At 48.1% G+C, this 1,004,362-nt stretch overlaps 6 protein-coding genes and 1 long non-coding RNA gene across 7 annotated transcripts; 2 read left to right on the plus strand and 5 right to left on the minus strand.

Annotated features, from left to right (window-relative positions):
• Nucleotides 1–12,238: 12,238 nt before the first annotated feature.
• LOC142575075 (kinesin-like protein KIF12) lies at nucleotides 12,239–781,298 on the minus strand. Its single transcript, XM_075684038.1, has 17 exons — nucleotides 781,221–781,298; nucleotides 644,285–644,363; nucleotides 562,337–562,464; nucleotides 504,539–504,608; nucleotides 489,685–489,819; nucleotides 402,977–403,109; nucleotides 284,990–285,232; nucleotides 232,744–232,862; nucleotides 232,326–232,430; nucleotides 212,220–212,300; nucleotides 192,698–192,819; nucleotides 184,667–184,774; nucleotides 144,500–144,563; nucleotides 109,096–109,205; nucleotides 78,026–78,216; nucleotides 12,517–12,558; nucleotides 12,239–12,398 (listed from the first exon to the last, which is right to left on the minus strand). The coding sequence occupies exons 1-16, from the start codon at nucleotides 781,271–781,273 to the stop codon at nucleotides 12,518–12,520; spliced, it is 1,782 nt and encodes a 593-aa protein (XP_075540153.1). The 5' UTR covers nucleotides 781,274–781,298; the 3' UTR covers nucleotides 12,239–12,398; nucleotide 12,517.
• Nucleotides 48,085–54,184, plus strand: LOC142575072 (uncharacterized). The gene is made up of 4 exons (XM_075684034.1): nucleotides 48,085–48,851; nucleotides 49,259–50,665; nucleotides 51,796–51,973; nucleotides 53,330–54,184. Exons 2-4 carry the CDS (start codon nucleotides 50,242–50,244, stop codon nucleotides 53,727–53,729), a joined length of 1,002 nt encoding a protein of 333 aa, XP_075540149.1. The 5' UTR covers nucleotides 48,085–48,851; nucleotides 49,259–50,241; the 3' UTR covers nucleotides 53,730–54,184.
• Nucleotides 63,581–68,004, minus strand: LOC142575073 (uncharacterized). Its single transcript, XM_075684036.1, has 4 exons — nucleotides 67,714–68,004; nucleotides 65,175–65,338; nucleotides 64,513–64,642; nucleotides 63,581–63,709 (listed from the first exon to the last, which is right to left on the minus strand). Exons 1-4 carry the CDS (start codon nucleotides 67,747–67,749, stop codon nucleotides 63,656–63,658), a joined length of 384 nt encoding a protein of 127 aa, XP_075540151.1. The 5' UTR covers nucleotides 67,750–68,004; the 3' UTR covers nucleotides 63,581–63,655.
• On the minus strand, nucleotides 298,619–303,702 carry LOC142573894 (uncharacterized). The gene is made up of 3 exons (XR_012826363.1): nucleotides 303,493–303,702; nucleotides 303,074–303,250; nucleotides 298,619–301,084 (listed from the first exon to the last, which is right to left on the minus strand). It is a non-coding gene; the product is annotated as an uncharacterized LOC142573894 (long non-coding RNA).
• LOC142573775 (uncharacterized) lies at nucleotides 505,531–507,209 on the minus strand. The gene is made up of 2 exons (XM_075683038.1): nucleotides 507,159–507,209; nucleotides 505,531–506,763 (listed from the first exon to the last, which is right to left on the minus strand). The coding sequence occupies exons 1-2, from the start codon at nucleotides 507,207–507,209 to the stop codon at nucleotides 505,531–505,533; spliced, it is 1,284 nt and encodes a 427-aa protein (XP_075539153.1).
• Nucleotides 620,797–622,618, plus strand: LOC142575074 (uncharacterized). The gene is made up of 5 exons (XM_075684037.1): nucleotides 620,797–620,995; nucleotides 621,305–621,536; nucleotides 621,779–621,952; nucleotides 622,022–622,105; nucleotides 622,389–622,618. The coding sequence occupies exons 1-5, from the start codon at nucleotides 620,857–620,859 to the stop codon at nucleotides 622,606–622,608; spliced, it is 849 nt and encodes a 282-aa protein (XP_075540152.1). The 5' UTR covers nucleotides 620,797–620,856; the 3' UTR covers nucleotides 622,609–622,618.
• A 36,935-nt stretch (nucleotides 781,299–818,233) lies between the features above and the next one.
• Nucleotides 818,234–840,183, minus strand: LOC142575076 (uncharacterized). The gene is made up of 5 exons (XM_075684039.1): nucleotides 840,078–840,183; nucleotides 839,915–840,010; nucleotides 839,622–839,669; nucleotides 838,723–838,803; nucleotides 818,234–821,532 (listed from the first exon to the last, which is right to left on the minus strand). Exons 2-5 carry the CDS (start codon nucleotides 839,997–839,999, stop codon nucleotides 821,105–821,107), a joined length of 642 nt encoding a protein of 213 aa, XP_075540154.1. The 5' UTR covers nucleotides 840,000–840,010; nucleotides 840,078–840,183; the 3' UTR covers nucleotides 818,234–821,104.
• Nucleotides 840,184–1,004,362: the final 164,179 nt, after the last annotated feature.

Consider the following 1,004,362-nt stretch of genomic DNA (forward strand, 5'->3'; position numbering starts at 1 on the left):
GCAGGGTTCATCGCGTTAAAGTCTCCGCACGCGATCAGCGTGTTGCGGCCCGCTGCGGTGCTGGCTCTGTGCAGTAATGTCTTGAATCTCTGTTTTCTCTGCGATGGGTTGCTGTAGACGTTGAGCAGGGGCCGTATTCTGTAGCGGTTCGTTTTGGAACCGGTTCCTTTTGGCTGTTACGTCAGGATTACGTCACTCGGAGAAAGAGTGGAACTTTGATAAAAAAACATTGGTTTGTATAGAACACTTGCAAATATATTTTTAGTAATAAATGTTAGCTTGCGGCGCAGACGGCTACTGGGAGTTGTAATATTATTTGTGTTGTTATATTAAATTTAGTCGCTAGGTGGTGTGCCATACGTTATGCAAACAACTTGCCTCGCTTTGTTTACGTTTTGGACTTGTTCGCGCACCGAAACCGAAACGATGTCGTCGCACTAGGACATGCGGCTGAGTCCTCATGTTTCAGCGAGGCAGCGCGAAATACTCGTTTCATTTGTCGAGGAGCACCCCTACCTAGCAAAGGCGTCGTGTGTGTTGGACCAGCACAGCTGACGGCGGCTTTCTGTTGCGCCGTGGATGGGAATCTAACCCATCCTTTTTCTTTGCCCACAACCGTAATGGCCTTGGCGACGGCTGTAATGATCCGGTTGACCGAAGGCTGCGACAGTGCAATCGCTTCTTCATTCCCGACGCACTGTTGAAAGCTCCCGGTGGCAAAAAAACGCAGCGCGCACACCACTTTCATCGTAGTGTCGACACCACGAAATCTTTGAGGTCCGAGATGTTCTTCCAGCTCATCGCAAAGACGTCGCACTATGTCTTTGGAGAGCCTAAAATGCCTTCGAAACTCTTCTTCGGCCATGCCGAACGCGTCGCGTCGTTGCCTCTCGTCGCGTCGTTGTCATTCGGCGCTCGCCAGCAGCACAACCTAGCACAACCAAAGGAGCCGCCATTGCCGTCTCTGTCTCGTCTCGTCTAGGTGCCGGCTCGTCAGCTGGCGCGAAACTAGCCGGCAGCCACGGTTGCCCTAGCAACCCTCGACATCATGCTCGCCACCGCGCGCGACCCTCGAGCGAACCACTTCTCCGCGGTTCCTCTCGTAGCACGGAACCGGCTCCTTTCCAGGTGATTGGCAACCTGTGTGACGTCATCAAAATTTGTCGTCCCGCCCACCAGGGATGACGACAACGAAGCGCCGACCAATGGCAACAGCCAAAAGGAACCGGTTCCAAAACGAACCGCTACAGAGTACGGCCCCAGAAATATGCTTCCTTTTGTCTTCTTGCCCGGGATGATTTCGCTGAGTGTGTGCTCGATCTTGATTATTGCTTTGAAGCTCGTGTTCGACGAACGTGAGTCCCTTCCTGACCAGGGTGCACAGGCCTCTCCCGTCGGGCGGTCGCTTGTGCACTCTGTAGCCGGGGAGGGACGGTGCGTCGGTTAGGGTTTCTTGTAGTAGCATAACGTCCGGCTTGCGCGCGGCGTGTACGATGTGCTGTTGGATGACTGCCTTCTTCCTTCCGAAGCCGCGACAGTTCCACTGCCACGCGGTTACACCTGCTGCTGCTGGTGTTGCGTTGGCGGCCATGATTGTTGTTGGCGTGTACAGGGCTCCCTGGTTGGGTGGATGTTGCGCGAAGAGGGGCGCAAACGTCGGGTGGCTTACCATAGGCTGTAGGGTCCTGTCGATGTAGGCGAATCTGTTCGTGTTGTCGGCTTGGTAGGTCTCCATTGTTTGTTTCAATACTGTCACTGCTGCGATGTTCGCCGTGATTAGCTGTTCGAGTTTGGTAAATGTCGCTTCGAGTTTCGCTTTGAGGCTGTCGATGCGATCGTTTTCTGTTTGCGTGCGCGTGGCCTCGATGGCTCGCTTCTTCGGTGCCGGTTCCTCTATGGCTTTCTCCTGGATGTTCGTTGTCGTTTCCTCGGTCTTGCTTGTGCTTGGCGTGAGTCTCTGTAGAGGCTCCTTGTTGCATAGCAGCAAGTGACAGATCTCAGCGATCTCTCTCGTGAGGTTGTTGATGGTCGGTCGCAACGCCGCGTTTTCTTGTCTTATCATTTGCCTCCCGCCACCTTGTTCATATCTTCTTTCTTCGTGGCTTCGATGATTTTCTGCGCGTTCCTTATTAACGCGATAGCGTTAAGGAGCTCGTGTCGCAGAAAAGTCGGTGTCGGCGTCCGCGGCGTTGGCCGTGGGCGATAAATCACGGCAGGCACTTCATAAATAAAAAGCAACTTCCAAGATGGGCTGGGTGGGAATCGAACCAGGGTCTCCGGAGTGTGAGGCGGAGACGTTACCACTGAGCCACGAGTTTTTTTTTTTCTTTATTACCGGCTTGGCAAGTACATACAAATATTGTCAAATAAAACCGAATGTTAAAACGTCTAGTCGTTACTAAGACTGACGTGTCATGTTAAAATGGCTTCATCGAAGCCAAACTGTCCAACACTGAAAGCCAATTTGGCGGATCACTGAGCAGTTTCAACACTTCGCTTGAATAATTAACGTTCTCAGTAAAATAATACATTGCTGACCTTGCATCAACATCAGCATTGCGTACAGCCATACGAGTTCGCCACACACTTTGCATACACAATAGCATCAACATGTCCACCGGCACACCGTCAGGTTCAGCACATGGCAAAAACCTTATTCCGAACGCAGTGATAGGAAGCTCCTTTTTTAATGTTCTTTGCAGGATGTCCCAAAGAAAGCGGGCATCGTGGCAGTCAAGAAAAATATGTTCGACAGTTTCTTCCTTGTTACATATAAGACAGTTGTCTGACCATGGGACAAACAAGCCCTTGCTTCTTAGCCATGGCTTAACAGGCAGTGTGCCGGTATGCAGTTTGAAAAAGAATGATTTTGTGTTAGCTCGTACAGGCATATTATTGACTCGCTTGAAAACATCTCGTTCAGGCCCTAAGTAATGCATAGAACGATACACTGGTGTAGGTACAAACGCTTCAACAAGATCCTTATACAACTGTTTTCGTGAGACTGCAAACAAGTAGTCTTTCGAAAAACGAGCGTTTAGAAGACGTATCGCCATGGAAACTTGACGCAGATAGCCCTTTAGTGCCATCGGTTTGATTGCGTGCGACGATACAACAAAATCGGGCAAAGCATCGCGCAATCTCACTTGGATTACCGTCCGCAGAAACCCATCGCTTTGGTCGCGGAAGAAAACAAATCTCGATACAAGTTGCTTGAAAAACAAATGCGTTAAACCAAGTCCCCCATTGCGCAATGTGTGAAACAAATTACTTCTGCTCGTGCGTTCCCACACCGAACCCCAAATAAACTCTGCAAACACTCTGTGTATTTTTTGAATTGAAGATCGGCTCATACATAGCACCTGCAGGACGTAGAACACTTTAGCTACTAAAAAGATATTACATACTTTGGCCCTAGCAAACATCGAAAAGTTGTGGTCTCCCCATTTGTTAGTTTGCTCTTTCATTCCGTCTCTCTCGCTCGTCCAGTATTCGATTGGCTCACGGTAGGCACTGAGCGGAACCCCAAGATAAGTGCCGGGTAATACACTCCACTGCATTTTGCAAAAGACTTCTGGTGCATCTGACCAATTCCCGTGCCAAAGCCCTAAACATTTTGACCAACTTATGGCACTACCGGAAGCATTGCAAAAAGCTTGGGCTTCTCTCACAGCTTCTGCAATGCTCTGTTTATCGCGACAGAACACTGCTATGTCGTCGGCATAAGCTAAAACTTTTATTTCTCTACCAAGGAATGTGTACCCGCGAATATTATGGCTATGTAGTAACTTTAAACAGAAAGGTTCTAAATAAAGTGCAAAGAGCAAGGCCGAGGTTGGACAGCCTTGCTTTATGCTAGACATTACTGCAATCCGCCTGCTCAGTTTGTTGTTAATAATTAAGTTTGTGGTACAACCATCATACATCATTTTTACCCCGTCCAAAATGACTGATCCGACATTAACATAATCAAGAAGCATAAGCAGGATTTCGTGGGACACCCTGTCAAAAGCTTTGGCCAAATCTAGTTGTAGCATAGCTACATGATCTCCCATCGTATCGCAACATTCAAGTATGCTTCGCGCTATATGTATATTTGTGAATATAGTCCTGCCTTTTATACCGCATGTCTGGTGTGTACCTACTAGGGATTTGACTACACTTTGAAGGCGTTGGGCGAGCACCTTCATAAATACTTTATAATCAATATTTGCTAAGCTTATTGGCCGGTAGGCCTCTACGGATTGAAGTTTAATGTGGTCTGTTGATTTAGGTATCAGTACTACGTGTGTCTGTCGGAAAGAAGGAGGCGTCCATTTTTGTTCGTAACACTTGGTTATGACGCGGTGCAGAGCCTCAGCCATTTCAACCTTGAAGATTTTATATATTGCTGCCCCAAGTCCGTCCGGTCCAGGCGATTTCCTTACACTAAGGTCATCTATAGCCTTTTCAATTTCTGCTACAGAAATCGGCCTCTCAAGGGCATCCTTAAGTTCACCATCAATTTTCGGCATAAGAGGTAAATATTCGCTCTCAAATGCAGAGATCTCGCTTGTCCTCTTGCTTAGCAGCGTGCTATAGTAGTCAACGAAAGCACGTTCTATCATTTCCCCGTCATTTGTAAGCTGCCCTTGATAAACGATTTCTTTTACTTCCTTGGTCATAGCGTACCTCTTCTCTTCACTTAAAGCTCGCTTGGTGGGCGTTTCACCCAGCCATACACGTTCAGCACGTGCTCTTAAAACCGCGCCACGATATCTCTCTTCATCAATCACTTCAAGTTTCACTTTAAGTTCTTTAATATCATGTGCAAATATACCAGCCCCGCCGCTTTCCATGTTCAACAGGTATGCTAAAGTGCATTGTAGTTGCTTTTCTTCTTGCTTTTGTTTCTGCCGCAACACGCATGCTCTCTCTAAAGCAATTGTTTTCGCTTCGGTTTTGAACATCTCCCAAGCTTCTACAACATTTTTTGCATCCTCAAGGAGAACAGCGTCTAATTTCTCTTTTATTCTTTTAAGAAATACTTCATCTTGCATAAGGTTGTCGTTAAGTTTCCATAGGTGCCAATTAAATTTATGTTCTTTCTTTTTCATACCTATCGTAACCGTTACCAAACAATGATCAGTGAAACTGATACATTCTACACCTATTCAGAAAGTAGCGGAACTAAGTGAACAGGAACATAGATGCGGTCTAACCTTGAGTGGCTGTCTCCTTGAAAATGCGTAGACTGCACATGACTGTAAGAACCAAGAACACTCCCAACATCCTCTAGATCAGCATCACACAAAATTTCATGCAGAAGTGCGGCACTTTTATCTTGGCTAAGTTGCTTTTTCGATCGATCTATCGGCCGGCATACACAATTGAAGTCGCCAAACATTAGAACGTGTCTTTCACACCGCAAGAAAGATCTCAGATAAACGAAAAATTGTTCACGTTCTCGAGCATTATTAGGGGCGTATACACAAACCGCCCGCCACAGCAATCCAGAAAAAGAAAAATCACAAATAAGCAAACGCCCCCCTTCACATGAAGTAACTTGTTGCTCTATTATCCCAATGCTATTTCTAATAAACAACAGGCAGCCCCCAGAAGTACCACTCGCGTGGCAAACGCATACATTGTACTTATTTCTGAAAATTTCAACCAATCGAGCCGTTTTTTCTTCAGATTCAATTTTTGTTTCTTGGACAGCCATCAAATCAATGTCTTTTTCTATTAACATGCGACTTATCTGACACTGTCTTCGCCTCTGCGACAACCCTCTGACGTTTAATGTCGCCAAACGAAGCGGACTGGTGAGGTTAATAGCGTCTGCCATTGTTTTAGTTAGATTTAGGGTTCGCCCCTACACAATTTTTCTTAGGAAACATACGGACTCTGGTATGCAGTGATGCTCGTTGAACATGGCCCTCCCTTTCGAGCCGACGACTGCCAACCCACGTAGTCGCAGGCCCATTCCCGATCAAAGATCGGGTTTTGGAAGTTCTTTCCGGGACACTACCTCCGCTAAGGCGGAGGTGGCCCGTGTAGCAGCCGTCTGTCTGGCGGCACGTTGAGTTTGACCTTCAACGTCGACCTTCGGCCTGTCTGGGTTTTCTGTGCCGGTCTTTCGGTACCCGCGCCGTCGGTGTCTCGGCTGCGGTCCTCAACATCGTCGCGCAACCGCTTTCCGGCACCCTTAGCGTTGGAAGTCATGTCCATGCTCTCGGAGATGCTGACTGTCTCGTCAACCGCGGTGGTTGGGGTTACTTGGATAGTTGAAGACTCACTCGTCGCCTCAACACCACTTTCCTTGACTTGAACCTTGGCAGGTGGAGGCGCAGAATCGGGCACGTTGCCCTTATCAGTCCCCTCCGAGTTCACCTTTTCGGTCTTCATTTCCAGAGATGTAGACTGAGCATCCGCCCCTTCAGCTGCTTCCTTAGCGGCCTCCTCGGCATCCTCTTGATCCATAAGGAGCTCCGATGTGTCTTCGCTCCTGCCTGGACCAGCAACGTTGGCGTACGTTCTCACGCACTGGGTCTCGTCGTGGCCGAAGCGACGACACAGCCCACAGCGTGGAACCCGGCATTCTCGTCTAATGTGTCCGGTGCCACGGCACCGGAGGCAGAGGGGTGCTCTGCCCAGGACAATGACGAGAGCCAGGTCTTCCGCAACCCGAAGCTGATGTGGTAGGTCGTCCGCTGTCATTCCGGGCTTGAGTTTAAGGACCACAGACCGTGTCGTGGTTCCTTTGTCGTTGCAGCCTTGTACTTTCCACTTCTCCCTCGTCACTTCGGTCACTCTCCCGAACGGTGCCAACGCTGTTCGGACGTCTTCATCGGGAACACCGTGCAGCAGCCAGAAGAGCTTGAGCCTGACACCCTGATTGCACGGGTCAATGACCACGCATCGATGTTCTTTAACAAGAAATGCTTCAGCGTCAAGTATCTTCTTTTTTGCCGCCTCGTTCGAAAAAGTTACGGCCCACACATGATTCATCTGATAAGCCCCGAGGGCCACCACTTCCGGCAGCAGCATCAGTCTTGAAAGCGCGTCTCTGAAGTGCTCGACACGGTAAGGCCGTGCTTTAACTTCGCCGTGGATAAAAATAGTGTTCAAAACACTAGCACCTGAAGGAAGTTGTGGCAGAACCATCTGGTAGTCCGGAGAAGGCTTTTCCGTTGACCGGGAACCGCGGCCAAGGGCCGCTGTAACCGCTCCTGGGGAGCAAGACATTCCGCGTCCGTTCACTGGGGTGGCCGGAAGTGGACTTCACTGAGCCACGAGTTCGATGCTTCAAAGCGGTACAAAAGCGCCTCTAGTGAACGCGGTGTTGCCTTAGAAACGAGCTGTTTCTAAGGCTCAGGCGTGCGTCGCTTGCTCAGGCGCACATTTCGTTGTCGCGCCGAACGCTGCGTTACTCGACGCTCACCGCGTCCGATGCGGGGCGCGTAGTCGCTGCGCCGTAGCCCATTGTCTTACACCCCTTGGCGGGTCGACGGGAACGCTGTCGCGTTCCACTCTTGAAGGCGAAGCTTAAGAGGAAGCTTTAGCTCGGGCCCAACTCCGACGCGGCCTATTCAAATACATGTAAAACGCAAAAACGTTTTTATGAGGTAACCCCTGGACCGCTTTTGATGAAATTTGTTGCATTTGAAAGAGAAAGTTAAATTCTAGTGACTGTTGGAAGCGGAATTTCTATTTAGGGCTTGAATTTTCCTAAAACGACTTTCAAATATTTGACCGCTTGAAAAAAATAGAAGCACGAAGTTTACAAATTGATAGCTATGCATCAAGAACTGATATCGCGGTTCTGTAAACGGCATCCATTAGATCATTCAAAGCGGACAAATTCAATATGTCATTTTACATCTTACATGAATTTGTTACGTTGGTTACAACGGTTTTACAAAAGTTGTATTTCCCTATGATTAAATTTTTTTGTATTCATGTGTAACATATCAATTTTGTCCGCTATGGATGTACTTTTAGATGCAATTCACAGAATTGTATTATAATCTTTAGTGGTTGAGTTACAGAGTTGTAAACTTGATAGTTTCGTTTCTTGAAAATTTTTGATTTTCGCCAATTTTTAATAAAAGATTGACGACCTAACTCAAAAATTCGAAACCAACAGTCACTAGATTTTAAGTTTTTCTTTTATATGCAACAAACCTCGTCAAATTTGATGCAGTGGTTGCCTAGAAAAACGAATTCTCCTTTTACATGTATTTAGATAGGAGCACTCGAGCTGAAGCTTCCTCTTAAGCGTCCTCCAATTTTTGTTTCCTTTCGCTGAGTCGACCCAGCTCACTCGCTCACGTGATGGTGACGTTTTCCTGCTGAGGCTTCTCTTGCAGCAGCTGCTGTCTCTGGATTTAGGCGCGCGGTTTTCCGATGGGGTCCTTGACTTTCGCGCATCTGGCGGCTTGTCGAGTGGCGGAAAAGCGCTCTCCGAAAGCAGCTGCCGTTCGGCCTGTCGGCGCTCCCATTGCCGCTTGCGCACTACGTAGGAGGTCTTGTATTTCGCCTTGCACGTTCGGCCTCCGGTCGGGTGTTCGTCGCCGCACAACTTACATTTTGGGATACAGCGATGGTCTTCTGTAGGGTTCGCGAGTCCGCAGGCCAGGCACGTCTTGATTGTGGGGTTCGGGCACACGTCCTTGCGGTGTCCCACTCGGCCGCACTGCTGGCAAACGTCGATCTGTTTCTTGTAGAGGCGGCACGGTATCAGGGTGACTCCGTATCGGACGAAGTTCGGTACCTTGGGTCCCTGGAACACCACGATCGCAGAGGTCGTGCTCCCAATCCGTTTTGCGACAACTGCTAGCGGGTTCCTCTTGTTGACGATGTTTCTATCTAGCTCGTCGGCGCTCGCGTCGATGGGGATGCCTCTGATGACGCCCTTTACGGTGTCGTGAGGTGCCGTGCGATATGGGCTGACCTCGTAGGGTTTGCCTTGAATAGATATTTCCTGGATTTTAGCGTACCTTGCCGCGTTGTCTTCATTCGGTGTACTGACAACCATGATGTTCTGTTGCGTGTCGGGGTAGATGGTGTCCGCGGCGCTTTCCTCGCTCGTGATCTTGGCCGCAGCGAGTATGGCCGCAGCGACGGTGGTGGTGCCGGTCTTGACGATGTCCAGTCCCCCTCTGGGTCTGACAACTATCTTGCTTTCTTTCAGTGGCATGGCTGGCATGCGTGCTGCCTTGATGACCGAGGCGCGGACATTCTTGTAGAATTTCGACCACGATCGTGCTTGTTTGACTCCCGCCAGGTCCGTCGGGCTTGCCGCTGGCGGGGGTCCACTGGCGCAGCCTCGACATGCGTTCTCCCGCGGGCGTCATTCCGGCGTCGCTGTGGTATTCCTCGGGTGATCTCTTTTCCTTGAACTTGAACGCACCTGTGATTGTCCACGATCATTGCTGTTTGAGCGAGCGCCTCCATCTCGGAGTTGACGAGCGGCAGCCGCCGAGATGTACGGCAGGCCGCTGTCGGTGCGACGGTGTTGGGCCTAGCGTCCGCGGAACAAGCCTAAGTCTAGCAATCCTTCGCATGGCGGCAGTAGTAGTAGCCACAAAATGTGGCAACGAAAAACGCACCTCTAGGGTCAGCTGGTATCAGTCGATGCCGCTCGCCTTCACGGACACATTGGTGCAAGCAAAAGATTGGTTCGAAGTAGCACTGCGTAATTGGCTAGCAATCACGGAGCCGATCTATGACTAGGAACGAGCGCTTCTTCGTCGTCGTCTCATTACAGGTATGTTATGGTATGGTAAAACTTTAATGAAGGTGCTGCAGATCGTGAGTCTTCACGAAGCGGGCCGCTCCCACGTGGGAACCGGAAGGCCGAACCTCTCGGCCGCATCGTGGGCCTGCTGGACAGCCCAGAGGTGGTCAGCCAGAAGAGGGCTGCGGAGAACCGCCTCCCATCTGGCCGAGCTGTTAGCGATGATAGACCGTGACCGCGCACACCGCCAGAGCATATGGTATAACGTGGCTGTATCTCCACAATCGTGGCAGGTAGCGTTGGTGCAAGTATCCGGATAGATTTTATGTAAGAGTGACGGATTCGGATAGGTATTCGTTTGTAGTAGACGGAGCGTTAATGCTTGAGCTCTATTTAGGCGCGGATGTGGAACAAAGTAGGTTCTACGGCTGAGATAGTAGTGTTTAGTAATCTCGTTGTAGGTGGCGGGCGTGTCCCTGTTCTCTGGGGAGTCGGCTTCCGATTCGTCGAGGGTAGCGCGGTGGGCAAGTTCACGCGCAGCCCCGTGAGCCGACTCGTTGAGGTTGGGAGGAGCACCTTTTATCTGACCCTGATGTGCCGGAAACCAATAAATGAAGTGGTGCGTGATTGGCTTGCCCCCAATAAGTCTGAGGGCCTGTTTGCAAACGGTGCCTTTTTCAAATGCTCTGACTGCAGATCTTGAATCACTATAGATGACATTCCGCGAGCTATCCAGCAGGGCTAGTGCAATAGCCATTTGTTCAGCTATTTCGGAGTCCTTCGTCCGAACCGAGGCAACATTGGTGATTCCTTGCCGACCATCAACGGTGACGATGGTGAACGCCCGACGTCCTTTACAAGAAGCGGCATCCACAAAGCTGACCTGTCGCTGATCACTGTGTATTTGCATAAGGAGGTTGGCCGCCCTTGCCCTCCTTCTACCGCGATTATGATCGGGGTGCATGTTCCTAGGTATTGACGCGACCGTAATGTTCTCACGAATCGACGGAGGAACGTCAGAGAACTCCTCCGCTACTCTATCGGGGTGATATCCGAGTTCCTGCAAGATGGACCTCCCTGCCTTCGTTGTTGTGAGGCGAGTTAGCTGTGCGCGCTCCTGGGCCTCTGCAATCTCTTCAAGACTGTTATGAATGCCAAGCTGCATGAAGCGCTCTGTACAAGTGTATACGGGTAACCCGAGAACCCGCTTGGTAATCTTCCTAAGCTGTGCATTCAATTTATCCCACTCTGCCCGTTTCCATCGATGGATGGCTGCCACGTATCTAAAGTGGCACAGAACGAAGGCATGCATTAGTCGAATGAGGTTAGCTTCTTTGAGTCCATGATGCCGATTTGATACTCTTCGAACTAAACGAACAGCACTTTCAGTTTTAGCAATTAGCTTGCGTATGGTCTTGCCATTTGTACCCCCTGACTCAACGATCCTGCCCAAGACCTTGATTGAATCGACTCTGGGTATACGACAACCGTTTCTTGTATATAAGTTAATGTCTCTGTCTTCTAACGATGTCCATCCCTTGGGCCTTGGACCGCGTTTCTTGGGACTATACAGCAAAAGTTCCGACTTCAAGGGGGAGCATCTGAGACCGGTGGGTTCGAGATAGGTTTCAATAGTGTCTATTGCCCCCTGTAAGGCTCCCTCAACCTGACCGTCATTGCCTCCTGTGCACCATATAGTTATATCGTCAGCATACACAGTGTGTTTGATGCCTTCAATCTCGAGTAGCTTTCTGCTTAGGTCAACCATGGCTATATTGAATAAACAGGGGTAAGGTAAGTAAATTTTAATTACGTGCCAACAGCATGGTAAAAACTGCAGTCAAATAACCTCTATATGATGACACAGCTGTGCAGTACGTTTCCTGTTAGATGCCGCCATGTTCTCGCCATAAGGGTGTTGCATACAATTCAGACAGCAAACTCAAGTTTGCTGCAAGACATGCTCTGCGAAATACAGCCTCAGCACCAAACACACTGTTGCATGTATTTCAGTAGTTTCAAACTTGCAATGCAAATAGGCCATTTTGTCATGTTTGAAATCACTGTTACGAGAGAGAGAGAGAGAGAGAGAGAATGGGATGAGAAAGACAGGGAGGTTAACCGGAAGAGCTTCTGGTTTGCTGTAACAAGTGCTGTCATGAAAGAAAGCTTGATGTACTGACACAACATATTTTTTTAAGGTGTGACATTTCACTTTGCCCCTGGGTATAAGGGGTATGATGCTCCAGCAATCAGTAAATCTATTTTGTGGTATACTCCAATACATACCAAAGCCGTCCATCCGCGGAGGATTAAGAAAGACTAGGCAGAGAAAGGCAACAATTTGAAGCACACTTGTAAATAATATAAAGGAAAGGCTTAAGGGAAATAGGCCCTTACCACGTCTTAGCTAGCGGTGATTTCAACACGTCGAAGGTGTGGAGAGTATAGAGTTCGACCGAGGTTCGACTGTGGCCAGGGCTTTCGGTTCTACAAATAAAACAATGCGTCTAAAGATCTGGTAACAACATCGGATTTATTTCCAAATAGTTTATGCGCAGATGGACCCCGAAGTTAAACAGGGTGACGTCAGAGGATGATGACTGCTGATGTCTGATGTCATGCTCTTCGCTAGTCGTTCTCCTTTCTCCACGTGTTCACCATTACAGTGGGGCTGCTGGGGGAAAAATATAAGTACTTCCGTGTCATTTGGTTAATCAGGGATGTTCTGTGCGCCATGCTGAGATTAAAAGCCGAATATTGCTTGTGTGCGTCATGACGCTTCTTCTTATCACCTTAGTTCATTCCGGTTTGTGATGCGCTGCTCCTCTTCGTGTCTGAAAGCACAAAAAAAAAAAATTACTGCAGAAACTGCCTAGTGGTACTTGCCAGATAGTGTATAAGCATTCTTTCCATTCAAGCGCTCATCCTGCGCCCATACGTCCTTGACGTGTCCGAACGCGTGAGGTCGTACGATGGCGACGATTGCTCGTTTTCGTTTTTTGATTGTTCAATAGTCTTTATTAATGAATATAATGAAACCGAATCATGTGATGACAATTAAATTAACATACTCAAGTTAAGCTAAAGTCGTATTAATTACTCTTAACTGATACTAATTGGCCTTGATAAATTCAATGTTATTCAATGGAAATTAGGCTTAGCATCATCATCATCATTCTGGTTACGCCCACTGCAGGGCAAGGCCTCTCCCGTACTACTCCAAGAACCCCGGTCATGTACTAATTGTGGCCATGTCGTCCCTGCAAACTTAATCTCATCCGCCCACCTAACTTTCTGCCGCCCCCTGCTACGCTTCCCTTCCCTTGGAATCCAGTCCGTAACCCTTAATGACCATCGGTTCTCTTCCCTCCTCATTACATGTCCTGCCCATGCCCCCCCCCCCCCCCGCATTTCTTTTTCTTGATTTCAACTAAGATGTCATTAACTCGCGTTTGTTCCCTCACCCAATCTGCTCTTTTCTTATCCCTTAACGTTACACCCATCATTCTTCTTTCCATAGCTCGTTGCGTCGTCCTCAATTTAAGTAGAACCCTTTTCGTAAGCCTCCAGGTTTCTGCCCCGTAGGTGAGTACTGGTAAAACACAGCTATTATACACTTTTCTCTTGAGGGATAATGGCAACCTGCTGTTCATGATCTGAGAATGCCGGCCAAACGCACCCCCGCCCATTCTTCTGATTATTTCAGTCTCATGATCCGGATCCGCCGTCATTACCTGCCCTAAGTAGACGTATTCCCTTACCACTTCCAGTGTCTCGCTACCTATTGTAAATTGCTGTTCTCTTCCGAGACTGTTGAACATTACTTTAGTTTTTTGCAGATTAATTTTTAAACCCACTCTTCTGCTTTGCCTCTCAAGGTCGGTGAGCATGCATTGCAATTATTCCCCAGAGTTACTAAGCAAGGCAACATCATCAGCGAATTGCAAGTTACTAAGGTATTCTCCATTAACTTTTATCCCCAATTCTTCCCAATCCAGGTCTCTGAATACCTCCTGTAAACACGCTGTGAACAGCATTGGAGATATCGTATCTCCCTGCCTGACGCCTTTCTTTATTGGGATTTTGTTGCTTGCTTTATGGAGGACAACGGTGGCTGTGGAGCCGCTATAGATATCTTTCAGTATTTTTACATACGGCTCGTCTACACTCTGATTCCGTAATGCCTCTATGACTGCTGAGGTTTCGACAGAATCAAACGCTTTCTCGTAATCAATGAAAGCTATATATAAGGGTTGGTTATATTCCGCACATTTCTCTATCACCTGATTGATAGTGTGAATATGATCTATTGTTGAGTAGCCTTTACGGAATCCTGCCTGGTCCTTTGCTTGACAGAAGTCTAAGGTGTTCCTGATTCTATTTGCGATTACCTTAGTAAATAGTTTGTAGGCAACGGACAGTAAGCTGATCGGTCTATAATTTTTCAAGTCTTTGGCGTCCCCTTTCTTATGGATTAGGATTATGTTAGCGTTCTTCCAAGATTCCGGTACGCTCGAGGTCATGAGGCATTGCGTATACAGGGTGGCCAGTTTCTCTAGAACAATCGGCCCACCATCCTTCAACAAATCTGCTGTTACCTATCCTCCCCAGCTGCCTTCCCCGTTTGCATAGCTCCGAAGGCTTTCTTCACTTCTTCCGGCGTTACCTGTGGGATTTCGCATTCCTCTAGACTATTCTCTCTTCCATTATCGTCGTGGGTGCCACTGGTACTGTATAAATATCTATAGAACTCCTCAGCCACTTGAACTATCTCATCCATATTAGTAATGATAACGCATACATCTGATTCTTGCCAATTCCTAGTTCCTTCTTCACTGCTTTTAGCCTTCCTCCGTTCCTGAGAGCATGTTCAATTCTATCCATATTATACTTCCTTATGTCAACTGTCTTACGCTTGTTGATTAACTTCGAAAGTTCTGCCAGTTCTATTCTAGCTGTAGGGTTACAGACTTTCATACATTGGCGTTTCTTGATCAGATCTTTCGTCTCCTGCGATAGTTAGCTGGTATCCTGCCTAACGGAGTTACCACCGACTTCCATTGCACACTCCTTAATGATGCCCACAAGATTGTCTTTCATTGCTTCAACACTAAGGTCCACTTCCTGAGTTAAAGCCGAATGCCTGTTCTGTAGCTTGATCTGGAATTCGTCTATTTTCCCTCTTACCGCTAACTCATTGATCGGCTTCTTATGTACCAGTTTCTTCCGTTCCCTCCTCAGGTCTAGGCTAATTCGAGTTGTTACCATCCTATGGTCACTGCAGCGCACCTTGCTGAGCACGTTCACATCTTGTATGATGCCAGGGTTAGCGCAGAGTATGAAGTCTATTTCAATTTTAGTCTCGCCGTTATGGCTCCTCCACGTCCACTTTCGGCTATCCCGCTTGCGGAAGAAGGTATTCATTATCCGCATATTATTCTGTTCCACAAACTCTACTAATAACTCTCCCCTGCTATTCCTAGTGCCTATGCCATATTCCCCCACTGCCTTGTCTCCAGCCGGTTTCTTGCCCACCCTGGCATTGAAGTCGCCCATCAGTATAGTGTATTTTGTTTTGACTTTACCCATCGCCGTTTCCACGTCTTCATAAAAGCTTTGGACTTCCTGGTCATCATGACTGGATGTAGGGGCGTAGACCTGTACTACCTTCAATTTGTACCTCTTATTAAGTTTCGCAACAAGACCTGCCACCCTCTCGTTAATGCTATAAAATTCCTGTATGTTACCAGTTATATTCTTATTAATCAGGAATCCGACTCCTAGTTCTCGTCTCTCCGCTAAGCCCCGGTAGCACAGGACGTGCCCGCTTTTTAGCACTGTATATGCTTATTTTGGCCTCCTAACTTCACTGAGCCCTATTATATCCCATTTACTGCCCTCAAATTCCTCCAATAACACTGCTAGACTCACCTCACTAGATAACGTTCTAGTGTTAAACGTTGCCAGGTTTATATTCCAATGGCGGCCTTTCCGCTTAGCAATATAACCTTAATTATTCTTGATTAGGATAACTAATCTAACTTAAATCATTCTTGTTTAGGCTCGTTATTCTTAATTACCATTAAATATTCGGCGTTTAGTTCGCATAATTGTACCTGATTAACCTTAATTTAACGTTAATCAATTGAACATTGGTTCAAATATTTCGTGCCCTTATTATCCTTGATTAGGCTTAATACTTGCTTACTTAGACTTAATTGCTCGTTGAGGCAAATCTAGTGGCCTGCTATTTCTGCACCGACTGTACGATATGGCCGACTTCATGGTATGCTTGTTGCGACAACTGCAGTAGTCATAATGCAAAGAAGGGGTAAGGCGTGCAGACACGGACACAAGTGGACAACACGAACGCCGCGAACACGAACTTCTCTTGTGTCCCTGTCTGCACGCCTTACCCCTTCTTTGCATTATGAATCCTTACCAACTAGCTCAGCTTTCTGTCATTCTAAACTGCTTCTTGCCTACCTTGGCATTGCTATAGTAGCCTACTTTCTTTCTACACTAGCTGTATGAGACTTACTTGTTATGGCAGCTGTACTGGCCTGATTTCTTTCTGCACCGACTGCATGCTATGGCGGACTGTATGGTATACTTGTCGCAGCAACTACAATGACCTGCTTTCTTTTTGTATGGACTGTATGGTGACATGTCGCCACTATAGAGACCCACTTTCTTTTTACACTAGCTGTATAATATATATACTTGTTGTGGCGATTGTACCCTTTTTTTCTTGCGCTGACTGTTCAGGCAACTGTAGGTGGGCTATGTGGTTTCCTAAGAAAAAATAAATGGTTAGTGAAGTTTCACTTCGTGAGTGACGCGAAAGCGTATAGGGGCCATAGCGCACACGACGCTATCGGCCCTCGGTGCGCCACTATACGCACCAAAAATTGTATTCAAGACAGGGCTCGCGCGGCTGCGCCATACGCAGCAGCCGCCAGAGTAGAACGCCCCGTTGTAAACAGTCGCTTACTATCTAAATTACCTAGCATGGTGTCAGCGCGCACAGGCAGACATGAACACTCCACACTCAATGACCGCGGGCATTCTCTGTCAAAACACTGGCGTGAGGAACCGCGACAGCAGTAGCGAGCGAAGTGACCTTCGTGCTGTCTATCGCTTCAACACAAGCTTAGCCGTGAGAACACGGTGCACGCAAAGCTACGAGGCGTCGGCCCACCAGGACGGTGGTTCCAGAGCAAATCGTTTTCCACATAAAGCCCGCACGACCGCACGCGGTCGAAATACAAAGCGCCCTCCCTCCCCTCCTCCGGTGAAATGCGCGCGACGGAATACGGCGCGCTTCCTCCCCTTGCGCACTCGAGATTGAGCCGCCATGATGGACGGAGAAATTTCTTGTTGGGTAGAATAGAAATGTTTATGCGTTTAAAACATATACATTTATCTACATATTATTGCAGGGAAGAGAGACAAAGGGGAACGGGGTTAAGACAAGATCATGATGTCATAATTATCTCGCAGCAAAGGTGTGCTGGGCCATTGGCTAGACCAATAGTGACGTAGTTTCTCTCTAGTGGCAGAGCAGAGAGAGTAGCAGAGAGTTAATCTACATTAACTGCCGTTTGCATTTCGGTATGGTTTGTGAACGGTGTAGTGCATGAACGTTGTGACCTATGCGGTTCATAATCAAATCTTGCAAAAGATGTAATGTTGGATTGTTGAAAATAAGACAAGCTATATATATCGCAGTTACTTTAACAGCATTTAATTGAGCCCGTGACAAAAACTTCACTTCGCATAGATTCCAACACGTACACTGAATCTGCAGTTTTTTCTTTTGCTTATTAATGTGTTTGTTACTGCATGGCCACATTGTAGATTTGAAAACAAAGTTCAATAAATTAGTTTGTTGCAAAATAAAAATATGTGTAGATCACTGCGATTGCAACACCAGAACTTGATACAAACATGCACGCTATAGGATGCAGACAAATGCTCAGGACAAACTCCAGAATGTTTGCATCCTGATACTTATGAAAATGTATAGTTTCATTCTATGGCTGTCAATGAGAGGGAGAACGAAAACTTAATTGTGTTTGTACAAAAGCGCATTGATAAGCTTAGAGATATATTCATTGTTTAACACTTTAGAAATGAATAATTATCGCTTGCTATCGACAGTGAAGCAGCCTTTCGACAGCAGGAAAAGGAATCAGTTTTTCCAGCTCTGAATATTGAATTGCAGAAAATGTAAGCGGGCATAAAATTCTGCCAATATAATCTGTTTAGGAATACCGCATTGGAATAGACATTGAGACTTTCATTTGTACTTTCTCTGGCTGAGCAATCTAGCTTGAAATGACTCCCATAAGCATATCGTAACAATGTGGATCTAATACAGATTAAATGCATGACATGACCGGGGTAATTGGAGAAGTATGGGAGATGCCTTTGCCCTGCAGTGGGCGTAACCAGGCTGATGATAATAATGACGATGAAATGCATGACTAGCTTAAGAAATCTGGATTGCTATAAATTACAGTGAAGAAACTATAATATTGCCGCCAGCATTGCGAGAAGAAAAAGACGACCGACATATCCCAACTGCGTAGCCACCACACCGCGAGCGTCAAGCAAAGCACCGCAAGGCAACGCTCGGCCGGTGCTGACAGGCCGGCGGCTCGTGCGCGAGAATCGGACGATTGGCACGCGACAGGAGGCGACAAAGAGGAAAACGACGTTCGAAGGAGCGAAGCTCGAGGGACGTTTTTGTTGTTGTTGAGTGTTCAGTCGGTTTTTATTGACGGGCACAGGTTCGCCCAGCATAAATTTGTTTTCGTAGAAACGGCTGTTGTAACTGTTGGTTACATATCTGGTGGAGGTGCGGGGTATGATTCCAAGCCCCACACACGCCAGGGAAGGTAGCCCGGATCCCCGAAGTTTGGAGCCAACTGAATTAACGCCTGTCCACCAACGCACGAGTCGCCGCATACGAGGTGAGGCCCCCGAGTTTGGTCCTCTCGCCGATTCACCAACGGCAGTGGCGGCAGCCTGCCGAGGTACCAGTGCGATGGCTACTCAAGTAACCCCTTCTCACGTCGTCGTTGACTCACCCCGGACGCCAGAATCCTTTCACGGAGACGCATTCGAGGATGCCGAGGACTGGCTCGAAAACTTCGAGCATGTCGCCAGGTGTAACGGTTGGGAAGAGACAAAGAAACTCCGGTATGTGTACTTCGCGCTGGAGGAATCTGCACGCACGTGGTTTTAAAACCACGAAGCGTCGTTATCATCGTGGAGCGACTTCCGACGAGAGCTGCTTGCTACGTACCCGAGCACGTGCGGACCGCAGAGAGAGGGCAGAAGCTGCTCTTCACGCGAGGAACCAGCGGAACAACAAAAGCGTGACCATGTACATTGAAGATATGACCCACCTCTTCCGCCGAGCCGACCCAAACATGGCTGAGGACAAGAAATTGCGGCACCTAGAGCGCGGTGTGAAACAAGAACTCTTTGCCGGCCTGGTTCGTAATCCGCCCCGCACTGTAGCCGAATTTCGATCAGAGGCGACGACGATGGAGAAGACGCTGCAGCAGCGTGCGAGGCAGTACAACAGAGATGTATGCGTTGCATCATTTGACGTTGGGTCAGGAGCCCTCCCCAACAACATTGACATCCTACGGGAAATGGTGAGGTCCGTCGTAAGGGAAGAGCTGCAGAAACTGCAGCTGGCCCAAAGCCCTCCTACGGTGTCTTCACTTGCTGATGTCATACGCGAAGTCCGGCAAGTAATTTGTGAGCCAGAGCCTCAGGTACGGCCCCACGCACAGCCAGAGCGTCAGCCGCGGATGTCGTACGCCCAAGCTTTACGTCAGGACCTAGGACGCACCGACTTTGGACGAACGGCCACTATACCCCAGGTACTTCCTCGCAATGTGCAGCCCATGCCAGAAGGAAGCCCACGTAAAAGCGATGTACGGCGCACTGCAGACCGGCGTCCCCTCTGCTACCACTGTGGAGAGGCTGGTTACCTATACCGGGAATGCCAGTATCGCCGAGTAGGCTGCGTGGCTTCTCTGTGAATGCGCCTTGCCCTCGAAATGGTGCGCGCCCTTATGAGATTGAGGCATTTTTATCTACGCGCCAAACTGTTCGGAACCCCCAGCAACATGAACCTCGATCAGCAGCGCCTATGCGTTATAGGTCGCCCAGTCCGCGTCCCTCTTCCATTTCACCGAGGCGTCGCTCCTGTTGGAATCTCAGCGCTGACACCCGTTGTTGCTAATGGGTCGCAAGCCCCAAGGGTAGCGTTGGCCTGGCGGCCTGGGGCACAACTGGAAGCATCCGAAGGTCCCGGCAAAGCATGAGTCGACTGGTAACAGAACAACGTGTTTATTCTAGCATCGCAAAAGAGCGGGCGGTCAGGTCGACCGAAGTGGAGAGACGGGAGAGCACGTAACACTACGGAAGAAATCGGAGCCTCTCTCTTGGCGTCCGGGGGCAGCTGCTTTTATACTCTCGCAGTTGAGGGCAAGAAGGAACGCCTCGTCAGAGGCGCACGTGATGCGCCGCTCGGGCACGTTGAGACGAGTAGGTGACGCATCCGCCGGGCCGGCGCCGATCAGACCTCCTCGCTTCACAGTTGGGGGAGCTCCTCTCCCCGGCTGCCGCGCTTTGACAAGCGTGGGCACCAACATGCACACACACACACACGCGCACACGAAGACACGTGGCATTGAAACATGCCTGGACGCGCTTGGCGGGAAGCGTATCGGCGGCGCTGAACGGGCCAAAATGTCCGCCGCTTTGAACGAAGCCCCGGCGTCCGTTGCATCCGCGCCGGCTATACCGCGCGTCGTAGGCGAAACGTAACACTCCCAAAGTCCGCGACGGGAAAACTAGAGCGAGCGACCTGTAGAGGCAAGGCCGCTGACGCCCGGAACACCGAAGGCCCTCCATCGGCAATCCGACAAGACGACGGCAGTGACGAAGCGACGGACAAGTGCAGTGATGACGCCGTTTCTTCCGAGTTGCGCGTCATCATCGACAACTTCGAAGTGACTGCGTTGATAGACACTGGTGCGGACAATTCAGTTATTAGCAGTGTACTCGCCAGAAAATTGAAAAAGGTATTGACCCATTGGACCGGATCTCCAATACGTACAGCGGGGGGACACTTAGTCGACCCCGTAGGAGTGTGCACAGCAAGAATCGGAATTAGAGGCTTTACATACGTCAGCAGCTTTATTGTTCTCCCTGAGTGTTCCCGTGATCTGATACTGGGCATGGACCTTTTGCAAACGAATGGCGCAATTATCGACTTGCAAGAATCACGCGTGTTGTTTTCCACAGAAAATGCTGTTACCATTTCTGATACAGAACAGCCACATATTTCCTCTCTCCGTATTGTGGATGAAGACGTAACGGTGCAGTATGACTGTCGTTGTAAGGAGCGACGTATTTCGTAACTATGAGGTACTTGCAGACGGAAATATCGGGCTGCTACTGGAAAAGCAAGTATGCGCGGCAAGAGGCCTAGTTCACCTGCGTAACGGATATGTGGACGTCCTTTTGAGTAACTGTGGCAGTGAGGCACAACAAGTGGCGAAGGGAACAGCCATAGCGTCTCTTCATGACTATGCACAATTTGCGGATGTGTCAACCCTCGATGCAGCATCACCAGCTTCTGCCACCTTAGACAGTGTCCTTACCTCTATCGACATTGACCGAGAGCTGTCATCACTACAAAAAGATGAGATTGTGAACGTGGTCACAGAGTTTGCAGAATGCTTTTCGACTTCATCGAAAGTCCGTCGTACTCCCGTCGCAAAACACCGCATTGTGTTCGAAGAACCTGCAAGACCAGTTCGCCAACACCCGTACCGAGTAGCTCCAAAGGAAAGAGAAGCGATAGGAAGTACAGGAAATGCTCAAGGACGATGTAATACAGCCATCCAATAGTCCGTGGGCATCTCCGGTAGTCTTGGTCAAAAAGAAGGATAACACCCTACGATTGTGTGTTGACTACACAAAACTCAACCTCGTCACGAAGCGGGATGTTTATCCACTCCCCCGCATCGACGACACCTTGGACAAACTACGCAATGCTTACTTCTTCTCTTCTCTGGATCTCAAAAGCGGATTCTGGCAGATAGAAGTGGACGAGCGAGATCGCGAAAAAACGGCATTTGTGACACCGGATGGTTTATACGAGTTTAAGGTGCTTCCATTTGGTCTGTGTTCTGCGCCAGCCATATTCCAGCGGATGATGGACACTGTTCTCTCCGGACTGAAATGGCAGTCGTGCCTCGTCTACCTTGATGATGTGGTGGTCTTCTCCACTACATTCGAGCAGCATGTGCAGCGACTGAGAGCAGTTCTGGATGCTATTCGCACGGCGGGATTGACCATAAGACCCGAAAAATGCCACTTCGGCTTTCGCGAGCCCCGCTTTCTCGGACACATTGTCAGTGCTGAAGGCGTCCGCCCCGATCCTGAGAAGATCACTGTAGTAGAAATGTTTCCGAAGCCAAGAGACAAAAAAGCTATTAGACGTTTCCTGGGACTGTGTGTCTACTACAGGCGTTTCGTAGAAAATTTTTTTTAAACATTGCCGAACCACTCACGCGACTGACAAAAGAAGATTTCCCTTTTGTGTGGGAGAAAGAACAAGAAGATGCATTCTTTGAGCTACGACGGCATTTGCAGAGTCCTCCTATACTTGCCCATTTTGATGAAAAAGCCGAAACGGACATCCACACCGACGCGAGTAACGTTGGTGTCGGTGCCGTATTTATTCAGTGGCAGAACGGAGAAGAAAAAGTCATTGCGTACGCAAGTTGTACCTTATCGAAAGCCGAGACAAATTACTCAGCTACAGAAAAGGAATGCCTCGCGGTTATATGGGCCATCAGTAAGTTCCGGCCATACTTATATGGCAGACCGTTTCGAGCCATCAGCGATCATCACTCATTGTGCTGGCTGGCGAACCTCAAGGACCCTTCTGGAAGGATCGCTAGATGGAGTTTTCGTCTACAGAAGTATGACATCACGGTCGTTTACAAGTCCGGTATCAAGCACAATGATGATGATTGCTTATCACGCGCACCAATCGAAGCTACGTCACCTGAATACGAGCAAGATTTCCCATTTCTTGGGGCTGTGAATACGACGGAAATGGCTCATCATCAGCGTACTGATCCGGAATTACTCCTGCTCATCATGTACCTGGACGGTCGAAAAGTGAAAATGCCTCGAGTTTTCGTTCGCGGATTGTGTTCGTATGTCCTCCGGAACGACGTCCTCTACAAACGAAACTTCGAGCACAGTGGTGAGACGTTTCTACTTCTCGTACCATCATCGCTGCGAGGTGAGATCTTAGAAGCTTGCCATGATACCCTGCAGCTGGCCACTTAGGCGTTAGTAGGACTCTGGCGAGAATCCGCCAAAATATTACTGGCCGAAGTTGATGAATTCAGTGCAGCACTATGTCAAATTGTGTCGAGATTGTCAAAGATGCAAAACACCGCCACTCAAACCAGCAGGTTTTCTGCAACCGATACAGCAACCAACAGCGCCATTTGAACAAATAGGAGTGGATTTACTTGGACCATTTCTCGTTTCAACCTCAGGAAAGCGGCGGATTGTGGTAGCAACCGATTATCTCACCCGGTGTGCTGAGACCTCTTCTCTTACAAAAGGAACCGCCATTGAAGCGGCTCAGTTTTTCGTCACACACATAGTATTACGACATGGCGCACCTAAGGTACTCATAACTGACAAAGGAACAGCTTTTGTGGCCCGTTTGATGCAGCCTGTTATGAAACTAACACATACTGCTCATAGAAAAACCACAGCGTACCATCCACAAACAAACGGCCTGACTGAACGGCTCAATAGAACGCTCGCTTACATGATCTCAATGTACGTGGACGTCGAGCATCGGAGATGGGACAGTATTCTACCATATGCCACCTTTGCGTATAATACTGCAGTACAAGAAAGGACACATTTCACGCCATTTGAACTTGTTTACGGTCGGACAGTAACAAAGACACTAGACGCGATGTTACCTGTAGACAACAGCACCGAAGACGACCCTGACGTTAGTGAGTACATAGAAAGGGCAGAAGAAGCATGGCAGTTGGCAAGGCACCGTATCATACAACAGCAATACTTCGACGCAAACCGGTACAACCTAGGGCGAAGAGAGGTACAGTACAACCCCGGAGACAAAGTGTGGGTATGGACGCCTATACGTACGCCCGGTCTTTCGGAGAAGTTACTGCGCCGTTACTTTGGCCCCTACAAAGTACTTCGCCGGTTAAGTCCCTTAAATTACGAGGTAACTCCTGAAGGCCAAGTCTGCTCCACACGACGCAGGACTCGCCCAGAGGTCGTACACGTAGTACGAATGAAGCCATACTATGAAAGGCATTGATTAATAGAAGTTGCACATACGATCAAGCCTAGCACCGGCCATCCTCTGACCACTGTCCTTTTAAAGCAGTTGGCCTCTCTAGGCCTTTCCTGCGCATCGGGACGATGCTTCTTCGGAGGGGGCTAATGCCGCCAGCATTGCGAGAAGAAAAAGACGACCGACATATCCCAACTGCGTAGCCGCCACACCGCGAGCGTCAAGCAAAGCACCGCAAGGCAACGCTCGGCCGGTGCTGACAAGCCGGCGGCTCGTGCGCGAGAATCGGACGATTGGCACGCGACAGAAGGCGGCAAAGAGGAGAACGACGTTCGAAGGAGCGAAGCTCGAGGGACGTTTTTGTTGTTGTTGAGTGTTCAGTCGGTTTTTATTGACGGGCACAGGTTCGCCCAGCATAAATTAGTTTTCGTAGATACGGCTGTTGTAACTGTTTGTTACAATATGTAATAAGATTAATAATATAATAATATTTTTCCACAAAACAGGCTAACCGTGAGCTGCGTGCGAGGCTGAGCATAAAGCTGAAAAACCCTACGGCAAGTACGTCTTCCTGCTGTTAACAGCACAAAATGTAGACAAGAGACGAGACAAGAAGACACCACAAGCGCTGTGGTGTCTTCTTGTCTCGTCTCTTGTCTACATTTTGCGCTGCTAACAGCAGGATGAAAAACCAACAACCCCAAGCTGCTATTCTAGCGAAATACATTTCTACAGCACTTGTGGTGTCTTCTTGTCTCGTCTCTTGTCTACATTTTGCGTTGTTAACAGCAGGATAGAAAACCAAGCCCAAGCTGCTATTCTAGCGAAGTACGTCTGCCGTGGGCCTATGATCCTGCGCTGTGGATAGCGCGTACTGATATGGTATACTTGTTAAAAGTTCAGAGTACACTACCAGCGCGAGACACAGGACAACAAAGTGGATGACAAGCGTGTCTTTTAGAATGCCATGTTACAACGTACAGGTCTCTACAAAAGTAACGTTAACTGCTCAAAACATTTGATGCGTCGGATTTGCGCCTTTAGAAATATTTAGGAAGGACTCCCATATATATATATTCACAGCACACGCACGGCGATGGACGAACCAGGCTAGCGCTAAGGTTGAATTTCCCAACACAATTTTCATTCCACGTCCAGTAATCACACACATCATTTGCGGCTTCGTTGAGGGGCACACGCGAGCTTTCGGGTTGGTGTTTGTTGCGTTTGGCGCAAGAATATGGCTAGGAGCAGGCACCGCATATGCGCAATCACGAGCAATATACACACATAATTTCTCCAGAAGCTGACGCCAAGCACGGGCAGCGCGAGGATCTTGTTGGGCTGTCACGACGACTTCGTGGCAGCCGAATTCCGAATACTGCATATGTGGTGAGGGTAGCTATATGAACTTGTCGATAGGTCTTCTTGTAGATTGTTGTAGCGCAGGCAGAACGAAACGGTCATAGAAGGCAGATGAGACAACACACAGCGCTGAACCACCTGCGAACAGCTGTTTACGTGCGCCACGTTGCACTGAGCTTCAGAAACCGGCATTGCGCACTCCAAAACAAATCTTAACTTCAACACGTTTTAGAATAATAAAACACGCATACTACTTGCTCCTAATAAAGAAAAGTCCACAATATTATAATGTAAACGTCTTATTCATTACAATAAAATAATTACGCAGCGTGTGCCACGAAACCTGGCAGTAAGCCACCCTGGGCGTCGCACCAGTCGCATTGTTCAAAATCGCAATCATGTGAAATGGGCCCTCTAAAAATCGCATTGCGACGTGTGCGACTTCACCGATTTTCGTCCTCACAGTCACAACATGTGCAACAGCCTTGAGGGTACGTACTCCCACGCTTTCTGGCCCACAACTCCTGAGCCCAGCCGATAAACCGGTTTCTAATCGGACTCTGCCTCAGGCTCTCCAACTGTAAAACCACTGCCCCGACTGCTGAAACGGCACCCGCAGATTCGCCCGAATGTCCGGGCCCTTCCAACGGCCACCAACGCACACCATCCATGGTCGACCTCCATGACGAAGACTCCGATATGGACTCGTGATTACTTTACCCAAGACAAGACCTAGACCTCCTGACATCGTCGTATGATTCCGCTGCTAGCTTCCGTTTCCACGGTCCCGTGTGGGAGTACGCTGTCAGCAAGCATCGGGCAAAGAAGCTCCGCAGGGCCGCCCGGGACACCCAGACCTTCTCTTCATCAGAATGAACCATATCCGTGAGTGGCACTGCGTCTAATTCCAATCTCCTGTCCCCAGACATAACCCGAAAGCCCGATCCTCGTCGCCCCAGACTGCCACCTCTACTAAAGGGGGATCTGAAGGTAGTCATCCGGCCGACGAGAGGCCTAACCCTCAAGAAATACCCCAATCACGCTATCGCGGCAGCACTTGTTAAGTCCTGCCATAACGCCGCCCGTGTGGAGGGGAAATACGTCGTCCGCCCCCACAGGCGCTCAAACATTCTGGTTGTCAGCACCCCGCACGAGGAGGCCGCTGACGAGATCTGCCAACTCACCCACCTGAAGCTGGACAACCAAGCCCACCCGGTAAGAGCATACGTCCCGTTCTCACCGCAGACCATCAAAGGGGTCATTCACGGACTCGACCCCAAGAACACCAGGGAAACCCTAATGAAAGGACTGGGTGAGGGACACACGCATCAAGATCCTGGACGCCTGCATCTTGGGCGCATCTACAACGGCGCTGCTCACCATAGAAGGCCCCCACCTACCCTAGTTGGTCTACCACGGAGGGCCTGAATACTTCATGCAACCAGTATAGGTCCGCCCGGCAGTTCTGCCAGATGTGTATGCAGCCATGACATCGCCGGGATGTGTGTCCAAACCTTCACACGCCAGTTTGCCGCCGGTGCGGCATGCCGAACCCACCCCCCACGCATGTTTGTGAGAGATATGTGGACTCTGCAGTGGTCAGCATTCTTGGGGCACCAAAGAATGCCCCAAGAGACTGAAGCCACTTAGAGTGCTTCAGCTGCCACCCGCCCGCAACAACGTAGAGAAGAGGCTGTCTCGACGGGACGGTCTCCCCGAAATCTACAATAACCGCTGGTTCGACTCCGAGGACGGGGAGTCAGCCGACCGCAGCCGCAGCCCATCCAGGTACGGAACCCGAGCCCGACAGCAATAGCCACACCCACCACAAATGCCGACGCCGCCCACACCGATGCCAAGAAAGAAGCAGCAACCCGTCCAAGACACAACCAAACAGGTGAGCTGGGAAGGCAGGGACAAGGACTCCTCTGCATCTCAAACAGACATCCGAATCCCCAAACTACAAGCTATTACAACAGCGCAAAATGCTAGGATAGCAGAACAAGAATCCAAGCTCGCAGCGCTTCTGGCGAAACTTGACGAAGTGATCAAACAAAGCACCGCGCCGCCACCCACCACACCCCCACAGCAACCCGACGAAGTAGTGACACACCAAACGCTACAGCAAACACTACAGGACATGGAGAAGAGAGTAGTCAGCTCCCTCAACGGAAATATCACCCAACTATTCAGCGTGCTTCAATCCAAAATTGAAACCACAGCGGTCAACCTCGAGCAGGTAACTGCTGCGCAAAACTCACACCCAATCTCAATACAGGCGCTCCAGACTCAAAGCCGAAAACGCGCATCGCCACGCGATCAAGGTCCCTCCCGCAATCGCAGCCGCGCCAGTTGCACTGGGAGCGATGAAGGCCCGCCAGCCTACCTAGCCCCCCCCCCCACCCCCCCGATATGGCCCCAAACCATAAGCAAATCAACAACGAACACCTCGAAATTTGGCAGTGGAACTGCAGAGGTTTCAGACGAAAACAAGGACTCCTTAAGCAATACCTCTGTACTACTCCCATAAGACCTGACGTTATCTACCTGCAAGAGGTAGGAGCCGAAAGAACCCCAACGCTAGCCGGCTACTACACAATCCACCAACCCTACATGGCGACGATTGCAATCCTCGTCGCAAAAGACATCACTGGCATCGAGCACTTTTTATCGGAACCGGACGTTGAGCGCTTAGCCATAGAGATAGTGCCCAATAAACGGGGCTGGAAGAGCACGTTCGTGGTTAAAGGGGTGGAGACATCAAAATTTTCGTTCATGCGTTTGTTGATTCAAACGTTGCGTCATGCTTCAGGGAGCACGATACACACAGCGGGATTCATATATATCCGATAAATAATTTAATAATAGCATTATTATACCGAGCGATTTCGGTTTCGGTTTCAGGGCTCTGGGGGATGCTATGACGTCACAGAGGAGGAAACGCAACATGGCTTGGTCACGTGGCCCGCAAAAAATAGTGACGTAAAACTATGCTGCGTCGTCTGCTTGCGCATACGCGTGCTCTGCCTGCAGAGGTCAACCACTGGCGATTCGAAGTGCTTGTCGCGATTATTATAATTATTGCGAAGAGCGACAACAACGGTAAGAAAATATTGCGGCTTGTGAGAGTCGGTGATTCATTCCGAAGCGCCGTAAGCTTTAGCTTAAACCGGAAAAGGCCTAGCGACGATATCGGCGGCGCCGAACGATCAGAGGCGGTGAAGCTGCCGTCGATGCCAGAGTGACCACTCCTCGGTCGCTGATTGGCCGCTTCGCCGTACGGCTGCCGCACAAATGGGTCCCGGGTCCGTCCTCTCTACGGCAAGGAAATCTCGCCGTTCGCGAGCAAAACCGGCGTCGCACGGGGGCCCGCGAACGGCAAACGGCGTGCGGCGAGTTTCCGTGCCGGTAACGTGGACGGGCCGGTAACGTGGAAAGGCCAAGCGAAGGAGAGTCCGCTCCGAGCTGCCGAACTACGCGACTATGCGAGGAGAGAAGCAGACAACAAGAACGCCGCATATCCTGGTCCCTTTCGAAGTCGGCCGGCTAGTGTTACACTCAAACGTGTAAAGGCCCGTCCGCAGGGCAACTCGCCGCACGCAGTTTGCCGTTCGCGGGCCGGCGTGCGGCGTTCGTGTTGTCCACTTCGCTCCTCTTGTGTCCGTGTCTGCACGCCTTACCCCTTCTTTGCATTCAGAAAGGATTTCTATATGCCTGTAGCTCGGTCGTAGTGGAGGCTATGCTCGGTTGCTCGGCTCAGCAGGCTCCGTAATCGGCACTTCATCGCTAGTCATCATACGTCACGTTTTTGTGCTGGTGTGCCATGACGTCAATATTTTCGTTCCTCCTCTGTGACGTAGTAACTGCCGCGCTAGCGATGGGTCTCGACTACGAGAAGGAGTTTTTAATGACTCTTTGGAGCTGAATTAAAATTATTTTGAAATGTTTGCAGCGTCCAATACCTCGTTCTGGGTGTCCTTGCATACGGAAGCAGCCTACAACATGCTTTTTATAGCCTCAAAATTTGGTGTCCCAACCCCTTTAACACGTACAAGCCACCAAAACCAGCAAAGGCCGAGCAGCTAAGGCCTAGCAAAGGCGCAAGCTAACCAGCTTGTCGTAGTTCGGGATTTCAGCTCCTCGCACCATGACTGGGGGTAGCAGTCAAACTCGCAAGAGGAGTGGCAGTCGCGCGAGCAATAGAAGCCCTCGGACTGGAACTCCTCACCGACCATTTATATCCGACCAGGGAAGGCAACGGTGTCACCCGTGACTCCTGTCCCGACCTCATCCTGAAGAACGTCGCCGACGCCACGTGGACGAACCTAGGAGAAACCCTGGGCAGCGACGACTGCATACTCGGCACGTCCATATCATGTTCTAAAATTAGAAGGGGTCTGGACACCGCCCGTATCACCGACTGGCCCAAAATCCGCAATGCACCCTTCCCGCCAGGTACCATCCAGTCCATACACGTCTGGAGCGAAGACATCAGACAAGCATACAGGACAGCAACAGAAACAATACACCGCACACCGGAAGCCCCAGAAGTAGACCGTGTTACGATTAGCATGTACCACCCCGGGCAAAAAGGATATTCGAAAGATCCTGCTCAACCGAAACGGAGGATTGATTCCTAATTTGCTATGGTTGTCACCCGCCGTGGTTGCTCAGTGGCTATGGTGTTAGGCTGCTGAGCACGAGGTCGCGGGATCGAATCCCGACCCCGGCGGCCGCATTTCGATGGGGGCGAAATGCGAAAACACTCGTGTACTTAGATTTAGGCGCACGTTAAAGAACCCCAGGTGGTCGAAATTTCCGGAGTCCTCCACTACGGCGTGCCTCATAATCAGAAAGTGGTTTTGGCACGTTAAACCCCATAATTTAATGGTTGTCTCGTGTGGTTGTAGGTCTGGCAGGCGCCCCGCAGTAATGACAGGCCTCTTTGTGTGTGCGACCAAGGGGAGAACCCTTTCCACGAGCTGTCCAATTCTAGGGGAGAATGCGTTCCGCGAACCAAGGCCGCCACGACCCTCGACCCGCGTGTTGCCGCCAGCGGAGGGAAGCACGTGCGGACGTCACCTGGGAAAAGGGATAAGGTGCATATCCTCAACCAGACGAAGTGCATGTCACATGACGTTGACGTGAGCAAGATCCCGCCTACAATTTTAGTGGGCCTATTTAAGGGGCCCCGCAATGTGCTTTTTATTTTCATTCATTCTCTTCGTATCTTTTGAATAAACAGTGCAAGTTTCGCACGAGAAAACGTCTCGTCCTTGCCTGGTCGCCATGGTCTACCGGACGCCTGCAGCCCGCCGACAACGCCACGCTACCCAATAGTAACGCTGGTCAAGGTTGAAGAAACAGGTGTCGCAACAACCGCCACCTACTCAAGCTATGGCAGAAGCACGGCCGGCTCGTGGGAAGATGGAAAAGACAACGCCTAAACAGACCCCTCCGCCAGCGTATTGCACAGCACACGGAGGAAGCTCAAACATACGCCACCAACCCAGCACAGCAAAATTGGCAACAGTTCTGCGAGTCGCTGCGGGGAACGCTGGGTACCTCCCGTACCTGGGCAATTCTGCGGAACCTCATCGACCCCTCTAATCAAAATCACAATCTGCACGCACCCTGAAGCGCATTGCTCCCCTCTTCCCGGGAGACGACGCAGCACTGCTTCAGGCTCTAAGGGACAAATACATCGGAACTAGTACCGCCCCACCGCGCTCTGTGACCTACCAGGGCAAGTAAAATCCTGCACTTGACGCTCCCATCTCTGAGGCCGAGGTGTATGCCGTCGTCCGATCGTGCACCCAAAACACGGCGACGGGAGCAGACAGAATTAACAACGCCATGATCCGCAGCCTGAGCGAGGCACAGATCAGGGATCTCACCAAGTACCTCAATGACTGGCTCTGGGAGAAGAACGGAATTCCCACCGCGTGGAAACACTCCGAGATCATAGTAATTCCGAAACCGGGCAAGAAGCCGGCGATCGAAGCACTACGACCTATATCTCTCACATAGTGCCTGGGCAAGCTCTACGAGCGAGTCGTCCAGACGCACCTCCAACACTGCATAGAGGACAACGATCTTTTTCATCCCTCCATGATTGGCTTCCGGTCGCGCTTGTCGACGGAAGACGCCTTCCTTCTTCTGAAGGAGGAGGTTCTCTCCAACATCCCGAGGGGTGGCGAACACCTCATTAAGGCGCTGGATCTCAAAAACGCGTTTGATAACGTGTCTCACGAGGCCATTCTCTAGGAGCTCAGCAATCTAAACTGCGGCGAGCGCACCTTCCAATATATCAAGACCTTTCTGTCCAGACGAATGGCAACAATAGGAATGGGTGACACGAGATCAGACCCTCAAGACATGCCCAACAAGGGCACGCCACAAGGATCGATCATCTACCAACTCCGATTCGACATCGCCATGATTGGAGTCGCAAGGGCTCTGCAACAGGTCTCGAACATCGGATACACCCTGTATGCGGACGACATTAGGATCTGGATAAACACCGGCTCCTTAGCCGAGAAGGAAGACACACTCCAAGCGGCAGCAATCTGCGTCGAAACAGAGGCCATTCGATGCGGGCTCCGCTGCTCACCCCACAAATCCGAAGTTATCCTCCCCCCCCCCCCCCATACAGGGATACCACTACAAATCACCAGGCAACCTGAGCATCCTCCTACACGAGGTCCCAATCCGGGAAGTACCACTCATCCGGATCATGGGTCTATGGCTGCAGAGTGACGGAAAGGACAACCACACATTCCAACTGTTCAAAACTACAACATAGCATATTTCTAAGATGACCCGGCGGATGGCCAGAAACAGCAATGGCATGCGAAAGGAGAAAACGATCCGTCTGGTGCAGGCGCTGGTCATCAGCCTCTCCTACGGGCTCCTCTACCTCACCCTGCGCGGTGTAGGAGTTGAGGAGGACGTCGGGATGAAAACTTGGGAGGTTTATTTGCATTATTTACAGTGAGAGTCAATTAACAGTCTTAAAGTCATTACGGGCGGGCAGCAACTCGGACGCTGTGGGCCGTGGCAAGAAGCTCGAAAGAGAAGAATCAAGGAATGCTCTAGGAATGCTCTTCTGCTGCTCCCGGTCTGCGTCTTTTAAGCCCTTCGGTGTCTCGAAGGCACGCCACGCTCGGCCAATAGGAGAGCCCGCTCAGGTGACGCCATTTTCGGCCAATCGGCGAGCCCGCTCGGGTGTCGTCATTTTCGGCCAATGGTAGGCGTCCGTGCGATGGTGTCATACCCGGCGAAGAGAGTCGCCGCTGGGTCCCCAATTGTCCGAGGGCTTACTTCTCCCTGCGGTCTTGCCTTGCTGACTTGCAATGCGCCGTTACAATAGCCAGGTGGGGGCGACGCTGCCAGGCCTTCGCGGTGCATTACAGCCGTCTTGCTTCGGGACCCACTTTAGCCGCAACAGTGCCAGGCTCTAGCTTCACTTTCGGGAAGAGTCAAGCAGTGAATAGCTCCACCGGCGGCACACGAAGTGGGGGCCGCCAACTTGTTTGCACGTGCCTCGTCTCAGGAATGTGGTATCCGTGCTTCTGCGCTCCTTAATTAGCTGTGGTGCGATTCGATGTGGTCTGGGGAAATCGAAGTAGGCTCAGGAAACGGTCCCGTATCTAACAGATCGTCCTCGCCCCGGAAGTTCGGAATGGCCGGTGAACTCAATTCGCTGGCCATGAGGAACGCTGAAAGAACCTGCAGGGTACTGGTGTCGAGCCTCGTTTGACAAACTTCGAGATCCTGGGCCGTGGAGAACGTACGTTAAACAAACAAAACAACACAGCGCTGCACCACGTGTAAGCGCAGGCCCTTCACCCCTGACTCGCCAGGCTATTACTGAGTCAGAATGAACCCTGATCTCTTATTTCCCCAATTTTGACAAAGCAGTTCCAACCACCTTTCCAAACCGCTATCCATTTCTCCTCGAATGCCGACAAGACCAGAGTGTCATTGTTGTAGCAAAACAATGAGTCGTTGCCATTGCAAACAAACAATAAAAAAAGCCGAACATAACTTAAGTGGCCTATTTTCGCGAACAGCCTGTTCTCACCCTAGCGCAGTGACGTACTTATCCCACGTACTGTTGCCACTGAACAGTTTGGTCAACTCTACAAGTACATAATAACAAGCGCGCTAGCTTTCTGGTCCCTATTCCGAACGCGGGCTTGCGTCGCACGCGAACGCTTACTCACGTGTCTTTCTCTAGTCCAATCAGGACACGTAACTTAACCGGGCAACTAAACTTGCGGGGCTTACGCACTCAGCAGAAACCTTAAAATGATGAGTCTTCTAATAACTAGTTCCATGCACGCTAACTAGAGAAGTCAGAATACGGCTGCCCTCAACACACACGAGCAACTCAGTCATAAATCTGCTTCACTCCGTCCACACAGGACATGCGCTAATGGAACTACGAACTCTTAGTGCAAATCACGCACTGACTGATCTATGCGCTTAACCTTAGAAAATAAAAAAAGAACACTTAAAAAAAAGAAGGTTAAATAACGCACACGCGCGTTACGATGGGCCTCTCAACGATAACCTTGACACTCAGGTTACCCACACACACAAAAGAAAGCCTATCTACTCATTAACTAACAACTCGCGAGACTAAAGGTTTACATAAAACGCATCTTTCTAATCTCGGAGCTTCTAGAACAAAAACAAACAAAGCTCATACTTTTACCTAGTGAAAGAAACTTAAATCGCGAAAATTATGCGATGCTCAAAAAATATAACAAAACAGAACGTTGCACTTCTACGGAAGCTCTGTTTGCCTCCCGTTCCAAACGTTTTCGACTGAGTCACTTTTGAGCCGTACTCGAGGTGGTCGCGGTCCGAAAGCTACTCTGGCTACCGAGGAACAACAAAATGGCTGACTCACTATCAGCTCCCCCAAGACGTTACAGTCCCCTGCCAACTTGCGTCCTGGCGCCCCGCTTTCATCACGACCCCGATTGACCGCGTCGCTACTCCCCACCTGGTCTCGTCTTGCCACCTTGCGCTTCTTCGTACTACACGCTGAGCTTCGAAGAGAACGACGGAACGACGAGGAATTTAACTGCCCCGTGCGCTTTGTCCGCGTCCGTGCCGAACATGCTTCGCGGTCCCCCTTTGACCGGTGGCTCGAACGTGTTTGATGCGTCAACATCGTCAGTGACGACCGCACCTTTCTTTTCCTCGCGCCCTGCCCTTTTGGGTCTCTCGCCGTCTTTGGCGGCGCTACATTAGTCACCGCATTCCTATCTTTAGCGCGCTTCTTTCTGCGGCGCTTTCTCTTGGAATTCTCATTCATGTCGCCTGCTCGCGCCTCGTGCTGGCCGTTACTCATCTCGTCGGCCCAGATCGGTCTCTTACCCGCACAGTCTGATTGATTCTCATTTAAATCAACACCCTCTCTGCCTCGACTGGCGGAGAGCTCAACCGACTTTTGAACAATGCAGCAACTATACTCGAGTTATGCAACTGGCACTCTTGCGAATGGCCCTCTACTGCATTGCCCAGCTCACGCTGTGCATCGACACACAGCCCGTCGGTATCGATCGCTGTCTACGCGCACAGTCCGAATGATTAATAACTGAATCATTCCTGTCTAGGTTACCTAGACTGGCGGAAAGCTGCACCGATCTCTGAACAATGCAGTTGTATTCTCTTGAGCCACGCAGCTCGCAATCCTGAGAATTACCCTAAACTGCATCGTCCAGCTGGCACTTCACTTCGGCACGCAGATCTGACCTGACATGGGTGCTCGCGTCTGTCGGGTCAGCAGTACCCTGTACCTCGCTAACGACCTCGATATGATGAGATGCGACGCACACGCGCGGTAACTGTGCCAATTTGTTCGCAGCTCGCCTAGCTGACTCTACAGTCCTCTGTTGGCACAGCACCTCGTCGCTCTCTGGCCTTTAACGGCCTCTGTTGCCACTAAGGCATCGTTAGCGGCTAGTCCTTTCCGTTTACCTATGAACGTGCAGCCAACCTCACAGGCACTACTTTTCTCGTCGGCTTTTGGTGAAAATCCGCTAGATATTTCCTCATTCTTGAGCTCTGTACTGCTTACAGAATTTTCAGACAGCCGTTGTCTCTGTGCCTTTAACTGATCAAAATATTGTAGCTCTTTTATCACTGCTGCCTTCTCTCTCTCGTACTTTTGCTCACGCTCACGCTTACGTTCCTGATACTCAGTTCGCGTTCATTCTCACGTTCTTGACGCTCACACCTAAGAGTAAGTTCTTGAAGCTCACGCTTCCGTTCATCATCGCGTTTTTGACGCTTACGCTCACTCTTACGTTCACTACGCTCACGCTCCCGTGGTTCTTGTATCACCTCCCAAGCAAGCTCAATGCTTTTATCATCATTGCCACTATCTTGAATGGCCTTTATGATAGCTGGCTCTTTCATCTGTTCGTCCGCCTCAACTCCCAAGTCGTCGCACACCAACAACAAGTCTAACCTCGTCAACCTTCTAAGGTCCATGGCAGCTGCCCCGACTGGTGGTTAGAACTGTTCTCCTTAGTTTGTGCAAACACACAATGCAACAAATTCCCGGTTCCTAGAACTATCAAAATGAACACACAACATTTGAAATCTGGCGAATCAAAAGAAAAAAAAAACCACGCGCTCACTTACGGTTGCAGCACCCTGCCATCTGGTTCATTGGTCCGCTGTTCCCGGTTCCTCAGGACCCCCTGGGTCGAAGGCTCGCTCTTCTTCGCTACTTCCAGTTCCTCAGGACTACTTTGGACGAAGGCTCTCTCTTCTTCGCTGTTCCAAGTTCCTCGGGACTTTTTTGGACGAAGGCTCTTTTTTGCTGTTCCGGATTCCTCAGGATTTCTCTCGACGAAGGTTGATCCGTAGCGCTGCCACCAGTTGTTGCATTTGGAGGCGATCCCACCGCTAGCAACCAGTTGTAGGAGTTGAGGAGGACGTCGGGATGAAAACTTGGAAGGTTTATTTACATTATTTACAGTGAGAGTCAATTAACAGTCTTAAAGTCATTACGGGCCGGCAGCAACTCGGACGCTGCGGCCCGTGGCAAGAAGCTCGAAAGAAAAGAATCAAGGAATGCTCTTCTGCTGCTCCCGGTCTGCGTTTTTTAAGCCCTTCGGTGTCTCGAAGACACGTCACGTTCGGCCAATAAGAGAGCCCGCTCAGGTGACGCCATTTTCGGCCAATCGGCGAGCCCGCTCGGGTGTCGTCATTTTCGGCCAATGGTAGGCGCCCGTGCGATGGTGTCATACCCGGCGAAGAGAGTCGCCGCTGGGTCCCCAATTATCCGAGGGCTTACTTCTCCCTGCGGTCTTGCCTTGCTGACTTGCAATGCGTCGTCACAATAGCCAGGTGGGGGCGACGCTGCCAGGCCTTCGCGGTGCATTACAGCCGTCTTGCTTCGGGACCCACTTTAGCCGCAGCAGTGCCAGGCTCTCGCTTCACTTTCGGGAAGAGTCAAGCAGTGAATAGCTCCACCGGCGGCACACAAAGTGGGGGCCTCCAACTTGTTTGCACGTGTCTCGCCTCAGGATTGTGGTATCCGTGCTTCTGCGCTCCTTAATTAGCTGTGGTGCGATTCGATGTGGTCTGGGGAAATCGAAGTAGGCTCAGGACACGGTCCCGTATCTAACAGCGGAGCAGACATAAACAAAGTCAATGCGATGATACGCGTAGCCTACAAGAATGCCATTGGTCTCCTACCGTACACATCCAATGTGAGCTCGGAAGCTTTGGGACTACACAACACGTTCGAGGAAATGCAAGAGGCGGTCCTCCTGTCTGAGAGAGAACACCTCCTTTCCACAGCAACAGGCCGACACATCCTCAAGCGCATCGGCTACCCGGCGGACATTGACACCATCCAGTCGACCACGAACATTGATACACTGTATCGGGCCAGAGTACACGTGGCCCCGCTCTCAAAAACATGTGTCAAACCCACAATGAAGGCAGAAGAAACGCCCGAGTGGACTATCTCAAACGCACAGTGGGACGGAGCCAGAAGACGGGTTACTTTGATGCTGCCCTATATCAGGGTACATCGAATGCAGCAGCAACCGTGGTGGTGGAACACAGAAGTCTCTAGCATCTCCATTCCGCACTGTACAGTCACAGAAGTGGAGGCTGCGGCAATCGTGCTGGCTGTTCAATACGGGGACGCGACCAACCTAGAACTACAAGTAGTCACCGACTCCCAAGCGGCGTGTCGGCTCCTTCTAGCAGACAGAATACCTCAAAAATTAGCTAGATTCACACGACTAATGCATTGGATACAAATTCATCACTCAAACGCCAGATTACGTGGGCCCCGGTGCAGTCGGGGCTGGAGGGCAACCAGGTCGCGGACAGGCTTGCTCGAGGTCACACAAACTGAGCGGCCACAATCCTCGATTCCACAACCACCCTCCCCGTCCCCGCGGCTTACGGCGCGAGACTTCAACACCTGCGCAAACAACGACAGCTTTACCCCCCACCGCACAAGGGGCTAAACGCACAGGAAGCGCGGGACTGTAGACAGCTCCAGACCAACACTTTCCCCAACTTACACAAGTACAGCATCTTCTCAGAAATCTACGAAGACGCATGCCCCTGGTGCAACAAACAGACCACTGCCTACCACGTCACGTGAGAGTGTACGGGCCCCAAACCGCCAGATATACAAACACAACAGCCGGAGGAGCAGCGGGATGCCACCTTGTCCAGCCCAGACCTAAAGACCCAGCGCGGACTGGTAATCCAGGCGAGAGCAACAGCCAAGGCCACTGGGGTTTTGAAATGAAGACTTCACTTACTGTACATTTTTCTCCGTATTTTGTTTTCTCATTTGTGAATAAACGTTTTCTACTACTACGAATGGGCCTCGCTGCGTCCAACGGCATCGACATCAACACCCGCAAATATAAGAAGCCTGCTCGAGCCAAATTTTTTCAGTGGGTAGGTTGGCTGGACGCCTGGCAGTGTGATGCGAAACCCGCTTCTTTTCATGCAGTTGGTTGTGCTCGTCACGACAGCCAAGGCAAGCGCGTCACAAGATTCAACCATTCCAACTACTCGGTTAAGGAAAAAGAGTGTCTAGAAATCATATGGGCCACAGGAAAGCTTCGCCCTTACCTTTACGGCCGCCCAGTCGACGTGGTTACAGATCATGATCCGTTATGTTGGCTTTTCCTCCTTGAAATATCCATCTGGTCGACTCGCCTGTTGGGCATTACGGCTCCAGGAGTACGCCATTCGCGTCAATTTAATACTGCGCCATGACGATAGACATCCGCACGCCAAGTTTCATCCTAGACGCCAGCGCATGTTTCTCCCCTGGCGGAACGATTTCACCTCCAACGGCTGTATGTTTCCGCCGCTTCCCTTCAAGGTCGTGCCCACGTTGAGCTCGCGCTGCGCGCGAAACGTCTCTTCATTGTTTGCGATGGCGCCTCTTCGGATGACTGGAAATTATTAGTGTTGTTAACTGTCCTGACAGCAATGTAAACACGAAAGAGTTGATGCCATGGGTGAAATTCTGGCCATTCACAAGAAAATGTTAAGAAAAAAGAAGACGACAGACATGGTTTACTGCGTTGCGCCGAAGGAATTAAACAACTGGCAAACCAAGCAATCTCGTTCATTGATCACTCGTGAGTTTATGACGGCTATACATGTAATCCACATGAGTCGCATGATTACAGGGTATACAATCCTTTTATTCACATAAAAACTTTCAGTTGTTCGACCAGCGCTGGTCCTGTTTTCTTTCTCGTGCTTCGTTAGTGTGTGCGCTGCCAAAAATGGAAACCGCTTCTGTGCATGCGCTAGAAGTGGCCGAACTTCACGCGTGCCGAGAAATTGAATATGTGCACGATGCATTCAACATGACCGGAGTTCATTCCTGCATCACCACTGCCCCGATCAATCGAATTACTGGACGATACACCACCCGCGTCTTGGTCGCGCCGGCATTGCTGAAGCAGAAATGATTACGAATACTTTCAACTTCCCTCTCTTGAGCATTGCTAAAGAATGGCAAAGTTATTTACATTGCTGCCTCTATTCGATATCGTAGAGGACGTATTAGTTAAAGTTGTGTACGCATGTCGTACTTGTGCTATGCGGCGATATATTTTGTTTATTTCCACGCAGTGTCGATGGAAGTCCGTTGTCGCCATCAGAGACAACATGGATTTGTAGCAAACATATTGTGGGAAACTGCAAAAATCGCTTTAGCTAACACGTATCGTATGTGCCGACGATTTCTCCAGCGGCACATACCTAAATTGTGCCTTGCGCAAACTGCTGAATTTCTCGGTTACCATTCCGTATGCAATTCGAGAAAATGGCATCCCAAACTACTTCTTACCTAAGTTCTCATGTCAGGTTGTGCATCACATTCGAAAGCATCAAGCTCAATTGTTTCGAGTACGCAACGTCTTACGTTTTTTCGCTTTCTAACGCCATAGCGCAGACTGTGAACAAAGGTGCGAAGTGAGCGCGCGACAGCAGCGCTCGCGAAAGGGGTAAAAAGACTGATTCTTGTAGGTGCACTATATGACAACGGTGATAAAGTGACAAGACAGCAATTTAAATGTTAGTTGCTGTTACGAACAAGCATCTGCACGACGCTATTGTCAGCCGTGTGCCTGAGAGCGACGCGTGGCATCGGCGATCACAGAGCGGTTGCGCGACGGGCGTAGATGTGGACGTAGTCCTGGAGGTCACGGATGAAGTACTTGAAGAGCCTAGTGAAGGCGCTGCTCTTGCGCACGCGATTAGTAAGGAGCGATTGGAAGGTTGGTGGAAGAAAAATAGGGGCATGAGAAACAATGGAGGCATACAAAAACAAAGTTCCGGATAGGGGCTCAGAAAGTTTAGTTGTGGGAATATTCTTGTTCTTTTTCTTTCTTTCCTTTTTTTCTTTTTTAACGTAGGGGTAAGACATCAGACCATATAATAACAAGAGCTTGGTGGCGCAATATGCCACCCCTTTCCAGAGGGGACGCTCATACCATCCATCCGGCCGTCCGTCTTCCATCCATCTCCGTGGCACGCATGCACACTCAGTGCGCCCAATATTAGGTAATGAGAGAACCAATAATACAGAAAAATTCACAAGTTTGCGCATTGAGGTCGCAACAAAAATAGTCGTGGTCCGATTTAGCCTGGACATACCGTATGATCAAGGTCTATCTTAGGTGAACATCACAACTTCTGCTCATCATCATCATCATCATCATAATCATAATCATCATCAATTTTATCTCCACTGCTGAACGAAGGGTTCTCCCTGCGATCTCCAATTACCCCTGTCCTACGCCAACCGATTCCAACTAGCACCCGCAAATTTCCTTATTTCGTCGCACCACCTAGTCTTTTGCCGACCTCTACTGCGCTTCCCTTCTCTTGGTACCCATTCTGTCGCCCTAATGGTCCAACGGTTATCTAATCTGGCATTACATGACCTGCCCAGCGCTATTTCTTTCACTCAATGTGAATTAGAATATCGTCTATATCCGTTTGCTCTCTGATCCAAACCGCTCTCTTTCCATCTCTTAAAGTTATGCCTAGCATTATTCGTTCCATCGCACTTTGTGCGGTCCTTAAAGGGCCCCTGAAACGGTTCGGACAAATTTTGTAGACGCGTAGAATACAGCTTAAGTAGAACATTCGCACCACAATTTAAGTGAAGCGTTACGTATTAATGGAGCTACAAGCGATTACAAGTTACCCTCCTCCCTAGCCATGCTTTTCCTCCTCAACTCGCTCGCCAAGCGATCGGGGCTAAGCTCCGCCTTCACTGGTTCAGCGTCGCGATGCGACGTCACATCGTCCATTTCCGGTTGTTTTGGAGCCCGCCCCGCCCGCGCGAAACGTCTCCGCTAGCGGCTTGGCTGTCAACCCCAAGCGAGAGCTATCGAAGCAGCGTGCGTTGCAAGCATTCTGTCGTAGCGCCGAACGTGTCTGGTATTCCGGTAATCACACACTAGCAGAACGTTTCGACTCAACGGTGAAGGCATAAACTCAAGCTGATGAAGGAACTTTAGCGTAGACGTACGTGAGCTGCCTGATCGGTCTCCACGGTCCAACCACCCGTTGGCGCAGAGCTTAACCAGCCAAATAAGGAGCTAATATTGCTCTAACCAAGTGTAAAACATTTTAAACATTTACAAAAGCTACGTGTTAACGATTACACTCCTGCGAAAAATTTACACCAGCAACAAAGAAGAATACATTTTGTTACTGCTACTGTGTGTGGTTGAGCTCTATGCCACCAGGTGGCTGCACCGTGCAGACCATTCACATTTGCGCTTCTGTTCATCCCCTGAAACGGCATGCAAGGGGACACGGCCAGGCTCTGTCCCCTTGCTCTTACGTTTACCCTAATACCGGACTCGCGAAACGCTATTGCTTTAGTAATCTTCCGGTCTAAAGTGACGGCCGCAATCGCGTAAATCCTGGCGCCCATCGGATAGCGGCTGTCCAAAGCGCTGCAGCCAGTCCGCTCGTCTACTGGCTTGCAGAAGGACACGATGTCGCAGCTTGACATATTGCCAGTCGCTAATTTTGCAGTCCACAACGCAACAAAGTCGAATCGAATCATAGCGCTCGCGAAAACACAGACCGACACTGACTGCGGAGCTCTCGTCAAAGACGGAACACGTTGTAACACAAGCAGACGACACTTGCTATGTGCTGGAAGTGCTTAAGTGTACTGAAAAATTGTTCTTGTGCATTCTCTTTATATTACTTTCTTTTTATAAAAACAAATTAACTAACATTCTAACTATTACAAACGTCATTTGTTTACCATAAAGTTGGAAAAGTTATAGATCACGCGCCCTGGTCAGCCAATCGGATAGCTCGCCCCACTGACGTCATACGGACGATTTCAGTCATATGGGTAGGGGCGGCTTAAAATTCCGCCGAGCAGTGTGCTGCGATCGGCAGCGATGTACATTTTTAAAACCTTATAATAAATTACACGCTTTACGGAGAGCACTTAGATGCGTCAATTAATGATCAGAAGGACCTACTCTAACGACTCAGTACATTTGTAGAAAAGCGTCAAAGTCATTTCAGCGTCCCTTTAAAGGGACCCTGAAACCCAGAAACTTGCGTCATAACATACTGCAGTGGATAATAGAATTTCTAGCAGACCGTACCGAATTTGTTCACGTTAATAACCAGGCTTTTAGGTCTCTTCCAGTAATATCAGGCGTCCCGCAAGGGTCAGTCCTTTGTCCCCTTGTATTTTTAATTTATATTAACGACCTACCAACACATGTCTCCTGTAACGTCCGTATCTTTGCCGATGACTGTGTTATCTATCGCACAGTCAGTAAGCCCTCCGATCAACTAAGTCTCCAAAGTGATTTACCTTGTGTCCAGGACTGGTGTAACCAATGACCCATGGAACTAAACCCCGATAAATGCAAAGTCATGTCATTTCATCCAAAACGTAATCCTCTCCTGTTGCCTTATACAATCTCGCACGTCACGATGACATTAACACAGTCTTATAAATACCTAGGCGTAACGTTGTCCAACGATCTAACCTGGAACGAGCATGTCACTACAGTGATATCATCTGCTAACAGAAGCCTTGGATTCTTAAAACGTCATCCACGTCAAGCGCCACCAGACCTAAAATTGCTTGCCTACAAGTCACTCGTACGCTCTAAGCTGGAATATGCATCTGCCATCTGGAGCCCTAATCAAACATATCTAACAAACTGACTAGAATCATTACAAAACCATGCCACACGATTCATTAATTCATGCTATTCATACAATGCCAGTGTATCATCGTTAAAAGCAGAATCCGGCCTAACAACCATGGCTTGTCGGCGTCGTATCGCTACTGTGTACTTATTCCATAGGTTCTTTTACAGTTCACTTCATACACCCTACATCAGTCCTGCTGCACGCACTTCACTCCACATTGGTCATCCCCTTCAAGTCGCCCGGCCACGTGCGCACACTACCACTTTTGCCTCATCATTCTTTCCACGCTCAGCCTCGGACTGGAACGGCCTTCCACGCGACATCACCTGCCAATCTACGTTTTTGAACTGTATAATTAACATATTTAACAGCGAGCAAACGTGTACGTAAACATCTTTTCCTTGTGTAATAAATTCCTATTTGCTACCGACCCCTTATGTAATACCCCCAATCCTGGGGGCCTTTAAAGTAGTGAAGTGAAAACATTACGCTTGGAAAACTGACGGCTCTCTATACGAATCAGTAAAGGCAAGGCGCAGAAGACCAGGACTCAGGAAGAAGTGCACAAACGACAGGACCGGCGCCACTCACAACTAAGTTTATTTTCGCAACAAGCCTGCCTTATGTAGGTGATTCACGCCGAGTCATGCACAAAACTTTTGAAGTAAAAAACAGCAATCTATCGACCATTCAGGAATGTTATCTGGCACATATTATCGAATGAGCAAACAAGAACCACACGTGGATCAGCACAGGAGTCAATTGATCCAGTATAGTCTTTTTCCAAGCCAACGGGGACAAAAAACCAGACTTAAAAAGTACCGTCCACACTTCACTACCAACCAATCTATCCACAGCATAACACACTTCAAACGCCTAAGGCCCAGTCAGTGATAAAACCCGCACGACTATGGGAATAATGACCAATGAATAACACGGAAAAAACATGAAAAATGCGTCTAAGTACAGTGTCAGCGTCAAAACTAAAATCTCTAATAGTCACTCACCTAAAAATTGATAAAACATGTGACCGCGCGAAACAAGAACCACGTGACAAAATGAAATGGACAGAAGTGATGAACGATAAAGGTCTAAAGAACAGCGTCTGCGTCAAAAAAAAAGAAAAGTGCAACAAAAGCTTAAGAGCCACTAGAAAATCGTCAACAAAATAAAAACTAGTTAAATAAAAGGGTGACAGACGGTAAAACCAAATGAAATCACTCTAACATGAGGCCTAAATGAAACCCTCTAAAAAAGTCGTCTTCTTGTCACTAAGCATAATGGACGGCCTGCTGACGCATGCGTTTCCCTCTTTTTTGATGAAATAGGCTTCCACAATTTCCCGCTCAGACCTGTCTTTTCCAAACAACAAAAATTTAGTTTTGTCAAACTGAGGGCGGCAATTAGAGCAGTCTCTGCAATGCTCTGCAAGGAAACTCCCTTCCTTGTTGCGCAGATTACGACAATGTTCCATTGCACGCTCATTGAAACATCGACCTGTTTGTCCGATATAGCTGCGACCACAGCTTAGAGGGATTTGGTAGACTACACGTGTCCTGCATTCAGTGAACTTCTTCTGATGCTGGATTGAACAAGCCGGGTGTTTCTCTCCGTTCATGGCACAAAGCTTAGACAGCTTGCAAGGCGCCGAGAAAACAACCTGAACGTTATGCCTACTTGCAACTTCCTTAATGTTGTGCGATACCTTATGAAGGTACGGAATTACCGCAACAGAACTGCGTGAAACTGGCTCCCTGATAAGAGGCGGGTGCTTTAGTTTTTGGAGCATCGTTTCGCAAACAGCTGAAATCAGACATGGCGGGAAGCTTGCCTGTTGTAGTCGTTGCACTTGAGCGCTAAAGCTACTTGACACGAAATGGATTCAATACTTAGTTAAAGCCGTTTGCAGAGAATTTGTAGCAATTGCACGCTTTACAATCTTGGAATGGGCGCTCACAAACGGTAGCAGGCCTTTCAAAGAACGCGGATTGTACATCCAACAAATGCCTTCCTTTCGAAACACTAGCCTGATATCCAAGAACTGGAGTTGACCACAGCTCGGAACTTCCTTGGTAAACCTGAGACCCTGACTGTGGTTTGAGAAGATAGTCATGGTTCTCTCAACGGTAGAAACTAATTCGTGCTCAAGGACGTCCTTCAAGATGACCAAGAAATCATCAACATATCTGTAAATGGACACTACATGAGGATCACAAAGGTTATTACTGATGTCAGTTCATACAACAGATAGGAAGATATCGCAAAGGACAGGAGCTACAGAAGAACCGATGCAAATCCCTTTCTTCTGCACATAAAACTTGCCTTCAAACAAAATGGCGGTTGAGTTCAGGTAGAACTCTAATAAGGAAATGAAATTGTCCACACTTACACCTGCAGCATTCTGGAAGCGGACTTCACCATTTGATTGGATCTTGTCCCTGACCGCCGCTAAGAGACCTTGGTGAGGGACCGAATAGAAGAGATCTTCAATGTCTATGGAAAACGCGTTATATTCACGAGGCGGCAAGCTGCCCAGATCCTTCAGCACTTCCAGATAACTACGCACCAGGAAAGGGTCGTCGCTCACCACGTTTCCCAGATGTGTCTGAAGGTACCGGTTAACAAGACGTTGCCATGTTCCCCTTTCTGAAACAATGGTGCGCAGCGGACATTCAGGCTTGTGTGTCTTCACAGTGAAGAAGATCTCAAGAAACCTCCCTTTTTCATCCTTTGCCATCTTGTGCAGGTTTTCCAAATTCATTTCTCCTAAAAGTTGAAGAGCCTGACCTTTTTGCTTCCGAACCTTGAACGCCACTTGTTTGAAGTTCTTTATAGCAACCAAGGCCTTCTCACGGAAAACACTAGTCGGCATAAGAGCAAAGCCGCCCTCCTTATCGGCCTGTAGCACCACAACGTCGTTGTCCTTCAGATCCTGTGAAATCCTCTGGAGGTGAGGCTTTCTCGGTGGAATGGATGCACCACTCGCCATCAGGCAGGAAACACCGTCACTTACAATTCTTTCTTTTTCTTCTTGGTTCTTTCCGCGGCTAGCCACTCTTCTCACCATGGCAAGCAATTCTTGGCGCTGGGATTCTTGTGTGAGGCTGAACTTCGGTCCTTTTTACAAAAAGCGCTCAACTTGTCTAGGCAGAGCTGCGTCTCCTAGCACGGTGACCTAGCCGGTGCTTGCATCGTGAGGCTTTTTTGACCAGGATTTTAGGCTCACTAACGCTCGATGCCAAAGAAACTCAGTGGACGTTGCTGTCAGACGCTTCATCTGCTGTAACCGCCTGTTTTCGCTTTCTGGTTCTTTCCCGAGAACAACAAGCACACGCAGCGCCTTGCCCTTCTGCGCCTTGCCTTTACTACTTCAAGCATGAACCAATTAGCCCAAGCAAGAGTTTTACTCTCTATACGAAGTGTCTATTGACTGCAAGGGTCCCAGAAAACTGGACGAATGCAAACATTATGCTAATCCACGAAAAGGGAGACGTTAAAGAATAGAAAAATTATAGGCCCATTAGCTTATTCCCAGTAATACATAAAATAATTATTACGATATTCTCCAATAGAATAAGGCCAACATTGGACTTAAGTCAACCAAGGGAACATGCAGGTTTCAGGAAGGGATACTCTACAATGTATCACATCCATGTCATCAATCAGGTAATTCATCAATCCGTAGAGTACAATGAGCCTCTCTATATGGCTTTCACAGATTACCAAAAGGCTCTTGATTCAGTAAAGATACCAGCAGTCATAGAGGCACTACGTAACCAAGGAGTACAAACCGCTTGCGTAAATATCTTGGAAAATATCTACAGAGATTCCACAGCTACCTTAACTCTACAAAAGTACGAAGATACCTGTAAAGAAAGGGGTCAGACAAGGACACCCAATCTCTCCAATACTATTCACTGCGTTCATGGAAGAACTATTCAAGCTATTAAACTGGGCAGGCTTAGGAGTAAGGATCGACGGCAAATACCCCAGCAACCTTCGGTTTGCCGATGATATTGTTTTATTCAGCAACACTGTTACAACAAATGATTGAGCACCTTAACAGAGAGAGTAAGAGTGAGGTTGAACATTAATAAGCAGAAGACAAAAATAAAGATGAATAACCGGGCAAAGGAACAAGAGTTCAGGATCTCCAGTAGCCTTTAGAGTCCGTGAAGGAATACGCTTACCGAGGTCAACTAATCGCAGGGAACCCTGACCATGAGAAGGAAATTCACAGAATTCTTGCAGCGGCACGACGCCGCTGCGAGAATGGGACACTCACCGCTTCTGTTGTTACAGTTCCTCCTGTTCGGGCTGACCTGCCGGTCTCCCGTCACTCTTGAACATGGCTCTGTGGGTGTGACTGTGATGTGTGGTGCGCGACATGGTGCGGTGATCGGGACGGTCAAGAGCAGACGACAATGAGTGCACGCGCGCCAAGGCGGATTCCATGCTGGAAGAAGGAAAACAACGACGCCGAAGAGCGTCCGGCACGAGAACGCGCGGCGCATGAAAAACAACAAAAAGAAGAAAATCAACCAATTAGGAAAGACCACGGGGAGTCAGGCAGCCAATCGGAAAATGCCAAATCGGCCAGATCAGAAGAAAAAAATTGGAGGACGCTTAAGCTTCGCCTTCAAGAGTGGAACGCGACAGCGTTCCCGTCGACCCGCCAAGGGGCGTAAGACAATGGGCTACGGCGCAGCGACTACGCGCCCCGCATCGGACGCGGTGAGCGTCGAGCAACGCAGCGTTCGGCGCGACAACGAAATGTGCGCCTGAGACGCACGCCTGAGCCTTAGAAACAGCTCGTTTCTAAGGCAACACCGCGTTCACTAGAGGCGCTTTTGTACCGCTTTGAAGCATCGAACTCGTGGCTCAGTGGTAACGTCTCCGTCTCACACTCCGGAGACCCTGGTTCGATTCCCACCCAGCCCATCTTGGAAGTTGCTTTTTATTTATGAAGTGCCTGCCGTGATTTATCGCTCACGGCCAACGCCGCGGACGCCGACACCGACACCGACGCCGACGACACCGGCTTTTCTGCGACACGAGCTCCTTAACGCTATCGCGTTAAAAGCGTGGTGCGCTGGCAGAACGAGAGGACACGCAGGGAGACGCAGAGGAGACGCCGGGGAGACGCCAGGAGAGTTCCAGGAAGCGACGGCAGGAGGAGGTCAACCACCGGAGCGGGCGTTGGAGACGGGCCGTCGGGTTCCGGACCCGAGCCACCAGGACTTCACCCGACCGGGGCCTCCTGCCAACCTGTTCCTGTGCGTCGCCCGTCTACCCGAGCGTGCCGTCAGCTCCTCAAGGCCGGTGAGCCTCTGCGCCCGTGGGCAGCACGAGAACAGTCGGGCTACGGGCCCGAGTTCTACGCCAGCTGCCCGGCCAGAACGCCACCCCCATCTGTCGTGCCGCCTGCTGCCCGAGGCCGGCGTTCGAGCTTCTGTGCCCGTGGGCAGGACAATAGCAGTCGGGCTACGGGCCCGAGCTATACACCCAGATGCCCGGCCGGAACGCCGCCGCCGTCTGCTCGTGCCACCAAGCCGCCTGGTTTACCTCTCCGAGCCAGAGCTGGCCAGCCCCGGTCGCCCGGTCAACCAACGTACACCACGACCTTTGGTGAGACCGGCGCCACTCCTTTCGTCAGCTTGTCGCCGCGTCGAGACTGTTGCGTGTCCCTACCGCCGTGGCAAGCCCGGACTCGCGCACTACTTAGCTCCGTACTAGCCCCAAATGTGTCTTACCACCGTGATGTCTACTTGAGTGTTTATTTTATTCTTTCTATTCCTTTCTATCATTTATCTTATGCTTCTAGTTTGATTAAAAGTCTGTGTGTTTTTTTTAAACCAACGGCTTTGTCCTCAATTGGGTTCTCGGAGGCTACGCCTAAGAGAACCGTCAGAACCTTTTGAGTACACGAACCTTTGTCCCATACTAGGGTCATCACAGTGACACCTATCTTGAACGCGCATGCGTGGTTTTCTTGGCCGAGCCCTGTCAACAATGGTATCGTGCATCTACCGCAGACCAAGGGAGCGCCTACGTTGCATGCGGCACTAACTTTGGCGGATGACGGAATCACCATCTGGCAACGCGGGCAATGCACCGGCACAAACATCGGATCCGGCGCGGTATATAAAAGCCCGCCACAACCGCTCTCTGCTGGGCACGACGCCGCTGCAAGAATGGGACACTCACCGCTTCTGTTGTAGCAGGTTAGGTACCTGGACAATACTAGCGGATTTAGGTGCAATAACTGCTGTCTTATAGCAGTGTCGTGCCCAATTGAGCTCTATGACAGTGTCAAGCGCGCACTGTGCTGCTTTGTGCGACTTGATGCTTATTTTTGTGTCTCGTTGCGATTGATGCTGTCGGGGGATGTCGAACTTAATCCTGGACCTGAAGATTCTGTGTTAGACATTGCACGCAGGATAGAAGCAGGCCAAACTGCAATTTTGGTGGAACTTAAGGGGATAAAAGAGAAGCAGGACGCCACAGACGTTGAGGTGAAATGCCTTAAGGACAGAGTCGCCACTCTCGAGTCAACCCTTAGCCTACGTGAAACCTCTGGAGCAGACACATCTGACAGCATCCAGTCATTTTCACGCCAGTTAAAATCCATAACTTCAAGGTGCGAAGACGCCGAAAACAGACTACGTAGATCAAATTTACTTTTTTTTTGCATCAGCGATGAGTCCGGTGAAGATTGGACGACTTCAAGCAAAAAGTCATCAAACTCTGAGCTGAAAGGTTGGAGCTTACTTTGTCAAGCGACCAGTTTGAACGAGTGCACAGAATTGGTCGATTCGCTCATGACAAATGCAGGCCAATAATCGCTAAGCTTGTCATATTTAAAGACAAACACAACATTTTGGCTTCTGCAAGGAAGCTGAAAGGCTCCCGCTTATCTGTTCGCGAGGAGTTCGCGCCAAGCACTCGCTTAGCAAGAAAGAAACTGCTAGAATATGCAAGAGCACAGGACAAACAGCGCAAACTTTCGCTTGACAAAATGCGCATTAAGGCCGCCCCACATTCAGCGTTTTCCCGGCGTTTTCTGGCGTTTTGTCACTCGGCATCGACGCTGAGGCTGGCGCCAAGCCAGAACGTCGTGCTCAAGGGACACCAGATCTCGCCGCCGCCGTCGGAAGCGGCTCGACAGCGCCGACCAATCAGCGCGTGGCAGGGCGTGGCCGCGCTGCTGGCAACTCTTTCAAGAAACTTCCGCAGATTCGCAGTTCGCGCCGCCATTGCTGTTTGTTTGGTTGCTTCAATCATGCTACCGGCGAACATCGATAACGAGCTTCTTATAGCCATTGTAGAAGCAAGGCCGATATTGTGGCAGACCAAACACAAGGAACACAAGAATCGTGTTAAAAAAAACGTTTTGTGGATTGAAGTCGCCGCCATCGTCCTGCCGGGTGTACCAAATGCTGGTAAGATTTCTGCGTTTGAATTGCATGCCTTCCAACTCTCTGAAATGTGTCTTAACGTTTACGAATGCAGGATCGTTTAACAATATTTTACGAATGTCGTATCAACCTAATATCGCAGTATACCATCGCGACCAGATATGCTAGTCTGCGGCGATGGCAGAGTGAAAAAAAAATTAGGGTTAGTGAAAAAAAATCAGCACCAATCCACACTGTGACGGCTACAGTGCTGCTTCCCGGGAAACTCATGCAATGACCCCATGTGCTTTGCATTGTTCGAACGCGCATGTAGTTTTGACACCTCTTGCGTGTTTTTTATTTGAACGAACACTGGGGTGTGCATTTTTCGCTTCAATTCGCAGATTGATGTGTCGACGGAGACGATCCCGGGTGTCATGTACAGCTTCGCTGTAACAGAAAGCTGTTTTTTCTCTTTGAATTGTCACAGCTGATGCTACTACTATGGTATAAAGTATGCTGCGATGAGTGGACACAGGTGCTGAATCTGTAAATGGTGTCAAACTTTACCCATTGCTGAATTCCGCGATTAAACAATTTATTGCATGTGATAATGTTTAGCCGAGAAAGTGTGGCCAACTGAGCAATGCTTCGTGCTCCAGTGTGTTATGGCCATTGTGGATTGGATTAATATCGCATTTTTGCTTAACTGCATTGTTTCATCATGTACTGTCGGCAACAGAGTACTCGCAACAAAGTATTCGCAGCATTTTATTTCAAAATATGACTATTTGATTCGATGATTGATTGCAGTAGGACCATATTCTTCTCGTTATTGGAAAGCTTCCAATTTTTACACACTTCAAGAGACAAGTTCTTTAAGCAGGCAAAGTTGACAATGTTGAAGCTACTGAAACAGTAACTGCAAACTAAAGACTGTTTGTTGTCAGTGGGTGCCGTGCCAATTTTATTTCCCCGCGTGTGCTGCATCCGAAGGTGAATGATCTTAAATAAAATGTAAATATATGCGTCAAATAGTGTTCATGGCTAGAAAAAGATGCATGCCATTTTGCCCTCCCCCCCCCCGAACACGCAGGTGTAGTGTCCGGGGCAGTTGAGGTTCATGGTTGCCAGGTGTGGAGTTGCGAAGCTAACAGGTGTTATGATTTTTGCAGAGAATATTGTGCAGACCCGATGGAAATCCCTGCGGGATAAGTTCCGCCGCTTGCTTATGGCAATGAAGAAAGAACAAAAGAGTGGAGCCGGTGCGGAGGAGACGGATACAACAGAGCACGTGGCTTGGCCATATTTCGAACTGCTAATGTTCTTAAAAGACAGTGTTGAAGGAAGGCCGTAAGTTTTTTGGGGTAAATTTTGTGACCTTCTAGAACCAGTCATGTTTTCATCGGTGAACCTGTTTAGGCAGCAGTGCCTACTTTGTAAAACCTGTATTGCAGAAAGAACACCCATAAACTGTGTTGAAAGCAAGAAAAAAAAACTTAATATTTCCAGATTTAGTGCAGGCTTAAAATAAACTTTAGCATTACAGCTCAGCTAAAGAAAAAAATAGCGACACATTGCTGCTGCACACATTAGTTGTAAGTTCACTTTTAACGAACTAATTATCGGTAGATCAATCTCGCTTCCTTCATGCTGTGTATAGTCGGACTGCAGTTCATTGCACTTCTAAAGTATTTTCAGAGTTGTATCTCGGCTTTGCATCACTGGGGGCCTTCATTTATACATGGTGTGGAATGGTGCAACTGGTTGTTGCGATAAACATTTAAAAATTCATTGCCAATTGTTATTACCAGTCACCGGCTCTCGTGCAAGAATGAGTGGTGCAAGTAGATAGCAGATTCGGGATGGCTAGCATTCTAACCTGTCTTCAGTGCACACCCTGGGGTTTAATAAGCCAAGTGTTATTCTACTTCGGTCATAGTTTTGGTTTTTAATGCTTTGCACAGCTTTTTGTAAGAATGCATCTCAACTGAGACCTTTTTATATGTTTATTGGGTGTGCAGAACTTAGTTTTTGTTCCTGCACATACATAATTTAGACGTAAACCACGGCTCACTTGCTGTTAAATTCTGTAGGGGGCTCGTGCCTTGTCAAGCTGCAATATGCAGCTTTCTTTCCCCACTACTACCCGCCGTGGTTGCTCATTGGCTATGGTGTTAGGCTGCTGAGCGCGAGGTCGCGGGATCGAATCCCGGCCACGGCGGCCGCATTTCGATGGGGGCGAAATGCGAAAACACCCGTGTACTTAGATTTAGGTGCACGTTAAAGAACCCCAGGTGGTCCAAACTTCCGGAGTCCTCCACTACGGCGTGCCTCATAATGAGAAAGTGGTTTTGGCACGTAAAACCCAATAATTTAATTTTAATTTTTTCCCCACTACCACAATATTTCTCATGGAGAAATAAAAGTACCTTTGACTCATTTACACTCAGGCAGGTAGGATAGCTTGTTCATGGTAGAAGCTACAGTGCTTTCAGCAGCTTTTTCTTTATGATAAACAGATTGGTCAGATGGTGAGCAATTCTTGTAAACTCTGGAGAAAGGGCGTTCATCTTAAAATAGCTCCCTTAAAAAGGCTGGCAGCCCAACTTATCAAATGTCGCAAACATCATTTGGCAACTTGGAGAAATGTGGATGCTTGTTAGTCTTTTTTACTGGTGTTGAATGTGATCATATATACATTTTCAGAACATCTGGCAACATGAAAATGGCCGAACAACTGCTGCTTGACATCAGCAGCCAAGGCAGCTGCAGCGATATAGATGCTGTGTCAGTGACATCCGAGTGCACACAAGATGTGCCACTGACACCGGCATCCGGCACAGCAGAGGACACAATCTCGGACGAGAGCACACCGAACGAGCCAACCTGTACACCCATCCAGCCACAACCAAAAAAGAAACGAAATAGGGACGTGTATGAAAAGGAGCTGCAGAATGTCGCTAACCAACTCAATAATTACAAACCAAGGGATGTGGACGAACATTTCGCCCTCGCGTTGTTGGAACACATGCGAACTGTAAGGCCGGAAAAGAAGATTGACCTGCAGCTGAAGCTGCTGCAGGTTGTAAAAGAATTTAAAGACTAGTGAAAATAAATGGAGATATGAAACTTGATTTTGTCTTCCAGAATAAATATCATTTGCATTGTAGGACTACACAAACAAAGAATTTTAAAGGTTCACTTCCATTCACCAAATCGGTTGACTTTGCTGCCCTCTACTAGGAGGTAGTGGAAAAAGGCATTTACTCAGGCCAATGAAAATCAAGAAGCACAGTAATGCTTGCATGGCCTTCTGATGTAATGTGATAATGTCGCAGAATTCTATTTTATCGCAAAGGCCAGTACAGCTGGTTATTTATTTTACACATACTGCAGCCCCTATGTGTATGTATGTGTAAAATAACCAGCTGTACTTGAAAACTGCGAGCAGAGAGTGAGCATCTGTGCACACAGTGCCACTATTGCTGGCATTGAGTATGACAAGTTTCGCAACACCTGTTGATGTTAGCTTAGTAAAAATGATGAATACAGCCACTCTCTTCTGAACAAAATCGTGACAGAAAGTAGCAGTATATACCTAGTTAACTTTTCATGAAATTAGTGTTCGTGTGTGTAACGTGGACAATGTAAATTACCTGCCGTACTGAGATGTGCTACACCGATGACCCGAAAACAAACCAGACTCTCACCACAACTGAATTTTTTATTGTCACTCCATTTTGACAGAAACAGTACAGTTGATGCACATACAGGGGTTGGGAATGTCAAAAGTGATCCTGCAGCGATTTTTCAAGCAGGTAAAAATGATTCTGGAGCAGTCTTGTTTATGCAAGTCTGCAAAGTGGGGTTACAATTGCTACACCTTGCGTTCTGCACCTGCAGCATTAACACGTTCACTGCGTCTTGGCCCACCAGTGGGTCACGCAACGCAGTCCAGCCATGCTGGCGCAAACAACGAGGCATTTCTTGCAGTGCGGCAATGATATGCTTCCACAAATGCATGAAAATGCGTTTTCACTATGATATCACAGATGGCGGTAGAGACATAAAGCGCGCCTATATTTATTGACATTGGCGCTTGCAATGTGTCTGATGATAAAGCTGATGGCTATCAGGAAGCGGCGCAGAAAATGTTCCAGCTACCCGCTCCAGCCTTTTGTTCGGGCGCTTTCCATATGCGCAACGTACGTACATTTGAAAAGCGCTCACAATGTGTTCAAGAGCTCAGCTGAAGAATTAGTCCGTCCTCTTCGCAATAACTTGGCTTACTCTCAGTGCCAAGCCTAGTGGTCCACATCCTTGTGCTTTCCATTTTTTACGAGCATTAAAAAATCGTGGACTGTCAAAAATTCGACGGAGGTACAGAAAACCAGTAGAAAAGACCCTGCGGTGGAAGCGGATCTGCCGGGACACACGGTAGCCCAAATACGTAGCCATCCACTTCGTGCGGCACAACTTCTGCTCCAGCCAACGTTGAGTGTTCAAACAGCGACGATGACAGCCTTGAGCAGTTATTGGAAAATTCTGAACTGTGGGATGGTGAGTCAAGTGTTTGCGGTGAAGCGGTATCTGAGGATTCGGAAAGTAGTGATGTTCAGGCTGCATTACCTGCCGAAAGCTGGAATGCGATAACGACTAGAGTTGGAGCGATGTCGTATTCGAGCCCTCCTGTGCTAATCAGCCTCCCGACTAGCAACGATGCTCTCAGCTTCTCTTTTTTTGACTGATGACATTTGGGAAATGATCGTCATGAGACAAATAGGTATGGGAAGCAGTACATAGACTCGAACGTCCTACAAGAGAAATCGCGCGATGAAATGGACTGAGACAAACGTGCAAATAATGAAAGTGTTCATTGGTCTACTGATCTGCATGGGTCTAGTAAGGCTTCCTAATCTGCAGCACTATTGGGCAAGTGATCTGTACGGCGTAAACTGCATTCGCCAGAACATGGCCCGCGACCGGTTTCTGCTGCTACTAAGGTTCTGGCATTTCGCAGATAACGAGGAACCGAGCGCACAGCAGGGTCGTCTCTATCGTATTCAACACTTGATGGAAAAAATGAATCGCAATTTATGCTCAGTGTTGGAGCCAGGCAAACAGATTGTCATTGACGAAACGATGATTCCGTGGCGTGGGCGCCTCGCCTTTAGGCAATACATCCCTGGTAAAACCCACAAATATGGAGTCAATCTATAGAAGGCCTGCACGAAGGAGGGTTATACATTGAAAATGCAAATATATGCCGGAAAATCTAATGCCATAGCGGGCATGGGGCATGCCGAAGAAGTAGTAGTAAAAAAGGGGAAGTCGTTGGTCTTGAATCCCACAACGGCGTAAAGGTGCTGCAGTGGTTGGATAAACGGCCCGTTCTCCAGATGCCGTATGCTACAAAAATTCATTGTCCATTTTGTTTTTACGGTCCGTTTGGTCCTTGACGTCAGGTCATTATTGTTTGATGACATAGCCGTGCCGTTCAAACGTCCGTAGGAAGTGACCTGACTAATGGCTCATTGGCGACCGGACCTCACTATTGGATGCACCTTGCAGCCCATATTGAACCACAGCCCGCAACGAATGGCGAATGCTATCGTCAACGCAGGTGTCTGCTGCTTTTCATTTCTGTGATTGGTCGACTGCTGCTTTCGTCTGATGATTCCGTCAGGCTTACGTCACGCGAAATGGAGCGGGAAATGGACAATGGATTCTTATAAAATGCGGCCCCAGGGGAAGCAACTTCCTGGAAATGCACGGGCCAAGTGAACCACGTGATGATTTTCTGCGCTAGCATGCATGATTGAAGTAGCCCACGCAAGCTGCGACCGAACATGCCAGTAGAGCCATCTTTCAGCAGGCGGAAAAAACAGCCTCAGAAGTGTGCCCCACCGGTGGGCCACAACGCACAGAGATCAAAACTATGATAACGGGCTACGCAGTGAACGTGTTAAAAAAGTGTTAAGCAGCCTAAAGACATTTTTCATACTATTTCTGTATTAGGTGCTGGTGAAGTGACAAGAGGTGCTTCTCAACAAATGATGTGAAAAAGAAAACGAACACCATAGACATTTTTAAGTAATGCAACAGCATGGCATAGAAGCACCTCAAATACTTTATTATGGTTACATACCTGTCTCTTCATGTCTCGAAAGAATTGCAGTTGCATTTCCAATTGCAACCTCAAGGCTCAAGTTTCCCTTTGCTAGAAGTAGGTGGTCTCTCTGAACTTAGCCATATCTTTATTTGTTTGTAATATGCAAAAATCAGCCAGCACGACCAGTGTATGCGAAATGAGACTGTGTAGCCCGCAAGCTCAGATGTTGGAACTGTGAAAAAATGCAGAGTGAAATTTCTCCTCGCGAAACAATCTATAATAGTCACTGCTGCACGCATGCAGACAGCCATGAGGTGCACTGTGCAATTAAAACAGCATGCACATAAGAGAACAAAACATGGAAAAAACATGCACACAAAGTAACAGCTCAGTTAATATCAAACTAGAAGTCCTCCAAAAAATTATTGACTGCACTTTGTCCAGCTTGCAGAAAGCACAATAAGCAAACATGTACAATCTGCATCAACTTATAGCACACTAAAGCCATCATTAGAATAACACCAATAAGCTTTTTTGTCATGTTCTCCGTCACTGTAGGATGGTCCATATGCATGATCAGTGAAAAACAAAACTGTTAGCAGGACTACATGAGAGGTGCCCTATGCGGGCAACAAATGCGTCTTATATGGAGACTGTGCTAACAATGCGACAGCTGAACAGCTATAAAACCACACAGGTGTATAAACTCACATGACTGAATCAAAAAGCTCTGCAGCGCAAATAGATGTTAACAGAGAACACACAGGAATGGACGCCATATTGTACGTGTTCCCTGTCCACGTCTAGCTAGTGCCATGAAATTTCTGGGCTGTTACACTTCAACTAGCTCAAAGCTCGCTTCTGCTCATGACTGACTTTGCTTTGCCTCTTACTAGACTCGCGATTGAGGCACTGCAACATCTGGAGTTCACACTAAGTGAATGTGTACACCTGTTCACACCCACTAGTGGCCAGAACATGAAAGTTACGGCCCACACTGCGCTGGCGAATTTTTGCCAATGCCTGGAGGAGCCACAGCTGATTTGGCACAGCATGGTACAATTTCCATTATTTTTTTCACTTTCAGTGCTATTTGTGAGCAGCATGTAGAACGACTGCGGGCTGTGATGAAAGCTATTAGATTAGCAGGTCTGACGATAAAACCGCAGAAATATCATTTCAGCTTTCGCGAGCTCCTTTTCCTCGGCCATGTCGTCAGTTCAGAAGGCATTCGCCCAGACCCTGAGAAGACTGCAGCAGTGGAGAAATTTCCAAAACCAACCGACAAAAAGGCTGTCAGGCGATTCTTAGGACTTTTGCGCCTACTCCAGATGCTTCGTCAAAAATTTTTCAAGGATCGCTGAACCACTAACGCAGCTAACAAAGGAAGACATGCCTTTCGGCTGGTTCAATGAGCAGATGAATGCTTTCAATGAGCTGCGAAAGAGTTCAGAACCACCCGGTGCTTGCTAATTTCCATGAGGAAGCCAAAACTCATATTCACACAGACGCAAGCAATTTAGGCCTCGGTGCCGTCCTCATTCAGTGGCAAAACGAAGAGGAACGAGTCATTGCGTATGCTAGTCCAACACCTTCCAAGGCTGAGGGGTACTACTCGGCAACAGAAAAAGAATGCCTCGCGGTGATATGGGCCATCAGCAAGTTTAGACCATACTAATATGGCCGGGGTTGTTGGAGAAGCATGGGAGAGGCCTTTGCCCTGCAGTGGGCGCAACCAGGCTGATGATGATGATGATGAATATGGCTGACCATTCCGAGCCATCAGCGACCATCATTCGTTGTGCTGGCTGGCGAATCTCAAAGACCCATCTGGACGGCTGGCAAGATGGAATTTATGGCTGCAGGAATACGATATAACGGTCGTATACAAGTCCGGTCACAAGCACAGTGATGCTGATTGCTTGTCACGTGCACCGATTGAATACACGGAATCTACGCTTAGGGAAAATGGACAGGATTGCCCGTTCTTAGAAGCTGTGACAACATCGCAAATGGCTCAGCATCAGCAATCTGAACCGGACTTACGCCTGCTCATTGATTACCTAGAAGGACACCCTGTCGACATTCCACGAGCTTTTGTCCGCAGCTTGTTGTCATTCGTCCTGAGAAATAATGTCCTGTACAAAAGAAATTTTTAACATAGTGCAGAGACATTTCTGCTCGTCGTACCTTCCAAGTTATGACTCGAGATTTTTGAAGCATGCGACGACGACCCATCAGCAGGACATTTAGGAGTGAGCAGAACATTCGCACACATCCGCATGAAGTATTACTGGCCAAAGTTATTGACTTCTGTGCAACACTACGTAAGAACCTGCCGGGACTGCCAAAGACGTAAAATACCACCATTCAAGCCAGCAGGTCTCCTACAACCGATACAGCAACCGAAAACTCCATTCGCACAAGAGGGAATGGACTTACTTGGCCCCTATCACACATCGTCATCAGAAAAGTGTTGGATTGTAGTTGCAACTGACTACCTAACTCGATATGCCGACACAGGGTCTCTTGTCAAGGGAGCGGCCAGTGAAGTAGCCGATTTTTTTTGTCACTAACATAGTACTACGGCATAGCGCTCCTAAAGTTCTCATTATGGATCGAGGAACCATATTTACTGCCCACTTGACACAGTCCATTATGAAATTGACGCACACCAGTCACCGAAAAACCACCTCATATCATCCCCAGACAAATGTACTGACTGAACGACTTAACAGAATGCTGACTGATATGTTGTCAGTATACATGGACACGGAGCACCGAACATGGGACAGGATACTACCATACGCAACGTTCGCGTACAATACCGCTGTGCAAAAGACGACTCAAATGACACCTTTCCAACTCGTTTTTGGCCGGACCGTCACCACGACCTTAGATGCAATGCTACCAGTAAATATGACCTCCGAAATTGACAATGACGTCAGTGACTTCACACAAAGAGCTGAAGAAGCACGGCAGCTGGCGCAACACCGCATTCAGCAGCAACAGCAAACTGACGCGGAGCGATACAACTTGCGACGAAGAGACGTAAAGTATGCACCTGGACTCCCGTACGGATGCGCGGCCTATCCGAGAAGCTTCTTCATCGTTATTTTGGCCCGTATAGGATAATTAGCCGAATTAGTCCCTTGGACTACGAGGTTGCTCCAGAAGGTCAAGTAACCTCATCACAACAGCGGCATCGAACAGAAATCGTCCATGTCGTCTGAATGAAGCCGTACTACGACAGGCAATAACTGCTTCCGCCTACAAGCATTGCGAATTCATGACAGTCTAGAAAACGCCGCCCTCTGTATGAGCATCGGGACGATGCACTCTTGGAAGGGGGACAATGACAAGATGATTTCAAATTACACACGCTAGCCGCCTCCTGCGTCCGTCCAGTTGTTTACTGCTACCTGCGAAAGATAGTGGCACAAGAGAAGAAGAGGTGCGGGTCTCTTGTGAAAAGACTGGACGTTCTAGTGAGGCTCTCGTTTCGCTGTTTGTCAGGCACAAGTTCGCCCAAGGTAAAGTGATTAAAGTACCGTCACTCAACTGTGCGTTACAATATGAAATTGCCCCAGGATTTATGTTTGCATGTGACGGTTCACGGGTGGATAGGGGATGAAGATGAGGATGGGTGCCGATTGTCAATAAACTGGTGTTCTGACTGACGCCATGACTGATTCATCGCATAAGTCGATAGGATCTACCTCAACAGCACCATGAGCACATCTAAGAAGATCGACCTGACCAAGTACACCGAAGACGATGCTTCTGTGGACAAGTGGTTGTGCCTGTTTGAGATGAAAGCAACCAATACTACATAGAGAACATCAGCTTCATCAGAGAGCATCTCAAAGGTGAGGAATCCTGCTGCTACCCGACAGATTTTGAACATCGAAAACTTATGGGAAGGCATGTGACCTATATTTGAATAAATACATTCAATGAAATTTACTTCCTTGCAAGTGGCAAAAGCTGTTGCTCCTGTAGATGCTTTAAAGCAACATCTTTTGACACACCCGGCTGTTGCCACTGCCAAGGAACTTCCCCAAATGTGCTGCAGAAGTAGGCAGTGAAGATGTTTAGCGCATCTGCTGCCTGTGTGTGGAAATTTCGAGCATGTGTAGAAGCAAGCGAAAAATAATTTGGTTGTGATCCATCCAGGGCTTCTCCTCCCACACTTTGCCGCCAGTGGCCTGGTATCACATTTCCAAAGCTATCTTCTCTGTCCACGTACCCATGCCTCTGTGCATTTAACTTCATTATGAAGTTGTGCAGGATGCAGGCTGCTTTGATGATATAATCGACGTTAGTCGGATTGAAGTTATTGTGCGTAGGAGCACTCTCCACCTTGCTGCTGTAATCCCAAAGGCATTCTCGGCACACCTTCTGCAAGGCAAACATGCAGGACACTGTCAGCAAATAAAAAAATTATTGTTAAAGGACTCGGTGCATTAACCATCGGTACATTTAAACTTGCAGTAGATAAAATGAATAGCCTTTCTCTTCATTTTTTCAATTTTTCTGTTATGTTTAGTGTACGGGTCCCATATAATAATAGCATATTCTAGCTTGCGTCTAATAAAAGTAACATTGCTAAGTAATTTAACACTGGCAGGTTAATTTCTGAGCTTGTGTCATTAAAACAAGTTTTTTGGAAAACACAAGGGAAAATATTGTTAAGATGTGATTTTCAAGAAGGGGTATTAGTGAATGTTACACCTAGGTATTTGTAGTTTTTAACTTCCTTTAGCGAGACAGAGGCCAGTGTGTACTCTTATTTTAGCAGGTTCTTATGTGTTTTGCAACGACGGACCGTTCTGCCTTTGTTCAAAGCCGTGCCCCCCTCATCACACTATATATTGTAGGTTTAAATCAAGTTCAGTTTGCTCATGCACTGAAAGATATTTCACAAAAAATAAAGGCATCTGCAAAGAGTCGAATTTTTGCATCAGGTGTACAATATCATTAATGTACAATAGAAACAGCAATGGACATATACCGGATGTAACGGGGAGATAGCTAGAGTTGTTACCATCAATTGAAACAAGCTGCATGCAACCAGAAAGATAATCTGCTATCCATGCAACAGAATATCAGATAAATTAATACTTCTGCACTTTTGAATAATTAATAAAAGCTCAGAGTGCTAAAAACACGAAGGACGTAGAAAAAGAAACATACCACATGCTGCGCATACACGTGCAGTACAGGCTTCTTCAACATCATCGCAGTGACCCACAATACTGAAAGTATTTCCCATGCTTTACCTTGCTCTGCTCAGCCTGTAATTGAAGACCCTCCTTTCATCAGTGAGCTGCTTTGCCGGGAAGGGTCTCATGAAATCCTTGCGTAATTGAAATGCCTCATCCCCAACAAAGGCATAGGGTGCTACAGTTCTTGTACCAGGCAGGCAGCTTGCAGAAGGTGTACCGAGAGTCCCACTGGCCAGTGCCTTCCCGAATTCCGAGCTTTTCAATATTCCTCCATCACTCTGCCGACCTTGAGCACCAACGTCAATTATGGTGTACTGATAATTGCTGTCGACGGCAGCCATCAGCACAATGGAAAAGGTGCTCTGAAATAGGTTATCAGTCACCATATTGGTACACCATCTTTGTAGATGTAATAGCACACATGAAAACCGCACTCAAATGACATTCTTTATGACCTTGGAAATATACATTAAGAACAAATGCATCAATTCTACAGAGTAGTGAGATGCCTCACATTTAAGCATGAAATACCTACATTTCAAATGAAACAGTTGTGACTGCTCCAAGTCACTCACGACTTGTGAAAAGCAGCATCTGTAGTAATTAATCAATTGCAATTTGCAGCAATCATCTGCATTTACCTAGAAACCACATGCACATCCGCCACCTTGTGCGAGCAACAATTTGATTTGGGCAAGTTGGTTTATCTTCAATGTATGCTGAAGCAGTGCAATAGGATGCTGACTGTCACCTGAACTTCATTCAAAGCAGCACCAGCCTTTTATTATCTATAGAATAACAAGAATCACCCGGATTGACAGCACGCACGGGAGAGGGGGGAGGGCGGCATCACACATACAGGTATTTAGCCAAAGAAATGTCTCTTCGAATGATAGACACTTTTGCTATTGTTATGCAGTACACCTTCACAATTTTTCTTCTATTTGTCTTTGCAAATTTCAGGAACCTGGTACTACCAAAGAGTGCAGTGCATGCATGTTTCTTACTACTGGCAGCTAGATGGCTACTATACCAATCTTTAACATTGTTATAGTGCTCTCTCGCTCTGTCATAGACCATTGCCCATTCTGTACAATGTATACATTTCTGCAGCTTCAACGAATTTCATGGACGACATCAGAAGTGCACATGGTGAATTTGGTATTGCGACTAGCAGAACATTGCGGCTGTATTCGATGTTTATATTGGAGTCTACAATTTTGAAATTTTGCACTGAGCAGAGAACACTAGGTTTATTTGATGTCTGCTGGCTTAATGTCAACTCATTATTCGAAGGGGACATAACACTGCCAAAGTAAGGTAAGGTAAGCAGACATTGCCAACATAAGCAGATATTCTCTGCAGTGGAGAAGACAATAGCTGATAAACAGAGAGCATTAATGTGCACATAAAATTGAGTGAAACATAAAATATAGTGAATATGCATATACAACAAAAGAATGCCACAACCAAGAAAGTGATTTGCTGGAATAATTTCACATCTTGTGTAACTGATCAGATGTACGGTTTACTGATGTACTCTTTAATATGTGACAGATGGCAAAAATTGTGTGCTTAAATGTGCCTAGTGAGCAAGCTTACCTTGTAGTTGAAATATAGGCTGCCGGAATTTGGAGGTGCAGTGATGGCGACATGCTTTCCATCCACAGCTCCCAAACAGTTGGGAAACTGTCACTGGGAGGCAAAGCCTTGGGCAATTTCTGTCCAGTCTGTCTCAGAGGGCACCTGAATTTATTAAAATGTTTCTCAGAAGCCATTACACAGGCAGTGCATAGGATTACAGTGCAGGGGCTTAATACTACTAGATGGTTTTTATTGATGCAGTATATACTATGATCAACACTGACAAGACTAATAATATTATGGTGAAGTATAGGAGTATCCACAAAGTGTACTGGTGTAGATTGTTAAAGAATGGGTTTAGTGTGCTAGGCTGTGCTAAAGAATCTTAAGTTAGGGTGACAATATTGCAAATCATTTTGTACTCAGAATTGCACACTGATTTAAATGAAAGCATGGCTGTTTGGCCAGGACACCACTTAATGGTTTCAAAATAAGTGTACATGAGTGCATGTATCACAATTAACATTTCATGCACATTACTGCCACCCTTGCTGAAGAACAGCTGTTTCAAACAAGCAAGATGAATACATGTCACATGCCTCCTTTGCGCACTGCCATCACTGCTCAATGAAACAAGTACAAAAGTGCCAGCAGTGGTAAAAGGCAGTTACATTATGTATGCCTGCATTTAACATGCAAAAAGGTATGTCAGCATATTGTGAAATATGCCGAACAGCATGGAATTAAAATAAGTGCATCCACACTAACACAATCATCAGCAGAATGATAGTTTCAGAAAGGGAACTGCAAGGACTAATGCAGTACATACATCAAGGTAAATAAGGTAATAATAATAACATAGGCACACAAATAAGGTCAGCTGAAAGCCATCCTGCATGTGTAAATGCCAAATAATGATTGGCAAATGAACTGAAAATCCTTTAATGTTATTATGTGCTCCCTACCTTCATGAAGTGATCCTTTAGTCGCACCCAAATGCTTCGACAGCATAAATGAATGCATAGCCTAGCCGTCTCTACGCCCACTCTATAAGCCAGTGCCACGTCCTTAATTTCCTGGCCAGATGCAAGGTAGCTGAAACAAAAGATGGAAGGCCAGTAAATGTATGCATGGTTATCAACAGGTTTATTAGCAATACTATTACCCTTATTTGACAGTAATGATAAGGTCAGGGATGAAGTACTCGTTACACAGATGCTCCGACAGCTTGGGAGTTCCTGTCTATTACTCATAATCTTGAATAAGATACTAAGCACATGTTTCATTGCATTAATTGCTGTTGCATAAATAGGAAGTTATAGTACACAGACATCAGTTAACCACCAATCAACAAATGCAAATCTGACAGCTTACTGAAAGATGGTAATGATTTTTGCAACACCTTGGCTTGTTGTACAGGAAATCAAGTTGTACCACTAGGTTATTTATAGGCAGTGAAAGAGCCACTCAAATTACCAGAGCAGTGCAAACTACACACGTAGCTTGGCTCTTTACGTACAGCAAAATGTACTTGTAAAACTGACTTACACGTCCTATCACCAGCTTCCTTCTAACTGATTATTCTAGTGTTCCAAATTAAATACAAATAAACTGAACTTATACCAACCTTAAGGTTATTGCAAGCCGTTCACCGGGTTCAAGGGGCTCCCTCACAACATACTTGCGTTTGAGGTCTTCGACCACAAATGAAAGTAATGTGTCGAACATTTCTGGGGTCATTCTATAGAACTTAAAAAAAAATTCGTGGTCCCCCTCTCTCATCCGACGCATCTGTAAGTAAAAAAAATATGGTGATTAATGCAATGGTGATTAATGAAAGTTTACAAGCTATGGAAAACTGCCAGAAGTAGTTCATGCACATGCCCAATGCGAGTCGTTGACACAAAAATGTAATGAGGACAAAGACAATGCTTGATGTTTGTTGAGGGAAAAATGGTTGGGAGAGGTTACGAAAAGTTAAGCACATACCCTGTCGCACAGGAATGGGGTAGGTTAAATATAAAAGAAGCAAAGCAGGCAATGTAAAACATGCGCAACTAACTGTTTTGCTAGAAATGTGCTCAATTCTGGTGCTTCTGTGTTGTGAAGTTTTATTTCAAAACATATACTTGCAACGTACAGTGTCAAATTAAATTTTATGCTGATCATTCATGCTTTGAATGGTAGTAAAGCAGAAATATTTGCTCAGATACTTTTTGACAATTCTTATGTAAAACTTCAAAGAAGCACCTCAATAAGCGTGAATGCAAGTAATAAATTGATATTTTCAGTATATGCACAAAAAGTAAAAATCTGAAAAATCTGAAATGCACAAAATATGCGCCTTGCTCCTAGTTCTCCACTTTTGCAAGTTAAACCATGGGGGAAAGAAAGTCGTATTAGGTGGCGCGAATATCACTCATAGTGAACAAAGTACATGTTTTGCAGGAAAGCTGTTTCTTTGCAGGTATGAAAAGGGACAAGCACCTCTGGTGCAGGGAGCATTTGCCTAGTCTCTCGAAGCAATGGTTCGCAGATTTGGGAGCTTGCACAAGCCTCCTCGTATTTGATTATTGTGTTCAATCAGCTTTTCTGTGCACAACTTGGTCTAATCATGCCCCAAGAACTAGTGCTGGAGCCTTCACATTCTGTGTACAGCAATAGTACTGCACTGTACAGTTATGTACAAGGTTGCACAGTACTGTACAGTAATAAATTAGGGTATCTGCACGGCTAATTTTCTGAAAGTAAGAAATTACACGGCTAGTAAAGCTGCCAAAGGTCGATCTGAAATGGACTGAGTGCGACGAAATACTTGACACAATGGGAAGGATTGCTCATACTAAGTTTAACATATGCTGTTGAAATGTTGATGGTTAAAAGTAGTCCACAGGGGCAAAAATAAAATAGCACTTCATATTAGGCTAACACAATAATCAAAACAATGCACTGCTCAGCAAGTACTGTTTGTGACATTGTTAAAGGTTGCGTAAACATCTGCTCCGAAAAATTAGACAGCCTGACAGAAGCTTGTGTGTGTTCCCTGCTGCTGTAAATAAAAAATTATGTTGCATAGCCGATTAAAGCGCTAATTTGATGTTGGTTGTTTGTGGGAGTGCTAGGAGCAGTAAAAGGCTAGTTTTTACGATGCCCCCTGTCGAAGTTTTTTTTCTGACTCCTCAGTCTACTTAACACTGTCAAATCTGATCAATAGTTAAAGCGCAGTCATCGCTTCATGCGTTGCATGACATTGCTCATGGAACATTTCTAATGGCAATGTTTAACAGCGTTCTAAAAAACTGTCAATCAAGTTGATCGATTTCTCTCTAATGAAAGAGATAAGATATCTGTGCACTTTAAAAATACCTATGAGCCGACGTTATACTTACATGTTTTATGTACAACTGTGTCTAGTTGCTTAGTCTTTGAAAACACAGAACACTACCCCCTCGGTCACTATTCAATGCTACAAAAACCAGAGCAACTACTTGCACAGTTTTTAAGAATGGAGTAACCCAAATTGTCAAAATCAAGTAAGTTGTTCAGCGTTAAGCCTTGCTCCAATAGGACGCCTGTATTTTACAGATGCTTTCGAGGCTATATTAAATGCAGAAGCATTATGTTGTGATACAGTGTTTACTACACACAACGGTGGTTTGCTCACTGGCGCTACTTTGCAGGTCAACATGCACTGGTATAAGATTCAGTGCGAAGATATAGATCCACAAATATGTCCTGCGAAATAATGAGAAACCGAGCACAGAATTTTTTTTTGTTTTAGAAGGCGCGTACACAAACACGCACATGCTTTTAGCGGCACTCAGTGACAGTAAATACGCAAAGTCGCGAACATGAATGCACCAATCTTGGAGAAAGCCAGAAAAAGGATTACTTAACCTACAACAAGCGGTCCATTTCCGCACTTGGCATCGCGAACAATGCGCTTCTGTACAATATATATTTGCCACTTCATATAGCTATTTCACTCGAACACTCTTGTGTCGAAAGCTGGGCCATAAACAAGATAAATTGAGCCCGACGAATAGACCTCAAACAGTATTTACAAGTGCGCAGGAGTTGGCACAACCATAGAGTTGTTGAAAGAAACGGTAGTAGCACGTTTTAGGACAATTATTACGGGAAGAAAAACAGCAAATGGGACTCACCGCCGTGTAATACAGCCCTTCTTCCTTTCGGTGCATGAACACGGGTCGCACCCACCAGCGCCGGCGTCGTCGCTCTTGCCTCCTCAAAATAATGAGAAGCAGGAGCTTCTTTTTTAGCAGCAAAAGCTGCTAACTTCTTTCTGTGATGTCGCGTATGGCGTCTAGCAATAAAAAGCACCTACTTCCCCCTCTATCATAGAATAAAGAACCATCGATGCTCAGCTTCGCACGCCGACGCGCCGACCGCTCGTGATGTTCACGCCGATATTGCTGCCAGTTTTCTGAAGCTTAGCCTTGTGTAATTTTTCTACACAGCCCTGAATATTTTATTTAGCGTAAAACTATGCAAAAGGCATAAGTATTGCATTGAAGAATACTTATGACAGCTCTTTTCATTGGTATTACACAATTAGCTTAGGAGGTATCTGGTAACATAAATCTGGTCACATTGTGCGACGCTGCGCTGGCGCTGGTCCGCGTGCCGCTCGTGTGGCTGGACGCCCTCTCTGGCGCCGTTCATGCGACCACGCCGGGAGACGCAACGCCATAAAACGCCGGTAGAAACGCTGAATGTGGGGCGGCCTTAAACAAGGAATACATGTACGATGTTGATAGAGACACCGTCGTATTATGTAGCAGATAGCTAAAAAAATCTACGGGTGCACAGGTCCCTAAACTGCCTCCTTATACTGACTCATCTCGCTTGCTCACAATATCGTACGCTAACATACGTAGCATAATAAATAAGCGCGATATATTTTGTTCCTTTATGGAAGATAGCAATCCCGACATTCTAGCTCTAACAGAAACATGGCTGCACCACGATGTTTCACATGGTGAAATTTTTACAGAAAGTGACATATTCAGCATTTATCGGTATGACCGCAACGATAAAAAGGGCGGCGGTGTCTTGCTTGCAATAAATAAAAGGATTTCTTCTTATGAAGTTGACACCTCATCATCGCTTGAGGTTATCTGGGCTGTCTGTCAAACCATTTGTGGAAACATTAATTGGTGTTTGTTATCGCACCCCTGAATTGTCTCTTCCATTTGTTCATAAACTACGCGAAAGCATTGTTACTGCCATGCAGAAATGTTCAACTAGTTATGTTTATCTGCTTGGCGATTTCAATATTCCCCAAATCAATTGGCCATGCTTGTCATCATCGTGCAAGCACGCAACCGATTTCATTGAATTAACCTTGGACTTAAATCTTTCTCAGGTAATCAATCAACCTACCCATGACAATAACTCTTTAGATTTGGCACTAACTACTGCATCTGAAACCGTGCGTCCTGTGTTAATTTCTGATTGTTTTAATGACCATAAGCTGCTTCAGCTGACGCTCCTGACACGTGTACTTATCTTTATCGGGCGACCACGTTTCGCCACCTAACAAATGTAATCGCACAGCGCGGGACGCGCCTGCATGTGTCCGAAGTTTCTGGAAAGTTATAGATACTTCTACCCGGCTATCTGTTGTCGCCGAACTTTGTGTTATCTGATTTCATCGTGTGACGCGAATGGTGTAGAACTTTGTGGAAGGTACGCGGGTCCGAACGATTAGTCGAACATTCGACGACTGCTGTATAAAAGCCGACGCGCTTGACTCGCTGATCAGATTTTACGACGATCGCCGACTGTGTTCGCCGCTCTCGTTGTGCTTTAAGTGTAGCCTGTTTTGTGGGCACAGGTTCGCCCAATAAAAGCTAGTTTTTGCCTTTCACAGTTTTGCTACTGTGTTCTTTGACGTCACGACCACGTGACATCTGGTGGAGGTGCTTATCACGCGCCCCCATCGATCCCCCGCCGCAAGACGACGAGGACGACGACGCCTTCCTTGGGATAATAAGCGCGGAAGACTTCACTAAACAGCAACGAGCAGACCCGGAGCTAAAAGGCCTCGTCGAGTATTTGGAAGGGAACACCGACGTTGTCCCTAGGGCATTTAAGCGCGGGTTGTCTTCGTTCACGCTACAAAACAACCTGCTCGTGAAGAACAACTTCTCACCAGTCCGCGCCAGCTACCTTCTTGTTGTACCGTCAGCGCTGCGTCCAGAAATACTGCACGCCCTACACGACGATCCAACCGCTGGGCACCTCGGGTTCTCCCGGACGCAAACGAACTTCCTTATTTTGTTGTTTTCTTTGCTACGGGTGTTTTTCTTATTTCGTTTGTATGCAGCATCGGGTCGATGCTTTTTTTAAGAGGGGGGTATTGACACGTGTACTTATCTTTATCGGGCGACCACGTTTCGCCACCTAACAAATGTAATCGCACAGCGCGGGACGCGCCTGCATGTATCCGAAGTTCCTGGAAAGTTATGGATACTTCTACCCGGCTATCTGTTGTCGCCGAACGTTGTGTTATCTGATTTCATCGTGTGACGCGAATGGTGTAGAACTTTGTGGAATGTACGCGGGTCCGAACGATTAGTCTGGAACATTCGACGACTGCTGTATAAAAGCCGACGCGCTTGACTCGCTGATCAGATTTTACGACGATCGCCGACTGTGTTCGCCGCTCTCGTTGTGCTTTAAGTGTAGCCTGTTTTGTGGGCACAGGTTCGCCCAATAAAAGCTAGTTTTTGCCTTTCACAGTTTTGCTACTGTGTTGTTTGACGTCACGACCACGTGACACTCCAAATACCCATGTTATTTACTGGATTTCAGTATAAAAAATTCGGGATTAGAACAAACCTAACTACGTTGCCATCAACAATGAACTTCAGTTATTTCTCAGTGACTCATTCTTGCCGTCTTTTTCCCAACGTTCCGTTAACGAAAACTGTATACTTTACAAAGACAATTTACTCGCTCTTGCAGACAAATATATTCCGTACGTTTCGACAGCCAACGACAAGTCTAAACCATGGTTCAATAAAAAACTTCGACCACTATGTAATAAAAAAAAAATTTGGAGGACGCTTAAGCTGCGCCTTCAAGAGTGGAACGCGATAGCGTTATCGCACCCCGTTCGCACCGCCTACTCAAATAAGCTACGCCAGCCAAATGTCGCGATCGGCACTGATAGCCGGGCCGCGACGCGCCATGAAGGCGGACGTGATCATGGGACGAGTGGCGCGCCACGTGTCGGGGCAGCGCCGTACATTGCGAGGAGGGGGTCTTCTGTGTTTGCCGCAAGATGGCTCTGCGTGTGCGCAGAGCGCAGAAGAAATGTAGCGGAAACGTACTTCGCTACTCGTGAAACTGCGACTTCTGTAAGTTACATGGTCATAATTGCCTATATACACCGCACTATGACTTTCTACGGCGCGTTTCTAAGGCAACACCGCATTCACTAGAGGCGATTTTGTCCTGCTTCGAGCGAACGAACTCGTGGCTGTGCGGGACACAGTAAACAAATGGAATGGCTGGAATTGGTCTATGTTTTCCAGAGCCACAATTTGCAACATATTTTTAGTGAGCAAACTTTGGTACATCCTCCAAGTCTTGCATTGCTCAAGGGTAAACATCCAAAAAATTCACCGGGTGTTCGCAGCGTTTGTGTGGGCATCGTCTTGGGAGAGATCAAGTCGCACCAATTTGTTTCTTCGAGTTCGAAATGGAGGACTTGGATTGTCACATTTGTTTTTGAGACAGGTAGTCAATCGTTTTTTTTCTTCAGGGACGCAAAAAACCCGTTTTTATACACTGTCTGCCAACTTCGCCTGGGCAAACACTTGCCCGAAATGGTTGTCTCAGCGGGCAGTCTGCCAGGGGGTGTTTATGGTTTTCTACGTGAAGTTGTGGCTTCATGCAGGTTTTTGTCAGCGCGTTTTTCACTTCAATATTTGAGTGACGTTAACCGGAAAAAACTGTACAGGGACCTGTGTGATGTTCTTCCCGTGCCTTTATATCGGTCTCTCTACAGAGCTAGCCATGGGCACAATGTTTTGACGCGCGTTAAGGCGATGCTAGTGCCGTCAGGCGCTAAGACGTTCTTTTTTGAATTGCACTCCGGAACGCTGACTGTCAAACCGTGGCTGGCTGAAAGAGGTTTCTTTATTCCTTGGGGTACTCATTGTACAATTTGCAGGCAGGAGGAGACAATTGATCATGTTTTTCTGCATTGTTGGGATGCCGTTTTCCTCTGGGATGTGCTCCAGCGCACAATCAAAAAGGATTTCCCCCTAGATGCGTATGGGATTCGCTACTTGCCAATAGAAAGTGATGATGGTACCCCATTCGATGTGATCATGCTTATGGCCCTGCATAGCATTTGGAAATGTAGAATTGCGGTAAGGCATGCCGATCTCGATGCAAGAGCGGCTCGCCAGTATTTCAAAGAAAGCATACGGAACTTTGTAGACGAACAAAAGTTGCTAGAGTGCATCCCAGAGTGGTTGCCACGAGTGGAATTATTATTGGCGATAAGGGAATTTTAGCACAAGCGCAGCCGCACAAGTTCTGCGGTCGTTTTCAATATATTGTGAGTGTGCCTTTTGATTATTTGTGAATGTGTAATGTTTATCCGGGCTAACGACCGGCAATAAAAAAAAAAAAAAAAAACTCGTGGCTGTGTGGTAGCGTCTCCGTCTCACACTCCGAAGACCATGGTTCGATCCCCACCAGCCTATCTCGCATGATGTTTTTTATTTATGAAGTGCCTTCTGGGATCTATCGCTCACGGCCAACGGCCGCTGACGCCGACACCGACTTTTCTGCAACACAAGCTCCTTAACGCTATCGCGTTAAGTCTGTACCGCAATGCTATAAACAGTGCAAGCGAGCCCTCATGGAGCAAGTACAAAAGGTTCCTTAGTGAGTACACTTTAGCCTTACGCATTTCTAAAGACAAGTACTTCGCTCACAACTTACCTTCTCTCCTGAAGACTAATCCGCGAAAATTTTGGCAAACGTCAACACCCGGTCACACTTCCGATATTTCACTGCTAGACGACAAACAACAACCTCTTTCAGACGGGAAATGTTCATCGCTATTTATTGCATATTTTTCTTCTGTTTTTGCAAGGGAAGACCATTCTGATATTCCAGTGGTTCCGGATTACGATTACCCATTTATGGCATCCATAAATATTTCAACTGAAGGCATTGTTAGCCTCATTAACGAACTTAAAACCACATCTGCCTGTGGTAATGACAATGTTAACACTAAACTATTAAAAAACACAGTATCTATCTCAAGTGTCATACTGTATCATATTTTCAAGCAGTCCTTGTCGTCTGGTGTCTTGCCCGTTGACGAAGATTGCGAAGGATTTCCTCATTCTTAAAGTGGAGATGGACATAAGCCTGAAAACTATCGCCCAATATCACTAACATCCGTGTCATGCAAAGTATTTGAACACATAATCGCCTCGCACATTTACACGCACCTAGAAAAAAAATTTTTCTTTCAGACACAGCATGGCTTCAGGAAAGGTATGTCTTGTGAAACACATTTACTGGTGTTTACCACCGATCTACACAGCAGCATGAACAACAGTCAACAAATAGACGCTATTTTCTTGGATTTCTCAAAAGCATTCGATCGCGTTGACCATTGCCGGCTCATTTCTCAAATATCTCATCTAGGTATCGACTCACTAACCCTTTCTTGGCTTAGAAACCTTTTTTCGCTTCGTCGCCAATTTACCGTTGTTAACAATTGTCCTTCTTTTATCACTGAGGTCACGTCTGGTGTACCACAGGGGAGTGTGTTAGGGCCTCTGCTTTTCCTAACATTTATTAACGACCTACCCTCGAACATTTCCTCTTGTATACGACTGTTTGCCGACGATTGCGTTGTTTACCGGCCGATTAATTCCATTAACGATCATACCGCCTTGCAGCATGACCTTCACATTATTACCGACTGGTGTAACATATGGAAAATATCTCTTAACCTCATTATTCAAAAGACTAGCGTAAAATAGCAGGGACAAAGACAGAGAAGACGACAGGACGAGCGCTAAATATCAACTGGTTTTTACTGCGAGCGAAGGTACATATATACATTTCGTTAATGCATGCGCACACAGTGTTAAAACAGTACAGTCACATTCTAATCAAAATGTGGCAGACTGTTCTGTAAGTACATTTTTTCTTTTTTGGACAAGGCAAGTGAAGCCGTGCTGACACAGTTATCACCTTCCCTGTCAATGTGATATGCCTCACAAATCTCGCGCACCCACCTTGTGCCTCCCCTACCAAGCCCACACGTGGTGTCAAACGCCGGCACGCACCCGCATCGCTTACAGTGCATGTCCAAATGGCCGCCCCCCGCTAATGAATCTACCAGCGTTCGGTGCTCTCGCAGCCGTTCATTTAGGCAGCGGCCAGTCTGCCCCACGTAGCATCTACCGCATGAGAGCGGTATGCGGTATACGACCCCAACAATGCAGGGTACAAACTTGCATGCATCTTTTATGGCGCAGACCGGTATTTTTTTTTTCTCGTTTACGGCTTTGCACATGGAACGAAGAATGCTGGGCATAACGTTAAGAGAGAAAGAGAGCGGTTTGGATCAGAGAGCAAACGGGTATAGTCGATATTCTAATTCACATTAAGAGAAAGAAATGGCACTGAGCAGGTCATATAATGCGCAGGTTAGATAACCGTAGGACCATTAGGGTTACAGAATGGTACCAAGAGAAGCGTAGCGCGGTAGAGGACGGCAGAAGACAAGGTGAGGTGACTAAATTAAGAAATTCGCAGGCGCTAGTTGGAATTGGTTGGCAGAGGACAGGGGTAACTGGAGATTGCAGGGGGAGGCCTTCGTCCTGCAGTGGACATGAAATAGGCTGATGATGACACTAAGCGCACTAAAATTTGACCCGGGAGTACTTAGCTGGATCCAATCATTCCTGTCGTCTCGTTTCCAATTTGTTGTAACTAATGAGTCCACATCTAACGCGGCTCCAGTTGAATCCGGTGTTCCACAAGGGTTTGTCCTTAGTTCTCTTTTATCTTTAGCATATATTAACGATTTACCTGATAACATTTTCTCAAACATGTATTTATTTGCTGAAGACTGTGTTATATACCGAAAAATAACTAGTGCCTCTGATGTAACTGCCCTTCAATCTGATATAAATAACATAATTGGTGCCTCACTTGGTGCATGGAGCTCAACATAAATGCAAATCTATGCGGATTTCGCGTTCTAACGCAACTTACCCTACCTACGCCCTCAATGACTGCCCCCTTCAATACGTTACATGCTACCGTTATCTTGGCGTTCATATAAGTAATGATATTTCTTGGAAGCAGCATGTACAATATCTAATACCTAAAGCTAATCACTCCTTAGGATTCTTCGCTTGCACCCGTTTCTTTAAAACACCTGTTGTACACAACTTACGTCCTTAGGCAATGAGAATATGCCTCATCCATTTGGGATCATGATTAGATCACATTAACGAAATCGAGTCAGTACAAAATCGCTTTGTTCGTTTCATCCTAGCTAACTACCATCGCACTGCTAGTGTTACATTAATGAAGGGTACCCTTCAAATCCCATTATTATCTTCTTGCTGAAAGGAATCACACCCTCCCCCCCCCCCATTTACCTTTTTCATAAAATCTACTACCACAACGCATCTCTCTTCGCCCCCTTTCGATCCAACCTGTGCCTTACTATTCAGCTCGTCGTGATCACGGACATAAAGTTAAGGTACCCCGTCATAACAGCGTCGCGTGCTCACAATCATTCCTTCCTAGGAATTCAATCGACTGGAATAATCTACCTACATAATTAGTAAGCATCAGTGACCCCACTCGTTTTAAGAATGCACTAATCAACATGAAATAATGTATGGTGGCAAATGGTGTAATTATGTACCTATTCGTGGACATTGTCTGCTGGGTAAACTGAATTCTTTGTGTATTTAATTACTTCATATTATGCAAGTGTTTTTTCCGGTTGTTATGCAAATATCAGCAGTTTTTTTCAATATATTCTTTTGTTCCTTGCACTATGAATTCCTAGAAATACTGTATTTTTTACTCTTGCAAATTCTCGCTCCTTCCCTCTGCACTGTACAACTATGTACCTTGAGAGTCCCACAAATAAATAAATAAACATGCCTTGGGAGGAGTTGAAGTGCGGATGCGTCGCAGGTTATCTGCGGCAATGTGAGTTCCAATAAAGTAGAGTTGAAAGTGAGCTTTCGTCCGTGTCTCACGCCTTTTTTTTTGTGTGCGCGTCCTTTGTGTTTTGCTGGTACCCCCTTTTCAAATTCTGACCGCTCGTTGGTAAGGCCCAATGAAAACGCGCCAAACATCTCAATGCACTCGTTTGCCCACGAGTTGTTCATAACTCGAAGGACGCTCAGCAGCGCTCAATTGGTCATTGGGCCACACGAAAATAAAGGTTGGCCCACCCCTAAATTGGAGCTGGCACGCCTCAAATTCCAAGATGACCTGCCCCACATTTCAAATTGGCAGTCCACAAATTTCTACACGGCCCACCCACAAATTTCAAGTTGGCCCACCCACATTTAAGTTGGCCTACCCACATTTAAGTTGGCCCACCCACATATTTAAGTTGGCCCACCCACATATTTAAGTTGGCCTACCAAAATTTCAAGTTGGCCTACCCACAAAGTTCCAGTTGGCCAACCCACAAAGTTCAAGTTGGCCAACCCACAAAGTTCAAGTTGGCCAACCCACAAAGTTCGAGTTGGCCCACCCCCAAATTTCGAGTTGGCCCACCCCCAAATTTCGAGTTGGCCCACCCCCAAATTTCGAGTTGGCCCACCCCCAAATTTCGCGTTGGCCCACCCCCAAATTTCGAGTTGGCTCACCCCCAGATTTCGAGTTGGCTCACCCCCAGATTTCAAGTTGGCTCACCGCCAGATTTCAAGTTGGCTCACCGCCAGATTTCAAGTTGGCTCACCGCCAGATTTCAAGTTCGCTCACCTCCAGATTTCAAGTTGGCTCACCTCCAGATCTCAAGTTGGCGCGTGCCAGAATTTCAAGCTGGCCCACCCCCAAATTTCATTTGGCCCACTCCCAAATTTCCAGTAGGCCCACGCCCTAAGTTAAGTTTGCCCACCCCTAATTTTAGTTGGCCAACTTGCAAACTTCAAGTTCATCATCATCAGCAGCAGTAGTCTATGTCCACTGCAGGACGAAGGCCACTCCCTGCGATCTCCAATTACCCCTGTCGTGCGCCAACCGGTTCCAACTAGCACTCTCAGATTTCCTAATTTCGTCGCACCACCTAGTCCTCTGCCGTCCTCTACTGCACTTCCCTTCTCTTGGTACCCCATTGTGTCACCCTAATGCTCCTACGGTTATCTAATCTGCGCATTACATGACCTGCCCAGGCAATTTTTTTCTCCTAATGTCTATTAGAACATCATCTATACCCGTTTACTCTGATCCAAACCGCTCTCTTTCTGTCTCTTAAAGTTATGCCTAGGATTCTTCGTTTCATCGCTCTTTGTGCGGTCCTTACCATGTTCTCAAGTTTCTTTGTTAGCCTCAGGTCCTTGCCCCATATGTCAGCATCGTATGTCAGCCAACTTCAAGTTGGCCCACCTCAAATTTCAGTTAGGCCACATATAAACTTCAGGTTGACCCAACGCCAAATTTGAAGTTCCCCCAGCCCCAAATTTCAGCTGGTCCATCCATACTATAAGCTTTCCCATGCATTTTCTAAGGAGCCCTGTGTATCTCTGGGCATTTTCTTTCAATTCAATATTTTCGCTCTAAATTCTTCCTGATCACTTAAAAGCTACCAATAATCTACATTCACACTATCATAAGGAACAAATGTTCTTGCAAATTACGTATTTTTGTGCAGATACAAGGCACTACACTTTTCCCGTGACAGGGCCGGGGCGCTCACCAAAAGAATGCGTACGCATTAAAAGGACAAGATAATACGCCGACTTTCTACTAAAAGTTAGTGTCACGTGCATGGGTATATGCTCAGGATATCGCTAACATCAAACACAAAAACTTCCGCAACGATAAGTAAAAACAAAAACAAACGAAAGACAAGCAAAAAACAGGCAAGTGTCATCCAGCAAGGCCACCTTTTTCGCCCGCATCACTAGCTTTGATTATATTATACACGTCATAGTTAATCTAGAGAGGGCATGTACATCCGTGTTCAACTCCATGGTTGCCTGTCACCGCCTTGTACTTTTCCCGGGTCTGGCGTTTCCTTTGCGCTGTTTAGCCACGATCCAACCACCGATCACCAGCATCCGACCATGCATGCACGAAAACGGGCGATACAGCCAGAGAAAGTTATTCGCTTTGAGGTACCCGGAACACTGGCGCTACGTCCAGCGCCGGTGAGCAACACGTGTGTGCCCGGCTCATCCATTACATGACAAAAAGACTGGAACATACCAGCGGGCGTGACCCTGTTGGAAGCTGTGCGGCGCAGCACACGCTTGGGTGCCAGTGCAGCTACAAGCGGGTTCGTCGATAGCTTTTGGCGCAGCTTGGGTATGCCGCTGGTTCCCCACGAGTTGCGTCGGCCGCCCTGCTCGACACCGCGTGGCTGAGCCGCCAGTGTGCCGCCACCGATGTCGTTCAGGCTGCGATAATGAGAACACTGAAAGAAGTTGGCGCCTGTCTGCTTTACTAGCTTCTATAAAGCACGTGCTACACTTCTTAGATTTCTGTTTTTCTTTATTAATCGGAGAAAACAAATACCACATAGCACAGAAATAGCCGGTACAACCTTGTGAAGAACGGCACCTGTGTGGAAACCAAGTATTCTAATTAAACGCCCAACGTAGGAAAGTGTTGAAGGAACTGTCTAAGGAAGCTGGGTATAGCGCTTTCGCGCAACCGGGAACAGAATGTTTGAGGAGGTGGATACGTCGACATAACATGCGTGTTGAGCGAGTATTAAAGCGACGCTTTTGGTTGCCTACCTTCTCAGGGCTTGGCGTCTCTCTGACGGTCGCTGGTTCAGTTCTTGCCCAGTAAGCTAGACAGAGGTATAACAAAACTTCTCTTAAGAAAAAAATAATTTATAACATTACGTCATAACCCATCTCCTAGTGACTGTCGATGTTAATACGATTAGCACTAAAAGAATGTAAGGATAGGGCGTGCTGTTGAAGATGCCTTTATTTACGTTTTGTATTGGTGGAAGTAAACTGAGAATGCTAATCACGTTGATTGCCCACAACTACGCCACAACGTCTGCACCTTTGGATGAAAAAAGAAAAGAAAGAAACCTTCCTAAACGCAGCCTCCCCATTGCATCCAGTTTAATCCCGCAGGTCCCACACATCAGCGACTGCCCTTTCGGAATCCACAAAGAAAGATCCACTAAACATGGCCTCCCGACTAAAGCCAGCTTTGTGCCGCTCGTTTTGTATTTTGCGGTCCAGTATCTTACTTCGAATCAACTATGGCGTTATTACATAGACGTCGCAAATTTTGATTGCGACAGCAATTTTATGGACACTCCAACCTAATTTTTGCCGTCGTCGTCGGCTTTGTCGCAATGTTTCGTACAAAGTCCAAGAGCGATAACACCGTCGCCGCGCGGCGGTGTTATCGATAGCGGTTCAATGTCGCGCGCGAGGTAGGGATGCGGGGAGGAAACGCGCCGTCTTCTGTCGCACGCGAAGCACCAAGGGTAGGGATGCGAGTGGAACGGTGGCGGTGTATACTGTGGCAGCAACTGCGTATTGCTTGGCGCGGTCGCGCGCACCGTATCTTGAAAGAGATCTGCGTTGCGGGCAGAGTATAGGTGCGCCGACGGCTCGCACCTTTGTGCATGCTGTATTCTCGCCGCTCAGTTTGCGTTGAAACAATAAACAGCACGGTCACTTCGCTCGCTGCTGCTGCCGCGCTGACACCATGCTTGTTAATTTAGTTAATAAGCGAACGTTTACAAGTTTGTAGGGATGATAAAGCTACTACCCTTACTTTGTATATCTGTCTACTAATATGCCATGGACATGGATGCTTCGCCTTTCGGGCGAAACTGCGACTTTTGTTCCCGAAGTGCCCGTGTTTTTATTTCGTCAGCCAGGCCGTGGAAGAGGTTAAATACTGGCAGAGTGGAAAGTGCTTGAGCTGTCCAAATAATGCGAATCGCATTAATACATGCGTACACCGGTGAGATGTCAACCTGGGTCTTGTGAAACTGAAGCGATCAGTGGCAAATCATGTCGTCCTCGCCTAGGAAAAACGCCACGTTCGCTGCACTCATAGCTTTTTATTTAATAAAGAATCTGCATAGACCACAAAAAGAAAGGGAGAAAGAAAGACGATAAATGAAAGACAATGAAATTAACCACGAATGAGGCCGGCTGGCTACCCTGCACTGGGGGAAATGGTAAGGGGAGGGAAATATTAGAAGAAGAGAGTCTGCTGTGGATATCGCCGACGCAGTAAAGACTACCCTGTATGTGTAACTTGGAGAGGTGGAACAGCGTTATTCGTCATCGGATATTTAACAAAAAGCTATTTGAACTAGAGCTGCAAGCTCCGGCAAAAATATCTAGGAAGATTGGGGAAATGTTTTTCCCGTTGTTTTTCAGCACAAATCGAGTGCAAAAAAAAGCCCATAAATATTTCGACATACAGTTACATTGGCCATTCTGTGCTGTGCAGCATACGATTCTAGAAGTGACGACGACGACAAAAACACACCACAGTTTACTCCCCAGCACAATGTCTTCATTAAATGCTTCCAGTTCCGTTATGATAACGTAGCGTAGCTTTCAAACATAGCGAAATACAGGACGCCCTCTAGGTTTTGGTGAAGGATTAACGTTTGGGACCCGCGAAGCACGTGTAAGCGTCAACCTGGTGGCCATCTTATTACCAAATTAGAATCTTTTCAGAAGGCAGCGCGATTTATTACAGGTAACTATCCATAACGTTCACGCATCACCAAAATAAAACATGACCTCGGACTCATCCTATTGCAGACTAGAAGAAAGATATCTCGGTTAACTTTCTTCGATCAGCTTTTTCATCACCCAAATATCTTCTCTCAGGCACACATCTTACCAGCCAAAAGGAATTTTTCACGAAATGATCACGAATTTAAGGTCGAACAACCATTTGCACGTACTAAGCTATTGGAATTTTCATGTCTGCACTTAGCCATTTCGGAATGGAATCATCTCCCAAGTAATATAGCCGAAATAACTGACCATTTTATGTTCAAACAAATAATGAAACAGTCGGAAATTAGAAACAATAATATTTCTTCTTACATTTCTTCAGATGTCAGAGGATGTAAGATTATTGTTTGTATAATGTAAGAATTATTGGTGTCTGATGTACAATGAGAAGAGATGTAAAGGTTGCATAGCATGTAAGACTTCATATAAGGATATTCGACTGACAAGCACGCTGCCTTATACCTTTGTATATCAATTGTTACCTCCCCCCCCCTATAAGTAATGTCCAAGCTGGGCCTTTAGGTAAATAAATAAAAAAAAAGGCATTTGCATTGATCAGCCGCTGACATCTATTTCTAGGCTGCTGCAGATGCCTTAAGACATCTGCCAGTTGTGTCGTAGTTTGGAAATATTGATAACAAGCTTCTCAAAAGGCTCATAAGTAAGCTTGTTTAAAAGGTCGCAGTTTCACCTGAAAGTCCAAGCATCCATTGCGATAGTAAGTAAGTGGGCAGCTATACGAAGTAAGAATATTGAATAGTAGTTTTATCGGCCGTATAAACTTCTAAACATAGACGTACTAACTACATTAGCAAGCGAGTGAAGTCACCTTCATGAAGCGTCTCGCATCGACGCGAACTAAGCCGCTGAAAGACAGCGCGCAGCGGACTTTGTCCTTTGACGCAGATGGCTTTCAAGATACAGTGGTCCGGGCGCTAGCGCGCGGCCGCCCCTAGTACAACTAAAACCCCTTAAACTTCGTTAAGTAGCGACACTCTTCTCCTCCGCGTTCACTCCTCCTCGTTTCTCCTGTTTCACGCTCCCTCCTCGACCGTGGCGCCGCCTACACTGCTCGAGCGTACTAAGGGCGCCAACATGCGCTCCTCGCCACTACGTAGACGCTTCTCGAGCGAAAATGGCACTGATGCAGGGCGCGAGGGCCCACATGATGCTATTAGGCCAATAGTGACGCGGCGTCGGCAAGAGCGCGCGAGGAGGACACGGCATTCTTCAAAGCGTGGCACTAGTTTACGAAGTTTAAGGGACTTTAAGTACAACGCCCCCTTGCCTATTCTCTCCTCGGAGCCTTGCGCGCGACGGAAGACAGTGCGCTTTCTCCCCGCTTCCCTCCCTTGCGCGTTTTCACTCGCACATACAGCATACGGCGCGCGATGACGATTTTATCGCCCTTGGACTCAATACGGGATGTGTTTACGGATGAATATATTTCTTTTTTATTTCTGGGATAATGAATGTAAGCAGAATACCAATTTTTCCTAACATTTCCAAAGTTTTCTGAAAAAGCACGAAAAAAACCCGCTTCTTTTCCTAGCTCAATATTTCCATAATATCGCATCCCTTGTTTGAAGTAAAAAAATGGATCATCGGGTACGTAGCCGTAGAGGGGCACGTGCAACGTTTTGTGCGTGCTGCTGAGAGTGTAAGGGCGATATAGGGCACTGGGTGCAGAGCTGGGCTAGTTTCGGCGTAGGCAATTACCGTCGCCAGGTTTCTGGTGGCCAGGGGAAAATTAAATACCGTTCGATATTCGGCTATATTTGTAAAATCTGCGGATACGTCAAGCAAAATAATGGAGTTGTTTGTAGAATCATTTGTTTCCACGTATTTTATTCTTTTTGGCGCACTTTTTGGGGTATTTTGAGGTTGCTTCATTCGTTGCGCCGAGGTATGACGCTCTAGCTGTTTTCGCTTCGGCTGCCGTTCTGTTCATTTGCTGCTAGCACTCTGCACACATGCGCGCCTTTGCCGTCTACTGAGCGCTGCAAAATTTTATTGCTGTATCGGTCAGCAATATAAGACAAGCAGAAGAAAGGCCACAAGGCGTTCTGTGCAGCTTTATGGTTGACCAACACGAGGAGGGACAGCCGGGCCACTTTTCTTCCCTTCTAAGAGAATAAAAGGCAAGTACGATTTTTATGCAGTCGTTATGCAGCGAAAAGCTGCTAACCTTATTGAAAAGGGCATGCGACAAAAAGAAGGGCCTTGCGTACGTGGTACATTGGTATGTGGCGCGTAAGGACATTGAAATTGCCTTTCGACAACAGCTCCTGAGTCGAGTGAGTGATCTAGCTAACTCGTTGCGGAAATTGCGCGTTGTTAAATCTTGGCGACTGCTGTTCGTTTTCCCGAGGAATAAATCGTTTATCTTACCATTGGTGAATGTGGGTTGCAGGAACGAGATGGTTAGGTTAGCGCTTGGTTGTTGGTTAGACATGGCAAGTCGCCTGGAGCTTCGCGAGGTGCGGAAACCAATTGAAGAAGCGCTGCGCAGGCGCAAAATGCTCTGCAGGCGCTGCTTTTTCCGCGTTGTCCGCTATGGCGCCGGGTGCTTCTTATGTTATGAAGCAAAAATTCCAGTCTCGCCAAAAAACAACCTGCTTGTCTGTAAATTTTTATGAGATATTCATCTGCGATGTTCGGGGTTGTTAATTGTGAACTACGCAGCCGAACAGATTTTCCTAATAACGAGCGAGTTTACCTTCGCAGCCAGTCGCGCGGCAGTGCATCTGTCAGCGCTGCGCGAGCCACGCGCTCCGGCGTTCCCGAGCACGGGCTGGTGGGCGAGTTGGTTATACATGATTAGAACGAGGCCGCCACATAAAACAACGGTTGTTAGAGTACCTACGTGGTTGCCCCGTGTCGTCGTCCGTTGTTTTATTTGGCGCCTTCGTTGAATCGGTGTTCCCGCAAAGTTTTGCTTCCCGACTGCCACCCAAATTCTTCTAGAGTTGGAAATGCGCAGGGTCAACTGCGAAGTTGACCCTGCGGCTTCCGACTTTTGGAACCTAGTCTTCTTGTAAGAGGGATTCTGTAGGACGAGGAAGGCGGAGGGTAAGTAAAAGGTCGAACTAATCCGTCAGGGCCTCATTTACAAGCGAACGAGAAATTCAACAAAATAATTTAGTGAAAGGTAAAACAGAGAAACGCGAACTAAAAATGAAAAGACTAAAAAAAAAACCACCGCCCAAGCACTCCGTACCGATGGTTAACCGGCGAAGCTGAACTGTGCGGCCCCGGTGTTGGTAGGCTGCCAGATCCGGCTTGGTTAGCTGCGGGATCCTCGACACGTAGTTGCTGCTTGGGCTCGACTGCACGGGGCTGTTCTTGCGCGCGGGCTGCAGCATCGGCGCGGCGTAGACGAGCTCGTTCGCGGTTCAGCTCACGGCATTGCTGATCGAAAGCTCCCTGCTCATTCGGAGTACGTATGACGCGTGGCCTTCCCATTTTGGAGCTGGAGAGAAACTGCAGCGCGCGCGCTCGGCTGCGACGGAGAGCAACGACGTCAATACTGGCGCAGCCAATCCAGCGCCTCTCTCTTTTCGCGCATGCGCATGGGGTTGCGCCGGAGGAGTTTTCGGCGTACAGGCGACAGACGGACAGACAAATTGGCTAGCCATATGGGGAACCAGCGCTGGAGTTTTCACGACGCCTGCAGCGCCGCCCTGGCGGTCAGAACGTGCACAATGCAGCCACTTCCGCGGACGAAAATTGCTACTGGTAGTGGCGTTGCGTGCCCCGAAAGTCGAAGGAAAACAAAAGGACGCCGACGATACTGTTGCGTATACAAGTGCCACAACTCGTCGGGATGAGGGAGGATGTATCCTTCTGCGTCTTTCCATCTGAACCCTAAGAACGAGAACGGAGGCGGCGTTGGATCCAAGTAGTCAGGCGAGCGGAGTACGTTTCAGTCTTGTCGCCCTGTCAAGCGGTGTCGGGCTGGTTTCTAAATCGATTTCGCGTGTGTGCTTGGTTTATTCGATAGTGAAGACGGTCAGCCATGGCAGACAGTGCCAAACAGCAGAATCTGCAGTCGGCATTTTGTCGGAAACAAAATGAGCAATAGCATGCACCATCCGGCATATGTACCTATCATTTTTCCTTCGCAATACCACCGCCAAGCCCCTTCCAACGCCACCGCACCAAGCGAACGATACGAAAGGTAAATATTATCCATTCATTGCCAAGAATTATGTGGTAGGAAAGCTGCCTTGTAATACGAGTTGAGTTGTGTGCGCATACTGCCGGCACACGCGCGACTAAGCCGCCTATGTGTTTTTAAAATGCGCATGCAGATGAGGACTCGGCGCTGAGATGCATCCTTTAAATTTATATCATCATCATCATCAGCCTGGTTACGCCCACTGCAGGGCAAAGGCCTCTCCCATACTTCTCCAACTCCAATTAGTGCTAAATGTAGCCAGCGTTCTTACGGATCCAGCAGCGGAGCACTCAAACCTTTGCTTGCGCGAGTCAGCTGATGCGATAAAGCTTTCTTTGCATTGACTGCTGTGGCGAAGTAACATCAGAATTTTTTATGTCTAGCCAGAGAAATATGGAATGTCTTCAGGCCAACTAATACTTCCGAAACCATAGCGCAGCACGACCGGAGCCATAACTGCTAGATTTGCGAGGCAGGCTGCCACGCAAGCATGGCAATGGACCACTGCGCAACCGTTAAAGAAACGCACGTGCTCGCCGCAACACACTGTGAAAAATATATAAAGCTTAAAAAGCTTCTTTCGTCATTTCATCACTTGATGGCGCTAGCTTCTTTACGAAAACTGTCCACTTGAAGCGGCGCGAAAACGGAAACATGCGAACTATAATAAGGCCGCGCACGTGTGTGTCGTCTGGTCGAGAGGCTGGAGTATGCCGCGTTTCGTCGCCAGGGCGGCGTGCAACGCATTCTTTTCGACGTGCCGCCTATCCAGCGCTGGTTCCCCATAGACCGTTTTTTCGTAGGCGCCGCCATATTGTGAAGCAGTGGCGCCGCCTATGAGCAGCGCCATACTGGCTTGGGTGAAAGCGGTCTTTGCATGGCAGGTATACGCTCGGCGGTAGGTTCTGGCGTTTGTTTTCGCGGTCGTGTGGTCTGTTTAGTATGACGTTCGTCTTCTACGTGGTAAACGGTTCTGTGAGACGTGCTGAAGTGGTTTAAGGCCTCATGGCCGGAATTTCTGCTGGCGTTGACGTGGACGGAACACGCAGCGCGATGTGTGCGCGCATATTTGAGCCTACGATCAGCCTCGGAGATCAATTGTGTATTTCTGAATGTTCCAATCACTAATGTGACTTATCCTCTATTTCTAAGCTGCGGTTTATGAGCCATGAAGCATACTCGACGATCGTAACAGCGTGGGTACCGTTCTGCTACGATAGGAGCTGTGGCTGTGTGTTATACTTTGACAAGCGTTCAAACTGTTCGCTGCACATTACATTGCGTGGCTACTTGGTTCTATGGATGAGGTTTCCGCCCCTGAATAAAAAAGTTTTGGCAGTAATAGCAGCATACCTTACAGTCTGAATTAAGCTTGTCCAGCAAAGTGACTGTTTACGAACTGCGCGAGCGTCCTAAGCAGTGGTAGGTGCTGGATTACAGATATCTTCGTTCTATATACCGCATGGTCCAAGCATACGGCATCAGCGGTTATATATTCATAAACGTTGTGCGGCGTGACTATGCGAGGTCGTATTGCGGCGTTAGCCCGTTTTCTGTTGCGTTTTCGAGAAATAGGATGATAACCGAATCTTTTTTTTCGGTTGTGTTCGTTCCGTTCTCTACGACGCACTCACACGTATTACGGAAATTCTGTCCTCAAAAATAGGCATCGCATTCTTTTTATGTGATCCCTCTCATATATTATGGCTGTATACAGGCCAAAAAGGCAATGCCGATGCGCACAGCTTACATATGTATCGTGCTGGTTCACCAACCGCAGTGATTGCTGTGTTGAGCAGCGCCATCGGCCTCATGCAGGAAGGCTAGCGTAGGCATATGGTTTGAAGCCTACTAGACTTTAAATTGATAGCGCCTGCCGCTTAGATACTTCGTGGTTGCCTTAGGTCGGCCGCGTGAGCGAGCATGCGCTCTTACGCTTTATGTTTTACTCCCTACACCAAGCGATCAGATAGTGAGCAGATTTACCATTTCATGCTGCTAATACAGAGACACCGGTATTTTTTGTTGAATTAAAACCGATATAAGCAGAATAGTTCACAACACCTACACACACCGCGACTGATAATGTGCGTACACCGCGGCTGATAAAGCGCGTCATATTTTTGCGCCCCCAAGAGATATTTCCGCCTACTGTAGTTACCGATGTACCGAAAGGCTACCCTGACGACCTTATATGAACGGACATGGCGTAAATTTCACAAAGTACGATCTAAAACATCTCGAAATCGTTCCGCAGCACGCGACAGCAATACTCTCAAACAGCGCCGCGCCGGATCGCCCAAGCCAGAGATGAGGAAAGGCTCTCCGCGCGCCCTATCCTCCTCACCCGATGAAAAGGTCTATACAGCTTCGTTGTGAAACTTGAAGACATTTCGGCTTCCGTACGCAAGCCGCGTTCGCAAAAAAAAAGTGGCTCGGCGAGGCGAGCTTATGTCCCTTTTAGTACATGACCGAGGCACCTAACATACGGAGCTGGGCGATTGCCATCATTCCTGTTTAGCGTTTGCTTCGTAGTCTGGATAAGAGACGATTCAAGATGCTGACGGGAACACCAGTATGATTCTTTCGCTGATATGCTTGCCTTGTCCCAGTCAACCTCATGATTAGAAGTTGCCACGCTCGTGCTGCGCATGCTAGCGCATGGATTAGCCGCTCTGAAAGAACAAACGTTGGAGCGAACATCATTATTTATGGCTCAAGCTCTCTGCCCCTTTCTTGTGAAGCTGCCGGTATGCTTCAGCGACTCGTAGGTGTTGAATGTTGTCATCGGGCTCAGTCGCGTACCCGGGTGCCAGCTTCGAAATTTTCTTGCAGCCTGCCGTCTCTGTCTGCTTGCAGCTACTAGGGCAAGGATCATGTTTGCTTTTTCCTCGTTGGAAAAAGGCATCACGAAATTGCTCGCGCGTTAGCGGCCGATGCACGATAGTCAGTTTATTGCTGTCTGGAATTACCACCTACCAATACAACCACGTCCATCAGTCGCTTTACACAGCACACGGGATAACGGTTGCTCGCTTAAATCGAACAGCCAACGCTTGCGTCGCTGCTCTGTCGCTTTTTAAGCGGCAGCTAGTGCACCTATGGCTGTTCGTGCGCGGAAAGCTTCGGAGCAGTGCAATCACGACACGCAAGCGGGCATGTCACGTGGTTCTTTTTTTGTATTTCGCGGGAATCCGCAGTGAGCTGAAAAACACTAATACTTAATAGATAGAAAGTCAGAAACTGTTTATTCGGACGCTTTGCAAAGCGCTCTGAAACTTTCTAATTGGAATTTTTTCCCTAGCTTCGTTGCTTCAGAAGTTAGCCAATTAATCTTGACTAATTATATAATTAAACAAAATAGATAAATAGCTACACAATGCATACAAAATTGAGCAACATGCATTTGGTCGCGTCTTGTTAGAGTGCATCGGCATATTTTTAAACTCTGGCTAAACAAGGCAAATAAACATGTTGCGCAATCACAGATTCACAGATCACAGAATCCTAATGCCCCCCCCCCTCCCCCCCCACTCCACCGAATCATCGCGCGCAACGGAAGGCGACGCGCTTCCGTTGCGCACACAAGACTGACCCACCATCGTCGGCTCCCCCCTCCACACCCAGCCCCCCCCCCCCCCCCCCCGCTACGCTTTCACTCGCACATACACCATGCGGCGCGCACTGACGATGTTATCGCCCTTGGACTTCATACTGAACATGACGGCGACGACAGGAATGCGCCTTGAGTGTCCACCTAATTGCTATCGCAATAATAACAATAAGAGTATCCGGCAAGTGAAGAGTCGCATGGCCCATTACTTTTCGCAAAAGTAGTAACAAAATCGAACTTTCAGCATGCGACAATTCGCTGCGCGGCAACAATGTCTTTTTGTGTGTGTGTTGGGAGGGGGGGCACCGAAATGAAGAAACGCAAAGGAAAGCATCTTGGCCACATTCCAATGCCTACTTTGGGCACCTGACGTAGCTACCTAAGGAATATCCAAGAAAACCTGAGACGCTTGGTCCGCAGAGAACCATATGCTTGCTGCTCGTTATCCTACACTTGCGAGATAACACTTTCCGTAGACGTTGCGATAAAATCGAAACGATGGTGATGCCCTCAAGCGAACGCGTTGCAATGTCGAGCCCCCCCAATGGTGACGGCGAGCGACCACTGATTCTTTTTATCGTCTGCTAACTAGAAAGCGTCCATAACTCTCCGAGGCCAAAATCCGCTCGGCCAGAGAAAAACGAACACGCACCGCAGTGCGCCGCGCAGTTGTCAGGGCAACACATGAAAAACGCATGACCACTGGCTGGCTCTGGTAGCCCGCGGGTTGACCTCTGGCTGGCTCTGGTAGCCCGCGCGTAGCGAGAAAAAAAAATTGGAGAGGGTCAATGTGTCCTCGCGAATAAAATTCAAGTAGGAAAAATAAATAAGAACGCAGTTACCTTTGCTGGCTTTAGTGTCTTGACATGGATGCTTTGGCGCAGGTGAAAAAGATGTTGATATTATTTTCTGTGACATGATGGCAAATATTAACCATGACAACACTTTGCCTCATCGGACCTCGCTGCGTGCTTTGCCAACTTGTCTGATAGTGTATTGATTTGGCTTGTTTCGTTGTATGGTCCGATGTACGACTTTAGAAAAGTAAATGCAGCTTTGGCATCATAGGTTAATAAGAACATTAAACCCACAAAGATCCGGAATTGAAATGTAAAACACGACTTTCGAAATGTCAATGCACCTTTCGCATCGAAACATATGATCTTCACATCTCTAAGGTTTCTTAATTGAAATTCATGCGCTCCGTAGATTCTACGACCTCTGCGAGATGCCGCAGCGGGCCCGCTCGCCATCAAAGCACCCTGGAGACTTTGGGCTCGGATGGGGATCTTTGCGTTATGTGACTACAGGTGCATGGGCGTCGCCACGAAGTCCAGCCCGAGTTCACAATCTTTGCGCCGAAACGTTCTTTCGGGCGCGAAAAATACATTCTAGAGAAAATCTAGAACGATTTCCGGCGCCGTGGGTTGTTTTGGTTGGCGGTGCATTACAGCACGAAAAAATTTCAGGGGGGGGGGGGGGGAGGAGTGAAGCCCCATAAGCCCACTTCCCTGGCTACGCCCCTGCCCCAGTTACTCGGACACTGAATGTACGTAATTTCTTCCACGCGGCTTTTCGTCTTATATAATTCAGCGTGCAATCCAAATTCCACCAAGGAGAGGTAGTACTTTTTCTTATGTTAACATTAAATTGGGACATTTTAAAGGAACTTTTTACTCCAGCGCAAAGCCTCACGGCTTTCATGTCATTGGGTACCGTTTTCTGGGAATTGAGGACCGTTTTTCAGGTACTCTAAAATTTCTGGTAATTGACAAAAGTACGCGTTGGCGGCTCCAGGGGAATAACAGGGCAGACAATATCAAACCTAGTAGGTAGATGGTCCCTATTTGAGGCTGAGTCGACAGTAGACCAGAAAGTTACGGAAATTGCTGAACTGGCAAATGTTAGATCCAATGCCGATTTAGAAAGACCCTGAATGAAGGTAGCTGACTTCGTGTTTAAGCAACAAAAGTTTTGATTAATTGCCCAGTCCGACAATCGCTTTCCACATTCGTCAGTTTTGAAACCCCAAAACACATGACGCGAATTAAAGTCTCCGGCTATCACAATTTCATTTCCTACAAGATTTGACAACGGTATCGAGGAAACGAGTATCATATACGCCTGAGGGAAAATATGTATTAACTAAGGAAAATGGGGAACAACCAGGAATAGTTACATCTATTGCTAGTATTTCACACTCCGTAGACATATCATCATCATCATCATCAGCCTAGTTACGCCCACTGCAGGGCAAAGGCCTCTCCCATACTTCTCCAACTACCCCGGTCATGTACTAATTGTGGCCATGTTGTCCCTGCAAACGTCTTAATGTCATCCGCCCACCTAACTTTCTGCCGCCCCCTGCTACGCATCCCTTCCCTTGGAATCCAGTCCGTAACCCTTAGTGACCATCGGTTATCTTCCCTCCTCATTACATGTCCTGCCCATGCCCATTTCTTTTTCTTGATTTCAACTAAGATGTCGTTTACCCGCGTTTGTTGCCTCACCCAATCTGCTCTTTTCTTATCCCTTAACGTCACACCCATCATTCTTCTTTCCATAGCTCGTTGCGTCGTCCTCAATTTCAGCAGAACCCTTTTCGTAAGCCTCCAGGTTTCTGCCCCATATGTGAGTACTGGTAACACACAGCTGTTATACACTTTCCTTTTGAGGGATAGTGGCAACCTGCTGTTCATGATTTGAGAATGCCTGCCAAACGCACCCCAGCCCATTCTTATTCTTCTGGTTATTTCAGTCTCATGATCCGGATCCGTGGTCACTACCTGCCCTAAGTAGATGTATTCCCTTACCCCTTCCAGTGCTTCGCTACCTATCGTAAACTGCTGTTCTCTTCCGAGCCTGTTAAACAATACTTTAGTTTTCTGCATATTAATTTTCAGACCCACCCTTCTGCTTTGCCTCTCCAGGTCAGTGAGCATGCATTGCAATTGGTCTCCTGAGTTACTAAGCAAGGCAATATCATCAGCGAATCGTAAGTTGCTAAGGTATTCTCCATCAACTTTTATCCCCAATTCTTCCCACTCCAGGCCTCTGAATACCTCCTGTAAACATGCTGTGAACAGCATTGGAGATATCTTATCTCCCTGTCTGACGCCTTTCTTTATAGGGATTTTGTTGCTTTCTTTGTGGAGGACTACGGTGGCTGTGGAGCCGCTATAGATATCTTCCAGTATCTTTACATATGGCTCATCAACACCCTGATTCCGTAATGCCTCCATGACTGCTGAGGTTTCGACTGAATCAAACGCTTTCTCGTAATCAATGAAAGCTATATATAAGGGTTGGTTATATTCTGCACATTTCTCTATCACTTGATTGATAGTGTGAATATGGTCTATTGTTGAGTAGCCTTTACGGAATCCTGCCTGGTCCTTTGGTTGACAGAAGTCTAAGGTGTTCCTGATTCTATTTGCGATTACCTTAGTAAATACTTTGTAGGCAACGGACAGTAAGCTGATCGGTCTATAATTTTTCAAGTCTTTGGCGTCCCCTTTCTTATGGATTAGGATTATGTTAGCGTTCTTCCAAGATTCCGGTACGCTCGAGGTTATGAGGCATTGCGTAAACAGGGTGGCCAGTTTCTCTAGAACAATTTGACCACCATCCTTCAACAAATCTGCTGTTACCTGATCCTCCCCAGCTGCCTTCCCCCTTTGCATAGCTCCTAAGGCTTTCTTTACTTCTTCTGGCGTTACCTGTGGGATTTCGAATTCCTCTAGGCTATTCTCTCTTCCACTATCGTCGTGGGTGCCACTGGTATTGTATAAATCTCTATAGAACTCCTCAGCCACTTGAACTATCTCATCCATATTAGTAACGATATTGCCGGCTTTGTCTCTTAACGCACACATCTGATTCTTGCCTATTCCTAGTTTCTTCTTCACTGTTTTTAGGCTTCCTCCGTTCCTGAGAGCCTGTTCAATTCTATCCATATTATAGTTCCTGATGTCCGCTGTCTTACGCTTGTTGATTAACTTAGACAGTTCTGCCAGTTCTATTCTAGCTGTAGAGTTAGAGGCTTTCATACATTGGCGTTTCTTGATCAGATCTTTCGTCTCCTGCGATAGTTTACTTGTTTCCTGTCTAACGGCGTTACCACCGACTTCTATTGCGCACTCCTTAATGGTGCCCATGAGATAGTCGTTCATTGCTTCAACACTAAGGTCCTCTTCCTGAGTTAAAGCCGAATACCTGTTCTGTAGCTTGATCCGGAATTCCTCTAGTTTCCCTCTTACCGCTAACTCATTGATTGGCTTCTTGTGTACCAGTTTCTTCCGTTCCCTCCTCAAGTCTAGGCTAATTCGAGTTCTTACCATCCTATGGTCACTGCAGCGTACCTTGCAGAGCACGTCAACATCTTGTATGATGCCAGGCTTCGCGCAGAGTATGAAGTCGATTTCATTTCTAGTCTCACCATTCGGGCTCCTCCACGTCCACTTTCGACTAACCCGCTTGCGGAAAAAGGTGTTCATTATCCGCATATTATTCTGTTCTGCAAACTATACTAATAATTCTCCTCTGCTATTCCTAGAGCCTATGCCATATTCCCCCACTGACTTGTCTCCAGCCTGCTTCTTGCCTACCCTGGCATTGAAGTCGCCCATCAGTATAGTGTATTTTGTTTTGACTTTACCCATCGCCATTCCACGTCTTCATAAAAGCTTTCGACTTCCTGGTCATCATGACTGCACGTAGTGGCATAGACTTGTACCACCTTCAATTTGTACCTCTTATTAAGTTTCACAACAAGACCTGCCACCCTCTTGTTAATGCTATAGAATTCCTGTATGTTACCAGCTATTTCCTTATTAATCAGGAATCCGACTCCTAGTTCTCGTCTCTCCGCTAAGCCCCGGTAACACAGTACATGTCCGCTTTTTAGCACTGTATATGCTTCTTTTCTCCTCCTAACCTCACTGAGCCCTATTATATCCCATTTACTACCCTCTAATTCCTCCAATAACACTGCTAGACTCGCCTCACTAGATAGCGTTCTAACGTTAAACGTTGCCAGGTTCAGATTCCAATGGCGGCCTGTCCGGAGCCAGGTATTCTTAGCACCCTCTGCAGCGTCACAGATCTGACCGCCGCCGTGGTCAGTTGCTTCGCGGCTGCTGGGGACTGAGGGCCGGGGTTTGATTGTTGTATTCATATAGGAGGTTGTGGCCAAGTACTGCACCAGGGTGGCCAATCCTGCTCTGGTGAGAGAGTGCGTTACCGGTTCTGGTCACCGGGATCAGGCCGCACTCCAGGCCTGTTTGTGCAATTTTCTCAACACACGGTTTCTTTTTGTATTTTCCGGTGGAGAATTGCGCGGCACCGGGATTTGAATCACGGTCCTCTTGCACTGGAGACGGATACTCTACCGTCCCCGCAGGAGTTAAATTAAAAACTGAATTATGGTGTTTTGCGTGACAAGACCACTTTCTGATTATGCACGCCGTAGTGGAGGACTTCGAAAATTTCGACCACCAGCGGTTCTTTAACGTGCACCTAATTCTAAGTACACGGGTGTTTTCGCATTTCGCCCCCATCGAAATGCGGCCGCCGTGGCCGGGGTCCGATCCCGCGACCTCGTGTTCAGCAGTCTAACACCATAACCACTGAGCAACCACGGCGGGTCCCGCAGGAGTTGTACGCCTCATTTAACCTACAGTGGTGCCCTATTTGATCAGTCAAGGTGGACCAATCTGAGCTCGGTTATACCGCATGGATGGCACTCGCCTAGAGAACCTGGTATTTATGACCTGCACATGTGTAGCCACACATAATTGAGGATATATAATTTTTTTTAGGAGGGTTTCCGTACCGTGATAAAAGGAAGGAAAATACATTAAAAAAAGAAAAAAAAGGGAAAAAGAAAGGAACATAACATGTGATTTGAACTCGTGATCCTTCAATGTTGCCCGGAAAGGTAGCTCAGTCGGTTGGTTCGTCAAGCCAAAGGTTACTTTCAAGTGCCAAAGCTCCTGCTCCGAGCCTCATACTTATGTGGAAAGGGACTGATGTTGTCCGCGGCAGTCGATTTAGCCAATATAGGCTGCTCGACACTATCTCGCGCGTTTTTATAGCGACGTACATCAGAACTGACTCGTCGTTCCACAACAACCATTTCCTGAGTGATCGCCAGATATATGCCGAATAACTTCCTGTCATTCAATAAGAATGTCTCTCTTTCATGCAGCCTACCAATTCGCGCTGTCTCGGTTTAAACAAAACGATTTATCATTCGAGGCGCACTTGCCAAGTTTGCCTCCAATTAAAACTGCCTGCGATGCCTATAGTGCAGCTCTTATCTCACTCTACATACACAGCTCTATATACGTGCATCCGGTGCAATGCTTTCCGTTGTATCAGCAATTTCAATGTCATGGCCGATCATGTAAGCAAAAGTAGCTGTTTACTATTTACAATATCCAGAATTGATCAAACGTGAAGTTGTCACCGGCATTCTGAGTGGTTGGAAGGCATAATTTCTTGGAAAAATGGCCGCCAGAGGAGCAGCGTGAACTCGAGCGGCTTTATAGTCTAGGAAAACTGCCTTAAAATATTTAGACTTGAGGGGAAGCTTCGTTAACAAACTATAACACGGCAATCAGCACTCGTATGCGACGAGAGAAATTATTGATACGTGGAAAATTCCCTTGAAATAAATCTGGTTTGCGAGACAAATGCTTGTATGTATTGAATCTCTTAAAAGATGAGGGGGGAAATATGCGCTCACCGAGAGGGCAGCATCAGCACGAGACCACCACCAGGCACCTTACTGAGATGTAGAGAGCTTCGCGGCCGGAACGAAGTCTCACCTCTCCGCCGGCCAAGGGTGGAAAACGCGCTTTCCGATCGCTCAAGGTTGCGCGGACATTGTATAGCTCTAGCGTCTAGGAAAAAGCTTAAACAGGTGCGAGGGCGGCACGCATAGCGTGGGAAGCTAGCCGCCGGAATAGCTATCTCAAGTACTGCTGCTGGCGAGGGCGAAATACCTTCGTGTAATTATAATAACCCTAATAGAACTTCTTTCAAAGAAAAAAAAAAGAAAAGAAAAAAAGGGAAACGGCTCAGAAGGCTATACTACGAGAGCTATGACTGATACTTTTCTATATATATGTATTCATCTCATCTATGGGATCGCATGCGCGCGCTGTTGGTTTTAAAGCGCAACCGTGGTAGGGAAACGGAAGGTGATATAAGCATGCGTGTCCATAATACGCACACGACAAACTGCCTTACAATATTTAGAATTGATATATATATATACACACACAAAAGCCAATATAGGCTGCTCGACACTATCTCGCGCGTTTTTATAGCGACGTACATCAGAACTGACTCGTCGTTCCACAACAACCATTTCCTGAGTGATCGCCAGATATATGCCGAATAACTTCCTGTCATTCAATAAGAATGTCTCTCTTTCATGCAGCCTACCAATTCGCGCTGTCTCGGTTTAGACAAAACAATTTATCATTCGAGGCGCACTTGCCAAGTTTGCCTCCAATTAAAACTGCCTGCGATGCCTATAGTGCAGCTCTTATCTCACTCAACATACACAGCTCTATATACGTGCATCCGGTGCAATGCTTTCCGTTGTATCAGCAATTTCAATGTCATGGCCGATCATGTAAGCAAAAGTAGCTGTTTACTATTTACAATATCCAGAATTGATCAAACGTGAAGTTGTCACCGGCATTCTGAGTGGTTGGAAGGCATAATTTCTTGAAAAAATGGCCGCCAGAGGAGCAGCGTGAACTCGAGCGGCTTTATAGTCTAGGAAAACTGCCTTAAAATATTTAGACTTGAGGGGAAGCTTCGTTAACAAACTATAACACGGCAATCAGCACTCGTATACGACGAGAGAAATTATTGAGACGTGGAAAATTCCCTTGAAATAAATCTGGTTTGCGAGACAAATGCTTGTATGTATTGAATCTCTTAAAAGATGAGGAGGGAAATATGCGCTCACCGAGAGGGCAGCGTCAGCACGAGACCACCACCAGGCACCTTACTGAGATGTAGAGAGCTTCGCGGCCGGAACGAAGTCTCCCCTCTCCGCCGGCCAAGGGTGGAAAACGCGCTCTCCGATCGCTCAAGGTTGCGCGGACATTGTATAGCTCTAGCGTCTAGAAAAAAGCTTAAACAGGTGCGAGGGCGGCACGCATAGCGTGGGAAGCTAGCCGCCGAAAAGCTATCTCAAGTACTGCTGCTGGCGAGGGCGAAATACCTTCGTGTAATTATAATAACCCTAATAGGACTTCTTTCAAAAAAAAAAAAGAAAAGAAGAAAAGAGGGAAACGGCTCAGAAGGCTATACTACGAGAGCTATGACTGATACTTTTCTATATATATGTATTCATCTCATCTATGGGATCGCATGCGCGCGCTGTTGGTTTTAAAGCGCAACCGTGGTAGGGAAACGGAAGGCGATATAAGCATGCGTGTCCATGATACGCACACGACAAACTGCCTTACAATATTTAGAATTGATATATATATATACACACACAAAAGCCAATATAGGCTGCTCGACACTATCTCGCGCGTTTTTATAGCGACGTACATCAGAACTGACTCGTCGTTCCACAACAACCATTTCCTGAGTGATCGCCAGATATATGCCGAATAACTTCCTGTCATTCAATAAGAATGTCTCTCTTTCATGCAGCCTACCAATTCGCGCTGTCTCGGTTTAGACAAAACAATTTATCATTCGAGGCGCACTTGCCAAGTTTGCCTCCAATTAAAACTGCCTGCGATGCCTATAGTGCAGCTCTTATCTCACTCAACATACACAGCTCTATATACGTGCATCCGGTGCAATGCTTTCCGTTGTATCAGCAATTTCAATGTCATGGCCGATCATGTAAGCAAAAGTAGCTGTTTACTATTTACAATATCCAGAATTGATCAAACGTGAAGTTGTCACCGGCATTCTGAGTGGTTGGAAGGCATAATTTCTTGAAAAAATGGCCGCCAGAGGAGCAGCGTGAACTCGAGCGGCTTTATAGTCTAGGAAAACTGCCTTAAAATATTTAGACTTGAGGGGAAGCTTCGTTAACAAACTATAACACGGCAATCAGCACTCGTATACGACGAGAGAAATTATTGAGACGTGGAAAATTCCCTTGAAATAAATCTGGTTTGCGAGACAAATGCTTGTATGTATTGAATCTCTTAAAAGATGAGGGGGGAAATATGCGCTCACCGAGAGGGCAGCGTCAGCACGAGACCACCACCAGGCACCTTACTGAGATGTAGAGAGCTTCGCGGCCGGAACGAAGTCTCCCCTCTCCGCCGGCCAAGGGTGGAAAACGCGCTCTCCGATCGCTCAAGGTTGCGCGGACATTGTATAGCTCTAGCGTCTAGAAAAAAGCTTAAACAGGTGCGAGGGCGGCACGCATAGCGTGGGAAGCTAGCCGCCGGAAAAGCTATCTCAAGTACTGCTGCTGGCGAGGGCGAAATACCTTCGTGTAATTATAATAACCCTAATAGGACTTCTTTCAAAAAAAAAAAAAGAAAAGAAAAAAAGAGGGAAACGGCTCAGAAGGCTATACTACGAGAGCTATGACTGATACTTTTCTATATATATGTATTCATCTCATCTATGGGATCGCATGCGCGCGCTGTTGGTTTTAAAGCGCAACCGTGGTAGGGAAACGGAAGGCGATATAAGCATGCGTGTCCATGATACGCACACGACAAACTGCCTTACAATATTTAGAATTGATATATATATATACACACACAAAAGCCAATATAGGCTGCTCGACACTATCTCGCGCGTTTTTATAGCGACGTACATCAGAACTGACTCGTCGTTCCACAACAACCATTTCCTGAGTGATCGCCAGATATATGCCGAATAACTTCCTGTCATTCAATAAGAATGTCTCTCTTTCATGCAGCCTACCAATTCGCGCTGTCTCGGTTTAGACAAAACAATTTATCATTCGAGGCGCACTTGCCAAGTTTGCCTCCAATTAAAACTGCCTGCGATGCCTATAGTGCAGCTCTTATCTCACTCAACATACACAGCTCTATATACGTGCATCCGGTGCAATGCTTTCCGTTGTATCAGCAATTTCAATGTCATGGCCGATCATGTAAGCAAAAGTAGCTGTTTACTATTTACAATATCCAGAATTGATCAAACGTGAAGTTGTCACCGGCATTCTGAGTGGTTGGAAGGCATAATTTCTTGAAAAAATGGCCGCCAGAGGAGCAGCGTGAACTCGAGCGGCTTTATAGTCTAGGAAAACTGCCTTAAAATATTTAGACTTGAGGGGAAGCTTCGTTAACAAACTATAACACGGCAATCAGCACTCGTATACGACGAGAGAAATTATTGAGACGTGGAAAATTCCCTTGAAATAAATCTGGTTTGCGAGACAAATGCTTGTATGTATTGAATCTCTTAAAAGATGAGGGGGGAAATATGCGCTCACCGAGAGGGCAGCGTCAGCACGAGACCACCACCAGGCACCTTACTGAGATGTAGAGAGCTTCGCGGCCGGAACGAAGTCTCCCCTCTCCGCCGGCCAAGGGTGGAAAACGCGCTCTCCGATCGCTCAAGGTTGCGCGGACATTGTATAGCTCTAGCGTCTAGAAAAAAGCTTAAACAGGTGCGAGGGCGGCACGCATAGCGTGGGAAGCTAGCCGCCGGAAAAGCTATCTCAAGTACTGCTGCTGGCGAGGGCGAAATACCTTCGTGTAATTATAATAACCCTAATAGGACTTCTTTCAAAAAAAAAAGAAAAGAAGAAAAGAGGGAAACGGCTCAGAAGGCTATACTACGAGAGCTATGACTGATACTTTTCTATATATATGTATTCATCTCATCTATGGGATCGCATGCGCGCGCTGTTCGTCTTAAAGCGCAACCGTGGTAGGGAAACGGAAGGCGATATAAGCATGCGTGTCCATGATACGCACACGACAAACTGCCTTACAATATTTAGAATTGATATATATATATACACACACAAAAGCCAATATAGGCTGCTCGACACTATCTCGCGCGTTTTTATAGCGACGTACATCAGAACTGACTCGTCGTTCCACAACAACCATTTCCTGAGTGATCGCCAGATATATGCCGAATAACTTCCTGTCATTCAATAAGAATGTCTCTCTTTCATGCAGCCTACCAATTCGCGCTGTCTCGGTTTAGACAAAACAATTTATCATTCGAGGCGCACTTGCCAAGTTTGCCTCCAATTAAAACTGCCTGCGATGCCTATAGTGCAGCTCTTATCTCACTCAACATACACAGCTCTATATACGTGCATCCGGTGCAATGCTTTCCGTTGTATCAGCAATTTCAATGTCATGGCCGATCATGTAAGCAAAAGTAGCTGTTTACTATTTACAATATCCAGAATTGATCAAACGTGAAGTTGTCACCGGCATTCTGAGTGGTTGGAAGGCATAATTTCTTGGAAAAAATGGCCGCCAGAGGAGCAGCGTGAACTCGAGCGGCTTTATAGTCTAGGAAAACTGCCTTAAAATATTTAGACTTGAGGGGAAGCTTCGTTAACAAACTATAACACGGCAATCAGCACTCGTATACGACGAGAGAAATTATTGAGACGTGGAAAATTCCCTTGAAATAAATCTGGTTTGCGAGACAAATGCTTGTATGTATTGAATGTCTTAAAAGATGAGGGGGGAAATATGCGCTCACCGAGAGGGCAGCGTCAGCACGAGACCACCACCAGGCACCTTACTGAGATGTAGAGAGCTTCGCGGCCGGAACGAAGTCTCCCCTCTCCGCCGGCCAAGGGTGGAAAACGCGCTTTCCGATCGCTCAAGGTTGCGCGGACATTGTATAGCTCTAGCGTCTAGAAAAAAGCTTAAACAGGTGCGAGGGCGGCACGCATAGCGTGGGAAGCTAGCCGCCGGAAAAGCTATCTCAAGTACTGCTGCTGGCGAGGGCGAAATACCTTCGTGTAATTATAATAACCCTAATAGGACTTCTTTCAAAAAAAAAAAGAAAAGAAAAAAAGAGGGAAACGGCTCAGAAGGCTATACTACGAGAGCTATGACTGATACTTTTCTATATATATGTATTCATCTCATCTATGGGATCGCATGCGCGCGCTGTTGGTTTTAAAGCGCAACCGTGGTAGGGAAACGGAAGGCGATATAAGCATGCGTGTCCATGATACGCACACGACAAACTGCCTTACAATATTTAGAATTGATATATATATATACACACACAAAAGCCAATATAGGCTGCTCGACACTATCTCGCGCGTTTTTATAGCGACGTACATCAGAACTGACTCGTCGTTCCACAACAACCATTTCCTGAGTGATCGCCAGATATATGCCGAATAACTTCCTGTCATTCAATAAGAATGTCTCTCTTTCATGCAGCCTACCAATTCGCGCTGTCTCGGTTTAGACAAAACAATTTATCATTCGAGGCGCACTTGCCAAGTTTGCCTCCAATTAAAACTGCCTGCGATGCCTATAGTGCAGCTCTTATCTCACTCAACATACACAGCTCTATATACGTGCATCCGGTGCAATGCTTTCCGTTGTATCAGCAATTTCAATGTCATGGCCGATCATGTAAGCAAAAGTAGCTGTTTACTATTTACAATATCCAGAATTGATCAAACGTGAAGTTGTCACCGGCATTCTGAGTGGTTGGAAGGCATAATTTCTTGAAAAAATGGCCGCCAGAGGAGCAGCGTGAACTCGAGCGGCTTTATAGTCTAGGAAAACTGCCTTAAAATATTTAGACTTGAGGGGAAGCTTCGTTAACAAACTATAACACGGCAATCAGCACTCGTATACGACGAGAGAAATTATTGAGACGTGGAAAATTCCCTTGAAATAAATCTGGTTTGCGAGACAAATGCTTGTATGTATTGAATCTCTTAAAAGATGAGGGGGGAAATATGCGCTCACCGAGAGGGCAGCGTCAGCACGAGACCACCACCAGGCACCTTACTGAGATGTAGAGAGCTTCGCGGCCGGAACGAAGTCTCCCCTCTCCGCCGGCCAAGGGTGGAAAACGCGCTCTCCGATCGCTCAAGGTTGCGCGGACATTGTATAGCTCTAGCGTCTAGAAAAAAGCTTAAACAGGTGCGAGGGCGGCACGCATAGCGTGGGAAGCTAGCCGCCGGAAAAGCTATCTCAAGTACTGCTGCTGGCGAGGGCGAAATACCTTCGTGTAATTATAATAACCCTAATAGGACTTCTTTCAAAAAAAAAAAGAAAAGCAAAAAAGAGGGAAACGGCTCAGAAGGCTATACTACGAGAGCTATGACTGATACTTTTCTATATATATGTATTCATCTCATCTATGGGATCGCATGCGCGCGCTGTTGGTTTTAAAGCGCAACCGTGGTAGGGAAACGGAAGGCGATATAAGCATGCGTGTCCATGATACGCACACGACAAACTGCCTTACAATATTTAGAATTGATATATATATATACACACACAAAAGCCAATATAGGCTGCTCGACACTATCTCGCGCGTTTTTATAGCGACGTACATCAGAACTGACTCGTCGTTCCACAACAACCATTTCCTGAGTGATCGCCAGATATATGCCGAATAACTTCCTGTCATTCAATAAGAATGTCTCTCTTTCATGCAGCCTACCAATTCGCGCTGTCTCGGTTTAGACAAAACAATTTATCATTCGAGGCGCACTTGCCAAGTTTGCCTCCAATTAAAACTGCCTGCGATGCCTATAGTGCAGCTCTTATCTCACTCAACATACACAGCTCTATATACGTGCATCCGGTGCAATGCTTTCCGTTGTATCAGCAATTTCAATGTCATGGCCGATCATGTAAGCAAAAGTAGCTGTTTACTATTTACAATATCCAGAATTGATCAAACGTGAAGTTATCACCGGCATTCTGAGTGGTTGGAAGGCATAATTTCTTGGAAAAAATGGCCGCCAGAGGAGCAGCGTGAACTCGAGCGGCTTTATAGTCTAGGAAAACTGCCTTAAAATATTTAGACTTGAGGGGAAGCTTCGTTAACAAACTATAACACGGCAATCAGCACTCGTATACGACGAGAGAAATTATTGAGACGTGGAAAATTCCCTTGAAATAAATCTGGTTTGCGAGACAAATGCTTGTATGTATTGAATGTCTTAAAAGATGAGGGGGGAAATATGCGCTCACCGAGAGGGCAGCGTCAGCACGAGACCACCACCAGGCACCTTACTGAGATGTAGAGAGCTTCGCGGCCGGAACGAAGTCTCCCCTCTCCGCCGGCCAAGGGTGGAAAACGCGCTTTCCGATCGCTCAAGGTTGCGCGGACATTGTATAGCTCTAGCGTCTAGAAAAAAGCTTAAACAGGTGCGAGGGCGGCACGCATAGCGTGGGAAGCTAGCCGCCGGAAAAGCTATCTCAAGTACTGCTGCTGGCGAGGGCGAAATACCTTCGTGTAATTATAATAACCCTAATAGGACTTCTTTCAAAAAAAAAAAGAAAAGAAAAAAAGAGGGAAACGGCTCAGAAGGCTATACTACGAGAGCTATGACTGATACTTTTCTATATATATGTATTCATCTCATCTATGGGATCGCATGCGCGCGCTGTTGGTTTTAAAGCGCAACCGTGGTAGGGAAACGGAAGGCGATATAAGCATGCGTGTCCATGATACGCACACGACAAACTGCCTTACAATATTTAGAATTGATATATATATATACACACACAAAAGCCAATATAGGCTGCTCGACACTATCTCGCGCGTTTTTATAGCGACGTACATCAGAACTGACTCGTCGTTCCACAACAACCATTTCCTGAGTGATCGCCAGATATATGCCGAATAACTTCCTGTCATTCAATAAGAATGTCTCTCTTTCATGCAGCCTACCAATTCGCGCTGTCTCGGTTTAGACAAAACAATTTATCATTCGAGGCGCACTTGCCAAGTTTGCCTCCAATTAAAACTGCCTGCGATGCCTATAGTGCAGCTCTTATCTCACTCAACATACACAGCTCTATATACGTGCATCCGGTGCAATGCTTTCCGTTGTATCAGCAATTTCAATGTCATGGCCGATCATGTAAGCAAAAGTAGCTGTTTACTATTTACAATATCCAGAATTGATCAAACGTGAAGTTGTCACCGGCATTCTGAGTGGTTGGAAGGCATAATTTCTTGGAAAAAATGGCCGCCAGAGGAGCAGCGTGAACTCGAGCGGCTTTATAGTCTAGGAAAACTGCCTTAAAATATTTAGACTTGAGGGGAAGCTTCGTTAACAAACTATAACACGGCAATCAGCACTCGTATACGACGAGAGAAATTATTGAGACGTGGAAAGTTCCCTTGAAATAAATCTGGTTTGCGAGACAAATGCTTGTATGTATTGAATGTCTTAAAAGATGAGGGGGGAAATATGCGCTCACCGAGAGGTCAACGGTCTCGAATTGTCTGCATCTTGTACAATAACTGATAAAGGATCCATTAGTTGTTAATTCGATCTTAGGGTCTGTGTAATAATCTGCGAGCTAGCATTAGAACTCGCTAAAGGACTGAAAAGCTCAATAATTTGTGATGTCATCACTTTAGCTAGAGTCTGCGACAGGTTAGATGTTAATCGTTCAATAGCTTTTGACACCGCCTTTTCGACCGCTGTCACAATAGAATCGGAAAGGGCTGAGTCTGCAACCATTCGCTGGCGGGCTGTCACTCCTGCATATCCCTTAGACCTCCCCTGAACCTCAACAAGAGCATCACGGCGTGAACAACGTCTCCTTTCAATTACATCTATAATTTCCATTTCCTGTGATCTTGTAGGACAATTCGAGTAGTTGGCGGGATGACCACCACCACAGAGACAACATTTCTCTTCTTTGGAGGAACAATCACTAAAGCTATGGCTGTCTCCAGAAGCACGGCAGCGGGGTGCAGATCTGCAGGCCCTGACGCTGTGACCGAATCCCCAACATTTGTTACATTGTAGAATGCGTGGAGCTAGAGCTTCTACCTTGTAAATTGGGGGCCAGACCTTAATTTCTGTTGGCCGCATCGTCCCAGCACATGTAACTATGACTGACTCTGTTGGGATCTTCTTATTGTCAATCACTCGACTGCACCGGTAAACGGAGATGACTCCAGCCACCGAGAACATTTCTAAAATCTTTTCAGAGGTTAAAGTGACGTTCACCCTTCGTACAATGCCTCTAGAGCGTGCGAGATGTGGTGGTACGAAGCAGCTCACCGGATGGGAAGCGAATGTGGAACAATTCAGCAGTTCTTTGACACAGGTGTGGTCTGGCGAGCAGCATAGTATAGCCCCTTTGCCGAACTGACGGACCTCTGTGATCTGTCGGAAGTGGGGTGAGGCCTTCTGCAATTCACTCTGAATCGTTTTGAGGTTTTTCATATTGATCGTACCGCCGTCGGTCGGCACCATGGTTACAGGAACAGTGCCGGCTCCACTGCGAAGAAAAAACTCAAGCGGCAGCTCCCGATGAGCTACCGAGGCTGACCACGGGGAAGTCCCGTATGCAGGTGACGCTACAGACATCAAGCAAGGCTAACACTAAAACAGATCAGAAAAAAAATAATAAAAAGGTAATGTGAAATTACAAGCTGAGCAAAGAAAATACCACTTGATACTTGACCTGAGCCCCCAAAGCAGGAGAAGCCAGAACCGAGGAACGCAATTTCTAAGCGCAGAGCTAGATCGATCGCGCGGACAGCCGATACAAGAGCCGTCCTCTTCGTCGTCCTCTTCACTACACTGTGAACAACTGTAACATCGCCAACGTTACACATGAAAGCCTGGCGTTGAAGCTGGGGCACAAAGTACTGCTATTCTGAGGATTTAATGCATGTTGGAATTCAGGCAGCAAATTTGAGCGAAGTGATAGCTCTTTTAAGCCATTAGGTATAGCATTATAGCCGGCGAGCTAAAATCAGTTTTTCGCAGGCTGCCAACGTTATGCTTTCAAATCACATTATATTTATATTAATTTTGGGATATTTTTATAATGTCTGACAATGTTATTGCGTATGAGCTGTATATTTCCACGTGGTGGTGACGTTGAAGAACACAGTAGCAATACTGTGAAAGACAAAACTAACTGTTATCGGGCGAACCTGTGCCCACAAAAAGCAGGCTACACTTATAGCACAACGATAGCGGCGAACACGGTCGGCGATCGTCGAAAATCTGATCAGCGGGTCAAGCGCGTCGGCTTTTATACAGCAGTCGTCGAACGTTCCACACTAATCATTGGGACCCGCGTGCCTTCCACAAAGTTATACACCATTCGCGTCAGGCGATTAAATCAGATAACACAAGGTTCGGTGACAACAGACAGCGGATAGAAGCATCGATAACTTTCCAGAAACTTTGGATACATGCAGGCGCGTCCCGCGCTGTGCGATAACATTTGTTAGGTGGCGAAACGTGGTCGCCTGATAAAGATAAGTACACGTGTCAATATTATCGTGCTTCACTATACTGAAAAAGTCGTTACTGCTCGGGCGAGAGGTTTCTGGAAGAACGACGCATGAGTAAAACAACCGGCAATCTCTAAGTTACACTAGAGTGATGGACACCGGTGATAAAGCGAACAAAAAAGGAAGAACAGACGCCTTACTGGGGGTGTACGGTGTACTGCCATTACCAACAAGCCCACATTGCAACCCTCGTGAGCGTTATTGGGCCCTATAGCGCGTATCCCTTTGTGCGCTTGAAAGTTGGATGTCTGTTTATTTTTTGCAACATATAAACGTATAGTCGGCGATAGAGAGGTGCTGAGCAACAGAAACACAAGGAAGCCATGTAGCGCATTGATTTGAAGTCGGCCTGACGGTCAAGTAAGTATAGTATGGCCCCAGGCTCACAACACGGAGGTAGGTACGGGACGCAACTAGGTCAAGTGATAAGAACAGCCGGTTCGGTTGATGAGAAGGCGAACCAGGTGTGGCTGCCACATAAAAATGTTTGGTCCTTCTGTTAAACGGATAAGTGGGTAAGAGCGAGTACGCTTCTGTGATCAGTCAGGACACATTACCGCGAGCATCTAAAATATCCTCAGCGGTCGCATCCGAAGGCGAAAGTATATTCAGAGGAAATACAGAATGCTCCTGTCGACAAAAAAAAAAAAAAAAAAAAGGAGAGAGAGAGAGAGAGAGAAAGAAAGAGAAGAAAACGTGATGAATAACAAGCGGTGTAGAGTGAGCAATTGCACGCGAATGTCACCAAAGACAGGGCCACGTTACTATACCAGTGGGAAGCGGAAATGTACTGTCGGCCAAAAAAATAAACGGACCACGGCTTAGGTGGCCAGAGCGGCTGCGGGGCCACACCGGGGCGCTGCTATCTCGCTCCGCGCGCTGACAACGAGAGTGCCCCGGGTGACGCCAGACTTCGCCCTCATTCTCACGCCGGGCCTTATCATGCTTGATAAATTTCTAGTGCGCCGTTCGGCTGCTCTGGTGCTGACGGTTGCGACGAAGGAGACTGTGTATTGCCGATATTCTAGAACATGGCGCTGTCGCACAGTAACAGATGGCAGCAGGGCATCAAACCGCGGCACTGAGAAGGAACGAAACCCATCGTGATTGTTGTTTTGCTTATATTCACCTTATCCTCCATATTAGTGGATGTCGCCGGCGTCCACCGCTGCTCAATTTTAGGCAACATAACGCAAGTAGCCACAATGACGGCTACGGTGATGCGCGCTCTTTCACGCCGGCGTGATAAGTTACAAGCGCCAAGCTTTACTGATGGCACGGCTTTTCTGTGCAAATTGTCTCCGCCCGGCATTGTCTCCAGCAGTGCGTTTAATATCTACATCAGCGACGCCTCTGAAAACTGCTTTAATTAGTTACTACAGTGCGTAGGCCGTTATGAAACTTTACAAAAGTACGGCCAGGAAGAGATAATTGGGACGACGAATCGGAATAACTAGTCAGTCGTGAGAGTTTATTAACGGAAGCATTCCATGGCTTGAAGGGGTCTTCAGTGCGATGAAAAGTTGCCGCCGACCGCGATGACTTGGCTTACTCGCCTTGGCATCGAGAGCGCCACCGCTATAGCTTCGGACGTCCGTGCAGCGCTTCCCGCTCTCTATCACGCCGACGTGAAAGAGCGCGCGTCGCCGAAGCCACCGTTGCGGCTACTTGCGCGATGTTGCCTAAAATCGAGCGGTGGTGGACGTCGGCGACACGCGCTAATATGAAAGACAAGGTGAATATCAGCAATACAACAATCAGAATGGGTCTTCATTCCCTTTCAGTGCCGTGGTTTGATGCCCTGCGGCCGCCCGCTACTGCGCGACATCGCCATGTGCTGGACTACTGGCGATGCACGGTCCGCTTCATCGCGACCGCCAGCAGCAGAGCATCCGAACGGTGCCCTAGAAATTTATCAAGCATGATGAGGCCCCGAGTGATAGTGACGGCGAAGTCTGGCGTCACCCGGGGCACTCTCGTCGTCAGAGCGCGGAGCTACGCGGAGCGAGATAGCAGCGCCCCGGTGTGGCCCTGCAGCCGCTCCGGCCACCTAAGCCGTGGTCTGTTTACTTTTTTGGCCGATAGTACATCGACAGCATCTCGACGAGCGTGTAATTGATACTTCAATAAGGTCATTGTGTGATTGTGATGGCACGTTTTTGGCAAATCAAAAACAAAAACGGAGCGAGAAATGTGGGAAGCACTTGCGATAGCAAAAGAAAAAGAAGTGCGCAAGCACTTCATCCATCACGTTTATCGAAGCTGAAGTCGAGTTTCCCAGGGCGAACGGGTGAAAGTGAACGATGTTTTCCGGCCCACTGCATCATCACATGTCGTTACCTTGTCATTTCTTGTTATATCTACCTCCCCCCCCCCCGCCCCCCGGGCCACATCACTTTGTATATAGGCGTGTTCTTTAGCAGTAATAAACAAGTTGCTAGTTTGTGCCACGTACATCCACGTCTTGTTCCTTATGTTTGTCAGCGTAACACCAAGCGCAATACAACCATGAAGGCATAATATGTTCATATATGGCTATGTTTAAAGAAGATATGGATGAGACATGGCCCATATTTAATTTTTCTTAAGGGGTTGCCGAGACGTTCGAGAAAGGAAGCGTTCAAGCAGTTGCGCTTGTCAGTCATCGGTTGGCACGTGCATTCGTAGTTGTGGTACATGGTGAACTTTCTGCGAATACTATCAGGAGTTTGCAAGCGTCAAGCTACGGCCTTGTTGGCACGATATCTCTTCTAGTGTTCACCGTTTATGTACGTCTCCTTTTCTCTCCGTTGTTCTTGAAATTTATGCGCTAAACACTAAAATGAGAGCGCCAGGAGACTACAGCTCACTAAAGGCTACGTCTGCACTTCCGAAAGCGGCCATGGTTAGAACGCTCGACCGCAAACCTCAAGGATTAAAAACCGAGGAGTGACGTGCTAACTCGATCGGCTTGTTCCGTGGCTCGTAACAATAGTATGTGATGCAGGCTTGCTCATGCACCAGTTCACATTTCCTGCGACTCACTCTGACATCCACAAGGCAGCCGAGGATTTCCTCGTGGGTGGGTCTCACTTAGTCTCTTAGATTGGTATTACGAGGGAGCTTGCCCATCTACGATGCCACGATACTTTATTTTTTTCCCACAGAGCACGAGTGCAGAGAGCATGCATGACTAGCGTTTCAGCTGTACTGCCGTGAATACTCAGTACAGCCTTTTTACTTGACGCACTGAAAATCCCCCTGAGAAGGAAAATTTGCACACCTTCGACCAATCTTCCGGACTGTGGGCGTCAGCTTGGGTGACTCCCTGGTCGAGCTCCGGTTGGAAGCTGCGCTGTGCTTGGTCACTTTTGCGTCAGCACGGGCGCCCGTCTGCGTGAGTCACCTTATTTAGTGTATCCGAGGAGAGGGGTGAAGAGCGGCAACTGGCATGAAAGTGCTTGTGCTATAAGCACAAAGGACACAGATAAATGACAAGAGAAATGAGAAGAGTGTCAAATGAGAAGAGCATCATTGCTCGCTTCTGCTCACGCGATAAGAAAAACGAGTTCACCAGGAAGGCAAGAAGAGCTAGGCTTCGCACTGACCACATTGGTTTCACAGGTGGCACTAGCACGCCTGTCTATGTAAATGACCACTTGACCATTGATAACAACAAGATGTTCTCGAAGGCGCTGGCACTCAAAAAAGAAATTAGTGGAAATACTTATGGACAGAAAACTGCCAGATAAAAGCCCGCAAAACTGATGATCGCATTTTCACTGAGTCCGACCTTTGAATCCTCACGCTATTCACTGTAAATATATTTTTTCATTTTTCCCCTTTTTTCCATGGCCTTGCTCTACCCCGTTGACGTAAAATCTTGTCTTACCGCAAATAAACGATCACTCATTTACTTCAATGCTCGTAGCCTTCGTAAGAACATAGATGGAATTAATAACTTCATTGCCTCACTTCACCATGTCTTCACTTTTATCTGCATATCGGAGACTTGGCTTTCTGATTCCGACAACAACATGAGCGGTTTTCCATCTTATCAACCCGAGTATTGTCATCGTCCAACTAACAGTCATGGTGGCGCCGCCATTTTTGTTTCACAAGCTGTCACCTACGCTCGCAGATTTGATCTGGCAGTTAACGTGAATCATTGTGAGTCAGTGTGGATAGAAGTCGGCCGGTCATTCCTTAATAACAATAAGAACTTGATCCTTGGTTGCATTTATCGCTCACCGTCATCTTCCCTTAACGATTTCTTGCTTTCTCTTGATGCAGTATTGTCCCAGCTAGCTTTTGAAAATAAGGATGTGGTGATTGTAGGTGATATTAATATTAACTTACTTGACACTGAAGCTACCTCGTACGCAACTTACACAGATAGTTTTGCTGGATTCGGTTTTTAATCACTCATTGACTGCCCAACTAGGGTAGCCTTTCGTGGGAGCAGTACGCTTATTGATCACGTGTTATCTAACATATCACCACCGCCTTGCTCCGGGGTTATTAATACTGACATAACCGATCATTTTCCTGTTTTTCTTACATTTAACAATGAAATACATGAGAACGATAATAGCTACTTTACTTCCGTATTTAGTGCAGATACCTTTATTGAAGCCATCAGTGAAACTGATTGCTCGCCAATTAATTCTATGTCTGATCCCGAAAAGCACTAAAGAAGTTCTGCACTTTATGTTTATTGGCCGTTTCGACTAACACACGCACTGTAAAATGGGGGAAAAAGTATAAATATCCGCGCAGCCCATGGATGACGGACGGTCTTCTAGAAAGTTTAAGAAAGAAGGAAAACATGTACAAGAAAACTAAACGTCAGCCCTTTAATACTAGACTAGCTAGGCGCTATAGTTGGTACTGTAAATTACTGAATATTTTACTTAAACAGGCGTAAGAAAAGTACTACGAAAATAAATTTGATCAGAATAAGGATAACCCCAAAAAGCAATGGCAGTTATTGAACTCTTTTCTTAATAAATCGTCTGTTGATGCCTCTATAACCAAAATAAATTACAATGGTCTCACTCTTTCTGAGCCCAACGAAATTGCTAATGCTTTTTCGGACTACTTTTCTTCTGTTTACACTAATAACAACATACATGCGCAGTTGCATAATACTTTGAGCCGTACGACACAATCATTCTTCTTGTTACCAGCTACACCAAATGAAGTGTGCTCCACGATTGCTAACCTTAAAAAATACAGGGCCTGGCTTAGACAATATTTGTGTCAGGCATTTAAAACTGGTTGCGCATTTAGTTTGCGACACGCTCTGTAATATTATCAACCTTATGTTCAAAGAAGGTGCATTCCCTTCATTTTTAAGAAAATGCCAAGATTATTCCTGTTTTTAAAAAAGGCGACAAACACACAGTTAATAATTACCAACCGAATGCAATTCTTTCCTGCCTTAGTAAACTCATTGAGAAATTATTTGTTAAACGTCTTATTAACTACTTAACAAAGTATAAATTGCTAAAGAACAATCAATTTGTTTTCCGCCCAGGAAGTTCCACGAATCTAGCTGTTCTATCTCTAACTGACTACATAAAGAAAATGTATTGATTCGGGAAACTTAGTCGGATCTGTATTTTTAGACTTCAGTAAAGCTTATGACACGGTTAACCATCAAGTCCTGTTTAATAAACTTGACTCTTATGGTATAACCGGTCCTGCGCTAACATTCTTCAAAAATTATTTACTTGACCGGCCATACACAGTACATGCAGCAAATACTTTCTGAGTAACAAAATGTGTTAAGCAAGGTGTACCATAGGGATCAGTTCTGGGCCCTTTGCTTTTCCTTTTATATATTAATGATCTTCCGCATTCTCTTAACTCCACCAACTACGTTCATTGCATTTTATAAGCAGATGACACAACCATATCTTCATCTGACAAATCTGTTACTACTCTTACTTCTAAGTTAAATATTGCATTAAGTACCATTATAAAATGGTGTAGCAACAATTACTTAGTTCTTAATCCTTTAAAAACTAAATTTATGTTATTCAAGAGTGCTCAAAGGGCCTTAACTTCTATTCCTGAAGTAAAGCTTGGAATTCATTCAATTTCCATTAGCACCGACGTCACTTTTCTTGGCATACATCTTGACCCTAACCTCACATTTCGCTCTCACTTCCAACACCTCAAGCACAAGACTGCGTTTGGTATACGTGCATTAATCAAAGCTCGCCCTTTTTTTTTCTCGTGAGGCTCTGCTAGCGTTGTATTATGCGTTCATTCATAGTCACATTAATTACGGCATTGTTTCATGGGGCAACACGTACGCTTGTCACTTATCATCAATTCAACATATCCAAAATCAGTCAATACGCATTATCACATCTAGCTCCACGCAATCCAATGCCTCTTTGTTACTTCGCGCGTATAATATCTTGCCTATTAATAATTTGTTCCAGTTTAACATACTCGTCTTACTCCACAAGTTGCTTCATAATAACCTTACGTTTCCGTTCATTGCAACTGACCTCTTGCAGAATAAAAATATGACCAGATTTGCGGCTAACAACAATTTCTTGTTACCTATGGTTCATACCAATTACAGCAAAAAAAAAAACATCTTCCTTCGTTGCAATTTCTCTTTGGAATGAATTACCATCAACCATAAAATCCTGTACTTCTCTTGCAATTTTTAAAAATCACCTTAAGCATCATTTCCTGCGATAACTTAACTACGATCTGGCGGTGTACCTTTGACTTTTATCTCACATGTCATTCCTTGTATTTCATCCATGCTTTCTTCCGACTTTCTTTTATAACGTGCTTTTTCGTGTTTGATTGTAAATGACATGCCTAATGATGTATTTGATCTGTACATGTTGTTTATAATACGCTAATTTGCTGACTATTGATATCACCATCAATGTTGTTATTATTAACCGAGGGTCCCACTACAGTTCTTTCACTTTGGGACCCTCGTCTGTATATTTGTCATGTAATTACTTCTTTTTTTTTTGCAGCTATGACAAAGAAGACCGACACGGCTGTGGACGGCACGATGGACGCGGACAAGAAGACGCAACAGCGTAGGCTTAGCCAGTCACACCAGGAACAGCGTCTAGCCCGAGCCCCACTTCAGTAGCATTGGCGATCCGGCTGCGGAGCTCTGCACGGCGCACTTCTTCCTTACAACTTCCACCCTCGCTGAAGACGGAGCTCTGCACGGCGCACTTCTTCCTTACAACTTCCACCCTCGCTGAAGACGGAGCCGCACAGGAGGCCTAAGGCGTCGTGAGGACGAAGGGCTCGTGATACGGCTTGAGCCGATCTACGTGCACAGTTTCGCAGCCTCGGCGACGCAGGTCCGTAGGGGGCGTCAGAGGTTCGATGACGTAGTTCACCGGAGAAGTTTACTGTAGAACCCGGTAGGGCCCATGGTATCGGGATACAAACTTGGAGGAGACACCTGGTGTCGAAGTAGGAGGCACCCACAACCAAACGAGAGCGTCAGGCGAAAACTGGTGGTGGGGGCGCCCGTCGTCATGACGAAATTTCTGTAGGGCTTGTTCTTGCGTTGTAAGGGAGCGAGCTAGTTGCCGACAATCTTCTGCATACCGGGCGGCTTCGGAAGCAGGTGTACCCTCTGATAAGTCGGGACGGTAAGGAAGAATAGTGTCAATGGGAAATGATGGTTCGCGGCCATATAGAAGAAAGAAGGGAGAAAAACCCGTCGTTGACTGGGGGGCCGTATTGTAGGCGTACGTGACATAGGGAAGGATGAGGTCCCAGTTGGAGTGGTTGGAGGCGACATACATCGAAAGCATGTCGCCAAGAGTTCAGTTAAAGCGTTCTGTCAATCCGTTTGTTTGCGGGTGATATGCGGTGGTACAGCGATGAATAATGCGGCATTCAGCGAGAAGTTCTTGAATGACATCGGCGAGAAAGACGCGGTCGCGGTCGCTCAGGAGTTCGCGGGGAGCGCCGTGACGTAGTACAAAGCGTTGAAGGAGGGAGGAGGCAACGTCACGAGCCGTCGCGGCTAGCAGAGCGGACGTTTCTGCATACCGCTTGAGCTGGTCTACAGCTACAATGACCCAGCGATTGCCAGCAGCTGTGTATGGCAGAGGCCCGTAGAGGTCTATCCCAACCCGGTCACAGGGTCGCGAAAAGCACGGCAAAGGTTGCATTGGTCCAGAAGGGCGGCAATGATCAGGCTTCCGGCGTTGACATTCTGTGCAAGAGCGAATGTACTTTTGCACAAATGTGTACACACCACGCCAATAAAACCTATGACGTAGTCTGGTGTAGGTCTTGAAGAGACCAGCGTTGCGCACTGAGGGTCGGCGTGGAAAGCGGCGCATACATCAGTGCGGAGCTGCCGAGGTATTACAAGCAGCCATTTGCGGCCGTCGGAACTGTAGTTACGGCGGTAGACAATTCCGTCGCGGATGGCGAAGTGCGAAGCTTGTTGGCGTAACGCTCGGGATGGTGGGCGTGTAGGTGAATTGGAGATGTAATCTATCAAAGATGAAATCCAGGAGTCCTTGCGCTGCTCCAAAGCCATGTCGACAGAAGTGAATGGAAGTGGGTCGTCTAGGACGGACACACTGACAACGTCGGCGTGGACAGTGGACAGGCGAGCGCGAAAGAGCATCGGCATCGGCGTGCTTCTTGCCTGAGCGGTCGACAACCCGGATATCGTACTCTTGGAGCCTCAGTGCCCACCGGGCTAGGCGGTCGCAGGGATCCTTGAGAGACGACAACCAGCAAAGTCCGTGGTGATGGGAAACGACATCGAAGGACCGGCCGTACAGGTATGGGCGAAATTTTGTGATGGCCCAGATGATCGCGAGACATTCTTTTTCCGTGACGGAATAGTTCGCTTCAGCTTTCGTCGGAGTGCGGCTCGCGTAAGCAACCACATATTCTTGGCAGCCGGGCTTTCGCTGGGCGAGCACAGCGCCAAGACCAACACCGCTAGCATCCGTGTGGATTTCCGTGGGAGCAGTTGGATCGAAATGGCGCAGTATCGGTGGTGTTGTGAGCAGGCGACGTAGCGTTGCGAAGGCATCATCTCAAGTCGGGGACCACGCGGAAAGATTGGGGTCTCCCCGAAGAAGCTCTCTCAGAGGTGCCATAATCGAAGCGAAATTTCGAATAAAGCGGCGGAAGTACGAGCAGAGGCCAATGAAACTGCGCAAGTCTTTAGAGACGTTGGCCTCGGGAATTCTTTAACAGCACGGAGCTTAGCGGCATCAGGGAGAACTCCGTCCTTCGACACGACATGTCCGAGAATTGTCAGCTTGTGTGCCCCAAAGTGACATTTCTTCAGATTTAGTTGGAGGCCAGCGTCACTGAGACAGCTTAAAACCTGCTTCAAGCGATGAAGATGAGTAGGAAAATCTGGTGCGAACACTACTACATCATCCAAATAACACAAGCACGTGTTCCATTTGAGGCCTCGAAGAATAGTGTCCATCATCCGCTCAAAAGTCGCGGGCGCGTTGCAAAGTCCGAATGCATGGCATTACACGAAATTCGTATAAGCCATCTGGTGTGATGAAAGCAGTTTTAGGCTTATCTTCTGCAGCCATAGGCACCTGCCAATAACCAGAGCGCAGATCGAGGGAGGAAAAGAACTCTGCACCTTGTAAGCTGTCGAGGGCGTCGTCGATCCGCGGCAATGGATAAACACCCTTTCGGGTTATTTTCTTTAGGCGGCGGTAATCCACGCAAAAGCGGATAGAGCCATCCTTCTTTTTAACTAAAACAACTGGCGATGCCCATGGGCTGTCGGACGGTTCAATGACACCACGCTTTAGCATGTCACCTACTTGCTCATCAATGACGCGTCGTTCTGTCGACGAGACGCGGTAGGGTCGCTGCCGTAGCGGTGAGTGAGAGCCGGTGTCAATACGGTGACGTACAGTCGTAGTTCGGCCCAGAGAAGTGCTATGACTGTCAAAAGCAGGGCGAAATTTCTCGAGGAGACGGAGAAGGTCATGGCGTTGCGTGGGGCTTAAGGCGTTGTCGATGACGTGGCTGAAAACGTCTTCAGGCGATGCGGCAGGTGCGGGACTACAGTAGAGGGTGTTGACCTCTGACGATCCAACAGGAAGTTCCGACGTGGTAATGGTGTCGTAAGGCTCCACAGTGCCGTGAGATTCACCGCGAAGCAACGCAATCGAGAATGGGAAGTGGTTGTGTATAGGAAGGTGAGTAGCACCAGATTGAAGGCTAAGCAGCGCCTTCAGTTGAGAGGTGGCGGTGAACGAAAGCAGTCTAAAGCGTGAAGAGTACGGTAGAGTCGGAGGCAACGGAACAAGATACAGGTGCCAGAACGGATGCCTGCGGAGGTATATGGATCGTGAGGTTTATAGCGCGTTAAAAAGACAAGGACGAAAGTGAGACGTGAAACACACAGGCGCTAACTTGCAACAATCTTTATTTCGAGCAAGGGACCCATACATATATACAACTTTTTCGCGTACATCATACATGCGCTGTTTGCAAAAAAAATCCTTACACACTATTGCGTAGGTACGATAACTCTTTGCGGGAAAGGGCTATTGATGGTTTAGACACACAGTTATCGCCAAGCCTATCAATCATTTCTGCTTCTCTAATTTCGCGAGTTATCCTACCTCGGGCTTTTCCCACAATGGAGCAGTCTCTGTACGCTGGAGCACACGTCGAGTGGTCACCATCATCCAGCCCGGCGACAGTGTAGCTGCAATGCTTGCAGTGGGCGTCAAGGAACCCACCCCGATTTTCTGCTACATTATACCGGTGTTCCTTTAAACGCTCGTTGAGGCACCTTCCGCTTTGCCCCACATAGTTTTTCCCACATTTTAAAGGAAGGTTGTAAACAACTGCTTCTACACATTCAGCAAACGGTTTCTGGTGTTTCTTTTTGCACGTGCGCTTATCAGAGAGGCCTGGTCTGCCTTAAAGGACAACAAGCTGTGTGTATTACCTGCAGATAAGGAGGGCGGTTTCGCGGTGTTGTCTCATGAGGCCTTCAACAAAAAAGCCTTAGATGCAGTAAAGAAAGTGTTTATCCCACGTAGGGATCTGTGCGTGTCAAAAGTGAAAGCGAAAGCCAAGAAGCTTTGTAAACGCCTGCGTTTAGATGGTGTTATAAAAGAGATAGGTGCGAGCAAGCTTGATTGTCTTGATGTGTTCTTCAGTGTAAAGACACACAAGATGGACGCACCTTTTCGAGCCAATTTGTCTGAAAACGGCACCTGGCAAAAATGTATAGCATTGTATCTTCAAAAAATGCTGAACATGTTGCCAATTCAGGAACCGTTTCTTGTAAAGAACTCTGATGTGGTACTCAATTATTTCAGGTCCTCAACCCATAAGAATATTAAGGCCTTCTCTGTAGACATAACAGACCTGTTTTATTCTTTACCTCATTCAGGACTGCTCTGCAGTGTTCAGAGTTCTATTGACGCCTTTGGAAACGTTGCTTTCGCGAACGCCACCGGGATGTCGAATGGCGATTTCTTAGGACTTCTTAGCTTTTATCTTCAGTCTACTTTCATTCAGTGGGAAGGGCAGCCTTTTATACAGAAGGAGAGAATTTGCACCGGATCGTGTATAGCTCCCATTCTTAGCGATATATTCTTAGCTGAACTAGACAAGAACATAAGCGGTCGGCTTCCAGATTTTATGATTCTGAAAGTTTTTAGATGCGTCGATGATTTTTTAGTTCTACTTGACTGCAGCTCTAACTGTTTCAATTTTTTAACCACTAACCGGCGTGGAACCGGCGACATGGCACCAACCCTTATGTATTGTTTACTGCTTTCACAGATTGGCCTCATGGACGTTTTTGTGTCACGCTGCACTTCGGCATCAGCGTACGTAGGCGGCGAAGCCCAACTGGAAGTGAACTGCGATGGACTTCCTTTTACGTGGCTCTGGTACCAACAGACGTGCCCGGCGCTCGCTGAATCTGACTTCTTCCCACTTCACGAATGGCAACTGCGTGCCCTGGGAAACGCTGGCGGTATCCTTCAGCTACAAAAGCCTCGAAGCGGCACTACTACGGCGGGGCGTGGAACCGGCGACATGGCACCAACCCTTATGTATTGTTTACTGCTTTCACAGATTAGTCACAAGCACTATTCTTCGATTAATGTATGCATTGCTTTGCCGGTTCCACCCCAAACTCTGTTTTTCTTGCGTTCAAAGCAGCGTGTTTCTTTGAAGTCGCGCAGGGTGCTCGTACGACGTCAGTTTGTTTTTTGGAGACGTTCCGCTTTCTATTTACTGATTTTTCTGCTGTGTGGAGGCGATATAGAGCCGAACCCAGGGCCCAATACTGCACAGTTTGAACGAATACTTGAAGGCCAAAACACAATATTGAAAAAGCTGTCAACAATGGAGAACAAGTTCTCTGCTGAAATAGAAGAACTAAAGGCACGTATTGTGTCATTAGAAGAAACAATCGCAGGAGTGGATGATATTCGTTCTTCACTGGCTAACGTTGAGGCACAGCTGCGTCAGAATCAGGCAACATTGTCGACTTTTCGTTCAAAAATTGACGATATTGAGAATCGTCAAACGCGGGATAATCTACTTTTTTATGGTTTTCAAGATAGTGATACTGGCGAAAACGCAACTAAATCAAGTGAACTTGTCTCAAACCTGTGCCGCACGAAAGTGGAACTTAATGATGTTGGAATTGAGCGCGCTCACAGGATAGGAACCTATCGAGCAGATAAAGCACGCCCAATTATAGTGAAGTTTTCCTCTTTCAAAGAACGCCAACAAGTGTTAAATAATGCACGCAAGTTAAAGGGCACGAACTACAGCATTTCCGAAGATTTTTCACGCGTGGTGAGGGATAAAAGAAGCCTTTTATGGAATTTTGCGAAACAGAATCGGCAAGAAGGTATAAAAGCAGTACTGAAGTTTGATACCTTGTACATGGGCAACAACCGCTATCAGATTGATAGCGTGACCAAGAAAGTGAAGCAGATGTGACCATCACCAGTGACTAACATAAAGGAAATGCTCAGCGTTTTGGTGATAAACTGCAGGAGCATAAGAAATAAAGTCGATTCTTTCCATATCCTTCTTAGGTCATTTGAGCCGTCAATAGTTATTGGCACCGAGTCATGGTTGGACTCGAGTGTCTTAAATTCTGAAGTTTTTCCAGATGGCTATCATTGTTTCAGACGCGATCGAGGAGCAAGAGGGGAAGGGGTATTTATTCTTGTTCGCTCAAGCTTATCGTGTGTTCCACTGGAAGGTTCTACAGCCGATCTTGAGTCTGTTTTTTGCAAAGTGAGGCTATCTAATGGGAAAAGTCTAGTTATTGGATCATATTACCGTCCTCCCGGAACATCATACGACCAGTTTCTTCAGCTGTCTGCTTTCCTTGATACGCTTGAGAACGATATCATAATACTAGGGGGAGATTTTAATCTTCCGGGTATAGACTGGTCGTGCGATGACCCGGCAGCGTCGGTCACTGGCCATGTGTACTCTGCATTTTTTGATCTCGTCTGTGATTTTACGTTTCAACAGTACATTCGTGATGCGTCACGGAGCGACAGCACAGGTCACGTACTTGATTTGCTCTTATGTAATGTCCCGAACATTTTAACAAATGTGAATGTACTTGCCGGCTTAAGTGACCATTGTGTTTTTACTGCTGATATAAACGTTCAATATGTGTCCGTGCCGAAGAAGGAACCCAGAAAGATTTACGTGTATAAGAGGGCTGATTTCGCGGCTATAATTTCAGCGTTTGGGTCATATTTTCCTACCTTTGATGCATTAGTTGATGAATTGAGCATTGAAGAGTTATGGAAGCTGTTTAAAGACAAGCTGTTTGAATTGCGCGTTACATTTGTTCCTACTCATGTTATCTCATCTAAACGGTCAAAGGATAAGCCTTGGTTTAATCACCAGCTGCGCACACTAATACAAAAAATTAGGAGAGCTTATCTCAAGTTTCGGAGAGCGAAGTCCCCGAATACTTGGTTAGAACTGAAATGTTTGAAAAAAAGCTTTCAGAATCTTGCGGAGCAGACCAAGCATACGTATTTGAAAACCTTGGTGTGAAGTTGCTCAAAGATTCCAGAGAGTTCTGGAGATTTGTTAGGTGTAACCGTAAGGAAAACAATTCTATCCCCCCTTTAAAGAGCTCTGAAACCATAATTGACGCTGATGAAGACAAAGTGAAACTTTTTAGTGATTTTTTCTTGTCAGTGTTTAGACCAAGGCGTTCTCGTACTCTTAATGTGATCTGCCAAATGGACATTAAACAAATGCCTGAGGTTATATTTGGCGTAGAAGGTTTGCGTAAATTACTGCAGGAGATGAAGCCGACGACCGCTTGTGGCCCTGATGATATTCCGGCAGCGATTCTTAAAAACTGTTCTGGAATATTGTGTTTTTACTTTTCTCGGTTATTTACAAAGTGTTTATCTGAGTCTTGTTTACCGTGTGATTGGAAGCTGGCACGGGTTGTACCCATTCACAAAGGCGGATCGAGAAGTGCCGTTGAAAACTACAGACCGATATCTTTAACAAGTATCACATGCAAGTTAATGGAATACATAATTTATACTTAAATCATGTCGCACTTAGTTAAGCACAATATTCTAAGCTCTAGTCAACATGGTTTTCGACAAGGTTTTTCATGCTCTACACAGTTAGTAGAATTCTTTCATGATCTGGCCTCGGCAATAGACAAAACCAAAATAATAGACTGCATATTTCTAGATTTCAAAAAAGCCTTTGATGTCGTTGCACATGATCTTCTCATCTCAAAACTTAAGGCCTACAAGTTGGACAATAGTGTCATAGCTTGGATTGCCGAATATCTTCGTGCAAGAGAGCAGTCTGTGGTGCTTAACGGTTTTTCTTCTGTATATGTTCCAGTTACCTCAGGTGTTCCTCAGGGATCAGTTTTAGGTCCCTTTTTATTTCTGCTCTTTATTAATGATATTGAAAGTGATCTTACGTCTTCATTTAGAATGTTTGTGGATGACTGTGTCATTTATAGAGTCAGAGATAATGCAAATGACATTTCATTATTACAGACTGATTTAGACCTTATAGGAACGTGGTGCAATACGTGGGAAATGTCACTAAATGTTGAAAAATGTGTTCACGTCACCTTTTTAAGGAAGCGCGCATTTGAGCCATGCACTTATACCTTGAGTAATATGGCATTAAAGAAACTTGACGAATACAAATAGTTAGGAATTTTAATGACGTCTGACTTAAGATGGAACAGGCACATTAGGCATATTAAAAATAAGGCAATACGTTCATTGGGTTTCCTCCGCCGTAACTTCAGTCAAATACCGAATAAATTAAAAGAGCAATTGTATTTCACTTATGTTCGTAGTTTACTTGATTACGGTTGTATTTGTTGGGATCCGTACACGGCTGATCTCGCAGAACAGCTTGAAAGAGTGCAGAATAGAGCAGCTCGGTTTGTTCTTAATGACTATAGTAGAATATGAAGTATGACAGAAAGTAAAATTAAATTATCGTGGCAGGCATTAAAAGACCGGCGAAAAAACCTGAGGTTGAAATTTTTCCACGCTGTTTATTATTCAACAACAGGGATTGAGAGAGAAAGATATATTAAGTCGCCTACTTATACGTTGTTGAGACGCGACCATGCGCTGAAAGTCTGCGAGTATCCTTTCAAGGGTGACGTCTTTAGGTATTCTTTTTTTGTTCGGTCTATCAGAGAATGGAATGCTCTTTCGCCGGACATTGTTAACATTGAGAACAATGATGCGTTTTATCACGCTTTATGTATGTGATTACTTGTTCCTTCCTTTAATATGTAACCCCCCCTGCTGTAATGCCCGCATGGGCGATGCAGGTATCTAATAAATAAATAAATAAATAAATAAATAAATAAATAAATAATGCACTTTCTTTTATACGCGAGGGTTTATCTCCTCTAAATATAACGCATGAACTGCCGATTGACGGAAGTATCCGATTTCTTGACATTAAAGGGCCCCTGAAACGGTTCGGACAAATTTTGTAGACGCTTAGGGTAGAGCTTAAGTAGAACATTCGCACCACAATTTAAGTGAAGCGTTACGTATTAATGGAGCTACAAGCGATTACAAGTTACCCTCCTCCCTAGCCATGCTTTTCCCCCTCAACTCCTTCGCCGAGCGATCGGGGCTAACCTCTGCCTTCACTGGTTCGGCGTCACGATGCGACGTCGCATCGTTCACTTCCGGTTGTTTTGGAGCCCGCCCCCGACGCGCGAAACATCTCCGCTAGCAGTTTGGCCGTCAACCCCAACCGAGAGCTATCGAATCAGCGTGTGCTGCGAACATTCTGTCGTAGCGCCGCACGTGTCTGGTATCCCGGTAATCACACACTAGCAGAACGTTTGGACGGAACGGTGAAGGCATAAACTCAAGCTGATGAAGGAACTTTAGCGTAGACGTACGTGAGCTGCCTGATCGGTCTCCACGGTCCAGCCACCCGTTGGCGCAGAGCTTAACCAGCCAAAGAAAGAGCTAATATTGCTCTAACCAAGTGTAAAACATCTTAAACATTCACAAAAACAACGTGTTAACGATTACACTCCTGCGAAAAATACACACCAGCAGCAAGGAAGAATACACTTCGTTACTGCTGTGCTGTGTGTGGTTGAGCTCTGTGCCACCAGGTGGCTGCACCGTGCAGACCATTCACATTTGCGCTTCTGCTCATCCCGTTACGGCACAGTGAAGCGGCCAGACCCTGTCACCTTAGTCTTGCGGTTGTCCTAATACCAGGCTCGCGAAACGCTATTGCGTTAGTAATCTTCCGGTCTAAAGTGACGGCCGCAATCGCGCATATCCTGGCGCCCATCGTATAGCGGCTGTCCAATGCGCTGCAGCAGTCCGCTCGTCTACTGGCTTGCAGAAGGACACGCTGTCGCAGCTTGACATTGCCAGTCGCTACGTTTGCAGTCCACAACGCAACAAAGTCGAATCATAGCGCTCGCGAAAATACAGACCGACACTGACTGCGGAGCTCTCGTCAAAGACGGAGCACGTGTAACACAAGCGGACGACATTTGCTGTGTGCCGGAAGTGCTTAGGTGTACTTAAAAATTGTTCTTGTGCATTCCATTTATGTTACTTTCTTTTTACAAAAACAAATTAACTAACATTCCAACTATTACAAACATCATTTGTTTACCATAAAGTTGGAAAAACTATGGATCACGCGCCCTGGTCAGCCAATCGGATAGCTCGCCCCACTGACGTCATATGGGTGAGTTCCGTCATATGGGTAGGGGCGGCTTAAAACTCCGCCGAGCAGTGTGCGGCGATCGGCAGCGATGTGCATTTTTAAAACCTTATAATAAATCACACGCTTTACGCGGAGCACTTAGATGTGTCAATTAATGATCAGAAGGACCTACTCTAACGACTCAGTACGTTTGTAGAAAATCGTCAAAATCGTTTCAGGGTCCCTTTAAGTTTTTATTTTTCACTGACCATGTACGCTGGAAGTACGAGCCCCGCGTGAACAAGCCACTGCTCCCATATCAGTCGGCGCACTCTAAGTTGGTTAAGAGGGGAAGCACAAAGACATGCTTGTCAAACGCATTATATAAGTCATGCCCGGAGCTGATGACCGAAAGCATCAAGGATCAGATCCTCCGTCTTCGATTGGCAGGTTACCCTACACATGTACTTATTAGCGTTGCTGAGGGCCTGCTCAAGTCGAAGCTATCAAATAATTCCGCCAGCGTGCCTTGTGTAGATAAGAGGAGCGTTGCTGTCATCCCATATATCTACGGCTTATCGCACCGTTTAAAGAAAATAGGCCAACGCGCGAATTTTAGGGTTGTGTTTTCAGTTTCTACAAAATTGCAATGCCTGTGCAGACTAACCAGACAGGCCTCTCTGATAAGCGCATGTGCAAAAAGAAACACCAGGAACCGTTTGTTGAATGTGTAGAAGCAGTTGTTTACAACCTTCCTTTAAAGTGTGGGAAGAACTATGTGGGGAAAAGCGGAAGGTGCCTCAACGAGCGTTTAAAGGAACACCGGTATAATGTAGCAGAAAAGCGGGGTGGGTTCCTTGACGCCCACTGCAGGCGTTGCAGCTACACTGTCGCCGGGGTGGATGATGGTGACCACTCGACGTGTGCTCCAGCATACAGAGACTGCTCCATTGTGGGAAAAGACCGAGGTAGGATAACTCGCGAAATTAGAGAAGCAGAAATGATTGATAGGCTTGGCGATAACTGTGTGTCTAAACCATCAATAGCCCTTTCCCGCAAAGAGTTATCGTACCTACGCAATAGTGTGTAAGGGTTTCTTTTTTCCAAACAGCGCATGTATGATGCACGCGAAAAAGTTGTGTATATGTATGGGTCTCTTGCTCGAAATAAAGATTGTTGCAAGTTAGCGCCTGTGTGTGTCACGTCTCACTTTCGTCCTTGTCTTTTTAACACGCTATAAGCCTCACGATGTCTTACGAACAAGCCCAAATCACTGCTTTACGGTATATGGATGTCGTCAGTGAGGGACAACTTGGTGCAGGAAAGCGAAACGTCATCAGATATGGCATTGCCAAGCGAAGAGAAGGCGACTTCTGCACGGGAGCAGTCAATAACAGCTTGGTGACGGGAGAGAAAGTCCCGACCTAAAATAATATCGTGGGAACAGTGGGGAAGAACGACGAACTCGACTGTGTAGAGCACTCCTTGAATTTCACGCAGCCACCGGCTGGACGTGCTGTGCTGTGGCTGTGCGGAGTAAAGGATCGAAGAAAGGCGTCGTGACTTTTCGTATTGAGCGGCATAGTTTTTCGGCAATTACAGATATGGCGGCACCTGTGTCAATGAAGGCAAGCACAGAGACACCTTCAACAGCGACATCAATAAGGTTGGGCGGCGAAAGAAGAGGGCTTGACCATTGTGACGACGCAGTTCTTGCCTCGGGAACTGCGCCACTTAGTTTTCCGTGTCAGCGGTAGAGGAACGTCGACGCATCGGGGAGAGCGAGTGACGACGAGGAGAAGGAGAACGGCGGTCGGAAACTGGGCGAAGGCTTGGGCGGGGAAGGGGTAAATCGCGGTCTGGAGCGTAAGACAAAGGATGGTCGTACGCGGCTGTGCGTGGGTCGTCACGTGGATGAAGTAGACGGCGGCGGCACAGGCGTGCAACGTGTCCGGGAATACCGCACGAATAGCAGATGGGCCGATTGTCCGGTGTGCGCCAGGGATTAATTACTCGATGGCCTGGAGGTCGTGGTGGCGTGGGGGTAAAAACAAGGGTAGGCATCGGAGGCGGAGCCCGGAAGGTCGGCGGTCGTGGTCGTGCGACGGCGTCGGCGTAAGTCAATGGGGCGGTGAGTTGAGGCGCCCGTTCCAGAGGAAGGACCTCGGACACTTGCTCTTCTATAACATGTCGTAGGGTCGGACTAAGGGACGAACTTGAGTCCGGCGGGTTGGAGATGAGGGAGAGCTGGCGAGCTACTTCTTCCCGGACGAAAGCCTTGATCTGCGAGAGGAGGGTGGAATCTTGAATAGGGGAGGTCAAGCCGGACAACGATTCGTGATGGGGAACAGGACGGCGAGTGAGGATGCGTTGACGGCGGAGCTCGTCATAGCTTTGGCACAGTTCAATAACTTGTGCAACAGTAGAGGGGCTCTTTGAAATGAGCATCTGAAATGCGTCCTCGTCGATACCCTTTCATTATGTGCTTGATTTTATTGCCCTCAGTCATGGATGCATCGACGCGTTTACAGAGATCGATGACATCTTCGATGTAGCTGGTAAAGGCCTCACCAGGCTGCTGAGAGCGCGACTGCAGGCGCTGTTCGGCACGAAGCTTTTGAACAGCAGGGCGGCCGAAGACCTCGTTGAACTTTGTCTTGAACACCGTCCAGCTTGGGACTTCGCTTTCGTCGTTCCGAAACCACAAGTGGGCAATTCCGGCGAGGTAAAAAGAGACGGTGGTCAGTTTCGTGATGTCATCCCATTTGTTGTTCAGACTGACGCGTTGGTATGATGAGAGCCAGTCATCAACGTCGTGGTCGTCAGTGCCGCTGAAGATGGGAGGGTCCCGCTGACGGAGTGTGCCGGGGCATACGGAGGACTGGGGAGCAGGTGGTGGTAAGTTCGTGGCGCTTGCGGTGGTCATGATGGCAGGGAGAGTCCGGCTGCGCAATTCCAGGATGACAGGAGACCCAGCAAACCTCCACCAATTATGGCAAAGAAGTCCGACACGGCTGTGGACGGCACGATGGACGCGGACAAGAAGACGCAACAGCGTAGGCTTAGCCAGTCACATCAGGAACAGCGTCTAGCCCGAGCTCCACTTCAGTAGCATTGGCTATCCGGCTGCGGAGCTCTGCACGGCGCACTTCTTCTTCCTTAGAGAACCAATAAAAATCTAAATCTAAATAAAAAGCCGGGCTATAGGGTAAAATAGAGTCGGGACCCGTTAGAATTGACCAGCGTCAATCCAAAGGTTTAGTACAACTTTCGCGACAACCTTAATGCAGGTTAGAAAGTTTAGCCAAATAATCGACGGTGTCATGTTTCTAGAAACATCGGTAGGCTTATTACTAGGTCATGTTGTGTTATAACTGCTGAAATAACCAGGAATAATACTTTCACAACCACCGATATAAATTAATTACTTCTGCAGTCGAACTTAGCCTATTTTTATCATGCATTAATGCACTGCGCATAGGCGAATATTGAGATCCATGCCTTCAAACTTCTCGCAGCCTTGCAGTTGGCGCCACCATGTATAGAGCACCAACATCGCAGATTTGGTGTGATCATAGCTAAATAGCAGGTTTAGTTAGAAAACCTTGTACACGGGACACCCATGGGCATATAACGTACAGCTAAAGAAATGGTAGCGTCGCGCTTGAAGCAGCACAACGAAGTTACACCTTGCGACAACTTTCTGTGGCAGCACGGCCAAGGCTACCGAGCCGAAGCTATCTTGTTTTACGGCGCCCCAACATGTAATTCCCTAATCAAAACATCCGTAGGCTATTCAGCCTACATGGTAATTTACCAGCGACTTTGTTTTTGCAGCTAAGCTGAAGGCTAGTTTCCCCAGGATTCTGTCGGTGTGTTAACAGAAGACTATCGTCGTCAGAATTGGCTCCAGCGTCGTCTTCCACAGCTGGCCCGTTGGTGCCCTTCGGCGCTACCGCGCGAACGCGCTCGTGCGACTGTTCCCATGTTCGCCGTTAATTAATTAAATTACTTGGCATAGCTTTTGCGCTGGTTTACACATGCACGGCATATTTACTACTCGCTTTTCGAGCTTAATATGAATCAATTGACGTTAAAACAGGCTACACTTATAGCACAACGATAGCGGCGAACACGGTCGGCAGTCGTCGAAAATCTGATCAGCGGGTCAAGCGCGTCGGCTGTTATACATCAGTCGTCGAATGTTCCAGAGTAATCGCTGTGACCCGCGTTCCTTCCACAAAGTTCTATATTATTCGCGTCGCGCACACATGCGATCAGATTACAGAAGGTTCAGTCACAGACAGCGGATGGAAGCATCGATAACATTCCAGAAACTTCAAATACATGCAGGCGCGTCCTGCTCTGCGCGATAACATTTGTTAGGCGGAGAAACGTGTCGCCCGATAAAGACAAACAAGTAAACGTGTCAATATTTAACAAGCACTTAAACAAACAATGCATTTATCGAAACCATTACAAACCTGGGGCGACAAGACGATAGAGTCAGGAAAGGTAAAAAAAAAAATGCTTGATTCATCGTTTTAAATATATACTACTGGTTTTAAATAGCCTAAGATTTATATTTGTTTGGTTTTGTGTTCTCACAAGCTTATTTTCAAGAATGTCATACGTTATTCTTTTTGGTTTCCGCTCACTTCTTTCTTTCTTCTTTTTTTTTTTTTGTACAGCGACACAGTACACAACACACCCGCCGCTAACGGTAGGCACCACACTGTGGCAAACTTTCCTCGTCGTAACTTCACTTTGGAGCTAAACAAAACACCATGGAACAAACACGCAGGATGTTTGTAGCGGTGTGTGGTCGCGGAATCCTGTTTTCAGACGAAGCGTTTGCGATGCTCGCTGCAAACTTTCGTTGCCGGATCACGGCTCAGAATAAACGCACGCGGCACGAACGGCGGATCGTAGGCTCGCAGTAATATTTGTTTGTAGCGGTGTGTGGTCGCGGAATCCTGTTTTCAGACGAAGCGTTTGCGATGCTCGCTGCAAACTTTCGTTGCCGGATCACGGCTCAGAATAAACGCACGCGGCACGAATGGTGGATCTTAGGCTCGCAGTAATATTTCCGGCATGGTAGACACCACAAACAGTTTAGGAATTCGCCATGACGAGGGGAAGACGCACACGACTGACGCGACTCCCCCCATTTCGAAGCACGAGCGCAGATCTTCTCCATCGGCGTGGTTACCGGCCGTCCGGCTCATGACGTCAGTCCACAGTGCGCGCCCATAGGGGGAGGCTCGTGTGCATCCGCCTTGGAGGAGTAAATGCCCCTTTTTTTCTAAAGTTGCACCCGACTATACACACGGACGCGATCCCGGGGGAACTAGCTCTTAAGAGCTTCGCTGTAATTCGCTGTAAGATTCGTTACGTCTTTGTGTTAATTAATTACGTTCTTGTGTTCGCTAACAACCTGCTAAGGGGTTGTTGCCCCAGGATCGTGTCCGTGTGTAGACAGAAAACTCCCCATACGTGGGCCAATCCTGAAGATAGTGCAATGCCGGGCCGAGACGCGGCAGAGGTGAAGCAGGCATTACGCACTCTCCTGTACGTGGGCTGATACCGAAGATAGTGCAATACTGGACCGACCTGCGGCGGAGGTGCAGTTTGCTATTAAAAGAGAGACACTGCCGTCGCTGTCGAGAGCAGTCGCACCTCGCGTCGGATCCGCCAATTTTCGGCCCTCGTGGCGGTTCTTGTGTCCCTATCCGGATAGTTTCTTCACGAATGAATGAAGCAAGTCGTCAGGACCATTTCTATACCAATCTTATACCGATACTCGTCCGGGGTGGCCCAGGAGAGTTTTAGGAAGCCCTTGAACACGCCGTGCGCCGACCTAGGCTATCTGGCCAAGCTCGAGTGCGGCCGCCCGCACGCCAGCGCGCAGACGACGGGGCGACCACCCAGTCGCCCGCCGTGACCTCGTCGCCCATCTCTCGGCTGCCCACCGCCATGGAGAACGTTGTCCAAGGACAGGAGGTGACCACCGAAGAACTTTTGGACGCTTCCTGGCAGACGCCAGGCCTCCGCGCCCAAGAGGAACGCCGCACAGCGTTGCGCTTCGCCGCGATCGAAGCAGGCAAGTGCTTCGCCTCCTCAGCCCCGCCGCCACGCTCCGCTCCCTAGCCTACCGGCCGAAACGACTCACGTCGACGGCCGCCCCAAAACCCCCGTCGACCTCACCAAGCTCCAGCCTTGGCGTTTATACACCGCCTTGCTGCAGGCAGCGAGCCTGCAAGACCTCCCGCCCGCATCTCGCGACACGGTGCGGATCCACCCGGTCAAGACCTTTACGCTCAGCGTCGCGAAATCGGCTCGCGCTCAAGCCTACCTCCGGATTACGTCCCTCACGGTGTCCGGCACCACCTTCACCATCCACCTCTACGCCCCACCGCCGGACGATGCCCTACGGGGCATACTCTACCACGCCTTCGACGATTTCACGGATGAAGCCATCCTTGACGATCTCCAGGCAAGCAATCCTGCACTTTCTATTGTGGGTGGCCGCCGTAGGGCAAGGCTCCCCACATCTTGGTTACCCTCACGGACCCCAAACTACCCCGGTAGATCTTCAACCATGGAGTCCACCTTCGCCTTCTTCCTGTCCACAACAAGGTGGAGGCCTGTTTCAACTGCTGCTCGACTGGCCACCGTACCGACGTGTGCCCCAAGCCACAGCAGCACCGGTGCCGGCGTTGCGGCGACACTCACCCCCCACCGCTCGAGGGCTCGCCCCCCACTTGCACACCCCCCCTCCGCTGCATCGCCTGCAACGGGAATCACTCCACGCATAGCTACAACTGTTAGCACCGCTATGTGCAGCACCCTCAACCCCCGAAGCAAGCGGCACGCCGTCCTCCGCCGCATCCACCCTGCAAGTCGACCACTGACTTCCCGCCCTTCGCCCCGGCGGCGCCCAAACCCGCCTCTAAGCCCCCCCAGTCAACGTGGTCCCGCGGCCTCCCCGGCTCTCCCTCGGCGTCCTCCTCTCTGCAGGTCGTCGCACTGCAGCAAGAAAACGCCTCCCTACGACAGCAACTCACTGCGCGAACCGCTCAACTTGCGGCACAGAAGACCCAAATTGACTCCTTCCAAGCCCAACTGCGAGCTTTTGAAGAGAAGTTCGAGGCGGCCATCACGCTCCCATCCTGTCTGCTTCCTCAGTCGCCTCCTCCTCTGACATGGATGTTCAGACCTCCGAAGGAGGCACTAGCAAGCGCCGCAGACCCAACACCCCCTTGTATCTCTCCACTTTTCCGAAGAGGTCCAGGCAGCCATCAAGACGGCCCTGGTGGACCTCTAAAGACAGCTGGATAGCCGTTTCAACTCGATGTTCCAGCTTCTCACGGCACATCAAAAAGCTCTCAATGCCATGCGCATGGACGTCGCTGCCTATCTCCCCGCCACGTCCTTCCAATCTCTTCAAGAGACGGTCGACAGCCTTCAAACTTCCGTGCTCACAACCATCCGAGCCAAGCCATCCCTCCACTCCCGCACCACCTCTTCCTCTGCCACCCGACCCTCGCAAGCACCGGCAGAGGCGACACCTTTTAAAGCGATAGCGTTAAGGAGCTCGTGTCGCAGAAAAGCCGGTGTCGTCGGCGTCGGTGTCGGCGTCCGCGGCGTTGGCCGTGAGCGATAAATCACGGCAGGCACTTCATAAATAAAAAGCAACTTCCAAGATGGGCTGGGTGGGAATCGAACCAGGGTCTCCGGAGTGTGAGACGGAGACGTTACCACTGAGCCACGAGTTCGATGCTTCAAAGCGGTACAAAAGCGCCTCTATTGAACGCGCTGTTTCTAAGGCTCAGGCGTGCGTTGCTTGCTCAGGCGCACATTTCGTTGTAGCGCCGAACGCTGCGTTGCTCGACGCTCACCGCGTCCGATGCGGGGCGCGTAGTCGCTGCGCCGTAGCCCATTGTCTTACACCCCTTGGCGGGTGGCCGGGAACGCTGTCGCGTTCCACTCTTGAAGGCGAAGCTTAAGCGTCCTCCAATTTTTTTTTCTTCCGCTACTAACCATGGCTGACCGCTCCGTCGTCACCGTTTGGCAGTGGAACTGCCGCGGTTTTCGCCCCAAGCGTAACCACCTCCTTCTACACATGTAGCAACTGGACCCCCTCGGTCTCTTCTGACGTCATCGTACTACAGGACACTCACGCCACCATTTCCCTCTCGGGTTGCGACCAAGTGGCTCATCCACGACCAAGTGGGTCATCACCCTCTGCCCCATCCCGTCACGGCCATCGTCACTCGGCGGACGCTCACGGTCAATCGAGCCGATCTGCCTTTCCCTACGGTCCACCATGTCTTTATCGAGGTTCTACCTCAGCGACATCAAGACTCCTCTTTTTTATTCTCAATGTTTACACCCCCCCACGCGTCACCAAGGACTTGTCGCTCGTTGTTCTGCTCCGTGCCGCTGCAGCGAGAGCAGCCAAATCCCCCCTCCTCGTTCTCGGCGACTTCAACTGCTGGCATCCGGACTGGGGTTATCCAAGGCCGATGGCCCCGGCACGAGGCTGTGGCAGCTCGTACACGACCTCCACCTCTCCCTGCTCGCCGACCCCACGCAACCCACGCGCATCGGCAACAGTGTGTGCCGCGACACCACTCCGGACCTCAGCTTTGGCCGTTACGTGCATGACGCGCGCTGGTCCAATACGTATCATTCCTTGGGCAGCGACTACTAAGTCCTCGCCATTCAAGTCCGTACTTCCCTGTGCAAGCCGCGCCCGCACACGACCCGCTATTCGGATTGGGATGCGTTCCGAGCCCGCCGGCTGCACTCTGCCGCCCCCGACATCGAGGATCTTTCGATGTGGACCGACCAACTACTGGCGGACCTCGACGGGGTCACCCGCCTCGATCCCCACTACGGAGAACCATCTCGCGATTGACTCCCGCCTCGTCCACCTGTTCGCCGCTCGCACGGGCCTCACCAACCGTTGGCATAAGCAACGTCACAACCGTCGCCTGCGCCGCCGCATCGCATACCTCGATTGCGAGATCGAGCATCACACCACTGCGCTCGCCCGCCTACAGTGGGAGCAGCTTTGCTCAGGGATCTCCGGGCAGTTGTTGGGCTGCAAGCAATCCTGGCATCTCCTTCGCCACCTAGTCGACCCAGCTTCCGCCAAGTCAGTCGCTCGGCAACAATTACAACGCGTTTTCCGGGCCTACCCCGGCGACACTCCGGCGCTGATAGCAGGCCTGGCCGCCAAATCCCTGCAGCTGCCACCACCTGGCACCTCATTCTATCCTCCCCTCGCGTCCTACTCCGGGGCCCCCAACCCCGAACTGGACGCCGATATCACAGAAGCTACACAAGCTACGTACCACCTCCGTCCCCGGTCCAGATCGCATTCCCAACAAACTTCTCTGAAATCTTGACGCCCCTTCGTGTTTGCCCTCACTTCGTTTCTCAATGAGTGCTGGCGCTCCGGCAACCTCCCCCAGTCGTGGAAACACGCTCGCGTGGCTTTCATCCACAAGCCGGGCAAGAAACTCACAATCGAGAATCTCCGGCCCCTCTCACTCACTTCGTGCGTCAGCAAGCTTATGGAGCACGTCGTCCTAGCTCGCTTGCAAACGTACACGGACGCTCACCACCTCCTTCCCCACACCATGATTGGTTTCTGCCCCCACCTCTCCATTAAAGACGTCCATTTGCAACTCCACCACGACTTTCTCGATCCACTTACCTTCTCGCACACTAAGGCTCTCCTTAGCCTCGACCTTCACAAGGCGTTCCACCACGTCTCCCATTTGGCTATTCTTACTGAACACGCCACCATCAATCCCGGCTCTCGCACCTACCACTACATTCGCTCCTTCCTCGCAGCCCGCATGGCCTAAATCATCGTGCGAGATCTCTCGTCTCCCACGTATGCGCTTGCACCTATTGGTATCCCTAGGGCGCCGTCTTGTCACCTTTCCTTTTCAATCTCGCCCTTCACTCACTTCCCGACAAGCTCGACCGTATCCCCAATATCAAACACACCCTGTACGAGGACGACTTCTTTGGGTCACGTCTGGCTCCGACGGGCACACTGAGCAGACGTTGCAACGCGTAACTGACGTCGTCACAAGTAACATGCACGCGGCCGGTCTCGCTTGCTCGGAGCCGAAATCGGCCCTCCTCCTCATACGGCCCCCCGACCGGCGTAGCCACAAGGCGCCTCACCCCACCATCACGATTCACGCCAATTCCACTCCCGTTCCTGTCGTCTCGCATCTCCGCGTGCTCGGGCTGATACTACAGTCCAACCGCCATAATGCTTCCACCATCGACCAGCTCTCGCTTTCGGTTCAGCAAACCGCGCGCATGCTCGCTAGTGTCCGAGCGCGGCACATGGGCATGCGCGAACACGATCTCCTCCGCCTAGTCGACTCTTTCGTCGTTTCCCGTCTCACGTACGGCCTTCCTTATACTCGTCTTCTCAAATCGGAACGCGACAAGGTCAACGTCTTTATCCGCCGCGCATACACGACTGCCCTCGGCCATCCCCCCAACGCGTCCACGGCGCGTCTCCTCCACCTGGGAGTCCACAATACACTCGACGAAGCTCACCGCACCACTCAGGTGCAACGCCTTCATCATTCGCCGACCAGTCGCTACATCCTCTCTTTCATCGGTCATGACAACTCTTCTCACCCGCCAGACCTGGTTTCACTACCGCATGCTCTTCGGGCAGCCTTCTCCATCAAGCCGCTACCCAAGAATATGCTCGCGGGACACCACGACGACCGTCGCCAAGCCTGTGCCGCCATGCTTTATGCCAAGTACGCCGACAACCCAGCCATCGCCTACGTGGATGCGGCCCGATACGCCTCGCCCGGGTACGCCTTCGCAGTCGTCTCCATCTCGCCCTCCTCGGCGCCCTTGGGGCCGACAATCACAGCCGCCACCGTTCGAACGCCCTACGTCGTCGAGGCTGAGGAGGCGGCCATCGCTTTAGCCGCCACCTCGACCGACGCCAGCGTCATACTCTCCGATTCCAAGCACGCCATCTCCAATTTCGCCTGAGGTCTCGTCTCGCCTACCACCTTACGGCTCCTTCGCCTACTCCTACTGCAAGACGAACCGCGTCACATTGAACTAATCTGGGTCCTTTCCCACTTGGCTCACCAACACACTCGAGGATTCGTCGACCGCGCGGTGGGCCCTCTACGTCGGACGCCTCGGTGCCGGAGCCCCTGGTCACCTACCACGACATTACCCAGCACTATCGCCTCGAACGGTAGGCCTACCCACCCTCAAATGACAGTCTTCCCAAGCGGTCCGAGATCGCCTTGCGTCGCCTCCAGACCCGCACCTTTCGGTGCCCCCTAGTGTATTCGCACATCCACTCTGGTGTCATTGATGCACGCTGCTGCCTGTGCGGCGACGTTGCCTCGTTGAATCACATCCTCTAGGGCTGTCCGGGAGATCCTCCGCCTGCCGACCTCGTCTCGCCACCCCCCACCGACTAACAATGGGTGGCCCTTATCTCCAGCACCGACCGAGACATTCAAACACGGGTCCTGGCACGAGCTGAAGACGCCATCGTGAAGCACAGTCTGGCAGTCTACGTAGCTCAGCTTCCCTTATCCCTTACTCCTTCTAACAATAAAGTTGGCACTCACTCACTCACTTGCCATTAAAAGGCCCGCATACACAGGTTCGCTGGCCATCCTTCTTCACGGAGTGGAAGGGCACTGGGTTCTTTCACGCAACTGATTTATTAATTAATCAATAAGAATGTTCCGGAGTAGAAGGAATTCCGTTTCACTCTCTTTAAGATTATGTGGTTTTTCCGGCGTCTGTAGCTCTTTTCCATCACCTGCAGAGGAAAGTCTACAGAGGAAAGTCCGCCGTGTCTCGTGAGTCCGCCAGCTTCGCAGCTGTATCAAGGGTTCTCAAACCAAAAGTTCCCCGTACAGCCTAAGAAACGGGTGCGCAACGTTGAGGCGCAAGTAAGGAAAAGCGACCCGCAGCTGCCTCTGAGAGCCGCATGTCAGAAGGTCAGTGAGCTCACTGGTGTTAGCAAACGCAGTGCCTGCCGGATTAAGCTCTACGTGAACAGTGACACCCTGAAGTCAGCGAAGCGCAAGCGCCTGCGTATCCCAGCCTTATATGCCCGAGCGAAAACCAGCAGGACAAGGCTGCAACTTGATGATAGCTTCTCCCTCGCAGCTCTACGAAGTGCAGCAGTACTTTCTGCGAAATGAAATTTCGACAGCTGAAGAACTCGCTCAAGATTTGGCCAGTGGCAGTAACATGAACATGACTAAAATGAGCGTGCGAACGATGCAAAGGCTGTCTAATGATATTGGAAGAGAAATATTGTGCGCTGTTCGCGATAAACGACGTCATCGTGTGGCGATGGCATCCTGCGTGCTATCCGAGAACTTCGCACTGAAAAATGGCATGTACGAGAGTTTCGTAGTGTATAGATGAATGAGCAATTTTTTTTATTCACCCAGCAAACCTATACCATCAAAACATTGCTCTTGAGACGCAACAGACGTGACGCGCGTATCGCTGCAGTTACGTGGAATTGTAGAGGACGCGCCGTCACGTCCAGCTCAATATTCTTCAGTGAGGACACGGTAGCGTCCAAACTTTCGGTGCTCGTGATCGAAACAAACACAAGCGTTCTTGCTTGCCAGTTCTGTGCGTGGCTTATTTCAGCGGAACACACATTAAAGTGAAAGTTACAAACGCCACTGTTTTTTTCAGCCTCACGTCGTGCATCATATGATTTTGACGGTAGCAATGCCACTCACGCAAAGCAACGCTCACGGCACTCCCCTGGCCAGCGTTTTAGAGCGCAGCTCTTTGGCGCCCGTTCCCGCGTTTCGTGTCGCAATCGTGTCTCGCCTTTACCAGCTCCATAGCCAGAGCCAGCTCGCTGCTCTAGCTGCGATAAAACCCCTTGATAATTTGAAAGTAGCGACCATAGAGTTAGTAGAACAAGTCTAGAGGAAAAGCTGGGCCGGAAAAGTGGGAACCTCTAGGGCGCCGACCTGTTGCTACTGGTCAATGTGGCCAGCGCTATTACTATTGAAAGAGCTGAAAGCAAGTACAGGTCACCTTATGCTTTCTCATCTAAAAACGCATACCTGATGGCTCTATGAAGGTGGTACGTTAATATTAAGTTTACAGAAAGCGATCGCTAAGTCCGCGACTTATGTAAATCACGATGTACGCATTCATGCAATAAAGGATGACGCGAATTTCGGTTTCGAATCTGTTTTTTGGATGCGTAGTAGTTTCGTACAGTTTAGGCTTGACATGCGATCGCGCGTCGACAAAGGACGCTATGGCACACTCGTGCCTTGTGTGCCACCGAAGCCCCGAAGTGCTATGGCATATACCCTCGCATGTAAGTAAACGAATGTATCTCCTTGTTGAGAATATCACACGAGTAGGCAGCTCTTGTGGTGCATCACAATCGTTTGAGAAGCGTCACAGTAGAGCATTTTTCTGCATGCGGAGCGGTGTTTTTATTTGCAGGTTTCCCTTCAGTAGGAAATTGCTGGACAGGCGGACCAGCGCACCGGAATTGTACTGGCGAAGCCGCAAGCAACTCAAAGAATCTGTTTAATTGTTGCACTTTGAACAATCATGCTTCTACAAAGGCCACAGCAGACAAACAGCCTGATGCCGAGTATTTCTGTGCCACGAAGTAATCAAGAGGCACTCGCCTAATGCGGACGAAATCGAGTGCATCGAGACTTAGAACGGCAGAAAGCTCAGCTACTTGGTAAGGATTCATTATGCAAAACAGAGGTGAGGCGTGCAGACAGGACACAAGAGTAGAGAAGTGGGCGGCGCTCATGTTGTTTGCTTGTAAATACTCTACTCTTGTGTCCTGTCTGCACGCCTCACCTCCGTTTTGCATAACGAGTGCATCAACCCACATATTAATAGCGTAGGCGTTTTATTAACTGTGCAATATTTTCAACACTTCCTTGCATGCCATTTCATGTGGTATATCTTTTCTGGTCACAAATTTGTGCAGCGAATCTATTTGCATGATTGACTCCGGGCCTGCGGGAACGTTCACTTGCACTTGATGCTGAGTCTTTTACATGTGTCCATAAACTGAAGATATGCACATCAGATCCCTGCGAGCATTTTCAAAATTCAATTATTTTAGACAACAGGCACATATGCAATACTGACATAATCCCGAGTACCACTAAACAGCTGGGACACATTTTTGTTGACCATACTCGCAGGTAAATTAAGTAGATCATGTGGACAGCTCCAGCTCATTCTCCTTAAATCAGTGTGTACAAGGGGTATGCAAAAATATTTTTTTTCTCGCGCACCGTTTATTTTGCTGCATAAGCAAGAGAACCCACCATGTTAGTGTAACGTATCTTGTACATCACACTAATATGTGCTTTAATTTACCAAGTGAGATGAGTTACTTTTATGGCTCATTCAGGCATATCACACTGCAAGCTGCATTCATCAATCTTCAATTGGATTTTGCAAATGTTTAATGAAACATGTTTCCCTTTCATGCAGATATGCAATGGCAAGCCCTTCCGTGTGTTCCAAAGGTAAAATTTAAGCTCTAAATTAAAGAAGACATTTCTAGTCAGAAACAAGCAAAAATGGTGAATGCAGAGTATCAGAAGCCCAAGGTACAGAAATTATGAGAAGGGTCGAATGATTTTAAGGAAAGAGTCGTATTTGAAAATGCAAGACTCTTTAGTGGAGGTCAAGCAAGTCAATATAGGTAGAATACTCTGCAAAATTATGCGAGTGAGGGGATGTCAAACAATGGGACAGGAAATGCGTTGTTTTTCTGCAAAACAAAAGCTGATTGCCATTACATAAGTCATTTTAGCATCATGAAACTGCTGCTTGATAAATTCAGAAACAAACCAAAAAACAAGACAAGCAAAAATAAAAAAAACAACTTAATGAGGCTGTCTCCACACTGGGATAAATAAAATTACCGACGATTACGTTACTTCCTAATGCGAAATTTGAGCGCAGCAAATAAGCTGTTTCACCTTTTGGATAAATTGAGGCAAAGAAATCGAGCAACACATGTATGCGCTATCACAGAATTTTTTTTTTATTTTTCACACGTATTCCTTTAACAAAGACTCCACTAACAGTTCATGACAGTCATGAAGGAAGCTTTGTGGTCGGAGAAATAGACTGATATATGTTCGACTTGGTACACCAATGCTTGATTCTCAAAGACGAGATCTATACAAGTGCCTCGCGAGGTTGTCACAGCCGTGGGACGCGTTACGAGCGAGAGGAACGGGATGTTCTCCCGCATAAGTGTTAGGAAATTGCTGTTTGTCTTTATGGCAACATTAAAGTCCCCCACTACTAACATCGGTGTGGATCGATGGACGGTTAATGCGAGTTGCAGGAAGTGCACGACGTCTTTCGTGAGTGCGGTAGGGGCGAAGTAGGCAGCTACTACCAGCAAGCCGTTGGGCAACTTTGCGGCGCACAGTTCGCCAACTTCATGTGACGTGCCAAACATTTCGACTGGTATTGCAGAGAGACCTGTGCGAAAGGAATTAAGTTCGAAAGGAATTAAGTTCGAGCCGGCGCTTTGACAACCGGAGACTCGCAGGAAGAGGGGGGAGGGGGGCGGCGTGTACACCCAGCGGCAAACGATGGGGGCAGAAGCGCGCGCAGCAAGCGGACAACACGATAAAGGGAGGAGGGAAGAGATAGCAGCGACTGACTGATGCCGCTGACGCCGATAGTGAGTCAACCCCAGCTGCGGAGTTGGTTTCAGGGACAACGCCGCCGATGCCGACACAAACAATATGATACCCTCGCTTCCGCAGCGCTAAGAACCAGGTCTAGCCGTGGGAACGTGGTCACGTATTCGTCGACGTGCCGGGGCCTACGTGAAATAACCGGCGCGTCGGCAACTGAAGAGCACCCTATCCGCCACACAAGAACAGGGGGGGGGGGGACCCTTTCCTCCTCTTTCTGCATGGCGGCGACGGTGTTCTATGCAGTCACGTTATCTTGACTCTCTAGCGGCGTCAGCGGCATCCAGCGGTATCAGTCGGTCGCTGCTAGCGCTGGGGGGATGAAAGGGGGGCGGAGCTGGTTACGAGGCCGACGACAACGCCGACGACGACGCGAAACCCAGGAACGGACGCCAAAGAGCTGCGCTCTAAAAACAACCACATCACATCTAATGTGGACATATCAGACGCCTTGTGAAACACTAAAGGAAAAATTCAGTTTCGAGCTATGGCACTTGCCGCATAGATGTAGGGGGCCTTGCACTAATAGTGATAGTTACCACTGCATTTAGAAATTGAAAGCATTCATGCAGACAAGGATGATTCTTTATATTTTTGGCTACCACTTCAAATGCCTCCACCAATTGTTACAATGCTGCACGCAGCCATACTAAGGATCTCGCAGCAACACCTGCAGGTAAAAAGCAGAAGCAGTCAAAGTGCTGGTGTGTACTGGACACTATGTTTGAAAATTTTTGGGCAAGAAGAGTGCAAGAAGCAGACATAACTGCATTGATTTCAATAATTTCCCATTTGAATGGCCTTTTCTTTTTGCTTAGACAATGCCTACGCCTAGTCACATCAGCTCCCTCATACAGACACCGCAAGCCAAGAGGCCGTGGAGGCAAATGCAGGTAAGAGGCAAGAAGCAATAGCACTGGTATCGACATTCATCTAATTTCTTTCTTTTTCTTTCGTTTAGGCAGCCAGCACACCTCGAACAGCCACCTTGACTGCGGGTGTGTCACCCTAGTCGCCAAGGAAACATTTGAGGGAAAGCGGCAGGCAATGTGAACAGCCACTTCTCCATGTAAACGATACTCTTTCTCTCGGATGACTCCTACGCCTCGCCAGGCCAGCACACTTGTGCACAAAGATGCCGTGGAGGCACGTGCAGGTCAGAGGCAAGAAGCAGTGGCACTGGTGTCGACATTCACCCAATTTCTTTTTCTTACACTGAGGCAGCCAGCACACCTCGAACAGCCACCTTGACTGCGGGTGTGTCAGTAGATTCCTTTTGTACATATGCTCATAATAAACTTCAGTAAACTTGAACTTGATAATAAACTTGAAGGCAAATGGGACATTGATGCATTGTATTTTTGAACATTTATTGTACACATACAATATATGTTATACTTTGCAGTGCTACAGAGCGTATTTTGAAGCTTCCCCCTATATATTGCACTTTTAATTACGTATGTGTTGTGTGGCCCTCAATGCAGTTCATGTTGTAGCAGCTGCTTTGTCTGCGTATCGCACATTGGCTTAAGCTCGTGATATTCACATAGTTCTCTCACATATACAAAATAAAGTTCTATGTAGTCCTCAGTGTTACAACAAAAAATGAAAGTAAACAATCCAATCGTGGAATTGTGTTTAATACAGTGATTCCTATGACAGTTACTGACAAGTTGACAACTTGAACTGGTCAATCGGTCCATAGCCTCCTCTATTTTTCAAAAATAAAGGAGGCTATGGATCCGTCATGGCAAGGAATTGTATGTATACATAAAAACAGGGGGGTATATGTGTGTTTGTAGTAGGGGGTATAGGATTAGGGCGGTACGAAAAAATGTACCAACACCGTCCTCTAGAACCATTCCGTTAAGGTACCGTAACAAAGCGTATTATGCATAAAGTTCATACAGCCAACTCTGATATTACTGCACACGCCAGGCGACGCGAGCTACAATTGTCATGACGCATTCGCGACTGCACCGGATACCCTCCATATTATTCTCTTTAATCGTGCACACTGCACCGAGGCAAAAGAAAGATCATGGGCGCAGGTGCCGTTAAAGTATCTCGTCCATGCGAGGCTCTGCTGCGCGTGCCAGGGGAGCTGTCCGTGCGAACACTCCCTGGCACACACCTGCCTCGGCGGCCCCAACCTACGTACCGTTCTGCTTCGAGTTTTGATCCCCCCACTGTCCCTTGGGTGCCCTGGAGTTCCTGCGCCGCCTGCTTTATTATAATCTCAGGTGCCCTCCTGAGACTTCCGTTTGTAGGTTACATGTGCCCTACCCCAACTGGATCAGTGCTTATAATAATAAAAAAGCCCGATCTATCGTCGCGACGATAGATCGCGAAAGCGGCTTTTGCAACATACCGCGCCCGTGCGAAGAGAATTACGGAACGCCAACGAGGTATCTGACCACAGCTTCGAGCTCGTAACCTCGTCGAGTGACACTCCTGCAACAGGCGTGACCGCTGAAAACCGCATACCACCGGAAACTTCAACAGGATCATCCCTCGGTTGCATAACTGCCACCTGTACGGCCAACATGGGTCAGCACCGTCCCGCAACATAGAATAAAGAACCAACTTATAAAGCCCAAACACACGGCTGCACGCACACATCACGACAGTACAAGCGAGACGCCATGCTGCTACGCTGCTACTGTTGCCGGATTAAAACTGTCACCAAGTCTAGCAAGCGTCTCAGGAGCTGGCAACCTCGGCGCGTAGCAACATGGCGGCGCTCTTGCGGTTCCCGATTTCAATGCATGCGCCCTATGGGTAGCTTGTCCTCTAGAATCAGTATAGTAACTCTATGGTAGCGACACTCTCCTCCACGCGGCGCTTTCCTCCTCGATTCTCCTCTCCTTTCCTCCTCGGCTGCCGCGGACGTGCCGCAGCATTCTATGGAGGCGCTTTATTTTGGGCCAGTTTCACGGCCCAGTGGTGTTGAAAATCTTGAAAAATGCTGATAACCGCATCGGTCATGCCGAAGGCAACGTTTATGAGGAGGTGGGTTTTTCCTAAAGCCGTACGAACGCGGTATACTGATGTAAAAGAAGCTTTGGGGCGAGTTCAGTACTGCAGACAATTTTCTGCCACATCTAATGATACATTGTTGCGCCCAAAAAAAAAAAAGGAAAAAAAGACTTGGGAAGGAAGAGTACGAAACGACAGATTGAGCGCTGAACTTCAACTCATTTTATTCTGAGAGCAGGGCTGGGAGAATGAACAAATGCGCATGCGTACATCAGTGTTGCCTAGAGCGATTACAGTGACGTTTTCAACATTTGCAACTCGTTTTCAAACTGAAAAAGAGACGTGTCACTAATACAACTCCTGCCTCTTACTTTTATGTGATATGCCTCCAAAAGTTCTCTTGCTAACGTATCACCACTCCGGCCAAGTATCTTTATCTCACGCAGTAGTGGCTGGCATGTTCCTTCCAGGCAAACCGTGCAATGCGCAGGTAAAGGCGCGTTACCTTTCTTGATTACAGACAGTTCATGCTCCCGAGCCCGGTCATTGACACCTCTCCCCGTTTGTCCAACGTAGGATTTCCCGCATTTTAGGGGTATTTCGTATATAACGCCCGTCACACATTTCACGTACTGTCTAGTGTGCTTTTTCTGGCATCCTGACTTTTTGTCAACGCGGCTTATGCGCGGACACATGTTCAGCCAACTTGCGTGGTGCCGAGTAAACAACTGGCACACCAAACCTTGTGGCGACTTTCTTCAAGTTGTGGGAAAGCTTGTGGACGTATGGCACCACTGCGGGTTTGCCTCGTTTTTGGTCGGGCCTAGGCGTGTGCCTTTTTCCCTTCACCTCTGGAGCAATGTTTTTGACACCGCCCCAATGACCGAGCTCGGGTAGCCGGCTGTGTGTAGCCTCGCCAATTGCTTATCAAAACTAGTCTGCATCGTGTGGGGGCACGACTTCATGAGAGCGGATTCAAGGCAAAAAGTGGCTATTCCTCTTTTAATTAGATTTGAGTGTGCTGAATCATACGGCAGCAATTCCTTCTGGGCACGTGGGCTATACTGCCAACCTACGTGGTCTTTGTGAAAAACTAAAGACAGATTTTTTTTGACAAAAACCACGTCTATTTCAGCTTCACGATGTACCAATGGTGGGCCACCTAGGCTTTTCTCGTACGTATGACCGCATACGCCATCGCTTTTACTGGCACGGCATGTACCGGTCTGTGCACGAACGCGTCATTTCGTGTGACCTCTGCCAACGTGGAAACAGGACCTCCGTTCCCCTATAGTGGTCCTCATCAGTCCTTGGACATCCCCTATGCGTCTTTCTTTCGCAATGGCATCCACTTGCTTAGACCGTTGCTTGTGTCTCACTCTGGGAACAAGTCAATCGCCGTTATAACATATTATTTCACACATATGCGATCAAGCGCGCCCTGGCGACCAGCTGTGCGAATGACGTCACCAACGCTTTGTTGTGTGACGTCAGCTTCTATCACGGCGCTCCTAAACAGCTCTTTACGGACATGGCCTAAGTAATTGCTCTCTAACGTGATCGCCAACATTCTTGGATCGTAAGAGACAAGGCACAAGCTCACCACCGCTTACCATATCCGGACTAAGGGGATAGAAGAAGGCTTGAATCGCGCGCTCACAGCTCACAGACATGCTGTGGATGTATGTTTCCTCTGAGTTCAGCCACTTTGACGTGAGCCTATCATTCGTGACGTTCGCATACAATTCTTCACGCTATGTTGTCACCGGTTTCTGGCAGCTCTATTTATTGTTGGGCGGCGATCTCTCCTTGCTCATGGATACCTCGCTGCTTTCCACTACGCCTGCTACCAGTGACTACGCCACCAACGCAATTACTCGAGCCCATCACGCCTTTCAGATTGCCCGCCAGCGATTAGCCACGTCACACTCACAACAGAAGACACAGTACGACAGGCATCGCCGGCTCACCTGTTTTCGGCCAGGTTCCCTGGTTCTTCTCTGGATTGACTCCAACGCGCGGGATTGGGCTCTCAGAAAGAAACTGCTGTTGGCTTACACTGGCTCTTACATTCCTTGTTGTACGACTGTTGATCACTTCAAACCTACATTACCTAGTTCATCCTTTGGATTTGTATGCTGTCATGTGGCAATACCTGTGCTCGTTAGGGTGTACACTGTGTTATAATGTTCACCCTGATGAACACGAAACCGTGGTAAACTAAGACAACACTTAGCCGAGCATATCCGGGAGTGTGTATCTGTACGTTACTTTAATAAGACTGCATTAAGTGTAGACATCACTATCAGCACACATGTGAAATGACTGCATGAGGCACAACATTCCTAAATGAAAAGGCAGAACGTTGCGTGAGCTAACCAAGAATCATCTTGTAAATAAAGATATTTCTAAGCGAGTTGTAAAATTGAGGCTATGGCGGTTTCGTTGCTTTGAATATGTGAAACTCACCCTCAAGTTTAAATCATCCTTCTTATCCTCTTGAATAAACATTCAAGTTGGTAATGCCGCGTACAAAGACGAACTAACTTTCACTACTGCAGCAACGAGCCGTATTGAAAAGAATATCAAGCCAGTAGCTAATAGCCGGTCGACGCTCATGTGATATTAACTGCATAAATATTCGTACCCATTACAGGTGTGAAAGTCTAAGTGCACCCAGTTTGCAAGCAGAAGATCCTGCAGGTATACCTGCGGCTTGGCACTTTCCTGTGTCTTCTCGGTGGCAGCAGGCTGGCGTTGTTGCGCTGAGGTCCTGCGTAAGCACACAAGATGTCGGTGAAATCACAGCGAGACCATATAGCTATAGCATTGAATAGGTAAAGATGTGACGCATAAAAACGATGCAATGGGCGTAAAATGGCGAGTGGTGCATGGAATTTTGCAGTGAAGACTACTTCACTTCAATGTCTGTTACACCGCTTCTGTGCAGATAATGAACGTGGACCCTATATCAACTAAGAACCATTATAGGAACGATATTAGACTTCCGCAGAGAAATGCTCCCTCTTCACATGCTTCCATTCTTTACACAAATGTCAGTTTTACCCTGCAGGGCACCTATATAAACCGTTGATTCTGATTCTTTGAGTTGACTCTGAACATTCTTTTAGTGAGCAGCTTATCCTGAGTTCGGATGAGTTATGAACCTATGAGGCTGAGTGCGAGATTCCGTGGGTTTGGGTGAGTCCAAGACCGTAATTCCGTTTGTCTATGTCCGAGTGAATGCAAGTCTGCGTGAACCCGCAAGCCCGAGGCAGCACACCTCGGTCTGATTCCAGTGAGTAAGAGCTCAAGTGAGTCCACCAGGGATATATTGGGGTGAGTATGTGTCAGAGTGGGCTTGGCTATCTCGGATTTTTTGACTGGCATCGAGTGAGCCTGATGGGACACGATCATCACGCATCCGACTGATGAGTCGGATGTTTGTGAGCCTGTGATCCAGTAAGCCCGCCGAGTTTTATTTCTGTGAGCCTGGGTCTAAGTGAGCCGTAAGCTAAACCAATACCTTGTGTGTGAGCCTGAGTTCGACTCATTTTCCCAACATATGGTGGTGATTATTACGTCGCACTCAACTTTGTATTCAAGGATGAGAAATACTCGCTACCTAATAAAGAGACGACCTCGCTGTCAAAATCGCTCGAGGTGCGAACTTTTCTAACCTAAATTGCAAACATGCCTCCTTCCAAATACAGTTGGAAGCGTTATACGTTACGACACGTTATCGTAACACCTTAAGAAGAATTTGAAACATAAAAGGCTATGTACCAGGTGGATAGGCTCTCCTTCGGGGTCACATAGACCTCAGAAATTTCCCAGCTAGTCATTGAGGAATTATAAGCGTACACACCAGGAATGCGATAATTTCAAGACGTTGTCGGCTAGAACAATAGCGAAATCTGGACACGGTTGAAGTGCTTCAAAAATCAGTCTAGGTCTTAGAAAGAAACAAATTCGGTTCTTGGAAGACATACACGGGACACATCATGGGCTCAAGAAAGTGTAGGCAAATCTGCACGTCACGGCACTACTATATATTAAGGAGCTTCGATCATTTCACAGACTCGTAAACTGCAAATTAAATTCTGGTTTTTAAAGGAGCCCTGAAGCACCCCTTGGGCTTTGCGAAAAAACACATTCAGCGGATGGTACATGCTGCTGTGAACATCTCAGCCAAATTTTGCACTCGTGCGCGACGCGTGGGGCTCACAAGCGGGGCGCCAGGTCAGCTTTTTGTCAAACGTTCTCGTTTCAGAAGAAGCCAAACTCTCGCTCTCTTTTGTGTGCTTTATTGCGTCATAAAGCAAATTCCCTTAGACGGCTGCTATTGGCCGATCGCTGACGTCAATCAGGAAGGGTGTTTGGATCAGTGTACTTGTTCCTACTGTTACCGTGGGTATGAATTGACACAGTTAACTGAATGGGCTGCAGTATAGCTGAAGTAAGCGAAAACTTCGCTTTAAATTGTCATATCTATGACGCACTTCCCGGCGAAACCAACTGTCGTCTGCTGACGCTCAGCCATGGCTCAGCGGCGCCCGGAGCCAGCGCGCCCACGTACGTCCGAACTATTTTTGACCGCACTGCCTATTCAGCATCGCCGTCTTCGTGCCTCGTTCGTTTCGAGTGGTTTTGAACTCCAGAAGTAGTCTCAAACCATACGAAGCTTATGATGCGGCACTGCCGCTTAGTTCCAACGCGGCGAATCCCGTGCTGGTCAGTGCGCATAACGATAATATAAATATGCAAGCGAGTCCATTGGTGACCAAGGTCGGTGAACGGCTCCTCATGAAACCTGAAGATCAGAAGAAACCTGAAGATTGGAGGAAAATACCTTTTTTTGCAAACTATATAAAGCTAGAATAGCGCACTCCGATCAGCGTCGCGCTTGTGAATTCGCGGATCCAACGGTAAGGTCGGAACTACAAACGGAAGCCGGCTGTCAACTCTTTAGGTGCACTTTTGTTTCCAGTAGTGTTCTAAGTACATGAAGACGTCTGTATATCACGAGCACACGCAGACGCGCACGACCTTCCATGTCGACAGAGTTAAGGTTGTTGACACTACGGCTCTTCTGTCGCCGCTTCGATCACTGTCGTTCTACGTAGCGGTAAAGTGCCGAACGCGACCTCCCAAGGCCAGTGGCAGAGACCTGCCAAGGTTAAAGGGAGTAATCTTCTCTCCCTAATTAACCTTGAGGTAGGGTTACCATTGGGACCTCAAGCAGCCATACAGTACTAAATGCACAGCTTGGCGAGGCTCCGCAATGCGATACCTACCTAGAGGGACTACATCAGTTAAAGATATGCGTGGAAATGCTCTACTGCGAGAGCTCATCGATGGGCTGGGACTGGTCGATGCTTGGCGCGTGCTTCGTCCTGGACAGTCAGGAATGACTTGGACAGGATGGGGCCTGCAGATCCGCATCGATCGTTTTTACATCTCGTCGTCACTAGCTTCCATTATGCATTCTTCTTGGTTGATTCCTTCTGCTCTTGGCGACCACAGCTTCCTCATTCTGCGGTTTGCCGATTCTAACATAGTCTCGCAAGGACAGAGACCATGGTGCCTAAATCCACGTCTCCTAAAAGACAGGCAGGCAACCACACAGGTATCATCTATTCTCTTTCGATCGCTGCACAACAAAGAGAATCTAGGTGGCACAGAATGGGACGACGTGAAGATCAGAGTGCGTGAGTGCTTCAGGTCTTGGGGCAAGCGTCGAGCGCGCGAGGAGCGTGAGGCGATTAAAATTGTCTCTGACGCGATCCTCCTGCTCTCGAGGCCACTGTCCGGCGGGCCTGTGTTGCTCCGGCGCTGGCCTCACTCCGAAAGGAACTTCGGATTCTTCTGCAATGACGCTGGGATAGCTTGAGGGCCAGAACCCGAGCAGAGCAGTGGGAAATTGAAGCGTGGTGCAGCAGAAACGTCTTACGTAGTCATCTTTCAAGGAAGAGCACACCTCTCTCTTCCCTAATAGATCCAAGTGATGGTAGCATAGTCGATTCCCCAGATGGAGTTCTTGCACTGGCGAGGCACTTTTACATGACCTTGTATGCCAAATAGGAAAGCTTTAAAAATTGCATCCTTCCTATACAAAAGCTTAAGTTTACCCGCCATGTCACCTGTAAATATTAGTATCAGGTCCACTCGGACATTTCATATTTACTTTTATCCTTTTTTTCTCGAACTCTTTTCTGGAATCTTTTAATCCCATTCCCCATCCCTATACAGAGTAGCATGCCAGCAGTTATATACGCGCCGGCAAAATTCTCTGTTTTTCCAATACAGAGCCCTCTCTCTCTCTCTCTATGCCGAACCAGTTGCCTCTCCAGCTGTCTTTCCTTTTTGCTTCACCAGCTCAGCCGCCACAAGTATGTGACTGAGCCATAGATAAGGACGAGCTATTTTCGGCTTTGAAGTCTATGAAGCGTAATCGCAGTCCAGGATCCGATGGTCTGACGGTCGAATTTTATGTTAAGTTTTGGACACTGTTAGGGAAGCCGTTCACATCACTGGTGAACAGGCTACTCAGTGAAGGGACTTTGTCAGCGTTTCAACGAGAAGGGCTAATCACTCTCCTTTGTAAAGACGAGTGGAGAAGCTCCGATCTGAGAGCATGGCGTCCAATCACACTTCTGAACTGCGATTATAAGCTCATAGCAAAGTGCCTGTGTATGGGACTCACGCCAGTACTCAACACTGTTTTGGGTCCATAGCAGGCATGTGGTGTTCAGGGGCGGTCCACTCGGCTTCACGGTTTAGCAGGAAGGGACCTTCTCCTGAGGGCAAATACCAGGAAACTTCCAGGTATTCTTTGCTCCTTCGATCAGGAGAAGGCTTTCGACATCATTAGCCATAGGTACCTTTTCCGTGTTCTGGAAGAGGCTGGTTTTAGTGTGGGTTTTCGGGAGATGGTCGAAGCTTTGTATTCTCGGCCGACTTCTGCTGTTCTCATGCGTTACCGCGTCTCGGAGGCATTCATTGTGAGACGTAATGTACAGCACGGGGACACTCTCTCACCTGCCCTCCACGTACTCGCTTTTGAACCGCTTCTGCAGAGGTTGTCCTGTGATAGCAGAGTTGGCAGGTTCCTCCTCCCACCAGGTTCCCTTCCGGTTGCACTCTTTGCCTATGCGGATGACTTGTCCATTGTAGTCTCGGACGAGGCGTAAGCTTGCAGCATCCTGGAGGTCATAGACAGTTACTGCGAGGCGAGAGGTGCAATAGGTCGAAAAGTGCAGCCATGTACTTGAACTCCACTCCGTCCAGTCCTCAGCCCGTTCATGGTCTCCCCGTAAAAATGCGGCTGCGCATTGTATGTTTCCAATTCGAACAAGACGGTCTCTGTCCGGAAAACTGGCACCAGGCTGAGAAGCTTGAAACCAGGATTCAGGAATTCAGCGCGTTGCCATACCCATTGACTGCTCGAGCGACAATTCTTCATTCACTTCTGTTTTCCTTCCTGGCGTATTTGGCGTGTGTGTCTCCTGTTCCAACCCCAACCAAGCTTATCTTGGAGAGGGTCCTCTTTAGCTTCCTCTGGAAGGGAACAACGGGTCGTGTAGCTAGGCAGGTGCTCAAGTTGCCCAGAGACAAGGGACGACTCGGAGTACCCGGCCTGGGCATCGTGACGACTGCACTATACGTCAGGTGGACCCAGGTCACACTTAACTCGGATATGCTCCTAACTCGAAGCTTAACCTTCTTTTTTTAGCACCCGACTCCGCTTGTTTTCGCAGAGCACATTTTCCCACTGTGCGCCTCACTCAGGTTCCCCGTCCACCATTTATGCGGTGGCTGCCAATTCTCTGGTAAGCCTCCGCAAGGTACACCGCGGCATAGACGTAGTTTCAACTCCAATCCAAGAACTAGTCAATATCCTCACCCCAGGTCTCCCCCGCATAGCCAAAGGTACGATCTGTCCATCCGCGGGCCAAACTGGAAGCTCATTACGGCCAGTTTCCTCGACGCTAGGCGAGCTACGTTCATGTACCGCCTGGCGCGAGGGTGCCTGCCGTTGAGTTACAGGCCCTTCACCGCCGTCCCGGCTTGTGGAGTGTGCCCCTTTCGTGGCGGTCGTGATGACTCGGTTCATATCTTTACGCAGTGTTTGCTTCCTGCAGCTGTTCTCCAAAGGATTGCTAGTCTCTTTAAGCTCCCAGGTGTTCCATATCAGACTTCGATTTTCGCACCCTTTGCCTAATCAGGCAAACAAGCAGTTCGTGCTGCTTCTCGCCGAGTGCTCATACCAAGTTTGGTTGGCACGCTGTCATGCACTTTTCGGGGGGCGGGCGCCAGGCCTTCACGAGGTGCTTGCGAAAGCACGGAAGAAGGTCTGGTTCCATCTCACCCGGGAGCGGCATCGCTTGGGCGACAAGAATTTTCTCGTAATGTGGGCTCGTCCTGCGGTTATTTTTGATGAGTCAGGTGGAAAGCTATCCGTGAAGTTATGATGCATGCTCCTAAGGTCGCTCGACTCGGCCGTGTGTGCCAGTCGATCCACGGTGTTTTGTTTGGCTCAGTGGAACCCAGTATCGGAACCGGTCGTGGCGCACCCCCGTGTGGTCGCGCTGCTCCGCGGTTGGCTTTGGTGGTCTCCATGGTTGTATGCCTTGACCTCTTTTGCGTCAAGGCAGTCCGAGGATCAGTCAAGCTTGTGTCCTGTAAGACCAACCTGGCTGTTTGTGTGTTGAGGGCAGTAACTCAGTTGTGCTGCACCACAACAGCCCCCTTGTCCGGGACGGATCGTTGGCCCGAACCAAAGCACACCGCCCAGTCAACCCGGGTAGAGGGGGAGTGTCGGGGTCAATGTATTGGATGATGTTGGGTTGATGAGTACATGTAAGCTCTGGGACGTGGCACCACCGGGTGCCAAGTCCTCTTCCCATCTGACAACGGCACCTCCGGACGTTGCAGCGCAGTAACTGCAGGTTCTCCGATCAGTTCTGTCGGCACACGTGCGGCTGCCGCGGAGCTGACTGTATCTTCGGTTTCTTCCGCTCGGCTCAATTCGATAGCGGTGAATTTTACCCCGGAGATTGCATCGCCGACCGAGCGCGCTAAGCGCCCACAGCTATTTCTGGCAGGAATGACTAAGCGAGATGCGCCTTTCCTCGTCATCGGGTGCAAAGCCAGCGACAGAAAATCTGTGAAGTCTCGGTATTTGCTGCCTCAAGATGACTATTTGCGGCCTGCTTGACTACCGCGCATTGGCCTTCCTTCCAGGGAGACGCGGGAAAAGCTACGCGTTTGCGGTAGGCACTTCGCACGGGATGCCTTCCGTTACGATCCGGAACTTCTACAGGGCACAGACGCCAGTTGGACACGTTTGCATTTGAAGGCAAATGCGCTGCCGACGTTGTTCCTTCCCGACAGACAGGTAAGCGGAAAATTCATATTTCTCATTCCTTAAGTCTACAAACTTGTAGCAATACGATGGTACACTTGGCAATCAGCCGCAGTGGAAAATATGCTATAGTTTTCCAGATGTAGTTAGTCGATCACAAGCGTTGATGTATGGAGACTGCAGCCGACATTCGGGTGTTTCAGAGATGCTGTGTAACGTATCCGTGAACCCAACAAAATTAATTACATCCCACTTCAATTACGACCATTCTTGCTATTTCTTTAGCTTCACGAAGCTTTAATGAGTCAGGCATCAAAATTGTGCCTCACTTCAATCATTTCGAGATGCCGTACTACTTGCATGACATTTGCGCTGTTCAATGTGCTAATAAATAATATTAAGCTAATTAAGTTGTGGCAAATGGTGTAACTAAGTGACGTAGGTTGGTACTTCATGCAGGCCAGCATAGTAGCACCTCGCCGCTCCCTCCCCCAAGGTAAACTGGCATTCCAGGTTGCATTTTTCTGAAACGCATTCTTTGTGCCATGGGGAGCAAGACTGTACAATATTACTTTATGTCATGAGATAGTTTGGATACAATTGGCTATTAAAACCGGCTAGTGTTGGTTTTTCTGCAAAGTACATGTGCTTTTGAACTGTTTCGACATGTGGCATAATGCAATAAATTATATGCTAATTAGGAAATTGTATTATTGCACTAATCTGCCAATTCAAATGTGATGTGTCTTATAGTAAAAGTAGTCTCTGAAAGGTAACACAACTGAATTTCTATTTATCACAGGTGATATGAAGAGTCTGGTGCCATTAATAAATACTCAGTAGTTGCGAGCGAATACGAGTAGTTGAGAGTTGTAGCCTATTTGCATAAGGGGTGTTCACTATTCATAATTTCATTTATGGCTACATAAAGTCAGTATTGATTAGTACTAGTAGTGATCTTCCATGTTACAGTGACATTTTCACAGCGCAACGATCCGCTGCACGGTGAAACTCATCGCCAGATCCCTAGTGCAGCTGCATCTTGCGACCCACAGGCGGAAAGTTCACAGGAAGCGAGTTAGAGGTTCGAAATAACTTTAGCACAGCTATAACTGATCACTTGGTCCACAGGCTCAGCAGGGCATTTGGGCCAGTGAATTTCGTCCAACCAGAGCTGGTCTGCAAGTTTCCTGTAAAGTAAGATTATTGCCCTCACTTTATTGAGCTCCTATGCTAAATCATTCTGTGCTGTGTCTGAAGCAAATACCATTTTATGGGTTCAGATTTGCAGATGCAGCTCCCCTCCTCTGCTATGCACTGTAGGCACTCAGTGTGCTGTTGCTGCCAGGACTGTAGATACAGAGACCTAACACAAGGGATTGTTAAAAAAAGATGCTGGTAAGCTTACACCACTTACTATATACATGGACACATCTGACGCAGAGCATCACCACCCTCAGTGAAAGTGACTGTTGCACAGTAATTATGGTATGCATAATTCAATGACAAGCAATATTTGCAATGCTTGTACATCTCCTGAGCAAGCTGCAACTCTCGCCCGAGACTTTATAGCAAAGCAAAGGTGAAATTTGGTAGTGCTTGAAATTGTGCAGGCATAAGTTTGCATCCGTTTTAGTGGCACAAATACAATGAGACTGATGCACTTTTACCACAGGGTCTCTATCTCTCCTTAGTCATCAAACAAGTTACTAAAAAACTGATGCAGGTAGTCATGTAACCAGCAGAACACAGCTACTAGCTAATGAATGGATTGTTAATTAAATGCGCTGCTCAATATACTATTCAACGTGGCAATCATTTGGAAAGATACATGTTCTGCAGTTTCTCAGCACAGTAATGTAGGAAATTTTGCAGCCACGCAGGTGAATCTCAACATCTCTCCTTGTAGCGATGTAAGTGCACAGACTGAAACTTGTGACGAACTCACGGATCAAGCTAAACCAAGTTCCAGTGATCCAGCAGGCATTCCATCACCATCATGGAGGTTTGAACCAGCACGACCTTCAGCACCAGTGCCAGGTGCTATAGAAGAGATGGACACTACGGAACTTGCAACTACTGTTGCTGAGATCGATACAAGCTATACGAGCCATCCTTTGATGAGGGCTGACAGGTACATCATTGTAGAATTTCTCATCTTGGAGTGTGAATGCCAGAATGTGAACAACCCTACAGTGCAACATTAAGCTGGAATTCGCAATCTCCAAACTAATAAGTTGAAGATCACAGTTTATGTTTTTTTGCAATTTACAGTACACTGTTCAGTACCTGTCAAAAGCCAATGATTTTAACCATGTTATTTCACATTGGCATGCAAACTGGAAGTTGGAATACAAAGCTGCAAAAGAAAATTGTGCCACAAGACTTTCTTTTTAGCCAGTAGTTTCCTTTATGTCAGCATCTAAATTTTTCTGCACCAGGTTAACGCATTGAAAACAGGCAACACTGCATAGCCAACTGTGCCTGAAAATTCTGGGGTTAATGTAAGTCACAAAGACGGCTAAAAATAAAGTGAAACCTGCATGTCCTTCTCGATGGAGGCAAAAAGGATGTGCAAATTACTGAAGTCTGAAAAATGGCGCAAATACGACTATACAATGATTGGCTGAAAGTACTCGTTGAAGAAAGAAAATACCCCTGCAAAAAGGACCGAACGCTGCGCGAGTACAAGATGATGATGATGTATGGGGTTTTATGGCGCAAGGGCCAGGTATGGCCAAAGAGCGCCGCGAGTACAAGAGACTTGCCGGGAAATCTACAGAGTTCCTGTGGCAACGCCCCAGGATCTTCTTAGCGGAGCAGTGCGCTAGGATAACCAGTGCCAACGTAGTCACCACGCTTGGGGAGATTACAATTCCAGACCAACTTAGGAGGACAATGGAAAAAGGCCCGGAATACAGTTTTGAGCCAAAGCTTACTGCTCTACAGCTCCTGGCCATGGGTAGAAGCATAGGAGACAGAGCTGAGGATCGAGACCGTGAACGAGCTGTCGGTGCAGCTGAGGACTGCGTCCTAAAGCACGCACCGTGTGGAAAATCAGGTATGCCTCCCATGAAGAAAATTGTAACGAACCTAAAGAATGATGCGCTTGAAGTACAGGCAGATAAAGAAGGCGGTTTTGTTGTTCTGCCTAAAAACCTTATGAACCAAAAATCTAAGCAAGCTATTATGAAGACTTTCAAAAGCTGTTTCTTTCGACCCGAAAAAGCAAAATGAGGCCACCCTGAAGTTACTGAAAAACTTGCACCTGGACTCGTTACGACAGCTTGTGAACAAAGCGGAGACGCAGTTCCTTGATGTTTTCTTCACTTGCAAAACCCACAAGCCTGAATACCCTTTTAGGGTTGTTGTGTCCGAGAATACGTCATGACAATGTCATGTAGGAAAGTTCTGCAAGGCCATCTGAAAAAGTTGCAGATAAATGACCCTTTTCTAGTAAGAAGCTCTGAAGAAGTTATCTTTAAGATAAATGAAGACCAGGGGACTGCACCAACCACATTTTCAATAGATGTAAAGGACTTACATTATTCTGTGCCACGCGATGGTTTGATCTGCGCGGTGCGCGATAGGATAGAAGATATTGGAGAAGTTAATTGTCAAAATTCTGTAGTTGTCAACAGCGACAATTTTAAACGCTTTTAGATTTTTATTTTCATTCAACTGCTGGTAATTATGATGGCCAATTCTACGTCCAACGCAACGGCATCTGTATAGGATCAGCCATAGCCCCCATTTTATTTGACATTTTTTTATTCTCAGTTGACAATGTAATTTCTGCTAAGTTGGTCGACGTGCCTGTAACGCGAGTATTCAGATACGTTGACGGACTACTTAATTGCTATGAAGAAAGATGCCTGTATGCATTTTCATGACGCGGTCGAAGAAATTTTGGACTTGTTCATTAACTCAACGGGAGGACTTAAGTTCACGTATGAATTGCAATTAAGAACTGTATTTAGTTTCTAGATATTAACCTGTGTTTTTCTTTGGACGAGCATGTATGCTGGGGATGTGATCCCAGATCTAAGAAAACCTTGTTGCGCTACGACAGCGCATACTCTAAATTGATTAAGAGAGGCATAGCAACCACGTGTATTAAGGCAGCACTTAGTAAGTCGTGTGAGCATGAGTGCGATGAAAGTATTTAAAATCAGATAGTGCGATTAAAGAACGCAGGCTTTCCCAGTTCTGTGATCACTTCATTATGCGAATCCATCTTGCAGAAAGAGAAAAGAAGTTCCGAAACATCACAAATGAAAAAGAATAAAGACAAGAGACCAGCGCACGTGGTGCCATACTTACACAAGTTGTCACACAATCTAAAGAAAGTTTCCAATACACATAATATTAATTTACTTTTCAGTGCCCCGTTTAAGCTGTCCTCGATATGTAATCGTATGACAACGCGCGAAATACCCCTGTGCACCACAAATCATAAATCCCGTTTTACTGAGTGCAGGCGCAACCTTATCTATCAGATACCGCTCAGCTGTGGAAAACTTATATAGGTCAAACGGGAGAGTGTTTCAATGAAAGAGCTCGTCAGCACAGCAGTAACCTAAAGAATGGCTATAGGAGTCATTTAGCAGGACATTGGAACAAGTGTCACTGCACTGCCATATTTGAAAAAAAAATTCATGGGGAAACCAAAATGTAAGAGGGAAAGGGAAATAATAGAGGCTTGTTACATTAGAAAGAAAGGAGATAAATGTGTAAGCACTCCCTCTCTCACCTTGTCTGGAAAAGAAATAGCATTTTTCGATGAAAGATTGTGATGCTGCTGATTTGCAGATGTTCTTGCGACTGGTGCACGCATGCCTATGCTGAAAAAGGTATAAATGGCTGGAGAATTTCAAATAAGCTTCCAGTTGGCAGTCAGCGCTTGTCTGTTGTATTTGTTTCCTTGTGTCCTTGTTTTAATCGCGCTTTTTAACCTCAGCTTTATATGTGAACCAACTAGCCCTCATCAATATCCTACTAATGCGAGAATTTAGGTTTGAAATTTAGCCTTAGAAAATCAGGTGTTATGTATTCAATGAAAAGAGTGAAGTTACAGTGTCAATTCAGGGCCAGAAGACATCTCGGGTAAAAGAATATAAATACCTTGGCATATAAAAAATAAATAAATAAATAAATATGGATACACGAAGGCCATAAATATATGGAAACACAGGAAAAAACAATAACAGCAAAGAGGAAAAGAAATGTGGCCATAACGAAACATAGAGCGCTATGAGGTTACAATGAATACGAGGTGCTCCGGGGTATGTGGAAAGGTGTAATGGTTCCAGGACTTACATATGGAAATGCGGTTGTTCGCTTGAAATCAAGGGTAGAATCGGGACTCGATGGCAACCAAAGGTGATTGGGGCGCCTGGCATTGGGCACTCACGGGTAATCTACAAATGAAGCTGTGCAGGGTGATATGGGATGGAATAGTTTTGAAGTGAGGGAAGCTCATAGTAAAATTTATTATGAAGAGCAACTGAGGAATATGGAGGAAACTAAATGGGCGGGGAGAGTTTGCAGTCATCTGTCCATTAAAACATTGATTCGGAGTGGAGGAAAAAAACTAGGAGACTTACCAAAAAGTACATGCGACCTGCATGGTGAGCAACATGGCAAAAAAGAGTGTTCATTCACGCCGGCTCCCAAAGTTTTTTTCGGATACATGGAAGACTGCTTTTATATTGTCAAGAAAGAAGCACTGCAGGAGTTTACAATTCACTTCAATAGTTTTGAGCATGCCATACAGTTCACCGTTGAAGAGGAAACCGACGGCCACCTCCCCTATCTAGATGTACTAGTTTCCCGAGAATCCTCAAGTTTAAAGTTAAACGTTTACAGAAAATTCACACATACCGGCCGTTAGCTTCACTTCAATTTTGTGCATCCTGATTGCCAAAAACGTTCGGTTGTTTCAACACTGCTCCGCCAAAAGAATGTCTGGTCCACGCGGGAAGAACAGGCGGCTTAAGCTGAGCACGTACGCCGTGATCTGTCCAGCTGTTGCTATCCTCATTATGTAATTGCATCTGTGACACGCCAACTTTAACACCCAAAACTGAAACCAACACCAGGTACCTGGAAGCGAGCTGCCATTCCATATGTGCCAGGCTTCAGTGAAACTCTGGCGTGTGTATTTCGTACGTATGACGTACATACCACGCATGTGCCAGCTGAAAATTGAAGAATCAGCTGATCCAAGTCAAGGACAAAGTCAAGAAAGAAAAATTTCCTGGTGTGGTGTACTCCATTCCTTGCGCCGACTGCCCATCTTTGTATATCGGCCAATCAGGTCACTGAACGAAGCTTACGCGAACACCAAACGGACGTCAGAAACCAGCACACAGATCAAAATGCAGTTGCTCAGCACTCGATATCTGCCGCACACAACATAAACTGGGCAGAGGCTAGTGTAATTGCACAAGAAAAGCGCAGAAAGTCGAGGCTCTATCTCGAATCATTGATCATCCATACGACAGCGCATACGCTTAGTCGCAATGACGGAGACTCGCCTCCATGGAAGAAGGAAACTGAGGAGAGGCCTTACTCCCTCACCGCGCTATGAGAAAAATGTGGAGGAAATGAAGTAGTAGGTTATCCTTTGTCTTGCTGTTTTTTATTTCTTTGCTGTAGCTGCCACGCCTTTCGGGCCACAATGGCGGCTTTGTTATGGTTCTGTGCGCTCAAACGTGTTGCTCCGTAGGTTTCGTGCCGTGGCAAAGGCACCGTGCGGGCAGGTTTGCGTTGGTCTCCGTGTTTTGTTGCGCTGCTTTATCTGGACCGTGCTCTCCCAGATGTTGCTGTGGCCAGGTGGGACAGGAGGAACTAAAGTTCGTGAAATGAACGCGCATGCAACACTGTACGCAATGTACTGCGCCACGGCAATGGCAACGGACGAAGGAATATCCGCGTGAAATTTTGCCCTCATTGGCGGAATCATGCTAACGTGCTATCGCAAATCGAAACCGATGCGTTTCAGAATCTGCACAATGAACACCTTGCAGGTCAGTGATTCCTGCATTTGAAAGCGCATATGGTGCATTTGCGGCAAGTAGAACGAACGTTATGAATGCATAGTTCGTCTTCAGTAACAACTTGCTTTTGTGCATATTAAAACACATGTTGTTTCAAAAAATGAAGCGCCAACGGTAACGGTACACAAAGAAGGAACAAAATACAGGACAAGGCGCTACTTGCAACTATTTATTGAAGTCAAAGGTGGCTGATTATATAGCCATGGGGAGAGGGGGACGAAAAAAGAGGAACACTGATTATGTCAGTGCGCACGTGCGAGAACACTGAAGATATATTCGAAGGGAATCGCGATTAATCAAAATCTACAGCTTATCTAAAAACATTCTCTCATTGTTAGAAATGTTCAGAGACGGGGTGCTTACACAGGCGTCCCCTCTTTTCTTAATCCGGTTAGCCTCCAACAATTCACGCGCCACGGAATCTTTACTTGTAAACATGATTGTTGTGTCATGAAGCCTTGCTTCACATGCTTGTTTCTTCTCATTCCCGCAGGCCGTGCAATGAAGCGGCAAGTTTGAACCATAACCGTTTTTCAATGAAAGCTTATGCTCCCGCAGGCGTCCATTGATACATCGGCCAGTTCGGCCGATATACTCTTTCCCACACTTGAGTGGTATGCGGTGTACTACCCCTTCTTCACACTTAACAAAAGGTTTCGTATGTTTAATAGAACACCCTACTTTCTTCGAGTCATCAGAACCAATCAGGCGGCACAAAGTGTGTGAGCACCCCGTCTCTGAACATTTATAACAATGAAAGCATGTTTTTAGTAAAGCTTTAGATTTTGATTAATCGCGATTCCCTTCGAATATATCTTAAGTGTTTTCTCGCACGTTGTTAGACACAAGACCTTTTCCTGAGTTTACTTAGAGTTCACCAGACAACATCGAATCGCGTCACAGCTAATTAAGGAGCGCAGAAGCACATCTACCACGTTCCCGAGGCGCGGCGACGCCCACCTCGTGCGCCGCAGGTGGAGCTATTCACTGCTTGACTCTTCCCGAAAGTGTAGCGGGAGCCTGGCACGGTTCCAGGTAACGTGGGTCCCGAGGCAAGACGGCTGTAATGCACCGTGAAACCCTGGCAGCAATCCCCCCATCCGCCTTTGTGAAGACAGTTGCAAGCCAGGAAGGCAATACCGCAGAGATAAGTAAGCCCTCGGACAATTGGAGCCCGAGGAGCAACCCTCTGCGCCGGGTGTGACACAATCGCACGGGTGCCTACCAATGGCCGAAAATGACGCCACCTGAGCGGGCTCGCCGATTGGCCGAACGTGACGTGACTTCGAGACAGCGAAAGCGTTAAAAGCCAGAGACCGGGAGCAGCTAGAGAGCATTCCTTCATTCATCTCTTCCGAGCTTCTTGCCACGGGCCGCAGCGTCCGAGTTGCTGCCGGCCCGTAATGACATTATGACTGTTAATTTATTTGTACTCTAACTGTAAATAACGTAAATAAACCTCCAGTTTTCATCTCAAAGTCCTCCTCAACCTCGGCCAACTCCCACACCCAACGGAAAGGTCCAAAAATCTGGGGGACAGCAATTGGGATTGTCCTCCAGATCCAACAACGTGCGCATTGACCTAATCAGTGTCCCTCCTTATTCGTCCCCCTCTTCCCATGGCTATATAATCAGCCACCTTTGACTTGAATAAACAGTTGCAAGTAGCGCCTGTCTTTTGTTCCTTCTTTGTGTGCCGTTACCGTTGGCGCTTCATTTTTTGAAAGCTATGCACCAACCAGCCCCACAACGTGCTTTACTACATGTTGCTTAATTGTTGCTTGTTCCTCGCAGTAGTCTCGGCGTTTTGTCGTCCTTACAAAGCGAGTCGCCGCAGCAGACATGCCGGCACCAACGGGTTGTTGACGAGGCGCATTCTTGTTTTCACAAAGCGAGTCATCGCAGCGGTCCGGGAAGAGGTCCACGGTCGCTTCCCCGAAGTTTGCCAGCCCCCGCAGGCCGATCGTAACAGTTGCTTCATGGCCCGTGAAATCTCGACTGGCCAGTCCTGATAACCGCTGGGCAGGAAGAGAATGGCTGGTGGCATGGAGGGCTGCCTTGGCTAGCAGCGACCAGCTGTGAAATGATGACACCGCCCCAAAACATCCAACAAAGACAGGCAACTGCAAAACGAACCCCACAACACGGGTCTGCGCCTAGATGAAGTATCTTGGATCTCACTTTAAACCCGCTAGTTTTAAGAAATCAAAAGTGCAGAAACAACAAATTCTTCATTTCGCTACGCCAATTTTTGAAGGAATTTCGTGCTGACAAATTCAGTAATCATGGAGGGAGTCGTGCCAAATGGAGGGGATCTTTTTGGCTTAACAAAATTAACAATACCAACCCCAAAATTTAGGCGGGATCCCTAAACGCACAATTCAAATTAGCCTGCTTAAAGCATCCGCATTGCTATGCAACTTTCCCTTATATCGAACGGAGAAGTTGTACTCTTGCAAAGTGAGGCTCCATCGGAGCAGGCGGCCATTCTTGTGTGACATTTGATTCAGCCACGTCAGAGGACAGTGGTTGGTCTCGAAAATGAACCTCGCTCCGTAAAAGTAACACAACTTCTGGGCTGCCCAAACTAAACAAGCACATTCCTTCTCTGAAGCGCTGTAGGCTTCCTCTCTTACAGTTAGTTTAAGGCTGGCATAGAGGATACGATGTTCCTCATTCTCGACGCCGACGTGACCAATTACCCCGCCCATACCCCTGTCGCTTGCGTCGCACAGCACTATGAATTCCTTTGCGTGGTCTGGCGCGCGAAGCAGAGGACGAGAAACCAATAGCGTTTTCAAACCTTGGAAAGCGTTCTCTTTGTCCTTATCCCAGTTCACGTTACCCAGTGCTTCCTTTCGGAGGGTGTCCGTTAAAGGACTTGCTATTTGCGAGTAATTCGGAATGTACCGTTGATAGTACCCCACAAGTCTCAAAAATGAACGAATGTCTGTTTTCGTGCGCGGCTGAGAAAAACCTCCAATCGTAGCTATATTCAGCTCAGCCGGCCGTCTCGTGCCCTGACCGACAACATGGCCCAGATAAGTAACCTGCGAGCAACAAAACGTACACTTCTCCGCCTTCATCGTTAAGCCGGCTTTCCTCAACCGTGAGAACACCTGCTCTGAGGTGCAATACGTACTGTTCCCAGAAGTCCGAAAAAATTGCTACATCATCAAGATACGGTAAGGCGAACTCCTGCAAGTCTTTTAGGACAACAGCCATTACCTTGGAGAAGCTAAACGGCGCGTTCAGCCCAAAGCTGAGGGCGAGAGGGTGAAAAGTGCCTACATGTGAGATAAATGAGGTATAGCGACTGGCACTTTCTGAAAGGGGAACTTGCCAGGATGCCTGCAAGAGCTCTATAGTTGAAATGTATTTAGCAGCGCAAACTCTTTTCGTTCGTTCCTCAATGTTGGGTATCGGGTACAGCTGATCTCTAGTGATGGCACTTTACTTCCTGTAATCGACACACGGACGAGGGTCCTCATTAAGGGTTTCTACAAGTATTAGCGGTGACGTGTAGTCCCTCTCAGCGGGCTCAATAACTCTCAACAGGGATACAGGCAGGCAGGGATACAGCATGCGCTGTATCCCTGCCTCCATAATTTCTCTCTGTCGTGGGGATACCCTGTAAGGCTTTGATCTTACGGGTTCGTTTGATGTCCGCTCTATTTCATGCGTTATTACTTCGGTTCTACCTGTCCAATCACTGAATCTGTCGAGATATTCCCCTAACAGCCCTCTTAGCTCATCTATCTGCTCGGGTCTAAGAGCGTGCGAGCTTACCGAACATTTTACCACTTCTTCCAGACTAGTACCGAGTTCATTAAACTCGGTACTAGTGCCATCCTGCTCCATGATGGTAATGTTAATGACTCCGCTCCACTCTACGTACGGCTTCATCAAATTGCAGTGATATATCCTCACCTCCTTCCTGCGACCAGGCATGTTCATAGCATAGTTAGTATCTGAAAGTTTGTGTAGCACTTTAACGAGTCCGTCCCAGTGAACTTCAAGCTTGTTCCTTCTTGAAGGTTCGAAAACCATTACCTGGTCTCCGGAGTTAAACGTACGACGCCTCGCATTCTTGTCGCAGTAGAACTTGGCGTTCTTTTGAGCTACTTCCATGTTCTTTTCGACTAGTTCTTAGGTTGCACTTAGCCGTTCCAGCAGGTTTAGCACGTATTCTACCACTGTTCCACTCTCTCCTCTTTCCTCCCCCATCTCTCTTAACATTCTCAGTGGAGAACGGACTGCCCTCCCATACACTAGTTCTACACCCTGTAGCCTCATGACACCCTGTAGCCTCATGAGGAACCCTTCGCAAAGCAAAGTGGCCGGAAGACAATTCTCCCAGTAATCCTAGTGCTGTTACGACTTTGAGGTGGTCCCGTAGCGCTCGTCACCCGTTTCGTGACAGAGCGTTGGTAGCGAAGACTCCGAGTCAGGCGTCGGTGAGAATAACAAAAGGGACTTTATACACTACATACAGGTCATTATACAGGACATGAAGGGATCGGCACTGGGGCCGAGAGCTCACAGCAAACGCGACTGTTCTCGCACGGCGACGTCCGGCGAAAACGCGTGACACATCTCACTCCAGTCGAGAGCGGCACTCTGCTCCCGGTGGGTCGGCGGATCCGGTTTTCCAGGCGGCGCGCCGCGGCTTATAAGCCCCCAGAAACCATTGTCACTCAAACGGCCCAATACAAAGTGAGCACTCGACGGTCGTCGGAAGAGGTCCAACCAGCGACCACGCTGGCCACCCCGTTCAAAGTTGGCGGGCGCGGTGACCTCCAGGGTAGGGGAGGTACGGCGCCGGGCTGTCTGGCACTTGGCGACACGTTTGAACATGTTGCCCGCCGATGCTTCTCCGGAGGACACCACTGCCTGACGGCTCAGCATCTTGACTTGTCAAGGGAGAATTAGGGCGCTGTGCCTTTCGGCGCAGCCCCGGGTTTGTCCAAAGGGCGCTCGCAGGAAAATTCTCCATCTTGCAGATTCGGAATCCGGGCTTGTGGTAATGGCACAACAGCATCCCCGCCCTCAGATAAGTTGCCGGGAAGACGAGCTGCCTCCACGTGGCTCGGATGCCAGGCGCGCACGTTCGTCAGGCTCGTCCAAGTTTACGTCCAGTGTCGGGACGCCAGGTCACTTCACGTGCCCAGGTCCCACTCGCCAGGACAGGAGCTCGGCTCACCGCGTTGTCGCCAAGGCACCTCAACCAGCTCCGCTCGGGTCGTTCCTAAGCCCTTGCTTCTCGCCACTGGTCCCGGTTGGTCGTTCTGCAGCTTGCAAAACCGACCGGCAAAAGGCAACACCCAACACGAACAAGTGCCCTCTGTCTCCCGTCAAACACCAGACAAGGCTATAATCCAAATCAACCTAACTGAAATGCTATCCCCCTTCTTGCTCCCGCTGCAACAAGAGGCAGGTGTACGATCTAGTATACAAGGCTCAAACAACCCTTTTTCAAATGAACAACACACCAAGAGATCAGGAACAATTAATAATCAGCAATAACAATGACAAATAGAATGGTCCCCTTGAAATCACTTGGACCGAAAACATACTACTGAGGAAGCAAATGAGGTCATTCATTTTTCCCGGCGATATTTTCGCGGAATCCGAAGCTGCTTATATTTGCGACCCTGCTTATCCGTGTAGCGGCGGTACAATAAGCCAGATTCCTTGCCAAATGAAACCCACTTTTTTTCCACTCCCCGTTTGACGCTCTTCCTCAGATCGGCTAGTGAACAGTCTTCCTGTTGCTCGCGAATCAGAGTTTCTCTTTCAACTGCCGCCTGCTCCTGCCAGCTGGCGGAAACCGGAGCGAGTGTGGAGCCCGCGTCGCCTAATTGCGGCGTCGCGTCTATATCGCGGCTAGCACTGCACGCGTCACTCCCACTCACTTCCAGGACCCGCTCGCCTACGCCAGCCTCCGAGCTCTGCCTCTCCCGTGACTGCTCGCCACTCAGGTTACCTTGATCAGTCCGTGTGCCGCACCGCCTTTCGCTCACCGACGCAAAGTCAAGTTCCCTCGACAGCGGGAGCGCTTTGGATCGCGTGAGCGCCATGTACGCCACGTCGGCAAAGAATGATTTGCCCTGATCCTTCAGCAGCTGCTCCGAGTTATTTGAGAAGAGGTAGGAAAAGTGCTCCGGGAGGGCGGCTGACACAGCGGCTTCGGTGTTAAGTTTCCCAAACTCTCCTTCAATGATAACCGTTGCGATCGGTAAACAGACACTCTCCTCCTCGGCCACTTGCCGTATCCTAGCGCACTCTCCCGTAAGATCACTCGAGGAGACGAAAGACGGGTGAACAACGTCCATAGTTGCTGCAGAGTCCCGAAGCGCACGGCACTTCTTACCGTTTATCTTAATTTCCTGCACATAGGGCTCCAATAGACGTATGTTTTTGTGAGTTTCCTGTATTGTTGCAAAAGCAATTCTCTCTGGGCAGCTTGCAGCGATGTGCCCTTGCTTTTTGCAATTGTAGCAGGTTAACGGTTTCCGTTTTTCAAAAGAACGCGTCGTATCATTTCGCTGTTTTGTTGCAAAAGCAACTTTCTCTGGGCAGTTCGCAGCGATGTGCCCTTGCTTTTTGCAATTGTAACATTTCCGTTTTTCGGGCTTTCCGGAAAACCCATCTCTCCTATCTGCTTTTTCTACGCGCACTGCCTTGCTGTGCAATCTGCGGCGGGTGTAATACTCTTCCGCTAACTCTGCTGCCTTGCTTAGCTTAACCTCCTTTAGCCTATCTTGCAGCCAGAGCCGGACATCCTCATCAATGCAACGGTAGAACTGCTCCAACGCGATGCATTCGACGATTTTGTCGCGGTCGTCGTAAACTTCTTCGCCCTTCAGCCATTCCACCAGGTCGGCTTTTAGACGAAACGCGAAGTCAACATTCGACTCCTTGCCCTTTTTTGCATACCGGAACCTCTGCCGGAAAGCTTCGGGCGACAATTTGTACTTCCGCAGTAGCGCTTCCTTCACATCACTGTAGCTCTCAAACGCCTCTTTCGATAAGCAAGTTATTACGTCTGATGCCTCCCCAGGAAGCAAGGCTAACAGATTCTGTGCCCAGAGGGATCGCTCAATGCTATTCCGTTCGCACACGTGCTCAAATTTCACGAGGTATTTGGCCATATCCTCTCCGACGACAAAGGGTGGAAGTTGATCGCGTATTCTCGGAACATTAGAAGTGAGACCAGGCGCGGGCGAGTTATTTCGGATCTCCAACTCTTTCATTTTAAGCTCGTGCTCGCGACGTTCTCTCTCTCTCCTTTCCTCCTTTTCCTCCTCGCGACGTTCCTTTTCTCTCCTCTCCTCCCTTTCCTCCTCGCGACGTTCCTTTTCTTTCCTTTCCTGCTCGCAACGTTCCTTCTCCTCCCTTTCCCGACGTTCATTGATACCCGCCAAGGCTTCTGCGGCTTCCTCAGCCGTTACGTCCCCAGTCCTCATGACCTCAAGGATCGCATTCTTTCTTTTGGTTGAGCCCAACTCAATGCCCAACTCCTCACAAATTTCGAGAAGTTCCTTCACCTTGTACTTCTCCATCGTTCACACTGTCCTCCTGCTGTTTACCCTTTTTGAATATACCTGCCGTACGCTACTATAATGCTACTAGTAAGACATATGCAAGTATTTCACACACTGCCCTGTTTACCCCCTCAGCATCCCCTGGTTTTCAAAACACTCTTACTAGGCTTGAAACACACAAGGTTATCACAATGCAACACCAAATCCTTCCCTAAGCTACTATAACCTGTGTCAGAGAAAGTCTGGTGTTTGAGGTAAACTTCAGGCACTCACCGCGCCGAGGTAGCTGATGCCGGTCAATCCCACCGCTGCCACCACTGTTACGACTTTGAGGTGGTCCCGTAGCGCTCGTCACCCGTTTCGTGACAGAGCGTTGGTAGCGAAGACTCCGAGTCAGGCGTCGGTGAGAATAACAAAAGGGACTTTATACACTATATACAGGTCATTATACAGGACATGAAGGGATCGGCACTGGGGCCGAGAGCTCACAGCAAACGCGACTGTTCTCGCACGGCGACGTCCGGCGAAAACGCGTGACACATCTCACTCCAGTCGAGAGCGGCACTCTGCTCCCGGTGGGTCGGCGGATCCGGTTTTCCAGGCGGCGCGCCGCGGCTTATAAGCCCCCAGAAACCATTGTCACTCAAACGGCCCAATACAAAGTGAGCACTCGACGGTCGTCGGAAGAGGTCCAACCAGCGACCACGCTGGCCACCCCGTTCAAAGTTGGCGGGCGCGGTGACCTCCAGGGTAGGGGAGGTACGGCGCCGGGCTGTCTGGCACTTGGCGACACGTTTGAACATGTTGCCCGCCGATGCTTCTCCGGAGGACACCACTGCCTGACGGCTCAGCATCTTGACTTGTCAAGGGAGAATTAGGGCGCTGTGCCTTTCGGCGCAGCCCCGGGTTTGTCCAAAGGGCGCTCGCAGGAAAATTCTCCATCTTGCAGATTCAGAATCCGGGCTTGTGGTAATGGCACAACAGTGCTCGTAACATAGCGCCCGCAAAACTCGCTTAAGCACTGAATGCCACCTCTCTACACTTTTTGACTGAGGGTGATAGACGGAACTGTGTATCAACTTTACCCCGCACTTTTGTAAGAATGTGGAAGTCAGTCACTGGTGAATACTGATCCTTGATCCGCCTGAATTTCGGCTGGAAACCGAACTCGTGCGAATACTGTCAAAAGCGCGTCTACTGCTTCGGTGGAGCTGAGCTCTTTCAGAGGGATTGCTTCTGGAAACTTTGTAGCCGGACACAGCACGGTAAACAAGTACCTGTAACCCAACTTTGTCTTTAGTAGAGGCCCTGCCGTGTATATCACAAGTCGTCTGCAAGGTTCTGATATTGGTTCTGAAATAAGAATGATAGGTGTAACGTTAAGGGATAAGAAAAGAGCAGATTGGGTGAGGGAACAAACGCGAGTTAATGACATCTTAGTTGAAATCAAGAAAAAGAAATGGGCATGGGCAGGACATGTAATGAGGAGGGAAGATAACCGATGGTCATTAAGGGTTACGGACTGGATCCCAAGGGAAGGGAAGCGTAGCAGGGGGCGGCAGAAAGTTAGGTGGGTGGATGAGATTAAGAAGTTTGCAGGCATGGCATGGCCACAATTAGTACATGACCGGGGTTGTTGGAGAAGTATGGGAGAGGCCTTTGCCCTGCAGTGGGCGTAACCAGGATGATGATGATGATGATGATGATTATGATGATATTCAGGGCAGTACTTTTAGTGGAGCTTTTCATGTTTCTCTTGGTTTACCCGAGTGCTGGCAGGGGTCGCATGATCTTACAAAGCTTTCTACGTCTTTGAAACAGCCAGACCAGTAGTGTTCCATAAGCAATCATTGATTTGTTTGTGCCTAGGTGGCCACACCACCCATATCCACGACAGAGACTCAAAAGGTCCTCCCTGTACTTAGTAGGTACGACTAACTGATGTAGAATCCTACCCTTTCGGTCTCTGTAGTGCCGATACAACAATCCTCCTCTATCTTGTGTTGTCACGTTGCGCCTAGGTATGCCTTCTTAAGCTGAGTGGTGCAATTTAGCTAAGCTGTTGTCATTCTTTTGCTCGGCTGCCAATGACTCTCTGTCCACACGTAAGAGCTGATCAAAGTTCTTTGAGGCCGGTGATAGTAACGACCCTGTATAGCTTGCGAGTGCGCCAGCTGGCTCTTCCTGCAGGCGGGAACTTTGACACCCTAGTGATACGCTTTCATTAAGCTGGTCAGCTGGGAGGCTTTCCTCAACCGTTTTTTCGTCCCTCGAGCCTAGCTCGGATTCGGTTACTGAAGTTACCTCTTTTGCTACTTCCGCTGGAGCAGCTTTTGCATTTTCAGGCGAAAGCGACGCGAGTTTACGAGCTCGGCTTCACGTCAAAGCCTGTACAACGCCCTCTCCCAGTCTAAGCCCTTTGTCACGCAGTAACTGATCCGACCGATTCGAAAAAAATGTAAGGGTACTGCAGCGACAAAAATTTGGAAACTGCAGCCTCCGTCACGAGCTCCCCGAACGGTCCACTGATTTTGACTTTGGCCATGGGCAGATACACGCTGTGTTCTTCTACAACTTGTTTGATCCATGCTACTTCTCCAGTGAAGTCATCAACCGTCACGTAAGAAGGATGGACAATGTCCATAGTGGCGGCACTGTCTCGCAGCACGCGGCATGGTTTGCCATTAACTTGGAGGTCGTGAAGATGTGGGCTTAAAAGTTCCATATTATCTTCGTTTTCATTCACGTAGGAGAAAACTATGCTAGGCTTCCCGCAGTTTACAGCGATATGTCCCAGTTTGTGGCACTGATAGCAGCGAATTGGTCTAAAAGATTCGAACTTTCTTTTCTGCTCTTTTTGTACAGTTTCCCCGTTTGACTTTTCCTCGCTCTTTATTTCCTCCCCGTCTGCAGGCTCCGGTCGTCTAGTCTGGGAACCCTTTTTGAACGGAAATGGTTTCCGCCGTCCATTTCAACCGTCCCAATTTCCGTCCCCGGCGTTCAGCTTTCTACGCGTTGCGTACTCTTCTGCTAATTCAGCCGCACTTTCTAGAGTGTTTACATTTCCTCTGTCTTGCACCCACAGCATTACAGATTGTGGGATGCTTCTGTAAAATTGCTCTAGACACATGCATTCAATAATCATATCTCTGCTTTCGTACGCTTCTGCGCTATTCAGCCACTTGACTAGGTTGGCCTTTAAGCTATATGCAAACTCTGGATATCCCTCGCTATACTTCTTGCGCGTGCTTCTAAACCTTTGCCGAAAAGCTTCGGCTGAAAGGCGGTACTTTTTCAAAAGACTAGCCTTAACTTTCGCATAATCATATGCATCTTGCGCACCGAGTGTTGCGATTATTTCCGCCGCCTCACACGGCAATATAGACAACAGCCGCTGTGGCCATGTAGTCGGACCGAAGTTCATCTTCTCGTAAGTCCTTTCAAAATTTCCGAGGAACAATCCTATGTCGTTCGCGAACTCGAATGGCTTTAATAGCCTGTCCATGCGGTATGATTCTGCCTCACTTGATCGTCCCAGAGCCCCTTCACTTCCTTGAGACAACCCAAACGTTTTCTTTCGAGCTCAAGTTGCATTTTCTCAACTCGCGTTCCTCTCTGTCCCGTTCTTCTCTCTCTCTCTCTGTCCCGTTTCTCTCTTTTCCTAAAAAGTTCTAGCCCAATTTCAATGTCCTCCTCACTGGCCTTTTCGGGATTCAGCTTCAATAATTCCCATTTTAGCATTTCCTTGTGTATCTCTAGGCCCAGTTCCTCACAACAATCAACAATTCGTCTCTCAGCAGTGTCCTTAACTCCATGATTGCTGCTTGGTCCTGCTCGCTAAACTTGCCTAGGAAAACAAAACCTAGCTAACAATCAACAATCCAGCTTCCCTACTGTTCTAAACTGAACAACCACGAAATGAAGCATAGAGAGTCAAAGCAAGAACCAAGAACTCACCGCAGACACAGCACCACGTCGGAAAGTCCATCTCACCGTTGTCAGCCAGTTGTAATGGTTGGAGTCGGGCATGAAATAGATGGTAGCTGGCCCATGCCGTCGTCCAACTCATCCACGCTGAGGACGTTGTTGAAGGGAGAGACTTAATTGTTGTCATCCAGAACGAGGAATATGGGATTTATTTACAGTATATACATGAGAACGTTACAGTTCATCAGTCTAGCATGCCTGAAAGACAATGCACAGTGAACAGCCGACAACGGCTACTTAAATACACTCTGTCCTCCCTAGATCCCTAGGTGAGGGAAAACGGTCGTTCAACCGCTGACCGATTCGGAGCGGCCGAAGTCATCGTAGCCGACCCGCCTTTGACGGGGAGGGTTTATACACTCACTTCCGCACAAGTTTCACTGACCTCTCCAAGGTGAGACGGTTTTCGCAAGCACGGGTCTTGACCTGAGCAGGCGCCTTTCGGTCCCAGAGCTGACTCCGCAGACAGTGGTCGCCGCGTCTGTAAATTGACTGAGACCCGGGAGACAGCGCCGCAAAACACCTCCTTCCAGGAGTTCCCCCGTTCCCAATAAACCGTGACTGTGAAGGCGAATCCACGAATAATACTTGGTCCGCCGACTGCGTCTAGACATCCCGGCGCCGCTCACTTGGGGACGCGGCGTATTGTAGTCCTTACAAAGGGAGTCGCCGCAGCAGACATGCCGGCGCCAACGGGTTGTTTACGAGGCGCATTCTTGTTTTCACAGAGCGAGTCATCGCAGCGGGCCGGGCAGAGTTGGACGGTCGCTTCCCCGAAGTTCGCCAGCCCCACAGGCCGATAGTAACACCCTGTCCTGCGGCAACGGCTTCCAGTTAGCGCTTGAGAGTTTCTCAATTTCATCGCCCCATCTAGTCTTTTGGCGTCCTCGACTGCACTTCCCTTGGCACCCCTTCTGTGACCGTAATGGTCCACCGGTAATCTATCTTACGCATTACATGAGCTGCCCAGCTCCATTTCTTTCTCCTAATGTCAATTAGAATATCGGCTATTCCTGTTTGCTCTCTGATCCACACCACTCTTTTCCTGTTTCTTAAGGTTATGCCTAACATTTTTCGTTCTATCACTCTTTGCGCAGTCCTTAATTTGCTCTCGAGCTTGTTTTTCAGTCTCCAAGTCTCTGCCCCATATGTCAGCACCGGTAAAATGCACTGATTATAGACCTTCCTTTTCAATAATAGTAAGCTTCCAGACAGGAGCCGACGATGTCTGCCGTATGCGATCCAACCGATTCTAATTCTTCTATGAATTTCTTTTCATGATCAGGGTCCTCCGTGATTAACTGACCTAGGTAAACATACACCTTCACAGACTAAAGAGGCTGACTGGCGATCGTGAACTCTTGTTCCTTTGCCCGGTTATTCAGCTTTGTCTTCTGCATGCTAAACTGCAGCCCCCTCTGACACTATCTCTGGTAAGGCCCTTAATCGTTTGTTGTAACTCGTCTCCAGTGTTGCTGAAACGAACAATGTCATCGGCAAACCGAAGGTTGCCGAGGTATTCGCCGTCGATCCTTACTCCTAAGCCTTCTCAGTTTAATAACTTGGGTACTTCTTCCAAGCACGCAGTGAATAGCACTGAAGAAATTGTGTTTCTTGTATGACCCCTTTCTTTATAGGTATCTTCCTACCCTTTTTGCGTAGAATTAAGGTAGCTGTGGAATCTCTGTAGATACTTACCATAATATTTACGTAAGCATCCTGTACTCCTTGCTTACGTAATGCCTCTATGACTGCTGGTATCTTGACTGAATCAAATGCCTTTTCGTAATCTATAAAAGCCATATGGAGATGCTGATTGCACTCAGCGGATTACCCGATTACGTGTTTGATGACATGGATGTGATCCATTGTAGAGTATTCCTTCCCGAAACCTGCCTGTTCCCTGCGTCGACTAAAGTCCGATGTTGCTCTTATTTTATAGGAGATTATCTTGGTGAATATTTTATATAATATCGGATATGAGCTAATGGGACCTATTATTTTTCAATTCTTTAACGTCTCCTTTTTTGTGGATTAGTGTAACGTTGGCATTCTTCCAGTTCTCTGGGACCCCTGAAGCCGATAGACAGTTTGTATAAAGGGCCGCTGGTTTTTCAAGCATTATGTCTTCACCCTCCTTAATTAAATCGACTGGTAATCAATCTTCTCCTGCCGATTTTCGTCATTTCCTGACTTGCAAGGCACTTCTAACTTCATCGCTAGTTATAGAAGGAGTTTCTGTAACCTGTTTATTACTACTTCGAATGGAGGCATCGTGGCTCCTTTGGGTACTGTACACATTAGTATAGAATTCTTCTGCTGCTTTTACTATATTTTCGAGATTGCTAGTGATATTACCTTGCCTACCTTTCAGTGCATACATCTTGGTTTAATTGTCCGATGCCTAGTTTCCTTCTTGCTGTTTTCAGGCTGCGTCTACTTTTACTGCTACCTCAGTCTTGCTGACGTTATAATTTCGAATATCCTTTATTTTCATGTTGTTTAGTTTTGACAGTTCCGCGAATTCTATCTGATCTCTTGACTTGGACACTTTCATTCTTTGTCAGTTGGGACAGCGACGACAAGCTGCGGCATGTCTATTTCGCACTGGAAGACGCCGCCAGAACCTGGTTCGAGAATCGAGAAGCCACCTTAACGACGTGGGACCTGTTCCGAAGCGGCTTCTTGCAAACGTTTACAAGTGTCGTGCGAAAAGAGCGAGCCCAAGCACTACTAGAAACCAGAGTGCAGCTGCCAAACGAGACGATCGCGATCTTCACGGAGGAGATGGCCCGTCTTTTCCGGCACGCCGACCCGGAAATGTCAGAGGAGAAAAAAGTCCGCTCCCTGATGCGGGGCGTCAAGCAAGAACTTTTCGCAGGACTCATTTGTAACCCGCCGAAGACCGTAGCTGAGTTTTCTGCAGAGGCGTCGACGATCGAGAAAACTCTGGAGATGCGCACCCGGCAATATAACCGCCAGGGGCTCACGCCGCAATACGCCATCCAAGGACTGGATTCCGACGACCTTCAGGAGGTCATTGTGCGCGAAGAACTGCGCAAGGTCCTGCCTTCGTCGCAGCTCCAAGTGGCTTCGATCGCCGACATCGTGCAAGAAGAGGTGCACCGATCGCTTGGAGTTCCCGAGCTGCAACCACAATTACCGCAGCCCCAGCCAGAAGCGACGACATACGCCGCCGTCGCGCGCCGTCAAGGTCCCCCTCCGCGACCACGCCAGGGCCCTGCAACGACGCAATTCCGTCGTCCGCCGCCGCCGCCGCCAGCACGCCCACCCGTCGCAGAAGCCGGCCATGTGTATCGCCGATGCCCATACCGGGAGATGGGACTGCGAGGTTTCGCCGTCAACGCTCCGCGCCCGCAGCAAGGTGAACGCCCTCGCGATATCGCCGACTACCTCGCCGCTACTCAGTGGAGCTCTCGACGACCGTCGCGTTCGCCATCACCAGGCCGCTACCTCTCGCCGCAGCGCCGACCATACACTGGCCCAGTCCGGGGCCGGTCAGCGAGCCCATATCCGGAAAACTAAAAGCAGCAACCGATGGAGGTGCGGTTGCTGTTCGTCGAACTGACGAAGATCCTCCCTCGCCGACGAAGACGACAAAGGAACCATCTCGACGACCTAATGACGACACGCCGCCGTCCCGACGAAGTCAGGAAGCCAAGACTACACCGACGAAAGACGACTTGACGACGCGACGCTCCAGCTTCAGTTCAACACGAAGCAGCCGTGATCATCCGACGCCAAGACCCAACTGCAACGCCAGACAAAGAACCACCGACCTCGACGTACTTCTCGACGGCCACGCAGTCACTGCCTTAGTCGACACAGGGGCCGATTACTCCGTAATGAGTGGACACATCGCCGCCCAGTTGAAGAAGGTTAAGACTGCATGGGAAGGCCCCCAAATTCGGACCGCTGGAGGACACCTCATTACGCCGACTGGAATCTGCACGGCAAGAATAACCGTTCATGACCGGACTTACCCTGCCACCTCCGTTATCCTCCAACAGTGTTCACGAGACGTCATTCTCGGCATGGACTTCCTGAACCAACACGGCACAATCATAGACCTGAAGTCAAAATCGATAACGCTGTCGGAAGATCAAGCGATACCGCCGGAGAGCTTTTGTAGTCACCACGCCTTGAGTGTTCTCGAAGATCAAGTGAGCATCCCGCCTCGCTCGAGCATTGTTATTTCAATCGGCACCGAAACACCCGCTGACGTAGAAGGCGTCATCGAAGGCGACCAACGTCTACTGCTAGACCTCGAAATTTGCGTCGCAAGAGGGATCACTCGACTGCATGGAGAGAAAACTGAAGTGTTGCTAACAAACTTCAGCCAGGAGTTCAAGCACATCAACAAGGGCACGACGATCGCGTACATCTAGGAAATTCTGGAAACCAGTAATGCGTTTGTCCTCTCGGATTTTGCCGCATGTATCCCGACGACCGTGGTTCCCGAACCAGACTTCGACATAAATCCAACTCTCCCCATGATTAAGCAACAACAGCTGAGAAGCTTACTTCGACGATACAAAGAGTACTTTTCGACGTCATCAAGGATTCGACAAACGCCAGTCGCAAAGCATCGCATAATAACCGAAGCGCGTGCTCGACCACTGCGCCGGAGCCCTTATTGAGTTTCTACGCGAGAACATGAGGCTATAAGGAACCAAGTCGACGACATGCTGCGCGACGACATCATCCAGCCGTCCTAAAGCCCGTGGGCATCTCCTGTAGTCTTGGTGAAGAAAAAGGACGGAACCCTACGTTTCTGCGTCGATTATCGTCGTCTGAACAAGATCACGAAGAAGGACGTATACCCCCTCCCACGAATAGACGACGCATTGGATCGGCTCTGCAACGCTAAATACTTCTCGTCGATGGACCTCAAGTCTGGCTATTGGCAAATAGAAGTCGACGAAAGAGATCGTGAAAAGACGGCCTTCATCACCCAAGACGGCCTCTACGAGTTCAAGGTTATGTCATTCGGACTGTGCTCGGCGCCTGCAACGTTCCCGCGCGTCATGGACACGGTGTTAGCAGGATTGAAGTGGCAGACCTGTCTCGTTTATTTGGATGACGTCGTCGTCTTCGCCGGAAATTTCGACGATCACCTCAGGCGGCTTGCGACAGTACTAGAGGCCATCAAGTCGTCAGGGCTTACTCTGAAGCCGGAAAAATGCCGCTTCGCTCACGATGAGCTTCTGTTCCTAGGCCACGTAATCAACAAATCTGGTGTCCGTCCAGACCCGCAAAAGACAGCTGCTATCGCCCAGTTCCCGCAACCCATCAACAAGAAGGCAGTGCGTAGATTCCTTGGCATGTGTGCCTACTACAGGCGCTTTGTCAAGGACTTTTCACGCATTGCCGAGCCGTTGACACGTCCAACTAAATGTGACGTTGAGTTCAAGTGGGAAACGCCGCAGGCCGACGCATTTGAAGAACTCAAACGACGCATGCTGTCGCCGCCGGTACTTGCGCACTTCGACGAGTACGCCGATACAGAAATCCATACTGACGCCAGTAGCCTAGGCCTCGGTGCCGTTCTAGTCCAGAGGAGAAACGGAGTCGAACAGGTGATAGCTTACGCTAGCCGGTCGCTGTCAAAAGCGGAAGGCAACTATTCTACGACCGAAAAAGAATGCCTCGCCATCGTTTGGGCTACAGCTAAATTTCGCCCTTATCTTTATGGCAGGCCATTCAAGTTGTCAGTGACCATCACGCGTTGTGTTGGCTAGCGAATATAAAGGATCCTTCAGGACGACTGGCGCGGTGGAGCCTCAGACTACAAGAATACGACATCACTGTAACTTACAAGTCCGGACGAAAACACTCCTATGCCGATTGCCTATCACGCGCACCCATTTACCCGCCGCCGCAAGATGACGAGAATGACGACGCCTTTCTTGGAATGATAAGCGCGCAAGACTTCGCTGAACAGCAACGGGCAGACCCGGAGCTAAAAGGCCTCGTCGAATATTTGGAAGGGCACACCGACGTTGTCTCCAGGGCATTTAAGCGCGGATTATCTTCCTTCACGCTTCAAAACAATCTACTCGTGAAGAAGAACTTCTCATCAGTCCGCGCCAACTACCTTCTTGTTGTCCCGTCAGGACTTCGTCCAGAAGTATTGCACGCCCTACATGACGATCCGACCGCTGGACACCTCGGATTTTCCCGGACACTATCGAGGATACAAGAAAAGTATTATTGGCCGCGCCTGACCGCCGACGTCGCCCGTTATGTCAGAACATGCCGAGACTGTCAGCGACGCAAGACACCGCCGACAAGGCCAGGCGGATTACTACAGCCAATCGAGCCTCCTTGCCGACCATTCCAGCAGATCGGGATGGACTTGCTGGGACCCTTTCCGACGTCAATAACCGCAAATAAGTGGGTCGTCGTGGTGACGGACTACCTCACCCGCTTCGCTGAAACTAAAGCACTGCCGAAAGGTAATGCAGCCGAAGTGGCGAAATTCTTTGTCGAAAACATCCTGCTGCGACATGGCGCCCCAGAAGTACTCATCAGCGACAGAGGAACGGCCTTTACAGCGGAGCTCACCCAAGCCATTCTGAAGTACAGTCAGACAAGGCACAGGAGGACAACGGCCTACCACCCGCAGACGAATGGTCTTACGGAGCGGCTGAATAAGACCCTCGCCGACATGCTAGCGATGTACGTCGACGCCGAACACAAGACCTGGGACGCCGTCCTGCCGTACGTAACATTCGCTTACAACACGGCGGTGCAAGAAACAACACAGATCACGCCGTTCAATCTGGTTTACGGCAAGAACCCGACGACGACGCTCGACGCCATGCTGCCGCACGTAACTGACGAGGAGAATCTTGACGTCGCTACCTATCTCCAGCACGCCGAAGAAGCTCGACAGCTCGCCCGCCTACGGATCAAGAACCAGCAGCGTACCGACAGCCGACACTACAACCTCCGACGACGCTTCGTCGAGTACCAGCCCGGCGACCGTGTTTGGGTGTGGACCCCGATACGCCGACGAGGACTGAGTGAGAAACTACTGCGACGCTATTTCGGACCCTACAAGGTCATCCGACGTATTGGCGCACTGGACTATGAGGTCGTGCCAGACGGCATTCCGCATTCACAGCGGCGCCGCGCACGATCTCAAGTGGCCCACGTGGTGCGCCTTAAACCCTTTTATGGACGCTGACGAACTTCCTTATTTTGTTGTTTTCGTTTCTACGAGTGCTTCTTTTTTTATTACTTTTGTTTGTTTGCAGCATCGGGTCGATGCTTTTTAAGAGGGGGGTAATGACACGTGTACTTATCTTTATCGGGCGACCACGTTTGGCCGCCTAACAAATGTTATCGCGCAGCGCAGGACGCGCCTGCATGTAAAAGAAGTTTCTGGAATGTTATCGATGGTTCCGTACACTGTCTTTTACCGCAATATGTGTAATGTGATTGCATGTATGCGTGACTCGAATAGTGTAGAACATTGTGGAAGGCATGCGGGTCCCAACGATTAGTCTCGAACGTTCGATGACTGCTGTATAAAAGCCGACGCGCTTGACCCGCTGATCAGATTTTCGACGGTCGCCTGTATTTGTGGGCACCGGTTCGCCCAATAAACGTTTTGTCTTTCACAGTATTGCTACTGTGTACTTGAACGTCACCACCACGTGACAATATTTACCGTACTGATCGCGCTAACACAGTAGGCGGTGGTGTTTTAATTGCTGTTAATGAATGCTTTGACTGTTTCCCAGCAGCCATATCATCTAACATTGAATGTGTATGGTGCTGCATTTCTGTAAATTTCAAAAAGGTTGTGATCGGTGTTTGTTACCGACCACCATGATCAGCCCCGACATTTTGCGATAGCATGTAAGATTGCTTGTGCCAGATAAGTGTTCGCTTCCCCGGAGCGCCAATATTACTTATGGGCGATTTTAACTTCCCGAATATTTCCTGGTCAAGCACGTGTCCTTTATTAGATACAACTTCCGCAGAATCGAAGCATTTTGTAAAGATATGTGCTGATTTCAACTTGGTTCACGTAGTTACTTCCCCTACACGTGTAACGAACACCACATCATCTCTTTTAGATTTTGTTTTAACATCATCAACAGATATCATATCTAAGGTTACACACTCACCCGGCTTGAGCGATCACGACGTCTTGCATTTCTTCATTAGCCAGGCAATTATACCGTCCCAAAACAGTATTAAAACCATTCGTGATTATAAAAACGGCAACTTCACCGCTATCAACAACGAACTTGCTCTTTTCCTTGATAATAACCTGCCTCAATCGAAACCTCAGCAGTCATGGAGGCATTACGGAATCAGGGTGTAGATGAGCCATATGTAAAAATACTGGAAGATATCTATAGCGGCTCCACAGCCACCGTAGTCCTCCATAAAGCAAGCAACAAAATCCCAATAAAGAAAGGCGTCAGGCAGGGAGATACGATATCTCCAATGCTATTCACAGCGTGTTTCCAGGAGGTATTCAGAGACCTGGATTGGGAAGAATTGGGGATAAAGGTTAATGGAGAATACCTTAGTAACTTGCGATCCGCTGATGATATTGCCTTGCTTAGTAACTCAGGGGACCAATTGCAATGCATGCTCACTGACCTGGAGAGGCAAAGCAGAAGAGTGGGTCTAAAAATTAATATGCAGAAAACTAAAGTAGTGCTTAACAGTCTCGGGAGAGAACAGCAATTTACAATAGGCAGCGAGGCACTGGAAGTCGTAAGGGAATACATCTACTTAGGGCAGGTAGTGACGGCGGATCCGGATCATGAGACGGAAATAATCAGAAGAATAAGAATGGGCTGGAGTGCGTTTGGCAGGCAGTCCCAAATCATGAACAGCAGGTTGCCGTTATCCCTCAAGAGAAAAGTATATAATAGCTGTGTCTTACCAGTACTCACCTACGGGGCAGAAACCTGGACGCTTACGAAAAGGGTTCTACTCAAATTGAGGACGACACAACGAGCTATGGAAAGAAGAATGATAGGTGTAACGTTAAGGGATAAGAAAAGAGCAGATTGGGTGAGGGAACAAACGCGAGTTAATGACATCTTAGTTGAAATCAAGAAAAAGAAATGGGCATGGGCAGGACATGTAATGAGGAGGGAACATAACCGATGGTCATTAAGGGTTACGGACTGGATCCCAAGGGAAGGGAAGCGTAGCAGGGGGCGGCAGAAAGTTAGGTGGGCGGATGAGATTAAGAAGTTTGCAGGGACGGCATGGCCACAATTAGTACATGACCGGGGTTGTTGGAGAAGTATGGGAGAGGCCTTTGCCCTGCAGTGGGCGTAACCAGGCTGATGATGATGATGAACCTGCCTAAGGTTGCTGAGCGCTCACTGGATACAAACTGGAATATATTCAAAGAAAAAATTCACGATCTTGTTAACAAGTTTATTCCGAAGAGGCGCGTTTTTTCGTATAACAATGCTTCATGGTATACAAAATCTTTGAAACGCCTATCTAACAGAAAGAAAACGTCTTTTTCGCACAGCTAAGCGGATGGAAAGCCAGGCTAAATGGTCTGCTTACAAAGAAGCTGCCTCGGCCTGCTCATCTGCGATAAAGAATACAAAATTTTCTTTTTTCAAAAATACACTTCCGAACATGCTCATAAATAATCCAAGCAGCTTCTGGAATGTAGTAAAGCGTAGTGCATCGAAAATCATATCACTTAGCACGTGTTCGGGTGAGCCTATACCTCGGCAGCACTGCGCTACGATTTTAAATGTATTTATAAAAGCTTTCATTCCTTCAGCACATGATAACGACCTTCCAAGGCTACCATGCTGCAATTTTTTTTCTATGGATCCCGTATTTTTTAACTCAACTGGCATAAAAAAAAAATAATAGACACTCTTAAGCTTACGTCTTCTTTTGGAATAGACAAAATCACGACGAAATTTCTAAATATTACTAGTGAGTATTCCTCTATCATCTTAGAGAGCATTTTTTCACAATCGTACCTGTCTTCATCCTTGCCTCATGACTGGAAAACAGCAAAGATTATTCCTATCCACAAATCTGGCGAAACTCAAGATCCTTTCAACTACAGGCCCATATCGATTACCTCAGTACCGTGCAAAATTATGGAGCACATCATATTTTCTAACCTCGTCAACTTTCTTGAAGAAAATAATTTTTTCTCTAAGAGTCAACATGGCTTTGGCAAATTTTTTTCTTGTGAGACTCAGCTGGTAACTTTCACTAATGACTTACATGTATATCTTGATAGCGGTTTTTTGACTGATTGCATATTTTTGGATTTTTCTAAAGCTTTTGACAAGGTGAAACATGTAGTGCTACTACACAAACTAAACGCACTCAACATTGACCCGGGAGTACTCAGCTGGATCCAATCGATCCTTTCTTCTCGTTCCCAATTTGTTGTAACTAATGACTCCACATCTCACACGGTTCCAGTTGAATCCGGTGTTCCACAAGGGTCTGTTCTTGGTCCTCTTTTATTTTTAATATATATTAACGATTTACCTGATGACATTTCCTCACAAATTTGTTTATTCGCTGACGACTGTGTTATATATCGAAAAGCGACTGATGTATCTGATATAGCTACCCTTCAATCCGATTTAAATAACATATCTAACTGGTGGCTCACTTGGTGCATGGAACTCAACATTAATAAATGCAAATCTATGCGGATTTCTCGTTCTAACACAACTTGCCCTACCTACGCCCTAATGACTGCCCCCTTCAATCTGTTACCTGCTACCGTTATCTTGGCATTCATATAACTAGCGATCTTTCTTGGAAGCAGCATGTACAGTATGTAATATCTAAAGCTAACCGCTCCTTAGGATATTTGAAGAGAAATTTTTCGCTTGCGCCAGTTTTATTAAAACGGCTGTTGTGCACGACATACGTCCGCCCCCAATTAGAATATGCCTCATCTGTTTGGGATCCTCATCAGTTCACATTAATTAACGAAATTGAATCAGTGCAAAATCGCTCGGTTCGTTTCATCTTAGCTAAATACCATCGCACTGCTAGTGTTACATTAATGAAGAGTACCCTTTAAATTCCATTATTGTCTCTTCATAGAAAAGAATCACGCCATTTCCCTTTTTCATAAAATCTACTACCACAACGCATCTCTTCGCCCTCTTTGGATCCAACCTGCGCCTTATTATTCGGCTCGTCGTGACCACTTACATAAAGTTAACGTACCCCGTCATAACACCTTCGCGTGCTCACAGTCATTCCTTCCTAGGATTTCAGTCGACTGGAATAATCTAACTACATCATTAGTAAGCATCAGTGACCCCACTCGTTTTAAGAATGCACTAATCAACATAAAATAAGACATGGTGGCAAATGGCATAATTATGTACTTATTTGTGAACATTGTCTGCTTGTTTAAGTGTATTCTTTCTGCATTTTCATGTTATGTAAGTCTCTGTTATTTGTTATGAATGCATTACTACTTTTTTTATATTGCTTTTGTTCTTTGGAAATTCCTTGAACTAATCCTGCATTTTTTACTCTTGGAATGTATTCTCGCCCCTCCCCTCTGCAATGTACAATTATGTACCTTGAGGGTATCACAAATAAATAAATAAATAAATAAATAAATAAATAAATAAATAAATAAATAAAGAAGGGCACGCGTCTGACCATTTGGACGGTTGGCATGGCGTCATATCGCACTACCATCCTGTACTGCCGTTGCAGGCATCCGGTGCCAGAGAAGGTGTCGTTGTATTCATGCAGGAATTGTGCAATAGCTGTTGCTGCCATCGCATTGAGCGACCGAACGAAGAGTCCCAAGCGTTCACTCGCTTCAAGGCCAATAATTGCTTATTGCTGTTTGACGACAAAAGGTCCACGTTGACGGCCACCTTGCCTACAGTGACCTTTAGTCTGACTACTCCGAAGTGCTTGATGATTCCTCCCTCAGAGCACGAAACAGCGTTGCTCTCCCTTGGCTGTGTGGTTGGGCGCAAGATGCGACACACACTATGCGTCAGCAAGTTCGCGTGTGCGTCGGTGTCCAGCTTCAGGTTGGGGGGTTTGTTGGCCATTCGCGCTTGCACTAGCCGATCATGCTGGCGCACAACTCCGTCCACTAATACATTGAGAATTGTGAAGTCTTAATCGATGCTGACTTCGGCCTGTGGATGGCTGTTGCTTTTGCATCGCACTGCATAGCGCTTCTTGCCTCTACATCTGCGGCTGGTTCGTCCAAACGCCGGGCCATTTCTCGGGCCATGCTCACGACCACACTACGGCATCGAAAAACTGTGGGTTGGTAAGTTGCCTTCGATCTTGTTTCGTCACGGTCGACCTGCCGCTGTTCGCCCAGAGTAGATGCTGTACAGCTGATAACTCGGTGGCTTTGCAGACTTGCTCTGCTCTTGCCAGAGTCAAAATGTTGGCACGAAGAAGCTTCTCGCGCACATTGTCGTCGCTAATTCCAAATACAGTGTAGTCATGTGTCACCGAATCTTCTGTAACGCCGAAGTTGCATGATCGTGCGAGCTGCCTTAGGTCCCGTAGGAATGGTTCGAAAAGCTCACCTTCTGCTTGGACTCGTTGCCTAATTATGTAGCACTCGTGTACTTCATTCACCTTCGCTGCGCAGTACCCATACAGTTTCTTGGTTAAAGTGGCATAGTCCTCCTCCTGGTCGTCTTCGGTGAAGGTGAAGTTGTTAAAGATTTCCAATAGATCATTGCCTGCCAGGCTGACCAGCACTGCAGTCTTCGTAGCTTGATCGCGAAACTTGTTTCTCGGTCCCGTGGCGGTCATGAAGAGCTCGAATTTTTGCTTGAAAACTTCCATTGGCTAGCGACGTCACAACTCAGATGTAGCGGCTCGGGAGGCTTTACTAATTCCACATTGTTTTTTTTTTGGTTGCGATTCACTGGCGACGGTTGCCGAACAGCACTTCTGATACCACGTTTCGTGTCGTTCATGCAAGCAATGCGACCAAATCAAGCGTGAGCTGGTGAGCAAGAAGTCGCCGTGGTTTATTTGCTGCTGAATTTATTCAGTGAAGGCAGGAGAGGGGAACATGCTTGTGGAGGGTTACGAAGGCACGCGTTAAGTTGCTGGTGGCAAGCATGAGCAGTGACAGCAATCACTTAAACACGTGCGTCCAATGCTCTTGGCTTTATCAAGCACGATACACTAAGCTTCTCAAATTTCTAGTTTTAGTAAGAGAACAAAGGGGGTTAACCGAGGGGCCCGATTATTATTATTCGTATCATGAGAAGCCAACAAAGACACCAAGATCAAGATAGGGGAAATTAATTGTACTCAGTAAATGGAATAAAGAAATGATAAATTAATGGCAATGAAAGTGGATGAAAAAACTTGCCGCATGTCGGGAACGATCCCAAATCTTCGCATTATGGGTGCTAGGCTTTATAGCCAATTGAGATACCGCGGAGCCGTTTTTCGATTCTCTTTTTTGGTTAGTTATGTGTTACTACTAGAACTAACCTTGGGAGTGTTAGCCAGCGCCACCACGCACAAACCTTGGCGGCGGATGTGGAACATCCTTTCTGCCGCAGGCGTCACGAGTGCGTGACCTTTCTGGGTGAAGGCAACCGGTCAATAAACCCGCACATGGTACCTGGAGGCATCAATACGTATGACATCCGCAATACGTATGACGCGTTCATAGAAAAAGAATATTTTGAAAATGATGGTTTAAGCAAGGCTGACACTTGTTCTTGTTATGCGGTAGCACTGATTCTCATCGATGGACGAACCTCGCCCATACAATGTGCTCACTACCCACGAGAGGAGCAAAGAAAGAAAGGGCTGCGCCGAGCTGAATAACACGCCGGGGCGAGCTGTATCACGGTGAAAGTAACCAAGTTTATTTAAACTTTTCTTGGGAAGGTCAGCACTGCAGCACAAGACTGTATACCTTTATTTTGCCCGCCCTTGTATAAGACGTTCAAGACGGCATTTTGCTGCAATGCGGCTAAATCAGTGCATACATTAACGCGCCAAAGCGACCGCGCAGTTTCCTGAAAGTGGCATCAAACGGCTTTCGTGATATGCTGAACGCGCTGGGCAGCAACAAAATTCGGATGTCTACGGAAACGGAGCAACTAGGGGTCCGAACACACAGCACGCGCTGCACAGCGACACACAGTATTACAGCCCAGACACTGTGGGTGGCCAGCGTCTGCAATACATCGTCAAAAAAGGTCCGACAAATCATTACGAGTGCGCCACGACAACTTAGCTGCAATGACGAGAAGCCGCCGCCGTGCACGCATGTGTACACACCGATGACTACCAGACGACTCCAGGAGCAATCCAACCTTAACGAGGCGACGACTGCGACCCCGCTCGACTTCGCAAAGAAAGTTTTCTAGAGCATTCCGTATATAATGTCTACGAACCTGCCGACTAACATTTCAAATACTCGAGCATAGCACATCGGCCGACAGCTTCAAGTTGCCGTCACGTGCGTAACGAGCGCACGCGCTGCGGAGCAGTGGAGTCCAACCCCACTGACGTCACACGCAAAAGTGCGCCACTCAAAGATCTCGGGGCTAACAGCAAACTCTGTGAATTCACCTGCTAAAAATTGAGATATGGCGCCTATGTAATGCCAGCCATTTCAAGTAATGCACCGGAAGACGCAGCATAACACTGTCCGCAACGAGATCCTTTATACACATTTGCACTGCCTAAAAAGAAGAAAAAGGAAAACAGTGTGAACGTACTTATGATCGCCTACCGTTCGAAGTGCTTTCAAGCTGAAGCTTCACTCTCATGGCGTCCAAATCCCGGACTTAGCACCGGCTTCGCTGTTTTGCACCTACGTTATCGTATTTACTTCGGCCATGAATCTATGCAGTTAGCGCTGAAACCGTGCACTCACTTCTCCAAGGCATCCAGTTTCTTGATGAGTCGTTCATTCTCCCTGCAGACGAGCTCGTGGTCCCTCACCAGCATCTCCCGCAAGTGGTGCATCGTGGCGTTCTCGGTTCTGCGAACGAGGGCGCTCCCGTCACACTGTGCCCGCAATGTAACGTTATCTATCATCAATGGCCCGTATTCACATTGCTCATAAAACGTAACAGTGCCTCGTTAGTGGCCTGCTGCGGTATCAGAACGAGACCATGCAACCGCACGGCGCTTACGTGGCAGCATTTTTGTGAATACGAACCTAGGTGCTCACGTCAGCTACGAGAGAAATGTAGCGGTTCCGAGTAATTCTTACAATGGCATCATGAAGGTTAATTTCAAACGTCATCGCGAGTTCTCATCGTATCCTCTCTAAAGGTAATTAGTCATCACAAAAAATATTTAGCAATACCTGTTTTTTTTTTAGTCTCGAAATATTATGATTTGACTGCTCTGAGAACGTCCTATAGAAAAAATTATATAGAATATTAAAACTGCTTAAAGCATGAACGCTGACTTAAGTATGCCATCTTGCTAGTTTGTACGATGACATGGTTACAGGTAGAGTGAAAGTGATATAGACACAGAAAGAAACGCAATCACTAGCGCCAATATAAATCGATCTTAATGCAAAATGCGCTTAGGTTCATGGTAAGAAAGAAAGAAAGAAAGAAAGAAAGAAAGAAAGAACGAAAGAAACAAAAGAAGAAAGAATGACAGAAAGAAAGAATGACAGAAAGAAAGACAGAAAGAAAGAAGAACACACAATATGAAGTGCTCATTCTTGTTCTTGAATGACACAATTGCCGCAAGAAGCATACACGAAAAGCAAAGGAAACACGTGAGACGACATAGGCGGCACCAACGGATTTATTTCAGTCGCAACCCTGGAATAAATATGGAGAAAAGAACAGACGCAGAAGGACTCATTCACACCAACTGGGACAGCTAGCTTCCAAAGAAACTAATCTCCGAATCGTACAACTGTATTGAATCTCCCCTTGTCTTTTTAATATGAAAAACTTCCCTTAATTCCCGAGACGTCTGGTACTTGCTTCTGCTAAGTAGGTAAAGTTGTGGCAAAATACATGCCACAACCTATGCTGAATGCCAGACCGGAGTTGTGTATGAGATACCCCTCATGTGCTGCAAATTCTATGTGGGACAGACTGGCCGCAGTCTTAATGAGCGAAACAGGGACATGCTTTAAATTTAGAAAAAATGAACTCGCACATTTGCCCGCGCACTGCAAGGTCTGCATATGTGAGCCGCGGTGTCAAGAGATAAAGGTTGTCGACAGGAGCAAGTATCAGACCGTTTGGGGATTATTGGAAGCTTTCCATATAAGAAAATTAAGCGGAGATTGCATTAGAGACACGTCAATAGTGTTGTGTAACTCGGAGACTAGTTTCTTTGAAAGCTGGTTGTCCCAGCAGGCGTGAATGGGTCTGTCTGCGCAAGTGCTTTTATGTATATTTATTCCAGGGTTGCGCCTGAAATAAATCAGTCCGTACTTCCGCCTGTGTCGTCCCATCTGTGTTTCAACTGCCGTGTGAGCGTTTCTTTTTCTGCGGCATTTATGTCACTCAGCCAGAACCAACTAGGCCAAGAGCAACTACTATTGAAGCATATTCTTGTCCTGAAAAAGACAGTCCCCTTGTGTTTTCCCGAGAATTTCCTTGAGCGCTTCCTCGCGTTTTCTTTGTTTACACGCATACAATTTATTTCAGCTATCTTTATTCAATGTTTAAAATAATGCCGCAGTTTCGCCCGATAGGCAAAGCATCCATTGCGGCAGCAAATTAGTAGACAGTTATACGCAGTAAGGAAAGTAGTTTTATTGGTCGTATAAACTTGGAAACACTTGCCTTTTAAAGGCTCATTCACACTAGGTCAACACGACACCGATTTCAGTCTGCTGACTGTTCGCCTCAGCGTTTCTTCCTTCGTGTCGGCGCCTCTGTCACATTGCAAACAGGCCGACAATTTGCTAACGGTCGGCAGAGAGCTCGGCGTCGGTATATTCTGACAGAGGCGCTAACACGAAGGAAAGAAACGTTGTCGCCGACAGTCAGCGGCGTCGTGTCGGCCTGGTGTGAATGAGCCGTGACTGATTTAACAAGCATGGTGTCAGCGCGCACCGGCAAGCATGTACACATCAGATTCCATGGCCGCGGACACTCGCTGTCAAAATGCTGGCGTGAGCAACCGCGGCAGCAGCAGCGAGCGAAGTGACGTTCGTGCTGTCTATCGCTTCCACGCAAAGAGCGGCGAGAACCGAGCACGCACAAAGGCATGAGCCGTCTCTAGATCGCTTTCAAGATACGGCGGGCGACCGCGCGCCACCGTACGCAGTTGCTGGCGGAATAGAAGCCACTCCCGTCTCCTTCCAATAAAGCTCCTTATACCCTCCAACGCTGCCTCCTCACTTTACTCCCTTTGGCGCGCGAGAGTGAGCCGCGAGCCTCAGTTCCCCTTGCGCCTGCTCGCGAAATAGGTAGATTCTGCTGGTGTCAAACGCGGCCCCCTCCCTACCTCTTATCCCCCCGCGGCCTTTCGCGGAAGGGAAGACGGCGTGCTTGCTCGCCGCTTTCATCCCTCGCGTGCGCCAGATTGAGCCGCGATCGTCGGTTCCCTTCGCGTGCTTTCACTCGCGCATACAGCATACGGCGTGCGGCGACGGTATTATCGCCCTTAGACTTTATAGGGAACATCACGACGACGGCAACGCCGTCAGTAGAAATGCGCCTCGAGTGTCAATAAAATTGCTCTCGCAATAAATACTTCGGAAGCTCTATAAGAGAACGCAACAAAACATGTTATTGGCCTCTTTATGTACGAGTAGTAACACACTTTTTGGCATTTCCTTTGGCTGCAAAACTAGCCAACACTAATTAGGAGGAAGCTTTAGCTCAGGGGATCCTATCTAAATAGTCCACGGACGGCCGATTCACGTTCCTTATAACTATCCTTCCGATGTAACTAAATAATAAGTGGCCAGCGTTGACGTGGCATGGGCTGTAGGAATCCAGATTACCGGACAGGGACGAAGACGTTTGTTTTGGCGAAAACCTAATTGATTTACGTGAGTGAAAGTACTCAGATGAGAAAATGGGCAGTAAAGTGCATGGCAAGGATGCTTAAATAGTCCCGATCTTACAATCGAAAAATTTGGAGGGCGCTTAAGCTTCGCCTTCAAGAGTGGAACGCGATAGCATTCAAAGATTCCCGACTGCTTCTCACGCTTCCCGGTAACTGCAGCTTATGTAACCGTAAGGTATACCGGGAAACACTGGCGCCAAACGCTATGCATGAAGGCAAGCTTTTCGGGCCCTCTTTCGTGTGCCGCGATGGATGGATGGATGGATGGATGGATGGATGTTATGAGCGTCCCCTTTGGAACGGGGCTGTGGTATGCGCCACCAAGCTCTTACTATTATACTGCCTAATGTCCTGCCCAAGCTTTAAAAAAAAGCCACTATGAACTCCCACAACCACATTTTCTGACCCCCTATTGCGAACGTTGCTTTTGTACGTCTCCGTTTTTTGTCGTTTTCGTACTTCCACCAATCTTCCAATCGCCTCTGTTACGGACATGTTTACTATTCCCCTGCTCTCGCTGAACCCAAGGGCTACAAGGAAGCCAGTGGTGCCTAAATCGACCGCAGGGCAGATGTCTTCCCATTCTAATAAAACATGCTCCATCGTTTCCCTAGTTTTACCGCAGCAAGCACATGCTTCTTCTTCCTTCTTATATCTCGCTTTATAGGTGCGTGTTCTAAGTCATCCTGATCTCGCTTCGAAAATAATGAGTTTTCCTTTGAGTTATCATAAACTGTTTTTTTCCTGATTTAATTCTTTCCTCTTAAGTAGTTACCCATGGCAAGTTTCATTTCCATTGCCGCCACCCATGAGATTATTTCAGCCTCTGTGACTTTCCGCTTGACGTTCTTTGTTGATGTGTTGTCCATTCTACAGGCCACGTACTTGCTGGTAAGCTTCCTAGTTCTTTTCCTCCACTGTGAATCAATGTTTTTCCTGTACAGATACCTCAACATTCTCCCAGCCCATTTACTTTTTTCCATATTCCTCAGAAGGTCTTAATAATCAATTTTACTGTGAGCTTCCCTCACTTCAAAACTAGTCCCGTCCATATCACGCTGCACAGCTTCATTTGTAGTCTTCCCATGAACGCCCAATGCGAGGCGACCCACTGACCTTTGGTTCCCATCGAGTCCTGATTGTATCCCTGATTTCAAGCAAACAACCGCATTTTCAAAAGTAAGTCCCGGAACCATTACACCTTTCCATATACCCCGGAGCACGTCGTACCTATTGTATCCCCATAGTGCTCTGTGCTACATTATGGCTGCATTTCTCTTTCTCTTTACTGTTATTGTTTTCTCCTGTGTTTCCAGATATATAATGCCTTCGTTTATCCATATACCAAGGTATTTATATTCTCTTACCCGAGGTATTTCCTGGCCCTGTGTTGCCACTGTCTGTCCACTGCTTTGATTGAATACCATAACACCTGATTTTCTAACACTAAAGTTCAAACCTATATTGTTGCCTTCGTGACCACAGATATTAGCCAGACGTTGCAAATCACTTTGCTTGTTAGCTAGCAACACAATATCGTCCGTATAAAATAAACCTGGAAGCTGCTGCTCTACTACTGTACCGGTCTGTCTGTATGAGAGATTAAAGACTATATTACTTCCTTCTAGCGCCCTATACTTCCTCACCATGTACATCAAAAACAGCAGTGGGGATAAAGGGCACCCCTGTCTCAGTCCCTTGTTGACATCAACTTTCTCCTCGCTCCTCATCCGCTCCCGTTCAACACAAACGGTATTTTCTAGGCAAATCTCTCTCAAAAGCTGTAGAGAATCGTCACCTAAGCTTTCGCCTTCACGAATATCCCACATGTTGCGGTCTACGTTGCCATACGTCCCTGTAATGTCTAAAATGGCCACATATAACAGCCTGCTTTCTTTTCTTGATATTTCAATACACTGAGTACGGACAAATAAGTTATCATCAAAACGCCTACTTATTCTGAAGCAATTCTGAAGTTCTCCCAAAATGCCATTATTCTCTGCCCATGCTTGAAGCTTTAATTTGATTGCCTGCATTGCTAACCTGTATATTACCGATGTAATGGTCAACGGTCTATCGAGTGAATTCTATCTCTGTCCCCCTTACCTTTATAAATTAACTTCATTCTACTTTGTCGCCAACTGTCTGGTATTCGTCTATCTTTTAAAGTTTTTTCCACCGTTTTCACCAGAGCTTCCTTACGTTTTGGTTCTAGTTCAATAATCAGCCTAACGGGAACCTAGTCTAGCCCTGTGGCTGTGCGCTTAGGAATTTGCTCTTCGGCTTTCTTCCAGTTGAAATTTGTCAGCACCTGCTCTTTTTCCATGTGGCTTGTATGTCTTCAAATAAAACCTTGTCATTGACTTGGAAATATTCGGCTGTTATTTTTCAGATGCAATTTAATGCCGCTTTCCCTTCCAATTTGTTTCCATCTTCGTCTAGGATATGTATGGTATTTTTTTTCGAGCCACTAGAAACACAATATAAATATACTTTGTAGAAATCCATCTCTCAGTTGAAGTCAGCAAGCAAGCGCCATGCCACTTCCAAATATACAAGCCTGAGTCACTCAATCGTAACAAACATTTGGAGGACGCTTAAGCGTCGAGTTTAAGATTGGAACGCGATAGCATTCAAAGATCCCTGGCTGCTTATCATGCTTCCCAGCAACTGCAGCGTATATAACCGTAATGTTTACCGGGAAACGCTGGCGCCGAACGCTATGCACGAGAGCGAGTTTTCCGGCAGAAACGCGGCCTCTTGCGTGGACCGCGATGTGGCGGAGGCGAGCGCCATCTGGAAGTGTTGCAAGAAACCGGGCGTGCCGCTCTTTAGCCTCCAATATTAGCGCGCGCCGGTGCGCGCGAATGGCGGACATCTTGGACGATCTATAATTGGTAGAAATGCTGGAAAAGGAGTTTGAGTTTCCGCGTAACAGAATTACGTTTTCTCGTATATTCAAATTACAATTCAACTGTAGCATGTCTGTAGATTGTGTGTAAGTCGTACTTTACGATTTTTCTGACGTATTTTATTTCATGAAATTCAATTCAGTAAATTTGCACTACATGGAAGGGTCTACGTGTTTGGGTATGCGTGGTTTTGTTTGCATCGTTTGGAATGACTTTTGCGGAAGCGACGGTCTACTGGACGCCGACGCTGGATTTTTTGCGACACGGGGCCCTTAACGCTATGGCGTTAATATCTGGGAAAGGAGATATCGTATTAACAGTGTGCCACTTGTTAATTTCTATGCAGCCCGGTTCATTATCAGTGTTATGAAACTTGACCCGACCAGTACAAACGGCAGCGCTGCGGCGGCACGAACTGCTGTGGACGGCGGCGCAAGGTGAATTGATGACGCAAGCAATTTACTGCAGGTGGTAGCGCCACGTGCGCTGATGAAGTTTCAGTCATCATAAGCCATTATGGCTGTTTAGGGCCTTATGCATCCGCATCGAACCATTATGAATTGTGATCAACCGCACTCCTGCGGCTGCGTGTGGCGCGGTCGTGCGGACCCTTACTTGAAAGCGATCTGCGATGGAGACAGTGAGCGCCAACTGCTGATAGCTTCATATGCAGTGTTGTCGCCACTTAGTTCGCGTTTAAGCGTGACGCGCGGGCGCCTATCTTGAAAGCGATCTGCGAGGGGGGCAGAGTGCAGCGAGTGCTGATAGCTACGTGAGCGCTGTGTTCTCGCCGATTAGTTCGCGTTAATGCGAGAAGCCGCACGAAGGTGACTTCGTTCGCTGCTGCGGGCCCTACAATGAAAGCGATCATCTTAAGTGACGGAGTGAGGGATGGTTTTCTTTGTTGCGTAAGCATGGGAATGCTTACGTTGCAGTCCAGCGCCACGTTTACCACTCTGTAACTTAGCAATAAAAAGCGATATCACAATTCTGTAAACTGCACCTAATAATGTATCTAAAGTGCGCAAAATCGATGCAATATACGGCATCCATAATATACCGTTACTTGCGAATACAACAACTGCGCAATCCTTGTAAGCTTTGTAGCATATTAACATAAGCTGCAAATTCATGTATAAAGTATGTTAGTTATAAATGCCCTAACAGGTGCTTTTTATAAGAATGTAACGTCTTTTCGTGCAATTTGCGGATTTGTAAATTTAATGTTTAAATTTTTGTAGACTTACCAAGCCTTGATAATTCGCGTAGAAAACTTTACGCCATAAATATAAAATCTGTAAGCAAGTGTGACTAGAATGCAACATTTTCTTTTAAGTGCAACAAAATACATAGAAATCGGTCAAGTAGTTTTCTCACAAAAGTATTTCTACGTTTTGCATATGTTTGAATACGTATAAATCATAGTATGGCCTGAGCTAAAGCTTCCTCTTATCAATTCCTCATGCCCTCATTTAGAAACAAACTTTAAATAAGAAAACTGTTAAGCATTCAAGGCGACGAATTCAGCAGTGTTTGAACTCCTGTCTACTATGCGAGTATACTTCTAAGTATGGACAGCTGGGCTAGTTGGTTGTGATTAGCATTATGAAACATCGTTTCAGCGCACAATTGAACACGGACGAGAAGAGAAAGACAACGCGAACGCCGGCGTCGACGAGAAGAGAAAGACAACACCCGGAGTTCGTGTTGTCTTGCTCTTCTCGTCCGTGTTCAATTGTGCGCTGGAACGATGTTTCACAACGCGAGTATACTTGCCAAGTGATAAACAAAGCCAGCGAACTATGAAAATACCCATGTTACTAGGCGTTTGTGCGCCGCGATGATGGTGCTCCTGGACGTATTCAAGGGAATTGGGGTGCCAAACGCTGAAGTTCAGTCGAGTTCTTCTATTTGTTTTCATGGGGCGGCACGTCAACAAGTAAAATACTAGATAGCACGCCGATTTACGGAAGACACGTGGCTGAGAATACCTGAGAGCCTCGTTCTCTGTCATGTACTTGTGGAGGAGCTCCTTCTCGTCGTCGTCTTCTGAAGGCTCGTCGCCCACGGTCAGCACGTTGCTCAGATGAAGCGGCCCACCGGCGTTCAGCATCTGTGTGCAGAGCATCCTCGATTATCATGTATGACAGCTTTTTCTTGCGATAGAAATTACATGGACAAATGAGGCGCATTTCTGCCGTCGATGTGATGTTCCGTATGAAGTCCAAAGGCCATAACACCGTTGCCGAGTGCCGTATGCCGCGTGTGCGAGTGAAAGCGTGCGAGGGTGAGCCGACGACGGCGGCTCAATCTCGCGCGCGCAAGGGAGGTAAACAGGAAGGAAGCGCACTGTCTTCTGTCGCGTGCAAGGCACCGAGGGGAGGGGAAGGAGGGGGGCGTTTTACTCAGGCGGTTACTGAATATGGCGCGGCCACGTGGGCCCTATCTCCAAAGCGATGTGCGATGAGTACAGAGTCTAGGTACGCCGGGGGCTCATAGCTTCGGGTGCGCTGTGTTCTCGCCGCTTAGTTCACGTTAAAGCGAGAGGCAGCACGAAGGCCCATTTGCTCGATGCTGCTACCGCGCTTCCTCACTCCAGCATTATGACAACGAGTTTCCGCGGTCATCGAGTGACGTGTGTTCATGGTTGCTTGCGCATGCGTGACACCGTGCTCGCTACTCTAGTTAGTCAGCGGGTGCTTACAAATTTACACGGGCGATAAAACTACATCCTTACTTCGTATCGCTGCCTTGAGTTTGAATCGAAGCCCACCCTAATAAATGTTCTTTGTTCTTTCCCGAAAGCTTCGCGCAAGGTATTCGTTGTAGCGCGCGCGGTCTCGCCTTTCCTTACTGGGACTGGCTGGGCGCCCACGCACAGCGAGGCGGCGCCACACGGAGCTGGCCGGAGCGGGCGCGGCGCCAATGCTCGATCCCCCGGCGGTCTTCCGGCGCGCGCGATCAGAGCGTGCAGGAAAGACCAGATGGTTCATCGGTAACATTTCGAAGCGGCATGGCGGGCTGCGAGTTCTGCCGCTTTAGAGGTTATGTGCTACACCTTGGATTTATCTGTGCCCTGTTTGGCTGGAATCATAAAAATCAGCTGCTGAGCTAGTAGCGAACTCGAGCAGCCGGTATAAAAAGTCGCAGTTTTGCACGAACTGCGAAGCACCAATTCAGATTGGTCGACAGTCATCCGAAGTAGGAAAGTACTGTTATCGACCGTATAAACTTCTAAACACTCGCTTAACAAGTAAATTAACAAGCATGATACCAGCGCGCAGAGGCAAACATGCACGCATCACACTCGATGATCGCTGACGCTCGCTGTCAAAACGCTGGCATGAGGAACCGCGGCAGCAGCAGTGAGCGATGCGACCTTCGTGATGTCTATCACCTTAACGCAAACTGAACGGCTAGAACACAGCCCACACAAAGCTACAAGCCGTCCACCCACATAGTCTCTGCTCCCACAGCAGATCGCTTTCGAAAGAAAGCCCGCGCGATCGCGCGCGGCTGCGCGTTGCTGCCAAACATTGGAAAACATTGGAAGGAAAACTGAGGAGAGGCCCTCCGTGCGCTAGGAGAAAAGTGTGGAGGAAATGACGTAGTAGGTTCACCTTTTTTGTCTGTTTTATTTCTTTTGCTGTAGCGGCCATGTTACCGGGCCACAATAGCGGCTTTCTCATGGTCGTGCGCGCTCACACGTGTTGCTCCGTAGGTTTCCTATCGTGGCAAAGGCGTCGGGCGGGCAAGTATAGTTTCTGTGTTTCGTTGTGCTGCGTTATCTGGACCGTGGTCTCCCGGATGTTCCTGTGACCAGCTGGGACAGGAGGAACTAAAGCTCGTGAAATGAACGCGCATGCAATACTGTACGCAATCTACCACGCCACGCCAATGGCCACGGACAATGGAATATCTGCGGGAAATTTTGCCATCATGCTAACGTGCCATGGTAGGCCGAAGCCAATGCGTTTCAGAATCTGTACAATGAACATCTTGTAGGTCAATGATTTCTGCTTTTGACCGCGCATGGTGCATTTGCGGCACGTAGAACGTAGGTTATTCAAGAATGGATAATCCTGCTTTTAGAACTTCGTGTTCAGAAACAACTTGCTTTTATGCATATTGTTGCGACTCGGGGTTCGAAGACGTGGGATACTCTTTTCTCGTGGAGTGAGTGAACGGTAGGCTGGGTCCAATATTCAGGACGTTGGAAAAACACGTATATATTTACATAAGTACAAGAAAATGCAAAGAAATACAGAAAAGTTGATGAATAAATGGTAGTCCCTCATCACTGACCTCTCTGACCGTAGCTCCTTTTATGCCGTGTGTGATCTTTGTTTAGCCACTTCCCCCATTACGGTCCCGGGGGTCGATGACATCATGTCCCACCAGTCCGGAGGTAGGTCGCGCTTTTCGCCGACGCTGATCGTACACAGAGGGTCACACTGAGTGGGCCGGGTCATACTGAGCGGGTCATACTGAGCGCATCTCTGGCTTGGACACGCCAGTATGTGCTGCTGACAGGTGACAGCCGTATCATTGCTAATTGCTGAAACCTTTCATGAACGAGGCATTCCCGCGCTGGCCATAACTCATCCATGTCGAGAACCACCCCGACGAGGCCGTCGGCCCTTTCACGATAATCGGGCGAGCCGTGACCGAGGGGTGTCGCGGGGCGAACGGCCGATCACAACAGCCCGTCCACCGCCAGGAAGAGGGCTCGAAAGGGGGCATCTCATCAGTGCCCCTTGAAGAAGCCTTGGCCGCTCAGCAGGCTCACCTCCGGCTCGAAGTCCCGGACACGCCAGGAGGATCACGTCCAAAGGCCATCTTGGAGGGAGGGTTGGCTGCGGGTCGTAGGCTCGGAACTGGCATTTTAGTGACCAAGTCCGTACAGCACCCGAGCAGCGACAAGGCAAGCTCTCCAAACCCCCTCCGAGATATGCCAGGTAATACTCCCTCTCACTTAATTAATACCGAGGTCAGAACCAGCGAGCGCCAGAAAGGCAGCCATAGAGGAGCACTGCTCAAACGAACCTAAACAAATTAATTAGTAAATTAAATTTCACACCCTAGACCAAGTTTAAATGGTAGTGTGCCTAACGTTTTGGTCAATTTAGTTTTTATCGTGGCTCAAAAAGGCGCAACTCACGCAGCTCTGAAGCAAACGATAAACAATTAGAGATAGTTTAGAACAGAACAGACAAAAATTAAAACCCACACACACAAAAAGCTATGTTCTCTATCGAAGCATAAACACCGAACAAACGACATAGCTCATGAGTCGGCTACTTTCAGCCACCTTTGTCCCTCCCTTTCGAAACGGCCTCAAGACCACTGTCAATTTGGTCACGGTACGGCGAGGTTGAAATTCGAAGAACTGGGATCCTTCCCCGAAAACGTGTCCCGCGTCTCCAACTCCATCCTTCCGAACCAAAAATTATACGTAGCGCGTGATTCACAAGTCACCAAAACGAAAGAAAAAGCCGCCATTTTAAACCACGGGATTCGTCACAGCGATTGAAATGGACAAAGGGATCAGTGCCACGTGCCGAGTTACTCGTTCTGTCAGCGCCACGTGCCAGTACCAGCGCCTCTAAAGCGAAACGTACTGGGCTCTGCTGACCGGGTTACATTAATCTAAATTAATTCGTAGAACACTATTTAAAACATAAAAGAAAACAAAAGCTACACTATCTACGCGCAAAAGCTTTGAAGAAAAATTGCTTTCCTAACGCGAACTATTCAAATTGAAAAGTAAGATGTTCTTAATAACTAACAAAAATGCATTGCGTACTAATTACAAAATGAAACAACACTATCAAAAGAGCTTATACAAGCGCTCAAATTACAATAACTCTTTCTTAATGCGCGCTCGAATGGGTCACCGACTGACAGCCTTTGGGCCATGCTGGGCACACGAGATGCGAGACCTACATTTCTCTCTGCCGTCAACCATCACTCCATGTGCTCGCGGCTTGCTGTCTCGTCTCTGAGGGGGAGGCCGTAAACGCGGGAATAGTCATTTTCCCTTTTTCTCGTTCTCGCAGCGCACTCCCGCTCAATGACTATTCGACTGGCCCAGTTCCGACGCGCATGTCTCAGCCCAGTTGAATTTTTACGCCGCACCTCTACTCGCAGAGACGCGCTCTCTCTTGTCGTTATCAGCCTTTCGCGACGCCTCCGTTACCTGAATCGCCACAACGAACCCTTTACGGCTCGGCGCGATGGACGGTGAAGTGGCGTCTTTCGCGACTTTTCGATGCGCCGAATACTTCGCTCTTTTGATCCTCCGCAGCCTGAACCAATTTTTCGCTGCCAGGTGGTCACTGAATGTGTCACTAGAAACTCTGAGCGTCGGGTTCCTGCCCTGCTTGGCCACCATGGCATTCACTCCATTTGGCGATTCCGGAACTTCGATCAAGTGCGTTGGTACGAGGAAGGTTTTTAGTGCCTCCTTTACACTGTTAGGGCTACTGAAACAAGCCTCGTCCTCGCAAGGAACGCCTTTCCAGATAGCCACTGCTTGTAGTTCACTCTCTATTTTCGGCAATGTCAGAGAGTCCCTCAAGTGCTGAGGCACGAGAAAGGTATCCAGCCCTAGACTGACCCTCATAGATTTGCTGGAGCAAGCCTCGTCCCCGCAAGGAGGGCTCACCGGGATGGCCACTGGATCGGTTTCGGCGTATGACTGCACTACGCAGTCACCGATGCTGGAGCCCTGAGCGAACTCTACCCCGTCCTGCCACTTCGTGTGTTTTCTTGGCTCGGCCGCTACCGTATCTAGGTCTATCCCAGACAATTCCGAAAAGTCGCCCAAGTGCTCGAATACGAGGAAAGTCTTGAGCGCCTCCTTAACGTTCTCATGGCTACTGGAACGAGCCTTGTCCTCGCAAGGGACGCGCTCCGGAATGGACCCTCTCTGAAGACCGGCAACGGCCTCGCGCTCTGTCTCTGAGGATTTCGCCACCTCGCACTTTTCGTACTCTTCATTTACTGGCGCAAGCTCAGTGTCTTCGACAGGACGAATTTTGTACCGGTCACTTTGATTGTGTCTCTCGCTCTTCACAGAAATGCCGAAATGGCGCAACAATGCCTGTTTAGCCAGATCGTACTTAATGAAGTCGGCATCAGAAAGGGGAACTAAGCAACAGGACACGCTATGGGCACCCTGCAATGAAGTTTGCCTGTACATGTCGCGCCACCTAGCAGCGGCGGTAAGCACCCGCGGGTAGGCCCTCACCGTCATTTCACCAAGCCTGCTTTTCCAATTTTCCAATAGATTCATCGCGGCCTCTTGGCAGCTCCTTCGTGAGAAGTGTGAACAAAAAGAACAAGCGCAGATACTTCTGCGTTAAGGATTGTCACAACCGCGAAGGGGATGTCGGCATCAAATTGTACCGCTTCCCTTCAAAACCGAGGGAAGCAACCCGGCGGCTGTAGTGGATCGTCGCGGTTCGTGTCGGTCTTGCGAATTTCTGTTAAACGAACTGAGACGTAAATGCAAAAACAAGAAAAATAAAGAACAACCAGCAGCGGCATCCGTAAAAACATACAATAAAGCGTCAACTGCATAAAAACGCGTGAAGTGATTCCCGCTCCTGTAAATTAGTTTAGGTAGTTGTTTAGCTCGTCTTACTCCAAAACAAACGCGCAGTGGTTGTTATGCGTCAAATCTAGCTTCGTAAGCGCTCCGTGCTGGAGCTTTGTACGCGCTGTGTTTCTTCCTGCGCCAAGATCAAGACGCGAATTCTGGAACCGAGCTCATTCGTGCCGACATTTTCCCTCGCTTAGAACAGAACTAAGGTTGGAGTACACTGCAGCACACATTGAGTATTCGAAAATTAGTATTTCTCTCGCGCACGCTAGCGCATATTTGTTCAGTCTTCACGTTGTTTAGTCTCAGCTGATTACTCTCTATGATGCTTCAGCGGTAATGCCCTCTCACATTCGAGCCCGAACGACAATACCAGAATATGCTCGAGGCACTTTGTCAACGGAGAAAAAAGCACTTACCTGCCAAATCGCCAAAACCTCTACAATTGTGAGGTGCAATGCATGCTCCAAGTAATGAAGCGACAATTGACAGTTCAGAGGCGTCCACGGGCATATTTTCTCACTTAAGTGGCATAAAATAATGATTTGTTAACTGAGTTGGACGTCGTAAGCATGCTTGCTATGTTGTGATAAATACTTGGCGACCTGAGGTGGTTGCTTAGTGGCTATGGTGTTGGGCTGCTAAGCACGAGGTCGGGGGATTAAATACCGGCCACGGCGGCCGTATTTCGATGGGGTCGAAATACCAAAACACCTGTGTAATTAGATTTAGGTCCACGTTAAAGAACGCCAGGTGGTCCAAATTATTCCGGAGTCCCCCACCACGGCGTGCCTCCTAATCACACCGTGGTTTTGGCACCTAAAACACCATAACTTAATTTAAGCACCTCGCTGTGATGTCCGTGATGCTTACTTCTTTGACACGATATACATGGTTGTAGTCGTAAATCCGACGACCTTCTTCAAGCGTCGGTGGTCCAAAATGGGCCTCGATGTTTTCGATTGCCTTAAAAGCGCGATTTAGAACGTCCGACAGGTTTCAGACGAGCGCCGCAAAAGCACGCCTCCATAGCAGTGGCCGCCTCGGTGTTTCGCGCAACTGACACGGTGGCGCTGACGACTGAGCCGATCGCGGCGCCGCCTGAGCATTGCAGGGAGCCCATAGGGAAGTACTCCCAACAACCATACCGACCAACAGTTACGGTCCAGCTGCACCTCTGTGCAAACATTCTCGAAAAATTCAAGAAAGCTTTCGATGTTTTCGCCGTCCTCGAATACGTGCCGCCTAAACCGTGCCTACAGTGCCCTGAGATACTGGAGTTCCCTGTCCAATTTCTCCATTTGCATTCTGAACTGTCGCGTTCGCTCCTGCCTTTCCCATTCGCGTTCTTCCCACTCTCGCTTTCTCTGGTACACCTCGCGTTCATCCTGCTCTCGCTTTTTCTGGTACTCGCGTTCATCCTACTCTCGCTTTCTCTGGTCTTCTTTCCTTTCGCGTTCGCGTGCCCTCTGTTCCTGAATATCCTCCCAAGCCTCCGCGATCTCCTCGTCATATCTGCCCATAATGGCAAAGTCTTTAGCGCAATTCAGAAAAGACAGGGAGTTGGCAGAGACACAGGACAGCGCTAACTTTCAACTGACGTTTATTAAAACACAGAGGCGAATATATAGCGAAGCTGGTATAAAGGATACAACAATGCAAAAGATAAATCACACTCTACGCATGCGCACGTCATTGCCGTTCAGGAACGCGATTTCCTTGTCAGAAAGATTAACTGACGGTGTACTAAAGGTACGCCCACACTAGCGACAAAAACGCGCGCGACACGCCGCACGCGGCAAGCGCCCGCGCGGCAGACGCGTTCGGGCAAGTCCACAGTCGCGTTTTGCGGCACGCGGCAACGGCCCGTGGAGTCCCGCGTTGTCTCGTTCCATTCGATACTTCTCGTGACAACGCGCTCTCCGTTCTGCCCATTTCATGTTCCATCGGAAGTGTCTGTTTTTTTGCGCCACTGCCGGCCACGCTCAGGCATGTCTGATACGGACGAGGAGCTACTGGTGACTGTGAACACTATAATACTTATTTTTTCTTTACTTGTGCGACGCCGACGTGCCAGAAAGCGGACGAGAAAGTTTTGGGTGCGGTACAGGGAAACTGTGAGGGCCAGGCGCACTCTGCTTTCCCGCCTTCACCAATTACTCACATGTCATGCCAAACTGCTGTCCAATAATGTGCCAGCGGTTGGCGCGCAGCTCCTTGTCCGACTTTCGATTTATCATAGAGGCACGCATATGCGCGAACGGTTTCCAAAAACGCCTCTATTGCGAGGCGACTTCTTCGTCGACGTCTGAGTGGCGGTGTGGTAAGGCCAGGCCCCGCACACTCTCAAGTTCAACAAATGGCCACAGAGGGCGAAAAATCAATCGAGGCTCGTTTCAGCGTAAGCGCGTAAGTGGAGCTACTGTAATTTGGTCGCATACTTTAATTTGTGCTTCCTCTGCTAGGAGCGCTGAACATGCTGAATTTTTTACTTTACACAAACCATTGACATAAACAATCGAGGTATTTAAGGATGTTTTTTTACCTCAGGCAAATAGGCAGTTGATTTCTTAAAAATTTTATTGTTGAAGCTGCTTTTTAGTCATAGCGTCAAGGTTTTTGTACTTGATTAACCACCGGCAGCCGACAGCCTATTAGTATCGATGTATTTCCTGGCCGTTGGCGTTCGAATACTACGGCGGTAAAACATTTTCGAAAAGCATGCTGGTTTCGTCTGCGAGTCATTACATAGACTTGCTATAAAGAGGTCTAATCTTGGCAAAAGATAGTGCCTCATTTTGTTTAGGCGTTGATTATAATAATGAATGCGGCGGAGGTTGAGGGAGTACGCTTGAAGGTACGTTTTTATGCCGCTGATCTCCATAACACCGTAAGCACGCAGACCGATGTCAAAGAACACCGATGCATCATTGTGTGTTCTCCGCCATCGCTTGTTTGCTGTACGCCTACTAATTCTTCATTTCTTCTTCAAGTGTTGTATCCTCCCTTTGTCCTTGTTCTCTTGTGCTTCACTTACAGTATGTCGTTCCGTCAGCTGTAGTGCGCATTTGCAAAACCAATACATGTTTGATAAGACGCAGTGGTTATCATAATTTCACTACACATCTATTAAGCTGGCACATATGGTTCAGATACAGATAGATACCTGTATGCGGACTTGCACGACGTTGATACGGAGATTAGGACGATTATAAGTGCAGACACATATGGTAGCACAGTTTGCGCAAAGGAGCCAACCACGGCCGAGAAATTCGATCCGTATCGGGCTCGATCGCGATCGCGCCGTATGACACCCGTAAAGAAGAGGCAGCTGAAGGCCGTAAGCTATTGCGTTCTTTCCACCAAACTACCCGGCCTGGTAGTGCTGTAAGGACGCTGTATAAAAGTGACACGCGGTGACAGGGAAATTATTATACTTAGCAGCCGACCGTACGTTTTGTAGCTTAGGTCTTCTTTCTTGTGCGCTTATGCTACCCTTAGTAATGAGCCATTTCATGACTATGTTCTTGACTATGTAACCGCGTTTGTTTGTGTGGATGCGTAGACGTGTGCTTATTATTGTACTTGTAAAATGCAAATAAGATATCTTCAAGCTTACTCAATCTTTGGCGTCGTGTGCGTTTATTCCAGTCGAGGCCATCGTGCCACCTGGAAACCGCATTCTGTTAGTAGCCCTACACGAAATGCAACAGCTGGAGCGCGGCGGCACAACTCGGGGTAACGGCGGCGTAATAGACGAAAAACCACTCGGGATGCCCTTAAAAGTCACTTCAGAATGTGCCTTAACTCGATATGACTCAGCGCTACATGTATTTATATATGTAGACGCTACGTTTGCCACACAGCAACCAAACTGGCGGAAGCTCGATCGAGGCGCAGCTATGGTGGCTAGAAGGGCCACCATAGCGCAGCAGCCAGATACCCAGTAAAGCGGCCATACGCCATACTGTGCAAAACCCCGTTTACTTTTCCTGTTGTACAGCGCCATCTGTGGTCGCATACTTTAGTTCACGACGCCACTGCTACGCTTATTTCCGTTGCACTGTGGAAGGCACAGTTTCCCTTCTCTAAGTTTGTATAGGTGTTCCGTGGTAACAAAAACAGCCCCCTTGACTGGAAATGGCCTGTGAAATTTCACGGCGCGCGTGTCACTGTTCAGTCTCAGAGCCCATAGATTATGATTCTTTGCTTATGCGACAGGTGGCGCCACAACAGCGCGGCTCGTAAAGCGGCTCGCTTCTTATAGACCATTTTTTCGTACGCGCCGCCATATTGCGAACGCAGTGGCGCCGCCTATGAGCAGCGCCATATTGGATTGGGTGAAAGCGGTCTTTTGCATGGCAGGTATACGCTTGGCGGCAGTTTCTGGCGTTTGTTTTCGCGGTCGTGCGGTCTGTTTAGTATGACGTGCGTCTTCTACGTAGTAAACGGTTCTGTGAGACGTGCTGAAGTGGTTAAGGCATCATGGCCGGAATTTCTGCTGGCGTTGAGGTGGACAGAACACGCAACGCGATGTGTGCGCGCATATTCGAGTCTGCAATCAGCCTCGGAGATGAATTGTGTATTTCTGAATGTTCCAGTCACTAATGTGACCTTAGTGCAGTATTATCCTCTATTTCTAAGCTGCGGAAACATACGCGACGATCATAACAGCGTGATGATCGTGGGTACCGTTCTGCTACGATAGGAGCTGTGATGTTATACTTTGGCAAGCGTTCAAACTGTTCGCTGCAGGTTACATTGCGTGACTACTTGGTTCGATGGGTGAGGTTTCCGCACCTGAATAAAATAGTTTTGGCAAGTGATAGCAGCATACCTTACAGTCTGAATTACGCTTGTGCAGCAAAGGGACTGTTTACGAACTGCGCGAGCGTCCTAAGCAGTGGTAAGTGCTGGATTACATATATCTTTGCTCTATATACCGCATGGTCCAAGCATACCGCATCAGCGGTTATATATTTATAAACGTTGTGCGGCGTGACTATGCGAGGCCCTATTGCGGCGTTAGCCCGTTTTCTCTTGCTTTTTTCGAGAAAGAAGATTATAACCGAATTTCTTTTTCGGTTGTGTTTGTTCCGTTCACTACGACGCACTCACACGCATTACGGAAATTTTGTCCACAGAAATAGGCATCGCATTCTTTTTATGCGATCCTTCATATATTATGGCTGTATGCAGGCAAAAAATGCAATGCCGAAGCGCACAGCTTACATATGTACCGTGCTGGTTCACAAACCGCAGTGATCGCTGTGTTGAGCAGCGCCATCGGCCTCATGCAGGAAGGCTAGCGTAGACATATGGTAATTTGCAGCCTACTAGACTTGAAATGCGCGAGAACGATGCCGGTGCATCACAAATATTTGATTGCGCCTGCCGCTTAGATGTTTCGTGGTTGCCTTAGGTTGGCCGTGCACGAGCACGCGCTCTTATATTTATGCTTTGCTCCCTACGCCAAGCGATCAGATATTGAGCAGATTTACCATTTCATGCTGCTAATACAGAGACACCGGGTTTCTTTGTTGAATTAAAACCGATATAAGTAAAACAGTTCACAACACATACACACACCGCGACTGATAATGTGCGTACACCGCGGCTTATAAAACGCGTCACATTTCTGCGCTCCCAAAAGATATTTCCGCCTACTGTAGTTACCGATGCACCGAAAGGCTTCCCTGACGACCTTATATGAACGGACACGGCGTAAATTTCACAAAATACCATCTAAAACATCTCAAAATCGCTCCGCAGCACGCGACAGCAATACTTTCAAGCAGTGCCGCGCCGGATCGCCCAAGCCAGAGAGGAGGAATGGCTCTCCGCGCGCCCTATCCTCCTCGCCCGTATGGGGAACCAGCGCTGGATAGGCGGCGCGTCGAAAAGAGTGCGTTGCACGCCGCCCTGGCGACGAAACGCGGCATATTCCAGCCACACAACCAGACGACACACGCATACGCAGCCGTATTATAGTTCGTATGTTTCCGTTTTCGCGCCGCTTCAAGTGGAGTTTTTGTAAAGAAGCTAGCGCCATCAAGTGAAGAAATGACGAAAGAAGCTTTTTAAGCTTTATACATTTTTCACAGTGCGTCGCGGCGAGCACGTGTGTTTCTTTAACGGTTGCGTCGTGTATCGATGCCATGCTTGCGTGGCTGCCTGCCTCGCAAATCTAGCAGTTATGGCTCCGGTCGTGCTGCGCTATGGTTTCGGAAGTATTTGTTGGCCTGAAGATATTCCATATTTCTCTGGCTAGACATAAAAAATTCTGATGTTACTTCGCCACAGCAGTCAATGGAGAAGAAAGCTTTATCGCATCAGCTGACTCGCGCAAGCAAAGGTTTGAGTGCTCGGCTGCTTGATCCGTAACAATTCTGGCTACATTTAGCACTAATTACATTAATTTGCCGGATGCATCTCAGCGCCGAGTCCTCATCCGCATGCGCATATTTATAAACACATAGGTGGCTTAGTCGCGCGTGCGCCGGCACTATGCGCATACAAATCGTATTACAAGGCAGCTTCCCTCCTACATAATTCTTGGTAATGAATGGATAATTTTTACCTTTCGTATCGTTCACTTGGTGCGGTGGCGTTGGAAGGGGCTTGGCGGTGGCCTTGCGAAGGAAAAATGGTACATATGCCTGATGGTGCATGCTATTGCTCATTTTGTTTCCGACGAAATACCGACAGCAGATTCTGCTGTTTGGTACTGTCTGCCATGGCTGACCGTCTTCACTATCGAATAAACCAAGGATACACGCAAAATTTGATTTAGAAACCAGCCCGACACCGCTTGACAGGGCGACGAGACGGGAGCTTACTCCGCTCGCCTGACTGCTTGGATCCAACGCCGCCTCCGTTCTTGTTCGTAGGGTTTAGATGGAAAGACGCAGAAGGATACATCCTCCCTCATCCCGACTTAGTTGTGGCACTTGTATACGCAATAGTATCGTCGGCGCCCTTTTGTTTTCCTTCGACTTTATGGGCACGCAACGCAATTTTCGTCCGCGGGGGAGGCTGCATTGTGCACGTTCTGACCGCCAGGGCGGCGCTGCAGGCGCCGTGAAAACTCCAGCGCTGGTTCCCCATTGGTGGTCGTTTTGCGTCTGCCGCGAACCGTGGCCGCGGAAAATGGGTCTCGCATCCATTCCCGCGTTTGCCGCGCGTTGCTGCCGCTTTCAGTCCCTTGGTTTTGCCACATTTCGCTTGTGTTCTGCAAGCCTTTCATTGAGGCATCTGTCAGTTTGTCCTACGTATAACCGACCACAAGTTAACGGAATGCGGTAAACCACCCCTTGCGAGCACTCCACAAACTTTTTCCTATGCTTCACTTTACATCCCCTTGATTATTTGGGAAAAGGGTCCGTCAGCTTACACAACTTTGATAACTTCACCGGGGCATAGAATGTCAACTTCACATTCGCCTTATTGGCAACCTCCTTCAGCCTATGGGAACCAAACAATCAAGGGGAGCATAGTAAAGCATACAAGAGGAGCACAGAGTAAAGTGAAGCATAGGAAAAAGTTGGTGGAGTGCTCGCAAGGGGTGTTTTACCGTATTCCGTTAACTTGTGGTCGGGTATACATAGGGCGAACTGGCAGCTGCCTCAATGAAAGGTTTGCAGAACACAAGCGAAATGTGGGAAAACCAAGGGACGGAAACCTTTCTGAATATTGCCATGATTGTCCCAGCAAAACGTGCAAACCAATGTTCGGCGCATGGACAGTGGAGGCCAGGAGCAAAGACCGCTGCATGCGTGAAATAATCGAAGCCCGGCTAATTAGAAAAAAGAGAGCAGCAGTCTGTGTTAATTAGTACACCATCAGTTAATCTTTCTGACAAGGCAATCGCGTTCCTGGACGGTAATGACTTGCGCATGCGTAGAGTGTGATTTGTCTTTTATGTTGTATCCTTCATACCTGCTTCGCTATATATTTGCCTCTGTGTTTCAATAAACGTCAGTTGAAAGTCAGTGCTGTCCTGTGTCTCTGTCACGTCCCGGTCTTTTCTGAATTGCGCTAAAGACTTTGCCATTATGAGTAAAGCGTACCAACTAGCCCAAGAATCAGCCTTGTTGATCATCTCTGCCACTTGCCTCTGTCGCATCGATGACTTCCGCCTCCCTTAGCTGCTTCCCACAATCAATCCCGAATTCCCCGCATATCACGTTTAGATCCGTTTTGCGCAACTTCCTCCAACCCATGGCTACCTCTCTTTTGCCGACAAGTTATTCAAGGAATTAGGTGTAGAAGCAAGGTATCTTTCAACAAGGCTTCCTACACCCTTGTTTCCAGGAATAACCACGTTAAGCCTGGCAAGTCTCAAGGAGAAAAGGTCGTGCACACACCGTGCCAAAGTCGAAGCGCTGCGCGGACTATCCCACAGCGGCCATGCAATGTTGCGACTCGGGGTTCGAAGACATGGGACCCTCTTTTCTCGTGGAGTAGCGAGTGAACGAGTAGCGAGCTGGGTCCGATATGCAGCACGTTGGACAAACACGTATGTATTTACATAAGTACAAGAAAACGCAGAGTAATACAAAGAAATGCAAAGAAATACAGAAAAGCTGATGATTAAGTGGTAGTCGCTGATCACTCCTGCCGTCCGTAGCTTCTTTTGCGCCATGTGTGATCTTTGTTTAGCCACTTCTTCCAATCCGGTGCCAGGGGGTCGACGACATCAGGTACCACCAATCCGGAGGTAGGTCGCCCTTTTCGCCGACGCTGACCGTACACTGAGAGGGTCATACTGAGCGGGTCATACTGAGGGCATCTCTGGCTTGGACACACCAGTTTGTGCTGCTGACAGGTGACAGCCGTATCATTGCTAATCGGTCAAACCTCTCATGAACAAGGAACTCCTGCGCTGACCATAACTCATCCGTGTCGAGAACCATCCTGACGAGGCCGTCGGCCCTTTAAACATAATCGGGCGAGCCGTGGCCGAGGGGTGTCGCGGGGCGAACGGCCGATCACAACAATATTAGAACACATGTTGCTGAACTGTTGCTTGTTTCTCGCAGCCCTCACGACAGCACAAACCATTTTAAGCAGAGCGCGTTCGCGGTTCTAACACCTGCCCAGGTGTATAACAATGCACGTGCTGACAGAGCTTTAGGCAAAATATGTGCATTTTGCTGCCCTCAGCACCGTGCGTCGGCCAACCAACGCTTTATCAGGGAATAATGGTTGTTATTGTTACAACATTAATTAAGATAACCACCGACGAAGTGAATCCATCACGACGGGCGGAGGGACGAAGGAGGAGGTAAGTTCAGACATGAAAAAAGCTGTTGCTTTGACTTATTAAGGGACGAATCCTCCCTACTGCAGGTGTATCTTATTTGTGCACGTGGAAACCGCAGGGAAGTGCAGGTTAGCGGATTCACTGCAAGAGTGAGCAAGGCTCCACAGAACGTGCGCCTGCGAACACATCAAACGACTTCTATAGTCGCACGTAGGCCGGATCTACACGTCTACTGTTCTGAACCATGCGCAGGCTATTACAAAACTTTGGTTCCGTGAATCTTTACGTACCGTAGGAAGAAGGCACCTCTGGCCGCAGTCAATGACTGTAAAAGCGGAGTCAGAAACGACATTCTGCCTCCCCACCGACGCGCTGTGGTGGTGGTGCGCGGACCTCAAATTTGTTCAATAAAGCACGACTCCTCAAGCCGCAGAGAGAATACATGTTTGTGCTCATATACTAAAGATGGATTGCAAATAGGTCGGTGTGTCGTACGTGTCTCTAGTGCGTTCGTGCAGTGCAATGAGAACGCGTACATTTTTTTTTTTGCATCGCCAGACGTCTAGCTCGCAATTCCTTCTGAGAGCCCCAGGAAGTCCAAGCAGATAAAAGCAAGTAGGAGAGTACGCATTTGGGCTGGTTAGTTCATGATTACGAGCAGTAAATAGCGCTAAACAACAGGACAAGAAGAGGGACACAGACAACAGTGCTGACTGACAACCAAGTGTCTGTATTCTTTGAGTCAGCATATATATACTACGCCGCTATCTCAAAGCACAGAATCAACAGAATTCAGCTTGCGCAGGGGCAAAAATTGCATATAAATTGCATTAATTGCATAGAAATAGAGGGAAGGTTTACGCATGCTTCGCCGCTAATATGAATATGGAAAGCTTCAGAAATAAGACGTGCGTGGTCATTCCGCTATTTTAACAGATGTGTCACATCTTTAAAAGACGGCTTGCAGCCGTATTCATTGCAATGCAGTGATAATTGACTATCTCTAGCTCGTTTATCAACTTTGTTTGAGTGTTCACGCATGCGGTCATTGACGCACCACCCCGTCTGACCGATATAAAACCGCTTGCATGAAAGCGGAATCCTATAAACCATACAGTCACAACAGTCAACAACAAATCTCTGTCTCTGCTGCTTTTTATAACTTTTTGTTGTTCTCGGTCACCCGATTGACTTGATGGCACAGGCTACCTAACTTATTTCTGGCAGTAAACAGCAACCTAACGTCTGCCCTGCTGACAACTTTTTGAGATTATGTGCAACCTGGTGCACATATGGGATAACCGGAGCCATCTGCCGTGAGCGATTCTCAGATTGAGTAACTGCCGATTGCTTGCTTTTAAGGCTTGTTGCGAGGCTTTCAGCCATGCTAGTTAAAAGCATTAACGAGAAACCTGCGAACTTCAGCCTGGCTACTTGCAATTCGAAGCTTGCATCCACTTGGTGGTCGCAAAACCTGCTGAGGGCCGCCTTCATGCAATATCTTGCAATACCGCGCTTGGTTATCTTTGAGTGCGCGGAGGAAAGGGAAGAAGGCTCTTATGAGACCGAGGAGCGTAACCTCAACATACATGATTGCTTGAGAACGATATCTCGAAGTCTAAGAAACGCAGCTTGTTGTCTGACGGATGCTCCGTGGTTAATTCAAAGGAATCTAAAACTATGCGGAACAGGCAAAATATTATAGCAGCAGGAGGCTGCGCGTCAGTAGAGCTAGTATTGTAAAAATGTTAAAAGTCATCAACGTATCGCATCACTTTTACAGTGCTCGTCTGGCTGAGCTTAGTTTCAAGATTGCGGTCATAGCTGGCCAATAAAATGTCGCTAAAAACTGGGGCTATACATGAACCGATGTACACACCTTTCTTTTGTATAAAAAGCTTATCCTGCATGGAGACGAACGTGGAAAGCTTGTAAAACCTTAAGAGCTCTGAAAACCTGTCGACATTGATACCACATGCATTCCGAAATTTAAGAACGCCGTATTTGTCAATGCAATGGCCGACTTCAATGCATACATCTTGAGGCAAAGAATAATATATGTCCTTGATGTCGACGGAAAAAGTTCGGACAGCCTTTAGACATTCCTCACGGAGAAAGGTGGAGTACCTGGCGCCTTTATGAGGAAGGAGTCATCTATGTCGAGAAGGCACAAAAGCCTTTGCAGGAACACTCCCACTTGTTGCCAGGTTCCACACTCAGAAAAAAATGGCCCGAAAAAGGCACAGTTCCTTGTGAGCCCAGGCACCGAAAAACAAAGAAATACTGGTTCCTTGCAGGCCTTTATGGAGCAGGCGACTTGAAGAGTCCGGCTTTTTCGCAAAGTTGAACAGCCCTTGTTTTCACCTTCGCAGGAGCCACTGAGTGCACTTCCTTGAAGTTGCCTAGAATGGCCGAATCTGCTTTGCTGTTGTACAAGCCACCAGGCACCCCGACAAATTCACCTTTTTTTGTCGGATAGTAGCAGCTTGAGCTCCGCTTCCCGAAGGATGGTCACTGCTGTGCAGAGCCGAACTGTGTTGACTTTTGTAACCTGCTGGGGCAGGCAGTCAGCAGATTTTCTGATGCATCTGTCAGCTTCATCTGTTCTTCTTCTACCAGCAGCTGTCCGGACGAGGCTGAGCAGTTCCGTCTTGTCCAAAGCAGGATACTAACAAGATTTAGGACCAAGCTTGAGTAGATCAGCAACATTCTTCAGGATCGAGGCATCTCCGAATGTCGTTACCTCTTGGCCTTGTCCTGGATTCCGAGGTCCTCTCCTAGGCTGTCAAACCACCAGCTTGCCCCACAGGAAGTCGGCTGTGGGAGACGCCAATCGCAAATCTTGAAGAAACTTCTGAGCCCTGTAAAAATGCAGCTCGTTCTGGTTCACAACCTGCAAGCTCCGTTTCTTAGACTTGGAGCTATCGTTCTTAAGCAATCATGTATGTTGGGGTTACGCTCCTCGGTCTCATAAGAGCCTTCTTTCCTTTTCCTCCGCGCATTCAAAGATAGTCAAGCGCGGTATTGTAAGATCTTGCATGAAGGCGGCCCTCATTAGGTCTTGTGACCACCAAGTGGATGCAAGCTTCGAATTGCAAGTAGCCTGGCTGAAGCTCGCAGGTTTCCCGTTAACGTTTTTAGTTAGCATCGTTGAAAGCGTCGCAACAAGCCTTAAAAGCAAGCAACCGGCAATTACTCAATCTGCGAATCGCTCACGGCAGATGGCTCCGGTTATCCCATATGTGCACCAGGTTGCGCATAATCTCAAAAGGGTTGTCAGTAGGTCAGGCGTTAGGTTGCTGTTCACTGCCAGAAATAAGTTAGGTAGCCTGTGCCATCAAGTCAATCAGGTGACCGAGAACAACAAAAAAAGTTATAAAAAGCAGCACAGACAGAGGTTTGTTGTTGACTGTTGTGACTGTGTGGTTTATAGTATTCCTCTTTAATGCAAGCATTTTTATATCGGTCAGGCGGGGCGGTGCATCCATTACCGCATGCGCGAACACTCAAAGTTGAAAAACGAGCTAGAGATAGTCAATTATCACTGCATTGCAATCAATGCGGCTGCAAGCCGCCTTTTAAAGATGTGATATATCTGTCAAAATACGGCAATGACCGCGCACGTCTTATTTCCGAAGCTTTCCATATTCATATTTGCGGCGAAGCATGTGTAAGCCTTCCCTCGATTTCTCTCCATCCGAAGGAGATTGCCTTCCTATCGCATTAATTGCAATTTCCGCCCCTGCGCATGCTGCATTATGCTGATTCTGTGATTTGATATTGCGGCGGAGTATATATGTTGACTGAAAGAATAAAGACACTTGGTTGTTAGTCAGCGCTGTTGTCTGCGTCCCTCGCCTGGTCCTGTTGTTTAGCGCTGTTTACTGTTCGTAAGCAAGTAGGAGGGAACGATATAGGTGATCTGTTTTAATAACACGCAAGAACTGGGAAGTAGCCGGTACCTGCGGTTCATGAGAATAGTTCAGTTGGTTGGGCTGATCAAGCATGTTTATTTTGATAAACACCGGTAAAAACAGCGGATTTGGCCTCATGGCCCAATTTTCCAAGTTCATTATGAACTTCTTTCAACACGAGTTCGGCAACGGTAATGCGATGAGGCATCGCGATTACATCCTTTGGTTTAGTATTGCTGCGGAGCGCGCGCTTCCGAGCAGCCCGGTTGCGTGCAGCGCGGCGTGGTTTCGCGAGAGGTGTAAACAAAAGAGGAGAACTGGCCCGACATGATGGCGGGGCAACGCCATCACTTGCTCAGCTTCGCAAAGGGTAACTAACGTTAGGGCCCCTCAGGTTTTTTTTCCTTCCACCATGTTGCCAAAGTACAATTCCCCCCCACCTCCACTCCCCGCCACCTCGCCTCCCCCCGGATCCGTGCGCGCGACGAAAGACAGCGCGTTTGCACCTGGCTTTCCTCCTTGAGCGTGCGAGATTGAGCCGCGATCGTCGCCTCACCACGGCAGGCTTTCACTAGCATACAGCGCGAGGCGACGATGTTATCGCCGTTGGACTTTGCACGGTATATCACGGGGACGGCGGCGGCAAAAATGCGCTTGGAGTGTCCACATAATTGCTATAACAATAATATGCACGCGGTCGCGGTATGTCTGGTGCAGTGAGTACGAACCTGTTGGCGCAGATAGCTGTTCTCCATGCGTAATAGCCGGACTTCTCGGCGCAGGCTAAGGATGAGTAACTCCCGAGGGTCCTGGAAAAAAAGAAAGAAAGAAATAACTCTTCGCAGTCACGCTATGAAAACATAAGCGCAGGCTGATGAGTGTTGGAATATAGCACTGGACCGGCCGGCTTTTTTCTGGGCAGATACCAGCCAGCTTTTTGCACTGTCACGCGCTAGCCCGCCCAGTTGTTTTAAACCGTGCCTGTAACTCGTCCAGGCCTAAATGTTTTGGGCGTGGCCCTGTTTAGTCAATTATCCTTTGATCCTCAACGAAACATGGCCCAGTTCACTGTTAATTTGAGGAAACCAGCCACACAGATATTGTTCGACAGAGATAGACTTGGCTGTGCCAGGCTGCCACTAAATTTGATGCTGCCGTAGAAGTGAAAGAGAAAGAAAATCCACACCCTCTGTTCATGATGCGCATGCGTTACTGTATGATATATAGAAATACCGGTACTACATTTGCCAAATACTAGTTGGACAGCAATAAATAGTGAAGACATACATAGGTTACTATGTACTTTTGCATAAACCGCGCTCACTGGATACTAACTGGAATATATTCAAAGAAAAAATTCACGATCTTGTTAACAAGTTTCTTCCGAAGAGGCGCGTTTTTTCGAATAACAATGCTTCATGGTATACTAAATCTTTGAAACGCCTAACAGAAAAAAAAAACGACTTTTTCGCACAGATAAGCGGATGGAAAGCCAGGCTAAATGGTCTACTTACAAAGAAGCTGCCTCGGCCTACTCATCAGCGATAAAGAATACAAAATTTAATTTTTTCAATAATACCCTTCCGAACATGCTCATAAATAATCCAAGAAGCTTCTGGAATGTAGTAAGGCCTAGTGCATCGAAAATCATATCACTTAGCACGTGTTCCGGTGAGCCTATACCTCGGCAGCACTGCGCTACGATTTTAAATAATGTATTTATAAAGGCTTTCATTCCTTCAGCACATGATAACGACCTTCCAAGGCTACCATGCTGCAATTTTTTTTCCTATGGATCCCGTAATTTTTAACTCTACTGGGATAAAAAAATAGACACTCTCAAACTTACGTCTTCTTGTGGAATAGACGAAATCACGACGAAATTTCTAAAAAATACTAGTGAGTATTCCTCTATCATCTTAGAGAGCATTTTTTCACAATCGTACCTGTCTTCATCCTTGCCTCATGACTCGAAAACAGCAAAGATTATTCCTATCCACAAATCTGGCGCTCGCCCCTCCCCTCTACAATGTACAATTATGTACCTTGAGGGTATCACAAATAAATAAATAAATATATTTCATCTCCCTCTTGAATATTGATGAACCATATTGCTACAGGCAATGCTATCATGTCAATCGACACTCAACGAAACCAGGAAAAGCATATAGTAAATTACTTGTTTTTTAAATGCAATGATAAAGTAAAGGAACATAAAACAGGACGAAAAACAACTTGCCGCAGGGAAAACCAACATGTTCGCATCATATGCTTTACCAGAGGTATGCTCTCATTAATTTAGCTACATCAGTGCCAATTCCCGATGAACTTTCTTGGGTACTTATATATGTGTACTAGGTCTTGCTCTGAAAGTGCTGGCCACCGCCACCGCTCAAGGCCACCACGGCGGATGTGGAAAATCGTTTCTACCACAGGCGCCGCCACGTGGAATGTGATCTTAGGAGAAGACAAAGGGCCCAATAAAACCTCGCACGCCGCCGGAAGGCGTAAAAGCTGCCGCACATAGTCGAAACACTCGCAAGGTAATCAAGGAGAAGAAGGGGAACCCAGAGGCCTGATTTTCGTTAGTTCCAGTCAAACGAAGCCAATGAGGATAGCTATAGGGGCTTGTTGGTACGGCATATCTTATTTTGTTGTAGCGCAAGCTGAACAAGGACAACAGAAAGGCACATCCGACACACACAGCGCTAACTTTCAAGAACATATTTATTTCCCGTTCTCGCCGCTGTATATACATCCTTGAAACGTCATACATCATGTATAAAATTTCGGTAAAAATAAACAAAAAAATAAACTGGGAACCCTATGTAAGCACGTTTTTCACTCACATATTCACAGAAACGTACAGGTCCAGCGCGAACAAATATAATTGAGCTTTTTTCAGGATAATGAAATGGAAGGTTTACTGAGGCATGCGTCGCCGAATGTTGATATGTGTTTAGCTTCTATTATCAAGCGCGTCATCTCGCACCTGCTTCTACTCATGATGACTGTTTCTTTAAATCTAGGTTTGCATTTGCATCTTTGGCAATGGATAGCAAGAAAGCCGTCAGCGGCCAAATTCTTTGTTGTTGTGTTCTCGTAGCCTGTCATTTATGCATCTGCCTGTTTGACCAAGGTAGGATCGTCCACACCAGAGTGGAATGCGGTATACCACACCCGCGATGCAATGAATGAATTAGTTTTTATGTTCATTTTCGCATGCGTTACATGCGATTCTTGTGTTTCTACACAGGCTGACCAATTTATTAGGTGCAGAAAATACAACGTTGGTGCCGCTCCTTCCAGCAATCTTCTTTAATCTATGGGAGAACCCGTGTATGTAGCAGATGACAGCAACCTTTCTTTTGCTTATATCAGTGCTTGTATCATGCACCTGCTCCGAACTGCTTTCCTGTGCCTTCTTAAGCAGTCCTTCTGAGACTGACACAAGCACGTGGCTCGGGTAACCAGCGCAGCTTAAACGCGAGGCTTGCCGTCCGAAGCTATCGTGCATTAGAAGTTGGCATGATTTCTTCAGTGCTTCGCTGAAACACATCTTCGCGATTCCCCTCTTTACAAGCTTGTATGCGCGGAATGAAATGGTAAAAGTGAGGAACGAAATGGTAAAAGTGGCTCACTTGCCCTAGGTTCGTAACGCCAGCAGGTTTTGTTATCCGTGAGCACGAACTTGATATCAAGGAGTCTAATCCTCCCGTCACATGGCATTTCGAAGGTCACTTCTAGTGGGTTAAGACAGTCACGAATAGCGGTAAAAACGGGAGCACATTCATTAGTAAAACAAGCGGATGTACAGCCAGTAAGAACTTCACGGAGCGTTTCATCACTAAAATCGAAACTAGACCTATCGCCTCTTGCTTCTCGTCGTCGCATCTCTCGCCTATGCCTCTATCACAGGTTTTTTTATTCCATACCTCGTGACAGCCAGCTGGTCCAGCTGGTTCATCGTGTTCGTCGAACAGGCCATCCGAACTCCGTAATCCCACCACAAGCCCGCACCACTACGTTCCTGCAGTCATTCTTCGTCCGAACTGTCCGAGACTGGAATGGCCTTCCCAGACACACTGCACTCATCCGCGATACAGCACGCTTTAGATCTGCCATTGAGTGTTCCGACTCATCTTTCTAATTTCAACATCATCAATCCCGCCTTTTACATGCCCACCCCTCATGTAATGTCCTATTTTGGACCCTTGAGGTATTAATAAATAATAATAAATAATAAATAAAAAGTCATCAACATATCTAAAGACTTGTACAACCTTAGATTAGTGAAGACGCTCTGACAGGTCTCTGTCCAGTTTGGCTAAAAGCAGATTACTTAGCACTGGTGCTACGCAAGAACCTATACACATTCCCTGTTTCTGCTGAAACAGGGTACCTCTGTTTTCGATAAACGCAGACGGCAAATAAAACCTAAGCAATACTAAAAAAAATTCAATAGATCTACCTGCTTCCGTACTAAACCTAACGGCACCATATGTATCAATCAAACTGTCAGTACAGGTTACTGATTCTGATTGTGGCAGAGAATAATAAAGACCTTTAATATCTGCGGAGAATGCCTTTAAACGTTGATTTTCATGTGCTCTTAAAAAATTTAAAACCTCCTCGGAATTTTGTCAGCAAAGGGTCATTGATGTCTAGCAAGTTTAGTTTTCCTTGTAGGTACAAAGCGACAGATTTCTGCCATGTGTCCCTCTCAGAAAATGTCACCCTGAACGGTACACCTTCATTGTGAGTCTTAGCACTGAAAATACTTCCAGATAATCCTTGCTTTTTCGATGCTGCTCATCACACCTTGCACCTTCATATTTTTACACAATTCTGCGTTCGCTCTGACCTTACTACAATAAATGTCATTTCTCTCATTAAAAACTGCAGAAACAGCGTTTATAGCTTTCTCATTGAACTCTTCACGCGAAAAAACTGCGATGCCGACTTCTTTATCAGCTGGCAGCACACAGAGGTCATGCTTTAACAAGTATGATTCTACATGTTTCACAGGTAATTTCTGACCTGGAGGCTTACAGCTTTTTAAAGCGTCGACACCTTCGGAGTTGATGCTCATGGCCTCGTCCTCTGGAGCACGTCTGGAGACCTGACGCACAATAGATAAATGTTCAGGCTTTTTCTTCGGGGGTTGCAGCGCAAACTTTGGTCCGAGCCCCAAGACGTCACGTACAGGTTCAGGGAGGGCGAGTCCTTCCGGTACATGTATGTTGCAGGTCCCATCCACGCGCACTTTGCTCACCCAGTCACGTAGATGCCTCAGGGGAAGTTTCCAGTGGAACTCCGTCATTTGGTCTGCCAGCCGTAGATGCTCTCGGACTTGCATTTCCGCAGTGTGTGGTTCATAGGCGCTGCGCAGCTGAGGCCCCAGAAACGATCTGAAAAGTCTATCCCGGTTGGAGTCATTCTGAGCGCTGGATTTTTAGAATCCTTGTCCTGTGTCCATTCGAAGGAGCACATCCTCCAAAGAGCGCTCGAACATCCTCTGGTTGACGTTTGTTTCTTATGCAGAAACTAAGTGACCTAGCTCTGCACACGGCGGTGTTGATGAGGGTGACTATACCGCAAGGATCCCGGAGTACGTGTAGGAAACAGCCCGTTGAACGGGAAACGAAGTCGATGAGGATAGCTATAGGGGCTTGTTGGTATGGCATATCTTATTTTATTGTAGCGCAAGCTGAACAGGGACAACAGAAAGGCATTTCTGACACACACAGCGCTAACTTTATACAACATAATTTTTTTCCGTTCTCTTCGCTATATACACCCTCGAAACGTCATACAGCACGTGAAATATTTCGGTAAAAATAAAGAAAAAAGAAACTCGGAACTACACGTAAGCAGTTTTTTTGACTGACATGTACACGTTCAACTCGAACAAAGATAATTGAGCTCTCTTGAGGACAATGGAATTAAGTGTTTACTGACGCATGCGTCGCCGAATGTTGATATGTGTCTAGCTTCTATTATCAAGCGCGTCATCTCACACCTGCTTCTACTCATGATGACTGTTTCTTTAAGTCTAGGTTTGCATTTTCACCTCTGGCAATGCATGGCAAGAAAGCCGTAAGCTGCCAAGTTGTTTACCTTGTTATTTTGTTCTCGTAGCGTGTCATTTATGCATCTACCTGCTTGACCAATGTAGGATCGGCCACACCCGAGAGGAATGCGGTATTCGACACCACGCATACACAGAAATCATGGGCACCTACATACTGTATACATTCAATCAATGCATTCGATGGACTGGCTACAAGAGCCAGGCTGTTCGAAAATTAAGCTATACGCGTCCTTCGGCACCGACAGGAAACGGCATGAATCCGTCCAAAATCGCGCAACAAGATTACTTGTTGTAACAAGATTACCACTACTTTCCAGCAATCGTTTTTTCTACGCACTGCTCGAAATTGGAAGGACCTGCCAGCCGGAACCGCTATTATCATCGGTTCGCAGTGTTTTAAGCGAACAATCGAAGCACGCCCATGATGTTTCGCGATAACCTCAAGTAGCCTACGTACGCCCGCCCCTCATGTAATGCCCCTCGGGGCCCTTGAGGAACCAATAAATAAATAAATAAATAAATAAATAAATAAATAAATAAATAAATAAATAAATAAATTTCGCTGTATATATGCATGTGTTTGTGGATTAGGTTGACTGTTCTGTTGCAACTATATGTGACAACGCATTTACACGATGTATGTACCACCAGCCGTCTAGAGACCATTATTAGGCGACACTATTTGTATTTTCTAGACTTTCTTCAACAGAACTGTGGAGTCATTTAACTTGTATATTGTATCTGCCATATATTCTTTATGTCATAGTGTTACTGTGAAAACGTTGCTTGACGATTTCTTGTGCTTGTATGAAAAGGTTACCGGATATGTAATCTAGAACCCTGTATGTTGAAGGCCAGACCCATTCAAGAGCTAGGGAGTAGCCGGCGCCTTAAATTGTGCGTCAACTTTTCCTGATATCAATAAAAAAATAATGTATGCACCATTGGCTTCACTTTGCCGCGCGCTTGTAGCCTCTGCATTACGAAGGGGTGAGTCACAGCATTTTCGCTTGCCCGGAGTCGTATGTGGCTATTGCCAATGATGATCATTTTTGCTTAAGGACGGACAGCAAAATTCCAACCACCGAGAGGCTAATAGCTTCGCTCTAGTAAGTTGTGACTTTTAATTCATTTTACTTCCAGTGAGTACTACCACCAGGCGTGACCGATCTGCAAGACGATGTTGACATCTGAAAGTGCAAAGAATTTCGGCACTTTAACGAAAGATTTGTGGCCCAAAGTAAGTGACAGGAAACAAACGAGGAACAGGATAGGACGCCAGGAGGGACAGGACTGGCGTCTTATGTATGCTTTTCATGTGCTTCCTGTCGCTTACTTTGCCCTATAAGTATTTCGTTAAAGATATGCGCCAATTTGTCCAACATTGTACTCTGTTAAATATTTCGGGACTCACAGCGGGCAAAGAAGAAGTTGTTGCCATATGAGCCGGTACATTTGAAGATTGTAACGAGCGCCACAGCTAGTCATTGACTAGTATCCGCTCTTGTGAGGTCTTGCCCTGACGTCGTGCAGGCAAGTTTTAAATGTCAATTGAATCGACTGTCTACGGCTGGGTATCTCCCTGTGCTCCTTACTGCCGTTGCCGAGTCGTTCCTCCACAAATTCAACACCGGCATATCCAGCCAAAGTGCAGAGCTAGCGCAGAGAATGGCCGGAAGTTCTGCCTTACGTGCACTGCGTATGCCACAACCTCTAAAGAAAGGACTCCATAGACATGGGGTGCCCATGTCTCTGCGCCACGCAAACTCGCCCAGCCGTGCTCACGCACACTAGCTCAAAAAATCATGGGAGTTTACGTGCCAAAAGCACGATTTCGTTATGCTGTAGTGGGAACTCCGGACCACCTAAAGTTCTTTAACCTGCGCCTAAATCTAAGTACACGGGTGCTCTCGCGTTTCGCCCCCTATTGAAATGCGGCCGCAGTGACCGGGATTCGATCCCGCGACCTCATGCTTGGCAAACCCAACACCATAGCCACTAAGCAACCACAGCGGGTGTTCCTATATCTTATGTCAAACTTATGTCGGCCAGACCGGGCACTAAGGAAATGAACATGCATGAGCTGTCTTTAAAAGGTAGAGAAGGAAAGTATTTGCCTTCGTACCGGAATACATAGCAGTGTGAGCCACCAAAACACAAGGGCTCTGGGCAGTGGCGTAGCAACAGGGGGGGCCGGGGGGCCGTGGGCCCCGGGTGCAAGGGGCCAGCGAGGAGGGGGGGTGTCATATACGTCTGAAGACACCCCTCTTTCCGCCGGCTACACCCGGGGAGGGGGGCGACAGAAGACCTATGGGCCCCGGGTGCCAGACGACCTAGCTACGCCACTGGCTCTGGGTATAGAAGTAGCGACGCAGCGGCACGCGAATTATTAGAGGCTTTTCATATTGACACGTGTACTTATATTTATCGGGCGACCATGTTTCGCCGCCTAACAAATGTCATGGCACAGCGCTTGACGCGCCTGCATGTATCCGAAGTTTCTGGAAAGTTATCGATGCTTCTATCCGCTGTCTGTTGTCGCCGAACCTTGTGTTATCTTATTTCATCGCGTGACTCGAATGGTGTAGAACTTTGTGGAAGGCATGCGGGTCCCAACGATTAGTCTCGAACATTCGATGACTGCTGTATAAAAGCCGACGCGCTTGACCCGCTGATCAGATTTTCGACGATCGCCGACCGTGTTCGCCGCTATCGTTGTGCTATAAGCGTAGCCTGTTTTTGTGGGCACAGGTTCACCCAATAAAAGTTAGTTTTGTCTTTCACAGTATTGCTACTGCGTTCTTCAACGTCACCACCACGTGACAATATTAAGAAGCGAGGTGCTTCGTGTATCAGCAATACGTCAGTTGCCTTCTTTCCTTACGAGAGACGTTATATCGAGGTCATGATGCAAATGCAGTGATGCGCGTTTGAAGTTTTTTAGAGCGCAGCTCTTTGGCGTCCGTTCCTGGGTTTCGCGTCGTCGTCGGCGTTGTCGTCGGCCTCGTAACCAGCTCCGCCCCCCTTTCATCCCCCCAGCGCTAGCAGCGACCGAATGATACCGCTGGATGCCGCTGACGCCGCTAGAGAGTCAAGATAACGTGACTGCATAGAACACCGTCGCCGCCATGCAGAAAGAGGAGGAAAGGGTCCCCCCCCCCCCCTGTTCTTGTGTGGCGGATAGGGTGCTCTTCAGTTGCCGACGCGCCGGTTATTTCACGTAGGCCCCGGCACGTCGACGAATACGTGACCACCTTCCCACGGCTAGACCTGGTTCTTAGCGCTGCGGAAGCGAGGGTATCATATTGTTTGTGTCGGCATCGGCGGCGTTGTCCCTGAAACCAACTCCGCAGCTGGGGTTGACTCACTATCGGCGTCAGCGGCATCAGTCAGTCGCTGCTATCTCTTCCCTCCTCCCTTTATCGTGTTGTCCGCTTGCTGCGCGCGCTTCTGCCCCCATTGTTTGCCGCTGGGTGTACACGCCGCCCCCCTCCCCCCTCTTCCTGCGAGTCTCCGGTTGTCAAAGCGCCGGCTCGAACTTAATTCCTTTCTTCGCTCCTCCTCCAATGCAACCCCTGTGCGGTGGCAATCAGAGAGCCAGATCGGTGGCGGCGGATCTGTATATGTGCACCGCCCGAGCCGAAATTGCCGCTGCCGTTCGCCCTGTGCGGTGGCAATCAGAGAGCCAGATCGGTGGCGGCGGATCTGTATATGTGCACCGCCCGAGCCGAAATTGCCGCTGCCGTTCGCCACTGCGAAATTATCTGCCAGTTCTTTCTGAGCCATGAGCGAGACGACCGATGGAAGTCCTCCGTCTGCTGCTGCTGCTGCTGCTGCTAAACGAGCTGCCAGAGCAGAGGCCCAGCGCCGTCGCCGTCAGAATCCAGAGGTGCGTGCCGCCGAAGCAGAAGCTTACCTAGTGGAGTCTTTGTTAAAGGAATACGTGTGAAAAATAAAAAAAAATTCTGTGATAGCGCATACATGTGTTGCTCGATTTCTTTGCCTCAATCTATCGAAAAGGTGAAACAGCTTATTTGCTGCGCTCAAATTTCGCATTAGGAAGTAACGTAATCGTCGGTACTTTTTAGTATGCTGCGCAGTGCATATTTCTACATATTGATTGTCTTTGTAAGTAGAATAAGCAATGCAGCAACAATGCTGCCCTAGGGGATTATGTTGTGAAATAGACAAATGCCCTGGGAACCTATGCGCTCTGCGGCAAGCTACTGGAATTTCACCAGAATGTCCCAGTCTCTAGTATGTATAACTGCGAGTCATTTTCCATAACACAATTTGTACGTGATATATATATATATATATATATATATATATATATATATATATATATATATATATATATATATATATATTGAGAAAAGGTTTATTGGCGGCTCCTAATGTAAAGGCACAGCAACCGGGAACGGCGAAGCAGCCCGAAACACTGTCCAAACGGACGCCAGCAATCAACAGCGCGAGGCGAGACGAGCCGCGCGTTGGCGATGCGGCTGTGCCGCGAGGCGCGTCTTCTTCTTCACAATCTCCCCCTGGACAAAAAGAGCCATCCTGGCACCTTAAGAATCGGGAGGCAGAGGGTCGTGGTAGGGCTTGAGACGCGAGACGTGGACAATGTCACGTCCACGCCGGCGCAAGTCTTCAGGTGGTGACAGGGGCTCAATGAGAAAATTCACCGGGGATGTTTGCTCCAACACTCGGTAAGGCCCTTCGAATTTTGGGACGAGTTTCGAGGAAAGCCCCGGCGTTTGGAAAGGGACCGACAACCACACAAGAACGCCTGGAGCGTAGGTCGTGTTGGGATGCGTGTCGATGCGGTTTTCTTTCTGGCGCTGCTGTTGCTCTGCCGTAAAGGAGCGCGCTAGCTGGCGGCATTCTTCGGCTTGTCGGGCGACTTCGGAAACAGGTAGACACTCGGAGGCGTCAGGACGGTATGGAAGGAGCGTGTCGATGGTATGCGTAGGCTCGCGGCCATACAGGAGGAAGAAAGGTGAAAATCCCGTAGTGGCCTGGAACGCGGTGTTGTACGCGAACGTGACGAATGGAAGGATGCGGTCCCAGTTACCATGATCAGATGCCACGTACATAGAGAGCATATCACCAAGTGTGCGGTTAAATCGCTCTGTGAGCCCGTTAGTCTGTGGATGGTATGCCGTGCTTGTCCGATGAATAATATGGCATTCCGAAAGCAAACTTTCGACGACTTCGGAGAGGAAGGCGCGACCTCGATCGCTGAGGAGTTCCCGAGGTGCGCCGTGTCGAAGCACGAAGCGATGTAGGACGAAAGAGGCTACATCCCGCGCTGTAGCACTTGGTAAAGCAGCAGTTTCGGCGTAACGTGTCAAATGATCAATAGCAACTACGATCCACCGATTGCCGTCTGGTGTCATAGGAAGCGGGCCGTATAGGTCGATGCCGACGCGATCGAAGGGTGTGGCAGGGCACGGGAGCGGCTGCAAGGCACCAGGTGGGCGTAAAGGCGGCGATTTGCGGCGCTGACAGTCAAGACAGCACCGAACAAACTTGTGAACAAAATTGTACATGCCGCGCCAGTAGTAGCGGTGGCGAATTCGGTCGTACGTCTTGAAGACTCCGGCATGGCCACACTGCGGATCGTTGTGGAAAGCGGCACATATTTGAGACCTTAAGCTGCGGGGAACCACCAGAAGCCACCGACGACCTTCAGGAGTGTAATTGCGTCGGTGCAGCAGCTGGTCACGAATGGCAAAATGAACTGCTTGGCGTCGGAGGGTTCGGGATACAGGGATGGTCGACGATCCAGAAAGATAGTCGAAAAGAGAAGCGATCCACGGGTCACGACGTTGTGCGGTTGCAAAGGAGTCCATGTCGAGAGATGACACGGAATGTGCGGAAGTTGTTGCGCAGGCCGAGTCTGGAGGTAAAGGTGAACGAGACAAGGCATCTGCGTCGGAGTGTGTGCGTCCACTGCGGTATACGACGCGAATATCGTACTCCTGGATGCGTAGTGCCCAACGGGCTAGGCGGCCAGTGGGATCTTTCAAGTTGGCGAGCCAACAAAGCGCATGGTGATCTGTGACCAAGTCGAATGGGCGCCCGTACAGATATGGTCGGAACTTGCCAAGTGCCCATACTAAAGCCAAGCACTCTTTTTCGGTCACGCTGTAATTGGCCTCAGGCTTCGTCAGTGTGCGACTCGCATAGGCGACTACATATTCGGGGTAGCCCGCCTTTCGTTGGGCGAGTACGGCGCCGAGACCGACCCCGCTGGCATCTGTATGTACTTCAGTTGCAGCTGACGGGTCGAAATGGCGAAGAATAGGTGGGGAGATGAGAAGACGACGCAGCGTAGCAAAGGCGGAGTCACATGCAGGGGACCAGCAGGAGAGGGCGGCGTCACCGCGTAGAAGCTGTGTCAATGGCGCCATGATCGATGCGAAATTTCGAACAAAGCGCCGGAAATATGAGCATAGGCCCGCGAAGCTTCGAAGTTCTTTGATGGTCTGAGGCTTCGGAAACTCGGCGACTGCTCGAAGTTTTGCAGGATCGGGTAGAACGCCGTGCTTGGACACAACGTGGCCTAAAATGGTGAGCTCTCGCGCGGCGAAGCGGCACTTCTTGAGGTTGAGTTGAAGGCCAGCGTTCGTTAGACAGGTCAAAACTTGTCTGAGGCGGAGCAGGTGAGTAGGAAAATCAGGCGAGAAAACCACGACATCGTCGAGGTAACACAGACATATAGACCACTTGAGGCCACGCAGCGTGTTGTCCATGAGTCGTTCAAAGGTGGCAGGGGCGTTACAAAGCCCGAAAGGCATCACCTTAAATTCATATAAACCGTCAGGCGTAATGAATGCGGTTTTCTGGCGATCGGCCGCAGCCATCGGGACCTGCCAGTACCCTGAACGCAAGTCAAGGGACGAGAAGAATTCTGCTCCCTGAAGACTGTCGAGGGCGTCATCGATGCGCGGCAAAGGATAGACGTCTTTGCGCGTTACCTTATTTAACCGACGGTAGTCGACGCAAAAGCGAATAGACCCGTCCTTCTTTCGAACGAGAACGACAGGAGATGCCCAGGGACTGTGCGAAGGTTGAATAACATCACGGCGCAGCATATCTTCGACTTGGGTAGTAACGACACGACGCTCTTCGGCAGAGACGCGATATGGTCGTTGACGTGCGCAGTCGATCACGGCTTTATGACTGGATAAGAAGTCCCATCCGAGGATGACGTCATGCGAGCAGGTGGGAAGAACAATACACTCGACGATGTAAACAATGCCGTGAATAAGCACACGCACAGTACAGGCGGCGTGCGGAGTGACGTGCTGCGCGCTTGCCGTACGAAGCGACAGTCCAGAAAGCGGCGTGGTCACCTTGCGCAGCGAACGGCACAGTTTGGCGGCTATCACAGAAACGGCTGCGCCGGTATCCACAAGAGCGAATGCTGGAACACCTTCTACACAAATTTCGACCACGTTAGCAGGAGAGGCGCGAGGACTTTGACAGTTCGAATGGGGCGCAGTTCTTGCCTCTTGAACTGCGACGTTCAGTTTTCCTGGTCAGGTGGTGCGGGTCGCCGACGCATTGGGGAGAGCGAGCGTCGGCGAGGGGATGGCGAGCGACGCGAAGGAAATTCTGGGATGTCAGCACGAGCATATGGTTGGGGGGAAGGAGCGGCGTATTGGCGAAAGGGCTGGCTGCCGTACTGGAAGGGCCGCGAGGCGTCGCCGAACGCTTGAGGACGACGGCGGCAATATCGGGCGACGTGTCCGGGAGTGCAGCAAGAATAACAGATGGGTCGATTGTCAGGTGTTCGCCAAGGATTAGCTCGCGGGGCGGTCCAAGATGTAGCATGGGCTTCCGGTGGCAGCGGTTGGGACTGGGTCGTGAAAGACGCCGGTGGAGGCCTGCGTACTGCCTGCGCGTACGTAAGAGGCGCGGCCACAGGCAGGACTGGCTGCGCATAGGTGAGAGTCGTGGCGACAGGCTGCACTGCCCGCGTAGAGTTGAGATTCGCGGCTGCAGGCGGCTGATGGTGTGCGGAAGGGACAACTTGGGCGACCTCTTCGGAAATGAGGGTGCGGAGCGAGTTTGGAAGACGGGAGGTGGGCTCCTGAGTGAAGGGGACTAAAGAAAGTTGGCGGGCAACTACCTCACGCACAAATTCCTTGACCCGCTGAAAGAATGAGGATGGGTCGTACATGTTGTCAAGGCTCGCCAACATCTCGTCGCTTCCCAAAGGACGCCGAGTCGAAGCGCGTTGCTTCCTTAACTCATCGTAACTTTGGCACAGGCTGACAACTTCAGACACAGTGCGCGGATTCCTGGCTAGGAGCATCTGGAATGCGCCGTCATCGATGCCTTTCAGTATATGGCGAATTCGCTCAGCTTCGGGCATTGCGGCGTTGACTCGTTTACAAAGGTCCACGACGTCTTCTATGTAACTGGTGAACGTTTCCGCCGTCTGCTGTGCTCGGGCGCGCAAGCGCTGTTCGGCGCGCAGCTTGCGAACAGCGGGTCGGCCGAACACTTCCGTAAAGGTTGTCTTGAAGACTGACCATGTGGGCACGTCACTTTCGTGGTTGTGAAACCACAGTTGGGCAACACCAGCCAGGTAAAAGATGACGTGAGTTAACTTGGCTGGATCATCCCACTTGTTGTGTGCGCTCACCCGTTCATATGACGCAAACCAGTCTTCTACGTCTTCGTCGTCTGCACCGCTGAAGACCTTGGGGTCCCGTTGTCGTGGAACGCCGGTGCAGGTGATGGAATGTGGCGTCGGTGCCGTTTGGGAGGAGCTGTCGGTCATGGCGGGTGGTAGCGTTCTTGATCACAGCTCCAGGGTTTCAAGCGACGGGGTTTGAGTCCCAGCACCTCCACCAATTGAGAAAAGGTTTATTGGCGGCTCCTAATGTAAAGGCACAGCAACCGGGAACGGCGAAGCAGCCCGAAACACTGTCCAAACGGACGCCAGCAATCAACAGCGCGAGGCGAGACGAGCCGCGCGTTGGCGATGCGGCTGTGCCGCGAGGCGCGTCTTCTTCTTCACAATATATATATATATATATATATATATATATATATATATATATATATATATATATATATATATATATATATATATATATATATAATATTTGGCGTTTTACGTGCCAAAACCACTTTCCGATTATGAGACACGCCGTAGTGGAGGACTCCGGAAATTTTGACCACCTGGGGTTCTTTAACGTGCACCTAAATCTAAGCACACGGGTGTTTTCGCATTTCGCCCCCATCGAAATGCGGCCGCCGTGGCCGGGATTCGATCCCGCGACCTCGTGCTCAGCAGCCCAACACCATAGCCACTGAGCAACCACGGCGGGTATATATATATATATATATATATATATATATATATATATATATATATATATATATATATATATATATATATATATATATATATATAGTCATATCATAAGAAGCCAACAACCTATATATATATATATATATATATATATATATATATATATATATATATATATATATATATATATATATATATATATATATACCGCGTCCTACCACGATCCTGCAATCGACGTCATGGCAACCAAAACCAGGCGTTTGTGCTACGTTGCAACAATGGCTTTTTTAAGCAGTTGCTTCGCGGTGTTTGCCGGCATTCAAAACTCGTATTCCATATAGCGACTGGATTCGAAAGGCTTCCCCCATTTCGCGTCTTCGCAGGCGACGGCTTACATCCGAGCTTCGTGGGCTACGCGATACTAGTCTGTCACTACAGAAAGTTATGCTTCAAAAATCCACAAGATGCGTAATCATCATCTTGGGAAAACTGCACAAGCAGTAAAACGCTGCCTCGCACTTCTTGAACAGCAACAATTCAACTTCAACACGACAACGATTCTTCATCTTGCAAAGTGGCAATGCACGCAGCGATGCTAGTAACGCGCAGCCAAGGCAGTAAAAGCCAGTCAGCGAGGAGCCACACAACTGTGGTATTGACAAGCAAGGCGGCTATAAGCGACGCCATAAAAAGCAAGACATCGGCGAGCGAGGCATCCGCAAACAATACATCAAGAGTCAAGGCAGCCCAAAGAAGATATCAAGTAGCAAGGCACCGAGAAATAGCGAATCTACACCAAACGCAGCTACAGACCGAACGGAAAGAAGCAAATCCACAAGGACGACGACAGACAGCAGAACGACTTCTAGTGAAGCTGTGGACAATCCAGTGACTCGCAAGGCAACAGCCAGTCCATGGGCACATTCACCGACACGCTGTGCCACGTCGCCTCAGCCAAGGTACGGGCTCACAAGCACGCGGCCTGATCCAGCCAATGGAACCAATCGACTAACAACATCTTGCCGGGGTAAGACACCCTTTGGGGACGCCTATGCATTTTTGGGTGTTAGAAATGTAGTTCAAAAACGCATTCGATGTAACCTTCATGATTCCACTTTAAAAGCGTACATTGCTGCATCTACTGTGCCTAAAGGTTCACGCCTCATTTTAAGACCTACCACGTCTGAAATGTCCAATAGCAACTTGTCGAGGTGGGTCAACACCCCCAAAGAAGGTTCACTGGACCTAACTCGTATTGTTATTAACCATTATGAGCCATCCGCGAAACAGTTAACAAAGAGAAGCTACTTTCTGCAACTCATAACTTTCCTACTGAAGAGGGGACAATGCTTAATAATTACAGACAAGATAAAACACGCGAACTTAATTAGAAGAAATATAAGAAATTGATACGTGACAAAGTCTGCATTAGTGTCAGCACCCCTGCAGATACAACAACTTCGACATATTCCAGCTCCGAAGAAACAGGAAATATAGTCAATATTGCTTGTAGCATGTTATCGGGGGAAGAATATAGTGTCCTGTCACGGGGTTTGAGCTTTTGTCCCACAACTGGCGGGTACAATGAATTTCAAATAATTGATGATTTGCACAATTTTGAAAGAAACATGTGGTTACGCGAGTACATCCACGATCGGTGTACCCCTGACAAGACGTCTTTATTTTCGACTGAACACTGGTACTCGTTCTCAAAGAGATAAATGTCTCAATCTACACATCAGAGCTGTGCAGCGAGATGTACTTGAAGCATACAAAATGCAATTACCATTCCGTCGGAACGTTAGCCCCGTTGCGAATGGAGGTTCGAAGACGTGGGATATCTTTTCCTCGTGGAGGGGTAAGTGAACGCGAGGCTGGGCCCGATATTCAGGAAGTTTGACAAACACGTTTATATTTACATATGCACAAGAAAGTGCAAAGCAATACAGAAAAGTTGATGACGAATTTGTAGTCGCCGATCACTCCCGCCGTCCGTTGCTCCTTTTACGCCTTGCGTGATCATTGTTCAGTCACTTCCCGCAATCCGTCGTCAAGAGAACAACGACACCAGGTCCCGTGAATCCGGAGGTCGGTTGCCCCTTGGCTAAAAAGAGAACTTGGTCGGAAACGCACGCATATCATTGGGCACAAACAGGGAAAGGAGGGGAAGGTACGTTGACTGAGGTGATGGCCGTATCATCGCACTGACCGTCTCCGGCTTGGACAGGCTAATTTGTGCGGCTGACAGGCGATGGCCTTATCATTGCACTGACCGCATCTCGAGCTTGGACATGCCAATTTGTGCGGTTGACAGGTGATGGCTATATTGCACTAACCGCGTCTCCGGCTTGGACATACCAATTTGTAGGGCTGACAAGTGATGGCCGCATCATACTAATTGCTGAAGCCCCTCCTGAAAGAGGTACTCCCGCGCTGATCATAAATCATCCGTTTTGACGGATTCTGACGCAAATTTTGACGAGGCCATCGGCCAGTTCCCCATAATCGCACGAGCCGTGACCGGAGGTTGTCGCGGGGCGAACGGCCGATCACAACAGCCCTAAAGAAAGGGCCGCAATAGAAACATTGGCTAACTGTGACGACATCATCATAAAACCCTCTGAAAAGGTGGTGCAGTCGTCATTATGGACAAAGCCAGTTACCAAAGTGAGGCTCATCGACAACTTAATGAGCAGTCATTCTAGAGGCATCTGCGTTACGACTCGACCGAACTGTTCAAAGCCACGGAAAAGGAAACTTTAGACAATCTCGCGAAAGAAAACAAAATTGGAAAATCTGCACTTAGGTCATTGGTCCCACAATGCCCGGTAGCTGGTGGATTTTATCTACTTCCGGAAATCCATAAGGAAAACAACCCAGGCCGACCAATAGTTTCAGGAATAAGACCCTCACAGAGAAATTGTTCCGCTATGTAGATAACCTTGTCAGTTCAATTCCTCCTTAATTTTCTTGGTATATTAAAGACACCAATCACTTCCTGTCTGATATCGCTGACTTGCATGTTCTAAGCGATACTGTTCTAGTCACACTAGACATGGCGTCGCTCTACACGAACATTCCCCATACAGATGGGATTCAATCTGTACTCCGTGCATATAACAACTCTGTAGACGACAAACCCATCGGCGATTCTAACATGCCGATTTTGGCACTAATCCTTGAACTTAACGACTCTAAATTCGACGACAAACATTACGTTCAAACTAGGGGTACCTCCATGGCACAAAAACAGGTACCAATTATGGTAACATTTTTATGGACATGTTAGAAATAAATTTCCTCGCTGCTCGTGACCTCAAACCATTCCATTACAAACGCTTCATCAATGACATTTTCTTAATTTGGCACCAAGGAGAGGCTACATTACTTTCCTTCCTTACTGAACTTAACAAGGCGGAAGCGTCAATTTCCTTTTCCCATTCCTATTCATCACTGAGCATAAACTTCCTTGACATCTCGGTATCTCTGTGCAATGGTAACTTAACGACCAATCTTAACAGAAAGCCCGCCGACCGACAGCGATACCCACATTTCAAAAGCAGCCATGTCAAACATTGCAAAACGAGCATTCCCTACAGCCAAGCTATCCAGTTCAAAAGAATTTGTTCGGACGACAGTGAATTCACTCGCAACTGTAACCAGCTTCGTAACGCACTAACTGTACAGATATACCCTTCACAAATAATTGACGATGCCCTTAAATGGGCCGGCTGTCTCGACCGGAAGGATCTCATCTGTACGGACAAGCGATCGGCACCAAATTCACGAACGAACGTTATCGTAACACACTCTATACCTATTCCTAACGTGTCGCACATTCTCAGGAAGCATTATAATTTACTGACACAGAGCGACCGTCTTAAAAAACATTTCCACGGAATCGCCAAGAGTGGTCTATGGTCACTCTAGGACTCTGCGTAACCTAGTAACCTCTTCCAAGAATAAAACGACTGCTCCTGCTGCTTGTCATCCCTGCAATAAGCCCCGTTGTAAAGTTTGTACACATATTACCACATCAAAGACTGCTAGAATCAGAGCATCCAATTTTTCTGTTAAAATCAATGGCGACTTCACTTGCGACAGTACTAACATCATCTATCTGCTTGAATGTTCAGTGTGTCATATGCAGTATATCGGTCACAGCAAAACATCTTTGCGTATCCGATTCAATAACCAGAAAGCACAGGTTAACAACTTGCCGCACCGGCTATTCTCTAAACATGTTCGAATGCCAGGTCATACGTTTGACAACATCAATGCAACAGTAATACAATCAGGTTTCAAATCGCACCATGATCGAGATGTACGAGAATCCTTTCTCATTCGCAAATTTAACACTGTGTCATCGGGTATCAACGAGAGCGCAGAAAAAATGTCGTGCCTTTCTATCATATCTTGACGTTTATGCTCTCGTAAAGAATTTATAAAGCATGGCCAATCTATTTAGCCTAGTTTTGCCATGTCGCAGTTGATATCATTATGTAACTTCAAGTACAATCATCGTGACACCATAATGATACTTCATACAAATAATTTAGCGTGCTAAGTTATACTTGCTGCTGCACTTTTTTCTTTTATTATTTGCAAATGTACACGTGCATGTACTGCTGACTATGCCCCCGTGCGCATGCCCATAAAAGCGGCTGCGCGCTTGTGTCTGTGTTTATTCTGACGAAGGCCGTGCCACGGCCGAAACGTAAAACCATTAAACATGCCATTTACGTAAGTGTGCCCATTCGTTATATATATATATATATATATATATATATATATATATATATATATATATATATATATATATATATATATATATATATATACCGCCGAAAGATGACGCGAAGTGCACATGTCCGGAAATCCTAACCATGTAGGCGTTATCAGTCTCTTGCACGATCAGCAGAACCGATTTGTGCACGAGACAGTGAAAACGGCAGAGAAGCATTCTTCAATGACACTTAAAGCAGTACTATCAACAGACTGGGCTTGCTTAACCGCAGTCAGGCCGGATTACACAGTGCTGAGGAAGTAAGAGCTATTTGGTCTTATTAGAAAATTGAAGAAAGACAAGTATGCGCAGCCGGATGTAGAGTTCTCCTGTTCTGCCTTCTACTCGTCGCGGCACTGTTTACCACACTGCGGGGGCCCTATGGGAGATCTTCAATGACGCCTAGTCTGCGTCAACAGAGTCCACCTCATGCGTGTGACACATTCACCATTAAATTTCTTATGCGCGGCAATTATTGTGCTAAGTGGTACGGCGCCACACGTACAATGCCACCTTATTTTGCTCTTGGACAGGAACATGTTATTTCCGGGCAGCTCAGCAGATGAGGGACGCAGTGCCATCGCGTGTCTAACTTCGGCTCGCACGAGTTCGCTCACCATTCGGACCATTGGTTTCGTCTTGACCCTCTTGGCCCTGGACGCATATCGCAGCGTGTTGATCGTCTCGTGTGCGTTGGAAGAGCTCGGAGAAACGCAGGCTATCTGCACAGAAAGGTGAAGCCCTCTCACAATTAATCAGTGCTGCCTTGCGTTCGCTGCAACATACCAGACGTGCAAAATGTCATGCATGTCCGGTCCTGCGTCGGGTGCAAGGAACGCAATTGCTGGTTTCTTGGACATCAGCGTCTCGGTAGATCGTAAAGACAATTTTCTGCGTAATTTCCAGAGGTTCTAATTGGTTTTACCCGTTAACGGGGAAAATATGAAATCAGTAACCTACCGCATCATCAGTAGAAATGTGTCGAGAATTTTCTATATGTCTCAAAGAGCCTTTCTCTTACAAACGCGCACTCACGATTAGAGCCATTCCACTGCCGCCGAGGCTGTCGGCCAGCAGCTTGGTAAGTGTGCTGTCCCTGTACGGGATGTGACCCGTCCGCTTCTTAGGGTCTGCCAGGCACGATATGCAGTTACCTAGGTATGCAAATAAAATAAGCGACAAAAATATTACAAGTTCATCACTTCTCTGTTCGCGAAATTCATTAGAAGATGGTGTGCTCATGAAACAACGTGTTTGTATAAAAGCTCACGATGGTTGCGCCTATTCCGTACACCTATTCAATACGTATGAAAGCACCATGCTGTATATACAGAAAATAACTACACTACTCGATGTAAGCAATTGAATCTTCGGGCCATGCGTTTGAATTAAAATGAATTGAATTGCACTTTATTAGAGAAAGTATGGTCATACAGAAGAACATTGTTATAAATAGTTGCATCCGTAGCATCATGCTGGTATAGATCCATGCAACAAATACATGCATAAGCTCGGAGGCAGGAAACGCATATATGCATCAGTTTAACAGCATAGCAGGTTAGCATTCAAAACAAGGAATAACAAATATACATTCATACATCGGTTAAACAGCATATGACGATAACATAGAAAACATAGAAATTAGGACTAAAGAACACCCTACGTGTACGTTCTATTATCGCCGCTTGATTTCCCAGCCTGTTATACACGTATTAGCGGGCCAGCTATGGCCAGTTGCTGATATGTTCATGCCGTTTTCCACACCATATGCATGGTTCTATCACCTCGTTCTTACAGCGACTTGTCACAATGGGTATGCCAGAAAAGGGCAGCGTTGGGCGACTATTGCGCGTACGAATTTGTTTAAGATGGCGTACGTTTCACGGAAAAGAAGCAAGGCTTAACACATTAGGAATAATATTGCAGCATAAGCTGTAATGAAAACATCGGTGCGCAAACACGAAAATAAAGACTTGGGAGGGCAAGGAAGAAACGATAGTTCGAGCGCTGAACTTCAACTGATTTTATTCTTACAGCCGAGCAGGGAGAATCAACAAATTCGCATGCGTACATCAGTGTTGTCTACAGCGATCACAGTGACCTTTATTTAACAGCTGCATCTCATTGTCAAACATAAAAACGGACGTACCACTAATGCAACTCGCGCCTCTCTGTTTTATGTGATGTGCCTCCAAAAGTTCTCTTGCTAGTGTGTCGCCACTGCTGCCAACTATGTTAATCTCACGCAGTAGTGGCTGGCATTCGCCTGCGAAGCAAACCATGCAATGAGCAGGTAAATTCCCATTACCTTTGTTAAATATAGACAATTCCTGTTCCCGGGCCCGGTCATTCACATCTCCCCCTTTGTTCTATACGTAGGACTTCCCACATTACAGCGGTATCTCGTATATAACGCCCGTCGAACATTTCACGCACGGTCTAGTGTGGTTTTTCTGGCATCCTAACTTGTTGTCAACACGGCTTATGCGCGGATACAATCCAGCGAACTTGCGTGGCACCGAGAAAACATCTGGCACACCAAACCTATTAACCACTTTCTTTATGGGAAAGTTCGTGGACGTATGGCACCACTGCGGCTTTGCATCCGTTTTGGTACGGGCTAGGCGTATGTTTTTTTTCCCTTCACCTTCTATAGCAATGTTTCTGACGTCGCCCCTACGACCGAGCGTGGGTAGCGGGCTGTGTGTCATCATCATCATCATCATCATCATCATCATCATCAGCCTGGTTACGCCCACTGCAGGGCAAAGGCCTCTCCCATACTTCTCCAACAACCCCGGTCATGTACTAATTGTGGCCATGCCGTCCCTGCAAACTTCTTAATCTCATCCGCCCACCTAACTTTCTGCCGCCCCCTGCTACGCTTCCCTTCCCTTGGGATCCAGTCCGCAACCCTTAATGACCATCGGCTATCTTCCCTCCTCATTACATGTCCTGCCCATGCCCATTTCTTTTTCTTGATTTCAACTAAGATGTCATTAACTCGCGTTTGTTCCCTCACCCAATCTGCTCTTTTCTTATCCCTTAACGTTACACCTATCATTCTTCTTTCAATAGCTCGTTGTGTCGTCCTCAATTTGAGTAGAACCCTTTTCGTAAGCCTCCAGGTTTCTGCCCCGTAGGTGAGTACTGGTAAGACACAGCTATTGTATACTTTTCTCTTGAGGGATAACGGCAACCTGCTGTTCATGATTTGGGAATGCCTGCCAAACGCACTCCAGCCCATTCTTATTCTTCTGATTATTTCCGTCTCATGATCCGGATCCGCCGTCACTACCTGCCCTAAGTAGATGTATTCCCTTACGACTTCCAGTGCCTCGCTGCCTATTGTAAATTGCTGTTCTCTTCCGAGACTGTTAAGCATTACTTTAGTTTTCTGCATATTAATTTTTAGACCCACTCTTCTGCTTTGCCTCTCCAGGTCAGTGAGCATGCATTGCAATTGGTCCCCTGAGTTACTAAGCAAGGCAATATCATCAGCGAATCGCAAGTTACTAAGGTATTCTCCATTAACTTTTATCCCCAATTCTTCCCAATCCAGGTCTCTGAATACCTCCTGTAAACACGCTGTGAATAGCATTGGAGATATCGTATCTCCCTGCCTGACGCCTTTCTTTATCGGGATTTTGTTGCTTGCTTTATGGAGGACTACGGTGGCTGTGGAGCCGCTATAGATATCTTCCAGTATTTTTACATATGGCTCATCTACACCCTGATTCCGTAATGCCTCCATGACTGCTGAGGTTTCGACTGAATCAAACGCTTTCTCGTAATCAATGAAAGCTATATATAAGGGTTGGTTATATTCTGCACATTTCTCTATCACTTGATTGATAGTGTGAATATGGTCTATTGTTGAGTAGCCTTTACGGAATCCTGCCTGGTCCTTTGGTTGGCAGAAGTCTAAGGTGTTCCTGATTCTATTTGCAATTACCTTAGTAAATACTTTGTAGGCAACGGACAGTAAGCTGATTGGTCTATAATTTTTCAAGTCTTTGGCCCTTTCTTATGGATTAGGATTATGTTAGCGTTCTTCCAAGATTCCGGTACGCTCGAGGTTATGATGCATTGCGCATACAGGGTGGCCAGTTTCTCTAGAACAACGGCTGTGTGTAGCCTCGCCAATTGCTTATCAAAGCTAGCCTGCATCGCGTGAGGGCACGACTTCATGAGAGCAGACTCAAGGCAAACAGTGGCTACTGCTCTTTCAACTAACTTTGAATGTGCCGAATCGTACGGCAGCAATTTATTTTGGAGACGTGGGCTACGCTGCAAATAGACGTGGTTTCTGTAACAAAAAAAAAAAAACATATGAAAACTGAAGAGTACCATGGAATGGGATTTCATGTGTAAATAGCATGGCCTTCCCATACAGTCTAAAAACCCCTAAGACCACAATAATGCACTGGTCAACGGTAAAAATATCGTTACCTTTTGAAAGAATTAGAAAATGACCGACGTATCTAAAAGCCCTAAGGTTGAACGCATTGTCAAAGAAACTGTGCAGCTCGCCGTCAATAAAACCATAAAGTTGTCAATGAATACGCCCGCTAGGTTCTGAAAATCGAATGGGCCGTTGCAGTAAATGACATCCCTAACAACACATTTCCTCTTGAGGCACTGAGTAAAACAAATCAACTACGTCTACAGAAAAAGAGTGTGCGATAAAGGCGTTTCCTTTCAAGAATTCAATTACATCTCTACAGCTTTTAGTCGCGAAAGGATCACCATCCACTTGCAACGATTTGAAATTCTTTAAAAGGAACTGGCTAACTAACTGCCGCCAAGAACCTTTCTCGATTACGATGGCACGAAACTGAATTCATTCCTAACTGCCTCAACGGGAAATGTGTGCCTCTGTTAGGGATTGCATTGACCGCAACGGCCGAGTAGATTTTAAGAATCTACTAGGGAATGTTAATTGACAATGTTATGGTATCACAGAAATTTTATTTAAAGTCAACCTTTACTTCTTTTAATGACGACTTGTATATTCAACGGCAAGGAATATGCATATTTTCCTGTGGCCCTTCTGTGCTGTCTGACATTTTCTTGGCGTCAACTGACCGAGACCTGCACATTTCTTTTGACCATATGTTCTACCTTAGGGCTTTTAGATACTTCTGTGATTTTTTTCTAGCTCTTTAAAAGGTAACCATGATGTTACCGTTGACCAGTGCATTACCGAGGTCTTAGGCACCTTTAGACTACATGGGAAGGGCATGCTATTTACACATGAAATCCCATCCCATGGTACTCTTCAGTTTTTCGATATGTTTGTTGTTTTTTGACAAAAACCACGTCTGTTGGCAGTGTAGCCCACGTGCCCAGAAGGAATTACTGCCGTGCAATTCGGCACATTTAAAGTTACTTAAAAGAGCAGTAGCCACTCTTTGCCTTGAGTCTGCTCTCATGAAGTCGTGCCCTCACGCGATACAGGCTAGCTTGGATAAAGAATTGGCGAGGGTACACAAAGCGGGCTACCCGTGCTCCGTCGTAGGGGCGGTGTCAAAAACATTGCTATAGAAGGTGAACGGAAAAAAGCATACGCCTAGCCCTGAACAAAAAGGATGCAAACCCGCAGTGGTGCCACATCCACAAACTTTCACACAGCTTGAAGAAAGTCGCTAATAGGTTTGGTGTGCCAGATGTTTTCTCGGCGCCACGGAAGTTCGTTGGACTGTGTCCGCGCATAACCCGCGTTGACAAAAAGACGGGATGCCAGAAAAACCACACTAGACCGTACGTGAAGCGTGCGACGGGCGATATATACGTGATACAGCTAAAATGTGGGAAGTCCTACATAGGAAAAAGTACCGACGATTACGTTACTTCCTAATGCGAAATTTGAGCGCAGCAAATAAGCTGTTTCACCTTTTCGATAGATTGAGGCAAAGAAATCGAGCAACACATGTATGCGCTATCAGAGAATTTTTTTTATTTTTCACACGTATTCCTTTAACAAAGACTCCACTAGGTAAGCTTCTGCTTCGGCGGCACGCACCTCTGGATTCTGACGGCGACGGCGCTGGGCCTCTGCTCTGGCAGCTCGTTTAGCAGCAGCAGCAGCAGCAGCAGACGGAGGACTTCCATCGGTCGTCTCGCTCATGGCTCAGAAAGAACTGGCAGATAATTTCGCAGTGGCGAACGGCAGCGGCAATTTCGGCTCGGGCGGTGCACATATACAGATCCGCCGCCACCGATCTGGCTCTCTGATTGCCACCGCACAGGGGTTGCATTGGAGGAGGAGCGAAGAAAGGAATTAAGTTCGAGCCGGCGCTTTGACAACCGGAGACTCGCAGGAAGAGGGGGGAGGGGGGCGGCGTGTACACCCAGCGGCAAACGATGGGGGCAGAAGCGCGCGCAGCAAGCGGACAACACGATAAAGGGAGGAGGGAAGAGATAGCAGCGACTGACTGATGCCGCTGACGCCGATAGTGAGTCAACCCCAGCTGCGGAGTTGGTTTCAGGGACAACGCCGCCGATGCCGACACAAACAATATGATACCCTCGCTTCCGCAGCGCTAAGAACCAGGTCTAGCCGTGGGAAGGTGGTCACGTATTCGTCGACGTGCCGGGGCCTACGTGAAATAACTGGCGCGTCGGCAACTGAAGAGCACCCTATCCGCCACACAAGAACAGGGGGGGGACCCTTTCCTCCTCTTTCTGCATGGCGGCGACGGTGTTCTATGCAGTCACGTTATCTTGACTCTCTAGCGGCGTCAGCGGCATCCAGTGGTATCATTCGGTCGCTGCTAGCGCTGGGGGGATGAAAGGGGGGCGGAGCTGGTTACGAGGCCGACGACAACGCCGACGACGACGCGAAACCCAGGAACGGACGCCAAAGAGCTGCGCTCTAAAACGGGGAGATGTGTCAATGACCAGGCCCGGGAACATGAATTGTCTGTAATTAACAAAGGTAATGCGCATTTACCTGCGCATTGCCGGGTTTACTTGGCAGGCAGATGCCAGCCACTACTGCGAGATATTAAGATAGTTGGCTGCAGCAGTGATACGTTAGGAAGAGAACTTTTGGAGGCATATCACATAAAAGAGAGAGGCACGAGTTGCAATAGTGTATGTATAGTGTATATAATATAGTATAGTATATATAGTATATATAATAGTATGTCCGTTTTGCTGTTGGACAACGATATCAAGCTGTTAAAAAAACGTCACTGTAATCGCTCTAGACAACATTGATGTACGCACGCGCATTGGTTGATTCTATCCGCTTAGCTGTAAGAATAAAATCAGTTGAATCTCAGCGCTCGACCTATCGATTTTTACTTGTCCTCCTAAGTCTTTATTTTCTTGTTAGTGCCAAAAATGTATTCATTAGATCTCAACCAACTCGCCCAGAAACAAGTTCTATTCAGCGTAAGCTGTTATCGGCTGATTACAATAGCCGTTTCAGTTGGCGGCGTTGTCCGCCGCGGCCACTGCCACCGCCGGTGTGCGTCTCAGCTATACCCAGCAGTAAAGAAGTGCCCAGTTCCCACCGGGACCGAACCTGGGCCCGGAGCGCAGGAGTCGGCTACTCAATCGCTGCGCCACGCCAGCTCTTGCTAGCTGTAGCGGGAACATGCTATAGACACGCGTTCAAGCGCGAGCAAGTCATGCGATGCGAGGTGCGCAGCGTCGATATGGACACACTTTGCACTGCAGTTTCATATTATAGCACCAGTTGGCACGCCATGCGTCGTATAGTGCCGCTTGTTACGCGACTAGAGTTACTGCACAGCCTCCCATTAGGAAGCCAGAGTTCTGACATTGTTTTCCGCGCGCCGCTCGTGCCGCCTCTAGCGATTCTAGCGCCGCCATTCACCGAGCGCCATCACTTGGTCAAAACGGGCTCCACTGAGTTGCGGAGAAGCCAACACTTCAGGGCCGCGCCAACAAGCCGACTATGCGAACTTCATCACGAGAACTGTAAGCTACCACGGGAACGATATCTTCAGGATCCTTTCAAACGATCAGAGAGAGCGCACCACAGTAAAACTATTAGACAGCCAGTCAGCCACATCAATGCTCACAAGTTCTCTTCATTTCGTCGCGCAATTTATTATTGGAGTAGATTATCTGAGGCGGCAGTGAACTCCGCGTTGTTGGAATCATTTCTTCAATGTATTAAGCCTGTTTCACATGATGCGATTTTCGTCGCACCGGAAGTGCGATTTCCATCGTTTGCGATGAAAATCGCAGTCGCAGTGCCGACCCCCCGATTTTCGGCTGCGACCAACCGGTTGGTCGCACAGTTGCACCGTCGCACCGATCGCTGCGATTTTCCGTCGAAATTGCGCGGAGAGCTGTCAACAGAGCTATTTCGCCGGTTTGTTTTGGAAAATGGCGTCTCGCACTACAAATGCAATGCGCAGAGACGTGCATCGTCGAATTCGGTACGTACGCGAAGGGAGAATAAAAAACTTGCACCGCAGATTGTATTCTCCGATAGCTATGCGTTTGTTGACACGCTACACAGCAAATGAAGTGCATTTTCACGTTTGCTTCGTACGCCTTTGCGAGTTGTCAGTGCTAGGAGGTGTTCGATCCCCAGCAGACGACGAGGTCGTCACAATTTTCTTTTGCTGAGTAGCATGCAAAAATCGCGCTTACGGAGCAGCTTGAATTATTTCAACCTCGGCAAGGGCAAATGACAAGACAGCAAAGTACCCGAAGTTTCAACGTTGCGCTGAACGCGGTACCGGTCAGTTGCATTTTCTTGTCGGTTTTCAAGCATGAATTTCCCTATGCATCTTGAAAGCTTATCTTGCCTCTTATTAAATTTGACAGAGCAAATGTGTAGGCTATCGTAATGAATTTGCTACGATAGCATTAAATCCGTGGCTTGAATAAAATATTACATGCACGTTAAGTTGCACCTCTTCTCTGGAGAATTTTTTTTCTTGCAAAGAAACCAATAAACATTGACTATGTTGCGGACTTTGTATCCTTACTGCATCTGTATAAACACTTGCTCTGCAAGGTGATTAACTGTACAGCTAGTAGATTAAGTAAAATGCTTGCTATAGTGACACAGTGGCAACGTACCTTCCTGCACAATTATGCAGAACTCGTGCAACAATGTGAAAGGAAGGCAAACGGCCGGTTCTTGTGGCGATAAAACAGTATAAAACGACACGCTGAAGAAAAGAAAATCAAAACTGTGCAGTGGAGTCAGCCAGTACCAGCAGTTCTTGCACGTTCACAGCTGATCAAGTGTGCAGAAACATTCATGCCTTACATGTTTCTAGTAAGTTTCTAATAAGTTTGTGATCACATATATTAGTGTGTAAACCCATATAACGATATCCGCTGCGATTACTATCTTTATAAGTAATGAAATACCATGCTACTTGCAAGAACGTATATCACCTGAGGATTTTAGAACAAATTTCTGCATTTGAACTATACACAATATGTGGTTTATTCAATAAAAGACCACAAACTGGGCTTTTTTGCAATGACAAACTTATTCCAAACTATACTTACATACAGGCTAGAAAAAAAATTATAGATAGAAATATCGTTCTTCAATTTGTTCACCTGCCACTGTGGCTATAGCATTCTGATGCTAACACGAGGCGAGGGGTTGATTTGCCAGCCATGGAAGTCGCATTTCGATGGGAGTCATAGGTGAGAAAAAAAAGCTCTTGCACTTAGATTTAGTTCATCACCTTTTATTGAACTCTTACACTTCAAAATACTATTGCATAGGGGGGCATGCTTATGCAAAATCTAACAGCAATAGAAAGCTAAGGGCAGAATTGTAAAACAGCCATCTTTCGCGATAATTCGAGTGTGTAAATATTCATTGCATCAATATGCATTGTTCAACAGCACTGCACAAATAAGCATGATAAGTTATAGCAAGTACTCTGTCAGGAAGCTGGTTATACAGATGTATAAATGTCAAGGCATGAATGCTCATACTACGTCGCACACATAGCACAAAGAAAACCTTTTTCAAGAGTTGTCCCTTCTGGCAGATATGAGTGGGCCATAAGCAGCAGAAACATTATTGCAGGAAATTGTGTAATACCGCTTATGAAAGAATGAAGAGGCTTTTAACAACAGTACCTCATGCTGCTCTAATAAGAGGAACGATGAGCAAAAACATTTCTGGTAGAGCACTTAAAGAGTAACATTCTGAAAGACAGAAAATTCCAGGTGAGAGTTGGAGGTACATTTGGCCCACACACACCAACAACACCGGCATACTACAAGAAACACTACAGCCTATGGTGTATTACAGTCTATGGGAAAGCTGTCTTATACAGAAATCAAGAATGATGCAACAAGCCCTCGACAACACTGCAGACTTTCTTGGCCAGTCTGGCCTCTCGCTTTCTGATAAGTCAGCTCATATCGATGTCGGAAAAAAAGAAAGACTAGAATCAAGAACTACCCCAGATTGCACATTGTGATCCACATAGCTGGACTAATATGCCCGCAAGTCAACATCCACAAATCCTCAGCTAGTGTAAGCCCATGACGGCAGAGCCAGCACGTGGGTGAAACAATTATGCAATGCCTGAACGCAACTTCCACACCTAGTGGAAAGAATAATCTCGAAATAATGGGGGTGGACGAGTGGATACTATAGAGAATCGCAGATGCTGTGCTTGTGTCCAAGTTATGGTACGGTATGAATTAGCAGCAGCACACAAAAAAGACAACTCATCGAATACAGGCATCATGTAGTAATAACAGGTCTTTCCAACTGTACCATGCTTGAAAACCTCTATGAGAAAGAGCTAACGAACAAGCACCTATACAGAGTAGAGTTGCAGCCTGCAGCACAATTTCTTTGTCTCAAGAGCTCCGAACCTCGTCCCAAGATACTATGCCAGCTAGCATGTGAGATGCAAAGACGACTACGCCTCCCTTCAGAAACACAACCTCGGGAGTACCTGAACTTGAAACACAACAGGCCCATGCCGTGGAATATGGGGACAAACAATTAGGCCAGGAGACTATATGCAACTGCCAAACACACAGAGGAGGTTGCTAATCATGAAGATGCAAGCAAACATAAGGCACATATAGTACACTGATCAGGCAATAGCAGTCTGTGTAACAGTAGTATGACACTACATAAAACTAAACCCCATATAAGTGAGTACCATTCCAGGTCATTCTACACCTAGAAAAGCTGAACTGAAAGCAATCAAAGCAGCACTTGTAGTGCAGATTACACCCTGCACTACACCCTGCATGGATTCACCAGAAACTGCCTGGGCCTGCACATCACACAAGATTGCCAGGAACATCAGGAGATTGACACGCGACTTGCAAGCACATGGCCAGAAATTAAATTACAGGATACATAGCCATGCAGATATTCTAGGACACAAGCGGGCTTATAAGCCTGACATAACTGAAACCTAGACGAGTTTGTGTGTATTCATTATTAACTAAAGTGCAACAGATAGACAACAGACAAGAACGAAGCACTCTGTGTGTTCACATCGTTCCTGTCCATTGCATTTCTGGTGCACCATAGTTAATGAATTCATAAGGTTGCACAGGAGAAGAATGATACCTCTGCCCAAGGGCCCGATCTCACATCCAAATCCACGCGTGTGCACACACAAATGTTGCAAGAGTGCATAGCATGAAGCAGTATCAACAGGATGACACTAGATATGGATGAGGACTAACTTTCAACTGAGTTTCATTTGTAAAAATGTGCCGAGTTATATAAATTAACAGAAAAAAAGGACGATGAGCAAAACGAGAACAAGGTGAAAGCAGGAGCCAACGTTTCGACAAGTGGACTTGTCTTCTTCAAGGTCCACGTGTGGAAACGTTGGCTCCTACTTTAACCTTGTTCTCATGTTGCTCATCGTCTTGAATTTCTATCTCCTGCCTTCCCCGAGTTTTCCCCAGAAAAAGAAAGACATCTTTGAAGGATAGATAAAAATTGGTGCTTGATGCAGCCAAACATAAATAAAGATGCTACAGAAAGAAAATAGAGAAAAATTCCAAGTGCAGGAAAAAATCATTAGAATTGCCGATCCTGCATGCCAGCACCTTTCAAGAAACATTGCTGTTATTCCAATAGACAGACTGACAGTGTGATAGGAAGATGTGGGCCCAGGCCTCAAACACACAGGGATGGCACAATAAACAAAGAGAGGCTTTAATAACACGGGGACGGGACTAGGATAACGTACACGATAACACACACACAGTTTCCTTCATGAGTGTCTGTGGCTTAAGTATAGTCACGCTCAGCGTCAATGTAGGAAGGCGTCCAATAGCGCGTCGGTATGACACACTCACGGCACGAAGAGGCGCAAGATGAATCCGGAGCGGCGAGTGGCGCAGGCTGGAGGCCGGGGCGGATACCCGGCACACGACGAGCCACTCGCGCGACAGCTGGGTCGGGACGTCTGCCCGCCACAGGGTAGACCGTTCGGAAGGCTTAGCTGCACCGGAACATGTCGGGGTCGGATGCTCGCCCAGCAGTGGAGCAGGCCGGTTGAAGCGCAAGGACAGCCCGGCCTGTTCTGCTAGCACACCCAGGAACACCGGCCTTGTAGACCAACTGCTCGGCTCGTTCGGAAGGCCAGCCCAAGCAGCTCAGGCAGATCGCATGACTGCCGTCTCCGCCCGGACACCGGCTCTTCTCTTCCTCTTCGTCCGTCTTCGCCGCACAGCAGTCACGTGCATTCGGCCGCGACATTCAAACAGTCCAAACTCCTATCACATTTCCCCCCAAGTTCAAGAAGTCGAGGAGGGTAGCACTATGCAATATCACAAGTCACACAGTTCAAACTATTACTCTCATGACACATTAGTCCGGGTCCGTAGCTATTCTACTCAGATAGTCTGCACCAACGTTACCACATTCACGAATATACTCCACATGAAAGTCATAGTCCATTAGGAGTAAACTCCAACGTAGTACGCGGCTGTTCACGTGCTTCGCCGAATTGAGGTATCGCAGTGGTTGGTGGTCGGACTGCAGGATGAACGGTTTAGCGTAAAGGTACCATATGAAATTTCTGTCCGCACACACAAAAAAAAACCCACACTATGGCGAGGCACTCCCTTTCAATTGTATAGTAGGCAGCTCCACGCGGCAAAAGCTTCCGGCAAGCGTAGGACACGGGATGCAAATGCCCGTCGTGTTCTTGCAGAAGAACTGCTCCGAGACTTCTCGACTTCAACTTGGAGTCGCTGATCCATAGTCAGTTTGCTCGAAATGGCGACGGCTTTTGCTGTCTGCGTTCGAACGAGCGATGGGTAAGGCGGCGTTGTCTCTTCAAGCTCTAGACCTGTTGCGTCATCTGTACCCACCGTTGTCGCTGTTGCCTGAAGCAATTCGCTGTTGGGTCGCTCTTCATATTTTTTCAACATACTTATGTGAAATACCGTGGTTCTGCTCCCAAGGTCAACAACATAGTCCAACGGGCTTTTCCTTTCTACAACGTTGAAAGGTCCCTTTCACATAACTATCAACTTATTCCTTTCACAAGGCAGTAGAACGAGTACTTTGTCTCCAGAATGGAACTCTCGCATCTTGGCTTTCCTGTCATAATACGTTTTCTGTTGGTGTTTCGCTTTCGTGAGCTCTTGCGTAGCGATGGCGCACGTACGCTCTAGCCGTTGACGCAGTTCCATGATGTATTCGTAAGAAGATTTCGTGTCGTTATCCAAACGGGGGTTTGTCCACAATTCCTTTAGCACAGTCATCGGACCACGGACATAGCGTCCATACAATAGTTCAAATGGCGAGAAACCGATGCTGCTCTGTGGCACTTCTCGGTACGCGAAGAGTAGCGGGCCGAGGTAGCGGTCCCAACATTTAGGTCGCTCTTGGCACATCCGTCCTAGCGCGCGCTTTAGTGTGCCGTTAAATCGTTCCACTAATCCATTTGCCATGGGGTGGTACGGCGTGGTAGGCAATTGCTTAATTGACAGGAGACGACTGAACTCTTTCATCACAGCTGACATGAAATAGGATCCGCGGTCGCTTTCAATCTCCTGCGGTAAGCCTACTCGGAAAAACATTTCGACGAGTCCTTCCGCAACAGTTCTCGACTCGGTAGATGGCAGGGCGACAGCGTCAGGGTATCTTGTGGCGAAGTCAACCATAGTGAGGATGTAACGGTTGCCTTAATCTGAAGTTGGGGATAAAGGACCAATAATATCAATGCCTACGCGAGCAAAGGGAGTGTCAATTACAGGCATTTTACCTAGCTAGCGGAGCGCGTCCGACTAAATGGCGCGGCACCGTTCGTTGACAGACGTCACACGATTTAACAAACCGTTTCGCCTCCGACTGGACCCTTGGCCAGTAAAATTCAGCAACAATTCGATCCACCGTTCTCGTCACACCCTGGCGACCGGCGACGATCCCTTCATGAGCCAACTTCATCACCATCTCCCTGAGGTCTTTTGGCACCACTAGCTGATCTAGTATTTTCCCACCTGACACTGTGTGCTTCCTGTATAAAATGTCATCCTTTAAGTAATATTCGCTTGCGCGGCCATCCGCGACCACCATCTTGCCGACCTTTTCGAAGCATGTCCTCAGAGACCCATCGTCCCTCTGTAAAGCTTTTAATTTGCCTTGCTCTATTCCAGTGACTGCGGGTTGCGGGACATGCAGTGTAGGCAGGGACCGTATCTTCGTTTCCTTTGTCACAGCAACGAGCTCGGTACCAGATTCGTAGTCTTCTGTATGTCTCGAGGAGGCGGCTGCGTTTTAGCTGCTGTGGACGTTTGGCACTGTACGTCTGGTAGCCCTGCTTGAGCGGTGGATGACATCCTGTTGGCAGGGTAACTCGCCTTGTCACTGTTGTGTTTCTGCGGAGACCATGAATTGGCCGGGTCATCAGGTGCACGGGCACCTTCAATGTTTCCCAATACCACATCATAGAGGGGATCTCGCATACATTTAACTCGCGCGACGCCGGTAAGGAATGGACTGTCTAAGTACACTATCGCTTCCGGTAAGTAGTGGATTGTGCGGTACAGCAAGAACACTGGACTTTTTGTTCCTCTCATTTTGTCCTCAGGTACCAAAGACAGTCGCACGACCACGGTATTGCAGCGAGTGTCTCGTAAGACAGACACCGGTTGTGATTCGAAAAAGCCTCTTCCCACTGGCAGATTTCCACTGTCACATCTGGGACCTTGTCGCATTAACGTCATGTTGACTATTGGGACCGTTTCGCCACCTTGAAGCACTACGTATCCGCCACTCTCCTCTGTCGGCTTTTCGGCTTGCGACGGAGCCAGAATACACGATGCTTGTCCTTGATTTTCCCTTCTTGAGGCTTCACCTCCTTGTGTCTTTCTGCCGGACCATCCGCGACCTGTAGAGTTCTCTTTAGTCCGGGACCAGCACTCCGAAGCTCGATGTGCTGCTTTATCACAAAGGAAGCATCGATTAGTTGCGTGCGGCATCGCTGTTGGAGGTTCAGTCTTGCGAGCAGAGTCTAACACGACCTCCTTGGATAACTTTTCTCTACCTAGATTGGTCAGGTTTTGTGCCTCTATAAAACAATCGGCATTCTTTGACAACACAGCGAGGGTCTTACAGTTCCTTTCTTTCAGGAACACTCGCAGCAACGCAGAACATCTTCTCAAAAACTGTTCAGCAATCATGGTGTCCCTGAGGGAGTCGAAGGTCCTCTCAATATGGGACATTTCAAGCCAGTGGTCAAAGTAGCCCGATATTCTACCTGCATATTGTAGGCCAGTCTCATTGTCTTCGGGCCTTGCGTTTCGAAACTTTTCTCGGTATCCCTCAGCAGTGCACCGAAAGCGCTGAAGGAGAGTAGCCTTCAGCTGGTCGTAGTCTAGGGCAGCATTAGAATCAAGCCGTCCTATGACCGTCAACGCTTCCCCTGTCAGGCATAGGCTGAGGGACAGTGCCCATTTTGCGCGGGGCCATTCCTGACTTGTTGCCACTCGCTCTAAACGTTGCAAGTAGGCGTCTAAATCATCCCGGGCTTCGTTAAACGGCGGGATCAACTTATGAGGACTGAATAGCTCAAGAGCCGCCCTGGTAACCGACTGTTCCGTAGTGCTGTCACTCTGTGCGGTTTGTGCGCCAGCAGTCTTTTCCTGGAGTTCAACCTTGAGCTTTAGCACTCGTTCTTCTACTTCCAATCGTAGGCGCTCTTGTTCTACCTGCGCTTTCGCGTCTTCCCGATGTTGGGCGCGCTGGTCGCGTTCCCTCACGATTTCTGTATCAATCCAACGCTTTAACTCCGCTCCTGTCATTCCTAGCTCTTTCCCTATGACATATAACCTCTCGATCTCCGTCGCTCCTCCTGTGCGTTTGAAAATCCTGGCAGGCTCGCCAAAATTTGTGATAAGGAAAATGTGGGCCCAGGCCTCAAACACACAGGGATGGCACAATGAACAAAGAGAGGCTTTAATAAGTAGGGGACGGGACTAGGCTAACGTACACGATAACACACACACAGTTCCCTTCATGAGTGTCTGTGGCTTAAGTATAGTCACGCTCAGCGTCAATGTAGGAAGGCGTCCAATAGCGCGTTGGTATCACACACTCACGGCACGAAGAGGCGCAAGATGAATCCGGAGCGGCGAGTGGCGCAGGCTGGAGGCCGGGGCGGATGCCCGGCACACGACGAGCCACTCGCGCGACAGCTGGGTCGGGACGTCTGCCCGCCACAAGGTAGACCGTTCGGAAGGCTTAGCTGCACCGGAACATGTCGGCGTCGGATGCTCGCCCAGCAGTGGAGCAGGCCGGTTTCAAGAATAAGGACAGCCCGGCCTGTTCTGCTAGTACACCCAGGAACACCGGCCTTGGGTAGACGAACTGCTCGGCTCGTTCGGAAGGCCAGCCCAAGCAGCTCAGGCAAATCGCATGGCTGCCGTCTCCACCCGATGATGATGATGATGATGATGGCCTCATGTTATGGCTCATACCCACACTGGGGGATTGGCCAAGAATTGGGTGCTGAAACGTTCACCTATTCTTTTGAAGTGCCACTTATTCGATGAGAAAAAAAAAATTAACGAAAGAGAGATAAGAAAACATACAAAAACAAACAAAATGCAAGAGAAAGTTAAAAAGTTATTCGTTTTGTTGACTGGATGTAACTGCAAACGGCATCAAAAACGTCCCTGTGGCTGCCCCCTATAACTGACGCACCGAAAGATAGTATAATTTCTGGTGATAACATTAACCCTAATTTTGCGAACGGAAGTTCTAGATGTCTTTTTCTTAACAATTTGTATCGTCGACATACCAAAAAATAATGATCTAGTGATTCTGTTTCTTGGCAGTATGGACACAGAGGTGACAGCGTCAGACCAGTCCTGTGTAAATATAGGTTTAATGGAGGGACACGGCAGCGTAATCTCGTGATTGCTACTTCTGATTGTCTTGATGGACACCACTGGATTTTCCACGGAAATTTGAGGTGCTGATATTCTGTCCATGTTGTTATTGATTCACTGATATCTCTATGAAATGAATATTTTCTATATCTAATTGCTGTTATGTGAGCCACCAAAGGAAGAACGGGCATTATAGGTCCACTCAGGGACGCTCGCGCTAATGCGTCTGCCATTTCATTTGAATGTAAGCCACAATGTCCAGGTACCCATAATAGTTTTAGAGAATTCAACTGTGGAGGAACTAATGTTAGAAACGTCCTTAGTGGTGGCGAATTGGGTGAAGCCGTAAGCGAAGTACAGACCGAAAGGGAATCTGTCATAATAACCGCACTTATTGAGTTCGACGGGAGTTTCCGAAGCGCTAAAAGAATTGCTAAAAGCTCGGCTTCAAAGACAGGTGTGAAGTCTGGCAGTCTCAAGGAGAATGACCAGCCAAGCGGAAGCTAGAAGATGCCTACGCCCGCCTTTTCGTTGTTCACTGAAGCGTCTGTGGCTATTATGTTATTTGTTTGCACGTGTGCTAGGTAATCTTGCAACAGGTTATTTAAAAAAGTGGCAGATTGAAACTTGGAGTTTGGGGGGAAAATGTCATCAAAATCTATCTTAATATTCTGATGTGATTCGGTTGACGGAATTACCTCTCGAATGTTCACATTCAGGCTATCTAATTGTTTTTGAACAAATACGATCTGTGGAGTGTGAAATCGAGGCCAGTGAGCAAGGAAGAAGGAATTTGGATCATTAATGAATGCGTATTCAGATCGTCTAAGCTGCAAGCTGTAAAATTTCAGAAATGTTTGAACTGTTAAGATGCGAAATCTACAGGGCAATGTTGGAAGGCGTGCTTCTTGGTAGATAACGTTAATAGCCACAAACCTGGGGAGTCCCAGACACAGGCGTAGGGCCTCACGCTCCAAAAGAACCAGAGGCTTTATTTTATAAGCAGGGCCGCCTGAGAACAAGACACACCCAAATTCCAATATGGGGCGCATATACATTTTATAAATCATCAACAGTGAATCCCTACGTAGTCCATATTTTCGGTTACTCAATCTGCGCAGAATACCTAAAGCACGTTGTGCCTTACCCGCTACACTCTCTATGTGTGGACTCCAGTTGAGTTTGCCATTATATGTGATTCCCAAATATTTTAGAGACTCAACCTGTGGGATGGGTTCTTGCTTATAAGTTAGAGAAATTGAAACCGGGTCCATGACCGAGAAAACTAAAAGGGCGCTTTTGCTTACATTTAATGACATACAAATTGTCTGAAGCCATACCTCTAGCATGCTCATGTATCTTTGTAATTTTTGGTATAATGTGTTAATGTCAGTGTCGGCAGAAAAGAATGCAATGTCATCTGCATACACGTAAACGTGCACGTCCTGACAAGTTGGGATAGAGCTCATTAATATATTAAATAATATTGGGGATAGGACAGATCCTTGGGGAACTCCGCGAGTTTGTCTGAATTTAGACGAAGAACATCCGTCCTTGAAGCAATAAAATTCTCTTGATCGCAAAAATTCTGCCACCCACGCGGTTATATAATTGGGGAAATTACGACGCTGCAGAATATCCAGTAGAATTGGATGTTCGACGCTGTCATAAGCTTTAGCTATATCTAATTTCATCAAAGCAGAATATTCTCTCCTTTTCCGGGCAAGTTGGATGCGGCTCTCTAAATCAGCATGGGCACACCATATTGAGCAATTAGCTCTAAAGCCTATTTGATTTGGACTTAATATTAAATTATCTGTCATCCAGACAGTAATTCGGCAGTGTAATACCCTCTCTATGAGTTTGACCATATTAGAAGTAAGAGCAATAGGTCTGATATTTTCGATGTTATAACCTAGTCCTTGTTTTTTAGGTATCGGGATTACTTTAGCTACTTTCCAATCGTAAGGTATCCAGGCTTTGTGTAAGGAATAGTTTATAATGTTTAGGAGATCTCCAGGAGATAGATCAAATAAAATTTTTATCATGTGAACGGTAATTCCATCAGGACCAGGGGCTGACAAAGGTAAGTTTCGAATCACTTGAGATAATTCAGGCAATGTAACTTCAGTGTACACTAAGGATGGGGCAACTTTCTGCAAATTATACGACATCGATGACGAGAATCTACTCTCCAAGCCTTTAGCAAGGAGCTCAAGAGATTTTCTCATTTCATCGGGAGACAGATTGACATAATCAATATTAGCTGGCGATGGCAGAATTTTCCGATATCTCATATATCTAAACAACTGTTTTTTGTTTTTAGATTTGGAAAGGAAATCATAGTGTTTCCTATCATAATCCTCTTTAGCTTTAGCAACTGTATGTTTAAAGACAGCAGCATGAAACTTGTAATCAGACCAATTTTTGGGGCACTGGTTGTAGAGGAGCTGCTTCCAAGCTGCCTGTCGGCGTCGGTGGTCTCGCGTGCAGTCTGTATTCCACCAAGGGTTATAAGATGATTGCTTTGCAGATGTAACACTGAATTCAGCCTTTTTGTACGTTCTTTTAATTACCGCACAAAGTTTCAAAGCCTTGGTGTCTTCCTGCTCGTTGGAATGAGAAGCCAAATGTACCTTAAGATCGGATTTAAATTTATTATAATCTACAAATACGCGTACCTGGGAGCACGATGGCCTAATCGGGCAAGCAATTTCAACCATTATTGGTAAGTGGTCACTGTTGGTTGCACAGTCCAAGGCATTCACGTGCATTCGGCCGCGACATTTAAACAGTCCAAACTCCTATCACAACAGCTTGCTTATGCAAGCACGTTCTTCCAGTTCCATGCCATTGGGAAAAAAATGAGTTTCCTGGAAGGTAGCCACATGCACACTTGGTGAACACAATGTTTTTTTCCCCTGGACTTGTATATCTATATGTATTTTCTCCCTTTCCTGCTTTGATGTTTGGTTTCATCAAGCACTAGTCTTTATCAGGTGTTATTGCTGTATTACTTTGTGGTAACCTTTATAGATCACTCATTATCACAATAAACCTTTTAATTAGAAGTTAGCATACCCTGTTCTTACTGCTTCACACTGTACATTCTTGCTACATTGGCCAAATAAAAGATTTTATAAGGTATAATGAGGGCCATTAAAGTGACTTGTTGCAGTCTAAAAAAAACGAATATCCTGGCTCCCAATGGCACCAGAGAACACATAAGACAAACAAGAAAACCGAGAAGATCTAACAATCAAAAGTTTAAAGTACACACCGAGTAAATGCTCGCTGACAAGCAACAGACTAAACATACACAAAAAGGAGAAGCAAAAATTCATGTGCGTTTCCTGACAGGAAATGCATCCATTTCTAACGGAGGCCGTGCTGACAAGATTAACCCAACATTTTTAGATCTACAGCTTCCGTAATTTCTCTAGGCAGCCGATCTGCACAGAATGCTAGCTTCTTCCTCTGCAATGCACGCTCAGATGTGGAGAGTGCATTGTAGAGGAAGAAACTAGTATTCTGTGGAGATCGGCTGTCTAGAGAAATTATGGATGCTGTAGATGCAAATACACTGGGAGAATCTTGTGTGAGCACGGCCGCTGCTACAATTTCAGAAATGGATGCGTTTCCTGCTGGGATCTGTATGGACACACATCAGATCTTGCTTCTGCTTTTTGTGTAAATTCCATTTATTGCTTGTCGAACACCATTTACTCGGCATGTTCAATAAACTTTCATTTGTTAATGCAGCTCATGATTGTCTTGGTCTCTAGCAGAAAGGTGTTCATTTTTTTTACAGTGAAGCTGTTCTGCCTAGGCGAAACACTCATGGTCCGATCCCCAAAACCCTAGTGTAGGGGTATGAGCCATTGTTCAAGGCGGTGTGAGCCATTACATTCGTTTTGCATGATCGACGGAGACATTTCTTGTTGGGTAGACATAGAAATGCTTATGCCCATTTCAAACATACATTTATCTGCGTATTATTGCAGGGAAGGGACACAGAGGGGGATGGGGTTAAGACAAGATCATGATGTCATTATTATCTCACAGCAAAGGTGTGGTGGGCCATTGGCTAGACCGATAGTGACGTCGTTTCTCTCTAGCAGCAGAGCGCGCGTGCAGCAGTCTCTCTCCGACTTCCCAATAGGTTCGAAGATGTGTCCCTGTATTTAATTAAATGAAATGTGCAGCCCCGGTGTGTCACTTCGTAACTACAGTGCATAACTGAGTCATAAACATTATGATTAACGCATTACAAAACACAAGCGCATAACATAATTCAGAAAGACTTTGATGGACCCGGTGGATTAACACAATGAACCACTCATTGCACTTTCCATGATGGTGATCTTGCAAAGTGCAATGTGTGGCATTCCAAATAAACAATGTGATAAACCCAAGCCAAACATGTGCACAACCTCATTAAGAAACACAGACATAACCAATAATATAGAAAGACTTGAATAAACCATTGGAATTAACCCAGTGATAAACACCGGGGCTGCATATTTCAGCTTCGCTGGTTTACCGTCTGTACAGGGTTCATGGGCAGTAACTTTTTCTGTTATTGTTTGTTAAGTATTGTATAATGTTGTGCCAGTAAAACACGTTGGGCTAGTTGGTGCAATGTATTGGTACTGCTTTTTTTGCTGGGTTTTTTCTTAATGTTGTGCCCTTCTTCCTTTTGTAACAACTTTTTTATTCCCCCTTGCATAATACTCATACCTTGCAGCCTGCGAGGTATATAAATAAATAAGTACATAAGCACGTCATTCATTCATCTGCATACACCTCGCACTATTCCTTGCTCAACAAACATCACTACGTTGATATCTCCCAGTGTGCATCTACATTAACTGCCGTTTGCGTTTCGGTATGGTTTGTGAACAGTGTAATGCATAAAGATTACATGACATTAAGGTTGTGACCTATGCGGTGCATAACCAAACCTTTCAAAAGATGACATGTTGGATTGTTGAAAATAAGACAAATTGTATATATCGCAGTTACTTTAACAGCAGTTAATTGACCACTTGACAAAAACTTCACTTCGCATAGATTCCAACACGTACACTGAATCTGCAGTTGTTTTTTTTTTGCTTATTAATGTAGTCGTTACTGCATGGCCACATTGTAGATTTGAAAACAAAGCTAAATAAATTTGTTTGTTGCAGTATAACAATATGTGTAGATCACTACCATTGCAACACCAGAACTTGATACAAACATGCACACTATAGGATGCAGACAAATGCTCAGGACAAACTCCAGACTGTTTGCATCTTGATACTTATAAAAGTGAACGGTTTCATTCCATGGCTGTCAATGAGAGGGAAAGAGAAAACTTCATTGTGTTCGTGGAACAAAAACGCATTGATAAGCTTAGACGTATAGTCATTGCTTAACACTTTCGAAATGAATAATTATAGCTTGCTATCGACATTGAAGCAGCCTTTCGACAGCAAGAAAAGGAATCAGTTTTTCCAGCTCTGAACATTGAATTGCAGGAAATGCAAGCAGGCATAAAATTCTGCCAATATAATCTGTTTACCAATACCAAATTGGAATAAACATTGAGGCTTGCATTTGTACTTTCTCTGGCTGAGCAATCTAGTTTGAAATGACTCCCATAAGCATGTCGTAACAATGTTGATCTAATACAGTTTAAGTGCATGACTAGCTTAAGAAATCTGGATGATTGCTATAAATTCCAGTGAAGAAACTATAATATATAATAACATTAACAACATAATAATAATACTTATTTCCACAAAACAGGCTAAACGTGAGAGGCGTGCGAGGCTGAGCAGAAAGCTGAAAAATTCTACGGCAAGTGCGCCTGCCGTGGGCCTACGATCCTGCATTATGAATAGCGCGTATTGATATGGTCTTCTTCTTAGAAGTTCCGAGTATACTACCAGCGCGAGACACGGGACAACAAAGTGGACGAGAAGCGTGTCTTTTAGAATGCTATGTTACAACGTACAGGTTTCTACAAAAGTGACGGTAACTGCTCGAAACATCTGATGCGTCGGCTTTTGCGCCTTTAGAAATATTTAGAGAGGGCTCCCATATATATATTCGCAGCGCAAGCACGGCGATGGACGAACCAGGCTAGCGCTAAGGTTGAATTTCACAACACAATTTTCATTCCACGTCGTAATCACAAGATCGTTTGAGGCTTCGTCCAGGGGCACACGCGGGCGTTCGGGTTGGTGGTTCTTGTTGCGTTTGGCGTAAGAATATGGCTAGGAGCAGGCACCACATATGCGCAATGACAGGCAATATACACGCATCATTTCTGCAGAAGCTGACGCCGAGCACGGGTAGCGCGAGGATCTTGTTGCGCTGACACGACAACTTCGTGGCAGCCGAATTCCGAATACTGCATATACGGTGAGGGTAGCTATATGAACTTGTCGATAGGTCATCTTGTAGATTGTTGTAGCGCAGGCAGAACGAAACGGTCATAGAAGGTAGATAAGACAACACACAGCGCTGAACCATAGTATAAGGAATCGCTGAACCACCTGCGAACAGCTGTTTACGTGCGCGATGTCGCACTGAACTACAGAAACCGCTGTCGCGCACCCCAAGACAAATCTTAACTAACATTTTTAAATTAGTAAACGTACATATTATTTGCTTCTAATCAAGACAAGTCAATAATATTATAGTGTAAACGTTTTATTCACTACAATAAAAGAATTATGCAGCGTATGCCACGAAACCTGGCAGTAAGCAACCCTGGGCGTCGCACCAGTCGCATTGTTGAAATCGCAATCATGTGAAATGAGCCCTCTAAAAATCGCATTGCGACGCGTGCGACAGCACCGATTTTCGTCGTTGCAGTCGCAGCATGTGAAACAGCCTTTAGTAATATCAACTTTTGTTGAAATTCCAGTCCAAGTGGTGTACACTCTCAGTTGATAATATTGCCTTGTTCGAGTATTCATTTGTCATCTATGTCTGTATATTGCCATGTTTTTTTCTTCACTTTGGTATGTATTATATCTTTGCAATTATGTGAAGTAATTAGTTTAAATTTACTTCTCTTGTTTGTATTCTTAGTATCCACTCCTGCATGGGCCTGAGAAGGGCCTGCAGTATCTGTAAATAAAATAAATAAATAAATAAACATTCCGCAAGAACCGGCCGACCAAGCTCAATTGACAGCGGCACTGTTTTATTCTTCTTGCTTGTTCCATTTTGCTGTTGACCGAAAGATATGTGTTGACAGGTTTTCTTCTTCGGTTAAATTGCGGAATAAACGTCACACGAACCACTGACAGCTCTTGCAATATGAAGGGATGCTAAAAAAGTGCTTTTTTCTTTCCTTTTAGCGCTCAGCTCTTCGGCGCCCGTTCCTGCAGCAAAAGTCGGCATAACCGAATGAACGAGCACACCGAAAGACGAAAGCAAACGCGCAGAGCAGCGGAGGATGAAAGACGCGAGGGGGAAAGCGGAGAAGGAGGGTGTGGCAAAAGGTGAGAAGAAAAGGTCTGTGCGGCGACGATAACTACGAGATGGCGCCGGAATAGCGCGAGTCGTCCGGGAGGTATGTGGGCGGCGGCTCCTGTGAGTCGCACCCACGCGACACTGATGCGTAGGCTCTCACGATCTCCAGATTAGGGCCGATTTACGCTCGAGCCGCCCATCGCCGCAAGCCGCACCGCACGCGTGCGGTCGCACGAGATATTTCACGTATCAAACACTTGTGCCCAAATTTCGGTTTACAATGTGTAAGGTATACACTGTGCACAGAGTGTAAATGGTAATTTGTGCACAGGTGCTGGATACGTGCAATATTTCGGGCGACCGCAAGCGTGCGGTGCGGCTTGCGGCGATGGGCGACTCGAGCGTAAATCGGCCCTTTGGGCCGATTTACGCTCAGACAGCCCATGGCCGCACGCCGCACCGCAAGCGAGCGGTCCGCCAGTAATGGCCGACGTGACGTCACGATAGGCGGTCATGAACTTTTGCCTCCGTGCGGCGACCGCATAAACATGGCGCTGGTTCGAAGCGAAGCGGAGCGCTAGGCCTAGACCGCTAGGCTGCAGCGGCAGTTCATTTTTTGTGTGATTTATTGTGAACATTGCAAGAGCTATTCAGTACCTGCAAAGCTATTTGTCTAACGCAACAAGCAGCTGTACTCTTCCTGACAGTGTTCAGTACGTGCGATCGCCAAAGGAAACAGACGGATGTGTGTTGTGTTTACGCGAGGGTCGGAAGGAATGAAGCCGCCAATTTTGTGTGTTTTAGGCTGTTTTTTGCATGTGCATTACAAGCGCGAAGGCCATTGCATACACCTGCATTCTAAGCATGACACTAGTTCGGTACGCGCCAAAATGAAGATTGCGATCGCCCACCTCAGCATATGGTGTTCGTAGGTGTTGTGTGTGTGCGCTTCATCGATACGAAGATTGTAAGTTTGTGCAGTGTTCAGAAGTGATGACACGATGTGTAGCGATGAGCTTAATTGTCGTGTCATCGCAGTCATTCGTAATGTGCTGTTTGTGGCTTGCTTGGTGTGAGCTGTTTTGCGGGCTGAGATGCGCATTGGTGACCGCGAACACGTATATACAGAGCGTTCGAGCGCTAGGTTTCTTACTTTTACGAAGCGTAAGTGTACTGTGATGTGTACGTGCAATGTGTCACAGTGGTCCTAGGCGTATAAGTGTTCGTTTATGCAATATGAGTATGTTCTGAAGTGAACCGTGCATATGCGTTGCGGGCGAGTTTTGGTTCCGGCCCTTTCTGCCTCGTTCATGTATCTTATCTGTTTTTCAGAAGTTATTTCTGTGCTATGAAGGTGTTTATAATAGGTGAGGGCAATATAAGGAACAGCTTAAAAGTTACATGAGTACATGCGCGTTGTTGTAAAATGTGGACGCGCTTATGCACTGTTCTTATGAACGCTAATTTCGGGCACTCATCTTTTTTGTCATGTGCACATTGGTGTGAACAGCAGAAATCCTCAGGCATATATCTAGATTAAGCAAAGTATGCAGTCTTATACTGAGGGATGTGAACGCCTTGCAAGTAGAAGAAATTCAGCTGCTTGTTGTTAGTGTCCGAGTACACACTGTTTGTGCAAACACCAGTGGCACGGCATGATGAGCATATAATGTGTGAAAACTGGGTACTTCCTTCTGATTCTTGACAAAGTTGCATTTTTTTATAAAAGGCCATATGCACGTAACAAAGTACGAGGATGACAAAACAGCTGGTATGGTCAATATATGATTTGAGGATTGTAGCAGCAGAACTTAACGAACACGGACACAGAATGGACAACTAGACGAGGACGCAGCTGCACTGTCAACTGATTTCTTAATTGAAATTCCCACTCTTATTTATTTCATCGCCATATATCTTCTCTTATCTGTCTGAGGCTGTCTCAGAAAGGTGAATACCTTTCTTGTCAAGGCGACTAACGGTATGCTTACACATTGTGCTCCTGTTTTACTTACCTCAAACGCCTCAAGAATTTCCCGAGTTAGCCTATTCTTCCTATTCAGGACTTGTACTTCGTGAAAATTTGGGGGTGCACGTGCTTACATGGCTATCTTGTCCCTCCTTGTTCATTTCGCAATGTTGGCAATGCAAGGCCATACTGCTACCAGGGGTTCCTGAAAGTGATGATGCGTGCTCTCTTGTTTAATTATTAAGGCATCTTCCTGCTTGCCCTATGTATTGTTTTCCACAGGACAGGGGATGGTGTACACTACTCCTTTGACTCAATCGCAGTATCTGCTCTGGTGCGTGATCTGACATTGTGGTTCCTTTTTTTCCTTGTTTACTCGTGAGCACATCATTTTTCCTCGGACGCCATGTCTTTTACCAATCTTGATGAGATTGTGGGTTGTTACGACTTTGAGGTGCTTCAGAAGAACTTCACTTTGGCCTAGTTGGTATTTACTGCATATCATACTGACCGCAAAAAAGACGGGGACAGAGGGAGAGAACACATAAACAGCACGGGCGGTAGACCGCCCGTGCTGTTTATGTGTTCTCTCCCTCTGTCCCCGTCTTTTTTGCGGTCAATATGATATGACTTTGAGGTGGTCCCGCAGCGCTCGTCACCCGTTTCGTGACAGAGCGTTGCCAGCTCGTGTTGCGATTCTGAGGTGGTCCCTTAGTGCTCGTCACCCGTTTCGTGACAGAGCGTTGGTAGTGAAGACTCCGAGTCAGGCGTCGGTGAGAATAACAAAAGGGACTTTATACACTATATGCAGGTCATTATACAGGACAAGATCGGATCGGCACTGGGGCCGAGAGCTAACAGCAAACGCGACTGTTCCCGCTCGGCGACGTCCGGTGAGACTCCAACGCGTGACACATCTCACTCCACTCGAGAGCGGCACTCGGCTCTCGGTGGGTCGGTGGATCCGGTTCTCCAGGCGGCGGCGTCGGGGCTTATTAAGGTCCGAGAAACGATTGTTACTCAAACGGCCCAATACAAAGCCAGCACTCGACGGTCGTGCGAGAGGTCCAACCAGCGACCGCGCTGGCCACCCGCTTCAAAGTTGCCGAGCGCGGTGACCTTCAGGGAAAAGGAAATACGGCGCCGGGCTGTCTAGCACTTTGTTGCACGTTTGGACATGTCGCTTGCCGATGCTTCTCCTCAGGACTCTGCTGCCTGACGGCTCAGCATCTTGACTTGTCAAGGGAGAGTTTAGGGCGCTGTGCCTTTCGGCGCAGCCCCGGGTTTGTCCAAAGGGCGTTCGCAGGATAAATTCTGCATCTTGTAGATTCGTATTCCGGGCTCGTGGTACGGGCACAACAGGGTTAGTCCATGCGCATATCGAATTTTTTTCAGAATTTGTCAGGTTTGCTTTGAGATGAAGTACAGTTACTGTGCACCTGTTTGTTCGCCTATGCGCTTGTCTTTCTTTTTAATGTGGCTGTGCATTAGCTAACTAGGTTGTCACTACATGAATGACATTTGGGCCATGCCCAACGCAATCAAATAACATTGCTATAGCTCACTGACTTCATGCATTTTGCGCAAGCTTTTTTTATCTAGGGAAAAGAATAAAAAGATAATGCATGCATAAATGATGTTGACAGCAGCAAACGGTCTCAAGGCAATCATCCTTGATTGTCGCCATTGTTGAGAGAGTAAGCATGCCTGTATTCACTTTGACCACAGGCTGCACATTGTTTAAATGCTGATAGAGGTATGGATAAATAGTGAAGGGGCAGCAGATTGGCCATCCAGGCCTTTATGCATGGGCATTGCTGCCTTCTGTGCCCCCGTAGACCTCTGTCATCTCGTAAGGCATGAATGACATAACACTACTTCTATTTGCAGGGAAATGTTTAGCACCAACAAGAAATGGAAACATTACGTGAATTGACGCCTATATGGGGTGTCTTTTCAGATATATGAATTAATATTTGCTTTCATGCAAACATTCTTCTCTTGAAAACATATCTGACAAGCATATCTAACTGAAGAAGTAACTATGATATGTACATATCACTTTTATGTCTGTCATAATTGTAATCAATTACTTAAGAGTTACTGGTGGGCTAGTTGGTTAGTCATGACTTAATATGGCAGTATACTTTGAAACAATGACGTAACATATAATTAACAAATACTAGCTCTGTGTGTGTTGCACAGCGCTCCTGTACTTTCATTTGGTGTTACATCATTGTTCCAAAGTGCGGTGCCATATTACATCATGTAATAAATTGTAGGCTCACTATTGACAGCTACTAAAAAGACCTCAGCAGCAAGGTGCAACTGAATCAACAAGCCTTTGTTGATGATTCACACGTGTGCTCGGTGATGAAGTGACTTGTCAATCAACACAGCTGTATTCCGTGATAATAGAACCATCTGTATAGGAGTATGTTAATAGATAACGCTGCGGCGCTTCAGGGTGCTACGCTGTTGCTGCGACAGATCCCTTGCTCATTGGCTTAGATATTTCTATGTGTTCGTGTATGCGCGTTCTTGCAAGCTGTTACGTAAAGGGTCTGGCCGCATTCGTGAAAGGAATGCGCATTGGTTGGTGGCAGAAAACAGACGGAGCTTATTTTCTACAAGAGACGCAGACGAGAGCCGCATGTGTTCGAGGGGGTAAACTCTCGGTTCCTGTCCAGTGGCCGAGACGCTGGGGGTGATGGAGAATTCTTGGAACTCGACTCGGGGTGGGGTCGCTTCCTGTTTCGTCTGCACTGGTGCTTTGTCCAGCCAAGGAGCGGTGGTGCGTCGCTTGTACACAACACTTTCCTCCCTTAGATGGAGTCGTCGTAGTGTCCTGGAAGGCGTCGTTCCCGCTGCGAGCATGACTCTGCAGTCTTGTTTGGCACGGTCTTAGGGTCAGTGCCAATCTCTGGTTTGGTCACCGTCACCGATGATTGCGAAGGCTCCAGCGTTCCCGAGAGAGTGGCCTCTGACGACGTAGAGTTATCTGCTTTTATCCCAAACATAAATGGGAGTGGAAAACTGCTCGCGGTTACTGTACAACCCTTATTCTGTGTCGCCGAATCTTTTGTGGAGTGTCTCAAAGCACCGGGCTTGATGTGGTCACATTGTCATCGCAATAGCTTGTTAGGGCTTTTAATGAGCCACTATCTGTGGCCTAGCTTTTCCAAAAACATTCCCTCCGTCCAGATCATATTCCCTCCGAAGTTTCGAAAGAAAACTGCTTGTCCGACAGCGAGTACTCTCGACTTTGTGTGCCTGTTGCAGTTGGTATGGATTTTGTTCGATTTTGCTTGGGGCTGAATGCACGTGAAAGTTGTATCCAGCTCACGCCCAAACACAAGTGCAGCTGGCATCTCGCCTGTTGATGTGCAGATGGTGGTGTGTTGCACTGCAGTACCCTTACATTTTTTCGAATCGTTCGAATCAGTTACTGCGTGAAAAAGGGCTTAAACTGGGAGAGGGCGTAGTACAGGCATTGACGCGAGGCCAAGCTCGTAAAATCGCGTCGCTTTCGGCTGAAAATGCACAAGCTGCTCCAGCGGAAGCAGCCAAAGAAATAACTTCAATAACCGAACCCGAGCTAGGCTCGAAGGATGAAAAAACAGTTGAGGAAAGCCTGCTAGCTGACCAGCTCAATGAGAGCGTATCGCCAGGGTGTCAAAGTTCACCCCTGCAGGAAGAGCCCGCTGATGCACTCGCAAGCGAGACAGGGTCTTTACTATCACCGGCCGCAAAGAACTTTGATCAGCTCTTACGTGTGGATAGAGAGTCACTGGCAGCCGAGCAGAAGATTGATGACAGCTTAGCTAAATTACCTCACACAGCTAAAGAAGGCATTGCTAGGCGCAACGTGACGATACATGAGAGAGGAGGATTGTTGTATCGACACTGCAGAGATCGAAAGGGTAGGATTTTACATCAGTTAGTCGTACCTGCTAAGTACAGGGAGGACCTTTTGAGTCTCTATCATGGAAATTGGTGGTCCGGCCACCTAGGCATAAACAAATCAAAGGAAAGATTGCTTATGGAATACTACTGGCCTGGCTGTTTCAAAGACGTAGAAAACTTTGTAAGATCATGCGACGCCTGCCAGCGCCCGGGTAAACCAGGAGAGACATGGAAAGCTCCACTAAAGCTAGTGCCCTTAATAACAGAACCTTTCAGACGATTTGTGATAGACACGGTAGGGCCTTTACAAAAAACAAAATCGGGTAACAGGTACTTGTTTACCATGCTGTGTCTGGCTACAAAGTTTCCAGAAGCAATCCCTCTGAAACAGCTCAGCTCCATCGAAGCAGTAGACGCCCTTTTGACAGTCTTTTCACGAGTCGGGTTTCCAGCCGAAATTCAGGCGGATCAAGGGTCAGTATTGACCAGCGCACTGACTTCCACATTCTTGCAAAAGTGCGGGGTAAAGTTAATACACAGTTCCATCTATCGCCCTCAGTCAAACAGTGTAGAGAGGTGGCATTCAGTGCTTAAGCGAGTTTTGCGTGCGCTCTGTTACGAGCACAAGGAGGACTGGGAGAACTGTCTGCCGGCAACTTTGTTTGCTTTGCGAACGGTTCCACATGAGGCTACAGGGTTCTCGCCAGCAGAACTAGTGTATGGGAGGACACTCCGTTCTCCACTAAGAATGTTAAGAGAGATGTGGAAGGAAAGAGGAGAGAGTCCAACAGTGGTTGCATACGTGCTAAATCTGCTGGAGCGGCTAAGCGCAACCCAAGAACTAGTCGGAAAGAACATGGGAGTAGTTCAAAACAAAGCCAAATTCTATTACGACAAGAATGCGAGGCTTCGTACGTTTAACGCCGGAGACCAGGTAATGATCCTCAAACTTTCAAGAAAGAACAAGCTTGAAGTTCACTGGGACGGGCCTATTAAAGTGTTGCACAAACTTTCAGATACTAACTATGCTCTGAAAATGCCCGGTCGCAGGAAGGAGGTGAAGATATATAGCTGCAATTTGATGAAACCGTATGTAGAGCGGAGCGGAGTCGTTAACTATACCATCAAAGAGCAGAATGGCACTAGTACCAAGTTTGAGGAGTATAGGGCGACCTCCAACTCTGAAATCGGCCTAGAAGAAGTAGTAAAACATTCGGTAAGCTCGCACGCTCTAAGACCCGAGCAGCTAGATGAGCTAAAAGGGGTGTTATGGGAATATCTAGACAGATTCAGCGATCGGCCAGGTACAACCGAACTAATAACGCATGAAATAGAGCTGACATCGACAGAACCCGTAAGATCAAAGCCTTACAGGGTGTCTCCAAGACATAGAGAGATTATGGAGGCAGGGATACAGCGCATGCTAGAGTTGGGAGTTATTGAGACCTCTGAGAGTGACTACACGTCACCGCTAATACTGGCAGAAACCCCTAACAAGGACCCTCGTCCGTGTGTTAACTACACGAAGTTAAATGCCATCACCAGGGATCAGCTGCACCCGATACCCAACATTGAGGGACGCATTGAAAGAGTTAGCGCTGCTAAATACATTTCAACTATAGATCTCGTGCGAGGGTACTGGCAAGTTCCCCTTTCAGAAAGTGCCAGCCCCTATGCCGCATTCATCTCCACCTGTAAGCACTTTTCGCCCTCTCGCGCTCAGCTTCGGGCTGAAGAACGCGCCGTTTAGCTTCTCTAAGTTAATGGATATTGTCCTAAAGGACTTGCAGGGGTTCGCCCTGCCATATCTTAATGATGTAGCAATTTTTTCGGACAGCTGGGAACAACACGTATCGCACCTCAAACAGGTGTTCTCACGGTTGAGGGAAGCCGGCTTAACGATGAAAGCGGAAAAGTGTAGATTTGGGTGTTCGCAGGTTACTTATCTGGGCCATGTTGTCGGCCAGGGCACGAGACGGCCGGCCGAGCTGAAAATAGCTACGATTGGAGAATTTTCTCAGCCGCGCACGAAAACAGACCTTCGTTCATTTTTGGGACTTGTGGGCTACTATCAACGGTACATTCCGAATTACTCGCAAACGGCAAGTCCATTAACGGACGCCCTCCGAAAGGGAGCACCGAGTAGCGTACACTGGGATAAGGACAAAGAGAACGCTTTCGAAAGTTTAAAAACGCTATTGGTTTCTCGTCCTGTGCTTCGCGCGCCAGACTACACAAAGGAACTCATAGTTCAATGTGACGCAAGCGACAGAGTTATGGGCGTGGTACTTAGTCAGGTCGGCGACGATAACGAGGAGCATCCTATCCTCTATGCCAGCCGTAAATTCAATATAAGTGAGGAAGCCTACAGCGCTTCAGAGAAGGATTGCGTTTGTTTAGTTTGGGCCACCCAAAAGTTGTCGTGTTATTTGTATGCAGCGAAGTTCACCTTCGAGACCGACCACTGTCCTCTGACGCGGCTCAATCAAATGTCACACAAAAATGGCCGCTTGCTCCGATGGAGTCTCACTCTCCAAGAGTACAACTTCTCCGCTAGATATAAGAAGGGAAAGTTGCATCAATGCGGATTGTTTGAGCGGGCTAATTTGAATTCTGCGTTTAAGGGTCCCGCCTAAATTTTAGGGTTATTATTGTTAATTTTGTTAGGCCAAGAAGATCCCCTCTCATTTAGCAGGATTCGCTCCATGATTGCTGAATTTGTTAGCAAGAAATTGCTTCAAAAATTGACATAGCGAAATGCAGCATTTTTCTTTCTGCCCTTGCGTTTTCTTTGAAGCCTAGCGGGTCTAAAGTGAGAGCCAGGGTACGTCATCTCGGCGCAGGGCCGTGTTGTGGGGTTCGTTTTGCTGTTGCCTGTCCTTGTTGGATGTTTTGGGGCGGTGACATCATTACACAAGTGGCTGCTGCGAGCCAAGACATCACCACCAGCCATTCTCTTTCTGTCCAGCGGTTGTCAGCGCTGGACAGTCGAGATTTTCCGGGCCATGGATGCGCTGTTAAGAACGTGGAGGCGCTGTTAAGAACGGCCCAGCTGACGTGCACGTCTTGCCAGCCAGTTGCGACAGCGGGCGTCAACTTTCTTAGAACGCCACCGTTACGCTCTAGCCTCGTCGCCGTTGTGACTGAATGCGTTCGGCGGACCAACTATTGTTACCGAACCAACCAACGCCGACCTGTTCTGCTATTAGCGGGGGAGTTGCCGCGGGAACGTCTACGAGGGCCCCTTACCACGCGCCGTCCAAGACGCAAGATAATGGGCACCTGGCGGCGCGCTGCGGGGGTCAGCTCGGGAAATAAAAGGCACCTTTCCTGACACAAGCCCCGAGTCCTACGAAGTCCGTCTGACGTCGGCTCCGGACCGTGAACCTCGCGCAAAGAAGTGTGTGTGCGTGAGTTTGTGTGTGTAAACCGTCCCGCAGAGAGGCGACTTGTTTACGATGACTGGACGAACTTTTCCGTCACCTGGGTATCGGGGGAGGACTGAGTCTTTATAAACCGCTGTTGTGTGGCTGTTCAGGACACACTCTCTCTCAAGCAGTCATGTTAGACTGATGTACTTTCTCAAGTAATCATGTTAGGCTGATGTATTTTCTCTCGCAGTTATGCTAGACTGTTGTAGATACTTTAAATAAACCCATATTCCTCGTTCTAGATGAGAAGCAGTCCATCCCTTCATCAACGTCCTCAGCGTGGATAAGTTGGACGACGGCATGGGCCAGCTACCTTCTAATTCATGCCCGACTCCAATCTTGACAACGGGTTACGAGCGATGGGATTGAGCACCCATCCTAACAACCTGCGAATGAAGAATACACGTGGCGCGCGCCCACGCTCGCTCGCAGACGGTGGAAATGGAGGTTCTCTTGCAAGGGGAGAACATTTGCGAAGAAGAATTCGAGGCCGGCACAGGCTGGCGTACCGTCGGCTCGAAAAAGCAAACCGTGGAGAGATCCGATACAAGCAGTGTCGGCGCCCACCTCGCCACCAGCGGAAGGAAGCAGAAGCGCGAGCAAAAGCTGAAACAGCAGTTAATCAAGGCCAGCCGCATGTCATATCTACCGAAGGGCGATTTCAAGATCATCATCCGCCCAAAAGGAGGCCTCAAGATTGGCGAATTAGGAGCGGCCCGAGTAGCCTCGTGCGTTTACCAATCTGCTGGTATACCCGGGGACCACAGGGAAGATGACAACGTGTGCCTCAACGTACAGCGGAACATTATCGTTGTGAGTGCCCCCAGTGAAGCCAACGCAGACCGATACCAAAGGGTCGAGCGCTTCGTGGTCAACGGCCAGGCCTATGAGACCAACGCATACGAATCGGCACCCAACCTAACTTCCGAAGGATTCATCAGGGATATACTTCTCGAAAATTCACCCCGGGACATCACAGCCCAGTTCGTTACCCCCAAGAATCCTACGGCAATCGCTGCGAAACGACTTAGCAATACCACCACGGTCATCGCGCTGTTTTCCGGACTGAAAGTTCGCACCTTCGTCCGCTACTGAGGCGCACTCATCAAGTGCGCGTTGTACAAAAAACAAGTCGACCTATGTCACCAATGCGGCAGACTGGGCCACCGCATGGATGTGTGCCCCAGTACGCAGGACCGCATCTGTAGAGGCTGCGGCACGCCCAACCCAGGTCTCGACCACCAGTGCAACTCCCTTTGCCAACTTTTAGGGGGCGAGTACTTAACGGCCGATAAGAATGCAACGCTCGCTTCAAGACGCCACATATAGTCAAGAGACGATGTTGGGAAACACAAAGACAACAGGAAGAATTCCTAGCACCCGCCGTGGTTGCTCAGTGGCTATGGTGTTGGGCTGCTGAGCACGAGGTCGCGGGATCGAATCCCGGCCGCGGCGGCCGAATTTCGATGGAGTCGAAATGCGAAAACACCCGTGTACTGAGATTTAGGTGCACGTTAAAGAACCCCAGGTGGTCGAAATATCCGGAGTCCTCCACTACGGCGTGCCTCATAACCAGAAAGTGGTTTTGGCACGTTAAACCCCATATTTAAAGAAGAATTCCTAGCATCGGAGGCTACAAGGGAATCAATTGGACGTCCTTCCCGGGAGACCAGGTCACGCTCGTGTTCGAGCGCCCGTTCGAGAGCTAGAAAGTCCAGATACGGAGCCGCACACCCAGACCGGCCCGAACCAGATCCAGGAGCCGTACGCGTTCGCGGTCCCGCCGCAGCGGAGGCGGCCCGGCGGTAGAAGAGGCGAACAACAAGGTGAGCTGGGCAGACGCGGTCAAACGCTCGTCACGCCGCGGCGTATCTGAGGAGGCTGCAGCTTCTAGGGAAATAGCAGAAATGCACAGTTAAGAGAATTAATCTCAAACCTCACGAGAGAAATCCAGGACCTTAAGAATAGTCGAAGGGTGGAGATATCCCTCCGTCTGAGTACTTGTAGTGCAGGTGCAGCTGCAGTAACCCCTGATAATCGCATGGAGGAGGACAACAACCCTCCGCTACCTAACAGAAAGGCTCCGGCCCTTAGCACTCAAACCGGATCGCAACTGGCAGACCTAGGGCAGAGACTAACGGAAATGCAAAATGTTCTCAAAGGACAAGGTCAAGCGGAAGCCGTCGGCAACCTCATGCTGCCAGTCTCGACCATAATGTCGAGACTTGACAAATTCGAAAACAATGTGGCCCAACAACGTGGCCCACCTAAGTCTTGGGGTAGCCAAATTGCAGCCAGTTACCACCGCAGGGGCCCCCATAACTGCGGTCGCATCTAATCAATTTCACGACGCCGCTGCAAACACCGCAGCAGCATCCGGGGTCGTTCAGACCGCCACCCCACGACGAGGCCAATAGCCAAACACAGTAAAAATTAGAGGCGCGCTGACGATATGGCAGTGGAATGGCAGGGGTTACGCTGCAAAAAAAGTGGTCCTGCAACAACACCTTAAAAGCAAATCGAAACCCGATGTAATACTGCTACAAGAGACACACGAATTAGCAAAACTACCCGGTTACCAAGCCATCGGTCCCCTATCCGGGGAAAACCGCACGGTAACTACTTTGGTCTGGAGAGGCTTAGTGGTGGTTCGTCACGACATTAAGGTAGCGGAGATTGAACAAGTACTCGTAGAAATTATACCGAAAAGCAAGAGCCAATCCAGCACCTTTATCCTCTATCTATACAGCAACGCCGCGAACATACGACAGCGCTTCCTAAACCTTTTTAGGAGGGCCACCGAGATTGCGGGCTCCCATCCCCTACTAATCGGGGGAGATTTCAACGCCCCGCACGGAGCTTGGGGCTACACCTATACCAGAGCCAAAGGCAAGACTTTATGGCAGGACATACAGGAGACAGGCCTCACGCTCATCACCGACCCCAGCTCCCCCACCAGAATGAGAAATGGCCTGACAAGAGACACCACGCCCGATTTAACACTAGTGATGAACACGAGAAGAGCCAGTTGGAATAACACGTTCGAAGACCTTCGTAGTCACCACAGAATTCTCGAAACAAAATTATTGGAGAAGTCAAAGATCGAACCAAACAAAACCTTCAGACTGACACGTGAACTCGGTTATCTTTTACGGGTGAGCGCTTTTACCATATAAGAAATGTTATCGCTCAGCGCAGGACGCGTCTGCATGTATCGGAAGTTTCTAGAATGTTATCGATGCTTCTATTCGCTGTCTGTTGTCGCGAACCTTGTGTGATCTGAATGCATGCATGCGCAACGCGAATGGCGTAGAACTTTGCGGAAGGCACGCGGGTCCCAGCGATTACGCTGTGTTATGATTGGGGGTTCAATCCCATCGCTCGTGATCCGTTGTCAAGATTGGAGTCGGGCATGAATTAGAAGGTAGCTGGCCCATGCCGTCGTCCAACTTATCCACTCTGAGGACGTTGATGAAGGGAAGGACTGCTTCTCATCGAGAACGAGGAATATGGGTTTATTTACAGTATTTATATCAGTCTAACATGACTGTTTGAGAAAGTACATCAGTCTAACATGACTGCTTGAGAGAGAGAGTGTCCTGAGCTGCCGCACAACAGCGGTTTTTAAACACTCGGTCCTCCCCCAATACTCAGGTGACGGGAACGGCCGTCCAAGCACCGTATAGGCGAGTTGACCAGGCACCGTAGGGGAGACGAAGCACCGTAGGGGAGTTGACGAGGCACCGTAGGGCATTTATTCTCCGAACTGCAGCGCCCGCCGGCCGTCCATTGTCTGGCGTCTTGGTCGGCGCGTGGGAAGGGGTGTCAGTAGACGTTCCCGCGGCTCAGTAACAATAGACAGTTTTAGCCCAGCGGGTTTACGGCCAGCGGAGCGGAGCGGGCGAGCGGAGACATGACTGCGCATGCGCACAACGCTGAGGCGGCCAGCGGTTTTACGGAGCAGCGTTTACGCCCGCTGGAAAGCACTCCCCACCGGAGGGTATACGCAGCGCGTGAGCGTGCGTAAGCGCGCGCGGGCGTGTATGGGAAATGCAAGATGGCAGCCGCGAACATGAATGCCGGCAGTTCTGCATCGACGACGGCGACTGCGGCGCTGACCCGTACATTAGTACTCAGTATATTATTAACAAATAATTTACTGAGAACATGTAATATATCTTTATTCAAAATTTCTTGCATTATAAAAGCAACCGTAATTCAAATTCATTTCTCAGTAACTCCTATTCGGACCACTAGGTGGGGAAGCAGAGCGCCCCGCTCTCTCCGCTCGAGCGGGTGAGTGATGCGCCGGGCTAAAATTCTTTTTTCGCGAGCCGCTCCGCTGGCGCAACGGTGGAGACCGCGAGCGGAGCGAAACGTAAACTCGCTGAGCTAAAACTCTCTAATAGTTGGTCCGCCAAAGCCCGTTTAGTTACAATGGCGACTTCGTCAAACTCGGCTTTAGCGACGGAGAGTCGAGGACGCAAGTATTGTTGTTCACACACAGTCGACTTAGTCACGCCGTGGCTAGAGGTGTGCGGCGACGCTCCAGGAAAGTTGCCGCCACAGTCGCAACTGGCCGGCAAAACCTGCACTGCAGCTGGCTGTTCGTAACAGCTGGAACATTCGACGACTGATCTATAAAAGCCGACGCGCTTGACTTGCTTATCCGATTTTCGATGATCGCCGACTGTGTTCGCCGTTTTCATTGAGCATTGAGTGTAGCCTGCTTTTCTGGGCACAGCTTTGCCCAATAAAGCTAGTTTCGCCATTCACAGTTTTCTTGCTGTGTCCTCAACCGTCACTACCACGTGACATCTGGTCGAGGTGCTGGGAGGTACATGTCTTTTTTTCTCATTGGAAGACGCCGCCAGGACGTGGTTCGAGAATCGAGAAGCCGCCTTAACGACGTGGGACCTGTTCCGAAGCGGCTTCCTACAGACATTCACAAGCGTCGTACGCCGAGAACGAGCCCAAGCGCTACTAGAAACCCGAGTGCACCTGCCTAATGAGACCACTGTGATTTTTACAGAAGAAACCAGCCGCCTATTCCGCCACGCCGACCCGGAAATGTTCGAGGAGAAGAAAGTCCGCCTACTGATGCGTGGTGTAAAGGAGGGCGGATTGGAGGACAATAAAGGAGAACGATACGGACGGATTGGCACCAGCTCCGTAAGAATCGAGCCGGAATGACGCGCGCACTCATCACAGACATTCAACAATGGGCCCAAAAAGTGCTAGCTTACGTCATCATCATCATCAGCCTGGTTACGCCCACTGCCGGGCAAAGGCCTCTCCCATACTTCTCCAACTACCCCGGTCATGTGCTAATTGTGGCCATGTTGTCCCTGCAAACTTGTTAACCTCATCCGTCCTCCTAACTTTCTGCCGCCCCCTGTTACGCTTCCCTTCCCTTCGAATCTAGTCCGTAAACCTTAATGACCATCGGTTATCTTCTACCTTCATTACATGTCCTGCCCTTATCCATTTCTTTTTCCTAATTGCAACTAAGATGTCATTAACTCGCGTTTGCTCCTTCACCCAATCTGCTCTTTTCTTATGACTTAACGTTACCGCTATCATTCTTATTTCCATAGCTCGTTGCGTCGTCCTCAATTTAAGTAGAACCCTTTCCGTAAGCCTCCAGGTTTCTGCCCGATACGTGACTACTGGTAACACGCAGCTGTTATAAACTTTTCTCTTGAGGAATAATGGCAACCAGCTGTTCATGATCTGAGAACGCCTGCCAAACGCACCTCAACCCATTCTTATTCTTCTGATTATTTCAGTCTCATGATCCGGATCCGCGGTCACTACCTGCCCTAAGTAGATGTATTCCCTTACCACTTCCAGTGCCTCGCTACCTATCGTAAACTACTGTTCTCTTCCGAGACTGTTAATGCTGACGTCAATGAAATAACAAAGACCATGACGCCAGAACTTTCCGTCGAGAAGATCGATACCCGCCTGGTACACATGTGGGAGCCCGAACGATCGCTTCAGGCCAGGTGGCAGAAACAAAGACAGTAGGGAAGTTGAGGAAACGCATAGCGTTACTCAACAAACAAATAGAAGAACACTGCAGAACTCTTAGTAAACAGCAATGGGATGAGATTTGCAACGCGATGGATGGGCGGATTGGCACCGGTCACACATGGCGCCTGCTCCGACACCTGCTAGACCCGACCAAGACCAAGGCAATACATAGGGAAACCATGCACAAGATAATGCACACACACGTCAAGGACGAGGAAGAAATCCCTTCCGACCTCTACCACAGATACGCCCCGCAGAACCTGACTATTCAACACGGGGAATACACTTCTATCTGGACAGAATTTGGCGAGGCGGAAATCTGGGCCGCTTTGCAAAAGCTCAACAGCAAGTCGGCCCCAGGACCGGACGGCGTAACTTGGACAACGAGACCCCTCCGAACTGACCAATTACATTAACTATTGCTGGACCCGAGGATCCATCCCCGACCCGTGGAAAAGAGAGAAAAAATGGTGTTCATCCCCAAACCAGGAAAACCCCCATATCTCGCCAACCTTTGACCAATATATATTACGTCGTGCTTCGGCAAGTTGATGGAGCACGCCTTCCTCACCCGGATCAACGCACACTTGGACGACGTCGAAGCGTGTCCATATCATTACTAGCATATCATTAGCATATCATTAGCATATCATTAGAATATCATTACTAATATCGATGAGATAGTTCAAGTGGCTGAGGATTTCTATAGGGATTTATACAGTACGAGTGGCACCCTCGACGATAATGGAAGAGAAATTAGTCCAGAGGAATTCGAAATCCCAAAGGTAACGCCGGAAGAAGTAAAGAAAGCCTTGGGAGATATGCAAAGGGGGAAGGCAGCTGGGGAGGATCAGGTAACAACAGATTTGTTTAAGGATGGTAGAAAGATTGTTCTAGAGAAACTGGCAACCCTGTATACGCAATGCCTCATGACCTCGAGCGTACCGGAATCTTGGAAGAACGCTAACATAATCCTAATCCATAAGAAAGGGGACGCCAAAGACTTGAAAAATTATAGACCGATCAGCTTACTGTCCGTTGCCTACAAACTATTTACTAAGGTAATCGCAAATAGAATCAGGAACACCTTAGACTTCTGTCAAGCAAAGGACCAGGCAGGATTCCGTAAAGGCTACTCAACAATAGATCATATTCACACTATCAATCAGGTGATAGAGAAATGTGCGGAATATAACCAACCCTTATATATAGCTTTCATTGATTACGAGAAAGCGTTTGATTCTGTCGAAACCTCAGCAGTCATAGAGGCATTACGGAATCAGGGTGTAGACGAGCCGTATGTAAAAATACTGAAAGATATCTATAGCGGCTCCACAGCCACCGTAGTCCTCCATAAAGCAAGCAACAAAATCCCAATAAAGAAAGGCGTCAGGCAGGGAGATACGATATCTCCAATCCTATTCACAGCGTGTTTACAGGAGGTATTCAGAGACCTGGATTGGGAAGAATTGGGGATAAAAGTTAATGGAGAATACCTTAGTAACTTGCGATTCGCTGATGATATTGCTTTGCTTAGTAACTCAGGCGACCAATTGCAATGCATGCTCACTGACCTGGAGAGGCAAAGCAGAAGAGTGGGTCTAAAAATTAATCTGCAGAAAACTAAAGTAATGCTTAACAGTCTCGGAAGAGAACAGCAATTTACAATAGGCAGCGAGGCACTGGAAGTCGTAAGGGGATACATCTACTTAGAGCAGGTAGTGACGGCGGATCCGGATCATGAGACGGAAATAATCAGAAGAATAAGAATGGGCTGGGGTGCGTTTGGCAGGCATTCTCAGATCATGAACAGCAGGTTGCCATTATCCCTCAAGAGAAAAGTATATAATAGCTGTGTCTTACCAGTACTCACCTACGGGGCAGAAACCTGGAGGCTTACGAAAAGGGTTTTACTCAAATTGAGGACGACGCAACGAGCTATGGAAAGAAGAATGATAGGTGTAACGTTAAGGGATAAGAAAAGAGCGGATTGGGTGAGAGAACAAACGCGAGTTAATGACATCTTAGTTGAAATCAAGAAAAAGAAATGGGCATGGGCAGGACATGTAATGAGGAGGGAAGATAACCGATGGTCATTAAGGGTTACGGACTGGATCCCAAGGGAAGGGAAGCGTAGCAGGGGGCGGCAGAAAGTTAGCTGGGCGGATGAGATTAAGAAGTTTGCAGGCATGGCATGGCCACAATTAGTACATGACCGGGGTTGTTGGAGAAGTATGGGAGAGGCCTTTGCCCTGCAGTGGGCGTAACCATGATGATGATGATGATGATGATGATGATGATGATGAAGCGTGTCCGGACACCAAGCTCCGGTTTCCAGCTCATCTCTCCACGCAGGATGCAATGTTGCAAATCAAACACCAGGTACCCGACAACAAGACAAGAGTTACCAGGGTTATTCTAGGATTAGACCTCAAGGAAGCCTTCGACAACACAGCTCACGCAGGCATACTACGCAGCACTGCCGCACTCAATCTAGGAAACTGAGCGTACAGCTATGTTCATCATTTCCTCACAAACAGGAAAGTCTCCTTAACGCTGGGCAAGCTCACATCCGAAGACAGGAACATGGGCAGCGTCGGCACTCCGCAAGGCTCGGTCATCTCGCCGCAGCTTTTTAATCTCATTATGATCGGCCTCCCCGAGCGCCTCAACGCCATGGAGGGGGGGGGCAGTGAAAGACAGGCCGTGAGCCAGAGTTTTGGTACTAAGCTCTGTTTAACGGATGCATTAAAAATAATGTATAAGAATTCACAAGTTAGTTCGGAGTAGAGTCGAGAAAAGTTGTTAGGCAAACCGTCAGCTCCAGGCGATTTTTTACGTCAATATCAAGCAACGTAGAAAGAATTGCTTCGCGAATAATTGAACCGTCAGGAATTTATTGAGATGCAGATGGCGTATATGATTTATCATGGGCGCTGAGAACTGCAGGTCTAGTGAATGCTTTATAAAATGTGTCATTTAATTCATTCACGATATCACTAAGATTAAAATTTACGCTGTTGTTTATTCTTAGCTGCTGAACACTTCGATTAGAGTCGGACAGGAAACGCCAAAACTTGTCCGTGGAGTTTTTTTAAGAATGTAATCATAGTCTGATTATGAAATTTGTCACGGGCGTTACGTAGTTTGATGAGTAAATCACCCCTTAACGAGCGGAATTCTGTACTCTGAGCTAGCTTATACTTGCGTTTGCGCTTTATTCTACGTTTGAGATGAATGATTTCACGAGTAATCCATGGATTATGACGTATAGGAAACGTTACGCATGGGAAATCAAGCACACGTGCTCCTTCTGTATATGTATCCAGCACGCTGTTCAGATGCCAGCACCAAGCGCTCCCTTCAGGCTATCGAGGATTGTAATCTATCACAGGTCATCACGCGATCTCCTGAGCCCAGTGTGATATCCTGTGTCGGTTTCCAGTTTCGGTTTCGAATAGTTAGGTCCGACGGGGTCACTCAGCGCCAAACGCTGTAAGTGTACCTGCTGCGTTTCCCCTCGCTGAAATAGTCATTCTTTGTCTGGTCCCCCGACTCGAGCAGTCCGGCTCTTCATTTGTGGAGCTCCGCGCCACGGTCGTTAGGCCTCCTGTCGCAGCTCCCGTGCCCTGCCGCCCCATCGAAGATACTACAAACTGGCGACGAGGCAAACCGTTCCTCCTGATTGCCCCTTGCGACTTGCCTACGTCCTAGTTTTGCGCCTCTACTGTTTCCGGCATGCAAGACGCTTCTTCCACTTCAACTGCGCGGCCTTTGCTCTCGGTGCCCAGCTTGGGGTTCGCACCTCCCATGCCGCCTTTCCTTGCCCTACCCGGTACTCCTGCGGTGCCGTGGCGCACGTGTAAACGTTCTTCTTGCGCGTTTCTCCAGGCGACCGTAGGCGAGGCACTACAAGACGACAGGAAGAAAGCCATTTTACAAAGTAACTTAGGCTTTGAGGGGCAGCGTCTCTACTACGACCTCGCGTCGGAAACGGACCTGACATCTTCAACGTTCGAACACGTTCTTCTCATCTTCGACAAGCATTACGAAGAAAGCACCATTTTCTGGTGCACCGTATTGTCTTCAGGGAGATAAAGCAACAATTCGGGGAAACCTTTCAGAACTGCGTCACCGCCTTACAAAGGCTAGCGCCTGCTTGTGCGTTCGGCGCTTGGCACGACGATTTGTCTCTTCGCGACAAAATCTTTCAAGGCGTCGTGTCAGCAAGAGTACGAGAAAGGTTGCTCTATGAAGGATCGTGCCTCACGCTCAAGAAAGCCGAAGAAATCGGACGAAGCGTAGTACAAGTTGACAAAGAACTCCAAGTTTTCAACAACTCGTCTGTCCATCGCGTCTCGACGCAACGCCAAGATGGCGTCGCCAACCACAGCTTCCTCGCCCGAGTGCGCAAGATAGCGGTCCACGCCACCCTTCTCCTTCGCTCCGGCGGGTTCAATATGGCGCTGAACGGCACGGCGGAAAGTCGCGACCTGGGGAGGCCGGCCAACATGGCGCCCAGCCTGAACTCTGCGAAGCCAGTCGAGGCATTGCATTTCATTGCTACCGATGTGGTTCACCTCACCACCTCGCATCCAGTCCAGGCTGTCCGGCCAAGCACGTTAGTTGCCGTGCGTGCGAAAAAGTGGGACATTACGCTACAGTTTGCTGTTCGAGAAACCGAACGCATCGTCGGTCCCCTACGCGAGCTCAGCTTGTTTCCGCTACCGCCGAGACAGAATCACCCCCTACAGTCCCGACTGCGCTTACAGTTCAAGCACCGCAGTGCCGTCCGGCAATAATTTACGCCGGAGTCCTCATTGCGAATACTACACTAAAGTTGCACGTGGATACAGGAGCTACGGTGTCGTTGATGAACAGCTCCCTGTACGAAGAACACTCCAAGGGTTTTTCCTTATCTCCTTCGAGTCTTCGACTCAAGAATTATTAGCAGCAACAAATTTTGCATTCAGGACATTTCTCCGTGCTCGTCAAGTACCGCAACAAGGCTGCAGTAGTGACATTTCACGTCACGAACCAAGGCACTTCTCTTCTGAGCTTAGACGCCATTCAAGCTTTGGACATTGACATTCAAGGGTTTTCGCTCACATGTCAAGTATCAGGAATTCCAGCTGACCCCAGCGTTGAGCTTTCGCCTCTAACGGACAACGGTCCATCGGAGTTCACCCATCTGTTCTCAAGCCAATTGGGACTTATAAAGGGCTTCATCCACGACGTTCGTCTTCGAGCTTCAGGGTAGCCAGTCTCAGCGAAACTGCGACCTCTACCCTTGGTTCTCCGTGAGCAAGTCTCCGCCGAACTGAAACGGCGGGAATCATTTGATATAATCGAACGAGTCTCAGCGTCCGAGTGGATTTTTCTGCTCGTCGTGGTTCGGAAAGAAGACAATTTCACTCGACTTTGCGTCGATCTTAGAGAATCCAACAAGGCTATCGTCATCGAAGCCTTTCCACTGCCGAGGGCTGACGAACTGTAGCATCGACTCGCTGATGGTACTGTCTTCACTAAGTTGGACTTGCAGTCAGCTCATCAGGTTTTATTGTGCGAGAAAAGCCGCGAGCTTACAACATTCATCACTCATGACGGTCTCTTTTGCTTTAAGCGTGTATTTGGGATTGGCATCCGCGTCTTCCGGTTTTCAACAGATAATGTCATCTGTTTTAAAAGGCTGTCCAGGCACCTTGTGCACCTTGATGATGTTGTATGGGGTCACACTCAATGTGACCACGACAGAAATCTGCAAACCGTCCAGTCCAGAATAAGTAATGCAGACATGTAGCTTAACCACAAGTGCGTAGGCAGTGTCCCAGAATTAACTTTCCTAGGACATAAAGTTTTAGCAAACGCCATTTCGTCTATGGACAGCAACACCAGGCAATCGTGGAGGCACCACAGCCTAAGGACAAGGAGGCTCTACATCCATTTCTGGACCTCACGGAAAATTACGCTAAATTTATCCCGCAGTATGCCGACGTAGTGGAACCGTTAAGGCATCTCCTTAGGCAAGGACAAACCTTTGTCGGGGATCGGGATACTGAATACAGCTTTCAGACAATTAGAGCCGTACTTGCATCACGCCCGGTGGTACGCATGTTTCAACCGCATCTTCCTATTGGTGCGGCGGTTGATGCTTGTGACGTTGGCACAGAAGCCGTCCTACAGCAAAAATGCGGAAATGAGCTATTTACAGTACCTTTCGCTTCTCGTACGCTATCTTCCTGAGAACGACGGTACTCCATAAGCGAACGGGAAGCATTGGCATGTCTGTTTGCGTTTGAACACTGGCATGTTTACTTGTGGGGTCGACAGTTCACACTACGAACTGATCACCAAGCTTTAGTCCCATTACTGTCTTCAAAGGGTTGTGGACAGCGTCCGTTAAGAATTTCAAGCTGGAGTACAAGATTACTATATTACAATTTTACCATCGAGTACTGTAAAGGTGACCAAAATGTCATTGTGGATGCATTGTCGCGCTTACCTGTCCCTCCCGAATCTCAACCAGCACTGGATGAGGAAATAGTGTCTTTGGTTTCATCTTGTATTACAAAGGAAGAGTTCCAAGCAGCTACACAAGCAGATTCAGTTTGCCAAGCACTAAAAGAAAAAATAGTAAAAAGATGGAAAAAGGCGGCGGATCTTTCGCCAGAATTACAGGCATATGCTGCTGTACTGCCCGAATTGTCCTACGTGGATAATCTGCTTCTCCGAGGTGAACGTATCGTTCGTCCTGCGTCCTTGCGTCAGAAACTCCTGTCTATTGCTCATGAAGGTCATTTATGCATCACTAAAACAAAGCTCAGACTGAGAGGCACCTACTGGTGGCCTCACATGGATAGACAAGTTGAGGATCTTGTGGGAAACTGCTTTGTGTATCAACGAGCAGATAAATCTGCCAAACCATCTTTTGCTCCATTAAAACCTGTCGAATGGCCGTTAAAACCACGGAAAAAATTAGCCATATACACAACAGGCCCTCTTGATAGTGCTGCAGAGTATGCACGTATTGCTTTAGTCACTGTTGACTATCATTCCAAGTGGCCTGAAGTTGTATTTATGCCTTCTGTCCCATCCGAAGTCACCATGCGCAGTCTTATTTCCATATTCAGTAGAGAAGGATTTTCTCATGCTATATTGTCCGACAATGGACCACAGTTTGTTTCTGGAGAATTTCAGAACTTCCTGAAAGAGAGAGGCATTAAGCATTTCTTGTCTTCTCTTTACTACCCACAGGCCAGTGGTCAGGTAGAAAGATTTAACCGGGTCCTCAAAGAGTTCATACAGATTGCTACTCTGGAACAAACAGACCTCGGATTTGCAGTCTTAGAATACTTGGCAATTTACAGGTTTACTAGGCACATGACTCCCGGTGTGTCTCCAGCTATGCTGTTCCATAGTTGTCAGCCGAGGACTCGACGTTGTAAACATGCCTCCAATGCATCCAGAATTTGCTTCTCCGAAGTTGCATCAGGAAGTGAAGCGTAGAGTACGCCAAAACAGGAAAATACCAAAAAGTATGTAGACAGTCGTCGCGCATAAAATTCCCTCAGTTTCAACCAGGAGATCTTGTCAGAGTAGGTACCTCACGAAAATTTGGTCCTAAATACTTTGGTCCATTCAAGATTGATCGTAAAGTAGGTCGAAGTATTTTCCAGCTTGAAAATGGCAAGCGCTGGAATGCTTCTAAACTGGTGAAATACCAGGTAGAACAGGTTTATCTTGAAACCTTAGATGAAAGGAGTCATTTCAATGACAACTCATCCCTTGATGATAGTTTTCCACGTTTTCTTCCAGTTCCTACTCGTACCGGTTTTCCTGCTGCATCCACATTACAACCTCGAGTTTCACCCCCACGACCGGTCTCACCTCATGCAGAAGCTCATGAGCTTCCTTCCGACACTCCCTCCCAAGACACAGCTCCTGAAGGCACTCAGGACACTGACACACATTGCAGTTCCTCTACGAGTAACCATTCCTCTAATCGTACTCTACAACCAGAACCAGTCCTCCGTAGATCTACACGTCATAGACAACCTCTAGTGCGGTTTAAGGATAATGTTTCCAAGTAGCTTTCTGCCTTGGTTTATTGTCTAGAAAGGTTTCAACCCTCCCATGCGAATGCGGCTCTTACGCCAAAAATGTCTTTCCCTTCATGTTCCTTAAGTAAATAGTACACAGGTTGTATCCTTCAAAAGGGGCGATTTCTGGCAGGACAGAGGTGCAATGCGCACGTCTCCAGGTTACTCTGCGTTTACTGCTATACTGCATGTCACTTGAAGCTTAAACAGTGGATCCTAGTGGAAGGAACACCTTCAAAAAACTGTTGAGTCCTTTCTATGCTAACAGAAAGGATACCTCACATCTCTTGTACCTTACATTTCTTGCAGCGTAAACGTGCAGTACGCACATTATCACTACGGTACTGACCGTCATACGAATTTGTCTTGTTTTGCAAAAAAGTATCTTACATATTATTTAGGTCCTGCAGTATCTTGCAGTGTAAACGTGCCCTATACGCACAATCTTCAATCGCCGACAACCACAGAGCTGCCTCGAGTCAGGCTCAGAGCGAATGAGCCACACATCAGTGCTGTCCAAGGGGACACACGGATGTTCGCATTGTCTGTTTCTTGCACTCGGTGAACTCTCATCATGTGTGCTCTGTACCTGCAAGTATGCATCGCATCGTTGTCCTCCCAAGACGGGTACTCTTCAGAACTGTAGTGTAGTTGTGTTCATGAACTTGTGTTCATTCTTTCTTTAAAATTACGGAAGCCAAAGATGTCTGCTTACAAAAAAAAAGTCTCTGAGCCAAATGTACCTGAATTTTCTACTGTATAAGGATGTCATCAGCAGCACTTGTATTACAGTGCTCACATATGATCTCTAGTCAACTCATTTCAAGTTAAATAACATGGTATGTAGTCAGCAGCCTTTCCACTAAGTTTATTTTTTCATTTGGCCATAGCCAACTAATATGTGTAGATGATACATGTCCATAACTGAAAATAGTAGAAAATCATATTCATAATATAATGATAAATGATAACATGCCCAAAACTTACAGTGGAAAATCTTCATTCTGTAATGCTTACACTGCTATGTTCTTCTGCAAATTATTAATCTTGCTTTCGTTGCGAGGAGAGCGAGTAGTGCATTATTCTCTCAAGGGAGAGGTGATGTGACATCTTGTGTCAGCGTCCAGTTCGTTTTCGGATCGTTACGTCCGAGGGCGCCACTCAGCGCCAAAAGCTGTAAGTATGCCTGCTACATTTCCCCTCGCTGGAATAAAATCATTCGGTGTCTGGTCCGCGACTCGAGCAGTCCAGCTCTTCAGTTGCCGCGCTTCGCGCACAGGCTGTTAGGCCTCCTGTTGTAGGTACCGTGTACGGCCGGTCCGCCGAAGCTACTACACCTAGCACCTGCATTTTTACGCAGAAAGCAAGCACACGTGCTCCTTCTGCATACGTGGCGAGCACGGTGTTGAGACGCCAGCGCCAAATGCTCCCTTGAGGCTATGGACGATTGTAATCTTTACACTACCACAGCCCAGCACCCGATCTCCGGTGCCCAGAACATGCATACATTACGCATGGGAAAGCAAGCACACGTGCTCCTTCTGCATACGTGGTGAGCGCGCTGTTGGGACGCCAGCACCAAACGCTCCCTTCAGGCTACGGACGATCGTGATCTTTACACTATCACAGCCCAGCACGCGACCTCCGGTGCCCAGCACCTGCGTACTTTACGCATAGGAAAGCAACACGTGCTCCTTATGTATACGTGGTCTGCACGCTGTTGAGACGCCAGCGCCAAACGCTCCCTTCAGGCTACGGACGATTGTAATCTTTACACTACCACAGCCCAGCACGCGACCTCCGATGCTTTACGCATAGGAAAGCAAGCACACGTGCTCCTTATGTATACGTGTTCAGCACGCTGTTGAGACGCCAGCTCCAAGCGCCTCTTCAGGCTATGGACGATTGTAATTTTTACTTTATCCCACCCCAACACGCGTCCTCCGGACCTGCATTTTAACGCGACAGCATTAACGAGCCAGTGTCGCAGAAAAGCCGGTGTCTTCGGCGTTGGCCATGAGCGAAATATCTCTGAAGGCAATTGATAAATAAAAAAACAACTTGCAAGATAGGCTGGGTGGGAATCGAACCAGAGTTTCCGGAGTGTGAGACGGAGACGCTACCACTCAGCCATGAGTGCGTTGGTTCAAAGGGCGACAAAAGCGCCTCTAGTGAATGCGGTGCTGCCTTAGAAAAGTGCCGTAGAAAGTTATACGGCGGTGTATATCGGCAATTATGAGCATGTAAATTACAGAAGTCGCAGTTAAACGAGTAGCGAAGTACGTTTTCGCTACATTTCTTCTGCGCTTGGCGCACATGCAGAGTCATCTTGCGGCAAACACAGAAGACCTCCTCCTCGCAATGTACGGCGCTGCCCCGACAGGTGGCGCGCCACTCGCCCACTTGTCCCCTTCGTCTCATTTGAGCACACTGGGGCCATGCGGGGACCGGTGCGAGGATGCCCCAATACCCTTGCGTTTAATAAGTTTTCTCGCTCTCTCCCCTTCCAACTTCCAGCGTGCGTTACTCGAACGCTCGTGTTTAGGCGACGCGGCTCCTCTTTCCGCTCACAGCGCGATTCCTAGGTGCAGCGTCCGATTAGGGACGCCTCTGACGTGATCGCTGCGCCGTAGCGCGTCTGGTGGGAAAGCGTCCCCTGCGATGTGTGCCATGCTGCTGGCGAGGAGTCATGCGTCTGCGTGGTGCTCCCACGCGAGATAGAGGACGATCCCATCGAGGCGTCAGCCCCATGATCACGTCCGCCTTCATGAGGCGTCGCGGCCCGGCTGTCCGTGCCGATCACCGCGTTTTAACGCGACAGCATTAAGGAGCTCGTGTCGCAGAAAAGCCGGTGTCGTCGGCGTCGGTGTCTGCGGCGTTGGCCGTGAGCGATAAATCCCGGCAGGCACTTTTGCGCGCGTAGATCGTTTCTCCCTCCGAGACACCGGGTTCTTTGGTTCGTTCCGCTAGCTCAGGCGCACGTTTCGTCGTTGTGTGACTCAAGAGCACGCCGAGCGAATGAGTGGGCGGTGCGAACGGGGTGCGATAATGCTATCGCGTTCAACTCTTGAAGGCGAAGCTTAAGCGTCCTCCAAGTTTTTTGCGGCTTTTCCCTTCCACGCCGGGGCAAACGCAAAACCGTCGCACGTGAAGCTGCGTCAAGTCAGCGTCTGTTCCAAGCAACCAAAAGCACTGTCAGACGCGGGCGTACTAGGTGGTGCCGTAACACATGTGCAGCAGCCACGCGCTCGCAGCTTTCCCTTCATTGCCACAGAAAGTTGTCCGCAAGTATAGTGACTTACCGTGAGACGATGGCCTAAACTGCAGACGCGTAATGGGCAATCACTATATCAGGTGACCGTACTCCTTTCTTGTTATTTAATTCGAACTTTTCTTCCTTCTAGCTCTCATACGACTCCACAAATGAAGTGCGCTACCACTTCAGTTGCACTTTTAAGTCATCGCAAGAAGTTATTCGCCAAAAAAATTCGTAAGAAGTACGCCGCTAGTGAATTCAGCCATAGAATTGCACACTAGCGAAGTCGTTACGGCTATCGGTCGAAACAAAATGTGTGTAGGCTGTGTGAAATTTAATTATGTGTCAATAAATGTATGAATAAATAAATAAACCCGGCAGCACCGATGTCACGATGACTGTCGACGTTAATGTGATTAGCATTCAAGCAATGTAGCGATGCATTATTTTGGCAACGTCGAGACAAGTCACGTATGAGCCGCGGACTATCGGCTATAGGCTCCTCTCTCGCTCTTCCTTTTGGATACGCTGTACCTTCAAGCGGCTTGCGCCTATAGTTCCCCTCCTTCTCCCCCTTTTTATTATCCCCCTTTTCCCGTGGATATTCGTGGTGCAGGGCTAAAGTGATGGATAGATAGCCCAAATAGGCTTAAGTAACCTAAGAATGCTATTTACATTAATCCATACACTGATTTAAGAGATGATTCATGTTAAACAGCGCCAAAAAGAAAAAAACACGGACAAGAGCACATGACAGCACTGGTCTTGTGCTCTTTCTAGACCTCGTTTTTTTGGCGCTGTTTAAAATGAATGATTCGTACCAACTAGCCTGCGCCCAAACCCTTCTGGGCTAACTATAATAGAGCTTCCTTCCGGCTGCATTGTCCTTTTATCAGAAACGTCACTTGCATTTTCGGAAGTGACTGCCATTTTTTCTTTGTTCAGTCATGTTGTCGCAGTTCATCAAAATAGTACACAGGTGTGGAAATACAATATATGAAATTAGTGCATCTGTGTCGATTCCATGTGCGTCTACATTGTCGTCGTCCTGTAGCATTATGTTATGACACGAGTCATCATCATTATCAGCCTGGTTACGCCCACTGCAGGGCAAAGGCCTCTGCCATACTTCTCCAAATACCCCGGTCATGTACTAATTGTGGCCATGTCGTCCCTGCAAACTTCTTAATCTCATCCGCCCACCTAACTTTCTGCCGTCCCCTGCTACGCTTCCCTTCCCTTGGAATCCAGTCCGTAACCCTTAATGACCATCGGTTATCTTCCCTCCTCATTACATGTCCTGCCTATGCACCATTTTTTTTCTTGATTTCAACTAAGATGTCTAACTCGCGCTTGTTCCCTCACCAAATCTGCTCTTTCTTATCCATTAATGTTACACCCATTATGACACAAGTGCTTTCACATAAATTACCCGAATTTACTTTTTACTTGTCAATCCCGCTGGTCCTGAAAGGTTAAGGGCAACCAGCACGACTGCAACGACAATGAGTTAGTTGCCGAGCTTAGTTATGAAGTAACCAGTTCAGGGACTTCGCTTGTCGCACCAATTCAGACCGTCCGGGCTTCCTAAGCGTGCAAGGCTCAAGTGTTCTAGCGCGCGATAGCTGCGCTTGCACCGCACTCCCGTAAAAACTAGCTTCTCTAATTCTGGCAACAGAACATTTCAGCTCAGTACACAAACAGTCCACAAGAACTGCAAAGATTTCTTGCAAAACTAGCACCGCTGGCATGTTACCGAGAACAAGAAGCGACTTGTTGATGTTGTTCGCCTCGACAAGCGTGTTTCCGCGGCTCCGCGTCTTCTTGGTCTTCTCGGAGCCGGCGAGGTCGACCAGCGAAAGCTTTCCCTGGCGACGGATGAAAATGTTCGGGTCATCCGGGTCGCGTACATCGGAAGCCAAGTTGATGGTCAGGATGCTGTGGCTGCGACTCGAGTACTCGTTCATCTCGTGGCTGCGCACCTGACGGTTCTTGCGGCCTGCAGAAATAAATGGCAACGCTGTCGATGTATAGGCGCAAGACTGTTTAAGCTGTAACATCACATTCGGTCGATTTCGTGCTTTAATCTGCGTAGTGTTCACTGCAGCCGCATGTTACTTCACAGTTTAAGGCAAACGCGCACTAAAGCTCCCAAGGCTAAAATCTAGTACGCATACAAAAATACTGTAAAAATTAGACGGCGGCGGCTGCCATCGTATAGCTCACCAGTAATCAACATTTCGCGGCCGCAATGCGGAACATGTGGTTTTGCCTTCCACCCGTGGCAAGTTGCTCTTTTTCCGCATTCATTTCTGCTTTTCTGAATATTTCTACACTAAAATTTGAAAAAAATACTTCGTCTATGCTTTCAGCTCCTTGACTGACTTTGTTTGGGTGGCTAAAAAATGTTCACAAATCCAGCGCTCATGTCGAAGTGTAAATGACGCAAAGCTTTCGTGTGGTTTATAGAACCTTGTTTGTGCTGCGTGTGTTTTCTCAACAGCACTGCAATGTCAATTTCAACGTTGTACGCAGAATCAAATCGAAGAACCAATGCATTGCCTTGTCAAGCCAAAAGTAGATTTGAAACGGTTAAGTAGGATGTGTCTATCGTGCAATGTCATGTACTGAAAAGTTCAAGTGGTGCATTTTTCCATCGTGCAACTCATGCTCTGAAGTCCGGTAACATAGTCCTTTTTTTACTGCAAGGTCCGTACACACGAACTTTGACAACGCGCACTAACGCTGGTGCTCACAAATGTCATGGTGGCTATTGCGACCACAAAAAGTCGCAGCTTCGCCCGAAAGGCGAAGCATCGACTGCCACAGCAAATTAGTAGTCAACATATATCGACTGCGACAGCAAATTAGTAGTCAACATACACTATAGTCAACTATACGAAGTAAGGGCAGTAGTTTTATCGACCGTATAAACTTGGAAACATTTCGCTTACGAACTAAATTAACAAGCGTGGTGTCATAGTGCACAGGCAAACATGATCACATCAAACTCGACAACCGCGGACACTCGCCAGAAAACGCTGGCGCGAGCAAGCGCGGCCGCAACAGCGAGCGAAGTGACTTGAGTACTGTCTATCGCTTCAACGCAAAAAGCTGCGAGAACACGCATCGCGTATGAGCCGTCCCGTATGGGGAGGAGTTTTCACGTAAAGGGGCTTTATTTTCACGACGCCTGCAGCGCCGCCCTGGTGGTCAGAACGTGCACAATGCAGCCGCTCCCGCGGACGAAAATTGCTACTGGTAGTGGCGTTGCGTGCCCTGAAAGTCGAAGGAAAACAAAAGGACGCCGATGATGCTGTTGCGTATACAAGTGCCACAACTACGTCGGGATGAGGGAGGATGTATCCTTCTGCGTCTTTCCATCTAAACCCTACGAACAAGAACAGAGGCGGCGTTGGATCCAAGCAGTCAGGCGAGCGGATGTTCCCGTCTTGTCGCCCGGTCAAGCGGTGTCGGGCTGGTTTCTAAATCGAATTTCGCGTGTGTGCTTGGTTTATTCGATAGTTAAGACGGTAAGCCGTGGCAGACAGTACCAAACAGCAGAATCTGCAGTCGGCATTTCGTCGGAAACAAAATGAGCAATAGCATGCACCATCCGGCATATGTACCAACCATTTTTCCTTCGTAATACCACCGCCAAGCCCCTTCCAACGCCACCGCACCAAGCGAAAGATACGAAAGGTAAATATTATCCATTCATTGTCAAGAATTACGTGGGAGGGAAGCTGCCTTGTAATACGAGTTGTGTGCGCGTACTGCCGGCGCACGCGCGACTAAGGCCCAACCACACGCAGCCCGGGATACGCGTCTCGCTACGCGTACACGTAAGCGTACGCGTCTGCGTGCGCGTACGCGGGTGATGAAGGGCGTCCAGCCACACGATACGCGCACACGTCCGCGCTTCGCTGCGCGTAGCACAGGGCTGACAGACCAGCGGCCCAGCGATGGCGGAAACGGTCGTCTTTGGCTTTGAGAAAAGTTTATCTTTAATTTCATTATAGCTAGCCATTTTTATTTAATTTATCAATGTTAGAGCTAGTACATTGCTTTTAAGTTGAGAAATGCACGCTGTTCGTATCTATACATCCTTATGGCAACAAAAGCTACATCAATTATCAACATCACGCGCGATAGCGTCTGCTTGCTCACAACTGCAGCTGACATCTGCGCGCGACCACGCACGACGTTGCTGCCGAGCTCTTGCTTAACCGCTTGCTTCGCCGGCATCAGCGTTCTCTCCCCGCAATCTACCACATGAGAAAGAAGCTTTTGCTGCTGCTGCTCTTGCAAAGGCGGCGGCGGCAGCGCAGAAAGCGTCTGCGGCCTCTGCGGCGACGTTGGTGGGTCCGACCAGTCTTTCAACTGCGTAAAGAAGGACTTTACGGCTGTGAGTAACTTCTTTCCTTTCGATGATCTACAGTGGTAGAACTAGCAGCCGGTGTTTGGACATGGGGACTTATCTTCGTTACGACAGCAATTTCTTATCAGCGTTTTTAAGTGCGCGCATAAGTGAAAGGGTTAAAGTAGTAATGCGGGGATCGTACTCGCAGCGCGCGAACGCCCAATTCGCAGAACAGCATCGCGTCGTCGGTGCAAGGTTCGTCCAGGGGAGCGATCGGAGATATTTTGTTCGATACGCGTTCTGTTCAGTTGCTGCAACGTCACAGAGTTGCAGTATGCAAAATTTGTGACAGCGGGGCGGAGAGAGCAGCCAATCAGGAAGCGGTGACCTCCCCGGAAGTTTACTTGCGTCGTTTGTCGTCTGCTTGCAAACAGTGTACTACAAAACCAAATGTTTCTCGTCTTCCAAGTGAATTAAATCTTTATCTAAAGAAATGTATTTTTTTCTTCTCAAGCCCAAACACGTTTTCAAATAGTAGTACGTGTGACTACTGCAATTTATAACTATTAGGTTCTTTGCGCCGTCCCTAGGTGGTGTCGCCCACAGCGAGAAGGAAAAAGAAAAAAAAAACGACGGGAAGAGTGGCGCACTTTTCAAGAGGCAGCGACAACATCCCAGTGGCTCGCTGGCACCGATGATCTTGTCGATTTCTCTGTACAACCAACGAATTATTTGTTTCGAGAAACAAAAACGACGCCGGAATTCACTTTCTGCCATCTCTTCAAACGCGTTTCGCACCGCCACCCGCTCTCCTCCTTCCTCTAGAAAAGCCAGCGCAACAACCTAAGTTTCCAACGGAAGCGCCATTTTCTAGAATTAAACTATGAATTGGATTAAAACCTGCCATATCGCAGCCGAAAAGGCCGCCTGTTGGATCCAATCCAATCCACCAGACGCGCCATGCGAAGCCGTATGATCGCTCCAAACTTCTCAACTCCCGTCGCGTTCGGACGAAATGCACGGTGGGCGGATGATTGACAGGAGCGTGTCGTCATTTTGACGTCACCAAAAACGGGGCGGCGCCCCGCGGCTGGCGACGTCGGCGCGGAGTAGGCCAATCGCGCGCGCCGGTAACCGAACGAACGCGCCGAACGACCATCTCCGATCGCACCCCTGGGGCGCGATCGGAGATATTTTGTTCGATACGCGTTCTGTTCAGTTGCTGCAACGTCACAAAGTTGCAGTATGCAAAATTTGTGACAGCGGGGCGGAGTGAGCAGCCAATAGGAAGCGGTGACCTCCCCGGAAGTTTACCTCCGTCGTTTGTCGTCTGCTTGCAAACAGTATACTACAAAGCCAAATGTTTCTCGTCTTCCAATTGAATGAAATCTTTATCTAAAAAAAAGTATTTTTTCTTCTCAAGCCCAAACACGTTTTCAAATAGTAGTACGTGTGACTACTGCAATTTATAACTATTAGGTTCTTTGCGTCGTCCCTAGGTGGTGTCGCGCACAGCGAGAAGGAAAAAGAAAAAAAAAACGACGGGAAGAGTGGCGCACTTCTCAAGAGGCAGCGACAACATCCCAGTGGCTCGCTGGCACCGATGATCTTGTCGATTTCTCTTTACAACCAACGAATTATTTGTTTCGAGAAACAAAAACGACGCCGGAATTCACTTTCTGCCATTTCTTCAAACGCGTTCCTCCTTCCTCTAGAAAAGCCAGCGCAACAACCTAAGTTTCCAACGGAAGCGCCATTTTCTAGAATTAAACTATGGATTGGATTCAAACTTGCCATTCCGCAGCCGAAAAGGCCGCCTGTTGGATCCAATCCAATCCACCAGACGCGCCATGCGAAGCCGTATGATCGCTCCAAACTTCTCAACTCCCGTCGCGTTCGGACGAAATGCTCGGTGGGCGGATGATTGACAGGAGCGTGTCGTCATTTTGACGTCACCAAAAACGGGGCGGCGCCCCGCGGCTGGCGACGTCGGCGCGGAGTAGGCCAATCGCGCGCGCCGGTAACCGAACGAACGCGCCGAACAACCATCTCCGATCGCACCCCTGGTTGACAGCACCGATCGAAACGATAGCCTGACGTACGCGAACAGGGGGAACGACAAGAGCAGGGTGTAGTTCGGAAAGCGCGAAAGCATAGGCGAAGATCGGGGTGATTAGTCGCCGGAAGCATACAGATAGTATATTGGATACGTGGTGTTACGTTTCGCCTACGACGCGCGGTTTAGCCGGCGCGATTGCAACAAAGCGGCAGACATTTTGGCCCGTTCGGCGTCGCCGCTACGCTCCCCGCCAGGCGTTTCCAGGCGTTTCCAGGCATGTTCCGATGCCACGTGTCTTCATGTGCGTGTGTGAGTGTATGTGCCATTGTGCCCGACCGGCGCCGCTACGACAGTGTGCGTCACCTTAGCCCATTGTACAATCACGTGCTCGTCTATTGAGGGGTTCCTTCTTGCCCTCAACTGCGAGAGTATAAAAACAGCTGCCCCCGGACGCCAAAAAGAGGGCTCCGATTTCTTCTGTTGAGTAAAGTGCTCTCCCGTCTCTCTACTTCGGTCAACCTGACCGCCAACTCTTTGCGATGTTAAAATAAACAAGTTGTTTTGTTGTTACCAGTCGACTCATGCTTTGCCGGGACCTTCGGATGCTTCCAGTTGTACCCCAGGCCGCCAGGCTAACGCTACCCTTGGGGCTTGCGACCCAGGTGCAACCACGGGCGTCAGCGCCGAGTTCGCAACAAATCGTACCAGCGGGTACGACCACAACAACTCGTACCAGCGGTGCGATTCAAACAACTGTCTGCCAGCGGTGAGATCGCGACAACGGAGGCCAGCAGCAAAGAGATGCAGTTGACTGTATGCTGAGCAGCTCAACAACGATCCGGGAGCAGTGCAACGAGCCCTGTGTGATGACTGGTTGCCTGCAGCGGAACGACTGCGCTGGACTCTTGGCTGCGAGGTTTGGTGAGTGCGGGACTTTCTTCTTCTGAGCTTTGCCAGGCTTTTGTTAGTGTTAGAAACAGAGCTGGTAATTGTGGTTGTCGTTGCTGCCGGGTTAGTTTGCGGCAAGACAATAGTAGGCAGTAGAGAAAGCAGCATTCAGAGTAGCCATGGATTGGAAGTCGTTGCGCAAACCGAAATTGCTGGAGCTTGCAAGAGAGTTGGGTCTGAATGTCTCGGACAAACTCAGAAAACCAGAACTGCTAAGGGCTATTCTTGAGTTAGAAGCTGAGGATGACGAGCTGTCGGAATGCCTTGAGACCATTGAGGAAAGGGAGACTGCAAAAAAAAGAAAGAAGAGCGCGAACTTAAAGAACAGAAAGAGCGAGAGCAACAAGAGCGTGACCGTCAACACGCTTTGGAAATGAAGCGTCTTGAGGTAGAGATGGAACGCGCTCGTAATGGAAGTCAGGCACACGGTGCAGGAGAACGCGTATTGTTCAAAATGACTGACCTGATGCGGCCGTTTAAGCTTGGAGAGGACATTGGTTTGTTCCTGGTTAACTTTGAGCGAACGTGCGAGAAGCAGGGGTTCTCTCGGGAAACGTGGCCACAGCGCTTGCTCACTTTGTTACCCGGCGAGGCGGCCGACGTAGTCGCTCGCTTGGATAGAGAGGAGGCAGAGGATTTCGACACAGTGAAATCGAGTCTTCTAAAAAAGTACCGGCTGTCAGCGGAGGCGTTCCGTCGGAAGTTTCGGAAAAGTGAGAAAGGCAAGAATGAGTCATATACAGAGTTTGCCTACAAGCTTATGACAAACATGCAGGAGTGGCTCAAAGAAGAGAAAGCGTTTGGTGACCACGATAAAGTTCTGCAGTGTTTTGGGCTAGAACAGTTTTATAGTCGGTTACCGGAGAACGTGCGGTACTGGGTCTTGGATAGGCCAGACGTTTGTACGGTGGCTAAAGCCGCTGAGCTAGCCGAGGAGTTTGTGACGCGTCGGGCTCGCGGAGCTAAGGACGGTCAAAAGGGTGAATTTGGCTCGAAGTTTGAGAGGCCGAGGTTCACGCCCATGAGATTAAAGGGGGACACGCGTAGTGAGGATGCGAGTGAAAGCAGTCCGACCAAACGTAAAGAGACGGCGGCAGCCAAACGCAGAAAGCGGTTCGAGATGAGGCGACCGCGCGTTTGTTATACGTGCCAGAAGCCGGGTCACTTTTCGGCGCAGTGTCCGGAAACAACACCAAAAGTTGTGTTTTTTTCATTAGGCAGCACTGACGAGAACATGAAGCTTCTCGAGCCTTACATGCGAGACCTCCTCGTGAACGGGAAAGAGTGCCGAGTGCTTCGCGATTCCGCAGCTACGATGGATGTAGTTCACCCGTCTTACGTAGAACCCCATATGTTCACGGGCGAGTGCGCATGGATCAAGCAAGCCGTGGAAGCTCATAGCGTGTGTCTGCCGGTAGCAAAAGTGCTTATCGAAGGACCTTTCGGAGCGCTTGAGACGGAGGCCGCAGTGTCATCTATGCTGCCCCCCCCAGTACCCGTACCTATTTTCAAACAGGTCCGATCACCTCCTGCGCGAGAAGGGGCTTTTGTTTGGTGAGGCTAGCGTTCAGGCCTTAACCAGGTCGAAGGTTCGGGAGCTCGCTGCAAAGGCGGTAGTTGCGGGGCCGACGTTATCGAACAATGAGAAAGGGTCAGAGGCGCAGCAAGCCGATATTCAGAGCACGCCCGAACTGAATAAAATTGAGTCTGTAACGTTAAAGGCACCAGATACTGGAGAGGAAAATCCCGATGCGGGAAAGTTAGAAGAGCTATCTACTGATTTGCTCATCGCGCCTACGTCAGACGGACTTGATAGGTTGCTAAAAGTCAGCCGGTCGGCTTTGATAGCCGAGCAAAGGAAGGATGGTAGCCTAGAAAACATACGCTGCAATGTCAAGGAAGGTATCGCCAGGAAAAATGCGCGTTTTGTGGAAAGAGGTGGAGTCCTGTACCGGAAGTATCTAGACCGAAGAGGAGTGGAGTTCGATCAGCTGATCGTGCCTCAATGCTATCGTCAGGATCTGTTGCGCTTGACGCACGGGGGTTCGTGGTCCGGACACCTAGGAGTTAAGAAAACTAAGGACCGTCTCTTGCAAGAGTACTATTGGCCAGGGTGTTTTCGGGACGCAGACCACTTCGTGAGGTCATGTGACACCTGTCAGCGGGTGGGCAAACCAGGGGACAAATCAAGGGCGCCGTTGAGATTGGTACCTATCATTACGGAGCCTTTTAGACGGCTCGTTATTGATACGGTGGGACCTCTGCCGGTAACAGCCACGGGGTACAGACACATTTTGACTGTGATCTGCCCAGCGACAAAGTTCCCTGAAGCAGTGCCGCTTAAAGAACTCAGCTCAGTTGAGATAGTCAATGCACTACTGTCCATATTTGCGCGAGTTGGTTTTCCTGCAGAAATCCAATCAGATCAGGGCACAGTGTTTACTAGCGCTTTGACGACAACTTTTCTCGAAAGGTGTGGGGTAAAGCTGCTACACAGCTCAGTGTACCACCCACAGTCGAATTCCGTTGAGAAGCTCCACTCCGTCATGAAGCGCGTGTTGAGAGCCTTGTGTTTTGAACATCAAACTGACTGGGAGCTGTGTCTGCCTGGGGTGATGTTTGCATTAAGAACCGCGCCGCATGCAGCTACGGGGTTTTCGCCAGCTGAGCTGGTGTACGGTCGCTCGCTTCGGTCTCCGCTTCGCATGCTTCGAGAATCATGGGAAGGCAGGGGCGACGACCCAGTCGTGGTGGAGTACGTGCTTAAGCTCCTCGAACGCTTAAGAAGGGCACAGGAGTTGTCAGGTGAAGCAATGACAAAGGCCCAGCAGAGGGCCAAGGTTTATTATGATCGGACCGCCAGGGCCCGTCGTTTTGAGGTGGGCGATGAGGTCATGATATTGCGCACATCGCTAAACAACAAACTAGACGTGCAGTGGGAGGGCCCAGCACGAATTGTTCAGAAACTGTCGGACGTTAACTACGTGGTAAGTCTGCCAGGAAAGCGGAAAGCACAGCAAGTTTACCACTGTAATCTGCTCAAACCTTATAGACAAAGGGAAGCAGTGGTGTGCATGATGGTAAACGTTCCTGAAGAGCTTCCGGTCGAGCTTCCGGGACTAGGCTCAGTGACGAACAGGGAAGACACCGGTCAAGTCATTAGTGACCTTATCAGTAAAGCACCGCTGTCGCCTGAGCAGAAAACCGAACTACACCAGCTCTTACAAGAGTTTCAAGGTCTGTTCTCTGAGAGGCCTGGTAGGACTTCTGTACTTACTCATGATATAGAACTTACCTCCCCAGAGCCAGTACGATCCAAGGCGTATCGGGTGTCACCCCGCCAGAGCGATATTATGGAGGCTGAGGTAAAGAAAATGCTACATCTCGGTGTTATTGAGGCAGGTGAGAGTGATTATACCTCCCCTTTGATTTTAGTTGAGGTACCGGGCAAGGAACCTCGTCCTTGCGTCGACTACCGCAGGCTTAATTCCATCACTAAGGATCAAATTTATCCGATCCCTAACATCGAGGAGCGCCTTGAGAAAGTTAGTAGCGCTCAGTTTATTTCCACCCTAGATCTTGTCAGGGGTTATTGACAGGTTCCACTCACAGAAGAGGCTAGTAGGTATGCGGCATTCATTTCACCAATGGGAACATTCCGTCCTAAAGTGTTGAGTTTTGGTTTGAAGAACGCGCCATACTGTTTTTCAAGCCTCATGGATAAAGTGTTGCGGGGACAGCAAGAATTCGCTTTACCGTATCTAGACGACGTAGCGATATTCTCCGCATCCTGGTCTGAGCATATGGCACACTTGCGGGCAGTGCTAACCCGCCTGCGCGAAGCGGGCTTGACAGTAAAGGCTCCTAAGTGCCAGTTAGCACAGGCCGAGGTTGTCTACCTCGGTCACGTGATTGGTCAGGGTCGTCGCCGCCCCTCTGAAATAAAAGTGGCCGCTGTGCGAGACTTTCCGCAACCGCGCACGAAGACCGATATTCGGTCGTTCTTAGGTGTCGCCGGCTACTATCAGAGGTACATCCCCAGGTACTCTGATATCGCGGCTCCCCTGACGGATGCTCTAAGAAAGACAGAGCCTCAAACAGTCGTCTGGGACGAGACAAAGGAAAGAGCTTTTAGCGCCCTAAAGAGTGCCCTAACAAGCCAGCCTGTGCTACGATCGCCAGACTATACAAAAGGGTTCGTTGTTCAGTGCGATGCTAGTGAGCGAGGCATGGGCGTTGTACTGTGCCAACGGGAAAAGGGAGAAGTAGAACACCCCGTCCTGTATGCTAGTCGTAAGCTGACCAGTCGTGAGCAGGCGTATAGCGCCACCGAGAAAGAGTGTGCATGTCTCGTGTGGGCCGTTCAGAAATTGTCATGCTATCTAGCCGGCTCGAGGTTTATCATTGAGACGGATCACTGCCCTCTCCAATGGCTGCAGACCATCTCTCCCAAAAATGGCCGCCTCCTGCGCTGGAGCCTCGCTTTGCAACAATATTCCTTTGAGGTGCGTTACAAAAAGGGGAGTCTCAACGGTAACGCCGATGGCTTAAGTCGAAGCCCCTAACGTAGGAATCAGCCTCAAAATTGTTTGTTACTGATGTTTTTCTTCCTGAGGCAGGATTGTTTAACATATTGCTTTTGTTTAGTGTTTCAAAGTGATGATATGCTTTCTAGTGCAATTTTCCAATTTGTGGACGCGTTCTGAGTGATGCTAGACTACTGTAAAGAACTAGGCAGTGGTATAAAAAGGGGAAAGAGCCTGGCAGGGCTTAGTGAGGGTTGTGCCGTGCTTGCTGACTGAGCGGTTGAGTTTCAGCGTAGTTCTAACGCTTGCCGGGAACGAGAACAAGAATGTGAACTCTCCCGAAGTCACTTTGCAGTGTCCTGTGCGAACCTGAACGAGAGAACGAGGCCTTCTCTGTGCGCTGCGCTCAAGAAACGTCGAGGGACGCCCGACTTCTGTTATGAGCATCATCGCGCGACATCCCTCCGGACAGCGGATGCTGTCCCCTGTCCATCGGGATCTCCTTCCCCCGGCGGGGCGGTCTGTTACGTTTCGCCTACGACGCGCGGTTTAGCCGGCGCGATTGCAACAAAGCGGCAGACATTTTGGCCCGTTCGGCGTCGCCGCTACGCTCCCCGCCAGGCGTTTCCAGGCGTTTCCAGGCATGTTCCGATGCCACGTGTCTTCATGTGCGTGTGTGAGTGTATGTGCCATTGTGCCCGACCGGAGGCGCTACGACAGTGTGCGTCACCTTAGCCCATTGTACAATCACGTGCTCGTCTATTGAGGGGTTCCTTCTTGCCCTCAACTGCGAGAGTATAAAAACAGCTGCCCCCGGACGCCAAAAAGAGGGCTCCGATTTCTTCTGTTGAGTAAAGTGCTCTCCCGTCTCTCTACTTCGGTCAACCTGACCGCCAACTCTTTGCGATGTTAAAATAAACAAGTTGTTTTGTTGTTACCAGTCGACTCATGTTTTGCCGGGACCTTCGGATGCTTCCAGTTGTACCCCAGGCCGCCAGGCCAACGCTACCCTTGGGGCTTGCGACCCAGGTGCAACCACGGGCGTCAGCGCCGAGTTCGCAACAAATCGTACCAGCGGGTACGACCACAACAACTCGTACCAGCGGTGCGATTCAAACAGTGGTGACGACACCTCACGACGTTTCAACCGCCGTCTGTCTAACCCGTGTATGCCGTACGACATACGGTCATTAACTGTTCAGCTTCAGAGGGGAAGAAGAGCTTGATTCTATTTAACAGACAATCTGTAATAATAATTTGGAGCTCCCTTCATTATTAACAGTAGACCGTACTGTTTACACAGAGCTTGTTTAGCACTCTCTTTTCTTGCACAAAATTTGTAAGGATTAAGTCTTGTAATACATTTTCTGCTATTCGATATTTTATTTGATATCCAGATTATTTTTTCATTTGATTCGATTCTAAATCTACTTTTCGGTATTAGCACACCCCTACAAAAAGCTAAGGACTGCTAGTTATATTTGTGCCATTAGTATAGCACATAGATTCAAGAACCTTTTTACACGTGTTGGTTGTCTTATATGAAGCTTGAGGACGAGATACGATTTCCTATATTTTCTGTCTCTCAGAAGTGTTACTGTAGAATATGAAGTGTAATGTAATTAAATTGTGACCTGGGGGGCAGGTTAAAATTCTGTGCGACTAATTTCGGAAGTTCCTTGGCAGTGGCCACATGATATTAATATACCGTTGACTGGCTCTCCTGTTTTGCCGAACCACTGTTTGTATTCAAGCACATAAACAAAGCAGGGGGTAAAATTAATGATGGCTAGTGGCTATACGTGTGTGTCAGTGAAAAGTGTACAGCTCCTGATACCTGTGCGTGTATGTGGGCAGGGCATGGTCTTGCTGCCAGGCAATAATGCACCATTTTTTACAGATGCAACGGATACATCAGAATGACCACGGATTTTTCTACAAGTTCTTTCGCAAGGCGCCGCAGCTCTTGGACAAGCCATTGAGCTTTTTAGCAGGGGACCTCACACGGCGGCACCACATTCGAGAAACCCCTGGAGCCTGGAGAACGACTTGCTGTAGCATTGAGGTTGGTAAAGGACAGTTGCCCCTAGAGTAATAATGTGCAATTGGAGGAATACAGAACACCATTTCTTTGTCATTTAATGTATCATTTATTTTATTTTATTTACATATTACTGCCCGCCGCCTTTTGGAAGCTAAATCAGGAAGGAGTCACAAAACATTGAAGCAAAACAAAAGAAAAAAATTACCGACGATTACGTTACTTCCTAATGCGAAATTTGAGCGCAGCAAATAAGCTGTTTCACCTTTTCGATAGATTGAGGCAAAGAAATCGAGCAACACATGTATGCGCTATCACAGAATTATTTTTTATTTTTCACACGTATTCCTTTAACAAAGACTCCACTAGGTAAGCTTCTGCTTCGGCGGCACGCACCTCTGGATTCTGACGGCGACGGCGCTGGACCTCTGCTCTGGCAGCTCGTTTAGCAGCAGCAGCAGCAGCAGCAGCAGCAGCAGACGGAGGACTTCCATCGGTCGTCTCGCTCATGGCTCAGAAAGAACTGGCAGATAATTTCGCAGTGGCGAACGGCAGCGGCAATTTCGGCTCGGGCGGTGCACATATACAGATCCGCCGCCACCGATCTGGCTCTCTGATTGCCACCGCACAGGGCGAACGGCAGCGGCAATTTCGGCTCGGGCGGTGCACATATACAGATCCGCCGCCACCGATCTGGCTCTCTGATTGCCACCGCACAGGGGTTGCATTGGAGGAGGAGCGAAGAAAGGAATTAAGTTCGAGCCGGCGCTTTGACAACCGGAGACTCGCAGGAATAGGGGGGAGGGGGGCGGCGTGTACACCCAGCGGCAAACGATGGGGGCAGAAGCGCGCGCAGCAAGCGGACAACACGATAAAGGGAGGAGGGAAGAGATAGCAGCGACTGACTGATGCCGCTGACGCCGATAGTGAGTCAACCCCAGCTGCGGAGTTGGTTTCAGGGACAACGCCGCCGATGCCGACACAAACAATATGATACCCTCGCTTCCGCAGCGCTAAGAACCAGGTCTAGCCGTGGGAAGGTGGTCACGTATTCGTCGACATGCCGGGGCCTACGTGAAATAACCGGCGCGTCGGCAACTGAAGAGCACCCTATCCGCCACACAAGAACAGGGGGGGGGGGACCCTTTCCTCCTCTTTCTGCATGGCGGCGACGGTGTTCTATGCAGTCACGTTATCTTGACTCTCTAGCGGCGTCAGCGGCATCCAGCGGTATCAGTCGGTCGCTGCTAGCGCTGGGGGGATGAAAGGGGGGCGGAGCTGGTTACGAGGCCGACGACAACGCCGACGACGACGCGAAACCCAGGAACGGACGCCAAAGAGTTGCGCTCTGAAAAGGAAACGACTGACAATGAGCGTGCATAAAAAATACTAATACATAATAATAATAATATATTAATAATCATCTTTATTTCTCTCTTTCCACAGAATCCAGAATTATACACAACTAGCTATTTATTAACTCATAAACAAATAAAAAGAATGGGACACGAAATGCTGATACAAAACGAGAAATAGTAATGATGGTACTGACAATGCGCGTGAAAATAAATACAAGAAAAAAATGATCGCATGATCACAGAGAGTGAAAGTTTCCACTTACTGCATCACCAGTGTAACAGTTACGGCTAACTCTAAAGAAGACTGGCATCGCACAAAAGCTACCTCAGTGCTTTTGACCTTGCGCAACCTGTAAAACATGCACTGAGGTATGCTTGCACATGTAGTATTAAACAAAGGTGGTAGCTAACCTATACAAATGAATTTTGATCGTATGCCATGTAGATCATTGTCAAGAAAAATCATGTCATCATAATTAGTATTCAAACAATTGAGACATGCGTACAAATTTTTTTTTCAACTTGCATTCAAGCTACTTGGCATCCCGGTAAGACATAAAAGACGTTGCCTTGACTTACTATGTGGGGATTGAGGCGGCTAGACTCTGCAGTGGTGTGTAAGTCATATAGTGGCGATCGTGCCTGCAAAGTATTAAACAACTGCAGAAGAGCACGACAGCCGCAGAAATTTCTTACATTTTTTTCAGCTTAAGAAATTTTTTAAAGCTCACATGCTGTTCACGGCTCCCGTCAGGAAGCCCTGCTTCCTGCCAGAGAAGCAGGGTCATACGTATAAATGTCTCATTTGCACACTGCCTTCAATGTCACTGATTACGTACAAAGACTTTGGCCAAACATCCAATGCAGAACATGCAAAACCAACTCTGGAACTGAGCCACGGAACACAAAGAAAAAAAATGCAAGGAATGTGGCTTGTGGATGATAGTTGTGGGAGAGGTAGAGGTTGTCTATGTTGGCAGTGAACCTCGCCTCCTGGCCATGTGGTGGCAAGACTTTTCCCTTTCTGCTACCTCTTCTAATAATAATAAAACAATTTGAAAAATGCTTGCGCTGCTAGAATGCCCCGACATGCTTTACAACTTGCAGCTTATAACCGATATTTTCAATGGGGTCTGGTTGAAGGTTCATTACATTTCTTTTTATTTACAGGCATGTCCAGGCATCTCTACATGCATGCACAAACTCTACATGCACAGATGGTGAACTCAAAAAGGTTCATTGCTGCAAGACAGGCTGAATGAGTAAACACAGATGAAAGCGATAAACATCTGTCTTTCAACAACAAACCTTTAGTTGCAAGTCAGTGCTTCTTTATCGTAGGTGTGTTGATAAAACATGTTCAGACATCTCTACAGCAGCAATGGCCAGCCAACGAGGCCCACAGATATCAACTTTATGAAATTCTTGAATACCGCACAAAAATATGGATACAACACAATGTAAAATGAACAAAAAAGAAGAGCTGAGGGGCTTTGACATGACAACAACAGACAAGGAAACGTATATAAAGCATAAAGGAAAATAACTGCTATTTTATTTGTAATGTCAACATCACAAGGAGAAGGGAAATTGGACAAAATATAACTTTGCACTGGTGGGAGCTAAAACCAAAACCAATTGAGCTGGAGGCTATTCCACCATCAATTTCATAGAATGTTTATGTGTACTAGATTAGGCTCTTGGAGTGTTCTTGCACGAGTAGCACTAACTAACACTACCAGGGTGAGATCTAGTACATGCACATACAGGCCCAAGAAAGTTTGCAGAGGGATAGCCATTGCTGCAGCTCTACTGGTAAAGCAATGCAAGCATAATTCAAAGGTTGTGGGTTCGTCTCCCATTAGTGGGAAGCTACCTTTTCATATACTTTCATTTTCCTCCTTATTTTTCCATTTCGATATAAAGTAATGAAATTCATCAATGATTTCCTTTTGTTTCATTGTCTCTTGGCTTTATTATACAAAAAGTATACATTAAAAACATTAATCTTTTAATTACTCTCCTACTTGCATCAATTTAACTTTCAAGTCGAGATGCATATCCTCACTGACTTCTCTAATGTGTTTGAGCGGAGCGACGGCAAAAGTTCGAGGTCGTCCTGTGGTTTGCATCTTTTGATTGCACATGAAGCATTGCCTAATTCCTCCAATATTAACTGACTCTAATCTTTCGTTTTCCTTTTCCTCCCCCTTAACTTGGCTTCAGAAGCAATGCTTCCTAACGTACCCAGCCTACGACTGCCTGCTGAAGCCAGCGATGCTTCTGACTGCGGACTGCTGTGGTGTGCCCCAGTATCCTCGGGAACCAGAACTTCTTGAAACATCGGTGATTCAAGAGATTCCAAAATGTCCTGAGACTCCACAGACTCATGCGACGCCGAAGACACAGTCGATGCTGGCGCTTGTGACTCTTCACTTGACGGTGATGGCACTTCAAGTGTTGCCAGATCGGAAAACTGGAACATTTTTTGTTAAAATCTCTGCAGCACTTGCCTCCTCACTCGATGGGGGCACTGGTGGAAGGTTGGCGGACATCCTGCATGTGAGCTTAATAAGGTTTGCACATACTGTCAATGTGTAAATAATGTGCCAGTCTGGATGCAAAAATATATGAAGGCTCAAAGCCGTCCACATTCGTTTTAGTGTGTGATTTTATTAGAGTACACTGAAGCTCTGAATCAGTTTTGTAGGGATAAAAGTGGCTTGTCTACACAACCAGAATGAAAAGTTTCTGCATGCGCGTAAGTGTAGCTTTTGAATCTTTTTCTGTTTTTGCTTGTGATGCATTTAAGCAGTTCTTACGAGATCTGCATGCCTAAAGCCTAGTGATTACTTCTACTCAATACAGTGCACGATATTTGGAATGTTTCAGTTTTGAAATAATTAGCAGGAAGCATTCCACTACATTTACTCAGTAAAACCACTTAATAAATTTCATGTTGAAAGACCTATGCTTGCACTTTCTAAACATAGAGTAGTAGTACTGTTAGGTCTTGCTTTAGCATAAGGCTCTCTCCTGGTCTAGTTTTTCTACTTGAAACGTTCTTGGCTTGTAACTTTGTTTTCCTTTCACTTATTTGTAAACTTCATCTCATTCTAAACTGTTTTTCTTAACTGAATGTACGTCTAAACACAGTGTGAAGCTGTGTACGTAGTAGTCAGTGCATTTGTTGTTTGTATTTAGGAAGTTACGTCTAATAATGTTTGTCTTCTTGCCTTCTGCCTTGTAAAGGGTGTTTTGGCCCAGCAAAGCTGACCTTAGCGAGCAAACCCTTCCAGAAGGTTTCTTACAGCCAAGCTTTTTTTGCCTCTTCTCTGGACTTTCCTACCGCTGCTCCTACTGTTTTGCCAAATAGCTCGCCTCATACTGATATTAATGTAGTCGTTGAACCATTGCCATCCCAGCTGACTACTGGCTACTGTGTTGCACGAGTGACCAGTACTGGACGTAATGCAAATACCAATTAAAATAATGTAACGAGATCGTGGTTTTGGCATGCAAAATTTCAATAATCATTTTTTGCACAGTGCGAATGTGTTAAACTGGATCATCTAGTCCTTCCTTGGAAATTTTGCTAAGCAGGAACAGCGTTGTCCACAAACATCGTGAAAGCTTCGCTTAAACCAGTAACCACAGCACCTGGGATCTGCAGAATAACCGCAGGCTGATAATTAGGTAAGGACACTGCTGAGCAGACACAAAAAGAATTATCAATTACACAGCTGACGATGTCGTCAGTACTATGGCGCAATTATTCCTACAGCATGACGACACTGAATGAATCCCTAAGCAAGCTAGGTAATATTTGAGGGTCTGTGATGAAGCACCAATTTGCACACTGCTGGCAAGCAACAAAATGCAAAATTAAAACTGTGCATTGAAGTGCCCAAGGTACACGTGAATAAAGCAACATTCAATACTCAGTTAAATACTGGCCACTGACTTGCACGCTGCCTTCTAGGATCAGTGCACAGAATAAAAAAAAAAAAAACTACTTGCATGTTTTGTGTTTTGTTTTTGTGTGTGCATCATGCAAGCCCTTTTCTTTTTATTCATCCTGCTAATTTGTATGTGATATTCTCTGTACTTCTGTCTTGTGCTTTATTGTTAGGTTTTTAAGTGCTATTTTACTTGTTATTTTGTACCTGTATTTCTGCTTTCTCTGCTTCCCACTGCAAAGCCAAACTGGCCTTGTGGGTACCTAAATAAATAAATAAACAAAGCTATTCTTGTACTGCTTGTATGTCCCCATACCGGATCACATCTAACGAAATATGCGATAATCGGAGCGGCGATGCAGCACAAATATGTTATCGCCAATTAGACAAAGCTGAATATAATGTATACTGTGCGTCGACTTGCTTGTGTAAGCACAATTTTGAGTCGATTCCCATAAGTGCGGTGCATTGCCAGCTATAATGCAAACATACGGCATCGCTGGTCAACGTGGTAAAGGGAAAGCACTAAAATCCCGTGTTTCATTTTTAACACGCCGGCTAAGATGGAAACTTCAAGATCACTTACGGTCTACACTCCATTGTGTAGCGCAGAAACATCATCTGGTCGAAAAACAGCCAGATGACGTCGTCGTGAACGTCGACTGGCACGGCGCGGCTCTTTTCTTTCTGAAACGTCTTCCCAGGCGCCGAAATTTATTCCCCAGGGGCTTCCATCACTTCTGCATCAATGTGATAACGTCATCTGCACAGATGAAACGCGTTTTCGACATCTGCGAGTCTGCTGATGAGAGAGGCAGCTTATACCAGTGCCACACAGCTAGGCTTTCGATGGCGATCGAGCGCGATCAAATTTCTCGATCACGATCGGTTCTACGCTGATCGCGCGGTACAGACAATCGTGATCACAAAATCCGACCCCAATCGGGCTCGATCGCGATTGAAACTGCTCCGCTATGACGTCCGTATAAAATTCCGAGCACTCACCTGTTCGGCAGCGTTGGGCATGACGATCCACGACCACCTCGTCAAGTGCTTGTTCTTGTGGCGCTTGTGTTTCGCCTGCTACCAAAGCGCAGGTCGAGCCTCAACGCAGGCGATCAGCGCTTCGTTGTTGATCGCCTCCATAGCCTCTGTGCTCTATCGACACGAAACCAGCAGCGACTCCCGGCGTCTCCGCACGATTCTGAAACTTCAACAACCTCTCCGAACCGCCGGAAGTGTACGTGCGGCCCACGTGACGTCGGTGCACAAGCTGCCACTTCCGTCGCGTACGCTCAAAATGACGCCCAAGATCAAGACCTCCTTGACGCGCGCGTTTCCTGCGCGTCTGCCCTCTCTAGACGCGTAGGACAGGCGCGTACGGCCTCGCAGACGCGTAACGCGCAGCCAGGCGCGCACGATTCACCGCGTGTGGTTGGGCCTTAAGCTGCCTATGTGTTTTTAAAAATGCGCATGCGGATGAGGACTCGGCGCTGAGATGCATCCGCTAAATTTATATAATTAATGCTAAATGTAGCCAGCGTTGTTACGGATCCAGCAGCGGAGCACTCAAACCTTTGCTTGCGCGAGTCAGCTGATGCGATAAAGCTTCCTTCTCCATTGACTGCTGTGGCGAAGTAACATTAGAATTTTTTTATGTCTAGCCAGAGAAATAAGGAATGTCTTCAGGCCAACTAATACTTCCGAAACCATAGCGCAGCACGACCGGAGCAGTAGCTGCTAGATTTGCGAGGCAGCTAGGCGCAACCGTTAAAGAAACACACGTGCTCGCCGCGACACACTGTGAAAAATATATAAAGCTTAAAAAGCTTCTTTCGTCATTTCTTCACTTGATGGCGCTAGCTTCTTTACAAAAACTGTCCACTTGAAGCGGCGCGAAAACGGAAACATACGAACTATAATACGGCCGCGCACGTGTGTCTCGTCTGGTCGGGAGGCTGGAATATGCCACCTTCCGTCGCCAGGGCGGCGTGCAACACACTCTCTTCGACGCGCCGCCTATCCAGCGCTGGTTCCCCCTAGATAGGGCGCGCGTCGCCGCGCAAACTGCGCAGTTGCTGCCTCCCGCACTGCCTCCCCGCTTGCCTCCCCCACGTGCGGGAGATTAAGCCGTGATTGTCGATTCCCCTTGTGCGCGGTCGTGAAATACGCATTTTCTGCCAAAGAACGCCGTCCCCATCCCTCTCTCTCCCATGCCCCCACCGCCTTTCGCGCGACGGGAGGCAGCGTGTTTCCACTCAGCTTTCCTTCCTTGGGCACCCCCGGCCACGGAGCACGAAACATTTAGGAGTGGAAACTCCGCTGTTTGCGGCGACTAGCAAAAGTCACATGCTCGCGGAGCCGTTATCGTGCTGGCGGCGCCTGGCGGCCTGGAAAGAAATCACCGCCGTTGAGAGCGCGCTGGAGCCGCCTAAAGAGACTTTAGAGCCGCCTGCCCGGGCGCTGCATTTTTTTTTTTTTCGCTGCGGCTTCTACGAGGCGCCGCATGGCGCCGCCACTGTATATGGCCCCGTCGGCGCATACAATTGTCACCTTACCTGGTCGCCCGCGCTCGCTCGCGCTGACGGGAGTTTCACCTCCTAAATGTCTTACTCCGTGCCCCAGGCTGACCCGCCATCGCCGGCTGCTGTCGCGCGTACTTTCACTAGCACGTACTGTACAACACACGGCGCGAGGCAACGGTGTTATTGTCTTTGCACTTTATAGGTAGCATCACGCCGACGGCAAAAGTGCCCCTGCAGTGTCCATATATTCGCTGTCGCAATAAAATGTCGTTGATGGGAGGGGGATTCCGATGGGACAGTGTGCAGTAACCTTCGCGCTGATACTCCTCAGCGGTTTAGTTCCTGTTGCGGTGGCGCAGTGGCTATGGCGTTCGGCTGCTGAGCATGAGGTGGCTGGCTTTGTGCCCGGCTGCGGCGGCCGCATTTCGATGGAGGCGTAATGCAAAAATGTTACTGTTCGCAACTTCGAATTTGGGTGTAGTGTAGCACGTTGTACACATTCTTTAGCTCGCTAATATAGTCCATGTTTAAAGTATAGTTGAAAACTCCGAGGCAACAGGCGCTACTGTTGGGAGCTCGATTTTGCATTGGAACTATTTGCAGTGTACTCTTCAATAGTCTGTTGGCTATCAGTGCGTCTAAACCGCACTTCACAATTGCAAAAAAAAATATACACGATTAAAAAATGTGACGCCCTCTCCTGTGATACCATTTTGCAAAGTAATTGTTACCTGTTAAAGGCATACACCAAAGAACACTCACCCCTTACTGCATGATACGCATGGAGCAACTTCTACAATAACAGAATCGAAAAAGAAAATTCACCGACGATTACGCTGCTCCCTGGTGCCAAATTCGAGCGCAGCTCTATACGTTGTTGCAAATGGGTCACAAGCCCCAAGGGTAGCGTTGGCCTGGCGGCCTGGGGCACAACTGGAAGCATCCGAAGGTTCTGGCAAAGCATGAGTCGACTGCTAACAGAACAACTTGTTTATTCTAGCATCGCAAAAGAGCGGCCGGTCAGGTCGACCGAAGTGGAGAGACGGGAGAGCACGTTACTCGACGGAAGAATTCGGAGCCTCTCCCTTGACGTCCGGGGGCAGCTGCTTTTATACTCTCGGAGCTGAGGGCAAGAAGGAGCGGCTCTGGATGGGGCGCACGTGACGGCGGGGTACGGACACGCTGAGAGACACGTTGAGACTAGAATGTGACGCATCCGCCGGGCCGGCGCCGGTCAGACCTCCTCGCTTCACAGTTGGGCAGCTCCTCTCCTCGGCTGCCGCGCTTTGACAAGCGTGGGCACCAACATGCACACACACACACACGCACACACAAAGACACGTGGCATTGAAACATGCCTGGACGCGCTTGGCGGGGAGGCGTTGCGGCAGCGCTGAACGGGCCAAAATGTCCGCCGCTTTGAACGAAGCCCCGGCGTCCGTTGCATCCGCGCCGGCTATACCGCGCGTCGTAGGCGAAGTGTAACAGACCGCCCCGCTGGGAGAAGGAGATCCCGATGGTCAGGGGACTGCATCCGCTGTCCGGAGGGATGTCGCTCGATGATGCTCATAACCGAAGTCGGTCATCCCTCGGCGTCTCTTGAGCGCAGCGCACAGAGAAGGCCTCGTTCTCGCGTTCAGGTTCACACAGGACACTGCAAAGTGACTTCGGGAGAGTTGCCATTTTTGTTCTCGTTTCCAGCAAGCGTTAGAACTACGCCGAAACTCAACCGCTCAGTCAGCAAGCACGACACAATCCACACTAAGCCATGCCAGGCTCTTTCCCCTTTTATACTACTGGCTAGTTCCTTACAGTCTAGCATCACTCAGAACGCGTCCACAAATTGGAAAATTGCACTAAAAAGCACGTCATCACTTTGAAACACTAAACAAAAGCAATATGTTAAATATCCTGCCTCAGGAAGAAAACATCAGTAACAAACAACTTTGAGGCTGATTCCTACTTTAGGGGCCTCGACTCAAGCCATCGGCGTTACCGTTGAGACTCCCCTTTTTGTAACGCACCTCAAAGGAATATTGTTGCAAAGCGAGGCTCCAGCGCAGGAGGCGGCCATTTGTGGAAGAGATGGTCTGCAGCCATTGGAGAGGGCAGTGATCCGTCTCCAAGCATGCGAAGCGGAGACCGCAGCGAGCGACCGTGCACCAGCTCAGCTGGCGAAAACCCCGTAGCCGCATGCGGCGTGGTCCTTAATGCAAACATCGCCCCAGGCAGACACAGCTCCCAGTCAATTTGTTGTTCAAACCGCAATGCTCTCAACACGCGCTTCATGATGGAGTGGAGCTTCTCAACGGAATTCGACTGTGGGTGGTACACTGAGCTGTGTAACAGCTTTATCCCGCACCTTTAGAGAAAGGCTGTCGTCAAAGCGCTAGTAAACACTGTGCCCTGATCTGACTGGATTTCCGCAGGAAAACCAACTCGCGCAAATATGGACAGTAGTGCATTGACTATCTCAACTGAGCTGAGTTCTTTAAGCGGCACTGCTTCAGGGAACTTTGTCGCTGGGCAGATCACAGTCAAAAATGTGTCTGTACCCCGTGGTTGTTACCGGCAGAGGTCCCACTGTATGGATAACGAGCCGTCTAAAAGGCTCCGTAATGATAAGTACCAACTTCAACGGCGCCCTCGATTTGTCCCCTGGTTTGCCCACCCGCTGACATGTGTCACATGTCCTCACAAAGTGGTCTGCGTCCCGAAAACACCCTGGCCAATAGTACTCTTGCAAGAGACGGTCCTTAGTTTTCTTAACTCCTAGGTGTCCGGACCACGAACCCCCACGCGACAAGCGCAACAGATCCTGACGGTAGCACTGAGGCACGATCAGCTGATCGAACTCCACTCCCCTGCGGTCTAGATACTTCCAGTACAGGACCCCACCTCTTTCCACAAAACGCGCATTTTTCCTGGCGATACCTTCCTTGACATTGCAGCGCATGTTTTCTAGGCTGCCATCCTTTTTTTGCTCGGCTATCAAAGCCGACCGGCTGACTTTTAGCAACCTATTAAGTCCATCTGACGTAGGCGCGATGAGCAAATCTGCAGATAGCTCTTCTAAATTTCCCGTGTCCGGCATTTCCTCGCCAGTATCTTGTGCCTTCAACGCTACAGGCTCAATTTTAGTCAGTTCGGACGTGCTCTGAATATCAGCTTGCTGCGCCTCTGACCCTTTCTCATTGTTCGACAACGTCGGCCCCGCAACTACCGCCTTTGCAGCGAGCTCCCGAACTCTCGATCTGGTTAAGGCCTGAACGCTAGCCTCACCAAACAAAAGCCCCTTCTCGCGCAGGAGGTGATCGGACCTGTTCGAAAATAGGTACCGCTAATGGGGGGGGGGGGGGGGGAACATAGATGACACTGCGGCCTCCGTCTCAAGTGCTCCGAAAGGTCCTTCAATAAGCACTTTTGCTACGGGCAGACACACGCTATGAGCTTCCACGGCTTGCTTGATCCATGCGCACTCGCCCGTGAACATATCGGGTTCTACGTAAGAGGGGTGAACTACATCCATTGTAGCTGCGGAATCACGGAGCACTCGGCACTCTTTCCCGTTCACGAGGAGGTCTCGCATGTAAGGCTCGAGAAGCTTCATGTTCTCGTCAGTGCTGCATAATGACAAAAACACGACTTTTGTTTTTGTTTCTGGACACTGTGCCGAAAAGTGACCCGGCTTCTGACACGTATAACAAACGCGCGCTTGCCTGGTCTCGAACCGCTTTCTGCGTTCGGCTTCGGCAGCCGCCGTCTCCTTCCGTTCGGTCAGACTGCTTTCACTCGCATCCGCACTACGTGTGTCCCCCCTTGCTCTCATGGGCGTGAACTTCGGCCTCTCAAACTTGGAGCCAAATTCACCCTTTTGACCGTCCTTAGCTCCGCGAGCCCGTCGCGTCACAAACTCCTCGGCTAGCTCGGCGGCTTTAGCCACCGTACTAACGTCTGGCCTATCCAAGACCCAGTGCCGCACGTTCTCAGGTAACCGACTATAAAACTGTTCCAGCCCGAAAGACTGCAGAACTTTCTCGTGGTCACCAAACGCTTTCCCTTCTTTGAGCCACTCCTGCATGTTTGACATAAGCCTGTAGGCAAACTCTGTATATGACTCACTTCTGCCTTTCTCATTTTCCCGAAACTTCCGACGGAACGCCTCCGCTGACAGCCTGTACTTTTTTAGCAGACTCGATTTCACTTTGTCAAAATCCTCTGCCTGCTCTCTATTCAAGCGAGCTACTACGTCGGCCGCCTCGCCGGGTAACAAAGTGAGAAAGCGTTGTGGCCACGTTTCCCGAGAGAACCCCTACTTCTCGCACGTTCGCTCAAAGTTAACCAGGAACAAACCAATGTCCTCTCGAAGCTTAAACGGCCGCATCAGGTCAGTCATTTTGAACGATACTCGTTCTCCTGCACCGTGTGCCTGACTTCCATTACGAGCGCGTTCCATCTCTATCTCGAGACGCTTCATTTCCAAAGCGTGTTGACGGTCGCGCTCCTCTTTCTTTCTCTTTTAGCTCTTTTTGCGTCTTTCTCTCCTCAATGGTCTCAAGGCATTCCGACAGCTCGTCATCCTCAGCTTCTAACTCAAGAATAGCTCTTAGCAGTTCTGGTTTTCTGAGTTTGTCTGAGACATCCAGACCCAACTCTCTTGCAAGCTCCAGCAATTTCGGTTTGCGCAACGACTTCAAATCCATGGCTGCTCTGAATGCCGTTTTTTCTACTGCTTACTATTGTCTTGCCGCAAACTAACCCGGCAGCAACGACAACCACAATTACCAGCTCTGTTTTTGACACTAACAAAAGCCTGGCAAAACTCAGAAGAAGAAAGTCCCGCACTCACCAAACCTCGCAGCCAAGATTTCAGCGCAGTCGTTCCGCTGCAGGCAACCGGTCATCACACAGGGCTCGTTGCACTGCTCCCGGATGGTCGTTGGGCTGCTCAGCATACAGTCAACCGCATAGCTTCGCTGCTGTCCTCCGTTGTCGCGATCTCACTGCTAGCAGCCAGTTGTTGCAATCTGACCGCTGGCACCAGTTGTTGCATCTGGGTTGCAAGCCCCAAGGGTAGCGTTGGCCTGGCGGCCTGGGGCACAACTGGAAGTATCCGAAGGTCCTGGCAAAGCAAGAGTCGACTGCTAACAGAACAACTTGTTTATTCTAGCATCGCAAAAGAGCGGCCGGTCAGGTCGACCGAAGTGGAGAGACGGGAGAGCACGTTACTCGACGGAAGAATTCAGAGCCTCTCCCTTGGCGTCCGGGGGCAGCTGCTTTTATACTCTCGGAGCTGAGTGCAAGAAGAAACGGCTCTGGATGGGGCGCACGTGACGGCGGGGCACGGACACGCTGAGAGACACGTTGAGACTAGAAGGTGACGCATCCGCCGGGCCGGCGCCGGTCAGACCTCCTCGCTTCACAGTTGGGGAGCTCCTCTGCTCGGCTGCCGCGCTTTGACAAGCGTGGGCACCAACATGCACACACACACACACACGCACACACGAAGACACGTGGCATTGAAACATGCCTGCACGCGCTTGGCGGGGAGGCGTTGCGGCAGCGCTGAACGGGCCAAAATGTCCACCGCTTTGAACGAAGCCCCGGCGTCCGTTGCATCCGCGCCGGCTATACCGCGCGTCGTAGGCGAAACGTAACAACGTGTTTTTGTTTCGCGTGTCAATATTCCGTATTATGATTATACAGGTACACAGCTTATGTTAGGAAGGGAACGCTGTGAGTAGCGCGCTTTGTTTACATACAGACGACGCGTGCTACTCTCGCGGCACATCGTAGCCATTCTCGCCGTATGGCCCATCGTGCGCGGCACCACGATTTCTGACGCTTTTGTTCCACCAAGGACGACAGTGACTTTCTTCGTGGCAGGAAAATCCCGCCACCAGTGTCAGCTGCGACAACACCCAAAGGAGCGTCACAAGTTGTTTTATTGCGAAAGCAATACTGCTCGCACTTTCGGCCCATCGGTGGTCGTGGCGCCTCCTTACACAGCTGCGCGTCACGTGACCGTGTGACGTCACGCCACACCGAGAGACGGGGCCCCAGCTCGCGGCAGCGATGGTGGAGGCGAAGCCTTGCGCGCCGCTGCTGCGGCGCTACCGAGAGAGGGCGTTCGCTGGTGTGACGTCACGCTAGGAGGATAAATGGGGCTACAGCTCGGCTCCTCGCAGTGGTCGGCGCGCTACCTTGCGCTATGTCGGATGATGTATAGCCATAAGTTTAACAAAGGGCAACCATGTCCACACCATCAGCCGAACCAAGGCGCAGCCAAGGGTATTGCTTTCGCAATCTTCCAGGCATAACCAAGCTAAGCTTCCAGCCAATTTTTTTCATCCACTTTCATAACCATTAATTCATTTCCTTAATTCAATTAGTAAGTACAAGTAATTTCCCCTATGTTTCCTTCGTGTCTTTGTTGGCTTCTCATGATATATTTCACAAAGTTATTCATGTATGCGCTGCACCACATTGTTTCTAAGCTCGTCTTGTCGTGGTTCTGCAGTATTGGATCTTGCCGTAGAGTGCGGGAGTTAGCCGACGTTGAGGAGGATTTTGAGATGAAACTGAAGGTTTATTTGCATTATTTACAATAATAACACAAATAATTAACAGTCATAATGTCACTGACAGCCTGCAGAAAATCGGCCACTGCGGCCCGTGGCAGGAAGGAAAAAATTTACAGTGACTTAGCTCGGCTATGCCAGGATATACGTAGCAAAAGCTAAGGCATAGCATGGTTAGCCTTGGTTAATCTTGATTGCAAGTCCAGGGTAGTCTGGTTGTCTAGTTGTGTTTAGTGGTGCAGGTTGAGGCAGCTCTTCATTCTGCCTCTCTCACTTTCTGTCTAGCTGTGTTGCGGCGTTTAGCCAGTCGTTCGGTGCGCTGTTCGTCTGTTTCCTGGGCGATTCGTTTCCTCTTCATCTCGTTCCGATATCGATTCCAGGCCTCCTCCTGCTTATTAGAATTGTTGCCGTCCATACTGCCGCCGCAACCGTAGTTGCGGCGCACGCGAGCTTTCCTTTTCAATCCTCCGACATGTTACCAGGCATGTGACGCAGCTGGCAAAGCGAGCGGAGGCGAGCGCAAGTACAGGGAACGCGGATGAAGTCATACCAAACGTCGACGGCCACAGAGTTTCATATTAGTATACCTAGAGGGAAATCTGGCGCTGCGATCGTTAAACCATCATGGGAATGGTGGGACGTACAGGCTTCGATGACTGGCGAACTAGTCTACAAGTATTTATTGGCAGTTTTGGTTTCGCTCCAAGCGCAATTGCTATAACCTGCAGTGGGACAGTGCTACGCAAAGCTCTCTGCCATTAACACCTTGCTCCACACCACCATTAAAACTTCTACGGCGCGACATTGGGACAACGCCGAACATCGACAAGAGCGCCAGTAAAGTTTCGTTCGTTCTCTGTCTTCGCTTCACCGTTGGAACTTGAAGCTTCTCGGACGATGATCGGCAGTTGTTGATCAAACGCAGGCAGGAAGCGATGAGATCAGATGTACAAGAATTATTTATAGGTAAACTTTTCTATATACATGGCAGGTAAAACAAATACATTACAAACTTGAACAACTGAGAAACAAAGTCTCACTCTTCGACTGTCTCAATGACTGTTAGAGCCCAGACTCGTTTTAATGTACATAGTACGGAGGCTCACTGATCTATCAGCAATCCTGATTTCAGCCAAGTCTGAGGGACAGCATGTCGTCCCGATTTTCATAGCCCAATTGCACAAAGAAAAAAAAGGCGGTAGGGCCGTTGGCCCGTCCCACAGGTTCAGTTGCCAATCAGAGTCAACCGTTTGTTAAGCCACAACCCACAGGAATGGGCTTACTCTTCAAAATAAACATATTGGAAAACAAAGCTCTTTTCCTTCTTCCCTAAAACTCCGATGCCCTCTCATTTCTTCGTAGTCAGTGACGGGCTCAGCAAAACACGCCAGGCCCGAACAAGTTATCGCTAGGCCGCCTCAAATCCCAAGGGCGTCTCTGGGCCGCAACCGTCTCGGAAGCAGGGCCATCGATACCACGTAGTGCGGGCGTACTCAAAGTTTGTCCGCGTGGGAGACTGATGGCCCTCCTTGTCCTTCAAACTTATTGTCGACAAGACAAAGTTCTCCGAGTGCGTGTTTCCAAGACGCCGTCGTCCGAATGCACTCTTTACGTGTGCACCGCATTCCTACAGCGTGCACTGTAAGCTGGCCTTCGACACCACACAGGCAGTCGCACCCAACAACAAGGCTGGCGATTGCGTTCCGGACGCGTAGAAGATTAGGTCCATGCTCACTGCATGCGGAACGGGGTCAGAGTTGCTAAGCCCTTCTTAACCTCGGCGGCGCCTCCAATTAGTCAGGCACTCGGGAGCCACACCCACAATACCTTGTGCAGCGGTCCCTTTCAAGGCTGGTCTGTGTGGACTCGTGTGACCGTCGGCGGACTGCCAACACCGTGCGCACAATGCCGACTTCCCGGAATCGGCACTCGCCCTCCTGGCACCTGCCGCGACGATTCACCCAACACCGCGCGGTGCCTGTGACCCCAGATAACACAGCAACTGTCGCCCGGCTGACATGGGGGGAAGTGAACCCCCTCTTATACACAAAGCACGTGGCTGATTCGTGACACTTAAGAACACGAACAATCAGAGCGACCTTACACGTCCCTCCTAAAGAGTAACTGGGCTCACAATGTGCCCAGCTATACAAGAGCCAAAGGGCGCTGTATCGTAAAATTTAGGCTCTGAAGGTTCCGTCAAAGAAAATTGACATACGCTGCCCAACACGGGTGCTGCGGAGCCCGTAAGGAACAGGAAAATGAACTAAAAGGACCACGAAAAAAAAACAATTTTCTCACAGCGATAAAAGAAAAGGGCGAAGGCTCAACACAGTCATGGCAGTGAGCATGCAAAAGAAATACTCATGTAAGTACAGGAACACTTTCCAACGCGCTGCACTGTACAACAGCAGAAAAGTGTCATATACAGGGTATATACATAGTATGTACACAGTCTTATAACCCTCACACACATGGACGACAACAACCATCGAAAGTTCCATCAAGGCTGAACTGTCCCACGCACACTTCCTTCGGGTGAACGGGAACATTCACGCCTGTCCTAGCTGGCATGGCTGTTTCTGTGTATCCTTTCTTTTCTGCTCTTTACTCAGTTGGCTCCCATGAACGATTCGAGAGCCTTGACAATGCATGAGCATTGGCGTTACTTGTTCCTTTCCGGTGACGCACCGTTACATTGTAGCGCTGTAGTGAAAGCGCCCATCTTGCTAACTTGGCCCCCTGCGGGGTGCTGGTTGTCAAATATGACAATGGGTTATGGTCAGAGACAACATTTTCCACTGCTCCGAAAAGCCAGTAGTCAAATTTCTTGAGTGCCCAAATAATATCAAAGGCTTCTCTCTCTATAATCGACCAGCGCGCCTGTGTCGGGTTAAAGCGATGGCTAGCAAAAGCGATCGGCTTTTCTTTTCCGTCCGCTGACATTTCAGCTAAACAGGCACCGGCCGCCGTCGCCGACGCATAAGTGAATAGCCAGTACGGCTGATGAGGCTCAGGAGTGTACATGGCGACAGCCTGACAGAGAGCTAGTTTCAGACTTTCGAACGCGCACTGCGCTTCTTTCGACCATGGAATTGAATTAGGAACCCCTCGCCTTGTCAAAGCTGTAAGCGGGCTAGCCACGTCGGCGTAGTTTGAGACATAGTCCCGATAATATCCGCAAAGCCCCAACAGACTTCGCAACTCTTTCTTTGTGTGAGGTGGCACAAGGCCTTCTATGGCAGCTCTCTTGGTTGCCCGATCTGTGTCAAAGAGGAGTACTTGGTCCCCGACATTAAATTCTTTAGTCCGTGCCCTCTTATTGTAAACTTCAGCATATTTGCTCTGGCACTCGGTGCCTGTCAACTCAGCTACACTCGCGGCTAGTTCTAGTTGCTCCCGCCGCTGCTGCAAATACTTGGCAGGTTTCTCTCTCAGAGTTGAGGGCACCGCGATTTCACCCGTCCAAGTTTGCTGCAATATTGATAGGGGCCCATTGGGGTTCCTGCCGCACAATAGCCTGGACGACGCCACCCCGGTGGTATCATGCGGCACTTCGTGATACGCCCACAGAACAAATGGGATCAGCTTGTCCCACTTTCTTCGGTTCCGTTCCATTACATGATACAACTTATTTTTGAGGACGCTGTTCCATCTATCAACCACTCCGTTGCTCTCAGGGTGTTCGGCAGTGGAGAACCTAGGTGGACAGCCCAGTTTTTCTAACATTAACTGTGTCAGTTGAGATTTAAAGTTAGTTCCTTGGTCTGAATAGATCGTTTCCGGCACTCCAGTAAAACTGAAAATTTTCCGTAAAGCCTCGCATGTGGCCCTCGCTGTCAGGGATCGGAGCGGCACTACATCATTGCGTCTTTCTTCTGGTAGGACCAGCTGCCTGACTCCCGCTAAGGAATCCCAATGGTACAAAAGTCCGTCTGACACGAGCATGCCAGCTTTGCCGTTTCTCGCATCATACCAGACCTTTTTCTGGCTTTCATCGGCAAGCTGAGCAGCTTGAAATTCCTCCCGCTGACTGGGCACCCCATTGATATCTTGTATCAAACTATTCCCGTGCAATATAGGGATTTCATCTGTCATTTCTTCGCAACTTAGACCGCAGTCTGGCTCAGTGTTATCGACCATTTCGACTGATCGGACCCCAACGGAATTGGCCACCCGCGGACTATTTTCTCCTCCAAACTCCTCTTTTTCCTGCGCCTGTAGTAGTTCCCAATCTTCCTTTGACAGCAGGCAGTCAACCCCGTTTGCAAGTTCGTCTGTAACCGCGCACACCAGATCGATCCTCTGCGGTTGTATCACAGCCCCCAGGCGATGCATGCCTACGGGCAGCGTAGCTAGGTTAGCTCGAATGGTGTTTCCGAATGCCGACTCGAGTTTTACTGTTCGTGATGGCTCCTGTAAAACGACGGGCAACATACTTTTACGGACCACCGTTATCTCACTACCTGTGTCCAACGCAGCTTCTGTTGCTACATCCCCGCACACGATAGGGATGAGGTCCAGCTTTGACCTCCCTGAACTAGCATTTTGAGCTAAGACTTGTACTCTAGCGCTTAGCACCCTTTCTTGCTCTGGTGGAGGTTATTCACTTACAACAGCAACCTTCTGTACCCTTTGTTTTTGCACAGTCGGCGCCTTCCCCTGCTGTTCTTTATTTGAAGCTTTTGGGCAGTCTCTGGCTAGGTGACCCTGTATATGACACACGTGGCATTTTAAATTTGTCCTCTGAGGGCCAGCTAGTTTTGCGTGCTGCGGCAATGAGGCTGTTGCGGCTGGCTTAGTTGCTCGTCCTTTCCCTTTAGCTTGCTCGAAAGTCTCGAGCACTTTCGCCACCGCCACTGGCTTAAACCAATCTTCGCCCTCCCGCAAAAGAACATATTCAAGGGCTTCTGAGCTTAGACTGGCTTTCATACGGTCAGCGACCATAAGCTCCGTCACAGCTTCTTTTATGTTTGCATTGCGAGATTGAAGGTAATATGCCAAATAAGTTCTAGCGCGGGACGTGAACTGAGCCCAAGTTTCCTCCTTTCGTTTAGATGCCTTTTCAAACCTCTCCAAGTATTTGGCTGGCGTGAGCCTAAGTTCATCTAATATCGCCTTCTTTACAGTCTCATAATCTGTACATTCCTCGTCATTGAGGCCACGCAACAGATAACGAACCCGCTCGGCCAGCGCAGGCATGATCAAATGTACACGGCTATGTGCTGGTACTTGAAAAGATGCAAACAACTTTTCGACCTCATCAAACCATATCGGAACGTCAGCGTCACACGGCAACCGGTATGCCTTAAGCACTTTAGCACATTGTGCTATTCCATCCGTGATGGCACCGCGCCGATCGCTTCCTTCCGATACCGAAGGCGGCCTGCTCGACTGCTCAAGCTCCACTCTCCGTAGAGCAATGCGCTCGCACTCTAGCTGTAGGCGCACCTTTTCCAGCTCCAGCTCCAGGCGTCTCACCGCCATGGCTTCTGGATCCGTCGTGCTCGGAGCCTGCGCAGCGCCTTGCGCCTCACTATCCATTTCAGTATCCGACGTCTCAGACTCGGTCTCTCCGACGCGTTGCAGCTCCTGCCGTCTCTGACCCTCTGTTTGTTCAGATGCAGTATCGATGTGTACGTTAGCCTCAATCACATTTGCTATTCTGCGCGTGAACACCATTAACCTCACTGAACAACAGCCATGCCAACCTAGACAAAACGCAAGGAATCCCGCTCACCCGTTGCTGCTGGGGGCGCCGCCTGACGTCCTTGTCCAGATGAATTGCAACCCTTGCGGAATTCGCTGGTGGCCCTCTGATTCCTTGCGCCTGGCTCGCCGCTCGTTGCTCGTTGTGGGGCTTGCCGATCCTGTCGTGCTGCGCCAGTAAAGTTTCGTTCGTTCTCTGTCCTCGCTTCACCGTTGGAACTTGAAGCTTCTCGGACGATGATCGGCAGTTGTTGATCAAACGCAGGCAGGAAGCGATGAGATCAGATGTACAAGAAATATTTATAGGTAAACTTTTCTATATACATGGCAGGTAAAACAAATACATTACAAACTTGAACAACTGAGAAACAAAGTCTCACTCTTCGACTGTCTCAATGACTGTTAGAGCCCAGACTCGTTTTAACGTACATAGTACGGAGGCTCACTGATCTATCAGCAATCCTGATTTCAGCCAAGTCTGAGGGACAGCATGTCGTCCCGATTTTTATAGCCCAATTGCACAAAGAAAAAAAAGGCGGTAGGGCCGTTGGCCCGTCCCACAGGTTCAGTTGCCAATCAGAGTCAACCGTTTGTTAAGCCACAACCCACAGGAATGGGCTTACTCTTCAAAATAAACATATTGGAAAACAAAGCTCTTTTCCTTCTTCCCTAAAACTCCGATGCCCTCTCATTTCTTCGTAGTCAGTGACGGGCTCAGCAAAACACGCCAGGCCCGAACAAGTTATCGCTAGGCCGCCTCAAATCCCAAGGGCGTCTCTGGGCCGCAACCGTCTCGGAAGCAGGGCCATCGATACCACGTAGTGCGGCCGTACTCAAAGTTTGTCCGCGTGGGAGACTGATGGCCCTCCTTGTCCTTCAAACTTATTGTCTACAAGACAAAGTTCTCCGAGTGCGTGTTTCCAAGACGCCGTCGTCCGAATGCACTCTTTACGTGTGCACCGCATTCCTACAGCGTGCACTGTAAGCTGGCCTTCGACACCACACAGGCAGTCGCACCCAACAACAAGGCTGGCGATTGCGTTCCGGACGCGTAGAAGATTAGGTCCATGCTCACTGCATGCGGAACGGGGTCAGAGTTGCTAAGCCCTTCTTAACCTCGGCGGCGCCTCCCATTAGTCAGGCACTCGGGAGCCACACCCACAATACCTTGTACAGCGGTCCCTTTCAAGGCTGGTCTGTGTGGACTCGTGTGACCGTCGGCGGACTGCCAACACCGTGCGCACAATCCCGACTTCCCGGAATCGGCACTCGCCCTCTTGGCACCTTCCGCGACGATTCACCCAACACCGCGCGGTGCCTGTGACCCCACATAACACAGCAACTGTCGCCCGGCTGACATGGGGGGAAGTGAACCCCCTCTCTATACACAAAGCACGTGGCTGATTCGTGACACTTAAGAACACGAACAATCAGAGCGACCTTACAGCGCCTATAGACTTGACGATGGATTACAATTCCGGCTTCCACTTCGGTTGCGGAGAAGCCAGGAAACACTCATTCATCGATTACGACTGGGTGTGGCATACACCCACCGATACCTTCACAAGATTGGACAAGCACGGGACCCTGAATGTAGCGTCTGTCACACTCTCGAGACAATAGCTCACGTACTTTGCGTATGCCCTCAATACGCGGCCGAACGAAGAAAACTCAAATCTACTGTTGACAGCTTGGACTCGCGCCCCTTTTCAGAAGAACAGCTTTTGAGCGCGTGGAGGATTGTTGACTGTGCCCAAAGTGCCATAAAAGCACTTTTGAACTTTTTAAGTGAGACTGGTTTAGACGATCGCCTCTAGAAGCTGTGAGACGTGTAGTCAGTGCGAAATGTGTTTGCGCAATAACTTTTTGTGGCACGATTACTTCTTGTATGGACAAGATTACTCTTACGTGTATTGCGTCTCCAGTGCGCATCCGCATATTGGACAACGTGTATATAGTATCTCATTGTATCATATCATAATCACCCGCCACCTACCTTTCCCTATATTTACCACCTCCCCATTCCCCAGTGAGGAGTAGCAGGCTAGAGACACGCTCTCCAGGCCGACCTCTCCTCCTTTCTCTTCATTAAAATCTACTGCTCCTCCTCCTCCTCTGCCTTTGTTATGTTGCTCGAAGTGGCGATAGCGCGCTGGGCCAGTGACTGGGACGATGTTCGTGCCGCGGTGTGGTGTCGAAGCCCTGACGAGAAAGCGACGGCATCGTAAACCTTGAAAGAACATGTTTTCAGCGTTTGGCCCTTGGTTTGTTAAGTGTGTTAGGTTGGCGCTGTAGCGTTACGTGCTTTATGAAAGTTCAGAATAGGAAGAAGAAGGCACTACTGGTACAAGACATATACAGTTGTACTTCTAGTGGCTTCACAATCAAATTTTATTGAAGGCTTCCTTATGCATTGCTCGTTTTTGTGCTCATTGAAATGCGTGTTTTAGGACTTTGAGAACACAAATTTACTTGTGGTAGGAAAGGTTACTGCCTCCTGGCTGTACTCTAGTGTCGCAAAATGGGTAAGTGCAAAGCCATGCCATAACACTTCGGAAGCGGTACATCAATACAAAATATGATGAAGCATACTCGTAGGAGGTCAGTAGCGTCCTAGCTAGCACTGCAGCAGATGTGCTTAAAAGTACTTGAAGACGTTCAGCAATCGTGACCGCCGACGCAGCCTTTCGAAAGAGCGAGAGAGCTCGCAAGTGCCTGTCGTCTGCGAGAAAAGTCTCGCGTTCGCAGCGAGCAGGCGTCGTAGCAGACGACAATTGTAGCATTCCGCTCAAGGGCGCAACGCTCTCACAATACAACGTTTTTATTATGCGACGCATATTAACGTAGGTTTCGGGCCTTCGCGCGACGCCCGGCGGTGGCCACCATTGACCCTGAAGTGGGGTCACGTGACATGACGTCACGTGATGACGTCACACAGGCTGCAGATGGGGCCTCATATCGCGCCGTCGGTCGCCTCCCGGCGGTGGCCACCATTGACCTTCAAGTGACCTTCAAGTAGGTCACGTGACATGACGTCACGTGATGACGTCACACCGGCTGCAGATGGGCCCTCATATCGCGCCGTCGGTCGCCTCCCGGCGGTGGCCACCATTGACCCTGAAGTGAGATCACATGATGTGACGTCACGTGATGACGTCACACCGGCTGCAGATGGGGCCTCATATCGCGCCGTCGGACGTCGCCCGGCGGAGGCCTCCACGCTTCGGTTCGCGCCGTCGCGCGCGACGCGGCGGCGGCGCCACCATCGCTGCATCACGTGATATGTGACGTCACGCCAGGGATGAAGCGGCGCGCGCCCGCCGTCGCGTCAGTCTCTGTGCCCGCAACCCCGCCAGCGTCTTTGCGCCGGGCGCGTATGCGGTCAAGATGCCTCCAAACGCTAAGGATACGCTAAGGTTAAGCCCAGTGGATGCTTCGCATCCACTGGGCTTAACCTTGATAAGTTTCCAATTTTTTCCGTAAATACTTGATGAGTATCTTGATATAAGTACATGCACGGTTGTCATTGCTGTTGCAAAAATAAATGAATAATTATTACCTGGCGTTAAATCGAGAACAGAATCGCACAAGAATGCATACCCTGGCGTGTCCTGGTGATAAAACATAGTAAACCGTGCTTCCATCTCAAAGTCATACAAAGTTTACGTAGCGTGTTGTACATTATATAACATACTGCAGAAATAGAACCAGATATTACGCGATAATATTTGAGTATAGCTTTGTTTACTGTGCCACAAGCAAACGCCACTAAACATCGAAGTCAATCCGAAGCCTGTACTTTCCATCATTCCAATGTAGGTTGAGGCAACGCTCATGAGAGCCCCCGTAGACACTAGCGCCACATTTCCCTCTAGAATGTTTATTTAGAAACACTATGGCGGTGGCGGAAAGGCGCGGCGCTGCGCAGCGGCGGAACACCTGTGGCTTAAAGCCCCTTAACCTTCGTAATGTAGTGCCACGCTTTGAAGAATGCCGCCTCCTCGCACGCTCTGGCCAACGCCGCGTCGCTATTGGCCTAATAGCATCACGTGGGCGCCGTGCATCAGCGCCATTTTGCTCGAGAAGTGTCTACAGAGTGGCGAGGAGCGCATGTTGGCGCTGCTGCTACGCTCGAGCAGTGTAGGCGGCGCCACGGTCGAGGAGGGAGCGCGAAAGAGAGGAGAAACGAGGAGGAGTGAAGGCGGAGGAGAGTGTCACTACTTTACGAAGTTTAAGAGGTTTTACTGTGCCTCGGTGCTAATAGTGGCGCATGCGCAGTAGCGACTAGGGAGCGAGAGAGAGAGAAATATCCGCGGCGAGGCGCGCGTTGTGACGTCATGTGCCTCCTCGGAGCACCGCCACGGCGAAATCGCAAGTTCGCGGCCAGTAAAGCTTTCGCTTTAAAAATAATTGACTGAAGTAATGCATGTCTATTCTCCCTGTCTCTCGCTTTTAACCCCTTCAGTCTCTCGGGGTCACGACATTTTCGGCCACCCGCCGAGCCCGCTTAAGTGTCGTCATTTTCCTCCAATGGTAGGCGCCCGTGCAAGTGTCGTCACATTCGGCAGATGGGGTCGCTCCAAGGGCTCCACTGTCGGACGGGTAACTTGTTACCGGCGTTGCCTTGGTGTTTCCTCGCGGCCTGAAAGCGCTCAGCTGAAGGAGAAGAGTTGTTTTCGAACGACCTTTCAAAGCTGCAAAACAGGTTTGCTCGGGACCAATGTCACTACCCGGAACCGTGTCGGGCTCCCGTTGCACTTTCGGGAAGAATCAAGCAGGATGGAGACAATAGCTCGACGTGCGGCGCACGAGGTTGGGGTCACCAGCTTGCCTGACAGGTCTGGGAACGTGTTACACGCGCTCCTGCGCACCCTAATTGGAATGCGACTGCGATTGGATGTGGTCAGGGAACTGGAGCGATGCCAGGAAAAGGGTCCGTATCTAACAGCAGCAATATCCCGCCCGGTTTCAAATCAGTACAGAGGCGTATAATATTTACTATTCGGTTGGCGTCCTCACGAAAGTAGTTTCCTGGTGCCGTTGGGATCGATCCGTTACACTTTCTCACAAATAAATACATTTAAATTTACAATATTGTTACGTGAAGCTGAAGCCGAATACTATTTACAATTTATTTACAGGGAAGCTCACGGAGGCCAAAATGGCGACGCTATATCAAGCCGGCACACACGCCGTCTTCGTCCTCCTCAGTGCAGCCACACTGTGGCGGCTGTTCCGTAGCATCACCCCCGGCTGTAGAAGCACCGTCCCGGTGCTTAAGAGGAAGCTTTAGCTCGAGTGCTCCTATCTAAATACATGTAAAAGGAGAATTCGTTTTTCTCGGCAACCACTGCACCAAATTTGACGAGGTTTGTTGCATTTAAAAGACAAACTTAAAATCTAGTGACTGTTGGTTTCGAATTCTTGAGTTAGGTCGTCAATTTTTTATTAAAAATTGGCAAAAATCGAAAATTTTCAAAAAACGAAACTATCAAGTTTACAACTCCGTAACTCAACCACTAAAAATGATAATACAATTCTGTGAATTGCATCTAATAGTACATCTAAAGCGGACAAAATTGATTATGTTACACATAAATATAAAAAAAATTTAATCATAGGGAAATACAACTTTTGCAAAACCATTGTAACCAACGTAACACATTCACGTAAGATGTAAAATGACATATTGAATTTGTCCGCTTTGAATGATCTAATGGATGCCGTTTACAGAACCGCGATATCAGTTCTTGATGCAGAGCTATGAATTTGTAAACTTCGTGCTTCTATTTTTTTCAAACGGTCAAATATTTGAAAAACGTTTTAGGAAAATTGAAGCCTAAATCGAAATTCCGCTTGCAACAGTCACTAGAATTTAACTTTCTCTTTCAAATGCAACAAATTTCATCAAAATCGGTCCAGGGGTTAGAACGTTTTTGCGTTTTACATGTATTTGAATAGGCCGGGTCGGAGTTGGGCCCGAGCTAAAGCTTCCTCTTAACCTACACATCCGCGGTGAAAGGTGTGTGGTATGGTTTTAGTCTTGCCACGTGAACGATGTCACTTGCAGCTGATGATGACGCTGAGATCGGCGGGGATGATTTCATACGTGACATCGGTCACTTGTCGTACCACACGGTAAGCGCCAGTGTAGCGCGACAGCAGCTTTTCGGAAAGGCCCACACGTCGAACGGGTGACCAGAAAAGCACCATGGGAACCCGGAGAAAAGTGCACGTCACGACCGTGGCAATCATAGAGGTATCTCTGATGCTCCTGTGAGGCCTCGAGACGGGTGCGGGCGAGCTGGCGCGCGTGGAAGGCGTGTGCGATCGCGTCGCGGGCGTATTCAGTGGCGGAACGTGTGGCCAAGGGCAGCAAAGTGTCCAAGGGCAACACGGGTTCTCGGCCATGTAGGAGATAGAATGGTGAATAGCCGGCGGTGTCGTGACGCGATGAATTATATGCGAACGTCCCATATGGTAAGTGAAGATTTCAGTCGTGGTGGTCGGTCGCAACGTACTTGGAAAGCATGTCGGTGATGGTCCGGTTGAGGCGCTCCGTGAGGCCGTTGGTCTGTGGGTGGTAGGACGTGCTGAACTTGTGCTTTGTCGAGCAGGAGCGGAGGATGTCCTCGACGACTGCCGACAGAAAGCTGCGGCCACGGTCAGTGAGTAAGTGGCGCGGAGCACGGTGCACTAAAATGATGTCATAGAGCAGAAAGTCAGCAACGTCAGTAGCGCAACTTGTCGGGAGGGCTCTGGTGATTGCGTACCGCGTAGCATAATCGGTAGCGACGGCGACCCATTTATTTCCGGAGCCCGAGAAAGGAAATGGTCCAAGAAGGTCTAGACCAACACGGAAAAAGGGTTCGGGTGGGATGTCGATCGGCTGGAGACATCCAGCTGTAGGTGTGGAGGGCTTCTTCCGGCGCTGACAGGGCTCACAAGCGGCAACGTAGCGCCGCACGGAGCGGGCGAGACCCGGCCAAAATAATCGACGGCGTACACGGTCGTATGTGCGCGAGACGCCCAAGTGTCCAGCCAAGGGAGCATAGTGAAGTTGCCGGAGGACAGTCGAACGCAGGTGCGATGGAATGACGAGCAGAAGGTCAAGGCCATGTGGACCAAAATTGCGGCGGTATAATGCTCCCTCCTTAAGAGGAAGCTTTAGCTCGGGCCCAACTCCGACCCGGCCTATTCAAATACATGTAAAACGCAAAAACGTTTTTATGAGGCAACCCCTGGACCGATTTTGATGAAATTTGTTGCATTTGAAAGAGAAAGTTAAATTCTAGTGACTGTTGGAAGCGGAATTTCGATTTAGGGCTTCAATTTTCCTAAAACGTTTTTCAAATATTTGACCGTTTGAAAAAAATAGAAGCACGAACTGATATCGCGGTTCTGTAAACGGCATCCATTAGATCATTCAAAGCGGACAAATGCAATATGTCATTTTACATCTTACGTGAATGTGTTACGTTGTTACAATGGTTTTGCAAAAGTTGTATTTCCCTATGATTAAATTTTTTTTATATTTATGTGTAACATAATCAATTTTGTCCGCTTTAGATGTACTATTAGATGCAATTCACAGAATTGTATTATCATTTTTAGTGGTTGAGTTACGGAGTTGTAAACTTGATAGTTTCGTTTTCTGAAAATTTTCGATTTTTGCCAATTTTTAATAAAAAATTGACGACCTAACTCAAGAATTCGAAACCAACAGTCACTAGATTTTAAGTTTGTCTTTTAAATGCAACAAACCTCGTCAAATTTGGTGCAGTGGTTGCGAATCTTTAGCTCGAGTGCTCCTATCTAAATACATGTAAAAGGAGAATTCGTTTTTCTCGGCAACCACTGCACCAAATTTGACGAGGTTTGTTGCATTTAAAAGACAAACTTAAAATCTAGTGACTGTTGGTTTCTAATTTTTGAGTTATATTGTCAATTATTTATTAAAAATTGGCAAAAATCGAAAATTTTCAATAAACGAAACTATCAAGTTTACAACTCTGTAACTTAACCACTAAAAATGATAATACAATTATGTGAATTGCATCTAATAGCACATCTAAAGCGGACAAAATTGATATGCTACACATGAATATAAAAAAATTTAATCATAGAGAAATACAACTTTTGCAAAACCGTTGTAAGCAACGTAACAAATTCACGTAAGATGTAAAATGACATATTGAATTTGTCCGCTTTGAATGATCTAATGGATGCCGTTTACAGAACCGCGATATCAGTTCTTGATGCAGAGCTATGAATTTGTAAACTTCGTGCTTCTATTTTTTTCAAACGGTCAAATATTTGAAAAACGTTTTAGGAAAATTGAAGCCCTAAATCGAAATTCCGCTTCCAACAGTCACTAGAATTTAACTTTCTCTTTCAAATGCAACAAATTTCATCAAAATCGGTCCAGGGGTTGCCTCATAAAAACGTTTTTGCGTTTTACATGTATTTGAATAGGCCGGGTCGGAGTTGGGCCCGAGCTAAAGCTTCCTCTTAAGGAGAAACATCCGCAAAGAGGCGTCGCCAGGAGCTGCCTCCAGACGGTCGATGAGGGCTCGTAATGAAGGATCGCGCCGTTGCTCGTTGCCGATTTGAAGCAACTGGGACACAGAGAAAACGCAAGCGATGGCGTCCGCATCAGACGGTTCGTCGACGAGGTAGCGGGACAAACAATCGGCACCTTGGTGCAAGCGTCCCGTCTTATATACCACGGAGAAGGTATATTCTAGCAGGCGTAACGCCCAGCGAGCGAGTCGTCCCCTGGGGTCCTTGACCGAGGATAGCCAGGAGAGAGCGTGGTGATCAGTGATGACACAGAAGGGGCGTCCGTACAAATATGGACGAAATTTCGCAACAGCCCACACAAGAGCGAGGAACTCGCGCTCTGTGATTGAATAATTGCGCTCGGCGGGTGATAGACGTCGGCTGGCATAGGCTATAACGCGATCATGTCCACGCTGGCGCTCTGCTAACACTGCTTCTATGCAGTGACCAGTGGCATCAGTTCGAACTTCCGTTGGGGCAGACGGGTCAAAGTGGACCAAAATTGGAGGCGTGGTAAGGAGAGTAGTCAGCTGCGAAACAGATGCGGCATGTTCAGGACCCCAACAAAAAGGGGCGTCTTTCTTGAAGAGGACGGTATGGGGACGTGCGATGGTCGCAAAATCCTTCACAAAGCGTCGGAAATAAGAGCACAGCCTTACGAAACTACGAACGTCCCGTATCCAGCTTTTCTGGACATGAGGGTTTAGTTCGCGTGAGTGCCACCACGTGGCGTACTAACCTTAAACTTTTCAAACTTCCCGCGGTGACGCGTGATGACGTCAACCAAACAAAATAAAAAAAAAAATAAAAGCTATCCCTGCGCATTGAACTTCGCCACAATGCTTGTCCCGCCGGTGTTATCAGTGTTCTTGATCAAGCGTATTCGCTCGTCGCCTAGAAATTACTCGTCATCCTAAGAGCGTTTAGTCGCGACGAGCAATGGTTGATTCTGGGCTTTTGATGCGGTTCTTTCTTTCTTTTTTTTCTTTTCCTTTTCTTTTTTTCATTCTACGGAGTAAAGAAGCTAGCCTAATCGTCAGAAGTAGTTCGGGGCAGCCTTTCTTCAGTCGGCATACATTGTTAACGTCCGAACATCGCACAGCGCCTACTAGAGACGCCGTCGTGGACGGATTTTGATTTTCCACTATCGAATTCGTTAAGGTGCACAAAATTATTTCACTAGCGACATTGCAATGCGCACACATGGGCCACCGCCGCAGCTGCAAATCTAGATGTGCTTAAGCATTAAGACATATGCATGGATAAGTTGGTTTTTCACCTTAACACAAAAGTCACGATACAAGAGTTGAGCAAACTGTCCCTGTGTCGTCGCAGGCTGTGAGACCGGGCTAGTTGGTATTCCATGCTAAAGTGACTAGCGCAAGAGTGGACACGGGACACTAGAGGCGACAAGGATAAGCGCGCAAACATCCAACTGGGCGCTTGTCCTTGTAGCGTCTTTAGTGTTCCCTGTCCACTCTTGCACTAGTCACTTCAGTTTGTGTCGTTGTCCGTTAGCACGCTATAGCCGAAGCTGTTCGCAATATTACGTCTCCATTTACTGGCCACCTGGTCAGGTACACCATTGGGTACGACATATACAGTACTTGCAGTTAGTTTCCAAAGTAGTCTCCTATGGCGGTTGTCCACGTGCGTGAAGCAAGAACGATATTTAAAATTATTGTGCAGTAATATATGCGAGATTTGTGTGTTCTCCCCATTCTCTACCATGTTGCCGTTCCGCCTTTATTATATAGCCGCAATGTAGACTAGCAGCTATCGAACGCCATAAAGGCTATCCACATACTCAAAGACCTCGCGCACAACTCCTGACGCTTAATTGTACTCAAGAGTTGTGCGACTGCCCAGGACATCCTTAACGAATGTTACATAACACATTATGAGGTTTTACTTGCCAAAACCACGATTTCATTAGAAGGCACATCGTAGTGGAGGATTCGAGAATAATTTAGACTACTTGGGATTTTTTAACGTGTGCCTAGCCCTAAGTACGCGGGTTTTCGCATTTCACACCCATTGAAATACCGCTGCCGTGGTTGGGATTCGATCTCGAGACCTCGTGATTAGCAGCCGAACCCAATAAAAGCTAAGCAACTACGGAGGGGAAGGAATGTTGGCAGTAGGAGAAAGGTGACAGCCGGAAGGTGAGACAATTTGTTCCAATCCTCATTATGCGAAAATCGGTACCATCTGTTTTGTCGAAGAATGACACCGTAGAATGCACTGTATTCAATGAGTGAAAAAATTATGCGAATCCTATGTATGTGCGAATCGATGTAAGCAAAGCTTTCTGCGTTTGATATCATTGTCATGCGTAATCTCCACAGAGTACGCAGGCACTCTCTAATGAAATGCTGTCAATGTTTGCCTGGTTACGCCTGCCATTGTGATGCAAATAAACGGGCGCCTTCAACTCTTTTTCTCAGAAAGAAACGCTGAATGAAATGCTGACGTGATCCTAAAGAAGATCAACAAGCGCCGAAGTGCTCGATCTTACGACGCCCATATTCGTAAGCTTATATTCGTGATTTTTTTTGGGGGGGGGGGGTTGCGCTCTTGTACCCTAGAAATGACCCTCGGACGTCTCTGACGTGCTCGTTTTTATTCTCAAGTACGCAATGAAAACTCTCATCACTGCAAGTTCATGATGTATTGGTGGCAGGCCACCATGGCGTGTCGCGCAAGTATGACCACGCTGATTCGTTTGGGTTGACATATACTATTTTGTGCGTCATACTTCGCCACATTCATTTTTCAAACTATGCCAGAGCTCGAAAAGGGCGGCCAACTCACTACGTCCCTTTCCTCTGTTTACTTCCGCAAAATGTGTGTTTATCGCTGTGGTTACCAAATACGCCCAGCGGTATGCTACGACACAAGCCTTTCTGGCGGCTGAGCAACTGAAGTCGCAGGCTTTATTCAACATGGCGTCGACGTTCTATATGGCTATCCTCAATTACTTTTCGCGGACTTCGCTCACCGCCTTCTCTCCAGTGTCATCTCTTACGCTACTAGCTCCTGCTAGACACAACACAAACACGCAACGACCTTAATGAAGTATCAATTACACGCTAATTGACACACTGTCGACGTATATTTCCGCTGAGCACCAGGATGGGAGCGTTGTCCTGTCTATGGTGACATTATCCGTCTACAGCCTCGCTCAACAACACCGCTCGTTACTCATCACGTTTTTTTTGTCGGCAAGAGTATAGTGTATTTCCTCCGAATGTGCTTTCGGCTTTAGACGTGACCTTGCACGCCCGCTTATTCTGGTACGTTGACGGCGACCGTTGTCGTCAGGATGCCGCCTCATTCTGAGCTTCGCAGTCACCAGAGACCACAGAAAGCTGTCTTCACAAACAAACCACCGAGATTCGAGCCCATCTCCCAAATGCTCCATCTTGCATTTGGGAAATGGGCACGCTAACCATTACGCTACCACCTGCCTCCACCAATTTCTGTTTATCTATCTGCCTGGAGCAATTGCCGGACTTGTTCGCCAGGCTAAACCCGCCTGCTGCTACAATTCACCACCACCACCATCCCACTTCACGTTTTTGCCGCAGGCGCAGGCAGAATGGATGCAGAAACGAAAAAAAAATAAAGATTGCTTGAGCGGCCAGCTGACACATGACCTTAACTTTGGCAGGTTATTCTCAGTGGAGCGCATGTAGGCTTGCGGCTGTGTGCAGATTGTGGGTCGCCTTAGCTTTATTGTAAATTTGCTTTCACCGACTCTTTTCAGCTAGAACTCAAATGCCGGACAAAAATGATACCTACCGTTGAATATTTTTTCTTGGTTTCAACCAAAAACGCTGATTTACACAAATAGTGATCTTTTTAAGAAATGGCATAAGGATACTACATTTCGGGTCATGTCGTTGTGTCAGTACGGGCCGGCACCACGTATCGACGAAAGGGCATTGCCGATGCACGCGGCAGGTTACTGAATGAAGAAATCAGGAAGCGACTGTTTTTCAGTTCTCGCAACACATTGTAACAGACACGAAAGGCACGGACAAGAAGAGAAGAAAGAGAGGACGAAGAAAACGAGGAGTTAGAGAGGCCGGGCTGCGCTACGATCACGCTACCATCCTCGTCCAATTCTCCTGTAAATAAAACCATTTCTTCGCAACTCCTCGTAACAGTTGTGGTGAAAGGTGCTGCGTAATCGACACCCGAAGACGGAGGCTGAACCACAAGTTCTTCGACGGAGCCGTCGCCTTGCTGGACTCCCACCGAATCTACCGGAGTTGAATATGTCCCACGACGCAGACGAACAGCGGCCCATTCCGACTGCTGCCCCAAGTTATGCTCTGCAACTGAGAGATGCGCGTCCCTTCGCCGGAAGATCGGACGAAGACGTCGAGGAATGGCTCATCCATTATCACCGGGTGAGTGCCGCCAACAGGTGGAACAGCGCTTCTCAGCTTTCGAACGTCGTCGTCTTTCTAACCGATACTTCATTGGTGTGGTTCGACAACCACGAGGAAACATTCACAACATGGGGAAGATCTGTTTCGGAAATCAAAGAGCGATTCGGTGACTCCGCGACGAAAAAAGAAAAGGGCAGAACAGACGCTACTGCAACGTGCGCAAGTACCAGGCGAAACCTGCACGACCTACATTGAGGCAGTAATAAAGCTGTGCAGGATGGTGGACTCTGGAATGTCCGAGGAAGACAAAGTCGGGCACATCCTAAAAGGAATTGCCGAGGATGTTTACAATTTCCTCATTGCAAAAGACAGCCTGGCTTCCGTCGCTTACATCATTCGGCACTGTCGTACTTTCGAGCAACTAAAGACGAGGCGCATAACGCCGAAGTTTGGCAGGCTAGCCAATGTAACGACAGTTGCAAGCGTGGACAGCAACCAGCCCCTTGATCTTGAATCAACGATCCGACAAATACTTCGGGAAGAACTCAGCCTGCACGCGCAAGTGACACATCCAGGCACTCATAGCTTCCGCCTACCACCAGATTTTGAGCCAAACGTGGCATCCTTCTCCCCGTATCCTGCGGCAAGGGGCACTGAGGATTATGAACTCGCGCCCCGACAGCAGTCACGTCTCTACGACAGAGGCCCTACTTATGGCGCTCGGCCACAACAAGAGCAGCCGCGTTTTTACCCCCGAGGCCCTGCGACTTCTGTCAGGCCACGACAAGAACAGCACCGACCCTACTACCACGACGCGACTTATGAAAGATATAACGGATTTCAGCAAGCAGCAGAGACACGTTATCCACATGACCACGAACTTTCTCGCCACCCGCAGCCGTCTACCATTCGTTTCGAGGTAGACGCTGTGAACCGCGACCCTCCCGTGTGCTACAACTGTCGTTCCACAGGCCATATAGTTCGGTATTGTCGCCAAGCCCGTCAATCACGTAGGACACCATCGATGTTCTCGCCACCCAGAACCCGTACTTCATATGACCTGCGGACGACCCGTTTGCTTCCAAGGGATTACTTCTCACACGAGACCAGACGCAGAGATTCGCCAGCATCTGAGCAGAGTTTCACGCCTCCAAATAGCCGTCCCCGTCGCTCTGCGTCCCCTCGGCGCCGTTCTTCCTGACCGCCCCCGGGAAACTAGCATCCGCGGCCAGTGGATGTGTGGTCGCCGGACGGTCTTTGCAAGAAATACCTCTGCCTGTTGTGATGTTCAAAAACACAGTGAGTGTCTCGATTGACGGAATACCGACCATGGCGTTAGTTGATACTGGGGCGACTGTGTCTGTGATGGGCCTCGCTTTGAAAAACCGGCAAGGCCACAAAGTTATGTTTTCTTGGAACGACGGTATTACCTTTCGTGGAGTAGGCGGCGAGTGGTTTCATCCCCTTGGTGTTTGTGCTGTGAGTGTTTTGTTGGCTGGGAAAGTGTTTGTGTCGGAATTCCTTGTTCTTTCTCGTTGTTCGCACGACGTTATTCTTGGTATCGATTTTCTTGAACAGTGCGGCGCTTCCGTGGACTGTGGTTGTGGCGAAATCTCATTGAACAAGTTATTTATATCAGCACATTCTGAACAAAGCTTGGGTAGTGAAGACAAGGACACAGACACAGTCAGTGTTCTTGATGAAGTGATTGTACCATCGTGGTGCCTGACGCCCGTTCGTGTTTCTACAACTACTGTTGATACTGATTGTGTTGACCTTGTAGTTAGGCCTCTCCGCATAAACGGTGCTAAAAAATATACTTGTGCCCTGCTCTGTCATGTGAATGACGAAAGGAGTCGCCACATTGTGGGCGCTGAACTCTTCCGCCACGCCGGTTGTCCTTCCTCGCGGTATGAAAATCGCTCTTTTCGATGAAGCCGCATGTACTTCAATAGCGGCACTAACTACGGACGTTTCTACAGCTTACTTTCCTTGCGATAATCGCCATTCTGAAGAGCTAATGCTTGGCATGATCAGCAAGGCTCTCGGTACATCGGAACGGCAAGCACTGGTACAAGTCCTTGCCAGGCATGAGGCCGAATTTGATTTCACGCATGGAAATGCACCCCTTCATTTACCGTCATACCGCGTCCTGCGCTCGTCACAGAATAGATACTGGCTCAGCACACCCCATCCGCCAGAAGCCCTACCGAGTGCCATCGTCCGAGCGCAAAGTTATTGCCGAGCAAGTCAAGGAGATGATGAACAAAAGTGTCGTTCAATAGTAATCTAGTCCATGGGCAGCCCCAGTAATCCTGGTCCGAAAAAAAGATGGCTCCTGGAGATCCGCGTGGATTACAGACATCTAAACGCAGTGACGAAGAAGGATGTCTATCCACTACCGCGAATCGATGACGTCAGTGATTGCTTACACGCTGCTTCTTACTTCTCAACACTTGATTTGCGATTGGGGTACTGGCAAATACCTATGGACCCTGCCGACAAGGAAAAGTTCGCTCTCGTGACTCCAGATGGCCTATTCGAATTTAATGTTATGCCTTTTGGCCTTTGCAATGCTCCTGCCACCTTTGAAAGATTCATGGACACAGTACTACGCGGTCTAAAGTGGGAGATATGCATGTGTTACCTCGATGATGTTGTAATCTTTGGCCGCACGTTTGAAGAACATAACGAACGCCTCAGCCTCGTTCTCGACTGCATTGAGAAAGCTGGACTGGTCCTAAACTCAAAAAAGTGTCGGTTCGACGAACGTCAAACACTGGTCCTGGGACACTTAGTCGACAAGGATGGCGTCAGACCCGATCCTCGTAAGATTGAAGCAGTGAGCTCCTTCAAGCCACCGCAGTCAACACGAGAACTCCGCTCATTCATTGGCCCATGTTCGTATTTTCGTCGTTTTCTTCCCCAGTTTGCCGACATCGTTTACCCGTTGACAAGTATTTTGCGACAAAATGCATCCTTCAATTGGACGCCAAAGTGTGACGCATCATTCTCTCAACTGAAGTTTATACTAACGTCAGCACTCCTCTTACGTCACTTCGATCCATCTTGCCCGACTGAAGTTCACACTGATGCGAGGGGAATCGGGATAGGAGCGGTGCTTGTACAACGTCACAGTGGTGCAGAACAGGTTGTCGCATATGCCAGCCGTTGTCTGAGCAAATCTGAACGCTATACGGTCACGGAACAGGAATGCCTGGCAGCCGTTTTCGCCGTACAAAAGTTTCGATGTTATCTTTACGGTAGACCATTCAAGATTATCAACGACCATCATTCTTTATGCTGGCTGGTCGGTTTGCGTGATCCCTCTGGTCGCCTCGCACGTTAGGCGCTGCGCCTCCAGGAATACGACTTTGTGGGTACAAGAGTGGCCGTCGTCACGCTGACGCAGGCTGCTTCTCTCGGATTCCTCTTGCGACTATCGACGGCGATGCTGAGAATTTTGACGACTGTCTCACTGCTGTTACTCCTACGTTCCCTGACGCGGCAGACTTTCAGCGAGAACAACGGGATGATGTTACCCTTGATCCGCTTTTTGTCGCCGCCCGTACTTCTAAAGGCAGCGGTCGCTTTACTGTCCGTGATAAATTGCTGTACAAAACTAATTACTCCGGGCATGGAGCGCGTTTTCTGCTTCTTTTCCCCGAGAGTCTCCGCTCCGAGGTTCTACGTGCCATGCATGACGATGTGACATCCGGCCATTTCGGCTTCGTACGAACGCTGCACCGCACGCAGGAGCGCTGTTACTGGCCCAAGATGTACGAAGCAACCAAGCGCTATGTCGCTATGTCGCTAGTTGTGAAACGTGCCAACGTCACAAGCGACCGACCACCGCAGCCCCGGGTCCCCTTCGGCCATTGACACCGCCCAGTACGCCGTTCGAGCAAGTGGGCATTGACCTTCTGGGTCCATTCCCGCCATCTAACAACAGGAACCGCTGGATAATTGTCTGCGTAGACCATCTTACACGGTATGCAGAAACTGCAGCCATACCGTCTTCCACCGCTGCTTGCGTGGCGGCCTTCCTTCTCCGTTCCGTGGTCCTTCGTCATGGCCCACCACGTGTCATCATCAGCGACCGTGGTCACCGTGGTCGCCAGTTCACGGCTGATGCCATTGAAGAGTTACTTCGTTTGTGCACTTCACAGTTCCGTCATTCCATGCCATATCATCCACAGACCAATGGCCTCGTTGAAAGGACAAACAGAACGCTGACTAACATGCTTGCTATGTACGTCTCCTCCAATCATAAGAACTGGGACGACGTGCTGCCCTTCATCACTTATGCATACAACACTGCGAAGCACGAAACCACGAATTATAGCCCATTTTACCTCCTGTATTCAAGGTTACTGCGAAGCCCTCTGGACACTTTCCTACCCTTCGTTCTGCACAGTGATGATTCTGTATCGAAGACTTTGTGTCTCGCTGAAGAAGCGCGTCGAATAGCTCGTCTTCGTACTCTGGCCTCGCAAAGTCATTCGAAAGAGCGATACGACGACCGTCACGTACAAGTATCGCTGCAAAAAGGTGACTTATTCCTCCTTTGGACACCGCAACGCAAGCGTGGATTGTACCAAAAGTTCTTGTCACAATATTCAGGCCCATTTGTAGTTGTGGACCGCCTGAGCGAACTCACTTACGTCATAGCTCGCCTCCTGTGCAATGGTCGGCGATCAAGCAGAACTCAGCTGACTCATATTGCTCGCCTGAAGCCTTACTACCCTGCTTGTACATCCTGACTCGCCCCACGGGCTTCGTCTACTTGCGGGGAAATTTAACAGATACGAAAGGCACGGACAGGAAGAGAAGAAAGAGAGGACGAAGAAAACGAGGAGTTAGAGAGGCCGGGCTGCACTACGATCACGCTACCATCATCGTCCAATTCTCCTGTAAATGAAACCATTTCTTCGCAACTCCTCGTAACAATATTGTACACAGCACACTAGGCAGCCACCACCATGACATTTTATTTTTGACAACTGCGACACCAAATGGCGGACTGATATACTTCCTAAAGGGGTTTAACTTTATTTTTTCATCGCAGAACCGCAAGCACAGGTTGCGTCGCGCGTATACCGCAGCCACGTACTGTGGCCGCACTCCTTTTCCTCTAACAATGTGGCCCCCGGCGGCTTCACGCGCTCCCGTAGGTGGCGGATTGGACTGTCACTCCAGAAGTTTAAATACACAACCTCTTTGCATAGAAACGACGGCATGATTGTTAACATATTGTTGGCTTGGATATGTTTGGCACGAGGCCCAAGACCCTGTCTTTTAACACGTTCTTATGTTTGCGTTCGCGTCTCTGTCTTGAAGGGACTCACACTGTGACATGCTACAATGGTGCTTGCGTTGGGCGTATGTGAGGCGAAAAACGCGGTTCTAAATGTCTGTTCACTAACTTGTGCAGTAAACCCATGTTTATAGTATTCGCGCAGTATAGTAGTAGTATAGTAAGAGTCACGAGTATGGCATCCGTAACCGCAAGTGCCACGTTATGGTCGTAACTTGTCGGGACAGCGTAGATGTAATCCACAGACCCTGCCACTAAGGAATACGTGGCTAGGCATGGCTGATGAATAAGTAATTGCGAAGGTTGGTTTTCAGTAAAGGTTTGTTACCAAGAACGGTGGGAGCTTATACTGCCGCAAAGGACGGATGCTGGGCGGTGACTCCAATCATTTACTCGGCACATCACACATCTACACTGGAATTCAACTGGTTTCGCCAACTCTTGCTTATATTCTCTCGCCTCTAAGCTGCGACTTCGCCTGCCACCCAGGCCCCAGCTTTTCCTCTTTGTCCCCCGCTTCTTTCCCAGTCTGCTGAGACGCGCTTCCACTGAGTCTTGCTCCTCCTTTTCCTCAATAAATAAAGGCATTCATCCATGCATGCCTAGGTTACTGCAGAAAATAGCGTGTCTTTATCTCCATAACCACCCCGTGTCTCACCTGGACTCTCCCATCGCAAAACAAAGTTGCTGTGTTCCAAATGGCTGGGCGTCACATACACAATTTTCTAGGAAAGGCCAGTAGCACGGCGGGCAATTTTCGGTGGGTGACGAGACATTATATAGAACACCTTCTTTGCCATATCCACACTCAGTGCTCTGCTTCGTGAGCTACTATTAGCCGCTACGACGATGTACGAAATGAAAGAAACCTAGCTGGGCTAATCGCGCGCAGCTCTTTTTGGATTCGTGATGCGTCGGTTGGACATCTAAGCCTAAATGACAGCGATATAGGCGAGGTGAGTTACGGTAGCTAGTTGGCTTGGACTAACGACGCTCTTCAAGCAGCACTTTCGTCTTATGCGTGTTTGCGAACGGGAATGAAAGACAGGAGGGTAACACGCCTTCCTGAAATGAAACATTCGGAATGACCCTTTCTTTGGCGGTTGGACATATGTCGAGGGTGCCCAATACGAACAATCTGCAAGTCTGTATTACCTTGCAAAGGGGAACTCAGATGAAACGCTGTCAAACAGATAGGCTTTTAATTATCGTAAGTAGATCTTTATTGGAATTCTTTACCATGAAGTGAAAGCCGACTAATAAGCATTTAAATTTTCTTTGTTAATAAAACATCCTGTTAGTAAAAGGTTGCTGTGCTTTACAGCCCCCTAAATTAAAACGTAAGTTATGGAAAATAAATTGGTGTGGTTAATGTGTAAACGCATACGCAAGAAAAGGCCTAGTCCATTTCCCAGTATTCTCTCAATGAAGATGGAGCACCTCTATACTCTCACGTTGTAGTGATGTGAAGAACAAAACACTTCCAAAAGAGTCAGTCATGAATGTTACTCATTATAAGAGGAGCTTGCGCTGGAAAAGAAAATAACACTCAAAGATACCGATGGCTGCGCGCAAAGTGCTTCCTCTGATTCCGATCTACGGATCAAAGCGTCGGTTCGTCAGATTGGAATGCTCGTACATCGCAGCGCAATCTCGGGTCGGCAAAAGTGATGGAGAATGTACGCCAGTATTCGCTTCACGCGCGCAATCTGATAAGATAGCGCTCTTTCGCTATTGAATCCGTGCCAACATACTGGATATTAGAAACACATGCAGGCGCATCTTGAACTAACTGATAACTTTGGAACTGTGGTTAGACGCTAAACCCCCCCGCCCTTAAAAGAAGGATTACAGTTGCTTTCAATATTAGCTGAAACATAGTGCTGGTGGTATAAAAAGGGCCCACAACACTGCACAGCGGCGCCGATTGACATACAGGAAATTCAAGAGCGAACCACTTTACAATTACTGGTATTTATCAAACCAGCATATCGTGGTTTAATGTAGCCCTGTATTCCAGGGGCCAGTTCCAACACGGGTACTGTGTCGGAGCTCATATTTCATGTCAACATTATTTGTCACAAAATCAAAGCATTTTTTCTTTAGATCTTAACATTAGACAGCCAAAATACATGCAGCGAAACCCTCACCTTAATATTTCAGTACTTTTCGTTCTAACGTACATATCCGTGCTGATCCATATGTTACAAAGTGCTGAAAATGTACCCAATGCTTTCCTCCAGGAAGCTGTTTTTATTCCTTATGATGCCAGGAAACCGAGTCTGATGCCACCAACGCTCAGAAACCTAGTCGGGAGCGCGCACAATGTTCTCGCACACCTTGTGGGATGTACCGTAGCGCTGAGGTGCTTCTTGTATAATGTATTAGAATCGGTTGTAAAGAAAGACGTGCAAGGTTGGGTCATGTGCTTAAGCTCATGAAGTTGATTTGTGCCAAGATAACCTGTCCAAACTTTCACACTTACTTTATAAGAAGTCTACAGCACCATCAATACGCCGGCTGCTTTTAACTGCACACAAAAAAACCATTCGAACGATGCAAACAATGTTAACATCATTTTATCATTCAAGTGTTCAGATTGGTAACCTCTAGATGCGGAGTAAGTTGAGAAGTTGTTTGCGTAATTAACAAAGCTACGTAATTAAATTTTCAGTAAGGGTTTTTACGTGGTTAAAGAAAATGAGCAGTTTGGAGCCCGTCCTCGAGATTAAGCAGCCAAACGAACAAATTTCGACTAAATATGCTTCTGTAAGAGCAATGCGAACAAAAATTTTCCAAGTAAACACTCTTGGAAGACGTAACTGACGCAGAAAAAGAACATCTGTGAAGTCAAAGAAAGAACAGCACTTCACGACGGGACACACACAGGGGGAACCACACACAAACTGCGCTAACATTAAGTGCTGTTCTTAATGTGATAATGAAGCAAATAGCCCGTCAGTCTTTCCTTCCAAACCTGTAAAGTCAACCTGACCACATCTAGCCTTTTGTGGTGCTGTCATCAATAGTATGGCCCCGTGAACATGTTCCCCATGGTCACATAGTCGCGTTCCATTTTTATTCACGCTGCTTTCTCGAAGGCAAGCATTTTAAAGTTTTAGTGTCAATACGGCAGTGAACGTGTGCCGCCGAAAGCTTGCTTGGTCGCAGAAGCGATGCATGACGGAATGATGGTGCAGATTTAGCGTGTCGTCGGCATCAAGACAGTGCACTGCCGCCGAGCGAAGGAAGATAACGAAAGGGAACAGCTTGGTAGCTGCTCAGGAAGCCGTGCCGATGGTGGCGGTGCCATCATGACAAAATCTGAGGCGGCGATATTGACGGCTGAGGCGATTTTTTTTCTTTTATTACTTTTTTTTACAGCGAAGTCGTTAAGAGTATGCTTTAACTCGGGCCCAATTCCGACGTGGCCTATTCACATAAATGTAAAACGCCGAAACGATTTTCTGAGATAACCCCTGGGCCGATTTTAATAAATTTTGCTGGATTCGGGAGAGAAAGGTAAATTCTAGTGACTATTAGAAGCGCAAATTTCTATTTAGGGTTTGAATTCTGGTAAAAGATTTTCAAAAATTCAAAAGTGCGAAAAATACAGAAGCACGAAGTTTACAAATTAATAACTCCGCATCAAGAACTGATATCGCGGTTATGTAAACAGAATCCTTTAGACAATTCAAAGCGGACAAATCCAATATGCCGATTTATATCTTACGTGAAGTCGTTACGTTGTGAACAAGGGTTGTGGAAAAGCTGCATTTCCACATTACTAAATTTTTTTAGATTCATGCGTATTATATCAATTTTGTCCGCTTTAGATGTGCTGTTAGATGCAATGTACAGAATTGTGATATCAGTTTTGATTGCCGAAAGACAGAGTTGTAAAGTTGGTTTCGTTTTCTGAAAATTTGTGATTTTTGCCAATTTTGAATAAACAAATGATGACCCAAATAAAAGATTTTAAACCAACAGTCACTAGATTTTAAGTATTTCTTTCAAGTGCAACAAACCTTGTAAAATTTGATGCAGTGGTTGTGGAGAAAAACGAGTTCTCCTTTTACATGTATTTATATAGGATCACCAGAGCTAAAGGTTCCTCTTAAGGGCTACTTTCCCCACTATCGCGTCCGCGTATAGAGCAAAATCCCGAAGATAGCATAATACCGGCCTGACCCGCAGCAGAGGTGCAGCAAACGTTGAGCTCTCCCTATACGTGGGCTGATCCCGAATGTAACGCCATGCCAAGCCGACCAGCGGCGGAGGTGAAGCAGGCATTAAGCACTCCCCATACGTGGGCCGATCCCGAAGACAGTGCAACGCGGTGCCGACATACGGCGGAGGTGCAGTTCGCCATTAAGGGGCCCACATACACAGCTTTGCGGGTCGTATTTCTTCAGAGAGTGGGAGGGCACTGAGATTTTTTACTTATCAAACATCAGGTCATTGACGGCGAAACTAGGGACACCAAAGCCGTCCTCGGGCTCCACCTAGAAAGCGCCTTCGACAAAGTTACGCACTCTGCCATCCTCGCGCAGGTATCGCATCTAAACCTAGGCGAGAGGTCGTACGAATATTTCAAAGGCATCCTCACCGGCAGATGGCGGAGCTCAGACTCGGCGACTTGAAGACGGACGAGAAGACATTAGGGAGCCAGGGCACTTGCCAAGGCTCCGTCATCTCACCCATGCTATTTATTCTTGCTATGATTCAAGTTGCCAAAAGACTACGCCAGCTTGAAGGACTGAAGCACACGATATACGTGGACGACATTACGCTGTGGGTGGACGGGGGCAGTGATGCCCGCACAAAATCCACGCCACAGACGGCAGTCGACACGATCGAAGAAAGCTTGGAAGTTACGGGACTGCGTTGCTCCCCAAGTAAGTTGGAGCTCCTGCTTTACCAACCGATCAAAACGCACAGAATCAAGAAGCAAAGGAAACACGAAAAGATCAAGATCCGCACCAGGGATGGTAACGCAATACCGACGGTCAGCAAGATCCGAGTCCTGGGCATGACGATCGAAGCGCTCGGCAGGAACGGAGACACCATCACCTTCAGCATGGGTGAGGCGTCCAATGCCAGCAGACTGCTCAAGCGCGTTACCACCAAGAAGGGAGTCATGAAGGAGGAAAACTTCATCAGGCTTATACACTCCTTCGTACTCTGCCAGTGTACGTGGCAGCCTTCCACAAGTGGGTGAAAAGCGAAAAGAACAAGCTAGACATCCTAATCCGGAGGGCTTACAAGACACCCCTCGGTCTACTTGAAACTACCAACATGAAACGTCTCCTCCAGCTGGGCATACACAACACGCTCGACGAGGTCATCGAAGCGCAAAGAGCCGCTCAGTTGGAAAGATTGTCATCAACAAAGGCCGGCAGAAAGATCCTGTGCAGTCTAGGCATCGGTTATCATGAACAGCAGGGACCAAAATGCCCCGTCCCCGACCACGTACGATGAAACGCGCGCGTTGACCCCTTGCCGAAGAGCATGCATCCGGAATTCAACGAAGGCAGAAGACGCGCTATAGCCAAGGCACTAACGGACCTGCACGCGGAAGACACCGGTGCCAGATACGTGGATGCAGCCGAATATGCCGGCCGCAATTGCTTCGCGATCGCGGTGGTCGACTCCGTGCGGGCGACTGCCAGCACATTGAGCAAGCAAGTGGAGGAAGCAGAAGAAATAGCCATCGCCCTGGCCATCGTAACCCGAGAATGCCACATGATCCTCAGCGACTCCAGACAGGCGGTGAGGAACTACGCCAAAGGAAGAATTGCCCCAACGTCGGCACGCGTCCTGCTCCGACAGGCATACCGCGACAAGAGGGCTCGAATCAAGTGGTTCCCGGAGCACGCAGGACAAGCGTCGGAGAAGCATGCCAATCGCAACGAAACGGCACACGCCCGAGCGCGAGGATTAACCGACCGCGCCCAAGGCAATGGCTGCCCGCTGTGTTTCAGCGCCAAAGACCGGATGACCACCTATAACGAACTGACCAAGGCTTTCGGCTGCCCCGTATACTTCTCCCGCCGCCCTGCAAAGGGCTCAGCAGGTCGCAGGCCGTGCTGTTCAGGTAACTACAAACGAGAACACTTCCAAGCCCGGCGCTATTGCATAGGATGTAACCAGAATCGCACCACCATGACAAGTGCAGAGCGTGCTGCAGGGAGAAGGCCACATTCGAGCAAATGCTATGGGATTGCTCCAAACATCCAAGCCAAGCTAACTCAGGACATATACCGCCGCAGCTTGAGGAAGCAACGTGGAGCGATGACCAAGAAATACAACTACAGGCCGTCGAGCAGGTCATCGAGGCGATGGCTAGGCAGGAGCCTGGTGAGCCGGCAACGGCGAGCGGGGATCCTCGCAGAGCACCCGCTGTAAGAGTCGGCAGTCGTAGCCGTAGGGAGAACCTTGTGGCGACAGGACTAGGCGAGCAGGATTTATTTACATATTAACATTTTAAGGAAGATACATTGGCAGTTTAGCGCGACTCCCATATGGAGCCCGCAAGACTATCATACAGCAAACAGCTTACGAGCACACAGCTCACTAGTACATTTCTAGCATGACAACGAGCACTCAGCTCCCGACGACGACGGCTCTAGCAGCCGGTAAACGCTGCTTATAAGCTCTCCGCTCGACGTCATAGTTCGATGTCCCCGTGGACCAGCCCTTCTGGCGGAGGGCTCACAAACACGTGCCGCACACACGCACAGGGGAAAAGGGTCCGGAGCCGACGTCAGAGGGCTTCGTAGAACTCTGCTTTGTCTCGGGTGGCGCAGCCGAGTACCACATTCCTGAGTTGACCGCGCGCCACGTGGCTGCCGGTCATCCGCAGTTCTCTGAAGTGCGCCCTGTCTGGTGGGATTGGAACAGGTGCTGCGGGCTGAAAGCTGGCACGTTGCCACCCCGTACGGCCATTCCTAACACCACCACGATGACGACGTAGGTCACGTCCGAAGCGCGCCTTCGCGCTTTACTGCAGGCTCAATAAACGTTTTCCCAATCTAATCCAATTACTTATCTGCGTTTGTCCTGCATGCGTGTGCAATAGAAACAAGAAGCAGGTATGCATAGAAAATCTGAGGTGGCGGCGGCGGGTCGTAGCGCAGAAGTTAGCATGCCCAGCCCCTCCAGGTACTTACATCTGCATTGACATGGGTTCGTGGTAGTGATAGCGACCACAGCTCTACTTTTTCTGCGCGCGATAACCATTGTGGCAGCACGCGCAGAACTGGCAGAACTTTCGAAGTTAATCAACAAGCGTAAGACAGCTGACATAAGGAAATATAATATGGATAGAATTGAACATGCTCTCAGGAACGGAAGAAGCCTAAAGACAGTAAAGAAACTAGGAATTGGCAAGAATCAGATGTATGCGTTAAGAGACAAAGCCGGCAATATCATTAGTAATATGGATGAGATAGTTCAAGTGGCTGAGGAGTTCTATAGAGATTTATACAGTACCAGTGGCACCCACGACGATAATGGAAGAGAAAATAGTCTAGACGAATTCGAAATCCCAAAGGTAATGCCGGAAGAAGTAAAGAAAGCCTTGGGAGATATGCAAAGGGGGAAGGCAGCTGGGGAGGACCAGGTAACAGCAGATTTGTTAAAGGATGGTGGACAGATTGTTCTAGAGAAACTGGCCACCCTGTATAGGCAATGCCTCATGACCTCGAGCGTACCGGAATCTTGGAAGAACGCTAACATAATCCTAATCCATAAGAAAGCGGACGCCAAAGACTTGAAAATTTATAGACCGATCAGCTTACTGTCCGTTGCGTACAAACTATTTACTAAGGTAATTGCATATAGAATCAGGAGCACCTTAGACTTCTGTCAAGAAAGGACCAGGCAGGATTCCGTAAAGGCCACTCAACAATAGATCATATTCACACTATCAATCAGGTGATAGAGAAATGTGCAGAATATAACCAACCCTTATATATAGCTTTCATTGATTACGAGAAAGCGTTTGATTCTGTCGAAACCTCAGCAGTCATGGAGGCATTACGGAATCAGGGTGTAGACGAGCCGTATGTAAAAATACTGAAAGATATCTATAGCGGCTCCACAGCCACCATAGTCCTCCATAAAGCAAGCAACAAAATCCCAATAAAGAAAGGCGTCAGGCAGGCAGATACGATATCTCCAATGCTATTCGCAGCGTGTTTACAGGAGGTATTCAGAGACCTGGATTGGGAAGAATTGGGGATAAAGGTTAATGGAGAATACCTTAGTAACTTGCGATTCGCTGATGATATTGCCTTGCATAGTAACTCAGGGGACCAATTGCAATGCATGCTCACTGACCTGGAGAGGCAAAGCAGAAGAGTGGGTCTAAAAATTAATTTGCAGAAAACTAAAGTAATGCTTAACAGTCTCGGAAGAGAACAGCAATTTACAATAGGCCGCGAGGCACTGGAAGTCGTAAGGGAATACATCTACTTAGGGCAGGTAGTGACGGCGGATCCGGATCATGAGACGGAAATAATCAGAAGAATAAGAATGGGCTGGGGTGCATTTGGCAGGCATTCTCAGATCATGAACAGCAGGTTGCCATTATCCCTCAAGGGAAAAGTATATAATAGCTGTGTCTTACCAGTACTCACCTACGGGGCAGAAACCTGGAGGCTTACGAAAAGGGTTCTACTCAAATTGAGGACGACGCAACGAGTTATGGAAAGAAGAATGATAGGTGTAACGTTAAGGGATAAGAAAAGAGCAGATTGGGTGAGGGAACAAACGCGAGTTAATGACATCTTAGTTGAAATCAAGAAAAAGAAATGGGCATGGGCAGGACATGTATTGAGGAGGGAAGATAACCGATGGTCATTAAGAGGAAGCTTTAGCTCGGGCCCAACTCTGACGCGGCCTATTCAAATACATGTAAAACGCAAAAACGTTTTTATGAGATAACCCCTGGACCGATTTTGATGAAATTTGTTGCATTTGAAAGAAAAAGTTAAATTCTAGTGACTGGTGGAAGCGGAATTTCAATTTAAGGCTTGAATTTTTTTAAGTGATTTTCAAATATTTGACCGTTTGAAAAAAATAGAAGCACGAAGTTTACAAATTCATAGATCTGCATAAAGAATTTATATCGTGGTTCTGTAAACGGCATCCATTAAATAATTCAAAGCGGACAAATTCAATATGTCATTTTCCATCTTACGTGAATTTGTTACGTTGGTTACAACGGTTTTGCAAAAGTTGTATTTCCCTATGAATACATTTCTTTATATTCATGTGCAACATATCGATTTTGTCCGCTTTGGATGTACTACTAGGTGCAATTCACAGAATTGTATTATCATTTTTAGTGGTTGAGTTACGGAGTTGTAAACTTGATAGTTTCGTTTTTTGAAAGGTTTCGATTTTCGCCAATTTTTAATAAAAAATTGACGACCTAACTCGAAAATTCGAAACCAACAGTCACTATATTTTAAGTTTTTCTTTTAAATGCAACAAACCTCGTCAAATTTGGTGCAGTGGTTGCCGAAAAAAACGAATTCTCCTTTTACATGTATTTAGATAGGAGCACTCGAGCTAAAGCTTCCTCTTAAGGGTTACGGACTGGATACCAAGGGAAGGGAAGCGTAGCAGGGGGCGGCAGAAAGTTAGGTGGGCGGATGAGATTAAGAAGTTTGCAGGCACGGCATGGCCACAATTAGTACATGACCGGGGTTGTTGGAGAAGTATGGGTGAGACCTTTGCCCTGCAGTGGGCGTAACCAGGCTGATGATGATTATGATGAGCCATTGTGAAACTAAGGATGTAGTTAGCATGCCCAGCCGTAACTGCTGCAAATTGCAGCAGTTACGAGTGGTGGAACCCCGCTGGGGCTGATAGTGAAGAAAGCTTCCTTTCTCTGCGCACTCTCGCGATGGTGAAGCTAAAATGAGGAGGAGGCCTGACGGACGCAACGTTGATGGCCACCATAACAGAATGGATGGACCACCTGCGGGTAGGACGAAGCACACCAAGTTTTTAGCACTTGGCCTGGAGTCAAGCGCTACAATGGCTAGTATGGCCTCACGGGGATGATAGACCGAACTGCTTCGCACTGCTAACACTGGACTGATACTAAGAAAATACTCCGTTCGCAGACACCACGCTACACTGAAATTAGCAAAACAAAATCAGTTTATAAACTGACAGTGTCAATTATCTGGTGTCCTTATTGTGCGTGTGAATGGCATAAAGGTCCTCGCAATGAAATGGTAGTATCTTTGTTTTTGCTGCAGTTGCACACAAACAAAGTTCGTTGAAGTGATCGGACAGCAATCTACCAGCAGGGAAGACCAACCCGCAAATTAAAAAATAATTGCTGGTTTGAGATCTTCCAATGTACTTTGCGCTCAGCTACTATCTGTAATATTTTTTTCTTTTTGTGCTCTTATGAAGAGGAAAACTCCACATTTCTACAATATCAACAACAGTACACAAAATAGACTGGCTTTGAAGCTGTGACCAGGCACCGCACTTTTATACATTCAGCAAATGTAGTATTGGGGCAACGCGTTTGAGCAAAATGATTAGGTTTTCGGTGAAAGCGCTGTGACAGGCGGGAAGAAATCGTTGTCATGCCCGGTCTAAATAATACCATCTGAAATCTTATTTACCTAACATAATTTTTGAGAAATCACTATAACCCTTTATACGTTTGCTTCGTATGAGTTATGTACTAGCTTGCCTCGTCAATCTCAAAAATGTATTGTCTTTGCGGGAAAGGCTTTCGTGAAAAACGGCCCAACATAACAGTAAAACATCCAGCATAGTTTCTATCCAGATGATTGACGAACTTCTGCACTGAGAACGTGTCGACTAGCGTGCGATTGAAAGTTGAATTATGATCGTTGTAAGCTTGTGTTGCGTCTAGCACGAGCGAGTAGTGTTAGCGATGTCATTGGTGTGAAAATGGTCAGCTCGGTCTGCGATTTGTTTTTGTGGATCTCCACATTGAACGTCGCAGTCGTCACGATGAGAGCACACCCATGACATCATTAGCTCAGTGGGCTGGGAAGGCTCGAGTGGTAGCTCACCTTGAGGGATATAGGTAACAAGAATTGACGTACGTACTTTGCGATGATGAAAAATATGCAGAAACACCACTGGTGTTGTCTAACTATTCGTAAACAGGCCCCCAAATTTCAATTGGCCCACCCCAAACAATAAGTAGGCCCACCCCCAAATTTCAAGTTGGCACACCCTCAAATTTAAATTGGCCCACCCTCAAGTTTAAAGTCGGCCACGCCCTATTTTCTTTTTGCGGAGCCTTAAACCTCAAGTTGGCTTAAACCCGAATTTCGATTGGGCCACCCCTAATTTTCAAGTTGGTCCACAGACGAATTTCCATAAATCGTCCTCCAAATTTCGAGCCGACGCATCCCAAAATTTAGGTTGGCCCACCTCCATATCGCCCCCAAATTCAGATTGGCCGACCCCGAGATTGCTCCCACATTTAGGTAGGATCACCCCCAAATATAGATTGGCCCGCCTCCACAACACCACCAAATTTAGATTGGCCCACTCCAATACCACCCGAAAATCTAGGTTGGCCCATCCCCATATCAGCCCCAAACTAACGCTGGCGCAACCCTCGATCACCTCAAATTTAGGATGGCCCACTGCAAATCGCCCACCAACTAAGGTTAGTCCACCCATATTTTACCCTCCAATTCAGCTTGGCCCAGCCGCGCATCACCCCCATGGTTAGGTTAGCCCGACTCCATGTCAGCCCCAAATTTAGGTTGGCCCACCCCCATATCATCCCCAAATCCAGGTTCGCCCACCCCCATATCAGCCCCAAACTTAGCCTAGCCCAGCCCTCTATCACCTCAAATTTAGGATGGCCCACCGCAAATCCCTCCCACATTTAGGTTAGCCCACCCCCGTATCACCCCCGATTCAGCTTCACCCAGCCCCATCTCAGCCCCATGGTTAGGGTGGCCCACCCCCCATATTTCTCCCAAATTTAGGTTCTCCCACCCCCGTATCCTCCCCAAATCCAGGATGGCCCACCCCCCATATTCCCCCAAACTTAGGCTTACCCACCCCTATATCACCTCAAATTTTGGTTGAGCCACCCCCATATCAGCCTCACATTCAGCTTGGCTCAATACCATTTCACCCCAAATTTAGGTTGGGCCACTCCCATATCACTACCACATTCAACTTGACCAATTCCTGTATCACGGCCAAATTTGTGCTGACGCCACTTCCAATTTCAAGTTGGCCACCACACCCCCTTTTATAAAGACCTATGTATTCATATGGGAAATGCGTCAAGTTTTTTGGCGTTACAGACACGATTTCGCACGATTTTGCTACCAGATCACTGGGGCACTCACCAAAGAATGCTTCGCATTAAAAGCAACTGAACCGATCGAGTGACGCCATATGTTGATCCTAAATACTGACGGCTAGCCAAGCTAGCTTCTCTGTAGAGCGACCGGGGCAGACACAGCACGGGACATTTATTCAAATTGTTTTTTTACGGCCACACCTACGGATTCATACCACTTGGCTCTGGGGGACACATTACCAGTAGCTATTAATCCACACGCTGCACATCTCCTATTTGGTGCATTTCTTAATTGGATGAATCTTTAGAAATAATTAATGTTCGGGCAGCGACTCAGCTTAGCAGACACTTTGTTCCGCACGAATGTTGCGTAGGAATGGCACTGGCCACCGGGTGGCATTGTGGCCCAGGTTGACCTCATTCGCTCGGAGTATTAAAGACATGGGAAAGTCGAAGAAAACGCACCTTCCAGAAGGACGCAATAAGAATGGCCATTTTGTTCTCCCAGGTGCCACGCTACAGAGCACGAAAGTTTTTTTTTTCTTTTTGCGTAGCACAAAGCTTTGCGCAAGCTTCTAGTTATGATGTCCAATGAATAAAACCTTCATAAATGCGATGACCTAACAAATGAACACGACATTGCTGTGTTTTAGGAAGGAAAAATAGAAAACATAATATTTCAAGAGAACGACTGGAAAACCAGAACCGAAAGCAAATCATGAGTTTTGTGTTTCTTCCATCTGGTGGGAGACTATAAAACTAAGTCCTATGCGGCTGTAAAAAAAAACTGCGCCGCTGAAAAACCAGAACCGAAAGCAAATGTTGGGTTTTGTGTTTCTGCCATCTAGTGAGAGACTACAAAACTAGGTCCTATGCGGAAAAAAAAGAAGACCGAAGCGAGAATCGAACCGCGGCCACCGCGAAGCGTGACTAAAGGTGCGCGCAATTCTACCGCTCGGCCACGGCTTCCAAGGGTTCGCGCAGGCGTACGAACGTCTTTTTATAGACACCACGTAAATTTTCACGACAGTGTTACAAAAAACGCTTTTGGGAACAGTGTTACGCCGTGTGTGGAGAGTCGAGCTAGGCATCAGTCGAAAGCTGAGTCTCCGGACTACATACGCTGCACTGCGTATTGCGATAGAAGCCGTAGTGTAATCACAGCTGCGGTTCTTGCCTCGAAAATGGAGTACAAATTTTCGTCGTTTCCATAGGCTTCCATTGCTAAATCTTTAACCGCTGTGGGAACAAAATTCTTACGTGCCATAGAGTGATCACTGCACTTGGCTCGTGTGGATTGTCTTCCAGAACACGTCTGTCACCTGCGTTTTTTGATAATCGACCTGCAGCTTTTGTTATTCGCGAAAAACCCGCTCGTTCCATTGAAAACGCGCTAGCTTCGTGCCGGGGCCGCTTGGGGCGCTAGTTGGTACGTGTCCAGAAAAGCTGGATACGCTTGGTAGACTTCGGAACAGGAAAATTCGTAACGGTACGAATTTTGTCCGGATCGGGTCGCACGCCTCTGGCGTCTACGAGGTGTCCAAGGACGGCGATTTGGCGGCGAGCGAAATGACATTTTGACGAGTTCAACTGGAGACCGGCGCGGCGGAACACGTCAAGAATCGCTGAAAGACGGTCTGGATGCGTGTCGATTGTGGGCGAATAAATAAACGATGACGTCGTCCAGATAGCACAAACAGGTGGACCACTTGAACCCCTGAAGCAAAGAGTCCATCATTCGTTCGAAGGTGGCAGGCGCGTTACAGAGACCGAAAGGCATCACCTTGAACTGATAAAGGCCGTCAGAAGTAACAAATGCAGTCTTCTCTCGGTCCATGTCATCGACGGATATCTGCCAGTAGCCGGACCGTAAGTCGATAGAAATAGGTGGCACCATACAGGCAGTCTAGAGCGTCATCAATACGTGGCAAAGGGTACACGTCCTTTTTTTGTGATTTTGTTCAGGCGGCGATAATCTACACAAAAGCGCCACGTTCCATCCTTCTTTTTGACAAGTGCGACGGGAGATGCCCAGGGACTAGACGAAGGCTCGATAATGTCCTTTGCAAGCGTCTTTTTGACTTCCTGTTGGATAACAGCTCGTTCCGACGCAGAAACACGATATGGTCGTCGGTGAATAGGGTTCGCATCGCCAGTATTTATGCGATGGGTCACGACGGACGTCTGACCTAAAGGTCTATTGTCAAAGTCAAAAATGTCGCGATAGCCTTCAAGAACGCGGCAAAGAGCTTTAGCTTGAGCAGGTGTAAGGTCAGAGGAAACGATCTTCTTAATGTCGACGTCAGTACCGTGCTATGACGTCACGGTATGGGCTGAGCTGTAACGGTCTTCCACTGTGAATGGCTCGACCTCATCATCCTGCAAAGCGCTAATTATAGCCAAGGAGATCCCCTGAGGCAGAACTTGCGCGGTTAGCGCGAAATTGACAAGTGGAAGGCAGGTGCGGTTGCCAGTAATTTTCAGCACAGTGTGCGGCACGGTAACACCATGTGTAAGCATAACGGCCGGAATTGGTGCGGCCACGTAATTACCTTGTTGTCCTCACCAGCTGTACCTGACGTGCGGCCACGTCAGGTACAGCTGGTGAGGACAATAAGTCGACGTGTGTCACAGAGTGAGGCGGTAGGCGAATAAAATCCATGCAGCTCAGATGGCTTGGAGGCGGGTCCACAGGGTCGGCAAGAAGAGGCAAGTCAAGGCCAAGTGAGCCGGCCGAACAGTCAATGAAGGCAGAATGATTTGCAAGAAAATCCAGACCGAGAATGAGTTCGTGAGGGCAATGCTCGATGACGGTGAGGAGAACGACGGTGTGTCTCTCAGCAATGTTGAGTCGGGCAGAACACATGCCAACAATAGCGACAGTCCCTCCGTCGGCGACTTGTACAACAAGATTCGGGGCAGGCGTCAGAACTTTCTTGAGCCGACGGCGAAGAGCGGCACTCATAATGGACACATGCGCCCCAGTGTCAATCAACGCGCACACGACAGTCCCTCCGTCGGCGACTTGTACAACAAGGTTCGGGGCAGGCGTCAGAACTTTCTTGAGCCGACGGCGAAGAGCGGCACTCATAATGGACACATGCGCCCCAGTGTCAATCAACGCGCACACAGGAACATTGTCGACGAGAACGTCCAAAAGATTCTTGTTCGTCGGTAAGGTGAAGCGAGGATTTCGTGCCAATGTCGTCAATGCAGCTTCACCTCCAGAAGCTGCACTGTCTAGTTTTCCGGTCGGGGGTGCGGCGAGTAGGTCGGAGAAGGAGCACCGCGTGACGGGGACGAGCGAGGTTGGCGGCGGGAGGGAGAAGGCGAGCGGAAGTAGCGGGGTTGTGTCAAAGGTGTCGCATGGTCAGATGATGGAGCGGGCATAGAAGGGGCGAAGGAAAAGGATGCGCTAGAGGGGCGAGGGGGGTAATCAGGATAATAGCGCGTCTGAGAAGTCCAGCGGCTGCGGCAGTGGCGAGCGACATGTCCAATGATCGGCTTGTCGTCCAGATCAGATCGGCTTGTCGTCCACGGTTCGCCATTCGGAGGGGTTGTGCTGTCCATAAGAGGAGTAAGAAGAGCGCGGTGGGGATGTGCGTGGAGACAATGGTTCCGAACGTACGGACCGAATGGATTGCAGGCCGACGTTGGACAACTCTTGACGGACGACGGCCTGGATCAAGGAGATTGTCACCGGAGAATGATCAGGTAACGGGAATGAAGGGGCCGCCGGTTGTGCCGCTTCGACCTCACGACGAATGATGCGGGTCAAGTTGTCACATCGCGACGGCTGGTGGAAGAGGTCGTCACAGGATGACGTAGCAGCTGTGGTGGGAGGGAAGTCGCGTGATTTGCTGGGGTACCCGGCGATATTTACTATGCTGGAGACGGCGGCACTTCTTGAGGATGGTATCGGTGCTGGTGACGTCCGTAAACACTAGTAAATTGAAGGCGTCGTCAGCAATGTCTTTGAGGACGTGATTAACCTTATCGTCCTCAGTCATGTTCGAATCAGCCATGGCACAAAGGGCCAAGACATTTCTTACTTTTCAATGACACTTTCTCCTATGTGTTTATCTCCAGAGAGCATACCTAATATTGACTTTCCCATCAGAGACATTAAAAAAAAATACCAGGTTAATATAACTGCCTAGATCATGTGAGAATCTTGATCTTCGTCTGACATACTGTATTTTGAAAGTTTTGGTGACATTTAGTCAAATGGTACAACCAATATACTCGCATTCTAGTTTTCTTGTCCAAGTTGCTTGGCAATGTATTTTGATTCTTTGAAGTGCGCTCTTCTGCACCACGTGGAGTTGTACTTGTCTGGCTCTTTGACAACCTTGTGTCCTTGTAGCCTTCTTGCGTTATATTGTCACGTGGTAGTGACAGTGAAGAAAGCACCAAACTGTGATTGACGACAGTAATGTTTTATTGGGCGAACCTGTGCCCTCAAAAACAGGCTACACTCAAAGAACGGCGGCAGCGGCGAACACAGTCGGCGATCGTAATATATCTGATCAGTGAGTCAAGCGCGTCGCTTCTTATACGTCAGTCAGCGAAAGTTCCAGAGTAAGCGCTGGTGCCCGCGTGTCTTCCAGAAGGTTCCACACCACTCGCGTTGCGCATACATGAAATCAGATTTCACAAGGTTCGGTGACAACCAGACAGCGGATAGAACCATCGATAACATTAGAGAAACTTCACATATATGTAGGCGCGTCCTGCGCTGTGCGATAACATTTGTTAAGCGGTGAAAAGCAGAATTGCGATCGGAGATGGTTGTTCGGCGCGTTCGTTCGGTTACCGGCGCGCGCGACTGGCCTACTCCGCGCCGACGTCGCCAGCCGCGGGGCGCGGCCACGTTTTTGGTGACGTCAAAATGACGACACGCTCCTGTCAATCGTCCTCCCACCGTGCATTTCGTCTGCTAGGCGCCGAACCCAACGGGAGCTGGGAAGTTTGGAGCGATCATACGGCTTCGCATGGCGCGTCTGGTGGATTGGATTGGATCCAACCGGCGGCTGCGCCATGGCACGTTTGAATCCAATCCATAGTTTAAGGGCGCTATTCTGGACATTCCGCCATTTTCTTCGATGCGTGACGTAGACACGACGCGAATAAAATGGCGCCGATGGCCCCATTTTGCTTTCGTAACGTGACGCCAACTTGACGTTTTGCCTAAGAAACTGAAATGAAGGCGCTGAACCTAAGGTTCTCGGAAAAGCAAAACAGTTTTCCTCCGCTGTAAAAATAAAGCAGCTAGCTCAAAGAGCATGATTATTCCATCGAAAACGCTTCTCGCTTCCGTCGTCTGCTGCGTACAAGCCGTCGTCTGCTTCAATAGCTAGGATGCGCGCCTCCAGGAAATGGAATGAGTCATCGTATGTTGGCGCCAACGCGCTTGTTTTTATTGCGAAAGCAATACTGGCTCGCATTTTCAGCCCATCGGTGGTCGTGGCGCCTCCTTACGCAGCTGCGCGTCACGTGACCGTGTGACGTCACGCCAGACCGAGAGACGGGGCCCCAGCTCGCGGCATCGATGGTGGAGGCGAAGCCTTGCGCGCCGCTGCTGCGGCGCTACCGAGAGAGGGCGCTCGCTGGTGTGACGTCACGCAGGAGGATAAATGGGGCTACAGCTCGACTCCTCGCAGTGGTCGGCGCGCTGCATTGCGCTATGTCGGATGATGTATAGCCATAAGTTTAACAAAGGGCAACCATGTCCACACCATCAGCCGAACCACGGCGCAGCCAAGGGTATTGCTTTCGCAATCTTCCAAGCTAAGCCTTCAGCCAATTTTTTACCTTAGACAACATACGCGACCTACCAGTGGTGATGCGCGCGCGTTCTAGGCCACGTTATCGCTATCTCGTGAAACGCGTGACTCAGTCCGACTCGGCTGGCTGAGAAATGACCGAATATCACCGATACGTAGCGAGTGCCAGAGATATCCACTAGTGCGACGCAAGCGCCGGCATCTCTTGTTCACTTCGCTGGTTACTAGCACCGCAGGAGGAAACTTCAAGGCGCCGCCTTGCGTACATTTCTTTTTATAAATTAGAATGACGCCGTTGTGATAACTTTTGATTGTGCGAAAAGGCATTTATCTTGATTACAATGCAAATGCAGCAGTGAAAAGTGAACATTGCCGAAAGATTGCTATGTTCAATCAATGTTATTTCGTGTAAGTGCGTTCTTTTAAATAATGATGGCCCCGAATACAAATGCCAACACCACGCGAGAGCGATGCAAATACTATGATCACGCGTTATGAACCAAATATTTTATGGTGCCAAACGACGGAGAAAATATGGCGACACGCATTCCTCTCGGCTGCCATTACATATGGCTGCTCATTAGCATAATTCGCGCGGCTCGTCGCACCACAAATTATGGCGGAAAATCTCAGCAATGGCTGCGGCCCAGCGCAACGTCACGCATCGTCAAAATGACGTTTACGAAACAGCCCTTCCTGTGACGCGCCTCACGGGAGATTCCTTCAGTCAGCAAGCTGGCATGATGGCTATCTTAGATCGCCACCACATATTCACGATACTGCAGATGCATTGCACTGGCTTCTGTACGCTACCGCTCACTTTCATTTTGAAGCACTAATGTCGCAATATAGCTGCCAAGGACCCAAAAATGTATTAGTCGATAAAATTTGCTGCGCCACGTCACGTTTCGTCATCTTGATGAAAACGCTTAATTGCATTGCGCAAAACTTCCGTATCCCGGCACAAATTTCAAGGCACGTGAGCTCTCCACAGCCAATCAGAGAGTCAACATGGCGGATAATAGCGGCCGTGCAGCCGCCATGCGTGTCGAGAATAGCGCCCTAATTCGAGAAAATGGCGCTTCCGTTGGGAACTTAGATTGTTGCGCTGGCGTTTCTAGAGGAAGGAGGAGAGCGGGTGGCGGTGCGGAACGCATTTGAAGAAATGGCAGAAAGTGAATTCCGGCGTCGTTTTTGTTTCTCGAAACAAATAATTCCTTAGTTGTACAGCGAAATCGACGCCATCATCGGTGTCAGCGAGCCACTGGAATGTTGTCGCTGCCTCTTGAAAAGTGCGCCACTCTTCCCGTCGTTTCTTTTTCATTTTTCTTCTCGCTGTGCGCGACACCACCTAGGGACGACGCAAATAAACTAATAGTTATAAATTGCAGTAGTCACACGTACTACTATTTGAAAACGTGTTTGGGCTTGAGAAGAAAAAATAATTTTTTTAAAGATAAAGATTTCATTCATTTGGAAGACAAGAAACATTTCGTTTTGTTGTATACTGTCTGCAAGCAGGCGACAAATGACGGAAGTAAACTTCAGGGAGGTCACCGCTTCCTGATTGGCTGCTCTCTCCGATCCGTTGTCACAAATTTTGCATACTGTCACTTTGTGACGTTGCTGCAGCCGAACAGAACGTGTATCGAACAAAATATCTCCGATCGCGCCCCAGTCACCCGAAAAAGATAAAGCTCTCGTGTCAATATAAAGCGGGTACACGATAGGAGATCTTTGTTCGATACGCGTTCTGTTTGGTTGCTGCAACGTCACAAAGTGGCAAAGTGGCACAAAGTGGCAGACGCAAAATTTGTGAGAACAGGGCGGAGAGAGCAGCCAATCAGCGAGCGGTGAACTGCCCGGAAGTTTACTTCTTACGTTGGTCGTCTGCTTCCAGACAGTATACTGCAAAACTAAATTTTCTCGTCTTCCAATGAATGAAATCTTTATCTAAAAAACTTATTTTTGTTCCCAACCTTAAACGCGTTTTAAACAGTAATACGTGGACTACAATATAAGCCTATTAGTTTCTCAGCGTCGTCCCTAGGTGGTGTCGCGGACAGCGAGGAGAAAAAAGAAATATGAAACGACGGGAACAGTGGCGCACTTTTCAAGAGGCAACAACATTCTAGTGGCTCGCTGGCACCGGATGAGGGAGTCGAGATCGCCGCACAACCAACGCACTATTTGTTTCGAGAAACGAAAGCGACGCCTGAATTCACTTTCTGCCATTTCTTCAAACGCTTTTCGCACCTCTACTGCTCTCGTTTCTCCTCAAACAACGCCAATGCAACAACCGAAGTTTCCATCGCAAGCGCCATTTTCGCGAATTAAACTGGATTGCACAGAGTTAGTATAACCAACTCTAGAGGAAATGCTGGCCCGAAAAAGTGAGAACCGCTAAGACGCCGCCCTGTTGCTACTGGTCAATGTGGCCAGCGCAGTTACTATTGAAAGAGCTGAGAACAAGTTCAAGTCATCTTATGCTTTGTCATTTAAAAACTCATACCTGATGGCTTTATGAAGGTGATGCGTTAATTAAGATTACAGAAAGCGCTTGCTAAGTGCGTGACTTATCTAAATTAGGATGTGCGCATTCATGCAATAAATAATGACGCGAATTTCGGTTTCGAATGCCTGTTTTTTGGATGCGTTGTAGTTTCGTACAGTTTAGGTTTCACATGCGATCGCGCGTCAACGTCGGACGCTATGGCACATTCGTACCTTTTGTGCCACCCAAGCCCCAAAGTGCTCTGGCATATACCTTCGCATGTAAGTAAACCAATGTATCTTCTTGTACAGAACATAACTCGAGCAGATCTATAGCTATTGTGATGCATCACAATCGTTTGAGAAGCGTCACAGTAGAGCATTTTTTTTACATGCGCAGCGGTGTTGTTATTTGCAGGTTTCCCTTCAATAGGCTATTGCTGGATTGCTGGACAGGTGGACAAGCGCACCGGAATTCTACTGGCGAATCCACAAGCAAGTAACAGAATCTGTTTAATTGCATGCTTCTACAAAGGCCACAGCAGAAAAACAGCCTGATGCCGAGTATTTCTGTGCCACGAAACAATCAAGAGGCGAGTGCCCAATACGGACGACACCGGGTGCATAACATGACATGACAAGAACTTTGAGTCCTGAGGGACTGGGATTTTGGGGAGCCAAAACCGAAGGCTCCAAAAGATCAAGTCGGTGGCTCCGCCCACGATGGAACCGGGAGATCAAATCCCGCCGCCATGTCGTCGGCCCTCTGGATAGCCTGGAGTTGAATGTGGAGATTGCTGCTCTTGAGAGATTCCTGCCATTGCACTTTCGTGATGGGTGGAGAGGCGTTAAGGGCTGGGTACAGCCAGAGCATGTGTTCAAAAGAGCATGAGTCATTACCACATTTGGGGCACGACCGTGAGTGTTCAGGATCTATCTTGTTAAGGGATCGAGGAGTGGGATACGAACGGGTTTGCAGGAGTCTCAGTGTGGTAGCCTGAGGGTTGTTCAATTTGAGGTGAAGGGGTGGAAATGTCCTCCTGCCTAGTCATGAACCCACATATTAATAGCGTAGGTGTTTTATTAACTGTGCAATATTTTTAACACTTCCTACCATGGCATTTCATGTGGCATATCTTATCTGGTCACAAATGTGTGCAGCGAATCTACTTGCATGATCGACTCCGGGCCTGTGGGATCGTTCACTTGCCCTTGAGGCCGTCTTTTACATGTATCCATAAACTGCAGACATGCAGGTGAGATCAGTACGATCATTTTCAAAATTCAACTGTTTTAGACAACACGCACATATGCAATATTGACATAATCTCAAATACCACTAAGCAGCTGGGACACATACTTGTTCAGTATACTTGCAGGTAAAATAAGTAGATCATGTGAACAGCTCCAGCTCATTTGTCTTAAATCAGTGTGTACAAGGGTATGCAATAATAACTTTTTTCTAGCGAACCGATTATTTTGCTGTATAAGCAAGAGAACCCACCACGTTAGTGTAACGTATGTTGCACATCACACTAATATGTGCTTTAATTTACCAAATGAGACGAGTTACTTTTAGGGCTCATTCAGTCAAATCACAATGCAAGCTGCATTCATCAATCTTCTAGTGGATATTACAAATGTTTAATGAACCATGCTTCCCTGATATGCAACGGCAAGCTCCTCTGTGTGTTCCAAAGGTAAAATTTAAGCTCTAAATTAAAGAAGACATTTCTAGTCAGAAACAACAAGCAAGAATGGTGAATGGATAGTATCAGAAGCCCAAGGTACGGAAATTATGAGAAGTGTCCAATGATTTTAAGGAAAGAAGGGTATTTGAAAATGCGAGACTCTTTAGTGGAGGTCAACCAAATCAATATAGGTAGAATACTCTGCAAAATTATGCGGGTGATGGGATGGCAAACAATGGGTCAGGAAATGCGTTGTTTTTCTGCAATACAAAAGCTGATGATTGTCATTACATAAGTCACTTTAGCATCATATGAGACTGCGCCTTGATAAATTAAGAAACAAACCAAAAAACAAGACACGCAAGAATTAAAAAAGATCTGATGATGCTCTCTACGCACTGGGATAAATAAAAATAAACGAATCACATCTAATGTGGACATATCAGACGCCTTGTGCCACACTAAAGGAAAAATTCAGTTTCGAGCTATGCCGCATAGATGTGGGGGGCCTTGCACCAATAGTGATAGCTACCACTGCATTTAGAAATTGAAAACATTCATGCAGACAAGGATGGTGATTATATTTTTGGCTGCCACTTCAAATGCCTCCACCAAGTGTTACAATGCTGCACGCAGCCATACAAAGGATCTCAGAGCAACACCTGCAGGTAAGAAGCAAAAGCAGTCAAAGTGCTTGTGTATTCTGGACAATATGTTTGAAAGCTTTTAGGCAAGAAGAGTGCAAGAAGCAGACATAAGAACTGCATTTATTTCCATAATTCCCCATTTGAATGGCCTTTTCTTTTTGCTTAGACAATGCCTACGCCTAGCCGCAGCAGCTCCCTCATGCAGACTCCGCAAGCCAAGAGGCCGTGGAGGCAAATGCAGGTAAGAGGCAAGAACAAATAGCACAGGTATTGACATTAATCTAATTTCTTTATTTTTCTTACGTTTAGGCAGCCAGCACATCTCGAACAGCCACTTTGACTGTGGGTGTGTCACCCTAGTCGCTAAGGAAGCATTTGAGGGAAAGCAACAGGCAATGTGAAAAGCCACTTCTCCATGTAAACAATACTCATTCTCTCGAATGATTCCTACGCCACGCCAGTTCATCTGTGCAGACTCCACCAACAAAGATGCCGCGGAGGCACATGCAGGTCAGAGGCAAGAAGCAGTGGCACTGGTGTTGACATTCACCCAATTTCTTTCTTTTTCTTACGCTGAGGCAGCCAGCACACCTCGAACAGCCACCTTGGCTGCTGGTGTGTCAGCAGATTCCCGTTGTACATATGCCGATAATAAACTTAAGTAAACTTGAACTTGATAATAAACTTGAAGGCAAATGGGACATTGATGCATTGCTTTTTTGAACATTTAGTGTACAGATACATGTTATACTTTGCAGTGCTAGAGAGCGTACTTTGAAGTTTCTCTCTATATTTCTGACCTTTCATTACGTATGTGTTGTGTGGCCCTCAATGCTGTTCACGTTGCAGCAGATGCCTTGTCTGTGTATTGCACACTGGATTAAGCTTGTGATAGCCACATGTGTAAAAGGCCTATACTTCTCTCACATCTACAAATTAAGGTTCTATGTAGTTCTCAGTGTTGAAAAAATAAACGTAAACAATGCGGTCGTGGAATTGTGTTTATTACAGTAGTTACTATGACAGTTATTGACATCTTGAACTCGTCAATCCGTCATGGGAAGGAATTGTATGTATACATATAGGGAGAAAAAGGGGGATATGTGTGTGTGTGTTTGTAGGAAAGGGGGTATAGGATTAGGGCGGCACGAAAAAACGTACCAATACCGTTCTCTAGACCCATTCCTTTAAAGTACCGAACCAAAGCGTACTATGCATAAAGTTCATACAACTAACTCTGATATTACTACATACGCTCGGCGACGCGAGCTATATATGCCGCGACTCGCATTCGCGAATGCACCGGATGCCCTCCATATTATTCTGGTTAATCATGCTCACTGTACCGAGGCAAAAGAAAGATCATGGGCGCCGGCGCCTTTAAAGTACGTCGACCTTGCCAGGCACCGGTGCGCATGCCAGGGGAGCTGTCCGTGCGAACACTCCCTGGCACACACCTGCCTCGGCGGCCCTAACCTACGTACCGTTCTGCTTCGATGTTTGATCCCCCCCCCCCCCTCACTGTCACTTGGATGCCCAGGAGTTCCAGCGCCGCCTGCTTTATTATAATTTCAGGTGCTCTCCTGAGATTTCCGTTTGTCGGTTACATGTGCCCTACAGCTTGATCAGTACTTGTAATAATCGTCGCGACTTTGGATCGCGACAGCAGCTTATGCAACATACCGCGCCCGTGCAAAGAAAATTACGGAACGCCAACGAGGAATCTGACCACAGCTTCGAGCTTCTAACTCGTAACCTCGTCGAGTGACACTCCTGCAACAGGCGTGACCGCTGAAAACCACATACCGCCAGAAACTTCAACAGGGTCATCCTTCGGTTGCATAACTGCCACCTGCACGGCCAACAAGGACCACATCCACACCATCCCGCAACATAGAAAAAAGAACCAACTTATAAAGCCCCAGACACACGGCTGCACGCACACCACATCACCACACTACAAGCACGACGCCATGCTGTTACGCTGCTAAGATTGCCAGATTAAAACTGGCTATTGTCACCAAGTCTAGCAAGCGTCTTAGGAACTGGCAACCTCGGCGCGTAGCAACATAGCGGCGCTCTTGCGGTTCCCGATTTCAATGCATGGGTCCTATGGGTAGCTTGTCCTCTAGAGTCAGTATAATAACTCTATGATTGATTGGATCCGAACGTGCCATTCGGCGGCCGAAGCCGCCGTTTGGATCCAATCCAATCTACCAGACGCGCCATGCGAAGCCGGTCACACGCAAGCGTAAGATCGCTCCAAACTTCCCAACTCCTGTCGCGTTCGGCGCCACGAGACTACGTGCTCGGTTGCAACATGAGTGACAGGAGCGTGTTGTCATTCTTACGACATCAAAAACGTGGCCGCGCCCCGTGGCTGGCGACGTCGGCGTGGAGTAGACCAATCGCGCGTGCCGGTAACGGAACGAACGCGCCGAACAACGATCTCCGCTCACACCTCCAGTGTCTGAAAAATATCTTGTGCAGAAGTCCATACGAGGAAATGGTGCAAAAACATCAAAACAGTTAAGAAATAAGGTCACTGCACTAAAAGAAAGCGTTACCTCTTAGTCTTCCTAATGAAATGCATGCGAAACATCTAAATGACAGCAACAGTCAACTGCTAAACTAAGTTCAAGTTTTAAATTTAACGAAAAAAGAAACAACCGACAGTTCACCCTCGTTCAGCGCCAATATTACAACAACCCTACTAATAATTATAATATTGGTCTTTGTCAGATGTCATAAGTCTGTCATTAGACTGGTGTGTCACAAATACCATTTGTGCCACATCCTAAGCCCGTGCCCACTGTGCCCCCCGCACCATCACTGCTCAAGCCATAATTTTAGGATTATATCGGCACACATGATGCTCAGTAGAGATGAAAATGTGGTCCTCCAGTTCGGTGGATATTACTGGACGTGCCTATGAGAACGGGTAAGGAGACTTGTTGTGGCGAGCTTACCCACAATTTAAAACTAAGAAACAGTTCACTGCGGCCTGCATCTTAGCTTACTAAAAGGCATGAACTTATTTTCGTTTATGAGGTACGCAATGGAGTTCATAGTACCTTGCTGGTGAAGCAGCGCACAAACACGGACACAGTGGAGACAAGTAGGAATAGACGACACAGCAGCGAGTGTCGTCTATTCCTACTTGTCTCCACTGTGTCCGTGTTTGTGCGCTGCTTCACCAGCAAGGTACTATGATCACTCACCAACTAGCCCAACTTTCCACGTTACTGAACTGCAATGGAGTTCATTTTTGATAGACTCTACTATTGCGGCAGTTTGAAATCTAGCATTTTACATTCTTGAAGGTATGCAAAAGTTGCAGTTAGAACACAGTTATTAGTTTATTAGACCAACTCCTTTTGTGTATGACAGACGACTAGTAACAAAGAATTGGACATGCCATGTCCAAAACAGTAAGCGTACGCAAAACTTCCTTGCAACTGTAATTCCACACAGCAGTCGTTCTATTCTATTCCGACGCATAACTCGCCGCTTGACAATTCACCGACTTCGTACACATAAGCACCCTTTCCCATTCACACCGTGCTCGAAAACCACAACACGACACATAAAATCAGACATATAATCACACCATTTCAGAACATGAGCAAAAACGGCTCAGTCTTATTCAGCCTAAAATATGAATTCCTCATACGTTTTCAGTAGGTTCAAGATAACGCACCCAACTTACTTCTTGCAGCATGCCGCTGGATGCCTGCGGCAAAGTTTCCAACTGGCGCTGCACGTAACTTCAGTGGTCGCAGATTACGCATGGGCGAAAGACACCGTCAAGCGCGCGGCTTATTATAACGAAAGCATGCCGCCAGCAAAATGACACCTTTCAATATGTGACTCCTTATTTCAGCAGCATTCCGTATACGGTAGACTCACAAATTGAGTAAATTCAAACACACAAAGCGCACACTAAGCACTCTCCACATAGGCTCGGAATCATGGGCAGGTAAACGAATTATTTTATACGTCCCCTCGCTCCAAGTCTTACTGAACATACCATGGTTCAAGCAGCGTTTGCGATTTTCAAAGCGCTTGTGGACGGCGGCAAGTGATAAAATTACATGCAGTTATTGCGACGACTGCCTTGTTCGATTGAGACATCGATAGACACAGTCCGCTTGCCTAGTCCGTCCGTTGTCAATCGCGTCGGCTGAACGTCGCGACACGACTGCCTGGAATGCATGTCATGTACGCAGAATTTGCACGTAAGTTAGAATTAACTTACCGTGAAGAATTTGTTGTTATATCCAACGAATAACGAACGACTGTCCTGTTTTCGCGGCGGCGCGAGATGGCTGACACACGGTCTTCCTGGGGTGGCCTTCATAGCTGGTAGCGAAACGGATAATTTTTCTCCGGTGCTGTGCTGTACCGCGATGTTGTGCGCGCGTGCGGTAGAACAACTCCGAGTGAAAGAGTAGAGCGCTGGCTCCGCGTTTCTTTGCACGGTGGCCATAGAGAAAGAAATTCAACAAGAGGGGGGGACGCTCGGAGAAAACTGTCAACAAGAAACACGTCACGCGTAGTGCTAGTCCCATCCGTTAGTTGACGCGAGCATCGGGGAAAAAAAAGAATGTGAAATGAACTTACAGACAACGGTTCATTTTTTTTTTATTTTTATACGCTTAAACTAAGAAGTTTTGCGTATAAATGAACTTATACTTCGCGACCTATCTTTCTTGAGTCATCTAGGAAAAAGCGGCCCGCCCGACACCCCATATGATGCGTCATGCGCCAGACGTGTCACGACGTGCCACCGAAGCGAGCCAAGCCGGCAGCGCATGTGAAGTTCGTCTGTTTGGCGACCCGTCTCTTTTGGATGTAGCTCGTTTGTGGGCTCCCGGCGTTTTCTTGCGTTCCTTCTGTATTTCGACACGGCACCGCTGCACAATTGACTACGGCAAGGTGAGAAATTTTGTTTGACGGTCTGCGACGCATTTCAAGCAAATTTAGGCTTACGGCACAAAACCGAGATTAGTGACGCAGTTAGCGAAAAAGAGCTCGGCCGTTCTGGCGCAGTTAATTTTAGTTAATGACTCGTACTGGGAAATGTTTGCAACGCTTTCTATGAGCCCCAACATCATTAAAACTTATTTCCGTTGGTTTTGGGCACCCTTGCCGCACCCGGCTAAAGCCTGTTTCACATGATGCGTTTGTCGTCTCACCGAAAGTGCGATTTCGTCGTCTGCGATGAAAATCGCAGTCGCAGTGCCGACCCCCCGATTTTCGGCTGCGACCAACCGGTTGGTCGCACAGTTGCACCGTCGCACCGATCGCTGCGATTTTCCGTCGAAATTGCGCGGAGAGCTGTCAACAGAGCTATTTCGCCGGTTTGTTTTGGAAAATGGCGTCTCGCACTACAAATGCAATGCGCAGAGACGTGGATCGTCGAATTCGGTACGTACGCGAAGGGAGAATAAAAAACTTGCACCGCAGATTGTATTCTCCGATTGCTATGCGTTTGTTGACACGCTACACAGCAAATGAAGTGCATTTTCACGTTTGCTTCGTACGCCTTTGCGAGTTGTCAGTGCTAGGAGGTGTTCGATCCTCAGCAGACGACGAGGTCGTCACAATTTTCTTTTGTTGAGTAGCATGCAAAAATCGCGCTTACGGAGCAGCTTGAATTATTTCAACCTCGGCAAGGGCAAATGACAAGACAGCAAAGTACCCAAAGTTTCAACGTTGCGCTGAACGCGGTACCGGTCAGTTGCATTTTCTTGTCGGTTTTCAAGCATGAATTTCCCTATGCATCTTGAAAGCTTATCTTGCCTCTTATTAAATTTGACAGAGCAAATGTGTAGGCTATCGTAATGAATTTGCTACGATAGCATTAAATCCGTGGCTTGAATAAAATATTACATGCACGTTAAGTTGCACCTCTTCTCTGGATAATTTTTTTTTCTTGCACAGAAATCAATAAACATTGACTATGTTGCGGACTTTGTATCCTTACTGCATCTGTATGAACACTTGCTCTGCAAGGTAATTAACTCTACAGCTAGTATATTAAGTAAATTGCTTGCTATAGTGGCACAGTGACAACGTACCCTCCTGCACAATTATGTAGAACTCGTGCAACAATGCGAAAGGCAGGCAAACGGCCTGTTCTTGTGGGGATAAAACAGTATAAAACGACACGCTGAAGAGAAGTAAATCAAAACTGTGCAGTGAAGTCAGCCAGTACAGGCAGTTCTTGCACGTTCACAGCTGATCAAGTGTGCAGAAACATTCATGCCTTACATGTTTCTAGTAAGTTTCTAATAAGTTTGTGATCACATATATTTGTGCGTAAACCCATATAACGATATCCGCTGCGATTACTATCTTTATAAGTAATGAAATACCATGCTACTTGCAAGAACATACATCACCCGAGGATTTTAGAACAAATTTCTGCATTTCAACTATGCACAATATGTGGTTTATTCAATAAAAGACGACAAACTGGGATTTTTTGCAATGACAAACTTATTCCAAACTTTACTTACATACAGTCAAGAAAAAAAATTATAGATAGAAATATTGTTCTGTAATTTGTTCACCTGCCACTGTGGATATAGCATTCTGCTGCTAACACAAGGCGAGGGGTTGATTTGCCAGCCATGGAAGTCGCATTTCGATGGGAGTCATAGGCGAGAAAAAAAGCTCTTGCACTTGGATTTAGTTCATCACCTTTTATTGAACCCTTACACTTCAAAATACTATTGCATAGGGGGGCATGCTTATGCAAAATCTAACAGCAATAGAAAGCTAAGGGCAGAATTGTAAAACAACCATCTTTCGCGATGATTCGAGTGTGTAAATATTCATTGCATCAATATGCATTGTTCAACAGCACTGCACAAATAAGCATGATAAGGTATAGCAAGTACTCTGTCAGGAAGCTGGTTATACAGATGTATAAATGTCAAGGCATGAATGCTCATACTACGTCGCACACATAGCACAAAGAAAACCTTTTTCAAGAGTTGTCCCTTCTGGCAGATATGAGTGGGCCATAAGCAGCAGAAACATTATTGCAGGACATTGTGTAATACCGCTTATGAAAGAATGAAGAGAGTGAAGAGGCTTTTAACAGCAGTACCTCATGCTGCTCTAATAAGAGGAACGATGAGCAAAAATATTTCTGGTAGAGCACTTAAACAGTAATTTTCTGAAAGACAGAAAATTCCAGGTGAGAGTAGGAGGTACATTTGGTAAACACACACCAACAACACGGGCATACTACAAGAAACACTACAGCCTATGGTGTATTACAGTCTATGGGAAAGCTATCTTATACAGAAATCAAGAATGATGCAACAAGTCCTCGACAACACTGCAGACTTTCTTGGCCAGTCTGGCCTCTCGCTTTCCGATAAGTCAGCTCATATCGACGTCGGAAAAAGGAAAGACTAGAATCAAGAACTACTCCAGATTGCACATTGTGATCCACATAGCTGGACAAATATGCCCGCAAGTCAACATCCACAAATCCTCAGCAAGTGTAAGCCCAACACGGCAGAGCCAGCACGTGGGTGAAACAATTATGCAATGCCTGGACGCAACTTCCACACCTGGTGAAAAGAATAATCTGGAAATAATGGGGGTGGACGAGTGGATACTATAGAAAATCGCAGATGCTGTGCTTGTGTCCAAGGTATGGTACGGTATGAATTACCAGCAGCACACAAAAAAGACAACTAATCGAATACAGGCATCGGGTAGTAATAACAGGTCTTTCCAACTGTACCATGCTTTAAGACCTCTATGAGAAAGAGCTAACGAACAAGCACCTAGACAGAGTAGAGTTGCAGCCTGCAGCACAAATTCTTTGTCTCAAGAGCTCAGAACTTCGTCCCAAGATGCTATGCCAGCTAGCAAATGAGATGCAAAGACGACTACCCCTCCCTTCAGAAACACAACCTCGGGAGTACCTGAACTTGAAACACAACAGGCCCATACCGTGGAATATGGGGGCAAACAATTAGGCCAGGAGACTATATGCAACTGCCAAACACACAGAGGAGGTTGCTAATCATGAAGATGCAAGCAAACATAAGGCACATATAGTACACTGATCTGGCAATAGCAGTGTAACAGTAGTATGACACTACATAAAACTAAACCCCATATAAGTGAGAACCATTCCAGGTCATCCTACATCTCGAAAAGCTGAACTGAAAGCAATCAAAGCAGGACTTGTACTGCAGATTGCACCCTGCACAACACCCTGCATGGATTCACCAGAAACTGTCTGGGCCTGCACATCACACAAGATTGTCAGGCAAATCAGGAGATTGACACGCGACTAGCAAGCACATGGCCAGAAATTAAATTACAGGATACATAGCCATGCAGATATTCCAGGACACAAACGGGCTTATAAGCCCGACATAATAAGTGAAAACTAGATAGTTTGTGTGTATTCATTATTAACTAAAGTGCAACAGATAGACAATAGACAAGAACGAAGCGCTCTGTGTGTTCACTTCGTTCCTGTCCATCGCATTTCTGTTGCACTATAGTTAATGAATTCATAAGGCTGCACAGGAGAAGAATGATACCTCTGCCCAAGGGCCCGATCTGATATCCAAATCCATGCGTACACACACACACACACACACACACGCACACGCACACACACACAAATGTTGCAAGAGTGCATAGCATGAAGCAGCATCAACAGGATGACACTAGATATCGATGAGGACTAACTTTCAACTGAGGTTCATTTGTAAAAATGTGGCGAGTTATATAAATTACCAGAAAAAAAAAGTACCGACGATTACGTTACTTCCTAATGCGAAATTTGAGCGCAGCAAATAAGCTGTTTCACCTTTTCGATAGATTGTGGGCAAAGAAATCGAGCAACACATGTATGCGCTATCACAGAATTTTTTTTTCATTTTTCACACGTATTCCTTTAACAAAGACTCCACTAGGTAAGCTTCTGCTTCGGCGGCACGCACCTCTGGATTCTGACGGCGACGGCGCAGGGCCTCTGCTCTGGCAGCTCGTTTAGCAGCAGCAGCAGCAGCAGACGGAGGACTTCCATCGGTCGTCTCGCTCATGGCTCAGAAAGAACTGGCAGATAATTTCGCAGTGGCGAACGGCAGCGGCAATTTCGGCTCGGGCGGTGCACATATACAGATCCGCCGCCACCGATCTGGCCCTCTGATTGCCACCGCACAGGGCGAACGGCAGCGGCAATTTCGGCTCGGGCGGTGCACATATACAGATCCGCCGCCACCGATCTGGCTCTCTGATTGCCACCGCACAGGGGTTGCATTGGAGGAGGAGCGAAGAAAGGAATTAAGTTCGAGCCGGCGCTTTGACAACCGGAGACTCGCAGGAAGAGGGGGGAGGGGGGCGGCGTGTACACCCAGCGGCAAACGATGGGGGCAGAAGCGCGCGCAGCAAGCCGACAACACGATAAAGGGAGGACGGAAGAGATAGCAGCGACTGACTGATGCCGCTGACGCCGATAGTGAGTCAACCCCAGCTGCGGAGTTGGTTTCAGGGACAACGCCGCCGATGCCGACACAAACAATATGATACCCTCGCTTCCGCAGCGCTAAGAACCAGGTCTAGCCGTGGGAAGGTGGTCACGTATTCGTCGACGTGCCGGGGCCTACGTGAAATAACCGGCGCGTCGGCAACTGAAGAGCACCCTATCCGCCACACAAGAACAGGGGGGGGGGACCCTTTCCTCCTCTTTCTGCATGGCGGCGACGGTGTTCTATGCAGTCACGTTATCTTGACTCTCTAGCGGCGTCAGCGGCATCCAGCGGTATCAGTCGGTCGCTGCTAGCGCTGGGGGGATGAAAGGGGGGCGGAGCTGGTTACGAGGCCGACGACGACGCGAAACCCAGGAACGGACGCCAAAGAGCTGCGCTCTAAAAAGGATGATGAGTAAAACGAGAACAAGGTGAAAGCAGGAGCCAACGTTTCGACAAGTGGACTTGTCTTCTTCAAGATCCACGAGTGGAAACGTTGGCTCCTACTTTCACATTGTTCTCATGTTGCTCATCGTCTTGAATTTCCATCTCCTGCCTTCCCCGAGTTTTCCCCAGAAAAAGAGACATCTTTGAAGGATAGATAAAAATTGGTGCTTGATGCAGCCAAACATAAATAAGAATGCTACAGAAAGAAAATAGAGAAAAATTCAAAGTGCAGGAAAGATTCATTACCATTGCCAATCTTGCATGCCAGCACCTTTCAAGAAACACTGTTGTTATTCCAATAGACAGACTGAGAGCTTGCTTATGCAAGCACATTCTTCCAGTTCCATGCCATTGGGAAAAAAATGAGTTTCCTGGACGGTAGCCACATGCACACTTGATCAGAATGCTTTTTTTTTCCCTGGTCTTGTATATCTATATGTATTTTCTCCCTTTCCTGCTTTTATGTTTGGTTTCATCAAGCACTAGTCTTTATCAGGTTTTATTGCTGTACTACTTTGTGGTAACTTTTATAGATCACTGCATTTTCACAATAAACCTTTTAATTGGAAGTTAGCATACCCGGTTCTTACTGCTTCGCACTGTACATTCTTGCTACATTGGCCAAATAAAATATTTTATAAGGTATCATGAGGGCCATTAAAGTGACTTGTTGCAGTCTAAAAAAAACGAATAGCCTGGCTTCAAATGGCACCAGAGAACACATAACACAAACAAGAAAACCGACATGATCTAACAACCAAAAGTTTAATGTACACACCGAGTAAATGCTCGCTGACAAGCAATAGACTGAACATACACAAAAAGGAGAAGCAAAAATTCATGTGCGTTTCCTGACAGGAAATGCATCCATTTCTAACGGAGGCCGTGCTGACAAGATTAGCCCAGCAATTTTAGATCTACAGCTTCCGTAATTTATCTAGGCAGCCGATCTGCACAGAATGCTAGCTTCTTCCTCTAGAATGCACGCTCAGATGCGGAGAGTGCATTGTAGAGTCAAGAAGTTAGCATTCTGTGGAGATGGGCTGCCTAGAGAAATTATGGATGCTTTAGATGCAAATACACTGGGAGAATCTTGTCTCAGCATGGCTGCTGTTACACTTTCAGAGATGGATGCGTTTCCTGTTAGGACCTGTATGGACACACATCAGATCTTGCTTCTGCTTTTTGTGTAAATTCGATTTATTGCTTGTCGAACAGCATTTAGTCGGCATGTTCAATAAACTTTCATTTGTTAATACACCTCATGATTGTCTTGGTCTCTAGCAGAAAGGTGTTCATACTTTTTACAGCGAAGCTGTATATGCCTAGGCGAAACACTCATGGTCCGATCCCAAAAACCTTAGTGTAGGGGTATGAGCCATTGTTTAAGGGGGTGTGAGCCATTGCATTCGTCTTGCATGATGGACGGAGACATTTTTTGTTGGGTAGACATAGAAATGCTTATGCATTTCAAACATACATTTATCTGCGTATTATTGCAGGGAAGGGACACAGAGGGGGATGGGGTTAAGACAAGATCATGATGTCATTATTATCTCACAGCAAAGGTGTGGTGGGCCATTGGCTAGACCGATAGTGACGTCGTTTCTCTCTAGCAGCAGAGCGCGCGTGCAGCAGTCTCTCTCCGACTTCCCAATAGGTTCGAAGATGTGTCCCTGTATTTAATTAAATGAAATGTGCAGCCCCGGTGTGTCACTTCGTAACTACAGTGCATAACTGAGTCATGAACATTATGATTAACGCATTACAAAACACAAGTGCGTAACGTAATTCAGAAAGACTTTGACGGACCCGCTGGATTAACACAATGAACCACTCATTGCACTTTCCATGATGGTTACGAGCAATAAAAAACAGCGCTAAACGACGGGACGAGCGAAGGGACACAGACAACAGCGCTGACTGACAACCAAAGTGTCTTTATTCTTTCAGTCAGCATATATATGCTCCGCCGCTATCTGAAACCACAGAATCTACAGATTTGGGCATGCGCAGGGGGAATTGCAATTAATGTGATAGGAAGGCAATCTCCTTCGGAAGGAGATAAATGGACGGAAGGCTTACACATGCTTCGCGAATCGAATTACACTATCTGAGAATCGCTCACGGCAAATGGTTGCGGTCATACCATATTTTCACCAGGTTGCGCACAATCTCAAAAAGGTTGTCAGCAGGGCAGGCGTCAGGTTGCTGTTTACTGCCAAAAATAAGTTAGGTAGCCTGTGCCACCAAGTCAACAGGGTAAGCAAGAACAACAAAAAAAGTTGTAAGAAGCAGCACAGACAGAGGTTTGTTGGTGACTGTTGTGACTGTGTTGTGTATAAGATCCCCCTTTCATGCAATCGTTTTTATATCGGCCAAACGGGGCGTTGCATCAATGACCGCATGCGCGAGCACTTAAACAAATTCCAAAAACGGGCAAAAGATAGTCAGTTGTCACTGCATTGCAATGAATGCGGCTGCAAGCCATCTTTCGAAGGTGTAACCTACCTGTCAAAATACCGTGACGACCGCGCACGCCTTATATCCCAAGCTTTCCACATTCACGTTAGTGGCGAAGCATGTGTAAACCTTCCGTCCATTTCTCCTTCCGAAGGAGATTGCCTTCCTACCGCATTAATTGCAATTCCCCCTGCGCATGCCCAATTCTGTAGATTCTGTGGTTTCAGATAGCGGCGGAGCATATATATGCTGACTGAAAGAATAAAGACACTTTGGTTGTTAGTCGGCGCTGTTGTCTGTGTCCCTTCGCTCGTCCCGTCGTTTAGCGCTGCTTTTATTACGCGTAATCATGAACCAACCAGCCCAAATGCGTACTCTTCTCCATGATGGTGATCTTGCAAAGTGCAATGTGTGGCATTCCAAATAAACAATGTGATAAACCCAAGCCAAATATGTGCATAACCTCATTAAGAACAGACATAACCAATAATATAGACAGACTTGAATAAATCATTGGAATTAACCCAGTGATAAACACCGGGGCTGCACGTTTCAGCTTCACTGGTTTAGCGTCTGTACAGGGTTCATGGGCAATAACTTTTTCTGTTATTGTTTGTTAAATATTGTATAATGTTGTGCCAGGAAAACATGTTGGGCTAGTTGGTGCAATGTATTGGTACTGCTTTTTTTGCAGTTTTTTTTTCTTAATGTTGTGCACTTCTTCCTTTTGTAACAGCTTTTTTATTCGCCCTTGCATAATACTCCAACCTTGCAGCCTGCGAGGTATATAAATTAATAAGTACATAAGCACGTCATTCATTCGTCTGCCTACACCTCGCACCATTCCTTGCTCAACAAACGTCACTGCGTTGATGTCTCGCAGCGTGCATCTACATTAACTGCCGTTTGCGTTTCGGTATGGTTTGTGAACAGTGTAATGCATAAAGATTACATGACATTAAGGTTGTGACCTATGCGGTGCATAAGCAAACCTTCCAAAAGATGACATGTTGGATTGTTGAAAATAGGACAAATTGTATATATCGCAGTTACTTTACCAGCATTTAATTGACCACTTGACAAAAACTTCACTTCGCATAGATTCCAACACGTACACTGAATCTGCAGTTTTCTTTTTTGCTTATTAATGCAGTCGTTACTGCATGGCCACATTGTAGATTTGAAAACAAAGTGCAATAAATTTGTTTGTTGCAATATAACAATATGTCTAGATCACTGCGATTGTAACACGACAACTTGATACAAACATGCACACTATAGGATGCCGACACATGCTCAGGACAAACTCCAGACTGTTTGCGTCCTGATACTTATGAAAGTGAACGGTTTCATTCCATGGCTGTCAATGAGAGGGAGAGAGAAAACTTAATTGTGTTCGTGGAACAAAACGCATTGATAAGCTTAGACAAATTGACGCGAAATAAGTTTGCACATGTTGACACGGGACCCTTAAGCCGAGACCGACGAAGTTCGTGGTTGCGCGCGGGCTCTCCGAGGACCAGCCATCGCTAAAGGCAGACGTTTTTTGCCAATCTGTATTTTGCTAAACTGTTTTAGTTGTAATAGCTGGGTGACATTTCTGGTGGAGGCGCGGGGTACGGTCGATGTTAAGATTTCCGGAGCATACGCCAGAACTAAACCTGGCGAGTAGTTCAGCCGAGCTTACCCCTGTGCACCTACGCGCCAGCCAACGTCTCCAGGGACTTCAGCCACAGCACGGTCTGCTACCCGAACGAACTAGAATGACGAACCAACCACCTCCTGCCACTCCTGCAGCATCGCACGTTGTCGTCAATCACATCCGTACGCCGAATCTGCTCCACGGTAGTGCTTCAGAGGACGCCGACGACTGGCTTGACCATTTTGACCGGGTTGCCAACCTCAACGACTGGAACCACGAGCGTAAGCTACGCTACGTGTACTTCGCTCTTGAGGATTCCGCGAAAACATCGTTTGAGAACCACGAGGCGACACTGACGTCATGGGAAGAATTTCGTAGGCAGTTCCTCAATGCCTTCGCCAGGGCGGACAGGAAGGAGAGGGCGGAGTTAGCGTTGGAGGCAAGAATTCAAGGCCCGAGTGAGCGAGTGACGGCGTACGTAGGAGACATGAATCGGCTTTTCAGACGTGCGGACCCTTCTATGACTGAAACAAAGAAGGTGCGCCATCTCATGCGCGGCGTCAAAGAGGAAATCTGGTGGCCTCATTCGAAATCCGCCGACGACACTTGCAGAGTTCCATGACGAAGCCACTACTATGGAAAAGGCCCTTCAACAGCGGGCCAGGCAAAACAACCGCGACGCCGTGATTTCAAGGGAGCTCTCTGCCGTTCCCCTCGGTAAGGACGTTGGCGCCTTGCGAAAACTCATCAGGGCTGTCGTCAAGGAGGAACTGCAGAAGATGCAGACGACCACTGCCCCTGTGGAACAACTTTCCATTGCGGAAATGGTGCGCGCCGAGGTCCGACAGGGCGTCCATGTTCTTGGACAGTACGAGGCACCACAGCAGGGACCGCCCGCCGAAATAAGTTACGCTGAAGCAGTACGCCGTCCGCCACCCTCAAGTGCGTGCAGCATGGTACACCCCACTCAACAAATGGACGTAAGCTTCAGGCCGCCTCGCAGCCCACCGCACATCGCCGAAGCAAGGACTAGGAAGAGCGACGTCTGGCGCACCACAGACTACAAGCCCCTTTGTTTTCATTGTGGCGAAGCCGGACACATCTACAGAATGTGTCCTTATCGTCATGTGGGGCTCCGTGGATTCTCGCCGAATGCACCTCGTCCACGACCTGGTGAGCGGCCGCCCGAAATTAAGAGTTTCGTCGCAAATCGTCGCAGTGTTGACCAGCGATGGCTGGAGCCCCGTTCGTCGTCTCCTGCTCGTTACAGGTCACAATCACTAAGCCAAGCCTTTACTCGCGGCGCTCTGAGACGCCGCTCGCCTAGCCCGACGGGTCGGGAAAACTGAGTTCAGCGACCTCCGGAGGTGAGGCCGCTGACAACGACCGTACGCAAGATCCTCCGCTACGACGACAACGACGAAAACAGAACGACGCAGATGTACAGACGGAGTCGAACACCTTACGAGAGGTAGTAACGTCGAAAGTTCCCGTCACCATAGACGACGTGGAAATAACGGCGTTAATCGACACTGGAGCGGACACCTCAGTTATGAGCATGGACCTTGCCTGCAAGCTGAAGAAAGTTTCTACCGAGTGGACTGGGTCGCAGATTCGAACTGCAGGAGGCCATCTGCTAGCCCCGGTAGGAAGATGCACAGCGCGAGTGAGCATTCGTGGGTTTACGTACCTCGGAGATTTCGTTATCTTCCCAAGCTGTTCGAGGGACCTAATTCCGGGAATGGACTTTCTGCAGGCTAATGGAGCTGTGATTAACTTACAAAAGTCGCGGGTAACGTTTTCGACGGCGCAGGCCTTAGCAGGGAGCAGCACTGACGACATGTATGTCAACGCCTTGAGGATTGTTGACGAGCACATCACGGTGCCGCCAAGGAGCAGCGTATTGACCCTCGTCACCTGCGACGCATTCGACGGCTATGAGGGTATTGCCGTGGCAGATATCCCGTTGCTGCTCGAAAGACGCATCTGCATCGCCCGGGTCCTTGTTCGAATACAGCATAAGTGCTCGCAAGTTTTGTTGACAAACTTCAGCCATGAGTATCAGCACGTCCCTCAAGGTACAGCTGTGGCATTCCTGAACGACATTGCTGACTTCTCCGATATCGGCACGTTACAAGTGACTTCACCGGATGCAACAACTCACGCCAGCCTGAATACCCGCGTCCACATTAATACTGACTTAGCAGATGTACAGAAGGATCAGCTGCTGGGCCTACTGACAGAATTCTCCGGTTGTTTTTCCACGGAATCCAAAGTCCAGCGCACTTCCGTTACGCAACACCGGATCGTTACAGAGGAGTCAGCGCGGCCTGTTCGTCAGCATCCGTATCGCGTGTCACCTATGGAGCGGGAGGCGATTAAGCGTCAAGTTCAAGAAATGCTAAATGATGACGTCATCCAGCCGTCGACAAGTCCTTGTGCATCGCCTGTCGTACTAGTAAAAAAGAAAAACAACACACACCGCTTCTGCGTTGACTACAGACGGCTTTACCGAGTCAGCTAACGCGACGTTTATCCCCTGCCACGGATCAATGACGCTTTCGACTGTCTGCGTCATGCTCAGTTCTTTACTACGTTAGACCTAAAGTCAGACTACTGGCAAATAGAAGTGGACGAGCATGACCGTAAGAAAACCGCCTTCGTGACTCCCGATGGGCTGTACGAATTTAAAGTGCCGCCTTTCGGTCTCTGTTGCGCTCCTGCTACGTTCCAACGAATGATGGACACTGTACTCGTTGGACTAAAGTGGCAGACGTGTCTAGTGTACCTAGACGACGTTGTTGTATTTTCCAGCACGTTCGATGAACATCTCGCCCGGCTACGAATTGTCCTTACCGCAATACGCAAGTCCAACCTCACCATCAAGCCTGAAAAATGTTACTTTGGCTTCCAGGAACTCAAGTTTCTAGGCCGCGTGGTCAGCTCCCAAGGAGTACGACCACACCCGGAAAAACTCGCTGCCGTTGCCGAGTTTCCTCGTCCTAAAGACAAAAAGGCTGTTCAGCGGTTTCTGGGCCTCTGCGCTTACTAGCGTCGTTTCGTTGGAGGCTTCTCAAGGATTGCTGAACCGCTCACGAGACTGACGCGACAAGATGTGCCCTTTGCCTGGACGGAAGACCAAGAGCAGGCCTTCACCGAATTGCGCAAACGCCTTCAATCCACTCCAGTGCTGGCGCATTTTGATGACACCGCGGCAACTGAAATACACACCGACGCCAGCAACGTAGGACTCGGGGCCATTCTGGTTCAATGGCAAGATGGCGCAGAACGTGTAATTGAGTATGCGAGTCGTAGTCTGACAAAAGCAGAAGCTAATTATTCAACGACCGAAAAATAATGCTTAGCAGTCGTGTGGGCCATCAACAAATTCCGACCCTACTATACGGCCGGCCATTTCGAGCGATCAGTGATCACCACTCGCTCTGCTGGCTTGCCAACTACGAGACCCGTCCGGTCGCCTCGGTCGTTGGAGCCTCCGCATCCAGGAATACGACATAACTGTTGTCTACAGATCCGGTCATAAGCATAGCGACGCTGACTGCTTGTCACGTTCTCATATTCCCTTGACATCCTCCGACTTGGAGCTAGATTTGCCGTTTCTTGGTGTCGTCGACGAGGTGCGCATGGGTGACTATCAACGTGCAGACTCTGAGCTGCTTCGAGACATCCGATATCGCGAGGGAGCTGACGTTGTTGTCCCACGCCCACTTTCACGAGGATTGACGTCGTACTGCCTGCGAAACGATGTCCTGTACAGGAAAAATCTCGAGAACAGCCAGGAAACGTTCCTTTTCGTCGTTCCGACGGCACTGCGCGAGGAGGCTTTACAGGCGTGTCACGACAATCCCTGTGCCGGCCACTTAGGCTTCGCGAGTACATCAGCGCGCATACGGCAAAAATACTATTGGCCACACCTATTTTCGTCGGTTCAGCGCTATGTGCGAACATGCCGTGACTGTCAGAGGCGTAAAGTTCCACCCGTCAAGCCTGCCGGCCTCCTTCAGGCTTTGACTCCACCTCCGGCGCCGTTCCAGCAAGAGGGAATGGACCTTCTTGGACCGTTCCCCACGTCCTCCTTGCAAAATAAGTGGATAATCGTGGCAACTGACTATTTAACTGGCTATGCGGAGACGAAAGCTGTGCCGCGGGGAACTGCTGCTGAAGTCGCCAGCTTCTTCGTCCACAACATCGTGCTTCGCCATGGTGCACCCGCTGTACTCACTACTGACCGCGGTGCAGCGTTTACAGCGGAGCTATTGCAACAAGTCGTCACACTGACGCACACCGACCACCGAAAGACCACAGCCTATCATCCCCAAACTAACGGCTTAACAGAGGGCCTAAAAAGAACATTAGCCGACATGCTCTCCATGTACATTGATGTGGAACACAAAACATGGGATGAAATTTTGCCATACGTCACGTTTGCTTACAATACCGCTGTGCAGGAGACCATACACCATTCGAGCTTGTTTACGGACTTCGCGTTACAACCCCCTTAGACGCCATGCTCCCGGTAGACCACAGAGCCACAAGGAATGACACCACTGAAGATTTCGTCGAGGAAGCTCGGCAGCTTGCTCGGAATCGCATCCGCGCCCAGCAGAATATCGACGCCTACTGTTACAACCGGACACGACGGAATGTCCAGTACTTACCAGGCGACTGAGTGTGGGTGTGGACACCTATCCGACACCGTGGGCTCTCAGAGAAATTGTTGCGCCGTTATTTCGGCCCCTATGAAGTTGTACGCCGCCTCTCAAAGGTCTGATCCTGGTTCGAACCGACGCCGTCCCGTGCTGAAGTCGTACACGTAGTACGGATGAAGCCGTACTACGCACGCCAGGGCTAAGCAACCCTCACAAACCGCTTCAGCATTGTGTACATTCCTGTATGTTTTCTTTTTGTCTTTTCATGTTCGCACTCTTGCCAATAGTACGCGCCCGCTGCCCTTGAAGAGACCGGGCCGGTCGCTTTTGAGAGGGGAGCAATGACGCGAAATAAGTTTGCACGTGTTGACACGGGACCCTTAAGGCGAGAACGACGAAGTTCGTGGTTGCGCGCGGGCTCTCCGAGGACCAGCCATCGCTAAAGGCAGACGTTTTTATGCGAAGCATATTACTAGAGCTCAACCCAGCTCCTCAGGCGCGGCGGTGTCGCCTTCAATACCACGTGACACCATGACGTCACGACAGAGGAGAAACGGGGCTCCAACTCGCGCCGTCGCTCGCGGCGTCGCCTTCAATGCTGACCACGTGACACCGTGACGTCACGACAGAGGAGAAACGGGGCTCCAACTCGCGCCGTCGCTCGCGGCGTCGCGGCGGTATATAAGCAGCTGCGCTTGTTTCTAGGTGGCTTTGGCTCAACTCTTGCAAGATGGGCTGGGTGGGAATCGAACCAGGGTCTCCGGAGTCTGAGACGGAGACGCTACCACTGAGCCACGAGTGCGATGCTTCAAAGCGGTACAAAAGCGCCTCTAGTGAATGCGGTGTTGCCTTAGAGACGAGCTCTTTCTAAGGCTCAGGCGTGCGTCGCTTGCTCAGGCGCACATTTCGTTGCCGCGCCGAACGCTGCGTTGCTCGACGCTCACCGCGTCCAATGCGGGGCGCGTAGTCGCTGCGCCGTAGCCCATTGTCTTACACCCCTTTGCAGGTTGACGGGAACGCTGTCGCGTTCCACTCTTGAGTGAGTGAGTGAGAAAACTTTTATTGTCCGTAATGGGTGACACCGGAGCTCCGGTACCGCTCGTAGGCGTCCAGGGAGCCCGATGTCACCCTAAGGGGCAGGTGTTAGTAGACGAAGCGGTTTGCCGCTTCGGCTGCCAGACGGACAATGTTGGCCTGTACCGCCGGGTCTTCGCTATGAAGCGCGGTCTCCCATGCTTCTTCGTCCTTGAATAAATTATATCCTGGGGAGTAGCTGCACTCCCATAGGATATGTCTTAGGGTTCCTATTTTATCGCAGAATCTGCAGAATTGGTCCTCCGGGTTTCCCGTTTGCGTGAGATATCTCCATCTGGGAGACATGTGGTTTTTGGCTTGCAGGTGGCGCCAGGTGACTGCCTCTGCGGACGTGAGGGACCTATCCGGGAGTGGATATTTCCGACGTCCTAATCTGTAGGGCTCTGTGACCTCGTGGTAGGTCGCGAGCGTCTCGACCTTAAAGTTAGGTTGAGGCTGCCGTCCCCCCCGGATAATGAGCGCTCGGGCGAGGGCGTTGGCGGCTTCGTTTCCTGGTAAGTTGGAGTGAGCGGGGGCCCAGGTTATGGTGATCCCTCTGTCTATGTTACCTTTCGATATTATGCTGTACGCGTAGTCTGATATTTTGCCTTTGCAGAAATTCCTTACTGCCGATTTGCTGTCGCTAACGATCACTCTCGCGTCCGTACTAACGCACGCTAGGGCGATGGCTGCTTCCTCCGCTGCCGTGGCGTCTACTCCGCTCGTATATATCGCGCCCTGTTCTGCGCCGGACCCGTCGACTACCACTGAGACGGAGCTTCCATCTCCGCCAAGGGCGGCGTCTGTGAAGGCAACCGTCTCGGGTGGCATTCTGCTTAGCTTTGTTGCCAAGTGTTTCGCTCTGTGCTGGCGTCTTTCCTGATCGTGTTGTGGGTGCATGTTCTTAGGTATCGGTGCGACCGTGAGGGCTTTCCTAATTTTCGACTCAATGTGGAACGTCTGGTATTTCGTTCCTCTGTTTGCTTGTAGCCCTACCCAGTTTAGAATCTGCTGTCCTGTCTCGGTTAGACTCAGGCGTTCGATTTGTGCCGTTCTCGTCGCTTCCGCTAACTCCTGCCATGTGTTATGCACTCCCATTCCCTCTAGTGCTTCAGTTGAGGTCGAGATTGGTAGTCCCAGTGCCCGTTTTGTGCATTTCCTTATTATGACGTCTAACTTGTTTCTTTCTACTTTTTTGATGTTAAGGAATGGGGTTGAGTAACAGATCCGACTGAAGATGAAGGCCTGGACTAGCCTTAACTTGTTCTTCTCCTTTAGCCCTGTTTGGATCGGACTGCTGGTACGATCTGTTGGGAACTCGGCGCTGACGCCCGTGGTTGTACCTGGGTCGCAAGCCCCAAGGGTAGCGTTGGCCTGGCGGCCTGGGGTACAACTGGAAGCATCCGAAGGTCCCGGCAAAGCATGAGTCGACTGGTAACAACGAAACAACTTGTTTATTTTAACATCGCAAAGAGTTGGCGGTCAGGTTTGACCGAAGTAGAGAGACGGGAGAGCACTTCACTCAACAGAAGAAATCGGAGCCCTCCTTTTGGCGTCCGGGGGCAGCTGTTTTTATACTCTCGCAGTTGAGGGCAAGAAGGAACCCCTCAAAAGACGAGCACGTGAATGTACAATGGGCTAATGGTGACGCACACTGTCGTAGCGATGCCGTAGTACCATGACGAGCACGATCTCGTAGCACCCTGTCGAGCACGATCTCGTAGCACCCTGTTGTAGCGCTGCCGGTCGGGCACAATGACTGTAATGAGAGGATGGTCCCTGCTTTGGCATCGCCTGTTTCGGGCACAATGACTGGAATGAGAGGATGGTCCCTGCTTTGGCATCGCCTGTTTCGGGCACAATGACTGGAATGCGAGAATGATCCCTAGGCGGTCGCATCGCCGCAGTCGCGCCTGGAAACACCTGGCGATGAGTGTTGCGGCGACGACGATCGGGCCAAAATGTCTGCCGCCCCGCCGCAGTCGCGCCGGCAAAACCACGTGTCGCAGGCGAATCGCAACAGACCGCCCCGCCGGGGGAAGGAGATCCCGATGGACAGGGGACTGCATCCGCTGTCCGGAGGGATGTCGCTCGATGATGCTCATAACCGAAGTCGGGCGTCCCTCGACGTTTCTTGAGCGCAGCGCACAGAGAAGGCCTCGTTCTCTCGTTCAGGTTCGCACGGGACACTGCAAAGTGACTTCGGGAGAGTTCACTTTTTTGTTCTTGTTCCCGGCAAGCGTTAGAACTACGCTGAAACTCAACCGCTCAGTCAGCAAGCACGGCACAACCCTCACTAAGCCCTGCCAGGCTCTTTCCCCTTTTTATACCACTGCCTAGTTCCTTACAGTAGTCTAGCATCACTCAGAACGCGTCCACAAATTGAAAAATTGCACTAGAAAGCATATCATCACTTTGAACCACTAAACAAAAGCAATATGTTAAAAAAAATCCTGCCTCAGGAAGAAAAACATCAGTAACAAACAATTTTGAGGCTGATTCCTACGTTAGGGGCTTCGACTTAAGCCATCGGCGTTACCGTTGAGACTCCCCTTTTTGTAACGCACCTCAAAGGAATATTGTTGTAAAGCAAGGCTCCAGCGCAGGAGGCGGCCATTTTTGGGAGAGATGGTCTGCAGCCATTGGAGAGGGCAGTGATCCGTCTCAATGATAAACCTCGAGCCGGCTAGATAGCATGACAATTTCTGAACGGCCCACACGAGACACGCACACTCTTTCTCGGTGGCGCTATACGCCTGCTCACGACTGGTCAGCTTACGACTAGCATACAGGACGGGGTGTTCTACTTCTCCATTTTCCCGTTGGCACAGTACAACGCCCATGCCTCGCTCACTAGCATCGCACTGAACAATGAACCCTTTTGTATAGTCTGGCGATCGTAGCACAGGCTGGCTTGTTAGGGCACTCTTTAGGGCGCTAAAAGCTCTTTCCTTTGTCTCGTCCCAGACGACTGTTTGAGGCTCTGTTTTTCTTAGAGCATCCGTCAGGGGAGCCGCGATATCAGAGTACCTAGGGATGTACCTCTGATAGTAGCCGGCGACACCTAAGAACGACCGAATATCGGTCTTTGTGCGCGGTTGCGGAAAGTCTCGCACAGCGGCCACTTTTATTTCAGAGGGGCGGCGACGACCCTGACCAATCACGTGACCGAGGTAGACAACCTCGGCCTGTGCTAACTGGCACTTAGGAGCCTTTACTGTCAAGCCTGCTTCGCGCAGGCGGGTTAGCACTGCCCGCAAGTGTGTCATATGCTCAGACCAGGATGCGGAGAATATCGCTACGTCGTCTAGATACGGTAAAGCGAATTCTTGCTGTCCCCGCAACACTTTATCCATGAGGCTTGAAAAACAGTATGGCGCGTTCCTCAAACCAAAACTCAACACTTTAGGACGGAATGTTCCCATTGGTGAAATGAACGCCGCATACCTACTAGCCTCTTCTGTAAGTGGAACCTGCCAATAACCCCTGACAAAATCTAGGGTGGAAATAAACTGAGCGCTACTAACTTTCTCAAGGCGCTCCTCGATGTTAGGGATCGGATAAATTTGATCCTTAGTGATGGAATTAAGCCTGCGGTAGTCGACGCAAGGACGAGGTTCCTTGCCCGGTACCTCAACTAAAATCAAAGGGGAGGTATAATCACTCTCACCTGCCTCAATAACACCGAGCTGTAGCATTTTCTTTACCTCAGCCTCCATAATATCCCTCTGGCGGGGTGACACTCGATACGCCTTGGATCGTACTGGCTCTGGGGAGGTAAGTTCTATATCATGAGTAAGTACCGAAGTCCTACCAGGCCTCTCAGAGAACAGACCTTGAAACTCTTGTAATAGCTGGTGTAGTTCGGTTTTCTGCTCAGGCGACAGCGGTGCTTTACTGATAAGGTCACTAATGACTTGACCGGTGTCTTCCCTGTTCGTCACTGAGCCTAGTCCTGGAAGCTCGACCGGAAGCTCTTCAGGAACGTTTATCATCATGCACACCACTGCTTCCCTTTGTCTATAAGGTTTGAGCAGATTACAGTGGTAAACTTGCTGTGCTTTCCGCTTTCCTGGCAGACTTACCACGTAGTTAACGTCCGACAGTTTCTGAACAATTCGTGCTGGGCCCTCCCACTGCACGTCTAGTTTGTTGTTTAGCGATGTGCGCAATATCATGACCTCATCGCCAACCTCAAAACGACGGGCCCTGGCTGTCCGATCATAATAAACCTTGGCCCTCTGCTGGGCCTTTGTCATTGCTTCACCTGACAACTCCTGTGCCCTTCTTAAGCGTTCGAGGAGCTTAAGCACGTACTCCACCACGACTGGGTCGTCGCCCCTACCTTCCCACGATTCTCGAAGCATGCGAAGCGGAGATCGAAGCGAGCGACCGTACACCAGTTCAGCTGGCGAAAACCCCGTAGCCGCATGCGGCGCGGTTCTTAACGCAAACATCACCCCAGGCAAACACAGCTCCCAGTCAGTTCGATGTTCAAAACACAACGCTCTCAACACGCGCTTCATGACGGAGTGGAGCTTCTCAACGGAATTCGACTGTGGGTGGTACACTGAGCTGTGTAGCAGCTTTACCCCACACCTTTCGAGAAAAGTTGTCGTCAAAGCGCTAGTAAACACTGTGCCCTGATCTGATTGAATTTCTGCAGGAAAACCAACTCGCGCAAATATGGACAGTAGTGCATTAACTATCTCAACTGAGCTGAGTTCTTTAAGCGGCACTGCTTCAGGGAACTTTGTCGCTGGGCAGATCACAGTCAAAATGTGTCTGTACCCCGTGGCTGTTACCGGCAGAGGTCCCACAGTATCAATAACGAGCCGTCTAAAAGGCTCCGTAATGATAGGTACCAATTTCAACGGCGCCCTCGATTTGTCCCCTGGTTTGCCCACCCGCTGACAAGTGTCACATGTCCTCACGAAATGGTCTGCGTCCCGAAAACACCCTGGCCAATAGTACTCTTGCAAGAGACGGTCCTTAGTTTTCTTAACTCCTAGGTGTCCGGACCACGAACCCCCGTGTGACAAGCGCAACAGATCCTGACGATAGCATTGAGGCACGACCAGCTGATCGAACTCCACTCCTCGGCGGTCTAGATACTTCCGGTACAGGACTCCACCCCTTTCCACAAAACGCGCAGTTTTCCTGGCGATACCTTCTTAGACATTGCAGCGCACGTTTTCCAGGCTGCCATCCTTTTTTTGCTCGGCTATCAAAGCCGTCCGGCTGACTTTTAGCAACCTATCAAGTCCGTCTGACGTAGGCGCGATGAGCAAATCAGTAGATAGCTCTTCTAACTTTCCCGCGTCGGGCGTTTCCTCTCCAGTATCTGGCGCCTTTAACGTTACAGACTCAAGTTTATTCAGTTCGGGCGTGCTCGGAATATCAGCTTGCTGCGCCTCTGACCCTTTTTCGTTGTTTGATAACGTCGGCCCCGCAACTACCGCCTTTGCAGCGAGCTCCCGAACCTTCGATCTGGTTAAGGCCTGAACACTAGCTTCACCAAACAAAAGCCCCTTCTCGCGCAGGAGGTGATCGGACCTGTTTGAAAATAGGTACGGGTACTGGGGTGGCAGCATAGATGACACTGCCGCCTCTGTCTCAAGCGCTCCGAAAGGTCCTTCAATAAGCACCTTTGCTACTGGCAGACACACGCTATGAGCTTCCACGGCTTGCTTGATCCACGCGCACTCGCCCGTGAACATATGGGGTTCTACGTAAGATGGGTGAACTACATCCATCGTAGCTGCGGAATCGCGAAGCACTCGGCACTCTTTCCCGTTCACGAGGAGGTCTCGCATGTAAGGCTCGAGAAGCTTCATGTTCTCGTCAGTGCTGCCTATTGAAAAAAACACAACTTTTGGTGTTGTTTCCGGACACTGCGCCGAAAAGTGACCCGGCTTCTGGCACGTATAACAAACGCGCGCTCGCCTCATCTCGAACCGCTTTCTGCGTTTGGCTGCCGCCGTCTCTTTACGTTTGGTCGGACTGCTTTCACTCGCATCCTCACTACGTGTGTCGCCCCTTGCTCTCATGGGTGTGAACTTTGGCCTCTCAAACTTGGAGCCAAATTCACCCTTTTGACCGTCCTTAGCTCCGCGAGCCCGACGCGTCACAAACTCCTCGGCTAGCTCAGCGGCTTTAGCCACCGTACAAACGTCTGGCCTATCCAAGACCCAGTATCGCACGTTCTCCGGTAACCGACTATAAAACTGTTCTAGCCCGAAACACTGCAGAACTTTATCGTGGTCACCAAACGCTTTCTCTTCTTTGAGCCACTCCTGCATGTTCGACATAAGCCTATACGCAAACTCTGTATATGACTCACTTCTGCCTTTCTCATTTTCCCGAAACTTCCGACGGAACGCCTCCGCAGACAGCCGGTACTTTTTTAGCAGACTCGATTTTACTTTGTCGAAATCCTCTGCCTCCTCTCTATCCAAGCGAGCGACTACGTCGGCCGCCTCGCCGGGTAACAAAGTGAGCAAGCGCTGTGGCCACGTTTCCCGAGAGAACCCCTGCTTCTCGCACGTTCGCTCAAAGTTAACCAGGAACAAACCAATGTCCTCTCCAAGCTTAAACGGCCGCATCAGGTCAGTCATTTTGAACAATACTCGTTCTCCTGCACCGTGTGCCTGACTTCCATTACGAGCGCGTTCCATCTCTACCTCGAGACGCTTCATTTCCAAAGCGTGTTCGCGCTCTTCTTTTTCTTTCTGTTCTTTAAGTTCACGCTCTTCTTTTTCTTTCTGTTCTTTAAGTTCGCGCTCCTGTCTTTTTGACCTCTCCTCAATAGTCTCAAGGCATTCCGACAGCTCGTCATCCTCAGCCTCTAACTCAAGAATAGCCTTTAGCAGTTCAGGTTTTCTTAGTTTGTCTGAGACATCCAGACCCAACTCTCTTGCAAGCTCCAACAATTTCGGTTTGCGCAACGACTTCAAATCCATGGCTGCTCTGAATGCTGCTTTCTCTACTGCTTACTATTGTCTTGCCGCAAACTAACCCGGCAGCAACGACAACCACAATTACCAGCTCTGTTTCTGACACTAACAAAAAGCCTGGCAAAGCTCAGAAGAAGAAAGTCCCGCACTCACCAAACCTCGCAGGCAGGAATTCCGCGCAGTCGTTCCGCTGCAGGCAACCAGTCGTCACACAGGGCTCGTTGCACTGCTCCCGGATCGTCGTTGAGCTGCTCAGCATACCGTCAACTGCATCTCTTCGCTGCTGGCCTCCGTTGTCGCGATCTCACCGCTGGCAGACAGTTGTTTGAAGTCGGAGGCGATCTCACCGCTGCCAACCAGATGTTTGGATCCGACTGCTGGTACGATCTGTTGGGAACTCGGCGCTGACGCCCGTGGTTGTACCTGGGTCGCAAGCCCCAAGGGTAGCGTTGGCCTGGCGGCCTGAGGTACAACTGGAAGCATCCGAAGGTCCCGGCAAAGCATGAGTCGACTGGTAACAACGAAACAACTTGTTTATTTTAACATCGCAAAGAGTTGGCGGTCAGGTTTGACCGAAGTAGAGAGACGGGAGAGCACTTCACTCAACAGAAGAAATCGGAGCCCTCCTTTTGGCGTCCGGGGGCAGCTGTTTTTATACTCTCGCAGTTGAGGGCAAGAAGGAACCCCTCAAAAGACGAGCACGTGAATGTACAATGGGCTAATGGTGACGCACACTGTCGTAGCGATGCCGTAGTACCATGACGAGCACGATCTCGTAGCACCCTGTCGAGCACGATCTCGTAGCACCCTGTTGTAGCGCTGCCGGTCGGGCACAATGACTGTAATGAGAGGATGGTCCCTGCTTTGGCATCGCCTGTTTCGGGCACAATGACTGGAATGAGAGGATGGTCCCTGCTTTGGCATCGCCTGTTTCGGGCACAATGACTGGAATGCGAGGATGATCCCTAGGCGGTCGCATCGCCGCAGTCGCGCCTGGAAACACCTGGCGATGAGTGTTGCGGCGACGACGATCGGGCCAAAAGGTCTGCCGCCCCGCCGCAGTCGCGCCGGCAAAACCACGTGTCGCAGGCGAATCGCAACAGCCCTCTGCCTCTGGCCGAGATTCTTCTAATGATGCTTACCACTTGGTTCGCGTGCGTGTCTAGCTTAGCTATAGTCGTGTGATTGTTTCCTGTTTTGCTTATGAGCATGCCCAGAATTCGGATCTCATCTACTTGTGGAATTTCTTTCCCGTCTAAGTCTATCGAGATTTTGGGAGGAGATACGTTGTTTGTCCTCGTCCTGGGCCTGATGATTAGTAGTTCCGACTTCGTCGGGGAGCAGCTCAGCCCTTTACTTTTGGCATGTAAGTCTATGATGTCGGCTGCCCGCTGGAGCCTTTCTTCGATAGACGCATCGCTGCCCTCATTGAGCCAAACGTTGACGTCGTCTGCGTAGACGCTCGTCTTTAGTCCTTCGATCCTTCCTAACTTGCCCGGGAGGTCTTTCATTACTAAATTAAATAGGAAGGGGGATAGGATGGCTCCTTGCGGGGTGCCCCTGTTTCCCAATTTGATCTCTTCTGAGCTGAGGCTCTGCATGTGCAGGGTTGCTGTTCTGTCCTTGAGAAAAGATTTTACGTAGGCGAAGGTCCTCTTCCCTACGTTAAGATCTGACAGGCTGTCGAGGATGGCCGAGTGGCTGACATTATCAAACGCTTTGGTTAAGTCTATGCCCAATATTGCTCTCGTATCTTTGGTCTTTCGTTTGTCTATATTATCGTGTTGGAGCCTTAGCATGGTATCTTGAGCGCTAAGGTGCGGTCTGAAACCTACCATCTCGTGAGGCCAGATGCTGTTTTCTGCCGCGAATCGAGTTAGTCGCGTCTGAATTACCTTCTCCATTAATTTGCCTAGACACGAGGTCAGTGAAATTGGCCTGAGATTTTCAATACCCGGAATTTTGCCCTTCTTGTGGATTAAAATGATGTTGGCGTGTTTCCAGTCTTTAGGGACTTCCCCTGATTCCCACACTTTGTTCAGATAAGCTGTCAGGTGAACTATAGAGTCGTCGTCTAAGTTCCTTAGCATACCGTAGGTGATCTTGTCTGGGCCAGGGGCTGTGTTCCTTTTTAAATCAAAGAGCACGGCTCTGACCTCTGCAACTAGAATCGGTTCGTCCAATAGCGGATTCTCCGATCCCCGATATTCTTTATCCGCTGCCGGGCATGCGGGGCCTATATAAATTTCTTTAAGTCGGTCGATGAGCTCTTCATCAATTCCGTCAAATTTGTATCTCGCCTTGATTTGTTCTATGTTGTCGTGGGTTTTGGTGTTGGTGGGGTCTATGAGGTGGCGCAGCATCTGCCAAGTGTTGGGACGGCTCATATTCTTCTCTAGCTCGTCGCATTTTTGATCCCACCTTTTCTCTTCTACTTTGAAGGCGTAGCTCTCTATTTCTTTATTGTGCTCGGCTATTTTCTTCCTTAGGTTCCGGTTCCATTTCTGGCGCTTTAGCTTATTCTCGAGGGTTTTTTTTCGATTCCACATATTTCTAAGCTTGTTGTCTAATCTGAATGGGAGCTCATCTCCTTCTACCGTTTCGGTGGCCTGTTTTACGCGTGAGACGACGGTTGAGGTCCACTCTGTTATGTCTCCGCTAACGCCTAAGTCTGCTGTTGATCTGATAGCCCCGAATTTATCCCAGTCAGTTGCGGTGGCCTGCTTTGGCTTATGTACGGGAACCCCTAGTTTCCTATCAATCTGTATTTCGATTATAAGGTGATCGCTGCCGAGGTTTTTGCCCGTGTTCTTCCAAGATGTTTTGCCCGTCCTGTGGCCTAGTGTTAGGTCTGGTGTTGTGTCACAGCAGATGCTGTTACCCGTTCTGGTAGGCTCGTTCGGGTCCGTTAGTAGCGAGAGTCCTGTGTTCTGAATTGCTTCCCACAGCATTCTACCTTTCCTGTCGATTTTGGTGTAGCCCCATTCGTGATGCTTTGCATTAAAGTCCCCTAATACGAGTAGGGGGCACGATTTTGCTGCCCTCAGCGCTTTCTTAAATGTGGCCTCGAACTGTGCCTTGTTGTGACGAGGGGGGCTGTATGCGTTCAGGACAAATATGCTTCCCCTATTCTTTTTGCCGGTAAGGATTTCTACGAGCACGGCCTCCACTTCGTCCGTACTCGCATCGTGTTCAATTACCGCTATGTTATTCTTAACAAGGGTGGCTACTCTAGATCTTTCCCCTCTTCCGTTGTCGAATGTGCGGTACCCTGAAATTTTGACTGGAGGTTTGCCTGTTTCTTGTAACGCCACGGCAAGCGGAGGCTCTCCTTGATTTAGAATGTGCTGTTGCAGCCACGCCTTTTTCTTTTTGAAACCCCTGCAGTTCCACTGCCAAATTATAGTTCCTGTCCTGGCCATGATGAGGAAGAGAACGGGGCTTCCGGGCTCGAGGGAGGCTCGGGATCAGGATGAGCTCGTTCTTCGCCTCCTAGCACGGTCAGAAGTGCGTTCATATGATTTGATATAGCCTGTATTTTCTTATCTATGATAACGCTTAATTTGGTTAGCATGCTTTCCTCGTGTTCCTTGAGGCGCGCCTCTAGTTCATCTTCGTTAATCTTTCTGTTCATCTTTTTTCTTCTCTCGGGTGGAGGCGTCTCTTGCCCCTCTGCCTTCCTTTTTGCGGTGCCTACCGTATCTACCACCATGCTACCCTCGTCCTGCGTCTCGGGGCCGGCTACTCTCTGGACTGGGGTAAGCGGCCTTGTTGGCGCCGCCTGCGTAGCTCGCACTGTTTGGTTCGTTAGCTGCCCAACTTGCTCTTTGAGTTGGTTTACTGTTTCGGTTAGGGTTTTGATTATTTCTCTTAATTGGCGATTTTCCTCATCTCTCTTTTCTATTTCTTTCTTAAATAAATTGGCCTGTGCCTCTAATTCTGGTGTCCTACCTTGGGAGACCACGCTTGCGAAGCTGACAGGCATACCAGAGTGGGTCCTCTTGTCCCCTGGTTTCTGGAGGCCTGGCCAGTGGGTCTGGTCGTCCCTGGGTGGCGGTCTGGATGCACTTCTGTCCCTGGACTCGGATCGTTGCTTTTTCGCCGCAGGCGGTAGCGTGACCCTCGTTGTCGGCCTGCTTCTGCCCGCGGTCGCTCCTCCCTTTTCTTGTTCGGCCTTGGCCTCGGCCCGGGCCGCGTCGCGTTGTTTAACCCAGTGGGGCTTCCTGTAGAGTTCCCTGCATGTCGGATCCCCTAACTGATGCTTCTTCCCGCAGAGGAGGCACTTCGGCTCGCAGGCGTGATCCTCCGGCTGATTTCTTAGCCCGCAGCCTCTGCAGCGGGTGCTTGTTGGATGTGGACAGACGTCTTGCCTATGTCCAATCTTGCCGCATGCGTAGCACACGTCGTACTTTTTCTTATATAGGTGACATGGAATCCATTGACTGAAAAATTTTACGGCCCTCGGTACTTCCAGATCTTTGAAGTTAATGATGACCGACTCGGATGTTCTTCCTAGTCTTCTTACTGCCGTATACGTTGGGTTCCGTGGGTTGTCCAACGCCCTGTGTATTTGTTCTTCCGTCAGCTCTAGGTTAATTCCGTAGATGACGCCTTTGCCCCCCTCGGGCATCGCCGGATGGGCAGTCATTTCGATATCTTCTTTTCCGGCTCGGATGTTCTTGATTTTGGCGAAAGCCTCTGCCCTTTCCTTGTTCGGGGTTGATATTAAGATTGTTTGGTTCTTCTTGTTGAAGACAATGTCCTCTTCTGCCATGGGGAGTAGCCCGGCCGCCTCCAGGCTGGCGTTTCCGGCGAGAACCCCCAGCTTCTTCTTTAGGCTGTCGATTCCTCCTGCTGGTCGTAGGACAATCTTCTCTGTGCCCGATGGCAGGCGAACTTGAAGCTTGTCTACCGTCCTCTCTGCCATGGCCTTGTTTTTCTTCAGGTTTAGGGGTTTTCGTTCCCTTCTTCTTGCTAATACTTCTTCCACCTTCTCCTCCGGGACGTATCTGCCGCCTATAGAGCGGCACCATCCCTCTTGGGTTTCTTCTTTATCGGCGAAAGCGCCGACGTCCATTTTCTCTCCTTCCTCCTCACCTGCGTGGAGAGGTCTTCTTTCTGCATGATTTCCATCCGAGGACGTTGGCTGGATGCCCCTTCCGGCAGTTTCCGCAGCTATTGCGACTCCGTTTCTTCGCTCTTCTGCCGGCGTCCCCGCCGACGCTGCAACCGCTACCCGTGGCTGCGTCATGCTTGGGCCGGAGCAGCAGCTGTGCGAGCTGCTATGCCGTTGCGTTCCCTCAGCGTTTTTCTCTTCTGCCGGCGTCTCCGCCGACGCTGCAGCCGCTGCCCGTGGTTGCATCGTGCTTGGGCCGGCGCAGCAGCTATGCGAGTTGCTGCGCCGTTGCGCTCCCTAGGCGTTAGGCTTAGCTGGCGGCGTCGCCGCCTCGAAAATTCAAACTCTTGCAGAGAGTAGAGAAGTGCTCCTACCGTGGTGACGGCGGTAGTTCCGTGACCGCCTGGTGTTCGCGGTTCTTCTCGTTCTTGAATTTTCACTTTAGGGCTTAAACTTCCCAAGATATGGACATTTACGTCGGAGCTCCGTGTGAAGGCGACTTCTCTACATCGCGCCCCCTAGCGTCCTCTTGAAGGCGAAGCAGAGTGACACATGAGTTGTTTCTTCGTCTAGCCGAACCAAATATAGCCAAGCAACAGCAGTTCACCAGGCTAAACAGTGGTTCAACAACTAAAATAAAGGCTAGTATGCTTCGCATCCTGGGCTTAACCTTAGCTAAGCCACAGCCATTTTTTGCCAATCTGTATTTTGCCAAACTGTTTTAGTTGTAATAGCTGGGTGACAATATAGTCATTGCTTAACACTTTCGAAATGAAAAATTATAGCGTGCTATCGACACTGAAGCAGCCTTTCGACAGCAAGAAAAGGAATCAGTTTTTCCAGCTCTGAACACTGAATTGCAGGAAATGCAAGCAGGCATAAAATTCTGCCAATATAATCTGTTTAGGAATACCAAATTGGAATAAACATTGAGGCTTGCATTTGCACTTTCTCTGGCTGAGCAATCTAGTTTGAAATGACTCCCATAAGCATGTCGTAACAATGTTGATCTAATACAGGTTAAATGCATGACTAGCTTAATAAATCTGGATGATTGCTATAAATTACAGTGAAGAAACTATAATATCTAATAACATTAATAATATAATAATAATATTTATTTCCACAAAACAGGCTAACCGTGAGAGGCGTGCGAGGCTGAGCAGAAAGCTGAAAAAATTCCACGGCAAGTGCGCCTGCCGTGGGCCTACGATCCTGCATTATGAATAGCGCGTATTGATATGGTCTTCTTGTTAGATGTTCCGAGTATACTACCAGCGCGAGACACGGGACAACAAAGTGGACGAGAAGCGTGTCTTTTAGAATGCTATGTTACAACGTACAGGTTTCTACAAAAGTGACGGTAACTGCTCGAAACATTTGATGCGTCGGCTTTTGCGCCTTTAGAAATATTTAGAGAGGGTTCCTATATATATATTCGCAGCGCAAGCACGGCGATGGACGAACCAGGCGAGTGCTAAGGTTGAATTTCACAACACAATTTTCATTCCACGTCGTAATCACACAGATCGTTTGAGGCTTCGTTCAGGGGCACACGCGTGCGTTCGGGTTGGTGCTTCTTGTTGAGTTTGGCGTAAGAATATGGCTAGGAGCAGGCACCGCATATGCGCAATGACGGGCAATATGCACGCATCATTTCTCCGGAAGCTGACGCCGAGCACTCGTAGCGCGAGGATCTTGTTGGGCTGACACGACAACTTCGTGGCAGCCGAATTCCGAATACTGCATATACGGTGAGGGTAGCTATATGAACTTGTCGATAGTTCATCTTGTAGATTGTTGTAGCGCAGGCAAAACGAAACGGTCATAGAAGGCAGATAAGACAACACACAGCGCTGAACCATAGAATAAAGAATCGCTGAACCACCTGCAAACAGCTGTTTACGTGCACGATGTCGCACTGAACTACAAAAACCACCGTCGCGCACCCCAAGACAAATCTTAACTAACGTTTTTAAATTAGTAAACGTACATATTATTTGCTTCTAATCAAGAGAAGTCAATAATATTATAGTGTAAACGTTTTATTCACTACAATAAAAGAATTATGCAGCGTGTGCCACGAAACCTGGCAGTAAGCAACCCTGGGCGTCGCACCAGTCGCATTGTTGAAATCGCAATCATGTGAAATGAGCCCTCTAAAAATCGCATTGCGATGCGTGCGACAGCACCGATTTTCGTCGTTGCAGTCGCAGCATGTGAAACAGCCTTAAGTGACGCAGTTACCGAAATGGAGCTCGACCGAGGTGACGGTTTCGCGTGTACTGAATCTGATGGGACAAGTTCGTGACGCTTTCCCTGACCCACAACATTATTGTATTTCGCTACTTTTTGGGATACTTTTGAGGTACGGGCGTCGCGCCGCAGTTAGCGAAAAGCAGCTCGGCTGTGTGCCGCACTTTCGCATGTGCTGAATCTTACCGGGACAAGTTCGTGACGCCTTCTCGAAACGCCAAAATTATTGTAAATAATTTCGTAACTTTTTGGGATACCTTGGAGGCATGCTCGCCGCGCCTGCGGTTGTGAAGCAGTTAGCAAAAACGCAAGCCGGCCGCGGTGACGGTTTGGCGTGTGCTGAATTTTAGTGGGACAAATATGAGACGCTTTTTTTATGGCTCTTCAACAACATACACCTTTTTTTGGGTACTTACGCTCGTCGAAAACGCGCCGATTGATTGCCAAGAGTGATAACGCGGGAGTGTGTTGTTGGCGCCGGCAGGACGCGTAAAAGATAACGTCGAGGAGCGCGAAAACCAAGAACTTGACAATTCCGTCTTCTGAGCGATTGAAAACAGAATTTACACCCACGAATTTGTCTCGAGTGCAACTAAAAGGTATTCTGCGAGCGTGTAACATGGTCTGACTGAGAGCCCGTGTTGCGGCCATCTCTGTGTGCTTGACGTACCATCGCGTCGACTGAGGCCAAGTTGTTTTGGAAACGCGCAGTCACTCGTGTATTTGTGCTCTTAAAGTGCATGACATAGTGCCCGGGGAGGGAGGGATGCTTGAAAATCGGATGTTTTCTTCATATTTTATGGCATTGTTTGGGAAGCGCCTATTTGCCACGAAATTTATGTAAATTTATCTGTAATGCCGCCCATTCACTAGTTAAACACGTTTCGCCTCTACACGCAGTATTCCTGTTAGGTCAACATACCAAAATGATACATGCTTGTAATTTACTGTTTTTCAGCTGATAGCGTCCGGTTGAGCTTCGTACGGTAACGACTGCTGCTTACCTGGTGCCACAACTTTGGATGAAAGCACAAAAAGACTGAAACGAGCATTTATGTACAGCAAAATAAACATTTCATCATTTTTAGAACACGACTTGCGTTTACTTTATGAAATTTCACTAACACAGATTCGGTGGAGGCTTGTAAAGATCGTTCGCAATAATTTTTACTAAATAATAAAGCTATTCCGCGCCAAGGCAGCGCGTGGTTCAGCAGTAGAAGGGGGAAAAAATATGCCACGCCGATCAGCGGAGCTGGCGTGGCGTGTACAAGCTGGCTTTCAAAACGCGCGCGCTCAAAGTCAAAACCGTAAGATGCTAATCCCATCCGCTTGGTGCGCTACAGTCAACTCGGCCGCTGGGCTCGATGGGAGTGTCCACTCTTGTTGAATTTCTTTCTATACGCGGTGGCTGCCTGTTCTCTCAGAAGCAAAACGGTGTGCTCTTTGCTCAGCGTGCGTGAGTGATACATCGCCATCTTCGGCGCCAGCCTTCTGCAGTTGCAGCAGGAGCTTCCGCTACGTTTTGTTCCCTATTGCCGCAAGAGTAGAACCGGGCATTCTCTTGTACTCTCTCTCAGAAGTGCAGAGTGAAAACATCTCACTCTCATCTCGCTGACGGAGTGAACAATGCATTTCACTCCACTCGACATTTTGAGAGAGTAAAACAATGCTTTGAAGGGTAAATCGGCCCTTTTACTCCTGCGATAGTCTCCCAAGGTTTTAGAGTACAGATATCGCCCACGCGGCGGCGCATGCCGTGGCCGCCGGCAACTCGGCGCATGCGCAGGCCACTTCACCTCCACTCCTCCTCCACTTTTCGCCTCATGCTTTCACTGCACTCTCCTCCTTCACTTTCCTCCATTCGTACTCTTTCATTTCCACGCTGCGCTCCGCGTTCGCTTTCATCGTATGCTGTGCTCGTTCGCTCGGTTACGCGGAGGAACTACGCCTACACTCAACGTAGGAACGAGCGCCTAAGAGCTGTGCGCTGAAATAAAATGCTACGTATTCATCCGGAATTTATGTCCTCTCTAGCATTGACATAAATAGCGACTTTATCACTCAAAATAGCGTTTAAGTTAGTTTTCCCTTAAGAAATGTATGGCAGCAGCTCGTGATACAACGTGGAAAAGGTTCGTAAATAAGCAGGTTATTTCCATATTCTATACGTTTAACATTAGCGCACAAAGCTGTCAGGATATTTTTCTTTTCATTAGCCTACTACGAAGTTCCGATCTAGAAAAAAGTCGCAGTCTCGCTCGAAAGGCGAAGCATCGATTGCGATAGCAAATTAGCAGACAGCTATACGACGTAACGATAGTAGTTTTATCGGCCGTATAAACATGCGAACATTCGCTTACTAACTGAATGAACAAGCGCGGTGGAAGCGCGCGCAAGCAAACATGAACACATCACACCCGATGAGCGCGGACACGCTGTGGAAGCGCTGGTGTGAGCAAGCGCGGCAGCAGCAGTGAGCGAAGTGACCTTCGTGCCGCCAAGCGCTTCGACGCAAGAGTGGCTGGAACACAGCGCGCACAAATGTATGAGCCGTCTGCAGATCCCTTTCAAGATAAGACGCACACGACCGCGCGCGGCCGTGCAAAGTACGCGCTTGTTGGCGGAGTCGAAGCCGCCCTCGCCCCCCCCGCTCAATCCTGCACTGCCTCCCCACTTTCTTCCGCACATGGCGCGCGAGATTGAGCCGCGATGTCCCTTCGCTGTGCGCCCGTTCGCGAAATGCGCAGTTGCTGCCGTAGCACAACGCCGCCCTCTCCATACATCCCCCCCCCCCCCCCAGTCTTCGGGCGACGGAAGACGGCACGCCTGCTCTCCGCTTTCTCCGCGCACGCCAGATTGAGCCCCCATCGTCTGTTTCCGTCGCATGTTTTTACTCGCACATACAGCATACACCGCGCCACGACGGTGTTGTCGCCCTTGGACTTTGTACGGAACATCACGGCGACGCCGAAGGCAAAATGGGCCTGGATTGTACATATAATTGGTATCGCAATACTACATTCGGGTTATCCTGTGTGTATGGGGTATGCGCTGTCTGCCTTATCGTGACAGCTGTTTGACTGTGTCATCATGTTTTATCGCAGTGGCGTCCGCAAGTTTGCCTGCTTCTGGCAAGTTAATAAGCTCATCGAACGCAGCGATGTACACTGTGAAGCAAACATAGATTTTTGCGCAATTTAGTAGGCAGCATGCAGTGATGTTTTTTTTTTGCGGAGGACATTAGAATTATCTTTCCTCCGCCCCCCCCCCAAAAAAAAACAAATGTGGCAGCAAAATTTATTGTTTCAGGAGGTATATTTTTAGAACAATTATTGGTTATGAATACGCAAGGAAATGAAAATTCCAGCAGCAAGAGACCTGCCACGTATCAGCAGCTCATAATAATAGAAGCAGCTAATAACTCGGGAGATGAGCAAGAAAGTTCTCTTTTGGCTTATGCCAAACTGATAAAGGCTATGAAAAGTAAAATTTAACATAAATGTCTATAAATGATCTGGCCCAGACGAAGATATGAATTAGCCAATCAAAGATGGTGTCATCAAATTTTAATGACACTTGTGCTAGCTGGATCTGTGAGAAAAACGGTCCTCTCTAAAGCAATGCGCCAATTTCATTATCTGACTAATATCTTTTGCAAGCTTTCTGCAGTTCAAATATATCTTGCATGATCGAAAAATATACCCGTAACCGCATGCTCTATCGCGTATGGGTGGTACATCGCATATATGTGATACGCCACAGTTCTTTTTCATAAATTACCACCAAGCGTTAGTTAAGAAACGTGATGTTGGTTATAGCGTATCTGGCCTAAACAAAGGGTTGCCTAATATTTCACAAAGTAAAATGTTGTAGTTTCGCCCGAAAGGCGAAGCATCGATTGCGACAGAAAATTATTAGAGAAATATGCCAAGTGAATATCGCACCTTTATCGACCACAGAAACGTGTAAAAATTCGCTTACTAACTAAACCAACAAGCCCGCTGTCGCGCAAGCACAGGTAAGCATGAACACATCTCCCTCGATGAGCGCGGAAACTTGCTGTCAAAGCGCTGGTGTGAGGAAACGCGGCAGTAGCAGCGAGCGAATTTACCTTCGTGTTGCATCTCGCTTCGACGCGAACAAAGCTTCGAAAGGACAGCGCACACGAAGCTACCAGCATACGACGCACTATGGACAAGAACGGCACCGAGAGCGGCGCTGCTGCGCCGGCGTTGAGAGCGCCGCATGCGAAGCAAAATTCTATTAGCGGGTGGTACTCCTCTCCCACCTCTCGTTCGCACCGCCTTGATTGCCTCCTGCACTGCGCGTGTTTGGGCACCTTTCGTGCCGCGCGCGGTGTGTGCCTACGTGTGCGCGCGTGGACATTTCAATCGAAGGGCGATGTACAGTCTGTTTCACATTTAGGGGAAAACTCGGGGCGCATTGCATCGCGATACGGCCAGCGCTTGAGTCAGCCGGCGGCAGCAGCTCGCGCAGGTGCTCGAGGGGCGGGGTCTTGAACGGCGTCGTCTGCTACGGCGGCGCGCGCTGGCCGCATTGTCGGGAAACCTTCTACTGTCAGTTGCAGGGCGTCGATCTCATCGTTACTGCGTGAAATGAGCCGGTATTATTTACTAAGCGTTGTGCAACGTCCACTGATACGCCTCGAAGGTAAGTTCATCGCTGCAGGGCAGTCAAAGACGACGTACTGATTCCATACATTCTTGACTGCCCGTTTCTGGAAGGCGTCTATATATTCTAACGCAATAGGTCGCCGATCCACACTGCTCGTGTTGTGCAAGAACTGCTTGAAGAGCACGCAGTCACTCTATTGAAGTGGTCGCCTCAATCCCCGGGCGCCAACATCATTTAAGATGTCTGGGGCTCGTTGAAAGTATCGCTGCCGCACTATCCCCTCTATCGGTCGCCCGAGGATAGGCTTCGATCCACCATCCTCAGCGACTGAGACGTGCTGCGAATGAACACATCCCTGATCAAATCATTTTACACTTCACTGCCTTCCAGGATGAGCGCTGTCATCGCTGCCGCTGGGGCCATGACGAGATACTAACTGAAGTTCCGAGCGTGACGCGTCCAATTCCCCGCCGGCGGGCAGGGTCTGTTGGTGTAGTGAATGATTGTCGAGAAAAATCACTTCCAGCTCATTGTCTTAACCTAAAACATTCCTTTAATCGTATCCGTTTGTTTCATCGTGTTCGACCCCCATAGTCATCATTGTTGAGTGCTTTGTTTTTCTTTCGAGTCAAACAAAGACTGAGCACGTTGCGCGCGCATCTTGGTGCGTCTTGTCGCTGCTTATTACGGTAGCACACACAGTGAAGAAATATACGAGCACGCGCTCAGTACCCCGGCCTTTCGAAAGAACAAACGAAGCATGCTGTCAAAAAATTGGAGGACGCTTAAGCTTCGCCTTCAAGAGTGGAACGCGACAGCGTTCCCGTAGACCCGCCAAGGGGTGTAAGACATTGGGCTACGGCGCAGCGACTACGCGCCCCGCATCGGACGCGGTGAGCGTCGAGCAACGCAGCGTTCGGCGCGACAACGAAATGTGCGCCTGAGCAAGCGACGCACGCCTGAGCCTGAGAAACAGCTCGTTTCTAAGGCAACACCGCGTTCACTAGAGGCGCTTTTGTACCGCTTTGAAGCATCGAACTCGTGGCTCAGTGGTAACGTCTCCGTCTCACACTCCGGAGACCCTGGTTCGATTCCCACCCAGCCTATCTTGGAAGTTGCTTTTTATTTATGAAGTGCCTGCCGTGATTTATCGCTCACGGCCAACGCCGCGGACGCCGACACCGACGCCGACGACACCGGCTTTTCTGCGACACGAGCTCCTTAACGCTATCGCGTTAAAAGAAGTTTCTGGAACTCCATTATCGCCAATGAAGGCTGAGAGTTTGGCGACGCACAACGTTTAGTAAAGAATGTCAGCTCAGTTCCCGCAGTACCGATGAAATCGATGCACTGCCCCTGACAGTAGCACGCTTCCCGACAATGCGGCCAGCGCGCGCCGCCGTTGCAGACGACGCAGATCACTACTCCGCCCCTCGAGCGTCTGCGCCTCCTCGAGCTGCTGCCGCCGCACGACTCCATTGCTTGCCGCATTGCGATGCAATACGTTCCGAGTTTTCCCCTAAGTGTGAAACATACTGTACACGCTTCTATTTGCCTTTAAGAAGATCGGTACGCTTGACGATTATTTTTATGGCTGCAATGTTGCGAAAGCGCAGCGTCTGTTTGACCATGTAAGTGACGCTGAGCAGGTAATTGGAAACGACATCGTATGTGCCGACGGAAAAATTGTCAGCACATACGATGCGGCACGTACGAGCTAAAATCATTTTTTTCAGTTTCTCACAATATGTTTGCTACAAATCCGTGTTGTCTCTGATGGCGACAACGGACTTCCATCGACACTGTGCGGAAATAAACAAAATATATCGCTGCATAGCACAAGTACGACATCAACATTAACTAGTACGTCCCCTACAATATGGAATAGAGGCAGCAATGTAGACAGCTTGGCCATTTATTTAACAGTGCTCAAGAGACGGAAGTTGGAAGTCTTAGTAATCATTCCTGCTTCAGCAATGCCGGCGCGACCAAGACGCGTCGTGTATCGTCCAGTAACTCGATCGATCGGTGGAGTGGTGAAGCGGGAATGAACTCCGGTCATGTTCAATGCATCGTGCACATAGTCAATTTCTCGGCACGCGTGAACTTCGGCCACTGCTAGCGCATACAACAGAAGTGGTTTCCATTCTTGGGCAGCGCACACGCAAACGAAACACGAGAAAGAAGACAGGACAAGCGCTCGTCGAACAACTTGAAGTTTTTATATGAATAAAAGGATTATGTACCGAGTAATTATTAAATTCATGTGGGTTACATATAAAAACCGTCATACTCAGGAGTGATCAATGAACGAGCTCCCTTCGTTTGTCGTTTACTTCGCTCGGCGCACCGCAGTAATCGATGTCTGTCGTCTGCTCTTTTCGTACCATTTTCTTGTGAATCGGCAGAATTTCACTGCTGGCATCAACCCTTTCGTGTTTACATTGCTGTCGTGACAGTTAACAACACAATGATAATTTCCGGTCATCCGAAGAGGTGCTGTCGCAAACAAGAGACGTCTCGCGCGCAGCGCGAACTGAACGCGGGCGCTACCGCTAACAGGAGCGGCGGCGGAAACCTACACCCGTTGGAGATGAAATCGTTCCGCCAGGGGAGAAACGAGCGCTGGCGTCTAGGATGAAACTTGGCGTGCGGTTGTCCGCAGATCAATTTAAAATGAGACACGTGCAACCGCGCACTTTGTCCACATCGCTGGTCGCTTTCAAGATATGGTGGCAGGGGGGGGACACTCCCCGGTTCCGGTGGCACAGGAAATTGGCGCCATCTCTGTAATGGGCGACGCAAAAATCCGTTTCCCTTGCACGGCCTCGTAGATCGTCGCGCGCACGCGCGCCGATCCAGGTGGCCAAGCCCTTCCCCCCGCTCAACTCCTCTCCCTACGCCCTCTCTCGTAATACCCTCTCAACTCCCTCACCTTCGACTGTCTACGCGCCCGCGCCGCCGTGCCATCCCCGCCGGCCCGGCTGCTGCTTAGACCGCTACGTAACGCTTTATTATCTACTGTCATCGAGATGCGTGCGCTGCTGTGCGTTGACCGACGTGGCTAGTTTCGTCAGTTCTGTGGTCCTCGGTAGCTGTGTGCTTGTGCTCCGCGATGTTTCACCCGTTTCACGACTCGTACCGCTCGTGCATCGTGCAGTGGTGCACAAATACCTCAAAAACAAGTCCTGCAAGGTTGTTCCGGGTGCCTAAAGACAACAGGTGAGCGCTCAGACCCAAGGACATCAGAAGGCGCATGTACACGAACACAGCCCTGTCCATTTGTGTACTCCATGAGGCTCCGGACGTCGTTGCGCCTTGATTGTGCTACACTTGCCTCTTCCCGGTAGAGAAAGCTGACAAGTAGATGTTCCTCCTCATTGTCACCTGGTCTGTGACTTGTGTTTTTCTGTGCCAAGTCTCATTCTGCAACTTCAGTAACTTGCCCAGCTTTCCATACCGCCCTCAGTGCTTTTTCTGCGTATCACGTTCTACAAACCAACTAACAGCTGAAAAATTACTGTTAGTGTTTGTGTACTATCTCAGTAACCCCCGATGGGAAAACCGCGCGAACCTTCATGTGTAGGAATGATACGCTTTTTTTTCCTCTGGAAAGCATGAGCATTGCAAGTGTCCTACATGCAGATTTTTGCAGTTCGTGTTTATTATACAAGGGAGAGCCCAGTAGGTACGACTTAGTACCTTAAGTGACGTAATTTTATTGCTAAGCATTGCATTCGGGTAGAAAGAAAAGTCGTGTTGGCCTGTTTTACCTGGTCTTTGATTGAGGAATAAGCCTTTCTGCGAATGTTTTCTATGTGCTGCGGCAAAAGCCGACTATCTTCTGTTCCCCTTGCCACCGTTACTCAAGTTGTGGCCAAGTGCAAAATAATGTGATAATGTGTGTTTCAGTTTTTAGTACAATGTTATTTTTTCTGCCATGTTTTTTCCAATTTGTTCAGCAGTAATGAACATGTCAAGCATTTCATATACTTTCGTGCAGATTTATAAGTAAGCTTTCTTTTGGTATGGCTCTCAATCAAACAATGTTAGCATTTTATTCTATCTTTCAGGTATTTTGCGTGTCATTGTTTTTGCCATTACTAGTGAGTTTTCCCTTTTTATAGTTGTCATGGCTATGTCATACACGTCGTCCAATTTTGTGCAATATCTTAGTGCACATATCAGGAGCTCGTCTACATTTAGGTCTTGAGGACGTTATATAAAAATCTTGTTTTATGTGTACATGAAATGGCCTTCGCGTTTTCTAGCACTTTCTTTTGTTATTTCACCATCTGTGAACTTTTGTCTTTAGTACTCTTGTATATGTCATGCACCTCTCACTTTTGCTCATTTTTTGAGCGTGTATCACACCACGTTGTAAGAAAAATCTCTTTTCGGAAACGAAGTCAATAAAGCGAGACTAAACATCTGTTGTGTTGGAAGTGGAATTTTTTTATGTCCCGGCACATGCTGGTATAATATAAGTATGGGCAAGACTGCGTGGGTGCCAACGCATAGCCCACGGCGCACCACGCGCCAGCTCGCAAGCAATGCCAATGCGCGGCGTAGTTCGCGCATTGCTTGCGAGCTGGCGCGTGGCGCGCGGTAACAAGCGCGCTATAAAAAAGAAGAAAAAACGCGCCGCTTACGGGTAAAAACAAAAAAAAAAAGTGAGCGGCGCGCGCGGCATGGGGGAAAGGGGGAAAGGGCGTGGAGCGGGTCGGCATAATAAAACAAAAAGGAAAGAAAAACGTTTGGAAGAGGAAGTGCCGCGCGGCTGCTGTTGCTGTTGCCATGACAACGTAAACAATCATGTGCGCCGCCATTTTGCTTAATGCGTCGCCCATTGGTTAGGGCCGTAACTGAAGGGGACCTTGGCGCTAGCGTCGAAAGAGCGTCTGCTCGAAAACGGCCAATGGGATGTATACGGAGTGTCCCCCCCCTGATGGTGGCCCGAGTGGCCGCACGCGCCGTACGCAGCATCCGGCGGAGTAGAACGCCCCCTGCCGTCCCTCCCACCTCGCCGGTGCCTCGCGCGCGAAGGAAGAAGGCCCGCGTCCTGCCCACTTTCCTCGATCGAGTCTCGATCATCGGGTTACCCTCACAAGCTTCACTCACACATACAACAACAGCTCGCGGGGACGATGTTATCGTGCTTGGACGGCATAGAAACCACGGCGACGGCGACACCGACGGCTACAAAGGCGGCACAAGTGCACCTGCAGTGTCCATATTTCTAACGCAAGAAATTCATACCGTAAGGCGAGAAAGAAAAATTGAAAGGAACGCAGCCTATGTCTGCTGATGACGTGAGGCTCGTCCTACATTTGTTTGACTTCATGTTGTGTTCCTTCTTAGCAAAGATGGAAAACATTCAGTCATCCGAATTTTTGTAGTGCAGTCACAACTAACTAATCATCCAACGTACACTGTTCCTCCGATGCGGAGCCATGTAACAGTGAAAAACTCAGTGTTCCACCGAGTTCGCTCTCATTTTTCGCTGTGCTCGTTCACTCGGTTACGAGGAACGCCGACTTTCACCGTATGAGCGGGCGCCTAAGAGGCGCCCTCTAAAAGATATGCGTGCAGTGCGGTGAGCGGTACAAAAATACTGGCACAGTGACTGTAATGATGGTTGTTGGTAGGACAAATTCACTTTACCTTCTTGTAGAACGCCGTCTAAATCACCCAGGTCCTCGCATTCCACGACAAACAAGTTTTCCGCATAGAAACCCTTGTCCTTCGACCAGCGGACGGGAAGCGCCTTGTGCGACGGGTTTAGAAGGTCAAGCACCTGAAAATTACAACAGCCCATTGCTCGTAAACCACAAGTACGCCCTATTTTCTCGCGTTTTATTTAATCACCAACTTCAGCGGAAATAAATGTATGCAAAATAATTATCCGCTTCACATCCTTCCAAGAAAAGCCGCTGCTTAATTTTCTCAACACATACCGGCTTTAACTTCTAGACTGCAAGAAATGTCCGTACGTCGAAGTTGGGGTGTTGATTGATTAAAGCAGAGACGTTGTGGATGAAATGCGTAACTGGTGGCGGTAAGTGGAAGAAGCTAATAATTAGCTCGATATAAAATGGCATGTCTGAAGCTCTCACTTTTGAAGTGATGCAATACAGCACGTACAACAAACACCAAAAAATTCAGAGGAACCCTTCTATCTTACGATGACTGTCGACGGTTCTGCTTTCAGCATTGAATCAATATAGCCGTCGAAAATAGTGTATTATTTGTATATTGTGTATATAGTGGTATTACAGCGGGATTCCTAATTCGCGCTTGGTTGGATAGAAGGACGGATAAATGCTGTGAGCGTACCCTTTATGCGGGCGGTGGGTTGCGCTACCCAGCTCTTCTTCTTATTTTGCCTAATATCTCATCTACCTTATGCTTTTTTTACAGACACAGACTTCTCACCATCAAACCTTCTAAACCATTAATGGGAACTTTGTTCCTATATACCTCCGTTGTTTGTGTTCTTCCTACGGCAAGCCACGGACAGCCACCTATGTTGGGTGCAACCTGGCCCACGCTGTGGTTTCACTGGCCGACGTTGTAGGAGGCCCTCTGGAGTGCTGTGCTGTCACGGCGCGTCTCGGCAGCCAAGACACGACCATGGCGAGCATATACATACGACCAGGAAAGCCATGGGACTCCTCCATCCTTGACCAGCTGGCTTTACGCCTCGAGAGGCAGGCAGTCCTGTGTGGCGATTTCAACGCCCACCACACAGACTGGGGAAGTCGCCGCTGCTCCAGCCGAGGCCGAAGCTTCCGCGACGCCATCAGCAGAGCCGGACTGGTGATCTTGAACAGCGGAGGACCCACCTATGTCCGCCGAGGGGTGAACTCAACCATCGATCTCTCCCTCACCACAGAACAGTGCTCCTACTCCTGGGACACAACTCCGGACACTTGGAGTTCGGACCACTTCCCCATTGTGATCACCTCTGTACACGGAAGGAAGCCAAAGACCAGAACTTTCCACGTCATAGACTGGTCTCTGTTTAGGAAGCACTGCAGTGAGGCGGCCGATCGTTGTGACTTTCTAGATGTCATCGCGGAGTGCGCCCAGGCGGCTACCGTTCAGTGCTCTGCGCCACCGGACACCCCTGCCCCGGATCTCCGCCTACTCAATCTCCGTGCCTCCAGGCGCCGCACGGAGCGCAGAGCAATTCGGACAGGGAAGGCAGAGCACTGGACTGAATACAGATCGGTGGATGCTTGCTGTAGAAGACAGGCCCTGCGCAGCAGGAACCAGAGCTGGGTGAGCCAGTGCTTCAGCATCAAGGACCGTTCAAGGGGCCCCCTAGCCTGGCGACTACTCAAGTCACTCGCCGGCAAGAGGACGAGCCGTCAACCCGTCCTCGCTGTGGCCATCTCGCTAGTAATCAGCGAAGAGGCCCTCGCGGAACTTCTGGCGGACCGGTTCGCCCCTCCCGTGCCACAGAGTGCAGCCGTCCTACCGGTCGGACACCCCCCTGCCCAGCTGCCCACCTGTCTACACAGCATCCACCCTGCTTGGACGTCCAGCCAGGTCGTTGCCCTCTGCCCAGAGCCACTTGCCCTGCACGAGCTCCAGGCGGCTCTGAGGCAAGGGAAACGCCGCAGCGCACCAGGAGCAGACGGTGTAACGCCACAGATGCTCCGTAACCTGGCCACCAGCGAGCAACAGCGCCTGCTCGAGTGCTTCTATCAGATCTGGCAGTCAGGGCAGGTGCCAGAGGCATGGCGCACAGCCATTGTGCCACCCATCCTCAAGATCAGAAAACCGGCTAGGGAACTGTCATCCTATCGACCGGTCTCCCTCACCTCTGCTGCCTGCAAGGTGATGGAGGCCATGGCTCTGGCACGGCTGGACTGGGTGGCCCGTGCTCGCGGCTTCCTGGCAGACCAACAGACGGGCTTCCGGCGGCGGCGGTGCACTGCGGACTCCATCGCTGACATGGTGTCCACCCTGGAGGACGCCAAGGCCGGCGGGGACCTCGTGATGCACTTGCTGATCGACGTACAGGGTGCCTTCGACAGCCCCTTCCCCACGCAGTTGTCCAGCAGGGCCTGGACCTCCTCGGCATCTGTGGCAACCTGCGGGAGTTCCTCTCGTCGTTCCTGCACAACCGCACCCCCAGGGTACGTGTGGGTCAATCGAAGAGCACCCCCGAGCAGGCGTGCCACAGGGGTCAGTGGTGAGCCCCTTCCTTTTCAACCTGGCCATGGCAAGGTTGCCTGCTGCCCTGCCGATCGATCGTTTTCCCTGTGCAGTCCTCAATCTACGCGGACGACATCGCCCTATGGGTGCGGGGACCACCGCAACACATCCGCAAGGCACGTGCGGCCCTACAGAGAGCCCTGGACACTGCGGCTGCCTACTTGTGCAGCATCGGCCTTACCATCTCGGCCAGGAAGACCAAGGCCTTGCTACTGCACCCCAGAGCATCAGCCCACCCCTCAGCTGGCCGGCTGCGCTTTGAGGGCGTCCAGATCCCATGGAACAAGGCGGTCACCTACCTGGGGCTGCGCATTGACCATCGGCTGACCTGGCTGCCGGCTACCAAGGCCCTGTGCGCCCAGGCGCTTCGGGTCCGCAAGGCGATCTCACAGCTCCTTTCCCGTGGACAGGGCTGCGCCACCAGGTGGGCCCTGCAGCTATTTGAAGCTGCAATCACTTCACGGCTACTGCATGCCCTCCCTCTTGTGGCGCTGCCCCCACACCGACTGCGGAAGCTGGAGCTGCAGCATCGGTCAGCAATATGGCTGTCTTGGCGTTCCCCGAACCTCACAAGTGGCCGCCACTTTGGCCTTGCCCCTGTCATTACTCTTCCTGCAACAGGGGCTACGACACATTGATGGCCTACACCATGCCGCAGATGGTCAAGCACTCCTGACTCGCCTACGCTCCCGGCCAGCATCACACATGGGACGGCTGTGTGGCCTCTATAGGGAAGTCATAGGGGACACGCCTGCAAACGCTGTACAGCCTCGCCCACCACATCGACCACCAATCCCTATCTCGACGGAGCTGTCAGGTGTCTCGAAGAACCGTTCCCCAACATGTGCCCTACAGCAGACGGCAGCCTCTCTCCTCCAAGAGAGACTTGGGGACCACCTTCACATCTTCGTCGATGGATCCGTGATACCGGAGACGGGCTCATCCACAGAAGCCTGCGTTGCACCGGCCCTACAAAAGAGCAAGCTCTGCCGTCTCTCGGGACATGCAAGCTCTGCCGCAGAAGAGCTAGCAGGACTCCACCTTGCTGTGGACCTACTTGCAGAGGAGCTACCAGCGACCCGGGCAGCCATCTTCTGTGACTCCAAGGCGGCGATGATCTGCCTGCAGAACCCTGACAGGGCTTGGGAGGGAGTTGACAGGGCTTGACAGGGAGTGAGCTTGGCGGTACGTCAGTGGTGGGCCATCCTAACCGACTTCACTTCTTCGCTACGCAGTTCTTGGTGCTGTCCTGGATTCTGAAGCTAACACCGTACTCTGAACAGCCTGCCTGGATTCCACTGCCTGCCGATGAGGACGCCCTGCATTGCCACGGCGAGCTGCGCCGGACCTACCTCTACGGAACATCGGACTGCGCATCACAGATTACGCCACTTCTGTCGCTGCGGTGCCATCGGCTAACGACCTGGCTTCCTGGCACACTATCTTCGATTGACAGCGCCATCTTCCCTCGGATCCCCGATATAAAATCTAGACAAACCATCGCCACGCTCATTGGGCTTGGCGGCACGTCAGTGATGGGCCATCCTAACCGACTTCACTTATTCGCTACGTAATTCTTGGTGCTGTCCTGGATTCTGAAGCTAACACCGTACTCTGAACAGCCTGCCTGGATTCCACTGCCTGCCGATGAGGACGCCCTGCATTGCCATGGCGAGCTGCGCCGGACCTACCTCTACGGAACATCGGACTGCGCATCACAGATTACGCCACTTCTGTCGCTGCGGTGTCATCGGCTAACGCCCTGGCTTCCTGGCACACTATCTTCGATTGACAGCGCCATCTTCCCTCGGATCCCCTATATAAAGCCTAGACAAACCATCGCCACGCTCAGTGGGCTTGGCGGCACGTCAGTGATGGGCCATCCTAACCGACTTCACTTCTTCGCTACGCAGGTAACAAATTGCTGTTGCCTTTTCGCTAAACGCACTGGTTACCGAACATTACTCGTGCTGCCAGGCCCACGGCGCTCTCTTTGTATAGTATTTGACTGTACTCGCATGCTATTGAAATTACTTTTGTTGGCAGGAGATATTGAAACTAATCCTGGACCTAGAAATGATCCAACTGTACTCCCTGCTGATATGCTTGATGTTCTGAAGGCATTGCAAATCGGGCAGTCGGCCATGCTTGAGCAGCTAAATTCAATTAGGTCAACCCTTGCTGATCATGAGAAAACATTCAGCAAACTCGGCACACGGTTGACCAAGATTGAATCCGACCTGTTGTCACTTTTCAATATAAAGTCCCAAGTAAATAACATAGAAATCGTCGCTCATAGCAGCGCTGCTCAGGTAACTGTGCTGACTGACCGCATTAATGAGATCGAAAACAGATCCCGAAGATGTAACCTGGTTTTTTACGGTGTCAAAGATGCGCGAAATGAGTCGTGGCGTGATTCTGAGGAATCAATAATTGAACACTGCCACAAAAACCTGGACGTAACTATTCAAAGTCGTGATATAGAACGTGCCCACAGACTCGGCACTTTTCAGGAGGGAAAACGGAGGCCAATAACAGCAAAATTCGCCCCCTTTAAAGATAAAGAAGGCATCCTTTTCTCAAGCGGTAAGCTGAAGGGCACCGAATACGGCATTAGCAAAGACTTCTCCCCAGAAACTCGTCTGACCAGGAGACGTCTAATTGAATTTGGAAAAGCGAAGCAATCTTAATTCAAGCTCCGTTACGACAAACTTATCTGTGGCCGGAAAACCTACGTTTAAGATCACGCTAAACAGTCGGTCGTCGAACGTCAATCCTGGCAACAAGTGCAAAAGCCACTGAGGCCGATTCAGCGTGTTCCGTTAAACGGGATTCGTTATGCGGCCTCATTTCCTCGTCATCCAGTAACATTGTTGCACTAACGGAAACATGGTTGAATTCCACAATACTTGATTGCAAAATTCTTCCAGATCTACCAGAATTTGATATTTTTCGGAAAGACAGGTGCGAGGGAAGCCGTGGCGGCGGTGTGGCTATTGCTACTCGTCGCCAACTTAAGTGCTCTTTTGTAAATATAAGAACGCCTCTAGAAATGATTTGGACGTGCTGCCACGCCACTTCACCGCGCACGCTCATCGGCTGTTGCTATCGTCCACCCTGCACTGATAGCTCCTTTGTTTCGTTTTTTCACGATGCGTTGTTTGAACTAACCACGGCTTATCCTAACACACCCATATTGTTACTCGGGGACTTCAACTTTCCAACTATACATTGGAGTAACGTTGCGTCATGTCTAACATAAACAAACATGGCTAGCGAATCTATAAACATTTGCTTGCTGTTCGGTCTATCGCAGCTTGTTACTAAACCTACGCGAATAACTCAACACTCATCAGATATCCTAGATCTCGTGTTAGCCTCGCACCCCGATAAGGTGCCTCCTCTTACGTACGTCAGTGGTCTTAGCGATCACACCGTCATTCATGCCACGTTTCTTTGCAATATACACAAAAGTAAAATATCAAAGAAAGTACTAACACTATATGATAAAGCCGATTATTCAAGCATTAATCGGGAACTTTCTATCTTTCATGAGCAACTTGCCCTTACGTGTCAGCAGCGGTCGACTGAGAGTAACTGGGCACTTTTCAAAACAGAAATACTGCGTTTAATAGGTCTTTACATTCCAACTACCACGATAAATGAAAGAGCGCGTTCCCCCTAGTTCAACACTACTTTAACGCGCTTAAACAATAAGAAAAAACGATTATTTCGTGTAGCCAAATGCTCAGGTTCTTCTTCTGCCTGGGAAAAATATAACAAAGCTACTAAAGAATATAACTCGTTGAAAGCACACACAAAACGTAATTTCTTTTCTACTACCGTCCCAAATATGTTGCACTCTAACCCGCGGCGTTTTTGGAAAACGATAAAACCCGAAAGTAATAGCTTTATTTCTCTATGTGATAATTCTGGCTCACCCATTTCTGACTCAAATGTTCCTGATGCCTTGAACCTTGCATTTTGTTCAATGTTTACAAAAGAACCTGCCAATGAACTACCAGATTTACCATTTTCCGATTTTACACCAATGGAAGGTATTAATTTTAGGCCGGAAGGCATCATTAAGGTAATAGATGGCCTGAAGTGCTCATCATCCTGTGGAACCGATGGCATTAATGCCAAAGTGTTAAAGAATACAAAGTATGTCTGTAGTTCGATCCTCTGTATCATCTTTCACCAATCACTTGACACAGGCATTGTTCCAAGAGACTGGAAAACAGGGAAGGCCATTCCAGTCTTCAAGAAAGGTGATCGGTCTTCCCCAGGTAACTACCGCCCCATTTCACTCACCAGCGTATGCTCCAAAATCATGGAACATATCATTTACTCTCATGTTGCTAACTTCATAACTTCAGTGAAATTCTTTCACCCTAATCAACATGGCTTCAGGAAAGATCACTCATACGAAACGCAGTTAGCTTTATTTATTCATGATATTCATTTAAACCTCGACTCTAACATTCCAACTGACGCCCTGTTTTTAGATTTCGAAAAGGCTTTCGATAAGGTTCCACATTCTCGCCTTCTACTAAAATTATCACGCCTAAACATCCACCCACTTGTTCTTAACTGGATCCAGTGTTTTTTAACTAACCGAACACAGTTTGTATATGCTAACAACCTTACATCTTCCGTTTCCTCCGTTCTATCTGGTGTACCTCAGGGCACTGTTCTTGGGCCACTCCTATTTCTAATCTATATTAATGACCTGCCATTCACTGTAACCTCTGCAATACGTCTTTTCGCTGATGATTGTCTCCTATACCGCCCTATCGATACCGTCGCAGACGTCTCTGCTCTTCAGGCGGACCTCTCTCATATTCAAGACTGGTGTGCTACATGGCTCATGCCCCTAAACGTTACTAAGACTGTGCATATTTCATTCCATCGTCGACCTAACTACATTCCCCCTGCCTACAAGATTAACAACTGCACTATATCTACTACCGACTCCTTCAAGTACTTAGGAATTCACCTATCCAAAGATTTGTCTTGGACAAATCACGTAAGCCACATAATTAATTCAGCTAACAAAATTCTTGGTTATCTTCGCCGTAATATCTTCATGGCACAACCACCCGTGAAATCAGTTGCCTATAAAACGCTTGTGCGACCAAAACTTGAATATGCATGTGCTATCTTTCGCCCTTACCAAACTAATCTCACTAAAGCCCTTGCAAGCGTTCAAAACCGTGCTGCTAGATTTATTCTTTCAGATTACTCATATCACACTAGCGTTTCATCACTAAAATCTAAACTAGACCTATCGCCTCTTGCCTCTCGTCGTCGCATCTCTCACCTATGCCTCTATCACAGGTTTCTTTATTCCATACCTCGTGACAGCCAGCTGGCTCATCGTGTTCGTCGAACAGGCCATCCGAACTCCGTAATCCCACCACAAGCCCGCACCACTTCCCAGACGAACTGCACTCATCCGCGATACAGCACGCTTTAGATCTGCCATTGCGTGTTCCGACTCATCTTTCTAATTTCCACATCATCAATCCCGCCTTTTACATGCCCACCCCTCATGTAATGTCCTATTTTGGACCCTAGAGGTATAAATAAATAAAAATAAATAAATAAATCCTTGGGGTAGCGCTGCTCTCTTCAAGACTGACGGCCCTTCAGGACGCGGGATGCTCCTATCTCTGCATTGGCTACCGGCACACGTGGGGATCCCGGGCAATGAAGAGGCGGACACTCTTGCAAAAAGTGCCCACCACTCAAGCGTCCCCCTCAGCCCTGCTGTAACGGCCGCAGACTTCTCGAGACACAGGATGCGCCGGCACATCATCGCCTGCCACCCGGACAAACGGGTATCCCTGGGCCGGCCTCCACGGCCTCTTCCACAGCACGGCCTCCTACGAAGGGATGCCTCGTTGCTGCTCCGACTGCGAGTTGGCTGTTACTGGACGGCAGCCCGCCTGCACCGCCTTGGGAAAGCCACCTCGCCAGCCTGTGTCTCCAGTGGTGAACCAGAGACACTGGAGCACCTCCTGCTGGCCTGCCCTGCTCACCTGCTGCACCGCGGCCGACTTCTGCAAGAGTTCCACCGCCTCGGGCTCCCATGTTCGCGACAGAAAGCTATCCTCTTCCCCTGTAGTAATCAGCTACCAGCCTTCCTGAGTGTCCTCGAGTACCTCGACTCGTCGGGCTCTCGGCAAGACTATAGGAAATTTCTACAAAGACGGATGGCCTGACGGCCATCCCACCACCTAGGGCTTCCTGATCCGCCACTACTTCGCTTCTACCCTCCTACCCCCTCTCTCTTTTAATCCCAGCTCCACCACCCTGCTGGCGCTGAGCCGTGCTCCCGCATGGGTTGCAGAAAATAGTGCTAGCCTTTCCTACTTCCCCACAAGAACCACTTCTCTCTCTCTCTCCCTACGCTTCTGCCACTAAACTTCCAATCGGCTTTTTGCTAATATTTGTTTATGACATGCTTACACTGCCATTCCTGAAGCCAAGTGCTTGAAGGAGGCCAGCGGATCCTAAACCAACAGCCGTGTAGATCTCCAATTTCTAATAAAGCATGTTCCATCCTTTCCCTAGCTTTAGCTGAGCAAGCACATGCCTCTTCTTCCTTGATGAACCGTACTTTATAATTGCCTGTTCTAAAGTATCCTGATCTCGCTTCGGAAAGTAAACATCTTCCCTTTTCGCTATCATAAATTGTTTCTTCTCCGATTTTGTTTCCCTAAGAATTCACTCGGCGCCATCTAGCGCCGTCGCCGCAAGAACTGCGCGTGGCCTTGGAAATGCATGGCGCACCGGTCTTGGAGAACGCAGCGAAACTCGTCATGAGGCAGCCGGGCTTCTTTCTCACGCTTCTTTCTGGACACGCTACGACCCCGAGAAATCTGCGCGTGGCCCACGAGACGAGAATTGTGGCGCGCGAGCGCCTGCGAACGCCTGAGAATTGTTCCATCGCTTGCCACCCAATCAGTGGCACATACTCAGTGACCCAAATTCGCTAAAGGTTCATTGAAGAGCGGCACAGACCTAATGCATTCATGGCGCAGGTCACTAAAGTATTGGCGTGAAAGGCGTTCATTGAAAAGCAGCCCATACCCAGTGCATTTACGGCGCAGCCTGCGGAAGCGGGGTGTAAATTGGCCGTGCTTACATACTCCGCAATTTACATTCGTACAACAGTTACTAGACCCTTTGAAGGTTTGTATCTGTGATAAACTTCGGATTGCCGACATACCTCATTGTATGAATATCAGATGTGATGACACTTCTCCTTATAACGAACAATAATTTCCGCACCGTATTTTAGATGGTTTACTACACAGCCATTTACAGAGTCTACCAACTAACGTCATAAGGGTAATAGATGCTTCAAAGTAAAAAAAAAATGCCTGGTGTTGGAATTTTTTGCCCCAGCGCTAGACTGAACTTTTTCTCTGCCGCTGCCGAACTTTGTACCTATATTGTGCGAGGAATATAGTGCCGTGCTAGCCCCACCTACATTAATTTCACCAATTATATCAGCTGTGATAATTACTGACTCTTCATTTTTGTGTTCATCACTAACTGCTTCTGCTGACTCACGTTACGAGGGCAGTTCATTAATTGGTACCTCGACGCTTCAGAAGCGCCCGTTTAGTTAGGATGCCTGGCCACAAAGAATTATGTTCAAACGAAATTGCTGATTCCTTAGCTAAGGCTTCTCTAGACGACCAGATTCTTCCACATTGTCATTTGTCTGGTTATGTCATAGTTGCTCGCTTCCGTTTTCATGCTATCATGCAAGAAGTGTTAGACTCTGCACTATCATAAAAAGCCCACAAACACTGACACCAAGGACAACATAGCGGAATTTACTTGTGCGTAATAAATGTAATATTGAAACGATAAACTAATGGAAATCAAAGTGGATGAATAAACAGCTTGCCGCAAGGCGGAACCATCTCACAACCTTCGCATTTCGCGAGCAACGCTCTACCAATTGAGCTACCACGGCCCCGTTTCCCCATACACTTTCTTGGGTATTTGTTTCCCCTCTGGTTCGGAGAGTGCGACTGGCTCACCACCTAACCTTGACAGAGTGTTAGCCAGCACCACCACTCACAGGCCCTGGCGGCGGACGTGGAACGTACTTTCTGCCGCAGGCGTCACGAGAACGTGAGCTTTTTTGGGTGAAGGCGACCAGTCAATAAACCCACACACCTAACCAGAAGGCATCAATATTGTCGGCTTCGAGACCCCCGTTATGTAATCAACGAGAAGAAAGGGGGTGAACCAAGAGTCCCCATTTTTATTAGTCATATCTTAAGAAGCCAACAAACACTGACACCAAGGACAACATAAGGAAAATAACTTGTGCTTATTAAATGAAATAAAGAAACGATTAACTAATGGAAATCGAAGTGGATCAAAAAACATCTGGACGCAGGTTTGGAACGATCCCACAACCTTCGAATTTCGCGTGCGACGCTCTACCAATTGAGCTACCGCGGCGCCATTTCTCCATCCACTTTCTTGGGTACTTATGTTTCTTAGTAGAACCCTGGGAGGACTAGCCAGCAGCACCACTCACAGACCTTGGCATCGGACGCGGAACATCCTTTCTGCCGCGAGCTTCACGAGAACGTGATGGTTTTGGGTGAAGGCGACCGGTCAATAAACCCACACATGCTACCTGGAGGCCACAATGGTGCCAGATTCGAGACCCTCGTTATGTAATAATCAACCAGAAAGGGGGTTAACTGAGGGGCCCCATATTTATTAGTCATATCATAAAAAGCCAACAAACACTGACACTGAAGTACTAAAGTGCCAAACAGATGACACAAGAAGAGACACGGACGAGCGCTTACTAACAACTGATGCTTTATTGTCAGAAACACACAACATATACGCAAATCTGGCGGCGCAGCTCACGCGTTGTCGAAAATCACAATGGTAACCAGGCAAAAGGCGATAAACTGATTGTAAAAGATGACGTTAGTGACAATGACACGTGGTGTACAAGGCCAAATGACCATGATAATGCTCACTTTTATAAAGAATTTTTGATGGTTCGCTGACGCATTCCAGGCCTTTCCTTTCAATGTGGAAGGCTTCCTTCAGCTCACGGGCAACGCTGTCTCGACTTTTTTCCAGAACAATGGTATCTCTTAGGCGAGGCTTGCACCCGCACTGTTTGCAATGGATGGCCATATTGGAAGCATTTCCCTTTTCCTGTGAGCGTTCATGTTCTTTTAGCCTTCCATTTAAACATCGCCTCGTTTTTCCAATGTAAACCTTTTTGCATGAGAGCTGAATTAGATAAACTACCCCTTCCTTGCAACTGACAAGTGGATCTGTATGCTGGGTTCTGCAGGTCGCCCGTTCTGTTTCTTGGTTGTTAACGCGGGCGCACAATGTAGCAAGTTTTGAAGCGGCTGAGAAAACAACCTGGAGTTTGAATTTGCTCGCGACCTATTTCAAATTGTGAGTTACACGGTGAGAGTACGGTATGACTACGGGTCTTAATCTCCTGGTTTGTTCTTGCGTGTTTTTTCTAGCTTTACCTTTTATCTCCTGGAGCAGGTACTCTACTACAGAAGTTAGAACTGTCTGTGGGAACCCGCCGCCTTTATCCTTTCAATCTGCAGTTGGAAGCTCCTTCTTATACCATGCTTACATGATATCCTGGCAGCCGATACCGATGCCCCTGAGGGTATCGCTCTTTTTACGGTCTTAGAGTGGGCTGACTCATAAGACAAGAGCTCTATTTGCGCCCGGGGGCGGTACTTCCAGTGCACTTCAGCTCCCAGGTTGAGCTCGAGTTCTAAAAACTGTAAATTAATGTTCGTTGGTAGTTCACAGGTGTATTCTAAACCATGGCTATATTTTCTGAAAGCCTCTAGCATCTCTTTGACAGTTTCTTGATGGTCTGATGGATTCTCTCTGTTTAACACAATTAGGAAATCATCTACGTACTAAATACTTTCAAAACCTTCTGTTTGTCAAGTATGTTGTTCAAAACGCTATCAACGGCAGAGAGAAAAATATTGCTTAAGCTAGGGGCTACAGAGGGCCCTATATAGATGCCGTTCTTCTGACCATAAACCCTATCATCAAACTGAACTAGCGTGGAACTAAGGTAAAACTGCAGAAGCCTAATGAAATTTTGAAGTGACAAGCCCACATAATTCTGAAACGGAACAGTGCCTTTCTTTTCAATACATGCCTGAAGAGCTAAAAAGAGTTCCTTGTGTGGGATAGAATGGAAAAGATCCTTAACATCGACCGAGAAAAAATTAACAAATCCTACCACATCACAGGAGTTCTTTGTTTCGAAAGGATTTTCTATGTTAAGTGAACTCAAATGCTTTAAGAGAAACGGGCTATCATGACGTTGCCAAGATTTCCTTTCGCTCACGATACTCCGGAACGGAACTTCTTCTTTGTGGGTCTTGGCGGTAAAAAAAAATGCCCGAATTTTTATTTTTGCACTTACTTATGGCATTTGCCACCTTTCCTAGTTCCAGTTCCTTGCAAAGGGACCCAGCCTGAGATTTCACCCTAGCCGGCTTGAGGCTTGACGTGGCGAAATTCTTTTCCACTGCTCGGCAGGCCTTCTTCTTGCAGATTCCTTGCGGAACCATAACGAAGCCTCCTTGTCAGCCTGTAAAAGCAGCAGGCCATTGTCCTAGGAGAAAGTGACTACTTTGTTAATCCCAAATCGGTTGCTCGACGCTTTCTTCGAAACTGTTCTTGACAAAGCGTCTACTCCTTCCAGTAGACAAATTTCCTGGTCTTCAGGTGACGCCTTCCCGGCAACACGCCTATTAAAAGAGAGTAGTTCATGCGCTGCTGTTTCAGGTTCGAGGCTGAACTTCGGTCCGTTCGCCAGCACGTTTTTTACTTCCTCCGTGACTTGTACTTGTCCCAGGATTTTTACAGCACCACTGGCCTTTTTCTTGACTGGGGGCTTGGGTGTATTGTTTAACGTATGTCGCCACTAGAAATACCCCGTTTGAGCCGCAAGCTTCCTGTATTCCCGTAATTTATTCTCGGCAACCTACTCAAGATAAATGATGTCACATGTAACGCGCAAACAGTCAAAAAAGAGCTGCACTTGCCTCCACAATTCCGAACGTACAATCCTACACAGCCGGTTTAGGCGCTCGTAGGAAGACTGAATGGCACCAAAGAGGGCGGAAATTTCTCCAGGGATCAGTCCCTTCTTTAGGCAAAAGGAGATGTGTCTGGCATGGCATGAAGACCATGTGATCTTGGTGACGAAGGCTGCCATATTTGACGTAGGGTAGGAAAGACATACTGAAGGGCCCACTGTATAAGAAAGATATTCCAGCAGAACTTTTTGTTGGGCTAGTTGGTGCATGTTGCTGAAGTACTAAAGCGCCAAACCGACGACACAAGAAAAGACACGGACGAGCGCTTACTAACAACTGATGTTTAATTGCCAAAACTAAAGGATTAAGATTTTTTCACCAAGCGCAGGCGGCGCAGCAACGTGCTCAATTCTAACTGTGGGCTTCTAAAAGGACATTTCACTTTTATACAGAATTTTTGATGATTCGCTGACGCATTCCAGGCCTTTCCTTTTAATATGGAAGACTTCCTTCAGCTCACGGGCAACGCTGTCTCGACAGAAGTCGAGACAGTATCTGTCGAGACAGAGAGAGAAGAAATTCATATGATGAGGAAGGATTTTTGGAGTCCTGTGGTACCGTAGGTAATCTTTTTCTCGGTCGATGTTAAGGGTCTTTGCTATTCTATCCCACACAAGGAACTCTTTTTAGCTGTTCAGGCATGTATTGAGAAGAAAGACACTGTTCCGTTGCAGAATTCTGTGGGCATGTCACTTCAAAATTTCATTAGGCTTCTGCAGTTTTACGTTGTTGTAAACTCAGTGCTGACACCCGTTGTTGCAATCGGGTCGCAAGCCCCAAGGGTAGCGTTGGCCTGGCGGCCTGGGGCACAACTGGAAGCATCCGAAGGTCCCGGCAAAGCATGAGTCGACTGCTAACAGAACAACTTGTTTATTCTAGCATCGCAAATAAGCGGGCGGTCAGGTCGACCGAAGTGGAGAGACGGGAGAGCACGTAACTCAACTGAAGAAATCGGAGCCTCTCTCTCGGCGTCCGGGGGAGCTGCTTTTATACTCTCGCAGTTGAGGGCAAGAAGGAACGCCTCGTCAGAGGGGCACGTGATGCGCCGCTCGGGCACGTTGAGACGAGTAGGTGACGCATCCGCCGGGCCGGCGCCGATCAGACCTCCTCGCTTCACAGTTGGGGGAGCTCCTCTCCCCGGCTGCCGCGCTTTGACAAGCGTGGGCACCAACATGCACACATACACACACACGAAGACACGTGGCATTGGAACATGCCTGGACGCGCTTGGCGGGGAGGCGTAGCAGCGGCGCCGAAGGGGCCAAAATGTCCGCCGCTTTGAACGAAGCCCCGGCGTCCGTTGCATCCGCGCCGGCTATACCGCGCGTTGTAGGCGAAACGTAACAGACCGCCCCGCCGGGGGAAGGAGATCCCGATGGTCAGGGGACTGCATCCGCTGTCCGGAGGGATGTCGCTCGACGATGCTCGCAACCGAAGTCGGTCGTCCCTCGGCGTTTCTTGAGCGCAGCGCACCGAGAAGGCCTCGTTCTCACGTTCAGGTTCACACAGGACACTGCAAAGTGACTTCGGGAGAGTTGCCATTTTTGTTTTCGTTCCTGGCAAGCGTTAGAACTACGCCGAAACTCAACCGCTCAGTCAGCAAGCACGAAACAACCCTCACCAAGTCCTGCCAGGCTCTTTCCCCTTTTATACCACTGCCTAGTTCCTTACAGGAGTCTAGCAGCACTCAGAACGCGTCCACAAATTGGAAAATTGCACTGGAAAGCACGTCATCACTTTGAAACACTAAACAAAAGCAATTTGTTAAAAATGCTGCCTCAGGAAGAAAACATCAGTAACAAACAACTCTGAGGCTGATTCCTACGTTAGGGGCTTCGACTTAAGCCATCGGCGTTACCGTTGAGACTCCCCTTTTTGTAACGCACCTCAAAGGAATATTGTTGCAAAGCGAGGCTGCAGCGCAGGAGGCGGCCATTTGTGAAAGAGATGGTCTGCAGCCGTTGGAGAGGGCAGTGATCCGTCTCGAAGCATGCGAAGCGGAGATCGCAGCGAGCGACCGTACACTAGCTCAACCGGCGAAAACCCCGTAGCCGCATGCGGCGCGGTCTTTAATGCAAACATCACCCCAGGCAGACACAGCTCCCAGTCAGTTTGTTGTTCAAAACACAATGCTCTCAACACGGGCTTCATGACGGAGTGGAGCTTCTCAACGGAATTCGACTGTGGGTGGTACACTGAGCTGTGTAACAGCTTTACCCCGCACCTTTCGAGAAAGGCTGTCGTCAAAGCGCTCGTAAACACCGTGCCCTGATCTGACTGGATTTCCGCAGGAAAACCAACTCGCGCAAATATGGACAGTAGTGCATTGACTATCTCAACTGAGCTGAGTTCTTTAAGCGGCACTGCTTCAGGGAACTTTGTCGCTGGGCAGATCACAGTCAAAATGTGTCTGTACCCCGTGGCTGTTACCGGCAGAGGTCCCACTGTATCAATAACGAGCCGTCTAAAAGGCTCCGTAATGATAGGTACCAACTTCAACGGCGCCCTCGATTTGTCCCCTGGTTTGCCCACCCGCTGACAGGTGTCACATGTCCTCACGAAGTGGTCTGCGTCCCGAAAACACCCTGGCCAATAGTACTCTTGCAAGAGACGGTCCTTAGTTTTCTTAACTCCTAGGTGTCCGGACCACGAACCCCCATGCGACAAGCGCAACAGATCCTGACGATAGCATTGAGGCACGATCAGCTGATCGAACTCCACTCCCCTGCGGTCTAGATACTTCCGGTACAGGACCCCACCTCTTTCCACAAAGCGAGCATTTTTCTTGGCGATACCTTCCTTGACAATGCAGCGTATGTTTTCTAGGTTGCCATACTTTTTTTGCTCGGCTATCAAAGCCGACCGGCTGACTTTTAGCAACCTATTAAGTCCGTCTGACGTAGGCGCGATGAGCAAATCTGCAGATAGCTCTTCTAACTTTCCCGTGTAGGGCATTTCCTCTCCAGTATCTGGTGCCTTCAACGCTACAGGCTCAATTGTATTCAGTTCGGACGTGCTCTGAATATCAGCTTGCTGCGTCTCTGACCCTTTTTCATTGTTTGACAACGTCGTCCCCGCAACTACCGCCTTTGCAGCGAGCTCCCGAACCTTCGATCTGGTTAAGGCCTGAACGCTAGCCTCACCAAACAAAAGCCCTTTCTCGCGCAGGAGGTGATCGGACCTGTTCGAAAATAGGTACGGGTACTGGGGGGGCAGCATAGATGACACTGCGGCCTCCATCTCAAGTGCTCCGAAAGGTCCTTCAATAAGCACTTTTGCTACGGGCAGACACACGCTATGAGCTTCCACGGCTTGCTTGATCCATGCGCACTCGCCCGTGAACATATCGGGTTCTACGTAGGAGGGGTGAACTACATCCATCGTAGCTGCGGAATCGCGAAGCACTCGGCACTCTTTCCCGTTCACGAGGAGGTCTCGCATGTAAGGCTCGAGAAGCTTCATGTTCTCGTCAGTGCTGCATAATGACAAAAACACGACTTTTGTTTTTGTTTCTGGACACTGTGCCGAAAAGTGACCCGGCTTCTGACACGTATAACACACGCGCGCTTGCCTCGTCTCGAACCGCTTTCTGCGTTCGGCTTCGGCTGCCGCCGTCTCCTTACGTTCGGTCGGACTGCTTTCACTCGCATCCGCACTACGTGTGTCGCCCCTTGCTCTCATGGGTGTGAACTTTGGCCTCTCAAACTTGGAGCCAAATTCACCCTTTTGACCGTCCTTAGCTCCGCGAGCCCGACGCGTCACAAACTCCTCGGCTAGCTCGGCGGCTTTAGCCACCGTACAAACGTCTGGCCTACCCAAGACCCAGTACCGCACGTTCTCAGGTAACCGACTATAAAACTGTTCCAGCCCGAAACACTGCAGAACTTTCTCGTGGTCACCAAACGCTTTCTCTTCTTTGAGCCACTCCTGCATGTTTGACATAAGCCTGTAGGCAAACTCTGTATATGACTCCCTTTTGCCTTTCTCATTTTCCCGAAACTTGCGACGGAACGCCTCCGCTGACAGCCTGTACTTTTTTAGCAGATTCGATTTCAGTTTGTCGAAATCCTCTGCCTCCTCTCTCTTCAAGCGAGCGACCACGTCGGCCGCCTCGCCGGGTAACAAAGTGAGCAAGCGCTGTGGCCACGTTTCCCGAGAGAACCCCTGGTTCTCGCACGTTCGCTCAAAGTTAACCAGGAACAAACCAATGTCCTCTCCAAGCTTAAACGGCCGCATCAGGTCAGTCATTTTGAACAATACTCGTTCTCCTGCACCGTGTGCCTGACTTCCATTACGAGCGCGTTCCATCTCTAACTCGAGACGCTTCATTTCCAAAGCGTGTTGACGGTCGCGCTCTTGTTGCTCTCGCTCTTTCTGTTCTTTACGTTCACGCTCTTCTTTTTCTTTCTGTTCTTTTCGTTCACGCTCATCTTTCTCTTTCTGTTCTTTAAGTTCGCGCTCCTGTCTTTTTGCCGTCTCCCTCTCCTCAATGGTCTCAAGGCATTCCGACAGCTCGTCATCCTCAGCCTCTAACTCAAGAATAGCCCTTAGCAGTTCTGGTTTTCTGAGTTTGTCTGAGACATCCAGACCCAACTCTCTTGCAAGCTCCAGCAATTTCGGTTTGCGCAACGACTTCCAATCCATGGCTACTCTGAATGCTGCTTTCTCTACTGCCTACTATTGTCTTGCCGCAAACTAACCCGGCAGCAACGACAACCACAATTACCAGCTCTGTTTCTGACACTAACAAAAGCCTGGCAAAACTCAGAAGAAGAAAGTCCCGCACTCACCAAACCTCGCAGCCAAGAATTCAGCGCAGTCGTTCCGCTGCAGGCAACCAGTCATCACACAAGGCTCGTTGCACCGCTCCCGGATGGTCGTTGTGCTGCTCAGCATACAGTCAACTGCATATCTTCGCTGCTGGCCTCCGTTGTCGCGATCCCACCGCTGGCAGACAGTTGTTGTAATCTCTGCGCTGACACCCGTTGTTGCAATCAGGTCGCAAGCCCCAAGGGTAGCGTTGGCCTGGCGGCCTGGGGCACAACTGGAAGCATCCGAAGGTCCCGGCAAAGCATGAGTCGACTGCTAACAGAACAACTTGTTTATTCTAGCATCGCAAAAGAGCGGGCGGTCAGGTCGACCGAAGTGGAGAGACGGGAGAGCACGTAACTCAACTGAAGAAATCGGATCCTCTCTCTTGGCGTCCGGGGGAGCTGCTTTTATACTCTCGCAGTTGAGGGCAAGAAGGAACCCCTCGTCAGAGGGGCACGTGATGCGCCGCTCGGGTACGTTGAGACGAGTAGGTGACGCATCCGCCGGGCCGGCGCCGGTCAGACCTCCTCGCTTCACAGTTGGGGGAGCTCCTCTCCCCGGCTGCCGCGCTTTGACAAGCGTGGGCACCAACATGCACACACACACACACACGAAGGCACGTGGCATTGGAACATGCCTGGACGCGCTTGGCGGGGAGGCGTAGCAGCGGCGCCGAACGGGCCAAAATGTCCGCCGCTTTGAAGGAAGCCCCGGCGTCCGTTGCATCCGCGCCGGCTATACCGCGCGTTGTAGGCGAAACGTAACAACGTTAGTCCCACGCAATTCAGTTTGATTATAGGGTTTATGGTCAGAAGAAGGTCATCTGTATAGGGTCCTGTGTAGCCCCTATCTTAAGCAATAATTTTCTCTCGGGTGTTGATAGCGTTCAAGTTTGAACAGCATGCTTCACAAACAGAAGGTTTTGAAGGTATTTAGATACGTAGATCATTTTCTAATTGGGTTAAACAGACAGGATCCATCAGACCATCAAGAAACTGTCAAAGAGATGCTAGAAGTTTATAGAAGATATAGCCATGGTTTAGAATACACCTGTGAATTACCAACGAACAATAAGTTAGTTTTTAGACCTCGAGCTCAACGTGGGAGCAGAAGTGCACTGGAAGTACCACCCACGAGCGCAAATAGAGCTCTTGTCTTATGAGTCCCCCCCAGCCCACTCCAAGACCGTAAAAAAAAATTTAAAAAACGAAATAAAAACGATAGCCACAGGGGCATTGGCATGGGATGCCAAGAAATCATGTGAGCATGGTATACGAAGCTGCTTCCAACTGCCGATTGAAAGGATAAAGGAGGCGGGGTTCCCACAGACAGTTTAACTTCCGTAGTAGAATGCCTGCTCGAGAAGGTAAAAGGTAAAGCAAGGAAAAACACGCATCAACAAAGCAGGAGATTAATTGAGGTTTTTTAGCGCACGAGAAGGGACGCAGGACAGTGGCAAGACGCGGAAAGAGCGCTAACTTCCAACAATTGTTTTATTCTACGAAGCGGTACACATATATATCGGGAACAGACACCACCGTACGCATGCGCGTATGTACTGATATTTAGTAAGATGAGACAGCAACGAGACACGTGTACGATGATATCGAAGATGAAAAACGACCATGCATAGCAAAAAAAAAAAAAATATTTTTGTAATTGAAAGATTAAAATGTCATCTCCATCAGGCCACCCTCTGTGTCACGTTTAAAAAATCGAATTCTTTTTTTGAAAGATCAATTGAAAGCGCGCTAACACAAGCGCTCCCCAAACTAGCGATCTTCGCCGCTTCAATTATCTCACGTGTTGTTTGCGTCGGGCTTCTTCCTATCACCGTGCACTGTTTGTAAATGGGGCTGCATCCATGTTTTCTGCAGTGAAAAGCCAGATGCCCCACTCCTCCAGTTCGCGCATTATTTGCGTGTTCACGCAACCTATCATTTACACACCTTCCCGTTTGGCCGATGTATTTTTTGCCGCACGACAGGGGTAGTTCATACACGATATTGTTCTCACAAGGAACGTGACATTCCTTGTGATTTGTCCGGCAACTGGGCTTCTCAGAACCACAGTAGCTAGCCTTGCACAAGTTTGACAGCTTGATTGGCGCTGAAAAGATAACGCTTACATTTGCGTTATTGCCAATCTTCTTCACACTGTGCGAGATATCGTGGATGTACGGTGTGATGGCGCGTTTCTGTTTCACTCCCGCATTTCCGGTGAAGTACACATCCTGTCGCCCGCATTTTGTGGTCTTAAGGAGACTTTCGGCCACAGCTGTGATGATATGCTGCGGAAAACCGGCCTGTTTCAGGCGATTCACTTGGGCCAGAAAGCTAGACAGACACTTGTGAGGACATGAGCGGCGAAGCGCATTCATTAAGGTTGACTTTGAGATGACCCTCTTAACTAACTTTGAGTGGCCCGATGAAAATGGCAGTAGCGGCTTGTTCGCCCTTGGTTCATATGCCCAGCACACCTGGTGTCCTTCAAAAAACATTCTAATATCGAGGAATCGCAAAGTGCTATCCTGTGGCGTTTCATGCGCAACGGTGAGCGGTTGTAAACACTTGTTGAAAAGATCTAGCACTTGCGTGACATGAAGACAAACCTCCCCGCTAGGATTTGGATCGAGAAGCACAAGGTAGTCGTCAACGTACCTATACACCTTTTTTGCATTTGAATTTTCTAATTTGGCATCCAGTATCCTGTTTACACGGGCAAGATAAAGGTCACTTAAAATTGGCGCAGTACAGGAACCAATGAAAATTCCTTGTTTTTGAAGATACACACTTCCATCCCACTTAGAGAACGTCGAGCGCAGATACATGGACAATAGTTCAAGAAAACCCTGTGTAGATATGCAGATGGTGTTTACAAACTTCAGTTCATCGTAAGCATCAATAGCCTCTTGAGCACATACTAATAACTCATTTTGTGGCAGTGAATAATATAGATCTTTTACATCTATAGAGAAAGCTTTCAAATTACTGCCTACATGCGTCTTCAGGTAACCTATTACTTCTGAGTTCTTCGTCAGAAAATGATCCATTCAGTGGTAGCAATTTCAACTTGCGTTGAAGAAAAAGACCTACGGACTTTTGACAAGTTCCACCTTCTGACACTTGGTTAGAGATGTTGGTTAGAGATCTAACCTTGGTTAGAGATGTTTCAAAATGCGCTGAGGGAAACGAAGTAGGAATGTGTATCTCAGCAGGTGTGGATGTTGTGTCGCGAGCTAAGCCATCCAGGCCAGCCGTGCCCTTAAAACGTGTGAAACAGTTCCTTTGTGAAAATAGCCTGGCACTGCTTCGTGCAGATAAAGAAGGTGGTTTTGTGGTCATCCCGCATAATTCGTTGAACCAGAAGGCAGCTGAGGCTTTGGATTCCGTGTTTCATAGCAGGAGTGATGTCTCACTTGCGAAAGTGAAATCAGAAGCTAAGCTTTGTCAGAAATTAAACCTGAGTAAACTGGTCCGCGAAATCGAAAGTAAAAAATCTGTGAGCCTTGAAATGGTTTTTTCGATCAAAACCCATAAACCAGAATGGCCACTGCGTATTATAGTGTCAGAAGGTGGAACTTGGCAAAAGCCCGTAGGTCTTTTTCTTCAACGCAAGTTGGAATTGCTACCAGTGAATGGATCCTTTTCTGACGAAGAACTCAGAAGTAATAGGTTACCTGAAGACGCATGTAGGCAGTAATTTGAAAGCTTTCTCTATAGATATAAAAGATCTAAATTATTCACTGCCACATAATGAGTTATTAGTATGTGTTCAAGAGGCTATTGATGCTTACGATGAACTGAAGTTTGTAAACACCATCTGCATATCTACACAGGGTTTTCTTGAACTACTGTCCATGTATCTGCGCTCGACGTTCTCCAAGTGGGATGGATGGAAGGACACCAGGTGTGCTGGGCATATGAACCAAGGGCGAACAAGCCGCTACTGCCATTTTCATCGGGCCACTCAAAGTTAGTTAAGAGGGGCATCTCAAAGTCAACCTTAATGAACGCGCTTCGCCGCTCCTGTCCTCACAAGTGTCTGTCTAGCTTTCTGGCGCAAGTGAATCGCCTGAAACAGGCCGGTTTTCCGCAGCATATCATCACAGCTGTGGCCGAAAGTCTCCTTAAGACCACAAAACGCGGGCGACAGGATGTGTACTTCACCGGAAATGCGGGAGTGAAACAGAAACGCGCCATCATACCGTACATCCACGATATCTCGCACAGTGTGAAGAAGATTGGCAATAACGCAAATGTAAGCGTTATCTTTTCAGCGCCAATCAAGCTGTCCAACTTGTGCAAGGCTAGCTACTGTGGTTCTGAGAAGCCCAGTTGCCGGACAAATCACAAGGAATGTCACGTTCCTTGTGAGAACAATATCGTGTATGAACTACCCCTGTCATGCGGCAAAAAATACATCGGCCAAACGGGAAGGTGTGTAAATGATAGGTTGCGTGAACACGCAAATAATGCGCGAACTGGAGGAGTGGGGCATCTGGCTTTTCACTGCAGAAAACATGGTTGCAGCCCCATTTATAAACAGTGCACGGTGATAGGAAGAAGCCCGACGCAAACAACACGTGAGATAATTGAAGCGGCTAAGATCGCTAGTTTGGGGAGCGCTTGTGTTAGCGCGCCTTCAATTGATCTTTCAAAAAAGAATTCGATTTTTTAAACGTGACACAGAGGGTGGCCTGATGGAGATGACATTTTAATCTTGCAATCACAAAAAAAATTTTTTTGGCCATGCATGGTCGTTTTTCATCTTCGATATCATCCTAGACGTGTCTCGTTGCTGTCATATCTTACTCAACGTCAGTACATATGCGCATGCGTACGGTGGTGTCTGTTCCCTATATATATGTGTACCGCTTCGTAGAATAAAACAATTGTTGGAAGTTAGCGCTGTATCCGCGTCTTGCCACTGTCCTGCGTCCCTTTTCGTGCGCTAAAAAACCTCAGTTATGAACCAACACGCCCTAACCTACGCTCTTTCAAGGAGATTAAGACCCGTAGTCATACAGTACTCTCACCGTGTAACTCACAATCTGAAAAAGGTCGTGAGTAAATTGAAAGTCCCGATTGTTTTCTCAGCCCCTTCAAAACTTGCTACATTGTGCGCCCTGTTGCGTACTCCAGGGTAGCGTACCGTACTGCTGCCGAGAAGTAGCGACTCCTGCCTAACGAAGCTCGACCGACATTACTCATTGGGTAGCGTGGCGTTGTCGCCGGGCTGCAGGCATCCGATAGATCATGGCGACCAAGCAGGGGCGAGACGATTTGCTAGTGCGAAACGTTCACTGTTTATTCAAAGCTAGTTGAAAGAAAATAAGAAAAGCATGAAGTATGAAGTCTCAAGTATGAAGTATCAAGTATATCAAAAAGTACATTTCGGAGCCCCTTAAATAGGCTCTCTACAAGTGTGGGCTAGATCTTGCTTCCGTCGATGACACGTGACAGGCACCGAGAGAGGGCCCCTCCTCCTGCAATACCGAGCACGGGTAGAAGTCGATCCTCTTTTCCACGAATCCGGGGAGAAGGTCGGGTGAATGACCTTTCCGGCGCCGTGGGGTCCGGCCAAGAGAGGGTAAGGGGATGACGTAGTACCCACGGTGCCATGACCATGAGACGGTAAGGGGATGACGTAGCACCCACGGTGCCACGACCATGAGAGGGTAAGGGGATGACGTAGCACCCACGGTGCCACAACCATGAGAGGGGAAGGGGATGACGTAGCACCCACGGTGCCACGACCATGAGAGAGGAAGGGGATGACGTATCGCCCTTGGCGTCCGGCCATCCCTAACAGCATCTCCGGCGGGGTAGGAAGATCCCGACGCGTAGGGGCCAGCAGCCGCTGTACGAGGGATCGGCGTTTCGGTATCAGGATTCCTCGTAGAGGTCACGAACCCCTCGTTCGTAGCAGGTAGATTCCTGGGAGTGGTCATCCGTCCCCGTGGCGCTCTTGTGACTTTTCTCCCTGGTCCGGTCCGGTGAAATTGGTCTTGCAAGCAGGTCTCCGTCTCCTGCGTGGGCAAGCAACCACCCCAGAACAGTGCCGGACCCACAACCACAAAGCAGCGAGCACAAGGCCACTCTCCCCCGAGACAGACCCGGCTTTAAAAAAAAAAAAGAAAACCCGCTACACCTTTCCCATTTGCTACGCGCGTCCTCCCCCCCACAACACTAAAACCAGCCATTTCTTGAAAGCGTTAGGGCGTGGTTATTAAAATCAGCTAACAATCGGCTTCACTTCGGAAAAACATATGAATGCACGAAAAAAAAATGCCACGGAAACCCGGATGAGCATGGGGCTCTCGATACTCATGGGGCAACGACTTAAACCGTCGGCATTGCCGTTAAGCTTACCCTTCTTGTAGCGAATATCGAAGGTGTACTGTTGAAGAGCCAAGCTCCAGCGCAAAAGACGACCGTTTTTAGTAGACATGGACTGCAGCCATGTGAGGGGACAGTGGTCAGTCTCTATGGTGAATCTTGAGCCAGCGATATAGCAAGGTAGTTTCTGTACCGCCCAAACTACGCATGCGCATTCCTTTTCTGATGCACTGTATGCTTCTTCACGAACTGAAAGCTTTCTACTGGCGTACAGTACAGGATGTTCGTTCTCGTCATCTTTCTTTTGACAGAGCACCATCCCCATACCCCTGTCACTGGCGTCACACTGAAGAATGAATGGCTTGGAGTAGTCGGGCGCGTTCAACACTGGCTGACTCATTAGTGCATTCTTCAGCATACTAAAGGCCTTTTCTTTTGCGTCATCCCACTTTACCGTTTGTGGTTCTGTTTTTCTGAGAGCATCCGTTAAAGGACTCGCAATCTCGGAATACCGCGGAATATATCTTTGGTAATAACCCGCCAAGCCAAGGAATGATCTGATGTCCCGCTTGGTGCGTGGTTGCGGGAAGTTGTCTATCGCGGTCAGTTTAACCTCGGAAGGCCGACGATGGCCTTGCCCTATTACATGACCTAGATAAGCTACCTCCGCGCGCCCTAATTGGCATTTGGGAGCCTTAACAGTTAAGTTGGCCTCTCGTAGACGACACAACACGGTTCGCAGCTGTTGCATATGGTCCGCCCATGATGAAGAAAAGATAGCTATGTCATCGAGATAGGGAAGTGCAAAGTCCTCCATTCCTCGTAGCACCTGGTCCATAAGGCTAGAGAAGCAATATGGCGCATTCTTCAATCCAAAACTCAGGACTTTCGGACGAAAGGTTCCCATCGGGGAAATAAACGCTGCAAGCCTGCTTGCCCTCTCGGTCAATGGAACCTGCCAATACCCTCTGACCAAATCGAGCGTAGAGATGAAATTAGCACTGCTCACCTTTTCAAGCCTTTCCTCGATATGCGGTATTGGATAAGTCTGGTGCTTCGTGATTAAATTGAGCCTGCGGTAGTCGATACATGGCCGCGGCTCTTTTCCTGGGACCTCAACCAAGATAAGAGACGAGGTATAATCACTCTCTCCTGGCTCGATTACACCTAGCTCTAGCATCTTGTTTATTTCAGCGGTCATGACTTCACGTTGACGAGGCGAAACGCGATAAGCTTTCGAACGAACAGGGTCCGACGAGGTTAACTCGATATCGTGAACGATCGCAGTCGTCCTGCCCGGCGTGTCTGAAAATACGTCTTTAAATTCAAACACGAGTTCCCTCAGTTCGGCCCTCTGAATGGGATTCAACTCCGCCTGTTCTACTAACTTATCAATGGTCTCGTCAATGTCTTTTGTCTCCGTCACTGCTGGTAACTCTGGAAAGTCGACAGGCATTTCCTCAGGTTGGTTAAGGGACATGTTCACAATGGCTTCCCGCTGCCTGTAGGGTTTAAGTAGATTGCTATGGTACACTTGTGGTGTCCTTCGTTTTCCCGGTACCGTGATTACGTAGTTTGTTTCAGATAATTTCTGAATTATGTCAACCGGTCCTTCCCATTGAACCTCTAGTTTGTTTTTCAACGAGGGTTTCAGGATCATTACCTTTTCCCCCACTTCAAAGCGTCGCGTGCGAGCCGTCCTGTCATAGTAATCCTGAGCCTTGCTTTGTGCCTTACGCATTTCCTGCTCTGCTAATTCCTGAGAAGCGTGCAGACGGTCCAACAGCCCTAGCGCGTATGCCACAACCGAAGGATCGTCTGCCCGGCCTTCCCAGGCTTCTCGAACACTGCGGAGAGGGGAGCGAAGGCAGCGTCCGTAAACGAGCTCTGAAGGTGAAAAACCTGTTGATTCGTGCGGTGCACTTCGAAGCGCGAACATTGCTGCAGGCAAGCAGCTCTCCCAATAGGCTTTGTGCTCATAACAAAGGGCTCGCAAAAGCCGTTTCATGACTGAGTGGACTTTCTCTACCGCGTTTGACTGCGGGTGGTACACTAAGCTATGGATAATTTTAATGCCGCACCTTTCCAGAAACGTCGAGGTCAGTGCGCTCGTAAAGACGGATCCTTGATCTGACTGGATTTCTGCGGGAAACCCTACTCGCGCGACGATAGATAAAAGCGCGTTGACGATCTCCGCCGAGCTTAGTTCCTTGAGAGGCACTGCCTCGGGAAATTTCGTTGCGGGGCATAGTGCAGTAAGAATATGTCGATAGCCAGACTGTGTTGTAGGAAGTGGTCCCACTGTGTCTATTATGAGCCTGCGAAATGGCTCCGTGATAATGGGAACAAGTTTCATTGGCGCTTTAGCCTTATCTCCGGGCTTGCCTATGCGTTGACATGTGTCGGAGCTTCTTACAAATGCTTCTATTTCTCGAAAGCAGCCGGGCCAGTAAAATTCCTGCAATAAGCGGTCCTTTGTTTTACGAATGCCCAGATGCCCTGTCCAAAAGCCCCCGTGAACCAGGTGTAGGAGCTGCTCACGATTGGGATGAGGCACCACGAGTTGGTCGAATTTCATTCCCTTTCGACTGGTGTACTTTCTACAGAGGACGCCTGCCCTCTTTAGCAACTTCACGTTGTGTTTGGCTACACCTTCTTTAGCGTCAGGCCTTAGGTTGCACAGGGTGGAATCTTTTTCCTGCCCAGCAATCAATGTGGCAGGGCTTATATTCAATAACCTTTGTCTGCATTCTGCCTCGCGAGACATTTCAGGCTCTGCTGCTTTCCTGACTTCTTCATTAGCTGGCGTACCTTCCGCATCATCCCCTATAGGGCCGTCCGGTTCGGGACTGGTGGACGAATCCTCCTTCAAACCTGTTTCCTCCATTACTGGACACTCGTACACAGCCTTGGCCGTGATCTCCCGCGCCTTGGAACGAGTTAAGGCTTGCACTATCCCTTCACTAAACGCGATTCCCCTGCGTCGTAGCAGATCTTCAGATTTGTTAGAAAACAAATATGGATACTGAGGCGGGAGATGTGCGGAGACGGCAGCTTCAGTGTCTAGTACTCCAAAAGGTCCTTCGATACGAATCTTGGCCACAGGGAGACAAACACTGGAGGTTTCCACGGCTTGCCTTATCCAAGCACATTCTCCCGTGAAGTGGCCTTCCTCTACGTACGACGGGTGCACTACGTCCATTGTGGCTGCTGAGTCGCGAAGCACCCTACACGGTTTGCCGTTTACCACGAGGTCTCGTATGTACGGTTCTAGCAATTTCAGGTCTTCCTCGTTACTAGTTAGTGACATGAACACTAGTTTGGGATTTTTGCATCCCACGGAGATATGCCCCGTTTGCTGGCAGTTGTAGCAAACTATTGGTTTCTTGGCCTCGAAAGTCCTTTTCTTTTGCCTTTCTGCCCTCTGTTCGGGTGACTCCTCCCTTCCCTTGCTGTTCTCGTCACTACTTTTCACTGAATCTGACCTTTCCTTTGATTTATACTGATTCGACTTCGACCAACGCTCTGGCTTGTCGGCTCTGTATTTAGTCACCCCCTTCTTAGGAGCTTCGTTGCCTTCGAACGCACGGCGGGTTACGTACTCCTCAGCGAGATTGGCCGCTCTCGTGATAGTATGTACGCCTGGCCTATCCTGAACCCAATGCTTGATGTTTACTGGCAGCCGGCGGTAGAACTGTTCTAAGGCAACGCACTGCATTGTCTTTTCGGCATCGCCGAGTGCACCCTCTTCTCTGAGCCATTCCTTCAGGTTTACCTCCAAGGTGTATGCAAAATCTGAATATGACTCACTTTTGGTCTTCTCGACTTCCCTGAACTTTCGCCTGAATGCTTCAGCTGATAATCTACACTTTTTAAGCAGATTTGCTTTGACTTCATCGAAGTCCTCTGCTTCTTCTTTCCCCATGCGGGCGATAATATCAGCTACCTCACGTGGCAGTAACGTAAGCAAGCGTTGCGGCCACGTGTTTCTCGCGAATTTTGCCTTCTCACACGTGCGCTCAAACTGTACCAGAAAAAGACCTATGTCCCCTCCTACTGCGTAGGGTGCCATCACGTCTGTCATTCTGCGCTCGCTTTCACGTGCCTCTGTGCTAGGTCTTTCGCTATTTTGTGCTTTCAGAAGCTCAATCTCTAAGCGCTTCATTTCGAGTGCGTCGCGGGCAACACGCTCTTCGTTTTCCTCTAGGCGCTTACGCTCTTCTTTTTCCTCTTTCTCTAGGCGCTCACGCTCTTCCTCTCTACTTTTTATTTTATATATAAATGACCTTGTTTTGACTGTTAGCCAGCCGAAATTTGTAATTTATGCTGACGATGCAAGTTTATTTTTCACAGGTAGTTCCATACAATCTCTGGTTTCTGTTACTAACAATGCTCTTGATAAAGTTAAGGAATGGTCTGAAGCAAACTCTTTACTCATAAACACGAAAAAAACTAAAGCGGTTCTATTCAGCACAAGACAGTTTCCCACTCAACCCGATATACATATATACATAGGCGATTCACGTGTCGAGTTTGTAGACACTGTTAAGATTTTGAGGGTAATTTTTAGCAAGACAATGAGCTGGGACACTGAAGTTCAGTTCATTATGAGTAAACTGGCAACGTGCACCGGAATTCTCGCAAAATTTCGGCATTTTCTGCCCGAACGCATAAAATTAATTATTTACAATGCGCTGTTTGTATCCCACCTAAATTATTGTTTCTTGGTTTGGGGTACTACCACTAAAACAAATATTAATAAAATATATATGCTTCAAAAGAAAGCTGTACGCTACATTGCGAACGTAGACTACCTTGCTCACACTCAGGAACTGTTTGCTCGTTACCAAATTTTGCCGATTAATACCGTGTACGAATATTACTTAGCATTAAAATACAAGCGTTGTATCCAAAATAACCAGCTTAGTTTTCTTGAATTACCCTGTCTCAGTCAAAATCTTTCAGAATACTCCTTTCGCAGAAAAGAAATTTGGCAAATTCCCTTCTCCCGTACAATGTACGGGCAACAGATGCTCCGACATAGCCTGCCCACTGTTTTGAATAAATTATTGTCAAGGGGTATAATTCCTGAAACATGTTCACTTGTTGACATGAGAAGTGCACTAATTCACTAATATCTTCTTTTTGAAAGCCGCGTTCATGTATTTTTTTTTCGTATCTTGCTGCGATGCATCCTGTGTAATTTTATCTTGCTGCTATGCATGTCTGTGTTTTGTTTTCTTACTATTATGCTGTGTTTTTTCTGTTTATGCTTTGTCCACAAACTCATGCATATACGAGATATTATTGCCCTTGCTAAATAGCCAGAGTGTTACTATGACTTTTACACTTTACGTTTTCGCTGTATGCCTTGTACAGGGGGGCTCGGGCGTCCCTCAAGTGATTGTGTTCACTTTTTGCCCGGGAATACCCGTATCGTTGATTTTTTGGCGATATAAATAAACCTCAACTTCAACTTCAACTTCTCTCTTCAATGCTCTCTAGGCATTCCGTCAGTTCCTCGTCGTCTGTCCCGGTCGCCTCGATCGCCTCAATGATCTCCGGCTTTCTCTTTGATTCGGCAATTTGGAGGCCCTACTCTTTGGCCAAGCTCAACAATTACGGCTTCTTTAGTGCCTTCAAGTTCATGGCTGCCCTTAGTGCTGCTAAACCTTCACTCTATACAACCTTGACGTACTCAAACTTCCGTCAGCGGTTTAAAGAAAAATCACTGTTATGTACTTTCCAAAACCTACGTAAAAGCCAAGTGATATCTCAGGGAAGAAAAGCCGTGCACTCACCATATGCAGTCATGATCCAGACACCTTCCTTCCGAACGTTGTTGCGAGGACGAAGAGGCTACGATCTCGTAGTCGTCGTCCAAGTTGGGGTCTGCAGGATTCCGTATCCCAATCGCTGCCAGCCAGTTTGTTGCGTACTCCAGGGTAGCGTACCGTACTGCTGCCGAGAAGTAGCGACTCCTGCCTAACGAAGCTCGACCGACATTACTTATTGGGTAGCGTGGCGTTGTCGGCGGGCTGCAGGCATCCGATAGATCATGGCGACCAAGCAGGGGCGAGAGGATTTGCTAGTGCGAAACTTGCACTGTTTATTCAAAGGTAGTTTAAAGAAAATAAGAAAAGCATGAAGTATGAAGTCTCAAGTATGAAGTATCAAGTATATCAAAAAGTACATTTCGGAGCCCCTTAAATAGGCGCTCTACAAGTGTGGGCGGGATCTTGCTTCCGTCGATGACACGTGACAGGCACCGAGAGAGGGCCCCTCCTCCTGCAATACCGAGCACGGGTAGGAGAAGTCGATCCTCTTTTCGACGAATCCGGGGAGAAGGTCGGGTGAATGACCTCTCCGGCGCCGTGGGGTCCGGCGAAGAGAGGGTAAGGGGATGACGTAGTACCCACGGTGCCACGACCATGAGAGGGGAAGGGGATGACGTAGCACCCACGGTGCCCCGACAATGAGAGGGTAAGGGGATGACGCAGCACCCACGGTGCCACAACCATGAGAGGGGAAGGGGATGACGTAGCACCCACGGTGCCACGACCATGAGAGGGGAAGGGGATGACGTATCGCCCTTGGCGTCCGGCCATCCCTAACAGCCCGCGTTAACAACCAAGAAACAGAACGCGCGACCTGCGGAACCCAGCATACAGATCCACTTGTCAGTTGCAAGGAAGGGATAGTTTATCAAATTCTTCTCTCATGTAAAAAGGTGTACATTGGACAAAAGAGGCGATGTTGAAATGAAAGGCTAAAACAACATGAACGCTCACAGTAAAAAAGGAACTGGTTCCTATATGGCCATCCATTACAAAGAGTGCGGTGCAAGCCTCGCCTGAAAGATATCAATGTTCTGGGCAGAAGTCGAGACAGCGCTGCCCGTGAGCTGAATGAAGCCTTCCACATTGAAAGGAAGGGCCTGGAATGCATCAGCGAACCATCAAAAATTCTATATAGAAGAGAAATGTCCTTTTTAGAAACCCTTAGTTAGAACTGAGCACGTTGCTGCGCCGCCTGCAATTGGTGAAAAATCTTAATCTTTTATAATGGGATACTCCCTTACGACGGTGTTTTGTGTATCGCGTAACCATTATCATTTATGGTCCTTTGGCCTATACACCACGTGTCATTGTCACGAACGTCATCTTTTACAATCGGTTTAGCGCCTTTTGCCTGGGAAACTTGTGATTTCCAACAACGTGTGAGTTGCACCGACAGATTTGCGTTTATATTGTGTGTTTCTGACAATAAAGCATCATCTCATAGTAAAAGCTCGTCCATGTCGCTTCTTGTGTCGTCTGTTTGGCGCTTTAGTACTTCCATAACATGCACCAACTAGCACAGCAAAAAGTTCTGCTGGAAACACTGACACCAAGGACAACATAAGGGAAACCACTTGTGCTTAATAAATGAAATAAAGACACGATAAACTAATGGGAATCAAGGTGGATGAAAAAACAACTTGCCACAGGTGGGGAACGATCCCACAACTTTCGCATTTCGCGTGATCTGCTCTACCAATTGAGCTACAGCGGCGCCGTTTCCCCATCCACTTTCTTCGGTATTTATGTTTCCTATTAGAATCCTGGGAGTTTTAGCCAGCACCACCAATCACAGACCTCGCCGGCGGATGTCGAACATTCTTTCTGCCGCAGGTGTCACGAGAACGTGATCTTTTTGGGTGAAGGCGACCGGTCAATAAAAGCACACATGCTACCGGAAGGCAACAATGTTGCCGGATTCGAGACCCTCGTTATGTAATAAACGAGAAAGAAGGGGGTTAACCAAGGGTCCCCATTCTTATTAGTCATATCATAAGAAGCGAACAAACACTGACACCAAGGACAACATAGGGGAAATTACTTGTGGTTAATAAATGAATAAAGAAACGATAAACTAATGGAGATCAAAGTGGATGAAAAAACAACTTGGCGCAGGTGGGGAACGATCCCACAACCTTTGCATTTCGCGTGCGATGCTCTGCCAATTGAGCTACCGCGGCGCTGTTTCCCCATCCACTTTCTCAGGTATTTATGATTAGAACCCTGGGGGTGTGTCCGTCACCAGGGCGTGTTCTGACATGCCGACGCTTTGAATACCGACATACCGTCGATTGGAAAATTGGTGGAAGAAAAGTACGGAACCGACATAAAACGGAGGCGTACAAAAGCATAGTTCGCAATATGGGATCAGAAAATTTGGTTGTGGAAGTTCATAGTGTTTCTTTTTTTTTTCTTCTTTAACCTAAGTAGGACATTAGGCAGTATAATAGCAAGAGCTTGGTGGCGCAGCCGCCACGCCGTTCCAAAAGGGATGCTCATAACATCCATCCATCCATCCAGCTTTTAATAAATCCAGGTCTGTACTAGTTTCCCGACGAGTGTGCTCGTTCTGTTGTAAGCTAGAAAGAATTGATAATTTCATTTGCCCCTATTGGCGTTTCACTATAAAAACGGAAAGATTATTACTGTGATCACTTTATTCTCGAAACAGCGGTGAGCGCAGGCCCTGCCAGGAGAAAAGGCAGAAACCAGCTAATTGTTGAATGGGATGCCTTTCACGCAATAAGAAGCGAGACGGCAGTGAGTAAGATAAGGGATATTGATGAATGGGCTAAGAAACTAGGACAGGACGTTAAGAACGCAACCAAGGAGATAACGGAGGACTCTGCACTGGAGATAGCGGACAGCCACCTCCCCCATATGTGGGAAGCTCAGGAGGCAAACGGCTCAGGAGGCAAAGGTGGAACCGCAATCTCAGGAGAAGGATAGCTAGGCTCAATAAAAAATATAGAAGATTGCGCGCTCAAACTAACCAGGCAGAACTGGGAGTCCACCTGCGATAGGATGGACGGAAATATAGGCCTAGCTAGGACATGGAATCTACTCCGCTACCTGCTGGGTCCACAGGGCTGCAAAACAGCGCAGCGACAGAACATTCAAGAAACTATTCACTTGTACGAAGGTACGGAGGTAGATCTAATGAAGGACATACATGAGAGATACATAGGGGACACTAGCAAGGAACCCCTACCTAAATATGAAGGCGTCGGCAACTCCAGCCTAGACGAACCCATCAGCGAGGCGGAGGTCCGGGCGGAGATTGCCAAGCTCAAAACCAAATCAGCTTCAGGGCCGGATGGCGTTAGCAATAAAATGCTACGCAATCTAGACGATAACTCTATAACTGCATTAACTAACTTTATGCAGAAGTGCTGGGAAGAGGGTAAACTACCAAATCAGTGGAAAACCGCTAAGGTGGTGATGATCCCAAAACCAGGCAAGAAACTCCAGATAGAGAACTTAAGACCTATCTCTCTAACCTCTTGAGCAGGCAAGCTTTTGGAGCACGTCATTCAAACGCGGCTCAATAACTACATGGAGGATAATGACCTCTATCCGCATTCGATGGTGGGCTTTAGGCCCAGGCTCTCCACCCAGGACGCGATGCTGCCACTAAAACACCAAATCATCGATGCGGAAACGGGGGACGCAAAGGCAATCCTAGGGCTTGACCTAGCGAAGGCCTTTGATAACGTCACACATAAAGCCAAGCCATTCTTGAGAACCTTCAGAACTTGGGAGTAGGCGAACGAACCTACAATTACATTAGGGACTTCTTGTCAGACCGAGAAGCAAAAATCCAGATTGGAGAATGCCAATCGGATGACATTAAATTAGGCAGTAAAGGGACCCCACAGGGCTCTGTGCTCTCGCCCTTTCTTTTCAGTGTGGCCATGATCAAACTCCCTGAAAGACTGGAGGCTATTGAAGGACTAAACCACAGCATGTACGCTGATGACATCACTTTGTGGATAGCTAGGGGCAGCGATGCCCAAATAGAGGAGACCCTCCAAAGGGCTATCCAGGCAGTTGGAGGTTACGTCGGACCTAGGGGACTTAAATGTTCACTGCAAAAATCGGAACTGCTTCTATACCAGCCGAAAGGCAGGGCCAGTAAGGGGGAACCGCAAATCTCCCTCACAGCTGGGGGGATCCCCATTCCAAAAGTGGACATAATCAGAGTTCTGGGACTTTTGATTCAGGCTGGCAGATTTAATGCCGAAAAAATAAGGAAACTAGACGGCTGCGCACTGCAGACCATGAGACAGATCCGCAGGATTGCCAACAGGCGGTCCGGGATGAGAGAAGCGAATCTAGTTAGGCTAGTCCAGGCCTTTGTTATAGGTAGAATAGATTACGTTGCTCCCTTCCTCAGTTTTAGGTCATTCGAGAAGAATAGGATTGAGGGCATCATACGTAAAAAGTATTAAATAGGCGCTGGGGCTTCCCATCCGCACTGCAAATGAAAAGCTTTTAGCTCTAGGGCTCCACAACACTCTTGAGGAGATTATTGAAGCAGTGAGGATCTCGCAGTATGAGAGACTTCCGGGAAGCCCTACGGGCAGGAAAATCCTAGCTAGGCTAGGCATAAACTATGAAGGGCAGGAAGGCATCAAAGTCGACCTGCCGCAAAGCGTGCGGAACCGACTAATAATCCCACCACTACCTCAAAACATGCACCCAATCCATCACAAGGAACGCAGAGAGAAACGGGCCGAGGCTCTTGAGAAGCGTTTAAAAAACTCGAAGGACGTGCTCTACGTTGATGCTGCAGACTATGGCAACGGCCGCATGGCCCTAGCTGTAGCGAGCGCTGAAACTAGATTGATAGCCAGCGGCACAGTTCCAAGGGATTGCTCTCAGATTGGAGAAGAATCTGCCATAGCACTGGCAATTGCAAGTACTTCAGCCAAAATTATAGTCAGCGACTCTAAGGTTGCGGTGATGAACTTTGCCAGGGGCAGAATTTATTCCGAGGCGAACAGAATCCTGCAGACCTGCAGAGATAGCAGGAAAATTGAAATAATCTGGGCACCTGCGCACGTCTCCCTCGCTGGGAACGAGGCGGCCCACGAATTAGCTCGAGGACTTACATTCCGCGCTGGTGGGCTAGCCGAAGGCGTCACGGGGCGGGACCGCTTAGTGTGTTACAGAGAGATCCCACAACACTACAGACTAGGGCGGGTTAAATATCCTCCGGCTGATATATCCTTAAACAAGAGCCAGGCCTACACTTGGCGTCGCCTGCAAACCAACTCGTTTCCAAGCTCGGTGTCGTGCAGCCTCTGCTACCCGGGTCAGTACTCCAGCTAGTGTAATCTATGTAAAGCCAGGGCTAACCTTAATCACATTCTGTGGGAATGCCCACAAGCTCCCTCTGAGGAAAGAATAAAGTCTTTAGAACCAATGGGAGACCTTATTACTCAGCTCCGATCCGGAGATTCAACTGAAGACCGTCCGACTGGCCGAAACCGCCGCTAGGGTCCAAGGACTCCTGGCCATCGTCTAGGTGGGAAGGCTTAAAGCCTTCCCTACATCTGTTCGACAAATAAAGTTTTACAATCCAAATCCAATCCAATACTATGATCCTGTTTTTTGGAGCCTCTATTCTCGGTTTCGGCGACAAAGATATTTGCTAGGCAGTTCGAAATTTGCTTACTGAATCCTATCGATTATGAAATCGAGGGTTCGACGGAAGCCCGTCTGGTCGGGATGAAGCATTGAAGAAATAAAACGAAGGACACCGACCAACATAGAAGTGCTAAAAAATGAAAAAAATCTAAAAGACGTTTCGGCTTCGCTACGGAAGCCTTGTTCACAATGGGAAGACGGAAGGTTCATGGAAGCTTATTTATGCTTTAGAACGTGACGTAAGCAGCGCGTGTATGACGGGGGGAGGGTTCCCTCATTTCGATTAAGCGTGTGACGTGTTTTTTGTATCTCCAGTGATTCCAGATACAGACGTGATTTTTGGTTTCTTTCTTGGCCGATAATTCTCGAGCGATCCCAGTCGATATTGTGGCCCGTTGCATCCGTGTGCTCGGCAAGGGCATTCGACACTGTACGCTTCTTTTCGACATCTTTCTGATGCTGCCTCAGTCAGTCGAAATGAGGGAACCCTCCCCCCGTCATACACGCGCTGCTTACGTCACGTTCTAAAGCATACATAAGCTTCCATGAACCTTCCGTCTTCCCATTGTGAACAAGGCTTCCGTAGCGAAGCCGAAACGTCTTTTAGATTTTTTTTCATTTTTTAGCACTTCTATGTTGGTCGGTGTCCTTCGTTTTATTTCTTCAATCCTATCGATTACTCTAAATTTATTCCTAAATTTCAAAATCAGCGTTGGGCGTAAATTTTTTATGCGAAATCGTCAAATGGTCCATTCAGCGAAAAAGCCGGCGCATGTAGTCTGTAGCAGCGAAACGGCATTTAAATTCCCATTGGCAGCGACGCCACGTCGAGAGCGCGCCTCGACGTTAGCAGAGCAGGCGAAAAGGAACACCTGCCGCCTCGTAAGCGCACCAGATATGGCTTGAGGGGAGAGCGCATCGCTGCGACACCCCTGTGCTCGTTCTCGGAAGCCGGCGCGCAATCCTACACCCTCCATATCTCTGTCTCTCTCTCTCTCTTGCCCCTACTGGCCTTAGCTACTGCGCGCGCCTGCTGGCCTTGGTGGCCGTTGCTGCTTCCTCGGTCGGCCATCGCGCAGGACACCGGTGGTTTGCGGTGTTGGCACCTCAGGCTAGTGCTGCTTGCTGGGCCAGCACGTACCGCTATGATAAATTATTCGCAGGGCAAAACTCGAAGGACCGCTCAGCGGCTTTCGATTGTACATTAGTGCTTTAGCATTCGCAACTCATTAGAAGTGCTTAAGTGGCCTCAGATCTTTAAACTTCTTCCCGCATACTTTACATCTCTCTTTTTCTCATATATATATATATATATATATATATATATATATATATATATATATATATATATATATATATATATATATATATATATTGTAGTGGGTAACATGCATGTGGCGCTGTGCGAACTGCCACCGCTGCGGCGCGAGACCCGAGCTCGGGCTGCTGATGCGAACGGCTAGGACTCGCGATCAAGAGCGACTTGCGATCCCTCGTACGAGCTGCAATAAACCCCCTTTCATTTGGTGGAGCTGCGGGATAGACCTCGGAAACTGGAACTCCGAAGCCGGACGCTACCGACTGCTACGACCATGCCTGACGAAACCACCCAGGAAGATGCACCACAGCCTCCGGCGGTCATCGTTTCCGGTGTGTTGCGCCAGCGTGATCCTGACATCTTTAGCGGCACCGATGATCATGACGTGGAGGATTGGTTGTCATCTTACGAACGGGTGAGCCAGCATAACAAGTGGGACGACGTCACCAAGTTGCACAACGTGTTGTTTTACTTAACCGGCGTCGCGAACCTCTGGTTCCGAAACCACGAACACGATTTCGGAACATGGAGCACATTCAAAACAAGTTTCGCTGAAGTGTTCGAGCGCCCCGCTGTGCGCAAGCTTCGCGCAGAGCAACGCTTACGGGGGCGTGCGCAACATCACGGTGAAACTTTCACAAGTTACATCGAAGATGTCACTGACCTGTGTAAGCGCGTGAATCCGTCAATGTCAGAACAGGACAAGATCAAACACATTATGAAAGGCATTGATGAGGACGCCTTTCAGATGTTGTTAGCGAAGGATCCGCGTACCGTGGCCGAAGTTATCAATTTGTGCCAAAGTTTTGACGAGCTACGGAAACAACGCATCTTAGCTCGGCGCCCACCGCCTACGGAAGATTCGCTAGCAGCATTAATTATTGGCGACAACCACACAACTTTGCTGACGCAAATAAAAGAATTTGTGCGCGAGGAGGTCGCACGACAGCTCTCGATTTTGCCGACCACGGAGAAGCCTTCTCAATGTTTGGCTCCAGCACTCCGACAGATAATTCAAGAGCAAGTGGCCGAAGCTCTTCCACCTCCGTGTCAGCCGGCTCCCGTGGCCGCGCCTCTGACGTATGCTGAAGCCGTTGCACGGGCGCCTCGTCTACAGGGGTTCTCTCCTCCGCCTTCAGCGCCTCGCCCGCCGGTGTTCTCTCCTCCGCCTTCGCCTCGCCAGCCGGCGGATCCCTTTTTCAGTGCACAGCAGCAGGGTCCAAATCCTTGGCGCACTGCTGACAACCGCCCAATATGCTATGCCTGCGGTACCCCGGGTCATGTAGTGCGCTTCTGCCGCCGGCGCTTGCCGGCCTTCGTGGGCACCCCGCGACGACCCAGCTCCGACTTCCGACCTTTCCGTATGCCTTCACGACCACCACCGGAAGTCTACGCTGCTGATGACATACCGGCACCGCAGTCACAGCTCTACGGCACTCGTCGCTCGCCTTCCCCTCGTCGGCGCTCACTCTCACCCATGCGTCGTAGACCCAGTGCCAGTACTACTGAGGCGGAAAACTGATTTCCGCAGTTCCTGAGGCACGAACTGCGTCATCGTCGGAACATCAAAGTCCTCGTTTTTCCCTCGCTAACGTCATTGAAGTGTGCGTTGATGGCATCAAATCCCTTGCGCTCGTCGATACAGGTGCTGCTGTGTCCGTGATTAGTGAGAAGCTTTGTCGTGCATTGCGGAAAGTGACCATGAAGCCTTCGGTTCCATTGCTTAGAACAGCCAGTGCGCAACAAGTACAGCCAGTCGCTATGTGCACTGCCAGAGTGCTGATTCGAGACATTTTGTATTCCATTGATTTCTTTGTGTTAACTTGTTGCTCCCACGATGTCATTCTCGGTTGGGATTTTCTGTCGCGCCATCATGCCGTCATCGACTGTGCACGTGCTGAGGTTCAGTTCTCCGTTCTGTGCGATTTGCCATCTCGCGACTTTCCAGTTCGCGATCTTAGCAGGATCTGTGTAGCTTCAGATACTGACCTTCCTCCTCACAGTGCTGTATTTGTCCCTCTTTCATGCGCATCGCTTGCCGAAGCGACGGTCATGTTTACACCCGCTGCCGTCTTCATTCGCCGCCAGCCTATATTGTTGCCTTTCGCCCTCCTCACGGTTCACCATGGTGCTGCAGAAATACTGATTTCTAACCCAAATTCGTGCACTTTGGCTTTGCACTGTGGCGAGACTATTGGCACCATCGAGTCTGTGGACGCTGACGCTATTGTGCACTTCCCCATGGCCGACGACGTCGATACTGCCAACATAACAGCACTGACGCCCCATGTGCCATCTAACCGAGTCCCACCGGATGTTTTTTGTCGCTCCATTGCCGATGACCTCGAGCCGACACAACGTGAGCGGCTAATTACTCTTTTAAATGAGTTTCACGCGTCTTTTGACTGGAACCAAGCATCGTTAGGCCGCACAAGTACCGTCTCTCACCACATTGATACGGGACACCACGCACCATTACGCCAGCGTCCGCACCGCGTGTCATCCACCGAGCGTCGTGTCATCACCGAGCAAGTTGAAGACATGCTTGACCGTGGTGTTATCAAGCCATCCTGCAGCCCTTGGTCATCGCTCGTAGTACTCGTTAAGAAAAAAGATGGCTCGATTCGTTTCTGTGTGGACTATCGTCGCCTCAACAAGATTACACGAAAGGATGTCTATCCTCTACCGCGCATAGATGACGCCCTGGATTGTCTACATGGTGCTGAATTCTTTTCTTCTTTGGACTTGCGATCGGGCTATTGGCAAGTGCCAGTGGATGAATCCGACCTCTCGAAAACAGCTTTCATTACGCCTGATGGCCTGTATGAGTTTACGGTAATGCCATTCGGCCTCTGCAATGCGCCAGCGACATTCGAAAGAATGATGGACAATATTCTGCGAGGCCTCAAATGGAAGACGTGCCTGTGTTATTTAGACGACGTGGTAGTTTTCTCCCCTGATTTCACCTCTCACCTCTCTCGTCTACGCGTCGTCCTTACTTGTCTTGCCACCGCCGGCCTTCAACTTAACTTGAAAAAGTGCCGCTTTGGCGCCCACCAGCTGACCATACTTGGCCATGTCGTTTCCAAAGACGGCGTCCTTCCCGACCCTGACAAACTTCGTGCTGTCGCAGAATTTCCGCGGCCGACTACACTGAAAGAGCTCCGAAGTTTTATCGGCCTTTGCTCGTATTTTCGACGCTTTGTACGCAACTTTGCCTGCATCATCGCTCCTCTGACGAAGCTCCTGGCTGGCCCAGGTGACCTTCGCGATTGGACTCCGGCATGTGACCAAGCCTTCACCACTTTGCGTCGTCTGCTTACCTCACCACCTGTTCTACGCCACTATGACCCGACTGCACCGACCGAAGTTCATACGGACGCCAGTGGCGTTGGTCTTGGAGCCGTCCTTGCGCAACGCAAGCCTGGCTTTCCGGAATATGTGGTTGCATATGCGAGTCGGGCCCTCACGAAGGCAGAAACCAATTATTCTGTCACAGAAAAAGAATGTTTGGCTATAGTGTGGGCGTTACACAAATTTCGCCCTTACTTGTATGGCCACCCGTTCGATGTTGTGACAGACCACCACGCGCTCTGCTGGCTTGCGTCACTGAAGGACCCGTCCGGCCGTCTTGGACGTTGGGCTCTTCGGCTCCAAGAATTTGACATTCGCGTCATCTATCGATCCGGGCGCCAACATTCTGATGCCGATGCACTCTCCCGATCGCCCTTGAGATCCGACGAAAAGCCACCCTCCCCCGTAGAGTGCCCGGTTGCTACACTTGCTGTTACTGACATGCCGTCTGAACAGAGGAAAGATCCGTGGATTGTGTCTCTCATTGACATTCTTCACAGTTCTTCGACGGCTACATGCCCTCGAGCCCTTCGTCGCCAAGCCACCCATTTCGTGCTACGGGACGCCATCTTGTACCGCCGAAACTATCAGCCGGATGGTCGCAAATGGCTGCTAGTCATCCCTCGCCATTTGCGCTCCGACATATGCACGTATTTCCACGCCGACCCCCAACAAGCCCATGCTGGCGTCCTGAAAACCTACGAGCGGCTCCGTCAGCGCTACTACTGGCGCGGCATGTATTCTTATGTCCGCAAATACATTCGGTCATGTGTAGCCTGTCAGCGACGCAAGACATCTCCTCATACGACTGGCCCTCTGCAACCTTTGCCGTGTCCTGCACGTCCTTTTGATCGGATTGGCATTAACCTCTATGGGCCTCTTCCATCCACTGCTAAAGGAAATCGTTGGATAATTGTTGCAGTAGACCACCTCACAAGATATGCCGAAACTTCTGCACTTGCTTCGGCTGCTGCTCGCGACGTCGCCGCATTCATGTTACGGCATTTCATCTTACGGCATTTCATCTTACGGCATGGCGCACCGCGAGAACAGCTCAGCGACCGAGGCCGTGTCTTCTTATCCGAAGTTATTAATGAGCTACTCGCCGCTTGCCGCACTATTCACCGCACCTCTACGGCGTATCACCCACAGACTAACGGTCTCACGGAACGGTTCAACCGCACTCTGGGTGACATGCTCACCATGTATGTTGCGTCTGATCATTCCAATTGGGACGATGTCCTCCCTTTTGTGACGTACGCGTATAACACCGCCGTTCAGGCTACCACAGGCTTCTCCCCATTTTTCCTTCTTTATGGACGTGAACCATCCACTACCCTCGACACCGTGCTACCATATCATCCGGATGCCTCTGAATTCACCCCTCTTTCCGAAGTTGCTCGCCATGCTGAAGAGTGCCGCCAACTGGCTCGCTCGTTTACGTCGGATACCCAAGGTATCCACAAAGATCGACGCGACAACGGGCAGCCCCCACAGTCCTTCGCCGTGGACTCTCACGTCTGGCTTCAGCTGCCCTTCCAATCCCCTGGCCTTAGCCCAAAGCTTGCTTCGAAATATCAGGGTCCGTACCGGATCGTCGCGTGTACATCGCCGGTGAATTATGTGGTCGAACCGGTGACGCCATCTTCGGACAAACGCCGCCGTGGCCGCGAGACGGTTCACGTCAGTCGCCTGAAGCCGTACCACGACCCCCTTATCGTGTCATCACCTTAGGTCGCCAGGATGGCTCCTCTTCGCCGTGGGGGCAATTGTAGTGGGTAACATGCATGTGGCGCTGTGCGAACTGCCACCGCTGCGGCGCGAGACCCGAGCTCGGGCTGCTGATGCGAACGGCTAGGACTCGCGATCAAGAGCGACTTGCGATCCCTCGTACGAGCTGCAATAAACCCCCTTTCAATATATATATGTGTGTGTGTGTGCGCGCGCGCGCGTGTGTGTGTGTGTGTGTGTGTGTGTGTGTGTGTGTGTGTGTGTGTGTGTGTGTGTGTGTGTGTGTGTGTGTGTGTGTGTGTGTGTGTGTGTGTGTGTGTGTGTGTGTGTGTGTGTGTGTGTGTGTGTGTGTGTCATAGAAAGCCAGCAGACAAAGACACCAAAGACAGCATAAGGGAAATTACTTGTACGTTTAATTGAATTAAAGAAATGATGAAATAATGCGACTGAAACTGGAAGTAAAAACAAATAGCCGCAGGTGGGTTGCGAAGAGCGACGACTTCGTATTACGCGTGCGTTAATCTTACTAGTTGAGCCACGTGGCACTGTTTTCCCATGCACTTTCAGGGGTATTTATGTATATCTACTAGAAGCAAGGCAGGGAGTGTTAGCCAGTTCCACCCGCCCCCACCCCCCAATGTACATATATAGTCGCGAGAGGAAAAGGCAAGCAGTCAGTTCCAAGCGAACGGCCGTTTACTGTTCGTTTCTGCAGCAGCTACCAGGCACACTTCTTCATCCTGGGCTTCTAGCGTAACCAGCGCGTGCCCTTACCCATCCCACAAAAAAAAAAAAAAGTAGAGATACTACTTTTCCAAACGACCAGACGAAAGTTAGCCCTCCCTCCAAAAAAAAAAAAAAAACTTGGGTAGATGTTAAATGCCACAAGGAGAAAATAAAAAAAAAACATGAGAAAGACAACGGAGGTGACGACAGGGGCCGCACCACAAAAGCGCGAGTGGAAGGACTTCATCCTGGTAACGTGAACAATGTCAGAGGAACGTGGTCTACGGGAATTGTGCGACAATTCGGCTGGAATAACTTCGTAGTTAACAGGAATTAGGCGATGCAAAACTATGCAGGGGCCAAAGTATCGGCGCAATAATTTTTCTGAGCGGCCTCGTTGATGTATAGGAGTCCAAACCCATACGAGATCTCCCGGATTGTATGTCACGTCTCGATGGCGTATGCTGTATCGACGAGCATTTTGAGTTTGTCGGGATAGAATTCCTCGCCGTGCAAGGTGCCGCGCTGCTTCGGCACGCTGAACAAAGGCGTCTGTATCTGGTGTGGTAGGTTGAGACGAAGCTGGTAGGAGCATCACGTCGAGCATAGTGGTGACGTCGCATTCGTACATCAGACGAAAAGGAGGAAACCCGGTGGTTTCTTCAAGCGCAGTGTTAAACGCGAATGTCAGGTACGGGAGCAGTTCGTTCCAATTTTTATGATCTGTGGCGACATACATAGAAAGCATATCCGCAATCATTTTGTTGAGACGCTCAGTCAACCCGTTAGTCTGTGAGTGATACGCAGTTGCCGTACGGCGTGTTGTTCCATTCAGCTGCAGAATATCTCGGACCAACTGGGCGGTGAAGGCCATACTACGGTCTGTGATGACGACAGCGGGAGCACCATGTCGAAGGACGATATTTTTGACAAAGAAGTTGGCTACATATGAAGCAGTAGCTCGCTGAACGGCTTATGTTTCGCAGTATCGAGTGAGGTAATCGGTGGCGACAACGATCCAGCGGTTATCAGCCGATGCCTTGGGAAACGGGCCAAGTAAATCCATCCCGACTTGTTCAAAAGGTGAGCAAGGAGGTCGTACCTGCTGAAGCTGGTTTCAGTGTTGGAACTTTGCGACGTTGGCAATCTCGACAACGTCTGACGTACTTCTTCACGGTTTTTGTGAGTTTTCGCAAGTAGTACTTCTGCTTGATCCTTGCAGAGTATACGTGAAACCAAGGTTCCCGGATGTTGGTTCGTCACGGCATGCGCGTAGAACGTCGTTGCGGAGAGGAGCGGGAACAATGAGCAGGAAAACGGTTGTCGTAGGGTGAAAGTTCCGCGTGTATACGATGTCGCCGCGTAGGCAGAAAGAGGACAAGTTACGCGCGAGCTGCCGTGGGGGTTGCGGGCGGCTTCCTTCAAGGTATTCAATCAAGGTCTGGAGCTCGGAATCTTGGCTTGCTGTTGAGCTAGGTTTAAAGACGGAAGAGTTTGAAGTTTATTTCTTTCTTCTTTATTACAGAAAGAGGAAACAAGAGCTAAAGGACATATGGCCTGACAAAGGGATCTTGCTCCTAAGCACGTTTATCTTATATGATGATTCAATGTACGAAAAAAGCAAATATAACAAGAAACGAGGAAGTACGATGTAGAAAATACAAATAAACAAGATAATGTGTACATTATACAATGACTATGTGAAAAAAACATTTATGCTTCAATTTTTGTTTGTTTGTACATTCATATTACAGCGCAGATTAAGGAATGCATATACAGTACATAAAAAATTTTAGTGCCAAAGCATTTTATGTATAAATAATTTGATTGTGGGTATGAGAAGGTCTTTTATACATTGCTTAAAATTAGGTGCACAGAAATCAATTTTTTGCTCAACGATGTTTAGTAGCCTTGGTATTTGACAGTTTATATCCTAACGTCCGTAGTTAGTACGCGTGAATGGTATTTTACTGATTTGATAACGTAATGGGTATCGAGTAATGTAATGTAATCTATAATAAAATACTTGATTTGCTCGGATCAGTAAATGTTTGCCCCAGAGTGTGTGTGTGGGTAAGTCACACGGCCTACCATGGTATTTTTCAAAAATTCGGACTACTCGTTTTTGCAAGCTTAATAACTTCTCATAGTTTATTGCTGTAGTTTTTCCCTAAATCAAGACACAATAAGTTAGCTTCGAGTAAAAAAGGGCGTAGTATATTGCTTTGTTTAGCCATAATGGTATTAGATCACGCATTTTATACATACAGCCTACTACTTTGCTAAGATCATTGCTAAGCTTATTGACATGGTTGTCCCAAGAGAGGTTATCTTCAAACCATACCCCCAAGAACTTTTGCGTTGTTACTTGTTCTAGCCTCTTTGCTTGAAATAGAACAGTTATATTAACAGGCAATGACTCATTTAGCGGTTTAATTTTTATATATTTGGCTTTGTTGACATTCAATTTTAGTTTGCTGATGTACAGCCATTCAGAAAATAAACTTAAATAATCATCTATTTCTTTTTCTAAGCATTGCAAGGAAGATTTGCAAAGAAAGGATTAGTATCGTCTGCGTACATGATGATATTAGGTGAGGAAGAAATGTTAGGAAGGTCATTGATATAAAGATTAAATAATATAGGACCAAGTATGGATCCCTGTGGCACGCCATTCTGTATTTTGAGAAGTGAGAAAGAGGCCTGATTATATGAAACAAACTGGTAACGATCCGTTAAGTAATTTCTGATTAAATTTAATGCAGTATCATGTATACCGTAGTCATAAAGTTTGAACAGAAGTATAACATGATTTACACTGTCAAACGCCTTGCGCAGGTCCAGAAATAAGCCTGCCATGTATAAACGGTTTTCCATATTTTGCAGCATTTGATGTTTTATATTTAGGAGCGCATCCTCACATGATTTATATTTTTGGAATCCATACTGCGCCGTACTAATAATAGCATATTTCCTTAAGAAACCCTCTAGTCGAGCGTTTAGAAAAGTTTGAAAATGTTTTGAAAAAAAGAGGTAGTATTGATATAGGTTGGAGGTTGTTTACAATATGGTCAGCACCAACTTTATGGACCGGGCAAACTCTGGCTATTTTAAGTTTGCTAGGAAAAATTCCGGACTCAAACATTTTATTAATAATATGAGCTAACACATTAGAGATGATGTCAGACACATATTTTATAGGAGATGCCATGATACCGTCGAAAGCTGCAGCACTGTTTGACTTAAACTTTTTTATCACACTTTCTACTTCGCTTGGTGTCGCCGGAAATAACATTAAAGAATTTTGCAGAGTCAGTTTCACAACAGTATGCCCAATCTCTTCTGGATGTGCTGCAGAAATGTTGCTGTAGCATTAAAGAAAGCGAGTTTTTAGGATAGAGAGGGCTTCTTCACCTGCAAGAGTGCCGTTAACCAAAGCTATTTGTAGGTCTTGAGGGCTAGCCTTTCCTCCACATATTTTCTTAATTTCCAGCCAAAATTTTCTTGGATTCGTATATATGCGCGAGAACACCTTCTCATAATATTTTTCTTTTGCCTTTTTTAATTCTGAATTTACTTGGTTACGGTATTCCTTAAATTTGGCTAATTCATTCATGTCTTGTGTTCTAAGAACTGTATGGTATATTTTATTTTGATTTTTGATTTTTGTAAAAAGCACTACATCTATCCATGGCTTTCTGATTTTTTTGGGTCGTTTTGTAGCACTATGTTGTGGGAAGGCTACGTCGTAGCAAGCGATGAGTTTACCAAAAAATGAACTGTATGTCTTATTTGGGTCACTTTCAGTTAGTTCAGATTCACAGTTTTTTTTCCCGTATAAGAGAGCGAAAAGAGGCTAGCGTCGTTGTATCTATGAGGCGGTAGGAATATACAGGCGCATTTTGTTTGTATTTCTGCGAACAAGGCAGAAAAGAACAAATTGGAACATGATTGCTTATATCAAATGAAATCAAATCAAATAAAAATCACTTTATTTCAGGGCATTTCCTGCGGAGACAGAGACTAAAGGCTGAAATAGCCTGACTGGGCCCCCTTCCCTCGTTCAGTTCATACAGCATATACGCGTACAATAAAATATACAATAAAGTGCATCATATTAAGGAGCGCAGAGGACATGACACCAGCAGTCACAGAGGAAACATGTACATTAGTGATACAGACATCTAATAAGGTTTGGCTGTGTGCTGTAACTCGTGTTGGCAAGGTTATAATATTCAAGCATGCGTAAGAGTAAAGCAGCTGGTTATATTCTCGTGTTATTGTATTTTGAGCCATCATATCGATGTTCAAATCACGTTGTATGGCATACATTTCGCCGGTGGCGCTGAGATAAGCTAGCAGCTTATCCACAAAGAAAAAGAATTCTTTTTTTTTTGCCACAGGGTGGTCTGTAGACTACTGTAACGTTCCTGCTTGAAGACGAATAGTGAGGCATTCAACGTTGTGATTAATTAGGGAGACATCTGCCATTTTCTCCGAGTTTAGATAATTTCGTACATATGCTGCTAGAGCGCCACCTCATGCGTAGGTACGGTTTACTACGTGATGCCTGTAGTTTTCGCGGCGTATGGGGTAGTCCTTATCAGATAACCATGTTTCAGTAAAAAGAAGAACATCGGGATTAGTGCTGGTATGTTGGAGCAATTCTTCAATTTAATCTTGCTTATTTTTTATGCTTTGGACGTTTAGATGAAAAATTAGAATATGTTTTTTGCAAAGCCACAGATATATTTGCCAATGAAACGTAATTATGGTATAAAGATTTATCGACTAAAGCCATATCTCGACTTAAACCAAATAAGAGTTATTCCCACGAAATGAAGCGAAATATTAGGTTATCATCTTGCTGATATCTTCAGTACTGAAAATATGCAGAATAGAAGATGTTTCATTGCGCCTTGCCATTACTTTCCCTCCAGTGGTCCAGACATATTTCCAACCAACCTCATTCTTCCTTTGTTTCGCAGCACTTAGTAACTGCTTACCTTGTATCGTGAAATGCACATTAATGAATATAGGACGATTCTCATCAAAGCCAAGCATTCTCGTATTAATTTTTTCCTTTCGTGATTTAGCAAGAAAACTGTTCCTTTTGATACGGCGCACAAATCGAACAATTATGTTTTGTTCATTGTGTTTCGCTGTCGGTACTTTATGGCATGCATCAATATCAGAATCTTGCACTTCCTCTGCAACAAGTTCGCCAATCTTCTTTATAATAGCTATTGGCTCAGCATCAACAGGAACACTCTTGGTTTCCAAGTTGTTGGAACGCTGGTACGTTTCAAGCTCCTCTAGTTTTCGCGTCAGCTTAGCATTTTGTACTTTAAGTACCTTGTTTTCTGTTGCAATGGCATGGATTACTTCTTTCAATCCTCCTAAGTTCTTAATTTCCTGTCCCAGTTCTTTTAGATCCTCTAGACTTTCTTTTTTCTCGCAGAGTTCATCAATTATTTCAGCACGCAATTCGTCCACAGCGTTTTTTGACATGAGGCTTGTGGTCTATGACACTATTTCACGCTTGTAAAGTCCAGAATGTTTAAGATGCAGTTCGGCAGCAGTGCATAAATTTGAGCGGGAGGAAATCGAAAATGTATAGCGCTCACCTGCAAAGCAGATAGATTTTAGTTGTGTGCTCAAGATTTACTGCTGCCGAATTGGCCGAACTGCAAGCCTGCTCGTCGATCCGCCGCTTTTTAAGCCCGCCGTGCTGTCCTGCTGCCCTCTTGTGGTAGAGAAGGCGCCAAAGGAACCACGTAGGTGTCCGATAAGCGATACAAGGCCAGGGCGAAGTAGCTCCGCAATCTTGTAGGCGTCACACCACTGTTCCACGCGCGGCAAATCCAGCAACGAAAGCGATCAGCTGCAAAGTAGATAGATTTTAGTTGTGTGCTCAAGATGCACTGCTGCTGAACTGCTGGTGGAAGAGTACAAAGAAAACCAGAATTGTCGACAGTATCTAGTGGTGCGGGTTCGACGGGGGCGCGGGAGAGACAGTCGGTGTCCGTGTGTTTCCGGTCAGACTTATAGACGATTGTCACATCAAATTCCTGCAACCGAAGGCTCCATCTTGCGAGACGGCCTGAAGGATCCTTGAAATTCGCCAACCAGCAGAGAGAGTAGTGGTCGCTGACGACGCAGAAGGGGCGTCCGTACAAGAATAGCCGGAACTTCTGGATAGCCCATACGACTGCCAGCCATTCCTTTTCAGTTGCTGAGTAGTTTTTTTCAGCAGCAGACAACGTTCGGCTGGCATACGCAATAACGCGTTCAACACCAGCTTGAAACTCTACGAGTGTCGCTCCGAGACTAACGTTACTAGCCTCAGTATGCACTTCTGTGTCGGCCTCGGTGTCATAGGGACCAAGGATCGGTGATTTCTGTAGACGTCGCTGAAGGTCGCGCATGGCGTCGGATTGTGCCGAGCCCCAAACAAATGTGACGTCGTTCTTGGTGAGTCGTTGCAAAGGTTCGGCAATCTCACAAAAATTGGACACAGAACTGCGGTAGTACGCACAAAGCCCTAAATATCGGCGGGCATCACGCTTTGTCTTCGGTATCGGGAACAGAGCAACTGCTATGGCTTTGTCAGGGTCAGGGCGCACACCGGGGCTGACATGATGACCTAGAAATTTAAGCTCCTCGTAGCCAAAGTGACATTTCTCGGGCTTCAGAGACAGGCCGGCGGTGCGGATGGCTTAAAGAACCGCCTCAAGCCGCTGTATGTGTTGTTGAAACGTGGTGAAAAAACAAGTACATCGTCTAAGTAGACTAAACACGAGTGCTTCTTGAGGTCCGATAAAACTGTGTCCATCATGCGTTGAAATGTGGCCGCAACGGAACACAATCCAAAAGGGAGGACCTTAAATTGATAGAGACTGTCGGGTGTTATAAACGCCGTTTTTTCTTGGTTCCGTTCGTCAACTTCAATCTGCCAGTACGCACTACGCAGATCCATCGAAGTAACGGGCATGTCGCAGGCGATCCAAAGAGTCGTCAATCCGAGGAAGTGGGTAAACGTCTTCTTTCGTGATCTTGTTCAGCTTGCGACAATCGACACAGGATCGTAATGAACCGCCTTTCTTCTTAAGTAATACAACAGGTGAAGCCCAATGACTTGTCGATGGTTGAATGAGATCATCGTCTAACATTTGTTTAACATGATGACGAATAGCATCCTGTTCTCTCTGCGACAAGCGATAAGTGTGTCGGGGAACAGGTTGGGCGGTCGATTCAGTGATGATTCTGTGTTTGGCTAAAGGAGTCTGTTTGACCTTCGACGTGGTGGCGAAACAGTCGCTAAATGATGATATCAGAGTGAGGAGCCTCTCCTCTTCGGGTTGGTCTAGCGGTGGGTAGACGTTGATTTGACTGGTCAAGTACACATCGTTGGGTTCCGGAATCGAGATTGTCGTTACCGAAGCACAGGCGTCGAACTCCGCCACCATTTCAAGGTAGGCCGTGGTGGTACGCCTCCCAAAGTGCTTGTATTCGCCACTGAAGTTGGTAACTAAAATCGTGGTTTGCGCATTTTGGGGCTCTACGAGCAAAATGGAAAGATTACCTTCCGCGATGCCTATTCCTAGTTGGTCTTGGGGGCATTCAACGAGAACGAGATGCTACTTCGAGGCGGTAACGTCAGGCAGTCATCGACCATGCGTAAAACCGCGTGGTGATATTCATCCTCCACACTCAAATCCGAAGAAACATAGTTAGAAAAAGTCACGAACAAGTCACGCAGGTTAATGATCGCCCCATCTTCCTGGAGAAAATCCATGCCCAGTATAACCAGCCGACAACATTTGGGCAGCACAAGGAAAGACACTACAAAAGTCGAAGTAGAAATTGCAAGTCTGGCGGTGGCACGAATGGCACGAGGTGTCCTCCAGCCGTAATCAGATGTGGGCCGTCCCACGCTGTCAGCACCTTGCCTAGCCGAGTGGCAGGTGAGGCACTCATAACCGAGTAATCAGCCCCCGTATCGACAAGTGCTGCTAACGGATAACCGTCGATGCAAGCAGTAATAGCAGCGGAAGTTCTTTTGGAAGTTACGAATGAAAGCGTCAGCGGTACGTCCCGAGGGGGTGGCGTCGGCGGAGGATATCTGATGCTTCACATGACAGCTGCCTTACCCCCGGAGGTCGCCGTCTTCAGTTTCCGCGGCAAGGGCTTCCTCCGTTGACTCCAGCGGAATCAAAGGCGGGTCGAGCGCGGTTTGGTGACGCGCACCGACGAGCTGATGGCGACCCTGACTGTCTTCGCCGCGAGGCAGGAGGAAGCTGGTTACTTTCTAAGTATCCCTCGATTTCGTGCGGGCGTTCTCCATTTGCGCAGGCAACGGGCGTCCAGGTGGTATCTCCTGTTGCGTTCCCCAGGGTAGCGTACCTCACCGCTGCCGACCAGTTGATGCGACGCCTGCATGGTTCTCGCAGCACGACCGGCGTTACCCTTGGGTAGAGTGGCGTTGTCAGCGGGCTGCAGGCGTAGGGTAGACCATGGCGACCAGGCAAGGACAAGACGATTTCTAGCGCGTGACTTGTACGGTTTATTCAATGGTTGGTGAAAGATAAGAAGAAGAGAACGAAGTGTAAATAGTTCGCGTCACGTTTGGGAAGTCATCACACCTCGATGCTGCCTGAGCAAACTTAACACGCCGAGTGATTTGTTTGTTTCACAAGGTAGTCGCTTCTTGCAAGTGAATTTTGTACTCAACTGAATTATTTCTTATTGTGCTTACGCCGTAGAGGACTAAACCCGGCGTTGCCGCCAGCGCTCATCTACTTTGACTGGCGCTGCTCTGCCTTTAAATATATCATGTGCCACCTCTCTATAGTAACATTAAAAAAGTACTGAAATGTTAGTCAGACTTTAGCTTTGTACATTTCCAGGCAGCTCCCCTGGGGAATTTGAAATTGCAAAAACTGCAGCGCGAGCGGCAGTTCATCGGCGGTACAGCGCTAACACGCGCTTTTATTAAACCGTGCGTCTATCAATAAATTCGCAATTACTCTTCTTCAGGCAACTTTGACTACACTTATTCGGCGAGGTCACATGTATTCATCGGCAAAAAAATCACAACGGCATATGCAGACATCGCACCGTGCGGATTTGTTTTCTAAGTCTGCACTAACGACGGGTGCTTATTATTGAAGTACAGAAGCAGCATTACGGCAAGGCTATAATTAAAAAAAAAAACACGGTCGAGACATCGCATTAGTCAACAAAATTTGTCGGCTAGTTTACATGAGCTCCACTTCATGTAAATGGTCTTCATGGCGTTTGTCTGCGGGACGCACCTGGCACGTATGTGGACTATGTTGTCCCAAACACCGGTAACATCGTGTTCGTATCCGCTCCCACAGAGGTCTGCGTCTTCCCTACAGCTGTCACCGCAGAAGAAGCAGTGTGGCGCCTGAACAAAGGACAAATCGCAGCCGCGAACTTCAGCCACCCTTGCTGCAAAGCGTTGTCGTCTGCTACTGCTCCCGCGCGTACTGTTGGAAGCGCCCGCTAGGTGGCTATCAGTGGCGCCTCTATAGGCGGTGCACGAGGCGCATTAGTTCAGTAAGGGACTCCCTGTCATCATTTGTAGGTACGAGAGAGGATGCAGCAGTCATGGTGGTCTGGCGTTCACGCTTCGAGAGCCGCTGCCGAAGCATACGTTCCATGACTGTTGCCTCACGAAGGAACTCAGATACGGTTGTTGGAGTATTGCGCACGAGGCCCGCGAAGAGATGTTCTTTTATGCTTCGCATTAACAGGCGCACCTTCTTGTCTTCTGGAATTAGTGGGTCCACCCGACGGAACAATCGCGTCATGACTTCGACCAACATGGCGACGGTTTTGTTCGGCATTTGCAACCTCGAATACAGTGACTGTCCGGCTCCTTCTTTCCTTTCGGGGGTGCTGAAGGCGTCGCGAAGCAGTCGGTAAAACTCCTGCCAGTTGGTAAATGAGGCTTCGTGGTTCTCGTACCATACTCTTGCCGCGTCTAAAAGGGAAAAGTAGACGTTCTTCAACTTACGGCGATCGTCCCAGTCGTTAAAGGCGTTGACCCGGTCGAAATGGTCCAACCACTCTTCAACGTCCTCAAAGGTGTCGCCGTGGAACGGGTTACACGTGCGAGGCGCGTTGACAATGCATGGTACAGCAGCATTTGGGATCCCCTCGGTTCGGCTTGCGGTTGTTGTTGACATCTTCCTCACGGAGCTTGCCAGGGGACTGTATTGCAGTGGAAGACCTTGGAGACGACGGTTGCTACGATGGATTTCTGCCGTCGCCGAGGTACTGGCGTCGGTAGCTTCTCGTTCAGGACCAGTAGGCATACGGTGGATGCGTACCCGGCCCCTCCACCAGTTTGTCGCAAGAGGAAAAGTCAAGCAGTCAGTTCCAAGCGAACGGCCGTTTACTGTTCGTTACTGCAGCAGCTACCACGCACACTTCTTTACCCTCGGCTTCTAGCGTAACTAGCGCGTGCCAATATCTATCTATCTGTCTGTCTGTCTGTCTGTCTGTCTGTCTGTCTGTCTGTCTGTCTGTCTGTCTGTCTGTCCGTCCGTCCGTCCGTCCGTCCGTCCGTCCGTCCGTCCGTCCGTCCGTCCGTCCGTCTGTCTGTCTGTCTGTCTGTCTGTCTGTCTGTCTGTCTGTCTGTCTGTCTGTCTGTCTGTCTGTCTGTCTGTCTGTCTGTCCGTCCGTCCGTCCGTCCGTCCGTCCGTCCGTCCGTCTGTCTGTCTGTCTGTCTGTCTGTCTGTCTGTCTGTCTGTCTGTCTGTCTGTCTGTCTGTCTGTCTGTCTGTCTGTCTGTCTGTGTCTGTCTGTCTGTGTCTGTCTGTCTGTCTGTCTGTCTGTCTGTCTGTCTGTCTGTATGCATGCATGCAGATGCCGACTGATGACAAGCAACCACTAGCGGCCGTCCGGGAGGTGGTTACGACGGTACAAGAGCCCGTCGCGAATGGAGAATTGATGTGCTTGACGACGTAATGTGCGATTGGTAGTGGGTGTCGATGGGGTGGACAAGAAACGCAGCATGGACACAATCCATGGGTCTTTCTTCTGCTCCAGAATAATGTCCATGGCTGCAAGGGAAGACTCGGACAATGAGGCCTCCGGGGAGCTAACCTCGTTTGTTAGTGGCGAACGAGACAAGGCATCCACATCCGAATGTTTTCGGCTAGAACGGTACAGCACGCGAATGTCGTACTCCTGCAGTCGAAGGGCCCATCGAGCAAGACGACCGGATAGTTCTTTTAAGGACGACAGCCAGCACAGCGAATGGTGATCAGTTATCACGTCAAATGGGCGGCCATAGAAATACGAACGGAATTTGGCTATGGCCCAAATTATAGCCAGGCATTCTTTTTCTGTTACAGAATAGTTCGATTTAGGCTTAGTGAGTGCTCGACTCGCGAATGTGACGAAGTACTCATCGAAGCCAGCCTTTCTCTGAGCGAGAACGGCACCAAGGCCGACGCCACTGGCATCCGTGTGTATTTCAGTTGGAGCGCTTGGGTCGAAATGGCGCAGGAGTGGTGGTGATGTCAAGAGACGACGCAGCTTTGTGAATGCGGCATCGCAAACCAGTGACCATGTCGAAAGGTTGTGGCCACCGCGAAGAAGCTGCGTTAAAGGTGCTATTATGGTGGCGAAATTGCGGATGAAACTGCGGGAGTATGACACTAACGCAATGAAGCTGCGCAGTTCTTTCAAAGTGGTTGGCCGCGGAAACAGGGCAATAGCTTGTAGGTTCTCCGGATCCGAGAGTACACCTTCTTACGACACGACATGGCCGAGGATGACCAGCTGCCGGGCAGCGAAGCAACACTTCTTTAAGTTAAGCTGGAGGCTAGCATCGGCGATACACTTGAGGACGCGTTCAAGTCGAAGTAAGTGGGAAGGAAAGTACGGTGAAAAGATAACGATGTCGTCCAGATAAAAGAGGCATATCTGCCATTTGAGGCCGCGCAAGATGTTGTCGATCATTCTTTCAAATGTGGCAGGCGCGTTACACAGGCCAAATGGCATCACGGTGAACTTAAAGAAACCGTCAGGTGTGATGAAGGCCATATCTGGACGATCTCACTCAGCCACTGGCACTTGCCAGTACCCGGATTGTAAGCCTAAATATGAGAAGAATTCGGCGCCTTGGAAGCAGCCTAGCACGTCGTCAACACGGGGTAGTGGATAAACGTCCTTGCGGGTGAATTTATTGAGTCGCCGGTAGTCCACGAAAAAGCGAATTGTGCCATCTTTTTTTTTGAAGAGCACTAGAGGAGAAGCCCAGGGACTGTGTGAAGTTGTATGACGCCGCGTTGGAGAATGTCTCCAACTTGCTCAGCGATGACGCCACGCTCCGTGGCAGATACACGATACGGCCTGTGGCGTAAAGGCGCATGGTTACCGGTGTCGACGTGATGGACAACAGTGGAAGTACTGCCTAAGCGAGATTGTTGTAGGTCGAATGACGTGCGAAAGCGGTCAAGGAGATCGACGATCTGGGCATGCTGACCTGGAATGAAGTTGGGATGAACACACCGGGAAAATGTTGGGTCGCACGGCGGCGTGGGAGGAGAAAGTTGAAGGGCCATAGCGTCAACCGGAGGGGAAGGCGAGTCGTCAGGCACATCGTAAAGGAAGCTTGGTTCGATTTCGTCAGCATAACCAAGACACTCATCGTGGATCAGGCTAGTAGGGCAAGAGAACAGGTCCGATACATAAAGTGCGCTTGAACCTTGTCGAATGGCAAGAAGGGATGACGGCGAGGAACAAGCTTAAATGGTGTGAAAAAAACTGTGGAGTCGGAAAACCCAACGCAGGAAACGGGTACAAGTGTGGCAGAGTATGGAGGAATCTCGATGCGGCGATCACGAACACAGGACCACAAGCGTCATCAGTATCTTCAAATACGTTGTTGCTGAATGGCGACAGCGCGAGTTCAGCACGGGCACAATCTATAACGGCATGATGACAGCACAGAAAGTCCCGTCCTAAAATCATGGCATGGAAGCAGCGAGGCAGACCAACGAACTCAACATGGTATAAAGTGCCGCTTATAACAACACGCGCGGTTCCCTAAGGGTTCAATCGGCACAGCGCTTGCTGCACTTAATGAAATGGCAGAATATGGCGTCGCGGCTTTTCTAAAGTTTAAGACGAAGCTGGTCTGAAATCACTGATATTGCTGCTCCCGCGTCTACAAGCACATGAACGGCAATGTCTTCTGCATAAACTTCAAGGATGTTCGCGGTAAATAAATGAGGTCTTGAGGAGTTCGTTGAGATCGCAGTTCTTGCTTCCGGAACTGCGGTCGTTTTTTCTCTCGGATAGTTTCAAGGCGACAGATAACCGGCGACAGAGAACGCCGACGGGGAGACGGAATCCGACGGGTATTGAAGGTTTGGCAAGCAGGAGGCGAGGCTTCGAATTGCTGAGCGGCAGTAGCGGAACGGGGCGGAGAGTCGAAACCGTTGCTTTGTAGCCGCGGAGAACCCGAAGGATACCATCTGCGCCGGCGGCAAAACCATGCTACATGCCCAGGTAGGCCACACGAATAACAGATAAGCCGGGTGTCATGGGGGCGCCATGGATTGAGAACAGCGGGCGGAGACGGATAGAAATATTGGCGAGGTGGGCGCACGGGCTGCTCTGGCCGCTAGTAGCTGCTTCTGGTGCATATGTTGCAGCTGCTCAAAGAGGATAGGGAAAGGCTGCAGACGGAGGCCTTGGATTCGCGACAACGGCAGCATGCGTAATTGGAACAGGCGTAGGAGGCGGTTGATGAGCAAGTAGTACGGCGTTAGCGACTTGTTCCTGTATCACCTGACGGAGATCGGGAGACAAGGGAACTCTGACGCTGGACTGACTGGCAGAAGACATAAATGGCGTGCGACTTCTCGTAAAAATTGCTTGATTTGGTCGAAGATTGCCGAACTGCAAGGAGTAGCACTGCTCGGCGCGTAGAAAGCCGTTTGCGTAGCTCCTCATAGCTCTGGCAAAGCGCTGTGAAGTCCTTGACCGTCTGATGATTCTTTGCAAGAGCATTTGGAAGGCGTCATCTTCTATGTATTTCAAGATGTTCTTGCTTTTGTCATCTTCGGTCATATCTGGATTGATACGTCGGCAAATGTTAACTACATCTTCAATGTAGCTGGTAAAGGTTTCGCCGTTTCCTTGGGTACGACAGCGAAGCTGTTGTTCAGCCCGAAGTTTGCGCACAGCAGGGCGACGAAAGACTTCTTGGAATGTCGTTTGGGATGCTGTACAAGTGGAAAAGTCAGCCTCATGGTTTTGGAACCAAAGATGGGCGACCCCGGACATAGAGAATGGTATGTAACCAAGCTTGTCAGCTTCAGTACATTTGTTGTGGGCACTCACCCGGTTGTACGATGACAGCCAGTCCTCTACGTCATGATCGTCAGTGCCACTGAATATGGGAGGATCCCGTTAGCGTGGCGCACCAGGACAGACGACCGGAGGCGGTGCCTGGGGTGGATCAGTAGGACTTGTCTCCTCAGGCATGGCACATGTGACAGGGGTCGTCCGGCTACGGAGTTCCAGGTTTGCAAAACGTCAAGTACCTTCCACCAAATGTCGCGAAGCACTTTCGGCAGTAAGCGTTCGGGACTAGAACAACAGAACAGCGAGAGGTAGAACAGCCGATCGAGCACCGAAACAAGGTTTTTCTCTCTCGACGTCGTTCTCTCTCTCATAGCCACAGCCACACTGCTCCTTATTTTTCAATGTCTGATTTTGCCTTTATTAGTTTACTCTCAACCTTGCGCGTTTCCGTAGAACTATTACCTCAAACTCTTGCCTTTGCTTCAAGTTGACGACAAATTCGACTTCGCCCTGCCATCTTCTAGCCGCCAGGTTAGCACAGATGGTAGAGCGGCTGCCCCGGAAAAGCGGTGGTCCCAGGTTCGAGTCTTGGACCAGGACAAATTGTTCTTCAGCTGCGAGGCTTTCCTTTCACGGGTGGATGTCCAACTTCCCTTTATATATATATATATATATATATATATATATATATATATATATATATATATATATATATATGTTGTGGGCATCTATTGTGCACTCCATCATCTGTATATTATCATGATCATACGTGCGCCCTTCTTCATCGTGCGGGTAGGCGCAGCATCATAGTGAACAGTGCCGAGGGTCCTTCGCGTCGTCTCTAGGGCTCAGTAAAGGTCGGCCCTTACTGTGAAGTCACAAATCGTGGGGGTGCTTCTTGGTCCCCCGTCCTCTGAACGCCTGGCCTACTCTCTGGAGCTTCGTTCAGGTCGCCGCTCGCGCCCACTGTCCGCCAGCATGGACGAGCAGCCTGGCGCCGCCGGACGAGCAGCCTGGCGCTTCTACCATAACCATCTCGACACCGCGAGCTGCACCTTCTTTGATCATCAGTGGCCACCAGCGTGATCTCCATCTGTTCGCTGCTCTTCGCGGTGAAGATGTTGACGACTGGTTGGACGATTACGAGCGCGTTAGCTCTGCTATTCGATGGGAGGACCTCCTCAAGCTCCGCCGTCGCCTTCTATCTGACGGGTGTGGCAAAGACCTGGTCTTTCAACCATGAGACTGACTTCTCCGATTCGACCACCTCTAAGAAGCAGCTTCGTCAAGTATTTGGAACGCCCACGGTTCGCTCCGCCCTTGTGAAGAAAACTCTCGATGCCCGCAATCAACACTCCGGTGAGTCCTACTCACCGGAGCGCAAGAACATCGAGGATGTTCTTGCGCTCTGTCGCCGTGTCAGTGATGCTATGGCTGAGTCGGACAGTGTACGTCATAGTCTTAAAGGTATTGGGACTGTGGCCTTCAACGCGGTCGCCGTGAAGAGCCCGGCTACCGTCGCTGACATCGTCTTGACATGCCAGCGCCTCTACGAGCTCGAGTCTGTACGCTTGCAGCCGGACTGAAAACACCGGTCTACGGCGGACCCTGGCCAGCGTGTAATGATTCGGGCGATTATCCGCGATGAACTTCAATCACTTGGCTTTTTATCTCCGTTGGTCCTTCGTCCTCAGCCTTCTGGTGCAGCGTTGCGCGACGTCATCAAAGAGGAGCTCGCGTCCGTGACTTTCTCTGCGCATGTTGACCCTCCTGCTCCTCGCCCCCTGCCAACATATGTCCAGGTTGCTAACGCGCCTTTAACCGGCGTCCGTTCAACGTTGCCTCTACCCAAGTACGCGCAAGTTAGTGTCTGCTCCTGCCAATGTCACCTCAATACCACTTGAGCCTTCAGCGCCCCCATCTGACCACACTACAACGTATCGAGCGCCCCCTAGTAACCGCTTTGGCGAAAATCTCCTACAATATGCTATCACTGTGGTTATCGCGGCCACATATTATGTTTTTGCCGCAAGCGCCAACAAGATGAGGGTCGCGGGTACGACATGTGTGAACGCGATGCGTATTCTGATGGTGCCTCTCCTCAAAGCCAGCGTTTACATCTCCGCCCGCAATGACCGAGACACCGAGCTGTTACCGCAGCACGAGACGCCGCCCACCTTCGCTCTTCCGCCGCTCCTCGTCACCGCTCCGGCCTGCCACGTTCACCTCTGACCGCTGCCCGGAAAGCTCAGTAATGCAGTTTTCAGATGAAAAGCTGCATTTACCGATAGGACTACAATTCCTCCTGCGAGCCCTTTTAATATGATGTCTGTGTTCATTGAGTGTGTGCAAGTTGAAGCTTTAGTGGACACCGGTGCCATTTTATCTGTTATGCATGCTGATTTGTGTAAGCGTCTCAGGAAAGTTACAACGCCTTACGATGAACAACTGATGGTTGTAGCTGAAGGGGACACTATCCGCCCTTCAGAGTTTTGCAGTGTGCGTCTAATAATAGACAGCATTATCCACCACATACCGTTCGCTGTGCTGTCGCCATGCTCCCACCAGCACGTGAGCGACACCGATTATTCGCTTGGCGATGAAAAGTACAGGCCACTTTGTCTGCTCGCTGCAGAAGACACTGAGCTGCCTCCAGGCCGTCAGTAAATTCTGACCATCACGTCCGACGTGATCGACCATGGAGGTCTGTTAGCGTTACCTTCTGCGAGTTCTTTCACAAAGAGGATAGCCGTTGTATCAGGCCTAGTTAGATTTAACAATGGGTCTGCGCTTCTCGCCGCAAGGAACAGAACAGCCGCGAAAATTGTCCTTCCTAAAGGCGCCACTTTGGCTTGCGTTCTTGATTCCGAGCCTCACTTTGGCGTTCCCCTGAAGGCTGCTCCCCCTAAAATCACCTATGCTGGTCATTCTCCCTCTACCTCCGCTATTGCCGTCTCAATCAGCCCCGGCTTGACCGCTACGCAGACACAACACTTATTTGGTTTGTTGAAGAAGCATGAAACTTCATTCGACGCCCATTCTTCGACACTGAGTCAGATTTTCGTCACAGCGAATCGGATTCAGACAGACGGCAGCTCCATCGGACGTCGCCGGCCGTGTCGCGTGTCTCTAGCTGAGCGCAAAATTATTGAGGAAAACGTCGCCGACATGCTGCAACGTGAGATAAACCACCTCTCTGTTAGCTGCTGGTCGTTTCCCATCGTTTTGGTCCTAAAGAATGATGGTTCCATGCGATTTTGTGTCCATTACCGAGCGTTGAACAAGATCACGCGCAAGTATGTATACCTGCAGCTCGAGGTCTCACTAGCCGAGCGGCAGACCACACCGTTCTTCAGCCCCCGACAGACCGACGAGCGGCCCACCACGAGTTATTAACGACAGGTCAACAAATACTACAGGACCAACGGCTCGGAAGAACGCAATACGCTCCCCCACACAAAGCTCTCAATAAACTCCAGGCAAGAGACTGGCGCCGCCTGCAAACTAACACATACCCACACTTGTCTCGTCTACACGCAATCTACCCAGACAGTTATATGTCCCGAACATGTCCCTGGTGTAGCAACCACACAGCGACACTCGCGCACATAACACACGAATGCACCAAGCGTCCGGGCGACGCAATTTCGCCACGAGTCAAAACACACACACTCACTACGTGGTCTTGGGAGGCGAGACTCTCCGAACTGGACCTGGGAAGCCAACTGGCGACCCTCGACCAGGCCCGGCGAGCCGCGATCGCCAGTGGAGCCCTGTCAGAGGGAACCACCCAGGAATAAACCGCGCAACGGTTTCTGCAATAATAAAGTTCCTCCTCCTCCTCCTCCTCCTCCTCCTCCTCCTCCTCCTCCTGTGCCTCGCACTGACGATGCCCTCCATTCCCTGCAAGGTGCCGAGTACTTCTCCAGCCTTGATCTGCGTTCAGGTTACTGGCAAATTCCGATGCACGAAGGTGACAAAGAAAACACAGTCTTTGCAACCCCAGATGGCCTTTAAGAGTTCAACGTCATGCCCTTCGGATCCCGCAACTTTCGACCGCATGATCGACACCGTTCTGCGCGGCCTGAAGTGGAAAACATGCATGTGCTATCTGTACGATATCGTTATTTTCTGATCGACATTTGCCCAGCGCCCGAAACCTCTGGGCGAAGTTCTCACATGCCTCCCTAACGCTGGTCTTCAGCTGAACACCAAAAAGTGTCATTTTGCAAGCAAGACGATCAAGGTGTTAGGTCAGATTATGAGCCAGGATGGTATTCGACCTGATCCTGACAAAATTTCGGCGCTGCTTTGCTTTCCTCCACCAGAAAAAACCAAAGAACTACTCACACTCCTTCGCATCGCTTCCTATCTTCGCCGATTTATATGTGACTTCGCCTCCATAGCTGCTCCTTTATACAACGTGCTTCGTTCTGGTGCTCCCTTCGTGTAGTCACCGGAATGTGAAGCTGCCTTTGACCAGCTGAAGGGCGCCATCACATCTGAACCTGTCCTGTGTTATTTTCATGAAACTGAACACACACTTTTGCACACGGACGCTAGCGGTCATAGAAGTGGTGCCGTTCTCCTTCAGCGAGCCACCTTTTTGCGTAAGAGGGTCGTTCAATATGCAAGCCGCGTACTCGCATCTGCCGGGAAAAACCTTACCATCACCGAGCAGGAATGCCTAGGTGTCATTTGGTCCGTCCAGAAGTTTTGCCCTTATCTCCACGGTCACCATATTACCATGGTTATGGACCATGACGCTTTATGTTGGCTCTCCACACTCAAGAACTTGTCAGGACTTCCTGGTCGCTGGATTCTTCGTCTGGAAGAATATGACTTTGAGATCACCTATAAGTCTGGTAAAAGCACCAAGACGAAGAAGCTCTTTCTCGCTGCCCGCTTCCTACAGCCGCACTCGTAAATGACTCCAGAACCACCTCCAGGGCCGCAATCAATGACGTCTCTTCAACGGCGATATTCTCGGTCGCCGCTCTTGACCATCTCATTTCGGACGACCATGAATCATTTTCGTCTCAACAACTCGCCGATTCCTGCTCTCGACGCATTATAGACCGCCTTCGTGAAGCTTCGCGCCCGCCTAACACCAGGCTCCGTCGACAGCTGACACATTTCAAGCTGCAAAACTACGTGCTGTACAGCCACATTGTCGAAAGTTTTGCGCACACTGAACGAAGACAAGAAAAGGACACAAAGACCTTGTCTTCTTTGAATGTGCTCAAAACTTTCCACAATGAAGTCAAACCAACTAGCCCACCTTTAGTCTTATTGTACCGCCACATCAATTATCCTGACGGACATTGAACGCTCGGTGCCCGTACTGCCTCGTTGCCTTCGTGCACGTGTCCTTCAGGCCTTTCATGACGATTTGGCTGCTGGTCACTTTGGCATCCAGAAAACTTACAACCGCACAAGAAGCCGCTTCTACTGACCTGGCCTGTCTACCAGTGTGCGAAATACGTCTCTACCTGCGCCATTTGTTAGCGTGGAAAGCGGCCTACGTCAGCTCCTGCCAGGCAGCTACTACCGGTCTCGTGCCCTGCGGAACCGTTCAAGGTTGTTAGCATTGATGTCTATGGGCCACCTCCCATGACTCCCGCCAGTAGTCGATGGATAGTTAAGGCCGTCGACCACCTCATGCGCTATGCCGAAAAAGCTTATGTCAGTTCTGCATCTGCTTCCGAAGTTGCTAGCTTCATTCTTCAAACCATTATCCTGCGTCACGGCTCCCCTCGTGTCCTTCTTAGCGTCCGCGGAAAGACTTACTTCCTAACTGGTAGGCGAAGTGCTGAGAGCCTCTGGAGCAACTCAAAAGACTACTTCAGGTTACCATCCTCAGACCAACGGCCTGACTGAGCGGTTTCATCGTACGCTCTCCGACATGATAGCCGCCTATATTCATCCAGATCGCAGAAATTACGACGCAGTTTTGACATTCGTCATCTTCGCGTATAACACCGCCGTTCAACGTATAACCGGTTACTCGCCATTCTACCTTCTTTATGGCCGTTCGCCCAGCTCCTTTGTCGACGTTTCTTTCTTCTCTGCCCCTGTCAGCCCACCTCTATCTTCCTGCGAAGAATATGTTTCCCGCTTCGACCATTGTCGCCAGCGTGCCCGCTTGAATACCGAAGCCAGACAACAGGACCGCACGGATCATTATGACGCACCTCATCGCGTAGTTTTCTGCCAGCCCGGCGATGCAGTGCTGCTCCGGACATCCCTTCGCATTCTTGGGTTGTGTGAGAAGTTCCAGTTCCGCTTTATTGGCCCATACACGGTCCTGGAAATGACCTCTCCAGTTAATTATCGTGTGACCCCTGTTGTTGCGTCTACCGAAGTGGTCCACGTTTCTCGCATGAAGCCCTTCACGCGGCGTTCACCGTACCTACAGTCTGCGTCCAGGATGGCCGCTCTCGTGCGGGCGAATTAGTGTGGGCATTTATTGTGCACTTCATCATCTGTATATTATCATCATCATGCGTGTGCCCTTCTTCATTGTGTAGGGAGGTGTATCATCATAGTGGACTATGCCCAGGGTCCTTCGTCTCGACTTTCGGGCTGGATATATATATATATATATATATATATATATATATATATATATATATATATATATATATATATATATATATATATATATATATTGTGGGAATTTATAAGCTATTCTTTGTCATCTGTACATGATCATCATCATGTGGAGTTGATATGAGGTCCTTCTTCATCATCGTTTGTGGGGCTGGCTCTCGAGTGTGATCCGTGCTGTGGGCGTGGTCGGTTCGCCCAATCTTTGACGCGGAATAAACATCGTGATAACTGCTGCGTCACAAGTGGTGGAGTGTGCTCTTCGGTCCTCCGTCCTCTGACTCCCCGCTCAACCTCCTGGAGCTTCGATCGGGTCGCCGATTGTGCCAGCTGTCCGCCAGCATGTCGCATGACGAGCCAACAGGCACTTCTACTTCCACCATCTCGGCCTCGGCTACCCCAGCCTCTCCGTATTGGGTTGTCAGTGGGCACCAGCGTGATCCCCATCTGTTTGCTGGACTTCACGGTGAAGACGTCGAGGATTGGGTGGACGACTATGACCGAGTGAGTTCGGCTAACCGTTGGAACGATGCGTCCAAGCTACGTCAGGTTGCCTTTTATCTGACAGGAGTAGCGAAGACTTGGTTTTTCAATCATGAGGTTGATTTCACGAACTGGGGCGTTTTCAAACAGCAGCTCCGCCAAATCTTCGGTACACGGGCTGTTCGTTCCGCCCACGCAAAAAAGACGCTCGACACCCGCAAGCAACAACTCGGAGAATCTTATACGTAGTACATCGAGGATATGCTTGCTCTTTGTCGGCGCGTGAACACGGCCATGACCGAATCTGACAGGGTTCGTCACATCCTCAAAGGCATCGGAGCTATTGCTTTCCATGCTTTAGCCATCAAGAACCCCGCTACCGTCGCTGATATCGTCGCTACTTGCCAGCGCCTTGACGAACTCGAATTAGTACGGTTGCAGCCAGACACCACTGCAAACACTACCGCCGACGACCCTACGTTACGAGCAATGATACGTGCAATAATTCGAGAAGAGCTACAGTATCTTGGCTTAGCCGCAGGGCCTATGCCTTCTCATGCTTCGGCTACTAATCTGCGAGACGTTATCAAGGAGGAATTGGCGTCCATGGCTGGTGCAGCGTACACGGACCCTCTAACCCCTACGGCCGCGCCAACGTACGCACAAGTAGCCGCAGTTAATCCAGTCATCGTTCCACCGATGCCTCCAAAACCAACACCGGCCCACATGGCTTCCATGACTACCAGCGCACCTACTCAAACCAGCTATCCGCAGTGGCGTCCTCCTCGTCCCATCTGCTACTACTGCGGCTATCGTGGCCACATAGCACACTTTTGCCGCAAGCGCCAGCAAGACGAGCGTCGCGGATATGACGTATACGAACGGGATGACTTGTCGCCCGGAGCTACTTTCCAACGTCTAGGGAGCTTCCATGACCAACGCCGTCCTTATGGTCCACCGCGCGGCCGCTCTCCATCGCATACTGTAGCATCCGAGACGGCTCAGACGTACCGTCCTGCGAGACGCCACTCGCCGACACCCCTTCGCCGCTCTACGTCCCCACTGAGACCTGCTTCTCAATTCGCCGAGCGTCGTCCAGAAAACTGAATTATGCAGCTTTTGGAGGAAAATCTGCATCGAATGACAGGACAGAAATTCCTCCATCGCGTCCGTGCAATATGATATTGGTTGTAGTAGAAGGTGTACAAGTAGAAGCTTTGATAGACACTGGTGCAAGTGTTTCCGTTATTCCCCGTGAATTGTGTTCGCGACTCCGGAAAGTTACGACTCCCTATGATGGACCTACGCTACTCGTTGCTCAAGGGGCCGCCATTCGACCTATCGCCATGTGCACTGCTCGTATTTCCATCGATGGACTTCTGAATTACGTATAATTTGCAGTGCTAAGTTCGTGTGCCCAGCCGCTCATATTGGGATGGGATTTTTTTTCTACGGCCTTCCCCTCCATCTGCTGGGGGGCAACGTGTTCTCCACATGACCGACACGACCTATTTACTTCATGCAGATGACGCACCACTTCACTTGCTTGCTGCAGAAGATACCGCGGTACCTCCTCGCCATCAAAGCATCGTTACCATCACGTCTGATGTCATTGAATGCGGCGACGTGCTCGTATTACCATCTGCACGCTATCTCGCAAGAGGGATAGCCTCTGCATCAGGGCTAGTTCGGTTTGATTATGGCTCTGCACTTCTCTACGCTACAAACCCGACATCCGCAAATATTCTCATCCCTAAAGGCACTACATTGGGTTGCGCCGCTGAATCGGAGTCTATATCTGTTGTTTCCGTTCAACCAGCTTCCTCTGAAGTTCCTTGTATCGGACCGGCCGCATCTCCTTCAGCTCTTGCAGCTGCCATCAGTTCCGACCTGACACCTTCGCAGTCACAATTGCTTGCTTTGCTCCAAAAACATGAAGCTTCGTTTGACGCGCATTCAGCTTCGTTGGGAAAGACTTCGATTACGACGCATCGGAGAAAGACAGATGGTACATCCATCGTACGCCGTAGACCATATCGCGTATCGCTAGCCGAGAGGAAAGTCATTGACGAGAACGTCACCGACATGCTTCAACGGAACATAATACGCCCCTCTTCTAGCCCTTGGTCTTCCCCTGTTGTTTTGGTTCGAAAGAAAGGCGGCTCTGTTCGATTTTGTGTCGACTACCGAGCACTTAACAAGATAACACGCAAGGATGTATACCCTACGCCGCGAATAGACGATGCCTTGGATTCCCTACAGGGCGCCGAGTACTTCTCCAGCATCGATCTGCGTTCCGGCTACTGGCAGATACCTATGCACGAGGACGATAAAGAGAAAACAGCGTTTTCAACACCAGATGGGCTCTACGAGTTTAATGTCATGCCATTCGGCCTATGCAATGCGCTCGCAACGTTCGAGCGCATGATTGACACCGTTCTTCGCGGCCTGAAGTGGAAGACTTGCTTGTGCTACCTGGACGATATTGTTGTTTTCTCGTCAACCTTCTCTCAGCACCTGCAACGTCTGGATGAAGTTCTCAGGTGCCTTGCCAACGCTGGACTTCAGCTAAACACCAAGAAATGCCACTTTGCGAGCAAGACGATCAAAATACTAGGTCGCATTGTGAGCAAAGATGGCATTCGTCCTGATCCTGACAAGGTTTCTAGAATTCAGCACTTCCCTCGACCCGAAAACACCAAAGATTTGCGTAGTCTCTTAGGCCTCGCTTGCTATTTTCGCCGATTCATACGAGGCTTCGCCTCAATAGCGTCACCTCTGCACAAATTACTGGGGTCTAATGTTCCCTTTGTGTGGTCTCCCGAATGTGAATATGCGTTCGCCCATCTGAAGCGCGCTCTCACATCTGAACCAGTACTACGCCATTTTGATGAAGCTGCTCCTACCCTCCTGCATACGGATGCTAGTGGTCACGGAATTGGTGGCGTTCTCCTACAGCGAGACGACACTTTAGGTGAGAGTGTCGTCGCATACGCAAGTCGCGTTCTGACAAACGCCGAAAAGAATTACACCATCACGGAGCAGGAATGCCTAGCTATCATTTGGTCTGTGCAGATGTTTCGACGTGATCTTCACGGCCGCCACTTTACGATCGTTACAAACCATCATGCAATATGCTGGCTTTCAACGCTGAAGAACTTGTCTGGACGACTTGGTCGGTGGATTCTTCGTCTGCAAGAATACGACTTTACTATTACCTACAAGTGCGGAAAAAAACACCAAGATGCAGGCGCGCTTTCTCGCTGTCCGCTTCCTACGACACCATGCAATGGACCTCCAAATGCCATCCGTGACAAGCTTTCGCACGATCCCTTGTCACATGCTTTCTTGTTGGCCACTGTCGACGAGATGCCTCTACACGAAAACAAATCCTTCCAATCTCATCAACTTGCCGACTCTTACTGTCGGCGCATCATAGACCACCTTCAAGGAGCTTCGCGCTCGCCTAACGCCCGAATTCGTCGACAGCTGACGCAATTTAAGATTGACAACCGCGTCCTATAGCGTCATGTCTATCACCCTGACGGTCAACGCTGGGTTCCTGTCCTGCCACGCTCTCTACGTAGCTCATGTCCTGCAGGCTTCTCACGACGACGTGACTGCTGGTCACCTTGGTTTCCTGAAAACCTATGACCGCATCAAAGGTCGCTTCTACTGGCCTGGATTGTCCGCCAGTGTAGCGAGGTATGTCGCTTCTTGCGCCCTATGTCAGCGTCGAAAGCTCCCTACATCAGCTCCAAGCGGACAACTTCAACCGGTTCCTTGTCAGTCGCAACCATTTGAGGTCGTTGGCGTTGACCTGTATGGTCCTCTTCCTGTGACTCTCACCGGTAAACGATGGATTGTGACAGCTGTTGATCACTTGACACTCTACGCCGAAACAACTTGTGTGAGTTCTGCCTCAGCCTGTGAAGTTGCTGCATTCATACTTGAATCCTTAATACTGCGTCACGGTGCTTCTCGAGTCCTCCGGAGCGACCGTGGAAAAGCATTCCTCTCACAACTACTAGACGAAGTACTCAGAGCCTCCGGAACCACCCACACGACTACCTCCAGTTACCACCCGCAAACCAACGGCCTCACAGGGCGATTTCATCACACGCTGTCAGACATGCTAGCCATGTACATCGACGCGGATCAGAGAAACTGGTACGTAATTTTGCCATTCTTGACTTTTGTATATAATACTGCCGTTCAGCGCACGACCGGTTACTCGCCATTCTACCTTGTCTATGGTCGTTCGCCCTCTTCCTGTCTTGACGTCTCTTTCTTCGCGCCAACTGTCCATCAATGTCCTTCCTCCTGTGAAGAATATGTGTCCCGCATTCTGCGTTGTCGCCAGCTCGCCCGCATCAATGCCGAAGCACGGCAACAGGACCGGAAGCAGCATTACGACGCCTCTTATCGCGTCGTGTGCTTCCGCCCTGGCGAGGAAGTGCTACTCCGGACACCAGTTCGTACTCCTGGCTTGTGTGACAAGTTTCAGCTTCAGTTCATCGGCCCCTACAAAGTCTTGGAGCAGACTTCTCTGGTTAACTATCGCGTGGAACCAGTTATTGTTCCAAATGACCGCCGCTGCCGCGCCTCTGAGATTGTCCACGTTTCCCGTATGAAGCTTTTCACGGGACGTTCACCGCCCCTTTGAATTGCGGCCAGGATGGCCGCTCTCGCGCGAGGGGACATTAGTGTGGGAATTTATGAGCTATTCTTTGTCATCTGTACATGATCATCATCATGTGGGTTTCATATGGGGTTCTTCTTCCCCATCGTTTGTGGGGCTGGCTCTCGAGTGTGATCTGTGCTGTGGGCGTGGTCGGTTCGCCCAATCTTTGACGCGGAATAAACGTCTTGATAACTGCTGCGTCACAATATATATATATATATATATATATATATATATATATATATATATATATATATATATATATATATATATATACTGTAAGCGGAAATAACTCTCAGGCGGAAGTATCATACTGGTCCTCTAGCGAAGGCCCAGTTGGGAGCATATTGTACTTCGTGGGACGTCTCAACACCACAAAGGTGCTAATTGAACGTTTGCCACGTGTCAAACCACCACACTTCTTATCCCGACGACAACGCAGCGTGGACACTGGCGGTTGAAGGGCGCTTACCCCACCATTACCTAGAAACCTGAGCAAAGGATAAAAAGGATAGAACCACGACGACTTGAGAAGCGCAGGTAATAAGACGTTTGCGACGAGTCCAATCACCACCAGCACTTATCCAGCCGTCAAGACTGCATGTAAACCGGCTGTCGCAGGGTTCTACGAAAGGCCCTCGCCCCGTCCTTCACCTGGCAGCCTGGGTGAAGAAGGGGCAACGACGAAAGAACTAGGTGTCGCCGGTTAATTTCTTTCCACAGATTTCAAACCAGTTTCTTCGGAGGCGGAGTTGCTGCGGGTTATTGCGAACATGGGCTTGGTATCGCAACGGAATCGACGATGGTGATTTGCTGCTGGACAGTCTTCAGATTCCCTAGTCGACTCGCCTAGGGAAGAAGACTGTATAAAAGCAGAAACTTTTCGATAGTGAGGACAGAGACTCCTGATGTGAACTGAGACGTTTGAATTGCTCCTGCATGAAGTGGGCTTCTGTACTGGAGCCGTGTAACTAAACTAACCTTTTCCCTTCATTTTCTACCACCTGACGTAGTAGTCGATGGGCTTGGTGGATGGTAGCCGCAACAACTGGTGGCAGTGGTGGCATCAAGATGTCAGTCCTCACGATCTGGGATAGGTGGACCTGTGTACGCGGCTCCGGGAGCCAGGACCTTCGCAAGATCAACGTTGGTTGAGTGCTTGATTGACAATTAGGACAGGGTTCTATCGGGCAATTAGCTGTGATTGATCGCCACCGGGTGTGCGGGCATCATAGGGGAAGTTGTAGTCAGCTCTCTAGAAAAATGGACATTACAGTGTTAAAGAAAGAGGTCCTGTTGCTCTAAGCTCTATGTTGCTCTATGGATATTAACCATAGGTTGAGGAAGCCCAAAATCAAAATTCGTATGGCGATTGTCGAAGTGGGTTTCGATGAGGACGAGCTCACAGAGGCGTGGGAAAAGATATGTCGCGAAAAGGAAGAAAAGGAACGCGAGCGGATAGAAATAGCGGAAGAGAACAAGCGCGACATCAAATTGAGCTCGCGAAAATAAGAGGAGAGATAGCGAGATTAACACGCAGGGCGAATACGGCACCGCCACAAACGCAAACCGTGGAAATGGCGAGTTTGCTTCAGCCGTACAAAACAAGCGATGACATCGGTCTCTACTTTATTAATTTTGAACAGAATTGTGAGAAGCGATCATTTCACCACGACACATGGCCGGAGCGGTTGTTTGAGTTGATGTCAAGAGAAGTTGCGCAGGTCGTAGTTTGACTGAGCGCCGTCGAGGCAGACAATAACAGTTTAGTGAAGGCGGGTTTGCTCCCTAAATACAAGCTCTCCACATAGGAATGCTGGGAGGAACCGATTTCCTCGACCGAAATGCCGGAAGAAGGTCTGACGCTGTGTTACGACGCGGAATGCAGTCCAAAGAAAGCCGACGAAGTAGCTAGCTCTGGAGGCGTAGTTAAGCCGGAGGAGGAAATCCTTCCGACTTCCTCGACAGAAATTCAGAACGGAGATCAGGCGCTTTGTTACGAAGCGGAACACAGTAGAAAAAAAGAGTATGATATTTAGCGCTAGCTCAAGAGGCATAGTTACGCCGGAGGAGGAATCCTTACGATTTCCTCGACAGTAAATCAGAAAGAGGAGCAGGCGCCTTGTTGCAACGCGGAACAGAGTGCACGGAAGGAGGTTGAAGTAGCTAGCTCGGGAGACGTAGTTCAGCTAGAGGAGGAAATCTTTCTGATTTTCCCTCCTGAAATTCTGGAAGGGAGTCAGGCACTGAATTGCGATGAAAAGCTCAGTAGGAAGAAAGAGGATGGTACAGCTAGCTCGGGAGGCATAGTTAAGCTGGAGGAGGAATCTTTCTGATTTCGCCGACAGAAATTTTGGAAGTTGGTCAGGCCTAGGAACCGCCAACGGAAAGAAACGAAAGGCACTCGTAAGTAAGCACCAGAAACATTGTCAGGAGATAGAGGCATCGCAAATTCAGAATTGCGGCAGAGAAGACAACGCGACCGAGTAAATCTAAAGCCACTAAACCCGGTGGTGAGGGCAGAGAAAGATCAAGAAAGGCGCGTTTGTCGCTTGGAAAGTTTCGAGTCAGAGCGCGTCCGAGTCGTCAGATGACGTTGAAAAGAAAGTGACGTCAGGGGGCAATTACGTTCAGGGGGCAATTACGTTCCCCCTCGTTTAGTTCTCCTCGAGGTGTACCTTGTCTGACAGGGGAGAACGTGGCGGTCGGGGCGACGCGATGTAGTCATACCAAGCATTGCACTCCGAGGGCAATGTCAGAAATTCAGGTGATCAGTACGAAAAGTATCGGGGTTCGGCAGCGAGGGGAATGACATACGGATCTTTTGTATTCCCGGGTCGACAAGTTTGACAGGAGCGCCCGCCTCGAGTACCATTTAAGGAGACGGTTTTCACGCACATAAAGTTTGGAAACGTTTTTACATATGTCGCTTTTTTTAGCAGATAGGTTTCATGTTTATTTACATGCGCTTGCACAGCCAAGTCTAGGTAGCCAAACCTGTAGTGGTGCGCTTAAGTACCAGTTCGCTTTTCATAAGCTGTCACGAGATCTTTTCCTTTGGAAGAAAGACGCGTTATTTAGCGGAGCCGTTGTCAACCGCCCTATTTTAAAGTTTAGTACTGTCCTTTTAAGGGTGCACTCTTTAAGTGTACTGTTACTTTAAGGGTCCTTGGTGGACTAGAGAAAGAAAATGTTAGTGCGTGAGTCGCACGAAAATCAAGGTTAGCGGAGCTTACTCGGAAAAACTGGATTGCTCGAGAAGGAAGCTTTGTCTTCACGACCTGTACTTTCCTCGCCAGACTTCTGCAGAGAATGCATTCTCTGGTGTGAAACCAGCAGCCGTAGTCAAGGTGTCGTCCTTGTCGAAATTGACGAAAGCGGTGAAGCGCACTCTGTGTGGTACCTCAGTCGAAAACTGACACTGCGAGAAAAAGGCGTTTAGCACCTCGGAGCCCGGGGTTATTTAACGTGTGCCCAATCCATCTTATGTTTTTGCATTTCGCCGGCATCGAAATGCGGGCGTTGCAGCGGGGTTCAGCGGGGTACAACGGGGTGCAATCGCACCCACCTATCCGTCAGCATCTTGGCTTTGACACTTGGAGCGCGCCTGACGCCCTTCCCGGACACTACCAGCACTGCCACCTAGGCAGAGTGACGTCAACCCTGATATCGCCAAGCATAAAAGCCGACAGCTCCCGTGTCGTCACCAGTGGGCATGGAAGTACAAGCAGGATGACAGCCTCATACCGTATCTTCCTATTTGTGCAGTTTCTGGCGACGCTCACCGAATCCGGTAGGAATCCTGCAGCCCCCGACGTTGTCTTCAGCAGCATTTCTTCGATGAATACAGTTTCCAGGCGCGTCAACGGGGTGCAATCGCACCCACCTATCCGTCAGCATCTTGGCTTTGACACTTGGAGCGCGCCTGACGCCCTTCCCGGACACTACCAGCACTGCCACCTAGGCAGAGTGACGTCAACCCTGATATCGCCAAGCATAAAAGCCAACAGCTCCCGTGTCGTCACCAGTGGGCATGGAAGTACAAGCAGGATGACAGCCTCATACCGTATCTTCCTATTTGTGCAGGTCGGTCATTTTTCTATGCTGCCTACTAAATGTTCCAGGTCTGAAGACCGCTTTATAATTGTGCTTCCATGCCCAGAAGCAGTGTGTGGTTCTTTTTGCAAATTACTGTTGTTGTTGAGTGGCGACATAGAGCAAAACCCTGGTCCCGATGATAACGTTATGGCTGAATTGCTTAAAACTGTAAAAGAAACAAACACGCGTTGTATTCGCATTGAAACAAACCAAACCAGTATGTCACAGGCGATAGAAGAGCTTAAACTCTCACACCAGTCCATCACACTTAGCATCACCGATATGAATGAACGCCTACAAGCTCTAGAATGTGTGACTACTCGCTTTGAGACGTTGCAACAAGAAATGAGTGACACGTGTCAAAATATAAAACACGTGCAGCGAGAAACCGCCACACTTCGTGGGCGACTTAACGATGCCGGAGACAGGTCACGACGAGAAAATCTTATATTCTTCGGGATACCCGATGGCCCGTCTGAGAATGCGCGTCAATGCGAAGAAACAATTATCTCCATCGCCTCAGACAAACTGGATATACGTTTACCACCTGATAGTATAGAGCGTTCACATCGAATCGGGAAATTTGCCAGCGGCAAGAATAGGCCTCTAGTGGTGAAGTTTACCACATTCAAGACAAAAGAGCTGGTGTTTTCCAAACGGTCGTCTTTCGCGGGAACAGGTATCAGCGTAAGCGAAGACTTTTGCGAAGCCACACGTCACGCCCGGAAGAAACTTTTGGAATTCGGTAGAGGCTTGAACACTAACTTCAAATTAAACTACAAAAGACTATTTTCGGAAGGAAAGTGCTACATGTTCAATGCCGACGAAAATTCCATCATTGAAGTGAACACTGGCAGTCAAACGAGGAATGCTGTGGCCATCTCCCCAGGAGCAACGCGTTCTGGACGTGTCTATGCGGGAAATAAATAGGCTCACGCGAGGGGTGGAGGCCCATCGGCAACAGCATCCGTAATCTTTACTAATATTCGGAGCGTTTTTCCTAAAAGAGATGGTTTGAACAGTTTAATTAACGATACTGGAGCTGATGTTGTTGTACTAACGGAAACCTGGCTCTCCGACAAAATAGAGACACGCGAGCTCTTTCAATGCAACAAGAAATTTACTGTATATCGGCTAGACCGCACCGATAGAATAGGCGGTGGTGTTTTAATTGCTATTAACTCTAGTTTTGAATCATTCCTTTTGAATGTAACCACTAATTTGGAATTACTCTGGTGCTGCCTATCTATTAATTTCAAAAAAATAATCATAGGGGTGTGTTATCGTCCCCCTAATCCCGATAGTGCTTTTACAGACAAAATTCATGACACCCTAAGCGAAATATCCGTTCGATTTCCTGGATCACCTATGTTTCTTTTAGGAGACTTTAATTTCCCCACTATCGACTGGTCGCGTTCCTGCCCCTTTTCTAATCCAACATCTGCAGAGGCTACAGGATTTCTTAACGTTCGTGCAGATTTTAACCTTGCACAGCTCGTTATCAAACCAACACGTGTCGCATCTACTACAAGTTCGTTGCTCGACTTGATTCTGACCACTCATGCTGATAAGGTTTCACCAGTAACCCACGTGCCTGGCTTAAGCGACCATGACATCTTACACTTTAACATTTCCATCCCGCCTACAAAAGTAAAGAAACACACCAAGTATATTAGGGATTACAAAAAGGCTAACTTTAACGCTATAAACTCTGAGCTATCATCCTTTCTTGACTACTTCCTTCTAACACATGTAGACCTATCAGTTCAAGAAATGTGGTTGTCTTTTAAAACTACAGTAATGCATCTTATCTACAAATATATTCCACTTAGAATAATTCATCAATCTTCTAACGCCCCCTGGTACAATAACCATCTGAAAAGATTATCCAACAAAAAATCCAGACTTTTTCGTTCCGCCAAAAGGTCATTAAACGCTGATCGATGGCTAGCATATACATCCGCTGCGAAAACCTACACAAGCGCTTTAAAGACGTCCAAATTTAACTTCTTTAACTCAACCCTACCGTCTCTGTTAAAAACTAACCCAAAACGTTTTTGGAACGTTATGAAATGTACCAAAGATAGCGCTATAAGTCTCGTAAACGATTCAGGCGATCAAGTTCCGAATCATCTTTGCGCTTCTGTACTAAACAACACGTTTGCCCAATCATTCTGCACAGAAAATTTAAGTAACTATCCCCCTTTTACATCCCCTAACTTTCCGGCGATGGATCCCATTACCCTGGACCCAGCAGGTATCCGAGCCAGAATTTTCACGATAAAGCGGTCATCATCATGTGGTATTGACGGTATTAATTCCAAGTTTCTCCAAAACACTGCAGAATACAGCTCCATCATACTTACCTTTATTTTTACTAGATCACTTAACGACAGTGCCCTACCCATTAATTGGAAAACCGGTAAGGTTACCCCACTTTTTAAATCGGGAAACCCACATCACCCTTTGAATTACAGACCCATCTCATTAACTTCGGTACCCTGCAAAATTTTTGAGCACATCATTTTCACTCACCTTGTAAACTTTCTTGAATCAAACAATTTTTTTAGCCCTTATCAGCACGGTTTCAGAAAATCTTTTTCTTGTGAAACACAACTAATAACATTCACTACAGACTTGCATGCGTTCTTGGACTCAGGTTTTGCGACGGACTGTATTTTTTTAGACTTTTCTAAAGCCTTCGATAAAGTTAATCACGAATTACTTATCTATAAGCTAAGCCTTCTAAATATTGACCCTTTAATATTCAAATGGATTTGCAGCTTTCTTTCTAATCGTACCCAATATGTAACCATCAATGACAATGACTCACCAGAGGTGCCACTAGAATCGGGTGTACCCCAAGGCTCTGTGTTGGCGCCTTTACTTTTCCTCATTTATATTAACGACCTGCCTAATCAAATCACTAGCTCTATTTGTTTGTTTGCCGACGATTGCGTAATTTACCGAAAAATAACTAATGATTCTGATATGGTTACATTACAATCAGACCTTGATAACGTTACAACCTGGTGCTCCCGCTGGCACATGAATCTTAACACTTCAAAATGCAAATTCATGAGAATCTCACGCAGCCAAGTATCTTTTTATAACTACCATCTTAACAACATCCCACTTGAATCAGTATCTTGTTATAAATATCTCGGAGTGCACATTACAAATAATCTCTCATGGAAACGACATATCGAACACATTACATCAAAAGCTAACCGCATGCTGGGCTATCTTAAACGAAATTTTTCACTCGCACCTTCTTCCCTGAAAAAACAGCTATATGTCACCTACATTCGGCCTAATCTAGAGTATGCATCCTCAATATGGGACCCTCATCAATTAACCTTAATTAACAGCTTAGAAGCTGTGCAGAATCGGTCCGTTCGTTTTATTCTCAACAATTACCAGCGCACAGCAAGCGTAACTAGCATCAGACTTGCCCTCAACATACCTCTCCTTTCCAAAAGCAGAAAAATCGCTCGCCTTTGTCTGTTTCATAAAATATACCACTTAATTCCTACACTCAAATCACGCTTTATCGAACCAGCCCATTTTACTTCCGCACGCTTGGACCATCGTCATAAGGTGAACATCCCATTCCACAAAACGTCTACCTATGGTAATTCATTTCTTCCAAAATCATGCCAGGAATGGAATCACCTACCGGATCCACTAGTCTGTATAACGAACACAGATAACTTCCGTAAGGCACTTACTAATATTATCTAGTATGCCTTGATGTGAATGTATAAGGAAGCAATTCCGCTTTCTCCTGAATATTATTGTTGATAAGCTTTCTTTTTTATTATCTACCTAATCTGCAAACATTGTGTATTGTATTATGCTTTATTTTCTATCATTCTGTGCTTATTGTCTCACTCTAACCTGTCCTATATACCATGTATTTATATTTAATCTGTATTACTGAAGTTTTCCGTTTTTCTTTGTATAATTATATTTTTACCGCATTATGCTTTTTTTTTTGTCGCTCTCGAGTTATTTTTACGTTGTACCATGCATTGTCATCTAATTAGTATTCGTGTTTCCTTTCTCCTTTCTTGCATACTTATCTGTATTTATTAGCCCCTCCCCTCTATAATGCTTCATTGTAAGCCCTGAGGGTACTATAAATAAATAAATAAATAAATAAATATACTGTGCCATTCAGCTTAGCAGTGTAATGTCAAAACCACTACGCCTCCACGTTTTTACTTTGCTGGCAGAAGGGTAGTTTTCAATTCATTTAGTTAGCTCGACCTGTTCGTGCTGCTTTCTAAACGTACATTTTCGGCTTGTAACTTCTGTTTCTTCAATACTAGTAATTGTTGTTAATGACACTCTGTCTTTCTTTTTTTACTCTGATAACACTTGTTTCAGTGGCCTGCTAATGTGACAGGTTATTCTATTGCAGAAATGCATGTTACTTTAGAAGTCGTAAGCATTGCAGGAAACAACTTATTTTTAATAAAGTTTGTTGAGTATCCCATATGTTCTGAATGCGGAAGCATTCCTAGTTGTGTGAATGTGGGCAAAACTGTGTTTGCCTATGTGTTATTGCATAAGTGAAAAGAAATTGTTCGTTTTTCTTTACTTTTTAAGGTGCCGTGCAAGCTCTCACTCAAGCAACACGTTCCAGTGGTCATTTGTCAGTAGACTTGGTGTATTGGAGTACCAGCAGAAGGTCAAATAAAGAACGCTTGTGAGATTTATGACATGCCCTTCCTCAGAATCTTAGGACTTCATTATTAGTGAAAGCTTGAGTGGGTGTGCAGAGGAACCTACGTAAAGTATGCTATTTTCTTTACATGTCCAAGCCGTTACTTCACCTGATTTTTCCTCCTCAGAATTACTCTTTACTATAGATTTGGGAACAAACCATTAAAGCAACACAACACTGCAGTAAGGTCAGTACAAGTGATCGTGCATGTAGCACATTTACAGGAATAGCATTTGCATTATTATAGTAAATATGAAAAGGAGTTGCCGATCTTTTTCAGAGTACGTACTCTCGCAAGTCGCACAAGCTCGTTCATCTTGTATGCACTCAGCTCATACATACAAACTCGTTCATGATGTACGAGATCTCGTTCAGTAATAATAATGCGATCTCGTACACACGTGCAGTTCAAGAACTCGTTCAGTCTACGATTTCTCGTAGACTGAATGGCTCGAATGCGTCGTGCAGTTGTATGCCTCGAGAAAAGTACGGTAGACCCGGGCCTATCTCAGCCATTCTGCTTTAAGAGTCTTGAGGATGCGAGTTCCGCACGTGTCCAATGCAACGAGTGCACCCTCCGAACACGGTTCTAACGTCCTCGGGAAAAAAGCTTGGGCAGATAGAAAAGCCAAGAGGCCGGGCTCTGCACAGTGGCGTAGAGATAAAGGCAACTGTACAGCAGGAATCTCTGAACACATATAAGGAAGGGTCCACACAACTAGAAATGAAATTGACGAAAGTTGCATGCTGGGCTTACTGGCATAGCATGATGGAGGATGGACAGGATAGAGAGCTGTTTTGAATATACTATGCCTTTTCTCTCCATCATGCTACACCATCAAGCCTAACGTGGAACGTTGATTAATTGTCGAAGCTACGATTTTTTTTTCAGCGGAGCTGTTCTAAGTCGAGCATTCGCCTTCTGTCCGGTGTCACGCAGGGGGGGCAGGTTCCGCAGCTCACCGCCAGAGGGCGCGCCGAGGGTAGGTGTGGATTTAGGCACCAGGGGTCGATTTAGGCACCACTGGCCTCATTGAAGCCCTTGCGTTCAGCAAGAGCAGTGGAAAAGTAAACATGTCCGCAGTAGGGATTAGTAAGAAGCGATTGGAGGATTGGTGGAAGAAAAGTTGGTTGGTGTTGGAACAGTTCGCAATAGGGGATCAGAAAAATTGGTTGTGGGAGTTCATCGTGTTTTATTTTATTGTTTAACCTAGGTAGGACATTAGGCAGTATAATAGCAAGAGCTTGGCGGCGCAGCTCACCGCCCCGTTACAAAGGGGTCGCTCATAACATCCATCCATCCATCCATCCATCCATCCATCGATGGAGGAAAAACGTAAATGGGCTGGGAAAGTGTAAAAAATGTAAATGGCTGGGAAACACTGATTCACAGTGGAGAAAAAAAAATAACTAGGAAGCTTACCAGCAAGTATGCGACCTGTAGGGTGAGCAACACCGCGACAAAGAACGTTATGCGGAAAGACAGAGAGGCTGAAATTTCATTTCATTTTCATTTATTCAACCTTAAGGGCCCGAAGGCATTACATAAGGGGGGGCGTGCATCAAAGTCGAACAGCTTCATAAGAAAGTTACATAATAAAGTGCACATTGGTTGTAATAGGTACAAAAAGAAAAATATCAAAAAAGAAGAAAACGGAACATATACACAGCACCAACAAGGCAATAAATAAATAGATGTGGTGTTCATGTGGTTATGTTGGCATTATCAAAATCGTTTAGTTTTTCGCGAAATGTTTTGCGGTCGCTGAAAGAAAGAAAGCTAAAAAAAATATAATGAAAGAAAGCTGTCATAAATAATAAAGCACCTGCCATGAGTAATTACTTAAGAAAAAAAACTCAGCAAGGAAAAGCGGAATCAGGGTACCTTAGAACACGCACCTATAAAGCGAGACATAACGCGAGAGATAACGAGGAAGAAGCACGTGCTTCCTGCGGTAAAGCTAGACAAATGATGGAGCGTATTTTATTAGAATGTGAAAATATCTTCTCAGCGGTCGATTTAGGCACCAATAGGCCCCTTGGAGCCCTTGGGTTCAGCGAGAGTTGGGCAAACGTAAACATGTCAGCAATAGAGATTAGTAAGAGGCGATTGGAAGATTCGTTGAAGTGGGGAAACGACAAAAAACGGAGACGTACAAAAGCAAAGTTCACAATAGGGGGTCAGGAAACTTGGTTGTGGGAGTTCAGCGTGTTTTTTTTTTTCTTTTTTCCTTTTTTTTACCTACGTAGGACATTAGGCACTATAATAGCAAGAGCTTGGTGGTGCAGTCCACCGCCCCATTCCAAAGGGGACGCTCATAACCTCCATCCATCCATCCGGTTAGGCCCCTGAATAGAACTAAAAGGCAGCGACATTCCTCTTCGTCCAGCTTCTGACACTGTGACACTAGTGTAAATGACACTTGTGAACAATGATGTACTGCTTTGTGTTTGTTAACGCCGCGCAAACGCCAATGCGGGGGCCTGCGGCTTCGTAAAGCTGTCCATGTGGCAGCTTTTTCTGCATGCCTCTCGCGTCATGCACTGATGTACTGAGGCAAATAAACATCATTGTCATTGTCTTATCGAAGACTTTTATTACTTTTTGCCGCATGACGGGTTGTTAAATTCCATAAATTAGTTCATTAAAGAACAAGTGCAAGAGTCGGCTTTTATAGACAGATGCGGTGTTTCCAGAGGTGCTTTTTTAGAAATTCTTTCAATGTACTTAATGTCGACGCTGGTTGGGTGGAGAAATGGCGTGTTTCTGCAGAAATCGGGAATTCGTATTGGTTCAAAGATTGCCTCTATTGTTAGTGCTATTTACCTGAGCAGGATAGACAGCTGCTTAGAGAAGGCCTTAGGCGATTGTGTTATTAAGGTATTTCGTTGTGGTGATGATTACCTGATTTTCTGCAATAAGGACGAATTTGATTCCGCAGCTACCTCAGTAAGTGAGCAATTTAAACTTAATGGAGGAGGATTAAAGTTTACCAGGAAATTTCCTCAGAGACGCGTAATACAGTTTCTAGACATTTCCTTGGTCTTCGAACAAAATCACGTGTTGGCATTTACAGTACTCCCCTAGATCTCCGAAACCATCGTCAAACTTTCAATCCAAGCGTTCCAAAGTAGTAAAAGACGGAATCGCCATGTCGCACCTTAAGCCTTCTCCCACCAGATAGTGCATGCACAAAATGAGCGCCAGTTTTAATGCACAGGTTCGGCACCTATTACAAGCAGGTTATCCTGGCGTAGCAGGGTCCACTGTGGCTGAACGCCTAAAGAAGTCAATTTCGAGGGGGACGGACGTGATTACGGAAAGCAGTAATAGCAAGAAAAGAGTAGTGGCTATTCCTTACATTCATTCAGTATCGCACAAGCTTAAAAAGTTGCAAGTAGATATGCTGTTAATGTTGTTTTTACCGCTCCCAATAAGTTAGGTAACATATGCGCTGCCGTGCAGAGAAAAAAGGAGCAGGTGAAAGGCAAAGAAGAACGGATATTTGTACAGTGAATCACATGAAGAACAACGATTTTACTGATTGTCGTATACGTGTGGTATATAAGGTTCCATTTAGCTGTGACGATTTCTACGTAGGGCAAACGGGCCGGTGTATCAATCACAGGCCAATGGAACATAACTAGTCGTTAACCGATGGATCGCCTTCTAATCATTCCTTACATTGCCAAGATTGTAACTGCACGCCTGAGTTAGATGAATGCGCGATATTGTACAGCCATAAGAACGAAGATACGCGTGTTATGGTAGAGGCATGACATATCTATAATGGAGGAAGTGCGTGCGTGAGTCAGCCTTCGAGTACATTACGTAAGGAAGAGATTAAGTGCCTTAACAGCTATCTCTCACGTAGGTCGGCACGTGTACTCGATTGACATGTGATGCTACCATTCCAGAGCATGTGCAGATGCTCTGGAATGTGTCTTCTTTCTTCTTTTTCGCCTTAATACTTCCTCCAGTTGATAGTCGGCGTTCGTGTTGTCACTTCTTTGTGTTCGCGTCTGCCTGCCTTACCCCTTTTTTGCATTATGAATCCTTACAAACTAGCTCAGCTTTCTGTCGTTCTAAGCAAAATGGCATAGTTTGGGTACCTGCACAAGTGACTGCACGACTGTGGGAACAAGCAGACGAAGCGGAAGTACATCTCTCTTGCTTCGGTGCGAAGTCAAACAGAAACACGCAGACATTCCGTTTGTGTATTTTATTACTTTTCTAAACGTCAATTCGACAATTCATGCACCAGATCACACGAATAACAAATGGTGCCTTGAATAACAGCGAATAACATACCCCCAGCGAATACAGCGACTAAGATACCCCCCCCCCCCCCCTTCAGTACAGAAGAAGGCAATTTCGCTTGGGCTTCCTGAATTCTCTCCTTAACCAGCAATTCGCTATTGATCCTTCCTTGTATTTATCCCCCCTATCCACAAGACATACACGACATCAACAACCAAGATCTTTAACGCCATATTTCGCAAATACAGATGCTTATAAATTTTCCTTTTTCCCGCACACAGTGTCTCAATGGAATTCTATACCAGAGCGCGATCGTCTTGCCATCGTGTAGCATTGTATACATTTAGCCATTGTGTTCATTTTTGCTATTTATTTGTATCTGGATGTAAAACATAATGTATGTGCACCCATATACTCAATGTGATTTGTTAAAAATGCCCGTTCTGCTTGGACCACGTTATGTGGTCTGCAGTATGTATAAATAAAATAATAAATAATAATAATTCTTGAAGTCATGTGTCACTACGAGCGACGTCACACTGCGGACCTGAGTATGTAGTGTTGCGTTCTCCAGGGGCAGCGTACCTCACCGTTGCCGACCAGTTACTACGACGCCTATTTTTCGAAGCTCGACCGACGTTACTATTGGGTAGCGTGGCGTTGTCGGAAGGCTGAAGGCATCCGGTAGACCATGGCGACCAGGCGAGGACGAGACGATTTCTAGTGAGAAACTTGCACGGCTTATTCAATGGTTGGTGAAAGATGAGAAGAGAATGAAGTGAAAAAGTACATTGCGGGGCCCTTTGAAAAGCCTACTAAAGAAAGTCGTAGGCGGGACCATGCTCACGTCAACGTCACGTGACATGCACTGAGTCCCAGGTGCTTGGCGACGGAACCCACTCTACCCGATGACTTTTCACGAGCCTGCCACCATAGGTGGCAACCAGCAGTTCCGGGATCATAGGTGCTTATCCTTTCTTCTAGGCGACCTTGGTTCGCGGAAGTTCTCTGTAGAGCTTTATAGTTCGTGGAAAGGGCGTCTGGTTGGGGATAGGCAGCTGATCCATTGTCCCAGTTGACGTCTTCACGAGCGTGCTTCTGCTGGTGGCACTGAGCAGGTGCCGTTTAAGTCCTCGTCGTGGATTTGCAGCAGGTTCCACTTTCGGTGGGGCTGTTCATCTAGGCGACGTTGGTTCTCGGAAAGTGTTGACAGTTCATGGGAATCGTAGGCAGCTGATCACTTCTCTTTCGCGCGTCATTGGTTCGCGGAAAGGGTTTTCACGCACACACAGAAAGAGGCCTGTGAACACTGCGGGGCGTCTGCCAGACCGGTAACCACTCGAGACAACCACAGCTAATTAGGAATCCATCCTTCGTTTCGATGAAGCATGGTGGTAGAGCATCCTTTTTACCCGGGGTGTTACATGCCAACCGTAACAGTAGGCGCAGGGACGCGAGTACGTCACCGTCCGGCTTGGTGCGCAGCGGCCGCGAGAAGGGAATACGGCGTTCGGATTGAAATTTCAGACTTTTTCGCGGCGTGTAGCGAAGTATTATTTAGCAGGCACGACCATTATCGCGCATTGTATGCTCTGCGCTTGTCAGATCAAAATGGCCAGACCTGGTGAGGTGCCCTTTAAGTCTACGTAATACTATGCTGTATAGCAGCCGGCCCGGAATATGTACTTTACAGCTGTCAGCTCCATAGTTTTTCTTAGTGAACCACAAGTGGAGCCGGCCGCAGATAGTGCCGATAGCAGAACAAGAAGGTGAGAGCTTAGCGCTGGAATGACGTATAAATATGGCAGCCATGACTTCACGCCATCCTCCCAGTGCCGACATTGCTAAAAACACAGCCTTGGAGATTGTCTACGTATCTCTGTACCAGCAATGAGCTTTTTTTTGAGTTTTCATAAACCGGCGTTCCAGAATTTTGTCAGTGTTGGCGTGTCCTCGGGACTCGGAAGTTTTTAAAACAAAAATAGTCCAAATATAGCCAGGTAGCCAACTCGGAACTTTCGACGCCAACCTGCATGACTCAATCTGGCAGCCCAGGTGGTGAGTGCGCCGAGAGGAGGAGGAGGAGAAACATTTATTGAAAGAAAGGACAAGCAGGTGTCTTTCTGCTTGTGCGGGAGGCGCCCTTAGTCCAGGGCCCCTGCGGCTCTTGCTGTCTCCCGGGCCCGCCGCACCAGTTGCTGCTGGTTACGAGGGTCCGAACTAGTCAGCACGGCCTCCCACTGCTCGGGTGTGGGGTTGTGTATTTGCGGGGCCGCCTTCACGTTGGGGCACGCTCATGTGGTGTGATATAGGGAGGCGTAATCATTACAAAGGGGACATTTGTATGAATATAGTGTAGGGTGTATTGCGTGTAGTCTGCTTAAATGGGCGTATGTGTTGGTTTGTAGTTGTCGCCATGTTACGGCGTCTTCACGTGAGAGGGTCTTGTGTGGAGGTGGGTATTGTCGTCTGTTCAATCTGTGGTGTTGTAGTATGGCGTTGTATTGTAAAGGTACGGGCTCCATGGATGCGGCCGTATCCCTCTCTTGTGGCGCCCGGGAGGCATGAGCTCGGGCTACAGCGTGCGCACGCTGATTTCCACGGAGGGACTCGTGTCCTGGAGTCCACACTGTTTCAACGTCCGGGAATTGGGAGGCTTGTTTGAGGAGGCAGTGGGCAATTGAAGATATTCTGCCTCTCGCGTAGCTACGGCAAGCTGCCTGGGAGTCAGTAATAATTGTGACGTACTGGTTGGTCGGACTAGAGGTGATGGCCAAGGCGATGGCTGTCTCCTCCGCTACGAGGGCGCTGGCAGTGGGGACCGTCATCGAGACCACCTGTTGTAGGCTATAGTCGACAACGCTGGCCGTCATGGCTGCTTTTTGGGGGCACTGCGCGGCATCTGTGTATAGTGTGGTTGGGAGACTGCCAAATTTTGTCTGTAGAGTTCTTGCGCGAGCTTGGCGACGATCGGCATCATGTTCCGGGTGCATGCTTCTGGGCATAGGGGCTACCTTGATGTGCTCCCGGAAGTTGGGGGCCAGATGAATTGCTTGTTCGTGGCCTTTGCAGTGTGTTGGGTAGCCTAGGCGCGCTAGGACTGTTCTTCCTGTTGGTGTGAGGGCTAGTCGTTCTCGTTGGCTTGTGAGGTGGGCGTCTATAATTTCTCTTATAGTATTATGGACTCCTAGGTCTTCAAGCTTGAGTGTCGCTGTTCCCGGTGGTAGGCCGAGCGCTTGCTTCTAGGCTTTCCCGAAGAAGTACGTCTAATTGATCTAGCTCTTTGGGAGTGAGGGGCAAGTACGGGGCAGCGTAGGCAATGCGGCTGATTATCAGGGCCTGGACGAGCTGTATTATGTCGTCTTCTTTCAGTCCGTATTGTTTGGTGGTGATACAGCTGACCATTCGCATGATTTGGAAGGTGATCTGCATGAGACGTTGGATGGCGTATGCGCCTCCACCGTCCTGTTGTATGTGGAGTCCGAGAATGCGGACGCGGTTTACTGTGGGTATTTCTTTGTCGTCGAGGGTGAGTGTGATGTGGGGTAGTTCATTGAGTTTTCTTCGTGATTTCTGTCGAACGACTAATAGTTCCGACTTCTCGGGGGAGCACGCCGAGACGATAGCCCAAAACCCAACGAAACCGAAGCTCGTACCTAGCAAAACGACGGGAAGGAGATAAAAGACTCATAAAAATCGCGCTGAACACGAGTTTAAACTTGCGAGAACGTCCACAAGCTTCGCTGTTTTGACAGCTTTCACTGCGTAGAAGTGACCTGATTTTGCTTTTCTGGTTTGATATCGTGTACACTGCGGAACGCTGTAGTGTTGCCTTTCTTCTCGCATCCGCGTTTTGACATGCAATGCCTTTTTCTTGGAGAAGTTTGAAGTATCGCGCGCACACACACACAAGAAAAAGTAATGATTCTAATCATTTTGGTCGGTGAGAAGCTCCGTGTTGTCAGATATAGGTGCAGCGAAAGACCACTTACGTGCTCCTTGTATACCTCCAGGTACGAGGCCTGCACGATGTACTCGACACCTCTGCGTTGCGTGATCTCCCCGAAGAGGTAACCGAACGCCAGCTGCATAATACCCGGCACGCTGGCTCCGCCTTCCGATGCCTCCTGCGAGTAACACCGCCTCCAGTGATGCATCGGTGCTGTGTGAGACGTCACAGAAGATATGTGTTGTGCAAAGGTCATAGGCGCATCTACAGGAGGAGGGGGGGCAAGGGAGCACTTATCCCCGCCCCCCCTACTGTCAAAATAGGCGGGAGAATTGTGTCATTTACCCCCCCCCCCCCACCCTTTCGAAAGCGGGCGCTGGCACCTTCTGCTGCACATTGGAACGTCTATCAAAACGACAGCTGAAGCTAAATTTCCTTTCTGAATATAGAGTGACCACATAAGTAATGCTTTACCACGCATATCCCTGCTTTGACAAGCGAGGAATGCCTTCTCGGAGCGGACGACGGGCGGGTTTCGCCATACACGCACGCATTGCGGGGAACGCCTGGCGCTGGGAAGTTCCTGCCCTAACGAACTGTCGGCTTCCGCAATTTGCATCGTGACCAGTTTTATGGCACTGCTATATCCGTGTTCTAAAACATAATCAGCTTGCCACACACAACCTGCAGGTGAGGACGCGGTCCGGATAAAGTATTACAATCATGGAATGGATATTTAGCGCCAGCGTACAAGGACAGAAAGGACACGACACCACAAGCGCATTGTGGTGTCGTCTCCCTTCTGTCCTTGTTAGATGACGCTAAATATTGTCACGCGCTAAGGCAAGAATAAGCAGCAGGATCAGCAGCCAGACACGAAAATGTCAGACACAAGGAGGACGGTTCACCAGCTGGCGCAAGATCCTTGACTTCGTCGTCTTCAATCACCGTTTTTGCTGGGCACGCAGCGCTGGCTCAAAACACCAGGTGGCATTATTCCCCCTCCCAACGGAGCATCGACTCGATGCTCAAACACAAAACGTACATGGAAACTACACAAATTAGGTAAGACAAAAAAAAGTGCGGGGGGGGGGGGGGGACGCGCTAGCACACATACGGAAATGCACACGGAAAAATGTGTTCTGTGGTCGGGAACAAAAAAAAAAATACGCTTCACAGTTCCTTGGAGGAAGACGCGAGGACAGCGAAAAAAAAGGTTGTTTCACTAGTACACTTCACCGTGTAAAATACGGCTTGAGGCGGACCACATGTACAGTCTCTGCGCGTGGTAAACAGCGCTTGGACGATGGCAGGTCTCCATCTGGGATCACTTCATAGTTCACGTCGCTTACACGCCTTAGTACTGTGTATGGTCCGAAGTACTTGCTGAGGAGTTTCTCGCTGAGGCCTCGCCGTCTAATGGGTGTCCAAACCCAAACTTGGTCACCAGGCTCATAGGTCACTTGTCTATGGTGGAGATTGTACCTTATTGCATCGGTACACTGCTGCTGTCTTATGTGCACGCGGGCCAGTTGACGCGCTTCCTCGGCGCGCTGAATGTACTCCTCGACGTCAGGAGCTAATTGGTCGAGCTGGTCGGTATCTTCATATGGCATCATGGCGTCTAGCATAGTTTGGACATCGCGACCATAAACGAGGCGGAATGGCGGGAAGCGTGTAGTTTCCTGCGTGGCAGTGTTGTACGCAAACGTTACGTACGGTAGGATTTCGTCCCACGTCTTGTGCTGCACATCCACGTACATAGCGAGCATGTCTGCCAGTGTTTTGTTTAGTCTTTCTGTCAAGCCGTTAGTCTGAGGGTGGTATGCAGTGGCCTTTCGATGACTCGTGTAGCTCAGCTTGAAGATGTCATCCAGAAGCTTCGCCGTAAATGCCGTCCCTCGGTCAGTGATGATGAATGACGGTGCGCCGTGCCGAAGCACAATGTGATGCATAAAAAACTGGGCAACTTCAGATGCTGTCCCGCGTGGTAGTGCCTTCGTCTCAGCGTAACGCGTCAAGTAGTCAGTTGCGACAATGATCCACTTATTGCCGGAGGAAGACAAGGGAAATGGTCCAAGAAGGTCCATTCCAACTTGATCAAACGGCGTACGCGGAGGGTCGATAGGTTGTAGAAGGCCTGCAGGCTTGCAGGGTGGTGACTTGCGGCGCTGGCATTCACGGCATCCTTTCACGTAGCGTTTGACGCAAGCAGTCAGTCTAGGCCAGTAGTACAGTTGCCGTACCCTGTCCAGAGTCCTTGAGTAGCCCAAGTGACCAGATGTCGGCTCGTCGTGGCAGGCTAATAGGATGTCGTCGCGAAGGGCTTGAGGTACTACTAGCAGATGTGGTTTGTCGCCGGCACCTGTGTTTCTTTTGTATAAGATGCCCCCTCGTAGGCAAAATGACGACAACCGTCGCGAAAGTGGGCGAGGAATGGACGCGATGCTGCCTTCTAAGTGATCGATGACGGGTCTTAACTCAGCGTCCGATCGCTGTTTAGCGAGCAGATCCGGCCCGCTGAGGGCTCCCAGAAAGGCGCTGTCGTCTTCCTCGTCAGGATTCTGAGATTTAATAGGTGCCCGTGATAACGTGTCAGCATCTTCATGTTTCCTGCCTGACTTGTACACGATGGTGATGTTGAATTCCTGGAGTCGCAGACTCCAACGTGCCAATCGCCCAGAAGGGTCTCGGAGGTTGGTCAACCAGCACAAAGCGTGATGGTCGGTCACAACTTTAAATGGCCGCCCGTAGAGATACGGCCTAAACTTTGTGGTAGCCCAAATAACCGCGAGGCACTCCTTCTCTGTGGTGGAATAATTGGACTCTGCGCGTGACAGAGTGCGGCTCGCGTAGGCTATAACTCGTTCAGTGCCGTCTTGTCGCTGCACCAGGATAGCTCCGAGACCGATATTGCTGGCGTCAGTGCGTACTTCTGTGTCGGCATCCTCATCAAAATGACCGAGCACGGGAGGAGAAGACAAGCAACGTTGTAGCTCCGCAAAGGCGGTCTGTTGTGCATCAGTCCAGAGGAATGGCGTGTCGTCACGCGTAAGGCGAAATAGTGGATCTGCAATCTTCGAAAAATTTTCAATGAAGCGTCGATAATATGCACACAAGCCCAAAAATCGTCTCACACTTTTCTTATCGGTTGGAGCGGGAAAAGCTGCTACAGCAGCAGTCTTCTCAGGATCAGGCCGAACACCTGCCGCGCTTACGACGTGACCAAGGAACTTCAGTTCCTCGTAACCGAAATGGCATTTCTCTGGCTTGAGTGTAAGGTCAGCCGATCGAATGGCTTCGAGTACATGCCGAAGGCGTCGAAGGTGCTCGTCAAAAGATTCCGAAAAGACAACGACATCATCGAGATAGACGAGGCAGCTTTTCCATTTGAGGTCAGCGAGAACGGTATCCATCATTCGCTGAAATGTGGCTGGAGCGGAACAGAGACCGAAAGGGAGTACTCTAAATTCGTAAAGGCCGTCCGGAGTTACGAAAGCAGTTTTCTCGCGGTCACGCTCATCTACTTCAATTTGCCAGTAGCCGCTTTTCAGATCGATAGAGGAGAAATACTTCGCGTGCCTCAGCCTGTCCAGAGAATCGTCGACACGAGGCAACGGGTACACGTCTTTCTTTGTGACGTTGTTTAGCTTCCGGTAGTCTACACAAAATCGAAGCGTGCCATCTTTCTTTTTAACAAGGACGACTGGCGATGACCAGGGACTGCATGAAGGCTGGATTACGCCGTCTTGAAGCATTTCCTTCACCTGCGTTTGAATAGCATGTCGTTCGGTCGGGGAAACACGATAAGGCTGTTGCCGTATGGGGGGCACGTCGTCATAGGTGATGATACGGTGTTTCGTAATCGATGTTTGACGTACCTTTGACGACCGTGCAAAGCAAGAGTGGAACTCAAGCAACAGCTCGCGCAGGGGTTGTCTGTTCTCTTCAGGAAGCGTTGGACTAATGTCGACGTTGCGTAGAGGTGCTTCAGCAGTGCCGATTGCCTCGGAAACAAAACACTCAGTGACATCGGCGATCGGGTCGGCGTAGGCGATGACAGTACCGGGGAAAAGGTGCCGGTGTTCGTAGCTGAAGTTGGTGACAAGAACCTCACAGTGGCCATCGTGGAGATCGACAAGGCTTCTTGCTACGCAAACACCATGAGAAAGCAGGAGAGACCGATTGCTTTCTACGACTGCTTCACCGTGTATGAGCTTGTCACATGCCACTTGAACCACGACACTTGCACGCGGTGGTAACGTGACAGCGTCATCGATGACACGAAGAGATGCTCGAGGGTGGATGGTGTTGGTCGTCGCTGTGGCGCTTTTTGTCGAGAAAGTGACGAGGCGTTGTCGAATGTTGATTATAGCGCCGTGCTCCCTGAGAAAGTCCATGCCGATGATTAGGTCTCGAGAACACTGAGGGAGAATGCTCAAACTGGCAACAAACGTAGAGCCGCGAATCTGTATTCGTGCCGTGCACATGCCGAGTGGTGTGACGATGTGCCCGCCAGCTGTACGAACTGGCGTTTGATTCCAAGGCGTGGTCACTTTCTTCAGAAGGGTGGCCAGTTTTTCGCTGATTATAGAATAATCCGCTCCAGTGTCCACTAAAGCAGTCAATTCACGACCGTCAAGCAGTACAGGAATGTCCAAGGAAATTCTTTTTCTGGAATCAGCAGGTACTGTCGTCGTCGATGTATCGTCGGTCCGCGTACGCGTCAGAGGGGGTCCTTGAGCACGTCCAGACTGAGCGGCCTCGCCCCCAAAGGTCGCTGTGGTTAGTTTTCCCGCCGTGGGCTGGGCGACCGACCCTGCACCACGCTTGCATACGTACGGCGAGTCGGAGAAAACCGCCGCGGTGAAGGGGAGCGTGACTGGTGTCGAGCTGATGGAGATCCGCGCTGCTGGGCAACGTATTCTTCAATTTCAGGAGGACGCTGGCCGAACCTAGGTCGCGGCGAGTTCGCTGAGAATCCGCGTAGTCCGAGCTCTCGATAGGAGCACTGTCGGTAGACATGCCCAGCTTCGCCACAGTGAAAGCAAAGGGGACGGCGATCAGGTGCCCGCCACACGTCTGATTTCCTCGGGGCCTGTCGGTGGTCCTGGTAATACGAGGCAGCTTGGACGGGCTCTAGCATGGCCGGGCGCGCGGCGCGAAGCGGGGAGGGAGGGGGAGCAGGTTGCCTCAAAGCTTGCGAATATGACATATGTGGGTTGTCATGTCTTAGCGGTCGAGCTTCTGTATTGAAGGGTGGTTCTTTTAGCGCATGCTGAACTTCGTCACGGAGAACGCTGGACAAGGAGCTGAGCGTCGGCTGTGAAGGTACCGACAGTTTCTGGAGTTCTTCGCGGATCACGGAACGAATGAGCTCTCGAAAGAAATCGACGTGACCCCCGAGAGCTCCGAAGAAGTCCGTAGGTGAGGCAGTGTTCACTTGACGTTCGTATGATGGTGTCCGCTGGCGAAGAGTCTGCTCCATGGTGATGGCCTCGGAAAGAAATTCTGACACAGTCTTGGGAGGACTGCGCACGAGACCGCCGAACAGCTGCTCTTTCACTCCGCGCATCAGGTACCGCACCTTCTTTTCTTCCGACATGCTGGGGTCGGCTCGTCGAAAGAGACGCGTCATGTCCTCGACGTACATTGCGACACTCTCGTTCGGCATTTGGATACGGGACTGGAGATCACGCTCAGCTCGCTCTCGGCGATCAGGGCTCGCATATGTCTCAAGAATCCGCCTTTTGAATTCTGCCCATGAAGTTAAGGCATCTGCACGGTTCTCGTACCATACACGTGCGCCATCGTTAAGGCTGAAATAGACATTTTTCAGCTTGTCTGCGTCATCCCACTTGTTGAACGCGGCAACACGTTCATAGTGCAACAGCCAATCTTCAACGTCCTCATGTATAGCGCCGTGGAAGGGATTCGGCGTTCGCGGATTGAGTAGCATACAATGAATCGGCGTTGTGCCTTCCATACCGGTTGGGGTGGTCGGAGCTGCCATTTTCTCTGGGAGGAGTCCAAACTCAGGGGCTTGTCCACGGATCCTTCTGCTGGCGCGGTGTACAGGCGTAACCACCGGTACGGGGCTGGAGCTCCTGCTGCCCGGAGGGGTTTGGTGCATAGATTAGATTACCCAGCACCTCCACCAGTTTGTCACGCGCTAAGGCAAGAATAAGCAGCAGGATCAGCAGCCAGACACGAAAATGTCAGACACAAGGAGGACGGTTCACCAGCTGGCGCAAGATCCTTGACTTCGTCGTCTTCAATCACCGTTTTTGCTGGGCACGCAGCGCTGGCTCAAAACACCAGGTGGCAATATTCTCTCCAAGTCAGTCTACCAATCCACCGAAAAATTGGCAATGCTGAAATTTATTTAAACAGCCGTGCCCGACGACTCGTGTGCCTTACGGCATGGAATTATTCGATTATCAAATGCTGGAACTATTTCATCTCCGTCCTGAGATGGCCTACATAGCGCTGCAATCTCCGTATATTATACTGAAACTATTGACAGCGCGAAACGGCGCGAAATACCCAAGAAAGATACATGGACGAGATGTTGTCCGTGTATCTCTCGTGTGTAGCCCGGCCGTTTCGCGCTGTCAAGTTTCAGTACGGAATATCAACGTGCTGTCCATTTTCAGTACCCTGTCACTATCAAAACTATGGACAGCAGGCTGGCGCATCTGATCGAGACCAAAGAGGCCATATTACACAGATGGAAAACGCAGAGACTTAACAGAAGGCTAAGGAAAAAAAATAGCGCAATTAAACAGAGAAATTGATGATCACTCGAAGACCCTCGTTAAGCAACAATGGGATGAGATCTGTAATTCGGCTGATAGTAGACTCAAACATGGAGGTAGCTGGAACCTCCTCAATCACTTGCTCAACGAGAATGAAACAAGGACAAGCAAGAGAACAGCTATAGCTAAGTTGGTTCATCAGGAAAGCCAAAATAAAACACAGAAGGATATCATGGATAGTCTCGCAGCCAAATATCTTCCACTTAAACAACCAAACGAAGGAGACGAGAGCCCCGAATATACGGGAGGCATATATGAAGAACTTGACCGGGACTTCACTGAGAGTGAAGTGAGGGTGGCTCTTCACAGTCTGAATAGTAGATCGGCGGCTGGACCTGACTGAATAACTAACAAGATATTAAGAAATCTGGATGATGAATCAATTTCTTATCTAACTGAATATTTCAATGAATGTTGGAGAAAAGGGGTATACTCATAGGAATGAAGGGTGGCCGATACTATCCTCATACCAAAGCCAGGCAAACAACTCACTCTGGACAGCCCTCCGTCCTATTTCCTTAACGTCATGTCTAGGCAAAGCTATGGAACATGTCATCCTAAATCGACTCAATAAATACGTTGAGCAGAACGGCATCCTCCCATACAACTTGATCGGCTTTCGTTCCAGGCTGTCAACTCAGGATGCTATGCTGCTGATCAAAGGTCAGCCCAGCGCCTACGAAAGCTCTTTTGGGATTGGATGTGGAAAAAGCTTTTGATCGTATAAAGCTTAAGGCAATACTTGGCGTCGTCTCGCAGATGGGGTTAAGTAAGAAACTTTTTAACATGATCAAGGACTTTCTTAGAAATTGATGAAGTTGAGAGTATGACGGAAGCCCGTCTGGTCGGGATGATGCATAGTTAAAAGGAAGAGATCTGGACACCGACCAAAAATGGTTTAAAATAGTTATTTACGTTTCGGCTCTCCCACGGGAGCCTTGTTCACAATGAAAGAAGCGGCAGAGCTGGCGCCCCTTTTTCATATGCGTCTCAAAACATGATTAAGGCACCTGGCATACATGGGCGGCAGATTGCTTTCGTTGCGATTAAGAGTGTGCGCCGTGGTTTGGATGATTAGGGACTCAAGATAAAGACCCGAAGAATGATTTCGTTCCTTGGCAATCACACGAGATTTCTCCCAGTTAATCTTATGTGATGTGGCTGCGCAGTGTTCGGCCAAGGCATTCGATGCAACGTGTCGTTTCTGGACGTCATTTATGTGTTGCTTAAGTCTTGTTTTGAAGTTGCCGGTTTCACCGACGTAGACATACCGACAGTCCGCACACGGAATGACATACACCACGCCTGGGAACTTGTCCTTTTCCAAAGGGTCTTTCACATGCACGAGCTCGTGTCTAAGTTTCCGGGAGGGCATGTGCGCAGCCTGCACGTCATGTGACCGCAGGACGCGTGCAAGAGTCTCGCTTATGCCGGGGACTTACGGAATCGAAGCCCGTCTTTTGGGGGGTCCAGGCTGGGTGGGTACTGTGCGAGCCAGCTGGCGCCCTACTGAGTCAATGACGTACTCAGGGTATCCACAAGCCATTAATTCCCTCCGCACAAGTGCATTGTCCGCCATTTGGTCTTCCGCTGTTGTGCACACGTTTTTTGTCCGACGAAGAAGAGAGCCGACAACGGACCTCTTTTGCGAAGCAGGGTGCACCGATTTGTAGTTTAGGTAGCGGCCCGTGTGAGTGTGCTTCCTAAACACCTTGAATAACAGGTTTCGCCCTTCTCGCTGCACAAGGGTGTCCAGGAACGGCAGTTGCCCTTCAGATTCCACTTCAACGGTGAACTTGATTGCTGCTTGTATATTGTTTAGGTGAGCCGTGAAAGGGTCAAGGTTTTTCCTTTGCAAAAAACTGAAACAGTCGTCGACATATCTGAGGAAGACTTTAGGTGTCGGTGTAAACGAGGACAACGCTTGAGCTTCGATAGCCTCCATTGTTAGGTTAGCTACTGTGACGGAAATCGACGCACCCATTGCTGCTCCGTGTACTTGCCGATAAAATTTCTTCTGGAACGTGAAATACGTATTTGATAGGCAAAATTTTAGTAGCCTACCTAGGTCATGCACATCGATGGGAGATCTGCCAGGCAACGTCTGTCATCTGTCAGGCAACTCATGGTGGGTAAGCTTAAATCAGAGGGTCAGAATTTGGGAAATAGGGACACTCCACAATAGGCTGTGCTCTCACCCATGCTATTCAATTTAGCAATGTCCAAGGTTGCAAGAAATCTGGAGAAAATTGAGGGTATACATTATGTGGTATATGCCGACGACATAACCATATGGAGTGCCAAGGGTAATGTAGGACAGACAGAGACCAGCTTACAGGAAAGTTTATATGTTGTAGAGAACACACTGAAAGACATGGGGTTGGAATGCTCGGCCGCCAAATCAGAACTCATGGTCATTAAACATCGCAGAAAAGGTATTAAACCAAGAGGTTACATTCTAGAAGATGAGCCAAGAGTGTGCTTATACATTCATGAAGGATCCACAATCAGGCTAGTTGAAAAAATCAAGGTCCTTGAGTATCACATAGACGGAAACAATGCTAACTATAGAACAATACAACATACCTTGAATAAAACAGATGAGGTCATTAAGTTACTAAGGAGAATTACCAATAGACACAGAGGCTTAGGAGAAGACAGCGCTTTGAGGCTAATACACGCCTTTGCTCTCTGTCACTTCACTTATGTGGCTGTATTATTCAAATGGAAGCAGGTAGAACTTAACAAACTTCATGTGATGCTCAGGAAGCTCGTTAAAGTAGCCCACCCAGAAACGCTGCAACCGACAAACTCATGAGTCTAGGGGTGCACAACACAATGGAAGAAATCGCGGAGGCCCAACAGCTAGCACAACACGAAAGATTGACAAAATCATGAGCTGGCAGGAACATATTACAGCAATAGGTGCAGGACTGAATACATCAAGGAGCCCAATAGAGGCTGAATTAGAATTAAGGACTGACGTTAGGAACAAGATCAGAACCAAGCCTCTCCCCTGAAACATGCATCTAGAATATAATGTCGAAAGGAGAAAGGCAAAAGCTAAAGCACTCTTGCAGGAAATAGAGCAGCAGAACCAACTGGCACCTATAGTTGATGCTGCCTGGGTGAAAGGTAAAGAAGCATATACGGCCACTGTCTCAAATTATCAAGGGAAAGTGCAAGATGCTATCACTACTTTTACCAAAGACCCCATGGTGGCGGAACAAGTGGCAATCGCTCTAGCCATCAGGAGTAATATGTGGGCCTGCATTTACAGTGATTCGAAATCCGCTATAAAGTTTCTAGGGAAAGAGGTTAATTAAGTATATATAGATAAATGGATATCACAAGTTGTGTGAAGTACCCTACGAATGCTAATATCATAGAGAACTTGGGGTTCTTCATTGGTGAAATTACTTAGTATGCATAATGCTGAATTTTGGTCATGTGTCATCTGTCGGCCGCACTGACAATTCGCTGCAGCGCGAGATGCGGATGTCGCGCCAAGCCGATCGTGCCTATGCATTTGTGGCGAAATGAAAATGCATTGACAATCTGATTGTGCTGGCTTGTACGAAGAAAATACTTCAGGGTGTTTGCTCTGTTCACTGTTGATGCATATGCCAGAGGTTCAGCGTATCTTTCTTTTGGGGCGGGGGGGGGGCGGGGGGGGGGCAGGGAGCAGAATTATTGTGGATAGACAAATCCAGTATTTTCGTCTCAAAATGGTGCTGTAATTCTTAAGCAGTACAACAATGCAGATCCAATGCTATGCAGAACTCGGTTTGTGTGAAGATGTCATGAACCACCAAGGCAAAACTACATATTGGGAGAAGCGTCGTGCAGATGCCAATGAAAAGTGGGCCTTTAACCCGCATGATAAAAATAAAAAGTAGACCTTTTGTGCAGCTTTAGAGCAATGGTTACACAAAACGTGATGTGCTCAAACTTGTAAAATCTTGCCGCAATGCCAAAGTAGGATGAGCGACATGCAGCATATTTTGGTATTGAACATGTCTTGTAACTGCTATTTTTATTGCAAGCCTCGCTGTCACGCCTTTACTGAAACGTGGCACTGTCTGTCCATTGATGTCATGATGGTGATGGTAACGGCAGCAGTAGGACTGGTCAGTGCTTGCCCCTTTGATTCCTGTGAGTTTAGTGGTAAAGAATACGACACATGCATACACCTGTGCTACAAAATTTAACGCTTGTGGTGATTTTTTGGAGAGCTAATTTGTGTAGGGACATTTCAAAGATGTGCGCCATTGTTGCCTAATAACTAGAGCATTGGTGAGGTTAAAGACTGGGTGTATTGGTACAGAAGCTTGAAGTTGAACCGCAAAACAATTCGACGGGACACAAAGAGAAATACACACAGCAGAACGCTCTGCAGTGTGTGTTACTCTTCTTTGTGCGCTGTCGAATTGTTGCGCGATCCAACTTCAAATAGAGCATCGGGCTTCTTTGGTGCAATGTAAGCTATTCGACAACATGCCAGTGCCTTGCCACACAATTATGGAAGTCTGAAGGTTTGCAAACAAAGTTTTGCTTTCAAATCCATCTGCTCATGTAATACAAGCACTGATTGAAAGAACCTTCATACAAAAATAATGGTGAAATCAATGGCCTTTGAAAAGTGTAATTTGTATATTGATACATGTCTGCAAACGACAAGCACATACTGCATCAAACAAATTGTCTAAATTGGCGGATGTAAATGGGTTTAAGATAAACACCAAGAAAAGTGCGTGTATACTACTTTCAAACAAAAGAGGCGTGACACCAGAGCCAGATGTCACAATCAATCGAGAGGAACTATTTGTGAGCATTGAACTGAAATTCCTGGGAATAATTCTAGACCGAAAGCTTACCTTCATCCTCTAACTTGTACCGTAAGGCAAAATGTGTGAAGACGATGAACATTTCATAAATTGTCTGCGCAACATGGCGTAGCGATAGAAAATGCCTCCTGAACTTGTACGGGAGCCTTGTCCGCTCTCACTTTGACTATGGTGCTACAATCTATCATTCTGCAAATCCAAGCGCGCTAAAAATCCTAGACCCTGTGCCCCATTTAGGTATCCGCCTAGCGACCGGTGCTTTCAGAACAAGCCCTGTAGAAAGCCTCTATGTAGAATGAAATGAGTGGTCACTCCGTCTACAGAGGCCATATTCCAAATTCACAGATTATTTGAAAGTTAACTCGAATCATGGACACATCGTTTACACAACTGTAAACGATGTGTCCTGTGCCATACTTTTTAATAGTGGTTCCACAGCGAGGGAGCCCTTCTCACTGCGTGTTAGGAATATCAGTGAAGAAATGTGTTTCTCACTTTTAGAACACCATCTAATGCTTCCGGCGAAGCGGCCACCGTCATGGCAGTGGCAGCTCGTGGAATGTGACACGTCGTTTGTTGTATTCAGTAAGCGTGCTTCTGAGGTTCACATCTGAATGTACTTCCTTGAATTTCGGTGGAAATACTGCTCTCCGGAGTTTCACACAGATGCATCAAAGTCGCAAGGCGGCGTGTTTTATACCCCTGTCACACCGGCGCTCACGAACTCCGCGTAACTCCATCTTTACGTCAAGGGAGTTGCGCTCCGTGCCACACGGCCTTCCTTGCGCCAAGGAAGTTCAATGGAGATTTTGGCGAAGGAAGTTCGGCAATGACTATTACTGCTGGATGGAGTACTCTCGTTTCCAGATAGCTACAGCTGCGAAGAAAATCGCGCTTATAAAATCATCGCAACTGGCTCTCTTACAAATTTTAGCATTGTGATTTCTTTGGCCTTCGTTTACACGCACGTAATTGGAGTTTTTAATTGATATTTAAGGACATAGCGCCTTTACCCTCTACACCAATGCTTCGCCATGCCGCATGGGGAAATGTCGTTCCGCCATTTCGTTTGTTTATCCGTTCGTCCCCCATCTGGAAGCAGGTGAGCTCACCGCGAACACACGCACGATTACAAAGCACAGAATCACAACTCGAAGCGCACCGGTCGAACAACGCGGACCACGCACGAAAGCAAGAGCGCAGTGTGGCCAGCATCACTTTCAACTTCACTATACTTGAAAAAGAAGTCTTACGGTAGCATATAGCAAACTCTGTTGCTGTGATTTTATTAGATTACATACTGCGTTAAAAAAAAACTACCTTTAACGGCGACCGTACACGTGAGCAGTTGCACGCGAAAGTGAGCGCAGCAGCGCCGTTTCTGTCCTATGCGGCTTCCGTCGAAAGCACGCACTGCGCCGCGTAGCACGGCCGCAACTCCATTGCCGTAAATCTCTGCTAGGGAGTTTCATGTCAACGGAGTTCGCCGGTGCCCGTGTGACAGGGGTACTATGCAGCAGTCGGTCCGTCCTTTTCGTTGTCTGCAATTCTGCGTGCGCAAACAAGTGTCTTTACGGCTGTAGCCTACAGCCTATTATAGGCTGTGAAACACATCAACCAATTAAATCTAGAAAAGGCAATTATATTTACCGTCTCTCTAAGCATTGTCAAGGCTTCAGTATCGCTATAAAATCATGAAAATCGTGTAATTATTGCTTTTAATGCACTCTTGTGCGCTGTTTATGCATGCAATCAACGTGTCATAAAGTGTTGGGTGCCCGGGCACAGAGGCATACAGGGTAATGTGCTCGCCGACGAAATCGGCACATCCACAGCAACAAAAGACATAGGCGCTTCCATAGCAGTCCCCGCCATAGATTGAAACGTTTCATTCAGAAAAAATTCAGAGCCTATTGGCAACGCATGTGCAACGCCCAAACCTCTAATAAACATCATCTAATTAAGTTACAGTTAAGCACTTCCCCATGAATAATATCAGGAGAAATCGATGTTCCGTTCTGTCGACTACGAATGGGGCGTACATACAGCACACATAAACTCTTGCTGACTGGTGATCAACCTCCTACACGTAGCAGATGTGATGAAAGACTGACCGTCATCCACTTTCTTGCGGAGTGTGTGTACTGTACATTATCAGTCCAAAGGTTACGTAGTACGGCCTCTTACCAGAGGCTGCTGTTGCATTCGTTACATCTAGTATAGCGCACGCGTCCCCAAGCCCTTGCATTCAAGGGCCCTGTTGAGGCACCAAGGCTACGCCCACCTACACGTTTGATTACATGGTCCCTGCGTAACAAAACATTTATGGTCATAGCTCACATCGCTGGTCATTGTCATTGTTTTTTTACTTATATATCTTGCGCAAGTTACAGCGAATGACTTCAGGCCTATTTGCAGTCATGCTACACCCACCATTCGCAGTACATTTCCCCATTTCATAAACCATTGATTGGAAACCTATTACCGTGTGTGTGGCGCTCCTTGGACATATCTGGCCCCTTGCGCCATAAAACCCCATACATCCTCATTCACAACAGCGTCCTCTTGCGGCGCCCTTACACTTTCCGTTACCTGGCCCTGGGATTGAACAGTTCAAGACCCAATTTGAATAGGCAAAAGGTCTAGGCCTCGTGTCTGCAGCGAAATCCTTGTCACCTGCTGTGACTGGGTCCAGAGACCATGGCTCACGGCAAAAAGAGCGCGTTACGAGGCCGAGATGCAGACAGACTATCCCAGACTAGGTGCAGTTTGTCATGGACAATAAGTTCCGCAACAAATTTCTGCTGTCACTGCACGAAGCAGGTCAGTACACGCGTGTTCTTTACACACATTATATCATGCGGTAAACCGCGCAATTTAAGCAAAAATTCGGTTTCGTATTTTTAGGCTTCTCGCAATCTTGTAAAATAATTAATGGCATAATAGACAGAGCTTTGAACAGTCAGAGAGTCCCAACTTCTTCATTTAAATTCAGGCAACCCAATCAAAACTGTTTCAGCAGATCCCGAGCAAACTCATTCCACCGTTTCCGTGTATTTGGACATGGGCTCAATTTGAGGTAAGGCTGCATGTTCGTGAAGACTTTTCGATGTTGCGCAAAACGATTTGTGGACACAAGCAGCACATTTCATCGTGCCTTGATCTCTGCAGATGAGACTGCAACGAAGCCGCACTGACACCTGCGCAAATTCTGTGAATGATGGTAACGTACCGGCGGTCCAGTTAGCGTGTAGGTCTTGCCGGCACCTGTCTGACCGTACGCCATGATCGTGCTGGCAAACCTGCGGTGGAAATCGGTACATTGAGAACTGCTATAATGGAGCCATCAAGACAGTGCTCAATTAATTTGATGCGTGCTTGTATCCCTTCCACAGGTGCACATGCTCGTTCTAAGTCGTCATCATCATCATAATCGCGAACGGCATTTTACATGTCTTGTTTAAAACCGGCCGGTCGAACAACCACAGTGCGCGCGCACACACACACTCGGCGGCACGGGCGCGCTCTTCTTCCAGCGCCGCCGGGTCGGCGGCCCGACGGCCACGGTTGCAGTCCCACCGCTACACGAGGCGTCGTTGCTCGAACGCTCGCTGCTACTTGGGAGTAAAAGCAAAAGGATAGACATTTGGGCGAGTTGGTACGTTAACATGATTTTGGGTTCTAGCGCGAAGTGAACACGGACACAGAAAGGAAGCAGACAGGACAAGCGCTAACTCACAACTAAATTTTTATTGAAACGAAGAACATATATAAGGGCGATTGCAAAAAACCGTAGCATGAGAACATGACAAAGTAAAAAGCATCAGTTAAACATATCAGGGAGTATGGAAGTCAAAGAACAAAAGTTATTTCAGATTAGTACACGTATTGCGAAGGTACTCAAATTCGCAATCTAACAGAGACAACGAAGCATGACTGACGCAAGTGTCTCCTAATCTTTTTATGTGGAAAGCCTCGATAATTTCCCGCGTGGTTTGGCATCTATGTCTAGAAAGAATTTTCGTGTCTTCAAAGAAAGGATTGCAACCACAATCGAAACAATGTGCCGCTAAATGTGATGCGTTAGGGTTGTTTAGTGAATGTTTGTGTTCTTTTAGTCTAATGTTAATGCACCTACCGCTCTGTCCAATGTAAGCTTTCCCACACGCGAGTGGAATGTGATAAACTATACCCGTGTTGCAAGGGACTAAGGGGGACACATGTTTAACCCCGCAAATCATCTTTTCTTTTTTTGCCTTCCTGTTCAAGTCTCCTATTTATCAAAGGGCACATGCTAGCCAACTTGCGTGGGGCCGAGAAAACGGTATTGACGTCATACCTATTGGCCACATTCTTTAATCCATGGGATAATCTATGTATGTAGGGTACTACAGCAAACTTCGTTTCTTTTTTCTGTTTTTCTTGTTTCTTACCAGGGCTTTTTACCCATTTTACAAGTTTTTCGCAGGTTAATGATAACAAATGCACAGGATAGCTAGCCTTTCCAAGCCTTTCTATCTGTTGTGAAAAACTTTGTTGCATATTGTGTGGACATGACTTAGTAATGGCAGACCTGAGAGTTGAATAAGCTATCCCCTGTTTAACAAGTTTAGAATGGCAAGAAGAAAATTTTAGCAGTGGCTTCTTGGCCCTAGGCGAATAATGCCAACAGACATGCTCATCCTGGAATGTTAAGCAAAGATCTAGAAACTGTAACATGTTGCCCTGGATAATCTCTAGCGTGAAACCTAGGCCCCCACCACATTCCCTAAAAACTTTTAAAATATCTGTAGCTTTCTTAGTGTAGTTATCGCGAGAACAAAACACCAGATAGTCGTCTACGTATCTAAACGTATGCACCGCCAATTCCTTAAGATTATTTTGCAGTTTTCTATTAACGCGACTTAGATAAATGTCGCTCAAAACTGGCGCAACTTTAGAACCAATACAAACTCCCGATTTTTGTACAAACATAGAACTACCCCATTTTACAACAGTATTCCCTATGTAAAACAACAAAAGTTCTAAAAACGATTCCACGGGCATCCCACAGTCCTGAGTAAACCGGAATTCATCATTGTTGAGAGTCAGTGCTTCTTTAACACTACACATTAGTTCCGATTGCGGAAGCGAATAAAAAAGGTCTTTAACATCAACACTGATCGCCGAGCATTTACCTGGATTATTTTCTGTTAGGAAGGCCACAATTTCTTCCGAATGTCTTATCAGGAAGGGGTCATTAAGACGAACTGAAGACAAAACATTATGCAAAAAAGTTGAGACTGCGTACTGCCACGTTCCTTTTTCAGAAATAATGGCTCGAAAAGGAACTTCCGGCTTATGTGTCTTAGCACTAAAAAATATTTCGAGGTGCAGACCCTTGGAATGTTTAACTCCTGACGCGAGGCGCTCCAGACCAAATTTCTCAAGCAAATCAATTGCAGTTTTTTTCACTTTCTTTAAATTGGTAATTTTCGGAACAAAATTTTTGTCAATAGCAGTTTTAGCCTTTTGTGCGTACAATTCTTCAGGAACAACAACAAAGAAACCTTCTTTGTCCGCAGTAACCAACCTAAGCTCATGCTTGGCGAAAAAACGCGACACACCAGTTAGGTTGTCTGACTTACAGGCCTGAGGTACAGTCCTCGCAATCACATCAACGCACTCAGTCACACACCTTGGTCGAAAGTCTTCAGTGACCCAACGTGAAATGGATCTAGACAAGCTGACCTTTTCCGGAGGTGACAGTTCAGGTTCACAGGCAAACTTTGGTCCCTTGCGCAGAGTGCTTTCGGCGGTCAACAACTCCCAGCTAACATCGAAAGCACTCTGCGCAAGGGACCAAAGTTTGCCTGTGAACCTGAACTGTCACCTCCGGAAAAGGTCAGCTTGTCTAGATCCATTTCACGTTGGGTCACTGAAGACTTTCGACCAAGGTGTGTGACTGAGTGCGTTGATGTGATTGCGAGGACTGTACCTCAGGCCTGTAAGTCAGACAACCTAACTGGTGTGTCGCGTTTTTTCGCCAAGCATGAGCTTAGGTTGGTTACTGCGGACAAAGAAGGTTTCTTTGTTGTTGTTCCTGAAGAATTGTACGCACAAAAGGCTAAAACCGCTATTGACAAAAATTTTGTTCCGAGAATTACCAATTTAAAGAAAGTGAAAAAAACTGCAATTGATTTGCTTGAGAAATTTGGTCTGGAGCGCCTCGCGTCAGGAGTTAAACATTCCAAGGGTCTGCACCTCGAAATATTTTTTAGTGCTAAGACACATAAGCCGGAAGTTCCTTTTCGAGCCATTATTTCTGAAAAAGGAACGTGGCAGTACGCAGTCTCAACTTTTTTGCATAATGTTTTGTCTTCAGTTCGTCTTAATGACCCCTTCCTGATAAGACATTCGGAAGAAATTGTGGCCTTCCTAACAGAAAATAATCCAGGTAAATGCTCGGCGATCAGTGTTGATGTTAAAGACCTTTTTTATTCGCTTCCGCAATCGGAACTAATGTGTAGTGTTAAAGAAGCACTGACTCTCAACAATGATGAATTCCGGTTTACTCAGGACTGTGGGATGCCCGTGGAATCGTTTTTAGAACTTTTGTTGTTTTACATAGGGAATACTGTTGTAAAATGGGGTAGTTCTATGTTTGTACAAAAATCGGGAGTTTGTATTGGTTCTAAAGTTGCGCCAGTTTTGAGCGACATTTATCTAAGTCGCGTTAATAGAAAACTGCAAAATAATCTTAAGGAATTGGCGGTGCATACGTTTAGATACGTAGACGACTATCTGGTGTTTTGTTCTCGCGATAACTACACTAAGAAAGCTACAGATATTTTAAAAGTTTTTAGGGAATGTGGTGGGGGCCTAGGTTTCACGCTAGAGATTATCCAGGGCAACATGTTACAGTTTCTAGATCTTTGCTTAACATTCCAGGATGAGCATGTCTGTTGGCATTATTCGCCTAGGGCCAAGAAGCCACTGCTAAAATTTTCTTCTTGCCATTCTAAACTTGTTAAACAGGGGATAGCTTATTCAACTCTCAGGTCTGCCATTACTAAGTCATGTCCACACAATATGCAACAAAGTTTTTCACAACAGATAGAAAGGCTTGGAAAGGCTAGCTATCCTGTGCATTTGTTATCATTAACCTGCGAAAAACTTGTAAAATGGGTAAAAAGCCCTGGTAAGAAACAAGAAAAACAGAAAAAAGAAACGAAGTTTGCTGTAGTACCCTACATACATAGATTATCCCATGGATTAAAGAATGTGGCCAATAGGTATGACGTCAATACCGTTTTCTCGGCCCCACGCAAGTTGGCTAGCATGTGCCCTTTGATAAATAGGAGACTTGAACAGGAAGGCAAAAAAAGAAAAGATGATTGCGGGGTTAAACATGTGTCCCCCTTAGTCCCTTGCAACACGGGTATAGTTTATCACATTCCACTCGCGTGTGGGAAAGCTTACATTGGACAGAGTGGTAGGTGCATTAACATTAGACTAAAAGAACACAAACATTCACTAAACAACCCTAACGCATCACATTTAGCGGCACATTGTTTCGATTGTGGTTGCAATCCTTTCTTTGAAGACACGAAAATTCTTTCTGGACATAGATGCCAAACCACGCGGGAAATTATCGAGGCTTTCCACATAAAAAGATTAGGAGACACTTGCGTCAGTCATGCTTCGTTGTCTCTGTTAGATTGCGAATTTGAGTACCTTCGCAATACGTGTACTAATCTGAAATAACTTTTGTTCTTTGACTTCCATACTCCCTGATATGTTTAACTGATGCTTTTTACTTTGTCATGTTCTCATGCTACGGTTTTTTGCAATCGCCCTTATATATGTTCTTCGTTTCAATAAAAATTTAGTTGTGAGTTAGCGCTTGTCCTGTCTGCTTCCTTTCTGTGTCCGTGTTCACTTCGCGCTAGAACCCAAAATACTTGGGAGTATACGCACAACGCTCATTTGTGCCTTGTCAACGTGGGAGCAGTGTTGCCAGGTCGGACGAGGCAGCGTAGCCCAAAGCTAGAGTAATTGTAGCCCAAATGTAGCAAAAAACAAAAATAGCAAAAAAAGTGTAGCCAAATATAGCCATTTTTATTTGCAGTTTTATTTGCATATGCATTGTCGCATTCGTCTACGGCAATCTCTTTTTGCGCAACCTGTCGTCACAAAATGTCCGTGATGTCCAACCTTGACATCAATAGCAACTGCATGCTGCTTGCACACAGAACACTTTCTGGTTGGCCCAGAATTGCTGCAGAGGTCGAAAAAAAAACTGACCACGGCGCAGCCGAGAAAACAACTACATAGTACCCCCACTCTGCAGGGCTGCCGTCGTGAGCGCACAGTTCCCCGCTAGGGACCCTGCAGTAAGCGCACACTTTAATAATAATCTTTATTTCCATCGGGATGATGGAGGAGGTTGTGGGTAAAAGCTGCTCGTAAACGGCAGCTTGACAAAGGCCTACAGCCCCCTTCTACAGGGCAACAACAGCAAAGCAGGGAAAGACACACACAAGTATGCATATAATTTCTTCGCAATTTAGCAGAGGCAAAAATTACAGGATCATTTCATAAATGCAATAGAAACAAAGAAAATAGAACAACAATCGATACAATAAGTGCAGAGGGTATAAAGCTGTACAATAAACACAGGATTAAGTATACACATTATAGGAATACAGGCGGAGTTACTAGGGATGTGTGCAGTGAAGCTGTCGTAATTCACGCTTAGATATTTTAGGTAGGTCAGTCGCGGATTTTTTGCAGTTGTTTAATAGAGTTGGAAGTGTGAAGGATAATTTTTCCATAGTGTAATTGGTTCTAGGAGTTGGTACAATCTACTCCTCTTTATGAAGGGTAGTGTAAAACACAGTGCTCTTTTTCAGTAATGACAACTCATGCAGAGATTTTAAGATGATTTTTTAGTTCGCGCTGGAATGCAAGTGCTAGCTTATAATTGTAAAGATTGAATACTGGTATTATGCATGCTTTCGAGAAAAGACCTTGCGAGTGACTATTGTATGGTAGATTAAAAAGTACTCTGATAAGCTTTTTTTGAAGTATAAAGATCCTTTGCAAATTTGTATACGTGGTTGTGCCCCAGACCAAGAAACAGTAATTAAGATGAGAGTAAAATAGGGAATTATAAAGCAGGATCTTTACTTGATACGGGAGATATGGTCTGTAATGGGAAATAATGCCGACTGCTCGATCTAACTTAGCATCAATGTGACTATACCATAGCATGTTCTGAGAAAATGTAACACCAAGAATTTTAATATTATTTTTCATTTCTATTGATGCGCCACCATAACTTAAGCTTACATGAGAATTTAGCTGCCTCGATTTAGGACTAAATATCACAGCTTTCGTCTTATTAACATTTATGTTTAGATGGTTTACTACTGACCACGTTTTAAGCTTAGTAAGGAGAGAATTCGCGTCATTGTGTAAGATATAACAGTCTGGAGCAGATAGAAATATACTAGCGCCGTCGGCATACAAAACATATTTAGGTTTAGTAGAGAGGTTAGTGAGATGATTGATGTAAATGTTAAAGAGAAGCGGACCAAGAATGCTGCCCTGAGGAACACCTTTAACTATGGATTTTAAATCAGAACGATACGTTTCGATTTGAACGAACTGCTGTCGAAAACTGAGATATGATTTAATAAGTTCAAGAAAATGACCTCGGATTCCATAAATTTCCAGTTTCTTCAGCAAAGTTAAGTGATGAATACAATCAAATGCTTTAGAAAAGTCGACATAAATACCTAGTACGAAGTTCTTTTTTCCTAATTCGGACAAAATAAATTCCTTCTGTTCCAGCAAAGCTAATTCGGTCGATTTGTTCTTCCTAAATCAATATTGAGCATCTGAAATAAGTTTGTGTAATTCAAAGAACGAGCAAAGCTGATAATTGATAAGCTTCTCCAAGCCTTTGGAAAATATGGGTAAGACGGAGATGGGTCGGTAATTATTCATATCATTAGGATCACCCTTTTTGAAGAGCATAGTTACTTTAGCGATTTGCATTCGCTTTGGAAAGCATGCACTTGTTAGGCAAAGGTTAAAAATATGGGTTAGATATGTAAATAAGACATCCAACAGATATTTCACCGGACGTGTCTGAATTCCTTCAGCGTCGCAACTTGAACTATTATTTAAAGAAGAAAAAAGTGATGTAACTTGATCCTCTGTTACAGGGCTTAGAAAAGCAGATGAATTATTTCTAACGGGCATAAGATTGTAAAAATCTACAAGTATACCTTGATCAGAATAATGAAGTAAATACTCATTAAAGGAATCTGCAAGGGCGCAACCAGACACTTAACAGTCATTTATTGACAACTTCTCGATTCTAGGTGAAAGTTTCGCGCGTTTAAAAACAGTGTTCAACTTTTTCCATACGAGGTCACTTTTCTTTAGGCATCTGTGGAATTCAGAGTAAATGTAACTAGATCTGCTTTTTTTAACCTCCTTGTTTAATTTATTTCGGCATGCCTTAAATTGCTTTAAGGTATCGGGATCTTTTGTTTTAATAAACTGATGGTAAAGCATATTTTTCTCGTTGATTTTCCGGCGCAGTTCTGGAGTTATCCAAGGTTTGCGGATTTTTTTACCTAGCTTAAAAGTTTTTATTGGAAAATGTCGCTTGTAAACCTGCAGGAACTGGTTGATAAATTTTTCATACCCTTCGTCGGCATTTTTTATCTTCATTACCCACGTAAAATCTGACTTAAGTAGTTCAGTCCTGAAGCTGTCTAAATTTAACAGAGTAATAGATTGGAAAAAAAAATGGGTGGTCGGCTTTTGCATCCTTCTAAATTCTGCTTCTTTACCATAACAAATATCGGAAGATGGTCGCTAAGACCACATGATATAGCTCCTGTTGTGATGTCTGTATTATCAAAATTTGCCACAAAAAGGTCGAGCAGTGTTTTATTGTCTTTCGTAATTCGGGTCCGTAGTGTGATTGCATTATCGCAACCATTTGGTGTAATAAGCATTTTCATGTTTCTTTGTTCGTTAGTGTTTGCTAACATATCTATATTAAAGTCACCGGCTAACGTTACAGAGTAACCATTTGCAGAAACGAAATCGAGAAACTGCCCATAAAATAAAAAAAAAAAAAGCTTGACACATTTCCATGTGGGTGCCGGTAACAAACAGAAAACACATGCTTATTTAGACGAACTGACAATATTGCAATGTCATCACATAGCACAGAAAAAGAAGGAAGCAGTTCACACTTTACATTCGGCTTCATCAATAGCATGACTCCACCACCACGACGATTTTTTCGATTTAACGAATAAGGAGGAGTATTTTAATGATTGGAAAATGTAGAGAGGTCGGCCGGATATTGGAGCATCTGGCCTGCTACTCTACGTAAGGGAAGGGGAAGAGGGGAAGAAGAAGGGTCACAATGGGGGATGATAATGGGAGGAACGAAGTGAAGGACACATTACACAACTGGTATCACAGGCGTGAGTCCAGGCCCGTGTCACCTAGGAAACGTGAAAATACACGCATTGTCTCTGTCGTCTGCCATCTCTGTGGCCATGCGCCTAGCAAGAGGTCCTCCGACAGTGGTCCATTTTGTAAATGACTCAATGTATCTGCCATTGTCAGTCTTTCGCGCGCATACTCAGGGCACACCACGAGCACATGTTCTATAGTCTCTACAGTACCACACACTGAACAGTCCGGGGAGTCTGTCCGTCCAATAATGTGCAAATATTTGCGCGTGAAGGCGACGCCTAATCGCAGTCTGTGTATCAGGCATGCATGAGGGCGTGGAATTCCACGCAGAATAGGAAATTTCCTATCGGGATCCAGCCTTTTAAGGGGGACGTGACGAGCGTCTGGCTGGGCCCAGTATCTTCTCGTCGCACTCCTCATTAATTCCGACAGGAGGCATGTGATGTCCGGTCTGGAGAATGGCACTACAGTTCGCAGGCCATTGCTGAGGGCGCGTCTTGCTGCAGCATAGGCCATCTCGTTACCGTTGAGCCCACAGTGTCCCGGGATCCATTCGAACACTATGCGATGGTGTTTTTCTTGAGCGCATGAAAGTAGCTCGGTGATCTGCAGTGCCAGAACCTGATATGCGGTGTGGCGCAGGAAGCATCCCAAAATTTGCAGCGCGGGTTTTGAGTCAGTGAAAATGCACCACTCTTGAGGTCTTTCCCCGCAGATCTGGCGAATCGCTTCCCGAATAGCCACAAGCTCTGCAGCGGTTGATGTAGAATTATGGTCTAGTATGAAACCTCGAGTCATCTGTTGGGCTGGTATCACCACAGCTGCTGTCGATGCCTTTGGTGACGCGGAGCCGTCTGTGTAAACATGAACATATGTCTGGTATTCTGACCAGATGTACGCGAGAGCAAGTTGTTGTAGTCCACTGACGGGAACCAATGATTTCTTTAGTATGCCGGGGACATTTACGCATACGGAAGGTTGAACCATCACCCATGGTGGTTTGACGGGGTGATATGGAAGGGCATAGCCTGATGTTATGTGGGGTAGATGGCAGCGGAGTGCACTTGTGAAACTGCTGTCCGGCCGCTCATGTAGAACCGACGTCAATGGATGGCAATGGTGTCGTGTCAGTAAGCGTAAATACACACGAAGTGGTTCGTGGGACAGGTATATCGATAATGGGCGTACGTGGGCTTCCTCAATTGTGCCTTTGTTGGAGGCACGCCGTGGCAACCCGAGGCATATTTTGAGTGCCTGCGCTTGGACGCTCTTAATGTCCGTAAGCAGGAAATGCTCAAGTTTGAGAGTATCGGAAGGCTGTATCGAATGTAGCCTACGAAAAGAGACTGATAAAGTCTTAGTAATGAGCCTTCCGTGGGGCCCCATTTGATGCCTGTTGCGAAGCGAAGAACATGGCAAAACAGATTAAGTTTTTGCTTCAACATATTAACATGCCTCGTCCATGACAAATCGCGGTCGATGATAATGCCCAAGAATCTGTGGTGGGAGACATAAGGTATTATGACACCGTTAATGGAGATCGGATAGCGGCAGACGGATTTGCGCGTGAATGCAACCACAGCACATTTTTCGGCAGCTAAGCGCAAACCCTGACGCCGTATGTATCGTGAAGTAGATGACACAGCCCGTTGTAATTTCGCACGTAGTTGTGGGCGTGTTGTACCAGAAGCCCAGATGCAGATGTCATCTGCATATGCACTGATGTGGATGTGAGGTGGAAGTTCGCTCACCAGGCCAATCAGTGCCACATTAAATAATGTTGGGCTGAGAACTACTCCCTGAGGAACTCCACGGCATACCTGATGACGGTTAGTCTCTCCGTCAGGCGTGGACATGTAAACGAAACGGCCGCTGAGGTAGCTCACAATCCACAGGTAGAGCCGGCCGCCAATACCCAAGTCATCTAGGGCATCGAGAATGGCTTCATGAAGGATGTTGTCGTAGGCCCCTTTGATATCTAAGAAAACAGCGGCGGCGAGTCGGCGTTGACGTTTTTCATGTTCCACTGTCGTAACGAGGTCAATCACGATGTCAATTGAAGAACGACCCCGCCGAAAACCGGTCATCATGTTCGGATAAAGATCATTTCTTTCCAGAAACCATTCGAGCCTCGCCAGGACCATTCATTCCATAACTTTTCCAACACAGCTGGCTAATGCAACTGGGCGGTATGAGGTAAGCTCATAAGGAGTTTTTCCAGGCTTCAAGAGAGCAACCAGGCGGCTGATCTTCCACTGCTGCGGAACAATACCGGAGACCCATGTGTCGTTGTAATAATTGAGCAGCGCAGTGCGACCAGCCCTGCCAAGGTGAGATAGAGACGAGTACGAGATCCCGTCAGGGCTAGGAGCAGATGAATGCCGACACGACGCAAGAGCAGCCTCTAATTCGGACATCGTAAAGAGCAAGTCGTAGTAGTCACTTGAGGAAAGTGGCGCACAAACTTCGAATTGGATTGAGGCTGGTTGAGTTGTGCCCACAATCATTTTGCAGAAGTCGTCCGCTACCTCTACATCATTGCGGCGTTGGAAAAGGGCCAGAGCTCTGAAAGGGTACCTTTCTTGTGGGGGAAAACGTAGGCTCCTGACTACATGACGTGACAGCGGCTTGCGAGGATCCAGTGATGAGCAGAACTTTCTCCAGCGCTTCCTTCCTAATTTCTCGAGGTGGCGCTTTATTTGTCGTAGAGCTCGGCGACAAAGGGCGAGATCGTACGTGGATTTCGTCCTTCTATATTTCCTTTCAGCGCGCCGTCGGACTTCACGCAACCTCTCGAATTCCACGTCGATAGGAGACCTCGGTGTAGGTGCACATACGTTCCGCGTGGCCTCACCAAGGGCGGACGTGATCAAGTCTTCTATTTGGGTTGGTGACTCGAGATTCGCACAGGAATTCTCCACGCATGTCTTCAAAGTGGGCCAGTCTGTGCACCGCACATGAGACGAAGTGGTAGGTGCGAACCACTTTACGCAGATATACGTTGGTATGTGATCACTGCCATGTGTTTCCACATCACTGAACCATCTAATAGAAGACTGTTTAATAGAAGACTGTTCTTTTGCTTTATTATATGACAGATAGTACTCAATTATTATTTTTAGTTATATACAATAATATCAACTACGAACTCTGTTTTTTAGCTAACATGAACGCAAAAGAATGTTCAGCATCATGCCCTTGTGGTAGCCTAGGGCAATCCCATGCATTCCCGGTGCTTATTTTCGAACCACGGTGAAAACTACAGCTTCTGGCCAGGGAGCGGTCATCTGCCTCGAATATCTCGCAGTATCCATACGTGCAAGATTATTTCTAATGTTCGTGTTGCCAGTCCATGTCTGTGATCGCTCTTAGTCACGGAGACCAGGCAACATTCGACCAGGCTACAGCAGCGTTCGACACAGGCAAGCGCAGAGGAGCGCAAAAATTTGGAGGATGTTTCAGCTTCGCCTTTAAGAGTGGAACGCGATATACTTCAAATATCCCTGACTACTTGTCACGCTTCCCGGCAATCGCAGCTTTCTTGCGGATGCGCGGAGGCGCGTGCGACGGTATTGTTCTAAGGAACAGAGTGGGCCGCTCTAGTAAGAAAAGGGGTTTGTGTTTGAGTTTTCGCGTAACAGAATTGTGTTTTCTGGTATACCTAAATTAAACTCCGACGCTATCATGTCTGTAAATTGTGTTTAGGTCGTACTTAACGATTTGTCTGACGTATTTTACTTGGAGCAATTGAATTAGTTCAGTAACGCCTCTGCGCCACGCGGAGGGCCTGCGTGGTTGTGGTTCGGAATCATTTTTCGAAGCGATGTCCGACGCCGACAACAGATCTTTTGCGACAAGGGGCCCTTAATGCTGTCGCGTTAAAACTGATTTCGACATGTTTGGAAAGAGAAGCTCACCAGCAGCGTTTTTTTTTTTAAATTTTGTTTTCGCAAAGGTACGCCTAAATGCCACCATCATTTTCCATCGTCTTCCACTGTCTCCTCCGCGCAGGCGCGCGAAGAGAAAGTCGAAGATGAAGGGGCTACGAGAGAGGGCGAGGAGAGCGGAGTTGCGAGTAGGGGTGGGAATGAAGCGGATTTGCTTTCCTGCATGCCTGATGGATGGCGCTAATATCCTAGGCTCTAAAAACAGTTGCACCTTTTGGGGTGTATATTTACCTCACGACAATAATCCTCATCTGTCTTTCGCCTTTCCTTTCTGAAAAATGCTGCACTCGCTACGTTCCTGTCGAGAATGCTCTGCCATGCCGTTCGTGATTTGGAAGTATCGGGCTCGCATCATTAAACAAAGGAAATTCGGGCAAGACAGATGACGATTATTGTTGTGAGGCAAATATACAGCCCAAAGGGGGGTGCAACTATTTTAGGAGTGTATACGACGCCTCGATGCCACTACAGTGTACTAGAAGGGTGTAATGCTACGCTTCTCCGTGGGAGGCGACGCTGACATCGAGGCACCCCGCTGCCACCGAAGCGGCGGAGTTGCCGAGGCCGGTTTTAAGTGCATCTAAGATCAAAACCATCGGCTAAGACAACGGCGCAGAGAGGGGAAGGCGGGGGCATTCCGCGCACGCACTCGCGCACAGCTGCGATGCCGGCTCAGCCAGCTAAAACATATATCCTTCCAGATTTTTTTCTGCTAGGTGAGAGCCAGCTCTCGAGCCTGGATTGGGGCGCCACTCATTGCCCATACAAAGCCAAGTCGCAGATCTTCAGCAGCCTAAATATAGCCACATAACCAATTCGCCCAAGTCGACGCAAATATTTTTTTCTGCAGCCCAATTTGGCTATAGGCGGTGTGCACGCCGATGGCCGCGCCACTGGTGGCGGCCTTGCGCGGAACGCACGGGAGAGGAGCGAGCCGCGCGCTGTAGCACGCCGTAGTTTGCTGCGTCGCTGATAGTGCTTCTCCGTCTTATTTGTGTTTTGAGAGCAAAATAGTCAACACCCTTGGCATGTGTGGGATGGCCAAAGCTTCCGAAGAATGTCGAAGAAGAATTGTTGCAGGGTTGGGGGCTCAAATACCGGCGAAAACGTGCCGGCGATAGGGTTCTAATTATTCCCCGCAATGCCTCATCAGCAGGAGCAACGGTGGCAATGGATCGTCGCTTCGGCGCGAAATTTCTTGTTCTCATCCTTTCCTTCGTCGCTTCGGTTTCTTTCATTAATATTTTTTTACTCGATTGTAGTTAGACGCGTAAGCGACGAAGTCCTTCTGCAGTGCAGCATGTGGTTTAAAGGCATTTTGCTGAAGTTCGGAATGCCGTTTGCCGCTTATATTGTTTTCCGCTTCTTTACCGCGTTGGGCTAGCTAGGCAGCACGACTGCATGAGCGCATTGTGTTGTATGTTAACGCTACAGAAGTTTGCAAGAACTGAAATTGTTAGTTTTATGTTGCCCGGTAAATCCTCGCACCAGCTGTCGCGGACTTCATGTTTTTACATCTATTTTATGCGTGGCTTCGCACATGTTTAACTGTTGCTAGTTGCTTCATGCATAACTCTTGATTCTTTCGGGCTGCGAGGTTTTCACCCTGCCTCGTTTGTAAAGGGTATAAATCACGCTGTGTCTTATCGGAATGACACCAAGCAAGTGCTTCTTTAACAGCTTTATTCATTTCGCCCGAGGGCATCTTAGATATCGTGGTTTTTTGGGAAATGTGTTTAGAAAATAGGTAGCTCAGGGCGAGAATTGCTAATAGTTGCTGCATATGGTAGTTTGGTCCATTTTTCGCTGATCCATTTTTCGCTGAATAGTTCGCGTCACGTTTGGTAAGTCATCACACCTTGATGCTGTCAGAGCAGACTTAACACGCCGAGTGATTTGCTTGTTTCACAACGTAGTCGCTTCTTGCAAGTGAATTTTGTACTCAACTGAATTATTTCTTGTTATGCTTACGCCGCATAGGACTAAACCCGGCCTTGCCGCCAGCGCTGGATCTAATTTGACTGGCGCTGCTCTGCCTTTAAATATATCATATGGCACCTCTCTCTCGTAACATTTAAAAAAAGTACTGCAACGTTAGACTATAACTTTGTACGTTTCCAAGCAGCTCCCTTAGGGAATTTAAAATTGCAAAAACTGCAGCGCGAACGGCAGTTCATCGGCGGTACAGCGCTAACACGCGCTTTTATTAACCCGTGCGTTTGGTGGCTTCGTTGACTACAGTGTACGCGTTTCTATCAATAAATTCGCAATTATTCTTCTTCAGGCGACTTTCACTACACTTATTCGGCGGCGTCACATGTATTCATCGGCAGGAAAATCACAACGGCATATGCAGACATCGCACCGTGCGGATTTGTTATCTAAGTCTGCACTAACGACGGATGCTTATTATTGAAGTACAGAAGCAGCATTACGGCAAGGGTAGAATTAAAGAAAAAACACGGTCGAGACATCGCATTAGTCAACAAAATTTGTCGGCTAGTTTACATGAGCTCCACTTCATGTAAATGGTCTTCATGGCGTTTGTCTGCGGGACGCACCTGGCGCGTATGTGGACCATGTTGCCCCAAACACCGGTAACGTCTTGTTCATACCCGCTCCCACAGATGTCTGCGTCTTCCCTACAGCTGTCACCGCAGAAGAAGCAGTCTGGCGCCCGAACAAAGGACAAATCGCAGCCGCGAACTTCAGTCACCCTTGCCGCAAAGCGTTGTCGTCTGCTACTGCTCCCGCGCGTATTGTTGGAAGCGCCCGCTAGGTGGCTATCAGTGGCGCCTCTATAGGCGGTGCACCAGGCCTATATATAGCCAAACCTTGCAACAATGCGTGACGTCGGACGAAAATGACCTCCTCCACCACAGACACGTGGTTTCGGGGCAGCGCGCGCGATTCGCTGCGACAGTATAGCAACGTCACGCACACGTGGCCAATCCGCCTTTTGCGACGCCGAAGTGCGCATGTGCAGGGCCGAAGCGGCTCAGGGCCGAAGCGATTTCGCAGGCGCACGGGGCGCATGGCCGGTCTCGACTCTCTCCTCCGAGTGAGTCGAGTCCGGCCGTGGCAGGCGCTGTACTTGTCAGTTGAATGGAGGCGCAAGCCGTTTCTCTTAAACCTCTTACAGACCGGCACACATCCGTGTCTGGCCGTTGTACACGAGGCTTACCCCGATGTATGTCGCGACGACGCATGCCCGGCCTGCGGGCCGACCTCCACTCTAGCACACAGGCTCTGGGAGTGCAGGTCGACATACCCCAAGTTCAGCAAGGAGGAGTGAGACTCGTTTATGCGTAGCCCAATGCATTCTGCCAATGCATCCTGCCAATGCTGATGATGCCTGCCGCTGCCTCACCGTTCCTACTCGTAGTGTCCTTGAAGGAACGCAGCACCAATAAACATTTTATCAATTGGTGGAGGTTGCTGGAGTTCCCCCTATCGCTTACATCCTGGAGCTTGGAACCCGAATGTTTCCGCCCATCATGACCGACAACACAAACGCGGCGGTGCCTTCGCCCGAGTCTGTCATCTTCACTGTAGTTCCCCGGCAACGTGACCCGAAGGTCTTCAGCGGTACAGATGACAGCGAGGTGGAAGACAACACGTCTGCGCGCATAACAAGTCGGACCACGCCGCGAAGTTGACCAACGTCGTATTTTATCCGACTGATATTGCTAAACTCTGGTCCCATAATCACGAAAGCGACACCCAGGCATGGTCAACTTTCAAGACATCGTCCACTGAAGTGTTTGGTCCGCGTGCTGTCCGCAAACTGCGCGCTGACCAGCACTTGCACGCCCGAGCACAGCAGACTGGCGAAACTTTCACGAGCTACATTGAAGAAGTCCTCGACCTTTGTAAACGTGTGAACGCCGCCATGCCCGAATCAGATAAACTTCAGCACATTTTCAAAGGCATCGATTATGGCACATTCCAAATGCTCCTGGTCAGGAATCCGCACACCGTTTATGAAGTCGTCGCCTCATGTCATAGCTACGATGAGTCAAAAAAGCAACGCACCTTGAATTCGGCAGCCTCAATCGAACACCAACTCGCTATCGCGTAGTGTTACCGTTCCCGAGCACTATCCACTGCTTTAGCAGATCAAAGACTTCGCGCGCGAGGAAGTTGCTCGTGCACTTATGAGGGTGTTTGCTTGACGACAGGGGTACAATGAGGACTCGATGGCAACCAAAGGTCAGTGAGACATCTCCCATTGGATTCTCATAGGAAAACTGCAAATGAAGCTCTGCAGGGTGATATGGGCTTGACAAGTTTTGAAATTAGGGAAGCTCAGAGTAAAAATGATTTTCAAAAACGAGTGTGGAATATAAAAATTGACAGTGGCTTAGCTCGGCTATGCCAAGTCACACGTAGCGAAAGCTAAGACATAGCATGGTTACCGTTGGTTAATCTAGATTGCATGCCCAGGTTAGCTTGGTTGTCTAGCTCTGTTGCGGCGTTTAGCCAGTCGTTCGGCGCGCTCTTTGCGCTGGGCGATTCGTTTTCTCTTCATCTCGTTCCAATGTGAATTCCAGGCCTCCTCCTGCTTATCAGAATTGTCGCCGTCCATACTGCCGCCTCAACTGTGGTTGCGGCTCACGCGAGCTTTCCTTTTCAATCCTCCGACATGTTATCAGGCATGCGACACAGCTGGCGAAACGAGCGGAGGCGAGCGCAACGACGAAGAACGCGGTCTGACCTCATACCAAACGGCGGCACCCGAAAGGCGCGGCGCTGCGCAGCGGCGGAACATAAAGTCATAGAGTTAGTAGAACAACTCTAGAGGAAAGGCTGGGCCGGAAAAGTGGGAACCTCTAGGGCGCCGCCCTGTTGCTACTGGTCAATGTGGCCAGCGCAATTACTATTGAAAGAGCTGAAAGCAAGTACAGGTCACCTTATGCTTTCTCATCTAAAAACGCATACCTGATGGCTTTATGAAGGTGGTACGTTAATATTAAGTTTACAGAAAGCGATCGCTAAGTCCGCGACTTATGTAAATCACGATGTACGCATTCACGCAATAAAGGATGACGCGAATTTCGGTTTCGAATCTGTTTTTTGGATGCGTAGTAGTTTCGTACAGTTTAGGTTTGACATGCGATCGCGCGTCGACATCGGACGCTATGGCACACACACTCGTGCCTTGTGTGCCACTGAAGCCCCGAAGTGCATGTAAGTAAACAAAAGTAAACACATGTAAGTAAACAAATGTATCTCCTTGTTGAGAATATCACGCGAGTAGGCAGCTCTTGTGGTGCATCACAATCGTTTGAGAAGCGTCACAGTAGAGCATTTTTCTGCATGGGGAGCGGTGTTTTTATTTGCAGGTTTCCCTTCAGTAGGAAATTGCTGGACAGGCGGACCAGCGCACCGGAATTGTACTGGCGAAGCCGCAAGCAACTCAAAGAATCTGTTTAATTGTTGCACTTTGAACAATCATGCTTCTACAAAGGCCACAGCAGACAAACAGCCTGATGCCGAGTATTTCTGTGCCACGAAGTAATCAAGAGGCGAGTGCCTAATGCGGACGAAATCGAGTGCATCGAGACTTAGAACGGCAGAAAGCTCAGCTACTTGGTAAGGATTCATTATGCAAAACAGAGGTGAGGCGTGCAGACAGGACACAAGAGTAGAGAAGTGGGCGGCGCTCGTGTTGTTTGCTTGTAAATACTCTACTCTTGTGTCCTGTCTGCAAGCCTCACCTCCGTTTTGCATAACGAGAGCATCAACCCACATATTAATAGCGTAAACGTTTTATTAACTGTGCAATATTTTCAACACTTCCTTGCATGCCATTTCATGTTGAATATCTTTTCTGGTCACAAATTTGTGCAGCGAATCTATTTGCATGATTGACTCCGGGCCTGCGGCAACGTTCACTTGCACTTGATGCTGAGTCTTTTACATGTATCCATAAACTGAAGATATGCACATCAGATTCCTGCGAGCATTTTCAAAATTCAATTATTTTAGACAACAGGCACATATGCAATACTGACATAAACCCGAGTACCACTAAGCAGCTGGGACACATTTTTGTTGACCATACTCGCAGGTAAAATAAGTAGATCATGTGGACAGCTCCAGCTCATTCTCCTTAAATCAGTGTGTAAAGGGGTATGCAAAAATATTTTTTTTTCTCGCGCACCGATTATTTTGCTGTATAAGCAAGAGAACCCACCACGTTAGTGTAACGTATCTTGCACATCACACTAATATGTGCTTTAATTTACCAAGTGAGATGAGTTACTTTTATGGCTCATTCAGTCATATCATACTGCAAGCTGCATTCATCAATCTTCAATAGGATTTTGCAAATGTTTAATGAAACATGTTTCCCTTTTATGCAGATATGCAATGGCATGCCCTTCCGTGTGTTCCAAAGGTAAAATTTAAGCTCTAAATTAAAAAAGACATTTTTAGTCAGAAACAAGCAAAAATGGTGAATGCAGAGTATCGAAGCCCAAGGTACAGAAATTATGAGAAGTGTCGAATGATTTTAAGGAAAGAGTCGTATTTGAAAATGCAAGACTCTTTAGTGGAGGTCAAGCAAGTCAATATAGGTAGAATACTCTGCAAAATTATGCGAGTGAGGGGATGTCGAACAATGGGTCAGGAAATGCGTTGTTTTTCTGCAAAACAAAAGCTGATTGCCATTACATAAGTCATTTTAGCATTATGAGACTGGTGCTTGATAAATTCAGAAATAAACAAAAATAAAAAATAAAGCAAAAAGCAAAAATAAAAAATAATTTAATGATGCTCTCTCCACACTGGGATAAATAAAAACAAACACATCACATCTAATGTGGACATATCAGACGCCTTGTGATACACTAAAGGAAAAATTCAGTTTCGAGCTATGGAACTTGCTGCATAGATGTGGGGGGCCTTGCACTAATAGTGATAGTTACCACTGCATTTAGAAATTGAAAGCATTCGTGCAGACAAGGATGATTCTTTATATTTTTGGCTACCACTTCAAATGCCTCCACCAAGTGTTACAATGCTGCACGCAGCCATACTAAGGATCTCGCAGCAACACCTGCAGGTAAAAAGCAGAAGCAGTCAAAGTCCTGGTGTGTACTGGACACTATGTTTGAAAATTTTTGGACAAGAAGAGTGCAAGAAGCAGACATAAATGCATTGATTTCAATAATTTCACATTTGAATGGCCTTTTCTTTTTGCTTAGACAATGCCGACGCCTAGTCACAGCAGCTCCCTCATACAGACTCCGCAAGCCAAGAGGTGGTGGAGGCAAATGCAGGTAAGAGGCAAGAAGCAATAGCACTGGTATCGACATTCATCTAATTTCTTTCTTTTTCTTTCGTTTAGGCAGCCAGCACACCTCGAACAGCCACCTTGACTGCGGGTGTGTCACCCTAGTCGCCAAGGAAACATTTGAGGGAAAGCGGCAGGCAATGTGAACAGCCACTTCTCCATGTAAACGATACTCTTTCTCTCGGATGACTCCTACGCCTCGCCAGGCCAGCACACTTGTGCACAAAGATGCCGTGGAGGCACGTGCAGGTCAGAGGCAAGAAGCAGTGGCACTGGTGCCGACATTCACCCAATTTCTTTTTCTTACACTGAGGCAGCCAGCACACCTCGAACAGCCACCTTGACTGCGGGTGTGTCAGTAGATTCCTGTTGTACATATGCTCATAATAAACTTCAGTAAACTTGAACTTGATAATAAACTTGAAGGCAAATGGGACATTGATGCATTGTATTTTTGAACATTTATTGTACACATACAATATATGTTACACTTTGCAGTACTACAGAGCGTATTTTGAAGCTTCCCCCTATATTTTGCACCTTTAATTACGTATGTGTTGTGTGGCCCTCAATGCAGTTCATGTTGTAGCAGCTGCTTTGTCTGTGTATCGCACATTGGCTTAAGCTCGTGATATCCACATACTTCTCTCACATATACAAAATAAAGTTCTATGTAGTCCTCAGTGTTACAACAAAAAATGAAAGTAAACAATCCAATCGTGGAATTGTGTTTAATACAGTGATTCCTATGACAGTTACTGACAAGTTGACAACTTGAACTGGTCAATTGGTACATAGCCTCCTCTATTTTTCAAAAATAAAGGAGGCTATGGATCCGTCATGGCAAGGAATTGTATGTATACATAAAAAAGAGGGGGGTATGTGTGTGTGTGTGTTTGTAGTAGGGGGTATAGGATTAGGGCGGTACGAAAAGATGTACCAACACCGTCCTCTAGACCCATTGCGTTAAGGTACCGTAACAAAGCGTATTATGCATAAAGTTCACACAACCAACTCTGATATTACTGCACACGCCAGGCGACGCGAGCTACATTTGTCATGACGCATTCGCGACTGCACCGGATGCCCTCCATATTATTCTCTTTAATCGTGCACACTGCACCGAGGCAAAAGAAAGTTCATGGGCGCAGGTGCCTTTAAGGTATCTCGACCTTGCGAGGCTCTGCTGCGCGTGCCAGGGGAGCTGTCCGTGCGAACACTCTCTGGCACACACCTGCCTCGGCGGCCCCAACCTACGTACCGTTCTGCTTCGAGCTTTGATCCCCCCACTGTCCCTTGGGTGCCCTGGAGTTCCTGCGCCGCCTGCTTTATTATAATCTCAGGTGCTCTCCTGAGACTTCCGTTTGTAGGTTACGTGTGCCCTACCCCAACTGGATCAGTGCTTATAATAATAAAAAAGCCCGATCTATCGTCGCGACGATAGATCGCGAAAGCGGCTTTTGCAACATACCGCGCCCGTGCGAAGAGAATTACGGAACGCCAACGAGGAATCTGACCACAGCTTCGAGCTCGTAACCTCGTCGAGTGACACTCCTGCAACAGGCGTGACCGCTGAAAACCGCACACCACCGGAAACTTCAACAGGATCATCCGTCGGTTGCATAACTGCCACCTGTACGGCCAACATGGACCACACCCGCACCGTCCCGCAACATAGAATAAAGAACCAACTTATAAAGCCCAAACACACGGCTGCACGCACACATCACGACAGTACAAGCGAGACGCCATGCTGCTACGCTGCTACTGTTGCCGGATTAAAGCTGACTACTGTCACCAAGTCTAGCAAGCGCCTCAGGAGCTGGCAACCTCGACGCGTAGCAACATGGCGGCGCTCTTGCGGCTCCCGATTTCAATGCATGGGCCCTATGGGTAGCTTGTCCTCTAGAGTCAGTATAGTAACTCTATGCATAAAGTCCCTTGATAATTTGAAAATAGGGACACTCTTTGAACTCTGCCGCTGCCGCGCGACCTCCTCGCCTCCTCCTCGCCCCTTGTGCGTTCCCCCGTGGCAACCAGTTTTGCCCCCGTTTTTCTGAACGACGATTGGTCTCCCTGCCGTTGCCCTTGGAAACGCGCGGACCTTGAGTTTTGCTCGTGTTTTTCTTTTTCGTTCGCGCCATTTTCCTCAGCACGGCTGGCTCGGCGCTTTAGCTCGGCGTAGCAAACGTTGTATGCTGTGTTTCCTGCTCTATGTGCTAGCGCTATGCCGGGCTGCTGCGCATATAACTGCAGCAAGAAGCCTGAAGATAGTTATGCCGTTTTTATGATGCCACAAGGAAAGCGTGACGGCTTGCGCAGGAAGCAGTGGCTGCATGACATTGGCCGAAAGAACTTTGTTCCGGCAAAGAACAGCGTTGTTTGCGAGCTGAGGCGTCTTTCTTATAGCTCGTAGCAAAGCATCCCGTAATGCTACATTTTTTTTTTTCATTGTTCCTGCCTGCTCACCAGCGTTTTTGTTGCGGTTGTCCTCAGTATGCTTAATATTCTGGGGCGGCTCCATCACCTCGCACGTCGCTAACTGTTGTTATTCAGTCGGAAGTGCAGCATTATAGATTCTGCTTCGCGCCCTGAAAAAATTAGTGGCAAATATACCCGCGGTATTGCAGGTGATGCGCGTTTTTAAGTTTTAAGGCGAAAGCCTTTAGAGCTCTATGTTTCAAGGTCGCGTTGTAAACTGGAAGTATTATGTGACCCAAGGAAGGCCAGAGGTGACCCAAAGCATGTCCACCCCTGTATAAGAAAATGATTACCCAAGTTAATTAATTCATCATTAGTGATTGACATAAGGTTGATTAGGGAGGATTAAGGTTGATTAGAGTGTATTAAAGAAGATTAAGGTGGATTAGAGTGCCTTAATAATGATTACGACGCATGAATAAAGATTAAGGTGGGAGGAGGATTAAGGCGGGATATTGTGGATTAAGGTGAAGGTTTGATGAAAGGGTATTAAGACCGATTAGGGTGCATGAAGAAGGATTAAGGTGTATAAAGGAAGATTAAGGTGGATTAGGATTGCTAAAGGAGGACTAAGACCGATTAAGATGAATTAGGGTAGATTAAGGTGGATTAGGGACCACGGAGCTGGATTAGGTTTGATAGAGGTAGATTAGGGTGTATTAAGGTGCACGAATAAGGATTAATTTGGATGGAGGATTATGATGGATTAGCGTTGATACAGAAGGATTAAGACCGATAAGGTAAGCTAAGGTGCATTAGGGGCGATGTAGGTTGATTAGGTTGTATTAAGGTTGATTGGGAGTATTAAGGTGGATGAAGGAGCATTAAGTTGGATTAGGGTGGAATAAGGTGAATTAGGGTTCATTGAGTATTAAGACCGATTAGTCTACCATAATCCTCCTAATGCACATTTTACCACTGAATCCACATTCATCGAACTTAACCCTCCTTCATTCACTTTAATCCACCATAATCCACGAGAGTCCTCCTTAATGCACGCTAATCCACGTTCATCGACCTTAATCTACTCTAACGTTCCTCAATGCACTTTAATCCTCCTTAATCAACCCTAATGGTTCCTAATTCACTTTTATTCCACCCTAATCCACTGTAATCGTCCTTAATACATCCGAATCCACATTCACCTACCTTAGGCCACCCTAATCCTCCTTCATTCACTTTAATTCACCCTAGCGCACCATAATCCTCCTTAATGCACCTTAATCCTCCTTAATCCACCCTCATCCTTCTTCATGCACTTTAATCCACCCTAATCCACCATAATCGTCCTTAATGCACCTCAATGCACCTTCATCCACCCTAATTCACCGTCATTGACCTTAATCCAACCTAGTACTCCTTTATGCACCTTCATTCACCCTAATGCACTTCATCGACTTTAATCCACCTTAATCGTCCTTAATACACCCGAATTCATCTTAATCCAATCACTATTCAATCATTACTTTGCTAATCATTAATCATCTCTTATACGCGGCTGAACATGCTTTGGTTCGCTTCCCGCCTTCCTTCGGTCACGTGATATTTTGTGTAGCTCACAACGGGACCTTGAAACAGAGGTCTAAGGCCTTCGCTTAATAAGCCACACACAAAGAGATGTGCCACAAGCAATACTAGATCAGATGCACGAAGTAAATCATCTGATCATATGGCAGAAAAATTGTCTGGAGAATAGAAGTCGCCTCAAAGCTCCTTTTACATCGGTATACACCGTGCATACGGCGTTAAGAAAAAAACAATCTCCTCATAAACGTTGCCTCCAGCATTATCGATGCTGTTATTAGCATTTCTCAAAATTTTCAACCCCACTGGGCCACGCAACTGGCCCAACATAACACGCCTCCATAGAATCCTGCGGCCCGTCCGCGGGAGCCCAGGAGGAAAAGCGCGCCGTGCGCAGCCCGCGGGCGAGGAGAATCGAGGAGGAAAGCGCCGTGAGGAGGAGAGTGTCGCTACTTTCAAATTATCAAGGGGTTTAGCGGAATTAACACCGGTGGTTCGGTGCTACTAGTGGCGCATGCGTAGTAGTGACTGGGGAGCGAGCGAGAGAGAGAGAAATATTCGCGGCGAGGCGCGCGTTGTGACGTCATGGGCCTCCTCGGAGCACCGCCACGGCGAAATCGCAAGTTCGCGGCCAGTAAAGCTTTCACTTTAAAAGAACATAAATGGGCTGCGAGAGGTTTCAGGTATTTGTGCAAGAAATAATTTGGAGGACGCTGAAGCTTCGCCTTTAAGAGTGGAACGCTATAGCATTCAAAGCCTATGACTGCTTTTCAGGCTTCGCGGCAACTGCAGCTTATGCGACCGTATAACATTTACCGGGAAACGCTCGCGGCGAACGCTGTGCACGAAGGCAAGCTTTCTGTTAAGGCACGTTTATAGCCCGACGTTATCGGCGCGCGGGCGAGCGTCGTTCGCGGTCAGTCAGGCTACGTCGGTTGCGCTGCGCCAGCCGAGATGCCATCCCCTCCATTGGCGGCGAGGAGTCACGGAGTCGCCATCTGTCGGAAGCGCCACCCTTGCGTAGTATGAGGGATCACGTGGCGCGCTCCCCGTAGGTTTCGCTTACGGCGCTCAATAAAAACACTACGCGGCAGCCCTCCTGGACATTTATGTAGCTATTCTCAAAACAATGGAAGTTTTCGAGTGTCGATATAATAATCTTGGGCAAACAAAGCACAGAATCGTTTACAGACGCTATCTCTTTACCGAATACGTACAGTGAACGCCACTGCGCGCGGTCGCTGCGATAGAGTCTCCCGAACCGGCTTCTTGCGTGAAAACTAGCCAAACGCTGAGAGTAAACTATGTGATATATGTTCTTATAGAGAGTGGTCTGTATAGCCTAATGGCGCATAACAGAACAAAGCCTCAATGCGCGCAGCCAGCGCACGGTTTCACGGCAACCGACTGACAATCTGCGTACATGTCCGCGCACAATGTTTTGCTTTCGCTGTGAGCGCATTTTCGCACCGTGCCGTGAGCTTTAGGCCGCAGCATATGAGCATTTCCCAGTACACTAGCAACTATTGTTGCGTGGACGCTATCAGAACTGTTGAAAAATAAATTCGTTATGACTTCGACGTCTACGGCGACTGTGATGTGCCGTCGCGACGATTCAATCTTTTTTTTGTCTTATAAATTGTTGGACGTTTTAATATTATTTCTCAAGTTGCGTCGCACTGTATGTTTATCAGTCCTCTCAACGTGCGATTTCCCGCTGCTTCTTTTTTGTAATCCAGTGCATTAATTCATAGCACAAACATGACCATATGTCATGCCTTACTTTAATATGCGTCTTACCGCTCCCTTTCCGTTCCAGAGAACTTGCCAGTATCTAGCATCAACAAGTTCATAGACCAAACCGTCCTGACATTAGCCGGGCAGCGGGCGCGGGCGAGCGTCTCAGTGCGCGTTTTCTTCTACTCACCGAACATCGCGCAGTCCCAGCGCCGTAGCAGAAATCTTCCTCGCGCGTGTGCCTGGTGCATACGCGAGCTGTAGCCGATGGCTGTCTGCCGGTTCAAAGTTTCGCCAGCCAAGCTTCAAGCAGCTCCTTGCCGTGCGGCTACGTGTGAATAAGGCTGACACCGGGCTCTGTTGCGTACGTCCGGCACTGCGGCACCAACCAGTAACTTACCATGCTGCACGCCTCCAAAGACAGCCACTACCTATTATAGTAGTTTCACACGTTGTCAAGCGGACACCCAAGGCGGTAAAGCGGCAACACTTAATCAGAACCGCGGCGCAGGTGCGACTTTAAACTTTCGTTTTCGGCTCGCCTCGGCGCTTCCGAAGCAGCCGACGCGGCTGCAGTGTCCACGTGATCCCTCATGCCACGTCACGCCGACGGTGGCGCCAGCTTTTCCAGTGGTGGAGCTCGAGGCCAATACTTCAACGCGCGCGCCGTCGGCTGCTATTTTCGGAGCATGCGCAGAACGTTAGCCAAGTCGCGCGCCGTCCGCAAAAGCCGTCTGCGGAGTTGTGTTGGTGCCTTTTTCTTCGCGCGCAATGCATTATCCGCCGACACCGACGCGGCCGACGCGCGAATAGCTCAGGAGCCATATCGACGCCGGGCCCGTCGGGGCGCGTCGGAAGCGGCCGGTTACGTTGGCTGCGCCGGTGCGCCCGACTATGGAGGGGTCGTTTTCGTCGACGTGGCGTAGCGTGCGCGCGCGCGGGCGTTACGTCGGACTATAAACGGCCCTTTAGAAACGCGGCCTCTTGCGTGTGTCGATCTCCAGTTATTGTTTCGCACGTTTATTGTATCAGTCTGAGAAGAACTAGCATAAGATATATGCGCTGTCGGTGTTTTTTTTTTTCATTGCACTTGGTTGTGGGCTGCCGTTCTGAAAATTCCGAGGAGGAAAAGGAGGAAATAACTTTATTGCGTGCCCTGCGAGTTGGTGGGGAGGGCCAAAGGCCCTGCCTAGGTGATGGCCAGGAGTTCGTGGGTCCTGGTGGCATCCTCGGCCCGCTGGACGGCCCAAAGTTGATCCTCGAGGGCGGGGCTGAACAGCGCGGCTTCCCAGCGCGTGCGAAAGCTGCTGCTAGAGGCCGCGTTCTCTTTATTGTTATACATCCCTTGGCATTCCCATAATATATTCTCCAGAGTGGCTCTGGATTCACATGTGTTGCATTTGTCCATTCGATATATATCCGGATATATGATGTGCGAGAGCGCAGGATTCGGATACGCCCTAATTTGTAACTGCCGCCTTGCGACAGACTGCTTATTTGTCAATTTTGCGTGAGGTCGCGGGAATATGCCCCTCTGTAACCTATAGTGTTTCGTGATGTCATTATATGTGGTCATTCTGTCCTCCCATTCCCACTCATTTACCGCATCCTCACGTCCGGAGAGTGTCGGGGCGTCACTTGCGACTGCGGCTCGGTCCGTAAGCCCTCGAGCCGCGTCGTGTGCCGCCTCGTTGTTGCCGTCCTCCGCGAGGGAGTGAGCGGGTGCCCAGGTAATGTATATATTTCTTTTGCAATTCTGGCCTCCTGCAAGAGTTTGTGGTAACCTATGTCTAATCTCTCTAGGATGTGTCTGCCTGCTCTAGTCTTAGGGAGGCGTTCATATTGAGCCGTACATTGCACTTCAATGAGCTCGTCTATCGTGTTGTGTAGACCTAATTGCACCAACTTGTCCGTGCTTGTGCGGATCGGTAGCCATACGGCTAGTTTGTATATTTTCCGAATGAGGCATTCTAGTGTGATCTTTTCCGCGACCTGCCATTTTAAGTACGGCGCTACGTGTACTATTCCATTTATTACGAAGAGAGAGAAGTGGTTCTTTTGGTGAAGCAGGAAAGGCTAGCACTATTTTCTGCAACCCATGCGGGAGTACGGCTCAGCGCCAGCAGAGTGCGGAGATGGGATTAAACGAGAGAGAGGGTAGGAGGGAGAAAGGTAGAAGGTCGTCCTAGCAGCATCAGAGCAGCCCGGCAGGGAGGGCCCAGTGAGTTCAACCGGAGGAGTAGGCTGGAGGTAGACCGTATTGGCCTCGAGCTCCACCACTGGAAAAGCTGGCGCCACTGTCGGCGTGACGTGCTAGGAGGGATCACGTGGACATAGCGGCCGCGTCGGCTGCTTCGGGCGCGCCGAAGCGAGCTGAAAACGAGAGTTTAAATTCCCTCGTACGCTGCGGTCCTCATTTAGTGGCGAGATTTTCCCGCTTCGAGTGTCTCCTTTACAACGCTTGAAAGCACTACAATAGGTAGTGGCTGCCTTTGAAGGCGCACAACATGGTAGGCTACTGCTCGGTGCCGCAATGCCGGACGCACGCGACGGAGCACGGTGTCAGCCTTATTCACACGTAGCCGCAGGACAAGAAGTTGTGTGAAGCTTGGATCGCGAAACATAAAACCGGCAAACAGTCATCGGCTACAACTCGGGTATGCAGCAAGCACAGACGCGAGGAAGATTTCTGCTACGGCGCCCGGTTTACGATGTTCTGAAAACTCGCACTGAGACGCTCGCCCGAGTCCGCTGCCCGACTAATGTCATGACGGTTTGGTCTATGAACTTGTCGATGCTATAGATACTGGCAAGTTCAGTGGAGTGGAAAGGCAGCGGTAAGAAGCACATTTTAAAAAAGCATGGCATATGGTCATGTTTGTGTTATGAATTAATGCACTGGATTGCAAAAAAGGAGCAGCGGGGAATTGCACGCTGAGAACACCGATAAACATACAGTGCGACGCAACTCGAGAAATAGTATTGAAAGGTCAAAGAAGTTAGTAGAAAAAAAAGATTGAATCGTCGCGACGGCACATCACAGTCCCCGTAGGCGTCGAAGTCTCTACAATGAAATTATTTTTGGACAGCTCTGATAGCGCCCACGCAACAATGGTTGCTTGTATACTGTCAAATGCTCATATTCTGCGGCCTAAAGCTCATGGCACGGTGCGAAAACGCGCGCGCGGAGAAAGCGAAACAGTGCGCGGACATGCATGCAGACGCGCAGACGGTCGCTGCGAATCTGTGCGATCGCTGCAGTGAGGCTTCGTTCTATTACGCTCCATTTAGTTATACAAACACTATAAGAACATATTTCACATAGTTAGCTCTCAGCGATTACCTCCCTTTCACGCAAGAAGCCGGTTCGGGAGACTCCATCGCGGCGACTGCGCGCAGTGGCGTTCACTGTACGTATTCGGTAAAGAGATAGCGTCTGTAAACGATTGTGTGCTTTCAGTTTGCCCAAGATTATTATTTAGACAGTAAGAAACTTCTCTCGTTTCGAAAGTACTTACAGAAATGTCCGGGAGAGCTCGCGCGTTGTGTTTTCAGTGAGCGCTGACAGCAAAACCTATGAGGAGCGCGCCACGTGATCCCTCATACTACGCCAGCGAGGCGCTTCCGATAGATGGCGACTCCGTAACTCCTCGCCGCCAATAGGAGGCGGCCCAGTAGAAGCGAAGTAGTGGCGAATCAGGAAGCCCGAGCTGGTGGGATGGCCGTTAGGCCATCCGTCTTTGTAGAAATTTTGCTGCTCCGACTGTGAGTTGGCTGCTACTGGTGGGCAGCCCGCCGGCACCGCCTTGGGAAAGCCGCCTCACCAGCCTGTGCCTCCTCTGGTGAACCAGAGACTCTGGAGCACCTCCTGCTGGCCTGTCCTGCTCACCTGCAGCACCGCGGCCGACTTCTGCAAGAGTTCCACCACCTGGGGCTCCCATGTTCACGACAGGAAGATATCCTCTTCCCCTGTCGTAATCAGCTACCAGCCTTCCTAAGTGTCGTCGAGTACCTCGATTCGTCGGGGCTCTCGGCGAGACTATAGGAAATTTCTATTACGAAGGCCTGTATTAACCTGATCGTGTTTTCCTCTCTCATCCCGCTATGTTTGTTTGCTATCCTTCTGATTAGCCTCATGATTTGCGCTACAGTTCCCTCCAGTCTTCTGAGGGTTTCTGCGTTTTTGCCCTTGGCTTCAATGAGGAGCCCCAATACCCTGATCCTATAGACTTTAGGTATGGGTTTACCATCAGCCGTCTTTAACTGTATCTCCTTTCTATGGGTGAGATTTTCCCTGTAGTTGCCTGGTTTGCGACCTCTGCGAGTCGGTCTGTACAGACAGCAACAGCTCCGATTTCTCTGCCGAGCAGGTTAGCCCTGTCCCCTCTAGATATTTTTCGATTGTTTCGACCGCTGTTTGAAGCGTTTGTTCTATTTGCCCTTCACTTCTGTTTCTCACCCATAGGGTGATATCGTCAGCGTATAAGATAAGATTGAGTCCCTGGATTTCTTGTAGCTTGGCTGGCAGCCCGATTAGCGCCAGATTGAATAGCACCGGTGATAAGACCGAGCCCTGTGGTGTACCGGCGCTGCCTATCTCGATCTCCTCCGAAACTAGGTCCGCTATCGTGATCTTTGCCTTTCTGCCCGTTAGAAAATTGCGTACGTAATCGTACGTCCGTTTTACTAGTCACAGTTCTACTCTATCTAGTATCGTTGCATGTGTTACGTTACCGAAGGCCTTTCTCAGGTCCAACCCGAGAATTGCCTTTGTCGATCTGCCCGAATCTTCAATTATCTGATGTTTTAGCTTTAACAGAGCGTCCTGCGCTGAGACATTTCGCCTGAATCCTATCATCGTGGGTGGGAGCGTATCCCAGTCCTCGAGGTAGGTGGTCATCCTCGATAGGACCACGTGCTCCGTGAGTTTCCCCACGCAAGAAGTGAGAGATATGGGTCTCAGGTTCTCAATTTGCAGTCGCTTGCCCGGTTTAGGTATTAACACGATTTGTGCCGTCTTCCATTGCTTCGGAATCTGCCCTGTCTCCCAGCATTCGTTAATATATTCTGTTAACTTAGCTATAGACTCATCGTCCAAGTTCCTTAGCATTTTATTCGTTACCCCGTCTAGTCCTGGTGCCAATTTAGTATTGAGTTTCTGTAGAGCTGCCCTGACCTCTGACCCGCCGATTTCGTTTTCTAATTCGTCATTTACCTGCCCTGTGTAGTCAGGATGTATGACGGGCGTCGCTTTCGAGATGTACCTTTTCTCGATTTCCTTGAGGAAGTCCTGCTCTGTCCCTCGGTGCGTTTGTATTAGCCGGTTTATTCCGAGGAAAAATTTTGTGAAAAATGAAAGACAAGGTATGAGCAACTCTGGTAGTAGAAGAGTGGTTGGGTATGCGTGGTTCAGAATTTCGTTCGAAATTCTCTTTGCCGAAGCGACGACGTCCGACGCCGGAGTTTCTGCGACACGGGGTCCTTAACGCTATCGCGTTAAAACATTGACTTCCAGTGGAGGAAAAGAGCTAGGAAGCTTACCCACAAGTGTGCGAACGGTATAGTAAGCAACCTGACAACAACGAAAGTCAAACGCTATGTCAGGGGGGCTGAGACAATCTCATGGGTGGTGGCAAAGGAAAGGATACCTGCTATCGTTAACAACCTAAGAGCAAAAATTCATAAGAAATTCCGCTCTGTGAAAGTGGATGACCAGCGAAGCTGTTTAGCGGACGATACAGAGGTGAAGCAGAATTATGAACAAAGGTACGGACATATCTATTGTCCTGATCGATGGTCATCGGGACGACTTTGGCACGCACACACATTCGCGTTTCACCTCTGTTATTAAATGTGTTCGTCACATGAGATACCGTGATTGAAGCGTCAGAATCGGTGATCTTTCCTGCAAAAATTTCCACCATAAAGATTCGACTGTCTCACCAGACTACATCGACTGCCGTGGAGACCGCTGCTATTCGTTGTGCACTTTGCGTAATTTCTGAGGAACTACTCAAGAAATGGAGCGTGTTCAGGGACTCCAAGGCTGCTCTTCATTGTTTGGTTTCAGCTTTATGCCACGAACCCCAGGAACAACTAGTTCTAGAAATCAGACTGCTGCTTCACCACCTCGTCGAGCAAGGACACGACACCACGTTACAGTGGATTCCAGGCCACTGTGGCATGATGGGCAATGAACATGTCGACGCAGCAGCACGATCTGCACATGAGGAGGGTGCAAGACTCCGTTCCATTCTCAAGAACAGGCGCTGCAATGAAAATTCGTGTGCTTGCAAATGAAGTCATGAGGACTTTATGGAACACACTATGCTTGAAGCACACACGTCTACACCGACTGGACCCGTCCCTTCGACTTCGACCCCCATCTGGACTCTCTCGACTCGAGACAGCAGTACTTTGCCGACTGTGGCTTGGCGTCACTTGCACAAAATCTTTCGCCTTCCATGTCGGTACGGACGAGAGCGCGGCTTGCAGTCACTACGGCGGCGAAGAGACTATAGAACATGTACTTTGCCACTGTCCTTGATACAGCGCCCACCGGCTGTCACTAGAGACCGCGTTGGCACGCCTTGACGACAGGCCACTTTCAGAACAATCAGTCTTGGAATGCCGACATGAACTGTCGTCGCACCGAAAGTTGGTCAAGGCTTTGTTGACATTTTTACGTGGCAGTGGCCTATTAAACATAGTATAATGATCCCATTCCGTTCCTTTTCATTGTTTTCACGCTTTTATTTTTGTCACCGCTCTTCTTTCCGTTTTCACTTTCCCTTTCCCTTCCCCTAGTGCAGGGTAGTAAACCCGAGGTTTTCACTCTGGTTAACTTCCCTGCCTCTCTCTCATTTGCATCTCTTTCCCACTCTCTCGCATAAGATAATGAATGGCTCATGCCGCGTCACAGGGCACCTGACCAGGTCTGGCCATGTTGAGCTGACAACCGTAGAGCATACATTGCGCGATAGCGATCATGACTGCAAAGTATTACATCGCTACGCGCTGCGGAAAGATTTGAAATTTCAAACCGAACGCCGTTTTTCCTTCTCCTCGCCACCGCCGCGCTCCAAGCCGGAGGATGACGTACTCGCGTCATTGCGACTATGTGCTCTAGTCCGCAGATGGACGTCGCTCGTGGTAACACGTGATTTCGAGAATTATTCAAGGCACCATCTGTTATTTGTGGGATCTCTTGCTTGAATTGACGAACTGAAGTTTAGAGAAACAATTTAACACACAAACAGAGCATCTGCGTGTTTTTTTTTTGTTTTATTTCTCACCAAAGCAAGATAAATGTATTTACGCTTCGTCTGCTTGTTCCCACGATCGTGCAGTCACGTGCGCAGGTATCTAAACTATGCTATATTCTACTGTGTGCGCCGCGCGTGATCACGCTCTGCGATCCGCTTGTTCTGCTTCAGTATTCGTGTAGCACTGAACTATACCGCTAGTCATGTGTCTGTGCATAGCGCGCAACATCGTGCGCTGCACGAACAAGGCAACAGCTCCCGCGCGACGCTGTCAGTGGCATGAAATTTCGATAAAACTTGTTGCGGGGCTAGTTGGTGATGTATTATTTGAAACTGATGGTAGCGCTAAAAAGAGCGAACACACGGTGAAAAGACGACACGACGACGACGAAACGCTACTGACAACTGGTTTATTTCTTGAAAAAGGTTCAATATTTAAGAGAATCACAACACATGTGCACAACCATACTGCGCCAGCCTTCTTTATCGCAATATTGCAAACAGTCACGGGAAGTGAAATGATAAAACACCCGAGCAGCAAGAAGTGAACACATGACCAATTGATGAAAAGCCATAGGTTACGGTAAAACCATAGGTTATAGGTAAATCTCTCCAGAAGTGTGCGCTCAGCCGAGTACAAATTTATTGAAACATCGCTGATGCACAGACCCGCCTTTCTTGTATGTGAAAAGCTTCCAGCAAAACTCTAGCTTTAGCGCTTGCACTTCTGCCCAGAACCATTGCTTCTTTGAACCGTGGCACGCACTCCCAAACCATCACGTGCGAAACTAAATTCGCAAGTTTCTCTTGTTTTGTTCATTTTTGAGAGTGTTCCCTTAAGCGGTCATTGATGCAACGCCCCGTCTGCCCGATATAGCTCTTGCCGCAGGACAGGGGAATAGAGTATACCATTCTAGGGCACACCTGACGAAGACGTCTTCATGCTGCTTTTTGCAACTGCGCTGACGTTCACCGCAGATGCGGGGGCACAGCTTCGCCAACTTCTTTGGCGCAGAAAAAACAAGCGGCACATTGTGCTTGCTGACCACTTTTTTGAGGTTGTGCGAAACCTTATGAATGTAAGGCATCACCTAAGGTTTGGTCTGAACGCGTTCAGGTCCAGCCTTCATTCGTCGGAGACCAAGTTTCTTGAGGAGGGTTTCAGCGTCTGCTGCAAGGACAGAGCAAGGGAAGCCTGCGACCAAAAGCCTGCGAACCTAATTGTCAAAGCTAAAAAGCATGTCGTGCGGGCACGACTTCTGAAGTGCCGGTTCCATGCAGAGCGATGCAATTGCTCTTGTCACGGTCTTCGAATGAGACGATTCATAGGGCGAAAGCTCTTTCTTTGCACGTGGGAAATAGGCCAACAGGTGTGTCCCTTAGTTGTCCTCAACCTAAGGTCTTAAAAACGTATCTCGCCATTTTGCGGAAGTTCATGGGTAAAAGCCAGGCCTTTGCTATGCTCGTTAAAAGTACGTAAGACCTGTCGTACAGAATCTTCAAAAGAAGTGCCATTACGAACATTTAAAAAGATAAAGAAATCATCGACATATCTAAAAACCTTTAAAACCGGGCCTCCTATAAAATCTCGATCAAAAAGGCGATCAACATGAGGTAAAAAGATGTCGCACAAGATAGGTGCAACACAGGACCCTATACAAATGCCACTGCGCTGCAGAAAAGGCTGTCGGTCGAAAAGGGCAAAAGTGACACTCAGATAAAATTCTAAAAGCTTTAAAAAATCATCGAGACACACCTGCTCTTCTCTAAAAAGAGAGTTCGCCTGAATTTTCGATAGTCTCCTTCACAGCAACTAAAAGTTCAGGTTGAGGGACGGAATAAAATAAATCCTCAACATCTACAGAGAAAGCATAAACGACAAGGCGGTTATTCTGGAGAAAGTTTGTAACTTCTTGGGATTTTTTGTGCCAGCGCACGAACTACTCGCCACCAATAGAATAATAATAATATATGGGGTTTTACGTGCCAAAACCACTTTCTGATTATGAGGCACGCCGTAGTGGAGGACTCCGGAAATTTAGACCACCTGGGGTTCTTTAACGTGCACCTAAATCTAAGTACACGGGTGTTTTCGCATTTCGCCCCCATCGAAATGCGGCCGCCGTGGCCGGGATTCGATCCCGCGATCTCGTGCTCAGCAGCCTAACACCATAGCCACTGAGCAACCACGGCGGATGCCAATAAAAACGTCGCCCGGAAGGTCAGAGGAGAAGACTGTGAGAGGTGCCTTCTTGAGGGAGTACACAGCATCGCAAAGTTTGTTCCCAACATGGCCAGTCGTACCTCGAGACGGGTGTTAGACGGGGTTGGCGCGCATTTCAAGAAACACAAGCTGTCTCTTTTACAAGCGGACAAAGACGGAGGTTTCGTCGTCATGCACGCGGGCATGTACAAGGCAAAAGCCTTGCAAGCAGTTGAGGAGAACTTTGTGCGAGTGAAAAGAAAGCGCTGTGCGTGTAAAAACCAGGTTCATGAACTTCTGTAGAGTTGAACCTCACAAAATTAGGCAATCATAACTCCAACTGCAGAGGTAACTCCTTGAATGCTTTTTTCACAGCTAAAACTCACAAACCTGGCATCCCTTTTAGGACCATTATTAGTGAGAACGGAACCTAGCAGCAATGTGTGAGCCGCTTTCTACTATGTAGGCTTAAGTCGATAAAAGTGAACGATCCCTTCCTGACAAAACAATTCGAAGAAGTTACAAACTTTTTTTCAGAATAACCACCGTGTCGGTTATGCTTTCTCTACGGATGTTGAGGATTTATTTTATTCCGTCCCTCAACCTGAACTTTTATTTGCTGTGAAGGAGACTGTCGCAAATTCTGGCGAGCTATCACGAAAACTGTGCAATGAAACTCTGCGAACCAGAGTTTCATTGCACAGTTAAATAGGCTACAGGCTGCGGCATACCCAAGTGTGGTGGTGACGTCAGTCTCAGAGGTATTACTTCAGAAACTGAAAGGGAAGCGGCACAAAAATAATTGTAGTACACAAAAGAGGCCTGAAGTTGTGCCGTATTGCCACAGAGTGGCTCACAATCTAAAGAATGTCGCCACTAGATACCAAATTCCGATAGTGTTTTCTGCTCCTCAGAAACTGTCATTGTTGTGCAGCCGTATTTCTAAAACAAATAAAAAACCAGATCGTGAAAAGAACCACGCGAAGTTTGTAGATTGCAGTGTTGGTGTGGTTTATAAGATTCCGTTGTCATGTGGCAATGTGTATGTAGGGCAGTCAGGCCGCTGTGTTAACGAGCGCCTTAGAGAGCATGAGCGATCCATACCAATAGGCACAGGTTCCCATTTGGGTCAACATTGTAAGATAAGCAAATGCAAACCCATGTTTCGTGATACAACGATTTTGAAAAAGAGCCGCGATACGACCGCCCGAGAGTTATCGGAAGCATTCTTCATACAGTCATTAGGGTCACAGTGCATTAGTGTGCCTTCTTTAAACTTGTACAGTGCTGAATATGATTTTTTAGATGCTATCGCATGAGTGCGCTCTTGTGATCGGATGTTGGTGGTTCCTGCACACGGTGCTCACTGCGCATGTTCCTCTAGTTTCTGCTGTCTATAAAGGAGTGACGCAATAAAATGATGTCAGTTGAGAGTAGCGCCTTGTCCTGTCGCCTTTTCTTTTGTCCGTTGTTTTGCGCTAAGCGAAGTATTTATGATTTAAGGTCATTTAGGTGGTGATTATAATCGTGATCTTCGCTGCAGATTCTTCTTATACGTTTAGCTTGTCTGACAAAAATTCCTTGCTTGCAAAGTCACGGTGATGACTGTTGTAGTCTAAATATTGCTGGCTATCTGTAGGCTTCCTGTAAAGTGTCCTTCTCAGTTTTCCGTTTTCTATGTAGACCGTCGTGTCCAAGTTGATCTGACTAGGAGAGTGGTGAGCAGTAAATTTAATACTAGGGTGAAAGCGATTGAAATGGCTAATTAAGTCGGTTAAGGCGCTTGTGCCGTGTTCCCATATTATAAGTATGTCGTCAATGTGACGAAGATAGGTGTGGGGTTTTAAAGGCTAGGATTTCAGCAGGTCTGCTTCAAGCTGTCCCTTGAAAATGTTCGCATACGTGGGAGCGAATGGCGTACCCATGCTAGTGCCGAAAATTTGCAGGTAGTGTATACAATCGAATTCGAAATAGTTGAGCGTGAGAACTACCCTAAGGAGCGATAAGTAAACTTCAGGAGCGTGCGCTTGGGGATTGATTGCGAGGGATCTAGAAACTGCTTCAATTCCTTCACTCATGGGAATGTTGGTGTAAAGGGCAGAAACATCCAAAGTGATTAGAATAGCGTGGTCGGAAAGGATTTGGTTGGCGTTGATGCCGTCGATAATTCGAAGGAAGTGCGGCGTGTCTTGAACGAAAGATGGGAGGGTGGTGGGTATGTTTGACAGGTAGCTATTTAAGAATTTAGACAGCAACTCAGTTGGTGTGTTGTTATTAGACACAATAGGCCGACCTGGGATTTCTGCTGTAAATATTTCTTCGACCGGAACTTTATGTATTTTAGGCAGAAGATAAAAGCGGCCTGCTGTTTTGTTCTTGGGTATCATGAAGCGATATTCAGATTTCGTCTTTAGTTCCCTGGAGCGGAGCTCCGCTATTGTGCTTAACACAGTATTGCTGTAATCTGAAGTTGGGTTAGAGTCAAGTTTTCTGTAATGGGTGTGGTTGCTCAGTTGTTTGGAGGCCTCATTCTTGTACTTTTCTAAAGGCCAGATTACGACACTGCCGCCTTTGTCTGCTGGTTTTATTACAATATCATTCCTTTTCGCAAGTTCTTTAAGGATTTGGTGTTGAGCGGGGGTCAAATTTTTGCGTTTCCGGCAATGCCGCGTTGACTCTAGAATTTCCTTTGATATCAGTTTTAAGTATAAATCGAGGTCTGGGCACTGTTCGGTTTCCGGTGTCCACGTGCTAGGTGGTCTAAGAGAGTCTCTATCTTCTTTTCCTACATCTGGTCTACCGAAAAAGAACTCCTTGATGCGCATGCGTCGTGAAAACTCTGTTATATCTTTGTGGAGTTCGTATTCGATTACTGCGTTGTTCGTCGGACAAAACGTCAGACCACATTTCAGGAGATCAACTTCTTCGGGGCTTAGACTCTGGGATTTGGCTACTACATTGCTGCAGTGCTCTGGATGCTCACCTGTAGGACTGTCGGTGGAGCTACGTGCTGCAGGGGTTACATTAGTTTCTTTGGGTGGATCTGCAGCTCTAATATCATTGCGCTGGTATTTATCTAGTAATTTTTTCTCCTTAGTTTGGACGAATTGTTTAAGTTCTCTTCTTTACGTTTCAGTTAACTTTATGCTGTCGAGTTGATCAGAGATTATCATCAGTTGTTCTTTGCAGTGTTCTTCGAGAATGTCGATTAGGGAGAGCGATGCATTTTCTAGGACAGCATTCCACTTTAATAATAGCCTGGAGGTTAAAGAACCAAGGGCGCATCTAACCTTAATTCTGAGACCTTTTGAGATTTTCCTCTCTTTAATGCAGCTAGTGTGAGTTTTTAGGTTTAATCTGTAATTTGTTTGTTTGGCGACGAGTTTGCGGGATTGGAGGAAAGGGCGAGATTTGTTGTTGCATGTGCTATCCCTAGTGCGTGGTAGTCATTTCTGTTCGGTTCGGGCAGACCTCCGGGGCGAAAAATCTTCAGATGGTGTCTTTTTACGCTTAATTTTCTTGTCGAGGCCTGCACCGATGTCTGTCTGCGTATCGGTTTGCTTGTTAGTGTATGTAGCTGTTTGCGTGAAGGCTTCGCGGGTGGTTGTGGGCTTCCGTATGCGCGGATATTGTAGAGGTAGTTAGTGTTGGTTCCGCCTCCACCGTTTGTGTAGGTGCTTCTTGGGTTCTAGCTTCGGTGGAACGTGCGTGCGAGCTGGTGTTGAAAATATCAGGCGTGTGTTCCTGTGCTGAAGCTAACTGGGACGCAGGATTTATTGGTGTTGTAGGTTGCGTCGATTTAAAAGAGCTCCTGAGCCTGTACTTGATGTTGTCAGCCATTACCTTGACGCCAAAAAAAAAATTGGGGTGAAGTCCGTCCCGGGCGAGCAGAATGTCGGGGTCCTGGTGTATTTCAGCGTGGTGAATGACATCAACGTTTTCGTGTTGGTTTCCAATGTCAAGAAAATCATTGAGCTTACGTGTCCCTAGTGCGTGAGCTAGGAGTGTCGCTGATTGTTGAATAAGTGGCCTGTGTTTGTTTGCGATCCTGGGAAGTACTGTTGTCAAGGTGATTTCTGCGTTTGGTGCACGCAAAAGTCAGCCAGCAGGATTCCCCCGTAATAAAAGCATGTTGTCGCCCTAGGTGCAAAACCTGCAGGCACCTCCAAAGTGACATTAAAATTAAGAGCACCGCAAATAGTACAAGTTCGGATGTGATTTATATGCTTGAATGTTCCTTCTGTAAGAAACAATATATCGGTGAAACAGGACAATCAATGAACGTCAGATTAAACGGACATCGCGCGGACACAGCTAAATAGCTTCCCAAAGCCATCGCCGAGCATTTCAACCAACCAGGTCATAACTTTGATGAACTTAAACTCTACATCTTACAGTGAAATTTCCGTTCTGGACGAGAAAGAAAATACAAAGAATCATACCTTATTCATAAGTTCAAGACATTGCAACCAATAGGCATAAACGTTTCAAAGGGAGCTTTAGAATCTATTCGCTATGCTAAACTTCACGCTATAGGCAACAACACTTAGTTTGATTTCTTGGCGTATCCCCCTTCTTTTTTTTTCTTCTCCCCTTTCCTTTCCTTTCTTTTTTTTTTTTTTTGTCAGCCGGCGTGTCAGGCGCCCTTGACACGCCGGCTAACACGCCTGTGTTGACAGACCAGGGGGGGGGGGGGGGGGGGGGGCTGGCTTTGACCTTGTACACAGAGTTTCTTTACTCTCAATTCGACACGATAACAAATTTTCCCTCGTTTCCGCGTCCTCCCGCCTCACACCCTTTTCCCTTTAGAAGAACCACACCTATATAAACTGTGGCGAGGAAAGCATATGTCGCCTTGAAGAAGACAAGTTCACTTGTCGAAACGTTGGCTCCTGCATTCACCTTGTTCACGTTTTGCTCATCGTCTTGTTATAGCATTGAGGTTTGTAAAAGATAGTTGCCCCTACAGTAATTATGTGCGATTGGAGGAATGCAAAAGGACACCGTTTCTTTGTCATTTAATGTATCATTTATTTTATTTTATTTATTTACATAATATTGCCCGCCGCCTTTTTGCAGCCATGGCAGGGAGGGGTCACAAATCATTGAAGCAAAACAAAAGAAACAACGACGCAACTGACAATGAGCATGCATAAAAATACTAATACATAATCTATTTCATTATACACAACTAAATATTTATTAACTCATAAAAAATAATGGATGGGATACAAAACACTGTTACAAAACAAGAGAAGTAGTGATGAAGAAATTACGGCCGCTGACCAAGTCAAGGTGAAAGAACACACAGAGACGTTTCGGGACCCCTACGGGTTCCTTGATCATACTAAAAGCGGGCAAGAGCCGCAAGTCGTTTTTATGCCAAAATGTGACGTAGGGAACGGGTGTAGTTAGCAGGAAGATTTCCATCAGTCCTGTTGATACTGTTGTCAGTAGTTTGAATAAATAAAGATTCTAACAAGAGTCGCGTCATCGAATTCTTTTCCTTAGCTATTATAGCAGCGTTTTCCCAATCGATGCGGTGACTGCGATTATCGGCGTGTTCGGCAAGGGCGTTCGATACTTTTTTTTCTTGTTGGAGACGTCCCTTTGGTGCTCTTTTAATCTTCTCGTGAATTTGCCGGTTTCACCGATGTAGCTGCAGCTGCAGTCTGCGCATGGTACATTGTATATGACACCGGGATAATTCTTGCTTTCAAGGCGATCCTTTACGTTAACAAGCTGGTTTCTCAGCTTGTTGGACCGTAGTATCGTAGTTGGAACGAAGTATCGAACGCCCTTGCCGAACACGCCGATAATCGCAGTCACCGCATCGATTGGGAAAACGCTGCTATAATAGCTAAGGAAAAGAATTCGATGACGCGACTCTTGTTAGAATCTTTATTTATTCAAACTACTGACAACAGTATCAACAGGACTGATGGAAATCTTCCTGCTAACTACACCCGTTCCCTACGTCACATTTTGGCATAAAAACGACTTGCGGCTCTTGCCCGCTTTTAGTGTGATGAAGGAACCCGTACGGGTCCCGAAACGTCTCTGTGTGTTCTTTCACCTTGACTTGGTCAGTGGCCGTAATTTCTTCATCATCATGTTACCTGACCAGACGAACTTTCGTCGAACTCTTGACTACAAGAGAAGTAGTAATCAAGCTACTGACGATGCGCGTGAAAAAAGATACCTAGAAAAAAGTTATCACATGATCACAGAGACTGAAAGTTTGCACTTAGTGCATCACCAGTGTAGCAGTTCTGGCTAAATTAATCGAAAAACTTTGCCATCGAGTGGCATCACACAAAAGCTACCTCAGCGCTTTTGACCTTGCGCAACTTGCAAAACATGCACTCAGGAATGCTTGCACAGGTAGGATTAAATAAAGGTGGTAGCTAACGTACACAAAAGAATTTGGTTTGTATGTCACCCAAGACGTGCCCCCACAGCCATGAAAATCATTGTCAAGAAAAGTCACGTCATCATAATTAATGTGAAAACAATCGAGACATGGGTACAGATTTTTTTCCAAATTGTATTGCAGCTACTTGTAATCTGGGCAAGACATAAAAGACGTTGCCTTTGCTTACTGTGTGGGGACTGAAATGGCTAGACTCTGCAATGGTGTGTAAGTCGTATTGTGATGATCGTGTCTGCAGAGTATTAACCTGCTGCACAGCACGACAGCAGCAGAAATTTCTTACATTTTTTAAGCTTAAGAATTTTTTAAAGTTCCCATGCTCTTCACAGCTCCTGACAGGTAGCCCTGTTTCATGCCAGAGAAGCAAGGTCATATGTACAAATGCTTTATTTACGCATTGCCTTTAATGTCACTGATTATGTACAAAGACTTCGGCAAAACATCCAATGCAGAACATGCTAAACCAACTCTGGTAGTGAGGCATGCAACAGCAAAAAAAAAAAGGAACAAGAAATGTAGTTTGTGGTTGTCTATGTTGGCAGTGAACCTCACCTGCTGACTAGGTGGTGGTAAGATTTTTCCCATTCTGCTATGTCTTCTAATAATAAAACGATTTGAAAAATGTTTGCGGTGCTAGAACGCCCCGAGACAATGCTTTGCAACTTGCAGCATATAACCGAAATTTCCTATGGAGATTTGGTGAAGGTCCATTACATTTCTTTTTCCTTACAGGCATGTACAGACAACCGTAGATGCATGCACAAACTCTACATGCACAGGTGGTGAATTCAAAAAGGTTCATTGCTGCAAGACAGGTTCAATGAGTAAGGACAGATGAACGCGATGAACACCTGTCTTGTAACAACAAACCTTTAGTTGCAAGTCAGTGCTTATTTCTCTCTCATAGGTGTAGTGCTAAAACATGTTCACACATCTCTACAGCAGCAATGGCCAACCAACCAGGCCCACAGATATCAACTTCATGAAATTCTGAAATAATTATGCACAAAAATACAAATACAACACAATGTAAAATGAACAAAAACAAGAACTGAAGGGCTTCCATATGACACAAACAGACAAGAAAACGGAGTAAAGCATAGAGGGAAAATAACTGTAGTTTTATTTCTAATGCCGTGGTCACAAGGAGAAGGGAAATGAAAGTGGACGAAATACAACTTGCCACTGGTGGGGGCTAAACCCAAAACAAATTGACCTACGGTGAAGGCCATTTCACCATCAATTCCCTAGAATGTTTACGTGTACTAGACTAGGCACTGGGAGTGTTGTTGCACAAGTAGCACTGGCTAACACCACCAGAACGAGATCTAGTACAGGCACATATATGCTCAAGAAAGTTTGCAGAGGGATAGCCATTGCTGCAGATGTATTGGTAAAGCAACGCAAACATAATACAAAGGCTGTGGGTTCGCCTCCCATCAATGGGAAGTTATCTTTTCATCCAATTTCATTTTCCTCCTTATTTCTCCATTTTATTACAAAGTAATGAAATTCCTCAATGATTTGCTTTGTTTCATTGTCTCTCGGCTTTATTATACAAGAGGTATACAATAAATACATTAATCTTTGAATTTACTACTTGCATCAATTTAATTTTCATACCGAGATGCTTATCCTCACTGAATTCCCTAATGTGTTTGAGCAGAGAGACAGCAAAAGTTCGAGGTCGTCCAGTGGTTTGCATCTTTTGACTGCACTTGAAACACTGCCTAATTCCTCCAATACCAACTGACTCTCATCTTTCTTTTTCCTTTTCCTCCCTCTTGACGTCGCTTCAGAAGCAAGGCTTCCCAACACGTCGAGCTTGTGACTGCCTGCTCAAGCCAGCGACCTGCTTCGTGTGCCCCGGAAGCCTCAGGAACCAGCACTTCTTGAAGCACCGGGGGATTCAAGAGATTCCAAAATGTCCTGAGACTCCACAGAATCGTGCGACGCCGAAGACAAAGTCGATGCTGGCGCTTGTGACTCTACACCTGACAGTGACGGCACTTCAAGCGTTGCCAGATCAGAAAACTGGCACATCTTTGTTAAGATGTCCGCAGCGCTTCCCTCCTCACTCGATGGGGGCACTGGTGGAAGGTTGGCGGACATCCTGCATGTGAGCGTAATAACGTTTGCACATATTGTCAATGTGCAACTAATGTGCCGATATGAGTGCGAAAATACGTAATGGCTCAAGTCCGTCCACATTTGTTTTAAGGTGTAATCTTATTAGAGAACAACGCCCAAGCTCTGAGTCAGTTTTGTGATGACGTAAGTGGTTTGCATACACAACCAGAATGAACATTTTCTGCATGCGTTGAACTGTAGCTTTCGTATTATTTTTATTTTTATGCTTCTTATGCATTTAAGCAGTTCTTATGAGATCTCCGTGCCTAAAACCTAGTGATACCTTGTACTTCAAACAGTGCATGACATCTGGAATGTTTCAGTTTCGAAATAATTAGCAGCAAGCATTCCACTACATTTAATCAGTACAACCACTTAATAAATTTTATGTTGAAAGGCCTACGCTTCTACTTTCTAAACATAGAGTACACTCTAAAAAATGTTTATACCCTTTGGGGTGTATATTGCCACCCAACAATAATCGTCATCTGCCTTCTTAAGTTTCCTTGCTTGAAAACGCCGCGCCCGCTACTTTCCTGTCGGCAATGCTATGTCATGCTGATAACGCGCATGCCGTTCGCTACTGGGAAGTGCCGGGCTCGCAGCGTTAAAGAAAGGAATTGCGGACAAGACCGATGACGTTTATCGTTGTGTGGCAAGATACGACTCAAAGGGTGTTTTTCTTGGAGTGTAGTAGTATTGTTATGTCTTGCTTTAACATGGCTCTTTCCTGTTAGAGTTTTTGTACTTGAAATGTTCTTGGCTTGTAACTTTGTTTTCCTTTCATTTGTTTTTAAACTCCATCTCATTCTAAACTATTTTTCTTAATTGAATGTATGTGTAAACACAGTGTGAAGCTGTGTACGTAGCAGTCAGTGCATTTGCTGTTTGTATTTAGGAAGTTATGTATATAGTCATGTTGGTCATCTTGCTATCTGCCTTGTGAAGGGCGTTTTAGCCCAGTCAAGCTGATTTTAGCGCGAAAACTCTTCCAGAAGGTTTCTTAAAGCTAAGCTATCTTTGGAATTTCCCACCGCTGCTGCTGCTGTCTTGCCAAATAGCTCTACTGAATGCCTCGTACTGATATTAATGTAGTCGTTGAACAATTATCATCCCGGCTGACTACTGACTACTGTCTGCGCTATGTCCAGACATAGTGCAAATACCGGATATAATAATGTAACTAGGTCGTGGTTTTCGCATGTAAAATTCCAGCAATCATTTTATGCCCAGTGAAAATGTGTCTAACTGGATTGTCTGGTCTTGTAAATTTTGATAAGCAGGAACAGAGTTCTCCATAAACATCGTGAAAGCTTCACTTAACCAGTAACCACAGCGCTTGGTATTCGCAGAATAACCGCAAGCAGATAATTAGGTAAGGACACTGCTTAGCAGACACAAAACCAAGCATTATCAATTACACAGCTGATAATGTCGTTGGATGGTGCATTTATTCCTACAGAATGAGGGCACTGAATGAATCCTTGAGCAAGCTAGGTAAATTTCGAGGGCCTGCGATGAAGCACATAAGCACATATTTGCACACTGCCGTCAAGCAACAAAATGCAAAATTAAAGCTGTTCATTGCAGTGCCTAAGACACACGTGAATATAGCAACGTTCAATACTCGGCTAAATACTGCCCATTGACTTGCATGCTGCCTTCTAGGATCAGTGCACAGAATTAAAGGAAACTACTTGCATCTTTTGTGTTTTGTTTTTGTGTGCGCATCATGCAAGACCTTTTCTTTTTATTCATCCTCCTAGTTTGTATGTGATACTCTCTGTACTTCTGTCTTATGCATTATTAAGTTAGGTCTTTATGTGCTATTTTACTTGTTATTTTGTACCTATATTTCTGCTTTCTCTGCTCTCCACTGCAAGCTTGTGGGTACAAGCTATGCTTGTACTGCTTATATTTCCCCTTACCAGATCACATTTAACGAAACATGCGATAATCGGAGCAGCGATGCCGCACAAATATTTTATCGAGAATTAGACGAAGCTGAATATAATGCATACTGCGCGTCGATTTACTTGTGTAAGCACAATTTTGAGTCGATTACCATAAAGCGGCGCATTGCAAGCTATAATATAAACATACGGCATCACCGGTAGACGTGGTAAAGGGAGAGCACTAGAATGCCGTGTTTAATTTTTAACAAGCCGGCTAAGATGGAAACTTCAAGATCACTTATGGTCTACACTCCATTGTGTAGCGCAGGAACATCATCTCGTCGAAAAACAGCCAGATGACGTCGTCCTGAACGTCGTCTGGCACGGCACGGCTCTTTTCTTTCTGAAGCGTCTTCCAAGGCGTCGAAATTTATTCCCCAAGGACTTCCATCACTTCTGCAGCGCTGTAATAACGTCATCTGCACAGATGAAACGCGTTTTCGACATCTGCGAGTCGGCTGATGAGAGAGGCAGCTTATACCGGTTCCACACAGGCTTTCGATCGCGATCGAAAGCGATCAAATTTCTTGATCACGATCGGTTCTACGCAGATTGCGCAGTACAGGCAATCGTGATCACAAAATCCGATCCCGATCAGGCTCGATCGCGATTGAAACTGCTCCGGTATGACGCCCGTACGAAATTCCGAGTACTCACCTGTTGGGCAGCGTTGGGCATGACGATCCACGAGCACCTCGTCATGTGCGTGTTCTTGTGGCGCTTGTATTTCACCTGCCACCAAAGCGCAGGTCGAGCCTCAACGCCGGCGATCAGCGCTTCGTTGTTGATCACCTCCATAGCCTCTGTGCTGTAGCGACACGAAATCAGTAGCTACTCCCGGCGTCTCGGAGGGAAGAAGAAGACGAGGAGGCGTGCGGACGTGTCTTGCGTGCGCTCCCAGGTTTTTCGATGTTCCTGGCGGATTTATGCTTGTGCTCAAGCCAACTTCGATTGGAATCATCAGCGGAAGTCACCAGGATCACCTGGATACCAAAATTGCGGCAAGGGGACCCAATTTTCGGCTATTTTTCGACTCTGGCGCGTCGTCCCGGCAGCTGCGTTCGACCTAGCGTCGACTCCGACCACTGCCCGCCGGCCAAGCGTCGGTGCGCCGCGCTGCCGACCCCTGGGGCTTAGCACGGCTGGATATTAACGCGATAGCGTTAAGGAGCTCGTGTCGCAGAAAAGCCGGTGTCGTCGGTGTCGGCGTCCGCGGCGTTGGCCGTGAGCGATAAATCACGGCAGGCACTTCATAAATAAAAAGCAACTTCCAAGATGGGTTGGGTGGGAATCGAACCAGGGTCTCCGGAGTGTGAGACGGAGACGTTACCACTGAGCCACGAGTTCGATGCTTCAAAACGGTACAAAAGCGCCTCTAGTGAACGCGGGGTTGCCTTAGAAACGAGCTGTTTCTAAGGCTCAGGCGTGCGTCGCTTGCTCAGGCGCACATTTCATTGTCGCGCCGAACGCTGCGTTGCTCGACGCTCACCGCGTCCGATGCGGGGCGCGTAGTCGCTGCGCCGTAGCCCATTGTCTTACACCCCTCGGCGGGTCGACGGGAACGCTGTCGCGTTCCACTCTTGAAGGCGAAGCTTAAGCGTCCTCCAATTTTTTGGGCGAAAATGGAGGTTGTTGTTCAAGGAGAGGATATTTCTCCGGAAGAATTTTCCGAAAAGGTCGGTTGGTTCACGATCAACACAAGCCAGCAACGCGGCAGCCAAGATGGTGGCCGCGAAGGAGGAAGCCAAGGTGTCGGCTCGGATCGAGGAAAGAGACAAGATGGCTGCCACGGCCACGTGAGCACCAAATCAATCAAGATGGCGGGGAGGAAATTGGCGCTGCGCTCCGTGGCGTCACAGCAACCACGCCTACCTACTGGCCTGCATAAGGTGATAATCCGACCGAGCGGAGGATTGAAAGCTCTATCTTTGGGTGGAGAAGTGAAGATATATGAGATTGTTCGAGCCGCTGCGGGCGTGAACTTGAAGGAGGCTAAGGAAGACATCATTCAACTTAACACCAAGCAAAACACCATTTTGGTGGGCACCATGAGTGAAGAAAGAATGCATCGCTACCTGAAGATAAAAATACTTCACGTTGATCAGGCAAAATACGAAGTAAACGCCTACCTGCCAGCCCCCGATGGCAGTGGCAAAGGAGTTATTCATGGGATCGCGGTGGAACACACGGAAGCACAGATTTTGGACAACCTGGATTGTTCAAGGAACCCCAAAATCAGAGGGGTCAGAAGAATGGGGAAGACATCGACCTCAGTTCTAATACTCTTCGTAAACGATAATGTGCCGTTTTGGATTTATTATGGAGGCGGGCTCCTCAAGTGCTTCCTCTACAAAAAGAAGTTTGAGGTGTGCAACGCATGCGGACATCTTGGGCACCACTCTGATGTGTGTCCGGACCCGGACGACGTCAAGTGCCGCGGCTGCGGTACGGTGAAGCCACCGGATGGACACGTGTGCGATCCCAAATGTGCTCTTTGTGGAAAGGGACATGAACTGGGCAACAAGAAGTGTCGCGAGATCTACCGAACTCCGTACATCGTCAGGAAACGCCGGTGGGAGCGGAAGCTCCAAGAAGAGGAGGCGAAGAAAACACCCCCGTCTGGGCGAAAAAGCCGATCCAGAAGCCGGGAGGGCTTCCGGAGCCGCTCCGGCTCCTTCCCTCGCCTCGATCACCCGGGCCGTTCCAGCTCCAGGGGCTGCTCCAGCTCCAGGGATCGTTCCGGCTCCGGGGTCCACTCCGGCTCCAGGGCAAGATCGTCGTCAAGGCCGAGGAATGAAGCCAAGAAGCAAAGGGAGGTGAGCTGGGTAGACAAGGTCTCCCCAAAAAATACGGAGTCCGAGGAACTCGCCAAGATGAGAATCACGGTAGAGAAACTCATTAAAAGTGTAGATGACCTCGAAAAGGAAAACGCTATGCTAAAAAGAGAGAAGAAAGTAGCTAACGCAGTCGAAACAGCTAACACGATTGGAACCCACCCAACCGTTAAAAGCACTGTGGCGATGCAGGTAGATGACACCCGCTCCCCACCTCTGAAAAGGAAACCAGGCGCGAATGCGCCGCAAGAACCCACAATGGCAGATCTGTGCAAAAAAATGGACGACTTCCAGGCGAGCTGGGAGGCAAAGTTCGCATCAGTCATCCAAGCCATCCAGGCGCTATCGGAAGAAAGCCAGATGTTGAAAGTCGCAACGAGCACCATACATTGTTGCACCCGTGGTTGGGGGACCGACGACACAAGGGAAAGAGGGAGCCGGCGAACGGACGAGAGGCGCCCCACTGCAGCACGTGCCGGCCGGCGCAACTGCAAACAACCTGATCCGTTCCACCGCCTTTTCGGCGAACCGCCTACTCAGTGCGAGGCGCGGGCGCCCCGACAAGGACGAAGGCCTCGGTGCGGCCAAAAGAAAACGTGGACTTTGTGTAACTTCTCCCTTTCCCTTCTCCTTTCTTCGATCTATCTTTTGTAAATAAACCAGTCTCGAAACGTATCCCAACGAGTAAAGTTCCTTCCTTCGAGGCTCCTGCGTGCACGGCCGACGCCGTCGACCTTAGTAAACGCGCAGCAAATTTAGCGGAGTCGTCCAAGAGCGACAGAAATTAGAGTTAGCCCAAAGGCGCGAGCATTCATTTACATTTTTTGGTGCCGAAACCCGGGAATACTTCGCCTGCTGACATCGAAAGCGCCATGGAACGACTACAGAAGAAGCAAGCTGCCCTGCGACAAGCAATCGAAAAAATCATCGCAGCTGCCAGCGACCTACTGCAATCGCCAACCATCCAAGTCGGTGAGCTTGAGGAACACCTCGACCTTATCCTCGAACAAGCGGATGAGTTGAAATCTGTTAACGAGAGCATCGAAAAGAAGATAGATCTTCAAGAATTAGATGCAGAATTAGAAGCCTGCGCTGCATACACGGAGAAGATCTGCTCCATCAAAACAAAGATCAAGAGAGCTCTCAGGAGTCAGACAGCCAACGAGAGCCGGTCGACAACTCCGTCAGTCACAGGCAACGCATCAGAGCAGGAAGCATACCACATCGGTTCCGTTCCACCTGCGACATTCCAGCCAGTATCAGCAACAACCAAGTTACCGAAGTTAGAAATCGGAAAATTCAGCGGGGACCTGGGCTCGTGGCAGAAATTTTGGAACCAATTTGAATCGACTATTCACAAGAACAGCACCCTGCCTGCAATAGCGAAGTTCCAATACTTAACCAGTTATCTAACCGGAAAAGCCGCCGCTGCCATAGAGGGGTTGCCGATCAGCGATAGAAATTACGACATCGCAGTGAAGACCCTCATTGAGAGATTTGGGAAGGAGGACGTCATAATTGAGGACCACATGTCGCGCTTGCTTGACGTCCGCCCAGTGCATGATCTGCGGGACATCGAAAGGCTGAGGAGCCTCTACGACGAAATCCGCTCGGGAGTCCGAAGTCTAGAGGCACTGGGAGTGTCGTCGAGCACCTACGGCACGTTGCTTCTCACCGTCCTTCGTAAAAGTATCCCAAGTGAGCTTTGCTTGGCGTACTTCCGACGGAAGGCTGCCTCACCTGAAACGCCACAACACGAGCTTCTCAGTTTCCTTGATTTTATGAGAGAGGAGGTTGAGAGCAGAGAGAGAGCACAGAGTGCACTACGCCGTGGGTACCAGGACGCCGCTATCAGACAGAAAGCGCCAATCAAAGGGGATGTTCGTCTGCAAAACCCATCGGCATCTGTTCTCACCGTAACCGACGGCGAAACGCAATGCGCATTTTGTGGTGCAGAGGGACATCAACCAGCGAACTGTGTCGCCCCCGTGCCCATGGCCAAGAAAAAGGAGGTGATGTCAAGAGAGAGGCGCTGTTACAAGTGTGCGAAAAAGAAGCACCGTGCCGCTGAATGTAGAACTGCAAGGTGGCTGAAGTGTGCCAAATGCTCTGGACGACACGCAACTGGCGTCTGCGAGCTCAATCAAAGACCGACACACCCTCCTTCAATCGGAGATGCTGCACCAGCAGAGACAGCAGTACAATCATCGCTTCAGGTGGGACCAGCACTGGGAAAGACCCGTGTGCTTCTGCAGACTGCACGAGCGTATGCGGAGGGCCAGCACAACAGCGCTCTGGTGAGAATGCTGCTTGACGGTGGCAGCCAGAGAACGTTTGTACGACAGGATGTTTCCCGGCGCCTCAATCTTCGCGTCATAGGAGGGGAGAAGCTAGCTATCTACGCCTTCGGAAGCGAGAGACCGTCTGAAGAAAGAAGGTGTCATCGCGTGGAATGCTGGCTGCGAAACTGGCGCAACAACACCAGAGTTCGGATCGAAGCATTAGAGGTGCCCGAGATCTGCGGAGACCTCCTCCCACCACCTGACGACTCCACGGCTAGCATCGCTCGTGAACAAGACCTCCAGCTTGCTGACACCTTGCCTGACGGCTACCATCCTGGTGTTGGAGTTGAGCTGCTTATCGGGGCCGATCACTACTGGGATATAGCAACAGGAAATGTCAAGCGTCTTGGTGAGAAGCTCGTGGCCATGGAGACTGCGTTTGGATGGACATTGCAGGGCACAGAGTCTACATCGTCCGTCGCAACCTTTCTATCGAGCACCGGAGTGATGCGGGTAGGTGTGACCACAGCACCCGACGAAATCTCTCGTCAACTGAGGTCATTCTGGGAGCTGGAGCACCTTGGGATCGTCAACGATACACAGCTGACCGCCAAAGAAGACAGCGTTCTTCGGGCCTTTGAAGAAACCATCACCCAGAAGAACGGTAGATACCAAGTAGCTCTCCCATGGAAAGAAAACGCGTCAGACTTAACAGACAACAAGAGCATAGCATCGCACAGACTTCACTCATTAACGGCGAAGCTGCTCCGACATGAAGAAATCGTTCTAGACTACGATCAGGCAATCAGGAACTACCTGCAAGCTGGACACGCCGAGGAAGCGAACGAACTGGGTGAGTCCCCGCTGGGGCCCATTTACTACATGCAGCACCGAGGTGTTGTCCGGCCTGGTAGCGAAACAACTAAGTTGAGAGTCGTATTCGATGCCTCCTCCAAAGCGGCGGGAAAGCTGTCACTGAACGACGTCCTCTTCGCAGGACCTAATCTAAATCCAAACCTAGCGGACATCCTGATTCGATTCCGAGTGCATAATGTGGCCATAATGTCCGATATAGAAAAGGCTTTCCTTCAAATCGAGCTTGCAGAGAGTGCGCGCGACGCTGTCCGCTTTCTGTGGTATCAAAGTACACCAGGGCAGGGCGACGCGCTCCCTCCAATCAAAGAGTACCGCATGACAAGGGTGCCATTCGGCGTTACATGTAGCCCGTTTCTCCTCGCAGCTACCTTAAGTCATCATCTCAAAACGGTACAGGAGAAATTTCCTCGCACCGCCAAGATCCTGAGTGACAACCTGTATGTAGACGACTTGGTTACTGGTGCCGACAGTGTAGAAGAGGCAGAGCGCATAATCAGGGAATCGCAGTCCATACTCAAGGCTGCAGGTATGAACCTCAGGAAATGGCGATCAAACTACCCAGAACTGATTGCATCGTTTGCCGAGACTGAAAGCGCCCAAAAAACTCTACCGGAGCTAGGCCCCACAAAGATTCTCGGTGTAGAGTGGAGGCCTGACACAGACGAATTCGTTTTTGAGATGACCGCCCTGATTGGATTTTTGGCAAGTCGGCAAGACACGAAGCGATTCGTATTGCAGGCCTCGGCGCGCATTTTTGACCCATTTGGCTTTCTCTCGGCCATTACCATCACGGCAAAGATCATGTTCCAGAGCCTCTGGGAGCGAGGTACGGCGTGGGACGAAAGGGTTCCCTCAGATTTACAGGAGACATGGGATAAATGGTGCCTGCCTGTGCTAACAATGGTGGCCGGGAATGAGCCGGCGCTCATTGCGGGGGAGGATGTTGAAAGTCGCAACGAGCACCATACATTGTTGCACCCGTGGTTGGGGGACCGACGACACAAGGGAAAGAGGGAGCCGGCGAACGGACGAGAGGCGCCCCACTGCAGCACGTGCCGGCCGGCGCATCTACAAACAACCTGATCCGTTCCACCGCCTTTTCGGCGAACCGCCTACTCAGTGCGAGGCGCGGGCGCCCCGACAAGGACGAAGGCCTCGGTGCGGCCAAAAGAGAACGTGGACTTTGTGTAACTTCTCCCTTTCCCTTCTCCTTTCTTCGATCTATCTTTTGTAAATAAACCAGTCTCGAAACGTATCCCAACGAGTAAAGTTCCTTCCTTCGAGGCTCCTGCGTGCACGGCCGACGCCGTCGACCTTAGTAAACGCGCAGCAAATTTAGCGGAGTCGTCCAAGAGCGACAGCAATTAGAGTTAGCCCAAAGGCGCGAGCATTCATTTACACCAGAAACACAGGGCCGCGTTGGTGAGCATTTAATAACTGGCAGAGGGAAACAGAGCAGAAGGTACATGGTGGTTCTCACACGGCTGCGACCCTAATACCACTGGGTGATAATCCACAATTCAATCATGGCCAGTCACAATAAACACACGATTTGGCAGTGGAATTGCCGCGGGTACCGTCGCAAAATAGCGGTCCTACAGCAGCTCCTTCTTGGCAAAGACAATCCGGACGTAATCGTTTTACAAGAAACTGCAGGGATGGCAAAATTATCGGGCTACATATCATTTAGTACAGATGATGGAAGATCCGGGGTAACCACCCTGGTCAGGAGAAACTTGGCAGTCGTTAAGCACGACACGGAGGTTATCAACGTAGACCACGTCCTTGTTGAACTCATTCCAGCAAAAAAGAAAGAAGGCAGCCTCTTTGTTCTCAATATTTATAGCAGCCCGAAACAAAGGAAGGCCCGATTTGGACCTCTTCTCCAAAAAACTCTGCGTATTGCCAACAGGCAAGCTTTGGTAGTGGTGGGAGACTTTAACGCCCAACACGCTGCCTGGGGGTACAGAAAAGAAGGAGTTAAGGGAAGGGAACTCTGGCTGGATGCACAGCAAGAGGGGCTCACCTTAATGACCGACCCCCAAACCCCCACTAGAACGGGGAATAGTGTCAGCATAGACACCTCACCCGACCTCACATTCGTCAAAAACGTGGGAGATGCAACCTCGGTTAATACCCAGGAAAACCTAGGTAGCGATCACTTTATTCTCGAAACAGTGGTGAGCGCAGGCCCTGCCAGGAGAAAAGGCAGAAACCAGCTAATTGTTGAATGGGATGCCTTTCGCGAAATAAGAAGCGAGACGGCAGTGAGTGAGATAAGGGATATTGATGAATGGGTTAAGAAACTTGGCCAGGACGTTAAAAACACAACCAAGGAGATAACGGAGGACTCTGCACTGGAGATAGCGGACAGCCACCTCCTCCATATGTGGGAGGCTAAGCTCAGCATGGAAAAACGGCTCAGGAGGCAAAGGTGGAACCGCAATCTCAGGAGACGGATCGCTAGGCTCAATAAAGATATAGAAGATTACGCGCTCAAACTAACCAGGCAGAACTGGGAGTCCACCTGCGATAGGATGGACGGAAATATAGGCCTAGCTAAGACATGGAATCTACTCCGCTACCTGCTGGATCCACAGGGCTGCAAAACAGCGCAGCGACAGAACCTTCAAAAAATTCTTCACTTGTACGAAGGTACGGAGGTAGATCTAATGAAGGACATACAGGAGAGATACATAGGCGACACTAGCAAGGAACCCCTACCTAACTGTGAAGGCGTAGGCAACTCCAGCCTAGACGAACCCATCAGCGAGGCGGAGGTCCGGGCGGAGATTGCCAAGCTCAAAACCAAATCAGCTTCAGGCCCGGATGGCGTTAGCAATAAAATGCTACGCAATCTAGACGATAACTCTATAACTGCATTAACTAACTTTATGCAGAAGTGCTGGGAAGAGGGTAAACTACCAAATCAGTGGAAAACCGCTAAGGTGGTGATGATCCCAAAACCAGGCAAGAAACTCCAGATAGAGAACTTAAGACCTATCTCTCTAACCTCTTGTGCACGCAAGCTTTTCGAGCACGTTATTCAAACGCGGCTCAATAACTACATGGAGGATAATGACCTCTATATGCATTCGATGGTGGGCTTTAGGCCCAGGCTCTCCACCCAGGACGTGATGCTGCAACTAAAACACCAAATCATCGATGCGGAAACGGGGGACGCAAAGGCAATCCTAGGGCTTGACCTAGCGAAGGCTTTTGATAACGTCACACATAAAGCCATTCTTGAGAACCTTCAGGACTTGGGAGTAGGCGTACGAACCTACAATTACATTAGGGACTTCTTGTCAGACCGAGAAGCAAAAATCCAGATTGGAGAATGCCAATCGGATGACATTAAATTAGGCAGCAAAGGGACCCCACAGGGCTCTGTGCTCTCGCCCTTTCTTTTCAATGTGGCCATGATCAAACTCCCTGAAAGACTGGAGGCTATTGAACTACTAAATCACAGCATATACGCTGATGACATTACGTTGTGGATAGCTAGGGGCAGCGATGGCCAAATAGAGGAGACCCTCCAAAGGGCTATCCAGGCAGTTGAAGGTTACGTCGGACCTAGGGGACTTAAATGTTCACCGCAAAAATCGGAACTGCTTCTATACCAGCCGAAAGGCAGGGCCAGTAAGGAGGAACCGCGGATCTCTCTCACAGCTGGGGGGATCCCCATTCCAAAAGTGGACAAAATCAGAGTTCTGGGACTTTTGATTCAGGCCAACAGCTTTAATGGCGAAACAATAAGGAAACTAGACGGCTGCGCACTGTAGACCATGAGGCTGATCCGCAGGATCGCCAACAGGCGGTCCGGGATGAGAGAAGCGAATCTAGTTAGGCTAGTCCAGGCCTTTGTGATAGGTAGAATAGCTTATGTTGCTCCCTTCCTCAATTTTAGATCATTCGAGAAGAAGAAGATTGAGGGCATCATACGTAAAAGTATAAAACAGGCGCTGGGGCTTCCCATCCGCACTGCAAATGAAAACTTTTAGCTCTAGGGCTCCAAAACACTCTTGAGGAGATTATTGAAGCAGTGAGGATCTCGCAGTATGAGAGACTTGCGGGAAGCCCTACGGGCAGGAATATCCTAGCTAGGCTAGGCATAAACTATGAGGGGCAGGAAGGCATCAAAGTCGACCTGCCGCGAAGCGTGCGGAACCGACTAATAATCCCACCACTACCTCAAAACATGCACCCAATCCATCACAAGGAACGCAGAGAGAAACGGGCCGAGGCTCTTGAGAAGCGTTTAAAAAACTCGAAGGACGTGCTCTACGTTGATGCTGCAGACTATGGCAACGGCCGCATGGCCCTAGCTGTAGCGAACGCTGAAACTAGATTGATGGCCAGTGGCACAGTTCCAACGGATTGCTCTTAGATAGGAGAAGAATCTGCCATAGCACTTGCAATTGCAAGTACTTCAGCCAAAATTATAGTAAGCGACTCTAAGGTTGCGGTGATGAACTTTGCCAGAGGCAGAATTTCTCCCGAGGCGAACAGAATCCTGAAGACCTACAGAGGTAGCAGGAAAATTGAAATAATCTGGGCACCTGCGCACGCCTCCCTCGCTGGGAACGATGCGGCCCACGAATTAGCTCGAGGACTTACATTCCGAGCTGGTGGGCTAGCCGAAGGCTTCACGGGGCGAGACCGCTTAGTGTGCTACAGAGAAATCACACAACACTACAGACTGGGGCGGGTTAAATATCCTCCGGCTGATGCATCCTTAAACAAGAGGCAGGCCTCCACTTGGCGTCGCCTGCAAACCAACTGGTTTCCAAGCCCGGTGTCGTGCAACCTCTACTACCCGGGTCAGTACTCCAGCCAGTGTAAGCTATGTAAAGCCAGGGCTAATCTTAATCACATTCTGTGGCAATGCCCACAGGCTCCCTCTGAGGGAAGAATAAAGTCTTTAGAACAATGGGAGACCTTATTACTCAGCTCCGATCCGGAGATTCAACTGAAGACCGTCCAACTGGCCGAAATCGCCGCTAGGGTCCAAGGACTCCTGGCCATCGTCTAGGTTGGAAGACTTAAAGCCTTCCCTACATCTGTTGGACAAATAAAGTTTTACAATCCAAAATCCAATCCCGGCGTCTCCTTACGATGCTGAAACTTCAACAACCTTTCCGAACCGCCGTAAATGTACAAGCGGCCCACGTGACGTCGGTGCACAAGCTGCGACTTCCGTCGCGTACGCTCAAAATGACGCCCAAGATAAAGACCTCCTTGACGCGCGCGTTTCCTCTCTAGACGCGTAGGACAGGCGCGCACGGCCTCGCAGACGCGTGACGCGTAGCCAGGCGCGCACGATTACCCGCGTGTGGTTGTGCAGTGCGCGCCCGCGCGTGCTTCATCTCCAAAGCGATCTGCTATGTTTGCAGAGTGCGCGTAGTGCCGGTAGGTTCGTATGAGCTGTGCTTTCGACGTTTCGTTCGCGTTGAAGCGAGAGATGCACGAAGGTCAATTCGATCGCTGCTGCTGCCGCGATTCCTCACTCCCGCACTTGGACAGAGAGTTTCCGCGCTCATCAAGCTAGATGTGTTTATGTTACTTACAAATTTCAAATTCAGATTGCTTGTAATGTATGTTTGTGCGATTGTACCCACCCAGCCTGCTTAAGATCTTGTAAAAGATCGTAGTATATATAAATAAAAAAAGAAAAGTAATGTTTACCTGTGAGCGCCTAACACCGTGCTTGTTAATTTTGGTAAAACATGCTGCCGAGTAGCTGGTTTGAAACCACGATAGAATGTGTAAGCGCGACTGAACGAGGACGCAGAAAGAAAGACACACAGAGACCGCGCTGTCTTTGTGTGTCTGTTTTTTTCTAGGTCCTCGCTCAGCCTCGCTTATACATTAGATCATTGTTAATTTAGTTAGTAAGTGAAAAGTTTACGAGTTTATGTGGCCGATAAAACTACTATCCTTACTTTGTATAGCTATCTACAAATTTGCTATCGCAATCGGTGCTTGACCTTTGGGGCGACACTGCGACTTTTCCATACATGTTTTTCATCTTTTTTTCTCTTCCTCGAAACTTCTCTATCTCCATTGTAGCGCTCGCTACCTGCGCTTTAAGGGATCGTGTCTTATCAATCTCTTCCCTGCTTTTTTTCCATCACTACTCTAAACGTCTTTCGCTTATCTCGACTGCTGACCGATTGACGCTCCCGTTCACTTTAAATCCAAATGCTTCTGGAAAGTACACGTTACCTACAGGTCTAGCTGGGTGAATCCTTTCTCATTCCACTAGGATACGGAGTGGTTTTCATATGTTTCTCTGCAGCGTACACATGCCTCATTTAGCCGGTTTGGGTGTCGGACGCGACACGCGTCCGGCCGGCGCCTTCATGTGTAGACAGCATTCACGCGACCACGTAGAGGTGGTGCTACCCGGTGCGACCAAATACAGCGAGTTGGTAGCGCGTGCAACTTGCGATCCGACGCCGCATTCTGTGGAAGCCTGCTGGGAGTGTATCGGGTGCGTCTCTTAGTGCAAATAACCGCACGACGGATCGCGCACAGTATCGCACGTGGTGTCTGCATTTCACTCACCCGTCAAGCGCCATGTCGATGAGACGCTTGATGCCGCAGTGCTCGAACACGTCCTCCTGTGTCGCCTCCGGTTCGAACACCACGGTGAATGTGAACAGCTTGGTTTGACCACTTGCTGGCTCCTCCACCTGTTCGCGCCAACGGCGAGAGGTTGTGTTGTAGCCCTGCTTTCTGACCTGCTCTTCTGGCAGAAAAATTCAGTCCTAAAGAGGGTGCACTTCAGAAGAACTTGAGTTTCGCCTAGTTGGTATTTACTGCATGTCACACCGACCGCCTATGAAATACCAAGACAGAACACAACACGACAACAAGGGCGGTATTCTTTCACTGTCTTCGTCTTTTATTAGCGGTGAATGTGACTTGGATGCATTTCGACAAGATTATGTGCAAGGTCACGTAGTTTGTAGATGAACAAAATACCAAGATAGAACACAACACGACGATACGGACGGTATTCTTTCACTGTCTTCGTCTTTTATTAGCGGTCAGTACGACTTGGATGCATTTCGACAACATTAGTGCAAGCTCACCTAGTTTGCAGATCAATAAAATACCTATATAGAACCTAACACGACGACACGGGCGGTATTCTTTCACTGTCTTCGTCTTTTATTAGCGGTCAATATGACTTGGATGTATTTCGACAACATCATGTGCAATTATGCAAAAAAGAGGTGAGGCGTGCAGACAGGACACAAGAGTAGAGAAGTAGACAAGACGATAGAACGCACGTGTTGTCCACTTCTCTACGCTTGTGTCCTGTCTGCACGCCTCACCTCTTTTTTGCATAATGAATCCTTACCAACTAGCTCAGCTTTCTGTCGTTCTATTATGTGCAAGCTCACCTAGTTTGTAGATGAATAAAATACCAAGATAGAACACAACAGGACGACACGGGCGGTATTCTTTCACTGTCCTCGTCTTTTATTAGCGGTAGATATGACTTGGATGCATTTCGACAACATTATGTGCAAGCTCACCTAGTTTGTAGATGACGCTAGGCCTAGCGATACTGTAGTAGGCAATCTCCATTCAAGTTCAATTAATTTCTTCGTATGTAGTCGATGGATGACGTCAGTCTCGTGATTCTTCAGAGCATATTCTTAATTTAGAGCCTCTTTTATTTATTTATTTATTTATTTATTCGGATAATTACAGCGCCCTAATATGGGCATCGTTGTAGGATGGAAACATACAAAGGTTGTACAGGCAGTACAACAAAACACAAAACAACGTAACGCTATGACTACAAATAACACATCACAAGTTCACAACGCATTTCGACTAAAAAGGAGCTACTGTTGGCAGACAAAGGTCAAACGTTCCACAAATGTAACACGATACCTAATTAAACAAAAATTCAGGAAGAGCACCGTCGAAGCAAGTGGGCGACATGGACAAAATTTCCTCCCGCGGAACATTCGCATCTTAAACTGTCTTTTGGTAAAAAAAAGATTGAAAATGTTTATTCGACACGTACGCTCTCAGACCTTTACGGAGTGATCGACGCGGGCAGACCTGTAGGTAGGATCAAGTATATATGTTTCTTTCCTGAAACCTGTTCCACCTGTAAAAATCCTGTTGAATAGTATTAAGCGCATAAATTTTCGTCTTCGCAAAAGGGCCATTCCTAACTTGATTCGTATGTCGGAGGAGCTTTGGGCGAAGTCATGGTTCGAGGGGACAAATCGTGTTGCATGCTGTTGGATGCGGTCGGATTCGGCAATACATGTTTTCGTTCCAGGGTCCCAAGCGCAGCATCCGTATGCTAATATAGTGCGAACGTTTGAAAAGTAAAGAGTTCCTTTTAATCTAGCAGGAGCTTGCTTAAAGGATTCGTTTTAGAAACTTAAGGACAGGGCCAGCCTTGGCTGCTATATAGTCAATATGGTCTTTTCAGGAAAAGTCGTTCGTATACAAAACACCTAATTACTTGAAAGTTTATACTATCAAGAGATTTCCCCACCGAGAGAGTATGTAATATTTAAAATGTGATATTTATTACTAAAACGCACAACTTTGCATTTGGAAAAATTCGGTGTCATATTCCACATATTGCACCACAGTAGTGTAGAGTTCAGGTCACTTTGTAATTAAACACCATCATTTAAACCATTAATTTCACACTAGAGACTGCAATCGTTAGCATACACTGAGACAACTTGATACTTGTCCACATATATATTTACTAATTAAAAAAAAGGGAGATCCGACAACAGATCCCTGAGGAACACCTGACAAGACTGTTTTATGTGATGAATTCGTTCCCTTAAGCACAACACGCTGTTTTCTATTTAAACGCTCACAAACATCGGATAATGCTGAATAAGTTCACAAGACTGCAGCATGGCAAAGGAAATTAAGGAATTCATTAAACTACGCTTGAAAGAACATATGAACCTAACAAATAAAGCTAAATTGTCGCAACAGTGTAAAAGTGACGAACGGCAAGAAAACAGCGACTGGTAGAAGTCGGGCAGGAAAGTAAGCAAGTTGACATGGCTTCATGTTAGAGTCATAGCACGGTGAAGACAATGACGGCGTACAGCGACGAAACATAAGCGCTATCATCTGGATATTCATTCTAGAAAAATTCACAATGATTACGATACTCGCTAACGCGAAATTTTAGCGCAGCTCTATACGGGTTCTAATTTCGCGATATGGACAAGAACGGCACCGAGAGCGGCGCTGCTGCGCCGGCGTTGAGAGCGCCGCATGCGAAGCAAAATTCTATTAGCGGGTGGTACTCCTCTCCCACCTCTCGTTCGCACCGCCTTGATTGCCTCCTGCACTGCGCGTGTTTGGGCACCTTTCGTGCCGCGCGCGGTGTGTGCCTACGTGTGCGCGCGTGGACATTTCAATCGAAGGGCGATGTACAGTCTGTTTCACATTTAGGGGAAAACTCGGGGCGCATTGCATCGCGATACGGCCAGCGCTTGAGTCAGCCGGCGGCAGCAGCTCGCGCAGGTGCTCGAGGGGCGGGGTCTTGAACGGCGTCGTCTGCTACGGCGGCGCGCGCTGGCCGCATTGTCGGGAAACCTACTGTCAGTTGAAGGGAGCCCATCTCATCGTTACTGCGTGAAATGAGCCGGTATTCTTTACTAAGCGTTGTGCGACGCCCACTGATACGCCTCGAAGGTAAGTTCATCGCTGCAGGGCAGTCATAGACGACGTACTGATTCCATACATTCTTGACGGCCCGTTTCTGGAAGGCGACTATATATTCTAACGCGATAGGTCGCCGATCCACACTGCTCGCGTTGTGCAAGAACTGCTGGAAGAGCACGCAGTCACTCTCTTGGAGTGGCTGCCTCAATCTCCGGCGCCAACATCATTGAAAATATCTGGGGCGCGTTGGAAGTATCGCTGCCGCACCATCCCCTCTATCAGTCGCCCGAGGATAGGCTTCGATCCACCATCGTCAGCGACTGAGACGTGCTGCGAATGAACACATCCCTGATCAAGTCATTCTACACTCCTCTGCCTTCCAGGATGAGCGCTGTCATCGCTGCCGCTGGGGACATAACGAGCTACTAACTAAAGTTCCGAGCGTGACCTGTCCAATTCCCCGCCGGCGGGCAGGGTCTGTCTGGTGTAGTGAATGATTGTCGAGAAAAATCACTTCCAGCTCATTGTCCTAACCTAAAACAGTCCTTTAATCGTATCCGTTTGTTTCATCGTGTTCGAACCCCATAGTTATCATTGTTGAGTGCTTTGTTTTCCTTTCGAGTCAAACAAAGACTGAGCACGTTGCGCGCACATCTTGGTGCGTCTTGTCGCTCCTTATTACGGTAGCACACACAGTGAAGAAATATACGTGCACGCGCTCAGTACCCCACCCTTTCGAAAGAATAAACAAAGCATGCTGTCAAAAGAAGTTTGTGGAACTCCATTATCGCTAATGAAGGCTCAGAGTTTGGCGCCGCACAACGTTTAGTAAAGAATATCAGCTCAGTTCCCGCAGTACCGATGAAATCGGTGCACTGCCCCTGACAGTAGCACGCTTCCCGACAATGCGGCCAGCGCGCGCCGCCGTAGCAGACGACGCAGACCACGACTTCGCCCCTCGAGCGTCTGCGCCTGCTCGAGCTGCTGCCGCCGCACGACTCCATTGCTTGCCGCATCGCAATGCAATACGTTCCGAGTTTTGCCCTAAGTGTGAAACAGACTGTACACGCTTCTATTTGCCTTTAAGAAGATCGGTACGCTTGACGATTATTTTTATGGCTGCAATGCGGCGAAAGGGCAGCGTCTGCTTAACCATGTAAGTGACGCTGAGCAGGTAATTGGAAACGACATCGTATCTGCCGCCGGAAAAATCGTCAGCACATACGATGCGGCACATGCATACGGCACATACGAGCTAAAGTAATTTTTGCAGTTTCTCACAATATGTTTGCTACAAATCCGTGTTGTCTCTGATGGCGACAACGGACTTCCATCGACACTGTGCGGAAATAAACAAAATATATCGCTACATAGCACAAGTACGACATGCGCACACAACTTTAACTAGTACGTCCCCTACAATATGGAATAGAGGTAGCAATGTAGACAGCTTGGTCATTTTTTAACAGTGCTCAAGAGGCGGAAGTTGAAGGTATTAGTAATCATTCCCGCTTCAGCAATGCCGGCACGACCAAGACGCGGGTGTGTATCGTCCAGTAACTCGATCGATCGGTGCAGTGGTGAAACGGGAATGAACTCCGGTCATGTTCAATGCATCCTGCACATATTCAATTCCTCGGCACGCGTGAACTTCGGCCACTGCTAGCGCATACAACAAAAGTGGTTTCCATTCTTGGGCAGCGCACACACAAACGAAACACGAGAAAGAAGACAGGACAAGCGCTCGTCGAACCAACTTAAAAGTTTTTATATGAATAAAAGGATTATGTCCCGAGTAATTCTTGAATTCATGTGGGTTACATATAAAAACCATCATACACTTAGGGGTGATCAATGAACCAGCTCGCTTCGTTTGCCAGTTGTTTACTTCGCTCGGCGCACCGCAGTAATCCATGTCTGTCGTCTGCTTTTTTCGTACCATTTTCTTGTAAATCGGCAGAATTTCACTGGTGGCATCAACCCTTTCGTGTTTAAATTGCTGTCGTGACAGTTAACAACCCAATAATAATTTACGGTCATCCGAAGAGGCGCCGTCGCAAACAAGAGACGTTTCGCGCGCAGCGCGATCTGAACGCGGGCGCGATCGTGAAGGGAAGCGGCGGCGGAAACCTACACCCGTTGGAGGTGAAATCGTTCCGCCAGGGGAGAAACGAGCGCTGGCGTCTAGGATGAAACTTGGCGTGCGGTCGTCCATACTGGCTGGCGCGGACAATCTGTCTCGTGCGGCACGTTGCAAACGGAGCGAAGTATGGCGCGATTGTTTGGCTAATCTGAAAATCGTAAGACCCAGCGCGTGGATGACGCGTGGGTGCGATTCGCTGCAGCTACCGCAGACAGACCACTCGGCGACGCGCGCTACTGTGGCGCCATCTCGTAGCTACCTTCCCCGCCATTACGCTTTTCCTCTCACGCTTTCGCCACTTCCTTCTCCGGTTCCCGCTTCACGGTTCCACCATAGAGAAATAGCGTCCTCGATCACCCGCACCGGTGCGCACCGGGGCGCCTTGGTGCGCACTTTCATCCTCGATCAACCGCACCGGCGCGCACCGACCATCCTCGATCACCGGAAGCGCACCCTGTTGGAGCGGTTTTCCATTGCCCCGTCTCGCACCGAGAAAATCGGCGGTGCGCCGGGGTGCAATCCCAACAAGCACTGCGGGACGCGCGCGCGCACTGCCGACTGCACAACCGTGGATGCTCTGGCCCGATAGCTGCGGTTGCAACGGAGTTGACGGAGTTGGCCAGTGGAGATGTCGGCAATGAGAAAGGAAGCGCTGCTAATTGCCGCAATCGATGAGTTTTTTTCAAGTTCGTCTGACAGCGAAGACGGCATGCTTCTCGACCTCTTCCAAAAACAATGTGGTGAAGAGCGGCCGAAAGTGGACAGGTTCGTTGAAAGGGTCGTCAGGAATGGCTCGTCAGGATTAATTATAAGATCCATTGGTGTTTGCTTGCAACCAGGTATGTCGGAGCACGCAGTTTGACAAGGTTCGAGCGCTTGCCGCAGAGGCTCAGCACCTGCAAACAACAAAATGTGCGCGCGCGCGTGTTCGCGCACGTCTTGCGCGCCAGGGGCAAAGTAGCGCTGCATGCAAGCACCCTGCAATGGGTGCAGTTTTGTCCTCGATGTTGACCCTCCACAGTGCGCCACCACGGCGGTGCAAGGCGCACCATTCTGGTTTCGGGGCAACCCCGGGGCAAGGTGATCGAGGACGCTGAAAGAAATTTCAACAAGAGCGGACACTCCCATAGAGCCCAGCGGCCGAATTGACTGTAGTACACCAAGCGGATGGTATTAACTCCTTCCGGTTTCGGTTTTGGGCGTGCGCGTTTTGAACAACCGTCGGTACACGCCGCGCCGGCTCCGCTGGTCGGCGCGGCATTAATTTATTTTTTTTTTTCGCTTCTGCTGAACCCCGCGTGGCCTTGGCGTGGAATAGTTTCATTCTTTAGTAGAAATGATTGCGCACGACCTTTACAAGGCTGCGCCGAATCTGTCAGGTGCAATTTCATAAAGAAAACGAAAGACGTCTTCTGAAATGATGATATGTTTATTTTGCTCTATATAAATGCTCGTTCCGGGCTTCTGCATTCATCCAAAGTTGTGGCACCAGGTAAGCAGCAGTCGTTGCCGTACGAAGCTTCACCGGATGCCATCAGCTGAAAGAAAGTAAATTACAAGCATGTATCATTTTGGTATATTGACCTAACCGGAGTATTGCGTGCAGAGGCGAAACGTGCGTAAGTGGTGAATGAGCGGCATTAAGATAAATTCACTTTTACGTACATTTCGCAGCAAAGACTCCTCCCAAACAATGCCATAAAATGTGAAGAAAACATCCGATTTTTAAGCATCCCTCCCTTCCCGGGCATTATTTCCTGCACCTTAAGAGCGCAAATACACGGGTGACTGCGCGTTTCCAAAACAACTTGGCCTCAGTCGACGCGATGGTACGCCAAGTACACAGAGGTGGCTACAACACAGGCTCAGCCAGAACATGTTACACGCTCGCAGAATGCCTTCTAGTCGCACTCAAGACAGATTCGTCGGCGCAAAGCCTGTTTTCAGTCGCTTAGCATACGTAAAGGTCAAGTTCTTGAACTTCTCCGTGTTATCTTTTACGTGTCCTGCCGGCGCAAGCAACACTCCCGTGTTATCACTTTCGGCAATCGCTCGTCGCGTTTTCGACAAGCGTGAGTACCGAAATAAGGTATACGTTGTTGCAGAGCTATACAATGCATCACAATCTTGTCGCACTAAAATTCAGTACACGCAAAACTAACTCACTATGGCCGGCTTGCTTTTTTGCTAACAGCTTCACAACCCCAGGCGCGGCAAGCATGCCTCAAAATATCCCAAAAGGTTACTGAATAAATTACAATACTTTTTCGGGTCAGAGAATGCGTCACGAACTTCTACCGCTAAGATTCAGTACACGCGAAACTAACTGCGGCACACAGCCGAGCTGCTTTTCGCTAACTGCGCCACTACGCCGAGCGCGGCTACTGTGCTTGAAAAGTACTTCACAAAGTAGCGAAATTAGTTACAATGATGTCTGTGGTCAGAGAAAGCGCCAAAACTTCTCCCGGTAAGATTCAGTACAAGCGAAACTGCGTCACACGGCCAAGGTGCTTTTCGTCACAGAGACAGGGGTGGCGAGCGCGCCCAAAAGCTACCTAGATAAGTTTTAATTATGCTTGGGCTCAGAGAAAGCGTTGCAAACATCTCCCAGTGCGAATAATTAAAATAACTAGGCTTGCACGGCGAAGCTGTTTTTCGATAACTGCGTCCCTATATAGAACGACAGAAAGCTGAGCTAATTGGTAAGGATTCATTATGCAAATAAAAGTGAGGCGTGCAGACAGGACACAAGAGTAGAGAAGTGGACAACACGAACGCCGACTATCAAGTGAAGGGAGCACTGACGCGAAAAAAAGAAGGAAGACACAAAACTCATCTGCGCATACTCAGTAATGGTAACACTACGTGTCCATCGGGTATACGCATAGAGTTTCTCACTACATTACTTAGAGGGAAATCTGGCGCTGCTGCGCTGTGGTATGTATGGGAATGCCGGTATATTGTGACTTCGGATTGGCATCGTTCTCGTAGAGACAGGACACCTTGAAGACGCGCTTGGCAAGTACCGTTCCGTCTGTCACAATGATTCATTTTCTACTAAAACAGCACGTGAAAAGCTGTTTTAGCTTTAGTATTACTCGAAAACATGTTTTGTTTAACTATGAGAACTTGTTATTGTGTGTACGACTACATGTTACGTAAAAAGTATCAGCGGGCCGCTAAAGTTGGAAGACAGACGACAAGGTTCGCGCTCGCTTTGAAACAGTTGGTCGTCTGTTCTTGCTTTTCTTCGCTTGGTCATGCATCGTGGGTGAGTAAAGATGTAATATGCGTGAATGGAAACATTTTATGAAGATTTTACTTTGAGAACGCGTTATTTGCTTAGCCATATCCACGTTTTAGACGAAGCCTCTTACAACACCAGCCAACGCGACCCTCGCAGACACATATACCGTCATTCCCATGACGGCACGGTGCCCCCTTAAGAAACTCCCATAGACGGTGGCGCCAGATTACCCCCTAGGTTTATAGTGAGAAACTCTATGGGTATACGTGCCGGTCTACAGGAGAGATAACTGTTAAGGCATTTAATCTCTTCCTGATGTAAAGTAATCGAAGGCTGACTCACGCACGCACTTCCGCCATTATAGATATGCCATGCCTCTACCATAAGACGCGTATCTTCATTCTTATGCCTGTACTATATCGCGCATTCATCTAACTCTGGCGTGCGTACTGGTTCTTGGAGACGCCTTCGTAAGTGATAACCATAGAAGAACCCTTGCTTTAGGTCGTAAGCACTGTTTTAAGCCAAACATAAAACCCGTTGACGTTTTAAGCATACCGCGTTGCATAACCAGGTTCGTCCCGGAAGAAGAACGCTCACGCTGTATTTCGGATTGCATTGCTAGCATTAAACAATCAAATTCTCATTTTAAGACGCCTGACCCTGTCCGACCGTTAGTTGATTATCTTGTGGAGCTTAAACTTAGACCAGTAATATCTGACAAGGAAGGTTATTTCGTGATTATGCCAGAGGACATGTTTTCAGAAAAAGCGATTTCAGCCATAGAAAAGAATTTGCAGCCAGTAAAACTCAAGCCTTCGGTAGTTAAGCAACGTGCGGTTGACCTCTTGTCAAGGCATAATCTCGATAGGCTTATTTGTAAAGTCAAGAAAGCTAAATCCCTCACCTTAGAACTGTTTTTCTCGGCCAAGACCCATAAACAAGAAATTCCTTTTCGTGCTATAGTGTCAGAGAAAGGGACGTGGCAGGTCTGTGTCGCTAGTTACCTACAGAACTGCCTAGCTTCACTAGTTTTTTCAGACCCCTTTTGCCTACGTAATTCTCAGGCACTAGTTCAGTATTTGAGAGAGGAAAATCCTGGTGATTGTACAGCTTTTAGTATGGATATCGAAGACCTGTATTACTCCTTGCCACATGACGGGTTGCTATATTCCGTAAATGAGTGCATTAAAGAACAAGTGCGAGAGTCAGCTTTTATTGACAGATGCGGTGTTTCCACGGGAGCTTTTCCAGAAATTCTTTCAATGTATTTGAAGTCGACGCTGATTGGGTGGAGAGATGGCGTTTTTCTGCAGAAATCGGGCATTTGTATTGGCTCAAAGGTTGTCCCTATCCTTAGCAACATTTACCTGAGTAAGGTTGACACCTGCTTAAGAAAGCATTAGGTGATAGCGTTATCAAGATATTTCGTTACGTTGATGATTACCTGATTCTCTGCAATAGGGAAGAATTCGATTCCGCTGCTACCTCAGCAAGTGAGCAATTTAAACTTTATGGGGGAGGATTAAAGTTTACCAAGGAATTTCCTCAGCGACGCGTAATTCCGTTTCTTGACATTTCCTTGATCTTCGAACAAAATCATGTTTGTTGGCAGTACTCCCCAAGATCTTCGAAGCCGTTGCTAAACTTTCAATCCAAGCATTCTAAATTAGTAAAAAACGGAATTGCCATGTCGTGCCTTAAGTCTTCCCTCACCAGATCCTGCATGCACAAAATGAGCGCCAGTTTTAATGCGCACGTCCGGCGCCTATTAGAAGCAGGTTATCCTAGTGTAGCAGTGGCCATTGTGGCTGAGCGCCTAAAGAAGTCGGTTTCGAGAGGGACGGACCTGATTACAGAAAACAGTAATAGCAAAAAAAGAGTAGTGGCTATTCCGTATATTCTTTCAGTCTCGCACAGGCTTAAGAAAGTTGCTAGTAGATATGATGTTAATGTTGCTTTCACTGCTCCCAATAAGCTAGGTAAGATATGCGCTGCCGTACAGAATAAAGAGGAGCGGGTGAAAGGCAAAAAACGAACAGATATTTGTCCAGTAAAGCACAATCAGAACAGTTTTACTGACTGTCGTATGGGTGTGGTTTATAAAATTCCCCTTAGCTGTGGCCAGTTCTACGTAGGGCAAACGGGACGGTGTATCAATCAGAGGCTAATGGAACATAAGAGGTCGTTAACCGGTGGATCGCCTTCTAATATTTCGCTACATTGCCGAGATTGTAACTGCACGCCAGAGTTAGATGAATGCGCGATATTGTACAGGCATAAGAATGAAGATACGCGTCTTATGGTAGAGGCATCGCATATCTATAATGGTGGAAGTGCGTGCGTGAGTCAGCCTTCGATTACTTTACATAAGGAAGAGATTAAGTGCCTTAACAGCTATCTCTCACGTAGACCGGCAGGTGTACCCGATTGACACGTGGTGTTACCATTCCTGAGCATGCGCAGATGAGTTTTGTGTCTTCCTTTTTTTCGCCTCAGTGCTCCCTTCAGTTGATAGTCGGCGTTCGTGTTGTCCACTTCGCTACTCTTGTGTCCTGTCTGCACGCCTCACTTTTATTTGCATAATGAATCCCTATATAAGTTGTTTTGTGCAGTAAGTCTAAATGAGCTTGAAGTGCGTCGCAGACTGTCAAACAAAATTCCTCACCTTGTTGTAGTCCAGTAGTGCAGCTGTGCCGTGCCGAAATGCAGACGCAGACGGAACGCAAAAGAACGCCGGGAGCCCAAAAAAGAACGGGCTACATAAAATAAGACGGGTCGCCGAGCACGCGAGCTTCCTATGCGCAGCCGCCCTCGCTCAATCCTGCGGCTTGTTTGGCGCATGACGTATGCACGGGCGTCCGGCGTGCCGCTAGCTTGTTGCTATACAACGCAATAAAAATAAGTCGCAAAGGAGAAGTTAATTTACACGCAGAACTTTTTCACTTTTAGTGGGAAAGAATAAAAAAAATAAAACGTTGTCTGTAAGTTTATTTCACATTCTTTTTTTCTGATGCTCGCGTCAACTAACCGATGGAGTTGAAACTAGGCGCGACGTTTTCCTGTTGCCAGTTTTTGAAAAGTGTCCCCTCTTGTTGAATTTCTTTCTCTATGGTTCCACTGTACCCTTGGTACAGTGTATTAGTACCTTGGGCGCTATTCTGGAGATTCCGCCATATTCTTCGAAGCGTGACGTAGACGCGACGCGTTCAAAATGGCGTTGATAGCCCCGTTTTGCTTTTGTAACGTGACGCAAACGACGTTTTGCCTAAGAAACTGAAATGAAGGCGCCTAACCTAACGTTCTTAATGAAGCAGAGGGGTTTTCCTCCCCAATAAAAATAAAGCAGCTAGCTGAAAGCGTACGATAACTCCGTCGAAAACGCTTCTCGCTTGCGTCGTCTGCTGCGTACAAGCCGTCGTCCGCGTCTTTAGCTAGGATGCGTGTACCGGGAAACGGATTGAGTCATCGTACTTTGGTACCAATGTGCTTGTTTTCTACCTCGAGGCAACATACGCGACCGACCAGTCGTGATGAGCACACATTCTAGGCCGCGTTATCGCTATCTCGCGAATCGCAAGTGACTCAGCCCGACTCAGGTAGCTGCTGAGAAACGACCGAATATCACCAATATCGTTTGGCGTGCCAGGGATGTCCGCTAGCGCGACGCAAGCGCCGGCACTGATATCTCTTGTTCAGTTCGCTGGTTACTCGCACCGTAGGAAACTTCAAGGCGCCGCCTTGCGTACATTCCTTTTTATAAGTTGAAAAGACGCCGTTGTCATAACTTTTGATTGTGCAAAAAGGCATCAACCTTGATTACAATACAAACACAGCAGTGAAAGGTGGACAACGTTCCAGAAAGTTAGCTATGTTCTACCAATATTACTTCGCATAAACGCGTTCTTTAAAAAAATTATGGGCCCAAAACACAAATGCTAACACCACGCGAGAGCGATGCAAATACTACGAGGACACGTTATGAACAAAAGACTTTCATGGCGCCAAACGACGGGGAAAACGTAGCGATACGCGTTCCTCTCGGCCACCATTGCATATGCCTGCTCATTACCATAATTCGCGCGGTTCCTCACACCACAAATTATGGCGGAAAATCTCTGCAATGGCGGTCCAGCGCAACGTCACGCAACGTCAAATTGACGTTTACGAAACGGCCCTTCTTGTGACGCTCCCCACAGCATATTCCTTCAGCCAATGAGCAAGCCGGCATGGCGCATGTCTTGGATCCCCACTACATATTCGCGAAATTGCAGATGCATTGCACTGGCTTCTGTACGCTACCGCTCACTTTCTTTTTGAAGCGCTAACGTCGTGATACAGCTGCCAAGGGCCAAAAAATGTATTAGTCGATAAAATTTGTAGCTTCACGTAAACTTTCGTCATCTTGATGAAAACGACCCGCCGTGGTTGCTCAGTGGCTATGGTGTTAGGCTGCTGAGCACGAGTTCGCGGGATCGAATCCCGGCCACGGCGGCCGCATTTCGATGGGGGCGAAATGCGAAAAACACCCCTGTACTTAGATTTAGGTGCACGTTAAAGAACCCCAGGTGGTCGAAATTTCCGGAGTCCCCCACTACGGCGTGCATCATAATCAGAAAGTGGTTTTGGCACGTAAAACCACAATTTAATTTTAATTTTTTGATGAAAACGCAAAATTGTCTCTTTCAAAACTTCCGCTTCCCGGCACCACAGCGCTTGTCTTTGGTATTTGTTTCCTTGTGTCCTTGTCTTTCTCGCGCTGTTTGACCTCAATTCTAAGTATGAGCCAACTAGCCCTCATCAAGATCTTACTAATGCAAATTTCAAGGCACGTGAGCTCTCCACAGCCAATCAGAGAGTCAACATGGCGGATAATGGCGGCCGTGCTGCCGCCATGCGTGTCGAGAATAGCGCCCCTTCTCTCCGCTTTCCTCCTCGATCGCGTCTTACATCCCCCGCTGCCTCCGCGTTTGCTTTCATCCTTCGCTGCACTCGTTCGCTCGGTTACATCAGAGGCACAACGCCGACGCTCGCCGCAGGAAGGGGCGCCTATTGATGGCCCAACCACAAGGAAGAAATCTTGGACGGATTTTCGGCGTCAGCGCCAACCGGCATCACGCGACGGCGTCCGGCGGCATTGAGCACAATGCGCCGCCGGTTCACGCTTGCTCGTCGCCGCAAGACTGAGCAGGCCAGACTGCAGCGCTGACGGCGGAAATGGGGGTAGAAGCAAGAGGCAAACAAACTTTGGCCTCCGAGACCACGCCATGGGCCATGTTACCAAGCACGGGTGCAATTTACAGACCGAGCTTCCGGAGTCTTTACGGCAGAAATGACGCTTGCTCGAAGCAAAGCGGGGACGCAAGGCCGAAGCTACTGCATCGTCGCAAATAGTATATTTTTCTCGTTCGTCTAATTTTTACTGCAATTATCGAGCACCCACGGAGAAAGTTATCGAAGGCAGCGCGACGGCGTACCTTTCCAGGCCTCATCAGTGCCTGAAATCGCCGACAGCAGCGGACGGAGGGCAGGAAATGTGTGTTGTGTTTACGAGAGCATCCGAAACAATATTTTAAGCCATCGACTTCGTGATTTTCGATTCCGTGCTTCGCGTATGCTTTGCAAACGAGAAGTTTATCGAATACACTTGCATGCATTCTGAGCACGACACATGTTCAGGGCGTGTCGCAATGAAAAAGCTGAACGGCGCACCCAGCGTATACGCGACCTGTAGGCCACTAGTGGTGCTCTGACGGTCCCCGTCCCTAATTTCCGGGCCCCTGTATGTGTTTGTGTGCGGTTGGTTCGTTGCCGCGAAGTGGTGGGTGCCAGTGCTTTACAACTTTCAGAAGTGATGACGCTATCAGTAGCGATAAGCTTTAATGCCTCGTTATCGGTTTTGCCGGCTGCGATGCGCCGTGGCGACCGCGACGTTCAAGCTGTGTGTTTTCTGTTACGAACTGTGCTCGCAAGGTACAAATCGTGATTATATATATATATATATATATATGACGTTCCACGTCCGCCGCCAAGGTCTGTGAGTGGTGGCGCTGGCTAACACTCCCAGGGTTCTACTAGGGCACATAAATACCCAAGAAAGTGGTGGCCGCTGCACAGTGTTTGTTCTCCTCTTCCTTATTCTTGATCCCCGCGTCCCTTTTACGCGCTTGCACGCAACATACCTCTCCTAGCAGCCAAAGCCCACTGGGACAGTCAACAAGCTTGTCGTGGCGTGCATGATTTCAACCTTGCGATATGTGCGACTTGTGTCCTAGCAGAACGTGTACCAGGGTTCGTGAGGCGCGCGAGACTATAGTTCACTTCGCTGACGTTGTCGATGACAACATGCGGTCCATCGTAGTTAGCCAGCAGCTTTTGGCATTAACCGCGCTTCCTTTTGGGAGTCCAAAGCCAAACCAGACCACCAGGGTGATATGTAACAGGCCGATGTCGTGCGTCGTAGCGGGCTTTGGAGCTTTCTTGCGATGCTAAAGTCCGCAGACGCGCATGTCTCCGAGCCTCTTCAGCGAGACATAGCGTATCGGCTACCGTAGGATTGTCGTGGTGGTAAAAAGAGGGGACAGTGTCGAGCGTATACCGGGGCGGCCGAGCATATAGAAGGAAGAAGGGGCTGTAGCTGGTTGTCTCATGTTTGGCGGTATTGTAGGCGTAAGTAATAAACGGTAGAACTTCATCCCAATTCTTATGATCGGACGCAACATACATGGAAAGCATATTGGTGGTTGTTCGACTAGTGTGCTCAGTGAGGCCGTTCGTTTGCCGATGATACGGCGTCGAGTGCCTGAGGTGCGAGTTACATAAACGCACAAGCTCTTCCACGATATCCGCCGTGCATTGACGTCCCCGGTCGCTTATAGTAACATCAGGTGGTTCATATCGCAGAACAATAACGTGAAGTAAGAAGAGCGACACTTCGGTGGCAGTGGCTGATTGTATAGCCGCCGTCTTGCAATAGCGTGTGAAATAGTCGGCGTAGACAATTATCCAGCGGTTCCCTTTAGAGGACTGAGGAAAGGGGCCTAAAAGATCAATCCCAACTTGCCGAAAGGGTGAGCTGGGAGGCGGCACAGGTTTAAGGAGACCAGATGGGGCAGTGGTTGGGCGTTTCCGACGTTGGCACTGTATGCAGCTGGCGACATACAACTCAAACGAATGCCGCATCCGGCGCCAGTGAAAGCGTTCTTGAATGCAATAAAGGGTGCGCACAGTGCCTAAGTGACCGGAGGTAGGGTCATCGTGCGTAGCCTGAAGGATTGCTGGCAGGAGACGCTCCGGCACCACTAGAAGGAAGCGTGCACCCGTGCTTGAGTAGTTTCGTTTCTACAGGAGCCCGTCGCGTACACAGTAGCTGCTTGTTGCACTTGAATGGGCAGAAGCGAATAGTGGCTCCAATTTGGCGTCTGTCCGTTGTTCTGCTTTGAAAGCATCGATATCTGGAAAAGCGGATGTCACAGAAGCGGCGAGATAATCAAAATCGTCTGCGTCGCAGTCCGTCGTTGTAAGCGGCATACGGGAAAGGCAGTCTGCGTCAGCATGTTTTCAGCCACTCTTGTAGGAAACAGTGAAGTTATATTCCTGCAACCTCAAAGCCCAGCGCCCAAGGCGGCCACAAGGGTCGCGAACGTTCACGAGCCAGCACAGGGAATGGTGGTCTTTGACGACTAGGAATGGGCGTCCGTACAAGTACGAGCGAAATCGGTGAACCGCAATGATTACAGCGAAGCATTCTTGCTCTGTCACCGCGTAATTGCGTTCAGGTTTGCTTAATGAGCGGTTTGCATAAGCAATCACTTGCTAACGGTCGTCATAGCGTTGGACCAAGACGGCACCCAGACCAACGCCACTAGCATCTGTGCGGATTTCTGTCGGTGCAGTAGGATTGAAGTGGCGAAAGTTAGGTCGGGAGGTCAGCAGGAACTTCAACTGACGAAATGCAGAATCGCACTCGGGTGTCCATTCAAACCGTGCGTTTTTAGGTAGCAGATTTGTCAGAGAATAAGCGACGTCAGCAAAACCACGAATAAATCGGCGAAAGTGAGAGCAAAGACCCAGAAAACTACGAAGTTGCTTCAGTGACTGCAGCGCACTGAATGCCTCAACAGCTGCCGTCTTGAGGGGATCAGGCCGAATACCGTCTTTGTAAACAAGATGACCCAGCACAAGGGTTTGACGGTAACCGAAGTTACATTTCTTGGAGTTCAGAACCAGGCCAGCGTTTTGATGCAGTCGAGGACAATATCCAGGCGCGTATTGTGCTCATTGAATGAGCGCCCGAATATAACAACGTCAAGATAGCACATACAGATGTTCCACTTTAACCCACGCAGAATGGTGTCCATGAACCTTTCAAAGGCTGCTGGAGCGTTGCACAACCCAAATGGCATCACATTAAATTCGAATAATCCATTCGGGGTTATGAAGGCTGTTTTCTCTTTGTCTGCCGGGTGTATCGGGATTTGCCAATATCGTGAGCGTAGGTCCACTGGAGAAAAATAAGAGGCCGAATGAAGGCAATCAATTGCATCATCAATCCGGGGCAGCGGATAGGCATCCTTCTTAGTCACGGCGTTTAATCTTCGATAATCGACGCAATATCTCCAGTTACCGTCTTTCTTTTTAACGAGCATGACCGGAGCTGCCCAAGGACTCGAGGACTCTTGTATTATCCCATTTTTCATCATGTCATTCACTTGTTCCCCGGTTATATTGCGCTCGTTAGGCGACACGCGTTAACGCTATTGCCTGATCGGGCGCGCAGATCCCGTATCGATAGTATGGCGTGTTCGCAACTCGGGAATCGAGAACGCTTTGTCCGGCTGCGCAAAGTCAAACACTGACAGATGCTTAGAAAGCGTATCCACCAAGGTATGGCGCTCCCTTGCTGAGCGACTTGTTTATCATAGACATAAGCTTTTTGTCTGAGACGTAGCGAAGGTCAGCAGGTTCACACGGCGGGTCTGTTAGTACGGCTACGGACGAAGACGTGTATTCTGTAAAGTAGGCAAATTTCAAGCCGTCTGGAAGCAGGACGGGTTCTGCCGAGCAGTCGGCCGTCCACAAGCCAGCACGACCGGCGCCGATGGATACCACACAATGAGGGACAAAAATGTTCTTCACACAATTTAGATGCATTGACTCTACGGAGGCATCGAAGCTGTCTGGAACTTCACCGCGACACACAACCGCCACACACAGAGAGGTGGACGCAGGCACAACAGTATCTGCAGATACACAAAGTTCACCTTGACTGCAAGTCTCCTCTAAGAGCCCGGACCAAACGTGGCCATCGATGCAAACTTCGCCCGTGCGAAACCGACAGTCGCACCACACTGTCGCAAAAAGTCGATGCCCAAATTCAATTCGTGCGTCGATCGGGGAATCACTACAAATTCCGTCGCAAGAACTCCACCAGCCAATGATACTTCAGCAGTGCACACACAAACAGGGCGCAACGACTCGCCGCTCACTCCACAAAACGTTGCAGCCTGGTCCCACCGAAATACAACTTTGCGCCCCAACCGACCTTTAAAACGACGCTGAAGGCTGAATGCGACGCGAGGTTCCCGTACGCAGAGAAAGAGAGGTAAGGGGAATGGGCATGCACTTTGTTCAAATTGCGGCAAAGCGTCTCACTAATAATAGAAACGGCGGCTCCGGTGTCGACAAGTGCGTATACGGTGGCGCCGTCTACGGACGGCGCCACCGTATACGCACTTATCGTTTCACACTTATCCTTTCGACCACCGTATACGCACTTATCGTATCGAATTTTGTTCTCAGGGGAAGAATGAGGGTTTGAAGTGTTCGACGTAAACGCAGTTCTTGCCTCTGGAACATCGACTGTTAGTTTTCCTCTCGGGCTGGGCTGGGTCGGCGAGCCCCTGGGGAAATGCATCGGCGACGTGGGGAAGGCGACCGGCGTGAATCGAAGGGGTGGCGACTGTAAGACGAGTCCGGAGGATGGTTAGATGGGTCCTGACGCGGAAGCCGAGCATGGCCTGTAGCTTGAGGCGCCCCCACTGTTAGGTAAACGGTGGCTGCGACGGCTCTAGTATCGTGCTACGTGGCCCGGAAAATCGCAGGAATAGCATATTGGCCGGTTATCAGGTGCACGCCACGGGTTGACGACAGGGGCTCCATCGACCGAGTAAGGGACGACAATCGGACGCGAAGGTGGCGGCGGCACATGGAAGGTGCCGGTGGCCCGATAGGCATTAGGAGCCGGAGGAGCGTAAGGCCGGGCGACAACGTCAGCGTAAGTTAGCGGTCCAGCTGCAGGCTGCGGAGGAGGGGCAGATGGCAGCGCCGCGGCAACTTGCCTCTGAATGACGTGACGAAGCGAATGAGCCAAGGTTGTCGACGGCTCGGGTGTGCTATTAGCAAGAGAGATTTGGCGCGCGACTTCCGGACGGACGAACTGCTTTATCTCCGGCATTAAAGCAGAGATGTCGGCAGCGTCGCGGCCGAAATCCAACGGAGATATATCCGCGGTGTCCTTCTGAGCAGCGCCTGTTGATGCGCGCTGCTTGCGCAGCGTGTCGCACTGCTGACAAAGCCGTATGACCTCGGCAATCGTCCCGGGACTCTTCGCGACGAGCATCTGGAAGGCATGGTCATCGACGCCTTTCATGAAGTGCTTGATCTTGTCAGCTGCGTCCATAGATGAGTTGACGCGCTTGCAGAGAGAGAGCACATCTTCAATATACCTGGCGAAGGTCTCGTCGTGGCGTTGAGCTAGACGACGCAAACGTCGGCAGCCCGAGCCACCGCAGCAAGCTGTGATGTCGGGTCCGTAGACGAGAGCGAGACTTCCCAGTCCTCCCAGCTTGAGATGGCGGGCTGTCTCTGCGGGGGAGGATCAGCAGAGCAGCCAAAAAGGATGTAGGAGAGTGTCGCGTGAGGGTCGCCGCATAGGAAGCATGTAGGGGAGGTGCCACAGTAGTGGGATAGCAGCTGGGGGATGAGAGAGAGCGGGTCTGGAGGCATCTACAGAGGATTTGTTGGGAGTGGGTCAGGGAGGGGTGGGGAGGAGGGTAAGTCTGACGGTCCAAATGGGGTACTTGCGTGAGCTCCGCAAAGCTGTGCGCCCGCTCCCTCGAGAAGCCCGGATCGAGGCTGTCCTGAGCCCGGCAAATCAAACCTCGTGCCAATTTATCGGCAGTCTCGTTTTCGGGGTTCCCAGAGTGAGTCGGCACCAACCGAAGCTCTACCATGTGTGGTAAATTCTGAGTGGGGGTGTTTATCAAGTTCCAGGCAGGGGTGTGAATCCTCCCTGTGGCAAAGTTGGACAGAGCAGTCTTGGAATCGCTAAAATGTATTCAGCATCCGAAAGTGCAAGGGCTAAGGCAATGGCGGTCTCCTCTGCCTCCTCAGGTGTAGAGCCCCAGGGAATATGGTGAGTTAGGGTTTGGGGTAGGGTTGGGTTGTAAGCAACTGCTACAACTTCATGCGTTGTTGTACATGAGGCGTCTGCTCAAATGGCTTTCTCGACTTGTCCGTGATACATGGGGAGAGCATTTGCGAGAGCTACGCGGCGAGAGATGTGATACTGGGGATGGACGTTTCGAGGAAGGGGTTTCAATACAAGCGGTGTATGGATGTGTCAAGAAATGGCCATAAGGGTTGATTGATTAGCGGGTATGTTGATGCGAAGGGAGGCGAGGACATGGCGGCCAGTGGCGCTCGCGGCAAGTTTTACGTACTGCGTTTGAAGGTGCGCCTCAACTGGTTCAGGAAGCATGTTATGCATGCCTAGTGGAAGGAGTTTGGCTGTGCTAGTGCTGCGGGGTAGGTGTAGGGCTGCCTTAGTTGCAAGGCGGATCATGACGTTTACGCGCTCGGTTTCCGTGAGGTTCAGCTTGAGATATGGAGTGGTGTACAGAATGCGGCTAAGCGTAAAAGCATGTACAACTTTCACGCTGTGTGCTTCGTCTAAACCCTTGTGCAGGGCAGATACGCGGCGTAGAAGCTGCAACACTGATTGCGTGGAGGCCTTGAGTGGTTTAAGGGTATGGTCATTGCGTCCAGAATCGTGCAGGTAGAGGCCAAAGATGCGCAGGGTGGAAGTAAGCGGCATAAGCGATCCTTGTAAAGTGATTTGGATGGGTGAGTTAGCGGCATATTTTGGTCTAATTAGGACGATGGGGAATACTGGAGTCCAATAGATGATACGTGAGCGGAGATGGTGTCGGCTGCTAATTGTAGAGTCTCCTCAGTTTCCCCGTCAGAGCAGTGTGTGGTGCATGTGATAATATCATCAGCGTACAGAGTATATGCTTTAGGTATGCGATGAGATTGAGCTTCTGCGCTAAGGGGATGAGAGCAATGTTAAATAGAAGGGGGGAGAGGACCACGCCTTGAGGGGATCCTAAGTCACCGAGTGTATAAGGGGGTGTGCTGAGCTGATCATTCAATGTGCAAGGAGGCAGTGCGGCCAGAGAGGAAGGCGCGAACGTAGCTGTAAGGCCTGGCGTGGTATAGGTGCATTTCACCTGCGCGAGGAAGGCGTCGGTGTCCTGGCGATTGTTATGAGTGAGGCGACGAATGCTAAGGCGCGTCAGAGCTTTAGATTGCGTGGGATCTAGCATGTCGCATAACAGGTGCCAAGCGCGGGTTGTGGAGATCGCCTTGGAGACCGTCATCAACCTGAGCCCAGTTAGCTTTTCAAAGAGTGGCACTATGGTGTTCTATTTGGGATTGAAGCTGGGTGAGTTTTAGTTTCATGTTGTGCTTCTGAGTTTTCCACCTTCGCATTATGTGGTCTTCAGCTTCAAGAAGGTGGGTGAGCTTATTGTCGCTAGCAGGGGTGTCTGGAGCAGCATCGAACGTTTCGGTATGTTGGCGAATGTCTTTCTGCAACTGAGTAGTCCAGGTGTCTAGGTAGAAGGGGGCCTGTGCTGGCTGTGCTTGCCTCAATTTGCGGAGCTGGTCCCAATTAGTGCGCCTAGCGGTAAATTTGCGCTGAGGTCTGCCATAGTTTACCGCTATGCGAATTAGGTGCTGGTCGCTGCCTAGTGTGGATTGCGTTCTTTCCCACTGTAGGTGAGCCAAGTTTCTACCAAGTATGAGCTCTGGGCTAGTGTCGGCAGCAACGCTGTTACGAACCCGCGTAGGTAGGCTGAAATCATTAACTGTGGTCAGGTGGAGCAATAGCGTTTCATTGTATAAAACTGTGCCTTTGTGGTTTATGCGCCGATAGCCCTAGTCCAGATGAGCGCAATTAAAGTCGCCGGCAACCAGTAGAGGGTTTGATCCGGGCATTTGGGTTATGGATTTGAGTAGTAGAGGGAGTAGGTGAATAGGCTGTCGTGGGAGAAGATAGCAGTTCAGAATTGACAGGAGAGATTGCGCAGGACAGGGGGGTAAAATTCCGATGAAGGTGTGGGCGAAAGGGGAGGTAATGTCGTGAGCCGCGTAATGCAAGGTGTTACAGACGTATGTAACAACCTGAGGAAGATCACTGGAGTCAGAGGAGATAACAGCGTATCCTGGCCTGCAAACATTGGCGTCCTGGATAGGGATAATGTACATTCTGGACAAGAAACTGGCGATTATCTGCTGCAGAGGGTCGCGCTTTTGCCGAAATCCCCTGCAATTCCATTGAATAATTTGTAAGGAATTATGGCCCCTTGGAAGAGTCATGTTGAAGGGTGGCGTGGCGAAGGACGGGTGTGGAAGGTGGGACTGCGGGAGGAGAGGCCGTTGAGAGTCCAGGAATCAGGAGAGCTAAACGCTCCTCTACCTTGGTCATGGTGCTAGATATGACCCTACCCATTAAGCCGGTAATGGTAGCCTCAATCACAGTCTGGCACTGTGCAGTGACCTGCGCAGTAATGCGTTCTGTGAACTTGGCTCCTAGACTTTGGACGAGGTCCTGAAATTTGGCTTCCAGGTCTATAGGCTGCGCTGGACTCTTATCAGACCTCCCCTTTTTCTAAGGAGTCTGGTCGGACAGGGTGGCTGAAGAATATGGGGGTGGTGGAGTGGGGGGTAGAGCAGTGGTGCAGGTAGAGAGGGCTGCCTTGAGCTGCCTTACCTCGTCTCGGAGAGCCTTCACTTCCGAGTCCTGGGAGGTCATGATGTTCGTCTTGGCAGCATTGGAAGCCCATGTAGAGGTAGACGGGAGGGTCGTGCTAAGCGGGGGAAAGTCCTTCTTGGTAGGGCACACTTTCTCTTCTGGGGTGGTGGGCTGCGTCGTTTGGTGGTGGCATTTCTTGCCTTGCACGAGCCGGTGCCCGTGAGCTGCTGCCCCCCACAGAGAATGATGCAGGTCGGTATGCAGGAGGGAAGATCTTGCGGCTCATGCATGTCCCCGCACTGCGGGCAGAGACCACTCTTGGGGTGGGGGCACACGTCGTATCTGTGGCCCAGTCGACGACAGTTTGTGCACGCGTCGGGACTTCCCTTGTACGGCGTGCATCATACACTACACTCACGTAGCTTATGGCGTAAGGAACTGGCCCATGCGCAAATGTGATCAATGTGGAGAGGGTCCTACCCATTCTGAGGGCTGCGATGATATCAGCTTCCGGGTTGCGAGTCTGGAGGTCCCGTAGCATCTGTTCCAATGTTTCTGCTCAGTAGGCTTGCAAGATGACTTCGCGCGCAGCACCGAGCGGCGGTGCGATGTAGGCGGCGACGGGGTAACTGGCCTCTTGGAGGACCACTTCCTTGAGTTGGACGAGGTGAAGGGCCGTTGACTCGTGAGGCGTAGCGACCGTCAAGGTGTTACTCGTGGGGTGGATCCGGAGGTGAAACTCTCCTAGGTCCCGGTCAGCGGCGGTGACTTGCAGAGCTTGCATAAGTGGCTGCGCCATGGCTCCGTTCAAAGCGAGGCCTCCTCTTGGTCGGAAAACTACCCGTATAGTGCCGGGAGGGAGTGAAGCAAATTTCTTACTTCGCAGTGCGATTGCATGCGTCACGCGCAGCTGTTGTTGAGCGCGGTAAGTCGGTTTGAAAGTCGCAGGGGCAGCGTCGGCCGGAGCACCGATGGCGGACGCGGTAGGCTTAGCTCCAACAGAGACTGCATGCGGAGGTACAACCAGCGTTTCCGGGCTTCGTTTGCCATGCTTGTACGCGGGGTGTCGTGTTCCACTCACTGGGTCTGAAGGTTGTCGGGTCGAGATCTTCGCCCTGCGATTGCACCTCCATGGCTTGTGGGGGTGGGTGCGCCACCGGTGACAGGCCTAGCCTCTAGCAAGGCAAGGCTCAGCACGGCGGCTGATGAGAAGCACACTTTCCGACGTCGATACGGCCCGAAAAAAGGTTCGGATGCAATAATGGCCCTAACGGTTGTAAGGAGCCCACCTTAAGGAAGCGTTTGACATAAGAGGAGAGGCACTAAAGCGTGCGGGTCGCACGAAAAGAAGATTACGCCCGGAGCGAGGCACGTCTTGCTTCTCGGACGCGAACATAAGCTCCTCACGAGACAAGCATCGAAGTACGCGTGCAAGTTACGCAGGCAGCAGTGACAGGAGTGCCGCAACCAGTTACACGATCGGATAAATAATGAAAGGTTATGGAGCATTGTGAAATCATTGGACGGTCGGAGCAAAACTCGAACAGTCGCTGAAAATCTTTGCTTGGCGTCCAAATCTAAAGCACGTGCTACTGCGATACTTGTGCCAACACATTTTTCACGCAACCGGCCAACGATCCGGAATATTCAAGATGGCCCAAGGAAAAACACCGATGAAACAATGCGTGCTTCTTTCACGATCCAATAACTTGTGACAGCACTGAAGGAGTCAAACAGTAAAACAGCACCGGGTCCAGGTATGATCACGTACAAACAATTGCAACAGCTCACAGAAGACCAACTGATACTGCAGTTCTTGCCATCATTAACCATGCCTGGGAAGATGGGGCACTTCCTACACAGTGGAAACATTACTCTGTAACACCACTCTGAAAACCAAGCTTCTGACAAGTGTCAGTAACCTCCGTCCCATATCATTAACCTCAGTTATCGGCAAGGTGATGGAACGAATTGTTAAAAAACTCCTCACATGGATGTTTGAGAATGGGGATTATTATCATTGGACCCAAATTGGCTTTAGGTCCCACCTTTCCACGCAGGACACACTTCGGCGCTTGCACTCCGATATGCTAAAGGACCCCTCACCATATTGGCCGAGCACTATTGTACGCAGAGACGTAAAGAAAGCCTTTCACTCGGTGCCCCATGACACTGTAATCCGACAAATGGCTGGACTACAGGTAGGCAGAAGGCTGTACAATTATGTTCGAAGATTTCTGCGGAACATAGCGTTTTCTATAAAGATAGGTTCAGTTACCAGTGAACCATATTCTAATAAAATAGGAGTTCCGCATGGAGCTGTCATCTCCCCAACATTGCTCAATATAACAATGCGTCCATCTGCGGGTCTTCTCAAAGAAGTGCAGTCCATCTCGGCGGGAATCTACGCTGACCATGTTACATTATGGTATAACGCGCGGGATATCCCTCTGCAACAACAGCAACTCCAGATGGGGTTAGGAACTATAACCAATTTCCTGGACAGACAGGGTCTCGAAGATTCACCAGGAATAACTGAATTTGTAGTAGTTCTTAAGCCTACAAACTACAGAAAGCAAAAATTCATTCGAGATAAAATCCAACTTCTTGTTCGAAACACAAGCATGCAGCGCAAGGAACACATCGAGATTCTGGGTATCATATACCAACAAAACGCAAAGTCCACGCAATGAGTAGAAAAAACGTTCCGCACGACAAGACAGACAACAAGGGTGCTGCGAGAGCTAACAAGCAGTGCATGAGGTCTATGCGAAGGCCAAATCAAGCGGCTCGCACAAGCGCTGGTCCATTAAACGTTTTTCTATGGCCTACTTTTCTTTCCAATCTCGCCGGCCTAGCTCAACACAACTGAAAGCATCAACAAATCATGCATCCGGATCGCTACAGGGCTGCCGAAGTACACGAAAGTCGAAGACCGCTACGAAACAGGTCTACTTCTCCCGATAGGTGACTACGTAGAACCTGCACTGCAAGACTAGAATGAGCGCCTCAAACTTACCAGTACAGGAAGGACCATCAGAAGCGAGATACATCTTTGTAACGAAGAGCTACTTCAAATTCTGCCCACCACTCCTCCATGGAAAGATATCACAGTGACAGATAACCGTCCACTTCCAAAGCATATGAATCAAACTTCGGACAAAGAGAGAACGGAATAATATGCTCAAAGGCACACGCAGTACTTCAAAAGCTTATGCGAAGAAGAAATTATCTACAAGGACGCCTCATACATTCTGAAAGGGTCCAAGACTGGGGCGTTCTTGAACTTCAGAACAGGTGAAGCATCCTCAGTCTCAATGGTACAACCATGCTTGCTTCCCGAGGCAGCAGAAGGGCACGCTACTGCGGAAGCGCTAGCTTCCTACCCTCATATAGACTCATCACCAAAAGCTATCCACGTCTTCAGAGACTCTCAGCAAGTAATACGAAAGCTCCAAATACGAAGGAAGTTACCGGCATACGCCAGGTACATCCTTAGCCAAGCCTCCCGACTTCAAGATCAATTCATCCGAGTAAAAATCCATTCGATTCCTGGACACACCAATATTCCGGAGCACGAGCTAGTTCATCAGCGAGTCTTGCAGCATCAAAGCAAGAAACGACTCGGCGATGACAGTTCGAAGCAATCCCATACTTCCATGCAAGGCGACGCCTATGAAGCCAACTACAGAGCAAAAGTGCACCGCCGACGAGAATTAAGAGCTTAGTTAGAAGAAGCAACAAAACACGCAGCCCTACCACTAAGATCCACCCGCCTCCACAAGGTCACACTAAGAAGACTACTAACTGAAAGCTTCGCTGCAATCCCCGTACTTCACCACATGTACCCGTCGAAATACCCCGACCCCATTTGTGCCTACTGCAAAGCCCCAGCAACCACGGAGCATATCCTTCGGGTATGCCCAATTCATAACTCAAACCGAGCCGCTCTTATAACAACAGCCCTGACTACGCTACCAAACCTACCGCAAAACATGCAGGAAACCGCCCACCGGATACTCGAAGATCCGCTCATCAGAGCCAGGCTGAACATATGGCGCAATGCCTTGCGCACTAAGGCCATCACCTGTCCAGTCCCTACCAAGCTCACCCGCTTAAGAAATACACTTTTGTTTACAGAGAGTGTTTTCGATCATAGTGCTGGCGCTGACAAACGAAAGTACGCTGTATATAGTCAAATAAAGTTTCATTCATTCATTCATTGATTCCGCGTTCGTTGTGTGCTGACGTGGGTTCCGCCTCTCGTATACACGCATCTGTCTATAGGCGTCGTATATGGCGACCACTTGGTGACCCGGACGGTACGTGATGGCTACGAACACAAGCCCCACGACGGCGCACAACGGTACTCAATAGCGACCGCATTCAACGGTATTAAGCGAGAACCATGCCCTCCCCAGCGACATGGAAGCAGTCTCAAACGTGCAGGTGCGGCTCCCACCATTTTGGCCGAAGAATCTCCCCGTACGGTGTACTCACGTGTAAGCGCTCTTCGACTTGCGCCGCATCAGTGCACAGGCGTGAAGTACCTTCATGTCGTCTCTACACAACCATCTCAAGTTGCGGACGAATTGGACGACGTGTGCGCCTTAAACACGCGACCCAACCATACGAAGATTTCAAGACCATTGTTCTGACGCGCAAAGCGGTTTCAGAACGCAGCCGCGGAATACTTCCGCGCTGGCCCCACGGTGGCAGCAGCGACCGCCGTGACACCGGATGCCCAAGCGCGGCACTCCCGCCTCGAAAACCTCGAAGAAAAACGGAGCGGCTCGCTGCCTCCAACGCCGCCTAGGCGCCGACTATGGGAAGGAGGGGGGGGGGGTTCCGGCGGGGCCCGAACCCCCTTCAAAGGTTTCCGAGGGGGGGGGGGGGGCTGAGCCCTCCCCACGGGCAATGCCGAAGCCCCCTCCGCCCCCACACCTAAAGTGTCATTACCAGAGCTTTGTCACCTACATCATATGAGGTTTCGTTTGACTTTCCTCCAGCTTTTCACTTGAAATTGTAATTGAGGTGTGACAAAAAAAATAAACGAGACTGTTCCTATAACTTACTGCACTTACTGAATCAGTTCTCTGTCACATTATCACCTTCAAAGTAGTCCCCTTCAGCATTCACACACTTCTGCATTCGGTGCTGCCATTGCTGGCAACAGTTTGGAACGAGGTTTTTGGAAGGCCCTTCAGGAGGTTCTCCGTTTTTGCCTGAAACTCTTCAACTGAGTAAAATGGTTTCCCTTTAAGCGAGATTTAACTTTAGGAAGTAAAACAAAGTCGCATGGAGCTAAATCACGTGAATAAGGAGGATGCCCTATCACAGTAATGTTTTTGCTGGTCAGAAACTGCTTGACAGATAGGGCCGTGTGAGAGGGTGCATTGTCCTGGTGCAACAGACATCCATCACTTCACAGCTGTGACCTTTTCTTCCTAATTTTTTCACGAAGTCTTTTTAGTACTTCAATGTAGTAGTGTTGATTAACAGTCTGACCACTGGGAACCCACTCAATCATTACAACTCCATTAATGTCGAAGAAGACAATTAACATTGCCTTGAATTTTGATTTTGACGTGCGTGCTTTTTTGGGTCTTGGGGATCCTGGAGACTTCCACTGCATTGACTGGCGCTTACTTTCTGAGTCGTAGGTAAAAATACATGTCTCATCACATGTTACAACAGATTCCAACAAATTTGGCTCGTTTGCAATGCGTTCTAACATGTCCACACACACGTCTTTACTGCACTGTTTTTGGTCAAGGGACAGAAATTTTGGAACAACCTTCGCACAAATCTTCCTCATGTGTAACTCGTCCGTTAAAATGCGTCGAACAGCTTCCCTATCCAAGTGAACCAACTCCGCCACTGCACGAACACCTAATCTTCGGTCACCACTGATCACATCACGAAATTTGGCAATGTTTTGGCCTGTAATCTGACCTTGGACGCCCAGCACGTGCATCATCTTCCACACTGTCCCTTCCCCCTGAAAACCACTTACGCCATTCAAACACACGTGCACCGAGACGAAGTTACATCTCAATAAGCCTCGGTTATTATTTGAGATGTTTCCGTGGCTGATTTTTTAAGTTTCACAAGAAACTTGATGTTGATTCGCTGTTCGGTTTTTACATCACACATTTTTCCGGCAGAATGCAGTTACACATGTTCACTCAATGACACAGCACTCCCAAATGGCGTGATCGGTTTCGTCGAAACTGGACGCATGAATAGAGGAGGTGTATGGGATTACGTCAGGAAAACAGTTGTTGCCAACTCCACTCTTCTTTCAAGCTACACACTTAGTCTCGTTTCTTTTGTGTCCCATCTCGTAGCATACTGCACCATTGTAGGCGGGGACGTGCAGGGCTTTTGATTCACGCTTTCGCTTTATTTCTTCAAATCCTCACAATATGAGGCCACGCGCATTAGAAGTGCTTGCCGCGGCAGCCGGATCCGTATTTTCTCACTTCAACATTGTTTTAAAATTCCACTGTAAACACCATGCACATATACAATATATGTAAATATACACACAAGACAAAATTTATATTATTAAAAGAGATGGAGGTAGCCAATTAAAAATTAGTTCTCAAGGTGTGGACAGCCTATGCCTAGAGAATGAATGTGTTTCTGTATGTTCACCATGCTTCCAATTGCTTTATGTGCTTTTTTGACCATGAAATAAACCTATAGACTTCAGTGACCCTTACGGCAGTCTTTTATCAATTGCGTGCGAAATGCACTTGAATGTTGTCCCCTATAACAATGACTATTGAATTGTTGACTCAAAAGCCTTTCAACTAAATCTCAACAATTATTGAAAGCACACAGCAATAATTGAATACTAAAGTTGTTGTGTAGTTCACAACAAAAACGTCGTTGACTAAATGTTGTTGTCATGTAGTTGAATAGTATTCAACATTATTTAGCCATTGTTGATTTGTCCACAACAATAAAGTCTGACTAAGTTTTGTTGACAAATTTATTAATGATATTGAGTATTACTGAGCCATTGTTGAGTGTTCACAACAATAGAGTCGTTGAATAAATGCTGTTAACTTATTGTCGACGTATCCAGCTTTTCTGGACATGAGGGTTTAGTTCGCGTGAGTGCCACCACGTGGCGTACTAACCTTAAACTTTTCAAACTTCCCGCGGTGACGCGTGATGACGTCAACCAAACAAAATAAAAAAAAAATAAAAGCTATCCCTGCGCATTGAACTTCGCCACAATGCTTGTCCCGCCGGTGTTATCAGTGTTCTTGATCAAGCGTATTCGCTCGTCGCCTAGAAATTACTCGTCATCCTAAGAGCGTTTAGTCGCGACGAGCAATGGTTGATTCTGGGCTTTTGATGCGGTTCTTTTTTCTTCTTTTTTTTCTTTTCCTTTTCTTTTTTTCATTCTACGGAGTAAAGAAGCTAGCCTAATCGTCAGAAGTACTTCGGGGCAGCCTTTCTTCAGTCGGCATACATTGTTAACGTCCGAACATCGCACAGCGCCTACTAGAGACGCCGTCGTGGACGGATTTTGATTTTCCACTATCGAATTCGTTAAGGTGCACAAAATTATTTCACTAGTGACATTGCAATGCGCACACATGGGCCACCGCCGCAGCTGCAAATCTAGATGTGCTTAAGCATTAAGAAATATGCATGGATAAGTTGGTTTTTCACCTTAACACAAAAGTCACGATACAAGAGTTGAGCAAACTGTCCCTGTGTCGTCGCAGGCTGTGAGACCGGGCTAGTTGGTATTCCATGCTAAAGTGACTAGCGCAAGAGTGGACACGGGACACTAGAGGCGACAAGGATAAGCGCGCAAACATCCAGCTGGGCGCTTGTCCTTGTAGCGTCTTTAGTGTTCCCTGTCCACTCTTGCACTAGTAACTTCAGTTTGTGTCGTTGTCCGTTAGCACGCTATAGCCGAAGCTGTTCGCAATATTACGTCTCCATTTACTGGCCACCAGGCCAGGTACACCATTGGGTACGACATATACAGTACTTGCAGTTAGTTTCCAAAGTAGTCTCCTATGGCGGTTGTCCACGTGCGTGAAGCAAGAACGATATTTAAAGTTATTGTGCAGTATTATATGCGGGATTTGTGTGTTCTCCCCATTCTCTACCATGTTGCCGTTCCGCCTTTATTATATAGCCGCAATGTAGACTAGCAGCTATCGAATGCCATAAAGGCTATCCACATACTCAAAGACCTCGCGCACAACTCCTGACGCTTAATTGTACTCAAGAGTTGTGCGACTGCCCAGGACATCCTTAACGAATGTTACATAACACATTATGAGGTTTTACTTGCCAAAACCACGCTTTCATTAGGAGGCACACCGTAGTGGAGGATTCGAGAATAATTTAGACCACTTGGGATTTTTTAACGTGTGCCTAGCCCTAAGTACGCGGGTTTTCGCATTTCACACCCATTGAAATACCGCTGCCGTGGTTGGGATTCGATCTCGAGACCTCGTGATTAGCAGCCGAACCCAATAAAAGCTAAGCAACTACGGAGGGGAAGGAATGTTGGCAGTAGGAGAAAGGTGACAGCCGGAAGGTGAGACAATTTGTTCCAATCCTCATTACGCGAAAATCGGTACCATCTGTTTTGTCCAAGAATGACACCGTAGAATGCACTGTATTCAATGAGTGAAAAAATTATGCGAATCCTATGTATGTGCGAATCGATGTAAGCAAAGCTTTCTGCGTTTGATGTCATTGTCATGCGTAATCTCCACAGAGTACGCAGGCACTCTCTAATGAAATGCTGTCAATGTTTGCCTGGTTACGCCTGCCATTGTGATGCAAATAAACGGGCGCCTTCAACTCTTTTTCTCAGAAAGAAACGCTGGATGAAATGCTGACGTGATCCTAAAGAAGATCAACAAGCGCCGAAGTGCTCGATCTTACGACGCCCATATTCGTAAGCTTATATTCGTGATTTTTTTTTTTGGGGGGGGGTTGTGCTCTTGTACCCTAGAAATGTCCCTCGGACGTCTCTGACGTGCTCGTTTTTATTCTCAAGTACGCAATGAAAACTCTCATCACTGCAAGTTCATGATGTATTGGTGGCAGGCCACCATGGCGTGTCGCGCAAGTATGACCACGCTGATTTGTTTGGGTTGACATACTATTTTGTGCGTCATACTTCCCCACATTCATTTTTCAAACTATGCCAGAGCTCGAAAAGGGCGGCCAACTCACTACGTCCCTTTCCTCTGTTTACTTCCGCAAAATGTGTGTTTATCGCTGTGGTTACCAAATACGCCCAGCGGTATGCTACGACACAAGCCTTTCTGGCGGCTGAGCAACTGAAGTCGCAGGCTTTATTCAACATGGCGTCGACGTTCTATATGGCTATCCTCAATTACTTTTCGCGGACTTCGCTCACCGCCTTCTCTCCAGTGTCATCTCTTACGCTACTAGCTCCTGCTAGACACAACACAAACACGCAACGACCTTAATGAAGTATCAATTACACGCTAATTGACACACTGTCGACGTATATTTCCGCTGAGCACCAGGATGGGAGCGTTGTCCTGTCTATGGTGACATTATCCGTCTACAGCCTCGCTCAACAACACCGCTCGTTACTCATCACGTTTTTTTTTTGTCGGCAAGAGTACAGTGTATTTCCTCCGAATGTGCTTTCGGCTTTAGACGTGACCTTGCACGCCCGCTTATTCTGTTACGTTGACGGCGACCGTTGTCGTCAGGATGCCGCCTCATTCTGAGCTTCGCAGTCACCAGAGACCACAGAAAGCTGTCTTCACAAACAAACCACCGAGATTCGAGCCCATCTCCCAAATGCTCCATCTTGCATTTGGGAAATGGGCACGCTAACCATTACGCTACCACCTGCCTCCACCAATTTCTGATTATCTATCTGCCTGGAGCAATTGCCGGACTTGTTCGCCAGGCTAAACCCGCCTGCTGCTACAATTCACCACCACCACCACCACCACCATCCCACTTCACGTTTTTGCCGTAGACGCAGGCAGAATGGATGCAGAAACGAAAAAAAAGTAAAGATTGCTTGAGCGGCCAGCTGACACATGACCTTAACTTTGGCAGGTTATTCTCAGTGGAGCGCATGTAGGCTTGCGGCTGTGTGCAGATTGTGGGTCGCCTTAGCTTTATTGTAAATTTGCTTTCACCGACTCTTTTCAGCTAGAACTCAAATGCCGGACAAAAATGATACCTACCGTCGAATATTTTTTTCTTGGTTTCAACCAAAAACGCTGATTTACACAAATAGTGATCTTTTTAAGAAATGGCATAAGGATACTACATTTCGGGTCATGTCGTTGTGTCAGTACGGGCCGGCACCACGTATCGACGAAAGGGCATCACAATGCCGATGCACGCGGCAGGTTACTGAATGAAGAAATCAGGAAGCGACTGTTTTTCAGTTCTCGCAACACATTGTAACAGACACGAAAGGCACGGACAAGAAGAGAAGAAAGAGAGGACGAAGAAAACGAGGAGTTAGAGAGGCCGGGCTGCGCTACGATCACGCTACCATCATCGTCCAATTCTCCTGTAAATAAAACCATTTCTTCGCAACTCCTCGTAACAGTTGTGGTGAAAGGTGCTGCGTAATCGACACCCGAAGACGGAGGCTGAACCACAAGTTCTTCGACGGAGCCGTCGCCTTGCTGGACTCCCACCGAATCTACCGGAGTTGAATATGTCCCACGACGCAGACGAACAGCGGCCCATTCCGACTGCTGCTCCAAGTTCTGCTCTGCAACTGAGAGATGCGCGTCCCTTCGCCGGAAGATCGGACGAAGACGTCGAGGAATGGCTCATCCATTATCACCGGGTGAGTGCCGCCAACAGGTGGAACAGCGCTTCTCAGCTTTCGAACGTCGTGTTCTTTCTAACCGATACTTCATTGGTGTGGTTCGACAACCACGAGGAAACATTCACAACATGGGGAAGATCTGTTTCGGAAATCAAAGAGCGATTCGGTGACTCCGCGACGAAAAAGAAAAGGGCAGAACAGACGCTACTGCAACGTGCGCAAGTAACAGGCGAAACCTGCACGACCTACATTGAGGCAGTAATAAAGCTGTGTAGGATGGTGGACTCTGGAATGTCCGAGGAAGACAAAGTCGGGCACATCCTAAAAGGAATTGCCGAGGATGTTTACAATTTCCTCATTGCAAAAGACAGCCTGGCTTCCGTCGCTTACATCATTCGGCACTGTCGTACTTTCGAGCAACTAAAGACGAGGCGCATAACGCCGAAGTTTGGCAGGCTAGCCAATGTAACGACAGTTGCAAGCGTGGACAGCAACCAGCCCCTTGATCTTGAATCAACGATCCGACAAATAGTTCGGGAAGAACTCAGCCTGCACGCGCAAGTGACATATCCAGGCACTCGTAGCTTCCGCCTACCACCAGATTTTGAGCCAAACGTGGCATCCTTCTCCCTGTATCCTGCGGCAAGGGGCACTGAGGATTATGAACTCGCGCCCCGACAGCAGTCACGTCTCTACGACAGAGGCCCTACTTATGGCGCTCGGCCACAACAAGAGCAGCCGCGTTTTTACCCCCGAGGCCCTGCGACTTCTGTCAGGCCACGACAAGAACAGCACCGACCCTACTACCACGACGCGACTTATGAAAGATATAACGGATTTCAGCAAGCAGCAGAGACACGTTATCCACATGACCACGAACTTTCTCGCCGCCTGCAGCCGTCTACCATTCGTTTCGAGGTAGACGCTGTGAACCGCAACCCTCCCGTGTGCTACAACTGTCGTTCCACAGGCCATATAGTTCGGTATTGTCGCCAAGCCCGTCAATCACGTAGGACACCATCGATGTTCTCGCCACCCAGAACCCGTACTTCATATGACCTGCGGACGACCGATTTGCTTCCAAGAGATCACTTCTCACACGAGACCAGACGCAGCGATTCGCCAGCATCTGAGCAGAGTTTCACGCCTCCAAATAGCCGTCCCCGTCGCTCTGCGTCCCCTCAGCGCCGTTCTTCCTGACCGCCCCCGGGAAACTAGCATCCGCGGCCAGTGGATGTGTGGTCGCCGGACGGTCTTTGCAAGAAATACCTCCGCCTGTTGTGATGTTCAAAAACACAGTGAATGTCTCGATTGACGGAATACCGACCATGGCGTTAGTTGATACTGGGGCGACTGTGTCTGTGATGAGCCTCGCTTTGAAAAACCGGCAAGGCCACAAAGTTATGTTTTCTTGGAACGACGGCATTACCTTTCGTGGAGTAGGCGGCGAGTGGTTTCATCCCCTTGGTGTTTGTGCTGTGAGTGTTTTGTTGGCTGGAAAAGTGTTTGTGTCGGAATTCCTTGTTCTTTCTCGCTGTTCGCACGACGTTATTCTTGGTATCGATTTTCTTGAACAGTGCGGCGCTTCCGTGGACTGTGGTTGTGGCGAAATCTCATTGAACAAGTTATTTATATCAGCACATTCTGAACAAAGCTTGGGTAGTGAAGACAAGGACACAGACACAGTCAGTGTTCTTGATGAAGTGATTGTACCATCGTGGTGCCTGACGCCCGTTCGTGTTTCTACAACTACTGTTGATACTGATTGTGCTAACCTTGTAGTTAGGCCTCTCCGCATAAACGGTGCTAAAAAATATACTTGTGCCCTGCTCTGTCGTGTGAATGACGAAAGAAGTCGCCACATTGTGGGCGCTGAACTCTTCCGCCACGCCGGTTGTCCTTCCTCGCGGTATGAAAATCGCTCTTTTCGATGAAGCCGCATGTACTTCAATAGCGGCACTAACTACGGACGTTTCTACAGCTTACTTTCCTTGCGATAATCGCCATTCTGAAGAGCTAATGCTTGGCATGATCAGCAAGGCTCTCGGTACATCGGAACGGCAAGCACTGGTACAAGTCCTTGCCAGGCATGAGGCCGAATTTGATTTCACGCATGGAGATGCACCCCTTCATTTACCGTCATACCACGTCCTGCGCTCGTCACAGAATAGATACTGGCTCAGCACACCCCATCCGCCAGAAGCCCTACCGAGTGCCATCGTCCGAGCGCAAAGTTATTGCCGAGCAAGTCAAGATGATGAACAAAAGTGTCGTTCAAGAGTAATCCAGTCCATGGGCAGCCCCAGCAATCCTGGTCCGAAAAAAAGATGGCTCCTGGAGATTCTGCGTGGATTACAGACATCTAAACGCAGTGACGAAGAAGGATGTCTATCCACTAACGCGAATCGATGACGTCAGTGATTGCTTACACGCTGCTTCTTACTTCTCAACACTTGATTTGCGATTGGGGTACTGGCAAATACCTATGGACCCTGCCGACAAGGAAAAGATCGCTTTCGTGACTCCAGATGGCCTATTCGAATTTAATGTTATGCCTTTTGGCCTTTGCAATGCTCCTGCCACCTTTGAAAGATTCATGGACACAGTACCACGCGGTCTAAAGTGGGAGATATGCATGTGTTACCTCGATGATGATGTAATCTTTGGCCGCACGTTTGAAGAACATAACGAACGCCTCAGCCTCGTTCTCGACTGCATTGAGAAAGCTGGACTGGTCCTAAACTCAAGAAAGTGTCGGTTCGACGAACGTCAAACACTGGTCCTGGGACACTTAGTCGACAAGGATGGCGTCAGACCCGATCCTCGTAAGATTGAAGCAGTGAGCTCCTTCAAGCCACCGCAGTCAACACGAGAACTCCGCTCATTCATTGGCCTATGTTCGTATTTTCGTCGTTTTGTTCCCCGGTTTGCCGACATCGTTTACCCGTTGACAAGTATTTTGCGACAAAATGCATCCTTCAATTGGACGCCAGAGTGTGACGCATCATTCTCTCAACTGAAGTTTATACTAACGTCAGCACTCCTCTTGCGTCACTTCGATCCATCTTGGCCGACTGAAGTTCACACTGATGCGAGGGGAATCGGGATAGGAGCGGTGCTTGTACAACGTCACAGTGGTGCAGAACAGGTTGTCGCATATGCCAGCCGTTGTCTGAGCAAATCTGAACGCAATTATACGGTCACGGAACAGGAATGCCTGGCAGCCGTTTTCGCCGTACAAAAGTTTCGATGTTATCTTTACGGTAGACCATTCAAGATTATCAACGACCATCATTCTTTATGCTGGCTGGTCGGTTTGCGTGATCCCTCTGGTCGCCTCGCACGTTAGGCGCTGCGCCTCCAGGAATACGACTTTGTGGGTACAAGAGTGGCCGTCGTCACGCTGACTCAGACTGCTTCTCTGGGATTCCTCTTGCGACTACCGACTGCGATGCTGAGAATTTTGACGACTGTCTCGCTGCTGTTACTCCTACGTTCCCTGACGCGGCAGACTTTCAGCGAGAACAACGGGATGATGTTACCCTTGATCCGCTTTTTGTCGCCGCCCGTACTTCTAAAGGCAGCGGTCGCTTTACTGTCCGTGATAAATTGCTGTACAAAACTAATTACTCCGGGCGTGGAGCGCGTTTTCTGCTTCTTGTCCCCGAGAGTCTCCGCTCCGAGGTTCTACGCGCCATGCATGACGATGTGACATCCGGCCATTTCGGCTTCGTACGAACGCTGCACCGCACGCAGGAGCGCTTTTACTGGCCCAAGATGTACGAAGCAACCAAGCGCTATGTCGCTATGTCGCTAGTTGTGAAACGTGCCAACGTCACAAGCGACCGACCACCGCAGCCCCGGGTCCCCTTCGGCCATTGACACCGCCCAGTACGCCGTTCGAGCAAGTAGGCATTGACCTTCTGGGTCCATTCCCGCCATCTAACAACAGGAACCGCTGGATAATTGTCTGCGTAGACCATCTTACACGGTATGCAGAAACTGCAGCCATACCGTCTTCCACCGCTGCTTGCGTGGCGGCCTTCCTTCTCCGTTCCGTGGTCCTTCGTCATGGCCCACCACGTGTCATCATCAGCGACCGTGGTCACCGTGGTCGCCAGTTCACGGCTGATGCCATTGAAGAGTTACTTCGTTTGTGCACTTCACAGTTCCGTCATTCCATGCCATATCATCCACAGACCAATGGCCTCGTTGAAAGGACAAACAGAACGCTGACTAACATGCTTGCTATGTACGTCTCCTCCAATCATAAGAACTGGGACGACGTGCTGCCCTTCATCACTTATGCATACAACACTGCGAAGCACGAAACCACGAATTATAGCCCATTTTGCCTCCTGTATGCAAGGTTACTGCGAAGCCCTCTGGACACTTTCCTACCCTTCGTTCTGCACAGTGATGATTCTGTATCGAAGACTTTGTGTCTCGCTGAAGAAGCGCGTCGAATAGCTCGTCTTCGTACTCTGGCCTCGCAAAGTCATTCGAAAGAGCGATACGACGACCGTCACGTACAAGTATCGCTGCAAAAAGGTGACTTATTCCTCCTTTGGACACCGCAACGCAAGCGTGGATTGTACCAAAAGTTCTTGTCACAATATTCAGGCCCATTTGTAGTTGTGGACCGCCTGAGCGAACTCACTTACGTCATAGCTCGCCTCCTGTGCAATGGTCGGCGATCAAGCAGAACTCAGCTGACTCATATTGCTCGCCTGAAGCCTTTCTACCCTGCTTGTACATCCTGACTCGCCCCACGGGCTTCGTCTGCTTGCGGGGAAATTTAACAGATACGAAAGGCACGGACAGGAAGAGAAGAAAGAGAGGACGAAGAAAACGAGGAGTTAGAGAGGCCGGGCTGCACTACGATCACGCTACCATCATCGTCCAATTCTCCTGTAAATAAAACCATTTCTTCGCAACTCCTCGTAACAATATTGTACACAGCACACTAGGCAGCCACCACCATAACATTTTATTTTTGACAACTGCGACACCAAATGGCGGACTGATATACTTCCTAAAGGGGTTTAACTTTATTTTTTCATCGCAGAACCGCAAGCACAGGTTGCGTCGCCCGTATACCGTACTGTGGCGGCCCTCCTTTTCCTCTAACAATGTGGCCCCCGGCGGCTTCACGCACTCCCGTAGGTGGCGGATTGGACTGCCACTCCAGAAGTTTAAATACACAACCTCTTTGCATAGAAACGACGGCATGATTGTTAACATATTGTTGGCTTGGATATGTTTGGCACGAGGCCCAAGACCCTGTCTTCTAACACGTTCTTATGTTTGCGTTCGCGTCTCTGTCTTGAAGGGACTCACACCGTGACATGCTACAATGGTGCTTGCGTTGGGCGTATGTAAGGCGAAAAACGCGGTTCTAAAATGTCTGTTCACTAACTTGTGCAGTAAACCCATGTTTATAGTATTCGCGCAGTATAGTAGTAGTATAGTAAGAGTCACGAGTATGGCATCCGTAACCGCAAGTGCCACGTTATGGTCGTAACTTGTCGGGACAGCGTAGATGTAATCCACAGACCCTGCCACTAAGGAATACGTGGCTAGGCATGGCTGATGAATAAGTAATTGCGAAGGTTGGTTTTCAGTAAAGGTTTGTTACCAAGAACGGTGGGAGCTTATACTGCCGCCAAGGACGGATGCTGGGCGGTGACTCCAATCATTTACTCGGCACATCACACATCTACACTGGAATTCAACTGGTTTCGCCAACTCTTGCTTATATTCTCTCGCCTCTAAGCTGCGACTTCGCCTGCCACCCAGGCCCCAGCTTTTCCTCTTTGTACCCCGCTTCTTTCCCAGTCTGCTGAGACGTGCTTCCACTGAGTCTTGCTCCTCCTTTTTCTCAATAAATAAAGGCATTCATCCATGCATGCCTAGGTTACTGCAGAAAATAGCGTGTCTTTATCTCCATAACCACCCCGTCTCTCACCTGGACTCTCCCATCGCAAAACAAAGTTGCTGTGTTCCAAATGGCTGGGCGTCACATATACAATTTTCTAGGAAAGGCCAGTAGCACGGCGGGCAATTTTCGGTGGGTGACGAGACATTATATAGAACACCTTCTCTGCCATATCCACACTCAGTGCTCTGCTTCGTGAGCTACTATTAGCCGCTACGACGATGTACGAAATGAAAGAAACCTAGCTGGGCTGGTCGCGCGCAGCTCTTTTTGGATTCGTGATGCGTCGGTTTAAAATAATAATATTTCTTATGTAAGCCTAAATGACAGCGATATAGGCGAGGTGAGTTACGGTAGCTAGTTGGCTTGGACTAACGACGCTCTTCAAGCAGCACTTTCGTCTTATGCGTGTTTGCGAACGGGAATGAAAGACAGGAGGGTAACACGCCTTCCTGAAATGAAACATTCGGAATGACCCTTTCTTTGGCGCTTGGACATATGTCGAGGGTGCCCAATACGAACAATCTGCAAGTCTGTATTACCTTGCAAAGGGGAACTCAGATGAAACGCTGTCAAACAGATAGGCTTTTAATTATCGTAAGTAGATCTTTATTGGAATTCTTTACCATGAAGTGAAAGCCGACTAATAAGCATTTAAATTTTCTTTGTTAATAAAACATCCTGTTAGTAAAAGGTTGCTGTGCTTTACAGCCCCCTAAATTAAAACGTAAGTTATGGAAAATAAATTGATGTGGTTAATGTGTAAACGCATACGCAAGAAAAGGCCTAGTCCATTTCCCAGTATTCTCTCAATGAAGCTGCAGTGGAGCACCTCTATACTCTCACGTTGTAGTGATGTGAAGAACAAAACACTTCCAATAGAGTCAGTCACGAATGTTACTCATTATAAGATGAGCTTGCGCTGGAAAAGAAAATAACACTCAAAGATACCGATGGCTGCGCGCAAAGTGCTTCCTCTGATTCCGATCTACGGATCAAGGCGTCGGTTCGTCAGATTGGAATGCTCGTACATCGCAGCGCAATCTCGGGTCGGCACATGTGATGGAGAATGTACGCCAGTATTCGCTTCACGCGCGCAATCTGATAAGATAGCGCTCTTTCGCTATTGAATCCGTGCCAACATACTGGATATTAGAAACACATGCAGGCGCATCTTGAGCTAACTGATAACTTTGGAACTGTGGTTAGACGCTAAACAACCCCCCCCCCCCCCTTAAAAGAAGGAATACAGTTGCTTTCAATATTAGCTGAAACATAGTGCTGGTGGTATAAAAAGGGCCCACAACACTGCACAGCGGCGCCGATTGACATACAGGAAATTCAAGAGCGAACCACTTTACAATTACTGGTATTTATCAAACCAGCATATCGTGCTTTAATGTAGCCCTGTATTCCAGGGGCCAGTTCCAACACGGGTACTGTGTCGGAGCTCATATTTCATGTCAGCATTATTTGTCACAAAATCAAAGCATTTTTTCTTTAGATCTTAACATTAGACAGCCAAAATACATGCAGCGAAACCCTCACCTTAATATTTCAGTACTTTTCGTTCTAACGTACATATCCGTGCTGATCCATATGTTACAAAGTGCTGAAAATGTACCCAATGCTTTCCTCCAGGAAGCTGTTTTTATTCCTTATGATGCCAGGAAACCGAGTCTGATGCCACCAACGCTCAGAAACCTAGTCGGGAGCGCGCACAATGTTCTCGCACACCTTGTGGGATGTACCGTAGCGCTGAGGTGCTTCTTGTATAATGTATGAGAATCGGTTGTAAAGACAGACGTGCAAGGTTGGGTCATGTGCTTAAGTTCATGAAGTTGATTTGTGCCAAGATAACCTGTCCAAACTTTCACACTTACTTTATAAGAAGTCTACAGCACCATCAATATGCCGGCTGTTTTTAACTGCACAAAACAAAACCATTCGAACGATGCAAACAATGTTAACATCATTTTATCATTCAAGTGTTCAGATTGGTAACCTCTAGATGCGGAGTAAGTTGAGAAGTTGTTTGCGTAATTAACAAAGCTACGTAATTAAATTTTCAGTAAGGGTTTTTACGTGGTTAAAGAAAATGAGCAGTTTGGAGCCCGTCCTCGAGATTAAGCAGCCAAATGAACAAATTTCGACTAAATATGCTTCTGTAAGAGCAATGCGAACAAAAATTTTCCAAGTAAACACTCTTGGAAGACGTAACTGACGCAGAAAAAGAACATCTGTGAAGTCAAAGAAAGAACAGCACTTCACGACGGGACACACACAGGGGGAACCACACACAAACTGCGCTAACATTAAGTGCTGTTCTTAATGTGATAATGAAGCAACTAGCCCGTCAGTCTTTCCTTCCAAACCTGTAAAGTCAACCTGAACACATCTAGCCTTTTGTGGTGCTGTCATCAATAGTATGGCCCCGTGAACATGTTCCCCATGGTCACATAGTCGCGTTCCATTTTTATTCACGCTGCTTTCTCGAAGGCAAGCATTTTAAAGTTTTAGTGTCAATACGGCAGTGAACGTGTGCCGCCGAAAGCTTGCTTGGTCGCAGAAGCGATGCATGACGGAATGATGGTGCAGATTTAGCGTGTCGTCGGCATCAAGACAGTGCACTGCCGCCGAGCGAAGGAAGATAACGAAAGGGAACAGCTTGGTAGCTGCTCAGGAAGCCGTGCCGATGGTGGCGGTGCCATCATGACAAAATCTGAGGCGGCGATATTGACGGCTGAGGCGATTTTTTTTCTTTTATTCTTTTATTACTTTTTTTACAATGAAGTCGTTAAGAGTATGCTTTAACTCGGGCCCAATTCCGACGTGGCCTATTCACATAAATGTAAAACGCCGAAACGATTTTCTGAGATAACCCCTGGGCCGATCTTAATAAATTTTGCTGGATTCGGGAGAGAAAGGTAAATTCTAGTGAGTATTACAAGCGCGAATTTCTATTTAGGGCTTGAATTCTGGTAAAAGATTTTCAAAAATTCAAAAGTGCGAAAAATACAGAAGCACGAAGTTTACAAATAACTCCGCAACAAGAACTGATATCGCGGTTATGTAAACAGAATCCTTTAGACAATTCAAAGCGGACAAATCCAATATGCCGATTTATATCTTACGTGAAGTCGTTACGTTGTGAACAAGGGTTGTGGAAAAGCTGCATTTCCACATTACTAAATTTTTTTAGATTCATGCGTATTATATCAATTTTGTCCGCTTTAGATGTGCTGTTAGATGCAATGTACAGAATTGTGATATCAGTTTTGATTGCCGAAAGACAGAGTTGTAAAGTTGGTTTCGTTTTCTGAAAATTTGTGAATTTTGCCAATTTTGAATAAACAAATGATGACCCAAATAAAAGATTTTAAACCAACAGTCACTAGATTTTAAGTATTTCTTTCAAGTGCAACAAACCTTGTAAAATTTGATGCAGTGGTTGTGGAGAAAAACGAGTTCTCCTTTTACATGTATTTATATAGGACCACCAGAGCTAAAGGTTCCTCTTAAGGGCTACTTTCCCCACTATCGCGTCCGCGTATAGAGCAAAATCCCGAAGATAGCATAATACCGGCCTGACCCGCTGCAGAGGTGCAGCAAACGTTCAGCTCTCCCCATACGTGGGCTGATCCCGAATGTAACGCCATGCCAGGCCGACCAGCGGCGGAGGTGAAGCAGGCATTAAGCACTCCCCATACGTGGGCCGATCCCGAAGACAGTGCAACGCGGTGCCGACATACGGCGGAGGTGCAGTTCGCCATTAAGGGGCCCACATACACAGCTTTGCGGGTCGTATTTCTTCAGAGAGTGGGAGGGCACTGAGATTTTTTACTTATCAACATCAGGTCATCGACGGCGAAACTAGGGACACCAAAGCCGTCCTCGGGCTCCACCAAGAAAGCGCCTTCGACAAAGTTACGCACTCTGCCATCCTCGCGCAGGTATCGCATCTAAACCTAGGCGAGAGGTCGTACGAATATTTCAAAGGCATCCTCACCGGCAGATGGCGAAGCTCAGACTCGGCGACCTGAAGACGGACGAGAAGACATTAGGGAGCCAGGGCACTTCCCAAGGCTCCGTCATCTCACCCATGCTATTTATTCTTGCTATGATTCAAGTTGCCAAAAGACTACGCCAGCTTGAAGGACTGAAGCACACGATATACGCGGACGACATTACGCTGTGGGTGGACGGGGGCAGTGATGCCCGCACAAAATCCACGCCACAGACGGCAGTCGACACGATCGAAGAAAGCTTGGAAGGTACGGGACTGCGTTGCTCCCCAAGTAAGTTGGAGCTCCTGCTTTACCAACCGATCAAAACGCACAGAATCAAGAAGCAAAGGAAACACGAAAAGATCAAGATCCGCACCAGGGATGGTAACACAATACCGACGGTCAGCAAGATCCGAGTCCTGGGCATGACGATCGAAGCGCTCGGCAGGAACGGAGACACCATCACCCTCAGCATGGGTGAGGCGTCCAATGCCAGCAGACTGCTCAAGCGCGTTACCACCAAGAAGGGAGTCATGAAGGAGGAAAACTTCATCAGGCTTATACACTCCTTCGTACTCTGCCAGTGTACGTGGCAGCCTTCCACAAGTGGGTGAAAAGCGAAAAGAACAAGCTAGACATCCTAATCCGGAGGGCTTACAAGACACCCCTCGGTCTACTTGAAACTACCAACATGAAACGTCTCCTCCAGCTGGGCATACACAACACGCTCGACGAGGTCATCGAAGCGCAAAGAGCCGCTCAGTTGGAAAGATTGTCATCAACAAAGGCCGGCAGAAAGATCCTGTGCAGTCTAGGCATCGGTTATCATGAACAGCAGGGACCAAAATGCCCCGTCCCCGACCACGTACGATGAAACGCGCGGGTTGACCCCTTGCCGAAGAGCATGCATCCGGAATTCAACGAAGGCAGAAGACGCGCTATAGCCAAGGCACTAACGGACCTGCACGCGGAAGACACCGGTGCCAGATACGTGGATGCAGCCGAATATGCCGGCCGCAACTGCTTCGCGATCGCGGTGGTCGACTCCGTGCGGGCGACTGCCAGCACATCGAGCAAGCAAATGGAGGAAGCAGAAGAAATAGCCATCGCCCTGGCCATCGTAACCCGAGAATGCCACATGATCCTCAGCGACTCCAGACAGGCGGTGAGGAACTACGCCAAAGGAAGAATTGCCCCAACGTCGGCACGCGTCCTGCTCCGACAGGCATACCGCGACAAGAGGACTCGAATCAAGTGGTTCCCGGAGCACGCAGGACAAGCGTCGGAGAAGCATGCCAATCGCAACGAAACGGCACACGCCCGAGCGCGAGGATTAACCGACCGCGCCAAAGGCAATGGTTGCCCGCTGTGTTTCAGCGCCAAAGACCGGATGACCACCTATAACGAACTGACCAAGGCTTTCGGCTGCCCCGTAGACTTATCCCGCCGCCCTGCAAAGGGCTCAGCAGGTCGCAGGCCGTGCTGTTCAGGTAACTACAAACGAGAACACTTCCAAGCCCGGCGCTATTGCATAGGATGTAACCAGAATCGCACCACCATGACAAGTGCAGAGCGTGCTGCAGGGAGAAGGCCACATTCGAGCACATGCTATGGGATTGCTCCATACATCCAAGCCAAGCTAACTCAGGACATATACCGCCGCAGCTTGAGGAAGCAACGTGGAGCGAAGACCAAGAAATACAACTACAGGCCGTCGAGCAGGTCATCGAGGCGATGGCTAGGCAGGAGCCTGGTGAGCCGGCAACGGCGAGCGGGGATCCTCGCAGAGCACCCGCTGTAAGAGTCGGCAGTCGTAGCCGTAGGGAGGACCTTGTGGCGACAGGACTAGGCGAGCAGGATTTATTTACATAATAACATTTTAAGGAAGGTACATTGGCAGTTTAGCGCGACTCCCATATGGAGCCCGCAAGACTATCATACAGCAAACAGCTTACGAGCACACAGCTCACTAGTACATTTCTAGCATGACAACGAGCACTCAGCTCCCGACGACGAGCACGCTCTAGCAGCCGGTAAACGCTGCTTATAAGCGCTCCGCTCGACGTCATAGTTCGATGTCCCCGTGGACCAGCCCTTCTGGCGGAGTGCTCACAAACACACACAAACACACGCACGCACACACGCACAGGGGAAAAGGGTCCGGAGCCGACGTCAGAGGGCTTCGTAGAACTCTGCTTTGTCTCGGGTGGCGCAGCCGAGTACCACATTCCTGAGTTGACCGCGCGCCACGTGGCTGCCGGTCATCCGCAGTTCTCTGAAGTGCGCCCTGTCTGGTGGGATTGGAACAGGTGCTGCGGGCTGAAAGCTGGCACGTTGCCACCCCGTACGGCCATTCCTAACACCACCACGATGACGACGTAGGTCACGTGCGAAGCGCGCCTTCGCGCTTTACTGCAGGCTCAATAAACGTTTCCCCAATCTAATCCAATTACTTATCCGCGCTTGTCCTGCATGCGTGTGCAATAGAAACAAGAAGCAGGTATGCATAGAAAATCTGAGGTGGCGGCGGCGGGTCGTAGCGCAGAAGTTAGCATGCCCAGCCCCTCCAGGTACTTACATCTGCATTGACATGGGTTCGTGGTAGTGATAGCGACCACAGCTCTACTTTTTCTGCGCGCGATAGCCATTGTGGCAGCACGCGCAGAACTGGCAGAACTTTCGAAGTTAATCAACAAGCGTAAGACAGCTGACATAAGGAAATATAATATGGATAGAATTGAACATGCTCTCAGGAACGGAAGAAGCCTAAAAACAGTAAAGAAACTAGGAATTGGCAAGAATCAGATGTATGCGTTAAGAGACAAAGGCGGCAATATCATTACTAATATGGATGAGATAGTTCAAATGGCTGAGGAGTTCTATAGAGATTTATCCAGTACCAGTGGCACCCACGACGATAATGGAAGAGAAAATAGTCTAGACGAATTCGAAATCCCAAAGGTAATGCCGGAAGAAGTAAAGAAAGCCTTGGGAGATATGCAAAGGGGAAGGCAGCTGGGGAGGACCAGGTAACAGCAGATTTGTTAAAGGATGGTGGACAGATTGTTCTAGAGAAACTGGCCACCCTGTATACGCAATGCCTCATGACCTCGAGCGTACCGGAATCTTGGAAGAACGCTAACATAATCCTAATCCATAAGAAAGCGGACGCCAAAGACTTGAAAAATTATAGACCGATCAGCTTACTGTCCGTTGCGTACAAACTATTTACTAAGGTAATTGCATATAGAATCAGGAGCACCTTAGACTTCTGTCAAGAAAGGACCAGGCAGGATTCCGTAAAGGCCACTCAACAATAGATCATATTCACACTATCAATCAGGTGATAGAGAAATGTGCGGAATATAACCAACCCTTATATATAGCTTTCATTGATTACGAGAAAGCGTTTGATTCTGTCGAAACCTCAGCAGTCATGGAGGCATTACGGAATCAGGGTGTAGACGAGCCGTATGTAAAAATACTGAAAGATATCTATAGCGGCTCCACAGCCACCATAGTCCTCCATAAAGCAAGCAACAAAATCCCAATAAAGAAAGGCGTCAGGCAGGGAGATACGATATCTCCAATGCTATTCACAGCGTGTTTACAGGAGGTATTCAGAGACCTGGATTGGGAAGAATTGGCGATAAAGGTTAATGGAGAATACCTTAGTAACTTGCGATTCGCTGATGATATTGCCTTGCATAGTGACTCAGCGGACCAATTGCAATGCATGCTCACTGACCTGGAGAGGCAAAGCAGAAGAGTGGGTCTAAAAATTAATTTGCAGAAAACTAAAGTAATGCTTAACAGTCTCGGAAGAGAACAGCAATTTACAATAGGCCGCGAGGCACTGGAAGTCGTAAGGGAATACATCTACTTAGGGCAGGTAGTGACGGCGGATCCGGATAATGAGACGGAAATAATCAGAAGAATAAGAATGGGCTGGGGTGCATTTGGCAGGCATTGTCAGATCATGCACAGCAGGTTGCCATTATCCCTCAAGAGAAAAGTATATAATAGCTGTGTCTTACCAGTACTCACCTACGGGGCAGAAACCTGGAGGCTTACGAAAAGGGTTCTACTCAAATTGAGGACGACGCAACGAGCTATGGAAAGAAGAATGATAGGTGTAACGTTAAGGGATAAGAAAAGAGCAGATTGGGTGAGGGAACAAACGCGAGTTAATGACATCTTAGTTGAAATCAAGAAAAAGAAATGGGCATGGGCAGGACATGTATTGAGGAGGGAAGATAACCGATGGTCATTAAGAGGAACCTTTAGCTCGGGCCCAACTCCGACGCGGCCTATTCAAATACATGTAAAATGCAAAAACGTTTTTATGAGATAACCCCTGGACCGATTTTGATGAAATTTGTTGCATTTGAAAGAAAAAGTTAAATTCTAGTGACTGTTGGAAGCGGAATTTCGATTTAAGGCTTGAATTTTTTTTAAACGATTTTCAAATATTTGACCGTTTGAAAAAAATAGAAGCACGAAGTTTACAAATTCATAGATCTGCATAAAGAATTTATATCGTGGTTCTGTAAACGGCATCCATTAGATCATTCAAAGCGGACAAATTCAGTATGTCATTTTCCATCTTACGTCAATATGTTACGTTGGTTACAACGGTTTTGCAAAAGTTGTATTTCCCTATGAATACATTTTTTATATTCATGTGCAACATATCGATTTTGTCCGCTTTCGATGTACTACTAGATGCCATTCACAGAATTGTATTATCATTTTTAGTGGTTGAGTTACGGAGTTGTAAACTTGATAGTTTCGTTTTTTGAAAAGTTTCGATTTTCGCCAATTTTTAATAAAAAATTGACGACTTAACTCGAAAATTCGAAACCAACAGTCACTAGATTTTATGTTTTTCTTTTAAATGCAACAAACCTCGTCAAATTTGGTGCAGTGGTTGCCGAAAAAAACTAATTCTCCTTTTACATGTATTTAGATAGGAGCACTCGAGCTAAAGCTTCCTCTTAAGGGTTACGGACTGGATACCAAGGGAAGGGAAGCGTAGCAGGGGGCGGCAGAAAGTTAGGTGGGCGGATGAGATTAAGAAGTTTGCAGGCACGGCATGGCCACAATTAGTACATGACCGGGGTTGTTGGAGAAGTATGGGTGAGACCTTTGCCCTGCAGTGGGCGTAACCAGGCTGATCATGATTATGATGAGCCATTGTGAAACTAAGGATGCAGTTAGCATGCCCAGCCGTAACTGCTGCAAATTGCAGCCGTTACGAGTGGTGGAACCCCGCTGGGGCTGATAGTGAAGAAAGCTTCCTTTCTCTGCGCACTCTCGCGATGGTGAAGCTAAAATGAGGAGGAGGCCACCATAACAGAATGGATGGACCACCTGCGGATAGGACGAAGCACACCAAGTTTTTAGCACTTGGCCTGGAGTCAAGCTCTACAATGGCTAGTATGGCCTCACGGAGATGATAGACCGAACTGCTTCGCACTGCTAACACCGGACTGATACTAAGAAAATACTCCGTTCGCAGACACCACGCTACACTGAAATTAGCAAAACAAAATCAGTTTATAAACTGACAGTGTCAATTATCTGGTGTCCTTATTGTGCGTGTGAATGGCATAAAGGTCCTCGCAATGAAATGGTAGTATCTTTGTTTTTGCTGCAGTTGCACACAAACAAACTTCGTTGAAGTGATCGGACAGCAATCTACCAGCAGGGAAGACCAACCCGCAAATTAAATATAATTGCTGGTTTCAGATCTTCCAATGTACTTTGCGCTCAGCTACTATCTGTAATATTTTTTTTTCTTTTTGTGCTCTTATGAAGAGGAAAACTCCACATTTCTACAATATCAACAACAGTACACAAAATAGACTGGCTTTGAAGCTGTGACCACGCACCGCACTTTTCTACATTCAGCACATGTAGTATTGGGGCAACGCGTTTGAGCAAAATGATTAGGTTTTCGGTGAAAGCGCTGTGACAGGCGGGAAGAAATCGTTGTCATACCCGGTCTAAATAATACCATCTGAAATCTTATTTACCTAACATATTTTTTGAGAAATCACTATAACCCTTTATACGTTTGCTTCGTATGAGTTACGTACTAGCTTGCCTCGTCAATCTCAAAAATGTATTGTCTTTGTGGGAAAGGCTTTCGTGAAAAACGGCCCAACATAACAGTAAAACATCCAGCATGGTTTCTATCCAGATGATTGACGAAATTCTGCACTGAGAACGTGTCGACTAGCGTGCGATTGAAAGTTTAATTATGATCGTTGTAAGCTTGTGTTGCGTCTAGCACGAGCGATGTGTTAGCGATGTCATTGGTGTGAAAATGGTCAGCTCGGTCTGCGATTTGTTTTTGTGGATCTCCACATTGAACGTCGCAGTCGTCACGATGAGAGCACACCCATGACATCATTAGCTCAGTGGGCTGGGAAGGCTCGAGTGGTAGCTCTCCTTGAGGGATATAGGTAACAAGTATTGACGTACGTACTTTGCGATGATGAAAAATATGCAGAAACACCACTGGTGTTGTCTAACTATTCGTAAACAGGCCCCCAAATTTCAATTGGCCCACCCCAAACAATAAGTAGGCCCACCCCCAAATTTCAAGTTGGCACACCCTCAAATTTAAATTGGCCCACCCTCAAGTTTAAAGTCGGCCACGCCCTATTTTCTTTTTGCCCAGCCTTAAACCTCAAGTTGGCTTAAACCCGAATTTCAATTGGGCCACCCCTAATTTTCAAGTTGGTCCACAGACGAATTTCCATAAATCGTCCTCCAAGTTTCGAGCCGACGCATCCCAAAATTTAGGTTGGCCCACCCCCATATCGCCCCCAAATTCAGATTGGCCGACCCCGAGATTGCTCCCACATTTAGGTAGGATCACCCCCAAATATAGATTGGCCCGGCTCCACAACACCACCAAATTTAGATTGGCCCACTCCAATACCACCCGAAAATCTAGGTTGGCCCATCCCCATATCAGCCCCAAACTAACGCTGGCGCAACCCTCGATCACCTCAAATTTAGGATGGCCCACTGCAAATCGCCCACCAACTAAGGTTAGTACACCCATATTTTACCCTCCAATTCAGCTTGGCCCAGCCGCGCATCACCCCCATGGTTAGGTTAGCCCGACCCCATGTCAGCCCCAAATTTAGGTTGGCCCACCCCCATATCATCCCCAAATCCAGGTTCGCCCACCCCCATATCAGCCCCAAACTTAGCCTAGCCCAGCCCTCTATCACCTCAAATTTAGGATGGCCCACCGCAAATCACTCCCACATTTAGTTTAGCCCACCCCCGTATCACCCCCGATTCAGCTTCACCCAGCCCCATATCAGCCCCATGGTTAGGGTGGCCCACCCCCCATATTTCTCCCAAATTTAGGTTCTCCCACCCCCGTATCCTCCCCAAATCCAGGATGGCCCACCCCCCATATTCCCCCAAACTTAGGCTTACCCACCCCTATATCACCTCAAATTTAGGTTGAGCCACCCCCATATCAGCCTCAAATTCAGCTTGGCTCACTACCATTTCACCCCAAATTTAGGTTGGGCCACTCCCATATCACTACCACATTCAACTTGACCAATCCCTGTATCACGGCCAAATTTGTGCTGACGCCACTTCCAATTTCAAGTTGGCCACCTTTTATAAAGACCTATGTATTCATATGGGAAATGCGTCAAGTTTTTTGGCGTTACAGACACGATTTCGCACGATTTTGCTACCAGATCACTGGGGCACTCACCAAAGAATGCTTCGCATTAAAAGCAACTGCACCGAACGAGTGACGCCATATGTTGATCCTAAATACTGACGGCTAGCCAAGCTAGCTTCTCTGTAGAGCGACCGGGGCAGACACAGCACGGGACATTTATTCAAATTATTTTTTTACGGCCACACCTACGGATTCATACCACTTGGCTGTAGGGGACACATTACCAGTAGCTATTAATCCACACGCTGCACATCTCCTATTTGGTGCATTTCTTAATTGGATGAATCTTTAGAAATAATTAACGTTCGGGCAGCGACTCAGCTTAGCAGACACTTTGTTCCGCACGAATGTTGCGTAGGAATGGCACTGGCCACCGGGTGGCATTGTGGCCCAGGTTGACCTCATTCGCTCGGAGTAATAAAGACATGGGAAAGTCGAAGAAAACGCACCTTCCAGAAGGACGCAATAAGAATGGCCATTTTGTTCTCCCAGGTGCCACGCTACAGAGCACGAAAGTTTTTTTTTTTTTGCGTAGCACAAAGCTTTGCGCAAGCTTCTAGTTATGATGTCCAATGAATAAAACCTTCATAAATGCGATGACCTAACAAATGAACACGACATTGCTGTGTTTTAGGAAGGAAAAATAGAAAACGTAATATTTCAAGAGAACGACTGGAAAACCAGAACCGAAAGCAAATCATGCGTTTTGTGTTTCTTCCATCTGGTGGGAGACTATAAAACTAAGTCCTATGCGGCTGTAAAAAAAAACTGCGCCGCTGAAAAACCAGAACCGAAAGCAAATGTTGGGTTTTGTGTTTCTGCCATCTAGTGAGAGACTACAAAACTAGGTCCTATGCGGAAAAAAAAGAAGACCGAAGCGAGAATCGAACCGCGGCCACCGCGAAGCGTGACTGAAGGTGCGCGCAATTCTACCGCTCGGCCACGGCTTCCAAGTATTCGCGCAGGCGTACGAACGTCTTTTTATAGACACCACGTAAATTTTCACGACAGTGTTACAAAAAACGCTTTTGGGAACAGTGTTACGCCGTGTGTGGAGAGTCGAGCTAGGCATCAGTCGAAAGCTGAGTCTCCGGACTACATACGCTGCACTGCGTATTGCGATAGAAGCCGTAGTGTAATCACAGCCGCGGTTCTTGCCTCGAAAATGGAGTACAAATTTTCGTCGTTTCCATAGGCTTCCATTGCTAAATCTTTAACCGCTGTGGGAACAAAATTCTTACGTGCCATAGAGTGATCACTGCACTTGGCTCGTGTGGATTGTCTTCCAGAACACGTCTGTCACCTGCGTTTTTTGATAATCGACCTGCAGCTTTTGTTATTCGCGAAAAACCCGCTCGTTCCATTGAAAACGCGCTAGCTTCGTGCCGGGGCCGCTTGGGGCGCTAGTTGGTACGTGTCCAGAAAAGCTGGATATGATAACATTGAGTCTTATTGAGCAATATTAAGATTTAAAATATTTACGAAAAGCACACGCACTTGTGCATGTGTGCGTCTTTTGCACATATATATTGTTTGATTGATCCCCTAATCACCATTGCATATGTACAGGGTGTTCCACGTTACTTTAATCATAGACGTACCTACCGAGTAGGCAAGCGGACAGTGCCCCCTGCCCACCATGTACATACGCCTATGGTTCAAGTTACGTGAAACACCCTGCATATATATATATATATATATATATATATATATATATATATATATATATATTGACGCAGAATGAGTTTGCACGTGATGAGAGACGGGACCCTTAAGGCGAGAACGACGAAGTTCGTGGTTGCGCGCGCGCTCTCCGAGGACCAGCCATCGCAAAAAGGCAGCCGTTTCTTTGCCAATCTGTCGGTGGTAAACTGTTTTAGTTGTAATAGCCGGGTGACATTTCTGGTGGGGGCGCGGGGTACGGTCGATGTTAAGATTTCCGGAGCATACGCCAGAACTAAACCCGGCGAGTAGCTCAGCCGAGCTTACCCCTGTGCACGTACGTGCCAGCCAACGTCTCCAGGGACTCTAGCCACAGCACGGTCTGCTACACCAACGAACTAGAATGACGAACTAACCACCTCCTGCCACTCCTGCAGCATCGCACGTTGTCGTCAATCACATCCGGATGCCGAATCGGTTCCACGGAAGTGCTTCAGAGGACGCCGACGACTGGCTTGACCATTTTGACCGGGTTGCCAACCTCAACGACTGGAACCACGAGCGTAAGCTACGCAACGTGTACTTCGCTCTTGAGGATTCCGCGAAAACATGATTTGAGAACCACGAGGCGACACTGATGTCATGGGAAGAATTTCGTAGACAGCTCCTCAATGCCTTCGCCAGGGCGCACAGGAAGGAGAGGGCGGAGTTAGCGTTGGAGGCAAGAATTCAAGGCCCGAATGAGCGAGTGACGGCGTACGTAGAAGACGTGAATCAGCTTTTTAGACGTGCGGACCCTTCTATGACTGAAACAAAGAAGGTGCGCCATCTCATGCGCGGCGTCAAAGAGCAAATCTTTGCTAGCCTCATTCGAAATCCGCCCACGACACTTGCAGAGTTCCATGACGAAGCCACTACTATGGAAAAGGCCCTTCAACAGCAGGCCAGGCAAAACAACCGCGACACCATGATTTCAAGGGCGCTCTCTGCCGTTACCCTCGGTAACGACGTTGGCGCCTTGCGAGAACTCATCAGGGCTGTCGTCAAGGAGGAACTGCAGAAGATGCAGAAGACCGCTTCCCCTGTGGGACAACTTTCCATTGCGGAAATGGTGCGCGCCTAGGTCCGACAGGCCGTCCCTATTCCTGGACAGTACGAGGCACCACAGCAAGGACCGCACGCCGAAATGAGTTACGCTGAAGCAGTACGCCGTCCGCCACCCTCAAGTGCGTGCAGCATGGTACACCCCACTCAACAAATGGACGTAAGCTTCAGGTCGCCTCGCAGCCCACCGCACATCGCCCAAGCAAGGACTAGGAAGAGCGACGTCGGGCGCACAACAGACTACAAGCCCATTCGTTTTCATTGTGGCGAAGCCGGACACATCTACAGAATGTATCCTTATCGTCATGTGGGGCTTCCTGGATTCTCGCTGAATGCACCTCGTCCACGACCTGGTGAGCGGCCGCCGTAAATAGAGAGTTTCATCGCGAATCGTCGCAATGTTGATCAGCGATGGCAGCAGCCCCGTTCGTCGTCTCCTGCTCGTTACAGGTCACCATCACCAAGCCAAGCCTTTACTCGCGGCGCTCTGAGACGCCGCTCGCCTACCCCGGCGGGTCGGGAAAACTGAGTTCCGCGACCTCCGGAGGTGATGCCGCTGACGACGACCGTACGCAAGATCCTCCGCTACGACGACAACGACGAAAACAGAACGACGCAGATGTACAGACGGAGTCAAACACTTTACGAGAGGTAGTAACGTCGAACATTCCCATCTCCATAGACGACGAAGAAATAACGGCGTTAATCGACACTGGAGCGGACACCTCAGTTATGAGCATGGACCTTGCCTGCAAGCTGAAGAAAGTTTCTACCGAGTGGACTGGGTCGCAGATTCGCACTGCAGGAGGCATTCTGCTAACCCCGGTAGGAAAACGCACAGCGCGAGTCAGCATTCGTGGGTTTACCTAACTCCGAGATTTCGTTCATCCTCCCAAGCTGTTCGAGGGACCAGTTTCTGGGAATGGACTTTCTGCAGGCTAATGGAGCTGTTATTAACTTACAGAAGTCGCGGGTAACGTTTTCGACTGCGCAGGCCTTAGCAGGGAGCAGCACTGACGACACGTATGTCAACGCCTTGAGGATTGTTGACGGGAACATCTCGGTGCCGCCAAGGAGCAGCGTATTGACCCTCGTCACCTGCGACGCATTCGACGGCTATGAGGGTATTGCCGAGGCAAATATCCCGCTGCTGCTCGAAAGACACATCTGCATCGCCCGAGGCCTTGTTCGAATACAGCGTAAGTGATCGCAAGTTTTGTTGACAAACTTCAGCCATGAGTATCAGCACACGTCCCTCAAGGTACAGCTGTGGCATTCCTGAACGACATTGCTGACTTATCAGACATCGGCACACTACAAGTGACTTCACCGTATGCAACAACTCACGCCAGCCTGAATACCGGCGTCCACATTAATGCTGACTTAGCAGATGTACAGAAGGATCAGCTGCTGGGCCTACTGACAGAATTCTCCGGCTGTTCTTCCACGGAATCCAAAGTCCAGCGCACTTCAGTTACGCAACACCGGATCGTTACAGAGGAGTCAGCGCGGCCTGATCGTCAGCATCCGTATCGCGTGTCACCTATGGAGCGGGAGGCGATTAAGCGTCAAGTTCAAGAAAGGCTAAATGATGACGCCATCCAGCCGTCGACAAGTCCATGGGCATCGCCTGTCGTACTAGTAAAAAAGAAAGACAACACACTCCGCTTCTGCATTGACTACAGACGGCTTAACCGAGTCACCAAACGCGACGTTTATCCCCTGCAACGGATCGATGACGCTTTCGACCGTCTGCGTCATGCTCAGTTCTTTACTTCGTTAGACCTAAAGTCAGGCTACTGGCAAATCGAAGTGGACGAGCGTGGCCGTGAAAAAACCGCCTTCGTGACTCCCGATGGGCTGTGCGAATTTGAAGGGCTGCCTTTCGGTCTCTGTTCCGCTCCTGCTGTGTTTCAACGAATGACGGACACTGTACTAGTTGTACTAAAGTGGAAGACGTGTCTAGTGTACCTAGACGACGTTTTCGTGTTTTCCAGCACGTTCGATGAACATCTCGCCCGGCTACGAAGTGTCCTTACCGCAATACGCAAGGCCAACCTCACCATCAAGCCTGAAAAATGTTACTTTGGCTTCCAGGAACTCAAGTTTCTAGGCCGCGTGGTCAGCTCCCAAGGAGTACGACCACACCCGGAAAAACTCGCTGCCGTTGCCGAGTTTCCTCGTCCTAAAGACAAAAAGGCTGTTCAGCGGTTTCTGGGCCTCTGCGCTTACTAGCGTCGTTTCGTTGGAGGCTTCTCAAGGATTGCTGAACCGCTCACGAGACTGACGCGACAAGATGTGCCCTTTGTCTGGACGGAAGACCAAGAGCAGGCCTTCACCGAATTGCGCAAACGCCTTCAATCCACTCCAGTGCTGGCGCATTTTGATGACACAGCGGCAACTGAAATACACACCGACGCCAGCAACGTAGGACTCGGGGCCATTCTGGTTCAATGGCAAGATGGCGCAGAACGTGTAATTGAGTATGCGAGTCGTAGTCTGACAAAAGCAGAAGCTAATTATTCAACGACCGAAAAATAATGCTTAGCAGTCGTGTGGGCCATCAACAAATTCCGACCCTACTATACGGCCGGCCATTTCGAGCGATCAGTGATCACCACTCGCTCTGCTGGCTTGCCAACTACGAGACCCGTCCGGTCGCCTCGGTCGTTGGAGCCTCCGCATTCAGGAATACGACACAACGGTTGTCTACAGATCCGGCCTTAAGCATAGCGACGCTGACTGCTTGTCACGTTCTCCTATTTCCTTGACATCCTCCGACTTGGAGCTAGATTTGCCGTTTCTTGGTGTCGTCGACGTGGTGCGCATGGCTGACTATCAACGTGCAGACTCTGAGCTGCTTCCAGTCATCCGATATCTCGAGGAAGCTGACGTTGTTGTCCCACGCCCACTTTCACGAGGATTGACGTCGTACTGACTGCGAAACGATGTCCTGTACAAGAAAAATTTCGAGAATAGCCAGGAAACGTTCCGTCTCGTCGTCCCGACGGCACTGCGCGAGGAAGTTTTACAGGCGTGTCACGACGATCCCTGTGCCGGCCACTTAGGCTTCGCGAGGACATTAGCACGCATACGGCAAAAATACTATTGGCCACACCTATTTTCGTCGGTTCAGCACTGTGTGCGAACGTGCCGTGACTGTCAGAGGCGTTAAGTTCCACCCTTCAAGTCTGCCGGCCTCCTTCAGCCTTTGGACCCACCTCCGGCGCCGTTCCAGCAAGTGGGAATGGACCTTCTTGGACCGTTCCCCTCGTCATCCTTGGAAAATAAGTGGATAATTGTGGCAACTGACTATTTAACTGGCTATGCGGAGACGAAAGCTGTGCCGCGGGGAACTGCTGCTGAAGTCGCCAGCTTCTTCGTCCACAACATCGTGCTTCGTCACGGCGCACCCGCTGTACTCATTACTGACCGCGGTGCAGAGTTTACAGCGGAGTTATTGCAACAAGTCGTAACACTGACGCAAACCGACCACCGAAAGACCACAGCCTATCATCCCCAAACTAACGGTTTAACAGAGCGCCTAAACAGAACATTAGCCGACATGCTCTCCATGTACATTGATGTGGAACACAAAACATGGGATGAAATTTTGCCATACGTCACGTTTGCTTACAATACCGCTGTGCAGGAGACCACCGAGTTTACACCATTCGAGCTTGTTTACGGACGTCGCGTTACAATCCCCTTAGACGCCATGCTCCCGGTAGGCCACGGAGCCACAAGGAATGACACCACTGAAGATTTCGTCGAGAAAGCCGAGGAAGCTCGCCAGCTTGCTCGGAATCGCATCTGCACCCAGCAGAATACCGACGCCTACCGTTACTACCGGACCTGACGGAATGTCCAGTACTTACCAGGCGACGGCGTGTGGGTGTCGACACCGTGGGCTCTCAGAGAAATTGTTGCGCCGCTATTTCGGCCCTATGAAGTTGTACGCCGCCTCAGTGATGTGAACTACGAGGTGGTGCCTCAAAACTCTGATCCTGGTTCGAACCGACGCCGTCCCCGTGCTGAAGTCGTCCACGTAGAGCGGTTGAAGCCGTACTACGCACGCGAGGGATAAGCAACCCTCACAAACCGCTTCAGAATTGTGTACATTCCTGTATGTTTTTTTGTCTTTTCATGTTGGCACTCTCGCCCATGGTGCGCGCCCGCTGCCCTTAAAGCGACCGGGCCGGTCGCTTTTGAGGGGGGAGCAATGACGCAAAATAAGTTGGCACGTGATGACACGGAACCCTTAAGGCGAGAACGACGAAGTTCGTGGTTGCGCGCGCGCTCTCCAAGGACCAGCCATCTCAAAAAGGCAGACGTTTCTTTGCCAATCTGTCGGTGGTAAACTGTTTTAGTTGTAATAGCTGGGTGACAATATAAAATAAAACCTTGCGGCAGCCATGGGTGGATGCCTCGATCATAAAGTTATATATATATATATATATATATATATATATATATATATATATATATATATATATATATACACACAGTGGGCACGGCGGACCCGGCCCTAGGTCTCTTCGATTTGGCTGCACTAGCTGCACGAGTTCAGAGAGTGCAGCACTATCGTATACGTTTTGCCAGTGCAGCGCGCGCCCTCTGCACTTCCCTCTTCTTTTCGTACAAGTGCAGGCCTAGCTCTCGACGAGTTCACGACTGCGCTGCACTCACTTCGGAGCAAGTGTCAGCCAGTTCACGATGGCGGGTGTTTTTCCAAGCGCGCAGCAGACGACGGTGGAAATAGCTGTCGGCGACATTACCAAGACGGTGACGGCTGTTCTTAGCAGCGATGGCTCCTACATTCCTGATGGGAATGGATACCTGTACGAGGGAGCAGGTGAGTGTTGTTCGATGGCTTACTGAAAAAACGTGGTAAGCACGTGTGCGGTCTTGTTTGTCTGCTATGGCTTCAAGCAGTGAACAGCAAACTTGACTGGATTCTCTTTTACGTGTGCACGAATTGCGCGTACCTGCGCTCGTACTGACCGTCTCAGGAAGCATTTTGGTACTCGCAAGCAAAGTCGCACCACGCTAACGCCACAGACTGGTGCTGTCAAGGGAAATGAACCCTATGCGATTTCTCAGTCACTTCGCTAAGTTTGCGCGTCTACAGCTCGTTCTCGTTATGTTTCTTTTTATTTTTCAGACGGCCAACGCTACACTCTTGTGTTTCAAGCTGAGCACACACCTGCCAGCCAACCATGTGCTTCCGACGAAAGCGCTATGGATGCCTCTGCCTCTACCTCAGCAGAGGCACTTGCACCTATACCTGCTTCTGCGGAAGCTGATTCCGAACTTTGGACCGCAGCAAGAACGCGCTTTTTAATTGACAAATATGTTGAACTTAAGGACCTGGTCGGCCAGAAAGGGGGATTCAGGTATGTGTCCATCCCCGATTTTATGCAGCATGCTTGCAAACGCAAAAAAAAAAAATGACAAAAGTGCGAGAATTTTTTCCGAGCGGTTACTGTATTTGAATGCATTGGCAATCGTTGTAATACAAACCAAAGTGCATTTCATATTTCATCCCAGCATGCTTTTGTAAATGTGACCCCTGTTATTGCAGTTGAGTTTAATTGTTGCTGCAGTACGTGTTTCAGTTCTGGCTTGATTTCTTTAGGACAAAAAAGATGTTGTGGACAAAGTTGGCGAACCTCCTCAACGACGAGTTTGGAGGCACCCTTTCGTTTGTCCAGGTCGAAAACAAATGGAAGTCATTGGAGCGCAGCTACAAAAGAGCGAGAACAAAAAATAATACATCGGGGCACCACCGTGTGCCGTGCGAGTATGAGGAGTGAGTACCCAGTCCAATAAATGTCTACCTGACTTGCTGAATAGTTCTAATAAAACTTACGCCATGTAGGGAGCTGGCCAAGGTGTTGGAAAAAGAACATCATATAAAACCACCAGCACTCCTCGAGACTGGAGTCTCTGCAGGAAACTCAGAGTAAGTATACTAATTACATTAGTGCATTTGTCTTTGTATGTAGGCTTACAACTGGAATGGCAGACTAAATTTGGTACATGAGAAGGAACACACATGACAAGACTAAGCACTGACTACAAGCTGGAATAACATTTACATTGTAAACAATGCTTATTATTTTCCTAAGCAGTTAGAGCAAAAGAAGCATGTCATATGTGTCCATTCTTGTGCAGCTGGTTTCCTAGTGAAGTACTTGGTGCAAACTACAGAAAGTGATGTAATGTTTGTATTCATGTGTGCAAAGTGTGGCCGCAGAGGACATGGACTCCTCCAGGGACATGGACTCCTCCAGGGACGTGGAGAAGGTGCCAGCCAGCATGCCCCCCAGGAAGAGGCAGAGGACATCAAACAATGTCCTTGCCGAAACGCTGCTGAAATTGGATGCAGCCAGAGCCAAGCGCCACGAGGAGCGCATGGCCAAGTTTGACATGCTCATCGATGTCATGCGAACAAACAAGCAATAAACACTTGCACTTTGGTATTTCGTGACCTGTGTGTGCTAGATATCCCAAATGAAAAGGAAACGTTCAAAATACGTTTCCGCATTCATTCGCTTCACTTCAACTTGAACAGCACTAGAATTCATGCAAGCACTACACAGACAGCATGGCAGTAGCATGACACAATCTTCATGGAAACAAGGCTGCCTTAGCATTGCTGCTTTGCAATGTGTTCCCTCAGAGCCTCACTGTAGCCTAACAAATTAGGGTCAATATGACCTGTTGGCTCTCGGTTTCCTGCATCGTCGAAAGGTGGCAAAGTCTCCAACTCTTCCAAAAAATCCCTTTCTTCATTACAAAAATTGTGTAAAACGCAGGCAGCCATTACAAGGAAGCAGCTCTGTACTACAGTTTTGGCGTCAACGAAGTACAACCTTCGAAAGCGCTGCTTCAACAGTCCAAAAGTGTTTTCAATGGTCACCCTTTGTTGGCTATGCCTTCCATTGAAGTTTCTTTTCCACGAAGGAAAACAGTTCTGGTTGTCTCTGAAGGGGGCCATGAGCCACGGCATTAGCGGGTAAGCGCAGTCCCCAAGAAGATACCCACTGTCGCATAATGCGGATGCGTTCTTAAAGAAGGAGCTTTCTCTCAGCACACGCGCATCGTGTGTTGATCCCGGAAAACCGACGAACACGTGCGTGAATCTGTTTTTGTCGTCGCAGGTTCCCTGCAGTATAATGGACGGAAACTTCTTCCGGTTGTAATAAGAATGTGCAGATTGATCCGGCCTAAGGATCTCTACATGACATCCATCGATGCACCCTATAGTGTTCCGGGGCCCCTTGCCACCACTCTTCGCAAGGAATCCGGCTTTCACGCGGGCAATCTCCGCGCTGCCAGGCCAGCAGATTACTTCGTCTCTGATGCCGTGCAAAAACTTGACAACTCGGTTGACACAGACATGCACCGACGACTCCGTCACGTCAAATTTATCGCCAATAGCGTACATTGAGCTCTGGGAGCCTATGTAGACTAAAGCTATCAGGCATGTTTTTTCAGCCGAAATCTGCCGCCTTCCTTGTACAGCATCAGGGAAGAAGGCGGATGCCATGAAGCGAGCGCTCAGCTCATCGAAAGTCCTTCTAGACAGCCGGAAGAGTCTCTTGAACTCCATTTCGAAGTACGTGTTCACTACAGTTTCACAGTAACCCGGGATACGATGACGATCGTTTCTGACGACACCACATGCAAGTAAAATGCACATCTCGTCGAATTCTTCGTCGCTGTCGGACTCTAACAGCTCCATAGCCGCTTGCAAGCAGGCAGCCATCTCGATCACACACGCACGAAAAGTCCGATGCACGACACAAGAAAAAGAAAAAAAAGTAGCACGAATCAGTGGAGCACCCGGCGCAAAGAATCCGCCTAGGGAGCCGGCGAAGCGACGCTGGCGACGCGCTGCAGACGACAAGGCCTGCACATTTTGTGAACTTGCCTATTCGTTTTGACAGCGACAGTGCGGCGCTAGTGCTGTGAACTGCTGGAACCGGTCTTGCGCGCTCGTTGCACGGTGGCGGAACTATCACGGAACTAGTGCAGCCAGTGCAGCCAAATCGAAGAGACCTCCTGCAACGAGGCTGACCAGGCACCTGCTCTTCGTTGTGCAGGTTTTGCTGGGAGCCGCCGCCGTATCCACGACTAGCCACGCGCACTACGTGGATCACCGTATCAGCATCGATAGGAGCGAGTGTGTGCGAACCAACGAACATTTTGCACCGTCAACTTCTGATGGCCCTGAGCTCCTAGCGACACCTCTTCGTAAGCGCAGCGGGACGTCAATTACAGGCGCATGTATAAAAGAACCGCTCTGCTCCTTGAACTTCAGTGGACACGGCGGACCCGGCCCTGCAACAATGCTCACCAGGCACCTGCTGTTCATTGTGCAGGTTGGTCCCTCTTTGAAATTTAGAATTAACAATGACCATCGTTGCAGTGTGGTGCTACCGTGCCCCCAACAGTTTATTAGCCTTGCTTGTGAGTGTTTACAGGTGCCCAAGTTACTTCTTTGTGGTGATATAGAAACAAATCCTGGACCAATACAAAATGAACTGTATGACCAACTGCTTGAAGGCCAAAAAGCTATCCTTAAATATGTAACTGAAATGAAGTGCAGTTACGTAGCATAAACAGTATACTTGCCAGCTTACAACGTACTCTGGAGGACGTGCAAACTAAGCTCCCTGATTCTTCTGCAACCCTGGTTCAGGCCGGCCAAGTAGAAACCATGCTGAAATCTTTAGAGAAAGTGATGACTTTTCGAACAAAAAGATTGACTAGTTCGGAGGACCACAGCAGGCGTTGCAATGTGATTATTTACTGAATAAAGGAGTTAGCCGACGAAACCGAATCTATGATGAAGGAAAAGATTGTCAAGGAAGTATTCCAAGGCAAGCTGGGTGTGAAATGTGAGTCCATTGGTCGAATACATATTGTTACGTGTAGAAAGACACAGACGAAAGAGGCTATTTACAGGCTATTTACAGTGGACTGGAGCCAGAACGCAAGGCCGACATTCACTTGCGCCAAAGGCACAGACCCACTTCGTCGTCGTTCTCGCGGCGGCTCGTCTCTTGGGTATCTACAGATAATATCGTAATACTACTCCCCACTCCCCCCCCCCCCCGGCGGCAAAAGCGCCGTCACGGCGCTTTTAAATATCCAAGGCACGTGGAGAGTTGTAGGGCTTGAGTCGGGTGACGTGGACAATGTCACTGGTTGTCACACCGGAGGACGTAGTGGGCGTGGCTAGTACAATTTCGTAGGTAACATCGGTCACTTGGCGGAGCACGCGATATGGGCCGGTATAACAGGAAAGCAGTTTCTCACAAAGGCCAACTTTACGCGATGGTGACCAGAGCAACACGAGGGCGCCGGGCGCAAAATGGACATCACGGTGACGGAGGTCGTAGCGTCGCTTCTGTTTGTCTTGAGAGACTTGTAGACGAACGCGCGCAAGTTGACGAGCATGGTCAGCACGGGCGATTGCATCATGGGCATAAGCGCTAGTTGAAGCTGTGGTGGACGGAAGCACGGTGTCTAGTTGTAGCGTCGGTTCGCGGCCTTACAAGAGGTAAAACGGGGAAAGCCGGCAGTTTCGAGACGGGAAGAGTTGTATGCAAAGGTAATGTAGGGTAGAGCCATGTCCCAGTCACGGTGGTCATCTGAAACGTATTTGGATATAATGTCTGTAAGGGTGCGGTTCAAACGCTCAGTGAGGCCGTTCGTTTGAGGTTGGTAGGAGGAAGTAAATTTATGCTGAATGGAGCAGGCCCGTATGATGTCGTCAATGACTTTCGCCAAAAACGTATGGCCACGGTCTGTTAGCAATTGACGCAGAGCACCATGCATAAAAATGATATCATGTAGAAGGAAGTCCGCAACGTCAGTTGCGCAACTGGTCGGAAGAGCGCGGGTTACGGTGTAGCGGGTCGCGTATTCAGCCGCGACTGCAACCCGCTTGTTTCCTGATGTAGATTCCGGAAATGGGCCGAGAAGATCTAAGCCAACACGATGGAAGGGCTCGGCAGGGATGTCGAGCGGCTGCAGGTAACCAGCGGGGGGCTGGGAAGGCTTCTTGCGTCGTTGGCAAAGTTCACAAGCGGCGACGTAACGTCGTACGGAACGGGCAAGGCCCGGCCAGAAAAAACGGCGACGTACACGGTCATACGTTCGAGATCCGCCGAGGTGTCCTGCCGTTGGTGCGTCGTGGAGCTCTTCTAGAACGGTTGAGCGGAGGTGTTTAGGTATGACAAGTAGGAACTCAGAGCCGTCCGGATGAAGGTTACGACAGTACAGGGTACCGTCGCGGAGGACGAAGAGGCGTAGAGTGGCGTCGGCCGGAGAGTGTTCAAAACGGTCGATGAGTCCTCTGATGTTTGCGTCACGACGTTGCTCGTCGGCCAAATGAAGCAGCTGCAACACAGAGAATACACAAGCAGCACTGGTAATATTGGAGGAGTCAGGGTCGTCAACAGGGTAACGCGACAGGCTGTCAGCGTCTTGGTGCAGGCGGCCAGACTTGTAGCCAACAGAATACGCAAATTCTTGTAGTCTCAAAGCCCATCGACCAAGCCGGCCTGTAGTATCCTTTAGGGATGAGAGCCAGCAGAGAGCATGATGGTCAGTGACTACGGAAAAAGGGCGACCGTAGAGGTAAGGACGGAACTTCACAACAGCCCAGATTACAGCAAGGCATTCTCGTTCCGTAATGGAACAGTTGCGCTCCGATGGTGTCAGGAGGCGGCTTGTATAAGCAATAACGCGATCCTGACCACGCTGACGCTGGGCTAAGATGGCACCTACGCCATGACCACTGGCATCTGTACGCAATTCTGTAGGGGCATCAGGGTCGAAGTGGGCGAGAATGGGTGGTGAGGAGAGAAGAGTGACGAGACGAGAGAAGGCGGCGGCTTCTGCAGTACCCAACGAGAATTGTACGCCTTTTTTCAAAAGATTAGTGAGGGGTCCAGCAATTGCCGCAAAATCTTGAACAAAACGACGAAAGTACGAGCATAGCCCGACAAAACTTCGAACGTCTGCGGCGGTCTTCGGAACCGGAAAGTCTCGGACAGCGCGAGTTTTGTCGGGATCAGGCTGTACTCCGGAAGCATCAACGAGGTGGCCCAGAACAGTAAGTTGGCGGTGGCCGAAACGACATTTCGACGAGTTAAGTTGCAGCTTCGCCTTTCGAAATACATCAAGTATAGCTGTTAGACGCTCAAGGTGAGTGTCGAACGTAAGCGAGGAGATGACGTCGTCGAGGTAGCAGATACAAGCGGACCATTTGAAACCACGGAGCAAGGAGTCCATCATACGCTCAAAGGTGGCAGGGGCGTTGCATAATGCAAACGGGATTACTTTAAATTGGTATAGGCCATCAGGTGTGGTGAACGCGGTTTTTTCTCTGTCCATATCGTCAACAGCAATCTGCCAGTATCCAGAACGAAGATCGATAGAAGAGAAATAGCTGGAACCGTGGAGACAGTCAAGGGCGTCGTCTATACATGGGAGCGGGTAGACGTCCTTCTTAGTAATGTTGTTCAGATGGCGGTAGTCTACACAGAAGCGCCACATGCCATTCTTCTTCTTAACCAACCCTACAGGTGACGGCCGGGGACTCGAAGAAGGCTCAATGATGTTTTTGTCTAGCATTCTGTTTACTTCGCTTTGAATTACTCGGCGTTCCGACGCAGAAACTCGATAAGGTCGTCGGTGAATAGGAATAGCATCGCCAGTAAGAATCCGATGCTTGAACGCGAGCGTCTGGCCTAAAGGGCGATCGTCGAAGTCGAAAATATCTCTGTAAGACGATAATACTTGGTAATGGTCTTCAGCCTGCGCAGAAGACAGGTCCGTCGCAACCATTTTCTGTATCTTGGGATCGGCGGCCGAGGCTGGCACGATGGGCCTGCTAAGCTCGCAAGAAGCATCGGTTGATAACGCTGCCACGTGATGGTCGCCGAGACAATCAACGTTGGCAAGGCAAATACCTTGCGGTAGAATTTGCTTTGCCAATCCCAAGTTAAAGATAGGTATGCGAGTGCGGTTCGCAGTAATAGTAAGTATACTGTGAGGCACGGTAACGTCATACTGTAGTGGAATGTCGGGCAGAGGAGTGACGAGGTACTCGCCATTAGGGACTGGTGGGGAAGACAAGAGTTCAAATAGGCTATTGATTTTGGCGGCAGGCGAATAAAGCCGGTGGGGCGTAGGCGGCACTGGGGTGCGTCAGAAGGTTCTGCGAGAATCGGCAACTCAAGGCGAAGTGTACTGGCAGAGCAGTCAATAAGAGCGGAATGCGCGGAGAGAAAATTGAGGCCGAGAATGAGGTCGTGGGGGCAATGAGCAATAACGGTGAAGAGGACTGGAGTGTGGCGGCCGGCGATGCTAACACGTGCCGTACACATGCCGATGATAGGCACAGTACCGCCATCCGCAACGCGGACGACGCGTGCCGACGCTGGTGTGAGGAGCTTCTTCAGTCGTCGTCGGAAGGCAGCACTCATAATAGAAAGATGTGCTCCTGTATCGATGAGTGCCGTGACAGGATAGCCATCAACGTCAACGTCAAGAAGGTTTTGGTTCGTGTTTAACGTGAGCAGAGGATTTGAGGGCAGTGTCGACAACGCAGCTTCACCTCCAGAAGCTGCAGTGCCTAGTTTTCCGGCTGGGCCCGGGAGGCAATAGGCGGCGAAGAGAAGCGGCGGGGTTGGGGCGAACGAGAGCGACGGCGTCGAGGTGAGGGCGAGCGGCTGTAGCGGAGGTTCGGAGCAGGGGCGTCAACGGCAGTGGGCTCATGGCGGGTGGCATAGGGAACAGAAGGTCCAAAGGTGCGGGAATAAGTGGCGGCGTGTGTCCGAGGAGGCGGTGGCCATCGGTTGCGGCAGTGACGAGCGACGTGGCCGATGCGACAGCAGTGGAAGCAGATTGGTCTGTCATCAGGGGTACGCCATTCGGACGGGTTGCGGCGAGATGTGGTAGAAAAGGACTGTCGGGGACGAGGAGGGCCGGTAGAGAACTGGGGAACGCCGGGTGTAGATGTTGAACACACGGACTTCGGACCCATGTTCTCAAATTCCTGCCTGACTACGGCCTGAATCATGGAAATCGTGGTTGCTGGCGAATCGGGAGGCGTCGTGGAGAAAGTTGGCGAACAGGCGGCCTCGAGCTCGCGGCGAACAATACGGGTGACGTCGTCTCAGGTGGTGGCCTGACGCGGTCGACCCTCACATGTCGACGTAGCAGCGGTGTTGGGTAGCCGCGTGATGTGGTGCGTGATACGGCGGCTCTTGGCTTGTTCAAGGCGACGGCATTCTTTAATGATGGCGTCGATTGTCGAGACGTTGCCGAAAATACGCAAATTGAAAGCGTCGTCGGCGATGCCTTTTAGAGCCATACATAGAGCCAAGACGTCGAAGATGTATGAAACGTACGGCTCTGTAGATGTCTGAACACGAGACGCAATAGCCTTTCTCGCGGCAACCTTGCGGCCAATGGGTTCGCCGAACAGTTCCCCTAGCTTTTCTTTGAAAGTGTCCCAACTGCTTATCTCGTCGTCATGCGTCTGGTACCAAACGTGTGGGGTGCCGCCAAGATAAAAGGATAAAACTAGGAAACCGACCGGTCATAATTTACCTTCAGCATTACAGTGAAAAGAAGGCAATTTTTGCAAACTGCAAGGAACTCAAAGGGTCTGACATCTACATTCAGAACGATTATTCCCCTTCCACACTGAAAAAAAGGAAACTCCTCTGGGACAGCTGTAAAGAAGACAGGCTGCTTAAAAAAACAGCTTCATTGATACATGATAAGCTTAAGATTGGCAGGGATACTTATTATTGGGATGAATGCCTAAACAGACGCGTACAAATTCCCCAAAGCTGGCTTTGGACTCGCTCAACGAACGAACTAAACAATTCCTCAAACTCACGGGATTGACGCGCTTCCCAAGGGCCGCATAAGCAGCTCAGACTGATTAATGTTAATGCCCGCAGTATTAAAAATAAACCTGATGCGTTGGAAATTTTATTACTGAAGCATGATCCTCATATTAGTGTCTTAACTGAGACTTCGCTACATGATGAAATAAGTGACGATATATTGCCTCCTTCCTATACAGTATTCCTAAAAGACAGGCGCACCAGAAGGGGTGGTGTTGCCGTCCTGATCAAAAATGGCATTTCTGCCCATCTCTTGGAAGATATCCCTGAAATTGAATGTGTGCGTGTCAAGATAAGCTCTTGGGGTCACAGCTTTACGCCATACACAGACCACCGGATACTACTCCCGAATATTTACAAAAATTAGTGGATGAACTGAACAGGCACAGGAATAATAAGATTATATTGGCGGGTGACTTTACCGAACATCGATTGGGAGCGCCTTAATACTGGAAACACGTTCAGCAAGCACACAAACATTGTCTTCAATATTATGATACGTTATAACCTGAAGCAGGTGGTACACGAGCCGACATGCGTACAGGGCACTTCCAGTTCCATGTTCGACTTGGTATTTGTTAGCCTGGATTTTTCGGAATATTTTATTTGTATTAAAAAAGGACTTTCCCACCAACGCCTGGTGAGCTTACTAGTTGTACAGATGGCGCAATACTATTCTTCAGTGCTTAGCTACAAAGATTGTTCTCATGCCGATGATGTGCCCATCATAGAGCATATGGAAAACTGTCTCGTTGATTTTACCAGCACTGATGCCTGTTCTCTGTGGAATTGTTTCAAAGTTACGTGCCACTACTGCATGAACAAATTCATCCCTAGTAAACATAAAAAAGTTCGCAAACATACACCTTGGATGACACGCGATGTCATTCATATTAAAAGCAAGGTAAAAAGGTTTAAAAAAACATGGGAATCTTGTTAAAATAAGACAGGCACACAGAACTCTCTCGAACAGAAGGTGACTGCTGCAACGAGTTACTATTATAACAACACTCTGCCTAACTTAATGAAAGCTGATCCCACAAAATTCTGGAACCATACGAAGGAAAAAAAGAAACCGATTTCCCAGGTAATAATTGAGGGCACATCAATAACTAATGAGGAAGACATAGCACAGCATTTTAATAAGTACTTTCAAAGTGTCTTTGCAGTGTCAGATGGTTGCATTACTATACTTCCAATGAAACAGGTATTTGACACAGATTCTATTTCTTATGCTGGAATTCTCAACATGTTGGTAAACCTGAAAACCAAAGCTTCTTGTGGCCATGACGAAATCCCAAACATCTTTATAAACGTTATCCTGAACTTATTGCCAGCTTTCTCGTAAGAATTTTTTCTGCTTCTCTGCTGTCGACACAACTGCCCGATCAATGGAGAGTGGCCCGAGTTGTCCAATATTTAAAAAAGGGGATCGATTAAGATTGCAAAATTATCGTCCCATTTCTCTGATATCACAATGCTGCAAGCTGTTGGAGCACATCGTGGCAAACTATATAAAAGAATTCTTGGCTGAAAACAATGTGCTCACGGGGTTTCAGCATGGCTTCAGAAAGGGTTATTCGACTGCAACACAATCGGTATCAGTGATTCATTAGTTTGATTTATCTCTCGACAATAGTGGCCAAATGGATGCAATATTTTTAGATTTCAGAAAAGCCTTCGATAAGGTTCCGCACTACAAATTAATCTTCAAACTTAGAATTATTGGCATACCTGACATTTTCATGAATTGGATTATTGCTTACCTGAGCAAACGCACTCAGTACGTTACAATTGGTGAACCTAGCTCGGCAACTCTCCCAGTCACATCAAGGGTGCCCCAAGGTAGTGTCTTGGGGCCTTTATTGTTTCTAATGTATATAAGTGACATCGTTAAAACCATAATTCCTGGTGTGCAAATTAGACTATTTGCCAATGATTGTATTTTTTACAGTGATATAACTTGTCAGAAGGATCAGATTGTCCTTGAAAAGAATTTAAATAACATATTGAAGTGGTGTAATGAATGGGGTATGTTTATTAACGCTGATAAATCCGTATTTCTTCGTATTACCCGTAAAAAACCACTACCTTTTTCTTATACGCTAGGTTCTTCAGCTCTGCGTGAGACTAACTACAAATACTTATGTGTTAATTTGCGATTGAGGTTGAAATTTATTTTCCTTCAAAGATGAAAGAGGGAACTGCGACAAAAGGCGGTAAGCCTGACGAGGTCACAGTTCCCCAATACAGTCGATACAGCAATGAGCAACACAGAAATAAATATTAACGTAGTATGATAGCGAACAACATACATTGCATCAAACGACAGTATTACCATGAGAAATATTACTTTCGATACAAAGACAGTGCTCCATAAATCAAAGGCAGTGTATAAACATGGCATGAGGTCGCTACAGAAAACATACACACAAACAAATTTGATTTCCACATTGTCGTGGAACATGCACATCAATGATATTTGTTCTGCTTTCCGCAAACTCTGTTTCTTATGACACAAACTGAAAAATGCCCCTCCTAATGTGAGATTACTGTTATATTACATTTATTAGACCAAAGTTAGAGTATACACGTATATCATGGGATCCTTACACTAAACTAAGCCAGATATCACGCATCTTGAAAAAATACGAAGAAAGGCAGTTAGCTTTATATTTCATAAATTCGCAAGACTGGACTCTCCCTCTAAGATTATGACAGAGAATTCCATACCCACTCTTGAATCACGCAGAAAGCTGCTAAAGCTTGAATTCCCGTCCCTTCTTCTCAACAACAGGCTTGAATTAAACCATCGACTTACATAACGCCTGCAATAACACGGCACACAAGACAGCATCATCCGGTTTCACTAACACCCTATTATGCTCGAACTGACTCGTTTAAACTTTCTTTTTTTGCCAGAACAATATCATACTGGGAACGAATGTTGACAGTTTACGACAGTGTGACTAAAAATTGTGTAAATTGGTATTTGCGTGTTCCTAATTTGTTCCCTTTTTCTTGTATGCATTCTATTGCCTCTATGCTAGGACCGAAAGGTCCGCAGTCTGTACTATATATATATATATATATATATATATATGACTTCATGATAGAGGCATCTATGGCTGCCGCAAGGTTTTATTTCAGAAGTTGATGCACTCATTGAAAAACTTTCTCTCATTCACACATTTTTTCTTATGCCGGGTGTCTAAAGTCCCTCGATAGTTTGAAAGTACCGCCACTCTTTGAACTCTGCCGCCGCCTCGCGACCTCCGCGCCTCCTCCTCACCTGTTGCGCGTCCCTTCCGCGGGAAGTTGTCTTGCGCCCGTTTTCCTGCAGGACGATTGGTCTCCCTGCCGTTGCCCTTGGAAACGCGCGGATCTTGCGTTTTCCTTGTGTTTTTGTTTTTCGTCCGCGCCATTTCACCTCAGCTCGGCTGGCACAGCGCTTTAGGTCGGCGTAGCGAACGTTGCACGCAGTGTTTCCTGCTCTCTGTGCTAGCGCTATGCCGTACTGTTGCGCTTGTAACTGCAGCAAGGAGCCTGAAGATTGCTATGCAATATATGTGATACCACAAGGAAAGCGTGACGGCTTGCGCAGGAAGCAGTGGCTGCAATACATTGGCTGAAAGAGTTTTGTTCCGACAAAAAACAGTGTTGCTTGCGAGGTGAGGCGTCTTTCTTATTGCTCGTGTCAAAGCACGCCCTAATGCTGCATTTTTTAAGTTCTTCCGGCCTCCTCACCAGCATTTTTGCTGCGGCAATTTGAACGTTGCATAAAAATCGAGTTGTCCTCAGTACGCTTAATATTCTGGTGGGACTCCACCACCTGGCATGTCGCCAACTGTTGTTATTACGTCGGAAATGAAGCACTACAGGTTGTTTTCCCCTGTAAAGAATTCTGAGCAATGATACAGCCTCTTGATCGCACTTTTCGTTACTGTTAGGATACGTGGCCTCTTTTACTGAAAATCGAAATAGCGGCTTGTAGAGGAGCTATTATTTTCAGCTTACGTCGATGTGTGCGTCAGTAATGCAATGAATGCAGGCCCCGAAAAAAATTGCACCGTAAACCTGTGGTATTGCTGGTGATGAGCGCTAGCTAGCCCACATCGCGTTCTTTTAGGTTTTAAGGCCAAAGTCTTTAGATCTCTGTTTCAAGGCCGCGTTGTGAACAGAAAATATCACGCGACCCAGGAAGGTCAGAAACGACCCAAAGCATGTCCAGCCGTGTATAAGAGATTAATTATTAGCAAAGTTAACTAATGATTAAGTAGTGATTGCACTAAGGCGGATTAGGGGAGGATTAAGGTTTATTAAGGTGTATTAAGGTGGATTACGGTGGACTGAAAGGGTTAAGGTGGATTAGGGTGTATAAAGGAGGATTAAGTTGCATGAACAATGATTAAGGCTTATTAAAGAGAATTAGGGTGGAATAAGGTGGATGAAAGAAGATTAAGGTCGATTAGGGTGGATTTAGGTGAATTAGGGTTGACGAAAAAGGAATAAGACCGATAAGAGTGTATTAAGGAGGATTAAGGTGGAATAGGGTGGATGAAGGTTAATGGAGGTGGATTAAGGTGAATTACACTAGGCTTTACAAGGCTTTCGCATTCGTGTCTCTCCGGCGATATCTAAGTTCACCTTCGATTTTTGGAATTTGCTTTCAACTGCACTTCCACGCACGCATGAGTGGGCGACGATTATTATTTGATTTTCTCACGGATACAGGCAGTGTGCAGGGGTTGTTCACATGATCGCGCACGTTTGCTGTTGATATCGACATCTAGGCAGAAGCCGGGAATCTTTGCTTTAATAGCGAATGTTTTGACAATGACAATGACAATATTTATTTGCGTCTATACATCAGTACATGACGTGAGGGGCATGCAGAAAAAGCTGCCTGCCACATGGACAGCTTGACGAAGTCGCAGGCACCTGAATTGGCGTTTGCACGGCGTTAGCAAACACAAAGGTAATACATTATCGTTTAGAAATGCCATTTATACAAAAGTGACCATCGCGAACCATGCGAAGCAAATGAAGAAAAAATGTGCTCTAACAACAGGGCATAGTAAAAAACATCTCCAACGAATAAGCACAAAAAGGCAATGATAGGTAAAACGGTATCGTCACTTTTCGAAGCACGAGGGCCACAAGCCGTAACACAAGACGTAACAATAACATTTCTCAAACAAACTAAACCAAAAAAAAAACCAAGAATATAATTTATACAATGGGACTCGTTAGTTTCTACAAGGAAAAATTTGCGAAAGCCAGGGAAACAATCTAGTGCAGGCAGAAATAACTATACAGAGCTTTAAAAGAGGTAATTTCCAATCGATTGGTTTCGTTGTGAAATCTATTCAGTACCCTTCGAAGGTTGTTACGAAGAGTTTGTTGTTCGTATGTCGTTCTAACAGTTTCTAAAACTCTCGAAACCACCTTTCTGCGGTTTTTATCTGTGCGGAAACTTTTTCCATTGATTTAACACGAGCCGAAATCATTGCATTAATGCCCTTTGATTACGAAGATTGAGCAATCAATCATGATTGTGGTCATGATGCAGAAATGCAAGAAATATTCTGTAGGCAATAATGTTTAGCACTGCGACGTATTTCACCGTAATATTTTATCCCAGCGCTCACCCTGTTCTCCGTTCATTTTCATTACCCCTTCCATTTTCCGGTTTTCCTCGTTCTGAGCTGCGCTACAAGCCTTAAGAAAGTAATCCCTAATCCACCTTAATCCTCTATAATTCACCTTAGTCAACCTTCATCGACCTTCATCATCATCATCATCATCATCATCATCATCATCCTGGCTACGCTTCTTGCAGGGCAAAGGCCTCTCCCATACGTCTCCGTCTACCCCGGTCATGTGCTAATTGTGGCCATTTGTCCCTGAAAACTTCTTACTTAATCTCACCCATCCACTAAACTTTCTGCCGCCCCCTGCTACGCTTACCTTCTCTTGGAATCCAATCCGTAACCCTTAATGACAATCGGTTATCTTCCCTCCTCATTACCTTTCCTGCTCATGCCCATTCTTTTTCTTGATTTCAACTAAGATGTCATTAACTCGCGTTTGTTCCCTCACCCAATCTGCTCTTTTCTTATCCCTTAACGTTACACCCATCATTCTTCTTTTCATAGCTCGTTGAGTCGGCCTCAATTTAAGTAGAACCGTTTTCGTAAGCCTCCAAGTTTCTGCCCCGTACGTGGGTACTGGTAAGACGCAGCTGTTATACACTTTCCTCTTGAGGAAAATGGCAACCTGCTGTTCATGATCTGAGAATGCCTCCCAAACGCACCCCAGCCCATTCTTATTCTTCTGATTATTTCAGTCTCATGATCCGGGTCCGCCGTCACTACCTGTCCTCAGTAGATTGGCACTTCCAGTGCCTCACTACCTACCGTATACTGCTGTTCTCTTCCGAGACTGTTAAACACTACTTTAGTTTTCTGCAGATTAATTTTTAGATCCACCCTTCTGCTGTGCCTCTCCAGGTCAGTGAGCATGCATTGCAGTTGGTGCCCTTAGTTACTAAGCAAGGCAATATCATCAGCGAATCGCAAGTTACTAAGGCATTCTCCATTAATTCTTATCCCAAATTCTTCCCAATCCAGGTCTCTGAATACCTCCTGTAAACACGCTGTGAATAGCATTGGAGAGATCGTATCTCCCTGCCTGACGCCTTTCTTTATTGGGATTTTGTTGCTTTCTTTATGGAGGACTACGGTGGCTGTGGAGCCGCTATAGATATCTTTCAGTATTTTTACACACGGCTCGTCTACACCGTGATTCTGTAATGCCTCCATGACTGCTGAGGTTTCGACTAAATCAAACCCTTTTTCGTAATCAATGAAAGCTATATATAAGGGTAGGTTACATCTAATCAGAAGTGGACAAAATGCTCCGTAAAATGGTCGTCGAGCCATCAGCCAGCCCTTGGGCCTTGCTTGTTCTTTTGAAAAATATAGATGGTACCTGGCGTTTTTACGTCGATTATCGCCATATAAACTCGATCACGCGAAAAGAAGTCTACCCACTACCACGCATCGATGACGCCTTCGACTGCTTGCACGGAACTAAATACTTCTCGGCCATTGATCTTCGATCCGGCTAATAGCAGATTTCAGTTGATGAAATTGACCACGAGAAGGCGTCCTTCATCACACGTGATGGTTTATATCAGTTCAAAGTCATGCCTTTTGGCCTACGCAATGCTTCTGCGACATTTGAACGTATGATGGACTCTCTTCTGCAAGCATACCAATGGACCACCTGTCTTTGTTATCTTGACTACGCTGTTGTCTTTTCTCCCATGTTCGGTAGGCACCTTACCCGACTGGCTGCAATTCTTGCGGTCTTCCAAAAACATGGCCTTCAACTGAACTCCACGAAATGTCGATTCGGAAGCCGTCAGATTACCGTGTTGGGACACCTCGTTGACGCATCCGGCCTGTGTTCTTACTTTCACTGTTCCGTCAAAAACTTCGCCGAAGTTGCTCGGCCTTTGACAGATCATCTAAAGAAGAACACGCCATTCTCATAGGGCCCGACCAGGCTCACGTGCTCGCCGATCTCATCGGCTTTCTTATCACCCCTCCCATATTTGCCCACTTTGATCCATCTGCACCGACCGAAGTCCACACTGACGCAAGCGGCCACGGCATCGGCGCTGTTCTCGCCTAACAGCAGAATGGTGCTGAGTGCGTGATAGCTTACGCCAGCCGTCTGCTGTCATCTCACTAAAGAAATTATTCTATCACCGAGCCGGAGTGCTTGGCTTTAGTTTGGGCTGCCGCCAAGTTCCGGCCATATTTGTACGGCCGCACGTTTTCGGTCGTTACAGACCACCACGCACCCTGTTGGCTGTCTTCCCTCCGGGACCCGACAGGACGGCTTGGTCGCTGGGCTTTGCAGCTCCAGGAATTTTCATTTATTGTCAACCAAAAGTCTGGACGTCTGCACAAGGACGCTGACTGCCTCTTCGTCATCCCGTGGATCCTCCTGATCCTGTTGCGCATGATCCTGTGACCTGCGTGATGGCTTTTACTGACATAATCGACATGCGCACGGAAGAACAACGCGCCGAATCCTTACAGCCAATCATCGCAGGAGTGCAATTTAGCATCACTGACGGCACGTGTCCCATGTTCGTGCTGCACGACGGCATCCTCTACCGGCGCAACATCCACCCTAACGGCCCTGACTTGCTCATTGTCCTTCCTCGTCATCTGCAATCCGTCGTTCTCGAACAAATTCACGATGCACCGAAGGCGGGATACCTTGGAGTTTTGCGTACATGCGACTGCGTACAGCGCCAGTCCTTCCGGCCGGGTGTCTACCGTTCTGTGCGTCGTTATGTCGCAACATGCGAATTGTGTGAGCGCCGGAAGAAACCTCCCCTGCCACCTGTCGGACAACTCTATCCAATTGAGGTTCCCTCTGAACAATTCTTTCGCGTAGGCCTTGAGCTGCTTGGCCCTTTTCCGACAACTAGAGGGAAATAAGTGAATCGCCGTCTCTACTCATTGCGCGACTCGCTACTCAATAACAAACGCGTTGCTGACTAGTGGCGCTACTGACGTCACCGATTTTGTCCTCCACGACGTCATTCTCCACCACGGTGCACCTCAACAATTACAGACCGCGGCCGCTCGTTCTTGTCTCGAGCTGTGGACGACCTCCTCCGCTCTTCTGCCACTGAGCACAAGCTGTCCACTGCCTACCACCCACAAACGAACGGCCTTACGGAACGTCTCAACCGAACACTCACAGATGCTGTCAATGTACGTCTCCAACGCTCACCGCGACTGGGACGCCACGCTGGCCTACGTGACATTCGCGTATAACTCGTCCCGACATGACACCGCAGGATATTCACCCTTTTATCTTTTGTATGGTGGCGACGCCACATTGGCATTTGACACCATGCTAACTTCTATGTCATATGTTGCAAATGAGCACGCTCCTGAAGAGATCGATCGCGCTCACATGGTGTGTCAAGTCCCCCGATGTCGTTTATTAGCCTCGCAGCATATGCAAAAAGTAGAAGGATCGACATTTGGGCGAGTTTGTACTGGTTGAACATTTTGAGGGGGCAGCGTATTAAGACGATGACAGAAGGCAGGAAACACGCTGCGCTGTCGTGTGTGTTTCCTGCCTTCTGCCATCGTCTTATTACGCTGCCCCTTCAAGATATGCAAAAAGAGCGTTACGACCGGTGCCATCGCGATGTTAAGTTCACCCGAGGTGCTTGGGTGCTCCTTTGGTCACTATGTCGTCGGGTCGCCCTCTCCTAGAAGGCTCTCTCGCTACACGAGGCCTTATGAAGTGCTACGTCAGGTTAACGACGTCAATTACGAGATCTCGCTGTTAGACTTTGATCCATCCTAAAGTCCGACGCCTGTTTACATCCTGCACGTTTCGCGGCTGAAGCCATACTTCACTCCCAGTTCGTTGCCTAACATGCACCGAGACGGCGCTTCAGCGCCCAGACGTTCTGTTACGGAAGGATAAAAGAAGAGAAAGGAAGAAAAAGATAGCGCGACGCTGGCTGCTGCGTGTTGTTGCTGGTCATCCATATAAAGCACATTGAGTCTGCTTGTACATATATTGTAAATACAGTCTGTCTATATTCCCAACATCCCCGTAACAATACCGTCGATAATTTGAAGGCAGTAGGGCGTGTCTTGAACAAAACATGGGAGGGTGGTGGGAATGTTTGCAGCTGGTGATTTAAAAATTTAGATAGTGACTTGGTAGGTGCGTTGTTATTATAGACACTATAGGCGACCTGCGATTTCTGGTGTAAATATTTCGTCAACGCGAACCTTATGCATTCTTATGTATTTTAGGAAGAAGATTAGAGGAAGCTGCTTCTTTGTTCTTGAGTATCATGAAACGAAATTCAGATTACGTGATTAGTTCCCTGGACAAGAGCTCCACTATCCTGCGTTGCACAAGATTGCTCTAGTCTGAAGTTGGGTTGGAGTCGAGTTCTTTGCAATGGGTGTGGTTGCTCAGTTGTTTGGAGGCCTCATTATTGTACTTTTCTATAGGCCAGATTACGATACTACCGTCTTTCTCTGTTGGTTTTATGACAATATCATTTCTTTCCGCGAGATCGTTAAGAATGTGTTGCTGAGCGGCGGTCGAATTACTGGGGTTTGCGGCAATGCCGCGTTGGCTATAGAATTTCTTTTCGGATTAGCTTTATGTAGAAATCGTGTCCTCGTGTCACCGCGCAAACTTTTTCAGTATGAATTTTAACCAACTAGCCCAACTATCTGCCCTTCTAAGTATAAATCCAGGTCTGGGCACTGTTCGGCTTCCGTTATCCACGTTCTAGGTGGCCTAAGAGGTTCTCTATCCTGTTTTCCTACGTCTGGCCTATCGAAAAAGAATTCCTTGATGCGCATGCGTGTTGAAAACTGTGTTATATCTTTGTGGAGTTCGTATTGGTTTACTCAGTTGTTCGTTGGACAAAATGTTAGACCACGGTTCAGGAGACCGAATTAATCGGGACTTAAACACTGTGATATTTCTACTACGTTACTGCAGTGCTCTGTATGCTCACTCGTAGCACTATCGGTATAGCTATATGCTGCAGAGTTCACATTAATTTTCTTGGGTAGATCTGGGGCTCTAGTAACTTTGTGTTGGCATTTACCCACTAGGTTTTCCTCCATAGTTTCGACGAATTGTTCAAGTTCTCTCGCAGACACAGCTAAAAAGCTTCCCAAAGCCATCGCCGACCAGGTCATAATTTTGATGCACTTGAACTCTACATACTATAGCGAAATGTTCGTTCTGCACGTGACAGAAGATACAGACTATCAGACAGCATCTACGAGTTCAAGACGTTGCAACCAATAGGCATAAGCATTTCAAAGGGAGCTTTAGAATTTATTCGCTATGCTAAATTTCAAGCTATAGGCAACAACACAGCTATATTTCAGTGGGCTGCTTAGCGTTTTGTTTCTTTCTTTTCTTTCCTCCCTCTCTTTTTTCTTTTATTTATATATGTATTACATTTTAGTAATGTTTGGTTGCTCGAGCACCATTTTCTGCCGCTTCTTTTATTCTCTCTTTCAGAAAGACGATAGCTCACTGACCTCTAGCGGAGCTCATGATCACCCTCCTGCCCCTCCCCCCCCCCCCCCCCCCTGTCGGCCCCTTCCACGAAAAAACACACGGCCTGCTGACAAAGGGCCGTGTCACCAGCCGTGTCTCAGCCGGTAACATGTCAACCGACGGACATGCGGTGCTACCTCACATTCCTCCACCGACGTTGAATAGCACATCTTTCTTTTCAATTCTACACCCTCGCCGCAAACGCATCCTCGGCCGTTGCCTCGCCCACCCGCCTTAACCCTTGTCCCCTTTACGAGAACCCTACCTATATGTACTGTGCCGAGGAAAGTATGTCGCCTTGAAAAAATTCATCAGCCCTTCCCCTCTGTGAAGAAGGACGAGCACAGAAGCCTTAGCGTGTTTTACCTCGATCGACGCACTTATGTATATTATTATTATTATTATTATTATTATTATTATTATTATTATTATTATTATTATTATTATTATTATTATTATTACAATACACAACGGCCACTGGTGGCACCAGTGTGTCAGGACGCAGGTGGCCGTTAAACCGAGCCTCGACGCGAGCGACGATATGCGTTGACCGGGGCGCAGTCAAAAGAGTATACGAAACAAAACACGTTTCTTAGTAATTTTCGATTTACCACACTTCCTAGTTAATTAGCTGAATGAAACTGAGAAGTACTAGAGTTTTATTCTAGCGGACAAACATGGGGCTGTCCGTTTCCCTACCGTAGAAGCCCTTGTATGGTGAGCCATACGGGAATTCCACAATATTTACAGCTTCACTGTGAACTACGTAATTTAAAAAGTAGATGAAACTCGGCATAATGTTAGAGTCGTCTTAGCGGCTAGTGGTCATATAATTTGTTTCGGGATAGTTCCCATAACAAAAGAGTTACAGTCATTTTCTGTAACCATACACGCTCTGTAAACGCTCATGTATTGACAGCAAACGGGAATTCTGTAACGTTTATAACTTCACTGTGAACTAACTAATGACGAGAGGTAAATGAAACTCCGCTTAATGATACATACGTCTTCGCAATAAATGTCAGTATAATTTTTGCCAAGATACCTACATTAGATTGAGAGGTACAGAGCATTCGCGAGGAACTGGAGACGAAATTTTTTTTCGTGTCGCAGTGACGCACAGACACGAAAAGACACGGTGGCCATCGGCCACCGCCGGAGGGTATATACAGCTTCGCTGTACATAGCTTGGTGGTACAACCCACCGCTCCGTTCCAGAGGGGACGCCCATAGCATCCATCCATCCATGCTGTAACAGACACGTCCACTTGTCCAAACGTTGGTTCCTGCTTTTACCTTATTGTCGTTTTGCTCATCGTCCCACTGAGTCTGTGTTTCCCGCCAGCGACCTTTCACCAGATATTGGATATCGCCCTCCGTGAACTGAAATGATAAACTTTATTAAACTACTTCTTCTTTGTCTTGTGCATTTGGGCGACGTCGTCACGTTTTAACAACTTCGAGAAAAATTTCGCGGGAGTCAGGAGTGTTGTGGCTACCATTCGCAATATTGATGTCGTTACTCGACGCCAGTATATGTCGTTTGTGTTACACTTAGTCCTCGTCTGCTAAGCGTCGTACCCTTGGTCCTTAACTCATTATAAAGCCTGAAAAGTTCTCACTTCCGTTTTAAGAAATCAAATTCTTCGACTATGTAGGCTACGCCAAGGCGTTCCGAACAATTGGCTGCCCTCATCGAGTTTCTAGCATCTACAGGCAGAAAGGTTGCGAAATGCTTCTTGATTTGTTTCTGCATAATATAGATCCGTTGAAGATTTCGGCAGCAAGAGTCGTTTGAGGAACTGCGCCTGCGCCTACAAGCTGCCCCACTTTATGCGCAATGCGTGGACGACTCTGAAACTGAAGTTCGTACTAACGCAACAAATTTGCTGAAATGCCATGTATCTGTGATGTAAAGGAAAGCACTGCTAGCTGTGTAAGATTAGTTTCAAAATTGCTGCGGACGACGACCGAACCGCTGCACTGACCCTTCTTATAGATTACATGATTACAACGAAGGCACCAAATAAAACAACCGGCGAAGGAAGACGACACGGGACAGCCACGTATAGCCGCGCTAACTGAGCGTTTTAGTGCTTGACATAGGAATAAATAGCTGCTGCCAAGAGTAAAAACAAGAAAATAGAGTGACGTCATCTGTGTCACGCAACGAAACCCCATACAGAACTGCTTCTAATCGCCGCTCCCAAGATACGCCAGTTTCTTTGTCGATAGAGAAACTGAGGGTTCACTGATACAAGCACCCCCACGCTTCCTGATCTCAAGCGCTTCCAATATCTCCCTTGTCAGTTGATCATCTGCTCTGTTCATAATACAGGTTCTATCAAAATCGGGAGTGCACTTGTGAGTGGATGATCAACTAACAAGGGAGATATTGGAAGCGCTTGAGATCAAGAAGGGTGGTGATTCTCGTATCAGTGACCCCTCAGTTTCTCTATCGACAAATGAATTGGCGCATCTTGGAAGCGGCACTTAGTAGCTGTTCTGTATCGTGTTTTTGTTGGGTCATGCAGATGACGTCACTGTCTTTTCTTGTTTTGACTATTGGCAGCCGCTATTTATTCCTGTGTCACGCAATAAAACGCTCCGTTGTTAGTGCGGCTACGTGGTTGTCCCATGTCGTCTTCCTTCGTCCATGGTTATTTGGCGCCTTCGTTGTAGTCATGTATAATCAACTCGCCCACCAGCACGTACTCAGTGCTTTTTATAGGGAATCTCAAATGCATTTTCTAAAAAAAAGAAACCTCTGTATTCGTGTTCTTTGTTACCTGCATTCGGAAGGCTGGAATTGGCCTTTATGGAAGTCAGTGACACGCCGGCGGGGACAAAAGAAACCTGACCGGTATTCCTCATCGCCGTATGCCAGGATGCTGCAGATTGCTGTGAGCACAACAAATTTAACTGATCAGGACCGTGGAAGCCAGCAAAGTATCGCGAAAGCGCGTGCTATCGCGGGGCGCGAATTCTGCGATCAAAGCAGGATTGATAAGTGTGAGCGCGAGATCTCTTATCTAAAGGTACATGCCACTCACGAGCACTTGTCCTTCTCCCGGGTAGTTGAGCGCTTGAGCCTTGTAGCCATCATGCTCAAGGGCCGTAAGAGGCCGCACTCTGGAAGAAGATAACAGCACCACAATGAAAGTACCTATGTTGAATGTTGTTTGAGAAAAGCGAGGCACACATCCTTCCAAGCGGCACCCATCATCGTCCTTAGTCATGCTTCCATAACAAAAGTTACGGTACGAGGGCACCTGCCATGAACAGCCTTGGATCAGGGAAGCTGCCAACGTTACGAATTGCTTGGCTGATGATTCGGCGACCGGCCTTAGTCGGAATGATCGGATATATATATATATATATATATATATATATATATATATATATATATATATATATATATATATATATATATATCGGTTGCCTGCAGCGCCTGTAGGGTATTATTGTGGGGGGGGGCATAAAAGCGTTCAAAGTACAGAGAATACATGTACATCACGAAATGCCGATTGATAACAGTTCATAAAAATAAGTTGCAGTTTCGCCCGAAAGGCGAAGCACCGATTCCGATAGCGAATTAGTGGACAGCTATACGAAGTAAGGACAGTAGTTTTATCGGCCGTGTAAGCTTTTAAACATAGTTATACCAAATAAATTAACAAGCATGGTGTCACGCGCGCACAAGCAAACATGAACACATCTCAATCGATTAAAATTAATACAAATAAATTATGGGGTTTTACGCGCTAAAACCACTTTCTGATTTATGAGGCACGCCGTAGTGGAGGACTCCGGAAACTTCGACTACTTGGGCTTCTTCAACGTGCACCTAAAAGCACGGGTGTTCTCGTATTTCACCTATATCGAAGTGCGGCCGCCGTGGCCGGGATTGGATCCCGCGACCTCGTGCTCAGCCGCCCAACACCATAGCCACTGAGCAACCACGACGGGTATCTCACTCGATGATCACGGAAACACGTTGCCGAAACGCTGCAGTGAGGCAACGCGGCAGCAGCAGCGAGCGAAATGAATTTCCTACAGCCGCTCGCACAAATCTGAACTAAGCCGGGAAAGCAGAGCGCTACCCGGACTCTGTACCCATCGCAGATGGCTTTCACGATACCGCGACCCGACCCACAGTAGAACGCGTTCCCCCTCCCTACCATACCCCCAAGCCTTGCGCGCGACGGTAGGCGACGCGCTTCCTCCCCGCTTCTGTCCGTTGCGTGCGCGAGATTGCGCTGCGATTGCCGACTCGCACTTGCACGCTTTCACTGGTACATACAGTATACGGCGCTGGGCGACGATTTTATCGCCCTTGCACTTTACACGGAACCTCACGGCGACGCCGGCGGCAGAAATGCACCTGGAGTGTCCATGTAATTGTAATTGCTATCGGAACAATAGTTCAAAGAGCAACAATAAAAGATAGGTAATAATAACAAGGGAATATATATATATATTGTACTGAATGCACTGGGCAGCGGGCATGGTGCTAGTGGATGAGAAGAAGACGACAAGGTGTGCTTGCTTCCCCGTTTTCGAGATAGCACCGACCTGTTTTAAGCCTACCGCTGCAACCTAGAGCTAGTGCTGCTAGGCGAACACCCCCCGTTGCATTTGGCGGAGGTGCTGGGTTTCTCTTCAACATCCTGGAACTCCGCAGTCGGACGCTACTACCAGCTGTTACAATGGATGAACCGGGACCGTCCCAGCCTGCTGCTCCCGTGCCCCCGGCCATCGTCTGCTCTGGTGTTATCCGCCAGCGCGATCCGGCTATATTTAGCGGCACAGACGACCACGACGTGGAAGACTGGCTCGCCGAATATGACCGTGTAAGCGCCTATAATAAGTGGGACGACCGCGCCAAGCTCACAAATGTCATATTTTACTTGACTGACGTGGCCAACCTATGGTTCCGCAATCACGAAGCCGATTTTACCACCTGGTCGGCTTTCACGGCGACTTTGGCTGAGGTCTTCGGCCGTCCCGCAGTTCGCCGGCTTCGCGCTGAGCAGCGCTTGCGTGGTCGAGCTCAACGCCAGGACGAGACCTTCACCAGTTACATTGAAGACGTGCTCTCGCTCTGCAAGCGCGTCAACTCATCCATGGATGAAGCAGACAAGATCAAGCACGTCATGAAAGGCATCGATGAGCATGCCTTTCAAATGCTCGTCGCGAAGAGTTCCCCGGACGATTGCCGAGCTCATACAGCTTTGCCAGCAGTACGACGAGCTGCGCAAGCAACGTGCATCAACACGCGCTGCTCAGCAGGACACTGCGGATCTCTCCCCGTTGGACTTCGGTCGCGACGCTGCCGACATCTCTGCTTTAATGCCGGAGATAAAGCAGTTCATCCGCCAGGAAGTCGCACGCCAACTCTCTCCGGCGAATAGCGCACCCGAGCAGTCGACAACCCTGGCTCCTTAGCTTCGTCACGTCATTCAGACGCAAGTTGCCGCGGCGCTGCCATATGCCCCTCCTACGCAGCCTGCAGCTGGACCGCTAACGTACGCTGACGTTGTCGCGCGGCCTTACACTCCTCCGGCTCCTGATTCCTACCGGGCCACCGGCACCTTCCATGTACCGCCGCCACCTTCGCGTCCGATAGTCGTTCCTTACTCGGCTGCTGGAGCCCCTGTCGTCAACCCGTGGCGAACACCTGATAACCGGCCAATATGTTATTCATGCCATTTTCCGGGCCACGTAGCACGATTCTGCCGCCGTCGCAGCCCCCGTTTACCTGACAGTGGGGGTGCCTCAAGCTACAGGCCTGCTCGACTTCCGCGTCAGGAGCAATCTAACCTTCCTCCGGACACCTCTTACAGTCGCCTCCCCTTCGATTCACGCCGGTCGCCTTCCCCACGTCGCCGATCCATTTCCCCGATGGTTCGCCGACCCAGCCCAGCCCGAGAGGAAAACTAGCAGTCGCAGTTCCAGAGGCAAGAACTGCGTTTCCGTCGAACGTTTCAAGGCCTCATTCTGCGCCGGCGAACGAAATTGAACTGTCCGTAGACGGCGTCACCGTACACGCACTTATCGACACCGGAGCCGCCGTTTCTATTATTAGTGAGAAGCTCTGCCGCAATTTGAACAAAGTGACCATTCCCCTTACCTCTCTTTCTCTGCGTACGGCAACCTCGCATCGCGTTCAGCCTTCAGCGTCGTGCACAGCCCGGGTTGTCATTCAAAGCGTTATGCATGTTATCGAATTTGTCGTCCTGCCTCGTTCCTCGCACGACGTTATTCTTGGTTGGAATTTCCTATCTGTAAATCAAGCTCTTATCGACTGCGCTCGTTGCGAACTTACGTTATCAGTGCCGTGTTTTGACCCTGACGACCATTATTCTCCTAAAGTTGTTGCCGCCTCTGACATCGATATTGCACCTTTCTCCGCCGCTCTGGTTCCTGTGTTATGTAGCTCTGCTGCGAACTCATCTGTCCTTTTTACGCCGTCGACCACTTGTGTGCGCCGCCGGAACTTTCTTCTTCCGTTTGCTGTCGTCACTTTTTGCGAAGGTTCTGCTGCCCTTTACGTGTGCAATCCGTCCGCCTGCCCATCATCCCTACTCCGTGATGAGTGCCTGGGTACCGCTGAAGCTTTCGATAGCATTCTTCCGGCCACCATGTTTGGTGATACGGCATCACTTCCGATTTGTGCCGTAACTCCTCCCGCCGCGACCGATGCCCCTGTAGACGTCTTCGCTCGTGCCGTCGACGCAGAACTCACACCTGCGCAGCACACCGAAATCATCAAGCTCCTCCAGCGTTTTCGTGCCTCATTTGACATTGGCCAACCATCCTTGGGCCGGGCGTCCGCAGTCGTTCACCGTGTCGACACCGGCCAACAAACACCATTGCGCCAGCGTCCGTATCGTGTGTCGGCCGCTGAACGCCGTGTCATCGACCAGCACGTTGACGACATGCTGGAGCGTGGCATCATCCAGCCCTCTAACAGTCCCTGGGCATCTCCGGTTCTCCTTGTTAAAAAAAAAGACGGCTCCATTCGGTTCTGCGTCGACTATCGCCGCCTTAATCGAATAACGCGCAAAGATGTCTATCCTCTGCCCCGCATCGACGATGCCTTGGACAGTCTGCAGGGAGCGGAATTCTTTTCCTCGCTGGATCTACGCTCCGGGTATTGGCAAGTGCCAATGGCAGAGGCCGATCGCCAAAAGACAGCCTTTGTAACTCCAGATGGGCTATATGAATTCACCGTCATGCCGTTCGGCCTCTGCAACGCACCTGCCACTTTCGAGCGAATGATGGATAGCATTCTTCGAGGGCTGAAGTGGAAAACGTGCCTCTGTTATTTGGATGACATTGTGGTTTTTTCCACCGACTTTGCGACGCACCTCAGCCGCCTCGAGCAAGTCCTTGCGTGCCTCTCCACTGCAGGACTGCAACTCAATCTGAAGAAATGCCACTTCGGCGCTCGCACACTTACTATTCTCGGTCATGTAGTTTCCAAAGACGGTATCCTCCCGGACCCCACGAAACTTAGCGCCGTAACCGAGTTCCCCAAACCAACCACCATGAAAGAGCTTCGCAGTTTCATCGGCTTGTGCTCATATTTCCGGCGCTTCATCCGTAACTTCGCCTCTATCATCGCCCCCTTGACGCAGCTTCTCACCGGCAGTTCTGACCTATCACACTCTAAAAATTTTAACACCCTTAAGGGTGTAAATGACTTGTCCCATGGGTGACACCCTTTTTGGGTGTATTGCTACACCCCAAGCAACGGGATGCAAATTAACACCCCACAAAAGAAGGGGTGTTAATATGACGTCACCTCGCCTATGGGTGTAAAACAAACAACACCCTTTCTATATGGGGTGTAACACAGACACCACCCTTTCAATATGGGTGTAGCATGGACAATACCCTTCCAAGAGGGTGTTATCCCTGCAAGTATTTTAGCGTTCACTACAGCCACGTAGTTAATGGGCAGACTAGCTGTTGTGAATGCTGCCTAGCCTTAGCTATGGTACTACCTTGTTCAGTATGAGCCAGATTCTGTGAGGCGTCCTCATATTGCGCTTATGGTCCATCATGTGGTAGCATAACGTGCGACCGTTTCAGGCAAACAATTTAAGGTTTCGCCATTGCAGCAAGGCACACAGGCCATGCTTTTCGTAATCTTCCTCTGCAGTGATAGTACACTGCCGGCAGGATGCAGAGCGCAATAACAATGCGCGCTGCACTAAGGACACAGGATCTCCCGCACCTTGGTGCACAAGTACTTATAACCCCGTGGAAACAGCACACGGCCAAAAGCATGGTTACATGCATTTCAGAAATAATTAAAAACCTCCACTTTTCTTGGTCAAAAATTTTCGCAACACCAGCTCGACCAGGAGGGAAAGACACCACAGCTCATTGTTGTAGCTCATATTGAATGCAATAGAGCGCAAGCAATGCATGGATTGGCGACGGTAACAAGTGCAGTACTACAGAAGCATACGTTTGCCTGTCAAGCAGTTTTTTGCCGTTTTAAGCACACATTTTATACCTCTATACATTAATGTTGTCATTTATCTCCACGGGATGCTTCTACTAGTACTTTCACACATGACTTAAAGGCAGCACTGAAAGCCAAAGAACTAAGTGCTTCCACGCCGAATGTTTCAGCATTTACGAACAAAACAGCATGTGCAGCTTTGCATGCTGTTCAATATATAAGCATGCACTATTTCCTGAAATATATGTATGCTCCATTTACTGCCAGTGACCTGCTTATACCCAATAACTTAGTTTATTTTTCATCATGTGCTTGCATTGAATATTCCACAGGCATTGTAAGTTAAGCTACCAGAATAACAATCAGCTAGTCTAAGGTTACCTAATTCAACAAAATCATTGTAAAATTTGTGACGAAATGTCAGAAGAAAAGTATTTATTTCATTAAAGAGAAATGGTTACATAATAATGTTTGCACATTTTAAATGTAAAAAGGAAAATAAGGAGTAAAACCATACCAATACAAGGACATAAGCACCAAATAATGGCACAGGCTTGCTCAATTAAATTTTAAGCAGAACAGTTTAAGTAACCTGACTACGAACTATCACATGTTTTCATTCGAAAAGCACTGCATCTTATTATAAAGCACAAAAATAACCGGTCACATAAGTAAGAACAAGTCTGAGTGTGTCTTTAACACAAGGATAGAAAGTTGGGCGAGTTGGTACAGTAACATGACCTTGGATTGTAGCGCGAAGTGACACAGACTAGAAGCCGACAGGATGAGCGCTAACTCTCAACTAAATTTTTATTGAAACGAAGAACACACACATTATACATTATATATATATATATATATATATATATATATATATATATATATATATATATATATATATATATATATATATATATATATATAGGTGACCACAAAAAACCGCAGCACATCTAAATGAATATTCAGTACATAGTAGTAACATGAAGACGACAAACAAAAGCCATCAGCCATCAACTGCGTGGCAAATCTCAAATCTGAGTGCAAGCTATTCTCGTATCAAGTATACCTGTAGGCATTGCGACCAATGTGCTCCCAACATGTATGAGGCATTAGTCATTGCAGAGTTGTAAGGACATGACAATCCTAGGATGATTATGTTCTTGAGGCTTTTTTCCCCACTTTCCATCTTTTGAAACGTGTATACTTTAGTCATGAAAACAAATATGCTGCAACTGGCGTGTGATAAGCTTTGCGTCTTATTTCCTAGCAGCTCATTGAAACGAGCCGCGATGACACATTCAAATGCCGTTACCTCATCAGACATTCAAATTTCTTAAACACAAACAAAACCAGATAGGCATTAGAGTGAGCATCACTTAAATACATTACACTGGTTTAAAGTTATTGCACCACTTTGTGCCAGGTAAAAATGTTAGAAACATCAAAAATGTTAAGATTCTACGGCCAACCGTGAAAACTAAATAAAAAAATCATTAAGCTTTCTTAAACGGGTACAGGAGCTTTACAACTGGCCGTCTTGGTGATGGACACGCAGATAGATGAGCAGCCATTCCACTGAGACGAGAATGTTGAGGGCTTCGCATGGAAGTCTGCGAGACACTGCAGAGTAGTTCTTGGTCCATATGAAGGAGGTTGCTTGCATACACATCTGGGCCACCATACTGAATGCATGGTGTTACCGGAACCTTTTCCCCCTGCATTGTGGTAAAAAATCATGGTTAAGTTTATGCGATATTTAATATGCAAAAAAAGAGGTGAGGCATGCGAACAGGACACTAGAGTAGAGAAGTGAATATGAACACGGAAAACATGAAAAATTTCATTAAATTGTTTTATTAGATAAAATTCTTATACTATGTGTCATTCATTATGAGGGTTCATAACCGCAACATATTTAATATATAAGCAGGTAGAATTATCAGCTTGGTCAGTTTTCACAAGCTCGTTTGAGGCAAGAAATCGAGTTTCACAAACTCAACCTCAACATTCTTGATTGAAAAAGGAACACCTCAGATGACATGCAGTCCTGTGAGTGGGAATTGCACAGTTCAAGAAAAACAAATTAAAACTCACACACCGAAAGCGAATTAATTGATAGGTTTTAGTAGCACAAGGGCATCTTTGGCCAATGAGCGCCAAGTCTATACTGCAAAAGATAAACTTAGTGCATCTTTACAAAGCAAATATATAAAGATGACTAATGCCTCTCTGCACTACAGTTGCTTTGCTCTAGCGTGAAGTCATTTTAATGCATGCACACGTGCATACACACGCTACACCCAAGTGTAACAGCTGCAGAATTAAAATTGGGCAGCAACAAAGTCGCAACCTTTAACCATTGATCCCAAGCTGTACTAGTGACTGGAGGTAGTACCAAAATCGCCAATGACGAGTCGCACTCTTTCTGCCCGATGTTACGCTGCTCTTATTGTCAAAGATGAGTTAAAGTCGGCATTGAGGGAAAGCTGCCCGCAAGAGCAGCTCCTATTTTTTTGTTATTTCTAACTAGAGACCAATGAAGTAATATATTTTTAGAATGAGAATGACACCGAAAAATTGAGTACGTAAAAAATTTGGTACATTTTCCGGAATTAATTTGGGGTTCAACGGCTAAAGAGGCAATCCAGAAACTAGAACAAGTTTTGACATGTTTGCTACCAGTGAATGCTAGAAAATATGTTGGCATTCTGTAGTTTTGTCCAACAATGCAAAAGGGATTCTTAATAACTGAGGAAATAAATGGAAAAGTATCATGAAGTATGTTTCGTGAATGTAATGCAGAATCACCCAACTTCTGTTATTATATAATCTCCACTTGAATAACCTGCACTTTCTGAACTAGTTCAGGAGGTGCAGCATTTCACTACTCATTCCACCAGTTCGACGTGGCAGCAACTGCATGTTGCGATTTGTTTTACTTAGTGCAGGCTTTGTACAGGGCGAGTTCACAGCATTCCCTGCACTTGGCCGAAAGGTAGTGCATGTTTACGCAGCAGGTGTGGTGCCGCTTCTGCACGAGCAAGGTGCAGAAATAAGAGTTTCATACAATAATTACTAGAGGGAACTCTGACGTTAGTGTCCACAGGAGATCAAACAAGAACGGCTGTACCAGCATGGAAATTATGGGAAGTACATGGATTTGCCTAAACTTCGTCTGTTTGGCTTCAAACGGCTTTGTGACTTTGTAAACTAGTCATTTTCAACAATATACTGTGTAATAAATAAATAAACATTAAAATCGTCCGACGACAGGATTCCAACACAGGAACTCTAGAACAGAAGTCTGATATTGAAACCATTAAGCCACGGAGGCATGTAACGACAAGCGAGTGCAACGCCCTGATGAATTTATCGCGGGCATACCAGTGCCTTGAGACGCTTGGCGCCTTTCGATTTGGCCACCTGGACAAGCTCAATCGTTGCAATTAATAGCAATTGCGCGTGTTGGCGCCGTCTTCTGCACTTCGAAGACTATAGACTGCGCTGAAATTTACGACAATAAGATTTATATAGCGTATAATATACGAAGCCACAAGAACGTCTGAATTCACAAGCACGAATATCATACAAGTCCATGTGCTTCCAATCATTCCCATGGTGGTACGACTCCAGCACCAGAGTTCCCTCTAGTAATTACTGTAACTATGGCAGAAACAGGAGTAATAAACTAAGTTTTGCTTTCCCATAAGTCTTACTGGTCATTAACTCCAAGTTTTAGTGCAGTCACATGTCTAGAAAGCAATTGTGGTATTTTGCATAAACATTGCAAAGCCAACTGTGATGAATGTTCACTATGGTAAATTGTTTATGATCGAGTAGCATAGACTACTGAAGCAATCTCTGGAAGGCAAGTCAAGTAATTTTCTTATTAGCAGCCTTTAAGCAGCATTCGAGCATATGACACATGCACCTCAGATATGCAGATAATATTTCCTTGACTCAGCAAGAAGCGATGCTTCATGTTCCACGAGGCTACTTCTATCAAAGCAGTATTGGTGCTCTCTAAAAACAATGCCAATGCAGATGATCCAAATATTTTTCAGGGGCAATATTTATGCCTGAAATCATGCTAGATTAGTTTTTTTAAACACATGCTCAGACCATGTTAGAAGTGCTTCCTAAAATCCTCCTATTTATTAGACTAGTCATATATCTGTACACAAAGGCTACTAATTAGGTCCCATGCTATATCATCATCTTAACAAAAACTTCACTTAGTAATACACATGCTGTGATAAGATTTGAGACCACATTGAGATGCTGAACAAGGTGAATTCATTATTTTTAAAATGAAGTTCCTGTTCTTCCAAACGAGAAGAAAGGATACTGAGGGTCAAAATTTTTCTGAATCACAGCTGGAAGATGCCAGGGAAGGCACCTGGAAACTTATTTGTAATTTTCTATTTAAATGTAGAAATGATAAAGGGAAATGAGAATGGTAAAAAAAAACAACCAGGCATGGGGGGAGAACGAACCTACAGCCTTTGCATTAGGCATGCGATGCACTAACCACTGTGCCACCGAGGCAGCATTCAACCGTCCACTATGGCCCCTCAGATTGTCGAAGCTCGAACACGGCCGTAGTACCACAGTGGTTAGTATATCACATGCGTAATGTGAAGGTTATGGGTCCGTTCCCCACCCACAGGTGGATGTCTTTTAATCCACTTTCACTTACCTAGAATTTATCATTTCTCACTTCAAGTGTCAGTGCGAAAATTGTAGAGCATCCTGCAAAATTCGCAATCCAGCTTTCTACTGCTCAGTAGCTGCAACAAATTTTTTTTTTCAAGCCCGAAAGAAGCCAGTGAACACATGCAAGAAGTGCCGTGCAACTAACCGCTCGTGCACCTGCACACCATTTGGCTCCTCCTTCCATGCTTGAAAAAAACTTTTTGAAAAGAATATTTTAGAAATTGATTAATTATTATTGACTATGTTTTAGGCAAAATGCATGAAATAGTGTGACTGCCACTTCCATTTTCGGCGACATGAATTGACTCCATTTGCATGTCCAAATCCAGCTATACATGGTGCGTGTTTTGAGCTGGTTCTGTAATTTAGGCTGGTTTTGACTAATTGAAGCTTCGCACCCTCATAATGGAGTCAGCCTAAAAAGAAATTGGTACATAAAAGGTCGCTATCAGTACTCCATACTCCTTTAACTTAGTGCAAAGTGCTTGTGAGCCAAGAAGTTGGTAGTTCTAAGCAGTATTTCTCATTTTGACCTGGTGTTATATCCCACTTACTATGATGCCATGCTGCTCAGTCATGCTGGTCCCAGCTTCAATCTAGGCCATGGCAGCTGCCCTCCAATGAGGGTAAAATGCAATACCGCCTATGCGCTTAGATTCAGGTGTACATTAAAGAAGCCAGGTTCCCAAAACTTTAGGTTTTGGAATGTAAAAGCCCATAATTTAATTTTAAAATCTAAAGGTGCTTTATTAGGAGCAGGGGCATCATTTCGAGCTTTTACTGCACTGCCATGGCACCAAGAAGCTCCAAGTAAATAAAAACAATTTCTTAGACAATGTACATATCTTGCAAACATTTACAAACACTTCTCTGCATGCACCTCTGTTGCTGTTATATTTGTATCCGTATGCCAAGGCGGGTTATGATGTTAGAACAGGTTTCAAACTTTCTTTTACCGCTTTAAAGTTGTTGGTTATTTTGCATCTCACTGTGTGTCGAACCCACATTTCAGTGCATCAATTTCTTCAGAAAGTGCACTCCTCTTTATTTATTTGTGCATGCAAAAAGGGTTCAGAAGAACTGCTTTCTGAAGGTCTGTATAATAAGCAAAAAACAATTCTATGTAGGCTGCACAAAGAGAAAGGATTGGTTTGTAAATATGTTATTTAGTTCTTAAATAAAGAGGCAGCTGTCAGTATTCTGTTCCAAAGTAAAAATTGCCCTTACCTGGCTCTGCTTCATTTTCCGATGTTGATGGTCCATTCGGGGGCACTCAACTTGGCGGCTGCACTTTGGCGATGTCGGGTGTGCTGTCACCAGGCCCAAGGTCGATCGACATCCTCACCAAAAGTTGAGTCCAAACGCTATAAAAGAAATATCTCATCATTTTGCTATCAGTTTTGTCATCTTGCGTGTTTCACACACGGCCGTCAGTGAAATATTTCGTCACTTGGATACTGAAAGAAATTCAAGCATTTTCTGGCAGCCAAGCTGATGATGATGATGTGTGGTGTTTTATGGCGCAAGGGCCAGGTTTGGCCAAAGAGCGCCACGACAAGTGGTAATGTTGACGATGTATTATGGAAGATGTGACTTGGCTGTAAACTGGCCTAAAAATTGTCGCTGTAAAGTGCGTAAAATCTACGTGCTATATAATTATGGCGATGACTAATGACGAATACTATTAACATTAAAATCCATCGTGGAAGAATGATGCAAAATAGAAAATATATAGGATGGCAAAATTACTTGGAGCACTGCTGCCTCGCCAGAGCCCTTGAAATACAAGGGCCTAGAGGCATGTGCTATACGAAAGAGCTATCACAGCGGCATCCTCTGAAGAGAGGGCGGCAGCCAAGCTGAATACACAGTAAATGGAGAACATTAAAGAGCAAATGCAGTTGTCACATTAGATTTATCAAGTACAGCAGAAACGGAAATAAATCAGTGATACTGTGTCTGTTGGCTTTGAATGCAAGAAACGTAAAAACAGGACCTTGCAGCCACGCCACTTTGAATTTCCCGCGTTTGCTACACCTCACAAGTTTGGCATCGTCCGGTACTCGGGGATAGTAACCGCTTAAAATCAAGATGAACGAGCGTCGGCATAAATTAACAGGATACTTAACCGGGCAATATTGGCGCATAAAACAACTCACGTAGCGAAGCTACTGTCAATTACCCGATGACGCATCTGCGGGCGGTGCGGTTTGGGCGAACAATTCAAAAAGGAATGAGAGTTTCACTTGTTTCACGCCTACTAAGCTAAGACAGAATTTGAGTTTCTTACTAAACTATACTGGATATTTACGCTCCGAATAAAACGCTGGAAATTTTGTTACGTCACATTGCATACGTATGAGAGGAAATTGCTTTTATTGTGTTCTACCCAGACGGCATGCAGCAGCTACCACTCTCATGCAACAAAAGCATGAAAGTGGTACTCGTGACACCGAAAACAAACATACAGCGCCAACGTTACGCCCCTTGGAGTTGGAACTAAGCACGATCAAGCCAGTTCGTTTTCTAGCTTTCATAACGCCATGAATACGACCAAACATCGAGCGAAACAACCCTCTGCTCTCGAAAATTATTACCGCTTCCATTTATATACCTATCGCTGCCACAAGCAAAAGTCAATGGGCTAGCTGTCCACAAGCCGCAGATTAGACTGACAGCAACATATTACGGTAACGTAAAACAATTTCCGCGCTGACTTGGCAGCCGCGGTGTGCTCTAAGTGCCAAAGTTCTCGTTTGCCGCTCGAAATTCACACCATAATGACGGGCACTGCATCTTTCACATGCAATATTGCACGCTTTGCTCCGGAGCTCAATAGGAGGGCGAAACGCATTTGCACGTACCTGAAATCCGCATGCCGGAAACCCGTCGACGCTTCCGAGAACGGGGCGCACAGCCATACACCCGTACGGCGGCTTGACTTGGACGTGAGGCACTTCTATCAAACATTTCACATGCGACATGTTTCACACCGATTTCGCGAGCACCAGAAAATGACGCAGGCCCCATTGCGACGCCGAGCAGACGTGCAGCCACCGATGAGCTGTGTGCGCGGATTGCAGAGGACAAAACCATACAATACGTTAGGCGCGAGAAGATGGCGGCTCTCGTTGCGGAGACGAAGCGGACGAAGCAATGACGCGCGAATGAATGTTGCCAACTGTTGGTTCCGCGTTATGCCGGCGGTGGTGGCTTTAGTGGCGTGTGTTGCGGCTGTCTAATTTTTTATTTCTGTTCCCCAAACAGTATAGCTAAGATCAGTTCTTTGTTTCAATTTTTAGTTGTGTCGTTTGGCATTATCTTTGTCTTTTTATGCTATTAAGCGGCCAATTATGGCCTCTCAGGTTCGCGCGCGCCAGCTTCGCGCGCAAATCTCAGAGGCCACAAGACAACTCGTTAGAAAATGCCGTTATTGTCGTTGTTAACGTTTCGTCATCCTTTCTTCAACTGAGATAGAAAGGTAGTGTCCCTTTTCCCGGGGTTGGGAGGGGGCGATCAAGACGGCATCGCTCAGCAGGGAGCGAGGGAGTAGGTTGGTGTTGGTTCTTATCGCGAAATTCACGAACCCTGCGATTTTTTTTTATAACGTAAGCATTTCTATACTTCCCCAACAAGAAAAACCATCCGTCCGTCAGTTCGTACCGCACGATATCTTTCAATATAGAACCCGCAGCAGCGAGTGAATTCACCTTCGTGCTAGCTCTCGCTTCAACGCGACCGAAGTGGCGAGAACACTGCGCTCACGAAGCTTTCAGCTTATGCCGCACTATGCGCTTTTCGCAGATCACTTTCAAGATAGGTGTACGCGCGTCTGTTTTCAAAGCGAAGTAAACGGTGAGAACACAGCGCGTGAAGTTTTCAGCAGTGGGCACACTCTGTCCACAATGCAGTTCGCTTTCAAGATACGGTTCGCGCGGCCGTGCCACAAGCAGCCGCCGCCGGAGAACGGTTGATAATGGTTCGTCGCGGATGAGGAGGGCTAAAGAGCGATAACGGCTCAAAACGAACGGAACGTCACCAGCGCGCCTGGCCCCGCCATCTGCAGTACTTCGCTTGCGCCGCCGACCAGAGCAGCTCGTGTCGCCGCAGCGCTGTCGCTTATACTTGTCGGATCATGTCTCATAACATTGATAACGACATGGACTGCGTGTAGATGAGGAAGAGTCACAATGCTTACGCACACTGTTTGGGATCGGACTGCTGGTACGATCTGTTGGGAACTCGGCGCTGACGCCCGTGGTTGTACCTGGGTCGCAAGCCCCAAGGGTAGCGTTGGCCTGGCGGCCTGGGGTACAACTGGAAGCATCCGAAGGTCCCGGCAAAGCATGAGTCGACTGGTAACAACGAAACAACTTGTTTATTTTAACATCGCAAAGAGTTGGCGGTCAGGTTTGACCGAAGTAGAGAGACGGGAGAGCACTTCACTCAACTGAAGAAATCGGAGCCCTCCTTTTGGCGTCCGGGGGCAGCTGTTTTTATACTCTCGCAGTTGAGGGCAAGAAGGAACCCCTCAAAAGACGAGCACGTGAATGTACAATGGGCTAATGGTGACGCACACTGTCGTGGCGCTGCGCACGATCTCGTAGCACCCTGTCGTGGCGCTGCGCACGATCTCGTAGCACCCCGTCGTGGCGCTGCGCACGATCTCGTAGCACCCTGTCGTGGCGCTGCCGGTCGGACACAATGACTGTAACGAGAAGATGGTCCCTGCTTTGGCATCGCCTGTTTCGGGCACAATGACTGGAACGAGATCCCTGCTTTGGCATCGCCTGTTTCGGGCCCAATAACTGGAATGAGATCCCTGCTTTGGCATCGCCTGTTTCGGGCACAATGACTGGAACGAGATCCCTAGGCGGTCGCATCGCCGCAGACGCGCCTGGAAACACCTGGCGATGAGTGTTGCGGTGACGACGATCGGGCCAAAATGTCTGCCGCCCCGCCGCAGTTGGCGCCGGCAAAACCACGTGTCGCAGGCGAAACGCAACAGACCGCCCCGCCGGGGGAAGGAGATCCCGATGGACAGGGGACTGCATCCGCTGTCCGGAGGGATGTCGCTCGATGATGCTCATAACCGAAGTCGGGCGTCCCTTGACGTTTCTTGAGCGCAGCGCACAGAGAAGGCCTCGTTCTCTCGTTCAGGTTCGCACGGGACACTGCAAAGTGACTTCGGGAGAGTTCACATTTTTGTTCTCGTTCCCGGCAAGCGTTAGAACTACGCTGAAAACTCAACCGCTCAGTCAGCAAGCACGGCACAACCCTCACTAAGCCCTGCCAGGCTCTTTCCCCTTTTTATACCACTGCCTAGTTCCTTACAGTAGTCTAGCATCACTCAGAACGCGTCCACAAATTGAAAAATTTGCACTAGAAAGCATATCATCACTTTGAAACACTAAACAAAAGCAATATGTTAAAAAAAAATCCTGCCTCAGGAAGAAAAAACATCAGTAACAAACAATTTTGAGGCTGATTCCTACGTTAGGGGCTTCGACTTAAGCCATCGGCGTTACCGTTGAGACTCCCCTTTTTGTAACGCACCTCAAAGGAATATTGTTGTAAAGCGAGGCTCCAGCGCAGGAGGCGGCCATTTTTGGGAGAGATGGTCTGCAGCCATTGGAGAGGGCAGTGATCCGTCTCAATGATAAACCTCGAGCCGGCTAGATAGCATGACAATTTCTGAACGGCCCACACGAGACACGCACACTCTTTCTCGGTGGCGCTATACGCCTGCTCACGACTGGTCAGCTTACGACTAGCATACAGGACGGGGTGTTCTACTTCTCCATTTTCCCGTTGGCACAGTACAACGCCCATGCCTCGCTCACTAGCATCGCACTGAACAATGAACCCTTTTGTATAGTCTGGCGATCGTAGCACAGGCTGGCTTGTTAGGGCACTCTTTAGGGCGCTAAAAGCTCTTTCCTTTGTCTCGTCCCAGACGACTGTTTGAGGCTCTGTCTTTCTTAGAGCATCCGTCAGGGGAGCCGCGATATCAGAGTACCTAGGGATGTACCTCTGATAGTAGCCGGCGACACCTAAGAACGACCGAATATCGGTCTTGGTGCGCGGTTGCGGAAAGTCTCGCACAGCGGCCACTTTTATTTCAGAGGGGCGGCGACGACCCTGACCAATCACGTGACCGAGGTAGACAACCTCGGCCTGTGCTAACTGGCACTTAGGAGCCTTGACTGTCAAGCCCGCTTCGCGCAGGCGGGTTAGCACTGCCCGCAAGTGTGTCATATGCTCAGACCAGGATGCGGAGAATATCGCTACGTCGTCTAGATACGGTAAAGCGAATTCTTGCTGTCCCCGCAACACTTTATCCATGAGGCTTGAAAAACAGTATGGCGCGTTCTTCAAACCAAAACTCAACACTTTAGGACGGAATGTTCCCATTGGTGAAATGAACGCCGCATACCTACTAGCCTCTTCTGTAAGTGGAACCTGCCAATAACCCCTGACAAGATCTAGGGTGGAAATAAACTGAGCGCTACTAACTTTCTCAAGGCGCTCCTCGATGTTAGGGATCGGATAAATTTGATCCTTAGTGATGGAATTAAGCCTGCGGTAGTCGACGCAAGGACGAGGTTCCTTGCCCGGTACCTCAACTAAAATCAAAGGGGAGGTATAATCACTCTCACCTGCCTCAATAACACCGAGCTGTAGCATTTTCTTTACCTCAGCCTCCATAATATCGCTCTGGCGGGGTGACACCCGATACGCCTTGGATCGTACTGGCTCTGTGGAGGTAAGTTCTATATCATGAGTAAGTACAGAAGTCCTACCAGGCCTCTCAGAGAACAGACCCTGAAACTCTTGTAATAGCTGGTGTAGTTCGGTTTTCTGCTCGGGCGACAGCGGTGCTTTACTGATAAGGTCACTAATGACTTGACCGGTGTCTTCCCTGTTCGTCACTGAGCCTAGTCCCGGAAGCTCGACTGGAAGCTCTTCAGGAACGTTTATCATCATGCACACCACTGCTTCCCGTTGTCTATAAGGTTTGAGCAGATTACAGTGGTAAACTTGCTGTGCTTTCCGCTTTCCTGGCAGACTTACCACGTAGTTAACTTCCGACAGTTTCTGAACAATTCGTGCTGGGCCCTCCCACTGCACGTCTAGTTTGTTGTTTAGCGATGTACGCAATATCATGACCTCATCGCCAACCTCAAAACGACGGGCCCTGGCTGTCCGATCATAATAAACCTTGGCCCTCTGCTGGGCCTTTGCCATTGCTTCACCTGACAACTCCTGTGCCCTTCTTAAGCGTTCGAGAAGCTTAAGCACGTATTCCACCACGACTGGGTCGTCGCCCCTACCTTCCCATGATTCTCGAAGCATGCGAAGCGGAGATCGAAGCGAGCGACCGTACACCAGTTCAGCTGGCGAAAACCCCGTAGCCGCATGCGGCGCGGTCCTTAAAGCAAACATCACCCCAGGCAGACACAGCTCCCAGTCAGTTCGATGTTCAAAACACAACGCTCTCAACACGCGCTTCATGACGGAGTGGAGCTTCTCAACGGAATTCGACTGTGGGTGGTACACTGAGCTGTGTAACAGCTTTACCCCACACCTTTCGAGAAAAGTTGTCGTCAAAGCGCTAGTAAACACTGTGCCCTGATCTGATTGGATTTCCGCAGGGAAACCAACTCGCGCAAATATGGACAGTAGTGCATTAACTATCTCAACTGAGCTGAGTTCTTTAAGCGGCACTGCTTCAGGGAACTTTGTCGCTGGGCAGATCACAGTCAAAATGTGTCTGTACCCCGTGGCTGTTACCGGCAGAGGTCCCACAGTATCAATAACGAGCCGTCTAAAAGGCTCCGTAATGATAGGTACCAATTTCAACGGCGCCCTTGATTTGTCCCCTGGTTTGCCCACCCGCTGACAAGTGTCACATGTCCTCACGAAATGGTCTGCGTCCCGAAAACACCCTGGCCAATAGTACTCTTGCAAGAGACGGTCCTTAGTTTTCTTAACTCCTAGGTGTCCGGACCACGAACCCCCGTGTGACAAGCGCAACAGATCCTGACGATAGCATTGAGGCACGACCAGCTGATCGAACTCCACTCCTCTGCGGTCTAGATACTTCCGGTACAGGACTCCCCCTCTTTCCACAAAACGCGCAGTTTTCCTGGCGATACCTTCTTTGACATTGCAGCGCACGTTTTCCAGGCTGCCATCCTTTTTTTGCTCGGCTATCAAAGCCGACCGGCTGACTCTTAGCAACCTATCAAGTCCGTCTGACGTAGGCGCGATGAGCAAATCTGTAGATAGCTCTTCTAACTTTCCCGTGTCGGGCGGTTCCTCTCCAGTATCTGGCGCCTTCAACGCTACAGACTCAATTTTATTCAGTTCGGGCGTGCTCTGAATATCAGCTTGCTGCGCCTCTGACCCTTTTTCGTTGTTTGATAACGTCGGCCCCGCAACTACCGCCTTTGCAGCGAGCTCCCGAACCTTCGATCTGGTTAAGGCCTGAACACTAGCTTCACCAAACAAAAGCCCCTTCTCGCGCAGGAGGTGATCGGACCTGTTTGAAAATAGGTACGGGTACTGGGGTGGCAGCATAGATGACACTGCGGCCTCCGTCTCAAGCGCTCCGAAAGGTCCTTCAATAAGCACTTTTGCTACCGGCAGACACACGCTATGAGCTTCCACGGCTTGCTTGATCCATGCGCACTCGCCCGTGAACATATGGGGTTCTACGTAAGACGGGTGAACTACATCCATCGTTGCTGCGGAATCGCGAAGCACTCGGCACTCTTTCCCGTTCACGAGGAGGTCTCGCATGTAAGGCTCGAGAAGCTTCATGTTCTCGTCAGTGCTGCCTATTGAAAAAAACACAACTTTTGGTGTTGTTTCCGGACACTGCGCCGAAAAGTGACCCGGCTTCTGGCACGTATAACAAACGCCCGCTCGCGTCATCTCGAACCGCTTTCTGCGTTCGGCTTCGGCTGCCGTCTCTTTACGTTTGGTCGGATTGCTTTCACTCGCATCCTCACTACGCGTGTCCCCCTTAAATCTCATGGGCGTGAACCTTGGCCTCTCAGACTTGGAGCCAAATTCACCCTTTTGACCGTCCTTAGCTCCGCGAGCTCGACGCGTCACAAACTCCTCGGCTAGCTCAGCGGCTCTAGCCACCGTACTCACGTCTGGCCTATCCAAGACCCAGTATCGCACGTTCTCCGGTAACCGACTATAAAACTGTTCTAGCCCGAAGCACTGCAGAACTTTATCGTGGTCACCAAACGCTTTCTCTTCTTTGAGCCACTCCTGCATGTTCGACATAAGCCTATACGCAAACTCTGTATATGACTCACTTCTGCCTTTCTCATTTTCCCGAAACTTCCGACGGAACGCCTCCGCAGACAGCCGGTACTTTTTTAGCAGACTCGATTTTACTTTGTCGAAATCCTCTGCTTCCTCTCTATCCAAGCGAGCGACTACGTCGGCCGCCTCGCCGGGTAACAAAGTGAGCAAGCGCTGTGGCCACGTTTCCCGAGAGAACCCCTGCTTCTCGCACGTTCGCTCAAAGTTAACCAGGAACAAACCAATGTCCTCTCCAAGCTTAAACGGCCGCATCAGGTCAGTCATTTTGAACAATACTCGTTCTCCTGCACCGTGTGCCTGACTTCCATTACGAGCGCGTTCCATCTCTACCTCGAGACGCTTCATTTCCAAAGCGTGTTCGCGCTCTTCTTTTTCTTTCTGCTCTTTAAGTTCGCGCTCCTGTTTCTCTTTTTGCTCTTTAAGTTCGCGCTCATATTTCTCTTTTTGCTCTTTAAGTTCGCGCTCCTGTCTTTTTGACCTCTCCTCAATAGTCTCAAGGCATTCCGACAGCTCGTCATCCTCAGCCTCTAACTCAAGAATAGCCTTTAGCAGTTCAGGTTTTCTTAGTTTGTCTGAGACATCCAGACCCAACTCTCTTGCAAGCTCTAACAATTTCGGTTTGCGCAACGACTTCAAATCCATGGCTGCTCTGAATGCTGCTTTCTCTACTGCTTACTATTGTCTTGCCGCAACTAACCCGGCAGCAACGACAACCACAATTACCAGCTCTGTTTCTAACACTAACAAAAGCCTGGCAAAGCTCAGAAGAAGAAAGTCCCGCACTCACCAAACCTCGCAGGCAGGAATTCCGCGCAGTCGTTCCGCTGCAGGCAACCAGTCGTCACACAGGGCTCGTTGCACTGCTCCCGGATCGTCGTTGAGCTGCTCAGCATACAGTCAACTGCATCTCTTTGCTGCTGGCCTCCGTTGTCGCGATCTCGCCGCTGGCAGACAGTTGTTTGAAGTCGTAGGCGAGCCCACCGCTGCCACCAGATGTTTGGGATCGGACTGCTGGTACGATCTGTTGGGAACTCGGCGCTGACGCCCGTGGTTGTACCTGGGTCGCAAGCCCCAAGGGTAGCGTTGGCCTGGCGGCCTGGGGTACAACTGGAAGCATCCGAAGGTCCCGGCAAAGCATGAGTCGACTGGTAACAACGAAACAACTTGTTTATTTTAACATCGCAAAGAGTTGGCGGTCAGGTTTGACCGAAGTAGAGAGACGGGAGAGCACTTCACTCAACTGAAGAAATCGGAGCCCTCCTTTTGGCGTCCGGGGGCAGCTGTTTTTATACTCTCGCAGTTGAGGGCAAGAAGGAACCCCTCAAAAGACGAGCACGTGAATGTACAATGGGCTAATGGTGACGCACACTGTCGTGGCGCTGCGCACGATCTCGTAGCACCCTGTCGTGGCGCTGCGCACGATCTCGTAGCACCCCGTCGTGGCGCTGCGCACGATCTCGTAGCACCCTGTCGTGGCGCTGCCGGTCGGACACAATGACTGTAACGAGAAGATGGTCCCTGCTTTGGCATCGCCTGTTTCGGGCACAATGACTGGAACGAGATCCCTGCTTTGGCATCGCCTGTTTCGGGCCCAATAACTGGAATGAGATCCCTGCTTTGGCATCGCCTGTTTCGGGCACAATGACTGGAACGAGATCCCTAGGCGGTCGCATCGCCGCAGACGCGCCTGGAAACACCTGGCGATGAGTGTTGCGGTGACGACGATCGGGCCAAAATGTCTGCCGCCCCGCCGCAGTTGGCGCCGGCAAAACCACGTGTCGCAGGCGAAACGCAACAGACCGCCCCGCCGGGGGAAGGAGATCCCGATGGACAGGGGACTGCATCCGCTGTCCGGAGGGATGTCGCTCGATGATGCTCATAACCGAAGTCGGGCGTCCCTTGACGTTTCTTGAGCGCAGCGCACAGAGAAGGCCTCGTTCTCTCGTTCAGGTTCGCACGGGACACTGCAAAGTGACTTCGGGAGAGTTCACATTTTTGTTCTCGTTCCCGGCAAGCGTTAGAACTACGCTGAAAACTCAACCGCTCAGTCAGCAAGCACGGCACAACCCTCACTAAGCCCTGCCAGGCTCTTTCCCCTTTTTATACCACTGCCTAGTTCCTTACAGTAGTCTAGCATCACTCAGAACGCGTCCACAAATTGAAAAATTTGCACTAGAAAGCATATCATCACTTTGAAACACTAAACAAAAGCAATATGTTAAAAAAAAATCCTGCCTCAGGAAGAAAAAACATCAGTAACAAACAATTTTGAGGCTGATTCCTACGTTAGGGGCTTCGACTTAAGCCATCGGCGTTACCGTTGAGACTCCCCTTTTTGTAACGCACCTCAAAGGAATATTGTTGTAAAGCGAGGCTCCAGCGCAGGAGGCGGCCATTTTTGGGAGAGATGGTCTGCAGCCATTGGAGAGGGCAGTGATCCGTCTCAATGATAAACCTCGAGCCGGCTAGATAGCATGACAATTTCTGAACGGCCCACACGAGACACGCACACTCTTTCTCGGTGGCGCTATACGCCTGCTCACGACTGGTCAGCTTACGACTAGCATACAGGACGGGGTGTTCTACTTCTCCATTTTCCCGTTGGCACAGTACAACGCCCATGCCTCGCTCACTAGCATCGCACTGAACAATGAACCCTTTTGTATAGTCTGGCGATCGTAGCACAGGCTGGCTTGTTAGGGCACTCTTTAGGGCGCTAAAAGCTCTTTCCTTTGTCTCGTCCCAGACGACTGTTTGAGGCTCTGTCTTTCTTAGAGCATCCGTCAGGGGAGCCGCGATATCAGAGTACCTAGGGACGTACCTCTGATAGTAGCCGGCGACACCTAAGAACGACCGAATATCGGTCTTGGTGCGCGGTTGCGGAAAGTCTCGCACAGCGGCCACTTTTATTTCAGAGGGGCGGCGACGACCCTGACCAATCACGTGACCGAGGTAGACAACCTCGGCCTGTGCTAACTGGCACTTAGGAGCCTTGACTGTCAAGCCCGCTTCGCGCAGGCGGGTTAGCACTGCCCGCAAGTGTGTCATATGCTCAGACCAGGATGCGGAGAATATCGCTACGTCGTCTAGATACGGTAAAGCGAATTCTTGCTGTCCCCGCAACACTTTATCCATGAGGCTTGAAAAACAGTATGGCGCGTTCTTCAAACCAAAACTCAACACTTTAGGACGGAATGTTCCCATTGGTGAAATGAACGCCGCATACCTACTAGCCTCTTCTGTAAGTGGAACCTGCCAATAACCCCTGACAAGATCTAGGGTGGAAATAAACTGAGCGCTACTAACTTTCTCAAGGCGCTCCTCGATGTTAGGGATCGGATAAATTTGATCCTTAGTGATGGAATTAAGCCTGCGGTAGTCGACGCAAGGACGAGGTTCCTTGCCCGGTACTTCAACTAAAATCAAAGGGGAGGTATAATCACTCTCACCTGCCTCAATAACACCGAGCTGTAGCATTTTCTTTACCTCAGCCTCCATAATATCGCTCTGGCGGGGTGACACCCGATACGCCTTGGATCGTACTGGCTCTGTGGAGGTAAGTTCTATATCATGAGTAAGTACAGAAGTCCTACCAGGCCTCTCAGAGAACAGACCCTGAAACTCTTGTAATAGCTGGTGTAGTTCGGTTTTCTGCTCGGGCGACAGCGGTGCTTTACTGATAAGGTCACTAATGACTTGACCGGTGTCTTCCCTGTTCGTCACTGAGCCTAGTCCCGGAAGCTCGACTGGAAGCTCTTCAGGAACGTTTATCATCATGCACACCACTGCTTCCCGTTGTCTATAAGGTTTGAGCAGATTACAGTGGTAAACTTGCTGTGCTTTCCGCTTTCCTGGCAGACTTACCACGTAGTTAACTTCCGACAGTTTCTGAACAATTCGTGCTGGGCCCTCCCACTGCACGTCTAGTTTGTTGTTTAGCGATGTACGCAATATCATGACCTCATCGCCAACCTCAAAACGACGGGCCCTGGCTGTCCGATCATAATAAACCTTGGCCCTCTGCTGGGCCTTTGCCATTGCTTCACCTGACAACTCCTGTGCCCTTCTTAAGCGTTCGAGAAGCTTAAGCACGTATTCCACCACGACTGGGTCGTCGCCCCTACCTTCCCATGATTCTCGAAGCATGCGAAGCGGAGATCGAAGCGAGCGACCGTACACCAGTTCAGCTGGCGAAAACCCCGTAGCCGCATGCGGCGCGGTCCTTAAAGCAAACATCACCCCAGGCAGACACAGCTCCCAGTCAGTTCGATGTTCAAAACACAACGCTCTCAACACGCGCTTCATGACGGAGTGGAGCTTCTCAACGGAATTCGACTGTGGGTGGTACACTGAGCTGTGTAACAGCTTTACCCCACACCTTTCGAGAAAAGTTGTCGTCAAAGCGCTAGTAAACACTGTGCCCTGATCTGATTGGATTTCCGCAGGGAAACCAACTCGCGCAAATATGGACAGTAGTGCATTAACTATCTCAACTGAGCTGAGTTCTTTAAGCGGCACTGCTTCAGGGAACTTTGTCGCTGGGCAGATCACAGTCAAAATGTGTCTGTACCCCGTGGCTGTTACCGGCAGAGGTCCCACAGTATCAATAACGAGCCGTCTAAAAGGCTCCGTAATGATAGGTACCAATTTCAACGGCGCCCTTGATTTGTCCCCTGGTTTGCCCACCCGCTGACAAGTGTCACATGTCCTCACGAAATGGTCTGCGTCCCGAAAACACCCTGGCCAATAGTACTCTTGCAAGAGACGGTCCTTAGTTTTCTTAACTCCTAGGTGTCCGGACCACGAACCCCCGTGTGACAAGCGCAACAGATCCTGACGATAGCATTGAGGCACGACCAGCTGATCGAACTCCACTCCTCTGCGGTCTAGATACTTCCGGTACAGGACTCCCCCTCTTTCCACAAAACGCGCAGTTTTCCTGGCGATACCTTCTTTGACATTGCAGCGCACGTTTTCCAGGCTGCCATCCTTTTTTTGCTCGGCTATCAAAGCCGACCGGCTGACTCTTAGCAACCTATCAAGTCCGTCTGACGTAGGCGCGATGAGCAAATCTGTAGATAGCTCTTCTAACTTTCCCGTGTCGGGCGGTTCCTCTCCAGTATCTGGCGCCTTCAACGCTACAGACTCAATTTTATTCAGTTCGGGCGTGCTCTGAATATCAGCTTGCTGCGCCTCTGACCCTTTTTCGTTGTTTGATAACGTCGGCCCCGCAACTACCGCCTTTGCAGCGAGCTCCCGAACCTTCGATCTGGTTAAGGCCTGAACACTAGCTTCACCAAACAAAAGCCCCTTCTCGCGCAGGAGGTGATCGGACCTGTTTGAAAATAGGTACGGGTACTGGGGTGGCAGCATAGATGACACTGCGGCCTCCGTCTCAAGCGCTCCGAAAGGTCCTTCAATAAGCACTTTTGCTACCGGCAGACACACGCTATGAGCTTCCACGGCTTGCTTGATCCATGCGCACTCGCCCGTGAACATATGGGGTTCTACGTAAGACGGGTGAACTACATCCATCGTTGCTGCGGAATCGCGAAGCACTCGGCACTCTTTCCCGTTCACGAGGAGGTCTCGCATGTAAGGCTCGAGAAGCTTCATGTTCTCGTCAGTGCTGCCTATTGAAAAAAACACAACTTTTGGTGTTGTTTCCGGACACTGCGCCGAAAAGTGACCCGGCTTCTGGCACGTATAACAAACGCCCGCTCGCGTCATCTCGAACCGCTTTCTGCGTTCGGCTTCGGCTGCCGTCTCTTTACGTTTGGTCGGATTGCTTTCACTCGCATCCTCACTACGCGTGTCCCCCTTAAATCTCATGGGCGTGAACCTTGGCCTCTCAGACTTGGAGCCAAATTCACCCTTTTGACCGTCCTTAGCTCCGCGAGCTCGACGCGTCACAAACTCCTCGGCTAGCTCAGCGGCTCTAGCCACCGTACTCACGTCTGGCCTATCCAAGACCCAGTATCGCACGTTCTCCGGTAACCGACTATAAAACTGTTCTAGCCCGAAGCACTGCAGAACTTTATCGTGGTCACCAAACGCTTTCTCTTCTTTGAGCCACTCCTGCATGTTCGACATAAGCCTATACGCAAACTCTGTATATGACTCACTTCTGCCTTTCTCATTTTCCCGAAACTTCCGACGGAACGCCTCCGCAGACAGCCGGTACTTTTTTAGCAGACTCGATTTTACTTTGTCGAAATCCTCTGCTTCCTCTCTATCCAAGCGAGCGACTACGTCGGCCGCCTCGCCGGGTAACAAAGTGAGCAAGCGCTGTGGCCACGTTTCCCGAGAGAACCCCTGCTTCTCGCACGTTCGCTCAAAGTTAACCAGGAACAAACCAATGTCCTCTCCAAGCTTAAACGGCCGCATCAGGTCAGTCATTTTGAACAATACTCGTTCTCCTGCACCGTGTGCCTGACTTCCATTACGAGCGCGTTCCATCTCTACCTCGAGACGCTTCATTTCCAAAGCGTGTTCGCGCTCTTCTTTTTCTTTCTGCTCTTTAAGTTCGCGCTCCTGTTTCTCTTTTTGCTCTTTAAGTTCGCGCTCATATTTCTCTTTTTGCTCTTTAAGTTCGCGCTCCTGTCTTTTTGACCTCTCCTCAATAGTCTCAAGGCATTCCGACAGCTCGTCATCCTCAGCCTCTAACTCAAGAATAGCCTTTAGCAGTTCAGGTTTTCTTAGTTTGTCTGAGACATCCAGACCCAACTCTCTTGCAAGCTCTAACAATTTCGGTTTGCGCAACGACTTCAAATCCATGGCTGCTCTGAATGCTGCTTTCTCTACTGCTTACTATTGTCTTGCCGCAACTAACCCGGCAGCAACGACAACCACAATTACCAGCTCTGTTTCTAACACTAACAAAAGCCTGGCAAAGCTCAGAAGAAGAAAGTCCCGCACTCACCAAACCTCGCAGGCAGGAATTCCGCGCAGTCGTTCCGCTGCAGGCAACCAGTCGTCACACAGGGCTCGTTGCACTGCTCCCGGATCGTCGTTGAGCTGCTCAGCATACAGTCAACTGCATCTCTTTGCTGCTGGCCTCCGTTGTCGCGATCTCGCCGCTGGCAGACAGTTGTTTGAAGTCGTAGGCGATCCCACCGCTGCCACCAGATGTTTGGGATCGGACTGCTGGTACGATCTGTTGGGAACTCGGCGCTGACGCCCGTGGTTGTACCTGGGTCGCAAGCCCCAAGGGTAGCGTTGGCCTGGCGGCCTGGGGTACAACTGGAAGCATCCGAAGGTCCCGGCAAAGCATGAGTCGACTGGTAACAACGAAACAACTTGTTTATTTTAACATCGCAAAGAGTTGGCGGTCAGGTTTGACCGAAGTAGAGAGACGGGAGAGCACTTCACTCAACTGAAGAAATCGGAGCCCTCCTTTTGGCGTCCGGGGGCAGCTGTTTTTATACTCTCGCAGTTGAGGGCAAGAAGGAACCCCTCAAAAGACGAGCACGTGAATGTACAATGGGCTAATGGTGACGCACACTGTCGTGGCGCTGCGCACGATCTCGTAGCACCCTGTCGTGGCGCTGCGCACGATCTCGTAGCACCCCGTCGTGGCGCTGCGCACGATCTCGTAGCACCCTGTCGTGGCGCTGCCGGTCGGACACAATGACTGTAACGAGAAGATGGTCCCTGCTTTGGCATCGCCTGTTTCGGGCACAATGACTGGAACGAGATCCCTGCTTTGGCATCGCCTGTTTCGGGCCCAATAACTGGAATGAGATCCCTGCTTTGGCATCGCCTGTTTCGGGCACAATGACTGGAACGAGATCCCTAGGCGGTCGCATCGCCGCAGACGCGCCTGGAAACACCTGGCGATGAGTGTTGCGGTGACGACGATCGGGCCAAAATGTCTGCCGCCCCGCCGCAGTTGGCGCCGGCAAAACCACGTGTCGCAGGCGAAACGCAACAACACTAAGACAAATCCGAGAGGAGTTCCTGTGTGATTTTTTTTACCGGAAATGTACAGTCAGCGGTGGGACCCAGAGTTGACAATGCCTGTAAGAGGGCTGCCAAGCATTTTTCTTTTTTTTTTGTGAGAGTCTTGCCCAGCTCCCAAAGATCTGCTCAAGCTAAGACTTGCTGATGGCTGTATGTGTGTTTTTTTATTGTCGCATGCCCTCGAACCGCCACGAATCCTACAGTGTAATGGCATTAGAGCAGTATTCACGGCCAAAGGGAAATGCAGCCGGTAATTGGGCTGCTTAAGGTTTGCGGCCCGGCGGCAGCTGCCCTCCCGTCCCCCGTTTCCGTTGACAAGTTAGGGGGAGGGGTCTAGAGCAATCTTACACCCCCCTCCCCACAGTGGCGTAACCAGAGATTTTTTTCGTGTGAGGGGCGGGGGGGGGGGGTCCCAATTGACCGTGGAGGGGGAAGGAGCGGGGCCATTGCCATAGCAGCAAAAATTTTACTGTTAGTGAGCGTTACAAGTGCCCGGCGTGCCCCACTTGGCTACGCCGCTACTAGCCCCTCCCCCCCCCCCCCCCCCGCGATCGACGTAAATCGAGCTATCAGAACGTGCATCACACGCATGCATGACATAACATGAATGACATGCGCGAAGCCGGCATGGATGTCGTCACATCATCATCATCATCATCAGCTTATTTTGATGTCCATCGCAGGAGGCAAGCTTCTCCAGCGATCTCCAATACCCTGTCATGTGCCAACTGGTTCCACGTGTCCTCAAGTTTCCTAAATTCATCACGTCCACATTATTCTCTGCCGTCCTCGACTGTGCTTCCCTTCTCTTAGCACCCATTCTGCGACTCTAATAGACCAGCAGTTCTCTCCCTTACGCATTGCAATGTCTGCCCAGCACGACTTCTTCCTCTGAATGTCAACCAGAATATCAGCTATCCCCGTTCGCTCTCTAATCCACATCGCTGTCTTCCAGTCTATTATCATCATGGCTAATTATTTTCATTCCATCGCTCGTTGCGCGGTCCTCAACATCTTCCCAAGCTTCTTTGGTAACTTCCAAGTTTCGGCCCCATACGTTAGTAACGGTAAAAAGCCATGGTTAGCAGTAAGCTCCCTGGTCATGATTTAGTAATGCCTGCCGTAAGCTCTCCAGCTAATGTTTTATTTTTGTTAATTTCCTTGATCAGAGGCCCCTGCGAGTAATTAACCTCAATAAACGTATTTCTGCGCAGGCTCTAGAGGCTGACTGCCGACCATGACATTCGTTCTCTCGCCAGGCTGCGGAACATTACTTTTCTGTTCTGCATACTAACTCTCAATCATCCTTACACTTTCTTCGACAAGTTCCTCAAACGTTTGTTGCAAATAGTCTGCAGCGTTGCTGAGTATGCCCTTGTCATCTACAAACCGTAAGTTGGTGAGCTATTTACCGTTAGCCCTCACTCCTAACCATTCCCAATCTAACTGGTTGCACACCTATAAGTATTCAGTGATAGCACTGTAAATATTTTGCTATTGATCATATGAAGCCTTTTGCAGATATCTGGCTATGCAAAGTCTGCGCGTTAGTGTCATCCGTTCGATATCAACATTCGTGGGAAACTTCATTTTTGACCACTGTTCGGAGTCAGTGCGCTGCTGCCTAGGTGCCCCGATCTAATCATTCCAGCTGCCTGATTCAAGCGCAGGTAGCGCGCGTTTCATGTATAGCCAATATCAACGCCTTAACTGGCAATGTTCGTTTATCATCTACTGTAAGCTTGTTCACTTACTCCCTTATAATGAGGGTGTAAATCAGAAAGACTGGGGTGTTCCAAGGGTGTTTTCTTGTTGAATACCCTTTTCCGTTAAAAAAGGGTGTTTCAAGGGTGTTTACAAGGGTGAAAAGATGAATACACCCGCATTACACCCATAAGGGTGTGAAAATTTTAAGAGTGCAGCCTGGTCCCCGGCATGCGACGACGCATTCCAAGAACTGCGACGCGTTCTCACCTCTCCTCCAGTACTGCGACACTTCGATCCATCTGCACCAACTGAGATTCATACGGACGCTAGCGGTGTCGGGCTCGGCGCTGTTCTTGCACAACGCAAGGATGGCTTCGAAGAGTACGTCGTCGCGTATGCCAGCCGCACCCTTACCAAAGCCGAGGCGAACTACTCGGTTACTGAAAAGGAATGTCTGGCCATCATTTGGGCAATCCCAAATGCCCTCCGGTCCTGCCCTCCGGTCCTGTCCACTCGTCTATTTCCACACATGGAGCCTTCGCCCTCAACATTACCGACATGCCATCAGAGCAGCGCAAGGACCCATGGATCTCTTCGCTTATTGACTTCCTGTCTAGCCAGTCGCCAGCGCCAATTTCTCGGACGCTCCGTCGTCAAGCCGCGCACTTCATCATTCGGGATAACCTGCTGTACCGCCGCAACTACAATTCGAGCGGTCGCAAGTGGTTGCTTGTTATACCCCGACACCTGCGCCCTGACATCTGCGCCACGTTCCACGACGATCCCCAATGCGGCCACGCTGGTGTCTTAAAGACATACTCTCGCATCCAGCTTCGGTACTACTGGCGCGGTATGTACCGCTTCGTTCGCCAGTACGTCCGGTCCTGCCTCATATGCCAACGACGCAAGACGCCACCTCAACATGCCACCGGTCCCTTGCAACCTTTACCATGCCCCGCGCGCGCGTTCGACCGCGTCGGCATTGACCTATACGGTCCGCTTCCCAACACTCCAAGTGGCAACCGCTGGGTTATTGTCGCTATCGACCACCTCACGCGGTACGCCGAAACTTCAGCCCTAGCATCTACCACAGCAAAAGACGTCGCCAGTTTTATCCTTCGAAACCTGATTTTACGCCATGGAGCACCTAGAGAATTACTGAGCGACCGCGGTCGCGTTTTTCTCTCCGACGTCGTTGCAGCATTGCTAAAGGAGTGTCGCATCATTCACCGTACCACCACGGCATATCATCCTCAAACTAATGGGATGACAGAGCGTTTCAACCGCACCCTTGGTGACATGTTGGCCATGTATGCTTCATCTGACCACTCGAATTGGGATCGCATTCTGCCTTTCGTCACCTACGCTTACAATACCGCCACGCAAAGCACCACTGGGTTCTCCCCTTTCTTTCTCCTTTACGGACACGAACCTTCATGCACTATGGACACGATTCTGCCTTACCGACCAGATGCTTCGGAGTGCACGACTGTTTCTAGAGCGGCTGCTTACGCCGAAGAATGTCGCCAGCTCGCTCGTTCGTTGACATCCCAGGACCAGTGGCGCCAAAAGCACCGCCATGATTCATCTACTGCGGCTACGTGCTTTGCTCCTGGCTCGCTGGTCTGGTTGTGGGTGCCCTCTACTCCTCCAGGCCTTTCCTCTAAGCTCCTCTCCAAGTACCACGGTCCTTATCGGGTACTGAAGAAAACATCCGCGGTCAACTACCTCATCGAGCCAACGGAAGCGCCTTCCGACCAGCGTCGTCGCGGCCAGGAAATTGTGCACGTCTCCCGGCTCAAGCAGTGCCATGACCCTTCTGTGTTTTCGTGCCCTTAGGTCGCCAGGTTGGCTACTCTTTCGGTGCGGAGTGATTGTACTGAAGGCACTGGGCAGCGGGCATGGTGCTAGTGGATGAGAAGAAGACGACAAGGTGTGCTTGCTTCCCCGTTTTCGAGATAGCACCGACCTGTTTTAAGCCTACCGCTGCAACCTAGAGCTAGTGCTGCTAGGCGAACACCCCCCGTGGCAATATATATATATATATATATATATATATATATATATATATATATATATATATATATATATATATTGACGCGTGTATTCTGTGCAGACGACGGCGACGACGATGGGAGCACGAACGGTCTCCGCCTGGTTGGTCAGAGTGAGATTGGGTGATGACGAAGAAGACGTGTCTCTGCTCTGTTTTTGAACAGATTGTCCTGTTGTTCGTGAAGGACGTCTCCCTGTGTTCTGTCCGCGTTGTACCGCGACACTGGTGGAGGTGCTGGGTACTGACCGCGTCTGATGCATCGGAGTCCTTCTGGGAGTCGTTCATCTAGCCTGGACGCACTGTCACCAGTTACGACACCCGTACATCGCTTTAGTCGTCGACTGCTAGGCCTTGGCCCGGAGTTCTCCGCTCTTCAACCACCTCTCTCCAGGAGCTTCACACATCTCGCAATGGCCGAAACAAGTCCACCTCAAGCACCCCAAACGAGTCGGCTTCCCAATCCACAACAGGTAACCATTCTACATCCGCTGGTTCCAGATCGCTATCGTGGTGCAGTCTTCGCAGACATTGAAGACTGGGCTGGACAAGTATGAACGCGTCGCACAGATTAATCAGTGGACTGAGCAGCAAAAGCTCTCCTACGTCTATTTTGCCCTTGACGACAGTGGCCGTACTTGGTGCGAGAACCGCGAGGGTAGCCTCACGAGCTGGCATGACTTTCGTCAGAGGAGCACGGAAACTTTAGCGAGTGCCGACCGACCCGACCACGCCCAGCAAATGATGGAGCTACGCGTGCAACAACCTAATGAGTCGGTCACAATGTTCGCGCGAGGACATGGCCCGCCTCTTTCGTAGAGCCCACCCGAACATGACCGAAGATAGGAAGTTGCTCTACCTCATGCGAGGTGTAAAAGAGCAGTTGTTCGCGGGGCTTGTGCGCAATCCGCCAGTCACTGTCACTGAGTTTATCAAAGAGGCTACGGCTACTGAGCGGGCCCTTCATCAAAGATGCAGGCAATACGATAAACTGTCCACCAGCACTACAATCAATGCCGCCGCAGTGACTTCCGAGTATCAGAACTCCTTGAGTTGTCAGAGTTGTTCAGAGAGCTCATCAGAGAGGAAATTCAAAAGATCATGACACCGACACCAGATAGACCCGTCGCGTCAATCGCCGAAGTGGTGCGTGACGAAATCCGGCAGGCTTTCCCGGTAACCGAACTTCAAGACCACCAGCGGCCCCTGAGTTACGCCGCCGCTCTCCGATGACCACCACCGGTTGCAACCACATTGCCGTACCACCAACTTCCGACAGCCGCTCCTAGGTCGCCGCCACAAGAGGAGGCTTCGAAGCGCGCAGCCGTTATGCCGCTTCAGTCATACCGCCAGCCGTCGTTCGCCGACGGTCTTGGTCACCGCCGCCAAACGACGCTACGGGACGGCCGCAACTTCGGAGAACCGACGTTTGGCGCACTGTCGATAGGCGCCCGCTCTTTTTTCACTGTGGAGGCGCCGGCCATATTTCGCGTTATTGCTGGCATCGTGACACATCATTTCGACTTCTTCGTCCGTGGTCCTATCGTCGACGTGCAAATGACGACGCCATGCTACGCCGCGACGACGCTGCTTTTCCGGGACCCCCAATAGCGCACCCGAATGACGAATCCGTGCCCAATGATCGGTCCGATTTCGGTCGTCGGTCGCGCTCGCCAACTCATCCACGTCGGATGGCTTCATCTACTGTACGTACTTTTGCGGAGCTCCGAGGACGAAGGTCGCCCAGCCCCCCTCGGGGAAACTGAAGGCGGCGACCTCTGGGGGCAAGGTTGCAGGCCCGCCGCAAGACACTAAAAAGCCCCCAACATTCTCGCTGCAGAACGACGTGAAGCTGATGAACACTGAAGAAATTGCGAGTGCCGACATTGATGTTTTCGTGAATGGGCAGCCGGTGACAGCGTTAGTCGACACTGGTGCCGACTTCTCTATAGTGAGTCAGGAACTCGTCCTCCGCCTGAAGAAAGTAAAGACGCCATGGACGGGACCTCACATAAGGACGGCAGGCGGCCAATTACTGATGTCTACTGGAAGATGTACTGCTGGAGTTAACATCGGGGATTCTTCTTTTGTGGCTGATTTCATCGTCCTTCCTGTAGCTGCAAAGATTTGATTATTGGAATGGACTTCGTAAAAGAATATGGCACCGTAATTAACATCCCAGATCGCATGGTGACGTTTTATAAGAGCTCCGGTATAGTCCATTGCTTATCGCCGCAGCACAACTCATTTCGTCTAACAGAAGACGACGTTGTCATCCCCCCTCGATCGTGTGCCCTTGTTTCGGTAGCATGTGACATACCGTTTCGTTGCGAAGGAGTTGCGGACCAAATAACCACGTTGTTGTTTACTCACGGTATCTCGGTCGCACGAGGGTTCGTGAATGTCACCGACAGGCGCACAAACCTGTTGCTAACAAATTTTAGCACAGAGCGACGGCAACTTCCCAAGGGCACGGCTGTGGCTTATTTTGACGCCGTTGCGGATGTTCGTGGCTGCTGTTCACTACTCGAAGAAGCGCCTACGCAAGACCCAGCTCCTGTACTTGACGTTAGCACTGCTTTGTCGCAGCACGAACGAGAGCGCCTTCTTACGCTATTGGCCAAGTTCAACGACTGCTTTGCGTCGACGTCGAGCGTTGGTCGGACGCCTCTAACGACTAACCCTCTAACGACTAACGCCTCTAACCGAATAATTACAGAGGATACCGCAAGACCAATTCACCAAAATCCATATCGTGTGGCTCCTAGAGAACGTGAAACCATACAACAAGTGACAAAAATGCTTGAAGATGACGTGATCCAACCATCAACGAGTCCCTGGGCATCTCCTGTAGTTCTGGTCAAGAAAGAAGACGGCAGCTTGCGTTTCTGTGTGGACTACCGAAAGCTAAATAAGGTGACAAAGAAAGACGCATACCCGCTTCCCCGTATAGATGATTCATTCGACAGGCTTCGACAGGCATGTTACTTCTCTTCAATGGACTTAAAAAGCGGATATTGGCAAATCGAAGTAGACCCGAGAGATCGTGAAAAAACTGCTTTCGTGACGCCAGACGGCCTATACAAATTTAAAGACTTGCCTTTCGGCTTGTGTTCTGCCCCTGCTACGTTCCAACGCCTCATGGATACTGTACTTCCGGGTCTGAAGTGGAAAACCTGCTTAGTGTATCTCATTTAACGTACAGCGCAAAGGACCAGGACAGCGATAGACGACATACACAGCGCTGTGTATGTCGTCTATCGCTGTCCTGGTCCTTTGCGCTGTACGTTATTTTTGATCATGAATTACCAACTAGCCCAAGCAACCACCCTAGTGTATCTCGACGACGTCATCGTGTTCTCCGCAACGTTTTAAGAACACCTCGAACGGCTTGAAGCGGTTCTGCAGTCCATACGGTCCGCCCGCCTCACCCTGAAGCCGCAGAAATGCCACTTTGGCTTCGCGGAACTGCAGTTTCTCGGTCATGTCGTCAGCCACGCATGTGTCCGGCCGGATCCTGAAAAAATTACAGCCGTCACACAGTTTCCCGTACCATTCAATAAAAAGACTGTCACGCGCTTCCTCGGCCTCTGTGCCTATTAACGGCGGTTTGTTGCAGACTTTGCGCGCATTTCGTCACCGTTAACTCGCCTGACGAGAGACGACGTTGCTTTTGTATGGGGCGACGAAGAGCAAGGTGCATTCAACGACTTGCAGCAACTTCTCCAGACGCCTCCAGTGCTTGCTCACTTTGATGAGACCGCTCCTACGTTGCTCCACACTGATGCCAGGAATGTTGGCTTGGGAGCTGTTCTTGTGCAGCGGCAAGACGACACAGAAAGAGTGCTTGCCTATGCAAGTAGAACACTCTCACGTACAGAGGCTAATTACTGCACAACTGAGAAATAATGCCTCGCCGTGATATGGGCGGTTATGAAATTTCGACCATATTTGTATGGCCGCCACTTAATAGTTATCAGCGACCACCATTCACCATGTTGGTTGACCAACCTTAAAGATCCTTCTGGACGACTGGCGCGTTGGAGCCTAAGGCTGCAAGAGTTTGACATGACTGTCACGTACAAGTCGGGGAAACGACATACGGATGCTGACTGCTTGTCTCGATCGCCGATAGAGTCACCTGCTCCGCACGAAGAAGAATACTGTGATGTGTGGTGCGCGACATGGTGCGGTGATCGGGACGGTCAGGAGCAGACGACAAGGATTGCACGCGCAAAGGCAAATTCCGTGCTGGAAGGAGAAAAACGACAACGCCGAAGAGCGTCCGGCACGTGAACGCGCGGCGCAAGAAAAACAACTAAAAGAAGAAAAGCAAACCAATTAGGAAAGACCACGGGGCGTCAGGCAGCCAATCGGAGAATGCCTAATCGGCCAGACAGAAGAAAAAGCGTGGTGCGCTGGCAGAAGGGGGAGACGCAGGGGAGACGCCAGGAGAGTTCAAGGAAGCGACGCCAGGAGGAGGTCAACCACCGGAGCGGGTGTTGAAGACGGGCCGTCGGGTTCCGGGCCAGAGCCACCAGGACTTCGCCCGACCGGGGCCTCCTGCCAACCTGTTCCTCTGCGTCGCCCGTCTACCCGAGCGTGCCGCCAGCTGCTCAAGGCCGGTGAGCTTCTGCGCCCGTGGGCAGGACGAGACCAGTCGGGCTACGGGCCCGAGTTCTACGCCAGCTGCCCGGCCAGAACGCCGCCCCCGTCTGTCGTGCCGCCTGCTGCCCGAGGCCGGCGTTCGAGCTTCTGTGCCCGTGGGCAGGACAAGAGCAGTCGGGCTACGCGCCCGAGTTCTACACCCAGCTGCCCGGCCAGAACGCCGCCGTTGTCTACTGGTGCCACCAAGCCGCCTGCTTTACCTCTCCAAGCCAGAGCTGGCCAGCTCCGGTCACCCGGTCAACCAACTTACACCACGACCTTTGGTGAGACCGGCGCCACTCCTTTCGTCAGCTTGTCGCCGCGTCGCCGCGTCGACACTGTTGCGTGTCCCTACCATCGTGGCAAGCCCGGACTCGCGCACTAGTTAGCTCCATACTAGCCCCAAGTGTGTTTCTTTCTGCGATGATGTCTATTTGAGTGTTTCTTTTATGTTTTCTATTTTCTTCTACTTATTCTAAGCTTTCTTTTTGTTCCATTAAAAGTTTGTGTGTATGTTCAAACCAACGGCTTTGTCCTCAATCGGGTTCTCGGAGGCTCCGCCTAAGAGAACCGTTAAAACATTTGAGTGCACAAACCTTCGCCCCAATATTAGAGCCATCACAAATACTCAGCATTTCTTTGTGTTATGGACACATCCGCCATCGCGCAACCACAACGGAATGACTCTGAGTTGCTTGAACTAATTAATTACTTGGAGAGAAGATCTGCGAAACCACCTAGAGTTTTCGCAAGAGGACTGTTGTTGTTTTGTTTACGGGACAAGGTCCTTTACAAAAAAAAAAAACTTTTCTTCGACCGGGTCCCCCTATCTGTGTCATTCCTGCAGCTCTTCGTACGGAAGTACTTCAAACTTGCCACAACGAGGTGACTTCTGGTCACTTAGGCTACACGCGAACATTAGCCAGAGTGCAGCAAAGGTACTACTGGCCGAGACTTACCACCGCTGTGAAACATCACGTTCGCACTTGTCTCGACTGCCAGAGGCGCAAGTCGCCTCCGACGAAACCAGCCGGCCTCCTACAACCCGTCCAGGTCCCTCGAAGACCATTTGATCAAATTGGAATGGATATTTTGGGCCCACTTCCTACTTCTACGGAACGGCCCATCGAAAGTCAACCGCCTGCCAACCACAAACCAATGGGTTAACAGAGCGCCTAAACAAAACCATTGAAGACATGCTATCAATGTACGTGGATGTCGAACATAAAAATTGGGACGACATCCTACCGCATATCACCTTTGCATATAACACGGCGAAACAAGAGACGACGCACATGACTCCGTTCACCCTTGTTCACGGACGAGATGTACGAACGATGCTGGATGCGATGCTTCCACACGACTTTCACGACACTGATACGGACGCCGATGTGTTTACGCAACGCGCAGAAGCTCGGCAGCTCGCGCGCTTGCGGATCTGCCAGCAGCAAGACTACGACGCAGGCCGCTACGATCTTCACCGTAGAATAGTTACCTATGAGGTTGGCGACAGAGTATGGGTTTGGTCACCCATACGGAAACGAGGCCTCTCCGAGAAACTGTTAAGGCGATACTTCGGACCATACCGGGTATTGCGGCGACTCAGTAATGTCACCTAGGAGGTCGTTCCCGATAATCCCAACTGTACGCGGCGCCGCACACACCGTCCTGAACTTGTGCACGTTGTCCGCATGAAGCCGTATGTGCGCGAATAACTATGCTAGCGGCCTTTACTGCCGCAACTGACATTTCTTGTCTAGCATCGGGACGACGCTCTCGTAGGGAGGGACAAATGACGAGTGTATTCTGTGCAGACGACGACGATGGGAGCACTTACGGACTCGGCCTAGTGGGTCAGAGTGAGATTGGGTGATGACGAAGAAGACGTGTCTCTGCTCTGTTTTTGAACAGATTGTCCTGTTGTTCGTGAAGAACGGCTCCCTGTGCTTTGTCCGCGTTGTACCGCGACAATATATATATATATATATATATAATTTTCGTAAGTGTGCCACTTCATTTGCTCAACTACCTATGCACCGGACCTACAGAACTTTTCCTTCAATTACACACACACACACACACACACACACACACACACACACACACACACACACACACACACACACACACACACACACACACACACACACACACACACACACACACACATACATATATATATATATGTGTGTGTGTGTGTGTGTGTGTGTGTGTGTGTGTGTGTGTGTGTGTGTGTGTGTGTGTGTGTGTGTGTGTGTGTGTGTGTGTGTGTGTGTGTGTGTTTGTGTGTAATTGAAGGAAAAGTTCTGTAGGTCCGGTGCATAGGTAGTTGAACAAATAAAGGGGCACACTTACGAAAATTGCATGTTTACATGTTTAATGGTTTTACGTTCATGTTCATGCTGCACGACGGCATCCTCTACCGCCACAATAGCCACCCTGACGGCCGTGAGTTGCTCCTTGTCCTTCCTCGTCATCCGCGATCCGTCGTTCTCGAACCACTTCACGATACACCGACGGCGAGACACCTTGGAGTTTCGCATACATGCGACTGCGTACGAGGCCGGTATTTCTGGCCGGGTTTCTACCGCTCTGTGCGTCGTTATTTCGCAACTTGCGAATTGTGTCAGCGCCGTAAGAAACCTCCCCTGCCACCTGTCGGACGACCTCATCCAATTGAAGTTCCCTCTGAACACTTCTTTCGCGTAGGCCTCGGCCTGCTTGGCTCTTTTCCGACAACTAGAGGGAATAAGTGGAACGCCATGGCTACTGATTACAGGACGCGCTACTCGATAAGAAAGGCGTTGCTGACTAGTGTCGTGACTGAGACTAACGTCACCGATTTTCTCCACGGCATCACTCTCCACCACCGTGCGCCTCGACAGTTACAGACCGCGGCCGCTCCTTCTTCTCTCGAGTTGTGGACGACCTCTTCCGTTCTTGTGCCACAGGCTGTCCCCCGCCTACCACCCACAAACGAACGGTCTTACGGAACGTCTCAACCAAGCACTCACAGAGATGCTGTCGATGTACGTCTCCAACGATCACCACGACTGAGACGCCACGCTGGCCCACGTGACATTCGCGTATAATTCGTTCCGACATGACACCGCAGGATATTCACTCTTTTATCCTTCGTATGGTCCCGACCCCCCATTGCCGTTTGACATTACCCTAGCTTCTGTGCCATGTGTTGCAACTGAGTACGGTTCTGAAGTCATCGATCGCGCTCACATGGCGCGTCAAGCCGCTGTTAGGGTTGGCGTCGGACACCACGGGCGACAGGTCGTTCCCCCTACCTTCTACCAGGCGGGACACCACGGGCGACAGGTCGCTCCCCCTACCTTCTACCAGGCCGGACACCACGGGCGACAGGTCGTTCACCCGACCTTCTCCCAGGATTCGTCGAAAAGAGGATTGACTTCTCCTGCGAGGGTCAACGTCAGTCAGCTTGCGCGCAAAGGGCCTTCTCCCAGGATTCGTCGAAATGAGGGTTGACTTCTCCTACCCGTGCTCGGTAATGCAGGAGGAGGGGCCCTCTCTCTGTGCCTGCCACGTAACATCGACGGAAGCAAGATCAGATCACGCCCACACTTGCAGAGCGCCTATTTAAGGGGCTCCGAAATGTACTATGAGATACTTCATGCTTTTCTTACTTTTTTTCAACTACCTTTGAATAAACTGTGCAAGTTTCGCACTAGCAAATCGTCTCGCCCTTGCTCGGTCGCCATGGTCTACCGGAGGCCTGCAGCCCGCCGACAACGCCACGCTACCCAATAAGTAATCTCGGTCGAGCTTCGATAGGCAGGCGCCGCTACTTCTCGGCAGCAGTACGGTACGCTACCCTGGAGTACGCAACAAACTGGTGGCAGCGGTGGGATACGGAATCCTGGAGACCCCAAATTGGACGACAACTACGAGATCGTAGCCTCTTCTTCCTGGCAACAACGTTCGGAAGGAAGGTGTCTGGATCATGACTGCATTTGGTGAGTGCACGGCTTTTCTTCACTGAGATATCACTTGGCTTTTACGTATTTTTTTGGAAAGTACATAGCAATGATTTTTCTTTAAACCGTTGACGGAAGTTTGAGTGCGTCAAGGTTGTATAGAGTGAAGGTTTAGCAGCACTAAGGGCCGCCATGACCTTGAAGGCACTACAGAAGCCGGAATTGTTGAGCTTGTCCAAAGAGTTGGGCCTCCAAATTGCCGAATCAAAGAGAAAGCCGAAGATCATTGAGGCGATCGAAGCGACCGGGGCAGACGACGAGGAACTGCCGGAATGCCTAGAGAGCATTAAAGAGAAAGAGGAAAAAGAAGAGTGTAAGCGCCTAGAGGAAAAAGAAGAGCGTAAGCGCCTTGAGGAAAAAGAAGAGCGTAAGCGCCTAGAGAAAGAGGAAAGAGAAGAACGTAAGCAAAAGCACGAGAGAGCGGTAGCGGCATTGAAAAAACAGATACAATATTTTCAGCAGTTAAAGGAACAAAGACAACGCCTGTCTGAAAATTCTGTAGGCAGTACAGAGCAAAAGAATGAGAATGTATCTAGCAGACTTTCGCCAAAAGGCGAGGAGAAAAGTATTGCCTGTGAGATTAGCGGCCCATTCATACGCGAACGGAAAGGGCTAGCTGCTAACGATGCCTTAGTGACAACAGAGGCCTTTAAAGGCCAGAGTAAGAGCGACGAGGTGCTGTGCCAACAGAGGACTGTAGAGACAGCTAGGCCAGCTGCGAACAAATTGGCTCAGTTACCGCGCGTGTGCGTCGCATCTCATGGTAGCGAGGTCGTTAGCGAGGTACAGAATACTGCGGACTTGACAGACAAGAGCACCCATGTCGAGTCAGTTCTGCGTGCCGAAGTGAGGTGCCAGCTGGACGATGCAGTTGAGAGTAGTTCTCGGGATGGCGAGCTCCATAGTTCACGAGAGGACAACTGCATTGTTCAGGGATCGGTGCGGCTCTCCGCCAGTCTATGCAGCCTAGAGATGGATGATTTAATTAGGAATCATTCGGACTGTGCACGTGAGACAGCGCTCGAGACCGACGGGCTGTGTGTCGATGCACAGCGTGAGCTGGGCAATGCAGTAGAGGGCAGTTCGCAAGAGTGCGAGTTGCATAACTCGAGTAAAGCCTGCTGCATTGTGCCAGAGTCGGGTGAGCTGTCCGCCAGTCGAGGCAAAGGTAGAGTCGATTTAAATGATAATCACTCAGACTGTGCGGGCAAGAGACCGATCCGGGCCGATTAGATGTGTAACGGCCAGCACGAGGCGCCAGAAGGCGACATGAAGGAGAATTCAAAGAGAAAGCGCCGCAGAAAGACGCGCCGTAAGGATCGGAATGCGGTGGCTAAAGTAGCGAAGCCAAAGACGGCGACAGGCGCGGAAAGGCAGGGCGCGGCGAAAAGAAAGATGCGGTCGTCACGGACGATGTTGACGCATCAAACACGTTCGAGCCACCGGTCAAAAGGGGACCGAGAAGCATGTTCTGCACGGACGCGGACAAGGGGCACGGGGCAGTTAAATTCCTCGTCATTCCGTCGTTCTTTTCGAAGCTCAGCGTGCAGTACGAAGAAGCGCAAGGTGGCAAGACGAGACCAGGTGGGGAGTAGCGACGCGGTCAATCGAGGTCATGATGAAAGCGGGGCGCCAGGACGCAAATTGGCAGGGGACTCTAACGTCTTGGGGGAGCCGATAGTGAGTCAGCCCTTTTGTTGTTCCTCCGTAGCCAGAGTAGCTTTCGGACCGCGACCCCCTCGAGTACGACTCAAAGTATGAGTCAGTCAAAAACGTTTGAAACAGGAGACCAAGGGAGCTTCCGTAGAAATGAAGTGTTTTGTTTTATTTTTTGAGCATCGGATAATTTCCGCGATTTGAGACTAAGAATTTCTTTCAATATGTAAGGTAGGAGCTTTGTTTGTGTTTTCGTTTGAAAAGCTCCGAGATTGCAAAGATGCTTTTTAGGTAAAAGTTTAGTCTCGCGAGGTGTTCGTTAATGAGTATATAGGCTTTCTTTTTTTGTGTGTGTGAGTAACCTGAGTGTCAAGGTTATCGATGAAAGGCCTATGGTAACGCGTGTGTGTTTTAGTTAACCGTCTTCTTTTTATGCGTTTTTTATTTTCTAAGGTTAACCGCGTAGGTTTTCAGTGAGTGCATGATTTACACTGAGAAGCGTCCTTAGTTCCTTTAGCATCTGTCCTGTGCGGACGGAAGGAAGCAGAATTATGACTGGGTTGCTCGTGTGTATTGAGGGCAGCCGTATTCTGACTTCTTTAGTGAGCGTGCGTAGAACGAGTTATTAGCAGACGCATTTTTTTAAGGGTTCTGCGGAGTGCGTAAGTTACGCAAGTTTAGTTGCTCGTTTAAGCTACGTGTCCTGTAGGGACTAAAGGAAGAAACGTGTGCAGGCGTAATGAAAAGTTTGCCTACAACGCAAGTACGCGTTCTGAATAGTGACCACAGGGCTAGCGCGCTTGTGATTACGTACTTGTGAAGATGGCCAGACTGTTCAGTGGCACCAGTACGTGCGATAAGTACGCCACTGCGATAGGTTGGAAACATGCTGTTCGTGTAGTTTGGGCGGTGCAGAAGCTAGCTTGCTATATCGCTGGCTCAAGATTCACTATAGAGACTGATCACTGTCCCCTCACATAGCTGCAGTCCATGTCTACGAAAAACGGTCGTCTTTTGCGCTGGAGCTTGGCGCTTCACCAGTACACCTTCGATATTCGCTACAAGAACGGTAAGCTTAACGGAAATGCCGACGGTTTAAGTCGTTGCCCCTAGAGTATCGAAAGCCTCATGCTCATCCGGGTTTCCGTGGCATTTTTTCGTTCGTTCATACGTTTTTCGAATTCATGTTTTTCCGAAGTGAAGCCGATTGTTAGCTGATTTTAATAACCACGTCCTAACGCATTCAAGAAATGGCTGTTTTTAGTGTTGAGGAGGGGAGGACGCGCGTAGGAAATGGGAAAGGTGTAGCGGGTTTTCTTTTTTTTAAACGCCGGGTGTGTCTCGGGGGAGGGTGGCCTCGTGGTCACTGCTTTGTGGTTGTGGGTCCGGCACTGTTCTGGGGTGATTGCTTGCCCACGCAGGAGATGAAAAGTTGCGAGACCTGCTTGCAAGACCAATTTCACCGGACCGGACCAGGGAGAAAAGTCACAAGAGCGCCACGAGGACGGATGACCACTCCCAGGAATCTACCTGCTACGAACTAAGGGTTCGTGACCTCTACGGGGAATTCTGATACCGAAACGCCGATCCCTCGTACAGCGGCGGCTGGCCCCTACACGTCGGGATCTTCCTCCCCCGCCGGAGATGCTGTTAGGGTTGGCGTCGGACACCACGGGCAACAGGTCGTTCCCCCTACCTTCTACCAGGCCGGACACCACGGGCGACAGGTCGTTCCCCCTACCTTCTACCAGGCCGGACACCACGGGCGACAGGTCGTTCACCCGACCTTCTCCCAGGCCGGACACCACGGGCGACAGGTCGTTCACCCGACCTTCTCCCAGGATTCGTCGAAAAGAGGATTGACTTCTCCTGCGAGGGTCAACGTAAGTCAGCTTGCGCACAAAGGGCCTTCTCCAAGGATTCGTCGAAAAGAGGGCTGACTTCTCTTGCGAGGGCCAACGTCAGTCAGCTTGCGCACAAAGGGCCTTCTCCCAGGATTCGTTGAAAAGAGGGCTGACTTCTCCTGCGAGGGCCAACGTCAGTCAGCTTGCGCACAAAGGGCCTTCTACCAGGATTCGTCGAAATGAGGGTTGATTTCTCCTTCCCGTGCTCGGTAATGCATGAGGAGGGGCCCTCTCTCTGTGCCTGTCACGTGACATCGACAGAAGCAAGATCTCGCCCACACTTGTAGAGAGCCTATTTAAGGGGCTCCGAAATGTACTTTGAGATACTTCATGCTTTTCTTATTTTCTTTCAACTACCTTTGAATAAACCGTGCAAGTTTCGCACTAGCAAATCGTCTCGCCCTTGCTCGGTCGCCATGGTCTACCGGAGGCCTGCAGCCCGCCGACAACGCCACGCTACCCAATAAGTAATGTCGGTCGAGCTTCGATAGGCAGGCGCCGCTACTTCTTGGCAGCAGTACGGTACGCTACCCTGGAGTACGCAACAAACTGGTGGCAGCGGTGGGATCGCCTCCAAACGCAACACCGACCGATGTCGTTTATTAGCCTCGCAGCATATGCAAAAAGAGCGTTACGAGCGGTGCCATCGCGATGCTAAGTTCGCCCCAGGTATTTGGGTGCTCCTTTCGTCACCATGTCGTCGGGTCGGCCTCTCCCAGAAGTTTGTCTCTCGCTACACCGAGCCTTATTAAGGGCTTCCTCATGTTAACGACGTCACTTACGAGATCTAGCCCTAACATTTTGAATTATCCTTTCGTCCAAGTCGGTTCAAATCGTGCAGGTTTCGCGGCAGAAGCCATACTTTGCTTGCAGTTATTCGCCTAACATGCGCTGAGACAACGCTTCAGCACCAGGAGGTCCTGTTACGGAAGGATTAAAGAAGAGAATGGAAGAAGGTAGCGAGACGCTGGCTGCTGCGTGTTGTTGCTGGTCAGCCATATTTACCACATTGACTCCGCCTGTATATAAATTGTAGATACAGTCTGTCTATACCGCGAGCATCCCCGTTACAATATATATATATATATATATATATATATATATATATATATAGAGAGAGAGAGAGAGAAGTTGATGCACTATATCAAAAACAAGTGTTAATTGTTTCGACGTTTCGGCCGGAGCCTGCTCTTTCTCAAGATTGTCTTGAGAACGGTCGGTGTCCAGCCGAAACCTCAGCGCATACATAATTGCTTTAAAGAAGTGCCTCAGTCAACTCTGTAATTATAACCTTGTGGCAACCATAGATATACGTCTACCTTGAATATATACATACATGGATAGATACATGGATACTTAAATACATAGCCCCTGGAAAGTGCGTGCGTGAACTACCCTAAGAATTCTAACGCATTGAAACATTCTTGATCCATCGACTGACATCTATCTATCTATCTATTGTTACGTTTCGCCTACGACGCGCGGTAAAGCCTGCGAGGATACAACAGACGCCAGGGCTTCGTTCAAAGCGGCAGACATTTTGGCCCGTTCGGCGCCGCCGCTACGCCTCCCTGCCAAGCGCGTCCAGGCATGTTCCAATGCCACGTGTCTTCATGTGCGTGTGTGAGTGTATGTGCATATTGGTGCCCACGCTTGTCGAAGCGCGGCAGCCGGGGAGAGGAGCTCCCAACAACTGTGAAGCGAGGGGGTCCGAGCGGCGCCGACACGACGAGCGGATGCAGTCCCCTGACCATCGGGATCTCCTTCCCCCGGCGGGGCGGTCTGTTACGTTTCGCCTACGACGCGCGGTAAAGCCGGCGAGGATACAACAGACGCCAGGGCTTCGTTCAAAGCGGCAGACATTTTGGCCCGTTCGGCGCCGCCGCTACGCCTCCCTGCCAAGCGCGTCCAGGCATGTTCCAATGCCACGTGTCTTCATGTGCGTGTGTGAGTGTATGTGCATATTGGTGCCCACGCTTGTCGAAGCGCGGCAGCCGGGGAGAGGAGCTCCCAACAACTGTGAAGCGAGGGGGTCCGAGCGGCGCCGACACGACGCTGCGCCACCTTATCCCATTGTGCCCGAGCGGCACAGTCACGTGCTCGTCTATAGAGGGGTTCCTTCTTGCCCTCAACTGCGAGAGTATAAAAGCAGCTGCCCCCGGACGCCAAGGAGGGCTCCGATTTCTTCTGTTGAGTAAAGTGCACTCCCGTCTCTCTACTTCGGTCAACCTGACCGCCAACTCTTTGCGATGTTAGAATAAACAAGTTGTTTTGTTGTTACCAGTCGACTCATGCTTTGCCGGGACCTTCGGATGCTTCCAGTTGTACCCCAGGCCGCCAGGCCAACGCTACCCTTTGGGCTTGCGACCCAGGTGCAACAACGGGCGTCAGCGCCGAGTTCCCAACAACTCGTACCAGCGGTGCGATTACAACACTATCTATCTATCTATCTATCTATCTATCTATCTATCTATCTATCTATCTATCTATCTATCTATCTATCTATCTATCTATCTATCTATCTATCTATCTATCTATCTATCTATCTATCTATCTATCTATCTATCTATCTATCTATGGCTCTAATTGTTATCCCGCCTACCTGGGTCACTGGGTATTCCGTGGTCGAATGGGTGACGCATCGGGCTGCTCTGCTGAGAGAACAGGCTTCGAAACCAACCGTCGGACCAAGTTAGGTCACTGAATATGTGGCGGTGTGTACATATGTGCCGCTCTGAATTCAACGAGCCTCTTTCACACGAACATGGGCCACTATAGATGCGGGACTCGGTATGTAACGCTTTTCAGTGAAACCCTTTGACGATGACTAGGATTTTACCACTCCGCCTGTGCTCGTCTTCAATGAACTCCTTTGATGGCAACTTACGTCACTGGGTATTGTCAGCAACTGTGTGCCCCTCTTCAAAGAACGTTTTTGACGCCAACTTGGGCAACTAGGCATGTGCCAAAGGAAATGTGCCGTGCTACAATGACAAAAAAGAATGCAGAAACTGGAGTTGGGTCAAAGCATGCATAAGCAATCACCAAATTTCAATTGGCCTAACCACGGATTGAGGTTGGCCAACCTCCACATTTCAAGTTGGCCCTCCCCCAAATTTCAACTTGGCCTTTTCTCGAATTGCAGTTCGCACACTCCCAAATACCAAGGTGACATTGCAAGTTGGCCTACCCGCAAATTTAAGTTGGCCAACCCCCAAACTTTAACTTGGCGTATTCCCGAATTTGAAGTTGGCCCACCCTGAAATTTTAACTTGGCGTATTCCCAAATTTCAAATTGGCCTACCGCGAAATTAAGTTGGCCCACGTCCAAATTTTACGTTGGCTCACCCCCTAATTTAAGTTCGTCCACCGCCAAATTTCAAGTTGGACCACCCCCAAATTTAAGTTGACGCTCCCTGAAATTTCATCTTCGCTCACCCCAAAATTTCAGTTAGCCCACGTCCAAGTTTTAAGCTGACCCATTCCCAAATTACTCCTGAGCCACGTTTAGATTTCAAGTTCGCCCACTCCCAATTAAATTTTGCGCAAGTCCAAATTACAAGTTGGCCCCATTTACAATTTTTCAGTTGGCCTGCCTCCTAATTGAAGTTGGTCCAACCTCAAATTTAAGTAGCCCGCTCCCATATGTATGCTGGCCTAACCACAGATTTCTAGTTCCCCACCTCTAAATTTAAGCTGACATATCCCGAACTTTCAAATTGGCCCCCTCCAAATTTCAGTTGGCACATATCTAAATTTCAAGTAGCCCAACCCTAAATTTAAGCTGGCCCACCCCCAAAGTTCAGTTGGCCCACCCCTACTATAATCTTCCCCATGCTGGAGAATGCACTGGCGGCAGCGACGGCTTACTGCAAGCAGCAACTTAGCGCGTCCCTGCCTGTTTGTGGCAGGTTAGTGCCAGAGCATCTGTACAATAATTTCTTACTTGCTTTTGTTTGGCGTAGCTGCTGCCAAAGTGTTAATAAGCTGCTTCTGCTGTGAGACCGGTATAAAAAATTTTGATACCACTTCGATACCATTTTTGTGTGCTCCTAGGAGATGGCTAAGGAATTCGCAAAGCTCGAAATGGAGATGAAGGTAGAAATGCTTCGGCTTAAAGATGATCTCAGGCAAGAAATGAAGACATTACGAGAAGGTATTGAAAGAGAGCTGAAATGTGTGATTTGAAAATCAGCCCCAAAGCATCACAAAAAGCCTTGATTTTGTCATCATCATCATCAGCCTGGTTACGCCCACTGCAAGGCAAAGGCCTCTCCCATACTTCTCCAACAACCCCGGTCATGTACTAATTGTGGCCATGTCGTCCCTGCAAACTTCTTAATCTCATCCGCCCACCTAACTTTCTGCCGCCCCCTGCTACGCTTCCCTTCTCTTGGAATCCAGTCCGTAGCCCTTAATGACCATCGGTTATCTTCCCTCCTCATTGCATGTCCTGCCCATGCCCCCCTCCCCATTTCTTTTTCTTGATTTCAACTAAGATGTCATTACCTCGCGTTTGTTCCCTCAACCAATCTGCTCTTTTCTTATCTCTTAACGTTACACCTATCATTCTTCTTTCCATAGCTCGTTGCGTCGTCCTCAATTTGAGTAAAACCCTTTTCGTAAGCCTCCAGGTTTCTGCCCCGTAGGTGGGTACTGGTAAGACACAGCTATTATACACTTTTCTCTTGAGGGATAATGGCAACCTGCTGTTCATGATCTGAGAATGGCTGCCAAACGCACGCCAGCCCATTCTTATTCTTCTTTTTGTACATGAGTCTATAGATTACATGCGGAAGAAGCTTTGAGACTGAAATTTCTAAAAATGCCGCGTTATAGAACGAGAATAAAGGCCTGAAGGAAAGGTACACATTCTTGGGAACGCGAAATAAATAATTTGAGGGGCGTGTTGTACAAATGAAGCAGCAGTCCAGGAACTCTGATCTAGTGTAAAGAGAGAAGCAGACAACCGGCCGTTCGCCAGAATGCCTGTTTCCTTGTCCTTCCTCATGTTCTCTATCCACACTATGCGAGCACCCTTGCCTGAGTGCATAGCTGAGACGGTAGTGAAGGCGTGGTGGTGGTGGAAAACCGTTGCGTACAAGACGTAGGAATGGAAGTAGTCTTCCTTATGACCGTCCATTGCACAATCACTTCTCTGGGGGTCGGAACTGACTGTCACGCTCTGGTCGCAGCTTTTGCCGACGATTATCTTGACGCAGATGAAAAAACAGGGCAGGCAATCTCGCACACTGAACAGGCTACTGCCTCACACAGTGGGGTCGATCACACTGGTTGCGGTATATCAGAGTGGGAAGGTGCTCCGAGGTACTCGAACCTGCTGGTACTGACAAAGCGTCGCGCGCAGCTGGGCTACCCTATTCAGAAGCTGTACCATTGGCAGGAGAATATCGGCCTGCTATGTACATTGTGAAAAACGGTGTTGCGAACTTTTCAAAGCCCGAAGCTGGGGACAGCTGTGTCTGCGCCGAAACCGACGGTCTCCTGCGCACCTGGTCTCTTGTGAGTTTCTTGCAGTCTATTAGTAGCGAATGAACGTCTCCCATTCGGCTGATGACGGCGGCGAAGTCGGGACGTGTGGTTCCGACAGAGTCACAAGTATTTTATGTCCGGGATCTGTGGACAGATTGGCGGGGTCCTGTAGAGGTAGCGCTTCACTCCATCATCGCAGCTCAACGAAATACAATATTGCTACCGAACAATATGTGCGATCACGAAAAGGCGAGCAGTGTGAAGACGACCACGACGACGATTAGAAGCTAGCGCGGGCTGTTGCCTCTTGGCCAAGCGCAGCGTATTTTCTTGTAAATATACTTGTACATAGCTTCTCGTCTGCGTCTTCCTACGTAACATATCTGGTGGAGGTGGACGTTCCCTGTACCTCGTCACGGAGCTTCGCAGTGGACGGTACGTCAAGCCTTCCTTCATGGCTCCCAGCGACGACAACCCGACTCCGCCGGCTCTGACACCTGCTGCCGCTTCGACGACCTACATCACTCTACCCGCTCCCCGTGATCCTGGCGTATTCTCGGGCAAAGATGGGGAAGACGTCGATGACTGGATCAGCCTGTATGAACACGTCAGCCGCAATAACCGCTGGGACCCTACTATTATGCTCGCCAACGTAGTCTTTTACCTCGGTGGCACACCTAGAGTTTGGTATCACACGCACGAAGATGAGCTCACCAGTTGGGATTCACTTCATACACAGCTTCGACACTTGTTCAGCAAACCTTACGGTCACCAACCTGCCGCGCCGAAGGCGCTTTCCGGCCATGTGCAGACGTCAACAGAGCCCTATGTCATGTACATTCAGGACGTCTTGGCTCTGTGCCGAAAAGTTGACACCCACATCACTGAGTCAGACAAGGTTGCCCACATCCTCAAAGGCATTGCCGATGAGGCCTTCAACTTGCTCGTTTGCAACAACGTAGCGACGTTGGATGCTGTTATAAAAGAGTGCCGCCGCCTGGAACTCGCTAAACGCCGACGTATTGACCAGCAGTTTGCCCGTCTGCCCAACACCCCAGCGACATCTTCCTGTGCCGACACTCCTCGTCCCAACAACACTGCCGATGTTACCAGGATCGTCCGGCGTGAGATCGAGGCCGCCTATCCGGCGGCCTTCGACTACAGTCCCACCAACACATCTGCAGTCACGGTCTCACTGATCCAGGCAGTTGTCCGCCAAGAGTTCGAAAACATGGGTCTTCACACCATCTGCTCGGCCCATCGTCATGATACCCGCCCGGCTTCTTCGATTCCGCTCCGTCCCGCATCTTCTTACCCACCACGTTTCCGCAACCCATCTGAATGGCGCACTGCTGATGACAAGCCCATTTGTTTCCACTGCCATCGAATCGGGCACATTTCTCGGCACTGTCGCAGTCGCTGGAGTTCCCCGACTCGGTCTACTTATACTGCCTACTCTCGCCCGCCAGGTGGCCCTTCTCGTCCCTATGCCGCACGCTCCGATAACGCCACCGCTGATTCTCCTGCACCGAACCGCTCCTATTCTCGTTCGCCTTCGCCTCAACGACGACAATCTCGCTCTCCCCAGCCCCGTCGCTCCTATTCGCCGACTCCGTTCGGACGCCGCTCCCAGCCGGAAAACTAGACGATGCAGCGCCTCGAGGTGACGCTGCATTGCTCCCTACGCCGCCAAATCCTCTACTGTCGTTCCCCACTCATCTGAACCTTCTTGACGTGCAAGTCGACGGTGTTTCTGTGTCTGCACTCATAGACACTGGGGCGCATTTGTCCGTAATGAGCGCTGACCTTCGTAACCGGCTCAAGAAAATTATCACGCCCGCCACGACGCCTGTTGTCCGTGTCGCCGATGGCGGAACAGCCCCCGTAATTGGTATGTGTACCGCCCGCGTCTCCTTCGCCGATCGTTCAACAATCGTGCTATTCACAGTCATCGCCCACTGTCCCCACGACATCATCCTCGGCTTAGACTTCCTCTCCGCACATTCTGCTCTCATCGATTGTTCCGCCAGTACTCTCCGCCTTGATCTGCCTGTTCTGGATCCTGCTGAACCACACCCCAGTCGCCTCAGTTCCGTCGACTTCGTTCGCTTGCCACCTTCGGCACTGACCTACGTTGACCTAGTGTCATCCCCACCAGTGCCCGACGGTCACCGCATCGCGGCTCCTATGCAAGACGTCCTCCTTACACACGGGATCACAGTACCTCATACAGTTTTATCTATTACGGCGAATTGCGACTGCCTGCCAGTGGTCAACTTTGGCTTGACGACACAAGTGCTGCCACGCGGGATGTCTCTGGCCCAGCTTTGCTCATTCGAGGATCACTCAGTATCATCCATTGCAGTAGACGACACTTCATCCGATACTCCTCTAACATCGCAGTCGGCAAATTGTACCATCGCTGTCTCTGGCCCAGCTTTGCTCATTCGAGGATCACTCAGTAGCATCCATTGCAGTAGACGACACTGCATCCGATACTCCTCTAACATCGCAGTCGGCAAATTGTACCATCGCTGACATACAGAAAAGGATTGCGCCCGACTTGCCGTCCTAGCACGCTCGTGAACTCTACCGCGTTCTGTTTTCCTACCGCGATATCATTTACTTTAACGATCGTCCTTTGGCCCAAACTACAGCTGTCAAACATCGCATTAATACCGGCGATGCCCCTCCTATTCATCGCCGCCCGTATCGAGTGTCACCAGCTGGGCGTCAGGTTATTCACGCAGAAGTTCGCAAAATGCTTGCCAAGAGCATTATCGAACCATCATATAGTCCATGGGCGTCACCTGTTGTGCTGGTCAAAAAGAAGGATGGCTCATGGCGCTTTTGCGTGGACTATCGGCACCTTAACAGGGTTACCAAAAAGGACATGTATTGTAACAATCGCGGTGCTGGTCGCATCTTCCGTTGTAATCTACAGATAAGATAGCCCCGCTTGCCACGATATCTTCCGCTCTTTTGCCACTCCCTGATTGGCTGTTTAGCGCTCAAAAAGCGCGTCGCCGAACGAATAAACGTCATTGTCTTCCTGGCGCTGCGTGGGTCGTCTGTTCCTTGGGCCGGTCGTCCTGTCACCCTCGGCGTCTAGCCGTCGAATACGTAACAGCTGGTGGCAGCGGACTGCGGACAGCGGATGGAGCGCACGTCGGCGGTGGCCTTGGCGTCCGGTTTGGTGAAAGCACGGCTTACTTGACTTCATTGGGAGCATTAGCGGCATTTACTTGGTAGTCGAGGCTTTTTGACTTTGCTAAATATTGGTACGTGTAAGAGTAGCACTTGTTCTCGGCAGTCATGAACCTCACATCGTTAACGAAATCCAACTTAGTCTTGCTAGCAGAAGAGTTTGGTATCCCTGTACAGAAGTCTATGCGTAAACCTGCAATTATTGAAGCAATATCCAAATGCGGAGCGAAAGACGACGAAGTCGAGGAATGTTGGAAGACAATTTTTCAACAGCTAAAAGAAAGAGAGATAGAACTGAAGTTAAAAGAGATGCAGCTGCATAGCCTTGAACGAACTGACAGCTTCGACATGCGCGTATACATACAACCTTTCAGGGCTGGTAGCGACATCACTTTGTACCTCGTCAACTTTGAGAAGACGTGTACTAGAGCAACACTTGCAGAAGAGACCTGGTCGCAACGCCTCTTGACATTGCTTCCAAACGAAGCAGCGGACGTAATCGCGAGAATGCCAGAGGAAGATGCGCGTGACTACAATAAAGTAAAGCTTCAGCTGAGGCGAAGGTACAGCTTGTCTACAGAAGCCTTAAGGATGAAGTTTCGTAACACGAGGCGCAGTCAAGGAGAGTCATTCTCGGAATTCGCCTATATACCGTGAGCTTGTTGGAAGAATGGCTTAAAAGTGCCAACGCATACGAGAGCAAGCAACGTCTGATTGAAGTGTTCGCGCTAGAGCAATTCTATGCGTCTATTCCTGAGCAAATGCGCCTGTGGATTCAGGACAAGTCAAACGTAGATACGTTGCAAATGGCAGCTACTTTGACTGACGAATACTGTTCCCGCAGAATGCAAACTTCAGAAATGCAAAAGAAACCGTCGGGAGCATTCAAAAAGTTTCAGAATGGAGAGCGAGAAAGCAACCAAGGGAAATCCGAGAACGTTCCAGCCCAAGTGCATGCGGTCAACTCGAGTGAACCAAAAATTTCCAAGTTTGAAGAAAAGCGACTGTTAGTCTGTCACAAATGCCAACAGCCAGGCCATATCGCAGTAGGGTGCCGACAAGCAACTGTGTCCGTTAACTTGCTAACTGAAGAGAGTGATTTACTCTTGGCTTGCACCTATGGCATGACGGTGAATGGCGTGAGTTGCAAGGTTCTACGTGACACAGGAGCTACATTTGATATCGTCCACCCGTCGTTTGTTAAGCCCGAATACTTTACCGGATCGTGTGTATGGGTGCGTCAGGCACTAGAGCCCGACACGAAGTGCTCGCCGGTAGCCAAAGTTGCAATGACGGGCGCCTTCGGCAAATTTCAAACTGAAGCCGCTGTTTCAGACAATCTGCCGCCTAAAATCCCTGATATTTTTTCTAACAGGTCAATGAGGGGCTTGCAAAACGCTGGAATGGAACTACATGCGAACCCTGTAATGGTCGTAACAAGGTCCCACACAAGAGCGAAAGCTACTAACGCTACTCGTGCAGCCGACATTCCCGAGCAAAGTTATTCGTCACAAGCTGCCGCAACGAGCGAAGCCGTTCTAGCCACACCATCCGTTGATAACACCTCGGTCGCTTCCACGCCCGGAGACGAAACGATAAGCCCAGTCAGTGATAGCTTTCAACTTCTAACAAACGTAGACAAAAGCGTTCTCAAAACGGATCAAGCGAACGACGAGTCACTGCAAACGTGCTGGGAAAGGTCAAGACGGAACCAAAAGGGACCACTATCGTTCACTGTAAAAGACGGCCTCTTGTACCGAACATTCAAAAACAAGAAAGGCCGCTCTTTCGAACAGCTGGTAGTTCCCCAGAAGTATCGTGCTGCACTTCTCGATCTGGTTCATTCCAATAGCTGGGCTGGCCATTTAGGAATAAATAAAACTAAGAGCCGACTATTGAACGACTACTACTGGCCGATGTGCTTCAAGGAATCTGAGCATTGGGTACGTTCTTGCAACGTTTGCCAAAGGACCGGAAGGCCAAACGAAAAATTCAAGGCGCCTTTGGTCCGAGTGCCTTTGATTGGCGAACCTTTTCGCAGATTGGTAGTCGACATCGTTGGTCCATTGCCAGTAACATTGGCGGGCAACACATACTTGCTAACACTCATTTGCCCTGCCACGAAGTTCCCGGAAGCAGTGGTGTTACCGGAATTAAGTTCCACAGCTGTAGTCAACGCGCTACTCGGCGTCTTTGCCAGAATCTGATTTCCCAGTGAAATCCAATGCGACCAACGTTCTGTGTTTCCAAGCGCGCTTACCACGACATTCTTGCAGAAATGTGGCATATCCATTCACCACAGCTCTACTACCACCCGCAAAGCAATTCAGTTGAAAAGCTTCACTCGGTAACGAAGCGCATTCTGCGTGCGCTCTGCTTAGAGAAGGGCACCGACTGGGACGCAGCTGTTCCCGCAATGCTCTTTGCTCTGCGCTCAGTCACTCACGAAGCAACTGGATTCACCCCTGCGGAACTTGTTTACGGTCGAGCGCTCCGCTCCCCGCTCACCTTGCTAAAAGAAAAGTGGGAAGACAAATTCGTAGACAAATCCGTTGTCGAGTACGTGCTGACCTTGTTGAAACGCCTTCGTGAATCGCAACAATTGGCGCAGATAACCATGGCAGAAGCGCAGCAACGCGCGAAGGTGTATTACGACAGATCTGCACGCACTCGAGCCTTCAAGGAAGGCGACAAAGTGATAATTTTGAAGTCGTCGAAGGCAAACAAACTGGAAGTAGCATGGAATGGCCCGGTCACGGTTAAGCAAAAGCTTTCAGACACCAATTACGTGGTAACGACGCCCGGTAAACGCAACGACATGACAATCTACCACTGCAATCTAATGAAACCATTTATCGAACGTATGGAGACGCTGAGCATCGTCTTAAACGAACCAGAGGAAATAACTGTACCAGTCGCTCAAGTACCGACCCCATGCTCTTCCCCGTCAACAGAAGAAATACTCGAATCTGTCGCTAACCAAGCTTCTTTAACAATAGAGCAAAGAAAGGAGTTAAAAGAGCTTGTACACAACTTCAGCGATTTGTTCAGTCCCTATCCCGGTAGGACAAACCTAGCTTGTGGAACACGACATTGAGTTGACATCTGACCAACCTTTCCGTACAAGAATGTACAGATTTTCGCCCCGTCAAGAGAAGCTGTTGAACGATTCCGTTCAGAACATGCTGACACTGGGTCTAATTGTGCCAGGGAAAAGCGAATACGTGTCACCGATGTTTATCGTAGAAAGTCCTGGCAAGTAACCCAGACCCTGTATTGACTATCGTAAGCTGAATGCGATAACAAAAACGAAGACGTTTCCCATTCCTAATGTTGAAGCCTTGATCGAGAAAGTTTCCGCGGTACAGTTCATTTCTACGTTAGATATGGTACACGGCTTCTGGCAAGTCCCACTCACGGAGAACGCCAGTAAGCTCGCCGCTTTCATGACTCCGACAGGCACGTATCGCCCTCTGGTGCTTACTTTTGACCTCAAAAATGCACCGTTCGTATTTTCAAAACTATTGACTCAAGTTCTCACAGGCACCGAGTCTTTCGCTGCGCCTTACCTCGATGACATCGCTGTTTTCTCGAGTACTTGGAAGCAACATTTGGACCATCTGCAGCAGGTATTCCTTCGAATCCACGAAGCAGGCTTGACTCTCAAACTGAGCAAATGCTGTCTTGCAAACACGGAAGTTCACTACTTGGGGCACGTTCTTGGCGAAGGGAAGCGACGACCTTCCAATTTAAAAGTTGAGGCCATCACTAGCTTTCCTTTGCCAAAATCAAAGACTAACTTGCGTTCCTTTTTGGGTTTAGCTGACTATTACAGAAGCTAGATTCCAAACTTCGCACATATCGCTAGTCCTCTTACAGACTATCTGCGCAAGACCGAGCCTACTATTGTGCGTTGGAATACGGCGCGTAAGGACGCATTTGCTGCGATTAAAAAGATTCTTGTCAGCGCACCGGTTCTCGCGGCACCAGATTACCCTCTCCCTTTCTTAGTTCAGTGCGACGCCAGTGACCACGGAATGGGCGTTGTTTTAAGTCAGGTGAGCGAAAAAGGCGAGGAGCACCCTGTTGTCTACGCAAGTCGAAAGCTAACGTCACGCGAGCAAGCCTACAGCATAACAGAAAAAGAATGCGCTTGCTTAGTGTGGGCTCTCGAAAAGCTCCCGTGTTACTTGAAAGGTTCTTCCTTTATTTTTGAAACCGATCATTCCCCCTTAGTGTGGTTAAACCAAATGTCAAACAAAAATGGTCGCTTGATGAGGTGGAGTCTAGCGCTTCAACAGTTCGATTTTCTAGTGCGGCACAAGAAAGGCAAACGCCATGCTAATGCTGAGTGCCTTAACCGCATTCTCTAGTTTCCTTTCTCTGTATTTTTTTTTTCTCGTGTGCATGCCAGTAAATGCAAGTCTTTTATTCTCGTGTTCAGCTTTCGTGTGTTCTGCTCCCAGTGAATTCAACTGCCGGGCTTTCCTAAACTTGGGCGCGAGGTTACTTCTGACGTTGTTAGTGCGTTTCTTCCGCTCTTCCAATGCCCCTTCAGATCCTATTGTGCGGGCTGACGGATGAGCCCTACGCCAGAGGTCTGCGGCCCGCTCCCTGTCGCTACGTGCTCGGCAGCCTTCCGGCACTCGGCGAGCAGTGCTAAATATGAGCGTCACCTCCTCCTGGACGTGTCAACCCCTCTCCACGGGCCTGTTGTTCGAGCCTGAAGACGCTTGCTGCCTTCTCCACCATTACTGCGATGTCCAGCTCAACTTGCTCGCCTGTGCCACCGAGCACCTCAACGTCTTTTCCCAGCGCAAGGACAATATGATCTTACAAACGCTTCATTTCAGTGCTGTGCTTGGACAATCTAGCTGCCCTCCTGTACCCGCCTTCAGTTGTTCCAAGAAGCGTCATCCTCTTGAATGCCTTCCGAAAAGGGTATCTTTGGCCGAGCTGTAACATTCGCGGTGCTGGTCGCATCCTCCATTGTAATCTACAGATAAGACAGCCCCGCTTGCCACGATATCTTCCGTTATTTTGCCACTCCCTGATTGGCTGCTTAGCGCTCAACAAGCACGTCGCCGAACGAATAAACGTCATTGTCTTCCTGGCGCTGCGTGGGTCGTCTGTTCCTTGGGCCGGTCGTCGTGCCGCCCTCGGCGTCTAGCGGTCAAATACGTAACAGTATCCCCTACCTCGGATTGATCAGGCCCTTGACTGCCTCCACAGTGCTTGCTATTTCTCCTCTATTGACCTTCGCTCCGGCTACTGGCAGATTGCCGTGGACGATCTCGACCGCGAGAAGACTGCTTTTGTAACACTGACGGTCTTTATCAATTCAAAGTGATGCCGTTCGGTCTATGTAACGCCCCTGCCACTTTTGAACACATGATGGACTCCCTTCTTCACGGTTTCAAATGGTCCACGTGCCTGTGCTACTTGGACGACGTTATCGTATTCTCCCCAACGTTCGATACGCACCTCGAGCGCCTCTCGGCAGTCCTGGACGTTCCTCGTCGAACCGGTCTGCAACTCAACGCATCGAAGTGTCAATTCGGCCGTCGCCAGATTACCGTCCTTGGACATCTCGTTGACGCGAACGGAGTGCAACCGGACCCCCGCAAGATCCATGCTGTTGCGCACTTCCCTGTTCCGAAGTGCGTCAAGGATGTGCGCAGCTTCATCGGCCTTTGTTCGTACTTCCGCCGTTTCGTGAGAAATTTCGCCGCCATAGCACGACCACTAACCGAGCTTTTGAAAAAAGACGCCCCTTTCCAGAGGGGCGATAACGAGGCCTCTGCATTCTCACATCTAATCGACATTCTCACAACGCCTCCCGTTCTGGCCCATTTCGATCCTTCTGCGCCTACCGAAGTCCCCACTGATGCCAGCGGTCACGGAATTGGCGCTGTACTGGCACAACGCCAGCGTGGCCACGACCGTGTTATCGCTTACGCCAGCAGGCTCCTCTCACCCGCGGAGCGCAACTATTCCATCACTGAACGTGAGTGTCTGGCCCTAGTTTGGGCGGTTGCGAAATTCCGCCCATACTTATATGGCCGACCCTTTCCGTTGTCACAGACCATCACGCGCTTTGCTGGTTATGCTCACTGAAAGATGCTACAGGAAGACTAGGTCGCTGGGCCTTACGCCTCCAAGAATATTCGTATACTGTCACCCTTTCAATCTGGCCGACTACACAAGGACGCTGACTGCCTGTCTCGCTACCCGGTCGACGAGCCTGACGACGCCGACAGTAGTACCGCCAACGGCATTTTCTGTGTCTGCCTTCGCTAACATCGCCGATGAGCAGTACCGAGACCTATCGCTGCGAGCACTTATCGAGCGTCTGCGCTCTACGCCTACCGACGCGTCCGTTCGCCGATATGTCCTCCAGGGCGGCATTCTGTATCGAAGGAACTTCCTCCCTGACGGTTCTGAGCTTCTTCTTGTCGTGCCGAAACAGCTACTACAGACTGTGCTCTTTGAGATGCATGACGCACCCACTGCAGGACATCTTGGGGTAACCCGCACGTACGACCGCGTCCGCCACCGCTTCTATTGGCCTGGTCTCGCTCGCTCCGTTCGACGCTATGTTGCTGCCTGTGATCCCTGCCAGCGTCGGAAAACACCTCCGGTGCTACCTGCCGGTCATCTCCAGCCGATCACCGACTCTGTGGAACCGTTCTTTCGTGTTGGATTAGACCTGCTCGGTCCCTTTCCCACGTCATCCTCTGCGAACAAATGGGTAGCCGTCGCGACTGATTACGCCACCCGATACGCTATCACTCGGGCTCTACCTACCAGTTGCGCCACTTACGTCGCGGACTTTCTCTTGCATGACATTATCTTGCTTCATGGCGCCCCGCGACAGCTGCTTACTGACCGTGGTCGAAACTTCCTCTCGAAAGTTATCGCTGACATTGTGCGTTCCTGCTCCATTCAATACAAACTGACGGAATTGACACAAACTGAATTGACACAGTCCGGCAGCAGTGCACTTTGGCATCGCACACTAAATCTACGCCTCCTTCAGATACGCCTACTGCCAACACATCGCTGATGCTACCTGATACTCCGGAACTGGCATCGACGACGAAAGCTGCGCATCACCAGAGGGCAACGGTTCACCGCTGCTACATAAAGACGCTGCAAGAAAGTCGCCGTCCGCAGCCCGGCAGCAGTGCACTTTGGCATCGCACACTAAATCTACGCCTCTTTCAGGTGAGAAATTTCCAGCTGCATTTGCAGCAGTTAAACATCGCGAGCTGTGCACTGCTACCGGACGTACTGTTCTTGTCTTTTATGCTTTGCTAGTGATTTCATTTGTGTTGGCTAACTATGTCTAAAGACGCGCGCGATACCGCCAAAGCCATAGAAGACTTACGACGTGAATTGAGAAAGGAACTTCCAGATATAAAAGATGCTTTGAAGGGAGTGAAAGATCTCAGAGAAGATATTCAGTCAGCAATGAGGCTAAAAGAAGAGCTCAGAGCTGAAAATGGTAGACTGCATCGCAGGATAGAGGAGGTTGAGCAATATCAGCGCTCAAATAATCTGGAAATTAAGGGTCTTCCGCCTGATGTTGAACCACTTGCAGCAGTTAACAAAAACGGTGTTCTCATTCAAGAAGACATAACTGCCGATGACGTCGATATCTGTCACAGAGTACCGACTGCTCGTCATGACCAAAGTAACATAATTGTCCGATTTGTGCGCAAGACAAAGAAGGCTGCTGTTTTAAGCAAGTCAAAGAAAGTCAGAATCGATAGCAAGGACTTGGGCAGCCATACGTCCTCTGCAGTATATGTCAATGAACATCTGACGAAACACGGCAAACAGCTTCTCTGGTCAGCTGTAAAGAGAAAGAAGGAAATGCGATGGAAATTTGTTTGGACATCGGGGGGCAATGTCCTTTCACGTAGAAACGAAGGCTCGCCTGTACTGAAAATCAGAAACGCTAACGACCTCGATAAGATGATTGCAGAAGCAGGAGGAACTACTGGAGAATAAACGCGGTATCTGAACAGGCCCAAATTGACAGACGCTCGCAAGTTTCATGAACGCTGTTAGAACAACGCCTAGCGATGATTATCACGACAGCCATTCCTTGAATACTCTACTTCGGGATGCGCGCAGGCGCATCAAGGCCTTTCGTCTAAACACACGCAGCATACGCAACAAGATAGACATGATCCTTGATATCCTTGGCTCCTTTTCATTTAGTTTTGACTTGCTATTGTTTTCTGAAACATGGCTATCTGTAGGTGAAGATCCACCATACTTTGAAAACTATATTTACAATGGCCTAGTGCGTCCTTTAGGAAGAGGAGGTGGTGTGGCTATTTACGTTAAGCAGTCATTAAAACATGGTTATCTCCCAATTTTCCATTATTAACGAGGTTGTAGAGTGTCTTATGATACGCCTAGAAAAAGCATTTGCTGTGGTCGTTTATCGACCACCTTATGGGACTAAATCTGGATTTGCCAAGTTCATGGAAGACGTGCTGGAATATTTGTGTCACACTGGCTTTCCATTTGTGGAAATGGGCGACGTGAATATCGATATGTTATCTCAGGATGCATCGTCACGTCAGTTAGCAGTACTAGCGAAAGCGTTTGCTTGCAAAAATGTTATTTCTAAGGCAACCAGTCTCACTGCGCAGACTGCGACTTTGCTTGATATCTGCTTGACGAACATACACCCGCCGCATTGCGTTGCTGGAGTGTTGGTTGTAGAAGTAAGGGACCATTTACCTATCTTTTGTACCCTTCCTTCCAATGATAGTCGCGAAGCTAATGAAAAAGTGCGGTCACGCCAGATCAACGCCAGGACACTAGAAGTATTCCGGCATCATGTTAATCAAAGCGAGTGGAATCACGTGTTCCGGGAAAAGGATCCTAACTTGGCATACAACGTATTCATGTCTAAACTGATAAAATGTTATAGTGATGCTTTCCAGGTATCTGTAAGGTACGTGAAACGGCAGAAAATGAGAAAAGTCTGGATAACTAATATCTTACTTAAAAAATAAAGAAGAATAGCATGTACCATGAATTTGTAAAGACACGCGACATAAGTTTATTTATTGAGTTTAAAAAGTACAGAAACCAGCTAAATGGTGAACTAAGGTGTGCTAAGTTCAGATATTATGAGAATTTATTTTGCAAATAAGTAATGATCCCAGGAGAATTTCGAGCGAGGTTAGAAATCTTTCCGGCTGAATAAAACAAAACCACGTCCCTAGCATTCTAGCTAACTCTAGCGGCCTTGGCTACAGAGAGGGTGCAACTGAAATGAACGATTACTTCGTCACTAGTTGTGGTTACGATGAGATATGTGATGACCATGATCCAAGATTATCGACAAATGACCGTGGTTTACCTAACTCCATAGTTTTGCATTCTATTTCATGTCGTGAGACTGAAGAATTAATAAGCAAGATTAAAAGCAACTGTGCGGCAGGACATGATGACATCAAACCTATGCCACTAAAATACGTTGCTGATATGATATCGTCCGCGCTTTCATACATTATTAACATAACTTTCTCTACTGGAGTTTTTCCTGATCAACTGAAAATAGCTCGTGTGTGTCCGGTTTTCAAAGGTGGCAATGACAAAGAAATTGCAAATTATCGGCCAATATCGGTACTTCCGATACCGATACTGTCGAAAGTGTTTGAAAGTGCTATTAATATCAGATTGCAAAATTTTTAAGAAGTATAATATCATAAGTGAGGCCCAGTTTGGCTTTCAAAAAGGCAAATCCACCGAGCTTGCATTACCCGATATTAAAAGTGAGATACTAAATAACTTCGAGTCAAACACTCGAAGTTATTTTACACGCTGGGACTGTTTGTAGATTTCCGTAAAGCATTTGATACCGCGTGTCATAGCGTTCTTCTGGAAAAACTTAATAATTACGGCGTCCGTGGTATTGCCAATAGATTACTACAAAATTACTTGACAGACCGTTACCAATATGTAGTTATTAATCGGGAAACATCCTCGCATGCTAAGGTCAACAAAGGTGTCCCACAAGGATCTATACTCGGTCCACTGTTATTTATAATTTACGTAAATGACCTGTGTCGCATTCCGGATTCTCCTAAAATAATTATGTACGCTGATGACACTAACATTTTTTTTACTGGTGCTTCAATTTCTAACCTTGAAGGAGGTGTAAATACCTATCTAAGTAAGCTGTCTTGTTGGATTAAAATCAAGAAGTTACGGCTAAACGCGAGTAAAACTAAATACATATTGTTTGCACCTATCAATAAGCCACGCAATATAAGCTTAAATGTTTCCTTTGAGGGCCAGACGCTTCAGCAAGTTAAGGTTCAAAAATTTCTGGGCGTATGGTTCCAGGAAGACCTGTCTTGGAATGAACACGTAAATAAATTAGCATTAGAATTACGCAAAAGTGTTGGATGTATGTACAGGTTAAGTCGATTATTACCACTTTGGCTCAAGAAAGCGCTATATTATACGCTATTCTATTCCAGGCTAGTTACTGCGTGTTGATTTGGGGCACAACGACAGCACAGAATTATACCACATTACTCACATTACAAAAGAAAGGTACTACGAATATTAGAGGGATATTGTGGTCAGCCGCAAGGTCTCAGCACGCGTCCGCTATTTACAAAACATTTCATATTGCAAGCTAACCAAATCTATTATCTCAAGCTTTTTCTGCATATACAAAATAATAAGCTATATCCCACGGACAGTTCTTCTAAATGTGTTCAATATTGCCTCCGTACACAAAGTATAAGAACACCAAAAATTAGAACTACCTATGGTCGGCAGCATATTCTGCATCAAATACCCAGTCTGCTGAATAAGCTTGGCAGCATTTTAGACCTAAATAAACAAATTTCTAAAAATAGGTTTAAACAAGTTCCAGAAAATTGCATTGAATATGTTTAATTACTGTTTAAGTGTTGATTATAACCTCCATATGTATTGACTTTTTTTTATCTTACTCAATGTACACTGCGTGTTTTATTTCTTAGCACACATTGTTTCTTTTTTTTTTTTTTGCTGCTTGTCACAATTTATGTATGTCGATCTGCTTGTTTTCTTTACTCTGTGATATGTTTTTTTATATCTAGAGACAATTTAGATTGTTCAATGATTATCTTATGTCTGCTTATGACTGCTTGCTGAACTGTATCTCGGAGCAAAAGCCTCTGTCAGGCTGTATAGCGTTCTGCTTTTGCTTCGATTTCTGTTGATGTACAGAAAGAAATCAATAAATAAACTTCAATAAAAAATAAACTACCTCATACTATCCTCAAACCAATGGCCTGACAGAGCGGTTAACCCGTACTCTTACCGATCTGCTGTCCCAGTACGTTTCCAAAGACCACCACGACTGGGACATTGCCCTTCCTTACGTAACATTTGCTTACAATTCTTCCCGGGACGACACCGCCGGATTTTCTCCATTTTATCTACTGTACGGTCGCGAACCTACCTTGCCCCTAGACGCGGCACTTCCTCCTGCTGCGATCTCAACAAGCGAGTATGCGTGCGACGCCATCGTCCTCGCCGACCATGCACGCCAGCTTGCCCGTGCTCGACTGACGGCCTCACAAACCACTCAGCAGTGTGAGTACAACGCCCGCCATCGTGACGTACAGTTTTCGCCTGGTGCGCTCGTGCTCCTGTGGTCGCCCTCTCGTCACGTCGGACTTTCAGAGAAGCTCCTTTCGCGATACACAGGGCCCTACCGCGTGCTGCGCCAGGTGACGCCTGTGACTTACGAAATTGCTCCTGTGGGTTCAACCTCGTCCTCTCCTCTGGCATCTAGTGAGGTCGTGCATGTCAGTAGGCTCAAGGCCTACTACACTGCTTCCGAGTCCGATCTTTAGTCGCTCCGGGACGGCGCTTTTGCAGCCGGGCGTAGTGCTACGGAACAATATGTGCGATCACGAAAAGGCGAGCAGTGTGAAGACGACGATTAGAAGCTAGCGCGGGCTGTTGCCTCTTGGCCAAGCGCAGAGTATTTTCTTGTAAATATACTTGTACATAGCTTTATCACATAACATGGGAATGCGAGAGAAACAAGACATTCCACAAACATACAACACCAAGTGCGGCGCAATGGGAGAGCCGGCTCACCAGCTGCGAGCTAGGGGTCTAAAGGGCCCTCATAGCACACGCAAGCGAGGTGGCCCGACTCAGTGGTACCCTGGACTAGGGGCCCACCCAAGGCTGAAGAGGACCCAAAGTTTTCAAGAATGAAGACTTAGTCCTCAACCCGCTAATATCTTAAAGAACCAATAAAGTTTTCCATTCCATTCCATTCGTCTGCGTCTTCCTACGTAACAATATGATGCTTTATCCCAGCCCACGGTACTGGAAGACTATGACGGGCCCGGCGATACCCAGCGGGAGAGCTGGCCCGTGCTCTTCAATTCGAACCTCGTTTTTGGCGGCCGTCGTTTTGAGCTGAGCCTCGAGTATGCGCTCGGAGGCCTCCCGGCAGTGGGCCATGGACGGGGCGGTGGTCCGCCAAGCGCTATCTACCGCCTGGTGTGGGGCCGATACCACCGTCCGGTGAGTCGATGCACCCATGTGCCCAAGCACACGGGTGGTCAGAGCCCGTGATCACATGTGATCTCGGGCTCTGACAGTGACGGTGTGGCATAAGATGTGGAAGCAGAGTCCAAGACTCGTGGCGGAAAAAGTAGCCGGTAACCGGGGGTCTACAGCAGGCCACGCGACTAGCCCATCTGCCAAAACCTTGTCCGGTGTACGTGCAGCGGCGAGATAGTGCTGCTCCTGAGCTTCGCGGTGTGGCATAGGCGGCCATACAAAACTAGGAGCGCACGGTCCATTTCCCCACTCTGGGGTGGAATCGACGGCGACACCCGGTGAGGCAGCGCCTGCGGTAGGACAGCTTGCAGGCCTCTCTACCAAGACGCTACTGGTAAAGACAGCCGTGTCAAGACGGTGTACGTCACACGCCCCGTCCATGGAACACAGCTGGTTAGAGTCACCGCAGGCACCGAACAGCCAGCCGAACGCAGCTAACAAACCTTCAGTCCATTCAACCAAGGACCAGTACCTTATGCCTGCGTACTGGTGCCATGCCTTGGCGCCACCGCGAAGTTGGTTTACTAAAACCTTCAATTTCACGTGGTCCGGCCAAGTATGGCGAGCGCCGAGCATGTTGACCCTTTCCACTCAAAGATCGGCGTCATCCTGAAAACCGCGGAACTCGCAGTTCCAAAACAGCTGACGATAGTAAGGCTGTAGACCAGAATCCGGAAGTGACCCAGACGACGTAGTCCAACTGCTCTGAGAACAGCAAGATGGATCGTGAGGCTGTTGGGTGCACCTCTTGAGGAGCCACGAGCTTCATCCACGGAGAATACGGCAGCGGCTGCAGCACTCACGGCATCTAGACCTAAGGCCAAAGAATCTTTAACGCTATCCGTGAGCCAAGGGCGGTAACGGTCGCGTGCTCACGATAGCCGGAAACATAGCCAGGTGGATCCCTTGGTGGATGAAAGGTCAGTGGTGTTGTGGGGAAGAGCTTCGCGGCATGAGAAGCGTGGACAGCGATCCCTGGCCACAGGAGGCACCCAGCATGGCGATGATGCATGTCCAAGACAGCGTGGATGGCATGCCTTGCCGGCTCGGAGATCAACGTAGTCCCCGGTACGGCACCCATGACAAGGGAAGCGTTGACGGCGTTCTCTTACCGGAAGGACCCAGGACGGCGAGAGCGAGGAAGACGCAAGGGGCCCGCAGTAACTGCACGTCTCACAACTTCTAGAGGCGATCGTCTAAACCAGTCTCGCTTAAAAAGTTCAAAAGTGATTTTATGGCACGTTGGGCACAGTGAACACTCCTCCACGCGCACAAAAGCTTTTCTTCTGAAAAGGGGCGGGAGTCCAAGCTGTCAACTGTAGATTTGAGTGTTCTTCGTTCGGCCGCATATTGAGGGCACACGCAAAGTACGTGAGCTATTGTCTCGAGAGTGTGACAGACGCTACATTCAGGGTCCCGTGTTTGTCCAATCTTGTGAAGGTATCGGTTGGTGTATGCCACACCCAGCCGTAATCGATGAATGAGCGTTTCCTGGCTTCTCCGCGACCGAAGTGGAAGCCGGAATTGTAACCCAGCGTCAAGTCTATGGAGGCGCTCTTGTCGATGTTCGGGGTTGTCCCAATGTCGCGCCGTAGAAGCTTTAAGGGAGGTATGGAGCAAGGCGTTAATGTCCTACCGGGAAAAATGAATTTTTAGAATAGTTCCGTCAGTGTGCGCCTTTTTTGCTTCTGCGTCAGCCTGTGCGTTTCCAGCTATTCCACAATGGCCAGGAATCCACTGCAGCACGATGGTATGCCCGGAATAAGACACCTCAGCAAGCAGAGATATGATGTTATAAACCAGAGGACTATGTGCGGTTCTGTCACTCATATAATTGCTGATGAGTTGCAGTGCTGGTTTTGAGTCACAGAACACTGTCCACTTCTCGAGACTCTGTTGCAGTATGCAGCGAACTGCTTCTCGAACTCCGGTCAACTCAGCTGCTGTAGACGACGTCCTGTGTCATATCTTGAACCGTTGCGCGATCCCCTTTCCTGGCACCGTGTAGGCCGCCGCGGAAGAGGTCTGTGTCACAGAACCATCTGTAAAAACATGTTCGTAATATCCATACATGTAAGCAATGTATGATAGCGCGAAATGCTTGAGCCCAGCAAGCGGCATCTTCGACTTTTTCGTTATTCCAGGGATTGAGTCTCACCGTTGGCTTTGCCATCGTCCAGTGTGGAACTTCGGGTAGGTCATACAGTTGGAAGTCCGACGGCATTAAGTCTTCCTGCGACAACACGGCTTCTGAGTAGGCGGACACAGGCCGTACGCTTGTGACGTTCGTGAGTGGATGATTCCTGTGTCTAGTCAGTAGCCTTAGATGCACTCGCAATGGCTCATGTTGCAGATAAACTCGAGCTGGGCAGGCACGTGCCTCTGCAATAGTGCCCCAAGTAGACGCACATCGTGGTAGTCCTAGGAAAATTCTCAGTGCGCGAGCCTGAACACTTTCAAGTGTGCGTACAGCAGTTGTACCAACCCGAGAAACTACAGGCGCACTGTAGCGGAAGTAGCCAACAAAAAGTGCCTGGTAGAGCTGCAGAAGAGATGACTTGGATGGCCCCCATGATTTTCCAGACATATGTCGAATGATCTGAGTAAAGCTGTCCAGCTCTTTTCTTAATCCAGAGAGGTGCTTCGGCCAAGATAAGTCACGGTCGATGCTGACTCCGAGAAACTTGTAGTGGGTTACTGAAGGTATAATCTTCCCATCAATCATAACGTGGTAGCAGGCCATTGACTTCCGTGGAAATGCCATGGTTACACTTTTTTCCGGTGAGAGCTGCAGTCCGCGACTGTTTAGGTATGTCGACGTTATTGACACCGCGCGCTGCAGCTTCGTTCGCACTTGCAAGCGCGTTAAGCTCGTGGTCCATATACAGATGTCATCTGCGTACACAGAGACCGAGACTGTGCCTGCGTGTTCTTTGACCAGTCCAATGAGAACGATATTAAATAATGTTGGGCTCAATACACCTCCTTGAGGCACTCCACGATAGACGGGGTGGCTCTTTGTTTCACCCTCTGGAGTTATCATAAATATCGTTCTCTCTTTAAGATAGCTGGCTATCCATTGATGCATACGTCCCCCGACGCCACATTCTTCTAGGGCATTTAAAATTGCCTCATGTAGAACGTTGTCAAAAGCACGCTTGATATCTATAAAGACACTGGCCGTTAATCGACGTCGGCGTTTCTGATGTTCAACAGTTGTTACTAGGTCAATAACGCTGTCGACTGACGACCTACCCTTTCGGAAACCTGTCATTACGTCTGGATATATATTACGCTTCTCCAAAAACCACTCCAGGCGCGTCAAAACCATGCGTTCCATGGTTTTACCTATGCAACTGGCAAGCGCCACAGGTCTGTAGGAAAGCATAGTATGGGGTGTCCTGCCTGGTTTCAATAATGCCACGATTTTGCTTGTCTTCCAGTGTGCAGGCACAGTTCCCGAGGACCAAGAGAGATTGCATAAAGCCAGGAGCTCTTCAGTCGCTCGAGGGCCTAGATGGCGCAAGGTAGAATAGGTAATTCCATCAGGACCAGGCGCACTTGAGTGTCTTGAAGAGGAAATCGCTGCACGTAGCTCTTGCAGCGTGAATGGGAGGTCGAGGCGATCGTCCATTGTTGGAGGAGCACACCTGAGCACTGAAGCTACCGATGTTGTAGATCCAGAGAGGTGTATGCAGAAATCTTCCGCGATTTCCTTCTCACTGCGCGTCTGGACGATAGCCAAAGCTCGGAAGGGACGTAGCTGTTGTGGAAGAGATGGTAGTGCTCGTACAACATGCCATATTGTGGACAACGGTTTTCTTGGGTCCAGGCTGGTGCTAAAGGACCTCCAACGTTAAAGCTAAATCGAGACAGCTGCTGTATGTTGTGCCACGAAGAAATGTTAGTGAGCCATCGTTCAGGATGTCAAGATCATTGCTGCTTGTGAAGTTAAGAAGCTGTCTTCCTCGAAGATTTGTGATCCTACTACCCCAAAGATGGTGGTGCGCGTTGAAATCGCCTACAATAATATGAGGTCCTTGGCAAGAGTCAAGAACAAGTTTCAGGTGTCCAGAGTCAAATCTTCCCCTGGGAGAAATAGAGCCACCGATGATCGAGATTATCCGGCGCTTTAGCTTCAGTGTTATAGAGACGTACTCGTTGCTGTTATGCACCGGAACTTGGTTTAGCGAATACGTGAGGTCACATCGCACACATAGTAAAACTTTGCTAGTAGTTCCACTTGTCCCAGACGCGAATTGTTCATATCCAGAGAGTCTAAATGGCGATGTCATATTCGGCTCGCATATTACAATAACTGGAAACCGATGCTTGAGCACTCTTTGTTTAAAATATCCCAGGCGACGCCGTAGACCTTGTGCGTTCTACTGGAATATTACGAAACCGCTTATCCTTTCCTGTAGTGACAACCTTGAAGTTGATAATGCCATGGCGTTTACTAGTTTTATACAGCAGCAAGCACTGGTTCTAGTGCGTCGAGAATTTGCACCGCAGCCTTGGCAACGGGCGTCTTAACTCCGATGAGCAGCATTCGCAAGGAACGAATCAACTGTGCAAGCATTGCCTTGATTTGTCCATCCGACGATGAAGGTTCATGTTCACGCTGGCGTTCCGGCTGCACTTCTGTACTCCGAGATGGCAGGGAAGGCCATATAGTAGTGTCCTTGGTGTTCAGAAGAGTAGAGGTGGTTAAAGGTGGCTCTGACGTTTGAGGACTAGCAGGAGCGCGCTAAGACTTTTCCTGGAGTACAGGTTGTCCTGTTGTCAATGATGATCTCCTTCTGCGATTACGTGAGCGCCTCTGGCGGCGGTGGACCTTGGTAGCCGCTTTTCTGTGTGTAGATCGATCTCGTACCATTTTCCTTAGCACGGACATTTCAGTCTTTAATTTTGGACAGTCCTTCGACGTTGCCTCGTGCGGCCCATCGCAGTTAGGGCACTTCAAGTCAGAGTTAGCACACGTTAACTCATCGTGATCACCACCACAGCGCGGACATGTCATCGTGTTCACGCACACAGCACTTACATGCCCGATTTTCTGGCATTTACGGCACTGCAAGGGCCTAGGGATGTATGGACGGACAGGATGTCGCATATAACCCACTTTTACATGCGTTGGTAAGCTCTCTCCCTCAAAAATGAGTTTTATGCACCTCGACCGTCCAAAACGGTGTATGTCTGTGATATGGACAGTTGAGGAGATTAGCGTTGGGAGATCGTCATTAACAATATCTCTATCGACATCGTAGATAACACCGGCGGTGGTGCTGCCTCCATGTACGATGAATGAGCGGACAAGTATATTTCGTAGCTCAGTTACAGCTTTCAAAGCGTCGAGGATGGTTCGTGTGGTCACATCAACAGTAAGTATGTTTCTTCTGGGATTAATTCGGACGTCTCTTATTTGCCCTGGAGCCAGCCTCTCGAGATAGGCAGTGAGAGTTTGCCTATTGAGGGAATTGAGGTTGTCTGTAGCAGCGACGGGGATGTAGGCGATTGTGTACGCTTGCTGTGTGGGCGGCTTATTGTAGTTAAGCTCACTCACGCGTGATGCCCTACGAAGTTTCCTCTTTGTTGTTGTCTAGGCGGGCTGTTCTATCCGCTGCCTCGTCGTCTTCTCTTTCCCCGCGCCCGCAATTCGAGCGCTCGAGCTCAAGTTTACTTCATCTTTACACTAGAAATAAAGGACACGGTGAGAGAAGACGGGGAGAACGTTAGTGACATCGTTTACAAAACAGGCAACGCTGTTGGTAGGCCGATAGGTGAAACGTATTGAGTGCTGTCATCGTGTCTAGACTCGCAACGCAAAGGAAACGAACATTCTTGTTCAACTTAAGTCCCGCGCAAAACGTGAAGCGATACTAAAGAAGACAAGGAAGCTTAGGATTACTAATTCTCATGTTGGACGACAACACAGCATCGATAAACGTAAGCTAATACCTCTACCCGGCTGTAATGAAGTTACCTGGCATAGCTGCGAAGCGGAAACATGACAGCGACTGGAAGTCTGTTTGGACATATAATGGAAAAGTCGCTAGGCAGTCTGAGACTTCTGATGCCATAAAGATTGCTTGTGAAGACGACCTTGAAAATATCATTTAAACAGTGTTGGCGGACTATAATGGCTGTGAATTACCAAGAGTTGCTTCACCTAATCTGATTACCTTTTGCTCTAAGTATTCAAACTCTGTGCTATATTTTGATGTACGATCTGCCCAACACAAACGCGACACTATAACATACTTAATAGGTCAATTCTCTTTTAATCGACGTCGAGGTGATGTCGCTCTCTACACTGACATCTCTAAAAACTATGAAATCCTACGGGAATACTCGGTAATTAGCGATGACTAAGAATTATTATGTTTTAAAAATTCGCAGTTCTGCCCGAAACGCGAAGCACCGATTGCGATAGCAAATTAGTAGATATCTGTACGAAATAAGGACAGAAGCTTTACCGGCCGTATAAACTTGTAAAGATTCGCTTATTAACTAAATCAACAATGATAGAATATGTAAGCGTGACTCAACGCGGACGTAGAAACAGACGCACAGAAACAGCGCTGTCTGCGTTTCTTCTTCTTTGTACGTCCTTGTTTAGTCGCGTTTATCTATTCTATCATGGATTCAAGCCATCGAGCCCGTCAACGTGTTTTGATTAAATTAACCAGCACGGTGTCACCCGCACACAGGTAAACATGAACATATCTCGCTCAATGAGAGCGAAAACTGTCTGTGAAAACGCTGGAGCTAGGAATCGCGGCAGTAGCCACTAGCCAATTGACCTCCGTGGATCTGTCGCTTCAACGCGCACGAAACGTCGAAAGCACAGCGCATACGAAGCTACCGGCACTACGCGCTCTCTGCAAACATTGCATATCGCTTTGAAGATGAGGCGTGAGCAGGCGCGCACTTTAGCCACGTCACAGAATGGTATGAAGACACACGAGTGCCGGCAACGCGTCCCTAGAGCGTTCACCAAAAAGCTGGTTCACACGACGCGATTGGGGCGAAAAAAATCTGTGTGCCACGCAAGTCGCAGAGCGATTTTCGCTGACATCTTTCACATACGTTAGCGGCAGCGGGATTTCCGTCACAGCGAAGCGCAAGGTTGCCTCCTGCTCACGAAGTATCCATGCCTGCATCGCTAAATAAAAACAACCTGGAAACTAGTCAAATATTCGAATTTTCCTATTATTATTCGATTATAGAATAAGTACACTATTTTTGAACGCTTGCACACGTGGAGACCTTACGACAGCTTGCAGATGCGGTGAGTGAGACACTGCACAACACCTCAAATATGAGCGTGCCGCTTGTGCGGCGTCGGTGGGGTGGTTCCGTTTAGTGCACTCTAGTCTCGTTGTTACTATGGAAGCCACAATTTTTTTCCTGGATGAATATTTGCTTGTGAAGAACAAGCTACTATTGAGTGCGCATGTATAAGCAGCTGGCACAATTTGTAGCTATGAAGAGGTTGACGATTGTGGCGTTCAAGTGGGCACGTGCCTTACGTTGAAGCAGCGTCCTCCTCCCGGCCTGGATAGCGTGCAGCTTCTCCTTTTAAACGAGTTGGGTAAGTGGAAGAAAAACATGGTTATGAATCCAGTCGCGGAGAGCCCACATCATCGCGGCGGTCGCTGAGCGACGGTATAGACCTGTCCCTATTTGCAAACAATGTAACGTCACTGGGCGTGGGTGGTGCATCGGCATCGACATCATCGCGCCCACCAAGTTTCTCTCTGGTTGGCAAAAGCCTCCATTTTGGTTAGGCTTCTACGCGGACAACACACTGTGGCGCTGTCGGAGTACGTGCAGTCGCTGCCCGAAATTGCGCGCCAGCGGTACGCCGAAAAACTGGAAGTTCGTGGCAACCAGTATCCTGACCCGTACACCATTTCGGTGTGGAAGAATGACCCGAAGCGTTGGCCAAACGTTAGGTTTGGGGACATACACGTGTACCTCGTTCACATGCCTGGCCCGTACAGTGCCGAGGCGATGAAGTGCTACCGATCGCTGAAAGCGTACGGCCTCGCCATGGAAGGGCACGTACAGAAAGTGTTAATTTCTGACTTGAGTATGGAATGCTGTTTCCTGAAAGCAGAAGTGACGCCGTCGCAGAGGATGACCGCCAAGCCCTACGAGGCATGGGCTCTTGCTTGTGGAGACGGCAGCGTCTACACGGCGCATTGTACGTGCAAGCATGGCTGGATGAGTTGTCTTCTTTATGAACATATTTTGCTTGCTATTTACGCTCAGTTATGAGCATTCATTCCTGTCATCTCGATAAGTTTGCATCTGTATTTGCAACGCATAAAGAGCCGTGTTGGCCTATCGCATTCACATCGATGGAGCTTTCCAGCAAGCTGGCGGTTCAGCTCCAGCGAATCAATCAACATAAATTATAGTGCATGTGTTATGACCGGCAGCTATGCTTGTTGGATTACGTTGTAGCTCAGCGTGGTTTGAGCAATGTTGACAGCGAAAATAATCGGAAACGATCGCTATCATATTGCGTCGCCTGTGCGCTCGCGCGGTCGATAGGAAAGCAGCAACTGTGTGCAGGCACATAACGCCAACTGCGCGTTTGTTTTGGCTTGCCTATGTGAAAAGTGTAGGGCATATTGTACGGATGCCTTGCTATAACATCCATTCTAAACCGCTAGTGCAGCTTTTCGAACAGCCTGCATTGATAATACTGACGTATTCTTCTATGGAGGACAATTCTAATTTTCTATTTGCCTTTAGACAAACGGTCATGGTTTTCTTTGTAAAAATTGCTATGAATGCACAATTTGTTGTTTCCTTGCAGACTTGCAGAAGTCTGCGCACATGTGGCAGCACTGCTTTTCAAGGTGGAGCTGCTCGTTTTGTCTGGGTTTCCGAGGTCCACAACATCCAAGCTTTGCGAGTGGAACAACAAGTTTCGAGATAGTGTAAGCCACTTTGTTGCTTTCGGTTTTTTTTCAGTCTGGAAAGAATTTTCAACAAAATCAGCCTTTATGTTTGTATGTGGAACAATAAGTACCGCAATATTGGTCAAACTTTTTTTTCAGAATACCCTGGCAAAATGCCGACCCCCGTCTTATATACCGGTCATTTTTTACCGGCTTATACCAGCTTTTTTCATTTTTTTTTTAGGTTTGAAGTTTCCTATATTCCATATTTATCAGCAATGTTATGAACACGTGCACTAGCCGAAGTTTTTATAGGCACATATGTGCGTTTTCTCACTAAAAAACTGCATACCCTAAAGCTACTCATTTAAATCCGTAATGTAATCTGTCCCTATAAAATTCAGATTATCACACAATTGTCAATCCAGACGACACAGTTGGTGTCAGATCACCAAGAAAAAGCTGAAATTCCCATTTCCCTACAGTTTCCAATAATGTATTTTGAAGAAATTATATGTAGGACTGTTTTCTCACAGCACATTCCCACATGTAAGCACAGTAGTGAACAAAAAGATATGAAATTTGGCATTTAGATCCTGTGAGCTAATGTGCTCGGTATTGGTGCTGCATTATGCCAGATCGATAGCCTAGGGCAATAGTCCTTGCAACATGCACTGCCATGGTACTTTCTTTGCACTGCACAGCCTACCTGCCGTGTGCATAATTTGCGTATTCCAAGAGTGTACTACAAGGAAACCGTAGTACCATCCAGTATGAAAATATGTGAGCGCTGGTGAGGTACATTTTAGTAATAGGTGCCTATGGTGGCTGAGCAAAAGGTTTGGCATGCTACCACACGTTTATTAGATAACAAGAGACTAATGGACTTGTGAAAAAAAATAACGCACATGCGCAGTGAAATCAACGCCGTGGCAAGTGGAGCTTTATGGCACCATTAATAGCCCAAACGCTATCCATCTGCTTTGTGCAGCCAAAAGGAGAGTTCGATTACATTTCGTTTATTGATGCTGCCATAAAACTCTTTTGTTGATACCATGCTGCTCACTGCTGCCCTTTCCCGATCTTTTGTGCGAGTGGATGCATGTGCATTTTCTTTTCTCTCGTCATTTGATCTCGTTATATATTAAACTTGAGTAGTAGCATGCGAAATCTTTTGCTTCGCTATCCTATCCACCTATCATTAAAATGTCCCTCACAAGCGCTCACGTATTTTCACTACTGGTTGATACTACGGTTTCCTTGTAATACATTCTTAGAATACGCAAATAATGCACACGGCAGGCGGGCTGTGAAAAAAGTGACATGGCAGTGTATGTTTCAGGGACTAATGCCCTGGGCTAGCGATCTGGCATACCACAGCACCAACATGCTGAGCACATTACATCACGTGTCTTTTTTGACTACTGCTTGAGCTGTTCCAGGAAGCTCCTGTAATATCTAAAAGTAGCATAGTAAAAAAATTTTGAAGGTGACACTACTGTCATTTTTGGCACACACCACGTTTAGGATCTGCCATGTAATCAACAAGAGACTTCGTCTCTATGTTTGTGTTTTTAGGATTATACATTGTGTGGTAAAAATACAGATATATACACTGTCGTTGTGAAGTAACATTTCTTGCAAGTTTGAGCATCCCTTTCAGTGCCCTTGTGGTATTAGCACTGCTGTTATTTATTTAGCCATCTTTACCTTTGTTATACTTCTCTGTAGTCATTTCGTTTGCTAAGTTTATAGCAGCAGTGATGTAACATTTCTTGTACAATTGCCCAGGTGGAGCCTACACAGGTCAGAGACTTGAACAATGTGCAACACCGACACGGCGAGGTTTCCAAGGAAATGAATAGGAAGCGCAGTGCTGCACAAGTCCCAAAAGCAAGGTGTCCAGGAATTCTCGACTCGCTTTATTCTGTTCTTCCGAATGCAGTTGTATTTACAGCGTTTTCAAAGTATGCGACACTTGGTGAAGAAACAGACAGCGCTGATCAAGGCGAGATTGCTACTGAACTATTAGAAAGCTTGTACGAAATATATGACAAGATATGGGAAAACGAGAATCAATCTGCCAGGATGACGAAATTGATTCAATATTGAAGAAGCGGATGAGCCACAACGATGTCGCACAAATAGAAGAAAAAACAAGAATGCAAAGGAAGTGCCTGCTGCGGTTTCAGCAAAGATGTGGGCGGATAGGGACTCAGCAAAGTTGTGTTGGAATCTCAGCACTGACACCCGTTGTTGCACCTGGGTCGCAAGCCCCAAGGGTAGCGTTGGCCTGGCGGCCTGGGGCACAACTGGAAGCATCCGAAGGTTCCGGCAAAGCATGAGTAGACTGGTAACAGAACAACTTGTTTATTCTAGCATCGCAAAAGAGCGGGCGGTCAGGTCGACCGAAGTGGAGAGACGGGAGAGCACGTAACTCAACTGGAGAAATCGGAGCCTCTCTCGGCGTCCGGGAGCAACTGCTCTTATACTCTCGGAGTCGAGGGGAAGAAGGAACGCCTCGTCAGAGGCGCACGTGATGCGCGGCACGGACAGGCTGAGACACACGTTGGGACGAGTGTAGTGACGCATACGCCAGGCCGGCGCCGGTCAGACCTCCTCGCTTCACACTTGGGGAGCTCCTCTCCCCGGCTGCCGCGCTTTGACAAGCGTGGGCACCAACATGCACACACACACACACACGCACACTTGAAGACACGTGGCATTGAAACATGCCTGGACGCGCTCAGCGGGGAGGCGTATCGGCGGCGCTGAACGGGCCAAAATGTCCGCCGCTTTGAACGAAGCCCCGGCGTCCGTTGCATCCGCGCCGGCTATACCGCGCGTTGTAGGCGAAACGTAACAGTTGTTAAATGTAAGAGCGAGAGTTCTGCAGCACGCCTGCTAGGCATGCTGCAGTTTCCTCTAGTGCTCTATGAAACTCGTCACGGAAAGACTGCTGCTATGAGACATGGAATAGACCATGAGGAGACTGCAAGGCAGCAGCATGTTCAGTAGCAGAGCCAACACCACGGGGATTTTAAATGTAGAGACGCCGGCCTGTTTATTTGTGAGGAATTTCAGTTTATTGCAGCCAGTCCAGATGCCATTGTTGAGTGCAGTTGCTGTGGCCTTGGAGTCCTTAAAGTTAAATGCCCATACAAGTACAGAGATGTGCCCATTAATAAAATTAGTGAAGAAGGTTTCTACCTAGATGAAGATTGTCGCCTGAAAGAAAACCATGAATACATGTTTCAGGTTGAAGCTGAACTGGCTTCTGGAAATGTCAATTATTGTGATTTTGTTTGTTCGTCGAAGAAAGGGTTCATCGTAGTGCGCATAGTAAGGGACCGTGATTTCCTTGCAAAATACATGTCAGTGCTGGAAACATTCTTCAGGCAGGCCGTGCTTCCTCAGCTTCTGTCAAGGAAGAGCCCTCAAAATGTGTAGCTTCCTACAGATGTGGACTGCCGGATGGATTTCCGATGTCCGAAATGAACACGTGCTATGAAAAGTAACATTCAGCTGGGTCCACATCCTGCAAGCATCTCAATTTCTAAACCAGAGGCCAACATTCAAGGAGGCTGAGACACTTAGGAGGCTGAACTGCAAAAATGTGGCAACTGCTTCGGCAGCTCACCCGTTATGAAGAGAAAAGGCCCTTGCAGGGCCACCCGAAATATTGTCGGCGGGCACGAGATTCACGCATCATTCTGTTTTCCTCTCATAAATCAACAGTGTTCAACAGCATGATTACAATGTGAATTTAAGAGAAACAGAAGAAAAACAACCAGAGTTTTGAGCACAGTGAGCATCAAAATTATGGTTGCAAGGCACAGGCAGACTCTGTTTTTGTGCCAACAGGAAAAATTGCAAGCTTCCCCTGTTTTCACGCTTTCAAAAGCTTACAAAGTGCCTACTAAATTTCAAAATTTTGATGGGGAATAGAACGAAAAAATAGTTCGCATAAAATCAACTGCGTTGTATTTCCACAAGTTTAAGAATTTGTGCTCCCATCAGTTAATCCAGCTTAGTATACGCATTAACAACGCTTGAACAAGAAATTATGATGCTATTAACAAATCCGTATCTTGCGCTGTGGTCTGCTACCACAGGTGCACTTTCTCTACATTATCCCTCCATGTTTGGTCCTTGGTGTTAGTTAAAGAAGCAAATTCTTCGAAGCATGTTGACACGGCAATTTTCACTTTGACGTGCATCGGTGCAATGCAGTTTGTGCTATTTTCAGACGCATGTATGGGACCATCCACTGTTTAGTAAAAATTAGAGTGTGCATGTTCATAATGTTGATGCTAGCAGCATCAAGTGCAATGTAAGCTGTGGATCACTACAGTGCTCAATGTGAAAATGCGCCTGTTGGCATTGTGCCACTAATTGAGTGTTTTAGTTGAGCCTGTTTACGCTCCGCTAAGCAGCTAAGCGGAGCGGAAGCGCGAATGCGCATGGGCCGTCCGCTTAGCCGTCAGCGGGCTAGCGGAGTGAGGAACACGGTCCGCTGAGAAGCTGCCTGAGCGGAGCGCGCTGCGCAGCCCTTTGAGTAGCGTTGGCTTCAGAAAGAATTGAATTGGATGCAGAAAGCAAGCGCACTGGCCATTACGTGGCGTTCCCCAAGACAGCGCTCTATATTCCAATAGGTAATATGGACCTGTAACGCATTACAAGCGCAGGTCTAGATACTTCATGGAGAAATAAGTTATATATACTCATATATACGTTTTATTGCATAAAACTGATCAACAGGTGTTTTTATTTTCTTTCATTACCCTGAATTTGGCCACAGGGCGCTGCAACCACGAAAGGTTCGCTCCGCTACGGTAAACGTATAACTAAAACGTGAAAATCGCCCGCCGCTCCGCTTTGGCTTAGCGGGCCACTCGGAGCGGAGCGTTACCTAAAGACGCTCAACTAAAACACTCTAATGTCTGCAACCAGTGCCTATCCGAAACACGTTGTTGCAGTTCTCTGCCACTAGCTTGAGAGACAAAATAGCGCCAAGTGAGGTGATGTCCTTGTAAAACATATGTGCGTGAAAATAGAAACAACATGGCAATACGCAAAGTACAAAGTTGCAATTTAAAGGCTACATAAACTTAGCATTTTCATAGCACTGTTGCAAGTAATCTATCCATGAAGCATCTATACCGATACCCTATGAACGGGTAAATTACGACGAGAAGAAAATACGTGATTCTTGGAGTCTGGGGGAGGAATTCCTTTGCCTGTTCATCATTAATGCTCTGGAGTGCTTACGATTCAGCTTGAGAAATTGAAAACCGGCTAATGGGTATGCCGATGGGGTTGAACCAGCAGTTGGCATCACTAAGGAAAAGCCAGTTGTGCTGGTGGAAAATCAACCTAGAACCTACCCTACTGTGCAGTGGCTCAATGCAAAAGGTGGTGATCCAGCTTGAAGCTCATGCCGCACAACCAGTCTGCAAGCATGAGACAGGAAACTTTATTGAAGAACTACAAGAACATGTACATGGAACGACAGGCCGAACATAACGTAGTAATTTGGGAACAGCGAACTCTGATTCACATCGAAGATCTATAGAAGCAAAATGGGGCTAGTCAATATCAAAAGGCAGATTTTTTTTAGCTATGCAAAACGTAGAGCTTTCATGCAGTGCATCTAAAATGCATAAATTGCTGACATCACATTTGCAACTGATTCTATATTTAATTTAGATAATCCTAGATCTCAAAACATTAAAACAATAATAGCATGATTCAGAGTACCCTAAATAATGTATCACAATAACATTCCGTGAACCACTTTTGTTTTGAAGTGTTTGTGTCATGACCAGGGGTCCTTATGAAAGCACGAACTGGTAAAACAAATGGTTCGTGAGGACTGCAATCAGCAACACAATATCTAACTAATCCATCATAAAGTAATGCAAAGTGTTCTTTAGTATGTGTAATCGCGTCATGCGGCCAATTTGCCTTCTCACGGTGCATTCGCCCTGCCCAAGCTGATGTCACAAATTGGAAGGGTCGCACACGCAGCCGATCTTGGAGCAAGTCCCCCGAAAGCACAAACGTGCACTGCTGCAAGCACTCGAACCGTGTACCGATGATTGGCCGACTATACAGCATAGCGTGTCTCTGAGACCATTTTTTTATACTAGGCCAACAAAGGCACAACTAAATGAGCCGAAACATGCTTTCGAACTTGAAAAGCACAAACTTCTTGAGTCTTTTCAAGGCGCATGCAAATGAAGTTTGAGCCAATGTTGATATTGCTCAGTGAAAGTTAGGCTTAGTGGAGTCGAGAATGTGCACCCGCTACTGGCAGGCATGAACTTTTCTGAAAAGTAAGCAGTTAGGATAAAGGGAACTGCTTTTATAGTTTAGTTCTGGCGTTAGCGATTTGAAATCAAATGCTCTTCGCACAGTGCTTTACTGAGTCACCGTTCCCGCAGGCTGCCAATCATATTCGCTGCGTAAATAGGTGGGTCTGAATGTGTTATGCAGACACATTAATTAGTTCCAAAGATGCACTGCTTCCCTCTGCATGAAACGGTAAACAAGACACGGTCCACACAGTACAGCAACAGAAACAAACGCCTCGCTCAGTTGCCTACGCTGTCGGCGATGGCACCCATATTTTCGCAAGAGAACTACACGGCCTCTCAATGAGCTCTTTTGTAAGCATAGTTTTCCCTAATAATACTACACGAAACGCTCAAAGTTTAACTTGATGATGTTAAAGAAAAGTGAGAATCGGGTATAACAATCTAATATATATATGTATCTGGTTCACAGTCGCCGTCGGTTAAGAGGCACGACCGCACATATTGACTCGTCTAAGGGAGGACTAATGTGGCTCATTTGCACAGATATGTTTTGCTACATGTTGACACTATTTCATATCAGCGATCCGCTGTTTCTACAATATTTGAAGCTAAGAACAATCTGTGGCTATAGATGATGTAAACAAATGCACCGCTTAGATAAATTTAATATAGAAGGCTGCACTCGAAGTCTCGTCGAATGTGTGAAATGTCTAAAGAATGTGCAAGATGAATACGAAAAGCGAGCTGCCCAACTGCTGAAATCAGCGGCAACAAATTCCAAGACAGCCGTGTCGACAGACGGAAATCGGTGTAGTTTTTTTCGGCTGCATTATTAACACAACAGCACAATCAGGCCTCAAGTTCTCACCCAGTAGTCGAAGAGTGCTGCATGGCTTCCAGGAACAACATGGTGCCCCGGAGAAGCCACAAATCGTAAGTGCTATTCATGAAAAGCAGGATCAAAGCACACTCAACATGAGCACAGCTGCAAAAAACAGACAAAAGCCGCGGTACCTTTCCAAAACGTTTGCAGCGGCAGAGGGCCGCAAAGAAAAATGAAAAAGGCCAATTACTTGTTCTTGACCAGCACACTGATATTTTGTCCTTGGGTACTGCTTCTAGAGTTACTGAAAGTTTCCTTGAGTAAGGCAACTGCTATCCAGTCGACGTAAACCAATAGCTGTGGCTATCGTCGTCCTCTTTTCTGACCCTAATCTACTTGTGGGGTTGACATACGATACTAACTAAACCGTGGCATCAGATTTGTAAGTGCTGCAATCAACACCACAACATCATCTAAATAGTCCTTCATAAAGTAAGGCACAGTGTTTTTAGTGTGTGGAATCTCTTCATGCTCCCAATTACTTGTTCGACTCTGATGCGCCGGCGAGAACTTTCCCTCGATGCTGTCACTTCAGCTTGGGAAAGCTGGTTTTTCCCTTTAGTGTAGGCTGTGATCGTAACCTTAACACCTAGCACTGCCAGTTCTTCCGTGACATTAAAGCCCCGGTCTGCCATCACTTCATCACTATAGTTGAGGTACTTGGTGAAATCTGTCTGGAGAACAAGCTGCTTATCACTAATTTTGCCACCCGAGCACTCCGAAATATACGAGATTAGCCCATTAGGTGTGATCCCCACACCTTTACAGTGTTGGAGTTCTTGCAATCCGCCTTTTGCAATGCATTGTGGCGCCATCGTGCGTTGGCCACGAGAAACAATTTGGCAGGCGCCGCTGCGCGCCGCGACAGCCGCCCCACGCGAGACTCGTGACTAAACAAGCAGCGTTTCAGACAAGAACAAAACAACGTGTACGCGCCGTCATATTTTGTCATCGCCAGCTAGCCATCGAGCCCGCTGGTGAATGCTTTGTACCCGGAGGTTTCTTCAGCGTGACGAACGGCTGGAAGAAGAGCTTTGGCAACGCTTTACAAGCTCCTCCTTGGCCTGAAACCACTGCATCTGTGGCGTAAAGTGAATAAGTAACAAAGCAGTACGAGTACGCACAAGAACGTGTGACTCGAATAGGGCATGAGGTGTGGTTTTTAGGGCGAATATCACGTTTCACCACTGCATGTTTTGCTTTATGGTGTGCCATGTGCTAGGCGTACATACATACAAAGGAAGTGGGGAGGCCAACAGAGTGACAAGTTGTATACGCTATTTACCCACATAATATGTGTGTACATCTACAAAATGCCAAAAATGGTCAGAATGACCAAAATCGGTGATAGCCCCTGTTCGTGGGGTGCCTGTCTTCCTCTTAGCCCGCGCCGTGGTACGAACATACCGACCGACCGCTTCCTTTTTTTTTGAACTGGTGCGTGTACACAAACAGCGTCTGTATTGTCATGTGGCAGTGACGGCAAAGAACGCAGTAACAATACTGTGAATGACGAAACTAACTTTTATTGGCCAAACCTGTGCCCACAAATCAGGCTACACAATGGCTGGTGCCCGCGTACCTTCCAGAAACTTCTACACCATTCGCGTCGCGCATATATGCAATCAGATTACACAAGGTACGGCGACTACAGACAGCGGATAGAACGATCGATAACATTCGAGAAACTTACGATCAATGCGAGCGCGTCCCGCGCTGAGCGATAGCATTTGTTTGGCGGTGAAGAGCGGTCACCCAAAAAGAAAAACAAGTACACGCCTCAGTATGAAGTCCAGATGTCTGGGCGACAGCGAAGACGCCCCTGAAATGTATCAGTTACACAGTAAGACGCGCCACTCGACTACAGAAGATGCCGCATAGGTAAATCAATCTTAATTAGTACATACCGCACTAGATCCCTTTTCACTAAACGAACATAAAAGTATTCTGCAAGCAAATATTACTTTACTTGGTGCCGACAAGAATGACGACACGATGACTCGCAACGATTGCTATCTAGCATTATCAGCTACTCCACAGTGCACGCTGTTTCCCACGTGAGCTCCCACGTGAGGCGAGCTTGGCTACGACCGATGACTACGCCGACATCACGAGTATTCGCTGAGCATCTATTAGGCTGCAAGTGTGCACGGTGTGTAGTTGCGAAATGATGGCGTTCTAGCGACGGATGCACAGAGACGATAGAAAAAAAAAGTACTTCGCGTTTCACTCAACCAGGTCGCGCGAGCTCAGAGATTGTTTGTTTCGCTAGCTCAAACATATAGAAATATACATTTGCGTCTTCGTCGAGATTATTCGTATGAGTCAGTAATGACAAAAACAGAGAGGTAAACGGCATATGCCGATGCATACCTGTCACAAAGTGCATCCCTAATCCAGGCTTCACGGCGCTGTCGATCGCGTTTTACCGACGGAGATCGGAAAATCCGCATTGCCCTGCTGGGGCGGTCACGGGAGATGCAGCCGTAAACGAGACACGACATTGGCATCGCGCCAAATTTCGATGGTAATAATGTTCGAAAGGCGTTCTATGCGCGCGGCAGCGAGAATGACAAGCCTGACAAGTGAATAAAATAACTTTATTGGAGTTCCGGCGAGGACGCGAACTCGTCGCGTACCCGGCAAGTCCCGCGTCGGGACTGGCAGGTCTAGCCCACGGTCACTGGCACGCCGGACAGCCAGAATTTTCTTGTCTAGAGCTGGGCCACGCAAACACGAGTCCCACTCCTCTTTGCTGAACTTGGGGTATCGTGACCCGCACTCCCGGAGCACGTATGGTATAGAGTGGAGGTCTGCCCGCTAGACGGGCAGGCGGCGTCACGTTATACGTCGGGGTAAACCGTGTAGAACGGCAAGACATCGATATGTGCCGGTCTGTAAGAGTGTAAGACAAACAGCTGGCGTCCTATTCCACTGACAAGTGCAGCGCTTGCCACGACCGTACTCCACTCACACGGAGGAGAGAGTCGAGTACGGCCGCGCGCCTGCCAAATTGCTTCGGTCATCAGCCGCTAGGCCGCTGCGCATGCTCAGTTCGGCGTCGCAAAAGGCGGATTGGACCAGGTTTTCCTCTGTGCCATTGAGGCACTTGCCCTTTGAAGGCGAATCTCTGTGCTGTCTATAATTACTCATCATCATCAGCCTGGTTGCGCCCACTGCAGGGCAAAGGCCTCTCCCATGCTTCTCCAACAACCCCGGTCATGTACTAATTGTGGCCATGCCGTCCCTGCAAACTTCTTAATCTCATCCGCCCACCTAACTTTCTGCCGCCCCCTGCTACGCTTCCCTTCCCTTGGGATCCAGTCCGTAACCCTTAATGACCATCGGTTATCTTCCCTCCTCATTACATGTCCTGCCCATGCCCATTTCTTTTTCTTGATTTCAACTAAGATGTCATTAACTCGCGTTTGTTCCCTCACCCAATCTGCTCTTTTCTTATCCCTTAACGTTACACCTACCATTCTTCTTTCCATAGCTCGTTGTGTCGTCCTCAATTTGAGTAGAACCCTTTTCGTAAGCCTCCAGGTTTCTGCCCCGTAGGTGAGTACTGGTAAGACACAGCTATTATATACTTTTCTCTTGAGGGATAATGGCAACCTGCTGTTCATGATTTGGGAATGCCTGCCAAAGGCACCCCAGCCCATTCTTATTCTTCTGATTATTTCCGTCTCATGATCCGGATCCGCCGTCACTACCTGCCCTAAGTAGATGTATTCCCTTACGACTTCCAGTGCCTCGCTGCCTATGGTAAATTGCTGTTCTCTACCGAGACTGTTAAGCATTACTTTAATTTTCTGCAGATTAATTTTTAGACCCACTCTTCTGCTTTGCCTCTCCAGGTCAGTGAGCATGCATTGTAATTGGTCCCCTGAGTTACTAAGCAAGGCAATATCATCAGCGAATCGCAAGTTACTAAGGCATTCTCCATTAACTTTTATCCCTAATTCTTCCCAATCCAGGTCTCTGAATACCTCCTGTAAACACGCTGTGAAAAGCATTGGAGATATCGTATCTCCCTGCCTGACGCCTTTCTTTATTGGGATTTTGTTGCTTGCTTTATGGAGGACTACGGTGGCTGTGGAGTCGCCATAGATATCTTCCAGTATTTTTACATATGGCTCATCTACACCCTGATTCCGTAATGCCTCCATGACTGCTGAGGTTTCGACTGAATCAAACGCTTTCTCGTAATCAATGAAAGCTATATATAAGGGTTGGTTATATTCTGCACATTTCTCTATCACTTGATTGATAGTGTGAATATGGTCTATTGTTGAGTAGCCTTTACGGAATCCTGCCTGGTCCTCTGGTTGACAGAAGTCTAAGGTGTTCCTGATTCTATTTGCAATTACCTTAGTAAATACTTTGTAGGCAACGGACAGTAAGCTGATCGGTCTATAATTTTTCAAGTCTTTGGCGTCCCCTTTCTTATGGATTAGGATTATGTTAGCGTTCTTCCAAGATTCCGGTACGCTCGAGGTCATGAGGCATTGCGTATACAGGGTGGCCAGTTTCTCTAGAACAATCTGTCCACCATCCTTCAACAAATCTGCTGTTACCTGATCCTCCCCAGCTGCCTTCCCCTTTTGCATATCTCCTAAGGCTTTCTTTACTTCTTCCGGCGTTACCTTCGGGATTTCGAATTCCTCTAGACTATTTTCTCTTCCATTATCGTCGTGGGTGCCACTGGTACTGTATAAATCTCTATAGAACTCCTCAGCCACTTGAACTATCTCATCCATATTAGTAATGATATTGCCGGCTTTGTCTCTTAACGCATACATCTGGTTCTTGCCAATTCCTAGTTTCTTCTTCACTGTTTTTAGGCTTCCTCCGTTCCTGAGAGCATGTTCAATTCTATGAATTCTAATAGAATTGAACATGCTCTATCTATAATTACTCGAACATCACGAAACCTCTTACATTGAAATATTTTCGGTTGCCATGCGCGAAATTCCACATCGTCTGGCCACACAACGAACCCTTTTAGCTGACTCACTAGTGTTGCGAGGTCACTTTCAAATATTGTTGACACATAAATTTTACTTATCCTGAAGAGGTCCGCGAGAAAGCACAGGTGACTATCAAGGCGTAGCCTCATCAGCACGAGCAAAACCTGTTCTTCGTAGGTCATTGTTTCCACAGACAGAAGGGCAAGCAGTTCTGTTACAGACACAACCCAAGCAAATGTCTCCGTATTTGGCAGGCCTGTGTAGTATGCAACCTTTTCAGAGTGCCCGGTTATGGCAGCATATCCCCATGCAGCAGCAGCACCTTTCGCTTCTGAACTTTTTTGCTTCAAGGTATCGAAGTTCATTTTGCATGAATAAATAGCGCTCCTTCAGTGCTCGACATTTCTCCAGGTACTTCTCTTGCATGCGAGTCTGCAGGTTTCTGGAAAATCCACCCATGTTGTGTGATGGTGCAGGTAACACGCTTGTAACAATTGCATGCTCTCTGGCAAGTCACTTGATTTCCCATTGTCTGAAAAAAGAAGTTGGCAATCAGTAGCCACTGGACGCTGTCAATATGCTCTATGTTGCTGATTAGAAACCGCTTTGAGAAATAAAGTTGCGCGAGCTGCTTGGTTAGCTTGGTTAGTGCAGTGCTTAATGCGTGACCGTGCCATGAAGATGTATGCAACATTTTTTTCAAGTGGATCTCTGGAACAATTTCGTTGGCTATGTTATTTGCATGGGGGCATTTGACATCAATGTGAGCTGTGCAGTTGTGTGTGATGAAGAACCCAGTGAGAAGTAGGATTGTGAAAACAGTGATCTTGTTCGTAGTGAGTACAGCGATCTTGTGTGTTGTCTGTTATGCAGTGATATCAAGTTTTTCTTAGGAGGTTAACTACCTTATAAATGGTTCTGTGCAATGATGAGACGCAGCAATGTTGGCTGTTCTTAGTTATCGAGAAAAGTTGAAAACATGCACAAATATTGTACATGCAGTGACGTTATAGCTATAACACATGCATAGAAAAATATTTTATTCAGAACTTCGGCTGAGGTGGCAATGATTGAGGAGTAAGCATCACGCCGTGTTTTGAAATCACTTGCATTTTGCAAAAGCACGCTGAAAAAACTAGGGTGGTTGCTTGAGCTAGTTGGCAATTCATGATCAAAAATAACGTGCAGCGCGAATGACAAGGACTGCGAAGACGACATACACAGCGCTGACTTCCAACAGCACTTAATTGCGTTGCCACATCGTGTGGATATATACAAGAAAGGGCATGCGCAGAAAATGAAAGGCAGTCACATGGGTTGTTCTAACAGCAAGTCACTGAACTAGAGCATGGTCAGCAGAAAAAAAAATAAGAAATAAAAGAACATTGCGATTTCTATCTCTTTAGATACGTGACTTCACCAGGGGTCAGCGCGATAGATGGGGCACTAACGCAAATACTACCAAGTTTTCTGATGAAATCAGCTTCCACAATTTCCCGGGTGAGCTGTGAGCTGTGAGCTGTGTCGCGCTAGAACTTCGGTATCTTCAAAGAGGGGCACGCAGCCGCAGTCCCGGCAATGGATGCCCAAGTGGCCTTATACAGTGCTTTAGACGTTGTTACAGTGCTCTCTTAGTCGATCGTTTAAGTACCTGCCTGTCTGTCCAACATATTTACTGCCGCAAGACAGGGGAATTCGGTAGACTACATTTGTTGCGCACGTCACAAAACGTTTTCTGTGCTCGACAGAACAACAACTCTGATGCGATTTAGGCGCGTTTACACGCTTACAGAGCCTTGCCAATTTTTCCGGGGCTGAGAAAACGACTGCGATTCCTGCATGCTGCCCAATTTTTTTTAACCTATGGGAGACACCATGCACATATGGTAGCACTGCATACCTGCGTCTTTCAGCCAGCTGGTTCTCTGATTGAGCGGGCTCATAACGTTTTGTGCGCCTCAGAAGCTGTTCCGCTATGGCTGAAATTAAGGCCAAAGGGTAACCAGCCCAAGAAAGGCGATCAACCTGAGCAGCAAGACTATGTTGCATCTGGTGTGGGCATGTTTTATTGAGGCTATGAACGAGACATAACTTTATAATACCTCGTTTAACTAGCTTTGAGTTTGCGGAGTTAAAGGGCAAGAGTGGCTTCTTACATCTCGGTTCGAAGCACCAGCACACATGTTTGTTAGCAAGGCTCAGCCTGAGATCTAGAAAGCGCAAGGAATCATCCATGGGGACCTCATGCGTAAGTTCTAGAGGCTCGAGCTCTTTCTTAAAGATCTCCAAGACTTCAGACACAGCAGGCTCAAAAAGTGGCGTGAGTTGTCTGCTATCGTCGACAGAACTGCTGAATATCTCTGGCAACATGCGCTTCTACAACGACGTGTCATTACTCCAAAGAAGAAACATCTGCCGAGGAACCATGTGCACTGTGTTGGACATGTGACGCTCCCAGAAAAGGTGCAGCATGTGTTAGCCCTTGGGCCTAAGTTTGCCATGGAACCTCGAATGTCGTCACACGAACTTCTCACCCTTGCTAGGCAAGTTGCTGGACGTGCCCCGGACACCGAATCTGAAAGGTGTGTTGCAGAAGGTGTGGATGTTTTAACGCGTTGCAAACCTTCCACAAAGGTACTCCCGATCGGATATGTTACATCGTTTCTGAAAGCGAACTCGTTATCACTTTTATCCTCTGACAAGGAAGGTGGTTTTGCTGTCCTGCCGTCGGGTGACTTCAATGCGAAGGCCACCGTTGCCATTGATTCTGTTTTTAAAAGTGATGGCAGTGTTTCCCTCGCAAACGTCAAATTGAAAGCAAAAAAAAAAAAAAACTATGCAAATCCCTTAGCCTTGACAAGCTAGCAAAAGTAATTGAAAAAACTAAAAAGCTAAGCCTAGACATTTTCTTTTCAGCTGAGACGCATAAGAATGACTGCCCTCTGCGAGTTATCGTAACTGAAGCAGCGACTTGGCAGAAAGCTGTTGGCTTGTTTTTGCAAGATAAACTAAACCTTCTAATCATTGACGATCCTTTCCTCGTTAGAGATTCTGGTGAAGTTATTAGTTTTTTAAAAGAGAATGCAAAGGGACTCAAGATGTTCTCGATCGACGTTAAATATCTGTACTATTCAGTTCCGCATGACAAGTTGCTTCTGGTTGTTGAAGAATGCATTGATGACTTGGGATCAGTTGCCTTTCAGAATGCTGCAGGTGTTTCTGTTAGCGGCTTTCTTGAATTGCTCACCTTCTACTTGAAATCAACTTACATCTCATGGAATGAACAAAATTACATACAAAAGAATGGTGTTTGTATAGGATCATGTCTGGTGCCTGTGCTAAGCGATATTTATCTAGCTCATCATGATCGCAATATTCATGGTCACCTAGCCGCGTCCCCTGTTGTCAAAGTGTGCAGGTTTGTGGACGACTACCTGATATTTATTGATTGCACTAATCACGCTTTTGAGCCTGCTGTGTCTGAAGTCTTGGAGATCTTTAAGAAAGAGCTGGAGCCTCTAGAACTTACGCATGGGGTCCCCACGGATGATTCCTTGCGCTTTCTAGATCTCAGGCTGAGCCTTGCTAACAAACATGTGTGCTGGTGCTTCGAACCGAGAAGTAAGAAGCCACTCTTGCCCTTTAAGTCCGCACACTCAAAGCTCGTTAAACGAGGTATTATAAAGTTATGGCTCGTTAACAGCCTCAATAAATCATGCCCACACCAGATGCAACATTGTCTTGCTGCTCAGGTTTTTTTATTTATTTTATTTATTTATACTGCAGGCCAACATACTGGCCCATGCAGGAGGGGTAATACAGTTGACAAGGTAATAACAATGCAACAAAGATAATAAAAAATGTATATATAAACAGTGCATGAAAATGATGCATCCCATAGCCACGTTACAAAAATCACAATGCTTCCCTTAGCACAGTAACTACAACAAAATAATCGCACATTTGAATTTATATGTGGATCAAAACGCTGTGCCAAACAGCAATCGGACACTAAACATAACTAAACACAGGAAATTTCACATATGAAAACGAGAAAAATAGTGAAAAAAATTGTGTTTATGGTTGTGTTATTTTATGTGAAAAATAGTTTTCCAACGCATTTGTGAAGTTCCCCGATTGAAGTACTTCAACAGGGAGAGAATTCCATTCGTTTATAGTACGCGGATAAAAACTATTCATGTGAGGTTTTGTTTTAACAAATAATGGCGTAAGGGAAAAGTTGTGTCTATGTCTTGTTTTTCGTGCATTAGGAGGCGTTACATATTGAGGTATTTGAAGCCCGATTTTTCCATTTATGATGTTATGTAAAAACTGTAGGCGACTAACTTTACGCCTGTGTGCTAGTGAAGAGATTTTATTCCTAAGCATTAGTAAGGACGGGGAATCCTCTCTTTTATATTTTCCAAAGATAAATCTAACGGCCTTCCTTTGTACACGTTCCAAATTCATGATGTCCTTTTTGGTATGAGGATCCCATACATCCGCTGCGAATTCAAGTTTCGATCGCAAGAATGTGTTATATACTAAAATTCTTGTGTTTACCGGTGCCTTTTTAAGTTTCCTTTTCAAGAACCATAATTTCCGCAAAGCTGCTGAACATGCAAGGGAAATATGGTCTGACCAGGAGAATCTGTTAGTGAATTTGACGCCTAAGTATTTGTACTGTTCAACTTCAGTTATTTTTGCGTCGTTTAGAACATAGGCAAATATACTAGGTTCCTTTTTCCTTGTTACTCGCAGCAAGACTGTTTTATGTACATTTAATGCCATTCCCCAAAGTTTGCACCAATTGGAAATTGCCATGACCGATTCCTGCAAGCATGCGTGATCGTTTCGTGAAGCGATTTTTTTAAATATGACACAGTCATCCGCAAATAGATTAACACGACCATCATCGGGGATTGCGTCTATTATATCATTAATATAGATAAAAAATAAACGGGGTCCTAATACGCTGCCTTGCGGTACGCCTGAAGTTACCTGACGGACACTTGAGGAACATTTATTAATTTCTACGAACTGCTGCCTGTGTCGGAGACAGGCTTGGATCCATGATATAATATTTAATGGAAGGCCAATGCACTCGAGCTTGTAGATTAATTTTCCGTGGGGTACCTTATCGAACGCTTTGCTAAAATCTAAAAAGAGCATGTCAACTTGTCCGGACGAGTCAAGTACTTCAGAGATTTCATGAACGACTGACGCAAGTTGAGTTGAAGTCGATAATCCCTTTCTGAACCCATGCTGTAGTGGGGATAGGACATTGTGATCTGACAAATACTGACGAATAAAGCCTGCAACAATGTGCTCTAATAATTTGCTGCATATGCTTGTAATGGAAACAGGACGATAATTTGACACTGTGAGGTGATCGCCCTTTTTATGAATTGGGACAACTCTTGCCTTACGCCAATCTGATCGTATCTCTGCTAAATGTAAGGATAATTTGAAAAAATCTGTTAAGAATACACATATCTGTTCCGCATATCTTCGTAAAAACGCATTCGGAAGCTTGTCATGGCCTGCAGATTTCCTAACGTTGATATTGAGGCGCATTTCCAAGACACCGTCTCGGGAAATCGTTATATCATGCAAGACAGACCTATTTCTATTGGACCGTTCGAAATCATCTAGGTCCGAGAATACACTGCCGAAGTAAGCATTAAAATGCTCAGCAATTATGTGGGCGTCTTCAATAATTTTACCATTAATGTTTATTTTATATTCTGCCTCTTTTGACTGACTTAAATAGCGCCAAAACTTTTGTGGAGCATTTGAAATGAAATCAGCAAGACTATGACTGAAGAATCTTTCTCGCGCAGCTTCCACTTTTCCCAATAATTCATTTTTTAATTGTGTGACTTGCGAACTCCTTGTTTTTTTATGTTTTCGTTTCATTCTTTTCAGCTTCCGCCTAGTTTGGATGATATCTCTGTTGATCGAAGGGTTTGATGGATGTTTACACTGACAACCTGCTGAAGACTGAAAGTTAGCATGATATCAATGAGTAAGTCAGAGGAAAGACTGCGTCCATAACTCCAATTTTGCCATTCTATTTGTGGGAGATTGAAATCAGCAGTAATTATTAAGTTTTTTCCTCTATATTTCAAAAGGTCATCATATAACTGTTGCATAAAGTGATCATCAGCATTTGGTGTCCGATACACAGAACATAATATGAATGGCACAAACCAAACGGAGACACTCAAAAACAAACTTTCATGATTATCTATCTCATCTAATTCCCTTACAACAACACTATTCTTTGCAATAACTGCGACGCCACCACCTCGGGAGGACCTATCTTTTCTAAACAGCTGGTGGTTTGGCGAAACGAGTTCATTATCGCGTACCCCGTCGTGCAACCAAGTTTCTTATATAACACACACATGAGGATCGTATACTAGTAAAATATCTTGCAGTTTCTCTATTTTGTTGACTATACTTTGGGCATTTAGTGAAAGCAGCCGAAACTGCTTCGACTGTGACTGCTAGTTGGTGTGGTTTGGTCGCAATTCAGCGCTCTCTTTTTTCTTTGCAATGAGTTTCCGTGTGTGCTGTACGTCATCCCAAAAGAACAAGTCGTCATCAACGCGAATCTTATCATGTATGATGAATTAGCCTAACTTTTCTTCCGTTGTCTTTTTCTTCTTTCGCACTGCTCCAAAGCAGACGGCGCTTGCGCAGCGTGTCTGCACAATAACCGTTTTGCAACGATATGCCTGTTCCCTTCAGTTTGCGTGCGTTTTTCAAGAGCGCTTGTTTTTCAGAATAATCCTGTAAGAACGCAATGACTGGCCTTCGTGTGGGTGCGTTCCCAAGTCTGTGAATTCGCGTCACAGATGTACAGTTTATTCCTAACTTATCTTGAAAGACATCCCGGACAACCGTATTCCGCAGCACCGCTTCTGTTTCATTCTGATCCTCAGAAATTCCAGAAACTACCAAATTCGAACGGCGGCTGCGGTTTTCCAAATCAATAAGTTTTTCTTGTTGCGTTTTAAGTATTTCCTGCACTGCAGTCACAGTCGCATTTGCTTCTTCGTTCTCGTGGTTTTTTTGCTTTTAATTCAATCATACTGCCTTCCAAGTTGTTTAAACGCTTTTCAAAACCATGTATCGCTTTCTCCGTTGACTCAAGGCGTTCTTTCAAAGAAGCAATGTCTTCTCTAATTGCCTGTTGGCCACTTATTAATGACTGGAACATTTCCTCGACGGTTGGACCCGGGTTCTCTTCTATATCGCCACATACTAAGAGCTTGCAAGAATTCAAACACTCATATGCAATACTCATACACACAAGTGGGCATGGCAGTAAAATCAGAAATCTATCACCACTGCGTATTGTATTATTGTAACTAACCTGTACAAGAAGAACGAGACGCATAGTCAGCGATGTGCGCCTTGCGCTTTCGCCGTGCCCACTGGCAAGTCTATCGTTTGGTGCTGCCTTTATAGGAGTTGAATCCGCTGACGTCAGGAACCCGTGACTTGTAATCGCTGCATCATCCGTGTATGAAGGGATGCATGCAGCTTCACCGTCGATGTCGCATGTTGTCTCTGTTGTACACGGCTTGACTGAAGGAGCAGTAAGGGAGCTGGCGGATGACAGGAACAAAGCCTGTACAAGACGAACGAGACGCACAGTCAGCGATGTGCGCCTTGCGCTTTCGCCGTGCCCACTGGCAAGTCTATCGTTTGGTGCTGCCTTTATAGGAGTTGAATCCGCTGACGTCAGGAACCCGTGACTTGTAATCGCTGCATCATCCGTGTATGAAGGGATGCATGCAGCTTCACCGTCGATGTCGCATGTTGTCTCTGTTGTACACGGCTTGACTGAAGGAGCAGTAAGGGAGCTGGCGGATGACAGGAACAAAGCCTGTACAAGACGAACGAGACGCACAGTCAGCGATGTGCGCCTTGCGCTTTCGCCGTGCCCACTGGCAAGTCCATCGTTTGGTGCTGCCTTTATAGGAGTTGAATCCGCTGACGTCAGGAACCCGTGACTTGTAATCGCTGCATCATCCGTGTATGAAGGGACGCATGCAGCTTCACCGTCGATGTCGCATGTTGTCTCTGTTGTACACGGCTTGACTGAAGGCGCAGTAAGGGAGCTGGCGGATGACAGGAACAAAGCCTGTACAAGAAGAACAAGACGTATAGTCAGCCATGTGCGCCTTGCGCTTTCGCCGTGCCCAGGTTGATCGCCTTTCTTGGGCTGGTTACCCTTTGGCCTTAATTTCAGCCATAGCGGAACAGCTTCTGAGGCGCACAAAACGTGATGAGCCCGCTCAATCAGAGAACCAGCTGGCTGAAAGACGCAGGTTTGCAGTGCTACCATATGTGCATGATGTCTCCCATAGGTTAAAGAAAATTGGGCAGCGTGCAGGAATCACATTCGTTTTCTCAGCCCCGGAAAAATTGGCAAGGCTCTGCAAGCGTGTAAACGCGCCTTAATCGCATCAGAGTTGTTGTTCTGTCGAGCACAGAAAACTTTTTGTGACGTGCGCAACAAATGTAGTCTACCGAATTCCCCTGTCTTGCTGCAGCAAATATGTTGGACAGACAGGTAGGTGCTTAAACGATCGACTAAGAGAGCACTGTAACAATGTCTACAGCACTGTACAAGGCCACTTGGGCATCCATTGCCGGGACTGCGGCTGCGTGCCCCTCTTTGAAGATAATGAAGTTTTAGCACGACACAGCTCACAGCTCACCCGGGAAATTGTGGAAGCTGATTTCATCAGAAAACTTGGTAGTATTTGCTTTAGTGCCCCCTCTATCGCGCTGACCCCTGGTGAAGTCACGTATCTAAACAGATAGAAATCGCAATGTGCTTTTACTTTTTATTTCTTTTATTTTTCTGGTGACCATGCTCTAAATCAGTGACTTGCTGTTAGGACACCCCACGTAACTGCCTTTCATTTTCTGCACATGCTCTTTCTTGTATATATTCACACGATGTGGCAACGCAATTAAATGTTGTTGGAAGTCAGGTCTGTGTATGTCGTATTCGCAGTCCGTGTCCTTCGCGCTGTACGTTATTTTTGATCACGCTGAAACAATTTTACCAATGTATTTTCTAGTATTTACGCTGAAACGTATGCAACTGTATGTACAACTGACATTTTTACTAGTGTTGGCATTGTGTATGCTGCATGTTATATGTGCCGAAAGCAACGAGACACTTAATTGTGTTTCCCTGCAAATGTTCTGCCTGAAATGAAACTGTACAGTGATTCGGCTTTCTGACTTTCCTTCATGGTTGCAAATGTCCTATAACAATTCATGATATTCCAGACGTACAAAGAAATAATAAGCGCGCTGTATATGTGATACAAGCACAGAAAGATTATCAAACCAATAATCGTACAAGAAATGCACATTTTGTGTATCTACACGATGACTGAGCCTGACATCATAGCTCACTCCAAGTCAGCAACACACTATAGTGTTAACTCCAGTAATTTAAAGAGGCTCCGAAACATATTTTTTTGAAACCTGAGCTATATGCTTTCTACCAACCAGCGTTTATTGAGCCGGTACGTCATTTGAGAAAGGGGAGGGAGTGCTTGCAGTAGCATCAAAACATACGTCTCAAAATTTGGAGAGCACAAGCCTCTTAATGAATAATGATTAGTAGGGTTTTTTGGCGCAAGGGCCAGATGTGACCAAAGAGCGCCAAGTCGATGGTCTGTACTTCTGAATGATATATGGGTGTTAATTGCGGGGAGTAATGAAACACGGCTGTATAGTGGCCTAAAATATTCGCTAAAAAGCGCAGTATATGCATGTGGTGCGATGTGGCTGTAAAAGGGCCTAAAATTTATTTGCTCTAAAGTGCGTAAAATACAAGTATATACATAATATAAAAAAATGACTGTGATTGATCGTTTCTGCGATGACAATAGATGTTTCACAAGATGGGGATGGTCAGTAAATTATGTAAAATCTGTAGCATTAGTGCCTCAGCAAAGCCTTGAAAGCAAGGGCTGGGAGGCAAGTGCTCTAGAAAATGTTTTCATTGCAGCTACGACCTCCAGGTGGAGGCCGCGCTACAAGTAGCCTGGCCAAATCACATTTAGGGTGTCAGTTTCAAATAAAAAGTTGAATAGTGATTGAAAAGTAAAAAGGGGTTCATTGCTAAGAAAAAATGCTGGATGTAACGGTATGTGTTGGATATAAGCAGAGGGAAAGTGCTTTTTTCTTTCTGCCTCTATTTCAGTGCATTGGATAAGAACATGAATAACTGTAAGCCTGTTGCCACATTTGCTACATGTCGGTGGTTCGCTTCCCGTCAAAAGGTAGGAGTGAGTGGCGTACGTATGTCCTATTCTTAATCTACACAGAAGCACTTCCTTATGTCTTGTTGTTTTTTCAGTTATCCAGTTCCCTAATTTTGGCTTGATAACGTGTAGCTTATTCAATACTACATTATCCCATTGGTCCTGCCAGTACTTCCTCAGTTTGTTGCGTAAGAAGGGCTTAAGTTCTTTTGCTGATATAGGTTTATTCATATCCGTTTCATTAAACGTGACTGACGTTGCACTTTCGTCAGCAACTACATTGCCTTTTATGCCCCTATGGCCAGGTACCCAACATAGGATGATGTTCTGGTTGTACATTAATGCTAGGCATAGTTGTGTGTATAGTTCATTAAAAACAGGGTTCTTATGTTTTCGAAAACTCATTAAGGCCCTTATTACGCTTAATGAATCTGTGAAAATGATGGCCTTATTCAGATTTGTTTTTTTGATGTGCTTTACGGCTGAGAGTACTGCGTACGCTTCAGCCGTAAAAGTACTTGTGTTAGGATTTAGAGTACCGGAGGTGGAAAAAACTGGCCCAAGAGCTGCATACGCGACACCAGCAGATGATTTAGAAGCATCTGTATAATACTCGGCACAGCAGTACTGCGCTTGGAGTTCGAGGAAGTGTGATAGTATATGTGCCTCAGGTGCATGTTTCGTTATTGCAACAAAAGAGATATCGCACTCCATGGTCTGCCATTCCCAAGGCGGTGGAAGGCGAGTGGGAGGCATTAAGATATTTTCTGGGAGATGGATGTTTGTTTCTTCTGCCATTGCTTCCAAACGTAGGCTCAAAGGAGTTCTAATACGTGGGCGGTTACTGTGAAGTCTGGCAGCGGACAGGTCGCTAACAATGGAATGACATGGATGCTCGGTGTCTGATTTTACCTTAGTGTAGTATGAAAAACTTAAGAATGTTCTGCGTAGATGTAAGGACCGTTCGTTGGCCTCGACGTACAAACTTTCAACAGGGCTAGTTCTAAAGGCGCCTGTTGCCAGTCGTATACCGAGGTTGTGGACTGGGTCGAGAATCTTTAGCGCACTCTCAGTTGCGGAGTGGTACACCACGGCTCCGTAATCGAGGCGTGATTGTACGAGACTCTTATACAGGCTCAGCAGACACTTCCTGTCACTGCCCCAGGTTGTTCGAGAGAGCAGCTTGAGGAGGTTCATGGTCTTGAGGCATTTTTCTTTAATATATTTTAAGTGGGGGACGAAGTTAAGCTTTGTGTTCAGGATAACACCTAAGAATTTGTGTTCAGGGCTAACAGTTAGTCTTTCTCCATTAAGGTTAATATCGGGTTGTGGTAGTACACTTGTCTTGTTAGAAAACAGGACACATGTGCTCTTTTGGGGGTTCAATTTGAAACCATTCTCGTTCGCCTACCTTGAGAATCTATCCAAGCCAAGTTGTAGCTGCCTCTCGCAAATGCTAAGATTGCATGACCTGAACCCTATCTGTACGTCGTCCACATAGACGGAATAGAAGAGTGTGCGAGGTAATACGGTGTGGAGGGAATTCATTTTAACAATAAATAACGTACAGCTCAGTACTCCGCCCTGCGGTACGCCTGTCTCCTGTATGAATGGTCGAGATTGCACGTTGCCAACTCTAACACGAAATGTCCTGTTAGAGAGATAGCTTTCAATTATTCTCAGCAGGTTGCCGCGAATGCCCATTGCAGAAAGATCCCGAAGGATCCTGAAGCGCCACGTGGTATCATACGCCTTCTCCATGTCAAGAAACACGGACAACACAAGCTGTTTGTGAACAAACGCTTCCCTGATATACATTTCCATGCGTACAAGCTGATCTGTCGTTGATCTGCCTTCTCTAAAGCCACATTGATATTGATCTAATTTCTTGTTAATTTCTAGATAATGTACCAGACGACTGTTTACCATCTTTTCAAAAACTTTACATAAGCAGCTCGTCAATGCTATAGGCCTATAACTATTTGCCAAAGAAGGGTCCTTACCCTGTTTCAAAATAGGAATTATGATGGCCTCTTTCCAAGCAGAGGGAATGCGGCCGGACGACCATATAGAATTGTACAGACAAAGAAGGGTTTTTTGTGTTTCAGGCGGCAGGTGTTTAAGCATTTCATATAGGATTGCGGTCAGATCCGGGGGCAGATTGGTTGCAGCTGTTTAGGGCTGCCTGAAGCTCTGCCATGCAAAAGGGTCTATTGTATGCCTCGTATTGTGTGTTTTTCCTTTCTAATGGTTGTCCTATTTGCCTTTTGTACCTTTGGAATGTTTCAGAGTAGTGCGACGAGCTGGATATCTGTTCGAAATGTGCGCCAAGAAAGTTCGCCTGATCTTCCATGCTGTCGCCTTGGGTATTCACTAAAGGCAGAGAGTAAGACTGTCGACCCTTTATTCTATTAACTCTATTCCAAACCTTTGTTTTGTCAGTGTAGGAGTTAATACCTGATATATACTTTCTCCAACTCTCTCTTCTAGCTTGTTGCCGCGTTCTTCGACCCTGGGATTTGACCTGCTTGAAATTGACTAGATTTTCTGCTGTCGGAGAATCCCGAAGTAAACCCCATGCCTTGTTTTCCTTCTTTCGCGCTTTTCGACACTCATCGTTCCACCATGGAAGACGGCGTTTTGTCGACAATCCACTTGTTACAGGAATACATTTGGAGGAGGTGTCAAGGAGAAAAGCCGTAAAATATTCAACCGCAGCGTCTATGCTTAAAGCACACATGTCGTCCCAGGATAAACAAGCAAGCTTTTTGAACGTTTCCCAGTCAGCCGAGTCAGTTCTCCAGCGAGGTAATTGTGGAAGGCATTCATTAGCGATAGGTGTGCTTAGAACTACAGGGAAATGATCACTCCCGTATGGGTTTTTAATAACTTTTCATTGAAAGTAAGGTAGAAGAGTAGGAGATGCTATGCTAAGATCTATTGAGGAGTATGTTTTGTTTGCCATGTTATAATACGTGGGCTCCTTCCCATTCAAAAGACATGCACCTGAAGAAAAAAGGAACTGTTCAATCAAGCGACCTCTCGCGTCGCAGCGCGAGTCGCCCCATAGGTTGCTGTCCGCATTTAAATCTCCAAGCACAAGATATGGTTCAGGCAACTGATCTATTAGTGTTTGGAATTCTTGTTTGTGGAGCTGAAAATGCGGCGGTATATATAGGGAGCAGATGGTTATCAGCTTATTTAACAGTACAGCTCGAATGGCCACTGCCTCAAGGGTTGTTTGTAGCCGTAAGTGTTGACAGGCTATAGATTTGTCAGCTATGATGGCTACGCCGCCGGATGATGCGAGGGCATCATCGCGATCCTTCCGAAAAATAACATACTGACGTAGGAAGTGTTTGTGTTTAGATTTCAAATGAGTCTCTTGGACACACAGCACTTTAGGAGTTAGTTGATTAAGGAGTTCTTGGATATCATCGAGGTTGCAGAGCAGGCCTCTGATATTCCACTGAATAATCAGTGTATCCATATTAAAATAAATGTTGTGCTATGTGTCAAAGAGAATGAACTTGGTTTAGCTTATGTTGCCCTTTTGCGGCCCTGTAATTGGGGTTTTGTCTTTTTTGGAGCGATCGGCAAAATCGCGCCGCTCCTTAGGCGTCAACTGCGCCTTCTGACTCGGTGTTGTGTCCATGGCCTCTTGAGAGGCACTGGACAGCCGCTCTTGCGAGCGGTGTGTTTTCCGTGAAAGCCTTGTCTCGGAAGACAAGGCCTTGGAGCCCACCGTCCTGGTGGTTGTTGGGCTAGTCTTGACCTCGGAGCTGGACTGACTGGTGCCAGCACTAGCGGAGGCCTCAACTGTGGACAAATTCGGGAGAGGTAGGGCAGCCTTCGCTGCTCCCACCGTGGGGGCGGGTGGCGTTGCCGCACGCTCGCTACGCGTGGTGCTGGCGTCCGCCAAGTGCCGTTGTGGTACTGCCCCCCGACGTACCACTTCGGCGAAGGATGCGGTCTGTGTAAATGTTTGTGAGATGCGTTGCCTTGCTTCTCTGAAAGTTATGTTTTCTTTTACCTTTATTGTAATTATTTCTTTTTCTTTCTGCCAGACTGCGCATGATCGGGAATATGCTGGGTGACCACCATTACAATTACTACAACGGGGCTCAGCCTTACAGTCATCTGCAGAGTGGTCATTGATGCCACATTTTGCACATGTTAGCCGCCCTCGGCAGCTCTGGGAAGCATGACCAAACCTCTGGCATTTAAAACAACGTCGAGGGTTTGGGATGTATGGTCGTACTCTGAGTTTGGTATATCCAGTTTCTAATGTCTCTGGTAGTGTGCTAGAGCCAAAGGTAATAATCAGGTGCTTAGTTGGCAGTTCCTTGTTGTCACGTCTAATCTTTATTCTTTGTACACTTATTACGTTTTCATCTTTCCATCCTTCCAGGAGTTCTTCATCGGTCAAGTCCATCAAGTCTATGTCAGAGATTACGCCTTTGGCCGTATTTATGGTTCGGTGCGCTGTCACACTGACAGGGATGTCTCCAAGTTGTACAAGTTTTGTTAGCTTGTCGTGTTGTGCTTTGTCTTTTAGTTCTAGTAATAGGTCCCCACTGGCCAGCTTGGTGATCTTATAGCCGCCTCCAATGGTCTCTGCGAGATGCTTCGCGACAACGAATGGTGAAATTGTTCTTGCTTTCTTGTCAGGTTTGTCACTGTGGACAACGTGAAATTTAGGGAAAGTCTGAGTGCCTTTTAAAAAAAACTGAAACGTAGCATCGGTGCGCCTCCTTTTAGAGGGACGATCGGTACAGAAGGGGTTGGAAGTTCCCATGAAATGTGTTGTGTATTCAGCGACGATGCCAGTCACCACCGAGCCCAACAAGGGGACACGGCAGGGTATGCGGTGAAGCAAACCCTACCATGCCAACTGTACATCGTCGCTATAACCACATATGTTATAACCAAGGTAGGTCATAGCACACCAGGTTAACCCTCGCCGCCAGGAATGTTGGAAGTTATCAGAAGAAAAAGAAGACAGGAAAGACTAAAAGTGAGAGGGAAAGACGAAGATGTGCGAAGTGAGAGACAGGAAAAGGCGACTGCCGGTTTCCTCCAGGTGGGTCAGTCTGGAGGTGCCGTCTATGCGAAGCAGAGGCCAAAGGGGTGTGTCGCCTCCGCCGGGGGGCCTTAAAGGTCCAAACACCCAGCATCGGCTCAACCCCCAGGATCCCCCTTTCCCCAGACACGGCTAAGCCGCGCATGGCTACACGCGGGAGGGTCCAACATTCATGTGCTCGGGTCCGTGGTGTCGCAACACACCAAACGTCTGCTCACGCAGACGCCCCTGCAGGGCTCTTAATGAATAGAAAAGTTTCGATGCTTATCAGGATTTTTGAAGGTTATGAATTGAAATGACAAATTGAAGAGTCAAACGAAACTTGGTTATACCGCTGAGAAGGATAACCCAATTGCTAACAAGTGGCCAAACACTTCAATGTTGCTGTGATGCAACTCAAGCTATTTGTGAGCATACTTTACTAGAATCACGTACTTCAGGTGTAATATGCAACCAGGGTGCAACCAGCAGCACACAAGCACAAGGTGTTAACGTAATTGCAAGGTTGGAAAGATGCACACTGAATTCCACTAAAACATATTAATGTGCGAATGACGGATGTAAAAGATGCCAGTATGAAGCGCAAGCATGCATAGTCATTTCAATTGTGAGGAAAAACCAAGTTAAATGTATGGGAGTTGCACTCGCTTGCTTTCAGTACAGTACTCGGGTACTCGGATTTTGCTGCAAGAATGCCATGTCTTCATTGCAGGAAGCGTGCACCTTCAACGAGTACAAAGTAAATAATATTGGGTGACATATAGCTGATCTGCGAAAACAAGCTCTTGTGCAGTACAATCATCCCAATAATATACATACAGAATGCAAAGAACAGTTTATGAGGCCTGCGTGGCGTTTGTCATGCACACAGCAAAGTCCTCTAAAGTAATATAACTACTGTTTACCACTGGTGTCTGGTTCCACCTCGTCATCTCCATCTGATGAACAAACAAGCAATAAATTGATCAGGACAACATTCATTTGGGCTAGATGGTGCATGCTTGAATTAGGAAGGAACAGCGCCAACTAAGACGATCACAAGTGGGGAGAACTTGGTTGGCGAACAAGGTTGGCGCTTGTCTTGTGTCGTTCTCCCCACTTGTGATCGTCTTAGTTGGCGCTGTTCCTTTCTAATTCAAATAAATTGATACTTTATTCAGCTCCAATAAGCTGCGTTGTCCAGCAGCGTCATAAGCACAATGTCAGATGTCCTAAAACTTAAACAGCACACAAATTTTGCAAGTGACAAGACTTGCAATAGGACATTTGTTCCCCTAGCGAAACCTACAGATAAGAATTTTGTATATGGAGCTGTCTAGATTTGCACCTGAGGCTAGAAAGTCATGTGAAAGCAAGACCAGTGCTCAAGGCAAGAATCTCAGTTAAGCGCAGGAAAATTGAGTTAACTACTTCCAGAATTCCTACAGCAATCGACTGCTTCTACTAGAGTAGGTGCACGTTGCTGCGGAAATGCAATATGTCTTCCCCAGAAGAAACGCTGCAGCATTCTCTAGTGAATCGCAGATAATCTGAGTGACACTTCCCTGATATGCGAAAAGCTGCATCTGTGAAGTCAAACCACACGCGTCACACACATAGAAGGCATAGAACAGTCATGCCAGGTCTGCGTGACATTTGTCATGGCTACGCATAGCTTAAGGCTTTGATGAAAACCAATAAATGGCTTACCAGTTGGATCCGGTTCCACGTCTCCCAACCACAACGTTGATATGACAGCATCCTTCATCAGATTCTGCCAAAAAGAATAGTGATGCAATAAGTTCAAACAAGCTGCAAGAAGCTGCGTTGTGCAGCAGCAGTACAAACATTGCATCACACGTTAAAAATGAGACAGGCACACAACTAAAAACAGAGCTGTCTCGCTTGTCATCAGGACCCAAGGCAACAAAATGCCGTGTGTGAAAGCTGGGCCAGTGGTCAAGGAAAAAATTTCAGGTAAACGCAGGAAAATTGAGTGAACTCGTCCAAACATGCCTACGGCGCTCGACTGCTTCTACTAGAGTAAGTGGACGTTGCTGCGGAAACGCAATATATGTCTCCCCCAGCAGAAACGCTGCAGCATTCACTAGTGAATCGCAGATAACTTAAGTGACACTTCCCTGATCTGCGAAAAGCTGCATCTGTGAAGTCAAACCACACGCGTCACACACATAGAAGGCAAAGGTCTGCATGACATTTGTCATGGCTACACATAACTAATGTAAACAACTATTGCTACATGCTTTCGTCTATTTCTGTCTTGTTCTCACGATATGCTTTCGATGACAAAAAACGTATGCCATAATTTTCTTCGAGTTGCATGGAGCTTCGTTATGCAGGAGCAGTATAAGCATTTGCCCAAAATGACAAAAGCACAAAATTGAACCAATGTGACTGACTCAGTGTAGCTTGTCCTCACTTACTGAAAACTATGGCCCGCATTTCTGAATAGAAAGCAATGAACTTGCCTGCTTCAGCGTTCGCGCTGTCTCGGTTGGCATAAGTAGCATATGCTGCTACAACGTATACCGTGTGGGCCGCTGAGCCGTGGTTAGAAGCTGCAAAAATGCATCAGTGAGCTAAATCCATGCATAACCTTTGGCGGTAACGGTGTCTGAACCATTGCAAACACGGCGTGCTTAACGCTCTATCATTCACATGAACCACTTTCGACAGCGCTGTAATGCCGAATTCTTGCGCGTCATTAAGACATCATAAGCTGTCACGTTACCACGCTCATCACAGAAACACCTAGATCGCTTGACCACCACAGCAAACGATATGTATGCAGTTGCGAGACTGGGGGATGTTATAAACACCACACGCCGTCATGCCTGCGAGGAGCCGCACATGTAGCGAATATTAAATGGTGCCCCGCGAATAACACGCTTCAGATTTCATAGATGGGGAAAAAGGCGATGTTATTTTATGTAGCGTGAGAGAATGCATTCCTTTGAGGCTGAGTGATAGCCGGCCGCATACTTCAGCAGAGGGCACGCGAAATGTGAGCATCGCCGGCCTGCAGCGCGCCGCAACTGTACAACTTCGCAACCGCCCCTTACCCGAACGTTGTCGCTTCAACGTCCGTTCGAATCGGTCGCATTTCTTTTCTTCAGCTTCGCGGTTATCCCTCTTGAAGGCAAAAATGCTAGATGCCCAGTCCGGGTGGTTCGGGAATGGAGACCGGAGCGCCTGAGTTGACAAAATATAAATGCAGGCAATGTAACAGTTGCATGAATGTAACAGTAGGGTGCCTAAATGCTCTACGTAACAAGAGAATCCCACTTACCAGTGATGAAATGTAGGCCGCAAATCCTGGTGCTGTCTGAGGGCTGCCATTTTTCCCAGTGCACAACTTGCACCCATGTTTTGCGACGAGTGTTTTCTTTCGGAAAACGAAAAAAAAACCCACGCCGCTGCCTTTCGCCGCACGCTTGGTGCATCCAACAGTGCAACAACCAACCACCATGCTAAAAGTGGTAGATATACGCCCGCAAAACGAAGCAACACCAGCGTGAAGGTGCGCTCGCGCAGCCCGACTACACACGGAGCACTGAAATGTTTTGCCAGCCATCCGTAAACTACAACCAACCACGTGCGCGTAAGGGTCACGTGACATGACGTCACTCTTTCTGTGGGACGTACCCCAGGAGAGGTCTATTCGCTGTGTCGCTGACTGAAAATCGCGCCGTGTGAAACAGCCTAGAGGCGTCTACTACGGCGTCCGGGATTCGCGCGGTCAACGCCGTAGTAGACGCCGCTATGTCTCCACGCTGTACGCTTCGGCGGGCGAGGAGGACATCGAGACGCACTGGCAGCCGCCGGTGAAGAACGCCCCTCCTCCATCGCCTGACCCACTTTGCCTCGCACGCCACAGCAGAGGGCACGCATCCGGGCCGCGTTCCTCGCTCAAGCACGCGAGATTGAAGGGCGTTGGCCAGCTCACCCTCCCGCGCTTTCACTCATACGGAACCTCACGGCAACGGCGACGGCAAAATGCGCATGGGGTGTCCAATTATAGATAGCTCTGAGCTGGCTACTGTGGTGGATCACTCTCCAAACACCAACCTAACGTTGTTTATGAATTATTTTCAAGCAGTTTTGGAATACGTTCGCTCGAAAAGCTTTACAAGAATTTGTGGTGGTGAATTAAATATTGATCTTCTTGATGACACACCTATGTACGTGACATTTAGTATGCAGCTGCTTTCATCAAGCGTTGTTAATATATTCAAAACAGGTACTCGAGTAACGGTGTCCAATTCGTCTGCTCTAGACATGCTAATTACAAACTGCGAAACTGCAATTCGTGACGCTGGTACATTAGCACGGAAAATTAGCGACCATTATCAATTTTTTATCTGTTATGACGCTCCAGGGGGAAATGGAAAACGTCATGCAGTACGATTCACTTACTGTTCAGTGCATATTCGATGATGCCTTAGAGGCTTTCAGATCTAATACCGCTTCGCAAGATTCGTCTTGCGTATATGAAAGACAATATGTGGATGACACCTATTTGAAATTTCTGGATTCATTTACGAACAATTACACGACGCTTTTTCCTTTTAGAGCTTTTAGACCACCCAGAAAAATAAGAAACCCGTAGGTTATGCTTGCACACAAAAGGGAAATAAATCGCAAAAAAAAGCTTTTCCACACTTTTTTAAAGACAAGATGGCCTACCCCCCCCCTCGCCCTCCTGCGTTGAAGAACTTTAACGAAGTTACAAATAAGCTCAATGCGGAACTACGGCGAGCTAAGGTAACTTATTACGAAAATATTTTAGGTAAAATTTCGAACAAAGACACCTCTGCAGCATGGAATGCAGTAAATAAAGTTTTAGGCCATGTAAGGAAAAATGCGACTCCGGAAGAAATAACGTGGGAGAACAGAGTGTCTACTGGTGATGCTCTCGCTGAATATTTTAATAAGCATTTTATCAGCAATAATACTCCTGCTACAAACCCCCTTGTTGGCGATGACTTGGCCAATATCTGCACCGAAAACATGTTCCTTGATGCCACAAATGAAGGTGAAATTTATAGGACTTTCATGTCTAAAGAATATATACGAGAGCACAAGATATCGATAACCTCAATTTGACCAATCGAAACAATACTTGAATACATAGTGTCCCAATTCAATACATATATAATTTTTTGATAGAATTAGGTGAATTCCCAGACGTAATGAAAAAATCAAGAGTGTCTGTTGTACATAAAGGCGGACACAAGAACGTGCCTAAATATAACCTGCCGATATCGATCACACCTATCTGTGGTAAAGCCTTTGAAAAAAATATTGCATTATCGGCTCAACAACTTTCGCAGAGGATACAGCTTTTTTCAGAATCACAACATGGTTTTCGTAAGGGATGATCAACCGAATCAGCATTGTTAGAATTGAAGGAACATGCACTAGTAAACATCCAAGAGAAACTAACAACTCTAGGCTTATTCATAGACTGCAGCAAGGCGTTTCATTCACTTGACTATAAAATTTTAGCATATAACTTATAGATCTGTGGAATACGTGGTCAGCCTTTATCTTTAATTAGATCTTATTTTTCCAACAGAAGCCAGTATGTATGTATTGGCACGCACAAATCATACTTATTAACAATAACGTCAGGCGTACCGGAAGCAAGCGTGTTAGGACCGCTTCTATTTAATGTTTATATAAATAGCATAATTAACATTGATTCGACAGTAGAGTTCATTATATATGCATATGACTGTACCGTGCCTCTTTCTGGTCCAGACGCGACCAAAGTGGCAGTTGACTGTAATCATATACGTAACAAACTTGCCAGCTGGTCTTCATAAACTCGCTCCAAATTAATCCTTCCAAAACAAAAGTTACGTTTCTCCGAGCCAGAAACGAGGCTTTGAGGTTATAGCACGTCATTAGATATGGTAATGATGACACTGAAATACTTGAGGAACACACTTTACTCGGCGTAACACTATCTTCTAATCTTTTTAAACATTTTTAAAACACATTTTAAAAGTATGTAAAAATCTTGCGTCCGACAGTGGTGGGATGTCGCGCTGTCGTGCGCTCCATTAAATAACAAAATTAAAATATATTATGCATCGTTTAATTCTCGAAGTAATTACTGTCGTTTTGTCTGGCTAATAACAAAAACGAACATGCAACAAGTTCTAGTTGATAAAGGGAAAATGAGACATCCACCCAAACGTACCTAACTGCTACCAAGGAAACCCATACGGGTTCCTCGAAAGGAAAGCCTCGCAGTTGAAGAAATATTCGTCCTGGTCCGCGACTCAAACCCGGGACCACCGCTTTTCCGGGGTAGCCGCTCTACCATCTGAGCTAACCAGGCGGCTAGCAGATGGCAGGCGAAGTCGAATTTATCAACTCAGAAGCGTAATAGTTCTGCGGAAACCGCACAGCGGCTAGAGCGGCTACCCCGGAAAAGCGGTGGGCCCGGCTTCGACTCCCGGAGCAGGACGAATTTTCGTTCAAAGCTTTTCTTTCGAGGAACCCATATGGGTTTCCTTCGTAGCACTTAGCTACGTTTCGGTGGATGTTTCATTCTTTCTTTATCAATTACCTCAGCACCTTGCGGGTTTCCGCAGAACTATTACATCAAACAAGTTCTAGTATTGCAAAAAAGAAACAAGTTATACGACAAGTACGTTGCAAACCTTAAATATTGTGAATCTAGTGTTAGCGCTTTTAAAAACTTCGACATAATCCTCATAAATACCATGTATGACTATCGTGTTCTGGAGTTTTTGTACCATTTAAATAAAATGTTTACGGAGTCCTTAAAAACAACGGCGAGCTTATGTGTACATAGGCCTGTGTTAAATAGACGCGGCACAGGCATTCGGTTTCTCCCACGCTATCGTGCAGATTACACACTACAAATGCTGCAACTAAACCTTCCATTGCTTCTGAACAAATACTGAGACGCAATATATGTCGAAATCTCAGTTGCGCGCATTTTTGTAAAATTGTTGTAACAAATGTTTGTTACAACAATTACAAATATATATATATATATATATATATATATATATATATATATATATATTGCCCACATATTTCTATCTGTTTTCTTGTATATTGATGAAGCACTCTGCTTTTTCATTCTATATTATTTTTATTTGTTGCCTTTGTTTATCAGTACATATGCCGAAATTTCCACTCGTGTATCGCTGTTCAGTGTCTTGTTCTTGCCGTTTCTCTGTATCTGCCTTGTAACGGCTACCTGGGCCTCTCTCAAGCTGTTTACACAGCTTTTAGCCCAGGTAGCGATCCAGTACTATGTGATGAATAAACTGAAACGAATTGAATTTTCTAAAGAAGCCTATGTGTCTCTATTGGTATTCTCTTTTTATTTTACAGCGAGGCTGTTTATGGCTAGGGTTCCGTGCATTTTTCGTGTCCGTCAACAAATCTGTGTGACCAAAAACTATAATCACCAGCAATGGCTCGTGCTCGCCCGCTCGTCGTTGTCCTCTACCACAGCTGGCTCGTGGCCGCTCATCATGCCAGCATTCCCATACTGGCACTCCCTCTGTGGAGTCGCTGACTGCACTTGCCCACTGCCAGCCGGTGCGGTGATTTCGGTCTCAAATTATTTGCCTCAATATATCCCGAAATAAAAATACGAACGTAACAACGAATGTATAGCACGAATCAACGCGGATGTATAAAAATAAATGTATGTGTGCATACCCTTCGTCACGACGACCACCGATCAAGACAAAAAGTCGCCGTTTCGCCGTAAAGGCGAAGCATCGATTGTGGTAGCAAATTAATGCACAGCTCGTTATTCGAAGTAAGCATAGTAGTTTTATCGGTCGTAGAAACTTGTAAACATAAGCATACTGACTAAATTGACAAGCGTGGTGAAACGCGCGCGATAGCAAACATGAACACGCCTCACTCCATGATCCCAGAAATTTATTGTCGATCAGAACGCTGCAGTGAAGAGACGCGACAGCAACAGCGAGCCAATTGACCTTCGTGCAGCCGCTCGCATCAACGCGAAGTAAATCGCGAAAACACAGCACAGCGCGCACTCTGTACCCGTCGGAGATGGCTTTCAAGACAGAGGCCCGGCCGCGTATTAACAATTGCTAGTAGGTACAGCAGGGCGAGGCACTTGCGGAGACCCCATACGTTTTCGCGCATGCGCGAGTAAGAGCGGGTGCGGGAGAGGAAATGTGGGAACTTTTGCTTCTTGAATATCTGACTCTACCTATAGGCACTACGGAGGAGTTTCTTAGCGCGTGTTGTGTGCGTTTGTCCCTAGGCGTGCCGGCAGAAGTCGCGCGGCGCGGTAGTGCTGAACTTAGCGTTGCAAGTTGGCGGCTGGACGCAATTATATTTATTCAACAGTGTTTTTGCTAATTGAAACAGCGTGTCATCGATTCGCATTATTGGCGGCGCCTCCAGGACACCAAAGCTAGAACCCGCATTGGTCCGTGGGTTGGGGCCCGCCGAGGCCTGCGCGTGCAAGGAGGTATAATGTCGGCTGTCCGCTATCGCGGACAGCCAGTTTTTTATGCGAACACCCCCTGGCACGCTTCGGCGTCCGCGGCCCCAACCTACAGGCCACTCTGCTTTCAGCTTTGATCCCCCGCTACCCTTTGGGTGCCCTGGATGTCCTGCGCCGCCTGCTTTAATATAACCTCAGGTGCTCTCCTGAGGCCTCCGTTTGCCGACTACATGTGCCCTCCTATAGCAGTGCTTGCAATAAATGCAATCTATAGTCGCGACGAAAAAAAGCGACCCGCGACTTATACAACACCAGTCAGAACCTTGCCCCTTCAGACACAACGATCACCAAATGGGGCGTCCGTGCCCACTGCCTCACCGCGCGGGCAGCCAGCGGCGGAGCGTAAACAAACTCGACCACAACCCCAATGCCGGCAAGTCTTGGGGACAACCGCATACAACACGCGCCAAGAAACCTCCTCCGTAGTGCCTAGGCAGTCAGATATCCAAGGAACAAAGGCCCCCAGATTTTCTCTCTCGCGCCCACTCGTGCCTGCGCGGAAACGTCGAGCGCCGCGAGACACGCCTTGCCACGCTTGTAAAATTGTAAAATGCCGCCGTGTGCGATAAGAGCGCGTCTGGAAGCTGCATCTTTGCAAAAAGCAATAATGCTTTCACAGCAAACCCAAGCAGAAGAGGAAAATGTGGTTGGTAGTTTTGCGAACTTGCTGAAGCCCTTGTCAAGCTTTCAGAGATCGGACTTCTGGACAGTAATAAACAAGGGCTCCAAGGTTTTCTTTTTGTACTTGTCACTTCAATCTGCTCCTGCAGTCCGTCCTTGGGTGATCGTGTCCACATACCTGCGCGTCGATGTGTTTTTTGGTGAAATGGGTGCGAAGAAGTGCGGTGATGTGTTAGTTCCTGAAAAGCTGTGCGACTTGAGAGATTTGAAAAGTGTGTTAGAGATCATCGAACAGACACATAAGGATATCAGCACTGAGCTATATGAAAAGGTTCGTCATCTACTGACATTGGTTTCGACGTTGCTAGAAGAAGTAAGTGGAAAACATTTCGCATGCGAGTTGCAAGAATGGCATTAGGAAGTGCTTAAATTCTTGAAGAGTCAAGTTGATCTTGTTTTCAATAATGCTGGCCGATATCCCTCTGATTTATTGGTTTTTGCTAGCCTTTTGTTCACAATTTCACCTCATGCATACAGATTCCAGAGAAGGTCGATGAAGCTTAAGATGCCGCATCCTGATACGATCAGAAGACTTTGTTCATCGTACGATCTAAGCCCTGGAACGGAGCAGCAGGAATGTAGCTTTCTTTTCTATGCAAAGCGTATTGTAAGCACATATAAAGACCATGAAAAGACTGTAACGATAATGGTTGATGAGGTTAACCTTCAATCGTTTTTTTTTTATTTCAAGGCTGGCTTTGTTACTGGTGCTGCAGTAAATTCATCGCCTGCAGCAAAAACTGCCCACGTATTTATGAAACAAAGCCTGCTTTTTTCAAACAAGGATGTTGTACACATTCTTCCTGCGGCACAAATCGATGCTAAGACGCTGCACGACTTCCTTCGGAAGATTGTTCTTGACCTGGAGGCATCTGGTCTTAGAATAATAGCAGTGATCTCGGAAAATAACACTTTAAAGAGAAAGACTATGTCCTACTTCGCTACGAGGGCAAGTGTCAGCATTGTTTACCAGCATCCTGCTGATCCATCACGACCCCTGTTTTTTCATGATGCACCCAGTTCGCATACTGAAGTGTATAAGAAATAACTGGCTGAATCAAAGAAACATTGGCAAATGCATGTACTTTCCTGAACGGAAGAGTGATGAGGCTGAACCAAAGATACAGCATCTTTCAAGGTATTATGCCAGTTGCACGAAGCCGAAAAGCATGAGCTCTTGAAGCTAGCGCTAACGCTCATTTTGAAGACACTGAACCCCTCGAACATAGAACGTCGAAACGTTAAACTTACCTTAAAGATTTTTACCTCATCTACTGTTGCTGCTCTCAGTGCTGCAACGTTCCAGCATACAAAGGAAACATTCGAATATGTCTACACCGTTTCAACTTGGTGGAACATTGTGTTTGGATCGGACTTGCTGGTACGATCTGTTGGGAACTCGGCGCTGACGCCCGTGGTTGTACCTGGGTCGCAAGCCCCAAGGGTAGCGTTGGCCTGGCGGCCTGGGGTACAACTGGAAGCATCCGAAGGTCCCGGCAAAGCATGAGTCGACTGGTAACAACGAAACAACTTGTTTATTTTAACATCGCAAAGAGTTGGCGGTCAGGTTTGACCGAAGTAGAGAGACGGGAGAGCACTTCACTCAACAGAAGAAATCGGAGCCCTCCCTTTTGGCGTCCGGGGGCAGCTGTTTTTATACTCTCGCAGTTGAGGGCAAGAAGGAACCCCTCAAAAGACGAGCACGTGAATGTACAATGGGCTAATGGTGACGCACACTGTCGTAGCGATGCCGTAGCACCATGTCGAGCACGATCTCGTAGCACCCTGTCGTGGCGCTGCCGGTCGGACACAATGACTGTAATGAGAGGATGGTCCCTGCTTTGGCATCGCCTGTTTCGGGCATAATGACTGGAACGAGATCCCTGCTTTGGCATCGCCTGTTTCGGGCACAATGACTGGAATGAGATCCCTGCTTTGGCATCGCCTGTTTCGGGCACAATGACTGGAATGCGAGGATGATCCCTAGGCGGTCGCATCGCCGCAGTCGCGCCTGGAAACACCTGGCGATGAGTGTTGCGGCGACGACGATCGGGCCAAAATGTCCGCCGCCCCGCCGCAGTCGCGCCGGCAAAACCACGTGTCGCAGGCGAAACGCAACAGACCGCCCCGCCGGGGGAAGGAGATCCCGATGGACAGGGGACTGCATCCGCTGGCCGGAGGGATGTCGCTCGATGATGCTCATAACCGAAGTCGGGCGTCCCTCGACGTTTCTTGAGCGCAGCGCACAGAGAAGGCCTCGTTCTCTCGTTCAGGTTCGCACGGGACACTGCAAAGTGACTTCGGGAGAGTTCACATTTTTGTTCTCGTTCCCGGCAAGCGTTAGAACTACGCTGAAACTCAACCGCTCAGTCCGCAAGCACGGCACAACCCTCACTAAGCCCTGCCAGGCTCTTTCCCCTTTTTATACCACTGCCTAGTTCCTTACAGTAGTCTAGCATCACTCAGAACGCGTCCACAAATTGAAAAATTGCACTAGAAAGCATATCATCACTTTGAAACACTAAACAAAAGCAATATGTTAAAAAAAAATCCTGCCTCAGGAAGAAAACATCAGTAACAAACAATTTTGAGGCTGATTCCTACGTTAGGGGCTTCGACTTAAGCCATCGGCGTTACCGTTGAGACTCCCCTTTTTGTAACGCACCTCAAAGGAATATTGTTGTAAAGCGAGGCTCCAGCGCAGGAGGCGGCCATTTTTGGGAGAGATGGTCTGCAGCCATTGGAGAGGGCAGTGATCCGTCTCAATGATAAACCTCGAGCCGGCTAGATAGCATGACAATTTCTGAACGGCCCACACGAGACACGCACACTCTTTCTCGGTGGCGCTATACGCCTGCTCACGACTGGACAGCTTACGACTAGCATACAGGACGGGGTGTTCTACTTCTCCATTTTCCCGTTGGCACAGTACAACGCCCATGCCTCGCTCACTAGCATCGCACTGAACAATGAACCCTTTTGTATAGTCTGGCGATCGTAGCACAGGCTGGCTTGTTAGGGCACTCTTTAGGGCGCTAAAAGCTCTTTCCTTGGTCTCGTCCCAGACGACTGTTTGAGGCTCTGTCTTTCTTAGAGCATCCGTCAGGGGAGCCGCGATATCAGAGTACCTAGGGATGTACCTCTGATAGTAGCCGGCGACACCCAAGAACGACCGAATATCGGTCTTTGTGCGCGGTTGCGGAAAGTCTCGCACAGCGGCCACTTTTATTTCAGAGGGGCGGCGACGACCCTGACCAATCACGTGACCGAGGTAGACAACCTCGGCCTGTGCTAACTGGCACTTAGGAGCCTTTACTGTCAAGCCTGCTTCGCGCAGGCGGGTTAGCACTGCCCGCAAGTGTGTCATATGCTCAGACCAGGATGCGGAGAATATCGCTACGTCGTCTAGATACGGTAAAGCGAATTCTTGCTGTCCCCGCAACACTTTATCCATGAGACTTGAAAAACAGTATGGCGCGTTCTTCAAACCAAAACTCAACACTTTAGGACGGAATGTTCCCATTGGTGAAATGAACGCCGCATACCTACTAGCCTCTTCTGTAAGTGGAACCTGCCAATAACCCCTGACAAGATCTAGGGTGGAAATAAACTGAGCGCTACTAACTTTCTCAAGGCGCTCCTCGATGTTAGGGATCGGATAAATTTGATCCTTAGTGATGGAATTAAGCCTGCGGTAGTCGACGCAAGGACGAGGTTCCTTGCCCGGTACCTCAACTAAAATCAAAGGGGAGGTATAATCACTCTCACCTGCCTCAATAACACCGAGCTGTAGCATTTTCTTTACCTCAGCCTCCATAATATCGCTCTGGCGGGGTGACACCCGATACGCCTTGGATCGTACTGGCTCTGGGGAGGTAAGTTCTATATCATGAGTAAGTACAGAAGTCCTACCAGGCCTCTCAGAGAACAGACCTTCAAACTCTTGTAATAGCTGGTGTAGTTCGGTTTTCTGCTCGGGCGACAGCGGTGCTTTACTGATAAGGTCACTAATGACTTGACCGGTGTCTTCCCTGTTCGTCACTGAGCCTAGTCCTGGAAGCTCGACCGGAAGCTCTTCAGGAACGTTTACCATCATGCACACCACTGCTTCCCTTTGTCTATAAGGTTTGAGCAGATTACAGTGGTAAACTTGCTGTGCTTTCCGCTTTCCTGGCAGACTTACCACGTAGTTAACGTCCGACATTTTCTGAACAATTCGTGCTGGGCCCTCCCACTGCACGTCTAGTTTGTTGTTTAGCGATGTGCGCAATATCATGACCTCATCGCCAACCTCAAAACGACGGGCCCTGGCTGTCCGATCATAATAAACCTTGGCCCTCTGCTGGGCCTTTGCCATTGCTTCACCTGACAACTCCTGTGCCCTTCTTAAGCGTTCGAGGAGCTTAAGCACGTACTCCACCACGACTGGGTCGTCGCCCCTACCTTCCCACGATTCTCGAAGCATGCGAAGCGGAGATCGAAGCGAGCGACCGTACACCAGTTCAGCTGGCGAAAACCCCGTAGCCGCATGCGGCGCGGTCCTTAAAGCAAACATCACCCCAGGCAGACACAGCTCCCAGTCAGTTTGATGTTCAAAACACAAGGCTCTCAACACGCGCTTCATGACGGAGTGGAGCTTCTCAACGGAATTCGACTGTGGGTGGTACACTGAGCTGTGTAGCAGCTTTACCCCACACCTTTCGAGAAAAGTTGTCGTCAAAGCGCTAGTAAACACTGTGCCCTGATCTGATTGAATTTCTGCAGGAAAACCAACTCGCGCAAATATGGACAGTAGTGCATTAACTATCTCAACTGAGCTGAGTTCTTTAAGCGGCACTGCTTCAGGGAACTTTGTCGCTGGGCAGATCACAGTCAAAATGTGTCTGTACCCCGTGGCTGTTACCGGCAGAGGTCCCACAGTATCAATAACGAGCCGTCTAAAAGGCTCCGTAATGATAGGTACCAATTTCAACGGCGCCCTCGATTTGTCCCCTGGTTTGCCCACCCGCTGACAAGTGTCACATGTCCTCACGAAATGGTCTGCGTCCCGAAAACACCCTGGCCAATAGTACTCTTGCAAGAGACGGTCCTTAGTTTTCTTAACTCCTAGGTGTCCGGACCACGAACCCCCATGTGACAAGCGCAACAGATCCCGACGATAGCATTGAGGCACGACCAGCTGATCGAACTCCACTCCTCGGCGGTCTAGATACTTCCGGTACAGGACTCCACCTCTTTCCACAAAACGCGCAGTTTTCCTGGCGATACCTTCTTTGACATTGCAGCGCACGTTTTCCAGGCTGCCATCCTTTTTTTGCTCGGCTATCAAAGCCGTCCGGCTGACTTTTAGCAACCTATCAAGTCCGTCTGACGTAGGCGCGATGAGCAAATCAGTAGATAGCTCTTCTAACTTTCCCGCGTCGGGCGTTTCCTCTCCAGTATCTGGCGCCTTTAACGTTACAGACTCAAGTTTATTCAGTTCGGGCGTGCTCGGAATATCAGCTTGCTGCGCCTCTGACCCTTTTTCGTTGTTTGATAACGTCGGCCCCGCAACTACCGCCTTTGCAGCGAGCTCCCGAACCTTCGATCTGGTTAAGGCCTGAACACTAGCTTCACCAAACAAAAGCCCCTTCTCGCGCAGGAGGTGATCGGACCTGTTTGAAAATAGGTACGGGTACTGGGGTGGCAGCATAGATGACACTGCCGCCTCCGTCTCAAGCGCTCCGAAAGGTCCTTCAATAAGCACTTTTGCTACCGGCAGACACACGCTATGAGCTTCCACGGCTTGCTTGATCCACGCGCACTCGCCCGTGAACATATGGGGTTCTACATAAGACGGGTGAACTACATCCATCGTAGCTGCGGAATCGCGAAGCACTCGGCACTCTTTCCCGTTCACGAGGAGGTCTCGCATGTAAGGCTCGAGAAGCTTCATGTTCTCGTCAGTGCTGCCTATTGAAAAAAACACAACTTTTGGTGTTGTTTCCGGACACTGCGCCGAAAAGTGACCCGGCTTCTGGCACGTATAACAAACGCGCGCTTGCCTCATCTCGAACCGCTTTCTGCGTTCGGCTTCGGCTGCCGCCGTCTCCTTAGGTTCGGTCGCACTGCTTCCACTCGCATCCGCACTACGCGTGTTCCCCTTTGCTCTCATGGGTGTGAACTTCGGCCTCTCAAACTTCGAGCCAAATTCACCCTTTTGACCGTCCTTAGCTCCGCGAGCCCGACGCGTCACAAACTCCTCGGCTAGCTCAGCGGCTCTAGCCACCGTACTCACGTCTGGCCTATCCAAGACCCAGTATCGCACGTTCTCAGGTAACCGACTATAAAACTGTTCTAGCCCGAAACACTGCAGAACTTTATCGTGGTCACCAAACGCTTTCTCTTCTTTGAGCCACTCCTGCATGTTCGACATAAGCCTATACGCAAACTCTGTATATGACTCACTTCTGCCTTTCTCATTTTCCCGAAACTTCCGACGGAACACCTCCGCAGACAGCCGGTACTTTTTTAGAAGACTCGATTTCACTGTGTCGAAATCCTCTGCCTCCTCTCTATCCAAGCGAGCGACTACGTCGGCCGCCTCGCCGGGTAACAAAGTGAGCAAGCGCTGTGGCCACGTTTCCCGAGAGAACCCCTGCTTCTCGCACGTTCGCTCAAAGTTAACCAGGAACAAACCAATGTCCTCTCCAAGCTTAAACGGCCGCATCAGGTCAGTCATTTTGAACAATACTCGTTCTCCTGCACCGTGTGCCTGACTTCCATTACGAGCGCGTTCCATCTCTACCTCGAGACGCTTCATTTCCAAAGCGTGTTCGCGCTCTTCTTTTTTCTCTTGTTGCTCTCGCTCTTTCTGTTCTTTACGTTCACGCTCTTCTTTTTCTTTCTGTTCTTTAAGTTCGCGCTCCTGTTTCTCTTTTTGCTCTTTAAGTTCGCGCTCCTGTCTTTTTGACCTCTCCTCAATAGTCTCAAGGCATTCCGACAGCTCGTCATCCTCAGCCTCTAACTCAAGAATAGCCTTTAGCAGTTCAGGTTTTCTTAGTTTGTCTGAGACATCCAGACCCAACTCTCTTGCAAGCTCCAACAATTTCGGTTTGCGCAACGACTTCAAATCCATGGCTGCTCTGAATGCTGCTTTCTCTACTGCTTACTATTGTCTTGCCGCAAACTAACCCGGCAGCAACGACAACCACAATTACCAGCTCTGTTTCTGACACTAACAAAAAGCCTGGCAAAGCTCAGAAGAAGAAAGTCCCGCACTCACCAAACCTCGCAGCCAAGAGTCCAGCGCAGTCGTTCCGCTGCAGGCAACCAGTCGTCACACAGGGCTCGTTGCACTGCTCCCGGATCGTCGATGAGCTGCTCAGCATACAGTCAACTGCATCTCTTCGCTGCTGGCCTCCGTTGTCGCGATCTCGCCGCTGGCAGACAGTTGTTTGAAGTCGTAGGCGATCCCACCGCTGCCACCAGATGTTTGGATCGGACTTGCTGGTACGATCTGTTGGGAACTCGGCGCTGACGCCCGTGGTTGTACCTGGGTCGCAAGCCCCAAGGGTAGCGTTGGCCTGGCGGCCTGGGGTACAACTGGAAGCATCCGAAGGTCCCGGCAAAGCATGAGTCGACTGGTAACAACGAAACAACTTGTTTATTTTAACATCGCAAAGAGTTGGCGGTCAGGTTTGACCGAAGTAGAGAGACGGGAGAGCACTTCACTCAACAGAAGAAATCGGAGCCCTCCCTTTTGGCGTCCGGGGGCAGCTGTTTTTATACTCTCGCAGTTGAGGGCAAGAAGGAACCCCTCAAAAGACGAGCACGTGAATGTACAATGGGCTAATGGTGACGCACACTGTCGTAGCGATGCCGTAGCACCATGTCGAGCACGATCTCGTAGCACCCTGTCGTGGCGCTGCCGGTCGGACACAATGACTGTAATGAGAGGATGGTCCCTGCTTTGGCATCGCCTGTTTCGGGCATAATGACTGGAACGAGATCCCTGCTTTGGCATCGCCTGTTTCGGGCACAATGACTGGAATGAGATCCCTGCTTTGGCATCGCCTGTTTCGGGCACAATGACTGGAATGCGAGGATGATCCCTAGGCGGTCGCATCGCCGCAGTCGCGCCTGGAAACACCTGGCGATGAGTGTTGCGGCGACGACGATCGGGCCAAAATGTCCGCCGCCCCGCCGCAGTCGCGCCGGCAAAACCACGTGTCGCAGGCGAAACGCAACAATTGTTAACGTCAAGACGCCAAGAAAAGAACAGCGGTTGCGAGATCAGTTTCTTTTTTTATTGCGATAAAGACTTGCCCTTAAGGCATAATTCTAGGTGCGTATATGTGTATTATATGTGTGCTGTGAGGCCTGTGTTGTGTATGAATTGAAGCAGTGTTTTGTGGAATCTGTTATCATGTATCCAGCGGTCATAGCTGGTTGTCACACTGTAGCGGAGGCTGGCTTGCAGTAGGAGACGCGAGCGTTCCGATTTTAAACCAGTACATGTCCATATTAGGTGGTATGCATCTGCTTTCATCACAGGAACGGAGCAGTATGGACACGTAGCACCCAGTGGTAAATGCGACCAGTTCCACCTTGAGATAGCAGCCGGTGTAAGGGCCACCCCGGCCCGAAGCCTCCTAAGCACAACTTCCTCCGCCCTAGTAAGGTGAAGGGGGAGGGAGCAGACACACGGTGGGATAAGAGCGTGTGTGTCCTGCCGGAGAAAATTTTTATGGGCTCGGAGCGAGTTACGGGGTTGGGGTGGGAGGGGAATAGGTGGAGGATCAGGATTAGGAGGGCAGTGTGCCTGATGGTCAGCAGCAATGTTGTGAGGGTTCGCTGAATGGCCTTGAATCCAGTGTGACGCAAGTAGCTGTTTTACTATTTATAGTGTGTATTGTCTCGCAGATTTCCATCGCCTTATCAACCTTCTTGAGTTTCTGAATAGCCGCTAATGAATCAGTGAAGATATCTAGTTGCTTGATGGTAGGCAGCTTTGATGTCGCATCTTGCACAGCGTCGTGGATGGTTTGAAGTTCCATTACTAGAGCGCTGGCTTCCGTAGATAAATAGCGCTGGTGGCCGCTGATGAAATTATGCGTAGTACTCAGGAATGACGTCCTTCCGCCGTCTGGGAGAATGGCAGCATCCGTATAGACTTTGTAGATGTTAGCGCATGATGCATCGACGATATTGTTTTCGTCAATAATACCTGTTGTACCGCTGCGTCGTAACTTCGTTGGCTTATTAGTTCTGATGCTGGTGAATTCCCAGGGAGGCATTGGATAGGGCTGATTGTCAATCCGAGAGCCGCGTTTAAAATGAGCATGCAACGCAGGGACAGCCGGAACAAGTTACTTTTTTATTTCACGTGCTTTTTCACGTTGCAAAATTAGCTCTGCAATTGTGTTGAGCTGGCCATGTTCCTGTAGGGTCGGTATCGGAGTGATGCGGAGCAGTGCTGTGATTGTGCGCATAGCATCGCGGTTAATCGTCTCCAACTGTGCCAGCTGTGCCAAAGCCAGCCGTTGAAGTTGTGCCTGATATAAAATTCATGGCTGCAAGACCGCACGCGCCAACCGTCGAGCTACGTCAGTACGAGGTCCAGCTGCTTTGCTGCTTTGCTGCAATGCGACGAATAAGGTGAAGTGTTTTTGTAGAACTCTGAGTGGTTTTACGGAGCCAGTGTGCACCACTGCCGGAGTGGTGAATATCGAGACCCAGTATGCGGACCTCAGAAGCCTCAGGGATTGTCACTGCGCCGAGTCTAAATGTAAAGGGGTGCTGCGTGATTCTTGTGCGCTCTTTCTTGTTGGCCACCACAGCATAGCTTGATTTTTGGGCGGAAATGTCCAACCCTGCTTTTTGAGCGTAGTGGTTCAGAACATCAAGAGCTTCTTGAAGCTGTTGAGTTTGTCTAGATATATCTTCATGCACGGACCACAAAGTGACGTCATCCGCATAGATTAAGAATCCCACGTCTGGAATCCGATGTAGTTGCCAGGCTAGAGGTATTAGAGCAACGTTGAAGAGAAGAGGAGCCAAAACCGAACCTTGTGGGACTCCTCTGTTCGATGTGAAGTATCTTTCTTGCCCTCCATCTACTCTAATCGCAAATGTGCGATTATGAAGGAATGAGTAGATGAATCTTATCACCCGCGGTGGGAGTCCCAGGTCGATGAGGTTGGCTATAATGATTTCGTGGTCTATATTATCATAAGCTTTCGTTACATCTGTTGCTACTACCGTGCGCACAGCGTGACTGTGTGGTCAAACCTGTAAAGCATCGTCTGATAAGATAGAAAGCCCGTCTTCAGTTCCCAAGTAAGAACGGAATCCAATTTGAGCAGGATGATATTTATCGTGGCGTTCAAGCCACCAGGAAACACGTGTGGCCAGCATCTTTTCAGCGAGCTTGCAGACAGTTGAGGTTAGTGAAATTGGGCGTAAAGACTGCAGGCTATTTGGAGACTTTCCTGATAGCCTGCAATCAGATCATTTGCAAGGCCCAATAGTTTCATCGTCATGTCCTCAACTACAATTCTTGGAGAGAAGAGGTCAATGGTTTGATCACTGAGAAAGCCTCAGACATGACAATGGCCACCTGACACGTGAAACGTACACAACTTTCAGCCACACTACCCACGCCTTGCACGAACTTGTCATATACTGTCTTGCCGAGCTTCATTTTGAGTACGTTCTTTTGGGCAAATTTCAGACTGACAGCTTAGATGATCTCTTTGGAAAGTACCGGCTATTGTCTGGTGCCAATTACCACGTGTCTATAAGGCAGATATATGAATCTAAAAACAAATTGCGTTTACAGAAGGTTCTGGACCTGCCAGATTTGGACATGCTACTACCACCGAGCGCGAGCACGTTGGACACAAGTGTAAATTCAGGAAAGGGCGAGTTTCACGTCACTGTGACCAACTCTGACATTGGGGAAAAACGTCAAGGTTACCGGCACTACCCTATGTTGCCGACCATTGTGCCCACGCAGCTTTAAGGAAGTTGACATGCGGTTCCCGCAGTGAAAACCTTGTGATGCAAGACGTCGATCTAGATGATCCTGAGAATGCATTAATCAAGAAGATGACGCAGGGCGGGCTGAAGTTTCAACGAGCAGTTGTAGTTAATGCTGCACTCTTTACTGAAATTATATTGAACGAGCTCAGGGCGCCAGAATATGCCGCGCGATTTTTCAGCCTTCCTAGCCAGGAAGATACTCTTCTCGGTCTTGTGTTCGCTGCCCTTCCAGACTTTGAGGATGTAGATGTGTGTGATTTCGGTCATCCTGCACAGCGGGTAATGGAGCATGTTTTAAGTGCTGTAGCGAATAGACTTCTGAAGAACTTGTGCCGCACAGAAAATGACAAATTACGCAACGCCAAAAATGACCGAAAATTGCAGACCTAGAAGGCCTGGCATGTGTTTCTCAATCTTTATTTTTTATACGTGAAGCTCTGTTTTGTTGAAGATCTACGTATGCTTGTGTTGACAGAACCCTTGTAAAAAGAAACCTGTGGCATAGTTGGGTTTATTTACCTACATTATCAAAATTTAAACCGTGCATTTTGCCCATTCCAAATGTTAGCGTTTGAGCCAGTGGCGTAGCTAGGTCGTCTGGCACCCGGGGCCCATAGGTCTTCTATCACCCCCTCCCCGGGTGTAGCCGGCGGAAGGAGGGGTGTCTTCAGACATATATGACACCCCCCCCCCCCCGCTCACTGGCCCCTTGCACCCGGGGCACACGGCCCCCCGGCCCCCCCCTGTTGCTACGCCACTGGTTTGAGCCTCTCGTGATACCTGTTTATGATTGGAACTCTCTATGCTACCGCAGTCCATTACTGGATATTTTCCTTCAGGATTAAGAGTAGGCCTTTCGTTTTCGACCTGCTTTTCACAATTATCCCAGTATATTATTAAGACCAAGAAGACCAGCAAACAAGGCGGGTGGAAATAAAAGAAACACAAGAAATGGTACAAGAAAGGCGGAAGCTTATTTTATATGCGAATCAGTTGTGCGTGACTCTATAATATAATTTTTACCAATAAAATCAACTTCGATATTCGTGTGTTTAGCGAGGACTGTTTTACAGAATGCAAGAGTGAGAATCATAATTGTATATGGAAGATTTAAAATGTTTGTTTCAGAATGCAATTCTTACCATTTGTGAATAAAGTACATTATATGTCTTCAATATGCAATTTTGCTCTTTCTTTCTTTCCGTCTAAGGTTAAAGTGACTAAGTAGTATGCAGTTTGCTTGTCTTAGCCCCGACCAAACATCACAAGGACAATAAGACAGGTCATGTTACGATACACGCAAAAAACAGTATCACCAGTCAAGTAATCTAAGGAAAGTATGAAAGAATGTTGGTTTCTATGGTGGTGTTGGACTGCGGTGAACAGGCGACTCCCCCTTATTTTTTGCGTCAGCTATACGTGTCTTGCTTTGGAACTGAAGCATATGCATTGCTAGGTTGCTGTCACTTTAAGAGGTAGCATTAGCTCGGGCCCAACTCCAACGCGGCCTATTCAAATACATGTAAAACGCAAAAACGTTTTTCTGAGATAATCCCTGGACCGATCTTAATGAAATTTGTTGCATTTGCGAGAGAAAGTAACATTCTAGTGACTGTAGCAAGCGGAATTTCGATTTGGGGCCTGAATTTTGTTACAAGCATTTTCAAAAATTCGGAAGTTTGAAAAGAATAGAAGCACGAAGTTTAAACATTTATAACTCTGCATCAAGAACAGATATCGCGGTTCTGTGAACGGCATCCATTAGATCATTGAAAGCGGACAAATTTGACATGTCAGTTTACATCTTACATGAATTTGTTACGTTGTTTACAAGGGTTCTGCAAAGGCTGTATTTCCATGTTATTAAATTTTTGCGATTCAATTTTGTCCGCTTTGGATGTACTATTAGATGCATTTCACAGAATTGTATTATCACTTTTCGTTGATGAGTTACGGAGCTGTACACTTCATAGTTTCGTTTGTTTTAGAAATTTTAGATTTCCGCCAATCTTTATAGAAGATTCACAAGCTAAATCAAGAATTCGAAACCAACAGGCACTAGATTTTAAGTTTTTCTTTTAAATGCAACAAACTTCGTTAAATTTGGTGCAGTGGTTGCCGAGAAAAACGAATTATCCTTTTACATGTATTTAGATAGCAGCACCCGAGCTAAAGCTTCCTCTTAACTACAGCCATGGTTACCGAGCCACGCAAAGAGACACCTTGCAAGCGTAACGCACCTAGGCGCAGAGACACTGACGGCTTTGACTGTCCGGCCCATCCGACCGATCCGACTAGTGTGTCGTCACACCGGCATGCGGACGCCTTTTTAAAGCGAAAGCTTTACTGGCCGTGAACTTGCGATTTCGCCGTGGCGGTGCTTCGAGGAGGCACATGACGTTGCACCGCGTTCCTCGTCGTTGCGCTCGCCTCCGCTGGTTTCGCCAGCTGCGTCGCATGCCTGATAGCATGTCGGAGGATTGAAAAGGAGAGCTCGCGTGCGCCACAACCACAGTTGAGGCCGCAGTCTGGACGGCGACAATTCTGAAAATCAGGAGGAGGCCTGGAATCGACATCGGAACGAGATTAAGAGGAAACAAGTCGTCCAGGAAACAGACGAACAGTGCGCCGAACGACTGGCTAATCACCGCAACATAGCTAGACAACCAGACTAACCTGGCCTTGCATTCAAGATTAACCAAGGCTAACCATGCTATGCCTTAGCTTTCGCTACGTATATCCTGCAATACCCGAGATAAGCCACTGTTTTTCTCTCTCTTTCTCCCTATCACTAGTGCACATGCGCCACTAGCAGTACCAAGGAACAGGTGCTCAGCCGCGGCGCGGCGCCGCGCATTTCCGCCACCGCCATTTCATATGACGTCACACCGCGTTTCTCGTCGCTGCGCTCGCCTCGCCAGCTGCGTCGCATGTATGATAACATTTTAAACTCTCTCTCGCTCCCTAGTCACTACTGCGCATGCGCCACTAGTAGCACCGAACCACAGGTCTTCCGCCGCTGCGCAGCGCCGCGTCTTCCCGCCGCCGCCGTTTTGTATGACGTCACACCGCGTTCCTCGTCGTTTCATTCGCCTCCGCTCGCTTCGCCAGCTGCGTCGCATACCTGATAACATCTAACATGTCGGAGGATTGAAAAGGAAAGCTCGCGTGCGCCGCAACCACAGTTGAGGTGGCAGAATGGACGGCGACAATACTGATAAGTAGGAGGAGGCCTGGAATCGACATCGGAACGAGATGAAGAGGAAACGAATCGCCTAGGAAACAGACGAACAGCGCGCCAAACGACTGGCTCAACGCGGCAACATAGCTAGACAACCAGACTAACCTCGACTTGCAATCAAGATATACCAAGGGTAACCATGCTACGCCTTAGCTCTCGCTATGTAACCCTGGCATAGCCGAGCTAAGCCACTGCCAATTTTTGTTTTTTCTAGGTGGCTTTCAGAGTAAACCGCGGCGTCTACTATGGCGTTGGCCATGAGAATCGCGGACGCCGTAGTAGACGCCCTTGGCGGACGCTGTAGGGACGCGTTGCCGGCGCTCGTGTGTCTTGAAGGCAGTTTGCGACGTGGCTAAAGTGCGCGCCAGCGCGGGCCTCATCTTGAAAGCGATCTGCGATGTTTGCAGAGTCTGCGTAGTGCCTTCGACGTTTTCGACTTTCGACGTTTCGCACACCTTCAACCGACAGATGCACGGAGGTCAATTGGCTTCCGGATGCTGCCGCGATTCCTAACTCCAGCGTTCTAACGCGACAGCGTTAGGAGCTCGTGTCGCGAAAAGCCGGTGTCGTCGGTGGCGTTGGCCGTGAGCGAGAAATGGCGGAAGTCAATTCATAAATAAAAACAACTTGCAAGATGGGCTGAGTGGGGATCGAATCAGGGTCTCCGGAGTGTGAGAGGGAGACGCTACCACTCAGCCACGAGTTCGATGCTTCAAAGCGGGACAAAAGCGGCTCTAGTGAATGCGGTGTCGCCTTAGAAACGTGCCGTAGAAAGCTATACTGCGGTGTATATCGGTAATTATGAGCATGTAAACTACAGAAGTCGCCGTTTAACGTGTAGCGAAGTACGTTTCCGTTACATTTCTTCTGCGCTTGGCACACACGCAGAGCCATCTTGCGGCAAACACAGAAGACCCCCTCCTCGCAATGTACGGCGCTGTCCAGACAGGTGGCGCGCCACTCGCCCACTTCTCGCTTTCGTCTCATTTGAGCGCATGGGGGCCGTGCGGGGACCGGTCCGAGGATGCCCCAATATCCTTGCGTTAACGTTTTCTCGCTCTCTCCTCTCCCAACTTCCAGAGCGCGTCACTCGAACCCTCGTGTTTTGGTGAAGCGGCTCCTCTTTCCGCTCACAGCGCGATTCTTAGGTGCAACGTCCGATGCGGGACGCCTCTGACGTGATCGCTGCGCCGTAGCGCGTCTAGTGGGAAAGCGTCCCCTGCGATGTGTGCCGTGCTGCTTGCTGGCGAGGAGTCATGCGTCTGCGTGGTGCTCCCAAGCGAGATAGAGGACGATACGATCGAGGCGTCGGCCCCATGATCGCGTCCGCCTTCATGGCGCGTCGCGGCCCGGCTGTCCGTGCCAATCACGACGTTTGGCTCGCATAGGTCGTTTGTCCCTCCGAACACCGAGTTCTTTGGTTCGTTCCGCTTGCTCAGGCGCACGTTTCGTCTTTGTATGACTCAAGAGCATGCCGAGCGAATGCGTGGGCGGTGCGAACGGGGTGCGATAACGCTGTCGCGTTCCACTCTTGAAGGCGAGGCTTAAGCGTCTTCCAAGTTTTTTAGACAGTTACCGCGGTTATAGAGCGATCTGTGTTCACGTTTACCTGTGCGCGTGTGACACCATGCTGGTTAATTTAGTTAAAACACGTTGAGGGCTGGTTGGTTTGAATCCATGATAAAAAGTGTAAGCGCGACTGAACAAGGACGTAGAAAGAAGCAGATACAGAATGACAGCGCTGTCTCTGTGTATTTGTTTCTTTCTAGGTCCTCGTTGAGTCACGCTTAAACATTCTATCATTGTTAATTTGGTTAGTAAACGAATGTTTACAAGCGTGTACGGTCGATAAAGCTACTACACTTCGTACAGCTCATTATGCAAAAAAGAAGTGAGGCGTGCAGACAGAACACAAGAGTAGAGAAGTGGAGAACACGAACGCCTCACTTCTTTTTTTTGCATAATGAATCCTTACCAACTAGCTCAGCTTTCTGTCGTTCTAGGCTTCGTACAGCTATGTACTAATTTTCCATCGCAATCGATGCTTCGCCTTAACGGCGTAACTGCGAATATTTTTAAACTCAAGTAGCGTTAAGGGCTCCGTATCACAGAAAAGCCGGTATCGTAATCTTCAGATTCCTTTGTGAGCGCAAGTTTCCACGTATATATACGTATATGTATATGACAGAGCACCTTATCCATTCTCCTCGACTCGGCCTTCACAGCAGCACACGATGGGGGTACCCCGTGTCTCGTCGCCTGTCGGGTGAGAAAAGCGACCAGTTCCACCATTATTTTACCTCTTCTCGTTTTAAGCGCTGTCAGAGGTGGTCGAAACGCCTTTTCCGAGTTCCCGGCCGCCTATCTATACTGGATAAATCAAAGAAGTTTTTAGGCATGTAAGATTCTCTGGGCTGAAATTCTGCGCCATAAGACAGCCTCACAGCCTGCAGGGTTATCTGACTGAGCTACCTTGTATGCTCGATTGCCTTCGTGAGAAGTTCGAATCCTCGAAGTCTTCTTTTTTTAGCTTTGATGGTAGTAATCTTGAACTCACCTCCTTCATTACTCAAACATCTCCACGCTTGGAGGCCTGACACCGGATTAAAAGCCGACAACCACTGGGCTATACTAATCCAATTAGGAAGGGTCACCAAGCTTCAAGAAAGACACTCTTTCACCAGAACAGGAATTGGCCTCCCTGGTGTAGTATTCGGCCACTACCTCCCTCATGATTCCTACAATTATACCCATGGCCTTCAGTCTCCAGCAGCTGCAGAGCACATGACCAAGGCGGCAGTTAAACTTGTAACGCAGCAGAGGGTGCTCAGAATTTCTGGACCCGGGCAAGCTGCCAATAGAAACTGACCCTTGCAACCCTTAACACCCCAACTCTTTCGAGTGAGGCTAACTTAGCAGGACTCTTTGAGGAACTATCAGACATTGTTTGGGATATCGTTGGCCTTAGTGAGGTTAGAAGAACTGGTGAGGCTTATGCAATGCTGACTAACGGCCACGTACTCTGGCATAGAGGACTCTCAGATAGGAAGTTATACGGGGTAGGATTCCTAATACGTAAAGAAATAGCGGGCAACACTGACGAATTATACAGCCTTATAGAGAGGGTAGCAGTACTTATAATAAAACTCAAGAGGTATAGATTAAAGGTGGCACAAGCCTACGCTCCAACCTCCAGTCATGATGATGACGAAGGTGAGGATCAAATGAAGGTGAAGATGAAGAGGCAAAATTATGAAGAGGTAGAATTATGCATGAATTATGAAGATGTAGAATTAAATAGAATTATGAAGACGTAGCATTAGCCATGAGAAAAGTTCAAACTCAGTTCACTGTAGTAATGGGCGACTTCAATGCAAAAGCGGGGCAAAAGCAGGCTGTTGAACAAGTAATTGGCAACTACGGCGTCGGTTCTAGAAACACTAGAGGTGGGAAGTTGGTAGAATTCGCAGAAAGGAATAAGCTACGAGTAATGAACACCTTCTTCAGAAAGAAAATCAACAAGAAGTGGACGTGGAAAAGCCCTAGTGGTGAAACAAGAAATGAAATTGGTTTCACACCTTCTGCTGATCCCAGCGTAGTGCAGGATGCAGAAGTGTTAGGCAGGGTAAAGTGCAGTGATCATAGGTTAGTGAGGTCTAGGATTCACCTGAATTTGAGGAGAGAAAGAGTAAAATTGGTCAAGAAGAAATATGCCAACCTAGTCGCAGTAAGGATAAAAGCGGATATATTCAGGCTGGTATTTTCAAACAAATATGCAGCCTTAGAACAACGACATGTAGATGACATAGAGGTAATGAATGAGACCGTAAGTAGGCTGGCTTCAGAAGCAGCAATTGAAGTTGGAGGCAACGCATCAAGGCAATCAGTAGGTAAGTTCTCTCAAGCAACGAAGGGCTTAATAAAGAAACAAAAAACAATGAAACAGTCCCACTCTAGAGATCAGATAGGATTCGCGGAACTGTTAAAATTGATCCACAAGGATAAAACAAAGGATATTCGAAGTCGTAACGTAGGAAAAAGTGAGGAAGTAGTAATAAACTGACGCAGCTTGAAATCAGTGAGAAGAAAACTCGGCATAGGACAAGCCAAGATGTAAACACTGAAAAATAAGCAGAGTAATATCATCAGCAATTTCGAATATATAGTAAAAGCAGCGGAAGAATTCCATACTGACCTATACAATACCCAGAGCAGCCAGGATACTTCCATTGAAAGCAGTAATGAATAGATTACAGAGGGTCCTTCTATAACTTGCGAGAAAGTTAGAAGGAGCTTCGAAGAGATGAAACGAGGAAAGGCAGCAGGAGAAGATCGAATAACAGTCGATTTAATAAAAGATGGAGAAGACATCATGCTTGAAAAGCTTGCAGACTTTTGTACGAAGTGTCTTAGGACTTCAGAGGTCCCAAAGAACTGGAAGAATGCCAAAATTACACTAATCCACAAAAAATAGACGTTAAAGAATTCAAAAATTATAGGCCCATTAGCTTCCAGTATTGTATAAAATATTCACCAGGATAATTTTCAATAGAATAAGGGCAACACTTGACTTCAGTCAAACAAGGAAACATGCCGGCTTCAGGAAGGGATACTGTACAATGGATCACATCTATGTGATCAATCAGGTAATCGAGAAATCTGCAAAGTACCATCAGCTTCTCTACATGGCTTTCATAGATTACGAAAAGGCATTTGATTCAGTAGAGATAGCAGCAGTCATAGAGGCAGTACGTAATCAAGGAGTACAGGAGGCTTACGTAAATATCATGGAAAATATCTACAAAGATCACACAGCTACCCAAACTCTCCACAAGAAAAGTAGGAAGATACCTATAAACAAAGGGGTCAGACAAACCGACACAATCTCTCCAATGCTGAAGAGTACGCATTTGGGCTGGTTGGTTCATGATTCACGGATGCTCCGTGGTCAATTCAAAGAAATGTAAAACTATGCGGAACAGGTCAAATGCTACTACAGCAGCAGGCTGCGCATCAAAGGTGTTAGTACTGCAAATAATTAAAAAATAATCAACGTATCGTATCACTTTTACAGTTCTCGTCTGGCTGAGCTAGCTTAGTTCTAAGATTGCGGTCATAGCTCGGTCAGACGGGGCGGTGCATCAATGACCGCATGCGCGAACACTCAAACAAAGTTCGAGAACGAGCTAGAAATATTCAGTTATCACTGCATTGAAATGAATGTGGCTGCAAGCCGTCTTTCAATGATGTGACTTATCTGTCAAAATACCGCGATGACCGCGCACGTCTTATTTCCGAAGATTTCCACATTCATAATAGCGGCGAAGCATGTGTAAGCCTTCCCTCCATTTCTCTCCTTCCCAAGGAAATTGCCTTCTTATCGCATTAATTGCATTTTTTGCCCCTGCGCATGCTGAATTATGTTGATTCTATGCTTTGAGGTAGCGGTGGAGTATGTACATATGCTGACTGAAAGAATAAAGCCACTTGGTTGTTAGTCAGCGCTGTTGTTTGCGTCCCTGTCCTTGTCCTGTTGTTTAATGCTGTTTACTGTTCGTCTCCAATGCTATTCATTGCATGCTTGGAAGTATTCAAGCTAATCAACAATAACGGATAAATAAAGGATCGACGGCGACTATCTCAGCAACCTTCGCTTTGCAGGTGACATTGTCCTGTTCAGCAACACTGGGGACCAGTTACAACAAATGATTGAGGACCTTAACAGACAAAGTGCAAGAGTGGGTGATGATGATTAATATGTAAAAAACTAAGATAATGATCAATAGCCTGGCAAGGGAACAACATTTCAGGATAGTCAGTCAGCCTCAAGAGTCTGCGAAAGGTATACGTTTAACTAGGTCAATTACTCTCAGGGGACCCTGATCATGAGAAGGCAATTTACAAAAGAATAATATTGCGTAGGAGCGCATACGGCCGACATACTCAGCTCCTTACTGGAAGCTTAAATTATCACTAAAAACAAAGGTTTACGATTAGTCTATTCTACCGGGGCTAACGTATGGGGCACAAACTTGGAGACTGACAAAGAAGCTCGAAAAGAAGTTAAGGACCGCAGAAGAGCGACGGAACGAAGAATGATAGGCGTAACGTTAAGAGACAGGAAAAGAGCGGTGTGGATCAGCGAGCAAATGGACATAGCCGATATTCTAATTGACATTACGAGAAAGGAATGGAGCTGGGCAGGGCGTGTAATGCGCAGATTAGATAACCGGTGGACCATTAGGGTTATAGAATTGGTACCAAGAGAAGGGAAACGCAGTCGGGGACGAGAAAAGACTAGGTTGGGTGATTAAAGTAAGAAATTTGCAGGTGCAAGTTGGAATCGGTTAGCGCAGGCAGCCCACGGGTAATTGGAGATCGGAGGGAAAGGGCTTCATTCTGCAGTGGATTTAAGATATGATTGATGATGATGATGATGAATGACGAAAAGGTGTCGATTGTGGAACGACTATTTTTCTTTTGTTTGGTCGAATCATGCATAATCAGTGTGTATACATCATATCACATGTGGAGCTATCGCGGTTTTCGTGACGTCGCATGACAGACAAGCGAGGTGAGGGTGGTGTAAAAAAGCTTTTGGCCAATCGTGGAGTGCTCATTGCAGAAAGGGAATAGAAAAGTTTAGAATAGCTTTACCTTATAGCGTGCTTTGTTTTTGAACGCATTCGTTGTTTGCCATTTCCCTAGTTTTCTTCCACCAATCTTCCAATCGCCTGTTACGAATGGATGGATGGATGAATGGATGGATGGATGGATTGATGGATGGATGGATGGATGGATGGATGGATGGATGGATGGATGCTATGAGCATCCCCTTTGGAACGGCGTGGTGGGTTGCGCCCTCAAGCTCTGGTTATTATATTGCCTAATGTTCTACCTATGTTACCAAGGCGGACCCGGCACGGGTGTGGGGCAAGGGAGAGGGGGCGTTCTTCTCCGGCGGCTGCTGACAGTAGGGCCATGCCAGCGCCATACTTGAAAGCGGTCTGCGACGTGGCCAATGTGCGCGCTCTCGCGGGCGTCATCGTCAAAATGATCTGTGAGGTTTGCAGAGTGCGCGCAGTGCCGGTAGCTTCGTATGCGCTGTGTTTTCCACGTTTCGTTTACGGTGAAGCGAGAGATGCACGAAGGTCAATTCGATCGCCACTGCTGCCGCGATTCTCACTCCAGCATTATGACAGCGACTTTCCGCGCTCATCGAGCGGGATGTGTTTATGTTACCAGTGCGCGCTGTATCGTAATCTGTATCACTATCAGCGCTGCGTGTGGCGCGCGCTGTGTTCGTGGCAAGATACGCCTCCATGTGGAAACGGCGTCCCCCTCCTCTGCATATCTTCTATAAAACCAGTGCTGAATGAACGCTGGGCCCAGTGTCGCCCGCAAGTGACATGATGTGCCGTTGACTGATCCGCTCGACACTGGTGGCAGAAGTGGTTAGCACGGCAATGCACTGCTTGCACGAAGCATGAAGACGAATGATAATGTAGAGCGAAATGGATTTCTTCAAGCCACCGGATCCACTTTGTACAACAGGTGACCTGCGAAAGAACTGGCAGCTTTTCAAACAAAGGTTTTAAATCTTCTTGAGTGTTTCAGAAGTTGCCGAAAAGCCTCGACCTGAGTCTAAGAAAAAAGCGCTGCTTTTAAGCGTCCCGGCGCAGAGGCTATTGAAGTATTTAACACCTTCACGTTTGCAGAAGGTGAGAAGAACGAGGACTATCCCATGTCGGTGAAAAATTTTGATGAGTATTGCACTGCAAAGACCAATAGGTGCACGAGCGGTACATATTCAGGAGAAGAATCCAAGCTGCTGGCGAACCAGTGGAGGATTTCCTGCGAGACCTGAAAAATCAGGCACGTGATTGCAACTTTGGCGCTCTCACGGAATCCATGGTGAGGGACCAAATTCTATTCGGGATGCACGACGACAGGGTGCGTGAAAAGCTCCTCGCAGACAACAACTTGACTTTGCAGAAAGCAGAACAAGCCTGTAAAGCAGCTGAAGCAGCAGCAACTCAACAGCAAATGTCGAGCCAAGAACACCAAGCGCATCCAGTTCGACAAAACCAGCAGGTTGACAAACACCAGCAAAAAGACTACTCAAGAGAGCCACTTGCACCACACAACGACGGCGACACAGTCAGAATAAAACACGGCGCATGATCAAAAAAGGCTCAGGTTCTCCGGTCGTCTGGTCAACCAAGGTCATATCTAGTCATGACTGAAGACGGCCAACTCTTTCGACGCAATCGCGAGCACCTATTGCCAACTAGAGAGTCTTTCCGCCTACGCGGTCCCCACCAGGACGAGGAAGACTATATTCAGGAATGCGCTGCCCCTACGTGCAAGCAACACGACCCAAATGCGGCGCAAAATCAAGACTGCACAGCGAGCACTGTGCCGATACGTCCGCAGCAGGTGGTAGCTCCAAGAAAGACTACAAGACAACGTCGACCGCCTCGACGCTTTATGTATGGCGAGAACATTGAACAAGTGCCGTGACTTTATTCAGTGCTATGATCTTCATTGTAGTTTTGATGCCCACATCTGTATTGATTTCACTGTCTCTTTTCTGTTTTCCAAAGATAAAAAGCTGTCCTCGTTATGCAATTTTTTTTTACAAAAGGAGATGTATTCTAATCTTTATCACTATCAGCGCTGCGTGTGGCGCAAGCTGTGTTCGTGGCAAGATACGCCCCCATGTGGAAATGGCGTCCCCCTCCTCTGCATATGTTGTATAAAACCAGTGCTGAATAAACGCTGGGCCCACTTTGGCCACAAAGTGACACGTGATGTGTTGTTGACTGATCCGCTCGATACACCCGCGACACCGTGCTTGTGAACTTAGTTTAAACACGTTGGCGGGCAAGTTGGTTTGAATCCATTATAGAATGTGATACTCATATCAGTGTTAAAAATTAAATTATGGGGTTTTACGTGGCAAAACCACTTTCTGATTATGAGGCACGCCGCAGTGGGGGACTCCGGAAATTTCGACCACCTGGAGTTCTTTAACGTGCACCTAAATCTAAGTACACGGGTGTTTTCGCATTTCGCCCACATCGAAATGCGGCCGCCGTGGCCGTGATTCGATCCCGCGACCTCGTGCTCAGCAGTCTAACACCACTGATACCATTGTTAATTTAGTCAGTGAGGAAATTTTTACAAGTTTATACGGCCGATAAAACTACTATCCTTACTTCGCGTAGCTATCTACTAATTTACTATCACAATAGGCGCTTCGCATTTCGGACGAAACTGCGCCTTTTCTTTAGTCCGCATTAACTTTCTGGCTAATGTAGTTCGATCACCCTCGAGGCTACACACTGATTACTGCGTAATTTATCTCACAATATCATCTGACACTAATCTTACAGCCTTTCAATGTGACCTCAACGCTATGACTAGCTGGTGCAATGCAATGAAATGGATTTGTATTTGGAAAGTGTAAAGTAATGAGAGACTACCGAAAGCCTTCTATTGTAACCCTTTTCTTTATCGCATTAATGGCTGTGTACTTGACGAGATTTTCATGTATACGTGTCTAGGTATTCACGTAACTGCTAGCCTTTTTCTTTTGCAAACTCATGTTAAGTACGCCGTTAACAATGGTAATCGCACGTTAGGTAACTTACGCGACTTTTTAAGAGCGCCATCCTCTCTTAAATTAGAATTACAGAAAACAATTGTAAGGTCTAAGCTTGAATATGCACGTGCTTTGTAGGATCCCAGAAAGGAATTTATTAGATAATTAGAATCAGTACAACACCGTAGTGCTCGTTTCATTGAGTAAAATTATTTTCGCTTCTAAAGTGTATCTTTGATGAAAGACACTTCGCAACTTCCTAACCTTTCTGTGCGCAAAAGAGTGTTTTGTTAATCCTAATTTCATAAATTTTTTCACAATCCACATCAGAAATTTAACTTCTTCAAGAGCCATACTATTTGTCTTCTACTAACTAACCACCGTCATAAAGTAGAAGTCCCTTTTTGCCGTACTTACTTATTTTCTTATTCATTCTTGCCGAAGACATTGAAGGAATGGAACCACCTGCCCACCTCCGTCGTCACCATTCCCAATATTTCTGCATTGAAATCCGCTGTCGACGATTATTATTGCTGTACTAGCCGCTAACAGTCATAACAATGTGTATTTTTCTTCTCCACTCCCTTCTGTAATGCCGTCGGGCATTGAAGGTAATTAACTAAATAAGAACAAATAAAACGGACTTGGCCGCGATGACGCGCCGTGCACGCCGACGGACGCGCCACTGGTGGCGGCCTTGCGTAGAACATGCGGGAGAGGAGCCTGGCGCGCGCCGTAGTTTGTTGTGTCGTTGATCGTGCTTCTCTGTCTTATTTACGTTTTCAGAGCAAGATAGGCAACACCATTCGCACGTGTGGGGTGGCCAAAGCTTCAGGAAACGTCGAAGAAGAATTGTTGCAGGGTGGGGGGCTCAAATACCGGTGAAAACATGCCGGCGATACGGTTCTAATCATTCCCAGCAAAGCCTCATCAGCGGGAGCAATGGTAGCAAAAATGGATCGTCGCTTCGAAGGGAAATTTCTTGTTCTCATCCTTTCCTTTGTCTCGTCGGTGTCTTTTCCCCTCGATCATAGTTAGACGCGTGAGCAACGAATCACGCTGTGTCTTATCGGAATGATACCAAGGAAGTGCTTCTTCAACAGCTTTATTTTTTTTCGCCCTAGGGCATCTTAGATATTGTTTGCGTTTTTGGAAATGTGTTTAGAAAATAGGTAGTTCAGAGCGAGAATTGCTAATAACTGCTGCATATGGTATTTTTGTTCCATTTCTCGCTGACAATTTCGCGTCCCGTTTGGGAAGTCATTACACCTCGATGCATCCTGAGCAAACTTAACACGCCGACTGATTTGTTTGTTTCACAACGTAGTCCCTTCTTGCATGTGAGTTTTGTACTCCTCAACTGAATTCTTTCTTATACTTACGCTGCAGACTAAACCAGGCCTTGCCGCGTATGCAGCAGAATTGCATCGGCGGTACAGCACTAACACGCGCTTTTATTAACCCGTGTGTTTGGTGGCTTCGTTGGCTAGTGTACGCGTTTCTATTGATAAATTGGCAATTACTCTTCTTGAGGCGATTTCGACTGCACTTATTCGGCGATGTCACATGTATTCATCGGCAGAAAAATCACAACGGTATATGCAGAGATTGCACCGTGCGGATTTGTTTGATATAAGTCTGCACTAACGACGGGTGCTTGTTATTCAGGTACAGAAGCAGCATTGCGCAAGGGTAGAATAAAAAAAAACATCGAGAGATCACATCCCTCAACAAAATTTATCGGCTAGTGAACATGAGCTCCACGTCATGTACATGGGGTTCATGGCGTTTGTCTGCGGGACACACCTTGCACGTATGTGGACCATGTTGTCCCAAACACCGGTAACATCGTGTTCATACCCGCTCGCACAGAGGTCAGCATCTTCCCTACAGCTGTCACCGCAGAAGAAGCAGCCTGGCATCCGAACAAAGGACAAATCGCAGCCGCGAACTTCAGCCATCCTTGCTGCAAAGGGTTGTCGTCTGCTACTGCTCCCGCGTGTACTGTTGGAAGCGTCCGCTAGGTGGCTTTCAGTGGCGCCTCTATAGGCGGTGCACGAGGCGTATACGAGGTGCAGATACTGAAGTTCCCGTAAAGCCGCTCCTCCAGCTGTGTGCCGCGCCGGCCTGTGACTTTCTCTTCTCATTGCTGGCGACAGCTGCGACGGACACCAGCGCCGACGGACATCGCCAACCAAAATGAACATCGCGGGTCCCCTCATAGCCTTTCATTGTCGGCTATGTAAATTTGACATCAGGCGAATAGAATAGAATCAGAATGAAAGAGCTTTAACTTGTCGCATCCCAGGTCACCTTCGCAGGGCAAGGGGGGAAAGGTTGGCCAAGAAAGCTTTCAGGTTAGTGGCAAACAAGCGTCGCCCACCGTGCATTGGGTGCACCTTAAAGAACTACAGGTGGCATAATCCGGAGTACCCCACTACGGCGTGCCTCATTATCAGGTTGTGGTTTTGGCAAGTCAAACCCAAAAATTTAATTTCAAGGTTGCCCTTCGCAATTTCGCTTTTTCAGAGCTACGAGAATTGCGAATTCGGCGAGCAGATTTACAAAGTCATGAAGCACCTCAAAATGAGATGGGATGGCATGCGAGGACACGTGCTCACCTAACGACGACGTTGATGTGGTCACCTCCATTGTCATCTGGGTTCAGGGTCATCAACGAGTCCTGAGAAGAAGCCGTGCTGGGCCTGCGGGACAAACAACGTAATGATAAGGCCTTGTCCAGCCCCCGTAGCAAGGGCCAGAACGGCCAAATTGCATACACTATGTGAAGTATAGCATAAGCAGAGTAGACGCAAAGCCCTGACAAGTAGCGAAACAATCCCTGCTTTGGAGATGGCGCACGTTGTGAAGTACTGTCATACCACATGTTTGAATGCTATTTCTTGAGTGTCCTGGACAATTTCCACTGTGAAATATCTGCCTTGCTGGGCTACGAATCTCACGCACATTGCGCTGCGTTGCGCTTCTGCAGCAACTGCGATGTTCCTGATCGGGCACAAGAACTGACGATCGCGGCTCAAGCGGAGTGGAAGCGCGCCATCTTCGTAAAGTAACAACACTCTCCTCCGCCTTCACTCCTCATTTCTCCTCTCCTTAACGCGCCCTCCTCGGCCGTGGTGCCCCATACATCGCTCGAGCGTAGCAGAGGACCTTTCGCAGAGTGAATGCACGCATAGCAAAGCGGTGCGCTTTAAAGTTCGCATTGGCTTTCTAGCTCCGAGAAACTTCGTGTACAGCATACAATTTCTATACGGACGGTTATACAAATTCGGTGACGGGAGCCTTTTCTCTATTTTGATAATTATTTTTTATAGAAGTATCTGAACGAGCGCTAACGCTGTGCCGTGATGGCTCCGAATGTATCGCGTGCGCTACAATTAGGTACGCAACATTTGGCAAGTGAGTGTCGCAAGATGCTGTTGTGAATGGTTGTAAATAACACATTTACGATCGAATGCCAACATCGTGACCTCCAGCAAGCCCTCAGCAGCCTAAATAAACCGAGCCATTCTTACCATGAGAATTCGCGGCGCGTATCAGCGATGACGTGCAAAGGCCGACAGAGGGTACGAACGGTGGCTGCTCTGAAGGTTCGAAATAGTATTACAAGCTACAGTGCCGCCAACGTGCGTGCTTGCCAATCTTCTAAGCACGCGCAAAGGTTCAGAGGTGAGCGATGCTGCTATTATGTTTCTCGTGCCTCAAAGTCGACAGAAATACGCGCGGTCGATCATCGAGTCGGGATTCTGCGTATATAGTGAATTAAATCAGCTTTTTAGTATTCAATCGCGAAGAGGTAATACGGTAACAGCGCTTCATTCCGGCTCAAACAAATTCAATATTTTTTCAGGTTAGTGACTGATCACGAATAATATTTCATCGTGCGTTAGCTCGTCCATTCACAAACCTTGTTGCGAACCGTGTTGCACTGAGGTGCATGCATTGAGGACGGTTGCGCTCGCTCCGAAATAACATTTACGAGACATGACTTTAGTGATGACCGCGCAAAGAATTGCCGCGCTATGACGCGGCCGAAATCGCGGTGAAATGATGCAGTCGTTCAATTGAGGCACAATTTCTTGTCTCATTAAGTGTGTCTCAAAGACATAGTGGTCGAACGATCGAGCTAATAGCTGAACGAACGAGTAAGCGAACGACTACTAAACCAGCCAGTGAACGAGAGGCCGACCGCACGTTTTCTTTGCGAGTGCTTCACCGCCGCATTTTGACCTACGCACACTTTAAAGCTTACACGAATTAACACGTACGTCTCAAAGACTTATGACGCTGTCGTTAGGCGACGAACGCGGCTTCGGGAGAGCCCGTACACTTGTCCTTTTTATCGCAAATCCACCGGGCGACCGCCAATTAAAAGAGGCAAACAAAGCTATTCGCCCTAAAGAAGCCATGCATTTACCTCAATTTCTCGGTTACTAAAGCTCTGTTTGTGATTATATTGACGCCTTAGACGTTCTAGAGCATTGCTTTATCACTATAACTAGACTTCATAGTAACCTTTAGTGTCCCTGTAATCAGAACCACAGCGCAGGTAGGACTTTAAACCTTAGTTTTCAGTTTGCTCCAGCGCTCCGAAGCAGCCGATGCGGCCGCTGTGTCCACGTGATCCGTCATGTCTGTCACGTGGACGGTGGCGCCAGCTTTCCCTGTGGTGGAGCTCGCCCCCAATACCCATGAAGTTTCAGAATTAAAATCCATGCGCTACGTAGATTCCGCGACGAGCCCGCTCGCCATCGAAACGTCCTTGAAACTTTGTGCTCGGATTGGGGCTCTTTGGCGTTGTGCCACTCCCGGTGCTTAGGCTTGGGCACGAAATCCAGTCCGAGTTCGCAATGTTCGCACTGAAGTGTCTTTTGGAGCATGAAAAGGGCATTCTAGACAAAATCCAGCATGGTTTCCTGCGCCGGGGGTTGTTTTGGTAGGCGGGGCATGACAGCACGAAAAAATTTCGGTGGTGGGGGGCTGAAGCCCCATATGCCACCCCCCCTCCCCCTGGCTAGGCCCCTGGCGCTGACACCTGAGAAGCTGCTGGCTGCCGCGAATGCATATTTTAAACCTAGCACAGTTTGCAGTATTATTTTATTTGATAGTTCAGCACATGACTTAAAAAATTTAAAACTTGCTGCAGGTTCCTATTTCTCAAAAGATGGCTTTGCAGCGTACGTCGACAGAAAAGCGTTAGAAGTGCCAACAGCAGAGCGACTGCGAAAGATGAACCGATTTATCGCAGAGACGCTGAATGATTTAAATAAATAGTGCTCAGGGGAAATAATTTAGGCCTCGGTTTTCTTGTATATGGTCCACAATTCCTTTTGAACACATTTACACGTTGTTCAGTACTCATGAAACACGTGACTAGAATGCACATTGCTGTATATTACACGTTGCCCATGAGCCCTCGCCACAAAAAGAAAGAAAAATCCGCATTCCCATATTGCACGTATGCCACCGAATCACCCATATGATCCCGCATCAACCATATGCCGCGATATTCCTTATATATCCCTGTATCACCCGTATGCCTCTATATCACCCATATGCCCCCATATCCAATAAAATAGTATGTACGGGTACTAAATGCACAGACATTTTCAGTAGGGCTGCTTTGTTGGTGTCGAACTGATACAGTTTTAATGTTCGTGTGACATTTTCTTTACTTAGTAAATAGACAAAAGACATGGAATCATTGATATCAGTTATTTTCGGCACAATTTTTGGGATATACAAGTAAATTCTTTAATGAAAAAATACATATTTTACTTCTCCTGAAAGTGCGTAGCGTTCAAGAATTCGTTTGCAGGATATTTGGGAATGGCAGTGCACTTATTCATTTGATCCTTCGACGAATTGTACAAGAAGGAGGCCGAGCTGTTGTGACACCACCCCCCGAACGAAATTTCTGGCTACGCCGCTGGTTAAAAAGTATAACAAAGCAATATTTGAACACGACCCTATGCGCTGACGTTTTATAAGGAACGCAGATGCAGCGAAGAACGTATGGTTAAGCTTCCTGCGCACTTAGGAGGTTGTTTTCGGCTCTTAAAGAACTTCTATTTAATGTTTGCGGAAATATAAACGACATGGCGTTTAAGCACGCTTTCTATTTCCATATGCACCACTGCCATCCAGTGAAGCGTACACTTGTCGACAACTGCATCGCGTCAACTGAGTGATTGATTCTGCCCGCCTCACCGCTGAGCGGTGCTAAAGGAAGGTTTCTGTCATTAGTCGAGGGTGCGTGCCACCGGTTTTACAACAAGCGCCAAGCTGGCGAACGTACTCACGCGGCGGCCGCCTGCGTCCGGTCAGATGAATGGTCCGCCATCGACTCGGCCGCTCGCCGGACACGCGCGCAGGTGCGGTAGTGACGTGGCGCGCCATCTGTCTCTCCCCCTTGTAAACAACAACGTCAGCGTGCTTCTAGGATTGCTATTGCAGCCATCGCTTTCAGGAGACTTTTTATTTGGTGGATCACCAGCCGTTTTTGCGCAGACGCGAGTAAGAGCGGGCGCGAGAGAGAAAATTTGGGGGCTTTTGCTCCTTGAATATGATTATGCCTAGGCACTACGGAGGAGGTTTCTTAGTGCGTGTTGCAGGCGTTTGTCCCCTAGAGATGCCGGCATTGCGGAGTGGGGTCGAGTTTGTTTACGCTCGGACGCTGGCTGTCGGCGCGGTAAAATAGGTGAAGCAGCAGGCACCCCGATGTGGCGACCGCTGCGTCGCACAGGCTGTCTCGCACCTGCGGCGCTCGTGCTAAGTCAGTCGTGGCGGGTCATAGCTTGCGACCGTTGTAGAGCACGGGCCGCATATATTGAAAATCTAGAAGGCAGAGCGCCTTAGCAACCGCGGTTGAACGCAAGTGGGTGAAAGGCCGCCGGTGAAGATGACTTACTCAGCACCAGCGCCGCAGGCGCGAGAAAGTCTGTCCGACGTATTCAGAGACGAAGTTCTCACTGCTGTTGCACAAGTCGCGGGGCGCGGTAGTGCTTAACTTAGTCACAAGTTGGCGGCTGGACATAATTATATTTATTCAATAGTGTTTTTTACTAATTGTAACAACGTGTCATTATTGCGCATTATTGGCGGCGCCTCCAGGACACCAAAGCGGCAACGGGGACACCGAAGCTAGAACCCGGACCCGTCCGTGGATTGGGACTCGCTGAGGCCTTCGCGTGCCAGGAGTGTAGAAGAATTTTTTTATGCGAACGCCGCCTGGCACGCTTCGGCCACCACGGCCCCAGCCAACGGGTCGCCCTGCTTCCAGCTTTCATCCCCCGCTACCCCTTGGAGTGCCCCGGAGGCGCTCTTACAATTGCTAGTACGTACAGCGGGGCGTGGCGCTTTTGACGGCGCTCGACGTATCTGCGCAGGCGCGAGTAAGACCGGGTGCGAGAGAGAAAATCTGGAGGCCTTTGCTTCTGGATATGTGTCTGCCTAGGCACAACGGAGGAGGTTTCTTAACGCGCTGTATGCGTTTGTCCCCTAGGCATGCCGGCGTGGCGGAGTGTGGTCCAGTTTATTTACGCTCCGCCGCTGGCTACCCGCGCTTTGAGGCAATGGGCACGGACGCCCCATTTGGTGATCGCTGAGTCTGAAGGGACAAGGTTCTGACTGGTGTTGTATAAGTCGCGGACCGCTTTTTTCGTCGCGACGACATATTGAATTTTTTACAAGCACTGCTCCAGGAGGGCACATGTAACCGGCAAAAGGAGGCCTCAGGAGAGCACCTGATGTTGTATTAAAGCAGGCGCCACAGAATCTCCGGGGCACCCAAGCGGAAGTGGGGGGATCAAAGCTGGAAGCAGGGCGGCCAGTGGGTCGTGGCCTCTGCGAACCCCAACCCACGGACCAGTCCGGGTTCTAGCTTTGATGACCCCGTTGCCGCTTTGGTGTCCTGGAGGCGCAGCCAATAATGCGAAATAATGACACGATCTTTTAATTAATCAAAACCACGATCGCATAAATATATTTGCGTCGAGCCGCCAACTTGCCATGCTAAGTTAAGCCCTACCTCGCCCCGCGACTTCTGCCGGCACGCCTAAGGACAAGCGCATACAACGCGCGCTAAGAAATTACTCCGTAGTGCCTAGGCATAGTCGTATATTCAAGGAGCAAAAGGCCCCACATTTCCTCTCTCGCACCGGCTCTTGCTCACGCATGCGCGCAAACGCCCGTCGTCTCCGCAAGTGCCACGCCCCGTTGTACCTACTAGCAATTTGAAATGCGCGCCCCGGAGATCTTGCGCCGCCTGCTTTAATATAACCTCAGGTGCTCTCGTGAGGCCACCGTTTGGCGGTTACATGTGCCCTCCTGGAGGAGTGCTTGCAAAAAATCCTATCTATCATCGCGACGAAAAAAGCGACCCGCGACTTATAAAACACCAGTCAGAACATTGCCCCTTTAGACACAGCGATCACCAAATGGGGAGTCCGCGCCCACTGCTTCACCGCGCGGGCAGTCAGCGGCGGAGCGTAAACAAACTCGACCGCGCTCCACAATGCCGGCTTGTCTAGGGGACAAACGCATACAAGCAGCGCTAAGAAATCTCCGTAGTGCGCAGGCAGAGTCGTACACTCAAGGAGCAAAAGCCCCCAGATTTTCTCTCTCACGCCCGTTCTAATTCGCGCCTGCGCAGAAACGGCTGGCGATCCCTCAAACGAATGCCTCGTGTCCAGGGGTAGCACACTCTCAAGTTCAACAAATGGCCCCAGAGGACGAAAAAATCGACCGCGCGCCGCTGCTAACAAAACCAGCATACTAAAATCACTTCGGGATGCTTACGTTAGTTCCAACATTTCCGGCTAGAGGCGCCGTAATAAGCGCAATTTTATCTTACAAACTGTCTCTTCCAAATACCGAAGCATTTTTGTTGCATAAAAAACAGGGCAAAATTATCATTGCTAATTAGATATTGTATTCTTTGTTAGTAAGTTTATTGTTTCTTCGTCATTATAATCGCAAATAGCGTTCAGCATCATCGATCTTTCACGTGACCTCTGGCTTGGATTTGAAATTTTGACCGGTATTTTCGAGTGCACGGCGGCACGGATTCATAGGTTCGTAGACTCAGACGGGTTGCTTCTTTGTTTCTAAAACCAGTTAATTGCGCTTCGATGTCTCGCGTCATTTAACTTGGGGCGAAGTGACGTGTTCGCAAGCGGACATGTAAGACAGAAAGTTCGGTTTCGGTCGTGAGCCATTCGGAACACGTCTGCATCGAAACGGGAGCTGGATTTTGCTGCGACTGACAACCGCAATAACAGTGAGTCGTTTAACAACGCTGCTTGAATCGTTATATAATATCCGTCTCATTAACTTACAGGCGGGGACAAGTTAACGAACTAGATCCTGCATTACATATGGGCAGTCAGGATCTCAGTCGCTGTTTCCTAAATAAACCTTCACTTGCGAGGCTGTCGTTGTACACACACAATCAGGAAAGAAAGAGTGATATCGCAACGCGCGCCTCATTTTTTTTTTCATCTAATTGTAGCTGTGGTCGTAGGTTACTGAGTAGCCTTATCAATATACATATAAAACTTTTGTCGAGTCCACCGGCAACTTCTTTCGTCCACAAAACCGAATAATCCTTTGGTAAAATGAAATGAAACTACAGAATTATATGTATTAAACAGTTGCAAGCATGATAACTCACCCATATTTCGTACTTGTTGGTTCCAAATGTTCTTGCTGTTCAGTTTGGTTTAATATAGGGCATTTATTGTTGCAGTAGTGAAGCAGTGCATCACGCTCGTGTAGAAAAATAATGCATCATTTCTAATTGTGTCATGTCTTTCAAGCATTTGGTTGTGGAACCAGCAGTGTGATATCTTCTAGTGTACAAATGAACGCACAAATGTTCCCATTTGTGATCTTAATAATACTTAAGCTGTTGATATGCATTGTAGTTAGGGAAACATCAATTTTATGGAGAATAGCAATGTTTGTTTAACATGCTGCTTAAGCACCCTAGAACAGACAGTGTACATTTGCATGTGTTCTGTAGTCGCAAACCAATACAATATATATGTCACACCTTCTTGCATTTCATATTGCAAAATTGTGCCTTTTCAATTTCTGATTAAGTCAAAATTTCTGTTCCAAACATGCAGTAATGAGGAAGGCACCAGTATAAAGCTGCACACTCCACGCACTAAACAGAAGCTACTGCCTGCTACAACAAGGCCATTGTGTGGACGTTGGCTGCTACTACAAGGTAAACAACACATGGTTCAGAAATAAATATGTTTGATATATGCTGTATTGCCTTGCTGTTTGCAGCAGATATGAATGTTTGTTCATATTTATGGTTCAGTATAATTGGTTCGAACATAAAACAGACTTGAGTTTGGCTAATCTGTGCTGTATCTCATGGGTCACCGTTCTGCCCCAACAGAGTCCATGCCATGCACATCTTGGTCATCACAGGCGCTCCTATCTACATCAACAGGAAGAGGCTGGAGCCGAAGATGTAAGGCTTTTACACCACGAACAAAAGAAAGAAGTGCATGCAGAAGAGTTTCGATGAGATATCAAGTCTGCAGAGGACTGTGTCAAGACTGAAAAGAGCTTCAGCCACCATTAACCAGCACGGACATTTGGCTGAATCATCCAGGTAACTCATAAAGGACTAACTCAAAAAGTGTGAGCGACACATTAGCGGCCTCCGAAAGGAAAAAAAAAACGTGCAGGTTGGAAAGGAGTCAATGCTAAAATGATGGGTAGTCCATGTCGCTGTGTAGGCTGCGGCACCAGATGCAAGCGTCACCCGATTGCTTCGCACTGCAAGTCGCTCATCTTTAACAGCGACTGTCGCTGCAAACAGGCGGGACACTCTGTCCAATCTCTTTCTAGTGCTGGTTGTCGCTCGTTACCAGACGACCACATGCGACGAAAGCAAACACTATGCCTGTAGGTAGGCAGCTGAATGTACCGTAAGAGACCCGTGTACGTGAATGCTCACTGTTGCCATATGGTTCGTAAGTCCAATGTATAATGTATTGGCTGATCCCTATGCGGTGATTGATTGCTGTTTAATTTTGCTCTTACCTCATTTGGTTACGGTCGCAGTGTTATGCTTCGCGGATGTGGCAGCCTGGTAAATTGCATTGGAAAGCAGTCTCTCGAAGTAAGCATTTGCTCCTGCAGTCTGCCAGCGACACAAACTCCCAATTTACACACACCGTGATTCGTGCTCCCCGTTCACCCTTTCCTGCTGCAGCCATGGGCAAATTGTGTCTGTGGCCTTTCTCGGCTGCGATTAAGCACGAACGTAGACCAGCATACGTGCTTACATGGTCAGACGTGTATAAAGTTGGGCGGAAAGGCCCGCAAAAGTGGCTGATGAAGGTGACGCCCATGAAAGCGACTTGTCCATATTGAGACAATGTGGGACACCAAGTGTGATCCACACATTAGCGGCCCCCCAAAGTAAAGAAACGTGCAGGTTGAAAGGAGTAACGCTAAAATGCCGGGTAGTTCATGTCGCTGCGTTGGCTGCGGCAGCAGATGCCTGCATCACCCGATAGCATCGCAATGGAAGTTGCTCATCTTTAACGGCGACTGCTGCTGCAAACAGGCGGGACACTCTGTCCAATCTGCTTGCGCCGCTGGTTGTCGCTCGTTACGAGACCGCCATGTGCGACGACGACGGTGAGCCGTTTACGAGCTCACGTCAATGATTCCAGCGTATCACGACATGCAAATTTTATTTCTGCTATTGCACGAGAATGTACACTGCTTGTCTTCAGCCAATAAAGCCGCACGTTCCGTACACTCTCTTGTGGCTTGTTTGTATGGACGTCAGTAGAGGCGCTTTGGTCTCCTAGCAATTAGAACACACCAGCTACGCGGCAGCCAAGGCATTGAGGCACGCCGCATAGCCGGCAGGGCAAGCACGGCGCGTACCAGCTGTTGCAAATGAGTCGCAAGCCCCATGGGTATCGTCGGCCTGGCACCCTGGGGCACAGCTGGAAGCATCCGAAGGTCCTGGCAAAGGATGAGTCGACTGCTAACAGAACAACTTGTTTATTCTAGCATCGCAAAAGAGCGGCAGTCAGGTCGACCGAAGAGGAGAAACGGGAGACCACGTTACTCAACTGAATAAATCGAAGCTTCTTCCTTGGCGTCCGAGGGCAGCTGCTTTTATACTCTCGGAGTCGAGGGCAAGAAGGAACGGCTCGGAAGAGGCGCACGTGACGGCGGCGCACGGGCACGTTGTGACAAGTGACAAGTATCCGCCGGGCCGGCGGCGATCAGACCTCCTCGCTTCACAGTTGGGGAGCTCCTCTCCCCGGCTGCCGCGCTTTGACAAGCGTGGGCACCAACATGCACACACACACACACACGCACGCACGCACACACACACACACACACACACACACACACACACACACACACGCACACACACACACACACACACACACACACACACACACACACTCAGACTGAAAAGACTGAAAGGTTGCAAGAATCTCGCTGAATTTCGCTTCGAGGTCGCTAAAATTACCCCTAAGATTGTAGAGTAAATTCTGAATAATGTACACGCTTCGGAAAATTATAACATGTGATAACGAGGCGTAAATCATCTAATGACATATTTAACAGGGAGAGGCGGGCTAGTTGGTGGTCGATATTGGCACGCATCACGTAACCGCGCAAACGACAACGGACAAAGCGCCTGTACTGTGAGTTTCCTTCTTCGTCCATTGTCGTTTGCGCGGTTACATGATGCCTTCCAATATCATCTAGTGAACCGTTGGCATTATCTCTTATGTTCATGCATGTCAGGAATAAACAGTAAGTTTGACAATGGGTGCACAAGGCTTTTAGTTTATTGCTGCATCTAGATAACAGCGGATGAGAGAAGCTGGAATATTGCTTTTAACTTCACATAGTGACGTTACAAATCCGAGACTACAAAAAAAAAAGAAACGGACAACCTCATTTTTATAATAAAAAAAGTCAGTGTTTCGCCGCAAGGGCGGAACATTGAATGCGATAGCAACACATGCTATACGAAGCAAGGCTAGCAGCTTTAGGACCAATATGAATAGTAGTAAACATGAACTTGCTAACTAAGCAGGTGTGCCGCGGCGTAGCCAGACCGGTATGAAGACAGACGGGCTGGCCACGACAAAGCTGGTGTGAAATGGTGGCGTTCAGAAGCGGCTCCCGTGGGCAGCGTGTGCAGTTGCGATATGTTCTGTGTTGCCTTTTCGGGCAGCATTGCGTCGGAAAATGAGCAGATGAGACGGTGTTGACTATAGGGCGCGGGAGCAGATATGGAGATAGGTATAGAGGTAGGTATAGGTAGGTAGGTATGTGGCGCCCTCGTGTGGCCGCCATCGCGCGCACTGCAGGTGATAGTAGGCGTGCGGGGAACATACAGGATGAGGCACTCGCTCGAATGCGCTTAGAATTATAGTAATGCAATAATCACATGACGAGAAGTGGGGTACTTATTCAGGTGCAGAAATGAATTGCAGGAAATATGGTATTATGATGCAGACACACGTGAATATAAGTGGAACGCAGCTCACTCGACGACCGCGACAACCGCCTTGTGGTCGCTGAAGTCGGCTGGCAATAGTAGACAGTGCACTGGGGATGCGACACCTTTTCTGAGCACAAGATCCAAACAGCTGTTGTTGCGTGTAGTAGGCAGTGCGACGTTAGACAGGACGCCAAGTACAAGTTCGGCCACCAACGGACACAACAAACCACTAGTTTTCACGTCGAAGCACATTCACGTTAAAGTCACCAGTAACGATCACCGGCGCATCCTCGAGGCACACCGCACAGAAGTTATGCAGCAAGAAGTTATTGACCTCTTTCGCGAGGTTCTTGGTGAGAGGTAGACTGCTGCGACGATGAAGCCCTGTGGTGTTCTAATGGCACACACATATCGCCGCAACTCATCTGGCGCAGCTAGTTCAGTTGTAGAGAGCGCTTCGCGATAAAAGGGTGGTTCAGTCCAAGTGCTCCTAAACGGGCACTCCAGTAGCTCGGCGATCCTGCCGTTTTGCGAGGCTAGGGCACTGGTAACCTAGCAAGTCGACGGCAATTTCTGTCCACGTTTCCGATACGCGTATTAGTGATACCTCGCAGATGACGTGGTCGTGCGAGACATCGAAGGCGTGCGCAGGCAAAGAGCGCACATTGATGCTGCATGGAGCTAAGGTGTGAGGCGACTGGAGGACGGCAAAGCTCTTGACGTTGATCGTATTGAGTGGACGGTTTTGTAATCGACGAAAGGTCCCCACAAAGGTCGATCGGGGTTTTCGCTTCTGTGGTATTAGGTGAAGTCACCTCCTGTGTTCGCTAGGTCCATCCAGAGTGGTGGCTCGACTTAAGCTACGTAAACAAGTTCCTGGGAATGGCGCTTGTAGTCATCGTAGACCACCGCAGTATGTTTCACCCTACGATTTATCTATAGTCACAGCGCTCGCTTGCATGACGGGGAACTGCTTGCGACCGCAGGTCTTTCTGTCCAAGAGGGGGGAACTTTGGGCCAGTTGGTCCGACATGTTTAAAGAGGAAAAGAACCGAGACTTCAGACGCGACGTGACGAAAGAATGGACAGGGCGAGCGGTAACTAGTAACTTTCTGTCAACTTTCTGCCCAACTTGACAGTGGCGGCGCGCAGTTTGATGGAAACGGGATGGACAAGACCAGCAACTCGACAAATAGGCTTGGACTTAAGGCGAGCAGTGTTGCCAGTTGCTTGAGAGTGAAAGTGGCGCCAAAGCTTTTGTGAAGGCCCGTTTAGTCGAACTGACTGTGCTTGATAGTACCCACCGCTCCATTAACCAAGCTGCCGGACAGGTCAATGTTGAGCGTAACCATGTACGGCATTCCTTAGCATACCACGACTTTTCGCAAGAGGTTGCCACCGTCAGCATGCAAGCGAGTGTAGCCGAGGCGTTGCGCTCCCCCAGTCAGCATCCCTGCGGTAGCCGATCATGGCGTCGTCTGCATTAGCCTCGTGAATAGCGTCAACGTCTTGGATGTCGTTCTTGTTGGAGTAGAATAGCCTGACAGCGCGACAGCAGCGGTACTTTGCGTCCAATATGGAAGTGAGGCGGGCCTGAAACATGCCGACTTGTTCCTTTTCGAGCGCATGACCATTGCCGACCTTTGACAGCCCGGTGGCGAATATGGCATCGTTCTGGAGGACGACTTGCACAAGCGGAAAGTAGGAGAGGTGACGCCAATTGACGTGGGTGTTGAAGATCCATAATTACTTTGTTTAGTGCAAAACAACGGATACAAGATAGAGACATGACCTGTCCTGTCGTGTCTCTTGTGTCAGTTGTTTTGCTATAAACAAAGTAATTATGAATTCGCACCAACTATCCCTCCAACCAATTGTGTTGGAGATGTTGTAATGCCTTTGTACACCTCGCTGGCGTGGACGGGGGGCAGCTGGCGCAAGTCACCGCACACGATGAAGCCCACCCCGCCACCTAACGGGTCGTGCCTCTTTCATTTTATCTGGATGGATGGATGGATGGATGGATGGATGGATGGATGGATGGATGTTATGAGCGTCCCCTTTGGAACGTGGCGGTGGGTTGCGCCACCAAGCTCTTGCTATTATACTGCCTAAAGTCCTACCTAGGTTAAACAATAAAAAAGAAAAAAAAACACGATGAACTACCACAACCAAATTTTCTGATACGCTGTTGCAAACTGTGCTTTTGTACGTATTTTGTCGTTTCCCTACATTTCTTCCACGAATCCTTCAATCGCCTCTTACTAATGCCTATTGCGGACATGTTTACTTTTCCACTGCTCTCGCTGAACCCAACGGCTTTAAGGAGGCCAGTGGTGTCTAAATCGACCGCTGGGTAGACGTCTTCACATTCTAATAAAGCATGCTCCATAGTTTCCCTAGCTTTACCGCAGGAAGCACATGCTTCTTTTTCCTTCTTGTATCTCGCTTTATAGGTGCGTATTCTAAGGCATCCCGATGTCGCTTCGAAAAGTAATAAGCTTCCCTTTGAGTTAACATAAATTGTTTCTTTCCTGATTTCGTTTTTTCCTCTTAAGTACTTACTCATGGCAGGTTTCTTTTCCATTGCTACCACCCATGAGATTATTTCAGCCTCTCTGACTTACCGCTTGACCTTCTTTGTTGCTGTGTTGCGCACCTTACAGGCCGCATACTTGCTGGTAAGCTTCCTAGTTGTTTTCCTCCACTGTGAATCAATGTTTTGCCTGTACAGATCCATTTATTTCTTCCACATTCTTCAGCCATTCTTCATACTCAAATTTACTGCGAGGTTCCCCCACTTCAAAACTTGTCCAGCCCATATCACTCTGCACAGCTTCATTTGTAGTCTTCCCGTGAGCGCCCAATGCGAGACGACCCACTGACCTTTGGTTCCCATCGAGTCCTGAGTGTACCCCTGATTTAAAGCAGCCGCATTTCCAAAAGTAAGTCCTGCAACCATTGCACCTTTCCACATACCTCGGAGGACCTCGTACCTATTGTATCCCCATAGCGCTCTGTGCTTCATTATGGCTGCATTTCTCTTCCCCTTCTCTGTCATTGTTTTAACGCGACAGCATTAAGGAGCTAGTGTCGAAGAAAAGCCGGTGTCGTCGGCGTTGGCCGTGAGCGAAAAATCCCGGAAGGCAATTCATAAATAAGAACAACTTGCAAGATGGGCTGGGTGAGAATTGAACCAGGGTCTCCGGTGTGTGAGACGGAGACGCTACCACTCAGCCATGAGTTCGACGGTTCAGAGGTACAAACGCGCTTCTAGTGAATGCGGTGTTGCCTTAGAAACGTGCCGTAGAAAGTTATACTGCGGTGTATATCGGTAATTATGAGCATGTAAATTACAGAAGTCGCAGTTAAGCGAGTAGCGAAGTACGTTTCCGCTACATTTCTTTTGAGCTTGGCGCTCACGCAGAGCCATCTTGCGGCAAACACAGAAGACCCCCTCCTCGCAATGTACGACAGGTGGCGCGCCACTCACCCGCTTGTCCCCTTCGTCTCGTTTGAGCGCATTGGGGCCGTGAGGGGACCGGTGCGAGGATGCCCCAAAGTTGTGCTGCGGACTTAGAAGCGTTATACATTAAAACTATGTCTTTGTGTGACTCAAGAGCATGCCGAGCGAATGAGCGGGCGGTGCGAACGGGGTGCGATAACGCTATCGCGTTCGACTCTTGAAGGCGACGTTTAAGCGTCCTCCATTTTTTTCCTGTGTTTCCATATATCTATTGCCTTCGTGTATCCGTATACCAAGGTATTTATATTCTGTTACCCGAGGTATTTCCTGGCCCTGTATCTCCAGTGTCTGTTCACTGTTTTCATTAAATACCATAACACCTGATTTTCTAACACTAAATTTCATACCTAAATTGTTGTCTTCCTGTCCACAGATATTAGCCAGACGTTGCAAATCACTTTGCTTATTAGCTAGCAGCACAATGTCGTCCGCATAAAATAAACCTGGGAGTTGCTGCTGTACTACTGTACCCGCCTGTTTGTATGAGAGATTAAACCCAATATTACTTCCTTCTAGCGCCCTCTCCATCCTCACCATGTACATCATAAACAGCAGCGGGGATAAAGGGCACCCCCTTCTCAGTCCCTTGTTGATATGAACTTTCTCCTCGCTCCTCATTCCTTCCCATTCAACGCAAACGGTATTTTCTCGGTAAATCTCTCTCAAAAGCTGCAGACAATCGTTACCTAAGCCTTCCCCTTCCAGAATATCCCACAAAATGTTGCGGTCTACGTTGTCGTAAGCTCCTGTAATGTCTAAAAAGGTCACATACAACTGTCTGCTTTCTGCTTTTGATATTTCAATACACTGAGTAAGAACAAACAAGTTATCTAAACGCATGCCTATTCTGAAGCCATTCTGAAGCTCTCCTAAAATGCGATTATTCTTAGCCCATGCTTGAAGCTTTATTTGATTGCCTGCATTGCTAGCCTGTATATTACCGATGTAATGGTCAACGGTCTATACGAACGAATTCTGTCTTTCTCTCCCTTACCTTTATAAATTAAATTCATTCTACTTTGTCGCCAACTGTGTGGTATTCGTCTATCTTTTAAAGTTTTTTCCACTGCTTTCACCAGAGTTTCCTTACTTTTCGGTCCTAGTTGATTATTCAGCCTAACTAGAACCTCGTCTAGCCCCGTGGCTGTGCGCTTAGGAATTTTCACTTCCGCTTTCTTCCATTTTAAATTTGTCAGCACGAGCTCCTTCTCCACTTGGGTCTCTTTCATGCTCTTTTTTTCTTCAACTACAACCTCGTCATTGCCTTGGAAAGATTCGGCTAATATATTTTTCGGATGTAATTTATTGCCGCTTCTCCTTCCAGTCTGTTTTCATCTTCGTCTAGGATACGCTGTCGTATTGTTGTTGACGTCCTGCCTAATTATTTTATGTGGTTCCGAAATATTCTAGGTGAGGCCTTCTTTTTCTCACGCATTTCTGACAACCGTCGTTCGCTTTCACCTTTTAATTTTACTTGCACCAGTACTTGAACCATATACTTTTTCTCCCGGTATATTTCCCATTTACAGGCTTCTTAATCCTGCGGTACCTGCGCCTTCCTGGCCTGCCTATGCTCTCGAGATGCTTTCTGTCGTTCGGCGATCGCCTCCCGTATCTCCCTGTTCCACCAGCTTTTCGGTTTCCTTTTTTCTTTTCAACAAACATGGTGCTTCTCCTTCTCTATTTCTGTTCTTATTATACTTAGAAGCGCATTATATTCCCACCCTTTATTTCGCTATTTGCCAAGTTCTTCCTCGAATCTAGCGATGAAATTTGTTATTTGTTCAGCGTTGAAATTCGTACTGGCCATTTTGCACTCCTTGCTCTTTCCCAACTACATATCCCATTTTCAAAATGACGCGTTTATGGTCACTCCCTATGCTGGTATACCCTTCCTCATCAATGACCATTTCTCTCAACTTATCATTATTTCCTTCTGTCATCAGACAGCAATCAATGGTTGATTGCCGATTTCCCCCTTCCCACGTGATCTGGCCCTTCACACTTAGGCCCTGTATTCACGATAACGAGGTTATGTTGCTCACAAAGGTCAAGCATTGACTTCACGTTGTTGTAGGTATAGCCATCTAAATCCTCTATGTGGGCATTCATGTCACCTAATAGCTCACCTAATAACTCTTTATTCTTCTCTGTGCAATTATTCCCCGTCCACAAATACGTAATGCCCAGCCAAGTTTTTTCCCCACTCATTGTACCTGATAACCGAAGATGCTCTTGACATTTCGAATTTACTCTTTTCCATTTGGCTCCCTGATGGATGGGCATTCCGACTCCCCCTCCCTTTCTTTCCGACGTAGTTCTGTTGCACCCCCTTCCCAAACATAATTCTCAATAACTGTCGGCTTTTCTGAGTCTCTAAGGTTCGTTTCTGTAACCGCATACACCCCTATTTGTTCTCTGTTTTACTTCTCCTCAATCTCTGTTTATGTTTATGTAGGCTATTGCATGGCGAACTCTCTTTCTTGCTTTCCTCCTTTTTCTTTTATAGACGGCAACGCTCTTCTGAGGTTCCCCTAGGGGACCTTCTTCATTACTATCTACACTGGCCTCCTGAGTGCCCGCGGGCCCCCTAAGAAAGCAACAGCGCGACCACCATGTCGCCAGCCCACTTCTCGTACCAGCCTGTAATAAAAGTGGATCCCGTCTCGTTTAAAACCCCCACACCTTCTCACTTCCCTGTTTACTTCGACAACCTCGAAGCCTTTCTCTCGGCTTATTTTCCACATCGCCTCATTAGCAGCCACCACGGCTCTTTGCACGTGACTTTCATGTACAGGCACCTCCGGCACCGTCACACCACGATCTGCACCTGAGGGGATAGCTCGCGCAATTCGTCCACCCCCTTCGCCAAGCGCTGGGCTAGTCCAGTCCCTTTCCTGTTTAGGACGTCATTTAATACACCTCCTACTATGACAAGGTCGCGCACGTGGGCATTTTCCGCGAGTTTTTCTTTTTCTCGCTTCATGACAGAACCCAGTGTCCGCCCTGGAAATGACCCTACCGCCACTCTTTTATCGCTTTAACCCTCTCCACAATTGCTTTTGAGCAACCAGCCAGGTTTGAGTCATCGGCAATAATCACCCTTTCACTGTCTCCTACCTCTCCCTGCTTCCCTTTGTCCTTTTCCGTGTGATTCAGGCTTCAGACCCTTCATCACGCTGCATGCATTCCACGTACTTTGCTGATACTCCCTCGCAGGTCGCGTCGCGGGTCTGCGTTCCATTGTCACGCACATTCTCGTTCCCAATGGCGGCCGTGTCCAGCTTTTCCTCAGCTGCTTCAAGTCTCTCTTTAACTACCTTCCGTGCATGACGCTCGCTGTTTAGCTCATTTTTGAGCTCTTGCAGCTGTTTAAGAAGCTCTTTCTGGAAAGCCTCAATTTTCTGCAGCCCAGTATCGACATCACATTGTGTGCCAGTTGATTCGATGCCCTCTCCATTCTCATCCTTCTCCTCACCTGCCTTGAGGGACCCCTCCCGCACTACCTGCTTTCCCGGATTTCTCGCCATGTATTGCACGGGTTTATGCAAATACTATAATACAATAATAATGGTACTACTGATGCAAATACTATAATACTATATCAATGCAGACCACGAGCATTTTTGAAAAAGAAAAACGATACGCACAGGATCCAAATCCTCAAAATGTCGCAAAGCAACTCTCACCACTGTTTCAGAAGCAATCAATGCTTCGGTAACCGAAGGTACGGCATGTTCTCGCAAGCGCTCAACCACACGGCCACGCTTTCACTTTTCTACCAAAACACGCACAGTTAAACCACTAATAGCTGTTAGTCTTGCCACTTCCAAGCTACCATTTAAAGACAACAAACACTCAACGTCCCACCCGGTTGCACGTGTTGAAGCACGCGGCACGAAAGGACGCTATAACCATCCTACAAAACCAAATGTGCACGAAGCACACCCGGGCACCCGGAATACGAGAGACAAAAAAGAAAAGAAAAATAAAACCACCCAATTTCTATTTAAAGGCAAAAAAATCAGCAAATCAAAAGCAGAAGCAAGCTCAAAGGTTGCACGACAACTAATGATTTCGTCGCCGCCACGGAGCCCCGAAAAGCACGTCCATTCGCCACAAATTCCAAACAAAACTCTCTTCATATTCCTGTGCTTCCCGATGACGCACGCCGCTGGAAACGTTTTGGAAGGGTGCCGGGGATTTCGCCGGTTGATTTGTGTACCTGCGCCCATGTTGAGCGTGCGTCGGTCGTGCGTTTCGTGGATCACAATTAATTATTAATGGTTTCTGCGGGCAGCATGTAGTTCACCCATTGACTGTACTGGGTGAATAAGCCCGAGTGTGCTGTTGTGGTAACAGCGCGGCCAATAAAGGCATGCTGAGTTCCGTCTGCCGACGCGGCTGCCTTGGAGTTCGTTGTCGCTGATGTCCGTGCTTGCACATCACTTTTCGTATTCCTTTTCGACATTCACTAAGCATTTTGCATATTCAAGAAGCCTTCGAGCGCAGCCTTCCACGTCGGATTTGCCTAAGCGGTGCATTTGTTTACATCTACATCTACAGCTTCAGATTGCTGTTACCTTCGGATGTTGTTACCTTCGGATAATCTCAAAACGTGGCAAAACATACATATCTGCACATATGAGCCACGTTGTTCCTCCCTGAAATGAGTCAATTTGTGCGGCCGAGTCATTTAAACAACTACAACTGTGATCGAGACACATATGTATTACGGGCTTTTACTACTGATTCTCGCTTTTCTTTAACTTCACCATACTTACAGTTTGCGCGTGCCATAAAGTACCGTTAGAGAAAACTGTGCTCGGCGTAAGCCCCCACTTATAGGCCGTGTAGTTCTCTCGCGAAAACGCGAATGCCATCGCTGACACCGTTCGTTACTGAGCGAGTTTATGCTGCTGGGCCGAATGCACTGCCTCTTAATTCCCGTTTGACGCAGAAGTAAACAGCGCATCCATGGAATTAAGAAATGTGTCAACATACCAACACACACAGGCTCACCATCTACGTGAATGTGACCAGCAGTGTTCGGAAACGGTGGCCAAAGTACAAGATGTTGGCACAGCGCTGTTTCGCCGTGCAAAGTGAAGAGTAGATATGAAATCGCTATAGGGCCACAACTGTACTATAAGAGCGGCTTCCTTCGTCCTGACTGCTTATTTTCTTAAGTCCAGGTCTATCGGTAGCGGGTGCATGAACACGACAGGGTCAGGCCTAACCAAACCTTCGCTAAACAGGATCAACATTGGCTCAAACTTCACGTACACGGCTTGAGAGGACTGAAGCTTGTGCATTTCAACTTCGAAGGCATGTCGACGAACCGACGCAGCTACCGCGTTGTCGGTTCGACGGCTGATCGCGTAGGGTTCTGTCGAGCGATCACGGTAGGCACGCTGATTTTGTCGGTACGGTCGTTGCCATATAGCCCATCGCGCTATATGGCAACTCGCACCTGTCGGTTGCGTCGTTGTCGGCTTATTATGGTCAAATGGTCCCAGTGACACAGTGCGGAATAGTCGGCCAATCGTCGGCGTCAGCGTCTTGTCGGTCTCGTATCGACTCAGTGTAACCACGCCTTAAACGAGTGCGTGAAGTTAGGCACACGCTGCCGCCACCAGCAAGAGCGGGCCGACGCTGAAAGAATACTGCGTGGGCAACGTGTTTTTGAAGTGTCGCCCAAGTGTAACGTAGGGGTTTATCGATAAATTTGACAGCCGTCAATGCAAGGCGGCAACTACGTGGTTCACGGTGCAGTTCGGATGAAGCCCAGGCCCTTTTCTATTTCAAAGTGGAGTTGCAGTCTTACACGAAGCACGTCTTGTAGCACCGAACCGGTGTGGAGCTGCCAGTAGAATTCCAACGCGGTACACGGCACAAGTGTTCGCTGCAGTGAGCGTCCGCGCGCTTTTCTTTTTCGGGGTACTTTCCTTTGATATCTGGTCGCGCGGCCGAACGCGAGTCCCTTTCAAAACGTTTCGCGACTAATCCGCTAGGGCAGGACGCATGCGCCGTCGCGGCCGGCCTAGGGAACTCAGAACTCGGCCTAGGGAACTGCATCATGATGTAGTCGTTCGGCGACGAACACATTGCACCGAGTCTCCACACTGTGAGGTGTGCAATGTGACTGAGACTATAGGTCATGTGCTTTGTGACTGCCCTAAGTACGTGGAAGAGCGTGAAAGGTTGGACAACGACCTTACGTGTCTCGACAGCGCACCGTTGTCGGAGGACGTTATTTTAGGCCCTTGGCCAGATACTCAATCGAGTTTCAAGGCCATTCAGGCATTACTGAACTTTTTAAAAACAACGGGCTTGGATTGCAGACTTTGAGCATGCCAAATTGCTTGCGATACGTTCTACTCCTTCCTTCTATCGTCATCGTCACCCATCATGCACTTCGTCCCTCTTTCTTTCCCTCTTCCCCTTCCCCCAATGCCGAGTAGCTGGCTAGAGGAATATACCTCAGGCCGACCTCTCAGCATTTCATATCATTAAACTTCTCTCTCTCTCTCTCTCTGTCGGGAGAGCATGCACACTTTTAATTTATATTGACACGTGTACTTATCTTTATCGGGCAACCACGTTTCGCCGCCTAACAAATGTAATCGCACAGCATGGGACGCGCCTGCATGTATCCGAAGGTTCTGGAAAGTTATCGATGCTTCTATCCGCTGTCTGTTGTCGCCGAGACTTATGTTATCTGAATTCATCACCTGACGCGAATGGTGTAGAACTTTGTGGAAGGCACGCGGGTCCGAACGATTAGTCTGGAACATTCGACGACTGCTCTATAAAAGCCGACGCGCTTGACCCGCAGATCAGATTTACGACGATCGCCGACTGTGTTCGCCGCTCTGGTTGTGCTTTAAGTGTAGCCTGTTTTGTGGGCACAGGTTCGCCCAATAAAACCTAGTTTTTGCCTTTCACAGTATTGCTACTGTGTTCTTTGACGTCACGACCACGTGACAATATCACATATCCACCGGGCGACACACAATGACAAACACGATCAAAAGAGGCGAATAAAGCTATTCGCTCTAAAGAAGGCTAGTGAGTAATCACAAAATGCAGAGAGTTGCATTCCAAAGATGAGTTTTCACACTCGACCCCAAATTTTATCAAAAGGAATGCGCTGAATCCTTAAGGCTTCGTAATGACGTTCTGCTGGCGTCAAGTACGATTAGCGCACCAAATGCAACCACGTACGGCTTAAATAAACAAAGCACACGTCGAGTAGGAAGCGTGTTAAAGTGTGCAGACAAATGGCAACTTCCTCAGTGAACTGTGCAATATCTACTCCGTTATGGCCCGCAACAAATTACGCAAGCCTGACACATGCTATACTATGAGATACTCGCAAAAACGTCTACAGTCGTGTGGAGAATGTTGGTCTGAACTTCGCCCTCCCAATTCGATGAATCCGTCTTTCTTCTTAGAGGAGTACTGACACAGAAATTCGAATTCGAGTTAACGTGTGAGATCGATTTATGTGGGCGCACACACATCGTCTGCAAAATATAAAGGACGAATATAGCTTATTACATGTTTAAAATAAATTCTAAGGTATGCGTGCGCGCAGCAAACCACACGATGTAGCACCTCGCGACATCGACATCAAGGAAGGAATGTAAATAAGCGAGAAAACGCTACCTCACGAGTTTGCACTGCCGTCGGGGCGGGCCCTGCGAGCAAGTTTCTCGCCGCTCCGACAGCCCCGGTGTCTCTTTTTTTTTTTCGCTGATGACGGCAGCACGAAAAATCAGCTAAAATTTGTTTCCGACACGAAATAACTCAGAGTAAAGTGACCTCGAAAGTGGGCATGTCATAAAATGTTGCGCGAAATAGTAAATCATTGGCGTGATTTTGACTCGCAAGCGGTCAGCGCAGCCGCCGCAGCAATTGTCTGCGAAGCGGCTCGCCTGACTAACGTGTTTTCCCATCCCTACCAACGGCATCGGAAAACAATATTAAATTATGGGGTTTTACGTGCCAAAAGCACTTTCTGATTATGAGGCATGAGTGGCGGAGGACTCCGGAAATTTCAACCACCTGGGGTACTTTAACGTGCACCTAAACCTAAGCACACGGGTGTTTTCGCATTTCGCCCCCATCGAAATGCGGCCGTCATGGCCGGGATTCGATCCCGCGACCTCGTGCTCAGAAGAGCCCGACAGAATAGCCACTGAGCATACCAACGGCGTCGGAAAACTTAATTGTCATTTATAAGCGACGTAAATGTGCAGACGTTGATTGTGTTGACGAATATAAGTGCTTTATTACGAGCTGCGGAAGGATCGCAAGGGCCGCCGGCCTCGAATCCGACAGCCAGCGAGCTAGGCATACGCGTATATGCCGTTTCCCAGCGATCGCCAGCTAGCCTGGCTTGCTTGTTCGCTACCGTCGGCGTCGATAAGCCGCAGAAGTACTCCGAGTTTGTGCGCGCAGCTGGACGCTTAGAATGGACCCCGTTGAAGAGCAGCTAGATTTGCTCGTTTGATTTCGAGCGTGCCTGGTAAAAACAAAACCCACCGAGCTTACAGCAGTCCGATGATCTTCCACCAAGAATACATACCACCAAGCCTGATGCTGTGCCGACCTTTACTCCACCTTGTGTCCTGCTCCGGAATATGCTTCATTCCCAAAGCCCCTTTGACGAATGGTTCGTACTACTTGTAGCAGTGCGTACGCATATTAATAGCTGTCGCTGGCCGCACATTCCGAGCCGCTGCTTTGCAGTGGATCCAATTAAAAGTGGTTGGCCACGTCTAATACGGCGTCCACTCCCGCCTGCAGGAAGTAGTCGCCGCTGGAGGACGAAAACAAGGAAGGCGATGATGGCGAGGACATCGCAAAGCACTTGCAGGCGTAGCTGACCAAATAGCAACACGAAGCTCCCGCGCCGGGGTGAGTGTGCAGGCGTGCGTACGTCACCATTTTGGACGATCACGTGCCCAGCTGTGTTTACATTCCTTGTTTGCCCCATCTCGTTGCTCTCCCAAACTGAAACTTGTATTGGTCGCTATAAACAAGACTCCAAATAATTACCTGTCGTGCTCTGAAGCAAATGATCTTTCGTGCCGTGATTACTGAGTCATTAGCTACTTATTCCAGTGGAAAAAAGAGATCGAAAATTTTTGTGCCAGTACTCCTTTAACCGAAGCGCTCACCGGATGGTATCGAGAACAGCTTCTTGTTCTTGCTGAAACTATTTTGGCATACGAAGACGCAGCAGGTTATGGTGATAGTGGGGCGACGTTGCACTTGACACAGAACGTAGTTCAAAGCGTTCGCAAACCAAAACAACACGGAACAGCATGCGCTCCTGGCCCCTCCGTAGACGCTCCTCAAGCGAAAATGGCGGTGAAGCGTGACTGCAAACAGACGAAGCCAACGCGAGGGCCCACGTGACGCCATTAGGCCAATAGCGACGCGGCGTCGCCCTCTACCAGAGCGCGCGAGGAGGAGGCGGCATTCTTCAAAGCGTGACGCTACTTTACGAAGTTTAAGGGGCTTTAGGTGGCAGAGGTAATTAGCGCCATCCATCGGGAAAGCGGGAAAGCAAATCCGCTTCCCTTGTACGACCTCCTTGTCCGGCACGCGCCAACACTCGCCAATCCAGGAAGCCGTGCCCTCTCGCCCCATCTTTCAATTCCTCTCCCCTTGCCATCTCTCGCACCTGCCTCACCTTCGGCTGTCCCCGCGTGCCCCAGGCGGCCCGGCGCAAGCTTAGCCATTACTCCCTGAACATGCTTCAGACCTTCGCGCCACGTGATGCGACGTCGACGACGTCACTATGCGCCGGCTGGGAGGGCCGCGAGCGCTTACTTCGCGCTCGCCTCGCGAGGAGTGATGTCACATACAGGTTCCTCAACCGCCAGGTTCGCCCGATTTATCAGGGTAATTGTATTAATTAATACTACGAAGGGAATTATACATATTTATTGATCACAGCAGACGCTGTCTCTAAACATATTAACACGTGTACTTATTTGTCTTTATCACGTGACATGTTTTACCGCCTAACAAAGGTTATCGTACAGCGCAGGACGCGCCTGCATGTGTCGGAAGCCTCTGGAATGTTATCGATGCTTCCATCCGCTGTCTGTGACCGAACCTTCTGTAATCTCATCGCATGTGTGCGCGACGCGAATAATGCAGAACTTTGCGGAAGGCACGCGGGTCCCAGCGATTACTCTGGAACATTCGAAAACTGATGTATAAAAGCCGACGCGCTTGACCCACTGATCAGATTTTCGACGATCGCCGACTGCGTTCGCCGCTCTCGTTGTGCTTTAAGTGTAGCCTGTTTTGTGGGCACAGGTTCGCCCAATAAAAGCCAGTTTTCCCTTTCACAGTATTCCTTCTGTGTTCTTTGACGTCACGACCACGTGACATCTGGTGGAGGTGCTTCGCGTTCATGTACCGGACGCCCCCACAAAGCCATGACCCAAGCCCTCACGCGGAAGACAACACCAACGTCGCCAAGAACCAGCGAGGTAGCCGCAGGCTGCAAGGACTGCCCCCGGAGCACGGACTTTTGCCTGAGACGACCAGGAAGATCGCCACCAAGTCCACCCCAATGGCAACCCCAGCGTCCCCCGTCGTGCTGCAGCATCCCAGGGAGCCTCCGACGTTCCGCGGTTCAACGTTCGAGGACCCGGAAAGCTGGCTTGAGACGTATGCGAGAGTCGCTACATTTAACAATTGGAACAACGACGACAAACTACGTCATGTCTTCTTCGCATTGGAAGACGCTGCCAGGACGTGGTTCGAGAACCGAGAAGCCACGTTAAGGACCTGGAAGCTCTTCCGAAGCGGCTTCCTGCAGACATTCGCAAGCGTTGTACGCCGAGAACGAGCCCAAGCGCTATTAGAAACCCGGGTGCAACTACCAAATGAGAGAACCGGCTCATTTCCTCCGCTTCACGGAGGAAATGAGCCGTCTATTCCGCTACGCCGCCCTGAAATGCCCGAGGAAAAGAAAGTCCGCCTACTCATGCGTGATGTGAAGGAGGAACTTTTTGCCGGAATGGTGCGAAGCCCACCGAAGACCGTCGACGAGCTTCTTCGCGAGGCCACCAGCATCGAGAAGACACTCGAGATGCGAAACCGGCAATTCGACCGTCGCACGAACTCGACAAACTACGCCGGAGTTCAGTCACTGGCCACCGACGACCTACGCGAGACTATTCGAGCAGTCGTGCGGGAGGAGCTACAGAAGCGGTTCCCATCATCACAGCCTCAAGTGGCTTCGATTGCCGACGCCGTACGTGAGCAGCTCCAACAACGACTCGGAGTAGCCCCTGAATCGCCGCAGCCTCAGCCGCAAGCGATGACCTACGCCGCCGTCGCCAGCCGTCAACGTCCCCTTCCACGACCGTACCAGGTGCCCCGTAACGCCGCAATTCCGTCAACCACGACCGCCGCCGCCAGCACGCCCACCCGTCGCCCAGCGCAGCTACCCGAGGAAGACAGATGTTTGGCGCGCTCCTGACCACCGCCCGTTCTGCTTGCTACCACTGCGGAGAAGCGGGTCACGTCTACCGCCGATGCCCATACCGGGAGATGGGACTGCGAGGTTTCGCCGTCAACGCTCCGCGCCCGCAGCAAGGTGAACGCCCTCGCGATATCGCCGACTACCTCGCCGCTACTCAGTGGAGCTCTCGACGACCGTCGCGTTCGCCATCACCTGGCCGCTACCTGTCGCCACAGCGCCGACCATACACTGGCCCAGCCCGGGGCCGGACAGCGAGCCCATATCCGGAAAACTAAAAGCAGCAACCGATGGAGGTGCGGTTGCTGTTCGTCGAACTGACGAAGATCCTCCGCCGCCGACGAAGATCCTCCGCCGCCGACGAAGACACCGAAGAAACTACCTCAACGGCATAACGACACGCCGCCGTCCCGAGGAAGTCTGGAAGCAAAGAATACGACTACGAAAGATGACCTGACGAAGCGACGTTCCAGCTTCAGTTCAACACGACGCAGCCGTGATCCGACGCCGAGACCTAACTTCAACGCCAGACAAAGAACCACCGACCTCGACGTGCTTCTCGACGGCCACGCAGTTACCGCCTTAGTGAACACATGGGCCGATTACTGTAATGAGTGGACACATCGCCGCCCACTTGAAGAAAGATAAAACTGCATGGGAAGGCCCTCAAATTCGAACCACTGGAGGACACCTCGTAACGCCGACTGGAATCTGTACGGCAAGAATTACCGTTAATGACCGGACTTACCCTGCCACCTTCGTCATTCTCCAACAGTGTTCACGAGACGTCATTCTCGGCATGGACTTCCTGAACCAACACGACGCAATCATAGACCTGAAGTCAAAATCGATAACGTTGTCGGAAGATCAAGGGATACCGCCGGAGAGCACTCGTAGTCACCACGCCTTGAGTGTGCTCGAAGATCAAGTGAGCATACCGCCTCCCTCAAGCATTGTTATTTCGGTCGGCACAGAAATACCCGCTGACGTAGAATGCGTCATCGAAGGCGACCAACGTCTACTACTCGACCGTGAAATTTGCGTCGCTAGAGGAATCGCTCGACTGCACGGAGGTAGCACGAAAGTGTTGCTGACAAACTTCAGCCAGGAGTTCAAGCACGTCAACAAGGGTACGACGATCGCATACATCGAGGAAATTCTGGAAACCAGCAATGCGTGTGTCCTCTCGGATTCAGCCGCATGTATCCCGACCACCGTAGTTCCCGACCAGACTTCGACATAAATCCAAGTCTCCCCATGATGAAGCAACGACAGCTGAGAAGCTTACTTCGACGGTGCAAGGAGTGCTTTTCGACGTCATCAAGGATTCGACAAACGCCAGTCGCAAAGCATCGCGTAATAACTGAAGAGTATGCTCGACCACTCCGCCGGAGACCTTATCGAGTTTCTACACGAGAACGTGAGGCTATAAGGCACCAAGTCGACGACATGCTGCGCGACGACATCATCCAGCCGTCCAAAAGCCCGTGGGCATCTCCTGTAGACTTGGTGAAGAAAAAGGAAGGAACCCTACGTTTCTGCGTCGATTATCGTCGTCTGAACAAGATCACGAAGAAGGACGTATACTGTTATGATTGGGGGTTCAATCCCATCGCTCGTGATCCGTTGTCAAGATTGGAGTCGGGCATGAATTAGAAGGTAGCTGGCCCATGCCGTCGTCCAACTTATCCACGCTGAGGCCGTTGATCAAGGGAAGGACTGCTTCTCATCGAGAACGAGGAATATAGGTTTATTTACAGTATTTATATCAGTCGAACATGACTGTTTGAGAAAGTACATCACGCTAACATGACTGCTTGAGAGAGAGTGCCCTGAGCAGCCGCACAACAGCGGTTATTAAACACACTCGGTCTTCTCCCGATACCCAGGTGACGGAAACGGCCGTCTAAGCACCGTAGGCGAGTTGACCAAGCACCGTAGGGGAGAACGAGGCACCGTAAGGGGAGAACGAGGCACCGTAAGGGGAGAACGAGGCACCGCGCGCGTAGGGGCATTTATCCCCCGAACTGCAGCGCGCCCGCCGGCCGCCCATTGTCTGGCGTCTTGGTCGGCGCGTGGGAAGGGGTGTCAGTAGAAGTTCTCGCGGCTCAGTAACAATAGTTGGTCCGCCGAGCCCGTTTAGTTACAATGGCGACTTCGTAAAACTCGGCTCCAACGACGGAGAGTCGAGGACGCACGTATTGTTGTTCACACACTGTCGGCTTAGTCACGCCGTGGCTAGAGGTGTGCGGCGGCGCTCCCGGAATGTTGCCGCCATAGTCGCAACTGGGTGGCAAAACTTGCACTGCAGCTGGCCGTTCTTAACAATACCCCCTCCCACGAATAGACGACGCATTGGATCGGCTCTGCAGCGCTAAATAGTTCTCGTCGATGGACCTCAAGTCTGGCTATTGGCAAATAGAAGTGGACGACAGAGATCGCGAAAAGACCGCCTTCATCACCCCAGAAGGCCTCTACGAGTTCAAGGTTATGCCATTCGGACTGTGCTCGGCGCCTGCAACGTTCCAGCGCGTGATGGACACGGTTTTGGCAGGATTGAAGTGGCAGACCTGTCTTGTTTACTTGGATGACGTCGTCGTCTTCGCCGGAAATTTCGACGATCACATCAGGCGACTTGCGATAATACTAGAGGCCCATCAAGTCATCGGGGCTTACTCTGAAGCCGGAAAAATGCCGCTTCGCTTACGATGAGCTTCTGTTCCTAGGCCACGTAATCAGCAAATCTGGTGTGCGTCCAGACCCGCAAAAGACAGCTGCCGTCGCACAGTTCCCGCAACCCATTGACAAGAAGGCAGTGCGTAGATTCCTTGGCATGTGTGCCTACTACAGGCGCTTTGTCAAGGACTTTTCACGCATCGCTGAGCCGTTGACACGTCTAACTAAATGTGATGTTGAGTTCAAGTGGGAAACGACGCAGGCCGACGCATTTGAAGAACTCAAAGGACGCATGCAGTCGCCGCCGGTACTTGCGCACTTCGACGAGTACGCCGATACAGCAATCCATACTGACGCCAGTAGCCTAGGCCTCGGTGCCGTTCTAGTCCAGAGGAGAAATGGAGTCGAACAGGTGATAGCTTACGCTAGCCGGTCGCTGTCAAAAGCGGAAGGCAACTATTCTACGACCGACAAGGAATGTCTCGCCATCGTTTGGGCTACAGCTAAATTTCGCCCTTATCTTTATGGCAGGCCATTCAAACTCGTCAGCGATCATCACGCGTTGTGTTGGCTAGCGAATATAAAGGATCCTTCAGGACGACTGGCGCGGTGGAGCTTCAGACTACAGGAATACGACATCACTGTAACCTATGTTGCGTTTCGCCTGCGACACGTGGTTTTGCCGGCGCGACTGCGGCGGGGCGGCAGACATTTTGGCCCGATCATCGTCGCCGCAACGCTCATCGGCAGGTGTTTCCAGGCGCGACTGCGGCGATGCGACCGCAAAGGATCACCCTCTCATTCCAGTCATTGTGCCCGAACCAGGCGATGCGAAAGCAGGGATCATCCGCTCATTACAGTCATTGTGCCCGACCGGCAGCGCTACGACAGGGTGCTACGAGATCGTGCTCGACATGGTGCTACGGCAGCGCTACGACAGTGTGCGTCACCATTAGCCCATTGTACATTCACGTGCTCGTCTTTTGAGGGGTTCCTTCTTGCCCTCAACTGCGAGAGTATAAAAACAGCTGCCCCCGGACGCCAAAAGGGAGGGCTCCGATTTCTTCTGTTGAGTAAAGTGCTCTCCCGTCTCTCTACTTCGGTCAACCTGACCGCCAACTCTTTGCGATGTTAAAATAAACAAGTTGTTTTGTTGTTACCAGTCGACTCATGCTTTGCCGGGACCTTCGGATGCTTCCAGTTGTACCCCAGGCCGCCAGGCCAACGCTACCCTTGGGGCTTGCGACCCAGGTACAACCACGGGCGTCAGCGCCGAGTTCCCAACCGATCGCGCCAGCGGTGCGATCCAAACATCTGGTTGGCAGCGGTGAGATCGCCTCCGACTTCAAACAACTGTCTGCCAGCGGTGAGATCGCGACAACGGAGGCCAGCAGCGAAGAGATGCAGTTGACGGTATGCTGAGCAGCTCAACGACGATCCGGGAGCAGTGCAACGAGCCCTGTGTGACGACTGGTTGCCTGCAGCGGAACGACTGCGCGGAATTCCTGCCTGCGAGGTTTGGTGAGTGCGGGACTTTCTTCTTCTGAGCTTTGCCAGGCTTTTGTTAGTGTTAGAAACAGAGCTGGTAATTGTGGTTGTCGTTGCTGCCGGGTTAGTTGCGGCAAGACAATAGTAAGCAGTAGAGAAAGCAGCATTCAGAGCAGCCATGGATTTGAAGTCGTTGCGCAAACCGAAATTGTTGGAGCTTGCAAGAGAGTTGGGTCTGGATGTCTCGGACAAACTCAGAAAACCAGAACTGCTAAAGGCTATTCTTGAGTTAGAGGCTGAGGATGACGAGCTGTCGGAATGCCTTGAGACTATTGAGGAGAGGTCAAAAAGACAGGAGCGCGAACTTAAAGAGCAAATAGAGAAACAGGAGCGCGAACTTAAAGAGAAAAAAGAGAAACAGGAGCGCGAACTTAAAGAGCGGAAAGAAAAAGAAGAGCGCGAACACGCTTTGGAAATGAAGCGTCTCGAGGTAGAGATGGAACGCGCTCGTAATGGAAGTCAGGCACACGGTGCAGGAGAACGAGTATTGTTCAAAATGACTGACCTGATGCGGCCATTTAAGCTTGGAGAGGACATTGGTTTGTTCCTGGTTAACTTTGAGCGAACGTGCGAGAAGCAGGGGTTCTCTCGGGAAACGTGGCCACAGCGCTTGCTCACTTTGTTACCCGGCGAGGCGGCCGACGTAGTCGCTCGCTTGGATAGAGAGGAGGCAGAGGATTTCGACAAAGTAAAATCGAGTCTGCTAAAAAAGTACCGGCTGTCTGCGGAGGCGTTCCGTCGGAAGTTTCGGGAAAATGAGAAAGGCAAAAGTGAGTCATATACAGAGTTTGCGTATAGGCTTATGTCGAACATGCAGGAGTGGCTCAAAGAAGAGAAAGCGTTTGGTGACCACGATAAAGTTCTGCAGTGCTTCGGGCTAGAACAGTTTTATAGTCGGTTACCGGAGAACGTGCGATACTGGGTCTTGGATAGGCCAGACGTTTGTACGGTGGCTAAAGCCGCTGAGCTAGCCGAGGAGTTTGTGACGCGTCGGGCTCGCGGAGCTAAGGACGGTCAAAAGGGTGAATTTGGCTCGAAGTTTGAGAGGCCAAAGTTCACACCCATGAGATTAAAGGGGGACACGCGTAGTGCGGATGCGAGCGAAAGCAGTCCGACCAAACGTAAAGAGACGGCGGCAGCCAAACGCAGAAAGCGGTTCGAGATGAGGCGAGCGCGCTTGTGTTATACGTGCCAGAAGCCGGGTCACTTTTCGGCGCAGTGTCCGGAAACAACACCAAAAGTTGTGTTTTTTTCAATAGGCAGCACTGACGAGAACATGAAGCTTCTCGAGCCTTACATGCAAGACCTCCTCGTGAACGGGAAAGAGTGCCGAGTGCTTCGCGATTCCGCAGCTACGATGGATGTAGTTCACCCGTCTTACGTAGAACCCCATATGTTCACGGGCGAGTGCGCATGGATCAAGCAAGCCGTGGAAGCTCATAGCGTGTGTCTGCCAGTAGCAAAGGTGCTTATTGAAGGACCTTTCGGAGCGCTTGAGACGGAGGCGGCAGTGTCATCTATGCTGCCACCCCAGTACCCGTACCTATTTTCAAACAGGTCCGATCACCTCCTGCGCGAGAAGGGGCTTTTGTTTGGTGAAGCTAGTGTTCAGGCCTTAACCAGATCGAAGGTTCGGGAGCTCGCTGCAAAGGCGGTAGTTGCGGGGCCGACGTTATCAAACAACGAAAAAGGGTCAGAGGCGCAGCAAGCTGATATTCAGAGCACGCCCGAACAGAATAAAATTGAGTCTGTAGCGTTGAAGGCGCCAGATACTGGAGAGGAAATGCCCGACACGGGAAAGTTAGAAGAGCTATCTACTGATTTGCTCATCGCGCCTACGTCAGACGGACTTGATAGGTTGCTAAAAGTCAGCCGGTCGGCTTTGATAGCCGAGCAAAAGAAGGATGGTAGCCTGGAAAACATACGCTGCAATGTCAAGGAAGGTATCGCCAGGAAAAATGCGCGTTTTGTGGAAAGAGGTGGAGTCCTGTACCGGAAGTATCTAGGCCGCAGAGGAGTGGAGTTCGATCAGCTGATCGTGCCTCAATGCTATCGTCAGGATCTGTTGCGCTTGACACACGGGGGTTCGTGGTCCGGACACCTAGGAGTTAAGAAAACTAAGGACCGTCTCTTGCAAGAGTACTATTGGCCAGGGTGTTTTCGGGACGCAGACCATTTCGTAAGGTCATGTGACACCTGTCAGCGGGTGGGCAAACCAGGGGACAAATCAAGGGCGCCGTTGAAATTGGTACCTATCATAACGGAGCCTTTTAGACGGCTCGTTATTGATACAGTGGGACCTCTGCCGGTAACAGCCACGGGGTACAGACACATTTTGACTGTGATCTGCCCAGCGACAAAGTTCCCTGAAGCAGTGCCGCTTAAAGAACTCAGCTCAGTTGAGATAGTCAATGCACTACTGTCCATATTTGCGCGAGTTGGTTTTCCTGCGGAAATCCAATCAGATCAGGGCACAGTGTTTACTAGCGCTTTGACGACAACTTTTCTCGAAAGGTGTGGGGTAAAGCTGCTACACAGCTCAGTGTACCACCCACAGTCGAATTCCGTTGAGAAGCTCCACTCCGTCATGAAGCGCGTGTTGAGAGCGTTGTGTTTTGAACATCAAACTGACTGGGAGCTGTGTCTGCCTGGGGTGATGTTTGCTTTAAGGACCGCGCCGCATGCGGCTACGGGGTTTTCGCCAGCTGAACTGGTGTACGGTCGCTCGCTTCGGTCTCCGCTTCGCATGCTTCGAGAATCGTGGGAAGGTAGGGGCGACGACCCAGTCGTGGTGGAGTACGTGCTTAAGCTCCTCGAACGCTTAAGAAGGGCACAGGAGTTGTCAGGTGAAGCAATGACAAAGGCCCAGCAGAGGGCCAAGGTTTATTATGATCGGACAGCCAGGGCCCGTCGTTTTGAGGTGGGCGATGAGGTCATGATATTGCGCACATCGCTAAACAACAAACTAGACGTGCAGTGGGAGGGCCCAGCACGAATTGTTCAGAAACTGTCGGACGTTAACTACGTGGTAAGTCTGCCAGGAAAGCGGAAAGCACAGCAAGTTTACCACTGTAATCTGCTCAAACCTTATAGACAAAGGGAAGCAGTGGTGTGCATGATGGTAAACGTTCCTGAAGAGCTTCCGGTCGAGCTTCCGGGACTAGGCTCAGTGACGAACAGGGAAGACACCGGTCAAGTCATTAGTGACCTTATCAGTAAAGCACCGCTGTCGCCCGAGCAGAAAACCGAACTACACCAGCTATTACAAGAGTTTCAAGGTCTGTTCTCTGAGAGGCCTGGTAGGACTTCTGTACTTACTCATGATATAGAACTTACCTCCCCAGAGCCAGTACGATCCAAGGCGTATCGGGTGTCACCCCGCCAGAGCGATATTATGGAGGCTGAGGTAAAGAAAATGCTACAGCTCGGTGTTATTGAGGCAGGTGAGAGTGATTATACCTCCCCTTTGATTTTAGTTGAGGTACCGGGCAAGGAACCTCGTCCTTGCGTCGACTACCGCAGGCTTAATTCCATCACTAAGGATCAAATTTATCCGATCCCTAACATCGAGGAGCGCCTTGAGAAAGTTAGTAGCGCTCAGTTTATTTCCACCCTAGATCTTGTCAGGGGTTATTGGCAGGTTCCACTTACCGAAGAGGCTAGTAGGTATGCGGCGTTCATTTCACCAATGGGAACATTCCGTCCTAAAGTGTTGAGTTTTGGTTTGAAGAACGCGCCATACTGTTTTTCAAGCCTCATGGATAAAGTGTTGCGGGGACAGCAAGAATTCGCTTTACCGTATCTAGACGACGTAGCGATATTCTCCGCATCCTGGTCTGAGCATATGGCACACTTGCGGGCAGTGCTAACCCGCCTGCGCGAAGCGGGCTTGACAGTCAAGGCTCCTAAGTGCCAGTTAGCACAGGCCGAGGTTGTCTACCTCGGTCACGTGATTGGTCAGGGTCGTCGCCGCCCCTCTGAAATAAAAGTGGCCGCTGTGCGAGACTTTCCGCAACCGCGCACGAAGACCGATATTCGGTCGTTCTTAGGTGTCGCCGGCTACTATCAGAGGTACATCCCCAGGTACTCTGATATCGCCGCTCCCCTGACGGATGCTCTAAGAAAGACAGAGCCTCAAACAGTCGTCTGGGACGAGACAAAGGAAAGAGCGTTTAGCGCCCTAAAGAGTGCCCTAACAAGCCAGCCTGTGCTACGATCGCCAGACTATACAAAAGGGTTCATTGTTCAGTGCGATGCTAGTGAGCGAGGCATGGGCGTTGTGTTGTGCCAACGGGAAAATGGAGAAGTAGAACACCCCGTCCTGTATGCTAGTCGTAAGCTGACCAGTCGTGAGCAGGCGTATAGCGCCACCGAGAAAGAGTGTGCGTGTCTCGTGTGGGCCGTTCAGAAATTGTCATGCTATCTAGCCGGCTCGAGGTTTATCATTGAGACGGATCACTGCCCTCTCCAATGGCTGCAGACCATCTCTCCCAAAAATGGCCGCCTCCTGCGCTGGAGCCTCGCTTTACAACAATATTCCTTTGAGGTGCGTTACAAAAAGGGGAGTCTCAACGGTAACGCCGATGGCTTAAGTCGAAGCCCCTAACGTAGGAATCAGCCTCAAAATTGTTTGTTACTGATGTTTTTCTTCCTGAGGCAGGATTTTTTTTAACATATTGCTTTTGTTTAGTGTTTCAAAGTGATGATATGCTTTCTAGTGCAATTTTTCAATTTGTGGACGCGTTCTGAGTGATGCTAGACTACTGTAAGGAACTAGGCAGTGGTATAAAAAGGGGAAAGAGCCTGGCAGGGCTTAGTGAGGGTTGTGCCGTGCTTGCTGACTGAGCGGTTGAGTTTCAGCGTAGTTCTAACGCTTGCCGGGAACGAGAACAAAAATGTGAACTCTCCCGAAGTCACTTTGCAGTGTCCCGTGCGAACCTGAACGAGAGAACGAGGCCTTCTCTGTGCGCTGCGCTCAAGAAACGTCGAGGGACGCCCGACTTCGGTTATGAGCATCATCGAGCGACATCCCTCCGGACAGCGGATGCAGTCCGCTGTCCATCGGGATCTCCTTCCCCCGGCGGGGCGGTCTGTTGCGTTTCGCCTGCGACACGTGGTTTTGCCGGCGCGACTGCGGCGGGGCGGCAGACATTTTGGCCCGATCATCGTCGCCGCAACGCTCATCGGCAGGTGTTTCCAGGCGCGACTGCGGCGATGCGACCGCAAAGGATCACCCTCTCATTCCAGTCATTGTGCCCGAACCAGGCGATGCGAAAGCAGGGATCATCCGCTCATTACAGTCATTGTGCCCGACCGGCAGCGCTACGACAGGGTGCTACGAGATCGTGCTCGACATGGTGCTACGGCAGCGCTACGACAGTGTGCGTCACCATTAGCCCATTGTACATTCACGTGCTCGTCTTTTGAGGGGTTCCTTCTTGCCCTCAACTGCGAGAGTATAAAAACAGCTGCCCCCGGACGCCAAAAGGGAGGGCTCCGATTTCTTCTGTTGAGTAAAGTGCTCTCCCGTCTCTCTACTTCGGTCAACCTGACCGCCAACTCTTTGCGATGTTAAAATAAACAAGTTGTTTTGTTGTTACCAGTCGACTCATGCTTTGCCGGGACCTTCGGATGCTTCCAGTTGTACCCCAGGCCGCCAGGCCAACGCTACCCTTGGGGCTTGCGACCCAGGTACAACCACGGGCGTCAGCGCCGAGTTCCCAACCGATCGCGCCAGCGGTGCGATCCAAACACCTACAAGTCCGGACGAAAACACTCCGATGCCGATTGCCTATCACGCGCCCCCATTGACCCGCCGCCGCAAGACGACGAGAATGACGACGCCTTCCTTGGAATGATAAGCGCGGAAGATTTCGCTGAACAGCAACGGGCAGACCCGGAGCTAAAAGGCCTCGTCGAATATTTGGAAGGGCACACCGACGTTGTACCCAAGGCATTTAAGCGCGGGTTATCTTCACGCTTCAAAACTATCTACTCGTGAAGAAGAACTTCTCACCAGTCCGCGCCAACTACCTTCTTGTTGTTCCGTCGGTGCTCCGTCCAGAAGTACTGCACGCCCTACATGACGATCCGACCGCCGGGTACGTCGGCTTCTCCCGGACGCTATTGAGGATACAAGAAAGGTATTAATGGCCGCATAACCGCCGACGTCACCCGTTACGTCAAGGCATGCCGAGACTGTCAGCGACGCAAGACACCACCGACAAGGCCAGCAGGGTTACTATAGCCGATCGAACCTCCTCGTCGACCATTCCAGCGGATTGGGATGGATTTGTTGGGGCCGTTTCCGACGTCAACATCCGGGAATAAGTGGATCGTTGTGGCGACGGACTATCTCACCCGCTTCGCTGAAACTAAAGCTCTACCAAAAGGCAGCGCAGCCGAAGTGGCGAAATTTTCCTCGAGAACATCCTGGTGCGACATGGTGCCCCAGAAGTCCTCATCACTGACAGAGGAACGGCTTTTACAGCAGAGCTCACCCAAGCCATTCTACAATATAGCCAGACAAGCCACAGGAGGACAACTGGCTACCATCCGCAAACGAATGGTCTCACGGAGCGCCTGAATAAGACCCTCGCCGACATGCTAGCGATGTACGTCAACGTTGAGCACAAGACGTGGGAAGCGGTCCTGCCGTATGTAACCTTACTACTAGAGAGTGTTCGTGGCTGAAATGAATGACAGGAAACGATATCGCGCTGTAGTATAGACACATGTCACCTTTGACATTGTGTACTATAATATCATGAGTGACAGCCAGAAGTCATTGCACTGATAAGAGGCAATCACAGTAACAATACCCGAAAATAGCCATTTGTTTAATAATGTACGCACATGGACCCTCAGTATAATGACAGAAAGCAGAACATAGCACACTGCAATGCCAAAGCCATGCCAAAAGTTAGAACACGAAAACCATACTGCCCTTTTAATTGCAGGCCAGACAAAAGTACTACTTCACTCATTTGTCAGATTGAAAGATGCTGCACTTCGAAGGCATCAAACACAATACATTGCATTCAAAGGCATGCGAAAAACCATTGTCCATTAAACATATCGGTGGCGAAATTGTGGACTATAGTAGGATAAATGAGTGACGCAAAGGACCACTTATTGCACTGCTACAGGTAGAAGCATCCACAAGAAACGCCAATGCACAAACCAAATTGCACAATATCTCTGTATCTGTATGCCCTCTGGACAATAAAAGCACACACAACCACAAGTTATCACAAATAAGTCATTCACCAACCACAGCAAAGACTGTCTGAGGTTTATTTCAATGATACAAAAAGAAACATATCGCATTGAGATGCCAAAAACACTACAATTTCAAATTACAATACATCGATCTCCCATTTGAATCTAGGCTAGAAAATATGCACGACACAAGAAAAAGAAGGCTCTTTTACTGCAAAAGGCAGAAGATGTCTGAAAAAATCACATCAGAAAACTGCAATAAAATACCCGCAGTGCAATTTAACACAATTAAATCTGCAGAGTACAAGGTATGGAAAATTACTTTTCAAGAAAGCTTCCAGCTTTTCGGCTTTTTGCCCTCTGTTCTATTCTAATATTTAGATGATCATTCCTTTGTTTGCACAAGTTGTTCATCATTATGTTTGCTGCACAGTTTGCAACCAGCGCGACAAGGAGCTCGTAGGCGTGCTCATTTTCCCATTTATCTATGTCCTCAACAGCAGAGACTCTAGACTCAGTTGCCGACACTCCTTTGGTAGGGTCAATGGAGAAACTGTGTGCAGGCACTTTGTGTCACAAGCTTTGTAACTACAATCTCCGTGTACATGGCTACTGTAATCACAAGTGCAGAGGGAAATCTGAGGCCACCTCGGTCCAGTTGTGCGATTTAGGAGTGGGTGTCTTCATCCATTTCGTTCTAATTTCTAGTAACAACCAAGTGCCCTCGGCAGCTTTCACACTTTAGAACTTTCATTGTAGCATGGGCACAATACCCACCAACATAACCAGTAGCTGGCATTCGTGCTCTGAGCGCGTCGAGGTCACCGTTGCTAACATCAACGCTAAAGGAGGTGCCTACATCTCTGACACTGTTTCTTCAAAGCCTGAGGCCATCAGTGCTCATCCTTGGGAGGGCATGTTGAAGGCGAATCCTGCCCTCTGTTTGACAGAGTAGTCGAAAATATATGTGGTACTGCCCACCAACCACCTGCAGGTACTGCCCAAAATGACTCTCGAGAGGATCCGTTTGGACTTTCCCTAGTAGGACATACTTGAAGTGAAGCTCACTTATGCAGTACTTTACCAATTCCAACAAGGGTTGAGCAGAGTCTTAGGGCACTCAATGCCTCCTTGGTAAGGACTCCAGTGTCGTGCCCATGAAATTCCCAGACGTCGAGCCATATAAGAAAGCACTTAGAAAAGCTACTTTTGGGTCACCTGTATGTTATGACATGTGTTCTTCGAAAATATTACGATGATGGAAGCCTTTATTCGGTATCTTTACGTTGACAATACTCCACCAGCGAAGAATGATTTTTATGAAATCTGCTGTTGATGGCGCATGCTTAAAATTGGCTTCACTACTGCGAGCTGCCATGGCTGCGGCTACGTGCGGATTAAAAACCTGCAGTACCAGCTTAACATTCCACCGTTCCAAATTACTTGGATTAAGTACATTTGACGTCAAGCCATATCCAGATGACTCCTCTTTATGCAAATCTCTCAAATGCCTAAATGAGGCACTCATTTTGAATTCAGGACGGGCATCATTGTTTAAAAGCTCGAAGCCTGGGTAGAAAAAGCAAGTGCCTGCATTTTTCTGGTTCAGCCAATTATTTCTTATGCACTTAAAGAGATGCGCAGCATCTACCACGTAATACAGCGGTCGGTATGGGTCTGCCGGATGTGGGTAAACATGACGAAGCATCGGCTTTGGCAGAAACATCTTCATTGCCTTCCTGTTTAGTGAGTTATTGTCCCAGACAACAGCTATGACCCTGTACCCGAATGTCTTCTAAGCGTAAGATTACCTTCTCCAGTATGGCATGAAGTTGGTCGCCCTGTATGGTTTTTACCGGAAGACTGTGTGTTACCTCCTGGAATGAGCCCAGCAGACTTTGAACCATAAATACGTGTACTGATGTTGCTGCCTCGTTGGAATTCACTGCAGCACGACATATGTTCCCACCCTAGCAATCAAAACAATGCTTGATATGAATTTTGTGAAGCATCAGCGTCACAGTGTGTTGATGTGGCTGCAGATGTTTAAATCTCCGGGAAGCATACTGAAGGAAAGTTTCATCGCAAGAATCAATTTCTGGGCACATTTGACCAGATGAGCACACTTTCCTGATAGTGCTCGGATGGGGAAAGATTAGTGCACTTGTTCCTCTCAAAAACTTATAGGCATGCGGCGATATTGTGTGGAGAATGCATGCGAACACCATTACCTGTCTGTTATACTGAATACGCTCTGGAGAAAGCAGTAGTAATTGTTTCTTTATAAACTTTACAGCCCCTTTCTTTCTTTCTTAGTGCGTCCTTCCAATATTTCTTGCATGGAATGTATTGTAAGCAACAGGGGGCAAGAACAACAGCTCTCCTAGGAGAGCATGCACAGGTTGTCCAAAATTTCTAACAAGGACCTTACTCTGCGAACTGAGTCCGGTACAACAGTGTTACGAAGGTCCTTGATTGCGGAGTCTTAATAGCAGGCAGACACTTGAAGGTTTTCGAATACCGTCAATGACGCCTTCAACCAAGGTTCACGATCGTCGGTCATGTTCAAAAACATCGTGCACTTTTCTTTATGGATCACAGTCAACTTCACCGACACCTGCAAGCGCGCCTTGAGTTCTTCGAAGGACGAAAAATGGTCTCTCTCCTGCTCCGTGAAGCCAGCACGGGCCAGTTGGGAAGCTTCTAGTCGGCTCCTCTTGGCATCAGGTGCTTCTCTCGTGCTGTTGTCTGGTGCTGAAAGATACGACGGACAGCCGGAAAAAAAACTATAGGCACAGATCCACGGCGAAACCGCGGTACTGGCAGTGCAACTGTAAGGACGTTTCCTGTTCTTGGATCCGTGTATAAAGCCGTGCTCGCGATGCATGAAGCGTGGAAATGATCCGTGCAAACCTGCAGCAACATACAAAGGTCTCCTAAACGCCTGAGAAGCCACTTATTAAAATAACGTAATGCTGTCCTCTTTGTGCAAGCGTGGTTACAGTCCGTGTGGGCACAGTAAGTCTATCTGGACTTCGGAAGTATCACAGTAAAAGTGCTTAACAAGTACGAGCAACTAGGAGCACACAAAACGACCATTACGAATTCTTACGTTAGTGTACGAAGTGGGCGCGAAGTCCTTCCTAGGAATTGCGCGTAGCCACTTATTGAAAGTGTCGTCGTCCTTAGGGAAAGAAAACACTTGTATCATCTTACCCGTATTCGCAGTTGCCGGTGCGCCCCGGCACACAACACTTATTTGGCATTTTAGCACCCACTGAACGTTCCGCACGGAAACAGAATTGCTGCAAAACAACGGGAAACGATAAATGCGACCACGACGCTCCAACCAACCGGTCCGCGCGCTGCCAGGAGCGGGAAAGAACGAGACTAAATTCATGTCGCTGACATGAATTTAGCCTTTCAGACACTTCCAGCTGACACTTCCAGAAGCCGCAGGCTTCTGGAAGTGTCAAGTGCCAAGTCTCATTCTGTAACTTCAGTGACTTGCCCGACTTTCCATTCAGCCCTGAGTGCTTTTTCTGCGTGTCACTTTCTACAAACGTACTAACAGCTGAAAATTACTGTTCGTGTTTGTGTATTGTCTCAGTAATCGCGCGCGCCGATGGGAAAACCGCGCGAACAACCTTCATGTGTAGCCCCCCCCTCTCCCCCCCCCATGATACGCTTTTCTTCTTCCGGAAAGCACGAGCATTGCAATTGTCCCAAATGCAGATTTTTGCAGTTCGTGTTTATTACACAAAAGGGTGCCCAGTAGGTACGACTTAGTTCCTTAAGTGACGTAATTTTAATGCTAAGCATTGCATTCGGGGTGAAAGAAAAGTCGTGTTGTTGGCTTATTTTACCTGGTCTTTGATTGAGGAATAGGCCTTTCTGCGAATGTTTTCTATGTGCTGCTGCAAAAGCTGACTACCTTCTGTTCCCCCTTGCCACCGTTACTCGAGTTGTGACCAAGTGCACAATAATGTGATAATGTGTGTTTCAGTCTTTAGTACAATACTATTTTGTTCTGTCATGTCTTTTCCATTTTATTCAGTATTAATGAAGATGTCACACATTTCATATACCTTTGTGCAGGTTTATAAGCTCTTGCTTTTTTTATGGCTGTCAATCAAACAATGTAAATCAAACAATCTTAGTATTTTATTCAATTTTTAGGAATTTGCAGGTCATTTCTTTTGCCATTAGCAGTGAATTTACCCTTTCTTTAGTTGTCATCACTATGTCATACACGTCGTCCAGTTGTGTGCAAAATCTCAGTGAGTATATCAGAATCTTTTCTACACTTTGGTCTTCAGGGCATTATGTAAAAATCTTTTATATGTGTGTACATGAGACAGCCTTCGCGGTTTCTTGAGTTCCATATCTTTTTGTCATTTGGCTGTCTGTTAACTTTTGTGTTGTTTAGTAATCATGTACAGTCGACCAAAAAGTTTACGGACCATAGGGTCTCAGAATATGCGAAATATACGAGCAGCCTTTAAAAACAGCCAGTAAAACCATACATCACAATGTTGTTCACATATACCAGTAAAGGCTGTAAACGGGAATACCAGGCTGCGTTTTGAGGCTGCGGAGATATTCAGATTGTCGTCAGATCTCTTGGTCCGTAAACTTTTTTGGTCGACTGCACATGTCATGCATTTTTCACCTTCATTTACTTTCTTAGCGTGTATCGTACCAAGTTTTGGCAAAATATTTGTTTTCGGAAACCGAAGTCAATAAAACGAGGCCAAGGAACTGTTGTGTTGGAAGTGGAACTTGTATATGTTCTTGCATATGCTGGCATAGTCGAAGTATGGACAAAACTGCTTGCGTGCTAACGCATAAGGAACCCACGGCGCACCACGCGCCAGTTCACAAACAATGCCTGGGTAAGTGCACGCGCGCGATAAAGAAAAGCGCAGCGGACAGGCAAAAAGAAAGCAAGAATAAAGGCGCGCGGGGCACGGGATAGGGCGGACAGAGAGCGGAGCGGGTCGTCATAATAAAAACAAAGGAAAAACAAAGAGCTCTAAGGTGAGGAGGTGCCGCGTGCCTGCCGTTTCTGTTGCCATGACAACGTAAAAAATCGCGTGCGCCGCCATTTTGCCAAATTTTCGCCCTCATGCTAGGACCATAACTGAAGGAGACCTTGGCGCTAGCGTCGAAAGAGCGTCTGCTCAAAAACAGCCAATGGCAGCCATGCGGAGATTCACTCTGGGGTCGCGCCGAGCAAAATGCAGATTGCCAGTGATCTGTCGCAGACGGTCGTCGGCACGTGCGAGAGTGTCGCTGCTCGTCACACTGCATTCATCCACAATGACGCGTTTGACGTCGGTGAACGCTGCACAGGTCTCCGTCGCGCAGGCCCCCGTAGGCACGCATAGTGAGCTTGAAGTGCACGGTGAGTCCACTGATCGCCACCGCTTGCTTGCCTCTTGTGGCGCACGCGACGTATGCGTTAGTGTTAGCGTAGCGGTTATGGGCGCCCGTAATAAGGCGCAGAACGAAGGTATTGCCACGGCCGAGAGCGCCAGTCAGTAACATTCTCAGTCTATGGGTTGGAAGTTGGCGTCATTAGGCGGTGGATGACCTCGCGAACCATTTAGAGCTGTTCCCTATTGACGAGCCGCATCATTTGCCTGTAGGCGTCACCGGTCATGATGTCCTTAACACGTGCATATGGCGGCGCAACGACCTCTTGCCGCTTCGCACCTAGCATTAGGGGCTCCGAGCAAATCTTTGTCGTCGTTTTGGTCGACCAAATGAACGTGGCGTGGGTCAGTTTCAGTGTGTAGTTCGCTGCCATTTTTATTTATCTATTTATTCAAGTAATTACCTATCGCCCTAGTGGGCATTACAGTAGGGGAGACGAGGCAAAATAAAGGAACACTTGACAGCACCAATGTTGGAAATTGAATGAATACAGGCACAACATACAGCGTCCTGATGGGCATTACAGTAAGAAGTGTGGCAAGATAGACAAAGACTTCATTGTACCAAAGTATTAAATAAACACAAGCAACAAACACAGGCAATCAATCACTGGACACAAAAATATGAACAAGCTACACATACTGACTAAGCATATCGGAAAACCTTGCACGATCAGCACGATCAGTTCCATGCGCTGCCGCTGCTTATTTTCGAACCACTGCGGAAGGTACAGCTTCCCTTCTCTAAAGTTGTTCTTTATTCTATGGTACAGTTTTCCTTCTTTAAAGTTGTTTCTTTATTCTATGATGACTCGTTCGGGTGTGCGAGCTGCAACGATGTGCTTGTTTGGGGAGGGACGACGACGAAGTTTCCCTGCTAAGGTGGCTGCTCACCGCTCCTGTGAAAAATCTTGCCTTCCGCGTAAATACGTTCCATACATCAAGAGATTGGACCCCAAGACATCTGAGGACGCCCCGGACGCTCATGCGCAGTCTGGTTTTTTGACATTCAGCGAATGTCACTCCATCGGCCCTGCAGCTGAATTATACAGTGGGACTAGGCCTAGTGCCTCAATATGATATGCAGTATTTTTCCTGGGAAGTGACTGCATGGTGGTGAAGGAACTGGCTGGTGTTGTAGTCGGTGCGTTCCAGAGCGGCGTGCATCTGCAAGAAGCGTTCTTTCAGTGCCATACGCCGCGTGGCTTCAGCATCGTCTTGCGTAGGCGGATAGGGTAACAGCACCATGGTGTCGTCAGTGGACCAGAAAGGAGTGAAAAACGGCAACGAAAATTGCCGCGCTTGTAGCAGGTGTGTGTGTGGGTGCACTTGAGTACGCAAGCGCGGCAACAGAGAGGTACTGAGGGACACCAGGTTCGTTTCGAGGCGGAGCGTTTCTGGCATGTCCGACGAAACGGTTTTGCCAGGTGTGTTATCCAACCAAACTAAGGTGTAAGCATGCGGACTACACCGGTACTGGAATTCAATGCACTTGACGACGCGGTAAGGTTTGAAAGGTGAGTGAGTGCTGCTACACAGGTAGTTTAGGATGCTTGTGAAAGTAGATGGTCCGCACCACAGTTTCACTGCTGACGAGCTGAGCACGGCAGGTGGATGTCATTTCCGACACGTGCACTTGTAAGGCAGGATCTTGATCCCGCAACTGCTCAAGCAGAGTGACTAATCGCGGACAATGCATCTCGGAGGCTGACACTCTGAGGAACGCAGTCGGCTTGCCAAGGTCGCGTATCATAGCGAAGACATCTTTCTTTCGCTGTAGTCATTAGTGGGCCGTGTTGGGAACGCCCTTCATAAAGGCCATGTTTTGGTCAATGGTATCCTGTACGAAGTGTTCGTCTTCAAGCATTTGGCGTGTGGTTTTGTCGGTGTCTTCATTGACGCGAAACGCGACGGCTAGGCCGCGACTGACTCTAAATCGGAGCACTTTCGTTGCCGTCGTTGACGCGAAACGTGACGGCCAGGCTGCGACTGACTCCAAATTGGAGCACTTTCAGTGCCATCAACACCATGCCGTCGGGCAAGACACAGCGACTGTCATTGCGACGCACCTCACTTGTGGCATTGATAAAGAGCGTGGGATGGGCTTGTGGTGAAACCCGTCGGTGCTCCCGAAGGGACGTATGAGGAAAGGACAACTGTAGCGCTCTTTCGTCATGGAATATATGCTGAGAGTTTGTGTTCACCAGGAGTTATGGCTAGGCAGCACTCTTCGTCCCATATGAGGGACTGTTCAAATGCGTTAAGCACCACACATGGATTCATTGGGTTGTGCACGTCGTACTTTGATAATTGAACTTGCTCCCTGCGCCAACAGTCTTGGAGTTATATTTGATGCACACCTAACATGGAATAATCACGTTGATTTCATTTCCAAAAATGTTACCAGCGTTGTTGGGATACTAACAAGATTACGTTTTTCTTACCACGAACTGTTAAGGCGATAATGTACAATTCGCTATTTTTATCGCATATTAACTATTTCCACCTGGTCAGGGGTAGTACCACCACAACTAACATCACTAAGCTGTTGATATTGCAAAGGAAGCTGTTCGCGCAATTGCTCACGCACAGTGCCACGCTCACACCGAACCACCTTTTAGCAGCCTTCGAAACCACCATAAATTTCATCTACAATGATTTACTAGCAAAAAATAGGGAAACAGTTTGACTCAAGAAATACCCAACCTCACCAGAAATACTAACGATTACCATACACGGCATAACGAAACATCGTACGTTCCCAAAACACTAACCAGCTACGGCGCACAGTCGCTAAATTACAGACTAACATCATTAGTCAACTCACTTGACAATGCTATGTGACTTGTTAGTTTTTGTTTTCTGTGTTGAAAAACTTATGCGCTATTCGCCTCCGTACTCTGGAACTTATTTTTGCTTTGTCAAGTTATGTTTCTTGTTTGGAATAATTAATTGACGTTCCTGTGTTAAATTGAATCGTGTATTGTGCTTTCAAGTGCTGTTTTTGTATTATGTGTTAATCGTTTTATAGTCAAATCTCTTGTAATAGATTTGTACAACTTAAGTAGCCTGTATTTAGAGGGGGCATGGGCCATTGTCAAGCTCCGCTCTTTCGGATTTTTACCCATGTTCCCGACATTGTATGACCATGATGTCTAATAAATCTGTCTGTCTGTCATGCTGATTGGGCCGAAATTTCTATTGCCAAACCTGGCTTGACAAAAGCGGTGGCGTCAAAATCCCCGCGGCTTACGCGGGAGCGCGCCCATTACATTCTACGGCTGCCGGGCGAGGTAGTATGACCTCACAGATCGAAGTGCACCGGCCTTGTGTCATCTGGGAGGCGTTGGCCGAACGTCTCAACGTGCTCGCTTGCCGGCGACGAGTTCATAGCTATAAGTACCGCTCAGTTGAACATTAATGCTTTCGCATTCAGAACCCATAAAAAGTGCTTAGGTGTCCTCGGGTGTTTATTGCGATAGCAGTTACATGGATTCCACTCCACTAATAGCAGCTTGGGCTTGTGCTTTTCCATCCTGTTGTTAACAGCGCAAAACGTAGACGGGACACGAGATGGGAAGACAACAGGACAGGCGCAGCGCAAAACGTATACGGGACACGAGATGGGAACACGACACCACAAGCGCAGCGCAAAACGCAGACGCGACACGAGACGGGAAGACGACACCACAAGCGTAGCGCAAAACGTAGACGCGACACGAGACGGGAATACGACACCGCAAGCGCAGCGAAAAACGTAGACGGGTCACGAGACGGGAAGACAACGCCACAAGCGCTGCGCAAGACGTTGACGGGACACGAGATGGGAAGACGACAACACAAGCGCAGCGCAAGACGTAGACGGGAGACGAGACGGGAATACGACACCACAAGCGCTGCGATTGTGGTGTCGTCTTTCCGTCTCGTGTCCCGTCTATGTTTTGCGCTGTTATTTTTTATATTTTATTTGGTACACACTGCTATAACGAAGGCTTTGGCAGGAAAGGGTACATTCATAAAAAGGAAAAATATATCGTTCACACAGGGCTCAACGATAATCGTTTACAAGAGGCCTTGGCTTTGGTTTAAAAACAAGCTTATTCATACGCACGTACAGCCACATAGAAAATGCACATTCTTGGTGACAACAGAACGCAATGTAAAAACCACAGTTCATCACGTAGCAACAAAGATATGGTCAGACAGCTTAGACAAAAGGAATTGGGGATCGTACACTCGACAAGCTCTTGTGGTAACAGATTCCATTTCCATTCTCTGATAGATAGCTTTAGGGAAGTATGAATACCTGAAGGTGTCATTTTGAAATCTATACTCAGATAATTGTTTATTGTGCTTCGTTCTTGAAATTATAGCGTTAGAGTGTACTAAAAACTTGTTTTCGTCTGCTTTTAGAGCAATGCTCTGGATAATGAACAGGAATTTTAGTCTGAGTTATCTAGCACGATCGCTAATTGTTGGGAGTCCGGCTAAGCGTACAAGTTCAGTTGGGGAATCATGACGACGATATTTATTTTAAATGAATCTGGCTGCTTTTCTTTGTACGCAATCTAACTTCGCTATGGTATATTTAGTGTATGGGAACCAGCATATGGCACGGTATTCTATAACGGAGCGAATGAGTGACGTGTACGCGAGTAGTTTGGTATTATGTGAAGCGTATCTGAGGGAGCGCTTGAGGGAAAAAAGCGCTGAGAGTGATTATGTTGCTACGTATGACACGTGTTTGTTCCATTTTAGATCGGAAGAAATAATGATACCCAAATGCTTGTATTCTTCAACCCTTTGTAGTTTGCTGAAATCGGTATGGAAAGGTTAGTGGTGCTTTCTTTCTCGTGACTGTCATGCAGACCATTTTTTTCTGCACTTAGCGTCTTCTGCCAGTCCTGACACCATCTCGCTATCTTTTTAAGTGCGTCATTCAAAACTACTTGATCATGCTTGGTCTGTATTGCTTTATAAATAATGCAGTCATCTGTGACCATCCGTACAGTAGCGTCAATGCCATTTGCCTTGTCGTTGATAAAAAGAAGGAAGCGAATGGGAGCTAAAACTGCGCCCTGAGGCACACCGGATAAAAAACTTCAACGTAGTCTGAGGATAGATAACACCAGGATGGATACTTCAGGCGCATTTTTGACGCCGCCATCGCCGCGATGTTCCGTAAAAAAACGAAGGGTGATAACACCGTCGCCGCGCGCGGGTAAGTGAGGAGTGCGGAGGGCAGACACGCCGTCTTCCGTCGCACGAAAGGCCGTGGGGTAAAAGAGAGGAGGGTCGGCGTTGAGCTCCGCCAGCAACCAACCAGCAACTGCGTATTTCCCAACCAGGCGCAAAGAGTACTGGCGATCGCGGCTCAATCTCGCTCTTGAAACGGAGGAAAGTGGGGAGGCAGCGCGGGAGGGAAGCGGGGGCGGCTTCTACTCCGCCAGAAACTGCGCACTTTGCGCGGCAGCGCGCGCCGTATCTTGGAAGCGATCTGCAGACGGCTCGTACATTTGCACGTGCTGTTTTATAGCCGCTGTCTGCGTTGAAGCGCTAGACAGCACGAAGGTCACTTCGTTCGCTGCTGCTGCTGCCGCACTTGCTGGCGCCAGCATTTTGACAGCGAGTGTACGCGGTCATCGAGTGTGATGCGTTCCTGTTTGCCCCTGCATGCTCACACCATGCTTGTTAGTTGAGTTTAGCGAATGTTTCCAAGTTTATGCCACTGATAAAACTACTATCATAGAGAAAGAAATTCAACAAGAGCGGACACTCGGCGAAAACTGGCAACGGGAAAGACGTCATGCCTAGTTTCAACTCCATCCGTTGGTTGACGCGAGCATCAGAAAAAAAGAATGTGAAATGAACTTACAACGTTTTATGTTTTTATTCTTTCCCACTAAAACTAAAAAAGTTTTGCGTGTAAATGAACTTACACTTTGCGACTTATTTTTCTTGCGTTGCCTAGCAACAAGCTAGGGGCACCCCAGACGCGCGTGCATACGTCATGCGCCAGACATGCCACAGGAGTGAGCGAGGCCGGCTGCGCATGTGAAGCTCGCGTGCTCGGCGACTCGTCTGTTTGGATGAAGCCCGTTTTTTGGGCTCCCGGCGTTCTCTTGTGTTCCGTCTGCATTTCGACACGGCACCCTGGGCTACACCAAGGTGAGGAATTTTGTTTGACAGTCTGCGACGCACTTCAAGCACATTTAGGCTTACTGCACAAAACTGAACCTATATAGTGACGCAGTTATCGAAAGACAGCTCCGCCGTCCAAGCCTAGTTAATTTGAGATAATTACTCGTACTGGGAGTTGTTTGCGACGCTTTCTATGAGCCCATGCATTATTATAACTTATTTCGGTAGTTTTTGGGCATGCTCGCCGCACCTGGCTTTGTGACGAAAAGCACCTCGGCCATGTGACGCAGTTTCGCGTCTACTGCATCTTACCGGGACAAGTTGAGGAGTCCCTAGCTTTACCGCAGCAAGCACATGCTTCTTCTTCCTTCTTATATCTCGCTTTATAGGTGCGTGTTCTAAGCCATCCCGATCTCGCTTCGAAAAGTAATGAGCTTCCCTTTGAGTTATCATAAATGGTTTCTTTCCTGATTTCGCTTTTTCCTCTTAAGTAGTTACTCATGGCACGCTTCTTTTCAATTGCCGTCACCCATGAGATTAATTCAGCCTCTCTGACTTTCCGCTTGACCTTCTTTGTTGCTGTGTTGTGCACCCTACAGGCCGCATACTTGCTGGTAAGCTGCCTAGTTCTTTTCCTCCACTGTGAATCAATGTTTTTCCTGTATGTTTTTCAATGTATGTTTCAATCAATGTTTTTTCCTATTTTTCCAGATGGCGCTTCCTGTTTAAGCAGCGCCATCTGTCGGGCCCCGCGCTAAGTTCCAAGCGCCGCCGCTTCTTATTTTCGAACCACTGTGGAAGGTACAGTCAGGCCCCGCACACTCTCAAGTTAACAAATGGCCACAGAGGGCGAAAGAATCGACCGCGCGCTGCTGCTAACAAAACCAGCATAGTAAAATTACTTCGGGATGCTTACGTTAGTTTGAATATTTTCCGCTAGAGGCGCCGTAATAAGGGCCATTTTATCATACAAGCTTTGTCTTACAATTACCGAAGCATTTTTATTACATAAAAAGGAGGGCAAAATTATCATTCTTAATTAGATATTATACTCTTTGTAAGTAAGTTTATTGTTTCTTTGTCACTATAAACGCAAATAGCGTTCAGCATCATCGATCTTTCACGTGACCCCTGGCCTGGATTTAAAAATTTTGCCGGTATTTTCGAGTCCATGGCGGCACCGATTCATTCGTTCGCGCACTGAGACTGGTTGGTTCTTTTTCGCTAAAACTAGTTTATTGCGCTTCGATGTCTCGCGTTATTTAACCTGGGGTGAAGAGACGTGTTTGCAAGCGGACATGTAAGCCCGAAAGTTGGGTATCGGTCGTGAGCCCTTCGAAACACGTCTGCATCGAAACGGGAGGTGGATTCTGGTGCGTCTGACAACGGCAATAACGGTGAGTCATTTAAACAGCTGCTTGAATCGTTATATAATATTCGTCTCATTAACTTAAAGGCGGAGACAAGTTAACAAACTAGATCCTGCACAACATATGGCAGTCGGGATCCTCCGTTGATGTTTCCTAAATAAACCGTTACTTGCGAGGCTGTCGTTATACACATACCATCGGGAAAGAAAGAGCGATATCGGAACGTGAGTCTCATTTTTCATCTCATTGTAGCCGTGGCCACAGGTGACTGGGTAGCCTTAACAATATACATATAAAACTTTTTTTCGAGTCCGCCGGCAATTTCTTTCGTCTACAAAACCAATAATCCATTGGTAAAATGATGTGAAAGTACAGAATTTAATGTATTAAACAGTTGCAAGCGTGGTAATTCACTCATATTTCGTATTTGATGATTCCAAATGTTCTTGCTGTTCAGTTTGGTTTACCGTAGGGCATTTATTTTTTCAGTAGTGAAGCAGTGCATCACGTTCGTGCAGGAAAATAATGCATCAATTCTAATAGCTTCATGACTTTCATGCATTTGCTTGTGGAACCAGCAGTGTGATCTCTTCCAGTGTATAAATGAACGCACAAATGTTCTCATTTGTGATCTTAATAATACTTCAGCTGTTTACATGCATTGTATAGTTAGGCAGACATAAATTTACGGACAATAGCAATATTTATTTAACGTGCTGCTTAAGCACCCTAGAGCAGACAGGGTACATTTGCATGGGTTATGTAGTCGCAAACCATTACAATATATATGTCACACCTTCTTGCATTCCATATTGCAAAATTCTGCTTTTCCAATTTCTTATTCAGTCAAAATTTCTGTTCCAGACATGCAGTAATGAGGATGGCACCACTATAAAGCAACACACTCGACACACTAAACAGAAGCTGCTGCCTGCTACAACGAGGCCATTGTGTGGACATTGGCTGTTGCTGCAAGGTAAACAACATGTGGTTCAGAAATAAATATGCCTGATATATGCTGTATTGGCTTGCTAATCTTGAGATATGTGTCATTTGTTTGCAGCAGAAATGAATGTTTGTTAATGTTTATGGTTCAGTATAATTGTTCAGTATAATGAGAGGGCACGGCACTCAGCCTGTGGACAGCATGTCTAAGCCGCTGCTGCTGCTTTTGCAGGTCCTGGCGTGTTTTTCCGCTCTGGCTTCATCAAGCGATACCGAGCGGACGCTACACTTGCCACATCATCTCGCCGACAGAATCACTGCCTACGCATTCGTGGATCACCTGCCTCGTGGAGTGACGTCATCGGCACCAACAGTATTAAAGGACCATCGAGACACGGGCCACTTCAGAGGGCACGGCACTCAGCCTGTGGACAGCATGTCTAAGCCGCTGCTGCTGCTTTTGCAGGTTCGTTTTCAATATGAAGTTCCATCTTACCGTAGCGAAAACCGTTTTCTGTTAGTTCTGCCGTGCCCTCGTAGATTTTGTCAGACTGTTGTCGATTGTTGGTCGATGTTGCTACTGCTTATAATGTCGGGTGATATTGAAAAAAACCCTGGGCCAACAACCGCCCAGCTATTGCAGATGATACTAGATAACCAGACTGCGGCTGATAGTGGTTTGAATGACATTAAGGTTCAAATTTGCGAACTGAATGCAAAGATAAACAAAGTATCCAATGCACTAGATGGTATCCAGGAAATAAAAGCCAGAATAGATTCTCTTGAGGATACCGTGCGGTTACAAGCCAAAAAACTGGTCGAATATGAAAACATGAGCAGACGCAACAATCTTCTCGTTTTTGGTGTCGAAGAAAGTGCCTCTGAAACAGACAGTGATATGAAAAAATTTGTCATGGAAGAGGTATTTCAGGACAAGTTCGGCATCGAGGTAAAGACGATAGAAAGAATACATCGCCTAGGCAGGATTAAAGACGGAAAAAGGAGGCCGGTTGTCATGAGATTCTATGACTATAAGGAAAAGGAGCACGTGATGAAAAACTGCTACAAACTGAAGGGATCCTCCTACTCAGTCAGCAATGACTATGCACCAGAAACGGTGGAAATTCGAAGGAAGTTATGGGAAAGTGCTGCTTCGGAAAGAGCTAACGGGGTGAAGGTTTCACTGATCCATGAAAAACTGAAAGTAAAAGACAAATGGTACGCTTGGGACCAAGCACGAGGACAGCGTCGGGAAATAGCGCAAAGCAGGGACAAAACTGCTCGAAAATTGCACTGCTTCTCTGCAACTACTGCTTCGGAGGGCGCTTCTAATTCTAAGCAGCACGCATAGCTACGTCTTCTTTTGTTGAATGCACGGAGTATTGCAAATAAGATCACAGAACTTGAATCTATATTACTCTCTCATAATCCACACGTAGTTATTATTACAGAGACGTGGTTGAATAGTTTAGTTCCAGATGACTGTGTTGTTCCTCCAGGGTATAAAATATTCAGATGGGATAGGGGCTCAAGAGGTGGGGGCGTAGCTGTAGCTGCGAAATCATCAGTTAGGGCAGAAAGAATAGACTGTAGCCTTTCAGAGGCAGTGTGGTGCAAAATCTCATTAAACGGCGTTGCGTTCATAGTGGGAGGCATATACAGGGCCTCTGCTACCACGCCTGAGTTCCTGGACGAATTAAACGCTTTTTTGTGCACTCATTTGAATAATAATACAAGGCTAATAATGACTGGAGATTTTAACTTACCCCACATAAACTGGAAAACTCTCTCGCCCGGACATACGGAAGTTTCGAGTGCTGAAAAACTACTGGAAATTATGATTTATCATTATTTACGGCAAATTGTTGAAGAAAATACACGAGAAACTTTATATTCTAAGTCATTGTTAGACCTTGTGTTCCTATCTTGCAAAATAGCTGCTAATAGTGTGTCAGTTGAACCAGGAATATCGGACCACAAAATGATATCTGTCGATATACCAATCGATATACCCAGTCGCCGGCGATTACCTGCTTTTAAACTTATAAACGACTACGCACGGGCAGACGATACAACAATAGTAGATAACTTAAGTCTATCATTTAGTGAATTTGAACTTGCGTCATCTAGTGAATCTGTAGAAGAATTGTGGCAACGGTTCAAGGGAATCGTCAAGCACTGCGTAGACAAATTTATTCCTACCCGAATGAAAAAAACAAAGCAGCATAGCCCATGGATAACTCGGGAAATAATACACTTAAAACGCAGAATAAAACGATTACGCAAAAACAAACAAAACCCAGCCCAGGTGTCCAATTTGCGTGCTCAACTAAAATTAGTGTTACGGGAATCTAAGCAAAAGTACTTTAACATAACGCTTCCTGGGTTCCTGAAATCTTCGCCACAAAAGTTTTGGATGCACTTAAGGGATAAAAAAGAAGAGATACACCAGATAAAAAGCGGATCTCAAATGATAACGGAAAAAACGCAAATAGCAGACTGCTTCAACGTATTCTTCCAGTCAGTATTTACGAAGACGAGAACAGAGCAAAGAAACAATGAGCGCAGTGAATTGGGCGCCTGCGCAATGCGCCCCCTAGAAATCACTCAGGCTGGCATATTTCAACAATTGCTTACGCTTGATGCCAAGAAAGCAAGCGGGCCAGACGGGATCCCAAGTGAATTTTTACGGCGATATGCTGAATGGGTGTCATTTTACTTAACCATAATCTTTAGAAAATCCTTGGAAACCAGTTCACTACCTCAAGATTGGCGTAGCGGTGTTGTGATTCCGGTCTTTAAATCCGGCAGTCGAAATCAAGTTAGCAACTATCGTCCCATATCGCTTACTTCTGTGACTTGTAAGCTTATAGAGCATGCAGTAGCAAAGCATATCATTCTTTTCCTTGAAGCCAATAACTTTTTCTTTTCATCACAACATGGATTTCGAAGCGGATTATCCACTATATCACAACTCATTGAGACGGTTCATGATTTTTATCTAGCTTTGGATGCCTGCGAACAAATTGACGTCATCTGCATAGATTTCGCAAAGGCCTTTGATAAGGTACCGCATGGTAAATTGCTTTTTAAAATCCAGAACGCAGGTATTGCTCCAGACATTGTGAACTGGATTGCAGCCTATTTGAGCGGTCGTGTACAATCCGTCCGGATTGAAAACATCATGTCTGATCCACTAGAAGTATTGTCAGGGGTTCCACAAGGGTCGGTATTGGGGCCGCTTTTGTTCTTGATTAACATCAATGATATTTCCAGTGTTCTGGAATCACCTGTTAAAATGAAACTTGAAACTGTGGCAGATAAAACCGACCAAAGGAAAATTAATCGGTGCCTCCAAGGTTTACATGACTGGTGCATAAAGTGGGGAATGGTGATAAATTATTCGAAATCGACGTTTGCTCATATAACAAGAAAGAAAACTGTGCCTTCCTTTGACTATAAAATTGGTGACAACTCTTTGTTGAATGTACGTAGTTTTAGGTACTTGGGGGTGATCATTAATCATGACTTGTGCTGGCGCCCCCAAGTGGAGGAGGTCTGCTCTAGGGCTTACAGGAAACTCTTCTTTTTAAGAAAAAAGTTGCAGCATGCACCAACACATTTGAAGCTCATTGCGTACAAAACATTTGTTCGCCCGGTTTTGGAGTACGCCTCCTCAGTTTGGAGCCCTCACCAACTGTACTTACGAGATAAACTCGAAAAAATTCAGAGAACCGCGGTGCGTTTTGTTTGTTCGCGTTATCGGAGAGCCGATTCTGTAACACACATGTTGAAATGTTGTGACTTGGAATTGCTAGAAACACGACGAGAAAAACAACGCATGAAATTATTTTTCCAGATAACCAGAAATCAAATAAGAATAAACAAAGAAACATACATTCGCCCTCCTTTAAAACACAGTGCGCGTTTAAACCACAGTGCTTGTGTACAGCCTTATAAAACACGCCTTGATGGTTTTGAATATTCGTTCTTTCCTTCATGTATTCATATATGGAATGGCCTTCCGGACTGCACTGTAACAGCACAAGATGCTAACGAATTTTATAGTCTATTGGAATTGTATTACAGACAACGGGTTAATTAAGAATTGATCATGATTACTGCTGTTCTGTGTATATTTGTTCATCCTGCCTGTAATTTGTGTTTGACAGTGATGTATAACGTTGTATTGTCGGTGTTTAAATTTTTTTTCCTCTCCTGTAATGGCCCTCAAGTGAGGGCTACAGTATTCCTAAATAAAAATAAAATAAAAAATTCGTTCGGACATAAAAGAAAACACACATGAGTGTGGCTAATCTGTGCTGTATCTCATGTGTCACCGTTCTGCCCCAACAGAGTCCATACCAAGCATAACTTGGTCGTCACAGGAGCTCCTATCCACACTAACAGAAAGGGGCTGGAGCAAAATTTGCAAGGCTTTTACACCACGAACAAAGAAGCGCATGCAGAAGAATTTGCATGAGATATCGAGTCTGCAGAACACTGTGTCAAGACAGAAAAATGCTTCAGCCACCATTCCACCAGCACGGACAAATTGGCTGAGTCATCCAGGTAACTCAAAAAGGACTTTATAGAAATTCTTCGTCTTCAGATGCATCTGCAACTTCTGATCAAGCATGGACGTCGCTGGCGAAAACGAGTTCCTTCAGTTTGCCCTTAATCAGCTTCCTGGCCATGCCAATTCCATTTGTACCAAGTGTAATTTTTCTTCTATAAATGCAAGCTTTTTCATTGCCCATTCTCGTTAGAGATAATTCATCCTCATCCAAACATAAAGGTCAACCGATTCAGCGCTGATACTTAATACCAGTCACTGTCTAGTAGCATAACATATCTGTAGCAGTACCCTTTAATGTACGTTGTCATGCACAATTCCTCTCCTGAAATAGCTGACGCAACATCGACATGTGTCTTGCATTAACCTACGCACCGTTTGCTATGCACCATTTTACCTTTCTTGATGTTTTTGGCCTTCAATGCTTGCAGAGCAGAGTGGCTTCTCTCTTGGATGCAAGCTTTCTCATTTTCCATATTCCTAGTCTCGTAGATGATTGGTCTTCTTCCTCGATAGCCTGGGTCTTTGCGCAAGCTACACTGAATAATTGATTGCAGTATCTGGTTTTGCTGCCCCACTTGGTTGTGGTCGACGTGTTACATTTCTTGGATGTGGAGGCCTGGTCAGTTGCATTGGTAAGCAGTCTTTCGAGGTAAGCATTTGCTCTTGCAGTCCGCACAGCGACGCAGGCTCCCAGAAATCCCGCACCGTAACTGGTGCTCCCGTTCGTTCTTTCCTGCTGCAGCCATGGGCAAATTGTACTTGTGGCCTACCTCGGCCATAATTTGCTCAGAACGGAGACCAGCATATGTGCTTACATGGTTCGAAGTGTATGAAGTTGATAGCCGTATGGGTGGAACGGCCCGCAAAAATGGCTGCCGAAGGTGATGCCCACGAAAGCGACTTGTTCATATTGAGACAAAGTGGGACACCAAATGTGAACCACACATTAGCAGCCCTCGACAGAAAAGAAACGTGCAGGTTGGAAAGGAGTTAACGCTAAAATGCCGGATAGTCCATTTCGCGGTGTTGATTGCGGCAGCAGATGCCTGCGTCACATCTTCATGGCTCTACACTTACACTTAACAAATCTTGCCTCCCGTCAGCTGTTCGAGAGTGGAACAGTGTACCCGCAGCTGTTATTCTCGAGCATGACGCAGCTAAATTTAGAGTGTCCTTATCATCAGCTTTTGTTTGATCCTCATACTAAGTAGTCTTTCAATAAAAGCTTGTACGCCTCTCACTTTTCTTTAATAACACGTATACAGTGTCGGGTTTAAAGAATGATTGTAATTTTGTTCCTCAGTGTGCACGCTTTGCGTCTCATTGCCTGTAATATTGTCGATACATCTATTATTCAACATTACTTTTATTCTTCTCAGTATCTGATTCTTTAATATCTTCTATAAATGTTATTAGTACCCGTGATGCCATTGACAGCAATTATATTACCTTGTTTCACATTAACTTGTTGAGCTGTTCTGTCAAATATTACATGCATGTTATGACATGTCCTTTGGTATCTCTTAACCCCCTCCCCCCCTTATGTAATGCCTTGTACAAGATCCTTTTTTAAGGGTACAATGAATGATGACGATGAGGTACACTGTTTAAAAATTATGTATGGAGTTACTGTTGTAATTGTGGTCACCCGCTAGGTCCCAGTCGGTACAATCATCGGCCACCCAGAGGTCATACTCATTCATGTGGTCACCTGGGAAATAAAAAAAATGGAACATATGCTGCATGAGTGCTATGTTACCATTTTACGAAGTGGCACTACTTAATGCTACAATAACAGAAATAACATACAAATAACAGAAAAAAGATATGCATTCAGTTTATCAATGCTGGGTGCAATATCTGCACACAAAGTCTGTAAAATGATAAAGCAATAAACTTAGGTTAAAATGTTCATATTTGATTTACTATAACAATGCTGGATTTAACAGCGACATCTACCTCAGGAAACCTCGTTACAACTCAAGGCACACTGATCATGATTGCAAAATCCTGGAGTGTTCTGCCACTTAGACGAACTCATTTTTGTCCTACCAGTTAACCATTGGAACAGGCTGAATGAAAATCAAGTGCACAGTGCAAGTGAAAATGTATTTTATTCAATGTTGTAATCCCCTGTTCTAACGCCCAAACTATGGGCGCTGCAGGGTAATTTGTGAATAAATAAATAATAAAAGCATACAATCCGCCAAAAGGCAGAAAAAGTGAGTGACAAGGCGGCCAATAAATTTAATACGTCGTCAGCAATCAGCCCGACGCAGCGTGTTGATCAACTTTACTAAAGCTAGCAGAAAAAAAGGTGCGTTTCGGTTTGTGGGAAGGTTTGGCAGCACACATAGCCTCACACGGATGCTACATCATAGTCACAATGTACTACACGTACAACAAATTATGTATATTAGGTGGACACGATGCCTTCGTCGACAATTACGTGCTTACAGTGAAATGTGAAATGACAGTGCGACAGCTGGGATATTGTGACCCCAAAAACTACCAGCAAGGCATACTCACAGCCTTCGTTTCCTGGCTCTGCAAGTAGCATTGAAGGACCGTTAGCATCTGGAAACAACAAAAAAGAAAACATATGTAGAGGATATCAGAATGTAAAAAGCAGACAAAGACGGTGCGATTACGTGCAGCGGTTAACTAATTGCGCAGGCCGGGTGAACGATAACACAAAGCACTTCAACTGACTTCGGGTTTATCCTAGTGAGTTATCCTTTACGTAGCTTGCGCCATTAGTCAACAACCGTCACAATGCACCGACTGGTCCTAGAAGATGTTCCTCTTTTATTAGTACTCACCGTCACCGAATATGTGCACTACGCCATCCAAGGGCAAAAACGCTTCCACCGACGTCACTTCAACTGCCCCAACCTCTTCCATCATAACATGAGGACCTGAAGAAGTCGTACGCATGAATGTAGCGACGAGAAGGTGCCAAACTGCGACTCTTCGGTTACGTACCTGTGCCTCTGGCAAGTAATGAACGTGCCGTAATTTTCGGTTCGCGCCAAGCTCGAACCGCTCCAACACGCCAACTTCCCGATCTCGCCTGCTTCGGGCGCCCGGCTGCGCGGTGGTGGGAGAAACGAGTGGGCCAGGAGAACGGAGTTGCATCAGTGGAAAGAGTACGAAACACGTCATTTTTCCGGAAGCCGTGGCAGGCTGGCGCTCTCGCGCACCGTTTCCAGGATGGCGCGCGTAGAGCGCGCTCCGTAATCACGCACCGGAAGTCGCTTTTTAGCCGTTAAGTTTAAAAGAGCGCACTCTGCTAGCTAGAGCGCGCTCGAGCGCCTTAAAGGGAAGCTGAAAGGTTTTCCAGAAGAAAATGAGTGAACATGTGTACATAATGGTTTTCAACCCTCCGAATTCGAATATCGTATCGAAATTGAGCGAAAGAAAGCGCAAATATATTTTATTTCGACGAAAAGTGCAGCAGCGGACACGCCCAGCTCGCGCGTCTCGTTTCCGCCTGTGATTGGTTGGGCGCCTCGTGACGTCCACTCTAGTGACCGACCGCTGCCGTTACACATGAAGCACGGTACCAGGTAGTTTGGTGCTGTAATGGAAAATTAAGAGGTAATGGAAAATTTAAAGAGACTGCGTTTTTCTGAGGAGTTCGGCGTTACTCCCTACATGTACGAGCCGATTGCGAAGAGCCGGCCTCTCGAAGAAGCAAACGATGCTGGTGCGAGCAGTGCTTTCGACGCGAACGAAAGCGAAGTCTTGGGATCCCCTCGTGTTGGAAATGCTCTTTGGTGAGTATGTTTTTTGCAAAGCGATCTAGTGATCTCGCCGATCTTTCGCCGACCTAGTGAGCTCGTTTCCGCTCAAACAACTGTAGTGTTGTGTTCCTGCATGCCTCCTCGTGGACCGTAAGCGGGGATGCGATCGTCGGCATTTGTGCGCTGTCCAAAGCTGTCGGCAATCTACAAAGACGGTTTAAACGCGTGAAAAGCTTCCCGGTTCATGCAGTACGTGTAGTGACCTTCATCTGTGCGCCATCCGCACACTACTCGTAACCGAAGTCGTGAAGGCGGCGAATTCCGTCGGCTACGTGAGACGGTCGGTTAATTCAGGCGTAACGCCTCACTGTTACAAAAACCGGTACACCAGCTCAAACTCCATTTATCTGAAAAAAGCATTGTAGCAATCACTAGCTTACACGTATTAAACTACACTGAACAATGGTTCGCGCAGTCAGGTTCTTACCTCAAGCTTCCTTCTTTTCGCGAAAGCTGCAGCCTTGACAGCGGTGACGAGCTCCTTGTGTACGCGAACACTGACGGCACTGCGCCGGGCCTTAGACGAGCCGACTTGACTGGCAAACCGAACGCACGTTTTAATGATAAATTCTCGTGATAATCCTCGTCACGGAAGTGGTTGGAGCACAGCACTGTTGTTCTTGAGGGCTTGAAATTCGTTCGCTTCACAGCAGCCTCCCACTTCGTTAAAAGCTTCTTGTCTTGTGGGAAGCAATGGAAGACAACATCGTCGCGGCCGCTGGTGCTCGTGCAACCATAGGCTACACAGAAAGCCGGCATGATCGGCCCACCACTTCAGTTGATGCTGCGCGCGTTGACTACCACTCTACATACACGCAGACGCACCAACAAAGGAATGCAGGGTCGATCGAAGCAGATTACGATGGCACGCACGCAGAAACAAGCACGGTCAGGCGCGGTCGCGCAGGCTGCGAAGGAACAAAACACTAGAGTTGACGTCGCAACACCGCGGTTTCCGGTCTCCGCTCGCATCGTCAGCGTCAGCAGCAGCGCGCGGCATTCGACGGGGGGCGGAACTACAGCGCAATTTTAACCGACGATTACGTCGCTCCTAATTGAAAAAAAAAAACCCAAATATTACCTACATGGTTTATAAGGTTCTCGCATCCGTATATGAGCGTCTTATTGAATTCGACAGACTCTTCAGCTTCCCTTTAACTTAACGCGCCCATGGTTATCATTCCGGCTCGAGTCCCACAAAGCCGGAAACTGCTCAACGAGGTATACAAAATGAAAAGAACCTCCTCGTCACTCCAAGAGGACACGGTGTTTAAAAAATATATCTGCTGCACACACGTGTAGGCGGAACGGCGGACATGAAACGACTGGCTTGACTGGCTTTTGCTCAGTCGAAAACTAGATTGGATTTGGCTGAAGACACTCTGTTGCCGGACAACATTCGTTGGCTAAGCGAAAATCGCTGCGGTTTGCATGCGGTCCGCCGCCAAAACGGAAGCGGGAAAAGCCTCGGCGATTTGTTGGACCGCGAGGGCCGCGGTCTTGCGCGGGCCAACAGCGGTACGCACGAACTGGTGACGTCCTATCACGTGATCCGCGGACCGCGGTCCAAAAGAGCAATTTGGTCCGTCGTGTAGATCGCCCTTTACGAGTTCACGTCAAAGATTCCAGCGTATCTCGACATACAAATTTTATTGCTGGTATTGCACGAGACTGTACACTGCTTGTCTTCTGCCAATAAAGCCGCACGTTCTGTTCACTCACTTGTGGCTTGTTTGTATGGGCGTCAGTAGAGGCTCTTTGGTCTCCTGCCAATTAGAACGCACCGGCTACGCGGCAGCCGAGGCATCGAGGCATGTGTTTCCGAACGTCGTTACGCCTGGATTGTGCAACGCTTCCTTCTTACAGGTAGAGAGAGCTGACAAATAGATGTCCCTCCTTAATGTCACCTGGTCTACGACTTGTGTTTTTCTGTGCCAAGTCTCATTCTGTAACTTCAGTGACTTGCCCGACTTTCCATTCAGCCCTCAGTGCTTTTTCTGCGTGTCACTTTCTACAAACGTACTAACAGCTGAAAATTACTGTTCGTGTTTGTGTATTGTCTCAGTAATCGCGCGCGCCGATGGGAAAACCGCGCGAACAACCTTCATGTGTAGCCCCCCCCTCTCCCCCCCCCATGATACGCTTTTCTTCTTCCGGAAAGCACGAGCATTGCAATTGTCCCAAATGCAGATTTTTGCAGTTCGTGTTTATTACACAAAAGGGTGCCCAGTAGGTACGACTTAGTTCCTTAAGTGACGTAATTTTAATGCTAAGCATTGCATTCGGGGTGAAAGAAAAGTCGTGTTGTTGGCTTATTTTACCTGGTCTTTGATTGAGGAATAGGCCTTTCTGCGAATGTTTTCTATGTGCTGCTGCAAAAGCTGACTACCTTCTGTTCCCCCTTGCCACCGTTACTCGAGTTGTGACCAAGTGCACAATAATGTGACAATGTGTGTTTCAGTCTTTAGTACAATACTATTTTGTTCTGTCATGTCTTTTCCATTTTATTCAGTATTAATGAAGATGTCACACATTTCATATACCTTTGTGCAGGTTTATAAGCTCTTGCTTTTTTTATGGCTGTCAATCAAACAATGTAAATCAAACAATCTTAGTATTTTATTCAATTTTTAGGAATTTGCAGGTCATTTCTTTTGCCATTAGCAGTGAATTTACCCTTTCTTTAGTTGTCATCACTATGTCATACACGTCGTCCAGTTGTGTGCAAAATCTCAGTGAGTATATCAGAATCTTTTCTACACTTTGGTCTTCAGGGCATTATGTAAAAATCTTTTATATGTGTGTACATGAGACAGCCTTCGCGGTTTCTTGAGTTCCATATCTTTTTGTCATTTGGCTGTCTGTTAACTTTTGTGTTGTTTAGTAATCATGTACAGTCGACCAAAAAGTTTACGGACCATAGGGTCTCAGAATATGCGAAATATACGAGCAGCCTTTAAAAACAGCCAGTAAAACCATACATCACAATGTTGTTCACATATACCAGTAAAGGCTGTAAACGGGAATACCAGGCTGCGTTTTGAGGCTGCGGAGATATTCAGATTGTCGTCAGATCTCTTGGTCCGTAAACTTTTTTGGTCGACTGCACATGTCATGCATTTTTCACCTTCATTTACTTTCTTAGCGTGTATCGTACCAAGTTTTGGCAAAATATTTGTTTTCGGAAACCGAAGTCAATAAAACGAGGCCAAGGAACTGTTGTGTTGGAAGTGGAACTTGTATATGTTCTTGCATATGCTGGCATAGTCGAAGTATGGACAAAACTGCTTGCGTGCTAACGCATAAGGAACCCACGGCGCACCACGCGCCAGTTCACAAACAATGCCTGGGTAAGTGCACGCGCGCGATAAAGAAAAGCGCAGCGGACAGGCAAAAAGAAAGCAAGAATAAAGGCGCGCGGGGCACGGGATAGGGCGGACAGAGAGCGGAGCGGGTCGTCATAATAAAAACAAAGGAAAAACAAAGAGCTCTAAGGTGAGGAGGTGCCGCGTGCCTGCTCTTTCTGTTGCCATGACAACGTAAAAAATCGCGTGCGCCGCCATTTTGCCAAATTTTCGCCCTCATGCTAGGACCATAACTGAAGGAGACCTTGGCGCTAGCGTCGAAAGAGCGTCTGCTCAAAAACAGCCAATGGCAGCCATGCGGAGATTCACTCTGGGGTCGCGCCGAGCAAAATGCAGATTGCCAGTGATCTGTCGCAGACGGTCGTCGGCACGTGCGAGAGTGTCGCTGCTCGTCACACTGCATTCATCCACAATGACGCGTTTGACGTCGGTGAACGCTGCACAGGTCTCCGTCGCGCAGGCCCCCGTAGGCACGCATAGTGAGCTTGAAGTGCACGGTGAGTCCACTGATCGCCACCGCTTGCTTGCCTCTTGTGGCGCACGCGACGTATGCGTTAGTGTTAGCGTAGCGGTTATGGGCGCCCGTAATAAGGCGCAGAACGAAGGTATTGCCACGGCCGAGAGCGCCAGTCAGTAACATTCTCAGTCTATGGGTTGGAAGTTGGCGTCATTAGGCGGTGGATGACCTCGCGAACCATTTCGAGCTGTTCCCTATTGACGAGCCGCATCATTTGCCTGTAGGCGTCACCGGTCATGATGTCCTTAACACGTGCATATGGCGGCGCAACGACCTCTTGCCGCTTCGCACCTAGCATTAGGGGCTCCGAGCAAATCTTTGTCGTCGTTTTGGTCGACCAAATGAACGTGGCGTGGGTCAGTTTCAGTGTGTAGTTCGCTGCCATTTTTATTTATCTATTTATTCAAGTAATTACCTATCGCCCTAGTGGGCATTACAGTAGGGGAGACGAGGCAAAATAAAGGAACACTTGACAGCACCAATGTTGGAAATTGAATGAATACAGGCACAACATACAGCGTCCTGATGGGCATTACAGTAAGAAGTGTGGCAAGATAGACAAAGACTTCATTGTACCAAAGTATTAAATAAACACAAGCAACAAACACAGGCAATCAATCACTGGACACAAAAATATGAACAAGCTACACATACTGACTAAGCATATCGGAAAACCTTGCACGATCAGCACGATCAGTTCCATGCGCTGCCGCTGCTTGTTTTCGAACCACTGCGGAAGGTACAGCTTCCCTTCTCTAAAGTTGTTCTTTATTCTATGGTACAGTTTTCCTTCTTTAAAGTTGTTTCTTTATTCTATGATGACTCGTTCGGGTGTGCGAGCTGCAACGATGTGCTTGTTTGGGGAGGGACGACGATGAAGTTTCCCTGCTAAGGTGGCTGCTCACCGCTCCTGTGAAAAATCTCGCCTTCCGCGTAAATACGTTCCATACATCAAGAGATTGGACTCCAAGACATCTGAGGACGCCCCGGACGCTCATGCACAGTCTGGTTTTTTGACATTCAGCGAATGTCACTCCATCGGCCCTACAGCTGAATTGTACAGTGGGACTAGGCCTAGTGCCTCCGGTGACGCGCTGGCGGGCCGCTCGTCACGACGGCGTTACCGGCCGCACAATTGACACCTGAGCCTGGATCGCAGCTCCTGGTTCCTGCTCCAAGTCCTTCGGCTACAGCCCACCCATCGCCTTCCCGAAATGCACATCAGACCGTGAGTGATCTGCGGTCAGGGCGGAGCCTAGCGATGGCTTCCCAGACACCGATCGGGAATGGGGCTCCAGTTGTTGTGCATGACGAAACGAGTACCCCCTATGGACTTGTCTTCTGCGCTACCATCTGTGCCGTCGGCCCCCCGTGGTTCTCAGAAGCGTCCTTCGGAGCAATCTGCACCATATTCGTGTTCGGCCAACAGCGGCTCCCAAGGCAAGCGTTCCTGTCTAACGACTGACCACCCAGTTGTGTCCACACCGGGCTCGGTTTGCTATAAAGCAACCATTAAAACTCTGGCCCCCACAAGCCTCACGGAGATTCCGAACAGGATTATTCAGGCGAACCTAGACGCTTGTCTTGGCACCACAGGCTTCCGCGGCTTCACGGCCCGGAAGAAGTCAAATACCATCGCTGTATGGCTCCCGACATTGGCTGCTGTCGAGCGTTTGCAAACGCTTCAACGTCTCTTGATAACGAGCGAGGTCACCGTGCCGGTCCAGGTGTACCTGGTATAGGGCTCGGATCTACAGCGCTGTGTCGTTTACAACGTTGACGTTGGCGAGGACCAGACTGCTCTCCAGCGTGAGCTCTACTGTCCTACTCACCGTGTCAGTCAAGCGCGTTACATGGGAAAGGGGCGCTCTTGCATCGTCACCTTGCAGGGCCCACCAACTCCCCCAGCCCGCCTGTACTACTATGGCTGCATTCTACGACCTCGGCCATATAAACCCAGTGTCGTCTATTGTTACAACTGTTTCCGACCGGGCCACATGCGCCGATCCTGTCCATTTACAGCGCCAGATGAAGCTGTATTAGCTGGCGCAGTGTCTTATCGATGTGGACTCTGCAAGACCGACGACCACGAGATCACTTCTACAACTTGTCCCACAAAGCAAAAGGCCACCCAGAAGGTTCGTCGCGGGATTCCTAAGCAATGGCCTCAGCATGCTGCAACAGAACCAGTGCCGACATCAAACAGGTTTGCGGCGCTCCAGTGGGATGACGACGACTGGCCAGAGCTTTCCGAGCCCGACCCGCCTGCACCCCATTCCCAACAGACTTACAGTGACAAAGTTCGCAAAGACCGCCGTCGCCCGCTGGTTATACAAAAGCAGAGCGGGCCGGAACATCCGCGTGATGATATGGCAGCAGTTGGCAATCAAATTGCCCGCCTTTTAGCAGAGGTATCCATGCTCCGACAGCACCTTGAACTACTTGCGCGACGGCGACGTGCAGTGGAATCTCACACCAGTACAAGTATCGATTCCGCTGCATCATCGTCCCTGTCACGCCCTGCTGTATCGGTCGCAGAGTCTACCAGATCTTCAGCTCCGTTGCCGGATAACTCTACAACATCCATTTTGCGGTTCATGGTCAGCCAGTTATCCAATCTGACATCTGTGATTTCGCAACGCCTGGACTCGTAATCAAAATGGCGGGCACAGGTGTTCGTGGCGTGCTTCAGTGGAACTGTACAGGGCTCTCAACGATAGTGTGGGAGCTTAAATCCCGTCTACGTATGAACAAGCTGCAGGTGTGGGCCCTGTTACTACAGGAAACCAACGCCTTGCCTGTCATTCCGGGCTTCAGTGGATACGTGTCTCCTTCGATGAGTGACCATCGCGTGCACACAGCTGCCCCTCCAGGAAAGGCGGCAGTGTATGTTGATACGCGCTATCCTCAGGTCTGCCTTTCTCTTGAAAACTGGTGTGACTCATATCAGAAGGTAGTGGCAGTAGCTGTGCAGTTACCCAAGGCAACTGTTGTGGTAGTGTCATACTACATAAGACCAGCCGGTGGCTCTTCTTCAAGAATTAATCTGGGCTGGTTAGTGAATGTCCGTCTCCAATACCCAGCGTGTCCTATTTTAGTTGGTGGTGATTTCAACGCCCCTCACCCAGATTGGGGGTACCCTACTTCTAGCCCTCGAGGTAGGCGTGTGTGGGACGCCTTCGCGGATGCGTTGTTTGTACTACTGAACCATCCCGATTCAGCGACGCGAGCTGTGCCTCAAGCTCGACGTACAACATACGCACCGGATCTTACGTGGTGGCCGGGTCCTGGCCCACTCCCACTTGGCACCTGAAGCCCGACTGCTGGGGTAGTGACCACGTCGCAGGCCCGCCGACTGCGCCGCAAGTGTTCTGTGGTCAACTGGGACAAATTTCGCGCCGTTCTCCAAGATACCTCTGTGGACTCGTCACCACTACTTGTTGACCGCATACAAAGCGCGCTCAATGAAGCTACAACCATCAGCTGGGTAGACGTCGATCGACCGGCACCGGATATCGGCCTGCTCAACTTGTGGGCTGCTCGCAGACAAGCTGAGCTGGCAGCATCCCGAGACCCCACTTCTGCACAAGCACGTGCAAGACTAAATTTCCTTACTGCTAAGGCCTGCAGATATGAACGCGACCTCTCGCGGAGGCACTGGCATACGTGGTGTGAGCGGTTTTCATCCAAGACATCGAATGCTTCTCTCTGGCGAACCTTCCGTTCCATGGAACACGGTGGCCGCCGTCCAGACGCAGCAGCCACAGCCTGCTTCGCTGCTGGCTTGTCGCCGGATGATTTCGCCAGAGAAGCAGCCCGGAAGTTTTTCCCGCAGTACGACGTGTTGCCTCAAACAGCCAATGGTGCTTCCTTGGCAGGCATTCCGACACATATCGACAGGTTACCATCTACAGCAGACTCCGAGGGGATTGCGAGCTCTTTCACCATGCCTGAGTTACTTGCAGCGATAGATGGTACCAGTCGCAAGACATCACCAGGTCCAGACTCTATTACTTATGAGGCCTACAAGAACCTGAGTTCCGCTGTGCTGCCTCAACTCCTCGACACCATTAACAAGGTATGGCTAGATGGCGTTGTCCCTCCAGGCAGGAAGTCAGCTATTGTGATCCCGATTCCGAAACCAAGGAAGCGGCCGACTGACCTTGGCAACTTCCGACCCATTTCCCTAACGTCAACGTTGCGCAAGCTTGCTGAGAAAATGCTAGCCACACGAATGTCGTGGTGGCTAGAGCACCACGGTTTCTACCACCCTGCTCAAATTGGCTTCCGTCCATCCATAGGTACTGAAGGTGGGCTGGCTGTCTTGGCGTCCTCGGTTTTATCGTCAACTCGTAGCCACAGTGTCCGTACTGTCCTCGCTATGGACGTCGAAAAGGCGTATGATAACATCAGTCATGCTGCCATCTTGGCTTCAATTACATGCTGCATTTTCCCCCTAGAGTACGGAATTTTGTGAGATCTTTCCTTGAAGACCGACATTTTGCAATTCGCCTCAGTGGTGACGCCGTCGGCTCATTTGTCCCTCTTCGTGGCGCACCCCAGGGATCTGAATTATCACCCACATTATTCAATATTGCTTTCATCCCGCTTGCATGGCGCTTACACGATGTACCCGACATAAAGTTCTTGTTGTACGCTGATGACGTCACGGTATGGAGCACTCATCACGACCTGCAGACTCAAGCCGCTGCCCTTTAATCAGCTTTAGATATCATGGCAACTTACGCTTCTTCGGTCGGCCTTAGGCTTTCCGTCAGCAAATCTGCTTACATGTCAGTCGCCAATCGCTGGGGCCGGCGTAAACTCTCTGCAACACCCATTCGTTTTCATCTATCCGGAACCCCTCTTCAACAATGTTCAACTATAAAAATTCTGGGTCTTATGGTACACGAGTCGGGAACCGGAACTGCTTGGCTCTCCAGCGCTAAAAAGCAGGCAATTCAAACGTTGGGTCTGATTAGGCGCATTGTTCCTAAAATGGGCGGCGCCAGCTCATATGTTGCGCGACAATTAGTGAAGGCGGTAGTGCAACCACGCCTTATTTATCAAGCCCAATTCCAGCATTTGACGAGGGCACAATGGGATCGCCTTGAGGCTGTTAATCGCGAGGCAATGAGGGTCATCATTTGCCTTCCCCGCATCACCCCGATCGTGGCTCTCCAAGAAAATGCACAGCTCAACACACTAGATGAGCTGGTGCAGCAGCGACGTGATGCTCGCAGGCTTAAAGGGAAGCTGAAACGGTTTTCAATTTCCATGAATTGCTGGGATTGGGAAGAACAGACCTAATAATTTACGGTTCCGAAATATTTTTCTTCGTTTTGTTCATATAAGAGGCGGAAATCGCTTTCTAAATCACCCCCGCGGACATGCCCCCATCGCTTCCCGGAGCGCCGGGTGAGGTGGTTGCCAGAGGAGAGAACCGGCGAGAGTGACGTCACGCGCGGGGACCGAGCTGCCGGACCGGCGTGCTGGCATGTGTTGGCATGCCTCTCTCCGTCCTGCGTTTTACTGAACGACGCTACGAGAGATTTGCCGCGGCCGCCGCCGCTCACGTTTGTTTTCTTTTGCGATTTTCGTAAACCGTTCTTTCCTTCGGTGCTGTGTGAGTGCCTACAGCCAAGGGCGCCCAACATGCCCTCGTTCTGTGCAGCATTCGGCTGCGCGAACTCAGGCGGGTGAGACGATGTGGTGTTTCACAGGTTCCCGAAGGACAAGAAGCTTGCAGCGCAATGCGGTGAGCAGAGATAATTTCGTGCCGACGAAATCAACTGTGCTGTGCTTGGACCATTTCCGCGATAGCCGGATAGCCTTACGACAAATGCGGAAACGCGTTGTTGCTAGCGTTGCTATACTCCGTTTCATACATCAGGTGCAACGCTGTGGAGACTTTAGATACTTCTTGCAGTGGCTGCGTTCGCACTTAGAAAAAGTTCGGTGTTTCTTGACCCGATTTTTGAGAAAATTTTTCATATATAAGCTCAGTTCTGAATGAGAAAAAAAGAATTTACCCATAGAAACAATACGGCTGCTAACACGTTCTTTTAGATCAATTTTGTTTTCGGCATTTTTTAATTGCAGCCCGTCGCGGCAGCTTCACGTGCATGCTCGCGCGAGCAAACGCCGCTGGCACGCTGCGAAGCATGGACGGAAACGCGCTGTTACGTTTCGCCGACGACGCGCGGTATAGCCGGCGCGGATGCAATGGACGCCGGGGCTTCGTTCAAAGCGGCGGACATTTTGGCCCGTTCAGCGCCGCCGCAACGCCTCCCCGCCAAGCGCGTCCAGGCATGTTTCAATGCCACGTGTCTTCGTGTGTGCGTGTGTGTGTGTGTGCATGTTGGTGCCCACGCTTGTCAAAGCGCGGCAGCCGGGGAGAGGAGCTCCCCAAGTGTGAAGCGAGAAGGTCTGACCGACGCCGGCCCGGCGGATGCGTCACTACACTCGTCTCAACGTGTCTCTCAGCGTGTCCGTGCCCCGCCGTCACGTGCGCCTCTGACGAGGCGTTCCTTCTTGCCCTCGACTCCGATAGTATAAAAGCAGCTGCCCCCGGACGCCAAGAGAGAGGCTCCGATTTCTTCTGTCGAGTAACATGTTCTCCCGTCTCTCCACTTCGGTCGACCTGACCGCCCGCTCTTTTGCGATGCTAGAATAAACAAGTTGTTCTGTTAGCAGTCGAATCATGCTTTGCAGGGACCTTCGGATGCTTCCAGTTGTGCCCCAGGCCGCCAGGCCAACGCTACCCTTGGGGCTTGCGACCCAGTTGCAACAACGGGTGCCAGCGGTGAGATTGCAACAGCGCGCAGTAATAAATTTTGGTGACCTGACTTCGTGCGTAGCTTCCACAGCGTTGCACCTGAGGTATGAAATGGAGTATAGGCTTGCCTAGTGACATTCGACGTGCGCTTGCAGTTATCGTGTTTACCAAACGGCGGTGCTAAAACTGCCTAATATCTTTATGTTAACGCTAGCATGGAGCACGCATACCGATTCTTGATTGAGCCACAATCGCAAAGTCGTCGAACCATAGTACGAATATTGCACATATTATACCTCTGGCCATCTCTGGATGTGCATGATAAGCAACTTCCATGACTGTACCTCGCAGCACTGCATGTGCGCGCTTTGAAACGCGGCACTTATGTTCGCGATCGTGTATCAACACTCAAAAAACCACGGGACTTTAGACAAGCAGCGGCAAGGTGCTTGACATCGCGGAATTGCACCCGTGTTTACAATCTAATGAGAAGTTAGTGCTTCGGCATTCTTCCAGCAGCAAGTTCCCAGTGACACATTAGCGCATTTTTTTCCCGTCATTGGAACGTGCAGCTACATGAAAAAAAAAAACATACGTACCAGCTAAGATTTCCAACGCGCGAGAAGGTGCACACATCGCTCTCGCTTTTGGCACACTCAACATCGTCGTTGCCGCCATCGTTTTCCGTATCGGCTGTCGGTTCGAACATGTATGGCGAAAATACAAGCTGTCCGAGACAGCGAGAACGTTCCATAGTGCTTACAACTCAGCTATGAAGCCAGAACAGAACAGCGTGCTTACGCTCTGAAACGGCGGCGCCGACCGGCGACTGCCGCGAGTGACGTCACAGCGGCCCCGACCAATCACGGGTATCAGCGGCGTTCGCGCGATACCCTGAGGCGCTGGTGCGCGTTTTCATGAAAAAAACAGCCGCTTGCGCTTGTTTCCGCGCTTTTTGAACCAGATATTCGTGTTCAGGGGACTCAAAACTGTAGAATGCCGTAGAGAACTCATTTTTTTCGAAAAGTGTTTCAGCTTCCCTTTAAGGCCAGCCTTTCACACGCAACGTGTGCTCTCAGGGCTTAACGCTTTCCCGAACTCGCTTCTACCACCACCATCGCCAGTTCTTCCCTGGAGTTTTGTACAGCTGAGTGATAACAAGCCAACTGATATGCATCGCCCGACATCAACTCACGCGGCGGCGTCGCTTCGTGACCGAATTGTAGCTCAAGATGCCCACCTGCCGCTTGGCTTCATCGTCCTTTACGTTGATGCAGGCATTAAGGGCTGTGAAACAACCACTGCAATTTATTGCGCATGCGCACCTGCCCTTAATAAGACGACCCGGTTTCAAGTCCAAGAACCTCCTTCCTCCTTTTGTGCTGAGCTCCTTGCTGTCCGAGAAGCGTTGTGCTCTGTGGCCGCCTTTCCCATGGTCCCCACGGCCCGCATCGTCATCCGCATTGATGCCCTCCAGGCGACGCGGCTTCTGCGACGCGTCAGTCGCAGCCCTGACATATGCCAACAGATCCATCTTCTAGCGGCACGCATCCCGCAGTCAATATCTGTCGAGTGGATCCCACGCGACCTTCTAAGCTTCCAAAGCCGTGCGGATTCTGCGACCCGTCTAGCGACCTCTCCATCGTCACTGCCTCAACTCTTTCACCTAGATGATGCCACCCTCCTTTTAACAAGAAAGGAGCACCTGCGGCGCCGCACACGTGCTTTCATACCTCCGTGTGCGGTAAACCTCCCCCGCGGTCTTACCCGTGCAGAGGAGGTTGCGCTTCGGAGGATCCGGGTCGGGGTAGCCCTCACTCCTGCCGTGACTAGGAAGTGGCCGCACTTTCGCCCGCTATATCCTCGTCCTGAGTGCCCACTCTGCAAGTCGCGAAATGTTGAAGCCGACATCCATCACCTGCTGTGGATTTGCCTTGCACTGAAACCGACGAGCCTCCGGCACCTCGCAGCAGCGGGACTCTCGCCGCATAATCTAAGCCATTACACTGCTTGGACGCAGGGACCGCATTATCGATCCCTCTTGGACTTGATTAGGTCAGCAAATCTATTATCATTCATTTAATCATCCTTATTCACCCCCATCCCATACCCTTGTATGCCCTGAGGCATTTATCCTAGCATTAAAAAAATGTGCTTGTTTGATCGTGTGTTTTGAGTTTGCTGTAATGAAATATGACTTAGTTCGCGTGCGCATAAATGCCTCAGACAGCTTGTGTCTCGCTGCAAACTCGCCCTTTGAGTGGCGCGCCAGCCAAATGTGGACCAACGATTTTCGTGCCGCGAGAAGCGTTCCCTTTGTCTCTGGTTGTCGTGCAAAGTTGGGTGGACGTCGCAAAGAAATAATGCCTATTGTTAGCCTGCCACTGCTCGTCCACTATGCACCGGCATGTATGCTGGGAGTAACATCGCAGCACCTGCAACTTGGAGGGCGCTTTTAGACCGCGTCGTACCATTAAAAAGGTGAGTAACCGTGCTTGCTGCTACACACTTGTTGTGCGTGCTTCTCGTGTAGGCATAGTGTGTCTTGCGAACGTAGGAAAGAGAACCCTACGGCAACAGTGAAACCTATGCCGATGCTTGCTGGGTGTCAGTGTTTAGTTGCGCAACTTTATTGCCATAATAGCGTTTTCTTCCGATGAGAAAGATTACCTTCGGAAATAATCGTGTTGATCGGGCGCGCTCGTACGTGAGCTCCCGCTTTTCTGCTGAAGTCGCATGATAACGGGTCATCTGCCTCTTGACAGATTCTTAGTGCAATGACGTTTCCTCGCTTATAAATGATTCGGCGTTGTAAATAATCTCTGCTTACAAGGTTTTCGGTTTACGGGCAGTATTGGGGAAGAAATCTAAGCAATCACAGCGTGCTGCTGGTACAGGTTTGTTTTCAAGGGGTGTTGCCATAACCTTGACGTAACTAAACGTTGCAGGGGAAAGTTGCTTAAAGTCATGAAAGAAAATCTAGAATTGTTATGTAAACAAACATTCATGTAATGCGCTGCTGCTGCTGCGTGCGTGTACGAAAGTTTGCTTTGTTGAAGGGGTCCCTGTTATCGTGACATTCATCAGTGACTTCGACTTTGTGCTCTGTTGCCACAATGCACCAGTGCAGGCATTATTTTCGTGACTGTTTTTACATGCTCATTGCATGTATTCACGATGTGACAGTCTTATTGTGCCACATATATAAGTTAACACATAATTCTCTTTTTAGTGGTGAAGCCGTGACCCCCTACAGTGTCCACATAACCCGTGGCCATGGCTGCAGCAGCACGGCGTGTAATCTGGAGGGACATGTCAGGTATGCATTGAGTGTACGTGTTCACGAAAGTAGGATCTCGGTATCATTAGTGGATAAGTTTATCGACATATTACTTCATGCAGCTTGCTAAATAGGCTAAATATTTATACCACTTTATTCCACTTGCTGCTTATTTGTGTTTGTAGGCATTATGCACACATTATCTTGTTCAGTTAAAACTACACCTCACATGTCCTGACGTTTAGTATTTTTCTCGCATCAATCGCTTGGCTACAAGTTCAATTTTATTTTCGCTTATTACACAGTATATTTTATTTTTATTTTGGTTTTATTTGTTTGGAACTGTTTCCTATGCTGTAGCATATATTTCCATATTTTCCGTTCTGCTTATGCTACACATGTGCACTTTTTGTCCATGTAAAAATTTTATCTGTAGTGTGCCATATATGTCACAGGTCTAAGCATGCAGTGTGCATACCATTGTTTAACATTGATATTTACCATTATTTCTGTCTTATTCTCAGAATAACTGCCACTGGCAAATGCGCATTAGATGAGCTCGAGTTTCTTGAAATGAAATAGGAAGGCCAGTATTCACTGTGCTGCAGTTACTTAAGTAGTGAGGTGTTTTCTGGCAAGCTTGGTGTATTTTCTCCCACTTTCTTCATATTCTTTGCAAGCTGCCCCCATTCATGCTAGTAGGCATTGTAGCACTTTTGAGTGTGTCTACTGCAGCAGTGTCGCAGCTAGTTTTCACACACTACAGGGTGCCAACAGATACCCATCACTGTTATTGTGCATTTCTGAGAACCAGCCATGTCCACTCGGCGAAACTTGTAGTGTCAATTTGAATTTGCCGGTCAGATCATGTAACCTTCCAGGAAAAAATTTACGCAGCGAGGGAAAGGAGACCATACAACTTAAACTCGGCTAACAACTGACTGTTTAAGTTGATGGAAGGATTAACAAAAATAGCACTGGATGTGCGCTTATGTTGTGTACAAGTTAATTTTAAAGGGTAGGCATAAGTTGCAATACAAAGGCATAAAATCGCGATAAACGGTGTGTGGATAAAGAAAAAGTAAGTAAATAGGCAGAGACTAAATTATATTCCTTGTAATCTAGAAAGGACGCCTTTCTTCATGCGTTGATAATGGGGGCTGGCTCACACTTATTGTTATTTATGTGGTGTGCCTGACTGATTTCTCTTGCCAATTTTCAACCATGGGTGAAAAGAGATGAACGATCCTAATCCGGCCTGAAGCCCTACTGCGGATATGTGTGGCCAAATCTGACGAGCATACTGGTCTTTTGAGTGAAATATGGTGATCTCATAGGTACATATTTAGGCACCAGCCAGCCTGCCCTATGTACACTTGACCACATGTGAAAGGAATACAGTACACTGCCTCTGACACGTACTGGGCAAATTTGGTGCTATCATAAACCAAGCAAGCCTCGCTTGCCTCCTTGCCTTTCTCAATTCAGTTGTGAACTGTTGTGAATATGCTGCCTACTTTATTTTTGCTGGAAATATATGTGTATAGTAGCCCACAAGTGAATTGACAAAGGCACCCAGGCAGTGGAGGCTTGCTTAGTTAAAGATACCCAAAATTTATCTCGTATCTGTCAGGGGTAGTGTAGACTATTCTTTTGATCACGTGCATATTTAGTCCATTGTATATCGGGCATGCAGACTAGCCGGTGCCTCAGCATGCGCCTAGAAGAGCACCATAATTCACTGAAAGGACCAGTGTGCTCGTCCCATTTGATCATGCATTGACACAAGTTGTGCACTGGATTGAGATTGTTAATCTGTTTTGTTCGCCTATGGCAAGCGATTGATACAACAAATCAGTGAGGAATACCACATCTAAAAATGGGGCGTGTGTCAGTCAATGCTCATTATGATTGCATGACAAAGAGGAATACCTTATAGTGACATGGAATAGCAATCACCATACTTAATTATTAAATCCTTTTTATGCAAGTTTGTTTATCATGCTTCTATACATTTGTTATTCAACGTGTGCCCTCCTTCTAAAACAGCGCTCGGGTGTAAACGATAGAAAAACCCAGACATGGTGTGGTGTCCTTCTTAATTGGGCTATATGCCGTCATACCGGCGGCCAACACAGGCATGACAGTAGGTTTGAAATGTACGACAACTGTGCCAGTAGATGATACAAATATTCTGTAACAACTGGCACTTGGATGCCTCACGGATGCATTGGATTTCCCGTACACAAGCACTCCTATGCTCATTTCCATCCCAAGTAATCGGATAGTGAAAAGATTTTCCAATTCACGCTAGCAGTCCACAGACTGGTGTCTTTTGTCAAGTAGAAGCCGATACAGCCGAAGTAGTTAACAACATGTACACATGCCACAGCTGATCTACGTTGCACGTTGGTACAGCCAAGAGCGATTTCTGCTTACTGTAGTTACTGCTGCACCCATAGGCCACACATTGGTTCCTCACCAACTTTGTGTAAACCGACATGACATAAATTTTTCGTAGAACTAGCTATAACATCTCCACATCGTTCTTCAGCAAGTGATACAGCGTGTATTTCTGTGGTTCATTGCAAAGTTTTGTTAATTTTCTGTCCTTTCTACCATGCAGGGTACACGTGCACTCACTTCAAGACGACGATCCTCCACCTCAAGAACAGCCTCTCCTCAATGATAAGTAGCGAGATTAAATGAAAGAAAAATATCACATTCATCACCAGACTGATACTGTGTTTTCCTTTCATTTAACCTCCTTCTGCATGTAAGAAAGCATTGTTATGCCCAATAAATGTTTTTTGTCAAATTTCTTTCGTTGAGTAATGTCTAACATGCCGCATATGTACGGGCCCACGTACATGTCAAAAGTGCTGCATCTTCGCTGGACATACATGCATGCAGGCTGCATGTATCAAGCACCAAAGACAGTCACGCACAGGTAAGATCAATAAATAAGGCCTGACTGCCATTGGGACACAACAGAAAATCTTACCACACGTGGTGGACAATTTCGTTATAGCAGTGCTATGAGCTCCAGCAGTCTAATGTATAAGCTAATTAGAGATTCATTAGGAAGACATGAGAAAGTCACCAGAAAAATGCGTTAGGAAGACATTTCATGCTCACAAGAAAACACTCGTCAAGAATTCAACAGAAAGACGGCGGCCAATATGTTTTAGAATGACATTAGGAATACATCAGAAAATTCCGAAGAAACTCTTCAGAAAGTCTAATGGCTGTGATGTCAAAACTCATCGAACTTTCATGTGAAACTCATCTCATATTTTCTTAAGGGGTTACTCTGATTATAGACCATCGAGCGCGAACGCCGGTGCATGTCGCCCACTCGCAAGAATAATTGGTCGTCCACATTTGATCCCAGCAAAAAGCTGGCCTCGTATGCTGGCGCGTGCACACCAGGCCAGGAGACAGGATCGAAGCGCTGAGCAAGCATTTCCTTTCAGAGGGCGTGTTTGTGCAGTGCTCCATCGACCGCCGGGCGCTTACGATCGACGCACCAAAGCTGATCGATGATAAGGCAATACGACTGCCGAACTTGGCGGCTTGAGACTTTTGCCGTCATCATTGATTGTGCCGAGCAGTGAGGCCCGTCGCTATCTCGGACACTGCACTCGCCTGACTGCCTGAAACGTAGCACTAGTGAGTCCGTGCCAGTGCGTGCTGCTATTCCACGATATCGCCAGCCACTACATCCAACATAGCTGCAACATAGCATCGACTGGTTTAATTAAGGTTTAATTGCGTAGTGCAATATTCCAACTATAGACCAATCCGTATTCGATCACCATTTTTATTTGGTTTCTTGAATTGCTGCAGGAACATCACACTCGTCCACACAGCCTTAACTATGCCGGTGTACGTGCAGTGACCTAATCCGGAGGAGCCATTTCAATGGAAATTATTTTTTTGCTTCATGGGCATGTGCCTTGCATGAGAATAATTTTGCTGCATTGTATGATCCCGACTCAATGATGACACCAGCACGATGACCGTGGCGTAATGGCAACAGTTTGATGATGATGGAATGACGACGACGGTATAATGACGATAGAATTACGACAGAATGGTGATGACGGCTTGCCTACTAGGCGTGATCACGACGAAACGACAACACAGTGACGACGACACAGAGAAGGCGGCGTAATGATGACGACTGCAAGTAATGAAGGTATGATCACAACAGAATGTTGGCGATGAATTTACGACAATGCACGACGATGACGAACTCACGTTCGTACGTGAACGTGAGCGACGTCAGAGGTCGCGTCCTTGCTTGGGCACATCTCTTGCCGCCTCGGACCAGCACAGGCCACTTCGGTTGGCACTACATCCGGTGCCGGTCCGTACTATGTGCGATACCAGTCAATGTAAAACATATTCGTCTATATTTACACAAATATACCCACCGAGATCCTGAGTGACCCGGGAGACAGCCACACCATACCAGGGAGGACAGGCACAGAAAGCGTCGTTTTACAACTCAATAAGCACGTGCTTATTGTCCATTCCTTGCTTACTAAATATGTGACGGTGAGCTTACATACAACTTTCTTACTATGACTAATTCTTCTTTAATCTTCCATAAGCTGATCGTAACAATGATCAACAATAGAACAATTGCCAATGACAGCAGGCAGCCACAAATCTTAGTGCAAAAAACATAGATTGTCAGTTTAGCTCTGTACTCGCACGAAGTCTGTCATTTAGATGGTGCCCATTTGTCTAGTTTATAATATACCACAAGACAAATGGTGTCTAAACACACCTAGCACACATCCTGCAAATTTGATTTGATATTATCTTTCGCAATTTAACATGTCACCTTCTCAATATTTGTAAGCTTACAAAGCCTTCCTAGGTTATCGACAAAGAAGAAAACCACGCAACATTCACCCGTCCAAAAAATTTAGTTATTGCGTTTCAAGCGCCAAAACCACGACATGATTATTAGGCACGTCATAGCGGGGGACTCCGAATTCATTTCAGCCACCTGAGATTCTTTAACATGCTCGCACTGCGCGGCACACGGGCGCTTTTGCTTTCGTTACTATTGAAATGCAGCTGCCACGGCCCGGCTTAGATCTTTCGGCCTCTTGCTCAGCGATTCACACGCTGAGAGACCGTCAAACTATGAAAGACATTACGAAAGGAAGTTCAGAGTCGTTTATTTTATTGTCCCTAAAGACCCCCGGAGGGGGTATTACATAAAGAGTGGATTTTACATAAGTTCCACATGTACGCATTATTACACATAGACAGTGGGTTTTACATAAGTTCCGCATGCACCCATTATTAAAGTGGATGCATTACTAATGCGTACATGATCTGGTACAAAATCTAATATCTGGCGTTAGGCCGTCAGGCGATATGGCACCAAAATTCATAGGGAGTGGAGCCCTCGACTTTGGTGAGAGTCAAACCTACTACCTGTAGTGTTAATTAGGCCCACGAACATTGGTGGGAGTCGTACCCTCGACCTTTGGTGGGACCAAAATTCAATGGCACCAAAACTGATGGTGCCACCGTTGATGGTCGAACGCACGACCACTGATCGCCGTCGAACCCACGACCATAGGTTGGAGTCCAACCCCCGACAGAGTGCGGAAACTCCCCATACCTCCCTTGGGACGCTCGGCCGCATGTCGATACGCGGCGGCAGCGCCGCTTCCAACACTCGCGGCTGCCGGATATCCAACTGCAAATAATTCACAAACAGAACAACGCCTTCTTGACGTCACTGGTGAGGTCAGAAGGTAGAGGGCTTGCAGTCGGGAGGAGGAGGGTTGCCGTGCTCTCCTTTCACACTTCGCATGCAAGCGGGATGTGTTGGCGACATTGGCCACATCACGGAGCAGGACCTACTGAAGTGTGCCTTCTTTACGAAGCGCTTCTTTCCTGCCGCGTTTACCTCGCAAACTTCTGTCCATTTTTAAAGCACTGAGACATCGGTCGTACACACTAGCGCCAAGCATTATAATTGGAAACCATCGTTAACAACCAATATTCGCTGTTAAAATGTTACATTTCGTCATTTCGTGAAAGTAGTCGCTTTGAGATTCCTAACGTGTGGTTAAGTTTAGGACTGCAGTTCAACTAGTCCACATATATAGTGGGGCTAGCACAAAAAAAATAACTTCCTCGCACCAACATTCGGTAAGTTTGTTCGCGTCTTGTGAAGTGGATCAACTAAAGCTGGCCCATTTCTCAGTCAGCCAAAACTGAACACAAATAAGAGCTGAACGTTCTTGCTTTTATTCACACGCTTCGTACTGGAAAAAGACTGACCTCCACGCAGTGCGAAAGTGTCAATCTGCAGAAAGATTCCGAGAAAATTCATAGCTTAAACCTTGTTCAGTACGAACAGGGGTGCCTCAAAACGCAACAAGGAATTACGTGCGTGCATCGTTTTGCCGTCATTGCTCTTGAAATCTCATAAAACATCACGGCTGTGTGTGCTTTCTTACTTTACTTTAGCCTTGGATGTTCATGTCGACAAAGTAAGGAGTGAACAAAATTTATAGCCCAACAAACACGCGCTCAAGCCGTTCACTACAAGTATTTTACCGGCATGACGAATGAGTCGAGTAACGCTGCTCTATTGTCAGTTGACTCCGGCTTGCACAGAACTGGTTTACCCCTGCAAAATGAGCACCTGCTCCTAAAATAGAGCGAAATACTTGTGCTTACCTTTTGTCACTATAGGAAACCTGAAAAACTTGGCAGAACTGGAAATCCCGGTGTTAGAACACCACAGAGTCGCTAAATACACGCGATGCGCCAATTTAGCCATCTTCATCTAATGCCTGGTAGACCGTCCCCCGTTCTTTGCACGCCTGATCGAGCTTCTGCGTCTTATCTTTCCTATCTTCATACTTGGCGCGACAACCGAAGCTGATGACCGAGCGCGATGTGACTTGTGATATCGCTGAGCCCGTGGCAAGTGTCAGCGGGAAGAAACTGGGCACGGTATCAACTACTTCCCGCGCTTCACCCGATTTAAAATTCACAAAAAGAGAAATAAAGAATAACAGAAAGAAGCGTTGTTCTCGGCGCGCTCAAATTTGTTTATTCCTAAAACCTTACGAATGGCAAGCAATATGTGAACATCTACATCTACTTTACCTCGTTCCACGATATCTTAGGATATCCGGCAACCGCTAGGAGCGCGCATGCTCCTTCAAACCAAAACTAGCACTTGCCTGCCGGGGGTTGCCCTCAACGTCTTGTGGGACCAAAATTCAATGGCATCAAAATTGACGGTGCCACCATTGATAGTCAAACTTACGACCACTATTCGACCCACCACGAAGACGACCGCGCGAGCTCGCGGGGCAGTATGGGAACGCTTAGATGACGAGCGGCATCGGAGCCATCTGTGATAGACGATGAGAAATGCGCGAGCAGTGGCAGGAGCGCGTTCGCACGGTTACGCCGAGGGGACGCCGACGCTCAACCAATGAACGGGCACTTGAGAGCCGTGCTCTTAAAGGCAGCTTTTCACAAACCATGTGTAGACTCCTCGCTGGTATGCTGGCATTGATAATAATTACATAAAAAGCATCTTAATAAAGGAATGGCAGTTTCGCCCCAAGGGCGGAGCACCAGCAAGGTTTGGCGTTGCGCTTGAACTCCTCGTCCGCTATTCTATGATACGCAGGTCGCCTAAAGGGTATTTTTATAGCGCAGCTCCTGGCGCCAGTTCCTGCGACGAGCTTCGGCGTAACCAAGCGAACGAGCACAAGATGAAAGAGCGAACGCGGAGCGCAGCGGGGTTGAAAGACGCGAGCATGAAAGCAGAGGAGGAGGGCATACGGCAAAGTGGTGAGAAGAAAAGCGCAGTGCGGTGACGATGGCTGCGATACGGCGCCTGAGTAGCGCTAGTCGTCTGGGAGGTCTGTCGGTGGCGGCCTCTGTCCTGTGAATCGCGCCACACGCGCTGGCTCTCGCGATCTCCAGGTTGTAGAGGCAGTCGCGCCACGCTTTGCTCAGTTTTCAACGTGCCGGACGAGTCAGATTGTGGGCGCAAGCCAACATATCGCGCAGTGAAAAACACGTATGAGACTGCGCTCAAAATTCGCGTTAGGCATTATCTTATTCGTCGGTGAAATTTTGCTTTTTCTCCCTTTTTTCTTCCGAGAAAAGCAGGCAGAAATATCTAGGGACTACAGGTCAGACTAACGTGGGCGCGACATAACCGAGTGCGACAATTCCGGATGCGCGAAAATTTCTGGCGGCCTTAAAAGCTTTAACACGCCGTCAGATCCAGCTTTTCCGGACATATCAGCGCTAGTTCGCGTCGGCACGACCACCTGCGGCGCAACCGTTATCGCTATTGGTGGCAAGCTCCACCGCTGGAAAAGCTGGCGCTGCCGTCGGAGTGACGTGGTATTAGAGATCACGTGGACAGCGTCGGATCACGCGTCGGCTGCTTCGGAAGCGCCGAAGCAAGCTGGAAAGAAAAGTTTAAAGTCCCACCTGCGCTGCTGTCCTGATTAAGTGGGGAGGTTTTCCCGCTTCGGTGCCTGCTTGAAAACACTTGAAAGTATTATAATATGTAGTGGCTGCCATTGAAGGCGTCCAACATAGTAGGCTACTGCTCGGTGCCGCAGTGCTGGGCGCACGCAATGGAACCCGGTGTCAGCCTTCACGCGTACCCACAGGACAAGAAGCTGCGTGAAGCTTGGATCGCGAAACTTAGAACCGACAAGGAGCCGTCGGCTACAACTTGGATGTGCAGCAAGCACTACTGCGAGAAATATTTCTGCGACGGCGTCGGGGCTGCATGCGATCTTCGGCGAGCAGCAGAAAGCGCGCACTTAGACGCTCGCCCGCACGCGCTGCCCGGCTGTCATGAAGCCTTGATCTATGAACTTGTTGATGCTAGATACTGGCAAGTTCACTGGAATGGAAAGGGAACGGTAAGAAGCGCATTATAAAAAAACAATGTCATATGCTCATTTTTGTGCTAGCACAGAGAAAGGAAGAAGAAGCCGACCTGTGCGGATGTGGAATTCTCGGCTCCCGCTTCTGTGCACGTTTTGGGACTGATTTCTGTGATTCCTAGCAACGAAATGTGCACTATTCGACGCAGTTTCTTCTAAGGAACACGCCGATGTCCGATTTTCCTTCCGGTGAGTGAACTCTTCAATTTCCGAGACTTTTAGTTCGGACCACGCGGCTCAGCTAGCCCTACCCGACTAGGCCTATCGTCGGGGGCAAGGAGCGAGCAGGCCGAGGCCTCGCTCGTACGTGTGCGCGGCAGCATGCCCGCTATGGAGACCATCATGGAGGGAGAGGACATCTCCCAAGAAGAAGCGAATCGCCCAGGTTGGACGACGGCCATGGGCAGGCACAAGAAGGCCAAACCGGGACCGACCGTTCCGGACCGAGGCAACGAGGGACGAGCAGAGACGAAGGGCGGCCGCCGCACGGCCGGCCCGCAGAGCGCGGTCAAGCGCCTCGTCGCCGCATCGAGGCTCCCCCGGCTACCGAGGGACCACATTCGCATCATAGTGAGGCCGAGAGACGGCCTCGACGTGAAAAAGTGAGTCAAATTCGCCTGGCGCAAGCGCTAGCAATGGCGGCCTCGCTCCCGCCGAACGAGGCCGAGGGAGACATCGTTTGTCCGAACACAACCCAGAACATTCTCGTCGTGTCCACGCCGACCGAGAAGAACGCGAACGCATACGCCGGAATCCACAAGCTTCACCTAAAAGAAGGCGCATACAATGTGGCCGCATACATTGCGGCGCCGGACAACACGTGCGAGGGGGTCATCAGAGGAGTGGACCCCGAAATCGACGAGGCCCAGCTTCAGGCCATGATCGTGAACCAAAGAAATCCCAAGGCCTTGGAAGCCAAGCGGATCAAAAACACCTCGACGGTGGTAGTGCTCTTCGACAGCATGAAAGTGCCGAACTATGTCATGTGTGGCGTAAGCCTAGTGCGCTGCACGCTATGCAGACGGCAGAACGACGTGTGCTACGGGTGCGGTGACTTGGGCCACAGAGTCGACGTCTGTCCAAATCCTGACAAGAAGAGGTGCCGCGGCTGCAGAGTCAACGACCCGGCTGAAGACCACCAGTGCTCGCCCAAGTGCGCCCTCTGCGGGGGCCAACACCCGACGGCGAACGGCAAGTGCAAGCAACGATACCAAATCCCTTACGTCGTGCGGCGCAGGAGGCGCCGACATAGAAATACGAAGGAATCGCCGCTGCAAAGCCAGCCGCAACAGATGGAGAGTAGACCACGCGATTCCAGTGTGGCAAGCGCTCCCAGGCTGGGACGTTCGACAACGCCAACACTACGACAGCGCAGCCGATCGGGAGGCCGTTCCCGCTCCAGGGGGCGCTCCCGCTCTCAAGTGCGCATTCAAGAGGGGCCGACCTGGGCGGACCAGGCCAAACCAAAGCCGCATTCGAAATCACAATCAAAGGTAACGCAGGTAGCATTGCCAAATCATAACAAGGAAGACTCTAGATTAGCTCAGCTGGCGGAAGAAAACGCGCGCCTCATGGCGGAGATTCAGCAAATGAGGGCGGATTTCGAATCGTTTCGGAAACAAGCTTCCACTCCCCAGTGAGTCGCACAACAGCAGCAGCAAGTGCCACAAAGTACACCGACCCCGCAAGGGGAGCAGTCGGTTCGCTCGGTCAAACGCAGGGCCTCACCCCTGACGGAGGGAAACCTGGCGGAAACCGAGTCTAGTAGCATCCTATTGGGAATTAAGCAGTCTATTAGCTGTTTGCAGCTAATGGTCCAGCAACTAGCGGAAAGCATGGTAGCGCTCGCGGCAAGAGTGACACGTATCGAAGCACACATGGCGCCTGCAGGTGCTAAACAAGTCCAAGGTATCAATCACGGCGAACAACTCAACTAGAAAGCTGGTCGTGTGGCAGTGGACTTGCGCTAGCTTCAAAAAAAAAAAAAAATGCTAGGCTCCGCTGCTACAGTTCGTTGCCTCACAGGCGGAGAAACCGCACGTCATAACTTTACAAGAAACTTTGGGTAGCGAGGAGACCCTGCCCGGCTACCGGGTCGCGTCGTCGAAATTCGAACAGGGTAAGAGCAGAGTGGCGACCCTCGTCGCGAGCAAATGCTTTTTCCAGGAACGAGATTTGAAATTAGGCAACGCGAAAGCGGAGGTAACCGCGATCGAAATCATACTGACCAGTTGGCTGTAAAACAGCGTATTCGTAGTGAACGTGTACAGCCCGCCCTCTGGCCACAGACAGTCGTTCACATCGATAATAACGAAGGCGGCCTCAATGGCCAGGGGGGGGCCCGCTAATAGTGGCAGGAGATTTTAACGCGCCCCACGGAGCCTGGGGTTACGCAAGGCCAAAGCCTAAGGGAGAGCGGCTATTGGAGGCAGTCACTATGAGCTCGCTAGAGCTGGTGACGGACCCCCGCTATCTGACTCGACTAGGCATGTCGGTGGCGCGGGACACGACGCCCGACCTGACCTTCGTCAAGAACGTGCGAGGGGCCGAGTGGCGCAACCTACACGAGAACCTCGTCAGCGACCACTACATACTGGCGGTGACGATCCCCATCAGGGCAGCACCGCCGAGAGAATTTAAGGTCACCGACTGGGACGCCTTCCGCAAAATAAGGAAGGAAGACACAAGCGAATACGCGGACCTAGACAGCCTTTTTAGAAGGCTCAAAGAAGACGTTAGCACGGCGACGAGGTTTGTCCAAACCGAACTGAACGTGGAAAGGATGGACGCGAGATTGGCACACCTATTAGAGGCAAAGAATTCCATCACGGCCAGGTGGAAAACGCAAAGACTGAATCGCAGACTGCGAAAGAAAGTAGCGGCACTAGAACCGGGAAATCGAAGAGCACTCGATCGAGCTTTCCAAGCAACAGTGGAACGAAGTGTGCGCGTCGGTAGACGGACAAATGAGAATCCGGCGCAAATGGAACCTCCTAAAGAAACTTAGACGACAGGCAATCCAAAAGCAATCAGAGATTGGCAATCGATAGGATTTAAGCAAAAGGAGCAGGGCAAAACGGAGATCGAGTTCCTAAAGGAGCTGGCGGAGACGTATCTGCCACTGGGCCTGTCAGGCGATGGCGACTATCCACAATATGCCGGCACAGAGGTCGAAGAACTCGACGCGCCCTTCACGGAATCGGAAATTTGGGATGTCTTACAATGCCTCAACGGACGCTCCGCGACGGGCCCTGACGGGCTCTCGAATAAACTGTTAAGAAACCTAGACGGAAAGTCGGTCGAGAAGCTCACTGAAGAAATCAACAGAGCGTGGGAAACGGCACGAGTACCAGAGGACTGGAAAGAGGCCTCGGTCATACTAATACCGAAACCCGGTAAACCACTTGCGGCGGAGAACATGCGGCCAATTTCGCTAACCTCGTGCGTAAGCAAGGCGGCGGAACATGCCATACATAAGCGAGTATCGCGGTACATAGAGAGAGAGGGCCTCTTCCCACATATCATGGTGGGCTTCAGACCGGGCCTCGCCACACAGGACGCAATGTTACTACTCAAAAAGCATATAATCGACGGCATGACCAGAGACACCAGGGGCATACTGGCCCTGGAGCTAACGAAAGCGTTCGACACGGTAAAACACAGGTTTCTAATGGAAACGATCTCGGTGATGGGGCTCGGCCGGAAATTCCACTCTTACATAGGCTCCTTCCTCAGTGACAGGAAAGCCACGATCAAAATAGGACAGGCCACGTCCGATTGGTACACGCTGGGCGCGAGGGGCACCCCACAAGGGGCGGTGCTCTCCCCACTATTATTCAATCTAGCAATGAAAGGGCTTTCGGACCGGCTGATGAGAGTGACCAACGTCAATCACGCCCTGTACGCAGACGACATTACGGTGTGGTGCCCGGGAGGGTCCGACGCAGGAGTCGAGCAGGCCCTTCAAGAGGCGCTGGACACAACGGAAGAGTACCTGAAGGAAACGGGACTGCGTCTGTCACCCAGCAAATCGGAATTGTTGCTGTATACAGGCCCTCGAAACAAGGCATGAGGAATTGGACGCTGATCGATCAAATACCGATCAAATTACACACGAGTGCCGGCCAGCCGATCCCCAGAGTGGACACTATAAGAATCCTGGGGCTGCTAATTAAGGCTAAAGGCGGCAACACGCAAACGGTCACGAGACTCACGTGCAAAACGGAGAACATGCTCCGGCTGATCCTCAGGGTGACGAATCGCAGGAGAGGGCTCAGCGAGAGCAATCTCATCAGACTTTACCACGCCTTCTTCATGACTAATGTAAATTACGTAGCCTCGGCGCTAAAATGGACCAAGAGAGACGCAGCCAAGAAAGACACACTGATGCGCAAGAGCATCAAAATGGTGCTAAGTCTTCCGATCACTACAAGCACGGAGCGGCTCGATCGGTTAGGGGTCCACAATTCGCTAGCAGAAATAATCGAAACGCAGACCAAGGCACAGGTCGTGCGGCTTTCGACCACCAGGGACGGCAGACGCATCCTAGAAGAAGCAGGCATAAATGCAGAGGCAGAGTGCAACGCACGCAAGGTCGCGTTGAGCGCGGCGGTCAGGGGCACTTTCAAGGTAAAACCGCTTCCGAGAAACGTCCACCCGCAATTCAACGAGGCGCGCCGAAAGGCGAGGGCCCGAGTACTGCTGAAATCGACCGCCAACTGCGCGGGACTGGCGGCATTTGTAGACGCGGCCCAGTACGGGCGCAGTGACCGGTACGCGGCCGTCTCGATACGCCGGGATGGTACGATCATTAACGCAGCATCGGTCAAGGGGGTAACGTCCGAGGTGGCCGAACAGGTGGCAATAGCCATGGCAATAAGGGACCCCGGACGTCCTTACGTGTACACGGATCGGCGGCCAGAGCATTCGCCTCGGGCTCGATATTGCGGGAAGGGGCGGCCGTGCTCGGCAGCGAAGGAGCCGCGGGTCAGCACATCGTCAAATGGTTTCCAGCCCACATGGGGGCCGATATGCACCCCGACTTTCCCAACGCCAACGAGCTGGCGCACGGACGCGCGCAAGGACTCACGCACCGCGGCGATCGTGGCGACCGAAGTGGCGGGGAGGGAGGGGAGCACCGAGACCCGCTACTCACCTTCAACGAAATAACAACGCGCTATCAGCTGTCGAGGAGGACCTTCCCGCTCCCCCACGCTAAACTCACTAGACCACAGTCGTCTATATTCAGAATGCTTCAGACAGGGTCGTTCCCCTCGAGAGGCAGACTGAGTCTTTATTCACCAGAAGTAGAGCCGCATTGTCCGGATTGTGGCGAATCGTACTGCTCGTTAGCGCACATGCTCTGGCAATGCTCCGCGTTAGGCCGCACTGTGTTCAGTAAAGAATAAGACTGGGTGGACGCCCTGCGAAGCGACGACCACCAGACCCAGATCCGGGCCGTCCAGAGCGCTTACGAAAGGGCGGAGGCTCACGGGCTTCCCGTCCCAACATGGGTGCGGCCCACTAAGCCAAGAGTGGGTGGGGAGGGGTCCCTCAGGACTTAATAAAGTTATTTCCTCCTCCTCCTCCTCCTGTGCTAACACGTACCAAACAATGAATGCACTTCATTAACAATAAGCAGCGGGAAACTTCTCGCTGAGAAGACCGATAAACATACACGGCGACGCAACTTGAGGAACAATGACACTGTAACGTCCAACGTTTTAGTAGAAAAGAAAAAAAAAGATTGAATCGTCGTGACGGCATATCAAAAGTTGCCATCCACGCAACAATGCTTGTCAATGGTTGGTACTGTCAAATACTCATATGCTGCGGCCTAAAGCTCACGGCACGGTGCGGAAACGCGCTCTCAGCGAAGGCGAAGCATTGTACGCGGACGTGCAGGCAGACGCACAGTCGGTTGCAGTAAACCTATGCGATCGCTGCATTGAGGCTTCATTCTGTTATGCTCCATTTAGTTATACAGACAGCGCACTATAAGAACATATTTTACATAGTTTGCTCTCAGTGATTGCTTACCTTTCACGCAAGAAATCAGTTCGGGCGAGTCCATGGAGGCGACCACGCGCAGTGGGCGTTCACTGTACGTATTCGGTAAAGAGATAGCGTCTATGAACTATTCTCTGCTTTCTGTTTTCCCAAGATTAATATTTTGACAGTAAAAATAACTTCTGTCATTTCGAGAGTACTTACAGAAATGACCAGGACGGCTCCCGCGTTGTGCGTTTATGGAGCGCCGACAGCCAACCCTATAAGAGGAGCGGACCGCGTTATTATTCATATACACAAATGATGGGCTTCCGACAGATGGCGACTCCGTAAGTGCTCTCTGCCAATAGCTTTACATATAAAATGAGGAGGAGCAAAGGAAGAGAGAAGGCAGGGATGTTAACCAGAAATGCGCCTGGTTGGCTACCCTACTCTGGGACACATGAAAGTGGGATCGGAAAGATGAGGGAGGGCAGGCGAGAAAAGGCGCGGTGAGCTCGCGCACGTGCGCGGAGGGCCTTAGCAAGTCAAACGCTTTCACATAAGCCAGTGGCCCCCAAGAAAAAAGTGCTTTCACAGCTTTGTGTGCCGACGAGCGATGGGGACAGCCTTCAAGTAGCACCTGCACGGACAACGGCCGATCGTCCAGCCGTCGCAATGCGATAGATAAAGTTTGTTTTTCCGACTGAATTGGCTGCTAGTGGCAGAATGATTGTTCGATGTTCTTTTCGCCACCGCAGACGCAGCACTGTTGGTCCTTCCAATCAAAGTGGTGAACGCCTTCGTGTAAGCCACTCCCAACCGCAGCCGGTATAGATGTCGGTGAAGCCCCGGTGGAGGTCGGATTTGGAGCGAAGGGTTCAGTTCCTGCAACGTGGTGCGTATCATATTTGCACTGTTCCCCTCGGCTGAAGAGCGCTTGCCTGCCAGATGACGAAGCCGCGTTGCAGCGTCTCTCCTGGAAAGAGGAATGGGAACGCTGTGTTGTTCTTAATGTGACTCTCGGGCAGCTTTGTCTGCCTGGTCATTTGCACTGATCCCGCAATGATGAGATAGCCGCTGGAAAATAATTTCGCGGCCTTTGTGTTCGACGTCGTGCTGAAGTTTGACGATTTCGTACGTAAGCTGTTCGTGCGCTCCACGTCGGAGAACTGACTGCATGATGTGTAAATCCGGTCTCCAGTCGGAAAGAACGGCCCATGTACCAGGGGCAGCTTGCACGAACACGTAGTAACGAAAATAATAACGAATTTAAGAACGCGTTCATGTGCGGGCTAGGCGCTGTCTATGGAACAGTTAAGAACGCGTTCTTAAATTCGATATTATTTTCGTTATTAAATTTCCGTGCAAGCCACCCCAGGACTATTTGCGTCAGTATACTGAAGCTCACTGCGCAGAGCTGTGATGTCTGCAGCCGTAGACGCGGGACAGGTGACGTCTCGAATCGCAGTGTTATTGCTCTCGTCGGCATAAACAGCACCGCCAGAACTGGTCGATGTAGTCGATCCGTCAATATATATGTGTACATGGCTACTGTATCTCTCGTACAACATGAGTAAACCTAATCTTTTTAGTGCAGACGGTGGTAGATATGACTATATTTTATGAAGTCCTGGTATTCTGTTGTGTGCTTCAGGACGGCACAAACACCATGGAGCAGACAGCGGCCTGTCCGCAGGTGTGTACCCCTGATGTAAGCGAGACACGATGTGCACTGACAGTTGTGCTAAATGACGTGCGGTGTCTTTCCACGGTGAGTGCGGCGAGGTGGCGGCAACGGGTCTGGGCAATGTGCCTGACATGCGCACGCATTGTCTTGACAGGAATATGCGTCGCGATTGAATAATTTTGAGCAGCGCCTATTGCTTCAGCCGTTCACGCGCTGCCTCGTAATCCAAGACGTACCCGCATAGCATGGGCCTGAATGCTCTGAATTGTACGCAAATAGTGGACGCAAACAGCCTACGTGTTGGATATAACAGGCAGGCTGTACCGTAGGAACCCAACAAACACTTTGTACAGCTGTAGCTTAGATTGTGTGAACACCCCCCCCCCCCCCCAGTTCTTTCCTGCAAGGAACCTGAACAGATGACAAATAGCAAGCAGTAGTTTTTTGACGTGGGGCACATGAGTAGTCCAGGACAGCTCTCTGTCAATCACAACCACCACGAACATGTGACTGTTACAGGACGATATCACTCTTCCGTTAATTCATATACCGCATGCAGACATTGGCTTCCGGGTAAATGCTACCACTCCCGCACTTTTCCCACGTCACCTCCAGTTTTTCCTTGTTTACGTAGGTAGCATGATGTCGATGAGGCCACCTTCTGAGGCCGAGCGCGAAGCTGAAACCGTGCCACCCCTCACGTCCAGATACAGATATCGTCGGCGCAGATAGAGAGTGGAACGGCGCTTCATAGGTTCTCGAGTAGTCCAATGAGGTCTAGATTAAAAAAAAAAACTCAGTGCCCTTCCACTCCGTGAAGAAGGATGACCAGCGAAGCTGTGTATGTGGGCCCCTTAAGGACGAACTGCACCTCCGCCGCGGATAGGGCCGGTATTGCACTATCTTCGGCATCGGCCCACGTATGGGAAGCGCTTAATGCCTTCATAGTGAAATATTTAGCGCACACAATCGACAAGGACACAGTGAAGGGGGACCCACCAGGCGCTTACTGACAACTGTTCATTTTTGGAAAGATACAGAACATATATACCCCAGCTATCAGCGCTGAGCATGTGCAACAAGAGTCGTCAGTATAAATAGAAACAGATTTAAAACATATTGAAAAGGTTCAACCACTATTTAAAAATGCAAATTCATTGTCAGTGATTGCAACTGGTGGCTGGCTTATGCATCTTCCAGCACACTTTTTGATATGAAACGCTTCTGTAATTTCACGTGTTAGTTTTTTTTTTTCTGAAAACAAAGTGTCAATGTCAAAAAATACCGGATCACAATGACATAGATTACAGTGGCTCAAAAAGTGCAAATAGTTTTCTAAGATCGAAGATTCTTAACAGAATCCCCGATCCGTTAGCAATCTGTAATTCTGAGGCAGTTGTACAATATTTGAAGGAAGACAAAACAAAAGGAAACGGCACCTTCAGCGTTGACGTACAAGATTTATTTCCCACACAAAGCTGTTAAAAATGTTAAAATGTGTATTTGCAAAGGTGATGATGGAATAAAATTTAGAAATGACAGCGGAGTACCCGTGGAAAGCTTTATGGAAGTACTGGTCTTTTTTCTTTGCTCTACTTTTGTCGGTTCGAATGAAGCAATGTATGTGCAAAAATCAGGTATATGTATAGGTTCCAAGGTAGCCCAAATACTAAGCGACATTTTTCTAGCTCGTGTAGACCAAACCATTCACAGTGCTTTAGGAAGCTAGGCAAAAACTTTCCGATTTGTTGATGATTTTTAGTTCTTTTTAGTTACTTTGATGGGAAAGAACATGGCTGTAATGTCGTTAATGTACTAAATGTGTTTCGTGAATGTGGCCTAGGCGTTAAGTTTACCCATGAGATTGCCAAATAAAACGAACTACAGCTTCTAGATTTGTCTCTGCGATTGCTACCCGACCACACATGCTGCATGTACAGCCCTACATCAAAAAAGCCCATATTACAGCACAAATCAGGACATTCGAAGCCTGTAAAAAGCGGAATTGCGGTGTTTTGCCTTCGGGCTGCTTTACTAAAATCTTGTTACCACCGAATAAAAGAAAGCTTTGCTAATCAAGTAACAAGACTAGCTTCAATGGGATTCCCGGAACACGTTATTGTCAGAGCAGCCGAAAAAGTAATAAAAATAGTAAAGGGTGTACAACGCACACGTTTAAGGAACAGGCTTAGCACGAACAGAAAGCGCCTTGCGGTTGTACCTTACGTCCATTATTTTTCCATGGGCTAAAGAAATTTGCCATGCCACGCCAGCTGGCATGGCGTAGAAGTGGTTTTCAGCGCTTCTGACAAAGGGCAAAAACTGTGCCAAGCTATTTCAAATAAGTTTGACCATAGGGTAAAAAATGCAGCTGCGGTCTTAAAGAAGATCAAAAATTCACAAAATTCAGAATAGGTGTTGTGTACCGGCTTCCGTTAACCTGTGGCAACATGTACATATATAGGACAAACCGGTCGGTGCATAAACACCCGTCTAAAAGAGCATGAACGTTCTCTCGGTAAAGAAAATTATTTGCACTTGTCGAAACACTGTAATCTATCATTGTGATCCGGTATTTTCTGACACTGACATATTGTTTTCAGATAAAAACAAACACGTGAAATTACAGAAGTGTTTAATATAAAAAAATGTGCTGAAGAATGCATAAGCCAACCATCAGTTGCAATTACTGACAATGAATTTGCATTTTAAATACTGGTTGAACCTTTTAATATGTTTTTAATCTGTTTCTGTTTATACTGACGACTCTTGTTGCACATGCTCAGCGCTGATAGCTGGGGTATATATGTTCTATATCTTTCCAAAAATGAACAGTTGTGAGTAAGCGCCTGGTGGGTCCCCCTTCACTGTGTCCTTGTCGATTGTGCGCGCTAAATATTTCTTTATGCATTCGTAAGAACTCGCCCAACTATCTGTTCTGCTTAACGCCTACTTCACCTCCACCGCGGGTCTGCCCGGCATGGCACTATCTTCGGAATCGGCCCACGTATGGGGAGTGCTTAACGCCTGCTTCACCTCCGCCGCGGGTCGGCCCGGCATTGCACTATCTCCTGGATCGGCCCACGTATGGGGAGTTTTTGCTTACGACACGAAAATTTCCTTGGAGGGTAGAGGTATACAACTTCGCTGTTAAAGCGTTGGGCTTAGTACTCCGCCCTGAGGTACTCCACGGCTACTGTAATACTGGCATCTCGGGCTTCCCAGTGAGCACGTAGAATGATCGCATCTGTAGGTAGCTGCGAACGCAGAGTTAAATCTTCCCAACAAGTCCTAATGCTTCTATCGTTTTAGGGAAGGCTTCATGGGTGACATGATCGTAAGCACCCTGTAACTTCTTGAAACAAGGCAGCAGACAAGCGTTTACAGACCTTCTGGATTTCGACGTACGTTACCAAGTCGACAACGTTGTCTATAGATGAATAGCCGCGCCTGAATCCCGTCAACGTGTCTGGGAAAATTTCACAATGCTCTAGGCACCACTACAGGCGCGTTAGAACCAACCGTTCCATTTCTTTCCTGCACAACTAGCAAACGCGATCGGACGGTATGGCGCCACGTCCAAAGGATACTTGCCAGCTTTGAGGAGCGGAATCAGGCGACTTGACTTCCATTCCTGGGAAACGGTGCCTGTCTGCCACGAGTCGTTGTATAGAAGCAGGAGCGCCTATCGAGCTCATTCACCAAGGTTACACAGAGCACACTATGTAATGCCAGCTGGCCCTGACGCTGAGGAACGCCTGCATAAAGCATGCGCAGCCTCTAGTTCGTCCAGAGAAAAAGGGCACTCCATACGGGAATCACATGAGAATGGTGAGCGGTCGGAAGCGTGCGTTCCAGTGTAACTTGCTTCGCCGGCAATCCTCCTACAGGAGCATTTTGCGATTTAATTCCAGTGTAACTTGCTTTGCCTGCAATCTTCCTAGAGAACCTCTCTGGGGTTTCAATCTCAGTGCATTGTAGGTAAAGAGCCAGGGAGTTAAAACGGTGGCGCTGTGCAGGAGTTGCGCGGAGGCCACGAACAGTTCTCCATATAAGCGACAGATGCTCTCGGGGATCCAGAGACTCTCAGAAATACATCCATCGTTGTGAAGCCAGCTTATTTATATGACGCTGTATTTTCTTCTTTGTGAGTCTGGCCAATCTCAATTCATGAATGGACTTTGTGCGCTGTTGTGAACTTGGGGGTCCGTGCGGCCGCGAAGGTTCCATAGATCGTGCTGTGCCAGGTACCGGGAGAAAGAAAAGTCCCGAGCACCGTTCAAGAGATGAGAAAAAGGCTTATGTACAAATGTACATGACTGAGTTTTACAGAAACGGCTCCATGACTCTCGGAACATACTATATGCTAATGTCGTTGCATGTCCGAGGGTCTTCTCACAGCAGTCGAGATCCGTTTTATGTCCGCTTTATTTCCCCTTTTCACTAGTCGAGGGAATTCACTGTTCTTCTTCTCCACCAATCACAAACGCCAAACCATTCACAATATCCTGCCCATGACGCACCTTTCCACCGGGCTCCCGCCTCCAATGTTGCACAATCGCCCCCACATACGAGGGAACCACGCGGCAAACTGTGAACCTGATGTCTACCCCGTTCCCGTGGGAGTCCTCGACAATGGCCCCTTTCGTCAATTAGTGGCCTCTTCGTGACGGTCAATGTGTCGGGGTCGGGAGACTAGCCTTCGCTGTAGTCAGAGGGTGGCGTTGTCGTCTTGAAGTGAGCTGTCGTTCTTTACACGTCACCGTCGGCGCCAGGTCCACTCGTAGTCCGGGCGGGCACTCGTCTCGCCTGTCAGCTCTGTGCGGTGGAAAAGCCGATGATGCGGAGCATAATTGCTTGTCCGTCAATCTCAGGTGACGCTGATTTAGTCACCTTGAGTAAACGACGAAGCGTGAATAGCACTGGACAGCTGCCGGTGAAGTATGCTTCTTTGCGGGCATCGCCAGGCATCTTCGTTCAGCAAGGCGGCGAATTGCCTGAAGTTCCTCTAGCTCAATGCCGAATTCGGTGCGTCCGGAGCCTTTCAAAGTTTAATTTGTGGCAACCTGTAAGGTACCTTTTATTGCGTCCCCTAGGCTGGATCGTATGTCGTCTCGACAGCATTCTTCCAGGATTTATGTACAGTAGCAATCAAAAATACGCGGTCCACGGCTCCGGGGCCACACTGCGGCGCTACTGTCTCCATCGGGCACCTGCTTTGAGAGTGCACCGAGTGACGCCAATCTTCGCCCTCATTCTCGTGCGGTCAAGTCACGCGCTTGATAAATTTCAAGTGTGGCGTTCGGCTTGGCCCCGGCTTTGCCCGCACCGCATCGACAGAGTGCACGCGCAGCTATATTTCGCGCCAGAAACTTGCTTCGGACCAAAGCAAAATCAAAGTGACGGTTTTAGTTTTCACGAGAGTGTATACGTGCTGCAAAAACAGGTTCGTGTAAAAGAAATAAAAGCGAAATAAACAGACTGGGAAGAGGCCCGCGTGTTGAGAAAAGCGAAAACCGATACGTTCAAGAAGTGAATAACCACTTGCAAGTGACCCGTAAAGGCGATCGGGAAGCCTGCACAAAAAAGAAAAAAAATATCTATTTCATATCAGTATCAGTATCTATTTCAAGTGTCATTCTGTATCATATCTTCACGCAGTCCTTGTCGTCTGGTGTCTTGCCCATTGACTGGAAGATTGCGAAGGTTGTCCCCTTTTTAAAATTGGAGATAGACATAGGCCTGAAAACTATCGCCCAATATCGCTAACGTCTGTGTCATGCAAACTATTTGAACACATAATCACCTCGCACATTTACACGCACCTAGAAAAAAAACTTTTTCTTTCAGAAACAGCATGGCTTCAGGAAGCGTCTATCTTGTGAAGCACAGTTACTGGAGTTTACCACCGATCTACGCAGCAGTATGAACAACAGTCAACAAATAGACGCCATTTTCCTGGACTTCTCAAAAGCATTCGATCGCGTTGCCCATTGCCGGCTCATGTCTAAAATATCTCATTTAGGTATCGACTCACTAACCCTTTCTTGTCTTTGAAACTTTTTATCGCTTCGTCGCCAATTTACCGTTGTTAACGATTGTCCTTCTCCTATCACTGAGGTCACGTCTGGTGTACCACAGTGGAGTGTGTTGGGGCCTCTGCTTTTCCTAATATTTATGAACGAGCTACCTTCAAACATTTCCTCTTGCATACGACTGTTTGCCGACGATTGCGTTGTTTACCGACCGATTAATTCCATTAACGATCATACCGCCTTGCAGCATGACCTTCACATTATTACCGACTGGTGTAACATATGGAAAATGTCCCTCAACCCTTCCAAATGTAATAATATACCGTTCTCACGCAAGCGCACTAGCTCTATATTCACATACACCATAAAAACACGAATCTGTCACGTGCCACTATTTACATTGTGGGGTCTCTCACACCCGTACTCTTGGGACAAAGGAACGACAACACAGTAGTGCAAACAATCACAAGGGCATTTATTGCACCTTTCATAGATCAGTGCCTGCTAGCCGAGTTGCTATCCACAAAACATGCCGATGGGCGCGCGACAAATCTAGAAGTCTGACTCACCGCGACCGGAAGCGAGCGAATATGTTCGCCCCATGCTGGATCCCGACGCCTGGTCCTTCGCGTGTAGGGTCACGCGAATTGTGGCGCGTTCGAAGGCGGCCACGCGAGGCGGTCTCGCAGAAGCATCGGTCCACGCCGCGCGCCGACCCGCCGGGGAAGAGAGTCGCTCCACGCGCGGCACGGCACGTCCGTGCTGCTTGCTGTCTCGAACCCAAGAGCGAGCGCCTTGTCTCTCCCGCACCCAAGTAACCCCGCAGCAGCGCAACACTAGCGCCATCTCTCGCACTGCGCCTGTACCACTCCGACCGCCGCGTGCGCGGCGAAGCCGCACTACAGGAGACGCGCTATGCGGGAAAAACATCAGGGGAGGCGCGAGGGTCGCGCATCCCCACAACATATACCTTGCTGTAAACTTCACCAGTAACCTTTCTTGGTCTTCGCATATCACTACAATTTGCGCAACTGCATCTAAAAGGCTCGGCTTTCTGAGGCGCAACTTGCAAAATTCATCTGCTGACGTGCGTAAATTAGCATACCTGACGTTCGTACGCCCGCAATTAGAATTTGCATCCGCTGTATGGTCACCACACCAAGAATATTTAATAACTATGCTGGAACGCATCCAGGACAGAGCTGCCCTATATAAAACTCGGAATTTTGATCGAAAGTCAAATATAACGAAGATCGTGCTTGATATTTTTTACAGCCCTTACATCTGCCGCAAGGTTGCTTTGCCATGTCTCTTTCACAAATATGTTCATTCCGATAAGCCATGCATATTACCCCCTCGAAACCCCCGCCCGTACGTCCTCAAAATTACATAATCATTTTAGCTTCAAGAGCATTCTCGGTAAAACTACTGCTTTCAATTTATCTGCTGTACCTCGTGCCATATCGCCCTGGAATGGTCTTCCCGATGATATCATTTCGATAACTGGTCGTAAAATATTTCGTGAACGTCTTCGCGTGCTTTTTACATAATCTCTTTCCTCTTATATATCTGCTATGCTTGAGCATGCTGTGCTTTGTTTTGTTTTTTAGTTCTGCCACTGTAGAGTTGTCTTAGGCTTATTTTTGAGTTCTTTCCATTGTACTTAACAGTCCTTTGTTACATTGCCCGCCTTACTCAATGCCCGACAGGGCCTGTAAGGTGTTTTCTAAATAAAATAAAAATTAATAATGAATCGGCGGCAGTCATCCGACCGATCATCGTTAAAGCTTCACCAGTTAGACACATGCTCACAGCAAGAGCCCATTTTTCTTGTGGCCAGTCCTGCCCTGTAGCTACGCGCTCAAATCGCTGTAAATACGCGTACAAGCCGTCGCGTTTCTCGTTAACAAATGGACGTGGCTCCGAAATGGGGATGCCACGCCTCATACGTACTCCTGAGGAGCAGGCAGCCTTCGATCAGCAATGCCACGAGCAGAACCGGAAACGAGCTCGTCTACGCCGTCCAGATGCTGCTGCCCGGACACAACAACAGGCTCGTGCAGCCGAGCGCAAGCAACTGCGTACCGAGGATCCGCCAGCCGGCCAAGCCATCGTTTAATGGATCGTCGGGATTAAGCCAGTGATAAAACACCGGAGTCGCACGTTTCAGCTTTGCTGGCTAACCATCTGTACGGAGTGCTTGGGTGGTGATTTTTTCATTATTTCCTTCATTTTGTTCTGGCTAACTCAGAAGGAGCCTGTTCGAGGGCGCTGCTTCATGATGCGAGTGGGAGCGCATTCACGTGATATTCGCCATATTTCGCAGAGTTCATTTATCAGTCGGAAAAAAATAGTACACATGTAGTACATTGCTGAAAATACCGGTTAGATGTCCCTTGGCTGTGCCTTCAAGTGCCTCATTGGCACTTTGATCATTATTATAGCACTTCTAGAATGAGATAATTAATCACAATTACCAAATTAAATCTCACTAACGAAAAAACTACTGGAAGCTACTCCACTGCACTGGAAACAATAGGCACTAGGTTTTCTTTTAGTGACGCATTGCTTTTTTCTAAAATCTTGGTGCATGATAGTTAATTGGACTCCCTGTACATATTTATGACCTCTGCATGCAAGTGACGATGTTTCTATCCCTAATAAATGTTGCAAATTAGTAGAAACTTCTTTAATGACTCGTTAGCTTTGCTTAAGGAAAGAGAAGCGGTAATTAAACGCATATAATTCACGTACGCGCTGTTGATAACTATGCCGAAGGGGCCACTAAAGTCTACAGGTCTTTTTTTAGGGTCCAAAAAGCACGCAAAGCATTTTGAAACGAGGTGATCATACGGCAACGTATTCATTCTCTAGGCTGAAGCTATCCATACCTTTAGAAATATTTTTAATTGGCTACCTCCTTCTCGTTAAAAATATAATAAACTTTGTCCTGTGTACATATTTAAATATATTGTATATGTGTATGGTGTTTGTAGTGGAAACTTAAAAGAATGTTCAAGTGAGAAAATGCGGATGATGCAGCCGCCGCTGGTACTTCTAATGCACTTGTTCTCCTATCGTCAAAATTTCCGACAACAATGATGCAGTAAGCTATTAGCCCCAATAAAATTTTGTGTGAATAGGTGGAGGCAAGTCAAAAGAAGCCTGAAATACCTGTGGGTGACAAAATTCTGGCAATGACACGTTAGGTGGGGAGCGGAGGCAGGCTCGGGCATCGCCGGGGGCAGGCTCGGACATCGCCGGGGGGAGCTTTTCGAGCCCCCCTGTATTCGGCGCCTATGAGGTGGGATGTGGTCACTCGACCGCGTTTTCAGGTCCGAGAACCACTGAACCGTTCTGTTAAAGGAGGGCGAAACAGAGCTGAGGTAGAGGCAGAATTAAACAGCACACGAGATTAGTTGTATGAGGTGTCGCTTCTCGTACCATCCCTGCTCCAAGCGCACGTTCACCAGGGCAAATACCAGACAGGATAGGCTGGTAGTATGAAGTTATTTACTTTGATAAATAACTTTTCTAACCAGCAGTATGTCTCGTGAGCATATAGATACACAATGCGGAGCGAACGCAACGCGGAGCATCTGCATTTAGGCGCTAAATACTACAGCACTGGCATCTGTACAATATACAAGACTTGGATTCTCTCGCTTACCAACCCAGATGGTAATCATAAATGTGCCGAGAGAACAACGGCTGTAAGAGCGCTTCTTTATCACTATCACGGACTGGAAAAGCTCGGGAAAGTTATTTTTCTTGTTAAGCGGGTATACGATTAAGTTACGGGGTTTTGTGTGCCAAAACCACTTTCCGATTATGAGGTACGCCGCAGTGGAGGACTCCAGAAATTTCGACCACCTGGGGTTCTTTAACGTGCACCTAAACCTAAGTACACGGGTGTTTTCGCATTTCGCCCCCATTGAAATGCGGCCGCCGTGGCCGGGATTCAATCCCGCGACATCGTGCTCAGCAGCCCAACACAATAGCCACTGAGCAACCACGGCGAATAAGCCGGTATACCATATTTGCATGTCATTAACGGAACCACAACCACGCGAATAGGGACTTATGGAGTATGGGGAAAATAAAAATATATATATAGTACGCTTATAACGCTAACTTATGCCGCACAGAACAGGAAGCGACGCTTGAAAGCGGATTGCCACAGGGCGTCATTCGTCGTTGCTGCGAACTACCATCGCACAAAGAAGTGAAAGAACAAGAGCTGAGGCCTTTGCAAATGTCAGCGAGACTGCCTGCCGTCATCTTCTGTGACACCCAAAAGGTTATCGCACAAACGTCATTCGGAAGTACCCGCCATACAGTCGAACAAGGCAAGGGCTTTCACGGATTGCATGGTGGTTCGCCGCGCGACCCCGAAGACGTCTTGTTCAAGGTTGCGATTAATACGCCGTAACCACATCCTTGCGCCAGTAATAGCATTCGTAATCACGAGAAGAAACACGGTGCCAAATGCACAGTGGCAACTACGAGCTCGCTACCCTTGCCCAAGGTGAAGCATCAACAGGCACAGAGGTGACCTGGCGAATATAAAACTAAAAAAAAAAAAACCTTTTATTCGCGTCATGAACCGGTATATAGCGCGAGACGCGTTCCGACATTTCTGAATGAGCTCGCCATGTAATCGTGGGTATTTCGTATTTGAGCATAATAAACAGAACAATTCAGATGAAGTCAACCATCCGGCGTTAAAACGTGTTACAAGAAGCACGATGCTGACTACATTTTATTTAGATCAAAGCTACTGCTCGCGTAGAAGGTTCTCGCTTTTCACTAAAACGCACCATTAAGGCAAATTTTGCACCGCACAGGACACAAGCAGACACCGTAAATCATGACAAATAACCATGTAGCCGCCATTTAATAAGAACGAACCATGACTTATGTTCTTGCGTATATATTCCAATCGTCCAGGAGTGGCAGATGATGAGTCGCAGTATATGCACCATCCATATGGAAATACTGTTCCTGACGCGCGAGACCTCAGTGGATTTTTTTTCGTAAAGTCGGCGCAGTCGCATTTTGTATGCATGCACAATCCCCTTTGTACGCCGAGAATGTCTGTAGAGCTACATGACGATGAGCACCAACTCTGAAAATTAGACCAAAATCTCTGTGCTGCAATGAAGGAACGTCGTGACAGTGCGCCGGAGAATTTACATTAAACATGGCCGAGAGCAGTCTTCAAAACACCACGGTCTTCTCCAACATCCCCAAGAAAAGTTTCGTATTCCTCGCACAGCGGTGAGAAGGCGCGGAGCGTTGTTCTCCCTCGCCCACGCTCCGTGCAGAGCATGTGATATATCACGATTCCCCTATTCGGATTTTTATGTGCGTGATTGACAGTTCACGCGCGAGAGCTCCGCGGGGTGGTAAGCATGCATTGTTTGCGTTTATCAAGCGTACGCGGCTCGCTCAGGCTTGCAGGCACGCAGTCATGTCCTCACGCTTACATGAAGGAATGTTACGCTTATTTTCGGTCACATGGTGCTTGAAACTTCATCCATCCCTCATTTACATGCGCGTCACACTTAAAATTACAGTTTAGCGTTAGATTAAGCGTGAAATTTTTAAAGTCTAGTGTCCCGAAAAATGCCTGCCGTTGCACAACGCTCACATTTCTCCAAATTAGGGGGAAAGTTATGGGTTGATAGCGCAATTCTAAGTGTTTCGTTTAATTGTGGCCTGCTCAAGGATATAGATATTCGTTTGATTCTAATGTTGCTCGAGTGGCACAAGATTTAGCCCGCCGCCTTGGCTATAATGGCAACCAAATGAAACGTGAAAAGAAATCCGGGGCTGTATACTTTGGCAAATCTGCGTGTGACGTTACACGTGTATACATACTATAATGCACATCTTCAGTTGCTTCCGGCATCCTGCCATATTAAAGGGAATGACCATGCCAACGAAGCCTCCTGATCATGTTCATAAGAGCGCTCGGTGTGTGTTTATTCCACGTTCGGGACCTTACGCTGCGGCTTGACTGCGCAAGAGATGTTCCGTGAATTAGCATTGCCCCCGTGGGACTCGAAAAATTTTACCACGCCTCGTTTCAGTTCGTTCTACCCATAAAGTTTCCTGCAATAATTACTAGAGGGAACTCTGGCGCTGCAATCAATCAGCCACCACGGGAACGATGGGTAGTACAAGGATTTGCCTGATCTTCGTGCTTGTGAATTCAGACGATGTTGTGGCTTTGTTTACTAAACTTTATCTTTGTTCACCGCCGTAAATTTCAGAGACATATATACTTTGATAAGTACAAAAGATTCTCGGAACACGCACAATCCTTACTAACTGCAACGATTCAGCTTGTGGCCCATGTAGGAAGAAAAGCGTAGGAGAGGCGCGTCCCGGCTCATCACTTCAAGTATGGGAAGTCACGCAGTGTTTTTCGCAAAGAAGCACTGGGACTGATGTGCTAAACATCAGCGTTGCCATAGCAACCGCGCCTTTGAAGCTCTCACAGCTGCTCGAGGCCTCTGAAAAGTGAGACAAGTTTTTTCTGCCCATGTCTTTCTCGCAGCACATTCTGTTCGCGAGACAAACTGACTTTGCAGTGTGGTGTGTAAGCTTGAAAGTTGTTTTTTGGGTCCGTGAGTGTCAGCATGGCACGGGTCTTCGTAGTTTTCTTCAACATGCCGGAAAGCACAGGAGCGTGTCTGCTCCACTAACGCCGTTAGAGAAGTTTCGTAGGCTTTGTTCTGACGCGCGACGGCAGAACGCAGTTCCGGCGGCACGTAACAATGCAAGTTCAGAGCTGAGCTGAGCTCCGCTGAGCTGGCTCGAGGCGCAGACGGAGATGACGCGCCAACATGGCTGCACTACTGGCTTGAAAAACCTGATGTCAGGGCCTCCCCTATTATGTTTCTTTCCTCCATGAGGTGGCCAAATCGAAACGCGCCAAGCGTCTGAAGGCACTACCTTGCCTGCAAGAAATTGATAAATGCGTTTTACGTCGCTTGTCGGTGTACGCGCCCGTGGCATAATGGTCTCAATATCGGGCTTCTGTTCTCCAGGTCGTGTGTTCGAATGCTGCCGTCGTAAAGTTTTATCAATGTTTATTTAACTATTTACTACACAGTACCCTGTTGAACATGACGAGCTTCCAAAGTCATGAAGTCGCCCGAAGCCACAAGGACGAAGCTTACGCAAATGCAAGTATGCTACCCATCACTTCCATCATGGATAATAATATATAATATTTGGGGTTTTACGTGCCAAAACCACTTTCTGATTATGAGGCACGCCGTAGTGGAGGACTCCGGAAATTTTGACCACCTGGGGTTCTTTAACGTGCACCTAAATCTAAGCACACGGGTGTTTTCGCATTTCGCCCCCATCGAAATGCGGCCGCCGTGGCCGGGATTCGATCCCGCGACCTCGTGCTCAGCAGCCCAACACCATAGCCACTGAGCAACCACGGCGGGTTCCATCATGGAGGAAAAGAAACAAAATATGCTGACGGCTCTTAGTTTTGGCGCGTCGTAGAGGCCAAGATGGGAAGAAGTGCCCCCTATGTGAACATCGAAATCAAATTTCCCTTTATTAATGTGAACATCGAAAATCAAATTTGAACTGCGCGCAAGGGCGACGTCCAGTAGGCCGGAGCGTTATGGCGGCAACCGCCCCGCACCGCCCTCGCATTGAAGAAGGACAGGGAGCACCGCGAAAGGGATCACAGGCGATCCTTGATTGCCAACAACTTCGCTTCTGCTGAACGCATTGAAGTGCGTCCTTAAAGCGCAGCTCTCTCAGGCGCCCGTTCCTGCGTCCACATCCTTGGCTTAACCGAGCGAACGTGGAACGCAGCGGGAGGTGAAAGACGGCGGCAGGGAAGAGAGAGCGAGGAGGAAGGCGGAGGAGGAGGGGGCGCGGAAAGCGGTGGAGGAGACTATGGCGAAATGACAATTAGCGCTGATGTTGACGGGGAAGTCTTCATTTCTTGAACGTTTATTCCAGCACGAGAGTGGTGACCTGACGTTAAGCGTTCGTTACCTTGCGTGCACCACTGCTGTTTGTCTGCGTAGCACAAAGAATACACAGGGAGAGGTGTTTGCTTCAGGCGTCTTTGCGCGCCATACCTAATAGCTTGTGAGAGGTCTGAGCATTGTCATTGCCTCACATGGCACATCGTATCGTGGCAGATGTATTAAACGAATTGGATTATAGGGCAAAACCACAAGCTGACTATCAGGCACGCCGTAGTGTTCGTACGTGCCCCAACATCTAAGTGCACGTGCGTTTTCTATTTGGGCCCCGTCGAAATGCGGCTGCCGCGGTTGGGATCAAATCCGCGATCTCTAGCAATGCCATATAGCCGCAAAGCTAATGCGGCGGGGCCAGAAGCGTTGATTTGACGGTCGACCGCTTCCGTAGTGTCGCCTGCATGCACGCTGCGATACGCTTTAATTGACGCGGCTTTGCTTCGGCACGCCCTGCGTAGTTTATCCGCTTGACATATTTGCTAAGTGTTTATTTTTCAGAAATGGCAGGAACGTACTGTCCGTACCTTGAACTTCAGCCTATCCAGTTTGTCCGCAAACGCCTGTCGTATAGTTTTCGCTATCAGTTTCTCTGATAGCGAAAAGCTCCCACTTCTTCCAGGTGGGAGCGCTAAGAAATTTGTAATGCTATAAGCTTTCTGCACTTAGCGGGGAAAGTCAGGTTTCCTCTCAACAGAATTTGAAACGATGCAAGAGCGGCAACTATGGCAAACGCGAAAATATAATAATTACGAAAACATTTCAAAAGAGAAACGATTCAGTTATTGATACGTACGTGCCTACGACGTCGAAGTCACGAAGGAACCATGTTGAAAACGCTTGTATATTTATTATTGATTGTTCTCTTGGTGTTCTTGTTGTATTTACTTAATCAAGATTGAATTCTTCGAGCACCGATACTGTACGCAGAACTGCATCCAGCGTGTTCGAGTCAATTCCCAGAGACATTGTGTGCCCTCCGCCCTGCTTCATATCGCGGTCAGGCTAAGTAGCTTGAAGAAATACTAGCGTGCTTAGGGCATTTTCGCATGAGGCAGCCTTCGTTTAGTTCTGCGATAAGTGCGTGCATTTTCCCATTATGCGTCCGGAAGACGCGGGGAAAGAGGATAGTGCGAGGGTGAAACGCCTGTGACGTGCCACGCCAATGGTCACTTGCCTGTTTTCGATCTTGTCACACATGGTTTCTTCCAGAATTTCCTGACGCAATCGTGGAATTGCGACCGTTGACACGCTGCTAGGTGGCCGCTGGAGCATAAGTAGCTTCCTTTTTTTTTCATACATTCATTGAATTACACTAAGCTGCAGACTTTTTCACAAACTTGAGTGTCAGAGGGGGCACTGTCAAATATGCCGCATTCATCTGTTATGATCTGCTTAGCGTTGGTTGCCAGGAGCAACGCTGTTGGCTCTAAATGACTAAAGAGCCGACCCAAAGTTGACATGCCGCGCCACCTCTTTCGGCGGGATGCAATCAATAGTTTCCCACACGGAATGCGTGGCGGTCGTGGGCGCGTAGATCTCGGAGGTGACCTGTTGATCTTAGCCGCGCGCAGCTCCCCTCGAGGTGCTTCAATCTGACGAAAAGGCCGGTTTCAGGCTGAAACGTCGAAAACAGATTTGCTGTGTTTTTCAACATGGATTCCTTCAAAATAAAGTTTGTGGAGTTGCCACGCACTGTCGGAATTGATGTTATGCGAAACATTTTGCACGCAGCTGCAGTATGAGGCCTTGTTTGCGGTTACGCAAAGCACTGCCACCTTGGGCGATCGTTTGTGTATATCCAGTATTTGTGTGTGCGACGCGAGCACGTGCCGACAGCAGCAAGACGACGATGACGGTAACGTCAATGGGCGTCTTGCGCTGGATGTTGAGGTATAGTAGCGGCGCCTGGTGGCGGCGAAAAACGTTAGCTGGGCAGTACCAGCTTGGGTAGTATTGAGCCCTGGCTGTGGCGAAGCACGTTTCTAGCCCGAGTTTTGCGTCGATTCTCACTTTTTTTCTGCCCTGTTGCTTGTGCGAAAAGGCTCGTCACTTCTCACAGACCACGCCGACCACGCTGTGAGCTGGCCGCAGCCTATTAGCGGCGAGAGTTAGGAGTGGCGCCCTCTCGCGAGTGAACGTCACGGCCAGGACGCCGCTCGCTCCGGCTCGCTCGGCTGCCGCGCGCGCTCGTTACCTTCGTGTATGCTTGGGGCATGAGTGGCTCGAGCCGTACGTATTGAAGGATATGTCGGCTTCTTTCAGCTTTCAACCACAGTTTCTTCTACAAGAGCACGTAAGTCGAGAAACTTTGCGGTTTCGATATCGCAAGCTATGTAGCGTTAAAGGGTTCTACTGGTTTTGCAATGCATATACGCGCCGTGTCTATCGGTAAATTTTGCGTAAGAAGAATGTCTGCAAATTCAACACGCGAAGTTGTGTATGATGCCTCGCTAAACACTTAACATTCCCTTAGTATTTAGCTATGAGAGACATTGCATTCTACATGGAAGAAAAATCTTGGTAATTGGCGTCAGAATGTTATCCGATGTTAGAAAGACACTGCCCTGCAAAGCTTTCATCATGATTCTTATTACTCTGGTGTGTTGTTCTATTCAAATATGGCCATTCAATAATGCGTAAAAATATAGTTAGGCGCGCATTTCGTATGGACATGTTTGCTGCTACTTTCATTCCCCTCTGAAACAGGCCTCCAAAAAACGAATTGCTCATGGCTGCTAGCACGACGGCACGTCATGTAGAGTATTTAGATAGTTAAATCACAAACACCATAGTAGACATCACCTGAGAGAAAAGTTTCGTTGTTAAGATCGAGAGCCAATCAATTGAAAGTGATGAAATGTTTCATAATGACCCTCAGTAGCCTTTATCGACAATTTGGCACACACCTGATCACGTAACGGTAGCAATCGACTCTCCGTATGGCGAGGCACGCTATGTTCGCGAAACCCATCAGTTCACTACAACTTCGAATTGAAACCATAAAGCATTTCTTTACAGCGCCAACTGGAATGGCTAAAGTATTCCCGAGCTACTACAGCGCAGCTTAGATTGCCTAGAAAATGAAAATTCAAGCACCTTCTTTCTCACCATGTCTCGATCCAGCGTTCTTTAATTATACAAACGGATAACTATTCGCTTCGTCGGTACATAAAAGAGAACCTTGCCCAACTGCAGGCTAAATAAAGTTTGCTCCAATCCAATCGCAAACATTCATAAAGAAAGCACCACAAGCCTTGCATATACTTTCACTTGATTTCTGACCCTCCACCGGGGGGGGGGGGGATTTCGATATCTTCAGTATGTCCCATACTACTAGTGATTGACGCTTCGACTTCTCTCTGGCGGCAGCCATGCGGTCCAACAGGCATACTTGACTAAAAAAATTGGGCCGAGCGGACTGTCTCAGTTCGTCAAACAGATTCGTCATGTATATTCCTCAAGCAACAAGCACCAGTAAATTTCTCAAGTGAGTTGGACGTGTAGCACGGAAAAGGGAATATATATTGGTATATTCCTATTTGTATTCTGTAAATAGCTTGAAGCCTTCATTAACTTTACTTCAAATTTCCGCCGCTTAAAATAAACACTTGAAGAACCACCTAATGTTGACAAGCAGTTAAAGAAGCAAGTGGTGCTTATAGAATCTAAACTACAGTATTAGTTAAGTCCCCGTGTTAATGTCGAGCGTTTCTGTGAATAAATGCAAAAATTCGATATTATACCATCAACTACTCGTCGTGAGCAAACCTGTTTTAGCGGATAAAAATCAACGTAACTGTTGTCGAAGTCATATATAGCGAGCATTTGTGACATACTTGTTGCACCGCGGCAGATATAGTATCATATCTGGATTCCTGTGTGCTATGTTTTTGCGATTGTCCATCCGCGCATGAAAAACGCGCAATGGGCTGGTCTGCGCTCCTTCGGCTGGCACTGTAGCGTTGCCTTTGAGAGCTGCATTGTTGTCTAAGAAATTAGCTCTTTGAATAAATGTTCGCAAAGGAAGACGTCGTAAAAATATATTTGAGACGACCACCATAAGTATACAAGCAGAGAGAACGAGGGCGAACAAACGAAAACACCGCAGAAAGCGCCCGGACAACGGCCGAACTGTAGCAGACGACAGGCGCGTGTCCTTGCCCTGACGTCACGCGATCGACGCTCGCAGCGCCCCTGTAGTTCGTTCTCGGGGCTAGTACGCCTCGTGCACCGCCTATGGGGAACCAGCGCTGGAGTTTTCACGTAAAACCCCTTGATAATTTGAAAGTAGCGACACTCTCCTCCTCACGGCGCTTTCCTCCTCGATTCTCCTCACCCGCCGGCTGCGCACGGCACGCTATTCCTCCTGGGCTCCCGCGGACAGGCCGCATGATTCTATGGAGGCGTGTTCTTTTGGGCCAGTTGCGCGCCCCACTGGGGTTCAAAATTTTCAGAAATGCTAATAACAGCATCGATAATGCTGAAGGCAACGTTTATGAGGAGGTTGGTTTTTTTCTTAAAGCCGTATGAACGGCGTATACCGATGTAAAGGGAGCTTTGGGGCGAGTTCTATGCTCCAGACAATTTTTCTGCCACGTGATCAGATGCTTTACTTCGTGCGTTTGATCTAGTATTGCTTGTGACACATCCCTTTGTGCGTGGTTTATTAAGCGAAAGCCTTAGAGCTTTTTTCAAGGTCTCGTTGTGAGCTACAGAAAATATCACGTGACCGAAAAAAGGCGGGAACCGCACCAAAGCATGTGCAGCCGCGCATAGGAGATGATTAATGATTAGCAAAGTAATTATGATTAGTGATTGGATTAAGATGAATTCGGGTGTATTAAGGAGCGTTAAGGTGGATTAAAGTTGATGAAAGTGGATTAAGGTGCATAAAGGAGGACAAGGTTGGATTAAGGTCGATGAAGGTGGATTAGGGTGGATGAAGGTGCGTTGAGGTGCATTAAGGACGATTATAGTGGATTAGGGCGGATTAAAGTGCATGAAGGAGGATGAGGGTGGATTAAGAAGGATTAAGGTGCATTAAGGATTATGGTGGGCTAAAGTGAATTAAAGTGAATGAAGGATGGTAAGGGTGGATTAAGGAGGATTATGGTGGACTAAGGTAAATGAATGTGGATTAAGGTGAATTAAGGACGATTATAGTGGATTAGGGTGGATTAAAGTGAATGAGGAAGTAGTAGGGTTGATTAAGGATAATTAAAGCGCATTAATGAGGGTTATAGTAGATTAAGGTCGATGAATGTGGACTAGGGTGCATTAAGGAGGACTCTCGTGGATTATGGTGGAATAAAGTGAATGAAGGAGGATTAAGGTCGATGAATGTGGATTCGGTGGATTAATGTGCATTAGGAGGATTGTGGTAGTCTAATCGGTCTGAATACTCAATGAACCTTAATTCACCTTAGTCCACCCTAATCCACCTTAATGCTCCTTCGTCCACCTTAATCCAGCTTAGTACTCCCAATCCACCTTAATACAACCTAATCAACGTACATCGCCCCTAATGCGCCTTAACCTACCATATACGGTCTTAATTCTCCTTTATCAATCCGCATCCATCATAATCCGCCTTAATCCTCCAACCACCGTAATCCTTATTGATACACCTTAATCCAACGTTATCCTGCCTAATAGTCCCAATCTACCTTAATACACCCTAATCCACCTCTATCAAGCCTAATCCAGCTCCATGATCCCTAATCCACCTTACGCTACACTAATCCTACCTAATCAGTCTTAATCCCCCTTTATCAACCCTAATTCACCTTAATCCACATTAATGGACCTTAATCTTACTTTATCCACCATAATACTCCCTAATCCTAGTTCATGCACTATATTCCACCCTAATCGGTCCTAATACCCTTTCATCAACCCTTCACCGTATTCCACCATAATCCGCCTTAATCCTCCTCCACCCACCTTAATCTTTATTCATGCATCTTAATCCTTCTTAACGCACTCTAATCCACCTTAATCTTCTTTAATACACTCTAATCACATTAATCCTCCCTAATCCACCTTATGTCAATCACTAATGATTCATTAATTGGGCAATCATTCTCTTATACAGGGGTGGACATGATTTGGGTCACCTCTGGCCTTCCTTGGGTCACGTGATACTTCCGGTTTACAACGCGACCTTGAAATATAGAGATCTAAAGGCTTTCGCCTTAAAACTAAAAAAAAACAACTCAATGTTGACTAGCTAACGTTTATCACATGCAATATACGGGTATATTCCACTAATTTTTTCAGGGCGCAAAGCAGAATCTATAATGCTGCACTTCCGACTGAATAACAACAGTTAGCAACGTGCGAGGGGAATATTGAGCATACTGAGGACAACCGCAACAAAATCGCTGGTGAGCAGGCCGGAAGAAAGAAAAAAAATTGGAGGACGCTTAAGCTTCGCCTTCAAGAGTGGAACGCGACAGCGTTCCCGTCCACCCGCCAAGGGGTGTAAGACAATGGGCTACGGCGCAGCGACTACGCGCCCCGCATCGGACGCGGTGAGCGTCGAGCAACGCAGCGTTCGGCGCGACAACGAAATGTGCGCCTGAGCAAGCGACGCACGCCTGAGCCTTAGAAACAGCTCGTTTCTAAGGCAACACCGCGTTCACTAGAGGCGCTTTTGTACCGCTTTGAAGCATCGAACTCGTGGCTCAGTGGTAACGTCTCCGTCTCACACTCCGGAGACCCTGGTTCGATTCCCACCCAGCCCATCTTGGAAGTTGCTTTTTATTTATGAAGTGCCTGCCGTGATTTATCGCCCACGGCCAACGCCGCGGACGCCGACACCGACGCCGACGACACCGGCTTTTCTGCGACACGAGCTCCTTAACGCTATCGCGTTAAAATGCAATATTACGGGATACTGTGCTACGAGCTGTAAGAAAGACGCCTCAGCTCGCAAACAACGCTGTTCTTTGTCGGAATAAAGTTCTTTCGGCCAATGTCACGCAGCCACTGCTTCCTGCGCAAGCGGTCACGCTTTCCTTGTGGTATCATAAAAACGGCATAGCCATCTTGAGGCTTCTTGCTGCAGTTATATGCGCAACAGCCCGGCATAGCGCTAGCACAGAGAGCAGGAAACACGGCGTACAACGTTCGCTACGCCGAGCTAAACCGCCGAGCCAGCCGTGCTCAGGAGGAAAATGGCGCGAAAGAAAAAGAAAAACAAAAGCAATACCCAAGATACGCGCGTTTCCAAGGGCAACGGCAGGGAGACCAATCGGCGTGCAGAAAAAACGGGGGCAAAACAGGTTACCGCGGGGGGAACGCACAAGGGGCGAGGAGGTCGCGCGGCGGCGGCAGAGTTCAAATAGTATCGTTACTTTCAAATTATCAAGGGACTTTATTTTCACGACGCCTGCAGCGCCTTCCTGGCGGTCAGAATGTGCGCAACGCAGCCGCCCCGCGGACGAAAATTGCTGCTGGTAGCGGCGTTGCGTGCGCTGAAAGTCGAAGAAAAACAAAAGGACGCCGACTGTACTGTTGCGTATACAAGTGTCACAACTACGTCGGAATAAGGGAGGATGTATCCTTCTGCGTCTTTCCATCTGAACCCTACGAACAAGAACGGAGGCAGCGTTGCATCCAAGCAGTCAGGCGAGCGGAGTAAGTTCCCGTCTTGTCGCCCTGTTAAGCGGTGTCGGGCGGGTTTTTAAATCGAATTTCGCGTGTGTGCTTGGTTTATTGGATAGTGAAGACGGTCAGCCGTGGCAGCCAGTGCCAAACAGCAGAATCTGCAGTCGCCTTTCGTCGGAAAAAAAATGAGCAATAGCATGCACCATCCGGCATGTGTACCAACCATTTTTCCTTCGCAATATCACCGCCAAGCTCCTTCCAATGCCACCGCACCAAGCGAACGATACGAAAGGTAAATAGTTTCCATTCATTGCCAAGAATTATGTGGCAGACAAGCTGCCTTGTAATACGAGTTGTGCGCGCATACTGCCAGCGCAAGCGCGACTAAGCCGCCTATGTGTTTTTAAAAATGCGCATGCGGATGAGGACTCGGCGTTGAGATGCATCTGGTAAATTTATGTAATTAGTGCTAAATGTAGCCAGGGTTGTTACGGATCAAGCAGCGGAGCAGTCAAACCTTTGCTTGCCCGAGTCAGCTGATGCGATAAAGCTTTCTTCTCCATTGACTGCTGTGGCCAAGTAACATCAGAATTTCTTATGTCTAGCCAGAGAAGTAGGGAATGTCTTCAGGCCAACTAATACTTCCGAAACCATAGCGCAGCACGACCGGAGCCATAACTGCTAGATTTGCGAGGCAGGCAGCCACGCAAGCATGGCATCGATACACGACGCAACCGTTAAAGAAACACACGTGCTCGCCGCGACGCACTGTGAAAAATGTATAAAGCTTAAAAAGCTTCTTTCGTCATTTCTTCCCTCGATGGCGCTAGCTTCTTTACGAAAACTGTCCACTTGAAGCGGCGCGAAAACGGAAACATGCGAAACATATGCGCGAACTATGAAACGGCCGCGGACGTGTCGTCTGGGTCGAGAGGCCTGAATATGCCGCGTTTCGTCGCCAGGGCGGCGTGCAGCGCACTTTTTTCGACGCGCCGCCTGTCCAGCGCTGGTTCCCCATAGAGGCGCCACTGATAGCCACCTAGCGGGCGTTTCCAAGAGGGCGAACAAACGAAAACACCGCAGAAAGCGCCCCGACAACGGCCGAACTGTAGCAGACCACAGGCGCGTGTCCTTGCCCTGACGTCACGCGATCGACGCTCGCAGCTCCATTGTAGTTCGTTCTCGGGGCTAATACGCATAGAGTTACTATACTGACTCTAGAGGACAAGCTACCCATAGGGCCCATGCATTGAAATCGGGAACCGCAAGAGCGCCGCTATGTTGCTACGCGCCGAGGTTGCCAGCTCCTGAGACGCTTGCTAGACTTGGTGACAGCAGGCAGTTTTAATCCGGCAACCGTAGCAGCGTAGCAGCATGGCGTCTCGCTTGTAGTGTCGGGATGTTTGCGTGCAGCCGTGTGTTTGGGCTTTATAAGTTGGTTCTTTATTCTATGTTGCGGGACGGTGTGGGTGTAGTCCATGTTGGCTGTACAGGTGGCAGTTATGCAACCGAGGGATGATCCTGTTGAAGTTTCCGGCGGTATGCGGTTTTCAGCGGTCACGCCTGTTGCAGGAGTGTCACTCGACGCGGTTACGAGCTCGAAGCTGTGGTCAGATTCCTCGTTGGCGTTCCGTAATTCTCTTCCCACGGGCGCGGTATGTTGCAAAAGCCGCTTTGGCGATCTATCGTCGCGACGATAGATCGGGTTTCTTTTATTATTATAAGTACTGTTCCAGCTGTAGGGCACATGTAACCGACAAACAGAAGTCTCAGCAGAGCACCTGAGATTATAATAAAGCAGGCGGCGCAGGAACTCCAGGGAACCCAAGGGACAGTGGGGGGATCAAAGCTCGAAGCATAACGGTACGTAGGTTGGGGCCGCCGATGCAGGTGTGTGCCAGGGAGAGTTCGCACGGACAGCTCCCCTGGCACGCGGAGCAGTGCCTCGCAAGGTCGAGATACTCTAAAGGCACCTGCGCCCATCATCTTTCTTTTGCCTCGGTGCAGTGAGCACGATTAACGAGAATAATATGGAGGGTATCCGGTGCAGTCGCGAATGCATCATGGCAAACGTAGCTCGCGTCGCCTGGCGTGTGTAGTAATATCAGAGTTGGTTGTATGAACTTTATGCATAATACGCTTTGCTACGGTACTTTAACGGAATGGGTCTAGAGGACGGTGTTGGTACATTTATTCGTACCGCCCTAATCCTATACCCCCCACTACAAACACACACACACATATCCTCCCCCCCCCTTTTTTATGTATGCATACAATTCCTTGCCATGACGGATTATAGCCTCCTTTATTTTTGAAAAATAGAGGTAGATATATGGACGGATTGACCAGTTCAAGTTGTCAACTTGTCAGCAACTGTCATAGGAATAACTGTAATAAACACAATAATTCCACGATTGGATTGTATACTTTCATTTTTTGTTGTAACACTCAGGACTACATAGAACTTTATTTTGTATATGTGAGAGAAGTATGTGGATATCACGAGCTTAAGCCAATGTGTGATATACAGACAAAGCAGCTGCTACAACACGAACTGCATTGAGGGCCACACAACACATACGTAATTAAAGGTGCAAAATATAGGGGTAAGCTTCAAAATACGCTCTGTAGCACTGCAAAGTATAACATATATTGTATGTGTTTAATAAATGTTCAAAAAAACAATGCATCAATGTCCCATTTGCCTTCAAGTTTATTATCAATTCAAGTTTACTGAAGTTTATGAGCATATGTACAACAGGAATCTACTGACACACCCGCAGTCAAGGTGGCTGTTCGAGGTGTGCTAGCTGCCTCAGTGTAAGAAAAAGAAATTGGGTGAATGTCGACACCAGGGCCACTGCTTCTTGCCTCTGACCTGCACCTGCCTCCACGGCATCTTTGTGCACAAGTGTGCTGGCGTGGCGAGGCGTAGGAGTCATTCGAGAGAAAGAGTATCGTTTACATGGAGAAGTGGCTGTTCACATTGCCTGTCGCTTGCCCTCAAATGTTTCCTTGGCGACTAGGGTGACACACCCGCAGTCAAGGTGGTTGTTCGAGGTGTGCTGGCTGCCTAAACGAAAGAAAACAAAAGAAATTATATGAATGTCGATACCAGTGCTATTGCTTCTTGCCTCTTACCTGCATTTGCCTCCACGGCCTCTTGGCTTGCGGAGTCTGTATGAGGGAGCTGCTGTGGCTAGGCGTAGGTATTGTCTGAGCAAAAAGAAAAGACCATTCAAATGGGGAATTATGGAAATAAATGCAGTTGTTATGTCTGCTTCTTGCACTCTTCTTGCCTAAAAGTTTTCAAACATAGTGTCCAGTACACACCAGCACTTTGACTGCTTCTGCTTTTTACCTGCAGGTGTTGCTGCGAGATCCTTAGTATGGCTGCGTGCAGCGTTGTAACACTTGGTGGTGGCATTTGAAGTGGTAGCCAAAAATATAAAGAATCATCCTTGTCTGCATGAATGCTTTCAATTTCTAAATGCAGTGGTAACTATCACTATTAGTGCAAGGCCCCCAACATCTATGCAGCAAGTGCCATAGCTTGAAACTGAATTTTTCCTTTAGTGTTTCACAAGGCGTCTGATATGTCCACATTAGATGTGAAGTGTTTGTTTTTATTTATCCTAGTGTGGAGAGAGCATCATTAAATTGTTTTTTATTTCTGCGTGTCTTGTTTTTTGGTTTATTTCTGAATTTATCAAGCACCAGTCTCATGATGCTAAAGTGACTTACGTAATGGCAATCAGCTTTTGTTTTGCAGAAAAACAACGCATTTCCTGACCCATTGTTTGACATCCCCTCAATCGCATAATTTTGCAGAGTATTCTACCTATATTGACTTGCTTGACCTCCACTAAAGAGTCTTGCATTTTCAAATATGACTCTTTCCTTAAAATCATTCGACACTTCTCATAATTTCTGTACCTTGGGCTTCTGATACTCTGCATTCACCATTTTTGCTTGTTTCTGACTAGAAATGTCTTCTTTAATTTAGAGCTTAAATATTACCTTTGGAACACACGGAAGGGCTTGCCATTGCATATCTGCATAAAAGGAAAACCTGTTTCAATTAAACATTTGTAAAATCCAATTGAAGATTGATGAATGCAGCTTGCAATGTGATATGACTGAATGAGCCATAAATGTAACTCATCTCACTTGGTAAATTAAAGCACATATTAGTGTGATGTACAAGATACGTTACACTAACGTGGTGGGTTTTGTTGCTTATACAGCAAAATAATCGGTGCGCGAGAAAAAAATTATTTTTGCATACCCCTTGTACACACTGATTTAAGGAAAATGAGCTGGAGCTATTCACATGATCTACTTATTTTACCTGCGAGTATGGTCAACAAAAATGTGTCCCAGCTGCTTAGTGGTATTTGAGTTTATGTCAGTATTGCATATGTGCCTGTTGTCTAAAATAATTGAATTTTGAAAATGCTCGCAGGGATCTGATGTGCATATCTGCAGTTTATTGATACATGTAAAAGACTCAGCATCAAATGCAAGTGAACGGTCCCACAGGCCCGGAGTCGATCATGCAAATAGATTCGCTGCACAAATTTGTGACCAGAAAAGATATTCCACATGAAATGGCATGCAAGGAAGTGTTGAAAATACTGCACAGTTAATTAAACGCCTACGCTATTAATATGTGAGTTGATGCACTCGTTATGCAAAACGGAGGTGAGGCGTGCAGACAGGACAAAAGAGTAGAGTATTTACAAGCAAACAACACGTACGAGCGCCGCCCACTTCTCTACTCTTGTGTCCTGTCTGCACGCCTCACCTCTGTTTTGCATAAAGAATCCTTACCAACTAGCTCAGCTTTCTGTCGTTCTAAGTCACGATGCACTCGATTTCGTCCGCATTAGGCACTTGCCTCCTGATTACTTCATCGGACAGAAATACTCGGCATCAGGCTGTTTTTCTGCTGTGGCCTTTGTAGAAGCATGATTGTTCAAAGTGCAACAATTAAACAGATTCTTTGAGTTGCCTGTGGCTTCGCCAGTACAATTCCGGTGCGCTGGTCCGCCTGTCCAGCAATTTCCCACTGAAGGGAAACCTGCAAATAAAAACAGCGCTCCGCATGTAGAAAAATGCTCTACTGTGGCGCTTCTCAAACGATTCTGATGCACCACAAGAGCTGCCTACTCGCGTGATATTCTCAACAAGGAGATACATTCGTTTACTTACATGTGAAGGTATATGCCAGAGCACTTCGGGGCTTCGGTGGCACATAAGGCGCGAGTGTGCCATAGTGTCCGATGTCGACGCGCGATCGCATGTCAAACCTAAACTGTACGAAACTACTACGCATCCAAAAAACAGATTCGAAACCGAAATTCGCGTCATCCTTTATTGCATGAATGCGTACATCGTGATTACATAAGTCACAGACTTAGTGATCGCTTTCTGTAAACTTAATATTAACGCACCAACTTCATAAAGCCATCAGGTATGCGTTTTTAGATGTCAAAGCATAAGGTGACCTGTACTTATTTTCAGCTCTTTCAATAGTAATTGCGCTGGCCACATTGACCAGTAGCAACAGGGCGGCGCCCTAGAGGTTCTCACTTTTGCGGCCCAGCTTTTCCTCTGGAGTTGTTCTACTAACTCTATGCTAATACGCCTCGTGCACCGCCTATAGAGCCGCCACTGATAGCCACCTAGCGGGCGTTTCCAACAGTACTCGCGGGAGCAGTAGCAGACGACAACCTTTTGCAGCAAGGATGGCTGAAGTTCGCGGCTGCGATTTCTCCTTTGTTTGGGCGCCAGACTGCTTTTTCTGCGGTGATAGCTGTAGAGAAGACGCTGACCTCTGTGGGAGCGGGTATGAACATGATGTTACCGGTGTTTGGGACAACATGGTCCACATACGTGCCAGGTGCGTCCTGCAAACGCCGTGAACTAGCCGATAAATTTTGTTGACTAATGCGATGTCTCGATCGGTTTTTTTTATTCTACCCTAGCCGTAATGCTGCAGTTTTTGCAATTTTGAATTCCCCAAGGGAGCTGCTTGGACACGTACAAAGCTAAAGTCTGACTAACTTTTCAGTACTTCTTTAAATGTTACTAGAGAGAGGTACCACGTGATATAATTAAAGGCAGAGCAGCGCCAGTCAAAGTAGATGAGTGCTGGCGGCAAGGCCGGGTTTAGTCATCTGCGGCGTAAGCATAATAAGAAATAATTCAGTTGAGTACAAAATTCACATGCAAGAAGCGACTACTTGTGAAACAAACAAATCACTCGGCGTGTTAAGTCTGCTCTGACAGCATCGAGGTGTGATGACTTCCCAAACGTGACGCGAACTTTTCACCGAAAAATGGAACAAAAATACCATATGTAGCAACTATTAGCAATTCTCGCCCTGAAATACCTATTTTCTAAACACATTTCCCCCAAAACCACAATACCTAAGATGCCCTCGGGCGAAAAGAATAAAGCTGTTAAAGAAGCACTTCCATGGTATCATTCCGATAAGACACAGCGTGATTTATACCCTTTACAAACTAGGCAGGTTGAAAACCTCGGAGCTCAAAAGAATCAACAAGAGTTATGCATGAAGCAACTAGCAACAGTTAAGTATGTGCGAAGCCACGCATAAAATAGATGTAAAAACATGAAGTGCGTGACAGCTGGCGCGAGGATTTACAGGGCCACATAAAATTAACAATTTCAGTTCTTGCAAACTTCTGTAGCTTTAACATACAACACAATGCGCTCGTGCAGTCGTGCTGCATATAGCTAGCCCAACGCGGTAAAGAAGCGGAAAATAATATAAGCGGCAAACGGCACTCCGAACTTTAGCGAAATGCCTTTAAATCGCATGCTGCACTGCAGAAGGACTTCGTCGCTTACGCGTCTAACTACGATCGAGAGGGCAAAAAAAAAAATGGCTGTGGCTTAGCTAAGGTTAAGCCCAGGATGCGAAGCATACTAGCCTTTATTTTAGTTGTTGAACCACTGTTTAGCCTGGTGAACTGCTGTTGCTTGGCTATATTTGGTTCGGCTAGACGAAGAAAAAATTGGAGGACGCTTAAGCTTCGCCTTCAAGAGTGGAACGCGACAGCGTTCCCGTCGACCCGCCAAGGGCTGTAAGACAATGGGCTACGGCGCAGCGACTACGCGCCCCGCATCGGACGCGGTGAGCGTCGAGCAACGCAGCGTTCGGCGCGACAACGAAATGTGCGCCTGAGCAAGGAATCCACGCCTGAGCCTTAGAAACAGCGCGTTTCCAAGGCGACACCGCGTTCACTAGAGGCGCTTTTGTACCGATTTGAAGCATCGAACTCGTGGCTCAGTGGTAACGTCTCCGTCTCACACTCCGGAGACCCTGGTTCGATTCCCACCCAGCCCATCTTGGAAGTTGCTTTTTATTTATGAAGTGCCTGCCGTGATTTATCGCTCACGGCCAACGCCGCGGACGCCGACACCGACGCCGACGACACCGGCTTTTCTGCGACACGAGCTCCTTAACGCTATCGCGTTAACAAATCATGCGTTACTCTGCCTCGCCTTCAAGAGTGGAACGCGATAGCGTTCCCGTCGACCCGCCAAGGGGTGTAAGACAAGGCTACGGCGCAGCGACTACGCGCCCCGCATTGGACGCGGTGAGCAACGGAGCGTTCGGCGCGGCAACGAAATGTGCGCCTGAGCAAGCGACGCACGCCTGAGCCTTAAAGCTCAACCAGACGTACGCGTTCCAATGCGTCCGCACACGCCGCGCTGACTCGACGTCGCGTGGCGCCCGACGGAGGAAGAGGGCGCGCACCCAAACGATGCACGAGTTGCCGCGCGTAGCCGCGCGTCTCGTCGCGGCGGCGCAGTGTTGCTAGCTTGCCATGTTCAAGGCAGTCGAGCCTTCGCATAACGGCCTCGTTAAGCAATGTGTTACATATTAGACAGTTTTAGTTTAGCGTCAGCAACTACAGCGTACGCTATACGCTATAATATAGCGTGCGCTAAGCAGCGCACGTTTTCTACAATTTTAGTTGACCGGCGATATCTTCGAATCTCAGAGGCCATATGCCGTTGTTGCGGCTATTTCGCGCCATTAGCGACAGGTGGCGTTGACATCTCGAACGTTTCTTTCGTTAGGCTTCGACTCGTTCGAAACGAGAAGCGATCTCGAAAACACCACGAGGTTATCCATAATACTCTGTCGTCGAAGCGGCCTGAGACTAAGCGAAAGCCGTTTACACAGTCATTTGCTACGAACGAAGTGCATTTTACAAAAGCAACGCCAAATTCAATTCGAAGCGGGCAGCCGGGACCGCCGCCATGTTTCCCGCAAGCTTGCCTGAACGTCGCGCGAAGAGTCGTTCCGGAAGTGACGTTGGCTTGCCGTGGTCATGTGAGGTGTGTCATGCTACTGACGCGAGCGGCAGCTTCTGGCGCGGGCGCAAAAATTCTAGCGGTTGTAGGTCTCCACGCCGCCGCGCGCCGACACGCGAAACAGCCTCCGCGCCTGACGCCGTACGCGCCCAGGCGTGGTGCGGCGCGTGCGGGCGCATTGGAACGCGTACGTCTGGTTGAGCCTTTAGAAACAGCTCGTTTCTAAGGCAACACCGCATTCACTAGAGGCGCTTTTGTACCGCTTTGAAGCATCGTACTCGTGGCTCAGTGGTAGCGTCTCCGTCTCACACTCCGGAGACCCTGGTTCGCTTCCCACCCAGCCCATCTTGCAAGAGTTGAGCAAAAGGCATTGGTTGAGCCAAAGCCACCCAGAAACAAGCGGCGGCTGCTTATATACCGCCGCGACGCCGCGAGCGACGGCGCGAGTTGGAGCCCCGTTTCTCCCCTGTCTTGACGTCATGGTGTCACGTGGTCAGCCTTGAAGGCGACGCCGCGAGCGACGGCGCGAGTTGGAGCCCCGTTTCTCCTCTGTCGTGACGTCACGGTGTCACGTGGTATTGAAGGCGACACCGCCGCGCCTGAGGAGCTGGGTTGAGCTCTAGTAATATGCTTCGCATAAAAAAAAAAAAACACCGAAGCTACAAAGGAAAGAATGAGAACAAGAAATTTCTCGCCGAAGCGACGATCCATTGCTAACGTTGTTCCCACTGATGAGGCTTTCAGGGAATGATTAGAACCGTATCGCCGGCACGTTTTCACCGGTTCCCCACAGCGCAACAATTCTTCTACGTCCCTTGAAGCTTTGGCCACCCCGCACATGCGAAGGGTGTTGCCTATTTTGCTCTGAAAACGTGAATAAGACAGAGAAGCACTGTCAACGACACAGCAAACTCGGCGCGCGGCTGGCTCCTCTCCCGTGTTATGCGCAAGGCCGCCACCAGTGGCGCGTCCATCGGCACGCACTACGCGTTATATAGTTTAACGAAAACGGACTCTCCGTGATCCGTGGGACGTAATGCTGGAAGCAGAAGGAATCGGTGACGCCGATCCGGAGAGACCTACCTAGCTCAGCCTCGAAAAAGCGTCACCGTCGTTACTGCTGCGTCGTGGGCTGCCATGAACTAGAAGGCCTGAATCCCAATATCAGATTCTACCGTTTTCCTTCAAGGCCTCACGAAGCGGAGCGTCGGGCGCGCTGGACAACTGCAGTTCGTCGCGCTGGGTAAGCGAAACTTCGCGCCATGTTGACTGCTTCGCCTGCCTTGAAGCTTGCTTGATTATCTGCGTTGCTCAAATTCGGTCTTTTGCACCTACAGTCCCGACGGCAAACCATGGGAACCAGCGCCGAACACCAGGATATGCAGTCGCAACTTCATGGGCAACGAGAAAAGCAATTCGGCCGGTCACCCGCGTATGTGCCTCTATAGTCTTTCCCGCTGCCGACCACATTTAAGGCAGAAAGCTGGGCTAGTTGGTGGTTATTCATGCAAGGGGACATTGCACTAGCGCGTAAAAAAGGACACGGACAGGAACATGAACATGAAGCATGAACTTGCGTTCGGTGTGTCTTTTTTCATGTTCCTGTCCGTGTCCTTTTTTACGCGCTAGTGCAATGTTCCCTTATACACTTATAACAGGCCTCTTCCGCCTGGCCCTTCAAGTCACATGGAACGGTGTCAAAGGTAAGTGGGCCATTTTTTTATTACCTTGTGGATGGGATCGTCGCCTGCTGCTGTCGTGCTCTGTACAACTTTCGGTGCGACGCTTCTCGGTGACTCCTGCTTTTCGTCTGCTGCAGCTAGGCGTTACATTTTAGAACTTCAATGGAATTTTTTTCTGGCTTTTTCTGGAGCACAGGTTAGAGAGTTAAATGTGCTCATCCTTGACCTCAAGCCAGCAGGTTGAGGCAGCGCAGCAAGGTAGTATTGATTACAGCACATCGATGTTCGAGCGCTGTCATTACAAGCTACATCAAGCGAGCAGTGCAAGAGCTGGCGCTGCAGCGCGATTCACACGTATGTTACTGCGAGCTCATGCATTGCATCAATTATTTATCAGTTGCTAAAATGACAGATGGCCGCTACTACAGCGCAGGCATAACTACCTGTCTAGCGGCAGGCAGTCAACAAAGATTGCAGGAGGCCCGCCGTTTCGCGGCATGTCGAAAAACCGCTGCCGTCGTGGCGCGTACGATCGTGCGCTCGAGCACTTCCGTACACATGATATCTGCTTACCGTTTCTGTTAATTCGTTTATAACAAGCATTTCCTCGCGTTTGTGCACCTGAATCTAGCAGCGTGCAAACCTTACCTCAAGTTCAACTTCGTACGCAACTCGCTTCACTTGCGATTGACACCGCGCTAAACTTCGCCGCTTATATCTAGAACAGCCTACACGTATTCGGCGTTGCATAATTTCTTGCCTTTACGCAGCGTGCCAGCGCTGAAAAATTCTTCGGCGCCCGATATTTGCTGCAAGCCGTGGTACAACACAACCGAAAGTGGTGGGTCCATATTGTAAACGTGCTTTCCGAAGCAGACGACGGAGCTTGGACTGCCCAGTTCAGGACAGAGAGCGTTGTTTAGCGCCACTTTCTAAAGCCCCTTAAACTTTGTAAAGTAGTGCCACGCTTTGAAGAATGCCGCCTCCTCCTCGAGCGCTCTGGCCGAAGCCGACGCCGCGTCGCTATTGGCCTAATGGCATCACGTGGCCCCTTGCGCCGGCTTCGTTTGTTTACAGTCACGCTTCAGTGCCATTTTTGCTCGAGAGGCGGCGCTTTGTGGCGCCATTCCTTCTATTCCTATTCTGTGTTGTTTTGATTTGTGAACGCCTTGAAAGGCAAGGCCTTGAAAGGCCTTGTTTTGTGGCAAGTAGGACGTCGCTTCACGTCATTTTCTGTGACCATGACCTGCTGCGCGTTCGGATGCCAATATAGTTTTAACAAAGTCAAGAATCTGTTCACGATACCGTCCGGTAAGCGCGACGGGTTAAGAAGACATGGCTTCACCGAATCGGGAGGGAGAACTTCCGACCAACTTCCTCCACGAGACTATGGCAGGTAAGTTGTGAGTCTCTCAGAGTATAGTATGTGCCAGGCTTTCGTATTGTGCTGCGGGCAATAACGTAGTAGATATTGCACAGTTCACTGTGCATGTTGTCGTTTGTACGCACGCTTTAACACGATTCTTACGCTACGTCTGCTTTGTTTATATATGCACTACGTGGTCGTGTTAGTCGTATTTGGTGCGCTTAATCGTTTTGTACGCCAACCGGCTTGAGTTCGCGGGCACGCGAGGTTGCGTGCGATAACATGATTACGAAATTTTTAAGATTCCGCGCAGTCCTTTTCACAAAATTTCAGTCTCGATCATGAAAGCGCCTCAGGAGAGCAACTCTCTGCCTTTTGTGGTTACTTACTAGCCTTCTTTAGATAGAATAGCTTTGTTTGCCTCATTTGTTCATATTCCTCGTTGGCGGTCGCCCGGTGAATATGCGATACAGAGGCACCGATGAAAAGCGTGCGTTCTCTCCCGAAACGATGTTACGCGGTGCGTTCGTCGTCGAGCGACAGCATCATAGGTAATTGAGACGTATGTGCTAATTCGCGTGAGCTTTAAAGTGTGCGAAGCTTAAGATGCGGCGGTGGAGCACTCGCAAAGAAAACCTGCGGTCGCCCGCCCGTTCCCTGGCTGGTTTAGTCGTCGTTCGTGCTTAGTGGTTTGCTCGTTCGTTCGCACGCTCGTTTAGTCGTTCGTTTAGTCGTTTGCTCGTTCGTTTAGTTCGCGCGCTCGTATAGATATTCGTTTGCTCGTTGATTCCACTATTAGTTTCTACAGTCACTATGCCTAATTGAGACGCGCTTGCTGTAGGACTCAGGCTGGTGCGTTTATTTACGCAATGAGACAATAAATAGTGCACGCGGACTTGTGACTGCAAAGGCAAATCAGTAATGCATCTATGCTGAAAATAAACTTAACTTGCAACTCGAATGCCGTTTGATATCATTTTGACCTATAGATAAAACATACTTTCACTTGCCGCAATTTCGACCGCGTCATGGTGGGGGGATTCTTTGCGCGAACCTGACTTCACTATATAAAGTCATGTATCGCAAATGTTACTTCGAAGGGAGCGCAACTGTCCTCAATGCATGCACCTCAGTGCAAGTCGGTTCGCGATAAGTACGTCACTTAGTAAACGGACGAACCAACGCACGATGAAGTGTTATTCGTGATAAGTCATTAACCTGAAAAAAATTACTGAAAGCCACAGTGGTCTTGTTTGAGTTGAGTCAAGCATTGTTATTGCGCTCCCGCTTTGCGCACGAATGCTAAAAACTTATTTTCTTGTGCACGCAGAGTCCCGACTCGATGATCGGCCGCAGTATTTCTGTCGACGTTGAGATACAGGAAACATAATAGCACCAGCGCCCAGCTCTGAGCCTTTGCGCGCACTTAGATTGGCAAGCACGCACGTTGGCAGCACTGTAGCATGTAATACACTTTCGAACCTTAAGAACAGTGATCTCCGTCAGCCTTTGTACGTCATAGCTGATACGCGCCGCGAATTCACATGGTAAGGGCGGCGCGGATTCTTTAGGCTGAGGGCTTGCTGGAAGTCAAGATGTTGTCACTCGATCGTAAACCTGTTATTTACAACCATTCGCAACAAGATCTTGCGACACGCCCTTGACAAATGTTGCGTACCTAATTGTAGGGCACGCGATTCATTCGCAGTCGTCAACGCGCAGCGTTAACACTCCTTTCAATAGTTATCAAAAAAATGAAACAAAAGCTGCCGTTACTGAATTTGTATAACCATCTGACTAGAAATTCTATGATGTACACGAAGTTACGCGGAGCTGGAAAGCCAACGCGAACGCCTAAAGAGCACTGCCTTGCTATGCGTGCATTCACTCAGCGAAAGGTCGTCTGCTGCGCTCGAGCATCGTCACAGCGCCACGGTCGAGGAGGGAGCGTGAAAGAGAGGGGAAACGAGGAGGAGTGAAGGCGGAGGAGGAGAGTGTCACTACTTCACGAAGTTTAAAGGGAAGCTGAAGAGTCTGTCGAATTCAATAAGACGCTCATATACGGATGCGGGAACATTATAAACCATGAAGGTAAAATTTTGGGGGGGATTTTTCACTTAGGAGCGACGCAATCGTCCGTTAAAACTGCGCTGTAGCTCCGCCCACCGTCGAGCGCCGCGCGCTGCTGCTGACGCTGACGATGCGAGCGGAGACCGGAAACCGCGGCTTAGTGACGTCAACACTGGTGTTCCGCTCCTTCGCAGTCTCCGCGACCGTGCCTTACCGGGCTTATTTCTGCGTGCGTGCCGTCCTAATCTGCTTCGCTCGACCCTACATTCCTTTATTTGTGTGTATATAGGAGTGGTAGTTCACGTGCGCAGCATCAATTGAACTTGTAGGCCGATCATGCCGGCGTTCTGTGCAGCCTACGCTCGCACGAACACCAGCGGCCGCGACGATGTTCCGATGTTCCATTAGTTCCTGCAAGACAAGAAGCTTTCAGCTAAGTGGGAGGCTGCTGTGAAGCGAAACAACTTCAAGCGCTCAAGAACAAGTGTTGTGCTCTAACCACTTCCGTGACGATTACTACCGGAGTTTATCAATAATGCGTGCTTTGGGTTCTCCTAAAAAACAGCTATCACGCTGAACGGAAGGTGCATGTTTATCGCCCACCCTTGACGCCGGTTTCATCGCCAAGCGCCGCGAATTTTCTATTCGCACGTGTGTTGTGAAACAGCCTGCATGCAGGTACCATAACGCAATGCAAGCGTAAAGTTTGCATGTGTTGGAAAGCCTGCTCACGCCAAGACGCTGCGCTCCCCCTTCTCTCGCACACATAAGAAACCGACCATCTCCCGTAGCCGATGGAATTCGCCGGTTACGAGTAGCGTGCGGATGGCGCGCTCATGAAGGTTCTATACTACACGTGCTACAACAGCCGGTAAACTTTTCCCGCGTTTAAACCGTCGGTGTAGATTGCCGACAGCTTTGGGGCAGCGCACAAATGCTGAAGGTCGCATCACCTCTTACGTTCTACGAGGAGGCATGCAGGAACATAACACTAGAGTTGTTTGCCCGGAAACGTACTCACTAGAACGCTGAATGCAGCTTAGCAAAAAACATACTCGCCAAAGAACACTTCCAACACAAGGAGATGCTAACACTTCGCCTTCGTTCGCGTGGAAAGCAGTGCTTGCACCATCATTTTTTGCTTCTTGGAGAGGCCGGCTCTTCGCAATCGGCTCGTACATGTAGTATGTACAAGTATGTACGTACGTGTAGTATGTACAAGTATAAACCCCTTACAAGTGATCTTGCACGCGACAGCGACAGCGCTACAAGCGAGGCGATGGCTGTCGCGTTCACTCGTCGCCTGCAAGCCGAACTCCACGCGAGCGACGGCTTTGAGCGACGGCTTTGAGCGACGGCTTTGAGCGACGGCTTTGAGCGACGACTTTGAGCGACGACTTCCCGGTATGAGGGCAGCAATATACGCGCCGAAACTAGCGTGACGCATGCTTTATCAATTTAAGTTGATGTATTTTACTGAAGGAGCATAAAATATTTCTGAAGGTCTTGCACTAGGTTCTTATTCTTGCCCGTGTAAAATTCAATAGTTTGCTCGTTCCGTGCGACAAACAGTAGTATATGAGTTATGTACGTTCAGTTTCGGCTTCGAACAATTGGTTAGTCGCTCATAGCATTTCCGGGCGACGAGCGAAGAGTTCTAGATTTCTAGAAACGAGCCATCGAGCGACAACACCGAGCGATTTGTTCAAGCGACGGCCCGTTTTGTCGCTCGAAGCCGTCGCCCGTCACCGTCGCGCGAAAAATCGCCCTCGTAGAGTTTGGACTTAACGCCGAACTCCTCAGAGAAACGCAAGCTCTCGAAAATTTCCATGACCGTCTCAGCAAAACACCACCATACTACTTTGCACCGTGCTTCGTGTGTAACGGCAGCAGTCGGTCCGGACGAACGCCAGTGTTGACGTCACGAAGCGCCCGAGCAATCACAGACGGAAACGAAGCGCGCGAGCTGGGCGTGTCTGCTGCTGCACTTCTCGTCGAAATAAAATATGTTTGCGCTTTCTTTCGCTCAATTTCGATGCGATATTCGAATTCAGACGGTTGAAAACCACGGCGTACTCTTCACTCATTTTTTCTGGAAAAGCTTTCAGCTTCCCTTTAAGGGGTTTTATCATTTTCGCAGCGCCCCTTGGGCAAAGCAGGGACGATCGAATTCATGAGAACGAGCGGTTGGATGTGAGAAGTGGGCCAGAAGAGCAGAAACTAAAGGCTCAGTGACGGCAGCACGTGGGGTATCACTTAGAGGACGCAAACGGATGGATTAACGGCGACACTGCACGTAGCACAACATGAAGACCTCGCACGAGTGCTGTGGTGCTCGCCTTGGCCATTATGATGTTGCCATAGAGTGGAATTCAATGCAGCGTTCTCGTATTCGGACACGATGTGCAACGTGAAAGAGTTCGCCTCAATGTTTGATTAAGTGGCGTGGTAATGACGAGAAGTGCCGTCTTGTACGAGCTTTTCGTGAAACGTGGAAGCGGCGCGTCTGGCGCTCGGAAATCAGTGCTCGTGGAAAACTAGCTTTTCGATCGCTGTTTGAACAGATGCAACGACCACACGTTGTTCTGCTGCGACAAGTTTTGTTCACTGGGTCGGCATAAGTTCTTGTCATGGTAATGTCATCATAACGTGCATGAATGCATGGATGTCACGACAGTCATCATGTCATGGCATGACATACAGATAATGTTTTGTGCTACTAATTTTCTGACGTACCTGGCATGATATATCGTCAACGTCAGATATTTGTGTCGTGACACGCATATCAAGAATATATCCAGTTAAGGAAATGCATGTCATATCACTGAATTCATTATAATAATCTCATTTACGATATGTCCTGACATGATTGTCATTAATGTCAGTTCCATTTTTAACAAGTTGTATATAAGCATATCCCTGACATGAATGAAATGACATGCATGTCATGACGTCATTATCATGCATGACAAATAACATGGGGTGTGGCATTCTGGTCACTTCTTTGCCTGGATATGTATCAGGATATGTCTCGAGACGTATATGTATCAGGATATATGTCTCGCCACACATATCCTGTGGAGAGACATACGTTCTTGACATCAGAAGAATGACATCAAATGGCATGCTCATGTATGTATTGTCATTAATATTATGTCATTTAATTTATAGCATTCATGTCATGACACGCATGTCATGTTATTCATATCCAGGTATATATCGAGTTAAGGAAACGACCACGACAGCATCATGTCATTACAAGCATGTGATGTCATGACGTCACATGGGCTTCTATGTCTTGTCATTCATATTATGACGCACATCTGTCGGGAAATCCAGGTCATTCATATCATGACATTTATACCATGTCTTCCATGTCAGGTCACGCATGCATTTTATTCATATTCTGATATACATTGAATTAACAAGCGACCATGCAGGACAGCATTATATCATTCATATAATTTATGGCATGACATACATGCCATGACATGTATGTCATGTCATTGATGTCATGACATGTTATTCGGGTTATATATGCAAGCCTGCCATGCCGCCCTATGCCTATTCTGAAATATATCCGGTTGAAACAATGACCACGATGGCATCATGCTGTAGTAGGACGGAAGGACGGACGGCCGGACGGACGGACAGACAGACGGACAGACAGACTCAAACCGCCTGAAGTTTGCAAAGAATCCTTCACATTATTATTAGCCCCGAGAACGAACTACAGGGGCGCTACGAGCGCCGCTCGTGTGACGTCACGGCAACCACTCGCGCCTGTCGTCTGCTACACTTCGGGTGTTGTCCGGGCGCTTTCTGCGGTGTTTTCGTTTGTTCGCCCTCGTTCTCTCTGCTTGTATACTTATGGTGGTCGTCTCAAATATATTTTTACGACGTCTTCCTTTGCGAACATTTATTCAAAGAGCTAATTTCTTAGACAACAATGCAGCTCTCAAAGGCAACGCTACAGTGCCAGCCGAAGGAGCGCAGACCAGCCCATTGCGGGTTTTTCATGCGCGGATGGACAATCGCAAAAACATAGCATACAGAAATCCAGTTATGATACCATACCTGCCGCGGTGCAACGAGTATGTCGCAAACGCTGGCTATATATGACTTCTACAACAGTTACGTTGACTTTAATCCGCTAAAACAGGTTTGCTCACGACGAGTAGTTCATGGTATAATATCCAATTTTTGCATTTCTTCACAGAAACGCTCGGCAGTAACACGGGGACTTAACTAATACTGGAGTTTAGATTCTGCAAGCACCACTTGCTTCTTTAACTGCTTTAACTTCTTTATAGTAGCATCAAACTTTCTCATAAGAAATGCACGCCTATTTTTTACGCATTATTCAATGACCATATTTGAATAGAACAACACACCAGAGTAATAAGAATCATGACAGCTTCGCTGGGCAGTGTTTTTCTAACATCGGATAACATGCTGACCCAAATTACCAAGATTTTTCTTCCATGTAAAATGCAATGTCGCTCGTAGCTAAATACTAAGGGAATGTTAAATGTTTACGAGGCATCATACACAACTTCGCGTGTTGAATTTGCAGACATTCTTTTTACGCAAAATTTACGTATAGACACGGCGCATATGTGCATTGCAAAACCAGTAGACCCTTTTAACGCTATATATATATAGCTTGCGATATCCAAGCCGCAAAGTTTCTCCACTCACGCGCTTTTGAAGAAGAAACTGGCTAAGGCATGACAGCTGAAAAAATGGGCTGAAGGCTTAGCTTGGTTAAGCCTAGAAGATTGCGAAAGCAATGCCCTTGGCTGCGCCTTGGTTCGGCTGACGGTGTGGACATGGTTGCCCTTTGTTAAATTTACGGCTATACATCATCCGACATAGCGCAAGGCAGCGCGCCGACCACTCATAGATTAAAGAACAACTTTAGAGAAGGGAAACTGTACCTTCCGCAGTGGTTCGAAAATAAGCAGCGGCAGCGCATGGAACTTACCTAGGTGGACGCCAGATGGCGCTGCTAAAACAGGAAGCGGAAATGCGCATTTTTTTAGAGCATCATTAAATATGGCCGCTATTCGCCGGTTGTGTACGCTTGTATCCGCTCGTACGCGCCGTACTCACCCCGCCGGCTATGCGGCATGCCTCGATGCCTCGGCTGCCGCGTAACCGGTGCGTTCTAATTGCCAGGAGACCAAAGAGCCTCTACTGACACCCATACAAACAAGCCACAAGTGAGTGAACAGAACGTGCGACTTTATTGGCAGAAGACAAGCAGTGTACATTCTCGTGCAGTAGCATAAATAAAATTTATATGTCGAGATACGCTAGAATCTTTCACGCGAGCTCGTAAACGGCTCACCGTCGTCGTCGCACACGGCGGTCTAGTAACGAGCGACAACCAGTGGCGCAAGCAGATTGGACAGTGTCCCGCCTGTTTGCAGCGGCAGTCGCCGTTAAAGATGAGCAACTTGCATTGCGAAGCAATCGAGTGACGCAGGCACCTGCTGCTGCAGCCTACACAGCGACATGGGCTAACCGGCATTTTAGCGTTGATTCCTTTCCAACCTGCACATTCCTTTTCTTTCGGGGGCCGCTAATGTGTGGTTCATACTTGGTGTCCCACATTGTCTCAATATGGACAAGTCGCTGTCTCAATATGGACAAGTCGCTTTCGCGGGCGTCACCTTCATCAGCCACTTTTGCGGGCCTTTCCACCCAACTTCATACACGTCGGACCATGTAAGCACGCGTGCTAGTCTCCGTTGCTGCTTAATCGCAGCCGGGAAAGGCCACAGGCACAATTTGTCCATGGCTGCAGCAGGAAACGCTGCACGGGGAGCACGAGTCACGGTGTGTGTAAATTGGGAGGCACTGTCACAGTAGGGACTAGTGGAGCAAATGCTTACTTCGAGAGACTGCTTCCCAATGCAACTGACCTAGCCGCCGTATTCGAAAAACATAACACGGCAACCGTAACCAAGTAAGATAACAGCGAAATTAAACAGCAATCAATCAATGCATGAGGTTCAGAGAATGCATTATACATTGGCTACGAACCATATGGCGACAGTGAGCATTCACATACACGGGTCTCTTAAGACACATTCAGCCGCCTACTTACAGGCATAATGCTTGCCTTCAATTGCATGTGGTGGTCTGGTAACGAGCGACTACCAGCAGTACAAACAGATTGGACAGAGCGTCGTACCTGTTTGAACCGACAGTTGCCGTTCAAGATGAGCAACTTCCATTGCGAAGCAATCAGGTGATTCAGGCATCTGCTGCCGCAACCAACACAGCGAAATAGACTATCCGGCATTTTAGCGTTAACTCCTTTACAACCTGCACGTTGCTTTTCTGTCGAGGGCCGCTAATGTGTGGCTCACATTTGGTGTCCCACTTTGTCTCAATATGGACAAGTCTCTTTCGTGGGCATCACCTTCGGCAGCCATTTTTGCGGGCCTTTTCACCCATACGGCTATCAACTTCATACACTTCGAACCATGTAAGCACATATGCTGGTCTCTGTTCTGAGCAAATTATGGCCGAGGTAGCCCACAAGTACAATTTGCCCATGGCTGCAGCAGGAAAGAATGAACGGGAGCACCAGTTACGGTGCGTGTATACTGGGAGTCTATGTCGCTGTGAGGACTGCAGGAGCAAATGCTTACCTCGAGAGACTGCTTACCAATGCAACTGACCAAGCCCCCACATCCAAGAAATTTAACACGTCGACCATAACCAAGTGGGGCAGCAAAACCAGATTCTGCAATCAATTATTCAGTGCAGCTTGCGCAAAGGCCCAGGTTATCGAGGAACAAGAGAAATCAATGAGACTAGAAATATGGAAAATGAGAAAGCTTGCATCCAAGAGAGAAGCCACTTTGCTCTGCAAGCATTGAAGGCCAAAAACATCAAGAAAAGTAATATGGTGCATAGCAAACGGTGCGTAGGTCAATGCAAGATACATGTCGATGTTGCGTCAGCTATTTCAGGAGAGGCATTGTGCATGACAACATACACTAAAAGGTACTGCTACAGATATGTTATGCTACTAGACAGTGACTGGTATTAAGTATCAGCGAAGAATCGGTTGACCTTTATGTTTGGATGAGGATGAATGATCTCTAACGAGAATGGGCAATGACAAAGTTTGCATTTATAGAAGAAAAATTACACTTGGCACAAATGGAATTGACATGGCCAGGAAGCTGATTAAGGGCAAACTGACGGAACTCTTTTCGCCAGCGACGTCCGTGCTTGATCAGAAGTTGCAGGTGCATCTGAAGACGAAGAATTTCTAGGAAGTCCTTTTTGAGTTACCTGGATGACTCAGCCAATTTGTCCGTGCTGGTGGAATGGTGGCTGAAGCTCTTTTCAGTCTTGACAGTGTTCTACAGACTTGATATCTCTTGCAAAGTCTTCTGCATGCGCTTCTTTGTTCGTGGTGTAAAAGCCTTGCAAATTCGGCTCCAGACCCTTTCTCTTGGTGTGGATAGGAGCTCCTGTGATGACCAAGATATGCTTGGGATGGACTCTGTTGGGGCAGAACGGTGACACATGAGATACAGCACAGATTAACCAAACTCATGTGTGTTTTCTTTTATGTTCGAACCAATTATACTGAACCATAAACATGAACAAACATTCATATCTACTGCAAACAATTGACATGTATCTCAAGACTAACAAGCCAATACAGCATATATCAGGCATATTTATTTCTGAACCACATGTTGTTTACCTTGTAGTAGCAGCCAACGTCCACACAATGGCCTTGTTGTAGCAGGCAGCAACTTCTGTTTAGTGTGTGGAGTGTGTTGCTTTATACTTGTGCCATCCTCATTACTGCATGTCTGGAACAGAAATTTTGAGTGAATCAGAAATTGGAAAAGCAGAATTTTGCAATATGAAATGCAAAATGGTGTGACATCTATATTGCAATGGTTTGCGACTACAGAACACATGAAAATGTGTCTGTTCTAGGGTGCTTAAGCAGCACGTTAAATAAATATTGCTATTGTCCGTAAATTTATGTTTGCCTAACTATACAATGCATGTAAACAGCTTAAGTATTATTAAGATCACAAATGAGAACATTTGTGCGTTCATTTATACACTGGAAGAGATCACACTGCTGGTTCCACAAGCAAATGCATGAAAGTCATGAAGCTATTAGAATTGATGCATTATTTTTCTGCACGGACGTGATGCACTGCTTCACTACTGCAAAAATAAATGCCCTACGGTAAACCAAACTGAACAGCAAGAACATTTGGAACCAACAAATACGAAATATGAGTGAATTATCAAGCTTGCAACTGTTTAATAGAATCAATTCTGTACTTTCACATCATTTTACCAAAGGATTATTCGGTTTCGTGGAAGAAAGATGTTGCCGGCGGACTCGAAAAAAAGTTTTATATGTATATTGTTAAGGCCAAGCAGTCACCTATGGCCACGGCTACAATAAGATGAAAAATAAGACGCGCGTTCCGAAATCGCTCTTTCTTTCCCGATTGTGTGTGTGTATATAACGACAGCTTCGCAAGTAACGGTTTATTTAGAAAACAGCAACGGAGGATCCCGACTGCCATATGTTGTGCAGCATCTAGGTCGTTAACTTGTCTCCGCCTGTAAGATAATGAGACGAATATTATATAACGATTCAAGCAGCGGTATTAAACGACTCACCGTTATTGCCGTTGTCAGCCGCACCAGAATCCACCTCCCGTTTCGATGCAGACGTGTTCCGAATGGCTCACGACCGAAACCCAACTTTCGGGCTTACATGTCCGCCTGCAAACACGTCACTTCATCCTAGCTTAAATAACGCGAGATATCGAAGCGCAATAAACTAGTTTTAGCAAAAAAGAAGCAACCAGTCTGAGTGTACGAACGAATGAATCCGTGCCACCATGCACTCGAAAATACCGGTAAAACTTTTAAATCCAGGCCAGAGGTCACGTGAAAGATCGATGATGCTGAACGCTATTTGCGTTTATAGTGACAAAGAAACAATAAACTTTCTTACAAAGAGTACAATATCTAATTAGCGACGATAATTTCGCCCTCTTCTTTATGTAATAAAAATGATTCGGTAATTGTGAGAGAAAGTTTGTAAGATAAAAGTGCGCTTATTACGGCGCCTCTAGCGGAAAATGTTGAAACTAACGTAAGCATCCCGAAGAGATTCCACTATGCTAGTTTTGTTAGCAGCAGCGCGCGGTCGATTTTTTCGCCCTCTGTGGCCATTTGTTCACTTGAGAGTGTGCGGGGCCTGGACCACTGCGAGGAGCCGAGCTGTAGCCCTATTTATCCTCCTTGCGTGACGTCACACCAGAGAGCGCCCTCTCTCGGTAGCGCCGCAGCAGCGGCGCGCAAGGCTTCGCCTCCACCATCGATGCCGCGATCTGGGGCCCCGTCTCTTGGTCTGGCGTGACGTGACACGGTCACGTCACGCGCAGCTGTGTAAGGAGGCGCCACGACCACCGATGGGCCGAAAGTGCGAGCAGTATTGCTTTCGCAATAAAAATCCGACGTATCCTTCAATACGTACGGCTCGAGCCGCCCATACCGCAAGCATACACGAAGGGAACGAGCGCGCGCGGCAGCCGAGCGAGCCGGAGCGAGTGGCAATGGTGGCGTGCTGGCCGTGACGTCACTCGCCAGAGGGCGCCACTCCTAATTCTCGCCGCTAATGCCGCTAATACTTATTGGCACCGGGCGAGCTTTGTGCGCCGCATGGAGAAAGGAAACTGAGGAGAGGCCCTACCCCCTCCGCGCGCTAGGAAAAAAGTGTAGAGGAAGTGACGTAGCGCGTTCGCCTCTTTTTTGTTGATTTTTTATTTCTTTGCTGTAGGGGCCACGCCTTTCAGGCCACAATGGCGGCTTTGTTTTGGTTCTGTGCGCTCACACGTGTTGCTCCGTAGGTTTCGTACTGTGGCAAAGGCGCCGTGCGGGCAGGTTTGCGTTGGTCTTCGTGTTTTGTTGCGCTGCGTTATCTGGACCGTGCTCTCCCGGATGTTGCTGTGGCAAGGTGGGACAGGCAGAACTAAAATTCGTGAAATGAACGCGCATGCAACGCTGTAGGCAATTTACCGCGCCACGGCAATGGCTACGGACGAAGGAATATCCGCGGGAAATTTTGCCCTTTATCGCGGAATCATGCTAACGTGCTAACAATTGCTTAGTATTGCTGCGGAGCGCGCGGGTCTGAGCAGCACGGTTGCGCGCAGCGCGGTGTGGTTTCGCGAGAAATGTAAACAAGAGAGGGGAGGTGGCCCGATAGGCGGAGCAACGCCATGAGCATCGCCAACTTCCGGCTTCACTTTAGCTTCACAAAGAGTCACGTCAGGGCCTCTCCTTAGTTTCCTTCCTCCGTGGTGCGCCGCCACTGGTACGCTTGTGAACAGCGCCACTGCGGTGAAGTTACGGAACGTGGCGTGACGTGTAGCAGTCAGTGTAGCAGTGCAGCTGTGTAATAGGCTACTTCAGTGTAGCAGGCTACCAGACGGTCATGGCATTGCGCCTGCTCCTCTGCTGCGGCTTTCTGGACCTTGTGAACTGCAAAACTTTCTTTAGAACCGCTTACTTGGGAACGAGAAGGCATTTACATGAGGCAGGGCATGCCTACTATATTTGTGAGTGACAGAAAGAAAACTCCAATACCATTATTGGGAAGTGTGTTCCACAGACGAAGCTCAAGGTCCGAGCTACGATGTAGTCTTAGGACTAAGTATACAACCCCAACGCTGTGCGTTTCTATTATAGCGACGCAGTTAGCCTCTCGGTGGTGGGCACTGTTCGTGTCCGCGTCCGCTTGCAAAAATGTCGGCTGATCCCGACGGAAGTGCAGGCCAGGAGCACTTGCTCGTCCCCCCGCAAGGCAGAGGCTTCAAGTAGTCAGAAAAGTGGAACAGTTACTACACTCTTTGGAATCATGCATACAACATACGGAACAGCATACGTTTCAACAAAAGACAAGCACAAATTAAGCATCCGTACCACAACATTGATGACAAGGTGCTCCTGATAACAATGCGAAGCAAATAGCGCTCTCAACATGCGTTTCCCGATAAAAATTTCTGTTGAACAATCTGCCGCGGTGACGAAAGCTTCCGACGTGGGGAGTGACGTCCCTAGACTTTCGTGTGTAATAGAACCAGCCTAGCAAATGATTTCAATGTTGTTACAGCTCAGCTATAAGCGGCGGTGTGCTGTAAAAATTACGATTACTACCATTACTCTAAAGCAATAAGACATTGCATACCCCAAATGCATTGGTGGTTTTCAACACCTTCTTTGACATCCACTTTCGCAGGGCCGGGATGATAAATACATTCCTATTTTTTTGTTTAGTTTGGCAACGCTCTGTGTTTCTATGAATATCTTGCAGCTCGACAAAACAAGGAGCACGAAATCAGTAAAAATGTTCCTGCAAAGCCGGGGTCAGGGGTCGCTCCTGCGGCCTTTGCACTTGATAAAGAGAGAACGAGGGCATGCCAAGGCAGAAATCAGAGCTGGAAGCCGAAAGCAGAAATACTTATCCGAAAGAGAAAATGCTATACTCACTCTCAGGGCTGGGCAAAGATACCTTGCAATTGTATCATGATACGATACAAGATACTCGGGCAACAATTTGAGATACCGATACAAGATACTACCGCAATTATTGTATCCGATGCGACACTTTCCGCTTGTATCTTAACATACTTCGATATATTCGCAAATTTCTTATTATACATCTATATTATGTAGCAGCAAACGCGTATTCGCAAATATGTTTGCATGGACATTTCTTAACTCCGACAAACCATGTTTCATTTGAATGAAATGTCTGTTAGTATCTCAAAATTTTTCTTTCATGCTCAAAATATAATACTTTCAATACGAAAGAATTTATTGGGGTTGCTTTAGTTGCTTAACATGAAAGCTCGTTATACGCTGCGCTGTCAGCGATTTTTGCTTGTCGCTTTTGAAAGTTTGAAAGTTTATTTAACATAATGAACGTATACAATTGCAAAGTACACACTTTTGGGACCCAGCAAATTTGTTAAACGGTCCTTACCGATTGTTATCAGGAAAAAAACACTTCTATGGCAGCTGTTTTTTTATACTGCAAAATCACATAAAACCTAAATAGCTGAATAAGTAAAACAAGAAAATGCAGTAGTAGGGAACATTTCACAAATGAGATACATTTTTCTAACAGTTTTCTTTGTTACGTCATCGAAAACATCGGCACAGGAAAAGAAAAAGAAAAGTGAGGGCATGTGCAAGCATGCGCAGTGTTACGCATTGTTAATAAGTAAGAGTTTTAATCGTTTAAGAAATGTATGCAATGTTCTTAGAGTGGTTAGGTCACTATCAAGCTTATTCCAAACTGAGGTACCTGTAAACTGTAGCGTAGAGCGACCGTAATTAGTATTTACCTTAGGCAATAAAAAACGACAGCGAAATGTGTTTCCAACATGTCGAAGTGAGGGACGGAGCGGGACCGTTGTCAAGCCCAGTGTTTCATGAACTATTTGATGCATGACGGAGGCGATGTTGTATGTTGTCGAATCGTAAATGTTGAGAATGTTAAGGGTTTTAAATAAATCTTCACTCTTAATATGCATACTGTTGGGTGCTATAATGCGAAGAGCTCTTTTTTGAAGTGTAAACACTGGTGACAGATGAGTTTTGTATGTGCAACCCCAGCTCGCTAAGCAGTAATTAATGTAAGAGTGAATAAATGCGTAGTAAAGATTGATAAGGATGTGGGGAGGGAAATAGTTTCGACATTTCGACAGCACATGCAAACCATATGAAGCCTTTTGAACTACGGAACGTACATGAAGGCGGAATTTTAAATGGTTATCGATAATAACACCAAGAAATTTTGTCTCACTAGATTGTTTTGTCGGATGGTTATTGTAAACGACATCTGAATGAATAGCCGTTTTCCTTTTTTCAGAGTGAAATAAAATAAAAACTGTCTTAGTTGGGTTAAGGTGAAGGGCATTCATTGTACACCAACGGTGCAAAATTTGCAATTCAGAGTGAAGTTTATTAATTAGGTTGCATTCTTCACAATCTGCTATAATAAGGTTAGTATCGTCTGCATAGAGTACAGGGGTAGCACACATAAGCTGCGAGGGCAGGTCATTTATATAGAGTAAAAAAAAATTACCGACGATTACGTTACTTCCTAATGCGAAATTTGAGCGCAGCAAATAAGCTGTTTCACCTTTTGGATAGATTGAGGCAAAGAAATCGAGCAACACATGTATGCGCTATCACATAATTTTTTTTTTTTATTTTTCACACGTATTCCTTTAACAAAGACTCCACTAACAGTTCTTGACAGTCATGAAGGAAGCTTTGTGGTCGGAGAAATAGACTGATATATGTTCGACTTGGTACACCAATGCTTGATTCTCAAAGACGAGATCTATACAAGTGCCTCGCGAGGTTGTCACAGCCGTGGGGGAAGCAGAGGCTAAGCGCCGCCGCCGAGAAGACCCTGCCGTTCGCGCCGCCGAAGCAGAAGCTCATCGCCGCCGCCGAGAAGACCCTGCAATTCGCGCCGCCGAAGCGGAGGCTCATCGCCGCCGTCGAGAGCAACCAGCAGTAAGCGGAAGCGGAGGGGGGCGGCGTGTACACCCAGCGGCAAACGATGGGGGCAGAAGCGCGCGCAGCAAGCGGACAACACGATAAAGGGAGGAGGGAAGAGATAGCAGCGACTGACTGATGCCGCTGACGGCGATAGTGAGTCAACCCCAGCTATCCGCCACACAAGAACAGGGGGGGGGGGGGGGGACCCTTTCCTCCTCTTTCTGCATGGCGGCGACGGTGTTCTATGCAGTCACGTTATCTTGACTCTCTAGCGGCGTCAGCGGCATCCAGCGGTATCAGTCGGTCGCTGCTAGCGCTGGGGGGATGAAAGGGGGGCGGAGCTGGTTACGAGGCCGACGACGACGCCGACGACGACGCCGACGCGAAACCCAGGAACGGACGCCAAAGAGCTGCGCTCTAAAAATAAAGGTCCAAGTACGGATCCCTGGGGAACGCCAAGGTTAATAACGGTGGTGTTGGACTGAAAATCACCTAGTTGAACAATTTGTTGACGATTTTCTAAGTAACTGCGAATTAACGTCAAAGGTATTCCATTAATTCCGTAACGAAGCAAATTATCGCTGAATATAAAATGATTGAGGGAATCGAAAGCTTTCGCAAAATCTATGAACAATCCCGCGACCAGATAACCACTGTCTATTGATTTTCTAATTAAGTCTGTAAATGTTGAGACTGCAGTTTGTGTGGAAAGGCCGTTTCTAAAACTAAATTGGTGCCGAGAAAGAATGTTGTGCTTGTGCAGGTAGTCATTAAGGCGCCTCGCGAATATTTTTTCGGGTATTTTGCTAAAGAATGGTAGCACTGGAATTCTACGGTAGTTTTCTATTCTATGCTTGTCCTTTAACTTGTACAGTGGCAGCACCTTGGCAATTTTCATCCGTTCTGGAAACACACCCGTGACGAATATAGTATTGACGACATGCGCGAGAACTGGTGACACATGCGCCGAAACATTGTCAATTCCAGAGGCTGTGTTTCGCAAATTAGAAATAACTGAAGCCACCTCAAGCTCGTCTGTAGGGTAAAGGTAAAAAATATTGCAATTCATTGTAGTCGCGGTTCTGCTTACCGATCAGCTAGCAGGTTACCATTTAACTACAAGAACGTTATTAAGAAGCCTCTGCACGATGGGCGCAAATACCGCTGTGGAGTTTTACCTATTCCGTAGACGTATTACCGTTTACACAGTACCGGATCGCCGGACATGTGCAGCAACAACGCTGGTAGCGGACATTTTCTTGTGACGCATCGTGTGTACAGAAAGAACACAACGCTGCAATCCAGAGAGAAACAAGTGGAAGGCGGGAGATGGAAATTCAACACGATGAGCAAAACGGGAACAAAGTAAAAGCGGGAGCCAACGTTTCTACAAGTGGACTTGCCTTTTTCTAGTTGGAATGACATTTTATATTGCCGCGACACCATCTGTGCCCAACCACGTTGACGATAAAGACGACGACCTCGTCTGTGCAAGAGAGGCGCTAGAGAAGAAGTCTGGACTGAGCGCTTGCCCTAACTCTCTCGAATAAATACCGCTCTCCGCTCTTGTCTCCAGTGAGCCGTGACACTGGTGGACGTGATGGGTATCGCATCATCACCTAATGATAGGGACGACTCCTGCGAGTAGCCCTGCATCCAGCCCTGCATCCAGCCCTGCAAGACATCATGCACGCGTCGAGACACCTGTGCACCGCGCAAGCGCCGCCTGCAAGGTCTGTGCCCGGAATTCGGCCTCTTCCAAGGAACTTTATCAGCGACCTCACCGACTCAGGAAATGGCGCTTGCAAGTCCAAAACAGGTGACTATTCAAAGCAATCTAGTCCCCACTAGCTTCCACGGTGACACGTATGAAGACGCCGAAGACTGGCTGGACCAGTACGAACGCGTAGCTAAAGTCAATCAGTGGCGTCCGGACCAGAAGCTTTCCAATGTGTACTTCGCTCTTGAATGTAGCGCAAGGACGTGGTTCCAAAAGCGCGAGGCACATTTGACAACGTGGGACGAATTTTGCCATCGGCTACTTGACACCTTCAGAAGCACTGATCGCCGAGATAATGCACAACGCCTTCTCGAGTTGCGCATTCAGAAGCCCAACAAAAGTGTTTCGATGTTTGCCGAGGACATGTCTCGTTTGTTTCGCCGCGCGGATCCCAACATGCCTGATTCGAAGAAGCTGAGCCATCTCATGCGCCGCGTCAAAGAACAGCTACTCACTGGTCTTGTGCGTAACCCGCCTACAACAGTAGAAGAGTTCATTAAGGAAGCCACAGCAATCGAGCGGGCGCTGCAGCAGCGTTGCCGGCAATACAAACGCCTGACTAACGATGCGCCTGCAGGAGCCGCAGTACTGACAGTGACAGACGAGACCTCGCTGCGTGAACTAATAAGAGACATTGTGCGCGAGGAGATTGCGAAGCAAGCTGCGGCACCGAAGGAGTTCACTGTTGCTTCGGTCGCTGAAGTTGTTCGCCAAGAAATCTGGCAAGCATTTGCACCACCTGACCCACTCCCTGAACCGTGTCCCGAGCCACGCTTAGAGCCGCGCGCATACAGCTACGCAGACGCTGTTCGTCGCCCGCATTCTACAGGGCCAGTACAGCAGTACCACCAGCGGCCACCCATTGCTGCCTGGATACAGAGGTAGCGTTTCAGGCGACCCCAGCTTCGCAGGACCGACGTATGGCGCACCGCTGATCGCCGACCATTGTGTTTTGAATGTGGCGAACCAGGGCATATTTATCGCTCTTGCCCTCATCGCCAGGGTGGCACCCAGGAAATGTCACCTGCCACTCCGCGACAGTTTCCAGAGAGGCATCGATGCTTGGACGACAGTGTCACTGGGGAACAAGGCAGCTCAGCTAATCTCCGGTCGCGCTCGCCGTCTCCGTTGCGTTATTCTTCGACGAACCGTCGCAGTTTCGCCGACGTGGTGAGAGGCCGCTCTCCAAGCCCACATCGGGGAAACTGAAATCGGCGACCTCCGGGGGGAAGGTTGCAAGTCATCGAACCGCCGAAAGTCCCCCAACATTACAGAGAAACGAGCGGAGCAACCCGGAGAAACGGAACGCCGACGAATTTGTGAATGCCGACGTATTCTTAACGATTGATGGACACGACGTGACAGCTTTAGTTTATACTGGCGTAGACTTTTCGATAATCAGTGAGCAGTTGGCAGACCGGCTTAACAAAGTCAAAATGCAATGGACGGGCCCTTATATTCGAAATGCCGGGGACCAGATAATGACACCTATAGGAAAATGTACTGCACTACTCCAGATAGGAAATACAGCGTTTGTCGCCAGTTTTATTATTTTAAAAGAGTGCTGCAGATACCTCATCCTTGGAATGGACTTCTTGCGGGAGTATGGCGCCGTGATTAACATGCGGGACGGCGAGATAACCTTGTCAACTAGTACAGAGACGAGCCACGACGAAGAGCGCCAACGTACATCGTTACGTGTCGCCGACGACGACGTCTGCATACCACCACTATCATGCAGTCTTGTCTTTGTCAGTTGCGGAGAACAGTTTAACAAGGACGGTATAGCCGAACAACTAACTGCACTTCTGTTCCATCAAGGTGTTGCTATCGCTCGCGGTATCGTCAGCCTAATAGGTGGTCGCACAGAGGTACTTCTGACAAATTTTACCAATGAACGCCGGCACATCAGTAAAGGCACCGCTGTAGCGTAATTTGATGAAATTGACCACGTTCAACACTGCTTTGCTGTAAAAGAGGAATCGACCACCGATACGATGCCACATGCACCCGTCGTCGACGTTGACCCAGGTTTAGCGCCGCAACAGAAACAAAGTCTCAGGGAACTGCTTGACGATTTTAAGGACTGCTTCTGTACAACGTCCCGAGTGCGTCAAACACCACTGACAAAACACCGCATCATTACGGAGGAAGCAGCAATACCCATCCGACAGCATCCGTATCGCGTGGCTGAGAAAGAGCGGGAAGCAATACAGCAGCAAGTAAAGAAAATGCTAGAAGATGACGTTATCGAGCCGTCAAAAAGCCCTTGGGCATCGCCCGTGGTACTCTTTAAGAAGAAGGATGGTAGCCTGCGGTTTTGTATCGATTATCGCAAGCTCAATCGGGTTACAAAAAATATGTGTATCCCTTACCACGCATCGTCGATTCCCTCGACAGGCTACGGCATGCACGGTACTTCTCATCGATGGACTTAAAAAGTGGATGCTGGCAAATAGAGGTCGATGAGCGGGATCGCGAAAAGACGGCGTTTGTAACGCCTGATGGGCTCTATGAATTCTAAGTTCTCCCTTTTGGTTTGCGTTCCGCCCCAGCCACGTTCCAAAGACTAATGGATACTGTTCTCTCAGACCTTAAGTGGAAGACTTGCTTAGTCTACCTAGACGGTGTCATTGTTTATTCTGCCACATTTGATGAACATCTCAGACGGCTACGGTCGGTTCTTCAAGCCATACGGTCCGCTGGGCTTACCTTAAAACCTGAAAAGTGCCACTTTGGCTATAAAGAACTACAGTTTTTGGGCCACGTTGTAAGTCACACAGGTGTCAGACCTGATCCTGAGAAAATCGCAGCCGTCGCAAAGTTTTCAAGGCTAGAGACAAAAAGGCAGTCAGACGCTTCCTGGGCCTATGCGCATATTACCGGCGATTTATTGCGGGTTTTGCACGCATCGCCTCACCGCTCACCTGCTTAACCAGAGAAGATGTCATGTTTGTGTGGGGCGAGGAGCAGGAGGCGTCATTCAACGAGTTGCAGCACCGCCTACAAACTCCGCCTGTTCTGATCCACACCGATGCCAGCAACGTAGGTCTAGGCGCCGTCCTTGTTCAACGGCAAGACTGCGCTGAGCGAGTCATCGCTTACGCGAGTAAAACATTGTCACGTGCCGAGTCGAACTACTACACCACAGAGAAGGAATTCTTGGCTGTAGTATGGGCAGTTACCAAGTTCCGCCCGTACATATACGGGAATATACGCCCATTTCAAGTTATATGTGACCACCATTCTCTCTGTTGGTTGACCAACATGAAAGATCCATCTGCACGTTTGGCACGCTGGAGCCTACGGCTTCAAGAGTACGACATGACAGTAGTCTATAAATCGGGAAGGCAGCACTTAGACGCTGACTGCCTTTCCAGATCGCCGATCGAGTCGTCAGGCGGAGACGATGAAGAATCCGCAGGTTTCTTGGGAGTTGTTCATGCGGCCACCATCTCTCAACAACAACAAGAGGACCAGGAGCTCGCGTCACTTATTGATTTCTTAGAAGGCCGCACCACAAACAAGCCCAGAGAGTTCTAAAGGCACGCGTCATCATTCTGCCTACACAACAGTGTTCTTTTTAGGAGGAACTTCTCTTCAACAGGGAAGAAATATCTACTAGTCGTCCCTAAACCTCTCCGCAATGAAATTTTGCAGGCCTGTCACGACGAAGCTACCTCAGGTCACTTAGGCTACACAAGAACATTAGCACGGATCAAAGATCAAAGAGAAGTATCACTGGCCACGGCTCGCAGCACAGGTGAAGCACTACGTTTGAACGTGCCTTGACTGTCAGCGACGAAAAGTGCCACCTACGAAACCTGCCGGACTATTACATCCCGTTCCAGTGCCGGAAACACCGTTTGCACAAATTGGGATGGACCTTTTGGGCCCATTCCCAATATCTGCTGCCGGAAATAAATGGATCATAGTTGCGACAGATTACCTCAAGCGATATGCTGAAACCAAGGCACTTCCTAGCAGCACAGCAGCCGAGGCTGCACAGATCTTAATCGAAAACGTCGTCCTGAGGCACGGTGCTCCAGCGGTTATCGTAACCGACAGGGGAACCGCCTTCACGGCTGAACTTTTGCGAACTGTACTCACCCTCAGTGGCACGGTACACAGAAGGACGACAGCCTATCACCCGCAAAGCAATGGACTTACGGAGCGCCTCAACAAGACTCTCGCAGACATGCTGTGCATGTATGTCGATGTGGAGCACAAGAACTGGGTCCAAATATTACCCTATGCAACGTTTGCTTATAATACGGATCGGCAAGAAACAACAAGAATGACGCCATTCAGTCTCCTCCACGGTCGAGAAGTAACTACAATGCTGGATACTATGCTTCATGATTCCAGCGATTCCGAGACTGACGCCGCAGATTTTACAGAGCGCGCCGAAGAAGCAAGACAGCTCGCGCGTGTTCGCATAGCCAGCCAGCAAGACCGTGATGCCCGACGTTACAATCAACACCATCGATGTGTCGCCTACCAGCCTGGCCAGAGAGTCTGGGTTTGGGCTCCAGTACGCCGCCGAGGCCTCGCGGAGAGGCTTCTGCGCCGATACTTCGGGCCGTACAAGGTTCTACGACGCCTTAGCGACGTCAACTATGAATTTGTTCCTGACAGCCCATCCTGCTCGAGGCGTCGTTACGACCTGCCTGAGACTGTGCACGTGGTGCGCATGAAACCTTATTTTTCTGAATGACATGGGCACTCTCTTGTTTGCTGGACACCGGATGCTACCCGCCGAGCATCGGGACGATGCTCCTTCTGGAGGGGGGCAAACGCCGCGACACCATCTGTGCCCAACCACGTTGACGACAAAGACGACGACCTCGTCTGTGCAAGCGAGGCGCTAGAGAAGAAGTCTGGACTGAGCGCTTGCCCTAACTCTCTCGAATAAATACCGCTCTCCGCTCTTGTCTCCAGTGAGCCGTGACAATATTCTACTTACTTGCTGCCGAAAGCGTTCGTTAGCGACATATTCATCAACATGCACTTATGTTACGATTTTTTTTTCGACGAGAAAACTTGTGCAATCCAAAAGCGTTTCATGTAAAGGAGTACAAAAATTCCTTTTGGTGCTTGCGAGCAAGAATCAACCACACAAAATAGCCGCCTTATGCACGGGTCTACCAAAAGCAGCGCCATTTACGCTTTAGTTCACACCAGTCAAACTTACATCCATGAGATCCTTCTAATTGGTGATGTGTGAAAGCCACTAGACACAAGGCAACCCCATTCTTGCATTCTTCAGACTTAGTAACAAAGTACCACACAAGAGAAACTTCATTAACGACATTACAGCTGCATCATAATTTGCGCGAAAGGCGCCGCACGCATTGGCGTCCGCAGCACAGTACGGTGCCTACGAGCAAGTTTCATGACACTGACGCAAATAAATAATGTCGCAGTTTCGCCTGAAACACGTACGACTGATCGATTGCGGTAGCAAATTAGTGGACAACTTTACGAAGTTAGGATAATAGTATTATCAGCCATATAAACTTGTAAACACAAGAATACTAACTAAATTAACAAGCATGGTGCCAGGCGCGCGTAAGCAAACATGAACTCATCTCACTCGATGACCGCGGAAACTCGCTCTCAAAGCGCTGGAGTGAGGAAGCGTGGCAGCAGCAGCGAGCGAATAGCCCTTCGTGCTGCGTTTCACATCCGCCCCCCCCCCCCCAACGCGAACTAAGCCACGAAGACAGCGCACGGGCGGACTCTGTCTCCGTCGCAGATGACTTTCAAGATACACCGGCCCGGAGTTGAACGCGCCCCCCTCCGTACCCTCCTCCCGGAGCCTTGCGCGGAATGGAAGACGGCGCGCTTTCTCCCCACTTTCCTCGCTTGCGTGCGCGAGATTGAGCAACGGTCGCCAGCTCACCCTCGTGTCACTCGCACATACAGCACACGTAGCGGCGAGGATTTTACCGCCCTTGGACTTTATACGGAAGCTCACGGTGACGGTGGTGGCGACGGCGATGACAGAAATGCGCCTGGAGGGTCCATATAATTGCCTATCGCAATGAAACAAAAAATTTGGAAAACACAAGCAGGGCTGCGAGCAGATGTTCACGCAGTCGTATTCTGTCCAGACAGCACGAGCGCCACCACGTTACTCTGCTACACCAAAACGGACGCGCAGGCCTCATCGCCTGCCTTCGCTGGAGGGCTCTGGCGGAAAGATAAAATAATGTCGCTTCTGTTCTCTTCCGAGACTGTTAAACATTACTTTAGTTATCTGCAGATTAATTTTTAGACCTACCCTTCTACTTTGCCTCTCCAGGTCAGTGAGCATGCATTGCAATTGGTTCCCTGAGCTACTAAGCAACGCAATGTCATCAGCGAATCCTAAGTTACTAAGGTATTCTCCACTGACTCTTCTGCCCAAGTCTTCCCAATCCAGGTCTCTGAATACCTCCTGTACACTCGCTGCGAATAGCATTGGAGACATCGTATCTCCCTGCCGGACGCCTTTTCTCACTCGTGTGAGCCGGTGTAAATACCATGCTTTTCTGAAATAAAATTCACTTGATAGCGCACGTCCTGTCGTCTTTGATGTCCCTGCCAATCCAGCGCTATGACTTCAATTGATGCAACGAACCAACTAGCGCAAAAATCTGCACTCCTGGTTGTGAAATAGTTGTTAAAAGTAGGGTCTGGCGAATATTGGAAGTTCTGCATACGAATAAAATAGTAAAGACTTGGTATTCGTAGTTTGAACGGAACTATTCGTCATTTTCTCATATTCAAAACGAACCAAATATTATGCAACAACTCAGTATAGTTAGTGTGCTCTTTTCGTTAAACAAAGTAAATTTATTAGAAGTGAAACAACAATAATAACTTTCGAAAGGATTTCTTTTTCTTCAACTGCGAGACTTTTCTTTCAAGGGACCCGTATGGGTTTCCTTTAATTGTAGAAATTGCTACGATTGGATGAATGTCTCATTTTCCCTTTATCAGTTACTTCTCTCCACCTTGCGGGTTTCCGAAGAACTACTACGTCAAACAAAATGGTTAATACAAATATAGTTTGTCGGTTTCGCGGCGGTAGCCTATCCGAGATGCTGTTTGAGAAGTTTTGCTTGCAAGTCTGTTATTTAGTGGTATTGGCAGTCTAGTGGTCTAGCATTTTAGTTTTTAATGCGTAAGCATTTCAATGCCTGCCCTACGAGAAAACCTGTTTGTCAGTCACCTAAGACGGATTGCTGTAAAGAAATTAATGCACGAAAACAGAAAAAGTTCAGCAGCATGTTACACTTCTACAGCACGTCAAGGCGAAAGCGTGCTGGACACTTGGTAGTGCATTAAGTTATACGATCGTAAGGGGTAGGACTTCTTACGAGACAAAGAGCAGCAATGTGAAGTACATGTGTAGCAAGCAATTGTCTGCGAGCTTCGGCTTTCTCTCTACGCTGCCGTCTCGAATCTTCGTGTTGCTGCTTTCGCAGTTCGGCTTCTTCTGCTTGTTTTCGACGCTTAGCTTCGGCTTCCCGCGCCCGCACAGCGGGTTTACACTCGCGCCAACGACGTTTCTCTCCGACTTTACGTTGCGTCCTCTCTGCAGCGGAAAGCAGCACTCGCGGTCAAACGCCTCGCTCCCGCCGCTCGCACGTCGCACCTCGTTCTCGCTTAGCGAGCATCATCGGCCGTAGCGTACTTCCGAAGGGGTATACCATGCTTTATTGAAGGTTGGAATGCTTGCTTTGGACTTGTCCTTTATTGAAACGTATGCGGTGCTGTGTGTTGTATGGGTGAAATGTATGAGCTATTGCAGTTTTGCTTGCTTACGGGAGTATGAGTCATTGCTGCTGATGATAATTTTTGTACCACTCGATTAGACGCCGCCTTGAGGGCGTATGAGCCATTGCAACGAGGCACTCAAGGATTTCGCCTTAATCAAATAGAAAAGAAAAATTCGTGGGGCCGCGACGTTCAAATGGGGACGGATTACGAGTGAAGCTGTTCAGGTTGCATACATGGGCTGCATACATTATGAAATTACGCATTTTTATTACGATAGCAATTATATTGCTACACGCGTGTTCTGTTTGTTTGAACGAGGCGCGTGGGCGCGGTAAACAAAGCCGGTCAGCACTGCAACCACTTTTGTAAATATAACCTGTAAATAGTGGCTCGTCTTACTGACTCGTCCTTCGCGTAATATTGTGGTGGAGGTGGGACGTTTCCCGTCCTCGCCACGGAGCTCTGAAGCGGCCGCGCCATCGTCTTCTCAGCCATGGCTTCCCATGGAACCACCCCATCGCCACCTACACCTGCGGCGCCAACCACAACGTACGTTACGGTTCCTAGTCTCCGCGATCCTGAGGCATTCTCCGCCCAAAATGGCGTTGACGTCAACGACTGGCTCAGCATGTGTGAGCGTGTTAGCCAAAGCCACCACTGGGACCCTACCATCATTCTTGCCAATGTGATCTTTTATCTGGACGGGACACCGCGTGTCTGGTTTCGCACCCATGAGATCGAGCTCTCCAGCTGGGACATTTTCAAAGAGTGGCTTCGCGACCTATTTTGCAACCCGTCAAGTCGCCAACAGGCTGCGCGAAAAGAGCTTCCCACCCGTGTCCAGTCTTTGACCGAATCGTATGTCTCCTACATACAGGAAGCGCTCGCGCTTTGCCGGAAAGTCGACGAGCACATGACCGAGGTTGACAAGGTGGGCCTAAAATGCCTCGCTGAAGACGCCTTCAACTTGCTCCTCTATAAAGACGTTTCTATGTTCAACGGCATCATCAAACAATGCCGCTGCTTCGAGGTAGCCAAAAGCCGCCGTGTCGTCCCACAGTTTTCCCGGCTCCCAAACACCCCTGCCAGGTCCTCTTGCTCTGCTGTTACCGCTACACGACCATTTCAAGAGAACGTTACACGTATCATTCGCCGTGAGATTGAAGTGGCCAGTCCGGCCCCCCCTTCATCCACGACCCCCTGACGGTACCTTTGACCAAGGGGCCCCCACTATTTCCATTATTCAAGCAGTTGTGCGGCAAGAAATTGCAAACCTTGGCATTCCTACCGGCTGCTCTGTATCCCGACCTGATTCGACACCCATTCCCATGTCCACAACCTGTAATGAAGAACAAGCAGAAGAAGAAGAATATTTATTTATTCACTAACGAAAATAAAAGCATAGTAACAAGATATATAGAAGGAGGTCCCAAAGCTCAAGGCTGGTGTTTCGCTGCCACACCACGCAATCCTGCTTAATGGCGAACCCTGGAGGACAAACCGATCTGCCTCCGCTGACACCGCGTTGGTCATGTATCCCGCCACTGCCGCACCACCTGGATACCGCCATACTGGAGCTCATTCCCTGCTCCTTGCCCATACGCCGACGCTCGCCGTTATTCACCTCGCCATCTGTACCCTGCTTCTGATGCCCCTGACAGCCGCTCCTCCGTGCGATCGCCGTCGCCTCAACGCCGTCGCTCCCCGTCACCCCAGCCTCGCCGCTTTTCCTCGCCAAACCGACGGACGGAAAACTAGGCCATGCGGCTCTTGGAGGTAGTGCTGCGTCACGTTCGTCCTGTCCAAATCCTCCGTTGACGCTCCTCACCAGCTCAAACCTAATTGAAGTACACGTAGATGGTGTTCCGTTGACGGCATTAGTTGATACTGGAGCCCAAGTTTCCATAATGAGCGCTAACCTTAACCATAATGAGCGCTAACGTTCTTACGCTGCCATCACTCGAACCGTACGCGTCGCCAATGGCGCCACTGCTGCCGTCAGGGGAATCTGCACTGCTCGCATAGGAATTCCTGGCCGCCAAGTTCCAGTCTTGTTCACCGTGCTGACCAGTTGCCCCCATGACCTAATCTTCGGGCTCGACCTTCTGACGACGCATTCTGCCCTCATCTACTGTTCGGTACGCTGTGCCTCGAGCTTCCCCTTCTTTAAGACGTTCGCTCCGAACAACCAAACACCTTCACCACTACAGCGTTTGTTCGCTTACCTCCAAAAGCCCCAGCCTTCGTCGAATTGGCCTCTACGGCAACCGTGCCTGATGGGGACTATGTCGCTGCACCTATTCGTGATGTCCTCCTGACGCGCGACATCTCTGTGCCACACTCCATCGTAACCCCTGCCGCTAATCGAATGGGTCTCCCCGTTATCAATTTTGGCTTGACGAAGCAATTGTTACCTGAAAGCATAGCGGTGGCCATGCTCCGGTCAGTGACAGACGACCACGTCACTGCTTTTGCAGCCGACGTGTCTCCAGATACTCCTGATTACCCGCGGGATTCCTTGAATGTCGACGGCCCATTAAATCCCATCGTCGCTTCGGACCTCGCAACTGACTAAGCAGCCACCCTATATAGCCTTTTGCTTTCCTACCGCGACATTATTGACACTGACAATCGACCATTTGATCAGACGTCCCTTGTTGAGCATGGGATAAACACTGGTGATGCTGTTCCTATCCACCGCCGGCCGTATCCCGTGTGCACGGCAGAGCGGCAAGTTATTCAGCTGGAAGTCAACAAGATTCCCGCCAGAGGCATTGTTGAGCCCTCGTCGAGTTCTTGGGCGTCGCCGGTCGTGCTCGTCAAAAAGAAAGATGGCACGTGGTGTTTCTGCATTGATTACCGCCACCTAAACCGAATTACTAAAAAGGACGTTTACCCTTTACCACGAATCGACAACGCTCTTGATTGTCTTCACGGTGCCAAATACTTTTCGTCCATCGACCTTCGATCTGGTCATTGGCAGATTTCCGTAGATGAGCAAGACCAAGAAAATACCGCTTTGGTCACTCCAGATGGCCTCTACCACTTCATGGTTAGGCCGTTCGGTTTATGCAATGCCCCCGCCACGCTCGAACGGATAATCGACTCTCTGCTTCAAGGTTTCAAATTGTCTTGCCTCTGTTACCTCGACGTCCTTGTGTTCTCTCCTACATTTGAGACACACCTTGTGCGCGTCGCAGCATCCTTGATGTCTTCCCCAAGGCTGGGCTCCAATTGAACTCATCGAAGTGCCACTTCGGGCGCGGACAGATTACAGTGCTAGGCCATCTCGTCGATGCTTCCGGAGTACAATCCGACCCGGAGAAGGTTCGAGCAGTAACGGCTTTTCCTGTACGCCAGTCTATCAAAGACGTCCGGAGTATTGTGGGGCTCTGTTCTTATTTCCGACGGTTCGTCAAAGATTTCGCAGCAATCGCTCGACCACTCACTGAACATTTAAAGAAAGACGTGCCTTTTAAGTGGAGTTCCCCTCAGGCTGCCACGTTTTCACGCCTTATCACGATTCTCACCAATCCACCGGTCTTGGCCTACTTTGACCCGTCCGCACCTACATAGGTCCGAACCGATGCCAGTGGTTATGGGATCGACGCCGTCTTATCGCAACTCCAACACGGACACGACCGCGTTATAGCCTACGCTAGCCGGCTCCTGACAACTGCAGAGCGCAACTATTCGATATACGAGCGCGAATGTCTTGCTCTCGTCTGGGCTGTTTCAAAGCTCCGCCCATATTTATATGGCAAGCCATTCTCAGTAATCAGAGACCATCATGCGCTCTGTTGGCTTTCGTCGCTCAAGGATACTACTGGCCGGCTCAGTCGGTGGTCACTTCGACTACAAGAATATCCCTATATAGTGACAAGTCAGGACGCCAACACCAGGAGGCAGATTGCCTCTCGCTACCCAGTCGAAGACGCGACCTCTAAGTCTGATACTGACACCGACGCTTGTGTTCTCACTGTTTTTCCACTGCTCCACGTCGCCGACGAGCAGTGCCATGACCCGTCCTTGCGCATCATCATCAACCGCCTGGAATCGTCACTTGCCAACAGTTCGCTTCGCTTATTCACACTTCAAGATAGCGTACTCTACCGCCACAACGTTCACCCCGACGGCCCTGCATTACTCCTTGTGATCCCTGAACAACTTCACTTGGCTGTTCTCCAAGAACTTCACGACCTCCCCACTGCCGGTCACCTGTTTGTATCACGTACCTAGGACCGGATCCGCCGACGCTTCTTTTGGTCAGGGCTTCTCGCTCCGTTCGAAGATACGTAGCTGCGTATGAGAAATGCCAGCGACGCAAAACACCATCCACGCTCCCTGCTGGGTACATTCAACCACTCGAGATTCCCGCGGAACCATTCTTTCGGTTTGGTTTGGACTTACTCGGCCCTTTTCCTCTTTCTACCTTTGGGAATAGGTGGATCGCTGTGGCCACGGATTACGCCTCGCGCTACGCCATCACCCGAGCGCTTACTATAAGCTGCGTCACAGATGTCACCGATTTTCTTCTAAGCGACGTGATTTTATTCCAGCAGAGCGTTTTGTTGGGCTACTTGGTGCATGTTACTGAAGTACTAAAGCGCCAAACAGGCACAAGAAGAGACACTGAAAGCGCTCGTCCGTGTCTCTTCTTGTGTCGTCTGTTTGGCGCTTTAGTACTTCAGTGACTTTATTACATGGAGTTCCGCGACAGCTTCTCACAGACCATGGCCGGACATTCCTATCAAAAAGTTATCGCGGACATGCTGCAGTCCTGTGCTATGAGACACAAGCTATCCACGTCGTACCATTCGCAAACAAATTGCCTCACGGAGCGTCTCAATCGCACTGTCACAGACATGCTCGCGAAGTATGTCTCTTCAGACCACACTGACTGGGACCTCGCTCTATCATTTGTCACATTTGCTTATAATTTCTCGCGCCACGACACTACCGGTTATCCACCATTTTTTATTCTGTTCGGCCGAGAACCAGCACTGTCCCTCGACACAACCCTCCCAGTTCACGCGGCACTGACCAGTGAATATGCACTTGACGCCATCGCGCGCTGTGCCCACACAATGAAAATTGCCCGTGACCGCCTTCTGAAATCCCAAGGGAGTCAAAGGCGTTTGTACGACCGGCGACACCTAGACGTTCACTTCCCGCCTGGGTCTTTGGTGCTTCTATGGTCTCTGCCACGTCAGGTCAGCCTTTCAGAAAAACTGCTGTCTCGTTACACAGGCCCATACCGAGTGCTTCGTGCCGTGACTCCCGTCACTCAAGCCCCGCAGGGGCGTCTTAGTCAGCAGGCGTTTGGTGTGTTGCGACACCGCGTACTCGAGCACACGAGGGTTGGACCCTCCCGCGTGTAGCCGCGCGCGGCTTAGCCGTGTCCGGGGAAAGGGGGATCCTGGTGGTTGAGCTGATGCCGGGTGTTCGGACCTTTAGGGTCCCCCGGCGGAGGCAACACACCTCTTTGGCCTCTGCTTCACGTAGACGGCACCCCCTGACTGACCCACCCGGGGGAAATCGGCAGTTGCCTCTTCCTGTCTCTTTCTCCTCGAATCTTCGTCTTTCTCTCTCACTTTTTGATCTTTCCTGTCTTCTTCTCTCTTCCATTTACTTCCTTTCTCCATGGTGGCAAGGGTTAAGCTTTTGTGGCTATCCTACCGTGGGTACACCATATTTGGCTGTAGTGATGGCGTACGGCTGGCGTCGTGCAGGCTTGAACACAAGCTCTGCCACGTCGCCTTGTTGGGCTCCGTGGTAGGCGGTCGGCGCTGTTGCCGAACACACACACTTTCCTATGGCAGCGCAAATCTCTGTTGCCCATGATCGGCATCTGAAAAGATGCCGCACCGAAGTACCATTTCAATTCTCCTTTCGAAGCAACGCTCCATCTTTCCCCAAGTACTATGTAGTGCACAGCGAAACCGACATGCCAGTAAGAAAGCTATCTCCATTCGTTGTAGCGAAATGCCTGAAAGATAAAATCGGACCTACATACAAAGCCTCCAAAATGTCTAGCGGGGACCTCCTCCTAGAACTGAATGATAAAGATCAAGCAGTGAAGCTCTCTGAACTTACCAGTATTGGCGACGCGACAGTGACAGTTTCAGCTCACAGAACACTTAATACAAGCAGGCGAGTAATATCTGAAGAAGACTTTATTGGCTTAAGCGATGAACAACTGCTGGAAGGTTTCCAGGAACAAAATGTTACTAAGGTGCAAAGAATAGTAATCCGCAGAAACGACCAAGAAATCCCCACCAAACATGTTATACTCACCTTTGGAACAAGCGTAATGCCTATTTCACTCGGTGCAGGTTATGTCAAAGTCAATGTGAGACCATATATCCCGAATACCAGACGATGTTTCAAGTGCCAAAGATTTCGACATGCTTCACATGCATGCCGAGGACAAACAACTTCTGCTAAATGCAGCTCCAACGATCATCAATCTGAGAATTGCACCTCTTCACCACATTGTGTTAACTGCAAAGGAGATCATCCCGCTGACTCGCGGTCTTGCCCTTGCTGGAAAAAAGAAAAAGAAGTAATTGCACCAACTGTTAACGAAAAAATCTCGTTCTTCGAAGCCAGAAAGAGACTGTCGTACCTTTCGCGACGCAGTTATGCCGATGTGACGCTGTCGGGGGCAGCGTCACAGATGCCTCCGCAGTCCTCCGAGCCCACGCGCAGTGGTGCCGCAGTTCCCGCCCCCGTGGTGGAAGCAGTCAGTACCGCTCCACCCTCTTCGACGGCCCTCCAGACACCAGTCCCGCAGGGCCCTAAAATCAAACGAACCCCAAGGCCCGAGACACGTGTCTCGGCGCCTAACTCTCGGTCCTCCAACGCCTCAGAGAGAGCGATGGAGGTCGACACAAAAACCCCGGTGTCATTGACACCGAAGGACAAGCGCTCTCTCGAACGCGGTAAGAGGGACAAAATCCCAATAACAACTCAAAATAAGAAAGCGTTATCCTAAAGGTTATCGCTCATTTGTATTAGCCTTATTAAATCCATGTCACCTATACCTCACCTCTTAATTTTCCCGTAGTGCCATTTATTATCTTTCCATATTAAGATGGCTTTTATTATCCACTGGAATTATAGAGGGCTTTTACACAACTTAGGTGATATTAAAGACATGTTAATAAACTTCTCTCCGGTGGCCCTGTGCTTACAGGAAACAAAACTAGGCGAAAAACACAAAACATTTTGAAAGGTTTCACCGTTGTACGGCGCGCCCGTACTCAGGCGAACCGGCTGTCAGGTGGTGTAGCCATTGTCCTGCCAGGTGGTATAGCAGCCAGAGAAATTCCCCTTAACACTCCCATAGAAGCCGTTGCTGTCACCGTTTTAGCTCACAAAACCATCACCATTTGTTCAGTATACATTCCGCCGCATTCACATTTTACCGTAAGAGACCTAGAGTTAATTTTAAACCAGCTACCTGAACCATTTTTTAATAGGCGGTGATTTTAATTCACACAACACGTTACGGGGTAGTAAAACTACTGACAACAGGGGTTAAACGCTTGAATATTTTATCCTAACAAATGACATATGCCTTTTAAACACCGGTGCGGCGACTTACTGCTTTCCAAGCACAGGAGCTATGAGTTGCTTAGATCTGGCACTGTGCTCTCCATCTCTTTTTGGCGATTTTCAGTGGAATATTATTGAGAACCCCTACGGTAGTGACCGTATGCCTGCTATCATTAGAACATCTGCTTCTCCTACCATACCATTAAGACCACCCCGTTGGAAACTCGCATCTCGAAGACTGGCCTCTCTTTACTGAAAAGGCCACTCTGGATAACATATCAGATGAGCTAACAATAGATGAAATGAATGAGAAGATTACCGCCTGCATACTCGCTGCAGCAGAACAGACAATCCCACAATCGTCTAGCTTATTAAGAAAAAACCTGAAGCCCTGGTGGACGAAAGCATGTACACAAACAAAAAAAAACTACAAAACAAAGCGTGGGGTATCTTTCGGCGATACCCCCAACCCAAGAAAATCTACTCTCTTTCAAGAAATCAAAAGCGAAAGCCAGGTATACACGCAGACAAGCCGAAAGACAGTCCTGGAAAAATTATGTCTCGTCTATAAATAGATAAATGTGGGATCAGGTTCGTAAGTTTAGAATCGATTACGCTTCTTACGCTATCCCCATACTATCACCTCCAGGCACGCAAACAAATATAGAAGAACAAGCAGACATCTTAGGGCAACATTTCCGTGATATATCAAGCTCAGAGAACTACTCTGCTGCATTTCTAAAACATAAGCAATTAGCAGAAAAACTAAAGCTTCCGACCACAGGAAGTTCAGAAAGAATGTATAATGCCGCTTTAACACTTCCAGAAATCAACGGAGCACTTACTACTGGCAAAAAAAAAAAAAAAACAGCACCCGGTCCGGACAGGGTACATTACGCAATGCTACCTCACCTATCCCCTAAAGCAGTTGAGGCCTTGCTTCATTTCTTCTACATAATCTCGGAAACGGGAAAAATTCCCAAAGAGTAAGAAAGCCATCATAATCCCATTCTTGAAAGCTGGAAAACCTCCCACAACAGCAACCAGTTATAGACCCATAGCACTCACAAGTTGTCTTGCAAAGTCATATGAAGCCGTCATCAACATAAGATTGACATACGTCCTTGAAACAGAGAACCTACTTGATAACCATCAGTGTGGGTACAAGAAAGGTTGCTCTACAACAGATCATCTAGTTAGGCTAGAACACGAGATACGTGCCGCCTTTCTACACAAACAATGTTGTCTCACTAATTTTTTTTTATTAAGAAAAGGCGTACGACAAAACATGGAAGTTTGGTATATTAAGGGACTTAGCGGATTTAGGGATCCGCGGTAGAATGCTTAAATGTCTTGCTGATTTCATGTCCGATCGAAGATTCCAAGTGCGTTTAGGAACGGTGCTCTCCCGCGTACTTATTCAAGAAAACGGTGTACCTCATTGTTTGTGGTGGAAATTAATACGCTCAATAATGTAATTCCATCCTCTGTAATGCATTCACTATATGTGGATGATCTACAAATTGCATGTCGTGCATCGAACATGGCAACCTGCGAACGGCAAATTCAAATTACGTTGAACAAACTCACACATTGGACATCTGAAAACGGTTTTCGCTTTTCAACTGAAAAAACTATTTGTGTTCTCTTTTCACAAAAAAGAGGCTTACAACCAGATCCCATGCTTAAGCTACAAGAAGCCACATTACCGGTAAAACAAGAACACAAGTTTCTGGGTGTTCTATTTGATAAAAAGTTAAACTTCCTGGCACACATAAATAGCCTTAAAATTAAAGCGAACAATGCTCTTAACATCCTCAAAGTCCTGTCGCGGAAGCGCTGGGGCTCTGACCGTAAATGCCTGCTACGCATCTACCGCACTTTGGCGCGTAGCATATTAGACTGCGGTAGCATCATATATGGCTCAGCCAGATTATCTTACGTCCGACGACTTGACCCAGTTCATAACCTTGGACTACGACTGGCAAGTGGTGCTTACAAAACCTCGCCTGTCCAGAGCTTATATGTTGACTGTAATGAACCTCCCTTACAGCAGCGCGCAGTGCTACTAACTTTCTCTTATGTACTCAGAATTCTGTCCTCACCACAACACATATGTTTCAATATAGTCACACAGTGCAACTCACGCTTACACTATACAAACAAACCAAACATGATTAAGCCACTAATCCTGCGACATGAGGAATATGTTCGGGATTATGACATTCCTCGCGAAGTCCTCCAGGTTGCCAGAAAGCCACAGCGTTTGGCCCCGTGGTACAATTTTCAACCGTTATGTGACTGAACATTGACACGTTTAAAGAAGAAAGACACCCCACACGAACACATTATACAAGAATTCCGCGCTCTTCAGGAAAAATACCAAAATTATATGGAATTTTACACCGATGGCTCTAAAACAAAATATTACGTGGGTGTGGGGGCCGTAACGGAACATTGGGAAATAAGTATTCGATTACCACAACATGCCTGTCTACACAGCCGAAGTATACGCAATATGGACTGTAGTAAAAAAGAGCATAGCTGACAAACACGAAAACACAGTAATATACACTGATTCATTAAGCACACTGAAGGCTCTACAAGCGAAATCCGAATGTGGACCCCTGATAGAGGATATTTTAAACATGGTAACATTAAACAAATACGGCCGGTCAATTAGGTTTTCCAGGGTACCAAGCCATGTCGGTATACCGGGAAATGAAGCAGCGGATAGGTGTGCATCAATGGCAGCGCGCAAATACATAACAAACACGGCGCTCCCATATCGGGATATTATCACGGCGATTAGGAAGGCCTTGACAGCCAAATAGCAACAGACATGGGACCATTGCTTAAGCAACAAGCTACATCTTACTAAACCCGTAATTGGTGAGGGGAAGTCGTGCACTCACCAGCAACGGCTCTATGAGGCGTTCCTGTGTCGACTTCGGATTGGACACATACATTTAACACACAACTTTCTCCTCCGAAAAGAAAACCCGCCGACTTGCGAAAAATGCAATCAACCTCTTACAGTAATACATATCCTTATAACATGTCCACAGTTTGAAACCCAGCGACGGAAGCTTTTACACAACCTATATAATTTAAACATACCTTTACACCCTGCCCTATTACTGGCAGATGACCCGCTAGTGCCATTTACTAACCTGTTCCACTTTTTAGAGACAACTGGTTATTTGCACGAACTATAATGCAATGCAGGTTTCCCTGCTCTAACCTTGCGTTTCCTTTTGTCTTGTGACTGGCGCAGCATGGCCTTAGTTGCCTTTGTGCCATTAAACCCCAACTAACCAACCAACCAATCCCGTCACCTAAGAAATCGCCCCTGACGCCCCATCTGCTTCCCAGTCCAGTGATATCGTGCACGTTACACGACTGAAGCAGTATCACCCTCCCAGTGATGATATTTAGAGGCTCCATGACGTCGCTTCTGCCGCCAGGGGATTATGCCACACGCGTGCGGTATTTGTTTGAACGAGGCGCGTGGGCGACATCACTCGAGCAAAGAGGAGGAAGAACGAACTTGGCTCGCGCTGTGAATCTAACCCGTCAGCGCAGCAAACGTTATTGTAAATATAACCTGTAAATAGTTGCTCGTCTTACTGACTTGTCCTTTGCGTAACAATATGGACGCTTCAGGCGCATTTCTACCGTCGGTGTGGGCGTCGGCGTCGCCGTCAACGTGTACCGTATAAAGTCTGAATAAAGTATAGCATATGTAGAGTATAAAGTACCGTATAAGGTCCAACGGCGATAAAATCGTCGCCGCGCGCCGTGTGCTCCATGTGCGACGGAAAGCATGTGAGGGCGAGCCGGCGGAAAGCGCGACAGGGAAGGGAGGGGTACGTTCTACTCCTGGCGGCGCGGGTGGCCGCATATACCCTGGGGCCGAATCTTATAACGGTTCTGTTGGGGAACCGTTCGTTTGGACTCACCTGATTGGCCACAATTTTGGTTACGTCACAGGTCGTTAGAGGAAGTGGGGCGGTATCGCAATTTATGAATACGTCACGCATCTGTCAATCATCTTCAAAGCGAACCGGTCGTAGGAACCGCCGAAGGGGTAGTCCGCTTTTGGTTCCATTGCTGTGGCTTGGCTGTTGGCTTGCGACCCTGGCCGCGCGCGCCGGTCGCGCGACCCCGGAGACACGCGGGCGTCGCTCGCGCGTGCGTTGGTTGCTTCGGAGGCTATTATTTCGTCGTCTGCTTGGCGCTGCTCTTTCGGTGTCGACCACGGCTGGGTGTGCGATACGCGTTCGAAGAAGTGACGGATAATGAGTTGCACCGCCCTTGCCTGCTTTCTAAGTCGACCTTTTGCAGGCTACGCTATCTAATGGAGGAGACTCGGGTGCAAGCGTACCAGTGGTCAATCCACTCAGAGGAAGGAATATTGCGCGCTGTGGTTCATCGCCACCGGCCTGCAGCTCTCCAGGGGTCGGGCATACGCGAAGCATTCATCGAAATGGCCTAGATCTCTGCTGCCGACACTGTCCGCGAAGTTGCTCTCGCAATTACAGTGTTGGCCGGTAGAAGGGCTGGGTCAGCTTTCCCGTGACCTCCGCTTCAAAGCCAATGCCAAAGAGATGTTTGCATGGTGAGATCGAATTCCCAGTGCTATCGACAGTGTGAATAGCTCGCAGATCACCGATCAGCAATCAGAAGGGTTCAACCTAGGCTGGTTGAGCGATTATTTCGTTAGGCTGATAAAACTATAGAGTCAGGATGGGAAGATATTGTGAAGTTCTCTTATTTGGCTGCCCTTCTTTCTGTAGTTCGGGAGTTCCGCACTTTGTTCCTTAATTTCACAGCACAGCGCGCACCGTCAGCACCACGCTCTTCGATTTTACTTCGCGCAGGCAAGGCAGGGCCCTGTATATCATGATGTTCGATTTCAAGTTGCATTGCTTCTATCACGCGACGCGCCGTGGGACAGATCGCAGTGATAGCGGCATTGCGGCGGCGAGCTAGTCATATCCGAGCCGATGACGAAGGGTGAAAAAAGAAAGAAAATTGATATAGTCGGCTAGTAAAGGTGTCCCTAAGAACCAGTTCACGGTTTTGTCGCGCTCGCTGCTTAAGAAGTACTCGCAGTGCGTTCCTGTTGCGTGCATCGTGCGAGCTCCTAGGAGAAGCAGACGACATAGCGCTGCGCTCTGGTAACTCATTTATGCTTGCGATACCACCTGTCGGCTGAGAGTGAAACAGAATGACATTAATAAATTACTTCTGCATTGCGTAAACACCCGGCACCACAGGTTTATACTTCAGAACTTGGCATATAATATTTAATTTATATCTTACATTTATTTAGCAAGCAGAAACATTCTGCAATTCCTCGATTAGCTCGTAATATAATGACGTACACTTCACAGGTGGCACCCTCTCATCTATTGGTCGCGTCCTCCCCTTCTTCCACCCCCGGCTTGGGAGTGGCACATTTATTGACGTAAGCGGTGAAGCGAACGGTTCGCATTTCGAACCGTTATAAGATTCGACCCCTGGGCGTCGGGGGTCAGAGATGCGCGCCTATTGGCTCTCGTCGCAGGTCACTTCCGCTAGCATGGCGTTACCCAGGGGCCAATGCTTCCTCCATGCCTCCGACGTTGCCTCCGAGATTTAAGCTTGTTTACGCTCCGTCCATAGAGAAAGGATTCAACAAGAGCGGACACTCCCATAGAGCCCTGCGGCCGAATTGACTGCAGCGCATCAAGCCGCCGGCTATTACCTGAACCGCACTTCCGGTTTCGGTATTGGGCACGCGCGTTTTGAACGCTAGCTGGTACGCGTTACGCCTGCTGCGCTGATCGCCGCGTCTTTTTTTTTTTGTGTGTTTTTGTTTTGCTTCTACAGCTCAAGCGCACGTGGTTTTCGTGCGAAATCGTTTTATTGTTAAGTAAAAATGATTGCGAATGATCTTTACAAGCCTCCATTGAATATGTGCCACGTGCAATTTCATAAAGACGCAAGACGCCTTGTGAAATGCGTTAAATATTTATTTAATTCTATATAAATGTTGATTGCGGGCTTTCTGTGCATTCATCCAACGTTATCGCACCAGGTAAGCAGCATTAGTTCCCGTACGAAGCTCCACCGGACGACGTCAGCTGAAGAAAGTAAATTACAAGCATGTGTCATTTTGATATTAACACATACAAATAATGCGTGTAGAGGCGAAATGTGCGAAAGTGGTGAATGGGCGGCATTAGAGAGAAAAGCAACTCGCTCTTACCGAGTCATTAATTCAACTGTGCCACAATGGCCGAGCTATTTTTCGCTAACTGTGTCACAAGTCTAGATTCCGTACCGTAAGCCTAAGTACTTGAAATGCGTCGCAGACTGTCGAACAAAATTTCTCGCCTTGCCGTAGTCCAATAGTGCAGTGGTGCAATGTCGGAGGGCACAGAGAACGCAAGAATTCGCAGGGAGCCTAACGAACCAGGCTATATCCAAAAATAGAAAAAACGGGCAGACGGGTCGCCGAACAGGCCAACGCTCGCTAGGTTCGGCGGCGTGTCTCAAGAATGACGCATGCATCTGGCGCGTCATTCGCCTGTCGCTAGGCAATGGAAGTAAGCCGCAAAGTATAATATAACTTATACAGAGATATTTTTAGTTTTGCCGGGAAACAATAACAAAAATGAAACAATGTCCTGCTCATTTCACATTCTCTTTTTCTTTCGATGCTCGGGGCAGCAAACGGTCGGCGTTAATACTAGCGTGACGTATTTCCTGTCGTCAGTTTTTGCCGTGTTCCCTCTTGTTGAAATCCTTTCTTTATGCTCCTAAAACCTCTAAGTGATTTCAAAGTAACAACATCTATGCCGGCGCTCCTTCTTTCGGCTCCTCACGGGCGCCGACGGTGGCGCCACCTCGACCGGGCACAGCTGGCAGACACTCCCAACGATCGCCCCTTTGGCGCACAGCGCACTGCGCGCCTGAAGGATTTGGTTCTTGCGTTTTTGACAGGAGACTTTCATAAATGAGCTACTCCAATAACTGCTCGGATCCACGCTGCACTGCTTTATCGAAGCTCCTTCCTCTGCGATCACTTCGATTGCGTTGTCAATTGTGGAGGTGGTGCGCGCAAGCGAGCGAACGGAGTGGTTTTTTCTCGAACGGCGCCTTTTGACCAGCTTCATTTGAACTGGAACGCCGCCAAGAGAAATTGGAGCAACCTACCCATTGTATGTGGATATTTACCTCTTACTTCATTTAGAGACAGACGTGTGCTCTAGGCTTTATATTAACCGATGGTGGTGCACTACTTCCATAATATGTTCTGTCAAAGGCGCGTTTGCTCGTACTTCAAGAAGGCTTGGTAATGCATAGGGCCTTAATTTCTTGATGTCGTAATTCTGAAGGATTTGGCTTTCAAATCGGTCTTCGGTGAAGTGATCCTAAGATGAATAAACTAAGATTTGGTATGGTACAACTTCTTGAGAAATGACACCAGGCGCAGAAGGGGGGGAGGGGAATATACACCCTGACATTTCAAAGATAATTTGGAAAAGGACTCTGGATATGTCAGCCCGCCGTGTGCGCCGCCATAAAAATTTTATCAACGTCGAACGTTGAAAAAGGTCTGGGTCACTGCGCGCCCCTTCGTTAGAGGTTTTTTTAACAGATATATCCGCGTTAAAAATGTTTTAACCACCTTAGATTTCCTCGCCATCTTTGAACCCAATATGTATTTTCGGCTGTGTTTAGCGGATGTCTGCATTCTGACTTATTACGCGCAGATATGGCGTACTAGATATAGCTGCCGTTACTATAGGCGTAAGATATAGCTGCCGTTACTGTGCCTATAGGCACAGTAACTGCCGATTTTGGTAACAACCCCGCAAATACAATTACGCGTAGCGATGCGCGCTACTTAAAAGCTAGACCTTCACCGCGAGTAGCACGAACAGCGGAGGCTCAAACCCGTCGTTTTAGTCTAGAGCTTGTCAGCAGACTCCAACTAAAAAAATACGTATAACAACACGCGTCACTTCAGAGATAGACCTGCACAGCAAGCAGCGTGAACAGCGTGGCCGAATTAACATATGAAGCGCAAAGTTCGTGTCTGAACCCAGCAACGGTTTCAACTACAGCGGAACGAGTGCGACAAGCAATGAGGGCGACATCATAATAAAGCCTGCCGAACCAGAAGCGTGAACGGCGAGGCTCAGACGACATGAAGCACGACTTCCGTAGCGGCGAGTGAACGTTTCCAACGACAACCATGCCGAAAGTTATTTAGTGCGAAGAAACGCTGCAGACGCTCGGGCTTCTCACCAAATTTTCTGAAAAAATACGAGTGACCTCTGATGAACGGCACTTACCTCACAAGGGCGCGGTTCCCGCGCATTTTCAAAGTTTGGCCAGCCAATCCTGTGCGGCCAAATGTTTCGGCGAGCCTCGTTGCTTCTTCCGGATGGAACGACGAACAGTCTTTCCCCCTTGCCTTCTCGTTTGTTGCACCCATAAGCGCAACACAGGCTAGGCATCGCCGCAATACGTAAACGGCGCCAGCGCTAGCGAAACGCTCTCCGCCAAAACTCCGCCGCCAGAAACGAACGACTTTGATACCCGGGAATGGCGCCGGCGTCCGCTACGGACGCTGTTGAAGGAGATCGTATTTTTTTCATCTTTTATGTACCACATCTTGTAAAAACAATGCGAAACAACCTGCAAATGCACAAGCTGCACATTGAAAATGAGGTTGTTAACTGGGCGCACATAACTGAATTGTGCCATTCAACACATGAGCTGCGGCTTAGGTCGGCGCCAAATTTAACAAAGAGACATATCTATCAGAAACCATTCAACAATATGAAAGTCAAACGGCCAACGCGGGTCCATCGCCAGTGCGGTAATTGTCAAACTTCCAGGCACTGCGCTTTGCACAGCGAATTTTCGCGATAGAATGGGTAAACTTTTCGATGCTTTGAAGAGCTCCAGCCCGAAAAGAAATCCTCAAAAATGCGTTACGCAATTCAGAAAGGACAATTTGAGGTAGTAGACTTTCTTGAGGCCGCCATTCATTGGGTTGCTGCTTGGAAGTTTCAAGGCAGACGGCAACCACAGACAATCACTGGTTGGCAAGTGACTATAAAAGCAATTATTTTGCTATAGGATGAGCTTTCAAACAAATACGGCTTGAGCTTCCTCTTACGAGGTGGCTTTGGAAAATATGTTTGGTTGTATTAGGCTGAGACAGGGGTGCAACACGAATCCCACTGTCCCCCACTTTATGTGTGGTCTAAAACAAATTATGATCCAGAAAATCCTGAAACTTTCAGACAAAGGAAATGTTCAAGGGGACAAGTCTGTCCTTCAAGAGCTCTCCCCATTTTCATTGTGGAGCCCTTCGCTTGCCGATCATGTCCAGCCTTCTCGTCCGAAGGACTTTCCTCCACTTCAGTATATACACACACTTGCTTCACTGAAGGAATCCCACATAGTTGATGATTCGGCTTTGTACTATGTCGCTGGATTCCTCACAAAAAAGTTTATTGAAAAGCGTGAAAAGGGTTACAATTGTTCAGGAATTCTCAAGGATGAGCAAGACGACACAACACAACCTCTAAGTACTTTACGTTATTGAAGTCTGGTCATGTCCCTGGTAAACTGTATGGCAGTTTAACTGTTTCATCTGACAGAGCCTTCGAAATGTTCCAAGTGATGGAATCCGGCTTCCTTTCCACTGTTGAAAGTGTAGCCTACTGGCAGTGTGTGCTCCGTTTTGTATGACAAGCTATCATACATAACGTTTCAATTCTGTTCAGCAGGCTGTCGAGAAACATTCGTAAGGATGTTCTGCCGCATACGCTTATGTTGGCATGTTCATTTCATTAATCGTAACCTGGGTAAAGTTCGCTTTCAGTCCTCGCTTTCTGGCTTGGAGCTTGACAAGTTCAAGGCGTAATCCTTGATTTGGAGCAGGTTTGTACCTGACAGAAAGTGTGTTTGTGCTTGCACTCGGTGCGTTAGTCGTGAGGAAGATTTTTTTCATTTAGTCTTTGGGAGCGTTAACGTGCAAATGGGCGACAACTTAAAGCTTCACTGGCCGAACGGCAAACGCAACGGGTGTCAACAGCGATCAGAGGTGTGCTGCGCCACCAGGCAAATGTGAAACTGCAGAAGCAAAATTTGAGTTCGTTGTGACAGAATTGAAAATGAATGTTTTTGTAATAAATAATTGCAATGTCTTACTGTTTAGACGAGCTAGAAATTGCTAGAGATTTTACGTTCTTTCCACGTAATGTGTGTGCCACTTTTTTCACTTTGTTTTTCTAAGCGGGTGAGAACTGCGTAGGCTTAAACATCGCGGTTTTTTCTATTTGTAGTACTTTGTGTCTATAGACGATCACACTGTTTGACTCATGTGGGTGTTTCATGACTGCTGTGGCCGAAAGCTTCGGTGAACTGTACAGCCACAATCATTTCAGAAAAAGCTATAGTAGCATTTAGCTGCTGATTACTTACATGAAAATGGTTCGATGTATGTCACTTTCTCTTGTCAAGCAACTCTCTTCCTATTTGGTGCTTTTAGCTATAAGTACAGGACAAGGTCTCATTTCTCCCTTTTTTTTAATGTCCTCGGCACATTTATTGTGCATGTGTACTTTTTCATTATCCAGATATGTGTAACGTTACTCGGTTGTGTTATTCTGCTTGTGCAACAGTTTATTGCCACCATGCCAATAATTTGTTTTCTCGTGGCTGGCTTTCTGCAAGATATATATCTTCATATATAATCTTGTGTATGCTGTCTTACTTATTGTTCTTCACGAATAAAATATTTTGCAGTATTTTCATGTGTGTGTGCACCTTCATTGCACAGAACTAAATTTCAGCATGCGTTTGAAGCAAGTTTCACACAATAAAGCTCTACTCCCTCATTGCCACTTGCTGCAATTTTTGTGTTGTTATTGATAAATGAAATTGTGTGCGTAAAGACACGCACAGCTTCGTGCGCTGGTCGTCGCGAAATATGAACAGCCGCGCAAATGACTACATGAAATTACCGGATGCAAGCAACGCAAGTAAACCGAAACTGAAATTAGGGCCTTCGAGATTCGGGAGAGTGCGGCGGCATTCTTGGAGGCTCGTGCGTTTCCCCGATTCCGCTAGGTGCGCTGTAAGCCAAAGACGGCCGGAGGGGCCTACGGGAGTGTCCACTCTTTACGTTTACTATGTTACCAGGCCCCGCACCATAGTTTCTAAATAAATACCCTAGAGGGAAATGTAGCGCTAGTGCCTACGGGGCTCTCATGAGCGTTGCCTCAACCTACATGGGAATGATGGGAAGTACAGGCTTCGGATTGACTTCGATCTTTAGACTAGTGGTGTTTGCTTGCGGCGCAGTAAACAACGCTCTACTCAAGTATTATCGTGTAAAACCTAATTTTATTTCGCAATATGTTATATAATATACAACACGTTACATAAACTTTGCATGACTTTGACATGGAAGCACGGTTTACTATGGTTTATCACCAGGACACACTAGGATATGCATTCTTGTGCGATTATGTTCCCGATTTAACGCCAGCGAATAATTATTTATTACTTTTGGAACAGCAATAACAACCGTGCATGTACTTATATAAGGACACTCAAGTATTTATGCAAATAAAAATGGTTTGAGAGAAAGTGCTGCGCCCTTAAGAGGAATGCTACAAGTGTCAGAATCAGAATTTATTGTTAGAAGTTGGGTCAAATTACAAGTATTTAATATGCAGAAGGAGGTCCCATCGTCAGACTGTATCGGGACCCCCTGTACAAGAATAGTTATAAGTGACATCTCAATGCAACAGTAGCATATAATAAGGTGTTATACAAGCAACAGAAAATGAACGTCAGCAGAGGAAAATACAGAATTCATTACAAATAATACTAAGGTTTAGCTTATCTCACGGTAACATAAAGAATTGTATGTGAAGAAAATACAGTACTTTATTTACAAGAACAAAAACAAAGAAAAAACCAAAAAAGAACGGACAAAAAGAAAACGGTTACAGTAAATTTTCTCATTAGTCTGTCAATAATAAATGCATTTTGAGTTCCCTTTTGAATTGGTGTAAAGATCTTGTATTTTTCATAATGAGAGGAAGAGTGTTCCATACTGATATGGAAGTGAATTCCACGGTTTGTTTACCGTAGTTAGTGCGGATTCTTGGTAAAAGGAAATTGTTATTCAACGCGAATCTGGTGGTACTATTAGTTGTCAGGTTAGATGGTGAAAATGTGATCGATGGTAGCTCATTATGTAGAAATCTAGAAAACCTAGGTTGTATTTAGTAAGCCCAGAAATAGTAAGGATGTTATTCTCTTCTAGTAAGAAAGTGACATTAGAAAAGCGTGAACTATAGGTAATTATTCTGATGGATCGGTTCTGAATTGTCTGTAAAGACGTAATATGAGTATTATAGGTGTTTCCCTAACATATTATACCATAAGTAATGTGAGAGTGGACGAAAGAGTGGTAAAGTGAGGGCAATGTGGTACGTGTCAAATAAGGGCGTGCTTTAATTAAGATGCGTATACCATAAGCTATTTTCTTTTTTATGTGAGCAATATGGTTGTGATATTTCAGATTACAATCAAGTAGAACGCCAAGGAAAGATGAACATGAACTTGGATGAAGGCAGTGGGGACCAAGACTGATAGGTGGAATGGAAGCTATGTTTTACTGATGTGAAGAGAGAGAGAGAGAGAGAGAAATAACTTTTATTTATATAGCCGGCAGATTGGTGTGGGGGCCAACCCCGCCTAGATGGCGGCCAGAAGCCCTTGAGCTCTAGCGGCATCCTCGGTCTGCTGGACAGCCAAAAGTTGGTCTTCGGGGGCCGAGCTGAGCAACACGGTCTCCCACTGCTTCCGATCCTGAATTTTTTTGCCCTGTCGGGGCGCCCGAGGGCAGGCCTAGATAATGTGATCCAAGTCGGCCCTTTCTTGACAAAACTTACAATTGGCCGAATATTGGTCTGGGTAATAATGATTATAAGTCACCGGATTTGGATATGTATTTGTTTGAAGGAGGCGCCTTGCCACCGCCTGTTGCTTATTAAGTGATGGGAGTGCGGGAGGAACACGCACCCTCCCCAATCTGTAATGATTAGCTATCTCCCTGTAGCCAACCATCCGGTCCCCTGTCAGCCCCAGCCGCGGCGCCCCGGTGGCTCGGCTTGTGAGTCCTCGAGCCACGGTGTCGGCCGCCTCATTGCCGGGAAGGGAGGAGTGCGCAGGCGCCCAGATGATATGGACAACCCGCTCACCGCGGAAATTTGCCAGGATACGTTGTGATTCCGGCGAAATGCGCCCCTTTGCGTAATTTAATATGGCGGTTTTAGAATCACTGACTATTATCGTGGCCAGTGTGGAAGCCACCTCGGCTCTGTTGGTTTTAATAGATCCGCTGACCTTACGCTCATCTTCCGAGTTCACTGCAACGATACACATATTCTGATTAGTCGTGTACTCTGCCGCGTCGACGTACACCACGTCCTGAGAGCGTTGGAATCTCCTCTGTATAGCCCTTGCCCTTTCCTCCCGCCTTTCCCTGTGGTATTCGGGATGCATGTTTTTGGGTAGCGGTGGGATAATAAGCTGCTTCCTTATGTCGTGGGGAATGTCTACTTTAGTGCCATACTGTGATGCGTATGTTACTCTAAGCTTGTTAAGTATGTGTCTGCCAGTAGGTGTTTGTGAGAGTCTTTCATATTGCGCTATCGTATGGGCTTCTATGAGTTCTTCGAGCGTGTTGTGGACGCCTAAGGCTAGGAGCCTGTCATTCGATGTGTTTATCGGTAAACCTATGGCTTGTTTGAATGATCGTCTAATGATGCCTTCGATTTTTGTCTTTTCTGCTACTTGGAGATTTAGGTAAGGGGTTACATATACTATGCGGCTGATGACAAAAGCCTGGACTAGTCGTACCAGATTGTTCTCTTTCATCCCATAATGGTGATTAGCTATTCTCTTAATTAGTCTCATTGTTTGTTGTGCGCTGTTTTCTAGTATTCTGATTGTTTCCCCGTGTGACCGTTCGCTGATACGTGGAGTCCGAGGACTCTAATGCTGTCGACAATAGATTTGGTTGCCATTTACAAAAAGCGTGATGTTTGGTTTATCCGTAGACCTCTTACGGCCCCTGCGTGTCGGTCGGTATAAAAGTAATGCTGATTTTTGCGGCGAGCATCTCAATCCTTTATCCACGACATATTTCTCAACCGTATGTATGGCTGTTTGGAGGATTTCCTCAATCTGCCCATCACTTCCGCCTGTTACCCAAAGGGTGATATCATCGGCGTACAGGCTATGGTGTAATCCTTCTATATTTTCTAATTCTGCTGGCAGGCCAATCATAGCTACATTGAAAAGAAAGGGAGATAAGACTGATCCTTGTGGTGTGCCCCGGCTTCCGAGTTTTATCTCTCTGGATTTCAGTTCACCGATTGTGATTTGCGCAATACAGTCAGAGAGAAAGTCTTTAACATACGCGTGGGTTCGTTGCCCCACTCCTAGGCCTTGTAAGTTTTCTAAAATAGCCCTATGGGTGATATTATCAAAGGCCTTCGTAAGATCAAGACCAAGGATGGCTTTTGTATCGAGTGTTTGACGTCCTGCGTCTATTATTTGGTGTTTGATTTGCAACATAATGTCTTGTGTAGACAGTTTTGGTCTAAACCCAATCATGGTGTGCGGGAAAAGGCCATTATCTTCCATGTAATTAGACGTGTGAGGATGACGTGCTCCATGAGCTTGCCAGCACACGACGTTAACGATATAGGCCTGAGATTCTCAAGTTGAAGTTTCTTTCCCGGCTTTGGAATCATTATAACTTGGGCGGTTTTCCATTGACGTGGAATATTACCCTGTTCCCAGCAGTTGTTAATATACTTGATGAGGGCTGAGATAGATTCATCATCGAGATTTCTCAGGATCTTGTTGGTGATTCCATCCGGCCCTGCCGTGGACTTCGTGTTGAGCCTGATGAGTTCCGCTCGAACTTCAGCCTCGGTTATGGGGCTGTCAAGATACGGGTTTTCCTTACCAGTATACGGATGTTGTTGTTGTTTGGTCGTATTTCCTACGTATAGCCTTTGTAGTTCCTGTAAAAGTTCTTCTTCCGTGCCTTTGTATCTGTGAATTATTTTGTGCAGGCAGTGTCGTTGTGTGGACTTGCTGTTTTCCGGGTCTAAAAGATAGCGCAGAAGATTCCAGGTTTTAGGTAGCCCTATCTGTCTCTCCATGGCGTTGCACGTGGCCTACCACTTTTGACGGCTTAATCTATTCACATAGTCCTCTATTTCTTTATTGAGCATGGCGATTTTCCTTCTCAGGTTTCTATTAAGCTTTTGCTGTTTCCAGCGTTTCTGCATGCTGCTTTTTGCCTCCCACATATGTAGGAGTTTGCTGTCCGCCTCCTCTATCCCCGCTTTTTCCGGAATAGTCTTAGTGGCTCGTATCACACTTTGATGAAGTTTGTTATTCCAAATCTCGATTTCATGTATGACTTCATCAGCTTCCTCCTCCCGGATTTTGCGGAAGGAGTCCCATTCCACAATCGTTATTTTCCTGCCTTTCTTTCTTGATGGGCCTGCGTGTACAGTTGTTGCTACAATGAAGTGATCACTACCCAGATTTTCTTGTGTGTTTATCCATTTTGCATCAGGTCTGTTCTTTGTAAAAGTTAGGTCTGGTGTGGTGTCATTGCTCACACTGTTACCCATTCGAGTGGGCGCCTGTGGATCCGTTACGAGAGTGAGACCCTCCTGCTGAGCGTCTAACCATAGATTACGACCCCTGACGTTCTCCAAACGGTATCCCCAAGCCGCGTGGGGTGCATTAAAGTCCCCTACAATTACCATTGCATGTCTTTCTGCTAAATTTAAGGATTTACGAAAAAGCGGGCCGAATCTCATATTGTGTCGAGGGCTACTGTATACACTTAAGATGAAAAGGCTTCCTTCTCCCTTGCGCGTGGGAATGATTTCAATCAGGACGGGGTCTACACCGGTCACGCCAATGTTGTGTTCTATGACCGTAAGGTTTCTATGTACGAGAGTTGTAACGGACGCCTTCTCGTCGGAAGCACCGTATGCTTTGTAACCGGATAATTTAGCCAGTCCCCCTGTTTCTTGCAGGGCGATCACATCTGGGGCCTTCTTGCTACTTATGAACTGCTGTAGGTGTCCCCGTTTCCGGCGATACCCGCGACAGTTCCATTGCCATATTAGGTATTTATTACGCGGAGCCATGTTTAACTGTTTGATTCTCCCCGGTGACATTACTGGTTTCTGTCACTACGGGTCGATGATATGGTTTGGTGGTCGCTTTTACCGGTCCCACTCCCGCAGGCCTCAAGTCTTTTTGCGCGTTTTCAACAACTGTTAATCGGGTTTCAATGCCTTCTATTCTTTGTATAATTTCCACGAACTGTACTTGTAAACCGGTGAATTGTTGTTGTAGCGTCTTAGTTAACTCCACAAACATTCCCTCTATTTGCTTTTCTAACTGCGTTGAGACGCTGCTTTGCGCGTCTGGCGCATCTTCAGCTTTTCTTTTGTGGGGCGGCGTCCCTGTCATTTGCGCGAGAGCGGGCGTTGACTCGCGGCTAGGCGTATGTGCCGTACTGGCGGTAGGCGTGTGACTTGGCTCGTGTGTCCTATTCTGCTGAAGCCTAGCGTTTTCTTGCTTTAATTGTTGGATTTCCTCCGTCTGCTTAGCATTTTCACGAGTAATTTGCGCTAGTAATTTTCTAATTTGGATCAATTCCCGCTCCAGGGCGGACCCTTCTTTTTTAGGTGTTATATAGACGGAGAAGCAGCGCCGGAGACCGTGTCTGCGCAGCTCACCTGCATTTTGTTGCCGTCGTCCCCGCCAGAGCCCTCTGGGGTTCCGTTTAGTGGGGATACTCTCGATCTCGATTCAGACCTGGGCCGGGACCTGGACCGTGACCGGCCGCCACCGTCTCCACCGGGGAGTCTTGGGAAGGAGCTAGAGCGGCTCCTGTCGCGGCGTCTGCTGCCGTGGCTGTTGGTCCATGTCGATCCCTTGTGCGATTCGGTGCTGCCCGACCGCTCCCTGGACCGACTTGGGCGATTGTCCGCCATAGCTTTCTGCGGTTGATGTTCATTCCGTTGTTGTTGTTGTTGTTGTTTACACTGGCTCTTTCTGAGAAGATATGGGGTCTTGAATCGTTCACGGCACTTTTTGTCTCCTGTGAGGTGTCGCTTCCCACACATGAAGCATCTTGGCTCGCACTGATGATCTTCGGGTGGATTGAGAGCTCCGCACCCGCGACATTTCTTGCTGTTCGGTGTCGGGCAGACATCCGCTCGGTGGCCGAGGCGGCCACAGGTGGTACATGTTTCGTACTGCTTACGATATAGGAGGCCTCGGTATTCAGCTCCGCGTTAGTACACGTAGTGTGGTACGTAGGTACCTTCAAACACTATCACCACCGAATCGGTGCGTCCCATGCGTCTTGCGTGTAGTATAGTCGGGTTTCTGCAGTTCACCAGGCTTTTTTCAACGTCTTCAGGCGTGTCGTATTCTGGTATACCGTGTATGACTCCCTTGGAGGTGTTCTCCGGCGCAGTAATGTAAGCGGCCGTACTGTAGGTGTTCGATCCAAGTTGGATTTCTCGTATCTGGCTGTAGCGTTTCGCATTCTCCAGTTTCGGCGTGCTTATGATCATGGTGTTTCGTCTTGGATTGATTCGTAGCGTATCTTCTCCGGCATTTTCTGGTATCAATGCGGCTGCCAGCAGAACGCCATCTTTTATGTACGCAATGCATTGTTGCGCCATGTCGAGCCCACCTCTCGGGCGGATCACGACCTTGTAGTCATCCTCTGGTAGCTGCGGTTGCCTCGGGGCCATTGGTCGTTGTAGAATTCGTGCGTTCGTGGTTTTCCACGCCGTTGAAACCGGCGAGCCTCCGATGTTCTTGGATCGTTCATCGAGGTCTGGGCGTCTCTTGGCGTTATTACGGCGTTCGTGAGCCGCAATCCAGCCCTGGTCGGCATATTCTTCCGGGGAAATTGTCTCCCCTTCCACCTCTACGACGTGCATCCTCGCGTCTCGTGGCGAAGCGGGGGCCCGACTGCACCCGAGTCAGGCGTCGTTCCCGCCGAAGTGGTGGGAACAGTGGCGACGTAGACCCATCATCATTATCAGCCTGGTTACGCCCACTGCAGGGCAAAGGCCTCTGCCATACTTCTCCAAATACCCCGGTCATGTACTAATTGTGGCCATGTCGTCCCTGCAAACTTCTTAATCTCATCCGCCCACCTAACTTTCTGCAGTCCCCTGCTACGCTTCCCTTCCCTTGGAATCCAGTCCGTAACCCTTAATGACCATCGGTTATCTTCCCTCCTCATTACATGTCCTGCCTATGCACCATTTTTTTTCTTGATTTCAACTAAGATGTCATTAACTCGCGCTTGTTCCCTCACCAAATCTGCTTTTTCTTATCCATTAACGTTACACCCATTATGACACAAGTGCTTTCACATAAATTACCCGAATTTACTTTTTACTTGTCAATCCCGCTGGTCCTGAAAGGTTAAGGGCAACCAGCACGACTGCAACGACAATGAGTTAGTTGCCGAGCTTAGTTATGAAATAACCAGTTCAGGGACTTCGCTTGTCGCACCAATTCAGACCGCCCGGGCTTCCTAAGCGTGCAAGGCTCAAGTGTTCTAGCGCGCGATAGCTGCGCTTGCACCGCACTCCCGTAAAAACTAGCTTCTCTAATTCTGGCAACAGAACATTTCAGCTCAGTACACAAACAGTCCACAAGAACTGCAAATATTTCTTGCAAAACTAGCACCGCTGGCATGTTACCGAGAACAAGAAGCGACTTGTTGATGTTGTTCGCCTCGACAAGCGTGTTTCCGCGGCTCCGCGTCTTCTTGGTCTTCTCGGAGCCGGCGAGGTCGACGAGCGAAAGCTTTCCCTGGAGACGGATGAAAATGTTCGGGTCATCCGGGTCGCGTACATCGGAAGCCAAGTTGATGGTCAGGATGCTGTGGCTGCGACTCGAGTACTCGTTCATCTCGTGGCTGCGCACCTGACGGTTCTTGCGGCCTGCAGAAATAAATGGCAACGCTGTCGATGTATAGGCGCAAGACTGTTTAAGCTGTAACATCACATTCGGTCGGTTTCGTGCTTTAATCTGCGTAGTGTTCACTGCAGCCGCATGTTACTTCACAGTTTAAGGCAAACGCGCACTAAAGCTCCCAAGGCTAAAATCTAGTACGCATACAAAAATACTGTAAAAATTAGACGGCGGCGGCTGCCATCGTATAGCTCACCAGTAATCAACATTTCGCGGCCGCAATGCGGAACATGTGGTTTTGCCTTCCACCCGTGGCAAGTTGCTCTTTTTCCGCATTCATTTCTGCTTTTCTGAATATTTCTACACTACAATTTGAAAAAAATACTTCGTCTATGCTTTCAGCTCCTTGACTGACTTTGTTTGGGTGGCTAAAAAATGTTCACAAATCCAGCGCTCATGTCGAAGTGTAAATGACGCAAAGCTTTCGTGTGGTTTATAGAACCTTATTTGTGCTGCGTGTGTTTTCTCAACAGCACTGCAATGTCAATTTCAACGTTGTACGCAGAATCAAATCGAAGAACCAATGCATTGCCTTGTCAAGCCAAAAGTAGATTTGAAACGGTTAAGTAGGATGTGTCTATCGTGCAATGTCATTGAAAAGTTCAAGTGGTGCATTTTTCCATCGTGCAACTCATGCTCTGAAGTCCGGTAACATAGTCCTTCTTTTACTGCAAGGTCCGTACACACGAACTTTGACAACGCGCACTAACGCTGGTGCTCACAAATGTCATGGTGGCTATTGCGAACACAAAAAGTCGCAGCTTCGCCCGAAAGGCGAAGCATCGACTGCCACAGCAAATTAGTAGTCAACATACACTATAGTCAACTATACGAAGTAAGGGCAGTAGTTTTATCGACCGTATAAACTTGGAAACATTTCGCTTACGAACTAAATTACCAAGCGTGGTGTCATAGCGCACAGGCAAACATGATCACATCACACTCGACAACCGCGGACACTCGCCAGGAAACGCTGGCGCGAGCAAGCGCGGCCGCAACAGCGAGCGAAGTGACTTGAGTACTGTCTATCGCTTCAACGCAAAAAGCTGCGAGAACACGCATCGCGTATGAGCCGTCCCGTATGGGGAGGAGTTTTCACGACGCCTGCAGCGCCGCCCTGGTGGTCAGAACGTGCACAATGCAGCCGCTCCCGCGGACGAAAATTGCTACTGGTAGTGGCGTTGCGTGTCCTGAAAGTGAAAGTCGAAGGAAAACAAAAGGACGCCGATGATGCTGTTGCGTATACAAGTGCCACAACTACGTCGGGATGAGGGAGGATGTATCCTTCTGCGTCTTTCCATCTAAACCCTACGAACAAGAATAGAGGCGGCGTTGGATCCAAGCAGTCAGGCGAGCGGATGTTCCCGTCTTGTCGCCCGGTCAAGCGGTGTCGGGCTGGTTTCTAAATCGAATTTCGCGTGTGTGCTTGGTTTATTCGATAGTGAAGACGGTCAGCCATGGCAGACAGTGCCAAACAGCAGAATCTGCAGTCGGCATTTTGTCGGAAACAAAATGAGCAATAGCATGCACCATCCGGCATATGTACCAATCATTTTTCCTTCGCAATACCACCGCCAAGCCCCTTCCAACGCCACCGCACCAAGCGAACGATACGAAAGGTAAATATTATCCATTCATTGCCAAGAAATATGTGGAAGGCAAGCTGCCTTGTAATACGAGTTGTGTGCGCATACTGCCGGCACACGCGCGACTAAGCCGCCTATCTGTTTTTAAAATGCACATGCAGATGAGGACTCGGCCCTGAGATGCATCCTGTAAATTTACATCATCATCATCATCATCATCATCATCACCAGCCTGGTTACGCCCACTGCAGGGCAAAGGCCTCTCCCATACTTCTCCAACTCCAATTGGTGCTAAATGTAGCCAGCGTTGTTACGGGTCCCAGCAGCGGAGGACTCAAACCTTTGCTCGCGCGAGTCAGCTGATGCGATAAAGCTTTCTTCGCATTGACTGCTGTGGCGAAGTAACATCAGAATTTTGTATGTCTAGCCAGAGAAATATGGGATGTCTTCAGCCCAACTAATACTTCCGAAACCATAGCGCAGCACGACCGGAGCCATAGCTGCTAGAATTGCGAGGCAGGCTGCCACGCAAGCATGGCAATGGACCACGGCGCAACGGTTAAAGAAACACACGTGCTCGCCGCGACACACAGTGAAAACTATATAAAGCTTAAAAAGCTTCTTTCGTCGTTTCTTCACTTGATGGCGCTAGCTTCTTTACGAAAACTGTCCACTTCAAGCGGCGCGAAAACGGAAACATACGAACTATAATAAGGCCGCGCACGTGTGTGTCGTCTGGTCGAGAGGCTGGAATATGCCGCGTTTCGTCGCCAGGGCGGCGTGCAACGCATTCTTTTCGACGCGCCGCCTATCCAGCGCTGGTTCCCCGTAGGTAAAATGATGAGAAATATAACTAAAGACAAAAAAATTCCTAGCCTCCTAACATACGCCTACTCAGTACACTATTGACATGTCCTGGTTTATTAAGCGTGCTCATCTGTCAATTCGGGCATAGAAGCAGGTAACTAAAACTTCCGTTCTTGAGCTGAAATGTACCGAACCGTGCTTACATACGAAACAACTTTCAGGAGGCCGCTTATTGACACGCATTGCAGATAGTACTATGGATCAAGCATGGAGCTGACCACAATGTCCTCGAAGTCTTTCCAACATACATCTATTGTCTAGCATCTTGGGCCAACCTTCTGGCCATGCTTTAAAGCTGCTGTCAGTCAGGTTTCGAACCATGCCCAATCGCTTTCTGGCTTTGTTCTCCTGCTCGTCTTACCATTTACCCCCTCATTTATGTTTGTCTTATTGAGACAATATGTGATAATTTTTCGTTTGTGTGTAGTTTGGGCAGAATCGATTTTAAATAAAAGAAGCCACTGAGCGATTTTTATGGACAAATGTTTTGCGCTCATTGATTATGGAGACCTACCTGCACGGCTGCATGTATACGGCAACTGAGTTCTCTTCAGATGTTACGTGAATATTTAATTAATAAACTTCATATACATTTCTGCATGTTTGCAGCACAGACCCATTGCGGCTGTGACTATATTGAGCTAGCTGCATGGCTGTTCACAGCATCATTACAGAATAAAATGTGCCAGTGTTTACTTAATAAACAGTCAACATAATGAATAACCCAATAATTCTTTGTATATTTTTCTAAATTTAAGTACCTTCTGGCTTGCACTCTCAAGTTCTTTTAAGTTTGGCAGGCCTAAAAATCGCAACAGCCCATCTAACTATGTGGAGTGATTTTTTAGCCATTACATATTCACTGCGCTTGCCTGCTTTCCACATGGCTACCAATAATCAGTAGATATGATGCAGGTTCTTTATATTTGGAATTGGTGACTTACCCAAAACCTCATAGTACCCAACGGAAAATAAAGCCATTGCATACATGCAACAAAAGTTTCATGCACCCATGGAAGGGGAAGTAAATATAAAGATTTAAGCTAGAAGCTAAGAGTAAGATGACATTTTGACGTGAACGGCAGACTACAACAAATAAAGCAGTGGCACAAAACAAAGCCAATGAACAAAGTATTGTTCAGCCAAAGAAAATATTTCACTGTTGCAGCAAGGTGAGATGATGAGGGAAGGAACACTGCACTCACCTCAGCAACTACAGGACCATATCGAGGAGCTTGTGTTTTGGCCACAGAAATGGGAGCTCACAGGCCTTGTGTTAGAATTCTGTGGCGTGGTGAAGTTACAAACCGTAGCCTTGTAGCGATATGTTGGACAGGTTTTGACTAGTTGCCCTGGTCCAGTGAAGTCTTGACGGCATGTCTTCAGCACAATCCACGGGGCGATCTTCCTACGTGGCTTTCCTCCATGTTCCAGCTATCCCCTTCATTTTGTCACTCGGGGCTTCGTGGTGCGCAGTGATTAGTCTCTTACTTAAGACGTACAAATAGGTCCTTTAATCTTCCGGTTTTCTTGCCTTGAATGCCCTTGTACCTATTGCAAATAGAAGAGGAAGATAGCATCACTCCTCTATCATGATCGTTCACATTAGAGTTCCATTAAAGGAGCAAGATCAAGGTGTCCATGGCATCTGTCTCGATTCTTTACATTTTGTGCCATAATACTCGGAACTCATACTGCGGCTGCAGGCGTCATCTGTAGGTTTGGGAGGCAGGAGCACCTGCTTGCTTCAGCTCCTGTCTGACATTGCCCTTCAGCACAACGGCCTAAAGTTCACAAAGCCAGGACGCCTCCTGAGGTGAATGACACAACTTGTCAGCCCATCCCTCGGAGCAGCCGATGACCTGCTTATCGATGCGAAGGACAACTGGAATGACAACTGCAAAGCTTGCAAGGCTGGGACGATAAATTTCTTCAGTGACATCCATTTTGAAGGCCTAGCCTTTGAAGTGAACAGCACATAGAGTGCAGACATCTCGCCGCCACATCGATGACGGCTCCATAGCTCACAAGGCTGGGAGAGCAAGTCTCATCGGAAGGCTGATCGTGCATGCCTAGCCCTTGAAACCACTAGCTGTGTGCCTGCCAATATTCTGCGCCTTCATCGTGATGGGCGCTACAAGGTTTGCAAGGCTGGAACGCTGAGATCATCTCATCTGAAATTTGGAAGCTTTGCCCTTCAAGCAGCCAGCTCCGCCACGACAGTATTAAAGGTGGGAGGAACTGCGAAGATCACTGATGTTTACAAACAATTGCGTAGCATCCTTGGCTGTGCACTCACAAGTGCCCCAGGGACCTAGAAGAATGAAATACGGGACATTGAGTGGCTGAGAATTATGGGAATATTCTTGTGCACTGACATCAAAGAAAAGTGATAGAATACGTACATCTATGTCGCAAATAGTTGTTAAGTTCAACTTAGTTTGCTTACATCTACAATTGATGCGACAGGCGTTGAACAAACTAGACCACCAGAATTATAACACTGGTAGTCTGGATCAACAAGAGTGACGTAGAGGCTTGTGAATACTTTGAATTGAATATCTGCTGCAGTAAAGTGAAACTCGAGGTCCAATTGACCAAATTAGACAAGAAAGCATGTTAAACATCCGCTATGCTAACAGGGATTTTAATAAGTAGGCCACAGAGCTGGGTTTGTTCACATGACGAGAGGATGCCCATTGATGAAGCTAAGTAACTCGGTCTAAAGAATGCTGCAAAATATGAATACTACTTGAGTAGCGATATTCTCACAGCAAATAAATGCGTTGCAGAAGCAATCGTCATAGCTCTAAAAGCACAGAAACTCACAGAGGCGAATCTGAATTGGTGCTATGAAAGCCATTGTGTTCTCTGTCAGTAGGTCTGCTATGCTGTGTCGCTCAATATGTGCTGTGTCTGCTCTGAAGACTTCGACAGCTTTCCTTTCATTGGGACTGATAATCCATCTGGCACCACTGCTAAAGAAATTTCAACATTTGTCATAAAGACAAAAACGCAAAACAAAGGGGGGAGGAAATGAAGCTTACAGAAAAACGAGACAATGATTCTTTGAGATAAGGTGTGGCAGTCATGATCAGAACCAGAACGATAAGTGAAAGAAGAGTTTGCACTTTCGTGTGTGATCAAAGCGACAAGCATCATACTGAAGGCATCAAAAAGAGCACAACGATGAAGCGAAGGCACTTGGCAGCTTGGAAAGACAGAGTCACGCACTCGAATGCAGAAAGATTGCGGGAAACAACTAAACCACCCGAATGCAAGAAAAGAGTTAAAATTAAAATTTATGTTAAAAAAACGATTTCCTTTCAAACACAAGGTTAAAATAACACTGCCCCACTGCACGATACATAAAACATTATAAACAGCTCCAAAATTGCATAACTGTGTAAGCTAAACTTGAAAGCCTGAAATAGATGGAATAAAATTTGTTCCTTGTGAGCAAATCGGTATTTGTGGCTTGGATAAGCTGAATATGTGCAGTTTGGGCTTGGCAGAAAGGTTATTCATTAATTAAACTTCTATAGTGGTGACCGAAATAGGAGTTCGGCAATGGGAAAGAAAAGAACATTTGTGTGCGGTAGTGTGAGAGTTAACGTCGGCAGAAGTGCAATGTGTAAATAGGTTCTATTTAGGGGAGAAATACTGAGGTATAAATTGCACTGGTATAGAACTGATTCAGGTTATCTTGACAGGAAGTAATAGCCTGCCCTTTAATGTGCATAGATTTCGCCATACAATTTGCCAGCACTTGCATGGCTGTTACACTACTGCATACCTCGGCAAAGCCAGATGACTGTCATGTTAAATGTCATGTATAAGGCAGCCATTTATGTCTATCCACGAGCAGGCACATCTGTATTTTATTACTGTGCGCAAGTTTATTGTTTACAGATACTGTATGCTGTGCATTACATAAAGTACGTCCTTGCATTTATGCTGGACGGCAACATTTATCAGTTCTACCCTGCACCCTCACTTTAGGTCTTTGTCCAGAGAAGGAATGCCCACTGCTTTAGTGCCCATGACAGAGTCGATGCTGCTTCAAGGTTCAACAATTCTTGTGCCAGTTACAGCTGTACAAACCAATATTTGCGCCAAGAAAATGTTACTTAGCTCCTTCAGGTTTCTCAAATAAAGTACCTTACCAGCAAAACTATGCCCAGGGGCTATCCCCCTTCCACTTTTCTTTGGCACTTACAACACATCCTCAGACCATAAATGCTTATTCAAAGCAGCCAATACACATTAGGCCGAACATCTTCTGCAAAGTTCCAATTGAAAATATACTGACATGATATCTTCAATTATTCCCTTTTTGTGTCGCTAAATTAGGGCTTTAGAGCTCTAAAATCTAGTAACAAGCCTTGAAGTGACGTGATTTAGTATAATAGCTTTCCTAGAGCTAGTTTCGGCTTTGTTTTCTAGGGGGATACTGTGTAGTGACATCACAACACAGTATGTGGTCAGGTGGGAGAAGGACATTGCGACGTTTTGACACTCTCTTGGGGCCTCCGACTAGCTCGGTTGACTTGTGTGCTGCTACTCGTGAAGGCCAATGTAGCAGTATAGCGGACGACTGAACGAGCTAGAGCGAGTGTCGTAACATCGCAGTGTCTTGCTCCCACATGACCATATACTTTGTCGTGACATCAGGGCATAGTATCCTCCTGGAAAACAAAAGTGGCTGTAAAGAAGCTATTATATTAAATTATTTATGGCGTTTTGAGGCTTCACCCCTCTAACGCTATCTGTCGTCTTCTCTCCACCCATCTTCAGCACTTTTAAATTCAATTATAAATGTGCGCTAACCAGCTAAGTTCAGCACACTCTTGCAGTATGTACTACCAAGCGCTTTTTTTATCCCCTTCCATGTCGCACTGTTACCCCGATGGGAGCGAAATAAAAGACACCCTTTATTGTGCATTTGGCGCACAGGAATCCCAGATGGTCAGAAATAATGCGGAATCCCCCACTACGGTGTGCCTCGTAATCATATCATGGTTTTGGCATGTAAAACCCCACAATTCGTTTCATTCTGGCCAGGAGTGGCTAATGTATTTTTAGAACCTCAGTTGGCAAAGTGTTTTACCTGCTCAGAAAGAATAAATTTGCTTCTTTTTGCGCTGTCCTATGGATTATGCATTGCCTTCGATCAAAAGCCTGACTGAGCATTGAGACACGGCTTATCCGTGGCTTTGCTAGAGAATGCGAAGTACTGCTTACGAGCTGAGCTTGTCTTTGGCCGTTTTTAGCAAAAGGCCACGGACGAACCTAGCTCGTCGAAGGCACGGAAACTATTGAACATCCCACACAATGTGTACAAATATTTCATTTCAGAATCACATTAAAGGTTGGATTGCAGAACATTTTGACGAGACACACAGAAGAGAAACACACACCACAGAGCGCTTAGGAAAATGTCTCCGTTCGAAAACAAGTAGGTGGATTTTAAATACATGGACAACAACTCTACAAAGTCTTCAACATGCATCTGTGAATCATTTTGAAAGGTAACGTTTCCATATTTGTCAATACATTGTTCAATGCACAGCAAGAGCACTTTGTGAGGAATAGAGTAAAATAAGCCTTTGACGTCAAAAGAGTAAGCCAAATACCCCTTGCCAGAATTTTCTCTTAGGAACGCAAAAGCTTGCTCAGAGTTTTTTATTAAAAAGGAGTCGTCAACTTCCAGTAATTTTAACCTGCTCTGCAGGAACAAGGCTACCGGCAACTGCAAGGTGTCTTTAGCAGTGACAATTACCCTAAGCGGGCAGTCCACCTTGTGGGTCTTTGCTGCGAAACATTTGTAAGCTTAATTTTCTCTTTTTATCAAGAGACTTATTCAGATTATCCAGTTTCCATTTGGCGCAGAACTTCCTAGCTTCATTTTTTACTTTAGACAAGCAGACACTGGTGCTGCAGTCAAAAGTCCCTCTGATAGCTTCTGCTGCTTTAGATAAATACAATTCCTTAGGTAACACCAAGAAGCCTCCTTCTTTATCCGCGGGAACTAAAGCCAGCGAAAGCCCCTTAGGAAGTAGACTGCTTTTTTGACAGGAACAATGTTCATAGGTGTCTTGCATCTCACCAAAACGTCGATGCCTTCGGACAAACAGCGGTCAGTTTCACTTTCCGGAGCCAACTTGGAGACGCGCTTGACGATACCCAGAAGAGCTGGCGGTGAGAGCTTAGGTTGAACGGCAAACTTTGGTCCCTTCGAGAGAACGTCCTTGTGGGTTCCGGTAGCACCACGTCGCCTCGTAGGTGGATGGGACCCATTGAAGAGGTGGTCTTTCGCTTCATCGACGTTCGTAGCTGCGAAAGCGTCGGCATCCACATGAATTCAGCTGTCGCATCGGCCAGGTTCCTAAAACTACGCCAGTCACGGTAGCCTCTTTGTGAACCTGACCCTGTTTCTCTTCTGTGTCTCTTCAAGATGTTGCGCAATCCAACCTATAATATGCTATACCAACGCGCCCAGTCGTCAACCTTGGCAAGTTTCATTTTAGAATCAAGTAGGGGAACACAGGCTGCACACCTGGCAAGTATTGTTTGTACAATTGACGGAAAGCTAAGTCTACCAATCTTGCTAGAAAGCACGCGTGATATGATGTACGTCAGTAATTCCAAAACTAGACAGCAAGGACAAAAGTCTAAGAATGCAAGGCATGCGGTGAAAAATTTTGGGTAGCTTTTGCAAAGAAACGGCGGGTAAATTATTAGGCTACTATGAAAAAGCTTTTGGCAGACCAGTTCTTTTTAATATTTAAGCTTGATGACACAAAGTTGCATTACTTAGACAAAGGAATACTGTTCAGAGCTTGGGTCATGGCTTTCAGTGAAAGGCAATAAGGAAGAACAAGTCTTAACACAGCCACCTACATGCTTTATCTGTTTGGACAATGATTTAAAGAATGTGGGGGGCGGAGGGGGGAGACTCAGTAGCAAATTAAGAATGATGTATGTAGGACATGCCCACACATCATTAACAATGGCAGATGACATCGGTGATATTTGTGGCTCCTGTTCCGAACATTAAAATATGAAACAGATTGTCTCTGCAATGTCTCCTGTCTCATCAGGCTTATAATAGTACCCTTTTTTATACACCTAAATTTATAAAAAGGAGCTGCAGACAGGCTTAATACAACTCAGGTAGCAATTTCTTTTGACAAGTTCGCTTAATAGCATCATTATTAGGCATATACTTCCACAATCCCGTTCATTAAGTTCTACTTGGAACGTATACAGAGGAAAGGTCACTTATATTGATAACAATTGCAGCTGCACGTTTCTCAGAACTTTCAAGCAACCAGAGGGGTTCCATGCTGCAATGTCTTCCTAGTTGTATTAGTATGTATGTAAGACAGGTTTAGTCATATATGTACACTAAAGGCAAAACATTTTCATTAGTGAGCATGGTTCTCTTTTTTTTGTTTCTTTTTCAACTTGAAAGGAGAGAAATGATTGCGAAATGATGGTTGTTGGTAAACTAAGATTGCCACAACATACTGATTATTAAATATAGAGTTGCCGTGAACACATTAAACGCTTATCAGATATACATAGAAGTGAACCTTAGCAAAGCTGCACAACCATTAGTCAAGTCAGTTCAAGTGCATATACTAGTTAAAAAACAAGCTTAAAATATAACATACCACGTATTAATTTAGCCGTCAGAGAGCCACTCATAGGTGCTAGCGTGGCTGAGTTAGTGATCAAAAATGATCCTACGAAAGAAAACCATTGTTGTAGAAAAAACAAAATCCGTGTTACTGATAGGGTTTGAGTTCATGACTTTGTTTATAAGCCAGGTGTTCCATACACGACAGGGCAGTAGATTCATTATTATGCGAAGCATACTAGCCGCACAACCACGCTCTTCCTTGCTGCGCCGCGCGCGGCCGCGTAGCTACCATATGACGTCATAACAGCTGCAAAGCGGACGCTTAAGCTTCGCCTTCAAGAGTGGAACGCGACAGCGTTCCCGTCGACCCGCCAAGGTGTGTAAGACAATGGGCTACGGCGCAGCGACTACGCGCTCCGCATCGGACGCGGTGAGCGTCGAGCAACGCAGCGTTCGGCGCGACAACGAAATGTGCGCCTGAGCAAGCGACGCACGCCTGAGCCGAAGCCGACGACACCGTCTTTTCTGCGACACGAGCTCCTTAACGCTGTCGCGTTAAAATAAAGGCTAGTATGCTTCGCATCCTGGGCTTAACCTTAGCTAAGCCACAGCCATTTTTTTCTTTTTAATGCAGACACAATCCAACAATAATTGTAACCCAGTGTACTTGACCACATTTGAATGTTTCAACAATTCAAATAATGAGCTCTTAAGAGTACTAAAAGTGAAATATTTTCTTGTGGGTAGTTCCATCAGTCAATACAGTCATCCTTAGTCCACTATAACTGCTGTTGTCTTAAATATTAAATGATGTGTAATATTGGGAGATGTTGCACAAGTATGCACCATCGGAAGATAAATGAATTTTGTACACCACAGGTCTTAGAACAGTTACCCATTGACAAAAAGCTCATAAAATTGACACAGTGCTTAAGAAGCCAAAGTATGGTAAAGTGAGCGAATTTAAGGCTTTGCAAGTTTAAAAGCTGTCCATCAAGAAAGATGTGTTTTCAGGTAACACTATAGCATAGTAAATACAAAGGGCAAGTGGAACAGTAGGAGCTCCAGATTATATTTGGTCATGGCCAGGACATTACGTGAAATGATTATAAGATACTTTCAGCTGTCCACAAAGTTGACAGTGCAAGCCTTACCTTAATTAGAAGGTTTCCCTAAAGGGCTGCCACAGTAGATTGACGCCTACTTGTACATAATGGTACATTCGAAGTTCTGTGGGTTGTTTTCATTACCCCACTTGGGAGAATCCTTAGCATACCCCTTTTACTATCGCAAACTAATCCTTGCTTTCAAAGCTTTCCACTTCCCCTTTCTATAGCCTTCATTTTACTCTTGCGCACCTGCTTATTCTCCTCAACCCTTGCGAGCGATGAGCTATGTGGAAATAAGTTGTTGCCCTAATGAAGGCAAGTCCCTTTGTCCAACGTTGACTCCAGGCAGAAGATTCCCTTGTTCAGTGACGGTCGGTCATTTAATTATTTGTGTAGTACTCTACTTCCTCTACACAAAATCTTGTACAATAAGGTGTAATTTAATACCGCTGTTAATTTCTGGCGAAGTGGTACGTACCTTAGTTGGCCAGGTCATTGCATGACCAAGTGTGCTGATCAACTAGCTATCTCTAATTAAGGCACAAGTACAAGGGTATCTCAGTCGTTCAAGTGAGTATGGGAAAGAATATTTCAACAATAACTTTGCTTTATTCTCAAATAAGGATAAGTTATTCCTACAGGGCAGCCTTTGTGGACACGCTGGATTGAAAAAGCACGCATGCATGAATCACTGCATGCTTTCATATGAAAAGCTGACATTTCTATTGCGTCATTGTTTCACGCTACAAGTAAATAATCTATTTCATTAATAATGTGGAAAGCTCAGCTAGTTGGTGATTAATCATCATACCTTGCAGCGAGTGTCGTGTATCCTTGTGTGTCTTCGCCTTGTCCTCGTCAGTGCGCTGCTTCACGACCAAGATATGCTCATCTATTTCATATTTCGCAAAGGCTAATTATGAAGCTTTCGATGACTGTAGATAAAGAACTATCAACTGACAACTCTGACTACCTAAAACATAGACCATCAGAACACCAACATGATCTGACTGCCACCTTTATTTCCTATATTAGCGAACGTGCCACAAATGTCGGACACGTCAAGTTGGCAGCCACGACACAACGGCTCCTGAATTTCACAGGTGCAAACACGCCGTAAAAAGTTGGAACGTGTAGTGCTGAAAGACATTTTTATAGTGTATTAATTAATTTTGTATGTATTGGTAGTGCGCTATCAAAGAACTGCGGCGCAGAAATATCGTGAAGCTATAACAAAATCAGCTATATTTACACATCCTGTGCTGCAACCAAGAATGCTACCAGAAAGCATCCTGCCTTTTATACATATAACCGAAGCCAGAGTGTTAAAAAAACAGCGCTATCTTTTACAAGACCTGCATCGTTAACCTGCACAACACCATGTATTACATTGGAAACAGGATGGGAAAAAATAACAAAAATGTAAATATAAAGCATAAAAATGAGCAAATCATTGCACATTGTCCAAGTTTCTAAATACTAGCACATACAGCTTTAATGGACGACTGCAAACAGCAGACATGAATTACTGATTGGTAACGCACACCAAAAGACACAAAGTATGAGCCAAATGAGTTCTGATTTGCAAGGACTGTGAGATCACTGTGATCACTGTGAATATGGACGGCATGCAGTGCATGGCGACAACCACTAATTTGTTAGTCACTGCGCAACGAGTGAAGATTATGTACTTCTATCATGCAGCTTCTCTGCAGTACAACGTAATAATGAACCTCACTGACAGAAAACTAGAAAGTTGGACACATCTCACTCGCACGAAGACACTAAAACCACGAAACTCAAGCTAGACAGTCATTGGTTTAATTTTGCGGATGGTTTATCATAGTACCAATGCAGTCGGATGTGTATAATACACGTCGATACATCTCCACTGCGGCACAAGTTTTATGTGATGGTGCCGATAGATTTCGATGTAAAAGTTAATCGCAGCCAACGCAACTGCTGTGAACATATCGTAAAAACTTGATTTGCATATATATATATATATATATATATATATATATATATATATATATATCATCATCATCAGCCTAGTTACGCCCACTGCAGGGCAAAGGCCTCTCCCATACTTTTCCAACTACCCCGGTCATGTACTAATTGTGGCCATGTTGTCCCTGCAAACGTCTTAATGTCATCCGCCCACCTAACTTTCTGCCGCCCCCTGCTACGCATCCCTTCCCTTGGAATCCAGTCCGTAACCCTTAGTGACCATCGGTTATCTTCCCTCCTCATTACATGTCCGGCCCATGCCCATTTCTTTTTCTTGATTTCAACTAAGATGTCGTTTACCCGCGTTTGTTGCCTCACCCAATCTGCTCTTTTCTTATCCCTTAACGTCACACCCATCATTCTTCTTTCCATAGCTCGTTGCGTCGTCCTCAATTTCAGCAGAACCCTTTTCGTAAGTCTCCAGGTTTCTGCCCCATATGTGAGTACTGGTAACACACAGCTGTTATACACTTTCCTTTTGAGGGATAGTGGCAACCTGCTGTTCATGATTTGAGAATGCCTGCCAAACGCACCCCAGCCCATTCTTATTCTTCTGGTTATTTCAGTCTCATGATCCGGATCCGTGGTCACTACCTGCCCTAAGTAGATGTAGTCCCTTACCCCTTCCAGTGCTTCGCTACCTATCGTAAACTGCTGTTCTCTTCCGAGCCTGTTAAACATTACTTTAGTTTTCTGCAGATTAATTTTCAGACCCACCCTTCTGCTTTGCCTCTCCAGGTCAGTGAGCATGCATTGCAATTGGTCTCCTGAGTTACTAAGCAAGGCAATATCATCAGCGAATCGCAAGTTGCTAAGGTATTCTCCATCAACTTTTATCCCCAATTCTTCCCACTCCAGGCCTCTGAATACCTCCTGTAAACATGCTGTGAATAGCATTGGAGATATCGTATCTCCCTGTCTGACGCCTTTCTTTATAGGGATTTTGTTGCTTTCTTTGTGGAGGACTACGGTGGCTGTGGAGCCGCTATAGATATCTTCCAGTATCTTTACATATGGCTCATCTACACCCTGATTCCGTAATGCCTCCATGACTGCTGAGGTTTCGACTGAATCAAACGCTTTCTCGTAATCAATGAAAGCTATATATAACGGTTGGTTATATTCTGCACATTTCTCTATCACTTGATTGATAGTGTGAATATGGTCTATTGTTGAGTAGCCTTTACGGAATCCTGCCTGGTCCTTTGGTTGACAGAAGTCTAAGGTGTTCCTGATTCTATTTGCGATTACCTTAGTAAATACTTTGTAGGCAACGGACAGTAAGCTGATCGGTCTATAATTTTTCAAGTCTTTGGCGTCCCCTTTCTTATGGATTAGGATTATGTTAGCGTTCTTCCAAGATTCCGGTACGCTCGAGGTTATGAGGCATTGCGTATACAGGGTGGCCAGTTTCTCTAGAACAATCTGACCACCATCCTTCAACAAATCTGCTGTTACCTGATCCTCCCCGGCTGCCTTCCCCCTTTGCATAGCTCCTAAGGCTTTCTTTACTTCTTCTGGCGTTACCTGTGGGATTTCGAATTCCTCTAGGCTATTCTCTCTTCCACTATCGTCGTGGGTGCCACTGGTGCTGTATAAATCTCTATAGAACTCCTCAGCCACTTGAACTATCTCATCCATATTAGTAACGATATTGCCGGCTTTGTCTCTTAACGCACACATCTGATTCTTGCCTATTCCTAGTTTCTTCTTCACTGTTTTTAGGCTTCCTCCGTTCCTGAGAGCCTGTTCGATTCTATCCATATTATAGTTCCTGATGTCCGCTGTCTTACGCTTGTTGATTAACTTAGAAAGTTCTGCCAGTTCTATTCTAGCTGTAGGGTTAGAGGCTTTCATACATTGGCGTTTCTTGATCAGATCTTTCGTCTCCTGCGATAGCTTACTGGTTTCCTGTCTAACGGAGTTACCACCGACTTCTATTGCGCACTCCTTAATGGTTCCCATGAGATAGTCGTTCATTGCTTCAACACTAAGGTCCTCTTCCTGAGTTAAAGCCGAATACCTGTTCTGTAGCTTGATCCGGAATTCCTCTAGTTTCCCTCTTACCGCTAATTCATTGATTGGCTTCTTGTGTACCAGTTTCTTCCGTTCCCTCCTCAAGTCTAGGCTAATTCGAGTTCTTACCATCCTATGGTCACTGCAGCGTACCTTGCCGAGTACGTCTACATCTTGTATGATGCCAGGGTTCGCGCAGAGTATGAAGTCGATTTCATTTCTAGTCTCACCATTCGGGCTCCTCCACGTCCACTTTCGACTAACCCGCCTGCGGAAAAAGGTGTTCATTATCCGCATATTATTCTGTTCTGCAAACTCTACTAATAATTCTCCTCTGCTATTCCTAGAGCCTATGCCATATTCCCCCACTGACTTGTCTCCAGCCTGCTTCTTGCCTACCCTGGCATTGAAGTCGCCCATCAGTATAGTGTATTTTGTTTTGACTTTACCCATCGCCGATTCCACGTCTTCATAAAAGCTTTCGACTTCCTGATCATCATGACTGCATGTAGGGGCATAGACTTGTACTACCTTCAATTTGTACCTCTTATTAAGTTTCACAACAAGACCTGCCACCCTCTCGTTAATGCTATAGAATTCCTGTATGTTACCAGCTATTTCCTTATTAATCAGGAATCCGACTCCTAGTTCTCGCCTCTCCGCTAAGCCCCGGTAACACAGTACATGCCCGCTTTTTAGCACTGTATATGCTTCTTTTGTCCTCCTAACCTCACTGAGCCCTATTATATCCCATTTACTACCCTCTAATTCCTCCAATAATACTGCTAGACTCGCCTCACTAGATAGCGTTCTAACGTTAAACGTTGCCAGGTTCAGATTCCAATGGCGGCCTGTTCCTTTTTTTTTATAGGTATTTTCCTTCCTTTTATCACTGTACGGAAACCCTCCTAAAAAAAAAAACAAAAAAAATTATATATCCTCAATTATGTGTGGCCACACATGTGCAGGTCATAAATACCAGGTTCTCTAGCCGAGTGCCATCCATGCGGTATAACCGAGCTCAGATTGGTCCACCTTGACTGATCAAATAGGGCGCCACTGTAGGTTAAATGAGGCGTACAACTCCTGCGGGACCCGCCGTGGTTGCTCAGTGGTCATGGTGTTAGACATCTGAGCACGAGGTCGCGGGATCGGACCCCGGCCACGGCGGCCGCATTTCGATGGGGGCGAAATGCGAAAACACCCGTGTACTTAGAATTAGGTGCACGTTAAAGAACCCCAGGTGGTCGAAATATTCGGAGTCCTCCACTACGGCGTGCATAATCAGAAAGTGGTTTTTGTCACGCAAAACACCATAATTCAATTTTTAATTTAGCTCCTGCGGGGACGGTAGAGTATCCGTCTCCAGTGCAAGAGGACCGTGATTCAAATCCCGGTGCCGCGCAATTCTCCTCCGGGAAATACAAAAAGAAAAAAAAGAAAAAAAAAAACCGTGTGTTGAGAAATTGCACAAACAGGCCTGGAGTGCGGCCTGATCCCGGTGACCAGAACCGGTAACGCACTCTCTCACCAGAGCAGGATTGGCCACCCTGGTGCAGTACTTGGCCACAACCTCCTATATGAATACAACAATCAAACCCCGGCCCTCAGTCCCCAGCAGCCGCGAAGCAACTGACCACGGCGGCGGTCAGATCTGTAACGCTGCAGAGGGTGCTAAGAATACCTGGCTCCGGACAGGCCGCCATATATATATATATATATATATATATATATATATATATATATATATATATATATATATATATATATATATATATATATATATATATATATATTGCCGCTTAAACGGAACAGTCGCCTGTAGTTTAGTTGGTTTTGTATTCACATAACGTAAAAAAACTTTCGGTAATCGGAACTAAAATTTCCGCGTCACCAAGTAAACGGAACCCAAAATGAAACTTCTTGGCAGACCCATTGTCAGTTTTTTTCCGGTCCCGGCTGTTTCTTGTCTTTAGTCGTAAGCCTCAACTCGTTGGTAGTCAGCCGTGTTTGCGCAACGAATGAACAGTTCTTCTGTTATGTTAGCACATGTCTTATTCTAGTCGTTCGTCAGTTCAAGTCGCCGAGTTTACAGGGCTTAGCCCCCGCCGCCTCGTTCGTGCCGTCGTGTTGCCATTCGTGCGTCATTGCCGCGTTGGCGTTTTCTAACATCGGTGGCCTGTAAGCGCTCGCGAAGTGTAGGCCTAGCCTCTGTTGTTTCAATGGCGGCACAGAAGCGTGCACACCATGCGCTTACGTTAGAAAAGAAGATGGACATTATACTTGACTTTGAAAGTGTCTCTTAAACGAAGTCGGCGTTCGCGACGAAGCACGGCGTCCCGAAAAGCAGCTTAACGAGGATCCTGCACGACAAGGAGAAGCTACGGAATGGCTTCGGAAGTTCGCGATTCGGGCCCCAGAGGAAGCGTCTGCGACAGGGCGACCACGAAGAACTAGAGAAGTGTCTCGTGTTGTGGCTTAGGAGAGCCGGGAGCCAGAACATTCCCATCAACGGACCACTAATCCATGTCAAGGCAGAAGAGGTTGTCTTTCAACTCGGGGTAACAGACTTCTTGTGCAGCGAGGGCTAGCTGACAAGGTTTAAAGACAGAAATGGCCTCGTTTTTCGCACCATTGCAGGAGAAGCCGCAGCAGCTGATGCGACAGCGTGTCGTGACTGGCGCGCAGGGCGGCTTCCGGAGATCATGCGTCAATTCAAGGACGATGACATCTACAACGTAGATGAAACTGCGCTTTTTTTAAGCTCCTGCCAACGAAAGCGATGGCTTTCAAAGGTGAGAAATGCACAGGTGGCAAACTGAGCAAAGAAAGACTGACTGTCCTTGTAGGAGCGAACATGTCGGGCAGCGACAAGTTGAAGCTGCTTGTGATCGGGAAATCAAAAAACTCTCGCTGTTTTAAGGGCATAGCTAATACGCCCGTGACTTACGAGTCAAACTCAAAAGCGTGGATGACGCAAGCCCTCTTCAACAAATGGCTGCACACCGAGGATGCACGATTTTCGCGGCAGAAGAGGAAAGTACTTTTCCTTGTTGATAACTGCCCTGGATATGGGACTGTAACAGGACTGAAGTCGATTCAGTTGGAGTTTCTCCCGGCCAACACCACGGCACTGTTGCAGCCCATGGATCAGGGAATTATTCAAGCCCTGAAAGCCTGCTTCCGCAAGGGTCTCCTGCAGAGGATGCTGGTGTGTATGGACCAGAATAAGGAGTACAAGGTGGACATTCTTGGCGCCATTCATCTTATTGCCGATGCCTGGAGGCAGCTGACTGCTAATACTACAGCAAATTGCTTTAGGCACGCGGGATTTTCTTCGAGTGTCCAGGCATCCGACTTGCAGGATTTGCCTGAATGTGACGGTGAAGATGCCCTTGAGAGGCAGGAGGTAGTAGAGCAGGGTGCTTTAAAGGAAATCCATCTGGACTTTGATGAGTACGTGCACATCGATGGTGATGTTGTGACTTGCCCTGAGAATACGATGGAGAGCATTGTTGCGGAGGTGTGTGATGAAAAAGAAAGTGAGCCAGAAGAGGAATCTGAAGGGGTAACTACCGTGAAGCCTACCACACTTCAAGGAGCAGAATCAGCTGTGCAGTATCTCAGAAAAATTTTTTATGAGGGAACCAGGATCTGAAATGTTTGTCCAAAGCTTAAGTGCCATGGAAAAAACAATCCTAAAGATGCAGTTCCAAGGACTCAAACAAAGCAAACATTGGGCATTGGGCATGGCGGCACCGCAGTGAACATGTCGAGTAACCCTTTCGTCTTCCTGATACAGGCGCTCGGCCACCTGCTTTCCTGCGACTGTTTTGGGAGCGGCATCCGGACACACAACCGCACCGCATCAGCACTGACTGCTCCGCCGAATGCCGAGTGCTTCAAGGCACCACTGGCCGAGCTGGGTTGCGACGCCTTTCTTGGACAGCTGGACCGACTGGCCTACGCCCCGCCCCCTTCAGAAGCGTATCGGCCACCCCAACGCTATCGACACCATTCACCTATAAACAGCGCGACACGCCTGGCAACGGCATTGGGCATGGCGGCACCGCAGTGAACATGTCGAGTAACCCTTTCGTCTTCCTGATACAGGCGCTCGGCCTCCTGCGTTCCTGCGACTGTTTTGGGAGCGGCATCCGGACACACAACCGCACCGCATCAGCACTGACTGCTCCGCCGAATGCCGAGTGCTTCAAGGCACCACTGGCCGAGCTGGGTTGCGACGCCTTTCTTGGAAAGCTGGACCGACTGGCCTACGCCCCCTTCAGAAGCGTATCGGCCACCCCAACGCTATCGACACCATTCACCTATAAACAGCGCGACGCGCCTGGCAACGGCATTGGGCATGGCGGCACCGCAGTGAACATGTCGAGTAACCCTTTCGTCGTCCTGATACAGGTACATTTTGCCAAATGTCACAAAAGTAACGACATCTTTCTTGTGGTGCTGCCGTGCCCAGGCAAAGTGTGTGAAACTGTGTGTAATTGTATAAGGTCCTTGAGGTACTTACTGATGCTTGCTGGGGATGTAGAAAGTAACCCCGGCCCTACCAATCAAGAAGTCTTGACCGAAATTCGCAGGGTGGCTGCTGACATGACTGATCTGAAGAATGACAACAAAGCTTTAACTGAATCTCTGGAAGCCATCCACGTGAAGTTAGATACTTTGTCAAACCTCGAGGGCAGAATAGCAGGCGTTGAGGATAAAATAGCGACACTAGAAAATACCATTAGTAGCCTTGCCCTCCAGGTTGATGATCTCGAAAATAGAAGCAGAAGATCAAACTTAATCTTTTATGGCATTCCGGAAGTAGAAAATGAGAAACCTGACGACCTCAAGAGAACAATCTCTGATGAGATCATCACGGGTACAATCGGTGTCACGGTCTCGGGAATCGAGAGAATGCACCGCCTAGGTACTAAAGCAGAAAATAAAACGCGACCTGTTATTCTCAAGTTGCAATGTTTCGAGGACAAGGCGAACATATTAAAGAAATGTTCCAAGCTAAAGAATTCCAACATATCTGTGGGTGAAGATTTTTCTATCCGTGTGCGTAACATCCGGAAAGAACTTTGGAACAGCAGCAAGAGCAACCGAGATAGGGGCGAAAAAGTTACACTTGTGTACGACAAGATTAAAATAAATGGCCAGGTTTACGTCTGGGACAAACATAAAGGAGCCCGAGTGCCCGTGGGAAAGAAACCTCCCGTCCCAAAGAAAAAAAACTGACCAAACATGAAACGCTCTCCAGCCTAGTGATAGTGAACATAAATGCCCGAAGTGTTGTGATCAAAAGCACAGAACTTGAGGCATTTATTATAGAACATAGACCAGATATTTTAACAATAACCGAAACATGGCTTTCTCCTGATGTTTCAAGCAGCGATATCTTCCCTCCGGGTTATACTGTCATGCGCAAAGATAGGTCCTCTCGCGGTGGTGGCGTAGCAATTTTGATAAGGGAAAATATTTACGTCACACCTATGCCTGAAATGATTGATGCTGAAGCACTTTGGTGCAAAATCATGACAGATCGATCCTCCCTTTTTATAGGCACCATGTACCGGACCCCTAATACTTCCTATGATATGCTACACGTGCTAGCAAATTATATGGAAAATCATTTTACACATACTACAAAGGTAATCCTTACGTGGGATTTCAACCTTGCTAGTATTGCATGGGACTCCCTTGATAACATAGCTGATACAACTCACGCAGAGGTACTGCTTGATCTTTGTTTTAATCTTGGCCTTAGACAAATGATACGAGAGTCAACACGTGTTACTGCAAAAAGCAGGAATGTACTCGATTTGACGTTTGTGGGTGATGCTATCGCAGAAGACAGTGCTTCATGGGAAGTTGTCGACGGCATATCGGACCACAAAGCTACTAGATGTTGCTTACTGTTAGACGCACCTCCGCCTACCCAAAAAGGGAGTACACGAATTTTCGAATGGGCGAATGCCGACGATGTCAGCGTTCTTGATTATCTAGATCACTCTTACTCCACTTTTACAACGTTCTCGAATGATCATACAGTTTCAGTGAATCGATTATGGTCAACATTAGAAAGAATCATTCAGCATTGTTTATCAAAATATATTCCCACAAAGATCAAACCAGTACGTAGGACAAACCCTTGGATAACAAGAAACATAATACAACTAAAGCGAAAAATTGCCAGATTAAGGAAACTGAGAAATAAGCTACCGCTACCAGGCTACACTATTAAAATACGCGAAAACTCCCTGGCACTAAAGTCAGCCGTAAAAAAGGCAAAAGATGAATACATGAATGTCACCTTAAGTAATTTTATCAAAACATCTCCGTCTAAGTTTTGGCGATACCTTAATTTAAAGACACGTCAGACCAGTAATCCATCACCAACTGAAGCTATGGCAAAGGCTACAGAGTTCAATGAATACTTTATTTCAGTATTTACACAAGACAACAGTAGACAACCCAACCTTCAATCCCTTCCTAGCTACTCAGCAAAACTAGACGACTTAATCTTAACCGAGTCGGTAATTTTTTCCCTCTTACTTGAAATAGATCCAAAAAAATCCTGTGGTCCTGACAACATACCAAATGAATTTTTGAAGCGCTACGCGGAATGGATGTCCAAGTTCTTACTGATTATTTTTTAAAAATCATTGCACATGGGCGAGGTTCCGGTGAAATGGAAAACTGCTAAGGTTATCCCTATATATAAATCCGGTGACCCAACCAGGGGTGCTATGCAGGATGCGCCGAGTTTCTCGTTCACCCGAGTTTTACCCGAGTTTGCTCGACGGCAGTCAGTGAACGGAGATAGCGCGGAACGCGCAAAAGCTACAGGCAAGAAATTATGTAGACAAAAAGCCGCGTATGACAACATGAGCGCACCCTGCGCGGCACGCTGCTTCCACGTTTCAAGCGCAGAAGGCTGCACAACGAAGCGCGCCAGCGCCGCGTATTGTTATCAACGGATTATCGCAACTTAGCAATACTGTGACTGTGCCGCTGTCTGTCTGCACACTTGCCGTGAGCCGCTTGCCACGCCTTTCCCGGGCGCGTCAAGGGCGTGGCTCCTCTTTCGGCGATATCTTTCTATCCTCGATCGAATGCGAACAGGGTACATGCGGCGCATTCTTGCACCTACGCTTTCGCTCAAACGAATACGTTAAAATACAACAAATAAAATAACGAACATTTTTATTTCTTTAAGTGTCTGTTTTTCGTTTTGAATGCTAGAAATTTGTGATGACAAACGGAGATCGAGCAAATTATTAAATTTTGTACTTCTTGCCGCGAGTGGCGACAGTGAGGCGAAAGCTTAGAAGCGGATACATTGAAGCGGAGCGCACGCACGAGGCAGTTCATACGGTGAGAAGTCGCCTAGGGGCGCTACAGTGCTATTCTCAATAATGTCAGTGATCACCGCTCTTTCTCTATTAGGGGAATAGAAACGCAGCGCCGCTGTACGGCTGTTCATCGCAGGCGCCTTAAGGCCTCCACTTTACCAACTAAAAACGACATACTAGTCATAAATGCGGGAGCAACGGCTGTCAATGCAAAATGGCGGTCCGTAGTGCCCGTAGTGACGCAGTGTAGTGAAAATGTACCAGTTTATCTTTGTGCGCGAAGCCTCGGCGATGCATTGCGAAGAAGTGCGTGCTTCCCATCGACACAATTCATCGCTTGTCATCGCTTGCCCAGTGAAAGTGCCTCTGAGCGCATGTACGTACGCAGTAGTTGAGTGTTTTGTGCGCACCAAGGTGCTTGCGGATTACTTATGCTGGAGCCAGCAGCGATCGCAGAAGGATATCGTAACGACACCGCAGCAATCGCATTTTGGCAGGTGAGGGCTCTTGTGTGCGGTTATGAAATGAGACTTCGAACTGAGGAAGGTGTTGGAACTGTAGAGTGCGCAGTGCTTGTGATGAAGAAATGCCATTGCACTGGGTCTAGAAGAGCGAGCGATTCTCGGACGCTGATCGTGTTTACGACGTTGTGGCTCCGATACATCACCGATGACAGAGCAGCCATCTCAAACGTCTGCTGCGATACGCACTCCTCAGCATCGTCGTCACCCTCGGCATATCGACGCCTTGCAAGCAGCTACAGTGACGTGCCGATAATTGGTTACTGTGCGCTACGTCGCCACAATGCAGGCAATGAAACCGTGCTGTGGGGCCCTCTCAGCCCGAGAAGATATATGCATGAGCCAGCGACAGTCAACGCTTTGTTTTTGATAGTAGTGCGCAGTACATCACCGATGACAGTGTGTCGTGCGTGTTTTATGTCGGTGGTGAATATTGTTGATGCCTCTCAGCTCGGCACCGCGTCGCTGTTGCCGAAAGATAAGTTGGGCGTGGCCCAACCGTGGTGGGTGCGCGCACAAGAGTTACGTGCCTCGCGCGGGGCGTGACCTCTGGCTTTGATTGACAGGCGAACTCGTGCTAAACTCGTACATCGCGAAACCCCCTCCGAGTTCAACTCGGGAACATGGCGGCGGCGGCAGCAGCCTGTGTTATTGCAGCCAGCGGCAGCAAGCGTCAGTATGACCGTCTGGACCCGTTCGCGTGCATGACCGCCGTGGAGTTTCAGCGTCATTTTGGCCTGTCGAAGACATCAGTGTGCTGGCTGTGTGACGAGCTAGGCGAAGACCCTCGTCTGTGGAGACAGCGTGGCGGGCTTCATTCGCTCACCGTTGAAGAGCAAGTCCTCTGCGCCCTCCGTTTTTACGGGACTGGGAGTTTTCAGGGAAGCGTCGGCGCCGAGCGTTACATTGGACGTCATCAAACTACTGTGAGCCTCTGTGTCAGCGATGTCTGATGCGCTTATTGATGCGGCAGTGCTGAAGCGGTGGCTGGCTTTCCCGAAGACTGCGGCTGAGCGGGCATTTATAAAAGAATGCTTCTTACTTCGCGGAAACATTACGAACGTAGTCGGGTATGTCGACGGAACGTACGTAGGAATTAAGGTGCCTTCAATGTCAGCGTTACTGTGATTAGCATTGAAGCAATGTCTAGACGCACCATATTGCCAAATTTGTCACTTCTGTGTAGCCGATTTAAATTTTGTTACCGACGTCACACATGCGGCAGCCTATCATACTGACTTTTTCGCTGGTTGCTGACACTTTACCGATTGTTCTACTTGTCTATCAGGGTGCCTTCCATATGGCACACTTTTTGGGGAAGGAGGTTAATGAAGTATAAATAGATAAATGGATATCACAAATTGTGTGAAGTACCCTGTGAATGCTAATCTCACAAAGAACTTGGGGTTACTTGAGATTACTTAGTACGTAGCACAAATTACTTAGTATGCATAATTCTGAATTTTGGTCATGCGTCATGTATCGGCCGCACTATGAAACAGCAAGGCATTGCACAATTCATTGCAGTGCGAGATGTGGATGTCGCGCCAAGCCTGTTGTGCCTATGCATTTACGGCAAAATGAAAATGCATTGAGAATCTTAGTGTGCTGGCTTGCATGAAAAAAATACTTCACAGTGTTTGCTGTGTTCACTGTTGGTGCATGTGCCAGTGGTTCAGTGTATTTTCTTTTTTTGGGCGGGGGGGGTCAGCGTTATTCTGTATGGACAAATCCTATATATTTTCGTCTCATAATGGGGCTCTAATTCTTCAGCAGTAGAACAATGCAGATCCAATGCTCTGCAGAACTCAGTGTGCGTGAAGATGTCGTGAACCACAAAGGCAAAATTACATATCGGGCGAAATTTGGTGCAGATGCCAATGAAAATTGGGTCTTTAACCCACCATGATAAAAATAAAGATTGCAGAGCGAATAGACCTTTTGTACAGCTTTATAGCAATGATTACACAAACTGTGACATGCTCAAAAGTGTAAAAGCTTGCCGCAATGCCAAAGTAGGATGAGTGATATGCAGCATATTTTGGCATTGAACATGTCTTGTAAATGCTATTTTTATTGTAAGCCTCAAGCCTCGCTATCACGCCTTTCCCTCCGGCACTCCCTTTACTGAAACGCAGCACTGTCTTTCTATTGATGTCATGATGATGATGGTAACGGCAGCAGTAAGGCTGGTTAATGCTTGCCCTTTTGATTCTTGCGAGTTTAGTGGTACAGAATATGGCACGTGCATACACCTGTGCAGAAAAATTTTATGCTTGTGGTGATTTGTTGGAGACTTAATTCGTGTTGGCACATATCAAAGATGTGCGCCATTGTGGCTTAATAACTAGATCATTGGTGAGGTTGAAGACTCATTGTATCGGTATAGAAGCTTGAAGCTGAATTGTACCACAATTCGACGGGACACAAAGTAGAGGAATACACACAGCAGAACGCTCTGCTGTGTGTGTTGCTCTTCTTTGTGTGCCGTCGAATTGTTGCACGATCCAACTTCAAATAGAGCATTGGGCCTCTTTGGTGCAGGACCGAGGAAGGGAAATACACACAGCAGAACGCTCTGCTGTGTGTGTTACTCTTCTTTGTGTGCCGTCAAATTGTTGCGCGATCCAACTTCAAATAGAGCATTGGGCCTCTTTGGTGCAGGACCGAAGAAGTGTGAGCTATTCGACACCATGCCAGTGCCTTGCCACACAATTATGGAAGTCTGAAGGTTTGCAAACAAAGCTTTGCTTTCAAATCCACCTGCTCATGTAATACAAGCGCTAATTGATAGAACCAACATACAAAAATAATGGTGAAATGAATGGCCTTTGAAAATTTGTATGTTGACACTATGACATAATAGGTGCTACAGCGAACTCGACAATTGTACTGGACAGAGCACTTTGTTTCCTATGTGAAGCACATGCTTTCATTACATGCTGTGCAGATAACCAAGCTCAGTTTGTTTTAATGAGGTACACAACATTCACTGTAATCTGTTTTTTGATTCTAAAGTGCCAAACACCACCTCTTTTTCAAGGATGTCATGGGAATATTTGGCGAGAACTGTTTACAGCCCCTCATAATGGAAGTGTGGCCAGCCAGCTTTACTTGGGTGCCTTTATAGATTTCTGTTCGTGATCATTGTGTGCTATCAAGTTTCTAAAGTCTGTGCAATCAGTGCAAGGCATTACGTGATTCTATAGTCGGATACAACTTTAGGAGGCCGCAGAATCTGCACTTCAACGGCAGGTGAACAGAAGCCCGCACCAATGGGCACACACACTACACTGACGTTGTGCCGCTGGACGCACTAATACCCGCTCATTGGAGAGGGACTATTTCTTTATACGTGGAGGCAATCGGCTGCTGCGCTTTGGTCATCTGGGTGGGGCCTCTCCTCTCTTGTGAAGTTGTATCCGACTAGAGGATGCCGCTTTTCATACAACACAAAAGGACAAAGTGTACAATTGTTTGGCCTATGAAATGGATACATCACAAGTGAGCTATGCATGGGCTTAAGCTGTGTGAAAATTAGTACATGCAAATATATGACATTGTTAAAGAATATGTGGTATCGAACATGCATGTAATGGCGTGTTTAAATCGGGGAGTGTTGCATTCATGTGCACAGTCTATAGGTGATAGCATTATTAAGGTCATGCCGTTTCCTGTCGTTTCATTGCGAAATACACACACCGTTCATCTTGTGGCTAATCAACACCCACTGTATTCTTGCACATAGAAAGAACAAACAGCACAATGACATATATGCTGCATTAGTGTCTTTTTCATTTACACGGTCCAGGTTTTTAAGTGTTTGCCCATTTTGAAGAGACATCAAGTGCATGTTACAAGTGTCCCAATATGCACAGCACAATGTTTACTGCAATAATTTTATTCATGTTCTTGAATAATAAACAAAATAATAAACTGAAAGCTCCTTTATAAGGTGTGTTCTGGGGGCTCGACTGGAAAGCAGTGAGTGCACTGATCCTACTGTTGTAGAGCAGAGCAGCCCTCTGGACAGCAGAGCACGTGCCTGGCGCTCGCCTACTGCCACCAGGCGGTTGAGTGCCTCCAGCAACAGAATGTTTTGCTGCAAAAAAAGTGGATTGTTGGAATGAATCAACCGCATATAAATTATTATTTACAAATAAAAATGCTCATTGCACTATGGGTACTAACTGCCCTTAACTGTGGAGGCCTTTAGTGTATGCATAATAAAACAATTTGTCGGGACAACATTGCTTTATTTTTCATAACGGGTTGTTTTTTTCAGCCAATTGTAATGTTTATTAGTGTGCCAACAGCTGAGGTGTCCTCGAACCTTCACGAGTCTCTACTGTCAGCACCACAAAACCTATTTTTGTTCGCTGCAAAATCAATGGCGCTCCCTACAATCCCGTCGTATGCGAGCTGATTGCATCCTATGCATACAAACATCATATTTTTGTCCCGTTACGTAATTTTCTACCATCCTCGGCTGCAGGTGTTTCTCCTTGACATCCATTCTGTCACGCTTATGTAATCACCTGTTATGAGTTGGCAACAAGTGATTGAAGACGTGCATGGCCTGCCCACCGATTCCATTTTTTTTTCTTAATCTCAACTAGCATATCAGTTGCCATGGTTTACTACGCCACTGTCTTCCTGCCTTAATGCTATCTCCAACAATTTTTGTTACTTCGCTTTCTGCACAGTCCTCGACTTCTCAAGTTTCTTTGTTAACCTCCAGGTTTATGTCCCATATTGCATAACCGGTAGAATGCAACGATTCTAAACATTTTTCAAGGATATCGGTAACGTGGCGATCACGATGCGGGAATGCCTCCCATGTGCTGTTCAACCCATGAAATTTTTCTATAAGTTTCCTGCTTTATATCAGTACCTGCTATTGATATTTTACCTGGATAAAATACTCTTCCATAGATTCTGCGGGCTGAATGTCACTGATGAATTTCTGTTATATCACTAAGTTAGTGAAGGTTACCTTTATCTTTTCCATATTTTCGCGGGCCCACGTACATGTAAAAGCACAAACACTCTTATGCTCTCAATGCCTTTTTTAAACTGCTGGACATTTAGTTCGTTACTACGAAAGTGACTTAATCCGTGCACTATTATTATGCTAAATATGAAAGAGTAGAAATATACTTATCCGCAGTTTGTCGATGCCTCCGTCACTGTGTTGGTTGCGAGATCCATCGTCGGCACCACCTCCTTGTCGCATCGTAGCTATATCGGCTGCCTTCCTTTTGCACACACTATGCAATATTCGTGACGCTCGTAGTCACGCAGAGTGGAGGAACTCGGCGCACTCACAGAAGCAGCACCGGATAAGTTGTTTGTTCAGGATTGTGCCGTGAACAGTAGGTACGCGTTGCGATCTGTAAAATCGCCTAAGCTATTCGCAGTCTTTCGGAGTGCACGGAAAGATTGCTCACGGAAGAACAGAACTATCCAAGAAATAGTGGTCATTGTCGAGCCTGATCACTACGTCGCGCACTGCAAGCTCGTTGTACGAGTTTGTTTACACTGGGCCTCTTCGATGTTTAGCCGCCATGCTCGCCCGATGAATGTATGTGATGACGCCACCACAGCGTTCCCTCGTGGTATAATGCGAAGCGTACTAAATTACAAATTAGTCGAATACACATTCAGTGTACATCTTGTAAGCTTTAAAATGCTTTTAAACCACGTCAAACTAACTAATAATATTGTATTAAATGCATTTGTTTTATAACTCGCTTGTGCGTGTAATGCACTCGGTGGAACGACAAACAAGTGAAAGAAGGCGCGACCATGCACCGACGGTATGATCACGTGAGCCCCAGTTTGTCGACCGCCCAGAAGGCAACGCCCAAGGAATGATAGCCACCCAGAGTGAATCTAGATAAACCAATGAAACTGGAGGCTTGTCGAAAGATAAACTGTGTCTCGGTACCATTTGTGCTTTCATCTTGGGGTGTCGCCAGAGCTCGTGAAGATCCCGAGTTTCGCCAAACTCGGCGCATCCTGCATAGCACCCCAGCACAGCAAATTACCGACCAATCTCGCTTACTTGTACTGCCGGCAAAATCCTTGAACATATAATCCTAAAACACATAGTGTCATTCGTAGAAAAAAATAGTTTAATTGTCCCTAATCAGCATGGTTTTAGAAAAGGATTGTCTACGACTACTCAATTGATTGAGACAATCCACGACTTAGCGATTACATTGGACAAATGCAGTCAAACCGACATGATATTCCTAGATCTATCTAAAGCATTCGATCGAGTTTCCCATCCAAATTTGCTTCAAAAACTTATCCACTACCTCGGTGACAACAACATCATCAAGTGGATAAAAAGTTATCTTACAGGTCGACGTCAGTATGTATGTTTCAAAGACTACTCTTCGGATTTCGGCGATGTGCTAGCGTCCCACAAGGAGCCATTTTAGCTCCTATCCTCTTTCTTCTTTTTATCAATGATTTACACATTAATACTAACGCCACAGTAAGAATGTTGGCAGATGACTGTGTTATCTACGAGGAAATAACCTGTCGTGATGATCAGATAACCTTAAACAGTGCACTTGAAAATATAACACAATGGTGCCAAACGTGGCAGATGGTGATTAACACAGAGAAAACAGTTTTTATGACTGTAACGAATAAAAGAGCGCCCATGAACTACCCGTATTATTTACAAGGACAGATGTTAAAGAAAGTAGAAAAGTATAAATATTTAGGCGTCATAATTTCATCAGATCTTAAATGGGACAAGCAGGTAACATATATTGTTAATAAATCACTGGCAGTTCTGTACTCGTTAAAACGCTCGCTCAGATCCGCATCAATAGATACTAAACGCTTAGCATACCTGTCACTAGTTCGCTCTATACTGGAATATGGAATAGTATGTTGGTTTCCCTTCCGTAAGCAGTACATAGCAAAATTGGAGAGCGTACAAAGGAAAGCGATTAGATTTATTTTTAGTAAGTATCGCCGTCTTGACTCCCCCACAGAACTATTAAGGCGAGCTGAACTTCCCACTATACAAAATCGAGCTCGACTACTTCGTCTTAAGTTTCTTTTCCTTCTCCTTAATGGCAGTACGAAAATCAATGCGAGTGACTACTTGCTACAGACAGATACACGTAGTTCTCGAACAAAACACACCAAGCAGTTGACAGAATACAGATTTTACAATGACATATTCAGGTACTCCTTTTTCCCACATGCAATCCGTGAATGGAACATGTTGCCTGATGACGTTGTCACCTGTACATCACTCGAAACATTTATCGCCAAGTTATCAAACTATGCTCTGTAGTTACGATCTGCACATAGGTGAGCTTCGTCGTACAATGGCATTCTAATTCACTTAGCAGTGTCTTGTACTCTGCATAAACACCTGCTGAATCTTGTCTTTTGCGCACTACACATCCAAAAAATTTACATTTTCTTTCCTTGTTCTTCTGTGTGCTAAACCTTCCAGCATGGCGTTTACTACCATTTTCCCCCACTCTTGTTATAGAAATTGTGTAATGATTATAGAGTGCATATGTACTGCCTTGTTCTCCCAAACTCATCTATGTCCGCGCCTACTTGAACTGTGTTCCCTTGAAGATGTATCTTACCCCTTTGCTGCAACAGCCTCATATGTGAGGCTAGCAGCATGTTCAAATAAATAAATAAACAAATAAAGCAAAATTGGTGCATATTTTAGTGCACAGTGACTAATTGTTGGCAAATTAACTTTGTGAGTTCCACAAAATGGTATTAAGAGTGCACGCACATAAATCTGCACTTTTGCACATCTCTCTCAGTAAACGGAACTCCTGTTAAATGGAACAAATTTTTTCGGTCCCTTGGAGTTCCGTTTATTGAGAGTCTATTGTGTATATATATATATATATATATATATATATATATATATATATATATATATATATATATATATATATACTGGCTTCATGCGAGACACCGAACTTCGCGAAAACATGAGGAAGCGCAATGTACTTGATTACCTCAGTTTACAATTTTTTTCCAATAGCGCTTCATTGCATAATACTTATGCTGCTGTAAAGCCCATTCGCATACAACAATTATGCATTGCAGCGAATAGCTGGGTTTACTAGTTGGTTTTATTGTTGTTCGCGAGTGGGTGTGTAAAGAGGGTGCGAACAAAGAGGAATCATGAGGGCAAAACAACGGCTTAAATCACCACACCAGAAACATCTCTGAATGCCTGTTAGTACACATATTAGATGGTTCAGTGCTCATACTGTGACTGGAGACGGCGTGTACGAAAGTGTGTAATTAGGGACTCTTACTGTAGTCCCCGTGAGAGTTGAACAGGGCCCCCTTTCAATCTCAGTATGCTTCACGCCAATGCAGGATGTATAACTCACCACATAACTTGTATGTATTGTGGTGAAGATAAAGCAAATCTGTCGACAACCATTAAGAAACTCATACACGACCTTTGTGCACGTGTAGGTGTGTGCGTGTACATATATCATCAGCCTGGTTACGCCCACTGCAGAGCAAAGGCCTCTCCCATACTTCTCCAACTACCCCGGTCATGTACTAATTGTGGCCGTGTTGTCCCTGCAAACTTCTTAATCTCATCCGCCCACCTAACTTTCTGCCGCCCCCTGCTACGCTTCCCTTCCCTTGGAATCCAGTCCGTAACTCTTAATGACCATCGGTTATCTTCCCTCCTCATTACATGTCCAGCCCATGCCCCCCATTTCTTTTTCTTCATTTCAACTAAGATGTCATTAACTCGCGTTTGTTCCCTCACCCAATCTGCTCCTTTGTTATCCCTTAGCGTTACACCCATGATTCTTCTATCCAAAGCTCGTTGCGTCGTCCTCAATTTAAGTAGAACTCTTTTCGTAAGCATCCAGGTTTCTGTCCCGTAAGTGAGTACTGGTAAGACACAGCTATTACACACTTTTCTCTTGAGGGATAATGGCAACCTGCTGTTCATGATCCGAGAATGCCTGCCAAACGCACCCCAGACCATTCTTAGTCTTCTGATTATTTCCATCTCATGATCCGGATCCGCCATCACTACCTGCCCTAAGTAGACGTATTCCCTTACCACTTCCAGTGCCTCGCTACCTATTGTAAATTGCTGTTCTCTTCCGAGACTGTTAAGCATTACTTTAGTTTTCTGCAGATTAATTTTTAGACCCACTCTTCTGCTTTGCCTCTCCAGGTCAGTGAGCATGCATTGCAATTGGTCCCCTGAGTTACTAAGCAAGGCAATATCATCAGCGAATCGCAAGTTGCTAAGGTATTCTCCATTAACTTTTATCCCCAATTCTTCCCAATCCAGGTCTCTGAATACCTCCTGTAAACACGCTGTGAATAGCATTGCAGAGACCGTATCTCCCTGCCTGACGCCTTTCTTTATTGGGATTTTGTTGCTTTCTTTATGGAGGACTACGGTGGCTGTGGAGCCGCTATACATATCTTTCATTATTTTTACATACGGCTCGTCTACACCCTGATTCCGTAATGCCTCCATGAGAAGGATATGTCCTAATATATATATATATATATATATATATATATATATATATATATATATATATATATATATTAGAACATATGCTTCTTTGCACTGTATTTTGAGCAATTGAGCCCATAAAATTTCTATATTGTGGTGAAGCTAACTAAAGCAAATTTCTCGACCATTATGAGATGCATACAAGACCTTGCCCACGTGTGGATACATGTGCGCTATGCCTACACTCTAAAAAAGTTTACGCCCTTTGGGTTGTATTTTGTCCCCAAACAATATATAATCGTCCTTTGTCCTGCCCGCATTTCCTTTCTTTAATGCTGCGAGGCCGTTACTTCCTAGTCACGAACGGCTCGCGCGTAATCAGCTTGACACAGCACTCTCGACAGGAAAGTAGCGAGCGCCGAGTTTTCAAGAGAGGAAATGGAAGTAATTAAGGCAGATGACGATTATCGCTGTGGGACAGGACAAGCCCCAAAGGGGGTAAACTTTTTGGTGAGTGTATGGTGGACTGTCATTTGCTGTGAAATCTCCAACATCTAGCTCCTCTCTCTCTTTCCAGAAAAAATTTAGTTGCATCTAGAGAAGCCCCAGCCCTAGGCTTGAAAAACTTGATGCTCCGTGTTAGATGACAGGGACTAGAGAAAGGAAGTGAGAAAAAAAGAAAAAAAAAGCACACTGACTTACACATACATGCGTGCGAAATGCACTACCACAAAAGCGATTTTCTCAGTGCCTTCATCGAGCACAGGTCAGATCTATTTTTAGTTTCAGCACAAATCATGTATTGTGTGGCTACTGAAATTCTTAAGGACAGCCCTCACTGTTACAAAGCCTCTGCAAATTTATATCAATGGTCCCTGTCCTAGTCAACACAACAGTGGAATACATGTATGCATGCTGGAAAAATAATTCTAAATAAATCCCTCTTGAGCTCATGGCCGTTAATGAGACCTTTAGCTTTTTGAAATGTGTGTAGGTATAGCTCTGAACTGGTAAATTGGTGATATAGCCGTGGTTGGCGTAGCCTTTTCTTGAATCTACTGTGTGTAAAACACACTCACGATTGTTGACAGTTGAATCGCTACAATTGCAATCAACAGAGAGACCTAATCTCAGCCTACGTAGCTGTACTTACTAATGCGCTCAGAGCACATATTCGACATTCCGCCATCTTGCTTGAGTACCATCTCGTTTGCTTGAAAGCGGTGAGCTCACTGGCTACATTTTCAAGAACCAATGTTACTCACTAGCCTTCACTTTCAAAGATGTTTGCACCTACGGCAACATCACCATCTCCCTTTCGTGGTGAGAGAAAGCTCTATTAGAACTGTTTATGACATCTGGGCTTTCTTTGTAACCCCTGGTATTTAGAGGCATACTTGATCAAGTGCCTTTACAAATTCACTGTCCTTCATTATTAAATGTGACCACTGTAACTGTGAAAAGACCACTGAGCACCTCCCCTGTCAGTGAACCCACTTTGATGCACAATGTCAGCCCCTTTAGAGTGTACCCACCCAACTGGATAGTTGACCTTTCACAGAGGCTAGGATCCTGGGTGCTTGGCCATATCAACGAAGAAAGCTATACATACATGCTCTAATGACTCTCTAAATTAACGAATCTGAAAAGGCACTTATAGACACCATCTCTCTTTTGTGCGAGTGAACTGTCTCCACTTGCCTCCTTTTTTTCTTTTAACCCCTCATACCCTCACCCCCAAGCAGGGTAGCCAACTGGATGTACGTCTAGTTAAACTACCCGGCGTTCCTTGTTCCTTTCTCTCTCTCTCAGATGTAAACCCCCATGCAGAAAAACTAAAAACCACGCAAAATTTAGTCATCCATACCTGTTGAAACTAAGATGCGACATGCTTAAGCATTTCAGACGTGGAAATGCACCTAATATAGAAGGACAAAAGGTAGGACAACACACACGTAGCACATGCACTACTGATTCTTGTCCTTTCTCTTGTCCTTGTATCTTATGTACTTTTACAATCCTGCAATGCTGAACCAACTCGTCGAACTACCTATATTGCTTAAACCAATTTCATTAATCTTTTGGTTAATGTATACCCAGGAATTAGTGCGATGATTAGGCAGATTCTTGTCCTGCAGATCTTCATCCGATCAAACACCAGAGAAAAGAGTGATGCTGATACAGACACACAGGTTTTGTTGGCAGTTGACTATGTTAGCCGGACAAACTGCTGCAAGCGTTGCATAGCAACATGCATTGAAGCTGGTGAGCAAGTTGAAGTGCATGATCTGCAAATTTTCTGCCAATAATTTGCATTGTCAGACATATGTGACGAAGGTAAAGAATTAAAGGACTGCTGGCATCTGGACCAGGTTCTTGCTAAGTTCATAGCAACTGCTATTACATTGGAGGACAAAATAAAGCAACCACTGTGCCACCTGAAGTAGTATTCTGGCTTGTTGCTTAAAGGGACACTAAAGGTTACGAGAAACTCAAGTTAAAGTGGTAGAGCAATGTTCTAGAACGTCTAAGGCGTCAATATAATCGCGAACAGAGCTTTAGTAACCGAGAAATTGAGGTAAATGCATGACACGATTTGAGACCCCCCAGCGACATTCCGGTACTAGCCCGATGACGAAAGGACTCCTCATAATTTGTGTTACTAATACTCAACTACTCGTATTAAAAATATCATTTCAATCGATTATAAGACGGAAAAAAATGTTACTTGTCTACGTCTATTCGATTCTAAGAAAAAATAAAATTTTGACGTTACCCTTCAGTAATATGGGTGTTCGAAAGGTTTCGTTTTCGCTCGACTCTGCGCGCTCGACTCTGCGCCGCGCACGCTTTGGAGTTTCAGTAGTTTCGTTATCGCGTCGTGCTGTGAGGGTTCTGCGGGCTCGCGAAACTTTCATTTGGAACAAGCAGCGAGAATGCCACGTCCATGTGATGTCGTGGGAAGCCCTCGTTGCTTTCCCGCTCCGGCGAGCCGGTGTCGAGGCGGCCGTCGTAATACGCAACGACGCCGGCAGTGCGAGCCCTCAGCAGCAGGTCGCGCTCGTCGGTGCTCAAATCGCTGAAGTTGAGCCCACCATCGCGAGCCAATCTGTCGGTGTCAGGGTCCATTGCGACGAGCGTCGAAGTTTGTGTCATAGAATGAAGTACCAGCTTATGGGCGTCTTGCGCTGGAGTTTGAGGTATAGTAGCGGCGCCTGGTGGCGGTACGGGAAACGACATCTGGGTCGTGCCAGCTTGGGTCGTATCGAGCCCTGGCTGTGGCGAAGCACGTTTCTAGGCCGAGTTTTGCGTCGATTCGCACATTTTTATGCCCTGTTGCGAGTGCGAAAAGGCTCGTCGCTTCTCATAGACCACGCCGACCACTCTGCGAGCTCGCCGCAGCCTATAGTTTAACGAAAACGGACTCTCCGTGTGCCGTGGGACGTAATGTGGGACGTAATTCGTTTCTCCTTCCGCTAGCCACCATACTCCCGCTTTCGCTCTGCTGTCGGCTCTGTCTTGGCTCTGTTTCTGGCTGCGCGTTCGCGTTTTGCGCAGAAAAGCCGTAGCGCCGTCTGCGGACGCCGTTCTACTCACCGATGGCGCAACGTCACTATGAGACCATGATGTCAGTACTCCTCGATCGGAGGGCGGGCGATTTGAACTGCGCTAGAGGTACGCGGACGCTTCAGAACGCATTTTCTCTTAAAATAAGTCTCTCCTTGGCACGAAACAAGCGTTTCGAGGTTTCTGTGATGGTATTTCAACAGTCCACGTTGACTTAATAGTAACCTTTAGTGTCCCTTTAATCCAGGAAGGACAGAAGAAGAGTGGAGAATGCTGCCTTCCAAGCTTAATTACAAGCAATGCAAAAGCAACCTTGGAAATTGAATCAACTGCATCATTCTGGATGACATGAGATAGGATGACATGCAAGGGTAAAGAAATGTCTGCACATTGGCCCAGCACATATTAACCTTGTATTATTGCTGCAACTGTAGGAAGCTATGCTAAAAAAAGAGCAGCAGGGCTTGGAGCTGAGAAACTGCATGCCATAATCATAATAAAATCAGCTTTTTCCATGACTGGCAGGAGCTATGTCAACATGTGCAAGCATCAATGACCAGCAAATTAATCTCCACAAGAAATGAAGTGGACTAAACGGGACATTTGCTTGAGTTTTGGCTAAGTGTCATCACCTGGCATTTCTGCTTTCATGGCCTCACCAATAAAATAAAGTCACAGAAGTAATACAATATTGCTTTTCTTGTAATGGACTTTTTATTGTGTAATTGCTTATGTTAGTATGTGATTTTAATGTAGTTTTATAGGTGCAACAAAGCACTAAATTTTTTGTTACAGTTTGTATTGAAATATTTCAATAATGGGGGTTGTTACTCTTACATGTTTTTATGCCAACCCCATAGCCCAAGTTGTATATTAGCTTGTGCCACTGGATGTGGGGTTGTGTTTGTGATGCCATCTTGTTCGTCGCATTGTCGCTGTTCCAGATTTGTGATGCAACTCTCACGCTACCTGCGTTGGAACCAGATGGCTCACATGAAAAGATCCGAATGTCTCAGCATTAGCACACCCACCTGTTGTTGGTCACCTATGTTTGAGATTCAAAAGCAAGTTTCACACGAGTGTTCATTTGGGAACAACCGATAGCAACACTTCAATTTGGCATAGCCAACTACCTGTAAAATACTTCACATAACATCAATTCCCACATAGCCTGGGATTTATGCAAGTTTATCTCATAGTTTTCAAGTAGAACCTTTTGGACCTTTATGTGGGGGATAATAAAATGGCTTTTTATGTCTAGCTCCTCTGAAATATATATAATTCGACACCTTGCATGCTAAGCTGCAGCTTCTTAAGTCCCAAACTGGCATCAAGAAAGCCAGGACCATAAAATGGTACTGAGCTGTACGAATCAGTTTCCAAAGATTTATTTTGCGTTCCTAACCTCCTTTTCACAGTTCCTGTGACAAGTTCGTGTGAAAAGACATTCTCAAAGCTAACATATGTAGATAACAACTGAGAAGCTTTATGTCAAGAAAGGCTTAGCTGGATGATGGTGCCTTTGGGGGAGCAATGAATTGCAATATATTTTCTGATGTTATGAAGATAATAACGCTGTAGCATGCAGACTTATGCTTCAGCTTTCTTTCCTGCCATGCAACACCAAGAAAGCAAATGAGTAATTGCAAAGTAATCTGCATATTGTATCCCAGCTGTATTGTGCGTGCCACATTACCAGAGAATCCTGCTGACCTTTAATTCACCTTTCCAGCGCAACATGTCTTTATCAAGCCATACCTTTACGTTGGGTTGATATATGTAGGGATGACCTTTCACCTTCATGTCAGCTTAGCTCTGTCAACAGCAGATGCACTAAAGCTACACACTCTTGCTACCTACTTCGCATATTGCAACTGAAATGAAGGAAACACAGGTCTTAACAGTAAACTTTTAAAGAGTGTATTTAAATACTTGTGCAACCTTCTTTTCGGAAAGACCATGTGGAGTCTACTGGTGTAGAGATGTACCTTGACAAGCAAGAAACTGATGTGCTTTTATCTAAAAATAGAATTGATGTTTTGTGGGACAAGGTGCCTGGTGTCTCACTGAGCACACTTTATGGCTGATATTATTTTTGCCATTGCGTCAGCTTTGAAAACTTGTCAGAATCTTTAATCTTGGTGCATCAGAAAACACCTTGACACAAAATGAATGTAACCCTTAATGTCATTGAAAGAAAGGTGTTGAAAATAATTCGGTGAATACAGCAGAATGAAATGCAGGGACTTAGATGGGAAACAGGTAAGCAGTTTACCAACCACGTTATGAATGCAAGCAGCTGACAGTGAATAGAATAAGAAAGCCCTGGAGCAAGTCTCTGGCTTGCAGTGCAAGACCTGTGCACACCTATGATGATATTGCAGTATTCACGGCAGAAACGGGACCATTCCACCTTGCACACTAACACTCTGTATATCTCTTTCAAATCTTCTTGTACCAACATGTACAAACTGCATGTTGCAAACAGTAAAATCATTGCTATTGTCCTAGTGACAGTTTCCATGTTTATTGGATTCTCATTTTAACAGACGACTTTAAACTTCCACACTGAGAGCTGGGTGAGTTAGTGCATTTTTGAAAGACTAGAAACAGTGCACAAAGTATGAACGACAGTGAAAGCGCAACAGGAGCACTGACTTGCAACTAAATTTTTTATTCAGATATATATACAAGAACAAAATGCACACACCATGCAATCTGAAAAAAGCAAGCAAATGAAGTGCAAACTACTAATCACGATTGACGTTGCTAGAAATGCTAGAAAACACAAACATGCGTGACGTCGTGAGTTAACTGCGACACGGTACTAAATCCGTGCAGAAAGCCATGTTAGAATTTACATGGGCATTATGTGATTCAATGAATTCAACAGTATGCTTGTAAACTATATTCTAACATTTTACTTGAATAAGGTGCTAAGAAGATCAATCTATATATATATAGCTACAAATGCCTTAGTCCCCATATTTAAAGAGAGGGAGGACTCATTTGTTTCAAAGATGAAAGAACAATACCTGTTGCGAGAGAATGCTGAGAAATAACAGCGATACTGAGGAGTTCATTGGGAATAATATAATGTACCAAAATGCATTAGGAATTAGGTCAGGCACTCCACATTTCTTAAATTTGCAGACATACTTCTATATTTTAAAAATATTATTAAGGCATACAAATTTAAGAAAGAAATGCCACTGCGTTAGTATTTGCCATGGGAAATGATTTCCTATGGGTGCATGTACAATGGCCCCCACTGAAAATTGTACCACTAAAGCTGTACCACATGTGTTTGAGCCCTGTTGATTGCTCCATGTCCAGCTAAGTCACACAAGCCTGTTCCCTTAGTGAGTGAAACTCAGTGATAGAAACTTGGCCTTCTTTGTAGAGCAAAGACAGTTGGCAAAAATGCAGCACACAAAGGTAGAGAGGTTTAGGTATAGCCTGTACGGTGAAAGATCCACTCAAGATCCATGTGCTGTACCATACCTTCACAAGAGAAAGCATTTATCTAAACACGTGCACAGGATGTAAATGATCGCACTCCCATGCATGTGTTACATAATGATAATCACCACAAAAAGCTACCGCATTACTATTACTTCCACAGGTAATTTGCATGGCTGCTATGGAATGGTTGTCTCACTGCACCACAATCTATAGCAACTAATACACTGGGCATTTGAAATGGTTCACGAAAGTGGGTTGGGCACTGGCCTGACTGAAGCAGCGGCACTCCACACACTGTTCAACGCCCAGCCTCGTGTGAGTCACTTAAAACTTGTCACGGACACTTGCTGACATTGCCTTCAGGTGGGAACAGGAATTTTTGTGTTATATTCACGTTTCACGTCTAGGCTTTCGTTACTAGGCTTCTGCGTGCGTAAGGCGACGCAAAATGTGTGAATGCACTTTGTTAATCGACAAAAGGCGCCCTTACTTTGCAAAGTGATTTGGAGACGTGTAAGCACACTACATCGACGTCAATGCCGGCGCGCACCACTACTGCGTTTTCGAGCTCGTGAGCAGTGTGTCGACGTGATGTCCAAGGCCAAACAGGCATCCGGCTTTACCAGAAGGCGTAAACAAAACTTTAAAAAGCGCTACATATTACACACCCTGCAATATGCGTTATCCGTGTCGGCACCATATGCAGCCGGCGCTGTGTTACCACGACTCTTCGAAATAGACAGTCCAAATCAGGCGACATGTCATGCTGTTTCGTGGATGCAGTACAGTTCGTTCGAAGCTTCTGTAGCTTCGTAACGGCAACGTTATTCGTACTCGCAGATATTAGACAGTGCTCCTGTACTACAGTACAGAACGCACAGTCACAAGGAAACACGACGGTCCTTCCACTGCGTGTACGCGCGTGTAGGCGCCGACAGTCATTTTCGATTTTAAAGCGCAGCATAAAATAAATGCTTTATTTATTTAGGCGTAGTGCATTTAATAAAAAAAACGATAATGTTAGCATTTGATGTATTTTCTATTAAACTTTTTTTTGTGGCGTCATCATGCGGGGCAGCAGCGGACTCCACTTGGGGTCGTCTGCTGCCACGTGCGTGCACCCAGCGCCGGCCTTTAGTTATACGTTCAGATTACAAAGACGGCGCCGAATAAAATAACACGCGAAGAAGGGGGACGGCGGAAGACAGCGCCTACGTGCTGTCTCGTGCCACCCTTCTTCGTGTGTTGTTTTATTCGGCGCCGTCTTTGTAATCATGCTTAACCAACTAGACCACCAACACATGCTCAGTTATACGTTCAGGTTAGCGGAGCGGTCCTTTCATAGTTGTAGCGCCCTCTTGCCGAATTCAGGGTAATGAAAGAAAATAAAACCACATATTGATCAGTCTTACACAGTAAAACGTATGTATGTATATATATAAGATATTTCTCCATGAAGTATCTAGACGTGCACTTGTAATGCGTTACCGGTACATATCATCTAATGGAAAATAAAGCGCCGTCTTGGGGAACGCCACGTGATAGCCAGCGCGCTTGTTTTCTGCATCCAATCCAATCCTTTCTGACGCCAACGCTAGCCAAAGCGCTGTGCAGCGCGCTCCGCTCAGGCAGCTTCTAAGCGGATCGTGTTCCTCGCTCCGCTAGCCCGCTTACGGCTAAGCGGACGGCGCATGCGCATTCGCACTCCCGCTCCGCTTAGCTGCTTAGCGGAGCGTAAACACGCTCAACTAAAACACTTTACTGTTACGGTTGGCATGTAACACCCCATGAAAAACGGATGATCGAAATGCCATGCCCAATCCAAACGGAGGATGGATCCCTAATTTGCTATGGGTGTCTCGAGAGGTTGCCGGTCTGGCGGGCGCCCCACAGTGATTCCAGGCCCTTTGCGTGTGTGCGTGACAGGAGGGAGGGCTGCCTTCCGCGAACTGTGCGAATCAAGGGGAGACTCCTTTCCGCGAACCAAACTGGACCCACGGGTTGCCGCCCGCAGAGGCAAGCAGGTGAAACGTCGCCTAGGAGAGAGGGTTCAGCCGCCCATCATCGACCTGACTCTGTACATGTCACGTGACGTTGACGTGAGCAAAATCCCGCCTACGATTTTAGCGGGCCTATTTAAGCGGCCGCGCAATGTATTTGTATGATTATTCTCATCTTTTATATCCTTCACCTACCATGGAATCAACAGTGCAAGTTTCGCACTAGAAATCGTCTCGCCCCTGCCTGGTTGCCATGGTCTACCGGACGCCTTCAGCCTGCCGACCACGCCACGCTACCCAGTAGTAACGCCGGCCGAGGTTCGAGTAACAGGCGTCGCAACAGCACCGAAACCGGAAGGAGTTAATCCCATCCGTTCGGTGCGCTACAGTCAATTCGGCCGCTGGGCTCTATAGGATCGTGCGCTCTCGTTGAGTGTCTTCCTATATGGCTGGATGAAGAAGAAATACGTGTTTGGAACAGCCGATGTCCGTGAAAGATATAGAGGACGCAATAGATGCACTACCTGTTGGCTAGGCACCCGGCCCTGACAGCCTAGGAGCAGCATTTTATAAAGCATTAAAAACAATGATAGCCCAGATTCTGCTCAAAGTTATTGCGAATCGTATCAGCAAAAAACATATAGTTGAGAAGCGTTAAGTTTTTGGCGAGTTGGTTGTACGTGATTCTTTAGAGACTTATGCGCGCACAAGGACAGGACGTCGAACGAAGGGACACACCATGCGCAAAGTTGCGCATGGTGTGTGTCCCTTCTTCGTTTGAAGTCTGTCTTTGTGCGCGCAAAAGTCTTTAGAGAAAAACATATAACATTGTCCTTCAAAACTTCGCACATCATTCTCATCCCGAAAACTGAGGCACCTTAAGAACGTCAATTGGTGGGGTGTTATCGCCCGATGACCCTTACGAGCGTAGACTATGGATATTTGGGAAGGCGTTGGCCAAACGATTGCAGGGTGTGATAACGAGGCTGGTTTGCACGCATCAGACCTGTAGTATAAAGGGTCGAAGCATCGCTACGAACATACACGTAGCTCGAAGTGCGCTAGAATGTTGTGATGTATTTAGGGACCGAGTGACTGTAATGCAACTGGATCTCGCTAAACCCTTCGATCGTGTTTCCCGCGATGTTTTCGTCGCCATATTAGAGTATTCCAACGTAGGAAGCGTAATAACAGACGGTGCCAGGATGGCGTATGCTAACTGCTCAACTCGGTTCATTGTAAACGGGGACCTGACTGATAGCTTGCAAGCGCGGTCATCTGTGAGACAGGGATGTACGCTGTCGCATCTGCAGTTCGCAGCCTACTTTGAGACTTTGCGCAAGGCCATCCGGACTAATGAGCGGATAACTGGCTTCAGGGGACAGTCAAAACATGTGAAAATTTTGACGTATCCCGATGACATCATATTCTGCTCAAATAGTGACAGTATTTGTGAGGCCGAGGCTGTAGTTCTTCTGCAAATGCACTTGGGCGCAAATAAACTAGGAGAGAAGCTATGGGTTCTGGCATGAAGAATGGGATGAAACGCCTGGCTACCTCTATCGACTTCGGTGGTCAGCCACTGCAACAATGTATCTAGGCATGCCTCTCGGCTCTTAACGCGACCCGGAGTGGTACTGGAATGCGCAAACAGCGAGAGCAAAGGCAAAGGCTTTGCGTAGCAAAGGCGACAACTGTCAATGTTCTCGCGCGCCAGTCGGTAACCTATTTCTTACCTCCAAGATATGGCATGTCATGAATGTGCTGTGTGTTTCGCGGATCAGCAACCAAAAAATCCACTGTGTCTTTGCCGTTTTCGTATGGGCATCGACATGGGAAAGAACCAGTCGCACAAACTTCTTCTTGCCCTTAAATAAAGGGGAGGGGGCCTTGAGTTGGCACATTTATTTGTGTTACAAGTCGTGTCGCGCTTTGCGTGCCTTCGAGATCAGAATGATGTGTTCCTTCGCACTGTGATGCAAATGTTTTATGTCGTCACGTTCCAGGATTTGTTGTATGCTCGTGTGGTGCCATTAAATGCGTGGTGCCTTTAAAGGTTATCTACGAGAAGTCGGGCTTGCATACAAGCTGTTGCATGTACTGTTTTCAATGCAGTATCTCGCCAATATTACTAGAAAGAACTGTAGGAGGACCTAATAGACACAATAATTCCTGTGCCGATTTACCGTATGTCAACAAAAACGAAGACGAAGTGATCTGAGCAAGCGTCGCTTCCTGCCTTGCTGCGCTAGTTTTGTCATAGCGGAGGCTTAATTGTGCTTCTTGGACGAGAAGTCGTCCGAAGCGATGACAAGACGACACGCCACCACCTGCGTCGAGCACGCCTCTTCGCACTGCGTCTCGCAGGGACATATTGTAAGGCTTGTAACGTAACCATGGAGTCGTCCGGTTCCTGTTTCTCCAACAGCGAGCCACTAAACTCCGACAACGACTACACCGCCGTGGAGGGCAAGCGACTGAAGAGAAAGTACCGCAAGACGACCAAAGACGTGAGTGAGCAGGGCCCCAACGGACCATCTACTCCGACTTACAGGATTGCTTTTGTGCCGCTCGACGTCTCTAAGAATTTAAATTCTGTACACAGACAGATTCTTAACACCTACCTTGGTAATGTGGTTCCGAAAGGAATTAACGAAGTGCGTTTCAACACAAAGAAAAATGTAGTTCCAGTGGAAGCAGTGACGTAGGCCGCCCTAGAAAAATTGAAAACCGTGCGCATATTAGAACACATAGAAATCCGGTCGTTCGTCGTACAGTGGTCGCACTAGGGCAGGTGTTATCTCCGATGTCGTGATTGACATCAGCGACGAAGAGCTACAAAGGCTTCTGTCTTCAACAGTGAAGGTCATCGATTTTCACCGCTTCGGTCGCTCGACGAGCGTCAAGCTTCTTTTCGAGGGAGACACGCTACTTGATCATGTCAAGGTGGGCTACGCGAGACACCCGGTGCGTCCTTATGTGCCCCGACCATTGCAATATCACAAGTGCCTAAAGCTAGGCCATGTCAGCGTTGTCTGCACAGGCAAGACGGCATGCCTCCGCTGTGCCGGCAGCCATGACGTATCTTCATGCACAGAAAGACAAATGAAGTGCTCGAATTGCGATGGACCCCTCGAGGCCAATTACAAAGATTCTCCTAAACAGAAAAATGAGAAAAAATACTGAACCAAATGAGCAAGACAAGTATGTCCCACAAGGAGGCGGCAGCGTCAGTTCAACACCGGAGGAGACGAACGCGTCGTCGGCGTGGACAAGCTGTAGATCCAGACGAGGGCTCCCTGGCTCCAATTCCGCAGGTCCAGCAGAAGGTAATTGATTCGGCATCGTTAGATCTCTCCAAACCATTGCTTCAAGCGAGCCGCGCGCAAGCCCGGAACCGAATGTATGGCCACGCTTACCGCCGCGCACACAGGCCTCAGACTGTCAGCGCAAGCAAGGACAGTGCACTCAGATATCACCATCGGACTCTGTCATCAAAGCCATGCTGCGACAAATAATCGCCGCCCTGCAGCTGCTACTGTCCGGTTTAAATACTCCAGTGGCGCTAACAGCGGCAAAAATTATGAACGCTATAGACAGTCTCTTCGCTACGCTGCAGTAACTTCTACCTCTGCCCGCTAAGATGACTGTGCTGCGCTGTGAAGTGTACACGTACGCATTACACAGAAACATTATGCTGTACAGCCCTAATCATATCCACCATACCACCACCTCCCTTCCTCTTCACATCCTTTCTCTCTTATTCGCCAATCCCTTCCCCAGCGTGGAGTAGCAGGCTAGAGGCATTTCACTCAGGCCGACCTCTCCACCTTTCTGCCATTAAATATTATATATATATATATATATATATATATATATATATATATATATATATATATATATATATATATATATATATATATATATATATATATATATATATATATACCGTATGTGAAACTATGGAGGCCCAGGAGATGTCTTCAAAAGGGTTAAAATAATGCCAGTACACCCTCGGGTAATTTTTTTTTTCAGGAAACTACACACTAATACATTATCAGTTAATACATGGATGCATAACAAATGTATTTTTTTTTCGTGGTTAATTAAGTGCTTCTTATGCAAGAAACCAGAAACGATAGAACATGCGTTTCTAGATTGCTGGGATCCAATCTTTTTCGGGGATGTGCTACAAAGGACGTTAGAGAAAGAGTTACCTTTACATCCACGTGGAATAGCATTCTTACCGGTAGAAACAGATGCTTTTCTGTATGAGGCTATAATGATCCTCGGCCTCCACAGTTTGTGAAAAACTAGAACGTAGTTCAACAATGCTCATGTCAAATTTCTACCTACACGTGATGACTTCATTGAAGGTGTACTATGGTTCAGGGATGTCCATCAGGCGCACCCTGAACAGCCAACATGGACTGACATGTTGGATAAATTGGCAGCATTGAAAAAAAAAATATGTCGTGCCAGCAAAATCCTTGCAAACACGTTTTATCTTTTGTTTATTGTTTGTGTATGATGTCAAAATCGGCAATAAATAAAAATAAAACTGGCGTGGCTCAGTGGTATAGTAGCTGACTCCCACGAAGCGGGTGCGGGTTCAATCCCGGCGAGAAATGTCTTTTTTTTCTCATTTCAGGCAATAGCTGCTAGGGACACCGGACGCCGGCGATGGAGGCGGCGGCGGCCGACACCATCGCCAACCGAAACGGCTATTGGAATAAGCCCATCGCAGCTTACGTAGTAAAAGTGACTTTCGAGCTAGAGGAAACATAGTGTCAGATTACTCCTGTAAAACGTGGACATCTGCAGGCCGCGTACCCGCAGGAGGGATGTCAGCCTCGCCTTCTGCTGCTTCACAAAAGAGATCCGAGGACGAACAAGTAGGGGCGGTGGTTTCTTGTGGAGCCGCAGTGGTGGAGCCCGTGGGGTTAACGCGCCATGGAGCACAAAAATCGCACCTGATGCAGCCAGCCTCCGAAGCGGCTGCGAGAGCGGTCACCCGAGGCAAGAGGTTGGGAACCTGTGGCAGTGCTCAAGGTTGGAGGGCCGAGAAGAACCGAGGAGTGCTTGTTGGCCCAGCTACCTCCTTGCGAACAGCGGGCGCGCACATGCGTATAAGCTGGGGTACCGACCCACGTGCCAAGAAGAAGTTGGAGGTGCGGACCGGCGCGTGGCGACGACCCGCATTGGTAGACACTGAAAGTGAGCGTCGGAAATTAGCCGCCTAGTGTGGTTTGTCAAGTGGCGAACGACTGCGTGACGGAATGCCGGGAGGAAGATGCTGTAGCCTGGAAAAATGGAGCAGCCGATGACGGTGCGACGCATCAGGCCCTTTGGAACCTCGCGCTATGCGTGAAGGTTGCGCAATAGTGTATCAGTCACGTTGTTGATGAAGAAGTGACTATCCAACTGCATAAGAAATATGGCTAGATTGGTTACATAAAACTTCTGGAGGCCGCAGCCCAGTATGCTAGCAACGTCTGCTGGCACAGGATTGCAGCCGTCACGTAGACGTTCTTGAGTCGCTATGTTGACACTGGCCTAGCTGGCTGGGATGTCAGGAGTCACCAGTAATGTAGAGGCGGCTGAGGAGAGGAAACCGCCGCGGATACAGTTTATTGGAGCGGGCAAGCCATGGTGCCGATGGTCCCGGAAAGCGGCTGATTAGTGTGCTTATGAATTATGAAAGCTGACCTGTGACCGCGCAAGAAGGACTTAGCGCATCATAGTTGCGTGCATTGTGAAGCGCTTGGTGACATCGAACATTGTGTGTTAAAGTGTACAGAAAGTGAGGAAGAACACAAAGCGCCAATAGATTGACTGAAGCAACACGTGGTCTCTCACACAAGCACATGTGCCATTTTCTTCGCGAAAGGACACTTGAAATTTAGGAGAGAGGTGTTTGGGTTCGTCCTAAACTTTCTTGAAGATACAGAACAACAGTACTAATAACGACAATGTAGGTCGGCGTAGAATGGGAGGCGCGCAGCCTTTCACACCCCTATATAAATTCATACTCACCATAAGTATTTCATTGTGTTTCTAGATTCCTTGAGTAACCAGATGGAACGTGACTCTCTTCAGAACCTACCGTGTTTAGTAAGGGGCGCTCGGGGAGAGCAATTCCCTGCAACTTTCACAAGACTAGGTCCACCTACTGCGAGCGACGCTCCCACTTGTCCTGCAGCTG

This window comes from Dermacentor variabilis, chromosome 3 (assembly GCF_050947875.1).
Source record: "Dermacentor variabilis isolate Ectoservices chromosome 3, ASM5094787v1, whole genome shotgun sequence".
In the NCBI taxonomy this organism is placed as follows: domain Eukaryota; kingdom Metazoa; phylum Arthropoda; class Arachnida; order Ixodida; family Ixodidae; genus Dermacentor; species Dermacentor variabilis.

Coding starts and splice junctions, on each gene's coding strand:
- LOC142575072 (XM_075684034.1), top strand. CDS start 50,242: ATGCGCATTAAGGCCGCCCCACATTCAGCGTTTTCCCGGCGTTTTCTG. Junction 50,666..51,795: donor GCCGGGTGTACCAAATGCTG/GTAAGATTTCTG, acceptor TGATTTTTGCAG/AGAATATTGTGCAGACCCGA. Junction 51,974..53,329: donor GACAGTGTTGAAGGAAGGCC/GTAAGTTTTTTG, acceptor ATACATTTTCAG/AACATCTGGCAACATGAAAA.
- LOC142575073 (XM_075684036.1), bottom strand. CDS start 67,749: ATGCACCGAAAGGAAGAAGGGCTGTATTACACGGCG. Junction 64,643..65,174: donor CGGCTTGCAATAACCTTAAG/GTTGGTATAAGT, acceptor CTTTTGTTTCAG/CTACCTTGCATCTGGCCAGG. Junction 63,710..64,512: donor TAAAGGATCACTTCATGAAG/GTAGGGAGCACA, acceptor TAATAAATTCAG/GTGCCCTCTGAGACAGACTG.
- LOC142573775 (XM_075683038.1), bottom strand. CDS start 507,209: ATGGATCTAGACAAGCTGACCTTTTCCGGAGGTGACAGTTCAGGTTCA. Junction 506,764..507,158: donor GTGACAGTTCAGGTTCACAG/GCAAACTTTGGT, acceptor ACCAATTTAAAG/AAAGTGAAAAAAACTGCAAT.
- LOC142575074 (XM_075684037.1), top strand. CDS start 620,857: ATGGCGGGTGTTTTTCCAAGCGCGCAGCAGACGACGGTGGAAATAGCT. Junction 620,996..621,304: donor ATACCTGTACGAGGGAGCAG/GTGAGTGTTGTT, acceptor TTTATTTTTCAG/ACGGCCAACGCTACACTCTT. Junction 622,106..622,388: donor GTCTCTGCAGGAAACTCAGA/GTAAGTATACTA, acceptor ATGTGTGCAAAG/TGTGGCCGCAGAGGACATGG.
- LOC142575075 (XM_075684038.1), bottom strand. CDS start 781,273: ATGACCCTGAACCCAGATGACAATGGAGGTGACCACATCAACGTCGTC. Junction 644,364..781,220: donor CACATCAACGTCGTCGTTAG/GTGAGCACGTGT, acceptor ATCTTCTTCCAG/AGTGCGGCCTCTTACGGCCC. Junction 184,775..192,697: donor ACAGAGAACGAGGCTCTCAG/GTATTCTCAGCC, acceptor CCTCGTTCGCAG/AACCGAGAACGCCACGATGC.
- LOC142575076 (XM_075684039.1), bottom strand. CDS start 839,999: ATGATGGAAGAGGTTGGGGCAGTTGAAGTGACGTCGGTGGAAGCGTTT. Junction 838,804..839,621: donor AGAGCCAGGAAACGAAGGCT/GTGAGTATGCCT, acceptor TTTATTTCCCAG/GTGACCACATGAATGAGTAT. Junction 821,533..838,722: donor GGGTGACCACAATTACAACA/GTAACTCCATAC, acceptor ATGTTGCTGCAG/GTTTGCACGGATCATTTCCA.